At 38.6% G+C, this 1067049-nt stretch overlaps 5 protein-coding genes, 1 long non-coding RNA gene, 1 other non-coding gene and 1 pseudogene across 18 annotated transcripts; 5 read left to right on the forward strand and 3 right to left on the reverse strand.

Moving 5' to 3' along the window:
- Positions 1-87383: 87383 nt before the first annotated feature.
- Positions 87384-151571, forward strand: CWC22 (CWC22 spliceosome associated protein homolog). Of its 2 annotated transcripts, none has more exons than XM_027556245.1 (20): positions 87384-87486; positions 104419-104554; positions 109547-109614; positions 110942-111052; positions 113557-113796; positions 119403-119531; positions 121893-122061; positions 122338-122391; positions 124580-124715; positions 124814-125020; positions 125114-125176; positions 129921-130025; positions 131623-131704; positions 135205-135265; positions 139820-139897; positions 140523-140675; positions 142202-142329; positions 144000-144101; positions 144201-144421; positions 148851-151571. In XM_027556245.1, the coding sequence occupies exons 2-20, from the start codon at positions 104528-104530 to the stop codon at positions 149417-149419; spliced, it is 2703 nt and encodes a 900-aa protein (XP_027412046.1). In that variant the 5' UTR covers positions 87384-87486; positions 104419-104527; the 3' UTR covers positions 149420-151571. The 2 variants fall into 2 exon arrangements, with proteins under 2 accessions (XP_027412046.1, XP_027412055.1); XM_027556254.1 differs by lacking the exon at positions 87384-87486 and adding an exon at positions 87532-87556.
- A 79708-nt stretch (positions 151572-231279) lies between these two features.
- Positions 231280-348479, forward strand: LOC113880645 (basic proline-rich protein-like). The gene is made up of 3 exons (XM_027523091.1): positions 231280-231357; positions 231429-232122; positions 348409-348479. The coding sequence occupies exons 1-3, from the start codon at positions 231280-231282 to the stop codon at positions 348438-348440; spliced, it is 804 nt and encodes a 267-aa protein (XP_027378892.1). The 3' UTR covers positions 348441-348479.
- LOC113881589 lies at positions 239757-239892 on the forward strand. Its single transcript, XR_003508087.1, has one exon. It is a non-coding gene; the product is annotated as a U8 small nucleolar RNA (small nucleolar RNA).
- On the forward strand, positions 348475-717062 carry ZNF385B (zinc finger protein 385B). Of its 8 annotated transcripts, XM_027556267.1 has the most exons (10): positions 348475-348560; positions 349256-349576; positions 611181-611323; positions 631996-632034; positions 636255-636365; positions 678575-678737; positions 711544-711789; positions 712810-712988; positions 714071-714172; positions 715581-717062. In XM_027556267.1, the coding sequence occupies exons 2-10, from the start codon at positions 349258-349260 to the stop codon at positions 715797-715799; spliced, it is 1521 nt and encodes a 506-aa protein (XP_027412068.1). In that variant the 5' UTR covers positions 348475-348560; positions 349256-349257; the 3' UTR covers positions 715800-717062. The 8 variants fall into 8 exon arrangements, with proteins under 8 accessions (XP_027412068.1, XP_027412079.1, XP_027412089.1 ...); XM_027556278.1 differs by lacking the exon at positions 631996-632034; XM_027556295.1 differs by lacking the exons at positions 348475-348560; positions 349256-349576 and adding an exon at positions 376191-376613.
- On the reverse strand, positions 478559-481822 carry LOC113901673 (annotated as a pseudogene).
- On the reverse strand, positions 651574-653082 carry LOC113901678 (putative ANKRD40 C-terminal-like protein). Its single transcript, XM_027556358.1, has one exon. It carries the CDS (start codon positions 652580-652582, stop codon positions 652145-652147), a length of 438 nt encoding a protein of 145 aa, XP_027412159.1. The 5' UTR covers positions 652583-653082; the 3' UTR covers positions 651574-652144.
- Positions 717063-865192: 148130 nt separating the features above from the next.
- On the reverse strand, positions 865193-896723 carry LOC113901694. The gene is made up of 2 exons (XR_003513507.1): positions 894937-896723; positions 865193-865619 (listed from the first exon to the last, which is right to left on the reverse strand). It is a non-coding gene; the product is annotated as an uncharacterized LOC113901694 (long non-coding RNA).
- SESTD1 (SEC14 and spectrin domain containing 1) lies at positions 893886-1036887 on the forward strand. Of its 4 annotated transcripts, none has more exons than XM_027556391.1 (18): positions 893886-893964; positions 943499-943590; positions 947928-948036; positions 965050-965140; positions 968982-969095; positions 990299-990412; positions 991694-991791; positions 996402-996457; positions 1000326-1000537; positions 1014568-1014690; positions 1021740-1021934; positions 1022454-1022568; positions 1024031-1024190; positions 1028969-1029050; positions 1029763-1029885; positions 1030689-1030880; positions 1033547-1033668; positions 1036166-1036887. In XM_027556391.1, exons 2-18 carry the CDS (start codon positions 943536-943538, stop codon positions 1036293-1036295), a joined length of 2091 nt encoding a protein of 696 aa, XP_027412192.1. In that variant the 5' UTR covers positions 893886-893964; positions 943499-943535; the 3' UTR covers positions 1036296-1036887. The 4 variants fall into 4 exon arrangements, with proteins under 4 accessions (XP_027412192.1, XP_027412174.1, XP_027412184.1 ...); XM_027556373.1 differs by lacking the exon at positions 893886-893964 and adding an exon at positions 894074-894367; XM_027556383.1 differs by lacking the exon at positions 893886-893964 and adding an exon at positions 894626-894710.
- Positions 1036888-1067049: the final 30162 nt, after the last annotated feature.

Below are 1067049 nucleotides of genomic sequence, written 5' to 3' on the forward strand. Positions count from 1 at the left end.
GTCATGGTCACTGTTTGGTGGCCAACTACCCGTCTGATCCACTATAGCTTTCTGAATCCCAGAAAAACCAGTACATCTGAGATGTATGCTCAGAAAGTTGATGAGATGCACCAAAAAATGCAATGCCTGCAGCCAGCATTGGTCAACAGAAAGAGTGCAATTTTCCCCCAGAACAGCACCCAACCACACATCACACAACCCTCACCAACCTCTACCACTTCTTCAAGCATGTCAACAGCTTTTTTCATGGAAAACGCTTCCACAACCACCTGGAGGCAGAAAATAAATGCTTTTCAAGAGTTTGTCCAATCCTGAAGCAAAGATTTTTATGCTACAGGAATAAACAGACTTATTTCTTGTTGGCAAAAATGTGACTTGTTGACTGTAATGGTTCCTATTTTGACTACTAATGATGTGTTTGAGCCTAGCTATAATGATTTAAAATTCATGGTCTGAAATGATAACTACATTTGCACCAACTAATAATAATAGAGAGAGAGACAGGAAGACAGAGCGAGAAGACAAGGAAAGGGGAAGGAAGAGAATAGAAGAGAAGAAAAAATAGAGGAATGAAATTTATCAAAGAAATAGTAAAATTCCCTGAGGTAGTTTCTGCAGTGAATAACATTTACATATTTATTTTATGATAGGTAATCTGTTTCAATTCAGTTCAGTTTAGTCACTCAGTCATGTCTGACTCTTTATGACCCCATGAATTGCAGCACGCCAGGCCTCCCTGTCCATCACTAATTCCCAGAGTTCACCCAAACCCTTGTGCATCAAGTCAGTGATGCCATCCAGTCATCTCATCTTCTGTCGTCCCCTTCTCCTCCTGCCCCCAATCCCTCCCAGCATCAGAGTCTTTTCCAATGAGTCAACTCTTCACACAAGGTGGCCAAAGTATTGAAGTTTCAGCTTTAGCATCAGTCCTTCCAATGAACACCCAGGACTGATCTCCTTTAGAATGGACTGGTTGGATCTCCTTGCAGTCCAAGGGACTCTCAAGTTTATTGGTTCTTATTTCACAGAATCAACCCATGGACAGTGTCAGAAGATACCATTTTAATTATAGAATTGAGCATAGATCTTATGAGCCTTGACAATATGTACATTGGGATTTAATGCTGATGGTTTGGGAGGTGAAAACAGGAAAAGAGATCTGATGAAAGTATGAAAACCCTGCTGTCTTCACACTAAATGGCATAGAGGGAAGATAAACTGTTTTAGGATAATAAATTTTGAGAATATTATTTAAAGTAGTTAATAGTAACCAAGAGAAACCCTAGAAATAAGTTTATGTCTGACTAAATTGAGAGGCAGAAAAGACAGGGGCAAGATAATACTGTGTGCCTGACAAAATTACTGAGGCAGACAGCTTCCAAGATGGCCCCCACTGATCCCTGCCTCCCACTACTACAGTCCTCTGTGTAATCCCATCCCAAGATGTAGGCTGGGCCTAGTGATTCACTTCTAACAAATTAGAATACAACAAAGTGATAAGATATTACTTCTTAGATTTGGTTACAAAGAGACTTTGGCTCCATTGAGGGGACCCACTTTCACTTGTTCTGAGGAAAAACAGTTGCCACTTGGTGGTTGCTGACATTACAAGGAAAGTATGGTGGCCTCTAGCTGAGGAACTGAATCCTATCAACAACAAAGTGAGTGAGCTTGGAAACAGATCATCCTTCAGTTGAGAGTTCAGGTTCCACCTGACACCTTGATTGCAATTGCATAAGAAGTCCTCCTGCTCCTTGGAAGAAAAGCTGACAAACCCAGAGAGTGTAGTAAAAAGCTGAGACATCACTTTGATGATCAAACTGATGATCCATGTTGTTAAAGCTATGGTTTTTCCAGTAGTCATGTACAGATGTGAGAACTGGACCATAAAAAAGCTGAGCACCAAACAACTGATGCTCTGAATTGTGGTTCTGGAGAAGACTCTTGAGAGTCACTTGGACAACAAGGAGATCAAACCAGTCAATCCTAAAGTAAATCAACCCTAAATATTCATTGGAAGGACTGAGGCTGAAGCTGAAGCTCCAAAATTTTGGCCACCTGAAGTGAAGAGCCGACTCATTAGAAAAGACCTCGATGCTAGGAAAGATTGAGGGCAGGGGGAAAAGGGGGCGGCAGAGGATGAGATGGTTGGATGGCATCAGTGACTCAATGGACATAGTTTTAGCAAACTCCAGGAGATGGTGAAGTACAGGGAAGCTCGGCATGCAGTAGTCCTTGGGGTCACAAACAGTTGGACACAACTTAGCAACTGAACAACAAGTCTCTGAGATGGAGGACTTAGATAAGCCATGCCTGAATTTCTGACCCACTGTAAGATTGTTGTTGTTTTTGTTCAGTCACCCAGTCATGTTTGACACTTTGTGACCCCATGGACTGCAGCATGCCAGTCCTCTCTGTCCATCACATCTCCTCTCAGGAGTCTTCTCCAGCACCATAGATCGAAGACATCAATTCTTCAGTCCTCTGCCTTCTTTACAGTCCAGCTCTCACAGCCATACATGACCAATGGGAATACAATAGCCTTGACTATTCAGACCTTTGTCAGCAGAGTAATGTCTCTACTTTTCAACACACTGCCTGCCTCTTGAGAAATCAGGAAGGAAGCAACAGTTAGAACTGGACATGGAACAACAGACTAGTTTCAAATCTAGAAAAGAGTATGTCAAGGCTGTATGTTGTCACCCTGCTTATTTAACGTATATACAGGGTACCTCATGAGAAATTCTGGGCTGGATGAAGCACAAGCTGGAATCAAGATTCCCAGGAAAAATATCAATAAACTCAGATATGCAGGTGATACCACCCTTATGGCAGAAAGCAAAGAAGAACTAAAGAGCCTCTTGGTGAAAGTGAAAAAGTTGGCTTAAAGCTCAACATTCAGAAAACTAAGATCATGGCATCTAGTCCCATCACTTTATGGCAAAGAGATAGGGAAACAGTGGAAACAGTGACAGACTTTATTTGGGGGGGCTCCAAAGTCACTGCAGATGGTGACTGCAGCCATGAAATTAAAAGATGTTTACTCCTTGAAATAAAAGTTATGACCAAACTAGACAGCATATTAAAAAGCAGAGACATTACTTTGCCAACAAAGGTCCATCTAGTCAAGGCTATGGTTTTTCCAGTAGTCATGTATGGATGTGAGAGTTGGAGTGTAAAGAAAGCTGAGCTCTGAAGATTTGATGCTTTTGCACTGTGGTGTTGGAGAAAACTCTTGAGAGTCCCTTGGACTGCAAACAGATCCAACCAGTCCATCCTAAAGGAAATCAGTCCTGAATATTCATTGGAAGGACTGATGCTGAAGCTGAAATTCCAGTACTTTGGCCACCTGAAGTGAAGAACTGACTCATTTGAAAAGACCCTGATGTTGGGAAAGATTGAAGGCGGAAAGAGAAGGGGATGACAGAGGATGAGATGGTTGGATGGCATCACCGACTCAATGGACATGAGTTTGAGTAAACTCCGGGAGTTGGTGATGGACAGGGAGGTATGGCATGCTGCAGTCCATGGGTCACAAAGAGTCGGACATAATTGAGTGACTGAAACGAACTGTCTAGTTTTGTCATAGCTTTTCTGTAAAGAAGCAAATGTCTTCTGATTTCACGACTGCAGACACCATCTGCTGTTATTTTAGAGCCCAAGAAGAGGAAATCTGTCACTACTTCATGTATCACTGCCTTGTCCTGATGAAGGGGCTTGCATATCTCAATGATGCTATGAGCCAAGCCATGTAGGGCCACCCAAGATGGGTGTGTCATAGCAGAGAGTTCTGACAAAACGTGATTCACTGGAGGAGGAAATGGCAAACTACCCCAGTATACTTGCTGTGAGAACCTCATGACCTCTTTAAAAGGATAAAAAGATATGACACCAAAGATGAGTCCCCCAGGTCTGAAGGTGTCCAATATGCTACTGGGGAAGAGCAGAGAACTACTAATAGCCACAGAAAGAAGGAAGCAGCTAGGCCAAAGCAGAAATGACACTTAGCTGTGGATGTGTCTGATGATGAAAGTAAAATCCGATGCTGCAAAGAATCCGATGCTGCAAAGAATAGTATTGCGTAGGAATCTAGAATGTTTAGTCCATGAATCAAGGTAAATTGGATGTGGTCAAGTAGAAAATGGTAAGAATAAACACTGACATCTTAGGAATAAGTGAACTAAAATGGGTATGAATGGGCAAATTTAATTCAGATGACCATTATATCTACTACTGTGGGCAAGAATACCATAGAAGAAATGGAGTAGCCCTCATTATCAACAAAAGAATCCAAAGTGCAGTACTCATGTGCAACCTCAAAAATGACAGAATGATCTCGGTTCATTTTCAAGGCAAGCCATTCAACATCACAGTAATCTAAGTCTATGCCTCTACCAGCAATGCCAAGATGATGAAGTTGATCAGTTCTATGAAGACCTAAAAGACCTCTTAGAACTAACACCAAAAAAGATATTTTATTAATCATTGGGGATTGGAACGCAAAAATAAGAAGTCAAGAGATACCTGGAGTTACAGACAAGTTTGACCTTGGAGAACAAAATAGCCTTTCAGGGCAAAGGCTAACTGAATTCTTCCAAGAGAATGCATTGGTCATAACAAATACCCTTTTACAACAATACAAGAGATAACTTTACACCTGGACATCACCAAATGATTGTAAGATCAATGTACTAAAAATTAACTCATTGATTTAGAATGAAAACCAAAGATGTCCAGGAATGAAAAGAACATGTGCAAAAGTAAGGAAAGTATTATTGCAAACACAATAGATCAAAAAAAAAAAAAGTCCAAGTTAAGGAAATAGGTATCTTTCAGGACAAATTAGAACAAATGAAGTCAAAGTAACAATTAACAAAGAGAATAACATTTTCCCAAACTATAAAAAGGGCTCAGTGTGTTGCATACAACATTGATGAATGGAGCCTCATGCTTAGAAATCACCTGGAAAAAATAATTTCAGGGAGGCAGAGAGGCAAAAGTTTTCCAATGTTCGAGGAAAGTTTATAAACTCATTCTCCTCCAAGACACTGGCCACCAGAAGCGTGAAGCTGTCTATAAAGTTTTGAAGAAAACTGATTGTGTTCTAAGGTTGCTTATGTGCAAAAGACACTGAAAGGCATCCTGAGGCATTAAAAAGCTATCACAATAACCCATCAGCTTTTCTTAAAAGCCAATATGCAGAGATAAAATCTACACAATTGAATGATCAATAAAAATACTTGTTAAGAAAACTAGGATATAAGAGGTCTATGGGAAAACACTGGTATCAGTTAAATATGTGGAATAAAATCTAAATAAAAACATGATAATATGTATCTGATACTTTATTATTCATAGTAAGGTTCAAAAGTGATTTAAATTTTAATAAATTAGATGAATACATGATATAGTTTAGAACCTTTTAGGAAAGTAAAAAGCAACCAATAGAAGAGTTTATCAATTAAATTTTACTGTATAACAAACCACCCTAATGCCTACTGGGCTAAAGCCCCCACCATTTATTTAGCTCATGATTCTGTGGATAAGCAGTTTAGGTTGTGTTCAGCCAGGCAGTTGTTCTGTTCTCAACTGGCCTCACTGATTCATCCAAGTTAAGCTGCCAGGTGGACTGGAAACTAACTAGTTTAGGATAGTCTCTGGTCTCTGCTGGGACAGCTCATCTTTTCTCCATGTCATCATGCTTGTGCCAACATGAAAGCCTAGGGTTTTTCACGTGGAAACAAGAGGAAGTTTCTAAGAGAACAATTCCAAGTATGAAAGGCCCCTTGAGGTCCAGTCCCAGAACATGACTACACTTCCACTGCATTTTTTTTTTTAGTCAAAGAAAATTACAAGTTCAGCCTAGACTTGAGGGATGGAAAATTTGACTCTAACTCCTAATGGCAAATTTTGCAAAATTACACTGCTAAGAGAATGGAGATGAGAGAGAAATAATTATTACCAATTCTGAAACAGTCTACCATAGCCTGATATCTGGCCATACTTATTAACAACCCTCTCACAGGCAAAATATACTCACTTTTCCTGAGACATCCCAAAGTCTAATTACTGCATAATGCTCTAAGTTCAGAATCTTGACATAGCCATCTGATCTGAATGCCATTCCTTTTGACCTAGAGATCTCCAATCTAAAAAGCTAAATTATCTATCTCCAAAAACCCGATCACAATAGTGAAACATACCAGGGTTTCACACAACAGACATTCCCACTCAAAAAAGAGAAAGATAAAAGGTGCACACCATAGTCGTGGTCCACAGAAATTCTGAAATGCAGCAAAACAAATATTTCTAGGTCCCCCCACTCAGAGATAGCTTCCTTGATTAAGGCACAAATCTGATCCTTGAAAGTAGTTTCTCAATAAATGACCCATGACTCTAGCCTCTAGATGTCTTTTCTTTTTAATCCTGCCACATCACCATGAGTATAAGCTTCCTTGATGACATTTGGTCTAGAAGTCTCTTGTCCCCACAGGTGACAGCCAGAAAATCCCCAGAAAAAGAGCTATCTTATGAATATGTGAAGGAGTCCTGTGGAGCCACTGAAGTGCACTCTACATTGATGACTCACTGACTCTGAGTTAAATAAATATTGTTTTGAGACATTTAATTTTAAGCTGGTTTGTTAAACAAAAACTGTAGCCCCCCAGGCTCCTCTGTGTATGGGATTTCCCAGGCAGGAATACTGGAGTAGTTGCCATTTCCTTCTCCAGGGGATCTTCCTGATCCAGGGATCCAACCCACATCTCCTGCATTGCAGGTGGATTCTTTACCACTCAGCTGCCAGAGAAGTCCCTTATATAGGTTATTGTATCCTAAATAAATCAGTTTTATTCATAGTTCAATAATTTATAAATATCTGTTCTTTTATTTTCGTGTATTTGTAATACTACTGTTATACTGTTATATAATATATTGTATATCATAATACTATTGTCCTAATGCTAAAAAAATATAACAGTATATCTACTTCAGGAGATAAAGGAAAGAAAATCATAGTCATTATAAAGAGAGTAAATAAAGTCAAAAAGAAGACAAAAACAAGATGACAGAATATCAAGCATATCATTCATTACATAAAAAATAAATGAGTTAAATCCCTCAGGTAAAAGGCAAATACTCTCATTGGGCTAAAACAAAATTTAACTATATGTGGCTAACAAGAAACATATCTAAAATGATACAATAGAGAATTGTACAGAATAAAATAGTCAAAAAACTACTAGGTAAGCAGAAACAAAAAGAAATCAGGGATTGCATTATTATTATGTAACTAAAGACCCAAACTTTAAGTAGTCTCTTTATTTTTTAGAGAAGATAAGTCAATAATAAATATAAAACTGTTATGAATACTTATTAACATCATCAAAATATATAAATAGTATTACAAATACACAAAAATAAAAGAACAGATATTTATAAATTATTGAACTATGAATAAAACTGATTTATTTAGGATACAATAACCTATATAAGGGACTTCTCTGGCAGCTGAGTGGTAAAGAATCCACCTGCAATGCAGGAGATGTGGGTTGGATCCCTGGGTCAGGAAGATCCCCTGGAGAAGGAAATGGCAACAACTCCAGTATTCCTGCCTGGGAAATTTCATGCACCGAGGCACCTGGAGGGCTTCAGTCAGTTCATGGGGTCCCAAAAAAGTCAGACATGACTTAGCAACTTAAGAAGAAAAAAAAATAATCTCATACAAAGAAAACAAATATATGTTATTCTCAAGCATCCTTTGAACATACTAAAATTTGATCATATAGAAGATAACAAAGAAAACTTCAAGAAAGTCCCAGAAATAAAAAAGTCAAGGGTTCATTTTCTGACCGTAAGCCTGAAAGCCTTAATTCAGGAATCTATGTATGGGCTTCGGAAAATCTATGCAGCTCTTGACACTATCATGTGTTTATGAGCATTTTTCTCAGTATTGAGTGCATAGTTCTCATCAATTTTTCACAAGACTGACAAATGACCCTAATCTCTCATAAAAATGACATTGGGAACTAATAAATACAATCTGAAATAAAAAATTAAAATCCCAGGCACACAAAAGCAGTTCATTTTTAAAAAGAATAAGCATTAGTATTAAATTTAATATGACACAGATACTGTTAAAACTATTGCTTCTATTTAATTAATAGGTGTGTGTAAATGGAATTGCTTTAGGTTTGAAAGTAGACATAAAGTTTCATATTTATTCATCAGCAATTCGTAAATGAAAGCATAGTGCGCCCACAATGCATTCCACAATATGTTCTTGTTCTTTGAATATATTTTTTGTTGAGGTCCTTTAATGGACTGGAACCTGGTGGTCCGGAGTCAACTGATAAGAAAGTAAAGGAGAGAGAAAGAGGCTGATATTCCTTGGTTTACGCAGAAAGCCAATAAAGCCCCTGCAAGGGGCTTGCTCTGTTCACGAAGGCCTCAGGCACGCTCTCAATGGGGTGAAGGTGCAGAGCGCCTTCTCGAGAGGGTCTTAGAAGCCCAGGCAGGAAAGTGCACTCAGAGGGCCTCTGCACTCCAAAGAAATAGCCTGAGAGAGAGAGAGAAAGAAAAAGAAAGAAAGACAGGGGGACCAGAGCTCTGATGGAGCAAAGGTGTTTTAATCAACATTGTGTGGGTGTATATACTGTCTTACAAAGTAGTTATTCTCAGCAAAGACAAAGATTAAAATTCCAGACTTACAAAACATAGGCGATCCATATTAAAGAGAGAGAGAGTTGTAAACAATCACTTTTACCATGTGGTTCACAAGAAGGAAGAGGGTACTTATCACTGTATAGAAAAACTAATGAAGGAAATGCCTCGATTCCTCAGCCCCCGGGAGAGGCTTGACTCTCCTCTTAATTCCTAGTTAATAAGGAACAGAGAATTCCTGACAGATCCAAAACAGTACACAGAAACCCTCCCGTTAAATGCTTCCTGACAATTTTTTATCAGTTAGAACTTTTTCCTGGCAAGGAAAAGAAAATCTAATTCAAAAGGCCTTAAGCAAAAGAGAGTTTAATGATAATGAAATTGGAACTTGTAGGGATAGGTTTATCTTGATGCAGAAGCTCAAAGCATGTCACCAAGACCTCGGAAATTTCCATCTCTACTTCCTGGTCTATCTGCAGACAAGTTCCTCTGTTATAAAAGCTAGAGCATGGAGGATACCAGAAATTTACATAATCTTAGCTCTATCCCTCTATCTCAAGAGTCTCCAGAAATTCTCAAGAATTTGGCCCTGATGGCATCACCCGGGCATCCCTGAACTAATCAGTGAGGGAAGGGAAGAGTGGGACCTGATCAGCCACACCTGACTCACAGCTTACCCCTAACCCTTCACAAACCCCACTTCCTGAGAATGAGTGATGTGTGGATCCCAAGTTTAAAAATAGAGTATTACCTAAAACAGCTGAATAAATGGCAGAAAAAGAATAAATCGTGCTAGGAATATCATATGTGTATTTTACTGAATATAAGAACTTCACATTTACATGTTTAATGTCCATCCTTTTAATTCTTCCTCTTTTTTAATAAAACAGGGCTATTAAAATTGATAGAACTTGCTGTCAAAATCAAATACTGGTAAATGCCTATTCCTTTTTCTCAAGTCTCTGTATTTTAAAAATTAATAAAAATTATACAGTTACTGGAAACTAGTAGTTTCAAGTTATTAGGGTTCATCATGAAGTAAAACTATATGTGCACATCACTAATCATCAGGGAAATGAAAATCAAAACTACAGTGAGATATTACCTCATACTTGTTATAACGGCTATTATCAAAAAGACAAGAAACAAGTGCTGGCAAGGATAGAGAGAAAAGGGAACTTCACTGTTGATGGAAATGTAATTTGATGCAGCTACCATGGAAAACAGTATGGAGGCTTCACAAAAATTGGAACTCAAACTATCCTATGACCAGCAATTCCACTCCTGGGTATATATCCAAAGAAAAAGAAAACACTCATTCAAGAAGGTATATGCACATCCATGTTCACTGAAGCATTATTTAGAATAGCCAAGACATGGAAAGTGTCTACCAATGGATGAATGGATAAAGAAACCATGATACACACACACACACATGTATACATTCACAAGAAAATACTATTCAGCCATTAAAAATAATGAAATCGTTTGTGATAACGTGGATGGATCGTGACAGTGTTATGCTAAGTAAAATAAGTTAGTAAGTCAAATAGATAAAGATGAATACCATATGATCTCACTTGTATGCAGAATCTTAGAAAGATAAAAAATGAACAAACAAATGAAAACAAGCTCATAGATATAGAGAACAGATTAAGGGCTGTCAGTAGTAGGGATGGGAAGTAGACAAAATGGATGAAGGAGATCAAAAGATAAACTTATAGCTAAAAGTAAATAAGTCTTAAGGATATAATGTACAGCATGTTGACTACAGTTAATAATACAGTACTGCATATTTGAAAGTTGTTAAGAGAGTAGATAGGGCTTCCCTGGTGGCTCAGATGGTAAAAGAATCTATCTGGAATGCGGGAGACTTGGGTTCAATCCCTGGGATGGGAAGATCCTTCGAGTGAAGGCATGGCAAACCACTCCAGTATTCTTGCCTGGAGAATTCCCAAGGACAGAGGAGCCCGGTAGGCTACAGTCCATGGAGTCACAAAGAGTTGGACACGACTGAGTGAATAAGTGTATCACAGCACAAGAGAGATCAATCTTAAAGGCTCTTATCACAAGAAAAAAATGCAACCATCTATGGTGACAGATGTTAACTAGACTTATTGTGCTAATCATTTTGCAATATATACAAATATCAAATCATTATATTACACACTTGAAACTAATATAATGTCATATGTCAATTATTCCTTAATAAAAATTAGAATTTAAGAAAACACAGTCTGCCTCAGCTGTTCCATTTATATGAGTATACCTAAGAGAATTGCTAATAATAAATAAGGATGCCCATGGTTACTTTGGGCAAAAAATTGAAAACAGTATAAATATCCACTAACCACAGAATACACAGATTGTGGCTTATTCATTACATAGATTTTGAAATTAAAAAAGAATCTATTTTTATATCATGAATAAATCTTGAAAACACTGTTGAATGAAGATATCAAAAAAAAAAAACAAGAGCTATCTATATTTGCATTATCTCATACTTAACATGTTGAAAATAGATTCAAATAAATGCCCTATTTGTAGGGATTTAACTAAACCTTGAACTCTTTTGATGTTTATCATTAATGTTTCATACATTTCAGCAAAATCAAATCAGATTAATGCACTGTTCATACTCTCAGAACATACTGGGATTTAAAACTAATTGAATTCTTTGCTTGCAAAGATATTCTCTTATTTATAACTAGAATTACAATGTACAGAAACTCAGTATGGATAATTAATGGGAGATAAAAGACTCTTTTTTAAAAAAAGTTCAATGAAGTGGAAATGTCATATAAAAGAAAGGCAAGCTATGAGAATAAAAAAAGAAATCTAGCACACTGAGAAAAGACAAGGGACCAAAAATTGTTCAAAGAATGTCTAAGCGCTTAACCTCCCTGACCTCAGCATAGCGGAGAAGAAAATAAAACTTATTTAACATTTCTTGAGCTTCAGGATGTATTGTAGGTTGAAGGAACACAAGATAAATTATTTAGACTGTTTCAACGGAGATTGGCAAAAATCCCAACCTGTCATAAACGGGGTTTAAAAAGCTTGATACGCCGTAAATAATTTATAGTTTCTAAACCAGAAAAGTTCTAAATTTGAAGCCCTGCATTGAATAGAAGACTCTATATAACCACAGTGCATTCATCTCCTTTCAGGAGCTGACTGGAACACTTTACAAAAAGGTCACTATCATAAAGAAAAGCACAGTATCCCATCTCTTGTTTCCTATTTTCAGAAATTCAAGCCAAATACAGAATATTTAGGATGTATATCATAGCAATTTTTAAATAAACAAGAACAGCAATCTCTTTATTTTTATAGGAGAACCAGATAAATTCCACATTTACCCCAGTTCCATATCATAAAGTATACCACAATACAATGTGTCTTTAAAGTGAACCAATAATTATAAACCTCTTGGGAAGAAATGTGAATGTAGAATAATTTTTAAATTTTTATAAGATTTTTTTTTATTTTTTACACTTGCTTGCCCACAACTAATTTGACACAATTTTTAACAACTTGCCTTTATCAAATGTACCCAAAGTATTCAATTAGATTCATGCAGAAGTTTCTCTTTCTTTCCACATTCATGATTCATTGGTTTACAAAATAACTCACTTAGATTACATGATAATAATAACAAATATAACTGAGAAACAGGTTTGAAAACAAGACATTTCATCTTTTAGAAGCATGCAACACATCAGGACCCCTGGTGAGAGCTGATCTGATTTGGCATAGCCATGGAATCTCATGATCATCAGTCAAAATGTTCTGCAAAGGAAATAGAGGGCATTGGTCAATCTGACAAATGTATTAAATGTAAGTCAGATAAGAACACTTCCACAGTACAATAAGCAAAACAGTTACTATCTGTGGAGTGTGCACTAAGGACCTTGGCTCTATGCCAAATACTTCACCCACCATCTATCTGATTTAAACATTTTATCAGACCGAAGTCAAAAATAGTCAACAGGGACAAAGTATTTCTTTGTGATTAACACTGCTTTTTATGAACTATCTCATTAAATCTCCAGAAAACAATGAAGAGTGACTATTATTATCCTTTTTTTCCATATGAAGAAAACGAAGCTTAGAGCACTTAGTAATTTGCCCAAATTCATACAGCTGGTGTCTATGGAATCAGAATTTTAACTCAATCTGATGTCAAAGTCAAAGTTTTAAACGTATGTGCTATGCTGCCAGAATTCACTGTTAAAGATCAAAAGAGGCAAGGGCTCACAAAGTGAGATCAGAGACCTTCTATATTGAGATTTAAGGTTGCAAGTCCTACTGATAACGGTCTCTCCATCCCTAGTCCGAGTGTGCTTGTCAGCGTTATGGGTGATTCTGTGGTGTACTGGGAGATAAAAGGACCTGTGGGTACTTGGGAAGTAATTGAAATTTGCAATTTGTACGATCCTTGGGAATGTTTTTCTCTCTGAGAGAGATCTTTTTAAGACAATGCTTGATTCTTGCGGCTTGAGGAATGCTAAGAACTATAAAAATTTCCTAATATTCTGCCAGCAAATATCCTGTATGGTAGGATATAGGGTTAGGGACAAGGATAGGAAATGGGTCCTGATTAGCTAACAATTATTAAGTTTTGATTACAATTATTACTGTGGTTTTATTATTACTATTGGCTTTCCCTGTGGCTCAGCTGGTAAAGCATCCACCTGCAATGCGGGAGACCTGGCTTCAACCCCTGTGTTGGGAAGATCCCCTGGAGAAGGGAAAGGCCACCCACTCCAGTATTCTGGCTTGGAGAATTCCATGGACTGGATAGTTCATGGGATCGCAGAGTCGGACATGACTGAGCAACTTTCACTTCACTTCACTTCACTTATTACCACTACTATTGTCCCCATTACCACTCTGGGGTCTTTATTCATGCCATCTCTTCCTTACTCTTAATCCCTGAAATTTCCTGTTACTTAGGGTATAGCCTGTTCCAACCCAGGGCATTTTCCTGACCGTGCTAACTCATCACAATTGTTCCTGGATGTGAATTCTTATAGCAGTTACTGTCCCATCACTTTCTACATTGCTGGCTGTTTTTATGCACACTTGACTTATCTTTACTTATACAAAGATTATACATTTATTTGAGAACTACACTATGTCTTACATGTCTCATCAACCTCAGTATCTTCCTTGAGAGAGACATTCAACCAAAATATATTGATTTCCTTCTTAAAGGAAACACAACCACCACCCAGCAGAACTGAGAAATCGATTGGCTTCAGATTCCTTCCTACTCACTATTGTGACCCGCATACCAACTCGTGGCAAACAGGTAAGGAATGGGGGTCAGCTTGTTCACTGGAATGACAGGATTTCACTCTGAAGTCCTGAGAGAACAAATGTCAGTTTCTCCATTCTTAAACACAAACAACTAATCCGAAAATGAATAAACAGAAGAAAGTTAGCCTTGACTGTTTTCTAATTTATTAGTGCTGGAGACCTTTCAACAAGTATGGATTAGGAAGTCCGTAGCCTGTTTATGAGACAGCCTTCTTATTACTGAAGTGCCCCTGTCTGCAAAACACAGTATCAATATACCAAGCTTCAAACATGTTTGCTTAATTTTCTGGTTAGTATCAGAATATAGGCCTTATTTCTTGCATTCACCCTCACTGAACAACATATAAAAGATTACCAAAAAAGAAAGGTTCTACTTTTATTTTATAAAATTTGACTCATTATGACACTTAAAAAAAAATTCTAGAGTACTGTTAAAGCCAATTTCAAATTATTTAAAATAGAATTAAGCTAATAAGTTTCTGCTATATGTCCCTTTTCCCCTTACCTAGGACCTTGATATTTAAATGAAAGAGTTTTAAGAATTACCTTTTTAAAATAAATATTTTACTACATTGTTCTTATTCTAAAGATTAGAATAAGATGGCAAAAGATTGCTAGGATATCTTAGTTTTTGTATAATGGCAAATAAGTTTCCCCTTCTTTTAAAAACTCCAAGATACATTGAAGTTTTCTGAATAATTGGCTAAGCAATGAAATATGCTGGAAAAAGAAAACAAGAATTACACCATGGAAAGTGTAATCACCAAGAGGAAGAATGGATAAGAGCAACCCATTTTCATGCATACAAACGATACAAATGTTTAAGACAGCCATTTTGGTGGTAAACCTGTTTTCAAAACAAATATATTTTAACTATTATCCTTAATTAAGAAAAATTAAACTTTTCATTGAAAAATATGCACGGAGAATACTCTTGAGTTATTTCTGAGAAGTGCTGAGTAAAAAGACTCACACAGCTCATCTTTGAGTCAATCTCAATAACCTCCTCACACACCTATCAGCCAATCGTCAGCAAGCCTGCTCTCTGCCTATGTCCATATCACCTGTACCCATTTCTCCCCATCTCCACTGCCTCTTCCCTATTTCCAGTTACTATCATACTGGACTAATAACAATGCTTCTTTTCACATTTTTTTTCCTCCTTATTTGTTGGTGTTTATATTTTCTTTTTTATATTTAATGAACTTTTTTATATTTAAATGAACTCTATTTTTAAAATTTATATCATGAACATATATTATTTAATAGACTTTATATTTATTATCTAAATCTACTATACATTATGAAATATAGATTTAGCACTGGATGAGGACTTTTATATCACCTTCACTTAACCACTTCACGAATATTGTCAAATCCAGTGGTCAATTCTCAGGTTTCATCTTATTTGATCTGTTAGCATTTGACCCTCATTCTTCCTTGAAATATTTTTCATTTGATTTCCACCAAAGTCTTCCTGATTTTCCTCTTACTTCCCTGGCTGCCTTGTCTCATACTCCTTTACTGTGCCCTCCTCTGCTTCCTAACCTTCACAGTACCCCAGGACTCAATCCTTGACTGCTTCCTAACTCCCTAAGTCTCATAGTTTTAACACCTGATGCCTCCTAAATGTAAATCTCCTGTCCAGACCTCTCCCCTGAAAATGCCCCTCATATAGCCATCTCTCTACCCATCCTCCACACTTAGAAGTTCAGGCACCCCAAACTCTCCACATTCAATACTGAACTCCTACTCCCTTGAAAACTAGCTCCTCTCCTTAACTCTTTGCCATCCAAACTGACAGTAAACTGTCATTTACTTTCAAAATATATCCAGAATCTGGGACATGCTTTTTTTTTTTACTACCTTGATTATTATCATTCCAATCCAAGCCAATATCTTTTCTTGATTACTGATGATCCTCCTAATAGTACACATTTTTAAATGTTAGGTTAGACTCACAATAAAAACTAGAAATCTACTCTTCCAATTATTAACTGCCATACCAGAGAGTCAATTGCTTTTGGTCCTTCCAATTTTTCCTTCTGGTATTTGTTGCCACATTTTAAAACGATGTACTTCTTCTTTGTCAGCTTTAGATATCTACTTGCTAGAAGAAAATTATTTTAATCCTTTATAATACTACATATTTCTATTCCCTGTGCCACATTATATATACATTTATATACATGATGTATGTATATATAATTTGGGGTACAAACAAATACTGTGTTTATGCTACTGTGATTTTATAAACCTTATCCATAACTGGCAACATTGTAAATTATGATGATGTGTCTTTTCATGAATACTTTGTTTATCCTGAACAAGTTTACTCATCTTCATCAGTGGATATCTGCACTAATTAGTCTCTAAACTCACAACCCAAAATGTGAATTTCCCTTCAACAAATTCAAATGTGGTGATCAGGCGGTCTCTGCGTTTCCTCCTGTCTTTCTTGGAGAGATTACTCCTGAAGCCTTTTGCTTAGCACTTACCCAGACCGGTTGTTCTCTAGGCTGGCAGCACTGGTTTTCTATGACTTTCATTCAGGGAATTCTTTTAGCTTCTTATCAATGTTGGAACCCTTGTTTCCAGGACCCATGTCATCTTTCTGGTTTACACCTTTGTTTGTTTGGGTGAAATTTTCCTTGCAAATTTCTAAGAAAGACTGCATCAGAGGCTTTTTTTTTTTTTTTTTTTTTTTGAGATCCTGCTGCTACTACTAAGTCGCTTCAGTCGTGTCCGACTCTGTGCGACCCCAGAGACGGCAGCCCACCAGGCTCCCCCGTCCATGGGATTCCCCAGGCAAGAACACTGGAGTGGGTTGCCATTTCCTTCTCCAATGCATGAAAGTGAACAGTGAAAGTGAAGTTGCTCAGTCGTCTCCAACTCGTAGCGACCCCATGGACTGCAGCCCAGCAGGCTCCTCCGTCCATGGATTTTCCAGGCAAGAGTACTGGAGTGGAGTGCCATTGCCTTCTCCATTTTGAGATCCTACCTTCAGAAATATCTTTATTCTACCTTCACAGTTGATTGATAGTTTAACTGAATAGAGAATTCCAAGAAATGTCCTGTCTCTGTTTTTGCTCTACTTTCCAGAAATTTCTCAATCTTTCTAATACTCATAATAATTTTTAAAATCTTCTGTTCCAACTTCTTTTCCAAGGTCTCTTTTTTATTCTCCAAATATACTTTTATTTCTAGTATCCCTTTCTTTTTGAAGAGATGAAATATCTTTTGTGGCAGTCATTACTAGTCGAGTGATACTTGATTCCTCCCTTGTTGCAGACACAAGACTGCTCTTTCCTGCCCCTTGAAGTTAGCAAGCTGTAGGTCTTACTTTGACAAATAACTTGGGAGAAAATGACTCATCATTTCTAGATGAAAGTATTTAAATAACATGATCAAATCTCCAGCCTCTCTTCCTTATTATGGTAGAATGTGTATTGGTAGTGGCAGCAAGGACTGATATGAAGACCAAAGCAGCTTGAAATAGTAGGCCAATAAATAGAAAATAGCTACCCTGGGGAAAAGTGTGGGCCTGCAGCAGATATTACATGAGCATAAAAAAAAGCTTAGTTGTATTTAGGCACCCAGATTTGGGGATTGGTTGTTACCACAATGCATATATTTGGTACCACAAGTGGGGCACTGCTATAACAATGAACATCTAATATGGTATGTTGGCTTAGTGGTTGGATAGCAGGTAGAGAAGAAGTTGATCTCAGAGGCAATAAAGATGATTCTTGCCATGTAGTTGCAAATATTTGTACAACTACGAACTGGGAGACAGATTGTATTATCACTGATAATATTTTTCCTACCTCTGCCTGTAGTTCCAAAGGCAGCAGTAGAAAAAAGAGAATTGAATTTTGTGATAGACTTCTGTGAACAGTATTTGACAAGTTATTGCATGAAACAGTTGAGATCAGAAGAGAACTGTCCAGCTTTCAAGTAGGAATGAAACAGATAAAAGAAAATGAGTCCAGAAATGTGAAGACATGTTACATTAGGAGAGATAACTGATTGTCAAACATAGACAAATATAAAATTGAGAAAGTCTTAAAATAAGGAAAGCTCATTGAAATTCAATTTAAGCAAGGATTAAAGTGAGAATATAGTTGTAATAACCATTAGCAAAGCCTCTGAGTAGTTTAAATGTTCTCAGGTCACCCAGTAAATTCTTTCAATTAGATAAAAAGTGTAAGAAGATGCTAAATGGTGTCTCTCACTAAAATCTAATCAACACAAAATCTTGAGCTGCTAAATTTCCTGAGAGATGAATGCTCCAATTTCCTGCATGGAGAGAATAAGCCTGTCTAGGAGTAATCTCAGATGAGGGAGGAACGAAGAGAGCTGGAAGCTTTACCATTCAAAAAAAAAGAAAACCATTTTCATTTAGTCTCACTGTTCTTCAAGATGACACTCAAAGCTCCAGAGAATAAGCGTCCATTCTCCTGCTCAGTACTTATAGTGTAGCTAAAGTCCTCTCTTATTCCATGATTGCTGTTATTGTTGTTTTTCTGAATTCACTGCTTTTTGTTCCTTCTCTATCATTTTAACGGAGTTACAGGAGGGAAAAAAGGTAAACATAAGTGTAAAATCTATGATATTTAGCTGGAAAGTAATACTACAATCCCCCTTACTTGATCTCCCTACTTCTCTCCAGTGTTCTGTAAATCATTCTCAGTACTACAGCCAGAATGACCTTTTAAAACATAATATGTGTTTCCTTATATTAAACCCTCTAATGGATTTCTATTGCATTAGAATAAAATTCAACCCCCTAATCATAGTCCACAAGTCCACACATGATCTGAGCCATATGTCTTGGCCCCTAATTCTCTATGTTTAAGTCACTCTAGATTTTTGTATGTCCCTTGAATATACCAAGATAATTTCTATCTTAGGGCCTTTTATTTGCTGATCTTATAGGAATTTTCTGTTTCTAAGTTTGTAGAAGGCCAGTTGTTTTCATTTATTTTTCAGCTCAAATATGACCTCTGCAGAAATGTTCCTAACTATATAGTACTCAGTCTACAACTGCCTGACTCATCCCAGTCCCAGTCTCTAGGTATCCCATCCCCTTCTTTTGTTTTTTCATGGTATTTATAATTCTGTTAATGATCCCATTACTATATGTTCCACATGCACTACTTGTGTCTATCTCTAGTCAAACCATTTCCAAAAGAATATGAATTTAAGAAACCTCATTTGTCTCATCCATCATTAACTTACCTAATAAGGAATATTATCTGGCAAGATTAAACAGCCAGTGCATTTTTAAATGAACAAGTACATGACTGAGCACATCATTTCTACTTGTTGTTGCTCAATCGTGAAGTCATGTCCAATTCTCTTGCAACCCATGGACTGTAGCACACCAGGCTCTTCTGTCCTTCCCTGTCTCCAGGAGTTTGCTCAAATTCATTTCCATTGAGTCAGTGATACTATCTAATCATCTCTTCCTCTGCCACCCTCTTCTCTGTTTGTTTCAGTCTTTCCCAGCATCAGGGTCTTTTCCAACGAGTCAGCTCTTAGTATCACGTGGCCAAAATGTTGGCCCTTCAGCTTTAGCAACAGTCCTTCCAGTGAATATTCAGGGTTGATTTCCTTTAGAATTGACTGGTTTGATCTCCTTGCAGTCCAAGGGACTCTCAAGAGTCTTCTCTAACACCACAATTCGAAGACATCAATTCTTTGGTGTTCAGCCTTCATTATGGTCCAACTCTCACATTTACACATAATTCCCGGAAAAACCATAGCTTTAACTGCATGGGCCTTTGTCAGCAAAGTGATATCTTCCAACAGTTAAAAAAAAGGAAACTCTTCTCAACTCATTTATTTAGGTCACTCGCTATAAAGCAAAATTTAATGGGCAATACAAGTTAGGAAAGCTAATCTCTAATGAGCTTCGATGCAAGTTCCATAAGCAAATCTAACTTAGCAATAAATAAAGGGTAATATATAATATTATATAAATTATATAATATATATTATTATATAATATATATTATTATATTATATAAATTATATAATATAATAATAAGTCAAATCTAACTTAGCAATAAAGGGTAATATATAATATTATATAAATTATATATTTATATAAATTATAAATATTATAAATTATATATTATATAAATATATATAAAGGATAATACATATCATGACTCTCATCAGAAAGATGAGATTGATTTCACATTTGAAAATCAATCAGTATAATTTTCCACAATAACAAAATAAAGGAGAAGAATACAAGTGGTTCAGTAAATGCATAAAGGTTTTCCTCAGTGCCTCAGTGGCAAAAGAATCACCTGCCAATGCAGGAGATGCATGTTCAATCCCTGGGTTGGAAAAGATCCCCTGGAGAAGGGAATGGCAACACACTCCAGTATTCTTGTCTGGAGAATCCCATGAGAAGAGAAGCCTGGAGGGCTACACCACACAGGGTTGCAAAGAGTCAGACATGGCTTAGTAACTAAACAGCATCATCAAATGCAATGTTTTCACTGCAATCAGCAATAAAAATAAACAAATAAATGTACAAAAATGTTTTATAGGAGAGAAGCTCTTTAATCTGCTAATAAGCCTCTTCAAAAACCCTATAACAAACATGGCTTTTGTTGGTGAATTATTGAAAAATTTTTCTCTACGATCAAGAATGAGAAGTAGGCAGTCCTATCCCTACTTCTCCTAACTTTTATCCTAGAGGTTCTAAAAAATGCAATAGAAGATAAATAAGGTTTGAAAACGAAGGAAAATCATTGTCATTTGAAAATGTTATAATTGTGCACTTTAAAAATCCATAAATTTCTACCAACTTTGAGAACTGAATAAATTAATTTTTCAAGTCCAAGAATATAAGGTCACTGTTTAAAACAACTGTATTTTTATATACGCCAACCACAACATAAAAAAGGTAAAACTTTGAAATTCTGCTATAAGAATTGCATCAAAAATGATACTAGGACAGTTTTACATCTGTACTTCCAAAAAAAAGGAATTTGATATCTTGCTCACACCACATCCAAAAATCTAAAGATGAATTCTAGATTTAAATGTGAAAGGTAACCTATAAAACTTCTGGAATAAAATCTAGAAGAAATTCTTCATAAACTTAGAGTGGGCAAAAACTTCTTAAACAGGTCCCCAAAATGATAACTATAGAGTGAAAACATGATACAGTTCTATACATTAAAATGTAAATCTTCCATTCCACTTAGGACACCAAAAAGAGAATGAAAGAGCAAATCACAGAAGGGTGAATTAATTGCCATACATATTTCTAACAAAGAAACTGTTTCCAAAGTGTCAATCTATATCAGTATCCATACTTAAATCTGTATCTCTTCATTTCAATCAATAATACAAAGGCACAACTCATTACGAGAAAATGGACCCCAAAACTTTATAAGATAGCTAGCTATGGAATTCCCTAGCAGTCCAGTGGTTAGGGCTCTGTGCTTCCGCTGCAGGGGCACAGATTCCATCCCTGATTCCTGGTGTGGGAAGTAAAATCCAACGTACCATGCAGTGTGGCCAAAAAAAAAGGGGGTGGAGGTGATGGCTTTTAAAATGTTTATATCAGAAAAATCGCATTTTGTTAAAAATTACCCTTAAAAATCCTTTAAAATGGTGAAACATTGAAGACCCATCTGCCTTCTCTAAATCTAAGTCAGGTTTTTTTTCCTAGTATTGGAACATAGTGTTCTTTCTTCAACTGAGCACCTGATGAATGTATTGGCCACTATGTGAAGAATTATGGTATATGAAAAATTCATAATTTTAGATATTAGAATGATACTGTCAAGGCAAGATGCCTGGAGAAACTGGGTTAGAAGGAAGGAACAGCAGATTAGCAGTTCACATAAGGTACTCACTCTGAATAATCTCCAGCTTAGCACATATGGTTTGTACACATGCTCAGTTGTTAAGTGTCCAACTCCTTGGACTCCATGAACTGCAGCCTGCCAGGCTTCTCTGTTGATGGGATTTTCCGGGCAAGAATACTGGAGTAGGTTGCCATTCCCTTCTCCGGGGGATATTCCTGACCCAGGGATGGAACCTGAGTCTCCTGAGTTGGCAAGTGAATTCTTTACCACTGAGCCACCTGGGAAGCCCGTCACACATGGTTTGAGTTAACATTAACTAAATGTGTGTGAGACTACAATATTTGAACATGGAGTAAAATCCTCTTCTCAAGGACATCCTGAGAGTTTTTCAAGATAGGTGGGAATACGTTATTATTGGAAAGATTATCTGTCCTTTCTCTTAAGCACAATTATTCTAATTCTATACAATGTTTTTGCATTTGGTTTGTGAGATACGAGTGCTAAGTATGACCTTGGCAAGATACTTCATCAACTGAATAGCATGGATTATAGCTCTTGCTTCATAGGATTGCTATAGCTTAAAAAGGCACCTAGCAAAGAGTAAGTGCTATATAAGTACAATATATATTAAATAAATAAGTAAATAAAACTGCTGATCCCTTTGCTGTGACTACTTTAATAAAGCATGTAAATTGAGAATAAGACATTCACAATAAAAGTTTTAAAACCTCCTCTATTTATATTAATGTCTTCTTACTACTTCATGTCATAACAAATCTAATACAATAAGATTTCTTTCCAAACACTCTACTTACTCTTCATTCATAGTTAGCAAATATCCTAAACTACCTTAAGTATTTCCCTCTGAAACACAGGGCTTAGCACAACTCTAAGAAATTCATTTAGTCCAAGTCCTCAAGTTGGGGACAAAAGCCTTTTTCAAGATTCATCACAATGGAGTCTCCTGCTGAATTAATTGCTCCCGCTGATCATCTGTGCATGGAACCATAATTTGGCTTACAAATAAGCCACCTTATTTGTAAAGCACCACCTACCAGGCCCTTCAAAGTCTGGGGGAAATCCATGATAAATAATAAAACACACAAACAGAGTAAGCCAAAACTACCTCTCAACAATATACATTCCCTGCTGATCTGAATAAAAAAGGAGAGAAGAAAGCATCTTACAGTATTCACCAATATCACATTTATATAGAATTTTCATTTAAAAATACATGTATTGTTTTACCAAAATTGATGACTTGCATTTTATAAATGCAAAGCAAACAGAATTATTCTAAAATAGTTTAAAGGCTAGATAGTATTCTATAGTTGCTTATGATTATTTTCTTTTCCCTTTTGTTTATTTTACTTTTGTGCTTTAGACTGAATTGTGTCCCCACCCTCCACCCCAACACACACACACACACAAACACACACACAAATTCATATGTTGAAACCCTAACACTCAGTATAATGGTTGCGAATGGAGTCTTTGGGAAGTAGGTTTAGAAGGGTGGGGCTCTCATGATGAGATTAGTGCCCCTATAAGAAGAAGACACCGAGTAGCCTGCTCACATGCACTCTCTGTCTTTCTCTCCCTTTGCCAACCCTGCATGTGAGGATTAGTTTCAAGGCAGCCATCTGCAAACCAGGAAGGGTCCTCACCAGAACTTGACCATGCTGGCCCTCTAATCTTGTATGTTTGGCCTCCAAAACTGTGATAAAAGACATTTCTGTTGTTTAAGTCACCCAGTCTATGGTATTTTGTATGACAGCCTGAACTAAGATGTATTTGTATATTGTACTGTTTCAAAACATTCCCCTTTGAGTCTCAGCTCTTTTGTCTCCTGGTTTTAGGACCATGAATGAGTCATCTTAACTTTTTCCAGATTCAATTTTTTTATCTGTTTAAAACTGAAAATGCTTGTTCTGTCTTCCCCATAGACTATTTAGAAGGAAATGAAGTATAAGAAAACCCTTATGAAAATTGAAAAGAATGTCTTCTAAAGCTATTTTCAACTCAGAATCAATGCAAATAGGAGTAATGTTAAAATGATTTGACTTTTAAAATTTCATTACATTTGCTGCATTTATTCTGATGTTAAATTATGTATTTAAATATTTTATAATTGATATTTTATATGTAATCCAAATAACCTTAGAGCACATCCATTGCAGATGCTGAGAAGGGTCATTTTCACAGTTTGCCTCCAAATTGTTGGGTCATTTTTTCTATCTGTCTCAAAGCAGAACTATAGCTCTCCCTCCTGTGTCTTCCTAGGAGAGCTGAAAGGGAGTTATCAACTCTTCCTGCCTCTGCAGTACTATTCATACTGCCATTCTAAACCTCTGGCTACATACGGTTGCTGATGTCATACCAAGGTTGCTGTCATGTGCTCAATTGCATCCCTCTCAAATTCATGAGTTGAGGTCCTAACCATGGGTACCTCAGAATGTGACTATTTTGAAAACAGAGCCTTTAAAGAGGTCATTAAGCTAAAATGAGGTCATATGAGCAAACCCTAATATGACTGGTGTCCTTATAAAAAAGTAGAGATTAGGATACAGACACTGAAGGCACAAAGAGGAAAGACCACATGAAGACACAGGGAGAAGACAATCATCTGTGAGCCAGGAGACAAGTCAGCTCACACCTTGGTCTTGGATGCCCAACCTCCAGAATCATGAGAAATACAGTTCAGTTGTTTATGTTAACCAGTCCGTGGGTTTTTGTTACGGCAGCCTTGTGGGCTAACAGATACCCTCAGTATGGTCCTAACCCAAGCTTGGTCTCAAGGGTCCCCTCCGCATTTTCCCTTCTCCATTTCTGCTGATCTAAACCCCCACCTTCTGGAACTTCCTTGGCAGTCCAGCAGTTAAGACTCCACACTTCCACTGCGGGGGAGCTTGGGTTCAATCCCTGGTAGGGGAACTATGATCCCACATGCCAAAAAACAACAAAAAAGACCCACCTTCTGCAGCACAGAAGGTGACCCCTCTCCAACCCTCCCTTCCTAAAGCCCAGCTCTTGCAGGGTGCCTCTAAGAACACACTTCCCCCTTTGTGTCATCTAGCACATTCCATAGGATACTCAGAGGCTTTCAATAGGCAATCACGGGGGCTGGAGTCAGAGAAACCACAAGAGCAGCTTCACAATTTACCCTGAATTAGAGCTGCCTCTTAACCCTCAGAACTTATAAAGCTTGAGCAGGCTCCTTAGACCCAGGTGTAAGATTTTTCTTTCAAAGTTTCCTTTGCCCTTCCCTGCAATCTGTGTTCTGTTCTCTTAGCCTCTTCCATGGGACATGCCTGTGGATTACTGGATCTCTTTCTTGACCAGGATCCAGGTTTGTTCATATAAAGCTCCTGAACCCCTATGAAAATCAGGAATGAGACTAGTTGTCTATTTCAGGGTCTTCAAACATCCTCATATTCAAGATTTCTGGTCCAGAAAATCCTGAAAACCTCTGGGATACAATCCTCATAAGGCTCTATGAGAGACTCAGCTTGGTCTCAGCTGGTAAATCCTATCACATAAATATTCCTTAGTAGTGTTTTATTATTTGTCATAAGAATTATGCGTATGTATGGAAGGAGACAGAAAAATATATCTAGAAAATTACTAGTAAAGCTTGAAATTTCATAGAACTATATTTTATATCTTTTGTGTTTGTGTGTATGAAAGTCTGGTTATAGGAAAGATTACAAAAAAAGTGTATTGACAGTTAATGCTATTTGAAGAGAACTACCATTGTGAAAATAAAAAATTTACCTCACAAGTTCTAATTTACAGTTACCTTGCAAGCCTTTTAAAATGTATCTAACATCTCCCAGTAAAAATCTCACAGGGAACAAACATACTGTTCAAGGAAACTATATTTTTAAAATAATTCAAAACATTCTTTGTAATACAAGAGCTCATTCCATCCTCTCATGGAAACTGAGCACCCACAGGATTTATTTTAGGGGAACAGCAAACTTAAGACCTGAACTTTATAGAGAGGCACCCAGAGCAGTGATGGTTTTACACCTCCCATGCTGCTGCTGCTGCTAAGTCGCTTCACTCGTGTCCGACTCTGTGTGACCCCATAGACGACAGCCCACCAGGCTTCCCCATCCCTGGGATTCTCCAGGCAAGAACACTGGAGTGGGTTGCCATTTCCTTCTCCAATGCATCAAAGTGAAAAGTGAAAGTGAAGTTGCTCAGTCGTCCCCAACTTTTAGCGACCCCATGGACTGCAGCCTACCAGGCTCCTCTGTCCATGGTAGGAGCCAATCTTCTGGGGATGTAGGATCCATAGTCATCTGTTAATCAGAAGGGAATCTTGTATGCAGAGGTTAACATCTTTACCCCAGGCTTTATGAGTTATTTCTACATCAGCATAAAACTTCCTTTTTTAATTTCTTCTTTGGCAGCATCATTCCAATGCAGCCCACTGAGAATGACAGAGAGCTGAGAGACCAGTGGAAAGAAAGAAAATTGAGGCCCCTGGGTTCTTTTTATTCACAAACACAAAATTTTCCTCAAAAACAATGATACAGAAGAAAAAGCACCAGTTTGCGCAAGAATGAGAGTTGGGATGGGGGGAGGAAAAGAGGGGCAAAGGAAGAAGAGGAGAGGAGACTCCTTAAGAATGTTTAACCCAATGTCTTAGGGAAATTTTAATGTAGGCAGTGCAATACATCCCACAGTTACCAGATGTTATATGTATATAACACGTGTTTTGAGGAATATTATCAGACCATGCAAATGTTCAAAGTAACCTCTTACTTGAGCCTTTCCCTTTCTGCTTAACATGGCCCATTTCCAGAAATTAAAGTCATGTACAAAAGTCCACATATATCCAATAATAAGTTATACACTTCCAGCTTTTTACCCTTGACATGTCAAAGGCATTAATAATGCCTTTAGAAGATCAGCTAATTGCCATTAGTTGCCAGTGAAAGCACCTACTCTTAGCTGAACTACAAAATAAATCTATAATTAAAGTATGTGCTTAACCAAAACACAGAACTCCAGAGAAAGGGACTTGTTACCCAAAAGTCTTGGGTTGTCCAAAGATTACCACTGATCTGTATGGGCTCTAAGTGGCAGGTCCCAGAAAGGACCTAAAACAAAGACTAAGGACCAATAACCTGGAAAGAAGGAGGAGGAAGGGATAGAGAATGAGGGTGTGCACACACAAGCCCTACAAGGGTGACAGAAATGGAGAGACACAGGGAGAAGATCCGTGATTGCCTGCAACAAAGGCAGCAAAAGACAAATGTCTGTTTTACAGAGGGGTGACCCTGATTCTTAATTTCAGAAACAATTTATTCTGTGCATCTGTCATGAATATTCTGGAGAGAAGCCCTAAGCCATAATTTTTACAGAGTTAAATTCCGGTGGTTGGAGATATTTGTGAAAACTAAAAGAGCATAACATTAATCAATGAAAGGAAAGAGGGAATTTCACATAATTTTTTTAAAAGATGATTCATGTTGATGTATGGCAAAACCAATACAATATTGTAAAGTGAAACATAATAATAATAATAATCTAAAAAATAATAATAATAAAAATAAAAAATTTTCAACTTATGTTCCATGGAAAGCCATGAAACATAAAACTTGACATGAAAAAATAATAATAATAATCTTTTATTTTTTAGCATCTTGGGTGGAAGCCTGAACAGAAAGAAGACATGGAGGAAAAATACAAGAAGCCTGAATAAAGTATCAGTTCAGTTCAGTTCAGTTCAGTCGCTCAATCGTGTCTGACTCTTTGCGACCCTGTGAATCGCAGCATGCCAGGCCTCCCTGTCCATCACTAACTCCCCGAGTTCACTCAGACTCACGTCCATCGAGTCAGTGATGCCATCCAGCCATCTCATCCTCTACTGTCCCCTTCTCCTCCTGCCCCCAGTCCCTCCCAGCATCAGAGTCTTTTCCAATGAGTCAACTCTTCCCATGAGGTGGCCAAAGGACTGGAGTTTCAGCTTTAGCATCATTCCTTCCAAAGAAATCCCAGGGCTGATCTCCTTCAGAATGGACTGGTTGGATCTCCTTGCAGTCCAAGGGACTCTCAAGAGTCTTCTCCAATACCACAGTTCAAAAGCATCAATTCTTCGGTGCTCAGCTTTCTTCACAGTCCAACTCTCACATCCATACATGACCACTGGAAAAACCATATCCTTGACCAGACGGACCTTAGACTTATGTTAATGACAATGTATCAGTGTTGGTTCCTTAGCTGTGATGAAAGGACCATGTTAGTAAGATCTTAACAATAGTGGATATATGGGGATTCTCTGTATTATCCTTGCAACTTTATGTCTAAAAACTCTCCTGAAATAAAAAGCACATTGACAAACAAACAAAATAAATAAATAAATAAAGATGGTTCTTTTTGTTAAATTCTCTGTACTGGAAAATGCAGCATGAATTTGTCCTTGGCATTAGAATACATTACAGCTCATCTCTTCCTGGGAGAACTGTATTCCTGTCCACTGTGCTCAGCGAGGGTGAACTGGGAGCAGCTTATCAGATTACGCAGTATTACGAACTGCATACTGCTCTCATCTGATTGCTTTTCAATCAGAATCTCACATCTTTGCTAGATACAAATTATCTTACATAAAAGAGCTTTTGAATACAAAGTGAATGAGTTTCCGCCCCCCACCCCCCGGAGGTCTTAATGCAATCCTTATTTGCTTATGAGACCCAACTTGCTCACTGTAGTCTTCACGGATGCCATGTTTCTGTGACACAAACGACACAAGTACAAAATATATGGCCTTCCCACTAAACTGCAAAATAATCCAATGTACTTTCACCATAAATTAGAAAAATAAGCAATAGTATACTTTTTTTTGCATATTCTAAATCATAGTGTAATTACAAATATAGTTTCTATTCCCAAAGAGTGATGAAGAAAATATGTTGATATGGGTATAACATGGAGGGAGAATTGTGCTGAGGAGAGAAAAGGAGAGAGAATGGCTAATGGACAACAGAAAATAAAACTTTGCTTCTCTAATCTCTAAGCTGTGGTTGGGAAATATACCTAAGAGTTTTGAAGTTGACTCAACAGTCAACTAGCCTCAGTTCAAAATCATCTCTAGGGCTAATTCACTCTGAGGTCTCTGGAAAAATAATTTCACATCTTTGAGACACAAGGTTCTCAGCTATTAAAAAAAAATAATATGATTGAGTTTTGTCATATCCAGGAATTTTATTATTATTTTCAGATAAACTGAATATATTGTGTACGAGGCACAATTGTGATCTCTAATTGTTTAACATATTTTTAAATACTGGAAAAAAATGTAAATTACAATGAAAAGGACAAATTTAATAAAATTAGATGCCTCAAATCATTTTTTTAAAGTTTCTTATTAAACAAACATTCATGGGGTACCTACCATATGCCAAGTACAGTCCATGGCACTAAATTGTAAATAAATGGAGAAATGGATGGTCAAATGAACAGCAAGAGGGAAAGAAGGGAGGAAGTCAGCTAGTTGCTTGGTTGAATCCTCAAGCCTATGACAAATCACAGAATAGAGAGTGTGTGCATTGCACTCATTAGAACAGAACTTTCTCAAATAAGTATTGTTATTGTTGTTTAATCACTAAGTCTGTTCCAGTCTTTGAGACCCCATGGACTGTAGCCATGGGGTCTATAGGGGACAGGCTTCCCTGTCCATGGGACTCTCCAGGCAAGAGTACTGGAGTGGGTAACCATTTCCTTCTCCAGGGGACTTTCCTGACCCAGGAATCTTCATGATCCAGGGATCAAACCCACACCTCCTGCATTGGCAGGTGGATTCTTTACTGCTAAGCTACCAGTTCAGTTCAGTCACTCAGTCATGCCTGACTCTGCAACCCCTTGTTCTGCTGCATGCCAGGCTTCCCTGTCAATCACCAACTCCAGAAGCTTGCTCAAACTCATGTCCATTCAGTTAGTGATGCCATCCAACCATCTCATCCTGTCTTTCCCTACTCCTCCTGCCTTCAGTCTCCTGCTGAGCTACCAGGGAAGCCCCAAATAAGTATAGTGCTGATCAAATATGCTGCAGTGTGATTTTAGTTGATATACAAAGGAATCATTTATTAACAATTATAATACATAACAGCTATTAAAATAAAAAGTATTTTCTATTATTGACTATATTACTATATAATTTATAATCAACTATATATACCATTGATTAAGATAAAGTGACATAAAATAAGTGAGATGAATTAAAGTCAATTTAAAAAATTACTACATAATAATATAAATGTTAGGTGGGTATAGAAAGCAAAAATCATGAAGATGGCATTAAAATGACTGATAATGAAAAGACATAAGATTAAACATCTGATATTTTGCTGTAATTCTCTTGAATTCATAGTCCATCTTACCATTCTATGATTTTTTTTTTTTTTGGATTCTCAGGCTATAGAAGAGCAGCTCTTCTCTAAACCAAGGGATTCAAAATTATATACACATATATACATATTTCATAGGCCAGTGTTCTTTCAACAAATGGACTCCCAAAGAGTTATCTAAGTGTGAACAGTAGAGAACCCTAAGAACTTCATGGGAGCAAAATGGTGCTAGAAAAAAGAAAATGATAAAAAAAATAGCATTTATTGAACATCTACTCTGTCTCATGCTTTGTACTTAATATTATTTCTAATCTTTATAGCAACCCTGAGAGCTAGGGTTTATTGTTTTTTGTTTGTTTGCTTTCCAACTTTACCTATAAGAAAACTAAGCGTAATAGATTTTAGTATGTTTTCTTAAAATAGTATTGAAGATGCAGGCATAAATGAATTGAGCTCTTATCATACTGTTAATAAAATAACTTTTAGTTTCTATTACTGGTGTAGTTTTCTACTTTAAATCAACTGTTTACAAAGGAAATTTCTCTCACAACAAAACTGTGTAAAGCGATTATCCTTCAACTAATATAAATAAATTTTAAAAAGGAAAAACACTAAAAAAAGAACATGTGTGTTTCTCTATGAAATAAGGCAAATTTATCAGAGGATATAGAAATATGAGAGCTATTGGCACTTACCATTGTGAATGAAAGACTGTATGTTCTATTAAATAGAACATTGTCCACAGAGGTATCTGAGAGGAAAATAGGAGGCTGGAGCACTGAAGCACTGCTTTTAGGAAACTGGGAAGATTCGAATTTCTGCTTCATCCCTCAGGATCTCATCCATGAAGGACATTAACTCACTAGGGTACCTCAAGCTCAGAAATGACTACTGAGAACTCTGTTTAGGATTTCAGGCTGCTTGTCTATTTTACTTATCCTTCTAAAATTACTTGCAATACACGTACCTAACCTAGTGAAGATGATTCTTTAAGCATAATATAAATAGAATTATTTATAATCTGGTCTATAATAATAGGTGATCTTAACCTTAGTAAGTAAGAGAGAAAACAGGAAAGTGTAAGTGCTTGTATTTTTCTTAAAATTAATTTTAGACTTTGTTAGAAGATCATCAGCTTATGCATTGATCTTATGAGTATGAAAAAAAATTTAGGATAACTTCCATAAGAAAATAAATGTAGCAAGTAACTTTCAAATAGCTAGAGGAAACTTTTCTAAAAGGTGTAATTAAAACACAATTAATCCACAAAAGGCAGACAGAGAAATAAAAAGGAAAAAAGAAAATTGAATACATAAAGTAAGATAACATTAATAAGTCCTAGAGGAAAGAACTCAATTCCTTAGAAAAAGAGAGAGAGACCATGTGGGGAGGCCCGCATAAACAGGAACTGACTCTCCACGCGTCTTTAATCGACATCAATGGGCAGACACGTGAATGAAAAAGCCTGCACACGTTTCCAGCATCTAGCCTTTGAGTCCTCCAGACACCATGAGCTGACGCAAGCATGTCCACTGTGCCCTATCCAAATTCCTGATCCAGGGAACCCATTTGTATAATAAATCGTGTTTTCAATGCCACTAAATTTGGGGGGGGGGGATGTATTATGTAGCTATAGTAATATATTCAGATCTCCATAAAAATAAAATACTAATGATAAAGCAAATGGGTTTAAATCTAAAGTATTAATGAACCCTTCTAAAGCATATATGGGAGTGATTTTTACTGTTTTTGCAACTTTCTAGAAATTTGAATTTATATCAGAATGTAAAGTTATTGAGAGAGAATAAGCAACAGAGAGAGATAAAAGAGACACGGGGAGAAGAAACAGAGGCATAAACAATAGAAAGAAAAGATGTAGCTCAGGTCAGAATTTTTTTTTTTAATGCAGAAGATACTGATGCAAGAAGGACAATGTAAGCAAGATAAATAAAAAGAAATCCATTTGACATATTAGAGGAAAACAGCAGAATACTAAAGACAAAAGTCTTAAAAGCAGCCAGAAAGAAAAGCAATTATACAGAAAGGAATGGCAATTAAACTGACAGAAGTTTACTAAACAGTAGCAATCGAAGTCAGAGATAATGAAGTCATATCTTCAAAGTGTTGGAAGAAAAAAAAAAGCCATAAAACACTGCTTCTGCTGCTGCTAAGTCGCTTCAGTCGAGTCCGACTCTGTGCGACCCCATAGACGGCAGCCCACCAGGCTCCCCCGTCCCTGGGATTCTCCAGGCAAGAACACTGGAGTGGGTTGCCATGTCCTTCTCCAATGCATGAAAGTGAAAAGTGAAAATGAAGTCGCTCAGTCGTGTCCGACTCTTCACGATCCCATGGACTGCAGCCTAGCAGGCTCCTCCATCTATGGGATTTTTCAGGCGAGAGTACTCGAGTGGGATGCCATTGCCTTCTCCGAGAAATTAGCATACCTTTACTGAAGAAAATTTTAAAAAGATGCACTTCCAGAAGAAAAATGTTCCCTGAAGAAGGTATGAAAGAAGTGGTGAGTCGAGGAAGTGCTGAGTGTGTGGAGAATGTGATGAACATAGTGAACAACTACACAGTCTCTTTCAGAAAAGGGCTGGTTGCTCCATTAGCTGGAGAGCTGTCAGCAGATATCCTTCATCTATTGGCGCCTCCAAGAAGGGCCCCAATTTAAGAGAAGCACCTTAGTGAAAGTGAAAGCAAAAGGTGCTCAGTCATGTCCAACCCCATGGACTATACAGTCCATGGAATTCTCCAGGCCAGAATACTAGAGTGGGTAACCTAACCCTTCTCCAGGAGGTCTTCCCAACCCAGGAATCAAACCAGGGTCTCCTGCATAGCAGGCAGATTCTTTACCAACTGAGCTATGAGGGAAACCCAGAAGCACCTTATTCAAGGTCAAAGAGCAGCCCACATCTGCTGGTAAGCCTAGGCAGGGATATAGAGGCTTAGCCATTTTGGACAGACCTGGGACAATCCTGGCAGGCCATTGAGCTCCCAATCCCTCTAGGCCTTCCTGTTTCCTTTCCCTCCCTCCCCTGTAGGTGATGGACCCAAGGGTGCTCGCTAATGAGCACCCTTCACTCTAAGGGAAGAAGGAGGGAAGGAAGGATGAAAGAAAGGGAGGGAAGAGAAGAGGAAGAGAGGAAAAGAAAGAAAGAGACAGAGAAAGGGAGGGAGTATGGAGAGAAGAAGGAAGGAAATAGAAATCACAAATTATTTAGAAATGAAGGAAAATAAGAGCACTGCATATCAAAATCTGTGAGATGTAAGGAAAAATAATAATATGAGGAGATAATTAATTGTACTTATGGGAATTCAAGAAAATAAAAACTGTGAATTAAGATTAAAATTCCAATAGCTAATTGGCAGTGGTTAAACAGGAAATGGCAAGAATAAACATTGGCATTTTAGGAATCAGTGAACTAAAATGGACTGGAATGGACAAATTTAATTCAGATGACCATTATATATACTACTGTGGGTAAGAATCCCTTAGAAGAAATGGAGTAGCTCACATAGTGAATAAAAGAGTCTGAAATGCAGTATTTGGGTACAGCTTAAAAGCAACAGAATGATCTCAATTTGTTTTCAAAGCAAAACCATTCAATATCACAATAATCCAAGTCTATGCCCCAACCACTAATGCCGAAGAAACTGAAATTAAACGGTTCTATGAAGACCTACAAGACCTTCTAGAACTAACACCAAAAAAAAAAATGTTTTTTTCATCATAGGGGACTGAAACGGAAAAGTAGGAAGTCAAGAGATATCTGGAGTAACAGGCAAGGTTGGCCTTGGAGTAGAAAATGAAGCAGGGCAAATGCTAACCGAGTTTTGCCAAAAGAACGCACTGGTCATAGCAAACACCCTCCTCCAACAACACAAGAGACGATTCTACACATGGACATCACCAGATGGTTAATACCGACATCAGACTGATTATGTTCTTTGCAGCTGAAGATGAAGGAGCTCTACACAGTCAGCAAAAACAAGACTGTGAGCTGACTGTGGCTAAAATATTGAACTCCTTGTTGCAAAATTCAGATTTAAATTGAAGAATGTAGGGGAAACCACTAGGCCATTCAGGTATGACCTAAATCAAATCCCTTACTATTATACAGTGGAAGTGACAAATAGATTCAAGGGATTAGATCTGATAGAGTGCCTGAAGAACCATGGTTGGAGGTTCATGACATTGTATAGGAGGTGGTGATCAAAACTATCTTCAAGAAAAAGAAATGTAAAAAGGCAAAATGGTTATAAGAGGCCTTACAAATGGCTGTGAAAAGAAGAGAAGTGAAAGGCAAGGAGAAAAGGAAAGATACACCCATCTGAATGCAGAGTTCCAAAGAAAAGCAAGGAGAAATAAGAAAGCCTTCCTAACCCATGGCAGATTCATGTTGAAGTATGACAAAACCAATACTACTATTGTAAAGTAATTAGCCTCCAATTAAAATAAATAAATTTATATTAAAAAAAAGAAACCCTTCCTAAATAACAATGCAAAGAAATAGAGGAAAAGAATAGAATGGGAAAGACTAGAGATCTCTTCAGGAAAATTAGAGATACCAAGGGAACATTTCATGCAAAGATGGGCTCAATAAAGGACAGAAATGGTATGGACCTAACAGAAGCAGAAGATACTAAGAGGAGGTGGCAAGAATACACAGAAGAACTATACAAAAAAGATCTTCATGATCCAAATCACCATAATGATGTGATCACTCTCCTAGAGCCAGCCATCTTGGAGTGGGAAGTCAAGTGGGCTTTAGGAGGCATCACTATGAACAAAGCTAGTGGAGGTGATGGAATTCCAGTTCAGCTATTTCAAATCCTAAAATATGATGCTGTGAAAGTGTTGTACTCAATATGCCAGCAAATTTGCAAAACTCAGCAATGGCCATAGGACTGGAAAAGGTCAGTTTTCATTCCAATCCCAAAGAAAGACAACACGGAAGAATGCTCAAACTACCACACAATTGCACTCATTTCACATGCTAGAAAGATCATGCTCAAAATTCTCCAAGCTAGGCTTCAACAGTATGTGAACTGAGAACTCCCAGATGTTCAAGGTGGATTTGGAAAAGGTAGAGGAACCAGAGATCAAATTGCCAACATATGCTGGATCAGAGAAAAAGCAAGAGAATTCCAGAAAAACATCTACTTCTGTTTCATTGACTAAGCTAAAGCCTTTGACTGTGTGGATCACAACTGTGGAAAATTCTTCAAGAGATGGGAATACCAGACCACCTTACTTGCCTCCTGAGAAACTTGTATGCAGGTCAAGAAGCAACACTTAGAACCAGACATGGAACAATGGACTGGTTCCAAATTGGGAAAGGAGTATGCCAAGACTGTGTATTGTCACTCTACTTATTTCACTTATATGCAGAGTACATCATGCAAAACGCAAGAATAAATGAAGCACAAGCTGGAATCAAGATTGTCAGGAGAAACATCAATAACTTCAGATATGCAGATGACACCACCCTACAGCAGAAAGCAAAGAGGAAGAAAAGAGCCTCTTGATGAAAGTGAAAGAGGAGAGTGAAAAAGCTGGCTTAAAACTCAACATTAAAAAATCTAAGATTATGGCATCGGATTCCATCACTTTGTGGCAAATAGATGGGGAAACAATGAAAACAGTGACAGACTCTTTTTCTCTTGGCCTCCGAAATCACTGCAGATGATGATTGCAGCCATGAAATTAAAAGACACTTGCTCCTTGGAAGAAAAGCTAAGACCAACCTAGACAGCAGATTAAAAAGCAGAGACATTACTTTGCTGACAAAGGTCCATCTAGTCAAAGCTATAGTCTTTCCAGTAGTCACGTATGAATGTGAGAGTTGGACTATAAAGAAAGCTGAGTGCAGAAGAATTGATGCTTTTGAACTGTGGTGTTGGAGGAGACTCTTGAGAGTCCCTTGGACTGCAAGGAGATCCAACCCGTCCATTCTAAAGGAGATCAGTCCTGGGTGTTCATTGGAAGGACTGATGTTGAAGCTGAAACTCCAATATTTTGGCCACCTGATGCGAAGAGCTGACTCATTGAAAAAGACCCTGATGCTGGGAAAGATTGAGGGCAGGAGGAGAAGGGGACGACAGAGGATGAGGTGGTTGGATGGCATCACTGATTCAATGGACATCAGTTTGAACAATTCCAGGAGATTGTGAAGGACAAGGAAGCCAACATGCTGCAGTCCATGGGGTTGCAAAGGGTCAGTCACAACTGAGAGACTGAACAACAACAAAGGAACAATTACCATGATGCTAAGATTGAACAAGATAGAAAAAGAGAAACTACTTTAATTGACCTCACTGCAAATGTGATAAATTATTAGCAAAATAAATCCGAAAATATAGATTAAAAAAATTTAATCTTGATCATTTGGGTTTTATTCCTTAATGGTAGGGTGATTCAACTTAACAAGTATATTATTGCAATCCTTTATGTTATCATATTAAAGGATCCAAAATGTAATCATGAATCTTATAATCATCTCAAGGAAAGACCTAAACAAAAGGTCTCAGGAAAACTCTTGCTGTTGCCCAGTCTCTAATTCATGTCCAGCTCTTTTGAGACCCCATGGACTTAGCCCACCAGGCTCCTCTGTCCATGGAATTTTCCCAGCAAGAATATTGGAGTGGCTTGCCATTTCCTTTTCCAGGAGGTCCTCCTGACCCTGGGATCTAATCTGAGTCTCTTACATTGGCAGGCAGCTTCATTACCACTGGGCAACCAGGGAAGCCTGTAAAAACTCTTAGTAAAATATAAATTGAAAGTCCTTAACAAGGTGAATTACATATGAATATATTATATATAATATATATGTATATACATGGAAATGTAATGATAATCATTAGAAGCATTCCTATTAAAGTCAAGAATAACGCATGAATGTCATCTAGCAATCCTGCTTTATAGACTGTAGTGGAAGTTGTCAATGCAATAATTTTTTTTAAAAAAGACATTGTGAAAAAGAGACAAGCATCATTGTTTATGGAAGAAATAATTGATTCTCAGAAGATCAACTGAGAAATAATTAGCATTAATAAGAGGTCTGTAGGGGGTCAATATGGAGAAGGCAATGGCACCCCACTCCAGTACTCTTACCTGGAAAATCCCATGGACCGAGGAGCCTGGTAGACTGCAGTCCATGGGGTCGCTTAGAGTCGGAGACGACTGAGCGACTTCACTTTGACTTTTCACTTTCATGCATTGGAGAAGGCAATGGCAACCCACTCCAGTGTTCTTGCCTGGAGAATCCCATGGACGGGGGAGCCTGTTGGGCTGCCGTCTATGGGGTCACACAGAGTTGGACACGACTAAAGTGACTTAGCATAGCATAGGAGGTCAATATAAAATCAAAATACAAACACTAATAGATCTCTAAACACAAAAATTATCAGTTATAAAATAACATAGAAAAGTAGATTCCACTAATAATAAGACAAATACGAAAATAAGGTATCTAAAAAGATTCTAATAAGAAACACAAAGACACATTACATCACATTTATATTTACTTCTCTATTATATCTAAAATTTAATTTTTAGTGTGATATGAGATTAACACCTAACATTTCTTTACAACTGGATATTCAGTTACATCAGAAACATAAATGGATTGATATATGCAAATTTTTTAAATGGAACAACTCATAATGTCTTAAATATGTAATGTCTCACTGATATAACAGTTGACACAACAGCAGTAAAATTTCAATAAGGTACTTTATAAAACCAAATAGTCTAAATGCAAGATTTATGTTGAAAGAAAAAGGTAATAAGCTTTTGAAAATATAATAAATTTTTGAAAAAGAACAGCTAATACAGATGTGCCAGATATAAAAATCTATTTTAAAACTATGATAATTTAGATCTTGAGATAATGGTACCATATTCAAGTCAATGTGGGAAAGGTAAGCTATTTAGCAAATATTTGGCTCATTAGCCTTTCATTAGAGGGGAGAGGAAGCAAATGAAACCATAGAATATAAAAACACTGGATAATAATTCTATAGCGATGGAATGGGGAGGACTTCTTTGAGGAAGACAGCTTTAATAAAAAGAAAGATTAACATTTTTAAATATAAAAATATGTAACTTCTGTCTAATAAAAACCACAAAAAACTTTTTTAAGTAGACAAAGAAAATATTTACTATATATAAAACACAAAAAATTAAAATCTAAGTGTAAAAAGAATTCCTACAAATCAAAAATAAAAGACAAAAAAGCTCAATATATAAAGGGACAAAGCTATAGGAATAAGCAATTTGTAGAGGAAAAAACATAAAAGATAATTAGATGTTAAGTTTCTGTACCTCTCCAGTAATCAGGAAAATATAAATTAAAACTACAAGGAAATAAAATTTTTCATCCAACAAATTGGCATGAAGTAGAATATTAATATGATTTAACTTTGAGGAGAGTATTGGGAATGGACATGCTTTGTCAAAATACAAACATGTAACAGCTTTTAGGAGGTGATGTAAATTGCATCTACCAATGCTATATATATGCATACCTTTTCATGCAGTGATTCCAAATTTTAGGCACCTATCTTAGACAAAATAGTCACAAATGTGCTATAAGAGTTATGTAGAAATAAATCATCCTTGTATCTACTGTAACAGTGAAAAAGAAGAAGTGTCCCAAAGGAACACCAATAATGCAAGAATTAAATCATAGTATTAAATAATACCATGAGTGGCTTTGCAACAACTAAAGAGATGTAAGGAAAATCTGTACACACTTGTCTGGAAAGATTTCCAGTATACTTTTAAGTGAAAAAAAGCAGTCAACAGAATACTTACAAATGGAATCTTCTAATGATCTCCAAAAACAAGCTATTGGTCCATATGCATACAAATATGTGTAAATGGATAGAAAATAGAATAAAAATGTGTATATAACATACTGCTAACTGTTTATTTCTGGGGAGAAAATGGGATTTGATCTGGGGAAAATACCTCTAACCTCTTAATTCCTCACACTGTTGAAAAATTTAATGATGGAAATTTATTTATTTACTGCTCAAGTTAAAAAAAAATCTTAAGTATGTAACGCTTGATTTGTGTCATATTTAGCACACTTTATACTTACATTTCCCTCTGAGTAACTTCTTCAGCTCATGTACTTCCAAGTACAGAGTGCAAGAAAACTCACTTGACATTTTTCTTTTGGGGACTCTTGCACAATGCTTCCCAGGTGACCCCAATGGTAAAGAAGCCACCTGCCACTGCAGGAGATGTGAGAGACTTGGGTTTGATCCCTAGGTTGGGAAGATCCCCTGAAGGAGAGCACGGCAACCCACTCCAGTATTGTTGCCTGGAAAATCCCAGGAACAGAGGAGCCTGGACGTCTACAGTCAATAGGGTCACAAAGAGTTGGATACAACTGAAGCAACTTAGCACACATGCACAATTCTAACTCACAAATTAAATTTACCAACTTAAATGAATATCAGTCAAACGTGTTTCATGGGAAATAGATGGGGAAACAGTGGAAACAGTGGCTGACTTTATTTTGGGGGGCTCCAAAATCACTGCAGATGGTGACTGCAGCCATGAAATTAAAAGACGCTTACTCCTTGGAAGGAAAGTTATGACCAACCTAGATAGCATATTCAAAAGCAGAGACATTACTTTGCCAACAAAGGTCCGTCTAGTCAAGGCTATGGTTTTTCCTGTGGTCATGTATGGATGTGAGAGTTGGATTGTAAAGAAAGCTGAGCGCCGAAGAATTGATGCTTTTGAACTGTGGTGTTGGAGAAGACTCTTGAGAGTCCCTTGGACTGCAAGGAGATCCAACCCGTCCATCCTAAAAGAGATCAGTCCTGGGTGTTCATTGGAAGGACTGATGTTGAAGCTGAAACTCCAATACTTTGGCCACCTGATGCGAGGAGCTGACTCATTGGAAAAGACCCTGATGCTGGGAAAGATTGAGGGCAGGAGGAGAAGGGGATGACAGAGGATGAGATGGCTGGATGGCACCACTGACTCAATGATGTGAGTTTGGGTGAACTCCGGGAGCTGGTGATGGACGGGGAGGCCTGGCATGCTGCAATTCATGGGGTCGCAAAAAGTCGGACACGACTGAGTGACTGAACTGAACTGAACGTGTTTCATAAAACAAAGACATAAATATAGAAAATGGATCTATGAAGTTGCCACAAAGCCCAGTTTGATTACTGATTTGAAAATTCTAGTTCTACAATTTTGGTAGTGTGACTGCTGTACTGACTTTTGAACATCTTGCTAGTCAGTACTATATAGTAGAAAGGGCTCAGCATTTAAGCTCAGAAGAGCTTAATTGTATGAGTTTTTGTGTACATTACTTAGCTTTCTTTATGTTCTTGCCAATTGTACTTTCTAATTGTATTAACTTGGGTAAGTTACTCAATATTTCTTACATTCATTTTTTTTCTTCTAGAAAATGGGAAGAATAACAGTAATACCTCTTCTTACACAGTTAATCTAAGGACTGAATGAAGTCCCATGGTCATCTTTAAAGCACTACCATGGATCTATTAATATTATAGTAGCATTTCTTCCAGGTAAATGTTGTGCAAAGACCAAAACAAAGACACAAAGGACTTTTCACTAAAGACAGACTAAAATCTTTCTAAAATGCAACATTTGTGTTGCTCCTTGCAATACTATATGAAAGAAATAGTAATACTCTTTGTTTTTTCTGTTAACACTTGCTAATGTGTAAATAAAAGTATTATACAGAATCTATACTATTTTGTGTTGTCTCTAAATAGGATCTGTTATGTTTAAAGACAGTTCAGAGAATTTACAAGATTTTCTTCCTAAAATTACTGTTGTACCACATTACAACACAAGGGGGCAGTATATCTTTAAAAAAATCCCTTTGTCAAATGAATAATTTATAATTCACTGAGGTGGTGCAATGGAATATCTTGTAATAATGCATCAAGATTAAAATAATTTAGCATCCATGTCAATTGTAACTCATAGCCATTGGGGAAAACATCATAGTATTACATTTCTGGAAATACTTGAATAATTCTTAAATCAAAAAGCTCATGGCTTAACAGATGTAGAGATGAAGTGTCTGCCAACCAGAGTAGAAAGAACAGATACTGCATTCCAATCCCAGTCACTCAAACTGCCTTCATACTAGAAGCAGATCAGGGGTCACACTGCTGTTCTGGCAGTAGCAGCAATTAGTAGGTGCAAGAGAAACAAAGTAAAGTTACTTTTCCCCTCCAACAGTGTGCATTTGGGAAAGATCAAATAAATGAAATGGCTGTTTCCCTGGAAACAGACAGCAAGAATCATCCCAAAGAATTCTCTAGCCTGTGCTTAAAGGGTTGACTTATATGAACTTCAGTTTAATATATACAAACTACCAAGGATATACAGTCCAGTGCTTCTTTTTACTGTGGCTCGAATGGCTTTTTACTCATGGGTCAAGTCAAAGGTCAACAGGAATAACCTCCCTAATGGTCTGAAAAAGTAAAACATAACACTACAACATGGGCTGAAACTCCTAATGGCTGCAATAATTCTAAATATAGGTCAGGTGGCAGAGGAGACCAGCCTCCTATAGGCCAGAGGTGTTAATAATATCTGTGGAGTATTCACAAGCCAGGCTATCTCAAACTTCATTTAATTTATTTAATCTTCTAATCAACACTGTTTGAGATGGGTACTGGTACAGAGGTTAAGTAAATAGCAAGGGCTGGGCTGAAGCCAAGATTAAACCCAGAGGGACTTATTCCAGAGCCTGTGCACTTAATCAACGCATGATACGCTGCTTTTCGCCAGGCTGAGTTCTGCCCTAGCATTCAGGCAGCCTGGACTTCAATCTTCCACTGACACTACACCTGTGATGCTGGGAAAACTGCATCATTTCTGGGCCTCACTTCATCCCAGCCCACCAACCACCCACTACCATCACCTCCATAAATAAAGGAACTGGACTAGGTAATGCACAAGGTTTTTCTTCGACTCATAATTCATGACGATATTATGAAAGCAGCTATTAAGTTGATCCAAAATGTGAGATCTTATATTTTTAGAAACCTACGTGCAGGTCAAGAAGCAACAGAACTGGACGTGGAACAATGAACTGGTTCAAAATTGGAAAAGGAGTCCGTCAAGGCTGTATATTGTCACCCTGCCTATTTAACTTATATGCAGGGTGTTGTGTGTGTGTGCGCTCAGTCATGTCTGACTCTTTGCAACCCCAAGGACTGTAGCCCACCGGGCTCCTCTGTCTATGGAATTTTCCAGGCAATAATACTGGAGTGGGTTGCCATTTCCTACTCCAGGGGATCTACCCCACCCAGGAATCAAACCCATGTTTCTTGCATCTCCTGCATTGGCCTGCCTTCTGTGGTTTTTGATAGCAGCAAAGAAAATTTGTTTTCCTAATTTTTCATTCAAAAGCATACAGTCAGTCAGTCATCGGTTTACTTGTCTAGAAAAGCTTATGGCTATCTCTTATCTACTCTTTTTCTATAAACAAGTTTTGACACAAAAGGCTATATATGAAGAGTGTACAATATATGAACACTATAATTAAATGACAATTGAGGGGTACTCACCTCAAGAATATAAAAAGAACACTGAATATGGAAGTTCTGGACAATAAATATGAATTTCACCCACTATACTTCAAAACACCGACTATACCTGGCTATAATCCTTCCACTGAGCATTAAGCAATGTGACAGCGTTGAGAAGCTAAGCATAACATAACAGAAATCATATGAGCTTTAAAGATCTCTGACTGCAATTGCTGAACTTTTCATTAGTATTCCCAGAAATTTAATGCAAGACACCAAGGTCCTATTAGGTAATCTTACAATCATTCTAAGAGGTCTTGAGATATTCTGATAGAATATCAATTTAGCATTCAATTATACTGTTTCACATTCATCATGAATATTAAAATCATTTCTTAAAAGCATAATTTCAAACTGGCCATTCTTATACACTGAAGGAAATACTTCTTTTAAAGCATTTTGGCTGTGAGCATTTTAAATACTTTGAAATTTTCAGACATGAAGTCAATTTATTTCTGCTGTATTCTCAGGGTGGTGTTGCCAGAGACTTATTGGGGAAAAACAGATATTATTTTTAAATATAAAAAATTTAGAATTCAACTAAATATCAAAACTGCTAAATTTTCAGATTTGAAAAAAAAATGCCAGAAGCTAAAAAATTCAGAAAGTAGTTTTCTAATCAAATTTAAAATGCATTGTACTTAATACTCTATTTATTAAATAGTAATATCATCCTTGAGATTTTATAATTCTTGATTCATGAATTAATTCTGGCCTTTTCTCCCATAAGGTAAGTGATATGGAGACAGCTATAAATTTGAGAATAAGCTTCATTAAAGCTGACTGTGTGGATCACAACAAACTGTGGGAAATTCTGAAAGAGATGGAAATACCAGACCATCTTATGCCTCCTGAGAAACCTGTATGCGGGTCAAGAAGTAACAGAACTGAACATGGAACAATGAGCTGGTTCAAAATTGGAAAAAGAATACATCAAGGCTGTATATTGTCACCCTGCTTATTTAACTTACATGCAGGGTGTTTTGTGTGTGTGCTCAGTCGTGTCCAAGTCTTTGCAACCCCATGGACTATAGCCCACCAGACTCCTCTGTCCATGGAATTTCCCAAGCAATAATACTGGAGTGGGTTGCCATTTCCTACTCCAGGGGATCTACCCCACCCAGGAATCAAACCCATGTCTCTTGCATCTCCTTAATCGGCTTGCATCTCTTGCATTGGCTGACAGCTTCTTTACCACTGTGCCACTTGAGAAGACCTATATGCAGAGTACACCATGCGAAATGCTGAGCTGGATGAATCACAAGCTGGAATCAAGACTGCTGGGAGAAATATCAACAACCTCAGATATGCAGATGATATCCCAATGGTCGAAAGTGAAGAGGAACTAAAGAGGCTCTCGATGATGGTGAAAGAGGAGAGTGAAAGAGCTGGCTTAATATTCAACATTCAAAAAACTAAGATCATGGCAAATAGATGGGAAAAAGTGGAAGCAGTGACAGATTTTATTTTCTTGGGCTCCAAAATCACTGTGGACAGAGACTGCAGCCATGAAATTATAAAATGCTTGCTCCTGGGAAGAAAAGCTATGACCAACCTAAACAGCATATTAAAAAGCAGAGACATCACTTTGCCAACAAAGATCTATCTAGTCAAAGTGAGGTTTTTCAGTAGTCATGTACAGATGTGAGAGTTGGACCATAAAGACTAAACATCAAAGCATTGATACTTTCAAATTGTGGTGCTGGAGAAGACTGTTTAGAGTCCCTTCGACTGCAAGGAGATCAAGCCAGTCAATCCTGAAGGAAATCAACCCTGAATATTTATTGGAGGGACTGATGCTGAAACTCCAATACTTTGGCCACATGATGTGAAGAGCCACTCACTGGAAAAGACTCCACTGCTGGAAAGATTGAGGGCAGGAAGAGAATCAGATGGCAGAGGATGAGCTGGTTGGATGGCATCACTGACTCTGGACATGAGATGGTGAGTGACAGTTCCCTGTGTGCAGCCTGGTGTGCTGCAGTCCATAGGATCTCAAAGAGTCAGACACCACTTAGTGACTGAACAACAAAAGCTGAAGAACACTTCTTTTTTTAATAATTCATTTCTTGTTATCTAGTACCTACACAAATCAGGAACTCAGTTCCTGATAATCTGAAGGACTGAAATTATTATTTCAGAGGCTACGCATTGCTGATAGAAATTCGCCATTCACATTAGTTATTATAATTAAATAATAATTAAAAAATACTTTTTTCTAATCAGATAGATGAGAAATGATATCTCACTATCATATTACTTTTATTTCTTGCCTACCACCAACATTTTGCTCATAACATTTGTCATATATAGTTTGCCCATCTTGCTGTTTTCTTTTAAATTTTTTTTAGAATTTTTCCATAATACTTTACAGTTGTATGAATTAAATCTACTTGATATTTTGCAAAAAAAAAAAAAAAGTTTTGCATTCAGCCTATTTTGTATTTTCCTACCTGGAATGAAGCAAGTTAGCATGGTATCTATAACATAAAAACTGAGCATTATATCATATATATCATTACCATTATAATCTTGTGATAATCCTACAAATGTTAGGGATAGTGAACATAATTCTAATTATCTTAAAGACCTACATATATATCAGTGTATTTTTCAGAGTAATAGAGAACTAAAATAATAGTCCAAACTTTCATAGAATTCTTCCTTGAAATCCACTCAAATCTAATAATTCTCAAAAGGCACATTAGATCAAACCAAAAAACTTCTTCCAGAGTCATAAACAGACTAAACTAGAAAACAGGAATCCAGACAGTAATAACATAATGAGCAAACCAGCTCTACCTATGCCAAAGTTAATTTTAAAAGTTGTTTGGATTGATTATTAGATTGATTTAAGCTGCATTTAAACAACAAAAAAAAAACCCACCCAAAACTATATCCAGTCAAGAGTACTCAACTTTAATAAACTTCAAAAGCGATTTTGAAGTTTATTACCTTATTCTCAATCTGTAGATTATTATTATATTTCTTCTTAAGTTGCCATGTTTGAAAGGAGAAAAGGAAACTACCATTTATTATGTTATAGTAAAATGCCTTTAGAAACTGTGAAATATCTAATTTAACCCTCATAACTTCTCTGGAAGGAATACATTATTTTCCAGAGAATTCAGCTGAGGGCCTTCAGACTTGAAAATAATGATACTATGCTATTTATCAATGTGCACAAAGCGACTGACTTGGGAGCAACAATCTTTCCATAGCATGCTTCTAATCTCTTTATGTGGAAAAATACTTGAACTCAGTGATTAATTTGAAGTTTAGAAGACACAGGATTGGCAGGCAAGAGCTGACCATTCAACAAATGTATAGTGAGGGCCTATGGAGGCCATGGGTGGGAACTGAAAGCCCCTGCCTTTAAAGGGCTGAAGACTTAGGGCATTTATAGAGTTACTTAAGAGCCAAACACTTACTTGGGTTTCCATAAAAATCTGGTCCCATTCTCTTTCTAATCCAAACTTTTCCCAAGTGCCTTGTAAATATAGGTAACTCGGACAAATCCCTGCCATGCTTCTGGTCTTTGATGACAATAACTAGATGTCTTACATTCCCACATGAAACAGCTTCTCTCTGAGCATGGTGCTATTCTTTAATAGCACATTTTGGACCTCTTCTCCAATTACAGGATGGCAGGATCCAGTTATAAGAAACCTAGACTTTCCAGACTAACTGCAAGAAGGCTTGTGCTGCTGCTGGCGCTACACAAATGTGGAGATTACATGTAATTTTGACTCTATGGTACCACTTGAAGGTACCAGAATAGGTTTCTTTCCAGTTCCCTAAAGAGCTCCTTTATTTGCTTTTAACAGTGCTTGCAACTGCAGTCATAATCATTCTTTCACCAGATACAGAGCAGAGATACCCCAAGATGTGTGCCTACTTGTTTCTCTTATGTGATGTGTTGCACTTAGTCACTCAGTCATGTCTGACTCTTTGTGACCCCATGGACTGTAGCCTGCCAGGCTCCTCTATCCATGGGGATTCTTCAGGCAAGAACACCAGAGTGGGTTGCCATGCCCTCCACCAGGGGACCTTCCTGATCTGGGGATCAAATCCAGGTCTCCTGCATTGCAGGAGGATTCTTTACCATCTGAGCCACCAGGCCGCAATTGTCAATCAGAATATCTCTCCAGCACGTTTGGGTGTTTCCCAAAAACAGCATTACAGCCCACGTACTGAAGGAGGCTGGCAGGCACACCCCTCTTCTAGAGACTGTCTCCAGGTACCACCTACTTACTGGTCCCAGCTAAAAAAGTTCTCTTAAAATTCAAATATCTAAATTCAAAAGGGAATTGCTGTGGTAGATTCCAATCAATTCTGTTGCCAATTAAGAGTAAGAGGTCTTTGACGTGAAGACTGATCCTGGGGCAACTTTGGATGGGTGGGGGCAAAGATCAACCTTAGAACAAATTCCAGTGAGCACATCGGGAGCCATTACAGGAAGCAGCGACCCCACTTGTGGAAGGCAAAGAAAAATCTCATTTGCCATAAAAAGTAGGCAATGCGTTGAAAACAGTTACCACCTACCCTAATTCCATCCTACTTTACAGGCAAGAAAAACTTTAATCCATCAATATAAAAATGTTAAAAATGTAAAAGTTCTTCTTTGGGACTAAAATTTTGATTAGAAAGCCATGAAATTTTTGCAAAACCAATTGCAATTCCCACTAATAGAAATCTCCACATAAGCATAAGCAAAGAACAAAATAGCGTATGAAAATCTTCAGTAAATGAAAATCCAACTATTGCCGTTTTGATCATCTCTCTTAATCTTTCCTCCATACTGTTTGCTCCAGCAACATTGTTCTCCTTGTTGTTCTTTGAAAATAATAGAAACCTTCTTGCCAGAGGCCTTTGCATTCTGAGTGTTCCTCTTAAGCCAACTCTCTCTCCAGCTATTCACATAGCCCACTGCCTCACCTCCTTTCTGCTTTTGCTCAAATATATCACCTTCTCGAAGAAGAAGCTATTTAAAATTGTAATCTATTTGCCAATTGCTTCCCCACCTGGCATCCACGATCCCCCTTATGCTAATCTATTTGTTAATGGTATTTATCATGTTATATTAAACTATGAGGTTTATTTGTTTACTCTTGTACAAGAAATTGTTCACATAGAAGGTCTGATGTTGGTCTTTAAAGGGGCCTGCTTAGGGGGCGGTCCTTGGCTGGGCCTGAGATGTTTAGAATCTTCCCTATTTTACTTACTAATAAGGTTGGTTGCCAAGGCTACAGGCAAACCTCAGAGATATTGCCAAGTCATTTCCAGGCCACAACAATAAAGTAAGTATTACCAAAACAGTGAGTTACAAAAATATTTTGGTTTCTCAGTGAATATAAAAGTTGTGTTTGCACTATACTGTGGTCAAACTATGTGTGTAATAGCATTGTCTAAAGAAAAGTACATACCTCAAAAATTCCTTATTGCTAAAAATGCTAACCATTCCCTAAGCCTTCAAGCAAGTTATAATCTTTTTGTGATAAAAGCATCAAAGATTACTGACCACAGATCACCATAATAAATATAATAATGAAAAAGTTTGAAATATTGGATAATTACCAAAATGTGATACAGAGACATGAACCAAGAAAATCACTGTTGAAGAAATGAGGCTAACAGTCTTATTCCACACAAGGTTGCCACATATCTTCAATCTGTAAAACACGATATCTGCAAAGAGCAATAAAGTGCAGCACAATTAAACAAGGTCTGCCTGTATTTGTGAAAAACAGCGTGATTTACAATGAACACCTGCTTTCCTTCTGGGAGTATGGAATTTGGTAATACGATGCTGGTTTCACAGGCACAGAATGCCTATGTGACTGGCCCCTAGTTATAACTCTGGATGAAGTCTCAAGTGGACTTCCCTGGGCAGAATCCATGGCATTGCACACATGTTGCTTCATTTGATCACTGGTAGAAGCAGCAAGTTCTCTGCAATGTGCCAACCCCTGGAATGAGAGAACTTCAAAGGCTGTGCCTGGAAGCCCTCCAGACTCTGCCTGAGGAGTCTTTTCCCTGCAGATCCTGATGTGTGGCCAGACCTGTGAGTACAAACTCCTCTGAGTCCAATGAGTATTCCCAGCAAGTCACCAAACGTGAATGATCATGTGACCTTCAAAATATTATGTTTGTTGTTGATCATATTTCCTCCCCCTAGAATGTAAGCTCCCCAAGGCCAGGGATTTAAAAATCCCTTTAGCTCACTGATATATCATTTATATATATAAAACCTCTTTAGCTCACTAACATATGCCCAGTGCCCAGAACAAGGCCTGTTGCATAGAGGGCATTCAGTTAATACTTGGTGAATGAATGAGGGATAAAACAAATGTCCTAAGAGATAGATTTTTTTTAATAACTAAAATATAAACCTATATTGTCAAAGATCTTTAAGAGAACATTGTATTTATAAAGATGGAAAACCACCTGCTAGCAGGAAATACTGCCTTTATGTGAAAGGAAGGAGATGAATTACAAACATTAAGTTGATAACAAATAGCAGACTGCATACTGCAGAAACATCACAAATGTGAATGAGAACAGCTCAAGAAATTCTCCTCAAATTCAGAAGAAAAGGATAAAGAGTGAAAATGAATTGAAATTTCAACAAAATTATAAACACTCAAGGAGAAATCAAGTTACCTACATTGCATATAGGAGGCTTCCTGTAACTGTTGAATGAATTGAATGACTAGAACTCATATTGGTATCAATATATCCTCTTCAAGTTTTCAGTGACAGATCCAGAGGGTAACAAGTTCCAGTTTGTCCTCCTCTTTTGCTCCATGTCTGGCACTTTTTCCTGACTGCTAACCATGCTAACCAACACTGGTTCTAGCCCATTACCAGACACCCAAATCCTCCCCTCCCTGGGTGTACATGTTGCCCCTTCCATCAAAAGGTGGAATTTGTTTCTTGACACTAGGCTAGACTTGTGAATTGACTAACAGAATGCAGTGGAGGTGGCTTCCACCTCTGCAGTCTTAGAAGCATGCTTCCATGCTGGAAAGAAGTCCAAGCTTTCTACCTGGAGAGAAAGGCTACAAGCAGAAGACCTGAGGCACCCAGACAACAATGAGCGCTAAGGTTTCAAACATATGAGAGACCTTCTCAGACTTTCTAGCCCAGTTGCCACAGAACTCCTAGTTGAATAGGATGACATAAGCAACCTCAACCAATACTACATGGAGCAGAAAAACAGTCCAACTCAACCCAATTGACCTACCGAATTGTGAGAAATAATTAACTGTTTCTGTTTCAAACATCAAGTTTTATGGAAGCTTGTTGCACAGCAGTGGGATTCCCAGGTGGCTCCAGCCAAGGCAGGAGATTCAGGAGATATGTGTCTGATCCCTGGGTCAGGAAGATCCCCTGGAGGAGGATATGGCAACCCACTCCAGTATTCTTGCTGGAAAAATCCCAGGGATAGGGGAGCCTGGCAGGCTACAGTCCATGGGGTCCCAAAGAGTCAGACACAGCTGAGTGACTGGGCACACGTGTTTGCACAGCAACAGGTAACAGACAGAGGGGGGTTTATACTGTAAAGATGATGGTGTTATTCTCTTTTCCTCATCCCCTTTGGGCCTTAACAAACGCATATTAAGGTCATCTTCGTGAATATTCAGGGATAATAGATAATTTTTTAAAAACTAAAATGAGGGGATGGATCACAAAGGTGGCTCAGATGGTAAAGCATCTGCCTGCAATGCAGGAGACCCAGGTTCGATTCCTGGGCCGAGAAGATCCCCTGGAGAAGGAAATGGCAATTCACTCCAGTACTCTTGCCTGGAAAATCCCAAGGACTGAGGAGCCTAATAGGCTACAGTCCATGGGGTCGCAAAGAGTCGGACATGACTGAGCGGCTTCGCTTTCACTTTCAAAATGAGGGGATACTTGTCCTACCAAACACTAAAGCATCTCTAGACTTTAATAATCAGAAAAAGAATAGCAGTTATCATTTATTGAATGCTTACAGTGTCTTAGGCATCGTTTAAAGTTTTGCCACGACAAATAAATCATGCCATTATTCTTCACATTTCCAGATGAAAATCTGAAAGTAACTTTCTAAGCTTTTATAGTAATAATTATAGGGCATCAATGCTAAACCAGAATAACAGGAAAGATAGCCAACAAAACTACACATGTATCAAGATAGGGCAGGACAGATTGTCTGAGGTTATTAAGATGAATTACATATGTAAAAACATTGGGCCTGCCCATGCATTGCACTGAATAAATAATCATTGGAACTGAAAAGCCTTCGGCCTTCTGAAAAGTCTCCTAAGGGATCTGAGACAACCATGATTCTCACCTAAGGAAAAGAAAGGTCATGAGAAAAGAATGAATGCTCCGTGATTTCAATCACTCTGTCATCTTGCTCTGTACAACTGGGTTGTAGCAGGGAGAGAATTACCAGGGGAGGATGAAGTAAGATCTCTGCTTGGCACAGAAACTTTTTTGGGGGAGGAAAACTCATCCCTTAGGGAAAAGAGCAGATCTCCTTCATTTACAAATTAAAGCTGAAAAAAAAAAAATAAACCTTTGCAATGAGAGAGGAATACCATCATTCCACAGAAGAAAATGATGCCCGGTGGCTCATATGATTTGCTCAGGGTCGTGTTTTGGTGCCAGAGCTGTTTCCTACTCTCCTCCAGAGTAATTCTTTCTCTACATCCTTTCTACTCCAAACCCACTTGAGAAGCACCCTCTCCAGCCCCAACCCCTTCACTTTCATGAACTGACAGCAACTTAAAGAAGCAATAGCACCAGGGCAGTGTCTGTCCTGTTCACCTGTGTCTCAGCACCCTCAGGAGCCCTCTCCAGGAGCACTGATCTAGGGAAGAATGGAAACACATCAGTCAATAGTTATCTCCACCTCTCCTCAGCAAAGGCAAGCTACAGCATTTATAAAAGTAATTTTGTTGAATATATCAATCATCCATTAACACACAAGCATTCATTTCTACCTATGATTTCTTCCTGCAAGCTCTGAGACAAAATATTATCCTTTGAAACCAAAGATGTGTTTTTCCAGCATAATTATGTTTTGCTTTCACAATGAATATAGTCATTAAATAGGAAGAGTTGATTCTTTCCATTTCTCCCCAAGAGGGCAAGATGTTTCCTTATAATTGATGTTCTGAAGTGGGCAGCCGGCACTTTGCCTGAAGTGCCATTTCATCTGCAGTAATGAGACTCTCGGTCCATGAAGCCACATAAAAACCATATGTTTCTTTATTTAAAGATGACTGTTCACCAAAGGCTATGCCAGGATAATACTGAAATTCAAAGGAGATCAGAATGTATGACTAATGAAAGGATTCTTCAGGATCATGAGTTTTTACAACATCCTAAACAAAGAAAACTCTCTCTGAAGCCTTCAGACGGGTTGAAATACATACCATGTTATAATTTTTTCTTCTCCAAACAATCCTTAAAGAATTAATATAAATAAATAAATAAAAATTAAAAATGTAAAAAGAATTGATTTTCTGCTGCTCATGTTTTCAGGAATTGTTGTATCATCAGCCTTCCAGTGTCCTTCCAGTAGAGAGTCATGAATATTCCCTCACCCATTCTTGGCAGAGATCATCCACCAATATTTTTCCTCAATGCCACTTGCACAAATTGACTGGGAAGATTCTTTGTTCTTCAGGAATTTCTCATCAACTGCTGTCCTTTAGATTTCTACAGTATCCCCAGTCGTTTGTTGTTATTTTGTCACTAAATCGTGTCCAACTCTATTGTGACCCCATGGTCTGTAGCCCACCACGTTCCTCTGTCCATGGAATTTTTTAGGCAAGAATACTGGGGTGGGTTGCTATTTCCTTTTCCAGAGGATCTGCCCAACCCAGGGATTGAACCTGCATCTCCTGCATTGCAGACAGATTCTTCACCACTGAGCCACTAGGGAAGCCCATAGAGACAATAAAAGCATCCTCATTTTCCTCAGCTTAGGCAGTCCACCAGGCTACTCTTGGGTTCCCCCTGCCAGCACACCATGGTCTGGGAGCTCTCTCAATATAGTCAGCTGGGGCCATAGCAGGGCTCATCTCATTTATTCCCTGTTTCTCAAGGATTAGTGTCCTTCATTGTCTGATATTTTGAAAACTATTGTTTCGTGTATTTGTCCAGTTTTTTGTTTGTTTCAGGCAAAGCAAAAGTCAATATTCAGGTTTGGTTGGTTTTTTTTTTTTTTTTAGAAAGACGGTAATGATAACCCTGTATGCAAGAGAACAAAAGAGACACAGATGTATAGAACAGTCTTTTGGATTCTGTGGGAGAGGGAGAGGATGGGATGATTTGGGAGAATGGCATTGAAACATGTATAATATCATATGTGAAACAAATCACCAGTCCAGGTTCGATGCAGGCTACAGGATGCTCGGGGCTGGTGCACTGGGATGAACCAGAGGGATGGTACAGGGAGAGAGGTGGGAGGGGGGTTCAGGATTGGGAACACGTGTACACCCGTGTTGGGTTCATGTTGATGTATGGCAAAACCAATACAATATTGTAAAATAATTAGCCTCCAATTAAAATAAACAAATTTAAAATTTTTGAAAATAAAGTTTAGTGTGGAGGTGAGTATGATTCTGACCTTTTTAAAATCAAGATCCAGACTTCGATGGGTATAAGAAAGAAAAGTGACCTGAGGGAGTGTCTGAGGGGAAGAGGGCATTAGGGGTGGAAACTGAGAATAGGAAGGTATCAGACACTAAATCTACTCTACCTTCCAATGTGTTCTAGTGATGACCTGAGAAAAGAGTTCAAGAAACTCTAGATTCCAGTGCTATGTCCAGGCTTATATTTATGATTCAGCATTTACAACAATAAAAAGGCAATTCTTTACTCTTTAAGGTAACCTGGCCTATGATACACAAATAAGAAGCTTACATAAGCCGTCTTCCTTACAATTTGTGTTCTATAAACTGTCCTTAAGTCTATACTTGCTGATGGGCAGCTCGTTGCAAAGCATTAGGACTCCAACATGGAGATAAGGGCATCAGCTCCCACAATAGACAGAATCTATAGGAACCCCTGTGTTGGATATCCCAATTCCCCACCACTCCTCCCATCATCCTCCTCAGTCTCATTCAAGTCACAGAGCACCTAATAGTTATCTGACTGACCAGAATTAATCCCTGAAGGATGTCTGTCATTCTAACCTACATAATCTTTTACATCTCTTGAGGAATGAAGCAGCTATGTGGATGAATTTGGGCAAACAGCAACTTTCAAAGAGATTTTTCCAGTGCAGAGAGCAGAGGAGACACTTACTGAAGTTTTTCATTATTTTCCAATAATAAGAAACAGTATAATTTGCATGTCCAGGGATGTTTTCCTTATAAAGGTACCAGGACCCTGGCCTGAACATATGGCAGGTTAGATGGAAAGCCTTTGGTAAAATAAGTCACTGATTCATTCCAATGAGATGTGAATCTTCTCTAGCGCCTGCTCACGGTTAAAACTGTTGTTGCTCAGTCACCAAGTCATGTCTAACTTTTTGCAACCCCATGAACTGCAGCACACCAGGCTTCCCTGTCTTTCACTAACTCACTGAGTTTGCTCAAACTCATGTCCATTGAGTCGGTGATGTCATCCAACCATCTCATCCTCTGTCGCCCCTTCTTCTCTTGCCCTCAATCTTTCCCAGCATCAGTCTTTTCCAATGAGTCAGCTCTTCACATCAGGTAGCCAAAGTATTGGAGCTTCAGCATCAGTCCTTTGAGTGAATATTCAAGGTTGATTTCTTTTAGGATTGACTGGTTTGATCTTCTTGCTATCTGAGGGACTCTCAAGAGTCTTCTCCATTACCACAATTTGAAAGCATTAATTCTTTGGTGCTCAGCCTCAATAAACCAATCCTATCTCTTTATTTGAATAAGAATTAGAATTCTGTCCTCTGAATGTTAATCCATGCAAATCCCACAGACGTTATTTGAATGAACGGAAACTGTCAGCATGGCTCCATTTAACCAGCATGTTGCTTGGATTTTTATGCATGACAGAGCAGGGCTGAAATGTGGCAGGTGTGAATAGGCCAGATGACACACTGAGTCAGACTGTGCTCAGGGGAATGAGTCTGATGATGCAAACTATTTAGAGGGAGGAAGAAATACCAAATAATAAGTATGTTCTCCTTAAAGCAGAACCTCAGTTACTGATTTAGAAGGGAGAAAATAAAATAATGCTTAAGAACTGGGTTGACACAGAAAGTCCACTAGGAAACAGCATAATGAGTTCTAATCTGCCCTTCACTGAAGGAGAACAGCAGTGCTTCAGGTATCGTTTCTATATGAAGAGGCTTTTGTGTGGTCTTCTGAATAAAGGGTTGCCATTTCCTTCTCCACTGTATAAAGGGTAACTTCTACTGCCATACCTTCTACATACTTCTGTCCAAATCCATGTCCAGAAATAAAATGTACAGGCACAGATAACTCTCCACATTTTTAGCCATACCTAACTACAGTCTCTTTATACACAAGTTTGTGTTCAGAAGTTTCTAAGACAGTTATAGCCAGGGTATTAACTACAAAAAAGAATCTCCTTGATGGTTATAAATTTAGTCTGATGCTAAAGGTATGGTGTTTGGCAAGCATGAGCTCTTAGCTCCAGTAGGCCCTCCGAGTAGCATATACTCTCCAAACCCCTACTGGGATAGCTAGCCCAGGCTAGAAGTTGTTGTTCAGTTGCTGAGTCTTTGTAGCACGTTAAACTGCAGTACACTAGGCTTCCTTGTCCTTCATTATCTCCTAGAGTTTGCTCAAACTCATGTCCACTGAATTAATGATGCCATCTAACCATCTCATCCTCTGTCGCCCCCTTCTCCTGCAGCCCTCAATCTTTCACAGCATCCAGGTCTTTTCCAATGAGTCAGCTCTTCGCATCAAGTGACCAAAGTATTGGAGCTTCAACTTCAGCATCAATCCTTCCAATGAATATTCAGGGTTGATTTGCTTTAAAATTGACTAGTTTGATCTCCTTGTTATCCAAGGGACTATCAAGAGTCTTCTCCAGATATGCCTCAATTTCTTGTTCAGTACTCTAGTCTGAAATTATGGCTGTTTTGTTTAATAAGGATTATGATCCTTGTTAATTATTTGAAACTGCTCATATATGGAAAGATGGAGCCCTCTCTCCTGTAGTCTCAGTTGTAGTCTGGAGTCTGATTTGGAGTAATGTGATGATCTGGAGAACTTGTTACCCCTGGCTTTGCGTGTCAGTCTTGTCTAAATTACCTTACTTCTACCTACCATCCTCCAGACGGCCACCATCAGGCCAAAGTTGATTCTGGGCATTACTGCTAATTACCCAACTTGAAGGAAAACCTTAGAGACAAGGCCCTTATCTCCATGTCCATAGAACTCTGGGTAACACATGGATGAGGTTCTGACAGTCTATGAACCCTCAACACTAGTTTCATGTATAGATAGCTTTGGATATATGCAAATGAATGTTCTTCAAAGTTTCAAAGGATCCATAGCCCAGAAGTTTAATATCCACCATGCAGAAGAGCAGCCCATTCTTCCTGTTCTGGTCCCTCATAGTTTTAGTTTCTTTCTGCCCCCTACTGATGAGTGTCACTGAAATCCTGAAAAGTACAATGAATGAACCAGACAGAATTATAACTACTTCAGAGCAGTTTTATAAGTCAGCTACAGCATTACAAAATGTCCTCTTTACTCCAATTTCTTCCTCACATATCCCACTTGGGGTTAAGTAAAATCAGCAACTTCTATTACTTAATGATACAACATTCTAAGACAACTTGTTAATGGATATTTAATTGATTTTCATCCAATTAAAACATTTGTTCAGATTGCACAGGATGCCAGTGGAGGGTGTCAGTTTCCAAGAATATTCTCTGCCACAAGTTCTATGGTTTTTTTTCCTTTGCTTGACTCTTCCTGCTGTTTTAATTAAGCTATCACGGTCTAAAGGGGTAAAATCCAAACTTATTCACAGTTGACATTGAAGAACTTAAACACATACTAATTAGCTTCTTTATTTGAATATCCTCTCATACTGACTTTGTGATCTTATGAAATTAAAACTCTCTTATCAAATCACAATTCCTGGCTTGTTGCACTTTTTTTTTTTTACTGATTCCTTTTTTTTCTTCCGCTATTTTCTTATTGCAGTAGAAGACAATAATGTAAAATTTACTGTCTTGACCATTTTTCAGTTCTTTCTGTTGGCTTCTTACAATTCTTACTATGGCTGCACAGGTGGTGCAGTGGTAAAGACCCCATTATAGGACACCACTCACAGGTATTAAAAAATACACTATTTTTCCATTAGATTTCATTTTCACCTCAAATAAAAAACCTGTTGATATATTTTTATCTGACATTTTTCTTCACACTGTGTCCAGCTCTTCCCCACTCCTCCCTGGAGATGAAGTTAAGACAGCTCCCTGCTTGGTTGATTCTGCAGGGAAATTACAAAGAAAGAAGAAAGTTCTTTTTAAACTTTTCTAAGTTCTTTTTTTTTCTTTCAGTTTTTGATTCTTTATAGCAAGAGAGTCAAACTACCCACAGAACCTACCAGTAAAAACCAGCAGTAAAAAGAAAATGGATTTCATTGCCAGTTACAAGAATGAGGTCAAGGTTTGAAATTCCTTACAACAATACTTCACTATCTCATTGTATCAAAAATTATTGGCTATGCATTAAGATAAGCCATATGTATCTGGTTCCTAATTAATAAATATTATCTTTTCATTTAAATTAAATTTAAAACAATAACTTTCAACAAATGAATTTCTTCTCAATTGAGCTATTGTTGCTGGAGAGAAAAATTACCAAAGTCAAGGGTATATGGATACATGTATCAGAATTTTGCTCTATTTTGTTGTTATTGATTTGTCAAGAGAACAAAGAATATATACACATACATTTATATTGCTGTAGGGAACTGTTCAGTATTTCAGCATGAACACTGTCAGTACAGAGCAGAATGGAGGCTTATGTGTGAAAGAAGGTAAACAGTGGTGGGGAAGGCAAGTCTACAGGGCTAGCTTTAAAAGAGAAGTTTAAAAAAATTAAAAACAAAACAAATAAACAAAACCATTACAGAGCTTCAGAGCAACCCAAGACCTGGCCATAAAAGGCCCTAAGAAGGCCCTAAGTCCTGGGGAGAAGTAAGAACACACCTCTGCATACTCCATTTCCAGCTATGGAATTGTAATCAGGATCATAAGTGACTTCAAGCTTGAGTAGCCATATGAATAACTGAAAGTGTGTGCATTTAGTAACAAGGAGTGGTGGCAAGAGTGAGACGAAAGATTCCATCCGAAAGCCTTCCAATGTAAAGGAAAAGCTGAAACATTGAAACACGAAGTCAGAGAGATAAAGACAAATCGCATATGATGTCACTTACATGCAGAGTCTCAAACATGACAGAAATGAACTGATCTATGAAACAGAAACAGACTCACAGACATGGGGACAGACTTGTGGTTGCCAGGGTGGGGGTGGGGGAGGAATGCATTGAGAGTTTGGGATCAGCAGTTGCAAAATATTATATATAGAATGGATAAACAAGGTCCTACTATATCGCACAGGGAACTCTATTCAACATCCTGTTATAAACCACAGTAAAAAAGTCAGTCAGTCAGTTCAGTCACTCAGTCGTGTCTGACTCTGCGACCCCATGAATCACAGCACGCCAGGCCTCCCTGTCCATCACCAACTCCCAGAGTTCGCTCAGACTCACATCCATCGAGTCGATGATGCCATCCAGCCATCTCATCCTCTGTTGTCCCCTTCTCCTCTTGCCCCCAATCCCTCCCAGCATCAGGGTCTTTTCCAATGAGTCAACTCTTCGAATGAGGTGGACAAAGTATTGGAGTTTCAGCATTAGCATCAGTCCTTCCAATGAACACCCAGGACTGATCTCCTCTAGAATGGACTGGTTGGATCAAGAATATGAGAAAAAAGTGTGTGCGTGTGCGCACATAGCTGAATCACTTTGCTGTACAGCAGAAATTAATACAACATTTTAAAGCAACTATACTTCAATAAAATAAATTTTAGAAAAAAGAAAAGATAAAGATGATATAAGTGATAGAGACAGATTTATGTAGTAAAATTTGCACTGTATTCAAAAGAACTCTGAAGCATTTCATAAGAGCCTATGGGGCACAGTCTTTTGGTAGGAAGCTGAACAAAAGAAGGGGTATGTTTGGGGAAATGGTGGGAAATATTCAAACAATCTGAGATAAGCCCTGAAGCTGAGAGATGACAAGGGTAGGAAGGAGAAGAGCAGCTGCCTCTGAAGGGTATAGCCTTACTCTCTCCACCTCTCTTCAATCTTTACCCTCCTATTCCCAAAGAATCTGTATTAAAAGATGGTGAAAGAGTGAGCAATGGATTAGAAGGTTTTGAGGAAGCAAGAGTAAAGGAAGCACACTGGTGAGAAGATCCTAGGCTGGAATAGATAAAAGGAAGGGTGCAGCCTGAGGCCAGGGAACCATGTCTGCATGATCATTCTGATGAAAGGGAGATCCATCACCTGTTGGGGCCAAATGTCAGCCAAGCAACTCCATGGTATATCACCTGTATCCATGGAGGTTACTCTGTAAATATCATAGCAGTGATGTGAACTAAGAACTCCCAAAGAAATATCCATTGTTAGCCACTATTTTAATGATTGTTTCATCCTACTTCCTGCCTTTGTAGCATAATATCAGTGTCATGTAATACTAGACTCAAACAACTGAGAAAGTATTTTAAATACTCACTTGGTTTCAAATACAAGGTTGTGTGTGTGTGTGTGTGTGTGTGTGTGTGTGTGATTTCTGGTTGGTTTATGTTACTGAAATCAAGAGGAGAACTTTTCTGTGTTCTTTAAAAAAAAAAATGATTAGCTAAAAGGCAAACTCTGCTAACCAATAAACAAATGAATCTAGAAAAAAAGAAGAGAAAGAGAGGGTAGAAGTTGGTCTCTAGCATTCATTTTTGTAAAACAACAAAATCATATTAACTGGAACCTGTGACCTTCACTATTTCAACACAGAAAAAGAAGTCAGCATCACTCATTGACAATTCTGCTTGGAAGTCTCTCTTACGATGTTTAACTTGGTTGGTACAAATGGTTTTTGCCAATTAAAGTTGTGCAATATTCTCAGAGATTGAAATATTCTCAGCAATGACATCTTCTTGGAAAAAAAATAGTTGGGTTTTTTAAGTTCTTAATTTAAGAATGTTTTAAGAAGGGCTTGCCACTAAATATTCATTTTTTAAATATCATAATTATTTTCTAAATTACTAATTGGGGATGTTGAGAATGAAGACCTAGAAATTTCTCCATTATCAAAGCATGAAATGTATTAAATAGTTAGTAATATTTTGTTACATAATACTTTCATAGGCCTGAGAATTTCTGAGTCATTAAAGCTATTCCTGTTGATCTACTACAAGTTGGTCTTTTGATCTGCTGCAAGTCCAAGTCAGTAGAAACAAGCAAGAAACATCAATCTGATTTAAATTAAATAAAATTGCATCAAGTAGCTATGTAAATAAAAGAAACAAAAAGAAATGTGTAGATTACTCACATAAGAAGAGGTGAAAATGGACAATAAACATATGGAAAAAAGACAGCTTAACCCATAGCCCTAAAGAGCATGGGGCTCTAGACTAAGGTTACCTACATTTAAGTCTAGACTGTTATTCCTAGATGTGACCTTGGGCAAGTCACCAATCTATGCCTTAGTTTCATCTGTAAATATAATCAGATAACATACCTCACAGGGATACTGTTAGGAGCACAGAAGAGAATTCACTTAAGCGATTTAGCAAATAATTACCATGGTATATATACTTCATAAGTATTGGCTATTATTACTATTATCAAGAAATAAACTCACACTGTTAGTAATTGGAAAGCCACAAATTGAAATAAGATTTTATTTTGCCTTATTAGGGTGGCAAAATTTTGTAAAGGAATTGGTGGTACAGTGTTGGTAAGAGAGTAAAGAAAGTGATACACACAACCCAATTAGTGGGAATATTTATTGGTTCTGCTTCTCCGGAAAGCAACTGTAAGTGAAGGCAGAAGTGAGTTGTAGGAGTAAAGAGAGGCAAAATACACAGGTGCCATGTACAAAAACCACCTCACTGAGGACTTTTTAAATCATCACCTTCATTTGTTACACTCTACTCTTTGAAAGGCTTCCCTGGTGGCTCAGATGGTAAAGCATCTGCCTACAATGCAGAAGACCTGGGTTCCTTCCCTGGGCTGGGAAGATCCTCTGGAGAAGGAAATGGCAACCCACTCCAGTATTCTTGCCTGGAAAATCTCATGGATGGAGGAGCGTGGTAGGCTATAGTCCATGGGGTCACAGAGAGTCGGACACAACTGAGTGACTCTTTGCAAGGCATTTACTGGAAGTGGTTCATTTAGGTATTATACTTGACAAACCAAGATAAGATCAAAATAAACTGAATACAAAATTTCACTGCGTATTTGTGGGAGTGCTCTTTTCTAATCCAATGATAGACAGCACCTTTCTTTTAGTAAATCCCTATAGATCTTTAAGTTGAACCTATATTTAATAAAAACAACCATGTGGCATCTATTGAATACTCTAAATAGTCTTTGATATATAATACTTAATCTACACTTTTTTTTTCTTTCTTTTTTCTTTTTCTGTTGAGAAATGTTTCCAAGACTTCATATATTTAACCTGAATCAAGCTAACTTCATAAATTATGGTGGGGAAATTCTCTTAGTCACAACCTTTTGAAAAAATAAATAAGGCATGAAATAATAAACTGCTAAGTAGCAGCCATGGCATAGTGGAAAGCGAACTAATCCAGTCAGGAAGCCTGAGCTGTGCCATTTTGAGACCTCAAGCACGTCTCTTAACCTGGCCAAGACTCCAATTTTCTCACCTGTAAAGCATAAGACTACTGTGACTTGCTGAAATCATAATTCAGGGAAAATATATCACCCCAAAATTGCTGTTTCAATTTCTGAAACAGTTTTCTCCTCCCAGTTTCTATGGTAATAGAGATGTGGCCTTGCTGAGCTTGTCTTGATGCCTTCTTAGTCTAAGAAGGGAAAGACCATCTATGGATCAGTGCCAAAATCAAATCTTCCAGTATTCAACATTGCCATCACTGTGGGGACTGGGAGGGAAAAGGGGGTTGAGAGAGGGAAAAAGGTATGATTTTTAAAGAGAACCCAAGTTCTATCCCCTCCATTTGACCTTTACAAGGAGAAGGAGAAACAAAGGATTATAAATCAAGCCAGGTGAATCAGGTCTCTCTTTACTGCCCCTGGAGGAACAAAATCAAGAACGACAATGGGAAGTCTGAGGGTGGGAGATGGAGGAAAGCTCAGGCTCAATCCTTCATCTTAATGTAGCACAAAAATAACCCTCTGATCTTGGGTATGGGGAAATAGGAATGAAGGACAATCATGTACAGTGGTTGAAAATTTGCCATGACTTGTTCTTGATGTCCTAGGCATGATCCCAAGTGACTCAAAGGGCATGTGAGAAATATAGGTTGAAGATATGGCTCTAACTTGATTTAAAAAAAACATTCAAGCTCTGAAGTCATGCAAGACCTGGAATTTTTTGCATTTTTCTTCCCTCCTTGCTTCCAAATCATATACACATACAGTACTACATTTCCACATATATTTCCTGTGATCATATTTAACTCCTTCAGTCTTAATGTAAGTTCAGACTTTGGGGGCAATGCTCAGGAGCCTGGTCTTTCACTCTTTGGGGCCTTCAGATATATGACAACCTGATCCAGTTAGAGTTTGGGGCTTCAGGAATAGAGCTCTAAGGATTATGTTTACCTCCATGATCAATATCACTTCTTTGATGCACTTAAAGCCCCCAAAATATACTACCTCCAGGAATTATTGTTTTATAATAATTGGCACTGAAATTGTTTTATAAAGATCCCACATTTCTAAAGGCTTATTTCTCAAACCAAGATGTTCTATGAACAACTTAAAGTGAGGGTTCCTTAGAATATCTCATTCCCAAGCACTTATTCTGAATAACTCTGTGGACCGGTATAGGAAGTACAGGGAGTGCTCATTTGGATCATTAAAAGTGATAAATGCTCACCATTTCTTGCTGTAATAGGTTGATGCAATCTGAGAAAGTGTCCCAAAATAATAAATGGTGTTATTTAAAAATTAATTAGCTAATACATAACATTTTGACTTTTATATGTTTTAAGATTCAGAAATTGGTGATGCCCAGTTTGATGTCAACAGGGCAGACTTAGCTGTAGGCAAATTTATGAAAAAGTGAAAGTTTTCTTTGGCACCCTCCAAATATCATTTTTCACTCTGCACTCTGTCTCTTATGAAGGCTCCTCAGCACTCAAATTGCCCTCAGTGTCTCCCGGTGGGCTGGGTACTCCCACGCAGTGTCCTCCTCTGACCAGCCCACCCCAAGCAGGGCCTCATTAATGAGGTCCTTACTTTACACTAGCTTCTAATCAAAGCTTAGCTTGTCATATATTCTACTCTTAGTACATTCTTTTAGCTTTAAAAACTGTTTATTACTAAGAAGTTAAAGTCCATTAGATATCATTAGTTATTAGATCTGGTTACATTATTAAGTATTAATATATTAAAAGTAAATTCATAAAATTCACATTATTTTTTCACAAAATGATTTGCAAGAATTTGGAGTAGAAAATGGCAACCACTCCAGGATTCTTGCCTGGAAAATTCCATGGACAAAGGAGCCTGGTGGGCTATGGTCCATGGGGTCACAAAGAGTCCGACACGACTAAGCGACTAAGCACACGCCTTTGCGAGAATTAGTGTCAAAGCAGTCTTCAGCAGTATCCCTACTTCAAATGCCTCAAAGCTTCTGTCATGAGTCAAGGCATGATGCCATGATAAGAGTAAACAGTAAGGCCACCACAAAATGATCCTTTGAATTCACCTGTTTTTTGTCAGTATAAACAGATAGAACATTTTATGGATGAAATTAAAGGATCATAGAAAAATAATATTACATCTTGCATTGTTTTCTTCTCTTTTGGGAAACTTTTGGCGATCCAGCCTTTTATTTCAGGGTACCTCGATTATTAGCTAAGGGGACCAGGGTTCTACCCCAAAGACAGAGAAGACTACTCTGGATGCCAAGACTCAGTTCTTGTGGTAATTTTAAAGGATTCTCATAAAAGAGACACCTATATCTCTCATCCTGGGAGAAAAGTGGGAGAAGATTTCAGATGGAAGCTCTGGCTAGGAATAAAGGTTGCATTCAACCATAACTGTCTTCATTATTGTATCTCTTGAGAATCTAATTACAGCAATAGTGACTAGAAATTATGCGAGTTTGATGGAAGCAAATAAGGTTTTTGAGTGAATTACCCAATTTTTTCTCTAACAATAAATTACATTGTTCTGTAACTATTTTTTACTCCTTTCTTATTTTGTTGCTTTCACACGGAATACCTAAGCAAGAAATCAGCCTCTCTTTGTACCCCCAGTTCACAAATTAAATTTCTCCCTATTTTAGTTTTTTAGATGAGCTAAAACAACTTTCTACCTCTCTTGTTTTGGCAGCCAGAATTCAGCTCTCCCAACAATGTTTGACCACTGGAAATTAGATTACTGGAAATCCAGAGGTTTCGGTCCCAAATAATCTTCACAAAAATAAATGTATAACTGTTGAGACAGTCAGACCTTATCAGTGAAGATCATTCAGCTTGTGCCATTTCACATAATGGTAAAAGACTAGATCTTTCCCCCTAAGATCAGGAATTAGACAAAAACGGCCTCTTTCACAACTTCTAGAACATTCAAGATTATAGTAGAGGTTTAAGCCCAGATGATTAGGCAAAAAATAAATAAATAAAAGACATCCGGATTGAAAAAGAAGTAACTCAGCTCATCTCCCGTCTTTCCCTGAAAGGGATTTACTCACATAACTTAAAAGCAGATGCCTGCGAGTCAGGCTTCTAACTTTAGTACAGATCTTAGGCTTGGCTGCATCATCCTCAGAGACTGAGGAAACTGGCAGACATCTCTAGCCTTCTCCCTCCATTCTGCTCTGACAATAAAACCAAGTTGCTAGTATGGCCCTGGAAAGAGCTTATATATACATAAGAAACCCAAGCTTTTGCATCTGCCACCAGGGAGACATGCCTCCAGATTGCTTGGCTCTCATAGCCAGTGGAGCTTATATTCACAAGTTCCGCACTAGCAAACAAAGAAATAGTTCTTCATGGGCACAGAACTACCCCTTGTCTCCTTGGATATATATGCAATTATCTCAATAAATGCAGAAAACTCATTTGATAAAATTCAAATACTTTTCTGATAAAAATTCTCAATAAACTGGATATAGAGGGATCATACTCCAGTATTCTTGCCTTGAGAATCCCAAGGACTGAGGAGCCTGGTGGGCTGCCGTCTGTGGCTTCGCACAGAGTTGGACACGACTGAAGTGACTTAGCAGCAGCAGCAGAGGGATCATATGTCAGTATGATAAAAGCCTATATGACAAGCCCACAGTTAACATTATATTCAACAGAGAAAGGCTGAAAGCTTTTCCTCTAAGATCAGGAAAAAAACAAGGATGTCCACTTCCACCATTTTTATTCAACAGTAGTGGAAGTACTAGCCAGAACAATTTAAGCAAGAAAAAACAAAAACAAATTGGAAAGGAAGATATAAAATTATCTCTATTTGCAGATGATATCATATTGCTGCTACTGCTGCTAAGTCGCTTCAGTCGTGTCTGACTCTCTGCGACCCCATAGATGGCAGCCCACCAGGCTCCCCCGTCCCTGGGATTCTCCAGGCAAGAACCCTGGAGTGGGTTGCCATTTCCTTCTCCAATGCATGAAAATGAAAAATAAAAATGAAGTTGCCCAGTCGTGTCCAACTCCCAGTGACCCCACGGACTGCAGCCTGCCAGGCTCCTCCGTCCATGGGATTTTCCAGGCAAGAGTACTGGAGTAGGGTGCCATTGCCTTCTCCAATATCATATTATGTATAGAAAATCCCAAAGACTCCAGAGAAAATTTAAAAACTCAATAAAATTTCAGGCTACAAAATCAATATAAAAATGTTTTTTTCTGTACACCAATAACGAACTATCAAAAAGAGAAATTTTTTTTAAATCCCATTAATAATAGCATCAAAAAGAGTAAAATATTTAGGAACAAATTTAACTAAGGAGGTAAAAGATCTATACACCAAAAACTCTAAGACTTTGATGAAAGATATTGAAGAAATCATACAAAATTGGAAAGATATTTTATGTCTCTGATTGGAAGGATTAAGAGTGTTAAAATGTTGATATTACCCAAAGCAATCCAGAGGATCAATGCAATCCCTATAAAAATGTTAATGACATTTTTTCATAGCAGTAGAAAAAAAAATCGTAAAATTTGTTTTAGAACCACAAAAATCCCTGAGTAGACAAAATACCTTTGGGAAAAAAAAAATGCCTCCAGCATCACACTTACTGATTTCAAACTATATTATGAAACTGTAGTAATCAAAACAGGATGGTACTGGCATAAAAACCAACACGTAGATCAATGGAACAGAACAGGGAATCTAAAAATAAATGTCACATATATGGTCAATTAATTTAGGAGAATGGAGAAGGCAATGGCAACGCACTCCAGTACTCTTGCCTGGAAAATCCCATGGACGGAGGAGCCTGGTAGGCTGCAGTCCATGGGGTCACTAAGAGTCGGACACGACTGAGCGACTTCACTTTCACTTTTCACTTTCATGCATTGGAAAAGGAAATGGCAACCCACTCCAGTGTTCTTGCCTGGAGAATCCCAGGGATGGCGGAGCCTGGTGGGCTGCCGTCTATGGGGTCGCACAGAGTCGGACATGACTGAAACGACTTAGCAATTTAGGAGAAAACCAAGAATATACAATGGAGAAAAAGATATTTTCTTCAATAAAAGGTGTTTGGTAAACTGGACTGCCACATGCAAATGATAAAGTGGACCCCTCTCTTACATACATACTCCAAAATCAACTCAAAACAGGTAAGACCTAAATTGTAAAGCTTCTAGGAGAGAAAGTTGAGATACACTCCTTGACTTTGCACTTGGCAAAGGTTTTTTGGATTTGACACCAAAAGCAAAGGTGACAAAAGGAAAAATAAGCTAATGAGACTACATGAAACTAAAAACTTCTGCCCAGCAAAGGAGACCATTAACCAATTAAAAGGCAATCTATGGGATGGACGGAGAAGGCACTGGCGACCCACTCCAGTACTCTTGCCTGGAAAATCCCATGAGCAGAGGAGCCTGGTAGGCTGCAGTCCATGGGGTCGATAAGAGTTGGACACGATTGAGCGACTTCACTTTCACTTTTCACTTTCATGCGTTGGAGAAGGAAATGGCAACCCACTCCATTGTTCTTGCCTGGAGAATCCCAGGGACGGGAGCCTGGTGGGCTGCCGTCTATGGGGTCGCACAGAGTCGGACACGACTGAAGCGACTTAGCAGTAGCAGCAGCATGAGATGGAAGAAAATATCTATAAACCATATACCTGATAAATAATTGATATCCAAAATATACAAGGAAGTCATACAACCTAACAGCAAAATAAATAAACAAACAAACAAACAATTTAAAAGTGACCTGAACAGACATTTGTTTTTCAAAAAACACATACAAATGCCCAACAGGTACATGAAATTGTGCTGAACATCACTAATCATTAGGGAAATGCAAATCAAAACCGCAGTGAGCTATTATTTCATACTTGTCAGGGTGGCTATTATGAAAAAGATAAGAGATAACAAATGCAACTAGGGATATGATAAAAAGGGAAACCTTGTACATTGTTGGTGGGAAAATATTGCCACTGTGGGAACAGTGTGGGGTTTCCTGAATAAGCTAAAAACAGAATCACCATATGACCCAGTAATTCCATCCTTGGGTATACACCCAAAGGAAAAAAAAAAAAAATTATCTCAAAAAGCTTTATTCCAGTGTTCATTACAGCATTATTTACAATAGCCAAGTTATGGAAACAACCAAACTACCCATTGACAGATGAATGGATAAGGAAAATGTGGCATAGGTATACAATAGAATATTATATAGCCTTAAAAGTAGATCCTGTCACTTGCAATAACATAGATGAACCTGAAGGGCATTATACTAAGTGAAACATTGCAGAGAAAGACATAGTTTCACTTACAAGTGAAAATTAAAAAAAAAAAGTTATCAAAACAAAGTAGAAAAGTTGAATAGTACCCCTTAAAGGGGTACTATTGGAAGAAATGGAAGAAATAGAGGTTGGCAAAAAGTACAAACTTTGAGTTACAAGGTGAATAAAACCTGAGGTACTAAACAAACAAACAAAATCTGAGGTTCTAAAGTGAAAAATGGTGCCTATGTTTCACACTACAGTATACAACTGAAATTTTCTATGAGAGTATAATTTAAATGATATCATCAAAAAAAATGAGGTGATGGTTATGTTAATAAATTTGATGGGAGAAATCCTTTGATAAGTGTATATTTATATCAAATTATCAAATAGTATATGCTAAACATGACTGGTTCCAAATAGGAAAAGGAGTACGTCAAGACTGTATATTGTCACTCTGCTTATTTAACTTCTATGCAGAGTACATCATGAGAAACGCTGGACTGGAAGAAGCACAAGCTGGAATCAAGATTGCTGGGAGAAATATCAGTAACCTCAGATATGCAGATGACACCACCCTTAGGGCAGAAAGTGAAGAGGAACTCAAAAGCCTCTTAATGAAAGTGAAAGAGGAGAGTGAAAAAGTTGGCTTAAAGCTCAACATTCAGAAAACGAAGATCATGGCATCCGGTCCCATCACTTCATGGGAAATAGATGGGGAAACAGTGGAAACAGTGGCAAACTTTATTTTTCTGGGCTCCAAAATCACTGCAGATGGTGACTGCAGCCATGAAATTAAAAGACGCTTACTCCTTGGAAGGAAAGTTATGACCAACCTAGATAGCATATTCAAAAGCAGAGACTTTACTTTGCCAACAAAGGTCCGTCTAGTCAAGGCTATGGTTTTTCCTGTGGTCATGTATGGATATGAGAATTGGACTGTGAAGAAGGCTGAGCACCGAAGAATTGATGCTTTTGAACTGTGGTGTTGGAGAAGACTCTTGAGAGTCCCTTGGACTGCAAGGAGATCCAACCAGTCCATTCTGAAGGAGATCAGCCCTGGGATTTCTTTGGAAGGAATGATGCTACAGCTGAAACTCCAGTACTTTGGCCACCTCATGCAAAGAGTTGACTCATTGGAAAAGACTCTGATGCTCGGAGGGATTGGGGGCAGGAGGAGAAGGAGATGACAGAGGATGAGATGGCTGGATGGCATCACTGACTCGATGGATGTGAGTCTGAGTGAACTCCAGGAGTTGGTGATGGACAGGGAGGCCTGGCATGCTGCGATTCACGGGGTCGCGGGGAGTTGGACACGACTGAGCGACTGAACTGAACTGAAACATCTTATAATTTTGTCAATTATACCTCAATAAAGTTGAAAAAAATTTAGACTAAAAGCAATCCTTCCTTACCAAATATTGAGCAACCCTTCATTCAGTGACAAAAGTAACATAAGAAGCTCATTGTAGTAATAGGCAACCAAGTAAGCATCATTTCTTTTTTTTCTCTCAGTTTTTGAGTAAAAATTTCTCTACCTGGATAACTATCTTAATCTCCATTCTATAGTTTAATATACTATCACTATCCCTTACCACTCAAGAATCTCTCTGCTTCTCTTCTCTCTGAGGAAGGATGAGTATGGCTTAGAGCAGGTGGAAAGCCCTAGTTAATTCCTCAAGAAACTGGTCATCACCCTTGAGGTTTAGACATGAGGCATGGTGGAACAGAGATGGAAGAAGCAGGATGAAATTGAACTGAAAAGGAATAAAATGTGCTGCTGGGCTGGGCTTCCTGGTGGGAGGTAGCTCTCCTGTTGTTCAGTCGCTAATTCGTGTCCAACTCCCTGCAACCCCATGGACTGCAGAACACCAGGCTTCCCTGTCCTTCACTATCTCCCAGAGTTTTCTCAGACTCATGTACTCTGAGTTGTTGATGCCAGCCCTCCTGCTTGAGGCCAAATCCCAGTACTCAGAGGAGTTGACAAGCTCTCAGTGAGTCAAGGATGGCATCATTACCCAAGGGAGCTCTGCTGGTGGTTTGGCATAGCTACAGCAATGTCTTCTGTGAACATTTTTGAGAGACAGGCAAAATGCAGTACTCATGAGAGGCCTGGTCAAAACAGTTCTCCAATTATTGGCTTCCTGTTGGTAAGTGGACTTCAGTTTCTGGGAAGAAGGTATTGCCTTGTCGGCTTAGGAAGAGCCTAGGATTCCCAGCCAAGGGGATAGAGTTCAATGCAGAAAGAAGAGAAGCTAGAATACAAAACCAAAAAATCAAGATAGAAGTCTCCTCATGTGCACTTTGCAGATACAATTAGGAGATGAGATGAAGCTCAGCAGTAAGGCTCACTCCAGACATAGCAGACTTAGTGCAGAGAATTCTGGGTCAAGTAGCAAGAGTAATATGAAAAACATTTAATGGCTAGGAAGGAATGAGCCCTGACACTCAAAACAGATGTAGTTATAGACACACTGATCAGAGGTACCCGTGCATACCCCTTAATAGTACCCCTTCAAGGCAGAATATCTTCAGTTCAAAATAAGTGAACATTTCTATCCAAACCTAAAAACTAAAAATGTTTCTCAGTTGGAGAGATGGCACTGCTATTGGCATTTTGGCTGGGACAATTCCTCATTATTATTATTATCAACTATTCTTTATCTCACAAAATGTTTATCACCCTTGGCTTTAGGGACTAAATGCCATAGTCATAGCCTACTAACAATATCATCTCTTACAACCTAATGACAATATCATCTGTTTCTTGTACCACAGTGGATGGTTCAAATCTTGGTTTAGAACTGCAGCTACATAGCTCAAAAGTAAATGTCAGGTCGGGCTTAATCTAGACATTTATAAAGTCAATAGTGCATCTGTTCCCTTCAGTTTGTTCCACTGCTTCCTCCACCAGCCAGCTCTGGTCTCAGATTGGCCCCTATAGAAACAATGGCTCCAGCAGTTCCAGATTTCACATTCCCAGAACGAAACAGAATCCTTACCCCAGTATTTCCATCAAAAGTCCCCAGATCCCACTGTAATTAGACTGTTTTGGTCACATCCCATCCTGAAACAATACTGAATCCAGAGAGATGCAATGCTTTTATTGGCTTAACATTGATCACATGCTGCTCTGGTAGAGGGAGGGGCTGAAGTTGATTTCCCCAGGTTGAGGTGCAACCTTAAAGTGAAGATTAAAGGCTGTTGTGAAGGGGACAATTTGAGAAATGAACACCGGGAATATAGTCAACAAATGTACACTGTAAGGTTGCTACTCAAAGTGTCACTGCATGAATTGCTTTTTATCAACTAATGACAATATAAAAATATACTTATACCATAACATAAACCAACTGGATCCCTGAGTAGACTGCTGAGTTCAGCTGATATTTATTTCATAAGACTTTCTCAATGAAATTGACATCTTGTGTCTCCTGAAAAGGTACCTTGAGAAAACAGCACATCACCACTTTTGTGATATTCCTACCAAATATGCTCGTATGATTTGAATCTAATCAGAACAAAACATCAGACAAATCCAAATCAAAGAGCATTCTACAAAATAACTGACCCATACGCTTCAAAAATGTTGGCGTAATAAAAGACCAAACAACAAAAAAATTGAGGAACTGTTTCAGAGTAAAGGAAACGAAAGAGACATGACAACTGAAAGCCATGTGTGATCTAGGATTTCATCTTGCCACTGAGGACTGGTAAACTGGCAAAATTTGCATAAGGTCTGTAGATTAGGTCACAGTATTCTGTCAATAATAATTTCCTGATTTTAACTGTGTTGTGGTTATGTAAGAGAATGTCTTTGTTTTTAGAAAATAAGTACTAAAATGTTTAAAGGTAAAGAGACATTTTTACAACTTCCTTACAAACTTGTATGTATGTGTGTGTATATGAGAGTGTATGTGGGAGGGGAATGGAGGGAGAAGACGAGAGACAGAGACAAAGAGAGAGAAAGAGAGAAAATGATAAAGCAGATGTGGTAAAACATTAAATTCAGGAAATCTTGCTTAAAGGTATAAAATTCATTGTGCTATTCTTATAATTTTTCTGTAAGCTTCAAAGTATATTTACTTAAAATTAAACTAAAATAAAATTTCAGAATCTATAAATAGCAGCAAAAATGAGGATGTTTCTACTAAAATATTCACTCAATTTGCTTAAAATACATATGCCATTTTTTGGCTACTGTCTCAAGGTTTAATTCTTATTTTTGGAATGCATGATCATAAATATGTGCATGTAAGAAGAAAATCAACTATTTAAGATATAAATGTTCTTTGTTTTTTCAGGAAGCCAGAAAAAACAGATACATAAACACAATCCTACAGTGTGAAAAGTGAAAATTTTGTGCTCATTTCATGAAATCTGAAATTTAAAAAAAAGTCTGCCCATTCTTCCAGAAAATCAACTGAAAACTCTTTAGAGATAATGCTGACACTTTTAAGAAATCAACCCCCCAAAAAACAAAAAACACCCTGCAAATTTTCTAGAACTCTGGGCCCTGCAAAAGTGGAAGAGTCTCACCCAGAGTGTTTCTCCAGGGAGGCCCCATTAAATCTTTGGTCCACACTGATCACTGCCAAGATGCCCATTGGTACATGACTTACAATGACCACCACTTCCATGCCAGGCTTCAAGTCAAAGAAATTTCAGCTAAAGTTTTTCTGGGGTCCCACCACCTTGGGTAGTTATTTTTTTCCATTTTACCGCCCCTCACCCCATGCTAAGGTACTACCATTGAATGAGGTCCAAGTTCCCCCTACTTGTAGACTTACCCAGCTCTGTTAGTCTCTCTCACCAAATGAGTCTTTCTTCCCCTCCGCTACAATATACCCCCCTCCAGAGGTGCCTGACTTCAGAAGACAAAAGCCAGGGAAGGCTGGGAGTAAGTCGTTTCTATTTTCAGACTTATCACAAATCTTCCCTGAGGCAAGAGTGGTCTCTATCTATTAATAACTGCAGGCTTGAAATGGAGGAAATATCAATGGAAGGTATAGGGGGAAAAAAAACAAATGAGACATAATTTCATATTCACAAGAGAAGAATCTCTTTTGAATAGAAAAAAGGAACATTTGTTTAGTATTTTCCTAGTACAATACCCTAATTTCATAACTAGTTGGTCATTTTTTTTAGCTCGGGAATGGAATGGTACCAGCTACTGCTTTAGGTGGTTGTAGTCAGCACTGTGGTCTTCCCTGGTAGCTCAGCTGGTACAGAATGCACCTGCAATGCAGGAGACCCCAGTTCAATTCCTGGGTTAGGAATTCCCCTGCAGAAGGATAGGCTACCTACTCCAGTATCCTTGGACTTCCCTGGCGGCTCAGACAGTAAAGAATCCACCTGCAATGTGTGAGACCTGGGTTTGATTCTCCCGTAGCCTCTGCAGAGGTCACCTGCAGCTTGATGGACAGTTGCCCTAATGGTTCTTCAGCATAGAATTCTTTACCTGAACACTTTCTCTGGCTGCAAGAGCATGAAGGGCCACTGTCCTGTTAGGGGCAATTCTGAGGTATGTTCTCCATGCAGTCCAATATGATTACTAGCAAAGGTAACTTGACCACTTGAAAGTAGCTGTTCCAAACAGATATGCAACTCACATGTAAAATACGCACTGGACTTCAAAATCATAGTATGAAAAAAAGATACACTATCTCATTAATGTATTTATTGCTTATATAATTATAATTATAATATTTGGGGCATATTTTGCTAAGTAAAATATAACATTGAAATTAATTTTACCTAATTTTTAAAACTTTACTTATTAGAAAATTTAAAATTACATATGTGGTTTGCATTACATTTCTGTTGGACAACACTGTATACAGTTTATTAAAGGGTCTCCAGCAGAAATGAGCTACAGTTGCCCACCCTAACAACCTGATCATTTTGATTCAATATTTTTCCCTTTCCTGAAAACATTAATTCGGGAATTGTGGAATTCTAAACAGGTTTTTTTTGGATGAAGTTTGGTGTAGGTGAAATCATATTGAAATTTGTGCCTTTTGTTCTAGGGGTAGCAGAAAATGTGTATTTGGGAAAAGGCAGGTCTTCGGTTACATGCATTTTTATAGACTTGGGGTTTTACAAAGCAAAGGAGAAAATGAGAAGGGACATACTCAAGACAACGAGAAGGATCAACTCTATTTTATTTTATTTTTTTTGTGGGCATGTGTTCTCTCTGAACAGATTATGATGGTGTAGATGGTTTTTGCTTTCTTTTGAGACAGCTAGAGATAAAGCAATGGCACCCCACTCCAGTACTGTTGCCTGGAAAATCCCATGGATGGAGGAGCCTGGTAGGCTACAGTCCATGGAATCGCCAAGAGTCAGACACGATTGGACACGACTGAAGCGACGCAGCAGAGATAAAGTGGCGTGTGGGCCCTGGACCCTGAGAAGAAGGACAGGGGGCAGGGGATATCCACCTGGAGAATATGAGTCAAGCTTCAGATCATGATATCAAGTCAGAGTAAAGGACAGAGTTGACCTGCCATGGAGCCCCTTTGGAAGGTCATGACTAATGGATTCCAGGAGAAACGGCACCTAATGTTTTGTCTTAGGTTTTCCTTTAGATAATGCTATTCATGTATGCATTAGTAAAGTTTTACAAAATGCCACAGCTGTGCTTTGAGCAATTAAAGATTAGGAGCCATGCCTAATGTCTTTGGGGCATAACTAGAAGGGGAAAAAAATAGCAGCTAGATGAAGTGCTTGTCAGATGACAATAGCCGGTGAGCAGAAAATCCTGAAGCAGTTATTTCAAGGAAAAACATAATCAACAATCAGCTATTAATAGTAAAAATATGCTCATGTTTATTGAGCCAGACACACCTGAACTAACATGTTCTAAGTATTTTTGTGGATTATCTCTTTTTGTTTTCATGATAACCATATGACATGAGTCATATTATCACTGCTTTATGGGTAGGAAAACTGAGATACAGAGATTCTTAAGTAACTTGATCAAGATCAAACAGCTACTAAGTGGCAGAGCCAAGGTACAAATCCTGGCAGTCACTTTTGCTTCAGGGCCAGTCACCTTAAGCACTATAATATCCTATCTCTTGTGACAGGTTTGTGGATCAATGACCTGTTCCCTGGAGATTTTCGAAAGTCAGATGGGAAACCTGATAAAAGACACTGTATGTAAGGCTGTTTGCAGAGGCTCTTACTTAGATTTTAAAAAATCAGCTTTGACAAAAGCTCTTAACTAGATAGAAAGTTTGAAAGTAGAGAACATATTTCATAAACTTCATATTCCTCATATACTTCTTCTTATGACCTGTGCTTGGTAATATTTCCTATTTACTGATCAAACACATAAATATGAGAAATGTCCTTCATTTCTTTTTATCTCTAAATGTCTCAATATGTTGATCATTGACTTTTAAGCCATCCAGTCAGCAATTTTCTTAGCACAGCTTTGATCGTATGATAGAATCCTAATAGTATTCAAAGACAATGTTAACTAATTTGCTGATTTCAGATACACAATTTCTAAAATACTACCAAATGATATTAAATACTAACTAAATCTAAACCTAAACTCTAGGAGGTGAAATCCCCTTTATTGCTTTTTCAAGATCCTATCATTTTACTTAATCCAAGGATTACAGAACACAAGCTCCAGGATTCAATAAGACTGTAGAGATCTTCCCTCTGCATAATGTAGTCTGGTCATTTTCCTTCACTGAATTGCTTACTCAAATGTCTTTAATTCTCATCAAATTGCTTATTCAAAAGAAATAGCAAACAAAGATATTTCTAATATGTGGTGCCTGAATGAAGAAGGGAAAAGCTCAGCACTGGATCCACTATTCCTTCCCAGGACCTGCTCTTTCCCTAGTGATTTCCCCATTTATTTGATATCCATTCCTACACTTTCTGTTCCAAGAGGTTCTAGGCTTTTGGAAACCAAACTGGGAAGACCAGCAGGCCTTCAACTTCCCATTCAGCCATATATCTCTCCTGAAGAATAAGCAAAGGAAACTTTCTCTTGTATGGGAGAAAAGGAAGGGAAATTCCCTGGGAGGAAAAAAAATGGTCACTATTTCAAAAGTAAGTGTGTAAGGCACCATGTTTGGCATTTTACATAGATTATTTTAGTTTGTCCTCAAACAATATGTACCAAAAAAAGTCTTTATTTTATTGTTTAATGTTGTAAATGCTATTATTCATCCTCATTTTAGAGTGAAGGAATGTGAAGGCAGATTGGGTTACTTAGTGGGTATGATAAACAAGCTTCTCAGATGACCTTCTGGTCTTCACACCATCATTCCATATCCTAGTGACTTGATTTTAGCAAAAGCGATAGACAAGATGATGAGATGTCACCTTCAAGATTAGACTGTGCCCTGATGGAAGCCAACAGTCATACTGTGAGCTGCCCAGTGGAGAGGCCCACATCAGTGGCAAGGAACTAATGTCTCCATAATGGGCAGCAAGGACCTGAGGCTGCCAACAGCCATGTGAGGAATCGTGGAAGTGCATCTTCTCTCAGTGGGCTCTGAGATGACTGCAGCCCCAGCTAGCACCTTGACTGCAGCCTTGTAAGGGACCCTGAACCCTGGGACAAGGCTAAGCTGGACTTGAGTCCTGACTCCCAGAAAATGTGAGATAATAAATGCAGTTTTAAGCATTGGCTTTAGAGTATTTGTTATGTGACAAATTATATATGTGGTAAATTTAAACTGAGACAGGCTGGCTCTGGGCATCGTGGTCCAGCCAGTGTGTTCTACTGCTCCCTGGTACTTGGGACCATTCCCTCAGCCTCTCCTCTCAAAGGCCAGCATTTGCAACCAAGCTCAGCGCTCTCCCTCCTGCTTCCCAATGGCCCAGGTAGTGCTGAGGTTCCAGAAGACAGCACAAACCATCTCCTTCTCTTGCACTAAAGGAAGAGTTCCTGTCTGCTCGCTTGTACCACTAGGTCATTATCCATCCCTCCTGTTGGATTATGACTCAGAAATACCTGCTCTTGTTACATTTCATTTATTCTCTGTGTTCTCTACTTTCCGTTTTTTAGTGCTTCTGTGCTTCTTTTTTGCTTTTCTTTGCTATTAGACCCCATTTTTCTTTTCATCTCCACTTTCTCCTGTAAATGGTTTTCTCCTGCCTCTGCTTTCCTTTACAGAAAAAGCCACTATGTAACTTCTGGAAACTTGAATATTTGTCTGAAAAGGACAGCTTTCTGGAAACATCGTCAGGAAAAAAAAACACAGGTGGAGGGGGTGGGCAAACCCTCTTGGGCAAACCCTCTTCTTCAGTGGGTTTCTGTTCCTCCCCACTTCCCATATCAAAACATCCCCAATGGCAGTTAAAAGCTGTTGGCCACCACAATTAAAATGTTTTCATAGAAACTGTCAGAAATAGTTCCAAGAGCACTTTTAAGTTATTACATGTGGGTTACATAAGCACAGGCAGCTTTTTAAAATGTTCAAAATATGATATGAATTGAGTCACACAACAGTCGGTCAAAGCTTTGGCTTTCCAGTGTGACTAACAGGATCATCTGAGAATCAGGCATTCTGGACAAAAACATATCTTAAAGAAAATCAATTAAAGAATCTCTTTTGTTCCTGCCAAGAATCTGTACTCCTAGCTTTTCAAAATATTGCTATAATTACTTTGCATTTAGATTAACTGTTTTTAAGGATAGCTGTAACAGGACCAATCACATTACAGACTGGTTAGGGGAAGAAAAAGTAATTCTTTATTTGATTTAAACTAATCTTACCTTCCTCAAGGGTCCTCCCCACTGGGTTGTGTGGGGAAACAACAACAACAAAAAAAAACCCAAAAAACTATTAAGACACTTCTGTAAACCCAAACAGATGGATTTAAACACCCCCATTTCTGTGTTTCTCATGATGATTCAAGTGGTGTGCTAAGGAGATAGTGCTTCCTAGAGCTCTGCAGACATTTAGCACCCCTGCCCCTCCTCACCTCCACCTCCATAAAATGCCAGTAGCTTTCATTAGCATGATGACAACCCTCACTGCCCTTACATAGTTCTAAACACCCTCTTGAAGGTTAGTACTTCCCACTCCCCTAAAACAAAAAAAAAGCAACCTAAGTATGCTCAGGTACTTAGGTAAACCTTCCCTGGTGACTCAGACAGTAAAGGATTTGCCTGCAATGCAGGGGACCAGAGTTTGATCCCTGGGTCAGGAAGATCCCCTGGAGGAGGGCATGGCAACCCATTTCAGTATTCTTGCCTGGAGAATCCCATGGACAGAGGAGCCCAGAGGACTACAATCCATGTAGTCACAAACAGTTGGACATGACTGAGTGACTAAAACTTTTTACTTAACTTTTTTAACATGCTAGATCTATCCCTTCCCAACCCTCCTCTCCAAGATGGCATCTGGGCTTTACCGAAAAAGGGACTAGCAAAGGTCCTCAGATCAGTACAGTGTCCCCAGGTCCTCTGGTCTCCATGGCAATGTTTATTACTCAGCTGGTTGGCCTTCACTGCTTTTAAAGTTAACCCTGGTAACTTTAACCTGGTAAAGTTAACCCCGACTCACAATTAAATGAGAATTATTCTCAAACGTAACACTTCAAGTATGACATGGTTGCACAGCTGACTTGCCCAATTATACTCAGGTAAAAAGGAGGAAATACTTTTACTGAAAAAAAAAAGAAAAATTGAAAGTAAGGAGCCTCAGTAAAAATATCTCTTTCTCAATGCTTATGTATCAGTAGGAATCAAATCCCAAAGGCAGAGTTTACTACACTGAAGATTTGAAATGGTTTCAGAAGAAAAGGAAATGGCTCTTTCATATATCTACAAAAAATACAATGCTAAAATAATGCCAAAATATTGTGAATTAATTACTAAATTAATATTTCCCTCAATAATTTATTAAGTCTTCTGAAATAACTCGTATTTTGTTGGGCCTTGGATCAAGTAGTTAGCTTTGATGAAATATGTCTGCTTTTGGACAGAAAAGAGTCCTGGGAATCCTGACTTGGTACACTGGTACAGTCCAAAAGTTTCCTAAGCCATTTTACCTTGGAAGAGTGTGCCCAAGACTCTTCTTTGAAATACCCGTAGTTCAGACTACTTAGTGCAATGCTTTTCACTGAGATTACTATTTGTTAATGACATAATCACTAGCCTGTTGTCTAAAACAGAGTTTCAGGCAAACTTCAGAGAGAAGCAGAAACTTGTTTAATAATGAGACTGAATTCACTATAGTACCAATAACATCAAAACGAAAGAGAGAGAAAATTCTCTATTAGATATTTCATATGAGTTTAGTCAATGTTTCCCATGAATCTATTATGGATGTGAGGGCAATGACAAATTTCCAGGTTTTTCCTTACAATCTCTGAAATTCTTGTATGAACTTAACCCAGGGAAGGATGAGCCCTCTTCTGATCTGTCAGTTCTTCCAATGCAGTACTTACAGTGCTGTGCTCAGTTGCTCAGGTGTGTCCAACTCTGCAACCCCTGGACTGTAGCCCACCAGGCCCCTCTGTCCAAGGGGTTTTTTAAGCAAGAATACTGGAATAGGTTTCCATTTCCTCCTGCATCTCCTGTTTTGGTAGGCAGATTCTTTACCACCAAGCCACCTGGGAAGCCCCAGTTTTTACAATAGCGGTGAGCTAATTAAGAAATACAGAACACACCAAACAAACTGGCCTCTAGCTATTAACTCCTTCGGGTTTGGCCTCAGCTTTTGAGCTCACGTCATGCCCTTCTTTGGGTGGTCTCAGCCAATGACCAAGCAAAATGTGCTATAAAGGCCTAGACTTTCACCCAATGCAACACTCTTCTAAGAGCTAATCTTCACTTTGGATCTTACTGTTGGGCTTTCAGAGACTTTGTCAGATCTGTATTGTGATCTGTTGACTCTTCTGTTCAGTCTTTTTTCCTGCTCTTTCTTTTCACAGGTGTTACTCCCCCAACACCCCTTTTATTCTCCTTTCCACTTCTTAGAGGACCCAACTGGCACATTAGTAGCAGGAAGGACCCAAAAAAGCAAGTGGTAAGTTGAGATTTTGAAACCAGACCTCTCACTTCCTGATTGGCAAAAAAAAAAAAAAGAGGCCATTCCAGGTGGTATATGGGAACAATTAGTACTTGGCACAATATGGCAGTGTGAGAGCTAAAACTTTTCACTGGTAGAGAGCACTGGGATATAATACTAGATGGGGAGAGTTTGTGGACTTTGGGACATCCTCTTGAAATACAGAATTACACACTCTATTCTGAATGGGTGAAGCAAATGTGCGGCTAGGATGACTCCCAGACAGCTGGAGAAAGTAATGGCTCATGAAGAGAAAAGGAAATGCCTGACCTGCCGGAGCTGACTCTGGAGAAAAGACATAAAAAAATCAGGGAAGTGGAAATGCTGGAGTGAATATATTATGTGAAGCCAGAAAACCTACCAGAAAATCATTTTGCACAGGAGGACCCAGAGGACACATCATTCTGAAAGGCCAACAGGACTGTGCTAGTAAGAGAGACACCAGCATTACAAAGAAAGACATCCGAAGCTGACTTCTATTTACAGTGCAGGGTTGCCTATAGGAGAGTCTTCCATGGAACTTGGTTAATTAGTAGCAGTGAGGATAATGGGGCCCTGAAGCAATAGAGGATGAGCAACACTTAACCCTCAGAAGCTAGGAAGTCATAATTATAGTGACAAGAATGTAAAGAAAGCAGCCAAGAGGGAATTGTGAATATGGTTAATAGAATATGGTGATAGTAAGGGCAAAATATGGGCTTCCCTGGTGACTCAGTGGTAAAGAATCTGGCTGCAATGCAGGAGACATGGGTTTGAGATGGCAGGTTCAATTTCTGGGTTGGGAAGATCCCCTAGAGAAGGAAATGGAAACCCAGTCCAGTATTCTTGCTTGGGAAATCTCATGGATAGAGGACCCTGGTGGGCTACAGTCCAGGCGGTCAAAACAGTCAGACACAATTTAGCAAAAAACCACCACCACGAGGGGCAAAATATTTGGGCAGCCAATGCAAGTGTTGATCACATACATGATTAAAAGAAGGAATGGATGAGCAGGAGGCTGAGGGTGGTTGTCCCAATAAACAGTCACACTTTCTTGCCAAGTTCCTGTACCTGTACCAGTTTTCAAACCACTGGTGGAAGACTTAGCTGGGTCTCATGAAGAAGCACCCTGCAATACCATATCAGGTATATATTGTAGAGACTCCTTTGACCTCCTTTTCTCAAAGGGACTCACTTGCACTTATTTGAATAACTGTACACAGGTAAAGGGAATACCCATATATTTTGAGGACTATTAGATACAAGTGAGAGTTAACACTGATACCTGAAGATTTGAAGCAACATCATGTCTCTTCAACCCCAATTATATACTTTGGAGTAATTTTCATATATTGTTCTTGACCTGTGGAGTAAGAGCTATCATATTTGGGAAAAGTCAAGTATAAGTCTTCAAAACTGCCTCTTCTGTCCAAGAGAGTAAATCTAAAACAATAAATCACAATGCTAGGGTATGGTGGCAATAAAAGATACAGGCATAATAGCTTCCATCACATCTCCATTTCACTTGACAATCTGGCACCTTCAGAAACCAGATGAACTAGCAGAATAACTGTAGACTACCATAAGTTCAACCAAGTAGCAGCCCCAGTTGCAACTGCCATGCCAAGCATAGTAGTACTGCTAAAGCAGGATAATTAGGTAGACTTCACAGGGTATGTGGGCTTCCCTTGTGGCTCAGCTGGTGAAGAATTCGCCCGCAATGCAGGAGACCTGGGTTTGATCTCTGGGTTGGGAGGATCCCCTGGAGAAGGGAAAGGCTACCCACTCCAGTTTTCTGGCCTGGAGAATTCCACGGACTTTATAGTCCATAGGCTCGAACAGAGACACAGTTGAGAGACTTTCACTTTCACATGGTATATGGCCACTGATTTGGAGAAGGCTTTCTTTTCTACCTTGATCAAGAAAGACAACTAGAAATAATTGTCCATATGAAATTGCTAATTATTAACGTCCACATGAAATAAACTGACAATCACATGTATTGACAGTCTAGCTCTATTAACTCTCCTTTTTCATATACAGTCCAAAGAGATCTAGGTCATCTGGAGATTCTGGATAAGGTCCTTAAGATCCATTTTAACAATGAAATCATGCTGATATAACAGACTGAGCGAGAGGTGGCTAGTGTGCTGGAGGTTTGTGCTATAGAGAGTAGGAAATGAACCCTATGAAGAATCAGGGCCTTGTCCTTATTTATTTAAACCTCTTATTTATTAGAGGTTTTAAGAGTGCAGTATTCTGAGAAGTGCTAGAACATCCTTTTCAAAGTAAAACACAAACTAACATCTCTTGCATCCCCTACAATAAAGAAGAAAGCACAAGACCTAAGAGGCTGCTTTGGGTTCTGTAAACAAGGTACTCCAGACCTCGGACTACATTCCTGGCTCATAATACCTGGTGCAACTTGGCACAAGAAAGGGCTAGTGAGTTCTTATGAGTTCTAGTGCAAGTAGCCTAAATTTGACTAAAGGAATTGGCAGATCCTATGGCATTAGAATTGTCAGTTTCCAGAAAAGATGCACTATGAAGTTTATAGGAACCTTAGTAGGAAAATCATGGTTCAGGTTTCTGGGGTTCTGGATCAAGTTTGCACAACTTTTGAAAAATAGGTCCTGGGATGCTGTGCTAAAGAGGGAGTACTTGACCATGACACTTGCACTGTGCTTAGTCACTCTGTCGTGTTCAACTTTTTGCAACCCTTGCATCTCCTGTTGTCTCCTTCATTGCACGCAGATTCTTTACCCACTGAGCCACTGGGGAACCTCACTGAGATACTTACTGGTACAAAGTGAAATATATCTTGCTGAACATACTATGTCATAAATTCTGGAGACCCAGTCACAATTCATCATCAGATGAAGTATTACATTTGGTGTAGGAGGGTGCCTGTGACCACGGCTCCACTGGTTGCACCACATGCTGCATATCCCAGAAGCTGGTGGCCTAATAAAACACTGAATGGCCTGCTGAGAGTGAAGTTCAAGTGGTTGCTAAGAGACAATAGTCTGGAAAGATGAGATGCTGTCCCGTAGGATGCAGTAGACCTTGATATGGCTCAGGGTCCCAAAAAGAAACAATACATGGGGCCAGAAAGCAATGGATTAAAACAGGAAGAGCCCCATTTATCATCCTCCCAATTATCCACTAATGGACATAGTGTTTCCCATTTCTGTAGTTTTAAATTTGTGGAATTAGAAGTCCTAGTCACCAGAGGTGGCGTCTTCCTGCTAGGGGGCAGAGCAAAGGTCCCACTGAACTAAGCTTCATCTGCTGTCTGGGAACTTTGGCCTTTTTGAGTTCAGGGACAAGTAGGCAGGAAGAAGAGTCAACACCCTGGCAGAAGAAGCTAATTCTGATCAACAGCAGTAAGTAGGCTTCAATTGGGGCAAGTAAGAATATGTGTGATACCAAGGTGACACGACTGAGTGACTTCACTTTCACTTTTCAAGGTGACCCACTTGGGAACCTCTACTTTGCCCAACAGTGACTGTAAATGGACAAGAACAACAACATCTGCCTGAGAAAGGGATTGTTACCCGAGGCTCAAGTTTCTCAGCACTTAAGGTTTTCACGTTAGCAATTTAATTATCGAGACCAGCGGAGGTGGTAGATAAAAGAGAGGAAAATTTCGAATAAATAGTGAAGAGAATTAAGTAATGAGTTCAGTTATGGCTCCTGCACAGACCAACTGCAAAGATGGAAACTATAGTTTGTCCCACAAATTTCTGTCTTTGAAGTTTCTGTTCAGGAAGAAAACAGTTCTGTGAATGTGTATGGAGAGTGAATCTACATGCAAGGGGTGGAATGTGACAAATGCAGAAATGTGCTGCTCAGATATCTCTTCAATAAAAGGCCTTTTGCCTCTTTACAAAAAATGTGGCTGAATGACAGCCTCAGATTTTGAGTTGAGGTCACAGGCTTCTTGGGGAGACTCCAGCCAAAGACTAAGCAAGACTGTGCTGCAAAGGCCTTGCCATTTTTATTCCAAGGAAGGACTCTTCATCTTTGCTCTGACTTACCTCTATCCCATCTATTGATAGTTTTCTCCTTTTACCTTTTTTTTTTTTTTTTACATTCTTAATTCTATCACTGTTTGCTTCCTTGAGGACACAAATGATAAACCTAGTCTTTCCCAGTTCCATTCAGCTCCCCTTGGTTCTTTCCTATTTTGATCAATAATTGTAGGGGTGGTATTGTGCTTTTTTCAGATATGGATACAAATGTTTACCATTCATCTCCTATACCACATATTAGTAGAACTGAAATCTATCCACTTAAATATTTTAAGACATCAAAATGTACCTTCGCGAAAATGTACCTTAAACTATGCCGAATATCTTAAATATAAAAAAGGATAGATAATACTATTATATAGTAGGAATTATCACAAATGCATCAAAGGTATCAATTAATACTATCCTTAAAACTATTCTAGGGGGTGGGGACTATTTTCGTTCCAATCTAACTGATCAGGAAATGGTCCCACAGTGCGAAGTAACCTGCCTAAGGGCAATCATCCATGAGTATATCAATTGATTTGTGATTTAAACATAAGCTGTTCTGCTCCTGTGTCTTCATCCATAATCATTTTACTTTTGTATTTCTAGAAAGGCTTGAGGACTACCAGACCTTTAAAATTATAATAGTTCAGTCTTGGAGAAACCAGGCCTGGCTTATACATGGTTGAGGAACTTAAGATACAGTTTTTTGTTTGTTTGTTTGTTTTTTTAAGATACAGTTGTTATAAGAAAGGTAAGTTCCCCCCACCCTCGCCTCCCCCCTCAAAAAAAAAAAATGTAAAAAAGCAAAATGGCTGTCTGAGGAGGCCTTACAAATAGCTGTGAAAAGAAGAGAAGCGAAAAGCAAAGGAGAAAAGGAAAGCTATATCCATTTGAATGCAGAGTTCCAAAGAATAGCAAGGAGAGATAAGAAAGCCTTTCTCAGTGATCAGTGCAAAGAAATAGAGAAAAATAATAGAATGGGAAAGACTAGAGATCTCTTCAAGAAAATCAGAGATATCAAGGGAAGATTTTATGCAAAGATGGGCTCAATAAAGGACAGAAATGGTATGGACCTAACAGAAGCAGAAGATATTAAGAAGAGGTGGCAAGAATACACAGAAGAACTGTACAAAAAAGATCTTCACGACCCAGATAATCATGATGGTGTGATTACTCACCTAGAGCCAGATGTCCTGGAATGTGAAGTCAATGGGCCTTAGAAAGCATCACTACGAACAAAGCTAGTGGAGGTGATGGAATTCCAGTTGAGCTATTTCAAATCCCCAAAGATGATGCTGTGAAAGTGCTTCACTCAATACATCAGCAGATTTTGGAAAACTCAGCAGTGGCCACAGGACTGGAAAAGGTCAGTTTTCATTCCAATCCCTAAGAAAGGCAATGCCAAATAATGCTCAAACTACCGCACAATTGCCCTCATCTCACACGCTAGTAAAGTAATGCTCAAAAATCTCCAAGGCAGGCTTCAGCAATACGTGAACCGTGAACTTCCAGATATTCAAGCTGGTTTTAGAAAAGGCAGAGGAACCAGAGATCAAATTGCCAGCATCCACTGGATCATTAAAAAAGCAAAAGAATTCCAGAAAAACATCTATTTCTGCTTTATTGACTATGCCAACGCCTTTGGCTGTGTAGATCACAATAAACTGTGGAAAATCCTGAAAGAGATGGGAATACCAGACCAGCTGACCTGCCTCTTGAGAAATCTGTATGCAGGTCAGGAAGCAACAGTTAGAACTGGACATGGAACAACAGACTGGTTCCAAATAGGAAAAGGAGTATGTCAAGGCTGTATATTGTTACCCTGCTTATTTAACTTATATGCAGAGTACATCATGAGAAACGCTGGGCTGGAAGAAGCACAAGCTGGAATCAAGATTGCCGGGAGAAATATCAGTAACCTCAGATATGCAGATGACACCACCCTTATGGCAGAAAGTGAAGAGGAACTCAAAAGCCTCTTAACGAAAGTGAAAGAGGAGAGTGAAAAAGTTGGCTTAAAGCTCAACATTCAGAAAACTAAGATCATGACATCCAGTCCCATCACTTCATGGCAATTAGATGGGGAAACAGTGGAAACAGTGGTTGACTTTATTTTTGGTGGCTCTAAAGTCACTGCAGATGGTGATTGCAGCCATGAAATTATAAGACACTTACTCCTTGGAAGCAAAGTTATGACCAACCTAGACAGCATATTAAAAAGCAGATGTCATCTAGTCAAGGCTATGGTGTTTCCAATAGTCACGTATGGGTATAAGAGTTGGACTATAAAAAGAGCTGAGCGCCACAGAATTGAAGTGTGGTGTTGGAGAAGACTCTTGAGAATCCCTTGGACTGCAAGGAGATCCAAGCAGTCCATCCTAAAGGAAATCAGCCCTGAGTGTTCATTGGAAAGACTGATATTGAAGCTGAAACTCCAATACTTTGGCCCCCTGATGCGAAGAACTGACTCATTGGAAAAGACCCTGATCTTGGGAAAAACTGAAGGTGGGAGGAGAAGGGGACGACAGAGGATAAGATGGTTGGATGGCATCACCGATTCAGTGGACATGAGTTTGAGTAAACTCCCGGAGTTGGAGGTGGACAGAGAGGCCTGGCGAGCCACAGTCCTTGGGGTCAAAACGAGTCGGACAGGACTGACTGAACTGAAGTTTCCAAAACAGTAACAAGTAGTTTAACATTTATGTTTTGTAACTTTTGAAAAGTCAAGATTAAGAAAATGCTTCTACTGATCACCTCAGACTTCTATTTCCAAGTCAGTCCGAAAATTTTCTGTGTCTCGCCAGCTGGTTGGTACCTTTACCTAAAATAGAGGCATCATCTTATCTGCAAAATTAATTTCTTCCTCATTACTTCACTCTGTTGGTGGTCCAATATTTTCCTATTGACTTAGGCTTGCAATCTTGTAACCTGGTAGGCACTTAACATTTGTTACAGTTGGTAACATTTTTGTTTTGGTTCTTGGTTTAACTATTGTAAAAAGTCTAAAAAGGTGTCTTGTTTCCTTAAGATTTTCACAGAAAAGTGGCTACACTAAGGTCTCCTTTTTTGTCAACTGCAGAGAATTAAGTTTACAGTAAACTTTAAAAAATCTTAAGACAGAACTAAGGTTGCCCGTGAGCTTCCAGAGCGAACTCTATGCTCCTTATCCAGAAGAACTATAATTCCCGTCGTGCATTGCTGCCTTCTCAGCCTACAACTGAGCGCGTCATTTCCGCCCGCATTGGCGGTGGATTATGGGTTTTGTAGTTTGTGTTTCTTTTGTCGCTGTCTTGGGAAGGGAAAAGTGTGGCCGGATCGACGGCTCTGAATCTGGTATTACAAAACAATGTTTAAAATAAGTTAATACAATAACGTATCAGAGTCAGTTTAGCGTCAGGTTAGTATGTATTTCACGTTCCGCCTTCTTCCTACTGCGGGGCCCGGGAAAGGGAAGTGACGTGCTTCCGGTGTAATGGCGGCGCGGTGGAGCTCCAGGTAATTACCGAAGTCCGTAGACTCGCTGCAGGCAGCGAGTTGGAGTTGGGGTTCCAGGTTGCCAGGCCGGGTAGGAAATGAAGGGGGCCCAGGAGTAGGTGCGGGCTCGCTGGTACGGCCGTGGGCGGTTTTCGGGTGCGCTTGGGTCTCCCGCCGCGCGGTGGCCCGCGAGTTCGGACTGTGAGTGTCGGTCGGGCGGAAGAGCCCCAGCGAGTGGGATGGGGACTGCGCGGTGGGATGGAGAGTGCCTGCGCGGACAGGGGAGGTTCCTGGAACTGTCTCTCCGCGTTGGCTTTTACTGTGAAATCCAGCACCAGCGCGGGTACCCTTTCCTTTCGTGTGAGGTGTGTTTTGGGCGCGGATCACTTGGAGCCTCTCGAGTCCTTGGTTCGGGGCCGCAGGCCCCTTTCTTAGTGCCTGGGCCCCGAACCATAGGTGTGAGATTAATAAACCCTGGTTTATTAAAAAGCTGTGGAAGTTCTCCTCTCATTCCTCTTTCCGGCGAAGTATTTTTGTGACTGCTTCTTCAAAATATCATGAGTCGTTTCTTTTTCATCATTTACCACGTAGTTCTGAGGACTGTTCGTTCATTATTACGTGTGTTCTTTCTCTGTTATCCTTTATCCTTACATAAATTGTTTTTCAGTCGTTCCGTCGTGTCCTACTCTTTGCGACCCGATGGACTGCAGCACACCAGGCTGCCCTGTCCTTAACCATCTCCCGGAGTTTGTTCAGACTGGTGTCCATTGAGTCAGTGATGCCATCCAACCATCTCGTCCTCTCGTTCCCATCTCCTGATTTCAATCTTTCCCAGCATTAGGGTCTTTTACATTGAGTCGTGTCTTCGCATCAGGTGGCCAAAATATTAGAGTTTCAGCTTCAAGGTCAGTCCTACCAATGAATATTCAGGACTGATTTCCTTTAGGATTGACTGGTTGGATCTCTCTGCTGTCCAAGGGATTCTCAAAAGTCTTCTCCAACACCACAGTTCAGAAACATCAATTCTTTGGCATTCAGCTTTCTTAATGGTCCAGTTCTCACATCCATACATGACTACTAGAAAAACCATAGCTTTGACTAGACTGACCTTTGTCACCAAAGTAATGTCTCTGCTTTAAATATGCAGTCTAGGCTTTTCATAGCCTTTTTTCTAAGAAGCAAGCATCTTTTAAATTCATGGCTGCGGTCACCAGCTGCAGTCATTTTGGAGCCCCCCAAAAGAAAATGTGTCAGTAGTTCCTTTGTTCTACCATCTATTTGCCATGAAGTGATGGGACTGGATGCCATGATCTGTTTTTTAAACGTGGAGTTTTAAGCCAACTTTTTCACTATTTCACTTTCATCAAGAGGCTCTTTAGTTCTTCACTTTCTGCCATGAGGGTGGTGTCATCTGCATATCTGAGGTTATTGATATTTCTCCCAGCAGTCTTGATTTCAGCTGTGTTTCATCCAGCCCTGCATTTAGCATGATGCACTCTGCATATAAGTTGAATAATCAGAGTGACAGTATATAGCCTTGAGATACTCCTTTCCCAATTTGGAACCAGTCTGTTGTTCCATGTCTGGTTCTAACTTGCCTCTTGACCTGCCTACAGATTACTCAGGAGGCAGGTAAGGTGGTCTGGTATTCCCATCTCGAAGAATTTTCCAATTTGTTGTGATCCACACTGTCAAAGGCTTTGGCATCGTCAGTAAAGCAGAAGTAGATGTTTATCTGGAACTCTCTTGCTTTATCTGTCATCCAGCAATTTGATCTCTGGTTCCTCTACCTTTTCTAATCCAGCTTGAACATCTTGAAGTTCTCAGTTCATGTACTGTTGAAACCTGGCTTAGAGAATTTTGAGCATTATTTTGCTATCATGTGAGATGAGTGCAATTGTATGGTAGTTTGAGCATTATTTAGTGTTGCCTTTCTTTGGGATTGGAATGAAAACTGACCTTTTCCAGTCCTGTGGCCACTGCCGAGTTTTCCAAATTTGTTGGCATATTGAATACAGCACTTTAACAGCATCATATTTAGGACTTGAAATAGCTCGGCTGGAATTCCATCACCTTCACTAGCTTTGTTTGTAGTGTTGCTTCCTAAGGACCACTTGACTTCACATTTCAGGATGTCTAGCTCTAGGTGAGTGATCACACCAACTCATAAATGGATCAGACAAGAGTTCAGTACTTTCACCTTGAAAGCTACCCTGTGAGTCCTTTCCTGAATTAGTTTATCAGGACAGGTTTATTCTAGACATGATGACAGGAGCCTCTGGTCTAGAATGTAGTGCTGTATTTAGGGGCTACTTTATAAACATCTCTGTAGAGGCCACCCCCTCAAATTGTCTTTAAAATTTAGAATATGATTTACTAAGTGGCTCTATCATTTAATCATCAGCAAGCCCACCTTCAAAGCTGTACTGTGAGAGTTGAGAGAACATATCTGGCCCTTATACTTAAGTAAGGCAAGCTGATGAATGCTTTTTGGGGAGGGGGGAACAAAGTGGTATGAATGAAGGCATGCAACGTTCTCGGCAGTTAGACCTGTTTTAGTAACTTGAAGTCACTACACCTTGAGGGTCAGATTTCCTCTTGGATTGGAACTGGTAGGAAAGGAACTGATACTTTTTTCATCTCAATAGGGAAGGATATTAAAGCTACTCTCCAGGTTAACCGAGGGAGGGTGGCGGTGAAGACAGGTAAGGTTTGGCTCCTCATGGTACTGTCTTGATACTGTTGATGACAACAGCTTGGCCATTCCTAGAAGTAGGGGTTGATATGTGGGACAAGACTGTTGTGGTATTCCATGGTAAAGAAGTTGTCAGATATCATTATAGGGAGTTCTTCATAGGAAGAATTAGGAACAATCATCAAAAGCTTACACACTGCCTTTTATCTTTGATTTTAGAATTGGAACCTATTAAGTAGCGCGCACTGTCGTAAGTTCTGGATATATAGCAGTGACCAAGAATTTCAGGGATCCAGTGTTCTACGCGGTCTTTCACGCCTCTGAGTCCTTATACGTGCTGTCTCATTGCCTGAATGACCTACTTGTCCTTCACAATGCAGCTTCTAAACCGATTTCTTTCTTTGTTCCCCAGACCCACTTACTTGCCCTTCCATTTTTCTAGTGGTATTGTGTTTATAACATTGCTGTAGCACTTAGATCTCTCTGCTCTGCCTGATAATAGGAACTCTGTCTCAGCCCTCAGTGCCTTGTGTGCAGCTTAACATATGTCTCCCCTCACAAGATACAGACACTGCCTTTGACCCTCTATTCTTAACTTGCTTCCAGAGAATTGGGGGTAAAGTAAAAAGAAAAAGACCATGACCATCCTGCTTTTTCTCAACAGTTTACTTTCTCTAAGTGTTTTTCTGAACCACTTTTTAATATAAATATCAGTTCTTTTCATTCTGTTTTCCTGTTTCTCCCATAAAAATTTTTTTCAGTTATAAAAAATCTCACAAAGGAGACTTTCCTCACAAATGCAAACTTTAAAGACAAAATGAAAAAAGTACTGTTCAGTGGGTGGTTAGAAGCGCTGGAGATACTTCTTTGCCAGACAAGGTATATATTAAGTGGTGAGGGTTATGTAGGTTTTACATATAAGGTTTTTGTCTCTTCTTTGTTGTCGTTACAATGGGTATAAATTTAACTTAATCACAGATCAGTAAAACCCATACTGATAATATTTGTTCAGTGAATCAGGTGCTGGGATTAGTGAGGAAAGTTGAATTCTGCTGCTGGCCACTTGAGCTGTGAACCAAGTGAAGTGTAGGGAACTAGAAGGCAAGATGAGGTGGGCTTAACAGGGTTTGAGGTCAGGTGGTTAAAGGCCTAGCAGCAGTGGAGATGTCCCTTGTGTGTGCTCGGTCGTGTCTGACAGTTTGTGACCCCCAGGCTCTTCTGTCCATGGAATTTCCAGGTAAGAATACTGGAGTGGGGTTGCCATTTCTGCTCTAGGAGTACCTTCTTGACCCAGGGATCAAACTCATATCTCTTGCGTCGCCTGTATTGGCAGGCAGATTCCTTACCACTGCACCACCTGGGAAGTCCCAGAGACATCCCTTAAGATTTATTTTTATTGAGTTAACAAGAAGAACTGCTACCAAAAACTCTTTTCTATTAAAGAATAATATAAGGAGACTGATGGTAGATACAGTAGGCATTGAGACAGAATTTTCATTTTAAAAATTTAGAAGGAAATTTCCAAAGTGTGAAATAATACAGTTATATTGTAGTGGGATGTGCTTTTAATTTAAGGCCTGGATTTCTCTCCAGGCAGCATTGCAGGTATTTACAGAATCCTTTTGCTCTGTGTGGGTAGAATGCAGTGGCGCCCTATGTTTTTTAGCGGCAAGTTGGGAAAGTCCTTATAGTCTGGAGATAAAGAAGACCTATGAGAAATCTTATTAGAGAGGTCAAAACTATTTTGCCTTCTTCTAAAATGAAACTAGGGATTATCTTATAGGATCTTCCCTAAACGGAACCTTCCCCTTAATTTTTTCCTGTATACAATGGCAGAGAGAATGGGGGGGGGGGGTGGGAAATGGGCAGATTTGATTCTGTCTCCTGTTAACTGAGAAAGTAGGATCAGTTAGATTTGATGACTGACACGGAATGAGGAAATTGTCACGTGGCTAGTTTTACAGGTAATATTTTAGAGGAAGTGCTGGTTTGAGGAGAGGAGGAAATGAGTTCCAACTTGGGCGTCTAGTTCAGCGGGCTTTTGGTGCATCCACACGGAGGTTTCTATAGGCATTTGGAGATAAAGCTTTGGAACACTGTAGAAAAGATTGGATGAAGTAAAATCGTTCTTACGAATATTAGCCTAAGATGTGGAAGTGGAGATGGTCTTCCAGAGAGAATGTAGAGAAAGGAAAGTTAAGGACTATTCATTTGTTAATTTAACAAGTATTGAGAAACTTTTGGGATTATAATAATGAACAAAACAGACAAAATCCCTGAGCAAAGATTAAACTCTGTGGAATGGTAAAATGTTAGAGGGGTGGACAGAAGAAGAGACAAAAGCAAAACCAGTGAACTTGGTGTCTTTGGTGTAAGATGAGAAATGAGAACTTCAAGAATGTGGTTAGCAGTACCAAGTGCTAGACACAATGTTATAGAAGAAGGAAGTGACCCCTAGATTTAGCAACAAGAAAGTCATTAGGTAACCTTGATACATACTGTGGAATCCCAAGAGTGGAAACCAGACTGGTAAAAGGGGTTAATGGGAGATTAAGAATTAGAGGTGCTTTATGTGAACTCATCTACCAGAAAAAACTTGGTTGTGTAGAGAAAGAGAATGGAATTAGAGAGGGGGCAGCATAAAGGGAATTTGCCCCATATATGTCATAATTATATTTAAATGAATCAGTAAATAAGTTCAACATATAGAATTTTTCTTTAAAACTAACTCATTTGGAAATCAATACTGTAAATCCAGAAGTAGCTGATAGAGATTTTGAAACAAAAATCAACAACTTCCTGCTCTCATAGAGCCTGCATTCTAGTGAAAAGGCTGGATCTTCCTATGTACCAGAAAAGACTTTAAAAAAGTTTAGGTAGCATATTCATATGATCATTATCATTTTAATTTCTTTGGTAACTTAAACACAGACTAATATGGATTGGCTTCATGGTGTGGGAAGTGAATGGGGGTTAACACTTTCTCTCAGTTTATAATGAGTGATTTTTGGTATGAATATTGGTCTTGGAAAAGGAAATGGCAGTCCCCTCCAGTATTTTTGCCTGGAGAATTCCATGGACAGAGGAGCCTGGGGGGCTACATTCTGTGGTGTCGCAAAGAGTCAGACATGACGGAAGCGACTTAACACACAACACGCGTTGGTGTCACTGAGTTCTTAAAAAATGACAAGACTTTTAGATTTTGTCTTTTTTTTTTTTACTCATCTGAGTCTCACTGTCTTAAGAAGTCCCCATATTGGTGCTGTCTTCCCTACATAGAGTCAAAGACCAGTCAGAAGTGTTTATGTTGTTTATTCCTCATTGCTTAAAAACCCAAACAATATCTAATACTATCTGCACAGCTTCTAAGCCTGTCACTTCTACGTGGTATAACCTTCAGTCATTCAGACAGTTATGCGTCCAAGCACACACCTGGTGTACTGTAGTGTACCAGAAAGCAGATAGGGAGGACAGATCTGCATTTCTGCATTTGTATTGATAATTCTGATTTGACAGTCAGAATTTGTTCAGATTTCTACAGAGAGAATACAGTGCAGATACATTTATTAAGTAATCCCCCTTTTGGGATCCCAGGGCAACATCATCTACTCAAATACATGTAATATTTCTATAGTACATCATGTGAAGAGTCACATAAAGTCTTGAGTTAGTGCATGTCAAATTTTGCTGTCAAATGAGTTTACCAAAAATCTGTATTTTTAGGACATTTTGGATTTCAGAATAGCAGGTAAGGGACTGTCACTCTTGTGACTTTTCTTGAAAAGTTTTGACCCTTTTATTTTCTTGGTATTATGAACCTGTGCTGAAATCGAATTACAGTATCAAATATTTTTCTTATGTGGCATATCATGGGGCAAATTTCTTGCTAATATGTATGTATTCCAAAAAATAGCAAGAAAAAAATAAGGAAGCAGTTTTCTTAAACAATTTTTTTTTCCCTCTAGTACAAATAGGGAAAGGCCGTGGCAATCTTGTCATTCATGCTTAAGAACTGTGGCCAATCTGTTATTCCTATCTGTTCCCTGAAAAGGAAAATGAGTATTTGGAAGGGTCATCGGTTTGTGTCCTATTTGGAAATTTTTCCAAGGATTCCATCAACACCACCTTTCCATTACATTTTTGTATTAAGAACAGATTTGCACTAGCTTTTAATTTGAATGCTATTTACTATTCCATTTTCTTATTTTGTTTTTTGTTTTAAACTCTCTTATAATGTTTGGAGTTTGCCATGCTTACTGTTACTCTGTAGAATGCAGAAGAGCAAACTAAAGGAAATCGACTTTCTTTTAACAATTTTATGATAGTATATTTCCACAAGTTCCTCGAACATGGGTTGAAGATACCTAAGGGACAGTAGTAGATGTTTTATTTTGAAATACTTGAGAACGTAATGCATTAATTAATTGAATATTTTCCTGTTTTTTGAACTTTTGAGATAATTGCAGAATGTATAATTTTATAGTTTCCAGTTACTAAAGCAGTCTTCTTACAAATCTTATTAAGTATTTTGCTTTCTGATGCTTGCTGAAACAACATCTTCTTATTATAAAATACTCTCCTTGCTCAGGAGAGCAGGTGTGGTTTTGCTGAGTGACTTACTTGTGACAAGGAGAGAGAAATTTAATAATTCATCATGAAACCCACACAGTGATGCTAAGAAGAGCAGTGAGAGCTATAAACTTTAGATAAATTACTCTCATTGCAGGAATTTCCAATTAGTCTACGTATCAAGCATGCACATATTGAACTCTCAGAATTTCCCTGCAGGCATATTCTGTATAAATCTGGACGATGATAGTACTTTATGCATATTTTGTTAGAACTGGGATAGCAGTCTATAGTAGTATCAATTCACTCTTATGTTTTGGGACATAGAAATGTAACAGATTGTACTTGATTGCCAGAAAAGTATTTGGTGATGACGGTTGAAGGGTAGAAAGGTGAAAGATGACACTGATCAGAAAGAAAACTCAGTAAACTTAAATGGGTGAGATAATTTCAAATTAAAGGCATTAAAAATTGCCAGGTGTGTGTGAGTGTAGGATGAGAAGAGAAACCAGGTTGTGTGTGTGTGTGTGTGTGTGTGTGTCAGATGAGAAGAGAAACCAGGTTTTAGACCCTAGAGCGATCGTCAAGGACAATACTAGATATTGCACAGTAGTCAAGTGATTTATTTGCTCATATTGTACCTGGTCACAGTGAATTCTTGGTATGCAAATTAAATAAAGGGATCCTTAACATTATTATTCATGTTAAAAAAAAAAGTAGGGCCTCATTATATTAACATCAAAACCTTTACTATCTGGAACTTTGAATGGATCAGTTTAGGAAAATTTTATGCATAGTATATATAGATTGTGTCTTTGTACATTTTATAGTTTACCAATTTGGCATCAGCTTACTAATGTTGCTATTTTCCTTGGGATGCAGTATCAGATGGTTTGGCATCAGATAAACTTTCTTGAATTTTAGCTCTGTCACTTACTAGCAGTGATTTATTTGTACCCATCGCTTCAACTCTGTGTACCTCAGTTTTCCCATTGAAAAATAAGGTTTAAAAAAGTCACACAAGCAGGGTAACCATGAAGGTTGAATAAGAATATAGAAATGAAGTACCTGGTATAGTGTCTTTGTGACTATAACAGTTTTATATATTTGTTGTTGCTGCTATTGTTATCTGACTCTAAATTAGATGTTTCTGACTTCTGACACAGGAAATGTATGTAATTAGTTCATCTCATATATCTCAGAAACATCCTTGTAATGTGCTGTCGAATTGTTAGTGGAGATGGCAAATTAGTGTGTTGTGGAGCTACTATACGCATTGGCATTCTTCCCTTTGGCTGGCTCTGCACAGCATTGGGCAAGCTGTGTTCACCGTTGTATCATTCCTGTCAGCCAAGGGTCACTAACCATCACATTATTTTAAAATGACTTACCTCTTTGGAAAACATGTTTTACAGTTGAGAAAAATGCATTTTGAATGTTTATAAATTATTGGTACTAGAGTTTAGACTATCTCCTTTATTATCAATTTGGGCACACTATATAGGTAAAGGCTCTATAGGTATACAGTATACACTATATAGGTATATGGAGAAGGAAATGGCACCCCACTCCAGTACCTTTGCCCGGAAAATCCCATGGACGGAGGAGCCCGGTGGGCTACATACAGTCCATGGGGTCGCAGAGAGTCGGACGATGTAAGTAAAGGCTGATTTTGAAATACATTTTATTTTAGGTACATGCTAAGGTAAGTTCTCTTGGGTTGAAAATACGTTTATCTGTATGGATTTAAGTATTTCTGAAAGTCCAGATCCCACCCTGTTCTCATTCTTCTACCCAGAAAACCATGATGTGCATATAATACTTTTCAGCAAGTTCATACTATTAAACTGGACTAGAAAATGTGCTCTTGCATTATTTTGTCCCCCATTAAGGGAAGAGACCTCCAGTCTGCCTCCTTTATTTGGAAGGAAGACTGCATAGAGGATATTGGTCAACTGAGTTAGTGCTCATTTCAAGTTAGCATGGATCCTACTATATAAACACACCCCATTATAGAGTAGGGCAAATTGTTCAACTTTGGATCTAAACACAGTCCACATATTACATGTGTTAAGTCTGTTAAGCCTCTTATAACAGTTGTACCACCCATTTCTTTCTTTTTTTGTCCCCCATGTCATCGAATTGTTGAAGAAAGTGCTTCATTTGTCTTGTATGTTAAAGCCCATCAATAAAAAAATCCCCAATAATGTACTTAGTGCTCACCAGCTATCTGGTCTTGGCAGGCATTTGTACACAAGAGAGAATTTGTAAACTAAAGAGTTGGTGGAACAGTAAGTGGGCGTATCTTAAGAACACATGAGTGCATGCCCGCATCATTCTGTATGGGTCAGATGGGACTGAACAGAATTGACCTCAGATAATCCATGTTCCATATGATGACTTCAGTTCAGTTGAGTCACTCAGTCGTGTCCAACTCATTGTGACCCCATGGGCTGCAGCTTGTTTTTCTCTTTTGCAAATTAGTGGAAATCCATTCTAAAAGTTGTGGTTTCTGTGTCGGTGTCAATTCTTGGCTGTCAGCAGGGTTTGTTTGTTTTTTTTCCATTTTATCAGTACCCCTTCTGGTTACTCAGTCTAAGCTAAAGGATAGATCATTTATCTTCTGGAGATGTGATCAATCACTATCTGCACTGTTGTTCAGTGGCCCGGGATTGTATATGAAGTTTGTGATGGTAATAATACTTCTAATGCTAGGCTTTTCTTGTTGTTTATGTAAAATGATTATTTGTCACCATAGCAGACTGTGGGGATCACACATTGATGATTAAAACATAGACAAACTCTACAGTGAGGATTATTATATTCCTTATTTCTCATAATCTGAATCTGTCATGGAAAATAACCAAATGACTTTTCCCATAATTGGTTATGAGTTGTTGTTTTTTTCTTTTTTAACTTTTGACAGTATCTGAAGAATTAATTAGTATCATATCTTCAGTTCAGTTTAGTCTTTCAGTTGTGTCCAACTCTTTGTGACCCCATGAACTGCAGCATGCCAAGCCTCCCTGTCCATCACCAACTCCAGGAGTTTGCTCAAACTCACATCCATTGAGTCAGTGATGCCATCCAACCATCTCATCCTCTGTCGTCCCCTTCTCCTCCTGCCCTCAATCTTTCCCAACATCAGGGTCTTTTCAAATAAATCAGTTGTTCACATCAAGTGGCCAAAGTATTGGAGTTTCAGCTTCAACATCAGTTATTCCAATGAACACTCAGGACTGATTTTCTTTAGTATGAACTGGTTGGATCTCCTTGCAGTTCAAGGGACTCTCAAGTCTTCTCCAACATCATAGTTCAAAAGCCTCAATTCTTTGGTGCTCAGCTTTCTTTATAGTCCAACTCTCACATCCATACATGACTACTGGAAAAACCATAGCCTTGACTAGATGGATCTTTGTTGGCAAAGTCATGTCTCTGCTTTTTAATATTCTGTCTAGGTTGGTCATAGCTTTTCTTCCAAGGAGGAAGTGTCTTTTAATTCCATGGCTGCAATCACCATCTGCAGTGACTTTAGAGCCACCAAAAATAAAGTCAACCACTGTTTCCACTGTTTTCCCATATATTTGCCATGAAGTGATAGGACTGGAAGCCATGATCTTAGTTTTCTGAACGTTGAATTTTAAGCCAACTTTTCCACTCTCGTCTTTCACTTTCATCAAGAGGTTCTTTAGTTCTTGACTTTCTGCCATACAGGGGGTGTTATCTGCATATCTGAGGTTACTGATATTTCTCCCAGCAATCTTGATTCCAGCTTGTGCTTCTTCCAGCCCAGCGTTTCTCATGATGTGCTCTGCATATAAGTTAAATAAGCAGCGTGACAATACACAGCCTTGATGTACTCCTTTCCTATTTGGAACCAGTCTGTTGTTCCATGTCCAGTTCAAACTGTTGCTTCCAGACCTTCATACAGATTTCTCAAGAGGCAGGTCAGGTGTCTGGTATTCCCATCTCTCTCAGGATTTTCCACAGTGTGTTGTCATCCACACAGTCAAAGGCTTTGGCATAGTCAATAAAGCAGAAACAGATGTTTCTCTGGAACTGTCTTGCTTTTTCCATGATCCGGCGGATGTTGGCAATTTGATCTCGGGTTCCTCTGGCTTTTCTAAAACCAGCTTGAACATCTGGAAGTTCACGACTCATGTATTATTGAAGCCTGGCTTGGAGAAATTTGCATATCGTATCTGGAGACTGTCAAAACAAGGATTCAGAATGCCCTGACTAAAAGCCTCTAGTGTCTACTAATCGTTTAGAATTGTGTTGTATAGTATGGTAACCAGTAGCCACATGTAGCTATTAATGTTTAAATATAAATTTAATTAAAATCATATAAAATAAATTTTCTCATTTCCACTAGGTATATTTGAAGTTCTCAATAGCCACATGTGGCCAGTGACTATTGTATTGGTATAGTGGCTACTGACAGTACAGAAAAAGAACCTTTCCATTAGTGCAGAAAGTTCTTTTGTATAGTGCTGATTTAGAAGTGTAAGCTAGCAGAGAGGGGAAAAAAAAATAAGAGGATCAAGGACAAAAATAATGCAAATGAGTCTGTGGCAGTGACTGGTGTCTAGCGTCTGTTGAAGGAGGGCCTTGTTCTGTCTTCTGTGTTTTCCCCTTCTGGATCAGAGAAGTCCTGAAAATGAGTCACAGGTGATTGATGGCAGCAGTATCCACCAGCATATTCCCTGCAAAAAGTAAAGAGTACCAGGCAGAGTCTTTTACTTAGATTAGATTCTTTTGAGGTTCATTTTGGACAATTCAGTTCTTGAGCCTAGTTCACAGAGGGAGTCTTGGTGAATGTAAGGAAGGGGCAGAAGCTCCTATGGACAAAAAGTGACTCAGTTAATCCGTGGTGCCAGCGGGGTGTGTTTGTGCGTGCGTGCTCAGTCGTACCCCGTGGACTGTCATTCTCCAGGCTCCTCTGTCCATGGAATTTTCCAGGCAAGAGTACTGGAGTGGGTTGCCATTTCCTACTCCAGGGGATCTTCCTGACCTAGCGATCCAATTCATGTCTATTGTGTCTCCCACATTGGCAGGCAGATTCTTTACCACTGTGCCACCGGGGAAGCCCCAATTAATTTGTATAACAACATTATTAAAATAGAAGAGAATAGAATCCTCTATTGAGGTATTGTATAGTATCATCCCGGGAGTAGGGACAAATTATGAATAGTAAGGACATTAACAGTTCTCTAGGCTTTTAATTTTTACATTAAATATGTTCCAGATCTCACAGTTAATAGGATATTTAAGCCTACGGGCAAGAAAATTTTTACTGTTTATGCCAGTCTATGTATATGCATTTTTTAACTTGAAAAGTACATAATCATTGAAACAATTACTGTTATCAGATACATATCTAGTTTACATAGGAAGACTGAATTCTGATGCAGGTTTTTTCTTTTCTTGCCCTATCAATTTTTCATGTTTTATTTTCATTTTAAGGATAATAAAACTATTTCATGAACATATTTTTTCATCTGCATGACTCCAGTTCAGTGCTTAAATTTGTGTTTGTGATCATGTTATAGAAGATACATGCATGCTAAAGTCATTTCAATCATGTCCGACTCTGCGATGCTATGGACTGCAGCCTGTCAGGCTCCTCTGTCCATGGGATTCTGAATACTGGAGTGGGTTGATCTTCCTGACTCATGGATCTAACCCCCCATCTCTTATATCTCCTGAATTGGCAGCAAGTTCTTTACCAAAAGCACCACCTGGGAAGCCCATTATAGTAAATACTGTTACTTTAATTATCATGGCTGATGTCCTAAGCTCCAAAAAGCCTGTGCTCTGGCCATCAGTGCATTATGAGTGAGAATTTTCTCCCTATAATTGTGCCCAGAATTTCTCAGATTTAAAAAGCACTGATACTGCTTTTTGTTTTTTACATACATGTATGTGCTTTTTATCAGTGAGTTAAGGATTAATATTTGAAATTTATGTTTCCCTTTTCAAATGGTTTATGTCCTAAATTCTTCACTACAAAGTAGATAAGCTGTGGAGTCTTGTATTTGACTCATGATTTAAGACAAATTGATAACCAGTTTCTCCTCCAGAATTGGAAAGCTGAGAAATCTTGAGGAAGAGTTGTATATTGGAATTACCTTGGGGATGCCTTTGTAAAACCAGTGTGCCTAGGTATCCCGCCCCAACCCCACCTCCACCCCTGTATACAGATCTTCTAAGTAAGTAAGGTGGGTCCCAATATATGTACAAGTAATTCTCCAGCCATGCAGGTTTTCATATTCCACTTTTTTTTTTGTTAACATAGTAACTTTGGGATCTTGTTTTACAGTATTAAGTAATAATCTGAAGTGACATGTGTAAAAAAAACCCATCCAGCCACTTTGCTTTATTAGTAGCTGAGTGCTTTGCTTATCATTATAGATTTACTTTTTGTAAATAAATTAACTTTACTTTTTATAAGTTAATCTATAAATAAATTCATAAGTAAGCTTCATGTGTTAGGATTGTTCGTTGCTATCTACCCAGTTCTTAGAAGGATGCCTGGCAAAATACAAGTACAATAAATGTTTGTTGTTATTGAATAAATGTATGTATAAATAATACTGGATGATAAGGATATACTAGGATATAATGATGTAGAGGTTAAAAAAAAATACCATTACCTTTGGGCAAAAGTTTGTTGAATAAAATTTTTTGAGTTTTATACCTCTATACATTTATAGCCGTAAAAACAGAATCTTTGAAAAGAATCGTGATTTGTGTATGGCAAATACACATTGTGTAAGTCATTTTGAGGAGGCAAGTGGGACCTAAAATCCAGCCAAGACTAGGTTATAATACCTTCAGGGCTGTATCACCTGAGGTGAGGGAGGAGTAGCTTCTGTTTTTTAATTAGAAATGTTTGTTCATTAATACTTGACATAATTCATAGAGTTAGTTAAGTTTGCCATCTTATTTTTTTCTTTTTGTCCTCTCTGTTTTTTGTTCTGTTCCTTCTCTCCTGCATTTATAAATTATTTTTTTAATTCGATTTTAATTTATCTGTAGACATTTTAGTTATATTTATTTGCATTTTTTTGTCATTTCTTTAGAGAATATCATGTCTGTCCTTAACTTTTCACAGGCTTCTTAGAGTTCATATTGTACTGCCTCAGAAAAAAATCAGAAACCTTGCCTCATGTAGGTCCATTTTAGTCCACATATATCTGCATACATACACTCAGTCGCTCAGTCGTGTCCGACTCTTTGCGACTCTGGACTGCAGCACTCCAGGCCTCCCTGTCCATCACCAACTCCAGGAGTTTACTCAAACTCATGTCCATTAAGTCTGTGATGCCATCCAACCATCTCATCCTCTGTCATCCCCTTCTCCTCCCGCCTTCAGTCTTTCCCAGCATCAGGGTCTTTTCAAATGAGTCAGTTCTTTGCATCAGGTGGCCAAAGTATTGGAGTTTCAACTTCAGCATCAGTCCTTCCAATGAATATTCAGGACTGATTTCCTTTACGATGGACTGGTTGGATCTCCTCGCTGTCCAAGGGACTCTTAAGAGTCTTCTCCAACACAGTTTCTGCTTTAAACAGATCTGTGTATTTTAGATAAAGGAAAAAGTAGTCTTTTATGTTTCTTGAGAGAGTTACCATTTCCAGTGTTATGCTTTCCCTTTTGAAAAGCCATACTTCTATCTGGGATTATTTCCCTTAGCATTCCTTGCAGTGCAGGTCTGCTGGTGATGCATTCTCTTAGTGTCTCTTAGTTGTTTTTGTTTGCTTTGTTCAGTCAGAAAAAATCCTTTATTTCATCTTCATTCTTAAGATTATTTTTGCTGAAAGTTAACAGTTTCTTAATCTTTCAACACTTTAAAGATTATTCTGCTGTCTTTTGGTCTCCTTAGTTTCTAAAGAAAAGTCAGAAATAATTTGAATTATTCCCCATATATAATGTGTTCTTTTTTCTTCTTGCTGCTCTCAGGATTTTCTCTTTATCTTTAGTTTTCAGCAGTTTGATTACGACTACTATATATAACTATTTGTGTAAATGTGGTTTTCTTAATCCTGTTGGGGAGTGCTCAAGCTTCTTGAATCTGTAAATTTGTGTCTTTCATCAAATTTGGGGATATCTTGGCTGTTATTTCTTGAAATATTTCTTCTATCCCATTCTTTCTCTCTTTCCTTCTTGTACTTTAATTACACAATGCCCATTGATATTGTCCCACATATCCCTGATACAGTTCATTAAAATTTCTCTCTATTCTTTAGATTGGATAATTTCTAATGATTTTACATCAAACTCATTGGCTTTCCTTTATCTCCATTTTGCTCTTAAGTATGTCCAGTGAATTTTTTTGCTTCATGTATTTTTCAGTCCTTGGATTTCACTTTGGTTCATTTTTTGTTTTGGGTTGTTTTTTTTTTCCCTGAAATTTTCTATATTTTTATTCCTTACAAGCATGTTTTCCTTTTCACTTTTGACTACGCTTTGAAAACCTCTTATGCTAATTTCAGCATCTGGGTTGGTGTCTCAGTATTGGTTTTCTTTGATTGTCTTTTTTCTCAAGATTGGGCCACAGTTATCTGATAAGTTGTTTTTTAATTATATTGTGGACGTTTTACTATTCTGTTAAGACTTTGGATTCTGGTGTATTCCCCTGAGGAATGGGGACCCTTTAGGCGATTATTTGATAAGGCTTAAGTTGCAAATTCTATCTCTTGAACCCATCTGTCTCTTGAGTTGTTCACATCTCTGTTCAGTTCTGTGATCCTGAGCGGGACTCTGTTCAGTATGTGTGTGGGTTTAGTATGTGTATGGGTGCAGGTGTAGTCAGAAATTTGGGAGAGTATATTGAGCACATGGGACTTCCCTTCTCTGGCTTTCTCTGCTCTGGGAGTCCCTGAGCAATAATATGCTTTAGATTGCAGTTATACTTTGTAGATAGATACATTTGTGAAGAATCAGCTATATTTTGTTTTTACTAATCTAGATAGCATGATAACCATGGTAAAGGAGACTTTTCTTAGTGATTTGTATACCTCCTCAACTGCATTGTGATGGCAACTCTGTATCACTGTACTTTATAGTGCCTAGATTATTTGTGTGTGTGGTCCAGTGAAAAGAATACCTAGTCAGGTGTCCTTAAGCTAGGTTTCTAGTCTGCTGCTAGCTTGTTTTATAGCTTAGAACATTGTTATAACTTAGAACATTGAAATGACTTATCTGACAGTGTTCTTATCCTTAAAATGAAGGATTGGACGAGATAATCTGTATCATCCTTTCTCCAATTCAAATTAGATTTATTTAAAATTGTTTTCAGTTATTTTAGTGCTGAGCACAGTTTTTACTCTATATTCTCTACCTCTTTTAATGTTTTTTTCTATTTCACTTTTGTGATTTCATTACCTTACACCATACCATAAATTATAAACTGCTGCTGCTAAGTCACTTCAGTCGTATCCGACTCTGTGCGACCCCATAGACGGCAGCCCACCAGGCTCCCCCGTCCTGGGATTCTCCAGGCGAGAACACTGGAGTGGGTTAAATTATAAACTATTGATATGCAATTCTTATAAAATACGTGAATGGCAGTTGTGTATGAACATAACTTTGAGTTCAACATTTTTCAAAAATTACCAAAATAATGACGTCATTATTTTACACACTTATTAGTGTTAACAAAGGCTTATTTTGGTATATTTTACAGGTGACATTTGCAGACAGAAAGGTAAACTGTCAAGGAATTCATCCTGTTTGGTATTTATTTGGGCCGGCTTAAGGAGTCTTTGACATATCAGATCAACTGGCAAAAGAAAATGAAAAGCAGTGTGGCACAAATAAAGGTAAGTGTTTGAAACTTATAATAAAGAACATAAATTTGTAGTCGTTCATCTACCCTTTAAACAAAAATGCATTTCTGTAATTAGGACAGTAGAATCAGACGGTAGAGTTGTGTCGTACACACATTGAACTTAACACAATTTCAACTCTAGATATTTGGCCAGATGGTCAAGTGGTTGGTTGAGAGAACATACAGGGGTGGAGGAGGATGTGTGTGTGTGTGTGTGTGTGTGTGCGTGCATGTGTATGAGTGTGTGCATGTGTGTGTAAATCAAGAAAGTATATATGAGTGAGCATGTATGTATAAAAGAAAAATAACAAACAGCAGGAAATTCCGCCATTCTTCTTAAAGAGCATTATTTCCTGCATGAGTATAAAATGGAAGATGATTGTCTGCTTTCTCAGTTGGTCACAGTTTTTGCATGTCTGTCTACAAGTGAACCTCTTGTTGCATATTGCAGATGCATAAATGGGCTACTTATTTTGTGCTGTAGTTTAGACATTATACATTCGTTTATTCACCAAATATTCACTGAATTCTTACTTTGTCCCAGTGATTGTTTTGAGCACTTTTGGTAAAATGGTGAATAAAACAGGACTCCTTGGTCTTGTAAAGTTTGCATTCTAGTGGTGGAGAAAGCAAATAGATCATAAACTTAATATGTAAGTGGATTATATAGTGTTTTCACAGTGTTAAATGCTAGATTGTGCTATGGAGAAAAGAAATAGGGTAAGGTTGATCAGTAGCAATTGGATGATGCAGCTTTCAATAGGGAGGGCCCAGTGCAAGGGGGCTTTTGTGAGCACACATTTGAAGGAAATGAGGCAGTTAGCCCAGTAGATGTCTAGGAGAGGAGTGTGCTAGGCAAAGGGAACAGCAGAGGCAAAACTGACGAGTCCAGTGTGGCTCGAGCAGGTTCTGAGAATAGTAGAATAGTAGAGGTAGTCAGAGTGGTCACAAGAACTGTAACTCCATCTGCTTCAGACCTGTTCCTCTGACTCTGAGTGGACTTTGTGGAAGAGCAAACCATTCTCCTTCCTTTTCATTTCAGCTGCACAGATCTACTTGCCAATGTGTGTAGTTCATAGATCTACAAGCAGGCACATTACTTCCTGTATCTTGGAGTCAGTAAAGGGGAAGGTGGATTTTTATTTGATTATAAAGACAGACACTTCTCCTTTCCGCTCCTCCACCACCTCTGCACCCCTAAACCTACTTTAGTGTGAGATAGGAGCTCCTTAACAGCAGGCACTAGGTACCAGGCTTGAGGTGTCATAAATGCTTAACAAAATGAATTGGTATGCTTAGGGACCGAGACAGGCTCTGTGGCCATCTCTTCAAACTTCTTTTGAGTATGAGAAGACACTGTCCAGTCCTCCCTCCTAGGTAGACATCCAGCCTGTGCTTACATATTTCCTTTGACAGGGCGTTCGCTGTCCCAGAAGCTGGCGCCATCTGTCAGTAGATACCTTCTTCATATAGCGTTCTGAATACTGCCTCTTTGGAACCTGTATTCATTGGTCCACTGACAGTTAAACACTTAATTGTGGGCCTAGGAGATGGCAGACTGTGGTAGGAGCTGGGGACCTAAGGAGAAAGGAGACCTTGTGCAGAACTGGCTCTTGACTGAGCCATGTTAGACAAGAGCACTCAGTTCAGTCTCTGCCTTTTACACAGAGCGAAAAGTCTTTCTCAGAGTCCTCTTCCTGTTTCTCTCGACGGGGCCTCTCCACGTGCTCCTTTTGTCGTCCACATGGATCTTCTGGGAAATGTCCCCAGCAAGCTGTTCACTGTTAGTGGCTCAACCCTCTTCAGCCAGTTCTCAGTTTCATTTGCCTTCGTCTCTCCATCTTGTTGGCCACTAGCTGGGTTGGGTCCATTCTTACCTCAGATCCTCTTGATGTTCTGAGGCCTCATCTGTAAGGTTCAGGAGGCTTCAGCTGACGATTCCTTATTTTTCCATTGACTTTCCGTAGCTTCCTTAGTCGGTTAGAGGCAAGTTCCCTAACTCTTCCAGCCTCTCCTCTCTTTTTGTTCTAAAGACTTGTTCCCTGAGCCTAAGGGATGTTCAGAGCCTCTGGACACAGGCTTCCTGCTCCTATCACCTCCTCGCACTGCTGTCTACATTGTCAGAGACTACAGGTGACTTCTCCGTGTACCATATTTGCTTTGCTTAAAGAAAGATTTAGAGAATTTTTAAAGGTAATTTCAACAATATATTACCATCAACTACTGCTCTGACTTCGAATCCAACCTCTGTGATAAGGAAAAGAGGGAAATTCAGGTTCTTATTATTTGGATCAAACTTTTAACTTGTTTTTCACTAAGTAAAATGTTCTGAAACCCAGTTCAAGTTCCCCTTTACTCACTGTCACTCTTGGTACTGTGTACCCCAGTGCTTGGTCCTACTTAAGATTTCCTGTTAGCACTGACTATATGTGCCAGTCATTTGTTAACTTGATCGCATTTATGAAATCCTGAGTCATGACTTCAGTATTTTTGATTTCTCCCTCTTGCTCACAACAGATGTTGTGGAGATGTGTTAAAAATCATTAGCATAGAATTGAGGCCTTCTCCCTAATGTAATCAAAATAATTGTCATGTTTTGTAAAAGAAAAGTAGAGAATGCAGTTTTATTGTTTTCTTTCTCTCCCCACTCCTTCCCCTTCTCCTCGCTATTCTCTATCTGTCTCACATATAATCTGATGTTTTTAACTGTAGAAATCTTTATAATCATCTCTCCTCTAAGATCCTAATCGCCTTGAAGGTTTTTCCTATCTTTTGTATCCCCCAGAGTGTCTAGGCTGGAGGAACGGGTGTGTCTTATAAAAAATAAGTAAATACTGTGTTTGATGTTACCATGAATTGCGTGAATCTTGTGCTCCATATTTGGTTTAGGATCTTGATGTCAAGTTTTATGGAAGCCTGTGTCATATTGAACAGTTGCTCACAACAGATGTTGTGCAGAACAATTCTACTTAATTATGCTGCCTGCCCAGTGAAAGAATTTTTAAAAGTTATAGATATTAGAAACCGGACTTTAAGATGTTTGCACTCAGTATAAAATATAGCCAGACTGACTACCTTAAATTATAAATTTTGATCACATGTTTATTCACCAGCACACATTAGTCTAATTAGTGTATATTACTCAAAAAATTCATGGAGAAGGCAGTGGCACCCCACTCCAGTACTCTTGCCTGGAAAATCCCATGGGCAGAGGAACCTGATAGGCTGCAAGTCCATGGGGTCGCTAAGAGTTGGACACAACTGAGCAACTTCACTTTCACTTTTCACTTTCTTGCATTGGAGAAGGAAATGGCAACCCACTCCAGTGTTCTTGCCTTGAGAGTCCCAGGGATGGGGGAGCCTGGTGGGCTGCCGTCTCTGGGGTCGCACAGTCGGACACAACTGAAGTGACTTAGCAACAGCAGCAGCATTCAAAAAATTCAATACTTAAGGAGATTGTATTAGCAATTAATTTACTTGTGATAATAGACTCAAACTGTTGCTAAGTAGTCATAGCGTAAGAGCGAGGCTGCCCTGGTGATTCGGACGGTAAAGAATCCACCTGCAATGCAGGAGACCCAGGTTCAGTCCCTGGGTCAGGAAGATCCGCTGGAGAAGGGAATGGCAACCAGTATTCTTGACTGGACAGAGAAGCTTGGCCACAGTCAGTGGGGTCAAAGAGTTGGACGTGACTGAGGCACTGACAGCAGTAACATAAGACGGCGTTGGAGCTTGTTTACATTTCTTTGCAGTATAATTTTCAATTTTTGAATGTACTTTTTTCCCATTAAGGAGGCAAGCATGTCAGTATGTGGAACAAATTACTCATTATTTGAGTTATTTTGTTCTTAGATTTCAAGATTAAGATTCTTTGAAAACATACTGTATTTCCTTTCAGTTAATTAAAGTCATTTTAATTCTTAAAAATAAGCTTGTCAATATGAACATTTTTATAGGTGGTTTAAAAATTTACCTGTTTATAAATATTTTGGCATCTTAAATGGATTTTTAAATTAGGAAATGTTCTTAAACTGGATAATTCATAGCTCTCTCTCATTGTGACATGTATCTTCAGCCTCATATTACATTGAAGTTTCCTTTTTGTATGTTATTCTTCAAAGGATTTGGCTTAGGAGCTATATTTTACAAGTCATATTTTTTAAATCTTTACAGCCTACCATAGTGTCATACAGGCTGTATCAGACACTTAAATAATGTTTGCTGAAAACAAAATTGAATTTTCATAAATACGTTAGTCCGTTTCTTTTGTTTTGTCCAGATTTGGTAACCTGGACTAATGTTATGGTTTTCTTAAGCCAAAGGAGATAAGAACATAAGTGCAATGTTATAGAAGACTTGGGCATAACCACAGAAAACCTCCGTCCTTTGGTCGTGGTATTCGCCAGGAAAGGCCTTTATGAAAATGGTGTTCCATAAATTTAAATCTTATTGAAAGTAAAAGTGTTAGTAGCTCAGTGGTGTCTGACTCTTTGCGACCTGTGGACTGTAGCCTGCCAGGCTCCTCTGTCCATGGAATTCTCCAGACAAGAATACTGGAGTGGGTAGCCATTCCCTTCTTTAGGGGATTTTCCCAACCCAGGCATTGAACCTGGGTCTCCCACATTGCAGGCAGATTCTTTACTATTTTAATCTCATTACATAGGAATAAAATATTAGCTAAGTGACATCGAAAATTTAAGAATTATTTTCTTCTAGTAAACCTTGAGGGGTTTTTTTGTTGTTGTTGTTGTTTAAAGACAGTATTTGATCTATAGTAAACATAACTGCCACAGACATTTACCTGGGATGGCCTGAAAATTTTGTTTTATCTTATATACTATTTAGGTAGTATAAATTATTTTATGTTTAAAAACATATTTTGAATTAATTTTTAAAGCACTTCCAGTTTTCCAAGATACATGTGTCATTGTTTTTTTAACAGAATTTTAAAATTTCCCTTCCCCCTCTTTTTTTCCATTGAAAGCATTCTTCTGGTCATGACAGACGGGAAAATTATAATTCATATCAAAGGACCTCCTCTCCAGAAGACAGGTAAACAATTTTATGTGTTCTAAATACCATTTAAAATTTTATTGACAAGTTTAAGAAATTATTTAGCTCTTAGTTTTCTAATTTTAGGTTTACTAACTTTTTTTGATGGTTTTACAGGAAATATTACTTGAGTGGGGTTGAGAACAGATCATCCTTGAATGACTGTTGTAGGAATTTCTAGTAAATAATTCTAGATTTTTATGAAAATTTTTAGGTGAAGGAGAATGATTTTAATATGTCAAATACTGCATAGAAGTTTATAAAATGGAAAGTTTAGTTGAAATCACATTATTTTGAAGTGCTTTTACTGTTAATACTAATCCTTTATATTTACATGGCTCTTTATAGTTTTCAAATGTTTTTATATATATCTTACCACAACTGTGTTAAGTTCAAAGGCCCAGAAATGTTACCATTAATGTTCATCATGCCTTCATAGTATGACTTCAGTTATTTCACTTAGTAAGCTATAACCTTGAAAAAGAATTTATGAAAGGAGAAGCATCCTCTAGATTTTCTTCCAGTTGTCTGATCTCTTATTCCCTGTGTACTTTGTTCATATTCCATTCTGCTGTCTCAAAAAACCTTTGCTTTATACACAAGTTAATTACTGTGTTCTGCATCTACTTACTATCTTTCATGGATCACCTCCTCCCTATATATATTGTTTAGAAACTCTCTCTATAGACATATACACACATATGTGTGTATGCAAATAAATTGTAGATATGCATATGAAACATAGATTATATTACTGTGTATATTTATCATGTGTGTATGTATTGACTTCTCTTAAGGTTCTCTGACTTTATTGACTTTTGAGATTCAAAAGGCAGATTTTATACTAACTATCCCTGTTTGCTGATCATTCAATCCATTCTCACAGATATCTAACAATATGACTTTAAGAATAGGAGCTGAGAAAAATAGCCTTTTGGAGTGGAATAACTGGATTTTATGGAGGCCAACCAGTGACACTGTTCAGTACTTTGATAGAATGAGCCAGCTAGACAGCAGGAGGACAGCTTTGTCCCCACTAAGCTGTATATGATATGCAAATATGTATCTTCTGCTAAGGACAGTATGCCCAGGATGTCAGGCTTGGTTAAGTGAATTCCAGGAGTTGTTTTTTTGCATACCAGTGGAAAGCTTTTATAATCATGACTAAGTGAATAGATGTCAACAAAATAATCTGTTTGTTAAGATCTACTTGATAGGACTTTGTACAGTCATAGAGTTACATCACTATTACCAATATATGACTTATTCTAAGTATAACATCATTGTTTTCAACTTGTAACTTTGGTTTTCTTATTTTATGTGTTAGATACATAGAACAAGAAAGATCTCCTCGGGATAGAGGTTACTTTGATTCCAGCAGGTCAGACTATGAGCGTTCAAGGAGAGAACGTTCTTATGATAGTAGCATGGAGTCACGGTTAGTATTGCATATTTTAACTATAGAAACATACTTGTTTAAATTTTCTTTATGCATAATAATAGTCACAGCTAGCATTAAGTGGATGTTTTTAGGTGCCAGGCTTTCTAATAAGGACTTAATGTGAATTAGCTTCTTATTACAGTAAATATATACCTTTTATAGATGAAGAAAATGAAGCTTAGAGAAGTTAAGTCATTTGTTCATGTTTTAAAAGTGTGTCAGTGACAAGTCCTCGTCTGTCTGACTCTAGGTCTCAAGCTTTTATTCATTATACTGTGCTATATGAGGAATTGGCTTATATGAGTTTCAGAGATTGTTTACTGAATGAAAGTCATTTATGATATTGAATGATCTTAATTTACATAATGGCAGAGGGACATTGAGAATGAAGTTACCATTTTCTAAGTATAAATTATTCTTACTTGAGTCTTAGAGAACTTGACTGCCCACTTTATTAGTCATCTGGTTTCCAAAACTTGCCTACCATGTACTTTTGTTCACATAGTTCTATATCCTTTTTGATGTCTCTCTCATATCATCTATTCCATGACTACCTAGACTATACCACACTAGAATTTTAATCTGATTTCTCCATGGTTTGGAACCAAGTGCATTATTTGATATCTGCAGCCAAAATTTCCTTTTCACTGCTTACTTTCTAACATGTAACCTGTCTGTATAAATGTCAGATTAAATTAACCTCCAAAAGACAGGTTTATCTGCTGTCACCGTAATGACACTTTAATAAGAGCAGCTGCTACCACCATAATTGGTGAGCTAGGCATTCTCAGACCTTCTCAAATGCTGTCAAAACTCCTATATACTAGGTACTGTACCTCACAATGTACATATAAGGAAGTGGGTTAGAACTGATTGTTACCTCAGGTTGCTGTTATCTGTCTAGTAGATAATGAAACTGAGATTTGAGCTCAATTCTGACTCCAGAGCCTATGTTTATATCCGTCCCTGACTGTATTACTTCACTATAATTCCTTGTCTAGTCCAGTGTTTGTATACAAAGTTTGATTTGATCCACACACACTGTGAAGTAAGCACATTGTTTATTATGTAGACTATAAAGGCTAACAGTAGAAAAACACTTGAGAAATATTTCTGTTTAGACTGAGAAGACTATTACTTCTGCACTCTGAAGGAGAAACACTATAAGTGTATAAGGACACAATTTTACCAGCCAACAAGCAGTTTTACCTGGTGTTTCTCAGAAGAATCATAACCAGTGTCAGTAAATTCCTTCTGTAGCTATTCTCTACAGAGAATAGATATAAAATGAGTTGCTTTTTCCTGTAGATGTAAAATGTTCAACTCAGTTACAAAGCAGTGGCTAGAGTTCAGAGCACCTGCCTTTGACTAATTGGGGTTTTTATTTGGAACCACTTTCCCGCTACCACTGTTCACATTGTGTTGGTAGGTACAGGCTGTGTCTTCATGGGGCGGTCACTCAGGTCACTGTGCTTCAGTTGGAAAACAGTTTGTCCACAGCTACCTGGGTAGGTGACTAGAAGCACTCTTTTCCATGTATTAAGACATATTATTTCAAACATACCCTCTAGATTTAGGTAAAATCTACTAAGTGCTTTCCTGGTAGTACAGTGATAGTTATTCATATAACTCGTGATTACACAAAGCATGAACAGAATAATCGGAGCTTCTAGGCAGATGTATGTAGCAAGCAGCCAAGTGGACAAACTCTCACTGGGGAAAGAGAGCAGACAGCAAAGATTCATTCTTTCTTGCTATTTCTTGATAGTTTGAAAATATTATATAATCATTTTACAAAGGGTAGTCACCTGCATTAGTAGGGAAGAGTTTTTGTGGCTAGAAAATGGTTTATTTTTTCACATTGTCTAAAATAATCAGAAGGTTCTGATATTTTGAGATTTATAATAAATTGCCAGTCCTATCAGGAAACAAATTACAATTTATGATAACAGTCTCACTCCTAAATTGCTATTATTGGAGGTTAACTCTGGTTTCTCCTTTATGCAACTTATCACATACATCACAGGCCAATTTGTCTTTGGAAAATACTATTTTCATGTTACTATCCCACTCAAATTATTAATGATTTCTTATCACTTGCAGGATAAAAAAACTTAGTCTGTTGCTTGTCTTTTAAGATTTCATATTCTGAGTCGAACTCATCTTTCCAACTGCTGTTATACATTATTCTTTATTGTTTTGACTTATTCTGGCCTAAATAACCTTGCTCCATTTTTTAGTAGTTATTCTGTCTTCTACTAGTTGCAGAATGCTATCCTCCCTCCCCTCCCCACCCCCACCCCCTCACCACCTTGCCCGCAATGTAAATCCTCTCGAGCCTTGATGACCTAGTTTAAGTTACATTTTCTCTGTGAGGCACTACCAAACCCCTTTTCCTTATCTGAATCTGTGGCCCCCAAATGGTCTCACTCATTTGGTATGCAGTTCATTTAAGAATGTATTTTGTGTCATCTTTTCTCCATCAAAAACATGTATTACAGAAGTAGAGACCGAGAGAAACGCAGAGAAAGAGATGTGGATCGGAAGAGGTCCCGGAAATCACCATCTCCTGGGAGAAGAAGCCCAGAACCATCGGTAACCCAGAGTTCCTCTGCTCAGGATGAACCTACTGCAAAGAAGAAGAAAGAGGAGCTGGATCCTCTTCTTACTCGCACTGGTGGAGCGTATATTCCTCCTGCAAAACTCAGAATGATGCAGGAACAGATTACAGATAAAAACAGGCATGTCAATACCACTAAGTATATAAGGCGGTGACACTCTCACTGAAAAAAGTCATCTATGTTCCAATTAACCTTGACTGTTGAGAATTTACATGCAGAGTCCATAATGATAGAGACCTCAAATTATACTTCTTTCCTTCCTGCCTTCAGAAGCTCCACTGGAGCTCTGCTTAATATTTTCCCTGACAGCAGCTCTTAACGTCTTTACTTTCTGCATGAATAAGTGGAAAAGTCTGAGGAAAGGTCACTTATCTTTTTTTTTTTTTTCTTTTACTGTTTTCAAACCATTCCTTTTGTAGTTGTATGCTTATTAGTGGTGTCCATTTTTCATTGATAATCAAGAGTACTATTTTAGAACTAAAATGGATCTTTCTAATTATACCAAACCAGGAGTCGGCAAACTTTTTCTATAAAAGGACAGATAGTAACCATTTTAGGCTTTGTGCATTATCCTGTCTGTTGTAGCTACTCCCCTTCACCATTATAGGGCTTCCCAGGTGGCACAGTGGTAAAGAATCCACCTGCCAGTGCAGGAGATGTAAGAGACGTGGGTTCAGCCCCTGGGTCGGGAAGATTTCCTGGAGGAGGAAAGGGCAACCCACTCTAGTATTCTTGTCTGGGAAATGCTAAGGACAGAGGAGCCTGGCCGGCTACAGTTCATGGGATCTCAAAGAGCTGGACGTAACTTGAGGATGCGTGCTTCACTATTTTATTGAATATAGCCATAGATAAAACATGTACACAAATGAGAATGGCTGTGTTCCAATAAAGCTTTATTTGCAAAAACAGGCTGTAGGCTAAATTTGGCTCTTGGGTGTAGTTTGTCAGCCCTTATACTAACCTGTGAAGCAGTTGACAGTTTTCTCTTTTCCCTACTTTTTTTAGACCATAACATCTTACAGTTTTTTGCCACACTGAGGCAAATAATCAAAATTCATATGTGACCATTCTCTCTAAGTACCTTTCCTTCCCTTTTCAAAATAATTGAAATGATGAGAAACTATGTAGAAAAGTGCAGCTGTTTTCAAGGCCTTTTTCTCTAGTGAAGTGAGATAATAACCAGGAAAACTGTGGCCTAAGATTGAAATGATCACTCAGTTGCCAGGTAGTCAAGAAAAAGATTGGGATAGAAGGTAGGTATACTTATAAGAAAAACAATTCCAGCTGAGTCCAGAAAGTCTTCTACATCTTTGTTGTGTATTTTCATGGCAACTTGAGAGTACTTGAGAACCTTATATAAATGAAATATAAATTTGTTGTAAGAATTAGCTTGAGGTAGAAACGTCATTTTTATAAAATAAGTTATAAATATTTGAAATAAAGTATAAAAATTTATGAGCTAGAAGGGGACGTTTAAATGACATTAAAACACTAAGTTTTTCTTTATGTTTCATAGACTAGCACTTGGTAGTGATGCCTGCAGTGTTATGTAGAGAAGGGATTTGAAAGTTGCTTGTGTGGGTTTTGGGAGCTTCATGATCATGCAGGCATGCTGCTGTTATAGCAGGCAGTAGTGGAAGTATTAGTGAAAAATATGTACTGTCTCTGACCCCATTCAAAGCAATCCTAACTGTCAAAGATTGAAAGCATTGTCATTAATCTCTGAGTCTTCTTTTTAATGCGGGCAGAATCCATAATATGTGCAATTTTAAGTAGATTCTTAGAAGATAATTTTATATACAGTTGAACTCTGCCTATAGGCTATAAAGGAAACAGAAGTGTAGTCTTTCCTCAGCAGATACTAAATCAGGTTAATTGTAGGTTTCCTAATTAAGAAGTACAGTTGTACTTGATTATTGTCTGTTGACCAAAGTTTAATGGAAGAGTTTGTGATTATGTATCAGCAGTATCTTGTTGATCAGGCTAGTTGTTAATCTATAAAGCTTACTACTCTGTATAGTAACATACCAAAGGGTTGGTTGAGGGCAGGAGGAGTTCCACCTCAGATGCAGGCAGAAAGGGAATGTGCAATCTATAGAGAATTTAGAAACAGTGATGAAATTAACTGCCATCTGCTTTTTATCTTCAGTGTTTGCTGATGACAGTGTCGGTGATAAAATGCGGTTTCTTACCAGTATAGACCGCTCTCACCACCACCTCCTTGATATACCTGGTATAGCACTCTAAAACAGGAGTTCTTTTTTTTTTTTTATTTCATTAAAGTATTTGGGGACTTCCTTGTAGTTCAGTTGGTAAAGAGTCTGCCTGCAATGCAGGAGATCTAGGTTTGATTGCTGGGTTGGGAAGATCCCCTGGAAAAGAAAATGGCAACCCACTCCAGTATTCTTGCCTGGAGAATTCCATGGACAGAGGAGCCTGGCAGCCTACAGACATGGGGTCGTAAGAGTTGGACACAATTTAACGACTACACCACCACCACCATAGTTAATTTATAATATTGTGTTAGTTTCAGGTATATAGCAAAGTGACCCAGTTACATATTCTTTTTCAGATTCTTTTATTTATTATAAGATATTGAATATAGTTCCCTGTGCTACAAAGTAAATTCTTGTTTATGTGTATCAGTTAATCCCATAATCTTAATTTATCCCTCCCTTGCCTTCCACTTGGTAACCATAGATGTTTTCTGTATCTGTGAATGTTTCTCTTGTAGATAAGTTTATTTGTATTATTTTTTTATATTTCATGTGTAAGCGATAGAATATTTGTCTTTCTCTGACTTACTTCACTTAGTATAATAATCTCTTGGTTCATGCATGTTGCTGCAAATGGCAGTATTCCGTTCTTTTTTATGGATGAGTAATATTCCATGGTGTAGACATACTACATCTTTTTTATATGTTCATCTGTTGATGGACACTTAGGTTGCTTCCATGTCTTAACTATTGTGTTAATAAATAGTGCCACTGTGAACATTGGGGTGCATGTATCTTTTCAAATTAGAGTTTTTGTCTTTTCTGGAGGTATGTCTAGAAGTAGGTTTGCTGGATCATATTGTAATTCTATTTAAGGAACCTCCATACTGTTCATTATAGTGGCTGCTCAAGTTTACATTCCCATCAACAGTGTCAGTCAGTCAGTCAATTCAGTCGCTCAGTCGTGTCCAACTCTTGGCGACCCCATGAATCGCAGCACGCCAGGCCTCCCTTTCCATCAACTCCTGGAGTTTACCCAAACTCATGTCCATCGAGTCGGTGATGCCATCCAGCCATCTCATCCTCTGTCGTCCCCTTCTCCTCCTGCCCCCAATCCCTCCCAGCATCAGGGTCCTTTCCAATGAGTCAACTCTTCGTATGAGGTGGCCAAAGTATTGGAGTTTCAGCCTCAGCATCAGTCCTTCCAATGAACACCCAGGACTGGTCTCCTTTAGGATGGACTGGTTGGATCTCCTTGCAGTCCAAGGGACTCTCAAGAGTCTTCTCCAGCACCACAGTTCAAAAGCATCAATTCTTCGGTGCTCAGCTTTCTTCACAGTCCAACTCTCACATCCATGCATGACCACTGGAAAAACCATAGCCTTGACTAGATAGACCTTTGTTGGCAAAGTAATGTCTCTGCTTTTGAATATGCTATCTTGGTTGGTCATAACTTCCTTCGTCTTTTAATTTCATGGCTGCAGTCACCATCTGCAGTGATTTTGGAGCCCAAAAAGAAAAAGTCTGCCACTGTTTCCACTGTTTCCCCATATATTTTCCATGAAGTGATGGGACCAGATGCCATGATTTTAGTTTTCTGAATGTTGAGCTTTAAGCCAGCTTTTTCACTCTCCTCTTTCACTTTCATCAAGAGGCTCTTTAGTTCTTCTTCACTTTCTGCCATAAGGGTGGTGTCATCTACATATCTGAGGTTATTGATATTTCTCCTGGCAATTTTGATTCCAGCTTGTGTTTCTTCCAGCCCAGCGTTTCTCATGATGTATTCTGCATATAAGTTAAATAAGCAGGGTGACAATATACAGCCTTGACGCACTCCTTTTCCTATTTGGAACCAGTCGTCGTTCCATGTCCTGTTCTAACTATTGCTTCCAGACCTGCATATAGATTTCTCAAGAGGCAGGTCAGGTGGTCTGGTATTCCCATCTCTTTCAGAATTTTCCACAGTTTATTGCGATCCACACAGTCAAAGGCTTTGGCATAGTCAATCATCAACAGTGTAGGAAAGTTCAAAACAGGGAATCTTAACCTATAGACTTTCAAGAGGTCATTGGGTAAAATTCAGGCAGTCCATGAATGTGAATTGGAAATAATTGCATCTTTTAAAATTGATGTAGTTTAACATTTCTATCAGGAATGTAGGCAGCAGACCATAGTATTAACAGACTATTTGTTACAAATACCTCAAAATACCGTTTATGCTACTTGAATTAAAGAAGCTATTATGCCTACTACCAGTTCTTGCTACATAATGTGTTAAGAAGCACATAGAATATCAAACTTTTGTTGTTTTCATCCTTTGAAAGCTCTATTTCAATATGATTGGTATCCTTTGTTATCCTATATATTTTTACACATTATTCTAAGAAGTTCATCACCTTCACCAGACTGCCAGAGAAATATAAGGAAAGGTTGAGACTTTTTGCACCTGAAATCATATTCCACAGAGAAATAATTATAAAAACTGTAGAATTTGAGCTTTAAAAGACCTTAGATATTACCGAGTTCAACCTAAAGAAACCCATTTAGACTAAATAATTTACCTATGCTCGAAGTTAAAAAAAAAAACAGTGTAGCCATCTAGCATTCAGCTAATAAGCCTGTGGGACTACTGCTTAAATATACAGATGTTCTTTAATATACTTAGTACAGTCTTTCAGTTCCATGATTTTGTATGACTTTCCCTTTTTCTATGATTAATACTATTTCTTTATGGTTTAACACTTAATTTTTTTCTTCTGTCATGCTTTTATGAGAAGGAACATAATACCAAATTTCCTTTTTACAGCTTATATTTAGGTATTATATATTGTAATTTAAATAAAAAATAGTTGCTTTTACTTTAAAACATTTCCTTTAAAGGCAAGTTTAGTAAATTAAGTGTTATAAAATAAGCATGTACTGAATCTAACTAATAAATGTTATAAATTGCAATATATATGGACTGGAGAAGGAAATGGCAACCCACTCGAGTACTCTTGCCTGGAAAATTCCATGAATGGAGGAGCCTGGTAGGCCACAGTCCATGGGGTCGCAAAGAGTCAGACATGACTAAGCGACTTCACTTCCTTTCTTTTTATAGTTCCTTTTGGAGAAGGAAATGGCAACCCATTCATACTCTTGCCTGGAAAATTCCATGAATGGAGGAGCCTGGTGGGCTACAGTCTATGGGGTTGCAAAGAGTCGGACACGACCAAGCTACTAATACACACATATATGGACATAAGAATAATGTTATCCTTACATATCCTTGTATTATTTTATTATGTTATTAAAAGGAATTTGTAAATGAGTATAACATATATGGAGAATAAGATATGGTTTAGGTGTAATTTCTATATCCACGTGTTCATATATTTTATTGTTCTTTTGGGTCATTTTGTGAAAATTATTTCAAAAATAAAGGAACACTAAGTATTTTTTGTGTTCTTATAACCTCTTGTTGTAATTGTTGACTGAATTTTCATCTTTATTAAAATCAATTCTTTTTAGCTTGGCATATCAGAGGATGAGCTGGGAAGCCCTGAAGAAATCTATCAATGGCCTGATCAACAAAGTCAACATTTCCAATATCGGTATTATTATTCAAGAACTTCTTCAAGAAAATATAGTCAGAGGAAGGTAAGCATTGGCTGTTTTATTTGTAGTATTTCATAGTGCTTTTTCAATGGAAAGTAATATCTACATGAAAAGTAATCATTCATTTATTATGCTACTTTATTTCAAAGAAAATTTCAAGGAGTATTTAAAATGCAGTTGTTATAAATATGTAAGCTACTAACAAATAACTTAAACTCAACTATTAGAGCTTGTGTGGGGTTTTTACTGTTTGAGAAGCTTTGATGTCATATAATGATTTTGGCACAGTTATTTATTGACTGAATACTTCCAATAATTTAAACGCATGAATAAAAATAAATATTTAATTTCTTTATATATACACAAAGTGCTCCTCACACCAGTTTAATTTCTAATGAAAGCAAAGTAGGAATGTGAAAGAAATGAGAAAGATAAGTAATAAATTTTAGAAAAGCAAAAGGGAATAACAACCATTTTCTGTGTGGTTTCTAAGTAGTTGTGATATTTTAACTCATCAGGAAATAGAAATATTCTATGTTCTATTTATTTTAAAATCTGAGGACTATTTTCCCATATGACCCAGATCATCAGTGCAAAACTTTGGGATATATATATATATAAAGTAAGGTGTAGCACGTGGTGGGGGTTAGTAAGGTGACCGGGAGGCAGCCACGGGAAAGCACTCTCATTTTATTCAGAAAGAAGCAGACTCAAAAGTTAGAAGAGTAATTTAAGATGTTACTGTTTATAAACTGAGTTATCTTTTTTCAGTTTCTACTCTAGTGATTCAGATGTCATACCTAAACCTGATAACGATGAGTATCAGGTTTAGGTATGACAGATGATAGTTTTTCTGCCTTTTGACAATCAAATATTGTTTGTTATTACATTGCTAAAAATAACTCTTCAGTTAGCCCGTTTTGTATCTCTCTTCTTATCAAATGTATACATTGATAGAAACATGTGCATTTCAAAATGAGTTAGAAGGTAGAACCTTTTATATTCCTGTCCTTGTTTTAGCATTATTTCTTCAGTGCTTACGTATGTCTTTATCTCTCAGGAATATTGTTTTCACTTTTATTTTCATGAACAGTAGACTTAAGCCTGTCTTTTAGATGGAAACCACCCCAATTTGTCTTTCATCACAGAATTAATTTATATGAATTTCATATAAAATTTCATAGTGGAAATTTTACTTTAAGTCAAAGTTCAGTACTTTTGAAGCAGGTCTTTTCTCCCTTCACTTTTGATAATGTTAAGTGAATTAATATAAGAAGTTAACTTAAATTCATGAATAGATGTAATGAACAGCAACTGGAAAAGAAGATTTATATTTAGAGAGAAAAAATTTTGAAAAAAGTTATATTAAATCTATTTTATATAAGTACAGATTGAAATTTTATTTCCTCAAAATCAGTTTTAATTTATTAGTAAGACAGTTTCTTCCTCTAGATAAAGGTAGTGAAATTTTAGTTCTGATTTAGCTCTTATGATGATTTATAGAGAAGTAATATAGCTGGAATCAAGATTGCTGGGAGAAATATCAATAACCTCAGAAATGCAGATGACACCACACTTATGGCAGAAAGTGAAGAGGAACTAAAAAGCCTCTTGATGAAAGTGAAAGAGGAGAGTGAAAAAGTTGGCTTAAATCTCAACATTCAGAAAACTAAGATCATGGCATCTGGCCCTATCACTTCATGGGAAATAGATCGGGAAACAGTGTCAGACTTTATTTTTGGGGGTTCCAAAATCACTGCAGATGGTGATTGCAGCCATGAAATTAAAAGATGAAGGAAAGTTATGACCGACCTAGATAGCATATTCAAAAGCAGAGACATTACTTTCGCAACAAAGGTCCGTCTAGTCAAGGCTATAGTTTTTCCAGTGGTCATGTATGGTATGTGAGAGTTGGACTGTGAAGAAAGCTGAGCGTGGAAGAATTGATGCTTTTGAACTGTGGTGCTGGAGAAAACTCTTGAGAGTCCCTTGGACTGCAAGGAGATCCAACCAGTCCATCCTAAAGGAGATCAGTCCTGGGTGTTCTTTGCAAGGACTGATGCTGAGGCTGAAACTCCAATACTTTGGCCACATCATGCGAAGAGTTGACTCATTGGAAAGGACCCTGATGCTGGGAGGGATTGGGGGCAGGAGGAGAAGGGGACAATAGAGGATGAGATGGCTGGATGGCATCACTGACTTGACGCACATGAGTTTGGATGAACACCGGGAGTTGGTGACAGACAGGGAGGCCTCGCGTGCTGCGATTCATGGGGTCGCAAAGAGTCGGACACGACTAAACAACTGAACTGAACTGAATATAGCTGGATTTTAGGTGAATTTTTTTCCTTCTAATGAAATCAGTGAGTATTGTTGACTCCTTTTCTTTTCTCTTTTAACCAGAGGCCTGCTATCCAGATCTGTTTTGCAAGCACAGAGTGCTTCTCCAATCTTCACCCATGTTTATGCAGCATTAGTGGCAATTATCAACTCGAAATTTCCACAAATTGGAGAGTTAATCCTCAAAAGATTAATTCTTAATTTTCGAAAAGGCTATCGGAGAAATGATAAGGTATATGTAATCGACTTGTAGGTAGACTGCTACAGATAACAGACTAATAAACCGTATCAACCATAGTAATTAAGAATCAACCTTAGTAAGCGATGTTGATTTCTGTTGTTCCAGAAATGTCATGTTTTCACATATACTAATTTTTATTTTATAACACATTAAAATTACCTTGCATGTTACATATTTTAAGTAGAGTGTGTAAGTAAACTGTAGACTATAGATAAATGAAAATTTGTTTTAGTTTATAGATTAACTGTCTCTAATTTCCCTTTCCAGCCACTTTGTCTGACAGCTTCAAAATTTGTGGCACATCTTATTAATCAAAATGTGGTAAGTAATTATTTTCAAAATTTGGTGCCATTCAGTGCCATTAGACCACAGGCTTGATGCCACTTCAGTGAGAACTTTGTTTTGACTTACAGTCCTTCAGAAAAGTATCTTGAATGATATTTTAATTTTAGAACTATAATAAATGCATTTTTTAATGTAAAGAGGAACCCAGGACAAGTGTTAGTAAATTAATCAAACTCTTAATACTCTACGTGGTTACTTAACTGCATATTTTTCCTTCAAAGACTATAATGTGTTTTTATTTTAAAAGGTACTATTTCTTCTCTTTTCCCTGTACCTAGTGTTCAAGAAAGCCTAACAGCTGATATTCTTTAAAAAATGCTATTCCCCACAACTGCATATATATATGTATATTCATATGTATAACTACATGGTATATGTAAATACTCATATTCTTAGAATCATTTTATAAAATATTGTGTACTAAATACTTTTAATCTGTTTTAAATGCAAAAATTTATCATTTTATTATTTAGTTTTTGTGTTTATTTTTTTATTTATCCACTGAGAGTTTTGATTTGTTATCTTAAGTTAGGTTATGTGTCAGTCGCTCACTACTGTCTGACTCTTTGCAATCCCACGGACTGTAGCCCCCCAGGCTCCTCTGTCCCTGGGATTCTCCAGGCAAGAATGTTGGAGTGGGTTGACATTCCATTCTCCAGGGGGAAGTAAAAGTCGCTCATCGTGTCTGACTCTTTGTGATCCTGTGGACTGTACAGTCCATGGAATTCTCCAGGCCAGAATACTGGAGTGGGTAGCCTTTCTCTTCTCCAGGGGATCTTCACAACCCAGGGATTGAACCCAGGTCTCTTGCATTGCAGGTGGATTCTTTACCAGCTGAGCCACATTTTAAAAATGAAAACAGTAAAATTGCTCTTGTCCATACTCACAGTTTTCCTTCAGATATGTATTATTTTTAAAAATTATATCTATAAATAAGAGGAAGAATTTTGAAGACAGACTTAATCTTATTTCTCTAACATTTAATAATATTTTAATTCTTTGCTACATGAAATTCTGGTACTCACTTTAAGAAACCTTTTAGATTTTAACCGAGTCATATTACAATGATAATTTTCTACTTAAGATCACAGAAACATAACTTTACATGTCTGTAAACCTAATTTCACAGACTATAACAGCACAGATATATTTCACTTTTTGAATATATATTATACTTGGAGATATTTTTGGCATTCACATAAACCAGTTAAAATGATAAGTATTTTGCATCTTCCAAACTGCGGTACAGGGCAGTATTTTCTTATCCCTAATGTAAGACTGTTCAATCTTGCCTGTCTTCCCAAAATAAATGCAATGTTTATTTTTGATATTGTGCTAGATATGAAGAGGATATTTTCCTAAGTTGTCTCTCCATCTCAAGTAAGAGTCTAGTTTTTAAAAGGCATATGTATGGTCTTTTAAACACGCTTCCTAAGTCCATTTTCTTTTACAGCAAAGCTTCTCGATATACTTTTATTCCCTCTCTACTTGGTGGTGTTTATAAAATTCTAAACTTTGACCATGGCCAGTGTAGAGTTTGATTTAAATAAAAATAGAAGTATTCAAAACTGTCATTGTATGCTATAAACTATAGAAAGAAATTTTCTGAGAAAACTAGTATTCATGTAATTTAAGAACTGTTTGCTAACAGAATTGCTGAGAGAATGAATTGTGAAATGGATATAGAGTTGTGATCATGGAGGAGGATATTATAAAAAGAATCATGTTACTTTTCTTCATATAGTAGTTATGAAAATATCTCAGATTAAAAATTAATAAATGACTTTAACTTCTATTTTGAGGTTAATTATGACATTTCTTAAAGATAATGTATCTTTCTATTATAGAGAGTATAAGAGGAATATTTCTGCTAGAGATAAATCATCTAGTTCTATCCAGTAGAACTAGATGTAGTAATCCAGTATCCAGTGTAGTAAATTAAGATTTTTGGAAAAATCATCAGGAAATTCTTTGTAGATGCATAACGGAAGTGAAAGAAAAATTGTATCCCATATTTGGAGTATTTTTATGTACATTATGAAACTTTGCTCATCATATGTACAATACCATCACTGTAAAAACTAGACTTACTAATTTTTAAAATTACCATCAGTAGTAGATTAATACAGGTGAAAGCATTTTGTATGTCTTCTTTCTATTCAAGGCTCATGAAGTTTTATGCTTAGAAATGCTCACTTTGCTTCTGGAAAGACCAACAGATGACAGTGTTGAAGTAGCTATTGGTTTTCTTAAGGAATGTGGTCTCAAATTAACACAAGTGTCACCAAGAGGGATCAATGGTAAATATATATCCTTGGTTTGAGATTGAGCTTTAGTTTGAGTATTATTATATGTAGTGCTTTGTGTTTATTTTTATTTTCTTTGTGTTTAACTTTAGCTATATTTGAACGGCTTCGAAACATTCTCCATGAGTCTGAAATTGACAAAAGGGTTCAATATATGATTGAAGTGATGTTTGCTGTAAGGAAGGATGGATTCAAGGACCACCCTGTTATCCTAGAAGGACTTGATTTAGTGGAAGAAGATGATCAGTTCACCCATATGCTTCCTCTGGAAGACGACTATAATCCAGAAGATGTTCTTAGTAAGTCAGGGGTGGGCATTGGGAAGTGGCATACAAACAAATGTCAGTATCGAAAATAAACACTAACTTAACTTGTGTTTATTTATTTTTGAGATGTTTTCAAGATGGATCCTAATTTTATGGAGAATGAAGAGAAGTACAGAGCTATTAAGAAGGGTATGTAGAACTTTAAAAAATAATTTCCTTTTAAAAGAAGAAGTTTACTTAATTGTGTGATACTGATAGAATGGTATAGATCACTCTGACCCCTGCCTACTGGAATCTTTGCTCTGTGAAGCCATTCTCTTTTCACCGTTTGCCCATGCATTATTTTTCTTTCTAGTGCTTATCCATGGTGTTGTTGTTGCTGTTGTTTAGTCTCTAAGTCATGTCAGAATCTTTTGCAACCCTAGGACTATAGCCCACCAGGGAAGTCCTACCCATGGTATTACTTTTAAATTATTTAACTCATTTTCCTTCTCCTCTTTCTCTATTTAATTATGTAACTCTTCAGCTTCATCCCTCTTAAGAAATATCCATGTATTACAATGGCCGTTATTTAACCTCACTTCCAGTTAAGAGTTGCTGCTTAAATTGCCACCAATTTAGTATTTGATTAAGTGCTATACTGTGTTATAAAGTTCTACACTTCATTATTTCTTGAGGGCAGATTTATATCTTTCTGATAAAATCAATCATGGTAGCTTAATATACTTCATGGATAAATTGATTATTATCATTTGAACATCATTAGTATACCATAAGCACTGTTTGTTTAGATAATGGTTTGTATTTTGTTTCTGCCATTACTAGCTAAGTCACCTAGAGTAAGTTACTTTTTTGATACAGGAGTAAATGTTTGTGTAAAGATAAATAAAATACAGTACTTTGTCTTACCACAGAGCATGTATTTAGACACTGTACTGTTTTTTTTTAATGTGTGTCATTATTTTTCTACTAAAGCTAATATTCAGAGCTACTTACATCATTCTAATATATAATTATTTATATTATTTTACGTATTATAATTCTATAATAATTTTATAAGTTTATTTTCCTTGAGTTGTGATTTTACCTAACAAATACTTACAGCTCTGAAAGCTCCTCGGAAGAGAGAGCAGAGATGTAGAACTCTGTCTTTGCTGCATTCTGTGCTTTAATCATTCTTAGAAGGAGAATGTTGAAGGGGAAGTAAAAGTGTAAGAAGCTTCCCATTTTATACATTATCCTAAAATCTGGTACAATAGGGACATGCCAGATTCCTTTTTCTCTAATAAATTTAGTTTCCAAACATAGAGAAACCCCTTCAATCTATTTTGTTCTTTTCGTATGAATTTCTTTTTCTATAGTCTCCCTGCTATGCAAGCATGCTAAGTTGCTTCAGTTGTGTCCGACTCTGTGCAGCAGCCCACCAGGCTCCCCCGTCCACAGGATTCTCCAGGCAAGAATACTGGAGTGGGTTGCCATTTCCTTCTCCATAGTCTCCCTAAACGATACCAATAATTTTGTAGAATTCTTATTATACCTGGTATAGAGGTTTGTTTTTTTTTCCTTCCTTTTTTTATACTTGGGAATTCCCCATCCATTTCTTTATTAGGTTCTTGGCAGTTGGCCAAGAAAGTAGTATTTTTCTTTACTATAGCATTCCTTAAACTCTGTGGTCTCAAGATCCCTTTATACTCTTAAAAATTATTGAGAATTCCAAAGAGCTTTTGTTTATGTGGGTTATATCTATTGACATTTACTTACTAGAAATTTAAAGGGAGACTATAAAAAATACTAGGTCATTTCAAAATAACAATAATAAACCTAGTACATATTTGCAAAAGTTACATGTTTTTATAAAAATAATTATGAACAAAGAAATTTAAGAAAAAGAATGGTATGTTTTAAATATTTTGTGCAATTTAGTGTCTGGCTTAATGGGAAAATTGAATTCTCATATTGCTTCTGATTTTACTCTGTTGCAGTAGGTTGTTTTGATTGAAATATATGAAGGAAATTTAACCTCACCATAGACATGTAGTTGGAAAGGGAAGAGTATAGCCTTTTCAGAATTATAATTGTGTATATTTCTGTTTAACACTATTCCGATTAAATATTTAATAGCTAGTAGTTTCTAATGATTTGATTGCACTGTGAAACCTGAAATTACATCCATTAATGTTCCTATTTTGTTAACATTAAAATCTGTTGGCCTGTCACTTTGAATGGATCTTTTACCCAAGCATGATTTTGTAACATGTTTCCTCAGTCATTTGGAAAATACTGATGCACTAAGTTATTCACATCTTCCAAGTATTAACGGGTTAACATTATCCAAATTAAATTGACACATTAATATATTCTCAAAAAATCACATTTATTCATATTACCACCTGTCTTTATCAGAAAAATCTTAATGTTTTGGGAAGCTGTCAAGCTCATAGGAATAGATACGTGTTTTCCAGAATTCTGATATTCTCTTGAAGACTCATTTGATGATTGTGGCAAATATCTGAAAATAACTGTTGGTTATTTTCCTTGAAATAACAGTATTACTTTGTTTATATTTTAGAAAATATCTGGTAAATACCTAATAACTCTAGTTTGTTTGCCATTTTTTAAAGTAAAAATGAAAAATATAAGTAATTCATCTTGCACCTCTGTCACACAAGTGTTTTTCCTTGAGATAACCATCACCATTGTGCATTTGTCTTTTAACAGAAGTGCTATATATAAACTTCGTATTTTCTTACTCAAACTACTATAAATGCCAATACTCAAGGGCTAAGACTTAATGAAATTAATAATTTTATATTTTTTCTTCAAGGGCGTTCTTAAATGAAACTTTTTTCCTACTACATTAGTGTGGCAGCAAAAAGTACAATGAGTGCTTGTGCAGCTTGATACCTTGATTGTGCTCAGGATGCAGCAGGTTTTAACTCCTGTTGCCTTTGCGTCTTTATTTCAGATGTCAGCACAGTGAAAAGGCAGATAATATTTCGGTATTACTATGAAAATAGTTTGACCTACAGACGGCTCAGATGTTAAAGCATCTGCCTGCAATGCGGGAGACCTGGGTTCGATTCCTGGGTCGGGAAGATCCCCTGGAGAAGGAAATGGCAATCCGTTCCAGCACTCTTGCCTGGAAAATCCCATGGACGGAGGAGCCTCATAGGCTACAGTCCATGGGGTCGCAAAGAGTCGGACACGACTGAGCAACTTCACTTTCACTTTCACAGACCACCTGGCAGGTCTCAGTGGTTTCCTCCAGGATTCACAGACCATACTTGGAAACCACTGCTTTATTTAGTTAATAAAATCCAGTTGTCATTGCCTAAATGATTTTAGTAAGTAGATTCTAAAGTGAAGGGATAAGAGAGGATGATGTAAACAGCTAGACAATCCATTTGACCTTCATTCTTTCATAAAGTGTTCTTCTAGAGTCGGCATTAAAAAAAATGACCGCGGCAGGAAGTGGGCACAGCTTTAGTAATTAGCACCTTAGAGTGACCTAGGTGTACTTGTGTTTTAGGTCTTACAGCATTTGGGAAAACAGCAGGAGTGCCGGTCTTCCTCCTGTTGAATACTAAATAGTTTCCCCTTTTAAAGGTCTGTCTGAACCACATTATGTAATAATAAACTAGACACTGCAGATCATTTCTTGCAGTCACATTGGTTAGAAATATTCTTGAAGAGATTTGTATGTCAGCTAAGGGCTGAATGACAACTCTCCACTTTTGTAAAATGACTTGTTTCTCTAGTATGTGGGTTTATGCTAACATTACGTGTGACTCCTGATTTATACTATTTAGTTAAATATAAGGAAATTAGAATTTTCCTAAAAATTAGTTGGCCCAAAACTGTATTAAAATCTGTCTGATTATAATAAAAATGCAAAGAGGGATTGTTGGCCAGGTTTGTAAAATCTTTTGTCAGACTTACGGAACACATACTATTGGGCAAAATATGATTCTAGTTTTTGTCATTTATTACTGTTAACATGATGATAGACCTCATGTAGTCTTTTACATCACAATTTTGAATAGTTCTGAATGTGAGTTGTATTTTAAGAAATGACAGTCCAATGAAGTGCTTATCTTTCCGGTTTTTTTTAAAGGTCTTTAGACTTCCATTTCTATTGCACATATGAAAATTCTATCAATTAATTATAATGTTCTACTTAATAGGTATACATTTTAATAAAAGTCTCACTACTATTTAAATTTCATTCACTACCTAAATATGTTAGTCACTCAGTCGTGTCCGGCTCTTTATGACCCTATGGACTGTAGCCCTCCAGGCTCCTCTGTCCATGAGATTCTCCAGGCAAGAATACTAGAGTGGGTTGCCATTACCTTCTTTAGGGAATCTTCCCGACCCAGGGATTGAACCTAGGTCTCTCTCATTGCAGGCAGATTCTTTACCATCTTAGCCATCAGGGAGTGAATACTAAATTATGCTTTTTTTTTTCTTCTGTCTTTTTTGTCTTTCAGAAAACTTTCTTAGGCTATATTCTTGTTTTCTATTGCTCATCTTAGGTTTTTATAATAGACTTATCTTCTTGGTGATGAACTAGTAATATTTTGACTACATTCTCGATTATGCTAATTTCTCTTCCTAATTTATCATTCCAGTGCTCCTGCTCTTTTGGAAAACCTTCATCTACTTTTTCTTTGTTCTTCTCATCCCTTGCTTATTTCATGGCTGCTTTCTATCTGGCAGAAGAATTATACTTATGGTTTTCTCTAGTCTAATTAGTTATAATGCCCTCTGAATACCTAGGTAGTAACATGAGACCTGTGTGATCATCTTTGTTGGCTGATAAGCTCTTACACCACTGTGGGTTGTAGTGAACTGAGAATTATCTCCCCAGAATGAGGTACGTTTATATCCCTTGCTCATTCATGTTTTCCTAAACTTAACTTTGTTCTTTTAGAAATTCTTGATGAAGGAGATAGTGACTCAAACACAGACCAAGATGCTGGAAGTAGTGAAGAGGAGGAGGAAGAAGAGGAGGAAGAGGGAGAAGAAGATGAAGAAGGTAAAAGTGTAGCTGCAAATAAAATTGTAAAATATACTCCCAGAATAATCTAATGTGATCCTCTAAACAGTGATTCTTTATCTGTGGAGTATTGGGAGAGATGCTGCTGTTACTAGTGGTAAAAGCAAGGACTCATAAACATCCTATGAGTCACAAGATTGCCCCTCACAGCAAAGTATTATCCAGCCCAAAATACCAGCATTGGCAAGGTTGAAAGAGCCTGCTTTAAAAGTATGAAACAAGGAAATTCATTTTTTAATACCAGCATAATTTAAATTTGATGTTTTATGACTTTGATTATGAACTATGAAAAAGGTGCATTCATGTTGAGTACATGTGATTTATGTTACTATGGCGTGAATGTGACAGATGCGAGTGACTAGATATTTGCTCTTCATTTTGGAAAAATAGGTTGGGGAAGCCAAAAGCTATATTTGTACAGAAGCAGGCATGATGTCCTTCCTTTTCAGCTTTGATGATATTATTTCATAGGAAAATAAGCTCAGAACTTTACTTTGGTTAAGTCTCCATTAAAACACCAGAATATATATACACTGGTCACTATTTGCTTATGTTACATTTTTGATGTCCAGAGCCATGTTAGGCATTACTGACAGAAAATATTAAAAGTATAACTTTCCCTTTTAGGGCATAATATATTTTAGTTCTGTCTTAGAGTATAGTAGATCTTCTACAGCGTAATTTATAAAAATATGTTTAATTTTTTCCAGTGTCTTTTTCATTTAAAATGTCTCCTAACCAAGTTAACATTTAACTATAGAATTTGTCTTATGTGAAAATACAGTTCAAATAAAAACTATTAAATGTTTATAAAGTTTTCATGCATTAGATAAGATAAAACTTTAACAAATATTCATATTTGTATTGGACCCATCCAACCTGTCATAATGATCTAATGTTCTCTGAACATTTCTATCCATAATTTATAGTTCTTCCAAATCAAGATAATTGTTTATAAACATAGAAATAATGTTTTCCCTAAAAACAGCTTAAGTGTGGCCTTTTATCGTGTCTAAATGAGCAGGTAACCCAGAAACAAAAATAGTTTTCTTGGTTTGGCTCTGGACTCCTTTGAGCTGACAAAAAAACTTATTAAAATACTCTGCTGCTGCTGCTAAGTCGCTTCAGTCGTGTCCGACTCTGTGCGACCCCATAGACAGCAGCCCACCAGGCTCCCCCGTCCCTGGGATTCTCCAGGCAAGAACACTGGAGTGGGTTGCCATTTCCTTCTCCAATGCATGAAAGGAAAAGTGAAAGTGAAGTTGCTTAGTCATGTCTGACTCTTAGCGACCCCATGGACTGCAGCCTACCAGGCTCCTCCGTCCATGCGATTTTCCAGGCGAGAGTACTGGAGTGGGGTGCCATTGCCTTCTCCAATTAAAATACTCTAAGATATGGCAAAAGACTAGAAATAGTTATGTTGAATTCTATAAATATCAATACTAACTTACACTATAGAAGAGAATATTAAACTCATAAATTCTAAAAAGATTATGAAAACATTACTATAAAGGGATACATTTTCAGTTCTTCATTTATTTTTATAGTTTTATAATTTTGTTATGTTTAATTTCAGGACAAAAGGTGACTATTCATGACAAAACTGAAATTAATCTAGTCTCATTTCGTCGTACCATTTATCTCGCTATTCAATCAAGGTAAGATACAGTAGCTCAGTTGATCCTAATTTTTGACAGGGGATGGGCAAGAAGATGGGATTGTTAGAATCTGGTGACAGAAAACTGGATACTGTTGCAGGGATTCTCCAACTGCTTGCCTCTCCTCCACCATCCCAAGTCCCAGAGTGTAGATTTCTACTGTTTTTAGGAATCTACAGGAGCAATTTGTCTTTACTTTTAACTGTTTCCTAATTAAAATTTTTTTAAGTTATGTCATTTAGTATAATTAAATATTACTAACAATCTGAAAACATTTCTGTATTACAGAGTTCGCACAGTATTGTGTAGTGGAAGTTTAATGTTTTATTTTTTTCTAATTTGCTTTCTAACTCTGGCTCTAAGCAGAGAACCTCTTGTGATATTTGGACACTGATTTGTTGTGCAGATGGAAATGAATGTGAATGGAGGTAGGAAGTAGACTTAGGAAGGTTTTAAGGACTCTGAAGTAATATTAAGGAAGAACTGCTATGATGTCATGAAAACAACCTTTTCCCTTTGAAGGCTGTGAGGTTAGTTTTAAAGAGAAATAAATGAAAATATTAAATGCTGAGTACATCTGTTTTCAGTGGGAATCAACCTACTGATTTAGTGGGCACCATGTTTTTATTTTACAGTGGAGAAGGAATATTTTCCCTGTTTTGTTTTGTTACTAAGTTTTTTATATTTCCATTTACTATGATGTAATAGCAAAAATGATTCATAAGTAGGAGTCATCTTGTTTTCAGTCTGTCTGAAAAGTTTTTGGCTTAGATTCATCTTCAAAAAGAGAAATGTTAAACAGCAAAACGTTAGTTAGAAATTTTTTTGCTTTACCCTTATGTGTTTCTTGGCCTTTCACATGAAAGAAAAAAACTAATATTTTCTTATACAAACTTAAAAGTGGATAATGAGAAATTTTTGTTATAAGTAGCTATTCTTAGAGTTTTAGAGTTTGACCTTTTGTTTGTCCTTTTTAAAGAAATTCAATGCTGATCAGTTGTAAAGAGCAGATTCATTGTTTTAATTTTGCTGTTAACATTAACTTTGAAGAGTCACAGTGGAGCTCTTTGCATGATTATTATAAAGAAACTTTATTTTTTAGGTGATCTAACCTTGATAATAATAACCTCTGAATCACACAAAAATGTTAGAAAAACTAAAACACTAGACAAGTGACCGACACTGAAATAAGTTCTACCAATTCTAGTAATAGTACAATAAATACTGTCTTATATGTTATTTGTCAAATGTTCTCAGTCCCTAAATGCCTAGTAAAAATAATTTTAGGAAGTAAAGACAACTTTGATAAAAAGGTATTTAAAGGACATGGTTGGGAGACTCAGGTAATGGGATTATAAAACATAAAAATGTTACCAAACAAATATTCTAGATGCATAAGTAATATTGTTGGTCATTAAAACAGCTAAAGTGGTTTATTTTTTTTAAAGCAACAGTACTCAGTAGTAATGATGATTTCAATTAGATACACAGAAAGATTTTTGGTGGAAATTTAAATTGGTGCATTCCTTTTGGAAAGCCTTTTGGTAGCATGAATCAGTGGCTTAGTTTGATTGCCATTTGACCCTTCTTTTTCATTATATTTCTTAAAGAAATACATATTGGCAGAGAATTATACAGAGCATTATTCAGTGCAAAAGAGAGAGAAAAATCGTATTGCTCAATATGAATAATCAAAGTGTTTTCATGTTTAATGCCACTATTAAAAATTAGGTTAATGGAGAATTACTGGGCAAGTGGTCTGATTTAATGTTAGTTGGGGATAATAATACAGAATATATGGCATCATGCTGATAGCATTATCTTAATTGTATAAGTATGTGTGCAGGTTCTAGAAATAATACACTAACATATCAAAAGTGATTATTTTGAGAGGAGGTTAGATTATTTATATAAACTGTTCACTTTTGGAAATCTTGTGAACAAAACCAAGTTCTGGTGACTGAACTCTTTGGGGATTTTATTTTTTAAATTTTCTTTCCTTTTATACTTGTTGACTGACCTAACCAATACTCTGATCTTTTTACTGTTCTGGCTCCTTAAACAGTCTTCTTTTATTTATGCAAACATTGAACTACATAGTTAACTTTGCTATTGAAAGTTGGACATTCCGGGTTGTTCTTGGTTTTAAGTGATGTTCCAGTCTGATGTTGTATTACTGGAGTAATGTCCTTAACAATTTGAAGTTTCTTAATTGGAGACATCAACAAACCATTGAAAACTGGCATTATATAAAATCTATTTTCTTTACCCTTCCCTCAGTCACTGTTAATTCTAGAATATGTTTGGTTTAAAATAGCAAGCAAAGTTAATAATTTCTTTAATATTTACATTTAGTGCAACTTCAAAACAATTATGGTAGGGAGTCACCAAATACTTTTCAAATAAAACAAGAACAAGGAAAATACTGTCATACTTTCTCTTTGATTCTTCACTTATTAGACAAAAGGAAAGTTGTAAAAATTTTCCATGAACTACTTGACTTGTTTTTCAGAAATTATAGGATTTTTTTCCCAAATACTGTTTTTTAAAAAATAAAAACTAGAAAATGTCACATTTTTTAAAATACTTTTTGGTATTGCTGTATTATTGAAGTTCATCAACTACGGTTAGCTATTTTAATCTTAGTTCTAGTTATTATTTAATATGACATGTTATGAAAGCTCTTTCTTGATAGATTTTTTTTCTTTTTTTTTTTAATTCCATTCTACAATCCTGAATTATTACCCTTTTGTGCTTGTGAAACCCAATAAGTAATAGAAGCTGAGGATTACTGATGAACTATAAAACTAAATTCATTATCATTATTTTTCAGTGGGTGATTATTTTATATTGCTGTTATCAAAAGATACTGGCATTATTCCTGAATCAAATTCACACTGAGTTTGATAATTCTCTAAGCAAAGCATATTGAAGATATTTTTCATGCAATTTATATGAATGTTGTACAAAAACAAATTATTTTCTTTGTAAATGATTTTAGTTATTTATTATTTTATAATAACTTTTTATATAGTGTAAAAGCCCTATGTTTGGGTATGAATCAAGATAACTTGTAAGTGTGGTGATTAAGCTCTGGATGTCATGCTGGGCTCTTGAAACATCTTTTACCTCTTCCTAACTTGGATCAGGGAGAAATGGAAATATTTAGCAGTATAAAAGATTTGTCTGCTTTCCATGTCTATGAATTTGTACATTCTGGACTTTTTATATAAATGGAACTATGCTATATGTGGTCTTTATGTCTGACTTCTTTCACTTAGCATCAGTCAAGGTCCCCCATGTGATAGTATGTATCAGTACTTAATTCTTTGTAGAGTTAAAAACCTTATCTTTTTTATATATACAATATAGTAATATGAAAATATAGAAGAAAATTTTTAGACAATTATTAGGGTAAGATTCTTATATATGAAAGAGTGCTACAACTTAAATATGCTGCTATTTTTAACCTAACTATTGTGACCATTTTATCTCTACAGTTTAGATTTTGAAGAATGTGCTCACAAGTTGCTAAAAATGGAGTTTCCTGAGAGTCAAACAGTAAGTTAGTACTTTTTTTCTATTAGGAAATATATATATATATATGTTATAAAATATATATATGTATGTTATAAAAATGTTTAAGATAGTTAATAGGTTTCATGAAATGAATCAGTAACTCAGTGCTTCATATACACTGCTCATTGCAGTGATTTAAATGAACTGCTTGTTTGAGCTGTGAGAAAAGGAGGAAGTTTCTCTGAACCACCACACTTTACATAGGTTTCTGAGTGGTTGCCTATAAATCAAATTGTGCCTTAAATACAATAGGAAGTTTGTTCTTTAGTGAAGTACCTGGTCCATCTACTTTATGCACTAAAGCATTCTTTTGTCATAGAAGCAAAGGTCACCATACTTGTTGTTACATTACTTGAATTGGATATAGAAGAACCTGTTCCATTTTTTTTCATTCATTAATTCATTTAACAAAACGTATTCAGCATATATAGAGAAGGAAATGGCAACCCACTGTGTATTCTTGCCTAGGAAATCCCATTGACAGAGTCTGAGCCTGGTGGGCTACAATCCATGGGGTCGCAAAGAGTCGGACAGGACTTAGCAACTGAGCACATTCAACATATACTATATGTCAGGCTTTCTGTAAGGTGTCAGGGATTCAGCTATCCATAAAGTACATTTTAGCCCCCTCTTAGCCCATGGGACTCATAGCCTTATAACTCAGTACATACACTTAACTGTTCAAAATATCATGGAACCCTAATACCAAGGGTAATAAAGGTTAGATTGAAAAGATTATCTTAGTTTTTGTTTTTTTTTTCCTAATTCTTTCCTTATGTATATTGCTCCCTGCCCATCTATATTTTGGATGCTTGAAATTTGAAGCAAAGGCTTTTAGGGTTTGGTTTTTCACATCTTGATTTACATGTAGTAGACTCAGCACAGGTCCAGAGTGAATGTATCAGCTCTAATAGGCTGTTTGATTTCTGGTTCTAAAAGATCGTGACTGTCTGAACTAAGTTAACATTACATGGAAGTCCTTTGACTTAAGGCCTTAAATATGTTCTGTTACAGGGATTGGCATACTGTGGCACAGGCCCACTGCCCATTTTTGTTAATAAAGTTTTATTGGAGTGCAGCCTTACCCATTGGTTGGTGTATTGTGTGTGATTGATTTTGCCCTATAGCAGCAGAATTGGCTAGTTGCAGCAGAGAATATACGGCCACTAACAGCCTGAAATATTTGCTGTCTGGTCTTTTCCGGAAAAAGCGTCCCAATCCTTGTTTAAGAATGTAGATTAGTTCTTGAAATGCCATGGTATGGAATTTTGAGACGAGATTATTTTTTGCAAATTAAAAAATTTATTTTTTCCCTCTTAAAATTTATTTATTGATATACTAATAATAGTGTCCTTATATGTATTATGGGTATACTTGATGTATTGTCATTAGAAGGGAATAAATTAGTGAATTAACCTTTAAAATTATCAGTGAAACTAAAGTTGTGGTATGATCTTGTCACGTTATTTGCTGAATATAATTGTTATTAAAAATGTTATTAATGTGGAGGATAGTTGTTCTAGAACTTAACTTCACTGTTTTTTTCTTGAAACCACAGACCAGAATATTTATTTTTCCCTCATATCTGAAGGATTATTTGCTAGATAAGATCATTCTTGCTAGAAATTTTTTTTTTTTTACTTCATGTCGAATATGGCTTTTCACTGTCTTCTGGCCTGTAGCATTTGTGCTGAGAACTTCAACATACTTTGATAACATTTGGAAGACCATCTTAGTGCGTCTCTTTTCATGCACTCAAAAGAATCTCCTAAAATCACTATGATATTTAATTAAAATATTAAAACATTTAATTATTTTATGCCACAGGGAATAACTCTTATAATTGCATTTAGTCTCAGAGAGAAACTCATTTGTTTTGCAGGTTGTGCTGACTTTATTAGCAATGCTATCAGCGTATTACCATGTTATATTGCTTAAAACCTGATTAAGTGTTACGTTATTGTAAGATACAGTGTTGGTAGAAGTTGAAAATGCATTTTAATATATTGAATTAGTGTTGTGTGGCAGAACTCAGAAAAGGTTATTTAGGTTTTTTTGGTACTATATTAAATTTTGACAAAGTACATCTCTTCAGAACTTAAACATATATAAACATTTTAATTGAGGCAACTTGTGACTAACCTTTAAAAAAAATAATAATCTAGCAGTATAATTACATCTAAAAATAACCTTATATTGTAAAGAGAAGCCTTTCATTAGATAGTTTTATAAGTAGATTATCAGCTTCTCGAATAATACTGCCCAATAGAACATTTTGCATTGATGAAAATATTCATATTCTTCCCTTTTTAGTACAGTGGCCACTATACTGGTCACATGTGGCTTCTGAGTATTTAAAATGTGATGTATGACTAAGAAACTAAAATTTGAATTTTACATAATGTTGACTAATTTTAATTTAAATGGCTATGTATTGCTGGCCACCACATTGGCCAGCACAGTTGTAAAGTGTTCCATGCCTCTTCAGGGTCCCCCTTCCTTCTTGCTCATGGATCAGTCAGTTCAGTTCAATTGAGTCACTCAGTAGTCTCCAACTCTTTGCGACACCGTGGATTGCAGCGTGCCAGGCTTCCTGGTCCATCACCAACTCCCGGAGCTTGCTCAAACTCATGTCCATCATGTCGGTGATGCCATTCAACCATCTAATCCTCTGTTGTCCCCTTCTCCTCCTGCCTTCAGTCTTTCCCAGCATCAGGGTCTTTCTCCAAAGAGTCAGTTCTTTGCATCAGGTGGCCAAAGTATTGGAGTTTCAGCTTAAGCATCAGTCCTTGCATTGAATATTCAGGACTGATTTCCTTCAGGACTGACTCGTTGGATCTCCTTGCAGTCCAAGGGACTCTCAAGAGTCTTCTCCCATACCATAGTTCAAAAGCATCAGTTCTTCAGCACTCAGCTTTCTTTATAGTTCAACTCTCACATCCATACATGACTACTGGAAAAACCATAGCTTCAACTAGATGGACCTTTGTCGGAAAAGTAATGTCTCTGCTTTTTAATATGCTGTCTAGGTTGATCATAGCTTTTCTTCCAAGGAGCAAGCGTCTTTTAATTTCATGGCTGCAGTCACTGTCTGCAGTGATTTTGGAGCCCAAGAAAATGAAGTCTGTCACTGTTCCCATTGTTTCCCCATTTATTTCCCATGAAGTGATGGGACCAGATGCCATGATCTTCGTTTTCTGAATGTTGAGTTTTAAGCCAACTTTTTCACTCTCGTCTTTCACTTTCATCAAGAGGCTCTTTAGTTCATCGATTTCACCATAAGGGTGGTGCCATCTGGATGTCATCTGGATAGTGTAATCTGGTGGTGCACATGGAGATTTCCAGTAAATGCATATTGACCTAATTTTTAAAAATATAATAATTACATATTAATAGATTGTATCTCATTTTATCAGAGGACAAAAATGTCAGAATTCCTAATTGAAGTATAAAGGTAAAAAATAAAAGTGAACTGAAAGAGTATATAGTATATTTTATAGGCTTGCTTTCTGTTTATAGAACACAAATACATTACAGTTAATGTATTTATAAAAAGTTACTTTTAAACTTTCTGATAAGAAATGTTTTGTAGAAAAAGATCTTTAGTCAGTTTAGCAGTACTCAAAGTTAGGGTTTGGGTTATTCTCTTTTTCACTTTGTCTCCATTGATTTGTCCATATTTCCTGAGTTTCTTCATCTATGAGATTGCTGTAATTGATACATATTTCATTAGGGTTATTTCAGGAATTAAATAATATTTATTCATTATAAGTAATTTGTGATGTTGGTATTTCCTGATCTTGGATTAACTCTTGCATTTCGTAGTTCAACAGAATTTTCACAAAGGAGTTTTCAAGACACAAAAATAAGTGCTTGGACAGTGTGTGGAAAGAGCAGTTATGGAATGATTCCATCTATTTATTTAGATTCACCTGTGGACAGATCTATATGCGTAACATTTATTTTGAAGTGTGGCTAAAAATCTTAGCCACAAAGGTCTTTTTTGTTGTTGTTCTTTTAAATATATTTTCTTATCAACAAGGCGGTCATTATGTTAGCATTGACGTTGTGCCTATTTTATCCTCTGTAAAGATTCACCATGTTTTGCCTTTTCCATATTAACAAAATATATTCTTGATAACTCGGTTTAAATGTTGTATTGGTGGTCTGTATTTAAAAGATTTCTGTATAGAATCTTTTAGAATGTGATATATTTAGTTTCTTTTTGTTGATGTATCTGTTTCCTTTACTAGGTTTTCTTGAAGTGGCTCATACTTATATGAGTTTAGAATTTTTTAAGCAGTCTGATTAGCATAAATGACATGGAATTTCTGTTAGCCAAACAGAAGACTTTAAAGAACTATAGTCTTGACATAGATTGAATTTTTTGTTTTGTCTTCATAACTCAACTTCACAAAGTTTTATGTTTTTAAAACCTTATTTAAAAATTCAGGCTATCTTTGTCATACTGATAAATTATCACACAGCATGGATTCATTGTGTTTTGAATCATTAATGTACTTTTTTTCCAAACAGAAAGAACTCTGCAACATGATACTTGATTGCTGTGCCCAACAAAGAACATATGAGAAATTTTTTGGCTTATTAGCTGGGGTGAGTTCCGACCTCATTTTTCATGTTGGATTTTGATGAAATCACAAGGGTAATTCTGAACATGAGTATTGTGAATTAATGGGTCTGCTTTGTTGCCTCGTCTAATATACTAACATATCTTTGCTGAAAACAAATCGTTCTTTCCTTCCACAGTTTTTCCCCATCTCTGTAGCTTCCTCCCTTCCCACTTCCTGTTTGTAGTTCTTTGATATTACATATCATTCTTCCAGAACTTTGAGGCATTCCACATGCTTTGTAATAGTTTCCCAAAGAGAACAATTAAATGCTGTCTTTTCAAAATTTCACAGCAGTTTCTGGTCAAGTACATGTTCAGGCAACATAAATAAAGCATGAGCTAAAATAATTTTTTGAATCCAAACTTAACCCATGGAGAAGTATATTTATTTATCTTATATAAATGTGTGTATCTGTGGTCAGCCATGTGTATAGCTTTGTTTTAGCATATAAATCCCAGGTAGATAGGAGTGGTATAAATTAACTTCTTTTTTAAGCATCCCATTATACAACAAAGAAGATTGATATTATATACAAATATTTATTAACTTTTGATTGAATAAAATTAGGATTTAATATGGTGTTGACATTTTTATTTTTAATTTATTAGCGGTTTTGCATGCTAAAAAAAGAATACATGGAATCCTTTGAAAGTATATTCAAAGAACAATATGATACCATCCATCGCTTGGAAACAAACAAATTGAGAAATGTTGCTAAGATGTTTGCTCACCTTTTATACACTGATTCACTTCCATGGAGCGTAAGTAGATGAGTCAATATTTGTACTTCTTTCCTAATCCCCTGTTATTCCGAAATAAATATTATTAAGTATAACATAGCCATACTTTTCCAATGTAGGCAGTGTACTTTAAAATGACATGTGGAGCAAACATCTACTATAATGGCACTCTTTGAGGTTATATTCATGTAACGTGGGATCAAAAAACTAACAGTGTTTGAATGTAAGAAATAACATTTTGAATGATATTAATAGTCTAAACGTTACAATGCTTTTTGAAGGCGATACCTAGGAATGTTTTCAGAAAAAACATAGTTTTTTATCTTATCCGTGAGCATTCATGTGTGTGCATGCTCCGATCCATGTACGGCAGAGTTTGGTGGCACATGATCCTTTGAGTTACTGCCTGTTTCCTGATGGAGTAACTGTCAGAAGTTCCTCTGGTAAGGGCAAGAGAGAAATGACTGTTCTGGCAGGATGTATTTTTCTTAGACAACACTGAAGTTGGATAAGTGTTTGGGAGGAGTTCCTGTAGTCATAGAACAGGGAAAGATACTCTCGATGGGGAAATGTACACTGGGTTGGAATTTGAACTGCATTCCCTAAGCTGCCACTTAATTGTACAACTGCTGTTCATTCAACACCATTTGTTTAGTCACCAACTCTGTGCCCAGAAAGAGACACTGGGCTTCCAAAATGAATTATATATGGTCCCTGCTTTCAAGGAGTTAAATACCGTATAACAGAAGAGGTAAGATGCCCATGGTAGTAATACAGAATAAAAGTGGTAGATTAGGCTGAAGGAATTGAAAAATTCGAAAGAAATTATATCCAAGAAGAAAGAGGATCATATTGTAGAATACCACAGCCCAATGGTAGAATGAAACAACATTGTTGAGCTTATAAACGTTGGACACATTTTGTAATACTTTAAGTACTAAGTGTGTCCTAACCCTGCAGGCTATTAAACTTTTTTTACTTTGTTTTTTTCTTCCTTCTCTGGGAAAATGAAACGGAAGTTTTAAAACAATTGAAATAGTAAGCTTCTGGAACACATGATCCATTAAAAACTGGAGGTTGCTTTTACTTTTTTTCACCCTAAAGTATCTCTCTATGAGCTTCAGTTTTGAAGCCCTAGTCTTACTATTCAGAACAAGCCATCATTCTTGGTCTTTACCCTTCTCACGTACTGTATGCACTGGACATACAATGTGATAACATCCGTCCAGATAACTAGGTTTTAGGAGCTAGTAATCTTAGCATTATATGCTAAAGCCAATATTCCTCCCTGCTATAAAAAGCACAGTACTCAGGAAAGAGAATGAACTTTACTTCTGTAGCATCTTAACATTTTGAAAATTTGTATAGAAAAGCAGTCTTAAACTTTCCCAGGTACTATCAGCGTAATGGAAGATATTTATAGATAATTCTTATTGAAGATAACAAATTATAATTTCAGGGGACACTGAAAGTTAGAGATATTGGTCACTGTGTCTTACCATTTGAATACCAAAATAATAATGTCTTTTTTTAATTCTCATTTTCAGGTTCTTGAATGTATAAAACTGAGTGAAGAAACCACTACGTCATCCAGTAGAATTTTTGTGAAAATATTTTTCCAAGAACTGTGTGAATACATGGGTCTTCCTAAACTTAATGCAAGATTAAAGGATGAGTAAGTTTATTATTAAATTTTAAATTAAGCACTTTTTATTCTTACTTTTATTCTCCTACTTTAGCAACCCTAAGTCTACTCTTAGTTGTAAAAATAAGTCCTTAGGACATTCTGTCACTACTCTGACTCTCATGTTCTGTGTGACAGGGGACAACATGAAACTTTTAATGGTCATTTAGTTCAAGTAGAGAAAATGCAGATTTCATGCCTCTTTTAATTTAGTTAGAACATGCAAAATTATTTTTCCATACTGATTGGAATTTTCCAGTAATGAGTATTTGTAGTTTTATTTCATTTTTACCCTAAGGTTGAGGCTTAGAATGATAATGTTTTATTATCAGTGGATAATTGTAAACATATACTGGTGAAGGTCAGTCCTATAAGTCGTATAATTGTTTAGATTATTATGCTGAACTCAGGCTTTGTTCCAGGACTACTTTGTAATCCCTATCCCAGCTCTCTTTCTTGGCAGGTATTCAGATTGCCCATTACCACTTACATTGACTTCTACTCCATTCATACTCCTGAAATCCTTTCAAAGTTTTCTCAGTGATCATCTGCCAAATCCCCCAGTCCTGTACAGTCCTCATGCCTCTTGACCTCTTGGTCTCACTTACACTATTGACCACTTGCTCACTGACACCTTACTTTATTCTCATTCTGCCTTGCTCCTGCCAGTCTCTCTTCTTTGGCCTGCCTCGCTTATGTTCGCCAGAGGTCTGTCCTGAATTCTACATGCTCTTGGCCAATCCATTTGCTTCTCTTAGCTTCATATACTTACTTACTGGTCCTTGTCTACTTGCCAGGCTCTGGGACTCCTTCTCCAGCAAGATGTATTCTGGCCACTCAAACATTGCACAGCTTATTAAACATAATAGTAAGCTGATTCATGCTCCCTTACCTCTGTTTCCAGAGCTGGGAATTCCTTCTCTTGTTCTGTCCAGGAAACTCTTAATCATTCTTCTTATATTGTTACCTTTTCCTATGAAAGATGGTTTTTCCTAACTCTGCTGCTTAGTCCACTGAGTGTGTCACTCAAAACCACGTGATATTGCTGTTTTTCTATTTGTTCCCCTTCTGAGAAACAGCGATTCCATAGTCTTCACCCTTGATTTCTCTTGACTTTTCCCCTTCCGCGTGCCTTGCACAGTACTGTGTAGACATGCGTGTGTGTGTGTACAACAGAAGAGGGCTTTTTTTTTTTTTACTTTTCTGTACATACACTCAAATATAAATACACATATGTATCCATAGATTTATATGTGTTATATACGTATATCTATTCTGACTATATATGAAAGTTTTTTTTAAAAAACCTCCTCTCATATAATTATAGAAATCAATTTAATTTCTTTATTTTGTGCCGCACCTCGTGACTTGCGTGATCTTAGTTCCGCTATCAGGAATGAACCGGGGCCCCTGGCAGTGAAAGCACTGAGTCCTAACCAGTGGACCGTCAGGGGAATTTCTGGAAGTCAATTTTAGTGAACTGTCACTTGCCCCTACTCATGTCATTAGATAGCATGCAGCCTGACCTAATCGGCGATTTTTAAACCACTTACTTATATTTCATTTACTAATTTAATGTATAGAAATTCTGAAAAATGTATGAGGATTTTGCCTTTTTATCTCCAAGCATTCTGTTCTCTTTTGTTCATTTTCTTTTTCAGAACTCTACAGCCATTCTTTGAAGGATTATTACCCCGAGATAACCCAAGAAACACTCGATTTGCCATCAACTTCTTTACTTCTATTGGTCTTGGAGGTTTAACGTAAGCATTATTATCAGAGTTTATTCAACTTACTTATCTCAAACTTACCTCACAGTTCCTTCGAGGCAGAATCTAACAGTGGGTTATGTTTTTAATTAGGGATGAACTGCGTGAGCATCTCAAAAATACACCAAAGGTCATTGTGGCACAAAAACCAGATGTTGAGCCAGATAAATCCTCCTCCTCTTCAAGCTCTTCCGAGTCCTCCTCCTCAGAGTCTGACTCCTCTGCCTCTGATTCAGACAGCAGTGACAGCAGTTCAGAGTCTTCTAGTGAAGAAAGCGATTCTTCATCCACCAGTAGTCAGAGCTCAGCCTCAGGTACTGAAAGTCATTTATAATTGATCGTGCTCTTTTCTAACAAGTATGTTGCTGGTGCTGTTTACAAGGGAAGAGAAAATTTGATTGCTTATTTATTTTAGAGTTCACTTGTTTAAAAGCCACAATTAATAATATAAATGATCATCTATCACTGTTGCAGTCTATACTGAATTCAATATTTATAATGTTAGGATTATCTTTTGGAATCCTTTTCATCAAAATGAAGATACTCCGTTGGCAAATATTTGTCTGAGTGCTGACTGAAATGCCTTTCGTAATATCTGTCATCTGCTTTGCAGGAGCTTTCCTGATGGTTGTATTTTAAAGAAATTTTAATTTTTTTAGTATTAACAGTGAAGCCCTTATGTTAGTAATTGACACATACCACATATTCAGTGCATGTCTTATAAATGAACAGCTGTGTAAATTTTCATAAACCATATCCATGTAGCCAGGACCCAGAACAAGAGCAGTCAGTACCCCAGAAGCCTTCCCTTGTTCTCTCCCCTGCTTAGTACCACTCCTCCCATCCATTGGCTCATGGCAACTCCTGTTCTGATTTGCAATTCTCTAAATTAGTTTTGCCTGTTTTTAACTTTGGAATTATGTATTATGAACTCCTTTATGTCTGGTTTATCTTTCAACTTTATGTTTGTCAGATGCAGCCATACTATGGCATTTAGTTATTTTTCATTCATTCTCATTGCTGTATAGTTTTTCAGTATGTACAAGTGTTTCATAGTATATTTAACATTTATCCTTTTTACTCAATGGAAATTTAAATTTATAAATAGTGTTTCCATGAATGCTATGATACACATCTTTTGGTGACATATGTGCGTATGTGTATACACATTTCTGTTGGATATGTTCCTAGAGGTGGAATCCCTGGTTTGTAGGGTGTGTGTAGATACTGCTGAACAGCTTTCCAAGTGGTTATTCCAGTTTACACTCCCACCAGCCATGGATGGGGCTTCCCCAGTGGCTCAGCAGTAAAGAATTTGCATGCAGTGCAGGAGCTGCAGAAGAGGTGGGTCTGATCCCTGGTTTGGGAGGATCCCCTGGAGGAGGACATGGCAACCCACTCCAGGATTCTTGCCTGGAGAATGCCATGGACAGAGGAGCCTGGCAGGCTACAGTCCATAGGGTCACAAAGACTTGGACATGATTGAAGCAACTTAACATCCAGGCAGCCATGTGTGAGAGTTGCAATAGCTCCCATCTTCACTAATGTTTTAACCATCATTTTCATTTTAGCCATTTTGGTGGGTATGTGGTGGTATTGCATTGTGATTTTAATTTGCATTTCCTTGATCACTAGTGAGGCTGAGCATCATTTTGTGTATTATTGGCCATTTGAATCTTTTCTTTTTGTTAAGTGGCTGTTCTAAGCTTTTTGCCTCCCCCTACCCTTTTTAAATTATGTTGTCTTTTCTGTTTATTTATAAGTGCATTTATGTATTTTGGATATGTCTCTTTTGTCACATGTATATATTGCAAATAACTAGCCCTGTTCCTGTCTCTTAAGCCCTGTGAGGCAACCAGAGCTCTGCTGGTTTCTTCCCTCGGCAGCAGCCCTGAATCAGCAGATGCTTGCAGGAAGAAGGTGACATCAGCTCACTTCTCTGTGGTTCTGCCTTCTCTTGAATCTTGGCCCTTCTAATCCTCCTTTTGTTTTTGCCAGCTCACTGGTGTCTTCTTTACTTTTTATTTTAAAATAATTTTGACTTATAAGAAGGTTACAAAAATAGTACAGAGAATTTCCATATAGCTTTCACCCAACTTTCCCTAATGTTAGTAGTATCTTCCATAATTATAGTTTAGTTATCAAAATCAGGAAATTAACATTGGGAAAAGTCTGAATTTCACCAGTTTTTCCACTGATGTCCCTTTTCTTGTTCCAGGATCCTTATTGGCCTTTAATTGTATTTCTCTTTAGCCTACTATATAACCCATGATAGCTTCTCTCAGGCTTTCGTTGGTTTGAATGGCTTTGACCCTTTTTAAGTCCTTTGGTCACTTACTGTGCACAGTCTCACTCAGTGTGAATATCTGTCTGATGTTTTCTCATGATTAGAAGGAGATTATTCATTTTTGGCCAGGATACCATAGAGATGATGTGTTATTCTTACTGTGCCTTACTGAGATGTTGATAATATTGATATGTCTTATAGGTGATACTAACTTGAATCGCTTGGTTATGGTGATATCTGCTGTATTTTTCATGGAAACTGTTTTTCTCTATAAATTACTGTTATAGGAAGATAATTCAGTACGATGCAGATCTCTTTCTCCTCTTTTAGTCTTCTATTTTTGCGCCCATCTTTGGATCTTATCTGCAACACTTGTTACTATAATGTTTGCCAAATGGTGGTTTTTCTATTTGTCTCTGTTTTTCTGCATTTAATAATGAAATTTCTCTTGTAAGAAAGAGTTGTGCCCCCTGCATTTATTTATTAATCGTGTTACATATATCAGTGTAGACTCACGGATATTTATCTTATTCTGTGAGTTAAAGTCCAGTGCCGTCATTTATTTTCTTGTTCATATCATTTCAGCTTTGGCAATTAGAAGTTCCTTCAAGTTGACTTCTGTGTTCTTTTGACACACACCCATCCTTTTTTTCTTGAGCGCTTACTTCCTTATAGCATCTCAAGTTGTTTTAGATCTTTAATGCCATTAAATAGCAGATTTTAAGCTTTTATCGGGCATTTCTAGTTGTTTTCAGCAACATTACTAGTCTTTCACAATCTTCTTCATCTTCCTTGGAAGAGGAAGTGCTGTAGTAAAGTATTTTTTCAAATATGCCATTTTCTAAAAAGGTCTATGTTGTTTTCCCCAGGGCCAACTCTGCTTTCTTTCACCATAGTATCTTAATTTAAATAAGAGAGAGTCTGATTGCCCAAAATGCATGTCATTTCTTGTTTTTTTAGTGTGTATTTCAGAGACGCAGCACTTGTCCTCACAGCCTTATTAGTAGGTTAGTCAGGCTAGTCTTTACACACTTGTTTCTCTTCAGAGTGTTTTACATACTATGTGGCATCCAGAATTAGGGGACTCGGTGATTTATATTGTTAGAGCAAGACTCCATTTACTCACAGGAAGTTTTATTCTTAAGTTGAAATATACTAACATTGTTCATTTACCATTCACCTCTAAAGAATTTGTTATTTCATGGTATCTGTTTTGAGAACAGATGATAACACAGCATGAACTGCTGCAGTAAGGAAGCTTGCTGATTCAAAATTAATTTGCCTCATCATACAATTTCAGTAGAGAGCTTTCAGTTTTATTAATAACATATTAAATAGCATAAAAGCAATATGAACATATACCAAATTAGAAAATTGTAAAGCAAACACCAGAGAGGAAAATGCATATTACTGTAGGGCTCAGGTTTTGGTGTCAAGAAGCACCAGGGGTGGGATACAGAGGGTCAGAGAGAGGCTTTGATTCTGCACAGAGCCAGATGGTTTCTGCTTGGGTAGCTGTAGTTCAGCTGAACTGCTTGATAGGAACCAGAGAAACTGGTCCTTTGTGGCAAACCAGGACCCATGGTTTGCCACGGGTAGGCATTTGGCAGGAGAAATAGACGCTGGTACATTTGAGTGGAGGTAGGACAAAGATAGGCAACTTTCCACCTTTGACAGAAATTGTGGTCTTCTCAGTACTTTTGATATGTACCCAAAGCAGATAACACAAAGTGGCTAAATGTGTTTTATAGCTTAAAATGGGTAAGATATTTCATTTTAATTAATACTTATATTTGTGGACAAACCAATAAAAGAAAAGTTTCAAAGCCTTGGAAGAGTTTTCTTAGCAATCAAGCCTTTGTGGCTCTCATAAAGCCTATGCTTAGATTCCATCATAGCTTCTCTTTGCATAGTTACTACTTCTCTGGTAGCAGGACTGTTATTTTTGTAGGCAGAGGTTTGTATTTGAAAAATATGTATTCCTGTTTTTACACAAACCCAGTCATCCCATTCAACCCACCTTTTAGGAAATGATGTTGCTGGCATGTAGGATCATTGTATTTTAATTACGTATCATATCTGACATTATATTTCATATGACATAATGCATATGGGCTGAAATTTATGTTTTGGATAAAATTTGTAAGTGCAAATGTACCACTTTAGTCACATCATTAAAACTTTTACATTTCCTATATACCTTATTTAAAACATTTGTTTAAGGATCAAAGCAGTTACTTCAGTAACTAATGTATTATATTGTATATTCTTAAAAATTATATTTTTTGTATACTGTTCTGTCATCAGATTTTGCATTCAGTTAATTTGATTCTTCTTCCAGCTTGTCTGAATTAGTAAACAAACCTATAATGTATAAATAAATATGATTTTTTTTCAATTGTGAAATTAAGATTAAAATATAAGCTAACTAACTATATTTCATTTTACACATGCAGCTAAAAATGTAAGAAAGAAGGGGCATGGGAACCACAGAAGTAAAGAAGTAGATAAATTGATCAGGAAACAAGAAATAAATGACAGAAAACAAGAAGAAAGGAGGCCAGAGCATCGGCACCAGGAGACAAGGACTGAGAGAGAAAGGAGGTCAGAGAAACCCAGAGAGAGAGACTCAAGAGGCTCTGGAACAACATACACTTCAGACAGAGGGATTCCTTCTGCGAGAAACAGCTGCAGCAGAGCTGTGCATGACCGAGACCAAGAAGCACGCGTGGATTTGGCACGTAATCATGGAGATCCCGAAAAGAAAAGGGAGAGGAGAAATTCTTTCTCTGAAAATGAGCACAGACATCGAAACAGGGACAGTGAGAATTTTAGAAGGAGGGATAGATCCAAGTCAAGAGAAAAAAATAAAAAACATTCAGGTTCTAGAAGCGAGGACGATAGGTATCAGAACGGTGCTGAGAGGCAATGGGAAAAACCTAGCCGATACTCTGAACAATCCGGAGAATCAAAGAAAAGTCAGGACCGGCGAAGAGAAAAGTCTCCAACAAAGCAAAAAAAATAATTCTGCAAAATCACAGAAACTGAACATGCCTTATATTCAGTTGCAACAAAGTATTTTTTACATCGATTGACAAACTTTGTAGAGAATTATTGTATAAAGTACTGGTTTGTATTTGTACATTTAAAAATGTTTTCATTTTAATATGTTTTATAATTGATACGTCTCAAGGCCTTCTACAAAAAATTATTTGAGAAGTTTCACCAGAGAGGGTTATAATTCTTGCCTATATTTTGTTAATAAAACAATCAAATGCTCATTGAATTGATGATTTTTTTATCAACAATTTTTTTTTCTGATAATGTTTCTAATTGTTTATTGAATTATTATAATGAATTGTTAGTGACTTTTTATTTGTAACTGAAGACCAAAATAGATGAACCTTTTTAAGGTTTTTGCTTTGTTAATGAGATACTATAAACTTTTCTTAGGAGTCTTGCTTTTTTTAAAGTAGAGGAATTATTTTATTTTATGTCTTTAACAAAATATGTATGTATAATTTTTTTTCAGAAGTGTTTCAGTGAAGCTAGGTGTGTGTTAGTCTTTAAACAGATACATAGCTGTCTTATTTAAAAATTAGGACTTTTCTCATTGATAACATTTCTTTCTGGACTGTTAGGTTAACTTTTAATTGAAATTCTTTGTGATTAGTGCTTTTTCTCAGCCTTGAAGTTCTATCACTGTTGGTAAGTTACTATGTATTTAAGTTTTAATGTGGATTAATAGGTTATTGGAAAACATGCAGTCATGAGAAATATAGGCAAGACCAACAGTGAAATAATTTTAGTTTTTTTATAAGAATTTTAAGGGTTGCTATCCTTGTAACTCTCAGCAGTTACTGTGTGACCATATTATTTATTACTTTTGAAATAAAGCCTCTGAAATTTTAGATTTGCTGACATTAAACCACATTTAGTAAATAAGCTATTTGTACTTGCTCACCTTAAGAGTACATAAAATCCATTTTAGCCAGTGTCCAGATTCAAGAATAATCTTAAACCATTAAAAAAAATCAAACTATTTTAAAGTTTGGCTTTTGGGCATACCCCGATTTATTTAAGAACTTGAGTATAGGGGCTTCCCTGGTGGCTCAGTGGTAAAGAATCCGCCTGCCAGTGCAGAAGATATGGTTAGGTCCCTGGTCCAGGACATGCCACGGAGCAGTTAAGCCCGTGTTCTAGAGCCCACAACTATTGAGCCTGTGATGTGGAGCCAAAGAGTGGCAACGACTGAGCCCACGTGCTGCAGCTACTGAAGCCTAGTGCCTAGAGCCTGTGCGCCACAATGCTCAAAGCCTCTGCAATTAGCAGCCCACGCACCACGACTAAAGAGCCTTGCAGCATCCAAGACCCAGCACAGCCAAAATAAATAAAATTATATATTAAAAAAAAACTTGAGCATAAGTATAATAAAGTCCATGTCGATAAAGGCATACTATGTTCTCTTTCTCTTCTCCCCCTGTCGCCCGAGTATTAATTGAATATGGCAGTTTGGAAAAAGTACCTGTGTTGGTTAGAAGGTGGTAAGTTGTGATTAGAAAGGACCATCACAGATGTAGTACATTTCACAGAACTGTGAAGCTCAGCAAATCGGATTTAAGTAACATACAGGTTGTAAGCCCTAAGGGAAATAAATGAGTTAATTCTTTTAACTTTATTATCTAATTATTATCTAACATTCATCTTTAGAGGTGTTAACAAGGAAAATGTACTAGAAATTTTATTTTCTCAACATTATTTCATAATTTTCTAAATGTAAAAATGGGAAACCATTCTTTTTATTGAGTGCCTAAGATGTTAAAGAGTTTTTAAAGTAAATTTTTTTTTTAATGTAACTTTTATTGAACTTCTACGTTGCCAAGTCTATTCTAGGAATTAAAGATAAAGCCATGAAGAAAACAAAGTCTCAACTCTTAGATAGTATCGTTGGGAAAGAGACCGGCAAAAGACAATGAACAAAGAAATGTAAGTGTACCCAGTGGTAATAAATGCTATGAAGAAGAAAGGAAAGGAGAGAGTGTGATAATGGAGGAGGACAGAGGGTGATGATTCTACCTAGGAAGCTTGGAGAAGAGCTCTCATAAGGTGGCATTTAACTGAAGCAGAAGGAACTGCTGAGGCATAAATGTTTATTTATAATAAATATTGCCTGGAAATTTTTGTTAACATTTCCTGTTCTACTTAGTTCAGCTTTCTTTGCTGCTCAGTATTTTATTAATATTTACTCTTAGAAAAGCAATTAATGGAACACCTAAGTGCCTTCAGGCAGAGGTTTTTAAGAGTAAGGGAGTCATATCAGGACATAATAAATAAGAGCCTAGGTGAAGAATACACTTTCTGCCTTCTGGATGCATTTCTGAAGCATCAGATATTTGTTCCCATCCACCGCCTGCCACTGAGGCAGATTTCTCACTTTCATCCTTTTTAATATGCAGATGAGAAATTTATTTGTTATTTATTCCTAATTTTTTATTTCTTAGGATTAGTATTTTGTAAGGACCAGCTGAGTTACAGATATTTTACATGCATTGCTCATTGTTTTTCAGTTTCTCAGCTTCCTTGCTTCTCATCCATCCCTGCCTTTCACATCCCTAGCTACCCACCCCCATGGTCATCTTCTTCATGTTGACTTCAAAATCCATGTAACCTCTGAAATCTCTCCTTCAAGCATCACACTTTGACCACTGCCCATCCAGCTCCTCTGCTTTAATGCTGCTCTCCTAGCGATCTTTTCACTTTATCACAACATTAGAGTTATTGACTTTGGTGTCGTGTTATCCCACTCCCTCATTTCTTCACTTCCTTGTTCTGTAGTCCATCATTTGATGGATGAAGTAATGAATAAACCAGTTTTCACAAAATAACCCTATGAGAATTGGTTTTGTCTCCCCATATTACAAAAGAGAAGAGTGAAGTCCAGAGAGGTTAATTAGGTTCAAGCCAGAAAGCTAGCAAGTGGCAGACCAGATTTTAACCCAGATCAGCTTCATTCTAGTTTGAAAGAAGTGTTTGAGTACCAGCTCTGCCACCTAACAGCTGTGTGGACTTGGGCAAGTTATTTCATCTCTCTAACCTTCACATTCATCTTTAAAATGTTTATTGTGCCCACGTTATACAGTTGTAGTCATAATTAAATGAAATAAGCAGTCAAAGTTATATAGTAATATATAGCGCAAAGTGGGCATTCAACGAATCCGGTTTTCTTTTTCCCCAGCATCTAGCAGAGACTTAGGAGAATATTAAGGTTCATTGATTGACTCGTGATTGCTCTATTATATCACTGTAATGTGTGTGGTTAGTTGCTCAGTTGTGTCTGACTCTTTGCGACCCCATGGACTGTAGTCCGCCAGGATTCTCTGGTCAAGAATACTGGAGCGGGATGCATGCCCTCCAGGGGAATCTTCCCAACCCAGGGATCAAACCAAGGTCTCCCGCTTTGCAGGCGAATTCTTTACCGTCTGAGCCTCTAGGGCAGCTGTAAAAAAAGGAGGAAGGGTTGTGTTAGAATAGCCACACAGAAAATTAATGGATTTTTCTAGAGTCAAAGCACGGCAAAGAGTAATTTTCTGTCACTTTATTCCCACTGTAGTACTTCTTTCCCAGATGTATATATTGTTTTAATTTAAGCAACCAGCTTCTAATACCCCTGATTTCACATTTCCCAAACATGTCAGAAAGAGGGGGGAAAGTTTTGGTTATCTCTGGGTAATTACAAGTGATTTTTTTGTTTTTTTTAATGAATGAATTTTTTGTTCTTGAATTCAATACTTTGTTTATGCCATTGTCACTTTGTCATTTTTACTCAACTAATGTATTTTTCCCCTAATTCATGTCTACCTTATAATTGTATGCTTTCATGCACCAAGATCTTTAAGAATCCTGTTTTTTTTTTTCCTAATCCTTTTCTCACTTTTTCAAGTGTAATCATCAGATGTTCTTTCTCATCTTTCAGATTGTTTCATTCTGTTCCATATTTATTCCACTGAATGTTTCTTAAGTCAGGCAAACTTTAATGTTGGATGATATTTTAGGAGAGAACCCAGAGTGCCTGTGAGACCTTTAGGAAACCACTGTCGATTCACTGAAATACTTCAAATGGTTTTCCTGGCTCTCCTTATTCTCATCTCTTGTGTCCCCTATCCCAGCCTTTTGTCCCTGGATATGCTCTACAACTTCCATTTATACCCACCCTCATGTTTCTGTTTAAATGTCCTTTAAAACTTTTGAGTACATTGCATATCTCCATTTAGAACATGATTTCTTGAAGATAGTCCTACCTGCGCATTGTGTGTTTTCTAGAGATAAATGTGAGGACCTCTCTCTACCACTATGACTTACCCTCCTTACCACGCTTTGTGGTGTGAGATGAAACTTAGTTCACCTTTGGCCAGCTTTACACAGGTAGAAGAAGAAAGGAAATAGCTGCCCAAAGTCATACAGAGTGTGCCTGTCTGTTGTGTATGTACAGAAGAGCACAGGCTTGCTTTAGGAAAAGATTCCGGTTCATAAAGAGTAATTTATTACCATTTAAATTAAGTCCTCTTTGGCGAATTTAAATCTGACTTTTAATTCACCTCTGCCACTTGCTGGGTGTTGACTTTCAGACAAATCCTTTAACCTCTGTGTCTCAGTTTTCTCATCTGTAAAATGGATTCGTAAGAGTAACTCCCTCAAACAGTGAATGATCTCTGTGGCATACTTCGAATAGGACCTGGAACTAAGTGCTAATTGTTACTGTTTGTATTGTTATTGTCACTAAAGCTGACATGGTAGCAGTTGACCAGAAACTGCAAAATCAAGTACCTACAGGGCCAGGTGGGTCACAATCAAATGTGGGAAACGAGTCATTTAAAGGCACAGCAGGTGCTTAGCTTCACTGTGCCAATGGAAAAGAAGACCAAGATTGACACATCTCCCTGGTTTTGAAGAGAATAAGAATTTTGTATGTAGCTTTTGACTGTTAAGTGTTGATGATGACCTCATGTAAATTTAAAATAGCCCAGAGTTTTGAAAGTCCAAACAAAGCTTTTGAGTATCTGGTTTGTGATTCCACTGTAGTCCCTCAGTAACAATCTGTTACTTAATTTTGGAAAGACACTACTTACTGTACAAAAAAGATCATTGTTTCAGTTTTTGCTCTCCATAGTTTTTGTTGGGAGAATAGGCCCTTCATCTTTCTTGAGAAACCTCATCTACTTTGCTAGCAATCCCCTCTAGATAAATTACTCTAAAATTTTTGTTAAGTTTCAGTTCTGCGCATCACTGGCCTATTGCCCATAATGTCATGGATCCAAAATACAATTCATTTTTCCTCAGATCTATATCTTTTCTAACTTAACTGCAAATGATTCCACCCATCTCCCATCACCTTTACATTTTCAAAGCTGTTTTCCTATCCTCAAATCACCAAAAATTTATCAATATTGTTTTTGGAAATCTTTGCCAATATCCCATCCAAACTGCCACCACTCTAGTCCTGGCCCTTTTAACTTTGTGGCTGAACTTGGAAAATAGTTGATAATGTACTGTGTGCCAGGTACTATTCTGAGGATATTTGTTTTTGTTTGGTCTCTAGGTCATATCCAACTCTACCCCCATGGATGGTAACCTACAGACTCCTCTGTCCTGAGGATATAGTGAAAAGCAAACAAACAGGGGAGCTGTTTTCAATTGAGCCTAAATTCTTGCAACAGAAACCAAAGATAAAGTTTAAAAGTAGAGACTTGTGCTTAGAAAACTGTTAGCTATTAAGAAAAGTCAAAAGAATAATACAGTGACCACTTATATACCACCACCTAGATTCAGATTAATCTAAAGCATTATTTTTGTCCTGTCCTCCCCTTAGACCCTAAAGTCCAATGACTCTTCTAGTATTTCGGTACAGTTCAGTCTTCCTCAACGTTCACTTGAGGAGCTGACCATCGTTTGAGCACTACCATGTGGCAGGCCTAATTTTGACAACCATAAGGTAAGGCTATGGCAGTTAGAGTTCACACACTCGGCTAAGACATCACAAAGCCAGGACTCCATCCACCACGTGATCACACACACCAGGTGAAATAATTATTTCCTTAAGGTTACCCACCCACAAAAACCCTGCTGCAGCCAAGCTAGTTATTTAAAAATACTACCCTTTCTCCTCTCTAGACTTCTGCCTCCCTCCTACCCTCCACCTAAATTATCCCTGTTAGCCCATTCAAATTTTTCAAGATTCAACGTACATCTACCTCGCTACTAACACGAAGGTTGCTCTGATAGAGAACCCAACAATGGCTTTTCCTTCTGGACAGCCTGATGCAATTCAGGCACACATGGTAAAGGTCTTATAATTAGCATTTATGTATTACAGAATGAGATCATTTTTATTTTTTGTCTTATCCCACCTAAGTAGATTGTACATTTGTCAGTGACAGAAATTTTGTCTTAAGCATTGCCTTTTTGCCTGAACATTGCTATAGACCAGTGTTTCTTAACCTCAGTACTATTGGCATTTTGGGTTAGTTAATTCTTTGTTGTGGGGGTCTGTCCGGTACATTGTAAAGCATTTAGCCGCATCCTGGCCTTATCTGTTAGATTCCAGAAACAAAAACTCCCAGCCCTGACAGTGAAAAATATTTTCAGACATTGCCAAATAAGCCCTTGGAGGCAAGATCATCTCTAGCTGACTACACTGCCATAGACATATCACTTAAGAAAATACTCTTCAGTTCAGTTCAATTCAGTCACTCAGTTGTGTTCGACTCTTTGTGACCCCATGAACTGCAGCACGCCAGGCCTCCCTGTCCGTCACCAACTCCCGGAGTCCACCGAAACCTGTGTCCATTGAGTCGGTGATGCCATCCAACTATCTCATCCTCTGTCATCCCCTTCTTCTGCCTTCAATATTTCCCAACATCAGGGTCTTTTCAAATGAGTCAGCTCTTCACATCAGGTGGCCAAAGTATTGGAGTTTCAGCTTCAACATCAGTCCTTCCAATAAACACCCAGGACTGATCTCCTTTAGGATGGTCTGGTTAGATCTCCTTGCAGTCTAAAAAGAGTCTTCTCCAACACCACAGTTCAAAAGCATCAATTCTTCAGCGCTCAGCTTTCTTCACAGTCCAACTCTCACATCCATACATGACCACTGGAAAAACCATAGCCTTGACTAGATGGACCTTTGTTGACAAAGTAATGTCTCTGCTTTTTAATATGCTCTCTAGGTTGGTCATAACTTTGCTTCCAAGGAGCAAGTGTCTTTTAATTTCATGGCTGCAGTCACCATCTGCAGTGATTTTGGAGCCCAGAAAAATAAAGTCTGACACTGTTTCCACTGTTTCCCCATCTATTTGCCATGAAGTGATGGGACTGGATGCCATGATCTTAGTTTTCTGAATGTGGAGCTTTAAGCCAACTTTTTTACTCTCCTCTTTCACTTTCATCAAGAGGCTCTTTAGTTCTTCTTCACTTTCTGCCATAAGGGTGGTGTCATCTGCATTTCTGAGGTTATTGATATTTCTCCGGGCAATCTTGATTCCAGCTTGTGCTTCCTCCAGCCCAGCGTTTCTCATGATGTACTCTGCATATAAGTTAAATAAGCAGGGTAACAATATACAGCCTTGACGTACTCCTTTTCCTATCTGGAACCAGTCTGTTGTTCCATGTTCAGTTTTAACTGTTGCTTCTTGACCTGCATATAGGTTTCTCAAGAGGCAGGTCAGGTGGTCTGGTATTCCCATCTCTTGAAGAATTTTCCACATATTGTGATCCACCCAGTCTTCAGTGGATCATAATGTTAGTCCGTATTCTGGGAACCTGACTATCTTCCTCTTATGCAAAGCTCTGTGTACTTATACTGCCCTCTTATTTTTATGAGGGCAAGATTTGTTTTAAATGGGGAACTCACCACTTTAATAAAGTGGTAGGCAGCAATATCCTGTTTTTGTTTGGCAAAATATTCTGATATCTCATTCTAGAGAACACATTCTGGTTGACATTTTAAAAGGTAGATTTTCTGCAAAGGGAAGCATGATTAGCCTGTTAATATAATTATCTCATATAGATTCTTACATCTCACTAGCTATTTATTATTAACCAACACATTTTAGGAATGGAAAGCAATCAGCTGTTACTATTGTATTATTTCTTATCCCATATTAGAGAATCGTGCATGCTAAGTTGCTTCAGTTGTGTCTAACTCTTTGTGACCCTTTGGACCATAGCCCGCCAAGCTCCCAAGTCCTTGGGATTCTCTAGGCAATACTGGAGTCGATTGCTGTGACTTCCTCCAGGGGATCTTCCTGACCCGGGGATCAAACCTGCGACTCTTATGCCTCCTGCTTTGGCAGGTGGGTTCTTTACCACTAGCACAACCTGGGAAGCTTATCCAATATCCAAACACCTTAATTTTTGATCAGACATTTCAGTGACAGTCAAATGGTTGTTTAAAGTGAATTAACAAGTAATTTAATCAGTCATTTCATGCACTATAAGACCTAAAATATTGGGCAAGTTGGGGTTGAATCTCCTGTGCATTAGCTTCCTTCCTAGAAAAAAATCCTGCAATGAGGAAACTTGCTATGAATTAGTCCTTTTGAGTCCCATAATTTACACAGCAGCCTGTTTGCTCAGTCAGAGATGCGCCCTTCTCAAACACTCTTCATGGCCGATACGTGAAAAGCCCCTTTGAGGGCTCTGCTGGACGTTTGCTGCTGTGCAAGGGTTATTCCTTCTCTCTGATCAGATAGTTCTGGTGAACTGCCAATGAAAGAACTCCGTGGCCCGGTCATACAGAATACCTGAACCCCTGGGCAACACCATTGGTTCGCAAGTGAATATGTGACATAAGCTGGGCCACTCGGAGCCTTCTCCAGTGGTTTTTCAACTTGGAAGGGCACACAGCAAGGAAGGTGTTTATTGAAGCTAGAGCATCCACTGCTCTATGGAAAAAGCCACCCTGCAATAGAGGATGAGTACAGCTCAAAACAAGCAGTGCACAGACGGAAGAGGAGTCCGAACAAGTTTGAGTCCTTAAATTTAACTGTGGCTGGCACAAGACCTCCCAGTTACATGAGCCAAGAAATTCCCTTTTCTACTTTAGCTACTCTGATTTAGAATTGTACCACTTGCATTAAAAGTGTGCCAAGTTGCTTCGGTCGTGTCCGACTCTCTTCGACCCTGTGGACCTGCCGGGCTCCTCTGGCCTAGGGATTCTCCAGGCGAGAATACTGGAGTGGATTGCTGTGCTCTCCTCCAGGGCATCTTTCCGAACCAGGGATCGAACCTTTGTCTCTTACGTCTCCTGCATTGCAGGAGGGTTCTTTACCACTAGCTCCACCTGCACTAAAAGCATCTGTATTAATTCAGGTTGACTGCTGTTGATGGGCAGGCTTACTAAGGACAGCTCTTCCCGCTATACTTTTGCTTACATACTTCTGCTTCATATCCTCTCCTTCTGAGTACAGATGGAAATAAATATACACTCAATAAAGATAACCTGTGGAAAAAATATAACAAAGGACCTTTACGGAAATATCTAAATGAGTGATTTTAAATGAGGTTAATTTTAAATGACATTAATTTTATTACTAGTGCTCTATTTTTATAACACAACCTCACTTTGGCTATAGCACTCATCTTGGGCTTTGAAATGTATTGCACAGATGTAACAACTCAATTCACAAATGAAAATTGGTTTCATATTACTAGTAAAAGGACTAACTGCAGCTATTTTGGGAGTTGTAATGCCTCCTTTAAACCACAAAGATACTTGAGCATATCACCTTTACAACTAATGTATTCTCCCGATCATTTTACAAAATGAAATACTTTTCAAAATAGTAAAGACTTCAAAGGTTTGCAGTCTTCTCACACAATATAAATGCAGCCTGAGAATCCCATTATACACAGATACATGCAGATACACTTCCTCGAAATACAGGAAAAAATGTAGAAAATAAAGATTTCCATTCCTCAAGTTTGAGAACAATTTTGCTTATGTCCTTAATATTATTTTCTGTCCAAAAATGAGGAAGTGAAATTCTTAAGGATAGTTGTCCAAAGAGGGGAAAGAGAGGAGGGGTTTGTGGTTAATGAAAGGTGCTGTATTGCTCACCTGGGCTGGAGACAAGTATTGGAGAGTCTCTAGGAGAGGTGGGAGGCGCTGGAGAAGAACAAGAACTAATGAATGAGAGTCTTCTACTAGTGTAGACACTTCTTGGAGGTCAGAAGTTCACTTTTACATTCCTTTGTAACCCCCGGTCTCTCTATGTATTATAACTATATTATATATATATCAAATCTATCTCTTATCAATAGGCATTTGATGAGTGAATGGGCAGATTATTTTGACTTACTGCTTGGCAGAATGATTTGATATACTTTGGGATTCTTAGGTTTTTAAGAAATTTTAAATGCAAGATCAGCTACTGTTAACCTAATTGGAGTCCAAATGTATTTCATTTGGTAGAGCAAGAGAAAGTAGAAGGTAAGAATGCATAAGCTTAAAACCCTAAAATGTATATATAAAAGTAGTGGGAGTGTAAATGAGTAAAATCAGTTTAGAAAATTGTTTGATAGTATCAGCTAAATTTGAGCATACATGTTCTCTGTAAGCCAGCAGTTTTACTCCTAGGTACTTAATAGGAGAGTGGAGCACTGCATGTTGAATCGGGGGTGGTTGGTAAAAGGGTACAGCCTTTCAGTTATAAGATAAATAAGGTCTGAGGATATAATGTATAACATGGTGACTGTAGCTGATAACACTATTGTATAAATAAAATTTGCTAAGAGTATAGAACTTAAGTATTCTCATCAAAAACCAAACAACAACAAAAAAAGATTGTGTGTGACATGAGAGTTGTGTTAATTAACTCATCGGGGTGGGGGAGGAGTGGTATTTTTTCACAGTGTACACTGTACACTTTAAATATCTTACAATTTTATCTATCAATTATATCTCAAAACTGCAGGAGAATTAAAAAAAAAACAAACACTGCCTGCTAAGTACTTAGGTACTTGAACAGTAAGAACACTCAAACATTTCAGTCTCCTTTCTTAGCAGAAATGTATGTACACCAAACGACATGTACAAGAATATTCAGAATATCCACATTCATAATAGCCAAAAATTGGAAACAATCCGAACATTCATCAACAGTAGAATGGATAAACAAATGTGTGGTTTATTCATACAGTGGAATGCTATACAGAAATGAAAATGATAAAACCGCAGCTATGTTCAATAACAGAATAGTGGTTACCTTTGGGGAGGAGAGTAGGACAATGTGGGGAGAAGAGAGAAATGGGACTATTGGGGTACTGGTATAGTTTTATTTCTAGACATCGGTGTTACAAAAGTGTCTTCATTTGTGCTAAGGCATTGACTTGAACAGGCTTAGTATTTTTATACTTTCTGTTCAGTAGCAAAAGCAAAAAGAAAACATACACAGATGTGTAAAATCTCCTACAGGTGCTTTTGACCTTCCAACTCAAATACAACTTGAATTATTACCTCATATTTACTATAAGCAAAGATGCATGAGGTAGGAGAGTACATCACGGCCACAAATTTGTCTAATCTCTTTTCACACCTTTTATCACTGCATTATACTCTATTACTCCATTGTTGGGTCCAAGGAGATACCCAATACTGAACCTGTGTGTTTGTCTGAACCCTAGTTAGAATTTCAGCCTTTTTACAACAAGATTATATAATTTACCCTTCTGCAAGAGGTTTGAATCTAGGGATGTGATTTGCTTTGGCAAGTGAATGGGAGTCATGAAAAGTCTTATCACTGGGGCTTAGAGTCTCATGATGCTGGAAATCCTTTTTCCACCAAGTACATGAGTCCAGGCTAGTTTGCTGGGTAATGAGAGGCCATGACCACACCCCTAGCCTCCAGTGAGCCCTGCCCTGGCTGTCACAGACCAGAACCACCCAGCAACCCCTCAGAACTTTAAGAACTAATAAATGTTTGTTCTTTTAAACACTGGTTTCAGAGTATTTTGCTTTGCAACAAAAGCAAACAGATACGTACACCAATGATCTGAACTTTTTGTTCAGCAACTAGTATAATAAGTACATTTCACATACTATTACACACTTAACAAATGTTCTAATAATGAGGACAGTTTCCTCTTGTTCTTCTAACCTTTCTCCTAAGTGGTTGATTTTACAACATAAACCTCCCAATGTTTAGCTTTAGAAATGTTAAAATATTTTAAATGCCTATTGCATTGTTTTTATCATTATTTTGTTTTGTTTTCCTAGACCAGCCTTCCTGAAATCTCAGGAATGATCTTCATATATGGTAAGGTTTTTTCCCCAAACCATGCTAATCACTGTTTTCTATCTGTTTAGAAAATAATAATCAAAGCTATTTTTCAGCAACTGGATGACATTTTTTTTAAGGAGTGTATTTCCTGTCAGAGAAATGTTGGACAAATTTTCTACGGAGGGTTGTGGGATCTACCGTAGACTTTTGAAGGAAAGACTTCTCTCCTTTTGGGATGTATCTAAAGGTAATCTTTTGATCCTTTCTAACCTCCTGGTTTTAGTTTACGCCACAAATGCAACATAAAGAAGCAAGCCCAGGAAAGTTGGCTTGTATCACTGCAATGTAGTGGGACTGCCAATAATTTTTATAATGGTCCTAACTCTGAGACTTGTTGCTTATAATTTGGGTACTAGGAGACTTCTATATAATAAATAATTTCTCTTAGCTGTGTGTGGTAGTCCCTATCTCTTAGCTGCTATCTTTCTGATGTGTATTGCTACTCAGAGGTGCGGGATGAGGGAGACTCTGGTGAATAACACAATTGTATGGCTGCGATAAGAAACTCACCCAAGTATATGTTCTACTGAGAGAGACTCAATAGCACCATCATTAAACAGCTATTAGGGAGTATTGCAGAGAATTCTATCTCTATTCTTGATGTTTCTAACAAGTCTATGTGGCGGATGTTTTGAAATATTAACTGGTATGTTTTCGCTCTCATCTCCCTCCCATCACTTTCTGTTACCCAGTTTATCCTTTTCAGCGTTTAAATCATTAGGCAGGTGACCTATTGTCCTCAATGGGAGTTGCCACAGTAGAATCAGAGAACAAAGATGTCAGGTCTTGGCTTTTGAGTTTCAAAAGAGAAAAGCCAAGACATTTGGAAGAATTCATGATGAGGAAGACTTAACTTTTTATCACTCCCTTCTAAGATAAAGATTCTCTGAATTTGAAGGGAGAATAGACAACACCATGTAAATTTGAAATTCTGAGTGAAAGAGTCCTGTAACCTGCTGCCCTTTTGGGTTTCCTGGGAAGGTCACAAACCCTGAAGAATTCTTTGTATCATCATAGCACTGGAGAATACATTAGAAATATCTAAATACAATGAAGAGACAAAAGAATCTTAGGAAGCCTTACAGATTCCTCATGAAACTCAACCTGCAAAGCGAAGTGAAAGTGAAGTGTTAGTTGCTCAGTCGTGTCCGACTCTGAGACTCTGTGGAATGGACTGTACCCCTCGAGGCTCCTCTGTTCATGGAGTTTTCCAGTCAAGAATACTGGAGTGTGTAGCCATTTCCTTTTCCAGGGGATCTTCCTGACCCAGGGATCGAACCCGGGTCTCTTGCATTGCAGGCATATTCTTTACTGTATTTTTCTGTGAATATGACACTGAGAACCTGTGGACTTGTCATTTGGGGCCTCATAAGAGGGAGAAGGCAGAGCAGCATATTTAGTGTGAAATTTGCAGTAGAAGGTATATGAGCACTGAGACATCACAAGATTTGCCAGTGTAGAAGAGTGGTGGTCACTACAGTGTTCCAAAATGGATCCATAAAGAATAAGAGACTCAATCCAGGGGAGAAAATGGGGAGCAAGAAAACCATGACTTCATTGGATTTACCCTAAATTGGCTATGTTAACTTTTCTGTCACTAAATAAAATAGAGTTCAAAACTGAGGGTTGTTAGTTGAGAATAAAACTGCACATCTTGTGATGTGAAATGAGGCCGTAGGTATCATGCAGCACCAGATCATAAGGAGCATTGTCATCTGTGCTGTGGGAGCCATTGAAGAGCTTCAAAGTTGGCTACAGAATCAGCTCTTGTGTTTTAGGAATTATCTCTCAGCAGTGCACACAGTGCCCTGGAGAACAAGCAAGATTAGAGGAATGAGCTTTGGTGACCAAGTAGGATGGTGAAGAGGCACCAGAAGAGGAGACTCCATTGTTGAGAGACTTGATTAGGGAAAGGTTCACTTGTATTAGATATAATCTCCATGATGGTACATGAAACTTCAATTATAGTGAAAGTAACATCATACAAGAAAAGATTGAGGGCCTCTGGGTTAAAGTCTAAGTTAATGTGATCATGGTCCTGCCTGGGGAAAGGGGAAGTAATAAACTTATTCCAATAACTTAATATTGTATAAGATTTAAGAGGGTGCTAGTGCTAAGTCACTTCAGTTGTGTCTGACTCTCTGCGACCCTATGAACTGTAGCCCACCAGGCTCCTCTGTCCATGGGCTTCTCCAGGCAAGAATCCTGGAGTGGCTATGGAGAACAGTGTGGAGATTCCTTAAAAAACTGGAATATAGAACTACCGTATGACCCAGCAAACCCACTGCTGAACATACACCCTAAGGAAACCAGAACTGAAAGAGACACATGTACCCCAGTGTTCATTGTAGGACATGAAAGCAACCTAGATGTTCATTGGCAGATGAATGGATAAGGGAGTTGTGGTACATGCACACAAAGGGATATTACTCAGTTTTAGAAAGAAATGCGTTTGATTCAGTTCTAATGAGGTGGATGAACCTGGAGCCTATTATACACAGTGAAGTAAGTCAGAAAGAGAAAGACAAATACTGTATATTAACACATATATGTGGAATTTAGAAAGACAATACCAACGATCCAACATGCAGGGCAGCAAAGGAGTCACATGTAAAGAACAGACTTTGTACTCAGCAGGAGAAGGCAAGGGTGGGATGGTTTGAGAGAACACCACTGAAGCAAGTACATTACCATATGTAAAATAACTGACCAGTGCAAGTTCACTGCAGGAAGCAAGGCACCCAAATCTGGTGCTCTGGGACAACCCTGGGGGATGGGGTGGGGAGGGAGGTGAGAGGGGGGTTCAGCATCGGGGGACACATTTACACCTGTGGCCGATTCATGTTGACATATGACAAAAACCATCACAATATTGTACAATAATTATTGTAAAGTTATGACCAACCTAGACAGCATATTAAAAAACAGAGACATTACTTTGCCAACAAAGGTCTGTCTAGTCAAAGCTATGGCTTTTCCATAGTCATGTGTTGGAGGTGAAAGTTGGACTATAAAGAAAGCTGAGTGCCAAAGAATCGATGCTTTTGAACTGTGGTGTTGGAGAAGACTCTTGAGAGTCTCTTGGACTGCAAGGAGATCCAACCAGTCCATCCTAAAGGAAATAAGTCCTGAATATTCATTGGAAGGACTGATGCTGAAGCTGAAACTCCAATACTTTGCCCACCTGATGCGAAGAACTGACTCATTGGAAAAGACCCTGATGCTGGGAAAGATTGAAGGCAGGAGAAGGGGACGACAGAGGATGTGATGGTTGGATGGTATCACCGAGTCTATGGACATGAGTTTGAGTTAGCTCCGGGAGTTGATGATGGACAGAGGAGACTGGCGTGCTGCAGTCCATGGGGTGGCAAAGAGTCAGACACGACTGAGCAACTGAACTGAATTATTCTCCAATTAAAATAATTAAAATTACCAAGCCCAACGTTGGTACAGGGGAGGGAGCTGGAGATTGAGTTCAGTCATGTGGCCAGTGACTTCATGAATCATATCTAGGTAATGAAACCCCAGTAAAAACTCTGGACATGAGGCTTGGTGTTAGTGAGTACCAACCAAGGGCCTCCTGGATGGTGAGTATGTTGACATCCCAGAAAGGTGAAGCTCCCTGACACCATGGGGAAAGTGCACGGGAGCTCTGCCTCCCCCCTCCCCTCAGTCCTCACCTATGTGTGTCCTTTATAATAAACCCTTAATTGCAAATCTAAAAAAATTAATGATAATACTTGAGTGGGTTGCCATGCCCTCCTCCAGGGAATCTTCCCAACCCAGGGATCCAACCTGAGTCTCTTATGTCTCCTGCTTTGGCAGGCAGGTTCTTTACCGCTAGTGCCACCTGGGAAGCCCAGGATTTAAGAGTCTTATTTAAAGACTGGTGCTGGCCTTTCACATCTAATTATGATGTAGGCTATAGAAAGTCCTATAGAACAAGAACAATCTGGATAATGTACAGATTCATAGTTTTTTTGTTTGGAGGGCAAAGAAGAGACCTGAGGATGCAAAGAACCTAATAAACTACAATGAGAGAAGAGATCCACAGATGCCCCATTCTTGGTGGAATAGCTGGAGGAGGAGGAAGCTGATACAAAGTGTGTAAGAAGAGGATGGTTGAGTTTTTTAACACATCTTAAAAGTCTGAGTAAAGCCCAGTGTGATGATTCAAAAACCCTGAGATTTCATACACAAAGACAATTTGCTCTCACCCATCAGAGTGAGACTGTTTAAAATATCCAACTCTTCAGGATAAAGAGTATTTATAGATGGAAGTGGTACATTTCATAATAATAAACCAGAAAACAATATGTAGGCACCTAATTAAGCTCTTAAGTGCTTGAAGTTATTAGTATGATAGGAGACAAATTTAGTGAGAGATTTTAGCACCTTAGTAAATGACAGAGCAAGTAGAAGAAAAGATCAGTAAAGATATAGAAGATTGGAAAAATGGTATCAACGAAATGGATTTACACATCCCTTTCATAATATTACCACCGAAAACAAGAGAATGCAAATTCTTTTCAATTGCATATGGGAAATTTGTCAAGAGAGACTGTATATGTACTCTAAGGCAAGTCTCAATAATTCCAAAGATTGAAATCTTTGGAGTATATTTTCTGACCACAATAGTATTTTTTTTTATTATTAAAGTATAGTTGATTTACAATATTGTATTAGTTTCAGGTGTAGAATATAGTGATTTAATATTTTTATAGATAATATATTCCATTTAAAATTATTATAAAATAATACCTGTATTTCCCAGTGCTGTGTAATATGTCTTCTTTGCTTATTTATTTTATACATAGTAGTTTGTGTCTCTTAATCTCCTATCTTGCCCCTCTCCGTTTTCCCCACTGATAACCACTCTCTATGTCTGTGAGTCTGTTTATCTTTTTTTATATGCTTTATTTTTTTTTAGATTCCACATAGGAGTGATGACAGAATATTTGACTTTCTCTGTCTGACGTAGTTCACTTAATATAATACCCTCTAGGTGCATCCATGTTGTTGCAAATGGCAGAATATCATTTTTTATGGCTGAGTAGTATTCCATTGTGTATATACACAACATATTCTATATCCACTCATATCTTGTTGGACGCCTAGTTTGCTTCCATAACCTGGCTATTATAAATAGTGTTGCTATGAAAATAGGGGTTCATGTATTTTTTTGAATTAATTTTTTTTTTCAGATATATACCGAGGAGTAGAATTTTTGGTAGTTCTATTTTTAGCTTTTTAAGGAACCTCTGTACTGTTTTCCACAGTGGCTGTGCCAATTTACATTTCCATCAACATTTCAAGGGTTCCCTTTTCTTTATATTCTTGCTAACATTTATTATTTCACAATAGAATTAAATTAGAAATTATTAACATTAAGATGTCTAGAAAATCCTTAAATGTTTGGAAAATAAACAACTTATTTCTAAGTAACTTATGGACCAAGGAAGAAATCACAAGTGAAGTAAAAAAATAAAATATGTGGCATGCAGCTAAAGCTATGCCTAGAGGTCAATTTCTATTTCAAATAGAAATGTTTATACTGGAAAAAATAATTTATAAAAAACCTTATTTATATTATAAGCTTGCATTTTATTTCTTTACTTTTTATATTTTAGGAGTGGGTTGCCATTTCCTTCTCCAGTGCATAAAAGTGAAAAGTGACAGTGAAGTTGCTCAGTCATGTCCAACTCTTAGCAACCTCATGGACTGCAGCCTACCAGGCTCCTCCGTCCATGGGATTTTCCAAGCAAGAGTACTGGAGTGGGGTGCCATTGCCTTCTCTGATAATATAAGCTTCACTAAAAGTTATATTAGGGAAAAAAGATGTAGATTTTAGTTCAGTTCAGTCGCTCATTCGTGTCCGACTCTTTGCAACCCCATGAACCACAGCATGCCAGGCCTCGCTGTCCATCACCAACTCCTGGAGTCCACCCAAACCTGTGTCCATTGAGTCGGTGATGCCATCCAACCATCTCATCCTCTGTCGTCCCCTTCTCCTCCTGCCCCCAGTCTTTCCCAACATCAGGGTCTTTTCAAATGAGTCAGCTCATTGCATCAGGTGGCTAAAGTATTGGAGTTTCGCTTCAACATTCGTCTTTCCAATGAACACCCAGGACTGATCTCCTTTAGGATGGACTGGTTGGATCTCCTCGCATTCCAAGGGACTCTCAAGAGTCTTCTCCAACACCACAGTTCAAAAGCATCAATTCTTCTGCACTCAGCTTTCTTTATAGTCCAACTCTCACATCCATACATGACCACAGGAAAAACCATAGCCTTGACTAGACGGACCTTTGTTGGCAAAGTAGTGTCTCTGCTTTTTAATAATGCTATCTAGGTTGGTCATAACTTTCCTTCCAAGAGTAAGCGTCTTTTAATTTCATGGCTGCAATCACCATCTGCAGTGATTTTGGAGCCCCCCAAAATAAAGTCTGACACTGTTTCCACTGTTTCCCTATCTATTTCCCATGAAGTGATGGGACCAGATGCCATGATCTTAGTTTTCTGAATGTGGAGCTTTAAGCCCATTTTTTCCCTCTCCTCTTTCACTTTCATCAAGAGGCTCTTTAGTTCTTCTTCACTTTCTGCCATAAGGGTGGTGTCATCTGCATATCGGAGGTTATTGATATTTCTCCCGACAATCTTGATTCCGGCTTATGCTTCCTCCAGCCCAGGATTTCTCATGATGTACTCTGCATATAAGTTAAATAAGCAGGGTGACAATATACAGCCTTGATGTACTCCTTTTCCTATTTGGAACCAGTCTGTTCCATGTCCAGTTCTAACTGTTGCTTCCTGACCTGCATACAGGTTTCTCAAGAGGCAGGTCAGGTGGTCTGGTATTCCCATCTTTTGAAGAATTGTCCACAGTTTATTGTGATCCACACAGTCAAAGGCTTTGGCATAGTTAATAAAGCAGAAATAGATGTTTTTCTGGAACTCTCTTGCTTTTTCCATGATCCAGCGGATGTTGGCAATTTGATCTCTGGTTCCTCTGCCTTTTCTAAAACCAGCTTGAACATCTGGAAGTTCACGGTTCACGTATTGCTGAAGCCTGGCTTGGAGAATTTTAGGCATTACTTTACTAGCGTGTGAGATGAGTGCAATTGTGCCATGTAGATTAAGTGACCTATGTTTTTAACTTAATAAGGAACTTGAAAAATCAGAGCAAATTTAGCCCAGTGTAAGTAAAAGATCTAATAGGAGTTGAAATCAGTGAAATAGAAATGGACAAAAACAAAAAAAAAGGATGATTTCAAAATTTGGTTCTTTGAAAAGATTAATAAAAACTGTTAAATATCTAACAAAACTGATCAAGAAAAGAGAGAAAGCGCAAATAGCCAATACTAGGAATGATGGAGGGGATATCATTACAAATTCTGCATATATTAAAGATGAAAAGGGATATTACAAACAACCTTATGCCAGTAAGTTAAAACTTAGATAAAACAAGCAAATTCAATATAGATACAAATTACAAAAACTAACATAACAATATGTAGAAAATCTTGATAAACTTACTCCTGTTAAAGAACTCAAAACTTCTGTATGAAAATTCCCAAAGTTTCAGAAATACAGAAAGAGGAAACACTTCCCATCTTGTTTTATAAGGCCAGATATCTCTAATATCAATCAAGACCAGACAAGACTATTCCAGTCCACACTCACTAAAATGGCTAAAATGAAAGTGACTGACCACACCAATGTTGTTAAAGAGTAGATCAAACAAAATTCTCTTACATTCATGGTGGGAGTGTAAAATGGTACTTTGGAGAACTCTTTGGCAGTTAAAAACAAAAAATATACATTTACTTTGTAATCTAGCTGTCCCACATCTAAGTGTTTAATCTAAAAGAAATTAAAACATGTTGTTCACCAATACCTTATACAAAAGTATTCATAGCAGCTTTATTTGAACAGTAATAACTAAAGTCTGGAAACGGCTCAGGTGGCCAATAAGAAAATGGATAAACAGTCCGTGGTATTCAAGAGAACAAAAAGCATGAAACAGTTTTTAATTTTGCTGAACAAAAGAAGCCAGACACAAAAGAATGATTCTTGAAAATTAAAATCCAATCAATGATAATAGAAATCAGGGCAGTGGTTGCATGAGGTTACAAGTTGAGAAGGTCTGGGCACAAAGGAAAGTTCTCAGCTAATGATAGTGGTCTATAGCTTTATAGGTGTTTGGGTTACTCAGGCATATTCATTTGTTAGATTGGATTGAAGTGTATATTCAATATCTGTGCATTTCATTGTATATGATTATACTTTAATAAATATGACTGCAAATTAAAAGAAAACTTAGAAGCAATTTAGGCCACCTAAAAATTGCAAGCTAAATTAAAATCTTCAAATAGGAAACAGTATTCACCCTTAAGAATAAGTTAGCTTATTTTTTTAATGTTAGAAAAACTGAAGCACCTTTCAAAGAGATTTTTAAAATCTCATTGTCTCCTTGCATGATTTTGCAAACTGTAATTTATATGAAGTGAAAAGTCACTCATTGGTGTCTGACTCTTTGCGACCCCATGGACTGTACAGTCCATGGAATTCTCCAGGTCAGAATGCTGGAGTGGGCAGCCTTTCCCTTCTCCAGAGGATCTTCCCAAGCCAGGGATCAAACCCAGGTCTCCCACATTGCAAGCAGATTCTTTACCAGCTGAGCCATAAGGGAAGACCAATTTTTATAGTAAGTTGAATTCAGCACATTAAAGAAGTCTTTTTCCCTTCTCTTTAGGATTTGATTATTCAACTAGTTATTAAAAATTCTCTATCTAAAAACATACCACTGTCAGTGTTTCTCTTACCGATGAGCCATATTCTAATCTTTTCTTTCTATAAACACATTAATTCAAAGTTAAATCAATCTTATTTTTGCCACAGACTCTGTTTGCAGCAAGTTTAATTCTCAGCAGTCTTATAATTTTATCAGTCCCAGATCTCTAGTTAATTTTTCATTAAATATAATTAAGAAACTGAAGTAATTCAGTTTAAGAATCTTCATAAGTTCCAAAGAGTAATTTAAAAGCTTCCTTAATCCATTGGAAATTTGATATTATGTTTTTATTTACCAAAGAAAAAACAGAACTCAAAGGAGTCTTCCCACTCTGTAATATTTTAGAACTTTGTCTATTTATCTATAAATAAGAGAGAAAATTCTAGGTAATAGGATTCTCTGAGTTTGGTATTGTATGCAAAGAGATTCATCATGTTGTGAAACCATACGCTTCTTTTCCTGTATTAAGTATGTTCATCATTATAGTTTTACTATAAATTTAATATAGTTTCAAGAAAAAAGTGAAAGTATCAGAAAATATGGGAAAATAAAAATACTTATAGTTGCATGATCCAAATGCAACTATAGTTAACACTATGCAGTATTTCTTTTTAGGCTACTTTAAAAATAGATTAATAAAATATTTTATTAAATATTGACAATATAAAAAGGAACACTTAAAATGTATTTTAAGGCATAAAGAATAACAATAGAAAGGAATACCTGTGTATCCACTGCCAACATTAAGAAATAGAATGTTACTAGTACAATTATCCCATGAACAACATGGGTTTAAACTGCATGGAATCCACTTATACACAAGTTGGTGGTTGGTTCATCTCTGGATGCAAAGGAACTCTGGATATGGAGGGTAGACTACTATGAATTAAGCTCCCATTGTTCAAGGATCAACTGTATTTTTAAAGCCCTAAGTGCCCCACATGAGCCAATGCTCCTCTCCATCCCTCCGATAACCATTATTCTGAATTTAATATTTCTTATATCCCTGTTTTTATTTATGGATTCACCACGTGTATGTCTCCCCCTCCCCGACATTCTACCATACTACTCAACCTCTCTCACATATTTGCCACTCCTTCTGACACTTCTTGCTGCAAACTTGATACTTTCTTTAGATCTGCCTTTTGATTTTTCTAATGCTTTCTTCAGCTGTCTAATATTCTATTTAACTTGTTCAATGGGTTTTTCATTTCCATTACTTGATTTTTTTATTTCTAGAAATACTATTTGTTTTCCTCAAATCTGTTTCTTTCTTCTATTTTAATAGACCTTCACTCTGTTCTCATATTTATAGTTCCCCGTTTAATGTCTTTAAATATATTAAATTTGTTTTCTATTTTGTGCCCAATTTATATATTTGAAATTTTTGCAAATCTGTTTTTTTTGCTGTTGTTATTTACTGTCTCATTTTCTTGGATGTTTAAAATGTAGGCTAATATTTTTTTTTCCTTGTGCTAATTTTTGAGTCTTAGTTGTAAGTGTATTTCTACAGAAAGGGTTTGTATTTGAATCAACCAAAAGTCTGGGAATACTACCAACTGGGGCCACTTTTGAATTTCAGTTCAAAATAGGTAGTATGAGTTTCAGGTCCTAACATTTTCATGAGGGTAAGCTTGCAGTTAAATTTTCAGGGAAGATATTTTATCCCCCACCTAGCATCAAGTTTGTTTTCTGTCTTTTTTAAAGAATTTTATATATCTTGTTTGTTTTTGGTTACACTGGGTCTTCGTTGCTGTGTGATGGCTTTCTCTAGTTTCAGCGAGTGGAGGGCTCATTACGGTGGCTGCTCTTGTTGGAGCACCAGCTCTTAAGTCGTGTGGGCTTCAGTAGTTGTGGCATTTGGGCTTAGTGACCCAGCAGCAGTGGAATCTTCTGGACCAGGGATTGAACCTGTATCTCCTGCACTGGCAGGTGAATTCCTAACCACATGTCCACCAGAGAAGTCCCCAGTTTGTTTTCTTGATGATTCCTACTGTGGAATAGGCTTATTTCTGCTTCTCTTTTACACTAAATATGCTGTTCTCTGGAACTCAGCTTTACAGAGGGTCTAAAATTAGACTCCCTATGTCCTATAGACGCTAGGATTTGTCTCCTAAACTTTATGCTCAGTAATGTGTTGGGATGGAGAAGGCAATGGCACCCCACTCCAGTACTCTTGCCTGGAAAATCCCATGGATGGAGGAGCCTGGTGGGCTGCAGTCCATGGGGTTGCTAAGAGTCGGACACGACTGAGCCACTTCACTTTCACTTTTCACTTTCATGCATTGGAGAAGGAAATGGCAACCCACTCCAGTGTTCTTGCCTGGAGAATCCCAGGGATGGGGGAGCCTGGTGGGCTGACGTCTATGGGGTCGCACAGAGTCGGACACAAGAGAAGTGACTTAGCAGCAGCAGCAGCAGCAATGTGTTGGGAACTTCCTAGGAACTGGCTCTCTGAGAAAGAGTTCCTTGATTTGTAGCATTTCCTGGTTTCTGTATTATAAATACTCTCACAGCTGATTTCAAGTTACCAAGTTGGAATTATTGAAGTTGCATAGTAGCCAGCGGCATCACTCCACTGCCACATGGCTCTGAAAACAAGCTCAGTTCACCAGTGTTTGGCGTATCCCTCAAAGTGGAAGACATTTGAGTAATTACTTACCTCCTTGGAGTTCTTTGAATTTGTTTTAGGCTTCTGTGTGTCTCTACCAGCTTGGCAATATGTTTTGTTTATATAACTGTTTATTTTGTGTTGGAATATAGCTGATTAACAAGGTTGTGTTACTTTCAGGTGAACAGAGAAGGGACTCAGCCATAAATATACATGTACCCATTCCCCCCAGACTCCCCTCCCATCCAGGCTGCCACAAAGCATTGAGCAGAGTTCCATGTTTGGCAGTGTGTTTTAAAAGGAGAGGTTTTATTTTTATTTTAGCCCAGAATTTCTTTTCAATAAAAGGGATATTTAGGGTACATGTTCAGCTTTATTGCCAAAAATAAAATTCTGTTTAATTCCCTTTTAAAAATATGATGTATTGTTTTTATTCTGAAATTGTAAAGATAATACATATTAATTATCGAGAATTTGAATAGTAAGCAAAAGTGCGAAAAAAAATATTAAAACCATCCACATGTTCATCATCCAGAGCTAAGTACTTTTTGGTACTTATCTTTCCTGTCCCTGTATGATGAATGTACATGTGCATACCTCTGTTTATTTCTGTCTAATTTCCATCATGCTGTATCTACCATTTTATAAGCTCATTTTTATTTCTTTATAATACTTAATGAATTTTGTGTCATTAAATATATCTCTGCAACCCATTTTTATGACTGCATAGTGTTCTCTCACATGAGAGTGAACCATAATGGCAGGTGATTTATATTGTTTCTGAGTCTTTACCAGTATAAATAACACTGAAGAGAAAGTAAGAAGTGTGCTTCTGGTCAGTTCCACTTTCCACTAGGCAATGCATTTTTTTTCCATCTTGGAACTGAGACATTCTTCCTCTGTCATAGTAGACCATTTTTCTCTTTTCTTATTTCTGCCTTCCTCAGCCTCGCCTCATTCTGCAGCAGCTCACTTTTTCCTGCTATATCTCTAATTCTTCATCATTAATAATTCCTTATAGATCTGTATTTTTGCTTTGTCAGCCAAACATATTAACCATTAAAAAAAATGGTACCATGAAGGAATATATAGTTAAATGCATTTTTTTAGAAGGCTGAAGGAAAAATCTGCTAAATCTTTTCCATTTCTATGTTCACTAAAATCACTTTTGCTCCTGGATATTGATGGTGCTATTAACTATTGATATGGCCACCTTGTAAACTATCAAAAGTATTCCTTCTCAGCAAATAAAACTATCGCCAGCCTATTGTGGCCAGTTTGGTAAAGGCACAGAGACAGCAGAGCAGAAGCAGCCAGTAATGCCAGTGTCCACAAAAGAAGTGAGTCATCACTTTATGAGAAATTACAATGCAGGTCAGTCCTTGTTTACTAAACACTCTTCATTTCTCCTGCTGCCCTGATACTTGTTTTCACTGATTCTCTTTTGGGGTAAATCACCTACCAGGAAAGGACAAAGCAGGAGGAAGTGAAGGAATGATTCCATATTGACCCCTGGAAAGAAAACAAAATAGTTAATATAACACAAACTTGAAGTAGGAAGAGTAGGTCGTATTTCCCAAGAGATCTGTGGTCAAAAGGACATTCGAGACTGTTATTTTTAATAACTCAATAATAATGGATTTTGGAATATATTTTGTATTAAAGCTGCTGCTGCTGCTGCTGCTGCTGCTGCTGCTGCTGCTGCTAAGTCACTTCAGTCGTGTCCGACTCTGTGCGACCCCATAGATGGCAGCCCACCAGGCTCCTCTGTCCATGGGATTCTCCAGGCAAGAACACTGGAGTGGGTTGCCATTTCCTCCTCCAATGCATGAAAGTGAAAAGTGAAAAGTGAAAGTGAAGTCGCTCAGTCGTGTCTGACTCTTAGCGACCCCATGGACTACAGCCTACCAGGCTCCTCTGTCCATGGGATTTTCCAGGCAAGAGTACTGGAGTGGGGGTATTAAAGCTAATTCATCTAAAAAATCAAGTTGTGAAAACAAAAGCAGCCTCACTTCTCTGATAGAAATAGTTAGCAATCTCATATAAAATCAGAAGCTATTAAATGTCATACTTTAGTTCTAGAAGGATTGCAGATAATGTTTTTGACTAAATTCAGTTTTCCATTCTCCAAAGTGAATGAGATACCTAGAAAAGCTTTCTTCTACCCAACTCTTTCTCCCCTATTCCATAGTAAGTATTAAATATTAGTCAGTCACATTGCTGATATTCAACCCTATGTACTCAGACACATAATATATATGCTGCTGCTGCTAAGTCACTTCAGTCGTGTCCAACTCTGTGCGACCCCATTGACAGCAGTCCACCAGGCTCCTCTGTCCCTGGGATTCTCCAGGCAAGGATACTGGAGTGGGTTGCCATTTCCTTCTCCAATGCATGAAAGTGAAAAGTGAAAGTGAAGTCACTCAGTTGTGCCTGACTCTTAGCGACCCCATGGACTGCAGCCTACCAGGCTTCTCCGTCCATGGGATTCTCCAGGCAAGAGTACTGGAGTGGGGTGCCATTGCCTTCTCCCATAATATGTAAGTGATATATATAGTCTATTCAGTCAATTCTTGTTCACCCTTTATCCAAAAGCAAAAATAATTTGTTAATATCACTCTCACTAGCCAAGTCCTGATGTAACATTGCGGTAGATGATAAGAACGTAGATTTTTCTTAAGATGATTTAGATTTGAATACTACACTGTCACTAGATATCTTTGTGACCTTGGCCAAATTATTTGATTATTTCTTCCATTTCTTTGTTTGTAAGATGGACATGATGAACTCTACTTTCCAGGTTACCTTCAGGATTAAATGAGATAACATATGTAAAGTACCTAGTACAATACTAAGATAAATGTGCTAAATACCTTATTAACCATCAGCGTCTATTTTAAATGGTCACACTCAACTGAATTTACCTAGTACTTACTGAGTGCTTAGTTATGAGACAGTGGTTTGGTAAACTAGAAGAGTATAGGGCACATTTTTAATAAATTTATTTTTAATAAAAGTTGTATACACTTAAGATTTACGACAGGATGATATACATATATATATATAGTGAAATGATTACTATAGTCAAGCTAATTAACGTGCATTTTCCTCACATAGTTATTCTTTTGTGTGTGTGTCATGAGAGTACCTGAAATCTACTGTCTTAGCAAATTGCCGTTGCTCAGTATATTATTATTAACTATCCTCATCAAGTTGTACATTAGAGCTCTAAACATGTCTATTCTAAATAACTACAACTCTGTACTCACAGACTAGCATCCCCCTATTTCTCCATTCCACAGTCCCTATAAACACCATCATATTTGCTGCTTCTGTATATTTGACTTTTTAAGAGTGCATATTAGTAAATGTCTGGCTTATTTCACTTAGCATAAAATTTTCCAGGTTCGTTGCGAATGGCAGGCTCGCTCTCTTTTTTTAAGCTGGGTACTATTCATTAAGTAGGTAGGAGATACACAGATAATCTCAAATTTTTTATCCATTCATTCACTGCTGGACACTTGAGTTGTTTCCATATCTTGCCTATGTGACTTATGCTGCAATGAACATGGGAAGTGCAGATATCTCTTTGAGGCATTGATTTCATTTCCTTTATTTGATTTCATTTCCTGTATACCCAGAGAAAGGATTGCTGAATCTTTTGACCGATCTATATTTAGTTTCTTAGAGAACTTCCATACTTTTTCCTTAAAAGCTTCCCCCATTTTTATCCCCACCAACACTGTACAAGAGTTCTCTTCTCTATATATCCTCACTGGTAACTTGTTATCTTTTGTTTTTTGATTCTAATATGAGAGATACTAGTCATAAGCCTACCTTCGTGAAGTTTACAGTCTAGTTGAAGAACAAGTTTTACACACTTTAAGCATGTACTTGACAATATAAAGCAGTATATAATTAAACATGATATACGTGGGAAAAGCTCTGATTTAGAAAAGGGAGTGAAATTTGTGTGGGCTGGAGAAGTAGGCAGGTCTTTTGAAGGAGATTTAACACTCTTAATAACTCAACTGTTACTGTTAATGAGAAGAGCTGAGGCTTTAGTGTCAAATAGGAATGATTTGAATTCTGGCTCTGCCACATCTAACAAATTATTTAGCTTCTTCATTCCTCAGTTCCCCAGTCTGTGCCATGAGGAGGAGTAGCCATAGAGCTGTCTGGAATGTTTAGCAAGACTGTGCATTAGAATGATGAGTGCAGTTCTTGACCTGTGCTGGGTGCTTTATGAATGTGGTGGTGATATAGAAAATGCTGTAAATGAAAACTGTTAAAGAGAATGAACATAGCAGCTACAGAAAGATCAATTTTTAATGAGCCCCTATTTTGTTTTTTATGTATTTGGTGTGATTTTCAAAGAAGAAAATGGGAGTTTAATAAAGATTGTGATTATCATACTTTGTTATTCTTTTTGAACTTTTTAATAAAATACCAATGGTTTTTAGGGCTAAATGATTGAATTTTTAAATAAGTTTCAGAACCAAAAGCCATCCATGAATCATTTCCATTCTTTGTAGGGTACACAAATTTTTAAAAACCTTCTGTACCATAGTGTTAATTTTTAAATCAATTTATTTCCTAAAGCTCTGTTTCTATTAATAGTTTTACTTTATTCCTTTCCCTTTAGATATAATTCTACTTTATATAATTTTGTCTTTTTTCTAAAATTATATTTATTGTTCTCATAATAACACCTACACAGTTGAATACAAAACACAAAAGCCATCAACATGCAGTTATTAATATGCCTACAAGATAAACATGATTGAATTAGAGGTATTTACATCTCTGATGGATAATCCATAGGCAAATATGTTGAATAATAAAACCTTCATTGGTGTTCTATTAAATTAGTGAAAATCCAATGGTAAATATTAGTATAGTATAAGGCTTGAATATTCATTATATTCCTTCCACTTTGGGATTTTTCTCTCATTTGAGAAAAAATATTATCATTTCCATAACCCCGGCTGTACCTAATATCATAAAAAAGCCATTTTAAAGAATAATTTTATCATCAGAACTTTAGCTCCTTTCTTTAAAAAAAAAAAGTCTGGATTACTCTTTTAAAAGTTTGGATAACATCAGTGTTTACTTTCCTACTAATAAAACTTGGGAAACTGAGAAGTAATTAATTAATCACAAGTTCATTAGTGGTATGTGAATGAAATATGTGAATGAAAGGAAATTCATCCAGGAGACAGAAACCAGTCAGTCAGGGTTAAGACACAGCATAGGTAAAGGAAAATGAAGAAAATTAAGTCAGTCGTGGGCAGGACTGGAGCCAAGAGCTTTGTGTGCTAGAGAGTAAAGGTGACTCTTCAGGACATTGTGCAGACAAGGAGCAGAATGCAAGGAGCCGTCTTAGTGAGCAGAGTCCACACTGGCCACCATAACTGGGCCCTGTAGGTGCTGCTTTGACAGGAATTCACAGTGGAGATCTCCCCTTTCACTGTGGCAGTCCAGATATTTCTTAGGTAGCCTCATCATTAATGCTGACTTTTAGGCTGACCATGGAGGAGGCATGGCAACCCACTCCAGCATTCTTGCCTAGAGAATCCCATAGGCAGAGAAGCCTTGCGGGCTACAGTCCATAGGGTCACAGAGAGTCAGACAGGACTGAAGCGACTTAGCACAGCACACAGGATGGGATATTCACTCTCCTAAAAGGATATCTTTGATTTCTGTGTGGGTGTAAAAGTCAGAGGAAATCTTTTACATCTAAGGAAACAGTTTCTATGGACCAAGTACAGGCTGATTTCTTAACTTTTTATTATTCTTTGGGAATTATCTATCTCTGAGGCGGTCCTTTCCAGTAATAGTTGTGTCCTTGAGTTTGGCATTGACAATTGTTTCTAAAATCATAGCTCTAAGAGACTCCTTGGTAATCCATTAGACACACAAGGAGAAACATTACTCTTTCAGGTCACTGCAACTACATTTATTGAATTTCTGTTTTAAGGTATTAAATGCTTAGTCAGTCAACCTTTATTGAGCACACATTGAGTATCCAGCACTATATTAGATGTTGTAGACAGGCAGAAAAGATATAATAGATGAGGTTCATTCCCTGGTCTAATTTCAATACAGGAAAAATAAATGTAAAAGACAAAAGAGCTCTTGAAATGAAACATTAAAATGTAAAAATTAATGTAGCACATTTTGTGTATGTACCACACTCCACCATTCATTTAACAAATAGCTGTTGTACAATAGATATATAAGACCCTAGGATAGTGCTATGATGTTGTAAGCTTTGAATATACCACAGCCTGGCCTTACATTGCTCATAACCTAGGAATAATTATGAAAAGTAGACAAGTAGTCATAATGCTTGCAATGTACAAAGTAACTGGACAGACTGAGATGGATACAACTAAGAAAAGCATTAGAATAAGTGATATTTGTGTTGTGCCTTAAAAGGTAAGGAAGCTGCAATGGGAGAACATGTACAAAGCGAATCCACAGAGAAGGAAAGCTCAGAACAAAAGACACAAGTATAGCCTGTCTGTGTTAGTCATCTAACGCTGTGTAACAAATCTCCCCATAATTTACTTGCTTAAAACTATTGAAATCATTTGTTATATCTTATGGTATTTATGGATGAAGAAATTGGGACTGGCTCGGCTGGCTGGTTCTGCTTTGGGATCTCTCGTAAGGTTGTATTCACATCCTGACCAGGGTTGCACTCACCTGAAGGTTTGACTAAGGTTTTCATATATCAACTAGTCTTTCCATGGGCCACTTGAGTGTCCTCGTACTGTGTGGCTATTTAGTGAGAAATCCAAGAGACCAAAGTGGAAGCAGTAATAACGTTTCTAACTTCAGAAGTCACTCTGCTGTATTTTATTGGCCACACAGACTAGCACTCATTTATTTATTTATTTATTTGGCTTGCAAAGCAAATTTTTTTTTATATTTATTTTTTTATTTTATTTTTTAACTTTACAATATTGTATTGGGTTTGCCATATATCAAAATGAATCCACCACAGGTATACATGTGTTCCCCATCCTGAACCCTCCTCCCTCCTCCCTCCCCATACCATCCCTCTGGGTCGTCCCAGTGCACCAGCCCCAAGCATCCGGTATCGCGCCATCGAACCTGGACTGGCGACTCGTTTCATATATGATATTATACATGTTTCAATGCCATTCTCCCAAATCATCCCACCCTCTCCCTCTCCCACAGAGTCCAAAAGACTGTTCTATACATCAGTGTCTCTTTTGCTGTCTCGTATACAGGGTTATTGTTACCATCTTTCTAAATTCCATATATATGCATTAGTATACTATATTGGTGTTTTTCTTTCTGGCTTACTTCACTCTGTATAATAGGCTCCAGTTTCATCCATCTCATTAGAACTGATCCAAATGTATTCTTTTTAATGGCTGAGTAATACTCCATTGTGTATATGTACCACAGCTTTCTTATCCATTCATCTGCTGATGGACAGCTAGGTTGCTTCCATGTCCTGGCTGTTATAAACAGTGCTGTGATGAACATTGGGTACACGTGTCTCTTTCAATTCTGGCACTCATTTAATGTAGGAAGGAGCCTTATAAGAGGATAGAGATCGGGAGGTGCGGACACTGGAAATCATCTTGGAGACTGAGACAAGACTACCCACAATGAGGATGATTTTAAAATAATATATAACAATCTGCAAAATCAGGTGATACACAGATATGAGATTCAAAAAATAATTTTAAAATAAAAATTATGTGCAGCATAGTTGGTTTTGGACTCATTTGTAGTTATCTATCAGGGATTTCTTTGTCTACCTTCCCAACTAGTTAATGTGGATACCTGTAGGGTAAAAATGGTGTCTTTTCTTCCTGTGTTGTTTTCTTCAATACCTAGATCACTGCTTGGAAAATTATAAACATTTCATATGTGTTTCTTGAAGAAGTGAATTAGTGAATATTTGAATGAATATGATCCAAAAGATAAATTTAAAATATCAAAACCACAGGGTGAAGTCTTGATTCAGGAGAATGTGAGAAGCTACAGAAGTGAGCTAGGTTCTGCACTGAATCTAGAAGAGAAGGTAAGGTGGATAGTTAGAATTGTAGGTGTCATCCAGGCTAGCCCAGGCTCCCCCTGGCAGACATGATTATTCCAGTCACTCACAAAGTCCACCTCGTGGTATAAATGAGGGAGTGGGTGGATGAAATAAACTGCAGAACACCCAGAGAGTTTAGATGATCAAATCAGATCTCTGAATTCCATCTCTGAATTCACCAAACAAGTCTTGCCTCTGAATGTTGTCATGGGGGACACAGCATGTTTCCTGTGACATATTGCTATTCTTCACCTTAGAATGTCTTTGGTGGAAATGGCAAAGAATTTGGAGTCAGTTATTTATCATATCATTTGTTCTTCACAAGCTTAGCCCGTGGCCAGGCCAGTTGTACTGAAGTCCCAAGTAACCCTATGGTTCAACAAGAAGCAGAGAAGCAAAGTTGTGGCATAACTGCCATAAGGCAGTTGCAGCGCATCTGGAAATCCTGAACCTGGAGCCTGGATTGGAGGCCTGAGTGCTGAAGGCTGCTAGGCCCTGCCGCGCCCACACAGCCATCCCCTTTTATAAAAGTATAAAAGGCAGTGAGCACACCTATGGGATCTTCGGACCTGGTGGATTTCTTTCTGCGTGACTGCCAGGACTCCAAATTTTGGGAACATGTAAACAAAGGAGCCGTGGGAAACAAATCTACTCACACCATTGTGTATCCTTCATCTTGCCCATTCTGTTTGCTTATTAGAACAAGGGGAAAGCAGTCTTACTGGGGCCTGAGTCAGCCTTCCCCCGGCCCTCCGCCCTCGATCCTGCACCAGCTTTTGAGGCCTGCCCTCCCCCCACCCCTGAGCACAGCACTAGCTAAATTAAACCCATTTAAATATCAATAACCTCATATATGCTGATGACACCACCCTTATGGCAGAAAGTGAAGAATTAAAAAGCCTCTTGATGAAAGTGAAAGAGGAGAGTGAAAAAGTTGGCTTAAAGCTCAACATTCAGAAAACTAACATCATGGCATCTGGTCCCATCACTTCATGGGAAATAGATGGGGAAACAATGGAAATAGTGTCAGACTTCATTTTTTGGGCTCCAAAATCACTGCAGATGGTGACTGCAGCCATGAAATTAAAAGACACTTACTCCTTGGAAGAAAAGTTATGACCAACCTAGACAGCATATTGAAAAGCAGAGACATTACTTTGCCAACAAAGTTCCATCTAGTCAAGGCTATGGTTATTCCAGTGGTCATGTATGGATTTAAGAGTTGGACTGTGAAGAAAGCTGAGCGCCAAAGAATTGATGCTTTTGAACTGTGGTATTGGAGAAGACTCTTCAGAGTCCCTTGGACTGCAAGGAGATCCAACCAGTTCATTCTAAAGGAGATCAGTCCTGGGTGTTTATTGGAAGGACTGATGCTAAAGCTGAAACTCCAATACTTTGGCTACCTCATGCGAAGAGTTGACTCATTGGAAAAGACTCTGATGCTGGGAGAGATTGGGGGCAGGAGGAGAAGGGTACGACAGAGGATGAGATGGCTTGATGGCATCACTGACTTGATGGACGTGAGTCTGAGTGAACTCCGGGAGTTGGTGACGGACAGGGAGGCCTGGCATGCTGTGTGATTCATGGGGTCGCAGAGTCGGACTCGACTGAGCAACTGAACTGAATTGATGTTCAAACAGAACTATAAAGGTTCTTGGAAACATGGAAGGCTACATATTATCCTTTTGTTTTGTCTTATTTGAAGAAAGTGTTTAGAGTTGTTCTGCATAACTCCATTAAAATAGAGAAGAGGTGGAGTACTTTCCTTCTACACAGGAGCTACTGTTAGCAGCTTGCAGGGATGGCATTTGACAGGTGAAACCCCACTTCCCACTCATACACTTTCTTCCTGAGGTGTGCTAAGGGCTACATCTCCTCACAGAGGCAGCACAGCTGAGCAGAGACAAAGCCAGAGAGAACACAAACGCAGCCATTATGCTGGCAAGAAGCGGGCCCAGGTTACAGTTAATGGTACAACAGCTAAAACCAAAGCTCTGTGTTTTCTTTCAGTGCTAACAAGACTGGAACATGTTTCCAATGAAAGGGCTGAAATTTGGTTTTGACAGTATTATTATCACTTTTTGAAAGAAGAGTGCCCCGAAGCAGTGCTAAGACAGCACATGCCCAGACCTAGAGACCCGGTCAGAAGGGGCTGCCTCTGAGACTGAACTGAATAGAATCAACATCTATTCACACACGCCCTCACCCCGCACCCACGAAGCCTAGCTCAACTCTTACCTGCAGCCCACTCTGTGCTGGAAATAGATCGATAGACTGCTCTGTCAGGCTTAGGCAAGGCTGACAGGCGCTCAAACCGCTCTCAGACTGATGTGCAGAGTGGGAGTTTGCCCAAGGGGTTAAGAGTTGAGGTTTCACAGGGTTTCTCTATGCACGAAGAAAATGTGTGGGGTTGAGGTCTTAACAAAACAAAGCAGGTTTGGGTTTGTAACAGCCTTTGGGTTTTCCGTTTCCTGAGTTCCCGGTCAGGTCTGTTCCCCCCCAGCCCCCCCCAACCCCCCCCCAGCCCCCCACAAGCTTTGTCCCACAGGTGAATCCCCTTTTGTCCTATATAGAATGTTGGGGAGGAACCCCGTTTAAATAATGCTGATTCAGTACCACGTCTCTGACGCTGTTGGTCCTTTCCAAAAACATTGTATTTCTTTATTATTTTTTGGCCGTGCTGCATCTTTGTTGCCGAGCTGGCTTTCTCTAGTTGTGGTGAGCGGGGGCTGCTCTTCGTTGCAGGGTGCGGGCTTCCCATTGCGCTGGCCTCTCCTGTCGTAGAGCACAGACTCTAGAGCATGGGCTCAGCAGTGTGGCGCACAGACTTGGTTGCGCCACGGCATACGGGATCTTCCCAGAACAGGGGCTGAACCCGTGACTCCTGCATCGGCAGTCAGGTTCTTTACCGCTGAGCCACAAGGGAAGCCCCGAGGCTGTTGGTCCTTAGCTGAGTTTGGTGAGCCAGGCTTGCAGTGACTGCGATCCTGCCACGGAGTCTCAGCATCTCAGTCCTAGCTGCGAGTCTCTGTCCCAGGTCTCCTGGAGTTAGAGCCCAGGGGATTCTGTCCTGTAGGCTCTGTCCCAGTTCTCCTACCTGGCCGCTGACCAGGTGATCTCTTCCGAGACTTGCCCAGCTGCCTCAGCCTCTTGAACTTGGGCGTTGCTTATCCTGTTTCTCAGCTCTGTTGCTCATCAACTTTGCCCAGGAAGGGCTTTTGCTTTTGTTCTTTTTATACTTTTCCCCGTTTTATTGAGAAAGAATTGACATATATCACTGTATAAATTTAAGGTGTGCAGCATGGGTGGCTTGATTTACATACATTGTGAAATGACTTACCACAGTAGGTGTAATTAACATTCTTTTTGTTTGTTTTTTTTTATGATGACAGTATACATAATGTAAGATTTACCATTTTAACCACTTTTAAGTGTACAATTCAGTGGCATCAAATACAGTGTTGTGTAACCACCGCTAGCATCTATCTCCAGAGCTTTTTCATCTTCCTAAGCTGAAATTCTGTGCCCACTAAACACAGACTCTTCCTTCTCTCCTCTCCCCAGCCCCTGGAAACCACTCTCTTACTTTCTGTCTCTATGTATGTGATTACTGTAGGTGCTTCATAGAAGTGGAGTCATACGATATTCGCCCTTTTGTGCCTGGTGTTCTGTTACTTAGCATAATGTCTTCAGGTTCTGTCCATGTTGTAGCATGTGTCAGCATCTCCTTTTTTTAGGCTGAATAATAGAGTTGGATACAACTGAGCGACTTCACTTCACTCACTTCTTTCTTTATCATTAGAGAAGGAAATGGCAACCCACTCCAGTATTCTTGCCTGGAGAATCCCAGGAACAGAGGGGCCTGGCGGGCTATGGTCCATGGGGTCACAAAGGGTTGGACACAACTGAAGTGACTAAGCAAAGCAAAGCAAATATTCCATTCTATGTATACATCACACTTTGCTTATCCACTTACCCACTGAGGGACATTTGCCTTGTTTGCACTTTTTGGCTGTTGTAAATGACGTGGCTGTGTATGTGGCTGTGCAGATACCTTTTTGAGTTCCTGCTTTCGATCCTTTGTGTCCATAGCTAGAAGTGGAATCACTGGGTCATGTGGTAATTCTGTGTTGTAGATTTAAGAAGTGCCATACTCTCTCACACAGCAGCTGCATCACTTTACATTGCCACCAGCAATGCACAAGGGTTCCAGTTTCTCCTTATCCTTGCCAACATATGTTATTTTCTGGGTTTTTTTTTTGACAATAGTTATGGTAGCGGATATAAAGTGGTGCCCAGGGAGTTTTGGAGAAGGCAATGGCAACCCATTCCAGTGTTCTTGCTTGGAAAAATCCCATGGACAGAGGAGCCTACTGGGCTGCAGTCCATGGGGTCGCAGAGAGTCAGACACGACTGAGCGACTTCACTTTCACGCATTGGAGAAGGAAATGGCAACCCACTCCAGTGTTCTTGCCTGGAGAATCCCAGGGACAGGGGAGCCTGGTGGGCTGCCGTCTATGGGGTCGCACAGAGTTGGACACGACTGAAGCAACTTAGCAGTAGCAGCAGCAGGGAGTTTTAAAAATTACTGTATCCTATGGGTCAGTCCTAGAGACTCTGATTTAAGTGAGGTGAGGCCTTGTAAACAATATTTTTTAGAACTTCCCCAGGCGATATTAGCATGCAGTCAGTGTTGATAACCTCCAATATGTTCTTGGCTTATGCTACCTGACTTCTGTCTCATATTCCCAGGCTGCCTTCCTGATCTCACATGAAGATACAAAAGCCTAGAGGGACTTGCCAAGTACACACAGTGGTAATTAACGAAGGTCTGTCCAACTCCAAACCCTGTGTTCTGTCCACTGTATCCCAACTGTGCCCTAAAGGGTGACACAGGATTCCCAATGCAGTCTGCCAGAACAGATCACACTAACTCACTGGATGTGGAGTGTGTGGTATATTAGTTTCCAGGGCTACTATAACAAATTACCATACTGTATGGCTTAAAACAATAGAAATTTAGTTTCTCACATTTCTAGAGGACAGAGATCTAAAATCAAGGCATTCGCAGAGTTGGCTCGTCCGGGAGATTCTGAGAACTCCTTCCATGGCCCTCTTTTCATTTCTGGTGGCAGCTGGCAACCCTTGGCATTCCTTGGCTCATCACTCCAGTCTCTGCATCCATCTTCACCTGGCTTTTCCCTCTGGTCTTGGTGTCTTCTCTTCTGTCTCCTATAAGTATACTGGTCATTTGATTTCAGGCCTGCCCAGAATCCAGGATAATTTTAACTTGAGAATAACTTTTTTATAACTGCAAAGATGCTTTTTTCAAATAAGGTCACAGTCACAGCTACCTAGAGTTAGGAGTTGGACATATTTGGCAGGGGTTGTGAAGGTAGCCGGGCTTCTTAAGTGGTGCCAGTGGTAAAGAACCTGCCTGCCAATGTAGGAGACACAGGAGATGCAGTTTTGATCCCTGGGTTGGAAAGATCTCCTGGAGGAGGGCACAGCAATCCACTCCAGTATTCTTGCCTGGAAAATGCCATGGACAGAGGAGCCTGCCAGGCTACAGCCCATAGGGTCACAAAGAGTTGGACACAACTAAAGCAACACAGCATGCATGGGAAGGCAGGCAGAGGCACAGATATCACATTACAAGGAGTTTTCTGTTTCTCTTCTAATTGTAATCAATTCCATTGAGTCAAGAGTTCAGTTCAGTTCAGTTCAGTCGCTCAGTTGTGTCCAGCTGTTTGCAACCCCATGAACCACAGCACGCCAGGCCTCCCTGTCCATCACCAACTCCTGGAGTTCACCCAAACCCACGTCCATTGAGTCGGTGATTCCATCCAACCATCTCATCCTCTGTCGTCCCACTCTCCTCCTGCCCCCAGTCTTTCCCAACATCAGGATATTTTCAAATGAGTCAGCTCTTCACATCAGGTGGCCAAAGTATTGGAGTTTCAACTTCAACATCAGTCCTTCCAATGAACACCCAGGACTGATCTCCTTTAGGATGGACTGGTTGGATCTCCTTGCAGTCCAAGGGACTCTCAAGAGTCTTGTCTAACACCACAGTTCAAAAGCATCAGTTTTTTGGCGCTCAGCTTTCTTTATAGTCCAACTCTCACATCCATATATGACCACTGGAAAAACCATAGCCTTGACTAGACAGACCTTTGTTGGCAAAGTAATGTCTCTGCTTTTTAATATGCTGTGTAGGTTGGTCATAACTTTCCTTCCAAGGAGCAAGTGTCTTTTAGTTTCATGGCTGTATTCACCATCCGCAGTGATTTTGGAGCCCAGAAAAATAAAGTCAGCCACTGTTTCCACTGTTTCCCCATCTATTTGCCATGAAGTGATGGGACCGGTTTCCATGATCTTAGTTTTCTGAATGTTGAGCCTTAAGCCAACTTTTTCACTCTCCTCTTTCACTTTCATCAAGAGGCTCTTTATTTCTTCTTTACTTTCTGCCATAATGGTGGTGTCATCTGCATATCTGAGGTTATTGATATTTCTCCCGGCAATCTTGATTCCAGCTTATGCTTCCTCCAGCCCAGCATTTCTCATGATATATACTCTGCATAAAAGTTAAATAAGTTCAGCATATGCCAAAACTCAATCTGTTAGGATCAAGGCTAGAACTGGAATCAGATTACCAATGTGGCCACCTAATCCTTGCCTCAGGCCAAGGAGGCTGCCTGACTTTATAATCTGTCTGTAAGGGTCTCTGGTGAAAAAATCCATCACTTCATGGGAAATAGATGGTGAAACAGTGGAAACAGTGTCAGACTTTATTTTTTGGGCTCCAAAATCACTGCAGATGGTGATTGCAGCCATGAAATTAAAAGATGCTTACTCCTTGGAAGGAAAGCTATGACCAACCTAAACAGAATATTAAAAAGCAGAGATATTACTTTGCCAACAAAGGTCCGTCTAGTCAAGGCTATGGTTTTTCCAGTGGTCATGTATGGATGTGAGAGTTGGACTGTGAAGAAAGCTGAGCGCCAAAAAACTGATGCTTTTGAACTGTGGTGTTGGAGAAGACTCTTGTGAGTCCCTTGGACTGCAAGGAGGTCCAACCAGTCCATCCTAAAGGAGACCAGTCCTGGGTGTTCATTGGAAGGACTGATGCTGAGGCTGAAACTCCAATACTTTGGCCACCTCATGTGAAAAGTTGATTCATTGGAAAGGACCCTGATGCTGGGAGGGACTGGGGGCAGGAGGAAAAAGGGACGACAGAGGATGAGATGGCTGGATGGCATCACTGACTCGATGGACATGAGTTTGGGTGAAATCCAGGAGTTGGTGATGGACAGGGATGCCTGGCGTGCTGCAATTCATGGAGTCGCAAAGAGTCAGACATGACTGAGTGACTGAACTGAACTGAACTGAAGGGTCTCTGGAACAAAGTGTAGTCCTTAAGGTAGATTTGAGGCTGCCTAGAAATGGCAACCTACTCCAGTACTCTTGTCTGGAGATTCCATGAACAGAGGAGCCTGGTGGGCTACAGTCCATGGGATCGCAAAGAGTCGGACAGGACTGTGTGACTAACTTTCACTTTCACTTTCAGATGCTAATGAAATAGTGCCAAGACCCTGCAAGATACCACAGGAACGTCCAGAGTAGAGCACATGCCCATTTTCTCTCCCATGATAAAAGAACCTTCCAGAGCAACAAGGCATTGAGGCTGCTCTAGGATGGAAGTGTCTGGGGCAGAAAGCACCAATCCCTGGGAGCAGCTCTACTGATAGCATTTACTGCCTCCCAGTTAGAGATCCAAGTCTCCTTGGATCTCTTCCTGTCTCCTTGGATCTCTTCCTGTCTCCTTACTCAAACTTGCCTCATCAAATCTTTGGTGTCCACACTGCCCTCATGATGATTTTGACTCTTCTTGGAAAGGAAATGACAATAACAAAATAAACCTCCTTCTCATAGAACAGGCTGGGGCCTGTGGTAAATGGGAGGGCTCCTTACCACTGTCTCACTCTTCAGCTAATTTACTGTCCTGTTTGGATCAGAAAGATCGATCCCTAAAGATCCATCCCTCCAGACCCTGTATAATCTTTCAGCAGTTTGTGGGGAAGGAGTTTACATTTTGACTTATAAATACCTCCACAACATGCCAGAATCAGGGCAGCCCCGCTTTTCCAACTGCATGGGCATCTGGTATGCTGAGCGTAAAACCCTGAGCCGAATTATTTTCAGTTTTGACTCCTTTGATAAGGTGTCTTAAGAGAGAGCATTTTGTTTCTCAGCTTTACAGAGAATTGTACTCATTGTTCTCACTCATTTTCTTTTAATGACTGGAATGATTTTATTACAAGCTAAGACTCCTTTATGAGTGAATACATCTGAGAATCCAAACACAGTCTCCCAGTGGATGCAGCCATTTGTAAAACTATCAGGGATTCTACAGGCAGAGGTTTTAAGAAGTGAGAGAAGCATTTCATCAACTCTTCATGCATATTCTCTGACTGCCAAGGAAATTAAATTTGTTTTCACCTCCTTAAACCTCAGCACATGTTTATAATGTAGACCTAATATGTGTTTAATGCTAATTTGCAGTCAGTTTACCCATGGTGGTGGAAACCTTGCAGTATATAATTTTTCCTCTTTAGAAGTTTTCCCTTAGCATATCTATTGATGATCTAATTTGTGGGTCTGTATCCTAAAGGATTTGTAAATTTACAAATTTTTAATTGAAATGTCTAAACTGGTCATGTTTAATTTTAGTTTCACCTGTTAGGATGTTTGGCTAATTATACAGAAATAGTACAAGTTCAGGGGAAGATCGTGTTAATCTTTGCTTCCAAGTGCTTAGAGGAGTGCCTGCTTCATAGTAAGTATCCCGCAACCATTTATCGAAATGGACATATGCAAAGTGGGTTTGTCCCTTATATGCAACACATAAGTTTAATCTCCCCCAAAATTTCATTTTATCCATTTTTAATAGTTCTGTTTGTGTTTTATTGTAAGCATTCTCAAACCTTAGTAGGGTATTTGTGTTATATACACACAAAACCACATGAATATAAAAGTTGTAGTGTACAAAAGGCCAATAGATACATGTAAAGATGTTCTATCTCGTTGATGATTAAATAAATGCAAATTAAAACTGTAAGATAATTTTGTCTGTTTGGCACACATGTAAAAGTCTGATAACATTTTGAGCATTTTGAGCTGATGAGAGCAATGGCATACATTGTTGATGAGAATCGAAATAGGCATATGAATTCAAGAATGAAAATGTTCATTTCACTTAAGAGAGTCATCTCAATATTGGGAATCTAGCCTACAAAAATCGGAGAAGGCCCTGGCACCCCACTCCAGTACTCTTGCCTGGAAAATCCCATGGATGGAGGAGCCTGGTGGGCTGCGGTCCATGGGGTCTTGAAGAGTCGGACATGACTGAGCGACTTCACTTTCACTTTTCACTTTCATGCATTGGAGAAGGAAATGGCAGCCCACTCCGGTGTTCTTGCCTGGAGAATCCCAGGGACGGCGGAGCCTGATGGCTGCCGTCTGTGGGGTCGCACAGAGTCGGACATGACTGAAGTGACTTAGCAGCAGCAGCCTACAAAAATAATTGCACAAATCTGTAAGTACACTTGCATAAAGAACTTTGTATTAATGAATAATTTTAAACAATCTCAATGCCATCTGTAGAAGCATGAATAAGGAAACTGTGGTTCAGACAATGGCATATAATGCAACTTTTAAAAAGAACAAACTAGATCTACATAGCCCAGAGGATGGTCAGGGTATATTTCTATGTGACAAAATTACTTATGAAGCAATATGTATATAGAATAATCCTGTTTTTATTAGGAAAAAGTGGGTGTTTATATATATATGGGTGTAAGTATATGTGTGTGTGTGTGTGTGTAAGAGTATAAGTATAAAGATGAAAAGCAGTGTAAGATTTGGATAGTGAAACTGCCTGCAATTTTTATTTTGTTAAACTTACACTTTTTAAATAGAGAAATAGAAATAATTCAGAGGATATGGCTTAACTTGATATAGTGATTATTAGACTGCTGCTGCTGCTAAGTCGCTTCAGTCATGTCCGACTCTGTGAGACCCCATAGACAGCAGCCCACCAGGCTCCGCCGTCCCTGGGATGTATGTTTTCTTTTAATGTAAGTTTACTTACTTTAAAAATCATCTTTAGAATCATTGAGATCTGGAAAGCTGAAAGTTATACAGTCACTAAGAAAGGGAGGAAAAAATGAGTATTTTAGGGAGAGAAGGACTTCTTGGAAAGTGCTAGCCCTGAGAAGATTGGAGAGAAGAACATTCTAGGCAGAAGGAAAAATGTAAGAGCCCCAAAATTGTGTGGTCAGATGATATGGACAGAATTGTATTCCCTCCCTCCCCTCAATTCATATTTGTAGCCCTAACCTAGATAGCTTATTAAAAAGCAGAGACATTACTTTGTCACCAAGGTCTGTCTAGTCAAGGCTATGGTTTTTCCAGTGGTCATGTATGGATGTGAGAGTTGGACTATAAAGAAAGCTGAGTGCTGAAGAATTGATGCTTTTGAACTGTGGTGCTGGAAAAGACTCTTGAGAGTCCCTTGGACTGCAAGAGATCCAACCAGTCTATTCTGAAGGAGATCAGCCCTGGGTGTTCATTGGAAGGGCTGATGCTAAAGCTGAAACTCCAGTACTTTGGCCACTTCATGCGAAGAGTTGACTCATTGGAAAAGACTCTGATGCTGGGAGGGATTGGGGGCAGGAGGAGAAGGGGATGACAGAGGATGAGATGGCAGGATGCCATCACCGACTCGATGGACATGAGTTTGAGTGAACTCCGGGAGTTGGTGATGGACAGGGAGGCCTAGCATGCTGCAATTCATGGGGTCACAAAGAGTCGGACATGACTGAGCGGCTGAACTGAACTGAACCCTCCATGTGTCTAAATTTGGGGACAATGCCTACAAAGAGGTAGTTAGGTTTAAGTGAACTCATACGGGGAGGCCCCAGTAGGCTGGGATTAGTGTCCTAATGTGTTCTGTCTCTTTCCCAGCTATGTGAGAAGGTGGTTTTCCATAATCTGGGAAAAGAGTTCTCATCAGAAACCAAACTGGGCAGCACCTTGATCTTTCCAGCCTCCAGGTTTATGAAAAGATAAATTTCTGTCATTTAAGTCACTTAGTCTATAGTATTTTGTTATGGCATCCCAAGCTGACTATGATCAGGTTTAAGATCAGTTTAAATTGGAGCATACAGGACTTCCTGAGAAGTTGAATGTACAGAGTAGAGGGAAAAAGATCAAAGATAACACTGAAGCTCTTTGCCTGAGTGACTGGGAGAATGGTGATATATTACCTAAGCTGAGAAGAAGAGTGGGGTCAAGAAAGTACATGAGATGGAGGAAGAAGGATCAGGATTTCACTGTATACTTACTCATTTTAAGATTTCTGCCTGTTAGACATTGCGATAGAGTTGGACATCCAAGTTGGGGCCTAGGGATGGAAATGCTAAGTTGGATGTCACCAGCATTTATGTTGGGTTGAAAGCTGTGGAATGGAGTGAGATGATGTAGCAAAATCTGTTGGTGGGAGCCTGGATGCATTGCAACAGTCTGAGAAGAATCAAAGACAGAGACACTGACAAGGAGAGCACCTTCTGGAATGGTCAGGTTACTGCCAAGTGCTGCCAAAAGGTTAAGTGAGATGAAAACAGAGGTTGAAGGTTGGATCAGCGGATGGAGGTCATAGGGCATCTAGATAACAGGAGTTTCAGTAAAGTAGTAGAAAGTAAAAAGATAAAAGGCTAAAGAAGAGAATGAGAGGCAAAAAAGTAAAGATGAGTCTTATGTGGAATTTTGCTCGAATTAGGAGCAGAAGAATGAGTATGGACTTACAGAGAGATGCAGGCTCAGAGACTTTTTTTTTAACTTTTTATTTTGTATTGGGGTATAGCCAGTTACCAATGTTGTCATAGTTTCAAGTGAACAGTGAAGGGACTCAGCTATACATATATGTGTATCCATTCTCCTCCAGACTCCACCCTCCCCCCCATCCAGGTCACATAACATTGAGCAGAGTTCCATGTGCTATACCTTATTGCTTATCCATTTTGAATATAGCAGTGCATACAAGTCAATCCCAAACTCCCTAGCTATCCCTTCCCCCTGGCAACCTCAAGAGACAACTTTTAAAAATATTTTTATGATTTTTAAACATAAAATGGTAGACCCAACAGTATGATAGACTTCCAGTACCCATCAACTGCTTTAAGAATTAGCAATCTTGTTATTTAACTTCTATGCAGAGTACATCAGGAGAAACGCTGGGCTGGATGAAGCACAAGCTGGAATCAAGATTGCCAGGAGAAATATCAATAACCTCAGATATGCAGATGACACCACCTTTATGGCAGAAAGTGAAGAACTAAAGAGCCTCTTGATGAAAGTGAACAAGGAGAGGGAAAAAGTTGGATTAAAGCTCAACATTCGGAAAACTAACATCATGGCATCTGGTCCCATCACTTCATGGGAAATAGATGGGGAAACAGTGGAAACAGTGTCAGACTTTATTTTGGGGGGCTCCAAAATCAATACAGATGGTGATTGCAGCCATGAAATTAAAAGACACTTACTCCTTGGAAGGAAAGTTATGACCAACCTAGACAGCATATTAAAAAGCAGACATTACTTTACTAATGAATGCCATCTAGTCAAGGCTATGGTTTTGCCAGTGGTCATGTATGGATGTGAGAGTTGGACTGTGAAGAAAGCTGAGCACCGAAGAATTGATGCTTTTGAACTGTGGTGTTGGAGAAGAGTGGTTGGACTGCAAGGAGATCCAACCAGTCCATCCTAAAGGAGATCAGTCCTGGGTGTTCATTGGAAGGACTGATGCTGAAGCTGAAATTCCAATACTTTGGCCATCTCATGCGAAGAGTTGCCTCATTGGAAAAGACTCTGATGCTGGGAGGGATTGGGGGCAGGAGGAGAAGGGGATGACAGAGGATGAGATGGCTGGATGGCATCACCGACTCAATGGACATGAGTTTGGGTAAACTCCGGGAGTTGGCAATGGACAGGGAGGCCTGGCGTGCTGCAATTCATGGGGTTGCAAAGAGTCGGACATGACTGAGCGACTGAACTGAACTGAACTGAATCTTGTTCATATGTACTGCTATGTACTTATCTATCCCGTATTGTTTGTAAGCAAATTCTAGATATCATTATTTCATCTATAATATTTGAGAGTGTAGCTCTAAAAGATAAGGACTGTTTGCAAAGAAATATAATCAAAATATCTTTATGAAGCCTAAAAAAACTGGTCCTTATCCCTTAATATCAAATATCCAGTGTCCAAAGTTCTAATTATGTCATGAATGACATATTTCTGAATAATTTGTTTGAATTAATTTACAAACAATATTCACACTTTACAATTTCTTTTGGTTCAGCATTTTTATATCTTTAATTCTCTCCAAGAAGGAGGGGATAAATGTATACATATAGCTCATTCACTTTGTTGTAGAGCAGAAACTTAACACAACATTATAAAGCAATTATGTGCAATTAAAAAAATACCATTACAAAAAATAAACATTCCCTCTCCATCTTTTATCCCTCTTGTTATTTATTTTCAAAGAAACTGGGTTGTTTGTCCTGTAGAGTTTCCTACAGTTCGACTGAACTTCTGTAGTTTTGTTGAACATGTTCTTCTTTTGTATTTTGTAAAAACTGAGAGTTAGATCCAAAAGATTTATCAGATTCAGGTTTAAATTTTTTGGCAAGATTATTTCATAGTGTGGTGATCCATAAAGAAGAATATAATCCTTTGTTGCCTCTTTTTGTGATGTTAACATCAATTGGCACTCTCTACCTAGAATTTTTAACTCACAGATTGCAAAAATGGTGGCATTCTGCTTCTATCCTTGTTTCTACATTTATTGGATGGAATGCATTCCTCATTCCTTATTTGGTTACCTACTGTTACAATTTGTCTAGGAAAGAAAGAATATATGTTTGATTCTTTCTGTTTAATAGTTTTTAAAAATAAGTTATTTATCTAGTAACCTCTAACAGTGAAAAATTTTTTAATAATATGAACTCATGGATTTAAATATATTTAATGCATTTCAATACGTTGTACTTTTTATCCCTATTGATGCTCAGATCATTGCCATTTGTGCCCAAGGGGAGGTTCTTCCGTTGTCCCCAGAGTCCTTCTGCCTCACCCCGCTGGTTTTATCTGTTCCTTGTCTTACAGTTCCCTATTTCCTGGTATAACGTGGTATTCTAGGCTCATCTTGTACAGTTCCTAACTTACATTGGAATCAGCCATTTCTTCAAAGGGAAGAATTTTTATTTTAAATTTGACATATTGAAGTTCATTTGTACATGAATGGGAATAATGCAGATTAGAGGAGACAACTGTAGAAGCACGATCACTGAGTAGGTAAGAAGGGATGGGGTAGGTGGAAAGGTTGGTTTTTGAGTGGAACACGTAATTCATTGTGATGGTGCATTAGGCAAAGCAAATTCTGTGAAAATGTAGGAGCCATATGGATGATTAGAAAATAAAACTCTGCCTTCACGATTCTGGGTTAAGTGCCACATTTCGCACTTATAAATTCTACACTCAAAGGTATAAAATTCAGTTAGTCATTTCCTTGATCAACAAATATGTTGAACACTTTTGTTTTTCTATAAATTACTTCCACAATCAAGAAATCACAAGATATTTGACTAGCAATACACTAAACTTTGGGGATATTCCATAGATTGTTAACAATTATTTCAAACTCTAAAGAAAAATACTTAACTCTCAAAGTTTTAAAATTGTTTGTTCCTCAGTATTTTTCTCTTAATTTCCAAGCTGGGTATTTATAATATTTACCCCTAATATATTTGAAAAATTGAAAAATATTGATCTGGTGGTTTCTTTGCTTTTGCTGCCAATAGGAGGATCTCTTAAAAGTCACAAAGTTTTCACCAGTGACTGTCTCTGGCATACAAATAGCTCTTCTATCTGTCTGACTTGACTAAAGAGTCCTCCCATGACACCTGCTTTTCCTTCTTACTCATGGCTGCTGGTAGATCTACGCCATTCCTTTCTCTGCAAGGGCTGTGACATGATCTCTTCTCCCCATTTCCTTCTCATGTTTGTCTCACTATGTTTTAAAGGAAGCTGTCAAGGAATGTCCGGATACTGTTTTTTTAAATGCAAATCACTTCTGTCACCTTTAGGCCTGGTATAAATGGGCCTCATGAGACTGCCACTCTCTCTCTTCTCCCCACCATCATGCCTTCTTCCTACATTTTTGGTTCACCTGGATTGGGAGCAGTTTGGAAGAGATATGATGAGTCTGTCATGTTGAAACCTGAAATATGCATTTTAATGCCATTCAAGCAAGAGACTACAAAAAGAAAACCTTAGAGCAAGACCCTGAGGATAGAAATAGATAAGAAAAAAAAAGAAAATTAGATGTGAAAGAGTACTCATAACAAAGCTTGCAGGTTTGAAATAGTGTTTTGAACTAGGAGTGAAAGAAGAAACTGTTCTCCGTTCTCTTTCTTTCTGTGACATTCTGTGCTCTCTGGCACCAGAATCCTGAAATTGAACTACTTATGAATGGTGCTAATGTGCTACAGGTCACCAGCATCAGAGTTCAAAAGTATGGTTTTGGAGAATTTAACTAAAATGATTAGAGGATAAGATTTTATTCTAATTTTTTATTAATTTTCACACTGCCTTTCAAACTATCAAACTATCTCATGAGCTGTTTTTCAAAGTACAAATTAGCATCCAGTGACTCAGTTTGCAGAAGCATTTACTCTAGGATTCCTTTAAAATAGGAACTTTTTTACTGTTTGTTTCCAGACCATTAACTACTTGACAGAGAATCTATGGGTGGGTTAAGCAGCCTAATGTACAAAAGTTGGAAATCGTTAGACAAAGATAGATGAGAAATGAATGTTAAATAAATTATAGGGAGATAGGAAAACAGAATTGATTTATTGATCTATACATTGTAGGAATAAATCTATTTATGAAAGTGAGATAGAGCCTTAACTGCTCCTCACCAGGCACATAGTATAATTTTGTTGTGTTGTTACAGGGGGTAATCAAGTGTGTCCTCCTTCCAACAATGGAAATACTTACCATTGTTTCCTTATTCCAGTCTATGGATTTATCTGCATACTATTTGACATACTTAATTGAAATGTTTATACATCTGCACGTTGCTTGTGAAAATGCAGTGTCACTGTCATATATATCCCAGAGAGTTTTTAAACTTTAATGAGCTTCAGTTAATGATAAATCTTATAGCCATAACATAAAATATGATGGTGAAGTAAGGCAATTATCTAGGTAGTTTGGGAAAATGCACAGACTTACTTCACTTAATGCTTCTAGATATTTTTTAAATGTCCCTCTAGAATTTAATTTAAGATTTATACCACTGAGTAATTGGAGTGAGGCTGAATTTTAGCAACCCTATCCATGACTGCTTTTGTTCTAAACTGGCAATTAAATCACATGTATTGAAGGATCAGATCAGATCAGTTGCTTAGTTGTGTCCGACTCTTTGCGACCCCGTGAATCGCAGCACGCCAGGCTTCCCTGTCCGTCACCAACTCCCGGAGTTCACTGAGACTCACGTCCATTGAGTCAGTGATGCCATCCAGCCATCTCATCCTCTGTCGTCGCCTTCTCCTCCTGCCCCCAATCCCTCCCAGCATTAGAGTCTTTTCCAATGAGTCAACTCTTCGCATGAGGTGGCCAAGGACTGGAGTTTCAGCTTCAGCATTATTCCTTCCAAAGAAATCCCAGGGCTGATCTCCTTCAGAATGGACTGGTTGGATCTCCTTGCAGTCCAAGGGACTCTCAAGAGTCTTCCCCAATACCACAGTTCAAAAGCATCAATTCTTCGGCGCTCAGCCTTCTTTACAGTCCAACTGTCACATCCATACACGACCACAAGAAGGAAGCCTCTCTCATTTTACACGATTCTTTGGCTAAAGGTTGAAAGCCAGTAACTACTTCATAATGCTTATTCAATTCAACTCAAAAATATTGAGTTCTTAGCATCTCTGCTAGATACAGAGATTACTGAGTCTCTAGTTTCATGGAGTTTATGATCTAGTGAGGAACACTGAAATAATATAATGTGATATACTCTAAAAGTAATGTCTAAACAAAATTCCATGGGTATAAAGCAAGTAGAGTGATTTGCTCTGAGAAGTCTCTGTAGAAAATGTAGCTTTTAAGGCTAGCCTTAAAGGATGAGGAGGTTTTTCAATAGGCAAAAATGTTGGGGGTTAATTTTCTGAAGAAAGAATACAGAGAGAGGAAAACACAAGACGTCCTTGGAGAATTGTGAAATGTCCTGTGGGACTAAAACCTAGGCTATGGGAATATGGTATTTGGAAATATGATCTGGGACCAGAATTATAGGGTTTGGCAACATAAGACAAAACAGAACCTTCCTAATTGGCTGTGATAGCTGGGGAAAGGTTTTGAACGTAGATGGTTCTGTTTAAGGAAGGAAACTCTTAGACCAATTTGTGGGATTAGAAGGGACAGAAACTGGAGTGTTGGAGATCAAACAGAAGACTCTTGCACTTGCCTAATGAGAAGCAAATGAGGCTCTGAATTGTGTAGGAGCAATGGGAATGGAAAGAGAGGGTGGTTTCTAGATTTTACCAGGGTAGGATTGTGATAACCTAGTGACAGACGGGGTAACAGGGAAGTAGGGGTGATGCAGAAACCTCCCACATTTATGCAGAGGAAGAGAAAGAAAAACGATAAGAAGCAAGTTTGGAGGAAAGCTCCACAGTATCTCAGAAACCAGATGAGGAGAGGATTTCAAGAAGGAGGGCAACAGAAACAAATGATTCAGGGAAATACAGTTAAGGCTGAGATGAAGAAGTATGTCGATTTAACAATCAGAAATTTGCTGTTAGTTTTTATTAAGGTGATGAAATTGGAAACCAATAAAGGAGAGTTGTTACCTTGGAGGAAACAAGAGTAGAGAATTATTTTTTGAGAAGAGGTGATGAAGTGTAAAGGGGAGAGGAGTATCTCTTTGAGGAGAATAAGATTGGAAAGGAAATTGTATTAGAATAAGGAAAGCTGATTCTAAGGAGAATCGGTGAGCCCCAGTGAGCTATGTCTCTCAGCATTCATGTCCTTGTGTGGTCTCTTCTCCTCAAATCTGGGATGGCCTCGTGACCAACAGAATGTAATGTCCTTGGACAGGCTTCCAAGTCCAGGAATTAAGGAGACCTGGCAGCTTCTGCTTTTAGACACTGGAGAAGCCAGCCTGCTGTGTAAGAGGTCTGAACCCGAAACCATCCTGCTGGGCAGGAAGCCCACACTATCCACATGAAAATGTCAAAAGGGCAGAGAGAGATGTCCAGCCAGCTGAGGCACCAGACGTAAGTGTAGAAGCCATGTGGGGATTTCCTGCCCCAGAAGACGCCACAAGGATCACTGAGCACCCCTGCTCTGCTCAAACTAGACTTGTGCGTAAGTAAATGACTGGCTATTTTAAGCCACTAAAGTTTGTGAGTGATTATTATGCAACAATAGATGACTGGAACAGGTGGCTTTTTTTCCCCCCTTAATGTTAGAGAGGTTTGAGAGATGGAATAAGGCCCCAAAGAAGATGAAAGGAGACAGGATCAAGTGGAAGAATTGATCTTGGAAGTGAAGGAAGACATTGCTTTTTTTGAGGCAGAAAGAGTTGTGGAAAGGATGGGTAAAATTAAAGTTTGACATGAATGGGAAGGAAATGGGACCAATTCAAGTTAGATAGTGAGGTATCATGTTGAGAATGAGGGGGCTGAGAACTAAAGAAGGGGAGAAGTTTCACTGTAAGTGGGAACAGGATTTATCCTGCAGGAGTAGACCACGGGCAGACCTATGGGTGCCCTAGTGAGTGTGGTGGTCATGAGCTTGTAATGAGGCCAAGAGGTTTGTGGTATTTTGTACCCACCCTTACTGAGATTGTCTTCCGTCAGCAATCAAAAAGCGTACTGTCTAGGTGGGTAGAAGTTTATTTACTTTAGAAGATTTTGGACGCTAATTGTAAACAAATGGAAATTTTCTTTATTTGTTTACAATAATTGTAAACAAATGAAAAAAAAAAAACTAGAATTTGTTTCAAGCGTTTTCAAATCTTTTCGAGACCCTCCCCACTTTTATAAAAGAATCCATGGACCTGCTGCAAATGATATTTCCATTTGCAATACCGGAAATGACTTCATTAACAATTGTGAATCATACACCTGAGACTACAGACAAGGCTATTTATACTAAAGAAATGGGGTATGCATCTGTTTTAGCTTCCTGGCTGATTTTCACACTTCCATCCATTTGGATTTCTGTCCCATATGTTGTCCTCGGCACTCTGTCTGAACCTGCTGTCTAGTTATAGTTCAAAAAACAAAAAAGCTGCTGTTCCAAATGGGACTTTATTTCAGTAGGGGGCTGTACTTTCTTTTAAGCTATTACTTAACTGACAGATACTGTGAAGCTTAATTACTCAGTTTTAAAAGCTCTCTGTGATGGCAAAAAGAAAAAAAAGATTAGTTCTTATATCCTTGAATTGTACAGAGTGACTGTTCTTTGTAACTCCTTATACAAAAGGTAAACCACTGGAGGGATTTGTAATAAGGTTGGTTGTAGAAGCCAAACTTAAATGAGCCAATGACGTTGAGACACTGAAAAGGAGTTTACGATGTGCCAAAAAGTCTCCTTGCTTCCACTTCCTCCCTCAGCTTGATTTGACCCCCAGAAACTCCCTATTCCCTGACCTCTCATTCCTCTAAGCCTCAAATTCATGGTTGGGTTTGAACTTCTGATCCTACTTATTCTTGTGCCAGGACCTAACTGCGTTGTTTCTCTCAGTTCTAGCTGTTCAGCCTGACTCAGTGACCCACTGCAATCAATGGGCCTGGAGTTTCACACTTTGACATCCCTCCCACTGACTAGAATGTGCCTGCACAGTAAGGAAAGAACTTGCCATGATGCAATACCCACTGACCTGTGCCAGGCAATGCCTAGTGTTATGGTTGACCAGAGAGGTTATCCAGTGGCATTCAGGTAATTCTAACAGCTACTAAAATAGGTTTGTTCACCAGAAAATTTCAAACAGGCCCTTTAAAATATGATAAGATAATGTGGGTTGTCATGTCAGGGTTGCTAAATAAAGTTCCAGACATTCAGTGAGAAGATCTAAGTTAGCATTCATGGTTCTTTCAATCATTAGCTGGGAAGCAATTTAGGACTCCTTTATGTTCATACCTATATGCTGGAAGTTAATACATATTAGGACAAGCATGGACTCACTGCTAAATGAATATCAGGCTGAAGGAAATTGAGGTTATAGTCTGTGGTATGTACCATGGACAAGTAAAATAAGTATTTCAACTGAAACAAAAATACATTTTTGCTATCCCAGTCAAACTACATGCTAAATAGATTGGGAAGGAGAAAATAGAATCAAACAAATCTATGGCTTGGAAACAGGATTGGCATCAACATAACCAGGGAAATTCAAGCCAGATTGGAGATGTGCTAAAAACCAAATTTTCTAAAGGCCCTGGAGACTTTGGCATATAGTATTGAGCAGTTAAATTCTAGAGCTGTTTCATTTGTGCCAGCTACTTACCATCACCAACATCAAACTTGCATAATGACACTGCAGTTTTACTGCTGAAAATGAACTGTTTTTGGCTTGAAAATGTGGAGAGGGTAAATGGCAAAAAGATATCTGAACTGCTGTGCAAAACTAAAGGGAAACATTTATAGGAGGAGGCTTTGAGCATAAAGAACTTCCCAAAGACATTTGACAGAATGATTTCCATGTAAGGGATTGCCATTACTTGGTTTGAAACAGCAGACTAAAGAAACTCATTTCATATGAGGCCTTCCAAAACAATAATTAGTAACAAGATGTCCCAAAGATCATAATGAAAAGAATGATGATCATAGAAAGCCACAGGAAGACAGATATTTCCTGTTATCTGATATAAAAACTTTCATACAATGCTTTTCATACCATGCTTGCAGTGAATACTACTATTTGCCACCTTGATGCCCTCTTCAGGGCTGAGGTGTTCTCCTCAGCTGTGTGGGACACTGGCTGCTGTTAGCTTATAGCTGATTACCTAACCTTCTGCTAAGAAAGCTGTCTTTCTCCAGGTCATGCTTCCTTCCTGGAGCAACCTCTATCTACTGACTGTCGGTTAGTGGGTACAAAGGCCTGGGCTCCTGGTCCCGACTCAGGACAACTCTGAAGGACCATCACACTTTCAAAGCTCCATTGGAGGACAACAGGGGGCCTCCATTCACATTGCTTCTCACTGTTCTGTTACCCTGCTTTCCTTCTTCTCTAACAGGGGTTCTTCCAAAGAGCTCTCCTCGGTAAACCTCTTCCAGTCCCATCTCTGCCTTAGAGTCTCTTTCTCCAGGAATCCAGTCTAAGATGAGGCTAATCTGATATCAACACTGAGTTGACAAATTGCCAACATATGCTTGTTCCCAGCCTTCCTTTCCCCTATTCCTCTAAAGAGGAGTCAGATGTTGTTCATTTCATTTCTCCCCCTTTGGCCTACTCCAGGCACCACACTTCTTTACAGAGTTTTGATAAAGTGGAACACAAGCAGGTAAAGAAACAGAACAAAGCCAGTGCTCAGAAGATTCCTCTGCCTCCTTTTCCAGTCACTGCTGTCTATCAAGGATCCTCACTTCTTAACTTTGTACTCCTTGGGTTTTCCTGCTTTTTTGTAGTATATGTAACTGGATGCATAGCTCTATAACTTTTGTATCTGGTTTCTTTTACTATATGTTTTATTTGTATGATTCTTCCTTACTGTTGCATGTATTTGTAAGCCTTTCATTCTTATTGCATAGCATTCCATCGTATGAGTATTTCACAACTTGCACATAATTCTTTTGGAAGCACTGTTACTATAACTGGTAAAAATCTAACTTCCATTGCTTTGTCTGAATCTCTAGGGCCAGTAGTTATGTACGGATGTGAGAGCTGGACCATAAAGAAGACTGAGTGCCAAAGAACTGATGCTTTCAAACTATGGTGCTGGAGAACACTCTTGAGAGTCCCTTGGACAGCAAGGAGATCAAGCTAGTCAGTCCCAAAGGAAATCAACACTGAATGTTCTTTGGAAGGACTGATGCTGAAGCTCCAGTACTTTGGCCACCTGATGCAAAGAGCCAACTCATTAGAAAAGACTCTGATGCTGAGAAAGATTGAAGGGAAAAGGAGAAGCAGGGAGAACAGAGGAGCCTGACAAGTTGCAGTCCATGGGGTCACAAAGAGTGATACAGGACTTAGCAACTGCACAACAACAAAAACTGGGGCCAAACAGTGCTTTCTGAAGGGAGAGGCTACCTTTTCCCAGGCTTTGCATCCCTTCAATGCCAAAAAGCCATCCTGGCCCACTTTGATAGCACAGAGCTATGCTGTTAACACAGTAGCTCCTAGCAGACATGTGACTACTGAATATTTGAAATGTAGCTGGTACAAATTGAGAAAAACATCTACTTGTCCTTCATTGACTATGCTAAAGCCTTTGTCTGTGTGGATCACAACAAATCGTAGGAAATTCTGAAAGAGATGGGAATACCAGACCCCCTTACCTGCCTCCTAAGAAATCTGTATGCAGGTCAAGAAGCAACATTTAGAACTGGACATGGAACTAATTGGGAAAGGAGTATGTCAAGGCTGTACACTGTCACCCTGCTTATTTAACATATATGCACAGTCCATCATATGAAATGTTGGGTTGGAAGAAGCACAAGCTAGAATCAAAATTGCTGGAAGAAATATCAATAACCTCAGATATGCAGATGACACCACCCTTATGGCAGAAAGTGAAGAAGAACTAAAGAGCCTCTTGATGAAAGTGAAAGAGGAGAGTGAAAAAGCTGGCTTAAATATCAACATTCAAAAACTAAGATCATGACATCCAGTCCCATCACATCATGGCAAATAGATGGAGAAACAATGGAAACAGTGGCTAACTTTATTTTCTTGGGCTCCCAAATTACTGCAGATGGTGACTGCAGTCATGAAATTAAAAGATGCTTGCTCCTTGGAAGAAAAGCTATGACCAACCTAGACAACATATTAAAAAGCAGAGACATTACTTTGCTGACAAAATTCTATCTAGTCAAAGCTATGGTTTTTTCCAGTAGTCATGTTTTTTCCAGTAGTCAAGTTGGACTGTAAAGAAAGCTGAGTGCCAAAGAATTGATGCTTTTGAACTGTGGTGTTAGAGAAGACTCTTGAGAGTCCCTTGGACTACACGGAGATCAAACCAGTCAATCCTAAAGGAAATCAGTCCTGAATATTGGAAAAGCTCCAATACTTTGGCCACCTGGTGTGAAGAACTGACTCATTGAAAAAGACCCTGATGCTGGGAAAGAGTGAAGGCAGGAGGAGAAAGGGGTGACAGAGGATGAGATGGTTGGATGGCATCACTGACTCAATGGACATGAGTTTAAGCAAACTCTGGAAGTTGGTGATGGACAGGGAAGCCTGGCATGTTGCAGTCCTTGGGGTCGCAAAGTGTCAGACACGACTGAGTGACTGAACTGACTGACAAATTGAGACGTGCTGTATGTGTAAAATACATATGAAATTTCAAAGATTTGGCATGAAAAAATAATTTACAATATTTCAATAATTTTATATTACTTGTTGAAATATGATTTTGACTGAATGAAATACACTATTAGAATTAATTTTGCCTTCTTTTACTTTTAAAAGTGTGGCTATTAGAACAATTTAAGTTCCATGGATGCCTTTTATTATATTTTTATTGGGCTATAGGGATCCAGATCACTATCTTACACAGATAGCTTCATTACTTTTCTGCCTGAAGTCAGATGTTGGACCAAGTGCTTTTCCAAGTGTTTTTGTTCATAAAATTTCCAAAGGTCCAAGTGCCCATTGGAACCAGTACATGGATGCTCAAGTCCCATCAGCAATTTGAGGTCTGTCCAAGTGAGAACTAAAAAGCTTACTGCCTTGGAATGTGAGGTCTGTGTCTATGCCTCGGTAGCCAACAAGCTTGGGTATTGCATTAAACACTGATACCACTTTAATTAAAAACGTGACAAAATGTTGACTATGAAAGCATACGAGGCTAAAAATCATGAGAGGCTTCACATTTCCTGCCTCCATAGGGAAACCACTTCTCGCTTCAGTTCACACTGTTTATAGCTGCTGTTGGTTTATATGGAAAATGTGGCAGCTAAAGTTCAAACGATTTATATATGGCAATATAATTTATATGGAGTCATTTTGGAAGCCAGCTGAATAATGAGAATGTCAATTAATTTTAAAGTTTTCAACCACGTGTCTAGGTTTTATCATCCATAGACCGCATTTTAGATCAATTCCAAGAATTCAGATTAAGATGGTCCCACAAGTCCCACAGCAATAAAGAAATTAAGATGATCCTACTGAAATAGGAATATAAAATGTAAGAATTTCTTTTAATGAAGATATGGTTCCTAAGAACTTTACTGAATTACACGTTCTACTTACACATGAAGTTTTATTTGGACTTACTGCTTTAACCTGGAAGAATTCAGGACTGTTGAACATTTTACCAGGCAGATTTTAAAATTTCTCAGCACAGCTGAGTTTTCTTATTTTTAACGCACATCTTCCTATTCTTCTCCAGTGTCATTATTACTCACTGTTGGCAAATACATCCACATACTTCTCCTCTTTAAAGTCATAAGAGTTTTAAATTATTTAAAACCTATAGGAATATGACCTCTTGATTGTGTATTGTATTACGTTTCTAATCCCAAATTGCCTTAATCCTGTAATTAAAACTGGAGCAATTTAAATCATTGCACTGACGTTTTTGTGATTCTGTATTTTAATTGCATTTAAATGATGAATATTTGATGCTGTATATTTGTCAGGCAAATAGGAGTAAGCACTCCAATTCCCCCCAAAACACTTAGCTACAATTTAAAACTAGGAAAGCCTTGATTAAAAGAATTAAGAAATTAAAAAAAAAAAAGAATTAAGAAATTAGACACAGCATGTAAATGTGTCCAAGGGGCAGATTCAAGAACTTCATTCCAAACACCTTTCTGAGAAAAAGAAAAACCATGCTGATTTCAGAAAGGATTAAAAATTGAACAGGCCTAGAGTTTTCATCAGGAAACGATCTGGTTTTAGAATTGCTATTATTTTTTAAGCTACTTTGGGGACTATTTTAGAAACAGCTCAGCTTCTGTGGAATGATCCTCTGAGTACAGCACTGACTAGAATCTGTTTTTCTATCATTGGATCCTCCATAAAATCAGCCCCATTAAAGTCCCTCTCACATAATCTCGAGGAAGAATATAAAGCGTTTCTTGAGAGCAAGAACGCGAGGTGAGGAATGAATGTCCAGGGCACTCAGGGCTCGCCACCCACAGAGCAGCCTGCTGTGGTAATGAGTTCGCACAAGGCCGCTGAAGACAGCAGAGGATGCAGGCATTTGGCAGCCTTCTGCAGGCATGGAATGAATGTTGATACAGAATCCAGAAATGTTAGAGCTGGAAACGGGCCTTAGAGATCACTGAATCCAACTCTCTTTGTAAGGAAGCTGAGGTCCAAAGGGGAGGCGACATGCTCAGTACTGATTCAAAGGCGTGCACACACACACACACACACACTCACTCACCCACATGCTCACACACTGCTGGCGCTCTGTCCCCAGTAAATTCTCCCAGGGTGATAGTCTCGTCAGGAGAAGAGGGAGCTCTTCTCTTTATATTTGTATTTTATCTTATTTTTTCCCAGCTTCATCAAAGTCTGATTAACAAAAATTGTATATATGTTTCAGGTGTACAACATGATGTTTTGATATATGGATATGTTGTGAAATGATTACAGTCAAGCTACTTAACATGTCCGTTAGCTCCCGTAATTACTTTTCTGTGTGTGTATGATGGGAATACTAAAGGTGTATTCTCTCAGCAAGTTTCAAGTACTCACTGTATTATTAACCACAGTCACTACCCTGTCCATTAGGTCTGTAGACCTTATTCATCCTATAACTGAAAGTCTATATCCTTTGACTGGGGGCAATTTTTCATTTCTTCACCGCCCCCCCCATTAACCACTCCTCTACTCTCTAAGTTTGATTTGTTTATATTTCACATATAAGTGAGATCACAAAATATTTGTCTATTTTTGTTAAGCATATTTCAGTTAGTATAATGTCCTCCAGGTTCATCCATGTTGTCACCAAATGACATGATTTCCTTCTTTCTTAAGGGTAGATAATTTTTTCTTGTATATATGTTGTTGTTATTGTTCTGTAGCTCAGTCATGTCTGACTCTTTGCAACCCTATGGACTACAGCACACCAGGTTTCCCTGCCCTTCACCATCTCCTAGCCATCCAGCCATCTCATCCTCTGTCATCCCCTTCTCCTATCTTCAATTTTTTCTAGGATCAGACCCGCTGGATCTTTTCCAATGAGCCAGCTCTTCGTATCAGGTGGCCAAAGTATTGGAGCTTCAGCTTCAGCATCCATCCTTCCAATGAACATTCAGGATTGATTTCCTTTAGGATTGACTGGTTTAATCTCCTTGCAATCCAAGGGACTCTCAAAAGTCTTCTCCATCACCATAGTTCAAAAGCATCAATAATCTTCTCTGTATATATGTACCAGAGAATATTATTTTTGGTAAGGATGTAGAGAAAAGGAAAACCTTATAGACTGTTAGTAGAGATGTAAATTGGTACAGTCATTGTGGAAAATAGTATGAAGGTTCCTCAAAAAGTTAAAAATATAACTACCATATGATCCAGCAATCCAACCTTTGGGTATATATACAAAAGAAATAAAATCACTTAGAGAGATATCTGCATTGTCATGCTCATTGCAGCATTATTTACAACAGCCACAGTATGACCACAACGTAAGTGTGTGTTGATAGAGGTGAGAGAGCTTTACATGGACCTGCACCCATCTTTGAAAAGTCACTCCTGAGAAATCCTTGAGGCATTTTTTCAGGTCCAGTGTTTTCAGTCTTGAGGGACAGGAGACAGCTCATTTATCTGAAGCCCACGGTTGTCAATAATGTATCAGATGCAAAGAAGAGAAGCACAAAGGACCTAGGTGGCATTCACGCCTCCTGCCTCCTTCTAGGTGTGCGTGTCTGCGTCTGTATTGTCCTGCTCCTTACACACATGCATACACACAGAAAAGGAAGGCTTCACCAGGAGGGTGAGGTTGTTAACTTCAAGCAGGAGAACACTCCTATTTGATACTCTTGTCTGACTCCGAAGTGAAATATCCAGCCAAAAACATTCCATCCTATTTTGAAGTTTTGAAAGCCTTTGAGGTTCGCTTGAGAAGTCCAAGTTTCTGCTACCTATAGGGCCCTCTGCTGCGTTCACCTCTCCTGTCTCCCAAAGCGGCCCACCCTCATTCTCACTAGCAGTGTTTCTCAGCCTCGGCACTGTGGACCGACGCCTCGGGCCAAGTCAGTCTCTGCTGGGGGTGAGGTGGGGGGTGGGGCTGTCCTGAGCGTTAGAGGATGTTTAGTGGCATTCCTGGCCTCTACCTCTAGATGCACCCCCTATCGGAGTCATACTAATGCAAACTGGCTCCACACATGGCCCCCACTCCAGACCCACTGCTCTAGTGTGATCATTCTGAGGGCAAGGGCTGACTGTACAATCTATAGTGTCTGCTCTTATCCCATCCTCAGGCACAGTACCTGGGCTACACCTTACAGAGGTCTGCAGCAAGGCCAGGCCCTCTCCGCATGCACAGTACAGAACTTAACAAGTTCCTATCCTGGTCGCTTGGCTGCTGCATTTTCCTGTAGTGTGCTTAGAATTTCTCTGAATGAAGATGCCCTTATTAAATACAAGAAGATTCTCCAGAGAGCTGGGGAGTAGGGAAGACTGGAGCCCTGGTTGCCCTTCTCAGAGGATCCCCTGCTCTCTCGCCACTGGCGAGCACTTTTCTCCAAGGCTGAGCCCTGGCTCCCCATTAAAGGAGAGGTAGACTTCTTTTTGCCTAAGAGTCTAGCCTCTGATTCGCAGGGGCTGCCTCTGATTTGCAGGGGCTGTTGCTGATGACACTTCCCTCCAAGAAGGCACAGTGTCCCCACGCCCCCGGTGCCATGGGTTACAAACGTGTCTCATGCTGAATGAGTTAGGGTTAGGGATGTGGCTTTCTTAAAGCGGTGTTGATTTCAGTCATCCTCCACAAATTATCCAGTTCTTTCTGAGCTAACTCCTTGGGTGAGAACAACAAGTTCACAAACCAATCGAGTTAGAGAGGAGTGTGTGGGAACAGGAAAAGAGTGGGAGAAGCATTTTACACTTTATTAAAATAAAGATCTCAGCACCTCTTTTTTTCATACAAAAACAAAAAGCAATGCATATATGCCTGCTTAAACTCTTCCTTCTTCTGGACCATTTCCTAGCAGCAAAGATGCATCATTTTATAGTTTTGTTTTTCTTTAACCTCAGTGATTATGCTCAAATTCATAGGGCTGTTGGTAGATTCGCAGGTATACAGATGAGAAAATATCAGCAAGCAGAATATTTCTCCTCCTCTCTCCTTAATATCCTTCTTTATATGCTGGAACAGACCTTCGTGCTTACAAAGAGATTTGAGAGGCCATTCCAGGTGAGTGCAGTGAATAAATGGTAGAACAGAGGAACACCCACTGATACAAAGGTGGGGCGGAAAAAACCCTTCTTTCCAACATTGCTAAATCTGTTTGTATAACTCAGTGCTTCTCCGGGAGCTAGAGCGCATTGCTGGGTCACAGAGAGGCTGCCGTGGGGTCATGGAGCCTGTGCCCAGAGGATGCCCCCTGCAGCTGCTTGTGGCATCTCCAAAGGCAGATGGTTGAACGGGATGAACCCTCTCCCTAATACTGAATTCTGTTGCTAGCTGTGTTTCCCAGCTCCAGTCTTATGTCTGCTCTCTTGTCAGGAGGGAGATTAGATTCTGATTACTGACATGTAAACTACAGTGCGTTCATAGTAAATGGAGATGGTGGAGCCGGAACTCTCAAGTTTTAAGGAATGTTAATGAATCTAAAGATGCGAAATGTTTTTCGAGAAAGAAAGAATTTTTCCTTTCAAAGCAGATATTCTGAATCCCAACTTTATAGAGTCATCCATGGATAGGCTTTCCCCCCTTACCATTGAATGTGTATCCATTTTCCTGAGACAGACTATATCTTTCATCCAATTCTACAAAATCCATAATTGATGAAAGGTTAAGAAGCACTGTTTCAGAGGCGGTCATGAAGGTATTATTTCTTTGTTTTGTCTAGAATTTTGACTTGTCTTTTGCTGGGTGTGTGGGTGTTTTGATATTGAATTTTCTGAGGCCAGATAGTTTCTATGATGTTTTCCTAGATGGTGAGCCAATTTGGGGTTGAAAGATCTCTGGAGATCCAACTCTTAACTGTAATTTATTTAGGTCTTATAGAAAGTTTTTCCATTCGAATTTAACAGTGACTGTCTGTGTCAGATGATGTCAGGTTGAGAAAGGTCCTTGGCGGGAGGTGGCCGTGTGGAGTGGGGGCAGATCCACGTGGGGAGGAAGAAAACTAAATACTCGGGCTGCACCATGACTTTTGTACCTTTCCTTAAATATACCTGAGGTGATTGAGTTCATTCTTGTCCGTTAAGATTACTGCCCGCATTTATCTTCCCTGGAAGAAATGTGACATCAAATGCTCTAGTGAGAGCAAGGCGTGATGAGGACTGAAGATCACAAGGGTGACTCCAGGCCTGGGAAACAGGACTCTGATGTCCCACACGGATGCCCTTGAGAATCAATTTACTCCTCCAAGTGCTGCGTCTTTTCATGAAGTCCTGAAACTGGGCTGGGGAGCGAGTTCATCTTCTCTTCTTTAAAAGGAGAGGCATTCCTCACTAATCCATTCTCTAATCTCAAGCCACAAGGGCTTCCTTACTGTTTTTAGACACCCCAGACACTTCCCAAAGATCAAGCAGCCAAACCAGTCAGGCAAGCTGGTTTAAGTGGCCCAGTAGCCCCTGTGTTTACATCTATCAAAGCACTTGTCATCTGTGTACCATAATCTATTTATAAACTGACTGTTCTCTTCACCAGGTTAAACTCTGCAGGGGGAATGAGGATTATGTCTTTAACTCAGAGATGAGGCCTGGGGCATATAGCAGATGCTCAATAAATGTGGAGAACAACGAGTGAATGAAAGGAAATACAAAAACACTAAGACCAGCTTAGTAAGGCAGATGTGAATAGCCAATCACAGAATAAAGAATTTCTCTGTGAAGATGTATTTGTTATTATTCATGAAATTTTATTTAAGAAATCCTCCAGAGAGTGATGAGCAGGGTAGGAAAGAAGTCTCTAAAGATATCTCTGGAAGCAAAATTAAGCAGTCATGAAGCTGCTTAATTACATGAAGAATGTAAGCTGCTTCGGATCAAGTGCAGACAGACGTGCCCAGGTAACAGAGCGGGGCAGGGTCATTACAGGAGCCAGAGTGACAGGGGATGAAAGTTCAGGGATGTGGCGAACGCAGACCATCTTGAAGCAGAGTGCTGAGTTATGGGAAGCAACATCTAGGGTCAGAGTCTTAGGAAAAACAGTGAGAGTGGCTCCAGGTTGCTGTTCTGACAGCCCTAGGTTCACAGTGGCTTCCGGCTTTTGCATGGGGCTTTGGATATGCCGTCCTTCTCAGCTACACAGTTGTTCTTCAACCCCAGTTGAAACCACTGTGACCCGATAGAGCCTGGTTGGCACATTCTCTCCAACCAGTTTACTCTGTGGCCTCAACCATCTTCTAATTCAGTTTTGCAGTCCTCCAAAACTGATTTTATCTAACCAAAATTTCATGACGATTTTATTATAAAAGCACAGCCACAATTAGCACATTTACTTGCCCTGACTTTCCTCAGTACTATAGCTTTGCAAATGGCATTTCCTTTATGAAAGTATGAGGCTGTATCACTTTCTTTCTATAAAATTGTTATTTGTGTTTAAGAAGCTAGTACTTTTTACCTGGCTCTCCTGATAAAGAAAGTATCTAACATATACAGAAACCCTATGATCAAAATTTAGAAATCAGAAGATGGGTATATCAATCAAGAAGTTTCTGACCCAGTGCAGAAGGCTTTATTTTTTCCTTCATAGTCTTCTTCTAAGCTTTCTCTTTTCATTAAATCACAATGCCAGGCTAAGTCAGGGTCATGCTGTGCTTGTCATTGTGGGTTTATAGATCAAATGAAAGCCAGTATTAATCATCTTGCTTGATTTTTGGAACCTATTAATTTCCCAAGAACAGTCCCTCAATGACACAAGTCCTTTATTCTGTGATCTGACGTGCTGTCATTTGCCTTTCCTCCTCTTAGAGTAAAACTTGGAAAATGTTAGTTACATAAAATCATTTTAAAATTAATCTTTACTTTTCCACTGGCCAAGCAGATGAAAGCTCAGCTCAACAAAAGTCAACTTGGCTCCTATGTTCCTCAGGAATCTCTAGGTTTGGCCTACTGACTAGAGGGAAACAGAAGTCCCTTTTTATTGTAAAGGATTTTCTTGAGAATGGATTAAGACATATTCTCATATCTAGGTTACTCGAATTTTTTGGTGATGAAAAATTTTTTTTTAAGTTCTTCAGAGTCTTAAGGCTATCTAAAGAAAGGGATGCTTACAATAAAGTCCTCAAGATATTAAAGTTCTTAGGAGAAACTATGTATATGGTAGACCTTCCATAAATACTGTTCGGTGAATCGGTGGAGTTGAGGATGGGACACGCTCTCTGTCCTCATCCTATCCCCAGAAAGAAGAGGATGGTTAAGGGGCAGGGGATACTCAGGTAAGGCCACAATACGTCCTGATTAGAACCATTGTGTGGCTAGATTAACACAGGGTAGTTTGTTAAAGCTTATTTCTGTATAGCGTATCATCAGTGTATTCTCTGGTAACAGCATATGCACCCTTTGACTTGACTCCAAATAATGTAATTTAAGTAAAGATTGTATGTTGTGGCTTCAGAAATATGTCAAATGTTTGTTCATTACAAGGTTAGTACAGGTGTTAAGCTGTAAAAAGCATTAAGTTAGAACTAGACAAACAGGTTTGATGTCTACAACTAGTATTTTTAACCCAAGGGCAATTCTGTATGCATACATTATCATATAAAGTCTAATTTATGGAAGTTGAGGTGACCGAGAACAAAATTAATCTAATTATGCACCTGGTTTTCGTTTCAGCTTTTCTTTGCCTCTTTATTTACTGTTATGTTTAATGCTAGTTTCCGTTTTTAGCCTTAAGGGAGACATGTAGAAGATACTTGTAACATCTGTAGCAATGGACAGAAGAGTGAATAATAATAGGAAATGTCTACGTGCCATCTGGTATAAACACAGATGTGTGTTTTCTTTAAAAATAACAACCCTGCACTCTAAATAAGGAAGATTTACAACACTCTACAGAAAGTGAAGGACCCGTTCTTGAGTGGCTCTTAATTAACGAGAAGCTAACCTGCCTGTTAGTTGCCAGTTTATTTCTAAAACTGCCCTGGTAGGCACTGCTCCTTTCGCCTTTGGATTCTGAGCGCAGAGGTCATGACACTCTCCAGCACTAATGGCAACACCAGACCAATTTTTTCATGCCAGGTATTAACATTTCTTTACATCTTTATGTACTTAATATGGTAAATCCCAAATTAGGATAGCTTGTGTTTCCTCTGAAACATCATCATGGAATTCAAAAGCTTCAGAGAAAAGGGTATAAGGTAGACTGAAGGAGATAAGGCATATTTTATAACATCACATAATTTTAATTCTTAACTATACAATAATCTCTACATAATAAGAGAAGATACGCTGCAAAACCAACAAAGCACATATAGGGGAGGTTGTCCTTTCTTTAAGCCATTATACATTTAGTGCCAATAACAAATTTACCAAACCTACTTCATTTTGTGGAGAACTGAATTTGCGTTTTTGCTAGGCATCCCACACTTCTCAAATTCAGATGGGCCACAGTGTGTCTTAACATAATAAAAGGCTCAGGGGGTATGTCCTTTGAGAGATTGCTGACAAGTTAAATTTCTCCAGAAATGAAAGTGTAAATGTAGTTACAAATATTGGTATTTTGAGACCATCCCAAGGCAATTTGGAGGACTTCCAGGGGCACCTCTCTTTGAAAATCACAGTATGATGAAATGTCTGATGAGCATGGAAAACAATAAAAAAGAATTATGAAATACCTTCTGTTGTGAATGTTCATAAGCTTCACCCACCGAAGGAAAGGACAGGACCCAACCTCCATGGATGAAATGTATGCTTAGAAAGAAGCAGTCTCTGTTTTGAACTTCAAAATGTTACCTTTCGATGCAGTGAATCCATTTGGCTTGGCTAAAATAAATATAATATTTTCAGAGCCTCCTGGTTTTCTCCGTTTCTTTCTATGAAAAACAAGTCAAATTGAAAAGCACATTTTTGCTACTCAGGAATATTAGCCTTAGTTAAGAGCCATTATCTTTTGTTCTGTTTACTTCTGGCATTGTTACTATAGCAGATAAGTGACATGCTGCAGCTTCAAGTTGTGCTTATCACCTACAGGCACAGTTTTTCTCTCGTATGGGAGCACATGAAATCTGTTGGTACTTAAAATTCACAGTGAAGTTAGAAGACATTCAACAATAGCAAAAATTGGGTACTCAGTCTCTAAACTATTGGCCTCCTACTTTTTGTTGGCTGTTTTCTAACTCTGATTCTTTTCTAGGCTATTCTTCACTTGGTAGGTTCCTGTTATGTGCTCATTTGATGTATTCAGAATTGAGCTGTAAAACTGACCTTTTCTTCATTCTTGGATTGTCTCGAAAAAAAAATGACACTAAAAAAACAAAACAAAAAGCTCACACAATTGGTCTCCATAGATAGAATCCATTTATCCTGTTGCTTTCAAGATGTAGTTTTCATTGTTTCAAGAACTTTTGACAAATGAGTGCTAGAGGAAAAGTGCTGATGATTTCAACTTTATTAGTTCAAATGTTATTTTCTCAGTTTCAAAAACTTATAGAGCTTATCTGGAAAATAAATGATGCAAGGCAGTTGTTACAGAATAATTACATGATTACAGATTTACTCTTAGAAAAAGGATAGCAAATTGCCCGTGCATTACATTAAATGAATATTAACTCCTTCTATATAATATAGTTAAGGCAAACCATATGCTGTTTGGAACTTACAGTGTGAGATTCACTTGTCTGTAGGCTCATCGTGACACTGCTCTGCTAGACTGGGGATAAATGAACTGGCTGGAGCAATAGGATCCCCACATTACTGCTGAAGAGCATTGCCCTGTTGCCTAGGTAGATACAGATTTGGAAGATGTGACAACTTCTAAACCAATGCACGTGTGCTCAGTTACTAAGTTGTGTCCAGCTGTTTGCAACCGCATGGACTGTAGCCCACAGGCTCCTCTGTCCATGGGATCCTCCAGGCAAGAATACTGGAGTAGATTACCAGTTCCTCCTCCAGGCGATTTTCCCAATCCAGGGATCAAACACATGTCTCCTATGCCTCTTGCATTGGCAGGCAATTCTTTACCTCTGAGCCACTGGGAAGACTCTCTAAACTGATAACAAAGCTATAAATATCAGGGAAGCACTACCAGGATTCCCAGCCTTGCAAGTAACTGTAAGAAATGGGGTAAGTTCTTTTAAACAAAGATTGCTGCCTGGCTGCAAATCTGAGAAGACAACGTAACAAAATTTATGCCTATCATAGAATGAGTGACTAGTGCCTGGCCTTGAAGAGTCATTACCGTGTGTGGACAGGACAAAAGCCAGTGGTTTTTCTTAAACTGGCTTTTCAGCTGGCTGCACAGACACTTTTGCTGATCCATTTTCTGGGTAAAAGATTATGACCCAGCACTCACCTACATGGGCTTCCCTGGTGGCTCAGCAGTAAAAGAATCTACCTTCAGTGCAGCAGGTATGGGAGACGTGGGTTTGATCCCCGGGTTGGGAAGATCCTCTAGAGAAGGGAATGGCAGCCCACTCCAGTATTCTTGCCTGAAAAATCCCATGGACTGAGGATCCTGGCAGGCTACAGTCTATACGGTCCCAAAGGATAGGACACAACTGAAGCAACTGAGCACTTGCACACACATACACAAACACACACTCACCTACACATATAAAACCATAAGGGTCATTGAAATAGAAGTTTAATAAGCTGACACTTATTTTCTATTTTCAGCATATGCCATGGATGTACTCTACTTGAAATTATTCTTTTTGAAAGTATAGCTTTATGAAATTATTCTCTTCTATTTGTCCATAGGTAATAAAGAAATCTATCTATAAATTATAAATAAATCAAAGGTATGTATTATCTATCTATGTAGAGATAAATACAGATATGTCTGTTTTCTGTTTAAATAAATGTGAATCATAACTCACTGGGAGTCTGTGGCCACAGTGACATTTAATCCTTCTGTAATAGGAGAAAGAGCTCATGTGAGCTTCAGTGTCTCTCACCTTCCAGAGGGGCACTCGCTGCTTTGCCTGCATTCTCTCAACACCAATGCACACAGTTTGCACAGAGTTAATTTACACATATTACTCTAAGCATTCTGACTTTTTCTCTTTGGTTCATTTTGTATTCTCAGCTTGAATAAAAACTCATACAACAGGGGCCATAACAGCTTGACTCATGCATCTCCTTCCACAGCTCGTGCCAATATCTAGTCTGGTGTGTCCATTTCACTGGCTGGAATGTTGCTGACTGTTAATACAATGGCAGGACAATGGAGGAGGGGTAGAATTTGATTAGCTGCATGGAATTGTAAATGTAGGCTTTTGTTCCTAACTGAAGAGTTATACTCTATAAAACTGGTTGAACTAAAGATTCAAATTAAAAATATAATTAACCTTGTTGTATGTTATATAGGAAGATTAAGAGGATAAATGCTAGTTTTCATCACAAGGAAAAATATGTTTTTTTTTTTTCTCTGAATTTGTATCTATATGATGGATGTTCACTAAATTTATTGTGGTAATTGTGGTATTCACTTTGTGTGTGCAATTCATTTCTTGGATGTCAGTCAAATAATGCTGTATACCTTAAACTTACACAGTATTTCAATTATATCTCAATAAAATTTGGAATGAAAATGTATAAACTTTATGACACTCTCCACTATTCATTTGTTTATCCATCCATGCCTCAAACATTTATCAACTGGCTACTATTTGTAAGACATTATTTTAGGTTCTGGATGTACATAGTCCATGCCCTCAAAAAATGTGGGCTATAAGAAAGATAGGGCTTCCCAGCTAGCTGAGTGGTAAAGAATCCACTTGGCCAATGCAGAAGACACAGGAAATGCGGGTTTGATTCCTGGGTCAGGAAGATTTCCTGGAGTGGGGACTAACAACCCCCTCCAGTATTCTTGCCTGGAGAATCCCACGGACAGAGGAGTCTGGCAGACTACAGTCCATGGGATCGCCAAGAGTCTGACATGACTGAGTGAGCACATGCACGTGCATGCATGCACACACACATAAGAAAGATAATGGATTTCTCTAAACCAATAGTCAAATTGTGTAATTTTGATTTGACTGATCCAGAGTTCTTAGGTATACTTTGTTTTCTTCAGTGTCATTCATCATACAATCTATCAGATCAGATCAGATCAGTTGCTCAGTTGTGTCCAACTCTTTGCGACCCCATGAATCGCAGCATGCCAGGCCTCCCTGTCCATCACCAATTCCCGGAGTTCACTGAGACTCACGTCCATCGAGTCAGTGATGCCATCCAGCCATCTCATCCTCTGTCGTCCCCTTCTCCTCCTGCCCCCAATCCCTCCCAGCATCAGAGTCCCCTCCAATGAGTCAACTCTTCGCATGAGGTGGCCAAACTACTGGAGTTTCAGCTTTAGCATCATTCCTTCCAAAGAAATCCCAGGGCTGATCTCCTTCAGAATGGACTGCTTGGATCTCCTTGCAGTCCAAGGGACTCTCAAGAGTCTTCTCCAACACCACAGTTCAAAAGCATCAATTCTTCGGTGCTCAGCCTTCTTCACAGTCCAACTCTCACATCCATACATGACCACAGGAAAAACCATAGCCTTGACTAGACACACCTTTGTTGGCAAAGTAATGTCTCTGCTTTTGAATATGCTGTCTAGGTTGGTCATAACTTTCCTTCCAAGGAGTAAGCGTCTTTTAATTTCATGGCTGCAGTCACCATTTGTAGTGATTTTGGAGCCCAGAAAAATAAAGTCTGACACTGTTTCCACTGTTTCCCCATCTATTTTCCATGAAGTGATGGGACCGGATGCCATGATCTTGGTTTTCTGAATGTTGAGCTTTAAGCCAACTTTTTCACTCTCCACTTTCACTTTCATCAAGAGGCTTTTTAGTTCCTCCTTAACTTAAAAAAAAAAAAATACCAAAAATGCAATTAGTGGCATCTCATTTACTCCCCACCGAAGGCAACCTTTGGACCTCAAGTGCATAGAGTTAATCATAATTCTGGGTTCATGAAAACTGTCATCATTGGCCCATTGAAGATTCATCCATCTATCTACTTACCATATCCCAGTTGATCTATAGACTGAATATTTGTACCAAATATAAAACATCAATTGCAAAGTTATTGTAATTAAGGCAGCATTTTAAAATGTCTATGGTAAGGGAAATTACTTGTTAATTGATCAGAGGAATAGAGCAGAAAAACTGAAATAGACTAGCACAACTTTTTGTGTATGTCAGAAAGGATATGGTAGATCACTGGGGAAAGGAAAGACAGTTGAATCAATTGAGCTAGGAAAAAATATGCATCACCAGTATTAACTGCACATGGATTAAGAACTTAAATATTAAAAGCCAACTTAAAACTTTTTGAAGAAAACATAGGCGGGTATTTTTCTAACCTCAGGTAGAAAAGTATATTTAAACAAGATATAGATGTAATAACCATAAAGAAGGAGACTGATAAATTTGACTACTCTAAAATTAAGAACATGTGCTCATCAGATCATCTTTAAAAAAGACAGAAGACAAGCTAGGGAATGGGGTGGAGATATTTGCAGCTCACGTAACTGACAAAGATCAAAATCAAAATCATGTGAAGCAGTCCTTCTAATTAAAATTGATAAACATGCCCCTTTCCTTCTAGTCTTTCCAGCTTTCCACTGATATCTCATTTTCCCCTGACTCTGATTCCCTCATCCAGCCAGCAACAACTAGATGTGGTCTGAATGAGTTGTTCATTTCTACCACAGTGCCATTTCCTTCAGCTGGACTGCGGCCGCCACCAGCTGGACCACTGACAGCTAATACACTTCCCTGAGCAAAGTCCATCATTCCCAAGAACCTTCCTTGATGATTCCAGCTCACCATCGCTTATTCCTTCAGAATTCATAGAGTCCATTTATACTTGGTTGCCATACTTAAATGTATCTTTTTGGATTCTGATTTTTTGAGGTCCTTTCATCCTGTTAAAGTTTATACCTTTATACTTTCCCTGAATTTAAGAACTCTTGTCTTCCACTCTTCATGGCCTTCCTTCTGCCTGGCTTTTCCATCCCACAGCTTAGCACAGTGCTGTGCACGTGATGCATACCCAGCAAGTGGCTGGCTGATTGAAAACATAAAGATTTTACTGAATTTCATCATAAGTCCTTCCAAAAAAAGAACAAAAGGTGGTTTTATCCAAGGAAATAAAAAGAAAAGACAGCAGTTCACACAAATAAAAGCCTAACAGGGATCTTAAACCAGTTATAGAGACATATGGAAGAGATCTTAAAATACCCATTTACGAAAAAATTGTGAAGGAGGAATAAAACAATGTAAGCAAGCCAAATTAAGGAAAAATTACATATTGGAGTAGAGAAAGAAAATAAGCAGCAAGTTTCAGAAAACACTTCGAATGGCAAATAAACATTCAAATAGGATAGCAACAGATAAAAGTAAATGACTAGGCTAATTAGGACTATAAGCAAGTGATTGTTCAGAAGATAAAAACCCAGATGTGTTTATATCTCTTACTTTAGAAAAAGCAGGTGGAGAGCTACCTTTATCAGACAACACTTTTTTCCCCTGGGACAACAGATGTAGGCAGTTTAAAAAAAGTTACCTGCAAACAAATTAGATGAGACAGCAATTCTAGATAGGCTGTGTTCATAATTTTTTATAAGAAAAGAAGAAAGTGACGAATCATTCATTTAGATATTTTTAGACGGTACCAGGATCATAACAGTTTCAGAATGATTAGAATATAACAATGTGGGAATGAATCCATTAATTAAAGATCATATAGGTTGAGAAGGGGGCTTCCCTGGTGGCAGGCGGTCAAGTATCTGCCTGCAACGCAAGAGAATGGGGTTCGATCCCTGGGTCAGGAAGATCCCCTGGAGAAGGAAATGGCAACCCACTCTAGTATTCTTGCCTGGGGAAGAATTCCATGGACAGAGGAGCTTGGAAGTTTACAGTTCATGAGGTTGAGAAGAGTGACATGACTAACTAACACTTTATAGGTTGAGAAATTAACAATGAAATTAGTTTGAGCATTTAAGATGTTCCAATTTCTTTGATTACTTGAAAATATTTGAATGAAGGTGATTATTTGTAAATTGAAACTTTACTAAAGCATTATCTTTTAGTAGTGAAATATAATAAAAGGGGAGTTCATCTGCTCTTAAGCCTAGGGCTGTTGAGTTAGGCACCAAAAGATCTTATTGCCAAACTGGTTCACGTATAAGGCACTTCCGTGACAGGAATCCTGAGGACAGCACTTCAGTAAAACTAGGCAACGTCTTTCCCATCCAGGTACCTAAGGTCAGCATGTATTTTGTGTTGAAACCTAGACAGCAACAATTACTGGGCAGTAATTCTATGCCTAGAGCTGCATGACAAGCTGTCAAGTTAAGACAGTTAGAGAAAGAAAAAGGTTTTCAAACATTCTGCATTCTCTACGGCACACAGTTGATTAATATAGATGCTTCCAGTCAACCATTTAGTCATCCACAGAAGGTACGGGGTTAAAGAAGCATGCCAGCTTTAGAATCTAACAATATGGGGTCAAGTCCAGGCTCTGTCATGTACTTGCTGGGTGATCCTGGACTGGTGGCTTTCTCTTCCTGAGCCTCATCTGATGAATGAGGGTGGGAGTTTGGGGTTGTGATGGAATATCTCTCTTACAGGGTTATTGTGAGAATTAACTTTGAACATGCCTGTGAAAATATGTTTGCAATCATTAGCATCATCTTAAATGAGAAAAATTGAAGTGCATGAGAACTGGAAATCCTTGAGATCTGGGAATCGATAAACCACTGATTTTATTGGAAGTGGAACTTTGAGGAGATAATGGATCTGACTGAGGAGAAGGTAAGAAAGTTTAAACAGCAACTGGACTCTATGTTTTCCAAGGAGGTTTTTGGGTATTTGCCTCCTGAAATAGATTAGACTTTGAAATCAGAGATTTGTATCTTATTTACTTCTATATCCCTAACTCTAAACAGTGGAGAAGGCAATGGCACCCCACTCCAGTACTCTTGCCTGGAAAATCCCATGGGCGGAGGACCCTGGTGGGCTGCAATCCATGGGGTCGCTAAGAGTCAGACATGACTGAGCGACTTCACTTTCACTTTTCACTTTCATGCATTGGAGAAGGAAATGGCAACCCACTCCAGTGTTCTTGCCTGGAGAATCCCAGGGATGGGGTCACACAGAGTCGGACACGACTGAAGTGACTTAGCAATAGCAACTCTAAACAGAGCTAAGTAGCAGGGGATCTTGTACACATAGTCACTTAAATTATTAAATATATGCTGATGGAAAAGTAAAAATGAAAGAAGACAATAGCTTTAGGTGAAACAAAGTCAAGAAAAGTAACCTTTCTGTTTTTTAGTTCTTTTTATTTTGAAAACAGGAACCCCATGAATACATTAATTGTAAGAGGGCAGTGTGAATAAAGTAGGAAAGATCAAATATTATCTCCAGTGATGGAGACAGGCGAAAGGAAATGAGATGAAGACTCTAGAGGGGATCGCACTGAAGAAAGGAAGAGAAATTGGCATCAAGTGTGCATAGAGGAGGCCTTACCCCAGAGAGATAAATTTAGAGAAATTCTGAAGTGTTCCTTGTGGTGAGGAAGAAAGTTGACACGCTCAAGTCGGAGGGTTTCTCCCATCCAGGAATGCAAGAGTTAAGCTTCTCCTTCTGGATAAGAGAGTGGGTTTTGAAATGGTTGAATGTTCCGTAAGAATTTAGTATGAGATAAGTAATGGATAGTTGAAAAGAACCTGGTGTAAGGGTATCAGTATATCAGGAGTGATGAAAAGGAAGACTGAGTGTGAATTACAGGTTAGCAAAAATGGACCGGGAGGGCTTAGTGACTGGATATTTAGTTGTTATTATTGGTGTATATGCAGGGCAAGAGCGGTATGCTGGTGCCTTGCCCAATTTTCACCTTGGATGGACCAACCTGAACATTATTTTTTTTCTTTCAATGGAAGAAGATAAGCAGGAAACCTGTATGCAACTTAAAACTTGCTTAGAAGTAAGCTTTTGAAATAGAAATGAGGAAAATGTATACATAAATTTAGAATTGTGCTGAAGAAGAAATATTTCATAATTGGACCTCTAGAGGTGGCAGGGTTGTTTTGAGAACGAGTTCCCAGCAGTACAGAAGCTCATCTAGGTCAAAGGATGCAGTGATTGGATTAAAACAAATGAAATTTAACTTCATGATTCTTGGGATAAGCTTGGATGGCATTCTTGAGCATTATCACTGCTAAAAATGAATGTATGCTACTTCATGCCCAGCCAACTAATTTTTGAAAAGCATTTATTACTTTTATAGTAAGAGTTAATATGTGAATACTTTATGTTTATAAAATGTTTAGCTAATGTATAATAAGGCAATTTATTTTAGATTCCTCTATTATTAGTTTTGATTACTCAGTCATGTCTGATTCTTTGTGACTCCATGCACTGCAGCCTGCCAGGCTCCTCCATCCATGGGATTTCCCAGGCAAGAATACTGGAGTGGGTTGCCATTTCCAATTTTTTCTTATTCAAAGTACAATGTAACAAACATCTTTGTACATGCTGCTTTGCTTGGATATGCCTCTAGAATAATGAGGGACCTCTGTGTTGAAGGATGAGCACACGAATCAGGTAACTTCCTGAGAGGTTATATCAACTTACAGTACCATCAATAGTGCATGAGAGCAAGCATGGCTGTTTGATAGTCTCATATAACATGTAACCACATCTTTAGTATGATGTAGAGAATCAAAAGCAAACTCTTTGTCTCAGGCTTCTAAACAAGGAAAACTTAACACGTTGAAAGGAAAATCAGATGGTACAAACTGCAAAATACAATAATGAAGATATATCCAAGTATATATTGTGTGACATATAATGTGCTTGAACTGTTGCATCAGCCATAACTTTTGTAAATCAATTGATACGGATGGGTTTTGCTTTTCCTTCAATCTTGCCACACACTGACTTATCTTGCTTAGTTGTGATCATGCTATGTTACATTTATTTTCTCCTTTCCTCTTTATATCACAATCAATAATTTCTCACGTTACTAACACAAAGTCCTAACAAATATCATTAAAAATAACTGCATAATATTCCTTTAATGGGATATGTTTAACTACTCCCTTTAGGTTGTCTTCAGTTCTTCTTATCATTAGTAAGGCCCTGATGAACATTTTTTTTTTTTTTTTGTGGCTCATTTTCTCCACATTTAGCATTATTTCATTAAACTATAGTTCTAGATTAAAATTACCAAACCAACAGGAATAATCATTTTAAGAGTTTGATAAATATGACAAAACACTGCTTGTAGAAAAAGTTGCACCAATGAATAAGACATCCATTTCAACATACCTTTGCCATATTGCTTTACCTTTGTATAACCTCTGAAAAACAAGTAATCTGATGTTATGGGATGCTGTTTTAAATAAATGTTTTTAATTTTTAGTGAGCATGAACGTTGCATATCCCTGCCCTTTGTCCACACAAAAATTGTCCCTTAATTTACCAAACTTGGTTATTGTTGGATAAACCTTTGCTGTGAGCTATGACCTGTGAATTACAGATTATTCAGCAGCATTCCAGGCCTCCCAGGTGGCATTAGTGATAAAGAACCCACTTTCTGTCAATGCAGGAGATGCAAGAGACATGTGTCCGATCCCTGGGTTGGGAACATTCCCTGAAATAGGAAATGACAATCTGTTTCAGTATTCTTGTCTGGGAAATTCTATGGACAGAGGAGCCTGGCAGGCTACAGTCTGTTGGGCTGCAAAGAGTCAGACACGACTGAGCGACTAAGCACACACTAGCAGCATTCCTGTCCTCTACATACTAGATGCCCGCAACCCCCTAACTCATAACAACTAAAAATGTCTCCAGACACTGTGAATCATACAACTGGGAAAAAATCAAACCTTCTGAAGAATCTTATTTTTAGCAAATAAATGTTCAATAATGTAGTAAACTGCCTATTTAGTTGATCTGTTTTGGAAGTTCAGATGTTTGTATCTAAAGTGAGAAACCTTCACTCAAAAATATGAAGTAAGTGCAATGAGTTCAGGCTAGAGAGCAAAGTGTTAATAGGCTCATGGAGGTCAATTTAGAAGATTTCAAGGTAGTGCTAAAGCAGAACAGATAGGGAAACAGAAGCAGCTCAGGGAATTTGATTCAACTGCCCAAGCTTGCTTTCCAAGTAACTGGGACTTTAATAGAATTCAAGTCTTTTTTTTTTTCAAGCTAAAGCATAGTTGAGGTACTTGAAAGAATTCAAATCTTTCCACTCCTACTCATAATGTCCACGCCCCACCCCCCGCCCCCTGAATCTGCCTGCAATGTGGGAGACCTGGGTTTGACTTCTGTGTTGGGAAGATCCCCTGGAGAAGGGAAAGGCTACCCACTCCAGTATTCTGGCCAGGAGAATTCCATGGGCTGTACAGTCCATGGGGTCACAAAGAGTCCGACACGACTGAGTGACTTTCACCTTCACTTACTGAAATGATTGAGTGAAAGTGTGAATCTGGCTTCTTGAGCATCACTTCCTCTGTGCAGCAGAGAGTCAGGTCTTGCTCTTTGCACTGTGAATGTGAGAATAAGAATGGAAAATCACTGGCTGCATTCAAGCTTGCACAAAGTGCCTACAACTGGTTTGATTCAGTCCTAGGCACTGCAGGTTGGGGTGGGGGAGAGGTGAATGCAAAATATCAGAAACAGTTTTGGGCTCTAAGAATCAGACAATAGTATTGAAAAGATAAGAGACAGCAACCATTTGCAAGGAGTTTGTTTAGAGAGGTTCAGATGGTTGTCCAAACCAGAAGGATATTGAGAGCTCAAAGACTACAATGTGTTTGGAATTTGGGAAGAAATAGGGTATTTCTCCTCAGCTCTCTCAATTCCTTTCCTGAAAATTTTTCTGCCTTAAGTTTCCTAAGCTGAAAATTGCTTCAGAAGATGGAGAGATGGCAGTTGTAGTCAGTGAAAAGCAGAAATGAGAAACCGTTTACTCTGCACACAGATTTTGAGCTTCTCTTTGTAAGGAACTATATGTTAGGTCTTATACAGGACTATAGAGCAAGGAGGATATGATTTCTACTCCCAGTGGAGCTTACAGTCTAATCAATACTTTTGATTAACCTCAAGAAGCAGCATATAAAGAGCTTTTTAAAGATAAGAAGAACTTGAACTAGAACTTTAGCTCTGCCAATGTGTGACCTTGTGTATATTGCAAATGTATGGTTTATTGCTTTTCCCATCTGTAAAATGACATCAATATTTCCCCCTTATGGAATTCTTACTACAATAAATGAGACAATGCATTTATAGTACATGGGACACAGTATTCCTCAGTAAGCTCTGTGTTGGCTTATTTAGACACTGAAGGCTTTTGAAAATTATTCTACACAGTAAGTTCAACACTCATAATTTATCTAAAATTATGACATAGGTTAAAGTGAGAAACTTGTGAAACCATTCAACTTTAAATCAAAAAGTTGTAATCATCAGGGAGCTTCCCCAGTTATCAGGTGGTTATGAGTTAAACGCACAAGGGCACGGATGAAAAGCTAAAACTAAGAAATAGATCAACGTTTTTGAAAGGAGTATCACATCTTCAAATTTACAAAAAGTGGAGGGAAATTATAATTGCAAATGCAGTCCAAAGAAGATGAATTATTTTATATCCATTTCAGAGCAAAGAGTCAAAGGGGAATATGTGCTAACTGAGGTAATAATCTTGCAATGTCATCAGGGAAGGATTTGGGAGTAACGTGAAGTCATGCAACCTTTATCTCGGGTCCCAGGGCAGTGCTGGATTAAGTTTCAGAGGGACAGATGCATAAGAAGAGTCACAGTTACTTCCTCAAATCTGGGGTTAGGGTGCAGGAGGAACACTTTTACAGTATTGATCACTTCTGGACATAAAAATGGTATTTCCTCAGAGAAGGGGGCACAGTGCCACAGCAAAGCACCAATCCCACTAGATTTCAAGAAAATAAGCTTTTATAAGGAAAAGGTAAAAACAGACAGATCTTGGTCACACGTAGGAAAAATGATTAATTTTAAAATATCAAGAAAAATCATAATGTGCTCAATGTGAAAAGGGAGGATGCATATTAGTGAGAAAGGAATTTCAATACATGGCTATTCACTGCTAAGAATATTCAGGTAGAAAAGAAAGATGAAAGGGAACTCAATCTTTAATTAAAAAATAATTGTAGGCTAAAAAGACAATTCTTTCTCACAGAATAGAACACTAGAAATAGAACATAAAACAATTCCCTAGAAAAGGGAGAAAAAAAGGCTAGCATATCTCCTCAAGGATGTCTGAGATTTAGCAATGAGTTTTATATCCCTTCCTCTAAAGGCAGATACTTCAATTAGATTTAAAAGATAATACAGTTAGGTTTAGAAATGGGATAAATGTAAAACACAAATTGACAATTCAGAAATAGCCTTAAGATTTTCATTTAAAACAACTTCCTCCACTTTTTTATACTCATTTTTTAAGATATAAATGTCTGGGTCAAATTTGGAATTTCTGCATGAAACCAATTCATTAGCCTTAAAGAGCTATCTGTCCCATCTCATATGTTTCATCAAACGTTTGAGAAAATGAGAATGAAAATTATCTGATAAAAAAACTCAACATTTTGTGTTTCAACTCACTGTTATCTATCTTGAGTAGGCAGACATCTTAAGATAAGTAACATCAGTGGTTTTGAACAAAAACAGAATTTTTTGTTGAACTTGAGTTGGAGCTTTTAAGAACAAATGTCACATTCATTCCATTAATTTCTGATAATATGTGGAAGCTGAAAGATTTTATGGTTTTTGCAATATTCATGTATCTGTATATAAATATAATTTAGCAGCCTATTTTTTTAAAACATTGCATAATCTTCAATCTAGTTGTAAGTTGCTCTGAAAATCCCATATATATATATATATATACACACAAAAAAATATACAATTTTTCTGGTATTTCTAAGACATTTTAGATCTTATTGCCTAATATGGAGATAAGTCTATTTACTTCCCAAATAGCAGTTAAAATAAATCACAATGAACATTTGTCAGGTGTTTTTATAGTTTGAAAAATACCTTCCTGTTTGCTTTGATCCTCAGGATAACTCCTATGATGAAGATATATTTATTTTCCCACGTTACAGATGAGGAAATGGAAGGTTAGAAGGAATGAAGAACATCAGGCAGCTAGTGGGTCAGTACTAAGCCAGAGCTTAAGTCATACTCATTTAGCACTAGAACTTGCGCTATCTCCATTATATGACCCTGGAGCCACCTTCAAGTAGAGTTATCAGGAAAGATTCATAGTGGAGATTAGTGAAGAGCTCAACAGGAGTTATAAGGCACTTTGAAGGAAAGTTTGCAGAACACCTCAAAAGCAGTAGAGCAAAAGCAAACTATGAGAAAGACAGTTCTCAACCAATGGTACCCGTGTAGTTTTCAGAGTGTTTCATGTATCTTACATCTTTGCAGCAACCCATTGAGACAAGGCTGTTATAACTAGCCCTGTCCTGTGTGCTCAATCATGTCTGACTCTTTGCAGCCCCATGGATGGTAGCTCACCAGGTTCCTCTATTCATGGAATTTTCCAGGCAAGAATCCTGGAGCAGAGGCTTCCCTGGTGGTCAGTGGTAAAGAATCTGCCTGTTGATGCAGGACCTACGGGTTCGATCCTGATCCAGGAAGGTCCTACATGCCACAGAACAACTAAGCCCAGGTGCCACATCTACTGAGCCTATGCTTTAAAGCCTGAAAGCCACAACTACCGAGCCCATGTGCTCCAGCTCCTGAAGCCCACACAGCTGGAGCCTATGCTCTGCAACAGGAAAGGCGCTGCAAGAAAGAGCAGCCCCTACTCCCTGCACCAGAGAAAGGTCTGAGCAGCAGGGAAGACCCAGCACAGCCAAAATAAATAGCTAACATTAAAGAAGAAAAAAAGAATATTGGAGCAGATTGCCATCTCCTACTCCAGGGTGTCTTCCTGACCCAGGGATTGGACCCGCATCTCCTGCATTGGCAGGTAGCTTTTTTACCACTAGCACCACCTGGGAAGCCCTGTCTTATGGATGAAGAAACTAAGGTTTCTAGGTTTGAAAGTGAGAGCTGAATTTGGAATTTGAAACTTCTGGGCTTCCCTGGTGGCTCAGACGGTAAAAAATCTGCCCATGATATGGGAGACCCGGGTTCAATCCCTGGGTTGGGAAGATCTCTTGGAAAAGGGAATGGCAACCCACTCCAGTATTCTTGCCTGGAGAATTCCATGGACAGAGGAGCCTCGGGGGCTCTAGTCCATGGGGTCGCAAAGAGTCGGACATGACTGAGCGACTAGCAGACACACACACTCTTCCTTCAGTTTTCTTGTGTGTCCATCATGTGGTTTTCAAAATATGGTCCCCAGTTCTGAGACCAGAAAATTGCTGATGGCTGCAAAGCAATCTAAATAAAATGTCTATAGGTCCTTGTTTTATAACATCTTATTTATCCATTTCTTATGTAGAGGCTATATTCATTTCTTAGAAAGTAAAACTATGTGATTGATGAAGTCTTCAAATGTGTTGATACTTTTCTTGCTAATACCAAGTTCTGTATCCACTGGAAAGTATAGATTTATAAACAGTTAAAAGGAGTTTGTCTGCATAAGTTCATCAATGTATAGGAAGCAATGCATCACACACCTCATTGACACAAACAGTAGAAACAGGTTCAAATTAATCCCTTTCTGCTATGTTTCTTCTCAAGGTTTAGGGACCACTTCTTGCTGCACAATCCCTCTGTGTTGCAGCTATCCTAGGGCTAACACTCTCTGAGTTGGTTTACTTCACTGCTGCCAGGAATGAGCAATAACGGTTCTAGGAAAATGATGGTGAGAGAGTTTGAGGATAGCAGGACGCCCTACATCAGATCTCACTGGAAAGGCATAGGCAATGCCAAGATATGCAGTAGGCACAAACAAGCAGTCAGAAAATCTCGAGAGAGCTGCTGTTTTTATGTATTTAAATCTTGTGTTTTTTTAGTTTACTGTTGTTTCCAGTTGAAGTACATTTCGAAAGGAGGCATTGCAATTATTTAGGCCAGAGGCCTAAATCCTGCTCTGGCTAAGGACATTAAGGCACAGCTTTTAGTTATGTCACAGGTGAAAAATGGAGAGTTATCTGCACATATTTTATGCTTCTTTCAGCTGTTGTTAGGAAATGCAGTCCTCAAACTGTTCTCCACCATAAGTCTTTGCTCTAGGTGATTAAAAATAGACAGGGAGAAGAGAAGGATATCCTTGCAGTTTGCAGGACATAAAAAAGGCACATGCTGCTAAATTGCACCAACCGCAGGGAACACTTCTCACAGGTGTTCCACTCTGCAGAGGTTACTCATTTGCCTCCAAGTGCAATCTCAGGTGTTGGCTTAAGGTTTCAAAGGCCCCCTCCCCCTTGCCCTATGCTTGAGGTCCCTGGAGAAACCAATACTTATCTAGGCTCAGTAGAAACCACACTGTTCCCGGCTCTCAAGTGCAGGGCGTTGGAAACTGGGTGTTTTCCTCATGGAAGGCTTTTGCCTCTGGAATTTCCTGCCAGTCCCAGTTTGCCAGAACCCCACCTTACCGACCTTCAGGGACTCATGAAAGACTCGTTTTCTATATATCCTTCACAACAAGGAGAGACCTTACAACCATGATTTTGTAAGAATCAGTTTAAGGCATTAGCATAGCTCACCGACTTCTGGGTTACAATGGTTTAATTTTGGTGCTGGCTTCCTGTTGCAATTTCAAATAGGGTAAAATTTTCAGAATAAACATACCAAATAAGTGCCTGCTCTTAGTAATGAGGAAGTGAGAATGCCTACCTGGACGTGAAGATATTTAGAATTCTAAAAATAGAAAAACTTCTGTCAGATCATGCTCCTTCTGGCACTGGTACCTCAGGTGCCTGCAATAACCCTTAATTCCGAGGCAGGAATAAACCGCTCCTTTAAAGCTCGAAGATGATGCGCATGTGTGCTTGTCAAATCCCAAACCCACCCTGGAGAATAGCACTGGTTTGACTGGACGTTCACATATTTACCCTGTGCTGTTACGCCAAGGCATTAACAGCTGCTGGCTTAATTATTGATGGAGTTAGTGTCAATCATCTGAGAAGAGAATTAAAGAATAATATTTTAAAATCATCTGGTCCAAAAAAGAAAAAAAAATCTGTTGTAAAACACAACTCTCTTGTCATTTATTCCTCTTGAACTTCTCCAGCCAAAGGATTAATCTCAGAAAACCGCTCTTCTAAAATTATTTTTCCTATCCCCTTAAACGTTTTCTGTCCGAGCGCTCTCCCTTTCAAAACCCAGCACTTGCTATGTTCGCATTATTTTCGCAAGATGCCCTACATCAGGGGAACCGATGATACGGTATAGTTTTGATAACTCTAGCACGGAAGAGAAATACAGAGGAGCAAGAGCCCCCCTTTTAAGAAAAGAGCCCTTTAGATCCGCGGCGAGCCTGCGATGCCTTTAGCGCTGCGGGCCTTCTCGGCTCCGCCAAAAACGCGGAGGCTGCTCGGTGTGTCTTACAGCCGAGAGCAGGTCAAAGAGGAAAAACAAATAGTTGTTCTGATGATCTCCAAGAAGAGTTTCACTCTGGTAGTATTTGAAAGATCCCGCCCCCCCACTCCCCCCGCGCCGCTGGATGCCCCGGTTTTGGGACCTCTGCAGTTGTCAAGAAATTTTTTTCAGGGACCAGGGCCCCGAGGTCGAAGACCGCGAGGACCCCCCTCATCGGGACCAGGACTCCTCTCCCTCGCGGTGCGCGCACGCCTGGAAAGGCGGGATTTAAAGGCGGCGATGCTGCGGGAGACTCTGCAGTGTCAACGAACCCCCGAATGGTCCCGCCTTATTCGCCCCAGGGTGTGTGCCTCGCAAGTCCCCGCCTGGTGAACCGTCGCCAGCTCCGGTGCGCGGGAGAGGCGTTGGCGGGTCCGACCCCGGGGGTCCGCGGCCAGGCCGGACGCCGGGCGTCTGCCGAGCCAGGCCCGAGCCCAGCCCCGGCCCGGCGCGTCCCGCGGGCTCCGGGCACACGCCCCTCACCTGGGCGAGGCAGGGCGCGCAGGCGCTCAGCGCGGGGGCCGCGGCGGGAGCCTCAGCCCCGCGCCCGCCCGAGTTGGACAGTTCCGGGGCCGCACCCGGCCGAGCTGTCGCCGCCGCCGCCTGGGCTGCCGCAGACCGCGGGAGAGCGTCTGCGCGAAGCCCCAGCGCAGCCCCGGCGGGACCGCCGCCGCCGCCCGAGAGCGAGCAACAGCTTCTGGGCTGGAAGAGCCACTGCCCCCACGCACCAGCGGCCCGCGCGCGAAGGTAAGCTCCGGGCGCCCAGCCCAGCCGGGCCGGGCGCCCCCCGAACGCGCGCCGCCTTCCCACGGGCCCCCGCCCGCCTCCACTGGGCGAGCCGGCACCTGGGCGAGCCGCCCGAGGGAAGGGCCGCCGGGAGCCCCCCTCCCGATGGAGTTTGCACTTTGTCCCGCGGTCCCACTTGTAGAGGAGGATGCCCAGCCGCCGCCTGCCCGGGCTGTAGGCTGAGGCTCCAGTGAGCTTCTGGAGTTAGGACTGGGTCGTGGAAGCCAGAGGAGTGGAGGCGTCCCCAGTGTGGGCTCTTGGGCTCCAGTGCACCCAGACGGAAGGAGGATGGAGCAGGGCAGAGGAGAGCACCCCTCTGTGGTTAGCCGCAGTGCCTCCGCCACCTGGGCTGGACGCCTCTCCCTTTAGTACAGGGAAATGGGTAGTTTGGGGACAGAGGTGTGGGAGGAAGATAGTAATTGAAGCTTGGGATCCAGAAAGAGTTCTCCAGATGAATGAAGGTGAAATGGGGGCGGCGAAGCAGAAGGTCTCCAAAGTTTGTACTTGCTGGGAGCCCTAGGAAGGGTGGGGGTGGGGAGGTTCGGTTACCAAGCTGTAGGTGAAGGTGTCAGCACGGGATGGGACTGCGGAAGGGACAAGAAGAAGGGGAGGGGGAGGACCATCTGCTTTGCCACGGTTGTTTGCGGGGGCCCGTGGGGAGAAGGAGAGCTGGCAGGACGCTGATTCCCTGACTTCTTCCACAAGCTCTGGAGGACACACAGTTTTTATGATGAACCTGGTGGGTGGCGGGGGGGGGGGGGGGGGGGGGGGGCGGGGATGCTGTGGTCCTTCAAGGAAAATAAATTGCCTTCAAGCCCCTACGCCCATAAGTGCAAAATAAACAGTTTTGGAATGCCCTCAGAAGTTCCTGGATTAGGGAACGCGTCTTCATTTTCTTCATTTTCATGCAGAAATGTGGTTTGCAGTTCTCTTTGGTTTGGCTTTGCTCAAGAGCATCTCACCAAGGTGAATGCAAACTTAGTTAAGATGTGACAAAAGATGCTCAAACAGAAGAAATAAAACATTTGTGTTGCAGGGCCCAGCTTAAAGCTTAGAAACTGGCAGCTACAGAATAGTGCAAGAAGCTGTAAAAAAAAAAAAAAAAAAATGCATTTGTCAAATTAAAAAGAAGGGTTTTTCACAAAGTGAACTATGTGTTAGATAAAGGATTTGGCTGGAAAGAACTCCCTTGAGTATTTCAGGGCCCAATTTCTCGGGTTTTCAGAGTCCTTTCATCTTATTTTGATGCCATATGTGCAGTGAGTGTATGTGCGACCTCTTCTCTTCCCTGTAACAGATAAATGCCCTTAGCATGCAAATAGGCATTGAAAGTTACGTTGTTACCTTAGGTTCTTAAGGTATAAAAAATATTTGACTAAAGTGTTGGCTGTAGTTCAAATTTTATATTCTTATAAATCACGTATTTGTAGATTTATAATTTACACTCCTACTCGTTTCCAGAAGTGATTTGAGGAAGCTTGGAATGAAAACCACAAGTCAAAAAGCTGTTCTTATAGATCTGCTTGACCTCCCTTGGGTACATTTGTAGTAAAAACACGTTTGAGAAGGTGAATTATCCTAATAAAGGAAAAATTACTGTTCTCTCTGGAGTCATCCTCATGATATAAATGTTTTGCAGTATAATTCCTTATGTATTCCATTTGCATTGTATTGTTTTACATTATGTAAGTGATGATCTCTTTAAAGAAATTTAATAACCATTAAGTAGCATCTATATTTAAATAATGTTGATATTTTGCAGTATTTTACCAATATATAGATTCACATAGCAAAAAAAAAAAAAAAAAAAAAACAGTGAATTTTATGTGTTCCTCTTGAATTGAGGCAATCAAGGGAGGTGTCTCCTCTACAGTCAAACCAGAGAAGGAACTGTCGTTAGTACTTGTCACCCAAACATGGCCAATTAGTGAGACCTGTCAGCAGTTGGAGGGTAACTTTATAAAGTGCAACTATTATGTGAGGATTCATTAAAGTATATCAGGTGTTCTCAGCACTTTTTTTTTCTCATTCTGGTGACCTGGCTCAGAGACAAGAAAACCAAAAAAAAATCCTCCAAAACAAACACAATTCCAAAAGGTGAAATGTCTACATAGATAACGCTTTGTGGACCTCCCACCATGGAAGAATATAAAATCCATGGACTACCTCCCCAGCTTTAGATTTTTTTTTTCTTCCAGCTGAGTTTGAAGATATCATTGCTCAGTTTTAAATAGGAACAATTTATGTTTAAAAAAAACGAGCAATGAGTTTACTTCTCACTGGAGTGACTGCTTTATTTGTGAAAATCTTTGTTCACAGAAATAAAGAGCAAAATTGGCTTTCTGCTGTGCCTATAAAATCCCATGTCTTCGAAGAGCTAAAGAGCGAGGAGAGTTTGTCCCACTGATTTTTATTTGCTTCTGAGTTTTTATTGGGACCCCACCACCACCCCACCATTTCACTATATCTTACCACCTTCCAGACTCCGTCTCTGCTCCTAAGCGTCTCATACAGACTTTTTATCCTCCTTTTTCTGTTTTTTTCTTCTGCAGATTTTTCTTGATCTTCTTTTCCATATAGATGACCTCTTTTTACTCTTTTGCATGTGACTTTTTATTCAGTGGTGTCCTCTTATTAGTGCTAGGTTATTTCCACTTTCTCTCCTAAATTTCATATTGAAATTTGAACCACCCAGGAGGGGCCTTTATATTATTCTCAGGTGCTTCACATCTAACAGGTGTAGCTCTAATCAACATGGTTCTCCTTACATGAACAAGGGTGACTCTGTCAATTTCTATACTTCTCAGTCACCTAGAACCTTTCCAATTTATTTTCTTCCCACACATAATTCACAGACAAATGCTGTCTCCACGATGCCTCGCAATGCCAACTTCTCTACCTTTTTATTGCCATTGTGACTGTCTTTGTTCAGACTCCACTTATCTCCTTCTAGAGACTACCAGGATGTCTTCCTGACTAGTTTCCCATCTCCAGCCTCTCTCATTTTCAATCCATTTTACACTCATTTTGCAGAATAAGCTCCTTAAAGCAGAGCCAAGCTCAGTCACTGGCTAATAAACTTCTCGGTGCTCTACCAAGTGATATATAAACCTCTCTCTTGTCTGACATTTCAGGTCATTTGCAGTCTAGCCCCAGAGTAGCTCCACCTTTTTTACTTTGATCTCATAGATTCATTCATTATTTAATTTATTCAGTAGATATTTGAGTACTGACTACACGCCAGGCAGAGCTATAGGTAATAATTTTAGAAGCAATACAGTATACCTTGTATATTGCTCAGTGATATGCCTCAGATTTTATTTTTCACTGGTGGGGTCCACTGTAAGAATATCTTACGTGGTTGATAAGGGACCCCGGTAATCCCACTGGCCTCCCTTCCCTTAGTCTCTGAGGCATCATCACAGACTCGTGAGTCTCTGTGAAGTAATTGGAGAATCCCTGTCTAGATGAAGGCAGTGTTCCCTCAGTACACAGCAGTCTTGTGAGTTCTGCATCTTTGTTTGTGCTGTTTTTCTGCCTGGAACAAACCTTTCCGCTTCCCCATTACCATTTCCATCTGTCAGAGAGTCCGTGCAATTGCTTACACGGTTCCTGATCTCCCTCTAAACTTCAGCTTCTGCTCTTCCAAACCTGGTTACACTTTGCTTGGTCTCCCCTTGGAGCACAAGTCCTAGTCTTCCTTAGGCGCAAGCCTTTTTGTTTTCTGCCCTAAGGGCATCAGGCTAACCATACCTGGCCTCAATCCTTCATTTCCAGAAAAACCCAGCTCAGGGCCTGGCTTCTCATGGGGCTGCAACAAATAATTTAGTCAGATTGATGTCTACTTGGCTACTTAGTTCTTTAGTCCACCTTCTGCCTGTAACACTTGTTTGTTTTTTACACTAGAGCCAGTGCTTTGCAAACTTGAATATGCGTCTAAATCATGAGGGGATCTAATTAAAATGCAGCTTTTGGTTCAGCAGATCTGGCAGGGCTGAGAGGCTGCATATCGACACATTTCTGAGATGATATTGAAAGAGCTGATCCTCAAACCACACTTTGAGTAGCAAGGTAGTAGTTCATGCTTCCTGAGTTTGGGGGTTTCTGGCCCTCCCTCCCTGCCAAGTGATTTTGCTACAGCTACTGTTTGCTTTGATATTAGATGATTTTGAAAATACTTTAGGTCTCGCCATGCTTCTCATAGCTGAATGGAAGGTGCCACTATTCCCTTGTATTTCCCCCTTATTGTGTTGATAAAATGTCACGGTGGCTAGTTCTCCCTATTTTATTTTTTCTGGCCAGTTCCTTTGCTTTGTTATATATTTCTTCTCATCCCATTGTTTTCAGATTATGCCTGTTCTCCTTTCTCATTCCGCTATGCTTTTTATTGTTGTTGTTCCTTTGCTCTCCCTGGTTCTTGAAATTCTCTTTGGATGCCTTGGCTGACTCCCTGCCCCAACTGTTTTCCAACTGCTTCCATTTTTTTTTTTTCTATGAAAGGAGCACTGACACAGGGGGGCAGATTCCAGCTCTCGGTCTGCCTTTACTGCTCACACGAGACGTTGGCAAAGCTGTTTCTTTCTGGACTCCTCCCTGTGGATGGACTGTGTGGGTTACACGGCTTCCTAGGTCTGCTTCAGCACCCGATGCCATGTGGGATCCTCACGTGGGGCAGAAGTGCAGGTTGAGGGAGGAAATAAGGATATTCTGGTGATGCTGGTGCTGGTGCCTGCTCCCAGCCAGTGTTTCTGTTCCAGATAAACAATGTGAACTTGTGTTGTTCTCTCACTACTCAGAGAAAGACTCATATTAAGAAAATAACTATTCTTTGGCCTTTGCTAATCCAGTTGTTTTCAACTGTGGCTTCACGCTAAACTGAGGAGTCCTTGAAAAAAAAAAATACTGGCATTCTTAGCCTACCTCAAGGGAATGATTTAATTTATCAGTATTTTTTTTAAGTCTCCCCAAGTGATTCTAATCTGCAGCCTGGGTGGAGAACTACAGGATCTGAGGGCAAGTGAGGAGTGGCGCGCAAGAACATAGCCTCGTGCTGAGTCAAACCCTGGCTTTGTTCCTCACAGCTTTGAGAGCTTGGGAATGTTACTTAAACTCAGGTCCTTGATTTCTTGATCTGTGAAGTGGGTTGACTTGGTTGTTGTGAGGAATATGTGAGAGCCAGAGGTGCAGTACTGTGTGCATTGTGGTAGCTTATCATGACAATTATTCTATTACATTTTATATCTGTTGAATCACTAAGGGTCAGTCATCTTGCCTTAACAGTTAATACTCTCACCCTCTGCTCAACTTTAAGATATTCAGCACAGTATAGTCACTTTGAAAGGAAATTTATGAGCATATTTTTCAGAAGTGGAAAAAATATAGCAGAAGGCGTACATATTAATAAAACCAACCACTTTTTTATATTTGATGCATTTGGTATGCCACATCAACTGTATGATCTCATAAATAGTAGAGATGAATTAAAATACATACAAAACTGATACAAAAAGATGACCAGGCTTTCATACATACTTCCTGAAAAATGACTTAGCCCTTTAATAAAGACAGTTCTATCATCAACAAATAGAAAGGATTGAATATCATGAGTCTTAGAGAGCATTTTATTTTAGAAATAAATATGAATGTGTTAAACATTTACATGTCTAAGTTTATAATGCAAAATGAAATTTAAAAATAAAAGCACACACAGAGAGAGCCTGTCTTATGCAAGCTAAAGCTAGTCAACTTTTTCTTCTCTTTTTGGCTGAGATTCTGAAATAGCCAGAATATACTGTTAACATCATCAGCCAATCAAAATTGGACATAACCAATATTAATTGAGAACCTATATCCCCCTTTTTTCCTGGACACATCTGAAAATAAATGGGGGTATTCACTAGTTCCAGTGGGCCTGGCATAGGGACTCAATCATGAATATCAGGAGTGGTTAGGCTAATGGACTTTGGGTTTGAAAGAGATGCAGATGGGTACTATTTTTCATCTTTTTCTCTTGGAATAGAATGTTTTATCTCTGCATTTTTTGCTTTTTGATCAGTAAGAGTATTTTTCAATGAAATCTTCACTAATGTTTATTCTCCATTTTGTCATTGTACTTTAGAAAATAACACAAGTTAGAAGATACTATGAAATTTTTAAAAGAACTTTTGAGTCCCTCTAGGGAAAGGACCGTTGTGAGAAATGATTAGCTAATTCTTTTAAATGTTTGTTTCAATATACTCATGTTAAAATTGTGTAAAATTCTACATAGAGTTGTGATTTTTGATGTGTGTTAGTTAAAGTATTTGGTCTATTACATATGGTATTCAGAATCTATGGACCTGGACTCAGTCAACTTAAACTGTTCACTAATCATTAGAGTTCAGATTCTAATTCATCTCAGGCTCAATACATTGCTATTTCTGTGAAATATTAGTTAGGGATGTGGAAATGACTACTATTTAGTCAGAGAAAATTATTGTGTGTCTTGGGTTAAAAGGAATTTTTTTTTTTGCAATATTTATCCTTGATAAATTAGAGAAGTGAGACCTGTATAGAATCTAGGAAATTTCAAATCTGAGCCTAGGAAAGATAAAGGTTACAAATAAAGGTAGAAGACTTCTGCTGATATTAACACTAGAATTTAAATTTCACCCAGAAATTGTGTGGACTCTATGATGTCCTTCCATTTGATACTTTCAGTTCAGTTCAGTTGCTTAGTCGTGTCCAACCCTGAGCGACCCCATGGACTGCAGCACACCAGGCTTCTCTGTCCATCACCAACTCCTGGTGCCTACTTAAACTCATGTCCATCGAGTCAGTGATGCCATCCAACCATCTCATCCTTTGTCATCCCCTTCTCCTCCTGCCTTCAATCTTTCCCAGAATCAGGGTCTTTTCTAATGAGTCAGTTCTTCACATCAGGTGGCCAAAGTATTGGAGTTTCAGCTTTAGCATCAGTCCTTCCAATGAATATTCAGGATTTCCTTTAGGATGGACTGGTTGGATCTCCTTGCAGTCCAAGGGACTCTCAAGAGTCTTCTCCAACACCACAGTTCAAAAGCATCAATTATTTGGCACTCAGGTTTCTTTCTAGTCCAACTCTCACATCCATGCACGACTACTGGAAAAACCATAGCTTTGACTAGACAGACCTTTGTTGGCAAAGTAATGTCTCTGCTTTTTAATATGCTGTCTAGGTTGGTCATAGCTTTTCTTCCAAGGAGCAAGCGTCTTTTAATTTCAGGGCTGCAGTCACCAGCTGCAGTAATTTTGGAGCCCAAAAAAAGAAAGTCTCTCACTGTTTCCATTGTTTCCCTATCTATTTGGCATGAAGTGAAGGGACCAGATGCCATGATCTTAGTTTTCTGAACGTTGAGCTTTAAGCCAACTTGTTCACTCTCCTCTTTCACTTTCATCAAGAGGCTCTTTTGTTCTTCACTTTCTGCCATAAAGGTGGTATCATCTGCATATCTGAGGTTATTGATATTTCTCCCAGCAATCTTGATTCCAGCCTGTGCTTCATCCAGCCCAGCATTTCTCATGATGTACTCTGCATATAAGTTAAATAAGCATCAGGTAGAATATAAGTTAAATAAGCGTCAGGTAGGATAATCCTTACCTGTTCCTCCTCTTGGAGGGCAGAATAGAATGTTATTTGATACTTTAGAGGTGGGAAAGCTCCCTTGCAGTCTTAGGGAGAGGTATTACCTTGTATGTCATGAAAATTATGATACTGAGAATAGGAATAGCATAAAATGCTATTGGTTGTGTATACCTAAACATACCTGTATATAAGCAGCAGTATATTTTGATTATATATATATGAGATGATTTTACCTTAATCAGTTGGTTGTTATGCATGGTCTTTAATAATATTTGGAGATGCTGATGATTAAACAAAACTTGCCACACTTGTTACACTATTGAAGGTGGGAAGTAGTATAGCGTAATGGTTAAGTTCAGCTTCTGTAGTCAGACTTTGTGAACACAAATTCCAGCTTCTCCAGTCATTAGCTGTGTGATTTTTGATCAAGTTAATCAACGTATCTGTGCTTTAGTTTCCCAAGTCTAGGAGACAATAAAGGAAACTTTAAAGGGATTGTTGTCAGGTAAAAATGAGATAATACACATAACACACTTAGCAAAGTTCTTTGCTACAGAACTACATGAAGTTCTACAGCACTCACAAAGCTAGCCATTATTATAAATTATACAGTTTAATAACTAATATCAACTACTTCATAGATACACTCATTTCTTTGCCAAGAGAATTTCTGCAACTCTGATTTTTGAGCCTTTGGTTTGAAACTGACTTCTTATTTTTAAAATTAAATATGTCTTTGTTCACTTGTCTATTTTTCCTTGTTGACTTTAGGAGAACAATGAAATGGAAGGGAGAACAGAGGTGGAATTGTAAGCACTACAGGAACTCTTGAAAACATGTAACCGTGTGAAATGCAGGCAGATTTTTTAACAACAAAATATATAACTTGGGTTTTAGGTTTTTGGAAAGACCAAGTGACTTAAAACGTTGCTTCTGCATGAATGTGCTTTGTGAACCCTGTATGCATGTGTAAACCTGGAATGTTTGGAAGTGACCCAAATCAGAGCGAGATCCAGGTACAGGAGCCAGGTTATATAACCAGTGTCTGTGTAACCAGGGCGGACTCATTCAAGGACAGTCTCTTCTCAGGCCCCCGAGTTGTAGTTGAATAGTCACCTGGATCCTCCTGGGTTCACAGACATTTATTTTAAGACCTGAATTGGATTTTCTGTATTGGAATTTAGACAACAAAATAATTAGCAAGAAAAAAACATAATTGGTGAACTACAATTGGTGAACTTACCGAAGAGTTTAAGTCTGTATATACCTAATTACTACATGTATGATTCTTCATGCTCAGTCTCACTTCCACAGAAATAAGTGTCAAGACTCAGAGTGTGGAAGGTAAAATCTTAGTCTTGTTTCTCTTTTGTGTAGCCTTCTTCTTGTGTCCCCAACATGTAGCCACCAGGCTGGTCCTAAGACCTCTCTATTGCAGTGACTCTTGGACTTTTAGCATGAGAGAAAGCCTGGAGAGCTTGCAAAAAATGCAGATTCCTGGAATTCATCCTTGAAGTTTCTGACTCAGAAGTCTGAGGGTAGGATCCAGGAATACAAATATTTTTTTTAAATTGAAGTGCAGTTAATTTATAATGTTATATTAATTTCAAGTATATATCAAAGCAATTCAGTTTATATATATATATACACACACATATATATTTTTTTCAGATTCTTATATAAGATATTGAATATAGTTCCCTATGCTATACAGTAGATCCTTATTGTTTACCTGTTTTATATACAATAGTGTGTATATATTAATCCCAAACTCTGGAATCTAAACTTTTTATCCAAATATTTTATAAGAATCACAGTTGATTCACAGACCACACTTGGAAATCAGTACTAATTTTCTAGAGGAGCACTAGTTTCAACCTGGGATGCATATCAGAATTACTGTGGCTCTAAGTGAAGTCCAGTGAAATATGCTCAGCTCTGTCCCTCCACGCTGCATTAACCACTGCTGTGAGCCATCCGTGTGGAGTCTGTCATGTGTGAATTCTAGAGAACCAGGCTGTGTTCTCTCATTGGCTACCCACTGGCCTTTACCCACAGGTTTTCATCCACTGTGATTCTCCATGGTGATATGGACCACTGGCCACCACCTCAGTATCCCTGTGAGCTCACTTGTAATACTCAGATTCCAGGGTCCAAACGTAACCCTCCAAAGTCCAAAAAGAAATGATGGGAGGTAAGGTGTTGGAGCCAGAATTTCTCCCCTGTTCCCCAGATGACAGTCGTGCTTTGGCGGAGTTCTCTAGCCAGGTCTCTATGGTGCTCCAGACAACCCCAGGGGCTGTGGTAACCACCTGGAGTGTGGTGACCGTGTGGTCGATACAGAGACCACCACGACTGCTGAATGTCAGCAGTGTCTCTCCCCTTGCACAGCTCCAGGCCTCTCCCTTCTTTGCCTCCTGGGAATGCCGCTTCCCCTGTCCTTGTGGTTTTCTGGTGGGAAACACAGGCTCCTTCTCTCTGGTCTCTTCTTGTCCACCACCCTCTTCCACAACTGCCAGGTAGAGGCCAGATGACTGTGCCAAGTATGCGGACGTGATGGCACATGTTCAAACTACCACTGTCCTGGCAGAAGGACCCCTGTAAGCCCTTCATACCCTTGAAGTCTTTCTTGCCTCCTTGCCTAAGCAAGGTTTAAATTTGTTGAGAAGTTCACAGGCTCTCGGATCTACTGTCTTCTTATACTGCATTGGCAAAGGAACAGTATAATGTACCCTTGGCTGGCAGGGGAATAGGCAATCTGGTCTTTAGAAATATCTGATTTCTTGAAATGTTTCTGAATTATCAAGAATTAAAGCCAGAAAAATGTTTACTGTGTTTGGGTAGTAGTTTTGAGTCTTCAGTGTGTGTACTTCAATAGACCCATTTAAAAATGCAAATTATAGAATGTTTTAATGTTGCTGTATAAAATAATAAAGAAACTGTATAAAATAGTGAAAGTGACATTAAAGATGATGAACAACTCTATTGTTGATTATTTTAAAAGCCACCAATAGTGTTCTGTCTTGCTAAATGGATTTTGAATTTTAATTTTATTTATGTAATTTTTGGCTGTGCTGGGTCTTCGTTATTTCAGACTTTCTCTATTTGCAGCGAGCAGGGGCTACTCCTTGTGCAGTTTGGGCTCCTCATTGTAGTTCCACAACAAGTTCTCGTACTGTGGGACGTGAGCTCTGGGCTCTGGGGCTTCAGTGGTTGTGGCACATGGGCTCTGTAGCTGCAGCACACAGGCTTCGTTGCTCCTCAGCCTGTGGGATCTACCTGGATCAAACCACCTCCTCTGCATTGGCAGGCATATTCTTAATCGCTGGACCACCAGGGAAGTCCCAAATAACCTGGTTTTTTTTTTTTTTTTTTTTTAGAAAAACAAAATCTATAGAACCCCAGGGAGTGATTGAGGGTTAGGTTTAACATCTTATTGCAAGATCGTGTTATGGTGGAGCCCTGCATCCAGCCTGACGCAGCCCTCCTAGATGACCACTTCCTTCCTCAACGATAAGAAAAGCTCACTGGTAACTTAAGGCAGCAAGGTTTGTTGAAGGTGAGTGAGTGGCGAAAAGATATACCTACCTGGAAAATGATATCACCAATCAAATTAGATGAGAACGGGAATTATGCATATGGGAGATGGCAGTGTTATAGATCTTCTCCAGAGATAATTATTGGTCTTGTGGCAGTTTATTTTCTAACACTAGGGGAAAAAAATTAAAAGGCAACCTCTGAACTGTTCCTTCTGGCTAATCGGGGTGGTTGTTCGAGAGGCCCTCCCTCCGCAGGATGGAGTTTGAACTGTCTCTGGGGCGCGTGCTTAGTTGGGAAGGTGGTGCCGCACCCGAGGCCTCTCAGACTAGCCCAGTTCTTTCTGTCAGGTTCTTATGATGACACTAGGAACACGATTTCAGCACTGGTGAAGCCACTCTCAGCAGCCCAGCGTGAAGAAAGGCACGGAGCAGAATCTCTGTGAGCCCCCCGCCCCACCCCCATGACCGCTATTTCCCAACCTCCTTTAGTGCCGGCTGGCGCCAGAATAGGCGGCTTTTAACAGAGGTGGCGGCTGTCTGCAAACACTTGAAGGGATGACGTGCACAGAGTAGATTCATTTTTCCAAAGTTCCAGCAGCCACGACCAGATTCAGTGGGCAGGATGGTAAGGAGGCAGGTTTGAAATCAACACGGGAAGAACTTTCTAAGGATTCCAACTGTCCCGTAATGGCCTTGAAGTGTCATGCTCGCTCCAGCTGTCAGTGTGCAGTGGGTGAGAAGACCAGCCACCAGAAACAACAACAACAAAAAAATGGGAACGTTTTTGGTGGTCCAGTGGCTAAGACTCTGTGCTCCCGGTGCAGGGGGCATGGGTTCGATTCCTAGTCAAGGAACTAGGTCTCACATGTCTCAACTAAGAGTGCATATGTTACAAGTAAAAAGATCCCACGTGCTGCAGCTAAGGACCCCACTTGCCATTATGAACATTGAAGATTTCATGTGCTGCGGCTAAGACCCAGCACAGCCAAATAAGTAAATAAAAAACATACCTAAGGGTAGCTGCAAGTAGCATTTTAAAAAAAGAAAGAAACAGCGGTAAAGGAGATCTGGCACTGCACGGAAACTGGAATGGGTTGATCACTGCCATCAGTGCCCTTCCTGGCACTATTGATAAACCATTTAACTAGAGGCAGTGGAGGGGGACATATAAGAAAAAAGGTAGAAGAGATGTGAAAGGATAGTTACGATGTCTTTTTGCCCCAGATTATTAAGCACATTACTTGTATTGAGCATCTGCTATGTGCCAGGGCTTCCCTGGTGGCTCAGCTGGTAAAGAATCCACCTGCAATGCTGGAGACCTTCATTCGACCCCTAGGTTGGGAAGATCCTCTGGAGAAGGGAACAGCTACGTGCTTCAGTAGTCTGGCTTGGAGAATTCCATGGGCTGTGTAGTCCATGGGGTCACAAAGAGTCCGACTCGACTGAGAGACTTTCACTTTCACTATGTGCCAGAACACTATATCATTTAAGAGCCAAAAGGCCCAAGATCCCTGTGTGTCCCCTCTTAGCCAGAATTCTGCAGTTGTTTTTCTGCCCCTCACATGAAGGTCAAGCCCTGTGCTCATCCTCAGTGACTTCCCATAGGCTTTCCTGAGTACTCATCATATCTGAGCTAAACTCCTTGATGATCTTTTCATGTTCTCATATCGTATTTTTTGTGTCTCTCATGGTGCTTGCAACATTAGATTTTAACAGTTAGTTTGTACTGATTGTATTGATTTTTTCCTCACTAGACATAAGCTCTTTGAAAGCAGATCCTTAGTCATCCAATTAATGACTGATTATCTAGAAATAGTGAATTCTAGTATCTGTTGTGGACAAGGCAATGGCGACCCACTCCAGTACACCTGCCTGGAAAATCCCGTGACAGAGGAGCCTGGTAAGGCTTCAGTCCATGGGGTCGCTAAGAGTCAGACACGACTGAGCGACTTCACTTTGACTTTTCACTTTCCTGCATTGGAGAAGGAAGTGGCAACCCACTCCAGTGTTCTTGCCTGGAGAATCCCAGGGATGGGGGAGCCTGGTGAGCTGCTGTCTGTGAGGTCACACAGAGTCGGACACGACTGAAGCGACTTAGCAGCAGCAGCAGCAGTATCTGTTGACTGAGTATTTGATTACTCCTCTTATTTCACCCTGTTCCCAAGAGAAATATCTAGGAGGAATTTTATCCTCAAGTTAAGGACCTAAGAGGAAAAATACTGGAATACTCTTTATTCTCCTGGCCTTGCCTTTCCAGTCCTAATCACATCCTAAGTACCTATCATATTCATTCTATTCCAGGGGAAGAGCAGAAGGTACTAAAGAGAATGAGGTAGAAAAAAGTGCCCAGTATTAGAGACGGGGAAAGTCACTTTTTGTGTAACTCCTTTATCAACTCGGCTATGTGTGTTGCCTTCAGCAGCACTGGTGGTAGGTATGATGAGGAGAAAATCCTGCTCCTGATGTTAACCAGCTGTGTGACCCAGCACTAGTCCTGTGACCACCTTGCCATTTTTTCTCAGTAAAATGAAGAGTTTGCCCAGGCAGTTTTCAGGGGCTCATTCTGGTCCATGCGTGCATGCAAAGTTGCTTCAGTTGTGGTCTGACTCTCTGAGACCCAGTGGCCTGTAGCCCGCCAGGCTCCGCTGTCCATGGGATTCTCCAGGCAAGAATGCTGGAGTGGGCTGCCATGCTGTCCTCCAGGGGATCTTCCCGACCCAGGAATCGAACCCCTGTCTCCTGCATTGCAGGCGGGTTCTCGACCACTAGTGCCACCTGGGAAGCCTCTATTCCGCTCCAATACACTGTAAAATGTCTTTTCCCTTCCAAGGTTTTCTGAAGTTCTTTTCCTCTTCATAGTATTCTCCTGAATAATCAAGAATACTGAATGATATTGATGAGAAACAATATTGAGAGGTGACATTGGAATAAAGCTGTGTTTGTGATCTGACACATCTAAATTGAGTCCCTGCTGTATGACTTTGGGCAAATGATAATCATCTCCAAGCTGAAGATTCATGTCCTGTAAAATAGGCATGCTATTCTACATTTCCTAGGATTGCAGGACTCAGTGAAATAATGAATATGAAGTGCTGATTCTATACCACAAACATAATGAGCTCTTAGAAGATGATAGTAGTTCTTATTCGGAAGTAGCCACCTCTCTTTCTTCCTCTTCTGTCCAACCCCTGAAAGATACCCACACACAAGTCCTAAAGAAGTTACTGGGCATAGGTTTTCTTTGTGTGTGTGTGTAGTCCTGAGCATCATTTCTCTTCCATCTAGAATTAGTAGAGGACAGTCAAGGTCCCTTCCTACTGGGGCAGCCTGCTCCTACATGTATAATGGCCAAACAGATAACCCATTTCACAGTGAAGGGGGATATATTTATTTTGACATTTGCATAGAAGACAAGAATGTTGCTGGAAGTAGGTGTGGGGTCAGCTATCATAATATCAGGTATAATATCACACTCAGGTTGAGATTCTTTTATTTTAAAAAGCTTTGACTGAGCAACAGTGACACGGCAGCTCCCCAAGTCTGACAATAAAGACACCTTATGAAAATTTATGAAGTTCAGGTCGTAAAAAACAAACCACGCACAGCGAGCAGTAGCATTTCTTATTAAAGTAATTTTAAGTTCGTTGTCTTCATGTCGCCTATAATAGAAGCTTGTGCCATGGCTAGATACCTCAACAGCCTGTAAACTTTTATATGGGCTTTTGAAAAGGGATGATAGTTTTATGAGATATGATTTTCTCATCTCACCAAATTAGATTATTTGAGATAGTGTCCCAGGATGTAAAATTTCAATCCTGAGTAAATCTGTACCTCAGAGGCTCTGTGCAGCCTGCTAGCAGAGTGGAAATGGAGTGTAATAAATCTGCCCTGAGCCCATTTCTCTCCACACAGCCCCATAATTCATTCTCTGCTTGGTACCCATGACCACTTTTTCACGGCTAATCAGTCTGTATTCAGGCTGGCTTCTCTCAAGTGCAAGGTGCGTGCATGCTGCCGCTCAGTCGTGTCCGATTCTTTGTGACTCCACGGACTGTAGCTCCCCAGGCTCCTCTGTCCCTGGGATTCTCCAGGCAAGAATACTGGAGCGGGTTGCCATGTCCTCCTCCAGGGGATCTTTCCGACTATCTCTTACATCTCCTGAACTGGAGGTGGGTTCTGTACCACTAGCGCCACCTCAAGTCCAGTATCTCCTCCTCGATCCAGACTGCATCTCTCTCTCGGCATGCTGTACCACTTCTGGGTGTTTTTCGAGAACCGTGTGCTCTCCATGTTCCTAATCATGCTCTGGCTATAAGGTGGCATATTTGTTTACAGTATACTATTTTATTTTATTCTTCTAGTGTTTTTGGCTGTGCTGGGTCTTCATTGCTGTTGGACTTTTCTCTAGTTGTAGCAAGCAAGGGCTACCGTCTAGTTGCTTTATGTGGGCTTCTCAGTAGAGCAACTTCTCTTGTTGCAAAGCATGAGCTCTAGGGTGCGAGGGCTTCAGTAGCTGTGGCACATGGGTTCAGTAGTTGTGACTCCTGGGTCCTACAGGCTCAGTAGTTGGTCAGCTCAGGCACATGGGCTTAGTTGCTCCGTAGTGTGTGGGCTCTTCCCAGATCAGGGATCAAACCTGTGTCTCCTGCATTGTTAGCCAGATTCTTTACCATGAGCCACCAGGGAAGCCCTGCTGCAATATACTTTCAAAAAGATATTCTGTTTAAAATAGATTAAAATAGATAACAGCATCTCTGAGGACACCTCAGAGATAGGTCCAGTGAGTATTTGAGTTGGGCTTTCCTGAGTCTTCTCCGAGGGGATGGAGGAGCCGCCACTAACACAGCTGGTTTCTTTATTCCGGTCCCTTCCACCTCATCTATGAGGAATGCCTCTCCATCACTCCCAGGCTGTCTCTCTTTCCTTCACCTCAGCATTGTATTGGTTCAGTGGCACCACCATCGAATGCTGCTGCAAAACCAAGAATGGCTGCAGATAACTTTTAAGGAGCTTGGGAAAAAAAAATGTGTTGGAAAATTTCCTCCAAGGTGGAGTTGAAGTCATCAGATTGAACTGGGAATTAAACACATCATTTCCAGTCCTGATTCCACTCTTAATTATTTTTGTGATACTGACCAAGGGATTTATTTTCATTGGCCCTCACTTTTGTCATGTATAAAACAAGCAGTAGCAATGGCACCTTTTAGGAGAGAAAATTCTATGAATTATAAATTATACAGACATGGAAAATTGTCTTCTCTTCCTCCCTACAATTTAACAACTTACTGTCACAAGATTATGTTAACGGACCTGGGGCTTTGGGAGAAGAGTTATCAAGGGTGTTATGCCTCCCCGCAGGATGTAAGTTGAGTGTCACTCAGAAGTGAGGTTGTATAGAAGGCTGGTTAACAGTTGTAACAGCCTGGACAAGGAGCAGGGATCTAGAGTAGCAGTTTGATGCAGAATACAAAAAGCGAATGCTCTGTGGGACAGGAAACTGGCGACGTCAATGGCATCCAGTTTGTTAGTTTTAGGGGAAGAGTTATCTTCATGTCCTTCAGTGATTTTTAAAGATAGTTCATCAAGGAGCTCCTTAAACTTTTTTTTCAGAATGCTTTCAACCTGAATGTATTCATTCACCTTCTCTTCAACTCTTGAATTTGCTAATAGCCTCTATTTCTTTCTTTTTTTCAGTTACAAACATATATATATATATATATATCCAGGTTATTTTCCATTATAGGTTATTATAAGATATTGAACACTGTTCTTTGTGTTATACAGTAAATTCTGTTGTTTATCTATTTTTATTTTTTTTTATTTTTTAACTTTACAATATTGTATTGGGTTTGCCATATATCAAAATGAATCCGCCACAGGTATACACGTGTTCCCCATCCTGAACCCTCCTCCCTCCTCCCTCCCCATACCATCCCTCTGGGTCGTCCCAGTGCACCAGCCCCAAGCATCCAGTATGGTGCATTGAACCTGGACTGGCGACTAGTTTCATATATGATATTATACATGTTTCAATGCCATTGTCCCAAATCATCCCACCCTCTTCCTCTCCTTGTCTAGCTTCATAGGGGAGGAAGCTGAAGCCCTGAGAAAAACACAGAGTGGTCCCGCCCTGTAGAGGAGGAGCAGCATAGGGCAGTCAGCAAGGACAGGGCTCCCAGCAGCTTCAGGTTGGGCTGTGGACCAGCAGTGTTACTCAGATCTGCTGAATCTGAATCTCCGTCTTAAACCTCTGGTTCGCTGCATTTGCGCATTAAAGTCGGAGAAGGACAGTCATGAAGTATAATCTTCCCATCTACAGAAAGTTCTTTTTTAGCTCCACGCTTCTGAACCCGGCACAGGCCCTCTGGGTTCATGGAGAAGCCAATCAATAAAGGGAGAAGCATGCCCAAGGTGCCATGGGACAGCTTCCTGGATTTTATATGTGAAGTAAAATAGAGGTATTTAGCCCTCACCGTCATTTTAAGGGCTTATTTAGACAAATATAAATAGATAAGCAGGATATGAAATACTTATATTTCAGTTTAAGGCTTTCTAAGTTGGTCCCTGAGCAAACTCCCTTCTAATACCTTATATCTGCAGAGGCCCATGTGAAAGTATGTAAATATAACAGGACAAGTAAGCAGCATATCTGCTTAGACATCTGAGTGATTAGAGTGATTTAAGTTAAATCTTGTATCTCTGTCTCTAAAATGACTATAGGATTCTAAAGCTGTTAGACCGCCTAGTTTCCAAATTCTGGAAATAGCCATTCTAGATGTTTTACAAGAATATGGCTTTAAAGTGCAATCATCAGAGTAACCGATTAACACCAAATCTGGGAAATAAACATGTTCTCATTACTGTTTTGGTAGTCAGCAAGGCATTAACTCATCCAAGAAGATGACTTTCCACAGTCAAATAAAAAAATGTATTTAGTTTCAACTGAGTGCAGGTGTGGTCAATGGAGAAGATACTATCTAAGAGGAAAATCTTTGAGCTGTTCTCTTTGTCTTTCACCATCTTGCAAAAGAACCACTGACTTTGAAAATGTCCTGCCAGGCACACGACATGACAACTCTTGGTAGTGCCAAGATAATTGAATGGGACAGATGAGAGTGAGTCATTTGTTCTGAGATATCCAGGACCAACCACCTTAACATTTTTTGAATTCTGGGGCACCGTCATAAATATGGGATAACGGATGCTTCAGTTCTTGCGTTCCTCAGGAGGTCTCTAGGATCCCCCCCACAGGGAAACTCTTGCCAGTTCCCTAGTGTGACCATCTGAAAGGGTCACTTGTGCACATGTTACATCATTCATGGAAGCCTAGGAAATGGAACAGGGCTGTAAATCTTTACAAATCTAATGTGAAAGATATGGTGTGTGTGATCCATATAGTTCTTTTATGTGAGAGGCAGATGTGACATGCCCTTTGTGTGATGGCTTTATCTTTGATTCCTGTCCCTGTCATTTTTTGTGGCACTTGCTCTCAGCTTTACAGGTAGAATGACATTGTTGTTTTGGCTGGAGTATGCTGGGTTGACAGCCTTCGCTGACTGCAGCCCCTCCCCTGCTGAGATTTCCTATCTCTTGAGGCTGGCATTATATTATGCCACAGTATGCAGCCCTGGTTCCTTTATTATTTTTGTTTTTCTCTCTTACCTGTCTTATATTCTCTCTTATCGTTCTTTAGATTGCATGGTACCCAGTCAGATAATGTGACTCCCCAAAGAAATAGACTCTATGTCAGTCAGTGGCCGCCAGAGCATACCGTTCATGTAGACAAAAATATTCTATAATAGACATCCTAGTTTATTCCTTGAGAGTTTCAAAATATTACCACCTTTAAGGGTGTTAGGGTGGTTTCTAGATTGAGATAATCAGAGTGGAGATAATTAATCATGTGTGGTGTTGGAGTAGTTAGTATACTTTTGACATAAAAAAGGAATATCTCAGGTGTATAGATATTGTACATGTCACTAAAAGAAGATTATAAAGAAAGACTGTGGAATATATGTCTTCAATACGGTTCTTCAAGTTGAATAGTTTACAGACTCTGTCATTCGTGAGAGTTATAATTTTACCCAATGCTGTTTGTATTTGGAATATTCTTTGTTATCACATTTTTATTTAAATTCTGAGAGTGATAAGGCTTGGCATAAATAGTGTTACATTCTTTAAGACCATAATTGAACATCCTGTACATGTTTGCATGCTAAGTCACTTCAGTCGTGTCTGACTCTTTGCAACCCTATGGACCCTAGCCTGCCAGGCTCTTCAAAATTACTGGAGTGGGTTGCCATGCCCTTCCCCAGGACTGTACGTGTTTACATGCCTGTGAAGTCATATTGATTCTTTGTCCTTTCTCCCCTCACTTCTTTGCACTGCTGCTGCTAAGTCACTTTAGTCGTGTCTGACTCTTTGTGACCCCCATGGACTATAGCCTACCAGGATCCTCTGTCCATGGGATTCTCCAGGCATGAATACTGGAGTGGGTTGCTGTTTCCTTCTCCTCTTTGCACTGATATTAAGCCATATAGTTTGATCTTCTTATTCAAACCATTCCTTTAACTGAATAATTATGATATTTTCACATTGGTTTGCTTCCTTTTTCTTCTTTCCCTCCTTTTTTTTTTTTTTTTTAAAGAAATTCACTTTATGATTCCATGTAGAAATAACAATAGCTATAGTAACCAGAGGCTGTAGTCTGCTTTACTTTGTGTGATAGTGTTTAAGCACTTTACATGCACTATTTTGCTTAACACCAAGAAAGGCACTAGCATCATCCCCATTTTACAGATGATGAAACTCATGCTTAGAATTCCAGGAACTTTTCTAGGTCATACGGCTCGTGACTGATAGAACATGGTCTTGAATCCAGGCCTCAATGACTCTAGAATCTACCTTCTTTATGACAACCATAATGCAAGAGCAGAAAGGAAATCGAAATATCATCTAGTTCAAATTATTCTTTTCACAGATGAAGAAATAGGTCAAGAGAGGTCACATGCCCCATGCTAGGTCATACAGCTAGCAAGTGAAAGAGGCAGCTTCAGTTGGTGTCCATTTTCAAGGAGGCTATGTAAGCATATTCCACTCTATCTGATAGGATAGCTTGGACCACGTCCTCTCTGGACCAATGCATGGTAGCAAGGAGTATGGTTCTCCTTGATCAGAATGGTTCATTCTCACTGATCAGAATGGTTCAATGTGGCTGCTCCCTCATGCTCCTCTTGCTGCGGGTTAAGAGGAGTCCTTATAGCTGGGAAGATACATAAATAGTATCACTGTTTATGTTGTCTTCTAGGCTGTAAGCCTGTTTCTAGCCAGATTCCCTCAAAGTCAGGAAGCAAGTCCCCATTAAGGAATATTCTATGTTATTAGGACCCCCCTTCTCCATTCTGGGCTTCCTAGGTGGTGCTAGTGCTAACGAACCTTCCTGCCAATACAGGAGACATAATGGGACGCCAATTTGATCCCTGGGTTGGAAAGATCCCCTGGAGGAGGAGATGGCAACCCGCTCTAGAATTCTTGCCTGGAGAATCCCATGGACAGAGGAGCCTGGCAGGTTACCATCTATGGGGTCGCGAGCAGTCGGACATGACTGAGGCAACTTAGCATGCATGCTTCTCCATTCAAAGCAGAGCAAATCCAGGAGCAAACCAGTATGCCTTCGTTGTTCTTTGCTCAGTCCACTCTCCATGCCCTGCCTCTAGGTTGAAGGTAGATTGAGTTTGACAGATGGAAAACCAGCAGCAGTCCTGAGACTGGCTGCCAAATGGGACAGAGGAGGCAGTGATCTGATGGGTTGTGGCATTAAACTGAAAGTGTAGAACATTGATGCACAAATGAAGGCAATGAATGGTGACCCTCCTGAGGAAAGAGTGATATTTTTCACTACTGAAGGAACCATCTTGAAGGTTTGGAAAAGGGAAAAGACAGCTACTGGGTAAGGTATTGCTTTCTAGATCATGATTTAACTTGTAGAAGGGTCTTCAGCATAGATGTGTGTCTCAGTTGGACTTGTTTTTAACAGTATATTTTTCTGACCACAAAACGAAACTGATTCAAGAAAAGTATGAGGAAAGAAGTTACGATTCACTGAGACACACATCTAGATGGAATGGTGGTTCACTTGATCCATTGGTGGATCACTTGTTTTACTCTAAACATACATTTCCCTTCCCTTTCCAGACCTCTGTGCTGTCTTTGCCTCAGGGCACAGTTGTACAGTAGAGATGAAAGCAGAAGTTGCCCAAACTAGAGGAGAGACTGGCTCCAGTGTTTTAAAAGCTCTTAGAAGGGACTAGATCCTCTAAGGGAAGAGTGTAGGGACCTTGGGAAAGGATAAGCAGGACAATGTAAAAGAACAGAAAAAGAGAGGTTGACTTCTAAGGTTAGTGGATTCAATGCTCTGGTTTTTTTTTTTTTTTTTTTGAGCACTCCAGGACTTTGTAGTGGAATTTGATCATAGGGAAGCTAAGTATTTTCCTTGCTGTGTGCTGTATTTAGTTGCTCACTCATGTCCAACTCTTTGAGACCCCTTAGACTGTAGCCTGCCAGGCTTCTCTGTCCATGGGGATTCTCCAGGCAAGAATACTGAAGTGGGTTGCCATGCTCTCCTCCAAGGGATCTTCCCAACCCGGGGATCAAACCCAGGTCTTTTGCATTGCAGGCAAATTCTTTACTGCCTGAGCCACCAGGGAAGCCCAAGGTATTTTCCTTACCAGCCTTATAAGGAATCCTGCAGTATGTGAAGCAGGTCCCCCAGCACCAGAGTCCATGAGACTTCTTTCAAAAATGCAAATATAAGCACGTTTCCAGAAAAAAGTTCCTTCAGTGACTTCCTGTCTGTAAGAGATGCAGAAAAGTATTCCAGGCAGTCAAAATTGCCTGTGTAAAACTATGAAGTTGATGACACATGTACTCTGCACAGGTGACTTTCTTCATCTGGATAGCAAGGTTGTTGAGCAGCTGGAGGGATGGGCGAGGGCCTTCAGGGATGGTCTTGACTGCCATCTGGTGGAGTCTCCATAGGCCGGTGTTTTCAAATGTTTTCTTAGGAGCATACATAATTTTTAAAATAATACAAATCTTGCACAGAAACCATGAACTCTCATGCCATGCCCTCCCCTACATAGCCTTGAACTCTTGAGGTGTCTCTGTGTGACCGTGACTATGGATAATTGGGAACCCAGTATCTGATCACATTTGGGATTTAAAATGATGACCATAATGGTGGTATGAATATGCATTGAGCGGTAGAGATGGAGAATGTCAGACTGGATGCAAAGAGACCAAGGTAGTGAGAAGAAATTTGTGAATACAAATCGATAGGTCCAGTGGTTAAGACTCTGTGCTCCTGAAGCAGGGGGCCAGGGTTTGATCCTTTGTCAGGGAATTACATCCCACATGCTGCAACTGAGACCTGGCACAGCCAAACAAATAAATTAAAAAAAAAAAAAAACAAATTGGAAATGTAAAAATAGGTTCATTTACCTATGAATTTCAGCTTTTATTGTGAACCTTATTTGGTTTGATGGTTGAAATTTAGTTTTAATTCATGGTTACTCTCCTACTCTGAATTAGATCAAATTTCAGGGGACTGTTTTTATACATAATAAAAATGACTTCTTACTCAATGCTTAATTATGGAGACGAGAGCAGGACTTTTAATCATTTCACGCGTTTAATTACTGTAGTAATCCTGTATAACCTGTACCATTATTATCTCTATCTTATGTATTAGGTCTGTAAAATTGAGCACTTTGCCAGAGTCAAATAGCTCTTAATGATTAGAGCTCGGATGGGAACCTAGACAGCCTGCCTCCTAGTATGTGCCAGTATCTTTGTTCTTAACCAGTGAAGTTATGATGTGCAAGCATCCATGGGGAGGGTGCCATTTTGTCCTTGAGTATGATCAGTCCTCTCTGGCAACTCTTGCTGTTGCATTTTTTTCCTTCATCCCATCTGGTTCTCGGACATCATTCATGCACGTTGCTCTGGATCTTCCGGAAGGATTCATTCAGCTATTCACAATCTGTACCACACTTGTAAGAAACTCTCTGAGGCTGTCTAGGACTGCATCCACCGAGAGCAGAGGTCTCAACTGCAGTTTTGCCCCCAGGGACATTTGGCAGGGCCTGGAAATGTTGTTGGTTGCCCACACTGAGGGTGGGGATTACATTCCTGGAATCTAGTGGGTAGAGGCCAGGGATGCCAATAAACATCCCACCATACACAGGACAGTCCCCACAACAAAGAATTAGTGGGGACAAAATGTTCACAGTGCCAAGGTTGGGAAACTGCAGCATAGATGTGAAATTACATTTCAGCCATTTCGTTTAAAGTCGTGCTTTATTCCCAGCCCTCCATCTTCCCAGGAAGGCATAGACTCCCTTGGTTCTTAGGTCCTCCAAACCTTCTGTGTCTGTTGTGACTTTCCCCTCCACCATGGCTCAGTTTGGGGCTGTTAAGTGGGCTGGGACGTGGCCCCCTTTTCAGGTACCCACTTAAGTTGAAACACTCTGCTTACCTTTTGGCTGTTTCCCTCTCCCTTCCTTTTATCTAGTCTGAATGTAAGAAGTTTTGCTTTTATTTATCATATTTTTCCAAATCTGTTGCCCATGAGTTCCCCTAACATTTGAAACAAACTGTAAGAATTGATTACCTTTTCCTCTGCTTTATGCTGTATGATCTCTGTCCTGGGGGCAATAAATACAGAAAAGTCAGCAGGCTGAACGAAATTTTACAGAAATGCAAGGAAAACCTTCGTTTGTCCATGTCAGCATTTTGCAGTCTATATTCTGAGGTATCCCACTGTGCCTGGAGAAGTCACTAGATGTTTTATGAAAAGGAAGAACTAATGCATGTATTCCCTCCTCTCTAAGAATCCATACGTGGGTATAAACAAACCATTTACATTTGTTTATTCCACAACTTCCACAAAGCATTTGACCAGAAAGCTTTTCTTTTTTATGAAGTCCCTAAGAACGGCTTGTACATAATTTTGACAAATGCTAGTCTGTGTGATAAGTGTGACCTTTATCTCAAAGCATTGGTGGAGAAAAGAGGACAGTCCTAGAGATGTTAGAAGTTAGACTCCGCAAGGCTTGATAAATGAATGGTCCTGGGAGGTAAAGAAGCAGGAGAAATCACTGAGAGAATGATAGAAATTTCAAGATTGACGGAACAAATTTTGTATCATTCTTTATATATCGCCAAGTACTAGGCACCAGAGATTTTAAAAAGTGCAAATCACAAAATGACAGTCCTGGACTTATCTCCCTCCTGAATTACTGTAATGGCTTTCTAAATGGTCCCCTACATTTCCTTCAGTGCATCTTCTAATCTCAACATCACAAAGTGACCAAAGGAGCCTTTCTAAACACAGATGTAATCATGGCATTGCTCTGATCAAAAAACCTCTATGACTCAGTTTTGCACAGAGACAACCCAGATTCCTGTTCATAGTGTTCAGAGGCCCTTGTTAAAATCTTCTTGAATATGGATTTACCATGGGGTGGTGAGAAATGAGCAGCAGCTCTGATTAAACAGATCTTGCCTTGCACAGCCAGTACCTATGTGCCGTGTGCTTTTGGGGACTCTGTCTGGGGGACAAGGCAAGCTGTCCTGGGGCCCTTGCATCTGCTCCTGCCTCATGTGGATGCCTCACTTCTGTATGTTTTATACATCTATCATGAAAAGTGAAAGTCGTTCAGTCGTGTCTGACTCTTTGCGACCCCATGGACTCTACAGTCCATGGAATTCTCCAGGCCAGAATACTGGAGTGGGTAGCCTTTCCTTTTCCAGGGGATCGTCCCAACCCAGAGATCGCACCCAGGTTTCCTGCATTGCAGGTGGATTCTTTACCAACTGAGGTATCAGGGAAGCCCTATAAATGTATCATAATTTAATCTTAGAGTGGGAGCATGTGTGTTCCCGTCTCTGCCCATGTAGGGGTCTTCTCTTTGTCCCTCCAGATCCACTTTTGCCCTTATTCACTTGTTTCTCTACACTGGGAGGCTGACCTGAGTGGACTGAATCTATGGTATCCCTCAGCCTCTGTCTTACAGTTGGGCTTGGTTAGTGGAAAATCCCAACAGGAGACAGGAGAGAGGGAGTAGAGTGATGTCAGAGTGCACATCCCCTGGATCCCTCTCTCAAGGGCCCCACAGTCTGGCTGTGTGCTGTGCTGGCCAGTGCTTCTCTCCAGGCGGTCTCCCCCATGGTCTTCCTCTCCAGGCTGGGGTAACTGCTCTCTCCCTGGTGGGGGTAACATCCCTTCTGCTTTAACTCCTGCTTCCTGCATATCCTCCTTATGGTTCCACTATGCCCAGATTATATACTTATAAGTAGTCCATTAAAAGTGAATCTTCTTCAAATATTTTCCCAAACTGAAAGGTGCATTTCTTTCCCACTGGGACCCTAACTGATGCAGTTGACCATCTGAAACACTTAGATTTTTGAGTGTCTGTGAATGGTAAAGATTTACATGGTAACGAATTAGACAAAGACACATCATAAAGTGTCCATTTTTTGTATTTTACCTCATCATTTCAAATGGTACCATAAATTATAAAATGGAATATTAAATTTAAAAGTAACTTTGAATAAGGATAATATTCATTTTCTGGTCAAGAAAGGCCATTTCTTTTTTTAATTAATTAATTTTTTTATTGAAGGATAATTGCTTTACAGAATTTTGCTGTTTTCTGTCAAACCTCAACATGAATCAGCCATAGGTATACATATATCCCCTCCCTTTGAAATTCTCTCCCAACTCCCTCCCCATCCCACCCCTCTAGGTTGATACAAAGCCCCTGTTTGAGTTTCCTGAGCCATACAGCAAATTCCCATTGGCTATCTATTTTACACATGGTAATGTAAGTTTCCATGTTACTTTTTCCATACATCTTACCCTCTCCCCACGTCCATGAGTCTACTTTCTATGTCTGTTTCTCCGTTATTGCCCTGTAAATAAATTCTTCAGTTCCATTTTTCTAGATTCTGTATATATGCATTAGAATACAGTGTTTATCTTTCTCTTTCTGACTCACTTCACTCTGTATAATAGGTTCTAGATTCATCCACCTCTGACTCAAATGCATTCCTTTTTGTGGCTGAGTAATATTCCATTGTGTATATGTGTACATCTTCTTTATCCATTCATCTGTCAATGGACATCTAGGTTGCTTCCATGTTCTAGCTATTGTAAAGAGAGCTGCAATGAACAATGGGATCCATGTGTCATTTTCAATTTTGGTTTCCTCAGGGTATATGCCTAGGAGTGGGATTGCTGGGTCATATGGTAGTTTTATTCTTAGTTTTTTAAGAAATCTCCAGACTATCTTCCATAGTGGCTGTATCAATTTATGTTCCCACTGACAGTGCAAGAGCATTCCCTTTTCTCCACACCATCCCCAGCATTTATTGTTTGTAGACTTTTTGACCATTCTGACCAGTGTGAGGTGATATCTCATTGTGGTTTTGCTTTGCATTTCTCTGATAATGAACGATGTTGAGCATCTTTCATGTGTTTGTTAGCCATCTGTATGTCTTCTTTGGAGAAATGTCTGTTTAGGTCTTTTCCCCACTTTTTGATTGGGTTGTTTGTTTTTCTGGTATTGAGTTGTATATGCTGCTTGTATATTTTGGAAATTAATGCTTTGTCAGTTGTTTCATTTGCTATTATTTTCTCCCATCCTGAGGGTTGTCTTTTTACCTTGCTTATAGTTTTCTTTGCTGTGCAAAAGCTTTAAGTTTAATCAGGTCCCACTTGAAATTTACTTTTGTTTTTATTTCCGTTACTCTAGGAGGTGGGTTATACAGGATCTTGCTTTGATTTATGTCATCGAGTGTTCTGCCTGTGTTTCCCTCTAAGAGTTTTATAGTTTCTGGTCTTCCAGTTAGGTCTTTAATTGATTTTGAGTTTATCTTTGTGTATGGGGTTAGGAGCTATTCTAATTTCATTCTTTTACATGTAGCTGTCCAGTTTTCCCAGCACCATTTATTGAAGAGGCTGTCTTTGCCCCATAGTATATTCTTGCCTCTTTTGTCAAAAATAAGGTACTCAGGTGCATGGGTTTATTTCTGTGCTTTCTATCTTGTTCCATTGGTCTATATTTCTGTTTTTGTGCCAGTACCATACTGTCTTGATGACTGTAGCTTTGTAGTATAATCTGAAGTCAGGAAGGTTGATTCCTCCAGCTCCATTCTTCTTTTTCAAGACTGCTTTGGCTATTTGGGGTCTTTTGTGTATGAATTGTGAAATTTTTTGTTCTAGTTCTGTGAAAAAGGCCATGGGTAATTTGATAGGGATCACATTGAATCCGTAGATTGCATTTGGTAGTATAGTCATTTTCACAATATTGATTCTTCCTACCCAGGAACATGGAATATCTCTCCATCTGTTTACATCTTTGATTTCTTTCATTAGAGTCTTATACTTTTCAGTATACAGTTCTTTTGTCTCCTTAGGTAAGTTTATTCCTAGATATTTAATTCTTTTTTGTTGCAATGTTGAATGGGATTGATTCCTTAATTTCCCTTTCTAATTTTTCATTTTTAGTATATAGAAATGCAAGTGATTTCTGCCTATTGATTTTGTATCCTGCAACTTTGCGAAATTCACTGATTAGTTCTAGTAATTTTCTGATACTATTTTTAGGGTTTTCTATGTACAGTATCATGTCATATGTAAACAGTGAGAGCTTTACTTTTTCTTTTCCAATCTAGATTCCTTGTATTTCTTTTTCTTCTCTGATTGCTACAGCTAGGACTTCCAGAACTATGTTGAATAATAGTGGTGAAAATGGACACCCTCATCTTATTTCTGATCTTAGAGGGAATGCTTTCAATTTTTCACCATTGAGAAGAATGTTTGCTGTGTGTGTGTGTGTGTGTGATAGTCTCTCAGTCATGTTCGACTCTTTGTGACCCCATGGACTATATAGCCTGCTAGGCTTCTCTGTCCATGGAATTCTCCAGGCAAGAATACTGGAGTGGGTTGCCATTTCCTTCTCCAAATGTTTGCTGTAGGCTTATCATATACGGCCTTTACTATTTTGAGGTAGGTTCCTTCTATGCCCATTTTTTGAAGTTTTAATCATAAATGGGTGCTGAATTTTGTCAAAGGCTTTTTCTGCATCTATTGAGATTATTATATGGTTTTTAATCTTTTGATTTGTTAATATGGTGTATCACATTGATTGATTTCTGTATATTGAAGAATCCTTGCATCTGTGGAATAAACCCAACTTGATCATGGTGTATGTGCTTTTTGATATGTTGTTGAATTCTGTTTGCTAAAATTTTGTTGAGGATTTTTGCATCTATGTTCATCAGTGATATTGGCCTGTAGTTTTCTTTTTTTGTGTTGTCTCTGTCTGGTTTTGGTGACAAGGTGATGGTGGCCTCATAGAATGAGTTTTGAAGTGTTCCTTCCTCTGAAATCTTTTGAAAGCATTTTAGAAGGATAGGACTTAGCTCTTCTCTAAATGTTTGATAGAATTCTTCTGTGAAGCCATCTGGTCCAGGGCTTTTCTTTTTTTCGGAGATTTTTTATCACAGCTTCAATTTCAGTGCTTGTAATTGGGTTGTTCATAATTTTTATTTCTTCCTGGTTCAGTTTTGAAGAGTGAACTTTTCTAAGAATCTGTCCATTTCTTCCAGGCTATCCATTTTATTGCCATATAGTTGTTCATAATAGTCTCAAAATCCTTTGTATTTCTGCATTGTCTGTTGTAACCTCCCCTTTTTCATTTCTAATTTTGTTGATTTGATTCTTCTCTCTCTTTTTCTTGATGAGTCTGGCTAAAGGTTTGTCAATTTTGTTTATCTTCTCCAAGAACCAGCTTTTAGTTTTTTAATCTTTACTATTGTTTCTTTCATTTCTTTTTCATTTATTTCTGCTCAGATCTTTATGATTTCTTTCCTTCTACTGATTTTGGGGTTTTTCTGTTCTTCTTTTTCCAGTTGTTTTAGGTGTAAAGTTAGGTTGTCTATTCAGTGTTTTTCTTGTTTCTTGAGGTAGGATTATATTTCTATAAACTTCCATCTTAGAACTGCTTTTGCTGCATCCCATAGGTTTTGAGTTTTCATTTTTTTTCATTGTCATTTGTCTCTAGAAATTTTTTGATTTCCCTTTTGATTTCTTCAGTGACCTGTTGGTTATTTAGAAACGTGTTGTTCAGTCTCCATGTATTTGTGTTTCTTACACTTTTTTTCTTATAATTGATATCTAGTTTCATAGCATTATGGTCAGAGAAGATGCTTGATATGATTTCAGTTTTCTTAAATTTACTGAGGTTTGATTTGTGACCCAAGATGTGGTCTGTCCTGGAGAATGTTCCATGTGCACTTGAGAAGAAGGTGTATTCTTCTGCATTTGGATGGAATGTTCTGAAGATATCAATGAGATCCATCTCATCTCATGTATCATTTAAGACTTGTGTTTCCTTATTACTTTTCTGTTTTGATGATCTGTCCATTGGCATGAGTGGGGTGTTAAAGTCTCCTATTATTATTGTTTTTCTGTCAATTTCTCCTTTTATGTCTGTTAGTGTTTGTCTTATGTATTGATGTGCTCCTATGTTGGGTGGATAGATATTTACAATTGTTATGTCTTCCTCTTGGGTTGATCCCTTGATCATTGTGGAGTGTCCTTCTTATCTCTTGTAACTTCTTTATTTTAAGGTCTCTTTTGTCTGACATGAGGATTGCTACTCCAGCTTTCTTTTGCTTCCCATTTGCATGGAATATATTTTTCCATCCTCTCACTTTCAGTTTGTATGTGTCTTGAGGTCTGAAGTGGGTTTCTTGTAGACAGCATATATATGGGTCTTGTTTTTGTAGCCATTCAGCCAGTCTGTGTCTTTTGGTTGGAGCATTTAATCTATTTACATTTAAAGTAATTATTGATATATGTGTTCCTATTGCCATTTTCTTAATTGTTTGGGATTGATTTTGTAGATCTGTTTTATTCTCTTGTATTTCTTGACTATATAAGTCCCTTTAACATTTGTTGTAAAGCTGATTTGGTGGTACTGAATTCTCTTAACTTTTGCTTTGTGTCAAATGAGATCCTTCCAGGGTACAGTAATCTTGGTTGTCGATTTTTCCCTTTCCATACTTTAATATATCCTGCCATTCCCTTCTGGCCTGCAGAGTTTCTGCTGAAAGATCAGCTGTTAAGTGTATGAGGTTTTCCTTGTATGTCACTTGTTGTTTCTCCCTTGCTGCTTTTAACAATCTTTCTTAGTGTTTCAGTTCATTTCAGTTCAGTTGCTCAGTCGTGTCTGACTCTTTGTGACCGCATAGACTGCAGCACGCCAGGCTTCCCTGTCCATCAACAACTCCTAGAGTTTACTCAAACTCATGTCCATTGAGTCGGTGATGCCATCCAACCATCTCATTCCCTGTCGTCCCCTTCTCCTCCTGCCTTCAATCTTTCCCTGCATAAGGGTCTTTTCAAGTGAGTCCAGTCTTCACATCAGGTGGCCAAAGTATTGGAGTTTCAGCTTCAGCATCAGTCCTTCCAGTGAATATTCAGAACTGATTTCCTTTAGGATGGACTGGTTTAGTCTTTGTTAGTTTGATTAGTATATGTCTTGGTGTGTTTCTCCTTGGGTTTATCCTGTATGGGACTCTGTGCCTCTTGGACTTGATTGACTATTTCCTTTTCCATGTTGGGGAAATTTTCACCTATAATCTCTTCAAAAATTTTCTCATACCCTTTCTTTTTCTCTTATTCTTCTGGGACCCCTATAATTCGAATGTTGGTGTGTTTGATATGGTCCCAGAGGTCCCTGAGACTGTCCTCAGTTCTTTTCATTCTTTTTACAAAAAGTAAAAAGTACTTCTGTTCTTCAGAAGCTATTTCTAACATTTTATCTTCCTGCTCACTGATTCTTTCTTCTGCTTCAGATATTCTGCTATTGATTCCTTCTAGAGTATTTTTAATTTCAGTAATTGTGTTTTTTGCTTCTGTATGTTTATTCTTTAACTCTTCGTGATCTTTGTTAATTGATTCTTGCATTTCCTCCATTTTGTTTTCAATGTTTTTGATCATCTTTACTGTCATTATAGTGAACTCTTTTGCAGGTAGTTTGCCTATTTCCTCTTCATTTATTTGGACTTCTGTGTTTCTCATTTGTTCCTTCATTTGTGCAGTATTTCTCTGCCTTTTCATTTTTTTTTTTTTTTAGCTTATTATTTGAAGTCTCCTTTTCCCAGGCTTCAAGGAAAGTTGAATTCTTTCCTTGAAGAAGGTTGAAGTCTTTCTTCCTTTTGGTTTCTGCTCTCCTCAGGTTTTTGAGCTTCCTATAGGGTGAGATTTGTGCTGAGTTTTCGTTTGTTTGTTTGTTTTTCTGGGTCTTGTATTCAAGTGGTTTCTTTTGTGTGAGTTCTCATATTTGATACTCCCTGGGGTTAGTTCTCTGGTAGTCTAAGCTCTTGGAGTCAGTGCTCCCACTCCAAAGGCTCAGGGCTTGATCTAGTTGAAGACTTTTCCTGCCTCATTCCCTGCTCTCCTCAAAGACAGCGATTTTTCTGAAGCTATTATTGTTTCATTCCTTTTTGAACCTCCCATCTTCAGACTTCCTCAAGAAAGGCCATTTCTTTTGTGACTTATTGTCTGGAAAAAAATTCCATTTCATTGGCTAATGATTTTCCATGAAAGTTAATGGACAAGAGCTTTGAGTTGGTTTGGGTGGTGGGAAAAACTCCATCTACACACAGTTCTCTCTGGTGAGGTCCATGGGGTTAGGTGTGTTGAAAGGTTAATGATGGCAACAGAGGTAAGAATCTTTAGATGGCTCAGTGACTATAGCTTTTGCAGCTGGTCTTTAATGAGCCCACCCACACCCCCCAGATTTTCAAGTAAAAGAATCTTTTAACTGACTGCAAGGTAAGCAGTTCTCTTCTAGAGTCAGGGGAGAATCTTCTCTAGGAGAGGAATTCTCCATGAAGAATGCAGGTAGAAATGTCATTTCTAGATAGCCTTCCTCCTCCAGTTGGTTTATAGTACACTGTGTTCTTTAAATTAGGAAAGAATATGTTGCACTGAAGCTAAAAAGGACTTCAGTGTGAAATTTGCAAAGAACAGCAAAATGCTATTTTTTCTATTTACAATAATAACTGATATTTAGCTCAGTCTGTTTCTTTTTGGTTAATATTCTTTGAAGCAAAAACATGTATACATAAATATGTGTGTGTTTATATATGTATATATATACTTTCTTTTTTTTTTTTTTTTTTTTATTCCTTTATTTCTCATGTGTTCCCCATCCTGAACCCTCCTCCCTCCTCCCTCCCCATACCATCCCTCTGGGTCGTTATATATGTATATATATACTTTAAAGGTAGGTTTATATAAGTTAATTTTACTTTCCATAATTTAGCCATGAAAAAAAAAATCAAATTACTGATTCTTTGTTAGGAAAGAGTGAATAGTGCTCAAATGTGATAGACTGGAGATATCTTGAAGCTCCCAGTATTCTTGTTTGCTATTTTTTGCTTGTAGATCTAGCCATATAGATATTTATACATCTATCTATATATAGCTTTACATCCCATGGAGGCATGTGCTTTTCTTTTCCTGAGGAATCTTCTTTTGGAAACAGCAGAGCAATAAGCATTTCCTTTGTAGTTGCGGAGGGGATGGGACCTTATGAATTATAACAGTGATGCTGGGGTGAGGTGTAGCAAAGAATACTTGCCACACTTTCCATGGGATCAGGAGTGAGGTACTCCATATACTTGAAGACTGAGGTAAAAAAGATGCACTATTGTGCAAGCAGGGTTTGCTGTGAAGTTTTTCTTGTTTTGTACATACTGAAATACCAATGTTGTTGTAATTAGTGGTTCATGGTGGAGCATAAGATTAGAAAAGATCCAAGTAATCTTTTAAATATGTTGTCCAAGCTACATTTTTCTTTCTTCCTTTTTGGTGCTTATTTGATCACAGAGAGAAATGTGTATCATGTTATTTGGAAAGAGGATTGAAAAACAGGTACAGCTGTGAAACCTCGAACTGTATACCTCATCAGTTCCCACCTTATTTGCCTTTTGTTTCACAGAGGGAAACTTTTTTTCTACTCTGGGACTTGAATAGGAAATATTGGAGATTTATATTTTTAAAGAATTAGTAAATAAACTGTTGGTCTATTTAACATTTTAGTTTCTTTTAGCTGTGATTCTGAAGTAGACTTAAAAGCTGGCAAAGTCCTAATCATAATGCAAGACAGTCAAAAAGTACCCTATTTTTTTAGGTTTTAAATTATAGTACTGATAGAAGGTTAGTACCTTTCTTCTTTTAAAAACTGTAGCCTACTATTTATACCTGACTGTGCTGTCTCAGTGTGTTAGAGCTCAAGCTCTATTTTATAACCATGAAGATCTTTAAAAGTAGGAAAATAATCTTGATGTTTATCACAGTGGTTAAGTAAGATAGTGAGATTTTTTCTAATGTGAAACTTCTCTGTTGTAAGGAATGCAAATGTAAAATGCATAAAACTTGAACACCCTCACCGTTTAGGTGAAACAGTGTATTTGGAGGAGGGAAAACCACTGTAAGCCACGTGTCTCTTTAGGTTCTACTCTCAGAATGGCTTCTGACTTGTTTAGTGACCTTGGCCATCGTGGTCTAACTCCATTTTCATTTTCCCCCTTGACACATGGAATTTCTTTATACTAACCTGCTTTCCCTGAACATACTTTGGAGGAAAGATGTTGTATAAATACCAATTAACAATAATATTGCTTATCTCGAGTGAACTTCAATCTGAAATGAGAATGCAATTCACTGATATTTTTTGACCTTGTAATCCTTACCAAAAAAATAAAAATAAAATAAATCTAAGTATATTTTAATGAAATACTCCGGATAAATGAAAGTTCATTACTATATAAGACTTACATTCAATATGGAGTTTTTTAAATATGAAAATTTGTTATAGGAAGTTGGCAGCTTGAAAATCCTTGCTTTATTACTTAGCAAATGGTGCAGGGTTTCATTATATTTATTGTCAATCTCAGTTTTTGGGTACCTAGGAATGCAAAACTATATGCTCAGCTGACCCTTTAATTAGCTCTCATTCTGTCTTACATGATTTATAGCCTGGTGGCTCACATATAAAAATGATGTATGATTTAATGAAGTGAAAAGGCAGAATAGATTCCCACCTTCAATTGTTTAATGATCTCCTCTGGCTGGTGACTAGAGTGCTGTGGACAGATGAAGCAGCAGTTACATCCCCTCATTCATTTATCCTTGCAAGGACTGGAAGATTCATTTCTGCTATGATACGTGATTGTTTGCAAATATTTTTATGTTTCATTAGAAAACAAGAGCATTGATTCAGGTATCTTGAATTAGTCTTAAGAGAAATATGAGAGAGGCTATCGACTCAAATTCTGATTTTGCATTTTTATTTTATTGCTCTAAATGCAGATACTGTGGGGAAGGCAATACAGTGTTTAATCCACAGGGTTGTGCAGTGTGTTAGCACCACCGGTCCATTAAGTCCCTAAGTGTTTGTGGAGTACACTAGGTACTGATCGAGGCCCTGGGTTACAGCAGTGGCCAGGAGAGATGAGGCTGCTTCATGGGAGGATGGCTAGCAAACCAATAAATAAATGCAGAAGTATGGTCATTTCTAACTTGTGCCATGGGGTGAGTGAATGCAGAGCAACTTGAAAAAGATGCTCTCAGGGTGCATGCAGGGAGTGCAGGGTCACTCTAGAGCTGGTGATGGCGGGAAGGATGCTCCGGCCAAGACCTGCATGCTACGACGTTTACAGCGCGTGAGGGTCTGGAGGCAGTGCTCCTGAGCAGGGGGCACGGAGAACACAAGTCCAAGGAGGAGGGAGCTCGGTGGTCATGAGGAATAGAAAAAGGGAAGTAGGGATGAGGAATATGTACACGAGCAGGAGAAGTAGGAGCTGAGAACTGAAGGGGGCAGGTGGTGCAGGGCCCGGCAGGGCACAGTAAGGAAGTCCCTGTGTTCCAGCAAGTGTCACACTCCGAAGGCTTTTCTGAGGTTCTCCCAGCCTCTGTGCTCACCAGCACCCCACAGGCACTGTCGTGCCCCTGTTATTTCTGCATACCCCAAGAAGACATGGTCCTACTTGAATAACAGAGTATAGACTTCTGGGGTCAAAGCATGTAGGAAAGTGTCCCATTAAATACATTAAGGATTCCCACCCTCTCCCAACAGTTTTTTATTTTGAAAAATTGCAATATGCAGAAAAGTTGCAAAACCACTCATGTAGGGTCACCAGTTGGCAGTAATTTGTCACTTTCACTTTATCCCTTTCTCTTTGTGTGCACACTTGGGTTTTGTTTGGTTTTGCTGAAGCATTTCAATGTTTGTTGCAGACATTATAACTTTTCATCATGAACTTAAATACTTCAGCATCTATCTGATGATGTCCAAGAAATTTAACAGTATAATACTTTTACCTACTATGTAGCCTATATTGAAAATTTTCAGATTGTTCCAATCATGGCCTTTGTAGCTGATTTTTAGAACAGTATCGATATTTTTGAAGAGTATAAGCCAGTTCTTCAGAATCTCTCTCAATTGGATTTGTCTGGTGTTTCCTCATGATTAGATTCAGGTTAAATATATTTGTCAAGAATGCTCCATAGGTGTGTATCAAGTGGCTCATGATGGTGGTTTGTCCTAATGTTGATGACATTAAACTCAATCACTGGTAAAGGTGTCTCTGCCAGATTTCTGCACTGTAAGGGTATCTTTTCCCTTTGCAATCAATAAGTAATCTGTGGCAAGATACTTTGAGACTCCATGACTATCTTGTTTCCTAATTGCTTTTCACTTAATGATATTAGCATCTTCAGATGCATCTTTCTCGAACTGGTTGTTACTATGGTGATTGTGAAAATGATGACTTTCTCTTGTTCATTCTATAGTCATTAGTTGGCTTCTGTAAAGAAAACTTTTCCTCCTCCTATCCCCACTTAAAAAATCAGTATGGATTCCAGGATTTTTATTTTTTAAATCACATTATAATCCAGTCATGTCATTAGACATCTTGATGCTATAATTGTCCCAAATTTAACTAGTGATCACTCCTTCAAGCTAACAATTTTGATCCATTTTTGAGTACTTTCTTTTTTCTCCAGTATAGAAACAGATTTTAGGCAATACTTTGTGCTTTTTCTTCCCTAGACTAAGAATCAGTGATTTCTCCCAAATGTCCTGGTTTATTTTAGTGGAGAATGATATTTAGAAACCAGTATCTTGGAACTAGACGTGTTTATTGCTACCAGCGTATCATTGTTTTCAGAGGGAGGGTGTTTTTCCTTCTGGAAGCATTCAGTGGACAGAGCTAGTAGATACATGCAGAGAATCGTAAGTTCTTACTAATACCTTGAATTCCAATCCAACATGATAGCATATTTTCTCCTTCTCCCATTCTGTTTCTGTATCTTCTTTCTCCCACAGAGAAATTCCTGGTTCCCAACAATATCAATATATTAATATTTACTAATTTGTAGTTACATTAACCCCTTCCCCCAAATTTTAAAATTGTGATATCAATCCCAGTACCAGCAATAAACTCATTAAGTCCAAGATCATGCCACTCTTCTTTTTGCCCATAGAAAATATTTCATTGAGGATGTAAGTCATATACTGCATTCAGAAGTTACCTCCATTCTTCCATATGGTTATCTTGTCTGTCTGACATACAATTAGATTTATTTGTGTTTCAAACCAAATTCAGTTTCTTCCATCCTTATTTAAATTTAAATTATTAATATATAAAGCATTAACATGGTTTAAAAGTCAAAACTGTATAGAAAGATGTATTCAGTACTTCCAAGCTTTAAAAACACCATTAGTCATCTTTAACTTTAAGCTCTAATGAGACAGCAGGGTAGGTACTTACCAGTAGTAAATAGGGCAGCTTCATCAATGTGACATAATGGGTGTCGATACACTCATAGAACTCTAAAGGACCATGCAATAATAATTCTTCTTGCTTTGATTCTAGCATTAGTACTTTCCCCTCTTGTTAATCTTCTAACTTTATAGCTGAGAATTTTATGTATATATTTTTATCAGGATACCGTGTGTGTGTCTGTGTGTGTGTATGAGAGAGAGAGAGAGAGAATATTGATGTGTGTGTTTTCATTGATTTTTTTTGGTAGTCATCTTCTATAGAGCAGTGGTTTTCGTGTGTCTTATTTGTGAGGTCTAAAATAGTTTCAAAGAGAAAGAAAAAGATCATTTTATTTATATGATTCTCCTTTGTGTTCTCCTGAAATAGTTAAAATATGAGCACATTTGGGGAAACAAAAGGGTGAAAAAGTGAAAAGGGTATGTTCAATTGGGTCTAAATTAGTTAAAATTACACAAAGTGTCTGGTTGTTTAATATTTTGTACATATATATAAATATACATGTATATTTCAGTTTTTTGTCCAGCGTGATATACTTAGAGAAATGTGAAATAATGGATTGTACAGACTTTAGAGAAGCCATATAGTAACTTCAAAAAACTTTTTATATAACATCGTTATTTGGGGCCCAAGCCAGAGAAACTTCAAATGAATAAAAAGTTTCTTGTTGAAGGTAATGGCAGCAAAATCACTTCTCTTGGCATGGTTTGTTTACTCATGAAACAAAAATTAATTGCAATTATGTCTTGAATATTTTCTCTCAGCATATCTGTAATTCTTGGATGCTTTGATTATTAGTGTCGAGTGAGATGGTTATCATAAAATGTATATTTGACAATTTAGGTGAGCAATTTCAGTGTTAGCCCACAGAACATGTACTTCCTGGCATCTTGTGGAGTGGATTGGGTTTGAATTAGCAGTCTTTCAGAAGTGGAGTGCTGGGTTGCTTGGGGTCTCCTTTTGTTTTTCTGATTTGCTAATCTAAAGTCAAATTGGTGATAAAGACAGGAGGTCCCAGCATAGCATGATTTCCTCTCCTAAAAATTAATCAATTTTAAAAGCCCACAAAACTTCCTCTTATCCAAATTTCACTTTTGAAAGGTTTATGTATATTAAAAGATTCGAATACTGACTCTGGAAGGGTTAAGCTCCTTTCAGCCATTTATACTGTAGTCTGATTCATTTTAATCTGTTTATTTTCCTTCTAAATCCTAGAGGAGCTGCAGCAAGACTGCAGTTCTAGAAGAAGAGGTGAATATCTTGTAGCACCTAGGGAACTTCAAGGACCATCCTGGGAGGAAGGCCCCGTGAGGTGTGGAAGTGAAGAGGGGCAGGGATTTGGCAGTGGAGGGGTGGAGTGCATTGTTACGAGGAGGGAGAGTCCTTTGTAAACATAGCACAGGCCAGAATTTTTTTTTCTATTTTTCAGTTTTGCACAGGGCCCTGGTTATCCAGAATCCAGCAGGAACTGATCTTCCTACTACTGACACAGTGTTATTAATCTGACTATTCTGCTCCTTTGAGATTTGCCTATGGAAAGAGGCTATTCCACCGAACCTCAGATCCACCTCTGGATGCTGCTACACTAAGGCAGGCTTGCCTAAATTGAGGTGAAACTCTATGCTAACTGCTAAGTCACTTCAGTCGTGTCCAACTCTGTGCGACCCCGTAGACGGCAGCCCACCAGGCTCCCCGGTCTACCATAATTTCTTCATGCCTTATGACTGAGTTTTTCTATCAGAAGAATTAATAATCTTCAAGGTCACTTGTACATGAATCAGAGCACTAGAAGGTACCCAGAGATTTTCATTATTAGTCTCTTTAAGTCCAGTTCCCAGGAGACAGACATGTTTGGCACAGGAATGACAGGGCTTGGACCACAATTCAGGTCTCTCCCCTCTCAGCCCAGGGCTTACTCCCTTGCCCACACACCTGTGATTTACTGTAACTGAACTGAGCTCTCTTTTTCTCTTGAACAGTTGAGCAAATTTCTGGGCCATGAAAGCATTGGTATCTGCTTTCAAGAAAGACTACTTGTAGAAAATTAGAGATCATAGTTTCATTTTATGCAAGTATGGTTAAGTATATGTAGGTCACAGGTTTTTTTAAAAAAAATACAATTTAGATGATAAGCCCATTATTTTACCCTGTGTTTTTTCACATGACCTAATCTGATAAATTTGGAAACTTGGGTGCATGTTCATATAATTTCATTGCATCTTCCCTTTGTAGTAAAATGTGAAGTAGCACTGTGGTTAAGAGTGCGCAGTGGGGTGTGTACCTGCTCACCGTTTACTAGCTGTGTGAACTGGAAAAACTCCTGTTTCCTTATTTGAAAAACCAGGGTAACAGTACATATCTCATCAGGTTATGTGAGGATTACATTAGAAAATGCGTAAAATGTATAGCATAATGCCTGGCACTTTGTAAATGTAAAATAACTGTTATTCACTACCGCCACCATCATCGTCATCATTGTCATTATTATTATTATTGACAGTGTCTGGAAAAGAAAGTCTGTACAGACCAGGCCTCTTAAATTCAGGACTCAAGTGCTATTCTCTTGTTTTCTATTTCATCATGTCATACTATATTTTCAGATATTTTAACTGCATTAAAGCTTAAATCAGTTTATTTAATTTTCTTCTATCAACAGACTATTTTTATAAAGTTTTAGGCTTATAGAAAAATCAAGGAGAAATTAGAGTTCCCTAAATATACTTTCACTCCTCAGTTTCCCCATTCTTAACACCTTGCATTTGTATGGTATATTTCTTACAATTGATAAGCCAATATTAATACATTACTATTAACTAAGGTTCATAGTATACATTAGGGTTGACAGTTTGTACTGTACTGTTCTATGGGTTTTGCCAAATGCATATTGTTATCCACCTTTGCCATATCAAATATAATACTTACACTGACCTAAAAATCTTCTGTGCTCTACCAATTCATCTCTCTCTCCCCTTCCCAACCACTGAAAACCACTGATTTTTTTTTTACTGTTTCCATAGTTTTGCCTTTTCTAGAATATCTTACAGTTGGAGTCATAGAGTATGTGGCCTTTTCAGACTGTTTTTTTTTTTTTCATTTAACAATATTCATTTAAAATTCCTGCATGTCTTTTTGTGGCTTAGTAGTGCATTTCTTTTTGTTGCCAAATAATACTCCATTGTGTGGCTATGCCCCAGTTTCTTTATCCATTCACTAATTGAAAGACATCTTAGTTGCTTCCAAGTTTTGGCAATTATGCATAAAGCTGCTATAATCATCTATATACAGGTTTTGGGGTGAACATAAGTTTTCAACTTATTTGGGCCAATACCCAGAAGCACAAATACTGCATCATATGGTAAGACTGTTTAACTGTGTGAGAACTGTCTGTGTTTTTCAGTAGCTTACCATTTTATATGCCCACTGGCAATGAATGAGAGTTCCTATCGTTCCACATCCTCACCAGCATTTGGTATTGTCAGTGTTCCAGATTTGGCCATTCTAATAGGTATCTTGTAGCTTTAATTTGCAATTCCCTGGTTACATATGCTGTGGAGCATCATTTCATATTCGTATTTGCCATCCGTATATCTTCTTGGTTGAGAGTGTCTATTCAGATCTTTTGCCCTTTTTAAAATTGTGTTGTTTCTTACTGTTGAGTTTTAAGAGAGTTTTTAGTACATTTTAGATACAAATTCTTTATTAGATAAGTGTATTGCAAATATTTCCCCCCAATCCGTGACTTGCTCTTTATTTCCTTAACAGTATTTTTACAGAGAAGACTTTTTTTTCAGCTCAGTGAAGTTCCACTTATCAGGTTTTTTCCTCATGGATCATGCTTCTGGGGCCACATCTAAAAACTACCGTCAAATCCGTGATCACTGAGATTTTCTCTTATCTTCTAGAAGTCTCATTGTTCTGTGATTTACAGTTACGTCTATGATACCTTTTGAGTTAATTTTTGTGAAAGGTATTATCTAGATTTATTTTTTTAATGTGGATTTCCAGTTGCTAGTTCATTTAATTTTTCTCTAGTAAGTAAATTACCATTATTCCTAAGAAAGATACTTTAATCACTGAAAACCAGGAAGAATATTTTATTCCTTTTCAGCAAACAGTCTCTTAACCTATCTGGAGCAATATTATCAACAATATAGAATTGTTTATCAGCGAAGTGTTTTGGTATTTGGTCTTTTATTATATTTTAGGATGCTTTGGAAGGACAGTGGAATGGTGCATATGATTTAAAGCTGGTTGTATTTCTTAACTAAAACCTAGTTATTCAGTAGAATGTTTTGTATAGTTATTGTTTAAGTGCTTTCACTCTTTTGCAACTTCTTCTTTTTTTAATCTATTTATCCTTTGAGTTACTGGTTTGGGGGATTGTTGAAATGCCTCCCTCCCTCCCTTTCTCCTTCCCACTTCCCTCCCTTCCTCCCTTTTCTTTCCTTCCTGCTCTCAACTTCCCTTTCTCCCTCTTCCCCCTCCTTCCTCTTTCTTTCCTTCTAAGTCACTGTACTCGGCTAACACGCCTTAACGTCATCTGACATTATTGATCCTAGGAATGAAAATGTGAGATGATCACTGGGAAAAATTCCAGGCACAGAGTCCAGACAATCCACAAAACCCATATATTTCAAATCATGCAAGCTTTGTGAAACATTTTCAGAAATACAGTTGCCAGTGATTTGGTTATGTAGGCCCATTTAAAGGACAGGTTTTCAAGTACTTGATGTGTTTTTAAAACTCTCAGACTTCATCAAAACTAAGAGCCATTTCTTCTCCAAACGTTTCCTCTTAGGTTCTTTTCTACCTTCTTTTTAGCATTACTGTAGCCACTCACAGTATGATGGTTTGCTTAATGTTAAAGCAAATCATCTGAAAGATAAAATTAAATAAAGGGTTTATTCTTTTTAAAATTTTACTTAAACTGCAAAGTAGAAATAGGTTTATTTCTTTTAATAAAGAGTTTTTAGTGAGAAGGCCTTTGTTCCTAAATGGTATGTGGTATGATGGTATGATGCACTCACAGTGAAAGAATTAATAATCAATTTAATAAATAATGTTTGCAGTTGGTCCAGCTGTTCCTTATAGGATGTATTTTTACTCTGTTCTTTTGTGATTTCCTACCTAGTCCTATCTTAAATCTGCTTTGTTTGAAAGCATCTGTGTTACAAACAATAAGTATATAAGTCAGACCTGGCAATTCCACAAGTGTATGTACCTTTGTCTCCAGTACATAGGGTGTTCATTGTAGCGTCATTTGTAGTAGAGTGAACTGAAAAGTACTCAAATGTCAGTTTATAGTAGACTAGATAAATAAGCTGTGAGGTGTTCATAGAATACCATAGATCAATAGAAATGAATGATTTATAAATACACACAACAAAATCAACAAAACTCACAAAAGAATAAATACTGCATAATTTCAGTTTTAGGAAGCTTAAAAACAGGCACATCTAACAGGCTGTTAATAAAGTAAGGGTGGCCTGAAGCATTTATCAGGCTCTCAGAGTATGCATGCATGCTTGGCTGTGTTCAACTCTGCAACCCCATGGACTCTAGTCCTCTAGACGCCTCTATCTTTGGAGTTCTCCAGGCAAGAATCCTGGAATAGGTTGCCATTTCCTTCCCAGGGGATCTTCCCAACACTAGAATCAAACTGCATTTCCTGCATTGGCCGGCGGGTTCTTTACCACTGAGCCACCTGGGAAGCCCCACTTATAGTATACTGTATCATTTTATCACCTTAATTAGATGTCTCTCTATTAGGTTTTAATATCAATAAAGGTAGAGTGAGTTTCCAATTTGTCTTGTCCACTGTAGTGCTTAGAACATGAGAGGAACATAAAAAGTGTTGAATAGTTGAAGGATTTGAATGTTTTGAATTGATCCATAAACCAGAAGTCAACTAAAATTTTCTTTGATGTATATCTTATGAATTTCTAGCTTCAAAATTTACCTTTCTTATTACATTATTTATAGATACAAGAGCAGTTGATATTTATTTTTAGTATACAATTTTTGAGTAGGTGCTAGGCAGTGAGAGGAATCAAGGCAGAGATTTTATTCTCAATAATTTTTAAAGTGGATTAAAACAAAACAAAACTAACCATCAGCTTATTTTAGATACAGATCTCTTGTTTGCATTGGAGAAATATTTTGCAGCTGATCCCCTGTTTTAAGAAAGGGTGCTGCATATTCTAAAGGCACCTTGCAAGAGTGTTTTTGCTTTTCAGCAGAGCTCTCCATAGAACCTTTGCCTCGTAGAGATGGATGGGGCTGGGGAATGGATGTCTGAGTATTTTAGCAGGAGTGAAATCAGTCATCAAGTTAGAGTTGAAATGCCATCTTTTTGTTGTTGTTAACAAGCCTGTCTTTCACATTCAACCCTAAAGAAAACCCATGAGTACATCAAAGCCCTTGCCTGTTTGTTGTTATATTTGTGGCTTCACAGAGTTGCATTAAGAGATAGTGTGCTATCAGCCTTGGTGGAAACACTCTTTCCCTTCCTAATGCCTTTAGAAAAAATTATTCCCATATTAATTTAAACATTGAACTCTATTCCTGTGAGACAATTCCAAACTCCAAACTCTGTCATATGTGAGGGTGGTAGCTACCATTTGGATAGCTGGTTTTTGTACTTCAGTTACTTCTTTATCTACCTATCCTTTACTAACTTTAGGCTCTCATTTCCAGGTCATGTGACTGACTCACAGAGACAAGGTAAAATTTAGAAAGGAACATTCCCCCAAATTTAGTCTCACTGAAGTCTCACAAAGCTGTGAGAGGAGATGGCATCAGGATTTTGACAGTGAATTCTGGGATCCTGGGAGGAAGGGGATGACAGTGAAAAAAAAGAAAGTTGGGCTGGCAGATGGTGAAAGCCATGCGTTAAGGAAGGGATGGAATGTTGCCTTCAATTGCACTTTATCCCCCACTCCCCTGCACTTCCTTGAAAATGACAGCAAATCTCAAAAGGCTCATGGGAAGGCAGAACTTGACTAGAGTGTAATAAAATGGCAAAGGGCTCATTTCAGAATGGTTTGGTGAGTCATCTTGTGGGTACTTCTGCTTTAAAATATCATTACCCCTTAACTGATAAAGTATGGCTAACTAATCTGAGCTTCAAGATTAACTCTCATGTGATTTAGAAGAGGAAATAAGATGCTTTTTAAGCTTTCTTTATTGTTTTAGAATAGTAGGAGTAGTTTATTTTTTTAATCTACATTCTTTAGAAGGAAAAGAATTGTGTTTTTGAAATAACATATGTTAGGCTAGCAAAACAGCGCTTGAACTAATGCTCAAAACTTCCAAATACTTATTTTTAGACTAATTTAAACTAGTGAATTTAAAATTTATTTTAACTTTCATCACTTCAAGTTTTATTTTTTTTTTTTTAAAGAGGAAAAATATGAATAGCTAACCATCAGAGACTGGACTGGCTTTGCTTTTGTAAATGGGGGATTAGGATTTGTCTGTCCTATAAAGGACACACAGCATTTAGATTAAGCATAATCTGATTGTATTGCAATACAAAGGCCATTCAAGACAGCTCAGTGTCCAGCGTCTGTAAATACCATATGACCACTGATTGGTCTGGGGAAGGGTATTAATAGAAAGATAATGATGAGTTTTAATCCAGATCCCTAAAGCACAGCAGTTGTGGCTGAAAATGAGTTTCCTTTCAGACTTTAGACATGATGCTGTATTTCTAACAACATGATAAATTGAAGTCTTTTTTTTTTTTTTTTTAACTCCCACAAAGAATGCCTATTTAACTTTACTGTTATTTAATTAGGTAGTTTTCTTGTCCCAGATTTCTTTAGAATATAATATAGATGTTTGACTTTTATTTAAAATTAAACTGACTATATAATTTATTATCCAGAGCAGGACATATGGAGGATAAAAGTGGGTATTATTAATAGTTACCCAGGGAAAAGGCATAAACCAGGATTCTTCTGGGTAAACCAGCATGGATGACCACCCTACTTAAAAGTCATATTTTTAACTTTTATTTTATATCCTCCAATAAAATTGTAAAATCACAATTAGGGTATTAGAGAACCAAATGTCCTTTCCAAATGTCATTCAAAATGTATGGTTCTTCAGTAGTGAAAAAAAAGAATATAAAAACAATAACAGAAAGCAAAATATGGGTCTGTGGTCACAATCAGTTCTCTAAATGTGAAACTTGCTTAAATCTGATGCATAAACTGTATTTTCTTCTCACCTTGTGATTCTCAAGTGTATTGTTTAGCAAGCACGTACTCATCATTTATACTCTGTATGTTTGTGTTTCACTGATATCACTATTCATATTTCACCTATGGTACAGAGACTGTCTATGGTACAACAGACTGGTTCCAAATAGGGAAAGGAGTACGTCAAGGCTGTATATTGTCACCCTGCTTATTTAACTTATATGCAGACTACATCATGAGAAATGCTGGGCTGGATGAAGCACAAACTGGAATCAAGGAGAACTATCAATAACCTTAGATATGCAGATGACACCACCCTTATGGCAGAAAGTGAAGAAGAACTAAAGATGAAAGTGAAAGAGGAGAGTGAAAATGTTGGCTTAAAGCTCAACATTCAGAAAACGAAGATCATGGCATCCGGTCCCATCACTTCATGGGAAATAGATGGGGAAACAGTGACAGACTTTATTTTTGGGGGCTCCAAAATCACTGCAGATAGTGACTGCAGCCATGAAATTAAAAGATGCTTGTCCCTTGGAAGGAAAGTTATGACCAAGCTAGACAGCATATTAAAAAGCAGAGACATTACTTTGCCAACAAAAGTCCGTCTAGTCAAGGCTATGGTTTTTCCAGTAGTCATGTATAGATGTGAGAGTTGGACTATAAAGAAATCTGAGTGCTGAAGAATTGATGCTTTTGGACTGTGATGTTGGAGAAGACTAGAGTCCCTTGGACTGTGAGGAGATACAACCAGTCCATCCTAAAGGAAATCAGTCCTGAATATTCACTGGAAGGACTGATGCTGAAGCTGAAACTCCAATACTTTGGCCACCTGATGCAAAGAGCTGACTCATTTGAAAAGACCTTGATACTGGGAAAGATTGAAGACAGGAGGAGAAGGGGATGACAGAGGATGAGATGGTTGGATGGTATCACCGACTCAATGGACATGAGTTTGAGTAAGCTCCGGGAATTGGTAATGGACAGGGAGGCCTGATGTGCTGCAGTCCATAGGGTCGCAGAGTCGGACATGACTGAGCAACTGAATTGAACTGAACTGACAGAGAATGTCATGCTGTTCTGTGTAGGATAATAAGAGCTTGATAACTATGAAAGATTTAATTTTAGAGTCAAAATTTGTTGGTTGACTCTTCTCTCTTCCAAACACAGTTCCCCTAGTTCCCTAACCATAAAGTTTGATTAACATAGACCAAAGTAGAGCTCTACTTCAGATTCCAAAGGGCCTTGATTAGCTTAAACAATCAGTGTTTCCCATCCCATTAGCCACATTGTTAACATTATTTTTATTAGTGATCCTCTCATGGTGCAGGCATGAACAACTAGATTGGGTACTGGCATTTTAACTGAGCTACTGGAAACAGACTCTGACTTTCCTACTGGAAGTAATTGAAACTGTAGCTTTAGGAGGTACTGCAGATCCTCTGAATATCAGATCAAGCCTTAGAGTGAGTACAACACCCTAAAGTGCTGGTGTAAACACAGTATTGGTGATATTGTTCAGCTTCTGGATAAAGCCAAATTCTGTCCCTGGGGTTTTTGGTTCCAGAAAGCAATAACTTTTCTTTGTAGAAAATAATTCTTGCTGCAGTAACTTTTATTAATAACTTCCGTTGCTTAAGAAGTTGGAGTTGGAGTTTCAGTTACTTGCAACCAAAGGCTTCTTAACTAATACTAGATTTAAAAATAATTGAAAACCATTTAATTTGCAAATATTTGGAACCATTATTTGAGAAGAGGACTGGCAGGCTATTTTTGTGATTGATATAGGAAGGTCTTTGAGTCTGCATATTGGTTTAGGGAAGAAGAGACAAGATGAACAGTGAAAACTGCAAGAAAAATTTCCCTAGTCAGGATAATTCAGTATGAAGAGAAACAATGGGAACAAAGAGAAAGGCATGTTACAAGGAGAAAGGAGTGTTAAGAAAAATGTTACAGACATACTTGATAGTGAACCAATTTTGACAAAAAGCTAAGAAGTTAAAAATTGAACTCACCTTTGCGGCTTTGGGTGGCCTAGACAAGATAGCCAGATATAAAAGGTCTAGTCATAGCAAGTACCCTCATCTTTTTATCTGTAATTGTGAAGTGTTAGTTGCTCAATCATGCCCGACTCTTTGGGACCCCATGGACTGCAGCCCACCAGGATCCTCTGTTCATGGGATTTTCCACGCAAGGATACTGGAATGGTTTGCCATTTCCTTCTCCAGGGGATCCTCCCAACCAAGGGATCAAACCTGGGTCTCCTGCACTGCAGGCAGATTCTTTACAGACGGAGCTACCAGAGAAGCCCCTTTTTATCTGTAATTAAAATTCACCTATTTGTGAGGCTTGCCCTGCAGCTGTGCAATGGAGCATTGCCAGTTGCATCCAGTATTCTATGGTAACTGAAGAATTTGATTTGTGGGGACAAGATCCAGGCAGAAGAATGGGTTTTACTCTCATTACCTCAACTACTTTATCTCTCTTATGAAGTCAAGGTTAGTAAATTGAAATACTTCTTTGGCTAGGGCTTTATGACCAGTGCACAGTTATCTTTTGATTCACTGTGAATTTTGAGCTCTTGAACACTAGATTATTTTTATTGTCTTTTTTTTTTCCCTTCCCAAATGGAGAGAACCCATCTGTAGAGGAAATTTTCCATATACAGGCTAGAACTTGCTTTTTCCTCTTGCAACTTCTAACATTATGTAACCACAAAACTTCACAGTCCTTTTCTCAGAAACTTTTTACCAAAAGTCTAAGATTGGTGTCATGCTTTATAGATAATAGATGATTTGCTCCTAGAAGTCTAGAATTCCTATTTTGATGTGTTTATTTTTGTGTGCAAGAGAATAATTATTTAGAATGGAAAACGTATTCCAATGACCTGATCTTTTTAAGGATTAATGATTTGGGATCTTTGGGCTCTTACTTCAGGAGAAGGTGTCTAGCACTCTGTTGTATTTTAATAGCCATGTGGTATTCACTTGTGAGCTTCAGTTATTGATTAAAGTTAAAAAATCTATGAAAGTTGGGTTCAGTAGGTAGAAATGACATTCAGAACACAAATATCCTTTGTGACTTAAGAAAGGTACCTTCCATGAGTACAGGACTCCACCAATGTCTGTGTTGCTGCTGCTGCTAATTAGGATTACACTAATGAGACAGAATATGTTTCCATGCCACTCTATCCATTTATTCCTCCCTCTCCTTCCTCCCTGCTCCCCACCATGTCTGTCAGTCTGTTCTGTATGTCTGCCTGAATGAGACAGAATATTTTGATTTCCATCAATATCTTTATGCTATTTTTGGACTTTAAAGTACAGTACCAAAAGAAAGTGGTTTTACATGGTAGTCTGTTGCCTTTATTGAAAAGCTAGTTTTGAATAAACTGGTATCCAAATCTCCATTAATTTAATAACTATAAATCATGCAATGGCCTCACACTTGGAAGATACATGATTAATAGGAGTGACAGGCAATCCTCTTTCAAGAAGGGACATAAGAAAGATGGAGAAGGACAAAATCATATTGACCCACCGTCCTACACTGTTCTTAGTGAATCACTGTGCTCGGTCAATTTTTATTTAACTCATTTGTTGTTGTTTACTCAGTCATCTCCAGCTCTTTTGTGACCCCATGGATTATAGCCCTCAGGCTCCTCTGTCCGTGGGATTATCCAAGCAAGAGTATTGGAGTGGGTTGCCACTTCCTTTTTACAGGGGATCTTCTCGACTCAAGGATGGAGCCCACATTTCCTGCATTGCCGGTGGGTTCTTTACTGCTTAGTCATTGGGAAAGCATATAATATGCATTTCATAAATCCATTGTTTAGGAAATTTTCTTTCATGGCAACCCAGACTATTAATTACTTAATAGAATCATATAGGCTTCTTTGGAGGTGACTATTTTCCTCAAAAAGAGGAATTTAATGTGTGTACTGCTGTTATTCTTCTACAGGAAACCTGGATTATTCAGCAGAACGTAGTGAATTTTGAGCATATGTTATCAGTGATGAATTATCTCAGCTTCATCTCTTTGGACACAATAGAGGCACTGTTTTTTCCTTGCAGTCTGTTTTGTCACTCCCGTCAGACTAATGAATTATGAACTATGCCATTTCATTAGGATAGTAAGAATTAAGAGAAGATGTTTTCCTTGGGGACTTCTGCTTGGAATATATCATTAATCATATCCTATAAGAACTGTAGTTACGGCTGAACTGAGAAGGCTAGCTTATCTGACACATACCCAGGGGGAAAACAAGTTGTCATTTAGTCTTATCTCAGCTAAAGTATATCTTAATAAAATTCCTGGTTAAGGAATGACATCTTAAAATTGCTCTTTATTTCTATTTCTGTCAGGGGACTGAAGAATCATGTGTGAAGCTGTGACATGTTCTCACAAAAAGTAGAAGTCATTTGACAAGAGTATTGTTTTTAGAGTGGTTTTTAAGTCAAGGGGTATAAGATGTAACAATAACTGGCCACTGAATTGGAGACTTCTGCTTATTTTCTCAGTGGTCCTGACCCTGTTCACCCCCCTAAACTCCCCATTCTTCTTTGGTGGAGGAAACCCAAAAACCTAACAGGATATTTTAAATGATTAACATGAAGATTTCTAATATTAAATGGCATTAAATTATCCCAAATTTTATTAGTCTTATTAATTACCCCAATTATCCCATGAGGATCTTATTAGTTACCCCAAATGACTCAGCTTGTGGTCATTGCTTTAAACGATAGATGGAAAGAGAAGGAGGGTGTTCCAGAGGGAGAGAGAATGCTATGCTCTGACGAGCTGGAGTTGGATCTACTCGCCAGTTATGGCACCATGAAGGAGCGTCCAGCAAAGATGAACAGTCTTTCATTCAATAAGTACTTTGAGTGAAAAAGAAAAAAAAAAATGTAGAAATCTTGTGCTAAAAGTTCTGTTTAAAATCTTCTATTTGTTTTGATAGATTGGACTGAAGTGCACAAATAGGAAATTTTGTATTTATTTCTAGGTTGCGTGCCTGCTAAGTTGCTTCAGTCGTGTCTGACTCTTTGCCACCCAGAGGAGCCTGGTGGAGTGGGTTGCCATTCCCTCCTCCAGGGGAATCTTCCTGACCCAGTGATCAAACCCAAGTCTCTCATATCTCCTGCATTGACAGGAGGTTCTTTACCACTAACACCATGTGGGAAGCCCAATTTCTAGGTTAGAAATATGGAAAAGAGACATGGGGTAATAAATTGAGACTTATCAATGGCTAATCATATCACTAAGGTTTTAATATTTTAGATGGAGACCCCCCCCTCAATTCACAAAACTCTTTTCCAAACTTAAAATATTCACAGAATAAGAAAACATTCCCCTATATCAAAGAAAAAAAAAAAAAACACAACTACAGACTTTTAAGAAAGTAATTAAAAAAGAAAATTGTGCATTAGTTATGCTGTGAGTCAAAAACATATTTATAGATAATTTCATAAAACCTAAGAGATTTTGAAAATAAATGAGTGAAACATTTAACTGTAGATATTTGGGAGGGAAAAAAGTCCTGAAGCAGAGACAACAATAAACTGAAATTATTCAATAAAAATAAATTACTAATAAAGACAAACAGAATTTAATGTTAGAAAACAGGGAAATAGTAGCATTGGTGAATCTAAGACTTAAAATCAAATAAAGAAATAAATGTTTAGTCAATGGAGTAAAAAGGAGTGAGCGAGAAAAACACAAATAAATACATTTAAGAATAATGAAAAGACAGTGACTACAGTCCAAAGAGATTAAGAGTTATGCCAATACCCTGTATAACTTTATACAGATATACTTGAAAATCTTGGTGAAGCTTTCTGCATGTTAATTCTCGTTAACAAAATCAAAGCTACATAGTAAAATGGAAAAGATACTTTAAGTAAATATTATAGAAAAATATCAAAGTTTTTATAACATAGCTCTTGCACCTCAGGAAAACACATTAGTGGAAAATTTTGAGTGATATATAAACATACTTACACACATTCACATACATATAATTCACATACATATATAGGTATTTATTCTCCCAGGATGTTTGAAAAGTCTAGAGACATGAAGTAAACTTGTTTTCAACAATATGCTAGTTACACTTAAAAAAAATATTTTCAGTACGTTTTTCCTTAACCTCTAGATACATTTTCAGGGTAAGTACCTGAAGCAACATGTCTAATTGTTAATTTGAAAACAGTACAATTAGTATACTACAGAGTATCCATACATCTGTAAACACAGGCAAAAATAGTATATTAATAGAATCTCAGAAATTTGGGCTGCTGTTGACAAAACATTCCTATTTTCCATTTTTTCCCAGGAAGGAGAGGCCAAAATTATTTTTTGAAAAGCGTCTGAGCATCTCATATTTCTCCTTTCCAGGGGGACTACTAAAGAACCTTTGGATTTTACCCTCAGATAGAGCATTAAGTTAGGTTGCCCAAGAGAGAAGGAGGTTTTGAGACTTGAAAGAATCTGAAGGGTCCCACCTTAGAGTTATGGGTTATAAAGCAGAAAGGAAAGTGACAGGGGTCCACTCTTGCTCCCAGGGGGGAAATCCTCGGAGGTGATAAGACCTCTCTGGGTGATGGCTAGATGATGTGGTGGAGGGGGAAGTGGTATCACGAGGGAGGCCATTGTGTTTGAGGCACTTAGAGATGCCAGGATCTACACTGGCATGGAGGGAGTGCAGCTCACCTACCTTTGTCTTTGAGATTTATGTGCGTGTGTGAGTCGCTCAGTTGTGGCCAACTCTTTGCAACCCCATGGACTGAAGCCCACTAGGCTTCTCTGTCCATGGAATTCTCTAGGCAAGAATACTAGAGTGGGTTGCCATTCCCTTCTCCAGAGGAACTTCCCAACCCAGGGATAGAACCGTGGTCTCCTGCATTGCAGGCAGATTCTTTACCTACAGAGCTACAGGAAAGTCTGTAGTTTAGACACCAGCATCTCAATAGTGTGCACATAAAATGAAAGCCACAGCCTGTCCTTCATTTCAGTTCAGTTCAGTCACTCAGTCATGTCAGACTCTTTGCAACCCCATGAACTGCAGCATGCCAGGCTTCCCTGTCCATCACCCACTCCCGGAGTTTACTCAGACTCATGTCCATCGAGCCGATGATGCCATCCAACCATCTCATCCTCTTGTCATCCCCTCCTCCTCCCGCCTTCAATCATACCCAGAATCAGGGTCTTTTCAAATGAGTCAGCTCTTCACATCAGGTGGCCAAAGTATTGGAGTTTCAGCTTCAACATCAGTCCTTCCAGTGAACGCTTAGGACTGATCTTTAGGATGGACTAGTTGGATATCCGTGCAGTCCAAGGGACTCTGAAGAGTCTTCTCTAACACCATAGTTCAAAAGCATCAATTCTTCAGTGCTCAGCTTTCTTTATGGTCCAACTCTCACATCCATACATGACCACTGGAAAAACCATAGCCTTGACTAGACAGACCTTTTTGGCAATGTAATGTCTCTGCTTTTTAATATGCTGTCTAGGTTGGTCATAACTTTCCTTCCAAGGAGTAAGCCCATCCATAAGTTTGCTGAGTTTTTTGGTGCTCTTATAAGACCAGGGCAGGATGAAGCATGAAATAACAAATATTGTTAGTAAACACCTACTTGGAACTAGGCTTTATTTGATTGAGAAAAATAAAACAATGTGGCATTAGATGACATTAGCTCATGGAGACAATTTTTACATGTGTGTGCATGTATTTATAAATGTGCATATATTTATGTACATGTACCTATGAGATGCTGGCAGAAAACGCACTGAAATAGTAGCTGAGTTCTAAAAAGGAAACCTACCTTTGTTACCTTCCATCTACTGAAGAACTGAAATTTTGGGGAAGAGCAGTTCCCCTGGATGAGTTTGATGTTCTTCCAGGTTTATCTCGGGATGTTTGAGACCTGACAAACATTAGGCCAGAATTGAAGATGAAACATTTCCATCTTTTCCATTGGCCTGTGTGTGTATGTCCCCTTCCAGTCAGCCCTGGGGAGCAAGGCAGAGTGAACTGACCTGAAGTGTGCTGTGCTAATCAAAATTCAGCTATAATCCAGCATACTGCGTCAGTGCTACATGTACCCAGTTTCAAACGTTGAAATATTTCTGGCAAGGGTGTATTTTATGTTTATGTATAAAACGCTAACATACTACCAAGGGATTTAATTGTGACCATTCAGAAATAATTTATCTGTTAAACCCTAATTTAAAATAAAGTGATGTTTAATCAAGAGACATTAATCAATTGTAATACGGATTTAAAGAGCCATTAAGTGAAGGAAAAATTAGTTCATTATATCGGGTTATTTTAAACTGAAAGAAAAATAGCACTCTGTTAGCTTGTAAAGTGGTAATGTTTAAAATGACTGAATTTTTCATGTCTTTCCACTAGATTGTTTTAGGATATTTTTCACATCTAATTTCTATTGAGTTTAATTTAGACATTTGAAGGTACCTGCCCTTATGTAAAAAAGTTTTAATAAAACTATCTGTGCTTTCATGATTTTTGGAAAACATTTCTATTACACAGTATATAAGGAAATGAAAAGATTCTAGTTCTTCCTGCCTATCACACACACTCACATACTCATACATACTCATTTATTCTGCCACACATGTATACCATTCTCTCCCTGCCTCCCATATACATTTGCTTCCTCGGGCACAAACAGACATTCATGTTCAGGTAGATAAACACATACCTTTTCTTTCTCTTGCTTGGTGGACACATGTATACATAGTCTCCTTTTTTCACTCAGGCCAAAAGACACACAGACATATCAGTTCAGTTCAGTCACTCAGTCGTGTCTGACTCCTTGTGACCCCATGAACCACAGCACGCCAGGCCTCCCTGTCCATCACCAACTCCCAGAGTTTACCCAAGCTCATGTCCATTGAGTCGGTGATGCCATCCAACCATCTCATCCTCTGTTGTCCCCTTCTCCTCCTGCCCTCAATTTTTCCCAGCATCAGGATCATTTCCAATGAGTCAGCTCTTCGCATCAGGAGGCCAAAGTATTGGAGTTTCAGCTTCAACATCAGTCCTTCCAATGAACACCCAGGACTGATCTCGTTTAGGATGGACTGGTTGGATCTCCTCGCAGTCCAAGTGACTCTCAAGAGTCTTCTCCAACACCACAGTTCAAAAGCATCATTTCTTTGGTACTCAGCTTTCTTTATAGTCCAACTCTCACATCCATACATGACCACTGGAAAAACCATAGCTTTAACTAGATGGACCTTTGTTGACACAGTAATGTCTCTGCTTTTAAGTATGCTGTCTAGGTTGGTCATAACTTTCCTTACAAGGAGTAAGCATCTTTTAATTTCATGGCTGCAGTCACCATCTGACATATGGACCCATTCAAATTCACATGCACATATATGCATACACAAATACAGGGTTATGCTTGTGTGTATATATAGTTAAGCTCTCATTCTCTTTTTCTCCACTGCTAATGTCTAACTTTTCTGTCTTCAGTTTATATTCTCTTGATCTTTGACTTAGATGTGGGTGACTCAGACCAATTACTTCACATAATTGCATTTGGAGTGAGACTGATGATTTTGATATGGGCTCATTTTTATTATTTGCATGTAAGTTTAAGAGAAGGCACTTGATGAACTTACTGTGATTTCACATGCAAAAGTGAATATTGAGGAGATTATGTAAGTAGATGAGAAAATTGCCTTTCATACATATTTCTTTTTTTTCATACATATTTCTTGAGTCAACAGGGTCAGATGAGAAGTTGGCAAAGAATATATCATTGAATTCAAGAAACAACTTTTTATTTTGCTGTGTTGAAGGGAAATGTTCTGTGCACTTTGTGCTGCTTTTTATTACTTTTAGCGATTGTGTAAGTTGACCAATTATGAAATATTGTACAACCAAATAGGAAAAAAAATTAGTATTTTGATGGAAAACTGAATGGAAAGGTGGGCAGTTGACTTGTCATTTTGACATTGAGAGCTTTCTGTTTGTGAATCTAGAAGGACAGATATGTGTCATTCTGCTTTCAACAGAGTTGGAAATGCCCACTGTTCTTCACAGCGAAGGCTTCATTTTTGTGCGTAAAAGATTGGAAAGTGCCATCTGGGACACATCATATGTTCATGTTTCTCCAAGAGAATCTGGAAATTATACTTCTGAGATTTTGTTACTAATGAAGAAGAGAAAGGAAAAGAAAATCTTCCATAAATTATACCTGGTCCATTTCTTGTAAAAATGGAAATGAGAGAATGACATATAGAGTATAATATATTATATGTGGGCTTCCCTGGTGGCTAAGGTGGTAAAGAATCTGCCTGCAGTGCAGGAGACCTGGGTTCATCCCTGGGTTTGGAAGATCCCCTGGAGGAAGGCATGGCAACCCACTCCAGTATTCTGGCCTGGAGAATCCTCATGGACAGAGGAGCCTAGCAGGCTGCAGTCCATGGGGTCACAAAGAGCTGGACATGACTAAGTGACTAAGCACTGCACAGCACATATATCTGGAAGGTATCAGTATTTCTGAAATTTCATATTTAAAAAGTATGAACTTTTATTTAGATATGTATTAATATTTTGTTTGGTCACTTTCTTGGTATTGCTAGTTAGATAAGAAACATTTGGGAAAATGTGCCTTGGACAGACATTGAACTTGTATTTGGGGACGCTCTTACTTAGTATGGTCTTTTGAGAAATTATTCATCTCCCATATAGAAACCTAAGCAGAGGGAAGTACCTCTTGCTCTCTGCCTCTCTTTCCCCATTCAGACTGGCAAACTCTCCTTGACCATGCCAATAACTTCCTTTCAACCCACTCCAGTGTTCTTGCCTGGAGAATCCCAGGGACGGGGGAGCCTGGTGGGCTGCCGTCTATGGGGTCGCACAGAGTCGGACACGACTAAAGTGACTTAGCAAAAAAAGATAGAGCAGTTTGATTCCTGTTATTTACAACTAAGAACCCTGAGTTACATAGAAAATTTCAGAGTGAAATACTTAATTTCCTATTTCAGCACCCAGTACAGTAACCTGGCACATAGTTGGTATTAAAAAATACTTTATTCACTGCTTCATCTAAATATTCAGATATTTGTAACACCTACTACATAATAGGCCTTGAGATTATCATAGTAAATAAAACAAATATATTTGGCTCTGAGGCTTTTATTTGGGTATGAAATGGACAAATACTCAAATGCATATTAGGTGGGTATGTGTGCTATGGAAAAAATACATTAAAGTAAATAAAGCAGGATGAGGGATGGGTTGCTAGGCTTTTCTATAGGGCAGTCATGGAAGACCTCTCTGAGGAGGCCTTCCTTCTCAGAGGCTGATGTGGGGACTCCTGGGAGGACCTGGGAAAAGAGGACTCCAAATAGAATGAATAGCAGATGCAAATACTCAGAGGCTGAATAGCAGAAAGATGCTTGGCATGTTGAGTGAAGGAGAGAAATGTGGAAGATTGAAGGTCTGTAGACATTGCAGGGGTTTGGTAGACCTTGGACTTTATGGCCTTAGTCATAAGGATTTTAGTTTTTACTTTGAAAGAAACGGGGAATCATCAGAGAATTGTGAGCAGAGGAGAGGTATGATCTGATTTTCGTGTTTTAAAGAATCACTCTGGTTACTATGGGGAGAACAGACTGAGGGGATTAGGAGATGAGAGAGAATGTTCCTTGGGAAACCAAGGCATTCCAGGTGAGAGACCTGCTTGAACTAGAATGAAGGTGGTGAGATGACCAGATCCTGGAATGATTTGAAAATAGAGTAAGTAGGATTTGTAGGTCTATTAGTAGAAGGCAAAAAGAAATGGAGACCCTAATAATGACTCCTAAGTTTTTAGCTTGAACAACTAGATGAATGGAATTTACATTTAGTTAAATAGGCAAGTAATTGGGGATAAAGAGTAATTTGGAATTTGCTTGTGGACAACTTGATAGAGGTTTATGTAGAATAAGCAGTTCTGCATGAGTTTGAAGTTCAGGTAAATGATTGAAACTGCTTGTGTGTGTGTGTGTGTGTGTGTGTGTGTGTGTGTAATTTAATATATAGGTAAGTTGTTGGTGTATGAAAAGTACTTAAAGCTAAGAACATGCATGGGATCATCCTGCAAATGAGTGCATAAAGGGAAGAGGCACAAAGTTTGAGCCTTGGAGCACTTGAATATTTTCAAAGAAGTCTATGAAAGTTTAACCCTTACAGTAGAAATAAGGGAATGTGGTGTCCTACAAGCCAATGAATTATAATTTTTAAGAATGAGGATTTCCTAAATGTGTCATAGGCTTCCCTGGTGCTCAGATAGTAAAGAATCTGCCTGCAATGCGGGAGACCTGGTTTTAATCCCTGGGTCGGGAAGATCCCCTGGAGAAGAGAATGGCTACCCACGCCAGTATTTTTGCCTGGAGAATTACTTGGACAGAGGAGCCTAGTGGGCTATATAGTTCATAGCATCACAAAGAGTCAAACACGACTGACTAACACTTTGCAACCCCATGGACTGTAGCCTCCCAGGGTCCTCTGTCCATGGAATTCTCCAGGTCAGAATACTGGAGTCAGTAGCTGTTCCCTTCTTCAGGGGATCTTTCCAACCCAGGGATTGAACCCAGGTCTCCTATATTACAGGTGGATTCTTTAAGGTCTGAGCTACCTGGAAAGCCCAAGAATACTGGAGTGGGTAGCCTATCCCTTCTCCAGCAGATCTTCCTGACCCAGGAATCAAACTGGGGACTCCTGCATTACAGGTGGGCTCTTTACCAGCTGAGCTACCAGGGAAGCCCCTGAATGTGTCGTAAACTGATAAAATGTCAAACAACCTGAGGACTGTGAATTGATCACTGAATTTGCAAACGTGCAGGGCATTCGTGATTTGGTTGGTTAAGGGCTTATTGTTGTTCAGTTGCTCAGTCGCATCTGACTCTCTATGACCCTATGGACTGCAGCACGCCAGGCTTCTCTGTCCTTCACTATTTCCTGGAGTTTGCTCAAACTTCTGTCCGTTGAGTCGGTGATGCTACCTAACCATCTCATCTTCTGTTGCCCCCTTCTCTTCCTGCCCTCCATCTTTCCTCACATCAGGTGGCCAAAGTACTGGAGCTTCAGCTTCAGCATCAGTCCTTCGGTGAATATTCAGGGCTGATTTCCTTACCGTTCAAGGGACTTTCGAGTCTTCTCCAGCACCACAGTTCAAAAGCATCACTTCTTCGGTGCTCAGCCTTCTTTATGGTCAAGCTCTCACATCTGTACATGACTACTGGAAAAATGGTTGCTTTGACTATATGGACCTTTGTTGGAAAAGTGATGTCTCTGCTTTTTAATACTCAGTCTAGGTTTTTCACAGCTTTCCTTCCAAGGAGCAAGTGTCTTTTAATTTCATGACTGCAGTCACTGTCTGCAGTGATTTTGGAGCCCAAGAAAAGAAAATCTATCACTGTTTCTACTTCTTCCCCTCTGTTTGCCATGAAGTGATGGGACCAGATGCCATAATCTTAGTTTTTTGAATGTTAAGTTTTGAGTGATATTAAATGGGTAACAAAATCAGAATTAATCAGTGAAGACATAGCATGCTGCTGGTGCTGCTGCTAAGTCGCTTCAGTCATGTGCGACCCCAGAGATGGCAGCCCACCAGGCGGGATCCTCCGTCCCTGGGATTCTCCAGGCAAGAACACTGGAGTGGGTTGCCATTTCCTTCTCCAATGCATGAAAGTGAAAAGTGAAAGTGAAGTAGCTCAGTCGTGTCTGACTCTTAGCGACCCCATGGACTGCAGCCTACCAGGCTCCTCTGTTAATAGATTTTTTACTCTGATGAACAAATAGAACTAAATAATTTGATGATCACAGCATGTTTTTAGGTATTCACAGAAATACCAGGGCAGTTCTTTTCACTATTTTTAATTAGCTCTCTCTCCCCTTGTGCTTTCATAACCCTTATCATTCTTCTCAAGGAGGCATGGCAACCCATGGCAGTATTCTTGCCTGGAGAATCCCATGGACAGAGAAGCCTGGTCCATTGGGTTGAAAAGAATTGGACATGACTGAAGTGACTTAGCATGCACGCATGCATGCATCATTCATCTCAAGTTCCCTAACCACCTTCCATCCATTTCAGTTTCAGTTTATGAGCTTGCCTTGTGCTTGACTTATGTGGTCACAGTTCCTGAATGTTCTTACCCTGTTCCCTGCTTGTAAGTCCTTTTGTCTTTGCTCCAGTCGGGTAATTCTTCCTGACAAGCATCAGTACAAAGATGCTCCTCTTAGATAATTCTCTTCACCTATAGTGAAGTCGCTCAGTCATGTCCGACTCTTTGCGACCCTGTGGACTGTAGCCCGCCAGGCTCTTCTGTCCATGGGATTCTCCAGGCAAGAGTACTGGAGTGGGTTGCCATTTCCTTCTCCAGGAGATCTTCCAACCCAGGGATAAGTCCCTCCCTATATGGATCCTTATAGCATCCATCCCCGTGTTTTAGACCTTCATTCTCTCCTTCTCTCTACTACTTCTTACAGCTCAGAAATCTTTGTTCATAGTTTTTCTGTCTCAAAAATACTGGGCATTGTCAAGTTTATGGTTTCACCTAGCTTGATAAAAACAGGAGATGTGTTATAAAGTATTTTGGAAATAAGGAAATGAAGAAAATAATAATCACTGGTAATCTGACTTCTCAGAGGAGATCATCATGTGTGTTTACATTCTGTTTTTCTATATGTGTTTTTGCTGATTAGAATCCAAAAAAATATATAAAATCTTCCTTTTTATTTGCCCAATGATGTATTCTAAGACTTTCTACATGCCATTAAGCCAGTTTGAGAGATAACTACTTTAAGTAGCTAGACTATTCAATACTATGTTTATGTTGTGATTTATATATTCATTATTTTCTTGGATTTTTTAACCTAGTTTCTATTTTTGATATAAATAAAAGGTGAATATCTTTGTGCATAAATTTTGTACTGCATTTCAAATTATATTCTAGGCTGGAGTGTAAAAGAAACTGGGACATCAAAGGATATACTCGGTTTTATGACTCTTGTTTGATATTGCCAAATTGTTTTTAAAAAATGATTCTGTCCATTTATATGCCTACTGGGAAGTTTAAGTGCCTGTATCCTTAGATTCTTTTCAACTTTCAGGACATTTGAAGAACTTATTTGTGAAACAGTCTTTGCTATTTGAGTAACTTAATAAATGTTATCTCATTTCTTAAACTTTGAATACTAGTGAGGTGAAAATCACTTTTTAATGTTTACATTAGTGATTTTTTTTTCTTCTATGACATTTTCTTTCATATTCTTTGCTTAATTTCCATTCCCAACCTTGGAATTTTGGCAGTTTTTTGTTGATTCATATGACTTATCATATTGATGCTATAAATTATCTATCATATTTGCTGCAGTATTTTTTTCTAATTTGTTGCCTTTTACTTGTATGCTTTTATTCAAGTGCATAGATTAAATCATAATTTATGCAAAATAAATGTATAATTAAATCATTTAATTAAATTAAATAATTAATTTAGTTAAATAAATGGCAGAAGATAGGAGCCAAACAGACCCAAGTAGATTTAAGAATTTGGTTTATGTTCAAGGTATTTAATTCATAGGGAATAAACATCTAAATTTGGTGGTAAACATTGTTGGAATTTTTCTCATACTTCATAAATTTCATGTAACCTACAGATTCAAAAATTAAAAACATGCAAAAAAAACATAGGATCATGTGAAAGTTGAAATTTATATAATCATGAAGTAGTGATGATCCATGTAAGCATGACAATAAAGGTAGAAACCAGTAGGGTAAATATTTTAAAATGTGACTAATTTGATTAGCTCTAGTAATTTTCTGGTGGAGTCTTTAGGGTTTTCTATGTAAAGGATCATGTCATCTGCAAACAGTGAGAGTTTTACTTCTTCTTTTCCAATTTGGATTCCTTTTATTTCTTTTTCTGCTCTGATTGCTGTGGCCAAAACTTCCAAAACTATGTTGAATAGTAATGGTGAAAGTGGGCACCCTTGTCTTGTTCCTGACTTTAGAGGAAATGTTTTCACTTTTTCACCATTGAGGATAATGTTTGCTGTGGGTTTGTCATATATAGTTTTTATTATGTTGAGGTATGTTCCTTCTATTCCTGCTTTCTGGAGAGTTCTTATCATAAATGGATGTTGAATTTTGTCAAAGGCTTTCTCTGCATCTATTGAGATAATCATATGGTTTTTGTTTTTCAATTTGTTAATGTGGTGTATTACATTGATTGATTTGCGGATATTGAAGAATCCTTGCATCCCTGGGATAAAGCCCACTTGGTCATGGTGTATGATCTTTTTAATGTGTTGTTGGATTCTGATTGCTAGAATTTTGTTAAGGATTTTTGCATCTATGTTCATCAGTGATATTGGCCTGTAGTTTTCTTTTTTTGTGGGATCTTGGTCAGGTTTTGGTATTAGGGTGATGGTGGCCTCATAGAATGAGTTTGGAAGTTTACCTTCCTCTGCAATTTTCTGGAAGAGTTTGAGCAGGATAGGTGTTAGCTCTTCTCTAAATTTTTGGTAGAATTCAGCTGTGAAGCTGTCTGGACCTGGGCTTTTGTTTGCTGGAAGATTTTTGATTACAGTTTCAATTTCCATGCTTGTGATGGGTCTGGCACTTGGCAAAAAAAAATTAACAAAGATAAAATACAAATGACAAACAGGCAAAATTATATATAACATATATTGAAACTATTAATTTTTAAAATATTTTTGGAGTGCTCCGTTAACAAATCAATAGAAAGATTTCAGGTAGGACCTTGATCAAAGAACATAAAGGGATAACTTAGAAAAGAAGAAATACTGATAAACCATGACTGATACATTAAAAAAAAATTCAACTTCACTAATTTTCAAGGAAAGTAAAATAAATGCATAGATATACTATTTGAAAATATATAAATTTAGTTTGCTTTCTAATACTTCCAGAATATGAGTTACCCTCTGAGCCAGAGTCATCTATTAATCAAAAGAATTTTTACATCATTAAAAACAGTAGAAGAAAAAAAGATTTCCAAAGTTGGCTTTTTTTTTGTTTGTTTTCTTTTTTTTTATTTTATTTTTTAACTTTACAATATTGTATTGGTTTTACCATATATCAAAATGAATTCGCCACAGGTATACATGTGTTTGAAGCCAGATAGTTGAAAGAGGAAAATTTTGTTTGTTTTTAATTCCAAAAAGTTTCCTTTTAATGGAATGAGATATATTAAAACCATTTCAAATGGATGACAATAAGCATCAATATTGGCACAGAAAGTTCTGTTCAATACAAAAATGAAAAACTTTAAATTACAAAACAGCTGTGATCCCACTTGTACAGTAGTAAAAAAGAAAGTCTCACATAAAAATATAGAATCTCACTAAAAATATAAAAAACATTCTCTAAAATGTAGCAGCATTTTCCCTGGATGATGAGGAGAATCAACAAGCTTTCTTGTTTATCTTTTTCATGTATTTTTGTATTTCTGAATTTCCCACATATTACTTTTATGATTATAAAATAAAGATATTTACATTTTGGAAAAAATCTGCCCTTCTGTTTTTAGTCATTTTTCTCTATACTTTGTTTTTAATTTAAATAAATAGTGACCTTTCTTTGAAGTATTTTTTTTAACTTTTGCTGTCTGAAATTTATTTAATATATTGGAGTGACACTATAAATTCTTCTAAGTAGCCAGTATTCTAAATAGCTGAGTAACTGTTTTAGTACCGTGTATTAGGTAATTATTGATTTTGCTGATGTTCCCCTAATCAAAGATCACTAACTTCTATTCCATGTTATCTATTTGTAGATAGTTCTGATCCATTAATCTGACTGTCTGCTCTTGTGATATTATCTCACTCTTTTAATTATTATTTCGTTACATTCACTGTGTCTTAATACAGATAGGACACATCTTGCTACTTTTGTCTAGAACATTCTTACATACGTGTTTTACCAGATTATTTTATTTTGTTTTCTTTTCCCTTAGTATTTTATATCTTAAAAAAATTTTTATTGAAGTATAGTTGCTTTCCAATGTTGTTAGTTTTCTGCTGTACAGCAAAGTGAATCAGTTATAAATATACATCAATCCACTCTTTTTTAGGTTTCCTTCCCATTTAGGTCACCACAGAGCACTGAGTAGAGTTCCCTGTGCTCTACAGTAGATTCTCATTAGTTATCTATTTTATACATGGTATCAATAGTATATTACAATCCCAATCTCCCACCCCGTGCATGCCATGTTCCACTCCCTCCCTTAGTAACTATAAGCTTATTCTCTACATACTAGGAGCTTAAAATTCATTTCCACATGCTTTTTAATCAAATGTATACTTAATAAATGACTTTTTGAAAATTCAAAGCCATGACTCTGAATCATCATAAATACTGTAGCCTTCATGATTGATTCTTTGCTCATGTTGTAAGTAGCTCTTGATTATTAGGTTTTCTAAAATTTCTATGACAAATTTGTATTTTCCTCCCACATTTTAATAAAACTTCCAGATGTTTTATCTATGCCTTTTTAAACAGCTCCCATCTGTAGCAGTCTGGGATTTCATATGATTAATTTTTTTAGCACTCTTGAGTATAATAAGACTAAATGACCTCTTTGCTTTGTATTTTCTTACTCTTGGACTTTTTAATGTATGTTTCCTTCCTTGACCATGTTTTCATGCGATTTAAATTGCTATTTTAATGGCTGGTAAGTGTGGTGTTACAGTGTTTGCATGGGGATACCTCAGAGACAAGAAATACAAAGATAGAAAAGAGTTTTTCTGAAATCTTGAGTTATCTTCCTGAGACAAATCTGCTTGTGTGTCATATTTTTAAATCTGTTGATCTCAGAATTTGTAACTAGATCACTGTGTATTCTAGAATTTAGATGATAGGAACGAAATGCGCAGAGTAACAGGCCAGGAAACTCATAGCTAAACACCAGTGCCTTCTTTTTTTTTTTTTAAATCCCCGAGCTCTTTAGCTTTTGGTATTCCAGAGGCCTTAATACATAGTTTGACAGTTGATCTATTTGATTCAAATTATTAACCCTAAATGTTTTCTCTTCTGTGTGGAAGAAACACTACCAACACCATAAAAAGATGGTGAAACATACTTTATTCTTGTAAATATTTCACCTGCTGTTATCTGTCCTGTCATATTTTGCCCGGTGAGGACAAAGACATTGCTAATATTTTCATAAGCATTTTGCCACTCATTTTATTTTCTTGTTAATTATAATACATATCTTACTTTGTTGTTTTGTGTAAAACTATGTTATTTCTATAGTAGAAACACTTTATTTTGTTAAATGTCTAAAGGGAGGCAGGATCCAGGAATGTTTAAGGACCTAGACTCAGATCCACAGTTGCTCCTGTTAAGCAACGCATTTCTCAAAAAAGGACTTTGATGAAATATATGTGAATCACCTGTTTTGTTATTTACTTTTGGAATGGTCTCTGTTATGCCACATTTCATTTGTCTGTGTATTTTTATTATGTGATACTTTAAATGTAGAAACAAGTATACAAACTAGTTTACCGCCCTGCACCTACCACCAATTTTATTAAATCTAAACACATTTGCCTTAGTTTTTTTAAAGCCAGCATTACATTACAGATACAGTTGAAATTACTGTGTGCCCTTGACTCATCCCTTTCTCCCCAGAGGTAACCATGCCTTGGAATTTAGCATTGGTCATCTCCATTCATCATTGTGTACTTTACTAAATACTCAGACCTCATTCAAGAACATATATGATATTCTTCATGTTCAGTTCAGTTCAGTCTCTTGGTTGTGTCTGACTCCTTGTGACCCCATGGACTGCACCATGCCAGGATTTCCTGTTCATCACCAACTCCCAGAACTTGCTCAAACTCACGTGCATTGAGTCAGTGATGCCATTCAACCATCTCATCCACTGTCAACCCCTTCTCCACCTGCCTTCAATCTTTCCCAGCATCAGGGTCTTTTCCAATGAGTCAGTTCTTCCCACAAGGTAGCCAAAAGTATTGGAGCTTCAGCTTTAGCATCAGTCCTTCCAATGAATATTCAGGATTGATTTCCTTTAGGATTGACTGGTTTCATCTCCTTGCAGTCCAAGGGACTCTCAAGAGTCTTCTCCAACACCACAGTGCAAAAGCATCAATTCTTCAGTGCTCAGCTTTCTTTATGGTCCAACTTTCACATCCACACATGACTACTGGAAAAACCATAGCTTTGACTAGACGGACCTTTGTTGGCAAAGTAATGTCTCTGCTTTTTAATACGCTGTCTAGATTTGCTGTAGCTTTTCTTCAAGGAGCAAGCGTCTTTTAATTTCATGGCTGTAGTCACCATATGCAGCGATTTTGGAGCCCAAGAAGATAAAGTCTGCCACTGTTTCCATTGTTTCCCCATCTATTTGCCATGAAGGATGGGACCGGATGCCATGATCTTAGTTTTCTGAATGTTGAGTTTATCTTAGTTTTCTGAATGTTGAGTTTTAAACCAACTTTTTCACTCTCCTCTCACTTTCATCAAGAGGCTCTTTAGTTCCTCTTTGCTTTCTGCCATAAGGGTGGTGTCATATGCATATCTAAGGTTATTGATGTTTCTCCCAGCAATCTTGATTCCACCTTCTGCTTCATCCAGTCTGGCATTTCTCATGATGTACTCTGCATATAAGTTAAATAAGCTGGGTGGCAATATACAGCCTTGATGCACTCGTTTCCCAATTTGGAACCAGTCCGTTGTTCCACATCTGGTATTTTAACTGTTGCTTCTTGACCTGCATTCAGGTTTCTCAGGAGGCAGGTAAGGTGGTCTAGTATTCCCATCTCTTGAAGAATTTTCCACAGTTTGTTGTGATCCACACAGTCAAAGGCTTTAGTGTAGTCAGTGAAGCAGATGTTTTTCTGGAATTCCTTTGCTTTTTCTGTGATCCAGTGGATGTTTGCAATTTGTTCTCTGGTTCTTCTGCCTTTTCGAAATCCAGCTTGAACATCTGGAAGTTCTTGGTTCACATACTGTTGAATCATTGCTGGGAGAATTTTGAGCATTACTTTGCTAGCATGTGAGATGAATGCAATTGTGTGGTAGTTTGAGCATTCTTTGGCATTGCCTTTCTTTGGGATTGGAATGAAAACTGACCTCTTCCAGTCCTGTGGCCACTGCTGAATTTTCCAATTTGATTTAGGTCATACCTGACTGGTCTAATGGTTTTCCCTACTTTCTTCAATTTAAGTCTGAATTATGCAATAAGTAGTTCATGATTTGAGTCATGGTCAGCTCCTGGTCTTGTTTTTGTTGACCATATAGAGCTTCTCCATCTTCAGCTGCAAACCATATAATCAATCTGATTTCACTATTGATCATCTGGTCATGTCCATGTGTAGAGTCATCTCTTGTATTGTGGAAGAGGATGTTTGCTATGACCAGTGCATTCTGGGAAAACTCTGTTAAGCCTTTGCCCTGCTTCATTTTGTACTCCAAGGTCAAACTTGCTTGATACTCCAGGTATCTCTTAACTACCTACTTTTGCATTTCAGTTCCCTATGATGAAAAGGATATCCTTTTTGGTGTTAGCTTTAGAAGGTTTGTAGGTCTTCATAGAACCATTCAACTTAAGCTTCATCAGCATTAGTGGTTGGGGCAATGACTTGGATTACTGTGATATTGAATGGTTTGCCTTGGAAACGAACAGAGATCATTCTGTCATTTTGGGGATTGCACCCAAGTACTACATTTCGGACTGTTTTGTTGACTCTGGGGGCTACTCCATTTCTTGTAAGAGATTCTTGCCCACAGTAGTAGATATAATGGTCATCTGAGTTAAATTCACCCATTCCGGTCCGTTTTAGTTTGCTGATTCCTAGAATGTCAGTGTTCACTCTTGCCATGTCCTATCTGACCACTTTGATTTTACCTTTATTCACGGACCTAACATTCCAGGTTCCTAGGCAATATTGCTCTTTACAGCATCGAGCTTTACTTCTGTCACCAGTCACATCCACAATTGGATGTTGTTTTCACTTTGGCTTAGCCTCTTCATACTTTCTGGAGCTGTTTCTCCACTCTTCTCCAGTATCATATTGGGCACCTACTGACCTGGGGAGTTCATCTTTCAGTGTCCTATCTTTTTGCTTTTTCATATAGTTCATGGGGTTCTCAAGGCAAGAATACTGAACTGGTTTGCCTTGCCCTTCTACAGTGGACCACATTTTGCCAGAACTCTCCACCATGATTTATATGAAAGCAGTTCACCACATCATTCTTCAGCTTCGTTTTAAATTTAATATTATCTTCAGATTTTCTCTTATGAAGCTAGTACTTCTAATTTATTCCTCTCAACTGCTGAACAGTATTTCATTTTATGACTATCCCAAATTTTATGGATGGAGAGAAATCTATCTGTGTATATATTTGCTATTACAAACATGATTGAAATGGACATTTCTCTACTTATTTCCTTGGCAAATATTTTCTCTACCATACATATCTAGAAGTGAAACTGCTATATCATAGAAAATACACATCTTCCATTTTAGTAGATATTGGCAAATGCCCTGAAAGTGTTTGCAGCAATTTATAAGCCCTCTAGAAGATTAAGTCACTACTGCTCCATATTCTCATAGTGCTTATTGTTGTTAGACTTTTAAATAGTTGCTATTCTGCATATAGTGTGAAATGGTATGTTGCAAATTTGTATGGCCCTGATGACTAGCAAGATGGATTGGGCACCTTTTCATATGTCATATATTTAGGGGCAATAATAACATGGTTAAGAGCTGGAAGTTAGGTCCAGATGACTTGGATTTGGGTCCTAACTCTTCTGGGTGACCTTGGGCTCATTACCATTTTGTGTCTTATTGGTACAATTGGGATAATAATCATATCCATATCATGGGGTTGTTCTGAATTGATACGTGAGAATCTCTCACAGCTGTGTCCAGCCTAAATAAGGATGATGATGTTGAAATAAAACATCATGGAGACGTGATAAGTGTAATTTGAAAGAATTTGATTACATTAAATGTCAGGTTGCATAATTGAAAGGTTAATGGCTCTAATCAGCCTGATTATGGAAAGATTGGAATGGAAAAATTCTGGAGTTTGGGGGACATCCCCTTCTCTTCATCTTCTTGATTCACTCACACTATCCTCTTCCTCTTCAGGAGATAACGTTAGCTCAGAATCCAGATGGAGGATAAGGAGCCAATTACCAAGCATGTAACATCCAATTTTTAAAAAAAGTGATGGATGCGTTATCTTGGAGTTTTATTGGATTATGTAGTTGACCATTTGTGTTTCCCTTATGCAAGCTGCTTTATTATCTTCCCCATGTTGTATTGAGTTATTTGCTTTTTCTGATTAATTAGTAGTTCTTTATATTTTGAACACTAATTCTGACAAATTTCTTTTCCCAATCTCTGATTTGTCTGTCAACTTTATATTTTTTATTTGTTTACACAGATTTTTAAAGATTTGGTGTGATTAAATGGAGCAATTATTTCCATAATGATTTATATTTTTCTCAGACGGTAAAGTGTCTGCCTGCAATGCAGGAGACCCGGGTTCGATTCCTGGGTCTGGAAGATCCCCTGGAGAAGGAAATGGCAATCCACTCCAGCACTCTTGCCTGGAAAATCCCATGGACGGAGGAGCCTGATAGGCTACAGTCCATGGTGTCGCAAAGAGTTGGACACAACTGAGCGACTTCACTTTCACTTTTATAGCTAGTTTGAGGTTTTTCCCTCCATAAACAGTTGTTAAGGACATTCTCCTGTATTTTCTTCTGTTATGAAGGTTTTGTCCTTCATAACAAAATTCTCTCTGGAACTTATTTTTGTGTCTAGTAAAAGTTGGAAAGCTAATCATCAGTCACTGTTTATGTCTAGTTTCAGTGGTCTCTTTGTCTGGCCATGACCTAAAATGATAGTCTCTTGGTTACTATGTATTTATAATAGTGGAAATAAGAGGAGGAGGAGCAGGAAGAAGAGCAGGAGGAACAGTGGCCTCAGTTAACCAGTCTTAGCATTCTATGTGCTTTGCATGTCATGATCTCCATTTTATCTTTAAGGAAACTGAGGCACAGACAAGTTAAGTGACTTGCCACAAAAATGTGTAGGTGGAATTCAAACCCACTGAAGCTGAAATTAAAACCCAGGCCACCTGCTTCTGACTCCATATTTATAACCACCTTCTTGCCCAGCTTCCAAAACACCATGTTGGCTGATAAAACAAGTTCCTCTCCTCCTTGTTCTTAAAAAATAAACAAGCGAAGTCTTGGCTGACTTTGGCCACTTTCTCTGTTTCCTTTGTTTTTATTTTCTTTTTCTTTCAATTATCAGAAGAATATGGTATATACACAGGGTTCTAGGTAGAAATTATAATAGTAAATCATCTGATCATTATTTTGAGGGTACCAAAATTATAAAGCTACCTTTCTATAACTTACTTCAAATCACAAAGAGTTAGAGATGGCCAAGATGACAGGCTGGGGTTGACTTTTGAATTTACACCTTTGTTTTAGCGATTGTAAATTGTTACTTTTCTTGGAATTTTTTCTGAAAAAAAAAAAAAAAAATTTTTTTTCCTTAAGACCATAGTTACTAGTCTTGAGACTCTCAACAGAGGAAACCAACATAAAAATAAATGATTACAATACAATTTGAAAATTTGTTAAATTACAGAATAGAATTATGAGAGCTTAACCCAAGAAATAGCTGTCTAGGAGTTTAGTGAATGATGTTTTGATGTTTCTGTAATACACAACCTGTATTATTGGTATAATAAAACAAAAACACAGGGGCTTGAAACCACTTTATTATCCTTTCAAGCCACTACAATTTGTTATTTTATGATTTCTTATGTTTCCCTGGGCTTACTAAGCTCAGCTGGGAACATGGTGAGGCCTAGGCCTTCAGTTTTCTGGGGCTTGACTGGGCTGGACCACCTAACATGGCTCATTCATGGCTGAGGGTTCACCTGGCATCAGCTGGGAGCTAAGCTGGGATACTAAACAGCGTGCCTTGGTCCCCCTCTGCAACATCTCCATGTGGCATGGGCTTCTCATAGCATGGTGGCAGCGTTCCCAGAGCAGGAGGAAAAGGCCTGGGTTTGAGAGCTCCAGTATGTTCTTCTACCATATTCTAGATTCCAAGCCAGTCCTAGGGTAAACGCAGACTCAAAAGTAGGGTATTGAATCAGCCACCCTTAATGTGGGAAGTTGCATAAGCATACACAGCTAGAGGAATTGTCAGAGGCCCCCTCTGGAGACTATCAACCAGAGAGGCCTTGCTCAGAAAAGGAAATTTATGCTGAATTTTTAGGGAGGAGGGAGCCTTTACCAGGGAGAATTAGAGGAAGAAAATCCACAGAAGGTAAGAGTAGAGACATGAAAGAGTATGTATGGATAGAATTTTTGTGCTGTGGAGTTATAAGGGATAAAATTGGTAAGGTGTGTTAGAAATAAGAAAATAATAACTAAAATTCATGAAGAGGTTATGGTATGCCAGGCACATCTCAAGGATCTTTGAATGACTTATTTATCCTCATGACAACCCTATGAAGTCAGGAGTACTACTACCTTAATTTTAAGATAGCTTGCACGTTGTCATATATCCTGTAAACGTTAGAGCTAAATTTAAACACAGGTGGTGTCATTAGAGATTACCCTCTCAACCACCATACCTGTAAATTACTTTTTAAAATGTGTGTGACATATTATATGTTGTCTCCCATAGATTGTATATATCATATTAAGAGAATTGGGTTATAAGTAAGAAACCTGAGTGTGATCCCACTGGTATTTAAATTGCTGTATTTCTAACACTGGTCCAGATGTCTCAGAAGCAGTTGAGTCTAGGAGTCCCTCAGATGTTGATAGTGGCTCCATGGTTTCAGGAGGTCTAGGTCAAGCAGAGAGGCCTTCTCTCATCTTAGGTGTATCTTTTGGTAATACCAAAGGTGGTCTTGGTGGGAAAGCTGAGCCCAGCAAAGCAGTGGTGACACGCTCGATGGTCAGAGCCTTGAAGTCTTTGAATGAAATTCACAGACAGAAGGAAGAAGTTGGAAACAGAAAGAGACCCAATGGCAGAGAGAAACAGAGATGGCAATAAGTGGAGTAAGGATTAGCAGACTCAGGGTGATTATCTTGTTTTCATTGCTTTTTGAATCCCAGATGACTTTCCAGTTTTGAAATAATTTTTGTCCCTCCAAGCTTGAGCGTGGACATCATTCCTGAATATTCATTGGAAGGACTGATGCTGAAGTGAAACTCCAATACTTTGACCACCTGAACATGAAGAACTGACTCATTGGAAAAGACCCTGATGCTGGGAAAGACTGAAGGCAGGAGGAGAAGGGGATGACAGAGGATGTAATGGCTAGATGACATCACTGACTCAATGGACATGAGTTTGGGCAGGCTCCGGGAATTGGTGATGGACAGGGAGGCCTGGTGTGCTGTAGTCCATGGGGGTCACAAAGAGTTGGACACGACTGAGCGACTAAACTGAAATGAAGCTTGAGCTGAATGGTTCCTAGGTTTCTGTACCATTCAACTGAATGGTAGGAAAACACCTATCTTCCTAATTTCTGAATACAGCTTATAGTCAATCCCTATTACATGACATAACCCAAGTGAACCTCTATTCTTATAATCAAAAGAGCCCAACTAACACCACTAGACCATTCAGGTATGACTTAAATCAAATCCCTTATGATTATACAGTGGAAGTGAGAAATAGATTTAAGGGCCTAGATCTGATAGATAGAATGCTTGATGAACTATGGAATGAGGTTTGTGACATTGTACAGGAGACGGGGATCAAGACCATCCCCATGGAAAAGAAATGCAAAAAAGCAAAATGGCTGTCTGGGGAGGCCTTACAAATAGCTGTGAAAAGAAGAGAAGCGAAAAGCAAAGGAGAAAAGGAAAGATATGAACATCTGAATGCAGAATTCCAAAGAATAGCAAGAAGAGATAAGAAAGCCTTCTTCAGCGATCAATGCAAAGGAATAGAGGAAAACAACAGAATGGGAAAGACTAGAGATCTCTTCAAGAAAATCAGAGATACCAAAGGAACATTTCATGAAAAGATGGGCTCGATAAAGGACAGAAATGGTATGGACCTAACAGAAGCAGAAGATATTAAGAAGAGATGGCAAGAATACACAAAAGAACTGTACAAAAAAGATCTTCATGACCCAGATAATCACGATGGTGTGATGACTCACCTAGAGCCAGACATCCTGGAATGTGAAGTCAAGTGGGCCTTAGAAAGCATCACTACGAACAAAGCTAGTGGAGGTGATGGAATTCCAGTTGAGCTATTCCAAATCCTGAAAGATGATGCTGTGAAAGTGCTGCACTCAATATGCCAGCAAATTTGGAAAACTCAGCAGTGACCACAGGACTGGAAAAGGTCAGTTTTAATTCTAATCCCAAAGAAAGGCAATGCCAAAGAATGCTAAAACTACCGCACAATTGCACTCATCTCACACGCTAGTAAAGTAATGCTCAAAATTCTCCAAGCCAGGCTTCAGCAATATGTGAACCGTGAACTTCCTGATGTTCAAGCTGGTTTTAGAAAAGGCAGAGGAACCACAGATCAAATTGCCAACATCCGCTGGATCATGGAAAAAGCAAGAGAGTTCCAGAAAAACATCTATTTCTGCTTTATTGACTATGCCAAAGCCTTTGACTGTGTGGATCACAATCAACTGTGGAAAATTCTGAAAGAGATGGGAATACCAGACCACCTGATCTGCCTCTTGAGAAATTTGTATGCAGGTCAGAAAGCAATAGTTAGAACTGGACACGGAACAACAGACTGGTTCCAAATAGGAAAAGGAGTTCGTCAAGGCTGTATATTGTCACCCTGCTTATTTAACTTATATGCAGAGTACATCATGAGAAACGCTGGACTGAAAGAAGCACAAGCTGGAATCAAGATTGCCGGGAGAAATATCAATAACCTCAGATATGCAGGTGACACCACCCTTATGGCAGAAAGTGAAGAGGAACTCAAAAGCCTCTTGATGAAAGTGAAAGAGGAGAGTGAAAAAGTTGGCCTAAAGCTCAACATTCAGAAAACTAAGATCATGGCATCCGGTCCCATCACTTCATGGGAAATAAATGGGGAAACAGTGGAAACAGTGTCAGACTTTATTTTTTGGGGGGGCTCCAAAATCACTGCAGATGGTGACTGCAGCCATGAAATTAAAAGATGCTTACTCCTTGGAAGAAAAGTTATGACCAACCTAGATAGCATATTCAAAAGCAGAGACATTACTTTGCCAACAAAGGTTCGTCTAGTCAAGGCTATGGTTTTTCCTGTGGTCATGTATGGGTATGAGAGTTGGACTGTGAAGAGGCTGAGTGCAGAAGAATTGATGCTTTTGAACTGTGGTGTTGGAGAAGACTCTTGAGAGTCCCTTGGACTTCAAGTAGATCCAACCAGTCCATTCTGAAGGAGATCAGCCCTGGGATTTCTTTGGAAGGAATGATGCTAAAGCTGAAACTGCAGTACTTTGGCCACCTCATGCAAAGAGTTGACTCATTGGAAAAGACTCTGATGCTGGGAGGGATTGGGGGCAGGAGGAGAAGGGGACGACAGAGGATGAGATGGCTGGATGGCATCACTGACTTGATGGACCTGAGTCTGAGTGAATTCCAGGAGTTGGTGATGGACAGGGAGGCCTGGCTGCAATTCATGGGGTCGCAAAGAGTCGGACACGACTGAGCGACTGATCTGATCTGAACATGGATATTTAGTTTTTATCAGATGCCCTGTTACTGGTTATTTTTTTGAGGATAGAGACTGACTCTATTTACATCAGGACTGTCCTTTATACAGTATCTAGCCCAAAGCTTTGCACTCATTAAATGCTAAAAAGTTGATACTTGATCCTTTTTTCTGTCCATTGGGGTTTTGAATATGTTTGTTGTTCATGGGGTCATGATGATCTCTAAATTATCATATACAGTTTATAAAACTTGTGAGATTTATGCTTCCCTCTCTGAACTGCTCCGTTCATTAGAACAAAGCATTTGTTCTAACACAATTTGAGTTTTAAAAAGAATATCATATAAACAGCTGATGTTTTATCTTTTTTTATATTTAGGGAGATCTTTAAGTATCAGGCAGACACATTCATGTACTGGTAGAATGTTCTTGACAGCCTATCACCACGGTGGGTGGAAAGACTAACCACTTTGAAACTACATTAATAGCATGTTGATTATTTTTTCTATTTTTTGTTAAGATAAAACATTATTTCAAAAATGTTCATTCTTACTAACTATGTATTACCTCAGCTGACAATGTCCTGTGTCACAAAGATGTATATTCTGAACATCATAGATCCTGATTAACAACACAAACTCTGGGTCCAGATACCCTGAATTTAAATCCTAGGAAAATCATGCATGGCTTTGGGAAAGTCACTTAAACTCTTGTGACCACAGTTTCTTCATCTTAAAATGAGGATGATAAAAGTATCTCCCTCACAAGAGTATTCCAAAAATTGAATAAGCTAATACATGTGAGGTACTTATATCAGTACCAGCACATGATCATAAGACTTAGATACTGTGTTGTTGTTTTGTTATTCACTCTTAGTTTTTAAGGCTAAAAAAGCCTTTTTCATTTTAGCTCTCTTTTATAGTAGGTTCTGTCAGAACATTTGGGTGGCAGTAATAAAAGCAGAATCACAAACCTAATAAGCAGTGTTGTATAGTGGAGAACACTATTTCTGGCCTCTTTGCCTGGGACCAGTCATTTGTCAGATTTGCAAGTTGTAAGCAGGGTAGTTTGAATCCATATGATTCAGCTTCACAACGTCTCTACTTTCCAAAGTGTCAGAGGTGACATGATGGCAAAACACGCTAGGGAAGACTTGTGGAAATACTTGAGGACTGATTTTGTGAGGTTTAATTTGTGCTAAAAATTCATCAACACATCTTCAGGAAGGCAAATCCTCCCAAGACATATGGAGACTGTTTTAAGATTGGTTTCATGATTCTGATTGGGACTGTTTTAATTTTATCATTGGCCACTTCAAAAGGAGGAGAGAAATGTAAGGTAAATAAACTAAAATAAGTCCTTCTGTTAAGATGTAGAAAGCAGAATGCCAATTTGAGAGGGGAAGGAATTAATGTAGTAAATTGAACTAGAGACATTAACAGAAGGGCTTAGGGAGAGGTGAAGTTATGGAATGTAGCATGAAAGAAAAAATGGATGATTTAAAAGGATGAATTACATAAAGAAACATTCCCAACAGGATGCATAAGGAAGGGTGTGAAGAGAGCTGCATATTTTAGAGACTGGAATAAGCAGTACATATTTGGAGGGTCTTGGAGTATATAAAGAGATCTGCTTAGCATGGCAGCCAGCTGCTCACCTCTCATGAAAGGAGAAATGTGCTTAAGCTGAAATGTAAGGGATTTTGGTTTGACTTTCTAAACAACGTTTTCTAACGATTGTTAAATGTTGATCTGAATTGTGTTATCTCAACGCTGGTAATACTGAAAAATGGCTTAACTGCTAATCATGCAGAGATGTTCCCGTGCAAAGACAAAGTGTGGATCCAGAACTTCTTATTAGCTGCAACATTGTTTGCTTTGTGTTTTAGCGTTTCAGAGAAGTTTCTTGCTTCAAGCATGCAATCTTCTCTTGGACTCTTTTCCCCCACCACTCTTACCTTTTGTATTTTTCACATGCTCTATAATTTTGTGTATCACCATTTCCATGCCTTAGTTTCTATTCAGTGCTGTGATTTTGTTGTGACTGCGTTAGATGGCTTCCTCTCGAATAAATGATATACCTACCTCCTAAATACCTTCTGAAAGTGGGATGTGTAACCAATGCTCTTTTTTTTTTTTATTCCACAAATTGTTATGTATGAATCCTGGAGGTTCAAAGTTGATTGAGGCATAATTTCTATCCTGTTGGGATTTACTGTGTAGGGGGTTGAAGACAGACATAACTCCAATTAAAATTCAAGAAGTGACATAACAGAAACTTGACACAGAGAAAGGAGTTAAAAGCTCTGCCTTGGGAAGATGTCTCTATCAACAGATATACCTGTAAGGCATGTTGCAGGGAGAATCTTGAGGGGAAGTTACTGGGGCATGTGTCACTGGGAAATTGACAGACCAGCCCTGATCTGCAGGGATCAAATGGCCACTCCTTTGATAAGTGATCACTCCTCTGTTGGCAGCTGCTTCCTAGGTATTAACCATGCGGGAGAAAGTCCAAATTTGGGGAGACTAGTACCTGTGTCTGTCGCTTTACTTCCCGAAGATATTTTGAGATTAAATTAGGTGATAAATGCAAAAGCATCTAGCAAAACTAGGCACTTAAGAAATGTATATTTAATGAGTTTCTTCAATAAGAGAAACCCATTGTCAGTGGTATGGGGGAAAAGTAGAGGGAGCACATTTCTCAATTAATACAGGCTTTGGAGATGTAACAACCAGATGTAATCTGTAGATTTTACTCGATCCTAATTTATACATAGCAACTCTAAGATAATATTATGAAGCAATAGGAAAAATGTTGATTAAGAACCAGGTAGCATATAAAATCAAAATGCTTCCTGGCAGTTTTGCTGGGGTGAAAGTGCTACTGTGGTTAAGTGAGATGTCCATCCTTTTTAGAGATGTATGCTGAAGTGAGATTTGCTTTAAATAGATTCCACAAAGAACTGAAGGGGGAGTGCTATAAATATAGTGACCCCATGGACTGTAGCCTACTACACTCCTCCATCCATGGGATTTTCCAGGCAAGAGTACTGGAGTGGGTTGCCATTTCCTTCTCCAGAGGATCTTCCTGACTCAGGGATTGAACCCGAGTCTCCCACGTTGTAGGTAGACGCTTTACCATCTGAGCTACCAGGGAAGTCGATAAAATAGCAGGTTCTTGATGTTGTTAAATCTGGTTGATGGAAATGTGGAGGCTCATTGACCTACTACCACTGCTTTGGTGTATGTTTGGAAATTTCATAACTAATTCCACTGTCCTCTTTCCCCCAATCAGCTCTTCATTGTTTAGACATCATTGGCAGCATGCAGGATTTAAGTGAAAGGAGGAAAATAATGTCTAACCTGGAAGTTTAGAGCTAAAAAAATTATATACAATATTGTTTTTTAAAATGTTAACATATTAACTTAGGCATAACCCTTCAGTGAGCACCCCATAAGGTAGATTGCTGTTTGAGAGGAGAGAGGCAGATTTCTTCCACTTCAATTATAAATAGGAACCATCCTCAGAGTTCATTGACAGGAATGAATGATTTCAGTGAGTATGATTTGTAATGACCAAAAAAGGCAACTGCAAACATAGCTGATTTTTAATATAGTATCACAATCTCCTATTTATTCCTGTTGCTTTATCATTTGCTGAATAACATTCAAAAGGTTAAACCATATAATTTTCTCTATTTAATGAGAAAAGTTTTACAAGTTTAAGAGAAAAACTGATTCATTTTAGTGTTTTATTTTCCCTTAACAGAAAATGTACATATATTTCCTTTCCAACTTAGATAATGTAAAAGCTTTGAAGATGAATTTTTAGAAATAAATTTCTATCTGAAGATGTATTTCCTATATTGAATAATCAGAGTTGGAATTAACAGTCACTTGAGATTAACAGATTGCCTTTTTAAAAAATATTTTATCTGCTTTCAGAGTTTCAGCTCTTGGGTGTCAGATTAAAATTCTGAATCATGTTTGATTCCTCTCAGAACTGAATGTCAAATCCAAAGACAGATATTTATAACAGCGTTCTGTTCAGGCAAAAAGTCAGTTTTCAGGCTGCAACATGGATGCTTATAAAGCTCTTATTCACAATTGGATGTTGTGATCATTTTAAACAAACAAATTAAAGCTTTAAGATTGAATTTTAGCAAACCAGGCATTTAATTTCCTGTTTTATTATGCTTTTACATTTGCAGAGTGCTGTGTGGTTTATATATTGCATTGAAATAATTATTTCTTTCTCACAACAACATTACCACACTGATGCTACTATTTCCGCTTGACTGATAATACTATTGAAATTCTAAGTGGTGAAGTGACTTGTCCTAAGTCATCCAGCTAGTTAGCAGCTTAAATAAAACTTCTATGCATTTTTTTCTGGTTCCAAATTTTTCCATTATAAAATTCCTGTTCTAAATGTCTACAAACAAGAATCTGGTTAAAAGAATAACTTACATGGATTCTAGAGCTCCTTATAAATATTTCAAGATTTTATTAATGGGATATGTCTTTTTACAAACGCCAAGAGGAGTGAAGCGAATTCATGTACTAATTTTCAGCAGATTTTTATACGAAGAAATACAACACTGGCTCAAATAGAAACAGCCAGCTTTTAAGAGAAATAGCTTTATAATTATTCCTTTTTAATATTGATGCCTTAAGTGAGGGTATAAGGTATGCTTATAAGACTGAACTTACTTTTAAACATGAAACAGGATGTCTTTTCACTAGACTACCATGCTGAATCTTGTGTGTGACAGTAACATCTGATAAACATTATTTTTAGGCAGCATATGCAGTTGTTTAAATCTCATAAGTTAGGAAAATGATAAGATGCAGGAGCTGTCGGAGAAGGCAATGGCACCCCACTCCAGTACTCTTGCCTGGAAAATCCCATGGACAGAGGAGCCTGGTAGGCTGCAGTCCATGGGGTCTCTAAGAGTCGGACAGACTGAGCGACTTCACTTTCACTTTTCACTTTCATGCATTGGAGAAGGAAATGGCAACCCACTCCAGTGTTCTTGCCTGGAGAATCCCAGGGACGGGGGAGCCTGATGGGCTGCCATCTATGGAGTCGACAGAGTCGAACACGACTGACATGACTTAGTAGTAGTAGTGGGAGCTGTTGAGTGAAATAAAGATGGTAGATGGATACACAGTATCTGGAGTAGGAAATGACAACCCACTCCAGTATTCTTGTCTGGAAAATTTCATGGAGAGAAGAGTCTGGTGGGCTGCAGTCCATGGGGGTCACAAAGAGTTGGACACGACAGAGTACACATATACAAACACACACGCACACAGAGTATAGCACCATTATCATTCTTCTAAGAGAGAGGTATATTTGTTTATTGGAGAAGGAAATGACAACCCACTCCAGTATTCTTGCCTGGAGAATTCCGTGGACAGGACCGCCTGGCGGTTTGCAGTCCATGGGGTCGCAGAGAGTCGGACACTATGGTGTGACTAACATATTTGCTTATATTAAAAATAGAATGGAGACATTATTAAATATAAAATATTACTGTAAAGGAAGAAGGGGACAAGTATATAGGTTAAAATTTCCTGAATATACATTTTTTATAGATATGATCTTGGAACAATATAAGTATTTTCAATAATTATAAAACACAATTAAATGTAAGAAATAATCCCTAGAAGTCAAAAGCAAAGTGAAATACCCTAATTGTAACAAATTTGTGGCATAGCCACATAGAAGAACTTCCTAAAACTTTAAACCACAGTAATTTTACTATATATACCTATAGATACATATTTTAATAACAAAATACATGCAGAAATTATTTATTGTGAATATATTGCTCAGTTCAGTTCAATTGCTCAGTTGTGTCTGACTCTTTGCAAGTCCATGAACTGCAGCATGCCAGGCTTCCCTGTTCATTGCCAACTCCCAAAGCCTGATCAAACTAATGTTCATCGAGTCAGTGATGCCATCCAACCTTATCATCCTCTGTTGTCCCCTTCTCCTACTGCCTCAATCTTTTTCCATCAGAGTCTTTTCAAATTAGTCAGTTCTTCACATCAGGTGGCCAAACTATTGGAGTTTCAGCTTCAACATCAGTCCTTCCAATGAACACCCAGGACTGATCTCCTTTAGGATGGACTGGTTAGATCTCCTTGCAGTCCAAGAGACTCTCCAAGAGTCTTCTCCAACAACCACAGTTCAAAAGCATCAGTTCTTCGGTGCTCAGCTTTCTTTATAGTCCAAAACTCACATCCATACATGACCACTGGAAAAACCATAGCTTTGACTAGATGGACCTTTGTTGGCAAAGTGATGTCTCTGCTTTTTAACATGCTGTCTAGGTTGGTCATAGCTTTTCTTCCAAGGAGGAAGCATCTTTTAATTTCATGGCTGCAGTCACCATCTGCAGTGATTTTGGAGGTCAAAAATGTATCTCATTGTTTCCATTGTTTCCCTATCTCTATACTATGAAGTGATGGGAACAAATGCCATAATTTTACTTTCCTGTATGTTGAGTTTTAAGCCAACTTTTTCACTCTCTTTCACTTTCATCAAGAGAACCTTCAGTTCTTCTTTGCTTTCTGCCATAAGGTTGGTGTCATCTGCATATCTGAGGTTATTGATCTTTCTCTCGGCAGTCTTAATTCCATCTTGTGCTTCATCCACCCCAACATTTCGCATGATGTACTCTGCATATAAGTTAAATAAGCAGGGTGACAGTATACACCCTTAACATACTCCTTTCCCAATTTGAAACCAATCTGTTGTTCCATGTCCAGTTCTAACTGTTGCTTCTTGACCTGCATACAGATTTCTCAGGAGGCAGGTCAGGTGGTCTGGTATTCACATCTCTTGAAGAATTTTCCACAGTTTATTGTGATGCACACAGTCAAAGGCTTTGGCATAGTCAATAAAGCAGAAGCAGATGTTTTTCTGGAACGCTCTTGCTTTTTCAATGATCCAGCGGATGTTGGCAATTTGATTTCTGGTTCCTCTGCCTTTCCTAAATCCAGCTTGAACATCTGGAAGTTTATAGCTCACATACTGTTGAAGCCTGGCTGCGAGAATTTTGAGCATTAGTTTGCTACTGTGTGAGATGAGTGCAATTGTGTGGTAATTTGAGCATTCTTTGGCATTGTCTTTCTTTGGGATTGGAATGAAAACTGACCTCTTCCAGTCCTGTGGCCACTGCTGAGTTTTCCAAAATTGCTGGCTTATTGCGTACAGCACTTTAATAGCATTGTCTTTTAGGATTTGAAATAGTTCAACTGGAATTCCATTACCTCCACTATCTTTATTTGTAGTGATGCTTCCTAAGGCCCACTTGACTTCGCATTCCAGGATGTCTGGTTCTAGATGAGTGATCACACCATCATGGTTATCTGGGTCATGATGATCTTTTTTGTATAGTTCTTCTGTGTATTTTTGCCAGCTCTTCTTAATATCTTCTACTTCTGTTAAATCCATACCGTTTCTGTCCTTTATTGTGCCCATCTTTGCATGAAATGTTCCCTTGGTATGCCTAATTTTTTTGATGAGATCTCTAGTCTTTCACATTCTATTGTTTTCCTCTATTTCTTTGCATTGATCACTGAGGAAGGCTTTCTTTTCTCTTCATGCTCTACATTGGAACTTGCATTCTAATGGGTACATCTTTCCTTTTCTCCTTTGCCTTTTGCTTCTCTTCTTTTCTCAGATATTTGTAAGGCCTCCTTGCCAACCATTTTGCCTTTTTGCATTTCTTTTTCTTGGGGATGCTCTTGATCCCTGCTTCCTGTACAGTGTCACAAACCTCCATCCATAGTTCTTCAGGCACTGTCTATAAGATCTAATCCCTTGACTATATTTGTCACTTCCACTATATAATTGTAAGGGATTTGATTTAGGTCATACCTGAATGGTCTAGTGGATTTCTCTACTTTATTCAATTTAAGTCTGAATTTGGCAATCAGGAGTTCATGATCTGAGCCACAGTGGACTCCCAGTCTTGTTTTTGCTGACTGTGTAGAGCTTCTCCATCTTTAGCTGCAAAGTATATAATCAATCTGATTTTGGTATTGACCATCTGGTGATGTCCATGTGTAGAGTCATCTCTTGTGTTGTTGGAAGAGGGTATTTGCTATGACCAGTGCATTCTCTTGGCAAAACTGTGTTAGCTTTTGCCCTGCTTCATTTTGTACTCCAAGGCCAAATTTGCCTATTACTCCAGGTATCTCTTGAATTCCGACTTTTGCATTCCAGTCCCCTATGATGAAAAAGACATCTTTTTTTCAGTGTTAGTTCTAGAAGGTCTTGTAGGTCTTCATAGAACCGTTCAATGTCAGCTTCTTAAGCATTAGTGGCTGGGGAATTGACTTGGATTACTGTGAAACTGAATGGTTTGCCTTGGAAACGAACAGAGATCATTTTGTCATTTTTGAGATTGCACCCAAGTACTGCATTTCAGACTCTTTTGTTGACTATGAAGGCTACTCCATTACCTCTAAGGGATTCTCGCCCACAGTAGTATATATAATGATCATCTTAATTAAATTAGCCCATTCCAGTCCATTTTAGTTTACTGATTTCAGTTCAGGTCAGTTCAGTCGCTCAGTCACGTCCGACTCTTTGTGACCCCATGAACTGCAGCACGCCAGGCCTCCCTGTCCATCACCATCTCCCGGAGTTTACTTAAATTCATGTCCATTGAATTGGTGATGCCATCCAGCCATCTCTGTCATCCCCTTCTCCTCCTGCCCCCAATCCCTCCCAGCATCAGGGTCTTTTCCAATGAGTCAACTCTTTGCATGAGGTGGCCAAAGTATTGGAGTTTCAGCTTCAGCATCAGTCCCTCCAATGAACACCCAGAACTGATCTCCTTTAGAATGGACTGGTTGGATCTCCTTGCAGTCCAAGGGACTCTCAAGAGTCTTCTCCAACACCACAGTTCAAAAGCATCAATTCTTTGGCGCTCAGCTTTCTTCACAGTCCAACTCTCACATCCATACATGACCACTGGTAAAACCACAGCCTTGACTAGACGGACCTTTGTTGGCAAAGTAATGTCTCTGCTTTTTAGTATGCTATCTAGGTTGGTCATAACTTTCCTTCCAAGGAGTAAGCATCTTTTAATTTCATGACTGCAATCACCATCTGCAGTGATTTGGGAGCCCCCAAAAATAGTCTGACACTGTTTCCCCTGTTTCCCCATCTGTTTCCCATGAAGTGATGGGACCAGATGCCATAATCTTCGTTTTCTGAATGTTGAGCTTTAAGCCAACTTTTTCACTCTCCTCTTTCATTTTCATCAAGAGGCTCTTTAGTTCCTCTTCATTTTCTGCTATAAGGGTGGTGTCATCTGCATATCTGAGGTTATTGATATTTCTCCTGGCAATCTTGATTCCAGCTTGTGCTTCTTCCAGCCCAGCGTTTCTCATGATGTACTCTGCATAGAAGTTAAAGAAGCAGGGTGACAATATATGGCCTTGAGCTACTCCTTTTCCTATTTGGAACCAGTCTGTTGTTCCATGTCCAGTTCTAACTGTTGCCTCCTGACTTGCATATAGGTTTCTCAAGAGGCAGGTCAGGTGGCCTGGTATTTCCATCTCTTTCAGAATTTTCCACAGTTTATTGTGATCCACACAGTCAAAGGCTTTGACATAGTCAATCAAGCAGAAATAGATGTTTTTCTGATTTAGAAGGGGTGAAATCACATGTAGAATCAAACCCTATGCCTGCCAGAGACGCTCAGAGCCCTCAAACAAAGCTTGTGCTCACCAGGACCCAGAGACCCCACAGAGACTGAGCAATACCTGCCTTTGAGTGTTTGAGTGTCTCCTGTGGAGGTACAGGTCAGCAGTGGCCTTCCACAGGGGCAGAAACTCTGCATTCAGCAGACCTGGGTTACACAGCATGTGGCATAAGCCCTCTTGGAGGAGGTCACCATTAACCCTACCATAGATCCACTGAACAGATGGCCCACAAACTGCAGAACAATTATAATAAATAAATTCTTGCACTGTTAAGAAAGTTCTAGGACCCAAAACAGATTTCCCAACCTGGAGATCTGGCAAGAGCACTGAGAACCCCCAGGGAATTTAACTTTGGAGGCCAGTGGGTTTTGATTATAGAACTTACACAGGACTGGTGAAACAGACTCTTGGAGGGCACAAACAAAACTTTGTGCACATAAGGACCCAGGAGAAAGGAGCAGTGACCCCATGAGAGACTGGCCCAGACTTGCCTGTGAGTGTTCAGGAGTCTCCTGCAGAGGTGTGGGTTGGCAATGGCCTGCTGCAGGGTTGAGGGCACTGAGTGTAGCAGTGAGTGCACAGGCCCTTTTGAAGGAGGTCGCCATTATCTTCATTAGCTCCACCTTAGTTTGATCTCAGGTCAAACAATAGGGAGGGAGCACAGCCCTTCCCATCAACAGAAAATTGGATTAAAGATTTACTGAGCACAGCCCTGCCCATCAGAACAAGACCCAGTTTGCCCCACAGTCAATGTCTTCTATCTGGAAGCTTCCATAAGCCTCTTATCCTTATTCAGCAGAGGGCAGACAGAATGAAAAACACAATCACAAAAAATGAATCAAACTAATCACATGGGCCACAGCCTTGTCTAACTCAATGAAACTATGAGCCATGCCGTGTAGTGCCACCTAAGACAGACGGGTCATGGTGGAGAGTTCTGACAGAACGTGGTCCACTGGAGAAGGAAATGGCAAAGCACTTCAGCATTCTTGCCTTGAGAACCTCATGAACATTATCAAAAGGCAAAAAGATATGACACTGAAAGATGAACTCCCCAGTTTCGTAGGTTCCCAATATGCTACTGGAGGAGAGTGGAGAAATAACTCCAGAAAGAATGAAGAGACAGAGCCAAAGCAAAAACAATTACCAGTTGTGGATATGAGTGGTGATGGAATTAAAGTTTGGTGCTGTAAAGAACAATATTTCATAGGAACCAGGAGTGTGAGGTCCATGATTCAAGGTAAATTGGAAGCGGTCAAACAGGAGATGGAGAGAGTGAACATCGACATTTTAGGAATCAGTGAACTAGACTCAATGAACTAAAATGGACTGGAATGGGGAAATTTAATTCAGAATCAGTTGCAGTGTATGTATCTTATTCAGATACAGATTCAACAACAACAGCAAAAACCTGTTGGGGAAAAAAAAACATGCATATGGCAATTGGGGAACTCTGAATGTTGGCTGGATATTTGATGATATTACAGAATTATTAATTTTAAAAGCGTGATAACAGTATTGTGGTTATATTTTCTAATCCACATTTTTTAGAGACATACTGAAATATTTATGGATGAAATGATATTATTTTAGAGATATGCTTCAAAATAATCTGGGAGGGGGAGAAATGGCAGTGAGTACAGATGAAATGCAAGATGATAATTGTCAAAACTGAGGGTGAACTATAACATTCTCTCTACTTTTGTGTATGCTTAAAATTTTTTTAACAATAAGATAAAAAAGGAATGTCACTTACGATCAATCTCAGAGATCATATTGTTGTAATAAGTGCTCATTCCTGTGAAATGATTAGTAAGAAGGGCCTCAGGTTAGGGATATTTTTTTACCCCATTCTCCAAAAGGTACATACATTCACATAATAGGATGTACTTAGGTGGTGCTGTGCTAAGTTGCTTCAGTTGTGTCTGACTCTTTGCGACCCCATGAACCTAAATACCAAGTTATGTGACAGACAGCTGTTCCAGTCAGTTTGCATGTATTTTTTTTTTTTTTTTTTTTGCTCCATATTTACCAGAATTTTTTGAGGAAATTCTGCTGTCTTCATTTTTCAGATCATGCTAAGAGATCAAATATTTTAAGCCAAGACACAGCTGGTAGAGGAAAGAGCCAGGCTTGCAATGCATCCCTTTTGGCTTTCTATATCAGCATGCTCCCCCTACTCTGTTCAGTCTGAGCAGATAACAGGAATGGAGATTTTGAATGACTGTGTCTGCTGTTATCTTTTTTTCCATTTTCTAGATCAGCATTTTTTTTTTTTTAACCCAATTTCAAATCTTTTGCATTTTGGCTAAATAAGAGACTCAAAAGCTAGTCAGCCTGCTCAAAGGCAGTCCTAGCCACAATTTGGATCTTTAATTAATAAATGAATCTTCAATTAATTCAGTTATTGAGGCAAGCTGTTCCCCTTCCCCACAAGATGGGAACAAGCACAATTTTGGCTTAATATTCTTAGTTGCTCCAAGGCAGTTTTCCCTGGTGTGGGGGTATGAACGGTATGCTGCTGTTAGGAAAGGGAAGGATGATGCAGTGTGCCCAAAGGTGAGACCTCATTATCATGCATGTATGCAAAGGAGAGGGGACCAACGGCAGAGAAAACATGGCATTTTCAGTACTAAGAAATGAAAATAGCCCCTGGATAAAACTCTGATTTCACCAGGGCAATGGCTCCCTCATCTAGGATCCAGGGGAGCTTTTAAAATCTTTTTAAAAGGTGAATGCTCAGGTCATCTCTAGACTGTCAGAAGGTTTTGCATAAGTCATCTATTGATGAGTAAATTAAAAACCTCAAGTGAGTAAAATCCTCTCCATTTCTTGGAGCAATTATAAAATGACAAAATAAGTTTTTATGCTTCAAGCAGATCAATGACTAATTCCAAACATAATGAGCAAGGCAGCTTTTATCTCTCACTTCACTGAAATAGAGGCAGCTTAGACGTTATTCCTGAAGCTCATAATACATAGGAAATATGTAGTAAAGCAATCCTTTAAGGATGGTAAAAAGATACTAGGAAGTTCGATTCCTAGTTGACCAATAAATATTTAGAAATTTACTACAAATTACCTCAAGATTGGTATAAGAGTACATGCCCTTCAAAACTTAAAATTAGTCCCCCCTGCTTTTTTGTGAGTGGATTACCTTATACGACCAGGAAGGATAGCTAAGTTAGACCCTTCCTAGCTTCGGTTTCATGGGGAAACAGGGAAATAAGTCAGCATGGTCTATAGTAGTCTGTTATTTGATTCAAATTTAAAATTTACCTTTACGCCTGGAGACACTTCTGACTTTACTATATAGTTGTTGAATAGCTTCCTCATATATGGAAGGTCATAGATAGATATTTTCAGTTAAATTAGGAATTGCCCCACATTTTATAGTTATTTTTAACTGGAAGTTAATGTTAGCTCTTTTGATATTATTTACAAAATTTGTGTGTCACTTACTCTGTCAATCCAAGTTGCTATCACCACTGCTCTTTCATTTCAAAACATTATGTAATAACAATCCAAATTAGAAACAAATTGAAATTGGTTGACTCATAGGATATAAAAAATGATAAAAGAAGGACAACTGAAATTTTCTTCTAGATATTTAAACATATCTCAACTTGTAAAATTAGTTGCACTTTATAATCTTGAGAGAGAAGCTGTAGCTTTATACAAGATTTATACTTTCCCTATATGTGAATACTCTACATAAGGTTTAGCACACACACCATTGTGCAACCATAGAGAGTGAAAATACACCAACACCTTATAAAACTCACCACCACAGTTAATCACAACGTTCTTATCTACCCCAACTCCATTTTTGCCTGTAGGAACTGGATCTTACCTTCCACACATTGAAAAATGATGGAAACCATCCAGGGTGAAGTCCCTCCTGTGCCTCTGACATTTTCCAGAAGTTCTCTGTATCCACATCTTCCTTCAAAGGGCTTTTCTTCCCTCTATAGCTTTCTCTGGAGAAGGGCATGGCAACCCACTCCAGTACTCTTGCCTGAGAATCCCATGGACAGAGGAGCTTGGCAACCTACAGTCCATGGGGTCGCAAAGAGTCAGACATGACTGCGCAACTGAGCAGGCAAGCGTACCTTTCTCATCCACTGTATTCTACATCCCATCTCTACCTCCTCCTCCTAGGAACTCAGTGCCATAGTTACCTTTCTCTTTTTAAACTATAGGTTCGTTGTATTCTATCTTAAAAGTCATTCAAGTTTCTTCTTTCTACAAAACAGATTTCAATTGCCCCTAATGGCCTCCTCCTCTCTCAGAATCTTTTGATGTGAGATGTAAAACTATTCCCTCTTATTCTTTATTCTCTCATTCGTTTTCTTTTTAAAAGCCCTCTCCACATGTAATCTTTCCATTACATGCTTTCATGACTCTTACCTTGGCTGTATCTTTACCCTTCACTTCTCTCCGTGTTTTATGCCATTTTTTTCTCCTTTACATCTGATCGGATCCTGACTAGTAGCATTTCCATGTCATCCAAGAAAACTCCAAGTCAGCTTGATCCTTCTTTCCTCTATTCTGGTTTCAGATTCAAAATATTAATATCTTGGCCTAAAATTGTAGACAAAGTGTATTGGATTTTCCCCTCCATACAATTTTAAATTTCTTAAGACTATGGCTTATACTTCTCTCCTCCACCCCTACTCCCAACAGATCTAGAGAAATACTGAGAGTCTAATAGTTATTAAAAATTAGAGGTGTATTCTTTAGGGGAGGAAAACTCACTTCAGTGGCAAGTGAATGACAGCATTTCAGAGCTATTGACCTACAAATATGCAACTATTTTATTAGCATTCTCTTCATTATATGCTCATTGACCCTTTTCATGGTATACAGCATTTTATTAGGTAATACAGTTTTTGTAATAAGGTTTTATAAATTTTAGACACCTCCAGAAATTGAAAATCTGTTTACAAATTGAGCCATGGCCTAGATACATTTTTAGACCTAAACAACGCAGGCATGGATGCATAAATAGTAAGTATTGTCTAGTTAACTGTATAAACACAAGTGGAGATTGGGTGGGCATGATGGTGAGATGTCACTTACAGGATGGCATTGAGTTGAGCAAGCTCCAGAAAATGATGAAGATCAGGGAAGCCTGGCTTGCTGCTGTCCATGGGGCGACAAAGAGTCAGACACAACTGAGCGACTGACAACAATGATTGAGTTAACCAGAGTGATTTCTCTGGGGAGACGATTTCAAGTTTCTTCTGACTTACAATTATACAAACTGAAGACTGGCCCAGTAAGAACAGCTTGAGTTCAGGATCAGAGACAGAAGGCGCAGAAAGGCAGAGTGGAGATAAATCCAGAGATGTAGGTTTAAACTAGGAAACAGGTTCAATCCAAGATTTGGTTCTTCCCTCATCAAACTAAGTTATTGTTGTATCTATAAATATATTATGTGATTTGCTTGTATGATAGCTAGCATTGACATAATGGTTACACTTCTCATTTTGAGTTTTAAAATGGAAAGTAAAACCACCACATGTGCAAAACACTACTTTCTTCCTATTTTCTGAATTGTTCTCCCTCACTCCCCACCCCCAACATTTCCACCACCCTTTCTTTTCACCTTATCATCCACCCCAGTTGCCTGCCATTGTGGCTATTGACCACCAACTCTTATGCTGTAGCTGGATTCCTTGGTACAGTTCAGTGTCCCTGGGTTGTTCGTTATTGGTGGAAGAGGAGGGTTGGAGTTGAGAAAATGTGTTTCAGATACATAGCCTGCTGCTGCTGCTAAGTCGCTTCAGTTGTGTCTGCCTCTGTGCGACCCCATAGACGGCAGCCCACCAGGCTCCCCCGTCCCTGGGATTCTCCAGGCAAGAATCCTGGAGTGGGTTGCCATTTCCTTCTCCAATGCATGAAAGTGAAAAGTGAAAGGGAAGTCGCTCAGTCATGTCTGACTCTTTGCGACCCCATGGACTGCAGCCTACCAGGCTCCTCTGTCCATGGGATTTTCCAGGCAAGAGTACTGGAGTGGGGTGCCATTGCCTTCTCTGGATACAAACCTAGTTTCTGCTAAAACGGGAGCTCCCAATCAGTGTTTCTCAACACGCAGTCCTTAGAACACCTGCATCAGAATCACTTAAAAATGCAGATTCTGGGACATGCCCCAGGCCTTATTTGATTTATGTCAATGAGAATCAGCCAGAGAATCTACATTTTAAGCAAATATGCCAGATGAGTCTTACAGAAACTGAAATTTGAAACTTTCTGGGATATGTTTTCATCTTCCTATCTTCTTTCCTATATTTCTTCCTCTTTTATTATTTTACTCCCCTCCCCCCACCATCTCATTTAACAAGACAGTGTGCATATGGTGTAAAATTTTTCAGCTATTAATTGCATTATATCCCTTGTCAGGTTATTTGCACCTTTCAGGGTTTCATTTTTCTCTTACGTAAAAAAAAAGTTGCCTACTTCTCCATTCACTGCTTAGAATAAATTATCAAAATAGCATTAACCACTTGGTAAAGACAGACACACAAATAGTAACTATGATAGAAATAATTAGAGTTGCAGAACTCCCTCTTTATTAAGAACAAGATGCAGTAATGTTGGTGTATGGCTTATAACAGAAGGTAAGTTATTCTAGGGCAGGACTAAGGTAAAGTGAAGACACTTGCCTTGGATGCAGACTTTAAGTTTTAAGGGGACCCAGAAGTTCAGCAGTCAAGATAAATATTTTATTTCATTTCAAAAACATTTCAAAAAAATCAAAGTAATTAAAAAATACACAGTTAACAAAATACCAAAATTTTAAATAAAGATCAGTATCATGATATTTCCTTTTGCATTTGGGTCTATATGGCTTGCCATGGCAATGTTACTGACCTAAAATATTGCATTAAAACATTGTTTATGTTGATTACTCAATTTTTTTATGCCTGCTTAAATTCAACATCTGAGGCAAGTGCCTCATTCCACCTCACTGTGGTCCTGGCCCTGGCTTATCTCTAAGCTGAGCCATTTCAATGTTTAATTAATTAAAACAGAAAAGTCCATTTTTATCTACTTTCTGCAAGAATCTCCATTTAAACTTTTAAGTGACATTTTTACAAATACTCTATTGTTGATACAAATATTGGGAAATGTCCAGATTTTGAAAATGTCATTATAGATGTCAGGGATTCAGTTAAGTCTCAGAAAGAAACTTCATTTTGTAAATAACAGTATCACCTAAAGATTCTAAGAGGTAGAAGAAGAATTAACAAGACTATAAATCTAGTGTTTGAGGCTCATTTGTTCTTCACATGAACACTAGAAAACTAGGAGTCAACAAAAAAGGAAAAACGTTCAAATACATCAGAGTTGGCCTGGCAAAACAAGGGATTGTGAAAGGGGATTTTTGTATAATTAAATGTCAGTTTGCATTTTGAAATATTGCCGGCTGCCTCCCACTCAATCACCAAGTGAGAAGAGCGGGAATAGTCTGTGAAACCCAGGACTGAGAGCCGCACTTGGCTTCTCTATGAAGGGTGAGCTGCAGGTTGGAAGGGTCAGAGCACATCATTTTTCCCAAGGCAGTACAGTATTGCCAGTAAATTCAGTTGGACATTATAATTTCCCATTTTAAGAAGAATAAATAGCAGTAGCCAAGATGAAGTTGTGTAAAGTTCTGGATTTTAGAAGAGGGAGAAATTTTAGAGGTCATCTAGTTCATTCTCCTCCCTTTACAGAAGAGGAGTCTGATGCCCAGGCAGATGAGTGGCTTCTCAAGGTTACTCAACTATCAAGTGACTGATGGAGCTGTCACTTTCTTCCACATGATGCTGGAGCAATTGTTAGGTTGAGAAACAGGGGAATGGTGCAACAGAAGGTGGTACTGGTCTCCTGTTCCTTGTACATTAGTGGCTTAGAAATCGATGGGGGAAGAGTGGAAGGAGAGAGTGTGACGAATTAACAGAGTAACACTATCATGTGCAAAATAGATAGCTAGTGGGAAGCTGCTGTCACACAGGGAGTTCAACTCTGTGTTCTGTGATGACCTACAGGGGTAGGATGTGGGGTGGAGTGGGAGCAAGGCTCAAGAGGGAGGGGATACATGTATACTTATAGCAGGTCAGGAAGCAACAGTTAGAACTGGACATGGAACAACAGACTGGTTCCAAATAGGAAAAGGAGTACGTCAAAGCTGTATACTGTATACTGCTTATTTAACTTATATGCAGAGTACATCATGAGAAACGCTGGACTGGAAGAAGCACAAGCTGGAATCAAGATTGCTGGGAGAAATATCAACAACCTCAGATATGCAGATGACACCACCCTTATGGCAGAAAGTGAAGAAGAACTCAAAAGCCTCTTGATGAAAGTGAAAGAGGAGAGTGAAAAAGTTGGCTTAAAGCTCAACATTCAGAAAACTAAGATTATGGCATCTGGTCCCATCACTTCATGGGAAATAGATGGGAAACAGTGGAAACAGTGTCAGACTTTATTTTTTGGGGCTCCAAAATCACTGCCGATGGTGATTGCAGCCGTGAAATTAAGATGCTTACTCCTTGGAAGGAAAGTTATGACCAACCTAGATAGCATATTAAAAAGCAGAGACATTACTTTGCCAACAAAGGTCCATCTAGTCAAGGCTATGGTTTTTCCAGTGGTCATGTATGGATGTGAGAGTTGGACTGTGAAGAAAGCTGAGCACCGAAGAAATGATGCTTTTGAACTGTGGTGTTGGAGAAGACTCTTGAGAGTCCCTTGGACCGCGAGGAGATCCAACCAGTCCATTCTAAAGGAGATCAGTCCTGGGTGTTCTTTGGAAGGACTGATGCTGAAGCTGAAACTCCAGTACTTTGGCTACCTCATGTGAAGAGTTGACTCATTGGAAAAGACCCTGATGCTGGGAGGGATTGGGGGCAGGAGGAGAAGGGGACGACAGAGAATGAGATGGTTGGATGGCATCACTGACTCGATGGACATGAGTTTGGGTAAACTCTGGGAGTTGGTGATGGACAGGGAGGCCTGGCGTGCTGCAATTCATGGGGTCACAAATAGTTGGACACGACTGAGCGACTCAACTGAACTGATAGCTGATTCATGTTACTGTACAGCAGAAATTAACACAGCCTTGTAAAGCAGTTATACTCCAATTAAGTAATCCAGAAAGAAAAACACCAATACAGTATACTAACACATATATATGGAATTTAGAAAGATGGTAACAATAACCCTGTATGCGAGACAGCAAAAGAGACACAGGTGTATAGAGCAGTCTTTTGGACTCTGTGTAGGGGGGATGATTTGGGAGAATGGCATTGAAACATGTATAATATCATATAAGAAATGAATTGCCAGTCCAGGTTCAATGCAGGATACAGAATGCTTGGGGCTGGTGGACTGGGATGACCCAGAAAGATGGTATGGGGAGGGAGGTAGGAGGGGGGTTCAGGACTGGGAACATGTATACACCCGAGGCAGGTTCATGTTGATGTATGGCAAAACCAATACAATATTGTAAAGTAATTAGCCTCCAATTAAAATTAAAAAAATCTAAAAACAATAAATAAATTAGAAAAAGGAAAAAGCCAACCCCCCACCAAAATAAAAGACAGTTATTAAAAAAACAAGGCTTTACACCTGATGTCATGGGACTCTGAAGTGGGGAAGACATCCTTGTATAAATGCTCAGGACCAGCTGAACATGTAAGTTTCTTAGTATTCCAAGAAATACTTTATTTCTTTCTTCCCCATTCTTCCAATTATACAAATGCCAAATTTATTGAATTAGAATCTACAGGGGTAGAGCTTGGACACAGGGATTTTGAAACACACTCCCCAGGTGTTTTTGATGTTAGGCTGCATTAAACATAGTGGTATTAGAGATTCATTTCTTTTTGACAAATATATCTTTATCATCCAATAGCAACTTAGAATTAATTCAAGGGAAGGCTTGAATGAGGATGCAAAATGAAGCATAAGAGTCCTAGAAAACAGTTTATAAAAGGCAAAAGAGGGGAATTCTTCAAAAGCAAATATTGACTTTTCAATTTTGTTCAGTCAGTGTAAGAATGGGAGGAGCTTAGATCCATTATTAGCAGTCCTACAAGGAATTTTCTTTCTCTGTTCATAATCAGACTAAGCTTCTGAATGCCCCACTTCGAGCTACTTGAGAATCTTATTTATATGATCTTATTGTCATGAAGCATAATACTACTTTATTTATCGTCATGGAGTGGTTTCAAGAAAAAAAATTAGTTTTTATCTTTATTCCAAACTCAGATGTAGAGAGTTGAATTAATCACCCTCAAGTCACAGCATATAATATTTATTTCTGGATCCTGAGAGGCTCCTTTCTTGTATTTATTTCTTTTGTTTCCATTTCCCCTCTTCCTGTCACCAAAAAGGCATACATTCTTCTGTGTTTGGCCTGAGTCCTTTTAAAACTGTTCCACCATACTATGAATATATAGCTTTCTGTTTTAGTATATCTTACATTCCTCAACTGGGTCATTGAGGTGAGAGAATAAAGAAAGAAAGAAGAGCTTATTAGATGCTCCAATAAATCTTTCAACAGACAGACATTTATGAGGATTATTGGATGCTGCCTTTCAAAATATTTATACCCTCCCTTAATATGACTTCTGTGTGTAATACCATATGAGTTTCACTTTTGATGCGAACATAGTGCTCCAAGAATTCACATGAGCAGTTCTCATCTAGCCTAGGTGGTTGGTTCCTACCCTGCATTGCCCCAGATTGCCAGATACTTATGAATCAAAAATACCTAGTACTCATGTATGTAGTTTGAAAACATGAAGTTGGTCTACATCCTGATGTAGTCACCAGTAAATAAAAGTGTATTTGAGTGGCTATACAAATTGTATGCTGGCTGTTCTTTTTTGGGTCTTTCATTGTTGTCAATCAGAGTGATTTTAACAACTTCATAACTTTGAAATTAAGAATCCATCCTGCTACAATCATCAGGACAGTGTCATACTGGCACAGAAACAAAACTATAGATCAATGAAACAAGACATAAAGCTCAGAGATAAATCCACGCACCTATGGGCATCGTATCTTTGACAAAGGAGGCAAGAATATACAATAAAGAAAAGATATTCTCTTAAATAAGGGGTGCTGGGAAAACTAGACAGCTACATGTGAAAGAATAAAATTAGAACACTTCTTAACACCATGCACAAAGATAAACTCAAAATGGATTAAAGACCTAAATGTAGAAACTATAGACCAGAACTATAGAACTCTTAGAGGAAAACATAAGCAGAACACTTCATGACATGAATCACAGGAAGATCCTCTATGACCCACCTTCTAGAATAATGGAGATGAAAACAAAAATAAACAAGTGGGACCTAATTAAACTTAGAAGTTTTGCACAGCAAAGGAAACTATAAACAAGGTGAAAAGACAATCCTTAGAATGAGAAAAAATAATGTCAAATGGAACAACTGACAAAGGAATAATTTCCAAAATACGTAAGCAGCTCATGCGACTCAATACCAGAAGGGAAAGAGACATGTGTACCCCAATGTTCATCGCAGCACTGTTTATAATAGCCAGGACATGGAAGCAACCTAGATGCCCATCAGCAGATGAATGGATAAGAAAGCTGTGGTACATATACACAATGGAGTATTACTCAGCCATTCAAAAGAATACATTTGAATCAGTTCTAATGAGATGGATGAAACTGGAACCTATTATACAGAGTGAAGTAAGCCAGAAAGAAAAACACCAATACAGTATACTAACGCATATATATGGAATTTAGAAAGATGGTAACAATAATCCTGTGTACGAGACAGCAAAAGAGACTGATGTATAGATCAGTCTTACGGACTCTGTGGGAGAGGGAGAGGGTGGGGAGATTTGGGAGAATGGCATTGAAACGTATAATATCATGTATGAAGCGAGTCGCCAGTCCAGGTTCAATGCACGGTACTGGATGCTTGGGGCTGGTGCACTGGGACGACCCAGAGGGAAGGTAGGGGAGGGAGGAGGGAGGAGGGCTCAGGATGGGAACACGGGTTTACCTGTGGTGGATTCATTTTGATATTTGGCAAAACTAATACAATATTGTAAAGTTTAAAAATAAAATAAATTAAAAAAATAAAAAGAAAGTATATTCATAACCTAAAAAAATAAATAAAAATAGAAAAAGGACAAGAGAGTAGACAATTCTCAAAGACGATAAAAAAAAAAAAAGTGGACAGAAGACCTAAACAGACATTTCTCCAAAGAAGACATACAGATGGCTAACAAACACATGAAAAGATGATTTAATATCGCTCATTATTAGAGAAATGTAAATCCAAACTACAATGAGATACCACCTCACACCAGTCAGGATGACCATCATCCAAAACCTACAAACAATAAATGCTGGAGAGGGTGTGGAGAAAAGAGAACCCTCTTGCACTGTTGGTGGGAATGTAAATTGATACAGCCACTATGGGGAACTGTATGGAGAGTCCTTAAAAACTAAGAATAAATCTACCATGTGACCCCACATTCCCACTATTGGGCATATACCCTGAGGGAAACTATAATTGAAAAAGACACATGTACCCCACTGTCCACTGCAGAACTATTTACAATAGCTAGGACATGGAAGCCACCTAGATGTCCATTGACAGATGAATGGAAAAAGAAGCTTTGGTATATGTATACAATGGAATATTACTAAACCGTAAAAAGCAATGCACTTGATGAGGTGGATGAACCTAGAACCTATTATACAGAGTGAAGTAAGTCAGAAAAAGAAAAACAAGCATCATATTTGAAACATATGTACGTAATCTAGAAAGATGGCACTAATGAGCCTGTTTGGAGGATAGCAATGGAGACACATGGAGAAAGCAATGGCAACCCACTCCAGTACTCTCGCCTGGAGCATCCCATGGGTGGAGGAGCCTGGTGGGCTGCAGTCCATGGGGTCGCTGGGAGTCGGACACGACTGAGCGACTTCACTTTCACTTTTCCCTTTCACGCATTGGAGAAGGAAATGGCACCCCACTCCAGTGTTCTTGCCTGGAGAATCCCAGGGACGGGGGAGCCTGGTGGGCTGCTGTCTCTGGGGTCGCACAGAGTCAGACACGACTGGAGCGAGGAAGCTGAAGCCAGTACTCTGTGACAACCTAGAGGGGTGGGATGGGGTGGGAGATGGGAGGGAGGTTCAAGAGGAGGGGCATGTGTATACCTTTGCCTGATTCCTGTTGATGTATGGTGGAAAACAACACAATATTGTAAAGCAATTATCCTTCAATTTAAAAACTCCATCTAAAAATGGTTTGGGGAATGTACTGCATGAACATTTTATAGAGTAAAATTAGCAATTACTCTTGGGGGCAACTAATAAATTTGGTTTTCACTATTTTTCTAGTTTTTCCTTAGAATAGAATTAAGTCAAAGCTACCCTTTCTTTCAGGGGGGAAGGGAGAATATAAAGATTTTAAATGTCATCAAATGTAACATAAGAAGCAGTGGAGATATTTGGCAAAGAAACACTGTAAAAAATCAATTTTAAAAGGGCAAAAGACCATTTAAAAGAAAATCAATATGGAAAGAACAGGTAGTCAGAAGTAACAATAGATTAAAAGTTCAAGCAAAATCAACTTTCTTGCCATCAGAATGTTATTCTGCACATTTCTTTTCTAGGTCATCTTTACCTGCTTTCTCTGTTTTATATCAATTCCAACTAGCAATGGGGTGATAACATTATGAACCTGGACATTCCTACTCCATTTAAAACCTGAAGAGTTGGTCTTGCTCCCAGCAACATCAGGACACTGATTTTTCAACAGGACATTTTTTCCTTTTCACTTATGAGTAGTTTCTGGCTTTGACTCTCACAATCAAAATCTGACAATCTTGATTGCTCTGATATTTGAGTCTTTGTGGTCTGTTCTTCTCATCATGGTCTTTTATAAACCTGACTTTCTTCTCAGTAATTGGGTCATCTTCTTCCTATGGTACCTTTGGGGTTAATTTCTCCAGCAGGGCATGCAAGGTCATTTCCTGGCAGCCATATCACACCCACCGAAGCCATCAGCTTTGGATCTTGATCTGGTGTTCTAAGTTCTTAATGGAGCTTTGGGATTGCTATTTTCTTTTCATGTTGCTCTTAAGTCTGTTATGTTTGCTGTGTGCTTTGTCCTGATACAACACAATCCCTTGTCTAAATCTATCTTTGTTCCCTATTAGTGGCGGTAGCTTGTAATAGGTTAGCTACAAGGGCAAGATAAGAACCTGTCAAAAGACCAGATACAATTACTCAGGGAAAGTACTAGCTTCAAACTCACCAGTGTCTCCATATTAATTATTACTTATGTGTGTATGTGTGTGTGTGTGTATGTATATACACACATAGGGAATTGAATTTTCAAATATTCCAGACTAAATTTTAAAATATTATATCAGAAGATAAAAATTAAAATCACATTATTGTCACAAGTTATACTTTCTGATGTTGAAAAGCAATCATCAGGGTCGGAATCTTAAAGTTTATATTGTCTCTAATTTTGAGTACTCACAGATGTGAAAGCTGCATCTGCTACACAATTAATACAACTTCTTTGACTTTTTGAAATTAAAAATGATACCTAAGCTTTGCTCAGTGCATTAATTATAGCAGCATTCCTTTATCTGACAGTTGTTCAGGGTTTCACAGCAGTTCATCTTTTGGCTTTCAGAACAGTCATTGGAACACATCTCTAGTATCCAGATTTTGTAGTTGAAAAGAGAATTGTTTGGTAAAGCTTGATGGAGGTTGTTTACTGGATGTGTGTTCTACTTCTCTAGAGAAAGAAAGGGAAGCTGGGCAGCTCTGCCCTCCTGTCTCTGGCAAGATTACACTGGAGTGGCCTCCAAAACACAGCCCAGTCCCTCTCAACAAGTTGAAGAGAAGGATGGTTCATCACCAAGGTCTTTAGAACAAATGTTTTACTGATGTTTAGAAAGAACCTTTCTTGCTTTACCTCCTCCTCTTCCTTGACTTTCAATGTAACCACCTAATAGCGGCCACAGCCATTGACACAATTGTCACATATGCCCTTACCTATATTAAGAGAAATCGTACTGGTTTTTAGGCTGCTTTTGTTCTTTCTTCTTTTATGTATCCTGCTTAAAATGATGACACCTACAAAATCATTTTTAAAAATTAAGATCTTCTGTAACGTTGGCCTGGGAAGGATTTTTCTAAGCAAAAGACAATGATCATAAATGAAAAGATGAGTAGATTTGATGACATAAAAAATAAAAGCTTAAGCACATTTGAAAATCATCATAGACCCAATGAAAAGATAAGGTAAATGGAAAAGTATTTGCAATATATGAGAGAGAGAGTTATGAGAGAGTCATTTCCTAGGCAGGTTGATAAGGAGTCTAGGGATCCCCAAGGAGAGAGGGGTCTGGAATTCTCAAGGAGGAAGAAAGGACAAACTTTTTTTTCCTTCTCTAGATTCCTTAGGATTATATAACAATAATGTATCCTGCCTGAGGACAGTCTCTGGATTAAACCTTCTGTTATCTTAAAATGTAAATTATGGGAGTAGACCTGGTCTTTACAAGGATGTATCCTGCCTGAGGACAGTCTCTGGATTAAACCTTCTAGCTAATTCTGTTGTCTTAAAATGTAAATTATGGGAGTAGGTCTGGTGAGGTCTTTACAACCTCCAGACATTCTTTGGATTCATTGGAGAGTATATAACTTCATTGTTAACACTAGCAGGCGGGTACTCTTTCTGCCCCCTTCTGATGCCTATGTCAGAAGCTTTCTCTATCTCCTTTATACTTTAATAAAACTTTATTACACAAAAGCTCTGAGCGATCAAGCCTCATCTCTGGCCCTGGATTGAATTCTTCTCCTCTGGGGGCCAAGAATCCCGGTGTTTTCGTGTGATTCAACAACAACCTTTCAGTTAGTTTGTTTAATATACAAGAATATCTTTTAAAATCAGTGAACTTCCATTGAAAAAGAAAAAAGGAAAGGTCACTGTAAAGGAAATTTACAAATAAAAGCTATAATACATGGTTAATATGTGTATGAAATACTGCCCAATTATGCTAGTAATCACATAAACGCATTTGAGAACATGCTGTGCTTATCAAATGGACTGAGAGTTGTTTAAACAGCTTTCTCAGTGCTGTTGAGGGTGCAGGGAAATAGACATTGTCATGCACTACTGAGAGAAGTTTGAATTGGTAAAGCTTATTTAGAAGTCAAATTGGCAATACATAGAAGCGCACCAGCTGTGACGGACCGAGCAGAAGCATGGCCGAGAGGAGCTACCCCTCGTCCAAAGTCGGGGTGGCGGCCGGGAGGAGTTACCCCACGTCCGAGGTCAGGGGCGGTGGCCGAGAGTGCCAGGCTGTGATGGTGCAGGAGCTGCCAAGAGAAGCAGCCCCATGTCCAAGGAGCGGTGGCTGCGTGGGCACAGGAGGGCCGAGAGGAGCTACTCCACTTTCGAGGTCAGGAGGGGCGGCCAGCGAGGAGATACCCCCTCGTCCAAAGTAAGGAGCAGTGGCTGCGCTTTGCTGGAGCAGCCGTGAAGAGATACCCCACGTCCAAGGTAAGAGAAACCCAAGTAAGACAGTAGGTGTTGCAAGAGGGCATCAGAGGGAAGACACACTGAAACCATAATCACAGAAAACTAGTCAATCTAATCACACTAGGACCACAGCCTTGTCTAACTCAATGAAACTAAGCCATGCCCCGTGGGGCCACCCAAGATGGGTGGGTCATGGTGGAGAGGTCTGACAGAATGTGGTCCACTGGAGAAGGGAATGGCAAACCACTTCAGTATTCTTGCCTTGAGAACACCATGAACAGTATGAAAAGGCAAAATGATAGGATACTGAAAGAGGAACTCCCCAGGTCGGGAGGTGCCCAATATGCTACTGGAGATCAGTGGAGAAATAACTCCAGAAAGAATGAAAGGATGGAGCCAAAGCAAAAACAATACCCAGTTGTGGATGTGACTGGTGATAGAAACAAGGTCCGATGCTGTAAAGAGCCAATATTGCATAGGAACCTGGAATGTTAGGTTCCTAAATCAAGGCAAATTGGAAGTGATCAAACAGGAGACAGCAAGAGTGAATGTCAACATTCTAGGAATCAGCAAACTAAAATGGACTGGAATGAATGAATTTAACTCAGGTGACCATTATATCTACTACTGCGGGCAGGAATCCCTCAGAAGAAATGGAATAGCCATCATGGTCAACAAAAGAATCCGAAATGCAGTACTTGGATGCAATCTCAAAAATGACAAAATGATCTCTGTTCATTTCCAAGGAAAACCATTCAATATCACAGTAATCCAAGTCTATGCCCCAACCAGTAATGCTGAAGAAGCTGAAGTTGAACGGTTCTAATGAAGACCTACAAGACCTTTTAGAACTAACACCCAAAAAAATGTCCTTTTCATTATAGGGAACTGGAATGAAAAAGTAGGAAGTCAAGAAACACCTGGAGTAACAGGCAAATTTGGCCTTGGAATATGGAATGAAGCAGGGCAAAGGCTAATAGAGTTTTGCCAAGAGAACGCACTGGTCATAGCAAACACCCTCTTCCAACAACACAAGAGAAGACTCTACACATGGACATCACCAGATGGTCAACACTGAAGTCAGATTGATTATATTCTTTGCAGCCAAAGATGGAGAAGCTCTATACAGTCAGCAAAAACAAGACCTGGAGCTGACTGTGGCTCAGATCATGAACTCCTTATTGCCAAATTCAAACTTAAATTGAAGAAAGTAGGGAAAACCACTAGACCATTCAGGAATGACCTAAATCAAATCCCTTATGATTATACAGTGGAAATGAGAAATAGATTTAAGGGACTAGATCTGATAGAGTGCCTGATGAACTATGGACTGAGGTTCATGACATTGTACAGGAGACAGGGATCAAGACCATCCCCATGGAAAAGAAATGCAAAAAAGCAAAATGACGGTCTGGGGAGGCCTTACAAATAGCCGTGAAAAGAAGAGAAGCGAAAAGCAAAGGAGAAAAGGAAAGATATAAGCATCTGAATGCAGAGTTCCAAAGAATAGCAAGAAGAGATAAGAAAGCCTTCCTCAGAGATCAATGCAAAGAAATAGAGGAAAACAACAGAATGGGAAAGACTAGAGATCTCTTCAAGAAAATTAGAGATACGAAGGGAACATTTCATGCAAAGATGGGCACAATAAAGGACAGAAATGGTATGGACCTAACAGAAGCAGAAGATATTAAGAGATGGCAAGAATACATAGAAGAACTGTACAAAAAAGATCATCATGACCGAGATAGTCACAAAGGTGTGATCGCTCACCTTGAGCCAGATATCCTAGAATGTGAAGGCAAGTGGGCCCTAGAAAGCATCACCACAAACAAAGCTAGTGGAGGTGATGGAATTCCAGTTGAGCTATTTCAAATCCTAAAAGATGATGCTGTGAAAGTGCTGCACTCAATGTTCCAGCATATTTGGAAAACTCAGCAGTGGCCACAGGACTGGAAAAGGTCAGTTTTCATTCCAATCCCAAAGAAAGGCAATGCCAAAGAATGCTCAAACTACCACACAATTGCACTCATCTCAGACACTAGTAAAGTAATGCTCAAAATTCTCCAAGCCAGGCTTCAGGAATATATGAACCATGAACTTCCAGATGTTCAAGCTGGTTTTAGAAAAGGCAGAGGAACCAGAGATCAAATTGCTAACATCTGTTGGATCCTCAAAAAAGCAAGAGAGTTCCAGAAAATCATCTATTTCTGCTTTATTGACTGTGCCAAAGCCTTTGACAGTGTGGATCACAATAAACTGTGGAAAACTCTGAAACAGATGGGAATACCAGACCACCTGACCTGCCTCTTGAGAAACTTGTATGCAGGTCAGAAAGCAACAGTTAGAACTGGACATGGAACAACAGACTGGTTCCAAATAGGAAAAGGAGTATGTCAAGGATGTATATTGTCACCCTGCTTATTTAATTTCTATGCAGAGTACATCATGAGAAACTCTGGACTGGAAGAAGCACAAGCTGGAATCAACATTGCCGGGAGAAATATCAAGAACCTCAGATATGCAGATGACACCACCCTTATGGCAGAAAGTGAAGAGGAACTCAAAAGCCTCTTGATGAAAGTGAAAGAGGAGAGTGAAAAAGTTGGCTTAAAGCTCAACATTCAGAAAACTAAGATCATGGGATCTAGTCCCATCATTTCATGGGAAATAGATGGGGAAACAGTGGAAACAGTGGCAGACTATTTTGGGGGGCTCCGAATTCACAGCAGATGGTGATTGCAGCAATGAAATTAAAAGATGCTTACTCCTTGGAAGGAAAGTTGTGACCAACCTAGATAGCAAATTCAAAAGCTTAGACATTACTTTGCCAACAAAGGTCCGTCTAGTCAAGGCTATGGTTTTTCCTGTGGTCACGTATGGATGTGAGAGTTGGACTGTGAAGAAGGCTGAGCGCTGAAGAATTGATGCTTTTGAACTGTGGTGTTGGAGAAGACTCTTGAGAGTCCCTTGGACCGCGAGGAGATCAAACCAGTCCATTCTAAAGGAGATCAGTCCTGGGTGTTCTTTGGAAGGACTGATGCTAAAGCTGAAACTCCAATACTTTGGCCAACTGATGTGAAGAGTTGACTCATTGGAAAAAGACCCTGATGCTGGGAGGGATTAGGGGCAGGAGGAGAAGGGGACGACAGAAGATGAGATGGCTGGATGGCATCACCGACTCAATGGACATGAGTTTGAGTGAACTCTGATTGTTGGTGATGGATAGGGAGGCCTGGCATGCTGCAATTCATGGGGTCACAAATAGTCGGACACGACTGAGTGACTGAACTGAACTGAACTGAACTGAATAAAAAATGGACTTGGGAACTCTGCTTCCTAGAATTTATCCTAAGGAAATAACCATGGATATGCATAAAGACACAGATTTTTAAAAGGCACGTTTAACATAGTTTAAAAAAAAAGTGAAAAAAACACTGTCATACCACCATCCATAGGTTCCAGGGGAAATGAAATGGTTCCAGTGATCCTTAATTCCCTAGAATTTGGAAGTGTTTGCAAGAAATGGCTACAAAGGCCTTAGGGGTACTTTAGATTCCCTGGTCATACTCTTGTCCTTATATCCCAGGAATGAGACTCCAGTTTGGCTAAATTATCTCTGTAGGGGGAATATTTTGCTGTCATTAGGCTTGATATTAAAGAAAAATGTTTAATGCAGAGAAAAATGTTCATGATCTATTAAATGGAGAAGCAAGTTATAAATTGTGTACAGTAATCACGTTTTTCTAAATATTTAGATACATTAAAAAAATCTAGGGTAGTGTACTCTAAAATGCAAATCTCTGGTGGTGGGTGTGAGGGAACTTTAATTTTTCTTCTTCTTATGATATTTCTCAAAAATTCTGTGTTGATCACATTACCTTTAAAAACATTAATTGAAATAGATATACAACTCAGAACATATTATAAATGTACAGCTTGATGAATTTATATATACAACTGGTTACACACCTGTGTAACCAGTTCTGAGCTAAAGACATAGAACACCTTTGGTCCATTTTGTATTCACTTTAAGGCCTTCACCTCTTTCCTCACCACCACTAACACCTCCAAAGTGATGACTACCTTGACTTCTAACAGCATGAATTAGTTCTACGTGGTTTTGTACTTCGTATAGAGAGATGAAATCATACTAGTTAGACTTTTGATCTGGCTTCCTTTGCTCATTATCATATTGAGATACATCCTTCTTGTTGCATGTAGTTGCAAATCATTAATTCTCATTGCCATATGTTATTCCTTTGTGGGAATTAATATATTCTCCAAGCTTCCCTGGTGGCTCAGATGATAAAGAATCCACCTGCAATGAGGGAGACACGGGTCCCATCCCTGGGTTGGGAAGATCTCTTGGAGGAGGAGGGCATGGAAACCCACTCCAGTATTCTTGCCTGGAGAATTCCCACAGGTGGAGGAGGCTGGTGGGCTACAGTCCATGGGGTTGCAAAGAGTCAGACATGACTGAGCGACTAAGCGCAGCACATTCCTTCATGGGAATTAATGTAATACAGTGTATTTACTCATTTTACTCTTGATGAGCATTTGTATACTTTTTAAGTTTGGGCCTATTATAAATAGTGCTTCTAGGAACATTTTAATGAATATTGTACATTTGGTGAACATATCTGTATATTTCTTTTGCATATATACCTACAAGTAGAATTGCTGGATCTTAGGGGTCGCTAAGAGTCGGACACAACTGAGCGACTTGACTTTCACTTTTCACTTTCATGCGTTGGAGAAGGAAATGGCAACCCACTCCAGTGTTCTTGCCTGGAGAATCCCAGGGACGGGGGAGCCTGGTAAGAGGCCGTCTATGGGATCGCACAGAGTCGGACACGACTGAAGCGACTTAGCAGCAGCAGCAGCAGACTATGCTTATGCCCAGCTTTAGTAGATACTAGCAGTTTTCCAAAGTAGTTGTACTAGCCTGTGCGGGAGCCCTTTAGGAGAAGTTCCTCAGTTTGCCATAGCTCCTCAGGTCTCTTGGGTGTGAGCCCCATTGGTCTTCAAAGCCAGATGCTTTGGAGGCTTGTCTACCAAATGGTGATCTTAAAAGTTGGAGTGCCTGATATGGGGTATGAATCTTTAACTCCGAGCTCTGTGTTTTGAGTTCACTCTTCATCGTATGTTGCTGTACCTGCCTGTGACGAGATTGAGTCTCTACCATTTCTACTCGATTTGTTGTCCTTTTCGTCTTGTTTGCCCGATGTGAAGGGGTTGCTCTGCTGATGAGATTATTTTCAGAGGGAATTGTCCCATATGTAGCTATAGATTCAGTTTGTCCATAGGAGAAGTAAGTTAAGGATCTTCCTAAAAGATGATGTTATTAAGTGCTGCACTCAATATGCCAGCAAATTTGGAAGACTCAGCAGTGGCCACAGGACTGGAAAAGGTCAATTTTCATTCCAATCCCAAAGAAAGGCAATGCCAAAGAATGTTCAAACTACCACACAATTGCACTCATCTCACATGCTAGCAATAGCAAAGTAATGCTCAAAATTCTCCAAGCCAGGCTTCAACAGTACATGAACCGTGAACTTCCAGATGGTCAAGCTGTATTTAGAAAAGGCAGAGGAACCAGATATCAAATTGTCAACATCTGTTGAATCATAGAAAAAGCAAGAGTGTTCTAAAAAAATATCTACTTCTGCTTTATTGACTATGCCAAAGCCTTTGACTGTGTGGATCACAACAAACTGTGGGAAATTCTTCAAGAGATGTGAATACCAGACCACCTGACCTGCCTCCTGAGAAATCTGTATGCAGGTCAAGAAGTAACAGTTAGAACTGGACATGGAACAATGGACTGGTTCCAAATAGGGAAAGGAGTTCGTCAAGGCTGTATATTGTCATCCTGCTTATTTAACTTATGTGCAGAGTACATAATGCAGAATGATGGGCTGGATGAAGCACAAGTTGGAATCAACATTGCCAGGAGAAATATCAATAACTTCAGATATGCAGATGACACCACCTGTATGGGAGAAAGTGAAGAAGAACTAAAGATCCTCTTGGTGAAAGTGAAAGAGGAGAGTGAAAAATGTTGGCTTAAAATTCAACATTCAGAAAACTAACATAATGGCATCTGGTCCCATCATTTCATGACAAATAGATGGGGAAATAACAGAAACAGTGAGAAACTTTATTTTCTAGGGCTCCAAAATCACTGCAGATGGTGACTGCAGCCCTGAAATTAAAAGACACTTGCTCCTTGGAGGAAAAGTTATGACCAACCTACACAGCATATTAAAAAGCAGAGACATTACTTTGCCAACAAAGGTCCATCTAGTTGAAGCTATGGTCTTTCCAGTAGTCATGTATGGATGTGAGAGTTGGACTATAAAGAAAGCTGAGCGCTGAAGAATTGATGCTTTTGAACTGTGGTGTTGGAGAAGACTCTTGAGAGTCCTTTGGACATCCAACCAGTCAATTCTAAAGGAAATAAGTCTTGAATATTCATTAGAAGTACTGATGCTGAAGCTGAAACTAATACTTTGGCCTCCTGATGCAAAGTATTGACTCATTGGAAAAGACCCTGATGCTGGGAAAGATTGAAGGCAGGAGGAGAAGGGGACAACAGAGGATGAGATGTTTGGATGGCATCACTGACTTGATGGACATGAGTCTGAGCAAGCTCTGGGAGTTGGTGATGGACAGGGAAGCCAGTGTGCTGTAATCCATGGGGTCTCAAAGAGTTGGACACAACTGAGTGACTGAAGTAAACTGAAGGTGATTTTGAACCAGATATTTTTAATACAGATCAGGGTTTAGAACCATGGAGTTATCCTTGGCACCAATCACTCTCTCGTTCCCCAGTCCCATTCAAGCAATCACCAGGTCCTCTTGATTTTTTTCCTCAAGGTTTTTGAATCTATCCACTTTTCCCCTCTGGGGTCACCATCAGTATCCACCAACCATTTTCTCTTGCTTGAATGATTTCTCAATGTATCCATATTCATGTGACCACCTCCTTACTTTGCACCACATCTTTTATCCGCTCTAAAGGCCAAGTGATCTTTTCACAAGGCAAATCTGTTCATCCCAGTCCTCTAGTTTAAAATGCTCTGCCCCTTCCCTAGACCAGCACCTCTGTTTGCTGTGCAAGGATTCTCATTACCTGGCCCCAGCTTAGCTCATTTCATCCCCCCTCGCTCTTTCTGCTCTAGATGGACTGAGCTGCTTCAGTTTGTCACACCTGCCATATTTCCTCCTTCTTCTGGACCTTTGCACTTGCGATCTCCTTTATCTGGAATGTTCTTCCATTTATTCCTGTTCGTCTTTTAGTTCTTACCTCAGACGTTACCTCCTCTGAGACTGCATGGACCAGGGCAGTTCCCTATTAAAGATGTTAACTGCACTGTTTCTCTTCTCTGTACCAGAGGGGGGAAATTCAACTCTTTGTTAATCAATATGTATGTAAATATAGTCAATCTAAGAGCTCAGCTTTTAACATATTTACATATTTGAATAAGTGTCTGTTATCCAACCATAGCTCTTTGAAACCAATATATGCATTTTAAAAGGCTAGAAATAAACAACAAAGGTAGTTCACCTTGAATGATAGGAATGTGGAAGATTTTCTCCCAGTCTTTTCTGATCTTTGTTTTTTCCAAAATTTTTAGAACTGATGTAACTTACTTTTAATGGGTGAAAAGTGCAGTAAGTTTAAAACTGTCTAGATAGTACGTATAGAGATTATGACTGGAAAGGAACTGCCGTGTGTTATGTGGTCCCTTTAGTGTTACTCTACACCCTCCCAACCCTTACACCATTCTAGCTTGTAAGCTTTTTAAGATGACCTGAGAGTTCAATGAATGGAGATATTTCTTTCATGATGGGCAGGTCTGACTCATGCGGGGTCATCTCTTGAATTGCTTGCATTCCCTTCCATTTCTGGATGGTGTGTTGGCAAGAATCTCGAGGAGCCAGGAGAGCTGCTTCCAGCTTCATGCACAGACTCAGATGTTGAGCTGCTGGAATGATTCCAAGGACTGCTCAGTAAAATGTTTAAGGTAGCATTCCTGCCCTGGCAATGCCAGGGGAGGAATGGGGCTGCAATGTCTGCCTTTGCCCAGGTCATTGTGATTTGAAGTTCCCTCCCCTGAGTTCTGTTGCTATCTCAGGCCAGGCAGAAGGAGAATGGAATCCAGGCTTTCTCACTATAAAGACTGTGTAGCCAAGTCAATAAGTACTTCTCTCTCTAGAGCTTGAAATGTATACCTTTTCATGCATCAGTTCAGTTCAGTTCAGTTCAGTCACTCAGTCGGGTTCGACTCTTTGCGACCCCGTGAACCGCAGCACGCTAGGCCTCCCTGTCCATCACCAACTACCGGAGTTCACCCAAACCCATGTCCATTGAGTTGGTGATGCCATCCAACCATCTCATCCTCTGTCGTGCCCTTCTCCTCCTGCCCCCAATCCCTCCCAGCATCAGGGTCTTTTCCAATGAGTCAACTCTTCGCATGAGGTGGCCAAAGTATTGGAGTTTCAGCTTCAACATCAGTCCTTCCAATGAACACCCAGGGTTGATCTCCTTTAGGATGGACTGGTTGGATCTCCTTGCAGTCCAAGGGACTCTCAAGAGTCTTCTCCAACACCACAGTTCAAAAGCATCAATTCTTCAGCACTCAGCTTTCTTTATAGTCCAGCTCTCACATCCATACATGACTACTGGAAAAACCATAGCCTTGACTAGACGGACGTTTGTTGGCAAAGCAATGTCTCTTCTTTTTAATATACTGTCTAGGTTGGTCATAACTTTCCTTCCAAGGAGTAAGCATCTTTTAATTTAATGGCTGCAATCACCATCTCCACTGATTTTGGAGCCCAGGAAAATAAAGTCAGCCACTGTTTCCCCATCTATTTGCCATGAAGTGATGGGACCGGATGCCATGATCTTAGTTTTCTGAACTTTAAACTTAGTTTTCTTGAGCTTTAAGCCAACTTTCTCACTATCCTCTTTCACTTTCATCCAGAGCCTCTTTAGTTCTTCACTTTGCACCATAAGGGTGGTGTCATCTGCATATCTGAGATTATTGATATTTCTCCTGGCAATCTTGATTGCATCTTGTGCTTCCTCCAGCCCAGTGTTTCTAATGATGTACTCTTCAAATAAGTTAAATAAGCAGGGTGACAATATACAGCCTTGACGAACTGCTTTCCCTATTTGGAACAGTCTGTTGTTCCATGTCTAGTTCTAACTGTTGCTTCTTGAGCTGCATACAGATTTCTCAAGAGGCATGTCAGGTGGTCTGGTATTCCCATCTCTTTCAGAATTTTCCACAGTTTATTGTGATCCACACAGTCAAAGGCTTTGGCATAGTCAGTAAAGCAGAAATAGATGTTTTTCTGGAACTCTTCTGCTTTTTCGACGATCCAGCGGATTTTGACAATTTGATCTCTGGTTCCTCTGCCTTTTCTAAAACTGGTTTGAACATCTGGAAGTTCATAGTTCATGTATTGCTGAAGCCTGGCTTGGAGAATTTTGAGCATTACTTTACTAGTGTCTGAGATGAGTGCAATTGTGTGGTAGCTTGAGCATTCTTTGGCATTGCCTTTCTTTGGGATTGGAATGAAAACTTACCTTTTCCAGTCGTCTGGCCCCTTCTGAGTTTTCTAATTTTGCTGATATACTGAGTGCAGCACTTTCATAGCATCATCTTTCAGGATTTGAAATAGCTCAACTGGAATTCCATCACCTCCACTAGCTTTGTTCATAGTGATGCCTTCTAAGGCCCACTTGACTTCACATTCCAGGATGTCTGGCTCTAGGTGAGTGATCACACCATCCTGATTATCTTGGTTGGGAAGATCTTTTTTATACAGTTCTGTGTATTCTTGCCACCTCTTCTTAATATCTTCTGCTTCTGTTAGGTCCATACCATTTCTGTCCTTTATCAAGCCCATCTTTGCATGAAATATTCCCTTGGTATCTCTAATTTTCTTGAAGAGATCTCTAGTCTTTCCCATTCTATTGTTTTCCTCTATTTCTTTGCATTGACCTCTGAGGAAGGCTTTTTATCTCTCCTTACTATTCTTTGGAACTCTGCATTCAGATGGTTATATCTTTCCTTTTCTCCTTTGCTTTTTGCTTCTCTTCTTTTCACAGGTATTTGTAAGGCCTCCTCAGATAGCCATTTTGCCTTTTTTCATTTCTTTTTTTGGGGGATGTTCTTGATCCCTGTCTCCTGTACAGTGTCATGAACCTCCATCCATAGTTCATCAGGCACTCTATCAGATCTAGTCCCTTAAATCTATTTCTCACTTCCACTGTATAATCATAAGGGATTTGATTTAGGTCTTACCTGAATGGTCTAGTGGTTTTCCCTACTTTATTCAATTAAGTCTGAATTTGGCAATAAGGAGTTCATGATCTGAGCCATAGTCAGCTCCCGGTCTTGTTTTTGCTGACTGTATAGAGCTTCTCCATCTTTGGCTGCAAAGAACGTAATCAATCTGATTTTAGTGTTGGCCATCTGGTGATGTCCATTTGTAGAGTCTCCTCTTGTGTTGGTGCATCACCAAAAACCAAATGTTAAAATGTCAGTCTTTCCCTAAGGTTAAAGCCCAATACCGTCATTCAAAATGACTTTTGAGATATGGAAGCAGAAAATTGTATCACATAATAAATTTAAGTATTATTGAACTACTATCTCTTTGAGGTAATAATTTTGATCTCTCCAACCTAGAGTTTGAACTCACGTCTCCTGCATTGCAGGCAGGTCTTTGCCAGCTGAGCCACAAGGGAAGCCCAAGAATACTGGAGTGGGTAGCCTATCCCTTCTCCAGCAGATCTTCCCAACCCAGGAGTTGAACCAGATTCTTCTGCATTGCGGGTAAATTCTTTCCCAGCTGAGCTATCAGGGAAGCCCATCATATAATAAATTTAAATATTATTTAATTATTATCTCCTTGAGGTAATAGTTTTGAGGTAACAATGCTGGCCTTTTGCTTTATTCTCAGAAAGTGAGAAGAATCCAAAGTAGGATTTTTTCCCCAAAATGATTCATTCCCTAATGGAATTAAATAAATAAAAGCTAAATATTGTGCTTAAAGATGATTAGTTTTACATCATGAAAGCAAATACAGCACATATCTACAAAGTTTAGAATCATGATATAATCTAATTTCTATCATTATTTGATTTATCAGATAATAAATATTTATACCTCCAAATAAGTACATATTCTTATTGTTCATATTGTTCTTATTCATATTCTTATTGTACATATTCTATATTTTTATAGAACTAGTGCTGGATTTAGTTGTCAATTTCTCTATTTAACTGATTGAAATATTTCAGTAATTATTTTTGTATAAAATTAGCAGTTTCATTATTAACACTAATTATTGTAACTTTTTATTCTTGCAATAAGAAACATGCATTTTTTACTTCTGATAGAATCTCAGTGTATTAAGCATATAAGGATATTTTCAATTCTAGTTTCATTTGAAATGAAAATATGTATATTTGGAATTGATCTTCTGGCACTAAGAGTAAAATACAATCCTTGTTCTCATTATTGACATTGTGATACTATTTGTGTATAATGGTAACTTGAACATCTCAGAAGATTAGTGATGTCAGCAAAGATATTGATCTACATAGACATACAACTATTGGGTCTTCTAAAAGCCAAGACCAGTTTAACTAGCAGGTCTTGTTTGAAGCTGTACTTCAGCTGAATTAATCATAGCAACTCTTTCATTTTACTAAAGGTTTATGGAGCATCTTCTAAGTGCTAGGCTTCTAGCTGGTTTAAGATACAGCAATAATGAATGAGCATAAACTAACCTTGTTTTACTTATCTTTAGGTAACTCAAATGCCCCAGTCTATTTACCCTTCACATTAGCTTATCCAAAATAGTTCAAATCTCTACTCTACTTGGGGTAAGAATTCCAGTATTTTACCAGCTTGCCCTTCTTGCATGATTTTTTTTGAATTCCTGAGATATCCCAAGCTAGTGGTTAATTGACATCTTAACTGGCTGGTTCTAGACCATGCATCATTCTTTGGCCAGTCACTGACATCCTTAAGCCCCTTGCTGCTGTTCTCCCATGGATGTCTTTAACCTCAGGTGTCATTTCAGACTCTCACACAATTTCCTCATCAGCTGTGATGTTTGCATGATTTCACTGATGACTTCAGAATTTTTTTAAAAAAAGGCAACACAGAGAATTTGACAGTTGTTCCTGGATATTAAAATTCTCTGAGTTCACAGACCAAAGCCCTCCATAGGCATTCTCTCTTGTTCAGCATTCTCTGCCTAGTCTCAGGCTTGTCTCTGTCTCAGGAATCAGTTTACCTCCCCACAAATGGAATATCTGGAACAAGTTTCTCATCCCTGCATACAGGTCCCCTGTTCCCCAGGCCCAGAGGCAGTCACAGGCTGTATCTACTTCCTGCTCCCAGCAATCTTGTAGTAAGACTCACAGTGGAACAATATTTCCCTTTTGTGGTAATCCTACCCTTCAAAGAAGTGTGGTCTCTCCATAAAATATTCATGACAAGAGCAGTAAGCAGTACTTTCCCTAAAGATGAGTTTATGAACCTGAGATGATCCCCAGTTCTGTATAGTGTAACAGTATAGTACAATTTGAAATTCAGCGATCTCAGGCCATTCTTGTTTCTAAGGTAAGATGTATTTACATTCTTCCTGTGGCCTCCAGTCTTTACCTCCGAATCAGCTGCTTTTTGTTTAAATGTATTACAGAAGACAATTGGATAGCTACACAGGTTAGGGCCAGTTTTAGAGAAAGTTGTTAAGTATAAAATTTCCTGACATGCTGCATCTTGGTTATTTAAAAATCACTCTTTAATTGCAACCCACTCCAGTACTATTGCCTGGAAAATCCCATGGACGGAGGAGCCTGGTAGGCTACAGTCCATGGGCTCGCAAAGAGTCGGACACGACTGAGCGACTTCACTTCACTTTTAGATAGTCACTGACTATCCCATCAGGGCTTCCACGATGGCTCAGCAGCAAAGAATCTGCCTGCAGTGCAGGAGACGCAGGATGCGGCATGGGTTTGATCCCTGGGTTGAGAAGATCCCCTGGAGGAAGAAATGACAACCCACTCCAGTATTCTTGCTTGGAAATTCCATGGACAGAGGAGCCTGGTGGGCTACAGTCCATAACGTTGCAAAGAGTCGGACACGACCAAAGCGACTGATCATGCACACGTGACTATCCCATCCTATCTTTTCCCCCAAAGCAGTAACTCAAGAACAACTTTCTTATTCCTTCTCCTGTACCAAAATATCTTACTCTGTCATGAATGTTAAATGCTTGGCCATCTAACCTGATAAAATAGTACAAAAAAGACATAGAATACTTGGTCTGATTGTCTTGGCCTCTCTCACCTTCCGAGTAAGCCCGCCAGACTATCCAGAGCAGAGCACTGCCCACAGCTGTTTAAAATTGGATAGCTCTCAAGGTCCTTCTCCCCTATGCAAGTGAAGCATGTAATTTAAGATAGTCTGATAAAAACACTTTAAAATAGAAATTGGGATTTTTTTTCTTTTCTTTTACTTAAACTATTACCTTCCCCTTAGTCCAAAAGATGACATTATAAATGTTTTCACCACACGTAGCTTAGAAATTATATCATCTCAGACCAAAAGTAGATGCTGAGACTCTGATATCTTGCTTCAATACTCCCTCTAGGTCCTTTTCCCCAAACCTCTGGAATTAAATATATTCTGGTTGCAAGTGGCTGTTAACAGGGGCTGAACTTATTTTTCTCCTAAGAGGGAAGAAGTGTGGTGAAGCCAGCACAGGACTAATCAACTGGGACTTGATGGACAGAACGCACACTCTACCCCCAGGCATTGTGTCCTCCCTAGAGCGGTCCACAGACACGGTGTTGGAGGCTGGGGAGATGGTCTGTAAATGAGAAAGTAAAGTAGGGATCAAAGTTATACAGTGTTCTGGCATTATGCAGAGGTTACAAGGGAATTCTAGAACAGCCATTTATTTCATTTTAAAGGTACCTTTCTTGCCACTTAAAACATATGTAAATAAATCTAAAGCACAACTTATTTCTTGGACAAATGACAATCAGAAAGCATTGGTATCTTTTATAATACAAAGAAGTCATTTTTTAGATTTCAGATTTAAAAGGGAGCATATGATGTAAGTCCTGTTTCTGTGAAATACCATGCATTAATTAGGAACATGGGCAAGTCCACCGACCTCCAGATAAGTTAAACTTTCAGATGTAAGTGTCATCATTCCCCAGCTGAGTCAAATATATTCATTGCTTGAGGTGAAATTTAACATTTAGATTTCAATGATTCAATGAAATGATGCCTGACCTCACTTTGCAAAGTTAAAAAGTTATTGGTTTTCCTTATGTTTTACAATAGATTAGTTTTCTAAGCAAGGCATAATATTTTAATGACAAGTTTATTTTCAAAATTATTTTTTTTATCATTTAGTTCAGTAATTCTTATGATAAATTTTAATATTATAGGATAGGGTACAAAGTAATATGTTTGAACATAACTTTTATATGGCAGTAATATTTTCTAAAGTTTTATGTGGAAAACGGCTTTGTGACACCATAGCATTTTTGATTTAAGGACTAAAGCAAAAAATATTGATATATGGGCAATTCAAATCACATTTCAATTATAACGGAATTATTTTTTGTAACTCAGTTATAGGAATTGCTTAAACCTGATTTTTGTGTAGTCTGAATAGATTTTAAGGAAGAGAATGGTCTATTTGGAGAGCTGAAAGGAATAGATTCATTTGGAAAGTTCTGTGAAATAGAGTTCCTTAAATTGGTGGCATCAGGGTAAAGTATTTATGAACCAAAGAGGTTTGACACATCAAAATTAGTAACATTCTAACAGTTCTCTGAAGGTTATGGTTTGGCATATGGTATAATGCATATGCTGCTAAGTCACTTCAGTCGTGTCCGACTCTGTGCGACCCCATAGACGGCAGCCCACCAGGCTCCCCCGTCCCTGGGATTCTCCAGGCAAGAACACTGGAGTGGGTTGCCATTTCCTTCTCCAATGCATGAAAGTGAAAAGCGAAAGTGAAGTCGCTCAGTCGTGTCTGACTCTGTGTGACCCCAGAGATGGCAGCCCACCAGGCTCCCCTGTCCCTGGGATTCTCCAGGCAAGAACACTGGAGTGGGTTGCCATTTCCTTCTCCAATGCATGAAAGTGAAAAGTCAAAGTGAAGTCGTTCAGTCGTATCTGAAAGGTGTGTGAGTGTAAAGAAGTTCTTGGCATACTGTATACATGAAATCAATATCTCTATGGTCATACCTTGAAGTATAATTTATTTTCTGAATTTTAAACATTTAACTGGCGAAACATGGACTAGTTTTTAGTTGTTTCTCCCTAGAGCTGCAAGCCAAATTGGATCCATCAGCTGCTTAGACCAGTATCTTGGGAGTTTTTCTCACAGGCAGACTCCCTCACAAGCTACGATCCTCCCTTTGTCTGAACACTTCATCCCTCATAGCATGCTAAGGTCCACCTCAGCCATTTCTTTTTCATGGATACCCCTTTCCCTTAGTTTTTGCCCAAATATTCTTGAATATCATTCTTCTCTTTCCTCTATGAGAGTATCTTTTTCTTTATTTTAGTTGAGAACCGAAAACATTGTAATAGTCACACTGATATGTATAAAACACGAGTAATATTGGTATTAACTAAAATGAAAAAATTGCATATGTTAAAGTGGAACTGAACAAAATAAAAAGCCAAGGCTATCTTCATTACCCAAGGTTCTTCAGGTACGGGAAAGGCTCCTTTAAAATCTTTACTTAGATTATAATTTATCATTTTATCCTTATCTAGATAAATGAAAATCAGCACTTAAACCAAATTTTATCTTAGTCTGTTTTACTTTTTTCTGTTTTTCAATTATTGGATTACCATATATCATATTTCTATTATTTTGTATTTCAGATGTTCTGCATTTCAGCCTCATCAAAGACTAAATTGATGTTTATGGGCTAATCTGGACACCTAAAAACAATTTGTTTCACTTCATCTATAAGAAAATATGTTCAACTTCTCACTGGCTGACTTATAAAGGGGCTTTTGGAATACAACCCAATGTAAGTTTCAGACATAATGTGTGTTAGTCTTTCTTGTTCCCCTCGTCCCCAAGTTAGAGCATGGATTTATTGGCAGGTGTGGGGGGGTGTGCGTGTACTATATATGCCTCTGTGTCTACACATATCCTTTCTGACAGTATGGATTCATAGCATCCTTTATCCTTTCCTTAAACAGGTATTTGAATGTCTGTTATGTGAAAGGTGCAGTTCTAGGCCCAAGGGATCCAGAAATGAGGTTTATGCCCCGCTGCCCCCAGAGTTCACACTCTGTTGGGAAAACAAACTTAAACCAAATAAGTGCACACATATATATGAAGTGCACAGGGTGAGAGGTATTCTGCAGGGAGCTCACAGAGCACATGTAGACAGGAATCTGCTTATTTCCAGGGTCAGATAACTTTCCCGAGAGAGTAATGCACCAGCTAAGGTCTCTGGGTAGGCAGGAGTTAAAAGGGCAAAAGAATTGAGAGGTGATGGGAGAAGGAGACAAGGATGGAAAGGAGAATGCTCCAGACAGAGGGAGCACATGTGCAAAGATCATGTCTGCTCAGTTAACTACTTTGGGTGATTTTTTCCAAGCATGACTAATGAGTAGCTGGGAGACTTTAGCTTAAACCATACCATGAAAACTAATCATAATCATGCTAGAAAATAAGAAGGCATATATTTTACAAGCATTTGTACTTTTTTTTAAGGTATGAAGTATTCCTTAAGCCCTGACAACTACTCTGAAGATGGAATTATGAATATGGCAACTTTTCTAAGGGGCTTTGAAGAAAAAGGGATAAAGAACGACAGGCCTGAGGACCAGCTGAGTAAAGAGAAAAAGAAAATTCTCTTCTCCTTCTGTGAGGTGTGCAACATCCAGCTAAACTCTGCAGCCCAAGCCCAGGTCCATTACAATGGCAAATCTCACCGCAAGCGAGTCAAGCAGCTGAGTGATGGACAGCCCTCATCCCCAGCCCAGGGCTCCGGGCCGCCACCCCCAGCCAGCCCCAGTACCCACACCAGCACAGGTAGGTAGGGGCTTGGGGCCCCATTTCCTGCTGGGAGAAATGCTTCCGCTCTAGAAAATGAAGGATTAAGAGCATGGCTTATCTTTCACCTTAAAACTACCGCCACAATGTATATTCTTCTTCCTACAGGTAAAATCCAAGAGCTGTTTGTTACTTCTCAGAATACATTTTAAAATTGCTATTAATCTATATTATACTAGGCACAAATATATTATATATATATACACACACACACTCAATTTGTATGTTGGATTGTAGGCTTAATTCTGTATCTCCATAGTATGAAAACATTCCTTGACATATTTTGAAGTGTGTTTCAAATGGATGGTGATGTCCATTTTTTCTCGTCTCTGCAAAATGAGGCTTTCTTTCGTCTCCTTCCTCTGCTTTCCATTGAGTAGCATACTATTAGATTGTATATAAAAAGCTCCAGCTTTATTTATAACACCCTGCGATGCAGGAAAGGAACATTCATCTTGTGTGCTACAAGCCTTATATTCTTTTTGGGAGTTGGCAGCAGCATGCCGGCTGTGTTCTAACAATGGGAACAGGCATTGCCAAAACCAACCAGGCTTACCTCTGAGGCCCAGTGCCATGGCAAGCTCTTTCCCTCCTCCTGCCTCTCACCCTTTCCTGTGGGCTGGGCAGAGGTGGAGGCCTAGGGATTTTCTCATTCCTGAATCTGCCCAGATTTCTTCACAGTCTTACAAATCCTTTGTCCTCAGGCAAGGCTGCCTCCTCCCCATTGCTGGTCTTTGGGTAGCCTCATGTGTGACACAGCTAAAGAAAATGTGAAGTGTACTGTTTTCCATGGTGAAGATTTCTACAGAAAGTAGGTACCCTCCACAGGATTACCTGGGAGGCCAGAATAATCCTCCTCCTAAAAGTGGGAGAAAGCTCCAAATTCCTCTCTAGCAAGTGTTTGCTTTGGTCATGAGGCTTCAACTTGAAGAGAGGTGCTGGGGTACTGCCCTTTGTTGAAATTTCACTTGGTGCCGTTATATAGTGTTTGATTTCATGAAGTTATATCATGATCCACATTAAGCTCCAGCAAAAATGGCTTGTGTGTGTTTGCTGTAAAGTAATCAGTTTTGTATTTCGAGCTAAACCTAAGTGCTGTTTACCCAGTATATGATTTAATTTCATTATTTTCCTCAGTCAATATTTATCATATTGGGAAAGAACTTATAGGAACTTACAGGATTACACAGTTATTATAATGTGCTGTGTTTAGTTGCTCAGTCGTGTCTGACTCTTTGTGACCCCATGGACTGTAGCCCACCAGGCTCCTCTGTCCATGGGGATTCTCCAGGCAAGAATATTAGAGTGGGTTGCCATGCCCTCCTCCAGGGGATCTTCCCAACCCAGGGATCAAATCCAGGTCTCCCATACTGCAGGTGGAACATTTACCATCTGAGCCACCAGGGAAGCCCCTTATTATAATTGGGAAAGATTACTTTTCTGTTTTCTATTTACTTATTATGATGATAATTTTTATAAATATTTGCAGATGCATTAATGTATCTGTATTTACGTATTAAAAACATAGTTGGTATTGTTGAAGCTGAAACTCCAATACTTTGGCCACCTGAAGCGAAGAGCTGACTCATTGGAAAAGACCCTGATGCTAGAAAAGATTGAGGGCAGGAGGAGAAGGGGACAACAGAGGATGAGAAGGTTAGATGGCATCACTGACTCAATGGACATGAGTTTGAGTGAACTCCAGGAGTTGGTGTTGGACAGGGAGGCCTGGCGTGCTGCGGTTCATGGGGCAAAGAGTTGGACATGACTGAGCGACTGAACTGAACTGAACTGAGGGTAAAAACTGATGACTCTCTTGTATCTAAATCAGAGGGTAAATAACCCTGAATCCAATATCTATGTTTGAATGGAGGTTAACCTGTGGTTTCTAAAAGAAGTAATATTAGTAGATAACATTCATGGAACATTTTCTGTGGAGTATATTTTGTCCCTAAGATAAGAACCTTATAGGAATTTTCTCATTTAATCTTCTCATGAACCCTGAGGTAGGTACTAAGATTATTCCTAACTTATAGAATAGGAACAGAGGTGCAGAGATAAAATGTATTCAGGTTTTTACAGCATGGAAATGGCAGATTAGAGTTCCAACCATATTTAAGGCATAGTGAGGCCATAATTCTTCATCACTACTTTGCTGCTGTCTTCTACCATGTGATAAACTCAGATTAAATTCAGACCCATGTGCTGTAATATATTTGTGGTCACAAATGGTTACTATCATGGTAAACTACCTCTCTAATGGGTTTTGAAAACAGATATTTAAAGCTCCAATTCATGAATTTTTCCATCTTTCTCTCATGCTAATGAAATTATCCAGCTGATATAAAATACATTTAGTTAAGACGTATACAGATTATGGATAATATTCTATAAATAAAACATAGCTCATTATCTAGTATAACACAGTATATTAATATATAGTAAAATGGGTGAGAAAATGAGATAGCTTTTCAAGTTTTATATTAGGCAGAAAGGAGTGTTTTCATTTACTATTCAGAAGATTTGGGTTTAGCATGTGATGAAGGCAAGTCACTTTAACATCTGAAATTGGTTAGTATTAATCCTCCCATCTGAAAAAAAGTGAGGATAATAATGTCTCCTCTTTGAAATAGAAATTGGACATGGATGTATGTACAAAGATGATTATGATGATCTATAATTTAAAAATATAAACTGTATCCTGAATGTCCAATAGAAAAAAGGTTAAATACATATTATTACAAGATGATTGATACAGGCCATAGTCACTAAAAGTCATATTTAATGTAACCCAGTGAAAGGGGAGGAGAAGGCAATGGCACCCCACTCTGGTACTCTTGCCTGGAGAATCCCATGAATGGAGGAGCCTGGTGGGCTGCAGTCCATGGGGTCGCTAAGAGACACGACTGAGTGACTTCACTTTCACTTTTCACTTTCCTGCATTGGAGAAGGAAATAGCAACCCACTCCAATGTTCTTGCCTGGAGAATCCCAGGGACGGGGGAGCCTGGTGGGCTGACGTCTATGGGGTCACACAGAGTCGGACACGACTGAAGTGACTTAGCAGCAGTGAAAGGGGAAACTGCCCATGGTCTCATGCCAAGTGAAACAACAGGCCCTAGAGTGGAATATACCTTAGTGCTGCTGTGTGTGCACATTATTGTTTAGAGTCTCAACTCAATGAAGAGCAAGCCTGGCATGGTTTGATTTATAGGCCCTTTCCTCAGCTTTGACCAGTTGACTATCTATTTCCCACTGGAATTATGGAGGTGTGGGGCACGCGGCCTTGCCCTACAGCCTTGACAAAGTTGTGGGCTATTCCTGGTGCACGCATGCGTGCATGTGTAGTTGCTCAGTTGTGTCTGACTCTTTGTGACCACATGGACTGCAGCTCTCCAGGCTACTCATTTAGGTAATTGCTATTCTAGTTGTGGGTCACAGATGCTCCTAGCAGAACCTGTGGGTGAAGAGCTCCCTTTGGTCCCATAGACATGGGCAGTCCCTGAGATTTAGCTGTTATCTTCCAGCTTACCCTAAGTTGGTAGCAAAAGACTATTCCCCCTCTGTGTGTGCCTCTTTATCCCACACTGAGTTATCCCTGGCAAGGTTGTATCCTCCTCTCTCATCTGTGTGCCAGTTCTTGGGGCTTGAGGTCGTGTGCAGAATCTACCTGACAACTAACATTCTTCTTGAAAACCTAGAGCTACTGGGGCCCAGGCAGGTAGAGGTGGAGTAGCTGAAGGTGGGGGCTTCCCTCCACATTTCTCTTACCTGCTCAGGTAGCACAGGGGAGGCTGGCAATTCCACTGACAAATCAGGTACTTCATCAGGGAACAAAATGCCAAGCTCCCCTTTGTGCTCGTCTCTTGGCTTTAGGGGCTTACACTTATCCCTCAAAAGCAAAAGATACACTGGAGTCCTAATCCCTAGTACTTCAGGATGTGACCTTATTTGGAGATAGAAATCTTTACAAAGAAAATTAAATTAAAACAAGGTCATTAGTGTTGACTCTAATCCAGTATGACTGGTGTCCTTATAAAAAGGGGAAATCTGGGTTGAGAGACAGGTGCATATATAGGGAAGATGATGTGAAAACACAGGGAGAAGGGAATCATCTTCACACTGAGGGGCCTGGGAACTGGCCCTTCCGTCAACAAGAACCCATCCTGCAGTACCTTCATTTTAGATTCCTGGCCTCCAGAACTGTGAGATGATAAATCTGTATTGTTAAGCCACCCAGTCTGTGGTACTTTGTTAAAACAGCCCAAGCAGATTAACACAGGGAGGAAAATAGAAGCATGTCTCCTCCCTAGAGGAGAGTTGTAGACATAGCCTTCCAACAACTGTTAACTTCAGAGGGAGCATCCTCTTCTCTCTGTTGGTCTTGTTATGGTTTGGGGGTTGGCAGGTTATGTGTGGGGTGCACAGGGTGGCTAGCTGGGACTTGAGCCATTTTTCTGAATAAGAGGTGCCTCAACCACTGGCAGTTCTCTCACTAAATATAGAATTTAGTCTGTTCCTTTTGGAAGAATAGAAGATGCTTAGAGTGTACCTAAAACTATTTTAGAATACTCTGGGCTACAGAAGGAAGAATTAGAGGGGAAGCAAAAGAGCTTAAATAACTTTGTGTGAGAAGGATCCCTATGCCTTTCCCCTTCCAGAACCAAGGAGAGGTGGAAGTAACAGAGAACCACAGATAACTCTTGGTTTTGGACAAAAGAGTTGCAGGCTTCTATCCCTCGAACGGTCCACAAAGACTGGTGTTCCTGGTCCCTAGCAAGGTGAGCAGGTGGACCAGAAGCAGTCTTCTGACTGCCTGTGAGCCTAGTGAGCCCAGAGGCTGCTGGATGAGCCTGGGAACCACAGAGGAGCTCCTGAGAGGAGCAAGGAAGCAGCTTTTCCAGCGTCTGGGATTGGAGCAGTGGCAATGGAATGTTTCCCACGTACCATGAGCAAAGTGCAGGCCTACCTGAAGGTCCCTCATAGTTGTTAACAAGGGAACACCCTCACAGGGCCAGAAGATAGATACCAGACAGAAAGCAAAATCTCTCAGCAGATGCCTGTGTGCAGAAGTGACAACCAGGCCATAACCTCTCCTGTCTGAGCCTTGGCACTATGTAATCCTGTAAGCACCCTCTGTTCCCGACTCCAAATCTAGATGTAACTTCCGGGAAGGAGGTACCCCATACTGCCTGAGAGCCAGTTTCTGTTACCACATGTGATAAGTTTTGTAAGAAAGTAAAAACCCCATGGACTGTAGCCTACCAGGCTCCTCTATCCATGGGATTTTCCAGCCAAGAGTACTGGAGTGGGTTGCCATTTCCTTCTCCAGAAGATCTTCCCAACCCAGGGATCAAACCTGGGTCTCCTGCATTGTAGGCAGATGCTTTACCATCTGAGCCACCAGGGAATTTATCATTAGCAGGTTTACCTTTAAAGGTTGACCAAAGGAAGTTTTTAAAATAGAAAGGACATGATAAAAGAATAAACCTTAGAGCTTCAGGAAGGAAGAAACGATTGAAAAAGCAAAAATAAACATTGTAAAGCAATTATACTTCAATAAAAATTAAACAGAGAAAAAGCAAAAATATAGGTGCATACAATAACTGTATCAGTAAGGGTTCTCCAGAGAAGCAGAATCAATAGGGTGTGTGTGTGTGTGTGTGTGTGTGTGTGTGTGTGTGTGTGTGCGCGTGCACATGTGCACACATACATATATAAGAATATTTATTAAATATTCTTTAATTATTCTAGAATTATGAAAAAAATGTGAAAGTAGTTCTCCATGACTTCTTTTTGTCTAAAAAAGTTAAGGTGATCTCAAAATGTTGGAGAAATAAACACAAGAAACTTGAGGCTAGTTTCATGGCTCAAGTGATCATGGAGGCTGACAAGTCCCAAGATCCGCAATCAAAAAGCAAGAGACCCAATAGGTCTGATGGTGTAGTTTCAGTCCAAAAACTGGCAGGCTTGAGATCAGGAAAAACTGCTGTTTCAGTTTAAGTTGGAAGGCAAGAAAAAATTGATAGCCCAGGTTGAAGGCAGTCAGGTAGGAGGAATTCCCTCTTACTCAAGGGAAGGTCAGCCTTTTGTCCTATTCAGGCCTACAACTGACTGGATGAGACGCATCCATAAAGAAGGAGGAATTTGTTTTACTCAGTCTATAGATTCAAATGTGAAATTCAACATGAATTGTAGTAATATCATTTTAGATCTATCTCCTAGAGTAGTGGAAATAAAAACAAAAATAAATGGGACCTAATTAAACTTAAAAGCTTTTGCATAGCAAAGAAAACCATAAATAAAATGAAAAGACAACCTACAGAATGGGTTGCAAATGATGTGACTGATAAGGGATTAATTTCCAAAATATATAAATAGCTCATACAGCTCAATTAAAACAAAACAAAACAAAACAGATAACCCAATCAAAACATGGGCAGAAGACCTAAATAGACATTTCTTAAAGAAAACATACAGATGACCAAAAGACACATGAAGAGATGCTAAATCTCACTGATTATTAGAGAAATGTAAATCAAAGCTACCTCACACCAGTCAGGATGGCCATCATCAAAAAGTTTGCAAATAATAAATATTGGAAAAGACGTGGAGAGAAAGGAACCCTCCTATACTGTTGGTGGAAATGCGAATAAGTACAACCATGATGGAGAACATTATGGAGGTTCCTTAAAAAACTAAAAACAAAGCTACCATATGATACTGCAGTCTCACTCATGGGCATATATCTGAAGAAAACCATAATTTGAAAAGATACATGCACCTCAGTGTTCATTGCAGCCTTGTTTATAGCAGCCAAGACATGGAGGCAATCTAAAAGTTTCAGGTAATTGTGCTGTTACATGACACCTGAAATTTACATGATATTGGAATCAGCTATACTTTAATAAAAAATTTTAAAAATTCTATTCAGTAAAGCCTTAATTTTAAAGTAACTGATTCTTTTAAAAAAATATGGCTAGCCTCAAGTTTCTTGTGTTTATTTCTCCAACATTTTGAGATCACCTTAACTTTTTTAGACAAAAAGAAGTCATGGAGAACTACTTTCACATTTTTTTCATAATTCTAGGTCTTTCCATAAGTTCCCGAAGGGAATCCATTGGATAAATCTCAGTCTAATTCCATGTTGTTGTTTTTTTTAATTTGGGGAATTATTTTTTTTCTAAGCTACTCCCTATGTTCTCTTTTCTCTGCTTAAAATTAATGCAAATGTGGACTTGTTTAATAATCCTTCAAAATTCATCAATCAACAGATTTGTGGGTAGTATATTTTACTGAAGGTTTGAAATCATGATGGAATTGGGTAGATATAGTATTATTAAATCATTTATGTAACAAATCAGTAAGAATTTATACAGTTACATATGCATACACATATGAGTGTATATATGTTCATCCTAACTAAAGACATTCCTATAATGGAAATTTCTTATTTGTTAGCTTTTTCCAACATATTTCATAAGCCCTCTTTATTACTCTAACTGTGACTCCTCTGTCATCGTGGTAAACACTAACCACACAATGCAAGGAAGTACGGTCTGTTATGCAAGTTCGTTCATATAGTTCTGGTTCAGAATGCTTCAGTGTTCTTCATTGCTATCAGAATGAAATCTACATCTTACCTAACACACAATGTGAAATTCATCCAAAGACAAACTCACAGAAACACCCAGAATAACATTTGACCAAATATCTGGGCATACTGTGACCCAGTCACATAAAATTAATCCTCACATTATTGTTTTCCTCATAAACTTCTTAAATCATGTTTGATGACTGAAACAAAACTGATGATGCTCAATAAATTAATAATTAAAAGTGGGTAAATTAAAGAAGCCTAATGGAAGTAAAGTTTCTATACTTTCATTTGAAGTAGTTAAATGGTGATATTGATAGATTGTCATAATTACAGGTATTAAAATACCCATACTTATGATGGGTTGTAATATAATCAACCACTATGAAAATTTTAGAAAGCAATACAGTCAGAGAGAATATAAATAAATTAAGGTGGAGTCCTAAAAAATGTTCAAATAACCCACAGGATGACCAAAAAAAAAAACAAAAAAAACCACAAAACATAAATGAGAACCAGAGGACATGAATAGAAAATAAATAATAAGATGTCAGACTTCACACTAACATATGAATAATTACTTTATTTTTTTTAAATTTATTTTAATTAGAGGCTAATTACTTTACAATATTGTATTGGTTTTGTCATACATCAACATGAATAATTACTTTAAACCCAGCTATATGCTGCTACAAGAAACTCACTTTACAGCCAATGATGTAAGTAGGCTGAAAGTAAAATAATGGAAAAGAATATGCCATGCAAACAGTAATTTTAAAAAGGCAGAATTACCTATATTAATATGTGATAAGGTAGACTTTAGAGCAAAGAAAATTACTAGCCACAAAGGTAGAGATTACATTGTGATAAAAGGTTCAATCTGCTAGGAAGACATAATGATTCTAAATGTTCATATACCAAACAAAAGTTTTAAAAATACTTGAAACAAAAATTTATAGAGCTGAAAGAAGAAATGCATAAATCCTCAACTGAAGACTTCAACACCTCTCTCACAACAACTGATAGAATTACTAGAGAGAAAATCATCAAGGGTGTACAAGATCTGAACAACTCGACCAACCAACAGCATCTAACTCATTTATATAGCACTCTCAGTTCAGTTCCCAACAATAATAGAATACATTTTTTAAATCTCAAATTCCCATGGAATATTCACCAAGAGACACCATATTCTGGGCCATAAGACAAACCTTAACATATTGAAAAGAATTGTAATCATGCACAGTATGTTCCCTGACCATAATGAAATTAAACTGGAAATCTATAATAGAAAACCAACAGGAAAATTAAACAACATATTTCTTAAGTAATTCATGAGTGAAAGAATAAGACCCAAAGGAAATAAAATTATTTAAAATAATTTTAAAATATTTAATAAAATTTTTTGAAAATGAAAAACATTTTTAAATATAAAAAATATTAGGATGTTAATAAAATAGCATTGAGAGGGAAATTTATAGTGCTCAATGTTTATTTTAGAAAATGAGAAAAGGGCTCCAATAAGTTAGCCCCTATTGTAAGGAACTAGAAAAGAAGAGAAAATATATCCCAGAGCAAGTAGAAAGAAATGATAAAAATCAAGAGCAGAAACCTCTGAAGTGAAAATAAGAGAGCGTCAGAGAAAAATCAATAAAACAAAAAATTGGCTCTTTGAAAAAGATCAATGAAGTTTACAAACCTCTAATAAGACTGACGGGAGAAGGCGATGGCACTCCACTCCAGCGCTCTTGCCTGGAAAATCCCATGGACGGAGGAGCCTGGTAGGCTGCAGTCCATGGGGTCGCGAAGAGTCAGACATGACTGAGCGACTTCACTTTCACTTTTCACTTTCATGCATTGGAGAAGGAAATGGCAACCCACTCCAGTGTTCTTGCCTGGAGAATCCCAGGGACTGGGGAGCCTGATGGGCTGCCGTCTGTGGGGTCGCACAGAGTTGGACACGACTGAAGCAACTTAGCAGCAGCAGCAATAAGACTGACAAAGATGAAAAAGAAAGAAAACACAGAATAGATGATATTACTACAGAATCTGCAGCTGTAGGATTCATAATTACAAAGCTCCCCAAAGGAAAGTTCTAGATCCACATGATTTTACTGGAAAATCATACCAAAATCATACCTTTAAATAAAAGAACACCAATTGTGCAGTTTCTTTCAGAAAATAGAAGAGGAATAAACACTTCCCAATTTATTTTATGAGCAGAATTACCCTGATATCAAAACCAGACAAATAAAATATAGAAAAAACTACAGACTAGTATCTCTGATGAACTTAGACTGAAAAATTCTCAACAAAATATAAACAAACTGAATCCATCAATGCATAAACATAATTGTTTACCATGATCAAGTGAGATTTATTCTACATATGCATGACTGGTTCAACATTTGAAACTCAACAAATATGAAATACCATATCAACAGCTAAATAAGAAAATCATGTGGTCATATTGATTGTTGCAGTAAAAGCATTTGAGAAAACCCAACACTCATTTTTGATAAAAACTCTCAGCAAGTTAAGAACAGAGGGGAATTGCCTCAATTTAATAAAACACATTTACAAAAAGTCTCAGCTAACATCATTTTTATGGTGAAAGATGGTTTTTTTCCTGAGATCAAGAGCAAGGTAATGATGTCCACTTACCCTTCTCTTATTCACCATAGTACCTGAAATTCTGGGCACCATAGTAAGGCAAGAAAAAAATAAAGGCATACAAATTGGAAAGGAAGAAATAAAATTTTCTCTCTTTGCAGATGACATGATGGTCTATATATAAATCCCAAAGAATCTATGAAAGTTTACATGATAGACAACTAATAAAAACCAGTTGTATGTCTTTGTATTCACTAAAAATGAACATATAAAAACTTAAAAGTACAGTATCATATTATAATCACCCCCCAAATAAAATACCAGTACTTAGATATATACTTAAAAAAAAATGTACAGAATCCATGTGCTGAAAATCACAAAATATTAGGAAAAGAAATCAAAGACCTAAATGAGTAGAGAAATATACCATGTTCATGGATTGGAAAACTCACCATAGTTAAAATGGCAGTTCTCCTTAAGCTGATCTATGTTTCATGCAATTTCTATCAGAACCCAGCAGGATTTATTGTAGACACAGGAGAGCTTAACCTAAAATAATATAGCAAAGCACAGCTGTACAGCTAAAACAATCTTGACAAAGAAATAAAGTAGGAAAAAACCTCTGTCCAATATCAAGGCTTACTGTATAGCTGAAGTAATCAAAAGAGTGGTGGGGTTTTTTTGGTTGTTTGCTTTGTTTTGTGGAGGAATAGGGTCTTTCCTGGTGGCTCTGATGCAGGAGACCCAGGTTCGATCCCTGGGTCGGAAAGTTCCCCTGGAGAAGTAAATGACAGAGCACTCCAGTGTTCTTGCCTGGAGAATTCCCAGGACAGAGGAGCCTGGTGGGCTATAGTCCAGGGGGTTGCAGAGAGTCGGACATGACTGAGCAACTAACACATACACATACTGTGGAGTTATAGACATGTAGATCAATGGAAAAAACAAAAAAGTACAGAACCCAGAACTGTAGATCGAAACAGATATGCTTAATTGACTCTTGACAATTCAAAATCAATTTAGTGAAGGAAAAATAGTCTTTTCAACAAATGATGCTGGAGCAATAGCACATCTATAAGCAAAACAAAAACAACTCCTAAGACAAACATTTACAACATACATAAAAATTAACCAAAATGGATCATAGATTTAAAGTAAAGCATAAAAATATCAAAACTTTTACAGAAAAAAATGGAAGAAGTTCTCTGGGACCTAGGGTTAGTCAAAGAGTTGTGACTTGACACCAAAAGCATGATCCAAAAAAGGGAAATTGATAAATTAGACTTCATTCAGAATGAAGAACTTCTGCTTGGTAAAATCCCATGGGAAGATAGTGAAAATATAAGCTACAGATGGTAGAAAATATTCGCAAACTGCACATCCAACAAAGGATCTAGTCACATGAAGAACTCTCAAAACACAACAGTGGGGGGGCGGGGGGGAGGCAATTCAATAAGAAAATGGGCAAAAGATAGGAAGACAAAGTTCACTGAAGATTAACAGATAGAAATAAGTGCATGAAAAGCTGTTCAACAGCATTAGTCATCAATGGAAGTGTGAAAATAAAACTACTAGATGAATAATAAACTATTGATACTTGCAACAACTTGGATGAATCTCTAGGGAATTACGCTAGTGAAAAAAATCAATCGCACAAATTTATCAGTACATACTATAAATGCATTTATTTGTATAACATTCTTGACATGACAAAAGTTTAAAGGATAATTAGTGCTTCCTGAGTGTTATGGCTTCCCTTCCCTGATGGAGGGAAATGGATATGATTATAAAAGGTCAACGTGAGGGATCCTGTGGTGGTGGATTCGGGAATCTACACAGGTGATAAACACACACATATACACACACACATACACATGAATACAAATTGTTGTTGCTCAGTCCCTCAGTCATGTCTGACTCTTTGAGACACCAAGGACTGCAGCACGCCTGGCTTCCTTGTCCTTTATCATCTCCTGGAGCTTGCTCAAACTCGTGTCCATTGAGTCGGTGAGCCACCCAACTATCTCATCCTCTGTTGTCCCCTTCTCCTGCCTTCCATCTTTCCCAGCATCAGGGTCTTTTCCAATGAGTCAGTCTTTGCATCAGGTGGTCAAAGTATTAGAGTTTCAGCTTTAGCATCAGTCCTTCCAATGAACACCCAGGACTGATCTCCTTTAGAATGGACTGGTTGTATCTCCTTGCAGTCCAAGGACTCTCAAGAGTCTTCTCCAACACCACAGTTAGAAAGCATTAATTCTTCAGCACTCAGCCTTCTTAATTCTCATATCCATACATGACTACTGGAAAAATAATAGCTTTGATTAGACAGACATTTGTTGGCAAAGTAATGTCTCTTCTTTTTAATATTCTGTCTAGGTTGGTCATAGCTTTTCTTCCAAGGAGCAAGCGTCTTTTAATTTCATGGCTCTAGTCACCATGTGCAGTGATTTTGGAGACCCCCAAAATAAAGTTTCTCACTCTTTCCATTGTTTCCCCATCTATTTGCCATGAAGTGATGGGACTGGATGCCATGATCTTCATTTTTTGAATGCTGAGTTTTAAGCTGCCTTTTTCATTCTCCTCTTTCACTTTCATCAAGAGGCTATTTAGTTCCTCTTTGCTTTCTGCCGTGAGGGTGGTGTCATCTGCATATCTGAAGTTATTGATATTTCTCCCAGCAATCTTGATTCCAGCTTATGCTTCATCCAGCTTGGCCTTTCACATGATGTACTCTGCATGTAAGTTAAATAAGCTGAGTGACAATATACAGCCTTGATGTACTCCTTTCCAAATTTTGAACTATTTTTACTTGAAGTAAAACTGGGGAAATCTGCATAGGATTGGTAGATTGTATCCATGTCAGCATCCTGATTGTGATGTTATTCTATAGTTTTATAAAATTTTACATTCAGTGGTAGTGAGACAAAGTGCTCAAAGGAACTCCCTGTATTATTTCATATAACTGCATATGAATCTTTAATTATCTCGATAAAAATTTCAGTTAAAAATTGTAATAAAGATATTACAATTCTAGTAGTATCATCAGATATAATAATGAACACAGATTTTGGGGTTTTTATTTTTAAAAATTATCAAGTAGCTACAGAGATTAATAAAATACAATCCCTTAAGTGTCAAGAGAGGTCAGATAAGGGAATGACAATGTGATATGCTGAGAACAATGACGATCTACAGATAATGTAAATGTGGCACAGAGAAAGGAATGGTCAACTTTGTAACAATCAGAGAAGGCTTCCTAGAGGATGTGATATTTGCAGTAAATTTTATAAAATGAGTTTCAGGTTATTCAAGGAAAAACAGCATTCCAGGTAGAGAGGGCAGCAATGTGAGTGCATATTGGGTGAGCTATAAATAGTTTTTTATTATTGGAATGACGTATGTGTAGGGGGAAGGAAGGAACATCCATCTGGCAAAGTATAAAAGAGTTGAAACAGGGAGAAGAGTCATCCTTGTCGCGTGGGGTCAGAGGCATAGGAAAAACATAGTTGCCCAAACACACATGTAAAGAAATCAGAGACAACTGGTGGAATTCAGAGCTTTTCTGAGTTCTCTTTTTATCCCACTCTGGTTTACATCAACCAGAAGCTTTCCCAACAAGTTCAGGTATCCTAGCTTAGGTGTCATTTCCCCAGGACCTGCTGAATGCACAGACACCTTCCCAATGTCAGACAAAATTGACCACCTTTATTTCCTGTCCAGAGTGGCTAGTGACCCTCATCCTGCCCTCTGCTGTCAAAGACTGAGACCTGTTCTTCATCCTGAGTGCCTATCGCTGTAATATTTCCTCTACCATCTCTATTCCAGTCACCATTCTCATCCTCTGAGGTGAATCTGAACTTAAGAAATATAAGTATGTTGATGCATTGATAGCTGATCGTTTAACCCAGTGATTCTCTAATTTTAGCATGCATCAGAATCACCTGGACAGATTGTTCTAATGCGAGATGCTGGGCTCCATCTGTAGAGTTCCTGATTCAGTAGGCTGGGGATGGAGCCTGAGAACTTGCATTTCTAACAAGTTCCCAGATGATACAGAAGCTACTTGTCCAAAATCACATTCTGAGAACACTAACCCAACAAGGAGGATTTACACCCAGAAACGCAGCTTCTTACTTTAAATAAATTTGTAATTGGGAAATGGTCAGGAAAGAGAAAGGTGGCCTCTTTGTTCCTTGTCTTTCTCTGGAGCATCCACTCACCCGTGGGAAAAAGAGGGATGATGTCATGGAAATAGAGTGACGTACCCCACCAACCCCTCAACCAATCTCCACCCCTCACTGGGAGTTGTCTGAGTAACTCTGTGCCTCCTCCAGTATCATAAAAACAGTGACGGCAGCCTGAAAGACTGCAGTTAGGTGGGCGAATGCAGCTATGTCAGATACTTATGCCAGATACTGTGCTAAGGAGGTTATGTCAGTTGAAGCCTCTCAACAGATTTTCAAGGAAGATACTTATTATAATGGACAATGCAAACGAGGAATAAAGAGGTTGGGTAGTAGCCAAAAGAGGCAAGGCTGGAACTTGGAACAAGACAGCCTGATTCTGCAGCCTGATTCTTCACCATGGTGTTACTGCCTCTCATCTATGGAGATCAGCTGCTGCCGCTGCTGCTGCTAAGTCGCTTCAGTCGTGTCCAACTCTGTGCGACCCCATAGATGACAGCCCACAAGGCTCCCCCATCCCTGGGATTCTCCAGGCAAGAACACTGGAGTGGGTTGCCATTTCCTTCTCCAATGCATGAAAGTGAAAAGTGAAAGTGAAGTCGCTCAGTTGTGTCTGACTCTTAGCGACCCCATGGACTGCAGCCCACCAGGCTCCTCCATCCATGGGATTTTCCAGGCAAGAGTACTGGAGTGGGGTGCCATTGCCTTCTCCAGCTGAACTGGGCAGAATTAGCCTAGCATGAGCTTATAGGTTACTCCTGCTCAGAGAATTTACCTGATGTGCAAGTTCAGTCAGAAAATAGGGGCCCTATGTTCTCTCTGGCTGCATCCTGTCTGTGTGGTAAGGCTGGGTTTCACTGTTCAGAGGACTTCCCCCACTTCTCATTCACTGATACATGAGACTCTGACACTCTCCCCTTTCCAGTTGTTGTTTGGTCACTAAGTTGCATCCGACTCATGGTGACCTCATGGACTGCAGCATGCCAGGCTTTCCTTCACCATCTCCTGGAGTTTCCGCAATTTCATGTCCACTGAGTTGGTGACACCATCCAATAATCTCATCTCCATTTGCAAATTAGAAGCAAGTAAATCACCAGATGGAGTAATAAATGTTAACTTCACATTCTGTTCTCCTTGTGTCCGTGGGGAGGGTATGTGTCTGTCATGGAGAATCCAGTTGCCCCAAAGATTATGTTGGGGAGGATTGATTTCATTCTGGGGCTTTAAGGATCCATATTTCCTCAGAATGGCAAGGGATTCTCTCTTAGGGGGTGACCTGTGATCCTACCTTTGACAATGGATGGTACCTGTGAGATCAGGCCAAGAACACGGAGGTTCTGCTGAATTGTGGGAAGAGAGACACACCAGTACTAGATCTGAGGTGCACTGGAGATAGAGTTATCATGAAAAGATTGAAATAATGGCTTTAGGCCTCACAACCAACAAGACAAATATGAACATCCTCATGTTCAGTCAGTTCAGTCACTCAATCGTGTCTGACTCTTTGCGACCCCATGAACCACAGCACGCCAGGCCTCCCAGTCCATCACCAACTACCAGAGTTTACCCAAATTCATGTCCATCAAGTCAGTGATGCCATCCAACCATCTTATCTTCTGTTGTCCCCTTCTCCTCCTGCCCCAATCCCTCCGAGCGTCAGGGTCTTTTCAAATGAGTCTCCTCTTCGCATGAGGTGGCTAAAGTATTGGAGTTTCAGGTTCAGCATCAGTCCTTCCAATGAACACCCAGGACTAATCTCCTTTAGGATGGACTGGTTGGATCTCCCTGCAGTCCAAGGGACTCTCAAGAGTCTTCTCCAGCACCACAGTTCAAAAGCATCAATTCTTCGGTGCTCAGCTTTCTTTATAGTCCAACTCTTGCATCCATATGACGACTGGAAAAACCATAGCCTTGACTAGATGGACCTTTGTTGGCAAAGTAATGTCTCTGCTTTTTAATATGCTATCTAGGTTGGTCATAACTTTCCTTCCAAGAAGCAAGTGTCTTTTATTTCATGGCTGCAATCACCATTGGCAGTGATTTTGGAGCCCCAAAAAATAAAGTCTGACACTGTTTCCCCACCTGTTTCCCATGAAGTGATGGGACCAGATGCCATGATCTTCGTTTTCTGAATGTTGAGCTTAGAGCCAATTTTTTTACTCTCCTCTTTCACTATTATCAAGAGACATTTTAGTTCCTCTTCATTTTCTGCCATAAGGGTGGTGCCATCTGCATATCTGAGGTTATTGATATTTGTCCTGGAAATCTTGATTCCAGCTTGTGCTTCTTCCAGCCCAGCATTTCTCATGATGTACTCTGCATATAAGTTAAGTAAGCAGGATGACAATATACAGCCTTGATGTACTCCTTTTCCTATTTGGAACCAGTCTGTTGTTCCATGTCCAGTTCTAACTGTTGCTGCCTGACCTGCATATAGGTTTCTCAAGAGGCAGGTCAGGTGGTCTTGTATTCCCATCTCTTTCAGAATTTTCCACAGTTTATTGTGATCCACACAGTCAAAGGCTTTGGCATAGTCAATAAAGCAGAAATAGATGCTTTTCTGGAACTCTGTTGCTTTTTCGGTGATCCAGTGGATGTTGGCAATTTGATCTCTGGTTCCTCTGCCTTTTCTAAAACCAGCTTGAACATCTGGAAGTTCACAGTTCATGTATTGCTGAAGCCTGGCTTGGAGAATTTTAAGCCATACTTTACTAGTGTGTGAGATGAGTGCAACTGTGTGGTAGTTTGAGCATTCTTTGGCATTGCCTTTCTTTGGGGTTGGAATGAAAACTGACCTTTTCCAGTCCTGTAGCCACTGCTGAGTTTTCCACACTTGCTGGCACATTAAGTGCAGCATTTTCACAGCATCATCTTTCAGGATGTGAAATAGCTCAACTGGAATTCCATCACCTCTACTAGCTTTGTTCGTAGTGATGATTTCCAAGGCCTACTTGACTTCACATTCCAGGATATCTGGCTCTAGGTGAGTGGGTCATGAAGATCTTTTTTGTACAGTTCTGTGTATTCTTGCCACCTCTTCTTAATATCTTCTGCTTCTGTTAGGTCCATACCATTTCTATCCTTCATCGAGCCCATCATTGCATGAAATATTCCCTTGGTATCTCTAATTTTCTTGAAGAGATCTCTAGTCTTTCCCATTCTGTTGTTTTCCTCTATTTCTTTGCATTGATTGCTAAGGAAGGCTTTCTTATTTCTCCTTGCTATTCTTTGGAACTCTGCATTCGGATGCTTATATCTTTCCTTTTGTCCTTTGATTTTTACTTCCCTTCTTTTCACAGCTATTTGTAAGGCCTGCTCAGACAGCCATTTTGCTTTTTTGTGTTTCTTTTCCATGGGGATGGTCTTGATTCCTGTCTCCTGTACAATGTCACTAACCTCCATCCATAGTTCATCTTGCACTCTGTCTATCAGATCTAGTCCCTTAAATCTGTTTCTCGCTTCTACTGTATGATCATAAGGGATTTGATTTAGGTCTTACCTGAATGGTCTACTGGTTTTCCCTACTTTCTTCAATTTAAGTCTGCATTTGGCAATAAGGGGTTCATGATCTGAGCCACAGTCAGCTCCCAGTCTTGTTTTTGCTGACTGTATAGAGCTTCTCCATCTTTGGCTGCAAAGAATATAATCAATCTGATTTCAGTGTTGGCCATCTGGTGATGTCCATGTGTAGAGTCTTCTCTTGTGTTGTTGGAAGAGGGTGTTTGCTACGACCAGTGCATTCTCTTGGCAAAACTCTATTAGCCTTTGCCCCGCTTCATTCTGTACTCCACGGTCAAATTTGCCTGTTACTCCAGGTGTTTCTTGACTTCCTACTTTTGCATTCCAGTCCCCTATAATAAAAAGGACATCTTTTTTGAATGTTAGTTCTAAAAGGTCTTGGAAGTCTTCATAGAACCGTTCAATTTCAGCTTCTTCAGCATTACTGGTTGGGGCAAAGGCTTGGATTACTGTGATATAGAATGGTTTGCCTTGGAAACGAACAGAGATCATTCTGCCGTTTTTGAGATCGCATCCAAGTACTGCATTTCGGACTCTTTTGTTGACTATGATGACTACTCCATTTCTTATAAGGGATTCCTGCCCACAGTAGTAGATATAATGGTCATCTATGTTAAATTCACCCATTTCAGTCCATTTTAGTTTGCTGATTCCTAGAATGTTGACGTTCACTCTTGCCATCTCATGTTTGAGAACTTCTAATTTGCCTTGATTCATGGACCTAACATTACAGTTTCCTATGCAATATTGCTCTTTACAGCATTAGACCTTGCTTCTATCACCAGTCACATCCACAACTGGGTATTATTTTTGCTTTGGCTCCATCCCTTCATTCTTTCTGGAGTTATTTCTCCACTGATCTCCAGTAGCATATTGGGCACCTACCGACCTGGGGAGTTCCTCTTTCAGTATCCTATCATTTTGCCTTTTCATACTGTTCATGGGGTTCTCAAGGCAAGAATACTGAAGTGACCATTTCCTTCTCCAGTGGACCACATTCTGTCAGACCACATCCTCATGTTACACATAAGTAAATCCAGAGGGAGAGAGATCTGGAGCCTTTTCCTAAGGCCACACAAAAAGATTCAAACTCTAAGATCTGTCTCTCTCTCTACATTACCTCTCATAATTTTTTTACAGCAAATTTTTCAGAAACTAAAAATGAAAAGAATTCAGCACTATTTTCTTATCATCAGTGTTTACTTTCCCCCTGTTGTTTACTAACTAAAATGCCCATTTTCTCTCCCACCTTCAATTAAGTCCCAAAGAAGTTCTACTCTCATTTAAGGTTAAGCTTTAAAGACTAGACAGGAGTTAGTCAAGCAAAGAGAGTGGGGAGAAGTGATTCAAAGGGAGTAAAGAGAATGTTTAGAATCATAAATTGAGAAAAAGCTTGACATGTGTAAAAAGCTGAGATGTGCCTGAAATTGAGTGTTAGGATTAGAAAGAAAGGTCAGAGATTTGGGGAAGATGGAAGAAGGCTTTATCATTATTATTATTATTATTATTTTTACATTTAAAAACTTTAATCATGATTCTGTGGGCCAGAGACCGGGGCTGGTTTGGCTCGGTGGTTCTCATCCGGGACTCACTGGAGGCTGCAAGAGCTGACACACCACCTGGGTTTGGTGGTCTCAGATGGCCTCAGCACATGTCTAGCAGTTGATGCTGGCTGCAGGCTGGGTCCCTCTCATCAGCAACCCTTCTCTTGGAGGTTAGGCTAGGCTTCATCACACGTGGGTCTCAGAGTCACACTGCCGGATAGCTAGAGTGGAAGCTGCAACCACACGGTTCTTTTGGTGAAAACCAGTCACAAGGCCACAGCAGATTCAACTGGTAGAAAGGAGACTCTGCCTCTTGGTCTGAGAGGTGGCATCTTTCGTCTGGCTGAACTGAGTAGATTTTAAGTTGAGGACGCTGTGGGGGCCAAGGGGAGAAAGTCAGGATGGATTTTATAACAGGACGTGGAGGTAATGGTTTGGAGGTGGAAATGGAGGGCAAGATCTGAAAATGGGTTGCCAGCTGGAGCATTTTGTACTGTGTTCTTTTCTTTGCTGCCATATTCTGTGCTTCTCTTTGATGCCTCCAGGAGCTTCGATTGGGTTTTTTTTTTTTTTTCTTTCCTTCTTTTTTTCCAAAGAGAATTTATTTTTAATCTAAGAGGAAGTTATTTTAGCCATAAAATATAAGAATGACTAAACAAAGAATGTGTAAAACGTAGGCCCTGTGCGCTTGTTATTGATGATCCCTTACTCTCATTCCTGTCTACATTCAAGAAACAGCTTGTAGGGTCAGTGCACTGGGATAGGTATCATGACTGTTGCTATGTGTGTGTGGGCTTTTAAAGTACATAAGTCACATTTCTTACACTGAAGCGGATACATATTTAAAATGTAAAATTTATCCTCAAAAGCATTTTCTCAGACGTTGTTCAACTTTGGAAATTAAACTCGAATCTGTAACACTCTAGAATTACCACAAGATGGTGCCACAAGTATACTGAAAATAAGATATTTGCCTTATTCCTCATCCCAGCATATTTGCTGGAACTTATCAATGAATATGGAAAGCGAAGTACAAAGAGATGAGGGTGTACGTGGGTCGGGACATGCTCATTGGACAGACTTTTTTTTTTTTGAGCATCTTCTGTGCTTTTTAGGTAGAATCTGTAGGAGGAATCGGTGTGTGTGTGTTAGAGAGAAAAATGGAGGAAGAGGTAGGGGAGATTTTTATCCAATTTTCAGAAATTAAACAGACTACTTAAGTATCTTAATCTCTTTGTCTGTAAAAAAATTGCAGTCTATTTTAAAAGATATTAACTACAAACAAAGTGCTGTGTGATAGATGCAGAGATAGGATTAGATTCATCAATATGATAATATCTTTTACTTTTGCAGTAGAAACATATGGTTTTGAATACGTTCCTTTTCTTCATTTTTGATGAATCAGTGTGCCATTTATAACTTAACTATGAAATCTTTTGCAAAATGTAAGTGCCGTAGTGAATGTATATCAAATTATCAGTGTGTCCGTGAGTATCAGTGAGTTTCTGTCGGTAAATGCACTAAGCAGATAAAACATTTTGGTGTGTAGGTAGGTGGGCTAATTATTTTCAATGCACCTATTTCCTTAGACCTCTTAGTTATAAGTCCATAAAATCTTTTCATGGAGGAATTACTGTGTAACTCATTTATTAGATAGAGCCCATGTAATTTCTGTAGTTTTGCAGGAAGGGACAGACTTGGAAGGGGAAAAAGTGTTGGTCAAAATATCACAAATGAGATCATTGAAAATAGAGCATATGATTTCTTTGGTATAAATCCCAGATCCTTATGAGAGAGTACAGGAATTATCTCTTGGAATAATTCAGACCCAATGATGACACAGTAGAGAGAATATTTATCTATTTTTCTGACTCTTTGTCTTATCCAGTATTGATCAGTATAAGTTTCTAAGCATTTTGCAAAATTGTAATTCTTCCAAACAAGAATAGAGTTAGTGGCCCATATCTGTACTCCCCCAGGTAAATTCAATTGAGTTTTATATTGCAGGACTTATTGAGGTAGAAATTGCTTATGAGTGAGAGTACAGCAGTTTGGAATAGGATGAAGGCTCAAGGTATAATTCCAGACCTCCAAAATGTTTTGAGATAGAGCCTAGCCATTACAGATTGTGTCAGAAATCTAGAACTATACCTCAGGTTACCTTTAAAAGTCCTTATAAAACAGTTCTATATTCTGTACATGTGGTATAAAAAATGTTAAAGAAGGATGTCGATTATATAAGTACAGAGCCCTAAGGAATTGATATGTAAAGGACTTTGAGTGGAACTTTTTTAAAAAAAGAATTAATAGGAGTGATTGGCCCTATTTTAGTGAAGGACAGTCTTTTGCTTTAAGAATACTTTGGACTATGAACTTTTACATGTGTCATATTGATTAACAGACAACTTGTTTTACATTATCTTGGGTTTCAGTCTTTAAATAATTAAGATTTAAAATTTTTAGATTTTGAAATTTAAAGACTGTCATGCTAAGTCTGGGTGGCTGAGTGATCTGAATCATCAAAGGCACCCTAAATATGGGTATCTCACAATAGAATACATTTATGATCTATTTTAGCTTATCTAAGGAGAAAGGCTTTCAGTAGCTGGCTCAATAGGAAATAAAATTATTGAGTTCAGATTCTCACTGGGGGATGAGTGTATAGTCACCCTGACTGACCGCCTTTCTTCACACAGATGTTCTCCTTTCATAGCTTGTTGGCATCACAGCCAAGGAGGCTGTTGGACATTGTTCCAAGTTAGACAACCTTGTACAATGGTACCACTGACCATGGGGGTGCTGTTCCTCCTCGGTCATCACAGGCTTTCTAGATCCAGTTCTTAAGGCAAGTTGAGAAACATGTTTGCACTTTTCCTGATCACATGAGGAGTCTGGAGGAACTGGGTATAGTATTTTCTAGGGGCTGCATATGATGGCATTTTCCATCACGTTGGCCCCCTTCATTTCAAGAGATTGTCTCTGGTGAGCCTGTCCTGCACGCTCAGAGATGTTGGCCCACAGATTCTTAAAGTTTTCCTTTTCTTATGTGGACATGATGTAAAGAGATGTTGATTTTATTCCTGGGCAGTTACTGGCTCCAAATAATCAGTTACTTTTAGAAATTGCAAGGATTTCATCATACCACCAGGGCACTGTTTTGGTTGCTAAAGAAAGATTTGGCCAAATTATGTGGTACTGTCAGAAATGAATAAATGCTATTGCCTTTCTTTACAGGAACATGACTTGGGATTGTATTCTAGATACTAACATTAGAGCCACATATTCCATTATACTTTGTACAGTGAATAGGAAGACCATTTTTCTCCCAAAAACCCTTAGGATTCCTCCCCACTGCAAGTCTGGTTCCCAAAAAGGCACTCAGGAAAAGCCTTTATTTGAGGGGGTAACTATAGTTTTGGAGGACTTCCCAGATGGTGCTAGTGGTAAAAAACCTGCCTACCAGTACAGGAGACATAAGAGACATGGGCTTGATCCCTGGGTCAGGAAGATCCCCTGGAGGAGGGTATGGTGACCCACTCCATTATTCTTGCCTTGAGACTCCTATGGACAGAGGAGCCTGGAGGGCTACAGTCCAAATGGTCACAGAGTCAAGACACAACTGAAGCGACTTAGCGGCACACACCTATAGTTGTTAATTTTTTAAAAATAAAAGTTGTATATATTTAAGGTGTTCAACATAATGATTGGATAAACACATAGTGAAGTAATTACTACAGTCAAGCTAATTAAATATATTTGTCTCTTCGTATATCGCTTCTTTTGTGTGTAGCGGCAGCACCTGAAATCTAGCTTTCAGCAAATTTCCAGTTCATTTGACCCTTGAACACTATAGGTCTGAACTGCATAGGCCCACTGATGTTGTTCAGTTGCTCAGTCATGTCTGACTTTGTGACCCCATGGACTGCAGCACGCCAGGCTTCCCTGTCCATCACCAACTCCCAGAGCTTGCTCAAACTCATGACCATTGAGTCGGTGATGCCATCCATCCATCTCAACCTCTGTCGTCCCCTTCTCCTCCTGCTTTCGATCTTAGCATCAGGGTCTTTTCCAGTGAGTCAGCTCTTCACATCAGGTGGCCAAATTATTGGAGCTTCAGCTTCAGCATTAGGCCTTCCAATGAATATTCAGGATTGATTTCCTTTAGGATTGACTGGTTTGATCTCCTTGCAGTCCACTTATACGCAGGTTCTTTTCACTAGTAAACCCTACAGAACTAGACAATCTGCAATTAGTTGAGTCTGTGGATACAGAGAAACTGAATATGAGGAGCCTCAAATATGGAGGAGCTTCGGATAAGGAAGACTGACTATATAAATTATATTCGGGTTTTCCACTATGAGGAGGGTCAGACCCCTCTCCCTGGCAATGTTCAAGGATCAGTTGTGTTCAATACAGTATTATTTTCATCATCATGCTGTACATTAGAGCTCTAGACTTGTCCTTCCTATGTGTTATAACTGCAACTTTTTATTTTTTGAAGAGGTCTCATAGAAGATGGTGAATATTCTGTAGGTCTAAAGTCTTAAGTCCAGTGTCAATGCTTTGCTGTGTTAATACTCTTCAGTTTACTTAGTATAAAAAAGTATCTATTTGATAAATAGACTCATAGGAAAACTCCAAGTAAACACAACATAATATTCATGTGTCTTAAGAATATATTTTTTAAATGGGCTTTAATGTTATGCAGTTTGAATATAGATTGTAGAGTGTTACTTTTTTTCTGTAAGTGATTTTAAGGAACTCCTATCCCAAATAGTGTATAAAATAAAATATGGACCTTTACTTCAGAAGATAAAGCTTATTTTTTTGTTTGTTTTTTCTGACATTCTCACATGTGATGTTTAGTATTGTGGATGTTTTGTTTTGGGGTACACTGAGAAAAGGGTGAGATAAACCAACATTTTATGCCTCATTCTGAAAACACATTTTCCTTTTAAAATTTCCTTTTGAAAATTATAAAGTATTATGTCAAGTCCCTTTCACATTACTGAGTTAGAGTAGGTAATCAATGAGTGGTTGGTTATCATCGTTTTATTTCATAATTTCTTGGCACAGTAATTCTGAATGGCTTCTTCTTGCCTTCTGTTCCCACGTTCTACTTTTGTTGTCTTGCATTATAGCGACATCTCTGCTCCCCTTTCTGTCTCAGTCTTAATAGCACCTTCTCGTATTTTTTCCTTATCCTGTTAAAGCAGTCCTCATCTCCAAATCTCTTGCCTGAGCCAGAGAACACTGCTGAGGTACCACTTTCCAACCCATAACCTTCTAGTACTTTAGGTGATCATTTGTACACATCCATAATCTCTTACCTGCAGTTCCCCAAAACTAAGAAACTCTGAAAATTAGAAGGTTTTGTAATTTATACTGATGGCAAATCCTGACCTGAACTGATGTGAGGTTAACAGTAGTCTTTATTTATCCTGTCTAGTATTAATATGCACATATTGTGCTGCAGAATTGTTATTATGTCTGATTATAGACTGTTGCCCTCTACTCTACTGGAAGTATTATATAATTCACAGTAAAGCAGCGTGTTATCTTTATAAAATCTGAAAGCATTTCAATTCTGAAATGCATCTGGCACTAGGGGTTTTAGATAAGGGATTGAGGGCCTATAATTAAATATTTTGGTTTTTATTTTAAGCTATTTTCTTATTACCAGGGAGTTGCATGTATTATAATAATAATATGAGTTCTAGGGACACAATATCTCATAGACTATCTTCTAAGACAAGAAAAGTACAGAAGACCAGAGAGAGATGACATGAAATAATTTCTGAATCAGTGATATCTGATGCCATTTCTCATAGTCCATTCAGTTGTTGTCCTAGGGGATTCATGAGGCACAAAATGAATGGAATTCAAGCGGCAAAAGTGATCATAAAGATTTAGTACATTCTCTCCCCCTTCAACACACACGTGCATCTCCACTCATATATGTCTGTAACTATCTTCAAGGAAGAACATGCAGCTGGTGTCCTGTCAGGAGTCAATTCCACACTAGGGACATGAGACTACTCATGGGAGTTTAATGTTTAATGTTGCTCCAGTAGTTGTGTTCTGTAAATATGTGCTGTGGCGTAGTTTTTATTTTTATACAGATGTTTTAGATTAGATACTACTAAATATATCTATACCTAAGAGCTGTGAGTATTATAACAATTAAATACAGTTATCTATAGAAGATCTGCAAATCAGGAATTGCACTTACTAAATCCTGATTTGCTCTGCCTTAGAGTCTCAATGAGAACCTAAAACTCATTTTTAAAAATTTGAATAGAACCTTAAATATGTGCTTTGTCAATGCTGCTACTAGGAATTTCTCCCATTTTTATGATTTTTTTGATAGATGTTTTATGTCCTTTTACTTTGCACTTTGAATGCACGTGTCAAAGCTCTATATTTTGTTATTGCAAATCATTGCTGCTATTTTCTGGGATTTAGCCACCTTGTGCCTTTTTAAAACTATGTCAACTGGCTCTTGCATCTTATATTTTACTAATAAAAGAGGAAGGCTTGTGAAAGGTAAAGGTATAAATTTGAGGGTGGCTGGGTTGGGGATGTATGGATTTAATGAGCTGTAGATTTTAAAAATGTAATAAGGAATGAGAGACTATGGGGTTAAAAATATTCTCTACCTTGTACGTATATTTTCTCATTACACAGACTAAATATATTTAAATGTTTATTGTTTAAAAATTCATCTTGGAGTAAAATTGATAGTATTTTGCCCTGGCATAACCCTACACATTTTTACTATTATTATTTTAATTTAGGGACAGGCACTCGGGGGTTAATGGATATTTAACTTGCTTTTTAACGACATCTGTGTCAAATATATTAAGAAAAAAATTTTTGTTACAGTTGTAATAGCCTCTAGTGATTTCATTTGTCTGTAGAAAAGTCCCAGGGATCTACAGCTATTTTGTTTTTTTGTAGCTTTTATGATAGGTCCTTATACTATAGACTACTGATTTCTTCTCTGTATTTTGCTCATTGTTGAAAAGCCGGAGCTATTTTTAACATTTACACAATTTCAATAGACGATTTCTTCATTCCACAAGGTTTGGTGCTAAATCTGTGGAGCCTTTCATAATCATATCCTTTTCGTGGTTTGCTTGAATTTGATCACAGTGGCTGATTTCATGCATTGATAATGAAGGCTTAGGTTGCCTGTTTCTCGGCATAAACCCACCTCAGACTTGTAGGTTGACAGTGCTTCTGGTTTCAGCACGCATGGAGATATAGAATTGAAATTGCTCTGTTTTCTTTACAAATGACTCAGAGTGTGCTTGTCCTTCCCTAAAATGTTGCCAGCGTGTAAAGGATTTTCAATGAGCAGTGCAATAAGCCAGCATCTGGGAAGGTTTGGAGCTGCACTGATATAGCGCGGTGCTGTCACACAGATCATCAGGGCTGGAGCCAAGTCTCCGTAGCCCCGTGTTACACTGGGCACATCCTGGAAGTTTTGTTTATCCAGCTTGGTGGTTCTTGAAGCTGGTGAAAGCCCTGCCAAGATGTGGAGTGGACTTCCTAGCAGAGGTGAGCATTTTTATTCTAAAACTTGGACGTGGGGCTCTGGGGTGTCAGTAGCAGATTCTTTTGAATGCTGTGTTGAATCCTGTGGAGTTGCCAATTGTTTATCATGTCGTGCTGACAGATCTGAAGGGGTAGCAGTGAAGAGCCGTATATATGATTCTATAATTTTGGGGGGAGTAACTCCTTAAATGGATGTAACAGTGTTCTTTTTATTCTGTGCTAGCTGTTTGCCGAGGACATCTTACCCGTAGGTGACTTCCTTTGCATTTTAAACGTTCAGAACAAGTCAGTGATATTATGTTATTTGCTGTCATTACTAAAAGTAGGCAATTAGCAGTGTTATTATGTACTTCAGGTGTATATAATAAGGCTATGAACTAAATGTACTTTGTAGAATCTTTGATGTGAAAAATGTATAGCAGGAAACACCGGATATTTATGAGATAACTAAGAAAGTAAGTGAAATAGATTGCATGCTGGAGTTGACACCTTGTTAAGCTTGACATTATTAATAATTAAAAGTTATGACCTGTCATGCACTGGACAATCTAAAGTAATTGATTTTCAGGGATGTTATATTCAATGAGAGGAGAAAATTAGCAGCATTTCTTCATAAAGCATGTTTTAATTAGATGTGACATTTTAAATGTAGCAGATTTTATCATTTAAATGTAAATAAAGGACTGACACTCATGTGAGGAGTTAAATGAGTAGATAATCACGCCGAGACAGGTCTGATGTGGCTTTATCAGTATAGAGTATTTGAACACCAGCCTGATAAGGGCAAACTCAAAGTTAGCTTCCAAGTAGATGGAGTCCTCTTGCTTAGGCTCTTCTAAACTCTAATTCCTACATGATGAGAAGCTGTTTCTAAAGAAGAAAGGACTGTGACAGTTATGATGTATTCAATAGCAGTATGCTTATTAAGTGCCTGTTTAGTATATTAGGTCTGCAGAGAAATCTATTTTTATTTGATTGGAAGCTAGCATGGCCCATGGGGTATGTATATATGTGTGTGTGTGTGTGTTCCTGCTAAATTTATTCAAGGCAGCTGTTTTATAGCTTTCAGCTCTAAAGTTATAGATAAGTGTGTATTTGTTTGACGGAAGATTCGAGAACCCCATTTACTGCCAGTACATGTAAAGCTTGGCTAAGCACACACATCAGGAGCAAACTGTTTGTGTTCGCCAATCTGTCTCAGCAAGTCCCAGGGCCACTATCTTGCTTGAAGCCACTGTGTGCTTTTGAAAGCATGAAATTAGTTTTATACTGAGCACATGGTTTCTCATTTAGCAGCTCTTTTTATGGTAATGGTCAATTTATGGTTCACTGCCAGGATTTCGGTGTTCTGTCAAAGCTGATAGCTTCTGCTAAGGTGTCTCTAGGAGATAAATTTTTGTGAAGCAGAGGGAGGGGAAGACCTCATTAGACTCTCAAGAAGAGACTCTTACCTTCAACCCAGTCTACCTTCTAGAATGCATTGTCATTCCTCCAAAGTTCCTTTATGCTGTTTGATCCAGGACCTACAGATTTAAAGTTGCTAACATTTACCACTTTGTACCTTACTTGACATGTGACATCAAAATGGCCATGTTCCGAAATGTAAAGTATTTGTTCATCTTTTCTCAATGCATTTGTAGAAAACCACTCTATTAGTGCTGACTATATCGTGTCATTCATCATTAGGCTTATCTGCTTCTTTGTTAACACATGCTAGAGCACTGTGGGAGAGGGTAAGGCTTTTATATATTTTATAGTTGATATAAACTACCCATACTTCATTATACATATATGTGCTATGAAGAGGTTTAGTTAAGGAACAAAATTACATTGTCTGAAGATACATTAAAATGTTAAAAAAAAATATCTTCTTTCATACAACTGCCTCATCTTAAAAAGCAAAAGTTCTCAGATGGTAAAATTATAGAAATATTAAAAATAGTTTTTGTTCTCACAGAGTGATAAAAGATGAAATGTATAAGCAAATATTGTGAGAATGATTTCCTTAGCATTTTCTTTCCATCAGAAAATAACCCTTGTTGAAAGTTTTGCTGGTAATAATGCATTTAGAAACAGAGGTGATCAAAATTAACTACTAAGACATTTAATAAAATGTTTATTCTTGGGTTTATTCTTTGCGTGGTAGAAATAAAGCTAAACAGGTAAATTTGGATACATTGAAATGGAGCTATTATACTTTTTCTTTCATTTGATTTTGACCATGGAACTGCAAATGCTTTTAAAATCTTGCACTTCCTGATTTTCTTTTCTTGTTAATCCTTGGATCATTGCCTAGGTTAAGCGATCTCACATGATTAAGGATTCAAGATAAAATGTTATTTATTGAAATGCAGGGATGTATTATGTGCCATTACAATTAGATTTTCTGTTTTTAGATGAAGCCTAATTTTAAACTGTTTTTCTTCTGTCCTTTTGGGAATGTCATGTCACAAGTCATCATCAGATAGTCAAGGGTATTTTATTTTAGATTTTGACTTACAAATAAGTCTTATATTTCTCACTTCCCCAAAGCCCATGAAACAAATTGGGTTTGTGAGTTGAGAATTGGAAGGTTAAAAGGGCATTGAGATTTTTTTCTCTGAAATTCCTGATGATGTAATGTGTTTAGTACACGAAACCTTTAAAGAAGTTTTAGAACGTCAGAATTCTCTTAGAATAGTGAAATTTGTCATATTACACAGATCATGGAAAATTCATTAGAGGAAGTGAAGGATAATTTAGCATATCTGCCTGGAGTCTTAGTAGCAATTTCTCTTCACAAGAAGGATTTAGAAAGTTATGATGAGTTATGATGAATCTCAGTGATGTACCTGCATCTTTTCACTTTTCTATCAAGAGATAGCAATCTGGGATTTCCTTTAGCAGGTTTTAAAAATGATTAGTTATGAAATACAGCAGATGAAGTCAGCCTGTGTTAGTTGAGAAACAGAATCAAAGTGCTCTTCAAGTTCATTGAGTTTTCCTGTTGTATACATTCAGTAATTAGTTTGGACTATCTATATACTCTGATTTCCCTGGTGGCTCAGTGGTAAAGAATCCACCTGCCAATGCAGGAGATGTGGGTTCAATCCCTGGGTTAGGGAAGAGCCCCTGGAGGAGGAAATGGCAACCTACCCCAGTATTCTTGTTTGGGAAATCCCATAGATGGAGGAGGAGCCGGGTGGGCCACAGTCCATGGGGTCACAAAAGAGTTAGACATGACTTAGCAACTAAACAACAAATCTATATACTCTGTTGTTTATTTTGAGGTATGTTGCTGTGGTGATGAATAATTTTTAATATAAGTATGTCCCATAAAATATTTAGGACATACATGTGCTACAAATTATTTGTTGTATAGCTGAAATGCAAATTTGAGTTACTGCCCTGTATTTATTGGAGAAGGAAATGGCAACCCACTCCAGTATTCTTGTCTAGAGAATCCTGTGGACGGAGGATCCTGGTGGGCTGCTGTCCTTAGGGTCACACAGAGTCGGACACGACTGAAGCGACATTGCATGCATGCATTCATTGGAGAAGGAAATGGCAACCCACTCCAGTATTCTTGCCTGGAGAATCTCAGGGACAGAGGAGCCTGGCGGGCTGCCGTCTATGGGGTTGCACGGAGTTGGACGAGACTGAAGCGACTTAGCAGCAGCAGCAGCAGCACTGTATTTAATGTGGGAACCCTACCTGGTTCTATATAAGAAGTTGAGTTTCTAATTATTACCTGGAAAACTGGGTCTACCAAAGCTCAAGTGGAGGTTTCTCTTTTCTGTAAAAGCAATCAGTTTCTACAGTTAGAGTTTATGCCAGGAAACTCCTATAATAAAGTTTCTGTTTGAGAAGCTTCAAATGGTATAAAAAATAGGATTGTTGGAGCAAAAATCATGAGTAAGGCTATGAAAGCTTGTCATTACTGAGATAAAATAATAAAGATAGCACATTGAATAATAGCTGTCAGTAAGATTTTAAATAAATCACGAGAATTGTACAATTAATTTCTGATTGTTGAAATCCTTTGCCAACTAGGACGTTTTCAGGATTTTTCTCACTCAACAGGTTTGAGATACTTATAAATTAATTTTATTTTGTTGCATAATGAGAGGTCCCCCCTTCAAGGCCCTTCCACCCTCAATCTGAATTTTTTTTCTGTATTAATTGTCCTTTTGATTTTAAGGCTCATATTTTGGACTGCTATTTCCTAGGTTTCTCAGGGAAGCATTGTATCTTGAAAACTTGACTTAGAAAGATCCTTGGATTATTCAGTGTACCAAAGCTGAGTAAAATAGAATAAACATAATATTTATTGTGTACCTACTATATGCCTTATACAATATCAAAATATTTATAGGCAGGTTTTATTGAATTCTTATTACAACTTTATATTAGTGCACTATCCATTGTACAGATGCTGAATTATTTATCAAAAATCCTACTCCCAGCCTAGAGTTACTCTATCTCAGCTCTGAATGTCACTCTTATATAGCTGGGCAACCTCCCTAGAGGAGAATAAAGGCTCATCTTGCTAGATCTCACCTAAGATTGTATTGCAAAATTCTCTTTGTTCACTTAGCCTTTTCCATTACGTTTCTTCTCTCTTTTCACTTCTTAATATCTCCCTTCCCCTACCACTATTTTTGTAAATATCCCCAACAGGAGTGACTAGACATCAGTATCTAATTTGATTCTCAAAATGAGAGAAAATATATGGAGAACTGAGTCCTATATACTGTAACAGAATTTTGTGTTAGAATATCTTCCAGTTGCTTAGTCAGTAATGTAGAGGCAAATGTTCAGAGTAATTTCTTCAAGCTACACTTTTTATACCCAGTCTAAGCTGCCACCTCAGTTCTATAGTCATGTGACATGTCAGACCAGGAAGCCTGTTTTGAGCCCAGATGGATCAGTTGAGTCTGAGAGCAATTAACGCAGGTTTAGAAATGGATTAACACTACCAGCCCAATAAGGAACTGCTCAGTAAATCATATCTTCTTTCAGCTCAATGGTAACCCCCTCACCCCCATGATCTAGTTAATTTCTCAATGTCTGTTGTCCTAGGACGAATTATATTTGACTTCCAATTTTTCATGCCTATTAATGGTATACGACTATTTCAATTTTGTTATTTTGGATATCAGAAGATAGTATTTTTGGCCTCCCGTCATCGATCTCTTTTCTACTTTTGCCTAGTTGCAAATGTTACTGCAATGTTACACATTACTTCTAATTGTTGAGAATAATATTGGTGGCCTTTTCTGGCATCTAAACTGTACCATTTGGGAAAAGATTCTGATTCCTCCTCACCTTAAATATCATTCTGTTCTCGGCTCCATATCAGCTCCAGTGTCCTCCTACTTACGTCAGTCCTGTTTGGCTGTGTGGTGCTTTTGTTGACCAGATGCCAATGTGAATCAGTAATCTAAATTCCTATCACTAAATACCATCAAAAAACTTTTTTTTTCCTATGCAATTGTTCTCAAATTATTAGAAAAGGCACTGGTGGTTAAGTAAAAGTTGCCAGTAGTTTGGCAGACTCCATATCTATTAATTTCCTAAAAGATGATATTATCCAATAGCTATATTTTCTTGGCACAGGGCAGTTGAATAATAACTACATGCCTCCCACAGGGAATGCCTATTCTGTCAGAGTGAGGAGACTTCTGTCTTATTTCATCCAGGGAGTCTGCAATACCACTGGGGCATTTAGCTGAACATCATTTTGCTGACATTTCAGAACTGGCGTGTGAATTTCACTTGGAGCTCTATGGTAATTCTAGTTCTATTTTTTTCTCTGATTCATTCTTTGGTAGTGTTGGTTTTTTACAAGATGATAGAGGAAATGACTTTATAGCTAGAAATGTTGTGTTTATTTCAGTAAGTTAAAGTGGTGTTTCTTCACTCAAGTTGTTGTTTTTTTTTTTTTTTTTGGTGCGGGAGATACTGGGAAAGGGAGCCTGAGTTTTGAGTAATTTCAAAATATTCAAGAGGTAGCAAATTCAGAAATGAATCCATGGGGGCTTCTTTTTCCGATAGCTGTGTGCATTTTATGTACTTCTATTATTATACAATGGATAATACTGCATCCATAATAAATTAGTTAACTCTTGCTTAACTGGAGCTTTTGGATTTTGTACACTTTAGGTACACTTTTTTTTTTTTTTTGAGGCAAGGAATATTACTTTATTCAGAAAGCCAATTGGCCAAGAAGATGGTAGACTAATATGTCAAAAAAACCCATCTTATTGGGGTCAGGATGTCAAGTTCTTTTATAGAGAAGGAGAAGAGTTGAGGAAGTATCGTGTCTGGTGTCTGACTCTTGTGACCCTATTGGCTGTAGCCCACCAGGCTCCTTTGTCCATGAAATTATCTAGGCAAGAATACTAGAGTGAGGTGCCATTTCCTATTCCAGGGGATCCTCCCAACACAGGGATACAAAGTGCGTCTCTGTGTCTCCTGCATTGGCAGGCAGATTCTTTACCATTGCACCACCAGCACCACTGTTGGGGAATTGTTGCAGGCATGAGCCAATTCTGACTCACAGATCTGTTTCTTTGACTTTAACCTTTGTTTTCCCCTGGAGAAGGAAATGTCAACCCACTCCAGTATTCTTGCCTGGAAAATCCCATGGACAGAGGCTACAGTCCATGGGGTCGCAAAGAGTCGGATAGGACTGAGACACTTCACTTCACTTCACTTTTGTTATTATAGTGATGCATGGTGACCTGCCTCAGGGAACCTTGCCCCTCTGCCTGAAGAGATTAACACATTCCCTCCCTGAGGTTGGTCATTCCAGGAGATATTTGCAAGCTAATGTTTTTCACTTGGGCTTCCCTGGTGGCTCAGTCTGTAAAGAGCCCACCAGCAATTCAGTAGACCCAAGTTCAGTCAGGGTCAGGAAGATCCTCTGGAGAAGCCCATGGAGTACAAAAGAGTCACACAGGACAGAGCACGCACGTGCAACAATGATGCAACAATTCCTGCTGTCAGTGTCTAAGTCACAATCTTGTGGTGACAACTGGTTCATCTAACTGCTTCATCGGATGACTCTTTCTGGGAGTGCCTTCTGTTGGTGGCAGTGTTCCAAATGTTGAGATTTATTTTCCTTTGTTCCTATTTGGAAAGTGTCTACTTTACATCTGTAGACTTAGAAATATTGGACCTCAAACCTAGGAGGAAGCATCTCAAGGAATTTAGTGCTTTTCTATGTATGGGAAGATGGGAGAGTCAGGGCTCATTAAAATTATTTCCTTGGTATGAGGTTGGAAGGAATGATGCTAAAGCTGAAACTCCAGTACTTTGGCCACCTCATGCGAAGAGTTGACTCATTGGAAAAGACTCTGATGCTGGGAGGGATTGGGGGCAGGAGGAGGAGGGGACGCCAGAGGATGAGATGGCTGGATGGCATCACTGACTCGATGGACGTGAGTCTCAGTGAACTCCAGAAGTTGGTGATGGACAGGGAGGCCTGGCGTGCTGCAATTCATGGGGTCACAAAGAGTCGGACACGACTGAGTGACTGAACTGAACTGGTATGAGGTACACAATCATCTTTATGCAAATAAGGAGAACAAGCAGTGGATGTCATGTGTACCCAATAGTTAGAAACCTTGTACTGGGTTGTGAATCATGCTTTAATTGGGGTAAGGAGAAACATGAATGGCTTGAAAATTATCTCTAACACCTATTTCTTGCTTTAGACCTTTACATGTTTATACTCTTTTAATCCGTATAGCAACCCTCTAAGTAAGTACTATTATACCTATTTACAACTATAGAAACTGAAGTATGGAGAGGTTAGGTTATCTGCCCAAAGTCATGCAAATAACTCAGCTGGAATTTGAACCCAGGAAGCTGGACTCTAGAATCCATGCTTTTAACCATGTCCTAGACTAGCTTTTCTATAAGATATTTAACAAAATCTTTCTTGATGTCATTTTGTGGACAAAATAGAAAGCTGTTGTCTGAATGATAGTGTACTTTAGTGGATTTATAACTGCTTGAATGCCTGTACCCAAGTGTGCTGTGCTTAGTCGCTCAGTCATGTCTGACTCTTTGAGACCCTATGGACTGTAGCCTGTCAGGCAACTCTGTCTGTGAACCTGGCCAATATTAACTTAAAGTAAAGCTCCAGGACTCTGCAATGACTTGGTGAGAACATTGGTTACCATGTCTTTAAATTTATGGATGATATAAAACTGATAATAATAAAAACATAGGAAAATGCAGTTAATATAAATCTTGATATCGAGGCCATGTCCCATACTATATACATTAGAATCTCTGACCGCAACCCAGAAATCAGTATTTTTAAAGCTCCCAAGGTGACTCTATAACAATGTGCAGACCTACTTAGAACCATTGTTTTAGAAAGATGAACCAACTCCAGCATGATCAGTTTCAACTACAGTACATGGAAAAGGGAGTGAAAAAAGATGTAGGAGATGTAAACTCATACAAAAGTCAAAACCATGATAGGATTACCCCCACCCAATCTTAAGGGTGTCTTGGGGGGGACTAGAGGAACTAGAGTATCTAAAACCATGAAGTTTACTCACCTGGCCAGAGCATGCCTGGAGTTTGAGAGCAATGCAGAGAGTTTAGGTGCTTTTGTTTGAGAGGGACCACCACGGCCAAGGTGCACTGAATACTTTATCAGGGAGAAGAGATCATCAGAGGATTTACTGTATTACAACATATGAATTATAGTTTTTAAATGAAGCTTTCAGGTAAAATTAAGATCAGTGACATGGACTTTTCAGGAAGGAAGATTTTCACAAATGGACTTTTCAGGAAGGAAGATTTTCACTTGATATAAAGGACTTTACAATAGAGCTGTCTGAATATGAAGGGATTCCTTTTGGGTATATAGAATACATTCCTCATTGGTGATATTGAAGCAAAAAACACAGAATGTGACTCAGGTGTGTGATAAATGAGGATAAGGATTGGATGGATGGTTAATTTAGATGAGCTTCCAAATTCAGGCTGTATAGTTCAATGACCATGTTTAAATTAATATATATGAGTGACCATTGGTTGATTGCATTAGTTCTGCATCTAAGAAGAGCAGCAGAGCACAGTGATAATGGAAGGATTCCTGTGAGGTTCAAAGCCCAGTTTCACCACAGCTTAGCTGCATGACTGTGGGTAAATTACTTCACTTTCCAAGCCTCGGTTTCCTGATCTTTAAAACAAGAATAATGATAAACTCCACTACATGGATTTGTAGTACAGATTGAGTGAGAATAATGTATATAGAGGTCTTTGCATGACAAGTTGAAGGAAAATAGGAGAAATATGAGATAATCAGAAGTTATTGTAGGAAAACCTGAAAGGTTGCCTAGTGATGACTTTATGATTGGCATGTGGCAAGTACTTTAATAAATGTAGTACATTATTATTTACCAATTATTCTTTCCTGTGTTATAGCTGTCTTCTAGTAAAAATTAGGGTCTGAGAGATAAAACCTAAAGAAGGTGAATATTGGTGGGAGACAGTGATGAGAGTAGAGAGATCCAGATGGAGTAGCACAGCATAGAAGGTTTTGGGTAGGTAGATGCTACATGAAGAATTCAGATTGAGTGTGAAAGAAAGGGTTATTTTTAAAGGGAATCAGAGAACCTTATTGTTTATGACTCCTCATCTGTTTCCATCCATTGTTTCATTTGATCATTACTGTAACTCTGGGAAGTAGATAGTAGAAGTAGTATTTGCTCATCGTACTAATAATAAATCAGAATCAACAAAAGGGTAAGTAGCTTGATAAGAGAACAGAATTGAAAGTCAGACATAGACCTTCACTCCACAGCTTCTGTGCACCACACCAACTCCTTCTATCTAGTTCTGTGTGCAGCCCAGCCTGAAGGTTTGCATTTCAGTGAGAACTTACCAGTTGACTATAACTAATGTGTTGAGGTTTGGAAATTAAGGGAATGTGATCAGTGAGTTGAATTTAGTCCAGAGATAAAGTTTTAAAGCTTTTCTGTTGATTGGAAGACAGCTTCTAAAGGTTAGAATGATAATTAAAAACTCAAGTAGTAGCTTTACCAGTCAATGATGTTAACATTATTATCACATTTTATGGGAACTGAATACTTAAAGGACTTTCTGTGTAATATAATTAACTATCCTTAACACACCTCATACTAAAAGGTGAGCATCTTTAGCATGGTATAACAAATCCAACAGTTAATAGAAATCACCATGTATTAAACGTTTAATAGTTCAATGAGTTGAGAGAGGAGAAAAGGTAGCAGACTAAAGTTTGTGCTTTGATTTCAAAAGAGCTAAACAATGTCTGCAAAATGGACAGAGAGAAAATATGCTGACTTATTTTTTAGACAACGTTGTAAGTCCCCAAAACGTTGTATCAAGCAAGACAAAATTTTATAAATTATTCTGCATACTCTTATTTCAGTATGTAGATTATAAGCATAGATGTGCCAGTTAAAATAATTTTTTAACTAATCAGAACCTTTAATTATTAGCTGTAATTGCCACAGTTATGCTTCTTGCTGACTAAGGTGTTATGTTTATTATTCTTATCACAATTGAATATGTTTATAAAATGCAAAAATAGTTAAGGTACATTTCAGAAACAAGCTCTTTACCCAGAGTTAAGCATTTCTATATCCAAACAATATACATGTTCTATTAATGTTCCTACTACAATGTGTATTAATTATTATTTTAATCCAAACAGTAAACATGTTCTATTGTTGTACTTACCACAATGTATATTATTATTTTAATCCAAACAGTATACATGTTCTATTGTTGTACTTACCACAGTGTATATTAATTATTATTTTAATGTCTTCCTCCTCTGCTGGACTGCCTTGGGGATAGGAACTGTCCTAATTTAAGTAGTGACTCTCAGAGCAACAATTGGCACATAGTAAATAATATCCTTTCAACACTGATTAAAGGATAGGATAATTGAATACGGAATCGGTGAATTCTTGTGGTGAACTCTATAAATTACTTGATATTGCTGCTCATAAAAATATTCATTCTTGAATTAAAATTACAGTGAGATACTATTTTTCTTACCTCTCAGATGGGCAAAATCAAACCTTATAATATCACAGTGAATTAGGAAGTATGAGGACATGGGAGCATGTGTGAAAGATATATGTGTGCTTCCCAGATGACACTAGTGGTAAAGACTCTGCCTGCCAGGGAAGGAGATGCAAAAGGCACCAGTTTGATCCCTGAGTCAGGAAGAGAAGAATGAAATGGCAGACCCACTCCAGTATCCTTGCCTGGAAAATTCCATGGAGAGAGGAGTCTGGTGGGCTATTTTTCATGGGATCACAAAGAGTCAGGCATGACTGAATGACTGAGCACACACATACATACATATACTTACAGAGAGTGGGAGGATAGAGCAAGGAGGAGGAAAGGAGGAAAAAGAGGAAGAGAGAAAAGAAAGATGAGATAAATGATTTCATGAGATAAATGATTGCATAGAGAGACTGCAGACTGAATTCAAAGTGGAATTACTTTTAACAATAGTCCCTTTTGTATGGTTTGAAGTAGACTTTATTATACCCTTTTGTACATTTGAACTGTTTAACATATATATAGTTTACTTTTGAGAATAAGAGATCTATTCATATAAAAATAAAAGATGGTAGAAGTGAAGGGGAAATGGAAGGGATATGATATGATCAGAAATTATCACAGTAGAAGCTTATAGGGCTGCAAGATGATGACTTCACGGTTTCTAGCTACAGTTATTGTGTGGGAAAAGATGTAAAACAGGAGCCATTTCACCAAGTAATTGGATGATGATCCAGTATGTTGCCCTTCCCCTTAACCCCCAGTCAAGGTGAAAAATTGGTGTTTGGTCAAGTTCTGAGCAGGTATTGCATTGACTCTTTATGATTATTCCTAGTGCCTGCCTGACGGTTTGTTTTTCCTTCCATAACTTGCTAGAATACACTTCTCAAGGATTCATTCTTTGAACACAAATCACTTGAGTGTCCCTCTCATAAGATCCTTCCACACATCTTACTTCCGAGTGTTCATTTACAACACCAGGGCCTTAGGGGATTTCAGCTTTGTGAAATGAAAACTTCAAAAATATCTCAATGCAAGTCACACTACCATATTAAAAGGAATGGAAGAGAGAGAAAGACCACTTTAAAATATTAGTAAGGCATGCCTTAAATCCCCAAATAACAGTATTCAGTGCTGCACTGAGCTAACCCTGTTTTGTAATGGGTTGGTTTTTAAATGTCATACATTTTGTTCTCTGAGAAACTCACAACTCTGGGTGATCTTACCTTTGGCATTGAGTACAAAGTCATGATAAAATGATAGGCAGTTTATTATGAATTCCCTTGCTTCTAGGGGTTTAATGCTGAATTTGAATGTTAATTTAACACATTTTCAAAATCCCAGCTGAGCTAAAGTGGGAGTGATTTTATCTTATATTCACTATCAGCTTGCAGAAATGTGGCATGACTTGATTAATATTGTGATCAGCTGACTATTGATTAGACATTTTTCCTTCTGTCTTCTAGTTGGCCTAAATTTGGCTGTACTGCTACTTGCTAAAATATACTCTTAAAAAAATAAAATATACTCTTGTTTTCATTTGAAGATGATAATACAGGATTTTCACAGAGCTGTAATATGTTGATCATATATGTATATAATGATCCACAGATAATGACTGGCATTTATGCATTGCCTACCCAAGATTAAGGGTAAAGTTTGTGTTTGTGAATCTATATTAGAGCCAATTAGACAACAGGAAGGCCATGATATTTGTCTCATTAGTCCATGCTCTAATTGGCTGAAGTAGCTAGACACAATCCTAGTTGACCTATGCTAATATTCTATGAATTTTCATCTTTCTCTGTCTCATAAAAATTACAGCAGATACAGAGAAGGGAAAGATGAGTTCCAAACTCCACATTAGACAGTTTTAAGAAATTTAAAGACATATCCAAGAATCAGCACGGGGATGAGAATACCCAAACCACAAAAGCTGAGCATTTTTACAAGGAAAGAGAGATCTTAATCCAAATAAGTAAGTTTCATTCCTCAATAGGCATTATCTCCGCATTATCTCCTTATGTAAATATTAGTGCCTAATGGTGGCCTGCTTGTGGTGTCTGGAGGTTAGGGTGGCTGTGAATAACTTTCAGGAAATAGCATTTTGGAAATCAAGCAAGCTCTTTGCAGAGGGCCAGGTGTCCAGGTTTCCATGCATCCCTAAGAATCAGTTGGGGAGCTTTTAAATAGTACCAATCCCCAGGCTCTGCCTTGATTAAATCAGAATCACTGGCATGGGGGTGTTTTTAAAAGCTCTTCAGTTTGTTTTTCTAAAGCTGTGAGAATCAGTCGTTAATGGGGTTTGTGCTTGACTGTGCAGGTAATGCAGTCTTTAAACAATGACCACAAATGAGTTAAATGTGAATGGAATATTTAGAGTTTGTGATTTGGCATCAGGCTGTCATAGGTTCAAACCTCGAGTCTTACCTCTCATTAGTTATGTGGGAATGTTCTATAACCTGTATAAAGTCAGTTTTTGTATCTGTAAAGTGTACCTCATCGGGCAGGAGTTAATGGTCAAATGAAGTCACTAATGCTTCAGAGCCTGGCACAATGCTTGAAAACGTGGCAATTGTGGAACAAATAAAAGCAGGGCTACACCTTTCTAAGTTTTCACTCTTGACTACCTCTTTTGTACAAAATGGGAACAGCATTAGCCAGGTCCGAACGTTACAGGTTGAAAGCAAATGGATGCATGTTTTCTTGAAGAAATGGATGTATTTTGGTTTCCTAAATGTATTTCTAAAAATTTATTTTAAATAGTAATGACTTCCATCCTAAAGTCCCAGTTACATTTTTACAGTAAAAAGAAGAGAAATGATCCAGTAGACTGAGTTATAAATATTGGTGCCTTAGGACATGCTGATTGTTGTGGGAAACCATGGGGTGGCAGGGATTCTTTCAAACATAATTACACATTTGAATTTATTTGCTTCCCTTTTATCTTGTTATCATCCTCTTTCTTTTTGTAGCATAAAATTGTTTCTATTACTTCATACCAAACATCTTGTCTATAAATGACTTTCCTAAACATTCATTTACTCATTCAAGTGTTTATTCAATAGAATTTTTTAAGCATAAATTTTGACCTAAATTCTTTTATCAGCAAAAGGGGTGTATCCAACTGACAAATGAACTGGGTTGCAATAATTGATTTGTAAGTTAATTAGTAGCTTTGAAGTATTTTTTATTAGATTTAATATTTCAAATTAGGTCTATGCTTGCAAGTCAGCTAAGCACCAAGTGGGTGAGAGGGGAGAGGAGATTATCAGAAGAATAACACATGATGTGCATAGGAAGAAGTGAAATTTAAACTAGGAATAGAAAGTAGTAAGGAAGAGGGACAGAAGGTAGGGTCCCAAAAGTCAAGGTATATACTTTAAGGTTTCTGTTATAGCAAGATCAGTATTTAACTGCTTTTCTAACCTTGAGTTTGCATGGAAGAAAGTCCTCTTGGAGCCTAGGAAACTAAGAGAAGAAGCTGTTTAAAAGTTTTATAGGTGATATTTATATGATATATCATCAAAACAGAACCCTTTTAAGAGTTATTAATGATTAAGCCAGAACCCAGGCATAAACTTGGGTTGCCTCATACTGGGATGTGTGGTCATTCTCATAAGAGTGTGGCCAAACTTAGAATTTTCCCAGTACAATTTTAAATAGATGAAACAAGAATCCAGATGTAGTTAGATTTAACAATTTAGAATTAACAATTTAAGCAGTCTTAACCTTGAAACACTTCAGTATTCAATCTCCTGCCTTCCTGATTGCTAATAGTTATGTGACCCTTTAGGAGAATAATTTGGGAGATTAGAGAAGACAAGTTTTCATATAAACACAATGCAACTTGAAAAATAAGAATGAAGTTGGGTAAGGATATGTACTGGTTAATATCTCTTAACTTGAAAACACAAGGCTTATCCTCTTGGTTTTTATTCAGATGTTGTCCCTATAGTCTTGAAAAATGCTGAAAGGTTTACAACTGTTGACATATTTCATTTTTTAAGACCATTTTTCACTTTTAAGATGCTTTTCCCATGGAATTTCCAACTAGATTTGGTCTACCTCCAGCTATCTCAAACTGAGTTTAATCACCAGGAAAGTTCTATTGATTGTCAATGATGTTTGCTTGATTAATTCAGTTCTAGTTGTGTTGCCTTTTTACCTATGTCTTTCAGCATGTCCTAGAAAATTAAATGTTTCCTTTGGGATTTTCAGTGAATTTGAACTGAAAAGAAGGTTATTTTCCTCTTTTTTTTTTTTTTTTTAGTAGAGAAGAATATTCTCATTAGTTTTCTTGAATCTAATTTTGACCGCAGTGTATATATTTAAATGAACTACACTTTTTGAAGACATGTTTTAACTCCACGGTGTTTTTTAGGATTTAGTCTATTCTCTGTCTGATACTTGAAAGTGTTAACTACCTGAATCTTTTCAGAAGACATTGAGGCTTAGATTTAAGAAAAATTTGAAAACTATTTGTGCTACCCTTGTTTTAATGATCTTCAATAATTTTCTAACTTGATCTTTTATCAGGAATTTGTAAGTGGGTTTTAAAGATATAAATACATAAATGATATGACTGTTTTTGAAGCATGCATGTTTAGTCACTCAGTGTGTCCGACTCTTTGCGACCCCATGGACTGTAGACTACCAGGCTCCTTTGTCCATGGGATTTTCCAGGCAAGAATACTAGAGTGGGTTGCCGTTTCCTTCTCCAAAGCATCTTCCTGACTCAGGGCTCTAACCCACATCTCCTGTGTCTTCTGCATTGGAGGCGAATTCTTTACTTGCTGAGCCATGGGGGAAGCCCATTTTTGAAGAGTATATATCAATTGATTTCTTTCAGTCTTGCAATAAATTATTGTTGATTTGTTTGTTGTTGTTGCCCCAAAGTCTTTCCAATTGAGTTTACAGATGTTGTCTTTTGCAATTTGCTAACCAGTAATAAGGATTTCTGATGACATCAGTTTTGGGAGAAGAAAGTATGACATTTTGAGACCAGGTAACAGTAGACTTAAAACAAAATTATTTTAAAAAGTATTTATACATGCAATAATGCTATTTTGTTTTGGGCAAAAAAAATGATTGACTGTAATAAAGATAAATTTTTAGTCTTAAGAAAAATTTATAAATGTGGCTCTTTCACACTGACTGCTCCCTTCTGTATGAAAGAGGTCATCATGTGCCGAGAAAAAAACAGATGAGTGTTGAGTTTTTTGGAACCTTATCTCGAGGCTGCTACCACTTGTCTGTGAGACCTTGGGTAAGTCGTATAACTCTCTGGGCTCCTAAGTTCTTCTCTCAACAATGAGAAGTTCAGGCTACATTTTTAATATCCTTTGGCTCAGTGATAAAGAATCCTCCTGCCAACATGGGAGATAGAGGAGATGTGGGTTTGATCCCTGGTTTGATAAGATCCCCTGCAGGAGGAAATGACAACCCACTCCAGTATTCTTGCCTGGAAAATTCCGTGGACACGGGAGCCTGGTGTACTATAATCCATGGGGTGTCAAAGAGTCAGACGTGATGGAGCACACACACACACACACACACACACACACACACACACACACACAAGAACTTAAGCTGGAAAAGCCTAAGGATATGTTTCATGTAACATTTCATTGCCATTTTTTTTACGCTTCACATAGATTTCTAAAGATTGACTGCATTCGTAGTTTTAAAAAAGAGAAGAAAATGTGTAATGTGTTGTCAGTTTCTCTAATGGGCTGCCCTAATAGCTCAGATGGTAAAGCATCCGCCTGCAATGCAGAAGACCAGGATTCAATCCCTTTGTTGGGAAGATTCCCTGGAGAAGGAAATGATGACCCACTCCAGTATTCTTGCCTGGAGAATTCCATGGACAGAGGAGTCTGGCGAGCTATAGTCTGTGGGATCACAAAGAGTCTGACATGACTGAATGACTCACACACATACACACAGTATGTCTGCTGCTGCTGCTGCTGCTGCTGCTAAGTTGCATCAGTCGTGTCCGATTTTGTGCGACCCCATAGATGGCAGCCCACTAGGCTCCACTGTCCCTGGGATTCTCCAGACAAGAACACTGGAGTGGGTTGCCATTGCCTTCTCCTCACAATATGTCTAGCTGCTCTAAAAATATGAATAATTAAGTGAAAGATTATTAGTCAGGGAGCTAAGTTGCAAGAGTTTAATCATGTGCATTTTGTTCAGGCAAATATCTCACTGATTTTTTTCTGAAAGAGTTAAGCATGACAAAAGAACATTTGCTCTCTGAGAAATGGGGATAAACAGTCTTTGTTTTAAGACCTAGAGCATTTATTGTGATTGCGATGTCCTTCAGAAGTATCTGGAAGTGCCTGTATTGTATGTTGTCATCAATATGCAGGCATCTTACTACTAAATATCCTATTCTAGACTTCATAAAAAATGTCCCAGTGATGTGATCAGTCACCCAGTGAAAACCTGCTGCCTCTAAGCTAGACTAAGCATCTGCTCACAAGTAAGATTTCCTCAGTGTTCAAAATAAATCTTTTTAGTCACTTTATGGTAGCTCTGATATGTTCCATATGGCTTAAATACGTTCATTTAGGTGTGACATGATGTTTTTCCATGGTGGTTATTCAAAGAAATTTTTATTTAGATGTGTTCATTGGTTACATTTTTAATCATATAATTCCCAATTTATCCTTGTTCTGCATGTAATTATAAATCTATGTAAACAATATATCTATGCAGAAAGACTACATGATGATAGTCTACTTCAGATCAGATCAGATTAGATCAGTCGCTCAGTTGTGTCTGACTCTTTGCGACCCCCCTACTTAGGTAGAGTATAAATATTTTTGAGTGGTGAGTATGATTAATCCTTCTGCCTCTGTTAGGTCCATATTGTTTCTGTCCTTTATTGTGCCCATCTTTGCATGAAATGTTCCCTTGGTATCTCTAATTTTCTTGAGATCTCTAGTCTTCCCCATTCTATTGTTTTCCTTTATTTCTTTGTATTGTTCCCTTATAAAGGCTTTCTTATCTCTCCTTGTTATTCTTTGGAACTCCACTTTCAGATGAGTATATCTTTCCTTTTCTCCTTGACCTCTTGCTTTTCTTCTTTTCTCAGCTATTTGTAAGGCCTCCTCAGACAACCATTTTCCCTTTTCCCATTTCTTTCTCTTGGGGATGGTTCTGACCACCACCTCCTGTACAATGTTATGAACCTCCGTCCATAGTTCTTCAGGCACTCTGTCTATCAGATCTAATCCCTTGAATCTATCTGTCACTTCCACTGTAAAATCGTAAGTGATTTGATTTGGGTCATACCTGAGTGGCGAAGTGGTTTTCCCTACTTTCTTTAATTTAAGTCTGAATTTTGCAATAAAAAGTTCTTGATCTGAGCCACAGTCAGCTCCCAGTCTTGTTTTTGTTGACTGTATAGAGCTTCTCCATCTTCATCTACAAAGAATATAATCAGTCTAATTTCGTTATTGACCATTTGGTGATGTCCTTGTGTAGAGTCATCTCTTGTGTTGTTGGAAGAGGGTGCTTGCTATGACCAGTGTGTTCTCTTGGCAAAACTTTGTTAGCCTTTGCCCTGCTTCATTTTGTACTGTAAGGCCAAACTTGCCTGTTACTTCAGATATCTCTTGACTTCCTGTTTTTGCATTTCAGTCCCCTATGATGAAAAGGACATCTATTTTTGGTGTTAGTTCTAGAAGGTCTTGTAGGTCATCATAGAACCATTCAACTTCAGCTTCTTCAGCCTTAGTATTGGGGCTTAGACTTGGATTACTGTGATATTGAATGGTTTGCCTTGGAAAAAAACTGAGATCATTAGTTAGCATTACTCTGCTGACAAACATCCATCTAGTCAAAGCTATGGTTTTTCCAGTAGTCATGAATGGATGTGAGAGTTGGACTATAAAGAAAGCTGAGCATCGAAGAATTGATGCTTTTAAATTGTGGTGCTGGGGAAGGCTCTTGAAAGTCCCTTGGACTGCAAGGAGATCCAACCAGTCCATCCTAAAGGAGATCAGTCCTGAATATTCATTGGAAGGACTGATGCTGAAGCTGAAACTCCAATCCTTTGGCCACCTGATGCGAAAAGCTGACTCATTAGAAAAGACCCTGATGTTGGGGAAGATTGAAGGCAGGAGAAGAAGGGTATGGCAGAGGATGAGATGGTTGGATGACATCACTCAGTGGACATGAATTTGAGCAAACTCCGGGAGATGGTAAAGGACGTGGAAGCCTGGCATGCTGCAGTCCATGGGGCTGCAAAGAGTTGGAACCAACTGAGTGACTGAACAACAAATGATTAATCCTTAAAAGGCCAGAAGTAATTATTTAAAACTGTAGCAGTCATATATTTTCAGATATTATTTTCCCAATTATATAGGACCTTTCCCAAGAGTTTTATTATAAAATGGTTCATTCCATAGGATCCTAATATTGCTTAGCTAACACAACTTTCCTTGAAAGTTCTGTGGACCAGAAAATAAATCATTTGTGTTTTACATTGTTTGGAATGTTAATTTTGGAAGGATAATAGGGATGACTATATTAAGTAGGATAATTCAAGTTAGAGTTTAATATATTTTGAATTTATAAAAGTAAAGTCATAGAAATGGAAGGATTACCTGAAAAATTTCTTTTGTTCTATACTCACCATCTTACAGCTGTGATCTATTTTTAATGTTGAACATTTGTTCATTTCACTTGCACTGATCACTATAGCCTGAGTGTTCCATGAAACATACACATGAAACTTTATGGCCCCCAGAAGATTAATATTTCAAAGTAGAATGGCATGCTTGTTTAAATCACACATTGTGGGATACATGGGCATGTTCTGGTCTTTATTTTGTATTGACTGTCTCAGTGTTCAATGTTCAGTTGACTTATTCAACCTCTCTGTGGTTTAATTTTTCACCCTTAAAGTGATAAAAATGACATCTGCTTTACAAAGCTCCCAGAGATGCTATGTTTATTACATAAAATGATGTCTGTGAAAGACATTTATAAAGCACAAAACAATATTTTACTAATATTATTTGTTCTTCCTTCTAATCATAATTGCAAGTCAATTATTAAATAGAAATGTAGCCCATAATTTTCTGATATGCAGGAGTGTAATGCATCTTTTAGGAAGGTGAAAAGAGATAGTATTCTACGTCTTAGAACCCAAATGATGGTAACTAACACTGGGGCAATGAACAGACAAAATATTTTAATAAAGGAAAGATATAGAACATTATTTTAAGCTGACTTTCAATACCATTTCTTTAACTTATTTCATGCTTGTTGTAAAAAATGTTGAAAAGATTGCTGTGGAGAGAGAGTTTGAAATGACCATAGCCTTATCCACAAGAATACAAAAGTGGGAATTACAATTTAATTCTAGGGAGACAAGCAGGCATTATGACTATAAGATTTCATTTTAAGAACACGATACATCTTTGCCTATAGGTAGTATGCTATTGTCTAGATTATTCGTTCATTTTCAAACATTTGTACGTATATAAAAACTTATACATTTAGAAAAATCTAGAGTTCTTTATCTGAAACATCTGGTTAAGTTGAAACATATTATAGCTCTTGCTATCAAATTTTGTTTTAGCCTTTTTCAAAGAATGTTCACAGTAATTTCGTGTTAAATTTCTGTGCTCCCGGTTGTCTGTTTTGCACCATTTCTTGTCAATTTCACACTGTAGAGCAGTGTGAAACTGACAGAGCTAAAGAAATGGAGAACATTATGACTACATACCAAAAATACATTGTGTAAAAAGCCAACACCCTAATTTACAGCAACCAGGGGAGGAAAAATGTTTAAAATCATCTTCTTATGTATGTGTATCTCAAAGGAAAATGGAAACGTATATATGCTTACATACATATATGTACACATATACATAAACACACATACACACAGACATTCACGTATATGGTGGGTAATTTTAAGGTAACTGAATCTTTTGATATGGACTACCTAAAGTATGTCGTAGGAAAATGTAGTTAAAGCAGTCTTTCATTTATGAGTAACCTTTTCACTGAAAATTGACAACTCTAGAGTAATTTCATTTGACATTTCTAAATACTTAGGTGTTTAGAAATTAGATTATTTGAGTGAACAGTATGCACTGAACCTTTAGTCACAGAAACCTTTTTTCCTTACCATACCGAAATTTTGAAAAATATGTTTGTATAGTTTGTGATGATAGGTAAAATTAAATACTCATTCTTTAAGTTTGATTAATGTTGCATAGTTTACTGTATACAGTAGTGATATGAATTCATTAATATTAATATCATTAATTATTAAAATTTAACATTATTAAAAACAATATTAATTCATTGTAATATTCATTTGCTTACATATATTGTAAAAATTTCCTCATATATGTATATATGCCTACAAATAGTGACATAAATTTTGAATTCATTTTTAAGATATATGTTGACTGTTAAAGATATTAAATTTTTTAATGATTTAGAGTACAAAAATCTCAGGTTAAGAATTTTCTGTAAAAATAATACATTTTTATGCACAAGCACTGTTCTGTGTGTTAAGGACAATAGATACCGTCCCTTCCTCCCTTAACATCCCAGTTATGTCTAAGAAGAGTTATTTATTAGAATTTGGCTTAAAGGGTCAAAATAATTATTGGCCTTTAAGAAACAGCCTTCACTTTGATATTTCTGTTTGGAAAAGCATTGCCTTAGCCTCATCTGCTAGTCTTAAGCTGAAATATGTTTGAATAATGTTCATTAAATATGATCTCTAATATTATAAATATTATGATGAGTCAATTTATATGAATGCGTTTCTATTTTATAAAGTCTTACACATTATTTTCTATATTTGTTAACTATTTTCAAGGCTTATTGCTTAATGGAGAAAATTATAGAGTGATTCTACTGTGGTAGGTATTTCTATGAAGTAATTTAGATATATAAATATTTTTGAGTGCTAATTCAATTGAGCCTTCAAAAAACTTTATAATATTATATAATTTATCTCATGATAACTAAATTAATATATATATTTGTTCAGTTTTCTCATGACTTAAAGTTGCATTTTTAACTTTCACTGAGACAAGATTATACTAATAGTCATGCTGCTGCTAAGTCACTTCAGTCGTGTCCAACTCTGTGCAACCCCATAGACGGCAGCCCACTAGGTTCCTCTGTCCCTGGGATTCTCCAGGCAAGAATAGTGGAGTGGGTTGCCATTTCCTTCTCCAATGCAGAGAAGTGAAAAGTGAAAGTGAAGTCGCTGAGTCGTGCCCAACTCTTAGCGACCCCATGGGCTAAAGCCTAAAAGGCTCCTCTGTCCATGGAATTTTCCAGGCAAGAGTACTGGAGTGGGGTGCCATTGCCTTCTCCAACTAATGGTCATGCTGCTGCTGCTGCTGCTGCTAAGTCGCTTCAGTCGTGTCCGACTCTGTGCGACCCCATAGACAGCAGCCCACCAGGCTCCCCCGTCCCTGGGATTCTCCAGGCAAGAACACTGGAGTGGGTTGCCATTTCCTTCTCCAACTAATGGTCATAGAGTATACTTATTTTTCACATAATGTATAAGCAGTGACATTTGTGAGTCCTTGATTTTACTACTTTATTGTTTTGGTCTAAATTGATAACTAAGCAAAGAAACTTAGCTTAATTAATAAATTAAGGACATAGAGTATTTATAAATATAAAATATCTTCAAAATATATGTAAAACATAGATGTAGTTTTAAAAAAATACTCCCATATACCTATCACCTATTTCAAAAATAAAGCCCTACCTCAGAAGCCCCCTACTTTTTTCTTACTTCCCAGAGGTAATTCTTCTCTGGAACTGTGTATTAACTGTTACCTTGCTTTTCTTTATAATTTACTACTAAATATGTATATGACTTCAGAAGATGCTTATTTTTTATCTATTGTTATGTAATCTTCCACTAACATAGTTTCTGAATTTCATATTGTTTTGATATGTATCCATAGTTAATTCACCTTCAGTGCTTTTTTTTTGTCTTCTTTTATATTCAGCACTCCAATTTGTTTATCCATTCAACTGACGATGCACGTTTGGTTACCATCTTTCTCAGTTCACTTAGAAAGCAGTACTGTTTTGAACATTTACATATATACAAATATACAGATTTGTCTAGGTTATATATTTATCTTCTGTACGGTATGTTCTCTCCAGGAAGTGGAATTTAGGTTATATGAGGTTTGCATGCTCAACTTAAAATGATCATTTCTATGTTTTTTTTTTTTTCATGCTGAAGCACAATAATAGTACCACATGCATAGTAGTCAATTACCATACATTAAATGAATGAATGAATGCCAAAGTAATTCCCTAAGTTGAGATATCAATTTATACTCTAGTCAAGAGAAAATGAGCATTCTATTGCATCGCATCCTTGGCAACACTTGAGACTGACTTTTTAAAATTGTTTACAATCTGGTGGTTATGAAATGCTGTCTCATTGGGGATTTAATTTGCATATCCCTCATAACTAATGAGGTTGAACATCTATTCATGTTTATTGACCATTTATGTTGACTCTTTTGTGAAATACCTATTAATATTCAATGACCATTTGAGTTATTTAAATACTCATTTGTTATAGTTATTCATGTGGTATAGATACTAGGACTCCCTGTAGCTCAACAGTAAAGAATCTGCCTGCGATGCAGGAGACCAGGCTTCAATCCCTGGGTTGGGAAGTTCTTCTGGAGAAGGGAATGGCAATCCACTCAAGTATTCTTGCCTGGAGAATTCCATGGACAGAGAAGTCTGGTGGGCTACAGTCTGTGGGGTCACAAAGAGTCAGACACAACTGAGCGACTAACATACACACACAGATACTAATTCCTTTTCAGTTTTATATGTTGCAGATATCGTTTCAGTTTATAGCTTGAGTTTTCACTGGTTTTATCTCTTGAAAAAATCCTTAAGTTTAATATAATCATATGTTTCTTTGCCTTTATGATTTGTGCTTTTAAAATTTTTCCCTACCCCAAGGTCATATAGGTTGTAAACATATTAATCTTCTGCAAATGTACATTTAGCTTTAAATCTTTTATCTACCTGGAATTGCTTTTACACAATCAATTTTATGCAGTTTTCTTTCTTCTATATAGAGGACCAATTGTTTCAGAGTTCTCAGTGAATATTTTCTTTTCCCCACTAGTTTTTAATATCGATTGTGTTAAAAAATCAAGTTAGTTTGTCTGTCCTTACCCCTATCCTGCACTATCTTAAAATCTACAGACTTCTAAAATGTATTTACAGCTGCCAAAAATCCCCCCTTACTTTTCTTCTTCAGGAATTATATCTGTCTTGGCCATTTGGCCTTCTGTACAACTGTTAAGCATAATCTTAATGGGATCTGGGAGGGAGTGCCTGGTCAGCTTTAAGAACTTCTGCTGGAGATGTATTTGATGCTATCATGTGGACATGCTGTATTTCCTCTGCTGTATCTTTCTAAGTAAACCTGGTGGTATTAAAGACTTTTATGTCCTGTAAGTGTGAACATCAGTCTAAACCCAAGCTGATCATACAGAGTTGGCATTGCAACCCATTTATCAGTAGCTTGGCTCATCCCTTCTTTTTGATGCTCAGACGGCAGTAAGATAACATTGTATTTCATCCGCCATTATGACCTCTGGAGAAAAGGCAGTACAACATGACACCTTAAGGAAAAGGATGTGAAATATTTATAATGGATATATAATGACAAAGGAGGAGGAAAGCCTGCCTCTTTTATTTGGGTACAGTAAGGGTTGGCAAGAGGCTTCCCTGATGGCTCAGTGGGTTAAAGAATCTGCCTGCAATACAGAAGACAGAGACATGGGTTCAGTTCCTGGATTGGGAAGATCCCCTGGAGAATGGCATGGTAACCCACTCCAGTATTCTTGCCTGGAGAATCCCATGAACTAAAGAGCCTGGCGAGCTACAATCCAAAGAGTAGCACATGCACACAAGGACTGGAAGAGACAGGCAGAGTTAGAGGAGGTCAGAGGTTTGTGAACATAATGGTTGCCTCTTTCTCATCTTGGTTGACTCATGGAATCAGAGTCATAGTGTTCAAATATGTAAATGGCAAAGTCAAAACAAGGGTCCTTTATCTTTGATTTCCTTTGAAACATGGGGTCAGATCATGGATGGAAACAGGAAGAGGAGACCCACTTGACTACACTGTATGTAGGCAACATGTAGAAGCCCAAGAAAGTAGAAGTGGTTACGTGTGAGAGCCATGCAGCCAGGAGTTCCTGGAAGTTCATGGTAAGCTGCTCAGTGAAGAAGATGCCTGAAGAATATTAGACCAGTTTTTAAAAAGGTACAGTTTTTAAAACACATTGAGTTGCAAAGTATAAGTAAATTTGTAACCTTCCTAAATTTGTAACAGAATCATCTCCTGGTTCTGTTACTATATGATTCTATGATTGATTATCTTTAAAATGAAAACAGTGATTTATAAAGAAACAATATACCAAAACAGTTATTTAAGAGTTAGAAATTCATAATCCTCAGTGTTTATTTTGATGATTTAGTGTGTAATGAAATGTAAAAGTACACTTAAGTATAACTCAAAGTACAGATGTTGGAATTGTTCTATAACAGAAGAAATATATATTTTTTGATCATAAAGTCAGGGACACACTTTTAAAATCTACTGTTCAAAACAAGTGAAGCTAAAAGTCTTATTATTTCAGAGTTAACATGCTGTGCATAAATAAAAATTTAGATAGATGCATTTTGCATTAAAAAACAATACCTTTTGTGTTAGTAAAGATTGTTCTTTAGAAATGCTTGCACTTCCTATCATGTTATACTTAAAATATTGCTATAATAATGAAGTCTCATTAATTCAGCCTTTACTAATTAAGACATTATGAATGTCACTGGCTTAGCCTAGCATAAACATTAGGCTACCTATCAAGAAACCTATTTGCCAAGTAATTTAATAGCAAAAATAAGTCTTCAGATGACAGTATTAATCTGTGTGATGAAAAGTTGCTTTCAAGGATTTTGATACATGTATGCAAATAACTCGTGATAAATTAGACATTTAAAAGCATATTCAGTAAATGTCCTTTTAGGAACAGTGCTTTAACTGGAAGTTCTGTATAGTTGTGAAAGTTTCTAATTTAATATAATCAAAGATTTGGTAGTACTGCTTCCCAGGCTCAGTGAAAAAGAATCTGCCTGCCAATGCAGGAGACACAAAAGACGTGGGTTCGATTCCTGGGTCAGGAAGATCCTCTGGAGTAGGAAATGGCAACCTACTCCGATGTTCTTGCTTTGGAGAGTCCCATGGACAGAGGAGCCTGGTGGGCTACAGTCTGTGGAGTTGCAATGAGTTGGACATGACCGAGCATGCATGCAAACTTCTCTTGATAGTACTGGTTTCACTTGGACATTCCTTTAGTCTGAATCAGTCATGGAAATGGCAACCCACCCTAGTATTCTTGCCTGGAGAAGTCCATGGACAGAGGAGCCTAGAGGGCTACAGTCCATGGGATTGCCGAGTCGGACATGACTAAAGCGACTTAGCATGCACAAATTAGTCTTGACCATGGTTTTATATTAACTATCTGAGAAAATTTCTAATTTTTTTCATAAACATCATATGTTTCCATACATTGGGCTTCCCAGGTGGCACTAGTGGTAAAGAACCAGCCTGCCAGTGCAGGAGACATAAGAAATGAGGGTTTGATCCCTAGATCAGGAAGATCCCCTGGAGTAGGAAATGGCAACCCACTCCAGTATTCTTGCCTGGAGAATCCCATGGACAGAGGAGCCTGGTGGGCTGCAGTCATCCATTAAATGACTAAAATCTCACAGTTTGCTTGTTTCTTTTTTGGGTATGTGAACCAAATGAAAATTAATGGGGAAACATAAGTGACTCAAAGTAAATTAATAAATGAACTTTCATGAAATACTTAACCATGTAAAGGGCCACACAGTGACTAATTGACTCTGATTTACCATCTCTTGCTGGATCAGGGTTCACAGTCAGAGCAGCATAGTTTAATTCTGTTGGACTAATAAACTATTGAGCACTTCTGTGATTGGGCCCCGATCTAGGGCCTGGGCCTATAGAGATAAAATATGCCCTTTTGAGGCACCAACCGACCTTCATGGGGGAAATGATAGTTGGCAACACTGATAATCTGAACCCAGTGTGGAGTGCTAAGATGATGGTCCAGACTGGAGTCCGTGACACCACAGATAAAGGACTTAGGTGCATGTAATAAAGTACTTAGATTATAAAGGGTTTTATGATTGATTAGTTTTGTTTCTTTTTTTTAATATTTTATTTTATTTTTTAACTTTACAATATTGTATTGGTTTTGCCATGTATCAGCATGCATCCACCACAGGTATACACGTGTTCCCCATCCTGAACCCTCCTCCCTCCTCCCTCCCCATACCATCCCTCTGGGTCGTCCCAGTGCACCAGCCCCAAGCATCCAGTATCATTCATCGAACCTGGACTGGCGACTCGTTTCATATATGATATTATACATGTTTCAATGCCATTCTCCCAAATCATCCCACCCTCTCCCTCTCCCACAGAGTCCAAAAGACTGTTCTATACATCAGTGTCTCTTTTGCTGTCTCGTATACAGGGTTATTGTTACCATCTTTCTAAATTCCATATATATGCATTAGTATACTGTATTGGTGTTTTTCTTTCTGGCTTACTTCACTCTGTATAATAGGCTCCAGTTTCATCCACCTCATTAGAACTGATTCAAATGTATTCTTTTGAATGGCTGAGTAATACTCCATTGTGTATATGTACCACAGCTTTCTTATCCATTCAGTTTTGTTTCTAAAGCACAATGTGAGCTAGAAACAAATGGTTTCATGGAAAGTGACATCCTGGTTAGGATTGGGCCTTACCCTCTGCAGTAAATTTTCTATAGATTATTTTTCCTCTAAAGTTTAATGTTTTAGGTTACATAGCCATTGCTTACTTTTTCTAATTACAGAAGGAACACATGCTCCATCTTGAAAAACACAAAATAGTAAATAAAAATTTCCTGTAATTCTACTGTTCAGATCTAGCTGTTGTCAACATGCTGATGCATGTCATGTGTCTTCTCTAGTATTGGAGCAGGGGTCTCAAACTTTTTATCTACTTCTGTACTTGAGGACTGACTTTTTTTCCTTATTGATTTGCAAGAGTTCTTTATATATTATCTTTACTCTGTCAAGCATATATAAAATATAACCTTTCAGCTTGTCATTTGCATTCTGATTTTATATTTCTGTCTTATATATTTTATTTTAAATTTATGCTTTGATATATGATTCAAAATTCATATAAGATATATGAAATTGAATTCTATTTTTTCATTTATGAAATTCTATATCTGGTGTTATATTTTACCACTCAATGACCACATAAATATCTCTCTATATTTTCTTCTAGTCATTATTTTTTACATGTAAAGCTTTAAATCACAAGGAATTTAATTTTACTTTGGCTATGAGTTTGGTTTCTCTTTTCAGCACAATTGTTCAAGTAATCTTTGGTTTTCTCATTGATCTTAAATACTTCCTCTACCATATAATTTTATATTTTTGATTCTATTTGGGGGACTTCCAACTATTTTTCTTTGATATTTTGTCTGATAGCTGGTATTATGCATTTGAAAATTATGATATTTTCACATAATTCACATATGATAGTCACATATGATATTTCACATAATTTCACATATCACAAAAATTATGATATTTTTTGTTGGATTAGAGAATACAGATACCCTATAGAAATGATTTGCAGTTAATAAGATTTGTATTTTATTCTGCCAGGCCTATTTTAGTATGAATTATTCTTTGTATTTTGTCTTATTTAAAACTTATTAGTTTAACACAATTACTAGTTTTTTGTGTGTGTGTGTTTTCCCCCTCTCCTGAGTGCAGGGTATTTTCATATTGATTATGTTATCAGATCTGAGAAATTGTCAAAATGATAGAGATGTTTATGAATTCATTGTTATTAAAATTTACATTTTGTATAGTTGCTACATAAAATCTGAAGCAAACACTCTAATGTAGCAAAAGAAAGAATGTATCACTCAAGTCTGTTTGGGTCCCTAAATGCTAAGATTCAATTCAGTAAGTAAGAAGGGAATTTATTATCTAACAACAGGGAGGAGTTAGGCAGGGTGCACAGCTGGCTCAAGAGGATCAAATAATGTTTTTAGCCTCTATCTCCCAGGAATGTTTTTAAATGCTGGTTTGATTCTCAAACAAGGTCTTTTCATGTAGGAAAAAGCTGATCGCAGCAGCCTCAAACTCCTTTTCTGTTTAGCAGCCCCAGTAGAAAGAAGATTTCTTTCCCTTAACAGCCATATATAAATCCTAGGAAATTCTCATTGGCCCCTCTTGAATTATGTGATCTTTTCTGGGTTCCATTGGCCTTTCATGGGTTACATAAGATCTGAGCATCAGTAACTCTGAGTAGTAACATTGATTAGATCTTCTCTTAGGGATAGCCAGGCATGAATGACAGCCCTTGTGACTTGGCCTAGAATGGGGAAATCCCCTAAGGGACCTTAAGATACTCCAGTGGGGGTGGAAAAATATATAGACTCATAGGTAAGGTAGATTTGCTATGAACCCAGTGAAGCCTCAGCTTTAAAGCCTTTTATGTGCATGGACTCCTTCCAAAACTCTGGGACAGCCTTTCAGTATGGTCACATGAGCATATATTTTATGGATATTTTAACCACAGTCAGTTAAGAACGCTGTTTTCTTCATCTCTTAACTTCCCTTCCATCTTCCCTTATGATAGGTGGCCCAGGAGTGGCCACACAGCATGTTTGGGATCTAGGTAAGGAGAAGTTGAGTTGGGGATACGTTATAGTTTAGGGGGATATATTTATGTGTTTCTTAGTCACCTCCTTGCATAACTAAATTATTGATTTAAATAAATTAGCTATTGTGGTATAGCAATGACTTCTAAAAATACTCATATTGCATACTGGGCCAAATTGTTTGGTGGAGCAGTATTACACTATGAATATCTCTTAAAGCAACATGTTGTATGTAGAATAGAAGGTTAAGTTTTAAATGTATAAAGGTAGAAGCTGGTTGGTAGAACAATCTTCAGTCATCTGAAGTGCAGCTTTCAAATGGAGAATTTGGTTCTTAGTGTATACATACATACACACACATAACATATATGTATATATTCAATAATACAGCCTATATGATTTTAACTGTATCATACAACTTATAAGCTATTGATAATTAAAATATTCATTTCAACAAATCATGCTAGAGGAATGACTTTTTTTTTTAATTTGTAAAATGTAATCATTGTCATTTGAAGTAATCAGTGAATAAATACAACCCCCAAATATAGTTTAGAAGTATTACAGATATGTGTCAGGTGGTTAATTAATATAAATACATTTTTTGTGTGAATATTGGTGATGGTAGAATTTGTTAGCTTTTCAAAATTTGGTTTTTGTTGTAATTTCTCTTCTCAGTCTAATACTTATTTCCATAGTTAATTTTATATTTTTAATTTTATATTCCTTTTCTTAAAGAGAATCTCCAACTTTGTGTAAGTTTCTGTCTCCATAAAACTTGGATTGCAATCATAGCTACAGCACTCCACCATAGAGGGTATGATTTGAAATTATAAAGCATTAAAAAACACAACAGATACATAATGTCCCATGCTTGTCTCTTTCCTACTCTCAAAATTATTTTTGTAAGCATAATGAGAATTAGGAAATGATTCAGTAAAAGTGAAGCAGACAACCTTTTCATGACATGGTAGATAATGCAATTCCTTTCAAATTTGTATCAGTTATGTCATTTCCCTACCTATTCTCCCCACTTCTCTCAATACCCACCCCTTCCCATCATCTAATCCATCTATTTCTTTGTCTTGGCAGAATAAGATAAAAGTGATGTTCTTAGGCAAAGGATAATATTTAAGGAAAATCTAAAGAAAATTGGTAATTATCCCCTCAAAAGTTTTAAATTTTGTAAATATTTCTTTAATTCCATTCACTTTCATGGAGACAAAAATGGAAACTGCTTTGAGGAAATAGGTGAAAGATCACTTGGAAGTAATCTTTTCTAATTGTATATAAATATTAATGCTTTGTCTATTTTTTTAATATTGAGAGCCTAAAAATTTTTAACAGTTTGTACCTATTACTGTGTTGCATAACAAATCACCCCAAAACTTAGTAGCTTAATATACAGTAGTCATTTTAGTTCTGTCTCAGAGTTTTTAAGGGCTTCCCTTATAGCTCAGTTGGTAAAGAGTCTGCCTGCAACTCAGGAGACCCCATTTCGATTCCTGAGTCGGGAAGATCCGCTGGAGAAGGGGCAGGCTACCCACTCCAGTATTCTTGGGCTTCCCTTGTGGCTCAGGTGGTAAACAATCCGCCTGCAATGTGGGAAATGTCGGTTCAATCCCTGGGTTGGGAAGATCCCCTGGAGAAGGGAAAGCCTACCCACTCCAGTATTCTGGCTGTATAGTCCATGGGGTCGCAAAGAGTTGGACACGACTGAGCAACTTTCACTTCACAGAATTTTTATGGTTCAGTAATTTGGGAAAAGCTTGGCTGGGCAGTTTGGCCTCATAGACTCTCATGTGGTTGCAGTTAGGCAGTAACTGGAACTGGAGCAACTGGACATGGGCTGAGCATCTTTATGTGTCCATCAGTGTAGTCTCAAGGATTCTCGGCGTGGTCTCTTCAGGAGGACTAGTTTGGGCTTCCTCACTGCATGGCAGCCTTAGGGGAATCTCATTGTTTATGCTGTGGTTTAGGGGGCCAAGTCTAAGTGTTTTAGTTTTTATCTCAGCTGTATCACCTTTTATGACCTAGGCATTCATTGTCACTTGTTATGTTCTGTTGGTTAAAAGCAAGTCACAAACTCACCCAGAATCAGAAGGAAGGGAATTAGGCTCTAGCTTTTGATGGGGGAATGGGAAGTTCCTAGAAGAGCATATGGAAGTAAAGACATCTTTGGAATACGTGATTTGCTATGCATTTTTATATAAATCAGATATATAATTTGTAGGCAGTATTTTAAGCATAGTCTAACTCAAGGATTTTTAATGCTCCCATTTTCTCGACAAAATATGGAGACTGTCCAGATGACCTTGCAATAGAACTATATTATGACATAAAATGGAAAAACGATCAAGGATTACATGTAGCTTTATAAGCATGTGAGATTTATTGAAGACATATTTCTTCATAACTGAGATTTTACAAATTGAAAAATATGACCTATTTAATTATTAAGACCATTATTCAAGCCCAAATGATACTTTCAGAACGCCTGTCCCCAAACCTAAACCTTCCCTATTTGTATGTTGTCACTGGAACACTGACTGGGCAGTTCTTTATATTAATTCTGTAGAGATAAAATTGTGACTTTTCTCCCCAAATGACTATAAAGAAAGCTGAGCATCAAAGAATTGATGCTTTTAAACTGTGGTGTTGGAGAAGACTCTTGATAGTCCCTTGAACTGCAGGGAGATTCAACCAGTCCATCTTAAAGGAGATCAGTCCTAAATATTCATTGGAAGGGCTGGTGCTGAAGCTGAAACTCCAATACTTTGGCCACCTGATGCGAAGAACTGACTCACTGGAAAAGACCCTGATGCTGGGAAAGATTGAAGACGGAAGGAGAAGGGGATGACAGAGGATGAAATGGTTGGATGGCATCACCAACTCAATGGACATGAATTTGAGTAAGCTCTGGGAGTTGGTGATGGACAGGAAAGCCTGGCGTACTGCAGTCCATGGGGTCACAAACAGTTGGATACGCCTGAGCAACTGAACTGAACTAAACTATACATCACAAACATTACCCACTGAACTTAGCAAAATCATGGGTAATTAGGATTGATGGAGCAGTGTGTCAGACAAAGTATCTGAGTTGATTCTTAGGCCTTGCATTGCATCATAAAGTATAGGGCACAGAATTCAACAATATTGAAAAGCAGACATAATGTGTGTGTGCCAGTCGCTCAGTTGTGTCGACTCTGTGCAACCATATGGACTGCAGCCTACCAGGCTTCTCTGTCCATGGGATTCTCCAGGTAAGAATACCAGAGTGGGTTGTCGTGCCCTCCTCCAGGGGATCTTCCCCACCTAGGGATCGAACCTAAGACTCTTATATCTACCTGCACTGGCAGATGGGTTCTTTACCACTAGCACCACCTGGGAAACCCAGACAAAATATGGGCATAAATTATTTAAATGTGCACACCACTGCAACATTTTTAGTGAAGCCAAGACAAAAGCGGAACAGTAATAATTAACTCATTATTTACCCATCATAAACTAAAAGGAGATTTTGCATATATCAACATCAATTTAGTGCATTATCATGCAGAACAGAGAAATTTTGTTTCTGTGTTCTAGCTTTTATGATGTGCAACTGTGAAAGACTCTGAACTAAATTATTTCAGAGAGTTCTAGGTGCCAGGAATACATTAGTTTTCATTCTTAACTCAAGGAACCAGCTATAAATGTGATTTTGGTCCTAATGTGTTCTTAGAAATTCCCTCTGTTTAGAGCCATCTACAGTCCCTCTGCAAACACTTTACCTCCTCGTTAAAGAGGCATTATTGCATGGTTGAGAATAAAATAAATTGCTGTGTTCAAAGCCCTGATCCATCATCTACTTATTGGACATCCTTGAGTAAGTGACATAAAAGGTCTTTGCTTCAGTTTCCTTATACATAAAATTGGAACACTTTTTATATGTAGCTAATATGGAAAATGTAAAATAGTCTTTACTTTATGACCTTGTCATGGAATCAGCTGAGATACTGTTACTAAAGTAACACGCATTGGCACATGTGCTTAATAAATGTTAATTATGATCACTGTTATTATTGTTACTTTAGCCACTCACTTCCTCCCTGATGCCTCCAGCCTCTCCTTTGCCTTATTCTTTCTAAGTTTAATCCTCATCAGGTTTGCTTGACTAGCCGTGGCTCCATGCAGGCCAGAGTAAACTGACTTGCCATTTCACTTGATTTTCCATGTTTAGCTCATTCAGTAAATCATCTGCCTGCAATGTAGGAGACCCAGGTTCAATTCCTAGGTTGGGAAGATCCCCTGGAGAAGAAAATGGCAACGCACTTCAGTATTCTTGTCTGGAAAATCCCATGGACAGAGGAACTTGGCAGAAACAGTCCATGGGGTCGCAAGAGTCAGACACGACTTAGCGACTAAACCCAACCAACCAACCAACCAATGTATTTATCACTCTGTTCCTGGTGACTTAGAACCTTTCCTGACATTACAAATATTTCTCAAAGTGTGTTGTTTTTATAATGTCTATTCTGGAGGCTAGATTGTCAAGAAAATTAATACGTTTTAATCTTACCTAACATAGGTAGGAACGACTAGAATTTTAAAAGATTCTTATATGTTGAGTGGGCCAATGTGAACATTTATGAATCAAATAAGAAACAGAACCACACAGCTCAGGATTTTAGTAACCCTTAGAGAGGGCATGGCAACCCTCTCCAGTATTCTTGCTTAGAGAATCCCAAGGACAGAGGAGCCTGGTGGGCTGCAGTCCACAGAGTCACACAGAGTTGGACACGACTGAAGCAACTAAGCAGCAGCAGCAACAGAGCTCATCTAGTCCCATCCCTCACCCAAATGGGGGCATTCCTTTTATAATATTTATTTATTCAGTTAGACAGTAATTTAATATTTACCAAGCACCTATTCTGTGTCAAGCTCTCTGTGTTAGGCACTGAATTACCTGATAAGCAAATTTGGACTCTGTCCTCATAGAGCTTACAGCGAAATGGGTAAGATCAGTATTAGTTAAATAGTAACATTTACTTTTTCACTGTGGAGGAAATGCTTAAGGAAAAATAAGAGTAAATGGCAGGAAGGATGGTTCTAATTGGGGGTGGGGGAGCAGTTATGGTGATCAGAGAAGAAGCTGGCTGAGATGGAAAATTAAATAGGAGTTCACTGGTTAAAGAAGGAAATGAGCATTTTAAACAAAGGCAGAGAGTGTAATGATGCATTTGAAGAGCTAAAAGAAGCCCACTGATACTAGAGCCAAGAGGAGGCGTCACAGGAATTAGAAAGCATGTTGAAGAGGTAGATAAAGTTGAAGAGCTAGTTCTCTTCCTTCCAACCCTGTCGTTCTGTTTCCCACTTCCGAAAATATAATGGATTAGGAGGGCAATAAGAGTTTATAGGGAGATCATTAGGAATACAATGTTTCCCAAATGTTAACGTTCATGTAAACCCCTAGAGAGGTCTTGTTAAAATGCAATCTGATGCATTATTTCCGGTTGGGGTTGAGAATGCATTTCTAATAAACTCCCAGTGATGCTGGTGCTTCTTGTTCAGAAATCTTTGAGTAGTAAGGACCTAGATAAAAAATATATATACGTGTGTGTGTGTGTGCTCAGTGAAGAGATCTGGACTGGAAATACAAACTTGAGTCACCAACACATAGACGACAAATTAAACCCTGTACGAAGATCTCCTAGGAAGGGGATATAGAATGAAAAAAATTAGGAGCCATGGATGTGAGCTTTTAAGAGCATGAACATTTACTAAGTAGTTTAATATATTTATTTCCTACACCATTAGCATATTCTTCATGAAATAGTTTAAATGTTTAAAATAACATAGAATAATGTAATAACACCATGTACCTACCACACAGCTTTTTTGTGTATTAATATTCACCATATTTATTCATATATTCAAGAAATAAGACACCACTGGTAGACCTCACCCTGGAGGCAGACACTATCTTGAATTTGTTATTTGTTACTTTTATGTATATTTTTATACTTGAGATATGCATGTATCTCCATCTGTCCATGCAACCATGAAATATATAGCATTGCTTTGCATGTTGTCAAATTTTATAAATGTTATTCATCATGGATTGAATATTTGTATGCCCCCCACCTCCCACCCCAAATTTATGTTGAAGCTCTAACCCCTAATGTGATAGTAACAGGAGGTGGGGCTTTGGGGAAGGCATTTATTTTTAGATGAGATCATGAGGGCAGAGCTGCTATAATGGAATTAGTATCCTTAAAAGAAGACTGAGAGAATGCAAAGAAGAGGGCATGCACACAGCAAGATGGCAGCCAGCTACAAGCCAGGAATGGGACAGTCATCAAGAATTCAATCTGTAGCACCTTGATCTTGGTCTTCCTTGCCTCCAGAATTGTGAGACATAAATGTTGTTTAAGCCTCCCACTCTATGGTATTATGTATAGTCAGCCTGAGCTGTCTGAGACACTTGAGGTGCTGCTGTAACAAATTCCAAAAAATGTGGAAACAGCTTTGAAACTGGGTAATGGATAGAGGCTGGAAGACTTTTCAGGTGCATGCTAGGAAAAACAGAAGTTTTCATGAAGGGACTGCAAAAGGCAATTCTGGTAAGAGCTCAGAATAAGAGTTCAGGGAAGAAAGAACTGAAGACATCTTCTTAGAAAATACCTACATAACCATGAACAGAAGGTTGTTAGAAAATTCAGTGATGAAGTCTGACTTCTGTTGAAGTCTCAGATGGAAACCAGGAACATGTTATTGGACAGTGGAGAAAAGGTGATACTTGCTATAAACTGGCAAAGAACTTGTCTGAATCATGTTAGTAGTCTACAGAGAACATGCAGGTGTACACATGTTTGTGTACAGAGAACAGGCAAGTGATGAAATTGGTTATTTAGCTGAGAAGATTCCTAAGAAAAGTATTGAAGGAGCAGCTTGATTCCTCCTAACTGCTGGGGGAAGAGAGAAATGTACAGAAGAAGAAATTTGCTACGCAAAAAGGAATCAGAATTTAAAGATCTGGAAAATTCTTACCCTGCGCATATTGCAAAAAATGAGAAAGTGTGTTTGGAAGAGAACACCAAGGCTGTGGCTGAGTGACCCTTTTATAAGGATATTAGCGTGGGTGTGAAATATGGCCTAATCAGTCATTTCCACCATGACCAGGAATAGAAAATAAATTATCAGCAAAGACACTGCCAGTTTGAACTAAAAGGGGCAGAGAAAGCACGGTGAACATAAGGAAGCCTGTCAATTTAGATCCTATAGGACCAAATCACGGAACTCTTGGTTGTGAACATTCACTCGTCTTCAAGACAAGGGGAAAATGATGCCAAAGGCAATTTAGAGATCATCAGAGCTCCCTCTTCAGTTTCAAAACGGAAGCTGTCACGTTGGTTACAACAGGCCAGGCAGGGGCCACTTGGCCAAGCCCCCAGGGAGCACAGTCCCTGCCAGCGGGAGCCATGAGTGCAGTGCAGCTCCCACTGTAGTGGGTCCTGAAGGCAGAGCTGCTGCCCCATTAAGTCTAAAAGGCAGAACATCAAACCAAAGAGGATTATTCTTGAGCATTAAGATCTGATGGCATTTACCTTGAACAGTTTTAGACTTACTTGTGGTCCATCACCACTTCTTTCTTTCCTGTTTCTCACACTTGGAATGTGAATGCCTATTATAGGCCTGTCCCATCACTGTATTTAGGAAACACTTTACTTGTCTAGTTTCACAGGTTCAGAGCTGGAGAGGAAATTTCCAAGGGGGTGAATCATCCCTCCAGTCTCACCCATATCTGATTTCAGTGGTATTTAGATGAGACTTTGGACTTAGGCTTCAGCATTGATGCTGAAACTAGTTAAAACTCTTGGTTCTATTGGGGTGGAATGACTGTATTTCACATGAAAGAAGGACATGTATCTGAAGGAGACCAGGGAAAAAGGTTATAGATTGAATGTGTACCCTCAAAATTCATATACTGAAGCCCTTAACTCCTAATGTAATGGTATTTGGAAGTAGGGCCTTTGGGAGGTATTAACACAATATTATAGTTTTACTTCTGTAATTTTTTTTTAATCAACCAGTATTTTGTCTTTGAGGTGTAACCACACTTGTACAGGTAACAGCAGTTATTATTTGCTATGTAGTATTTCATATGAGGTGCATACAATAATTTATATATCCATTCTTGTGTTGATGACAATTTAAATTATTCTCCTTTTTGCTACTGCAGCGAATCTGGCAATATGAATTCTTATGCATGTCTCCTTTTGCCCATATGAACTTTGTTTTTTCAGGTAGATGCATTAATTAAGTGTGAAATCAATAGAGGGAGTCTTGGCCAACATATAGGAAAAAAATGAAATATTATAGAATAGGTGATATTAAGTATAATACATGTATTAATGTGATATAATCCTGTTTCATAAAACTTTGGTTCACCCACCTATCAAGATCTGATCTTTTCTGAGAAATCTGATTAACATTAAGCATTAAAATGCTGGTGGAAGTAGCCAAAAAGACAAAGAGGAAAGCAGATGCATGGGAGGGAGCTGGGGGTGGAAGTAGAAGGAAACAAACAACTTCCAGTAAGACAGGAAGGAAGGAAATATAGGTTTGGATGACAGTACATTTGTACTTAAATTGAAGAAAGTAGGGAAAACCACTAGACCATACAGGTGTGACCTAAGTCAAATCCCTTACAATTATACAGTGGAAGTGACGAATAAATTCAAGGGATGAGATCTGATAGAGTGCCTGAAGAACTATGGACAGAAGTTCATGACCTTGTACAGGAGACAGTGATCAAGACCATCCCCAAGAAAAGAAATGCAAAAAGAGAAAATGTTTGTCTGAGGAGGCCTTACAAATAGCTGAGAAAAGAAGAGAGGCTAAAGGGAAAGGGGAAAAGGAAAGATATACCCATTGGAACACAGAGTTTGAAAAAAATAGCAGGAGAGATAAGAAAGCCTTCCTCAGTGATCATTGCAAAGACATAGAGAAGACAATAAAATGGGAAAGACTAGAGACCTCTTCAAGAAAATTAGAGATACCAAGGGAATATTTCATGCAAAGATGGCACAATAAAGGACAGAAATGATATGGAAGATAATAAGATATTAAGATACTAAGAAGAGGTGGCAAGAATACACAGAAGAACTGTACAAAAATATCTTAATGACCCAGATAACCACAATGGTGTGATCACTCACCTAGAGCGAGACATCCTGGAATGTGAAGTCAAGTGGGCCTTAGGAAGCATCACTACGAGCAAAGCTAGTGGAGGTGATAGAATTCCAGCTGAGCTATTTCAAATCCTAAAACATGATGCTGTGAAAATGCTGCACTCAAGATGCCAGAAAATTTGGAAAACTCATCAGTGGCCTCAGGACTGGAAAAGGTCGGTTTTCATTCCAATCCCAAAGAAAGGCAATGCCAAAGAATGTTCAAATACTGCACAATTGCTCATCTCATACACTAGCAAAGAAATGCTCAAAATTCTCCAAGCCAGGCTTAAACAGTATGTGAACCATGAACTTACAGATGTTCAAGCTGGGTTTAGAAAAGGCAGAGGAGCCAGAGATCAAATTGCCAACATCCAATGGATCACAGAAAACAGCAAGAGAGTTCCAGAAAAACATCTAGTTCTGCTTCATTGACTAGGCTAAAGCCTTTGAATGTGTGAATCACAACAATCTGTGGAAAATTCTTAAAGAGATGGGAATACCAGACACCTTACCTGCCTGCTGAGAAACCTGTATGCAGGTCAAGAAGCATACAACAGTTAAAATTGGACATGGAACAACAGACTGGTTCCAAATTGGAAAAGAAGTGCATCAAGGCTGTATATTGTCACGTTGATTATTTTACTTATATGCAGATTACACCATGCAAAATGCTGGGCTGGATGAAGCACAAATTGGAATCAAGATTGCTGGGAGAAATATCAATAACCTCAGATGTGTAGATGATACCACCCTTACAGCAGAAAGTGAAGAGGAACTGAAGAACCTCTTGATAAAAGTGAAAGAGGAGAATGAAAAACCTGCCTTAAAACTCAACATTCAGAAAACTAAGATCATGGTATCTGGTCCCATCACTTCATGGCAAATAGATAGGGAAATAATGGAAACAGTAACAGACTTTATTTTTCTGGGCTCCAAAATCACTGCAGACGGTGACTGTAGCCATGAAATTAAAAGATGCTTGCTCCTTGGAAGAAAAGCTATGACCAACCTAGAGAGCATATTAAAAAACAGAGACATTACTTTGCCAAGAAAAGTCTTTCTTGTCAGAGCTATGGTTTTTTCAGTAGTCATGTATGGATGTGAGAGTTAGGCCATAAAGAAAGTTGAGCACTGAAGAATTGATGCTTGAACTGTGGTGTTGGAGAAGACTCTTGAAAATCCCTAGGACTGTAAGGAGATCAAAGCAGTCAATCCTAAAGGAAATCAACCCTGAATATTCATTGGAAAGACTGATGTTGAAACTCCAATATTCTGGCCACCTGATGTGAGGAACTGACTCATTGGAACAGACCCTGATGCTCGGCAAGATTGAAGGCAGGAGGCGAAGAGGATGGCAGTGGACGAGATTGCTGGATGACATCACCAGCTTGATGGACATGAGTCTGAGCAAGCTCCAGGAGTTGCTGATGGACAGGGAAGCCTCGCATCCTGCAGACCATAGTGTCGCAAAGAGTCGGACATGACCAAGCAACTGAACTGAACTGAACATTTGCAGGTGGGAGAGGGAAATGTCTAAGTTTTCTTTTGACATGTCCTCTTTTCTTTATGAGTTAAAATAAATGATATATGCTGGAATCTAGGATGCTAGTGGGGTAGATTTCTTGAGAAGAGTAAAATAGTCTTAATGTTGCTAATGGAGAGAATAAAAGAGAAAACTTATTAAGCAAATGTAAAAGTTTAGTAGGAAGTGTGAAAGTTGGGGATTGAAGACATAGAATTATGGTTTTAATTATCAGCGGGAGGAAGAATGATTTTCTCTGTAATCATTTGGCAACCCAGGAGTAGGGAATGCAGATAGTTGAATTAATCTAAGATTAGAGTTTTTCTGGCAAAGACAACTGAAACAGTACATCAATGGAAGTGTCAATGTTAATGAAGTGAAGTTAAGGTCACTCAGTTGTGTTCAATGCTTTGTGACCCCATGGACTATAGAGTCCATGGAATTCTCCAGGCCAGAATATTGAAGTGGGTAGTGTTTCCCTTCTCCAGGGGATCTTCTCAACCCAGGGATTGAACCCAGGTCTCCTGCATTGTGGGAGGATTCTTTACCGGCTGAGCCACAAGGGAAGCCAAGAATACTGGAGTGGGTAGCCTATTCCTTCTCCAGCAGATCTTCCCAACCCAGGAATCAAACTAGGGTCTCCTGCATTGTAGGCATATTCTTTACCAACTGAGCTATCAGGGAAGCCATAATGAAAGAATGGTGAAATTAGGGACTAAAAGGAGGATTAGGCACCAACAAAAAAAACAGGAAGAAAAGGAAATGAGAAAGACAAGAGAATGATGATCCATTTCAGGGGTCAGCAAACTTCCTTCTTTCCTCCCTCCCTCCCCTTCTCTCTCTCTCTCTCTCTCCCCCTTCCTAACTATGGAATGAAAATTCTGGAAGGAAAAATAGAATAATAGAATGATTGAAGAGCGAGGCAAATAAACTCTATAGATTCAGGTCAGAGAAAAGAGGAAAGCAGTAGTACAGGAATGAGAGTGAAGGAAAGAACAGGTGGCAGGAGGCATTTCCTTTGTAGAGTGAACAGGGGTTAGGTGGCCATCAGTATTTTAAATAATTGGCACCAAGTGTCATCTGGTGGATAGAGAGGAACAGAATGCTCCTCTGAAAATACCGTATTCAATAATACCTGGAATGATGGCCCCATGTTGAAATTCCAGCCAGATGAGCTCACAGGCCATGGTTTTAGTTAATGCCCAGTATTCCAACCAAGTGTTACAAATTGACTACAGGCCCTGGTGGATAAGAGATTTCAGGCTTCCTCAGAGTACCTTTGGACCCTGGCATCTGCTTATTAGTCAATGACTGTACCAAGTCAAGGCTTCTTGGTGCTCAAGAAGCTAGAACCTGGAGGTCATCTGCATTCTATCTTCTGTACTTCTCTCCATTCCTTTCTTGCATTCCCCTGGATGTCTGCTGTCTAGTCTGGTAGGCTCTCTCCTTCAATCTGGTCCCCCAGAGTTGTCTCCTTTTTCATTCCTTCAAAATGTTTTAAAGTTTTTTATTTTTTCTCACAAAAAAGCCATACATACTCACTGTAACATTAATTCAGATAACATAGAAGGCATAATAAAGAATGTAAAATTATCTTAAATCTACAACCTAAAAGATTACTACTATTAACATATTGCTATATGTCTTCACAGACTTTCTCTACACAGATACACTTTTAATTTAGTGAGGCCATGTAATATGTGTTCTCTTAAAATATATTACTTTCTAACAATATATCTTGGAACTTTTCTATCAAATTCTTATCTAAGTCATTTTTTAGTGCAGACTTAGTATTCTGTTATATGGATTTTCTCTGATTTATTATCCAATTCCATATTGTTGGATAGGGTTTCTATTTGTTTGTTACTATGTATAACAATGTAATGAACATCCTTACATGAGTGGCTTTCATAAAACAAAAATCTGATCATGTCATAATTTTGTGCTGGAAGTTCTCCATCCTATGACCTTTAGGATTAAATCCAAATGTTTAGCATGACAAAAGAGGGTCATTTTTAATCTGGTTTAAGCCAACTTGCCCTCCATCCTGATTTTTCAATACAGCCCTGCCTGAGTGCCCACAAAATATCTCCATCACAGTGTATTATTAGTGTGTTATTGACTTGTTCATCTTCCCAGTTGCGTAAACTCCATGAGGCACTGTGTGCTTTGCCCTCTGGGTAGAGTTAATGTATGCAGTCAATACTTGTTTGTTTGCCTGAAAGACTAAATGACTAGCATGCTTGTGTATTTCCTTTCTTCTTTTTCATTCCTCTTCACTGTAAGTATTTTCATGAGTATTCTCTTTTCTTTGTTAAAGTTTGTATTTCTATTGATCTTGAAAAACATTGATTCATCCATTCCATTTCACAAAAGCTGACTGAATGCCTGCTGTATGCCAGTTACTCTTATAGGTGATGGGAAGTAGTAAACAAAACCTCCTGGCATTTACATTACAATGAGGAAACACACAAAAAATAGGGTAAATAAGTCAATTCTATGCTGTGTTAGAGTGGTAAGTGCTAAGAAGAAAAAATAACCTAGGGGAGGGGTTTTTGAAGTGTGTGGATGTTGTGGATGGTGAGGATGAGTATTGATATTGGTTAGATGGGAGGGAGAACCTGTCTCCTTAAGAAGGGAAGGAGCTAGTCAACACTGTTACTGGGGGAAGGAGCCTTCTAAGCTAAGGAAGGAACAAGTGCAAAGGCTCTGAGGCAAGAACCCACCAGACATATTTGAGGAAGAGCAAGGAGGCCAGTGATTCTGTCAGGAAGAACTAGAGGGAAATAGATGAGGTAAGAGTGGGAATAGCAAAGCAGATGGTCATGGCATTGTCTGAACTTCGGAATTTGCCCTGAATGAAAAGAGAAGCAGCCATGGGGTGGGGGGAGTGGGAGGGCTTTGTAATATGATTTGTTTTGCTTTCTGCCTCCTGTGTTGAAAACAGGCTGAAGGGGGACATTAGGTGGCTCCTGCAATAATTCAGACAAATTGTTGTTTAGATAGAATGGTGGCAGTGAGCATTTAACAGTAAGTGATTAAATTGTGGATTTCTTTTGAATGTGGTTTGCTCATGGACAAGATATGGAATGTGCGAGAAAGAGCACGATCACAGATAACACCAAGATTTTCAATCTCTCAAAACATGAAACCAATAAAAATTCTATTCTATTGACCCAGCAAATTTGATTTTGTCCCATTGGCCTAATTTCAGACTCACACTTAACTCATCCTAGCTATGTTTAACTGAAATTGTCTCAGAGAGTTCTCTGTATGTGAACATTTTTGTGTTTATTTACATGGTGTCATTATAAATTAAGGAGACTCATTTGTATATGTGTGCTTACAGGAACCAGTCTCATAATTTAATAAGCACATCACATACAATACCCAAATCCAGTTGTAATATTGATCATAAAATTTCTTGGAGCATGGTGCTCTAGTAATAAAATTTCCCTGAATTTTGCAAATGCATTTTCTTAGCACCTGGATCACTCTTCGGTAAAAGTCCAGATGACTCTAAATGAATTAATAAATAAAGCAATCCTGCCTTTTACTCACAGATTTTCTAGTGACCTTGTTAATAGCTATAAATGGCAGTAAAGGACTTACAATAAATCAATTGTTTTCTATTTTGATTTAATTATTCAAAGCAGTCACAGAGTTACAAATCTTAATATATTATTATCAGTTGATTTGCACTAGCATGAATTTTTAAATATTTGAATATGATATATGTACAAAATAATGACAAAAGTCTATTAATACAGGGAGCATCACTTTTTTCATAAAAATGTAAAAAATGTAAAAAGTCTCTTGAAGCAGAAGACTGGTCTCTTTGAGACTGTTAGATACACCTGGAATTTGATCCTTTCTGTTCTCGTTTATAAGCTAAGAATGCATCTCTAGGAGGCTGATGAAAGAATCTATTTTTTTTTAATCTGCCTAACTTCTTTTTATTTATTTATTTTAAATGAAACAAAGATGAATATTTTTAATGATAAAAGGTACAATTCACAAAGAAGATAAACATCATAAACCATTAGACACATTAACAACAAAGAAGCAAAGATTAATAAAGCAAAAATCAGAAGAAATAGAAAAGAAAAAATATATAATCACAGTGAGACATGTTAATATTTCTCTGAGAATATTTTATCAAGTGCAGAAAAAATAAGGATAGGAGCATCTTGAATGATGTCATTAATAATTTATAATAGATTTTATTTTAATTCATTAATCATATCCTACACAGATATTTTTAAAATTTTGTATCCATACATTGTTAGTAGATGTCCATAGGACATTTAGAAAAACTGACAAAAAGATAAACATTACTAAATTTCAAAAAGTAGAATTCTTTTTTGTATGTGTGATTGATTTATACAAATACACATATTATTTTTAAATTTATTTTCCATTATAGGTTATTATAAGATATTGACTATCATTCCCTGTGCTATACAGTAAACCTTTGTTTCTTATTGCATATCTATTTTTTAAATTAAAAAACTAGCATTCTATTCATACTAAGTCAAACAAGTGGAATCAAACTGTCATGAATTTTTTAGTTAGGCAAAAATTCATAAGTTTTCTAAAATATATATATTATGTATATATATGTATACAAAAGCTTTTCTATGCTTAATAAAGGCTTGAGAAAGAACATCAAATAGAAAAAAAAGAGATGGAGAAATTGGAAAGCATAAATTAAGTGAGATGGGAGCACTGAATATGAAATAGAAAAAATGAAACAAACTAGATAATAGTAAAAGATCCTCATATAGTCCAGTTGTTTTTAAACATAGCTTGCTCATTAGAAATATATCTGGTGTGTGTGTTAGTCGCTTAGTCATGTCTGACTCTTTTGCGACCCCCTGTACTGAGGCCTGACAGGCTCCTCTGTCCATGGGATTCTCCAGACAAGAATACTGGAGTGGGTTGTCATTTCCTTCTCCAAGAAATATATCTAGAGCTCTGGCAAAAAAAAAAAAAAAAAAAAAGCAATACCAGGACATTTGTATTTTTTAAAAATTCCAAGATAATTTTGATATGCTTAATGGATTTAAAAAATGATTACAGATTTTTCTATTAAATGGTAGTTTTGGTGATACAGAATTCTATAATTTTTCTGTTGACCAATCCTTATACAATGGTATTGAGTAATAATTACATCATCACAGTAGTGAAAGATGTTGATCACTGTTCACAGTCAATAGCCATACCACAGAAAATGATAATTACAATTACAAGCAATAATGGGAATATAATTAACCTAAGAATTTAAAATAATTACATACAATTTGGGGGGTCAAGCAGACTGATGTGGTAAGTGGAAGTGTATACATGCACATGCTTTCATCTGCTCAGCCAGTTGTCTTTGGGTTGGTGCATTTAATCCATTGCATTTATGGTAATTAAATCAGTATGTATGATCCTATGGTTTTTGCTTTGGCTCCATCCCTTCATTCTTTCTGGAGTTATTTCTCCACTGATCTCCAGTAGCATATTGGGCACCTCCCGCCTGGGGAGTTCCTCTTTCAGTATCCTCTCTTTTTGCCTTTTCATACTGTTCATGGGGTTCTCAAGGCAAGAATACTGAAGTGGTTTGCCATTCCCTTCTCCAGTGGACCACATTCTGTCAGACCTCTCCACCATGACCCGCCCGTCTTGGGTGGCCCCACATGGCATGGCTTAGTTTCATTGAGTTAGACAAGGCTGTGGTCCGTGTGATTAGATTGACTAGTTTTCTGTGATTATGGTTTGTGTGTCTGCCCTCTGATGCCTCTCCCAACACCTACCCTTTTACTTGGGTTTCTCTTACCTTGGACGTGGGGTATCTCTTCATGGCTGCTCCAGCAAAGCGCAGCCACTGCTCCTTACCTTGGACGAGGAGTATCTCCTCACCGCCGCCCCTCCTGACCTTGAACATGGAGTAGCTCCTCTAGGCCCTCCTGCGCCCGCGCAGCCACTGCTCCTTAGACGTGGGGTTGCTCCTCCGGGCCACCGCCCTTGACCTTGGGCGTGGGGTAGCTCCTCCCAGCCGCCACTCCTGACCTCAGACATGGGGTACCTCCTCCTGGCCGCCGCCCCTGACCTCGGACATGGGGTAGCTCCTCTCGGCCACACTTCTGCTGCACGATCCATCGCAGCTGGCATGCTTCTGCTGCACTATTTCAAATCCTGGAAGATGATGCTGTGAAAGTGCTGCACTCAATATGCCAGCACATTTGGAAAACTCAGCAGTGGCCACAGGACTGGAAAAGGTCAGTTTTCATTCCAATCCCAAAGAAAGGCAATGCCAAAGAATGCTCAAACTACTGCACAATTGCACTCATCTCATATGTTAGTAAAGTGATGCTCAAAATTCTCCAAGCCAGGCTTCAGCAATACGTGAACCGTGAACTTCCAGATGTTCAAGCTGGTTTTAGAAAAGGCAGAGGAACCAGAGATCAAATTGCCAACATCCGCTGGATCATGGAAAAAGGAAGAGAGTTCCAGAAAAACGTCTATTTCTGCTTTATTGACTATGCCAAAGCCTTTGACTGTGTGGATCACAAATAACTGTGGAAAATTCTGAAAGAGATAGGAATACCACAGGACCTGACCTGCCTCTTGAGAAACCTATATGCAGGTCAGGAAGCAACAGTTAGAACTGGACATGGAACAACAGACTGGTTCCAAACAGGAAAAGGAGGACATCGAGGCTGTATATTGTCACCCTGCTTATTTAACTTAGATGCAGAGTACATCATGAGAAACGCTGGACTGGAAGAAGCACAAGCTGGAATCAAGATTGCCAGGAGAAATCTCAATAACCTCAGATATGCAGAGGACACCACCCTTATGGCAGAAAGTGAAGAGGAACTCAAAAGCCTCTTGATGAAAGTGAAAGAGGAGAGTGAAAAAGTTGGCTTAAAGCTCGACACTCAGAAAACTAAGATCATGGCATCTGGTCCCATCACTTCATGAGAAATAGATGGGGAAACAGTGTAAACAGTGTCAGAATTTATTTTGGGGGGGCTCCAAAATCACTGCAGATGGTGATTGCAGCCATGAAATGAAAAGACACGTACTCCTTGGAAGGAAAGTTATGACCAACCTAGATAGCATATTCAAAAGCAGAGACATTACTTTGCCAACAAAGGTCCGTCTAGTCAAGGCTATGGCTTTTCCAGTGGTCATGTATGGATGTGAGAGTTGGACTATAAAGAAAGCTGAGCACCGAAGAGTTGATGCTTTTGAACTGTGGTGTTGGAGAAGACTCTTGAGAGTCCCTTGGACTGCAAGGAGATCCAACCAGTCCATCCTAAAGGAGATCAGTCCTGGGTGTTCTTTGGAAGGATTGATGCTAAAGCTGAAACTCCAGTACTTTGGCCACCTCATGTGAAGAATTGACTCTTTGGAAAAGACTGATGCTGGGAGGGATTGGAGGCAGGAGGAGAAGGGGACGGCAGAGGATGAGATGGCTGGATGGCATCACCAACATGATGGACATGACTTTGTGTGAACTCTGGAATTTGGTGATGGACAGGGAGGCCTGGCGTCCTGCAATTCATGCGGTCCCAAAGAGTCGGACACGACTGAGCCACTGAACTGAACTGATGATCCTATTGGGCTTCCTTGGTGGCTCAGATGGTAAAGAATCCGCCTGCAGTGCAGAGACCTGAGCTTAATTCCTGGGTTGGGAAGATCCCCTGGAGAAGGGTATGGCAACCCACTCCAGTATTGTTGCCTGGAGAATCCCCATGGACTGAGGAGCCTGGCTGGCTACAGCCTATGGGGTTGCAAAGAGTCGGACACGACTGACTAAACACAGCACATGATACTATTACTGTTTTCTTAATTGTTTTGAGTTTACTTTGTGTAGTTCTTTTCCTTTTGTGTTTCTTGCCTTCAGAAGTTCCTTTTGCATTTGTTGTAAGGCTGATTTGGCGGTGCTGAATTCTCTTAACTTTTGCTTGTCTGGAAAGCTTTTGCTTTCTCCATCAAATCTCAAGGAGAGTCTTGCTGGGTAGAGTATTCTTCGTTATGGGTTCTTCCCTTTCATCACTTTAAATATATCATGCCATTCCCTTCTGGCTTGTAGAGGTTCTCTTGAGAAATCAGCTGATAACCTGATGGGAGTTTCCTTGTATGTTATTTGTCATTTTTCCTTTGTTGCTTTTAAAATTTATATGTCTTTAATTTTTGTCTGTTTGATTACTATGTGTCTGAGTGTGTTTCTCCTTGAATTTATCCTGCCTGGGACTATGTGCTTCCTGGACTTGGTTGATTATTTCCTTTCCCATGTTAGGGAAGTTTTCATTTATTATCTCTTCAAATGTTTTCTCAGGTCCTTTCTCTCTCTCTCCTCCTTCTGGGACCCCTATAATGTGAATGGTCATGCATTTAATGTTGTCACAGAGGTCTCTTAGGCTGTCATTTCTCTTCATATATATTTCTTTTTTCTATATTCATTATATATTTATATTTCTATATTTTATATTTCTATATTTAATATTTCTATATTCATTAAATATTATATATTTCATATATATTTTCTTTTTTCTATATTCTTTTCTGTGACAATCATTTCCAACATTCTGTCCTTCAGGTCATTTATCCATGCTTCTGCTTCAGTTATTCTGCTACGGATTCCTTCTAGTGTATTATTCATCTCTGTTTGTTCTTTAGTCCTTGTAGGTCTTTTGTAAACATTTCCTGCATCTTCTCAGTCCTTGTCTCCATTCTTTTTCTTGAATCATCTTCACTATCATTATTCTGAATTCTTTTTCTGGAGATTGCCTATCTCCACTTCATTTAGTTGTTTTCCTGGGGTTTTATCTTATCCCTTCATCTGGGATGTAACTTTCTGCTTTTTCATGCCAATTAACTTTCTGTAATTAAAGTTGTGTTTTACTTGCTGTGGGGTTGTGGTTCTTCTTGCTTCTTCTGTCTGCCCTCTGATGGAGGAAGCTAAGAGGCTTGTATAAGCTTCCTGATGGGAGGCACTAGTAATGGGAAAACCTGGGTCTTACTATGGTGGGTAGGGCCTTGCTCAGTAAAGCTTTAGTTAACTGCTGATGGGTGGGGTTGCACTCCCTGGTAGTTTTTTGGCCTGAGGCGACCCAGCCCTGGGGTCTGTGGTCTGGTTAAGGGCGACCTCCAAGAGGGTTTACCTGAAGGGGACCTTCCCAGACAGCTCCTGCCAGTCCCCCTGTCCCTGTGGTGACCCCTGCTGACCCATGCCTCTACAGGAAACCCTCCAAGACTAGCAGGTAGTTTTGGTTCAGTTTCCTGTGGAGTCACTGCACCTTTCCTCTGAGTCTTGGTGCATGCAGAGTTTTGTTTGCGCCCTCCAAGACTGGAGTCTCTGTTTCCCCCAGTCTTGTGGAAGTCTTATCATCAAATCCCACTGGCCTTCAAGGTCAGATTCCCTGAGGATTCCTAGTCCCTTTGTCAGATCCCCAGTCTGGGAAGCCTGATGAGGGATTCAGAGCCTTCGCAACAGTGCGAGACTTCTTTGGTATTATTCTCCAGCCTGTGGGTCACCCACCCAGTGGGTACGGGATTTGATTTTATCATGATTATGCGCTTCCTGCTGTCTTGCTGTAGCTTGTTCTTTGTCTTTGGACATGGGGTACCTTTTTTTGGTAGGTTCTGACATCCTCCTGTCAATGGATGTACAAGAACTAGTTGTCGAAAGAATCTGTTTGTATTTGGAGCAGTGCCTGTTCCTTTCCGTGGGATACTTTTATAACAATACATGGAGGAGTAAAACATACACCCATTTTCTAGGTGATAGAGTACCTACCTTGTATTTTTCCAGTTGTTTTCAGTTTTGGGTTTCAACCTTGAGAAGTCATTTAGGTAGGACTGTGACTTAGCAACTATACAAGTTAAGAAACCCTTATATGAAATTCAGCAGTGAATTTCTTATAAAAATGTATGCTAAAAAATTATTAAGTTGCTAGTTACTCAATGTAAATGTCCACAGTGCCCAGCAGAGGCCATTGCCCTAAGATGGCAGAAATCTCAGACATGTCTAACAAATGCCAGAGCTTGGACAGAAGCACTGTGCACTGCCTTTTACCTCTAAAATCTTTTTATGAATAGATAAAACTAGAAAATGAAGATAAGTTACATGTGGAAAAACAATATTGGCATCTAAAACTGGTGGTTAAGTATGATCTGGCATCTCCAGTGAACTTGCGTGAGATCGGAGTGGCTTTGGCCAAATTTCTTAATCACTGTTTTACTTTCTTTGCACAGTGTATCAAATGGGGATAATAATTTGTTGCTACCTGATACAATTGCTATGAGGATTAAATGAATCAGTTCAGTTCAGTTTAGTCGCTCAGTCATATCTGACTCTTTGCAACCCCATGAATCGCAGCACTCCAGGCCTTCCTGTCCATCACCAACTCCCGGAGTTCACCCAAACCCACGTCCATCAAGTCGGTGATGCCATCCAGCCATCTCATCCTCTGTCGTCCCCTTTTCCTCCTGCCCCAGTCCCTCCCAGCATCAGAGACTTTTCCAATGAGTCAACTCTTCGCATAAGGTGGCCAAAGTACTGGAGCTTCAGCTTTAGCATCATTCCTTCCAAAGAACACCCAGGACTGATCTCCTTTAGAATGGATTGGTTGGATCTCCTTGCAGTCCATGGGACTCTCAAGAGTCTTCTCCAACACCACAGTTCAAAAGCATCAATTCTTCGGCACTCAGCCTTCTTCACAGTCCAACTCTCACATCCATATATGACTACTGGAAAAACCATAGCCTTGACTAGACAGATCTTTGTTGGCAAAGTAATGTCTCTGCTTTTGAATATGCTATCTAGGTTGGTCATAACTTTCCTTCCAAGGAGTAAGCATCTTTTAATTTCATGGCTGCAATCACCATCTGCAGTGATTTTGGAGCCCCCAAAGGTAAAGTCTGACACTGTTTCCCCATCTATTTCCCATGAAGTGATGGGACTGGAGGCCATGATCTTCGTTTTCTGAATGTTGAGCTTTAAGCCAACATTTTCACTCTCCCCTTTCACTTTCATCAAGAGGCTTTTTAGTTCTTCTTCACTTTCTGCCATAAGGGTGGTGTCATCTGCATATCTGAGGTTATTGATATTTCTCCCGGCAGTCTTGATTCCAGCTTGTGCTTCTTCCAGCCCAGCGTTTCTCATGATGTACTCTGCATGTAAGTTAAATAAGCAAGGTGATGATATACAGCCTTGATGTCCTCCTTTTCCTATTTGGAATCAGTCTGTTGTTCCATGTCCAGTTCTAACTGTTGCTTCCTGACCTGCATATAGCTTTCTCAAGAGGCAGGTGAGGTGGTCTGGTATTCCCATGTCTTTCAGATTTTTTTTTTTTTTTAGAGAAATGCAAATCAAAACTACAATGAGACATCACCAAACACCAATCAGAACTGCCATCATTAAAAAGTCTACAGTAGATGCTGGAGAAGGTGTAGAGAAAAGGGAACCTGGGAATGCAAATTGGTAAAACCACTATGGATAACAATATAAAGGTTAATTAAAAAACTAAGAACAGAGTTACCATATGATCCAGCAATTCCACACTTGGGCCTGTATCTGGAGAAAACTTAGTTCAAAAGGATACATACATCCCAGTGCTCATTACAGCAATATTTACAATAGCTAAGACATGGATCAACCTAAATGTCCATCAACAGATGAATGGATAAAGAAAATGTGGTACATGTATAATGGACTATGACTCAGCCATTAAAAAGAATGAAATAATGCCATTTGTAGCACCATGGATGGACCTGGATATTATCATAATAAGTGAAGTAAGTCGGACAGAGAGAGACAAATATCATATGATATTGCTTACATGGGGAATCTAAAAGAAATGAAACAGATGAACTTATTTACAAACCAGAATAAGACTCATAGTCTTAGAGAATCAACCATAAAGTTACCAGAGGGAAAGAGGGAGAGGGAAGGATACAGAGGGAGTTTGGGGTTGACATGCATACACTGCTATATTTAAAATAAATAACCAACAAGGACCTACTGTATAATGCAGGGACCTCTGCTCAATATTCTGTAATAACCTAAATGGGAAAAGAATTTGGAAAAAGAATAGACATATGTATAAATGAATCACTTCGCTATCCACTTGAAACTAATGTAACATTGTTAATCAACTATGCTCCAATATAAAAAAATTTTTTTAAGAACAACATCCAAGCTTAACATAGCCACAGACAGGAGGGCTAGAGCAAGGACCAGTGGAAACAAAGACCAAAGCAGCACCCCCATCCCTCACCGTTCCGGTCATGAAAGAGCTTCGTATTGTGAGATGACCCTTGGGGTGGGGGGTGCCCAATTAACTGAGATTAAATGTGCCACTATCTTGGAATGAGATTTAATTTTGCTTACAAAAATAAACATATATGCCACTTTTTTTGTTTTTTTTTTTTTTGCACAACTGATTTTGTAGGGTAAATGTCAAACTCACTTCACTACCTGTGTCCGTTAACAACTGTGAGTTAAGCCTTTGGCTTCTCTACAGTCCAGCTGGTGATTACAATGCAAGATCTCTACCAGTGCTAAGGTTTTAAGATGATGCTAATCACAAAAATTTATGTGCTCTTTTCCTTTTTCAGTAAATTGAAACAATATTTGTGTGTGACTTGTACAGCTGAATTCTGTAAGAAATTAAATCATTAAAAAGAACTTGCTAACTAGAAACAATTTATATATGTGAAGAGAGCTTTCTGTTAATATTTTAATAAGGAAACATAGTTATTAGGAGACATAGATATCTTTTAATAAATCATGGCTATGGTGATAGATATGGTAAAAATTATTTATGTCACAAAGATTTTAAACTGGATATTAAAATAGCCATAATATATATTAAAAATTCTTGAAGGCAATTATTATTTATCCAACTTTGGCATTGCAGAAAAGCAATTCCCCATCTGAGAGGACAGGATAACTTAGAGTAACACATAAATTCCAGGATCATTTATTCAAATCAAATATCCATTTTTACATCAAGGGCAACTACCTCTTCATAAAATAATAGTGTCATATATTATCTAGAAATGAATGTTACATATTTATAACTCTGGCTGGTAAATCCCAGTCACACTATTATTATGCCATTAAACTGGAAATAGAGTTGAAAAGAGGAGTGATCATAATAAACACACTTTATTCTGCACATAATACCTGAAATTCAATCTACTACAATTTCCAAATACCAGAAGTTTAATGTTTATGGTCTTCACTGAATAATCTTCTTTTCCTTTGACTAAAGTCAATAAAAAGTCATCTTTAAACTTTTCATTGAAGCTAGAAACCATTCCACTAAACTACAAGGTCATAAAGATTAGAATAAAATCAAGATCATCCTTATGCTGTCTGCAAGCTAATGCTTTAATGTGCTTCTTCTCCACCCCAAAACCAGTTGATTTAAATAATTTTACCATATTGAAGTTGATAAATGCCTCATGTTCATGCATTTTTACTTGCATGTTCATATTCATTTTAGAGTTATTTTAAGGAAAATAATGTTATCAAGCAACATTATAAATATGCTGGAAAGCCCTTTAGTTTTGGAAAAGACACCTTTAAAAACTTTTAATGTGGTAAGTAAACATAAAAGTTACCATTTTAAAATGTATAGTTCAGTGGCATTGAGTACATTCACACTGTTGTACAATCATCACTACCATCACTCTTTAGAAGTTGTTTATCTTCCCAAACTGAAACTCAGTATCCATTAAACTTCTATTTCCCTTACCCCTCTATGGAGCAAACAATTTTAAATAATATGTTTTTCAAAAACATACATTTGCAAGTTGGACTTACACTCTTAAGCAGAGACTTCAATTAAAAAGCTCTAGATTATGTCAAGCATCTGAATGCAGAGTTCCAAAGAATAGCAAGAAGAGATAAGAAAGCCGCCTTCAGCGATCAATGCAAAGAAATAGAGGAAAACAATAGAATGGGAAAGACTAGAGATCTCTTTAAGAAAATTAGAGATACCAAGGGAACATTTCATGCAAAGATGAGCATGATAAAGAACAGAAATGGTATGGACCTAACAGAAGCAGAAGATATTAAGAAGAGGTGGCAAGAATACACAGAAGAACTGTACAAAAAATATCTTCACGACCAAGATAATAACGATGCTGTGTTCACTCACCTAGAACCAGACATCCTGGAATGTGAAGTCAAGTGGGCCTTAGAAAGAATCACTACGAACAAAGCTAGTGGAGGTGATGGAATTCCAGTTGAGCTATTTCAAATCCTGAAAGATGATGCTATGAAAGTGTTGCACTGAATATGCCAGCAAATTTGGAGAAGAGTTGACTCATTGGAAAAGACTCTGATGTTGGGAGGGGTTGGGGGCAGGAGGAGAAGGGGACAACAGAGGATGAGATGGCTGGATGGCATCACTGACTTGATGGACGTGAGTCTGAGTGAACTCCGGGAGATGGTGATGGACAGGGAGGCCTGGTGTGCTGCAATTCATGGGGTTGCAAAGAGTCGGACATGACTGAGCGACTCAACTGAACTGAACTGACTGAGATTATGTCCCACTCTTTAGAAACAACTGAACACTGTCATCTGTTGGAATATGGCTGGCATTAGTACCTATGCTATTACAGACACATTGGTTGATGTTATATAAGAGTCATATATTTTGGACTTGGGCTATGCAATTATTTTAAAACATCAGTGGAAAGACAACAAATGTTATAGAATAGTAAGTTCTTACATGATTGAATAATTCCTGCTTTTAAAAGATTCAGAATACATACAGGAAACACGAATATCAAACAGCATGTTGTATTTATATACCCACATGATAACCCTGATCTACTTAACAGGGAAGTGTTTTGTGAATTGTCCTAAGGATGGCTATGGATTTATAAGGATTCTTCAGTGCTTTCATATACTATATCCTCTATGGGCAGGTGATGACACACTTTTGTGAACAGGGAGATACATAAAATGGTGTGTAAGTTGGGAAATTCTAGAATTAGCATTGAAATTAACTTAAAAATAAATAAGGTAGAAAGAATTGCTTTTAAAAGTCAATGAGTCCTAGGCCTATACCCTGAGGAAACCAAAATTGAAAAAGACACATGTATCCCATTGCTCATTGCAGCACTATTTCCAATAGTTAGAACATGGAAGCAACCTAGATGTCCATCGACAGATGAATGGATAAAGAAGTGTGGTGCATATACACAATGGAATATTACTCGGCCATAAAAAGGAATGCATTTGAGTCAGTTCTAATGAGGTGGATGAACCTAGAGCCTATTATACAGAGTGAAGTAAGTCAGAAAGAGAAAGATAAATATTGTATTCTTACGCATATATACAGAATCTAGAAAAATGGTACTGAAGAATTTATTTCCAGGGCAGCAATGGAGAAACATAGACAACAGACTTATGGACATGGGGAGAGGGGAGTAGACGGTGAGATGTATGGAGAAAGCAACGTGGAAACTTACATTACCATATGTAAAATAGATAGCCAATGGGAATAGACAGCCAATGGGAATTTGCTGTATGTCTCAGGAAACCCAAACAGGGGCTCTGAATCAACCTAGAAGGGTGGCATGGGGAGGGAGAGGGAAGTTCAGAAGGAAGGGGATATATGTATACCTATAGCTGATTCATGTTGAGGTTTGAACATGGGTTCGATCCCTGGGTTGGGAAGATCCTCTGGAGAAGGAAATGGCAACCCACTCCAGTACCCTTGCCTGGAAAATCCCATGGATGGAGGAGTGTGGTAGACTACAGTCCATGGGGTTGCAAAGAGTCAGACACGACTGAGCGACTTCACTTCACTTCATATAGCTGATTCATGTTGAGGTTTGACAGAAAACAACAACATTCTGTAAAGCGATTATGCTTCAGTTAAAAAATAAATAAATTTAATTTTTAAAAATGAAAGAAAAAAGTCAATAAGTAGAAAATAAACTAGATCTCACATACACAAAAAGTTACCATTTTATGCAAAGAAACTTTGAAAAGGCCCCTGATTCTGATGACCTGACCGAACTGGAAGGAAGCATATAACTGTCTGCTGTAAGCGACCCTTCTCTGTTTTCACTTACGCTTCAAGTTCTACAGCCCATATCTATAAAATGTAGCTTTGTATAATAAACAGATACTTGCTGACTGCATCCTTACAGGCCATATTTGTTCCACCCAATCCACATTCCATTGCTGGCATGTTATAGATCCCTTTCCACCAAAACTTTTTTATGCCTGAGGTTACTATACTCATTCACCCTGGCTTTTTCATCTTTACTTTCAAATTCAAACTGCCACATCAATATGCCGCAGGCCACAAACTCCCTGTCCCCATGCAAATTCTGCTCTTTTCTAGTGTGAGCTCTTGACCTTCAGGTTATATTTATATAACAGTGCCTATAAAATTCAGAAACTCTCAGTGATAATGGTAAATAGCAATCAGTTTTCATGGGATGCTAAATAAATTCATCCTTTTGAAGGATGGTGGGGCTGGGAAAGCAGACAGTGTGGCCCGGGTGGGTTTTCATGGTCATCATGAATTGTTTCTCTTGTCATCATCTGATAGTGTGTTATGTTTCTCATTTATCATAACTAAAAATAATTGCAACACTGGCCACTTTCTTCCCTTTTGAATATGTTACTAATACTGACAAGATTGTATGGCTCAAACCCTTTGAAAATCTCACATGCAGTTTAGAAATTCTCCCCATTTGACTTCTGACAAGAATTTTACTCACTCATTGATGAAAATAACAGTACTGTGGTGTTGGAGAAGACTCTTGAGAGTCCCTTGGACTGAAAAGAGATCCAACCAGTCCATCCTAAAGGAGATCAGCCCTGGGTGTTCTTTGGAAGGAATGATGCTAAAGCTGAAACTCCAGTACTTTGGCCACCTCATGCAAAGAGTTGGCTCATTGAAAAAGACTCTGACGCTGGGAGGGATTGGGGGCTGGAGGAGAAGGGGATGACAGAGGAATAGATGGCTGGATGGCATCACCGACTTGATGGATATGAGTTTGAGTAAACTCCGGGTGATGGTGATGGACAGGGAGGCCTGGCGTGCTGCAATTCATGGGGTCGCAGAGTCGGACACGACTGAGCGACTGAACTGAACTGAATAAGAGCCAGAGTAAAGATTCCCCTGGAATTATTTTTTTCATCTCTTCATATGCAATTTATATGTAAACTCAAGAGTTCCATTACATGCTTAGAAATAATAACAGTTAACATTTTTTAAAAGTTTATGGCATTGAAATATGTATAATATCATATATGAAACGAGTTGCCAGTCCAGGTTTGATGCACGATACTGGATGCTTGGGGCTGGTGCAATGGGACGACCCAGAGGGATGGTATGGGGAGGGAGGAGGGCTCAGGATGGGGAACACATGTATACCTGTGGCAGATTCATTTTGATATATGGCAAAACCAATACAATATTGTAAAGTTAAATAAAATAAATATGCTAGGAGCTGTCCTAAGAGTTTTACATTAAACTACTCATTTAATAGTTGGAAAATTCTGAAAGAGATGGGAATACCAGACCACCTGACCTACCGCTTGAGAAATCTATATGCAGGTCAGGAAGCAACAGTTAGAACTGGACATGGAACAGCAGACTGGTTCCAAATAGGAAAAGGAGTATGCCAAGGCTGTATATTGTCACCCTGCTTATTTAACTTAGATGCAGAGTACATCATGAGAAACGCTGGGCTGGAAGAAGCACAAGCTGAAATCAAGATTGCCGGGAGAAATATCAATAACCTCAGATATGCAGATGATACCACCCTTATGGCAGAAAGTGAAGAGGAACTAAAAAGCCTCTTGATGAAAGTGAAAGTGGAGAGTGAAAAAGTTGGCTTAAAGCTCAACATTCAGAAAATGAAGATCATGACATCTAGTCCCATCACTTCATGGGAAATAGATGGGGAAACAGTGGAAACAGTGTCAGAATTTATTTTGGGGGGCTCCAAAATCACTGCAGATGGTGATTGCAGCCATGAAATGAAAAGACACTTACTCCTTGGAAGAAAAGTTATGACCAACTTAGATAGCATATTCAAAAGCAGAGACATTACTTTGCCAACAAAGGTCCACCTAGTCAAGGCTATGGCTTTTCCAGTGGTCATGTATGGATGTGAGAGTTGGACTGTGAAGAAAGCTGAGTGCCGAAGAATTGATGCTTTTGAACTGTGGTATTGGAGAAGACTCTTGGGAGTCCCTTGGACTGCAAGGAGATCCAACCAGTCCATTCTGAAGGAGATCAGCCCTGGGATTTCTTTGGAAAGACTAATGCTAAAGCTGAAAGTCCAATACTTTGGCCACCTCATGCGAAGAGTTGACTCATTGGAAAAGACTCTATTGCTGGGAGGGATTGGGGGCAGGAGAAAGGGATGACAGAGCATGAGATGGCTGGATGGCATCACCGACTCAATGGACATGAGTTTGGGTGAACTCCGGGAGTCGGTGATGGACAGGGAGGCCTGGCATGGTGCAATTCATGGGGTCGCAAAGAGTCAGACATGACTGAGCGACTGAACTGAACTGAATAATTAATGATGAGCATCTTTTCATGTGCCTCTTGGTTATCTGTATGTAGATCAATGGAACTTTACATTGTTCTTTGACTATTGCTGGCCACAGTTTTGTCTCTCTGAGGTTATATTAGGACCTGTAGATAGTTCCAGCACTGAGAATATTATCATTCCTAATAAAAGTCACACTGAACTTTCAAAGCCTGTATGTGGATATTGAATTCCATTGGATTTCAGGCTTTATATCCATAGTTTGTGTGTTGTAATGAAAATAGCTTCTTTCTATATTTTCTAAATTGAAAGTTCTTGAAAGTTTCACTATAGCTGAACTTATTTAAAGGGAGGGCCCTGGATTTGTGTGTGCCCTAAGCGTATGCTTAACCTGCTATAAAACACAGTATTGATGATTCAGGCTTATTGAAAAGTACAGAAACCATTGTGCATAATATTTCTAAATGAGTCAATTTTTTTCTAATTATCTGGAAATTCTTTCCTAACCACTTCATAGACTTTCAAGGGACTTGTGATCTATACTGTTACTGTGTACTGTGGTTTAGGTCCCAAACTTGGATTGGTAGTCAAGAAAGCACCTAGCCTCACTAGGAATTGAAAGTTCAGAAGCTAGATGGAGCTCTAGCTCCAAGAACATCTCTGAGGTTAAAGGTTACTCAGATTGTGACTGCAATGGGTTTACAGGCACTCAGGTGACAAATGTTTTCCCCAGTGGTCTTAGCTTGGGAGGCATTCCAGAAGGTTACTCTGATTGCACCCCGGGTGGCTTCAGAGGCAAGCAAGGTTAAGGGTGAAGAGCTGGACGTCAAGTAGGGATGCTATCAAGTCCACCCCTGGTACATCCCCACCCCATCTCGGTGGTAGAACCTGGAGGGACGCGGACGGTGCCTGTGTCGGTAAGGGACAGACTAAGTCCGACTGGGAAGGAAAATCTTTTGGTGTAAAGTCTGTCTACACCCCCATCTAGAGCAGGGAGGGACACCTCCAGTAGAAAAATGGCGCTGGTTGCTTTTTTTCTCTCTTTCAGATGGGAGCTAACAATTCCAGCCTCACTCCTTTGAACTGTATCCTGAAAATCTGGGATAGATTTGATCCCCAGGGCTTAAAGGAGACACACCTGGTCTTGTGTGATGCTGCATGGCCACAGTATCCATTGGAGGATGGCAAACGGTGGCCAGTTGGAGGGTCTCTTAAGTATAATACTGTTCTACAACTAGACCAGTTCTGTAAGGAACAAGGGAAATGGGTAGAAGCAATGGCAACCCACTCCAGTACTCTTGCCTGGAAAATCCCATGGATGGAGGAGCCTGGTAGACTGTAGTCCATGGGGTCGCTAAGAGTCGGACGCGACTGAGCGACTTCACTTTCACTTTTCACTTTCATGCACTGGAAAGGGAAATGGCAACCCACTCCAGTGTTCTTGCCTGGAGAATCCCAGGGACAGAGGAGCCTACTGGGCTGCCGTCTATGGGATCGCACAGGGTGGGACATGACTGAAGCTACTTAGCAGTAGCAGCAGCAACCACTTTATTATTAGGATATAATTTTTGACTTGTATTTTCAAACAGTGTCAGTGTAAGTGTGAAACTGATCATATTATTTTACCAGTCCTTTGCTGGAAAGTGAGTTGGTCAGATAAGTTGGTGAGATGAGAGGTAGGTGACCAAACTCAAAATCATGAAGACTTACTCTTATGTTTTCTTTTAATAGTTTTTTTTTAAAAAGTTTTGCCAATTCAACTATTAATTGCACTTCCTTCCACTCTCAAAATGTCCCTCAGATCAGATCAGATCAGTCGCTCAGTCATGTCCAACTCTTTGTGACCCCATGAATCGCAGCATGCCAAAATGTCCCTAGTTGGATGGTAAATTATATGATCACCCTAGTCAGAGGTGTAGTCAGTGAAACAGAGTAAAGCTCCCTGTCCTATGAGAATATTGTCACTCTAGCTGTGATCTCATCATTCCCTAGCACAGTCAGCCAACCCAGATTGTCCACATACAAAAGCAAGAATCATATGGCCTTCAAAAAATACAGAAAAAATGCAGTTTTTTAAAAAAGATAGAATGAGTCAAGGGGTAAGAAGATAAGCTAAAGCTCACAAATGTCTTCTTTCAAAAGTCTATAACTACTGTACTTTAAAAACTCTGAACTCCAATCTCTTTTCCATTCCTAAAATATTTTATTCAATTCCTGCTGTGGAAACACTGTGGCTATATGCCAACATGCTCAGTAGGGTGTCTCTTAACTTTAAAATATCAATTCATGGGCAATTTTGTATTTTCTCTTAAATACATATTTTACAAGTGAATTTTATAACTTACTGGAATTGGTGACTAGTATTTGCACAGCGACTTCAGTGATATAAATCCAGGGTTTTAAAAAAAGCGTTACTGAAACTAAGCTGAGGGCTGTTCCACTTTCTTTATAGTCCAGCAATGAATCTGTCATCCCTTTACCAGTTTGTTGTTGTTCAGTGGCTAAGTCATGTCTGACTCTTTGCAACTTCAAGGACTGCAGCATGCCAGGCCTCCCTGTCCCTCACTATCTCCTGGAATCTGCCCAAGTTTATGTTCATTGAATCGGTGATACCATCCAACCATCTCTTGCTCTTTTGCCCTCTTCTACTTTTACCTTCAATCTTGCCCAGCATCAGGGTCTTTTTCAGTGAGCCGGCTCTTAGCATCAGGTGGCCAAACTATTGGTGCTTCATCTTCAGCATCACTCCTTCCATTGAGTATTCAGGGTTGATTTCCTTTAGGATGGACTGATTTGATCTCCTTGCTGTCCAAGGGACTCTCAAGAGGCTTCTCCAGCACTACAGCTTGAAAGCATCGATTCTTCAGTGCTCTGCCTTCTTTATGGTCCAACGGGCACATCCATACATGACTCCTGGAAAGGCCATAGCTTTGACTAGATGCACCTCTGTTAGCAAAGTGATGTCTTTGCTTTTTAATATGCTGTCTAGGTTTGTCATAGGTTTGTCATTTTAAGGATACCACTTTAATCATCCTGAGAGTAATGCGCTTTAAACCTGATAAAAGATCTGCATGGCTATGAGTTCACAAAGATTCATAGTAAACTCTTCTGTAAAATTTAATAATAATAATACTGAATCTGAACCTTAAGAAATTATTTTCTCTTGTATCTCTCTTAACAATTGGCTATTTCTTTGAGTTTCAATCCTTGAGTGTAACACTAAACTTCTATATTTTAATGTAAATGTGTCTATTAATCATTATCTTGATTTTTTAGCCCCCATATATACTTGGGCCACTGATATTTCTTTTCTTGACATTGCTCTTATAGGGAAAAAACGTAATGTATTTTAACTTCTGATTCCATAAAATTGAGTTATTTGAGAATTCAGCATGTGGAAGAATTCTTTTTCTGCCTTTTAGTATCTTATTCAGATCAGATCAGATCAGTCACTCAGTCGTGTCCGACTCTTTGTGACCCCATGAATCGCAGCACGCCAGGCCTCCCTGTCCATCACCAACTCCCAGAGTTCACTCAGACTCATGTCCATGGAATCAGAGATGCCATCCAGCCACCTCATCCTCTGTTGTCCCCTTCTCCTCTTGCCCTCAATCCCTCCCAGCATCAGAGTCTTTTCCAATGAGTCAACTCTTCGCATGAGGTGGCCAAAGTACTGGAGTTTCAGCTTTAGCATCATTCCTTCCAAAGAAATTCCAGACTGATCTCCTTCAGAATGGACTGGTTGGATCTCCTTGCAGTCCAAGGGACTCTCAAGAGTCTTCTCCAACACCACAGTTCAAAAGCATCAATTCTTCGGCACTCAGCCTTCCTCACAGTCCAACTCTCACGTCCATACATGACCACTGGAAAAACCATAGCCTTGACTAGACGGACCTTTGTTGGCAAAGTAATGTCTCTGCTTTTTAATATGCTCTCTAGGTTAGTCATAACTTTCCTTCCAAGGAGTAAGCGTCTTTTAATTTCATGGCTGCAGTCACCATCTGCAGTGATTTTGGAGCCCAAAAAATAAAGTCTGACACTGTTTCCACTGTTTCCCCATCTATTTCCCATGAAGTGATGCGACCGGATGCCATGATCTTCGTTTTCTGAATGTTGAGCTTTAAGCCAACTTTTTCACTCTCCACTTTCACCTTCATCAAGAGGCTTTTTAGTTCCTCTTCACTCCAAGACTAATACTACAGTCAGATAAAAACCTGGTTTCTCTACATTTGGTTGGCTTTGTTCCTTGTAGTAGAAGAAGCTGTAATGACCAAATGTCTGTTTACCAAGACGGGCAGTTCCTGCTTTGTTGGTCCTGTCTATCTTTCTGTACCTTGTGATTATTTCATAAAAAGTATTTGGAATGACATTATATGTTTATCAGTTCCAAGAATAGCTCTGCAGAGCAGAACACGACTGTAAAAAAAAAAGCCATTGGAACTCTGGATCATTTTTATTAGTTATCAAGCTCTGAGGACTCTGAAGTTGTAAAGTGCTTTTAAATTATTCATTAAGCATCTCTGTATCAGAAATAATTCATTACTGCATTACTCTCCCCATTTTCAAAATGAGTCAATTTATTTGGTCATATCTGCAGCCTGTAAAGGATGGAAGATCATAATTCATCTGTTCCTATTGTGCGTGTACATAGGCGACAGTGTTATAGTTACTGAGACTGGAGGGGTTGTTTCTTCCTGCCACCCCACAGCCGTCATTCTGTGTACATAGTAGCTGATGCTAAAGCGTGACTTGCAAAAGACATGTGTGGGGTGGGCAGGATGAGAATCACTGCATACGTGAGCCTCTCTTCTTTCTGGCAGTTTGTGACATTCTGTGGATATACCTTGGCAGAAACAAGGTTAGGAACTATTGCTCTTGGTTCAGTCTAATAAATAGAGACCAAATTATCTTCTTCAGATCTCCCCGGAAGATATGGAAAGATCACTCCTGACTAGAGGTGTTCTGATCCAGTGCTTCTCAAAACTAAAAAGGCAAATTCCGCTTCAGTACTCTCAGGCAGGGTCCAAGGGTGTGTTTGCTAACAAGCTCACGGGAAGCGGGATGCTGCTGATGCAGGAACCCCTCTGAGTGGCCAGGGCCTCGGTGGTCCAGGCTTACAGTGGCCCCTCAGGGGACTGGAGTTGAAGGAGAAAGAACAGGGCCTGTCATGGGAGGAGGCAAGAAGTCCCTCCTGTGAACAGAAAGAGCTAGAGAGGAAACTCCAGTGACCGCCGAGGGAAGGCACTGAGCATACAGCACTGATACAGCCAGGAGCCCTGGAAAGATCTTCAAAGGTGAAGCAGACTTATTTGAGAGAAAGTCGCTCAGAAGGTTGCTAATGCCTGCAGAGGTGGATAAGAAAGATTATATATACAGCGGCATGAAAGACAACTTCAGCAAAACTTTTTGGATGGGATGTAGGAGAGAAATTGGTTTATCAAAAATACAGTACTATGTGTGAAAATACTTTGTGCAATGTGAAATGTTAGGGCATTTGGCATTAATTCTTAGTTGAGTCAACCAGCATGGAGCTGGGGATTTCAAGGGGTACTAAGGAAAGAAGACATTGTTGTGGTAGCACCAGAGAATGGACAGCAATTTTAAAGTGGATGAATGGAGAAGAGGGGGTGGTTGTATGTGATAACAATATCTCTTGCTTAGAGAAGAACTGGAGTCAGGGAGTTGAAGGGGACCTTAAATGTCCCTTGGATCAGCTCCTTCATTTAATATATGAGCAAACCTAGGTCTAGAAACAGAAGTGCACAAAAGTCACTTAGTAAGCAGAGCAGAGGCCCTTTGGGGGCTGCCAGACTCAGCTAAATTTAGATTTCAGATCAACAAAATAATTTTTCGTATAAATATGTCCAAAGAGTACCTTAGGTCAGGTGTAATATTTGTGACATTCTTACAAAAAAAAAATTGTTGTTGATCTGATATCCAAAGTTAAGTGGATATCCTATATTTTATCTGGAAACACAAGATTCATTGAAAATTCAGTACATTTTGGAAAACAGAGATATAGGAAAGATGAGGAAAATATATCAGTCTTGTGTTTAGAGTATACACTTCATCAGAGTGTGAGTTTCTGTGTGTTTTATTTCCTGGAGATTCCCCAGAGACTAGGTCAGTGCATAGCACTCAGCAAGTATTTATTGAATGAGTGAATAAAAGTATGGGAATGTTCCAAATATTGTGGCTTGTAGGATGTTTCACAAAAGAACATAACTCAGATTAAGATATTCTCTGTGGCCAACATTTCACTTTTCCAGCAGAGCAGATCTTGAGCAAATGTCTCAAGAATGTTCACTATGGAAAACGTGGTACGAAAGAAAGATAAGATTGTGAAACAATTTTTGAGTCATATTAGGGTTTGAAAGTTCTGTATCACTAGTGCATTAGAATTTTCAAGAGTAATTTCCAGGACTTTGATTAATTTAAAAATTTAAAGTGTGGGGTGTGACATAAATGGATCTGATTTGGAATGTATTTCTGAAAAAAATAAATACTTTGAAGCGCATTTTTCTCCAAACAGAAGTGTGACAGAGGCACTGATTGCTGGATCTCAGCCACAGCATCTGTGCCAGCAGTGTGGGTGCAGGTGGAGTGGAGCAGAATCATCTTCATCTAGGTCTAAATCAGAGCGGAAGGGACTGATCAGGTTTGCCCAGATTTAAGCACCTTTGATCAAACCACAATCTTGTTAGATCTCTTCAACTGAGACTTGAAGTAGAAAAGGAAATGATGAAGTATAACAGTAAGAAGAACAACTGTCGTTTGTTGGAACCTATTATTCAGAGTGAAGTCAGAAAGACAGATACTATATATTAATACATATATATAGAATTTAGAAAGATGCTGGTGATCATCCTACATGCAGGGCAGCAAAAGAGACACAGATGTAAAGAACAGACTTTGGACTCAGCAGGAGAAGGCGAGGATGGGATGATTTGAGAGAACACCCCTGAAACATGTACATTACCATATCTAAAATATGACCAGTGCAAGTTCAATGCATGACACAGGGGACCCAAAGCTGGTGCTCTGTGACAACCCAGAGGGAGAGGGTGGGGCAGGTGTTAGGAGGGTTCAGGATGGGAGGGAGGGTACATGTATGCCTGCGGTCGATTCATGTTGATGTATGGCAAAACCATCAAACTATTGTAAAGTAATTTTTCTCCAATTAAAATTAATTATTCTAAAAATAAAAATAATTTACTGTGAAGAAGATATTATGACCCCCATTTTTCAGATGTGAAAATTGAGGCATAGAAAGGTAAAGTAACTTAGCATAATAAGTGGTGAAAAGGGGTTTGAACCTAAGTCTCTCTCTTTGGTGTGATCATGCATATCAACTCATTCGAAGAATGAAGATTCCTGTGAACTATTATACTGGCTTATTTTACAAAAGAAAAATTCATCACTGACAATAATTACAAATAGATCATATTATCATGACTCTAATTGTATTAACATTCACATCTGAATTAATAGTAAAGTAATGCTCAAAATTCTCCAAGCCAGGCTTAAGCAATATGTGAACCGTGAACTTCCTGATGTTCAAGCTTGTTTTAGAAAAGGCAGAGGAACTAGAGATCAAATTGCCAACATCCGCTGGATCATAGAAAAAGCAAGAGAGTTCCAGAAAAACATCTATTTCTGCTTTATTGACTATGCCAAAGCCTTTGACTGTGTGGATCACAATAAAGTGTGGAAAATTCTGAAAGAGATAGGAATACCAGACCACCCAATCTGCCTCCTGAGAAATTTGTATGCAGGTCAGGAACCAACAGTTAGAACTGGACATGGAACAACAGACTGGTTCCAAATAGGAAAAGGAATTCGTCAAAGCTGTATATTGTCACCCTGTTTATTTAACTTATATGCAGAGTACATCATGAGAAACGCTGGACTGGAAGAAACACAAGCTGGAATCAAGATTGCCAGGAGAAATATCAATAACCTCAGATATGCAGATGACACCACCCTTATGGCAGAAAGTGAAGAGGAACTCAAAAGCCTCTTGATGAAAGTGAAAGAGGAGAGTGAAAAAGTTGGCTTAAAGCTCAACATTCAGAAAACGAAGATCATGGCATCCGGTCCCACCACTTCATGGGAAATAGATGGGGAAACAGTGGAAACAGTGTCAGACTTTATTTTTCTGGGCTCCACATTCACTGCAGATGGTGACTGCAGCCATGAAATTAAAAGACGCTTACTCCTTGGAAGGAAAGTTATGACCAACCTAGATAGCATATTCAAAAGCAGAGACATTACTTTGCCAACAAAGGTCCGTCTAGTCAAGGCTATGGTTTTTCCTGTGGTCATGTATGGATGTGAGAGTTGGACTGTGAAGAAGGCTGAGTGCCGAAGAATTGATGCTTTTGAACTGTGATGTTGGAGAAGACTCTTGAGAGTCCCTTGGACTGCAAGGAGATCCAACCAGTCCATTCTGAAGGAGATCAGCCCTGGGATTTCTTTGGAAGGAATGATGCTAAAGCTGAAACTCCAGTACTTTGGCCACCTCATGCAAAGAGCTGACTCATTGGAAAAGACTCTGATGCTAGGAGGGATTGGGGGCAGGAGGAGAAGGGGACGACAGAGGATGAGATGGCTGGATGGCATCACTGACTCGATGGACGTGAGTTTGGGTGAATTCTGGGAGTTGGTGATGGACAGGGAGGCCCAGCATGCTGCAATTCATGGGGTCACAAAGAGTTGGACATGACTGAGCGACTGATCTGATCTGATCTAATTGTATTAACATGAAGTTAATAAACACCCTCTAACCCAAGGTCATTGGTCCAGTGTTTCACTTCTGCTTTCATATTTTTCTCTCCTGCTCTGCCTTCTGCAGGAGGTTGATACACTCCCTCTGCATTTTCTCACTGTGCAGTTATTATCTTACCTGCATCTGTCAGATAGAGTCCGGGAAGGGAGCAGATGGTATACTCTAGCCAAGTAATTGAAGAGGGTTTAATTAAGGGTGTATCTTCAAACGTATGGGCAGGCTTAAGAAAACAAACGGGAGAGCATGAAGGACCAGGAAACAGCAACAACTAGAGTCACTTTCTGTCCCTGGGCCCTGAAGCAGCAGGGAAGGCAGCAGGTACCAGAAGCAGCTGCAGGAAGGGGACAGCTAACAGGTAAGGTGCTGCTGTCTTCCAGGAAGGACACAGCCAACCTGTTGCCACCAGAGGGGAGCAAAACCAAACATAGTCTAAGGTCAGAATAGACAAAGGAGCAAACCACTGCTCTCCCTCTCTTCTTGCAGCCCAAGCTCTTGCTGGTCGCCAGCATTAACTCAACTCAACCAGAAGCCTGAGGACAAGAGAGCCACCGATGTAGCCCACAGACTCCCAGGACACAGAGCAGGGTGGAGAATGGAGCATGTTGGCTCTGGAAGGGCAGATGGAAAATATCCATTGCACAGCCCTTTCCTGCCTTGGTGACACAGCTCAGTAAGCTAACTTCCCTTCTCCTGCACTCTTGTTTTCCACATCGCTTCCTTTGCTCTCCCAAGTTTTGTCTCCTGCAGTCACCCACTCCGTGCACTGCTCTGCAGTGGGGCAGCTAGTGCTACTTCCTGTACTCAGCTCATGTTATCCTGGCACTGGGTCCAGTAGCCATGAAGCTCCTGGTGCTCCCCAAGTCTATCTCCAGGTGCACCAAGGGACATGTATTCTGAGGCCCAACCCACTAAAAGGTCCCTTCCTGGTTACCTGATTCTTTGGTTTTCTGATTTTACTTGGGAGGCCTTTCTTCCTTGTCACACCCATTGGTAAACTAGTTGTCTGCCTCTGGTTGCTCTAGAGTGTTGAGTTCTAAAGTTATTTTCTTCAAATGGCCACCCACTTAGGAAATCAAGTAGCCCCTGTCTCTATGCTGAGCTTGATTTCCTCTGGCATTTCTGCCCTTAGGAGCAGGGGAAGTTTTCAGTCCCTAGTATTTATTGCCCAGTAGAAGCCCATGACTCAGCAGTAAAGAATTCGGCTGCCATGCAGGAGCCACAGGAGACACGGGTTCCATCCCTGGGTTTGGAAGATCCCATGGAGGAGAGCATGGCAGCCCACTCCAGAGAGTGGAGAATCCCATGGACAGAGGAGCCTGGTGGGCTACAGTCCAGGGGGACACAAAGAGTTAGACACGACTGAAGGGGCCTAGCCTGCATGCACACAGAAGCCACAACTCATTTGGCCCAGCCTCAGAGCACTGGTCCTCAAAGGGCATGATCCAGTAATGGGAGAGTCTTCTTTTCTCCTTCTTCTTCTTCTTCCAGTTCTTCTTCTTTTTTAATTGAGGTGGTTGCTTTCCCTGAGTATTCAGAAGATGATACATAAAACATTATTTCAGGAAATTCTCTCCCCACTTCATCTCCTTCCCCACCATCCCTCAGCTCCTCGAGTATGTTTTCTCAAAGTCTTCCCCAGACCCCTCCCCCAACTCTAACTCACGCATCTTCCTTCTTTCATTTCGAGACTACAAAAGTCCCCGAGAACTTGCCTGGCAACAGAACCCTGCTCTGAGACAGAGAAGGAAAGAGAATTGAGCTGATAGAGGCAGAGCCTTGTTAGAAGATAGAGGATGAGAGAGGCTGAATGCACTCTTGACTAAATTCTCTTCCGCAGCTCTCAGATCGTGTTGGAGTGAGAACAGCGGCACTGAAAGGTGTCAAAAGTCTTTTAAACTTTTAACAACTTGATACTTGCGGCATATGTCTCACAACCAAAGTCACTTTCTACGTGTAATTTTTGCAGTGGCTGCCATCCATGGAACACTTGCTCTTCACCAGGCATTTTACCAAGGATTTTAATATATTTATCTGTAATGTTCATACCAAATCTGTAAGCGAGTCGGTATCAGCCCCACTTTACAAATGAAGCTGAAATGCAGAGCCGTGATCTGAACTAATGACTCTAAAGCATGTATCCTTTTCATTAATAATCGTGCTAAGCACCCAGCCGTTGGACAGCTACTTCCGCCAGTCCTGTACTATGATACACGCAGCGTTTTCAATCTTCACATACACCTGGTGAGTAGTAGTGTTCTTAGTGCCGCTCTATGGATGAGGACGGGCTTCCCCGCTAGCTCAGTGGTGAAGAATCCACCTGCAATGCAGGAGACATGGGTTTGATCCCTGTGTTGGGAAGATGCCCTGGAGAAGGAAATGGCAACCTGCTCCCGTATTCTCACCTGGGAAATCGCATGGACAGAGGAGCCCAGCAGGCTACAGTCCGTGGAGTCACAAAAGAGTCGGACACAACTTAGTGAGTAAACGAAAGCAATGAATGAGGGTCAGAGAGACTAAGGCACCTTATTGTTGTCACAGCTAGTATTCATCAGAGTCACGATTTGAATCCAGGTGCATCAGATTCCAGATGTGTTCTTTTTATCACTGGTCTATAGTCCCATGATGCCCGTTTTATAACATTGTACGACAGGAACATCTTCTATATTAATATAATAGCTTCTTAGCAAATTTCTGGAGAGTTAGGTGGAAAGAGGGGGTGATATTTCTAAGAGGGGAGAAAGAATCAACTTGGCAGGACCTGCTGGGATATGGCCTGAAGCAGTGCAGGGCAGTCACTGAATGCTGGGGTGCAGCAGTGCAGTGCATGCCAGTCAGCTTGAAATAGAGAAATCTGGAGTTCATGAGGTGAGTCTCGAGAATACAAATAGCGACTGATCCTATGAAACAGGAACCAAGGGACAGATTGCAGTACTCAGATGTCTTAAATTGATGTGTATTAGTTAGCCCTTAAAAGGTAATCCCGTAATAGTCATCTTTCCTGAAGGGAGTCCCAGTGGTTTGGACTGTCTCCTCTGTGATTGGTTCCCACTTATTGTAGGACTCAAGCAATAATGGATATTCTTGATAGCTCTTAATTATGCCAAATTATATTGGAATGGGAAATGAAGGAAGTGTACTGGAACTAGTTTAAAATAGGGCTTGGATAGTTTTTGTGTTGATTCATCTGAAATGAATAAAAATGTGGAGATGTTTTGATAAAATTATACAAATTTTGGCATGACTAGTTGTCTCATGAAAATCGGCAATAAACAGTTGTGAAGTAATTCTCAGAAGCCCACAGAATAACTGTTCTACAGGCTTCAGGTAATTTTTTGTGTCATATGTTTTCAAACAAAATATCAATTGTGTTGGGTGAAAGCCATCCAGTTTTTAGCAAATTAAGATGAGTTTTAATGTTAAAATATAGATGTTCTATCTGTTGGGTGAATTCTGATATGATTTAGTGGAATATTTTTTTCTTTCCTGTTTTTAGGGGAGGGCAAGTTGAGGAGATTGTGCTTTTGAGATCAAAGAAAGTTGTCCTACATTATACATTCAAAATATTGTCCTGCGTACCAACCGCCTCTTCTCCTACAGCCAGACTCTACAGGTGAAAAAGTTGAGACTCAGGGATAGAAGTGTGTAAAAGGGAACTTAACAGGAACCAAATCTTGAGCCTTTCCCCAAGTTAGTTTCTAATATAAACCCTGCTTTTTCCAGGCTAACATTTCTTCAGTGTTATCATGAATTTTTATCACATCTGAGGTTCCATGCCAACCGCTCAGAACCCAGAGACCATGAAGTACCCTAGAAGCTCACAGTGTGGGGCAGTGTTTCACCCTAAGACCATACCTTATTGGTGCTCTGGCTACGGGTGAAAAGTTCAGCTTCCTTGGTCCCAGAGGGGGCCTGTGGGATCGGAAACCTCTGAGTCTGGCAGGGGAGGAGAGGCGTCTCTCACTGGAGCCACTGAAGGAAACGCCAACATGAACAGAACCAATGGTAACACAGTGAGAGGTGGAAACAGTAGTGCTGAAGAGGAGGAGAAGGGAATGTGAGGAGGAAGAACTCTCTGCTCCCTTTCCGATTACTAGAAGGCAACTAGGCACTGCATCCTGTTGACCTCTGATGACAAATAGCTTAGCAATACACACGATGATGCTGTGTGCAGGTCCTACTGGTTATCTACTTTTGGTTTGTTATCTACCAGATCTATTTCTTGATAAACACAGACTGCTATTCAAAAACGTGTTATGTTTAACATCAGAGGATAGATGAAATGTAAGCAATATAGGCTAAGCCTAGTGCTTTAAATTGACTCATTTGTAGGTAGTAAAAGATTGTGCTGTCCACACAGTCAGGATGATTGCAGTTACTTCACTTAAAGTATATCGTCAATGAATGGGTATTGACTTCCATTTCTCCTTTTGCAGGATTATATAACCATTGCACTTTTAATTAGGAAGGCAATGATGCTGATACCAAGAAATTCAATGCAATGAACTTTTTATTATTAGAGATAAAAATTAATCCTGAATTCCTTTGGCCTTTTAATTGTTAACTGTGGAATCAGTCAAATGTGGAGGCTGAAGAAGCACCAAGGGATAATGTAATTGCAACTCTTCAAACAATTGTATCTGTCTGGAGAATGAAGATTGATGATCTGGAAAATAGATCTCATTGTTTCAATTGTAGAATTATGGGCTTGGCCAGTAGCTATTAAGAGAGATTCTCTGGGAAACTTTTTACCAAAAGGAAAAAGAAAGATACTTGTTAGATGAGGAAAATTTAATTCAGCCACTTTTCATTAAGCAAGGCCAAAAACTCTAATTCCCAAGTTCATAGTTGATGAGAGGCCCCAGAGCAGTAATTATCCATTTTTCAAGTTTTCTGATAGAAAGCTCTTCAATTAGATATAGACAAGGAGGAAATTATGGTAAAAGGAAGAATATTTTGTCCTTTCTAAAGAGCACTGGGAAAATAGAGACTATATCACAATGTTAAGAGATAATCATATTAAATGAGTTAAGCACTTTGAATTGTCTTAAAAGATTTTAAATTACTTCCAGTATTACCATTCCATTTACAGTGCTTGAAATTTTAATTCAGAAAATAAACTTGCATCCAGTATTCATTTATGTTTTCTGAATTCTCAGGGAGAATAGGATAGGTTGCCCTGGGCATCCTTGGACATCCTTTGGAAAAATAGGTCATTCTGTGTTGAAGTAGGTAGTGTGTTTTTTGTTCAAATCGCCATTGAATCTTTGAAATGTGATTCAGTCTATTTGTCCATGCTGTTAGGAAGATCGATTAGTTGTCTCACTTGTCGATTCTAATGTGATTTGACAAGCATTGTTTGCATGGCCGTTATTTTTTTCTGCCTTCCTCATTCATATATGGGGTAGATGTAAGTATAAACGATTGACTTGGTATAGCCTGTAGGCAGTCATGGATTAATTTAAGTAAGAGGAAATGCCTCCTTCTTTGTTCAACCACATAATGGTAACACATGAATATTTTATTTTACCATTTTAAAGTGGGAGAAGCTTAGAAGGTGAATTGAAGTGACCTCAGACTCCCATTTGTTTGTGGCCTAGTGTTTCTTGTGATTTTCTGCTAAGCAGAGAGTGAAGATGTAACTGTTTACCTCAACAGGGTAAATGGAAGCAGCTCTTCAACCATAGTCCACCAACTTACTGAACTCTGAGTACGTATCTGTCCAGGACTTATCTCTAGTCTGAGCACAAAGGTGATACAGAGCAGTTGGGATGGTTAGAAATAGTCCCTGGCCCTGTGTATGGTTTCAATCTGCTAATGTGCCGGAGTCCAGCTCCAGCAGCCAGGGATTCAACCTGAAGAGGTGAACGGTGTCGGCCAATGAGACAGTGTCTCAGTTTTCTTGGACTGCCTGTTTATTTCAAGTTTAAGATTCTCTTTTATACTTTTACCAAAACATTAGTCCAGAGGTTTGACATTTTCAGTTCCCCCTCTCCCAGATTTATTATCTCCACAAATCATTGTTGCTCTTCAAACAGAGTTCCTGCTTCAGTGATTCTCTCCAAATCAGCCTTATCATCTATTATCTACCTCCTCTAATGTGTCCTATAGTTTGTGATGACATTGTAACTCATGCTACATTCCTCAGTTTACTACTTATATTCCTAAATCCTGTTTGCCCCTAACATCCTGACTCAGTTCAGTTCATTCAGCTGCTAAGACGTGTCTGACTCTTTGCGACCCCATAAATTGCAGCACGCCAGGCCTCCCTGTCCATCACCAATTCCCAGAGTTCACTCAGACTCTCGTCCATCAAGTCAGTGATGCCATCCAGCCATCTCATCCTCTGTCGTCCCCTTCTCCTCCTGCCCCCAATCCCTCCCAGCATCAAGAGTCTTTTCCAATGAGTCAACTTTTTGCATGAGGTAGCCAAAGTACTGGAGTTTCAGCTTTAGCATCATTCCTTCCAAAGAAATCCCAGGGCTGATTTCCTTAAGAATGGACTGGTTGGATCTCCTTGCAGTCCAAGGGACTCTCAAGAGTCTTCTCCAACACCACAGTTCAAAACCATCAATTCTTCGGCGCTCAGCTTTCTTCATGGTCCAACTCTCACATCCATACATGACCACAGGAAAAACCATAGCCTTGACTAGACGGACCTTTGTTGGCAAAATAATGTCTCTGCTTTTGAATATGCCATCTAGGTTGGTCATAACATTCCTTCCAAGGAGTAAGTGTCTTTTAATTTCATGGCTGCAGTCACCATCTGCAGTGATTTTGGAGCCCAGAAAAATAAAGTCTGACACTGTTTCCACTGTTTCCCCATCTATTTCCCATGAAGTGATGGGACCAGATGCCATGATCTTAGTTTTCTGAATGTTGAGCTTTAAGCCAACTTTTTCACTCTCCACTTTCACTTTCATCAAGAGGCTTTTGAGTTCCTCTTCACTTTCTGCCATAAGGGTGGTGTCATCTGCATATCTGAGGTTACTGATATTTCTCCCAGCAATCTTGATTCCAGCTTGTGCTTCTTCCATCCCAGCGTTTCTCATGATGTACTCTGCATCTAAGTTAAATAAGCAGGGTGACAATATACAGCCTTGACGTACTCCTTTTCCTATTTGGAACCAGTCTGTTGTTCCATGTCCGGTCCTAATGTTGCTTCCTGAACTGCATAAAGATTTCTCAAGAGGCAGGTCAGGTGGTCTGGTATTTCCATCTCTTTCAGAATTTTCCACAGTTTATTGTGATCCACACAGTCAAAGGCTTTGGCATAGTCCGTAAAGCAGAAATAGATGTTTTTCTGGAACTCTCTTGATATTTTGATGATCCAGCGGATGTTGGCAATTTGATTTCTGGTTCCTCTGCCTTTTCTAAAACCAGCTTGAATGTCAGGAAGTTCACAGTTCACATATTGCTGAAGCCTGGCTTGGAGAATTTTGAACATTACTTTACTAGCGTGTGAGATGAGTGCAATTGTGCAGTAGTTTGAGCATTCTTTGGCATTGCATTTCTTTGGGATTGGAATGAAAACTGACCTTTTCCAGTCCTGTGGCCACTGCTGAGTTTTCCAAATTTGCTGGCATATTGAGTGCAGCACTTTCACAGCATCATCTTTCAGGATTTGGAATAGCTCCACTGGAATTCCATCACCTCCACTAACTTTGTTCGTAGTGATGCTTTCTAAGGCCCACTTGACTTCACATTCCAGGATGTCTGGCTCTAGGTCAGTGATCACACCATCGTGATTATCTTGGTCAAGAAGATCTTTTTTGTACAGTTCTTCTGTGTATTCTTACCACCTCTTTTTAATATTTTCTGCTTCTGATAGGTCCCTACCATTTCTGTCCTTTATTGAGCCCATCTTTGCATGAAATGTCCCCTTCATGCCTCTCATTTTCTTGAAGAGATCTCTAGTTTTTCCCATTCTATAGTTTTCCTCTATTTCTTTGCATTGATCACTGAGGAAGGCTTTCTTATCTCTTCTTACTATTCTTTGGAACTCTGCATTCAGATGCTTATATCTTTCCTTTTCTCCTTTACTTTTTGCTTCTCTTCTTTTCACAGCTATTTGTAAGGCCTCCCCAGACAGCCATTTTGCTTTTTTGCATTTCTTTTCCATGGGAATGGTCTTGATCCCTGTCTCCTGAGCAGTGTCAGAACCTCATTCCATAGTTCATCAGGCACTCTGTCTATCAGATCTAGTCCCTTAAATCTATTTCTCACTTCCACTGTATAATTATAAGGGATTTGAATTAGGTCATACCTGAATGGTCTAGTGGTTTTCCCTACTTTCTTCAATTTAAGTCTGAATTTGGCAATAAGGAGTTCATGATCTGAGCCACAGTCAGCTCCCGGTCTTGTTTTTATTGACTGTATAGAGCTTCTCCATCTTTGGCTGCAAAGAATATAATCAATCTGATTTCGGTGTTGACCATCTGGTGATGTCCATGTATAGAGTCTTCTCTTGTGTTGTTGGAAGAGGGTGTTTCCTATGACCAGTGCATTTTCTTGGCAAAACTATTAGTCTTTACCCTGCTTCATTCCGTATTCCAAGGCCAAATTTGCCTGTTACTCCAGGTATTTCTTGACTTCCTACTTTTGCATTCCAGTCCCCTATAATGAAAAGGACATCTTTTTTGGATGTTAGTTCTAAAAGGTCTTGTAGGTCTTCATAGAACCGTTCAACTTCAGCTTCTTCAGCGTTACTGGTTGGGGCATAGACTTGGATTACTGTGATATTGAATGGTTTGCCTTGGAAACGAAGAGAGATCATTCTGTCGTTTTTGAGATTGCATCCAAGTTCTGCATTTCGGACTCTTTTGTTGACCATGATGGCTACTCTATTTCTTCTGAGGGATTCCTGCCCGCAGTAATAGATATAATGGTCATCTATGTTAAATTCACCCATTCCAGTCCATTTCAGTTCACTGATTCCTAGAATGTCAACATTCACTCTTGCCATCTCCTGTTTGACCACTTCCAATTTGCCTTGATTCATGGACCTGACATTCCAGGTTTCTTACAGCATCGGACCTTGCTTGTATCACCAGTCACATCCACAACTGGGTATTGTTTTTGCTTTGGCTCCATCCCTTCATTCTTTCTGGAGTTATTTCTCCACTGATCTCCAGTAGCATATTGGGCACCTACTGACCTGGGGAGTTCCTCTTTCAGTATCCTATCATTTTGCCTTTTCATACTGTTCATGGGGTTCTCAAGGCAAGACTACTGAAGTGGTTTGCCATTCCCTTCTCCAGTGGACCACATTCTGTCAGACCTCTCCACCATGACCCTCCCGTCTTGGGTGGCCCCACATGGCATGGCTTAGTTTCATTGAGTTAGACAAGGCTGTGGTCCGTGTGATTAGATTGACTAGTTTTCTGTGAGTATGGTTTCAGTGTGTCTGCCCTCTGATGCCCTCTTGCAACACCTACCATCTTACTTGGGTTTCTCTTACCTTGGACGTGGGGTATCTCTTCACGGTTGCTCCAGTAAAGCGCAGCCACTGCTCCTTACCATGGAGAGGGCTGTCTCTTCACCACCGCCCCTCCCGACCTTGAACATGGAATAACTCCTCTAGGCCCTCCTGCGCCTGCGCAGCCACGGCTCCTTGAACATGGGGTTGCTCCTCCCGGCCGCTGCCCCTGGCCTCAGGCGGGAGTAGCTCCTCTTGGCCATTCATGCACTATTGCAGCCTGGCACTCTAGGCCACCACCCCTGACCTCAGAAGTGGGATAGCTCTTCTTGGTCACGCACTGCGTGCCGTCGCAGCCGCCCGCACTCACTATCTCTTAAAAAGGCTTCTAGCTATAGTGTCTCTAAAAATTCCTAACTTCTTTAAGCTATAGTAAAATATGCTAACTTTACAACATTCCTTACATCTTTAACTTCTGTTTTAATTATTTCTAAGCCCTAAATTCCATAAATTCCTTTGCCATAAACAGTCTCCTTACAAATAGGCTTCAGATAGCAATCCCTCCCATGGCCTCAAGCTACGGCCTATGTGCTCATCCTGGAACACTCTTTTGTAAAAGTCCTTGAACAAATGTCAGTGATATACTTTATGAATTATTTTCTGAGCACAGCTGCAGAAGGCTTTGTGCCTTCTCATGCTCCTCTCAAGAACAATAAGCACCTTAATATTCCTTTTCAGTCAACTCAGCCGAGGAGAGGAAAAGACAAGTAAGAATTAGAAGGCCTAACTCCTTCATCCTGGGTCCGTGCCTGCGGAATGAGGGGAGGGGGCAGGGGCCATGCCTCCATTTTGTCAGTAATGCCTAACGCGGCTCCTGACCCTAATGGGGACTTCTGTTAGCAGACAGTGAAAGTGAATGGCTTGAAAACCAGAGTATACGTGCCTTATCATTATTATTAGATGGTCATAATGTCCTGCCTCATGAAACATGAAATCTATAACATTTCTTGTTTTTAAATTAAAAATAAGAAATGTCATATGAGAATGGCAGTAGAAGATGAAGAAGTTGGGGAATCAGGGAAAACCGGAAACCGATAAAGCACTTAGACCCTTAACATGGTTTATTCAAGGCATTCAGGATAAGGTAGCCACATTAAAAAAAGAAATGAACATTACTATTCTTTAATGGTAAAGTAATAACTATTTGTGTGTGTGTGTTTTTGTTTTTTTTTTACAAATCATGTGAGAAATAGAGCAATGAAAAGATAAGAAAAATTAAACTGAAGCAAGTACTCCAGCCATGTGGCTTCCACCGCTCACAGGTGGCTGCCATTAGCCGCTGGTGCTTCCCATCTCATTCTGTGTGTGGCTGTGGGTGACATTTTTTTTTTTTAAGATGAAAATGGGATATTTTTGTACTTACTATTTGGAAGGTACTTTTAGTCTCAATTATTTGTCATTTTTTGTTTTACATTTTAAGTCATTGAAAGACATTCAAAAAGAGAGAATGAGAGAGAAGGCAGCTGAGATGCTGCACTGAAGCCTGCTTCTCCAGCAGCTGGTTGCTCTCTACCACTGTAGGGAGGACTTTGCTTCCTGATCACGGGCCCATAGCCTCCAGCACATGAGCTCTGACCTTGGCTATGAACTTCAGAGACCCAAAGCATTGATTCAACCTCATGGGGGCAGTAGAGTTAATGATATAAAAAAAATAGGTAATAGGATTGGGGACCTCTTCCAAATGTGGGTATATTTTCTTCTTGAGTTGAGGAGGAATAAAAACTCAGTGAAATTATCACAAATCTTAAGGGCTAAAAAAGAGACTGTACAGATCTGTTCTGTAATCCATCTAAATTCTAGTAAATAGGCTTGTTCAGACATAGAGTTAAACCACAGTGAGAAAGCAGGAATGCTTCAGAATGTGGTAAACGAACATGAAAACTATTGCTTGATTTGGAATCAGAACACAAGGATTCAGAAGTAAGGGATAAAAGAGATCCATTTTTTAAAAAATAAAGGATGTTTTCTTTGTAGTTACAAGAATAGTAGGAAGTAGAAAGAAACCAGGAGAAGGACACAAAGATCTAACAAATCATATTAGCCTTGTACATGGAAATAGAGGGGAAAAATCATTCAATAAAGTGGGGCAGACATTGAGAAATTCTGTTCTGAATCTGCTTATAGGGAGTGGGGTCACAAGAGGGAAGAGAGGGGGGTCAAGTCAGCTCCTGCTAGTGCAGGAAAAATATGTCAGAGCCTTTTCTGCTGTCATTGAAGTACTAACAGTTCCAGGAACTTTACCATGATGCCTTTGTTTGACCTTGTATGCATCTATGTCCTTTGATAGCATCACAGGTAAAAGGTGACTGGTTGAGGTCAGCATTTGAATATTACTAATTTGCCCAGCCAAGTATCATTTCACAACAGTTCTTCATTTACAGTGTTATTTTTAATGGCTCCAGAGTGTGCCATTTTGTTAATATACTATGAGTGATTTAATATTCTGTTATTATTTGACATTTATGTTACAGCAAATTTTTCACCATTATAAATTATGCTACAGCAAATATCCTCATAGGTAAAGCTTTGAGTGTCACTAGTTACTTTCCTTGTATAACTGCTGTAAATTGAGTTAAGGCCGTAGGGAATGTCCATGTTAGGCTGTTAATACCACTTGCCAAACTTTCTTCCATAAAGTTTGTAGCAATGTAAACTACCAACAAAAGTGGGACCGCAACCATTTCCCACATTCACGGGTGCGACTCTTAACACAGCATCAGTTTTATAAACCTCCTGATTATGTATTTCCCAATAGTGTGTATGAATTCAATTAAGTCATATGAACTTGTTTCCCTGATTCTCATTTTGATCAAAGGTATGCAGTTTTAAAATACCTGCTAGAAGTTAGAGCAGTATTATGTGGTGATCAAAGAATATTTAAACTATACAGAGTGACCGTACTCATTGTTGTATTAGTAAAATATTCTAATCTACTTCTCTAACCATATCTAAAATATTTCTTTGTCTTTCATTCTTCTAATTGTATAACCACTGGATAGGAGGCTAGTAGTTCTTCCTTTCCTGAAGACTAGAAAAATCAAGTAGAGAATTTTAGAACATGGAGCCCCTGAACAGATCAGGCATATTACTACAGGTTAGTTTTAAAAGAGTATCTAAAACAATCCTATCCACATTTGAAATTTCTATATTTAAGAAGGTATGACATATTTCATGTACATTAATTGATGTGGAAAAATATAAATAAGTAGAAGATGTTATCCTTCTGTTATTGACCTCAAAAAATGCATTTAAAACAAAACAAAACAAAAAAAGAGGTATGGGAGAGAATAGCAATGGTAGTTTTGAATACTTAAAATGAATCTAGTGAGATTCAAATAAAAAATACAGTTATTTGAATCATAATTATTTATTCATGTTATATATTATTTTAAATGACTACATGCGGAGTAGAAAGAGCAACAATCTTGTGATTAAGAACCAAAGTCTTACACTGAACTCTGCCACCTTCTAAATATATGAACTAGGGAACAAAATTTAACCACCTCTGAGTCACAGTTTATCTATCAATTAAAAAAAAAAAACATTTATTGCTTCTTATCTCTCATAGGGTTGTGATGATTGTTGAGATACTAGATATGAAAATGTGTGTACTGCTACATACTTGTAACCTTACTTACTACTTTTAATAATTATAGCAGTTTGTCTTCTCTCAGGACCTCAAGACCTAACGTTTTAACACTCTAAAGTAAAAAGCAGGATAGATGAAGGGAAACAAAGGAAGAATATTAACAAAAGATGAATATTTCAAGAAAAATTATTGAGGTATCACATAGCTCAGAAGAGTTCAAAAAGTGTTTATCTTAATGAATTACAACAGTTAATACACTTAAGTAACTGCTCCCCAGACCAAGAAATAGAACGTTATCAGCACCCAGAAGGCTTCCTTGTGCTCATCTTGAAACAATAACCACCCCCTCCTTCCCAAAGATAACTGCCATCTGACTTCTAATAACATAGTTCAGTGATGCCTGTTTTTTAATTTTATAAATAGAATCATATTTTTAATATCAGACTTTTTTGAAATGTTGTGTATAGTTATGATTGAGTCATCTTTGTTTCTGAAAGAGTATTCCACATTCCATATATACCAAAATTTATCTATTGAGAAATGTTTGAGTTGTTTCCAGTTTGAAACTATTACAAATAATACTACTATAAAGAAAAAAAGTCTCTATTAGACTGATATATACACATGCATATGTACACACAGATAATACCTTAATACATGCACGTACCCTCAGAGTAGAATTACTTGATCAAAAGGTATGCATGTGTTCAGCAATACAAGATTTCCTCAGAAGTTTTTCCAAATCAAACAATTTAGTGTTTGAGAATCCTAGTTTTTCTACATCCTTACCAACAGTTGGTACTGCTAGACTTTTATATATCATGCTGGTCACCACATTATATATTAGATTGCCAGAACTTATTCATCTTATTACTGAAAGTTTGTATATTTTGACCAATGTATCCCTATTTTTTCCACTCCCCAGCCCTTGATAATCATGATTCTATTCTCTGGTTCTATGAGATAGACTTTTTAAGATTCCATGTATAAATGAAATCATGCAGTATTTGCATTCTCTGTTGATTTCACTTAGCAACATGTCCTCCAGGTTCATCCATGTTGTCACATTTCCTTTTTTTGTTGTTGTTGAATGATTTTCCATTGGGTATATGTATATATATACATATGGGGTTTCCTAGGTGGTACTAGTGGTAAAGAACCCTGCTAATGCAGGAGACTAAAGAAATGTGGGTTCGATCCCTGGGTCAGGAAGATCCCCTGGAGGAGGGCATGGCAACCCACTCCAGTATTCTTGCCTGGAGAATCCCATGGACAAGGGAGCCTGGTAGGCTACAGTCCAACAGGTCGCAAAGAGTCAGACACGACTGAAGCAACTTAGCACACACACACATACTTTTCTTTATCCATCCAGCCATTGATGGGCACTTAAGTAGTTTCTATATCTTGGCTTTTGTGAATAATGCTGAAATAAAATGGGAGTACAAATGTCTCTTTAAGATACTCACTTTACTGGTTTAATTTCCTTTGGTTATACACCCAGAAATGGGAGTGCTGAATCATGTTTTAACTTTTTGAGAAATCTCTATGTTAATTTCCATAATGGTTATACCAGTTTACCTTCCCACCACCAGCGTACCAGGGTTCCCGTTTCTCCACATCCTCACCAATATTTACTTCTTATCTTTTTGAAAATAACCATCCTAACAGATATTAGCTAATATCGTTGTGGTTTTAATTTGCATTTCCCTGATGGTTGATGCTGTTGAGCTCCTTTTCATGTAACTGTTGGCCATTTGTATGTTTGTTTTTTTTTTTTTTTTAATATCTATTCAACTCTTTACTTATGTTTAATTCAGGTTATTTGTTTCTTGGCTATTGAGTCATAGAAGTTCCCTAAATATTTTTAATATTAACCTCTTATTGGATATATGGTTTGCAAATATTTTCTTCCATTCTGTAGGTTCCCTTTTCTATTTTGTTGATTATTTTCTTTGCTGTGCAGTAAGTAGCTTTTCATTTTGATATAGTCCCACTTACTGATTTTAACTTTTGGTGCCGATGCTTTTGATGTCATCCAGAAAAATCATTGTCAAGGCCTATATCAAGTAACTTTTCATTTTCTTCTTGGAGTTTTGTGGTTTTAAGTCTTATGTTTAAATCTTTAATTCTTTTTGAGTTGATTTTTATATACAGTGTAAAGGTCCAGCTTCATTTTTTGCACATGTGGATATTTTGTTTTCTTAATACTGTTTATTAAAGAGACTATTCTTTTCGCATTGTGTATTCTTGGCGCCTTTGTCATAGATTCTTTACCTTTATATGTGTGGTTTTATTTCTGGTCTTTCTACTCTGGTTTATTGGTCTGTGTGTGTCTTTTTATGCTAGTACCATACTGTTTTAATTATAATCTTTTTTCAAGTTAAGGAACTTTCATCTATCTATAGTTTACTAAGATTTCTTGTCAAGAATGGAGGTTTTATTTTTTCAAATGCTTATATGAATATTATATTGGCTATAGATTTATTGTACATGACTTATTATGTTGAGATATGTTCCCTCTATATCCACTTTGATGAGAGTTTTTATAATGAATGGACATTGAATTTTGTCAAATATACTTTTCTGCATCTCCTGAGATGTTCATGTGGTTTTGTCTTTCCTTTTGTTAATGTGATGTATCACAATGATTGATTTACGTATGTTGAACCATCCTTGCGTGACCCTGGAATGACTCCCAACTTGATCATGGTATATGATCCTTTTTATGTATTGTTGGATTCAGTTCACTAAGGTTTTGTTGAGGATTTTTGCATTTACATTTATCAAAGATCTTGACCTATAATTTATTTTGGTCGTGTCTTTGATTTTGGTATCAAGGTGATGGTAGCTTCATAGAACGAATTTGAGAGTTCCCTCCTCTTCAGGTTTTTGGAATAAATATGTTATTTGTATGTTTGAAAGAATTCACCAGTGAAGCTGTTAGTCAGTCATGAACTTTTGTTTGCAGGGAGGTTTTTTACAGATTCTATTTCACTTCCAGTCATCAGTCTGTTCAAATGTTCTGTTTCTTCTTGATTCAGTTTTGGCAGCCTGAATGTTTCTAGAAACTTGTCCATATCGTCTAGGTTGTCCAGTTTGTTGCCGTGTATCTGTTCATAGTATTCTCTTGTAATTTTTTGTATTTCTGTGATATCAGTGGTTATTTCTCCTCTTTCATTTCTTATTTTGTTTATTTGGGCCCTTCTCTAAATTTCTTGGTGAGGCTTGGCCCAGTTTTGTTTACCTTTTCAAAAAAGCAGCTCTTGGTTTTATTGATCTTTTCTATTATTTTCTATCTCTATTTCAATTATTTCCTCTCTGGTCTTTATTGTTTCCATCCTTCTTCTTTTTTCTAATTCTTTCAGATGGTAGTTTAGATCCTGTGAGATTTTCTGGTTTCTTGTAGAAGGACTTCATCACTGTGAATTTCCCTTTTAGAATCACTTTTGCTGCATACCATAGATTTTGAAAGGTTGTCTTTTCATTTTAATCTGTCTCAAGTTATTCTCTGATATCTTTATTTGATTTCATTGTTACTTATTGGGTTTTCAGTAGAGTGTTGCTTGGTCTCCTTGTGTTTGTTCTTTTCCTGTTTTTCTTTCTGTGATTGATTTCTAGTTTCGTATGGTTTTGGTGAAAGAAAATACCTTCTCTGTGTTTGATCCTCTCTCTCCCTTTCTCCTTTTCTGTCTGCTTCCTTTCCTGTCTTTTTGTTCCATTTCTTCCACGTTCTATATATTTAACTACGGAAGATCGATATGTTAGCATCTATTAAATCTTTCAAAGTATTGAGAATAAAAAAAGAACAATTTCTAACCTTAAATAATTTATCATATAGTTGTGGGGGTGTAGGGTATATTCAAATTAGTAACTTTTTATATGCAATATTATTAAAGCTCAAGATCACATGGAAATGTGTGGACAAGTCTTAGTTTAATGTAGAGAGTAGTTTCTATAAGAATGTGCAATTGAAAGTGTTCCTTAAAAACACATACCCTAAACTACTTTAAGAGAGAGAATACAGCTGGTCAGAAAAGAAGGGTTTTGAAAATACTGTATTAGTTTGAATTAAAATCATGTTTTAGACAAAATAGCAGTGGTTAAAGAAAAATAGAAATATATTTCTTGATAACTTAAATATAGCTTGTAGGTCATCCATGTCTGGTACAGTATCTGTGGTGTCAAGGAACTGGGCTCCTCCTTTCTTTTATGCTGACATCCCAACACACAGCTTTCACCTTGATGTCCTCTCTGACCACTGGGGCATCAGTCAATATATCTTATGTCCCAGACAGCGGAAGAGAGGAGCAGAGTGACTTCCTCTCCCATTATGGAAATACCCAGAAATCTCACTTGGTCTGGCTTTTTGTCCCATGGCCACACCTAGCTGCAAGAGAGGCTAGGGAAGGTAGACTTTTTTTCCAAGTAGCCATGTACTTAGCTTAAAAAGTTTATATAGTCATAGGGATGAGTGCGTAAGCATGAAGAGGGTAGCATAAGTGTGAGGAGAGTGATTCAAGCAGATATGTTTTGTGTCTCATGTATCTAACACAGGAAAAGAACCTGCCACAAGAGGGGGCATTATATATACGTTGCTTAACAGAGAAATCTAGCATTATTTAATTTTACTTTGTGAAACAGCTGATTTCTTTTTATTCTTGAGTCATAGCCCCTTAGAAGAAAAAAAGCCTTCATCATCCTTGCTGTAGGACATTAATTCTGAACACTTTCTAGGTTTGTTCTTCTCCTGGTATGCATCTGCTTAGGTGATTCTAGATTGCAACAGTTGAGAGTGCTTTACTACAAGGAATATATTTTGAGCTACAATTTCAGAAAATGAAGCAATTTTTTAAAAATAGCAAACTACATTTTAGAAGGGCCTCTAAAGTGGAGTGAAAAAAAAAGAAATATCCTTGAGTTAGTCCATCTGGTTTTTGTTTGTTTCAATAGAAGAGAGAGTAAACAGATAAATTAAGGTACCAAGACACAATCTTAATCACTTAATAGTAGGCTTGTCTCAGCCTTTCCCCAGTTCAACTTTTATCCAAGTCAGATTACAGGCAGTTAATATTATAGATCTTCTGTTCAACTAAAAATGTTCGTTTGCTTCACTCATTTACCATTGTGACACTGGAACTCTGAAAGAAAGCATTTTTACTTTCATGGTAACCAGTATAAAAGCCTCATAAAGTTTCTCACAAAACTATGGAAGTTAAGGTATATTCTCTATGAATGCTTTACATCATGATATTTGTGTTCTAATTATTTTATGTAGAATCAGTCTTTTAACTCCATTTCCTGGTTTATGGGAGAAGTTTGCAAAGAATATGTTTTTAATAGACTGTAATCAAACAGGCAACAGGGATCTCTGGCAAGTAGCTATTAACCGTATAGACAGAAACTTGGAGTGTGATGGTTTTAGACTTCCTGAGCTCTTGATGCTATTTTAATACGCTAAGAGTATAACCTAAATTTAGATCCTGCTGACTATTACCGAAGTGAAGTGCATACCTCTTTTGCAGACAATGCTAGATTTAGTCACTGTGTATTTCTGTCAAGCTGGGAATGTAGTTTACAGCTCTCATCCCTTCTAAACACTTTAGTAAATATACATAAATATTTAAAGACTGCTTTGATTTGCACCTGTTTATTTCAATTTTGTGATCTCTAAAGCAGTTATGTTGCTTTTCTGGTGGTCATGTCATTTTATTTGAATAAATCTGGCATTGAACTTAAAGTTAATATCTAAAGTGAAGTCCATGTTGCTCCCTAAATATTTCTGTAGTCTATAGTTTCTCAGCCTGCACACCATTAGCATTTTGAGTCAGATGATTCTCTTATGGGGGGCTATCCTGTACATCCTAGGATGTTCAGCAGCGTCTCTGACCTGTACACATTACATGCTGGTAGTTCTTTCCTCCATCCCAGCTGTGACAACTAAAAATGTCTCAGTTCAGTTCAGTCGCTCAGTCGTGTCTGACTCTTTATGACCCCATGAACTGCAGCACGCCAGGCCTCCCTGTCTATCACCAACTCCCAGAATTCACCCAAACTCACGTCCATCGAGTCGATGATGCCATCCAGCCATCTCATCCTCTGTCGTCCCCTTCTCCTACTGCCCCCAATCCCTCCCAGCATCAGAGTCTTTTCCAATGAGTCAGCTCTTCGCATGAGGTGGCCAAAGTACTGGAGTTTCAGCTTTAGCATCATTCCTTCCAAAGAACACCCAGGACTGATCTCCTTTGGGATGGACTGGTTGGATCTCCTTGCAGTCCAAGGGACTCTCAAGAGTCTTCTCCAACACCGCAGTTCAAAAGCATCAATTCTTCGGCAATCAGCTTTCTTCACAGTCGAACTCTCACATCCATACATGACCACTGGAAAAACCATAGCCTTGACTAGACGAACCTTTGTTGGCAAAGTAATGTCTCTGCTTTTGAATATGCTATCTAGGTTGGTCATAACTTTCCTTCCAAGGAGTAAGCGTCTTTTAATTTCATGGCTGCAGTCACCATCTGCAGTGATTTTGGAGCCCCCCAAAATAAAGGCTGACACTGTTTACACTGTTTCCCCATCTATTTCCCATGAAGTGATGGGACCAGATGCCATGATCTTGGTTTTCTGAATGTTGAGCTTTAAGCCAACTTTTTCACTCTCCTCTTCCCCTTTCATCAAGAGGTTTTTTAGTTCCTCTTCACTTTCTTCCATAAGGGTGGTGTCATCTGCATATGTGAGGTTATTGAGATTTCTCCCGGCAATCTTGATTCTAGCTTGTGCTTCTTCCAGCCCAGCATTTCTCATGATGTACTCTGCATCTAAGTTAAATAAGCAGGGTGACGATATACAGCCTTGACGTACTCCTTTTCCTATTTGGAGCCAGTCTGTTGTTCCATGTCCAGTTCTAACTGTTGCTTCCTGACCTGCATATAGGTTTCTTAAGAGGCAGGTTAGGTAGTCTGGTATTCCCATCTCGAAGAATTTTCCAGTTTATTGTGATCCACACAGTCAAAGGCTTTGGCATAGTCCATAAAGCAGAAATAGATGTTTTTCTGGAACTCTCTTGCTTTTTCGATGATCTAGCTGATGTTGGCAATTTGATCTCTGGTTCCTCTGCCTTTTCTAAAACCAGTTTGAACATCTAAAATGTCTAGACATTGCTAAATAGCCGCTGAGGAGCAAAATCATGCCCAGCTGAGGACCACTGCTCTTCATCTCCTTCACTGCTAAAAAGTCCTCTGCTTATTTTCTAATTGGGTTGTTTTTGTTGTTGATTTGTATGAGTGCTTTGTACTTTGTGGATATTAACGCCTTATTGGATATACGATTTGCAGATATGGTCTCTCATTCAGCAGGTTGCTGTTTTCCTCTGGTGATGTTTTCCTTTGTTGTATTAGTTTGGTATACGTTCATTTGTTTACTTTTCCTTTTGTTTCCCTTGCCTTTGGGGCACATCCACAAAAACAGAGCTAAGACCAATGTCAGTTATAATTCTATATTTAAAGATATGGGTCCTCAAAAAAAGAAAAGAATTTCCCAGCCCTCCCTCCTTTCCTTTTTTCCTTTTCTCTTCTGCACTCCCTCTGTCCCTTTCTTTCTTCGTTTCTTCCTTCATCATTCCACTTGTCTATATAAGATAATTGATAATTTAAATAAAATTCCACATCTACTCTTAGAAGAAAAAGAGTCTTTATAGTCACGTAGCTTCCTTTATTATACAAACGATATTCAACTAACAGCAGACACCAAGGCTATTCTTTTCCTAAACTTTGAATTTTTCAATGAGTATAGCAACTAATTACAGTCCCCATGGACTGGCTCCTTCTCTCCTTGGGATTTCTGAGGTGAGAATACTGGCATAGGTTGCCATTCCCTTCTCCAGGAGGGCCCACATTCTTAACCCCTGTGTTCTGTTGCTCAAAATGAAGGTCAGATTTATGCTGGAGGAGTGATCAGAAGTTTTCATTCCTGAGAAAGCTGAATAAATTAAGAATGTGTGTTTTCTTCCCTTTATTCAATTTATCAAATTAAATATTGCCTTTCTCCAAGAAAAATGTGTGAGTGAATGGATGCCTTTTCGGTGATATGCTTGCAAGAGGTGGTTATTACATTTTCAGGAATTTGGCAAGCCAGTTATTAAATACAGCATCGTTAACATTTAAATCATAGAAACATACACCAAATGAATTCTATTTAAGAGAAAGGTAATAAATACTCAAAATTCACACTACTTTATAATTTTTAAACTACATTTTCCTATTACCTGTGCTCTTGAGGGTTTTTACATCTGTGTGTGTATATGAAGGAAGTGCTATATAATGGTGTGCTGCTGAGTATTCTTCCCAGTTCTACATTCAGTAATGCCCATCACATTGGCAGCTTGAAAGTAGCAATGGTGGGTTGTTGGCATCATGATTTGGTAAACACTACAAATAAAGCTTTCTTCCCCAGAGATCTAGTTATTTAGCATTTACTACACCATCCCCTTTATCGTTTCTTTAAAAACATTTTTGCCTTGAGTTGATTTTGAGGAAGACTCTGTATTATATTTAGAGTTTAAATTGTATAGCAAAGATCTCTGGTGTCTAAATTATGTTAGTGCTGCAATACCTAATAAAGGGACTTTGAAAATGTTCATCAGTTTCTCATTAACATATTTATTATTTCAGAAATTTGAGAATCCATCTTCATTTTAATAACCACTAAAAGAAATACCGTCCTTGTGTTTCATGATCTCCACTGAACCAATGGTTTTTGGTTTATCAAATTCAAATTTGTCACTCCAGAGTAAAAACCGATTTTCTCCCTCAATTTGCTGTAGATAGGAGCTACTGTAACATACAGGAAAAAGTCAAGACACTTGGATTCCGCTCCTGTCTCAAGCACTAAAAAGGTGACCGGGGCTTAGTGGTCTTGTCTCTCTGCATCTGAAATCACCTAGGCACTTTAAATACATTTTAAAAATGTCTACCACACAGAACTATCATGTGAGAATCTCCAGGGGTAGAGCCTAGGTGTTGCTATGCTTTGAGATGTTCTTGAGATGGTTGTAACGTACAACAAATTAAAAACCTGGTCAGAATATTTACAGAGAGAGCAAACTGCCTGTGATCATGGGTTCTGGCTGCAGTGCCAGAGCCACTTTCAAATTCCCTCTCTTCAATGTCCCAGCTGTGTAACCTCAGATAAGTGACTTTCTGTCTCCATGCCTCAATTCCATCTTGTATAAAATTAGAGTAATATTATATTAGTAAATGCAGGTAAACATTTAGAAAAGGATGTGGCACTGAAATGTTTGTGGCTGGTATTGTTCCTACAAAGAACACTTTCTTAGTAGTTCTATTTGTCATTTCCATGCTTCGTAATGTATAGGCTTTTATATATTGGGTTGACCAAAAAGCTTATTTGGGTTTTTCCATTACATGCATGCTTGCTCAGTTGCTTCAGCTGTGTCCAACTCTTTGTGACCCCATTGGCCCGGATGGAGGAGCCTGGCAGGCTGCAGTCCATGGGGTCGCTAGAGTAGGACATGACTGAGCGACTTCACTTTCACTTTTCACTTTCATGCATTGGAGAAGGAAATGGCAACCCACTCCAGTGCTCTTGCCTGGAGAATCCCAGGGACGGGGAAGCCTGGTGGGCTGCCATCTATCGTGTCGCACAGAGTCGGACACGACTGAAGTGACTTAGCAGCAGCAGGCCCTAGCCGGGCAGGCTCCTCTGTCCATGGGATTCTCCAGGCAAGAATACTGGAGTGGGTTGCCATTTCCTCCTCCAGGGGTCTTCCTGACCCAGGAATTAAGCCCATGTCACCTATGTCTCCTGCATTGCAAGTGGATTCTTTACCCACTGGGAAGGTTGCATTCTGAGCCACCTGGGAAGTTACAGCCTATGGAAAAACCCAAATGAACTTATTGACCAACCCAATACTTGAAGGCTGTATTTTGATTTTCTTTCTTCTATACTTTTTTCTATTCTTCTCTAGCTTTTAATCATATTAATATTTCCCCTTCTAACTGTTCAAAATTTTTTATTTTTCCTGAAATTGGCAAATCCCAGACAAAGTAAAATCCTTTAGATGGCTCAAAGCCATAGCTGAACAAAAGCTGCTTTGTCATGTTAATAAATCTTTTGAATTAAAGCATTTGCGTTGGCTGAAAATGATGTTTTCTTTACATTATAAAGAATAAAGCTTTGAGGTGGTAACAATAATTTTTATAGACCCCATTCCCAACAAGAACAGAACAAATACAGAAGAAGAAAAGACTTGTATTTGCTATAGGAACTGTGTGATAAAGATGAACAAGTAGTGAAAAATACTTTGATCAAATCTTTAAAAGTAAAACACAGGACAAAATATGTTTTCTCATCCATTCAGTTTAAGGAGAATCAATGACTAATTAGATGGAGAATAAAGGAAAAAGTCCTCCTGAATATGCTACTTTAGGAGCAAAATGCACTAGGAAAAACAGCCAGAAAGCAACATTTTGATACAGAAGAGTATCAGAACCATGGCAAACCAGACTAGTCTTACTGTGGTTTCCTTGGGTGCTTTTTTCCAATGTCTTTGATAGAGAACAGGGAAGAGGTGACGTAAGTAGATACTATGAGCATCATCAAAAACTATCTGGAAGTTGAAAATTGGAAAAGATCAGTTCAGTACTATGTTAACCCTCATATGATTTTATATTTAGAAGGTTGTAGAAATTATTAAATACCACCATGTCATTAAAAATTAATGACATAGGAACCAGTGCCCCAAATTGACTTACAGTTAGATGATCCTTCAGAGATCTAAGTGGAATTGAATCTGTCACCTGTGACTGACTTTTGCCCTTTTCCTGTTGTGGTAAAAACTCAGTGCAGATCCATGAAAGGCTATTTCTCTCGGCCAGGATTTATTTGGTTGCAAGCGAGACTCAGGCTAACTTAAGAAACAGGAGATTTGTTGTGAGGGTACAACAGCCAGTCTCAGGAAACACAAAGCCAATCATTGGAACAAGCTGGAGCTCATGGAAACTGGTGTCAACTGGAAAAGATGGGGAACCATCTTTTCTCTCAGAGGCAATCTCTACGTCCCACTGGCTCTGCCTTTTCAGCCCTTTATGCTGTCTTTTTTTTCTCTTTAGTGCTCCGTCCTTCATCACAAACTTAGGCTTGAGTATGACCCCAGCGAACCTGGTCTCCCACACTTATGTCACCAGTTTCTCATCTTCCCAACTCCTGACGATGGCTTGTCATGTTTTGAACCAGACCTCCAAGAATGTCTTTGATGATTAGCTGCCCCTAAATCAGTTATCTGGTCCTGGTTTGTCCAGCTGTGGCTGGAATAGGATACAGTCATGTGACACTAAGGGGGTTCGTATTAGGCAGAAGAGGCTGGACTCCGGCAAACATGCTTTGGAAACATGGAAACATGTTTTGTATTCGGCCTTAATTATGAAATGGGTTACCTAAGGCTTTTCCTGCTAAAGGTTGTAGTACATGTGCAGAACATGATTTCTGCAGACTCCTACTGGATAAAATGAGAAGTTAGAATTCTTCCTGATTTACCCTGTAGTTGTAGACTAATACAAGATTGTTCGAAATTATATAGGTATTTTTCTAAATCATTCACTTGAATCATAATATGATAAATGCTGAATGTTAATAGAAATGCCTAAAATTAAATTGAAAAAGAAATAGTGTATCATCTCTGAATCTCAGAATTTTTCTCTTTCTGGAGGACCCAAGGAAAAAAATTGAAATACTGCCAGTTATATTATGCAATTATATCTCAAATATGTTATATTTATACAATAAAAAAAACATAAAACAAATCTTATTATGCAAGTTGCCCACTGAAAGACACAAAAAGATCTGCTGGTTTTCTTTGTAATATGAATAAAGGTTTAATGTGGATAAATCTTTAAGAAAGATTATATATGATAGATGAATCTAGGTGGGGAAAAAAACCAGACATTTTTATCAGACATGGGAGTCTCTTTGTAAATTGTATAGATTAGCCTGTTTGGTGAGAGAAATATGTGATCAAATGAAAAACAGCTTTGAGATCAGGATCAGGAACACTAGTCTAACGTCAGTTCCCTGAGAGCAGGGCTCCTATAGCCTCTGCACTCAGAACAGTGCTTTGGGCAGAAGGGTACTAAACAAAGGTTTGGAGGATGAATAAATATTCTTATGATTTTCTCTCCACAAGCTATCTGACCTGTATTCAAAATTTCTAGACATTTGTTAAATCTTTCCTTAAAACCGCATTTTATTTTTCCTCCTAAAACTGCTTTTATATTTTTTTACTTTTCAAAATCGAAGTACAGTTGATTTACAATGTTGTGTTGATTTCTATTGTATAGCAAAGTGACTCGGTTATACACATGTATACATTCTTTTTTATATTCTTTGCCATTGTGGTTTATCCCAGGACACTGAATATAATTCCCTGTGCTATGCAATAGGACCTTATTGTCCATTCATTCTATATGTAATAGTTTGCATCTACTAACCCCAAATTCCCAGTCCATTCCCTCTCTCATCCTCCTTCCCCTTTGACAACCACAAGCCTCTTTTCTGTGTCTTTGAGTCTGTTTTTGCCTCATAGATAGATTCGTTTGTGTCATATTTCAGATTCCACATGTAAGAGATATGATGTAACGTTTGTCTTTCTCTTTTTGACTTAATTCATTCAGGATGATAATATCTAGTTTCATCCATGTTGCTGCAAATGGCAGTATCTCATTCTTTTTCATTGCTGAGTAGTATTCCAGGGTATGTATGCACCACCTCTTCTTTATCAGTTCATCTGCTGATGGACGTTTAGGTTGTCTCCATGTCTTGGCTATTGTGACCTAGTGCTGCTTTGAACACAGAGGTGCATGTATGTTTTTGAATTATAGTTTTGTCTGGGTATATGCTCAGGAATGAGATTACTGGATCATATGGTAATTGATCTGAGGAACCTCCATACTGTTTTCTATTTTAAAGCAAGTGGACTCAGCCCTTGGACAAAGCAGAATCCTTTATCTTTTCCTCATTAAAATGGTTTAGAGTCTATATATGTAAATGATATTGGAAAAGTATATTACTGATAAAAATATTTCTACAGCTAATTTAATCACAGATCAGATGTGGGGAAGCCATACTCATTTGTCTCTAGAACTATATTTTAGCCATTTTGATTTCAGTGAATTCACCTTTTATAGAATGTTCTAAGTGGTTTTCAATCTTGTTTCCAAGGGCTTCCCTGGAGGCTCAGACGGTAATTTACATCTGTCTGCAGCACGGGAGACCCGGGTTTGATCCCTGGGTTGGGAAGATCCCCTGGAGAAGGAAATGGCAACCCACTCCAGTACTCTTGCCTGGAAAATTCCATGGACTGAGGAGCCTCGTAGGCTACAGTCCATGGGGTCGCAAAGAGTCAGACACAACTGAGCGACTTCACTTTCTTTCACTGAGCGACTTCACTTTCTTCCAAACACTAACTGTAAGCAACTCTTGAAAGAGAGCAAAGCACATTGGTGATATTTATGTATTTATATTCTATGTTTATGGAGAACAGACCTTAAAATCCCTTTGGGTTTCATCTCCTGAAGTTAGATGTACCCAAACATTTTTTGTTTGCTGAACAATCGTCTCATTTCAAAATTGTCCAACTTGTCCAAAGTTTTATGGTCTTGTCCATCTCTTTCCAAATATATGCTGTAGGTACACTAGAAAAAGTGCATTGTTCCCAGCTGGTGATCACTCACATGGGCTCAACAGTCACAGAGCATTTTGTTGCCCTAGGCAAACCCCCTGGATGGAGGAGCTTGGTAGGCCGAAGTCCATGGGGTCGCGAAGAGTCGGATACAACTGAGCGTCTTCACTTTCACTTTTCACTTGAGCGTCTTCACTTTCACTTTTCACTTTCATGCATTGGAGAAGGAAATGGCAACCCACTCCAGTGTTCTTGCCTGGAGAATCCCAGGGATGGCAGAGCCTGGTGGGCTGCCATCTGTGGGGTCACATAAAGTTGGACACAACTGAAGCGACTTAGCAGCAGCAGCAGCAGCAGGCAAACCCCACCTCTAAGAGGACAAGCTGCCTTTACATAAAAATAAGCTATGTAGGGTGGGCACCTATTAGGTAGGTAGAGAATTTTTTTTAATGAAAAGAAAAAGTTGTGACATTTCTGATTTAACCATGGTGAAAACCTTGACAGATCTCAGGATACAGCTTAAGAAAATCTATGTGGTATTATTTGAACATCTGCTGTCTAATGTGAGAGGGGAGCAGGTGCTCTGTCTGGTAGCATCATTGATGATATCATAGTTCTTTTGATGTTTCCAGTTGTGCAGAGATCTGATATGTCTGAACCATGTTAACTATTATATGTCACTATATTGTCATGGAAGTCTTCTGTTGACATTGATAGAGAATAAATAGTTTAATGAGAGCCATGTTATCTAAGGGCATATAAATCATTCCCTTCATAAGTTAAACACTGGAGTAAAAATAGCAATGCTACTATAGTAGTTAAAAAGATTTAATGCCTTGGAAGAAATCATGTACGTAAGTGATTCTTACATACTATCCGTGGGCTGGATTCCTGCCATCACCTCTCTGCAGGCTCTTGACACTCATCTATATGGATGCAGATACTACAGACCAAGAGATTAAATCACTGGGGAGTTCTGGGAATTGATGGCTCAAGCCTCTTATAAATATTGTATTACCATTACCCTCATTCCCTTTTCTCTTGCTTATTTCACTCCAATTACTATGCATTTGCACTGTTACAGTGATCAAGGAGAGCCTCCTGCCTGTGTTTAGTCCTGTGCTTGCCCTTACTCCAGTTGAATCAGAGGATCATTAAGACCCAAAAGGAACTTGAGAACGTAACTAGTTCTTGACATTAACTTACTATAAATTTTTAAAGAGAGATTATCTAAATTAGCTAGTTCTGCCTCCCTATTTTTAGAAATTATATACATTTTCTTTTTTGTAGTGAAATCCCTCCCACTGTAATGTTTAAGATGAAGGGTTTGTTTTTTTTTTTCTTTCAGTTTAGTACAAAAATGTAACAATACAGAAAAAAAAGTAAAATTTTCAATAAACCTGCAGTATTTAACATATTTTGGGGTATTTTCTTCTAGACTTGTTTCTGTAGATATGCACATATACATTCATATGCATATGCAATATGCTTTTTTATTTACATGTGTGACATCTATTGTACATCCAGTTCTACATATTTTCTCCCACTTGTTATATAGTGAACATTTTCCTATGTCACTGAATATATTTTGTAATATTTCCCACTATCAACACAACCACTCCTCTGCTATTGAGCTTTAAGACTGTTTCTATATGTTTGTGATTATATATAACGTAATGAACATCTTCATTAATACAGCAATTTTAATCATTTCTTCTTATTCTCTATTTCTCTTTTCTGGGAACATTCTGGGTTCTGATACTCAGAACTCATATAATTCTGTAAATGTTCCCTCTTTTCAAATCAGTGCCAGTCTAGTTAGTAGTAATGATCTTTTATCTACAGAGAACTGTACTTGTAGAAAATTGCAAAGCTGATTAGGCTACAATTTTTCCTCAGTTAAGTATAATTTCATCAGAAATAATAGTAGTTAATGCCTTTAGGTAGTTTTAAGCAAAAAACTAAATATTACAAATGAATGCTACTGAAGAATTTTACATGTATTTTAGATACTACATATAAGAACTCTTGAATTAATACATAAGATGAACTTAATATTTAGCATGATAGAAAATTCTGAAGTAATGGTGTAGTTCAAAGTAAATGATTGCTCTCAGATACTTTCATTCTCCCCTAAAGGAAACAAAAAGGAAAAATAAAAGTCTCTTCTGAAGAAAAAAAGATTCAAAGAGAAACAAAAGGACCACTGCCTTTTAAAACCACATTTACTTTTACTTAATCATGATTTATATTTTCAATTTTAAAAAAAGAACTAGTTTACATTCTCTGAAAATTGTTAGATAAAAACTTTAACCCTGCTATCTTTATTGACTCATTTTATAGGGAGGGAGCTGGGAAGGGCTGGATCAGAAGATTTATAACTTTGGGCAGTTTGCTTATGCTTTCCTAGTATCTTCATCTGTGCAATGGTTGTTTAAAGAATTGAATGCAAAACACCTAAAAAAGTGCTTGACACATAACTGAATTTAGATAATGCTAGTTCATTTTGTCCCCACTCTTAAATGATAATGACAGATTATTTCAGAAGGTGAGTTTTTTAAATGGTTTCTCTCCTTCAAATAACTTCATCAACTAATATATAAAAAATAAATAAAACTGAGCTAGTAGGTGAATTCTTGCTATTTTTCCATAAAATTATAAACTTACAGGCAATTTGAGAGATGATTACTAATACAACAAGCAGAAATGAAGTTAAAACTGTAAAGTTAAGCAATTCTGATATCCCCAGGGTTATCCTAATTTATTTGTGAATAGTGAGTTGGTCAAAAATAATTAAAACATGGACTTAAATGACTTAAATTTGTATAGCAATTTATGGTCTCAAATATTATCATATTTAGTTGGTTTGATTCTCACACAGGCAATATCACAGAAGCCCATGGAAGGTGAGTGACTGGCCCAAGGCCAAGCTAAATTAATTAATAATAAAGCTAGAACAAAAGATAACATGTTATTTCTATCTCTCGGTCCTATTAACCATCAAGTAAAGAGAGAAGAGAAAAATCTAAACTAAACGTGATAGATTATCTAAAAGTTAATGGAAGGGAAAATATTAAAAATCGCACTCCTAAATGGGACTTCATATTAAAAAACAAAAATTGAAAATAAATGAGGCATGTATACATCTTAAAACCTAGAAAACATGTATCAAAATTAGTCAAAAGATGTTAGGAAGCAGACATTAATAAAAACAGAAGCAAATATTGGTGGAATAGAGTAAAGCAAGTATATATAAAAAAAGACAAAACAGCTACTTAAAATTTACTTAAATAGACAAATGCACAACCAACCTGATTAAAGAAACATTAAACAAGAACAAATATAAAACATCTGAGTTCTAACTTTCAAAAAATAGCACCCAACTACTACTCAGACTTCTGAAAAGTTAGCATGTACTTAGCATGCTAAGTACCTAGTAACAGGTAACATGCTAAGTACCTAGTAACAGGTAACATGCTAAGTACCTAGTAACAAGGACCTAGTAACAGTGCCAATTTGTTTTGCTAAACCTGCTGTAATAAAGTACTACAAACCAGATGGCTTAAACAACAAAAATTTATCCTGTCACAGTCTTGGAGGCTAGAATTCTGAATTCAAGGTGTCAGAAGGGTGGGTTCCCTTCTGAGAGCTCAGAGGAAAGTATCTGTTTCAGGCGCCTCTCCTTGGCTGGCAGATGGCTGTCTTTTCCCTGTGTCTCTACAAAGTCTCCCTCCGTATCAGTCTGCATCCAAATTTCTCAGTTTTTATAAATACACCTGACATAGTGGATGAACGCCCACCCTAGCAACCTCATCTTAATTTGATTACCTCTGGAAAGAATCTACCTCCAAATAAGATCACATTTTGAGAAATTGGGCATTAGTATCTTCAAATATGAATGGAGGACTGGGAAGAGACATAATTCAAACCATCACAATGTCTTTTATCTTGGGTTCATCAGTCATTCACTTTTATAAGGTTTTTTCCTAATAAAACTATGAAAGAGCCACACCCTTTTAAATGCTTTTGAATGTTATGTAATTTTAGAGCTAGGATGGACCATAGAAATCTATTCTAACCTTACCTTTATTCTTTTATTAAAGAAACAGACTCACTGATATTGGGCAACTTTCAGTTCAGTTCAGTTCAGTTGCTCAGTCATGTCCAGCTCATTGTGACTGCATGGACTGCAGCATGACAGGCTACCCTGTCCATCACCAACTCCTGGAGCTTGCTCAAACTCACATCCATCGAGTCGGTGATGCCATCCAACCATCTCATCCTCTGTCGTCCCCTTCTCCTCCTGTCTTAAATCTTTCCCAGCATCAGGGTCTTCTGCAATGAGTCAGTTCTTTGTATAAGGTGGCCAAAATATTGGACTTTCAGCCTCAGCATCAGTCCTTCCAGTGAATATTCAGGACTGATTTCCTTTAGGATGGACTGGTTGGATCTTCTTGCAGTCCAAGGGCCTCTCAAGAGTCTTCTCCAACAACACAGTTCAAAAACATCTTTTCTTCAGTGCTCAGCTTTCTTTATAGTCAAACTCTCACATCCATACATGACTACTGGAAAAACCATAGCTTTGACTAGATGGACCTTTGTCAGCAAAGTAATGTCTCTGCTTTTTAATATGCTGTCTAGGTTGGTCCTAGCTTTTCTTCCAAAGAGCAAGCGTCTTTTAATTTCATGACTATAGTCACCGTCTGCAGTGATTTTGGAGCCCCCCAAAATAAAGTCTCTCACCATTTCCATTGTTTCCCCATCTATTTGCCATGAAGTGATGGGACCAGATGCCATGACCTTGGTTTTCTGAATGTTGAGTTTTAAGCCAACTTTTTCACTCTCCTGTTTCGCCATCAAGAGGCTTTTTAGTTCCTCTTTGCTTTCTGCTGTAAAGGTGGTGTCATCTGCATATCTGAGGTTATTAATATTTCTCCCAGCAATCTTGATTCCAGCTTGTGCTTCATCTAGCCTGGCATTTCTCATGATGTACTCTGCATATAAGTTAAATAAGCAGGGTGACAACATACATCCTTGATGTATCCTTCCCAATTTGGAACCAGTCTGTTGTTCCATGTCAGGTTCTAACTGTTGCTTCTTGACCTGCATACAGATTTCTTAGGAGGTGGGTAAGGTGGTCTGGTATTCCCATCTCTTTAAGAATTTTCCAGTTTTTTGTGATCCACACAAAGGCTTTGGCCTAATCAATAAATCAGAAATAGACATTTTTCTGAACTCTCTTGCTTTTTCAATGATCCATCGGATGTTGGCAAATTGATCTCTGGCTCCTCTGCCTTCTCTTAATCCAGCTTAAACATCTGGAGGTTCTCTGTTCATGAACTACTGAAGCCTGACTTGGAGAATTTTGAGCTTTACTTTATTAGCATGTGAGATTAGTGCAATTGTACAGTAGTTTGAACATTCTTTGGCATTGCCTTTTTTTGAGATTGGAATGAAAACTGACCTTTTCCAGTCCTGAGACCATTGCTGAGTTTTCCAAATTTGCTGGCATATTGAGTGCAGCACTTTCACAGCATGAGAATTTGATATAGCTCAACTGTGATTCCATCACCTCCACTATCTTTACAACTGGTCACTTTACAGTGACTAGTTTTACAACTAGTGACCAGCTTTAAACTGGCAACGTAACAGCTGGTCATTTTCATCCTGGTTATTTTATCATTTCTTCCAAATGCTTCACACCACTGGAGGCTTATAGAGATACCCCACTCAGTACTGGGCCAGAGGTTGGAGTCTTATTGGGGATGTGCTACTGCTGCATATTCATCCTTCTTGGTATCTTGCCCTCCTATCAAGCATCACTTGCTTTGTGTCTGGTCAGATGAGCATGCACCTTTGCTTCTGGCTTTTTCTCTTCTGCCTTCACAAAGGACCATTGAGATACGTATGCAGTTTAGTGTTTCAGTTTTTAAAAGTTCCTGTGGGGATAAACTGTCACAGAGGCATCCATACGTAGCTTTACTCATTTAGGCAATACCCAAGGTTTATTGTAATTGATTTAGAATCAAAGGTAGCTTGCTTGCTTTTCAGAAATACATTATTACCACAAACATTTAAGAGTCCTCCAGTATTGCTATTCTTATTAAATTGCTGTTTACTTAGAGGTGAAATGGTCAGTCTTCAGACCAAAGATATTTGAGTCAGTGGATCTCTGGTAGTCCCAGATATATGTGTTTTTAGCAGACATCCTGGGTGGTTCTTTAGGTTTTTCCACACCACATTTTGAATAACAACAACAAAAACCTGCTTTAAATCAACTTATTTTTCATTAATTTGTACATAGCTTCTCCCAAGAGTAATTGTTTTATTTCCAAATAATATCACATGTTATCAAACCTCAGATTTTCTTAATTTTTTTTGACTGTACTCCTTGGCATGTGGAATTTCCCCAACTGCAAATGGAACCCGTGTCTCCTGCAGTGGAAGCATGGAGTCTTACCTACTGGACCACCACGCAAGTCCAGATTGTCCATTCACATCATTACTTTACACATCACTAGGAAAGAAAAAAAATTTTTTTAATAACTAAGGACTTTATTTCAAACAAGAATTAAAAATAAAAAATTGAGAGCTATCTCCCTGGGTGTGGGGAAAGGATCAGGACAAGGGATTCCCCGAGGCTAGGCCAGTATCCTCAGACTAGAGGGGCCATGATCATTCCCTTCCTCACTTCTGGGATGGGGGACCTCAGCAAGTGCAGGACCCTATGCCAAAGCCCACCTACCCAGGGGAACTCAGGCTAGGGCTCAGTCCCTGGGAGGGGACAGTCAGGCAGCAGCATGGCCAAAGGCCAGCCACAGGATCAAGTCCTAAGTACCAAGAACCTACTCTCTTCTCCTTCCTGGGACCCAGATTACATGCAGAGATGGCCTGTGAAAAGATCCTCTCGGACCCTGGTGGGGAGAATCGAGGCCCCAGCGTCCCCCACATTTATCACTTCTGTCCTCTCGAGGGCAGTGAGTCCTGGAGTCCATCAGGTGGTAATACTGACACAGCTGGGGTGGCGGCAAGGAAGCCCCAGTCAGTCAGGACCCCACAGCTGGCTCTCCCCACCCGCCCTGGCAAGCTCTACTGTTACCACATGAGCCTTTGTATGTCTTGCCTTCCATTTCCCTTGGTGGATGGCCGGGTGGGTGGGCCTTCCTGGCTTAGGGTTTCTCCAAGGGCCTTCCCAGGGAGGGTCCCCTGAACCCCCCAACCCTATTCGCGCAGGAGCCTGAGGAGGAGGATGTCACATGATGCCATTGATGAGGCACTGGAAGCTGTCATAGAGTTTGGTGGTAATAGACCGCATGCCGCCGTCCAGCATCTGCTCCACCAGCAGCTGGAGCTGCTCCTCAGTCATGCTCACGTGGAACCTCTCCTTGAGGTTGCGGATGGTGCTGAAACCATGGAAGCAAGGAAGCTGAGAACCTTGCTGCATGATCTCTACGATCTGCACCACCTTAGCCCTGTGTTTCCGAGCTGCGATCAGCCCCTGCAGCATCAACATCTTGTAATAGTTGAACATGTTGCCATCCAGGCCGCCCATCACATCCACAAACCCTGTGGTCAGCTTAAAGGCCGATGTCTCAAAGCCCAGGTTTCAGAGTGAGCTGGATAGGATGAAGCCAAAGTCGACGTGGATGATGTGGCCTTCTGCATCCAACAGGATGTTCCCATTGTGTCTGTCCTTGACCTGTAGCAGGTAGCAGACCAAACAGTAGCCAGTCCAACTCTGCACAGAATTGCGCTGGGATCTGAGGAATGCCTCCGTGGTGTAACTGCCATGCTCCTGGAGGAAGTAATCAGGCAGGGAGAGCTGTGACTGCTTCCTCACCTGGTGTATGGATGCAGCCTTGACCCACTGGCTCAGTCATGCTGCTGTCGGCCAAAATCACAAGAATCTTATATGGCTTGATCCACAGGGCTACTCGCTCCTGTTCCCAAATGGACTGCAGTTGCTTTTAACACCTGGAAGGCCAACAGCTCCTGCCGAAGGTCATCCCCACACTTGACAATGACTGACAGGAGCCTCCAGTTGGGGAGAAGGCCATAGGGGGAACCCTCTCTAATGCACCACACTTTCTCCTGCCAGGGCTCTTTGAGAGCAACTGCAGAACGGTCTTCTGGGTCTCGTTTGAAGGCTGTGGGGGTGTGAGCCAGCTGCTCCCAAAGGCGCCATCGGATTTTACCTGCTGCAATGAACACAGACTCCTTGCTTTCCTGGCTGGTGATGCTGTCCACGGAGAACTGGGAGATGTCACAGCTGTTGGTGTGCACTTCAGGGAGCTCCACCTGAAGCTCACCTATGTCATCCACCGGCCAGACCTCGTCATCGTTGTCATAGTTGGGCACAGTGCTGAAGCTGCCTGCCCGCTGCTCGTGGGTGATGCCTCATTTGGGCAGGTTCTCTACAGATTGGGTGCTTCGAATTCGGTTCTCGGGGATCTGGGCGGGGACCCTAGATCTGTGGTGTCGAAGTTTTCACATTCGAGGACCTCCACATAGATCAGGTGGGGAGCCTTGTCCTTAGAGTTGAGGACGACAGCCTGGGTGTGGGGCACGCAGACCATGTGGTGGTCAAAGTCAGCAGTGGGCAGCCAGACTCGGGCGGGGAGCTTGTGGTTGAGCAGGGAGAGCTCTGAGATCCTCTGCTGTGTCTTCTGCTCCTTGGTGGGGAGTGTGGCCCTCCACTTGCCAATCACCATCAGGGACTTGATGAATTCTCGCTCAGGAGCCAGTCTGATGGGGGAACTGAATGAATTATCAATACTCTCGATGCTGGAGGAGAGCTCCTCATCCTCATTCTCCACTTTAGGGTGGCTGGCTGTTCGTTTCAGGTTGCTGCTGAGATTTATGCTGGTGGTGGCATCTGACTTAGAGCGCTGGTGGGTCCTTTTAGAGGGAGACAGCCCTGTGTCAGAGACTGGGCTCAAGGAGGGCCACTCCCTCTTTTGGTGAGCGGGCTTCAGCTCATCTGAGAGGATCAGCTTCCATAGCTTGGTCCCATGGGAGCCCCCAGCAACAGCAACTGTCAATAAACTATGATACAGAGCTTTAAAGAGATTCCCTCTGGACCTGTGAATTATTCACACTAGCAAATCACATTTAAATTTCTGTTCAGAGGGATTTGGTGATTCCGTCTAGCTTCAGCTGCATTTCTGGGCCTGTGATAGGCAAAACTTCACATGTACCATAGTTTCTTCCACTAGTGATTACCATTCTTATATCCTCTAATGGAATAAATGCTACTTTCCAAGAAAGTCTGAAGTTGCTGTCATTTCTCCAGTAATTAACATCTGCTTCACCAACAACAAATACACACACCACACCTGTTTGTATTTCATCTTTGTATGCAGTGACTTATTTTTAAAATTATAGTGTGCTTTTTAAAGCATTGGTTTAAAAAATTATTTTTAAATGGCAAACTCAACATTTGATATCATTCAAAAATGATATCACTCAACTGAAGAGACAGTATGAACAGCTGTGACCAAGTCCGTGCAGACACTGACACTGCGTGTTGTGGGTGCTGCCCTCTGCATAGCTTCTGTAAGTTGTGATTAATTATAGACACATCCTGATTCAGAGCTGTGAAAATGTGCGGGTGAAGAAGCCCTTGGAATCTATGTAATATAGTAATAAGCAATTCACACTGGAAATGTCTTCATGCTAGATTATAGGATAACATAATGAGCTAAAGCAATGGTTCTCAAAGTGTGGTCCCAGGACCAGAAACTTCAGCATCGCCTGAGAATGTGCTATAATATAAATTCTCAGGCCCCACCCTAGACAGACTGAATCAGAAATTCTAGGGCTTGGGCCAAGCAGTCTGTTTTAACAAGCCCTTCAGGGGATTCTGAAGTCGCTCAAGCGTGACAGCCACTCGGTAAAAGTGAATGGGGTGTCAAGGGCAGGGAGAGAGGCTTCCTTCCACATTTACAGAAAAACATTTATTAGTATAAACATACACACATGCGTACACCTGTCCCTCTTGAAACTTGGTTTACCCCATATGAGAATTTCTATGCATAATCCTTCAGGTCACTACATCCAAATATATATATTTGATATATGCAAGGCCTACATTCTACAATGACCGAAGAACCCCAGATGTTGGTCTGTTGTTCATCATCATCCTTGACCACCTCTCCTTTCGTTCTCTTTGTTCCTAGATTTGTTTCCTATTTACCTCTTTCTCTGACACTCATTTTTCTTAAACTTTTCAGCCTATTTTAATCAAAATAAAAGTAGCTGATCATGTAAAAGTTGAATCCCAAAATTATCTTTAATAGGGAAATACAGAAACATGAATGAATACCAGGAAAACTTTACTGCTCAAGGATCTGGATCCCAGGAAGGTATACATAGTTTAATTTCTGTCCACTGTCATTATAATATGTAAAAAATATCTGCTGCAGGATAATTTAAAGATAATTGCTAAAATGTGTAATATTTGGATGTATCATTTTATTTTCTACTTCAAAAAGCATAGTCTCAGAAATCACATTCAACTTACTGGCTTTAGTGTTAGCTGGAGTGCAGTGTATTCTTCCTTTGAGGTCACATAGATTTTTCTCCTTTTAAATTGTTAATTCACAGCCAGTAGAAACATAGAAAGAAATGAGATATTCCTTTGTTAAATATGCACTGCAATATCCTTATTGCTTTAAAACTGTAAGGTTTGTTCTCTCAAGAGAAACCTATTTCAGAAATAATTATCTTTGTATTGGAATCAAACAAACAATCCTTTGTGAAACTGAAATCTCATTGGACGCTCAAGCTCATAACACCAAATAATAAAAATATTTGCATTCTCTGATTCTTGATGAGTGATATAATTTTAATACACAGTCTTCCCTAAAAACATGTATATTATACAGAGCTTATTTTGCCTTCTGAATTTCTTTTTAGTTTAGAGTTAAATGTATTTTAAATTAAAAAAAAGCATCGGGGGAAAATTGGGTAGTTCGATTTTTTAAATATGATTTTATAAGCTTGTTTGCATGAGTTTCACTTGTTTTATTTGTTAATTTAGTAGAAAAAGCTCCTCAGAATTTTAAAGAAACAGCATGATCAATTCAAAATTTATATCTCCAACTCCAGTGAAATAACCTACTTTTCCATAATTTTTTTTGGCTCTGTGGGCTGAGGACGCAGCATCTACTGACAGTCTCTGCATTGTTTGTTAAGTTTCCACCAAGGTCCACGGCGAGTGAGTGGAGTCAGTCCAGTACTCCAGCAGGCTTAGGATACAAGGAAGAGTTTGTGAGGGCTCCCGCTCTCACTGTAATAAAACCTGTGGCAGATTAACATACTGCTCAGCTCTTGATACCTTTATTATACAGAGTTTGCAGACTGGCTGAATTGACTACTGCTGAGAAACATGCTTCTAGGTAAGTAACAAGACTTACAAATGGTGTTTTTGTTTGAAAGTGATAGGCAATACATATGGAAGTATACTTGGTTTTAGCTGTAATTTTCCAGATTGGTACAGATTTCATACAGTGCTGAGCAATGCCATGATTAGTATTATCTGTCATCCTAGGATTTGGGATGATGAGGTTTGGCAATTTAGAATAGTGTTGTAAATGTGTGTCTAAGTTAAGGAGGCACTCACGACTCACGTAACTGTATGTTTTTCCTTCTATTAAGATAAGCACAACATTTGGGGGTTTAATCAGTAGTTATTATAGACAACAGAATCTTCATGAACTAAGTGCTAACATGACTTCTGGCTTAAAAATATACTGGACTTCCATATGTTGTTAAAATGCTATGATGAGTCTTCTAGAAAGGGATGATTCTACATGATTATTTTATTAATGTTTAAAATATATAGAAAATGCCTAGATTCTCAGCTATAAAATTAGTTTTAAGTAACAGAACATTGAAAAGGTAAAGTTTGCATGCTGCATCTGTTTAGTAATGTTCATAATTATATCTTATACAGTATATTTTAAAATATAGCATTTGCATGCATTAGTCTTAAGGGAAATCTAGTAAAATCTTTCAAAGATCTGATATAGGAAGCTTTCTCAGAGGAGCATAATTAAGTTAGTAAGAATTTCTAAACTCTAAATTAGTAAGAATTTCATTGGTGGCTACATAAACATTTAAAAAATGTTTTATTGATAAAATACTTTATTGTCAAGTTAATATTGTGAAATACTGGCTGAATTTTGTGGCTTGGATTATTTCTTTGGGAAACAAACATTTTCCTAATAGAATATGTCAGTAAGTGTACAATGAGTAGAGGAATTTTCCAGTTAATAAAGGCTAAACAAACATCTGAAATCTCCAGGAAATTAAGTGAAAACATCTTTTATTGCAGTGGTTATACTTTGACCAGTTGCACACATTACTTCACATGTGAGAACAATTTCAGCCTTTATTTTGGAGCTACTCATACTATCACTATATAGGGATGTTTGATTATCCATTTGGTACATAGTAAGCATAATCATGTTAGTAGTTTAAAAGATAAATTATATTTCTCCTTTGTTGTTCATTTGTTTAAAATATTTAATTAGGTCAGTCTGCATGGAGAAGCTTATAATTGATGATGTATATTTAGGTCAATTTTTGCTATAATTTCAAGCCTATTTATTATTCTACTTGGTAACATTGTACTGTTATGAAAAATTACTGGTCTAGGAATTAGGAGACCTAAGTTTGAGTTCTGGCTCATTAACATGGCTCCTAACCACTGTGTATCCTCCTTCATAAAATGATTTCTTAGAGCCTGACTGTTTTTTTGCAATTCCACTTCTGCCTTTCTAGTTTTCATTATCCTGTCTTGTCAGAGACTCTAATACAAAATGTAAAGTATGCTGGAAATTTTAAACAAGGACCATCCTTTCACATGGCCAGTCCTTTCAAATCATAAGGTCCCATGCCATGAATAGGGAATGGGTGATACAGACAATTTAGGACAATAGTCCCAGCCTCTGGGAAGTGTACCTGTGCTTCTGTGAAATAGCCGCCGTTTTGTTTGTCATTTACAAGGGTAAACATATACACAAGTATATGTTTTACAACCCTCAAAGTCAGAAAATTCTAACCAATACCTGTCTTAAAGACATTTATTTTTTTTAAAATGATACTTCATTTGAAATCATCTGCACGAGTAGCTTCTCACATGCAAAATCTCAAAACATACTATACAGCATATTTATTACCTCTTCACTTGCTCAAGATTCCTCCATTTGATTGGATATTAAGTTTGCAGACATGAATCTTTCTGTCATTTCACTGAGATAATTTCACTGTGGCTAAAGTAGCAAAACATGAGCTTCAGATGGCAGAAGTTTGACTTCTTCCCTCACTTGGTAAATGGTTCAAGGAAAATCATCCATCCTTTCTGAACTCATTTTCTCTGAAAATGACAATACAAATGTTTATCTCATAGGATTGCTGGAGGAATTAAATCGGTAGTATTTATAAAGGATCGAGTATAGCATTTTAGCATTGAAGTTGGCAACCAATAAATGGTAGATAATTATTATTGTTTTCTTATTAAACTATCAACCATTGATTTCTATTTCGATTCACCATACTGTCTAGGGTTGCTGAAACTATATAGGTTTTATATAGTTATTTACTGCAGTGCTCCAACAAGACGAGTGAATTATTTTCCTGTGTGAATGTGGAGTCAACCAGACCTCACTCTAAATTATAGTTGTGAGCTATAATTACTTCAATGGTTAAGACCATTTTGGCCTCTGGGAGTGAAAAGTTATATTTGACAGTGCATCTGAAAGAAGTATTTGTGAATTCATCTCTGTCTGCTATTCATACCTGGGTTAAAATGAGCCATGGTGTCAAGAGGTTTCCTTGGAACGTTACACAAACTTTCTTGTTCCTGGCCACGTAGCAGTTGGGAAATATGCAAACAGGCCTGAATGGGACCAAAGAGAAAATTCTTGTCAGGCAGGAAACCTAATGTTTACACATTAATCAATAAGGTGACAGTCACTAAGGTGGCTATGACTAAGATTTCTTGTTTATCATGAATGGAAGCTCGCATCTCTTCTTACAGTCCTTATTTCACATCAACATGTTCAACAGGACTGCACTGAAGCTCAGTGGTGACACAGGCATTCTGGCACCAGAGGCTCTCTATCTCCCCTCCTCTCCCCGACTCCACACCACTGCCCCCCTGCTCCAGTAAGGGAGGACCCTTACATTCACCTACCAGACTGGCTTTCTGCTTTTCTTTTTTTTTTTTTTCAGTTTTTTTTTAGTTGAAGGCTAATTACTTTATAATATGGTGTTGGTTTTCACCATGCATTGACATGAATCAGCCACGGGTGTACAGGTGTCCCCCAATACTGAACACCCCACCCACAACCCTCCCTACCCCATCCCTCTGGGTTGTCCCAGAGCCATCAGCTTTGAGTGCCCTGCTTCATGCATCGAACCTGCACAGGTCATCCATTTTACATACAGTAATATACATGTTTCAATGCTATTCTCTCATATCGTCCCACCCTTGCCTTTTCCCACATAGTCCAAAAGTCTGTTCTTTACATCTGTGTCTCTTTTGTTGTCTTGCATGTAAGGTCATCGTTACCGTCTTTCTAAATTCCATATATATGTGTTGATATACTGCATTGGTGTTTCTCTTTCTGGCTTACTCCACTCTATATAATAGGCTTCAGTTTCATCTACCTCATTAGAACTGACTCAAATGTGTTCTTTTTTATAGTTGAGTAATATTCCATTGTGTGTATTTACCACAACTTCCGTATCCATTCATCTGCTGGTGGACATCTAGGTTGCTTCCATGTCCTGGCTATTGTAAACCGTGCTGCAGCGAACATGGGGGTACACGTGTCTCTTTCAATTCCGGTTTCCTCAGTGTGTATGCCCAGAAGTGGGATTACTGGGTTGTATGGCAGTCTATTTCAGGTTTTTTAAGGAATCTCCACACTGTTCTCCATAGTGGCTGTACTAGTTTGCATTCCCACCAGCAGTGTAGGAGGGTTCCCTTTTCTTCACACCCTCTCCAGCATTTATTGTTTGTAGACTTTTTGATGGTGGCCATTCTGACCTGCGTGAGATGGTACCTCATTGTGGTTTTGATTTGCATTTCTTTGTTAATGAACAATGTTGAGCATCTTTTCATGTTTGTTGGCCATCTGTATGTCTTCTTTGGAGAAATGTCTGTTTAGTTCTTCAGCCCATTTCTTTGATTGGGTCATTTATTTTTCTTGTATTGAGCTGCTGCTTGTGTATTTTGGAGATTAATTCTTTGTCAGTTGTTTCATTTGCTATTATTTTCTCCCATTCTGAAGGCTGCCTTTACACCTTGCTTTATACCTTCCTGCATTGTGCAAAAGGTTTTAAGTTTAATTAGGTCCTGTTTGTATATTTTTGTGTTTAGTTCAACATTATTCTGGGAGGTGGGTCATAGAGAATCTTGCTGTTATTTATATCAGAGAGTGTTTTGCCTATGTTTTCCTCTAAGTTTTATAGTTTCTGGTCTTAACATTTAGACCTTTAATCCATTTTGAGTTTGTTTTTGTGTATGGTATTAGAAAGTTTTCTAGTTTCATTCTTTTCCAGATGGTTGACCAGTTTTCCCAACAACACTTGTTAAAGGGATTGTCTTTTCTCCATTGTATATTTTGGCTTTCTGTTCTTCTACTCACATTAAGGTATAAATGGCTCAACATAGTCTATGAGTTTGCATTTTAACTCACTGAAAAACTTCAAGCTAAAAATTTAAAACCCTAACCCCATGCAATGCTAAGTAATAACTAGTGGGTTGAAAGATTTGGGATAAACAGATATAACCTCTAGATTAGCCATTCTCACTGCTCGCCAAGGGGCAAAAATTCATTCTCAGAAGCAAAAAAGTAAAAAAAAAAAAAAAAAAATTGTACTACTTTTATGAAGTATTAATATAGTACATAAACAGACATGCAGTATATCTGTGGCATTAAAATTTCATGGAGCACCCCATTAAAGATAACATTGTAAAGAAAACTCATTAAACAAGGGCAAAATGAAAAAAAAAAAAAAGTCTTGAGAAACAGTGCTCTAGGTGAAGATCTCAAAAGACTCCATAAGCCTGTAGAGTGTGAATTTTACTGTATTGTTTTTTTTCTTTTTTCTTTTTTTTTTTTTTTAGTATAGTGTAACTTATGTCTGGCTTAGTTCAGTTTAGTTGCTCAGTCGTATTCCACTCTTTGCAACCCCATGGACTACAGCACTCCAGGCTTCCCTGTCCAACACCAACCCTCAGAGCTTGCTCAAACTCATGCCCATGGAGTCGGTGATGCCATCCAGTCATCTCATCCTCTGTCGTCCCCTTCTCTTCCCGCCTTCAATCTTGTCCAGCATCAGAGTCTTTTCTAATGACTCAGCTTTTTGTGTCAAGTGGTCAAAGTATTGGAGCTTCAGCTTCAGCCTCAGGCCTTCCAATGAATATTCAGGATTGATTTTCTTTAGGATTAACTGGTTGGATCTCCTTGCAGTTCAAGGGACTCTCAAGAGTCTTTTCCAACACCACAGTTCAAAAGCGTCAATTCTTCAATGACCAGCTTTCTCTATGGTCCAGCTCTCACACCCGTACATGACTAGTAGAAAAATCATAGCTTTGACTATACAGACCTTTGTCGGCAAAGTCTGGCTTAGTACTTATATTTGAAACTAGTATTTATGTTCTAGTAAGTCAAATATGAGAGTTCCAGAAAAACATCTATTTCTGCTTTATTGAGTACGCCAAGGCCTTTGACTGTGTGGATCACAATAAACTGTGGAAAATTCTGAAAGAGATGGAAATACAAGACCACCTGACCTGCCTCTTGAGAAATTTGTATGCAGGTCAGGAAGCAACAGTTAGAACTGGACATGGAACAACAGACTGGTTCCAAATAGGAAAAGGAGTATGTCAAGGCTGTATATTGTCACCCTGCTTATTTAACTTCTATGCAGAGTACATCATGAGAAACGCTGGGCTGGAAGAAGCACAAGCTGGAATCAAGATTGCCGGGAGAAATCTCAATAACTTCAGATATGCAGATGACACCACCCTTATGGCAGAGAGTGAAGAGGAGCTAAAGAGCCTCTTGATGAAGGTGAAAGAGGAGAGTAAAAAAGTTGGCTTAAAACTCAACATTCAGAAGACGAACATCATGGCATCTGGTCCCATCACTTCATTGGAAATAGATGGGGAAACAGTGGAAACAATGTCAGACTTTATTTTTCTGGGCTCCAAAATCACTGCAGTGGTGACTGCAGCCATGAAATGAAAAGACGCTTACTCCTTGGAAGGAAAGTTATGACCAACCTAGATAGTATATTCAAAAGCAGAGACATTACTTTGCCAACAAAGGTCCATCTAGTCAAGGCTATGGTTTTTCCAGCGGTCATGTATGGATGTGAGAGTTGGACTGTGAAGAAGGCTGAGTGCTGAAGAATTGATGCTTTTGAATGGTGGTGTTGGAGAAGACTCTTGAGAGTCCCTTGGACTGCAAGGAGATCCAACCAGTCCATTCTGAAGGAGATCAGCCCTGGGATTTCTTTGGAAGGAATGATACTAAAGCTGAAACTCCAGTACTTTGGCCACTTCATGCGAAGAGTTGACTCCTTGGAAAAAACTCTGATGCTGGGAGGGATTGGGGGCAGGAGAAGAAGGGGACGACAGAGGATGAGATGGCTGGATGGCATCACTGACTCGATGGACATGAGTCTGAGTGAACTCCGGGTGTTGGTGATGGACAGGGAGGCCTGGCGTGCTGTGATTCATGGGGTCGCAAAAAGTCAGACACGACTGAGCGACTGAACTGAACTGAAGTCAAATATGGTTATTTGTTGTAGCTTTTATTCTTTTTAATTATGAAAAAAAATGAAGAGGAAAAGAAAAGAACAAGGTCTTCCTCTGTAATCTGCTTGAAATTTAGCTGAACCAGATCCATTATATTTCTCTGTTAAAACTGTCTTTGTTTCTTCTTACTCATGTTCATTTCTCTGTTTCTTTCCATGGAAATATTTCAAAATAACTTGGAGAATCATCATCAATTATTTTCCATCCCTTCAGGAAGGTTAAAGTGGCCTTGGCCAATGTGAGGAAGTCACACAGGCCAGTCTGGATTTGTTCACTAGCAGGGATATTGTTGAAATTAGATAATGCTTGCCTTGCTGATCACATGCTGTGTTTTGAGCCTTTTGGGGTACTTTAATGGGGTAGGTGGAAATAGGGACAATTTGCTTTGATAATTGACTTGTGCCTAATATATTTGATCTAAGTCTCATGCAAAGGAAGATGGACTATAGTGTATCAATCAAGAAATTCTGATTGAACACTGAAAGTGTAATCAGTTGGTATTTTCAAAAAGAATTGAGCAAGGGACCTGTTTGAACAGGAGTGGTAAAGGTTTAAGGAGTCAACAATAGATGTCAGGGTTCCTGCTGACCAGCTGTAAGTGTCTGCATTCTTGAAGAGGAAGGGGAGGTAATGGAGGTATCTAAATTTGGTGGGCCAAGTTGGAGACAGAAAGGGAGACTGCTCAGTGAGAGTGGTTAGCATAGAAGGAAGCTGCTGCTAGAAAGCACGCAAGGAAGGAATACTCCAGTGTCTCCAATGTCTGACTCTGTTTTTCCCACACAGAATGGGCAACAAATAGAGAAAAGATCTGCAAGCACAGAACAAGCGGTACACATGGTCTTCTGAACTCATTTCAGAACATCTTCCCCACCCAGTATTTAATTTAAACAGCAATTTATGGGAATTTTCCTTTACTGTATCATATTCCTCTGTGCTTTCTTTAATGTTCTAGACATTGATTGGCTTTTAAATTTTTATGTTAACTTGGGATCCTTAATGCACATGTAAATTATTGTGCTGTGCAGCAGTGGTGCACAGGGCTAGGGAGGGACTGAGATCTGTTTGCCCCTAAAAAGAAATAATGCCAACTTGTCATGCTTTTGCATTCCTAATCATGCTTTTTTATGGCCTACTGGTATTCTATAGTGTCAGGAGGCATGTATCACAGCAGTGCACGTTCATAGCAGCTCCAGATCCTTGTTCTGAATTCTATTATTTTCATTCTTCTGTGCATTTAGGAAAGAGATAACCATTACTGTAGCCATTCACCCAATACATTTTTATTGAGCATTTATTATGCTCCTTAAAGGCCCTGAGAATATCAGGATAAGCAAAGGAAAAAAGGTTCCTGCCCTTAAGGAGTGTATGCCTCGGTTATTTTTCTAAACTAACTATTTGAGACCTTAGGAATTCTCTTAAGAATTGTTAATCTTCTGATGCTTTTGGAGGTGGTAATGGGAGACAGTTTCTGGTGCTTTGCTGAACTCTGAACTGTTGAGTTTACCAAGTAAATAAGTGAGGTGTTTATGGTACACTATTTAGTGGTGGTGTTCATACATTTAAAGAATAAATCTGCGTATCTACTATATGCTAGTATATGTAGCAATTGAGAAATTAAGAAAATATCTCAGTGTTCAGAGTACTGCTCATCTAGTGGGAAGCAAATATGCAAATACCTGCAAATGGCACCGTGTCAAGGGCTGTGGGCCTAGCAAACAATTCCACTGTTTTGGATGAGAGTGTCTATGAGAGTTGCCATAATAACCATAACGTCTAGTTTCCTGGCTGCTCAGGCAAGTCCTTTAAAGCCTCTCTGTTAGTAACTTGTGTTTTTATTTATAGAAGTCCCATAGCACTGACTTGTAAAAGCAGCATTTCCCAGAATCCATGGGCACAAACTGTTCAACTCTTTGAAACACACATGAAACAGGTCCAGGCACAGTGTTAACACTGTTTTAGGATAAACCACGTGACTCTGAATTAGGAGGCTTGGTAGAAAGTACAGTTTTAGAGATCACTGAACATGTATTTTATATGAATAGCTTATACCTGTACTCTGGAAAAATACTCATTGAAATTGAAAAATGAAACCACATAATTTTTAAAAAATGCCCTAATAATGGTTGGCTTTATTTTTCTATTTTACCAGTTTAACCTTGGACTCTCTAGCAATATTGGTCATAGCCTTTGTCATGTTTCCAAATCTATACCTTAAAATGCTCGGTCTAAGCCAAGGTTAGCTAATCCTCTAACATGCTGAAAAATAGAAGCTCAGAATTCTAGTTTTAATCTAAGACTGAAACTTTTTCCTGGCAGTACAGTTTTGGCATGCCCAATGAGGCTCTTCCTTTTTTTCTAAATGATTGAAAGAAACACTCCTATGAAACGTTTTTTGTTGTTTCCTAACTCTCTTTTCCCACATTTTTTAAAAATGTCCCCGATAAAGAGAAGAGAAACCAGTGTTAGCCACTTCCCACGAGGAGGACAGTCTTCAGGTTCCCCACAGTATTCACAGGGTGGGTTCATGTCTCAGTTCCTCCTCTAACAGCAGCCTGTGTGGGACCCTGCTGATGCTTTCTCACTTAAAGACCTCGGTGGCCCCTACAGAGCAGCATTCACATCTTCCTTTATTAGCCTATAGATTTAAAGATCATGGTTTATGTGGACTGTATAATATAGTGTGTCCATGAGTTTAGGAAAGAGTATAAACTTAATTTTATAGTATACATTAGCTACATTTAAAAATATTACACTCTGTGCACTTCTCTTCAGCCACATTTAAGGCAATGTACCTATAATGGAAAGCAATATGCCCAATTATTCATCTAAAAAAGTACAAATATTTTATTTTCTCTATGTTTATAAACTTTTTTGGACTTTTGTTAGTGTGTTTGTTGAGTAGCTTTTTTATTTTTTAAAGATTAACCATTGCATTGCTTTACATTTATTAACAGATGGAGGTCCTTCACCAAAAAACACATTAATGAACATAGTGTTTCAAAATATAACTTACATAATATTTTTTAAAAAGTTGATACTTAAAAATATTAAATCATTATGTTGTATACTGAAAACTAAAATGATATATGTCAATTATATTGCAATAAAATTAATAATAATAGTTAATAATTGTATCCTGTGTTAGTTACCTAACTTTGCAGAAAACCTGTATAATTTGACCCTTTTGCCAGATTTTCCTGAAATGGTAAAAAAAAAATCTTATGATAAAACATGTACTCTGAAGATACTAAAGTCAAAGTAATTTAAGCAAGTCTGTGTCTTTGTTGGATATTATGCAGCTAAATCACTGTGTGTATATTGTGTTTTCATCCTTGAGTAATGTCAGTGGCAAAGGGTAATCAGTAGGCATTGTTTCCAAATGTTTGCCATTTTGATGCTGAAGATCACTGTTATGCTGCTATTTTGCTTTAATCAATTCTTGTTTCTAGGTATGACTTTATCAGTTGTCCAGTGGATTTAATGCCTCTTAACTCTCTAGTAAGACAGGGAAAGGTTTAACTATCAGTCAGGCAAGTCTTGTGCTGTGATGACAGATTAAGTCAAAGAAAATTCGTAATGTTATATAGATAATCACAGAGTTTTTTGTGTCTTGATTTCTCACCTCTCTACTTTATTGATTTGTTTTTCTTCTACTTCTGATAAAGGCAGTGAAATAGCTATCGTGTGTGGAATAAATGTGAGTTACTGATAGAGCCAAAAGACTGAAAGAAGCACAATGTCACTCTCAAAATGACAGCTTGTTACAGGATTCCTCTTTCAACAACAAAACCCCAAAGCCTTTGCACCAAGCTCAAGCAGGAAGGATAGCATGTTATGCTTTCAGCATTTAGCAGTATCTAGTAGTTGGGCTTTCATTCGTCTTCAAGCATCCCTTATTTTGAATAACGTATGTCACCTTCTCTCATATATGTTATTCTTTGTGAGTGCCCCTGAGTATGTTTTGCTCTTTGTCAAGCAAAACTTCTCTAAAGACAAGTGTCCTGAACTTGGAGCTTTGGATTAATGGAGCAAAATATGAATCAGAATTTATCTCTTTTCTAATACTTAAAATATACTCCTTTTTTCCAAAACATATTACATACACATAATCTGAGTAAGATTTCTCTGCGGCTTCTTTAGTTTTCTGAGTCTTCATAAAGAGGAACTTTGTTACTCTAAGCGTAGTCTACATATTACAGACATAACAGTAAACGCAGACCTTCTATACCTCAAAAAATGATGAAATCATCTATTAGTGAAATGCCTATGTATTTGAGTTTCTGCCTCATGCATTTATTCAGCAATATGCTAATAATTTGGAGAAGGAAATGGCAACCCACTCCAGTTACTCTTGACTCCAGTACTCTTGTCCAAGGAGAATCCCTTGGACAGAGGAGCCTGGTGGACTACATACAGTTCATGGGGTCACAGAGTCAGACGTGACCGAGTGACTGACACACACACACATATGCTAATAATTGTCTGCTAGGGACCAGGATTTGTGCTACATACCAAGTCTCCAGTGGTGCCATTTCTTTTCTCTTAGCCTTGCAAAATGGAAAGAAAGGATACTGGTATCTGGAAATGCAAACAGGTATTATGATTAGAATTATGTTTTTAAATTTATTTGGTACTGATTTTACTTAATTAAGCTGAACACTGAGATTTTTTAAAGTAAAACATTACATGGCAAAACAAGAATATAGAAAAGTATGCAATAAAAAGTTGAAAAAAAAAAATTCCCCAAACCCCTAATCCTGTTCCTTCAAACAAACTTTGCTAAGGGATTTTGTGCTTTGTTTCAGAGTAAAACAAAGCAAAAAACTAAAATAAAACATGCACACACACAAACATATATACGTTTATGTATACATATATGTCTGCATGAACACAAATAGTATCATATGACACATTCTATACCTTAATACTTTTACTTAGTGTTATATCTAGTATGTCTTGTGGTTTTTCCATAGAAGAATTTATATATTTACCTCTTTCTTTCTTTAAAGACAGTTTTTAAATTTTTAAACAAAATCAAATTTACAAAAATTTACAATATAGTACCAAGAACATTTTTTTATCTGATTTCCCTAGAATATCTTACTGTTTATTTACTGTAAAATACTACTACTATATTGGCTTCTCTGGTGGCTCAGATGGTAAAGAATCCACCTGCAATGCAGGAGGTGGATTGAAACCAGGTTCAATCGCTGGTTTTGGAAGATCCCCTGGAGAAGGGAATGACTACCGACTCCAGTATTCTTGCCTAGAGAATTTCATGGACAGAGAAGCTTGGCAAGCCACATACAGTCCATAGCGTCACAAATAGTCAGGCATGACTGAGTGACTGGGAAACTCAAATAGATGTACTCCTGTGTCTACTCCTCATATACCATTCAGGTTTTGGCAGTTGTCCTAATATTGTGCTCTGTTTCAACCTTTTTCACTTAATTTAGTTGCCATGAAGATTTGGTCTCCTGTCTGAAATAGTTGGAGGGCTTCCCTGGTGGCTCAGAGGTTAAAGTGTCTGCCTGCAATGCGGGAGACCTGGGTTCAATCCCTGGGTCGGGAAGATCCCCTGGAGAAGGAAATGGCAAACCACGCCAGTATTCTTGCCTGGAGAATCCCATGGACAAAGGAACCTGGTGGGCTACAGTCCATGGGGTCGCAGAGTCGAGCACGACTAAGCGACCTTACTTTCACTTTCTGAAATAGTTGCTCAGTGTTTTTTTGTTTTTGTTTTTTTTAATTTTCAAGATCTGATTCTTTTGAAGATTATTGGCCACTGTGGATTTTCTGATGCTTCCTCTTGATTAACTTCAGGTTCTAGGTCTTGTACAGGAATATCATGAAATCAATGCTGTCTTCCTCTAATCATGTCCCGTCAAGTCTCAGATAATTTTAATTTCTTGCATCAGTGATGATGTTCTTGATAAAATTGGTTCTGTCCAGGCTTTCCTACCATAAAGTACTCTTTTACCTTTTCCAACTAACAAGCCTTTTGTGGGCAGGTGCTTAAAAACCATAAAAAGTTCATTTCTTATCAGATTCTCCATGTACTCTTAGGTATCTATATAGGTCATGGTTTCCTATTTTATCTAGTGAGTTACAGCCCTTACAATCATTTATTTTGATGCTCAAATTATCCCAAATCAGGCCAGAGGTGCTCTTTCAAGCTGACTCCTGTGTCCTTTTGACTTAGGAGATTTGTCATTTTTTTAACACCTCCTTGCTCCCTGGTATAGTGGAATATTTTGGACTCATCTTATATTCCTTACTCTATCCCTTATGTTAGTCTTTTCTCAAGGAGTTCTGTTCCTTTCCAGTGGAGATTGGTATTAGAAACCCAGATCTGGGTACTAAATGAGCACTGCCTTTGGGGATGTTTCTTCTATCAAGCCCTCTCAGTGGACAGTTCTAAGGACCATATAAATGTACACACACACATACATTTCCATTTATGTTTATATCTCCCCTTTCCTATTTGTAGCTCACGTCTCCAGTGAGAAATTGGCTCTCATCGTTCTTGCTCTATTTACATATCTGATCACTTCCTCTGTGTGTAATCCCTCTCTCGTTGCTGCGCCCACCTTTCCCTCATGCAGATGCCTTCCTCAACCCACCTGGGCTCTGACCTACCACAGGGGGCTGCCAATCATCCCACCCCTACGCTTCCTGCCCATGTGAAAGTCCTCCTCACCCCTGTCACTCCCCGTGACCCGACCTCTACCCCCAGCAGGCTGGGTTCATGCACCAGTGTAGATACCATCCTCGCCCATCCTCGCCCACTCAGGCTACCACACTTGGTGCTGGGATGCTGCCATGTGGGAACCTTCATTACCCTACTGGGGCTTGACTTCCCATACTGGATAATCCCCAGCCACAGGAGCCTTGCTCGCCTGTTCTGTTCTGACACCCTGTTCTGAGGTGCAAATTTCCCCCAGTCCCACTCTGATGCAGCATCTACCTTGCCCTGCCCCATCTAATAAAGTTCAAAAAAAATTATTCAAGAAGGTGGAAGAGTAAATTTTTAAAAAAATTATCTTCCAATATTTAAACTTAAATAACTATAAAGGAAGAATAAAAAATGTGAGCACTAAATATTTTAGTTAATATTATAGACTATGTCACCTCTCTTCTCCGATTCTATCCTTGCTCCTTCCCACCACATCTGTGATTACTGATGCTATTATCCCATATTTTGTCTCTTTAATGTAGGTAGTCCTTAACTTACAAGCTTGATACAAACATTCATATACCTGAATATCTTCTTCTGGTTTCCTCCATCCCTGGCATCTCCTCAATCACATGTTCTTTCTTGTCTCTGGTATATTGAAAGAAACCTCACTTCAGTACCACAGCCACTAAAGTAGATTATAGTCCTCTTTGATCACCTCTTGTTGATTTAGAGCTCATACACCTACACATATCTACTCACATGACTGTGAGTCAAGAGCATATTTTTGTAATGTACTCATTTCACAAATTGGAGATTGTGATTTTAATTTCGCATGTTAGAGTATGTTTTATTATACCTAATACAGCGCCAGACCCTTAGGCTCAAAGGTCCTAGGGTGTTGCATGAAGCAAGTCGGGGTTTATTTTGGGGTCCTAGGATGAGGATGTGGGCTGTCAGCAGGAGCTCATTTATCAATGCATTTATTCAATGGATATTTATTGAACACCTCCTGTATTCAACCTACTGTTAAGTGTATTTAAAAGGATATGTTACAGGAAGTGGAACCCCTTTTCCAGGGTCTGGGCTTTTGTCTAACACTTGGAAATGAATTGTGTGAGGAGACGCATGAGCTGACAAAGCAAGAGCCTTTACTGGGAAGGGGCACCCGGGCGGAGAGCAGTAGGGTAAGGGAACCCAGGAGAACTGTTCTGCCACATGGCTCGCAGTCTCAGATTTTATGGTGATGGGAGTCCAGGCTGTCTTTGGCCAATCATTCTGACTCAGAGTCCTTCCTGGTGGCTCATGCATTGCTTAGCCAAGATGGAAGCCAGCCAGAAGGATTCTGGGAGGTACTAGGACACATAGTATCTCTTTTTGACCTTTCCCAAATTCTTCTGGTTGTTGGTGGCTTGTTAGTTCTATGTTCCTTACTATGACCTCCTGTTGTAAAATTAGTCCTGCAAATAGTTACTATGATGCCTAGCCAGAGCAGGCAGTTTCAGTCAGTGTGTTTCCCCAACAGATACAAAGTTGAATATGACATCAGGTTTATGTTTTTTAATTTATTTTTATTTTTTTTAATTTTATATTCTTTTTAAACTTTACAATATTGTATTAGTTTTGCCAAATATCGAAATGAATCCACCACAGGTATACCTGTGTTCCCCATCCTGAACCCTCCCTTCTCCCTCCCCATACCCTCCCTCTGGGTCGTCTCAGTGCACCAGCCCCAAGCATCCAGTATCGTGCATCCAACCTGGACTGGCGACTCGTTTCATACATGATATTATACATGTTTCAATGCCATTCTCCCAAATCTCCCCACCCTCTCCCTCTCCCACAGAGTCCATAAGACTGATCTATACATCACAGGTTTATGTTTTAAGATTGCTGGCAGCTTTGTGGGAGATGGAATACAGGACAGGAAGAACAAGGCAGGAAAGCAGACCAGAGAAAACCACAAGTAACCAGTGGGAAGGTGCTGACATGAGGTGGAGGCAGTGGGGTGGAAAGAGGGAGGGATGAGACCCAATGTAGTTCTTAAACGTCTCAGAACTGGGATCCCTTTATCAATAAATGAAAACCTTTGCTGTTCTTCATAGAGAGGAATGTACGTGGGCATGAAGGTCTGTCCCGTGGTCTTCAGGAAGGCGGGCTGCAGGCCTGGGGCCTTAGAGTTCTCAGGAGATACTTGTGCAACACTCCTGCTCTAAGGATCTTCGGCAAGGAGCTGAACCCAATTTGGGCTCCTGAACCCAATTCCAAAGTGTGTGCATGGAGGCGTGCCTCACAAACAATTCAAAGACACCAGCAGAATGTCCTGTAACTTAATTCAGGACACCTCATTCTGACACTGTCTACCCAGAGATAGCATCAGATCCCACAGTCCCACAAGACCACCCTCCACTTCAGATACTAATCACAAACCTAGGTTGTTACCTGTACTTCTGACCGGCTCGCTATAAACTGGAGGTTCCCACAGTCCCCTCTTTGGGTATGATTAATATGGTAGAATGGCTGACATAACTCAGAAAACTCGTTTATTCACTAGATTACCAATGTATTACAAAAAAATATTAAAGGTTGTAAATCAAAATCCAGGTGAAGAGACACATAGGACAAGTTCAGTTCTGTTCAGTTCAGTCGCTCAGTGGTGACTGACTCTCTGCAACTCCATGGACTGCAGCATGCCAGGCCTCCCTAGCCATCACCAACTCCCGGAGCTAATTCAAACTCATGTCTGTGATGCCATCCATCCATCCATCTCATCCTCTGTCATCCCCTTCTCCTCACACCTTCAATCTTTCCCAGGATCAGGGTCTTTTCAAATGAGTCAGTTCTTCACATCAGGTGGCCAAAGTATCAGAGTTTCAGCTTCAGCATCAGTCCTTCCAATATATATTCAGGACTGATTTCCTTTAGGATGGACTAGTTTGATCTCCTTGCAGTCCAAGAGAATCTCAAAGTCTTCTCCAGTGCCACAGTTCAGAAGAATCAATTCTTTGGCACTCAGCTTTCTCTATATTCCAATGCTCACATCTATACATGACTACTGGAAAACCATAGCTTTGACTAGACAGACATTTGTTGGCAAAGTAACGTCTCTGCTTTTCAATATGCTGTTGAGGTTGGTCATAACTTTTCTTCCAAGGAGCAAGTGTCTTTTAATTTCATGACTACAGTCACCATCTGCAATGACTTTGGAGCCCCCAAAATAAATTCTGTCACCGTTTTCACTTTTTCCCCATCTATTTGCCATGAACTGATGAGTCCAGATGCCATGATCTTAGTTTTCTGAATGTTGAGTTTTAAGCCAACTTTTTCACTCTCCTCTTTCACTTTCATCCAGAGCGTCTTTAGTTCTTCTTTGCTTTCTGCCATAAGGGTGGTGTCATCGGTATATCTGGTTTTTGATATTTCTCCCGGCAATCTTGATTCCAGCTTGTGCTTCATCCAGCCCAGTGTTTCTCGTGATGTACTCTGCATATAAGTTAAATAAGCATGATGACAATATGCAGCCTTCAAGTCCTCCTTTCCTGATTTGGAACCAGTCAGTTGTTCCATGTCCAGTTCTAACTGTTGCTTCCTGGCCTGCATACAGATTTCTCAAGAGGTAGGTCAGGTTGTCTGATATTCTTTAAAGAATCTTTTTAAGAATTTTCCACAGTTTGTGGTGATACCCAAAGTCAAAGGCTTTGGCATAGTCAGTCAAACAGAAGTAGATGCTTTTCTCGCAATCTCTTGCTTTTTTGATGATCCAGCGGATGTTGGCGATTTGATCTCTGGTTCCTCTGCCTTTTCTAAAACCAGCTTGAATATCTGGAAGTTTACAGTTCACATACTGTTGAAGCCTGGCTTGGAGAATTTTGAGCAATTGTGCGGTAGTTTGAGCATTCTTTGACATTGCCTTTCTTTGGGATTGGAATGAAAACTGACCTTTTCCAGTCCTGTGGCCACTGCTGAGTTTTCCAAATTTGCTGGAGCAGCGGCTGTGTTGTGCTGGAGCGACTTTGAGGAGATACCCCACGTCCAAGGGCAAAGGAGAAGCCCCGGCAAGACAGTAGGACAGGTGAAATTGATTTAGAATCAAACCCCATACCCTCCAGAGAGGCTTAGCAGGCTCAAACAAAGCTTGTACGCACCAGGACCCAGACCCCACAGACTGAGATATAGGACAAGGTTCCAAACAAAGTGGTTGCGTGCTCAAGGAGCTTGTGGAGTTTGGCATGTGGAAGCATTCTGGTTCCCCAACCTAGAAGCTCCTCCTTTTGGATTTTCATGGAGGTTTCATAACACAGGCAAGATTAACTCATTGGTTTTCTATATATAGGTCTTTAGTTTCTTTAGGTAGATATATTCCTAAGTATTTTATTCTTTCCATTGCAATGGTGAATGGAATTGTTTCCTTAATTTCTCTTTCTGTTTCCTCATTATTAGTGTATAGGAATGCAAGGGATTTCTGTGTGTTGATTTTATATCCTGCAACTTTACTATAATCATTGATTAGTTCTAGTCATTTTCTGGTGCAGTCTTTAGGGTTTTCTATGTAGAGGATCATGTCATCTGCAAACAGAGAGAGTTTTACTTCTTCTTTTCCAATTTGGATTCCTTTTATTTCTTTTTCTGCTCTGATTGCTGTGGCCAAAACTTCCAAAACTATGTTGAATAGTAATGGTGAAAGTGGGCACCCTTGTCTTGTTCCTGACTTTAGAGGAAATGCTTTCAATTTTTCACCATTGAGGATAATGTTTGCTGTGGGTTTGTCATATATAGCTTTTATTATGTTGAGGTATGTTCCTTCTATTCCTGCTTTCTGGAGAGTTTTTATCATAAATGGGTGTTGAATTTTGTCAAAGGCTTTCTCTGCATCTATTGAGATAATCATATGGTTTTTATTTTTCAATTTGTTAATGTGGTGTATTACATTGATTGCTTTGTGGATATTGAAGAATCCTTGCATCCCTGGGATAAAGCCCGCTTGGTCATGGTGTATGATCTTTTAGGAGGGAGGAGGGTTCAGGATGGGGAACACATATACCTGTGGCAGATTCATTTCGATATTTGGCAAAACCAATACAATATTGTAAAATTTAAAATAAAATAAAATTTTAAAAAAAAAGATTAACTCATTGGCCACTGGTGATAGATTCAACCTCTAGACTCTTTCCCTTCTCCAAAAATCAAGGGGTGGGACTGAAAGTTCCAAACCTCTAACCACATGATTGAAGAAAGTAGGGAAAACTACTAGACAATTCAGGTATGGCCTAAGTCAAACCCATAAGATTATAAAGTGGAAGTGAGAAATAGATTTGAGGGATTAGATTTGATAGACAGAGTGCCTGAAGAACTATGGGCAGAGGTTCATGACCTTGTACATGAGAAATGCAAAAAGTAAAATGGCTGTCTGAGGAGGACTTACAAATAGCTGTGAATAGAAGAGAAGCAGAAAGCAAAGGAGAAAAGGAAAGATATAAGCATCTGAATGCAGAGTTCCAAAGAATACCAAGGAGAGATAAGACAGCTTTCCTCAGTGATCAGTGTAAAGAAATAGAGGAAAACAACAGAATGGGAAAAACTAGAGATCTCTTCAAGAAAAATTAGAGATACCAAGGGAACAGTTCATGCAAAGATAGGCTCAATAAAGGACAGAAATGGTAGGGACCTAACAGAAGCAGAAGATATTAAGAAGAGGTGGCAAGAATACCCAGAAGAGCTATCCAAAAAAGATCTTCATGACCCAGATAATCATGATGGTATGATCACTCACCTAGAGCCAGACATCCTGGAATGTGAAGTCAAGTGGGCCTTAGGAAGCATCACTATGAACAAAGCTAGTGGAGGTGATGGAGTTCCAGTTGAGCTATTTCAAATCCTGAAAGATGATGCTGCGAAAGTGCTGCACTCAATAGGCCAGCAAATTTGGAAAACTCAGCACTGGCTACAGGACTGGAAAAAGGCATTTTTCATTCCAATCCCAAAGAAAAGCAATGCCAAGGAATGGTCAAACTACCGCACAATCGCACTCATCTCACACGCTAGTAAAGTAATGCTCAAAATTCTCCAGGCCAGGCTTTAACAGTATGTAAACTGTGAACTTCCATATGTTCAAGCTGGTTTTAGAAAATACAGAGGAACCAGAGATCAAATAGCCAACATCTGTTGGATCATCGAAAAAGCAAGAGAGTTCCAAAAAAGCATCTACTTCTGCTTAACTGACTATGCCAAAGCCTTTGACTCTGGGTATCACCACAAACTGTGGAAAATTCTTTAAAAAATGGGAATACCAGACAACCTGACCTACCTCTTGAGAAATCTGTATGTAGGCCAGGAAGCAACAGTTAGAACTGGACATGGAACAACAGACTGATTCCAAATCAGGAAAGGAGGACGTCAAAGCTGTATATTGTCACCCTGCTTATTTAACTTATATGCAGAGTACATCATGAGAAACGCTGGACTGGATGAAGCACAAGCTGGAATCAAGATTGCCGGGAGAAATATCAAAAACCAGATATACCGATGACACCACCCTTATGGCAGAAAGCAAAGAAGAACTAAAGATGCTCTGGATGAAAGTGAAAGAGGAGAGTGAAAAAGTTGGCTTAAAACTCAACATTCAGAAAACTAAGATCATGGCATCTGGTCCCATTAGTTCATGGCAAATAGATGGGGAAAAAATGAAAACAGTGACAGAATTTATTTTGGGGGCTCCAAAATCACTGCAGATAGTGACTGTAACCATGAAATTAAAAGACACTTGCTCCTTGGAAGAAAAGTTATGACCAACTTAGATGGCACATTAAAAAGCAGAGACATTGCTTTGAAAACAAATGTCTGTCTAGTCAAGGCTATGGTTTTTCCATTAGTTATGTATGGATGTGAGAGTTGGACTATAAAGAAAGCTGAGCACCAAAGAATTGGTTCTTTGAATTGTGGTGTTGGAGAAGACTCTTGAGAGTCCCTTGGACTGCAAGGAGATCAAACCAATCAATCCTAAAGGAAATCAGTCCTGAATATTCATTGGAATGACTGATGCTGAAGCTGAAACTCCAATACTTTGGCCACGTGATGTGAAGAACTGACTCATTTGAAAAACATCATGAGAAATGCTGGACTGGAAGAAACACAAGCTGGAATCAAGATTGCTGGGAGAAATATCAATAACCTCAGATATGCAGATGACACCACCCTTATGGCAGAAAGTGAAGAGGAATGAAAAAGCCTCTTGATGAAAGTGAAAGTGAAGAGTGAAAAAGTTGGCTTAAAGCTCAACATTCAGAAAACGAAGATCATGGGATCCAGTCCCATCACTTCATGGGAAATAGATGGGGAAACAGTGGAAACAGTATCAGACTTTATTTTTGGGGGCTCCAAAATCACTGCAGATGGTGACTGCAGCCATGAAATTAAAAGACGCTTACTCCTTGGAAGGAAAGTTATGACCAACCTAGATAGCATATTCAAAAGCACAGACATTACTTTGCCAACAAAGGTCCACCTAGTCAAGGCTATGGTTTTTCCAGTGGTCATGTATGGATGTGAGAGTTGGACTATGAAGAAGGCTGAGTGCCGAAGAATTGATGCTTTTGAACTGTGGTGTTGGAGAAGACTCTTGAGAGTCCCTTGGAATGCAAGGAAATCCAACCAGTCCATTCTGAAGATCAGTCGTGGGATTTCTTTGGAAGGAATGATGCTGAAGCTGAAACTCCAGTACTTTGGGCACCTCATGTGAATAGTTGACTCATTGGAAAAGACTCTGATGCAGGGAGGGATTGGGGGCAGGAGGAGAAGGGGACGACAGAGGATGAGATGGCTTGATGGCATCACTGACTCAATGGACGTGAGTCTGAGTGAACCCCGGGAGTTGGTGATGGACAGGGAGGCCTGGCATGCTATGATTCATGGGGTCGCAAAGAGTTGGACATGACTGACTGACTCAACTGAACTGAACTGAACTGATGCTGGGAAAGATTGAAGGTGGGAAGAGAAGGGGATGCCTGAGGATGAGATGGTTGGATGGCATCACTGACTTAATGAGTTTGAGTAAACTCTGGGAGTTGCTGATGTACAGGGAGGCCTGGTGTGCCGCAGTCCATGGAGTCACAAAGAGTCAGACACAACTGAGCAACTGAACTGAACTACTTGATTGATTCCCCTGGCACCTGGCCCCCACCTATTGGTGCTTATCAAAGATCACCTTCTTAACAACAACCCAGTTGCACTGGAAACGAGCTTATTAGGAATTAATCATAGACACCCATTTCACCTTTATGGGCTCTGAAGTATTTTCAAAGGACAAGAGAGCAATTTTTTTTTTTAATTTACAGAGCTTTATTAATTTGATGGTATCAATTCATGCATGATGTCCAATACAGGTTTGCTCTTCCCAATAGATAAGTGGACATATAATGCCGTTGGTACTGCATGCAATCGAGCCACACATTGACATGGATCCGCCACGGGTATACATGTGTTCCCCATCCTGAACCCCCCTCCCACCTCCCTCCCCATCCCATCCCTCAGGTTCATCCCAGTGTACCAGCCCTGAGCATCCTGTCTCATGCATTGAACCTAGACTGGCAATTCATTTCACATATGATAATATACATGTTTCAATGCCATTCTCCCAAATCATTGTTATGCAAAGATGTTCCTCTTGTTCTCATAGCTCAGGAAATTCTGTGCGATTTGAGAGCTGTGAATCAAACAGTGGATGAAGACCAAATATTGGGTTTGCCAAAAAGTTTGTAGAATGTTATGGAAAAAATTGATCAAACTTTTTGGCCAACCTAATATGTGAGAAATACATTTTGGTCATCTGGATGATCAATATAGTCACATAATATTGTGATTTGTTATGATCTGAAAGGAAGAGGGAGTTTCAACAGGTGAGGGTGGGGAATAAGCAGATGGCATAAACAGTCTCCAGGCTTTTAGCATTTAATGGGTCTTCATGAACTGTGTTTGGGGAACTATTAAGACTTGAGTCTCAAGAGTGACTAGTACTCAGGAGCTATCTTAAAACTCTTCCTCTTATGTCATGATGTTCTGTTTGGGGGCAAATTATGCTCAGAGACTCAGATTGTCTTTGCCAATAATTTATTTAGCTCAGGTTCACTGTGGGAATTGTAATTTCACAAGCCAATAACATGCAGGATAATGTCTCTGAAGAAACCAATAAAGAATTAACATACTCCAAAACAGTAAGAGATTAATCACATTATTGTTCCAGGCAAGGGGAAGATGAAAGGAATAGTGAGAAAAACAAAATTTAGTCAAGTGAATGTAAAGATCTAATTCCCTATAACAGCTGATTCATGAATTGGGCCATATCCATCTAGCAACTAGAATTATGCTTTGAGGGGTTGTACAAGATGGGAGGGTTTTGTAGGAAGAAGAACTGGGCGAACGAACTATTATCCAAGAAAAGAAAGGATTACTTTTAGGTCAGGACATTTTCTCTTGGGAGGATTGGGTGCAGCAAGGGTTTTATCATGCAGACAGCCTCTTCTTCCTGGGGGATGGAGAGGACCCTCATTGATGCTGACCAGAAAATTTCAGACTGGTTGATTAAGATTGCATTTCTAGTGAAGGTCAAAACTGCAAGTGGGTTAGGTATTAAATCTAGGTTTGGTGTCATGGGCTTTAGCACAAGTGACACAATTTTGGGCCTGTGGTTTTTCTTTTTAACAGAATAAAATCCAGATTTACTGGAAGTAGATATTTCTACAAGTTCGTTTTCAGAAGAGTGGGCTTAGCTAACCCTGAGCTAATGTCCAGCAGCCTAGCAAGAAAATGAAAGTCTGTGGTTGCTACAGCACATTACTGGGGAATGAAGACACTGGCAGGCAAAGTATTTCCTTCTTGGAGCTACTATGGTTTCTACAACTGCTGGGCTAAGAGCCACCTTGCCCAGACCAAACACTCTTGAGGTGCAGGTCAAAGCTCTTGGTGTTGAAAGCTTAAAAGTCCCCTGACCCCCGAGGAGGGTCCTTCCATCACCCATTCTTATCGATAAGCCCCCAGTAGTACTTGCCAATAGCTGAGCTTTTTATAAATTTATTTTTAATTGGAGAGCAATTGCTTTACAATGTTGTGTTGGTTTCTGCTGTACAGCAACTCAGATCAACCATAATTTTATATATATATATTTATCTATCCCCTCTCTCTTGAGCCTCTGATTGCTTGTCTACAGCAATAGATGCTAATAACAACATCCTGACACAGCTTCCACAAGGTAAACAACTTCACTCTTAGAACAAAACAGTGTCATTCTTAGGTCAAAATGAAAAAAAGAAGTGGATTTGAAATCACAGTAAACAAATACACAACAGATGGTGCGTATGAAACCCTTAGCATTTTGCCTGTTTGATACATAGACCTCAGTCAATATAAGTTGTTAACTATTATTAAGTACAACAAAATACATAAAAGACAATGAGATGTGTTAAGGTTTCCCCAGATTGTTAGAGGGTCATTGGTAGGATAGCTCACTGGTATTACCAGTGTAAGATTTAGAACTATAATCTGTTTAAGAGCCACCTTTAAAAAGTAGCATTTCTCACGCTGTCAGTTTTTCCATAGAAAGATTAGATGTCACAGTACACATCTCCTAGAAGTAGCAGAAGTCATTAGAGCTGCCGTGCTGAGCCACATTAAAACTGGAGAATCCTACCATTTATTTTGTAGATTTTAGTTCAGTTCAGTTCAGTCACACAGTCGTGTCCGATTCTTTGCGACCCCATGGACTGCAGCACGCCAGGCCTCCCTGTCCATCACCAATTCCCGGAGTTTACTCAGACTCATGCCCATTGAGTTGGTGATGCCATTCAACCATCTTATCCTCTGTCTTCCCCTTCTTCTCCCACCTTCAATCTTTCCCAGCATCAGGGTCTTTTCGAATGAGCCAGTTCTTTGCATCAGGTGTTCAAAATATTGGAGTTTTGGCTTCAGCATCAGTCGTTCCAATGAATATTCAGGAATGATTTCCTTTAGGATGGGCTGGTTGGATCTCCTTGCAGTTCAAGGGACTCTCAAGAGTCTTCTCCAACACCACAGTTTGAAAGAATCAATTCTTTGGCACTCAGCTTTCTTTATAGTCCAACTCTCATATCCATACATGACTACTGGAAAAACCATAGCTTTGACTAGATGGACCTTTGTTGGCAAAGTAATATCTCTGCTTTTTAATATGCTGTCTAGTTTGGTCATAACTTTTCTTCCAAGAAGTAAGCATCTTTTAATTTCGTGTCTGCAGTCACCATCTGCAGTGATTATGGAGCCCCCCAAAATAAAGTCAGCCAGTTTCCACTGTTTCTCCATCTATTTGCCATGAAGTGATGGGACCAGATGCCATAATCTTAGTTTTCTGAATGTTGAGCTTTAAGCCAACTTTTAAACACTCCTTTCACTTTCATCAAGAGGCTCTTTAGTTCTTTTTCACTTTCTGCCATAGGATGAGGTCATCTGCATATCTGACATTATTGATTCCAGCTTGTGCTTCATCCAGCCCAGTGTTTCTCACAATGTACTCTGCATATAAGTTAAATAAGCAGGGTGACAATCTACAGCCTTGACGTCTTTTCCCAAATTGGAACCAATATGTTGTTCCATGTCCAGTTCTAACTGTTGCTTCCTGACCTGTATACAGATTTCTCAGGAGGCAGGTCAGGTGGTCTGGTATTCCCATCTCTTTCAGAATTTTTCACAGTTTGTGGTGATACACAGAATCAAAGGCTTTGGCATAGTCAAGAAAGCAGAAGTAGATGTTTTCCTGGAACTCTCTTGCTTTTTCGATGATCCAACAGGTGTTGGCAATTTGATCTCTGGTTCCTCTGTATTTTCTAAAACCAGCTTAAATATATGGAAGTTCACAGTTCATGTATTGCTGAAACCCGTCTTGGAGAATTTTGATCATTACTTTACTAGCGTGTGAGATGAGTGCAATTGTGTGGTAGGTTGAACATTCTTTGGCATTGCCTTTGGGGTTGGAATGAAAACTGACCTTTTCCAGTCCCGTGGCCAGTGCTGAGTTTTCCAAATCTGCTGGCATATTGAGTGCAGCACTTTCACAGCATCATCTTTCAGGATTTGAAATAGCTCAACTGGAATTCCATCACCTCTACTAACTTTGTTCGTAGTGATACTTCCTAAGGCCCACTTGACTTCACATTCCAGGATGTTTGGCTCTAGGTGGGTGATTATACCATCATGATTATCTGGCTTGTGAAGATCGTTTTTGTATGGCTCTTCTGTGTATTCTTGCCACCTCTTCTGTATATCTTCTGCTTCTGTTAGGTCCCTACCATTTCTGTCCTTTATTGAGCCTATCTTTGCATGAACTGTTCCTTTGGTATCTCTAATTTTCTTGACAAGATCTCTAGTCTTTCCCATTCTATTGTTTTCCTCTATTTCTTTGCTTTGATCACTGAGGAAAGCTTTCTTATCTCTCCTTGCTATTCTTTGGAACTCTGCATTCAAATGCATATATCTTTCCTTTTCTCCTTTGCTTTTTGTAGATTTAATAAAGTAATAATGTGGAATGCAGCCCATAGTGTTGTAAAATTTTTCACAAACTTCTCAACCATTAAAATTATGACATCTTATTCTCTGATAGTAGTTATACAGAAAGATGACACTGTTTCAGATGAAACCATTCTCTTGACAGTAAATAATGATGGGAAATCATACTATATCTATTACATTTTTTTTAATTGCATTAAAAAATCTGTGGTCTATATAAGCTGTAAAAGTTGATACAAATTGAGACTTTAAGTCAGGAAGTTTAGATAGTGAGGTTCTAAATTACCATTTCAAACACATTATGAGAAAGATGCCAAAAGGGATAACTTTTAGGAAAATAAGACAAGAAATGTAGAGGATGGTGGAGTCCATTAGTAATGAGTGAATTTGTTTGATCATATGATGGGCTTGGGCTTTCTTCATGTTTTATTTTAGTCCAGTGTTCCAACCCTATCACTCATAATTCAGGAAATGATAGGCATACAAAGTTGCCAAAACGTCTTTGGATAATTTGGCATCTTGATTTGAATTTTCATAATGGAAGTAAATCTTTCTCCAGAAATTATTTGGAATAGAAATCTCTCTTAAGTTTTGAAACATTTATGGCTTTTAGGATATAGGGAAAATGGCAGCTTTCCTGTTACATGCCTATTTGGTAAATATTGGGCCTTGATAACTTAGATGTAGAGTTTCCTCTGCACAGCAGCCACGTCTGCATTTTGTGATCTGACTGTGAGCTCCATGATCATGCAACGATACTGCCTAACTAGTAAGACTGTTCTGAGATTTAAGTGAGAGAACTGAGTATAAATCTCTACACAGGTCCTGAAGATAGCAATCACTCAATAAAAGTTAACAGTTATTGTTACCTTAATCCAATGTTGGCAACACTAGCAAATAGAGCTTCATAGTATCTAGGGCAGTGGTAAAAGAATGGATTGTGTCTCCTTTCCTATACAGATGGTCCCTGACTTACTATGGTTCAATTTATGATTTTGACTTTATGAGTGTGCAAAAGCAGTAGACATTCAGTAGAAACTGTACTTTGAATTTTGATCTTTTCCCAGGCCAGTGATATGTGACACAGTGTTCTCTTGTGATGCCAGGCAGCAGCAGCAAGCCCCAGCTCCCCATCAGCTACACAGTCCCAAGGGCACACTAGCAATTCACTTACTGCCACTCTGTACCCATACAGCCATTCTGTTCTTCACTTTCAGTTCATCAGTCCACAAATTACATGAGCTATTCAATTCTTTACTATAAAACAGGCTTTGTGTTAGATGATTTTGCCCAACCTTGGGCTAGTATAAGTGTTCTGAACACGTTTAAGTTAGGCTAGGCCAAGCTATGATATTCAGTAGGTGAGGTGAATTAAATGCATTTCAACATACAATAAATTCAACTTATAAAGGTTTTATTGGGACATAACTTCATTATAAGTCAAGGAAGATCTATAATTAGAAGGAGAACTGGGAGCAAGCTCCAGGATTTTGGCTTTCATGTTATTTTCATAAGAGCATGAGTATCGTCAGGAGAAATATTTGGGGGTGTAGAATCTTTTCAAAGAATCAAATTATATAAGCAGATTGAAAGTGTTTCAGGATTTTGAGTTTTATAAATATATAAGGCTAACATTTATTGTGTTCTGTGAACTAACATTGCTTGTGCTGTAAGATTTTTTCTTCCATTTTTTTGAGTATTGCACTGTTTTCTTTTATTTAGGTAGAGTTGATTTATAATGTTTAATTTCTGCTATATAGAAAAGCAACATTGTTATACATATAATGTTATTTTTCATATTCTTTTCCACTATGGCTTATCATATAATATTGAATATAGTCCCCTGTGCTATACAGTAGGATACTGTTTATTCATCCTATGTATACTGATTTGGATATGTTAATCCAAACTCCCAATTCTTTCTTTTTCCATCCCCTTTTCCCCTTGGCAGTCACAGGAATGTTCTCTGTGTCTGTGAGTCTGTTTCTATTTTTTAGATATGTTTATTTGTGTTGTAGTTTAGATTCCATGTATAAGTGATATCATACGGTATTTGTCTTTCTCTTTCTGACTTCCTTCGTTTAGTATGATAACCTCTAGGCCCATCCATGTTGCTGCAAATGGAATTATTTTATTCTTTTTATGGGTAATACTCCATTGTGATTCCAAACCACATCTTTATCTGTTCACCTGTCAAGGACATTTAGGTTGTTTCCATGTCTTGGCTCATGTAAATAGTGCTGCGCTGAACATAGGGGTGCGTGTATCTTTTCAAATTATAGTTTGTTATATATGCCCAAGAGTAGGATTGATAGATCATATGGCAACTCTATTTTTAGATTTTTGAAGACACTCCATACTGTTTTTCATAATGGCTGTACCAATTTACATTCCCATCAACAGTGTAAGAGAGTTCCCTTTTCTCCATACCCTCTCCAACACTCATTATGTATAGACTGTTTAATGATGGCCATTCTGACAAGTGTGAGGTCATTCGTCATTGTAGTTTTTTTTTACTTTTTATTTTGTATTGGGGTATAGCCGATTAACAATGATGTGACAGTTTCAGGTGACCAGCAAAGGGGCTTAGCCATACATATATCTCTCCATTCTGCCCACTCCTCCAGGCTGTCGCGTAACACTGAGCAGCGTTCCCTGCACTACACGGTCATTCCTTGTTGGTTATCCGTTTTAAACATAGCAGTGTGTACTTGTCCACCCCAGACTCCCTAATTATCACCTACAAGTTTCTGTACAGTAGAGGAAACCATTAACAAAACAAAGACTGGGAGAAAATATGCAAATGATGAGACTAACAAGGATTTAATTTCCAAAATATGCAAACAGCTCATACAACTCAATAATAAAAATTCCAAACAACCCAATCAAAAAATGGGCAGAAGACCTACATAGATAATTTTCCCAAGAAGACATACAGAAGGTCAATAGGCACATGAAAAGAAGCTCATCATTGCCAATTATTAGAGAAATGCAAATCAAAACCACATCATTGTATTTTTGATTTGCATTTCTCTAATAAACTGTACAATTGTAGTTTTGATTTTCATGCTGTTGTGAGAAATACATTGATTCGTCTGTAATTTCAGTGGGTCTTTTAACTATGAATGGTTTCGATAACATCTGCATTAGTTATTTGAAGAATATTGGTTTCCTGAGATGTGTAGATCCTTCAAATGTAGATACATGTCTTTATATAATACTTCAAAAATCACATTTGTTAATATCATTATAAATTCCATCAGAAGTCTAAGTATTAGAAAGCTGTCAAGCTCACACTAGTAAATACTAGTTTTCAAAAAAATCTTACTTTTTTACTTGAAATCGTGAATTTTATAATTGGCAAAAAAATTCTATAAGTTTTCCTTGAAGTAATAAGTTCACTTCATTTGTTATTAAGAAAATGTCTGCTAGATGGCCAAGTGTGAATAACTATAGTTTATCTGCCAGTCACTCTTTCAAATGAAAAAAGTGGCCAGTTCAGCTTGCAACTCAATCACCCAGAGGTGATTCTATGCATACTTTTCATTTTGTCACACAAGCTATTCAAAATCTTAACCAAAGGGTTGAGATCTAATAAAATTAACCAATTTTTACTGCTTTATCAAAGACATTCTCAAGATAATTTTTTTCTTTTTCTTTCTTTCATTTTTTAAACTTTGAATTATGCTCATGAAGATAAGAACCCCTGGTAGAGTTTGGTGTCACTGTCTTTACTCATCGGCAAATTTACACACTATTTGCTGAAGTACCATCAGTACAAACGTCAGTGAAGTGAAAAAGGCAGGAAAAAAAAAGTCTTAATGTTATTATGAAAACAGTTCTGACCTTACAGACCCCCAAATGTATTTTGGGACCCATAGTGTCTATTGACCACGCTTAGAGAGTTGCCAGTTAAATTATACTTCATACTGGTTCAAAGAAGAATAACTGAGGTCATTATGGAATACAGTTTCTGTGAGGAGAAAAAAAGAGGGATAGGATTGGCTTAGGCACAAAAAGACATGGGTGAAAGGGAAGAAACTTACTGACCTTTGGAAGGGAGGATAATGGGTCTCATGCCCTAGAGATCTTCAAAACAGAATCCTATTTTCTCTCTTACAACTTCTCTGATTTCACATATCTGAAGGTGGATGGCCAGATCAAATGATTTCTTGATGTTCCTCCAAATTAAATGTTATGATTTCGTGGTCCCAAAGAATGTGTAGCTTTTTTCAGACTAAAGTTTTTCATACCTCTGAAAACTCAATTTCATTCTAAATCAGTCTTCGGTTTTGTGTGGTTTCTTAGAGAGCTTTTTGCAAGATGCTGTTCTTAGTAACTTGCAGGTTAGAATCGAATCAAATTCTTTAAGACTGTCAGTGCTGCTAAGGGAGCCAGATGTTGCTCATGCTCATGCCCAGGATGAATGGAGGCCAGTAGTCATTGACAGTTAGGCCTTTTCTCACCTATGTTAAAAGCATCTAAGGCAAGGATGGCCTCTGATCACTATCCATTCTACTTGTGGCTCCTGGGATGAAAGTCTTGACCTTCATTTGGCTCACCAACTGCGAAGAACCAGAACATTCCCTGCAAAATACCTGGCAGGGCTAGCAGAGCAGTATTATATCACACACAGTCCATTCACATTTCCTCAGTTGTCCTGCTAGTATCATTTATAGTCATTTTCTTTGTTTTTCAATCTAAGTTCCAATCCAGGATTATACACTGTGTTAATGTTCCTATCTCCTTTTTCTTCTTTAAACAAAACAGATATCCAGCTTTATTTGGTGGCGTTTGCTGTTCTACATTGTGTTGATGTTTTGGAAAAGTTCAGTCAGTCTAGATGTTTTACAGAATGCCCTACATTTTGGATTTGATTGTTTCCTTATGATTAGATTCAGATTAAGAGTTTTGGAAGACTATCTTCCTAGGTGTCCTTCCCAGTGTCCCCAGGAGAACTAGGATCTCAATGTACTCTATTACTGCCTATGTTAAGGTAAAGGTAGTGTCTGCATGATTTTTCTATTATAAAGCAACTTTTCCCCTTTTTAATCCAAATATAGTCTGCACAGGGATACTTTGAGATTGCATGAATAGTTCACTACCGACTTTTGAACCTACTGGTTTTCGTATCCACTGATGATTGTTACCTGAATTCATTATTGCTATATGGTTGTGAAATTCTGGTTTTCCATTTCTATCAATACTTTTACATTTATAAGTTGATTTTCTTTTTCTTCTCCTCCTTTGCATTAAAAAAATTTTAGGCATCACTATGTACTTATGAACATATTCTTTCAGTTCAGTATTATTATAATCTATTCTTCTTATCATTCCTTTGATACTCAGATTGTTCCAAATTTGACTAATGGGAGCTCTTCAGAGTTGGGTGCTGTTTCTTTTTGATGTGTCCTCATCACTATGAACTCATTCTCAGTGGCACATCCAGACGCTTCAGGATTGTATTTTCCTGTTCTGAGAGTCTTATTTCTTTTTAGAACTAGATCTAGCTCGAAACCCTAGATCTGGACATTAGGTTTTCTCATCAGTGCAGGAGTATCCCTACTTCTAGGCCTTTTCAGTAGATGCTAGAATGTTTACCAACTTTCATATCCATGCTCATGTTCACACACACACACACACACACACACACACACACCCCCTTATATGTATAGGGTACTGCCAGAGCTATGCAGTATAATACTGCTATACTGCTGCTGCTGCTGCTAAGTCGCCCCAGTCGTGTCCGACTCTGTGCGACCCCATAGACAGCAGCCCGACAGGCTCCACTGTCCCTGGGATTCTCCAGGCAAGAACACTGGAGTGGGTTGCCATTTCCTTCTCCACTACTACTACCATTAATTCCATTCCAACATCATTGGGTTCTTCCTCTCCTTCCCCCATTGTATTTTTCTGTTTCTCTTTTCCCAAGTGAGAATCCTCACACCCCACAATACCAGTGTATTTATGTACTTCTTTCTTCAGCCTCACAATGCACAAAATTGTTTCAGATCTGCTGCATCAGTACCTCTAACCAACAACAAACTTCCTGTGGCATGTTCAAAATTCCCTACAGCTCTTTTTGTCCTTATAGTATATGTCTCTCTATATAGTCAGAGTATTTTTACAAATCAGCTTTTATGTAAATTAGTTTTATTTTTTCTTCTCTTATCAATTTGATAAAAGTTGATAAAACTTTTAAAAGTCAATAGAAGTTTAGGTTTACTTCTTTTTGTTAATATAATAGATTTAAGAATTTATTTTCCAGTGTTGTTAATGCATTTTTGACTATACAGAAGCTGGTGTTTTAAACACTAAATCCAAATGTTACTAACGATATGCAAAATTCAGTCATCATATATAAGATCAGTTTAGAAACTAAAAGAGGAAAAGCATTAATATTCTTCTTTTTTGTAATAATAAGATTTAAATTTTTATTACGTCTAAAAGTTCAGGATCAAGAAAAGTGTTTTTCAAGTAGAGGAAACTGCAAGGCAGTATTGAGCAGGATTAAGAAATTGTCTCCGGAATTAGATTGTCTGGGGACAAATCTTGGTCCCCACCCCACACTTACAACCAGGTTCTTTCCCTGTCTTGTATAAAATCAGGATTCTGCCAAGTGTAATACAAGGCACTTAGCTCAGAGCCTGATGAACAGTGCAAAAATGAATATTACCTATGATTTTTCTGGTGCTGATGGTGATGCTGGTGTTCAGTTTGAAACAGTGTATTCTGGATATCCGGAGTTCCTAATACTATATTTAAAGGCTTATGTTCTTGGTAATGGGTTTTCTTTTCTTTCTTTTTTTTTTTTTTTTTGGTATTTTATTCCTTTCTCTCAGTAGTTTTGACACACAAGGAGAAGTTATGACTTAGCTAGAAGTTCTGGCATTGGGAATGACCTTGTCCTTGTTTTGAAGTATCTGAAAAATAAAAATAAAAATTCCTCCTGCAAAACCCTGGTCAGTTGCTGCTGCTAGTCCTGGGGCAGAATGTCTGTCGGGATGCCAAGCATTACTGTCACTATAATCACCAAGGCATCTGCCAGAGAACTCAGGGCTGAAAACTAGAAGGAAAGTCTTCTGTATAATATCTAATAATAGCTCTGGAAATTTTTATGAAATGCCTGCAGGCAACTCCCTGGCTTGAGAAGTGCCGCATACTGTAACTAAAGCAAGTGCATCATTTCTACTCTTGCTAGTAGGTACACTGTAGTAGGAACCAAAATAATAACTAGAAATCATTTGTTACGACTTCTTACATTTTACTTGTAGTACTCTTGGTTACTGCCAACAGGGGCTAGATATATTTCTGTAAATGACCTGTATTTTTAATCTGCAAACAGCTTCTTATAAACTAAAGATTTGTATAAACTACTGCTCCACCAGTGAAGAGTTTGGATAAGACAAAAATGATAAATGTTCACGTTCTCATCTAATTTTGTTTCTGTAATTTCATACTCATTTTCTAAAAGAGAGATCCCTCCTGATTGTTTAGACTTAAGGTTCTACAAAAGCTGATCTGCCCATTTCTCTACTAATATATAGTGTGATGGTGGTGGTTTAGTTACTAAGTGATGTCCGACTCTTGTGATTCCATGAACTGTAGCTCGCCAGGCTCCTCTGTCCATGAAATTCTCCAGGTAAGAATACTAGAGTGGGTTGCCATTCCCTTCTCCAAGAGATCTTCTCAACCCAGGAATTGAACTCGGGTCTCCTGCACTGAAAGCAGATTCTTTACCTACTGAGCCACCAGGGAAGCCCTAAATAAAGTGTAATCTTATAAATATTCTCATTCACATTCTTAACTCATTATTCAATCAATGATTAGGTTACAGTAAAGATAAAATTGTATACATTTACCTAATAGATCCTATAATAATGTGGCAACTTTTTCTCTAAGAAGTAAAATTTTTTATGATGTCTGCCAGTTTTGGTACTTCTTCTGTATCCCATGAGTACTCAGAGTATTCTGATTGAGAATTTCTCTTGAATGAGACATAATCAGTTTATATGGCAGGCAGAACCATTTCCCACAATAAATAATCAAGCCCCTCAGAAAAACGTCTGTTTCTACGACTGGTGCAGGAAATGTACAAGAGCCTGGAATATACCAGAAAGCAAGGAAGCAATCAAAAATCTATGGGGTTATATTTAAAAAAAGATTTAATAGCTAATTTGGATGGATTTTTTAAAGTTGACTGAAATTATTATAACACATAAAATATATTAAAATCCATGAGTACATTAACGATAGGAAAAAGTAAAATCCAAAAAGTGTGATCACTTTTGAAGGGTGTGAGGGCACAAACTCATTCTAAACATTGGTTGATAAAGAGAAAGAAACAAACTATCCTACCTTTCCTGACAAACTGTAATTCAGACTAGCATCACTATGAACAAAGCTAGCAGACTTAGGAAATCCATAGTGATGGATTTGGAGAAGGCAATGGCACCCCACTCCAGTACTTTTGCCTGGAAAATCCCATGGACAGAGGAGCCTGGTAGGCTGCAGTCCATGGGGTCCCGAAGAGTTGGACATGACTGAGTGACTTCACTTTCACTTTTCACTTTCATGCATTGGAGAAGGAAATGGCAACCCACTCCAGTGTTCTTGCCTGGAGAATCCCAGGGACGGTGGAGCCTGGTGGGCTGCGGTCTGTGGGGTCACACAGAGTCGGACACGACTGAAGCGACTTAGTAGGAGTAGCAGTAGTAGTAGTAGTAGTGATGGATTTCCAGTTGAGCTATTTCAAATCCTGAAAGATGATGCTGTGAAAGTGCTGTACTCAATATGCCAGCAAATTTGGAAAACTCAGCAGTGGCCACAGGACTGGAAAAGGTCAGGTTTCATTCCAATCCCAAAGAAAGGCAATGCCAAGAATGCTCAAACTACCTCACAATTGCAGTCATCTCACATGTCAGTAATGCTCAAAATTCTCCAAGCCAGGCTTTAGCAATATGTGACCCGTGAATTTCCAGATGTTCAAGCTGGTTTTAGAAAAGGCAGAGGAACCAGAGATCAAATTGCCAACATCAGCTGGATCATGGAAAAAGCAAGAGAGTTCCAGAAAAACATCTATTTCTGCTTTATTGACTATCAAAGCCTTTGACTGTGTGGATCACAATAACCTGTGGAAAATTCTGAAAGAGATGGGAATACCAGACCACCTGACCTGCCTCTTGAGAAACCTATATGCAGGTCAGGAAGCAACAGTTAGAACTAGACATGGAACAACAGACTGTTCCAAATAGGAAAAGGAGTACGTCAAGGCTGTATATCGTCACCCTGCATATTTAACTTGTATGCAGAGTACATCATGAGAAACGCTGGACTGGAAGAAGCACAAGCTGGAATCAAGATTGCCGGGAGAAATATCAGTAACCTCAGATATGCAGATGACACCACCCTTATGGCAGAAAGTGAAGAAGGACTAAAGAGCCTCTTGATGAAAGTGAAAGAGGAGAGTGAAAAAGTAGGCTTAAAGCTCAACATTCAGAAAACGAAGATCATGGCATCCGGTCCCATCACTTCATGGGAAATAGATGGGTAAAGAGTGGAAACAGTGGCTGACTTTATTTTTCTGGGCTCCAAAATCACTGCAGATGGTGACTGCAGCCATGAAATTAAAAGACGCTTACTCCTTGGAAGGAAAGTTATGACCAACCTAGACAGCATATTAAAAATCAGAGACGTTACTTTGGCAACAAAGGTCCATCTAGTCAAGGCTATGGTTTTTCCAGTGGTCATGTATGGATGTGAGAGTTGGAATATAAAGAAAGCTGAGTGCAGAAGAATTGATGCTTTTGAACTGTGGTGTTGGAGAAGACTCTTGAGAGTCCCTTGAACTGCAAGAAGATCCAACCAGTCCATCCTAAAGGAGATCAGTCCTGGGTGTTCATTGGAAGGACTGATGCTGAAGCTGAAACTCCAATACTTTGGCCACCTGATGTGAAGAGCTGACTCATTTGAAAAGACCCTGATTCTGGGAAAGACTGAGGGCAGGAGGAGAAGGGGACGACAGAGGATGAGATGGGTGGATGGCATCACCAACTCAATGGACATGGGTTTGGGTGAACTCCGGGAATTGGTGATGGACAGGGAGGCCTGGCTTGCTGCAGTTAATGGGGTCACAAAGAGTTGTACACGATTGACTGAACTGAGCTGAACTGAATAGTTGATGAGAAAAATGTCTGCTTTATAGATGCATTTCAGTCAATAAATGCAGAAGGAAATAAAGAAGTAAGCCATCACTGTTTTACAACCCCTATTGAAATAATGAATCTAGGGAATGATCATCAACACTGCCTAAAACATTTGGTGAAGGGTTGATAGAGGATCTTTCTTTTTTTTTTTTTTCTTACCACAGTGTAAAATATCTTTATTTGCAATATAATATAAACCTAAATTTGAAAGCTGAAACTATAAAGATTCTAAAAAAAAATTATATAGGATAACATTGTCATGAACTTGAGGAAAGGAAAAAATTTCTCAGCACACAAGTGAATTCCAAAACAAAACAAAAAAAAACTTCATCAAAACAAAACCAATTTACTTACTGAAAAAGATAAAAGTGAAAAGGAAATTCACAGATGAAGAAAATATTCACAATGCATATATCTGAGAACAAAATGCTGCAATCAATAGAGAAAAAAACAGCTCATTAAAATAAACCTCTAATGGTATGAATGAATATGTGCTCAAATTATTATTCATTAGGAAGATGAAAATTCAAACTAGAAAGGATTGCCAGTACAAAGTCATTAGAATAACTAAAATGAAATACATTGACAACACTAAGTGTTGGCAAAATTGTGGGGCACTTGGGGGTGCTCAGGTACTGAGTACAGCCCCATCAGGAAACGTTTTTAACTATGTCTAACTATGTTTTACATCTTTTTGAGCAAGCAGTTCCACTTCAAGTTGTATTCCCTACATAACTAGTTTATATTTACATCAAAAATGTCAGAGAATCAGAACATTGTAAATCAATCATACTTCAATTTAGAAAATGTTAAGAGTATGTTTAGAGTAGCTGTATACAGAACAGTTAAAAACAGATTGGATCAGATCAGATCAGTCGCTCAGTTGTGTCCAACTCTTTGAGACCCCATGAATCGCATCATGCCAGGCCTCCCTGTCCATCACCAACTCCTGGAGTTCATTCAGACTCATGTCCATTGAGTCAGTGATGCCCTCCAGCCATCGCATCCTCTGTCGTCCCCTTCTCCTCCTGCCCCCAATCCCTCCCTGCATCAGAGTCTTTTCCAATGAGTCAACTCTTCGCATGAGGTGGCCAAAGTACTGGAGTTTCAGCTTTAGCATCATTCCTTCCAAAGAAATCCCAGGGCTGATCTCCTTCAGAATGGACTGGTTGGATCTCCTTGCAGTCCAAGGGAATCTCAAGAGTCTTATCCAACACCACAGTTCAAAAGCATTAATTCTTCAGCTCTCAGCCTTCTTCACAGTCCACTCTCACATCCATACATGACCACTGGAAAAACCATAGCCTTGACTAGACAGACCTTTGTTGGCAAAGTAATGTCTCTGATTTTCAATATGCTATCTAGGTTGGTCATAACTTTCCTTCCAAGGAGTAAGCATCTTTTAATTCCATGGCTGCAGTCATCATCTGCAGTGATTTTGGAGCCCAGAAAAATAAAGTCTGACACTGTTTCCACTGTTTCCACATCTATTTCCCATGAAGTGATGGGACCGGATGCCATGATCTTCGTTTTCTGAATGTTGAGCTTTAAGCCAACTTTTTCACTCTCCTCTTCCCCTTTCATCAACAGGCTTTTTAGTTCCTCTTGACTTTCTGCCATAAGGGTGGTGTCATCTGCATATCTGAGGTTACTGATATTTCTCCCGGCAATCTTGATTCCAGCTTGCTTCTTCCAGCCCAGCATTTCTCATGATGTACTCTGCGTATAAGTTAAATAAGCAGGGTGACAATATACAGCCTTGACGTACTCCTTTTCCTATTTGGAGCCAGTCTGTTGTTCCATGTCCGGTTCTAATGTTGCTTCCTGAACTGCATAAAGATTTCTCCAGAGGCAGGTCAGGTGGTCTGGTATTCCCGTCTCTTTCAGAATTTTCCACAGTTTATTGTGATCCACATAGTCAGAGGCTTTGTTATAGTCAATAAAGCAGAAATAGATGTTTTTCTGGAACTCTCTTGCTTTTTCCATGATCCAGCAGATGTTGGCAATTTGTTCTCTGATTCCTCTGAGATGGATTAGACTGGGAACACCAAAAGCCACTGATTATAAAAATAGAGATAGTGGATATTATGTACCTTCTAATGGTACATAGGAAGTGCACTATCCTACCCATGAAATATACTTGCCAAAATGTAGAAAATTGATCTGTTCAAGCCTTTAAACCTAACTACCAATTTTTAAGAAATATAGAAGAGGAACATGTTGTATGAAACCATGGAATCAATGAGCAAATTCCAAAATGTAAGATATTCTATAGAACACATGACTCAATTTTTATTATAAACAAACATCAAGAGAAAAAAGGCAGGTAAAACTATAAAAATTAAACATATGGTGATGACTTAATATTTGGGAGACATTTCATCCATATGTAATATGTCAACTTCGGTTCTTGATTTGAACAAAGCAACTTTGTAAAATACAGCTTTGAGGCAATTGGAGAAACTTGAATGTAGACAAGAGTATTAGATGATAGTAAGGAATTATGGACAATTTTAATGTATGAGCATGGTATTATTAAAATGAACTTATTTCTCAGAGATACAAATGATGTGTTTATAAATATATGGCCCAGCAATCCCACTGCTGGGCATATACACCGAGGAAACCAGAATTGAAAGAGACACATGTACCCCAGTGTTCATTACAGCACTGTTTACAATAGCCAGGACATAGAAGCAACCTAGATGTCCATCGGCAGACGATTGGATAAGAAAGCTGTGGTACATATACACAATGGAATATTTCCCAGCTATTAAAAAGAATGCATTTGAATCAGTTCTAATGAGGTGGATGACACTGAAGCCTATTATACAGAGTGAAATAAGTCAGAAAGAAAAACACAGTTAATACAGTATATTAACACATATATATGGAATTTAGAAAAATGGTAATGATGGCCCTATATATGAGACAGCAAAAGAGACACAGATGTAAAGAACAGACTTTTAGACTCTGGAAGAAAGTGAGAGTGGGATGATTTGAGAGAATAACATTGAAACATGTATATTATCATATGTGAAATAGATCACCCATCTAGGTTTGATGCATGAGACTGGGTGCTAAGGGCTGATGCACTGGGATGACCCAGAGGCATGGGATGGTGAGGGAGGTGGGGGGGAGGGTCAGGATGCAGAACACATGTACACCCATGGCTGACTCATGTCAATGTATGGCAAAAACCACTACAATATTGTAAAGCAATTAGCCTTCAATTAAAATAAATAAATTTTTAAAAGTATATAATATCTGAGATTTATTTAAAAATAATATAGCTGGGGAGGAAAAAGTGGAGAGTATAAATGAGATAAAGTTGGTATATGTTGATTGTTGTTAAATCTGGATGTGGACATTTTTTAAACCTTTCCCGGAAGTTTTTCCTTAATGGTAGGAAAATGTACACAGGAAATAAATGTGGGAAATACACAATGGAAGATATTATACCTATACTCTTATTAACTGTTTCAGAAAATGAAAAAACTGACCAATAGAATGACATTTGTGAAATATGAAATGTGTTACATACAGGTAGTGGTGTGCTGGTAAATGGCTTTCTTCTAAAGAAGAAAACCCTGATTTGTAGTGTTTGCCAGTTTGCACAGTGTAAATCTGCCTATCGTGGCTGATTTCAAGCTATTGTGTAACATCATTGAATGTGGACTTTGAAAGAGATAAGTTGTCTCTATGGCCAGCTGCGTGCCTCCCACTACTAGGATAGATGCCAGAAAAGCATTAGTTTCTGGAGTCAGACTCTCGGTCAGGTGCCAACACGAACATGCACTGTCTGTGGTCATCTTACTAGTCTATCGGAGCCTTGGTTTCCCCTTTGTTAAATGAAGGTGGTAATTCCTGCTGCATTCAGAAAAGAGATCACACATGTAATGAATCTGGTGTGGTTCCAGTTACACAGTGAGACATCCTTCGTGTTATTATCCTTTCTTCTCTTCAAGCTAAAATAGAACAGAGGACTCCTGACATGGGGTAGTTTCACAGTTTCCAAAGAAAGGAATGAAGCGGATCATCTTTTCAGAGGGCTTCCTGCCCAGAATTTCTATAATTAGTTAAAATTGCAGATTTCAGGTGCAGTGTCACAAACCTGCCAGAAGTTCACCAAGCTCTAATTTGGTTGAATATTATTAGGTAGGCTGGCAAGTTGATGTGACACAATCGTGACTAGAATAGAACTATCCGTTATAGGTAGTTCTGTCCACTGTAATCTGGCACTGCAGATCCATGGGAAGAATTAAGTATTATCTTAGAACTGGCATGGTAAAAGGTCTATAACCTGCTTAATCTTCTCTTAGGGAATGTTAAGACATCCTGAGATGCTTTGGCATGAATAAGCATAAGGGTTTTGTTGGCAAATTGGAAATGTTTCCATTCACAATTTTGATGACTGTTTGTTATTAATAATAGTAGCATTTTACTTTCCAAAATCTTCATTTAAATTGGTGATTAACCATGGTATCAGTTACTGAAAGAGGAATTTTTCCATTGTTTCCTGAAATCCTAATTTTTTGTGTGTAGAGACCTAAAGTTAAGGTCATCACTGACTAGACAGTAATGATGCAGTTTTCAGAACTAGTGAATTATATGCATATATAAAAATCTTTTTTGAGTTCATTATAACAAAGGCTAGAGAGAAACTGAATTATGAATCAAGCCCATATTTAGAATGTGGAGACAAGAATACCAAAGGCGTTTGAAATGAGATTTATGTGGGTAGAGTGATGTGTTTCTAATGGAAATACAACTTGGGGGTATGTTTTTCCCTCTGAAGGAGAGTTGCATGAATCATAACTTTGCATTTTTCAGATTTCTGAGCAAATACTTATGAGATAAGAAGCAGTATGTTGTATTATCCATCTGAAATGGACTCAATCTCCTTTGATCTTTAAAAGAATAGTTTTCTTCTAGTAAATTAAAACCTCTGCCCCTTGGAAATTTGAACTTCCTCTTTGTTTAAAATAATGCTATTTATACTAAATTTAATTTAATAGATCATAATAAGAATGCTTTTAGAAATAAAATGAAACAAAATAGAGGAGAAAATAGTGTGTGAATAGTGTTTTCTGAAACTGAGGATTCCATTGTATATGTATGTGTTCTTAAATTCTAAGTCATGAAGTAAAATTTCTTTTTCAGTGAGCTGCGGTAAAAAAGAAAACATTTTATTTTATTTTATTTTTAAACTTTACATAATTGTATTAGTTTTGCCAAATATCAATATGAATCCCCCACAGGTATACATGTGTTCCCCATCCTGAACCCTCCTCCCTCCTCCCTCCCCATACCATCCCTCTGGGTCGTCCCAGTGCACTAGCCCCAAGCATCCAGTATTGTGCATCGAACCTGGATTGGCAACTCATTTCTTACATGATATTTTACATGTTTCAATGCCATTCTCCCAAATCTTCCCACCCTCTCCCTCTCCCACAGAGTCCATAAGACTATTCTATACATCAGTGTCTCTTTTGCTGTCTCGTACACCGGGTTATTGTTACCATCTTTCTAAATTCCATATATATGCGTTAGTATACTGTATTGGTGTTTTTCTTTCTGGCTTACTTCACTCTGTATAATAGGCACCGGTTTCATCCACCTCATTAGAACTGATTCAAATGTATTCTTTTTAATGGCTGAGTAATACTCCATTGTGTATATGTACCACTGCTTTCTTATCCATTCATCTGCTGATGGACATCTAGGTTGCTTCCATGTCCTGACTATTGTAAACAGTGCTGCGATGAACACTGGGGTACACGTGTCTCTTTCCCTTCTGGTTTCCTCAGTGTGTATGCCCAGCAGTGGGAGTACTGGATCATAAGGCAGTTCTATTTCCAGTTTTTTAAGGAATCTCCACACTGTTCTCCATAGTGGCTGTACTAGTTTGCATTCCCACCAACAGTGTAAGAGGGTTCCCTTTTCTCCACACCCTCTCCAGCATTTATTATTTGTAGACTTTTGGATCGCAGCCATTCTGACTGGCGTGAAATGGTACCTCATAATGGTTTTGATTTGCATTTCTCTGATAATGAGTGATGTTGAGCATCTTTTCATGTGTTTGTTAGCCATCTGTATGTCTTATTTGGAGAAATGTCTAGTTCTTTGGCCCATTTTTTGATTGGGTCATTTATTTTTCTGGAGTTGAGCTGTAGGAGTTGCTTGTATGTATTTGAGATTAGTTGTTTGTCAGTTGCTTCATTTGCTATTATTTTCTCCCATTCTGAAGGCTGTCTTTTCACCTTGCTAATAGTTTCCTTTGATGTGCAGAAGCTTTTAAGGTTAATTAGGTCCCATTTGTTTATTTTTGCTTTTATTTCCAATATTCTGGGAGGTGGGTCATAGAGGATCCTGCTGTGATGTATGTCAGAGAGTGTTTTGCCTATGTTCTCCTCTAGGAGTTTTATAGTTTCTGGTCTTACGTTGAGATCTTTAATCCATTTTGAGTTTATTTTTGTGTATGGTGTTAGAAAGTGTTCTAGTTTCATTCTTTTACAAGTGGTTGACCAGATTTCCCAGCACCACTTGTTAAAGAGATTGTCTTTAATGCATTGTATATTCTTGCCTCCTTTGTCAAAGATAAGGTGTCCATATGTGCATGGATTTATCTCTGGGCTTTCTATTTTGTTCCATTGATCTATATTTCTGTCTTTGTGCCAGTACCATACTGTCTTGATAACTGTGGCTTTGTAGTAGAGCCTGAAGTCAGGTAGGCTGATTCCTCCAGTTCCATTCTTCTTTCTCAAGATCGCTTTGGCTATTCGAGGTTTTTTGTATTTCCATGCAAATTGTGAAATTATTTGTTCTAGCTCTGTGAAGAATACTGTTGGTAGCTTGATAGGGATTGCATTGAATCTATAGATTGCTTTGGGTAGTATACTCATTTTCACTATATTGATTCTTCCAATCCATGAACATGGTATATTTCTCCATCTATTAGTGTCCTCAAAAAGAGAACATTTTTAAATGTTTTAAAATGTACAATAAAAAAATCCTGAAAATAAAATAACTCTTCCTCTTATAGTATATATCAAAATTTATCTAGATTAACAGATCTTTTTGGAATGTTGTTGTTGCTTTAAATAGAATCACCCTGGACTTGGTGGGGTCTGGGGCAGTTGTGAGTCTCCCGGTTCTGCCTGGGTCTTACTGGGAACAACACAGGTCAGTAAGGAGAGGGGAGTTGCGCTCTTGTGGGGGAGTGCTTATGGAGATGAACCTTCTGTCCGCTTTCATTTCTTTCTCTCTTAAGCAGGAATGATACTATTACTTGGCCTGTCCATATATGCACACACACATGTATATATGTATATGTAATTTACTATAGTAGAGTGCATTTATTATATTATAGTCTTGTGTACCAGACCTATTATCTCAATTAGATTTCAAGACTTATGAGGTAAGGAGTTTTGCCTTAAGCTTTCTTTATCTTCTCACCTAGCATGTGTCTTGCACACACAGTAGCAGATGCTTCTTAAGTAATTACTGTTAATAGTGGACGGAGAAGGCAATGGCACCCCACTCCAGTACTCTTGCCTGGAAAATCCCATGGATGGAGGAGCCTGGAAGGCTGCAGTCCATAGAGTCGCTGAGGGTCGGACACGACTGAGCAACTTCCCTTTCACTTTTCACTTTCATGCATTGGAGAAGGAAATGGCAACCCACTCCAGTGTTCTTGCCTGGAGAATCCCAGGGATGGGGGAGCCTGGTGGGCTGCCATCTATGGGGTCACACAGAGTCGGACACGACTAAATGGCTAAAGTACATCCTAACATGGTATTTGACCATATTTATTTATATGTTTATATATTTATTCATGTTGTATCTTCCACAAAATGTACTGTAATTTATGGCATGAACAGAAAAATAGTGGCTGAATTATAAATTAAAAATCATATACCATATACACATTTGTAAATACATATTTATACACACGCATACATATGCATTCTTATTATCATAAATAAAAATAAAGTCAGAAGAAAAATGTAAATAATCAGACTCTCTGGGTTCCTTCATAATTTTCTCTTTGAGCCTCATTCTTGCATCTGAACTACCCGGTTGGTGAAGTGAAAAAGAATGTATGTCAGTTGCAGGCATGCTCGGTTGTGTCTGACTCTGTGACCCCATGGACTGTAGCCTGCCAGGCTCCTCTGTCCATGGGATTCTCCAGGTGAGGATACTGGAGTAGGTTGCCATTTCCCCCTCCAGGGCATCTTCTCAACCCAGGTATCAAACCTGCATTGTCAGGCAGATTCTTTACCTCTGTGCAACCCAGGAAGCACCATGTCAGTTACTTAATTTTTATTGCTAAAGAAAAAGAGACACCCTCAGAGGAGACAAAGGTTTCTTTGTATACACAAGAACATGACTAAAAGGCATTTCTCACATGAACTTTCATATAGGAGAAAATATCCGCACCACCACTCCTAAAGAAACTGTGGTAATAGACTTTATTTCTGTTACTTCTGCTCCACCATAAAGATGGAGGGCTCAGTGATAAAACCCAGCAAAAGTTAAATCTGTAAAAAGACGGGAAAGTGTGGTCCAATAAGTTAATCTTTTTTCTGTTCTAAAGATACTTAGAATATTTATTTATAAGAAGATTATTTAAGCAGTCTCCCTGAGTAGCATTTACCCCAGACAGATTTTTTTAACTAGATGGGATTGTAGAGAGTGTACAATTACATTTTCTGGCAAACATGGAGCTCATAGGCAATTAGGGTTGTTGGCTGAAAAAAATCCATCTGCTTTAGAAAAAGTTATGATTAAGAGATCAAATCAATATTCCCTGATGGAAATTGGTAACTTTACCAAGGTTCTTATCTCAAGTCAGGCACTTCATCTCCACACAATAATGGGCTGTTCTGTGCAATGTTTTCAAGGCTGAAATCCACAGTATCATTCCAAAGCAGTTTCAAAATATGTGGGAATAGTTTTTGTCTATGCTTTGCTTGTTTTTTCTTTATGGCACTGCTAATCACCAGCTTTTGTTCAATCTAGTAGTAATATTATTTTGTTAAGCTTTGTGTATGTCACAGAGTCCTGTTAGTTTTCATACTAAAGTGGACAAGAAATCTGGAAGTGAATTTGAAACACCAAGGACCTAGTGTTTGGGGGCACCAAATAGGATTGTTAGAATGTTCAGATATTTATGAATCATCTACTTCATACAGTGGTAGAAGAATCATATCTACAACTTAAAGTCCATAATAAACATTATCTTAAGTGCAGGTGGGCTGCAAACATGGGAGTAACAAGGAAGAGTTCAGGCAGCTCTGGGAGGACTCATATGAAACCTGTGATTAAACACAGAGGATGGAATAGAGGGAGTTAGACTAGGGCTTCCGAGCAGTTTGGGAAAGCAAAAGAATGGCAAATATGAATGAAAGAAGTTGTCTAGGAATGATCAGGTAAATGTTACTCCTCATTTACTTGAAGGGAAAGTAGGCTCTTAAAAATGAGAGGTGGGAAGAGTAAGGAAGAGACGATGAAATAGAATATCTTTGGGCTAGTTCTACTGAACCTAAGGAAAGGTCATTTTCAGGAAAACATGAAACAGCTACCAGACTGCCATTTTATTTTTTAAATATGGCTGCATGTGAATCGTTTGGAAGGAAATAAAATTTAATTATTTTATTATGTTTAATTATGTTTAATTATGTATGGGGGAGGAGAAGTCTAACAGACAACTGTTTTGAAAAATTAAGTTTTTGACTCTAATTTGTTTTATAATAATCAGGGGGCTTAGTTGCTCGTCATGAAACTGACTGTTTACAGCAGAAAAGAAACCTATTGGAAAAGCATCGTGGAGCTCACAGGCTTGCCACAGTCTGCAGAACCAGGTTCAGGACAAATGGAAGAAGCAGAAACAGCTTAGTTTCATGCCGTGGAATCTACATGGTCTTAGCCTCAAGGAAGGCTAAGAAAATGAAAATCTGGCCTTTTGGGCTCTTAGTCCATTTGGGCTACTATAACAGAAATACTGCAGACACTCCTTTCTCAAAGTTCTATAGGCTGGAAGTCTGAGATCAGAGTACAAGCATAGTAAGACTCTGGTGAGAGACCTCTTCTGGGCTGCAGACTGCAGATTTCTCCTTGTATCTTCACATGGCAGAGACCAGAGAGAGGAAGCAAGCTTTCCTGTGACTCTTATAAAACCTCCAACCTGTTCATGAGGACTACTGCCATGAACTACTGCCATGACTTCATCTAATCCTAATTATTTCCCAAAGATCCTACCTAATGATCAGTTCAGTTCAGTTCAGTTGCTCATCCTGTCTGACTCTTTGCGACCCCATGGACTGCAGCACACCAGGCTTCCAAGTCCATCAGCAATTCTTAGAGCTTGCTCAAACTCATGTTCATCAAGTTGGTGATGCATCCAACCATCTCTCCTCTATCGTCCCCTTCTCCTCCTGCCTTCAATCTTTCCCAGCATCAGGGTCTTTTCCAATGAGTCAGTTCCTTGCATCAGGTGGCCAAAGTATTGAAGCTTCCACTTTAGCATCAGTCCTTCCAATGAATATTCAGGACTGATTTCCTTTAGGATCGACTGGTTTGATCTCGCAGTCCAAGGGACTCTCAAAAGTCTTCTCCAACACCACAGTTCAAAAGCATCAATTCTTTAGTGCTCAGCTTTCTTTATGGTCCAGCTCTCACATCCATATGTGACTACTAGAAAAACTATAGCTTTGACTATACGGACATTTGATGATATGATACCTATTGATACCATTGCATTAAATGGTACAGTTTCAACATATGACTTTTGGAGTGACATAAACATTCAATCCATAGCAAGTGCTTATAGGGAAGAGCAAACTTTGCTTCCAGCCAAGACTAGTAAGGTGTGAATTCCTCAAAGAGACATAAGGTTTAGATTCTGGGCTCCCTTATTCCCCTAGAGAAGACAACTGTACTAAATCTTTCAAACCCTCATATATTCTTGAGTTCTGGAATGGTTTTTAAAGCTAAATTCTTCAGGTCACTCTAGAAAAGGCAACCCAATGAGTCTTGATTTTGTGGTCCAATTTAAAAGATGAGATTCAGACCTTCCCAGAACATTGCCAATTTGAGGATCTAGTTAAGCCTCATGCATCACAACTTCTTGGTGTTGAGTGCCAATGTTTTAAATTTTGACATCAAATTCCTTCTGTTGCTGGTGACTGTATTTTAAATGGAATAGTTGAAAATAAATCTAGATGTTTGGGGGTTTCCCATGTGTATGCCCATCTGCGGACTCCCAGGGAAGCCTCGACAGTGACGCTAGCATGTAAAATGGCCCTTGTAGGTGCCAACTACATAGGCAGATGGCTCTTCATGGGTGCTCTGCCAGCTACCCAGTCCTTTGTACTGCTGCTCTTCTAGACCAGTCTTCCTTCTGTCTCCTGTTAGTTGACATGCTAGTTACAGACAATCATGCCAGGCCACACTCTGGTATGACAGTTGCACAAGCAAGGACATGGAAAGATTATCCAACCAGTTGTTTTCAAAAATTCTTATTCCTGTATATGTTTAAAATGTATATGTTTATACATTTTATATGTATAAACTGTACATATAAGTTTAAAATGTCCTGTATAAGTCCTGTATAAGTTTAAAGTGATACAAGGTTCTGAAAATGCAGAATAAGAACATAAATAACTCCTGTAAAATTCTATAATATGGGGTTGGGGCCAAAATAACTTCTTTATTCCTTCTTAGGAGCATGCCCTCCCAAGTCTTTCTAGCCTAACTTTAGAAAGTAAGACTTATATTTGACTTTGGTGCCTCTCAGTTATTCCAGGATTTTTTTTTTTTTTTTAAGGGATGTTTCAGCATCATTAATGCCACAAAGTATATGCTGCAAAAAGCTGGATTTCCTCTGCATGTCCTTGAAGATAAATCCAGGAAACTCTGTGGGCTTATTGTTTCCATCAGCCCAAGCTAGGCTGAAAGATGTCCGGGTGATGATACATCTGATAGTGATAACCCTGAATAAGTTCCATGAAGGGTTTTATATTACATTTTCATTAGTAGTTGCACATCTTGAGATCTGATTCATTCCTATCCGTGGGTCTTTGAGCTTCTACTTATTTGCATATGTGCTCAGAACCATGCTAATTTTATTTCAGCATTTTGTGTGTGTGTGTGTTAAGAGAAAACAAGCACATAGATTTTTGATAAGCAAATGTTGGCTCAACTGATGAGCTGTAGCTTGTAGCTAGAAAGTTACAGCTTAGTGTAAGTGGAGAAGCAAAAAACGGATAATTCAGTGATTTAAATCTTTTTCATGTATAATTTTATAGCTTCTGTAAGAGAAACTAAATACACATTTTGTCAAATTGAGAGTAACATTTGTCATGAAGCAAGTCTTTCTAACATTTTCATCTATGGCCTAAAATAAGATGGTAGGTTTTCATTTTATTTCTGAAGAGATTCTTGGAATTCCAGGTTCCACTGAAAAGTGAGATGGAGGGTATGAATTGGAGGTGATACAAAACAGAATCCCAAAGAGGAAACCAAGGAGCTAAACTCCATGTGGAGCTCTGTTCCTTGGCTGTCCTTCCCACTACATCTGTTGTAACTTCTTTTCCTCATCATTAGAAGGAAGTAAAAGAAGGAAGGGGAAGAGAAAGGGAGCTGGCAGTAGTGTGATGGCACCAGCTCTCACTCGCTTGGAAGAGCCAATTGTGTGCATCTCTTCCCACACTTACATTAAAGTAATATGTTGATAGCTTAAAATCAGCCATGGTGGGGATATTTAAACCAGAGAAACTGGCAATGCTACCAATCAGGGCTCTGTCTCCCCCAAGAATAGCTTGTTAACATTTGCTAGCTTTCCTCTGGTGACCTGCTGTTGAAGGGAACATTATTCATCTCAACCTTACTATTATGATCACTTCCTGATTCTGACTTGTCTGTGTACCTGATATTTCTAACAACCTTGACTATAGTCTGTCTTACCCAGACCTCTGTGCACTAGAGATACGTAGGACTGGAATAAAGTGTTCCATTTAAAATTAGTTAGGATGGATCTGTTTCCTATGTTTTTACCTCATTGAATTTCTCAATGCATTGTAAGTTATCTCTTCACACCTACTCATCTTTTTTTACTCTATTTTCTATTATCCTGCCTTGATTATTTAGTCTTCTCAGCATAGAAATGTAATGAAGTATTCAGATGCACAGTGCCTAGTTAGTATGATCCAAGCAAAGAGTATTATAGACTCAATTAACAATCACTAATTGAATATCTCCTTTGCCTAAGACATCACAGATGTCTTAGACATTGTCAGAGAAAATAAGGCACAGTACCTAGATTCAAACATATAAAATCTAGGAAGAAAATCAGATATATATATATATGTGTGTGTATGTATACACACACACACACACAGTTGAGACTAATGTAGAGAATAATGTTAAAGATGATATTAGAAAAAGCAAAGAAAAATGCAAGCCAGACCACAGAGACTACAGATTATTTCTGACTACAGAAATTAGAGAAGGCTTCATGGAGACAGAGACTTTTTTAACCATGTCTTGAAGAACTGATATGCATTTTAAATCTCAGCTCTATTTATAGCTTTTATGAGCAGATGACTATAACATTCACACCAAAGTAATTTGTAAGTTAGTTCATTTTGTTTACCGATCTGCCAAAATTAGCTTACTGTCATGGGAGTCAGGAAAACTTAAAAATAAGATTTTAGTGACATAGATGTATGGAATTGTTACTAGATTTAGCAGATGCCAACGCAGAAGATGCATTCTGGTTATCTGTGTGCCCTCCATAGGTTATATGCAGAGTGCTGTTTATAGAAGGTCCTTAGTAAAAACTGCCAATTACTGAGGACCAGTTACATGTCTGGCACTTTAACATGTATGATATCATCAAAGACAAAAACCAGAAAAGTAAGAAAACTGATTTTATTCAGGCTACTGCAGTATGGAGAGGACTCCAGATCAGAATATGTCTCTGCAGAGGGGTTTTCACTTAGTCTTTATAGGAAGGAATAGACGAGTTAGAGATGAGGGGACAGACCATTGGAATCTGCAGCCAGGGAAAATCTCAGAATCTTAGAGGAATGGGAAATGTTTTTCTCTGTGTCTAGCCAGAGTCTAGGGGAAAGCAACTCTAATCTTAGCTAATCATTCATAAGATGTAGAACAAGAAATTGACTAGCCAAAACCTCATAGTTTACTACCTTGAAATACACTATTATCAGCATTTTTTAAATTCTTTTTAAAAAATCAAAACTGACATTCAGAGAGATTGAGTGACTTGCCAAGGCTACATATCTGGTAAATAAAGAACCAGAACTTCATTCCATAGCTTTCTTTTGACTTTCCTTTTATTATGCTGCAATACACATTGTGCTCAATAAATGCTTTAATAGTAATTTCTAAGGTTAATGGAACTTTCACTTTTTTCTATATTTTCATTCATACTATTTAAAATCTGTAGAGAATAGCCTTCAAAGAACCAGGTCTAAATGTTTAGAATTGATAAAAATCTGTTCAAAGTGATTCATAATAAGAGTGTGCCTCCTTCCCTATAAATAAATCTACCTTTCAAGTGAATGAGTAGAGAAAAATTTGAGATTATGTCTGGTGGCTCAGATGGTAAAAAATCTGCCTGCAGTGCAGGAGACCCAGTTTTGATCCCTAGGTTGGAAAGATCCCCTGGAGAAGGGAATGGCAACCTACTCAATGATTCTTGCCTGGAAAATCCCATGGACAGAGGAGCCTGGTGGACTATAGTCCATGGGGTCTCAAAGAGTCAGACATGACTGAGTGACTGACACTTTCACTTGCTGTGAATCAATGAGGTTATCACTGTTGTTTCTTCACTTCTGCTTTGTCGGGCCATAACAGTTTGAAGGAGGTGCTTCAAGAGCCTCACAGAGTTCTTGGTTGGATTGACGGTCAGGACAGAAATGAGGTAAAGCTTGGTTACCCAGCTTCTGCCAGAGTTCCCTTTGGGTTACACACATTGAACATCAGAGTAAAGGTCACTAAAGAACATAGTTAAAATGTGAAAACCAACTGACCTAATAGAATAAATTGCTTCTCTAAAACAAACCCTAAATATATGCTGCTCCTGGAAACCTATGGGTCTCTGAGTTTACTGGCTGTTGCCGGCTTCCTGGGCCCCTCGCTGTGCTTTTCAGACTCACAGCAATGCACTGTTAAGATGTACCTGATACGTTGCTGGCGAAGCAGGGGAACCTAACCTAGCCGGCCTGAATCATTTGGCATCTATTCCACGCTCAGATCATTGTGGTAATTACGAGTGTGATGTGATAATTTGTGGTTGAGTTTTGTCCTGGGGCCCAGCCATTCAGTTCTTCTTTTTTTTTCTTTTTTAAATGATGTTTTACTTTCAGAATATCTTGTTGATAAACAGACCAGGTGCTGTTTCACAGTAGCTGCATGATATATTCTCTGAACAGTGAAGTACAAATTAAGCATAAAACAAAAGCCACTGCCCTTCTGGCTGCCCGGCCTTCATGAGCATGGTTATTGTGACTGCTCTGAGTGGAAGCGAAGAATGAGCAGGTTACTTTTAGGGTCTGGGGACCAATGAAGCCAACATATTTAGGGGCCTTGTCATGGCTGGCAGTGGGAGTGTGGACATTGTGACTTAGAGGCAAGAAACCCAAGTCCAGAGCTTTCCTGTGCCCCACCCACCCCTCTCCCATTCCAGCATAACCTGGCCGTCCCCTGCCCCCTGAGCCATTTGTAGAGCAGCTCAGGCAATGAAAGGAGATACTATCATTAGTTTTGATTCCCTGTCATCTCCTGGGTTTAGGGGAAGAGTGCCATGGTCAGAGGAAGATAGCAAAATAAAAAATAAGGAGACAAATTGGCCGGAAGATACTGGAAAATAATAGAAAATACATATAGGAGCTATGAACTGTATTTATCCCCTGGAAAGCAAGTGAATTATTTGCGTGAGTCAAAATTTCTAAAGAAAGGTATTTTGGTGGCATTGAATCTTAGGGAACTGGTTTAAAAGAAGTTGTGGACATGGAGAGACAGGAAATGACGTGACACTCAGGTCACTGGAAGCTCCATGTACAAAAGCTTAAGGTAGGAATGAACCACAGATATTGACTATAGAAAGGTATGCTCAGATGATAAATATGTAGGAAAAGGTACAGAAGTTGGAATCAGGAGAGCTAAATTTTAAATTTTGCTATTAAAATTATAATCGTCGGTAAGCTGGTATCAGGCTTCCCAGATGGCTCAGCGGGTAAAGAATTTATGTGCGATGCAGGAGACACAGGAGATTCAGGTTTGATCTCTGAGTTGGGAAGATCCTCTGGAGGAGGACAAGAGCAACCCACTCTGGTATTCTTGCCTGAAAAATCCCACAGACAGAGGAGCTTGGTGGGTTACAGTCCAAAGGATCACAAAAAAATCAGACATAAGTAAGCATGCGCACACCTGAAACAAAAAGTCACTTTGCTTCCCCAGTGGCTCAGACAATAAAGAATCCAACTTCAGTGCAGCAGAACTGGGTTTGATCCCTGGGTCAGAAAGATCCCCTGGCGACAGAAATGGCTACCCACTCCAGTATCCTTACCTGGAGAATTCCATGCACAGAGGCTACAGTGCATGGTGTGGCAAAGAGTTGGACTTGACTGAGCGACTAACATTTATACTTACTGAAACTGGTATCAGCTTTCTAAGGCAAAGGTTAAAAATTTCTATGATTTTTCTTTGATAAGGTTCTCTGGAATTTACTGAGTATCGATAGGACTGCTCACTTTTGCAGGTTGGAGTGGCTAAATCTGAGGAATATTCAGTAAGCAAGAGGAAGAAATACGGTGGCTATTCCTGGTGGCTCAGACAATAAAGAATCTGCCTGCTATGCAGGAGACCTGGGTTTGATCCTTGGGTCAGGAAGATCCCCTGGAGAAGGGAATGGCAATCCACTCCAGTATTCTTGCCTGGAGAATCCCATGGACAGAGGAGCCTGGCAGGCTACAGTCCATGGGGTCACAAAGAGTTGGACATGGCTGAGTGGCTGACATGCACAACGGGAGGAAGAAAAGAAAAAGAGAAAGAGAAAAATGTTTTATTAAGTCCTTGTCTCAGTCCATTAGGTCCTCTATAACAACAGCACCATTAGTTAGGTGGCTTTTAAACAAGAGGAATTTATTTCTCATAATTCTGGAGGCTGAGAAGTCCAGGATCCCTGGTGGACTCAGTGACTGGGGAGGGTTCACTTCCTCACAGACTGGAGCCTCACAAAGCAGAAAGGACTGGGGAGCTTCGGGAGTGGGGGTCTCTCTTATAAGGGCACTGATCCCAGTTAGGAGGGCTCTGTCTTCATGACCTAACCGCCCAAAGGCCCTACCTCCTTACACCCTCACCTTAGAGGCTAAGATTTCAAAATATGAATTTGGGGAAAGGGAGGACACACCATCTCATATATAGCAAACCTCCAGGTGATTCTCCCGGAGAAGGCAATGGCACCTCACTCCAGTACTCTTCTCTGGAAAATCCCATGGATGGAGGAGCCTGGTAGGCTGCAGTCCATGGGGTCACTGAGGGTTGGGCACAACTGAGCGACTTCACTTTCACTTTTCACTTTCCTGCATTGGAGAAGGAAATGGCAACCCACTCCAGTGTTCTTGCCTGGAGAATCCCAGGGATGGCGGAGCCTGGTGAGCTGCCATCTCTGGGGTCGCACAGAGTCGGACACGACTGAAGCGACTGAGCAGCAGCAGCAGCAGCAGGTGATTCTCCAAAGTTTGGAAACTACTGCCTTAAAGTATTTGTTTTGAATATGAAAAGAACTCCAGGAAGGAGAAGGTTGGTGGATTTCTCTCCTAAACCCCCTTTCTCAATGATTTACAATTCTCTGATGAGCTGTGGGAGAAACTGTCCCAATAGGTGCTATGCCTTTGACACATACAAATCTCTGTTTGAAAAAGAGAAGTGTGGCTTTGACCTTACAGAACAGCAGCCGCAGACACACCCAGCTGGGCTGCATCGGCACCACATCAGCCCCTGCCTTGGATGTACAAACTCAGGAATGATTTTTTAAAAATCAATTCTTAATCCAAGGCTCAGAAATGTTCTATCTGACAGAGTTTCAGACACCCAAATCGTTATGTACAGAATGAAAAAAAAACTAGTGATGCAGACTTTAATAAAATTTAGTAAACATTTATTAAATGCATAGAGATAACTGGCAATTACAACCTTTAGGGGTCAAATAAATTTGATGGTAAAGGTAACAGACACTGTGCTGAAAAGGGAAAAATAGAAACATGAAGATGTTTGGCATTGGATGGGAGAAGAGCTAAGATACAGCTTTTTGTCAAGAGGATGGAGCGTGAGAGATGAGAGTCATGGCAGTGACAAGAGTCAGATGAGAGGAGGGGGAGTCCAGGGTGAGGCAGAGGAGTTACTATCCATGAAGAGGGCATCTTCCACTTGAAGTCATGGTCAGTTTTTTAATTTAAGCATTATAATAAAAACGGATTAATTGATTGATTAACATGTGACTCAGAGCAAAACCAATACAATATTGTAAAGTAAAAAAAATAATAAAAAGAAAAAAATAATAAAATATCAAAAAAAAGGGAAAATAGAGCTAAGAGTAACTATGAAACATAGACATCCTTGCATTACTAATAGCTAACGGTTGGAGCTTTCATTATGTGCTAAGCACTGTACTAAGTATTCTCATTTGATTTTCACAACAATCCTAGGAAAGAGACACTGCTATTACTATCTCATCACAAGAGGTGAGGAAGCTAAGGCTTTGGGCCAAAGTTGCACGGCTAATAACTAAGCCTCTAGGATTTGAACTCGGAAAGTTCTAATTCAGAATCTGAGCTCTTCACTACTCTGATGTGTGTAATACAAGGAAAATGCATACATTCCCCAAGTTCTTGGGTCTTCAAGATGACTCAGTGCTAGCCTGTTTGCGTCCATCCTTTTTAAATAATTGTCTTGCAATTTTATGATTATAAAAGTAAAATATAATCATTGCATCCAACTCAAAAACTTTAAAAAGTATTTGAAAATATATATTAGTGTTGGTCCCATCACCTAGAGATTACTGATGTTAGCATAAGCTACACTTGATTCTTGTGTTTATCATGCCTGGAGCCAAAGAACTAGCTGGAGGGCCCTGTAAAAGGCAGTGAGCTCTGACCCAGACACTCTGATTCACTAGATCTGGGTAGGGTTAAGACTTGACTATTTTTAAGAAATCCTCTCCCATGGTATTGTATATAGTATAATCTCACTTCTAAAAATACTATTCTATACCTTTGATTTTAAAATACCCCTAAGTAGAACATCATTTATTCTGTTTACCTCTGAATTCTTTTTTTTTTTTTTTTTACTATTTAAAGCCAGATTTATTTATTTTATTTTTTAGGCTGTACAGTGATTTTTTGTTGTTGTTGTTGGTGCTTCCTTTTTTTTTTTTTTTTTTAGGTATACACGTGCTCCCCATCCTGAACCCTCCTCCCTCCCCCCTCCCCATACCATCCCCCTGGGCCGTCCCAGCGCACCAGCCCCAAGCATCCAGCATCGTGCACTGAACCTGGACTGGCATCTCGTTTCATACATGACATTTCACATGTTTCAATGCCATTCTCCCAAATCTTCCCACCCTCTCCCTCTCCCACAGAGTCCATAAGACTGTTCTATACATCAGTGTCTCTTTTGCTGTCTCATATACAGGGTTATCGTTACCATCTTTCTAAATTCCATATATATGTGTTAGTATACTGTATTTATGTTTTTCCTTCTGGCTTACTTCACTCTGTATAATAGGCTCCAGTTTCATCCACCTCATTAGAACTGATTCAAATGTATTCTTTTTAATGGCTGAGTAATACTCCATTGTGTATATGTACCCCAGCTTTCTTATCCATTCATCTGCTGATGGACATCTAGGTTGTTTCCATGTCCTGGCTATTATAAACAGTGCTGCGATGAACATTGGGGTACACGTGTCTCTTTCCCTTCTGGTTTCCTCAGTGTGTATGCCCAGCAGTGGGGTTGCTGGATCATAAGGCAGTTCTATTTCCAGTTTTTTAAGGAATCTCCACACTGTTCTCCATAGTGGCTGTACTAGTTTGCATTCCCACCAACAGTGTAAGAGGGTTCCCTTTTCTCCACACCCTCTCCAGCATTTATTCTTTGTAGACTTTTGGATCGCAGCCATTCTGACTGGTGTGAAATGGTACCTCATAGTGGTTTTGATTTGCATTTTTCTGATAATGAGTGATGTTGAGCATCTTTTCATGTGTTTGTTAGCCATCTGTATGTCTTCTTTGGAGAAATGTCTATTTAGATCTTTGGCCCATTTTTTGATTGGGTCATTTATTTTTCTGGAGTTGAGCTGTAGGAGTTGCTTGTATATTTTTGAGATTAGTTGTTTGTCGGTTGCTTCATTTGCTATTATTTTCTCCCATTCTGAAGGCTGTCTTTTCACCTTGCTAATAGTTTCCTTTGATATGCAGAAGCTTTTAAGTTTAATTAGGTCCCATTTGTTTATTTTTGCTTTTATTTCCAATATTCTGGGAGGTGGGTCATAGAGGATCCTGCTGTGATGTATGTCAGAGAGTGTTTTGCCTATGTTCTCCTCTAGGAGTTTTATAGTTTCTGGTCTTACATTGAGATCTTTAATCCATTTTGAGTTTATTTTTGTATATGGTGTTAGAAAGTGTTCTAGTTTCATTCTTTTACAAGTGGTTGACCAGATTTCCCAGCACCATTTTGGGAAATACCTCTGAATTCTTGAGTGCTTTTGTATTTCTCATCAAAACTATCTTTTAGAGACAGGAAGATAGCTAGTAGAGAAATGGTTCTCAAACCTCAGCATGCATTGTAAACACCTGAAGTATTTGTTAAAACACAGAGTTTCTGATGTAATGGGCCTGGGATGGGGCTTCTATTACTCAGGGTTCTCCCCAAAAAATAAAACCAATAGGATATATATGGATCTATTTGAGGAGATTTATTATAGGAATTGGCTCACAGAGTTATGGAGACTAAGAAGTCCCACAGTCTGCCATCTTCAAGCTAGAAAACCAGGACAGCTGGTGATATAATTCAGTCCAAGTCTGAGAACCTGAGAACCAGGAGCTCTAGTGTCCGAGGGTAGGAGAGGATGAATGTCCCAGCTCAGGAAGAGAGAGAGAATGCTCCCTTCCTCCAGCTTTTGTTCTGTGCAGGCTCTCAGCAGATTGGATGATGCCTGCCCATATTGGTGAAGGCAGATTTTCTTTACTCAGTCTGCTGATTCAAATGCTAATCTCTTGCAGAAACACGCTCACAGATACACCTCAAAATAATGTTTTGCCAGCTGACTGGGCTGGTGAAACATTACAGGGCTCCAAAATTTTCTAACAAATTCAAGCGTGATGCAAATGCCACTGGTTCAGGACCACACTTTGAGAACTACTGTAATAGAGAGTACTTCCAAACAAGAGTTCCTGGTTAAAAAAAAACAAACTCTCGTGGCCTCTAGAAATTCCTTAAAATTCAAGGGCAAACATCTAACCTTGCCTGTTTAGAAATAAATTCAGTGACATATAGTAGCCTGCTTAGTATCACCCTATCAGGAATTCCATATATGAAAACTATTCAGCTGTTTCTGTGCCTCTATGACAACAGTAAAACTGTAACATGAAAATAATAATTGCTGAGGTCGTCAGCTAAAAAATCTCAAATGTCTAAATGACCGTTGGTAGCCACAGAAGGAACAATCGGACAAGGACAGTTACATCCAATAATAGGCATCGCACCTATCACTGAAGGCTAATGTCTGACATTTCTTAAGTAGGACAAATACCAGAGGAGGATGTTGATGCTACTGGCACTTTTTATGAATTATACATGATGCACCATTTTAAAATTCGGTGGAAAACTGCCATTTACCCTCTCTAATAGAAAGCATTGTATGAAAAGTGAAGTGCTGGGTGAGTAACCATGAGAAGCAGCCAATATAATGGATCTTAAGCACACTTCTCTTTGCACTCTAGCACCTGAGAGAAGACAATCAGGCTTTAAAAGGAAGGCTGGCCTCGGGGAACCCAATAGCAGCTTTCCTGAACTGGATACCTCAGCATGGTCCATCCAGGCTTCCAAATCAGCAACCAGTTTCTGACACATACCTTGTAGATTTCATGGCTTTTAGCTGTAACTCCTTGATGCTGGGACAGTATAAGTGTATATCTGTATTTGGCATTCAACACTGTCTTGGTCCATTTGAGCTGTTAAAATACCACAGAACACCATGTAACTTTTAGCAGTAAGACAAATTTATTTCTCACAGTTCTAGAAGCCAGGAAGTTCAGGATCAAGGTGCTTGCAGATTTGGTGTCTGGTAAGAGCCGTATCCTACGTGGCTGTCTTTTTGCTATAATGTCACATGGTTGAAGGAGCAAGGAATGTCCCTGGGGTCCCTTTGATAAGGGTACTAATTCCATTCATGAGGGCTTTACCCTCATGACCTAGTCACCTCCCAAAGGCCCCATCTCCTAACACTATTACCTGCATTCCAGGGTATATAAAAATTCATTTGTCAGTAACAAGAAATACAGAAAACCACAACCAGACAATGTAATCTACCCTAGAATTTTGCATGTTAAAATTAGAAAGTTTTACCATAACTGGGAATTACTAAAGTCACCTGGGAGAATTCATTCATTTATTACTCAGTCAATAGATACCTATTGAGCACTTCCGATATCCCAGGCATTGTCATAGGTTCAGGGGATAAAACAATGAAAAGAGAGAGACAGAGAGACACAGCTTTGACCATCAAGGAGTGTCCTTTACAGTTGTGATGAGTTTTGTCTTACTCTATGTCTTCTAGCGGAGAAGGCGATGGCACCCCACTCCAGTACTCTTGCCTGGAAAATCCCATGGACGGAGGAGTGTGGTAGGCTGCAGTCCATGGGGTCGCTAAGAGTCAGACACGACTGAGTGACTTCCCTTTCACTTTTCACTTTCATGCATGGGAGAAGGAAATAGCAACCCACTCCAGTGTTCTTGCCTGGAGAACCCCAGGAACGGGGGAGCCTGGTGGGCTACTGTCTATGGGGTCGCACAGAGTCGGACACGACTGAAGTGACTTAGCAGCAGCAGCAGCGTGTCTTCTAGAACCTTGCTGTGTCAAGGACCAGCAGTGCAGGTGGCACTTGAGAAGTGCTGAGAAACGCTGCTTCCCAGTCTACACCCCAAATCTCCCAACACAGAATCTGTATTTTATTTTACAAGATCCCCAGGTGATTTGTATCCACGTTAAAATTTGAGAATCACTGCTTTAGAAAACAGAGCCTGAGGCAAGGATTAAAGTTCTGATTTTATTTGAGAGTTCAAGCCCAGGGGAGCACAAGTTAGGGGAAAGGGAAGACAGGCAAGGGTGGCTGCAAAGCTGTGGGGTGCTGGGCTGGCTGCTGAGTCTGGAAGGGGCACATCAGCCCGGTCAGCAGGTATTATAGGCTTACTTGGCATGTGCACGTGGAACTTCTTCTCCAGAAAGATTCACACCAGGATCCCTCCTGACTCTTGAGGTTCAGGCTACTGGGCTTCCCAGGTGGTGCTAGTGGTAAGGGACCCACCTTCCCGCAACGGGAAGATCCCCTAGAGGAGGGCATCACAACCCACTCCAGTGTTCTTGCCTGGAGAATCCCATGGACAGAGGAGTCTGGTGGGCTATGGTCCATAGGGTCCCAAAGAGTCAGACACGACTGAAGTGATTTAGCATGCATGCACCCCTGGCAGGTACTTCTTGGTTACAGTGTACAAGCCTGAAAGTGGAGGCATGGGCACAGACCAAGAAAGAGAAAAAAGAAAGGAGCGGTTGAGTTTTAATAAGACATGAAGTTGGTGTCTTAAGACAATGCATTTAGAAAATTCAGTAATAGAAGAGAATAGAAGTGACATTGTCAGTCAGGAGAAACACAGAAACTTGAATGTTGGAAGTTTGAATGTCAGATTTTGTCATCATGAGTAACAGTTACTGAAGTCTTTTTTAATGTTTCCTAGTCACTCTCTGCTTCCATGTTTTATGACCTTCTATTGCTCTGGCAGCACTCAGGATCTCCACATACCTATTATTTTATTAGTTCCTTCCTCTCCCTGGATTTTTGGTCACTCTTCTCCACTTTTATTGATCCTTGTGGTTTGTTTATCAATACCTTCTGGGTCTCAAATATTCAGGTCTATTACTTCTCATCCGGCATATTGGCCCACACCACATATATGTCTGTTTGATATCATTGTGCCCATATCCTCATCCTTGAACAAGCTATAAACCAAGTCTAAATAGAACCAAATAATCTGGGCCAGTAAATCTAGAATAGGTATCAAAGGAGAAACCACAGACCCCAGAATAAGACAGACCCAAGACCCATGAGACATCCAGGTGCCTGGTGTACATGCTCTGATAGGTGTGTGCCTTCCATGAGTGCTCCCAGTATGGGAAGCTTTCATCCAGGTCAACCAGATTCTACTCCATCTGCAACCTATAGAAACTGTGAAAACGTGGCCAGTACCTAAATGCCATAGGTAGTTATCCCCAAATAATGGAAATATAAGTTTTCATTTTTATCATTTCTTATGCTTTTCAAAATTTCTCTGATAAAGTTGTATTGCTGTTATAATAAGAAAGAAACTCTTCAATTATTTTTATAAATTAATCTGTTTTGTCAAGGCAACTCTTTTAAGAACAGATTAACAAAAAACCAGAATGACACAGCAGCCATTAAATTTTAAATTATTTGCATATTTTATAGACATTCAGTAAATCTCCTAAAGTCCAGTCTAGAGTTTAAAGCAATCTAGATTCCACAGCTCTCAAAATCCAAAGGAGGAATGTCTTTTTCTCACCACAAAAAAGAAGAAATAGATGAAGACTCAGAGAGCAGAAATTGTCCTTTCTGAAGGCAATACTGAACTAATGGAGCATTTCTTAAATGTCTGTGACTCTCAGGTACTGGTGAAAATACCGCCCAGTCCTACAGTAAGGAGAAGAGCCTTAAAAAAGAGTCAGGTGTGATGGTGGGCAGCACTAAAGTCCAAACACCTTTTAAGGAGGTGCCCAGTGTCACAGGATACTCTTAACCGTTTTATTTGTTTTTTGTTTTTTGTGTTTCTTTTTGAGCAAGAAGAGTCCTTATCAAATTTCTGCTTCACACTTTAACTTCAACTTATAGGCTCCACAATTAGCTGAAATATGCTTTCTACTAGTAGAACATTGGATCAGTTTTGATCACATCAGAAGTAATTTTGTATAAATGTAAACAAATATGATTGTGCTTAATTACTCAGTAGTATCCAACTCTTTGCAACCCCATGGACTGCAATGCACCAGGCTCCTCTGTCCATGGGATTTTCCAGGCAAGTCTACTGGAGGGAGTTGCCATTTCCTTCTCCAGGGGCTCTTCCCAATCTGAGGATCAAACCCGTGTCTCCCACAATGCAGGCAGATTCTTTACCAACTATGTCATCAGCAAAGCCCTTAACAGATATATTAGTTTATTTCTAAGAATTTATCGACTCCCAGCTACTATTTATACTTCTTACGCTATTACAAAAAAACTATCATCTCTACTCAGACTTACAAAATAATAGATCCTTATTTTGTAAAAGGGGATTTACAAATCAGTTCAAAATTCATTGGTACTAAAAAGCCTCCTGACCCAAATATCAATGTTCTCTTTAGAAGATTTCACAGATCTTGAGCTGAAATTCCTGTGAAGAAGGAAAAGTTGGCTTTCTCACTGTTTTGCTGCCCTTGTTTACTGGGACACTAGAGGCTTAGGGCCTCTAATACTGTTGATGTTTACTAGGTATAAACAGTTATTCCTCTTGAGAATACTATACTTAAGGACATAAATTTGTAACAGCCACTTGTACTCCCTGTAATAATTAAGCTTATTTAATAATGTATGAAAATAAATGCATCTTAAGGGATAAGGAGTAGATTCCTGATTTTTCACATTGAACCAAATCACTCAGTAAGTATTTATACAGGTACTTGCCAGTGCACAGATTTTTTAAGCATTGGGACCAGCTGTCACCCTGGTTAAAAAATGGAGTATGATATCCCACCCTCATGCCTGACTGCCCATAAATACACTTCAAATCCAAGACCATTTCTTGGTCTCTTCCATTTGGGGGGGAAAAAGAAGCTACTTACTAACAATTGGTTGAGGAGGCCTTATAAATAGCTGAAAAGTGAAGACAAAGGAGAAAAGGAGAGATATACTCATCTGAAGGCAGAGTTCCAAAGAATAGCAAGGAGAGATCTTCCTAAGTGAACAACGCAAAGAAACAGGAAAACAATAGAGTGGGAAGGACTAGAGATCTCTTCAAGAAAATTAGAGGCACGAAGGGGACATTTCATGCAAAGATGGGCTCAATAAAGGACAGAAATGGTAGGGACCTAACAGAAGCAGAAGATATTAAGAAGAGGGGGCAAGAATACACAGAAGATCTATGCAAAAAAGATCCTAATGACCTGGATAACCACAATGGTGTGATCACTTACCTAGTGCCAGACATTCTGGAATCTGAAGTCAAGTGGGCCTTAAGAAGGATCACTACGAACCAGGCTAGTGGAGAAGATGGGATTCTAGCTGAGCTATTTCAAATCCTGAAAGATGATGCTGTGAAAGTGCTGCACTCAATATGCCAACACATTTGGAAAACTCAGCACTGGTCACAGGACTGGAAAAGGTCAGTTTTCATTCCAATTCCAAAGAAAGGCAATGCCAAAGAATATTCAAACTACCAAGCGATTGCACTCATTTCACATACTAGCAAGGAAATGCTCAAAATTCTTCAAGGTAGGCTTTAACAATACATGAACCAAGAACTTCCAATGTACAAGCTGGACTTAGAAAAGTCAGAGGAACCAGAGATCAAATTGCCAACATCCTCTGGATCATAGAAAAAGCAATAGAATTCCAGAAAAACATCTGCTTCATTGACTATGCAAAAGCCTTTGACTGTGTGGATCACAACAAACTGTGGAAAATTCTGAGAGATGAGAATACCAGACCACCTGACCTGCCTCCTGAGAAATCTGTATGCAGGTCAAGAAGCAGTAGTTAGAACCGGACATAGAACAACAGACTGGTTCCAAATTGGTAAAGGAGTACATCAAGGCTGTATATTGTCACCCTGCTTATTTAACTTACATGCAGACTTCATCATATGAAATGCCAGGCTGGATGAAGCTCAAGCTGGAATAAAGAGTGCTGGGGGAAATATCAATAACTTCAGATATGCAGATGATACCACCCTAATGGGAGAAAGTGAAGAGGAACTAAAAAGCTAAAGAGCCTCTTGATGAAGGTGAAAGTGGAGAGTGAAAAAGTTGGCTTAAAATTCAACATTCAGAAAACTTAGATCTTGGCATCCAGTCCCATCACTTCATGGCAAATAGATGGGGAAACAATGGAAACAGTGACAGATTTTATTTTCTTGGGCTCCAAAATCACTGCAGTTGGTGACTGCAGCCATGAAATTAAAAGATGCTTGCTCCTTGGAAGAAAAGGAATGTCAAACCTAGACAGCATATTAAAAAGCAGAGACATTTTTTGCCAACTGAGGTCCATCTAGTTAGTGCTATGGTTTTTCCAATAGTCATGTATGGATGTGAAATTTGGATCATAAAGATGGTTGAGAGCCAAAGAATTGATTCTTTTGAACTGTTGTGCTGGAGAAGACTCTTGAGAGTCCCTTGAAATGCAAGAAAATTAGATCAGTTAATCCTAAAGGAAATCAACCCTGAATATTCATTGGAAGGACTGATGCTGAAGCTGAAGCTCCAATACTCTTGCCAGTTGATGCAAAGAGCCGACTCATTGGAAAAGACCCTGATACTGGGAAAGATTGAAGGCAGGAGAAGGGGATGACAGAAGATGAGATGGTTGGTTGGCATCACTGACTCAATGGACATGAGTTTGAGCAAGCTCTAGGAGATGCTGAAGGACAGGGAAGCCTGGTACACTGCAGTCCATGAGCTCATAAAAAGTCAGACACTACTTAGCAACTGCACAGCACTAACAACTGGTGATTCTAATGACATTTTCAGTTGTTTCATGTTTAGAAAATATCTCTTCAATAGGTAGTTAACTTAAATTGTTTTATAAACCAAAGCACTATGACAGATGAAAAAGCACAGGCAGAGTCTGTCTTGATGTCCTATTTTAACCAGAATTAAAAGGAAAAATAAAAGGAAAGTAAGAATCATAAAGTATTTTAGCCTGCCTAAGAGTGGTAAATAAAATAGTATGTGCTGGAATTAAAAGAGTCTGTCTTGATGTCCTATTTTAACCAGAATTAAAAGGAAAAATAAAAGGAAAGTAAGAATCATAAAGTATTTTAGCCTGCCTAAGAGTGGTAAATAAAATAGTATGTGCTGGAATTAAAAGATTTACATATTTGAAATAACTATGTCTAACATGTCAAACTGAACTGAACATGTCAAAATAGATTGTATTTTTTAAAAAATCATACTGTGTGCTTTAAACATACTTCTCTCAGGCACTTGCCACAGGGAAGGGACTTTGTTATGTAAAAGATATAAAGAGCACTGTTTCAACAGACATGGAGCTGGAAACAGAATATGATTACTTCTTAAAATATGCAATGTAGAAAACAAATCACTTCACAATTATGTACCTTGTCCAAGAAGAAAATATTATTTCCCTTTTGCTGCAGAGTATAAACTGTTTTGAATTGAGTTTTAAAATGTGTACAGGCTCAGTGACATTTTACAATTTTAAATGTTAGAATACTCTGGAAATTTTGAGACATTCCCTCCAGTAACCACTTTGACAAGGAGAGCAGACAAAAGTTTCCTCAAAAACAATCTTGCTGTTTTACTTTGCAACAAATTAAAGTATGTATAGAATAAACCCTATAGTATAGTTATATATTTTTCATATAGAAAATTCATATTCATATAGAATAGTTGTAGTAATAAATTGTTACCACATATAATAATGTTTGCTTTGTAAAAACTCTCTGGATACTATGACTTACTGTAGGAGAAGCAGGCAACAGAGGATTAGATGGTTGGATGTCATCACTGACTCAGTGGACATGAGTTTGAGCAAACTCTGGGAGATAGTTAAAGACAAGGAAGCCTGGTGTACTGCCGTCCCTGGGGTCACAAAGAGGTGGACACAACTGAGTGACTGAACAACAACAACAGCTGGTTTATTATTTGCATTTGAATTTATATGATGAACAGAATTTAAAAATTATTACCAACATAAATACTTTTTAGTTATAGGAAGAGTTGATGGAAGTGGATTCTAACTAGTTATTTCTTGTCAATTAATTCAAAATTTCTAGCTAATAGGGCAGTTCTTTTATTGGGATAGAATTACTTTTATTATTTCTTCTAGTTCTACCATTTATTTAGATTACGTCTTTTTCCTAGTCATAATTAACCCCTTCTTAGAAATCCACTTTTTTAATTTATATTTTTATAATCTGCCCTACACCTTTAGGATTTTTTTTTTTAATTTTTAAACTTAAAAGTCTCTGTGAGTTCACGTTGATATCTCCCACAGTGCCAATCCTTAGAGAAAGCTTTCAATAAAAGAGTTCTGAATGGACTCAGCTTTAAAATGGATCACAAATTACCAAAGAGGTATTTTCTAAAGACAGACTTGCATTTAACTTCTGATAAATATTGGTGTATATTGTAGAATTTTTAAAAGAGAGTTGTTGTAGTTCAGGTAGGGAGGGAGTAAGGAAGAAGTATCAGACTAAGAAGAACTGAACTCCAGTAGGCTCCATCAGAAAATAGTCCTGTGTGCTTTCCCAAGTAACCAATTGCTGTCACCCCGCCTTTACTTGGCCTCCTTCATGGGATTGTTGCTTACAGTCACATGAGATAATGTATGAGATAACACGTTGAGTACTAAAAAGTGCCATAAAAATAGGCAGTATTATTACACTATGTCTTAACCATGGCACACTGAACATTATAAAATAATATTGTTGTTCTAAGGTCCTTGGCCATTGCATTATGTTGGAATGGAAAAAAATCTTTTTCTTTAGAAAAATTGAGACCCTAGAAAAAAAATTTTTTAAATAAAAGATATAGGATTTACCAATGCTTATACTTTGATCTGTGGGCTTCCCTGGTGGCTCAGTGGTAAAGAATTCACCTGCCAATGTAGGAGACACAGGTTTGATCCTTGGGTCAGGAAGATCCCTTGAAGAAGAAAAAGGCACCCCACTCCAGTATTCTTGCCTGGGAAATCCCGCGGACAGAGGAGCCTGGTGAGCTGTAGTCCATGGGGTTGCAAAAAAGCTGGACACGACTTAGCTACTGCTGCTGCTGCTGCTGCTGCTGCTGCATCACTTCAGTCATGTCCGACTCTGTGCAACCCCATAGACAGCAGCCCGCCAGGCTCCTCTCTCCCTAGGATTCTCCAAGCAAGAATACTGGAGTGGGTTGCCATTTCCTTCTCCAATGCATGCATGCATGCATGCTAAGTCGCTTCAGTTGTGTCTGACTCTGAGTGACCCCATGGACAGCAGCCCACCAGGCTCCTCTGTCCACAGGATTCTCCAGGCAAGAATACTGGAGTGGGCTGCCATTGCCTTCTCCGACTTAGCTACTAAACAACAACAAACTTTGAACTAGACTGCAGCATACCCAGATTGTTTTAGGAGGTTGCTTTGGAAGATTGTACTAACATCAGCTAACACATACAGAGTATGTGCTTAAGAGCACTCTCTTAAGCCCTGGGTTGACAGTTTAGGGCACATTGTCTCATTTAATCCTCAATACCGCCCGATAAAGGTGGGCAGTATTATTGAATTCAATGTGTAGGTGAGGAAATTGTAGCTTAGATACACTCATGTGTCTAAGGCTATACAGATCAAAAGGTGCAGAACCAAACCTGAATCCACAATTGTTTTACTCCTGAACCAATGCTCATTTGTTCTTTTTTGGCCTGGCAATGCTATTAACTAAAGCCCAATCAATTTTCTAGCAATCCAAATCCATGAGGAAGTAAATTAAATAGTAAGAATTATATTATTTAATATCAAATTAATTTGAAGATACCTAAGGAATTCTGAAGATCAGCCCTGGGATTTCTTTGGAAGGAATGATGCTAAAGCTGAAACTCCAGTCCTTTGGCCACCTCATGCGAAGAGCTGACTCATTGGAAAAGACTCTGATGCTGGGAGGGATTGGGGGCAGGAGGAGAAGGGGACGACAGAGGATGAGATGGCTGGATGGCATCACGGACTCGATGGACGTGAGTCTCAATGAACTCCGGGAGTTGGTGATGGACAGGGAGGCCTGGCGTGCTGCGACTCATGGGGTCGCAAAGAGTCGGACACGACTGAGCGACTGAACTGAACTGAAGGAATCACATGGATCTTTAGAGGTAGTTAAGGAAAATTTTGGCATCTTTAAAATAAAGAATTTTAAAAATAATAATGAGGAAAATTAAATAGCAAAATAAACTTATTTAATGAGTTATTGCTTAAGACATTCCTGTTAGCAATACATGAATTTTCCAAATATGTAATTTATGTCATAATATCAAGATTTTGTTCTCTAATATAACATTTGAATTATGATAACTTCCATTAAGAAAATAATAATACTCCAGTTGAAAAATAATTCTGGTTTTCCAGACTCTCATATATTGGCAATATGTATGATATTTTCTCTTGAAAAATTGCAGAGTAGTTATCATTATAGAGAAGGCAAAAAATTTAATTTACAACTAGGTGGGCTAAAAGAGAAATGTATTCTAACATTTAAAATTGCAAGTCCAAGTTGGTAGCCAGGTGATTTGCTAAGTAGAATATTTATAATTATTGTAACACTTTTAAAAAATATTAAAAAGCTTGCATGTTTTATTTTGGCTAATGAGACTGAATACATAATTCTTCAATGTCTTAAAATTAAACACATAAAAATGGCGTGATCCTAATTGCTCATTTTATTAGTGGACACTTTTAAGTATTGCATAAATATCTTCTCAGAATGTTTCCTAATGAAGTTTCAGACAGTTTACAAAATAAAATAAGTACTACTAAAGTGAGCCTAGGCAGTATGTCAGTGGTCAGTAATCCTATAAATCCTTATATACAATATTTGTGTTATATTTCTTCTTTGTTTTAGAATGTACTGTAAAGAGACATTTAGTTTTATTTGTTGCTATAGACTTTATGTATACCTCTCATCAATGTGATGAGAATTGTAGGTAAAAAAGAAAGTGGTAAAAATGGGAATCATTTTGATCCTGCCCAGCAATCTGTTTCTTATTGACTCCTTGGATCTTGTCATCATAACAGATATAGCAGTTCACAGCTTTAAATGGAGAAATAGATAATGAAAAAGCAAATTGTCCTAATAGCATATTTGGGAGAAAAGATATTTTAAAACTTTTTTCTTTTGATTTTGACATTTTAGTATAACAATATTGATGGCTCTGTTGATTCTAAGGGACCTTGTAGCAACTGATCCCAAGAAACATTCGTAATGGGTGTATTTCAATTAATACAACATTTCAAGTAACTCAGAATTATGCACATCTGTCATAACTATGTCATAAATTCAAATGGTGAATGTGAGTTTGAAAGAAGATTCTTCAACTCACTTAGATACAAGGCAAAATTACATTTCTACATCAGATTCTTTTTTTTACATAATGCCAGAGCTTTTAAAAAAACAGAATCAGCAATATAAAACTGTTGTCATACATAGATTTAGAAACTTTATGTACAACTTATGTTAGAAGTCAGAAAATTTTTTATTCCATACCTGTTATCTAGTTTCATAAAGGCTTAAAAATGGCCATCCTAGATAATAACCAAGAATTTTATACATGAAATGAATATTTTATTATTGCTTTGGGATAGTTTCAGAATTTACTTAGTGAACTTCAAAATCTTTTTCTTGCTTTATCCAGACTGAAACCTAACCCTTCCTCAGCACACAGTTATCAAATGAGCTGGCAGCATCCCCAAACTTAAATGTAGTTTCTAAATGTTGCCAAAGGATTATGCCCAGAATCTCTAATGCTCTCAAAGGACCGTAACACTGTGCCATTTTATCTTGTGTATTCAAAGAAAATGGTGCTGACTGGAATACCCAAGTGGGTTATATGCCTTTGTTCATCCAAGAATGGCTGTGTTTATAATTTACCTTCACCTTGTCATTTATTTTTTTTTCTTTCTATCCACATACCGTCATGAATCTTTTGAGAAACTTAGCTGCACCTCACCATTTCCTTCTCCAATGGGAGTTTAACTGCTGTTATTATGTAGGGAAAGTGAAAGTTGGAAACATTTTCCCTAAATGGAATATGGGTCTTTTCTATGAGAGTGGTATAATTCTGAAAACTTTTGTTGGGCATTCTCCACATGCTGGTTTCAGTGATGGAGGAAGAAAAAGAAATAATACAAGATTGGTTCTTGCCTTAAAGTATCTCCTGGTGTAGTCGTCAAGATTGCTATAAAAACAAGCAGCACCCTACAAAACAAGAAATGCAAGATAGTCACTTTAGTTAAGCAATTTAAATGGCTCTGCCCCTTTGTAGGAGAAGGCGATGGCACCCCACTCCAGCACTCTTGCCTGGAAAATCCCATGGACGGAGGAGCCTGGTGGGCCGCAGTCCATGGGGTCGAGAACAGTCGGACACAACTGAGTGACTTCCCTTTCACTTTTCACTTGCATGCATGGGAGAAGGAAATGGCAACCCACTCCAGTGTTCTCGCCTGGAGAATCCCAGGGATGGGGGAGCCTAGTGGGCTGCCATCTATGGGGTCACACAGAGTTGGACACGACTGAAGCGACTTAGCAGCAGCAGCAGCAGCCCCTTTGTAGAACCAACATAAAAAATTATGTTACTGATGCTTTCAATTTAAAGGAGTATTCCTGGGCAAAGATTTCAGAGAGAAAATGTTTGATCTAAAAGATATAGAAATAGATACATAATTCACCAGACTCCCATATTCAGATAAATATTTTTCTCATTCGGAGTAGCTACCTAAGGAAGCTATGCAATACTTCTTTGATTAGAACATTTTAAAATGCCCTCTGGTTGACTTTTCTTTAATTTCATATTAAAATAGTATTTTAAAGAAATGCCACTTAGTTTTCAAGTGCTGTGTTTGGTTTCTGAGATGTGGAGTTAGTTTCTTTCTTGAGATCAGTATTAGAGTTCAGACTGGATCTGTTATTTCTTGACCCTTAGGTTGGAAGGCATTCATTAGTGACAGTGGCTGGGTCTTGCAATAAATCTGCTCTAGGCTGGAAGATTGGCACAAATGAAGACAGATTCTGTTTAGAATTGTTTTCACTTAAGGTTTCTAATGAACCAGCAAACAGCACAACAAACGTGAGACTGAGATACAGGTCAGCGGAGACATTTTCTGATGCTTCCCGTTATTCAGAGAGGTCAGGCAGTCCACACACCATGAGGAATCTGCTTAGACAGACCAGGTCAGAACTTCTCTCACAGGCTGTGAGGCTAGGAGAAGGGTGTTTATCTGTGATGATAGCAGGAATTTCTTCCTGAATCACCATCATTTACTCTTTTTTTTTACTGAGTCATCAAACAGCTGCTATCAGTCTTCAGAATGGTATTTAAATTTCCAAAGAGGCCACTTTGCTGAATCCTGTGGTTGATTTAATCACTACCTGGATAGTAGTTTGTGGTTTAATAACGGAGTTGATTTTATCATCCAAAGTAGTTATTGGATACCCAGTTTGGAGAAAATACTATACTGACATGTAATGCCATAATATTTAAATAATATAGAATCTCCTTTAATGGAGGTATTTTAACAGAAAAGAAAGTTTAGGTAGAAAACAGTTCCATACAAAACTATAAAAAGTATTCCTATTTTTTAATTATTTGGGGAAAATACTAGGTAGAGAAGTTTAAAAAGAATTGCTCTGAGTTCTGCCCATTAGTTTAGCTGCGACTAAGAAATTTTAGCTATTAGTTGAAATCAAACATCTGGATGTTCTATCTTTGATATGACAGCATGTAATATAAGCTTATCAGGAATTCTCATTTCATTGCTATTAATTTTTGTTATTTTAAATACTTTCCATCCACATGTACTTGGCACTAAGATATATGAAGGAGTGAATACCTTAGGTTTTTTTAAATCAGAAAATCTGAGTTTAGTCTCAGCTTTGAAATAGCATAGTTTTGAGCAAATCCCTTAACCTTTCTGGAGCTCAGTTTCTCAATTTATAAAGTGGGTATTTTTGAACCACAAACCAGTTTACCAGTAATTAGATCACCCAAGAGATTCTATAGAAGATAGACATGTAATAGCAAGGCGGTTGGTTGGAAAAGTCAAATACCATCTGTTACTCAAAAGGTCTAAATACCTGTCCATTCCTTTGGAGGTGTTTTGTTATCTGTCAACACACACATGCACAGTAGTTGCTAATACAATTATTAAAACATTCTTTTACTCATTTACTTTCTACCTTTTGTCAAATAATGTGCTTCCCCATAATCCAGATAAACAATGATTCCTCATATCTTTTAGAATTCTTCACAACAGTAGCCTCAGGAATCATTTCCTTCTTTACATTCTAAATACTAAAGGCATTTAACATAAAAATCGGTTTCTTATAGCAATGTGTGCTCACTCACTGATTCTTGTCTCTTCGCAACCCTTTGGACTATAGCCCTCCAAGTTTCTCTATCCATGGAATTTTCCAGGCAAGAATATTGGAGGAGCTGCCATTTCCTCCTCCTGGGGATCATTACTACCCAGGGATCAAACCTGTGTATCTTCTATCTCCTGCATTGCCAGCAGATTCTTTATTGCTAAGCCATCAGGGAAGCCCTGCTTATATCTATGTCTTTTTTTTTTCCAAAATAAAGATTGTGAACCATAAGAATTAATAAACTCTTTTTAGAAGGATGAACACTAATTCTAAGCCTAGTTTTTCAAAGTGCCAAACAGCTCAATATTAGAAGATACGAGTTATTATGCAGACAGAGCCTTAAGTACATGGAATTCGTTATGGCGTTTATTACAACTTGAAGCTATTTTTACAAACCAAATTCAAAACTATGGTAATGTGTAATATCATGAGCTCCATAGTATAACAACTGTTGGCATCTCTCATGAAAAAAATCAGCCAGTACTGCACCCAGGGTGGCATCACCAGGAACAGGTGAGTCAGTCATGGCAGAGGAGGCAGTTGAGTTAGTTGCAGGCATGTCAAGAAAACAAGCTCATGGTAATGGATTTTAGATTTTGTTATATTTTTAAGATATCTTCTTGAAAACATTTTAAGATTTACTGATATTATTTTGAGTTCTTATAATTTAGATTTATAGAATACCTTCCATCCCAAAGAATCTAATACAGTCTAATACAGAAGCACTTTACTAACCACATACTAGTTTGCAACAGGGTAATACTGCAGTTACCATGGCAACTACATTAGAACTCTTTCTTTTACTAACTTGGATCTTTTTTTAAGATTCTCTCTTCGTACTGACATTTTCAGTGCTTGAGCTCTAGTGAAGATGATTTTTACCTTTTCACACTGTGAAAAGTTGAATTAATTTTTTCAAAGGGTTTTGTACTTGTTGAATTCTTTGTATCAGGATACTTAAATTTAGAACTTGCTGGTCAAATCAAGAAACAAAGGCTCATGGGGGACTTCCCTGATAGTCTAGTGGCTAAGATTCCAGGCTCCCAATGCAGGCGGCTCAGGTTCAATCCCTGGTCCAGGAACTGGGTTGTACATGCTGCAACTTGGGGTTCGCAGGCCACAACTGCAGCTCCCACAGGCTGCAATGAAGATCCTTAGTGCCGCAACTAACACCTAGCACACCAAATAAATGCATAAATATTTTAAAAGGCTTATGAAGCAATAATGTTATCTAGTTTTTCCCCTAACTGTAAGACACAAACATAATATTTTTAAAAATTTATTTTAAAAAAAAAAGATTTTTTTAATGAAAAATTTCAGTGTGCCCAAGCTGTTGGAATTTAGTTTTTATCAAGAGGACCCATGAAAGACTGGCACAAAAATAGCTTTATATTGGTTGTGTGATAAGCTAAGATGAAGTGGCCAAAGGAAAAGTAATGGAGGAAACATGAAAGGCTAATAGAAGCTTATTTTCAAGAGTATAGTACTGACTTTTGCGAGATAACTGTGAAGGATACAGATCGATGTTGCATTTTCTGTCATCAGCATCATATTAAGCCATGCCCATATCCAACATAGGTGCTAATGTATACATTTTATCTGTAAAATACAAGCATAGTAGTACATACTTTATAGATACTACTACTGAACCATGTTAATGTTGCTGTGCGTTTATGATAAGATGATGCACTGAACCCACAATAAAAATACTAAGTACCAGATGTGGTTAAAAACACAAGAACCAAGAAAAGTCAAGAACAAAACCCAAGGGAAATAGGATCTTTCTGAAAGGATAGATTAGGGTTTCCTGGGTGGCTCTAGTGATAAAGAACCTGCCTGCCAATGCAGGAGACCTAAGAGATGTGAGTTCAATTCCTGGGTCAGGAATATCCCCTGGAAGAGGGTATAAAAATCCACTCCAGTGTTCTTGCCTGGAGAATCCCATGGACAGAGGAACCTGGCAGGCTACAGTCCATAGGGTTGCAAAGAGTCAGACACGACTGAAGCGACTTAGTACAAAGGGATAGATTAGATACCTGGAAATGGGGTACTGCCATTACAATTAAATGAAAATGTAGAAATGGAATTGGAATAAGGAAGTGGCTGGAGGTTAGAAGAATTTTGAGGAACATGGTAGAAAAATCTTAGATTGCCTTGAACAGACTCTTAGAAATATGGACTTTGAACATGTTGCTAGACTACAGTTGCACACATATGCTACTGTTCATGAAAAAGGCAGGATGACTCAGAGGGCAGAACCAGTAATCCAGGTACCAGAACTGAGAGCTTCTGGATAAGAGCTTCTAGATAAGAAACTACATCTTGATTCTGGCCTTGTCAGATCCCAAGCACAGAATCCAGTCAAGCTCACGCAAACTTCTTACCTGTGGAACCATGAGATAATAAATAAGTGTTGTTCTAAGCCCATAAGTTTGTTGATAATTTGGTATGTAGCAATAGAAACTAATACAGATATTAATCACTAGATTCTCTAAAAGATTCTAAAGAGTTTAGCTCATATAGTTCAAAAGAGAGGAAAAATGGTTCCTAGAGATTTTATGTATACTCCTAAACTGTTTACAAAAGATTTGCTCTGGAAATGTCTTTTAAATGCTATACTATCTATATGGTTTCTATAGAAATGCAGTTTTTAAGCTTTCTAGGACGGAATAAAGGAAGTTTACACAGCCCACAGTTTCCCACACAGAGGCTTAACTATTTAAACTAAAAAGGCCGAGGAAAGCTTTTTTACTTAAAAAAGCCAAATTCTTTGTTTTGAAAGTAGTAACATAGATCAGATAGTTAAAGGATGATTTTTCCTTTGAACTGTCCTAATTTCAGATTTAAATTTTTTTAAATGATAGTTTTTACTTTTACAATATAAGTTCTCTGTTTAGTGATTAACGCTAAATGAAGGTAAAAATCAGGTTATTATTTTTCATTGACATTTATTTTATGCTTGTATAAAATTTGTTTTATTGTGATATCATAAATCTGCAGTCTGTGAGTCATTTCTAACTTATAGTAAGAGTTCACCTTTATCACTTCAGACAAGGGCTTTGTATCACGGTTTGAATAAAATATTGTTGTCCTGAGATGAGAGTGCTACTTAACAAGCATGTTTTGGCATTGCACCTCCTCTTTATCTGAACTAGCTCAAAATAATGTCAAAAATAGTAATGTCAAAAATAGTAATGTCAAAAATAACATCAAAAAATACTAATGTCAAAAATAACATCAGCTTACAATGGGCTTGCAGCAATGATGGTAGTTTTAGTAACTGAATCAACCGTAGGCCAAGTGCCAGTAGCTGGCTCAAGTCATATTTTAGGATATTATCTTCTGTGACTTACACTCAGAACATTGGGGCTTAGATGTGGGCAGTCACAAAGAAGACTTAGAAGCCAGTGGTGGTGAACAATCTCTTCCCTGCTGTACCATATACAAAAAAAGTAGGTATGATAACGTGTATGTTGATGAGATGACAATGACTGAGCAGAGCTGCCATTGGAGAGTGGCGGACCCTTTACAGTAGCTTTGAGCTCTGTTCATTAATGAAACCTGACAATTAACCACCTCTTAGTCTAATATTTATTCAGATTTATTTGTGCTACTGCCAAATGAAGTTGAAATTAGAATTGCTTAATAACAATAATAAATTAAACAAACTACTAACCTATACTGGTAGGCAAAGGGCTCAAAAGAAAATAAGTAAGTCTCTCAAGCAGCAAAGTGACTTTTTTTAACCTTTACTTTCTTCTAGTAAATGGTCTTATTTTCTTTGGTCTTCTTGTCCTTTTTTGCCAGCTTTTTCTTTTCAAAGTTGAAATACATCTGGTTGTTTTACTTCCACCCCTCCCTTTCCCATCATCACTTATATGACCTGGTAGTGGAAGTTATATTTGGAGAATATGACAACTACACATGTGCTCTTTAACTTAATGATATTAGAAAGATTTTGAAGGAAGATTGCTATAACTAAGGTGATCATTTATCCCAGTTCGCTTAGGACAGTCCCAGTCTATGCCTATTAATAGCCTCTCCTTTCATTCTCAAAACTCTCCTGGTTTAAATGGTAAATTACATAGTCACCCTAGCTGTAACTAAGCTGGGCTAAATGATGGTATATAAAAATGTATGAACTTAATAGTTGAAATTTTGGTAGAACCAAGTTATTAATAACAGCAAGGACGGAGTTGCCTTCCTTGGCACTGGGGTCTCTGTGTACTCTACAGAACTTTGTCATCTTTTAGGAGTGTTTTCAAGTATTTAAGCACTTTTTTCTTGTTTATATGCAAGAAAATTGAACTACCCAGGTTCTTATAGAATTATAATAAATGAGAGGATATTTTTCCTTTCAATAATTTTAAAAAATATTCCTAACAAAAATTCTTATTGAAATTATATTTTAGAAATATAAATGGAATTTTAATAAAATGAAATCATGGATTTGAAAAAAATTTAGAGGACACTATTGTTGCTGATAATTTGGAGTGAAGAAAAAGTGTTTAAATGCAAAATATTTAAAATGCTACAGCAAATAGAATAAAATTAATAGAGTGGTGTCTTTTTCAGGTAGTTTAATATTCTTTGTCATATATAATATTTGAAGGCTATTTTTGTTATGTTTCAGTGTTTATTATAAAGAAAATGTTTCTTATCCCAGACAGGGCTTTCATTCCTACTAATAGCAAATAACTTATTTTTTATCATAATTTATAGTAACATTTTGGAGAAATTTAACTGAACCCAGACAAGTTATTTCCTTTGTCTTTCCATCTAATTATAACTATTTATGGTGAGTTGAATAAATAAAGCTTACTGCAAAGAATTGATTTTAGGATCCCCATGTAAGTTGCAACAGACAGTATTCCCATTTGAAGATTCACAATGTTTACTTACAATATACTTAGTATAAGGTTTTAGGGAGTTTTGAGATGGCAGTAGAGTCTGCTACCAACAAAAATGAAGACATAGCAGAGTAAAATATCTGGTGATTAGACTGCCAAAACCCTTCCATAAGCTGTTTAGACATACAGCTTTCAGTTAGAGCCAACATACTTTCAGTTTAACATTTTGTTACCTTGTTAATGTCATGCAACAACCCCATCTGGACCATGAAATAATAAAACATAATTCCAAAGAATTTTATATTTTGTATGTGAAAAAGTATCCAACAATCTTACAGTGTACTTTCATTCAGTATTTTTTTCCCCAGTTACCAAATAGTAGCACTTTTCCAGGATGAAACTTGCTGTGGGGTTCTGCTGCTGCTGTAAGCGTAACAGGGAGTTAATCGCAATGTCATACTTCCATGCTCACTTTTTTAATGAGGTATACTTATTGCCAAAGTAAAGCGTTCTATAAAAATGTGGAGATGGTGTAATGATTGTTATGATTGAATTGTGTATTTTAGCCGTCCAACTGACTGAGACTATTAAATTACAGTGTCCAGTACTATACTTATGAGTTAATAAAGTGGCAGTTATTTAAGGAAACAGGTTTTTTTTTTCTAAGTAGACATTATGTTTGCCTGTGTGAATACCTAGAGAATGTAGAGCGCTCTTAACTACATCACTGCTGGAAGTTCTACGTGTTTTCCAGAAAAAAAAAAAAAAAAAAAATGAAAAAGGGGGGAAGAGCAGGTAAAGAAAGAGAGATCTGCCAGCCTCAGATTTGCCTCATTTTTGAGAGCATTCATAACTGTTTATTCTTCATAAATGGAGTGTGCTCAGATTTCAGTGATTTAATTTTTGAAAAGATACTGTTCCTACACAATTTGTGATCTCAAAATAACTAACCACACTACTGCTAACATGACTACATTTTCTCATTATGAAGCATGAGATAGGCTCTTGGACTTGTTTTCCACTGAGGATAAAGAAAAGAAGCTGTATGACACTTAGAGTCGCTGGAGCGGAAGGGACTTTGGGGTCCAAGTGGCCTTATGGAATAGACTTGGAGGGAGACCCTCAGCTTCAGCCGAACAGCTCTGATGCTTGATAAATCACTGAAAGGCTTTGCCTGTGCCTCAGTTTATCTATTAAGGACAATCAACGCATTCCATCATGTCCAATTTAGGAGGACAAGAGAGAGAATCTATGTTAACCCCAAGGAGAACACATTCCTAGTGTAAAGTATACAGAACAATGGACAAGTCACAGCAGAAGGAGAAGGGCCAGTTGCTTTTATTCTCTACTCTGAAGCCATAGCAGGTGCTGAGGTCACCATTGGGTGGAACAGTCTTGAGGTGCTTCTAAGAAATTAACCCAGCTTAGAAGGGATTAAGTTAAAGGTTCACTAGGGGAGCAACTTTCTAGGGATGATCATTATACAAAGTCTTTTAAGAAGGTTTGTAGGAAAAGCATTAGCCAGCCCAATCCCCTGAATCCCACCGGGTTCTATTTGCTTGCTTGAGAGCCATGTCCCTCTAAGCACTTTAATTGTAGTCTGTATTTTCCTAGACAACAAAAGTATGTTCTACTCAAAGTAAAACATCTTCTAATAGAAATGTTCTCATTTTTTCTTAATCCAAGAACCACAGGGAAGCTGAAGAAATTTCATTTTAAAGCTACACTATACAGATAATACAGAAAGGACTGAGTGAGCAGTTTTAATTATATGGAACAAATAGGAAATATACAGTGAAAAGAATAAAAAAATACTAGCATAAAAAATTCATATGATTACAAAAAGAGTTTCTAAGAGCTTGAATATATATAGATATATATGTGTTTGTATATATAGGTATAATTTATATTGAACTATTAAATATATAAAGTATATATTCATAGATTGTTTCTTGTGAGGAATGAGCCACTTTGGGACTGAGATGTTTTATCTTTGCAATAAGTAGCTGGATAATTAGAAACTCTCCAAAGTCTCAGTAAACCTTTACTTTCTAGGTTTGTGGTTACCATCAGTCATCACAAGTGTGTGTGTCCGGTAAAGCATGTGTCTAAAGTGAAAGCTGAAACCATCAAATGATATTTATGTAGTGGTAACCATGTAAAATTCTTCAAAGGGGCCAGAAAGAGGATTTTAAAAGGAGAAATAAAGCTACTATTTATTGAGCACTACCACATTCTGGATGGAAAAATAATTGTGATAATAATAGCAACAACAGTCACAGATAAAACAAGTAAATGGATGCAGGTAGAAGTCTCAGATGCCAGGCTTTGCGCTAAACACCCATGGATACATTGTCTCATATTATATCATGAAATATTAATAAATCCTAACATAATCCCCATCTTACAAATGAGAGACCTGAAACACAGATTCATTCATTTGCCAGACTCTCCTGAGGCTGTGAAGCTTGTGTTCAAACCCCAGCTGTCTGTCCTCAGAGTCTGTTCCCTCTCTCACTCAGTTCTGACAACCCTGGAATATGGCATCAACTACTGATGTAGATATTAGTTTCCCTGTTTAGAGGAAGTTTAGGTGACTTCTCTAGGGTCACACACAGATTCTATAGCAAGGAAGTTAACCCAGCCCTTTTTAAACAGGTGCTTTCTGCTATACTAGTCTACATTTCCCCTTTTTAGAACTTTTGTCCTTATGGTGAAAGTTTAATGAATCTTGAATTAGATATCTGACTATATTTTATCTGCCTCCCAAAAGAAAAATCAGCAGATCGACACTAGCAATAAATATTTATATCACAGTAACATCTATTTTTTTGTTGTTTTTTCCCAAATTGGCCTGTTACATAGGTTTCCATAGGAATCAATTCCTATCACTGACATAGGACAGTCTCACACTTCTAAACTTGCTTGTATTCCAGTGATTAAACTGATGATGTCTCAGTGACATTTTCCTGTGTGTTCATGGAGCTAGTAAGGTAGAGTAAGGCTTGGTCAATTATTTCTAAATTCTTGGACCCTATAGAAAACATTCTTCATGTATCAGATTCAGTTTCAGTGGAAATAAACAGATAGGAAATAGACATGTAATCTGGACTTTAATTGGGGTGGAAGAGAACTGCTATTTCTCTCCCCTTTTCTGGAGTGCAGGAAATTGCTATGGATTAAAGAAGTGCCAATACCGCCTCCCATTTAGCCCACTTTAGAAATGTACACATGCTCTCTCTCTCTTTCATCTTCTCTTCTTTACTGGTCTCTTTTCCCTGTGGAATGTGTGTATTTGGGCAGCTCTGACTTCTTTGGATTTGATGGAAGAATGAACTGGAAGCTGGGTCATTCAGTGCTGGGCTGTCTGCTAATACAAGTAGAAATTAACACAGTTAGAGCAGACTCAAGCCCACTGTTCACTTCGTGTAAGCCATTGAGCAATTCGAGAGTAATGATAGTTTTTTATTCCCTCCTGGCATTAAGACTGAAGAGCAAACTAACAAGTAACAAGAAAATTCAAAATTAGAGCTGACATGTCTTCCTTAATTTTCCCCAAAGTGTTTGAGTATGATTATTATTTAATGCTACTTTGTCCCTTAAATATAGGGTGTACCAGTCAACATATGAAATCGTTTTAGATAATAGGAGTTTGCCTGAAAGCTAATCCAAAATACGAAAAATATACCAGAGTGGCTGAAAGTGGGGAGTTCTAAAATCCTGAAGTGCAGACTAATGCAGAGCTTTCTCTGAGATGCTAGGTAGGGTTTTTCAAGAGTTTCTGTCATTCTGTGACGTTTTCCTTCTTTGTCTACCCCTCAAGCTCAGCCCTACTGTATCATCACATTTTGCTGTTCAGATTCACCACCATTAATGGTGGGTCAGGAACATCATCCATGTACAGAAAGGACAGTGCGCTATAACATTTATATGGAAAAGAAAAGAGGCTTCAGGCACTAGGCATGTTGAACTCAGAGCTGTCAAGCAAATTATGCCAGCCAAGGATGTCTGCTCAAAGACTCACTGGTGTGGCAGGTGATGAATGAGTGGTTTTCATGCCCTCAGGCTCCTTCCCAAGAGAGAGAGACTAAATTGGAAGATGATTTTAGGAATCATGGTGGGTAAGTCTGACAGAACTCAGATCCCACCTCTTATCTCTACATGCATGAGGAATGATGGCAGGACTGGGTCTCAACTTGTGGGATGTTCAATACAGAGATGAGAAAAACCATCTTCCTTATTCATTCTGCCTCTTTGAAATGAAAATTTGCTCAAACAGAACAAGATTTCTGATTTAAATCAGAAGCATTGTGGATCCAAAGAAAAGGGGCTGCAAAGTGCTCACCTTTCCAATGGTGGTTAGAGATGGGCATTGAGAAAATGGCACCCAGCTTTTGACCTCACCCCAGAAAGTCAGGGCTTCCCTCACAGCTCAGTTGGTGAAGAATCTGCCTGCAATGCAGGAGACCCAGTTTTGAGTCTTGGTTCAGGAAGATCCCCTAGAGAAGGAAATGGCAACCTACTCTAGTATTCTTGCCTGGAGAATCCCATGGACAGAGGAGCCTGGCAGGCTACTGTCCATGGGGTAGCAAGACTTGGACACAGCTTAGCAACTAAACCACCACCACCAGAAAGTCAAGTCTTATCGTGTTCAAGCCCTACCAGCTCCCAAAGGGATATGCAAGACCACTTTATCTTTTGAGAGAAACTAAATATAGGGCAAGTTTGCTTTACTTCATATTAATAGATTTAGAAATGGAATTTATTATTAGAAGAAACTAGACATTGAATATTCATTAGTACCCTTGATCCTCTTCTGAGCAGAAGACTTGAAAGAAAAGCTGGGTTTGGAAGGAATCTTTTTTAATCTTCTCTTTTTCCTGTGCTTTTGGGGCCAATGTTAAGTTCTGCCATCTGTAGAACATGTTCATTTTAAGTGTCTTACTTATAAGCTTCAGCTCTTTCAGGAAATTGTTTTTTGCTAATGTTACCTAAATGGCAGAAATTGGCTTTCATCTCACATCATCTCTGCATTATTAAAATGCAGCTTGTTGTGCAGAGTTTTAATGGGCTCTTTAGGGCCTTTACATATTAATGTTACATACTAAGAAACTATTAAAGCATTCCAAATAAAACATATTCACCAGTTAAATGTTCTGTTTTGTTTGTGATCATGAATGAAAAGGACAAGCTAGTTATTTTCATGGCCACTTAGAAAAAAGTTGTCATCTAATACAAACTTAGTTTCCTCATATAAGGAAATATAATCATATAATTCCAAGGAAGTCTAGAATTTATTTAGTGAATACAAACAAAACAATTTCAAACTACTTGATTATTTTAGTATGAAGTACTTACAGAAAATTCTTAATCTAAGACAAATTCTTCTTCTGTCAATAAGAAGAATGAGGGTAATCCTTAATTTTTATTCAGCTGGTATGTACTTAGGGATTCTGAACGCTTTAAAAATACGTAAATGATGTTAACTGATCAACCAGGTAGAAGGGGCAGAGAGTAGGAAAGAAAATGAGAAAGAATACATCACTTTTAAATTGTCTCACTTTCCTCCCTCAATCTGAAAGTACCATTTTCTCATCAAATAATTACTCAAATATTTGGTATTAAAACATGGTTCAGTAAAGGTAGAAACCTATAAAGTTGGGCCCTGAGTACCTACTTTTTAAACAGATGAGATGGTATCCCAGTATAATGCTGAGAGCTCTAGTTTCAGTTCAGTTCAGTCGCTCAGTCGTGTCCGACTCTGCGACCCCATGAATCACAGAACGCCAGGCCTCCCTGTCCATCCCAACTCCCTGAGTTCACCCAAACTCATGTGCATTGAATCGGTGATGCCATCCAGCCATCTCATCCTCTGTCGTCCCCTTCTCCTCCTGCCCCCAATCCCTCCCAGCATCAGGGTCTTTTCCAATGAGTCAACTCTTCACATGAGGTGGCCAAAGTATTGGCGTTTCAGCCTCAGCATCAGTCCTTCCAGTGAATATTCAGGGTTGATTTCCTTTATGATTGACTGGTTTGATCTCCTTGCTGTCCAAGGAACTCTCAAGTGTCTTCTCCAGCACCAGAGTTTGAAGGCATCAATTCTTTGGTGCTCAGCCTTTTTTATTGTCGAGCTCTCACATCCATACATGACTACTGGAAAAACCATAGTTTTGACTAGATGGAGCTTCGTTGGCAAAGTAATATCTCTGCTTTTTAATATGCTGTCAAGGTTTGACGTTGCTTTTCTTCCAAGGAGTGAGTGCCTTTTAATTTCATGGCTGCAGTCACTGTCCACAGTGATTTTGGAGCCAAAGGAAGTCTGTCACTCTTTCCATTGCTTCCCCATCTATTTGCCATGAAGTGATGGGACCAGATGCCATGATCTTCATTTTTTGAATGTTGAGTTTTAGGCCAACTTTTCACTCTCCTCTTTCACCTTCATCAAGAGGCTCTTTAATTCTTCTTTGCTTTCTACCATAAGGGTGGCATCATCTGCATAGCTGAAGTTATTGATATTTTTTTTTAATTTTATTTTATTTTTAACTTTACATAATTGTATTAGTTTTGCCAAATATCAAAATGAATCCACCACAGGTATACATTGATATTTCTCCTGGCAGTCTTTATTTCAGTTTGTGCTTCATCCAGCCTGGCATTTTGCATGATGTGCTCTGCATATAGGTTAAATAAGCAGAGTGACAATATACAGCCTTGACCTACCCCTTTCCCGATTTGGAACCAGTCTGTTGTTCCATGTCCTGTTCTAACTTGCTTCTTGACCTGCATACAGATTTCTCAGGGGGCAGGTAAGATGGTCTGGAATTCCTATCTCTTTAAGAATTTTCCACAGTTTGCTCTGATCCACACAGTCAAAGGCTTTAGCGTAGTCAATGAAGAAGTAAATGTTTTTCTGGAATTCTATTGCTTTTTCTATGATCCAGAGGATGTTGGATATTTGATCTCTGGCTCCTATGCCTTTTCTAAATCCAGCTTGTACATCTGGAAATGCTTTGCTTAGTATGGCCATTTTAATAACATTGATTATTCCGATCCAAGAGCATGGGATATCTTTGATCATTTTCAATTTCCTTTATTAGTGTTTCATAGTTCTCAGCATAGAAGTCTTTCACCTCCTTGGTTAGATTTATTCCTAAGTATTTTTATGTAATTTTTAAGGGATTTCTTTTTTTTTACGTTCCTTCTTTATATTTCACTTTTTTTTTTCTTTTCTTTTCTTTTCTTTTTAAACTTTACATAATTGTATTAGTTTTGCCAAATATCAAAATGAATCCGCCACAGGTATACATGTGTTCCCCATCCTGAACCCTCCTCCCTCCTCCCTCCCCATACCATCCCTCTGGGTCGTCCCAGTGCACTAGCCTCAAGCATCCAGTATCGTGCATCGAACCTGGATTGGCAACTCGTTTCTTACATGATATTTTACATGTTTCAATGCCATTCTCCCAAATCTTCCCACCCTCTCCCTCTCCCACAGAGTCCATAAGACTGTTCTATACATCAGTGTCTCTTTTGCTGTCTCGTACACCGGGTTATTGTTACCATCTTTCTAAATTCCATATATATGCGTTAGTATACTGTATTTATGTTTTTCCTTCTGGCTTACTTCACTCTGTATAATAGGCTCCAGTTTCATCCACCTCATTAGAACTGATTCAAATGTATTCTTTTTAATGGCTGAGTAATACTCCATTGTGTATATGTACCACAGCTGTCTTATCCATTCATCTGCTGATGGACATCTAGGTTGCTTCCATGTCCTGGCTATTATAAACAGTGCTGCGATGAACATTGGGGTACATGTGTCTCTTTCCCTTCTGGTTTCCTCAGTGTGTATGCCCAGCAGTGGGATTGCTGGATCATAAGGCAGTTCTATTTCCAGTTTTTTAAGGAATCTCCACACTGTTCTCCATAGTGGCTGTACTAGTTTGCATTCCCACCAACAGTGTAAGAGGGTTCCCTTTTCTCCACACCCTCTCCAGCATTTATTATTTGTAGACTTTTGGATCGCAGCCATTCTGACTGGTGTGAAATGGTACCTCATAGTGGTTTTGATTTGCATTTCTCTGATAATGAGTGATGTTGAGCATCTTTTCATGTGTTTGTTAGCCATCTGTATGTCTTCTTTGGAGAAATGTCTATTTAGTTCTTTGGCCCATTTTTTGATTGGGTCGTTTATTTTTCTGGAGTTGAGCTGTAGGAGTTGCTTGTATATTTTTGAGATTAGTTGTTTGTCAGTTGCTTCATTTGCTATTATTTTCTCCCATTCTGAAGGCTGTCTTTTCACCTTGCTAATAGTTTCCTTTGATATGGAGAAGCTTTTAAGGTTAATTAGGTCCCACTTGTTTATTTTTGCTTTTATTACCAATATTCTGGGAGATGGATCATAGAGGATCCTGCTGTGATGTATGTCAGAGAGTGTTTTGCCTATGTTCTCCTCTAGGAGTTTTATAGTTTCTGGTCTTACGTTTAGATCTTTAATCCATTTTGAGTTTATTTTTGTGTATGGTGTTAGAAAGTGCTCTAGTTTCATTCTTTTACAAGTGGTTGATCAGTTTTCCCAGCACCACTTTTTAAAGAGATTGTCTTTAATGCATTGTATATTCTTACCCCCTTTGTCAAAGATAAGGTGTCCATATGTGCGTGGATTTATCTCTGGGCTTTCTATTTTGTTCCATTGATCAATATTTCTGTCTTTGTGCCAGTACCATACTGTCTTGATAACTGTGGCTTTGTAGTAGAGCCTGAAGTCAGGTAGGTTGATTCCTCCAGTTCCATTCTTCTTTCTCAAGATCGCTTTGGCTATTCGAGGTTTTTTGTATTTCCATACAAATTGTGAAATTATTTGTTCTAGCTCTGTGAAGAATACTGTTGGTAGCTTGATAGGGATTGCATTGAATCTATAAATTGCTTTGGGTAGTATACTCATTTTCACTATATTGATTCTTCCAATCCATGAACATATATTTCACTTTTAAAGTAAAGAAATGCAACAGATTTCTGCACATTAATCTTGTATCCTGCTAACTTGCTGGATTAGTTTATCAGTTTTAGCAGCTTTTGTTGAAGTCTTTAAGGTTTTCTCTATGTAGTATCATGTCATCTCTATATGGTAGAAGTTCCACCTCTTCTCTTCCAATTTGAATACCCTTTATTTCTGTTTCTTGTCTGACTGCTGTGGCTAGGATTTCCAATACTATATTGATAGACGCGGTGAGAGTGAATATCCTTGTCTTATTCCAGATTTTAGTGGGGAGGCTTACAGCTTTTTATCATTGAGTATTATGTAGGCTATAGGTTTGTCATAAAGTTGAAATATGTTCCCACTATGCCTACTTTGGTAAGAACTTTTATCATGAATGGATGTTGAATTTTACCAAATACTTTTTCTGTATCTTGCAGTAAAGTGGTTTTGATAGTAATAACAGATATTTATGTAAGGTACAAGTTTTTGGTCTTGGGGTGGGTTACCAAAAGAAGAATAGTTAGTTCTGTCTGGGTTTAGGGGAAAGAAAGGAGATTGACAAAGACTCTACAGAGAAGAACGGAACTGAACTTAAATTTGAATATTATTTGACCTGAATAATAAATAATATAAATTTGAACTGAATTTGGATGTTATTCACCAAGTGAACAAGATATAGAAGGTATAAGAGCACAGGACTATAGGACTAAGTCAGCATAAAGCCTCAAAACCTACAGAGAGCCTGTGTGGGTAGAATGCAAGCATGAGATAAAACATGCAAGAAATAGCTAGAACAAGTGGAAAAGGCTTTACGTGACACAAAAGTTTGGATTTTTATGAGAAGCCATGATAGTTTCAAGTAGAGTTTGTCAGCTGTTCATAAATGTGTTCTAGGAAGACCACTCTATTCAAATATGAAAAAGATTAGATGCAAGAAATCCACTTAGAAGGTTATGACAGAGGCACAGGGAGAGGTGATGAAAGAGAGTAGTGGCTATGGAGTGGAAGAGAAAAAACTAAGACATGAGGAAAGGGATTTGTCTAAAATCACTGAATGGATGAAGGATGAATAAAGAAGATGAAGGTCTCTATAATCCTGTTAGCTTTTGCCTCCTATGAGTCAGTTATTCAAGACTGCTAGGTCAAAACCTCTTAATTCAAAAGAAGATTTTCATAAACATACTTAGTGTAAATATATTTTAGAGCTTGATAAAATGTCTTATTGTCTTGCTTTTAAACTATTAGAATCATTGTGTTTTTGAAGGGAACTTAATAATATTGGTGCTGAATGAGTAGGGTATAAAAAATTGATTCTTTATTCGGAAGACATACCATAGACAAGTAAATGGGCACTGTTAAGTCACCCTGAATCATGTAGCATATTGTGAAGAGGCAAAAACAGTCCGGTTAAGTGCTCACATTCAGAAATTCTATGAGATAGCTTAATATGAATACCCAGGAGATTCAGAAAGCCAGAAACAAGAGCAGAGCCTGTAAGCAGCAGCCACAGCTGACCTGAAGTCAGAATTCATGCTGAAAATTCCTCCTACCCATCCCCACCCACCTTCCATTTGCTTTTGTTTTTCACTGTTTGTCACTTAGCAAATGTCTTGAGGGTATCTCTCCTTGATTCCACCCCATTCACTCCAGCCCACTGTAAGAACACACCTTGGTTCTCACAAAGGCTACCGTGTCTTCTCCGTTGCCAGCTCCAGACGAGTGTCTCCCTCCTCAGCCTACTTGATCTTTATGTCGTGATTATGAAATGCTCTCATTTTCCCTCTGTGACATCATGATCACCCTTGTTGTCCCTCACCTCTGTCCACTTTGCCACTGTCGGGTCATGGGCTCCTCCTTCCTGGAACTCTACTCTCCCTGGGCCATTCATCCACACATACAACCTCTGTGTGTTAGCTAGTGTCTCTTCTAGGGCCTGGTCATGTCCTTATGTTCCAGAAACAAAAATCTAACTGTATACTAAACATCTTCACCTGTCTGTCCCTCAGGCAACTCAAATTTAACACATCCCAAAGTGAACTCCTCCTTCCTCAAATGTTTGCTTTTTCTGATTACAATCTCTCATCTTGTCATGACTACATCTCTGCATTCATCTGCTCGAGTTTAACCTGCTTGCCACGCTAAGCAGGTTAAATCTCATTTTTTCTCGCAGATATATTGTACTCTATAAATTCTGAGTCTTTGCACGTGCTTAGAAGACCTTCTTGTTACACATAAGAATAAATATATACATGCAATCATTTACTTTACCTGTCTGAGTTTTACTGAACATTCAAACCTCGGTGCAAGACTGACTTCCTCCAGAAAAATTTTTGACCTCAGGCCTCCATTATTAAATACCCATCTTTTGTAGTTTTATGGTGGATTATACTCTATTATAGCAGTTCTCAGTTAGGGTGGGAGGGAGAAGGGTGGGAGTGGGAGGTAGGAGGGTAATTTTTGTCCTTTGGGGACATTTGACAATGTCTAGAGATACTTGGTTGTAATAAAGCATTGGGGTGCTCCCAGCACCTGGTGAGTAGAAACCAGGATGCTGCTAAATAGCCTACAATGTAAAGCCCCTACAACAAAGAATCATTCAGTACTAAATGTCACTAGCTGAGGATGAGAAAACCCATTGTATTGTAATTGCATACTATTTCTTTTTCTATTTCTCTCACTAAACTATAAGGTTTGGAGAAGAGGAATTGTGTTTTATCTGACATTGTACATACGATAGCTAACAGCTATATGCAGGAAGTAAAAGCTGCTTGGCAAATGGTAAATGCTCAGTAAACGTAAGTGCATAAGCAGGTGGGAAAGATTGATGGATGGTTTGAATGGTGTCACATTCAGACCCAGAGAGAAAAACTACATATGTGGACAGAGGGCAATAGGTTCTGAGGTTATACTTCTAAAATAGCCTTGATGCCACTTCTACTGTTTGAAGTCTGATCATGGAGAGCAGTAGGAGGGCTCAAACTATGGATTCATGTTTCTGTCTTGTTGCATATTTAAATAGATTTGATTTTACTTATTTAAATATTGTGCTATACTACTAGTTGAGTGAGATATAAAAATGTATATGTTTGTACCCATTACTAGCAACTGATATAGTTCTAGGTACCTACTGTAAGCAAGATGTTTTAGCATGTTGTGATGGGCGAATAGGGCTTGGTTTAAATTCTGGCTTAGTTTCAATACTGAGTTTTATATACCTAAGCAAGTGTAATAGTGTCATTTTCTCAGTTATAAGCATAGTGTTGTTTTGATAATCTCATGGACTAAAGTCCTTGTTATGGAAAACATTTCCTTCTGCCTCTTCTAAAAACGACCTGTATTAGTTAGGAATTGCACTTGACTCTGATAGTAATGGCTTATGAAGGTAGTTTATTTTTCTCCCACACAAAAGAAGTCTGGAGGTCTACAATCCAATATTTGTATTATGCCTCCAAAAATTCATTAAGGAAACCCGGCTCTTTTAGCTCAACATTTTGCCAGTCCTAAATATGGCCCTGGTACTTAGAATGTCTGCTAGAGCTCCACTCACCACTTCTGTTCTCCAGGCAGCAGTCTAGAGGGTAGGGTGAAGAAAGTCATGCCCTCTTTCTTTTAAGGAGCCTTCCAAAACACATTTCTGCTAACAGTAAGTGTGTTCTTGTGTAAATTCCCTTAAGACCTAGTATCTTAGAATTTAAAGGACAGAAATGTAGCATTTAAAGAGTTAATTTATCATTCTATAACATTATTTTACCACCTCCAAATTAGTATGTGTACATACATATGAATGTATTCCCAAATAAGTTTACTAGTTTTGATGCAGACATTTAGAAATGGAGATCATTAGTTCTGACATTCAAAACGTATTTAATTTTTTATAATCATATTGTTTACTAAGAAAAGGGTAGAAACAGTGATACCTTAGTAGCACTGAGCACACCTAGTGTCCAGAGCTGAATTTCTAAATACCTTCTCTAGCAAACAGAAGTAGGCGTCCTTGGAGATCAGCGTTAACATCACCAGGAATAAGTCATCACTGTCATCTATTCGTTGATATGAAGTGATGAAAAGGACACTTTACCTCTGTGGTATTCTTTCAAGAAACTCATAACTCCAGATCAACCATGAAAAAAACATGTGAACAAACCCAAATTGAGGGAAATGTACAAAATACCAGTACTTCTCAAACTTTTCAAGTTCAAGATAAAAAAGAACTAAGAAAACTGTCAGGGACTAGAGGAGACTAAGGAAGCTTGATAAGTAAAGGTAACATGGTATTTGGGGATTGTATTCTGGATGCGGAAAGAATATTAGTGAAATATAAATGAAGTCTGGACTTCTGTTAATAGAAATGTACCAATATTTATTTCTCAGTTTTGACAAATGTACCATGTAATAAGGTGTTCATATTAGAGGAAGTTGGGTGAGGAATATACAGGAACTCTCTGTATTAACTTCATAATTTTTTTATAAAGTCAAATTTATTCCAAAATATAGTTTATTTTAAAAATACAAATTTCTGACACATATTGAAAGGCTGTCATACTCACATGTATAGGACATTGTTCCCAGTATATTTGATCGAGTATATTTTCCAAGCTTGCATAGACTTTGTCTAGTTTGTTTTCTGATGTCTCCCCAATATCTAAAATACCTGACATAGAGTAGGCACTCAATAAATGCTTGTTAAATGTTGAATGAATACAAGCATATTACCTTCTGAGAACAAATTTATGTGTTAACCTAAGGATAACACTAGGGAAGAAAATGCACATCAAAAATCCCTCTCATCTGTTTCTGAGTCATTGTGATTTCCCAATGTATTATTTTGTAAATTATTAGGGCTTTCTGATTAGCCCTCCACTGCACAGTCCAGGAATAGTTTGTTCCATTAGGAAAACAAGAGAGAAAGATCCTGGAGGGATTGGTAACTGTCAGGTTCTTTATTAGAAAAACAGAGGTTTGTGCCACAGATTCTAATTCAAGAAAACTGAAGCCTTTTTATAATCCTATGAGATTAATAGATCAGGTGTTAGAAAGTGGCCAGTACTAATCTTCTATAGATTCATCATTTTATCTCTATTACTATAAAAAAATGTCTAATGGGTAAGGCACGTGATTAAAATCCTGGTCTCACCACTTCCTACATATGTGATTATAAGAAAGTTTTAAAATCTCTCTAACCCTCAATCTCTAGTAAAAGTGAGGTAATGTACCTCACAAAGTATATGTACAATCCTTTACTAATGAAAATACAAGATAGATTACTATAACAAATGCTCAAGAATACAGTGACTCTCACAAACCAGAGGCTTATTTCTTCTTACCTAACAACCCATGAATGGAATAACAGCTTTTCGGAAACTCAGGCTACCCCATCTTGTTGCTTAGCCACCTCTGATCTGCATTCCATTTTTTTTCTCCCCACGTGTTCAACTCGCCCTCACTTCCACATTCCAGGTCACAGGAAGGAGAAACTGAAGGAAACACATCTTTCCTTCCAAGGGTGTGACCCGGAAGTTATCACTTCCACTTACGTCTCATTGGGTAGAACCTAGTTATGTGGCCCCAGCTAACTGTAATGGAAGCTGGGAAATGTTTTCTTTTAGCTGGGAAGCAATTTGGCCAAACTAGTATTTTGGTATTGTGGAGACTGACAAGAAAATTAGCAGGGCCTGCCATAAGCACTTGGAGTAGTGCCTTACATGGAATGAATGCTCTCTAAATGACATTCTCTTTAACTCATCTGAAAGAGGAGGAGAGTAAAAAGATAAGGTAGGTGGCAACATTTTATCAACTATGACTTTTGCCATTAGTCAGGATTTAGGATGGACCTTTCTGGGAAGCTATGTTTGCATTTGAAAATTTGTTTATCTTCTTCAAATTAAGACACAGCTCCCAAGAAATGATTTATATTCATCCTAAGGAAAATAAGTGGCAGAATTATTTCAAAGTGTACTTGTTTTATATGCAATGGTCTCAGCTAGCTTTTCCTCTAGCTCAGGAAACTGATAGATTAATTTAGGAACAGTGTCCCGGTGGAAAAAGAAAGATACAAAGTAGAATTATGTTACTTGTTTTTATATAGAAATTATTTTATTTGTTCAGTTGTAATTTTGTTAATTGGAATTCTACATTCTACTTTTAGCATGGGTTCACTTTTAAACTTTTAACAATAATTTATACTTACAGATGTGGGACTGCATCTTTAGAAACTTTTTTTCCATTTTTCTATTGATTTAGTTTGATTGGTTTCCTAAGGATATTTACTTTAACATGCTGAACTTGGACAGTTTGGTTCCAGGCAAAGCAGTTTATATACAGAGCCCCATTCATGCTAAGCTTACCTAGGACATTCTTACATTCATGAGTTCAAAGTGTATGTTGTCAGACCCTCATGTGATCTCTCAGACCACACTGCTTTCCACTTGGTAGCTGGACACAGCTTGGTTGGCCCTGCCCTTGAGTTGACATCAGCAGTATGAAGGATGAGCATGATACTGATGGTGTTAATGAGCTTGGGTTGCTATGAGAAGATGCTATAGCCACTTAAACAACAGCCATTTATTTCCCACGGTTTTGCAGACTAGAAAGTCCAAGGTCAAGGTTCCCCCAGATTCTGTTTCTGGTGAGAACTCTCTTCCTGGCTTGTGAGTAGTTGCCCTCTCTGTGTGTCCTTCCAAGGCAGATAGATAGTGCTCTGGTGTTTACCCTTTGTTAGAAGGGGATCGGGGCTTCCTATGGCACTAGTGGGAAAGAACCTGCCTGCCAGTGCAGGAGACACAGAGACACTTGGGTTCAATCCCTGCTCGGGAGGATCCTCTGGAGGAGGGTGTGGCAACCCCCTCCAGTATTCTTGCCTGGAGAATCCCCATGGACAGAGGAGCCTGGTGGGCTACAGTCCATGGGGTCACAAAGAGTTGGACACAACTGAAGCAACTTAGCACAGCATGCATAAGGGCATGAACCCTATTGGATTATGGCCCCACCTTTATGCCCTCATTTAACTATCACCTCTCCATAGGCCCTGTCTCCAACTATAGTCACACTGAGAAATAAAGCTTCAACATATGAATTTTGGGAGAATACAAGTATCAGTCCATAACACAGATCTCTCTTTCATTTATCATGACACATACAAAGGGTGAATGTTTTTTCAAATACTTGTCTTGTGTCATCCTAGGTTATCTACCTAAAATTTCCTATGGCAGAATAAAGATTATTCCAGTGGCTTCCTTAAGTCTCTCTCTCTAATGAGATAACCATTTTAATATCGGACTGGCACCACAAAATGCTTTAGGAGTTATAAAATGTTAAGATATTGCAATGTAATAAAATATTTACAAAGCACTCTACAAGGCACAAATTTCTTGCTTACAATAGTTCTTGAATCGTCATAGTAACTCTATGAGAATGGTTGGAACATTTTATTGACTCTGTCTTATGTACTAGAAAATAGAAGTTTGGGGAAGTTCAGTGATTTTTCCTAAGGTCTCAGAGCTAATAATTAATTGACACTGAGACTTTATTCCAGGCCTTCTCATTTATAGTCCACAGTAGGCCAAATAAAAGTTTGAATTTGGCTCTAGAGTCACTTAGATTTGGTTTCAATCCAAGATTTGTCACTTAATAACAGTAAGTTGGCAAGTTACTTAACTCACTAGAATACCTCAATCTTCTCTGTGACATGGAAATAAGAGAGTCCACCTCATAGGGTTCTAATGAAAATTAAATTATATAATGCCCAGAAATCACTTAGCACAGCACCTGCTGCATAGAAAATTATTCCAAATTGTTGATTATTATTTTTAAGCACACATTAAATCCTATTGCATTGAATTTAACTCAAACCCTATTTATACATTTTATTAGACTTTCAAACTAGGCTATTGACTAATCTCGAAACACTTTACAAACTTATAAGTGTTAAAATTCATAGTAAGGATTTTATTGAGATGTGAGCATCTGAATTATGACCTCAATATCTGTGTGTAAGGGGACGACAGGGGAGGAGATGGGTGGGTGGCATCACCAGCTGGATGGACATGAGTTTGAGCAAGCTCCAGGAGCTGGTAATGGACAGAGAAACCTGGCATGCTGCTGTCCGTGGGGTCACAAAGGGTCGGACACGACTGAGCAACTGACCTGAACTGATATTTATTCTTGACTGGTCAAGCAACAGATTAAAACAGTTAACAATTAGCAGATATTTTAAACTCTACCAGTTATACTTTAAGCAAACCAGTGGGATGTTTTTAGTTATCTGACTTTGGTTTCAGGTCATTTAGTGCTCATTAATAAAGGAAACTGAGTTTGGAATTCTCATTTTTCATTTCACACCAGTAATAGTCAATATAGTCTAATAACTGTGATCAGAGAAACATTCAAGAAGCAAAGATTTAGTTGCTTGAAATTTGCTGTACAGGAAAGTCAGATTATTTGTGACTATTCTCCACATTATTCAGGATTTCATCCATTGAAATGTATACTTTTTTCTATTTGTCTTGATTCTACAAGCCTAAGGTAAGAGGTCATCATCACATCGACTTAGGTCAACCATATTGCCTGAAAGGTACTCCTCTAATATGCCCCGATTTTTCAAGTAATTTAATGTCTATATATGGGTAAATTAATAACACAAACTTTAATTTGTTTTGCCCATTAGTTCTGTTTCTCATGGACTAGGAATACAGAATAGGTAATTAGAGAATTTCCTACATTTCTCTATTTAATATGTATGCATGTTTGTGGTTGTATGAGTATGGGAATGTTCTTGTTCAGATAATTAGTTCTAGTTAAAGTTTCATGCAGAAGGTCAAATAAGCTTTTCTCAAGTAGAAGAAAGTACACCAAACCAGGAGTTAACACAGTTAACAGTTGGGGCAAAGTCAATTAACAATGTAAATGTCATTACCTCTGATTTGTGATCAGCTGAACAAACAGTGAAGGGCCAGTGTGACTTTCAGGCTTCAGGAACAGAATAAATGACTTTGAGATGTAAAAGAACTGCTTCGCCTTGGGTACAAAGGTTAGTCAGTTCTGAATCATCTTGATTGAGAATTAATAATCCTGATGCTTGAGTTGTTCCTAAATGGGTCTCAGTTCTGGTCAGGGCAACTATGAATACATGGATGAGTAAGGTAGATGAGAGCATGAAATTATTTTCTTTCTTTGCCTCATAGATGACCTCAGAGTGACTGTACACACACAGACAGCCACACATTCCCCCATGGTTTTGATTTGAGAAAGCAAGATAGATAAACCTATGACATCAGCTTGTTTGTGTGTTCAATTGTCACAGTTTTAAGATATGGTTTAATCTGTGGTATGTACCCAGAAAGGATGTATGTAACTCACTCATTGCCCTTGTAACATATGCTCATTGTACTTTCCCTACTAGCTTCTTGAGAGCAGAGACCATGTCTTACTCAGGATGAACACACAGCCTGTTTCATAGTAGATGTATAAATGGCTTTGAGCTTGTGAATGGAAGTTGTGGTCCTTAAATTTGCAACATACATAAATAAAAACATAAAATGAAGAATATATCAGTGTGTATGGATGTGTATACATGCACAAACTTATACCATATTCAAAGAATTATCACTAGTTAAGCAATTAATATCTAAGGTGTTTAGCCAGCAATTACAACCTATCAATATGTAATTAAATAATGAAGCAGGAAAAAAATTTGAACTTGCTAGTTTCTTAATGTGATAGCAATAGACATATGTCAATTGAAAAACATTATGAGTGTTAAATATATCATCCCATGAATGCTGACAGAAATTCAAGCCCACTGACATATTTATTCATGGCACAAGTTTTGGGGGTGTTTTTGGAACAAAGACAGACTTAGTTCAAACCACAAAGGAATTATTTTGTTTATTGTTTCCCTTACTGTGGACAGAAATACTATTCATTTTAGTAATTTATGAGAAATAATGAAATCTAATTATCCACACATTTGTTAAAAATCAATTATGGCTTTTTTCTGATATGAAGTTATAAAACTTATAAGGATTTAATAAACTCTTAAATTAGCCTGATTCCCATCCCTCAAGATTAGTATTATAAATGAATACAGGTCTAGTTGCCACATTTTATACTAGAAATATACTGACATAGCATGGGCAGAGAGACTATTTAAAGTAGACACCAGCTCTGTGTAATTAGACATTCACAGTTGTAGGTCTTACAGATGGAAAAAGAGCTATATTCATGTATACTTTGTGGTATATTATTAGAGAAACTCTATGTTTCACTGTGAAATTGTGTGTCTTATATAGAATTAACTTTATATTATCTACTCAAATTAGAACTAGAAGTAGCTTAAATGGAAAAAAAAATATTCTAATATCTCATCTGAAGAGAGAGCTTTGGCTTACTAATCCTGACCTTAAAAAACAGAATCCCTTTAATCCAACAGGGAGTGAATAGCTTGCTCATTGTCTCATGGAGTGTTCTGAAGGCCTCAAAGTCTTAATTTTATTTTAGTAGCCCAATGGTATAAGACTTCTGCATGTCATATTTGTGCATTTATAGGTAATGATTAGTTTCTACTGCCTCAATATATTTTCATATGGACTTCTTATATCCCATATGAAGAATGCTTGAAGTCATCTGTTAAAGAGTTCTTCCTCAATTTCTTTTTCTCTGGCAAAAGGACAAGTCTTTATTACCACAAGCTTAAGTCTTAATACCTCCATCAGGAAGGCAAACATGCTAGTATAGCAGAGATTACTGGATCCAGTCAGTTGGATTTAATCTGTATTTGTTGAACTGCCAGAGTTTTTTAACCCATCATGGATACAGGATTGGAGCTGAGATCCAAACACCTTCTGCCTCCTGTCCTCTTCTCCAAATTATAACTCTCTATTACTAACATTTCTTTGTCACTGATTGTCTCTGAAATCATTATATTTGAGTTTGGTGGTTGTTAAATAAATATTTGTACAGAGCTAGGTTGTACCTACTACGATTGTGGATGGACAGATAGATAGAGGTATGTTAGAGGACAGATAGAGGTAGGTATGGTGATGTGGAATGAAGTGTTACAGGAACACAGTGGAAGGATACTTCATCCAGCCTTTCCTGTTCAAAGAGGGATTTCCTTTCTAAAAATGGATAGAAATACACAGATTAAAGCAGAGAAAGAGAGCAAAGGGTCAGCGGGAGACAATCACACAGGTGAGAAATATTTAGCATGATGGATACAAAGGATGAGAAACAGACGTGTGTTGCTGATGTAATGTTTGAGACAGGCATGGTACAAAATGAAGCTCAGATGATAGAAGTCTCACCATGGAGGACCATTTAAGCCCTATTAGTGTAAATCACATGTGAAGGCAAAGGTCTATGGGCTTAGAGACCCGTTGGTATTGTTCATGCCGCAGTCCCAACATTGTTCATTGTTCTGACACACAGGTCCTGGTCCTCAGCAAGTATTTCTTAAATAGATGAACTTATAAAGATTTTAAGCAGAAGAGTTGTGTGTTTCAATTTATATTGTTCTGGCAGCAGCCTGGGAGATGGATCTGAGAAGAATAAAAGTGGAATGAAGGGGACTAGTAAAGATGGGAAGAGGTGAGAGTCTGAACTAGAGTCAGAGATGAATTTGGTAGATTCATATTGGAGGGCTGAACACCTAGGAGCTGGTGGTTGTGTGGCTGTGAGAAGAAAAGAAGAGATAAGAGGCAAGTGTTACCATAGAGATGCCATCATTTAACTTGAAGAATATAAGGAGAGGAGTTGTCTAGGGGAAGAATCAAGTTCAAGTTCTTCTGAAAACCTATCATCATTCAGTTTCAACTTTTACTTTAAAAATGAACCCAAGATGAAATTCTTACATGTTTTCAATGAAAATCTTGTAGCACTTAAACATTTTTAAATATCCTGTGGACATTACATTAGCATTAGATGGAGAACATAATCTGAAAACATGAACACTTCACCTTTAAAAATTTCTTTTTTATTTTAATGACACCAAAACATTTTTATATAACTAATTGCTACTTATTTTCCACACAGACATTCTGGTAGAGAAATGTGTTAATTCTGTCCTCTTTTTTCTGTTGTTTTTGTTTGGCATTATTCCCCTGGGTTGACCCCATAGAAGATGGGGGCGGAATCAGCTGCCACCTTGGAGCCTCACTCCCAGACAAGTGGCCTTTGAAAACTTCTCTACTTTGCATAGAAAAGGAGCAATGCTTGGAGGCCAGGGAAAATTCCAAATGAACACCATTTCTATTTCTGTCTCTCAGTCGGATTTTAACATTTGATGAGGAGCGAAACAAACTCACCAGAACAAAGAATCATCCTTCATTTGAACTTAAAGTTCAAATAACGTTAAGTTTAACTTGTACTCAGATGGTTAAAGGTATTCTTAAAATATATAATTCTTGTTCAGTGAAGGTTTGTAAGAAATATTCATGGTTTTTTTTCTTACTCTTTGGCACTAGCTCCTTCCTCTTCTAAACAGGTCTTTTATTATCTCAGGATATTCCTTCAGGGGGCTTCCCAGGTGGCGCTAGTGTTAAAGAACCTGCCTGCGAATGCAGAAGGCATAAGAGACGCGGGTTCAATCCCTGGGTCGGGAAGATCCCCTGGAGGAAGAAATGGCAATCCACTCCAGTATTCTTGCCTGGAAAATCCCATGGACAGAGGAGCCTGGTGAGCTGCAGTCCACGGGGTCGCCAAGAGTTGGACCGGACTGAGCATACACGTGCACATTCCTTTAGGATGAGTAACTTCATCCTCTCCCATTTCAGAGTAATCTCTCTCAGCCCAAATAAGTTTGGTTCTAGACATGGCTAAGGGGCATCCAGTTGGCAAGAGCCAATGGATATCTGGATATAAAGAGCTGAGGCTTGGGCAGAGGGGCTCTGAGTAGCAGTTACTGGCAGAGACAGTGCCCTGAGAGGCGAGGATGACCCAGTAAGAGGGTGTAGAGGGCCACCAGCAGAAAACCAATGGTAGAACACAAACATCCACATCCACAGAATCAGAAGAGGAAGAGGAAGCCTCAGAGAAAGGGCAACTTGAATAGAGAGACCAGAGGAGGCCAGGAGAGTCATGTTCCAGAAAGCAGAGCTAAAGAGAAGTTAAAGAAGGAAAGAGGGAGAGAGCAAGAGAAGCAAAGAGCTCTGGGCAAAAGGCATTTCTCTCTCTTATCAACCTGCCTCCTTAACCTGCTTCCTGCACCATCCTCCATTCTTACCCAGCTCTTCTGCACCATAAGAGGAGATGATGGTTCTTTGTTGCTGTGCATATGTGTTAATGATTTCTGCCATGTGAAAAGAAAATTTCCACCATGTGCAAGTATAACTCTATATTAGCTCCTTTTAGTATCACTTCCATGTATTTTGTTTATAGGTTTTGTGGCTTTTAATGGTATTTTCCTGTAAGTTAGCTATATAATTAATTTAACTCTAATGCGAGTGTTGCAATGGTTCTTATTTTTGTGGTTATCCAGCAGATTTTACCCTTGTTTACTAAGGGATATTTTTCAGTCCACTCTGCTCCTTCTGCAGGATGAAACAGATAAATACATTGCTCAGAGCCAAATAGAAACAGTTTAGATTCTGCTTCTATGAACTTTCTGCTTTGTTGTTTGCACTAAGAGAACTCCTGACAATTTTGAGAAAGATAAACAGAAGTTCATTTTATTGTACTGCATTCTGAACAAGGACAATGCTGCATGTCCAATTTGCATCAGTTTTGGTCTTTATTTTATCTACAAAAAGGTGCAGTGGTTTTTCCCTGAGTAGATTGTGGTGTAGCTATGTTCCATCCACTGCCTAATACAGTTTATATGTAGGATTCAAACCCCTTAACCTAGGCAAGGGTAGTATTTCTATAAAGGACCTTCGTTTTATTAATTTGTATTTGTGCCTTTGGGGCTCCCCTGGTGGTGCAGTGGTAAAGAATCTGCCTGCCAGTGCAGGAGATAGTGATAGTGAGTCGCTCAGTCGTGTCCGACTCTTTGCGACCTCATGGACAGTAGCCAACCAAGCTCCTCCATCCATGGGATTTTCCAGGCAAGAATACTGGAGTGGGCTGCCATTTCCTTCTCCAGCAGATCTTCTTAACCCAGGGATCGAACCCGGGTTTCCTGCATTGTAGACAGACGCTTTGCCGTCTGAGCCACCAGGGAAGCCCTACCAGTGCAGGAGAGGCAGGTTCAATCCCTGGGTCAGGAAGATCCCCTGGAGAAGAAAATGGCAACCCACTTCAGTATTCTTGAAGGGAGAATCCCACGGACAGAGGAGCCTGGTGGGCTAAGTCCTTGAGGTCACAAAAGAGTCAGACACAACTGAGCAGCTAAACAACAAATTTGTACATATATCCTGGGGAAAGGCTTTGTGATCAATCTTAAAGATCATTAAAGTAAAGAAGTGATTTTTAAAATCATTCCTTTTGGTTTACAAGGACACAGATAGGAGTAAAAAGTAAGTAAGATGGATCTGATAAGAATGCTATACTTTTTATCAAGTGAATGTTAGATTTCACTATAAACTTTCTTTTCTATGGCATTTGGTGAGTTTGTTTTGATTGTTTCTTTTCTGTCTGAAGAAACTGAAACATAAAGAAATTAAATATTTTATCCAAAGCTATATAGACATTAGCTCTGAGTGACCTTGGTACTGCTGACACAACTTGGTTTTCCTCCAAGCTTATTTAAAATATTGATGGAGCCCTTGAACGCTTTCTCATTTGTTTTTCTTTTTTTCCTTACATAGTATTGAGTTCTATTTTTGTAACTTCAAAAATTCACACAGCACAGTTGTTAAAAAGTTCAAAATTAGCTTTCTTAAATTTGACTTTAAACCTAAATTTTAGATTTTTAAAAAAGACCCAGCTATATGGCATATGATATAGCTAATGAGTAATGAAGAGTAATATCCATTAGTACTGAGAAAACTGATATAGTTTACTTTTAAGTTTTTTTTTTTTAAGAACTGAACCCATCATTTAGAGGTTGTTTAGTTTTGTTTATATTTCTCCTGATAGCTGCTACCTTGACAAAGGTTGGCATATCAACTTGACATTTATCCTTGCAAAAAATAAAAATAAAAATTATATTTTTTATCTGAGTGCTATTGCTTAAAATGTTTACTTCTGGTATTGATAGCCCATTAAAAACTTGAAGATTGAGAAAAGACTTTAACTCAAATATAGTGATAAGGATTAATTTCTGGTATAGATATACTATAAGTTGCATGTGTAAAGTCTGAGAAATATTAGGAAAGGATATGAATTAGTCATTGTCTCATTTTCTTTGTCTATAGAGGATCAACACTTACTGGGTTAACATCAATATTTGAGGGCAAAACCTTGAAATATTGACTAAATCTAAATCCTTGCCGTAATATTTGAGACAACCCCAAATCAAATATAATTATAGAAATTCAGACACATTGTCATTACTGAGTTGTCCTGGGAACTTTTATGATGGCTGACTATTTTAAACAAATGATTATCTTTGACAGAGGAAATATAAATGAGAGCCTCATTCAAGAATCTCCTTTTTCATGCCATAATTGGATACCAGACGATGTTCAGATAGGTCATACCAGATCACCAGTAAAGACAGGAAAAGGGGAAAGAAGGACCAGGAAAGCTGAGAGAGAGCAGCAGCGGCAAGGAGGGGATCAGGCAAGCCTGCCCTGGCCTTCCATTCGTGAAGCCTCGGACAAAAATATAGATTGAAGCCCACCTATATCTATCATAAAGTTAAAGATCAAGCCACTGTGCTGCTAAATGAAGTATATTCTGTCCTCCTACCTTTAGAAATGTAAATGCATAAAAACCTGAGAAGACCAGGTATTATTTTAGAATTTCCGACGTGTCAAAGTTCTGTACCAGAACATGGGAGGACAAAGTGGATCTGGAGTGTTCACACCACAGTCCCCATGGCCAAGCTCCATCTACATTTCCTGAAAATGAATCTACATGTCCTGAAAGCAGCCATCCAGAGGCCACCTCATGGGGCCCGGATATTGTTGTCCATGACAGAGAGAGACATGGTGGCAAGTCACTCCGAGGCCAGAGCGTGGACATAAGGAATCCCAGGTGCCCACCGTGTGGCTTAGAAGAGGCAGTGGGAGAGTGTAGGCTCCATCTGGGCTCATCTCCTTGCCCCACAGACTTGGGAGAAGCATGGCCGGGGAGGTTGTGTCTGAAGCTGACGTAAGCAGGGGATGACCTGGATTTATTCCAGTACGTATACTCCTGCTGTATACATCTGTGAGGGGTAGCATTGGCAAAGTATCTAATACTGTATTCTTAAAACTCCGTTCAAGTATATAAACATACTTTAAAGGTCATAGATATATATTTCCTACGTAACCTTGTAATTGTCTATACAAGACCACGTGACTCTCTGTTCTGTTATATTCTGGGAAGCAGTTTAGTGCCTAAGAGCATAGTCTTTCAAGCTAAAACAAGGCTCTGAATTGTGCCTTGGTTTGAATCCTGTGTTGTCCCTTTCCTGGTGTGGAGCCCTGGGCAGAATGCTTCATCTGCTGAGTAGAGGTAATAAAATCTTCCTCTAGGATCGTAGTGAAAGTACATGAGGTTAAAGTCTTTAAAAGGCCTAGATCAAGTAAGTGCTCAATAGATCACAGTGCTGTCATCATCGTCATAATCACTGTCGTTATTTTTACAGCTGTTATTTCTTACAGTGTATAACTATTGAGATGACCTTGGGCAAGTCATGTAACCTCAGAACCTCAATTTCTTCATACATAAAATGAGGTCTTTGGAGCAAAGGATACCTAAGGTTCTGTCTAGTTAAGACAAGGGACGTTTTGGAGTTCTTTCTTCTTCAGTTTACATTAAACCTGAACTTGACCTCCAGGCTACATTGTAAATTGTTAACAGATGCTATCTACTCTGCATATAGTATCACGATATAAGCTATTTTAAATAGTCTGATATTGAAAATGTGAATCTTTTGTAAAATCTGCAAAACCCTGGATTCAGTGTATAGTTTATGAAACAAGTACTTGTGATTCATTGTAGCATTCCTTTATTCACTGGCTCTTCTAGTACATTAAAAATCACATTTGATTTACAAAAGACATTGAGTTTGCCTGCAACTTTTCAGGAACATATGCAGATATTTTAAATCTCTTTGAATCACAGAAGCCTTTGAGAATTGATTAGCTCTGATTCAATTCTCCCAAAAAGGAGCATGGTTGCAAATATTTGCATATAATTTTTTTGGGGGGGGGGTCCATGGATCCTAATTTAAGAATCTCTGGCATAAAGCCAAAATAAGAACAAAATGGAATGTGCTAAGGACATTGGAGGCATTTTTGAAATTGGACCTAAAGACACCTGGCCCTTTCCAGGATGAGAGCAAGAGAGGACTAACATTTATGAAGGCATCCTCCATGACAGACACTGTGCTAAGAATTTTATGTGTGTTGTGTTGTTCTTCCCTTTCCAGGTGTAAAAAAGATAGGTATTATTTCTGATGAGAAAACTGAGGTTCAGATAGTATGCAGTTCTCCAAAGTCACATTGCTAGTAAGTAGCAGAAGCAAAATCTAAACTGGAGTCTGACTCTAAAGCTACTGTGCATGCTCATTCGCTTCAGTCGTGTCTGACTCTTTGCAACTCCATGGACTGTAGCCTGCCAGGCTCCGCTGTCCATGGGATTTTCCTGACAAGAATACTGGAATGGGTTGCTATGCTGTCCTCCAGGGGATCATCCCAGCCCAGAGATCGAACCTGTTTCTCCTGTGTCAGTGCATTGCACGTGGATTCTTGACCCACTGAGCTATCAGGGAAGCCCAGCACCATGATAAAGGCCCTAAATTCCTTCACATCTCTCCCCAAGCTCCTAAATCTTTGTGAAAGAGAAAATCACAAAAATGCAGAGATTTGTCTTCCTTGGTGAACTTGTTAGAAGGGAATGCCCTAAAACAGCTCCATGTTGACAGCCAATTCTTCCCTCTCCCATGCTTCTGTGCTGGCTCACTGGAGCTGGCCTGACTTGCAGGAGTGCTGAGCTGCTATTGAGAAGAGGTGGGGCCTGTGAAGAGCTGAGCATTCTCTTGACTGGATGTGACTCAAAAGTTCTGATCCCCTACGTGCCCCAGCAAAGGTTTCAGCTGACATCCTGTAAAAGAGTTGTCAGCCCAAGAGCAGAGAAGTGGCCTGTCAGACTCAAAATGTCCCACTTGCCAAGTCTCACATGAGAAAAGTGAAGACAGGCCCCATTTGGAAAAGAAGAGCTGCTTTCCAAGAGATTTATTACATAAGGGTCATGTTGCAAAACATGTGCTGTGCTCAGGAGACTCAACTCCTTGATTCATTCACATTTCACAAGATAGCTAATTAATCTCTTTAAAGCAGAGGGACTAGATGGCAGAATAAATGAAAGGCCTTATATGAATGCCAAAACAACCTGAGGCTTATTGGAATCCTGCCTTGGTTCTATAACCTGGTGTTGAACTTTCTTCATAAACAGCCTGACCCTACACTGTACAGAAATCACTGAGATTTGTACACTTAAAATCTTTATGTATCAGGGTGAGATCTGTATCCTCATTTCTAACCTGTCAAAATGGAACATTCTTGGTAAGGTGAAAAGCACACTGGCAAATCCATTTTTGGTTTCAAGTCATTTTAAGATAGGCTGTCTTATCACCTCTGACTTCACAGTATGTCCTAGAAAATCACGCTGTTTTCATAGTGATACTAGAAGCACAATGAGATTTGGTATTTGATTTAGATTTTCCTTATGATTTTCCACATGATATGGAATTGCTTCATGAAATCACTTGCTGCTAAGCATTTCAGAACTTTATTTGGTAGTAATGAGAAGAAAAAAAAACTATACTTTAAAATGTTTGGGAGTGAAATGGGCATAGTTAGAAGTAGCTGACATCTAATATGTTATTTTTCTGACTTGGTATGTATGGTACAAGAGGTTTTCTACTAGTGTAAAGAAGGTACCTCCTCTTTACATCAGTGAGGCAGCATAGCTTAGTGGTTAAAATAGCAACTCTGGAACCAGACTCAGAGGGTCTGAGTCCCAGCTATGCTGCTCACCTGCTTTGTGACCTTAAGCGAGACACTTTAACTAGGATGGCTACCATTCTTCTCTCTTAACATCATCTCCATATCAATCAGTGGGTCCCCTAATTTTTGTGGACTGAAGATCCTTGTGTCCCAATAAATGGAATGTGTACCAAGTATTTGGTAGATTAAATAAATGCCATGGCTCGTGCATATCCAACATACTCTTGCCAAATATATATCAGCCCTGTGGTGATAATGAAATATGGGCAGACCTTGTTCTATTGCACTTGGCTTTATTGTGCTTAAAACATAATATTGTTTTCACAAATTGAAGGTCTGTGGCAACCCTGTGTCAAGCAAGTCTGTCCAGGCCATTTTCCCAATAGCATTTGCTTACTTTGTGTCTCTGTGCCACATGTTGGTACTTGCACAATATTTCAATCTTCTTAAATTATTATTACGATTTATTATGATGACCTGTGATCAGTGATCTTTGATGTCACCACGATGACTCACTGAAGACCCAGGTGATGGTTTGCATTTTTTAGGAATAAAGTATTTTTAATTAAGGTATATACATTGTTTCTTTAGACATAAGACTTTCACACTTAATCGACTAAATATAGTGTGAACATAACTTGTATATGCATTGGGGAACCAAAAAAAAAAAATCATGTGACTCACTTTATTGAGAAATTTGCTTTATTGTGGTAGCCTGGAGCTCAACCTGCTGTATCTCTGAAGAACGTCTGTGCCTTTATTCGAATGTTACTGACTTCATGATAGTATTGCATATAATCAATGAATACTAAGGGGAAAATGTGGTAATGATATGTGAGGAGTTCTTCAAACCATTTGGTTCTTGAAAAGTGTGATCATGCTTGAAAAGGCTGGAGAAATATAGCCATTCATTAATTTAAGATATGTTTTGAATGCCTACCACAGGCCTGGCACTGCTGTAGAAGCTGGGAATAGAGCACCTAGAATACAGTTGTTGCTCTCACGGAGCCCATATTCTAGTGAAAGGAGACACTGAACCAGAACCCAAATAGGATGAGATTATCTTAGAGACATATGTGAATGGAGTAAATAGAACAGAACAGCGTAACTGAGGGAAGGCCTTGCTGAAGTCCTCAGTCGTGTCTCTGCTGCACTGAGACACAACTGAGTTGGGAGAAGAGAGCTCCACACTGAGAGAACAGAAGAGGTAGAAGCTTTGAGATAAGAATGAGTTTGCCACGTCTGGGAAAGAGAACGGAAGTGTAGAGATGGGGGAGAGGGGTGGTAAAGAGAGGTGATACAGGCTGGTTTTAGAAATAAACAGGGGCTTAATCGTACAGTAACTACAGGCCATGGTAAGGTGTTTATTTTATTCAAAGTGCAGTGAGGAACCGTTATGCACTAGGTAACACAATTTGTAGTTTTAAATATTTGTTTGGCTGTTGCGTAGAGAACCAAGTATCGGCGTACCTCAGTTGTCTCAGAAAGATCTGTTAAGAGCCCTCAGTTGTAGTCCAGATAAATGTTGATGACTTGGACGAGAAGGAGGCAGCAACATGTAGAAAGACTTGCAGTACATGCTGGAGGTAGGAGTAACAAAGCTTGTTAATAGTTTGGATGTAGTTAGTGAGTGAAAGGAAGAACCAAGAAATCAAATGCAGTCAGCCCTCCATATCCCTGGGTTCCACATCTGTGGATTCAACCAACCACTGATCAGAAATATTCTTAAAGAAAAAAAATTACAGTAAGTTCCAAAAAGCAGAATTTGAATTTGTTGTGGGCTGTCAACTATTTACATAGCATTTACATTGTTTTAGATTTTATAAGTAATCTAGAGATGATTCAACGGAGAAGGCAATGGCACCCCACTCCAGTACTCTTGCCTGGAAAATCCCTTGGGCGGAGGGGTCTGGTAGGCTGCAGTCCATGGGGTCACTAAGAGTCAGACACGACTGAGTGACTTCACTTTCACTTTTCACTTTCATGCATTGGAGAAGGAAATGGCAACCCACTCCAGTATTTTTGCCTGGAGAATCCCAGGGACAGGGGAGCCTGGTGGGCTGCTGTCCATGGGGTCGCACAGAGTCACACACGACTAAAGCAACTTAGCAGGAGCAGCAGCAGAGATGATTCAAAGTTTACAGGAGGGTGTACACGCAGGTTATATGAAAATAGTACAGCATTATAAAGAGTACCCATGGATTTTGGTATCAAGCAGAGCAGGTACCAAGAGACAGCTATATTTTAAGGTCTTGCTAATGTCCTGTCTTCACAATGAACTGTCTGCAGCCATTCTAACCCCTGTTTGTCTCTCCTTTCTGTATCACAGTTGTTTTTTTGAGCTCATAATCAGCTCCAGGTGCTTAGGATACATTGTTGTTCAGTCACTAAGTCCTGTCCAACTCTTTGCGATCCCATGGACCGCAGCACACACGTCTTCCCTGTCCTTCACTATCTCCTGGAGTTTGCTCAAACTCCTGTCTATTGAGTCGGTGATGCTATCTAACCATTTCTTCTTCTGCTGCCCTTTCTCCTTTTACCTTCAGTCTTTCCCAGCGTCATTGTCCTTCCCAGTGAGTCAGCTCTTCACATCAGGTGACCAAAATATTGGAACTTCACCTTCACCATCAGTCGTTCCAATGAATATTCAGGGTTGACTTCCTTTAGGATTGACCAGTTTGATCTCCTTGTAAACAGAACAAAGACCCGTGCCCTGTATCTCTTCTGTACTTCTCTATCAGCGCTTGTAATTAACACAAAATGTTTTGTGTCTTTGCATTAGTCTAATTATTTCAGATACATTATTTTTGCTTTCCAAATAGATGGTCAACTTCTTAAGGACCAGGGACCCCAAGAACGTCTAGCTCAGTGCTGGAGGCAGCAAAAAGGAAGAGTGAAAATGTCTTTTTTCATAGGCAACTTCTTGTTTATAAGCTGCCTACTTTAAATAAATTTGTGGGAATCCAAAATTGCCATTCAGATAATTGGAAAAGCAATCATTTTTCCATTAAAAAGGAATTATTTACTCACTCAAGAGTTAATTTAAAATAACTGACTCCCCTAATGAATGTAATTAAAAGTTTGTTAACAGGTCATTATGTATTTGTTAGGAGATGTGGTAAAGGAACTGAAGCTAGAGTATCAGGGGCCATAGTCAATTTTAAATTATGTGAAATGAAGACAAAGGAGCTGAAATTTAGAGCTGTAAGTAAAAAAGAAAATAAGTTATGATTTCTAAAAATTCAAGCATATAGACGGATTTATAGAGAGGACTTCCATTTTCTAAATTTACAGTTTATAATTGACAGTTAAAATTTGTCTCTAACCAGATCATATTCATTCTAGTAATGAAGGTTAATCATTTGAATATACAAGAAAACAGGCTTTTGGTTACAGCTTTCTGAGTGTAAGAATGAAACAAAATTCATGGTTTTCTATTTTGTATGGAAGAATGAGCATTTTCATAAACACAGGATAGTGACTGTTTTTCAAGACTCCTTATAATATTGATGGCATTGAGTTGCTATTGCTGGGGTAATATTCTAACACCTTTGTGGGTTAATCAACCTTTTGAGAACTATCCCAGGAATCCAGTGACCATCTATCACTTTGTTTCTGTGAAAAATGCTTCTGAGTTCTAGAATACTAACTTTAAACCCAAGGTCAGGAACACACCCCAGTTATTAGGAGTCCTCTTATTTCTGTAATTTTCATAATCCATTTACTCTTTGGAGACCATCATAATTATCAATGAGAAAGAAAACTTTTAATCAGGTGGTATACAGTAGCACAGTTCTTATAATGAGAATGTAGATATTTCTTTTACCTCATTCATTCATTTAACACATTTATTGAGTGCTTCTGTGGACAAGGAACTATAGGCAAACAGCAGTGAGTCAAGTCTGCTCTCTAACCAAGAAGAGCTTATAGCTCCTTGCGGAAGAAGACGCATGTACAATGCATCTTAAATGTAGAATGTAGAATGTCTTAAATACCATTAGGAAAGTGTAGATGAAACGTATTGCAGGTTCAGAGGAGAGCAAGATATTTCCTTCGTATGGAAGTGGGAAGACTTCCTGAAAGAGAGTATTTAAAATGCCACTTGAAAATGGAGAGGATTTGAAAGGGGACAGTGAAGAAAGGGCATCCGGGGAAGCATGGCAACATAAACAAAGCAACGGAACTAATAAAGTGTGTTTGTACAAGGCCCGTGCTTCATGCAGTGGACACTTCTGGAGCGATTACCAGGTATAAGACACTGCCTGAGGAGCCAGAGATAGAAAACTGAAACTTAGTGTTTGTCCTTAAAGAATAATTCAGTTTAACATTAAAAGTGTGAGTAAGGAGTTGGTTTTCAGTTAAGCTTGAGGATGCCGCTGAATGCTGAACTGAGGTGCTGGGGTTGTATTCTGCAGCAATGGCTTTGGGGATGATGATAATAATGCTTATTATTCACTAAGTCCTTCAGGGTTCTTTGCACTTTAAGAATTTACATGCATTATTTCCTTCTGGTCTCCTCATGAGATATGATTACTCTTTTATTCCTACTTGTCAGCTGAGAAAACTGGGGCTTAGCCAGTTAATTCCTTTAATGTTGCCAGCTGGTAAGTATCAGAGTAGGGATTTGAACAGGTGTATTGGATTTCAAAGCCCATAACTCACTGAATTGAGTCATGGAAGATATTTCAATAGAAAAATGATTGATTTGAACTACCCTTCTTAAGAATTCAGTTGACTCAGTGGGACCACAATGATTAAAGGATTGTAGTGAATAGCTTATGAGAACCTAAATGGAGGTATTAAGTAATGGGTATAAAAAGGGGAAGGAAGTGAGAGAGCTCATAAAGGTAACTACTTAATTCAGGAGCAGTGAAGAGGAAACAGTCAAATAGAGCCTCAAGTTTTAGCATCTGTGGTACCTGGAAGACTCATGGTGCCAGGCAGTGAAATAAAGACCACCAAAGGAGAGAAGTCTCTTGGGGAGATAGTGGGGATTTGCGAAGTGAAGGAATAGTAAGAAAAAGAAAAAGTGAAAATGGAAGTGTAGGCTGCTCTAAAAGAAGTTAAAAATTAAGGGGAAAGAGAGTAGTTGGTAGACTAAGCAGCTAACAAGAATGAGGAACGTCTTTGTTTTCCTAAAGAATGGAATGACTAAAGAAAAATGGTGACTGATGAACTAAGATCTTGGAATCGCTGCAGCTGCATTAACTCAAGGGCACAAATAATGGGTTAGCAGATGAGGGATCCTTGGTGCCTCCTTCAGATTCATCCAGACTCTTCCAATCCTTTAGATCACCACTGAAACACTATCTCTGTGTTAATAAATAAGTCTGTATGTCTCCCATGGGCTTTCCTGGTGGCTCGGTGGTAAAGAATACGCCTGCCAAGCACGAGATATGTGTTTGATCCCTGGGCTGAGACAATCCCCTGGAAAAGGAAACGGCAGCCTCTCAAAGTATTCTCACCTGGGAGATTTCCATGGACAGAGGAGCCTGGCAGGCTACAGTCCAAGGGGTCACAAAAGAGTTGGACACTACTCAGTGACTAAACAACAATCTCTCCTATAGTTTTCCCTACAGAGGCTTAGATGTTCCTTATCTCTTTCTCCGGTTGCTTTTGGTACCTACGTGCATGGATCAGTGGATCTCAAACATCAGAGTGCTTCCAGATCTCTTGGAGGGCCAGTTAGAACACAGATTGCTGGATCCCACCCCAAGCATTTGTGACTCTGCAGATCTGGGATGAAGTCAGGATTTGCTCTGTTCACAAATTCTCAGATGATACTGATGTTGCTGATCTAGGGACCACATTTTATATTACTACTACTGAACTAAATTAAGGACCTATGAGAGGTACAAATAAAGAATTTGGGGAACCTTACAGTGGACTACTGTGCAAGATCTGGAAATGTTTTAGAAAAATACTCTTCAGGTATGATTGGTTGTTGTTGTTCAGTCACTCAGTCGTGTGTAACTCTTTGTGACCCCCATGGACTGTAGCATGACAGGCTTCCTTGTTCTTCACTATCTCCTGGAGTTTGCTCAAACTCATGTCCATTGAGTCAATAATACTATTCAACTATTTCATCCTCTGTCACCCCCTTCTCCTCCTGCCCTCAATATTCCCCAGCATCAGAGTCTTTTCCAGTGGGTCAGCTCTTTGCATCAGGTATTGGAGCTTCCATCAGTTTTTTATGGAATGCTCCAATACTTTATTCCATCAAAGTATTGGAGCTTCAGCTTCAGCATCAGTCCTTCCAATGAATATTCAGGGTTGACTTCCTTTAGGATTGACTGGTTTGATCTCCTTGCAGTCTAAGGGACTCTCAAGAGTCTTCTCCAGCACCACAGTTGAAAAGTATCAATTCTTCAATGCTCAGCCTTCTTCATGGTCCAACTCTCACATCCGTACCTGACTACTGGAAAAACCCTAGCTTTGGCTATAGGGGCCTTTGTTGGCAAAGCGATTGTCTCTGCTTTTGAATACACTGTCAGGCATGATTTAAGATTAGGCAGAAAAAGAATGAAATGTTTTGTCTAGCTTCATGAAAGAAAAATAATTTAAATGAAACATCAACATAATTGCTACCAGTAAAGAGTTTTCTTAGGAGAGGTATATCATAAAATAAAAAATAAAGTGAAAACCACAGCAGTGACTATAATTTTATTTTAATCCTAAAGAACTAAGTATTATCTGAGTAAGAAGTCCACAATTATTATTTAGGGGAAAGTAAGTATAGGGCTAGCATACTGTGTTCCATTTAGAGTCCTATGTTGTTGTTATTCATAACAACTGAGGCCAAGAGATATGTGCCATTTCCAAGAGCTGGTTTTATAATTACCAACTTGATTGCTGCGTCTAATTATTCCCTTGGGTTTACCTGTCCCTGATCGTTACCGTGCAGATCTGACTTAAGTAGATACACCAAATCTCTGAATTTGGGTAGGTGTAATTTGTCCTGTACATCATTACTAAAGTATTTGCCATGGTTGGCAAATGTGCTACAAGTTGCACAATGAAAGGTGCAAAATCCTTCCTGACGTTTGCAAACATCAGTCATTTTTAGTTTCTTTCATTCAGCCAAACACTCACTAAGCTAATGAAACAGTATCAGTGACCATCACCTTGCTGCTGCTGCTAAGTCGCTTCAGTCGTGTCCGACTCTGTGTGACCCCATCCCTGGGATTCTCTAGGCAAGAATACTGGAGTGGGTTGCCATTTCCTTCTCCAATGCATAGAAGTGAAAAGTCAAAGTGAAGTTGCTCAGTCGTGTCCAACTCTTAGCGACCCCATGGACTGCAGCCTACCAGGCTCCACTGTCCATGGGATTTTCCAGGCAAGAGTACTGGAGTGGGGTGCCAAAGCAAAATAACCATTTGGTCATAGCCACACTGGGTAACCTGACATATCAGAAGCCTTATTCTTCTGATCGTATGGTCAGAGGTCACTAGAGGGAGAGTAGAATTAGTTAGATATATGAATAAATATATCATTTTAGTTTCAAGCCTACACAACTGTTAGTTTCATTATGATAATTCTCCCATATAAGTGAAATTAGATTTTTGAGTTGAAATGCATAAATATCCCTATTAATGGCATCCACATCAAATTATCTGCTTTAGTCTTTTTAAATTATACATTGTGAATATTTAGTTTAAACCTAAAATTCCACAGAAAAGAAAACAAATTTTCTGGATCTAATGGTATGCAAATAAATTATTCAGGACTGGCAGAATATAAGTCAAGTTCATATTTTGAGAACATTTTCCTTTTTTAAATAAAAAGCAATTTCAAAATAAAGATTTAGTTGCCCACCTAGAAAAGAAAAAAAAAACTAAAACAGTCCTTTCAAGTCAGAGTGATACTAAAAATTCCAAATTGTTGCAATAAGTACATATTCTAAGAGAATTAAATTGCTTTGTTGGAAAGGATAGGTGGGTGTCAGATGATTTGGTTTAATTTTTACCATAGCAGAGTGGTAGTTACTGAGTAGCTGGGAGATACTCAGAAAAATTACAGGAAAGAAAGTAAGTGTCAGTCTTTTAGGATATATTTGGTTCAGTGTCGTCAGAAGATAGTCTGCCCTCTCCCTGGAATCAAGTTGCAAACCTCAATAGTAATTAGAGCTAAGCGGCAATTGCAGGACGTATGATTTGTCCAGACGCACTGTGTTGGCTGTTTCCTAGCACCATATTTCATGGGAGCACAGGTTGAAATGATGAAATTATTTATCTCTCAGTCTACTACCTTGTACAGTGCTCGAGTGCAGAAGTGAACGTGAATTGTAATCTTAAAAACCAAGGTAAGCATTGCCGACTGATCTGCCTTTACACCTTTGGGAACTTTTTCATGAAAAATATGACCAAAAAATGTAAAACAGTTAAAACCAAGTTTAGAAAAGGAAAAATGTATCAGAGTAATGTGCTAATTTGTGACTCCCCCAACCAACATCACCCTGGCATATCTAACTTGTTTTATTTACATTGTTGTACGGGGTCACTTTGATAAGTAAAATGAAGATGTGACGGACTTCCCACACTTCCTTTATGCTGATGAACTATGCTTTCTTTTTCTTTTGATGTTGGTTTCACATTTTTACTAGGTAAAAATATGATCCATATTATGTTAGAACCCTTTCTCTCTCTCTTTCCTATTATCTTCAAGAAGTATATTTAAGCAGATGATTGTACATGCTCAAGAATTCACATTGAGATTGATAGAATAGTGTCTGGTAGCCTGTAATAAAATTGAGTAACGTGGGTGATTTGTATGTTGTCACAAGATTTTTATGATAGGCACATTTCAAACTTTTAATGTTCCATCTCGTTTAAATATAAACTCAATGGCTTCATGCTTATTTAGACCATTGAGCATAGCAATCTCTCTGGAAACCAGGTAAGTTTAACTCCTCAAGAGGCACTGTTGTCTGTCATGAGAATAAATGTATTTTGTATGGATACAATAGACATTTGTGAAATTCTCCTTTTTGTTTTAGTATTACCACTTCAGTCCACCTCACCTAAAAAATCCTTTTCTTTCAGTTTTGTCATGTTTTAAACATGAATTAATACTACTATTAGGAAAGAGCTTAGAACCTCTTGGTGGGAGGAAGGTGTTTTTATCTCATTGTCCCCAGCGGGATTTCAAGTGGTTTGGGAAGTAAAAGAGCGTCAGCTTCTTTTATTCTACCTCACTGGTAGATTAGGGGTATAAACACTGAGGGTTCGATAGACTCTTGCTAAAAAATGAGTGGATTAAGACCAACATGTATTACTCTTTCCAAGGTCCTAGAGACCCGGTGTTATGGGAACTCTTAGTAGATACTATTGCTCAATGTCCCTTTTGCTATTATGTTAGTACCTGATTTAGCAAGAAAATTTTTTCTAGCTCTGGGTCCATAATTGGCTTTGTTTTGTATATTTGCTTTGTCATGGAATCATTTATCCCTGAGGATCATTTTTTCATCAGGAAAACATGGGATAATTGTAATCCATGTAACAGTTTATAAGTCTACTTGATATACTTAAAAGTACTTTGTCCCTCTCAATGAAAAGTTATAGTATTTGTATAACCCAAGGCACATGGTGAATTTCTGTAAAAATGTATCGTTAAATTCTGTGTTAGATTTAAGTTCTCAACTTGCACCATTCTGTCATGTGAGTGGCAGATAATATCGTGTGAGCACATGTAAAAAGATCCTCAGTTGTTGCAACGGACACAACGGCTTTTGACATAGTTGGAGATACAGCCTTAATTGTTTTGTCTTGTTATGGGGACAAATTCATCCTGATATTGGCAACATCTTGCTATTAATCTTTTGATTTATAGAAGCAAATATTGAAAATGAAATTAATGTGCTTCAGCTGCAAAATAAGGCAAATAACAAATTTTACGAGCTCTTTCTAGTTTTCTGGCAGTATTGCAGTGAGAGAGAGAGAGAGAGAGACAGATATGAAAGAGAGAGATAGGCACATACATACACAGAGACAGAGACAGAAAATTTCAGAGACATTAGAGAGCTAAGAGAGATGATGTGAGAGGCAGAAAAGATAAACAGATGGGATGGGGGTGCCTAGAGAGACAGAGCAAAGTCAGAGAAGAGAACAACAGAGGAAGTGGGTGTTAGGGAAAAAAAGAGACTCAAGTCAATCAAGGTTTGGAAATAGAGATTGTGCAATTTGGGAACTTTGGATTCTTTTGCATTTCTTTAACTGAAACTTCAACATGCTTTGTCATATTGAATGCATGGAGCACCAGATCCATTTTTAGGAATGTTTACTTTCCATTTGTGTCCTTTAAAGCAAAGGGAGCTTTAAAAGGCTGTTTGAAGTTCAGAAGCGACCAAGAGTCAAAACAAATATTCTTCTAAAAGAAAATATTTCCATTCCTTTATTGCCTTAGAAAGCAAATCATTGAAAAGGAAAGTGATGAGTGCTGTAATTAAATTCCCTACTTTCCGTGTGGCTCCTTATTAAAAGAGCGTTATGTCTTTGACTTCCGGTGTTCACTGGGGGAGTGAGAAGGAGTCCTTTGGGAAGCCAGAAAGAAATTCCAAAGAATGAAAGCAGTATAAAGGTACAGGATAAACATAATACCCAGGGACAGTCAGAGTCATTTACAGTGCATCACTGCCAGTGCAGAAACTCCTTGGGCTCTCACCAGAGGACCTTATCTGATGCTGTTTTGCATATCACTTGTGCCCCAGAAGCTGCCTGCATGACTGAAGCAAGTAGCATCAATCTCTAGGATGTCCGGACAGTGGCACAGTTCCAAGAAATCAGGCCAGGGGTTTGCCATTCTGCTCAGTACTAGAGATGCTTTGGAGAGCGAGCGTCCCCTGGGTCAGAGGATTCCCTGTGTTTCTCGGGATAAGGGTGTCTCCCAGTTGCCCAGCTCCTTTGTTTGAAGGACTTAGATGCCCTGCTTAACTAGGTTGTTCCTGCTCACTCAGTTTTGGCCTCGATCTCCTTCATTCTATACAGATTTCTGCCAAATAATTGAAGATGACAAAGAAGTAAATCATTTTAGGAGTGAGATGTTGGGAAATTCCAAATAGGGCATTGGTGCCAATTCTAGTCCACTTGGCAAAATTCAGCCAGACTTACCACTCTTCCTTCCCGGTCCAAATCCCCCTCATCCTTTTCCCTATGCTAACCTCATTGTTGCCACATTGCCCTGTTTCTGCTCACCCTATCCCTTGCACGGCCAGGTTTAGTCACCTCGTACCGGTTTCCACAGGGATAGAACGGTGGCTTTCATAACTGCTTACACAGGTGGAATACTTATACCGCCAGGTGGAAGCCATCTCTTCTGCGCCTGGATAAAAATGGCTTCCGGCTGATAGAGGACCAAGAGGGGCCTCGTCCGTGATGGTCACCATGATTATAATCCTCCGCTAGAATTTTTTTTCTGAATTCTCTTCAGTGTATTATAATTATGGCAGCCATGACATATGCATGCAAAAAGGGAACAAGATTTTAGTGCAGTTTTTACTGTTCTCTTTATTCCCAAATTGTGTTTTCTAGGGGCCTGTTAACTTTTTTTTTTAGTATGGGCACCGGGTTTTGAATAGCTTTGAAATGTTTGGTTAATAGTTAAGCTAAGGAAACCTTTTTTTTTTCCTACCAAGGTGGAAGTAGAGAACACCGGCAGAACAAATATTAACTCTGTTTCTTTAAATCAAGCAAGCTTCTGGGAGAAAAATATCTTTTAAAAAGGGCAATTAAGTAAATCATTATTCTTTTCTTTTCCCCTCTTTGGCCTAAACACTGAATGCAAGGACTGAAATTCTCTGAAACTGGAGGGCAAAACATTTTGTGTCCTGGAGCTATAGAATTTGTAGCAGCAGCTCGGCGTGTGGACCTCCTGAGTTGCTGTTTGCAGCCCCTTCAGGCGGGCCCATCCTGTGAGCTGCAGAGGAGAGGCCTAACATAGAGCCAGAGGCCGCAAGGCCCCGCTGCTTTGATCTGTTCCAATAGAAGGTTAGTTGCCACTCTTTGGAAAAATGTGTCTTTTCAGATAGAATTTTTGTAGCAATTCTGCCAGAAATGCAGTATAAAAACTACCAGCAGAAATGTGTGTACCTCCTATATGCAGCTATTTTAATTAGTTATATTGATCCAAGCAATATGATTTAAAGCATAGTTTGAATGGGTTTTGTTGTTCACTTCTTTCCCACTCATTGGGAATATTAAAATAATTATTTAAAATTAGGTGTTGTAACCAATCTTCTGCTGCTCTTTAAAAGGGGAAGAAATGTTGGCTCTTGGCCACACTGGCTTTTCTCTTTTACTTAATTTCTTCCATTATTCATACTAATAAAGCCATTAAAATTAAAATCTCATTTAAAAATGAGTGCTTCTACATTTCAGTCTATATACAAAAACAAAACAGCCTGAATACTAATCTATTCTAATTTGTAAAAAATGTAAAGACTTCAGTATATGATTCCTGTACATCTTTGTACAGACAAATATTCAAAACAGTGTCTCTGGGCAATGAGCTCTAAATTCTACCATTAAACAGTTACCATGCTGGATTAATTTCTCCTAATCCCATTTTCCTCATATAAGATGAAGGATAGACTCCTAAATTGTTTCCTGCTAAGAATTTATGGAATATAGTTCTTCTAGAAATATTCAGCAGTTTGAGAAACATAAGTTGTCTTTCCTAGGAAAGTCTGTATTTTTAGGAAAGTTTCTAAAATAAGTCATATTGCCAGTAGGTCCCTAGCATGCCATAAAGGGAGAGCAAGGAGTTCCTTGGTATCCTGTAACCGAAAAAGGCGTCAGACCTCATGAAAGCATCTTGACGCCATAGACAGGAGTCACTGGGCAAACGGAGCTCAGGACCATCTCTCTACGTCTTTTTTTGCCAGAAAATTTCGTCAGGCTACTGACCTCCCAATCCAGTCTCGACCTCAGACAATTTTAGTAAAGCCCTGTCTGGAGATAATTTTGGCCTCTCTAAAGACTTAGTAATTTAGGAATGAAGCATATGACATTCCCTTTTGATAAGTCAGGTGTATTAAAAACTATTTCAAAAACCTTGACAAAGCACCTGTCAGAACTCTGTTTTCCTTTGTGTTTCCTTTTTAGTGTGGTCAGGCTAATCATAGTGGGTTACAATGGAAGAGCACTGTAACCCAGGAAAAACTTATTTAAATTAGCTTAAGAAGACAATTGGTTTTTAAGACTTTTTTGTGAATTAGTTGTCTTCTTTACTTAAATTCTGTAATTCTCAGATTTTTTGATGCTGCTTTGAAAAAGGATTGCAGCTAATGAAGTATGTCACGCATTTAATCAAATTATATTTTGTACTCTGTAGTACATAAATCTTCCTGATATTTTTTCAGTGTTTAAATATAAGATGTTCAGTGCATGGACAAAATACTCAGATATAAATGAACCACCCCTGAGCTGTACGTACTGTTTTGCTACACATCCAAAAAGTCATCCGTTGCATCTTAGTACAAGATTCATCATCTTGTGTAGAAGCTGGCATATTACTGCTAAACCCAGAGGACACTGTGGCTTAAAATCTATCATGATGTGGCTTCACTGCTGTTCTGTGATGCAGCACTTCATTATTGCTTATAAACTTCAAGGTGGTACTCAGAAGGATTTATTTTTAAACTCACCGTTCTGCCAGGATGCTGCTACTATTGAAGCACTTTGGAGGGAAGCCTGAGCGGCCCCAAGGGAGATTCAGGCAGAAAACTGCCAACTGTCAGGATTTTAAAGACCCAGCGTTCTAAGATACACATTTTTTCTCTTTGGCATCACTGGATTCTATGTCAGTCTCCTCTATCCACTTATGAAATTCATCAAGGAAGCATCAATATTAAAGGGAACTTTTATTTTCTCACAAATTATTTTGAGCAAAATCAAGCTGGTGGTAGAAAAAAATAACTTAAAAAAACTTATTTATCCTAAAAGTATGCAGACTTGACAGTATTTGAAGATGTTCTTATGGAGGAATTTTTCCTGTATGTATCAAAGTAGTTTACTAAAATTAATAACATCGAACACATTACTTTTTAAAAATGTCTATTGAAATGTAACATATAGAAAAGTGCACATACTGTAAATGTACAGTTGAATGAATGTACACAGACATGCACGCCTGGGAAACAGAACTAAACGGAACATCCCCAGCATCCCGGAAGACCCTTTCATACTCCTGTCCAGTCACCACACCCTAACCTCGTCCTACTCTTCCTATAAGAATACCCAGGACTCTAACAAACAGCATAGACTAGTGTTGCCTGATTGTGTACTTTAAATAAACGCTACCATACAGCATGTTGATATGCTTCTTTATTTTAGTTCTTTTTCTCAGCATGACATTTACAAGGTTTATTTGTTGTTTCATATCACCATGTACCATTTTTTCTTATTTTTTCTTATTGCTATATTCCATTATGTGAATGTTAGGTTATGTGAAGATACCAGAATCATTCTTTTTATTGTTAATGGGTTAATTGTGAATTTTCAGTTTGGGAGTATTATATACAGTATTGCTATGAATATTCTTGTACAGATCATTTCTATTAGGTATATACTTAGAATTGCTGAGTCATAGCGTAAGCGTGTATTCAGTTTTAGTAGACATTGCTAAATCATTTTTCAACATAATTATAAAAATTTACACAACAAATAAGAGTTCTAGTTGTACCATATCCTCCTCAGAACTTGATAATCTTCTTTCTTCATTGTAACCATTGAAACAATGGTTACAACAAACATTGTAACAATGGTTACAATGAGGTATGAATAAATATCTCATAGTTTAATGAATATCCCTAAGGTCAGGAAGCAACAGTTAGAACTGAACATGGAACAACAGACTGGTTCCAAATAGGAAAAGGAGGACGTCAAGGCTGTATATTGTCACCCTGCTTATTTAACTTCTATGCAGAGTACATCATGAGAAACGCTGAGCTGGAAGAAGCACAAGCTGGAATTAAGATTGCTGGGAGAAATATCAATAACCTCAGATATGCAGATGACACCACCCTTATGGCAGAAAGTGAAGAGGAACTAAAAAGCCTCTTGATGAAAGTGAAAGAGGAGAGTGAAAAAGTTGGCTTAAAGCTCAACATTCAGAAAACGAAGATCATGGCATCTGGTCCCATCACTTCATGGGAAATAGATGGGGAAACAGTGGAAACAATGTCAGACTTTATTTTTGGGGGCTCCAAAATCACTGCAGATGGTGATTGCAGCCATGAAATTAAAATATGCTTACTCCTTGGAAGGAAAGTTAGGACCAACCTAGATAGCATATTCAAAAGCAGAGACAGTACTTTGCCAACAAAGGTCCATCTAGTCAAGGCTATGGTTTTTCCAGTGGTCAGGTATGGATATGAGAGTTGGACTGTGAAGAAAGATGATCACCGAAGAATTGATGCTTTTGAACTCTGGTGTTGGAGAAGACTCTTGAGAGTCCCTCGGACTGCAAGGAGATCCAACCAGTCCATTCTAAAGGAATCAGCCCTGGGTGTTCTTTGGAAGGAATGATGCTAAAGCTGAAATTCCAGTACTTTGGCCACCTCATGCGAAGAGTTGACTCATTGGAAAAGACTCTGATGCTGGGAGGGATTGGGGGCAGGAGGAGAAGGGGATGACAGAAGATGAGATGGCTGGATGGCATCACTGACTCGATGAACATGAGTCTGAATGAACTCTGGGAGTTGGTGATGGACAGGGAGGCCTGGCATGCTGTGATTCATGGGGTCGCAAAGAGTTGGACATGACTGAGCGACTGAAGTGAACTTTTTATATGTTTATAGGCTGTTTTAGTGTCTACTTTTGTGAACTGTCCATTCAAGTCTTATGCCCAGCTTTCCAACTGTGTTCTTTTTCTTACTGATCTGTAGGAGTTCTTTATTCTAGATTCAAGTCTTTTGTCAAAATGTGTATATTGTCAATATTATCTCACACTCTCTGAATGGTCTTCCCATTCCCTTGATTGTGTCTTATCCTTACATTCTTATTCTTAATAAACTATACTTATGTTTTTCATTCATAATTATCACTTTTTTGTTTACTGTTTAAGAAACTTTTGCTTACTCCAAGGTCACAAAGATGTTCTGCTTTTCTCTTTACTGTTGACCTTCTGATCCAGAAACAGTAAGAATTCCTGAGTGCCTAAGCAAGTTTTAAATTTTAACACATATTTCTATGCTTTTTGTTTATGCGGTCCCTTTCACCATTCTCCCATACCCACCTCTCAAAATATTAACCATTCCTCAGGTTTATCTTATGAGATAGTTCATCTATGGAAATATTTATGAACCCAGCTCCTAACCAGATCTAATTTCTTTCTCACTGGAGCCTCCTTAAAATTTTGTTAATAATGTATGACCACTGACATATCTCACCTTTTATAAGTATTGATGGATTTAACTGTTTATGCTCTCCAGAGATATGGCATAGTGTCAGAGGGATAGGAATGGTTCCTAACTACAGTAACTGAAGCTTAATGAACACTTGATAGGTGTTAGGCACAGGGTTAAGTCCCTTGTATAGAAGGATCTCCATTAGTTCTCCTACCAGTCCTTCAATGCAGGTATAGGGGTCTACAGAAGTAAATTCACTTGTCTAAGGTCATATAGCAAGAAAATGGTAGACCTGAAAGTCATCAGTGTTCTCCTGAATAGGTGCTTTTAGTGTATACAAAACAGCATTGCCTAAAGGATTTGCCATAGTATCGTGGTTATCCCAGACCCCTGTGAAAATAAAAAGGGTTGATTCATTCTCAAACTGAGGGGAGAAGCTATATCTCCCTAGACATTCATAGTACCTATTGGTGTATTAAAAACTCCAAAATGTTTTCTAGCAAAGAACCATTTCAGATTTTGTTGAAACCAGCATCTTCTCTATGTATTTGATGACAAGAATCTTTTCCACATAACTTTATAAATAGCCTACTTTTTGGAATAATGGCATGGGCTTTAGAGTTAAACAAACAAGAGTTTGGACTCTGGCCCTACCACATATTTAATGATCTTAATCACTCTAAGCCTTACCTTTCTCAACTGTATAATGGAGATAATAATGCCAACCTCATAGAGTTGTGTTATAATTTCATAAAATAAGGACCACAAATCACTAGCACAGTACCCAGCATAGAGTAGAATCTCATTAAATGGTAGTTATTATTTTTTTTATTATCTCTTCGCAATTAAATTCTGACTCAATTTATACTTCCTATCAGCATTATGCCTGTACAGTTGATCTTCTATAAGTATTTACTGAATTAAATAATGCTGTTATTTGGGGAAGGTTATTTTTAGATAAATGTGTGATGGACAGGGAAGCCTAGCATGCTGCAATCCATGGGGTTGCAAAGAATTGGACACGATTTAGTGACTGAAGTGAACTGATAGAGCATTAAAAAATCTTATATATTTTAGTTATTTCAGTATTAATACTACATTGAGCTCAAATAAAAGTTTTAAATAGTTCCTAGATGCAAAGGAAATCCTAGATTTTAAATCTCATAGTTTGCTGATGTTTCTATCTACAACTAGAGAATGTGTCTATACAACTGAGATATCCTCAGATATTCAATTCTGTTACCATAGCGTAGTAGTAAAAACAGAATTAAGTAGTCAACTTTCCTGGGTCTGAATCCTGGCTCCTTTTTGTACAAACTATGTGCGATCGGTCTTAACCTCTTTGTACCTCAGTTTCCCATCTATAAAATAGGGCTTAGTAACAGCAGTTTGTTCATGGGATTATTGTAAGTACCTTTGTGAACATAATTGTGCATATATTCATTTAATATACATTAAGTATATATTTAATAATAATAATAATATATGAGTGATATGTGATATGATATAAATACATAATTTTATATGTAAATGAGTATATATGGATATGGTATACACTTATATGTAAAACACATATGTAATGTGCTAAGGATAGTGCCTAGTACAGACACTATAAAAATGTGATCTCTGTTACTACGCCGTGTGGCCTTTTCAGAAGCATAATCATTTATCAGTCACATACACTATTCACGTTGTTCCCTCCTCCACCCTTTGTTTCTTGTTTTTCTTACATGGCAGAATGATAAAACAATGGAAATGATGAGGAAAGGAGAGGAGGAGCTGTTGATTGGTGATTGTCCTGGCAAAAGGGAAAATTACTCAACATAAGGGGCACCAAAGCTAGAAAGGAGATGAAACAAAAATCTGAGTTTAGTGGAAAATCTGAAATGCCGCTCCTTTTAATTTCTTTAAAGAAATCTTTGTGAATTCTATAATCCACATTGTCTCTACCTAATAGATTTTTACAGTACGTGAACTCTTTTATTTCAGTACTCACTAAAGCAAGCATACATATTGTAATAATGGCATCAGAGGGAACTCCTGCTACAGGTTACAGACGTATATTTTATTTCATTCTGTGAATGCTTCTCCAAGCAGATTTTCTTTGTCTCTGGCATACCCTCTAAAAATTAGGTGTTTTGTTTGTTTGTATTTTGTTCTATAAAGAAGAACCTCTAGCTAAAACCTGAATAGACCTTCAGAGGTCTGTTTCTAAAGGTCAAAGACTACAGCAGATATTTCCAGTATTACCAGGTCCTCAACTGAGGTTTTATTGTGCTGGATTATAGCATAATCCATTGACATAATAAGGCACCTATTATGTTACAGAGGCAGTAGTGAGTTGATTTTCACATATTATTGGTTTCACAGTACAATGAATACAACTTGGCTTTTACCATCAAAATGAAATTTATGAGAGAGAGCTAACTGCATTCTTATGGGAGAATATATGGATGTGTGTAATTTCTACAGTGAGAGTGGTGACTGTTAGATCTTTGAGGTGTTCAAAGGAATTTGATATAAATAAATGTATATTTATAGTGTGATATAAAAAGCCTTATTTTCAAATAAGGTGGATCCCTATTATGACTCGATTTATTATGATGTATGTAAGATTATATACTAAGCTTTGAGACAGAAATACACATAGGAAGTATTTTACATAAATGCCAAATTGTTGGTATAAAAGACAGTATTGGCTCTGTCCCATGAGAATAGCATCATAATAGGAACATTATACCACCCTTTGTGTTGAAATACCTGCTCATTATATTTTCAATCTTTTTGTTCCTCAGTGAGTTCTTGAGTTTTAGAAAAATTAAGCACTTTCTTGCAGGGTGCAATGCATTTTGGTCCAATTGCTGCTTGTGTCTCCCACTGACTTTTGGACATCCTGAGGTGAGGAGAAATGTTTCCCAGCAACAGCAGCAGCAGCAAAATCTGGAATAAGATGACAGAGGGGTCAAAACTCAAACTAACTTGTGTAAAATGTGCAGTTTATTCTACTCATTTTCCATTTGCAGAAACATCCTTTGAAGCAATCAATTTTGGTAAAGTGATATTGAAGAGCAGGTTTTAAAAGTGAATACAGCAAGGTTGAGGTGAGGGAATTGATGAAAGCATAGTTAATATTTATTCAGAAGATCTACCAGTACTTTAAAACAATCTGTGTTTAACATGGCAAATTGTCTGTCATTAAAATGCTAATGAAATGGTAAACAACTGCTAAGTTTTTTATGCTAATGAATGGTGGCAGCTAAGTAGTTCTCAAGCCCTGTCTTTATTAGCACAGAGATTTGATTGGATAAGGGGGATCATTGTGCATTCTGACCTTTGTTGATGCAGCAATCTGTTTGTCAAGTTCCATGCTGCAGTCTATTTGATTTCAGTTTGTTAGTACAAAGTGACTCTTGCAGGCTCTCGGGGGCCATGTATTACTGTGTTATCAGAGCCACCATTGTGGGCTTAGAGAAAGAATTTTGCTTCCCTTTGTGAGACCCACAGTGGCAAAATAATTATACATTTGTTCATTGGGCATGTTAAAAGACAGAAGTCGACTGAGTAAATGTTGAAGATCTAATTGGTTTTATTGAACGATTCATGCATCAGACAGCATCCCTGCAGTGAACAGGCAAAAGAACGGGAAGATTTTGCCAACCTAAAAATAACACACAATGTGAGAGTTGTGAGTTAACTTTTATTTGGGGCAAAATGAAGACTATAGCCCCGGGGACAGCAATTCAGATAGCTCTGAGAAACTACTTCCAAGAGGTATGGAGGAAAGTCAGTGCGTATGTCCTTTTGGTGAAGGGGGAGTGCATGCAGTCACATATATATTTTTTGCAGAAGGTTTCTGCTAGTCATGAGGAATCAACATCACCATGAAGGATTTTAGTGCTTTTCTAGTTGTGAGGAGATGCAAGAATTGGCCTTATAAAAAATCAGGTCCTGAAAATGTCTGTCTGAAGACCTGTTCTGGCAGATTTTCTCAGAGCACAGAGCACGTCACTTCTACTCTCTACTCTGAGCTCCTTTCAGGGGGATGCTGCAAGTTAGCACCGACAGCCAGCACCTGATTTAATCCTTGTAGAGGAGGATGGCAAGTGCCAACGGCAAATGACAATTTGTAGTTGATGATTTTTAAAGGCATGGCAAGAAAAGCATAAACAAAAGGGATTATTTCAAACCTAAATAACCTATCTATGGGGGACAGAAGGGGTCTGTGTGAAAGATTACCGCATCTTCCTTTGGTTGATGGAGAGGGCCCATGTGACCAGTTGCCTCACTGGTGCTCACCAGAAGATCCCACCGTAACTCGTTAGGATTACATTCTTGGGTAGGTTTACATTCCTAGGTTGTAACTGCAGTTAGGTTAGGTACTAGCACAAGTGACTCCATTTTAGGTCTTTTCTTTTTTAACAGGCAGCTATAAGTATACTGTATACTTTTATACTTTAGGCTTTTGACAACTATAATAGCTATAAATTGTAAAAGGCCATTGATCTAATATAAGAAATATCTGTCTTTCAACTTAGCTAAGATTTTGAAGCAAAGCTTTTAAGATAAATATTTTAGTAAATGCCTCTGTAGCATTTGACACATTGATATAATACATCGTCTTGGATCTACAAGCTCTGAAGTTAGCAAGGAATGTAACATTACCTAATCAGAAGAATGATGTGTAATTAAATGCAAGGTGGTTATGTGAATGCCCGGTTGAGATTGAAGTATTTACTTTGTAGGGCCTTGCACATCACAGACAGTCAAATATATATCAAATAAAGAAGGAACTTTTTTAAGTGAAAAAAATATATAGAGTATTTACTTTGACGTTAGGGAAAAAAAGAACATCTCTGTTTGATCTATACTTTTAGCTGATTCTCTTTTTGCTGAGTCCTACTCTATATTCCCTAATGCATGGATTGACCTAAAGACTTGCCATTAGGGATAAATGCTTTAGACGCCCTTCTCATTTTTCCTGTTTTTAGGATCAATGTAAATAAGGTATGACAGTCTTTTAACACTATTGCCAATAGTGTTCTGGAATGATTTGAAAAATGATGCAGAGTTTATTAAGGAAATTCATTACCAAAAAAAAAAATCACTGAAATAAAAATTTTAGCTATTCTGAGATACTATGAAAAAAGACTGATGGAAATTTTAATAGTCAGAGCATTTTCCCATGTTGTTCATTTCTCCTTGAAGTCAACGGGCAATTTTAGGCATGTAATTATTTGTGGTCCTATAGGACTTCCCTCGGAGAAGGCAATGGCACCCCACTCCAGTACTCTTGCCTGGAAAATCCCATGGATGGGGAAGTCTGGTGGGCTACACTCCATGGGGTCTCTAAGAGTCGGACACGACTGAGCGACTTCCCTTTCACTTTTCACTTTCATGCATTGGAGAAGGATATGGCAACCCACTCCAGTGTTCTTGCCTGGATAATCCCAGGAATGGGGGAGCCTGGTGGGCTACTGTCTATGGGGTCACACAGAGTCGGGCACGACTGAAGCAACTTAGCAGCAGCAGCAGCAGCAGGACTTCCCTGGTACCTCAGCTGATAAAGAATCTGCCTGCAATGCAGGAGACACCAGTTCAATTCCTGGGTTGGGAATATGCCCTGGAGAAGGAATAGGCTATCCAGACCAGTATTCTTAGGCTTCCCTGGTGGCTCAGATGGTAAAGAATCTGCCCACAATGCGAGATACCTAGGTTCAATCCCTGGGTTGGGAAGAGTCCCTGGAAGAGGGCATGGCAACCCACCCAGTATTCTTGCCTGGAGAATCTCCATGGACAGAGGAGCCTGATGGGCTACAGTCCATGGAGTTCCAAAGAGTCAGACATGACTGAGTGACTAAGCACAGCACATTATCAGCATGTCAGAGAAAACTGGAACCTTCATACACTGCTGCTGCTGCTGCTAAGTTGCTTCAGTCGTGTCCGACTCTGTGCGACCCCAGAGATGGCAGCCCACCAGGCTCCCCAGTCCCTGGGATTCTCCAGGCAAGAACACTGGAGTGGGTTGCCATTTCCTTCTCCAATGCATGAAAGTGAAAAGTGAAAGTGAAGTCACTCAGTCGTGTCCAACTCCTGGTGACCCCATGGACTGCAGCCTACCAGGCTCCTCCATCCATGGGATTTTCCAGGCAAGAGTACTGGAGTGGGGTGACATCGCCTTCTCCCATACACTGCTAGTGGTAGTATAAAATGGTTTGGCCATTTTGCAAGACAGCCTGAAAGTTCTCCAAAGGTTAAACCATTTGACTATCATATGACCCAACAATCTCCGGTTCCACTCTTAGGTGTATATCTAAGTGAACTAAAAACATTGTCACACAAAAATTTATAAACAAACGTTCATATCAGCATTATTCATAATGGCCCCAAAGTGGAAACAGCCCAAATATCCATCAACTGATGACTAAATAATAAAAAATGGTACATCTACAATAGAATATTATTAATCATTAAAAAGGAATGACATTCTGATACATGCTACAACATGAATGCATCTTAAAAGCATGCCAAGTAAAAGAAAACAGTCACAAAAAACCTCATATCATGTGATTTCATTTATGTGAAATGTCCAGAAAAGACAGATCTGTAGAGACAGAAAGTAGATCAGTGGCTACCAAGAGCTGGAGGCGTTGGGAGAAAGTGAGAGTGACTGCTGATAAATACGGAGTTTCTTTTAGGGATCATGAAAATCTAATATTGATTATGGTCCTGGTTGCACAGGACTCTGAATATCTGAAAATCATTAAATTGTGCACTCTAAGTGTGTGAATTTTATCTTCACATGCCTGTCATATTTTGTTTAAAAAGGGCATATCAGAGCCTGTCTCCCAGAGAGCCACCTGCACCAGCAGTTACTGATCTACAGTATGTAGAGACTACAGACTAAAGAAAAACATGTGTTAATGGTGGAAAGGAGTGTTTTAAGTCTCCTACAGACAGGTTATACCAGCTATATAAAGACAACTAATAGAATTGTTAAAGGGATAGTTACTAAAATAATACAAGGCTTATTAGAAATAAAAGGTGAAATAAAAAATTTGGTTCCAACTCCTCTGTGTCCCTCCAAAACCTTGCCACATCATCACCCTGTTTGGATTCTCTAACTCTCCAGTGTCTAGACTAAGGACAACCTTCTAATTGTGTTTTTAGAGAACAAATTGTCCAAGTGATAACTTTCTTGGAAGTAGACCATAACTATGAGTCCAGGGTTTCTTCCTTGGGTGAAAACCCTATGCCTATCTCTGATCTGCATAAAACGCTCCCACTGGCCAGTCAATAATTATGAACAATAAAGAGCATCTGGCTTCAGGAGGCTCCTCCCCTCCTCTCACCTACAATTTTTGGCCAGTTGGAGGCAAGAGTTGAACAAGAGGATGATATTCTGCCCCACATGCCAGCAGGGTCTGTGTACTGTGTATCTCAGCAGAGTCTTAGCAGCCCTGGCCTTTACCATAGGGAAGCATCGTGTATCACTGTCTTAGACATTGAGCAAGAAGACCCTTTTTAACAGTATTTTCTCCTCCTGTGCCATTTGCTGACTGCCAGCATAACTCTGTGGTGGTTTAGTTGCTAAGTCATGTCCAGTGACTTAGCATAGCTCTTGCTTGCAGGTTGCAGCTCAGCGGTCTTCTTTTTGTGCTTTAAGTTGGGGAGGGAGATGGATATGAGCAAGAGGTTACATTCATTTTTGTTTTGTTCCTGGCAGGCAGTACATGCCACACTACTACCCTTCCTGCTCTTGTGCGCACACCTACCCTGATGATGCAGCCTTCACTGGATATCAAACCGTTTATGTCATTTCCAGTGGACAGTAATTCTGCTGTTGGGCTCTTTCCAAATTTTAACACAGTGAGTACATGCATTTTTATTTTATTAATCTTCTCCTCAATCTCTTTCATTACAGTTGTGAATAAGCAGTAGATGGGACCTGTGCCCAAGTGTGTAATTTTATACCATATATTGGTTATACAACTCAGGTGTATTATGCAAGATAATGCTTCACCCATGAGATTTAGTCCAAACAAAGCCAGCATATTTACTTTACAAATATTTATTCAGGCAACTTTCCCCTGTTGCTTTGGGCAATTTTGATAGACTTTTCAGGGACTTCAGAACCTATGTTATTTTGGGGATGCTGTTCCCATGCTCAGGAGCACAATTTAGAGATCTCAAGTCATATTGATTTTTCCTTGCTAGTAGAAGGAAAAAAAAGTGTATGTTTCAGCTCTCTGGGGACATTTTTATTTGGAAGATTTTTTTAGATAAAGACTCTTACACAAACAAAAATTTTATTTGGAAGCTATCATAGATTATGTGAATCTGATGCTATTAGTAAAAAGAAAAAATTCACTTTATATCTACATGTTAGTTGTCCACATGATACTTTAACATTCCTTTTAAAACATGATAAATATTAGTGAATTACCTGTAATTGCCAATGTTCTTTATTCAGGGCAGCTAGCCTTTTATCTGAATGAAAGACAGTTTTTATAGATATGCCACGTGGAGCATGACACCCTTCAACAATAGAATTCCGCCCAAAATCTGCCCATAGCCAACTTCTAAGCTTACAGTAAAAGAAAAGGTTAACCAATTCAGATAATTGCATAAATTATGTCTGTTCAGTCAATGAATACAGTGGGTTGGGGCATGATGGTCTACATGAACGATCCAGCATTATAGAATAGAAGCTACCATCATCAAGAAAAAGAACTGCATTATCAGTATCACCAGACAGGGGACATCTGAAGCACTGCCAAATATTTCCTTCTGCAGATTTATCTTCTGTATGAAGTGAAAACAGCAACAGGACTTTTCCTCAAGGATTGTAAATAAAATCTGCTGACAGGCCTTCTGTCGTAACTTAGGCCTGCTAACGTAATTAAAGAGTCATTAGTCAGCCAGCTTTTTAAAGAGCACCGGCCTTGACTTAGCAAGTAAATGGTTGAATGTTTTCATCTTCTTGGGGTTTTTCAGACACAAGTCACACAATTTTTTTTAAAGGCCTAAAATGGTGAACACTGTTTCTGGTGAAGTGGAGCAGCTCAGTAAGATAAATCACACCTGGCCTGCTCACATTAATCCATCAGGAGTGACCATGCCAAAGCAACATGTTGTGCCATTTCAGCAAATGAACTGAAGCGCGCCTGTTCTATCCTCTGTCTAAACATGGGTGATGCATTCCAGGCATAATTGAATTAAGCTGTACTTCTGAAAACGTTTATTAGATATTCATGTTTTGATTACTGTATTTTTGAAAGACAGCATTTATAACCACTGCAGAAGTCCAGTCACTGTCAGAAAGCAGAATTGAAAATGTGAGTAAGCATAAATGTCTCTATGGTGGTTTACCTCTCTGTATTTTTTTTTTTTAACACAAGTAGTAATTATTTCAAAAATTCAAATAAAACATTAACGTTCAAAGCAAAATGTCAAAGTCACCATTCCTTATTGCTGTAGACACACTCCCTTCACTAGAGAAAAGTGCTCTCTGCGGCTGGCATGCATTCTTCCAGCCCCTTCTAGAAGTATGTTATGTACATATATAACAGGAACCTACCATCTGATTAGTGCTGTTCTCTAAGTCACTTTTAGAGAACTTCTAAATGTCTTACATATACTTCTCTGTTTTTAATGGCTGTAAAGCAACAGTGGAAAGAATATTTTATAAGTTAAAAAAAAAAAAAACAGCCTTATAGTGGCTTGTTAATGTTGTGTAGGGCTTACAGATGCACTGATGTTAGTCACAGTCATGCCCAGCTCTTTGCAGCCCCATAGATCCCACCAGGCTTCTCTGTCCATGGGATTCTCCAGGCAAGAATACAGGAGAATCTTCCTGACCCAGGGATCGAATCCAGGTCTCCTGCATTGCAGGCAGATTCTTTACTGTCTGAGCCACCACAGCAATTAACCATATGATATATTAATATTTGGGAGGAGGCAATGGCACCCCACTCCAGTACTATTGCCTGCAAAATCCCATGGACGAAGGAGCCTGGTAGGCTGCAGTCCATGGGTCGCACAGAGTCGGACATGACTGAAGTGACTTAGCAGCAGCATATTAATATTTGAGAAAATCCAAGGAATAATTGTACTAGTAGAATTTCATTGTTTTTTCTTCTTGCTGCCGCTACTGCTGCTAAGTCGCTTCAGTCATGTCCGACTCTGTGCAACCCCATAGATGGCAGCCCACCATGGTCCCCCATCCCTGGGATTCTCAAGGCAATCACGCTGGAGTGGGTTGCCATTTCCTTCTCCAACTTTCAAATGAAAATATTTTTTCACGAAAGTGAAGAATATAGCAAAGAACTGCCTGATATGATCATTTTATTCTCTCTATATTATATCCAAGGCATTTATTGGATAGAGAGTTCTTCTGGTAAGGTATTAAAAATTAAGTCATTTAATTTTTAAGTGAGACCCTCTATCATCTTGCAAAAAAAAATTGAATTTATGGGATCATTGGGTTACCTATGATTTTTCACTGATTTGAAGTTTCAACTACTCTAATCCTTTTCCAATTGTCTCTTCCATTCCAATGTCTAATTCACCCAACAGACTTCCCAGGGCAATTTCACAGAAGTCACTGTCCACACTTTCCTAGGAAAATAGTTTTACATCACTACTAATAATTATACTGGATTATTGTATTTTGAGGTGTTTTACATTCTTCAAAGGACTCAGACCTTAGAACATTTTAATCGACCATGATTATTATTCCTATTGTCTACATGAGGCAAAGGCATTAGTGAAGGAAGAACTGAGTCTTGAATTAGAATCTTCTAACTTCAAAATTGATGTCTGGCTCTTCAGTGTCCTGGATTCTTTTGGTCCATGTCACCTCCCACCTCATTCAGTGTGAACAATGCTCAATCAGAAATCTTCTGTGCTCTTTTTGGCATCTTGGTAGACAATTTTCAGCAGAAAGAGGAAAGGATTTTTTTTTGAATGTGTAAAATAGACCTCTGCAAACAATATCTATGAAGCAGGATGTATTTTAAAAAGTTATAATTTCTTATTAGCAAATTTTAAAAGTATATTCTACTCAGTAGTCTGTGAGCTCTTTGAGAACCAACATGAATGCTACCATAATCACTTCATTTTTAAATCAAGAATAATATTAGTAAATATAAGAAATATATTTTAACCCATAAGTATTATCAGAAGAATGAACACTGTACTCTGAGACCATAGCTGAAAGCTTTTTAAGTTCCAAGTTTTGCTATTTTCTCTAAGTGGATTTAAAATACATATGTGAAGTAATGATTTCCTCCTGTTTTTATAGTGGAGTATGATACTGTTACACAATAAACACAGCAAGAATGAAATGGGATTCTGTCATATCTGAAAGCAGAATAGGTGGCTATTCTATGCTAAATTGTATGCAAAGGAGATACATGCTTCACAGGATTCGTTTAGTGGCCATCTTCCCTTACAACTGACAAAATCTCTCTGTGTTTATAGGTGAGAATAAGCAAAAAAATTCAAGAACACTTTTGAAGGGGAGTTCTGAGGAGACATGCTAGGGAAAATGGGGTTTGGCTCACTGATGTTTTGTGGTGGACTGTATGTCAAAGGTACGTGTCTGGAGAATAAGGACGTTAACTCTGCTCTTCAGGAGTTGGACTTCACAGAGGGACTGTTTGAGCCTCTGACAGGTGAAAGACTGAGCAAACCAAAATGTAAATTTTTAAAGGTCTTGACCTTTTTGTCTAAAGCTTGATAGGCTTTCCTGCCAGGCAAGTCACTGAGGCTCACTTCCGCCATGCTACCCAGCCTTCGTTTATTTGTCATTCGGGGGCCAACACAGATAGCACCTCCTTCACGGGAGACTTTCTATGACTCTTCCAGTCTGACTTAAGTGCCCATCCTCTGTATTCCCAAAGGAACTCCCAATTGCACCATCTTCTCCCTGATTAACCATCAATCTTCACTGGAATGTCAGACTCTTGAGAACAGGGGCTATATTTTGTTTATCTTTGTATGCTTGGTGTCTGGCACAGCTGCTCAATAAAACTTTTTGAAGGAAGGATAGAGGAAAGGGCTCTAGTTTCTCAGTTTTCAGTGTCCCTGGTACCCCATCTAGCAAAGGCAATTTCAGCATTTCTGAGCCTTAAAGACAAGGTGATAAGAGTAGGTGTTTACTTTTATTTTCCTGAGAATTTTCATCCTTTTTTAGTTGAAAAGGAGTAATTGGATATAAACTTTTCTCTAGCTATAGTTCTGGCTTTCTCTGTGTGGATGTTATGGAAACTCTACAAATATCAACTGCATTCTTTGTCCTAGGTCCTAGTCTTAGGAGCATTTAGTTTAAAATCAAGATCATTAGTTATAGAATTAACATTCCATATTAAAACATAATATATGAACTAAAGAGTACTGGGTTTGGGGAAGGAGATAAACAAAAAATTAAAACAAGAGTACCATAGTGCCCAAGAAACTTATAAGAAATAGAATTAATAAGTAAGAAAAGGCAAGAAAATATAATGCTGCTGCTGCTGCTAAGTCACTTCAGTTGTGTCCAACTCTGTGCGACCCCATAGACAGCAGCCCACGAGGCTCCCCCGTCCCTGGGATTCTCCAGGCAAGAACACTGGAGTTGGTTGCCATTTCCTTCTCCAATGCGTGAAAGGGAAAAGTGAAAGTGAAGTCGCTCAGTCATGTCTGACTCTTAGCGACCCCATGGACTGTAGCCCACCAGGTTCCTCCATCCATGGGATTTTCCAGGCAAGAGTACTGGAGTGGGGTGCCGTTGCCTTCTCCAAGATAATATAATAACCCCCCCAAAATAGATAAAGTTAAAATAGTTACTGAACTTTATATTGTTCAAGAAAGGCCAGAAAGAATGAATTTTTGCATCCTAATAGAACTATTTTCTTTATTTTGTTATTCACTTTACTTCAATTTGCAAAGTACTTCATGGCCATCCTTTAATTTTTGAGCATGATTTTTTTTAGCTGCCAAATGTATATAATTATTTTTTCCTATTAGAATCAGAATCTCCCAATTATTTATTGTGGATTCCATTTTAATCTTCCTCTTACCTGGATTAATACTTGGTATTTAATACTTGGTATTCTATATCTGGATAATACATGGTTATCCTTAATAAGAGACATCTTCAAATTTTAAATAAGTTGCATACTTACCATGATGGATCATGTCAACTTAATATGATAAAATAGGTCCATTTTGTAGGCATACCTATATACATGCTGTTATCGACTGAATATGTCCTCCTCCCCAAATTCACATATTGAAGCTCTAACACCTGATAATACTTAGAAATTGGGCCTTTGAGAGATGATTAGTTAGATGAGGTCTTGAGGGTGGTGCCCTCATAATGTGATTAATGCCCTTTTAAGTAGAGACACCAGAAAGCTATTCCTTTATCTACCATGTGAGAACATGGTGAAAAGGAAGCCATCTGCAAGCAGAAAGACAGCTCGCTGGTGGCCTTGATCTTGGGCTTTTAGCCTCCAAGATTTTGAGAAATTTATTTCTGTTGTTTCAGCCACCCAGTCCATGGTATTTTGTTATGGCAGCTCAAGCAGACTAAGACACATATGCAGTCTATATATTGTTTTTGTTTTTGTTGTTATTCATTTGCTAAATCATGTCCAACTTTTTCAAGTTTCTTTTTGACAGTCACATATTAGATATATGCACAGATATATTTGTGTGATGCTCCAGAGCTATAGCTATAATCAAGAGCCCCCGTAAGACCAGAGTCGTCTGTCAGTTTCTCTGCTGATTGGCAATATTTTCCATGCCTGTTTATTTCAAATGTCTTTGTGAGTCCTGCCATGTTTTTGCATCTCCTCCAGGAAAGGATATGCACAATGAGGGTCACTGATACTTTATTGCAAGAGGCTCAGTGATCTTATTTTTGTGGGAAAAAAAAATGGATTTTTATTACCTACCTTGAATTTATTTTTTTCCTGACTCATGAACAAACATGCGGAGAAGAATAAAGAGTATTTCTATTATATAAAGTCCCAAATTGCTATATGATTCTTTGAACCATCCATAACAAGTTGTGGAATGAGAAATATGTTTACCATTTATTTTATCGTTCTAAATTCTTTGAGATTCTGGATCATTCATAGTTTGTGATTTCAATGACTATTTAAAATTTTTATTTCTTTTAGTAGAAATAATCATATATTTATCAAGGAGGTCCAAAATAAATCAGGAATCAAACTCACATTCACTTTGCTGTGAATTCATGCCATGCTTCTCATGAGATGTTACTGTAAGGAAACCTGAAGTAAGCTAGAACATTCCATTTTTAACCTGCCTTTAAAATCTATATCAATTTAATGAAGTCCTTAGATTGTGTTCAAATATCCCATTTCTCTTTTCACTCTTGAAATCCTTTTAGAATATATAGATATTATTAATATGGTATGTGTATATCCATGTATGCTTACATAATGTGTGGCCATATATGTGCTCTGTCCTTAATGAAATTACTTGTCCAAGGCATCCAAGGAAAAAAACATGCATTCACAACCAGTTGTAGAATGTCTACATGTGCCAGTCTTTGTGCTAAGGAGGAGTAATAGTGAATAAGACAGAAGCTGCTTTCACTTATCTGGTAGATACTACTTCTTCCTCTTGTTTAATTTGTCATCAGATAACAGAGGATTCTGCTTATAATGAATAGTGAAGTCAGTTGATAAAAGCTGCCAGAAACATCAGGTTAAGACCTTGATGGACCTTTACAGGGTCAGGAATCACAAGGTTTCAGGAGCATGTGAAAAGAGGGACCCATAGTTCCACCATGCTGTGTCCTCTTTCGTGTCCCTTTCATTATCCTAGCCTCAACCTCACATGGCTCTGGAGCCTCATCTTCAGTGCTAGAGTTTCAAGGATTATGTGTACTTGGAGGGCACATCAGATTTTCTGGCAAGACAGATCTTCAGTCTTGGAGCTGTCCCAGGTCAGCATTTTTTAGAGTAGAGTCAACTTGGCAAAAGTGTCTGTGTCAGGCCCTCTTTTTAAAAAATGTGTCTTATTCTTAACTAATCTCCAGCTAAATAAAAGAAGAAACCAACAACAACCTTGTTCCTAGGTTCTTGCAGTGACCAAGCCTTTTTAATACCTGTGGTAAAGTAGGAGAGCTTAATAAATACAAAATGTGGCAGAATATTATTGTACAAAACATTGCTTCCAGCCCAGAAGCAGTATTTCTAAATCAGTTACTCTCTAAACAATCGTTGATGATGGTGTTCCTTGAGAAACCTTTATCAAAAGCTTGGGGACCCACCAATAGCACAGACTTTTTTTTCTTCTCTCTAGATTCTTATATTCAGAATTAGATCTCAAATCTCTTTGGGGAAGGGAAAAAGATGTTTTAGAATATTCTAATCCCTGGATTTTTTATAGTGGCTTTTGAGGGTACTAAAGATGAATTGGAGTGCTATTTAGCAATCTGTGAAGTTTCAACATCTTTGCGGAGATCAGTAGGGATCTTGGAAAAATACTTTTTTTTCACAGGTTTAGCTGTCAATTTAAGTTTTCTTACCTTCCTTTGTACATTCTGATGCTTGAGACAACGTGAAAGAACATAAATTATGTGAATGATACCTTATTTTCATGGAATTCTAGTATCAGAGGGCTTTAGTGTATTTTAAAGGCATTCTACAATGAATTTTTTTTTTAACTTTACAGTATTGAATGAAATTTTTTTAACACACCTATATTTAAAATAGACTACGTGTGTCTTTGTGGTACCCTTTTTGCAGAGCAGAAGGTTGTAGAATATAATCTAGTCTTCTTATTTCTTCCTATAGACAGCTCTGCCAATGAAAAGAGGGCAAGTAAAAACTATTAGGCAAGAGCTGGTTTTCCACCCTACGGTATCCTGAATTTAAATGTGTGTGTTTCTCACAGGTTGTTCATATGGGGCATACTATTTAAAGTATCCAGTAAATCCTCATGGCTCCTAACATCGGGCTTTGCAGGATATTCTATTCAGAAGATGAATTTGTCTTGTCAGTGTCTTACTTGTTTTCTCTTATTAGGGACAGTTTCTAGAGCCAAGTGAAGATCTGAGAGGTAGAGCAGGAAATATATGTGTTCTCTTTCACAGGCTTGTGATTTACAGACAATTAGATATATACAGAAAGTCTCCAACAATTCAAAACTTGTATGTGGGTCTAATTTCTTTGTTTTCCTTATGTAGACATCAAGTTTCCATAGTATGTAAAAGGGTTAATTGTCATGATAACCAAATCCACAAAATTTCCATTTCCAAAATGAGCTGAAGCTATTAGATGCTAAAATGATTACTAATAGCCATTATCACATGATACATACTTAAGTTTCAACTTTGAAGTACTTACCTTCTAAAGGAGACAGTGGCATTCATTCATTTAGTCAGTCAGTCAGTCAGCATTGATATCCCACTTCCTCCCCAAAACCACTTGGAACATCCCCTCTGATCTGAGAAATAAGGCTTCTTGACATGTTCCAAAGTGAGTCTTCTAACAGTCCTGTCTGGCCTTGGACTCTACTTTGTGCCACCCTGGGGAGCAGGAACCAGAGTGGAGGGGAGAAAAAGGAAGAGCGGGCTATTTCATTACATAGGGAAGGAGCACTTGACAAGAGTCAGAACACCGCAATGGACTTGTTTTCTTTGATCTTGAATAAAGCAACTTGGTTCTACTTTCCCTCAATCTAAAACTAGGGGATGATTAATACCTCCCTAGTCTATATCATGACATCATGAAAATTTGAGTTATTATATTTATGGAGTATTGAGGATATGACTGACGATTTAGAAAATTTCTGGAATTCAGTGGATGTGAAAAAACTGAAGCAATATAACATACCACCATCCTATTTTTAGTAATTTAAAATACCCATCAATTTCAAATGAGATGTTTATGAGGTGATTCCCAAACAGAAAAGCTATATTCTTATAAATAATATAAATATTTTTATTAATATTTCTATCTCTTTGATCTCATCTTCTTAGCCAGTTACCTTAAATAAATCAAGATACGTTTATCCCTGGGGCTAGAATTGTGCATTAGAGCAATCCTAACTAAGGTCGATGCTAAGAATATGGCTAAGACCTCATTCATGAGTTTTACATTTACAGTCAGCTTGAAGAAGACATGTCTGGCACTAAGCAGGTGCTCAATTTACGTTAGCTCGAATGCTATAAAAGTAGTGCATACCTAAAGACCAGAATCACCTGATGGCCTGAAGACAAGGAAGAGGAATAATGAATTTTGAGCAGTGCTGGGGAGAAATATATTAAGTATATTAAGTAATATAAGAAGTATATTAAGTGGAGGTTGGGAATAACCACAACTAGTTTGGCTGGATTCCTTTTTTCTCCATTTATCTTCAATAATATTTAGATTTTAAAAGCCACGCATAAAGATATTTTGAGCCCAAAAGCTTTGCACCCGTGACACATGGTCATTGACACCAAAGATACAAAGATGTTTTCTGTTATATTTTCACACTGCTGTTGACTTCCAAATAGAGAACCTTTATTCTCACATTATTTATTAATCAAATTGGTGTTAGTTAAAATGGAAATTAAACATATTTTAAACTCAAAATAGTCCACATGTTCATTTATCCTTCTTGTATTGATAAAGGAAGTATATTCTAAACATTCTTTGGATCTTTGACCATTACAGAACTCTCTTCACCATACTGCCTTCTTTTTTTATTTAATTTGCCAATTTAATTTGAATTTAATTTGCCAGTCATACGAGAAGAACCCATGCAACCTGTGCAGTAATACCTAATTGTAAATTCAGTGTGACATCTACCTGTAAACTCAAAGCTTCCTCAAAAACGACCAGTAGGTTTATACTCTATTCCCAAATATTATATAGCCCTTAAAGATGTGTACATATGTAGGAAAACTGTTCTTTCTTAGAATATAAACATTAGCCTAAATAAAACTTTAAAAATATACAAGCCAAGATATTCTAGCTCCGTAGCTGTCAGGAATAGCAGAGAAATGTATCAATCTGTAGACTTCTGGGGCAGGAAGGGAGGGATTAAAAGAGATACATTTTAAATCAGTTCCTTCCTAAAAGAACTTTCTAGAAAGAGCCTGTGGCACATAGCTCATCACTTCTTGTGCAATCAGACCCTCCATTGTCTTCTGAGAGAGCTGCCACTTCACAAGACCGGCCCCTTTAACGGATGAGTAGCCTCTGAAGAAGAATTGTGACAGCCAGATGTGGAGTTCTTTGAAGCTACACTTTCTGGGGAACCATCATTTTGGTTACAAGCAAGAGTAATATCAGAATTTCCTGGGAATCAGTCATCACAGGAAATTATCAGCAATTCATAGACTTTCCTTTTTGTATTTGCTTCGGCCTCAAGGGTAATCACAAAAGATTATAGTCTCCATTTCAGCTTCCATATCACTGACATATTCTTCTCTGCTGAGAACAATTGATTTCCAGAGGCCAGCTTTTAACCCCAGCTTCAGGAGGCCACTCAGGCTGCAATGGTTTGATAACCGCCAACAGTTGTTTCTGTGATATGGTTCTGATGTGAGGCAGCGATTCAGTGATTCCTGACTAATTATAAGAATCCTTTTAAATAAAATGACATATCAACTTCTCATGCTATTGGATATCGTTATTTTTTTCCATTTTAATAAGTGTTAGAAGTTGAGGGAGACAGAAGGGTAAATAAAAATTTTCAAATTACTGTTGTGAAGATTTTGAAGCCAGCATCCTGAAAGACCGAATTTCAGAATGGAAACAGAATAATTCAGAAATGTTTGTGAAAGTCTTCAGAGATAGATTAAAAAACCAGTGATTTTTGCTTCATATTAGGATTCTTCATGAACATTACTAAGGGATTTTGTGATTCATGACAACTTGCTATGTAATTCATATAGGTCTTTCTCCTTTGCTTGATTAGGAAATCTTGATGCCATGTCCATGGTCAAAATGTAAGGAAATTGACACGTTTTTAACTGATGATTTTATTTTATTTGCATATTCATTTTTCTCTTACATATGATGCTCTTACTCTGAACAAATGGGGACAGAAAGAACTTTCTTTATATTTGAAATAAATTTTGTGGATAAAATAGTTTTATGTAGAAGTAAATGTTCCTTTGTTACAAATTCAAAACACTACATTTCCTTACAAATTCAAAAGAAAGGAAGGCAGTTCAAACTACTTTTGGTGTGAAATGTAGCCTCCTTGCATCTCATAAAAATAATTATAAGTCAAATGAATAAATATTAATGTCAAGCTGTACTTATTTAATAAAGCCTTATTTAATAAAGTGATTATCACCCCAGAGAGCAGAGGAAGGCACTTTATTAAAATTATTTATTTTAGTTTGCAGGTATGGTGTATTTTGTATTATATAAATGCAGAGTTGAATCAAAAATTTTTTTTGCTGAGAAGAGTAAATATGTATATACATATCCATTCATACAAAAAGGTACTAGCAAGATGACCATATAATATATAATAGTTTTTATGTCACCCATCCACAAAACCACTCAGGGACCACTTTCCTAACTAAAGTCCTAAAATGTTAAGTGTGACAGGTAAGCCTGCATGAAGAAGGACCAGTAGAATCAACATTGGTATAGCCATGACATCCTTGGAAGGGAATGCGAGAAGGGAACAGATAAAATGCAAGATACCCAGTTAAAGTTGATTTCCAGGTAAACAATGAAGTATTTTTAACATAAGAATATCCTATGTAATATTTGGCACATCATTTATATTTTTAAAAAAAGGATTTTTATTTCAAGCTTGGTAACCAGAGCAGGAGATCTGGGTTCTGGTCTTAGCTGTAGAGGTTCAAGCAAGTTACTAAAATTCTGCAAATCTTTTCTCATTTTCAAGTGAGAAAGTTGGAGTAAAATAATAGTGGTGAGACTGGGACCTCACCTATATGCTTTAACCAGACCTGTTTTCCATGTTTTATTATACTGTGTTTCCAGTTAGGATTCTGTTTGCGGGTAAAGTGGGGGGAAGGTTCTGAAACTCAAAGCAAATTAAAAGTTTGAAAGTATAGATGCTCCCTGACATTTTACTGCTGTCCTGTGAGAATGTGACATGGAACAGCCCACAATGATGCTTAGGATTGGAACATTCCAGATATGCTGCCTTGCATTGAGCCTTGCAGTCCTCGCCTGTCAGGCTCCTTCTGAGTGCAAGAGTAAGGAATGTGTTGTCCTCTATTTGGGGGAAAAAGCACTTCATTTCCACTTTGCTTTACAGAATGAAGAATACATTCAGACAGGTCCAGATTTCTGATTTTGCAATTCTTCCAGCCTGGTGGGGTTTTCTTTTCATCTTAAGCCTTTTTAATTTGTGTCATGGACCTGTTTTGCCTCCGTGTCAGGAGGTATCTGATAGTTACTGAATATCCTTTCAAGCTTAGCTTTGACAGAAAGGTTTTGAAAGGATGTCAGTCAGTGTGTTTGGCTGTTGAGGAGGGATATTGGTTTTTAAATCAAGAAAGCTCATTACATCACTAGTCACTGAGAAAGGCCTTGTGATGTTTTTTTAGGCCATTTACCAGAAAAATAGGCAAATATATCACTATTATTTAGATTCAGAGACTTAGCACCAATCATTTTTTTAATTGCATTTATAATCATGAGCAAGTATTGTGTAGTTATTTGTATGCCTTTTTTTTAATAAGAATAAAAAGTTCTGCTTTGTTTTTTTTTAAGTTCTATTAAAAAAAAAAAGATATTTCTCAGACTTATTTTTGGCTCTGAATTTTATGTTGCTGCTGCTGCTGCTAAGTCGCTTCAGTTGTGTCCGACTGTGCCATCCTAGAGATGGCAGCCCACCAGGCTCCCCCGTCCCTGGGATTCTCCAGGCAATAACACTGGAGTGGGTTGCCATTTCCATCTCCAATGCATGAAAGTGAAAAGTGAAAGTGAAGTCGCTCAGTCATGTCCGACTCTTAGCGACCCCATGGACTGCAGCCTACCAGGCTCCTCCAGCCATGGGATTTTCCAGGCAAGAGTACTGGAGTGGGGTGCCATTGCCTTCTGTGGAATTTTATGTTATAGAAGCTTAAATCCTAGAGCCAAGTTTGGAGTGTTCTCAAGCCACTCTTTTAAAAAGAAAAGCGGGAAAGGCCGGAAGGCAGGTGACCATCTTCTATCTCGGATACCAACCTGTTCTTCCAAACAAAGCTGGGTAGCTCCTTTCAATATCCTGTAGAATAATCACTTCTCATAAGCTGTCCTCAAGTGAACCCCTATCTTGTTTAGTACTTTAACATCTATTGAAAACCTATTCTTCAGCCCAGATTCCTGAAATGGTTTATTTCTTGTTGTATTTCACCCTGAGGAGACAAAATAGTAAATAAAACATAGCTAACAGGTGACTTATTTTTTAGTTTCTCTTGGTGAATCCAGTTGCTTTTCCCATCACTCTGAATAGTGTGTTTCTTTGGATAAGATAGTTCATTGTGAACTATGTATACCTTGGGCTTTTTGTGGTTATTGTTTGAAATATGAATATACCTTATTGAGAAATATAAAGTATAATACTTTGAAGGTAGTAACTTTTCCACAGAAAATATTAATGGCATTTGTCATCATTTCATTTCTTCTTCTGTGCTATTATAAAATTCAGAATAGAGCTAAATTCTTATTCATACTCTACGAGGTAGTTTTTCCTTTTTCTTAAATATTTTATAACTTTTCTCATAAATTCTCTCAACAGTGCATCTAATAATTTCATGGAAACTTTTTGTTACCTTGTCTTTGACAGTTGTTACTGAACTTTCAAATCTGTATGCATGCATTGGCCAAAAATTATTTTAGTTATAGGAACATGAGATAATAAGGATAAAATGAAAGCCTTTCAAGAACTTTCTTTGTGTCTTGATGGAAAAACACCTCTCTCTTCTCATGGTTTCCAGTCATGTCTAACCATTCATTTGTTCAAGAATGAAAACAAAGAAAAACACTGGATTTCCTTAAGAGACGTAATTTAGATCATTACCTAAATGCCTTTTCCCTACATTGAAAGGAGCAGCTGAATTGGAATTGAGCATGGTCCAGGCTTCCTTAATACATCGTATCAGCCAATTAGACTTTCCAAAATGCATTTTTAATCTGAATATGGGTACATACGCCATTGAATTTCAGTTCTTAAGTTTACTCATCTAATGTTTGAATAGAAACGTCAGCACCTGAAGCATTGCTGGGCATGTATGTGTCCATGCAATGAGGTATGAGTAAACCTTCAATTAAATCTCATACCCATTGCAGATGTAAATTGAAAGTCTTATTTGTTAAACTGAACTTTTGAAATGCTCTTTGAAGAGGCTTCTTAAATTACCCAGCAGCATAACTACAGCTTTGCTGCAACTCTCTTGATCCCTGGCAGTGTGGAAAATCACCAGGCCTGTGGAGCCAGCCAGGAAAATGGAACATTTTGCATTTGCACTGACCATATGATTGCATACAAAGATCTACTGTCAGAGTTAGACATTCAGCTTCAGTAAGGTGCAGAGGTGCCTTAGGGCATCTCCCATTAACAAAATAACTACTGTCTGGAAAAGAACTCAAAATTTATTCCTTCAACCTAGAACCATTTAAAAATTATCCACCAGAGTGTTAAACTGGTTTACCACTAAAGAGAAGGAGATGGTAAAAACACCCATTCCTTTCTTTTTAGCTTTTTCACTTGTACCATTTGGAAACTCCAAAGTTCTAAAAGTGTTAACAATGTAAAACATTATTTTCTTGTAATACCTTCACAAAAAACTGTTAGAGTTTAGCCAAAATATGTGTTGTTGTTCAGTCACTCAGTTGTGTCCGACTCTGCAACCTCATCAACTGTAGCACATCAGGCTTCCCTGTCCTTCACCATCTCCCAGAGATTGCTCAAACTCAAGTCCACTGAGTCGGTGATGCCATCCAACCATCTCACTGTTTTTCGTCCCCTTCTCCTCCTGCCTTCAATCCTTCCCAGCATCAGGGTCTTTTCCAAGGAGTCAGTTCTTCCCATCAGGTGGCTATAGAATTGGAGCTTCATTTTCAGCATCAGTCCTTCTAATGAATATTCAGGACTGATTTCCTTTAGGATTGACTGGTTTGATCTCCTTGCTGTAAGGGACTCTCAAGAGTCTTCTCCAACACTACAGTTTGAAAGCATCAATTCTTTGGTATTCAACTTTCTTTATGGTCCATCTCTCACATCTGTACATGACTACTGGAAAAACCATAGCTTTGACTCGATGGACCTTTGTTGGCAAAGTAATGTCTCTGCTTTTCAATATGCTGTCTAGGTTTGACATAGCTTTTCTTCCAAGGAGCAGGCATCTTTTAATTTCCTGGCTGCAGTCACCATCTGCAGTGATGAGGAGTAACTTGTGGTCATTTTGTTATTCACTGGAAAGTACCAAGCCAACCACACTGTACCAGAAACCCACGAGGAAGGTTTCCAGGTGAGATGCATCCATCACTTAGCTCTCATCCTTAGAGAACTTCTGAAAGCAGATCACTGTAGTTTCCCTTTCTCTTTGAGGGTACGATGACAGTGGTGGCTCTGAGATTCAACTGTTGTCTTGGGACTTGGGAGCTGAAGAAAATTCTCTGTGGAGATCTCACAGATGGCTGTGAAAGCCAAAGAACATGTGCTTTGCCATTTTCACCAGTTGTATGATTCTGAATTCTGTATGAACTTCCCTAAATCATGGGATAATGTCCTTATCCTTACATATTTGGTATGATTTTACATGTGAAATTATCAGAATCACGGTTGTATCAAGGCAGTGAAAATGTATTTAGGAATTATCCATGGTAAAATTGTGTTTCTTTCCCATTCTCCTGTTTTATTTTTTTCATAGTAAAACACTCTGAAAGTACCATAATTATAACTTTAGAAATACTTGTTCCCCGATCTGAAAGTAGAGAATTACTATAAAATCTTCCCTAAGTTGAAATGTAAAGCGAAGAAGCAGTTTCCTTAGGGACACATCTTGTTAATGGATGCACAAAATAAATCCAGATAAAGCACAGAAGCCCAGACACAAGTCAAAGCTTGGGCAGCTGAGCGCTGAGATGCTGAGTGTAGTTCCTGGGGAAGGAGCTTAGTGGTGCTACTGTCCCTGCTTGAGATGCCCACTGCCTCTCTCTATAAAAGCATTTCAAAAGAAATGCTAAACACTATTTTCAATTTTCAGATTTTATCATAAAAGCAAAAATCCTGTTGGGATTTCTTTCAGTTAGTGAAAACAGGTACTAATACAGGTCTTTCTTAAAACCAAGTGGTGCAAAGCAAACTTTCAAAAACAGGGAGTACCTGTATAGGCCTCCCTAGCTAGAATGTTGTATTTTTGAAGGCTTTCTCTTCTGTATGTCCAGCTCCCAAAACAGTGCATGACGGTCATTTAATAAACTATTGTTAAATGAATCAATTTTCAAGAAAATACAGTGTGTGTGTGCAAACTAAAAATTATACATTTTTAAAAGTGTAATGTGTTGGAAAGGAGCAAAAATTCCCAAGGACAGAAATGTCTACGTTGATGTGAAACACTTAATATCTGAAAAGTTTGCATTTTTTTGTAATCAGAGTGCTCTAGAAAGAGGACATTATTTTATGGCAGAAATAGACATCTCTAACATTCTATATATGTTTCTTTTTTTGTTCTTTTAGAAATGAAACCAAGGTGGAATTTCTCAAAAAAAAAAAAAAAAAAAAAACACTACTCTTAAAATGCAGTTTAGTTTACTTTCAAAATAGATCCCAGGGTGTTTTTTCCTTACTCTAGCCATCCTTTTTGTCATGGAATGTTGTTGTTCAGTCACTCAGTCGTGACTGACCCTTTGTGACCCCATGAACTGTCTGGGGGTCACTGTCTCCCTGAGTTTGCTCAAACTCATGTCCATTGAGTCAGTGATGCCATCCAACCATCTTCTGCGCCTCCTTCTCCTCTTGCCCTCAGTCTTTCCCAGCATCAGAGTCTTTTCTAATGAGTCAACTCTTTGCATCAGGTGGCCAAAGTATTGGAGCTTCAGCTTCAGCATCAGTCCTTCTAATGAATATTCAGGACTGATTTCCTTTAGGATTGACTGGTTTGATCTCCTTGTGGTCCAAGGCACCCTCAAGAGTCTTCTCCAGCACCATAGTTCAAAAGCAAACTGTGTTATGGAATAGATAATTCTTATTTGATGAATTCCAGAGCTTTTCAAAGAGGGCCTAACAATATGGAATTCAAGTGAAAGATGTCAGACTGTCTAAATTCATTTTAAGGGGAAAAGGAAAGGAAAGAAAAAAAAATGTATTCTGGTCTATACTCTGTTTGGTTGCTTCCAGTCTCTGGACTGGCTCCACATTTTCTACAAGGAATGTTGACCACCACTAGGAAGGCTCTGGAAAGGGCCCTTAATTTCTGCAGCTATCAAAATACTGCTAATTGTCAACCAGTCTCAAAAACTGCAAAGGTCTACAACGTTTTGATAAAAATAGTAGTAGTAGTACTAGTAGTCATAGTAATAGCTTTAGTGGGTCTGAGACTTAGATCAGTGTGACCTATTATTTTCGTAAGTGTGTTATGTTAGCCTTTATACCAATTCTGGTTGACTTTCTGGTGGAGTAATGGTATGCCTGTGGTACAAGAGCACAGCTGATTTTGTTTGCCAGTCACAGTGTGTGGTTTTAGCAAAGAGCTAAATATGGCACTGGGTTGAATCAACAGTCTGGGGAGAGTGCGGTGTGCCATTTGTGTTCCTCCCAGTGACACTGATGGCATTCAGGTGGACCCGTCAGGATGCTCTGGGCAGGAGAAGCAGTGACAGGACGGCAAGTCTCAACTGTTACACATCCCAAATGCAAAAATGCAGGTCTCACAGCATGCTGTGCCATGGGGCTTATTTTTACTGAGACTTCTGATTTGAAATCCAAAGCAGTACTGAGTTGTGGAGTTGAAATAAGGCTGCCAATGATGTGTTTGTATTTCCTGATCTTTGAGAAAAGGAATTTGTCTTACAGTAGTTGTGTCTGCTTTGTTTCTATTTAAGTTTTTAAGGATTTGAAACAAGTAAAACAGTAATAATAAAGGCATATGGTCAGAGTATTTAAATATAAAAGGCAAAACCTTTTTTGTAGTAACTTCATAGAAATAAATTGCTCTTCAGTGACATAAGCTATTTCTTTTAGAAGTGTCAGTTCCTGAATATTTGAAGTTCTAATGAGACCCTATTGTCTCATTCTTTTCCATAAATCCAATAATGGAAAAGGAAAGGATGAAAAATAGTCATTCTTTTTGTGCTCCTGTAATTTGACAATATTGCGATTAAAAAACTGATCCTTTGCCAAACTTCTGGAAAGCTGTAACTCACAAGGATTTAGTAGCTGAGGTCTGCTTTGTAGTAAATCAAGGACAGGTGCAAAGGATGGCCATCACCTGCTCTGTGTAATCTCTAAGTATTTCTGGAACTTTATTTTTTTTTTCTGTATGCAAGCCCAACAGTTACAATGGGGAAAGAGAACAGGGCAGCCCCAATTTTCATTTATGGATTTCCTGAAGTAGCCCAAGAAGAAATGGGCTCGTCCTTAGAAAGGCATATATTGGTCAGAAAGAAGAAGACTGAGACTCACTTCTCCAGGAAACTTACTTGAACACCAAGCAGGCCTTCTGTGTAGCTTGTCTGGGCTGCAGGGAATTCTAGAAACACTCCTCCTTTCTTCACAAATCTTACCTCCTAGAGCAGTGCTACACACGATATCCATAACCCTGCTTGGTGGTCCGTTAGCGGGGAAGAGTAGGGGGAGAGACTCCTGCCTGAGTTTGAATCCTGACTTCAAACCTACAAACTCAAGGGCGACCAGTTATTAAGCTTCTCAAAGCTTCAGATTCCTCATTTGTAAAAGGAGGGTAACAGTGATATCTGTCTCACATGATGGTGGTGACTGCACGAGATAATCCCTCAGTAGAGTTCCTGGCACATGCTAAGAGTTCTGTAAATCTAACCTGCTCTTATTAAGATGTTTATTATTATTATTACAGCTTAAAGTATTAGTCATGCAGTCGTGTCCGACTCTTTGTGACCTCATGGACTGAAGCCCGCCAGGCTCCTCTATCCATGGGATTCTCCAGGCAAGAATATTGAAGTGGGCTGCCATTCCCTTCTCCAGGATAACAGCTTAGAGAAAAAAATTAAAAGGCAAATAGAGCAGGAGTATAAACACATTTATGTCACTGTTAAAGGGAGGATCCTGGATGCTTAAAGTGTGAGAAAATCAGAAAAGGGGGAAAAAGTTCAAAGTCAGGGTGGAGCAAGAGGGGACAGACCTTCATGGGCCTTCTCTTGCCTTGTTGATTTGCTTAATCATCACCCTTTTTCATTTTTACAATGTCCTTTCTTGGGTTTGACTCATCCTACCCCATCTAATTTGGGACAACATCTGGAACATATTAGACCTCCAGAATGTTTGTTGAATGACTGATCTTTAACTTTTTAAAGTCAAAAACCTGATTTCTGCTCCTGTTTAGTAGGAAAGCTAGTATTGCCTGCTAGACTGTATAAATGGTTACCAAATGCTTCATAGAACATAGGTTAAAGCAGTTAGCTACGTTTAAGATGAAATGTCCTCATCTTCAAGAATAGTATGGATACCCAGCCACATATGAGAAACCCTGGTATAATTCTTGAGCAGTCTTTTTTGCTATTTAAGTAGTGCTTGGTTTGCTTCCCTACCCAGCCCCATGTGATGGCCAGTGAAGTCATTGTAAGACTCATTGTAAGTTCATACAATTTGAACTTCATCCCCTTGAAAATTATTGAGATAGGTGAAAGGTTTGTAATTTTATTTTATTTGCCTAAAATTCCACCCAGGAAAATTATCTCGAATGTAAATGTCATCTAGTACTAAGTTATTTGTTCATGTCTTCCCTACCCTGGCTTCTTTGCCCTCCCCTAGACTTCATCCTGCCTTTAGTGAAGTGCTGTGGTGTGTTTTTTTCCCCTTGGCTAGGTTTTATTTGCAACTGCATGTGTTTTTATATGATTGCTTACACTGTGTGGATATAAATTACTTTTTGGAATAATCAGTGAAAGTAATGATCTTTTAAAAAAGAACTCATACAAATACAGATTTGTAGTTCCATAAACTTTGTGAATACCCCCAAAGATGCCTGTTTATTCTTATTTTGATATTGAAAATATAATAGATGGTGTGATAAGACTAGCTTCATGAATTCCTTTTATAAGTACTGTAATAAAATGGTTAATTTGTCCATACATACCCTCCAGTTATCTCCTCAATTCCTGGCAACAGCCACAACCCAATTTTTCATTTTTATTGCCTACCAGTTAATTGCACTAATAGGTTTTACTTTTCATTTCTGCATGACTTTCATTATAAAAAGTGGCAAGTGCTAACTCTTGCTGCTTTTTAGTTAGTACGTATTTCAGACTTTTTAATCAGAGATGAGCAAAGCAAATGGATTTTTTTTTTAATTTCATGTGAATATGCTTGCTAGCCTCAAAATTCCAGATGACTACTTCTGACTTTTACTCTTTTAGAAAAGAAGAGGCTTATTTGGGACCAATAAATTCTGCCAGGTAAGGAATATTGGGAGCTAGAGCTATGTGGTAGTTTGTTGTTTTTTTTTTTTCCTCTAGAAAAGCTCTTTTTAGTACTGTTTACCAGTGAATCAGTCTTCTCAATTCACAGACAGTTTTCTTGTGCAAAATGAACTAACATGAGCTAATTTAATGAGTATTTAACAAGGCATTTGTTCATTTAAAAGCGATGTAAACATTTTAATAAAGGTGTTTGAAAACATTTGTGCATTTTTAATAATCAAATGTGTATGAAATCCAATTGAATCTTTAAAAATAAGAGTTTGTTTTATAATTTCAGTACCTTAAATAATTTTCCTGAGTACTCTACATATGAAATGATTATGATATAGATATATAGTATTGACTATACTAAATTGAATCATTTTCATTTATCATATTTTATGATTTATGAGAATGTTTTTATTCAGCCTGATTGTTTTATTCATCTTGAAAATTGATTGGATAAAAGACTTGCCATTGATTTAGTTATACATATCTCTTTATGAAATATGAAATATCTCTGGTGGCTAAGACAGTTAAGAATCCACCTGCAATGCAGGAGATCTGGGTTGTATCCCTGGGTTGGGAAGATCCCCTGGAGGAGGGCATGGCAACCCACTCCAGTATTCTTGCCTGGAGAATCCCCAAGGATAGAGGAGCCTGTTGGGCTACAGTCCATGGGGTCACAACGAGTCGAACATGACTGGGACTAAGGACAAATCACTATGATTAGAGAGAAATGAATTTGCATTAGGGGAAGAAAACATTTAAGTTGATATAAATTAACATTATAGTTATTATTTTTACCTAAATTTTAAAGTATTTTAGGAATACTACAAGAAAAAATTCAGGATTTTACTACTCTATACTTTAAAGAAAGAAAGATGTAAAAGCATTTTCTATGTTGTTGCTAAGTCTGGATCCTGCTGAAATGACCCAGATATTTGTAGTTACTTCGTGCTAAGTCACTTCAGCTGTGTCTGACTCTTTGCAACCCCATGGACTGTAGCCCGCCACACTCCTCTCTATGGGATTTTACAGGCATGAATGCTGGAGTGGGTTGCCATTTCCTTCTCCAGGGGATCTTCTCTACTCAGGGATCAAACCTGAATCTCTTACGTCTCCTGCATTGGCAGACAGATTCTTTACTACTAGCACAACCGATAGCCCTTCAAATGGCAAATACTGAAAATATCTGATAAGCAGTGTCTGTTTCAAAATATCGGATGAATTGGCAAGCTTCTTTCTTATACGGTTTAAAGTCTTCTTTCAACTAAATTATGTCCTCCCAAGTGACATATGAATAAGAAATATAATTATAGAATTCTGTGATAAACAGGGGGAAAGAAACAAGATTGAGACAGAAAAAAAAAAAAGTGGACCTTTTCTTGAAATACCTATAACAAAATAGAGAATCAAGTGGAAAATAGAGAAAATTTGTTCCAAGTGAGAAATATGAAAGATACAATTTTCATGTGATTAGCAGTTAAGCCATTCAAAGGATGACAAGAAAGCCAGAGTTAATGACAGATGCAAAGGAATCGAGCAAATTCCATGTATAAAGTAGAGAAGTCGATTCTAACTAAGAATTTCTTGAAGGAACCTCTTTAGTTTGCTTCTCATGAAACAGATGGGTGGAAGCTCACCTGCCTTTATATGGGAGTGCTTAGCCACAACTCACCTTTCAGGAAGAGAGCACTCAGCCTTGGGAACATAAACAGTATTTTCAGGTTATAGGGTATAAATATGAAATTTGAGTAGAATGCACTTGTATTAGGAGTTACTTGAAAAATTATGTAGGCAGCTAACAGTTTCAAAAATTGAAAGGGAATGTTTATGTCCAAGGTTGTATTGGAAATCTCAACAGATATCTTGTTTTACTAAAAATTTGAAACTAGGTTTTTGTAGATGTATCTTTTGTCTATGTTTCTATATTGAAGTATGGGAACCACTAGGATGTGCAGATTTATTTTAGATGATGGAAGTTTTAATTTTTAACTTTCAATATATTTTTTGAAGTGAAACTATGATTTCATAAGTATCATTGCTGCATTCTTAAAGTCTATTTTAATATGATTTAAAGAAAAATGTTAGAATAATAATATATATAATAGTATAGGCATATTACAAAAATGATGAAAGGAAAATGTGTTTAGGAAATATTCATATTGTTTTATTCTAGATAGTTTACATGTCACTAGATGTATTTTTTAGAACCTTAGAACAGAAAATATCTCAATAAAATTATCTTACTGTTTTAGCTTTGCAAAATAGTGCAAAGTTTTCCATCCTGCCAATAAAGATCGGCTGTTTTATTTTTAAGCCTGTCTAAAACTGTTTTGCCCAGAAAAGGCAATGGCACCCCACTCCAGTACTCTTGCCTGGAAAATCCCATGGACGGAGGAGCCTGATAGGCTGCAGTCCATGTGGTTGTGAGAAGTCCGACACGACTGAGCGACTTCCCTTTCACTTTCCACTTTCATGCATTGGAGAAGGAAATGGCAACCCAGTCCAGTGTTCTTGCCTGGAGAATCCCAGGCACAGAGGAGCCTGGTAGGAGGCCCTCTATGGAGTCTCACAGAGTCAGACACAACTGCAGCGACTTAGCAGCGGCAGCAGTAATAATCAGAAAGTTACAGGTTCATGTTTTGCAAATTGATGAGACTTAAGTATTTATACTGTGAGTATACTAAGGAAGTGGACTAGGGTTTAATTTTCTGATATTTTGAGATTTTTGCCTATAGAAGGTTTTTTTTTTTAATTCTTGTTAAATGAATTTTAATACAATCAATTTTGCTACAACCTTGAGCGAAACAAATCTCCAGATTTTCCAGTAATGATATTTTACATTAAATAGTTAAATGTAATACTCTTAACAGTTTTTTTTCCTCTTTCACTTTTTAAGTTATCATAAATAAAATTGACTTTTGGAGAATGCCCACAGTCCTGTAAATTTCCATACATGTATAAGTTTGTGTAACCATCACTTCAGTCAAGGTATAAAATAATTCTATTACTCTCTTCTTTGAATTTTTAAGTGTTTCAAAGCATATAACTTATCTTTATAGTAGGAATACATTATCCTAAACTTGTAGCAAAAAAAAAAAAAAAAAACCTACTTTGCTGTACTGTTCAATAAATCTGTGTTCCACTCTCCTTTCTAATGAATTTAAGTTCTTCTAATTGCTAATTGTACACTTGGTTGATTTATGGTCCTCATCAGGGATAGCATTCATTTTTCCTTTCTACCAAATATCATCAACTAATCCAGGCCTAAGCTCTAACCTCTGGAGATTTCCTAGATGATGGTATCAGTAGATCTGTCTTTGTTCACATTACATCTGTTGATAAGTTATGCTTTGTTCATCATCCGCATTGTTTTTTGAACTGCCAGTTGTCTGACGTTAATGCTGGATTATTATCTGGAGTACACAGGAGAATCACTGCTGCATTTCTTTTTATAGGCTCTGCAGATAGTGTTCTTTCTTTTTCCAAGTATTTTCATGGCTTTGTGCCATGCTTTTTCTACACTATCATTGCATATTTCTCTATCTGTGTATGGTACATGCAAACCAAAGAGAGCAAAGTCACAAGCTGTAAGTCAGAACTTTCCTTGAATATTTAAACAAGTGTTGCATCTTAACCATTCTGTTATGGACATTTGAGTAGCATGCGTTTCCAGTAAAATGAATATCTAGAGTCCATAAACAATAATAAATTATTTTAAAATAAAGATCAACATTTGTCTAATTGTCTGCAATATGTCTATCATTTATGACTTTACCACAGATAGAAAATTAAGAAATTTAAATATATCTGTAACAGTCATCACTGAGGTCATTTCAGACCATCTTAAGTATTATTACCTCACATAGAGAAAACATTAACAAGTTAATTTTAACCCTGATATTTGGATCTTAAGTTTTCTCGTTCTATTAATCTTTTAAGATTTTTCAAGGTTTCTTATATAAATATAAGATATCTTGAAATGTGATTCTCCTGTGATTGTTTTATGTGTGTTTTTATTTGAAAAAAAATTTTTTTTTGCTTTTAATTCTTGGAAATAAGCATATTACTAATGAATGAGATTCTTTATGATCCTTGTTTGGGAACTAAAAGATAAAAACCTCAAGGAATAATACAGCTACTTTTACTTGTACACACTATTGTCTGTCCTTTGAAGCTATAAATTGACTGTTTTGTCATTTGCTCCTCAGATGGATCCTGTGCAAAAAGCAGTCATTAACCACACATTTGGAGTGTCCATTCCCCCAAAGAAGAAACAAGTTATTTCTTGTAATGTCTGTCAGCTTCGCTTTAACTCGGATGTGAGTATCACCTTTTCATTGCTCTCTGTAGTCTGTCAGCTTGGAGTCTGATTGTTCTGAACATGTACATCTCTTCATATTATGTATTCTCTAGAAGCACATTTATTGTGGGCTGTCGGTGGCCCATTTATTTCAGTGTGCTCGATTTTAAAGGGATTCAGATTCAACATTAGAAACTTGAACCACAGAGTGGCTAATATCAAAAATCAAGGATTTCTCTATGCAATCAGTCTCATCTGTATCATTTTATACTTAATTCTACCAGTTATATTTACTTTTCAGAAATACTTGAATAGCAGAAAATATTTTTTAAAAGTTTAAAATGCAATGAAAATATGAAAAACTGCAATGAATGTTGAAGAAAACCATTGTTATTATTCTTGATAGCAAGTATCACATTTAAGTGTGTGTGCCAAATCATATTAAACACCGGAAAGAATAATTTATTGCACAGTTTATATTTTCTGGGAAGATAGAAATACAGGGAGAGCTTTGTAAATTATCTTATCTGGCAAGCATAACCATCCTGTTTTAAAAAAAGATAATAAAAAGATACACATTAATATTTTTTGAAAGTCAATTTTAGAATGTAGAAATAAAATAACAATATCACAATAAATAATATTAGAATGTTTATAATATTCAATTATCAAGTAAAGCCAATGACCAATGCAAATCTGAATCTGGCAACTATATATTATATGTGGTTTTTCCCAAGATATTTTACCATCAAAGTTATTTTGCAAAGAGTATGTTATCAGATTCATGAGTTTCAAAAATACTAAAATAGTAAATACCTTTCTTTGCATGTACCAGTAAATGATATTTTCATAATTCTATTTAGGAAACATAATGAAAATTACAGTCATTGGAAAAGAGGAGATATGCCTATCATGACTTATAAAAGTATATTTAATGAAATTTCAACCAAAACTCCAATGAATTTTTTTGGCACCTGATAAAATCTTTCTCAAATTCCATATTCAAGAATTAAAATGTTCCCAAATAAATTGAGAGATATATAGTACCAATTCACTAGAAAATCTCGGTATTGTTAAGATGTCATGTCTTCCCCTATTGATCCATACACCTAACACAACTTCGATAAAAATCCTAGAAGGCTTTTTTCGTAGAAAATACGAAGACATTTCTTAAATGTAACAGAAAAGGCCTATGATAGTCAAAATGTTTTTTAGGAAAGAGCAAAGTTTGAGTACTTATACTTTTTGATTTTAATACTTACCATAAAATCTATAGTAATCAAGACCATATTATTGGTGAAAGAGTAGTAGACACATTGATCAATAGAACAAAATAGACCCACACCTGTACAGTCAGTTGATCTTCAACAAAGTTGCAAAGATAGTTCAATGGAGAAAGGTCAGTCTTTGCAACAAATAGTGCAATTGGATATCTACATGTAAATTTTTAAAAAAGAACCTTGTGTGCTATTTCCCACAAAATACAAAAATTAATTCAAATAGATCATATGCATAACTATAAACTTAAAACTATAAAACTTCTAGAAAAAAAATGAGAAAACTTATGTGACCTTTAGACCTTCTTTGTCTAAAAAAATATGAAATAAAAAATGTGAATTATAAAAATGCTCATTATTGGACTTCATCAAAATTAAAAATGTCTCCTCTTCAAATGACACTATTAAACTGTTAAGAAATTGAAAAGAAAAACTACAGACTGAGAGACAATATTTGTAAGACACATGTCTTGTATGCAGATATTTAAATAACTTACAATTCAATAATAAATAATAAATGGGCAAAAGATTTAAATAAGCACTTTACCATGACAGATAAATATGCAAAACAATTCTCAACATCATTAGCTGTTAGGGAAGCAGACCACAATCAGATACTTAATACTTAATACTTAATACTTATTAAATACTTAATATTTATTAAATACTTAATACTTATTAAATACTTAATACTTATTAAAATGATAAAAATTAAACCAATTGATATTACCAAATGCAAAAATGAGGACCAACTGGAACTCTCATTAACTGTTGTTGGAAATAAAAGATAGTGCAGATCCTTTAGAAAACAGTTTGATGGCTATTTATAAGAATTTTTATAAAGTGATAGATACATTTCTCATACAGCCCATCAATCCCACTTCGAGGAATTTATCCAAGAGAAATGAAAACAGGTGGCTCAGATGGTAAGTCTGCCTGCAATGTGGGAGACCCGGGTTCGATCCCTGGGTCGGAAAGATCCTCTGGAGAAGGAAATGGCAACTCGCTCCAGTATTCTTGCCTGGAAAATCTCATGGATGGAGCCTGGTAGGCTACAGTCCATGGGGTCGCAAAGAGTTGGACACGACTGAGCGACTTCACTTCATAGGAGCTTTATTCATAATTGCCCCAAACTGAAATTGATCCTAATGTCTATCAACTGATGATGAAATAAACTAAAATATAGCCCTACAATGGACTCAGCAGTGAAAGAAGTTATATACCAATGCCTCCCACAGTGTGGATGAATTTCAAAGGCAGTATGCTAAATAAAATAAGTTACACACAAAAACGATACACTGTATGGTTACACTTATATAACTTTTGCAAAAGACAAAACTGTGGGGACAGAAATCCGACCCATAATTAATAGGGACTGAAGTTGGGGTTGAGAAATTCATCACCAAGGGGCATGAGAGAATTTTTTGGGGTGATGGAAATACTCTAAATCTTCGTTGCTGTGGTCATTACAAAACTGTTTTGTTTTGTTTTGTTTTTTTCTTCAAAACTCATAGAACTCAATACCTAAAAAGAATTTTACTGTATGTAAAGTATACCTCAGTAAACCTGACTAGGAGAACAAAATCAATGTGATAGGAGTCATGAAATATTTTGTAAATTGAAGACTAACTATAGAAACATACCTACCAGATATATTAAACTACAATATTGCTACTAGATTTAAGGTATAATAATTAAAAGAATTTTTTAAAGAAAAGATGGAACAAGAAATACTGAAAATAGATCCAAGTATATTTAACATTTTTGCCCAGTTATTATCCAAATTTATGTAGCCATGTAGGGAAATTAACATCTTTGTAACTTTACAAATATAAAATGAAAATGTTCACTACTTAACTGACCACTGACAAAATGAACGCCCAGGTGAAGACATGCTCCATATTTAATTCTAGCATTCCCACTGCAGTGATGCCAGATTTTGAAGCATCTCATAATACAAAGCAAAGAGATTGTAAAGTAAAATTGCAAAAATCTTGCAAAAGATTCAGATTTTCATGAACTCATGATTGTCATGTTGGAGAACTGTTTAATACAAAGTCACTGACAAATGAGGATCTGCCTGTTAGAAGTATTCATTTAACAAGAGAAAAATTAAAAGGTTGATGATAGGCTGCTCAAAGTAAAATGTTTTAACTATCAAGCGAATAGTAAAAACTTTTGCAATTATGAATCCCTTGAATTAAAAAAAAGAAAACATTTATTTATGTGGTCCAAAAAGAAAAGAAATTTTAAAAGAATCATTGAAGAATATTGTTTCATCCTATTCCCATCCTCCCACTCTCCATGCCTTTCTCTCTCTGTCTATCATAACTACATTAGTATTTCTTGCCTATCTTTCCTGGGTTTGTTTATGCAGATATAATCAAATATGAATATATACTCAATCTCCTTCCTTTTATACATACAAGATAGTATACTATTTATGCTTTACTTTTACCTTGCATTTTTTTTAACATAACAATATATCCTAGAGAATTTTCCCTATCAGAACCTAGCAAGCCCCCTCACTGTTTTTTCATAGGTGTGATAGGCAAAGATGTCCACATCCTAGTCTCTGGACTCTCTTACTATATTACTTTGTAAGGCAAAGGGGAATTAAGGTAGTAAATGGAATTAAGAGCACTAATCAGCTGACCTGAAAATAACTGTCCTGGATTATCCCACAGGCCCAAAGGCCCTTAAAGATAGAAGAGGGAGGCAAAATAAAAGGTTAGAGTGACACGATATAAGAACAAATTGAGTGGCCATTGTTTGTTTGAAGGTGAAAAAAGGGACCACATGCCAAGGAATGTGGAAAGTTTCTAGAAGTGAAAAGTCAAGGAAATTGACTCAGAGCCTCCAAAAGAGAATGCAGTCCTGCTGACACCTTGGTTTCAGCCCAATGAAACCCATGTTGGACTTCCAACCTCAAGAACTGTAAGATAATAAATATGTGTTGTTTAAGTCACTGAGTTTGTGGTAATTTTCTACAACAGCGATAGAATACTGATACAGTAGTCTATGTGTAGATGTTCCATGGTTTCTTTAACTAGTCCCTTCCTGGTGGACACTTAGGTTTTTTCTTATCTTTGGAGTTAACATAGATTTTCATAACCAATAAATGGCAGATCTTCAAAAGAGACGTGGGTTCGATCCCTGGGTCAGGAAGATACCCTGAAGAAGAAAATGGCAACACAGTCCAGTTTTCTTGCCTGGAGAATCTCATGGACAGAGGAGCCTGGCAGACTACTGTCCATGGGGACACAAAGAGTTGGACACAACTGAAGCGATTTAGCATAGCATGCTAGTATACAAATTTGGGTATCTTGCCTATAAGTCCACAACTCTCCCATTATCTTATGTTGCCTTAAAAATTAACTCATTTTCTTAGCACTTACTGTGCTCCTATTTTATTTTACGCCAAACACTATACATACTAGGGGCTTCCCTGGTAGCTCAGCTGGTAAAGAATCCGGCTGTGATTCAGGAGATCCCAGTTTGACTCCTGGGTTGGGAAGATCCCCTGGATAAGGGATAGGCTACCCCATACAGTATTCTTGGGCTTCCCTGGTGACTCAGATGGTAAAGAATTGCCTGCAATGCGGGAGACCTGGGTTTGATCCCTGGGTTGGGAAGAATCCCTGGAGGAGGATACGGCTATCCACTCCAGTATTCTTACCTGGAGAATCCCCATGGACAGAGGAGCCTGGTGGGCCACAGTCAGTGGGGTCGCAAAGAGTCAGACGTGACTAAGCACAGCACAGCATACATACTAGACTCCAGAATCCAACAGCAACTTTTGCTAGTAAACAGGGTGCATGAAAGCTTTCAAGGATTAACCTTATTGGATCCTCTCAGAACATGTTCTGAGTTTTCAGCTCTATATGTTCATTATTCTATACATAGAAAGGCTGCACAGTGTAAAACATGGAATTAAGAGTCCTTGAATGTGATTTAACCCCTAACTTTGAACTTTGATAAACCATTTCACCACTGTGTGCCTCAGTTTCCTCCTCTGTAACATAACCTAAAATGGACTACATGGTCTTTGAGAGGATCATTCCAGCACAATGATTGAAAATCATTTCATGGTATTTCTTTAGAAGGATGGGGTTTAAACACTTCCATCTTACAGGTAGAATGGCTAAGACCTAGAAAGAATGACTATGCACTTTATTTGTTATTTGTGTCATGGGTTGAGTGAGGGGAGGTATGTCAGTCTTCTTTCTACAGCCTAGAATTGCTCTGGGAGCAGATTCGTCTTTGACATGACCTTCACTCAATGTCAGTAATTTTCTTTGTATTTACTAACAGAGACATGGACAGATGTACTCATGAGCACGTGACCACTGGCTTTCTTGTCATCACTAAAGCTTTGTTGATAATGGAGAATGAAAGTAAATTTCTGAGTCATGCTTAGACTCTGGGCAGGAAAGCCACAAAGTCTGGATGGCAAATTCACAAGTGTGACATATACATGTTCTCAGTGTTTAGTAATGGTGCTATAATCTGCATAACTGAGCTCTGAAACTGAGCGTTCTTTATTTGGGGGAGAGTTTATTATTTTATAATTACCCTATTTACATTTTAATGTAAGAATTAAGAAGATGCTCGTCCTTATTTTCTTTAATAACATTTCTAAATCAGCCTAAGACTGAATTGGCTTTCCTCTTCAGTGTAGAAAATATGTTTATTGAAAAATCTGGAAGGCAGATTTGCACAGTTAAACAGACTGCATTCTGCCATTCTCCGTTACCCATATAAACTGTAGCAGGGCAGACTTCATGCATAAAAATTCAATGTGACCTAGTTTAAGTGTCCAGTAACCCCCTTTGTTCAGCTTTTATCATCTCGGTAGAACTCCACTGTTGGAAAGCAAAATGCTACAGCTTTATTTACACAATACAGCATTATGCAGATGAACAAGCATTAATCACAAACATTTCCCAAGTGAACCTTTGCAAATTGACACCATTAACTTTGCCAAGGGGCAGGTGTTGCAGTCCAGGAATAATATGTCTTTCCAACTGAGTCCTAGACGTTGGCTCAAATGTGTACGTCACCCACATCCCTGTTTCTTCTTGACCACCTTTTCCCTGTGTAACATGGTTTAGGCTGAGCACTGAATGAAATCGTCCTGGGCTTGAATGCTCCCTTCTTCTCCAGTGAACAAGTACACTGCAACTCTAGTGTGGCTATAAATTGATAAGCTTAAATCTGAATCATTCCCATTAGCTGGGAAATATGTTTCTAGAGTTAAGCCTTGCCAGGGAAATAGGTCTTCCATATGTTCCATAGTCAGTTTTTAAAAAGACTCTCAAAATTATTGGATTTTCGGTTTTCATACAAAAAGCAAGAAACTAGAACTTTCAACAAAAGCTTTTAAAATATTTTTGAGGCCGACATTTCTATTTTGGCTAGGTTGAAAGCTGGCAGATCCCAAATAATTTCTAATTTTCATATTAATTTTAACTTCTTAGAGAATAGTAGCAGAAGGATAAAGAAAACTGACCCTTAAAGAGATTTTCACATAAAATCAAGGCAACTTAATACTCTTGAATGCTTAAAAATAGAGATGATCTTCTTTTATTGTTGTTATCTCAGAGCAGAGTTAATCATAAATACCCTAAACATGTGACTGAGCCCTTTATACTTCATGGGCAAATCAAAATGAGAGCATAATGGTCTTTTTAATCAAGTTTTATGTACTCTAATTCAGGAACTGACCCTGAAATTTTGGTACTCAGCATTAACATCACAATTGATTAAGCATGAGATGCAGGGTCCCTAACTGCTAACCCCACTCATTTGAAGCAAACTATTTGACTTTTTAAATTTACAGCATTACTTTTTGAATAGAATTATAAATCAAATCATCTATCATGCACTTTTATACAAATTTTACCTGTGGCTCCTCTAATTTTTTACTTGCGTTGCTTTTGTCTTTGTTTCGGATTTTGATCACCTAGTATCTCCTCTCTCTCATTCTAGCCCACGGCTCTTTTCCCTTGCTACGTTCTTTTTCCTCATGTCTTAAGTCATAAGGAGATAGATGACCTTATGCCATTTCATTAATTTACATTAGACTGATACGGTACAAATGGACAGAAAGTTAAGGATTTGCTCAAAAGTTCAAATGGCAAGGTGACCAACTGTTCGTGTGAACATTTCTGTAAGTGCCCTGACTCGCTTATTCTTTACTATAAATATCTCTGAGGTTTCAGGAAATGCAGTCATCCAACAATCACCCTTGGTTCATGTGTAACTGATACATCTGCAATGCTTCTTTGCTCTGCATTTTGCATCTTTGTCAATTTTGCAGTTTTCATTTGGACAAGGTTATTTAAATATGCTCTCCTGGGCCTTTCTGCCTGTATCTCTTTTTGAAATTTTAATCTTATGCCCACTTCCTGATTTCTTTAGCAGTTTATATAATACAGTACAAATTCTCGTCTTGTATAAACAAACTGCCCCCATCCACCATCTGCCACTCAAGAGGCTTTAGTGTATTTTCTGCTGGAGGCCCTGGCATTCCCTGTCATCCAGCAGGGATCTCAGCAGTCATGAGATTAGGGAGAAAACAACAATTTTGGGTCCCATATAAATGCCCTTTCCATGTGCTCTTGGCTGACCCTCCATCTCCTTTGGCCCCCAGGCCTTACTGCATCTCTCCACCAGCTGCCAGGAGGCAGCAAGTCCCTACAGCAGCTGTGGTTCCTTCCCTGGGAGGTCAGAGCAGCAGGGAGATAGGAACCCCTTACACACCTTCTTGGAAGACCTTTCCTGAAGCAACAGCGGAATAAGCACCCAACTGCAAGGGCACCTGCTTAAATTTTCTGAAGGATCAAGCTTTTTGTTTGAAAAATGCTCTTCTAGGGAACTTGCATTTCACTCTTGGCTGCCTAGCTCTGGTTTTAACTCTAGAAATTCTGTCCGCAGTCATTCGTGTTTGTCTTTGCTCATCACAATATGTTCTCTTTGCATCATGTCCCTCCTTCCTGGATTCTCTCTTCTCTTGCTTTCTCCCTCTCCTCTAGCTCTTCTCTGGCACAAAGGTGCAAGTGCACTATTCTTTCCTTCTCTCCTGGACATAATGTCTTTATTAAGCTTTTTCAAGTTTAATAACTGGATTCACTGCTTTAAATTCTGAGGCACTTTTCACTTGGAAAGCCCCTAAAAGATATTTTTTAATTTATTTTTTAATTAAAGGATAATTGCTTTACAGAATTGTGTTCATTTCTGCCTAGAAGATAGTTTTGTTTAAAGTGTATTGAACATAGTATTTAAATTCCAACCAGTGTAGTGTTTAAAACAATTTTTCCTATATTTCCTGAACTTTCAGGCCCTTTGATAACTGATATGTCAAGGAAAACCTTGAACAGTCATTTTCTAATATTTGGCCCTCTTTATCACCACTGGCCTTCCTCGATAGCTCAGACAGTAAAGAATCCGCCTACAGTACAGGAGACCTGGGTTCAATCCCTGGGTTGGAAAGATCCCCTGGAGAAGGGAATGACTACCCACTCCAGTATTCTTGCCTGGAGAATTTCATGGACAGAGTAGCCTGGCAGGCTACAGTCCATGAGGTCACAGAGTCAGACACAACTGAGCAAGTAGCATACACATCACCACCATCAGACATGTCCAACAAATATCTGCATATGTTAGGTCCACAGATCAACTGAACTCTTCCCCGCTCTCAGACATACGTATACGGTCACTGCCTGCTCCCCATGCACACCTACTCCATCGCTCTTGAAGCCCTTGAGATGGACAACAGCTCCTTTAGTCTATTAATTTATACTATATTTATATAGTCACATATAAACTGAGTATACACAATTATATATAAGTATATATGTGTAACTTGTTGCATTTTTTTTTTTTTTTTTGCTGTTTGAAGCAACTTTATTTGAAGTTATTACTATTACAATTCAAGATGTCAAATGCCAAAAGACATAAATTCAACATAAAGTTCATCGATTATAGAACTGTCCCAAATATTAAGAGAAATTGGCTTCTCTCTAAAGGAAGAAACGTGAGGACTGTATAGCTTTTCTTGTTTTGTTTTGTTTTATTTTTCTTTTAAAACATTACTGAGCTATGTGCACTATAACTTTGGCTTGTGGAACGGAGAGCCAATGTGATCCTTGTTCTGCCTCAAAATGCTTTTTGGATGACTTCCTAACTCCCTCTTTACTCCTATACATTTGGCATTAATTGTGCTTTTAAGAATCAATGCTGATAAAATGTGAGCAGCAGAGTTTTAAGAATACTGGAACTTAGCCTGCTAAGTTTCACCTATGCTAATAATGGCCTTCCCTTCAGAAATTAAATAAGCCATGGAAGTTGGTCCTCATAAAAAGTGAGTTTATGATGAAGGGATTTGGAGAAAGTCACACGCAAACTAAACTCTGCAGTTGGTCATTAAATAAAGAAATGATAATCTCATTACTGGGTTGGAAAGTGAAAGCTAGTTGTAAAGTTTACATCTGCTGCTAAACAGTACAAATTTTTAGATAAATGAATAATTGTATAAGTTTGAAAAACCAAGTGATTCTGTCAAGAAAGAAGGTACTGACGATGCAAAGAATCGATAGCATCAAATGGAAGTCTAGAAAATGATAGCCTGCTTTTGTCAAACATTTTACATTTTTCCCATAAATAAGACTATTTATTATTGATTCTAAGGTGTGGAGGGTAGTGAAGCAGATAGTAGGTAATTAAAAGCATAAATCTCAGGAGCTTGGGAAGGTAATTCTCGCTTTGTAGGCAGAGCTGCCAAAATGATGAACATTTTTTGCTTCAACATGACAGAAATATAGTGTGGTTACAGGGAGAAGGAACATAGTGAACTAAAAGTTTGCTTCAATAGCTGCTGCTTAAGAAAGCTCTTTAAGAAATTTAGTCAGCCTTTTGGAGGCATATAGTAGTTACTTATGCATTTTTTTAATTGCCTTAAATTAGCCCTGTAACATTACCAAATGTTATAGCCTTTCTCAGAACTACCTTATTATAAATGGGCATTTGATCATTTAGAATTGATTTTAAATTCATCACTGAAAATAAAAGGAAGATCAGAATAAAGAGAATCTTTTATTTTTTTTTCTGGTTCTTTTTTTTATTATTATAAATTTATTTATTTTAATTGGAGGCTAATTACTTTACAATATTGTATTGGTTTTGCCATACATCAACATGAATCCGCCACGGGTATACACGTGTTCCCCATCCTGAACCCCCCTCCCACCTCCCTCCCCATACCATCCCTCTGGGTCATCTCAGTGTACCAGCCCCAAGCATCCTGTATCGTGCATCAAACCTGGACTGGTGATGCATTTCCTATATGATATTATACATGTTTCAATGCCATTCTCCCAAATCATCCCACCCTCTCCCTCTCCCACAGAGTCCAAAAGACTGTTCTATACATCTGTGTCTCTTTTGCTATCTTGCATACAGGGTTTTCATTATCATCTTTCTAAATTCCATATATATGTGTTAGTATACTGTATTGGTGTTTTTCTTTCTGGCTTACTTCACTCTGTATAATAGGCTCCAGTTTCATCCACCTCATTAGAACTGATTGAAATGTATTCTTTTTAATGGCTGAGTAATACTCCATTAAGTGAGCATTATGACTTATAAAGACTCATCAAAACATATATTTAACTAATGGGGAAATTATACAACAAATAATTCAATCATTTGGGGTGCTCTAAGAACACATAGGTGCCTTGTATGACATGTTACTTTAGAGATTTGTATGTGTTTAATAATATTCAAAGTTCTGATGACCTACTTAATATGATATGAAGAACAGAAAATATGAAGTTTGGACAAGGAAAGTACCAAAACTCACTGTCCCATATAAGAATACGTTCTCAACAGAAAAACATTAAGCTTCTGTTCTTAATTCCTTCAAGCTTTGGTTGTGTTGTTCAGTCTCTCCATTGTGTCCAACTCTTTGCAACCCCATGGACTGCAACATGCCAGGCTTCCCTGTCCTTCACCATCTCCTGGAGATTGCTCAAACTCATGTCCGTTGAGTCAGTGATGCCATGCAATCATCTCATCCTCTGTCATCCCCTTATCCTGCCTTCAATCTTTCCCAGAATCAGGGTCTTTTCCCATGAGTCGGCTCTTCACATCAGATGGACCAAAGTATTGGAGCTTCAGTTTCAGCATTATACCTTCCAGTGAAAAATCAGGGTTGATTTCCTTTAGGATTTTTGACTAGTTTAATCTCATGCTGTCCAAGGGACTCTCAAGAGTCTTCTCCAGCATCAAAGCTCAAAATCTTCAATTCTTCAGCACTCAGCCTTTTTCATGGTCCAACTCTCACATCCATACATGACTACTGGAAAAACCAGTTTTGACTGTATGGATCTTTGCCGGAAAAGTATGTCTCTATTTTTTGAATACTGTCTAGGTTTATCATAGCTTTTCTTCCAGGGAGCAAGCATCTTTTAATTTCATGGCTACAGTCACCATCTGCAGTGATTTTGGAAAACAAGAAAGTAAAATCTGTCACTGTTTCCATTGTTTCCCCGTCTATTTGCCATGAAGTGATGAGACCAGATGTCATGATCTTAGTTTTCTGAATGCTGAATTTTAAGCCAGCTTTTTCACTCTCCTCTTTCACTTTCATCAAGAGGCTCTTTAGTTCCTCTTCATTTTCTGCCATCAGATCAGATCAGTCGCTCAGTCATGTCCGACTCTTTGCGACCCCATGAATTGCAGCACACCAGGCCTCCCTGTCCATCACCAACTCCCGGACTTCACTCAGACTCACGTCCATCGAGTCAGTGATGCCATCCAGCCATCTCATCCTCCGTCATCCCCTTCTCCTCCTGCCCCCAATCCCTCCCAGCATCAGGGTCTTTTCCAATGAGTCAACTCTTCGCATGAGGTGGCCAAAGTATTGGAATTTCAGCTTTAGCATCATTTCCTCCAAAGAAATCCCAGGGCTGATCTCCTTCAGAATGGACTGGTTGGATCTCCTCACAGTCCAAGGGACTCTCAAGAGTCTTCTCCAACCCCACAGTTCAAAAGCATCAATTCTTCAGTGCTCAGCCTTCTTCACAGTCCAACTCTCACATCCATACATGACCACAGGAAAAGCCTTGGCTAGATGAACCTTTGTTGGCAAAGTAATGTCTCTGCTTTTGAATATGCTATCTAGGTTGGTCCTAACTTTCCTTCCAAGGAGTGAGCGTCTTTTAATTTCATGGCTGCAGTCACCATCTGCAGTGATTATGGAGCCCCCCAAAATAAAGTCTGCCACTGTTTCCACTGTTTCCCCATCTATTTCCCATGAAGTGACTGGACCGGATGCCATGATCTTCGTTTTCTGAATGTTGAGTTTTAAGCCAACTTTTTCACTATCCACTTTCACTTTCATCAAGAGGCTCTTTAGTTCGTCTTCACTTTCTGCCATAAGGGTGGTGTCATCTGCATATCTGAGGTTATTGATATTTCTCCCGGCAATCTTGATTCCAGTTTGTGTTTCTTCCAGTCCAGTGTTTCTCATGATGTACTCTGCATATAAGTTAATTATCTGCATATCTGAGGTTATTAATATTTCTCCTGACAATCTTGATTCCAGCTTGTGCTTCATCCAGCCTGGCATTTTGCATGATGTATTTTGCATATAAGTTAAATGAGCAGAGTGACAATATACAGCCTTGACATACTCCTTTCCCAATTTGGAACCAGTTCATTGTTCCATGTCTGGTTCTAACTGTTGCTTCTTGACCAGCATATGGGTTTCTCAGGAGGCAGATAAAGTGGTCGGGTATTCTCATCTCTTTAAGAATTTTCCACAGTTTGTTGTGATCCACACAGCCAAAGGCTTTAATGTAGTCAATGAAGCAGAAGTAGAAGTTTTTCTGGAATTCTCTTTCTTTTTCTATGATCCAATGGATGTTGGCAATTTGATCTCTGGTTCCTCTGCCTTTTCTAAATCCAGTTTGAACATCTGCAAATTCTCGGTTCACGTACTACTGAAGCCTAGCTTAGAGAATTTTGAGCATTACTTTGCTAGCATGTGAAATGAGTGCAATTGTACAGTAGTTTGCACATTTTTTAGCGTTTCCCTTCTTTGGGATTGGAATGAAAACTGACGTTTTCCAGTCCGGTGGCCATTGCTGAGTTTTCCAAATTTTCTGGCATATTGAGTGCAGCACTTTCACAGCATCATCTTTTAGGATTTGACATAGCTCAGCTGGAATTCCATCACCTCCACACCTCCACTAGCTTTGTTCATAGTGATGCTTCCTAAGGCCCACTTGACTTCGCATTCCAGGATGTCTGTCTCTAGGTGAGTGATCACACCATCATGGTTATCTGGGTCATGAAGATCTTTTTTGTATAGTTCTTCTGTGTATTCTTGCCACCTCTTCTTAATAACCCTGCTTCTGTTAGGTCTATACCATTTCTATCCTTTATTGTGCCTGTCTTTGCATGAAATGTTCCCTTGGTATCTCTGATTTTATTGAAGAGATCTCTTGTCTTTCCCATTTTATTGTTTTCCTCTATTTCTTTGCATTGATCATTTAGGAAGGCTTTCTTAGTTCTTTGCTATTCTTTGGAAATATGCATTCAGATGTGTATATCTTTCCTTTTCTCCTTTGCCTTTCACTTCTGTTCTTAGCCCTCCTCAGATAACCATTTTGCCTTTTTGCATTTTTTTTCTTGGGGATGGTTTTGATCACCACCTCCTGTACAATATTACAAACCTCTGTTATAGTTCTTCAAGCACTCTATCAGATCTAATCCCTTGAATTTATTTATTACTTCTACTGTATAATTTTAAGGGATTTAATTCAGGTTATACCTGAATGGCCTAGTCATTTTCCCTACTTTCTTCAATTTAAGTCTGAACTTTGCAATAAGTTCATGATCTAAGCCACAGTCAGCTCCCGGTCTTGTTTTTGCTGACTATGTGGAGTTTCTCCATCTTTGGCTGCAAAGAATATAATCAATCTGATTTCAGATGGTATTGACCATCTGGTGATGTCCATGTGTAGAGTCTTCTCTTGCATTGTTGAAAGAGGGTGTTTGCTATGACCAGTGCGTTCTCTTGGCAAAACTCTGTGAGTCTTTGCCCTGCTTCATTTTGTACTCCAAGGCCAGACTTTCCTGGACTCCAGGTATCTCTTGATTTCCTACTTTTGCATTCCAGTCCCCTATGATGAAAAGGACATCTTTTTTTGGCGTTAGTTCTAGAAGATCCTGTAGGTCTTCTTAGAAGTGTTCAACTTTACCTTCTTTGGCATTAGTGGTTAGGGCATAGACTTGTATTACTGTGATACTGAATGGCTTGCCTTGGAAACAAGCAGAGATCATTCTGCCATTTTAGAAATTGTACCCAGTGCTCCATTTTGGACTCTTGTTGAGTTTGAGGGCTACTCCATTTCTTCTAAGGGATTCATTAAATGTTGCTTAGCTGATCAAACATTAATAACACCTTTTAAAAAATATTATGGGTCTTCTTTCTTCCCTGTGTAAAATTCCTGTGTTAATAACTATTTTGACAAAAGTAAAAGATTTCTGAAACAATTTCCAAAGCATTTTATTGCTGGTTTTTGTCATCTTCCCACTTTGGGGTTGGGGAAAACTTTGAAGGCTTGTGTATTTTTCTCTTTTTTTGGTACAGATTTCTTTAGTTAAGATTGGGTGTGGAATCCTTAACAATAAGATAATGTTTCACTCAATTTTTGTTGTTTAGATTCTTTTTTTTTTTTTCCTGAACAAATACATAGTTTTATTTACATAGCTTAAGAGAACATTTCCATGAGTAAAACTGGTTTGTTGAGCCATTATTGTTTCTGAGTCTTAGGTGGAACTGACCTGAAGAAAGAGTTTAGGTAAATACATGGTTCATTAACATAGCTTAAGCATTTCCGTAAGAAAAACACATTGGTTAGCTCAAGGTTTGAGAAAAGTTCAGGTGGAACCAGGTGTCATGACAACATAGAATTTTTAAAGAAACCTTTTAATTTTGTATAGAGAAGGGAAAAAATTATATCTGACAGTTGTTTCCTCCTGTCGTTTAAGAGAGGAAAAAAAGTCTGACGCTTGGGGACCCCTAGCCTTCCTGCCTGTTACCCTGTCACCATTTTGTAGATTTCAAAGTTGTAAAACGGAAATGATGGTAAGAGATGGTTTTAGAAGCTCAGGATCTTTAAACCAGAGTGTCAAGTGGGTCCTGGCTTTCCCAGCTCCAGTTAGCTCACCCTGCCCTTAATGGAGTTATTGTGAACAGAGCCTGGCCATTTGTCGTGAGTATCAGGAGTACAGACCCGTGCCTGATCAGGATTGGGGTACAACTTTACAAACTAAACTTGTGTTCATAAGTATACTTAAATTTTTAAAGTACTTTAAACGTACTCTACTCCCAAGCCTAGAGAAGTTGCACAACAAGGAAATAAGTACATATATGAAGTTAGCAAACTGTTGGATGCATCCAGACTTCATTATTTACAAAATATTGATTCCAGTTTTTCATTTCTGCGATCTAATACGTCATTTTTGTCGCATTGCTGTTGTAGCAGGGCTTCTCTAACAGAGATGGTGTATATTCTGTCAGTTCAGAGCTTCCATTTTTCATTAAAATGAGTTCTACTTCCTGAAAGTCCTGTAGTCTTAGAATGTCTTTGTCCTTTCTGAGCAATGTGTTTGGTAGCTTTCTGATCTTCTCCACTTGCTCTGGGTTAATCCCCAGTTCATAGCAGCTTACTTGTAGTAGATTTTGGTAACTCAACTCTTGTCTATCCAGTTCAACTTCAATGAAGTCATTTTCTTTGTGGCTCTGAATTCTGACTTTAAGTACCAGCTCTGGGCAGGTGTCAGCAGGTTTGGCGTTATCACCTGGGTCAGTTGGCAACTGTTGATTTGAGTCTCCTTGTTTATGTTCACCTGAGGGCTTCTTCACATCCAGTTGGGGTTCAGCCATGAGTAAGTTCTGTAGTCTCTGTTGTTTAGATTCTTAAGCTAAAAAATATATGCAGCATACAATTGGAAATCAGATAGAATTTCTTGGCTGAATACCTGTAGGGTTCCTGAATGATTTAGTTCCTGGTTTAAAGTTTATATTCAGGTGTTATTTAGTATGTGTTTGATTTCCCATAGCTTATCATTTGTATGCTTGAGTGGGCAATTGGCTATAATTTTCACAGTCTTTACAACAAGAAAAAAAAGCATTACTTATGTAAGACAGAAGCAGAAAAGCTGGATGCAACAAGAAATAATCTTGCCTACTCTATTGCTTTCAAGCAAGTGGATGAATTAATACAATTCAAAACATTGTACGAAAGGGATAACTTTTAACCACTTTTACTTCTCAAGCAACTTTTTAAATAAAGTGACAACATTTGCCCTGGAGGCTAGAGAATTTTAGATATGGTGAAAGTGAAAGTCGCTTAGTCGTGTCCAACTCTGCGACCCCATAGATGTACAGTCCATGGAATTCTCCAGGCCAGAATACTGGAGTGGGTAGCCTTTCCCTTCTCCAGGGGATCTTCGCGACCAAGGATCAAACCCAGGTGTTCCGCATCACAGGCGGATTCTTTACCAGCTGAGCCACAAGGGAAGCCCTTTAGATATGATAGGTCAGCATTAAGATAATTTTTTGGAGGGTGGGGGGTGGGGTAGGCAGGAGTGCCTGACCAGCTATAAGGAGCTTTATGAGGTATGGCTAGTCGCTGGGGAGAAGATAGCATATGAAGAAATATTGCTCTAGCCAATGTCTAAGATTTCAAGCTAGGAATTTTTGTTGAAAAAATAGTGTTGCTGCTCAATTTAGTTCTTCAAGGAGAGTAAAGAAGCTGTCAAATTAGCCAGAGACAGAAGAAGAGGGTCAAAATAGTTCATGCCTAAAAAGGAAAATTCAAGAAATATAAGACAGGTTCCCTACCCTCATAGACCTGATTAGCTAGGAAAACAAAACAAATATACATAGAAACCTTGTTGAACTGTGTGGTGTTAACTGCTGTAAGGTGATATTAATATAAATTTGGGAAAGCAGACAGCACATAGGCTAGAAGTATCATGGGCAGAAAGCTAGCATTTGACAGATGCCTCTTCTTCCACCAGGCTCTATATTAGATTCTTTCCACATATATTATTTCTGTATTTGTACTGAGTGAGGTTCAAGGAGGAAATGAAACTGTGAAAGGCTTGAGAGATGGTCAGCATTTGACAAGGAGAGAATTGAAGAATTACTAAGTAGTAGAGCTGAAACAAATAGGGCTTCTTGAGGATGTGGTCTACGGATAGGCTGCAGGGGGTCCATGAACTGTGTAAAATTATGCACAATTTTGTCTGTCTGTGTATCTGAAACCGTAATCACTTAGAAAGATGTTGAAGTGATTGAATCTTCCATTTCCTGAGAGAAATGTTCCACAGCTTCCTTTGGCAACATGTTCTAGTATTTAATCATTTTTAGTATTTCGTCTTACCTAAATCTTTATTTAAAAAAAAAAAAAAAAAAGAAAGAGAAAAAGAACCATGGTCTTTTTCCCCCCTCACTTTCGTTCTGTCTTCTAGGGCGCATGGGAAACAAATGTGGTATTCACTACTCAGAAAATAGATCTCATGAACAAGAGCTCCCAATAATTCTTCTTTCTGTTTAGGTTCTGATTTGGGGGGACTGAGAATATGATTCAGCTTTTATTTATGTGTATTTCCTTCAGGTATAATGTATTTCAGCTCTTATCAGTGGCATACCTAATATTTCTGACACCAAGAGCAGATCATTTTTAACATCTCCTCTGTAGGACAAAGTCATTTTCAGAAATAATTGTGAAATTACATGAATAGTAAGAAAAACCAGGAAAGAAACTCAGAGACTTTTTATTAAAGTTTCAATATATTATTATACCACAAATATAACAGTATAAAAAGGGAAGAAAAGTAAAGGATTGATCCTTTTTAAGTATATTCATGTGTTTTTAAATGAGAGAAACATAAGCCTATATATTATTCTATCACAGAAATGATCATAACATTACAGTAACAAGTAAATTTTAATAAAATAAAAATTATATAAAAAGTACAATTTATGTACCCACTGACTTGTACCACTGATATTTTCTTCTTCATTCCTTAGTCTTAAAGCACAGAAGAACCTAAAAAGAAGCATAAATTTTTATTTCAAAGATATTAACAAAAGTCAGTAAAATCCATCACATATAAGCAAAAATTTTTATTTACCAAACAACAGTAGTACATGTCATAGTTAGCACTGTCTCATCCTTAAAGTTTAAACACAAATAAAAATGCTAATCAGTCATGGAAAATGAGAGAATTGAAGAATTTCAAGTTATGTTTTCTTTATCTTTAGTAATCACTGTGCTATCATTGTTTACTTCAAAATCAGTTATTGAAATGCTAAAATATGAGTGGCACAGAGCTTGCAAACTTAATTCCTAAGCATTAGGAATTTACTTTCAAAATGAGTAAGTATAGCAGAGCCATTGTGAATTGGGTGTTTGATAATATAACTACAAGTTCTGTATATTAACTCCATGTAGTGCTACTTTTAAGTTTACATACATATTACTATAATTCAGCTATAATCACAATTGTTTAAAACAGACCAACACTTTTTTATTTTTCAGGGTAGAGTATTCTATTACTGTTTAGAATTACCACCTGTAATGATAATAAAAAGCAGACCTGTTTTCAGTTAGTTTTATTACTGTTTTCAAATTATCTACACGCAGTGCAACTCCTTGTTTCCTGTGCTGAAGTGGACATCTCCCCTCTCCCCTCCAGTATACCATGTATGGCATGTGTGCTAAGTTGTTTCAGTCATGTCTGACTTTTTGCACCCTAGGACCATAGCCACCAGGCTCCTCTGTCCATGGGATTCTCCAGGCAGGAATATGGAGCGGGTTGCCATGCCCAACCCAGGGATCAAACCAGTGTCTTTTATGTCTCCTGCATTGGCAGGCGGATTCTTTACCGCTAGCGCCACCTGGGAAGCACAGACTCTAGTTAAACTTAGCCTGGAGATAAAGTTGTGCTAATTTATACTTGTAATCTCCAAATAGTTTCCTTTTTTATCTTTAACAGTGCCCACTGCATATTCTCTGAAATGTAGCTTTCATTATCTCTGACCTGTGAACTTGAGGTGACCTGGTTTTTGCTCTGGAAAGAAATAACATTCTATATTATTTGAGAGACACGTATGGAATCCTTTTTTTGTGATGATTTATTTGTTCATATCATGAATTTTTGGCTTTTTTTTTATACCATTTGAGAGGAATGGGAAAGAATAGACTTATTAAAGGAGACTTAGGTTATTCATTAGTTTTGTAAATTAAATCATGTATGCCAAAAAAATACCCTATATGCACTTTTAAACTAAAAATACCAACAATCTCTTTTAAAGATCTAATTTATACATTTACACAGATGGTCATAGAAAGGGGTATTCACTAACATCTGTAAATGTTTGGGAAATGATGGATGTCTCTATTTGTACAATGTCAAAAAGAATTACTGAATGTGCAGATATAGATTAAAAAATACAAAATTTGAATATCTGAAAGGCATTCTTTTCAAGGTAGTTTTCTGGAGATCTAGACATTGAATAATTGTTTTTTGCATAAATTTCCATTTTTATAAATGCAGTAAATTCTTATTAATTTGGACAACACTAATTAGGGATTTGTGATAATTCAGGTACGGGCTAAATTGTGCTTTTGTTTGGTCTAAATTTGTTCTTCAAAGATAATGCAAATGAGTATTACAAAGAAGGATGAAGCATAGAGATTTAGAATACCAATAGAACCAATTCTTCTGTGATTATGTAAGCACTTTAAGGGCACTGATTAAAATGCAAACAATGATATAATTTAAAATAATTCTTATATACTTTAACACATCACCTAAGAATCTCTGATAGCTAACAGCATTTCTTCCAAAATGTTCAACTTTTCAATTTTTTTTTTACCATTCATTATGCCCTTTACCCAGATTATTCCACATTGTTGAGGTTTTTCCAAAATTATAATCATCTAGTAATACCTAATCCCATTCTCTTTTTTTAAAAGCAAATGATATTTCTATGACTTGGTTAGTATTTTCCCAGGAACTCTTTTGAGTCAAGTGTTTGAACTTACAGGGTATCTAGGTTTTATAGTTCAGACCAAACAAGCATTGTTTTGAAGGATGACTTATCCAATTTAGTTACCTGCACTGATCAAATTGAATGAATGATCCATAAGTCACTGATTTTGTGTTCTGACCTGGGGCAATCTTGATAGACAAGTGAGTGAGCCACTGTATATAAGAATTGTCTTTCCAATAATTGTGGAATTAGTCTGTTTGGAATCTGTTCATCCCACAATGAGGTGGATCAAGCAGCCAGATCCCAAAAATCATACCAACTGGTAACCCCTGCTTCAGTCCATGGTTTCTCACCATAGGCAGAAGTCAGTCAGGAATTTGAAATAAGTTCGGTTCAGTTCAGCCACTCAGTCGTGTCCAACTCTTTGCAACCCCATATACGGCAGCACACCAGGCCTCCCTGTCCAACACCAACTCCCAGAGCCTGCTAAACTCATGTCCATTGATTCGGTGATGCCATCCAACCATCTCATCCTCTGTTGTCCCCTTCTCCTCCCGCCTTCAATCTTTCCCAGCATCAGGGTCTTTACCAATGAGTCAGTTCTTCACATCAGGTGGCCAAAGGATTGTAGTTTCAGCTTCAGCATCAGTCCTTCCAATGAATATTCAGGACTGATTTCCTTTAGCTTGAACTGGCTGGATCTCCTTGCAGTCCAAGGGACTCTCAAGAGTCTTCTTCAACACCACAGTTCAAAAGCATCAACTCTTCGGCGTTCAGCTTTCTTTATAGTCCAACTCTCGCATCCATACATGACCACTGGAAAAAACCATAGCCTTGACTAGATGGACCTTTTATGGCAAAGTAATGTCTCTGGTTTTTAATATGCTATCTAGGTTGGTCATAGCTTTTCTTCTAAGAAGCAAGCGTCTTTTAATTTCATGGCTGCAGTCACCATCTGCAGTGATTTTGGAGTTCAAAAAAATAAAGTCTGTCACTCGTTCCATTGTTTCCTCATCTATTTGCCATGAAGTGGTGGGACCAGATGCCATGATCTTAATTTTCTGAATGTTCAGTTTTAACTGAAGTATGTAGGAGATACTTATTTGATTATGACCACTCCTGATACCAAAAATCTTTACTCTCTTAGTCACTTAACATTCTCAGAATTCAGGTTTCTAACCAGTATTCACCTCTTTAGTCCAGCTTTTATTACTCACCCCATTGTTGGCCAGCCTTCAGCCACAATGGCTTTCTTTCATTTTGATAAAGCTGCAAAGCTACTTCTTCACCCTTCCTTTTGGCCTAACATTAATGAAAGTTATTGTCTAGTTGTGGAAAACAATTATTATAAAATTTAATAATGTTTAAGTTGTGAGCAGTACTATAGAGAAAAGCATCCAGAAAGTTAAGATGTGACCTAATCTGGGGGATCATGGAAGGCTCCTTAAGAATATAGTATTTGGGCTGTGTTCTTCAAAGTAAATAGGGATTAACTAGGAAAAGAGAGAGGATTATAGGCATGTGCAAAAAGACAGCACTATGCTTCTACTCCAGCCACACTCTCTTTCAGTCCCTCCGAGAAAAACAAAGAGCCAGCTACCAAGTGAAACTAGAGGTAGGTAGGGAGTAAGACATAGAGGTCTTGAATGTGATGATTTTAGATTTTAAACCAAGAACAGTGAAAAGATGTCAAGAATTTTAAACAGAGGAATGATATGTTAAGATTTGCATTTTTTTGATGTTTGCATAATACCCTTTTTATTTTTTTATTCGTAATTATTTTATTTTATTTTTAAACTTTAAAATATTGTATTAGTTTTGTCAAATATCAAAATGAATCCGCCACAGGTATACATGTGTTCCCCATCCTGAACCCTCCTCCCTCCTCCCTCCTCCCTCCCCATACCATCCCTCTGGGTTGTCCCAGTGCACCAGCCCCAAGCATCCAGTATCATGCATCGAACCTGGACTGGCGACCCTAATTTGCATTTTTAAAATATCACTTTGGCCACTGTGTGGAGAATAGATCATAAGTGAGCAGGAAGGGGCCTTTGGGCGATCACTAAAGAGGCTGTTGCAGCAGTCCAGGTAAAAGATAATGGCAGTTGGGACCAAGGTGGTTGTCCTTGTTCAGTCACTCAATCATGTCTAACTCTTTGTGACCCCATGGACTGCAGCATGCCAGGCTTCCCTGTCCTTCACATCTCTCGGAATTTGCTCAATCTCATGTCCATTGGGTAGGTGATGCCATCCAACCATCTCATCCTCTGTTGCCCCCTTCTCCTCTTGCCTTCAGCCTTTTCCAGCTTCAGGGTCTTTTTCTATGAGTTTGCTCTTTGCATCAGGTAGCCAAAGTATTGCAACTTCAGCTTCAGCATCAGTCCTTCCAATGAATATTCAGGACTGATTTCCTTTAGAATGGACTGGTTTGATCTCCTTGCAGTCCAAGGGACTCTCAAGAGTCTTCTCCAACACCACAGTTCAAAAGCATCAATTCTTCGGTGCTCAGCCTTTGTTATTGTCCAACTCTTACATACATACATGACTACTGGAAAAACCATAACTTTGATTATATGGACTTTTGTAGGCAAAGTAATGTCTCTGGTTTTTAATATACTTTATAGGCTTGTCATTGCTTTTCTACCAAGTTGTGGCGTGATTGTATTTGACATATTAAGAATTGTCTTGATTAGACAAGTATTGAGGAGGTAAAATCTATAGGACTTAGTGATTAAACATGGAGTGGAGATAGAGTGTGACAATGAGAATGAACCCTAGGCTTGGCTCCTACAAAACATGTAGAGTGGTGCCCTTAGCAGAAAAGGAATGCTAGAAGGAGTAGGTGATTTTGGCAATAAAGCAGAAACAAATGATACAAGGAGTTTGATTTTGAACTTATGTCTAAGGTGCTTTGAGATATCCAGGTGGATATGATGAATCTAGAGCTCAGGAGAGCAATCTGGACCAGAAAGGTAGAAACCAGGAAATTATTGGTGTAGATCTAGGTGCCTGGGAAAGTTGTGTGGGTAAAACTGAATGGAATTAGACAGTAAAGTTTGGAATGAGAAGACAAGAAGGCTTAAAACTGAGCTTTGGGGTATAATAACAATTGAATGACTGGACAGGGGAAGATGAGCCTGCAAATCGTTCTGAAATGTAGATGAGGGAACACCAAACAAAGAAAGAGCTAAGTCAAAAGTGCCTTCCAGAAGTGAGAGATCAGGAGGGTCATGGATCACTGGTTGATCAAGCCAGATGAGGAATAAACAATGTTCTTGGTTTAGGACTCAGGGCACTGGTGTCTTCGTGATGTCTGTTTCAGTGGATTGAGGTGGACTAGATTAGAGAAGAGAAATTGGAGATGCACCTACAGTTAATTGAACAGATTTGTCTGCAAAAGGAAGCCAAAAGTTTGAAAAGCTCATGTTGAAAGTCAGTTGAGGGATAGTCTCTTCTGAGTTGGAGAGATCAGGCCTTGTTTAAAAATATGGATGGCAATGATAAGGATTTCGTTTGGGAAGGGGGAGTCCAGTATAAATGTTAAAAAGGAGAAGGGGTGATAGACATTGAAGAAGGCAAAAGGAAACAGAATATATAGACAGAGACTTGCCTTGATGGGAGGAATAGCTCCTTCTCTATTAAAGCTCTGACTGTTGGTTTATAGAACCTCCTGAGATTTGAAATCTGTGTGTTTAGGAACCCCATTTGTCTTTGACTTGCTGTGATAAGAACCTTCTAGTTACTCTACTGTCTTTTTTTTTTTTTTCTTTTCCTAGGTCTTAGCTGGATCAGATTGTGCTAGAACAAAAGCCCTCAATGGCTTCTCATTAGCTACCTAATTAAGTATGGTATTTGTTAGCTACCTTCCTACTATCTAGTATTTAAGACCCAAATAATAAGGCACTTGTCCTTCTAATAATTTTCCATTCCTGTTCCACACACATTGCACTCAAACTGAATTATTCACATTTCCCTAAACAAAAATTGATTTTTCCATATATTTCTTTCCTTATAGCTTTATTATTAGTAGTATATATCTCTTGTCTTGGGAATTCTTTCCATTATTGAAGGCCCTTTCAAAACTCTTTCTTTTTGCAAATTTTCATACCATTTTATTAAGCCCCAGGAAAAGGTATGTGCACATTTTGTTGCCTGATTCCCAGAAATAGGTTTAGGAAAACAGATAATTATAATATATCCATAATGACAAATTAGGGTATGGAAAATAATTAGGAAATTTTTAAATATCTGGTTTGATTCAATTAAAGCATTTTAAAATCATTTCTAGTTATAAAAAGAAGAAAAATAATCTTTTGAAGCATCTAATGCCTATTTTTGCATCATGAGTGACAGGACAACTTTGAAAAGCAACCTATATATCTGTAAATAAGGTACAGTTGAGATATCAATTCAGTTCACTCACTCAGTGGTGTCCGACTCTTTGAGACCTGTGGACTGCAGCAACCCAGGCTTCTCTGTCCATCACCAACTCATGAAACTTGCTCAAACTCGTCCATCAAGTCAGTGATGCCATCTAGCCATCTCATCCTCTATCGTCCCCTTCCCCTCCTGCCCTCAATCTTTCTGAGCATTGGGGTCTTTTCCAGTGAGTCAGTTCTTTGCAGCACCTGGCCAAAGTATTGGAGTTTCAGCTTCAGCATCAGTCCTTCCAAAGAATATTCAGGACTGATTTCCTTTAGAATGGACTGGCTGGATCTCCTTGCAGTCCAAGGTACTCTCAAGAGTCTTGTCCAACACCACAGTTCAAAAGCATCAATTCTTCATTGCTCAGCTTTCTTTATAGTCCAACTGTCACATCCATACATGACTACTGGAAAAACCATAGCCTTGACTAGATGGACCTTTGTCAGCAAAGTAATGTCTCTGCTTTTTAATATGCTGTCTAGGTTGATCATAACTTTTCTTCCAAGGAGCAAGTGTCTTTTAATTTCATGGCTACAGTCACCATCTGCAGTGATTTTGGAACCCCAAAACATAAAGTTTGTCACTGTTTCCATTGTGTCCCCATATATTTGCCATAAAGTGACAGGACCAGATGCCATGATTTTAGTTTTCTGAATGTTGAGCTTTAGCCAGCTTTTTCACTCTCTTCTTTCACTTTCATCAAGAGGCTCTTTAGTCTCTCTTCACTTTCTGTCAAAAGGGTGGGGTCATCTGCATATCTGAGGTTACTGATATTTCTCCTGGCAGTCTTGATTCCAGCTTGTGCTTCATCCAGCCCAACATTTCACATGATATACTCTGCATATAAGTTAAATAAGTAGGGTGACAATATACAGGCTTGACGTACTCCTTTCCTGATTTGGAACCAGTCTGTTGTTCTATGTCCAGTTCTAACTGTTGCTTCTTGACCCACATACAGATTTCTCAGGAGGCAGGTAAGGTGGTCTGGTATTCCTATCACTTCCCACAGTTTGTTGTGATCTACACAGTCAAAGGCCTTGGTGTAGTCAATAAAGCAGAAGTAGATGTTTTTTTGGAACTCTCTTGCTTTTTTGATGATCCAACCCATGTTGGCAATTTGCTCTCTGGTTCCTCTGCCTTTTCTAAATCCAGCTTGAACATCTGGAAGTTCATGATTCATGTACTATTGAAGCCTGGCTTGGAGAATTTTGAGCATTACTTTGCTAGCATGTGAGATGAATGCAATTGTGCGGTAGTTTGAACATTCTTTGGCATTGCCTTTCTTTGGGAATTGTAAACTAAAATGAACTGGCATGGGTGAATTTAACTCAGATGACCATTATATCTACTACTGTGGCAGGAATCCCTTAGAAGAAATGGAGTAGCCCTCATAGTCAACAAAAGAGTCCAAAATGCAATACTTGCATGCAGTCGCAAAAACAACAGAATGATCTTTGTTCATTTCCAAAGCAAGCCATTCAGTATCACAGTTCAGTTCAGTTCCGTTCAGTCACTCAGTCGTGTCCGACTCTTTGTGACCCTATGAATCATGGCATTCCAGGCCTCCCTGTCTGTCACCAACTCCCGGAGTTTACTCAAACTCATGTCCATCAAGTCGGTGATGCCATCCAGCCATCTCATCCTCTTGTCATCCCCTAATCCAAGTCTATTCCCCAACGACTAATGCCAAAGAAGCTGAACAATTCTTGAAGACCTACAGACCTTCTAGAACTAATACACAAAAAAGATGTCCTTTTCATTATAGGGGACCAGAATTCAAAAGTAGGAAATCAAGAGATACCTGGAGTAACAGGCAAATTTTGCCTTGGAGTACAAAATGAAGCATGGCAAAGCCTAACAGAGTTTTGCCAAGAGAATGCACTGGTCGTAGCAAACACCCTGTTGCAACAACACAAGCGAAGACTCTACACATGGACATCACCAGATGGTCAACACTGAAATCAGATTGATTATATTCTTTGCAGCCAAAGATGGAGAAGCTCTATACAGTCAGCAAAAACAAGACCAGGAGCTGACTGTGGCTCAGATCATGAACTTCTTATTGCCAAATTCAGACTTAAATTGAAGAAAGTGGGGAAAACCACAAGACCATTCTTGTATGACCTAAATCAAATCCCCTACAATTATACAGTGGAAGTGACAAGTAGATTCAAGGGATTAGATCTGATAGAATGACTGAAGAATTATGGACAGAGGTTCTTGACTTTGCTCAAGAGGAAGTGATCAAGACCATCCCCAAGATAAAGAAATGCAAAAAGGCAAAATGGTTGTCTGAGGAGGCCTTACAAATAGCTGTGGAAAGAAGAGAAGCGAAAGGCAAAGGAAAAAAGGGAAGATATACCCATCTGAAAGCAGAGTTCCAAAGAATAGCCAGGAGAGATAAGAAAGACTTCCTCAGTGATCAATGCAAAGAAAGAGAGGAAAACAATAGAATGGGATAGACTAGAGATCTCTTCAAGAAAATTAATGATTCCAAGGGAACATTTCATGCAAAGATGGGCACAATGAAGGACAGAAATGGTATGGACCTACCAGAAGCAGGGTTATTAAGAAGAGGTGGCAAGAATAAACAGAAGAACTATACAAAAAAGATCTTCATGACCCAGATAACCACAGTGGTGTGATAACTCCCTTAGAGACAGACATCCTGGAATGAGGAGTCAAGTGGTGCTTAGGAAGCATCACTACAGACAAAGCTAGTGGAGGTGATGGAATTCCAGCTGAGCTATGTCAAATCCTAGAAGACGATGCTGTGAAAGTGCTGCACTCAATATACCAGCAAATTTAGAAAACTCAACAGTGGCCATAGGACTGGAAAAGGTCAGTTTTCCTCCCAATCCCAAAGAAAGGGAAGGCCAAATATCAGTTGAGATATATTATGGTTCATTCATATAATGGGGTAAATATATACACTTATTTTAAAAATTAGAAAACTTTCTAATTAATGACTTTTTAAAAAATCTCTAAGATATATTGCTAAATAGAAAAAACAAAATGCAAAACAACATATGTGGTGTGTAGGCATTTGTCTAGAAATAGAAGAAAGGAAAAATACATACATATATATTTTCTTGATAGGCATGTCAGTTATCTCTGGCAGGATACACAAAGTGACAGCAATTAATTGCTAAGTCTGAAAGGTAGACTTTTCACTGTGTAGGTTCTTTTGTTTTATACTTTTCAACTGTGTGATTATATTACTTGGATGAAAAATAGATACAATTTAAATTTAAAAAAATAAAGTAATAGCTAATTGGACAAAAATGAAATTCAGTAGAAATCATGGCTGATTCAAGTTCAAAGAATGCAGATATTCCAAAATATTGTAACTATTGATTGAAAAGAATAGAAAATCATCCTTTTAAAGCCTTTCTGATACTATATATATATATAATATTCAATTCAGAACTTTTTATTGAGTCTATACTATGTAGACAGCATATTCAAAAGCAGAGACATTACTTTGTCAACAAAGGTCCATCTAGTCAAGGCTATGGTTTTTCCAGTGGTCATGTATGGATGTGAGAATTGGACTATAAAGAGGGCTGAGAGCAGAAGAATTGATACTTTTGAACTGTGGTGTTGGAGAAGACTCTTGAGAGTCCCTTGGACTGCAAGGAGATCCAACCAGTCCATCGTAAGGGAAATCAGTCCTTGGTGTTCATTGGAAGGACTGATGTTGAAGCTGAAACTCCAATATTTTGGCCACCTGATGCAAAGAGCTGACTCATTTGAAAAGACCCTGATGCAGGGAAAGATTGAGGGCAGGAGGAGAAGGGGATGACAGAGGATGAGATGGTTGGATGGCATCACCAACTCAATGGACATGGGTTTGGGTGGACTCCGAGAGTTGGTGATAGACAGGGAGGCCTGGTGTGCTGTGGTTCATGGGGTCGCAAAGAGTTGGATACGACTGAGCGACTGAACTGAACTGAACTGATATCATGTAATAGGTGCTTCAGAAGATTCAAAGATGAGTAAGACATGGTTCACGTTGATCTTATCATATATGAACGACTTTTGTTGTGATTCTTATTGGTGAGCAGAACTTTTAAAACAATATTGCATGACATCAAAAATGAAAGGCCACTTAGCATTCATTGATTATATTGAAATATTTTGGTATTTATCAATGAATCAAAAGTATGGGCATTTTTATTTTAGTTTTTGCTCTGGCAAACCAGTTTCTTATATGTGAGGAAGGTTGACCAGCTTAATCTGGAGTAGCAACTTCTAGCTCAATCTGATACTTTAATGTAAAAATAGCATTAACATGACTCAGGTTAGCTAAGTGACTACTAAAGATGTACAGTTTTATTATTTTCTCTTACTTGTATTTGTATGTTTTGAAAATGGTATGGTATTAATCTTAATATTTACATATTTTACTTAATTTTAAATTATAAAATGTCTACTGGGCTTTAAAAATTGTTTTAATGCTTTGGGGTAGGGGTTTTACAAAAACCTATTTTGTAAAAGAGGTTTTCAATGACTAATGCTTGCTAAATAAATAATATATGAAACATATTATAAAACATCACTAAAGCCATTCTTCAGCCAATTTTCCAAGCATAGCACTTTCAAACTTATTTTCCCACTTTTGTCTACATTAAGGATATTATATACCAAATATAAGGAGACACATTGCAAATCCTAATTTTAGATTTATTTTGTATCATTTATGTAAATTTCTTTAATATGTAAATGGAAGTAAATGTAATACCTTCTAGACTGATTAAAAATTAATGTATGGAAGCCTGGGAGCCTAATTTAAAGGACCATCAGAAGACTTGAATTAGTTAGCTGTAGAGTCACAGCTTTAATGCGGAGACTTGAATTATATTGCATTACTTATCACTGAGTAACAAAAATCACTCTTAGAAAGCACACAATGGCAATCCATTTCTCCACTGAAAGATAGCAGCACTCTCAAACCCTTTAGGAACTTGGGATGTAACTCTGAAATCACTGTAAACTCTTCTTTATATTTCAAGGTAGTAGAAAATTATTAACTAAAATGTGTCAGTTTAATATAGAATTTGAAATTAGTTTGAGAGAAGTGGATAATTTTGAGAGCTTTGGGGTAAATCATAAAATAAGATACTCAAGAATAGTAAGTAATTATTAGTAAATCCTTAATGTTTTATATCATATTATAAAGATAGAAGATGATATCCATGTATTTCATAAAAATTCTAAGATTTAGAAGTTCTAACAGATGAGGTCCTCTATGCAAAAGTCTTTGAGACAATTAGGTATTTTCATAAATTATAAATGTTCCCATTATTACATATTCAAGATTATGTTCATATACAGAGAGCTAATTTTCTCATTTGAGTATAATAACTTATAGAATATGCTTCATCAGTATTCTGTGTGAAGTTCATGATTTACTCCCCTTATGATTTAGAAGAGAGGTTAAAGGCATATTTTCCCTGTGTTCATTTACTTCCATCTTGCCTTAGTTAAACCCTAGTGGACATACTAGGAGTTGGCACACACCTTATCATTAAATTGACTCAAATGTTGACCCCCAGCCCAAAATACAAAGTAAATAAACCTTTCAAAAATTGTAAATGAATCAGAGAGGTAAGCAGCCTTATTTTCTTAGGGTAAGCATCTCAGATACTTTTTGCTTAATTCTTAACTAAATTGTGATGATGTTAAAGAAATCGTGACATTAAATAAGACTCATTTTATTATCCATTATCTATATTGAAAAAAATTACCTAAACCTATTTCCAGGGCTTCCTGGTATCTCAGACAGTAAAAAATCCACCTGCAATGCAGGAGACCTGGGTTCAATCCCTAGGTTCGGAAGATCCCATGAGAAGGAAACGGCAACCCAGTCCAGTATTATTGCCTGGAGAATCCCATGGACAGAGGAGCCTGGCAGACTACAGTCCATTGGGGTCACAAAGAGTCAGACACAACTGAGCAACTAACACTTTCATTTTCACTTAAAACCTATTTCCATTAGGTTGATGGAGGGAAAAAAATCTTTTTCAAAATACAGTCTCTACAAGTGTACCCCAGTGTTCACTGCAGCACTGTTTACAATAGCCAGGACAGGAAGCAACCTGATTCATCCATCATAAGACAAATGGATAAGAAAGCTGTGGTGCATATACACAATGGAGTATTCAGTTCAGTTCAGTTGAGTAGCACAGTCGTGTCCGATTCTTTGCGACCCCGTGAACTGCAGCACGCCAGGCCTCCCTATCCATCACCAGCTCCTGGAGTTCATCCAAACTCATGTCCATCGAGTCGACAATGCCATCCAAACATCTCATCCTCTGTCGTCCCCTTCTCCTCCTGCCCCCAATCCCTACCAGCATCAGAGTCTTTTCCAATGAGTCAGCTCTTTGCATGAGGTGGCCAAAGGATTGCAGTTTCAGCTTTAGCATCAGTCCTTCCAAAGAACACCCAGGACTGATCTCCTTTAGGATGGACTGGTTGGATCTCCTTGCAGTCCAAGGGACTCTCAAGAGTCTTCTCCAACACCACAGTTCAAAAGCATCAATTCTTCAGCACTCAGCTTTCTTCATAGTCCAAGTTTCACATCCATACATGACCACTGGAAAAACCATAGGCTTGACCAGATGGACCTTTGTTGGCAAAGTAATGTCTCTGCTTTTGAATATGCTGTCTAGGTTGGTCCTAACTTTCCTTCCAAGGAATAAGCGTATTTTAATTTCATGGCTGCAGTCACCATCTGCAGTGATTTTGGAGCCCCCAAAAAATAAAATCTGACACTGTTTCCACTGTTTCCCCATCTATTTCCCATGAAGTGATGGGATCAGATGCCATGACCTTCATTTTCTGAATGTTGAGCTTTAAGCCCACTTTTTCACTCTCCTCTTTCACTTTCATCAAGAGGCTTTTGAGTTCCTCTTCACTTTCTGCCATAAGGGTGGTGTCATCTGCATATCTGAGGTTATTGATATTTCTCCTGGCAATCTTGATTCCAGCTTGTGCTTCTTCTAGCCCAGAGTTTCTCATGATGTACTCTGCATATAAGTTAAATAAGCAGAGTGACAATATACAGCCTTGAAGTCCTCCTTTTCCTATTTGGAACCAGTCTGTTTTCCATGTCCAGTTCTAACTGTTGCTTCCTGACCTGCATATAGGTTTCTCAAGAGGCAGGTCAGGTAGTCTGGTATTCCCATCTCTTTCAGAATTTTCCACAGTTTATTGTGACCCACACAGTCAAAGGCTTTGGCATAGTCAATAAAGCAGAAATATTACTCAGCTATTAAAAAGAATGCATTTGAATCAATTCTAATGAAGTGGATGAAACTGGAGCCTATTATACAGAGCGAAGTAAGTCAAAAAGAAATATACCAATACAGTATACTAACGCATATATATGGAATTTAGAAAGATGGTAATGATGACCCTATATGTGAGACAGTGAAAGAGACACAGATATAAAGAACAGACTTTTGGACTCTGTGGGAGAAGGCGAGGGTGGGATGATTTGAGAGAATAGCATTGAAACATGTATATTATCATATGTAAAATAGATTGCCAGTCCAGGTATGATGCATGAGACAGGGTGCTCAGGGCTGGTGCACTGGGATGACCCAGAGGGATGGGATGGGGAGGGAGGTAGGATGGGGGTTCAGGATGGGGAACACATATACACCCATGACCGATTCATGTGAATGTATGGCAAAAACCACCACAATATTATAAAGTAATTAGCCTCCAATTAAATAAATAAATTTATTTTTTTTGGTTTTTTTTTGTTTGTTTTAATTTTATTTTATTTAACTTTACAATATTGTATTGGTCTTGCCATATATCAAAATGAATCTGCCACAGGTGTACATGTGTTCCCCATCCTGAACCCTCCTCCCTCCTCCCTCCCCATACCATCCCTCTGGGTCATCCCAGTGCACCAGCCCCAAGCATCCAGTATCGTGCATCGAACCTGGACTGGTGACTCATTTCATATATGATATTATACATATTTCAGTGCCATTCTCCCAAATCATCCCACCCTCTCCCTCTCCCACAGAGTCCAAAAGACTGTTCTATACATCAGTGTCTCTTTTGCTGTCTCGTATACAGGGGTATTGTTACCATCTTTCTAAATTCCATATATATGCGTTAGTATACTGTATTGGTGTTTTTCTTTCTGGCTTACTTCACTCTGTATAATAGGTTCCAGTTTCATCCATCTCATTAGAACTGATTCACATGTATTCTTTTTAATGGCCGAGTAATACTCCATTGTGTATATGTACCACAGCTGTCTTATCCATTCATCTGCTGATGGACATCTAGGTTGCTTCCATGTCCTGGCTATTATAAACAGTGCTGCGATGAACATTGGGGTACACGTGTCTCTTTCCCTTCTGGTTTCCTCAGTGTGTATGCCCAGCAGTGGGATTGCTGGATCATAAGGCAGTTCTATTTCCAGTTTTTTAAGGAATCTCCACACTGTTCTCCATAGTGGCTGTACTAGTTTGCATTCCCACCAACAGTGTAAGAGGGTTCCCTTTTCTCCACACCCTCTCCAGCATTTATTTGTAGACTTTTGGATCGCAGCCATTCTGACTGGCGTGAAATGGTACCTCATAATGGTTTTGATTTGCATTTCTCTGATAATGAGTGATGTTGAGCATCTTTTCATGTGTTTGTTAGCCATCTGTATGTCTTCTTTGGAGAAATGTCTAGTTCTTTGGCCCATTTTTTGATTGGGTCATTTATTTTTCTGGAGTTGAGCTGTAGGAGTTGCTTGTATGTATTTGAGATTAGTTGTTTGTCAGTTGCTTCATTTGCTATTATTTTCTCCCATTCTGAAGGCTGTCTTTTCACCTTGCTAATAGTTTCCTTTGATGTGCAGAAGCTTTTAAGGTTAATTAGGTCCCATTTGTTTATTTTTGCTTTTATTTCCAATATTCTGGGAGGTGGGTCATAGAGGATCCTGCTGTGATGTATGTCAGAGAGTGTTTTGCCTGTGTTCTCCTCTAGGAGTTTTATAGTTTCTGGTCTTATGTTGAGATCTTTAATCCATTTTGAGTTTATTTTTGTGTATGGTGTTAGAAAGTGCTCTAGTTTCATTATTTTACAAGTGGTTGACCAGCTTTCCCAGCACCACTTGTTAAAGAGATTGTCTTTAATGCATTGTATATTCTTGCCTCCTTTGTCAAAGATAAGGTGTCCATATGTGCGTGGATTTATCTCTGGGCTTTCTATTTTATTCCATTGATCTATATTTCTGTTTTTGTGCCAGTACCATACTGTCTTGATGACTGTGGCTTTGTAGTAGAGCCTGAAGTCAGGCAGGTTGATTCCTCCAGTTCCATTCTTCTTTCTCAAGATAGCTTTGGCTATTTGGGGTTTTTTGTATTTCCATGCAAATTGTGAAATTATTTGTTCTAGCTCTGTGAAGAATACTGTTGGTAGCTTGATAGGGATTGCATTGAATCTATAAATTGGTTAGGATAGTATACTCATTTTCACTATATTGATTCTTCCAATCCATGAACATGGTATATTTCTCCATCTATTAGTTTCCTCTTTGATTTCTTTCACCAATGTTTTATAGTTTTCTATATATAGGTCTTTAATTTCTTTAGGTAGATATATTCCTAAGTATTTTATTCTTTTCATTGCAACGGTGAATGAAATTGTTTCCTTAATTTCTCTTTCTATTTTCTCATTATTAGTGTATAGGAATACAAGGGATTTCTGTGTCTTGATTTTATATTCTGCAACTTTACTATAATCATTGATTAGTTCTAGTAATTTTCTGGTGGAGTCTTTAGGGTTTTCTATGTAGAGGATCATGTCATCTGCAAACAGAGAGAGTTTTACTTCTTCTTTTCCAATTTGGATGCCTTTTATTTCTTTTTCTGCTCTGATTGCTGTGGCCAAAACTTCCAGAACTATGTTGAATATAATGGTGAAAGTGGGCTCCCTTGTCTTGTTCCTGACTTTAGAGGAAATGCTTTCAATTTTTCACCATTGAGGATGTTTGCTGTGGGTTTGTCATATATAGCTTTTATTATGTTGAGGTATGTTCCTTCTATTCCTGCTTTCTGGAGAGTTTTAATCATAAATGGATGTTGAATTTTGTCAAAGGCTTTCTCTGCATCTATTGAGATAATCATATGGTTTTTATTTTTCAGTTTGTTAATGTGGTGTATCACATTGATTGATTTGCGGATATTGAAGAATCCTTGCATCCCTGGGATAAAGCCCACTTGGTCATGGTGTATGATCTTTTTAATGTGTTGCTGGATTCTGATTGCTAGAATTTTGTTAAGGATTTTGCATCTATGTTCATCAGTGATATTGGCCTGTAGTTTTCTTTTTTGTGTGGCATCTTTGTCAGGTTTTGGTATTAGGGTGATGGTGGCCTCATTTAAAAAATATAGTCTCTATAGTTTACAGTATTCATGATAGAATTAAGAAATTAATTTTCTGGGATGAACTTTACCTTGACCCATATATATGATTAATTTGTTTTCAAAAGGAGATTATTTTTAATTTTGGCCTACTTTGAAAGAAAGGAAATAACAGGAAGGGAGAGCAGAATTCAGCAAATGAAAGGATTTGGAGCTTAGATCACAACTGATATAGTCAGTCTCCAATAACTGTCTCTTTTATGCCCCATTCTCCTCAACTCTAAACTGGAAATATAGAGTATAGTTGGATAATCAGGGGCAGAACTTTGGATTGTGGGAATCATCTAAACGTAATAATCTGCCTTCACATAGTTGAAATATAAAACTCACTGGAAAGATGAGGCCAATTTTTGTTCACTTGGAATTGTACATAAACAATTTTATTTAAAAGATTAAAGCCCCTTCTTTAAAAAGCCACTTTTCGCTATATTCTAGGTAATTTTAAACTCAAACTGCAATTTTTTTTTAATTCATCATGTAAATTCTGTTGTGGCTGTTAGGTCCATTTATAGCTTCTCCATATTTCAATGTGTAAAGTAATTCTACCAGTGAATTATGCACCAGAAGCCTGAACATCAGTACTCTTAGCTAAGAGAGTACATTTGAAAAACTACCTTGAAGCCCACCAAAAATCTTAGCATTTTTAAGAAATGGCTTAATTTACCTATATGGAAAAGTTTGGAAAACATAAACACATACATGTGTAATGCTCATATATTCACATAGTGGCATTTTAAAAGCAGCTGTAATCCAGCATCTCTACTTCTGTTTCGTGATATTTTGATAGAATCTGAATTAGGCCCAAAGGGAATCAGCAATCTAGAGCATACATTATTTTCTTCCTGGAGTAACCACTTTTCTCTTTAATAATATAGAAATATTTGAAGTTGATGGCCTTTATACATATATACTACAAAGCCAGTAAATATGAAACACCATAGCCAGAGTTCTGGCCTTGAAGGAATCCAGAGGACCCTATTCACATTAAAGTCTGTGTGACAGTAGTCCCCCTCACCCCCCCAGCACACACAGTGCACAGCGTGGCCACCCTGGACAGGCTATAGCCCCCTGGAGTGTTTCACTTAGCTGTAACATATGAATTAGCAAAGTCATTGCATCTTTTTAAGCTGAAAATCTCCTAACGGTTATAATTGTGTTTGGACTTTGTTTTCAACAGATCCCAGTAGAGGAGGACTAAACAAAGTGAATATCAAAGCCAGTAGTACATCATTACTGATATTGCAGGCCTTAAAATTGCAAATATCAGCAGAAAGACTTATCTTTGGATTAAGTAAGCCTTTCTCTTGGGTGTATTTTATGTTTCTTATGTTGTAGCATTGTCTCTGAGAGGATGTGATCTTATCAATGCAACAAATGTGCAAAAAAATAAAGCATGTTTAGAGTTGAATGTAGCCTTATGTTAAAGCAAAGATTCAAGTAATTATCTAGCTGCTCCTGCTGCTAAGTCGCTTCAGTCGTGTCCGACTCTGTGCAACCCCACCAACGGAAGCCCACAAGGCTCCCCTGTCCCTGGGATTCTCCAGGCAAGAACAGGAGTGGGTTGCCATTTCCTTCTCCAATGCGTGAAAGTGAAGTCTGTCAGTCGTGTCCTACTTTTAGCGACCCCATGGGCTGCAGCCTACCAGGCTCCTCCGTCTATGGGATTTTCCAGGCAAAAGTACTGGAGTGGGGTGCTATTGCCTTCTCCGAATTATGTAGCTACTGTTCAGTAAACTCTAATATATCTAACTATGGTATTTTAAGTGTCATGCTTTTATCTCAAATTATTAAATCTTCTGTATAAATAATTTAGTTGTGCTTTGAGTATAGGATTATAGTTTGCAGCAGAGGATAAAATCTGTGATTTAAAAGCAACAACGTTCTTATAGCCATCTATATAAAAGATGCCTACAAGTAGAACATTGTTTTTTACTTGTAGAATACTATGCTATATTTTCTGTTTTACACTGGATAATAATGCTGGATGTGGCAGCCTTTCCCTGTTGTTCCTTTTATATGTCTGTGTTCTAGTGATACTGAAAAGCAGCTATGCCCGGGAAACACTGCACAATTCCCAGGACTTCACTTGCCCAGCACATGCTGGTCCCTCTACCTGAAATGCCTCTGCCTCCACACTGCCTCTTCAGAACTCCACCCTAGAAGTAGGGCACAGCTCTGATATTCCTTTTCCTTGAAGCCCCCACGGTCCTCCTCCAATCCAAAGAGATTTACCTCTCCTCTGACTCCCAGATTTCTTTGTTCCAGTTTATCTTCCATTTTATAGTTTCACTCTCTGTTTGGGTTATAGTTTTTTATACGTCCGTCTTTTCTTCCAACTACCATTCTTTTTTTTTTTTTTTTAATTTTTAAACTTTACATAATTGTATTAGTTTTGCCAAATATCAAAATGAATCCGCCACAGGTATACATGTGTTCCCCATCCTGAACCCTCCTCCCTCCTCCCTCCCCATACCATCCCTCTGGGTCGTCCCAGTGCACTAGCCCCAAGCATCCAGTATCGTGCATCGAACCTGGACTGGCATCTCGTTTCATACATGATATTTTACATGTTTCAATGCCATTCTCCCAAATCTTCCCACCCTCTCCCTCTCCCACAGAGTCCATAAGACTGTTCTACATCAGTGTCTCTTTTGCTGTCTCGTACACAGGGTTATTGTTACCATCTTTCTAAATTCCATATATATGCATTAGTATACTGTATTGGTGTTCTTGTGAGCAAGGGGCCTTTGTTTTTAATCTTTCACAATGTCTAGCATATGGCAGGTGTAATTCCCTGTGGAATAATCAGGGTTTTTTTTTCCCCCTTGTTAATTTAGGCTGGTTTATGGTAGTTTGTTTGACATCTGTTTTATTTGGCATTTTCGTATATAGAGTATATACATTTTTTTTTCTGAAAAGTAACTGGCCTCTGCTACTTCCCAACTAACACTGCTTGAGGCATTGAAATCTAAGGTCTCAGAAAAATCAGTGCCAACAGTTTTAATGATACACTTTCTGTAATTAAGGGAACAGTTCCAATTACATTTTAAGATGCAAAACAATTGGGTCTCTTAGTAAATAAATAGTTGAGGACTTCCTCCAGTGACTTTACTCTGCTCCAGCCACCTGCCAGTTTGTGTTTGGGCTGTTCGTTCTGCCCAAAGAAAACATAGTTCAGTGTCTTCTTTCAAGATCCTATCTACCTCTCTGAAGTCCAAACTAGAAATAAGGTAAAAAACAGATATGGGAGCTCAGCGAATTATCGAATTTCTCATTATAGCATTTTTATTTGTAAAGTAATGCATTATCTCATTATTTATCTTTTTTCTTTGGACCAGTAGGGTCCTAAGAGAAGTGGAGATTTCAGAAAGTGAGGGGCCTTAGTAATAAAGATAGAGATGAATGGAAGGAAAAAACATCCCAGGATGTCATCTCCTGTCCAAGCTATTCCTCTACCATTGGGTGGTCAGGTAGCTACTGGAGTGACCTCTGTAAGAGCCTAGATATCAATGAATTCCTGTGTGAAAGTCAGTATGATGCTTTGGGTAACTCTCTGATTTTGACAATTCTTGGCAAGGGGTTTATTTGATTACTGCCAGTTTAGGGTGTATAGAAGTACTTTTGGAAGGGAATCAGAAAGCAAGCCATTAGTGCTAGACAAATAGGTTGCTGATTACTCGCTGAGGTATAAAATAAGTTCATTTGGTTAGCCAAGTCTCTCAGAAAGGATACAAGAACCATCGCTGATCAGGCTTAATCGTCTTGCCTCATTCATAGGTTCTCTGGCTCTTGTCCTTGTTGCTTTCATTCCTTAATTAAGGAGATTCCCAGATAATGAAGTCAGGTTAATCGTGTTGCTATTTAACAATGTCTCAGTTTCACTTGAAGATTTGCCCAGGATTTAGAAGCTGTTGACACCTCAGATACAGTACTGAGGACAGCAAAGTGCTACTAAACCAAGAATATCACAGGGAATTGGAAAGATGCCAAGCATGAGTGAGTGGGGTCTGCCACTGTCTCAACTCGGGATCTTTCACAAACAGCAGCGAGCAGAGGCTAAGAAGGCTTGTTTCACTTTTCTTAAGGCCCCAGAACTCAAAAGGAAGGTGAATCACGGCTCAAGAGAGCTCTTTCTATCTTGGCATCCAGTGAGGTGTCACTTAGCTGGCTCTTTAATCCCAAGTGCTAATTGATGCTGTTAGCTTTCTGCAAGGGTGCCAGGAAATAATAATGAGGAAGTGACACTCCACTTATCTTGTGCTAGGAGGTTTTATTTAGAGAACTTGATGTTTCTTTAGCCAAAGGACACTAAAGTAACATCTCACTATTTAGTATACTTGGAAAGATGAATTAACTAGGCGGTCTCCTGATGTCTTGTAGAAATTGTTATATACCAAACAAGCGGGCCTTTCTTAGCTACTCAACAGAAGGTTCAGGCCTAACATACTATGTTAGTGTTAGTTTGGCCAGAAAGTTCGTTTGAGTTTTTCCATAGCATCATACATAAAAGTCCAATTTTCAATTGGAACTTTTTCAATCCAATAAATTTATTTCCATGAATTAAGAAGATAGTCCCTACTCATAGAAACTTCTACTAAAGTATAATCCTTCACTTAGTCATTAAAAGCAGTGGGCTTTGTATGTAATTTTTTTACTTCTAATAAAATTATATTGTTAATTTAGTGTATGTGTATGTTTAAAATGAGGATACATAGTTATTTGGGCTCCTTTGGTGGCTCACCATTAAAGAATCTACCTGCCAACCAGGAGATGTGGGTTTGATCCCTGGGTCAGGAAGATCCCCTGGAGAAGAAAATGGCAACCCATTCCAGTATTCTTGCCTGGGAAATCCCATGGCAGAGGAGCCTGGTGGGCAAAAGAGTTGAACAAGACTCAGTGACTGAAGCAACAACAATAATGTATAGTTAAATAGGGGTACACGTGGACGCATTTCAGATCCACAAAGTGCCTTCTATACCAACCTGTGTGACTTCTGATAAAGTATTTAACTTCTCGTGCCCAGTGTTCTATTTGTAAAGTGTTGACCAATAATTGTACCTACCTTACAGGGTATTATGATAATTATATGAGCAAACACACATAATACATTTAGAAATGTTCTTGGCAGAGGCTCAATAATATTGGTCATTGTTGTTATTTCTTCATGTTATCAATTTTTAGTTTTATTTGTGTATTTTCTTAATTTATGCCTACCCAACAGTATTTGCTGGATTTAACCATTCTCAGATGTTAATAAAACTTAATATTACACTTTTTCCTCCCTTAGGATTGGATTTTTTTCAACTTGACAGAGAACAGCATGAGAAGTCCTTGAGCAAACCAACTAAGAACAATGATAAGTCAATGATAGTCTAAAATAATATTTATGAAAACATATTCAGAAAGTTAGGGACTAAGTATAGTCAATTCAAATCTGTTGACCTTGGGGGATCCAGGTTATGTGCTAGGAAAATCACATATATTTAGTTGAAATGTAGAAGTAAAATCTGACTCCTGTCCATTGCCACATCTACCTACACACACACACACACACACACAACCTATATTCTGCTTGCTGAGGAAAATGGATGAAAATATGAGTATTACCATCTTCAAACACACACAAGTGTATATAAGGAAAACTGAAGTTAAAAAAGTTATTATTTTAGGAATCTTCGAACAGAAACTTTCGCTTTCGCTTCTTATTTTATATAACAGGCTTATCAGCATCTTTACCTTTCTAACCAAGCTAATACACCATATAATATATGTTTTAGTTTGTTTATATTTTGGGGGTCTGTTTTAAATGAAATTAGAGCCGCTGCTGCTAAGTCGCGTCAGTCATATCCAACTCTGTGCGACCCCATAGACGGCAGCCCACCAGGCTCTGCTGTCCCTGGGATTCTCCAGGCAAGAACATTGGAGTGGGTTGCCATTTCCTTCTCCAATGCATAAAAGTGAAAAGGGAAAGTGAAGTCGCTCAGTCGTGTCCAACTCCTAGCAATCCTGTGGACTGCAGCCCACCAGGCTCCTCCGTCCATGGGATTTTCCAGGCAAGAAGAGTACTGGAGTGGGGTGCCATTGCCTTCTCTGAAATTGGAGCAAATATACTTAATTCTTCAGTTAACATGTGCATTATACTAGAAGCCAAAAAGGTAAAATCCTTGTTCTTTAGGTAGAGGAAAATTTTCCAAAAATCAGCAAATTGACTAAATGTTTTCTTGTTTTTCCATAACTTGTTTTTTGTCTTTTGAAAATTTTTAAAAATCACTTGCCTTGATCACTCTTTTTTTTTTTTTTTTTTGATCTAGTATTGAAGTCACAGTTTCACCTATGCTTTGAGTATACGTGAATGTAGTACTAACTGCTTTGACTTCAGAATCACATCTGAGATCAGAAGCAAGCATTGTCCCTATTTCCTTTGTGGCTTCTATTGTCTGTTCTTAGAATTGGAGTCATCAGAATGACACGTTAAGCACATAGAGATGACTCCACAATGCAGTGCCATTTCCACTCTCTAGCTGGTTGCTTTGTCACATCACTTGCTCTCAGAGCAGAGCCAAGAGAAATATAGGTGCAGGGAAGACAGATTTGTAGCTAAAAGGAAACTAAATGAAGTGGTCGTGTAAGGTCTTACCCAGGTAGGACACTCAAGGTGCTTGTTGCCGGCCAAACATTCGACAAGTAACCCAGATGGGCAGTGGTGGGAAGACATTAATGACAAAGTTCACCTTCATCCCAGTTTTGCCCTAACCCTTCTGTCCACTTGTATAATGTCTGGTTTTGAAAAACACAGGTCCTCTGTGTTGTATAAAAAAAGGTCTCAGTATGCAGAAATCTCTTAGATACTGGTCTGCTACTCATTAAATGCCAAAAACGTAGTTGAGTGCTGAGCTATAAATGTCTGTGGTGCCTATGACTGAATGTATTTTTTCCTGCATGATCATCCATTGTGGTGTTTGTAAGTAGCAAAACAATGAGCCTGATTTGTTCTCCTTTGTAGAGCCAGGCCGAGGCCCACTACAAAGGAAGTAAACATGCCAAGAAGGTCAAAGCACTAGAGGCAACGAAAAATAAACCCAAAATGGTTTCTTCCAAGGACAGCGCAAAGGCTAATCCCAGCTGCTCCATCACTCCAATCACAGGCAACAACTCTGACAAATCAGGTCAATGACACTTTTTGTTCTTTACATTCCCTGTGTTCCTCCTGGTCCTGTCCTTACCTCACCTCGTTCTCTTCCCCTCCACTGTTGCATGTTACTCTCCATGATTCGTTTTTATAATATGAGTATATTTCCTTCACAGGAAAGGTTATGTGTTTGCACGGAATCTAAGCATATGATATGTTACCATTCCATGTTGTTAAATATATACCTTTAAGTATATATATGTGTGTGTATAAATATATATATATATATAATATATGCATGAAAATAAGTGGAAGCTTCTTGGTCACATTGTGTTTAGACAAAAATCAAGAAATGGGTCTAAAATACTGAGTTTATTATTCCCCTCTATTCTTTTTATGTTTGGTTTTTGCAATGGATCTTTCAGTCAAGGAATTCTTAAACTTGTTTATTAACAGACATTTTTATATTTTCTTACCCCAGTGAAGAGGAGTTGAAGGGCAACAGAGTAAAGTTTTTTGAGAGAGTAACACTATTAAGTGAATCTAGAAATGTGTCCAATAATAAAAGCTATTGATTTTTTAAGGTCTTTGTAGACTTCCCCTCAGAGTTATAAATGAACTCAAAGATTTTAAAGGAACTTTTCACAGTTATGAGCTGACTAAAAGAACTTTATATAATCGGAAATGGGCTACTCATGGAAGGGCCTCTTAAGAAGAGTCTCTATTTCATAGTCCCAGTGAATCAGCAGTTTTTCTGAGTAGGTTCAAACTGAATGACTCAGGAAGAAGGAAAAAAAATTGTATTTCTAGTGGGTATGCCATGAAATTGGATGTTTAATAGGCTTCCACACATTCACAGCCACCTGTCAGCACCCAAGATGGAGGAGTCTCCCTGTTGCAGTGACCGTCTATGAAGGAAAACTGAGAGAGTGGTCCTTTTCTCCTATGTTCGACTCTCTCTTTAGGTACCTCTCTGTTGTTGGAAGCACACAGACACACACTGCTCTTCTGGTTTTCTTCTCCTCTCCAAATCATTATAGAATTTGAGGACAAGACTTAAGAATGCTTTCCTGTGGTTGCCCAGGGGCTTGGGAGAAAAACAAATCCATTTGTAAAAGGAGGATTCAGAAAACCCTCGTCGGACAAAGAGACTATGTAAAATGTGACCATTATTGGTGAGGTCCCATAGATGCTGGTGCCCAAAGCTCTGAAGCCTGGAATGAATGAGCTGATTCAAACTTGGTGATAAAAGACTTTTGTTCTCTGTGTGATAGGATCACTAAATCGTGATACCTGATGAACAGATAATAAATACTAAATTATTACATCACACTTCTCCCCTTCTAAAGAACAAAACCTTTTTCTGCATATTAGCAAGTTAATCTTTAACCCAGACTTATCAGTTATTAGAGTCAAATATTATCTCCGGTTTATAAATCAGCAAGCCATGGTGAGGTCCACATTGCATCCGCTATCTGCCCAATGTTACCCAGTGTTTGGAAGACTAGGATCCATCATCTCTGACTTCCTGCCTGATTTCATTTTCTACAGGATATTGTTGCCTCTATGAAATAATATTCTGAGAAAGGTTTTCTTACCTGATTTGTGCTACTTATGCACAGAAGTCCTTATAAGCAAATGATAAAAAACAGTGGAGGTTATTGTCACTCCATTCCTTCAGCTTATTTAAGACTTTACAAATAATCATGTTTGCCTAGCGGGTAATAGGAACACACCAAGATCAAGCACAGTAGTGGTATAAACAAGGAAAGAGAATTGAGATCTAGAAGAACCCTAGGAGATGACAGTGGGGAGAGAAAAACAAATCTCAAGCCCAGAGTCTCTTCTCCAGTAGCTATGTGGTTGTCTTTAATCCTATATCCTCTGCTGCTTCTGCCACTCCCCTATGTACCCCCCCAAAATACCTGTGGTCCAGCAGTATTGACCTCACTCACCATGTCATTGTCCAGACTTGGATTAGAAATCATGGAAGCTATATGTATTTGAGGGTTACCTCACTTTTCCATGTTCTTCATACTCAAAATCTTCATAAATTAGTAGGCAAGTCATTGGTTAGGTCATTCAGATTACTTTTTTGTTTCTCCATGTTTTAAATATTGATACTAGTGAAACATTTAATTTGTCCTATTATATCTATAAAAGCAATACCAAAGCTGTTGGGAAATGGCACTATTTAAAAATAAAGGTTATATTTGCTAAATAGATATATGTTTTTTTTTTTTCCACCTTCAACTAAATGTTGGCTTCTAAGCAATAATTTACACATGTGTTTTGTACAATTTTCAAGTTAGAAAATTAGAAAGTTTGCCCAGATGGGAAATCTGGTCTAAATAATGTAATACAAAACCTATTGTTGACCACCTATTTCTAAATCCTTAAAAAGTTCCTTTTGTCATAACATTATTATGAGAGACAGTCATGACATTTTGGTAACTGGTTTTGATTTTGTTTAAAACCCCACTTTAAGAGAATAGGAGACCCAGGGACCACACCTTCATAAACAGTCTAGGTGGGTCACAGAGGGAAGGGGGAGGGAATAGGAAGGAGTGTGGTACTTAATTAACTGAAGTGTTTTATTTCAGACAACGCTGCCTCTAAGGAGTCAGCCAAAAAGTAGAGTAACAGTCACAGTGAGAAGTCATGGTTGACTGATAATTCTTACAAGACTGAAATTCACTAGCACTGATCTTTTTGTTTTGAATGAAGAGTTCCTATCAAGTGAGTTTAAGCAGTATCTATGTGATTCTGAGATATTTGAGTAAAAAGGGAATATGCTAGTAACATGGTGTCTCAGCTATCATTTCAAAATCCAGGCATTCAGAGCATCCAAAAGATTTAGTAATTCAATTTCCTTTCTCATATTTTAGCAGCAATAACTTAGCAATAGAGTATTGTCCAATGAGGGCAAATCCTGAGGAAGAGGAAATAGCCAACTTTTAAGGGAGGGAGCTTCTGAGAGTACAGCATCTGGGGATTCACTGAAAATCAGTTGAGAGAAAAATGTCATTTCAAAGAATCTGACAAGTACGGGACTGACAGATGATCTCACTTTACTCCCTGAGAACACAGATTATTTATTCTAAGAAGTGACCTAACAATCTTCTAAGAGCTAGAAAAGCCTTTTTACCTGCTATTTTAACAACTGGGGCAACCATTTTTTATGATGCATTTGGAGACATAATTTGATCATGTTGTGTCTGGATCTGAGATTTGTTATAATGAAACTATCAGATATAAAAAGTTCAGGGTATTATTGGAAGCTTTCTCTCTCTTTGTTTTTTTCTTTCAAATCTGTAAAGAAAATGAGTTTAAATTACAGTAACAGGAATTTCATTTATTATAAGAAGCTTTGACCACATGATTAAAAAAAACTAAATATGTTTTATTTCAGGCAAGGATAGCTGTCCTATTCACTTTTTAGAAGTTAGAATAGAATTAAACATAAAATCCAAAGAAATAGCTTTCTAGTCTTCTAGGATCTATCCCCACTTTTCATGATGTATCAGTGGGAGTTCAAAACTTTGCAGGAGGGAGGATAAATGTGCTTTGGGAAAATTGGGGTCAAGACACAGCAAGCATTAGGCAGCTTCAGGAAGATGGCTAGAACATATTGGCCAGACATTCTACCCAAATTTCTCCCTGGAGTTCAAGTGTCATAATGCCATATGATGGTACACTTCCCTGTGATAATATGCCCCTTACATCAAGTTGAATGCTCTTTGTGACAGCATTTAACCACTCATAGCAGAGCCTTTGGAAAACCTTATTTCGAGAAAATAATGAAATATTTTGATAATCAACCTAGAGATAAATATTGTGACAATTCAACCTAATGGTCCATATGTCTAGTCTTTAGCACAAGATTTTTTTAATTAATTAGGTATCAAGATGGGGAAAATACACGTCTAGCTCAAAGTATATAAAGCTATTTAAAGCTAAACAGCTTTTAATCAGTTGCTGTCTAAAAAGATGATAGCAGATGGAATGATTCAAAATGCTATAGATATATTTATAAATGCAATTAAGAGCAAAAGATGATGGAACCAACATGTTCTACTTAAAATATAACAATAGGAATACCTTGGGTTTGTTCAGTTTGTAAAATCCAGTCACATAACTATTTTCGTATGACCCCTGCAACAACCCTGTGATTGGTCAGGCTGAGACTAGTATCCCTCTTTCATACATGCACACGATAAACTCTATATCCATTTATTCACTCAGCAAGTATTTATTATCTGTGCTAAGTAGTGTAGTACATCTATAACATTTGCCATTTCTAGGGTACAGCAATGAACAGAAAGACACTTTCTTGCTCCCAAGGAGCTTCCAAAGTAGTGGGGTTTTGTTCGTTTTCCTGTATTGTCTCTTAGGACTACAGAGAAAAATAACATACGGTAGCCACCTTCAAGCTGCTCCCAAAAATATGGCAACACTGAAGTACCTGGATCTTAGATAAATGAAATGCTTTGTGAGCTTGCACCACTCATATCCCAGTAGAGTCAGAGCAGGAACTTGGGGCTTCTGGTCCCATGCAGATTCCACTGTTCCCATTATTTCTAAACTTTCCTAACTCGGAAAAATTAATACAAGTGTCCCAATGGGCAAAGTCAGAAACCACTAACCCACTTTTTAAAAGACTATTGAGTAGGATTATGTATTACTTTTAAATTGTTTGCTATCTCTCGGTATTTTTCAGTAGGAGATGTGGCAGTGAAAGGGCCATTAAGGCTTTGTTTTATTGATAATCTTTCGTTTCTGTGCAATATGTTGTCTGTTTCATTTAACTGCAAGAGACCAAAGCTTTAGGAGTTAGAGATTTTTTCAAGGACAAGTTTGAATGCAAACACTCATTTCACGTAAATGACAAGTGTTCTCAAAGCTCCTGCTTGACAGATGTTGACTTTATGTAACTGGAGGCAGACACACTCCTTTAGATAGAGGTCAGCAGAGGGCAAGAGCATCACCAATATGGCAGAGCCTTGGCTGCCTCCTCGGGGGTCCAGTGGATTTTCCTGAATGTTGTCCACAATTTCAGTAGCATTTGGATCACCCCTCTAAAAGATTTCTACTGGGCACAGAAACACTGTTTTGTTTATCCCCTATGTGTATGCGTGTGTGCAAGTCACTTCAGTCCTGTCTGACTCTTTGCAATCCTATGGACCATAGCCCACCAGCCTCCTCTGTCCATGGGGTTCTCCAGGCAAGAATAGTGGAGTGGGTTGCCATGCCCTCCTCCATGGGATCTTCCCAAACCAGGGACTGAACCCACGTCTCTTGTGTCTCCTGCATTGGCAGGCAGATTCCTTACCACCAGCAGCACCTGGGAAGCCCTGTTTAACCATACCCATGACCATAACATGGAGATAGAGATGACAGTACCAGAAAATACCTAAGAAGGAAGGAAAGAAGTGAGGACATCTCAAAACCTGTTTTAGTTTCCAGTATAATGTGCTTTTGCATGGTGAGAATTCCTCACGTGTGAACCCAGAGCAGTTATCAACTAGTACATCAGTACGATTTGCCTGGAAAGGCTACAGTTCAGCTTTTTATGGTCATCCCATTACCTTATGAAACTGCATTTTTCAATTTTGCTGAAGAGTTTTGCTGCCAAAGATACAAATGGAGACCCTCGCCTCATCGTTTTTATGGGTTCCCCTGTGTGTTTCACAATTTTTATGTGTTGTTACAGATGGGGCTAAGTTTCCCAACTGACAGCTTCTCATTTCCACAGACTGCTGCAGGACTCCATTGATTAGCCAGCAAGGTCTTTGTAAATGCCTCTTTCCCCCATTTCTGTCTCTCACACCAAGACCTTGTGCTGTTGAGTAGAAGAAAATGATAGTTTTCTGCTTTGGCAGCATCTGTCATTTTTAGACAAGCGCCATCATAAATTTGGCATGCATCTACCCAAATTCAGGAGGCCAAGATTTAGTAGCCCTCATAAAATAATAGATTAACTATATTATGACAAACATCTTAAGGCTGAAATTCTGGGATACAATCATGTACAACATAAATTGAGTCCCATCTGTCTAAAGAGAACAGACCATTATACTAAAGCTCATATTTCCATGAAACGTACATATATCATTAAGACGTTCAAAGTCAATTTAAAAAATGAAACTGCCTCCATCTTTGTCCATGCACCTTGAATTTGACAGCACCATCCTGCCAGGCAAGGCCGATGACTCTTGTGTAGTCAAGTATTTGTCATCCTCTGGAAACTAACTTCTGAAACTTCTGAGCATTTTATATTGCTTTGAAGTAATACTGAGCACTTATTGTCAGGCTCTCCACTTCTGAAAGTTATTTCCTAGTGTTGCTCTAAGAAAATGAACCAAAAGTTAAGACCAACTTATGATTTACTGAGGATCTGTTAACTTATGACTTACTGGGGATATGTTATAAACCATTATTTTAAGGCTTATATCATTATTAAAAATTTTTCTCATCTTCAGACATTTATTTTAACTGGCATTCATCTCTTTTGATTACATTTATTTACAACTTTTCTGCATCAAATAGATATTGAAATATAAAATGACTTTGTATGGACACTAAATTTTATAAATGTACAAACATAAATTCCCTCGAGATTTTAACAAAGATTACATTTTTATGACATTCAATTTATTTGCTTCGGGAAGAATTCTCTTACACTGACATATTTTCCTGAAATGAGTCAATCATGAAATAGAACTACTAAATAACTATTTGTAGATTCTGTGTGCAGAGCACTGGCTCTAGGTACTTTGGGGGATTCTGGGCAGTTCTGATGATGCTTATAGCCTGCTGCTGCTGCTGCTGCTGCTAAGTCGCTTCAGTCGTGTCCGACTCTGTGCGACCCCATAGACGGCAGCCCACCAGGCTCCCCCATCCCTGGGATTCTCCAGGCAAGAACACTGGAGTGGGTTCCCATTTCCTTCTCCAGTGCGTGAAAATGAAAAGGGAAGTGAAGTCGCTCAGTCGTGTCAGACTCTCTTCAACCCCATGGACTACAGCCTACCAGGCTCCTCCATCCACGGGATTTTCCAGGCAAAAGTACTGGAGTGAGGTGCCATTGCCTTCTCCTGCTTATAGCCTAGTGCCACACAAATTTAAGTCTAGAGTTAAAAGTTTAGTGTTTTTCATAAAAACATTTCTAAAGTATTTTCCTTTTCCCTGACATCTTTCTCTGAGAATCAGGGTCACTGTCATGGACACTGGGCATAGTATTACGCAGTAATGGTTTGGTGCTCTCATTTCTATAGGCCAGCATAACTCAATAAAACCTTCTATGGTGAAGAAAATGGTCTGTAATCTGGGTTGTCCAACACGAGTGCCATGAACTATTCAGCTCTTGGAATGTGGTTTGTGCTCCTGAGGAGCCGCATATTTAATTTTATTTAAGTAGCCACATATGGCTACCCTATTGCACAGCACATCTATAGACTGTGGTACTCTTTGCTCTTTTGACTAGCTCTGATTCTAGAGAAGGCATTCCATTCTCTGAGACTCTCTTTTCTCAATGGTAAAGTGGGAGCAGTGCCCTCCCTACAATCAGTAACGTTGTCTGAATCAAATGAAATGATTGCAGAAAGACTTTGCAAAGTGTAAAGCATAATTAAAACAACTGTTATTGGTGTTCTTACAGTTTTGGAGGGGTTGTTTGTTTTTGGTCCTCCTGTGGGGTCTTATCTCAGCTACTTTCAATGAGGTGACAGCTGCCCCTTGTGGTAGTCAGCTATCATTATCTTTTATTATGCTGCACCTAATATAGTATATTCTAGAAACAGATAAAACAGATCCAAGCTTATTAGACTTATATGCAAAAAATAACTTTAACAGCAGTACAACTGATAATTAAAGTATATCATTATATGCCTGGTTCAATTCAGTTCAGTCGCTCAGTCGTGTCTGACTCTTTGCGACCCCATGGACTACAGCACACCAGGCTTCTCTGTCCATCACCAACTCCCAAAGCCTGCTAAACTCATGTCCATTGATTCGGTGATGCCATCCAACGATCTCATCCTCTGTTGTTCCCTTCTCCCGCCCTCAATCTTTCCCAGCATTAGGGTCTTTTCCAATGAGTCAGTTCTTCACATCAGGTGGCCAAAATATTGGTGTTTCAGCTTTAGCTTCAGTCCTTCCAATGAATCTTCAGGACTAACTTGCTTTAGGATTGACTGATTGGATCTCCTTGCTGTACAAGGGACTCTCAAGAATCTTCAATACCACAGTTCAAAAGCATCAATTCTTCGGCGCTCAGCTTTCTTTGTAGTCCAACTCTCACATCCATACATGATTACTGGAAAAACCATAGCTTTGACTAGATGGGCCTTGGTCGGCAGAGTAGTGTCTCTGCTTTTTAATATGCTGTCTAGGTTGGTCATAGCTTTTCTTCCAAGGAGCAAGCATCTTTTAATTTCATGGCTGCAGTCACCATCTACAGTGCTTCCCCATCTATTTGCCATGAAGTGATGGGACCAGATGCCATAATCTTAGTTTTCTGAATGTTGAGTTTTAAGCCAACTTTTTCATCTCTTTAAGAATTTTCCACAGTTTGTTGTGATCTGCACAAAGTACCAATGTCTAAACATTTTATATAGATTATCTTATTTAATTATAAAAATCCTTTGAGGGACACTAGAACATGAGACCTAGAGAGGGAAAATAATGGCTCAGAGTCATTCAGATGAAAAGTAGTTTCAAGGTCTCACCCAGGTGATCCCTCAAATTCGCTACCATGATACACTGCCTTTAGATGAAGATTCATGAACTTTACTGTACATGCTTTTTGAAGACTGTTTGAGATTCTTTTTCACTGGGTCTGACATCTCAGAAATGTGTGTTCTTTCTTTCCCCATTCTATTTTACAACTGTTTTTTAAAAATCAATTTTTGAGTAGCTTTGGATAAAGATATATTAACCAAGGTATGATTGTTGAGTACCTTTACCTACCTAGCATGTAGTAGAAAGAGCATAAGCTTGATCATTTCCACCTCTCACTGAATGTTTAACTCTGACTAAGTAATGTTCATTGACCTTCTCTTTCCCCATCTATAAAATGGGGGAGCTGATATCTACCTCCCATGATTGTCGTCAGGAATACTGAGTCAATAAATGTGCCTGGCTCACTGAAGACACTGTCCTTTTGAGTTTATGACCATTTCACGCCATGCAACAGTGACCTACACTTACATCCCTTCATGTGCTTCTTTTATTGTTGTTATTGTTTAGTCTGACTCTTTTGCAGCCCCATGGACTGTAGCCCACCAGGCTCCTCTGTCCATGGGATTTCCCAAGCAAGAATACTGGAGTGGGTTACCATTTCCTTCTCCAGGGGATCTTCCCAACCCAGGGATCAAACCCGAGTCTCACTGCAGGCAGATTCTTTACCACTAAGCCTCAGCGAAGCACTTGATTTATTAGCTCAGTTCAATTATTTGCATTTTTGTCTTCATTCCAGGACATTAGGGTCTGATGAACCTGAACTCTCCCAGTGGGACATTTAAAGATGTGGAAGGACCCTTCTTGCTCTCCTGTGCATATTTGTATAATGCAGGAAATGTCTTTCTACTTGTCTCCCACTGGTTAACATATCATCCATTATGTTCCCTGCAGATGCTGGCATTGCATCCTGCACACAGCAGTCACATACTCAGCATATATTAGACTACTATCATTAAGAAGAATTTAATGGGGTAAGCTCTGGTACCCTCCCTAGAATATGAACAGGGCAGCAAGACACTGGTTAGCTCTTTCTCTTCATATTCAATAAGACAGATGCCCCACCTCCTAAGTCAACAGTCTTTTCTGGGTGTAGCTAGGGTATTAAAACAAGGGACAACCTAAAACAACTTCATTTATTGAGGGAGAAATTGGGTACTACTCGTGAAGAAGCAGCCCAGCCTGAAGCCCGGGTTGGCTACTGAGACGATAGGAGTGGGAGGGAACGTGTAATCAGAAGGAGAAACACGGCCCTGCCTGACAAGTCCCTGCTGGCATGTATGTCCGTAAATAAGGAGAAATTTGTCAGTCCATACATTTTATTTCTAACAAACAGCTTGCAAAAAATTCTTAGTATTTAATTTTTTGTTTCTTGTATGCTGTTAATATATTAATTACTAAGCTTCTAGAAATTATGTTCTTTTTCTTTTCAATATGAAATGACATAATTCTTGTCATAATAGAGATTATTTTATTCCTTGCTTTCAAATATTTGAACTTCAGATAAGAGTTTTCAATGAATTTTGCCCATTTAACTAACAAAATGGCCGTGTCTAAGGTAAAACAATTTGTCTTCCCTAGCACAATATCTTTGTCCTTAGTTCTCTGTTAACAAATAAAATACTTTCCTCAATGTGGAAATTAGTGTACTACATTTTGAGTTAAAGTTTTTTATGTTATCCTTTTCAACAAAAATTTCACCCCATTATTAACCAATCCAATGATGACAATCTAGCAAATGTTATTTTAAGTACTTTGAAAAATCATTAGCAGATGTTCTATTTATGTTATTTATGGGATTTTAAATTGAGAGAATCCTTTTGGAAAGCAATGTCATAGAATAAATCAAGAGCCATAAAAATGTTAATTCCAATAGATGAATTAACTCCTCTTCCTGTAATTTATACCAAGGAAATAATCCTACATACAAAGCAAGAAAAATAAAATGATATACATGAAGACATTCATCACAGCATTAGTAAAAACTGAAAACAAGATGATCAGCTAGGGAAATTATTTTTAAAAAGTACTTATACCCCATAGAATATTATGCCACCTTAAGGTAAACAAAAGTAACAACATGAAACAAGAGTACAATACATTAAATCAAAAAGTTACAAAATATATTAAAGCATAAGTTACAGAATGGTTTTTTGGGGCATGTATTTACACATATTTATTGAGCTCCCATAGGTACCCAGCCTGACACACACACTGGATACATGATAGTGAACCAGGCCAATGTGGGCTTTGCCCTCATTAGAGCATATCAGCAGGAAGGGTAATACTGAACAGATGATGACAAGGTTGATAGAAAGAAAGGGATGCTGATCTAGTCTGGGAATGAAGGAAGAGCTTAAGCAGGAGACTGAAGCTGTCTCTTGGAGAAGGCAATGGCACCCCACTCCAGTACTCTTGCCTGGAAAATCCCATGGACGGAGGAGCCTGGTAGGCTGCAGTCCATGTGGTCGCTAAGAGTCGGACACGACTGAGCGACTTCACTTTGACTTTTCACTTTCATGCATTGGAGGAGGAAATGGCAACCCACCCTATTGTTCTTGCCTGGAGAATCCCATGGACAGAGGAGCCTGGTGGGCTGCAGTCTATGGGGTCGCACAGAGTCGGACACGACTGATGCGACTTAGCAGCAGCAGCAGCAGCAGCAGAAGCTGTCTTTGTCTGTTGGGAGAGACACAGAGGCTCTGGTTAGGGGTGGAGGGAAAAGGATTCTCAGAAAAAGGACCAGTACTGCATACAATGGAAGATGTGAAAGACTGCCCTATTTAAACATCTGAGACAATGAAAGAACGCTTGGGGACAATAGAAGGAACTCAGGATGTTGGTGAGAAAGTAGTTGCAATGATGGCTAGGGACAGAAATGAAGGTGGTATGGGCATAATGAAGTGATGGGCCTAGACACAATGGTTCTTTTTCTAATCTTTTAATTTTTTATTTTATTATTAACTTATGTATTTGGCTGCTTTCAGGCTTAGTTGTGGCATGCGGGATCTTTAGTTGCAGTATGCAAACTCTTAGTTGTAGCATGTGGGTTCTAGTTCCCTTATCAGGAATTGAACCCGGGCTCCCTGCATTGGGAATGCAGAGTCTTAGCCACTGTATTCCTGTGGCCGACTAGTGAAGCCTGTTCTCTGAATGGTGTTCTTAAATCCATAAAATGAAATTGATAGTTTTACAAAGGAAACCAATTGTATTAAAATACCATTGTCAATGTTTGTTATGATACAGTAGTATACCAATAATGCATTAAATAAGATCTAACAGCTGGTCTAATATCTGCCATAATTTTGAAGTGTTGCTAAATACTAACCTTTCTATGACAACTATAATATCTCATTTAAAAATATCTGATGTGTATGGGTGACAAAGGTAAATGTATTACCAAGACTGCTATAGTTTGTTGCCTTCATTTATAATTGAAGGATATGGTGAATTTCAGTTAGAGATAAAAGAAAATATCTATATCTTTTTATCATCCAAGTTCATGGATCCTGAGAACTCATGGACCCCTTGGAAGTCCACAGACCCCAGGTTAAAAACTCCTGTTTAGTGTTTAAGAGGATTGTGGGTTTGTTGTTTTGTTTTTCTCTCTCTCTATTCTCCACATACCATAGTACTTGCAAAAGAATTTCTTCTAATGAGTTGATGGAGCGTCCTTGGTGGCTCAGTAGTAAAGAATCTGCCTGCAGTGCAGGAGACGCGGGTTTAAGATGCTGGTTCAAACCCTGGATGGGGAAGATCCCCTGGAGAAGGAAATGGCAACCCATTCCACTATTCTTGCTTGGGAAATCCCATGGACAGAGGAGCCTGGTGGACTACAGTTCATGGGGTTGCAAGAGTAGGATGCAGTTTAGAGCTAAACCACCACCACAACCAATGACTTAATGAGGTTTGTATACCTTGGGGCAAAGCTGGGCAAGAAAAAACTCTTAGCCATTTGTTTTGTATTATAGTTGGGAAGCTCACAGTCTGCAGTACAATGTCATATCTCTTTCTTGCTCAATTTCATCATGGTCACAGTCATAAGCCCCCATGTTGCAGTACCCCTAAGCATGATGAGACACCCTAGACAAACCCCTTTAGAGATCAGGCTTCTTAAATCAATCTCACCTTTTTAAAGGAGACTTTCTGTGGTTGACAGACTTTTTCCTACAACCTGTATGTCTTAAATATAAAGCTGGCTTTGACAACTTTGCAATAAAGCAGCAGATTGAATTTAGGTACAAATGCTAGATTTGAAATGGAGAAGTATGATTGCCTTTTAGCGATGTATTTTTAAGGGGTTGGTAGTTTTCTTATACCTGGGCAGTCCAGCCCCTAAAAGTCTACACAGTCTCCTTAGGGCAGGCAGTACCCAGTTAAGTCCATGAAGAGTAAAAGCCTGTACCTATCTCTTGGAACAGCCTAAGGCAATAAACTTGTTGGCTGACAATGTTTTATACATTCTCTATTAGGTAAAGATATACATTTTAGGTGAGGACTCAGTTTCCTCAGTACCTCTCAGGCTGACCTTTCCATCATCGGCGTGCTCCTCACCCTGCCTGGAGCCTCAAAGCTAAGCCTAAAGTCTGCATCTAGAAAGGAAGAAGGTGGGGGGAGGAGAATTCAAATGTCCCCCTTGTACCTTGTGAATGTTTCCTCTGTGAAGGGCCATTAGTTTAGAAGAAAAAGAACCTGTTCCTCATTCCACCTAGAAAATTAGTTTTTAATCTTACTCCTGGCTTTTGAATCGCTACTGGACCTACTCCCCGAGGGATTTGATTTGAGTGACATGAGTTACTTATTCTGTTTTCCATAATAAAGCTGCCTCAGAAATAACTGTGTCACATCTCTTGGTGACAAATCAGAAAAGGGGCAATTTTTCAACCTGAAGAAGTCGAAATATGATTTCTCTATTGTGTAAGTCAAATGACTGGAAAACTGTACAAAATAGGAGAAAGCTGTTCATTAGATTCAAGGTCTAGCAAATAAGCCCTGTTTTGTGCTCACTTAGAAGTGACAAGTTCACTACATCAGTGCCAGCTCACTGATACAGAGTGTAAGCTGCCAGCTTCCAACATGGAGGTATTTGGAGATGCCACTGTTTTATCTGAGTGCGAGACTGGCAGCTTCTGCTCTCAAACAAAGTGGCACAAGGGACGATGGAGCAGGTGTCATGTGGTGCTCAGACAAGGAGGGCAGTGACTATCATTTCACTGGGTCACAAAATCACTGAGGGGGGTGTAGCCCACTGGCCAGAACCTGATTGGCACAGGCTTTCAAATGGAAAGGGCAGGGATGTCCTCAGTCACTATTGAGCCTGGCAGAAAATTACATCACAGGACCTGTTTTGAATTTATAAAATTAGCCACCTGACTGATGGGTCCTAAGTTACTTAAATACGCTTTTTTGTTTTTTAATTGTAAGTGCATGCACATTCCAATTCAGTAGAGTCACTTTTATTTATAGATAATTTCCCGTGCTTCCAGGATTAGTCTAAAGGCCAAGATATGAAAATTAGACATAAACACAGTTAATTAGGAATTAGCAAGCGTCACAGTGATAAACCATGCTTGAAGAGACAGGATTTCTGGAATTTAGCTAGAGCCGTGGTAACATGGCATCAGGTGGAAAGGGCCCGCAAGCATCATATTGACCCACTGTATAATACTTTAGTGCTATGAGAATTTCATAAACTAGCTTTCATTTCCACGTTGGTACTTAGCTTTTTGGTGTTTCTGAGCTTGTCATGCAAGTCCTTTACTTCGTTTTACATATCATAAGCCATATGGAGAATTCTATATGGCTTATTCTTTCCACTTTCAAAGCAGTCCAGCGATTCACTCTCAAGTGGGGCACTGAGATCAACATTTTCCAACGAGAAGTCTTGTGACTGTCAAAGCAGGTGAGCTAACTGGCAGGTATTGTGACCCTTCTGGACATTTAGAATTAGATCAAGTCCAAATGAGGCTCCTAGGTGGAGGAGGCCTAAATGGGCGACTATAGGACTCAGAATATACTGGGTCAGTCTCAGGCCACCTGCTAAAGATGATGTGTCTTAGGGGTTTGGGTTGGTCATGAGTGGTATCCTCACTAGGATACAAAACCTGCATCTGATATCTAAAAGGGTGAGGAAAGTTAAATAATACCACAAGACATAGTACTTGGAATTTCTTAAAGAGCATTGTTGCATAAGTTTATCAATCATGTAATTGTTGATAACTCAGATGAGTATCAGTTCAGTTCAGTCACTCAGTCATGTCAGACTCTGTGAACCCATGAATCGCAGCACGCCAGGCCTCCTTGTCCATCACCAACTCCCGGAGTCCACCCAAACTCATGTCCATTGAGTCAGTGATGCCATCTCATCCTCTGTCGTCCCCTTCTCCTCCTGCCCTCAATCTTTCCCAGCACCAGGATCTTTTCAAATGGGTTCGCATAAGGTGGCCAAAGTATTGGAGTTTCAGCTTCAACATCAGTCTTTCCAATGAACACCCAGGACTGATTCCTTTAGAATGGACTGGTTGGATCTCCTTGCAGTCCAGGAACGCTCAAGAGTCTTCTCCAACACCACAGCTCAAAAGCATCAATTCTTTGGTGCTCAACTCTCTTCACAGTCCAGCTCTCACATCCATACATGACCACAGGAAAAACCATAGCCTTGACTAGACGGACCTTTGTTGGCAAAGTAATGTCTCTGCTTTTGAATATGCTATCTAGGTTGGTCATAACTTTCCTTCCAAGGAGTAAGTGTTTTTTAATTTCATGGCTGCAATCAAAATCTGCAGTGATTTTGGAGCCCCCAAAAATAAAGTCTGACACTGTTTCCACTGTTTCCCCATCTATTTCCCATGAAGTGGTGGGACCAGATGCCATGATCTTCGTTTTCTGAATGTTGAGCTTTAAGCCAACTTTTTCACTCTCCACTTTTACTTTCATCAAGAGGCTTTTTAGTTCCTCTATTGAGTTAGATGAGTATAGTATGATGTAGTTTGTTACTGACTCCTTATGGTTACTGATTGGTCAGGTGGGTTGTTGGGCTACAAACCTCTGATGAGTTTCCAAACACAAAGAGCCCATGAGAAACCTTCCTGAGACCCAGACACCAGTTAAGTTGCAAAGAGGTCTGGCTATATTTTTGTGATATTTGTGTTTTCACATGTACTTTAGATTTTCTGGCAAAGGTACATGCTTATTATTTATATGTAAGTTTGTGTAGGATTCCTAAAAATATATATGCATTGATATTTGATATGCATATATAAACATATATATATATATATATATAAAACCTTTGGAAATAATTATTCAAGTACTTTACATAATCAATGGCTAAAATGTATTTATCCATTCTATCTATATTCATTTCACTAGTTATGATTTGGCTGTTAACAGTGGATTTTTCTAGTATTTTTACTTGTGAGATTAGAAAACACTGCAATGAGTTAAATATTCCTTACCTCAACAAACTTATTGTCCACCTATGGTTTTCTGAATATCGGACACAAAGATTAATTAAAACATTGTTCTAGAGCATAAGAATATCTCTATCCCGGTAATAAATTTAAGTGTGAAACATTGCAGTTAGTGTGAGATCAAAATATAATTATATGAAGAGGATTATGAGAACATAGAGCAGTGGTTGAGAGGGAAAAACTTGGAGAGTAGACTGGAAGTAACAATATCATGGCATCCGGTCCCACCACTTCATGGGAAATAGATGGGGAAACAGTGGAAACAGTGTCAGACTTTATTTTTCTGGGCTTCAAAATCACTACAGATGGTGACTGCAGCCATGAAATTAAAAGACGCTTACTCCTTGACCAACCTAGATAGCATATTCAAAAGCAGAGACATTACTTTGCCAGCAAAGGTCCGGCTAGTCAAGGCTATGGTTTTTCCTGTGGTCATGCATGGATGTGAGAGTTGGATTGTGAAGAAGGCTGAGCGCCGAAGAATTGATGCTTTTGAACTGTGGTGTTGGAGAAGACTCTTAAGAGTCCCTTGGACTGCAAGGAGATCCAACCAGTCCATTCTGAAGGAGATCAGCCCTGGGATTTCTTTGGAAGGAATGATGCTAAAGCTGAAACTCCAGTACTTTGGCCACCTCATGTGAAGATTTGACTCATTGGAAAAGACTCTGATGCTGGGAGGGATTGGGGGCAGGAGGAGAAGGGGACGACAGAGGATGAGATGGCTGGATGGCATCACCAACTCGATGGACGTGAGTCTGAGTTAACTTCGGGAGTTGGTGATGGATAGGGAGGCCTGGAGTGCTGCGATTCATGGGGTCGCAAAGAGTCGGACACAACTGAGCGACTGATCTGATCTGATCTGAACAATATCTCTAAAGAAGTTTTATGATGATCCAAGGAGGATAAATGGGGGCCTGAAATGAGGCAGTGGCAGATGGTAGATGCTGAATAAATGTCTATGGGATGAAAAGGTGAATAAGGCTGACAGAAGAGGTATTTAGGAGGTAGTATCAATAAATTTTGGTCATTCATTAAATGTAGAGGATAAAAGAGGGAAGAATTCAGGAGTCTTTGCTGACAATTCTAATATACAACCATAAGGTCATCAGTGGACGTGGGCACTTCTTGGAAGGGTCCCTTTGTGGAGCAGCTCATTCATTAAGTATCTGGCATGTTGAGTTGGAAATACCCAGAAATATATGTCCACAGACTATTAGGGAAAGAGAAGGGGGGCAGTTCATGAACCTGTAGAACTTTCACCTTAGGAATCTCTGTCAGTGTGGTAGAGGAAGTCATTGGAGTGAATTAGATTACATAATGCACAAAGAGGACAATAAATGACCTTGAGGGATGCCAACACTTAGAGGCAGGCAGAAGAAGAGGAACTGATGAACAAGTCCTGGAATGAGCTTTTATTGAGGCTGAAGGAGAACCAGGCAAGGGCAGGGTAGTTGACATCAAGTGGGTAGAGCTTTTCAGGAAGGAAGTTGTATACCCATTGCAAGAGAATGCTACAGAGAGACCATTGGCTTTTGCAGGTGGGTAAGGATGGGATTTCTTTGGAAGGACTGATGCTAAAGCTGAAACTCCAGTACTTTGGCCACCTCATGTGAAGAGTTGACTCATTGGAAAAGACTCTGATGCTGGGAGGGATTGGGGGCAGGAGGAGAAGGGGACGACAGAGGATGAGATGGCTGGATGGCATCGCTGACTCGATGGACATGAGTCTCGGTGAACTCCGGGGGTTGGTGATGGACAGGGAGGCCTGGCGTGCTGCAATTCATGGGGTCTCAAAGAGTTGGACACGACTGAGCAACTGATCTGATCTGATCTGAAGGATGGACAGGGAGAGAGGAACGGGAAAGAGCCACTGCACAGGACCACTTCAAGTTCAGTGCCAAAGAAAAGATAAATGGAAAGCTCCATGAGTGAACCAAGTCAGAGAATGGCTTTGGAACATGAAAATGTTAGCATTTTGTAAACAGAAAGAACCTAATAGAAACAAAATAGAGCTATAGGAAAGAGAGAAGAGATTTAAAAGATAGATAGTCCAGGTGGAAAGCACTCACCTTTCCTCAGAGATGCAAACAAAATAGGTGCAGAAGGAAGAAACTGTAACATCAGTGGTAAATTCATCCAGCTGGGCCATTTTTCTCAGGAATGGAAAGCCAGACATTTGCTCATGAGAGATTTGCAGTATCAATAGAGGACTTAAGAAAAAGGCTAAAGCTGCCTTGGGCAAGCTGACTGGTTGTGTATATTTCCTTTGTAGAATCACTTGTTTTCCCACTTGTCTGATTTATTGACATGTTCTCCAGGTATATAACTTTTCTACTATATATGTTTCTAATTAAGCAAATCTAATCTGTAAGTTTGGAGAAGGCAATGGCAAGTCACTCCAGTACTCTAGCCTAGAAAATCTCATGGACGGAGGAGCTTGGTAGGCTGCAGTCCATGGGGTCACTACTAGTCGGACACGACTGAGTGACTTCATTTTCACTTTTCACTTTCATGCATTGGAAAAGGAAATGGCAACCCACTCCAGTGTTCTTGCCTGGAGAATCCCAGGGATGGCGGAGCCTGGTGGGCTGCCGTCTATGGTGTTGCACAGAGTCAGACACGACTGAAGCAACTTAGCAGCAGCAGCAATATGTAAGTTTACAGAAATTAAAAATGTGTGTGTAGTTATTCCATTACCAAAAGAGCTCTACTTTCAAAAAAAAAAAATCTTTTAAATAGTGCATTCAAATTATTACTAGATTTTCCAAGATCTTTTTGCACGTCACCTTCTAAGAAAACATCTATATTTATATCTATATTTATAACTATATCTATAGTTAGTATCCATGGACAAGAATACTTAATAAATATAAAAAAATAATAAAGATTATGCTAATTAAAAAAAAAAGAAAACATCTAATAAATAAAGAGAGGCAAACTGTTATATCCAAACATTATCTACAATGTAGGTCTTCTCTTCCTGCTCTTTTAACAGCTGCAGTCCTGTTAGACTACAAATGAATCCTCATTTCTTTGTGCATCTACCGATACAGTGATGATGCTCCAGCATCTGTACATCTCTAATTACATTTTGTTTTGCAAAGAACTCCAAGGTAACAAATTGGCTTCTTCATCTTGCAGTTCATATGCTGCTGCTTCCTCCCCTCCCTCATACATCCATTAACTGTCTTAATGGAATTCTATCTTAAACTTTAAAACGTGTCATCAGTTGGTGGTTTCTATCATTTGTACTGTGTCAGAGCATAGATAAGAAGTGGACAAGTGGGGCAGAGGCTTAAGAAGTCTTCTGCAGCACATGAGTTGACATACATACAGGTCCGCCATGTTTCTTTGTCTGGTACAGAGTCCCATGGGCTTTTCAGTTTCATTCCTCACAAGACCACACGAAAAAAGTAGGTCCTCTGACTGACACCATTCATTTCTCATCATTGAGAAATGGATAAAATGAAGAGAATGATTTCAGAATTCTGTTTCAAAGTGAACTAATTTGCTTTCATGAGTGTTAAGCTATAATCCGGGCATTTCTTTTGTTTTTTTTTTTGAAATAAAAATGAGATGTTGGACAAGGCACTTGTGAAAACAGGTAACAGTATGACCAGCCATCCTTTCACTGCATGCTTCTGGTGCCTAATCTTTTTTGTGCAGAATCAAGTGTAAAAAGGGAAATTATTGTAAAAACTGACAAGCAGTATCCTTCAGTGACCTCAGAAAGCACAAAGTACGATTCTATTGAAATTGTAGTCTTCTTTTCATGAGCACTTTTCTGAATTTGGAACTCCTTTGCTATTCTGGAAAGCTTGGCTTGGAAAGACATTGGTAGGTGTGAGTGAGCAAGGCTCTGACAAATGGTAAATGACAGCACAATAAACAGAGAACCTGTTGCATTTTCACTGAAAGCAAAATTCATATATTAAAATTCTATCCAAAATTTAAGTCTTTTGAAGCCATAATGATAAAAATACTATGTAACTGAATGAATATTATTGCTCCTAAAAACTCATTGCTTTGGGGCCTGGGGTGTGAGCTGGCATTGTCCACTTGCAGTGATTTACTTCTAAAGACTGGTTCACATTTTTTTTCAGTACTCATTTTTTTCGGTACTCAACACAAGACACAGATTTAGATATCCACAGCCTTTAAATGTGAAACAGAACATGACCTTGATCTCATTAACTGTGAATCACTTGAGCATAGGCCCCAAAACTATTAACTTTTCATCGTGTCTTCCGCCTGAAGCCCTTGCCTTACCTTTACAATCTTATTGTTTCTTAGAGCCCAAGGAGAAAATGATGGTATTTTGCACATGTTCAGATTAAGGCACCAATCACTTAAGTCACTTGCTTTAGGTTTATTCATCAGTAAACAGAACTAAAAATACCCAAGTTTTCCTGGCTGAGAGACCAGGAAGTTTGGTCACCCTCCTAAATACCATTATCTCTAATCTCAGTGAATGATACTACCCACCATTCACCAAGTGTTCATGCTGAAATCTTGGTAGTAATCCTTGATTCCTTTCTCTGGTACCCTACATCTAATCAGCCAGTAAGTCTGGTTGTTTCTACCCATAAATATATCCTAAACATACTGCTCAATTCTCTACTACCACCCTGGTCCAAGCAACCATCGGCTCCCTTTTGGACAACTACAGTAGTCTCCTAACTCACCTCCCTGTGTTATCATTTCATAAATTCTTCTCCACATACCAGTGAGAATGATCCTAGGAAAACATGGCTCGGATCACCCCTCAGGAGACTCAGAAATCACACTTAGATCACATCCAAATTTCTCTCATGCTCTATCAGACTATATGGCCTCTGATCAGCTCCTCCACCTCACAGCCTGCATTCACTCTTCTCATTCACCTTGATCTTGCTCATTTCAAGGTTTTTGTACTTGCTATTCTTTCTTCCTGGAATGCTCTTCTTCCCAGAATTCCTGCTATTTTATTCAAGGGTCTGTCAATATTACCTCTTTAGACAGCCTTGAAATGACTCTATTACCATGCCATGCTTTATTTTTCTTAGTATACGTCATACTATGAGACTATATATATACACACACATTATACATATATATGCATGTATATATATGTATATATTATATACATTTTTATATATGCTTATATATATATAATATAAACACGCTATATACCTGCTTATATGTATTTAACATACATTTTATAACTATATACACATGTAATAAAAGTATATGTGTATTTGTATAAATATATATATATATATACTTTTCTGGCTCCACCACTAGATAATTAATTTTATTGATTCAAAGATCTGGTCTTTTCACCTCTAACTTTAGTGCCTAGGATAATGTCACAGGTAGTCAATAATTATTAAATTAGTTGGATGGGTAGATGGTTATTTCCTTATGATGTATTCTTAGGTGGGAATTACTTGTAGAGTGGTGTGAACTTCACGTATGTCTCAGAATGGTTCTGCTGCTCCACATTTCAGTCAAGCAGGTACTATATCTTATCTTTCCATCTCTGATAAGCTTTAAATCTTTGCCATTTCTCAGTGGCAGAAAATATTTTTAGTTGTTATTTGTACAACTTGATAAACCAACACATGTGTTATCAAAAACAAAAATGCAAGGACATTTTTACTTCCCATAGAGTATCATAACCTTCATTAACCCTTCTGGGAAATTAGTCAAGAAGTGAGAACTCAGAGAAGAAAACACAGAAGCAAAAGATATGCCTTTAAGAAGGTTTCCTAGGTTTCATGCAAATTTGCAACCTTAAAGAAACTTTATTAAAACAGACTTATTTGTCTGGTTCTCAGCAAATTTTGCCTATAATGTGCTATGTTTATATGGCACCATGTAACTAAGATATACAAAGATATTTCCATCCACTCACTTACCTTTATTCAACAATGTCAGGCCTTCACAAAAGTATTACTGAGACTGAACATTCTTATTCTCTACTCCCTCAAAACAGAAGAGCAATAAGAAGCACTGGCTTAGGATTCAGAAGCCTGTAGTTGAATCCATGCTCTACCATTTTAGTAACTGGATGAATGTGGGAAGTTATTTAGTCTGTCTAAGACTTGGTTATTTTTTATTTATGAACAATTGTAATTATAACACAACATTAGAGAGAGGGAAGCATACCACTCTCTGGGGAGATAATCTATAATATATGTATCTGAAAAAGGACTCCTGTTCCTATAAATCATTAAGAAAAAAGCTTACAATCTATTTTTTTTTAATGAGGGAAATATTTGACCAAGCAATTCACAAAAGAAGATATACAGTTAGCCTATAATATGCAAAGATGTTCCACATCATTAGTCACCCACCAGTACAGCTAAAGTCAAAAGGACTGAAAACAGTGATACTATTGTTAGAGAGAATGTAGAACTATTGGAGTTCTCATACATTGCTGGTAGAAATATAAATCAGTACTGCCATTTTGGAAAACTCTTAAGAGTCTACTAAAGATAAATATATATGTAGAGAGATAGACAGAAAACATAAATGAGTATTTATGGCTATCAAAAACATGTCTAAGAATGTTTATTGTAGCATTACTCAAAATAGCCAAAAATTGAAACATTTCAAATGCTCATTAATACTAACGTAGATAAATAAACTATGGCATAGTCATACAATGAATACTATCCAACTATCAGGAAGAGTACAAACTTCTATAATATGTGCAACAATATGGATGAATCTCAGACATAATGTTGTATGAAAGAAGACAAGTATAAAATAATATATATTGGGCAATTCCATTTATATGAAGTTCGAAAACAGGCAAAACAGATCTAAGTTGATAGAGATGAGAATGGTGGTTATCTTTGAAGGGAAGGGGAGTATCAACTAATTGGGGATTCAGTGGACCTTTCCAGGGTGGTGGAAACATTCTATATCTCTATATCTTATATATTAATATCTTATATCTTATGTATATCTTAGGTTAACATAAATGTATTTGTTCTTGTTGTTCAGTCACTAAGTCATATCCAACAGTGTGACCCCATGGACTGCAGCACACCAGGCCTCCCTGTACTAACTCCCCAAGTTTGCCCAGATTCATGTCCATTGAGTCGGTGGTGCTATCCAACCATCTCATCCTCTGCCACCCTCTTCTTTTACTCTTTCTGGAGCTATTAGTAACTCTCCTCTGCTCTTCCGTCATAGTATATTGGACACCTGCCAACCCGAGGGCTCATCTTTCTGTGTCATATCTTTTTGCTTTTTTATACAGTTGATGGGGTTCTCACGGCAAGAAAACCAGAGTGGTTTTCCATTCCCTTCCCCAGTGGACCATGTTTTGTCAGAACTCTCCACCATGACTCATGCGTCTTAGGTGGCCCTGCACAGCATGGCTCATAGCTTCATTGAGTTATGCAAGCCCCTTCACCACGACAAGGCTGTGATCCATGAAAGGGACACAAATATATACATAGGTATAAATTCATTAAACTTTGTGTACTTTACAGTATATAAGTTATATCTCAATAAAAAAGAAATAAATAGGTACAGATAATTACCAGTACTGCATTAGAGGATATGAAAAATAAACAAGATAATGAACATAAGTTCTTACCATATTGCTTGGTCTATAGAGAGTATTCAACTAGTATTGGCTATTAATTTGTGATTATTATGGCTGCTTTTGCTATCACTCTAAGCTATAACTGCCAGGAACATCTACTAGATCACTTTTTGTTTGTTTTACATAAAAGTAAACTTCTTGAAATAAGGATTGAGCCTCTGAATTCAGCTTCTAAGAACACTGCTCCAACCAACTTAACAGTATTAGTTACGTATACAGACATAGGAAACAAACTAATGGCTACCAAAGTGTTAAGAAAGGTGGGGGAATAAATGAGGAGTTTGAGATTAACATATACACACTACTACATGTAAAACAGACAACCAACAAGGACCTACTGTCTAACACAGGGAACTATGTTCAATATTTTGTAATATCCTATAAGGGAAAAGAATCTGAAAAAGAATAGATATATATGTAAGTATAACTAAATCACTTTGCTATACACCTGACACTAACACAACCTTGTAAATCAACAAGCTTCAATTAATATATTTAAATATATATTAATTATATATATAATTAACATATATATATATATATATATAGGCTACCCAGAGGTAAAAGAATCTGCCTGCCAGTGCAGGAGACCTAGGAGACCTGGGTTTGATCCCTGGGTCAGGAAGATCCCCTGGAGTAGGAAATGACAACCCACTTCAGTATTCTTGCCTGGAAAATTCCAGGACAGCGGGACCTGGCAGGCTATAGTCCATAGTGTTGCAAAAAGTTAGACATGAATCAGCGACTGAGCACACAGATATGTATATATATTGGTTGTATATAAAAGGAGGCTTGCTATTATGGTAAAGTTTACTTATTTAGTGTAAAAATTTTAACTCCTAAAAATGCATTTAGCTCAAGAGTTTTGTTCCCTTTTAGAATTAAGAATTTTTTAAAAAATTACTTTGAAATGCATGAAAACATATTCAACCTGTTTAGTATAAAAAGAAATGAAAATCAAATTGACAATGAGGTACTGTATTACATCTGTCATATTGGCAAAAAACAATGGATGCTTAGGCTGGTAAAGGTACAGGGAAGCCAGCAATTTCTTACAAAGCTCTAAGAGTATTAATTTGTATAACCATCTGGAGGGCAATTTGGCAATGTGCATCACAAGCTTTTTGTCTCAACAATTTCTCTTCAAAGTTTAGGTCCTGAGGAAACTATAATACAAGTATACAGAGCTGTCTGTACACAGTGCTGTTTATTGAGTATATGCGAATTCAGTGGCATACACACATGATTGCCTATATACTCTGTTGAATCTTCCTTTCTCATTCCTCAAAGGCACTGTCAGATATCAGAAGAAAGTCTGGTCTTATCTGCAACTTTAGGCTCTTATCCAACTGAACACTGCCTTCATCCTGGCTCAGATTGGACCACGGGAAGAGGCATAGCTTGCCCTTTCCTTCTTCCCCATTACATCATTTCTGATTCTTACCCTTTCCAATCTTTAGGGATGGGAGAAGGAATGGAAGGGAGGGCGAATACTTTGGTACTTAAGGACAACTATTGATGCCTTCTGCATGGGAGGTATCCAGATGCTTCTCAAAGACCATGAGTAAGGTCTCCACGTGGTTCAATTCTTCCTCAGTCCTGACCACTAAAGATCCACTCCTCAGGCTCTTACTGCCAGGGTCCTGATGATCAGCCCTCTTGTGTTTATACCAATAGCAAGGCTCAAGCCTGGCCACCTTTTCTCAGCTTCATCTCTGTCCAGCCTTCCTTTCCTCTACCTCACCTGGCATGAGAGACAGATCACCAAGGCCTAAAGTCGTTTGATGGGGGAATGAAATACCAGTGTCCCCTTGTTACATGCATATCTAGCTTTACTTATCTGTCTGGATTCAGAAGCCTCCAACCAGACAAGAAACTTACAATGCCAGCAAGTCCTCCAATCCTTATACAGTCCAAGTGGTAGGTGATAGGGTCTTGGTAACAGGATAAGTCTACTATCTTTTTTTTAAATGCTACCAGTATGTGTCTGGGGGTTCTTTGAGGACCTTTTCTAAGGTACTGAATTACCTGATACCAATTGCTTTCAGTTTGGGGTTGTGGGCTTCATTCCCAGGTAAAAGAATTCCTACTCTATCTTTTTAACAATAGTAAAAGTGCAAACCAGAAATAACCTAAATATCAAAAGATTTGTTAAATATAGTATATCCATGTAAGTATACATCATTTGGTGTTATAAATTATGATCCAATTCTATCTATATTTATTGAAATGGAAAGATATTCTTGACACATTGCTAAGCAACAAATGTTAATAATAGAACATTATGTTTCTGTCTATTCATGCTGCTGCTGCTGAGTCGCTTCAGTTGTGTCCGACTCTGTGTGACCCCATAGACGGCATCTCACCAAGCTCCCTCGTCCCTGGGATTCTCCAGGCAAGAACACTGGAGTGGGTTGCCATTTCCTTCTCCAATGCATGAAAGTGAAAAGTGAAAGTGAAGTCGCTCAGTCGTGTCCGACTCTTAGCGACCCCATGGACTGCAGCCTACCAGGCTCCTCCGTCCATGGGATTTTCCAGGCAAGAGTACTGGAGTGGGGTGCCATTGCCTTCTCCACTGTCTATTCATATACACTATTATATACAATAATATGGAGTAATAGATATCGAAGCATAAGCGTCCAAGTCAAGGATCAGCAAACTGCTACCTGCAGGCTAAATCTAGCCTGCTGCCTCTTTATCTGAGTTTGTTCAATCACACATGCTGCTGCTGCTAAGTCACGTCGGTCGTGTCCGACTCTATGCAACCCCACAGACGGCAGCCCACCAGGCTCCCCTGTCCCTGGGATTCTTCAGGCAAGAACACTGGAGTGGGTTGCCATAATCACATGTGCAGGTGGCTACTTTCCTGCTATTACAGCAAAGTTTAGCACAAGTTGAAACAGAGACTGTGTGGCTTAAAAGCTCAATATGTTTATTATCCAGTGCTTTACAGAAAAAAGTTTGTTGACTTTTATTTTAGATAATAGAATCATGGGCGATTTTAATTTTTTTAAATGTTTGTCTAACTTTATTTTCTATATCAAGCATTTATCATATAAAATATTGCATGTATCTGTTATTGATATGTTATCTGTTATTGAAGCCATTGACACCTGATTAGAAAAAAACTTATTTATAACATTAAACTCAAGAGTAAACCTCGTGTAAACCAAAAGTTGATTATAGCTTCCAAAGTTCTACTTCAAATAAGGTCTACGATATAGTTAGAATATTCATTTGTTTTTAAAATCAAGACCTGTAAATGGACATGACTCTTCTAATTACCAACAGTATTAGTTTCTGAAAACTGATTTCAGAATTCTTACACGTTCTTTTCATCTTCCATGTCAGAGGATTTGTGCTCTGAGGCTGTCTATAAGTAAAATAGTGTTAAGCTGGGTCAATTCGAGTAAAATTTTTGGAGTAAAAAAAATAGTGATACATAAATATTGAAAACTGATTTCTTTCACCTGGTTTATCAACTGGAAATTAAAACATTCCAAAAAGAGAGATTTTCAAAATGTTTTGAGCTTTGGAAAATAAGTGAATCAGAGTGGGACCTTTCAAGAAAGCTACTTTGAAAAACTAAATTCATTTGGATGCATAAATTATGGATATTTGTTATAAAGGGCAATTCTGATGCAGCTCAGCAAATTTTACTTCAAAATCCTGCAGGATAAAACCTTAAGAAAGGAGTTTGAGTAATCAGGAAATAATTAAGACAGTCAGAAAACCTGCTAATTAACATTAGGTGAGGGAATACTTGAAACTGGAATTCATATTAACCAGAAGTTCCAGATGACATGCATCTTTATTAAAAGAAACAGAAGTAAACAGTTCATTAATTAAACTTTCAAATACACAAAATAAGAAGGCTGTAAAAATGTCAGTAAGGGAAGAGAAATAACACACTTTGATAAAAATATCTAACAATTAAAATGAGAATAATAAAATTAGGCTTTGATGCTTATAAGTATACATATCCAAAAAGAAAGTCAGAATTTAAACTATTGCTCAGAGACTTTCCTGCCGCAGAATCCCCTGAATATGATGACACCATTTACACATTTCCAAAGTCAATATGTTCCTAATATCCTCAAAGTTTAAGACTCTAATCTATCTAGGGCATGCAAACTAAAACATAAATTATCTAAATGTGAACCGTGTAAATCTTAAACACTCCGTAACTTTTTAAAAGGGAAACAGCTATTCATAGTATCTACTTTCGGAGAAGGCGATGGCACCCCACTCCAGTACTCTTGCCTGGAGAATCCCATGGACGGAGGGGCCTGGTGGGCTGCAGTCCATGGGGTCGCTAAGAGTCGGACCCGACTGAGCGACTTGACTTTCCACTTTAATGCATTGGAGAGGGAAATGGCAACCCACTCCAGTGTTCTTGCCTGGAGAATCCCAGGGACAGGGGAGCCTGGTGGGCTGCCGTCTGTGGGGTTGCACAGAGTCGGAGACGACTGAAGCGACTTAGCAGCAATATCTACTTTAATATTTTTAAAATATTCTCTGCCTTCTGACTCAATCCATCCTTATATCTCCCATTACACCTGTTGCCCTTTTCTGTGCTGACCTACCAGGTACTCACCAGGAAACTCCACGCTTTCCAACAGCTAAACATTCCCTCACATTTCCACTTCTAACCATTCACTCCCTTCTCCTTTCCACTCCATTCCATGCTTATCTAAATCTGATCTTCAAAACTCATCTTCAAAACCTAGACAGAATGTCACTTCCTTAATGAAAAATTCCTTCCTAACCAAACATGCTGCTGCTGTTAAGTCACTTCAGCCGTGTCCGACTCTGTGCGACCCCATAGACGGCAGCCCACCAGGCTCCCCCGTCCCTGGGATTCTCCAGGCAAGAACACTGGAGTGGGTTGCCATTTCCTTCTCCAATTAACCAAACATAATTACTTTCAATTCTAGATTCTCATGCCTCTTGCCAGTTTCTGTCATAAATTAGAGATCTCTGAGTGAATTTCTTATATCTGCTGCTAAGCTATTACTTTTTTAAAGTCTGTGCTATGCTTGAAGTTAAGTTGCTCAGTCAGGTCCGACTCTTTGTGACTCCATGGACTGTAGCCCACCAGGCTCCTCTGTTCAGGGGGATTCTCCAGGCAAGAATACTGGAGTGGGTTGCCATGATCTCCTCCAGGGAATCTTCCCAACCCAGGGATCGAACCCAGGTCTCCTGCATTGCAGGCAGATTCTTTATCATCTGAGCCACCAGCAAAGCCCAAGAATACTAAAGTGGGTAGCCTCTCCCTTCTCCAGTGGATCTTCCCGACCCAGGAATCAAACCAGGGTCTCCTGCATTGCAGGCAGATTCTTTACCAGCTGAGCTACCAGGGAAGCCCTTTTTAAAGTCTGTACCTACTTTATTTATCAGAACTATGCTCTTCAGTAACTAGCACAGTGTCAGCAGTTAGCATATTATAAATACGCACTTAATGAGTAAATGACCTCTTTTGAAACGGAGATGTAGAAAGGAAATCTGTGTACTTTTTTCTTAAAGAAATAGGGACACAGAGGAAAAAGATATAGTTTTGTCCATCTTCTCAATGTACCTTGAATCAGATGATTGTTGAATACCATAAATATTTTTAAGGCAAACATGCTTTAAAACTAACCTATAATTGTAAAACAAAGAAACAGCTTTTTCACATCTCCAGGTGACTAATGTATGCCTCTTATAATGTTAATGCCACATGAAGTCCTCTCTGTGCAGGAAGATTAATACATTACATGGTGAATAGTTACAGAAAAGATCATGCTTATTGATGCTACCTACTAATCTGTGGGGCATTTTTGAATATTAATGAGCCCCCATTGCCACATTTTTAAGGTAGAAATAATCTTTAGCCTTACGTTTTTCACAAGTTTGTTGTAAGAGATTAAAAGATAATGTAAGTGATTGTACTTAGTAAATTATATATAAAGTTCTATGTAAGAATATAGGAGGGAAGTCAACATAAGGGAAATTAAAATAATATGGATAAAAGACAGAATGAGTGACGACTAAATGACTAAAACACGTCAGATTCTTTAGGAATTTATATAAATATTTTATGAATTGCTTGAAGCCAAGAAGGGTTTTGCTACACGCAATAACTTAAGCTCCCATCACAAGAAACTGAGTAATACCGTAGGAACAAATCTTAAAAGATTACTGAATTATTTCACTGCTTTGTATCATTCAGTCACTAAGTCATGTCTGACTCTATGCAGCCCCATGGACTGCAGCACACCAGGCTTCCCCGTCCTTCACTATCTCCTGGAGTTTGCTCCAGCTCATGTCCATTGAGTTGATGAAGCCAGCCAACCATCTCATCCTTTGTTGCCCCCTTCTCCTCCTGCCTTCAATCTTTCCCAGCATCAGTGTCTTTTCCAATGACTCTGCTCTTCACATCAGGTGACCAAAGTATTGGAGCTTCAGCATCAGTCCTTCTAGTGAATATTTAGTCCTGATTTCCTTTAGGATTGACTGGTTGATCTCCTTGCTGTCCAAGGGACTCTCAAGAATCTTCTCCAACACCACAGTTCAAAAGCATTGATTCTTTGGCACTCAGCCTTCTTTATGCCCCAACTCTCACATTGATACATGACTACTGGAAAAAGCATAGCTTTGACTCTATGGACCTTTGTTGGCAAAGTAATGCCTCTGCTTTTTCATATGCTGTCAAGGTTTGTCATAGCTTTTCTTCCAAAGAGCAAGCATCTTTTAATTTCATGGCTTCAGTAACCATCCACATTGATTTTGGAGTCCAGGAAAATAAAGTCTGTCACTGTTTCCCCATCCATTTGCCATGAAGTGATGGGACTGGATGCTATGATCTTAGTTTTTTGAATGTTGCGTTTTAAGCCAGCTTTTTCATTCTCTTTCACTTTCATCAAGAGCCTCTTTAGTTCCTCTTCGCTTTCTGCCATTATTATCTGCATATCTGCTTTGTGAGTTCTAGAAAATTGCAAATTCAATCTGAGGGATCCTTATAGACAAGAGAATACCAGACTTGAAGTAATCTTCAATCTAACTTACTTACTATTACCATTCAGGAAGACTGATTTACTTCCTTCACTCATACTATTTGAGGTCAGTTTAGTAAAAGCCTGAGATCTTTTCCATCATACTTCATGGTATCCTGAAGTTTTAATAAACTCTCTAAAAAGGACTAGAGATTGTGGAAACCAAGGATTAAAAGGGATCTGAGCATTCCTTTATTCCAAACACCACCCAGGTGTTGAAATGTATCTACAGTATCCCTGCTGTGTCTAGTCTTGACCTTGATGAATCCAACTCGGGAAAAGAGATGGAAATCAACTGCTGATCCCTAAATCAATTAAGCAGAAATACCATCTCCCCTCATTTTTGATGTGTGTGGAAGTGTTGGTTTGCCCCCAATACAGAAGAGACACCCAGAACCTTATCATTCCTTCATCCTTCCTTCCTTCCTTCTTGGTCATCCAAGTCCGTGGTACATGGTTAGGGCAATTACATAAATTTTCAGTTTTAATTCCCTTTCTCTCTTAATGAGAGTTTATCAGCATACCTACAGACATTTTCTAAGAGCAGGGCTCTACTAGGATTAAACTTGTGACGAATTTTGTATTTGCCTTAGAAGCTCCACCTTCTTTCTCAAAGGAGCCACTGAATAGAGTCTGTCTTGAATAACAAATGAACCCCAAAGTGTTAGACTCTGTTAAAGTCACTTTGACCCCTCTTATAGCCTGCACATGGGCCTTGAGGATTATAAACATTAAGTAGCTACATGATCAAAATTCCAAGACATCTATAAATGATTTGGCTAATCCTCATACTGTGCTTGTGGTTAATGTCATTATTTAAAACTTATGATTCAGACTGGCAGTAGTTAATAAGTATAATAAGTAGAATCTTTGAATCTTTTATTTGGGGTAAACTGCATTGCTATTCAAAGAGCAGCAAAAACTTAACCAATCATAACCAAAATTAACTATGTTTCTTCCCTCCCCTCTGCCCTATTCCCTAAGGTTAAAATTTTAACTTGGTATAAAAATTGAATTTTAACTTTATGTTCTCCATGTCATAATTAAAACATGAGTAGTCAAATGAAACTGCCATTGCATGTCTTATTTCATGTTACCATCATATCATTTAATCAGATTGGAAGGTAGCTGGTTTCCCTATATATTAAAAGGACAAAATTTATAACTCAGGGGTATCAGACAGAAAGTTACCTGCTGCAAGTGGGAGAACAAAGTCATGTTTCAGGAGTCATCATGACCTTGCAGTGATCTGATATGGGAACTGAAGCCATGGAGTTCTTTCTTCAATCAATCTCAACGAAAATCTGCACCACACACACACGAACTACATATAGAAAACAAACTTCTGCCTGCCAGAGGGAAAGGTGGGGGGTTGGGAAGAATAAATTAGGAGTTTGGGATTAACATATACACAAACTACCATAGATAAAAGAGATAAACAACAAGGATCTACTGTATGGCACAGGAAACTCTACTCAGTATTCTGTAATAACCTATATGGAAAAGAACCTGAAAAAGGATGGATATATGTATAACTGAATCACTTTGCTGTATGCTGCTGCTGCTGCTGCTAAGTCACTTCAGTCGTGTCCGACTCTGTGCGACCCCAGAGATGGCAGCCCACCAGGCTCCCCCGTCCCTGGGATTCTCCAGGCAAGAACACTGGAGTGGGTTGCCATTTCCTTCTCCAATGTATGAAAGTGAAAACTGAAAGTGAAGTCACTCCGTCATGTCCGACCCTCAGCGACCCCATGGACTGTGGCCCACCAGGCTCCTCCATCCATGGGATTTTCCAGGCAAGAGTACTGGAGCGGGGTGCCACTTGCTGTATACTTGAAACTAAAACAACATTGTAAATCAACTATACGCCAATATAAAATAAATTTTTTTCAAAAACTACATGCAGAAATCAGATTTTTATTTTTAATTCCTTTATGTCAATTTGTCTGTCCTTATGGTATATGAGGCCTTAACATTGTCTCTGTGTGTCTCTCTTAGAAGAAAAAGGGAAGTTAAAAGGCAGCATTTCCAATCAAGTATCAAGCTCTGAAGGTGGCTTATTTCTTCCCAAGCCTGGCACAGCAGCCCTGCCACCTGCAGCAGCCACTTCTCCCTCCAAGAGCACGAATGGAGCGCCTGGTACTGTTTCAGAATCAGAAGAAGAAAAAGCCAAAAAACTGCTTTATTGTTCACTATGCAAAGTGGCTGTGAACTCCCTGTCACAGCTAGAGGCACACAACACAGGTTAGTAGCTACTGTTTGAATTTAAATAATGTTCATAACAAGATCCAGCTTTTCCCATCAGAATACCTTATCCTTTGTTGTTCAGACATTAGGTTTGTTCGGTCTTCTCTACTTTTTTGATTCAAAGGAGTGATTTTAAGAAAGTATGGTATAACAACTTTAGAAACAGCAAGGCAGAAGCAGCTTGGAGATAAAATTTGTTCTCTTCTTTATTTTCTCAAAAGCATCTAGTACTTCCCCAAACTCATTATGATGAAATGACAGAAATGAAGACAAATCTCTCTCTATGCACAAGGTTCACTGCAACACACTCCTAAGAGAAAAAAAATGGAAGCAACCTAAAAGTCCCTCAGCAGGGAAATGTTGAATGAATTATAGTAACCCAGGATGATAGAATATATCACTCAGCCATTACAGTAAAATTACAAGAAAATATGATTTGATGTGTGAAATTTTCAGGATATTTAATTTGCATGATCCCAATTTTGAAAACATATTTTTTTAGTGTACTAAGAAAAGAAACTGAAAAGAAATACACTAAAATTATAACAGTGGTTATCTCTGGGTGGTGAAAATAGAGGTAATGTTTATTTTCTTATGCTTCTCTATATTTTCATATTCTCTTTATTATATACTCATGGTTTCCTTTTTTTTTTCAATGAAAATATGTTAAATCTATGTGCATGCCAAGTCGCTTCAGCTGTGTCCAACTCCTTGCGACCGTGGGGACCTAGCCCATGAGGCTTCTCTGTCCATGGGATTCTCCAGGCAAGAATCCTCGAATGGGTTGCCATGCCCTCCTCCAGGGGATCTTCCCAACCCAGGGATGGAACCTGAGTCTCCTGCAGCTCCTGCATTGGCAGGCAGTTTCTTTACCACTAGCGCTACCTGGGAAGCACCAGATTAGCATTAAAAAAGTCATTTCAAAAAGTTTTGGGAAATGCAACCTAAAGATAAACTTTTCAAGAGCTTCATATAGTTCTTAAATAGCTATTTACTATATGTTTCTTTCTGTCTTAGGATCAAAACACAAGACTATGGTTGAAGCTCGTAATGGGGCTGGTCCAATTAAGTCCTATCCAAGACCTGGATCAAGATTAAAGATGCAGAATGGCAGTAAGGGGTCAGGACTACAGAACAAGACATTTCATTGTGAAATCTGTGATGTTCACGTTAATTCAGAAATTCAACTCAAACAGGTAACGTACCCTGAATTAGTAGTCACTGTTGCTTGGGTATCCTTTTGACTGTATCCCTGGTCTATATTAATGGTTCTCACTGTGCTCACAGTTAAATTTCCTGACCTTATAGGATGCCTATGATATACAACATGGAAGTGCTATGTGGAAGAAAAAGTTAGTACTAAATATCTGTGCCTACTAATACTACAGGCTTCCCTGTGGCTCAGATGGTAAAGAATCTGTCTGCAATGAGGGGGACCTGAGTTTGATCTCTCTGTTGGGAAGATCCCCTGGAGGAGGGCATGGCAACCCATTCCAGCATTCTTGCCAGGAGAATCCTGTGGACAGAGGAGCCTGGTGGGTTACAGTCCATGGGGTCACAAAGAGTCGGACATGACTGAGCAACTAATGCTTTACTTTTCACTTACTATTACCACATGTCAGATTCCAGGCTTGGTGTTAGAGACCAAGGAGCACCGCGGTCACTTGGAGCTTACAGCTGAACAGGGACTTCTAAGATAGGAGAGGTTCAGTCTGTCTTCCAAGGACCCAAAGTCTGCTTAGGGAGACAGATTCATCAGTCACTGTGGTGCATGCATGCCTGTTCAGTCCCATCCGACTCTTTGCTACCCTTTGGACTGTATCCCGCCAGGCTCCTCTGTCCATGGGATTCTCCAGGCAAGAACACTGGAGTGGGTTGCCATGTCCTCCTCCAGGGGATCTTCCCAACCCAGGGATCAAACCTGTGTCTCTTACATCACCTACATTGGCAGGCATATTCTTTACCACTAATGCCATCTGGGAAACCCCTAGTCACAGTGTTAATACCAGGCAAAGTTCAAGGAGTGCCACAGAGAAAGGGAAGGGAGAGAGGTGTTGCAATATAATGCGGAGCAAATCTTAATTCAGAGAGTGTGGTGATCTTACCCACACCACCACAGAACCAGGGACCTGGAACTGGGAGTGGAGGAACCAGCTCTTCACCTGATCTCAGTATGTCCTATTTCCAGGAACCAGACATATTTTTCTGTCTAAGAAATACATTTTACATAGCATAAGACTCACACATCCATTCAGCTAACGCATCAAACTTTTTTCAGCACATTTCTAGCCGAAGGCATAAGGATCGAGTTGCTGGGAAGCCATTAAAGCCGAAATACAGCCCTTATAACAAACTCCAGCGGAGCCCAAGCATTTTAGCAGTAAGTTCACCTTGCCTGCTCACCTGTCTTGTGGGGCAGCCTTGCTGGCTGGGGCAGAGACTGTGGGTAAGGAGGGTCTAGGGACTAATTGGTTCTGAAAGCATTTTGACTTTAAATAGCCCTCATAGAGAGGAAATTTAGAAGGAACTCAGTCCCTTCTATAGGACACCTTGAAGATAGATTGTTTAGAAGAAAGAAACTGAACCTCTGTAAGGGCCAGTACCTTACTGTTCACAGGACCTTTTCTGAAGATTCCCTTCGTTAGCATATAAAGAAAAGTCAAGTCTTGGGAAGAAGGGCAGTGATGCCGGAGGAATCTTGGAGCATTTTAGGGAAAAGGGACTGCTTTCCAAAAACGAAGTGCATCTATTTAATATCCTCCTCCTTTCTGGGGTGTTTTTCTCTTTTTCCAGAAAGCACATGGGTTGTGTATATTCCTCTCTCTTTCCCTGTCTAGCAGGCATGTTGAGAGTCAGCCTGTCTTACCTGCTCTCAATGTGTGCTATTTTTAGTTTCTTTGCAAAAATATCAATGGGTTCCACCAATAGATGTCATATAAATACCCAGATGGAAGGATTTCCTAATCTCCCTGGGACTTAGCCCAATGTGGTGGTCTGTCTGAGGCTGAAAGCTGGGATTGGCCAGCTGGAGGTGATACTGACATTACCCCCAGCTTTTCCGAAGCCCCATGGATGCTGCAAGCAGGTGTTACGAGCATTAAGCAAATCCAGCTTGCAGAGCTCCTCCTGATTGCAAAAGAGAGGGATTAAGGATTGATTTCTTACTTCACAGGAAGAGTCCACCTGGGATTCCTTTTAAATAGAGATAGTTTCTAGCCCACTTACAATCATTACCAATGACAACTCTGAGTTAGCTGCAGATTTTCAGGGAATAGTTTTTAAGTAGCCAGAGAGGCATAAACTGACTATATCTTCTTGACTCCTCATGGGTCCCCAGTGTCCCGAACTCCAGTTACCTCAACCCAGTGCAGCTTTTTTAATGTGAGGTGAAGGGTAAGGCACATTCTCTTAAAAGCCTCATTGTGGCTTAAGATAAGCCAGAATTTTGAATAGAGCTCCTCCACACTCTACACAGGAAACCTTCTGGGTATATTTGGTTTTTCCTTGTGAGCAGCAGCATAAAATAGCTTCAGTATCTATTCATAGAGGCTTTCCCCCGAACCTAGTGCCCAGGGGCAAGGACCACCAGACAAGAGTTGAAATGGAAACAAATTATAGTTAAGGTATGCCAAGAGACTTTGAAACCAGCTTTGTGAAAATAATCTAGACAGGTCAAGATTTTTAAATTTTGACTTCTTTATGTTGGTTTTTACTTACGAAAATATATCAGCACTGCCATCATTCAAAACTCTCTCCCCACCCCACTCCTGGTTTTCTCCCTCTCCTAGGCAAAACTTGCATTCCAGAAGGATATGATGAAGCCCCTGGCCCCGGCCTTCCTGTCCTCGCCCCTGGCGGCGGCGGCGGCTGTGTCCTCTGCGCTGTCTCTGCCGCCCCGGCCGTCGGCCTCGCTCTTCCAGGCTGCAGCCATCCCTCCCGCTCTGCTGAGGCCGGGCCACGGCCCCATCCGCGCGACCCCCGCCTCCATCCTCTTTGCCCCGTACTGATGTTCCGCAAGCCCCCAGACGGTTGAGGCAGTAGGGAAGTAGAGCAGGAAAGCCAAAAAAGGATTCAGCAATTCGAGCATTTTGAGTTGCAGTGCCGCACCCAGCTGCAGAATGCAGCATCTGACTCCAAAGAGAAAGTCACTGAGATTCAAAAGTGTTTTTTGGGGGGGCGCTCCTGTAATTTTGGAATCTGAGCAGCACAAGCTTTGTCTCTCTCTTTCCTCCCCCTGCCCTAACCCATTCAATTTGTGTATTTGAAATACTGAGTTTCTTGCAAATGTGTTTGTCAGAAAAAAATATATATGTGCGTATATATCATTCTCTGACAATTTCTCCATGGGTGTGATCTGGCTTAGAAACAATATGGAATATTTTCCTGACAGACTTGAAAACTAGGGTCTTCCTCACACGTCTGTAAATAATCCTGGAATCCAACTGGGCACATTCTAGTGTGGAACAAAACCAGATGAACACAAGTGCTTGCTTGTGGACACCATCTTACCACCGGATCACCGCGTTTTCCTTCTGGTGTACTCTTGTTGACAGGGATCGTGTACTGTTTTAGACCCAAGTGCTGTTGTATCCTGTGTAGTACTAGATCTGTATTTCTTGTCTGAATTAACACTTTTAGTTGCTGTGTAAATGTTAGGAGGCAAAGTAGCTTTGAATTTTCTCTTTGAGAGAACAAAAGATAATGTATTTTCTTTGTTTTACATTTTATTTGGTGATATTTAAACAAAATAGAAAGCCATATAACATAGCTCTGATTACTACCTGTCCGCTATTTTTGTTTAACTTATTTTGGAGCTTCCTCACCAGTTTTGAGTTGCGAAGCAAATGTATACAAACAGAAAAAGAGCTTCCTAAATTGCACATTTTTGCACCTCTCGTGCACTCTGCAAGAAGACAATAAATCTATGTATTTCTATGTCATTATCTTCATTTTTAACCTGTTTTCATTTGTAATGATGCTACATAATTTTGTGGCTCCCTAATGCAATAATGTACAGAAGATAAAAAAAAATTTATAATTGAACAATCTGTCTTTCTGTTCACTGAATCTGTTGCAGGTTATGCTCCCATGCCCCCGTTTCTAAGCTGATATCAACAAGACTGGAATGTTTGTGATATCAGGGGCAAGAGGTATAAGACAGCAAAATAAAATGAACTCTTTTAGAGCATCTATATCTGCAATCTGTAAATGGTAAAATGTCTGTGTATTTTTTTAAATGTACCTTTTCAATAAAAGTACAAAAAATAAAATCTGTTTATTTTCAAAGTTATTTTCTCCTGAGACACCTCCAATTTGAACTCATCTGATGAAGGATTTTCAGTAGGTGTAAAGATTGCTTCTAACGTATTTAGCATTTTCACTTCTTATTTTCAGCATATTTATTTGTCATGTTTATTCATTACTGTTCACAGCATCTGCACGAAGTGAGACTTTACTGCTGTTTTCCCTCTGAATCTCTAAGAAGTTGGACCAGAGTTGTAAGTGTGACCCAAAATCACAGTAGCAGCCTGCCAAAAATGTTGACATAGTTTTTAAACATTCCCTGAGTCTTCTAAATCCCAAACTCATCTTTTATTCAAGTCCAACACAATAATGATCTCCTTTTAGAGGAACTGATTCCACTCTCCCCTTTGACCTTCTCTAATCAGCCAACCCCTCTTTTCTTCCACTTCATTCCGTTTTTAAGTGTAAAGAGCAATACATCCTGGTTTTTTCTGGTTATCTGCTTAATGAGCTGCTCTAATACATAGTAGCTTAAGATAAAACCATTTTATCGTATCACAGTCTCGGGGGCCAGTAATTCTATCAAGGCTCGGCTGGGCTGTTCTGTTCCTGAGTCCTCAATAAAAGATCCCTGGGTAGTATTTGGCTGGTAGATGGGCTGGTATGGAGGCCAAAACAGCTTTGCTTGTATGTCTGCCTAGATGGAGGGACTGGGAAGCTAGACTCTACTGGAACAGTTCAAGGGCCTTTGGGTGGTCTTCCCAGCTAAGTGGTCTCAGGTAGTTATCTAATAATTCAGGGCTCCCAGAGAGAGCATTTGAAGAAGTTCTAGGTGGAAGTCAAAAGGCTTCTTATAAAATTGTCTCAAAACTCCCAGCATGTCACTTATGCTGCATTCTATTGATCAAGCAAGTCCCTGAGATCAATCTAGATTCAAAGAGAAGGAGATTATTCACTTTGAGAAAAGAATTTTTGGCCATCTTTAATCTACTAATCTGTTATAGAATTTTGAGGGAAGTGGTAGTAGCATGGTGATCCAGCCAGTCCCTCCTAAAGGAAATCAGTCCTGGGTGTTCATTGGAAGGACTGATGTTGAAGCTCAAACTCCAATACTTTGGCCACCTGACGCGAAGAGCTGACTCATTTGAAAAGACCCTGATGTTGGGAAAGATTGAAGGCAGGAGGAGAAGCGGACGACAGAGGATGCGATGGTTAGACGGCGTCACCGACTCAATGGACATGAGTTTGGGTAAACTCAGGGAGTTGGTGATGGACAGGGAGGCCTGGCGTGCTGCAGTCCATGGGGTCACAAAGAGTCGGACACGACTGCGCGACTGAACTGAACTGAACTGGTAGTAGCTTTATAGCTATTGTGCTCAGTCGTGTCCGACTCTCTGCGGCCCCATGGACTGGTGCCCGCCAGGCTCCTCTGTCCACGAAATGTTCCAGGCAAGAGTACTGGAATGGGTTGCCACTTCCTACCAAGGGATCTTCCCAACCCAGGGATTGAAACCGCATCTCTTGTGCCTTCTGTATTGGTGGATTCTTTACCACTAATGCCACGTTGTGGCTATTATAGATTCTGTTTTCCTCCATCTTAAGTCCAGATTATATCAGTTTTTTAAGTTGAGAAAAACAGGGGTTGAAGTAGGAGCTAAATTCTCATTTCTAAGATATTAAGGCCAGTGGATGACTGTGCAGCTCTGAAATGTGGCAACAGACTTCCTCTATCAAAGAGTTACTCCACTGTTTGAAAATTGACTTATAATCAGGTCAGTGTTGATGTCTATTAAGATTCCAGTTTTACATTCACAATTTGAAAGTGAAAATGAAAGTCGCTCAGTTGTGTCGGACTCTTTACTATGACATGGACTATACAGTCCCTGGAATTCTCCAGTCCAGAATACTGGAGTGGGTAGCCTTTCCCTTCTCCAGGCGATCTATCCAACCCAGGGATCAAACCCAGGTCTCCGGCATTGCAGGCAGATTCTTTACCCGCTGAGCCACAAGGGAAGCCTATTTTCAATATGACTCTTTCGAATTCTCACCACTGGTTGGACCTTCAGACATATTTTGAAGAAACTGGGTTTTAGTTCAACTCTAGAGAAGCTTTTTTTTTTAATAGACACCATTGACAATTACATTTCATTTCTCTTGTATCATTCTAAATCTCACTAAATTTTACCAGTCCTCAAAAAATTTTAAGTATCTACATACAAATAGACCTAGGAATTTACTGATTATTATAGAGTCTAAGTTTTAAAACATCACCTCAGGAAGGAAGTATGAAAGCATAATAATTAATTTAAATGCAAAAGAAGCCAAGGATAGCTTCAAGCAATGATTTATAAAACACTATCAAGCAGATATATCTTATCATCCACCCTGATTCTGAGGTGGCAGAATGGATCAATCCTGAGGGGTATATTAATTTGAACTAGTACCCCTTCCTATGCCATTTCTAGTGGGAAAAGACTACTATTCTACCCCCTACTTATTCAGAAAGTTAAAAAATGTGCTGCTTACTCTGACATGGTCCACCTTTGGTCTCTATAGAATCTAAAAACTGGTCTCACATAGGATTGCCAGATAAAATATAAAAATACCTCATTAAATTTTCAGATACGTAATGAATAATTTTTAGCATAAATTTTTATAATTTGTATTATGACATTACACATAGACTAGTATGTTCCATAAATAAGTATCTGGAACATATGTATACCAAACAATATTTGTTGTCTATCTGAAATTCATATTTAAGTGGACAGCTTGTATTTTTATTTGCTAAATCTGGCAACACTTGTCTCAGGAGTATTCCTCTTCTTCTCAAGTACCATAATCGTTCAGGAGAGAAGTGACCTCCTGGGTGTTAAAAGCTAAATGGTGAGATTCTTAAAGGCACACTGTGAAACGCAGTCACAAATAGACAGAGGAAGGAACTTGCGGTAAGTAAATGTCAATGATATATTGACATTGATAGGACCAGGACAGGGAAATATGTAGCTGCAGATGCCTCTAACTTAAAGCTGTTTTGATACCTGTTTAACAAAATTAAAGTATTATGACAGCAAAAAAAAAAATCCTTTTATATTATGCACAAAACATATCACCCTTGAGTTGTTCCTTCTCTGCCCTAAAAGAATTCTTATTTTCTGGAGCAGAAATGGTTGTGGTTGTGTAAATTTTTCTCTCAGAAAGTGCTTTAAGGCAAATTACACTACAGTTAATGTAGCTGAGACAGAGAACCAAGGGATTCCCATTGGGGCAGGGGGGGAAGGAGAAAGAACTGATAGAACATCAGGTAAAAATCCTGTTGTGCTGTCTCCTTTTGGGAGTCTAAATAGATTAACTGAGGAGAATGAGTTTGGGGGGGTGTTTTGAGGAATGGGTGCCCACTGCCTGAGCTGCCATCAGAGAGAGGGATCATGGCAAGAGGGGGACGATGAGCAGGAACTCCTTGATAGATAGGTCAGCAGCAAGACATACACATTTGGGACTTCCTGGTGGTCCGGTAGTTGAGACTTTCTGAGCTTCCAAAGCAGGGACATGGATTCGATCCCTGGTTGGGGAACTAGGATCTTGCATGGCGCATGGCATGGCCCCCAAAACAAACAACCAAAAAAACTCACATAAAAATATACCCCCTTGATAAGCACATGCATCTTCAGGTAACAGGCAGAAGAATTTCATTTCACCTCTCTAGGTCTGCTGTGTGGATTCTGGTCTCTGCTGATAGTTTTATTTCTACCAGATATTTTTTTCTTTAATCTGTCGGCCCTCAATTAATATTACAGGTGACATGACCTCTATGAGAAAATGCCAGTTTCTGGTACTGTGGTGGGTTGAGGAGAAAATGAGTATTGCAAGAGAAGAGTCCACAGGGGATGCTCATCTTTGCCTCCTTCCTTCCTCCAGGTAATTAGCTCCCCAGGAGAATTCATCAGGGATATGAGGCAGGTTTTCAGCAACTATGAAAAGGGACTGTCGGGAACTGCCCTGATTTCTTTGGCTAAAATTTCTAAAGCCAGAATGAAAATATAATGTGTTCTTCTACTCCTCACTAAATGCTCAGACTATATTAAACCTCAGGTTGTCAGATCAATCCCTCTGTGGATGCAATGAAAATATCTTTGTGTCACATTATTCATTTTAAAGAAGTCACTTATCTACAGATTATTGGACAAGCTTGTCATTAAACACCTGTTTTTCATTTTTATTATAGTAGAAAAGTAAAGTTAGACTAGAGGAGAATTAAAAAGAATAGTACATATTCTGTACTCGAAAGACCTGAACTGAAGCTCTGGTCATTTCATACACTCTTTAGTTCTATGACCTTATGTCAGAAAATGATCTTATGTAAGTTCCCAACACCTCAGTATTCCACATATATAAAACAGACACAATGATACCCAACTCACAGGGTAATTCTGAGAAGCAAATAAAATTAAACATGTAAAAATGTTTCTGTAAATTACGGTTTGCTAAACAAGCTTTCACAGTAAGTAGATAAATGAAATTAATTTTTCATTTTAAATTTCTAAATTTTAAGATTTTCTCAAATTAGCCAATTTTTGAGTTTTTAGTGTTAACCTAGACTCAGAGGAAAATACATCTGTAATGGAGAATAGCAAATCCATTCATTGTAAGTTGATGCTTTTATTCACAAGAATATAATGCAAATAGAAATAGTACTAAAATAATAGAGCCAAAATAAATGCAAAGTGTTTATATATCACAGAGTTGTTTGAAGTTTATAAATCTTATATTCCGTATAACAAAAACAGAATTTCAGGTTGTAGAAAATCAAAATCTTCTTTGTGTTATTAAAAAATTACTACTGTTACAAAAATAAGTTCCTTTCTGATATAGAAAATTAAAAGACACTATAAGGAGGATTTAAACATGCAAGACAAATTAAGAAAATATTTATTATAAATGTGACATATAATTTCATATCTTTATTATACAGAGAGGTCATAAAATGAAGTGAGGAAACTCTTTCAGAGAAGAAAGATGAGAAGCCCAATAGCAAAACAGGCAACAAGGCAACCCAGAAAAGGCAAAATATATACCAACGCTTATTAAGTATGAAGAGATGTTTATCATCATTAAAAAATACAAATTACATCAAAATTTTTTGATCTAGCATATTGACAAATTATAAATTCTCTAAACCTTATGTCAGTGAGAGTGGGGAAACAGATACATTCACGCACTGTTTGTATTAATAAATATTGCTTTGACTTTTCTGGAATTATATGTATCATTATGTCAATTACCCATAATCTTGGGCCCAGGAATTCCATATCCAAGGCTTTATTGTAGGACATTAACCCTGTAAATTTAAGAAGATTTGTGTCTACAGTGTTTCTTAATTGTTTGTTTATCAAGAGAAACTATTCCTTAGCCCAGATATTCATAGTTTCATAGTTCAGGAACATGGGTAAGTTACAAACTTCAGTGAAACTCAACTCAAGGAAATTCTTTACATTCCAAAAACACTTTGCACTCTGAAAGATACCAGCCTTCTTCATCTCCTCAAAATATCTGCCTCAGTAATTTCACTCAGATGAAAAATAATGGGATAATGATAGTTTAAGTCTGGTTCAACACAAATTTACAACCTTATTTATCAAGGCTGAAAATAGAAGACTATTAAAAATAGCTGAAGAGATAGCATGTGTCATAGTGCTTAATGTTACTGTAACTGCTGGTTAAGGCTTACATCTAAATCTGATGCAGAGTTCTTTTTTTTTTTTTTGTATAGGCATTTCCATTTACTCTGTGCCTTTTTTGTAACTTAGCCTTTCTGAGACTCGGTTTGCTAATCTGATGCAGAGTTCTTAATAGCATTGAAATTATTTTTTCAGCTACCTGATATATAGAGAGTGGTGCTATGAGTCTGGAAGTACGTTTCAAAATAGCGGAAAAAAGTTCATTTATAGAGACGAGTAAATAAATTACGGAACTTACAGAGTGGGAAACCACATAATGACATAATCCTATAATTATGAAAAGATGTTGATGATATGTGTCCTAATGGGGGAAATAAAAGGTTAGAACAACATGTTGAGTTTGATCACATTTGCATTAAAGTTTAAACTATCTGTTCATTTGTATATATACTTGGAGAAATGTCTGATAAAAGAGTTATACAGACTGATAGATGTTACCCCTGAGTTGTAGATTTTCATGTGAATTTATATTTTATTCATAAGTTTTGGTAAATTTTTGCATTTTTTTTTTTTACAAGGAACACATGTTGCTATTTCAGGATCATGTAAATATAATCAGTTACCCTGTTACAACCAAAATAGACCTCCACTATATAATGACAGAGGGACAATTTTAAAAGACCCCAAGAAATTATAATTGGAGAATAAATGCATAATAAATGTCAAATAAAAATAATGATAAAAAGCAAAAAAAGGAGTTTTACCATTACTTCAGATTTCTTTTCTGCCTTGAGAAAGACTATTTTGCTGACATATTGAGAAATTGTAATAAGATTACTTTAAAAAAGGAAACACCTAATAATTTAAATAATGTAAATAGCCTCTTCAGATCTATGATTCTCAATGCCTCTCATATAGATTCTTCTCATCTATCTCATGTTCTAAGTTTTGTTGTTCAACCAATTCTGTCTTTTATTACTAAACACCAATTCTATGGCAATTGCATAAATAACACCTAGATTCATGGCACCCCACTCCAGTACTCTTGCCTGGAAAATCCCATGGGCGGAGGAGCCTGGTGGGCTGCAGTCCATGGGGTCGCTAAGAGTCGGACACGACTGAGCGACTTCACTTTCACTTTTCACTTTCATGCATTGGAGAAGGAAATGGCAACCCACTCCAGTGTTCTTGCCTAGAGGATCCCAGGGATGGCGGGGCCTGGTGGGCTGCCATATATGGGGTCACACAGAGTCGGACACGACTGAAGCGACTTAGCAGCAGCAGCAGCAGATTCATTCAACTCCATGACATTATTATAAGATCAAAATGAATTCACCTTTCACTGTTGACTGGAAGTGCATTTTTATTATAAAATACATAATCTAGTCAATAGGCCACCAACTGAAAAAAGGCAGTCTCCTTTTCCCTTCTCTGAGATGACAGCCATTTTAGGCATATCATCTGATGTTTCATCCTCTATAATTTAGGCAGAGGGGAAGAATCAAATGCATAAAAAGCGCAAACTACGTAAGAACTAAGAGCGAAGAACTAGTAAAATTTCCTTGAAGAGCAGCTGACAGCATTTAACCTACAGAACCCAGAAGTTTCAAATGATAAAAGGATAATGTAACACACAAACTCTCCTTCCTGTCAGGCGGTTGGAATCCCATGCAGGCACTTCCCTTAAGAGAATTCATTATTTGGATGCCAAAACCATTTCACTTTCCACTGCACATAAACTCATGGCACATATGGGACTAAACATTAAAATCAAAGCTTGCATGATAAATAGGAAAACCATGTAGTGAAGGAACACGTTGCACTTTGATTTCTGTCTTTCTAAGATAAAGATCAGGCTTCTCTGTGTAGCTCCAGGTAATAGAAAGCTCTCCTGAGGTGCATTGTCGTTACTGATAGCTCGCAGTCAAGTTCACACCTTCTTTAAAACAAAACGCTGGCTTTAATTCTCACTCACAATTCACAATATGGCTGTGCCCGTTTTAAATCAATACATTGAGCAGTTAAGCACTGAAATTGGCTTGAATACAGAACACCAAGCAAAAGTAGAAAAGTAGCACTGATCTCAAGACTTAGAAAGCAGTGCTTTTGTAATAGAGTAGTTGCTTTGCTTTTGTTGTTCAATCACTCAGTCGTGTCCAACTCTTTGCAACCCCATGAACTGCAGCTCGCCAGGCTTCCCTGTCCTTCACCATCTCCCGGCCTTTGCTCACACCCATGTCCATTGAGTCGGTGATGTCATCCAACCATCTCATTCTTTGTCATCCCCTTCTCCTCCTACCTTCAATCTTTCCCACCATCAGGGTCTTTTCCAGTGAGTCAGCTCTTCGCATCAGGTGGCCAAAGTATTGGAGCTTCAGCATCAGTTCTTCCAATGAATATTCAGGGTTGACTTCCTTTAGGATCGACTTATTTGATCTTCTTGCAGTCCAAGGGACTCTCAAGAGTCTTTGCCAACACCACAGTTCAAAAGCATCAATTCTCGGTACTCAGCTTTATGGTCCAGCTCACATCTGTACATGACTACTGGAAAGACCATAGCTTTGACTAGACGGACCTTTGCCGGCAAAGTGATGTCTCTGCTTTTTAATACACTGTCTAGGTTTGTCAAACTTTTCTTCCAAAAAGCAAATGTCTTTTAATTTCATGGCCACTTTGCTTTGTCTGTAGGAAAAAAATTTGAACTGACTGCTGAGCCTTCACTGAGGTACAAAGGACCACCTGGATCATGGATGCTCAAAGAGTAATATTAGAAGAATCACCTGGAAAGTTTGTTAAAATGCATATTCCTGGGCACCACACCCCTCCCTCTAGAGATTATTATTCCAGAGGGCAGGAGTGATGCCCAGTAATCTGCATCTTAACAGGTACCCACTCCCACCCCACCCCCAATGTAACATGGAGAAGATAGAAGACAGACAGATTCATAACACTGAAAAAAGCATTATTGGCCTCAGGATACATATATGACTCATGGATCTAGGCAGTGTTGCATATCAAGTCCAGAAAAGTGAGTGTTAGTCACTCGGTCTTGTCCAACTCTATGTGACTCCTTGGACTTCAGTCTGCCAGCCTCCTCTGTCCATGGAATTTCCCAGGCAGAAATACTGGCGTAGGTTGCTATTTCCTTCTCCAGGGGATCTTCTCAACCCAGAGTTTGAACCTGGGTCTCCTGCATCACAGGTGATTCTTTACCATCTGAGCCAGATTAAAGCAATAAATATTTCCAAAGATTACACCGAGTAGACCAGACCTGTGGCTTCCCTGGTGGCTTGGATGGTAAAGAATCTGTCTGCAATACAGGAGACCTGGATTTGATCCCTAGGTTGGGTAGATACCCTAGAGAAGGGAATGGGTTGAACATGACTAACACTTCCACTTCTTTTCAGACCAGACTTCAGATTAAGACTCCAAGAGGTCCATCTTCAAACAATCAAATACTTTTAATGAAACAAAGATTTTAAATGCCCTAGGAATCAATTCACTTGTTTTTCTCCTTGCAAACAAAAAAGCAAAACAAAACAGAAGTCATCTGTAATATGGAAGAAGACCTAGTGATTCAAGACAAATAAAGGAACCAAGTTACTTCTGATTTAAGAAGAGAAATAAGAGAAAAGAGGTTTTAGATGTTTATGGAAGATTGTTCCTAGATCTTCAGTAGCAATTCTAGAAAAGTAAGAGGATATTTTAAGGTGGCTTTTAAAGAAATATCTTTAAAATTTATCCATTATTGTTGTGGAGTAGGAAAAACACGGCTTTAAGCAAACATAGGGGAATACTCTAGGATACATCTCAAGGAAACTCTATCCCTTGATACGAAAATTTAGCTAATATAATGCTTGACTTATAAACCAGGGGATATGATGTCCAAATAAATTTATTTTTTACGTATGCAAATCTTAGTCCCTTCAGAACCACATTTTCTTGGTTTTATTTGAACTTTTGGATAGAACCTTTTCTAAAAGTTATAATCTATTGTCCTGCCTTCTTAAACATGATATATTGTCTGTAATATTTCCTTGGTGATTCAAGCTCATCATTAAAGCCATCATTTGTGGCACATATGCAGAAGATGTCATATAGTTATGGAAAGAAAAATGGACAAAAATCAGAAACTCCACAAATTCCAGTCCCCAGAGCCTACCCTTACTGGCACTTTATCTTAAGCAACTTTGAGACTCAATAACTTCATCTATAAAATGAGGATGATACTACTTGCCCTGCAAATATCAAAATGTATTGTGAAGATCTGATAAAAACAATAAATAATAAATGCTCAAAGAATTTTTAGCTAATATATTGTTGGCTTGATAAGCACGGCACACACCCAGGAAACAGATGAGGTAACAAAGCTCCAGAGATGAAGTAACTCACACATTCATCCCAGACAGCCTCCAAGACTGCTCACTACTTTCAGAGCTTTAGACTCCTCATCTAAATCCTGGGAACCATTTGTAGCAACGCAGGGCTTGTGAACTATTTACAGAAGTTCCTGCTGAGACATGACATCTGAGTAATAAAAATGGGGAAATGGATGGGAAAGAGCTTTCAGTTTAATCTCCTGTAGCAGTCATTTATTGTTGATATCCGACTCTGGAAAGACAGTGAAATTATAAGAACAGTTCCTGACTTTAGGTTACTTAAAATGCTGGGAAGCCTGGGGACGGAAGAGGGAGGAGTTGGTTTTGAAGACAACACTCGTGAACATTATTTCAGTGTATAATAAAAGCACATGGAAGACAATGAGCCCAGTGTGTGGGGGTGGCACATATGCAGAGTGAGTAGACGTCAAGGAAGACTTTCTGGAGAACAGGGTAGCTAAAGTGGGGAAAAGAAAAATCTTTCCAAAAAGAAGGAATGGTGTGAGCAAAGGCACAGAAGTGGGAAATACAGTGTATGGAGGGAATCCTGAGCAGGTCATAGAACCTGAAAATGGGAAACATGGTCATAGTAATACTATTACTATTACTAAAAACAGGGTAATAGTCAGCTGGGAGATGAGCTGACTCAGTCAGTGGATCAGTCATGAAGAACCTCATGCAGAAGTCTCAGTGAAGTCATGTGGCCTGTGGTGTCATTCGAGGATTTTAACTGGGAGTCATATGATCAGATTTGCATTTAGAGAGATCTTTTTGGTAGAAATATAAAGTGTGGGTTAGAGAAGGCTATGTAGACCAGAGAGACAGTTATGCGGCCACAGGATGACCTGAACTAGGGCCTCAGTAATAAAAAATTATGAAGCGCTCTGGACAGCAAAAAATGCTATGTGAAAACTAAGCAGCGGCAGCTTGACACTCCTGTGTTTTAAGCAGCTCAAGAGCAAGAATAATGAAGCTGCAGCCAAGGTAAATACTCACTCCTACTCAATGAAAGTGTTCACCTTTGTCATCCCCATACATCCAGCAGGGTACCTCGTACTAGTGAATCCCAATAAACACATGAATGATGGGCACCAAGTCAGGGCTGGTCAGGGCTGCTGGGTATGTAAAGCTATTTGCCTTCATCCTAAATTGTCCCCCAACTATCATATCCTCTGAATTCCATTGTTTACTTTTGTGATGTGTCATTGTCCTTAGTCACTCCTCTAAGTTTCTGTGAATGAAGAACCAGAGAAGTAAGACCAGTAGAACTGTGTGTAAAATAAGAACAGAGCTCACCGAGCAGCCTGAAGGATGCTCCCAGGAATAAAGTGTATTAGAACCATTTTTAGTTTTTTGACATATGCTTTAGCTGCTCAACTGCAGCATTTTTTAATTTTTCTTTTTTTTTACTTTCAGATGTTCCATAGTGTTTATAAGTTGAGGTTGTCAAGAAATAACTTCTGAAACATATAAACCACTATTGCACAATAGGAATGAATAATCATCTTCATTCTACAAGCCATGAGGTGCCAGACACTAGTGCTAAGAATACTAAAATAAAGAGACTCTCACCAGGCCCTAAAGGAGCTTATTAAGCCCTTCAAGGAAAGTAAAAATTGAGTAGTAGATTCCTTTTCACATGTGTCTATTTGTTTTAACTTGACTTATTTTGTTTCTGATAATGCTGAAATGAATCAGGCCGAGGATCACCTGCTATGTTATGCTATGCTAAGTCGCTTCAGTCGTGTCTGACTCTATGTGACCCCATAGACGGCAGCCCACCAGGCTCCCCCGTCCCTGGGATTTTCCAGGCAAGGAGGATCACCTGAGGAGCATTCAAAAAATAGCAAAGCCATGACCTCATGACCCGTCCCTGGGATTCTCCAGGAAAGGAGAATCACCTGAGGAGCTTTCAAAACTAGCAAAGCCTTACATCAACTGAAGCAGAATGTAGGTGATGAGCCCTGGGCATTGACAGGAAAACAAACTCTCTAGGTGACCTGAATGAGAAGCCAGGTATAGATACATTATTATTAATTACTTGTTATTATTAGATACATTAATTGATTACTAATTATTTAAAGCTAAAGAGGGACCACACCTATGACTGTGAGAGAAATTTAGTGTCCTGATCACTACTGAAGGCAAATGTATTTTGTACGTCTGAGGAACAACAAACAAAAAAACCAGCTTTCTAAGTGGGGGATGGAAGAATATTTGGTTAAGTGATGTATTTTTTTTTCTTAATCAAACCATCATCTAACCCACTTAGGTATGGACCTATGGAGCATTTCAGCTGTCATCTGGCACTATGTTCGTGGAGATTTGGGGAGAAAACTGTTATCATTTACTGCTAAACTTCTGATGGAAAAGAATTAAACTCTGGAAATAAACTTCCTAAAATTACTTATCTACATTAGAAATTCCTTAAGTGACACAGAATAATCTGTTAGACTGTTGATGCTAAATAATATTAATTACTTAATTGCCCACAATCTACACAAATTCCTGTATGACTGACTCCAAAAATCCATGTAGGATATTGGGCTATATCATGAAGATAATGAGGGTGGGGAAAGATGATCCCACATACTTAATAAATAATAACAATAAATAATAGCTAGAGACATGAATGCTTGAAAAGTCTTAGATGCTTCAGAACCATGGCATATGTTGAACAGTGTTTAGAAGGTTATAAATGATCTTTATCTGCTACGAGCTTGAATTTTGCCGGCCTTCGTCTGCGGCTGCTACTGCTGCTAAATGGCTTCAGTCGCATCGAACCCATAGAGGGCAGCCCACCAGGCTCTTCTGTGTGCTAATGTCATCTAATTTCCCCTCTGAGATCTCATATGTCATTATGATCAGAATCTGTAAACTGAGCCAGAGGGGGATCCTCACAGAGTCAAATGCTCCTGCTACAGCTGAAGACGGCAACAGAACCAGAATCATATTTTCCATGACAGAGAGAAAAGAAGGGAGGCACTCTCTAATTTCTCTTTCCTCCTTTTGAATTTTGCCCCACTTTGCTAGCCAATTGGTGTGGCTTTCTTATTTAGGGGTGCCATTGATGAATACTAGCATGTGCTCCAACCATGAACACCTCAGAGAAAAAAAGTGTAGCTCCCTTTTCTGCATCTTTTACAACACTTACCAGAGCAAAGCTGGAAAACTTCCATTACAGGCAGAAAAGCAATCGTATTCACCAAATTTCCCATTGCGTAGCTCTGCCTCAATTAGCCATTGAAGAGAGAAACCAGCAGGTAATGGAAGGCCTCCTGCACATGTTTTCATTGCTGCACACCTGGAAGCTAAGCCCTGCCATCTGTGAGTGTGGAGGAGGTGAACCGGGTTTGCACAATAAGGTCAGTGGGTGTGACCAGCTGGGTGGAGCTACAGCTCTGGGACTGACTTCCTGAGGCCTGAAGTAGTGGCCCACAGCCCTCCGCACTTGGAGTTCGATTCTCATGGCCTGCTTACCCATTCTCAGCGTCTCAGAAAGTAGGTAAAATGCTGCTTGTTACAAGCAAATAGAGAAAGTGGAGCCAAGCTCTTAGGCAATGCAGAAACTTGATAGTTTAGAATGAGTCAAAACCCTTAAGGACAGGAGCAATCTGGCATTTAGGGGGGCCAGAAGTGAAGTCTGAGGAGCAAATGCTGCTTCAGCTGCAAGGGCTCCAAGGCTGGGAAGCCTGCCCAGTCCACACAGCCCCATCTTCAGGACAGTTCTGTCTAGAAAGGGAGCAGTCTGGAGAGACTGCAGATGTGCTCGGCTCCATTGGCAAGCGCAGTGGAAAACCTTGACCCACCGTGTGCCCAGTGCAGCGCAGTTTTTAACTTCCTTCTCCGGGGAGCAGAGGGGAACCATGACAACAAACTGATGCAAAGGAAGAAGGAAGCCTGCAGTTTTGCTGATCCCACAAGTAAGTGGGAGCTATCCCTAAAGAAGCTTAGAAGAAAATGGAATGTTCTAGGAAAGATATACAGGCCACTTGTTAATTAATTGAACCACTTAGGAGTAAAAAGGGAAAAAAAAGGAAAAGTATGGAATAAAGTGTGAATCAACACATGTTAAAGAAGTATGAGGCTCCCCTGCAGATAAAACCTCCTCCCAAATGCCCTACTGGCTACCCTAGTCCCCTCCCGCCACCATGCTTAACCTGAGGGTACCCTCTCCTAGGTGAGGGCCATTCCCTTGCTTTAAGCCAGTGCCCACAATCCCACTTGAGCTCAGTTTTAGGAGACCCAAGTTGCCTCTGAATGCTGGGACCTCCCCGTCTCATTCGTATTCTTTGAACCATGCCTTCCACAGCAGCTTCTGCAGTTTAGTAAGTTCCCCCTGAACTTAACTGCAGGGATCATGAAAATGAAATGTTGCCATTTTATTTGGTTATTTTACCTCTTCCTGAGCAATGCAGATAGGCAGTAAAATTAATTAAATCAACACTCTCCGTTACCACTCCTACTATTTCCCCAGAATAAGTTGTCACTCTCTCTAAGAGGTTTTTTCACCCCCAAGGCTGTTTTAAAATGGTAATACAACCTCTACTACAAATGCAGGAGGACTGGCAATAAGATGTGCAAACTTACCTTTTCTAAATTTAATTAAACTCATGTAGCAAGGATGTCTTTCAGAACCATAGTCTTGAACATAGTCATATCTCATATTTGAGCGTGTTTAGAGAGTTTTGCAGGGGGTGAGGCATGAGAAAAGTCTATTTGCAGAGCAGAGGAAACAGACTTCTCTCCCTGCAGCCTGCCTCAAGTGGAGGGGGCCTAAAGAATCCCCTGGGAGGCTCTATGACAATCTAGAAGGGTGGGATGGGGAGGGAGATGGGAGGAAGTTTCAGGAGGGAGGGGACATGGGTGTACCTATGGCTGATTCTTGTTGATGTATGACAAAAAACCACAAAATTATGTAAAGCAATTATCCTTCAATTAAAAAAATAAAGGAAAAAAAGAAGAGTCTTCTGGGAAAGAGGACAGAGCAATGGGGTAAGGAGTATAACCTCATAACAAAGTTTGGACGAGGGAGATAGTTCTTAGTCTTTCAGCTTCTTGGACCCCTTTGAGGATCTGCTGAAAGTACTGGGCCCTCTCCATAGAAAAAATTCCATTTGCCCCTACAACACTCAATTTTTTTACACCATTCCAGAGGCATTCTCAGAGTCCTGAAAACTTATCTATGACTTCATGGACTCAGGGAGGCATTCCTTAAAATTCCTGCTTCTTGAGAATTGACCAAGAATGGCACTGCACCCAATACCCTATGCACTGGACGCAGGCCTGCTCTTGAGCAGAGGAGGCTAACCATCCTCAATTCTGTAACACGCTGGCCACCAAGTGACCCTGCTTTGACTTCCTGTGTCTGTATTTCATTCCAAGGGGAAAGTGTTTCACCCACTCCACCCTAGGCACTTGAAGGACAGCCACGAGCACTGGACTCTGTGCCCAGCAGAGATACTATGGAAGTGCCACCCATGAGAGTGCCTACCAAAGTGCTATTGGCCCTCCCAAGTCCAGCCCTAACAGGCGTCCTCCTCCTGTCACTTGCATCAATAGAACCAGATGCAGTTTGGTTCAGAAGCACAGGACAGATTTACTCATTAATCAAAGAATAGAAAGGTATGAGCAAAGGCTCTCCTGACAGGACACAGATAGGGCTGCTTTATAAGGATCTGGAATGGGTGAATTTAACTCAGATGACCATTATATCTACTACTGCGGGCAGGAATCCCTCAGAAGAAATGGAGTAGCCATCATGGTCAACAAAAGAGTCCGAAATGCAGTATTTGGATGCAATCTCAAAAACGACAGAATGAGCTCTGTTCGTTTCCAAGGCAAACCATTCAATATCACAGTAATCCAAGTCTATGCCCCAATGCCCTACAGCGTTCTTCAGTAACACTGAAGAAGCTGAAGTTGAACGGTTCTATGAAGACCTACAAGACCTTTTAGAACTAACACCCAAAAAAGATGTCCTTTTCATTATAGGGGACTGGAATGCAAAAGTAGGAAGTCAACAAACACCTGGACTTACAGGCAAATTTGGCCTTGGAATACAGAATGAAGCACGGCAAAGACTAATAGAGTTTTGCCAAGAAAATGCAGTTCCAACAACACAAGAGAAGACTCTACACATGGACATCACCAGATGGTCAACACCGAAATCAGATTGATTATATTCTTTGCAGCCAAAGATGGAGAAGTTCTATACAGTCAGCAAAAACAAGACCAGGAACTGACTGTGGCTCAGACCATGAACTCCTTATTGCCAAATTCAGACTTAAATTGAAGAAAGTAGGGAAAACCACTAGACCATTCAGGTATGACCTAAATCAAATCCCTTATGATTATACAGTGGAAGTGAGAAATAGATTTAAGGATCTAGATCTGATAGATAGAGTGCCTGATGAACTATGGAATGAGGTTCATGACATTGTACAGGAGACAGGGATCAAGGCCATCCCCATGGAAAAGAAATGCAAAAAAGCAAAATGGCTATCTGAGGAGGCCTTACAAATAGCTGTGAAAAGAAGAGAAGCGAAAAGCAAAGGAGAAAAGGAAAGATATAAACATCTGAATGCAGAGTTCCAAAGAATAGCAAGAAGAGATAAGAAAGCCTTCTTCAGCGATCAGTGCAGAGAAATAGAGGAAAACAACAGAATCGGAAAGACTAGAGATCTCTTCAAGAAAATCAGAGATACCAAAGGAACATTTCATGCAAAGATGGGCTCGATAAAGGACAGAAATGGTATGGACCTAACAGAAGCAGAAGATATTAAGAAGAGGCGGTAAGAATACACAGAAGAACTGTACAAAAAAGATCTTCATGACCAAGATAATCACAATGGTGTGATCACTGACCCAGAGCCAAACATCCTGGAATGTGAAGTCAAGTGGGCCTTAGAAAGCATCACCACGAACAAAGCTAGTGGAGGTGATGGAATTCCAGTTGAGCTATTCCAAATCCTGAAAGATGATGCTGTGAAAGTGCTGCACTCAATATGCCAGCACATTTGGAAAACTCAGCAGTGGCCACAGGACTGGAAAAGGTCAGTTTTCATTCCAGTCCCAAAGAAGAGCAATGCCAAAGAACGTTCAAACTACCACACAGTTGCACTCATCTCACACGCTAGTAAAGTAATGCTCAAAATTCTCCAAGCCAGGCTTCAGCAATATGTGAACCGTGAACTTTCTGATGTTCAAGCTGGTTTTAGAAAAGGCAGAGGAACCAGAGATCAAATGGCCAACATCTGCTAGATCATGGAAAAAGCAAGAGAGTTCCAGAAAAATATATATCTCTGCTTTATTGACTATGCCAAAGCCTTTGACTGTGTGGATCACAATAAACTGTGGAAAATTCTGAAAGAGATGGGAATACCAGACCACCTGACCTGCCTCTTGAGAAACCTGTATGCAGGTCAGGAAGCAACAGTTAGAACTGGACATGGGACAACAGACTGCTTCCAAATAGGAAAAGAAGTACGTCAAGGCTGTATATTGTCACCCTGTTTATTTAACTTACATGCAGAGTACATCATGAGAAACGCTGGACTGGAAGAAACGCAAGCTGGAATCAAGATTTCCAGGAGAAATATCAATAACCTCAGATACGCAGATGACACCACCCTTATGGCAGAAAGTGAAGAGGAACTCAAAAGCCTCTTGATGAAAGTGAAAGTGGAGAGTGAAAATGTTGGCTTAAAGCTCAACATTCAGAAAATGAAGATCATGGCATCCAGTCCCATCACTTCATGAGAAATAGATGGGGAAACAGTGGAAACAGTGTCAGACTTTATTTTTCTGGGCTCCGAAATCACTGCAGATGGTGACTGCAGCCATGAAATTAAAAGACGCTTACTCCTTGGAAGGAAAGCTATGACCAACCTAGATAGCATATTCAAAAGCAGAGACATTACTTTGCCAACAAAGGTTCGTCTAGTCAAGGCTATGGTTTTTCCTGTGGTCATGCATGGACGTGAGAGTTGGACTGTGAAGAAGGCTGAGCGCCAAAGAATTGATGCTTTTGAACTGTGGTGTTGGAGAAGACTCTTGAGAGTCCCTTGGACTTCAAGGAGATCCAACCAGTCCATTCTGAAGGAGATCAGTCCTGGGATTTCTTTGGAAGGAATGATGCTGAAGCTGAAACTCCAGTACTTTGGCCACCTCATGCGAAGAGTGACTCATTGGAAAAGACTCTGATGCTGGGAGGGATTTGGGGGCAAGAGGAGGAGACGACAGAGGATGAGATGGCTGGATGGCATCACTGACTCGATGGACATGAGTCTGGGTGAACTCCGGGAGTTGGTGATGGACAGGGAGGCCTGGCGTGCTGCAATTCATGGGGTCGCAAAGAGTCCCACACGACTGAACGACTGTTCTGATCTGATCTGGGCAGGCAGTTGGGAGAGTTCTCGCGGGACTAGCAGAGTTCTCGCGGGACTAGCAGAGTTCTCGCGGGGCCAGCAGAGTTCTCGTGAGGTGACGGAGCTCTCGAGAAACAGGCACAGCTGTGCAGTTGGGTCTAGGTCTCGGCAGAGGGCACGCCACAACATCTTGAATTGAGGTATAGTGGGTGTCTTTTTCTGGAGAAGGCAATGGCAACCCACTCCAGTACTCTTGCCTGGAAAATCCCATGGACGGAGGAGCCTGGTAGGCTGCAGTCCATGGGGTCGCACAGAGTCGGGCATAACTGAGAGACTTCACTTTCACTTTTCACTTTCATGCATTGGAGAAGACAATGGCAACCCACTCCAGTGTTGTTGCCTGGAGAATCCCAGGGACCGGGGAGCCTGGTGGGCTACTGTCTATGGGGTCGCACAGAGTCGGACACGACTGAAGCGACTTAGCAGCAGTAGTAGCAGGGTGTCTTTTTCACACTGGGAACTTTAGCCCAAAGTTCTTGGGGCAAGGCCTCTCCATGCAGCACCTCGTGAGCAACTGAAACTAAATTAAGCACAAAGGGAAAAAAGGTTAGACTCTTATTTTATTACCCAGATTCTATTTTTATTCCCTGTGAATTGTTAATGCTGCTTTACTGGTTTTCTTGTCCTGCTCCTGATTTTTGAGGGGTGCTGAGTGGCATAGGTCCTTCTTCAGTAACTACTCCTTGCTGATTTAGGGGTAATAATAGCCCCCAGGTGGAGGAGCAGAACTTCTCCCCAGCTTCCTTTAGATGTGTTTGATTGTCATCAGGCCTCAGCCCTAACTGTTCACATCCCTGAGCAACCACCATTTGGAGTTTTATGGATTCTAAGCTTTTGGAGAGCATTTAGCATGCATCGCCCAAATATTATCAAGAGAATAATGGTCATTAAGGGGCCAAGGAAGAGTAGAAACAAAGTGACGCTAAGAGAGGGCCTGTTTTGCCCCGCTCCAGATTTATCCAGCCAGATTAGGCTGCTGGATTTCTGCTAGAGAAGTGGCTTTTTCCAGTAGTCTGTCTGCACTTTATTTAATTAGGCCACGTAAGGAAAGAGCAAATTAGCCGATATGGCAGTGGTCAGGCTCTCTGGCTCCCTATCCGCTCAGCTCTTGACCCACGTTTTGTAAATAATGAATATGTAACAGCTGAGATCATTTGTAGCACTGCGCATAACCTATATAAGCACCACCTGAAAAGCTCTTGTAATCAAGTTTAGGCGAGTGGCCTTGAGTCCAGTTGCCTAATTGTTGTTTCTGCTCTGTCAGCCATTAGAGAGTAAAGCATGTCTGCCTTGCTGCTGTGAATAAAGAGTATCTGCAGTTTCTACGTCTCCTTGCATCTTCTTCCAGCTTCCACACTCTCGCCTTGCCTATCCTGGGTTCTGCCAACAGTGAGATACAGCAAGACAGGCCAGTTTCGTTGAAGTACAAACAGCACTTCGTATTAGCTAATGTATAGATCCTCATCTGGTCAGCTGATCTAGGGCAATTTTGTTTTCCATGACAATCCTAAACAGTGAGTCAACAGACTTTTATAACGGATTGAAATCAAGACTAATCGGCGATTGTCTCCATGGGGGCTGTTACCTTTTTATGGTGACACGTGTTGTATTTGTTTTCCTGGGCCAAGGTCACTGGCGTGCCTGTGAGTACAGTGACTCCTGAAAGGGGTACTGCTGCTCTTTTGGGGCATTGTGGCTTCCCCTTTTTGTTAACGGTCTGATTGTAAACTTCAGTCAGCCTCGGATCTGGCCCCACTGTTCCAATGGTGATATAGCCCCTTTCCTTGGTATTGTCCAAGCATTGGGATACCCAGCCTCCTGTTGAGTTTGGGTGCTTACCTAAGAACATGTACTACTACTAAGCCACTTCAGTGGTGTCCAACTCTACGCGACCCCATAGACGGCAGCCCACCAGGCTCCCCCATCCCTGGGATTCTCCAGGCAAGAATACTGGAGTGGGTTGCCATTTCCTTCTCCAATGCATAAAAGTGAAAGTGAAGTCGCTCAGTCATGTCCAACCCTCAGCGACCTCATGGACTGCAGTCTTCCAGGCTCCTCCGTCCATGGGATTTTCCAGGCAAGAGTACTGGAGTGGGCTGCCATTGCCTTCTCTGAAGAACATGTAACCTCCTTATAAACCCACCAACCCTGTGCCATTAACTTGAGTTCTTGAAGGACTGGTATCCTGGCATTCTAACTACATATCTGGGGTCTTACTGGGACATCTAGATATTCTACTTAGCTGTGTTTTTCTCTTTTGGACTGTCTAAGTGTCATAACTGGGGCCAGTTTTGACATCAATCTATTTACAGTTTGGAACTTGGACGTGGTTTCCATTGCAGGTTGCAAGTTGTACTGTCCAGTTGTAAGGGTAACGTTGCCTATCAGGTAGGATTGACACCAGGGTATGCAACAATTATTGAGTGGCTTTAAAGACCTGCAAATTTTTCCTAAAATTGAAGGTATCTAGGTGTGCCCTGATGCTGAGGCTCACTGCTGTGGTTGGGTTTATATTGGGATTGCTTGCTAGGAGGAGAGTGGTATTTAGTGCTTTATTTTCAGTTTTTGAGGTTCATCTTAAATACAGTTCATCTGATGGTCCTTTCCTGTTTCAGGTTGGAAGTGATAGATCCAATAATCAGTGAAGTTCCATCCTTAAATATCCCTGGTCACACTTTTATTGGTTTTCTGCTTGGGGCATGAGTCAACCATACATAAGTTCATATACACTTTACTTTTGATATTTTTTTTTTTTTTAGGAATCAAAACTTTATGCAAATTATTACCTGCATTCCCACATTGAGCAAGGCAGTATTTTACGTGATTTTTAGAAGCTCAAATATGGGCCTAATGCCTCTGCGTTACCCCCTACACTTTTAGCTTTTATTGTTTTTTCTTTATTTATTTTTAATTGAAGGATAATTACAATATTGTGTTGGTTTCTTCCATACATCAACATGGATGAGCCATAGATATACATATGTCCCCTCTCTCTTGAGCCTCCCTTCCATCTCCTAGCTCATCCCACCATACTTAACTTTAACTTATCTCTTTGAGCTAACTACATGCAGAGTAGGGCAAACTGCGGGTAACTTAATTCAGTTTTCTTGAGTCTCCTGGCATAGCTCGGCTAAGGTTCATTTTAAGGTCTGATCATATCTCTACTTTCCCTGAGGATTGGGGTCGCTAGGCTAAGTGCAAGGTCCATTTTATGCCCAGGGTACTTGTTATCTCCTTGGTCAGCTGGGACACAATGCTGGGCCATTATCACTTTGCAAAGCTCCTAGGTGCCCACAGTTGGATATGATCTCTTTTAGTAATGGCCTTAGCCACTTTGGCTGCAATTTCAGTTCAAGGGGGAGTGTTTCTACTCAACCTGAAAACATATGCAGGGGCAGCATCTTTCTACCTGAAGCTGCCTGATGATCCAGGCATGACAGTGAAATCAGCCTATCTTTCCCGGTATATGTCCCTCTGGTACGATTGGGCCTTGTCTGGGGGCTTCTGGGGGCCTGGTGTTAGGGTTATTCATTGTGTAGATGGGGACTGTGTCAACTCTCCGACTGATGATACTTTTAATGCCAGGAGTTACCATGACATCAGCTAACCAATTATGTAAGGCTTCACTCCCTTAGTGAGTTCCTTGATGAGTTTTCCTGATGGCTTGATAAGCCACAGTTGGGGAAAGAAGCATGGCTCATGTTCACTAACTAGCCACACATGACCTCCTAGATCTCTACTGAAGCCCCGTTTGGGGACTTTGAACAACTGGATGGATCTAGCCTTCAAGGTATGAGGGGTAGTTGCCAGGTTAGTCATTCTAGGGCTTTGTTTCCCTTTATTAACTCTGCCATCCCCCTTTTGGTGATCCTTACAATTAATCACTGCCACCTTTTTTGGAAGCTGTGCTGCTTCTAAGAACTTCAATGTGCTCAAGCCATGTTTCACCTGTTTATTTTCACAGTAAGCATACCTCTGTCCTTTCAAATAGCCCTGTGTATATGTAGAATGGCATACCAGGAGTCTTTATAAGCATTTAAGATCTTCCCTGCAATCAGCTACAAGGCTTGGGTGAGGGCTGTAAGCTTGGCCTTTTGAACAGAAGTCCCTGGGATTAGGTTGCGTGCTCCAATGACTTGGGCCTGGGAGATGACTGTATATCCTGCCAGCCTTTTTTGCTCTCACAAAACTGGTCCCATCTGTGAATCATTCCTATTCAGCATTTCGGAGAGGCTCATTTCTTAGGCTGGGGCAATTGGAATAGATCACGTCGATGGTTTCTATACAGTCATACTCTTGGGACCCCCATTTCTGTGGGCAGTGGGGTGGCAAGATTTATCTTGTGACAGGTGTTTATAGTAGCCTCTAGGTTGTCTAAAAGCATAACCTGAACTTGAATCAACATTATGGAAAATAGCCATCCTGCTCCCTTAGAACTCACTAAAGCCTGAACCTGGTGGGGAGTCCATATAGTGACTGGCTAACCAGATGTTAACTTTTCAGCCTCTTTTATCTGGGCTATAGTAGCAGTACTTCCCATAGGCAAGGAGGCCATCCTTTAGCAGTTTGACCTAAGTGTTTAAAGAAATAAGCACCACTCAAGTAAGCAGCCCCAGTTTTTGAGCTAATACCTCAAGGGCGATATACCTCAAGGCTAATACCCTTCTGTCTTAAATATAAAGGTCAAAGGGTTTAGCTAAGTCTGGGGATGCCAGGGCAGGGACCTGAAGTAATTGCTTTTTCAATTCTTAAAAGACTCCTCTGCATTCTGAATTCTATTCAAAAGGATCATCATCTTTCCTTTCAACTTTTCTTATAGAGACCTAACTATTAGATCACAGCTACAGATCCAGATGCAGAGAAACCCGTCCATCCCCAGGGAACCCCTAAGCTCTCTACACACAGTGTGCCACCGCCATCTTGACTTGCTGCAGCCCTTCTGCACACAGTCCACTAAGCTGAAGTGTCAGGCACAATCATTTCCCACTAAGAACTCTGGTCTGAAGTGTGCTGTGTGCATGGCCTCTGCACACAGCACCCTAGGAGCAAGTGAAACTAGGCTAAGCATAAAGGGAAAAAAGGTTAGACTTTATCTTTATTCCTTGAATATTGTTAATAGGCTTTTCTGGTGGCAAAAGCCTTAGGAGCTGGGACTCAAGCACCACACCAGTGAAAAGTGGGTATAAACACTTCAGTGATCTCATTTGTTCCCACAGGCTGGTGAGGCTGGGAACCTTCAAGTTATACCTAATAATTACATTCCTTAAATTATTATTTGGGGTTTGTTACTGGAAAATGTGAGTCTAAAAGACAGGAACATTTCTGGAGTAAAGAGGGGAAGCTTTCAAAACCCCACTTTATTGAACTAATTTATTTTTAGCACTTGCATATTTAATACTGTCAAAATGATTAAAATAAGTATTGAAGGCAATCTTTGAAGGAGACATCTTTGAACACAACTCTCAGGAAGGAGATCTGTGGTGAGATAGATGAATGTTTTCAACTCCAGAATTCTGTGTGGGATTGGACACATAGGTGTGTAAGTGGTAAAAGTTGGAGAGGCAATCACTTAATATGCAGACGTTCATTCAAGTGTCAGAAAGTCATGGGGACTTGCTGAATCTTAGGAATAAATCTGCCCCTAAAAGAGTGTCAGTAATTAAGATGTTATTGTGTTATTGCTACTATTTTAATTTATTTAACTCCCTACTCCAGTTTGCCATCATTTTTTTCTTTCAATGCACTGAACTATCTTAAGCTAGCATTGGCAAAAGCCAGAATTGCAACCCAATTATTAGAATCCACACTCTCAATGTAATGGGGGAAGGGTGATGTATGGTGCTGACAGTATCGATGTCTAAAATAGAGCAAATTTAGCTTCTGCTGGAGTTCACCTGTGAACTTGAACAGAGTAGTTAACCAGGCCTGTTCTCTCAGATGCAAGAAGAGGGGCTCTGATAGATTATCTTAAATGAACCTTCTAACCATAGTCATGACTATAATACTTTGAATTTTATATGGATCTTTGATAGTCACTTTGTATGGATCTTTGATAATCACTTTCTCTCATTTAATCTAGCCTGATCAATAAGAACACAGGCTCTAGAATCAGACTGCCTGCTTGGGTTCAACTTTTGGCTGTACCTTTTACCAGCTGTGTGACCTAGGGCAAAGTAGTAACCTCTCTGTGCATCTTTCCTCATCTGTAAAATGGAAATGATAATTCTTCATATGACTGCTATGACGATTAAATGAGTTGTCACATATAATAAGCTTAAAACCATGTTTGTTTGGTATAGCATAACTGCTCAATGAATATAGTGTTAATTGTATTTATTTTTAAATTTAATCCATAACTGGGTCAGTGCCTCCTTTTAATTTTTAGTTTTATTTCTTTCCTTTACTGTTTTATTATCCATCTCTTGAGGGCTCTATTTTATCACTTGTGTAATTATTTAATATGGCTAATAAATTTGAGTTTGTAATAGCCAGCTTAATTGCATCTTTAGCTAAGGGCTGAGAGATAATTTGAAGCTGATACTTATTGTGATATCATTTGCAACTGTTCTTTTGTCCCATTTATATCACTCAAATGTCCATAATATCTTAAGTAGTTTATTTTGCTCATAAATAGAATCCAGCCAATAGATCAGCATATACATAGAACAAAGTCACTCTTCCATGAAAATGAAATTGCTGAGCACTTTAAAGTAACATTTAGGAGGTACTAAGAGTCCTACCTGAAAATAACTAACCACCTATAACCTCTAACCACCTCATCCTCTTGCCAGGGTCAGTGTTTCCTTCTGCATGGTCTGAAATACCTACCGTGGCTGTTTTGATGAACAAGGTATAAGTCACTCTTTGGAGCCATAAGAGAAGAACTACTTCTAGAAGTTACAAATATCGCACACACACTGTAAGTTTACTTTTCAAGGCATTTTAATATAAATGTTCTCATGTGTATCTCCTAACCCTAACCCTAACCCCTAACCCACACCCTAACCCGACATAGAACATGGTAGTATTATCACAGTGTTACAAAGGTGGAAACAGAGAAGCTAAAAAAGTTTGCCATCAATTTGCTGAGCAACCTATAAGTAACCAGTATGATCTCCAGAGGGACTTAAAATAGAAGACCTAAATTTAAAAAAGCTAACAATTTAGCTTTGCTTCCTTGGAAGTTAGGAATTGCATTTAGAATTTCAAGATGTGCTGCGTTAGTTACCTTGAAAAGTACAGAGAACCAACTATGGAGATCAGGAAACCAAAGACAGGTGAGTTTCAGAGGGGAGTTCAGATGAAGGAAGGTATCAATACATGATTCTGATGACGAAGATAGTCCACAATGAAGGTCTTCAGTAACCCAGAGCTATGACAGAAGAGGAGTCGAGGGAGGGTGGACCCTGACTTCAGGGTCAGACCCCCAGTCCACTCGAGATAGCAAAGTCAACAGGGGACAGTGTGTCCTGGCACCTGCCCTGTATCTCACACAGCCCACGAGGTTATAAAAGGAGGTTCTAGGGTCTGATTTATACAGAAACTGAAATCTCTGTCCCCTTCTGACTAGAGGATCAGATAATGGCTTATTAATCATCAGAAAAACTTCCCTGATACTGTCTGTTTGTCATGATTAGTCTTGCATGTCGACTTGGCTAGATCACGGTACCCAGACACCTGATCAAACCCTCTGGATGTTTCAGTGAATGTGTTTTTTGGACAACAGCAACATTTAAATTAGTGGATTTTGTTAAAGCAGATTACTCTCCCTAAAGTAGGTCAACCTCATCTGGTGAGTTGAAGGCCTTAATAGAACAAAGACTGACCTCCCTCACCAAGAAGGAATTCTGTCAAAACACTGCCTTTGGACTCAGATTGCAGCTTTTTCCTGGCCTCCAGCCTGCCAGATTAAAGATATGGGACTTACCAAAGACCAAAAGCCTCCACAATCATGTAAGCCAGTTTCCTTAAAACCAATCTCTTTATATATTTTTTAAGTTTTTTATTAATATTTATAGATTTATAGTCATGCACATCCTGTTGGTTCTATTTCTCTGCAGAATATCAATTAATACACTGATATACACTTTTGTATGTTTCAGAGCAAGATGGCTGCTTTCTCTGAAACCACTAAGCTTTAATATGTTTAAAACACAAGACCTTCTGTTATGTTGAGAGGCAATGTCATGCAAGAACCTAGCACATGGACTCTGGCTGGTTTGAATCCTGTTTCCATCATTTACTATAAACTGACAGCAATAACAACCTCTCTGGTCCTCAGTTGTTCTACCTGATAATAACAGCTTCCACCTCATAGAATTTGTAAGGTGAAACATACATTCAAACTGATACATACAAAGCATTTAGTACAGAGTTGAGAACTTAATAAACTCTCAATAATACTAACTATGATGTTTCTTGCTCTCCATCTCTGGGGAATTCTTATTAAGTCAGGAATGAACAGGCCAAAGACTCAGAATCTGAAGAATTCCCTATTAAGCTGCTGTACAACATATTGTGTGATTTCCATGATGCCTCTATTTCTCTGCTATAAAATGAAGTAAAACAGATGGGTTGTGAGTTGATGAGTCTATAAAGCCCTGTGAAGTCCTTAGATAAAAGGTGCCCCTGAGCATTGCTATCACATGGCAGGCAATTGAGTGTTATTATAGGGCAGGTTTTATATTTTTAATATATTTTAAATGGTTTTTTGGTCAACAGGAGTGAGGTAAACAAAGTGGTGTTAGAACAGAAACTCAGAAACAGTGGTATAATCACCTCTTGGCTTGTGCTACCTCTTTATATGCAATTCACTGCCCAAAGAGTTTGAAAGATAAAAAATCTAATTTTTCTGGGGTTTACATTTTCTGGAATCTGACTCTGATAAACAAGGCCATGCCAAGTCTTTTCTGTGACTTGGATAAGCTCAAGCATTTGTAAGTAAATCATAGAATATCTATTCACAGCTATACACTTTTTAATAAGCATCAAGCTAGAATCAGCATCTTTTCTCAACTGAGCCATTTTTAGAGTATTTCAGAATTCCATGGGCTTCCCTGGTGGCTCAGACAGTAAAGAAACTGCCTGCAATGCAGGAGACCTGAGTTCAGTCCCTGGGTTGTGACGGTCCTTTAGAGAAAGGAGTGGCTAGTCACTCTAGTATTCTTGCCTAGAAAATCCCATGGACAGATGAGCCTGGTGGGCTAAAGTCCATGGAGTCTCAAAGAATCAGACACGACTGAGCAACTAACACTTTTACTTTCACTTTCCAAAATTCCATAATACTTCCAAGGATACCAAACCTAATCTGTGAATTGCAAATATAACCTACTTTAGTCACTAAAGGAAATATAAAAATAACCATAATATGTCCAATGTGTAATAGGTATTTCCAGAGGTAGCATGGTTTAGAACTACACCTGGATTTTAGTTCTGTTTTTAGCACTAAGTATGTGACCTTAGCAAATCACTAACCTGTTTTGGGGGTTTTGTTTGTTTGCTTGTAAAATATAGTAATATACAATTTATAAGATATTATATGAAAAGAATCTAACCCAATGCCTGCTGCTGCTGCTGCTAAGTCACTTCAGTCGTGTCCAACTCTGCAAGACCCCATAGACGGCAGCCCACCAGGCTCCCCTGTCCCTGGGATTCTCCAGGCAAGAACACTGGAGTGGGTTGCCATTTCCTTCTCCAATGCATGAAAGTGAAAAGTGAAAGTGAAGACGCTCAGTCATGTATGACCCTCAGCGACTCTATGGACTGCAGCCTTCCAGGCTCCTCCATCCATGGGATTTTCCAGGCAGGAGTACTGGAGTGGGGTGCCATCGCCTTCTCCGCCCAATACCTGCTGCTGCTGCTGAGTCACTTCAGTCGTGTCCGACTCTGTGTGACCCCATACGGCAGCCCACCAGGCTCCCCCATCCCTGGGATTCTCCAGGCAAGAACACTGGAGTGGGTTGCCATTTCCTTCTCCAATGCATGAAAGTAAAAAGCAAAAGTGAAGTTGCTCAGTCATGTATGACCCTCAGCGACCCCATGGACTGCAGCCTTCCAGGCTCCTCCATCCATGGGATTTTCCAAGCAAGAGTACTGGAGTGGGGCTGCCCAATGCCTAGCACATATTAAATATTTCTTCTCCTATGGCCCTGTGGTGAAAAATCAGATAGCTTTGATGTGATTCAAGAGTCCTCAGTTTTTCATGTCATTTTCTTGAGGGTTAAACTGAGTTCACATAATATAAGAGAGTTATAATTTTGGTTGCTGCCCCCAAACATCCTAGCAGAATTAACAGGATTCTCTGAAACTGTTTTATAACTCAAATTCCCCAGCTTAGAGTTTTATGTAGTAATGAGAATCAATGGGACCAAAAGCAGAACCCAGATAGCCTACTATTCCTGAACCCACTGCCAAGGATTGCAGACCAGGGCCTAAGACAATCAAACCCACAGCCTTCTGGTGTTCTCTGGAGGCTGCCAGTAGCATACCTCTTCATGCAAGGATCTTTAATCTCCGAAGGGCTATAAAGGGAAACTCAGAGCCTCGCTCTTACTTGTATTAGATATATATATATATGTCTAGTGTTCACCATCAGACACCAACATCCATTTTGCTTTTCTCATATAGAGGCATTATCTTTTTATGCTCATTAACTTTCTCTGCCTTGAGATGTCTGACTCCTTTAAAAGAATAATGTTAAATATTAGAAAGAAGGTCATAAAAACCAACTACCAGGGAAAGGCAAATCAGAATCACAAGTTAACACTTCAGATTTTTAGGATGGCATGAATGCATACTTAGTCACTCACACATGTCCAAGTCTTGTGCAACTCTATGGACTGTAGCCAACCAGGCTCCTCTGTCCATGAAATTATCCAGGCAGGAATACGGGAGTGGGTTGCCATACCCTCCTCCAGGGGATCCTCTCAACCTAGGGATCTAACCCAGGTCTCCCACATTGTAGGCAGAGTCTTTACCATCTGATCCACCAGGGAAGCCCAAGATTTCTGGATTTGGTAGTCTACCCCTTCTCCAGGAATCTTGCTGACCCAAGAATTGAACTGGGGTCTCCTGCATTGCAGGCAGATTCTTTATAGCTGAGCTACTGGGGAAGCCCTTTAGGATGGCTACTATATTTAAAAAACATAAATAAACACAGAATAACTAGTGTTGGTAAGGATATGGAGAAATTGGAACCCTAGTGCATTGCTGGTAAGAATGTAAAAGGGTGCAGCCGCTATGGAAAATGGTTTTTCTTCAAAAAATTGCATATAGCATTATCATGTGATCCAGCAATTATACTTCTGGGTATATACCCGAGGAACTGAAAGCAGGAACTTGAATAAATATCTGCACACCCATGCTTATATAGCAGCATTATTAACAATAGCCAAAAGGTTGAAACAACCTAAATGTCCATCAATGAGTAAATCAGTAAATAAAATGTGGTATATAATATAAGGGAACATTATTCAAACTTAAAAATATAGGCAATTCTTTTTTTTAATTTATTTATTTTTTATTGAATAATAATTGCTTTATAGAATTTTGTTGTTTTCTGTCAAACCTCAACATGAATCAGCCATAGGTATACATATAACCCCTCCCTTTTGAACCTCCCTCCCATCTCCCTCCCCATTCCAGCCCTCTAGTTTGATACAGAGCCCCTGTTTGAGTTTCCTGAGCCATACAGCAAATTCTCGTTGGCTATCTATTTTACATACGGTAATGTAAGATTCCGTGTTACTTTTTCCATACATCTCACCCTCTCCTCCCCTCACCCCATGTCCATAAGCCTATTCTCTATGTCTGTTTCTCCATTGTTGCCTTGTAAATAAATTCTTCAGTACCATTTTTCTAGATTCCATACATATGCGTTAGAATACAATATTTATCTTTATCTTTCTGACTTACTTCACTCTGTATAATAGGTTCTAGGTTCATCGACCTCATTAGAACTGAATTGAATGAGTTCCTTTTTATGGCTGAGTAATATTCCATTATGTATATGTACCACAAGTTCTTTATCCATTCATCCATTGTTGGTCATCTAGGTTGCTTCCATGTTCTAGCTATTGTAAATAGGGCTGCAATGAACAATGGGATACATGTGTCTTTCAGTTTTGGTTTGATTCTCAGGATATATGCCTAGGAGTGGGATTCTTGGGTCATGATGTGGTTTTATTTCTAGTTTTTCAAAGAATCTCCATACCTTCTTCCATAGTGACTATCAATTTGCATTCCTACCAACAGTGCTAGAATGTTCCCTTTTCTCCACACCCTCTGCAGCATTTATTGTTTGTAGACTTTTCAATGATGCCCATTCTGACCAGTGTGAGGTGATATCTCATTGTAGTTTTAATTTGCATTTGTCTAATAATGAGCGATGTTGAGCATATTTTCATGTGTTTGTTAGCCATCTGTATGTCTTATTTGGAGAAATGTCTGTTTAGGTCTTTTTCCCACTTTTTGAATAAGTTGTTTGTTTCTCTGGTATTGAGTTGTATGAGCTGCTTATATATTTTGGAAATTAATGCTTTGTCAGTTGTTTCATTTGCTGTTATTTTCTCCCATTCCTTTGCTGTGCATAAGCTTTTAAGTTTAATCCGGTCCCACTTGTTTACTTTTGTTTTTATTTCTGTTACTCTAGGAGATGGGTCATAGTAGATCTTGCTTTGATTTATGTCATCAAGTGTTCTGCCTATGTTTTCCTCTAAGTTTTATAGTTTCTGGTCTTACATTTAGGTATTTAATCCATTTTGAATTTATCTTTGTGTTTAATGTTAGGAAGTGTTATAGTTTCATTCTTTTACATGTAGCTGTCCAGTTTTCCCAGCACCATTTATTGAAGAGGCTGTCTTTGCCCCATTGTATCTTCTTGCCTCCTTTGTCAAAAATAAGGTACCCATAGGTGCATGGGTTTATTTATGGGCTTTCTATCATGTTCCATTGGTCTATATTTCTGTTTTTGTGCCAGTACCATACTGTCTTAATGACTGTAGCTTTGTAGTATAATCTGAAGTCAGGAAGGTTGATTCCTCCAGCTCCATTCTTCTTTCTCAAGACTCCTTTAGCTATTCACAGTCTTTTGTGTTTCCATATGAATTGTTAAATTTTTTATCTAGGTCTGTGAAAAATGGCATTGGTAATTTGATAGGGATCACATTGAATCTGTAGATTGCCTTTAGTAGTATAGTCATTTTTACAATATTGATTCTTCCTACCCAGGAATATGGAATATCTCTCCATCTGTTTATGCTGCCTTTGATTTCTTTCATTCAGTTCAGTTCAGTTGCTCAATCATGTCCAACTCTTTGTGACCCCATGGACCACAGCATGCTGGGCCTCCCTGTCCTTCACCAACTCCCAGAGTTTACTCAAACTCATGTCCATTCAGTCAGTGATGCCATCCAACCATCTCATCCCTTTGTCATCCCCTTCTCCTCCTGCCTTCAATCCTTCCCAGCATCAGGGTCATTTCAAATGAGTCAGCTCTTTGCATCAGGTGGCCAACGTATTGGAGTTTCAGCTTCAACATCAGTCCTTCTAAAGAACACCCAGGACTGATTTTGTTTAGGATGGACTGGTTGGATCTCCTTGCAGTTCAAGGGACTCTCAAGGGTCTTCTCCAACACCACAGTTCAAAAGCATCAATTCTTTCTTTCATTAGTGTCATATAGTTTTCTGTGTACAGTTCTTTTGTCTCTGTAGGTAGGTTTATTCCTAGATATCTAATTCTTTTTGTTGCAATGATGAATGGGATTGATTCCTTAATTTCTCTTTCTGATGTTTCATTGTTAGTATATAGAAATGCAAGTGATTTCTGTGTATTGATTTTGTATCTTGCAACTTTGCTAAATTCACTGATTAACTCTAGTAATTTTTTGAGACTATCTTTAGGGTTTTATATGTACAGTATCATGTTGTCTGCAAACAGTGAGAGCTTTACTTCTTTTCTGATCTGGATTCCTTTTATTTCTTTTTCTTCTCTGATTGCTATAGCTAGGATTTCCAGAATTATGTTGCATAATAGTGGTGAAAATGGACACCCTTGTCTTGTTCCTGATCTTAGAGGGAGTGCTTTCAGTTTTTCACCATTGAGAATAATGTTTGCTGTAGGCTTATCGTACCTGGCCTTTACTACGTTGAGGTAGATTCCTTATATGCCCATTTTTCAAAGTGTTTTAATCATAAATGGGTGCTGAATTTTGTCAAAGGCTTTTTCTGCATCTAATAAGATTATCATATGGTTTTTATCTATCAATTTGTTAATATGGAGTATCACATTGATTGATTTGCATATATTGAAGAATCCTTGCATCCCTGGAATAAACCCAACTTGATCGTGGTGTATGAGCTTTTTGATGTGTTGCTGAATTCTGTTTGCTAAAATTTTGTTGAAGACTTTTGCATCTATATTCATCAGTGGTATTGACCTGTATTTTTCTTTTTGTGTGTTGTCTTTGTCTGGTTTTGGTATCAGGGTGATGGTGGCCTCGTAGAATGAGTTTGGATTGTTCCTCCCTCTGAAATTTTTTGAAAGTGTTTTAGAAGGATAGGCATTAAGCTCTTCTTTAAATGTTTGATAGAATTCTCCTGTGAAGCCATCTGGTCCCGGGCTTTTGTTTTTTGGGAGATTTTTAATCACAGCTTCACATTCAGTGCTTGTAATTGGGTTGATCATAATTTCTATTTCTTCCTGGTTCAGTCTTGGAAGATTGAACTTTTCTAAGAATCTGCCATTTCTTCCAGGTTATCTATTTTATTGCCATATAGTTGTTCGTAATAGTCTCTTATAATCCTTTGTATTTCTGCATGTCTGTTGTAACATCTCCTTTTTCATTTCTAATTTTGTTGATTTCATTCTTCTTTCTTTTTTTCTTGATGAGTCTGGCTAAAGGCTTGTCAATTTTGTTTATCTTCTCAAAGAACCAGCTTTTAGTTTTATTAATCTTTACTATTGTTTTTTTCATTAATTTCTGCTTGGATCATTATGATTTCTTTCCTTCTACTAATTTTGGGGTTTTTTTGTTCTTCTTTTTCTAATTGTTTTAGGTGTAAAGTTAGGTTGTCTATTTGATGTTTTTCTTGTTTCGTGAGGTAGGATCGTATTGCTATAAACTTCCCTCTTAAAACTGCTTTTTCTGCATCCCATAGGTTTTGATTGTCATTTGTTTCTAGACATTTTTTGATTTCCCTTTTGACTTCTTCAGTAACCTGTTGGTTATTTAGAAATGTGTTATTTAATCTCCATGTGTTTGTGTTTCTTACAGTTTTTTCCTTTTAATTGATATCTAGTCTCATAGCATTGTGGTCAAAGAAGATGCTTGATATGATTTCAGTTTTCTTAAATTTACTGTTTGATTTGTGACCCAAAATTGGGTCTATCTGGGAGAATGTTCCATGTGCACTTGAGAAGAAGGTGTATTCTTCTGCATTTGGATGGAATTTCCTGAAGATATCAATAAGATCCATCTCATCTCATGTATCATTTAAGACTTGTGTTTCCTTATTAATTTTCTGTTTTGATGATCTGTCCATTGGTGTGAGTGGGATGTTAAAGTTTCCTACTATTATTGTGTGACTGTCAATTTCTTCTTTTATGTCTATTAGTGTTTGTCTTATGTATTGAGGTGCTCCTATGTTGGGTGCATAGATATTTACAATTGTTATATCTTCCTCTTGGATTGATCCCTTGATCATTATGTAGTGTCCTTCCTTATCTCTCATAATTTTTTTATTTAAATTTATTTATTTTAATTAGAGGCTAATTACTTTGCAATATTGTATTGGTTTTGCCATACATCAACATGAAATTTTAAGGTCTCTTTTGTCTGACATGAGGATTGCTACTCCAGCTTTCTTTTGCTTCCCATTTGCATGGAATATGTTTTTTGATCCTCTCACTTTCAGTCTATATGTGTCTTGAGGTCTGAAGTGGGTTTCTTGTAGACAGCATATATATGGGTCTTGTTTTTGTATTCATTCAGCCACTCTCTGTCTTTTGTTTGGAGCATTCAGTCTATTTACATTTAAAGTAATTATTGAAGTATATGTTCCTATTGCCACTTTTGTAACTGTTTGGGGTTGATTTTGTAGATTTTTTTTTTTTCGGTTGTATTTCTTGACTATATAAGTCCCTTTAACATTCGTTGTAAAGCTGATTTGGTGGTAGTGAATTCTCTTAACTTTTGCTTGTTTGAAAAGCTTTTTATTTTTCTATAAATTTTGAATGAGATCCTTGCCAGGTACAGTAATCTTGGTTGTAGATTTTTCCTTTTCAGTACTTTAAATATATCCTGCCATTCCCTTCTGGCCTGCAGAGTTTCTGCTGAAAGATCAGCTGTTAAGCATATGGGGTTTCCCTTGTATGTTACTTGTTGCTTCTCCCTTGCTGCTTTTAATATTCTTTCTTTGTGTTTAGTCTTTGTCAGTTTGATTAGTATGTGTCTTGCATGTTTCTCCTTGGGTTTATCTTGTATGGGACTCTTTGTGCCTCTTGGACTTGATTGACTATTTCCTTTTCCATGTTGGAGAAATTTTCACCTACAATCTCCTCAAAAATTTTTTCATACCCTTTCCTTTTCTCTTCTTCTTCTGGGACCCCTATAAGTTGAATGTTGTTTCATTTGATATGGTCCCAGAGAACTGTCCTGAGTTCTTTTCATTCTTTTTACTTTATTCTGTTCTTCAGAAGTTATTTCCACCATTTTATCTTCCAGCTCACTAATTTGTTCATCTGCTTCAGATATTCTGCTATTGATTCCTTCTAGAGTATTTTTAACTTCAGTAACTGTGTTGTTTGTCTCTGTATGTTTATTCTTTAATTCTTCTAGGTCTTTTTTAATTGATTCTTGCATTTTCTCCATTATGTTTTCAAGGTTTGTTTGTTTGTTTTAATCATCTTTACTATCATTATTCTGAACTCTTTTTCAGGTAGTTTGCATATTTCCTCTTCATTTGTTTGGACTTCTGTGTTTCTAGTTTTTTCCTTCATTTGTGTAGTATTACTCTGCCTTTTCATTATTCTTTTAAACTTATGTTTGAGTTCTCCTTTTTCCAGCCTTCAAGGAAAGATTGAATTCTTTCTGTGAAGAAGGTTGAATTATTTCTTCCTTCTGGTTTCTGTCCTCCTAAGGTTGGTCCAGTGTTCTGTGTAAGCTTCATATAGGGTGAGATTTGTGCTGAGTTTTTGTTTGTTTGTTTGTTTTTCCTCTGATGGACAAGGCTGAATGAGGTGGTAAACCTGTCTGCTGGTGATTGGATTTGTATTTTTGTTTTTCGGTTGCACCAGGGTGCTACTGGTAGTTGGATATGGCTTGGTCTTATATTCAGGTGGTTTTGTTTGTGTGAGTTCTCTCTATTTGATACTCCCTAGAGTTAGTTCTCTGGTGGTCTAGGGTCTTGGAGTCAGTGCTCCCACTCCAAAGCTTCGGGGCTTGATCTCTGGTCAGAAACGAAGATTCCACAAGTGGTTTGTTATGGCATTAAATGAGATTTAAACAAATATCCAGAGTGAGAAACCAAAGATGAATCCCGCAATGAAACATGTAAAATATCATGTAGGAAACGAGTTGCCAGTCCAGGTTTGATGCACGATGCTGGATGCTTGGGGCTGGTGCACTGGGACGGCCCAGAGGGATGGTATGGGGAGGGAAGAGGGAGGAGGGTTCGGGATGGGGAACACATGTATACCTGTGGCGGATTCATTTTGATATTTGGCAAAACTAATACAGTTATGTAAAGTTTAAAAATAAAATAAAATTAGAAAAAAAAAATGGCAGTTACAAAATCAGGCAAATAATAATTAAAATAATGGAATATACACATATACATATACACCCATAAGCAAAATCAAAACAGTCCAACAAAAATAAAGTACAATGGATTGACCTGGCAAACAAAGGAAACCAAAAATTAATATCCATCAGAACAAAACTAACTAAAGCACAAACTGGAAAACAAAACTAAAGCAAAGTGTCAAATGGGAAATAAAGCAAAGAAAATAAGACTAACAAATATGTTGAGAGGAAAGGAGAGAAAGAAAAAATAGATATGCAAAGTTAAATATTTGAGGTAGATGCAGAAGATTTATATACATTAAAGATTAACTGCAAGGGGAAAGAACAGTATGAAAAGCAAACAAAGGAATAAATGTAGAAAAAAAAATAGTAGGTTTTAAAAATTAAAGAGAAAAAAAAAAGAGGAAAACTCCACATAACTGCAAAAACCCAATGTAGAGACAGGTTTCTAACAAAAATAAAAAATGTGACTGAGGGAAAAAAAAGCTTAATTGGATTTCATAGTGCCAATAAAATTGACAACTAGAGGAGGGGAAAAGAAAAATCCAAAAGATTCTACAGGACAAGTCAAAAAATAGGAATAGTAAATGTTTTTCTTGAGTCACTGCTGTCAGAGTCCTTTCCCTCTCTGGGAGTCACAGTCCACCTCACCTCCCTAGGATGCCCTCCAACACTCTGCTAATCTCGGGACCTGTTGTGGGGGCAGCTCAGATTCTAATCTGGTCCTACTCCTGTGTGTTCTTGCCTCCAGTGTCCACAGCTATCATGACTAGTGCTTTCTCTTTTGTGGGCGCTCTCAATGACCTTTTATATATTCCACAGACACAGAGTCTGCCTAGTTGATCTTGTGGATTTAATCTGCAACTTATACAGCTGGTGGAAAGGTTTGAGGTCTTCTTCCTTAGCCAAACTGCCCCTGGGTTTCAATTGTGGTTTTATTTCCATCTCTACAATATGGGTCGTCCACTGGGGTTTGCTCCTGGGGCTGCCGGGAAGGACTTGGGTTTGCCCCTCTGAGGGCCAGGTGTGGAGGTGGTGCAGCTGCTTGAGTCACAGGGTTCTGGCAGCACCAGGTACTCAGGGGAGTTGGCAGCTGGGGAAGCAGGAAATATAGTGCTCTAGAAGGGTATGGCAACCAGTATTGGCCAATACACTCCAATATTCCTGCCTGGAGAACCCCCCTCCCCAACAGAGAAGCCTGGCAGGCCACAGTCTACAGGGTCACAAAGAGTTGGACACGACCAAAGTGACCCTGCACACATAGACACAAGACATTTTTTGCCTGTGGCAGCTCTGCTCCAGTGACAGTTGAGCATGAAGGTGGCACAGCTGCTTGGCATGTGGGGACCCTAGCAGCACCAAGTGTGCAGGGACATGGACTGCCTCTGTTGCAGGAATTATGGCCCTATCAGAGTCTTTTTTCCAGCTTCTTGTACCTGGCAATCAGAAGGCCTCTTGGGCCAGTCTTTCTCTTTAGCTCTGTCCATTCATGCACTTAGAGAGTTCCCTTGCCTGGGGTCCTTCTCTGTTGTTCAGTGTATCAGGCACACAGAGGGGCCCCCTGGCTGGGGTCCTACTGTGTAGATTGGCACATCAGACATTTAAAGGGGCACCCTGGGTGGGACCCTACTCTGTAGTTCAGTGTGTCAGTCACTTAATGGAGAACCCTGGGTGGGACCCTACTCTGTAGTTCAGTGTGTCAGTCACTTAACAGAGAACCCTGGGTGGGGTCCTACTCTGTAGTTCAGTGCATCAGGCGTTTGATGGGCCAGCCTCTCTATTGTTCAGCTGCCTATGCTGACATGTGGGGAGAGAGGCTATGGTGATGGTTCCACCCCCTATGCATGACTCAGAAGTATTTCCTTGCTTCCATGGCTGCCTGGCGTTCCTCCACAGGCATTTCCCCCCAGAATCTCCTCCCCACATCCCCTCAGTCCCTCTCTCTGCAGTCAACAGCAGTCCTCGCTCTGGGATTGTTCCACTATCCCTAAACCCCAGCTCCCAGACACTGTGCCTTCCAGGGGACCAGCATTCCTGTCCCAGGTATGTATGGCTGCGGCAACTATCTGATTCTCATTCCATTTAGGCTGCCACAGATCAGCTGTTTCACTCTCAGCCTTAAATGTTTCTCCTCTGACTCAGACAACCACCCTGATGTGGGGATCATACCCCCTCATTCAGTTCCCCCACCTGCAGAGGGCAGGCCCAGCCCTAACACTCCTGTTTTTCCCCCTAGTTCCTTCATCCTACAAGTTTTGAGTGATGCTATATATTCTTTTCTACTGGTCAGGTACTCCTGTCCGCTCTCAGCTGGTGTTCTGCATGCACTTCTTTGTTTGAAGCTGTGTTCCTGACGTATCCATGGGGAACGATGTACTCCACGTCCACCTGCTCCTTCACCATCTTGTTCTCTCCCCCAAAATATAGGCAATTCTGACACATGCTACAGCATGGATGAAACTTGAAGACATGCAAGGTGAAATAAACTAATCATTCAGTTCAGTCACAGTCGTGTCTGACTCTGTGACCGCATGGACTGCAGCACGCCAGGCTTCCCTGTCCATCACCAAATCCTGGAGCTTACTCAAATTCATGTCCATAAAGTCAGTGATACCATCCAGCCATCTCATCCTCTGTCGTCCCCTACTTCTCCTGCCTTCGATCTTTCCCAGCATCATGGTCTTTTCCAATGAGTCAGTTCTTCACATCAGGTGGCCAAAGTATTGGAGTTTCAGCTTCAGCATCAGTCCTTCCAATGAATATTCAGGACTAACTTCCCTTAGGATTGACTGCTTGGATCTCCTTGCTGTCCAAGGGAAGAGTCTCTCAAGAGTCTTCTCCAAAACCACAGTTCAAAGCATCAATTCTTCAGCAATCAGCTTTCTTTATAGTCCAACTCTCACATCTATACATGACTACTGGAAAAACCACAAATTGACTAACACACCTTTGTTGGCAAAGTCATGTCTCTGCTTTTTAATATGCTGTCTAGATTAGTCATAGCTTTTCTTCCAAGGATCAAGCGTCTTTTAATTTCATGGCAGCAGTCACCATCTGCAGTGATTTTGGAGCCCCACAAAATAAAGTCTCTCACTGTTTCTGTTGTTTGCCCATCTATTTGGCATGAAGTGATGAGACCAGATGCCATGATCTTCGTTTTTTGAATTTTAAGCCAGCTTTTTCATTCTCCTTTTTCACTTTCATCAAGAGGCTCTTTAGTTCTTCTTCACTTTCTACCATAAGGATGGTGTCATCTGTATATCTGAGGCTACTGATATTTCTCCCAGCAATCTTGATTCCAGCTTGTGCTTCATCCAGCTGGGCATTTTGCATGATGTACTCTGCATATAAGTTAAAGAAGCAGATTGACACTATACAGCCTTAATGTACTCCTTTCTCAATTTGGAACCAGTCTGTTGTAGCATGTCCGGTTCTAACTGTTGTTCCTTGACCAACAGTTAATAGTTAATAAACAGTTTGTAGTTAATAAAGCAGAAGTAGATGTTTTTCTGGAACTCTCTTGCTTTTTCTATGATCCAATGGATGTTGGAAATTTGATCTCTGGTTCCTCTGCCTTTTCTAAGTCCAGCTTGAACATCTGGATGTTCTTGGTTCACGGACTGTTGAAATCTGGCTTGGAGAATTTTGAGCATTACTTTGCTAGCATGTGAAATGAGTGCCATTGTGCAGTAGTTTGAACATTCTTTGGGATTGCCTTTCTTTGGGATTGGAATGAATACTGACCTTTTCCAGTCCTGTGGTCACTGCTGAGTTTTCCAAATTTGCTGGCATATTGAGTGCAGCACTTTCACAGCATCATCTTTTAGGATTTGCAATAGCTCAACTGGAACTCCATCACCTCCGCTAGCTTTGTTCATAGTGATGCTTCCTAAGGCCCACTTGACTTCACATTCCAGGTTGTCTGGCTCTAGGTGAGTGATCACACCATCTTGGTTATCTGGCTCATGAAGGTCTTCTTTGTATAGTTCTTCTGTGTATTCCCTGATGGTAAAGAGCCAGCTTGCAGTGATATCCTTGCCTGGAAAATCCCATGGACTGAGGAGCTTGGCAGGCTATAGTCCATGGGGTCGCAAAGAGTTGGACACGACTGAGTGACTTAACTTTCTTTCTTTCTTCTTTTCTGTGTATTCATGTCACCTCTTCTTAGTATCTTCTGCTTCTGTTAGATCCATATGTTTTCTGTCCTTTATTGTGCCCATCTCTGCCTGAAATGTTCCCTTGGTATCACTAAATTTCTTGAAGGGATCTCTAGTCTTGCCCATTCTATTGTTTTTCTCTATTTCTTTGCATTGATCACTGAGGAAGGCTTTCTTAAGTCTCCTTGCTGTTCTTTGGAATTCTGCATTCAGATGGGTACATCTTTTCTTTTCTCCTTTGCCTTTAGCTTCTCTTCTTTTCTCAGCTATTTGCAAAGCCTCCTCAGACAACCATTTTGCCATTTTTGCATTTCTTTAACTTGGGGATGGTCTGGATCACTGCCTCCTATATAATGTAATGAACCTCCATCCATAGTTCTTCAGGTACTCTATTATATCTAATCCCTTGAATCTATTTGTCACTTCTACTGTATAATTGTAAGGGATTTGATTTAGGTCATACCTGAATAGGTTCATACCTGAAGTCAAGTGGGCCTTAGGAAGCATCACTACAGACAAAGCTAGTGGAGGTGATGGAATTCCAGTTGAGCTATTTCAAATCCTAAAAGATGATGCTGTGAAAGTGCTGTACTCAATATGTCAGCAAATTTGGAAAATTCGGCAGGGGCCACAGGACTGGAAAAGGTCAGTTTTCATTCCAATCCCAAAGAAGGGCAATGCCAAAGAATGCTCACACTACCACACAATTGCACTCATCTCACATGTTAGTAAAATAATGCTCAAAATTCTCCAAGCCTGGCTTCAGCAATATGTGAACTGTGAACTTCCAGATGTTCAAGCTGGTTTTAGAAAGGCAGAGGAACCAGAGATCAAATTGCCAATATCCGCTGGATCATGGAAAAAGCAAGAGAGTTTCAGAAAAATATCTATTTCTGCTTTATTGACTATGCCAAAGAGTTTGACTATGTGGATCACAAGAAACTGTGGAAAATTCTTAAAGAGATGGGTATACCAGACCACCTGACCTGCCTCTTGAGAAACCTGTATGCAGATCAGGAAGCAACAGTTAGAACTGGACATGGAACAAGACTGGTTCCAAATAGGAAAAGGAGTACGTCAAGGCTATATATTGTCACCCCGCTTATTTAACTTCTATGCAGAGTACATCATGAGAAATGCTGGGCTGGATGAAGCACAAGCTGGAATCAAGATTGCCGGGAGAAATATCAATAACGTCAGATATGCAGATGACACCACCCTTATGGAAGAAAGTGGAGAAGAACTAAAGAGCCTCTTGATGAAAGTGAAAGAGGAGAGTGAAAATGTTGGCTTAAAGCTCAACATTCAGAAAACAAAGATCATAGCATCCGGTCCCATCACTTCATGGGAAATAGATGGGGAAACAGTGGCTAACTTTATTTTGGGGGGCTCCAAAATCACTGCAGATGGTGATTGCAGCCATGAAATTATAAGATGCTTACTCCTTGGAAGCAAGATTATAACCAACCTACACTGCATATTAAAAAGTGGAAACATTACTTTGCCAACAAAGGTCCATCTAGTCAAGGCTATGGTTTTTCAAGTGGTCATGTTTGGATGTGACAATTGGACTGTAGAGAAAGCTGAGTGCTAAAGAATTGATGCTTTTGGACTGTGGTGTTGGAGAAGACTCTTGAGAGTCCCTTGGACTGCAGGGAGATCCAACCAGTCCATCCTAGAGATCAGTCCTGGGTGTTCATTGGAAGGACTGATGTTGAAGCTGAAACTCCAATACTTTGGCCACCTGATGCAAAGAACTGACTCAGTTGAAAAGATCCTGATCCTGGGAAAGATTGAGGGCAGGAGGAGAAGGGGATGACAGAGGATGAGAGGTTGGATGGCATCACCAACTCAGTGGACATGAGTTTGGGTAAACTCTGGGAGTTGGTGATGGATAGGGAGGCCTGGCATGCTGCAGTTCATGGGGTCACAAAGAGTTGGACACGACTACACATCTAACTGAACTGAACTAATCGTTTAGTGGTTTTACCTACTTTCTTCAATTTGAGTCTGAATTTAGCAATAAGGAGTTCATGATCTGAGCCAGTCATCTCCCAGTCTTGTTTTTGCTGACTCTATAGAGCTTCTCCATCTTTGTCTGCAAAAATATATATAATCAACCTGATTTCAGTATTGACCATCTGGTGATGTCCATGTGTAGAGTCATCTTTTGTGTTGTTGGAAAAGAATGTTTGCTATGACCAGTGCGTTCTCTTGGCACAACTCTCTTAGCCTTTGCCCTGCTTTATTTTTTACTCCAAGGCCAAACTTGGCCTGTTAACTCCAGGTATCTCTTGACTTCCTGCTTTTTCAAACCTGTCATAAAAGGACAAATACTGTATGATGCTACTCATAAGGTATTTAGAGTAGTAAAATTCAGAGACAGAAATTAGAATGGTGGTTGGAAGGGGCTTGGAGAGGGAAAACCAGGAATCATTATATAAAGGGTGCAGAGTTTCAGTTCTGCAAGATGAAAAAGGTTCTGGAAATGAACGGTGTTGATGGTTGCACAATAATGTGAATGTACTTAATGCCAACAAACTGTACACTTAAAATGGTAAGTTTTATGTTATATATTTTATCACAATTTCTTTAAAACATTAATTCATTTAAAATAATTTTTTGAAAAATTAGCCTACCAAGAACTATGAAAGAGTATAGGGAGTACTTTTTAACAAAATAGTAGATTTTAACACCTAGGAGCAATGAGTATTCTGTCCTTTGTTTGGACAAATGTGTGGGTATATACAGAGTGTGACAATACACATTGCCTTTCTATTATTTTTCTGTTTTATTGTTAAAAAGAGGACCAGACCATTTTCTCAGCTTAATGGTAAGTGGCAATGATCATTTTTAGTAGTTCCCTTTAGATCCTAAAATTTCCTCTGCCTCTTTTTTCCATTCAAATAACCTCTCTGGAAAGATATAAAACCCATTCATACTAGGGGAAGATAACTCATCATAGCTTAATGTGAGTGACACTCTCCCCCTGGCAATAGACGGGTAGATTTCAGCTAGCCTGAAAGAACTTAGCTAAAGGAATAACATACTTACATTGTAATCTGAGCTTCCAGCCAGAGGATGAGAACGAGTGCAAGGGGTTTAATTTCATAAGGCACTTGACATCACACCATGTCACTATGCAGTTATGGCCGGTCAGGCTCTGAGTCATGGAAAATTTCTTTTAATGCTGTATCAATTGTATACCCTTAGTAAAATGAGATTAGGAACAATGTGATTTACATGCTTTTCCAAATTAGACCACATTAGTTCACTCACCAATTATATGCCAACTATGTGACCAAAACTATAATAGGCTGTAGACATTCAAAAATGATGCAACATAGTAACTTGTCCAAAAAGAACAGGAAAATTAGTCTAACATGAGATTGTTAATAACTATATATAAATGACCCCCTTTTCCCCTCTTCCAGGGCTGGCTTGGATGAGCCTCATAGTATTGTGCATGCTTTTATTATAGTATTTATTGACTCATATTTAAATTACATGTGCTCATGTCTGTCTTTTCCACTATACTATGGGTATGAAATGCATCAAAACATAATATGTTAGATTTGCGTGTTAGAATGATCCTTCATATTTTCTGGTAAGTAGCTCTGTCTCATTATCCATTGTTGTGGAACAAATGACCTTAAAATTTAATGGCTTAAAGCAAGAATTTATTTTTCATGATCCTGTGAGTCAAGAATTTGGCATGGCTTAGCTATTTTGTTCTGCTTCACATGATGTCAGTTAGGGTTACTAATGTACCTGTGTTTAGCTGGGAACTGGGCCAGAGTTGGAACATCCAGAGATGCGCTCTTCTTCCCCAGGGCTTCTCTGACTGTGGTCACTAGTCATTCATTAGTCTAGCCTAGATGTCCTTGTAACATGGTGGCCGGACTCCAAGAAAAAGAAAGTAAAAGTTGCCAGAACACTTAAGACCTTGGCTCAGAGGTCCCAGAATATTCTTCCTACAACATCCTACTGGTAAGATTCAAGAGAGGGAAAATAAACTCAGCTTATTGATGTAAGAGGCAGCATGAGCATGCAAGAATGGGAGGAATTGTAGCCTGCTGTATTTGGAGGCTATGTGCCACAATAACATTTAAAAAAACTCTCTTAATTACTAGAAATACCTAGAAATACATAGTAATATATAAGAAACATCTATTAAATAATGATCTGAGCTCTCTACAAAGTATTGAAACCCTAGAGGCCAAAAATAAGGAAGGTACTGAAAAGTACTGTAATGATTCTAGTGCCATAGGGGAAAGGAATAATCAGTCCCAGCAACATGGAGCTTGGGTCTGATAACAACATGAACATAGGAGATAATGTTTGAGTTTCATCAAGGTAGGGGGTTGCAAGTGAGATCCCACAGAAAGCTGTGGTTCCTGAAGGGCTTCACTCTCAGGATAGACCAGAAGATACCCATCCTCTAAGAGGATGGCAAAGTGGGTTTATTGTCTTTTCCTAGTATTTCCAAGGAATAAAATCTCTCCCAAGGGTTTTTAACTTCAGGCCAGCCCTAATATGAATTTGGAGTTAAATACATATTCTCTGTAGTGTTCAGATACCCAGACAAGGAGTTTGAAAAAAAAGTGGTCCCTACCCAGTAACATCCTGAGGAATCTGGCGTTAAAAGTTATAAAACCTCTATAAAAGGAAAAGTAAATAAACCAAGTTATATAGAATTCTTGCAGTTAAGGTTTGTGGTATAGATCATGATCCAAACTTATAAACATAGTAACAACAGACCCTGAGTGAGATTCAGCAAACAAATGTAAGGATAGGTAGAGACTTAAAAATAGACACCCTCAGAAAGATAGACTTTTTGAATACAGAAAGCAGAAGAAAAGGAGTCAAAATAAGAGAAAACTGAATGGATAAGTTACATAACAAATTAGATACAGTTGAATAAAAAACTAGTTAACTAGAAGATAGATTTCAGGACATTTCCTAGAACATAGTATAGAGATACAAAGAATTTGAAAATGTGGAAAAAACATTTATACTTGTGGAATAGGATGAAAAATGTCAACATACATCTAAGGGTTCCAAAGGAAAGCTGTGGGAGATAGGAAAGAAACAATATTTGAAGAACTAAGGACAAAATTTGCACAATTGATGAAAGGTTTGTCTTCAGATTGAAAAAGCCCAGCAAATTCTGAATAAGACAAAATAAATATAAAACCCACTTGATTACAGTCCTTAGAATGGCCAAAATTGAAAAGACTGACAATATCAAATATTGACAAGGATGTGGAGTAACTCAAAGCCTCAAACAAAATGAAAAGACAAAGACAGAAGATACTTGCAATGCATACACCTAACAAAAAAACCTTACAAATTTCTACAAACCAATAAGTTTAAAAAAAGCAATGCCACTGAACAGGTAGTTTAGAGAAAATAACACTTGAATGATCCATAAGCATAAGAAAAGAAGGTATATATTTAATAATCAGATAAAATAATTAAAATGACAATAATATACACTTTGACAAAAAGAAATGTAACTCGACAGTTCTACTTTAAACAGAAATGTTGAGGAAAGGAGTGAAAAGTGCTAGAGAAAAATGTGTATCAGTGCAATTACTTTGGAGTGCAATTACTTTAGAGAGCAATTTGGCAACATGGGGTAAAGTGAAACATTTAGTTCCATTTTTAGGACTGTACTTTAGAAAAATTCTTAAATTTGCACAAGGAAATATGGGTCAGAATACAAGAACTGTCATATCACTAATAAAAGTGAAAACTAACCTGAATATGACCATAAATTCTGGATAACCAAATTTTGGTACATTCAGATAATGAAATACTAAGTGACAAAAATTGAAATTGAAATGCTGAAATAAATGACTGAAAGGGAAGCTTTGATATGATTAAATTAAAAAATACAATAGTCAATGAAATATGAAAGTTAATATGTACAGTACGATAACATCTATGTATAATTTTTTAAATTTATGTTAATATGTTATGGCCACTTGATGCTAAGAGTCAACTCATTGGAAAAGACCTTGATTCTGGGAAAGAATGAGGGCAGCAGGAGAAGGAGGTGACAGGATGAGATAGTTGGCTAGGGTCATCGACTCCACGGACATGAGTGTGAGCAAGCTCCAAGAGATAGTGAAGGTCAGGGAAGCCTGGCATGCTGTAGTCCATGGGGCCATGGACTGTGGACACGCCCGAGCAACTGAACAACAACCATAGTGTGTTACAGAAAAAATCCATTTACAATAAACATATGAAAACCAAAACAGGAAGGATAAGCACCAAATGTAGTGATCATTGGGCAGGGGCGGAGGGGGCGGGGAATGGACAGGACTGGGGTAGAAGGAGCAATTTGGCAACATGGGGTAAAGTGAAACATTTAGTTCCATTTTTAGGACTGTACTTTAGAAAAATTCTTAAATTTGCACAAGAAAATATGGGTCAGAATACAAGAACTGTCATATCACTAATAAAAGTGAAAACTAACCTGAATATGACCATAAATTCTGGATAACCAAATAGGTACAAGTGACTACTACCATATTTGCAAAGCTTTATTTCTTTTTTTAAAATAGCAAATTTGACAAGTTAAGATTTAGCAAAGCTTGATGGGTCTATAGGTTATACTATAAACTACTTTAGAATTCTTCAATGTTTGAACTGAATCATAAATTTTATATTTTTCTAAGATAAATTCTTCCCGCAGTCTAGGGGATATTTGGGAAGGGATGAGTCTGGAGGCAGGAAGAAAGCTAAGGAAGAACTGAATTATGCTGGGGCATTGAAAATGGAGAGTGGATCCTGGATGCAAGAGACAATTAAAAGCTGGTTTCACCAACATTGTTCATTGCAGCCCTGTTTACAATAGCTAGAACATGGAAGCAACCTCGATGACCATCAACAGATGAATGGATAAAGAACTTGTGGTACATATACATAATGGAGTATTACTCAGCCATAAAAAGGAACTGATTCAAGTCAGTTCTAATGAGGTGGATGAACCTAGAACCTATTAGACAGAGTGAAGTCAGAAAGAGAAAGGTAAATATCATATTCTAATGCATATATATGGAATTTAGAAAAATGGTACTAAAAAATTTATTTACAAGGCAACAATGGAGAAACAGACATAAAGAATAGACTTATGGACCCAGAGAGAGGGGAGGAGAGAGTGAGATGTATGGAAAGAGTAACATGGAAACTTATATTACCATATTTAAAATAGATAGCCAACAGGAACTTGTTATATGGCTCAGGAAACTCAAACAGGGGCCCTGTATCAACCTAGAGGGGTGGGATGGGGAGGGAGCTTCAAAAGAGAGGGGATATACATATATATATATATATATATATATATATATATGATTGATTCATGTTGAGGTTTGACAAAAACAAAATTTTGTATAGCAAATATCCTTCAATAAAAAAAAAAAAACTTTTTAAGCTGGTTACCATATACTTGGTGACAAACTGAATATGAGTGATGTAAAGACAGAGGGGATACTGGGATTGTATTCAGTTCAGTTCAGTTCATTTGCTCAGTCATGTCTGACTTTGCAACCCCATGGACTGCAGCATGCCAGGCTTCCCTGTCCATCACCAACTCCCAGAGTTTACTCAAACTCATGTCCATTCAGTCGGTGATGCCATCCAACCATCTCATCCTCTGTCGTCCCCTTCTCCTCCTGCCCTCAATCTTTCCTAGCATCACAGTCTTTTCCAATAAGTCAGCTCTTAGCATCAGGTGGCCAAAGTATTGGAGTTTCATCTTCAGCATTAGTCCTTCCAATGAACATTCAGGACTGATTTCCTTTAGGATAGACTGGTTGGATATCCTTGCAGTCCAAGGGACTCTCAACAGTCTTCTCCAACACCACAATTCAAAAGTATCAATTCTTCAGCACTCAGCTTTCTTCACGGTCCAACTCTCACATCCATACATGACCTAGATGGACCTTTGTTGGCAAAGTAATGTCTCTGCTTTTGAATATGCTGTCTAGGTTGGTCACAACTTTTATTCCAAGGAGTAAGCATCTTTTAATTTAATGGCTGCAATCACCATCTGCAGTGACTTTGGAGCCAAAAAAAAAAAAATAAAGTCTGACACTGTTTTCACTGTTTCTCCATCTGGTATGGATCAACAGTGGTCTGCCGCAGGGACAGGGGCTCTGGGTGTGGGTATGGCATAAGTCCTCTTGGAGGAGGTCACCATTAACCCCACCATAGAGCTACCAGCACTTACATAGGCCTGGGAAATAGATTTTTGGAGGGCTCAACAGAACCTTGTGCACTAGGACCAAGGAGGAAGGAACAGTGACCCCACAGGAGACTTGCCTGCGGGTGTCCGGGAGTCTCCGGTGAAGTTGTGGGTCAGTGGTGACCTGCTGCAGGGTTGGGGGCACAGTCTATAGCAGTACATGCATGGGATCTTTTGAGGGAGGTCAGCATTATTTTCATTACCTCCACCATAGCTTGGGATTGTGTCCGTTCAGTTCAGTTGCTCAGTCATGTCCGACTCTTTGCAACCCCATGAATTGCAGCACACCAGGCCTCCCTGTCCATTACCAACTCCCAGAGTTCACTGAGACTCATGTCCATTGAGTCAGTGATGCCAGCCAGCCATCTCATCCTCTGTCGTCCTCTTCTCCTCCTGCCCCCAATCCCTCCCAGCATCAGAGTCTTTTCCAATGAGTCAACTCTTCGCATGAGGTGGCCAAAGTACTAGAGTTTCAGCTTCAGCATCATTCCCTCCAAAGAAATCCCAGGGCTGATCTCCTTCAGAATGGACTGGTTGGATCTCTTTGCAGTCCAAGGGACTCTCAAGAGTCTTCTCCAACACCACAGTTCAAAAGCATCAATTCTTCGGCACTCAGCCTTCTTCACAGTCCAACTCTCACATCCATACATGACCACAGGAAAAACCATAGCCTTGACTAGATGGACCTTTGTTGGCAAAGTGATGTCTCTGCTTTTGAATATGCTATCTAGGTTGGTCATAACTTTCCTTCTAAGGAGTAAGCGTCTTTTAATTTCATGGCTGCAGTCACCATCTGCAGTGATTTTGGAGCCCCCAAAAATAAAGTCTGACACTGTTTCCACTGTTTCCCCATCTATTTCCCATGAAGTGATGGGACCGGATGCCATTATCTTCGTTTTCTGAATGTTGAGCTTTAAGCCAACTTTTTTACTCTCCTCTTTCACTTTCATCAAGAGGCTATTTCGTTCCTCTTCACTTTCTGCCATAAGGGTGGTGTCATCTGCGTATCTGAGGTTTTTGATATTTCTCCTGGCAATCTTGATTCCAGCTTGTGTTTCTTCCAGTCCAGCATTTCTCATGATGTACTCTGCATAGAAGTTAAATAAGCAGAGTGACAATATACAGCCTTGACGTACTCCTTTTCCTATTTGGAAGCAGTCTGTTGTCCCATGTCCAGTTCTAACTGTTGCTTCCTGACCTACATACAGGTTTCTCAAGAGGTAGGTCAGGTGGTCTGGTATCCCCATCTCTCAGAATTTTCCACAGTTTATTGTGATCCACACAGTTAAAGGCTTGGCATAGTCAATAAAGCAGAAATAGATGTTTTTCTGGAACTCTCTTGCTTTTTCGATGATCCAGCAGATGTTGGCAATTTGATCTCTGGTTCCTCTGCCTTTTCTAAAACCAGCTTGAACATCTGGAAGTTCACGGTTCATGTATTGCTGAAGCCTGGTTTGGAGAATTTTGAGCATTACTTTCCTAGCATGTGAGATGCGTGCAATTGTACATCAGTTTGAGCATTCTTTGGCATTGCCTTTCTTTGGGATTGAAATGAAAACTGACCTTTTCCAGTCCTGTGGCCACTGCAAAGATTTCCAAATTTGCTGGCATAATGAGTGCAGCACTTGCACAGCATCATCTTTTAGGATTTGAAATAGCTCAACTGTAATTCCATCACCTCCACTAGTTTTGTTCGTAGTGATGCTTTCTAAGGCCCACTTGACTTCACATTCCAGGATGTCTGCCTCTAGGTGAGTGATCACACCATTGTGATTATCTTGGTCGTGAAGATCTTTTTTGTACAGTTCTTTGGTGTATTCCTGCCACCTCTTCTTAATATCTTCTGCTTCTGTTAGGTCCACACCATTTCTGTCCTTTATCGAGCCCATCTTTGCATGAAATGTTTCCTTGGTATCTCTAATTCTCCTGAAGAGATCTCTAGTGTTTCCCATTCTGTTTTTTTTCCTCTATTTCTTTGCATTGATTGCTGAAGAAGGCTTTCTTATCTCTTCTTGCTATTCTTTGGAACTCTGCGTACAGATGCTTATATCTTTCCTTTTCTCCTTTGCTTTTCACTTCTCTTCTTTTCACAGCTATTTGTAAGGCCTCTCAGACAGCCATTTTGCTTTTTTGCACTTCTTTTCCATGGGGATGGTCTTGATCCCTGTCTCCTGCACAATGTCACGAACCTCCATCCATAGTTTATCAGGCACTCTATCTATCAGATCTAGTTCCTTAAATCTATTTCTCACTTCCACTGTATAATCATAAGGGATTTGATTTAGGTCATACCTGAATGGTCTAGTGGTTTTCCCTACTTTCTTCAATTTAAGTCTGAATTTGGCAATAAGGAATTCATGATCTGAGCCACAGTCAGCTCCTGGTCTTGTTTTTGCTGACTGTATAGAGCTTCTCCATCTTTGGCTGCAAAGAATATAATCAGTCTGATTTCGGTGTTGACCATCTGGTGATGTCCATGTGTAGAGTTTTCTCTTGTGTTGTTGGAAGAGGGTGTTTGCTATGACCAGTGCATTTTCTTGGCAAAACTCTATTAGTCTTTGCCCTGCTTCATTCCGTATTCCAAGGCCAAATTTGCCTGTTACTCCAGGTGTTTCTTGACTTCCTACTTTTGCATTTCAGTCCCCTATTATGAAAAGGACATCTTTTTTGGGTGTTAGTTCTAAAAGGTCTTGTAGGTCTTCATAGAACCGTTCAACTTCAGCTTCTTCAGTGTTACTGGTTGGGGCATAGGCTTGGATTACTGTGATATTGAATGGGATTGTGTAGCTGCTACCAAAATGGGAATTTCTGAAGAAGGAGCTGGAGAACATTTAGGGAATAGTGCAATAAATTGGGACTTCCCTAGTGGCTCAGTGGTAAAGAATCTAATTGGATCCCTGGTTCAGAAAGATGCCCTCCTGGTTCAGGAGAAGGATATAACAACCACTCCAGTGTTCTTTCCTGGGAAATCCCATGGACAGAGAAGCCTGGCAGGCTACAGTCCATGGGGTCACAAAGAGTCGGACACGACTTAGTGACTGAACACACACACACACACAATAAACTGAGTTGGATATTTTGAGTCTGAGGTGGCAGTGAAGCATTCCACTGGAGAGTCACATATGTGGTTAGAATTGTGGGTTTGAAGTTCGAACAGAAAGTCCCTGGGCTTGAGATACAGAATTAGTAGTCATCATAAAAATGATAGTCAAGGTCACGAAAGTTCCAAATCTTCGGTGAGACTTGTATGATATTCCAGAAAAGTTCGGTTCTGTCTCATTGGCAGGCAGTTCCTGATAAGTGGAGGACATCAATTGTCCACAGGGGACAGTGGGTCATCTACAAGACCTCTTCCATGTTTCAGACCTTTTTCTGGGCTGAAAGAAGCAAGGCACCCCTAAGTGGAGCATCCCCCAAATTCCAGGCAGAATCTGGTCTACCGGCTTTCTTCATCTGTGCTCACCCTAAGGACACCAATGCCAAGAGCCAGGTCTGAAAGCAGCTTACTTTTAGTAGCCCATATACGTAGGAACTTCCCAGATGGTGCAACTGGTAAAGAACCCACCTGCCAATGCAGGAGACATAAGAGATGTGGGTTTCAAACCTGGGAAGAGGCCCTGGAACAGGAAATGGAAACCCACTCCAGTGCTCTTGCCTGGAGAATTTCATGGATAGAGGAGCCTGGAGGGCTATAGTCTATAGAGTCGCAAATAGTTAGACTCGACTGAAACAACTTAGCATGTATACATAGTAACAGCCAGGATGGAATCTATAAGCATCAGACAAGGAGAGGAGGACATTGGGCCTGGATCTGTAGCTTCCAGGGCCAGTTCACAGACACGCAACAAATGCAGTTACACAGAGCCCCACGCTCAGAAGTGCCCTGCACTTTCTGAAAAGCTCTGAATTCTTAGCAATTTTATCTTTGAATTTGTACTTTGCGAGTGAAGTTCAAAGAGACACTGGAGCAGAGGAGATAAATGTAAATGTGTCCACAGAACTTTGCCAACCATTTCCACATAGTATTAGTACTATGTGGAACACAACAGATTTAACGTGCACTGACTTTGGGTCTCACTCAACTCCCATGCATCCTAAGTCCACCAGAATTGTATGCTCGTTTTATCTTCATACATCCAAGACTGAATAAGTGGGTACCTTGACAGCCCGAACAGCTCATGCTTTTCATTTGAACCAGAACTTGGTTCAGAGAAAGAAAGTAATGGGATTCTGGGAGACACAAATATATATTTTTTTAAAAAGACCTATTACATTCTTTCTTATCCATGCCACTTAACTAGAAGCTACAACATACAAGAAAAGAAAGTCTAAGATAACCCAGAGTCCCTTTTCCTTTCAATTCTTCCTTACTAATTAGTGAACGAAAGACAGTGAGTATTGGTATAATGTGTGGGTAATAAGAAATGAATTAAGTAGTTTGTGATTTCAATTGTTCAGGAAAGAACAAAATACATATTTAAGTATGAACTATAAAATATGATTCCACATGAGTTTAAAACATAAAAATTGGCACTGTACAATATAATGATTAATGATAAAATTCATGCTAATAAATAAAAATTTTTATTTTTTACTTAGAATGATGATTATCCCTATTATGTCAAATAAGTAATAAAATACTTTTTAAAAGGGAAAGCTTTTATATCAGTACTTTCTTACACTTTTTTCCTCCTTTATGAACAACAGGATCTAGATTTTCATGTTGCACTGAGCCTTTTTTCCTTATTTATTTACTAATCCAGGGTTCTTTATCCTTCTACAATCACCCAGTTTCAACTTGTTACCGAGGAACTGAAAAAGATAGAAGGAATATTCATAACCAAGTGAAAATGAAAGTCTCTCAGTTGTGTCCCACTCTTTGCGAGTCCATGGAATTCTCCAGGCCAGAATACTGGAGTAGACATTATAACACAAAATTAATTTCAAAATGCTAAAGTAATTGACTTGTTTTAAAGAATGAGTTTGTTAAATGCCTTCACATTTACATTTTAGGATTATTCTAACAAGAATATGAACAGACCCTTTGATCTCGTACCCATAGTACACTTGAAAGATAAACAAAATACTTGGGGTGCTTCTGTTTCTGCCCTTTGGGGTGCGCCATCCCACCCCATCTACAGGTGTGTCCTGCCTTACACCTAGTGCAGGGATTAACAGAGGAACAACCTTCAGAACTCTCAGTCTAAAACTAACATCTGGTGAATTAAATACTGTGTCCCAGTTAAATTGTGGTTCTTTTCAGAAAGGGACGTTCAACCTATATGTTTCTGTTCCTCTCTTTTTTCTTCCTCAGGTTTCTTGAATTCTTTCAGAATTCTTCTCCAGTACACCCCACCAACTCACAAACTTTGGAGCTGGGAGAAAAGGAACTTCCCAGGAAGCAGTCATGAAGCTGCAATCCTGGTGCCCTACAAGCCCTGTCTAGAAAGTTATTTGGTTGTTTCCTTAGAGTTGTAGTGCTTCCCTGGTGTCTCAGACTGTAGAGAATCTGCCTGCAATGTGGCAGACCTGGGTTCAATCCCTGGGTCAGGAAGATCCCCTAGAGAATGGAATGGCTACCCAGTCCAGTATTCTTGCCTGAAGAATCCCATGGACAGAAGAGCCTGGCGGACTACAGATCATGGGGTCACAAAGAGTAGGACATGACTGAGCGACTAACACTTTCACTTATAGGTCATGTTTCTCTTCACAGTTAAAACCAGCTTGGGACTGTTTTCCCATCTCCAAAGTTCTGGGCAGCCTGAGTGGTTAATGAATCTGTTCCACCCTTACGAGGGTTTGAAAGATGCCTCGTAAGGAGTGGAGAGGAAATTTACGATCCCCCAGTGACCTGTCTTGCCCCACTGTCAGCCTGATGGAGGCTGACACTATTTTCTGGGAGCCTCATGTCAAGGGTTATTGTTTTTCAGTCGTTCAGTTCTGTTCGACTCTTTGTGACCCCATGCACCGCAGCACACCAGGCTTCCCTGTCATGTCAAGTGGAGGGAAGGAAAATCAGCCTTATTTGTGCTCCAGAGTGCTACTGTTGTTTGGATCCCAGTTCCAGTTTTCCTCATAGGCATTCAGAAACTTCAGAACTCCAAACATCACACTATTGCCCCCTGGTGGATGACGGTGTAACAGTTTCTCCTTGCTAACACCTAGGTGGAGTATTTCTCTGAGCTTGGATATTCATTTGATATATGAATCCCAGTAAATGACCACCCTAACATATATACTCTCTCTAGAGCAGTAAAGTATTTTGCTGTAAATTGGGCAGTTTAGACTCTCACTTAGCTGTCAATGTATCTTAATCATCAGGGTTTTCTACCACCATGTTTTTTATTGACGTTTCTATTGCCCACAGAAAGACCAACTCTCTAGTCCCTGGCAAGCTACTTGCAAAAACTTCTGAGCAGCAATTACTGGGGACAAGAGCAACCACTGAGGGTCTAGAGGATCCTGTCCTCAGCAGTGAGACTGGCCAGAGACTTCAAATTACAAGAGCAGTTCAGTCGCTGACCTCCTTAACCCTTACACGAATGACTCTCTTAAGAACTAGATGGTGGTGTTTGGGTAATAAAAAAAATGAATATCCAAGTGTTTTGACTAAAGCCCACCCTCTACACCACTAGAATAAACCAGATACTAAAAAATTCTTATTTAAAAAATTGTTCTCCCTTATCATCTGATACAGGGTATCTACCCAAAACTACAGCAATGTCATTCTTAATGGAGAAATTTTAGAAATTTTCCTAGAAAAATCAGCATTGGGAAAAAGACAACTATAACTACTTACATTCAACGTGGTACTTCTGTTCTTGCACATTGGCATACCCCATCCTATCCCACATGTATTTTGTTTATCCCAGTCAGCAAGTAAAGGTTAAAAAATCAAAAGATAAGGACTGCAAAAGAAGAAACCTATTTATTCACAGATGATATTAAAATATAAGAAGTTCTTAAATCATTCAAATTAATAAGAATATAGCAAAATGAATGGATAAAGAATCAATTGTTTTTCTGTATGCCACCAAAAACCAAAATTTTAGAAAGTGTGCATTTTTAGAAGAGACTAATTTTTGTAGCAATTAGTCTTTCAAACATATTAGACCTTTAAGCAATTAAGTACCTAGTAATTAATAAAGTATGTTTAAAACTTTTATGGAGAAAATTATAAAACTTTATTACAAATCATTAAAGAACATCTAAATAAGTAAAGAGGATACCTTAGTAGATAGGAAAACTCAAATCCTAAAGTCCCAACAGTATCTAACTAATGTATAGATTCCATTCATTACAATCAAATTTCCCTAAAGATTTTTCTAGAAAGTTTTCAAATCTTAAAATTCCAAGGATAAGTCAAAGCCAGGGATCACCTAGATGTTCTAAGGAAAGGAGGAGAAAGGGAGGCAGTAGAAGACTTGCCATTTCAAATTTATCAGGAAGCCAAAGAATGATTGGCAAATTGACAGTGTAACCGAGAAGAGCCCAGAAAGAGACCTCTAACATATATTTGAAAGTGATGTGACAGAGTTAGTACTGCAGATGACTGGGGAAGGAATAAACCATTCAGTAAATGGTACTGGGATGACTGGATATCCACTTTAAAAGAAATTTTATCTCTACCTCTCAGTGCACACAAAAATCCATTAAAATGAATTAAAGACTTGAATGTGAAAGGTAATTAAGATAGACACAGTGAAATTTTATTCTTGCTTTGGGATTCAGTAATGATTTTAATCCAAAGGGCAGCCTAAGTCCAAAATCTCAGATGAGAGTTTTTAAAATGTAGTGCAAATAAATCAAGGATCCCAAGGAAAAGCAGTCAAGATGCAATGTTACATTCAAGTAAATAGTTAGGAAATAAAAAGTAATTAAGCATCAGTTCAGTTCAGTTCAGTCACTCAGTCATGTCTGACTCTTTGCGACCCCATGAATCGCAGCACGCCAGGCCTCCCTGTCCATCACCAGCTCCCGGAGTTCACTGAGACTCACGTCCATCGAGTCAGTGATGCCATTCAGCCATCTCATCCTCTGTCATCCCCTTTTCCTCCTGCCCCCAATCCCTCCCAGCATCAGAGTCTTTTCCAATGAGTCAACTCTTCGCATGAGGTGGCCAAAGTACTGGAGTTTTAGCTTTAGCATCAGTCCCTCCAAAGAACACCCAGGACTAATCTCCTTTAGAATGGACTGTTGGATCTCCTTGCAGTCCCTGGGACTCTCAAGAGTCTTCTCCAACGTGAAAAGTATACCAAAGTGGAGTGGCATTCCTAGGTCCACACAGTCTTCTTAGGTATCTTATAACTTCTTGAGAAAATCTTCCTTTTATTATAAAATAGTAACCTTCTTTTATGAATCTTAAACACATACGAAATGATAACTATGTGAGGTGATAAATGTGCTAATTCATGGTAATCATTTCACATTGTATATGCATATTAAATCATCACATTTTATACCTTTAAAAATCATATTGTACAACCAAACACATAGATAAAATTATTTTTTTTAACTAATAACCCTATTGGCCCTAAAAAAAGGTTTTGGTCTTAGTTTATTTAGTGTGACCCCATTACTTCACAGCAAAGAGATGGGAAAAAAGTGGAAACAGTGGCAGATTTTATTTTCTTAGGCTCCCAAATCACTGTGGACAGTGACTGCAGACATGGAATTAAAAGACACTTGCTCCTTGGAAGAAAAGCTATGACAAACCTAGACAGCAAATCAAAAAACAGAGACATCACTTTGCCAATAAAGGTCTGTCTAGTCAAAGCTATGGTTTTTCCAGTAGTCATGTACGGATGTGACAGTTGGACCATGAAGAAAGCTGAGCACTGAAGAATTGATACTTTTGAACTGTGGTGCTGGAGAAGACTCTTGAGAGTCCTTTGGACAGCAAGGAGATCAAACCAGGCAATCCTAAAGAAAATCAACCCTGAATAGTCACTGGAAGGACTGATGCTGAAGCTCCAATCCTTTGGCCACCTGATGTAAAGAGCTGACTCATTGGAAAAGACCCTGATGCTGGGGAAGATTGAAGGCGGGAGGAGAAGGGGACGACAGAGGATGAGATAGTTGGATGGCCTCACCGACTCAATGGACCTGAGTTTGAGTAAACTCCGGGAGACAGTGAAGGGCAGGGAAGCCTGATGTGCTGCAGTCCATGGGGTGGCAAAGAGCCGGCCATGATTTAGCAACTGAACGACAACAACAGAGTGTGATGCTGATATCACTAGCGTCCTTTCCTTCTGAATTTATTTGGTGTATTTTTTTCCATCCATTTACTTTCAACTTCCCTGTTTTATTTTGCCTCAGATATGTCTCTTGTAAGAACATACATTTTAAAACTAAATAAAGAGCTCTAGCTTCTTAAAGATTATACTATACAGTTGCTGCATTAACAGATACATTTGAATTTACTTCTGCCATCTTATTTTTTCTGTTACTCATGTTTTTTGGGTTTTGGTGTTTCTTTTTGTTTGTTTGTTTCTTCTCTCTCTCAAAATTTCTTTCTTGCAAAAAAAAGAAATACTGTCACACTGATAACTGCCCCTCCATTTTCTTGTTATCTAGTATTTAAATTATTCTTTTCATTGTTGATTTCTAGTTGAAGATGTTTTAGAATTACTACTGTATTTGCTAACCATTGCTTCTTCATTCCACTCCTTTTTGAGTTTAATTTCTTTCTCTTGAAATAGATTTTCTATGTATTTATTTCTCTTGAATGGTAGTTTAGCTGAGTGTGGAATTCTAGGCTGACAGTTCTCCTCAGAACATGGAAAGTATTGTTTCATCTTCTATCATTTTTTATTGCTGATGAGAACCTGCTGTCAACTTTTTATCTCTTTATGAATAATCTGTTTTCTTTCAGCTGAATTTTCTGTTTGTATTCTATAGTTTCAAGATGTGCTTAAATGAATTTGTTCTATTCTGCTCACAACCTGGGTATATTTAATCTTGGGATATCATGTTTTTATCACTTCAGAATAATTTTTAATATTCAACATGAAAGTGAAAATGCAAGTCACTCAGTCGTGTCCGACTCTTTGCAACCCCATGGACTTTACAGTCCATGGAATTGTCCAGGCCAGAATACCGGAGTGGGTAGCCTTTCCCTTCCCCAGGGGATTTTCCCAACTCAGGGATTGGACCCAGGTATCCCCCATTGCAGGTGGATTCTTTACCAGCTGAGCCACCAGGGAAGCCCAAAATTCAATATAGTTGTACTTTATTCTATTCTCTATTTACCTGAGTTTCCATTTGATATTTTTCGCCCTTTCTGCTTCTATTTGAAAAATTTCCTTACGTTTCATCTCCAGATTACCATTATCACTTCACTTGTGTCTAACCTGATATTTTATTCCATGTTTTGAGTTTTCCATTTATATGGCTATGTTTTTAATTTCTAGATGTCCTAATTGGTTCTTTTTTTAAATTACAACCTCTTCTCTTTTTCATGATACCCGTATTCATGAAAGTTCCAATTCCTTTTTTTAAAATCTCTTTATACAATTTGAATAATTCTATTTTATTTTTTTAGATTGTTCTATGTTGTCTGCAATTCTCATTTGTTGATGTTTACTCAGCTTATTTTCTGTGTGATGTGCATTTCTTATTGTGAATTAATTTCCAGAGAAATTTTTATTGTTATTTTGGAGTTTCTTTTGTCATGAAAGTGTCTTACAAAATAGTTCTATATCTGGTTCTCCTGAAATCCAACGGGTTTCAAAGATCCTAAATACAATGTTATGGCATTTCTGTTTGTGAGTTCCTGAACCATGAAGTATTATAATTTATATTCCATGTCTGGGTGTGGTACAAGCTTAGAATTATCATTTCTCATGTATGCCTTTTCTTTTCCACTTGAGGTACTGGACAGTTAGAAACACCTTTACTATTTCACCTCAATCAGTGGGCAGCAGTTTGATCTTCTTTTCACAAATGGATCCGTTTATCCAAGGTCCAAACTTCACCCCGCAGTCTCAGCTGCATTTTCTGTATGTTCTCAGGACTGAGGCCACTCGTGTTCCAACAGGTCAGTAGAAGCCCAGCTGATGGCTCCAGTTTCAGTCCAGCCTTTGCTCACTGCTTTAACTTTTTTTTTTTTCCCCTTCATGTCTGGCACCTGAAGACGTCCTTTTCTTTGTGTTGCGCTTGATTATATACTCACAAATTCTTAAAATGTACCTTTTTATGAGTTATATTATGGTGACTTGTCTATGTTAACTTAGTCCACAAAGTTGTTAAAAATATCACCAAAGAATTCCATTTTTTTTTCTTTTTTTCCTTTTTAATTCTCATTCATTCTTATGGTATTGCTAGTTTATCTTTAATTTTCCATACAAAATAAGTAATGAATACATAAAGGAACAAAGACTGATACAACAAACCAAAATGTACCCACTCTTCATCTTAAGAAAAAAATACTAATAAAGCTGAACCTACCTGTGCACTTAACACTGATGGAATATCCTTCCTCCCTCCCAGAGGAAACCCCTTTCATGAATTCGTGCTGACTGTTCACATGCTTTTCTTTGTTCCTTTAAATTCAGTTCAGTCTCAGATCAGATCAGATCAGTCACTCAATCGTGTCCGACTCTTTGCGACCCCATGAATCGCAGCACGCCAGGCCTCCCTGTCCATCACCAACTCCCGGAGTTCACTGAGACTCACATCCATCAAGTCAGTGATGCCATCCAGCCATCTCATCCTCTGTTGTCCCCTTCTCCTCCTGCCCCCAATCCCTCCCAGCATCAGAGTCTTTTCCAATGAATCAACTCTTCGCATGAGGTGGCCAAAGTACTGGAGTTTCAACTTTAGCATCATTCCTTCCAAAGAAATCCCAGGGCTGATCGCCTTCAGAATGGACTGGTTGGATCTCCTTGCAGTCCAAGGGACTCAAGAGTCTTCTCCAACACCACAGTTCAAAAGCATCAATTCTTTGGCACTCAGCCTTCTTCACAGTCCAACTCTCACATCCATACATGACCACAGGAAAAACCATTGCCTTGACTAGACAAACCTTTGTTGGCAAAGTATTGTCTCTGCTTTTGAATATGCTATCTAGGTTGGTCATAACTTTCCTTCCAAGGAGTAAGCGTCTTTTAATTTCATGGCTGCAGTCACCATCTGCAGTGATTTTGGAGCCCAGAAAAATAAAGTCTGACACTGTTTCCACAGTTCAGTCTCAGTCGTATCCAACTCTTTGCGACCTCAAGGACTGCAGCACACCAGGCTTCCCTGTCCATCACCAACTCCCAGAGTTTACTCAAACTCATGTCCATCAAGTTGATGATACCATCCAACCATCTCATCCTCTGTCGTCCCCTTCTCCTCCTGCCCTCAATCTTTCCTAGCACTGGGGTCTTTTCCGATGAGTCAGTTCTTCACATGAGGTGGCCGAAGTATTGGAGTTTCAGTTTCAACATCAGTCCTTCCAATGAACACTCAGGACTGATTTCCTTTGGGATGAACTGGTTGGATCTCCTTGCAGTCCAAGGGACTCAAGAGTCTTCTCCAACACCACAGTTCAAAAGCATCAATTCTTTGGTGCTTGGCTTTCTTTATAGTCCAACTCTCACATCCATACATGACTACTGGAAAAACGATAGCTTTGACTAGATGGACCGTTGTTGGCAAAGTAGTGTCTCTGCTTTTAAATATGCTATCTAGATTGGTCATAGTTTTTCTTCCAAGGAGAAAGAGTCTTTTAATTTCATGGCAGCAGTCAGAATCTGAAATGATTTTGGAGCCCAAGAAAATAAAATCTCTCAGTGTTTCCATTGTTTCCCCATTGTTTGTTCCTTTACTATTTACATAAGTATCCCTAATGACATAGTTGTGTGAATTTTAAGCTTAATATATGTGTATATGTATATTAAGTTGCTGTTTTTGCTCAATTCTTCGTTTTCAGATTGTGTCATGTTTATATATATATATACATATAGTTCCATTTTATTAATTTTCACTGGTATGTAGTGTTCCTTTTTGTGACCATCACAATTTGATTTATGTTCACCGATATTGATGGATATTTATCTTTCCACTTTTTTGCCACTATCGACAATGCTGCTCTAAACATTTTTCTGTGTATGTTCACAAGACTTTCCATAGGACTAGCTGTGCTAAGCTATAGAGCCTTTGTCGTTCAGTCGCTCAGTCTTGTCTGACTCTGTAACCCCATGGACCGTAGTCCGCCAGGCTCCTCTGTCCATGGGATTTTCCAGGCAAGAATATTGGACTCTCCAGGGGATCTCCCTGACCCAGGGACTTAACTCATGTCTCCTGCGTCTTCTGCATTGGCAAGTGGATTCTTTACTGCTGAACCACCAGGGAATCCATAGAATCCTTACATTTTTAGAATTATTAAACGCTGAAAATTTTTTCAAAGTTATATAAAATGTACAGGTAGTGCATCCTTTATGCACAATAAATACCAATTCTCTCTCACCTTTGCTTCCCTCCCAGTAGTTTCCACACGCACTGCAGACTTTCCCCAGATAATCTCTCCTACTCTCGAGCCCCAACCCCTAAGCCTCCACACAGCCTTGTCACCATCCTCCAAGTCTTCTACTTCTCCAGGCTGGAACCATCTAGCGTAGGAGGGGTAGGTGGTCAGCTCTGCTCCCTCCAATTTTCCCTTGACTCTACGGTGGAAAATGTCACAACCACTAAATAAATGTGGCTTCCCCGCCTCCCCCCGCTGCTCCTTTCTAGCTCTTTTTATTAAAGGGAATTCTCTTGTGAATAAAATTATTCAAATTTTTACAGAAGTGACTTCCCAAATAAAATAGGTATATTAATCTACGTGTCCTCTTTGGTCTATTTTACATGTTCATTTCAACACATATTCTAAAGGAAATATCTATTTTTTGGTTCTGCACATGAAAAAATTTAGTCTAATCCCAAAATTCTGGGTCTCCTAGCTGACTTTCAGAAATTATATATGCCATGTGTGTATATATGATGGCATCACTGACTTGATGGACATGAGTTTGAGAAAGCTTTGGGAGTTTGTGATGGACAGGGTAGCCTGGCGTGCTGCAGTCCATGGGGTTGCAAAGAGTCAGACACGACTGAGCAACTGAAGTGACCTGATGTGTGAGGTGTGTGAAGTGACCTGAAGTGACCTGAAGTAACCATATGTGTATTATACTAGATGGACTGTCTGTGATGTCCATTAGATTCTCAGAGAATTCCATGACCCTTTAATAATCATATAACCAACTTTTTGCTTATGGGATAAATGTCAGGTGCATATGGATTAGGTCAGCTCCAGTGGAGCTGGATGGGCAGGAAGGTTCCTTAATATCTCTCCCTCACAGTAGAGCCCCCTTGCATAGTCTGCATTTATTTATTCAAGGAAACACTATCAGTTCAGTTCAGTTCAGTCACTCAGTCATGTCCGACTCTTTGCAGCCCCATGAATCGCAGCACACCAGGCCTCCCTGTCCATCACCATCTCCTGAAGTCCACTCAAACTCACGTCCATCATGTCAGTGATGCCATCCAGCCATCTCATCCTCTGTCGTCCCCTTTTCCTCCTGCCCCCAATCCCTCCCAGCATCAGAGTCTTTTCCAACGAGTCAACTCTTCGCATGAGGTGGCCAACGTACTGGAGTTTCAGCTTTAGCATCATTCCTTCCAAAGAACACCCAGGGCTGATCTCCTTTAGAATGGACTGGTAGGATCTCCTTGCAGTCCAAGGGACTCTCAAGAGTCTTCTCCAACACCACAGTTCAAAAGCATCAATTCTTCGGCGCTCAGCTTTCTTCACAGTCCAACTCTCTAATCCATATGTGACCACAGGAAAAACCATAGCCTTGACTAGACGAACCTTTGTTGGCAAAGTAATGTCTCTGCTTTTGAATATGCTATCTAGGTTGGTCATAACTTTTCTTCCAAGGAGTAAGCGTCTTTTAATTTCATGGCTGCAGTCACCATCTGCAGTGATTTTGGAGCCCCCAAAAATAAAGTCTGACACTGTTTCCACTGTCTCCCCATATATTTCCCATGAAGTGATGGGACCCGATGCCATGATCTTCGTTTTCTGAATGTTGAGGTTTAAGCCAACTTTTTCACTCTCCTCTTTCACTTTCATCAAGAGGCTTTTTAGTTCCTCTTCACTTTTGGCCATAAACAACTATAGAACATAAATGACACATATTTCTGCTCTATAATTTCAAATGTAAATTATAAATCAATAACCTTGTCTGCCTTTGTCAGTTTTCTGGTAAAAACCACAGATACATAAAGTATCTAATAAATGGACACTTCTATATGCTTCCTCTAGTCAACTGACATGATTATAAATGGTGAAACATTAACTCCTTTAAATATAATATTCTGGGGATTTTTTTTTAACTTTTCTAATTAATTTAATTTTTTGCTGCCCCAGGTCTTAGTTGTGGCATGTGGGATCTTCATTGCTGCATACAGGATCTTCACTGTGGCATGGATAATGACCAGGGATCAAACCCCTGCATTGGGAGTGTAGAGTCTTAACCACTGGACCACCAGGGAGGTCCCCTTAGGGTTTTTTTTAAATAATTATATATATATATATATATGGAATTTCAAATAAATTAATATTATAGAAAATTTTTTAAACTTCAGCTGATTACTAAGTGTATGCCTTTTAACTTACTATAGAGAATGCATTTATAAAGATCTAGCAAGTGTATTCACGGAACATGAGGCATGTAGCCACCCAAATTCATGGCTAAATCTCTCAATTGATAGAGTAAATTGCTGACAAAAGAAACATTTGTACTGGCCAAGCACTGTGGCTTGATTAAATTTGCTCTTTTATTTTATAAATCTGTTGTAAAGCCGTTAGAAGAGTTTTATTGCTCAAATTATGAGGCTAAGTCAGAGTGGCCTTTTAAATCTATAAATTAATTAGAACTCTATTTCCAGAGCACTGAAAATATTCACCCCTTTCTTTCAAAGAATATATTTCCTTTCTCTATTACAAATAAAGTGTGGTTTAGATATCAGTTCCCCAAGTAGCCATCATTCTTCTGTATGCCCCTTGGAGAGACCAGCAAATAAAAATTCCCTTCACTATTCATTTCTTGGCAGGTAAGGGAAGCATCTTATAAAAGAAATTAACCTTAATCAAAGCATTGTCTACATTCAAAATATGGCCTAGACACAAGTCCAAGAAAGAATGACCTATCTTTATTCTGTACTCAAAATTCATTTTCCTTCACCATCAAAGTTCCATTGGCCCAGCATTTCTACTTTTTGCCATTGCTTTCTTCTTTCTACTACTTTATAAACACTTTCTTTTTTGCTGTTGTTTAATTTTTATTTTGTATTGGAATAGGGCTTCCAAGGTGACTCAGGGGTAAAAAGAATCCAACTGCCAATGCAGGAGCCACAGGAGATGTAGTTTCGATCCCTGGGTGGGGAAGATCCCTGGGAGGAAGGCATGATAACCCACTCCAGTATTGTTGCCTGGAGAATCCCATGGACAGAGAGAAGCCTGGTGGACTACAGTCCATGGGGTCACAGAGTTGGACACGACTGAGCGACTAAGCAGGCACACGTGCATAGTTGATTCACGGTGCTGTGTTAGTTTCAAGTGTAAGCAAAGTAATTCAGTTATATATATATACACACACACCCATTCTTTTTCAGTCTTTTCCCTTGTAGGTCAATACAGAGTACTGAATGGAGTTCACTATTCTATACAGTAGGTCCTTGGTAATTATCTATTTTATATATAGTAGTGTGTCTGTGTTAACCCAAATTCCTAAATTGTCCCTCCTCCTCACTTTCCCCCTTTGGTAAACATAAATTGTTTCCTAAGCCTGTCAGTCTTTTTCTGTTTTGTAAATAAGTTCATTCATATCGTTCTCTTTAGATTCCACCAATCACATGATATTTGTCTTTCTCCATATGACTTACTTCACTTAATATGGTATCTCTAGGTCCAGGCATGTTGCTGAAGATGGCATTATGTCATTCCTTTTATGGCCGGGTAATATCCCATTGTATATATGTGCCACATCTTCCTTACCCATTCCTCTGTCAATGGACGTTTAGGTTGCATCCATGTCTTGGCTATTGTAAATAATGCTGCAATAAACATTGGGGTACATGTATATTTTTGAATCATAGTTTTCTCTGAATATATGCCCAAGAGTAGGACTGCTGGATCATAGGGTAGTTCTATTTTTAGTTTTGTAAGGAAACTCCATGATATTCTCTACTATGATTGTACCAATTTACATTACCATCAACAGCATAAGAGCGTTCACTTTTCTCCACACCCTCTCTAGCATTTACTGCTTGTACAATTTTTGATGATGGCCATTCTCACTGGCGTGAGGCAACCATTATTGTAGTTTTGATTTGCATTTCTCTAGTAATTAGTGATGTTGAATATCTTTTCATGTGCTTTTGGTCTTCTATATGTCTTCTTTGGGATCCATGTCCATTTAGGTGTTTGGCCCACTTTTGACTGGTTTGTTTGATAAAAACCTGCCAAAAGATAATGGCCACAATTTTAGAATCTTTTAGTCAGATTTTGTAATGCTTCACTCTTAAATAGAAATGTAAACTAAAAGATAACCAGATGGTTAAGACATCTCCAAAGTAAAAAAAAAAAAAAATTAAATTAAAATAAAACATTTTTTAAATTGTATAAAGAAAATAGTATACAGAGAACAAAAACAAAACAAAACAAAAAAACTAATTAGAATCTTCCAAAAATAAGAAATCAAAACACGCATAAAACAACAAAGAATCATAAGAAAAAAGAAACAAAGACAAAAATATTGGAAATTATAAATATAATTATCAAAATTTGAGGAACAGAAATATAAAGTAATTGAAAACTCTCAGAACCTTGAACAAGCAAAAACACTGAAAACATTTAAAAAAGAAGTAAATACAGCGGTTCAAGCTAGAAATGTCTATATCCAACTGAGATGAATTCCTGAGAGATCAGAGGAAACTGTGAAAGAAATACTCTAAGAAACAATATAAGAGTATTTCCTGCAATGAAAGGATATGAGTCTTCATTTTAAAGAGGTCACCAAATGCATGGCACATTAAATGGAAAATGACTCACAACAATGCACCAGGAATAGAGAAGATAGTAAAAGTTTTCAATGTACAAACTTTGCTGCGAAGTCACTTCAGTTGTGTCCAACTCTGTGCGACCCCATAGACGGCAGCCCACCAGGCTCCCCTGTCCCTAGGATTCACCAGGCAAGAACACTGGAGTGGGTTGCCATTTCCTTCTCCAATGCATGAAAGTGAAAAGACTTTGAGTCACATATAAAAGACTGGGGCCGAGAGTGGCATTGACTTTTCAATAAATAGCATCCTAAATTAAAAGACAGTGGAGCAACACCTTCAGTGATAAAGCAAAATAATTTTCAGTCTCAAATTATCATTCAAAGATGAGAATAAGAATAAAGACAAATTCGGATATACAGAGGACAAGGCATTTTACCTTCCATGCTCTCTTTCAAAAATGAGTCACTGAGGAATGATATCCAGCCAAAAAAAAAGGGGGTGGTTGGGGGTACAAAATGAAAAAGAAGAAAATATGAACTATGCAGGGAAATGGAAACAATCAGTAAAGCATCAAAGAGGACTCTGAGGTAAATGACCCTGCAGCACATACTGGTGTGAGAGAACAGAGACTGCAGTCAGGTGTCTTCTGGAAAAAACGATTCAATAGCTTAGTTTTTGCTATGGAGCATTTTGGTTTGGGGCAGATACATAGGTAGCAAGTGCTACAAGTGAAAAATTTGACAAGGTAGAAAAACTGCTGCAAAAAGGGAAAATGAATCACAGCATATGTTTTAGCTCTACAGTAAATGGTATTTATAAGGTTATAATGATTTTACACTAAATATTGATTTAATTTAAAATAGTAGCTTGTAAGAGAAGATGGGTAGGAGGAAGGTTGTATAACATCTGTCATAACAGGATGCCTAAAATTAATGACTTGAAGAAACAGTAGCATAAGTGTGTCATGTAGAAATATGGACTTCAGAACAGAAGAAACAGCTTAAAAAGTCAAAAGATTATATTTGAGTAGCAAATAATGAATGTTGGTCAGGGTCTTACTTTTCAAGTTTAATGGTACTTTTTTAATTTTAAACCAACTGCATATATTATTGATTTTGACTTTCTCAGTAAATATTTTTAAAATAACAAGGTTTTAAAGCAAAATGATGCCCAGATCTTTTGATACCTATCTTGCTAACTTGAGCTTCATTTGTTTACTAGTGCTCTGGAGATGAGCCATGTTGTCGGACTCCTTTGGTTTATGGCTAAGCAAGCGAAATACTAAGTATTTAAAGACAAGATGCTTCTGTTGATTCCATCAGCGTAATCTATTTATGTCTCACTTAATTTCCTCTGGTTCTTTACTGAGTGTCTATGACAGGATTGTGATATAAGATTTGTACAGCTGCTGGCTCTGTTAGCAAAGCACTTGGTACCCCACAGTTATGAGGCCCTGAGAATTTGTTAGCTCCTTGAAGTCTTGTGGGTTTTTAGACTCACAAATCCTAAATTTAAGAAATTGTCAAAGTAATCTCCCATAGACCAGGAATTTAGGTCAGAAAATACTCCAAATCCCTCAGACAGAAAAAGCTATAAATCTTTTAGGTTTCTTTGGAGGGTCTGAAGAGAGGTGATGTATTTAAATCTGAGGATTACATGGCAAAAGTATATTAGCTTGGCAAATTCCTGCCATCATGCTACCCTCCTGGGGAGAGCAAGTCCATCTATGATACATTATATCTCTGGGAAAACACAAAATTGCTGATTCCTTTCCATTACCCTGCCCCCTTTCAAGGCTCCTCCAAAGCCTCTGCAGAAATATCCAGTTGCCTTGGGTAGAAAAAACAGACCAAAATGATTTAGCCAAAAAGGTTATGAGATTGAAACTTTTTATCTTTTACCTTCAACTCTTTGGCTCTTTCTAACTGTTCCTACCCAGCAGCTCTCAGGAAGAGTGATGTTTAGAAGTATAAACCCCTGCTTAACTAGTGTTAGTGATGGGGTATACTTTACATTCCTCATGGGTAAATCATTCCCACCCTCCATGTACCCATCCTCTCTGCCCAAGGTCAGAAAAAGGGATCTTCTTATTAAAAAAAAAAAAAAGACACACTTTATCTAACAGTAGATTATTCCCATTAAATCTTCAGCATAACCCAGTTGTTAAACAGATAAACCAAAATATTTCTAAGGAGTAATCTGGCATTTCTCAGGGAATCTGCCAGATTCTGCCTCTCTGCGCCCTAGCCTAGAATTCTCAGGGCAGAAGCTGGGTGGTCAAAGGGCTGGACAACTTTTATTTTCTGTCTCAGGGATCACTGAGTTTCAGTGCCTCATCTCTAACATCTTGGAAACTGAAACCTGGTTTTTATAAATTGTTTGTCTGTTTTTCTTTGATTTGTTCTTTCTTCCTTCTTTACTCACCCCCCCACCCCACCCTTTTTTTTTTTTTTTTTTTTTAGTTGTTTCAAACAGAGAATAAATCTGGCTGGAAGCAGAATTCCTTCTTTTGGTTTAGGCTTTCCTGATAGCTCAGCTGGTAAAGAATCCACCTGCAATGAATGAGACCCTGGTTTGATCCCTGGGTCAGGAAGATCCCCTGGGGAAGGGATAGGCTACCCACTCCAGTATTCTTGAGCTTCCCTGGTGGCTCAGACGGTAAAGATTCCGCCTGCAATGCGAGAGACCTGGGTTCGATCCCTGGGTTGGGAAGAGCCCCTGGAAGAGGGCATGGCAACCCACTCCAGTATTCTTGCCTGGAAAATCCCCATGGACAGAGGAGCCTGGCAGGCTACAGTTCATGCAGTAGCAAAGAATAGGACATGACTGAGCGACTTTCACTTCACTAAATATCTTGTAGGAAATCTCATCAAAGTGAGATTAAATAGCATGAAAAAGTGAAGGACAAAGACTGGTAGATTTCTGGTGAAACCTACCTGTTCTACATGAAATAAAAATTATGCATGTACTCAGGGCTTCCCTGGTGGCTCAGCTGGTAAAGAATCTGCCTGCAGTGTGGAAGAACTGGGTTCAATTCCTGGGTTGGGAAGGTCCCCTGGAGAAAGGAAAGGCTACCCACTCCAGTATTCTGGCCTGGAAAATTCCATGGACTGTATAGTCTATGGGGTCGCAAAGAGTCAGATACAACTGAGCAACTTTCACTTTCAGTCAATGTTTATTTAAAATAATCATACTCTGAGACTTATCAAATTACATAATATGTAATATAATCTGAGTCTGGGTGACAGACAAGGCCTATGTGACTTGAAGCTATTTACTCATTTATTCATTCAACAACCAACAATTCAATCAATAAGTATTTATTGATCACCTAGCATATGCTGGGCTCTACTCAAGGTCCTGGGAATAAGGCAAAATAAAACAGGCTGTCAGATTCTTTGTGTTCACTTAGTTGACATAATAATGAGGAGATATGCAGAAAATACTCATATAGGGAAACAAATAAATAAGATCACTGCTGCTGCTGCTAAGTCGCTTCACTTGTGTCCGACTCTGTGCGACCCCATAGACGGCAGCCCACCAGGCTCCCCCGTCCCTGGGATTCTCCACGCAAGAACACTGGAGTGGGTTGCCATTTCCTTCTCCAATGCATGAAAGTGAAAAGTGAAAGTGAAGTCGCTCAGTCGTGTCCGACTCCTAGCAACTCCATGGACTGCAGCGTTCCAGGTTCCTCCATCCATGGGATTTTACAGGCAAGAGTACTGGAGTGGGATGCCATTGCCTTCTAAGATCACTGCACATAGTGTTAAGTGCCATGAAGAAGATGTAACAGTGCAGTGAGACAGAAAGTGACTGGTGGTAGGGACGAGAGGAAGTTCTACTTTGGCTGGCTCCTCAGGAAAGTTCTCTCTGAAGAGTTGGCATTTGAGTTTAGACTTGAAATACCAAAGGAAAAACCATGTGACAGTGTGGAATGGGTTAGAGATAAGGGAGATATTCCAAACAAAGAGAAGAGCAAATGCAGAAACCCCAAGAAGTGATAGAGCTATGTGCATTTGTGGGGTATAGCAAAGGCCAACATGATTGGTGGCAGGGGAAGAGAGGAAGAGTGGTGTGAGATGAGTCTAAGAGCTAGCAAGGAGGCCTCTTTGGCCATGGCAAGGCACTGGAAAATAACAGTCATTCCAACAGGAAACCAGTAGAAAGATGTGGTATAATCAGATTTATGCTTTAAAAAATCAACTCTGGCTGCTGTGTGGGACCAGCAGGGTCCAAGTGAGATATGATGGAAGCCTAGACCACAATTGTATCATTGGAATAGATGAGAAGTGATCATGTTTAGAATATATTTTACAGATAGAGCTTATAGTACTTGATAAAGGATGGGTTTTGAGACATAAAAGAAAACCAGGATTCAGAAATGTTTGTGGCCTGACATACTGGCATGATGGAGGTAGCATTTTCTGAGTGGGGAAAATCTGGTGGATGAGCAGCCTTTTAGAGGTTGCCCAATGCCCAAATGAGTATATCAGTTTAGTAGTTGGATACACAAGTTTGGAGCTGATGAGAGAGGCCCCAGTTAGAGAGAGAGATCTAGGGTAACCAGCACATTTGGAGATTGCCTACTGAAAAAACTATATAAAAAGAAGAGAACTGAGGACAAGGCTTAAGTCACTCCACTTTTAGAAATCAAGAGGAGAAGCTGGGCCAGCTAAAGGCATTCAGAAATAGCAACAATTAAGGTGGAAAAAAAATTCCAAAAACAAAGTATTTCCAGAAAGAAGTGATGTTCATCTGTGGTAGGAGCCACAGAGAGATCAAATACCATGAAATCAGAGAAACAACCATTGAATTTGGCAAGATGGAAATTGTGATCTTGATATGAGTTACTCAGTGGAGTGGTGGGGAATTCAGACTAAGAAATTAGAATGGAATAGTAAGAAAGCAGAAACAGTAAGTATAGAAATCCTGTTTGCTCTGGCTTTCATATCCCTCTACTTGAAGATCCAGACATATGTGCATTTTGTGTTTTAAATAAATTGTGTCCACAAGAAAGTCAGAGTCAGCTTGTGTCAGCCATCTCCAATGGTACCTTGCGCAACCTCTTTAGTAGATATTAAACTAGAAAAGAGTCTTGTTTAGAGTTCAAATATATAGGGTTTGGAAATTGAATGGAATCATGTTTCTCTTATGAATGTCCTTTATTCAAAGTGCTGGAGTGTTTTTTCCAAATTTATTTCATTATTATTTTGCTTTTATTCAATACTTGATTCAATCAAAAGGTATATGTAATTATATTATTTATATGTTATAATTTATGAAGAAAATAAATACTCATGTGTCCTCCACCCAGTTTAAGAACTATATGGTTATTAATATTTTTGCATCTATAATAACTATGAGACCCCCCCCATTATTATCCTGACTCACCCTCTCCCTAGTGATGATTACTATCCCAAATTTAATTTTTCCCTTGATTAAAAAACTAGTTTTATAATATACATATATGTCCCTAAACAACATATTATTTAATCTTTAGTTGATCTCTGTGGGATATGGGAGTGTTATAAGCCATTTTCCTTTGTAGAAATATCAACTTAGGTGACTGTGTGATTTACCCAAGGCCAAGAAAACCAACTGAAACCAGAGCCAAATATAGTTACTCTTTCTTGATTCAGAATATGTGTACATGTGTGCTCAGTCGCTTCAATCATGTCCAACTCTTTGCGACCCTATGGACCATAGTCCCTCAGGCTCCTCTGTCCAGGGGATTCTCCAGGCAAGAATACTGGAATGAGTTGTCATGCCCTCCTCCAGAGGATCTTCCCAACTCAGGGATCAAAGCCATGTTCCCTGTGTCTCCTGCATCACAGGCAGATTCTTTAGCACTGAGCTACCAGAGAAACTCAATTCAGAACATGTCATGTTAATACTCACAAGAGCTAGTACTACAACAAAAAGTCACAGTGGAAGAGTCATTCTTTCCAGCTTTATCCAAACACAACCTCAGAATCCTTTTACTCAATACATCAGGCATTCACTACTAATTTCTTAGAGTTTTTAAAGAAAAGCTATATTTGATCAGAAAGTTCCATTGAATAATAAGGAATACAATTATTAACCCCATTCCTAAGAGTGAGATTTCTAACTCATTTTAATATTGAAAATTATTTTTAATAACCTATTTATTTGATGTAAATCAACTCATATTGCAAGACGAGAGTGATGTCTTTCTCTCATTTGAAAATCAGTAATAACATTTCACCTATGAGAATTTATATGCCCTAGTTTGCTAATGAAAGTAGTATTTCTATATTTTGTTGTAACAGAATTATAGAGTCTCAGTATTAAAAGTGAAAATATGCTATTCCTGCTGTTTTCATAGATGAGATTTCCTGACTTCAGTTAGTAGACTTCACCACACCCAATATTCTTTGACCTATCTATTCTCAGTCCAAGAGATTTAGGCTTTAATTCAATAGTTCAATTGATACATTCACCTTGAGGCAAATCTCTATATTGTGTACTAGATGTAGTATTGGGTTTCTACATCATTCCCAAAATGAAACTGCTGCTTTATCCCCCAGCTCATGGGCATCCTTGTCTTACACATGGTCTCATCAATTTCTTCTGAAAATAGAACCTACTTTCCTATGGATAACCCATTATATATAACTGGAGGCCACATGACTTGTCCTGGCCAATGAAAAAAACTCTTGCCCCAGGAAAAAGTGATTGGATCAAAAATGATTAAGTGACCCAAGGTTGGTTAATCTAACCCAACATGAAAGCTTTTCTATTAATATAAGTGCTACTAAAAAAAAAGATATTGTCTTTGAGAGGTTTTAAACTCATAAGATATGTGTTGTGAAGTAGTTAACAGCTAGGATATAAGTTTTCTAATGCTGACAGACATTCTGCCTGCCTTTGAGAGTCATTTGAGAGAAAATTTCCAAGAACTAGAAATATAGAACCTTTATAATATCATTGAAATTTCCTATCTTATCATGCCTAAAATTATTCTTGTTCTATGGACTTTTAGCTAAATAACCTAAAAGAATTTTTCCCTTCTGTGGTTTGAGTGGAATTTCTTTTACTGTCACTGAAACAGCCATGGCTAATACATAAGTTTGTACATGAAAATGGAATGTGGCAGGCAATAGGCCTTAAATTGAGGAGTTGACTGAGTCCAGGTGGAATGATATGTGGTCATGAAACAGTTGATTAAACTTGTGTACGTTTTGTTTGGGGATATAAATCATGTGCTTACCCAGGCTGTAGCTTCTGGGACCTTTGTGAAAAAGATACCTGGGACTTCTGCTTCTGGCCACAATGAAATACCGTACACTAGAATTGTCCTCTTGCCTCATATAGCTGAAAAATAAGAACAAAAAGAAAAGAAACAATACTTTTCACACATTGAACAGCAGGCAACACAGGATAGTAATTCCAAAAGAAAAAAAAAAAACTCAGTGAAGTAAATTGTAAGACTCCTGTGGCATACTGCCTAGATAGAGTTTCCAGGATGTGCTGTGGAGAGGAAGAAGAACCCAGCATTCTCCTGAGTTAGAAACACAAAACAAGGTTCACAGAGGCCAAGGAAGCTAGAGTTTTGGCAGAGCACTGGGAATAAGGAGAACTGCAGTTAAAAAAGAGCTCCCCCCGATACCAAAACTTCACCTGAGTCCTGATCATTATATGTATATGAGGAAATTCCCTAATGTCCTGAAAAAAAAAAAAAAAAACACCTGAAGGGAGCAAGTAGACCCAGTGATAGGACCTTGCACCAAGAATAGTTGGTATCTCCTCCAGTCAGAGTAGACAAATGGCAAAACGCGTGGGGCATCAGACATAATACTCAAAAAAACACTGACCACTAGTGGGAAAAAATTAGCCCTAAATTAAATGCTAATGTTTCTACCTAATAGAGTTTAAAAACAAGCCTCCGAAGATGACACTGTTACAACATTCATCTATTAACAATTAATCTGACCCAGTAAAATCAAGAACACTTTTAACTATATATATATATGAATATTCAGCAGCCAGCAAAGTAAAATTTCATGCAGAGAGGCAGGAATAGGACCTTTAATAAACAGAAAATCAAGAAATCAATCAAAATGGAAACAGAAATGTCACAAATGATAGAATTAGTAAACATGAATGTGAAAATGACTGTCACATCTATGAGCTTCCCTGACGGCTCAGTGGGTAAAGGATCCACCTGCAATGCAGGGGACACGAGACACAGGTTCAATTCTGGGGTTGGGAAGACACCCTGGAGAAGGAAATGGCCAGTATTTCCATGCCAGTATTTTTGCCTGGAAAATCCCACGAACAGAGGAGCCTTGTGGGCTACAGGCCAAAGGGTCACAAAGAGTCAGACACAACTGATGACTAAGCAGAGTACATCACCGCTATATTCCATTTGTTCACAAACGTAGTTCAGTTCAGTCGTTCAGTTGTCTCTGACTCTTTGCAATCCCATGAACCATAGCACGCCAGGCCTCCCTGTCCATCACCAACTCCCAGAGTCCACCCAAACCCATGTCCATTGAGTTGGTGATGCTCTCTAACCATCTCATCCTCTGTCATTCCCTTCTCCTCCTGCCCTCAATCTTTCCCAGCATCAGGGTCTTTTCAAATGAATCAGCTCTTCGCATCAGGTGGCCAAAGTATTGGAGTTTCAGCTTCAACATCAGTCCTACCAATGAACACCTAGGACTCATCTCCTTTATGATGGAGTGGTTGGATTTCCTTGTAGTTCAAGGGATTCTCAAGAGTCTTCTCCAACACCACAGTTCAAAAGCATCAATTCTTTGGCACTCAGCTTTCTTCACAGTCCAACTCTCACATCCACACATGAGTACTGGAAAAACCATAGCCTTGACTAGACAGACCTTTGTTGGCAAAGTACTGTCTCTGCTTTTTAATATGCTATCACAAATGTAGAGAAACATAAATATGTTAAGGAAAAACATGAAATATATTACAATGAGCCAAACTGATCTTTTAGATATAAACAATACAGCATCAGAGATTAAACATACCTGAAAGAAATTGCAACCCAAAGTAATATGACAAATAATACCTTTATATGGAATCAGTTTCCACCATTATCCACATTAACTCCATTTCCTCATAATGTGCCCAATAGTAGTATCCACTATATTGAGTGTTTTAACAATTAAGTGAGCTAATAAATGTAACTCAAAGCAACCCTTCCCATCTAAAAATAACTCATTAATATTAGCTACTAATAATAGTGTAGGGGAGCAATATTTGCCACCTCAAAGTGTTTCTCTCTAGCATGAGGATTAATTTAGACTGATTATTTTTTAAAAACAGAAGACTCAGAAAGTTTTTCTTGTTACCTCCCCCTTAACTGCCTAAAAGAATTTGAAGAGTCTCTTCTAGGAATAGAGCTATAATCAGAGAGAGCTACAAAAGATATGGACTAGATGTGGTTGGGAGAAAAACTTGGCAAGGTCCACTCTGTGTCCCATTGTCTCTACATGGCATGGTGAATATTTGTTTACCAAACATTTGCATTTCCATCTCCATGTGAATTACCTTCCTCATCTTTAAAGTCTTAAACCACTACCCCAGCATTTTTGTCTTTAGCTGAAGATGGTATTTAAGGTGAGGGCTTTGGCCATGTTGGCAAGGATAAATTTCTCAGTTTCCCTGGGTCTTTCCCATGTATACATATTATTAAACTTGTTTTTTTTCCTGTTAATCTGTCTCAGGTCAATTTAATTCTTCATCCATCTATAAGAACCTAGAAAGGTAGAGGAAAATTTCTTCCTCCCTGACAACATAATATATCTTATTTACATATTTCCCCTAGTTGCTTTGCTGTGTTCCAACTCTCTTGATTTATTAGCTACTATCTGCCTACTTAGACCAACCAATTACCTGTCATCATTCTCACCAACACCTCCAGCTTGATTGAACTTCCTTTTGTCATTTGCAGCTAGATACGATAATGCTTATCCTTCCCAAAGGCCAGTATAGTTTCTGCTTTTTTTCCTACTTGGTTTAGTCTGTCCTGCTGTTTATCAAATTCACTGTTCTGTCTCTGACAACAGGGAACCTTAAAAGTCATCCAATTCAATCACTAAAATTCCCATTGTGATAGGTATTATAAAGAGCTTATCTTATTTTTCTAAATTTAAAAGTTTATTTCAGGCAAGATATACTATGCACAAGTCAGTTTTGCAGTCGTTTTCTTTTTCACTGACATAATGAGTTTGACTAAACCCTGAAATACAAACTGCTCTATTTTAGTTTATTATTTAATATTCATAATATATTACATATCAATAATATGTAAAAGAATAGTGTATTATATAATTTAACTTTGCATGGTATTAAGTATCCAACTTCTACCTTGGATTTATAAATGTAAATTCTGCTAATGAAGAATAATGAGTTACTTACTCATTATTACTTACTCATAAGCTGTATACTTACAGCTATACTTTTTGAGCTAAAATTTTATGTGCCCAGAAAGATTTTTATATGGTATCTCATTTCATAATCACCACAACTCTGCATGTTACTTATTATTGATATCTCTATTTTATAGATGAGAAAATTAAGGTTGAGAGAGGTTAAGTGACATGCAAGTCACATATTCAGGAAGCTGGTGACCCTGGATTCCAATCTGTATCTTTCTGATGCAAAAACCTGAGTTCTTAAACACTCTGCTATATGGGACAAAAATGAGGTAAACACCTTGAACAAAACTAGTACTTTTTATTCCACTTTGAAAAATATGTTACTAAAGCACAAAATAGAAAGATTTGTAAGATTAAGGTTGAGAGAGTTCTGGAAATCTATAGATAGAAATAAATCCTGGAGAGAGAGGACTATACTATACCTTGAATCATCCATGAAGTCAAAGCGAGTATGAGGCCTAACTGTAGTTAGAAATCAATTTTCTTCCTAGTTTTTCATAGTTTCTCTTTCCCCATACTTTAAAGGATCCTAATCTGCTTTCCTACTGTGACTTATTTCTGGTAATGTACGGTTGGAATAACAGCATCCTCATACCTAGTGGGCTGTGTAGCAGTGCATGCTGGGAATTATAAGGATCATGAGGAACTCTGGAGGTAGAACACAAGCCATCATCGCTTCAAAACGAAGACATCAGCTCTGCTGATGGTGGGAACTAACCAAAGGCAATAACATCAAAGCCACAGGAGCGCCTTCACATGTAAAAGCAAACTCAGTCAGTAGCAGACTAGCAGTGTACTTTGATGAAAAATAGTATGTTTTATTAAAGCAGCTTCTTCTGTTTGTTAAAATGTATGCCTTCAACCATAAAATACACATTCATTTGTTTAGCCTGTAAACATGTACTTAGTATCTAGATAGGTACTATACTTTGTACAAGGATGCCTAGAAAGACATAGATAAAAGTCTCAGATCTTTAAATCTTTAGAGTCTAGTATAAAGATCAAATATGTAAATGATCTTTACATTTACAACTATACTTTTTGAGCTAAAATTTTATGTGCCAAGAAAGATTTTTATATGCTACTTCATTTCATAATCACAACTCTACATGCAAAACACTACCAGGAATATACCTACATTTAAACAAAATGGGGTGTATTATTTACAGCAGCAAGGGAGATCTCAACCTCACACCATGTGTAACAAAGGAGAGTCTTACAGGATGTCAGGGAGACTAGATATAGGATGTTGGCCATGTTCATTGAGGGGAAGACTCAGGGAATCAGGTGATTGTTCTGGATTGCATGCTGCCAAAAAAGGGAGCAATTCTATGGTTAGTTATCTTCATACTCTTTAGGAGCAGAGAGGAATGGAATGAGGTTAAACCTATAATTGGTTAAGAAGCAGCAGCAAGTCACAGTAGCTGGGAAAGAGAGAGATGTGGCCATTTTTGTGGTTAACATGGTGTTGTTTTTTTGTTTGTGCTTAGATGTCCTTATGGAGGGATCTTGTTTTTGTTTCAACCCATTAAGTGGACTCGCTACAAAATAACCTCAAACGATCTGGGTGTTCTGTGCATAAGTTATGTTCAGCAGGAAAACACCATGGCCTGCTGGGGGATAAGGCTGCTTTTTTCTTTCTCATTACTAACTTACACTATGCCTCGATAAGTGCTAAACTTGAGAAGAATATACAGATGTGGGAGTTAAAAGACTGATAAATTCTGCTTGCAAATGGATGTTCCTGAGAAAAGTGGTTAATGTGAACAGGGTCTTGAAGGATGCACAGGAATTTACTTGGTAAAAGAGAGGTCAGAGGTCATTTCCAAGCAGAAGCAAAATGTGCAGGCAGATGTGGGCACACAGAACATGATGGGGAACTTTGAGCACTGCAGTATGCTATAATGAACTGAGTTGGTGAAATTGAGGTTGTCAGATGGCAGCAGTCAAGTCATGAAAAAGCCTGGACTTTATGCAGCTGGTTCTATGGATCCATCAAAAATTATTTGAGTCAGAGAATACCATAATCAGATCTGAGTTTCAAAAGGGAGATTCTGGCAGCCATATGGAGAACAAACTAGTCTGAGGAAAGAAAAGGACAGAGACCAATTAGAACATCAGTTTAAGCAAGAAATGATGACTTCGTAAACTGAAGCAGTAGCAATGAGAATGGAAGACATAAGGGACACAAGATACATGTCCAGCATAGAAGGACCAGACTCAGAGACTGTATCGTCCACTAAAATATGGAGGATGCATAAGGCGAGGAGTCGGGTTAACTACCCACCACTGTACACCTAACTCTAGTACAATATCTGGCATGTTGTAGTTCCTCAATGAATGTTAGTTGAGTGAATAAACAAATTGTGAGAAATGGGTTGGGGAGGATATCAATGAAGGAGAAGCAGATACTTCTAGGGCATGGTGTTGGGTAAATGGTGACTTAATAAACTGAGCTAAAGGAGCATATTTTTGGAGGAAGAAATTAGTTTGATTTTGGACAAATGCACAAAGCAAAATAGTTACTCTTGGCTTTATAAAAATGCTTCAAGGAGTATTTTAAAAATGAAAATAACCTGAAGTGTGTTGATTGGCCAAATAAGAACCCAGAATCCCAGTAGTATTACTGTATGTTAAAAGAAGTTAATAAGTTCCTTCCTTGCTGAGAACTATCTTGCAGTAGATAAAAGTTCCAGACTTATTTATTATATTTGGTTACTAAAGCGTCAGAATTGAAAAGTAATGGAAAATATAACTGGCATATGAATGAAAAATTTTTCTTATCTTTACAATAGATTTTTTGAGCTTTATTAAGGTATAATTGACATACAATAAATTGCACAAATTTAAAATCTACAATTTGATGTATTTATAGATATTTATACATCTGTAAAATTGTCACCACAAATCAGAAGAGTATACCCATCTCCTCCAAAAGTTTCTTTGATTCCATTGAAATCCCTCCCTCCCCGACTTTATCACTCCATCCCCCCAAACCCAGGCCCCAGGCAACCACTGATTTACTTTCTCTATATATGGCAACTTTTAGAATTCAGTGCAGCTTTTAGAATTTTATGTAAATGAAATCCTACAGTATGTCTTCTTCCGTGTCTTACTTCTTTGACATTTACCCATGTTGCATGTATCAAAACTTCACTTATTTTTATTGCTGTGCAATATTTCATTGTGTTATATACACACAATTTATAGATTCTCTTGTTGATGGACACTTAGGTTGTGTGATGGTTTTAAAATATGTCCACAAATTCTTTGACACTGTTGTCTTCAAGACATAGAGCCTAATTTCACTTTCCTTTCCAACATGAACTGAATTTAGTGACTCATTTCTATTTCATAGAATAAAGCAGAAGTGATGGCCTGTAGCTTTGGAAACTGGGTTTTATAAGAATTTTGGACTTCCACCTTCCTCTCTCTTGGATCACCTGCTCTGGGGGAAGCCAGTTGCCATGCTGTGAAGCAACTCAAGCAGCCCTATAGAGAAACCTATGTAATAGGAAACCATAGTCTCCTGACAACAGCCATAAGTAAGCCACGTTGGAAGCTAATCCAGTTTCAGCCCAGACTTCTGATGACTGTAACCCCTTGACACTTTGGCTGCAACTTCACAGGTGACCCAGAACCAGAACTACCTGGTGAAGCTGCTCCCAAATTCTTGATCCACAGAAACTGTGAGACAATAAATGTTTGTTGTTTGAAGCCACTAAAATTACAGATCCTCTGTTACATAGCAACAGGAAACTAATATAAGTTGTTTCAGCCTTGGGGCTATTGCAAGTCAAGCTGCTATGAATATTTGTATAGAAGCATTTGCGTGTGTGGAGAAGGCGATGGCACCCCACTCCAGTACTCTTGCCTGGAAAATCCCATGGACGGACGAGCCTGGAAGGCTGCAGTCCATGGGGTCGCTGAGGGTTGGACACGACTGAGCGACTTCACTTTCACTTTTCACTTTCATGCATTGGAGAAGGAAATGGCAACCCACTCCAGTGTTCTTGCCTGGAGAATCCCAGGGATGGCGGAGCCTGGTGGGCTGCCATCTATGGGGTCACACAGGGTTGAACACGACTGAAGTGACTTAGCAGCAGCATACATACATATGTGCGCTTGTGCTCAGTCATGTGCGACTCTTTGCGACCCCATAAACTATAGCCCTCCTGGCTCCTCTGTCGACGGTATTATCTGGGCAAGAATACTGAAGTAAGTTGCCATTTTCCTCCTCCAGATATATATATTTTTTTCATTTCTTTTGTTTTACTATATGTTTCACCACAATTGTTAATTTGTATTGTTTTCCATTCAAGTGTCAAGTTGACACAACAAGGTTATAAGCTCCAGGTATTTATTTAATATTCTACACCATGCTCAGACCCATGCTAATTGGCTAGAAAATGATCAATATTTTGAACTGAGATAAATTGAGAACAATAATAACTACTCAAATGACTTTCAGTGAAGAAGGGAGAAGGTGATTCAATGTTGTCGGTAGACATACTGACTGACTGCCCTTATTTTCACCTTGTGAAAAAATGAATTGATTTGCTTTAGGTCTAGGGAAAGGATGCAGTGTGGAGCCCATGAAAAAAATTTCAGTCCCAGGTGATGTGACTTCTATTTTGAATGATACACATGAAATGGGGAGAATGAATCTAACTTCATCCTGGTGAAAATCTGAGGTGGCACCTTTCTGAAAATAGGAATAAAATGTACTTTATCACTTTGCCAGAGAGTTTCCTTTCTCTTTCAACTGCTTTGCAACCAGTCTAAGCTGTGCTTAAGGAAACTTACCATGGCATTGAGAATTTAGGTAAGATTTCTCTTCCAGCTCTCAGATACAGCAGGAGAGAGCACCTATGTGGAATGCCTTTGTAATGCTCAATAAGTTTCTACAAGTTGAGTTCCTTTATATGGCATGGAAGACACTGAGATTTTTTAAAGGGTGGAAATGTAAGATTTGAAACAGCCAACTGCCAAAAAAAAAGTATAGGGGGCGCTACCAAATTTAACCACAATGTCCTGAATGACTCTGTTACTAGGAAGTAGGATTCACTCCATTGCAATTCCTGAGAGCTAGTAATAATGGGAACTTACAAAAAATATTCATGAGATTTTCTGTTTTGATTTTCTTGTCCTAATCTCGCTTCCATTCTGCCAAAAATTTGCCTAGGGGAGATTTAGAATTGTTAAAACAGAAATGGAAAGAGGAAAAAATAGTGTTACTATTCAGTTTTTGACACCAAAATTCAGCAAGTTTTTTTTAGTGCAAACAGTCTCTACACTGCTTTATCTCCTCCTTTAAAAAGCCGAGATTGATAATCCTAGTCATGGTGTTTTGTATAATGGAGTTGCCATCAACACAAGGAGAGGAAGATGGAGAAAACAAACCCATTCTAGGCCTGGCTGATCAGAAGTACTGTAGACAGTAGGAAGAAGAGGGAGCAAGAGAAGCATCAAGTCTGACACCCTCACTGCCTCACAGACTCCTAGATTAGAAGAAAAGGACTTATTAATCACAGCAATAGCATTAACCAAAATTTCGGTATTTGCATAAACACCTCAAGCCTGAATGCCCGCAGTGTGACAGGAATGGCCACCTCACTCCAGCAATGTAGTTGACTGCACTTCCAAGCTTAGAAAACCAGAATCCTTTATAATGGACAGTGGACCTGTCTGACCTTCACCCAGGAGATAAACATTGTCTTACTATCCCAGATGTACAAAGATGTATAACAATGTGGAACCCATAGCGGACTGTGGACCAATAATCAGTACTTGACTGAAAACAAACCTTCAAGATAGGCACATTTCACTCACTTTCCAGAGAATTAAAGTCAGGGTCAAAGAAGCGAAGGAATTCATGCTAGGCCCCACAGTGGTACAGTTGGAATTTATACTTAAACATGACTCCTTCCATGCCTTCTGCCCATCAAACCACTCCCAAGATCCATGCCTGATTATGGTCAATGTTTATGACAAGCCAAAAGTCATGATTGAATTCTTCCAGAGGAAAATTTCTATCGGCTTACCATGTTCCCCAGGATGACAAACATTATTTCCTGAAAGATACTTCAGAAGAACTAAACCAAAACTTTATAAATGAATTTAGCATGCCTCCCCTAAGTGAGATGTCTCTACAGTAGGACCCCAAATTTTACTTGTCATCAGAAGACAGAGGGAAAAGAAAGAGCCGTTGTCCAAAGTGAAGGAATATCCTAGGAATCCAAATGGAGCATTTGTCTTTTCACAAAATTGAATTGCCACAAACCTGTGAAGAGTAGAAAAACCTATCCTGGAAGGATGGAAGAGAAGAGAGCATTTTGCTTTAACCTGGGCAGATTTTGTAAACCTGTTTCTAGGAGGGCTGCCATCAGTTTCTTCCCTCCCTGTATACGTGTTTCACTGCTCTCAAGGGAAGTAGTGTCTATTTCTCTTTTTCTACCCTCCCCCTTGAGTCTGAGCTGAACTTACTGAATTCTTTTATAGAAAAATGCAACAGGGATCTCCCTGGTTTCCAATGGCTAAGACTCTGGACTCCCAAAGCAGGGGGACGAAGTTTAATCCCAGGTCAGGGAACTATATCCCAAATGCTTCACCTAAGACCTGACACAGCCAAATAAATAAATAATTGTGCACGTGTGGCTGAGTCCCTTTGCTACTCACTTGAAATTTTACAACATTGTGAATCAGCTATCAGTTCAGTTCAGTCACTCAGTCGCGTCCGACTCTTCGCAACCCCGTGAATCGCAGCACGTCAGGCCTCCCTGTCCATCACCAGCTCCCGGACTTCACTCAGACTCAGTCAGTCGAGTCAGTGATGCCATCCAGCCATCTCATCCTCTGTCGTCCCCTTCTCCTCCTGCCCCCAATCCCTCCCAGCATCAGAGTCTTTTCCAATGAGTCAACTCTTCGCATGAGGTGGCCAAAGTACTGAAGTTTCAGCTTTAGCATCATTCCCTCCAAAGAAATCCCAGGGCTGATCTCCTTTAGAATGGACTGGTTGGATCTCCTTGCAGTCCAAGGGACTCTCAAGAGTCTTCTCCAACACCACAGTTCAAAAGTATCAATTCTTTGGCACTCAGCCTTCTTCACAGTCCAACTCTCACGTCCATACATGACCACAGGAAAAACCATAGCCTTGACTAGACAGACCTTTGTTGGCAAAGTAATGTCTCTGCTTTTGAATATGCTATCTAGGTTGGTCATAACTTTCCTTCCAAAGAGCAAGCTTCTTTTAATTTCATGGCTGCAGTCACCAACTGCAGTGATTTTGGAGCCCCCAAAAAATAAAGTCTGACACTGTTTCCACTGTTTCCCCATCTATTTCCCATGAAGTGATGGGACAGGATGCCATGATCTTCGTTTTCTGAATTTGAGCTTTAAGCCAACACTTTCACTTTCATCAAGAGGCTTTTTCATTCCTCTTCACTTTCTGCCATAAGGGTGGTGTCATCTGCATATGTGAGGTTATTGATATTTCTCCTGGCAATCTTGATTCCAGCTTGTGTTTCTTCCAGTCCAGCGTTTCTCATGATATACTCTGCATATAAGTTAAATAAGCAGGGTGATAATATACAGCCTTGATGTACTCCTTTTCCTATTTGGAATCAGCTATTCCCCAATACAAAATAAGAAGCTTTAAAAAATAAATATAAAAAAAAATGCCACAAAAGTGACATTCCAGTACTTCTAAGACTAGGTCATAATAAGTGTTACAGCTTCTGTTCAGGTCTCTTAAAATACCTGCTCTGGGGAAAATGTAAAACGTCTGGCTACACCAAGATTCTCATGCTGTAAGGAGGCGCAAACTGGCCTCATGTAGAGACAGATGCCCAGCCATCCACCCACTTCCAGCCATACCAGCCCATGAAGTGTTAGTTGCTCAGTTGTGTCTGACTCTTTGCAACCCAATGGACTGGGGCTTGCCAGGCTCTTCTGTCCATGGGATTCTCCAGACAAGGATACTGGAGTGGGTTGCCATTTTCTTCTCCATACCAGCCCATACACCAGTCATATAAGCTAAGGAACCATTGTTTACATTGTGAGTTGGAAGTTTAAAGGGGCAATTAAAACTTAAAAATGAATATTTTGCGAAGTTAATAAGATTATAGGGTTACATTTCCAATAATATTTGAAGTCTCTGAAGTTGGTAAACTCATCATTCTAGGGTGGTACATCTCAACTAAGGGCAATTTTGCCCTCCAGAGGACACTTGGCCATGTCTAGAGATATGTTTAATTGTCACAACTGGGCTTAGGGGTGCTATTGGCTTCTAGTGGGTAGAGACTAGGGATGCTACTAAACATCTTAAGATGCACAGGACCAGTCCCCCGTAACACAGAATTTTCAAGCCCAAATTATCAATAGTCCCAGAGCTCAAGAACTGTGTTCTAAGATACCACAGGCGATTACATTGAAAAAGTGGTTGGCAATATATTTCTCAAGCAAATATAACTTCTTACCTTTGAAGAGAAATGTTTCTTGTACAAAATAAAAGTTTAAATGTTTATGTCGATTGGAATGGGTGGGTTTGAGTCTGATTCATTAAGATGCATGTTTTTCATGTATTTATTTGGCATTTTATATGCAATAGGCAATGCCTAGGCACTGGGGATTTCAGAGTAAGTTCACTGCCTTCTCCGGGCTACCGTCTAACTTGGAGATAGACTGGTCAACAATCACATTACCATAGGATAATTGTAGGACTAGATACTGGAAAACAGGACAAGGAACACCAAAGTCAGCAAAGAATTTAAAATTCAGTCACAGGAGAGAATTTAAAAGAAAAGAGCTCCGGGATGAAACTGTATGGCTAAGTAGAAATATTTTAGACTGGATGCTGGAGAGTAACAGACTTTATAGCTGGGACACCATGAAAAAGCATAGTTGGTGTACAAATCTAATTAGTTTTGGAAAATAAATTGTGGTTTCTTTTAATAGTATATGGAACAATTAGGACTTAAATCATATCTAAAGTCATTACAGGCTTCTGAAATTTTGTCTGGGGAAAGTATGGCTGATAATATATATCTCCAAGGAGAAAATCAAGGAAAAGAAGTTCAGAATCGAACTTTCTTCATGGTCTAGAGAAATAAAAAGCATGAAAACAATATAGGATATGGCTAAGAAGAGATTTAAAGCATTGCATTAAAACGCTTTAAATCTTTTTAAGGACCCCAAATCAGCATTAAATGTAAGGGTACAGAATAAAGGAACATTGCAACCAGCATGTAGGAAGCATTAGATGTAAAAGCACAGGTTTAACTCTGGAAAATAAGTTTGCCTTTGTTGTTGTTAAATTCTTTTTCAGGTTGGAACAATCATTTTTAAAATTCCACTTAGAACCCAGGGGATCTTTATGATAAACAACCTAAAGCCTCTTATGCTATCACATGCCTTCAATTTCCTCACATTTTCCCTTTAGAGACACAAAAAACCCCTGTGGACTTCAGAATATCTCAAGGACTTTAGTCATACAATATTCAACTTGAAGTGGTATCACTAGTACATTTTTATGATTCAAAAATCATACGGTATGACATTTTTAAATAGGCCCAAAGACTATCATCACATTTTTATAATCATTTGCTGCAGTGATGTATTCTAACACCCAAGAAAACGTACTTGATTTCAAAAGACACATTTCCCTTGGCAAAACACCTGTTTCAAAGTGGAACAAAGCTTCTTTCTTCACAGCATATTCTGAAAGCATGGAATATCACTGAAGTGGTATATGATAAAGGGTTGTGGACTAACACAGAACCAACACCAGAAACCCACTGCACCAGGTTGGCCTGGTTATGCTTAACTAGTAGGATCCAGGATCTCTCCCTAGGCACCAAGAAACCCTGGTTTTGAAAAATCAGTTGTTATATAATGATTTCAAAGTAGGTAAGTGGGACTTATGCAAATAAAACTAGTACTTGAGTGTCCCAAATACAAAGTACATGATGTGATGATCTCTGCAGAAAGCAGAAACCAGATCATGCTCCAAAGAGTTCATCTAGATTCCTCAAAAATGTTTCTCAAAGTCTGGTTCTCAGACCACTTGCACTCATAAAATCTGGGTGCAAGACTTTATTAAAAGTTTCTTTTGTGCTGTCTCAGACCTAGTGGATAGGTATATTTAAGTTGATTCTTAGGCATGTTAAAGTTTAAGACCCATATCTTAATGTCAAAAGTCCAGAAAAAAGTTGCATAAGAAAGTTACTTATTTTGCATTGAATTCACTCAATATATATAAAATAATACTGAAAAAATGAATATTTGCTTCTTTAACTAATGGTATTAGAACCCTACAGCACACTGCTCCCACCCACCCACCCCACCCTCGTATGAAGGCCTTTTGTGTCCCCTGCCTCTTGTTTGTAGAAAAGCTGAAGTCTCCCAGGCCTCCTGAGTCACGAAAGAGTAGACTCAAGCAATTAATAATTAGGACAATAGAGTCACAGTCTCACTGTCTGATGCACATTCCTGAGCTGTTTTACAGATATTATAACTGCCACCAGAGGGAAAAAAATAACTGCATGATGACCAGACTGCAGCCATGACATCAGCTGCTCCATCTTGAGCCATACTGAATCTATAGCTAGAACAGTTCCAAGAACTGGGTTTTACAGAATGAGATTAACACTATTGCCCATAATAATTTCTGTCTTTGTTGAGCATCAAAATAACTCTTAAGTTGTTCTGCCTATAAATGTAAACAGGCAACTAAAACTGCCAGCAAAGAGATGCTACAGACCCATATCACAGCATCTTCCAGTCTAAGAGTATGGCACCATATGTCAGCATGAAGAAATTATGGAAGATGAATCTTTGTCCATAGCCCCATAGTAACGGAATGGTGCTGACAAGTGGGGATTTGTAAGCAGTGTGCGTGCGCGTGCTCAGTTGTGTTTGCAACCCCATGGACTGTAGCCTGACAGACTCCTCTGTCCATGGGACTTTCCAGGCAAGAATACTGGAGGAGTGTGTTCCCATTTCCTACTCCAGGGGATCTTCCCAATCCAGGGATCAAACCTGAGTCTCTTTTGTCTCTTATGTCTCTTGCAGATTCTTCACCACTAGCGCCACCTGGGAAGCCCCTTGAAAGCATTTAGCAGGAAAGAACTCTTTATGGGAAAGAATTCTCTGCAGGAGAACCATTTGTTTTGTGACTTTAGCAAAGCTGTATTGTAACTAACTTTCAGCTTAGTTACAGGCACCCCTATGTTTCACTCATCTCTAACCCACGCACATCTTCCAAATCTTTCGGTCATACAATACCTTGCCTGACTTTTCATTGATCAAAGAAGTAGAAATGAAGAATAACTAATTAACAGATAATCAGATCTCTTCCCTAGCTTCCCCTTCAGTTACCTCACAAATTGTGTGGACAAGATGCCAGCTAAAGAAACATCATAGAAGACTGACAAGCTTGCACGCAGTAAAGGATGGTGATGACTCTGACCCCTTATTGCAATGATTAACTGAGATTACTTCTCTTTTCTCTTTAAAAACGTTCATGACTGAGCAGATTATCTGGAGTTCATTTTGAGGAACATGGAGTTCCTCCTTCTTTGGAACACCTTCTTTCCAAACTGCTGGCTTTATGATTGAGAGCAGTGGTTTCTGTTTTCACTAGCACTTGCCTCTCGGATATTGATTTTCGAGCAACGAGCCGCCAGACCTCGGTTTGGTAACAGTACTGAGTGTTACTAGCTATGTTTACATGATGGAACATCAACATTTGGCAGAGGGAAACAACTACTGATTCTTTGCTTAAGAAATAAAATATTTCATTATAAAATTTGGCAAAACCAGGAGCCATCGTGGTGGGTTTTAATACTATTTCTTCAGTTCCCTTTAGAAGAGTTTGGTGGGGGTGTGTTTCTCTAGACAGAGAAATCTGATTCACAAATATGGTTCCTCTGGAAAACATTTTTTTTCTTTTAAAGTAGGAATGTGTCCTGACCCAGGAAAGGATTCTTGATTTAACTTGAGATCCAAAACAACCTAGGGTAACATCATTAAAAAGAGTAAAGTATGATATACTGACAGGATATTTTTCCAGACATGTGAGATATCATATAAAAACACCAATCTTAAAAGCCATGCTCCCCTATAGGTCTTTTTATCACGTCCCATGACTCCTAGCAAGATGTTATTAATTCTTTGGGCAGCAGGGGTGCATAGTGAAAGGAATTTATATATTCATGACTGAATAAATGAAGTAGATTTCTCTTCCCTCCCAAACTCATTGTTACTGAAGTGGATTCCCGGAAGTGTTGATCCATTGGTTAGCCAAAAATCTCTGGCTTCATGGATATACATAAGCTCGAACAGATTGTACTTAGTGCCAATTTGGGGTCACGAGAAAAATGAGTGTGCAGACGAAACTGCAATGAGAAAAAGCCCCAAGAGAGCAGACATGAGACAGAGACAGAGAAGAGGCCGCAAAGCCTCTGAAAGACTTAGGTTGATTTTCTAGCTCTAGTTGACATGAGCCCCAGCTGAATGCTGGTAGGTGTTCTTGTATTCCATGAGACCTCTGAGTAGCCCTATTCCCCTTTTGTTCCTTTGATGTGAGCTATTTATTGGGCCTCTGTTCTTACAACCTGGAAAAGAAAAATAGGGTCCCTTACAGAATATGATGAATAGTTGTGTTACAAACTATTTACAATGGGAATCTGCCACTTTACTCTGCTTCATGAACAGTCTGGCCTCTCTGACCTATCTCCTGGGCCTTTTTTTTTTTTTTTTTTTTTTAATTTAATTTTATTTTTAAACTTTACATAATTGTATTAGTTTTGCCAAATATCACAATGAATCTGCCACAGGTATACATGTGTTCCCCATCCTGAACCCTCCTCCCTCCTCCCTCCCCATACCATCCCTCTGGGTTGTCCCAGTGCACCAGCCCCAAGCATCCAGTATCGTGCATCGAACCTGGACTGGCATCTCGTTTCATACATGATATTTTACATGTTTCAATGCCATTCTCCCAAATCTTCCCACCCTCTCCCTCTCCCACAGAGTCCATAAGACTGTTCTATACATCTTTTGCTGTCTCGTACACAGGGTTATTGTTACCATCTTTCTAATATATATGCGTTAGTATACTGTATTGGTGTTTTTCCTTCTGGCTTATTTCACTCTGTATAATAGGCTCCAGTTTCATCCACCTCATTAGAACTGATTCAAATGCATTCTTTTTAATGGCTGAGTAATACTCCATTGTGTATATGTACCACTGCTTTCTTTTCCATTCATCTGCTGATGGACATCTAGGTTGCTTCCATGTCCTGGCTATTATAAACAGTGCTGCGATGAACATTGGGGTACACGTGTCTCTTTCCCTTCTGGTTTCCTCAGTGTGTATGCCCAGCAGTGGGATTGCTAGATCATAAGGCAGTTCTATTTCCAGTTTTTTAAGGAATCTCCACACTGTTCTCCATAGTGGCTGTACTAGTTTGCATTTCCACCAACAGTGTAAGAGAGTTCCCTTTTCTCCACACTCTCTCCAGCATTTATTATTTGTAGACTTTTGGATCGCAGCCATTCTGACTGGTGTGAAATGGTACCTCATAGTGGTTTTGATTTGCATTTCTCTGATAATGAGTGATGTTGAGCATCTTTTCACGTGTTTGTTAGCCATCTGTATGTCTTCTTTGGAGAAATGTCTATTTAGTTCTTTGGCCCATTTTTTGATTGGGTCATTTATTTTTCTGGAGTTGAGCTGTAGGAGTTGCTTGTATATTTTTGAGATTAGTTGTTTGTCAGTTGCTTCATTTGCTATTATTTTCTCCCATTCTGAAGGCTGTCTTTTCACCTTGCTAATAGTTTCCTTTGATGTGCAGAAGCTTTTAAGGTTAATTAGGTCCCATTTGTTTATTTTTGCTTTTATTTCCAATGTTCTGGGAGGTGGGTCATAGAGGATCCTGCTGTGATGTATGTCAGAGAGTGTTTTGCCTATGTTCTCCTCTAGGAGTTTTATAGTTTCTGGTCTTATGTTGAGATCTTTAATCCATTTTGAGTTTATTTTTGTGTATGGTGTTAGAAAGTGTTCTAGTTTCATTCTTTTACAAGTGGTTGACCAGATTTCCCAGCACCACTTGTTAAAGAGATTGTCTTTGATTCATTGTATAATTTTGTCTCCTTTGTCAAAGATAAGGTATCCATATGTGTGTGGATTTATCTCTGGGCTTTCTATTTTGTTCCATTGATCTATATTTCTGTCTTTGTGCCAGTACCATACTGTCTTGATAACTGTGGCTTTGTAGTAGAGCCTGAAGTCAGGTAGGTTGATTCCTCCAGTTCCATTCTTCTTTCTCAGGATCGCTTTGGCTATTCGAGGTTTTTTGTATTTCCATACAAATTGTGAAATTATTTGTTCTAGCTCTGTGAAGAATACTGTTGGTAGCTTGATAGGGATTGCATTGAATCTATAAATTGCTTTGGGTAGTATACTCATTTTCACTATATTGATTCTTCCAATCCATGAACATGGTATATTTCTCCGTCTATTAGTGTCCTCTTTGCCTTTTATCCACATTTTGTTGCTTTTCTTGTGGATAAGAATTACACAAAGAAGAAGGTATTTGAACTCAAATCACACTGTTTTAACTTGAGCAAATATTGTCTTTAATCAGTTGAACTCCCTTTAAGGAATGGAAACTACCATTTAAGTACAATTGCATGTGCAAAGATCTTTACATCATTAGTTCTTTAGTCCTCACGACTTTGTAAGGTTCAGACTCAGGGAGGTCCATTGGCTTGTTCAATGATCCAAGTTAGAAAATGTTAATGTTTACATGTAATCTACATCTCTATTTCTTAGTTCAAAACTTTTTCAATGACACAAGTGACTCACAAAATACAGTACGTTGATTAAATATATGCTATCCAAGATTATTTTAAATATATTACGAAGAAATATTTTATAAAGTTACACATTTACTTTAATATATTAGAAAAATAATTAGAATCAGATCTTAGTGAACATATATATATACATGTATATAGTAAATAATAGTACAGATGGCATGTAGATATGACAAAAATCTTAAAGAGATGATTGAAATTTCAAACTTTCATCAAGTTCATATCAAGTTCCTGTGAAATGATAAACATCTTGAAAATCTGTTCAAAAGTGATCCAGTGGCCATATTAAATTCAGATTTGGATGTAAACTAAATATGTTAGGCAAGAAGTCTGTCTCCATATTATGTTGAAATGGTTCATATATAGAAAGCATTGTCACATTTTTTTCTAAATTTCACTAGTGTCACTGCTATTAAAGATATTAAAATACAAAAATACAATATTTCTCTGCATCTAATACAAGTGCATCAAAATTTTTGAGTAATAATATAAGCAAACACTATAAACTGTTCTAAAGTTTTAGCAGATATTAAAAAGACTCAAAAACTTTGAACATTTTGAGAATGGTTTCCAGGTAAATAATAAGACAGGGTAATGTTATAATGAAGGTCAAGGGGCTTCAACTTCTAAAGAAATATAATAATCCTTCAGTGATATGCCTGGTGTGTCATACTCAAATGATGAAATGGATCTGGAAAACGAAAATGACCAAGAAACCAAAATGGTTAGTTACCAACAATCTGAACACAAACCACAGGAACATTTTCAGCCAAATAGAATATTCTTCTCATATTATGTCTGAATATCCTTCAGACTGAAATGTGCAATGAAGGGGATTTCTGACACTGAATGCTTAGATGCATGGGGGCCAGAGTATAGTGGCATAGGACCAGATTAAGAAGCAGTCCTGATTCTATTCTCCTAGTTCCATCTTCTACTGAGAGTCTTTGGGTAAAGCTTTCATCATCTGAAGTCTCCATTTCATTGTATCAGAAGCCATGAATAAAAATATCTACATGCTTAGGTCAAAAGATTATTGTTAAAGTCCATTTTACATTGTGATGTGCTACCTGCTGAGCAACGTTATGCTTAGAAAAATAGTTTAAAAGAAGGCTTACGTTTTCTTCCTTATAATTAGCTTTACTTGCCTTACTGTCTCCTATTGGTGTATTTCTTTTAAGAAGGGCAATTATTCTGGAACACAGAATAGCACTCAAAATTTGAAAGTTGGGAGAGTAGCATTGAAACTTATACATTATCATATGTAAAGTAGGCAAAAGCTTTTGACTGTGCAGATCATAACAAACTGCGAACACTGTTAAAGTGATGGGAATACCACACCACCTTACATGTCTCCTAAAGCTGAGCACCAAAGAATTGATGCTTTTGAACTGTGGTGATGGAGAAGACTCTTGACTGTCCCTTGGACTGCAAGGAGATGCGACCAGTACATCCTAAAGGAAATTAGTCCTGAATATTCATTGGAAGGACTGGTGCTGAAGCTGAAACTCCAATACTTTGGTCACCTGATGTGAAGAACTGACTCATTGGAAAAGACCCTGATGCTGGGAAAGATTGAAGGCAGTAGGAGAAGGGACAGTAGAGGATGAGATGGCTGGATGGCATCACCGACTCGATGGACATGAGTTTGAGTAAGCTCCGGGAGTTGGTGATGGACAGGGAAGTCCGGCATGCTGCAGTCCAAGGGGTCACAAAGAGTAGGACACGAATGAGTGACTGAACTGAACTGAACTGAGAAACCTGTATGCGGGTCAAAAAGCAACAGAACCAGACGTGGAAGAGAGGACTGGTTCAAAATTGGGAGAGGAGTAAGACAAGGCTGTATATCGTCACCCTGATGATTTTACTTATATGCAGAGTACATCATATGAAAGGCCAGACTGGATGAATTACAAGCTGGAATCAAGATTGCCAGGAAAAATACCAACAACCTCAGATATGCAGATGATACCACTCTAGTGGCAGAAAGCAAAGAGAAACTAAAGAGCCGCTTGATGAGGGTGAAAGAGGAGAGTGAAAAAGCTGGTTTAAAACTCAACATTTGAAAACCTAAGATCATGGCATCTGGTCCCATCATGTCATGGAAAAGCAGAAGGGGAAAAAGTAGAAACAGAGACAGATTTTAGTTACCTGGTTTCCAAAATCACCACTGCGGTGACTGCAGCCATGAAATTAAAAGACGGTTGCTCCTTGGAAAGAAAACTATGACAAATCTCGACAGTGCATTGAAAAGCAAAGACATCACTTTACTGACAAAGGTCCATGTAGTCAAAGCTATGGTTTTTCCAGTAGTCATGTACAAATGTGATAGTTGGACCATAAAGAAGGCTAAGCACTGAGGAATTAATGATTTTGAATGTGGTGCTGGAAAAGACTTGAGAGTCCCTTGGACTGCAAGGAAATCAAAACAGTCAATCCTAAAGGAAATCAGTGCTGAATACTTATTAGAATGACTGATGCTGAAGCTCCAAAACTTTGGCCACCTGATGGGAAAAGCTGACTCATTATAAAAGACCCTGTTGCTGGGAAGGATTGAGGGCATGAGAAGGGGACAACAGAGGATAAGATGGTTGGATGGCATCACAGATTCAATGGACATGAATTTGAACAAACCCCAGGAGATATTGAAGGGCAAAGAAGCCTGGCATGCTGCAGTCCACAGAGTTGCAAAGAGTTGTACATGACTTAGCAACTACACAACAACAACAAAATAGATAGCTGGTGGGAAGTTTGCAACAGCCTGATGGGGTAGGTTGTGGTGAGAGGTGAAGGGAGGTTCAAGAAGGAGGAAATATATGTATTATGGCTGATTCTCATTGTTGTATGGAAGAAGCCAACACAATATTGTAAAACAATTATCCTCCAATTAAAAATAAATTTGTAAAAAATTTAAGGTTGGGGACATGTTTACAATGGGAGATAGGGAAATCCTATATTAAAGAAGGGATTGTTTTTTCAAAGACCCATTATAGCAGATTAGGTGGTTTACTGGATGAGATGGTCCAGCTTAAAAAACTGCACTTGGAATTCTAAGGAGGAATGTGTTTATCTTTCACAACATAGGCTCCACTAGCCTGGTGAACTATTTGAAGTAAGGAATTCATGCTCTGCATCTGGCTCATGCCAGTCATCACTAGCTGGTTTGAAAATGCTGCCTCTCCTTTCTTTTATTGACAACGTGGATCTTGCTGAGGTTCTGAAAGTCTGTGTAATTGTTTTGTTTTCTAAGTCCTCATAGAGTATTTTTTCAAGGTAATATCATTCTAGAAGAAGCTTTAATCAACAGGCTTGCCAAGTGAGATGGATGCTCAGTTACATGTAAATATAAAAGGCCTTTTTTTTTCCTTTTTAATTACCTTAGAAATGGTTCTGTATGCCTTGATAAACTGACTTCACTTTTACCTAAGATAAACACTGCCCTTGAAAATCACTTGATACCTTTTGCCCTTGGTTAGATGTCAAATCTGATGAACATTTCTAAAAGCCATTTCTCTTTCAAATGACCTATGGAGGTTGCTTCCAGTACTGAGATTCTAAATTGCCTTTTATTTCTCAGTAATATGCTTCTGCTCCACTATATGGAAGAAAGGTTGCTTATTATACCCTCTAGTGGTGATTGTGACATTCTTAAAAATATTTTTATTGCATTCTTTGCCCTTTTCCTATAAACTTGCTATATATTTACTTTAAAATATATGTATATGATTCTTTGACTTTATACTGTAAACTGTACAGTATAAAAGAAATTTATCAATCTATGCTGCTGCTGCTGCTAAGTCACTTCAGTCGTATCTGACTCTGTGCGACCCCATAGACAGCAGCCCACCAGGCTCCCCTGTCAAGATACAAAAAATGTAAATCATTTGCATTACATTTAGTGTTTATAAATACATCAAAAATAGGTTTATAGATTGATCCATTTTCCTCACATTTCATATACTCCAGTTTTATTCCAATTTTAAATATATGTCTTATTCTTCTCTTCCATTTGGAATAGTCAGTAAGCAGTTATTCACACCACTGGAGGAAGTATACATAGACTTCTACATATCCCAAAATGTCATTATATTTTGGTTTAGAGTCCTTCTTTACTCATACTTAGTCATGAGTACATCTCATTTTCTAAGAATTCACAACATTTGAAATGAAATAAGGAAGCCACCCATGGAACTTCTGATTCTACAGGAACTAGGAATTTGTCACTCCTTCCTTTTCCACTCTGCCTTCTCCACCCCAAAAAGGACAAGGGAACATTTTTTAAATTGAGGATAAATACACATTTTGAAAGAACATCTGCCAAGATTGTTGCTATGTCTCTGTCTACATTCTTCTCAGGTAAAAATTTAATTAGGTATTTTCTTCTAAACTTCTTGCTTTCAAATTCCTAATCAGTTACAGTTTGTATATAGATGATGAGAATAAAGACAGTTAAGAAAAATAAAGGAGACAAGCAGAACAGGTGGTTCTCAACAAAAACTTGAAATTAAGAGTTGTCTGCAACTGAGAGTAATCAAGAGATAACCATAAATTAAAATGACTTTAATAAATAGATAAAAATGTCTTGTTTCTGGATAAAAAAGACTCAGTATTTTGAGATATCAATTTTCCTAGATTAATCCATAAATTAATTGACAATCCAGTAGAATGTTAATATACTTTGATCAAAGTATATTTTGACCAAAGTATTTATGTATGTTTCTAAAGTTTATCTGAAAGAATATGCAAATGAAAATAGCCAAGAAGAGCAAAATTAAAATAAGGATACTAGAGGGAAGGACTAGATTTAATGTGTTTGAGTATGATATGAAGCTGTAATAAAAAAAAGCATGTTATGAGCCTGCTAAAAGAGACGGGTATCAGTGGAATAGGAAAAACAAACAGTGATATTTTAGTAAATGCTAATACTGACATTTTGAATTGGTGAACAAAGAAGGATTAAAACAACTATTTGGAGAAAAACTACAAAATCTTCCTTCTTTTCACATCAAAATATATTCCCGTTAGATCTATGAGTTAAATTTTGAAAGACAAAATACTAGGAATAAATAAGAATTAGTATTTTAGTAGGTCTTGGAGTTAGGAAGGCATTTATGAGCATGTGAAACCCAGAGACCATAAAGAAAAATATCTGTATATATACTACTGCATATATTTAATTGTTGGACTTATTCATAAAAATATTTCATAATTATAGTCAGAAGTCCAAAACTGGAGAAACATTCATGTTTGTGAAGACAAAGTGCTAATTTTCTAATTTACAAAGAGCTCTCTTTTGTCACTAAGAGAAAGAAAACCCAATAGAAAAATTGGCAAAGTATTTAAATCAGAAAACCACAGATGAACAAATATAAATGAACAGAAAACAATGAAAAATCTTGCACCACCTCACTAATGAATATAGAAACACAAATCTAAATAAGCTTAAAAATCTCATCTGATCAACTTGGAAAAGATGAAAAGAGTTGGTAATGCAGAATGTTTAACGTAGTGAATTTCGGGACTGTAGGTAGGAATGTAAATTAATATAATATTTTGGGGGGTAAAGTTGGCAATATTTATTAAAATGTTTCTGACTCAGTTATTTCACTTCTACAATTTTAGGACTTTATTCTACAGAAATACTTCACATGAATATTCAGAGATATATGTATAAAGCTGTCTTTATATTATTAAAAAATGACCCAAATACCACTGTGGAAGAAAGTATGGCATGTCCTCCTAAAGATAAATAAATAAACGTAGTAACTTAATATAACATGGTAATTTCACATGATCTAGCTATTCCACTTCTGGGCATATACCCAAAAAAACCATGAAAGCAGGGACTCAGATGCTTGTACACCCATGTTCAAGCATTATTCTCAACTGCCAAAGGTAAAAACAATCCAAGTGTCCATCTGTGAATGGATAAATAAAATATATTACAGTTTGACCCTGAACAACACAGATTTGAATTGCCTGGGTCCATTTATCGGAGAAGGCAATGGCACCCCACTCCAGTACTCTTGCCTGGAAAATCCCATGGATGGAGGAGCCTGGTGGACTGCAGTCCATGGGGTCTCGAAGAGTCAGACACGACTGAGCGACTTCACTTTCACTTTTCACTTCCCTGAATTGGAGAAGGAAATGGCAACCCACTCCAGTGTTCCTGCCTGGAGAATCCCAGGATGGGGGAGCCTGGTGGCTGCCGTCTATGGGGTCACACAGAGTCGGACATGACTGAAGTGACTTAGCAGCAGCAGCAGGGTCCATTTATACATGAATTTTTTTTTCAGTAGTAAATACTGCAGTACTGCATGATCTGCGGTTGGTTAAATCTGTGGATGTGAAATGGCAATACGGAGGAAACTTGGATATGGAGGGCCAAATATAAGTTACACATGGATTTTTGACTGCATAGAGTGTTGATACTTGGAATGATGTACAAAATGCATTGTGAAGTGAAATGAAGAAATGGAAGTGGAAATTGCATTATAGTTGTTTTATATATTTCTTTTATAAAATAATGATACATCCAGTTAACCAAGGGTAAGTCTATCTAAACTATATGATAGAAAAATCACCTTTGTGATTGTCTTCTTGGAAATATGGAGTCAGATCGCACTCTTGTACCTATGAGTTGGGTTTCCTGTAAGCAATGAATATTCTCTGCTGTCAATCATACTAGGAAGAGATTGATTCATCCAGGGACAGAAAATGGGGACATAGTGAGCAAGAATTAATTAGACTGTGATAAAGAAAATATTTTCCTCCTTTCTCTGGGCTTGAGAATTGCCAGACTAGGAGCCCTGCCCTGTGCTCTATCATATGGAGACAATTTGATGACAAGTTAGGAAGGTGTCTTCTCTGGTGCCTCAGAGGGTAAAGCATCTGCCTGCAATGTGGGAGACCTGGGTTCGATCCCTGGGTCAGGAAGATCCCCTGGAGAAGGAAATGGCAACCCACTCTGGTACTCTTGCCTGGAAAATCCCATGGACAGAGAAGCCTGATAGACTACAGTCCATGGGATCACAAAGAGTCAGACACAGCTGAGCAACTTCACTTCACTTCACTTAGGAAGGTGGTTCAACCCATAGAGGACCCAAAGAAGGCTGGACACGAGCTGTAGCAGCAATTTATTTTTCATATCGGACTTCCCTTCCATTTGTCCCTGTCCTTCTATAAGGTCAGCAGGCTGAAGAAAAATTATTGGAGAGGCTGTGTCCATGCTAGTGGACAGTGGTAACTGCCAAAGAGCTCCCATGTCCTGTGCAGTAAAGATGGTGAGTTTCATCTCCAGAGCAAAGAGGGGCAGTTTAACAGGAAGAGAGGACCAGAAGGGAAGAACCTCAGGGACATGTTCCTTAGAAGATGTTAGGTACCGAAAACCATTAGAAACATATGAGAAACAGTCTTTGCAGGAGATTCTTCTTCATCACTGAGAAGCTTGGGGAGAGGTCCCACCATCATGGTTTGGATTAGAATAATTTTAATCCAGATATTATCTTGGGTCTTTCTGACCTTTAAAGATGGTTCAACACCCAGCTTCGATGTCAAGTCCGGTAGATTTCAAAACTGTCCCAAAGGTTCTGTGAATTCAAGGGGATAAGGCAGGAAAGAAGGGACTTACAACTCATGGCTCCCTCTAGTGTGGACTCCCTCTGCTGCTGCTGCTAAGCCGCTTCAGTCGTGTCTGACTCTGTGTGACCCCATAGACGGCAGCCCACCAGGCTCCCCCATCCCTGGGATTCTCCAGGCAAGAACAATGGAGTGGGTTGTCATTTCCTTCTCCAGTGCATGAAAGTGAAAAGTGAAAGTGAAGTCTCTCAGTCATGTCTGACTCTTTGCGACTCCATGGACTGCAGCCTACCAGGCTCCTCCGTCCATGGGATTTTCTAGGCAAGAGTACTGGAGTGGGGTGCCATTGGACTCCCTCTGCCTAGCCTCAACATGGCTTTGACACTCAGCCCCAGGACCTGTTCTCACAAGGAAAGCTGATTCACACCAAGCATTCTGTGGATCTAACAATCTTTACTATACCACTAGGGGTCATGGAAGAGGTGGCATCACCACTGCATACAAATGACATGAAGCCCCCATGAGAGACCCTGGTCTCTGTGCTTCTTGGTACCTCAGCACCGTGGACTCTCTTAACTCCTCCTTGTACATTCTCACAGTCTCCTTTCTCCTCCCCCTCATTTATTTCCCCCTGATTATTTCTTCTCCACCCTTCCCTCTGCCAATGTTTAAATGAAAAAAGAACTCTCCTTGTCTCACACAGAGCAGTTCTTCCCTGTTCTCTGGGTATCACATCTTGGCCAATCACTCTAAGGGTTCACCTTTCAACTCAGTCATTAATTAAGGTCTTAGGCATCTTTTCATGTGATTTTTGACCATCTATATGTCTTCTCTGAAGAAATGTTTATTTAGCTCTTGTATCCATTTGTTGATTTGAGTTGTTTGCTTTTTTAATATTGAGCGGCATGAGCTGTTTGTGTATATTAGAGATTAATCCCTTGTCAATTGCCTCATTTGCAAATATTTTTTCCCATTCTGTGGGTTATACTTTTGTTTTGTTTATGATTTCCTTTGCCCTGTAAAAGCTTCTAAGTTTAATTAGGTCCCATTTGTTTATTTTTGCTTTTATTTTCGTTACTCTAGGAGGCGAATTCAAAAAACATTGCTGCACTTAATGTCAAAGAGTATGCTGCGCATGTTTTTCTCTAATGGCTTTATAGTATCAAGTCTTACATTTAGGCCTTTAATCCATTTTGAGTTTATTTTTGTGTATGGGGTCAGAGAATGTTCAGATTTCATTCTGTTACATGTGGTTATCCAGTTTTTCCAGCACCACTTACTCAGTGTTAGTCAGTCACATCCGACTCTTTTTGACCCTATGGACTGTATTGCCTGCCAGGCTCCTCTGTCCATGGAATTCTCCAGGCAAGAATACTGGAGTGGGTAGCCATGCCCTTCTCCAAAGGTCTTCCTGACCCAGGTATCAAACCCAGGCCTCGTTCATTGCAGGCATTCTTTACCATCTGAACCAGAGACTGTTTTTTTCCATTGTATATTCTCACCTCCTTTGTCATAGATTAATTGATGGTGAGTGTGTGGGTTTACTTCCAGGCTTTCTGTCCTGTTCTTGAATTCTCACAAAAAAGGATATATTTCTTTCCTCTGGAACTTCAGAAATCTACCTCTTGCCCTTGGGGAGCTCACAGTGCACAGAACGAAGGTATGAACCCCAGTGTGATACAACTGATCAGTACAGCTTGTTTCACTAGCAATCCAAAGAACGGAGATGTCTAATTGCATTATCTGTGTTTGTCAAATTAATTTTATATGGCTGTGAAATATTTTCTGAGTGACAATAGACCTACTTCCTGTCTCCCTAGAACCACAAGTTGCCAGAAGTTCCTAGTTTTGATGGATCTCCCTAATGGGGTCCTTCTAATAAGACTGGCATTTGATGTTCTCTGTCATTCATGCTGCAATTTATTTTTTGTTAGGTTTTAATTGAAAACATCCACATATTTCCTCTGGAGCTATAATGCCAAGGAGCCAGTTATAGTAGTAGGCATACTGTCCTGCTCATCCTGATAAGAAAGCCAGGGATTTTTAATTCCACCTGTTTCTCCCCCTAGATTTAGAATATAAATTCTTTCTACATATTTATGAAACAAGACAAGCTGATAGCAAGAGCACTACTCAGTAATTGGAAAGTCAGTTACTTTTTATCTCTTGGTTAAAAAGAGGAAGTAGGTCAGTTCTTTGTTAATAGCAAATACTATTTAGGATGATACATCATCATAGGATGATACAAATTACTAGGGGAAAGACATTGTAAAGTTGATTTTCAAGCAAGAGGCAATAGCTAACTTTTTCTTTAATATATTAAGACTGCAGTGACCAATTTTTCAGTAATCAAAGTCTGAATCCTTTTTTGTTCAAACTCATTTTTTAATTAGTTTTTTTTGATAACCTTACCGAAAAAACTAACAAAAACTAAACTAACTCAGCAAGCCATTTTCACTACTCAGATCAAGCACCTGCTAGAAGGGTTTGTTCAGATGCATTTGTTGCTGTTCAGTTGCTAAGTCGTGTCCATGCATCTGAACATATTTCAGCCATATACCACGAGTGTATGTGATGGAGAGAGAAATATAAATGTGAGAATAAAATATTTATGGCATGGAATTACTCATGCCCATTTGTTTATATAGCCTTCTGTGTGTGTTTCTATCACAGACGTGAAACTAAAATTCAAGTAGATCCCTCTGCATTTGAGTCTTCTGGTGAGGAAATTTAAATTGCCCATCTACTAATTTTTTTTGCATTTGAGATAAATCATGAGGTATTTATAAATATCATTTCAAAGGCTAAGAGATGGTATCTGGGTATTTGGCTTATTACTAAACCAAGAAGAAGTTTGTTTTAGAAGCAATATGATTCTCCAACAGCCTCCATGTTTGCATACATCAGAACTGATGGCAGTTTGGAAGCCAAATACAAAAGCAAACGTTTCTCAGGAAGAACTACAGTTTGCTGCCATCCATGTCTATCAAACTCAGGGTGAAACATTACCGAAACCTACTTCTAGCCTTGATCCTAAATGGCTTAGAAGGCTGGTGACCTCATCCTTTGATGTTTAAAAAAGGAGGAAACTATATTTCAACCAAAGAGGCTACAAAACATTAAAACTGCTCAAACTGGAAATTTCCACAACATCTGACAACACACCAAAAGCCACTGAGACAAACATGCTCTCAAGTGCTGTCCTGCTTCCAGTTTCCTGTGCTTTCTGCAAGTACTTCCGTTTTTCAATCTGCTTCTGGAGAATGCTGGCCACCGTTTCAGGGAAAATGCTTCCGTGACTATTGTAACGAGCCGAATTCTTGCCCAGACCAGGGAGATCCTAGACACTAGCCTGTGGACAACTGCTGCAAGTGAAGTCAGGAATCTGATCCGCAGGAACAGCTTTTAGGTCTGTCATTGTTTCAGAGTCCATGAGCTTTGAGACTGGGAATTAAAGCAAGAATACTAGAGGCTGAGTGCCTAACTCCTATCAGTGCCTAACCATCTTCAAAGATGCGAGAACTCAGCTCTGAGCGCATTTTCAGTAGTTCTTTGCTTGCTGTTTCCACAATTAATGAACACCCCTTTAGATTCTGCAGTTCTGTAAATCCATGGATGATTTAACCTGAATCATGACCCTATTACTTGGTAGTTAAGAAGAATGACTACGAATAGGATAGACTCAGTAAAGTTGAGTCTCCCAAGGATATTTGTCAGTTATTGCTGATCCATTGGACTTCCATGGCCCTCAACCCTCACTTGTTTATATTCCTGAAACATTTGAATCCTTTATGTGATCTATTTTCAGAATGCTGCTGCTAAGTCGCTTCAGTTGTGTCTGACTCTGTGGGACCCCATAGACGGCAGCCCACCAGGCTCCCCCATCTCTGGGATTCTCAAGGCAAGAACACTGGAGTGGGTTGCCATTTCCTTCTCCAATTTTCAGAATAGATCAGCCAATTTAATTTGTAGTTACATTGGAACATGAACTTAGATTTTTGATGTCGCAACTCTTGGTAGACTCCTCTGGAAGATGATCATAATAATAACTAGCATTCGGTGAGCTCTTCCTATGTGGTAGCTCTTCTACAGACATCATTTGTCACAGAAATTCTGGGAGACAGGCACTAATATTAGCCCTACTATACAGATGATTAAACAGAATCAGAGAGATTAAGTTACTATCCCAAGGTCACACAGTGCTTGAACTGAGACTTGAACCCAAGCAGTGTAACTGCAGAAACTGTATCTCTGTAAAAGTCAAGTAAGGTGTAATCCCCTGACCAGAATGTCTGGGAAAAAAATTAAATGCTCCAAGTTGTAGGATGACTGAATAAATTATGGTTTACCCATGCAATGAAATATCAGGTAATAATAAAACAAAATAATAGTTTTATGAATATGCAATGGTATGAGAAAATGTTAAAATGTAACATTAAATGAAAAAGGGCTGCACAGTAAAATCTCAATTTTGTACTTAAGAAAAATAGATAATAGAATGCCAATGTTGATTATCTCTAGAAATTGGATGAAAGCTGATTTTAGTTTTTTCTTTACGCTTCTCTGTATCTTCTAAATTTTTGGAAGTGGCCATTATCAGGTAAGCGAGCTCAGTCATGTCCAACTCTTTGCAACCCCATGGACTATACGGTCCATGGAATTCTCCAGACCAGAAACTGGAGTGGGTAGCTGCTCCCTTCTCTGGGGGATCTTCCCAACCCTGTGGAAGTGGCCATATATTACCTTAAATTCCAAAAATTAAGGTATAGTGAAGCATGAAAATGTCTGAAATTCGCTTCTCCTAATTTCTAGCGTTGAAGAAAAAGGAGTCCATTTCTGTTTTGTCTGAGACAGTGATGTCCACCTGTACCCAGAGGTATGTGGCCTCTTATCCAGACCTTTGTCTGGATTAGACTCCTTAATTTTCATAAGAAAATGTCAATTCTACCACCAGCTCAGCTGACACTGATACATGTGTCCTTCATTGTCCTCATAGATTATCTATACTCGAGCATCTCTCCACAGAGGATAACCTTGAACTCTGCTGTCCCAAACACAGAGCTTGATTACTTTATATATGTTTATATATTATATTCATGTGTATTATTATATCTGAATATATATTATATATTCAGATAAAACTCCCAGATGGCCATATTGTCTATTTCTCTGGGACTTAACATTTTATCATTGATCCTTACAACTGTATCCTACAACCACCTTGCCGAGCTCCTCACAAAATTACGTTTGCTGAGCTGAGTTTAGCCCCAAAACCATGTGCTTGCAGTGAAGAATCTTATAAGTAAGAGCCCTATTGCATTAAATGTAGAAGAACTGTTGAAATAGTTGTTCACCATATCATTACATTATAAAAGGGAATTTTTCCCAAAAGTCATCATGATCTTTCTAAGCAATAGATTTGTTTTAATCTTATGGACACTATAATTTTATCATCAACTTAAAAATTACAGACCACAAATAACCCTCTGTCTTAGCTGCTGTAAAGTCCTGGGCCAGATACATGGTGTTCCTCCAACAAATGTCCAGATGCTTGTTTGTTGAACTGATCTCTGATTTTCTTCTGGCATTGACTTTCTCCTTTTTTTTTTTTTTTCTTTTCATTTGTATGTGCTCCTTCAAACCATATGAGGAAGGGGAGAGAAGAAATAAATGGATAGATAAATGAATAAAAGCAAATTTGTGTTGGGAACTTATGGCTGATTTCAAATCAGCACAATGAGCATGAGAGTTTTCTTCCTTCATCTGTTTTTCTAGAACAATTTACAGAGATTCAAGAGTTGGTGACATGATGATGACATGACAAATGGAAGATTTTCCCCACCACTATTTGTTTTAAAGAAAAATGACAGAGGTCAAGTCCTGGGTTCATGTACTGCTCTGACAAGATCCACTGTGACACTGGGAGCACCCTAACAGGAACTGTTTTCTCAGGAAACAGGCCAACTGCTTTGATCTCAAGTGGACAAATCAGAAAGGCAGGTAGGAGTGACTTGTTCCTCTGTAATTTTACAAGCTCAAATTCTACATTGCATCCAGTTGTTTCACAAGCTCCTGTACTTACAAACTTTCAACTTCAGAAAAGTGAACACAAAGCCCCATATGAGAACAAAGGCATGCAGGCTCTGCCTTCCCCACAACAACAGTCTGATCACTTGAGCAGAGCACTCTTGTTCCCGGTACCAATAAATTTACCTGCTCACACGTGAAACAGCTTCTGCAGTTGCTTTCCTCATTACCTTGTCCTCGCAGGATTTCCATCATCTGATGTTTTTTTCCATTCAGTCTTTAAGTAAGGTGTTTCACCTTCCCCTGGAGGCAGCACTTGATCTCTTTCTTTCCTGTAAACAGCAGTGTGGCCTGTCTTAACATTCTCTCCAGAACAATTTTTCTCTCTAAAGTGCTGAGTCACTGAAGGGAGGAAGAGACATTCTGTGGGCAGCAGTAGTCAACTGAGAAAACAGAATCATTTCCCAGGACTTAAAAGGGTACTTTCAAGAGTGAGCAAATTCGAAAAGTGGGCAAGAAGTTCATTCAGGGTGAAAGGTACAAAGTCCTTTTCACACAGTCTGTGGAAGATCATCTTTCATAAATGAAAAAAGAGCGAGTGGAAAATTCCTTTATTTTGCAGCAGCGGGGTAGTGCATCAGCCCTGGGCTGGGATTGCAGAGAGTTCTCTTGAGTTCTTAGCCTTCCTTTCTGGCCTCTGCCTTTCAGTTTTTCACCAGTTCAATGGGAAGATGACCTCTGCTCCTACTGTAAGAGAAGGGTACCGACAGACTGAGTGTATGGGAGTTCTGAGTTTTGGGACACCTGAATTTGACTGTTGATCTTCAAATATCCACTGCTTCAAAATCAGTCTAGGTACATTTGAACTTTTTATTTTGTATTTCTCAAAGGCTACTGAATGAAGTGGGCAGGATATACAGGAAAATTCTAACACTATAAAGCTTTTAAAATAGAGACTGATGGCAATTTCTTGTGAATCAAAAATATCGCAAAATAAAAAGTTTAAAAATGATTATTAGCCCTACCCAAACTCAGGGTGGCTTCCCATACAGTAATGTGTGTGATATTTCCACAGCCTCCTTTTCAAACCCTGATGCTGCTGCTGCTGCTAAGTCGCTTCAGTCATGTCTGACTCTGTGCGACCCCAGACACCGCCTCCTACCAGGCTCCCCAGTCCCTGGGATTCTCCAGGCAAGAACACTGGAGTGGGTTGCCATTTCCTTCTCCAATGCATGAAAGTGAAAAGTGAAAGTGAAGTCGCTCAGTCTTGTCCGACTCTTAGCGACCTCATGGACTGCAGCCTACCAGGCTCCTCCGTCCATGGGATTTTCCAGGCAAGAGTACTGGAGTGGGTTGCCATTGCCTTCTCTGTTTCAAACCCTTCCCATATCCAAATCATCACACAGCTACCATTTGAGTACATGGTCTCATTATAAATATATTATCTTACCCATCCTGGTTAGAACCATATGAGGTAGGTATAATTATCTCATATTTCCAATAAGAAAACTGAGGCTCATAAAAGTTAGGTGATTTGTCTAAAATTACAAGACAGTAGAAACGGATGCCTGGCCTAGCTTAACTCAAAGCCACTCTATTTCCACTGTTTGGCTGGCTAATCTGCTACACTGATCTCTGTCTAACTTCCTACTTGCAGTCATTCTATGGAAAAAGTGTAAAGTTTGGAGCTGTATTCCTTAATCATTCACTGTATAACCAGTGATGGTACACAGCTGTCCAGGCTTTAATTTCCTCAGGTCTAAAATATGGATAACAATGCCTACCTAATGTTAAAACCATTAAATAAGATAATATATTTAAAACATAGGCCAGTATCTGGCTCATACTAGTTGCTTAATAAGTATAAGAATATGGCCATATCATCCTTTACTTACACTAAAATGCTCCAGTATTAAAATTCTTAAAAAAATAAAATAAAATTCTTTATATGTGTTCTAGTTCCCCCACCAAAAAAAAAAAAAATCTATGGCTCATATTCCTTTATAACCTCCTTGTGTCAGCATGCTATTGATTACATGTTCTGTAAACTAAATTTATGCTGAGTTAAACAGGAAGGAAATCAATTATCTCACATAGGAGGATGGTCAGGGCAGCCTTGAGGGGTGGCTGATTCAACAGTTGACAATGTCATTAAAGAGCTGGAATCTTTCTGCTCCATGATGGACAGAATCTGCTTCACCCTAAGGCTTGTTACCCTCCCTGGTGAAAAGGCCTATGGTTGCCTACAGTACCCAGAAGTAATCACATTTCATTTATATCTGAGAGGAAAGAAAGGCCATCTCACTATGGTTCTACAGCCGTCAATCAGCTAATCTTTCCTTGCCGAACCAGTCACTGGTAAAGGGAGGTGAATTTTCAGGATTGATTTGATTCATCACCTGAAGGGAAGTAGAATTTGTCCACTCCCCTCCCCAAAGTTTTATACTGTAAATCTCAGTGAGTGAAAGAACAAGCTTATTTACGAGTACAGGTGGAAACTCTAGTAATATCCAGAAAAGAGATGGTGAATTGTCACAGAAGTAAACTAAGTCTATTTGATTTCAGGGCCCAAAATGCCTTCATGCCATTGGTTATGCAGAAAGGAGTGGTAAGAGTAAGCCCTTTAACACATTTTTGCTTTAGATCAATTCTGTTGTGACACTGATTAACTTAGACCTCTAAATACACTTCTCAAGGACGGATGATACAGACGAAAAACAATACCCTTAACACGTTATCTATAGCTGGTTCCCCACAAGATGATTTAGGTGGTACACATTTACTGCCTTAAATAACATTGAATTACAGAGGACTGACTCCTTCTGATACTATCAGAGCAAAAGCCAGTTTAATGCTCTTAGTCTGCAACACTTTCTAACAGGTGTAAATCTCCCTTTAACAAAGACAGGCTTAGAGCTTTGAAGGACATCACCTGGACTTTTAAACATTGTTTTGTCTTCCTTTCAAATAGGTTTTCAGTTACTTTGTATTTGTGATAAACAATATTGGTCCTGGGGCTTCCCTGGTGGCTCAGTGGTAAAGAAACCACCTGCCGATACAGGAGACAGGGGTTCGTTCCTGATCTGGAGTTCATTGGAGATCCCACATGCCATGAAGCAACTAAACCCATGTGCCACAACTATTGAACCTGTGCTCTAAAGTCTGGGAGTCGCAACTACTGAGCCCACGTGCTGCAATCACTGAAGTCCTAAAGCCTGTGCTCTGCAACAAGAGAAGCCTCTGCAATGAGAAGCCCATTCACTGAAACTGGAGAGTAACCTCTGCTTTCGATAACTGAAGAAAAGCCTGTGCAGCAATGGAGACCCAGCACAGCCAAAAATGAACTAATTGATTTTTTAAAAATTGGTCTTTCCATTTTAGGTAATGATAATTAGGAAATAATATGACATTTCCTTCGAAAGCAAATCTATTTAAGGAAAACAAAATCAAGCCAAAGAGTAATTCGTTTGGAGAAAGGATTATGCATGGATGTTAAAAATTATGAGGCCATATGTAGTGGTATATGAAGAAGGAAAAAACATGAAAGTGTTTGGAGAAGACTAAAGCTTTTACCTGGAGTAACTAGAGAATGATTGCAAGAATAATTTAAATTCAAGACTAAGGAAATTGCTAGCGCAGAGGGTAATTACTTCAGGAGCCACAAGAGGGCAGTGGATCAGTGGCTGTAAAGCCAGTTTGGTCAGTATGTCTTCCTTACCCAAGCCCTTGTTCCTCAAAGTGTGGTCCACAGACCAGCAGCATAAACATCACCTGAGAGCTTATTGGAAGGGTAGTGTCTCTGGCCTCATCCCTGGACTACTGAATCAGATATGCATTCTAATGAGATTCCTACTTAATTCTTATGCACATTCAGTTCAGTTCAGTTGCTCTGTTGTGTCCAACTCTGCAACCCCATGGGCTGCAGCACGCCAGACTGCCCTGTCCATCACCAACTCCTGGAGCTTGTTCACATTCATGCCCATCGAATTGGTGAAGCCATCCAACCATCTCTTCCTCTGTCATCCCCCTCTTCTGGCTTCAATCTTTCCCTGCCTCAGGGTCTTTTCCAATGAGTCAGCTCTTCGCATCAAATGGCCAAAGTATTGGAGCTTCAGCTTCGACGTCAGTCCTTCCAAAGAACATTCAGGGTTGATTTCCTTTAGAATTGACTTGTTTGATCTCCTTACAGTTCAAGGGACTCTCAAGAGTCTTCTCCAACACCACAGTTTAAAAGCATGGATTCTTTGGCACTCAGCCTTCTTTATGCACATTAGAGTTTGAAAAGTACTGACTTTGGCTCAGAGTTTTGGGTCTCTTTTGGCTACTCTTCCTGCTGTGGAACAGGGCTGACCTGGTTATAATTTTGAAGAAGTACATTTGCCACGGAGTCTACTATGATGTTGTCAGATTATTTATGTTTGAATCTCAGTTCCTCCTCTCACAGTAGCATTTGGGTGAAAAACTGCATTTCCAATACTTATAACATTTCTTTAATGAACAGATGCTCAACAAATGGATGGATAAATGAATAAACCATTCAGACAGAGAAATCATATTTCCTAACAGTGTTTCTGTGTTCCTGCCATCCTTTATTTTGTCAGTTTGATGGAAGATGAGGGTTTATTTGTGTATTTTAGTATCAACTGCTTTAAATCTTTTTGTAACGAGATAGGAAGTAAATGTTCCCACATGTACACATATCTGTTCAAAGGTTTCTGGCACATTCGGATGAGCTTTCCCAGGGCTTTCCTCCATATTCTGATATCTGCTCCTGCTAATATAAGACCCCGGGTGTGCAAGCCATGTACAGCTTGAGACAAGCAGAGTTAGAAAGAAAGGGTTCACATTCTGATCATGTTATAGGTTTCAGACCATCTAGGCCTTAGGGAAATTGAAGTAAAAGAATAAAACCCACTTGTGTTTCCTTGCCTAAAAATCAATAGGTTATTCCAGAAAAATATTAAAAATGACTTGTATACTTTGGGGAGTAGAGCTTTTAGTAAAATACTAAAAGAATACTTTCAGCATTTTCCCTTTTAATAGGTACAAGTGCAGGATATTGAGAAAGCAGTAGAATGATTCAAAAAGTCTAAAATATAAGGCCTCTTGCCTCTATAGGCTTTGTGTGTTTTCCAATCATTCACCTACTACAAATCAATTTACAGTTGAATGGTTTCTCCATTAGTTCTGGTGCCGGAATATATTGAGAGGAAAGAGAAGTCTAATTGATGGGGTTATTCCTGGACTGAGGTGAAGCTCCCAAGCTCCATCCTTAAAACTTTACAGAGTAACTAGCCAGCAACTCAAGAGGGAAGTTTTCATAACCCCAACCATAAAACCAGTGCATAAAACTGTCCCTACTCTTAAAGCCTAAGTAATGTGGTACCGGAGAAGGCAATGGCACCCCACTCCAGTACTCTTGCCTGGAAAATCCCATGGACAGAGGAACCTGGTGGGCTGCTCAACTGAAGCGACTTAGCAGCAGTAGCAACAGCAATGTGGTACCCCTTCCTCCTTTCTAAAGCTGCAACCCTGTGATTTTTCTTTCATTTCATTTTTGCATTCATCCACTCATTCATTCAACAAATAGTTTTGAGTACCTGCTAAATGCTAGGGATATAGAACAAAAAAGACAAAGTCTCTGCTCTGGGGAAACTGACATCTAGAATGCAAAAGAGGAGAGAGACAACAGCCAAAGAAACAAAGATTAATTCTATTAGTTACAGAAGAAGGAAAAGCTGGGTAATGTGATTGTACATGTGGAACATGTGCAAACTTAGAATGAACCAACAGGCAAAGACTCTGAGAATGTGACATTTGCTCCAAAACTCGAATGGGAGTTAGCAGAGCAAGCCTTGCTGGAAGAGTCTTCTAGTAGAGATCAGCTACAAAAAATTCCCAAGGCAAGAAGATCCTGTTCAGCATGTTTGAGGAAGAAAAAGAATATCAAAGTATGTCTGTATCAAATCGATTAAGGTCAAGAGTGGTATGTATAAAAATATACTCACGAAAGTTCAGTGAACAGATACATTTATGTGTAGTGGAGGGTATAGGGAATGTGGAGATACTCGATAGCACAGTGTAATGAGCCCAGAAGGCCCAGGCTCTGCTGTGATTCTACTTGTTCATACTCCTGTGCTTAATTAGTGGTTGTAGGGAAAGAAAGACGCTTTGCATTACTGGGGCTGGGTTGACTTGAGTTTTGTTGATGCTCAGAAGTGGACCTATTGGAACAGTCTTCATCATGAGCCGCACTGGTGTCTTAGCCTATCAGTTTATGTTGTTACTTTGCACACTGAGTTATTTTGGAAGCTGCTCGATCATGGTGGCTCTTAAAGAGAAAACTGCAATATAAAATTCCAACCCACCCATGAAAAGTTTTGGATATTACATTTTTGAGACCTATCAGTAACTGTTATAATTAGCTCCTGCTGAAAATCTGTATTTTTTCAGAGCATCATTACTCTTCATAATTAGTTCTATAATTTCCCTGTAGAATATGATCCATTTTATCTGAAGTGCTAAAATCAAACACAAGTAGTTGATCACTGTCTATCTATAATTTGCATTGCTCTTTATCCAAGAAAATATTAGTTTTTGTTAGCCAGATAGAGATCTATTATGAATGTCAATGTAACTTAATTAAAGCATAATATTAATCATAAGACTATCTTCCAGACTCAAATACTTCCTCAATGATGTTTACTTGTCTAGAACTTAGCTGATGAAATGCAAAAATAAAATTGGATAAAGGCATTTTGGTGAGTAGGGAGATTTAACAAAAGCCTTTCTTAATGAAAAAATAATGTAATAGAAAGTACAAAAAGAATTGTACCTACTAAATTACATTCAAAAGAATATGACAGTAAAATAAGTTTTTTTGCTCATTTTATATCTAAACATTAAATAATATTTATTAAATTTCTGCATTTCATTGCACTGTTCTGCAAGTTAGTCAACAAGACATAGGTCATACCCTCTATTAGTTTTTGCAAATTTTATTCATTTTAATTTAAAATGCCCAAGCAGTTTTAGACATTAGAAAACGTTCTGCCATAATCACTATTTTTTGCATAATTTTAATGTATGTAATAGCATAAAAAACTGAAGTGTATTCTATATTAATGAGGGTGAGTGCAACTTCTTTGGGGAAAATTGTCCATTTCTTTAGAGAAATATTTTAATGGATCTCTGGTTATTCAAGATAAGGCCCAAAACTTGGTGCTAATGTGGTACTTTTGAGGTCGTGGGCGTATTCAGGTAATGAGGTATTACGGAGAGACAGTAATTCTCTCTGTAATTAAATAAAAGGCTGTCTTCCACAAATGTAAAGATTGTTATAGTAACTAATTTGGAACTTCCTGGCTGGGGTTGTAGTTGTCCTAGAAACAGAGTTGTCATCATGAAACTAAAGAGGGAAAGAGAAAATTTAGATAATGAGAGGGGCCCCAGCCATGAGAGAGACAGTGACGAGAGAACACCCCACAGAGAACCATTTCCTAGCCATCCTCAGAGCATTCGGAAACCGCAGGGCAATTCTAGCAGCCTCCCGGGATGAGGGCCTTTACATTATTAAAGGAAATTTCCTTTACGGTATTAAAGGAAAGAATGCCTCCAGAAGGTAGGAGAAGTTTGTATGCGCTCAGATTGCACCCTAGATTGTGTCAGCTGAAATGCTTTTGGATGGAGACAGCAAAAAAACCTCAACCCAAACTGAATTAAACAGTAAACGGGAATTTGGGGCTCAAAAGGCTAAATCTTCATCCAGAGATTGTGTGGGGGTTGAGGCAAGATTCAGGGTACAGGAACCTTCGAGAGATGGTTCTTCAAGTTCCTGCCTTCCCTCAGGTTGGCTGCCAGCCTCAGCTGCTGCTCCTCATTCACACCCAAGGAAAGGGAAGAGGCAGGCTTCCCCAGCCACTTAACAAGACAAAGGTCATGTGCTGATCACCTAGGCCTGAGTTACCTGGACTAATAAAAGTGTCAAGGGAACAGGATTACTCCAACTGGTTTAGCTATATCAGGTCTAAGCCCTGTACCTGGAAATGGAGTCAAGCCTGAAAGAGAAATGTGAAAGTCGCTCAACTGTTTCTGACTCTTTGCAATCCCATGGACTGTAGCCCGCCAGATTCCTCTGTCCATGGAATTCTCCAGGCAGGAATACTGGAGTGGGTAGCCATCCCCTTTTCCAGGGGATCTTCCTGACCCAGGGATTGAACCTGGTCTTTTGCATTGTAGGCAGATTCTTTACCATCTGAACCAACAGGGAAACCCAGGAGTCAAGCCTACTGAGGCAGAATAGTATTAAGGGAGCCAGGGAGGATGTTTGGAAGACAACTTTGGTATTCTTTATAAGATCTAACAAGCTTCCTGAACTTTGGCTTCTGGAAGAGTTTCAGGAATGAATTTTAGGTCCACTCAAATTTCAGTGACTAGTCAAGAAAATTTAGTTTTAATTCTCTTTCCATAGCTGGTATATAATAAAATCATCTTAAATTTAACAATTCCGTTTTCTCAGAGTTAAATAATACCAATTTAAGCTATAGTATTTTTTTTTAGTGAAACCTACTATACTTAGAACTAAGTGTTAATGAGCAATTTGAAAGCATTTGAGAACCAGTAAACTCAAGAATTCTCATGAAGACGGCAGGTGGGTGCTGAAGAGTTTGACAGTCTTGGGACAACACAGGGGGCTGGCTTCTCATCCCCACAGACAGAAGCTAAGGCACGTTGCCTACATATACCAGCTGTACAGCCTGAAAAGGGAGCCCAGCTGGGGAGCTGCAAAGGATTCTCCAGGACTCCCTCTGGGCATCCTTGCACCCATACATGGGGTTCTCCCAATGAAATAGCAAAGTTGGAGCAGCAGGAAGCCTCCCAGCAGTGCACAGTTGGAGTGATGCTTCAAGCAGCAAGCAATATTTTCCAGATGTAGAGATTCAGTGTGCTTAGGGATTTGCATGGGGACTATAGAGTAGCTGTCTATTGCTGCTGACTAAAGAGCATATATATGTGGCTAGAGCCCTGCTAGAGGTGAATGAGAGGATTTGGTTTGTATTTGCTTTAGCACAGTGAAGAAAACTAAAAAATAATAAAGGTGAAGTTTTTAAGACTCAGGAGACCCTGGACTCGATAACAGGGGGAGATGGAGAATATTTCACTTTCATGAAAGATCTCCTTTTGACTTACACTGAAATCTGTCTGGCCAATGCTCTCCTTCTAAAGTCTTCCATGAACTACACCTGGTAGAAATTTATTGTCTATTTAGCAAGGTCTCCAAAGATTAAAGACATGAGTTTTTGCATTTTAAAGAATGTTAACTCCCTTGATTATGAACTCAGCCAGAAAAACAGGACAAAGTTGGGTGGCAAATGCATTATGTATGTGAGTTTGTTTTTAATTGATTGATTTGAATAATCTTCATCATGCTGGTTCAGATTGGCAGCACATGCTATTCTGTAGCTGCTGCTTTAGACTGTATTAGCCTTCTCTGACAGAAAAGGAAATGGCAACCCACTCCAGTATTCTTGCCTAGAAAATCCTGTGGACAGAGGAGCCTGGTGGGCTGCTGTCCACGGGGTCGCACAGAGTCGGACACAACTGAAGTGACTTAGCAGCAGCAGCAGCCTTTTCTGAAAGAAGTCAGTTTTTCACCTGACACCCTGACCTTTGACAGAAGAATAGACTGGGCTGTAAACTCATCTCAGCTGCTGCAGAGATTCTCTACTTCAAAAATGCCTGCCTTGAAGGTGCTAAAATCACTACCCATATTCCTCACAGCTTCGGAGAAGGCAATGGCACCCCACTCTAGTACTCTTGCCTGGAAAATCCCATGGACGGAGGAGCCTGGTAGGCTGCAGTCCATGGGGTCACTAAGAGTCGGACAGGACTGAGTGACTTCACTTTCACTTTTCACTTTCATGCATTGGAGAAGGAAATGGCAACCCACTCCAGTGTTCTTGCCTGGAGAATCCCAGGGACGGGGGAGCCTGGTGGGCTGCTGTCTATGGGGTCGCACAGAGTTGGACATGAGTGAAACGACTTAGCAATAGCATACCTCACAGCTTAGAAGAATTAATTTTCTTTTAAGAAAATGAAGGCAACTTCTAAGAGTTGCCTTCTAAAATGCAAATATTACTGGCAAAATTCTTATATTTAGCCAACTCACATCTGGTTTATATAGAATGTCTGGAGTTTCCATTTGTTGCCTTACACATTCCATCTGAGGGTGGTACCTAAGATTTTTTTTTCCCCCATTCTATCTGAATTCTTTATATTTGAGTTGCTCCTCCTTCCTACGGGCTTCTCTTGTGGCTCAGCTGGTAAAGAATCTCCCTGCAATATGGGAGATCTGGGTTCAATCCCTGGGTTGGGAAGATCCCCTGGAAGAGGGCATGGCAACCCACTCTAGTATTCTGGCCTGGAGAATTCTATGGCCTGTATAGTCCATGGGGTTGCAAAGAGTCGGACATGACTGAGCAACTTTCACTTTCACTCCTTCCTATAGACTTGCCTGTAAAATTTTAACACACATTTGCACACACCTGTTCATGCAATCAATCCCCTGAAGGGTGTGCCACAAAGCACCATTTTATACTGATGTAATTCTAAACTCATTGATAATAGTCATGCATTTTAGCCCTCCTGAGATCAGTGGTACATCCTATTCTTGCGATTCTATTTTGCCATTTTCTAACAAGAACAACAAAATGTTACTCTGTTGCTAGGTAACCTTGGCAATTTTGTATGTAGCCCTCTACTTTCATCATTCTTCCCGCTTCCTTCTTGTGGTCAAAATATAATTGCTTTTCTTCTGAAACTTTTTTCCTATTCCTGGCTGCCATTGTCATCAGATAACTGTCATCCTGTTATTCTCACTATTGAATTCAGTGATGAGAAGCCACAATTTGCTCATCCTTCCACAGAATAGAAATTTGACATGTTCTTATGATGCATCTGTGTGCTTTCAGAGAAAGAGTTCCTCTCTTAGAGGTCACGTTCCAAACGAAGGCTTTCAGCACTTGGCAACCCTCCCTCTCTAATTTGCCTCCTCTTTACAACCCCTCTCATAATCCCTTTCTTTCAATAAGTAGGTTTGTGGCTAGAGTATGGTCATGTTTTGTGTACAATGATTACATTCTGACAGAAAGTGAAGTTATTTTGTAGATGCTTCACCATGAATGATGCTCCATCTGTGAATTGATATACATCAGTAACAATAAAAATGACAATAACTGTGACTTCAGCTGTGGGCCTATTGTGTGCCAGGCACTGCTCAGTGATTGATATACAGTATCTGGTAAATCCCCATAAACTCTATGAGACACAATCACTCCCGTTGTGTAGATGAGGAAGCTGAGATGAGACTCAGGGAGCCCAGATCATACGCTCAGTGGGTAGCAGAACCAAGGTTTCTTCATAGACAATGTCATTGGTTATGAGAAGTAACATCAACTTAATAACAGCTTAAGTGGAGATGATAATTGGAAGATGAATCTTGAATTCAGAAATATTAAACTGGAAAAACATGCAGATTAGAACCAAGAAAATACTACACATATGTGTGTACTTAGATGCTCAGTGCTCAGTTGTGTCTGACTCTTTGCGACCCTATGGACAGCAGCCCGCCAGGCTCCTCTGTCCATGGGGATTCTCCAGGCCAGAATCCTGGAGTGGATTGCCATGCCCTCTTCTAGGGGATCTTCCCAATTCAGGGAAAGAACCCAGGCCTCCCACATTGCAGGCAGATTCTTTACTGTCTGAGCCACCAGGAAAGCCAAATATATATATGAGTGTATATATATATATATATATATGCATATATATATACACACACACACACACACGTATATATCCCTGGAGTAGGACATGGCAACCTACTCCAGTATTCTTGCCTGCAGAATCCCTTGGACAGAGGAGCCTGGCAGGCTGCTGTCCATAGCGTAGCAAAGAGTCAGACACTCCTGAAGCCTCTTAGCACACATAGTAAATATACACACGTGTATAATGTACTACCATTCTCTTGTTTACAAACTGGGATTTTTTTCCCCCTAATTACTGTTCCAAGTAAATCACATAACAGTGTCATCTAATTTCATTGTTTCCCTCCCCCACACCTCCACTCCCATCTCCCTGCTACCATTTAATGGGGTTCTTTCCAATACATGCATGCCTAATGAGTATTTTTTTAAGTTGTGAAGAGGTGCCGTTACAATTAGTAAATCTGGAGTCAACACCCACCTCTACCACGGGCCAAATAAATCACCTTAAGGAAGATAATTCTCTGACCTTATGTCTCTGGGTATATTTTGTTTATCCTTATCAAATTTTTGATAGAGATGGATAAATCTATGTGAATGGTTAAGTCTCCCACTAGCCATGACTTCTTTGATAACAAAGTCTTTCTTTTATTTATCCAGGTATTTCTCTATAGTATCTTGCACACACTGAAGTAGGTGTTCAATAAATATTTATTTAATCACGTTTGTTAATACACTTCTTTTCCCCAAATGGTTAATCACAGCATGCTGGTATTATGAGAACTAATCAAGTAATTTGGGGAGACCTTTCCATATCTTCTGTAAGAAGTATCATCTCAGAGCTGTGTTTTCACTTGTCCCTTGAGGATTTGCTTCAAGAGGCAAAGACCCTGCCCTTTCTGAAACAAACCCGCCTTCTCAAAAGTTGGATTTCTACCTTCTTCCTTAAAGAAGAGAGAAGGCACAAATCAATGATGTAGAGAAAGGTTGAGCACAGAGTTAATTTTACTAAGCTTGACTCTTTAGTAAATTGACTTTTTAGAAAGTTTCATGAAATGAAAAGAACAGATTATGTCTGAGTTCTAGAAAAGAGTTGAAATTTTATTTATCAAAGATGGCGCATTAAAACTTTTTAAGAAAAGAAAAGTTTTAAGAAAATAGACATTTTCTTTTCCCCATTTTAAGAAAATAGCCAGTTCAAATGCATAAATTAAGCCACATAAAATGTGGTAGGAGACATCTATTTCCTAGATGCTTCTACTTAGCCAGCAGTGAAACAAACGAAATAGCTTAACTATGGCATTATTGTTTTGCAAAGGTGCCGGCCAACTAGAAGGAAAGAGATAGGAGATAAGCCTTTAATTTAAATAGGTGACTAGTCATTTAATTTCCTTTGTCTTTTCTTTGTTTTCTATTACATTTCATCTCAGAGTTGTATATAAAATAAACCTAATTAAACTGAAAGAGAAAAGTAGAGAGATAGCCTGATTGACAAGTTGGGAGAAAAGCTCTACTTTGAATCAGCATTAAAATAAAGACAAACTAGAAGAACCTGAACATCAAGTATTTGTTTAAACTTTGGGCTTATGTTAGGTTTAGTGGAACGAATCAGTGATGTTTAGGTCATGCATCTCTGGATGATAGGAATGTGCATTTTCCTTGTTTTGATACCTAGATTCTCTGTTCCTTATTTGATAATTTACCTCTTATATCATGCTATTTCAACAATATCAATGTTCACAAATCCCAGCCATTACTAAAATGTAGCATTTCCTTCAAGGGCTATTAATTATCTCTTCCCATGGCAGACATTGTCTTTTATCTAATCAATGTTTTACCCATTTTGTGGGGGTTGTAAAATAAGTCTTTTTCCTTCCATTTTCAGGAATCATGTTTACATCCCAAGCGCCAGACTGCCTTTCAGCATGATGATGCCCTTAAACTCAGGTTGGTAAATACATGGGTGGGTGCTATCAATCCTCAGCTCCACACCCAAAGCAAGCATCACTCATTGATCCTTCCTGTTCAGCCTGTTTTTAAACTTGGAATTCAATGCCACAAAAGAGCATCTGCTACTAAAGCAATCTCAGCATAAATCTTTTTGCCAATCCTTCATGGAATTTCCAATAGAAATTCCAATCTTGTGGTTTGTTTTGCACCTTAAAAGGAATGGGCAAAAGTTTAATCTAAGAATTTTGTAAGTGAAAACATGGAATGAGAAGTACAAAGTAAACATGCAGTCTTAGATCTTTCTATCTTTTGTATGTACCTGATTCATGCATTCTTAGAACATTTTGAAAGCAATCGAATCACTGTCCCTCTGATGTTCTTATAATGTGCTCATTGCTCAGGTCAGAATATGGAAACTTCTTTAGAGTTCATTTAGCAACGATGCAAACCATGTCAATTTTCCCTCGTAACAAATTGTGGTGGGAAAAGGACAAATATTTCCAGCACTTAATTTGGAGTTTTATATGTGTTCTTTTCCTTTACATCAATTTTATCAAAGTTCCAACTAGTTTTATTAATTTTGGCAAAGTCCAGCAGATCCTACTGGAATTGTTGCTGATTCTTTTCTTCCCTTCTTTTTTTTTTTTTTTTAATTTAATTTTATTTTTTAAATTTACAATATTGTATTGGTTTTGCCATATATCAAAATGAATCCACCACAGGTATACATGTGTTCCCCATCCTGAACCCTCCTCCCTCCTCCCTCCCCATACCATCCCTCTGGGTCGTCCCAGTGCACCAGCCCCAAGCATCCAGTATCGTGCATCAAACCTGGACTGGCGACTCGTTTCATATATGATATTATACATGTTTCAATGTCATTCTCCCAAATCTTCCCACCCTCTCCCTCTCCCACAGAGTCCAAAAGACTGTTCTATACATCAGTGTCTCTTTTGCTGTCTCGTATACAGGGTTAGTGTTACCATCTTTCTAAATTCCATATATATGTGTTAGGATACTGTATTGGTGTTTTTCTTTCTGGCTTACTTCACTCTGTATAATAGGCTCCAGTTTCATCCACCTCATTAGAACTGATTCAAATGTATTCTTTTTAATGGCTGAGTAATACTCCATTGTGTATATGTACCACAGCTTTCTTATCCATTCATCTGCTGATGGGCATCTAGGTTGCTTCCATGTCCTGGCTATTATAAACAGTGCTGCAATGAACACTGGGGTACATGTGTCTCTTTCAATTCTGGTTTCTTCAGTGTGTTTGCCCAGCAGTGGGATTGCTGGGTCATAAGGCAGTTCTATTTCCAGTTTTTTAAGGAATCTCCACACTGTTCTCCATAGTGGCTGTGCTAGTTTGCATTCCCACCAACAGTGTAAGAGGGTTCCCTTTTCTCCACACCCTCTCCAGATTTATTGCTTGTAGACTTTTGGATTGCAGCCATTCTGACTGGAGTGAAATGGTACCTCAAAGTGGTTTTGATTTGCATTTCTCTGATAATGAGTGATGTTAAGCATCTTTTCACATGTTTGTTAGCCATCTGTTATGTCTTCTTTGGAGAAATGTCTATTTAGTTCTTTGACCCATTTTTTGATTGGGTCATTTATTTTTCTGGAATTGAGCTGTAGGAGTTGCTTGTATATTTTTGAGATTAGTTGTTTGTCAGTTGCTTCATCTGCTATTATTTTCTCCCATTCTGAAGGCTGTCTTTTCACCTTGCTTATAATTTCCTTTGTTGTGCAGAAGCTTTTAAGGTTAATTAGGTCTCATTTGTTTATTTTTGCTTTTATTTCCAATATTCTGGGAGGTGGGTCATAGAGGATCCTGCTGTGATGTATGCTGGAGAGTGTTTTGCCTATGTTCTCCTCTAGGAGTTTTATAGTTTCTGGTCTTATGTTGAGATCTTTAATCCATTTTGAGTTTATTTTTGTGTATGGTGTTAGAAAGTGTTCTAGTTTCATTCTTTTACAAGTGGTTGACCAGTTTTCCCAGCACCACTTGTTAAAGAGATTGTCTTTAATCCATTGTATATTCTTGCCTCCTTTGTCAAGGATAAGGTGTCCATAGGTGCGTGGATTTATCTCTGGGCTTTCTGTTTTGTTCCATTGATCTATATTTCTTTGTGCCAGGACCATACTGTCTTGATGACTGTGGCTTTGTAGTAGAGCCTGAAGTTAGGCAGGTTGATTCCTCCAGTTCCATTCTTCTTTCTCAAGATTGCTTTGGCTATTCGAGGTTTTTTGTATTTCCATACAAATTGTGAAATTATTTGTTCTAGCTCTGTGAAGAATACCATTGGTAGTTTGATAGGGATTGTATTGAATATATAAATTGCTTTGGGTAATATATTCATTTTTACTATATTGATTCTTCCAATCCATGAACATGGTATATTTCTCCATCTATTTGGGAAATAGATGGGGAAACAGTGGAAAAAGTGTCCGACTTTATTTTTCTCGGCTCCAAAATCACTACAGATGGTGACTGCCGCCATGAAATTAAAAGACGCTTACTCCTTGGAAGGAAAGTTATGACCAACCTAGATAGCGTATTCAAAAGCAGAGACATTACTTTGTCAACAAAGGTTCATCTAGTCAAGGCTATAGTTTTTCCTGTGGTCATGTACAGATATGAGAGTTGGACTGTGAAGAAGGCTGAGCACCAAAGAATTGATGCTTTTGAACTGTGGTGTTGGAGAAGACTCTTGAGAGTCCCTTGGACTGCAAGGAGATCCAACCAGTCCATTCTGAAGGAGATCAGCCCTGGGATTTCTTTGGAGGGAATGATGCTAAAGCTGAAACTCCAGTACTTTGGACACCTCATGTGAAGAGTTGACTCATTGGAAAAGACTCTGATGCTGGGAGGGATTGGAGGCAAGAGGAGAAGGGGAAGACAGAGGATGAGATGGCTGGATGGCATCACTGACTTGATGGCCGTGAGTCTCAGTGAACTCCGGGAATTGGTGATGGACAGGGAGGCCTGGCGTGCTGCGGTTCATGGGGTCACAAAGAGTCGGACACGACTGAGCGACTGATCTGATCTGATCTGATAAGTGTCCTCTTTGATTTCTTTCACCAGTGTTTTATAGTTTTCTATATATAGGTCTTTAGTTTCTTTAGGTAGATGTATTCCTAAGTATTTTAGTCTTTTCGTTGCAATGGTAAATGGCATTGTTTCCTTAATTTCTATTTTCTCATTATTAGTGTATAGGAATGCAAGGGATTTCTGTGTGTTGATTTTATATCCTGCAACTTTACTATATTCATTGATTAGCCCTAGTAATCTTCTTGTGGAGTCTTTAGGGTTTTCTACGTAGAGGATCATGTCATCTGCAAACAGTGAGAGTTTTACTTCTTCTTTTCCAGTTTGGATTCTTTTTATTTCTTTTTCTGCTCTGATTGCTGTGGCCAAAACTTCCAAAACTATGTTGAATAGTAATGGTGAAAGTGTGCACCCTTGTTTTGTTCCTGACTTTAGAGGAAATGCTTTCAATTTTTCACCATTGAGGATAATGTTTGCTGTGGGTTTATCATATATAGCTTTTATTATGTTGAGGTATGTTCCTTCTATTCCTGCTTTCTGGAGAGTTTTTATCATAAATGGATGTTGAATTTTGTCAAAGGCTTTCTCTGCATCTATTGAGATAATCATATGGTTTTTATTTTTCAACTTGTTAATGTGGTGTATTACATTGATTTGCAAATATTGAAGAATCCTTGCATCCCTGGGATAAAGCCCACTTGGTCATGGTGTATGATCTTTTTAATGTGTTGTTGGATTCTGATTGCTAGAATTTTGTTAAGGATTTTTGCATCTATGTTCATCAGTGATATTGGCCTGTAGTTTTCTTTTTTTGTGGCATCTTTGTCAGGTTTTGGTATTAGGGTGATGGTGGCCTCATAGAATGAGTTTGGAAGTTTACCTTCCTCTGCAATCTTCTGGAAGAGTTTGAGTAGGATAGGTGTTAGCTCTTCTCTAAATTTTTGGTAGAATTCAGCTGAGAAGCCATCTGGGCCTGGGCTTTTGTTTGCTGGAAGATTTCTGATTACAGTTTCAATTTCCATGCTTGTGATGGGTCTGTTATGATTTTCTATTTCTTCCTTGTCCAGTTTTGGAAAGTTGTACTTTTCTAAGAATTTGTCCATTTCTTCCACGTTGTCCATTGTATTTGCATACAATTGCTGATAGTAGTCTCTTATGATCCTTTGTATTTCTGTGCTGTCTGTTGTGATCTCTCCATTGTCATTTCTAATTTTATTGATTTGATTTTTCTCCCTTTGTTTTCTCTTCCCTTCTTTCCTCCTTTCTTCCTTGTTTCCTTCCTTTCTTTCTTATTTTTATTGGGGTATGGTTGATTTATAATATTATATAAATTTCAAGTGTACAACATAGTGATTCACAATTTTTAAAGGTTATACTTCATGTATACTTATGTACTACATTCTTTGTGTTGTATAATATATCCTGTAGCTTATTTAAGTAAAAGATGTATATCCAGGTAAATCTCAGTAAGATGTGGTCAAAATAGTGCTTTGAGTGGCCAATTACCATGTGATAAGCAGACCTGTCTTGTAACTATGTGGTTGGAAATCTAAATATGAAGTTCAGATAGAAATATGAGAGCTGAAAGTATAGCTTGATCACCTTCACATCCCTGCAGGAGATATGGACCATACCTATAAGTATTATGCAAAGATATAGAATGAGTAAGATTGAAGAGAGAAAGTGTGTGTATGTTAAACATTGGAAAATGGCCACATCGTCATCTCAGAGTGAAACGTTTTCGTCAGTAGATTAGCTCAGACAAAGAGTCTGAGACGTGGTCTGAGGGGTAAGAAGAAAGGCAGTAGGCAATGGAGAAAGGGAACTCAAGGGAAAAAGAGTTCCAAGAAGGAGAAAGGGACTCACCCTATGAAAACATCTTTTTAATAGAAAACTAAATGTATAACAGGCTCAAATTGAGACTATAAAGAAAGGAAGTACCAAAGAAAATAGAGACACTTATAGTTAGAATTGTGGGAAGCTGAGAAATTATTTATTGCAATGCATCCATTTTCATGAGAAATTGAAGGTAAAGTCATTTAATAAATATTCTTGGGGTGAATTATGAAAGCTTGGGACAGCTGCAATGCAGATGGAAAAAAAGAGACAAGTAGGAATAAGCAGAAATATTTTAGAGAGCTTTGAAACCCAAGTAAGGCTAGAGACAAATTGCAGTGGCACCAATTATGTTGCCACACTAGTTTCTCTAACAGCTCGGGGGCACACAACAACAGGCAAAGATCAGAATGAATTCATCCTTACTTATAACACACTGACTTCAAAAAATGGATTGAAGGGGCTTCCCTGATGGCCCAGTGGTAAAGAATCTGTCTGCCAGTGTAGGAGACACAGGTTCAATCCCTAGTCTGGGAAGATCCCACATGCCACGGAGCAACTAAGCCCATGCTCTGTAACTACAGAGCCTGTGCTCTACAGCCCAGGAACTACAACTACTGAAGCCCATGTGCCCTAGAGCCCGTGGTCCGCAGCAAGAGAAACCATGGCAGTGAGAGAAGCCCATCCACCGCACTGAAGAGCAGCTCCTATTCCTGCAGCAAGAAAAACCCAGCACAGCCAAATCAAATAAAAAATAATTTTAAAAAAATGGATTGGAAACCAGTTACAGCCAAAGTCAAAACTAAAATTCTATTCAAAAATATCAAAGAAGTATGGAGTATCCTTTAAATTATAAATCAAGTAACCTGGATTCTGTCACTGACTCTGCCATTAACTAGCTTTGTGACTGACTAGGTTAAGTGACTAGCTTGCCTGCCCTTCACCTTTCTGGAACTTAAGGTAAGGTAAGTCACTTCAGTCATGTCTGACTCTGTGTGACCCCATAGACGGCAGCCCACCAGGCTCCCCCATCCCTGGGATTCTCCAGGCAAGAACACTGGAGTGGGTTGCCATTTCCTTCTCCAATGCATGAAAGTGAAAAGTGAAAGTGAAGTCGCTCAGTCGTGTCCAACTCTTAGCAACCCCATGGACTGCAGCCTACCAGGCTCCTCCGTCCATGGGATTTTCCAGGCAAGAGTACTGGAGTAGGGTGCCATTGCCTTCTCCGGAACTTAACCCATCTATAATATGCAGAAGTAGAAATGATTAAAGTCTCTTAAAACTCTAAAGTCTGAGATCTATGTGTCTCTGTGATATTCATTTATTTACTTAACAACTATTAATTATCAATATGTGCCAAACACTGTTTAAGATATGGATTATAATAAGGAACAAGTTGTTGAGTTACATTCTAGAAGGAGAAATCAACAATAAACAAGTTAAATATATATAATTGAAAATAGTAACAGGTAAGATGAAAGGAAAAGAAAAATAAAATACAGCTGACCCTTGAACAACCTGTGGGTTAGAAGTGCTGACCCTCCTCACAGTTGAAAATCTGCACATAACGTATAGTTGGCCCTCTGGATCCATAGTTCCTTTGTATCCTGGGTTCCTCTACATCTGCAGATTCAACCAACCAGGCATTGTGTGGTACTGTTCTATTTACTATTGAAAAAAATTCTGTGTAAGTAAGAACTCACAATTTAAACCCCTGTTGTTCTTGTCAACTGCAAGGTGAATGGAAGGTAATCTGAGAGAAATAAGGGATAAACTATAAAGGCAATGACACTTGAGCAGTTATACCAATGACAAGCCAGAGTCAGCCATACATATACTTAAGGAAATAAACACTCTAGGATGAACAAGCAGCTAGTATGTAAGCCCTGAGTAGAACTGAGCTTAGTATATTTGGAGATTAAGAAGACCAAGTGTGCTTCACTTCCGTGATAGCCTTCCTCCAAATTCATAGAACTCCAGTCCAATCATGAGAAATATGAAACACTCAAATTGAGGGCCATGGGACATTTCACCAAACAGCTGACTCAGTTCACTTGCTCAGTCGTGTCTGACTATTTGTGACCCCATGGACTGCAACACACCAGGCATCCCTGTCCTTCACCAATTCCCGGAGTTTACTCAAACTCATGTAGTACTCTTGCCTGGAAAATCCCATGGACAGAGGAGCCTGCAGTAGGCTGCAGTCCATGGGGTCGCAAAGAGTCGGACACGAGTGAGCGACTTCACTTTCACTTTTCACTTTCATGCATTGGAGAAGGAAATGGCAACCCACTCCAGTGTTCTTGCCTGGAGAATCCCAGGGATGGCAGAGCCTGGTGGGCTGCCATCTATGGGGTCGCACAGAGTCGGACTCAACAAGCGACTTAGCAGCAGCAGCAGCAGCATGTCCATTGAGTCAGTGATGCCATCCAACCATCTCATCCTCTGTCGTTCCCTTCTCCTCCCACCTTCAATCTTTCCCAGCATTAGGGTCTTTTAAAATGAGTCAGTTCTTCACATCAGGTGGCCAAAGTATTGGAGTTTCAGCTTCAGCATCAGTCCTTCCAATGAATATTCAGGACTGATTTCCTTTAGGATGTACTGGTTGGATCTCCTTGCAGTCCAAGGAGCAAGCACCTTTTAATTTCATGTCTGCAGTCACCATCTGCAGTGATTTCGGAGCCCCCCAAAATAAAGTCTGTCACTGTTTCTACTGTTTCCCCATCTATTTGCCATGAAATGATGGGACCAGATGCAGTGATCTTAGTTTTCTGAATCTTAAGTTTTAAGCCAACTTTTTCACTCTTCACTTTCACTTTCATCAAGAGGCTCTTTGGTTCTTCACTTTCTGCCATAAGGGTGGTATCATCTGCATATCTGATTTATTGATATTTCTCCCAGCAATCTTGATTCCAGCTTGTGCTTCATCCAGTCCAGCATTTCTCATGATGTGATTTGCATATAACTTAAATAATCAGGTGACAATATACAGCCTTGACGTACTCTTTTTCCTATTTGGAACCAGTCTGTTGTTCCATGTCCAGTTCTAACTGTTGCTTCTTGACCTGCATACAGATTTCTCAAGAGGCAGGTCAGATGTTCTGGTATTCCCATCTCTTTAGAATTTCCCACAGTTTGTTGTGATCCACACACTCAAAGGCTTTGGCATAGTCAGTAAAGCAGAAATAGATGTTTTTCTGGAACTCTCTCGCTTTTCCAATGATCCAACCCCTGACTAACATTCTTCAAAAGTGTCAAAGTCATTAAAAGTAAGACAAGACTGTGAAAATATGTCTCAGATATATGTCAGAAAAGATTTGAGGAGACTGAGGTGATGTGATGACTAAATACAAGGTGATATTCTGGATAGGAACCTGGAATAGAAACTGGTGAAATCTGAGTAAAGTCTGTAGTTTAGTAAAATAGTCTTGCATCAAGGTTGATTTCTCAGTTTTGATAAATGTATTAGGGTTATGTATAAGATGCTGACATTAGGAAATGCTGAGTGAAGTGTAGAGGAACTCTGTCTACTCTTTTTGCAACTCATCTGTAAATAAAGTATTTCAAAATAAAATTTTTAAGTTGACGTATTAATAACTTATTTCTTGGCAATAAGACATGGAGGAATTAAAATATGTTGAGTATGACCCACAGTTCAAGAAACTAATAAAAATTTGAACTTTTCAATGAAAAAACAATTACTTGGATTGATAAGTATAGAAGCAGGGAAACCAGTTGGGTTATTCCTTATCCCATGTGAAAGATGGGGTGGCTTGAACATTAAAAGTATGGTCATACTGAAGATGAAGGAACATCAATGAATTTGGGATATATTTTGGAGGTAGAACTGGACAGGACTAGATGAAAGATTAGGCAGGAAGGGATTATATAGTCAAGAGTTTTTGGTTTGGTTTGGTTTGGTTAAAATGCACGTCCTACAAACTCAACTCAAGCATAGTGCAGCCAAGTTGCTATGGATTGCTATTTATGCCTTCTGTCTGGCTTTTAATTCTTGGCAGCAAATGCTCTATGTCGTTTCCTTTCTTTCTGCTTATCATAGTTCCTTGATTATTTTCACCCTAGAACTTGTTGTTATTCAGTTCATATCAGGCAGGTGAATAAACCAACTTCTTCCCATTTTAAAATTCTTGAACTAAATTCTAGATATTTTAAATATTTAGTCCAGTTATATTGTTTATAGAAGAGGAAACTGAAGCACCAAGAGCCCAAGTAGAATGCTTCCGTGATGGATCCAGAAATGATAGCCAATATTTTTATTGTCAGGCAAGACATACATTTCTCCTCCTTGAATTTACCTCAATACATCTAAACAGTTTTCTAGTCCTAGATGCAATAACTGGCACATCTGAATGCAGTAAAGCATCTTACCCTTAACCACTGAGACTGGATGTTGTCATTTTATATTACACCCAAAGCAACTGCTATGAACACTTGATATGTTTTTGTTAATATGGTTAAGAAATCTTTTGAAACTTTGAATTGGGCAATAAGAAGTATTTCATTACAAATGGTAGGAGATGCCTTGTTCTTACAGATTAGGAGCTCTCGTTTAGTCATGAGTCCATGAAGGGCAACATGTGACTCGAAATTCCAGTGCCTCACTCAGGGTAGATGTCCAAGAAATCCTTATTTCTTGATGGAAAGAAGGAATAGAATAGTTGCTGTTCAGTTTGCTACTTAGAAAAACACACTGCAGTTAGGACTCACAAATCTAGTTCTTGCCTGCCTTTCACTGGTTTAGTCTTCAGATTAACACTAATATTTTAGGTCATGTTGCTCATCTCCATGTTTCTTTCTACATAACAGTTCTACATAACAGTTTCCTCTCTTCCCTAAGGTTTGTAAAGTTAGGTATCTGTGTATCACATTCTCTTATCCTTGATCTAGTAAGAGGCTTAATATCTAATCATTTTTTGAATCTGGAGATATATTTGAATATTAACACTAGTGCTAATTTATGAATTAAAAATGGAGAACTTTGCCTTTTATACAGGCATTAGAGAAACATCAGAAGTATTTAAGGGAACTACTTTACTATGTACATCATTTTCTATATTCTTTATGGGACTATATGGTTCAGTGATCTAAGCTTTGAGTATAAGAACTGACTTTTAAATCTGTTTCTGAAGCTCATGCTGTATAATTGACTTCATCTGAAAAATGAAAAGTGACTCCTGTTGAATAGTTGATGTGATGCTGAACATTTCCAAAACCATCTGAAATATCATTTTAAATAGAAGATAAGAGGAAAATAGTCAAATTCCAATTGAGGAAACTATACTTAAGAGGATATCCTTTAAGGTAAAAGATGAAAATTTAGTATAAAACTTTAAAGAGGAAAAAAAGTTCTACTATTTATAGCAGTGTTTTTGAAATGTTCTGTAATGTCCAGAGAGATTAGACTCAGCCTTAAGGAAAATCTATTTAACTTAACAATAATTTAAAGTGATTTTTAAAATCTAAATGGGGAAAAACTCAAAGGAATAAGCAAAATATTCAAATTCAAGGAACCTATGTTTCCCTGACAACTTTTAGGAAAGTTACTTTATTTTCCTGTGATACATTGCACATCTGTAAAATTATTTGCCAGTAAGGACTTTAATAAAGGTAAGCTTCAGTGTCCGATAAAGTGTTTTGTGGAAAACTATGGAAATCTGGAATTTTAAAATCTAATTTTCCTTTAGAAAGGAAATTAATATCCCACTGGAGACTAGATCAGTTTTTTATTGGCATGATCCTAGTCATAGCTAAGCCAGAAACCAAGAGAATTGAAACAATTAGACTCAACAAAGCAAATACAAAGTATCTAATTGGAAGCATGCAAGGAAATTTATGATGTTTGAGATTTTTCCACTAGAATTAAACTCAAGATTTGTGGCAGAGTTTGACTCCAAAACCACCAAGTCACACCTAATGGCTCCTTTACCACATAGGAACATGTGGAGCCCAGCCCAAATTCAAACTAGTCACTTTATACTCACACTTAATATGTATAGGAGTTTCCACTTTACAATTCATGGTAAAATCATAAAAGAGGAGCCAAGATTTTGCCACCACTGAGAAAGCACCTAGTTCTTAGCAAGCACCCACATGTGGTGTCTAGAGGCTGCTGCAAACCTTAAGTTCCCAGAGGTAAAGGGAGCAAATAAACCATCCATGGTTTGAAGTTCAGCCCCTGGTTTGTAGTTCAAACCATGCTCAAGAGATTTTTGAGTTAAACAATGGCTGAAGCAGAGTTCAGAAGAGAGGAAAGGCTGGTCAAGAAGACAGACTCCAGAGTAATGACTAAAAGGGTTGTTTTCTAGCATTTTTAAATTTTCTAAATTTGAAAATTCAACATACAACTGAGCCTTAAACAACACGAGTTTGGACGGCATGGGTCCACTTACATGAAGGTTCTTTTTTCCATTAGTAGGCACTACATTTACCATTAGTGGGTACTATTATATAATTCACAGTTGATCGAACCCACAGATAAGGAGGGCAGACTATAAATTGCACTTGGATTTTTGAGTGGGCAGAAAGTTTGCACCCTTAACCCCTATGCTGTTGAAAGGTCAACTCTGCTTCATGGATACCAATGGCTTCTCTGACACTTGGAGAAATATCTTTGTAAGGTAATAGCTAGAGGCCTTTTAGGGTTCCACTGATGGTTTGGAAGTAAGAACCAGATGATAATATTCTTTTAATTTCAACTTGTGCTTTTCAGTGTGCGGGGTCGAGAGTGGGTGGATGAAAATTTTATAGATGCTTTTGTATCATCTTACAGTTCTTCATTTTATGTGATAAATTGTGGGAAAGCTGTGTGCAAACCAAATTATACTTTAAATGCACTCACTGAGCGTGTTGAACAAAGAGATACAAGCATGTATTCTTCAGTAAAGTCAGCAATCACTCTGCAGTCTCCTTTGTGGGAATATAGACATTCCTAATTGAGTTTGATTAAAGCTAGGTCCATGTGCCTTATTAAATTCCACATTTGTGTAGAAATTTTACTTCTTTGATGGAAAATCACTAATTACTTCGTCCAGTTCTCCTTTGAGGTTGAGATAGAAGCATTATTAATCCAATTTTGTTTCTATATGTGATTAACATAAACCACTTTGACGCAAATGAAAGATAGTTATTTTCTCTCTATCATCCTGATACACGGTGTTGGAACATATAAATAGGTGAATTAAAAACTGTCAAAAGCATGCCTATGAAATGAGATTTCTGTCTGCTAACACTGTAAAGTTCATTCTTTCCCAATAGGAATGAATAGAAACATTATGTTGAAAATATTTAGAGTATGTATGTATGTCATAGTATTAATATATGAGTTGTCATAACTATGGCCTGCCAGTCAAATCCAGCCCATCATTTGCTTTTGTATGGCTCACAAATGTGTCCATATACTTTTTAATGTTTGAGAAAATTTGACAGAAGAGTAATATTTTGTCACACATAAAAAAAATTCTATGAAATTTAAATTTAATTGTCCATAAAAATGTTTTATTGGCATAGAGCCATAGTCCTTGTTTATATAATGTTTCCATGGCTGCTTTCATGCTACAAAAGTAGAAATGAGTAATTTTGACAGAAACTGTATGACTCGTAAAACCTAAAATATTTACCAGCTGACCCTTTACCAAAAATATTTGCTGAAACCTTATATATAATATATGAGGTGATTTGCATCCCAACAGTAAATAGTCCAACAATGAAAAACAGTATTCATGTTTGATTAAAATAAAATATAAAATATAATAAAGTTGTCTGAGATTGAAATATGTTTAAATTATATAGACATAGAAAATCTAATATTCTAAAGAGAAAAGATACATGTTGAGATAGTAAGTGATTTAAAATGAAGTTAATTCACCTTTTAATAAAATAAAAATACTTTATAAATAGATGTGGATTGAATCTATACATCATTTTCATTTTGGAACACTTTAATTTATGATACAAATTTCTTTTAGCTGTAAATCAAGCAAAGGACAGAAAAAAATCAGTAAAGAAGTAACTCCAAAATATGGAGAGAGAAATGATAATACAGTCAGAAACCCAATTAGTGAGTTATAGTAGAAGAAACATATTTAGTTAAGTTATTAAATGCCTCCTGAATTTCATTCATCTACACAGTTTTTCTTTTTTTTTTTTTAACTTTTCAGATGAGTTTGTACTTTTTTTTTTTTAATTTTAATTAAAAAAAAATTATACATGTGAGAATGGCATTGAAACATGTGAAATGTCATGTATGAAACGAGATGCCAGTCCAGGTTCAATGCACGATGCTGGATGCTTGGGGCTGGTGCACTGGGACGACCCAGAGGGATGGTATGGGGAGGGAGGAGGGAGGAGGGTTCAGGATGGGGTACACAGTTTTTCATTGTTTGGTTCTATTTTGGAAGTGTTGGCATTCTTTTTGATGACTACAGACTAAAGAAATAATTTTGTATTCTGCTAAGTATAGAGGGATTTTACAGTGCTATCTGGATAATTGGTGTGATTCCTTAGTCTATTTAATGAGACTGACATTAGGCTGAGGCCACACTTGGGCTTCTGAGGTAGAGCAGTATGAGATAACAGAGTTTAGAATTATATGTATTTTAATGCAAGGAAGGTTAGTGAATCAGGAGGGGAAATAAGATCACTTCTTGTTCATTGACTATACTTGCTTGAAAATAAATGTTAGCATTTCGTCAGTCACACCATAACTGATCCTTTCGTTCTAAATGTCTTGTGCGTGTTCCGGTCTTTTGTTGTTGTTCAGTAGCTAAGTCGTGTCTGACTCTTTGCCCCCCAGCAGACTGTGTCATGCCGGGCTTCCCTGTCCTCTACTATTCCCTGGAGTTGGCTCAAGTTCATGTCCATTGAGCCAGTGAGGCTATCTAACTGTCTCATCCTCTGCCACCCTCTTCTTCTGCCTTCAGTCTTTCCCAGCATCAGGGTCTTTTCCAATGAGTCAGCTCTTTGCATCAGGTGGCCAAAGGATTGGAGCTTCAGCTTCAGCATCAGTCCTTCCAATGAATATTCAGGGTTGGTTTCCTTTAGGATTGACTGGTTTGATTTCCTTGCAGTCCAAGGGACTCTCAAAAGTCTTCTCCAGGACAGTTCAAAAGCATCAATTCTTTGGTGCTCAGCTTTGTTTATGGTCCAACTCTTACATCCATACATGACTACTGGCAAAACCACACCTTTGACTATATAGACCTTTGTCAGACAAGTGATATCTCTGCTTTTTAATATGCTGTCTAGATTTGTCATGGCTTTCCATCCAAGGAGCAAACATCTTTTAATTTCATGGCTGCAGCCAGCATCTGCAGTCATTTTGGAGCCCAAGAAAAATAAAATCTGTCACTGTTTCAACTCTTTCCCCCTTCTATATGCCATGAAGTGATGGGGCCAGATGCCATGAACTTAGTTTTTTGAATGTTGAGTTTTAAGCCAGCCTTTTCACTCATCTTTTTCACCCTTATCAAGAGGCTCTTTAGTTTCCCTTTGCTTTCTGCCATTACAGTGGTACCATCTGCACATCTGAAGTTGTCGATATTTCTCCTGGCAATCTTGATTCGGGCTTGTGACTCATCCAGCCTGGTATTGTGCATGATGTACTCTTCATATACTTTAAATAAACAGGGTGACAGTATATAGCCTTGATGTACTCCTTTCCCAATTTGGAATCAGTCTGTTATCCCATGTAAGGTTCAAACTGTTGCTTTTTGACCTGCATGCAGCTTTTTCAGGAGACAAGTAATGTGGTCTAGTATTCCTGTCTCTTTAAGAATTTTCCACAGATTGCTGTGATCCACACAGTCAAAGGCTTTCTTGTAGTCAATGAAGCAGAAGTAGACATTTTTCTGGAACTCCCTTGCTTTCTGTATAATCCAACAAATGTTGGCAATTTGGTCTCTGGTTCCTCTGCCTTTTCTAAACCCAGCCTGTACATCTGGAAGTTCTTGGAATACATACTGTTGAAACCTAGCTTGAAGGATTTTAAGCGTAACCTCACTAGCACGGGAAATGAGAGCACCTGTCCAGGAGTTTGAACATTCTTTGACACTGCCCTTCTCTGGTATTGAAATGAAAACCAACCTTTTCTGGTCTTCAGACATACTCAGATTACCTTCAATAATTTACAGTAAGGTAACATATGGCAATAGAGAACAGGACTCTCACTGCAGGAATAAGAGCAGCATCACAGGAGGGCCTCAAGGAGACAAGAGAGGCTTGGCTAACCAGAACACCCACAGTAACTAATATACTAATAAACAACAAATATACTAGTATATAAATAAGTATAACATGTAAATATTTACTAACAGGCAAACATATAATATGTAAGTATATAAAATATCAATATACATAAATATATATTAATATGCAAATATATTAAGCATGTGAAAATAATCTCTACCTGATTATATAATAAAAAAAGACATTAAAAGAAAGCAAAAACAAAATAAATGTCAAAGTAATTTTGAAAATTAAATGGAATTATATAAATATCTAATATTTGAGATTATTATTCTTAAAACTTCAAAATGCACCTAGAATTAATTGCCTGCTCAACTCAGAAATCTTTCATTTACTTTACATTGCTGTTGTCAAATTGCTAAAAGTGTGTGCAAAAGTGTCCTCAAATTGGGTACTTCTGTTTCATAAAATTTGTTTAATGATGATAATATTTTATCTTCTTGCCTTGGTTTTGGCTTTGCTGTTGAAATCAATATTGCTTTTGATAATTCAGATCTTAGATCTTTTTCTAATTTCATACTAGTATTCCACAACATATACATCTTTTTCTCACTGTATTTTTCTCTTATAGAATTTGCAAAGATCTATGAAAGTTGCTCAGTCATGTCTGACTCTTTGAGACCCCATGGACCATATAATCCATGGAATTCTCCAGGCCAGAATACTGGAGTGGGTAGCCTTTCCCTTCTCCAGGGGATCTTCCCAATCCAGTGATTGAACCCAGGTCTCCCACATTGCAGGTGGATTCTTTACCAGCTGAGCCACCAGGGTAGCCCAAGAATACTGGAGTGGGTAACCTATTCTTTCACCAGCAGATCTTTCCAACCCAGATATCAAACTGAGGTCTCCAGCATTGCAGGTGAGTTATTTACCAACTGAGCTACCAGGGAAGCCCCTGTAGCTTATGGTAAATATTCCAACACCAATGAGCAAATAATTTGAGGCTTCCTGATGGTTCTATGGTAAAAGAATCTGCCTATAATACAGGAGACACGGGAGATTCAGTTTTGATCGCTGGGCCAGGAAGATCCCCTGGAGGAGGAAATGCAACCCACTCCAGTATTCTTGCCTGGAAAATCCCATGGACAGAGGAGCCTGGTGGACTATAGTCCAAAGGGTCCCAAGAGTCAGATATGACTGAGCGACTGAGCACAACAGCACATTTAAATAATTTAGCATTCAGATCTCCTAGCAAAGTTCATAACACTTCATTGGATTATGCATGAAAATTGCCAATTTAAGGACTCATTTTCTTCCAAAACTTATTTTTTGGAACGCTATTCACAGAATTTTTATTAAGTGTACTATACACGTAAACTTCTTAATTTCTTTCTATTTGCAATAATAACTCATCAGGAACAAGAAATGGGGTCACAGAAATACACTCACAACATAGCCACAGCAGCAAGCAGAAGTGACTGGCTGGATTGTAACCAGGCCACTTCTGTATGTTCCTGTCCTATTCTAATGCTAACTTAAACCTTTGTTTCCTCATGTCAACATTTCCTGTTCCTTTTATTCACCTTCACCTCACTGGCTTGTATGGATCCAATGATGTTTCCAGGTTGATTTCTCTGCTTTAATTCTCACAGCATAATTGTAGTGCCTGTCCCTGTTTTCTCATTTCTCAGGTGATTTTTCTTGGAATTCAGCATTAAGAAAAATACAGATTTCCTCAGAAATGCTGGGTAGGAATTTCCAGAAGGAAATATGAAATCAGCCAGTCTTCCTCTTTCTATTGATGCATCTTTACTGGACCTCATAACTTCCTTGCTTAGGGCTTTCTGCTTGCCTTCACAATGTTTTTCTACTGGCCCAGCTCACATTGAATATCACCTCTTTGGGCTGTACTATTATCTCCAGGGTGTTCTTAGATCAGATGCTTATCTCTGGTCCAACTGGTTGCGACTTGGAAGAAATGGGGTCCAAGACCTATAAACTGCTGCCTCAGCTCCAGATGAGCAACAGGACGGTTTCCTCAAACAGAGTTTGTAGGTAAACTGGGCTCAGTGAGTAATGGGTGTCATACCACCCCTGTGACTTGCCATAAGCTTCCTTTTAGGGAAAATACCGTCTGTAGACTGAAATAACAAAATGCCATTGCCTTGTGAAGACAGTTACATGAATTCCCTTGGGAATTCCCTTACCCTCTAGCTCTTTTCGTTGTTTAGCTCCTGTATACCTACTGAAGGCCAAACCCAAGGCAGAGCTTAACTTCTGTGCCAATAAAAGAGAGGAGAAGGCACACTGGATTTGAGTATTTAGGGAGGGAAACCCAGAAGACGGGAACTAGACAAGGTAAGGACGGTGTGAAGAGAAGGATGCAGGAAAGAGGAACTCTTCTTGGCAGCACAACCAAGGAAGGAACTTCAAAACCAACAAACAAAAAAAGCAAAAGTAGGAATTGAGTGTCTTGTTTTTGTCAGTGACATACTCTCTTCTCTGGGTTCATTTCCTTCCATTCTTTTCACTCTGCTTTTTTACTTTTTTATAAAGTGAAAGTGAAGTCGCTCAGTCCTGTTCAACTCTTTGCGACCCCGTGGACTGTAGCCCACCAGCCTCCTCCGTCCATGGGATTCTCCAGGCAAGAATACTGGAGTGGGTTGCCATTTCCTTCTTCAGGGGATCTTCCCGAACCAGGGATCGAACCCAGGTCTCCCACACTGCAGGCAGACGCTTTAACCTCTGAGCCACCAAGATGATGTTAAGATGTAGACTTTTTGTTGTCCTCCAAAATCTCTTTTCTTTCTTCTATGGTGATAGAGCCCCTGACTTTTGGCTACACATATGGCCATCTAGATTAGAAACAACACTTCCCACCTCTCCTTGCAGTGAGGAGGGGTCATTTGACAGAGAGTTCAGGACAGAGGGATCTAAGCAGGAGAAAGAGTCATGTGACAACTTCTGGGAATCATGCCTCAGAGACAGCATGAGTGCTTCATTTCTTTCTTCATCCTACTGCCTGAGATAGAGACATTTCCACCTTCAGCTTTGAGGTTGAGTCCATGCATAGCAAAACAACAGCAGTAGTATCTGTGTGGTCTCATTAATTATATACTGAAATACTATATATTATACCGTACCAGCCTTAGACAGCCAAATAGACTTTCATTTAACAGAAAAATCGGCTTCTACTTACTCTAACCCATGGTATTTAGAAGTTTCTTCACACACATTTGTGCTTAAGTAATGTAGTTGCATAGATTTTGCTATAATCCACCCTTTTCACTTAACAATGTATCATACATTTTTATTGCCAATATTGTTTGCAACTGCTATAGACTGAATGGCTGTGTCCCCCACAACTCATCTGCTGAAATCCTAACCCCAGTGTGATGCATTAAAAGGTGGGGCTTTGGGGATGTGATTAGGTCACGAGCAATTCTCATGAATGGGATTAGTGCCATTATAAAAGGGACCCCAGAGAGTGCCTTCACCACTTCCATCATTGACCTTGGAGGCATCTGGAATTGTGAGAAATAAATTTCTGATGTTTATAAACCATTCAATCTATAGTATTTTGTTATAGCAGCCTGAACAGATTAAGACAGTAATCATAATTTTTGATGGCTGTTTACAATTTCATCTCATAAATTTGCCACAGTTTATATATGCAATTCCCCCTTATTAAATGTTTAAGTTGGCATTAATTAATTTATATATTTAGCTCTTAAAACTCCTTAGTTTTAATTCAATCATCCGTACTAGAAACACTACTATATAGTACAAGATGAGGATAATTAACTTTATGGCTATCCAGTAACCATGATACTAATTATTTAATTTTTTTCCCATCCCATTTAGATTTGTGCTGCTGCTGGTATCTGATATTAAATCTCATATCATTAATTTCTGTTTTATTTATTCTGTTCCATTAATCTATATATCCTTAGGCCAGTGCTCTATGTTATCATACCTATAAAGCAACCTAACTACAAATATGTTTAAATACTTATGACTTTCTTTTTTTCACTTGGGTCAGTCTGTTTTTACCCATGTGTCTTATAACCATGAAATCCTTTTTAGAGCTGAGTCTGTTATTCAAAAACAATACTACTAATAGTGAAACCTTGCTTTAAAACAGTATTTATTTCTCAGCTCCTTCAAATGTATTGTTTCAGTTGAGTTCTATACAGAACTATTATGACATTCATTATTCAGATTACTCACATTCAACTACTCTGTCTCCAAAAATTTGAAACCAGAGGATTTTTAAAAAGAGGTTACAATCAGGCTCTCTGAAATTTTCCTGAAATGCTCCCAAGGAGACAGCTGTCCGCTCCTTCGGCTGCAGCCCACAGAGTTTGCTGCAGATTATTGATGGCGTTCTGCAGTCAGGTCAGAGCCGGTTAGCCTCTTGCTAACTTTGGTTGCAGCTGTCTGCAGTCATGCTGAGCATGTGAGGTCCAGCAGCACAGACCATCAAAAAGCTGTTCTCCGCCTGCTTTAAAAATAAATCCCTATCAAGTAGAACAAGTAATTGATGTTTTGCAATTTTTCTACTTGGGGACTCGAATCAGATCTTAAGTTGATGAAGCATTAGTAGATCTGCTTAGAAAAGAAGTGAAAAGCTGTTGTTTGAATAATAAAACATGAGAGAGATGTTTTGAAAGATTTTCAGTCTGTACTGCTGACATCTGGATGATATACCATACTCAGCGTTCAATGGACTTCTCAAAATAGCATCTGTTACGTGCAAAGAGATATGGAAAGAATATATTCCATACTTTAAGTGCTTTAACTACCAATAAGATATGGTTCAAGTGTGATAAGAAAAGAAATTCAAGCAATTTCTAAGATCATGTATTTTTTAGAAAAGCTTAAGTGCCAACTAGATTAGCTTGGAAATGTTCCATAACTATACATTTATAAAAATGTGTTTTAAAACGTTGTAAAGTTATAGCCACTCTAATCAGTAGCAAGAAAGTAAAATGGAAGACTTAAGAAGTGTTGTGTAGCTAACTTTAAGAAATTCCATAGAAATTAACTTTTACATTGAGGCAGCCCCAAACAGAAAAATGGATCATGTGGGGATAACAATCAGATTGGAAAGGAAACATCAAGGACATTCTTTGAGCCATGAAACAGTTGTAGCTTAAGTCAAGCTGCTTAATATACTTAATGTCAATATATTTATACATATTGTATTTGCTTAGTCCTGTGCTTATATTATAAAGTCACAGGAACTTCATGGGGAAAAAAGCAAAAATAAGCAGTAGAAAGGTTGCTCTAAGTCAGTTTCCCAAGTTGGTTCCATCAGAACAAATTGCCACAGGATATGAGCACATGTGACATGAAACAAGCGTTTCATGCTAATGTATCTAGAGAAATGCTAAAGTGAAAGAAAGTGAAGCTGCTCAGTCATGTCCGACTCTTTGCGATGCCATGGACTGTAATCTACCAGCCTCCTCTGTCCATGGGAAGGCAAGAGTACTGGAGTGGGTTGCCGTTTCCTTCTCCAGGGGATCTTCCCGACCCAGGGATCAAACCTGAGTCTCCTGCATTGCAGGCAGACGCTTTACCATCTGAGCCACCAGGGAAGCCCTAAGTGCCCATTTATATTGCTAAGCACATAGCTATATTGCAAGACCCCTCTGAGCCTTCAATAGTCCATGATAGATTGTGCACCTCAAAAAGAGTTTTAGGAGGCAACAACTTCCCAAACTTAATCTCTACTGAGGTGACCTATTTCAATCTCCTGGAACACTGGTTTGGAGAATGAATCTAAAAAGAAACATGTAGTCATTCAGACATTTTTCCCCAAAAAGTCAAGCATGCCATGAGAACAAATGAAAACTTTCTTTGATACCTTGCAGACAGAAATTTTGGGACACTGGTTCTAGGAAATTGTGGAATAACTTTATAATATCCAAAGAGCATATAAAAATTAAAACAGAAGAAGGGAACTCAGGTTTCCGTAATAAAGTAGTTCATTTTTTTCCATTTGTTAAATTGAATTTTAAACCTCAGAAAGATCTTAAAATAACACATTTAGCCAATTGTCTGATTTTACAGATGAGAAAATTGAGGCCCAGATCAGTAAAGTGGTTTGTCCAGGATTATTCAGTTAGTTAGAACTCTATAGTGTGGGATGAGAGCTTGGTTCTAATTGCACTCATTCCATGTTCTCTTCGTCTGATAACTCCCACACAACAGGTCAGTTTTTGTTTTGTTTTGTTTTTTAATTAAAACACATAAAGAGAAAAGTTAAAATTCTTCCTTTCAGTTCAGGTCAGTTCAGTCACTCAGTCATGTCTGACTCTTTGTGACCCCATGGACTGCAGCACACCAGGCTTCCCTGTCCATTACCAACTCCCAGAGCTTGCTCAAACTCATGTCCACTGAGTCAGTGATGCCATCCAACCATCTCATCCTCTATCATCCCCTTCTCCTGCCTTCAATCTTTCCCAGCATCAGGGTCTTTTCCAAGGAGTCAGTTCTTGAATAAGGTGGCCAAAGTATTGGAGTTTCAGCTTCAGCATCAGTCCTTCCAATGAGTATTCAAGACTGATTTCCTTTGGGATTGACTGGTCAGATCTCCTTTTCAGTCCAAGAGACTCTCAAGAGTCTTCTCCAACACCACAGTTCAAAAGCATCAATTCTTCAGTGCTCAGCTTTCTTTATAGTTCAACTCTCACATCTGCACATGACTACTATAAAAAGCAAAATTTTGACTATACAGACCTTTGTTGGCAAAGTAATGTCTCTGCTTTTTAATATGCTGTCTAGGTTGGTCATAGCTTTTCTTCCAAGGAGCGAGCATCTTTTAATTTTATGGCTTTAGTCACCATCTGCAGTGATTTTGGAGCTCAAGAAAATAAAATTTGTGACTGTTCCCATTATTTCCCCATCTATTTGCCATAAAGTGATGGGACCAGATGCCATGATCTTAGTTTTTTGAATGTTAAGTTTTAAACTAGCTTTTTCACTCTCCTCTTTCACTTTCATCAAAGATGCTTTCTTTACTCAGTCCTTTATTCCACAGCTCTCTCCAGAGTTAATAGTTTTGTTGCTTTTTTATTTTGTGCCCAGGTTTCTGTACTTCTCTAATTTATCCAAAAGTATATTGTTCATCTGTAAATTTATTCAGTAAACATTCAGTGAGCACACACTCAAGGACCATATTTCTTGCATTGTGAGAAGTAAAGAGAGATTTTCTAGAAGGGACAAAACCTTAACTGAATCTCTTTGAGGGCAGATAGGTGTAAGGTAGATAGTGGATGGTTGTTCTGAGAGCAGCACAGCTAAAGCAGGGAAAGTGTGTAGTGTGTCTGCTGATAGGAGCGTAGCAGGGAAATAAGTTTGGACACACAGAGAAACACCAGATCATGGAAGGCCTTGTATCCAATGCTAATGATCTGGATCTCACATGTTAGAAAGATCCAGCTGGCAGCAATGAAGAGAAAGGATTAGAGTGAAAGAAGGCAAGAGGCTATGGCAGGGGTCCAAGGAAAAAGTGATGAGGGCCTGAAATATGACATGCAAGTAAGAATAGAAAGAGAGCCTCTCCTCTCAAGAGAATGAATGTGGCCTGGAACTAGGAGACGAAAGTGCAAACGGAGAGTGGATTGGGGTGCAGCTTGTCTTGGAGATGGCTATTGGACTAGATGATGTGGGAAGTATGTAGACCCAGAGAAGGGGGAGCTGAAGATAACTTACAGTGCTGGCTTAAGCATCGAAGTAGAATGGCCCTGATCTGAGTTACAGAAATAGGAGACAAGCAGGATTAGGAGGAAATGTTTGGACATGTTAAGTAAGACACTTAAGAGTGTGGCAAGTTGACAATTGGATATATGTATGTTGGATGCAGAGGAGAGGTTTGGCCTAGAGATATTAATCTGGAAATCCTAAGCATATAGTATAGGTACTGTGTTTAAGCTTATTAAATGGATGAGATTCTTTCCAGAGAACATGCACCGAAAAAAGGATAAGTTCAAGATACAGAATATGGAGGGCAGGAAAAATAGGAGACACCAACCGAGGAGACCTAAGAATGAGCCAAGAGATGACAGTGATGTGGGATGAGAGCTGAAAGGTCTGTGGATGTATAAACTAAAAAGCTCTGGAATTGAGGTATAAGCAGGTAAAGAAAACAGATTTAGAAAGTGCAGGAGAAAGGTACAATTCTGGAGTTGGCTGGGAAATAGGGAAAGATTCAAAGTGGTAGGGTCACTCATAAAGTTGACTTTATGTGTCAACTTTATGTGTGGGCAGGAAATTGAGGAATTTTTCCCCCTGAAAATTGTATTTTTTCCTCTACAAAATAGAAGCAAGTTTATTTTCTGAAACAAAGAGGGGGTATTGTACTTGAGAGGATTTAACTAGACTAGGGAAGAGTTACAGATAAATGTCGTGGGGAAAGAATGAGGGAGTCATCCAGAGTGGTCTCATGGAATGACTGGCGTGCACCATTACTGGTCCAGCTAAAATGGAACTCCAAGACGCTAAGGGGGCACTGATTCATTCTTTTTATTTATTTATTCATTTGTTTATTTGGCTGTAGGGTCTTAGCTGCAGCACATGGGATCCTCCCTGGGGCTAATGGGTTTCTTTCCAGTTGTGGCACACAGGCTCAGTTGCCCCACAGCATATGGGATCTTCCCAGACCAGGGATCGGACCTGTGTCTCCTGCATTGAAAAGTGGATTCTTATTGGTTCATTCTTTTCAAATGTATAAGAGACAAACATTGACATTTAAGAAAAGAGCTCATTTTTATAGAGAACTGATGAGCTTCTGGACTAGTCTTCCTTTGGGTTAATTACCCACATCACAGGTAAGCCTGGACAATAGAGGCAAGCAATCATAACTCAAAACAGCACTATTTACTTGATACTCCTGTTACCTGAACTGTGGTCTGAGTGCAGAGCAGGAAGTATGTAGACTAAATCCTGTGAACTTGGAGATCAAAGTTAGCCAAGGGTCATAATCTCAGGATAATATATTTCATTGGATTGTGACATTATCTGATCAGATGATTGATATTTTTACTTTCCTTGTTGAATACTATAAACCTAAAAGTTAATCATGTGAAAATTATTTTCTGATAAGAAGGCTTGTTTTGTTTTTTCAGCTGTAACTAGACTCTAAAATATAAAATGGAAACATTAAAGAATGTATTAAAGCTTTTAGACGTGATTACATTTGTGGGGCAATTAAAGCAATGAAGAATAAGAAAGTCCACTTAAGGGGGAAACTTGAGACTAAATGAAAGAAATTTTCAAATAAGGCATTAATTATACTCCCATTAAAATCAGAATCTATTGTTTATTATTAATTTAAATAAACAATGTATATATAGATGTACTGCTGCTGCTGCTGCTGCTAAGTCACTTCAGTCGTGTCCGACTCTGTGCGACCCCATAGACGGCAGCCCACCAGGCTCCCCCGTCCCTGGGATTCTCCAGGCAAGAACACTGGAGTGGGTTGCCATTTCCTTCTCCAATGCATGAAAGTGAAAAGTGAAAGTGAAGTTGCTCAGTCGTGTCTGACTCTTAGCAACCTCATGGACTGCAGCCTACCAGGCTCCTCCGTCCATGGGATTTTCCAGGTAAGAGTACAGAGTGGGGTGCCATCGCCTTCTCCTATATAGATGTACATCCTACTGCAACTGGCCGCTCATCTCAACTTTTTTAAGATCCCCAAAGTTGCAGTAGGATATAGATGTACTGCAACTTTGGGGATCTTAAAAAAGTTGAGATGAGCGGCCAGTTGCTTATGGGGCTGTAACACAGTGGCTTGAAAATCAATATTCATCTAAAAGACTGTATAAGATAGCAGTTATGAGAACAGGCTGTGGGGTCAGATTGCCTGGGTTCACATTCTCATTTCTAGAACAAGAACCTTGAACAAGTTATTTAATTTCTTTGTCATTCTGTTTTCTAATCTGTAAAATGTAATTTAAATAGCATATATCTCATTGGGTTTTATGGAAATTAAATAAGATAACCCATGATACTTTGTAAGTACTCGATAAATGCTAGAATAAACTTTTGAATTTTTTTCCAATTTCTGGACTAAACAATATAGATATTCTTATGGGATAGGAGATACATTTTCAAACAGATAAAATTTTAGAACATACATTGTTTATAAAAAAAATACACTGTCAGCTATCAATGAGAGGCAAAAATCCTGTTTCATTTAGTCATTCAATATTCAACAAATATTTATTGACTAGCTATTATGAATCAAATATATTCCAAATGTTTGGCACAGAGGAGAAATCAGAGAATAACAACAACAAAAACAAACAAAAAAAACCCCAAATACCCCTGTTGTTATGGAGCTTAAATTCTATCAGGGAGAAATAGGAAATAAAAAATGAACACAGTAAATGAGTAATTTTAGAGTGTGTTGGAAGGTGATTAATATTATTAAAGTAAAAAAAATGTAGGGTATAGGGGATTATGAGTGGGGATTGGAAGGTTGAGAACGGACAGGGAACAAAGGAAAGTTGTGATTTCAAGTAGGATCATTGTGATTAAAAAATGGGCAGAGGAACTGAATATTTTTCCAAAGCAGACACACAAACAGCAAGCAGACATGAGAAGTTGCTCAGCATCATTAATCATCAAGGAAATGCAAATTAAGACCACAGTAAGATACTGCCTCGCACTTATCAGAAGGACTATCATCAAAAAGACAGGAGATATATGTTGAAAGGATGTGGAGAAAAGGAAAGCTTCATGCAGTATTGGTGGGGTTGCAAGTTGGTGCATCCACTATACGGAAAACAGTGTGGAGGGTCCCTGAAAGATTAAAAATAGAACTGCCATATGATCTAGCAATTTTACTTCTGGGCATTTACCCCCCAAAGCACCAAAAACACTAATACTAAAAGATATTTGCACTTCAGCACATATATGCAGCATCATTATAATAGCCAACCCAAGTGTCCATCCATAGGTGAATGGATAGAGAAGATGTGGAGCACACTTGCACACACACACACACACACACACACAGGAATATTACTCAGCTATAAAAAATGAAATTTGCTGTTTGGGACGATACCGATGAATCTAGAGGGTACTAGGTTAAGGAAAATAAGTCAGATAGAGAAAGACAAATATTGCATGATCTTACTTATAAGTGGAATCTAAAAACAAAACAGATAAACCAAAATGAAAATAGACTCATAGAGAGAACAAATAGGTGGTTGCCAGAAGAGAGGGAAATTGGAGAGTGGGCAAAGTAGGTGAAGGAGATTAAGGTGTACAAACTTCCAGTTACATAGTAAATAACTCATGGGGATGTAATATAAACATAAGTAATGTGTATGGTCTAAACTTACTACAGTGATCATTTCGTAAAGTGTGTGTGCATTCTCAGTCACCTCAGTCGTGTCTGACTCTTTGCGATCGCATGGACTGTAGCCCACCAGGATCCTCTGTCCATGGAATTTCCCAGGCAAGAATACTGGAGTGGGTTGCCATTTCCTTCTCCAGGGGGTCTTCCTGACCCAGGGATCAAATCTGGGTCTCCTGTGGCTCCTGCATTGGCAGGCAGATTCTTTACCACTGAGCCACTAGGAAACTCCATTTCATAATGATTGTATGCAAATGTCAAATCATTATGGAGTATACCTGAAACTAAATAATATCAAATATCCACTTTATTCAATTTTTAAGATACCAAAAACTAAGCTCTATATAGCTTTTAAAAAAAATTAAATAATCAGAGTATGTCTTATTGAAATGGTAACATTAAAAAGAAAAAAAAAAAACAAACCATGAGAAAGTGACCCTTGGGGATTATATAGATTGCTAGCAGTGCCAAAACAAAGTACCACAGACTAAGCCCCTCAAACTACAGAAATTTATTTTCTCACAATTCAGGAGGTTAGAAGTCCAAGATCAAAGTGTCTGCAGAGTTGTTTTTTCTTGGCCTCTCTGCTCGGCTTATAGATGGCCATGTTCTCCCCACGCTCTGACACGGCCTTCAAACTGCATGCCTGTGTCCAAATGTCCTCTCATCGGTGGATTAGGGTCCACCTTATTTGCCTCATTTTAACTTAATTACATCTTTAAAGGTCCTATCCCCAGTCACATTTTGAGGTACTTTAGGGGACTAGGAGGCTTCCCAGGTGGCGCTAGTAGTAAAGAACCCACTTGCCAATGCAGGAGACCTAAGAGAGGCGGGTTCAATCCCGGGGTTGGGAAGATCCCCTGGAGGAGGGCATGGAAACCTACTCCAGTATTCTTGCCTGGAGAATCCCTTGGGCAGACGAGCCTGGAGGGCTACAGTCCAGAGGGTCGCACCGAGTCAGACATGACTGAAGCGGCTTAGCATGCACGCATGCACAGGGCCTTAGAACTTAACACATGAATTTGAGAGAGACACAAATTCAGTCCATAGGAGGGATATTCCACGAAGGAAACAGCTAGTTCAAAGGCTCTAAAGTAGGGATTTACAAGAGGTCCTCGAGGAACAGCAGGGACAAGCATGGAGTGGAATGGGTGAGGGTGAGGGAAAGGCAGCTTGGGTGGGGCATTGCACACCATTTTAAGATCTTTGTGTGTTACTCTGAGTGAAATGGAAAATCATGACCGCACTTTCAGTGAGATAGTGACACATGTACTTTATTTTTTTAATTAATTTATTTTTAAATTGAAGGATAATTGCTTTACAGAATTTTGTTGTTTTCTGTTGCACCTCAACATGAATCAGCCATAGGTATACATATATCCCCTCCCTTTTGAACCTCCCTCCCATTTCCCTCCCCATCCCACCCCTCTAGGTTGATACAGAGCCCCTGTGTGAGTTTCCTGAGTCATACAGCAAATTCCCGTTGGCTATCTATTTTACATATGGTAATGTAAGTTTTCATGTTACTCTTTCCATATATCTCATCCTCTCCTCCCCTCTCCCCATGTCCATAAGCATATTCTCTATGTCTGTTTGACACATTTACTTTATATTCCAAGTCACCGGCTGCTGTGTTGAAAACAGACCATCAGGAATAAGAGGAGAAGGGTGACCAGCTGAAAGCCTCCACCATGAGCCAAAAGAGAGATGATGAGGCTCAGAGCAGGAGTACAGCAGTACGGATGGTGGAGAATGTCAGGATGCATTTTGATATTTGTAAATTCATTTATCAAGCTCTCATTGAGTGTCTTCTATTTGTCATGGCTGCCAATGGGGCAGAAATGGTCAGAAATGTGTCTAGAAAGATTCATAGGAAAAAATGAGGTATGAAAGGAAAAACTGAATTGTCTTCTTCAAAGAGAAGGAAATAAGAGACAGAAACACTTATAGTAAAATGGAAAATCATTAAGTGGTTATTAAAAAGGTCTTTTAATTAAATGTCTATTTTATTCAATATCAAGAAATTTGTGTATAAGATGGTGGAGAATGCCATCCCAGTTCCTTTAAGAGCTCTGTTCCATCTATTTTCCCTTACCTTGTCTCTACATTCCATGAAAATAAGACTTGACCTTTCCCCTTTTCATAATCCAGACATCTGGTTGCAGCATGTGGGGCATTTTTAAGGCACGAGAAGGGGAAGCGCTGATGTGAAACAAAGGGCAAGATGAAAAGGAGGGAAGAATGGGCGGGAGGAAAGAAACAAGGGAGGTTTGGTGAAGGGGGTGGGCAAGCAAGACTCATCCCGCCCTCACACCAGGGTCCACAAACAAGCAAGCAAACACTGACTTCAGATTGCATTTAATCAGGAACTAAACGGAAAGGGACGTAGCTGTTACAATCAGGGTTAACAACTACCACACTTTAAAAGTATAATGTATTAATTTGCTAGGACAGCCGTTACAAAGTACCACAGACTATATAGTTAAACAAGAGAAATTCATTTTCTCTCAGTTCTGGAGGCTGGAAGTCTTAAGATCAAGATGCTGGCCAGGCTGACTTCCAGGCTTTGCTCTTTGGCTTGCAAGTGACTGTCTTAGTGGGTTCTCATGTGGTGTTTCCTTTGACTCATGCATCTTTCGTGGCCTTCTGTGTGTCAAAACTGCCTCTTCTTATGAAGACACAATTCAATCCGTGACAATACTTAGGCAATTTCATTTAATATTTAAAAAATTCTTCATATATTCCTTTAATCCATGTTGGAGTTTAAAACTTTAAAAAGAATGCAGAGAATGAGATGGTTAGATAACATCACCAACCCAGTGGACATGAATTTGAACAAGCTCCCGGAGATAGTGAAGGACAGAGGAGCCTAGCGTGCTGCAGTCCGTGGTGTTGCTAAGGGCTGGACACGATAGCGACTGAACAACACCAGCAAAGCTTATTAATTAAATATACCGTAAAATAGTCTTTAGTAGAGTTGCAACAAATACACAATAAACATTATTTGAACTTACTACCTTTTCATCACTAGGAAACAAAAGTTTGATTAGCAAAATGAGCCTGATTCAGGCCATGTGTTATAACTATAGGTTTTTCAAGTAAAGTACTTAGGTTAATTAATACCTTCTATTATTCCCATAGAAAAGAAATGCAAAAAAGCAAAATGGCTGTCTGGGGAGGCCTTACAAATAGCTGTGAAAACAAGAGAAGCGAAAAGCAAAGGAGAAAAGGAAAGATATAAACATCTGAATGCAGAGTTCCAAATAATAGCAAGAAGAGATAAGAAAGCCTTCCTCAGCAATCAATGCAAAGAAATAGAGGAAAACAACAGAATGGGAAAGACTAGGGATCTCTTCAAGAAAATCAGAGATACCAAAGGAACATTTCATGCAAAGATGAGCTCGATAAAGGACAGAAATTGTATGGACCTAACAGAAGCAGAAGATATTAAGAAGAGATGGCAAGAATACACAGAAGAACTGTACAAAAAAGATCTTCATGACCCAGATAATCACGATGGTGTGATCACTGACCTAGAGCCAGACATCCTGGAATGTGAAGTCAAGTGGGCCTTAGAAAGCATCACTACGAACAAAGCTAGTGGAGATGATGGAATTCCAGTTGAGCTATTCCAAATCCTGAAAGATGATGCTGTGAAAATGCTGCACTCAATATGCCAGCAAATTTGGAAAACTCAGCAGTGGCCTCAGGACTGGAAAAGGTCAGTTTTCATTCCAATCCCAAAGAAAGGCAATGCCAAAGAATGCTCAAACTACCGCACAATTGCACTCATCTCACATGCTAGTAAAGTAATGCTCAAAATTCTCCAAGCCAGGCTTCAGCAATATGTGAACCGTGAACTTCATGACGTTCAAGCTGGCTTTAGAAAAGGCAGAGGAACCAGAGATCAAATTGCCAACATCCGCTGGATCATGGAAAAAGCAAGAGAGTTCCAGAAAAACATCTATTTCTGCTTTCTTGACTATGCCAAAGCCTTTGACTGTGTGGATCACAATAAACTGTGGAAAATTCTGAAAGAGAACACCTGATCTGCCTCTTGAGAAATTTGTATGCAGGTCAGGAAGCAACAGTTAGAACTGGACATGGAACAACAGACTGGTTCCAAATAGGAAAAGGAGTACGTCAAGGCTGTATATTGTCACCCTGTTTATTTAACTTATATGCAGAGTACATCATGAGAAACGCTGAACTGGAAGAAACACAAGCTGGAATCAAGATTGCCGGGAGAAATATCAATAACCTCAGATATGCAGATGACACCACCCTTATGGCAGAAAGTGAAGAGGAACTCAAAAGCCTCTTGATGAAAGTGAAAGAGGAGAGTGAAAAAGTTGGCTTAAAGCTCAACATTCAGAAAACTAAGATCATGGCATCTGGTCCCACCACTTCATGGGAAATAGATGGGGAAACAGTGGAAACAGTGTCAGACTTTATTTCTGGGGGCTCCAAAATCACTACAGATGGTGACTGCAGCCATGAATTTAAAAGACGTTTACTCCTTGGAAGGAAAGTTATGACCAACCTAGATAGCATATTCAAAAGCAGAGACATTACTTTGCCAACAAAAGTTCGTCTAGTCAAGGCTATGGTTTTTCCTGTGGTCATGTATGGATGTGAGAGTTGGACTGTGAAGAAGGCTGAGCACCGAAGAATTGATGCTTTTGAACTGTGGTGTTGGAGAAGACTCTTGAGAGTCCCTTGGACTGCAAGGAGATCCAACCAGTCCATTCTGAAGGAGATCAGCCCTGGGATTTCTTTGGAGGAAATGATGCTAAAGCTGAAACTCCAGTACTTTGGCCACGTCATGCGAAGAGTTGACTCATTGGAAAAGACTGATGCTGGGAGGGATTGGGGGCAGGAGGAGAAGGGGACGACAGAGGATGAGATGGCTGGATGGCATCACTGACTTGATGGACGTGAGTCTCAGTGAACTCGGGGAGTTGGTGATGGACAGGGAGGCCTGGCATGCTTCGATTCATGAGGTCGCAAAGAGTCGGACACGATTGAGCAACTGATCTGATCTGATTGTTCTGTAAACAGAATAAAGATACAGAATATACTTTAAATCCACAATATTGTATGTGAACACAGGTATAAATCATGGGAAACTAAATGCATAAATAATTCCTATCATGATACAGTGTGTTCAGTTAGATCTTATTTATTATGTGGTCTTAAGACAAAATGTTTCAGAAATAAAATTAAAAGAGAATTTTCTACATATTTGGTTTTAAAAATTCTTCACAGGTTGAGAATAATAATTATGTCTATATCAAAGATAGGCTGATAAACTAATTTGGAAGGATCTTAATTCTTTACTAAAACCAAAAGTAAAAAAAAAAAAAAAGCTCATTTAAAGTACTGTGTGAAACCAATTCATATTTCTTATCATATTTCACTTTTTTGTGGAGCAGAAGAAACTATAATTTGGGCTAAGTTCTTAGGAATAGAAGTCAAAACATTTATTACATTTTATGGAAATAGAAATGTGTGTTTGAGTATCTATTATATTTACTAAAATTTTTTCTTTCAAGTACAAATAAATATTTATCTCTCCAAAAGGTACTGTTAATTTTCCTCTGCCCTTCTCTTTGAAGAAACCTATGGCTCACTGCAAAATCTGATGCTTTGACTTTGGAATTTCAGTCTCATAGCTATCCTGTGTCGGAGAAGGCAATGGCACCCCACTCCAGTACTCTTGCCTGGAAAATCCCATGGATGGAGGAGCCTGGTAGGCTGCAGTCCATGGGGTCGCTAAGGGTTGGACACGACTGAGCAGCTTCACTTTCACTTTTCACTTTCATGCATTGGAGAAGGAAATGGCAACCCACTCCAGTGTTCTTGCCTGGAGAATCCCAGGGATGGTGGAGCCTGGTGGGCTGCTGTCTATGGGGTTGCACAGAGTCAGACACGACTGAAGCGACTTAGCAGCAGCAGCAACTATCCTGTGTGCTTGTTTGATATTTGGCAAAACTAATAGAATTATGTAAAGTTTAAAAAAAAATAAATAAACACTTGTTTATAAAGATGTGTTTGGCTGCTACCATATGTTAACTTCACAGTGGGCAAAGCTGTCAGTCAGTTAGACTGCCCTATTTTTTTCCAGTCTATTTTTTCAAGTTGCAAATTCTAAATAAGTAGTCTGTTAAATTATTTCACATAATTTAAAAATAGCATGTCATTACCATCAACCACGAAGTAGAATGATTTAATTTTATATCCCTTCTCCATTCACTTACTGAAGAAATGATTCTGTGATCAATTTGACCTTTCACCAGCATAATTGCCAAGTAATTAACAATGATAAATGATTACCATCTAAATTTTAAGTAATCATTAAAGGATGGCATACACTTGGTACAAGCCAGGAACTGTTTTCTACAAAATATTAGAAACACTTATTTCACCCATTCAGTGCATACTTTTGAAATGTCTATTATGTGCCAAAATTGTCCTCAAGTTTATTTTCCTAAGCTAAATGATAGAAATAAGTGATATATTAGAAGGTATTAAGTGGTACAGAAAATAATAAAAGTTGGAAAGGGGAACTTGGAATATGTATGTGAGATTTAGAGGGTACAATTATAAGTAGGATGTTCAGAAAAGATGAGTGAGACATGTGGGCTTCTGGAGGAGGTACAGCTGACCTACCATCCTGACTTGTCTGGGACTAACGGTTTCCCAGGATGCATCCTGTTGCTAAAACCAGGGCCATCCCAGCCTAGGCAAACCAGACAATTGACTACCTGAGGTGTGTTCCAGAGAGAGGAAGAAGAAGACAAAGGTCCTGAGAGGAGGGCATGTCTGGCAGTTTCAGCGACTAGTAAGGAGGCCAGTGTGGCTAGAGAGATGAGTTCTGTCATGGGAAGGGATCTCATCGTTCAGGGCCTGGTCATGGATGCCATGCCGCCTGAACCCACTCCTCAGCCTTGATGCACTCAACCCCAGATGCTGCTGATGGGCTTGCCCATGTTCTTTTCCGGGGTCTTGCCATCAGCTGTAAAGACTTGCCTCCTCCAAGTTGGTGTTTCTTTGAGGGAGCAGCCCATGACTAATGATAACTGGCTAAGATGGGACTACAATGGCCTGGCCCCCTGTCCTCAACCTGGCTCAACTCAGCCTAGACTTCCCCCTAAAATTGATTGAGGCCTCATCTGTAACCAACTGCAATTCAGCTTTTCCCTTTGCCTCAGTTCCTTACCCTGGTGCCTCAGATGGTGAAGAATCTGCCTAAACTGCAGGAGATGCATGTTCAATCCCTGAGTCAGGAAGATACCCTGGAGAGGAAAATGGCTACCCCTCTGGTATTCTTGCCTGGGGAATCCCATGGACAGAGTGGGCTACAGTCCATGGGGTCACAAAGAGTTGGACACAACTAACAATTTCACTTTTTTTTTCAGTTCCTTACAGGTGGGTTTCCTGAGAGCACTCCTCAGTAAGCTTTCCAGCTGCATCTCCATTGTAATACCTGTGTCAAACAAACCTAAGCTAAGACAGGACTTGAAAGTGATTTTGAGAGACAGGTAAAACCTCTGAAGGCTTTTGAAAGAAACTGAAAGCGGAAATAGTTTCTCTTCTCTCTCTCTCATTAGTCATGAAAGAGTACAGAGCTTTCTTAGTTGCCTATTTCAGATTATTCTTCTGAACTTTGTTGTGGTTATTGCAGAGGGTGGGAGAACTGGGCTATAACCCAAGTGGAAATTGTAGATTTGCTGAATGGTTGGCATTTCCCCCTTTGTTTCGACATGTGAGCAGTGGGAAGACCAACTCCTCAACTGATGCAAAGAACCCATATATTCCTAGATGAGTTACATCATACATTGAATTCCATTGTGTTATTGGGACTGTGGTGGCTGTTTTAAATAAAGTAGGTACACCAAAGTGAAACAAGCAAAAGGGAAATCTTTGCCCTCAAGGATTTTATTCTACTCTCTCTGATCCACTTTATTGAAACTGTTCAATAATAAATGGCTTACTCCAGCATACCTCAGGACCTTAATTTCCTGTGGAGCCAGCAGTAGTAGGTAGTGGTTGGGCAGACGAGGAAATATCAAATGGGAAAACAATGATCTCCTTTCTAGTTACACACAGCCACTTAAATGTCCAGCTACCCAGGACATGTATTAGGTGTATTTATTATGTCCAGCATTTTCATATTTCAGGCTTCACTGTAGGCCAACAATAGGCTCCAAATTCATAATACGTAGGAAAACAATGACTAGGAAAATATTAAGTAGGTGGTAGCTCCATTCTTCATCTTGTGTATGAAGAGGCCCTTTGTCCCACAGTTCAAATGTTGTTTTTAACAAACTTGTTCAGTGTAAAAGTCTCCCTGACATATGAATTTTTCCTGAGGATGTGTGGATTTTCTATATGATTAAAATTTTTTAGAGATGGACTATGGTTAATTGTGTTTATGGTCTGTGTGTACAGTCTTAGCTATTCAGATTCAGAAGTGAAAAAAAAAAAAAGATGTTTTGTTTGATAAACATTTATAAAGCTGTGAAAAGTACAGTTCTTTGAAAGTAGATCTGAATTTATTCCTGACTCTAAAACTGCTTTAGGTGCGACAGATCTTAGAGGGGAGAGGTCCTGTAACACAACGAGGTTCTAAAAAAATCAAGCAGGTTTTGAATGAATCTTTCACATGCATTTTTAAAAAACAACTGTATTTATTTATTTGTTTTTGACTGTGCTGCATTGTCATTGCTTTGCAGGCTTTCCTCTAGTTTGGGCAAGTGAGGGCCACTCTCTTGCGCTGCGTGGGCTTCTCACTATGGGGCTTCTCTTGTTGCAGAGCGGGAGCTCTAGGGTGCATGAGTTTCATCAGTTATGGCTCCGGGGCTTAGCTGCTCTGCAGCAAGTGGGAGCCTCCTGGATGAGGGATTGAACTTGTGTCTCCTGCATTGGCAGGCAGACTCTTGACACTGAGTGACCAGGGAATCCCCTCTTCCACATGAATTGAATTTAAAAAGTAGATGGTGGTGGGGACCCAAGTGTGGATTCTGGGGCTCACTAAACAGATCTACTGCTGCTGCTAAGTCGTTTCAGTCATGTCTGACTCTGTGTGACCCCATGACTGCCGCCCACCAGGCTCTGCTGTCCCTGGGATTCTCCAGGCAAAAACACTGGAGTGGGTTGCCATTTCCCTCTCCAATGCATGAAAGTGAAAAGTGAAAGTGAAGCTGCTCAGTCCCATGGTCTGCAGCCTACCAGGCTCCTCCCTCTAGTAAATCCCTTAATCTTTCAGAGCCTTGGCTACCTTATCAATTTAATAGGACTGGTTCCTACTCTGTCTATCTCTAAAGAGAGAACCCTAAGAGATGCAGGTTCTATCCCTGAGTCAGGAAGATCCCCTGGAGGAGGACATGACTCCCCACTCCAGTATTCTTGCCTGAAGAATCCCATGGACCGAGGAGCCTGGTGGTCTATAGTCCATAGGGTCTCAAAGAGTCAGATACGACTGAAGCGACTTAGCATGTATGCCTGCTATCTATCTCAGAACTGGGTACATGTATTCACAGATGTGAGCATGACTTGGAAACCGTTCTTATTCCCATTACTTGCCTTATTAACCAACTACTTCAGCTGAAAATGATGATGTAAAAGGAAAGGCAAAGACAGGGTAATCCATAGTTCCTTTCCTTTGTACTCCTTCCTTACATATCAGTATGCCCAAAGTACACAGTGGGGGAAGGATGCATGAGTATCAAGAAGTGAAATAAAAACAGTTGAGTTAGTTTTGTGCAGTATTTCCACTGTTCTGTTAAGAATAGAATGTGCAAATTGTGTCATTTCTGTGATTCTGCATACATTAAATGCTCTATTTCTGTTCGAAACTGACATTGCACAACATAAAGATGAATGGTAAAATGCACACTAATTATTAAAAGTTTTGATTTTTCTTTCTGTTGAATGATGTTAAATGTCAAGCAAAAACATACAAATTAAAAGAGAGAGCAAGGGAAAAAAGGAAAAACTTTATTTTAGCAACTTTAATAGTACTTTTTTTCCTGCTTTCCAACAAGGAATCCTTCATTTTTATTTTGCACTAGGCCCCACAAATTATGTAGCTGGCTTTTACTATGTGTGTGTCTGTATGACAAAGAGAAAGAGAAGTAGGGAAAGATAAAGAGAGGAAGCACATATGCAAGTGTGTCCACTCAGAAGCTGTATATAAACCTACTATGTGCTAGGCATGTGCCCCTGTATTAGGCTCTGATGCAGAAGTGAAGAACACAGACTGTTTGGCTGCTGGAGAATGATGAACCAGATTTGACACTTGTTGAAATAACAGGAGAACCTTCCAGTGAAAACAGTCTAAAAAACAGCTGGCCATGTATGTGTGGTGTTTTTAAAAGACATGAAGGTAAACATATCAATTTGAAAGTCATTTGCATAGAACCCGGGTCTCCCGCATGGTAGACAGATGGTTTACCGTCTGAACCACCAGGGAAGTCATAGAAACAATAGATGTTATAATAACAGTGAAAAGATGAAACATAGAAGGATGAACTTTAAAATAACTGTGTACCATTTCCATGAAAAACACTACTGAAAGACACAAAAGAAGACTTTAAATCAAAAACATTCTATGTTCTTGATGGAAATAATCAGCATAATAAAAATGTCAAATCTTCCTAAATTAATCTGTAAATTAAACCTGATCCCAATCTGTATAACGATAAGAATGTTTAAATTTTAGAACTAGACAAGCTGATTCTAAAGTTTATATGTAAAAATACATAAGCAAGAATAAAGAGGAAAATTTCAGAAAATAAGGAAAACGAGAGAGGATTCCCTATTATATAAAAGTACTCCCTGTTTAAAAGTACACTAATTAAACTAGGTTGGAGCATGTTCATCAGTAAAACACAATAGAATGCCCAGAAATAGACCAAAAAATGCAAGGAAGTGATTTTAAAAAAACCAGCGTTTCAAATTAAGGAGGAAAGTAAAATTATTCAACAAATGGTTTTGCAGTGAGTGGATAGCAGTTGGGAAAAAATAAAACTTGGATTCCTACCTTACACTTTGCATGTAAATGAGTTCCAAATAGATCAAAGACCTAGACATAAAAATAAACTCATACAAGTACAAATGTAAAACTTGGGGAAAGTTTGCTCTAAATATCAGCATGGGAAGGGTTTTACAAGTATAACATAAAACACAGAAGCCATAAAGCAATGATCAGTGAATTTGTTTCCATAATAATCAGAAATTTTATAGGAAACAAAACACAACATATCTAGCACAAACTAAAATTTGAGAATATATGCAACACATATTAGAAGCAAATACCTATAATTCGTAGGAAAAAAGGCCAACTATTCATACAAAATAGGAGTAAGGGGGGGAAAGGAATGAAAAAGTAGTTTATTAAGAAGGAAATACAAATTGCTCTTAAATGTATACCAATCCTCACCCATTTATATACTACATTAGAAGCCACATTTCACTTATCAGACTGGCAAAAAAAAAAAAAATTATAATAGAGTTACCAAGCATTGCTGGAGGGGTTGTAATTGGAATAACCTCAATAAAAGGAAGTTTCACAGGAGTCAGTTAAAATAACAAATGCACATTCTCTTACTCTTCATAGAGAAAGCAAGGGAATTCCAGAAAATCCTCTACTTTGGCTTCATTAAATACACTAAAGCCTTTGACTGTATAGATCACAATAAACTGTGGAAAATTCAAAAATAGATAGAAATACCAGACCACCTTACCTGTCTCCTGAGAAATCTGTATGCAGATCATGAAGCAACTGTTAGAACTGGACATGGAACAACAGACTGGTTCAAAATTGGGAAAATCAAAGCTATATATTGTCATCCTGTTTCTTTAACTTATATGCAGAGCACATCATGCAAAATGCCAGGCTGGATGAATCCCAAGCTGGAATCTAGATTGCTGGGAGAAATATCAATAACCTCAGATAATGCAGATGATACCACTGTAATGGCAGAAAGTGAAGAGAAACTAAAGAGCCTCTTGATGAGGATGAGAGAGGAGAGGGAAAAAGCTGGTTTGAAACTCAACACTCAAAAAACTAAGATCATGGCATCTGGTCCCATCACTTCATGGCAAAAAGAAGGGGGGAAAGTGGAAACAGTGACAGATTTTATTTTCTTGGGCTCCAAAATCATTGCAGATTGTGACTGCAGCCATGAAATTAAAAGGCGTTTGCTCCTTGGAAGGAAAGCTATGACAAACCTAGACAGCATATTAAAAAGCAAAGACATTACTTTGCCAACAAAGGTCTGTCTACTCAAAGTTTTGGTTTTTCTAATAGTCATGTACAGATGTGAGAGCTGGACCATAAAGAAGGCTGAGCACCGAAGAATCAATGTTTTTGAACTGTGGTGCTGGAGAAGACCCTTGAGAGTCCCTTGGACTGCAAGGAGATCCAACCAGTCAGACCTAAAGGAAATCATCCCTGAATATTCATTGAAAGGACTTATGCTAAAACTTCAGCTCCAGTACTTTGGCCACCTGATGGGGAAGGGGTTACTCATTGGGAAAGACCTTGATGCTGGGAAAGATTGAAGGCAGGAGGAGAAGCGGGTGACAGAGCATAAGATAGTTGGATGGCATCATTGATACAATGGATATGGATTTGAGCAAACTTAGGGAGACAGTGAAAGCCAGAAAAGTCTGGCATGCTGCCGTTTGGGGGGTCCCGAAGAGTTAGACACGACTGAGCGACTAAACAGCAATACTCTTAGCAATTCTAGTCCTAAGTACCTATTCTGTAAGTACAAAATGATGTTTATAAAATATTGTAGTATACTTAAAGCAGACTAAATGTTTAGCATTAGAAGACTGGTTTAAAAAATATATATTTAAATAATGAAATTCAATGTGTCTCATGTGTACTGGTAAAATATCTCCAAAATCTATTAAGTGCAAAAAGTAACGTGTAGAACAGGGTACACAACATATTAACATGTGGGGGGAAATTATATGTATTATATATATAATATAATTATACATATTATAATTACAGGCTTTCCTGGTGGCTCAGCAGTAAAATATCTGCCTGCAATGCGGAGATGCAGGAGACACAGGTTTGATCCCTGGGTCAGGAAGATTCCCTGGAGGAGGAAATGGAAACCCACTCCAGTATTCTTGCCTGGAGAATCCCATGGACAGAGGAGCCTGGTGGGCTACAGTCCATATGGTGATGACACACACAGCCTATTCCGAGAAGGTTCTGCAAGAGACTATAATTATGGTTGCCTTCTAGGAGATAAATTGGATGAGTATGGGTCAAGGAGAAAAATAGATTTTTTTTCACTTAAAATTACTTTGTACTTTTGATTTTGATACTATGTACATTACTCAGAAAAAAAAAATGTAGATTAAGAGGGTCAATATTTAAAATCAGTGAAAGATTTGAAATAGGTTAGATCTCTGAGTATAACGACATTAACATAAGAAAGCAAAAGGCCGTGACAAACATCTATTTGAAGGAGGGAGATGTATCAGCTAGACACTATAGCAAAATGGACTAGGAAATAGAAAACAATAAAACAGTGTCACAGACAATGAAAGAATAGTGTTTGAAAAGGAAAAGATCTATATATTTAGCTATAAAATAGCTATAATACTTTGTATATTAATATATGCAAAAAAGGATGACGTATTAGAAAAGATCAGTATACTTAACATAGATCAAGAAAAAACAACATTCTAATAGAAAAACGATCAAAGAATATGAATGGATAATTCCTAAAACAAGAAAATACAAATTTCCAGTAAATGTATTAACTTGTAATTCTGGAAATTCAAATTAAACATAGAGGAAATGTTTGACTATACACTTAGAAAATTTTTCTTAAATTTAATGCAATTCTCAGTGCTAATGGAAACATCTACTGAGACAGTTATTTGGAAAGCAGTTTGTCAATATGTATCAAGCAACTTTGTAATTGTTAACAAATTTGATACTGCAATTTCTACTTCCAGGAATTTCTACCAAGGAAATAATTAGAGTGATATAATGCTAATGTTATTTTACAACATTATATCAGATGGCAAAACGGAAGTTAATCTCAATGTTCATCAGTGGGTCAATATTCTCAATGTCTCCTTCCTCCAGTTTTACAGCCTTCCAGTTAAGCCTCCTTCTTCCTGCTAGGGTGTTCTTTCTAAATTATACACATAGTAAAAAGAAGAAAAAAGAAGGAGGAGAATCCTTCAGCACTTTGTTGAATGCTGGTAACAGTCCAGACTCCTTGGAAAGTTTAGAGTCTTCTGTGATTTTGTATTGCTTTTCATTCTGGCCTTAATGGTCAACTTGTGTTTTCTGTCTCATGCAAACTGACCTGTTTTTAGTACCCTCAACTCACTTGAATGTTTAATGCTCATGTGTTTAGTCTGCCTTGAATGATGCCTGAGTCTGCACACAGTCACCTAATCAACACACACTGTCTTTCAAAAACTCAAGTGTAGCGTCTTTCCTGATTCCCCTTCTCCTACTTCCAACCCCCCCCCACCCCCACCAGACAGAAGTGATCACTCCCTTATTAGTGCTTTATTTCATTTTGTTGTGTGTCTTCTTTGATAAGTAAACTGTAAACCACTTGACATCAGAGAATTCTCTTTTTATTTTCGGGACCTAGTTTAACATTTGTAGATTTTAAAAAAAGAAGGGAATGAGTTATCAAATACTACATAGAGGGAAAAGAGGAAGAAAATTCGTTGAATATGATAAGCAGTCATTGTTAACTCTGAAAGAACTGTTTCAGTTGATTAGCTGGGAGGCAGCAAGTAGTGAATGAATAGAGAACAAATAATCATTTCAAGTCTAGATGATTTCATTTTTTCCCAAGAGATTTATTATTGAATGGAAGGGGAAAGAAAGAGAATAACTTAAAAAAATTATTTGAATTTTGTTTTTTATAAATAAATAGAAACGTAAGTACGTTTGCAGGCAAAGAAGAAGAAACTACAGCCAAATGAAAGTTCTGGCACATGGCAACATTAGTCTGATATTAAAATATGAGTATAGTGAGTGACCGGAGAAGGCAATGGCACCCCACTCCAGTACTCTTGCCTGGAAAATCCCGTGGATGGAGGAGTCTGGTAGGCTGCAGTCCATAGGGTCGCTAAGAGTCGGACACGACTGAGCGACTCCACTTTCACTTTTCACTTTCATACATTGGAGAAGGAAATGGCAACCCACTCCAGTGTTCTTGCCTGGAGAATCCCAGGGACGGGGGAGCCTGGTGGGCTGCCATCTATGGGGTCACACAGAGTTGGACACAACTGAGGTGACTTAGTAGTAGTAGTATAGTGAGTGACTCCATAGTTTGTGCATTACATTTATTATTGGTAAGTAGGATGAGGAACTCTTGTTGGCTCTGTCATTTTCCCAACCCTTTTCCCAGCCGCCCCCAAAGGAAGAAATACTAATCAGATCAGTCTAACATTTGATGGTACCAGTCAGGTTCAGAGTCAGTGATTATGAACCCTGCAGGTTTTATGTATCTTCTTGTCTACTTGGTGCTAGGTATGTGGAACAAACAAGCTTTCTCTTCCTTTCTTCCTAGCAATATCATATGACTATTTCTATATCTGTTAACCTTTTATATTTTCCATCTGCTTATCTTCTGTAAAATTTCTTCAGATCTGTCCTTTAAATTTACCAGTATTTTTATTCCACTGTGCATAATATGTGTTTTAACTAATCAATTGAGACTTTTTTAACGGTTGTATTTTTCAAAATTTTTATTGGAATATAGCTGGATTATAATGTTGTGTTAGTTTCTGCTGTAGAGCAAAGTGAATCAGTTGTTTGTATACATGTACTTTTTTTTAGATTCTTTTCCCACATAGGTTATTGCAGAGCATTGCTTACAGTTCTATTTCTATCTCGTAAAGTTTTGTCTGTTTTTTTCCCCCCAAATGTTTCTGGTTTTAGACGTGAAGCCTCTTATTACTCACCTTATTTATCATTTTTTAATTTTTCAACATGTTATGGTAAATTTTGTGTTTGTTCGGTAACATGAATATTTGAAACTTTTGGGAGACTAGATCTGATGTTTGCTGCTTCTGATTCTCTCATGCATTTGTTTGCGTATATATTTCTTATACTGACTGATTTAGTTGATATTAATTTGTGGGATTCTCAAAGTTTTAAACAAAAGATGTGTTTCTCCAAAAATCCTCTTCTGTGTGAAACCACATGTGCCACTGACCTGGGACCACTGGAACTTCTTTTCAGGTCTCCAGCTTCAGGAGAGAGCTGATCTCCTTTAGGTCCCTGTTTTGTCCCTAGGTTGCTCCTCTGGGTGCTGGCAACCAGCACCAGGTCAGTCTGCCTTGGTGGCTTAACACTGCTGTGTTTTCTTTCCCCCATGTCCAATGAACCCAGAAGTACATGATATTCCCCCTCCTGTTTTCTTGTAGACTCCTTCCAGTCAAGCTTTCTCCTGTCATTCTATCAAACCTGCTCTTCCTTGGGTTGCCAATAGCCTGGTTGTTACTCATTACACCTGCCATTTCTCAGCCTCATCTCTGTTGCTGTGACAATTTTATGTGTCACCTTCTCTGGGTCATAGTACCCAGGTATTTGGTCACACATTTATTTAGATGTTTTGGTGAAAGTGTTTTGGGAAAAGATTTACACTTAAATTGGTGGACTTTGAGTAAAGCAGATTGCCCTCCATAATGTGGGTGGGCTTCATCCATTCAGCTGAACCCCTGAACAGAGCAAAAGACTGACATTTCCCCCAACAAGAGGGATTCCATAGCAGAAGGCCCAGGGACTTGAACTGCAGCATCAATGCTGCTTGGGTCTCTAAATTACCAGTTCCCTCTGCAAATTTTGGACATGCCAAACTCTGTAATTGTATAAGCCAATTTTTTAAAAAAACAAACACAATACTTACATCTATCCTACCTATGGGTTCTCATTCTCTGAAAACCCCAACTAATACACTCACCTTATTAGTAGTATTAGATTGAGTTGGTCATTCTCCTCTTTTAAAAATATTTCTTTACTTGATTTCCATAATAATACATGCTCCTGATATATATATATGTATATATATATATTTTTTTTTTACAGCCTCGTGGTGGTTAAGTTTCCGTTGTTGATTCTGGCTCATCTTCCCAGTCTCTAAATGTTGGATGTTCCAGAATGGACAGTGGAGGCTTTAGATCTCTTCTCTACACTTGTTCTCATTAACCTCATCAAGTCTCATAGTTGCAACATTACCTTTACACTGATATATCAACATATTCCAAATGTATGTTTCTAGTCCAGACCTCTTAACTCATATTTCCAGCTGCTTAATTCTAAATTTATGCTTATTATCTGATACGTATCTCAAAGTTAACATTTTCAAAACCAAATTATTAAGCATCCTCTCTTTCCATCCCCCTCAAGCCAAACTGCTCCTCTCTACAATTTCCACATAGTAAATATAGAATATTATTGTTCTAATTGCTCAGGCCCCAAACCCATGAGTTATTGCTGGATTCTTTTCATCCTAAACCCCTACATCTAATCTGTTATGGAATCCTGGTGCCCTGCTTTTATCTTATAACCAGAATCTAACCACTACTTACCACCTGCTTTCCCCACACTCTGACAAGCCGTAGTCAAATTAGTCCCAAGTATGGGGTAGGCCAAAAAAGCTCGCTTGGGTTTTTCCATCAGATATTACCAAAAAATCCAAAGGAACTCTTTTTGTTTGTTTGTTTTTTAAGATTTATTTATTTGTATTTATTTTTGGCTGTGCTGGATCTTTGTTGCTGTAGGATTTCTGTAGTTTCAGTGAGCAGGGGGTACTTTTGGTTGCTGTGTGCAGGCTTCTTATTGCGGTGATTCTCTTGTTGCAGAGCATGGACTCTACGTGCTGCTGCTGCTGCTAAGTCGCTTCAGTCCTGTCCGAGTCTGTGCGATCCCATAGACGGCAGCCCACCAGGCTCCCCTGTCCCTGGGATTCTCCAGGCAAGAATAATGGAGTGGGTTGCCATTTCCTTCTCCAATGCATGAAAGTGAAAAGTGAAAGTGAAGTTGCTCAGTCGTGTCCGACTCTTAGCGACCCCATGGACTGCAGCCTACCAGGCTCCTCTGTCCATGGGATTTTCCATGCAAGAGTACTGGAGTGGGGTGCCACTGCCTTCTCCGGGACTCTAGGTGCAGGCTTCAGAAGTTGTGGCACACAGGCTTAATTGCCCCATAGCATGTGGGATCTTCCCAGACCAGGGATGGAAGCCATGTCCCCGGCATTAGCAGGTAGATTCTTAACCACTGGGCCACCAGGGAAAAATCAACTTTTTAACAACATACAACAAAAAAACTCCACAGTAAAGGAATACCTTCTAGCTTGATACATTGTATCTTTCCTTTCCTCTCCTCCCTGCTCCCCCCAAAGGAACTTTTTGACCAACCCAGTAGTTCTTGTCTCTCTGCTGATCTCTGGGCTTATACCCATCCCTTAAGGCACTCTGCACTCAACAGCCAGAATGAGTCTTTAAAAGTACAAACCCCACCTATCACTCCTCTGCTCAAAACTCTGAAGCTTTTGCAATTTGCTCAGAGGAAGAGCTGCAGTCAGTTCCCTGAAAGACCCAGCACAATCTCTCTCCCTCTCACCTTATTCCCTTCCCTCTCTGCTGGCAGGTGCTTTGCTGTTTCTGCTGCTTGAAACGCTTTTCCCGCAGATTTCTGCAGTGCCCTCTTTCAACTTTTCCAGTCTTTCTTTCATGGCCACCTCCTTGGTGACACGCCTTCCTGGTTATCCGTGTAAAACCCAGCATATCTCCCATCCTCTATTTGTCATCCTTCCTTTATTTTTCTCCGTAGCATTCATCTAGCAACTACACATTTTACTTTATTTCGTCTGTCTGCCCTTCAACTAGAGCATCAGTTCAATAAGGATAAGAATTTTGCTTTATTCACTGCTGTATCCTCAGTTTCTAAATACCATCCCTCATAATAGGAGACACTCAATGAATATTTGTTGAATGAATGAAAAATATTGCCGTAAATACCCATTCTTGGCAAAGGTATGGGGAAAGATGCAATCTGTCACATTGAGGAGGTAAGTATAATTTGGTGCCATATTTTTAGAGGTTTCCATTCTGCAGTGAGCCGTTCACTCACAGTGAATACATTTGCACCTAGACCTGCTCAGCTTCTATCATTTTCATTACCTGCCTGGCCTGTGCAGTTGTTGCATTCGCCCCCCTCGGCCCACAGTTGTTTTTCATTTCCATCTTCCCTTAATTGACCCTCTCTCTACTCATGTAGCCACAGTAAGAACACTCAAAATTCTTCAAGTAGCATGTTCTTTAGTGCCTCTTAGCCACTGTATAGGAGAAGGCAATGGCACCCCACTCCAGTACTCTTGCCTGGAAAATCCCATGGACGGAGGAGCCTGGTGGGCTGCAGTCCTTGGGGTCGCTAAGAGTCAGACACGACTGAAGTGACTTAGCAGCAGCAGCAGCAGCAGCCACTGTATATGGGGCTTCCTCGGTGGCTCAGTGGTAAAGAACCCACCTGCAATGCAGGAGACACAGGTTTGATCTCTGCGTCCAGAAGATCCTCTGGAGAAGGAAATGGCAGCACACTCCAGTATGCTTGCCTGGGAAATCTCATGGACAGAGGAGCTGGCGGGTTACAGTCAGCTTTTGCAACCCTTTAGGGTTGCAAAGAATCAGACACAACTGAGCATGAGCCACTGAATTTGTTGTTTCTTCTGCTTTTTCTTCTGTTTCCAGCCTAGACACTGCCCACTCTTTCTTCTAGACTTAGTTCAGGTGTCAAAGCCTCCAGAAGCCTTCACTAGACACCTTGGCAGCAGCTCTTTTCTGGATCCATATAACATTTGTGTAGAATTTAATGATAACTCTAGCATGTGTTGCATTGCATTGAGTGTTTGGTTGGGTTCCTGTCTCCCCATGAGACTGAACACAAACTTATGTTTTCAACCTCGTCTCCAGGACTCTAAAGCAGGGTTGTTGCTGTTGTTCAATCGCTAAGTCTTGTCTGCCTTTTTGCGACTCCTTGGGCTACAGCAAACCAGGCTTCCCTGTCCTTCCCTGGGGTTGGCACTACAGATTTGGTTGCCTGAAAAAACATCATTGAATATCTTTTCCCGTATTTCTGTTCATGCCCACCTTTTTTCCACCTAAAATGCTTGAAAGTTGCTTGTATGACATTAAAATGACCATGGAAGCATCTTAGCATAATTTCAATACAGATCAGATACCTAGGGTTGTTTCTCAGAAGCGTAAGCTGAGTGCCAGAAACAGCTCCTGTGCCAGATTTGCTGCCATACTTTGATTGAAAAAGTATAAACTGGAATTGTTTTCATCTTCAGAACAGTGATATCTTATCAGTATCTTACAGTAATCAGATTTATTGGCTTATTTGCATATTTTTATATAAATAGTTGGCCAGTACTTTGGCCACCTCTTGCGAAGAGTTGACTCATTGGAAAAGACTCTGATGCTGGGAGGGATTGGGGGCAGGAGGAGAAGGGGACGGCAGAGGATGAGATGGCTGGATGGCATCACCGACTCGATTGACGTGAGTTTGAGTGAACTCCAGGAGATGGTGATGGACAGGAAGGCCTGGCGTGCTGCGATTCATGGGGTCGCAAAGAGTTGGACACAACTGAGCGACTGAACTGAACTGATATAAAAAGTTAAGGTTTCAGAATAAAATGGTCAACTAGAATTGTGTGGCTCCCTTTCTTCAAGTACCCAAAGGGAAACATGCCTTTATTCTTTTCTTCTAAATCTAAGACAATATTAATGAGGCATGAACCTAGATTGTGTAACATGTTTTGAGCACTGATCCACAGTGCCAGAATCAAGTAACTCCACACCCTAAGAAGTGGCTGTAACCCAGGATGACACAATCTGTATTTGTCAACTTGCCAATTAAAAAAAAAAAGAAATTGTTTAAAGGCCCTTTGTTGTATAATAATGTTTTATTCAGAAGGAGAGCCAGAAGGAGAGGAAAAGTTGGATTGATACAAAAGGCAATTCTTTCCATTTCCCACTTTATCCCACAAGCAAATCAATCCTTTGCTTTAGTATTGCTAATGCCTCCTCCAACTTTATGCAATGGGCCTTCTCCCAAGCTGCCATTCAGCTGCTAAAGTCAGAGCTGAGTTTCTCCACCTCTCCAGACCAACTGGACAGTAACAGAGTGGAAGGATCCTGGACGATGGCTGGAGATTATTTTTAAATGTGGTTTGTCCCTATTTTGTTCAAGAACACAGAATTAAAACACACACATACACAAGAAGCAAACACACAGACAAGACAGCCTTTTCTGATCCTGGAAGAACTGAAGCTCAGAGGGAACACTCTGGTCTCTGGCCTCAGATTTTGAGAGTCCAGAGCAAAACACATTACTTGATTGCTGAGGTAAATGTTGACATTTGTAGTCAGGCTGATGACTGAAACACACTGAAAAACAAAAGTAAATCTTATGACTTGGACCAAGCTTGTTTTTAGCATTCTTTTCTGTCTTACTAATAAGTAGGACCTAGCCCCATACTGAAATACCATGTAACAGAAACTTTAGAACTTTCTCCATAACTTAAATAATAATGCCATCTAAATGAGACCTGATTCTTTCACTATGCAGATTAAACTTGACAATCAAGTGCTTTTACCTCTTCAGCTTTGAATAAAATATTTTTAGATGTAAATTTTTTAGTCCTTATAATGCACATAATAAGTAAAAATATTCTGATCAAGCAAAATTGTATTTTTCTATCCTAATCATGAATAATCATGAATCCTAAACATTAAAAAAACTAAGATCATGGCATCTGGTCCCATCACTTTATGGCAAATAGATGGGGAAACAGTGACAGACTTTCTTTTCTTGGGCTCCAAAATCACTGCAGATGGTGATTGCAGCCATGAAATTAAAAGATACTTGCTCCTTCAAAGAAAAGCTATGACCAACCTAGACAGCATATTAAAAAGCAGAGACATTACTTTGCCAACAAAGGTCCATCTAGTCAAAGCTATGGTTTTTCCAGTAGTCATGTGTGGTTGTGAGAGTTGGACCATAAAGAAAGCTGAGCGCCGAAGAATTGATGGTTTGGAACTGCGGTGGTGGAGAAGACTCTTGAGAGTCCCTTGGACTAAATCAGTCAATCATAAAGGAAATCAGTCCTGAATATTCATTGGAAGGACTGGTGCTGAAGCTCCAATACTTTGGCCACCTGGCTAATACTTTGGCCATGTGAAGAACTGATTCATTGAAAAAGACCCTGATGCTGGGAAAGATTGAAGGCAGAAGGAAAAGGGGACAACTGAGGATGAGATAGTTGGATGGCATCACTGACTTGATGGACATGAGTTTGAGCAAGCTCCGGGAGCTGGTGATGGACAGGGAAGCCTGGCGTGCTGCAGTCCATGGCGTTGCAAAGAGTCGGACATGACTGAACAACTGAACTGAACTGAATCATGAATAAACTGAAGAATTATTACAGGGTAGGGTTTTAAAGGTGCATCAACAAACCAGAAAATAAGGTACTTGAATATGTGTTTTTAATATACAGTGATGAGACTAGAAGTGATTAACATTATAATTTAGTATTTGGGTGGGTAATAAGATATTTCACAAAAACTGCCCTTTTAGTCTGAGGTTTAGAGAAGCACACATCATGCGGTGACTATTCTTTTTTGTCAGCCTGGTTCCCCATTCTCCCCTTTTACTGGTAATGCCTCATCTTTTTTTGAAGGAGACTTCCTCCCATGATGGGAGCTGCCTGTGATGATACCCAGGCCTCCACCCTCTAGGAGGTTGTTCTACTGCTCAGTGTTTGACCATTCATATGACCCCAAATTTTCACCCCCCTGATATTATTCTACATGAACAATCCATCAGAAGGATGCCCACTCAGTGCAATCGTAGCTCTTCTCCTTGTAACCTAAAACAAACTAGTTTGAAGCTATACAGACTGAAGACAGGCCAGAAAGAAACTGGATTGGGAGAAGGGGCTCTGAGAAAGATGTTGACTTTGATTTGGTTTCTGGTTCTGGCTCAGAAGTCCTCAGAAATGCTGTTCTTCTGTCCGTGCCCTTAAGCTATATCCAGAAAATCCATCATGCCTCCACCCCAATCCAGTTCAGATTGGCTCTCATACTTGCAACCAAAGAGTTCTGACACCTATTGGAGCGTATACTGTACTGACATTTAATGGTACTGATCGGAAGGAAATTTATTGGACAGAACTATAAAAACTTCATAGCCAGTCTACTGTACTCTATTATGGAATGTATTGTATATTGCCAGAAGCATTTAAAACAATTTGCCTTTAACTTGACCTCCTCTGTTAATTGCTATTACAAAGTTTATATTAATTAGGATTGACAGTAAATTGATTGCTAAAATTAGGGACTTTTCCTTAGTCTGAAATTTTATTTCATTTTCTATTACTCAGAATACTTTGAAAGCACTATTGATATTCAAGAAATAAACTTGTATCATGCCTCAATTATGTACCACGTCTATTTACACACATACAGATGGTATTGCAGATATTCATACACTTTTAGCTTATAGCAGCTAGTAGTCCAGAGACCTGGACTCTAGACGTTGTGTTCACTAAGTCTAGTATTAGGTATGTTGCTTAATTTGTCCAGGTCACAGGAAAATGAGGACATTGGGACAGATGGGGCGGGGGTGGGGTGAGGGTGTCTTCCAGCTTTAAAATCCTAAGATCTCACTAGAAGAAGAAACAGTCCTATTAGAAAGAAAAAACCTGCTGATTTCATTAAAAAAAAAAAAAATCACTTTTTACTCTTTCCTTTGGTCTGTTTACTAAAAACATTGTATGAAAGTGTCATTGGGGGAAAAAGTCCTACCCGGTACAAATGAATACAAACTATGCTGGCCTTGGAAAAAGTTCTGTTGTCTAAAGGACTCGAAATACATTGGCCTAGATGATGGACTAATAGGTGGCAAAACAAAACAAAGCAACAAACCAAAACAAACAAACAACAACAAAAAACAACTCCGCTCTTTAAAGTGTTATTTTTATAATTTCAGAAACATGAAAGTACATTTTTCAAAAGCCATATCTTTTTAACTTTCTCAGTGAAAGACAGAAGTCTTGCGCTTGGAATTAAACTGCCAAAAGCTGATGAAATAAGTACTCATAGGAGGAGGGAGGAGGGTATAGGATGGGGAACACATGTATACCTGTGGCGGATTCATTTTGATATATGGCAAAACCAATACAATATTGTAAAATTAAAAAATAAAATTAAATTAAAAGAAAAGAAAATTATTAAAGATCTTTCCTAAAAATTCACTAATGTATTAAATGTACACTATTAAAAATAAATGTTAAATTCCTTTAGATTTAAAAATACAATACCTTGATAATTTTTCTAATATTGATTTTGAAATGCTAAATACTCCCAAAGGCAAGAGTTGCAGAATGAATACGAGCTCATCGCTACAGCTCTGGCACCATCTCACCGCTTTGTGACTGTGGTTTGTTAGGCAATTCTACTTGCAAGATATGGAAACTCAAACATGTGACCTCAGGGAATAGGGTGCTAGGGTTTGGTTCTTGTCTGTTGGGTTTGTGAAGAATACATATGTTAATAAGAAAAACTGAAATCTCAGCCATGATATTAGCTTTCCTTCCTAGGAATAACAGGAAGGTTCAACAATAAAGCCTCTTAGGAGGAGAGGGATGCAGATTGAGTTGAGCTTTTTGGAACACAGAATTTGAAGGAGATTCAGAACCCAGTGTATCAGTAGGAATTTTGTGGATTTTAAGAGCCAGAGTTCTCATCCTGCTGGAACATCCCAATCACCTGAGGACTGTTTTAAAAAATACAGATTTAGAGGCCCCCTCTGCCAAGATCTGGTCCAATATACTGGGAAAGTGCTGGGAATGTTTTGTATTTAAAAAGACCCCAGCTAGAAATAGCTGAGAAAGGAAGAGAAGTAAAGGAGAAAAGGAAAGATATATCCAATTGAATGCATCATTCCAGACAATAGCAAGGAGGGATAAGAAGGCCTTCCTAAGTGCAAAGAAATAGAGGAAAACAATAGAACAGGAAAAACTAGAGATCTCTTTAAGAAAACTGACAATATCAAGGAAACATTTCATGCAAGGATGGGCCTAATAAAGGGCAGGAAAGGAAAGGACCTAATAAAAGCAGAAGATATTAACAGGAGGTAGCAAGAATACACAGAAGAACTGTGCAAGAAAGGTCTTAATGACCTGGATAACCACAATGGTGTGATCACTCACGTAGAGCCGGACATCCTGGAGTGTGAAGTCAAGTGGGCCTTAGGAAGCATTACTAACTCAGTATTGGCCACAGGACTGGAACAAGGTCAGTTTTCATTCCAGTCCCAAGGAAAGGCATCTCCAAAGAATGTTCAAACTACTATACAGTTGCACTCATCTCACATGCTAGCAAGGTAATACTCAAAATCCTTCAAGTTAGGCTTCAGCAGAATGTGAACCAAGAACTTCCAGATGTACAAGCTGGATTTAAAAATGGCAGAGGAACCAGAGATCAAATTGCCAACATAGAAAAAGCAAAGGAATTGCAGAAAAACATCTGCTTCATTGACTACACTAAAGCTTTTGACTGTGTGGATCACAACAAACTATGGAAAATTCTTAGAGATGGGAATACCAGACCACTTTACCTGTCTCCTGAGAAAATTGTATGCAGGTCAAGAAGAAACAGTTAGAATTGAACATGGAATAATGGACCGATTCAAAATTGGGAAAGGAGTACATCAAGACTGCATATTGTCACCCTGCTTATTAACTTCTATGCAGAGTACATCATGTGAAATGCCAGGCTAGATGAAGCTGTAATCAAGATTGCTGGGAGAAATATCAACAATCTCAAAATGCAGATGATACCATTGTAATGGGAGAAAGTGAAGAGGAACTAAAGAGCCTCTTGATGAAGGTGAAAGAGGAGAGTGAAAAAGCTGGCTTAAAACTCAACACTCAGAAGACTAGGATCATAGCATCCAGTCCTATCACTTCATGGCAAATAGATGGAGAAAAAGTGGAAACTGTGACAGATTGTATTTTCTTGGGGTCCAGATCACTGTGAATGGTGACTGCAGCCGTGAAATTAAGACTCTTGCTCCTTGAAAGGAAAGCTATGGCAAACCTAGCTAGGGTCTCTAGGCAAACCTAGAGACATCACTTTGCCCACAAAGGTCCATATAGTCAAAGCTATGGTTTTTCCAGTAGTCATATACATGAGTTGAACCATAAAGAATGCTGACTGACAAAGAATTAATGCTTTTGATTGTGGTGCTGGAGAAGACTCTTGAGAGTCCCTTGGACAGCAGTCTATCATAAAGGAAATCAACCCTGATATTTATTGTAAGGTCTGATACTGAAGCTCCAATACTTTGACCACTTGATACAAAGAGCAGACTCAATGGAAAAGACCATGAAGCTGAGAAAGACTGAGAGCAGGAGGAGGAGGGGGCAACAGACGATAAGATGGTTGGAAGACATCACTAACTCAATGGACATGAGTTTGAGCAAACTCTGGGAGTTATTGAAGGACAGTGAAGCCTGGCCTGCTGGAGTCCATGGGGTTGCAAAGAGTCAAACATGACTTAGTGACAGAACAACAAGAAGATTTTGAATGCCCTGCTCTCTGGCTTGCCTAGTTCTGCCCTGCACTTGGTGTCTGCTTCCTGATTAGCATACTACCTGTTGACTCCCCCAGCTTCTTTACTAAGGGCTCAGCGCCTCACTTCCTTCAAGCCTTAGCTCCAGGAGAAGACTCTTGAGAGTCCCTTGGACTGCAAGGAGATCCAACCAGTCCATTCTAAAGGAGATCAGCCCTGGGTGTTCTTTGAAGGAATGATGCTAAAGCTGAAACTCCAGTACTTTGGCCACCTCATGCAAAGAGTTGACTTATTGGAAAAGACTCTGATGCTGGGAGGGATTGGGGGCAGGAGGAGAAGGGGACAACAGAGGATAAGATGGCTGGATGGCATCACTGACTTGATGGACGTGAGTTTGAGTGAACTCCGGGAGTTGGTGATGGACAGGGAGGCCTGGCGTGCTGCGATTCATGGGGTGGCAAAGAGTCAGATACGAATGAGCGACTGAGCTGAACTGAACTGAACTGAACCTTCAACTGAGACTTTCTCTATTCCTGTGATAGAAAGTTGCACCCCAGCCTCTGGCACTTTCTAGTTCTCTCCCCTGCATAATGTTTATCCAACATTTGCCACCTTCTAATACAGTGTTTGGAAAAGGCAATGGCAACCCACTCCAGTACTCTTGCCTGGAAAATCCCATGGACGGAGGAGCCTGGTAGGCTGCAGTCCATGGGGTCCCTAAGAGTCGGACACGACTGAGCGACTTCACTTTCACTTTTCACTTTCATGCATTGGAGAAGGAAATGGCAACCCACTCTAGTATTCTTGCCTGGAGGATCCCAGGGACGGGGAGCCTGGTGGGCTGGCGTCTATGGGGTTGCACAGAGTTGGACATGACTGAAGCGACTTAGCTTAGCAGGAATACAGTGTTTGGTATATTAATTTTTTTTTATTGCTTGTCCCATCCACCAAAACGCATAATCCTTGCAGAATTTTTGTGTATTTTCTCCCTACATACAGTATTCCCAGCACCTAAAATAGGAAACTCTTGATAAGTATTCCTTGTGCGCATGAGTGAACGGATGTGCGAATGGGTGGTTTCTGCGTAGTCATTGGCTTATGTTATCTTCTGTTCACTGGAGATGTGTCAGTGCCCTTCTCACATGTGGCCACCCTCTCTGCCTCTTTTTGGATCCAGCTTCCCCAGTTGATTGTCTGACTGGACTGGTTTTTTGGATTGAGTTTTTTCCCAGGTCATTTTGAATGAGTGTGCATTGACTGTTTACAGGTCAGGTACCCTCCCAGGGGTAATCCACAGTGATTCAGGGATTACAGGGCAGGAAAGAGTACTGCCTGGGGCCATCCCTTCAACAGGGCCTGAGGGTGGAGCAGTTTCTCCAAGAAGCCTATTTTGAGGCAATGAGTGTTCAGCAATTACCTGACTCAGCTGAGCTTCAGTGTAGGTCTACCTCATCTCAATGAGTTCTTCAGAAGTTCCAGAGAATGATGTTTGGGAAACATATGCACGTAAAATACTAGCTTATAATGAAGCAAAATGAATGTGAGAAGTTATATAATTTTAGGGGAGAAGTTATATAATTTATAATTAAGTTGTAGGGGAGAAATTAGGAATTTAGGAACAAGTTGCTTAAAGTGCTTTGGGGATTCTCCCTGCCCCTCCAGTCCTGAATGCCTTTCAAATGTTATTTTTATTTCACATTATTCTCTGTTTGGCAGGGGATCCTGATACATAACTTCCAAAGTGATATTTAAGATGAATACATGCAAAAGTGCACGCTCAGTTTCCAAAAACAAATTGCACAAATTCAGTTTTGAGGAGTATGCTTAAATACGTATGTATGTGTTAAAGTCCTAGAAAAGGTTTGAGTTTTTGTTTTTAGTTGGCAAAAAAGAACATGATATTTATGAATAGTGCGGGTTGGTAGAAAAATATAAATGTGATATCAAGCTGAATTTTGAAACATCATCATATGAATGTATAAAGTTGTATTTCTCTCTTTTCTCTTTATACCTGGAAGGCTGGACTCGGTTCTAGATGCCACCTTTTAAGAGGCACTAGGGTATGTTTAGAGGTGAGTGTGTGGAGGAGATGCAAAGGGCATGTGCGTCAAGGCTGTGTGAGAAGGCACACCCTGTTTGCTGACTTAGGCAGTATAAAAGGCTATGTATGGAAGGGGAATTGGACTCTTCTGTACTCAGTACACCTAAGTACTACATTTACATTCTCTGGATGTTTTAATTCAATTGTATTCCTATTAATGCTAATGATTTAACATGTTATTATTTTCCTCTTTTAAAGTCAAGCAAACTAATACTTGGAGCTGTTTTGTGCTTGTCCAAGGTCATACAGATGGAAGTTATAGAACTAGGACTTGACCACACTACTTCAGAGTTTAAATCCAGTGGTGTTTTCTACTAATTCCGTTGTTACCTACCAAGTTTACAGGGAGACACATTTCAAAGTAGGGACTGGCAGGGCTGTTCAAGGATGAACACTATTGTGAGGTAGGAGTGGTTCCCTGTCACTCAGAGTTCAAGCATGTGCTGCATAGCTGCTTTGCAAGGATCTGGCTGTCCCTTCACTTTATAGACATATAAAGAAGGATATGTTTACCTTAACAAAATACTAAAAATGAATAGAGCCAAAGGAACTCCAGAGGGGAGGCCTAGTGGATTTAAGTCATTGAACTATGTTCAATCTGTTGTCATTGGAAAATATAGCACCCAAACACCAGCATTTATAGTCCAATGTGTTTCCTGTTGCAATAGTTGTCCTTTATCTAAAAACTGGGTCCTCACTGTTGTGGAACTAGTGGGTATGGAAAGAGGAAGGGCAGGGATGTTTGGTGACTTACTAGAATAGATTGTTTGGCATGATCCTGCTTTATTAAAACAAGCAAAGAATGCTAGTGGTAGTGGGAGAGGGTTTGAAATGATAAACAGAGAATGCCATATGGTAAAGGAAAGAATACTGTGGAAGGTTAAGTAAGGAAGGCAGGGACTGTGGATTGCACTGTATTTCCCTCTTGTTGAGTAGATGCTCAACATGTATTTATCAGAATGAATAGTGACATCAGTACTTGAACAAATATTTAAAGAGAACCTTCCTAGTGCTGAGTATTGCGCCATGTCCAGGAGCCAAAAATGAACTAGACAAAAATCTCTACCCTTTTAAGGAATTCCCAGTCTAGTAAGAAAAGACCACCAATCAAAGCAATAGGAAAAATAGAAAGCGCTAAGGATTATTGTAGAGAATAGATCAAAATTTCCATGAAAGCAGAAAGGAAAGAGTAATTCAGTATAAGTGTGTCAGGTGAGGATGTGGTTGTGGAAAAAGGACAGGATGTCAGGGAAGACTGTAAGAGGAAAAGACGCACTATCTTTATTATCCTGAAGCACAGTAGACATTCACTGGTTAAATAAGGGATGAATTTCAGATGGAGGAAAGCATACAAAGGCACAAAAATGAAGCCTGAACGTGAGATGTGGTGGGAATTAAAGCTGGAGTTGAAAAGGTCTGGGGATCAGATCATAAATGACCTTGGATATCACAGTAATTGCTTGAACCTGATTATCCACGTGACAAGCCTCTGAAAGACTTTAAAGCGGGAAGTTCTGTGTTTTTGAAGCATTCCTAGTGGTCCTTAGGACTAGAAGCAGAAACAGTTGACAAGCCTTGACCTAAAGGGTGGCAAAGAGGCTAAAGTCATAGAGACAGATTATCAGTCACAGAAGTAAGAGGAAATATTAATCCTTGGGACTTTCAAGCAGAGAACATTAGTAGAGAGATTTAGTTGCCTAGTTGTTGGAATGGTACTTTTTTTCACCCCAGTGGAATTAGGTGATACTGAAGTGAGTGGCACAGTGAGTAATAAGTAAGGCCTGAGATTGGGACCACATGGCTGCCCTGAGCTTGTATTAGCTGATGACTCCTTTGAACTGAATTCAGGAAATGACATAAAAACAATTTGCGCAAGAAAACTGGAAGAACAAGGACTCTGAAGTCATTACATTTGGAGAAAAATAACTAGGGATGGTGAAGATGGGCAAGCAGCCATTGTCAGAGGGCCATTTGTGGATAAATTCTGGACTGCCCAAAGGAAAGCTCCCCAAAGAAAACCAAATACCCTGAATCCAGCCCTTTCTCACTACAACCCATTCCCTCCAACTGCCTTACCCTTCAGCTACATCACACACCTCTGTGTGGGAGAGTCGTCTCCTGGCAGTGAGTACTTGGAACTAAAGGAATCCCAACAAACCTAGGATGACAGTGTCAGAATTTTGAAAATCTTGGATACCATATTCATATTTCCGTATGAGGGCAGAGACAACAAATGACTTGCGAGGCGTCAAGTGGTCGTGGGGGTGTCCTTCCTTAAGCCCAGGCTTCCCGACTCTAGGCCCAGTCCTCCTTCCACCACCCCGCGGTGCCTGTGGGCTTGGGAGGCTGGAGCTCCGCGCCTGGTAAGGATCACCGGGTGGGCCTGGTGGCGGGGGAGGCCCACTCCTCGCCCAGCCCCCAACCCCCCCAGCCCCAGCCCCAGCGGGACTGCCAGCCCCGCCCCCTTCCCGTGCCGGGCGGGGTCGCCGCGCCACCGCTCCCCGGGCGCGCGCTGGGCAGCGCGGACTCGGGTCGGGCCGAGGGTTCCGGGAGGTCTCGCCAGGCCGCCCGCGCCGCAGCCCCTGGCCTGACGCGCAGAGGGGCCGGGACGCATTTGCCACGGGTGACCGGAGCCACCGCCGCCCGGGCCCGCTCCGCCCCCAGCCCGCCTTCCTCCCGCCTCGCCCTCCGCCTCCGCCCGCGCCTCACTCGCGTCCCCGCGTCCTTCCCACCGCCCCGGAGCCGCCGGCCCCCAGCGCCAGCCAGGTGAGTGTGGCCGCCGCGCGGCCCGGGCTGCCTGGGCGGGAGGACCGCGCAGGCCCCGGGGCCAGGCGGGGATCGTGGGCGGGTGGAGGCGGCGGTGGGCCCAGCTTTCTAACCCCCGCGCGGCCGCGCGACTGCGGGAGGGGGGCCCCCGCCCCGTCGCCCCCGCCGCAGCCCCCGCCGCCACCGCAGACAAAGCGCCCGAGGTGGGAGTCCCGCGGGCAGCCCTTGCCTCCGCGCCGCCTGCCGGGTGCGGCCGCGGCCCGCCGAGCCTGGGCGGCCCGCGTCTCGCCTCCCGGGCGCCCTTGTTCATTTCTGGGTGAAAGGGACCCGAAACGTGCAACAGGTACGGGCGTTAATCATTATTTTCCGGCGGGTCCGGTCCGCCCGGCGTGCGGGGACCAGATGTGGCGGCCGGCTCCGGGGCGAGTCCCCGCGTCCAGCGCCCGCGGCTGGCTCCTTTGTGTGGCCGGTGACCGGCCCTGGCCGGCGGGTGGGGGACGCCGGCCAGAGACCCCCGGGCTGCAGGAGCCTTCTGGACGGCTCTCTTGGGGCGTGGGGGCTTGGCTTACCCCGGGTATGCTGGCCGGTAACATCCCTCCAGCCTTTGCAGGAGTCACAAAAGGAAGGGAGAGCGGGTTGGCAGGGATATCTGGATGGTATTTATTTTTATATGTGAGGTAGACTTGTATTGGAAAGGAACCGCAGTCTGGCAGGCTCTTGAGGGTTTCTGTGGCATTTCACCCCGCGATGCACCATTTGGACATGGCAGCTGCTGCGACTCCCCCGTGGTTCTCCTCTTGGTGCTTTGACATCTTTCTTAAACAGACATCACCTGAGAAGTTGGAAATGCTGTTGAGTGACTCGATACAGCTGTTTGACAGGTCTTCCGTCTCTTCACGTTTTGTCTGTACCAAGTAAACCCACCGTGTATGCTAGCATAGGTTGGCAAACCCTCAAATTGAGATCACCGCTCAAAAATACCCCCATATTGGGAAATATTAACCTGTACGGTTTACTTTGGCTTGATGAACCTTATTTTCTTCGTTGTGAGAAACTTTTTTTTTTTTTTTTTTACCCCCAAAGAAAGAATACAAAGTAAAGAACAATTTATCTTTGTTTACATACCTTGGGTCCTGCTGTTACCTAGCTGGTTTCATTGGTATGCTATTTTAGTATAACAATACTAAATGGAAGGAAAATATCTTCCTTTTGCTTTGAGCAATAAAATACTTCTTTGTTCTAGAACCAGGAAGCTTTTATACATAATACTTTGTGTGGCCAAAAGTTAGTGACTGTCTTTACCCCGTGACCAAATTCGTGAAAAAATACCCAAAGGACTTAGAAAGCATTACCCAGCTCTATAGATTGTTTTTATATTCCAAATTCCAGGAAATCATTTTGTTGTATATTTAGTCAAACAAGCTAGACTAAATTTAACCTTAAAAATTGGGCCTACTCTGTAAATTCCCCAGCATTAGGGAATGAATTGACTGCATTTAAAGAATTTACCAAGCATTTTGATCTCTGTGTTGGAAGGAGCTGGTGATGGACCTAGAAATATGACAGCAGAATGCAGAACATGGAAACAGGTAGATGAAGCTTGCGAAGTTCCATCTACTTAGGTTTTAGTTGATTGATGGGTATATCTGAAAACTAAATGTCCACTAATTTAAAAACAAAATACTACATTTTGACCTATTTTTTAAAATGTACTCTATAAAGATTCCTTCACACTTGTCTCTACTCCCTAAAAACAAATGATACTAATAAGGATATTCTTTTGAAGAAATAAGCTAATGCCAAATTAATCTGATCTGTAGAAAGTTTTTCTGACATAATTAGTAGTTTCACTTTACTAAAAATACCATTTATCTGTGTAACATCTAAGTTCAAAGAGCTTTCATAGCTGTTACAAGCAACAGGAATAATCTGAAAAAAGTAATGTCTTTACTATCAAAAAGTAGGAGAAACTTAAATTTCTACAATAGTTTTATTAAAATATAACTCGTATACTGTAGAATTCACCCTTTTAACGTGTACAATTCAGTGGTTTTAGTTTATTCATAAGGGAGTGCAAACATCATCACTAATCAACGAGCATTTTCAACATCCTAACAGGAAAACCCTCATACCATTAACTGCCACTCCCATTCCCCCTCATTGACACTTGGCAGGCACCGGTCTACTTTCTGTCTCGGTGGATTTGCTGATTTAGGACATTTCCTATAAATGGAATCACATAATACGTGGCCTTTTGTGTCTTTCACTAAGTGTAGTGTTTCCGGAGTTCATGCATATTACGCATGTATTAAGATACCTCCTTTTTATGGCTCAGTAATATTCCACTGTATGGATATGCCACATTTTGTTTATCTGTTCATCAGTTGATGGAAATTTAGGTTGTTTCCACTTTTTGGCTATTATGAGTAATGCTGCTGTGACTGTTCATTTATAGGTTTTTGTGTGGACTTATGTTTTCAGTGATCTTGAGTATATAGTTAGATGTGGAGTTGCTTGGTTCTAAGGTAACTCTAACTATTTGAGGAACTGCCAAATTATTTTCTGTAGTGACTTCATTGTACATTCTCATCATTAAAGTATGAGTGTTACACTTTCTCCAGCCTTGTTGTCTTTTTGATGATAGCTATTCCAGTGTGTGGAGGTGGTATCTTACGGTTTTTGTTTGCATTTCTGTAATGGCTAATAATGTTGAGCATCTTTAAATTCTTATTGGCCATTTATATATCTTTGGAAAAAATGTTTGATTTATAATTTTTCAGTTTATGTTTTCACATGTATTTTTCTCGTTTAGTCTTTGAAATAACCCAGTTAAATAGGTTTACTCCTATTTTGCTGCTGGGACACTGAGGTTTAAAGAGGTTAAATAATTTGTTCATTTTTTAATCTTATGGAGTTAGTAAGAGTCAAGGTCTGAATGTATACTCAGATCTTCTGACTCTGCTTCCTGCGTTCTTTCCACTTTATGAGGCATACAGAAGTTAAATTGTGTTTGCAGCTTTGCTTGGTTAATCATCGACAAGAGTAGGGGTAAAGTAAATAAATCAATGAAACCAAACAACAAAAAGCAGGTGTTGCGTCCACACTGCCTCATGTTCTCCAGATTTTGTTATGCTTTTTCAAATAAATTCTTTGATTTCTCCTATCCTTATAAGGTAGATATCATTTCCATATTTTCTTTGGGGAAACAAACCTAAAAACAGCTTCTTAGTGGCACTGCTAAACCTAGAACTTGTTCACTGAGACATTGCACTTTCTGTTCCCCTGGAGCTTCCATGTTCTCTATTTTCCCACTAATTTATACCCTTTAACCATAGAGTAATTGAATAATTTCACAGTTTTCATAAACATCAAGTTATTTCTAGGTTACACTGAAATTAATTTTTATTTTTGAACAGGGCAGTTTGCCAGATTCACTTTGAAGTGTAGGATTACTAAGGTGTGTACTTCAGTTTTTATGTGTTACGTACTCTGAAATTCTTGTCTCCCTAGAGGGTAGGTAGAGGCCATATGTTACTTATTTGTCTTTGCATATCCATTGTCTACCATTGTGCCCAGACATGTAAGAAGGACTCTAACCTTTGTTGGACGAATGAATACAAATGTATTTTTTCCACTTGCCCCCCCAAATCAAATCCAATAAAAGTCATTCTTAGAATAAAGGCAGTACAAATTCTAAAGAATTTCTTATCCCTCGCGTATGACCTGAAAAATAATAAATGATAATTAAAACTTGACTTAAAACAGCACTATCTGATGGAAGAAAGTAAATGTTCAATGCTGGGCTTAAAAAAATTGGCTGCAGGTATCTGGAGGCTGGCACAAATGCTCAGTGCCCACACATAGGGTTATACCTTGCGTGTGTGTTAGATAAATGAATGCACAGTGAGTGAATAAAATAATTAGTTTTGACTGTGATAGCTAGAGGAGGTACGTCAAATGGCTATCAGGTCCTGCTTTTCATTTGTATATTTTAATTGTCAAATATGATACATGTTAATTATAAAAAATTCAAATAATATACAGGGGTATAGAGTAAAGGCCTTTCCTGGTGGCTCAGATGGTAAAGAATCCACCTGCAGTGTGGGAGACCTGGGTTCAATTCCTGGATGGGGAGAATCCCCTGGAGGTAGGCATGATAACCCACTCCAGTAATCTTGCCTGGAGAATCCTCACGGACAGAGGAGCCTGGTGGGCTATAGTCAGTCCATGTGGTCACAAAGAGTCGGACATGACTGAGCAACTAAGCACATGTAGAGTAAAAGGCAAAAATGTCACTTCACTATTTGTCCACATCCCTTCCTTCACCCCAAAGACTACTCCTGTCACAGGTCACCTTGTTAGCAGTTTGGGGTTTATATTTCCAAATGTACACGTTTGCATTTATGTGTATCAGTTCAGTTCTGTCGCTCAGTCGTGTCCGACTCTTTGCGACCCCATGAATCGCAGCACGCCAGGCCTCCCTGCCCATCACCAACTCCCGGAGTTCACCCAAACTCTTGTCCATTGAGTCGGTGATGCCATCCAGCCATCTCATCCTCTGTCTTCCCCTTCTCCTGCCCCCAATCCCTCCCAGCATCAGAGTCTTTTTCCAATGAGTCAACTCTTCTCATGAGGTGGCCAAAGTATTGGAGTTTCAGCTTTAGCATCATTCCTTCCAAAGAACACCCAGGACTGATCTCCTTTAGGATGGACTGGTTGGATCTCCTTGCAGTCCAAGGGACTCTCAAGAGTCTTCTCCAACACCACAGTTCGAAAGCATCAATTCTTCGGTGCTCAGCTTTCTTCACAGTCCAGCTTTCACATCCATACATGACTACTGGAAAAAGCATAGCCTTGACTAGATGGACCTTTGTTGGCAAAGTAATGTCTCTGCTTTTGAATATGCTATCTAGGTTGGTCATAACTTTGCTTCCAGGAAGCAAGTGTCTTTAAATTTCATGGCTGCAATCACCATCTGCAGTGATTTTGGAGCCCAGAAGAATAAAGTCTGACACTGTTTCCACTGTTTTCCCATCTATTTCCCATGAAGTGATGGGACCGGATGCCATGATCTTTGTTTTCAGAATGTTGAGCTTTAAGCCAACTTTTTCACTCTCCTCTTTCACCTTCATCAAGATGCTTTTTTGTTCCTCTTCACTTTCTGCCATAAGGATGGTGTCATCTGTATATCTGAGGTTATTGATATTTCGTTTCTCATGATGTACTCTGCATATAAGTTAAATAAGTAGGGTGACAATATTCAGCCTTGACGTACTCCTTTTCCTATTTGGAATCAGTCTGTTGTTCCATGTTCAGTTCTAACTGTTGCTTCCTGACCTGCATACAGGTTCTCAAGAGGCAGGTCAGGTGGTCTGGTATTCCCATGTCTTTCAGAATTTTCCACAGTTTATTGTGATCCACACAGTCAAAGGCTTTGGCATAATCAATAAAGCAGAAATAGATGTTTTTCTGGAACTCTCTTGCTTTTTCCACGATCCAGAGGATGTTGGCAATTTGGTCTCTGGTTCCTCTGCCTTTTCTAAAACCAGCTTGAACATCTGGAAGTTCACGTATTGCTGAAGCCTGGCTTGGAGAATTTTGAGCATTACTTTACTAGCGTGAGAGATGAGTATTTGTATGTACAAATACATATTTACGTACCTAGCCGTACTTAGTACATGCACGTATATTCAGTGGTTTTTCTTATACAAAAGAGATCATACTACACATAGTTTTTCATTCAACCTATTAAAGACCTTTGCATATGCGATCACAAAAGGTAAACATAATATTTATGTTTCACTTTTAGTTTGCTTTTCTTGACTCATTTGGTATCAAGATTAAGCTAGTCTCTGAGCATAAATTGGGAAAATTTTTTTTCCTCTCTGCTCTGGAATATTTGCCCTATAAACATTTATTGACAATCACCTAACAGTCTTGCAGGGAGGGAAGAGAGCTCTAGGGCAACCTTTCTGTGATATTTTTCTGTTTTTATTGTTTTATCAGGTTTTGGCCCTTATTTTCTGTTCCATTTTTGGTTAAAGAAGTCCTTCCCCCCAACCCACCCCTTCCCCACCTCTGATGAGTAAATTGACAAAAGCACACGCAAATGATTACGTGAATCATTGCGTGCAGGAGTGTGTGCTTTTCTCTTAGAAAGATCCAAGGCAGAGTCCTGCTGTTAGTAATTGTATAGCCTAAGCAACTTACCTTTTTAAAACTTGTTTATCTGTAAAATGGTGATAATCCCTATATCACAGAAATCTTAGAAGTATTAAATGAGATGTGAGCTAATATGTGAAAAATTTCAGTGGTTGAATCCAATAAGAATGAAAAAATGTATAATGCTAACCTATAGCATGCTACACAAATGTAAATTTGTCACTGTGGTTATTATAAATTGTTTTAGCCTAATACAGATAAATTTAAGGAGAATAGATGGTGGTGTTAGAGACAATTTCCACTAATACATTGGAAAGATCTATAAAAATTTCCAGGCCATTTAGAATTTAATTTTGGTAGACAGTTATTTCTAAATACTTGTATGCTTTTGAGGCAGGATAGTAGGAGAAAGTAGTAGACTAAATAGACCTGGATTAATTTTGTATTATCACATGTGACTTTGATAAATTAATTTCTCTCAGTGAAATTGGATGAATGTACCTACTTTTCAGGGTGGTCATGAGGAAAGAGGTTAAGATAGTGCTTGGCTTCTAATAGATGTACAACTGGTTAGTTTTTTCTTTGCATGTAATGAGTGCCCAACAGTGATGAACATGAAGTGTTGGGTTCTGCTATTTTAAGACTGCTTGGTGTAGTGACAAGAACCTTAGTCCCTAAATTAGAGCCTTGGTCCCTAAATTTAGCCTGTATATCACACTGACTAGGCATTGACCTTGGACAAGGCACCTGCTAAGCTTCTGTTTCCTTACCTGGACACTTACTGAGGACCTGTTTTACATACAGTTTACTAAAGTGAAAGTCGCTCAGTCATGTCCAACTCTTTGCAACCCCATGGAGTCCATGGAATTCTGCAGGCCAGAATACTGGAGTGGGTAGCCTTTCCCTTCTCCAGGGGATCTTCCCAACCCAGGGATCAAACCCAGGTCTCCCGCATTGCAGGCGGATTCTTGACCCTCTGAGCCACAAGGGCTTACAGTTTACTAAATAGATTACAAATAATATTTAATCCTCCCAATAATCCTATAGAGATTACTGTCATTTCTCAAGTTTTATAGGTGAAGAAACAAAGGCACAGGGATTAGACTTTCTGAAGTCCACTTGGTGGACTCCCCAACCCCTACCCCCAGTCCTGTCCACGTTCCTTCACTCATTACAGCTATTTCCTTCTGGGGTGGTAGGGTGTTCCCCTGCATACAGGGAATACCAAATGAGGAACTTTCTGCAAACTGAAATACTAGATGTATTAAAAAGCTAGGCCAGTGTAGGATGAAACTACTTATTTATTAATGATTTCCATTAATAAAATACAAACAGAATTGTTAATGTGTCCTAATGCCTCTGCTTAAGAATAGTAATTTAAGTTTTATAATACTTGCGTTGCTTATAATCGCTTTACCTAAATAATTTATTAGGCTTCATTCATTTCCAATTTGACCAGGTAAAGAAGAGGGGGTAGGGAGTAGTTGCAAAGGAAAAGATAACCGCTGTTTGATAGCGGCGTGTGTGTCTGTATTTATGCATGGATGCATGTATGGAAGAGTTGGGAAGTACAGTTCCCTGGCAGTTTGGCATTTACAGAAGCTCCAGGTTCTTGGAAAGAAGTAGAGAGAATTTGCATTATAATTCATTGTCTGCTAGAGGACTTGCAGAGTCATTTAAAATATGAACCTGCCTTTCTCAGCTGGTTTGTAAAGAGCTATTGATTATATTCTTGAAAGATAGTAATGTCTTTCCTTTTATAGGAGTTGCCATTTTATTTGATAGATTCAGTGATATTGATTTGGCATTTCTGCAAGCCTTGTGCCAGGGATATGCAAAAGAAAAATGATGTTGGAACATCACAAATAAATTGTGATTCAGTAATAGTATAGAAGGTTTTAGAGATTATCTCTTAAGGCTTCAGATATCATTTTTATTCTATTTGGTAGGAGTGGGAATTCCTATGTTTAGATTAGAGAATTTTTCAGAGTGGGCTTGAATTGCGCTTGGTAAATCTCACTGTTACTGAATGCTTGCTATTTTGCAGAATACGAAGCATTGTGGGCTGTGTAAGAGTTACCGAACATGGTTCTTGTCTTCAAAGAGTTTATATTTAGTCAGGGAGGCAGTGAAGGAGGAAACCAAGCAAAAGGACACAGAGTTCTTAAAGCTTGTATCTGCTCCTTGTAAAATCAGTTACGCTGCACTGAGCTTTGGTGAGATGTCATAGATTCTAATGGATACTGTAAGAAACACCCCAACCCTTGAAAACTGATAGTTGTATATCGTGTTCTTTCTCTGTATAGTTTTCTCTTTGCTTTGCAAAAATTACTGTTTGATCTTAGTACCAAGAATAGTTCCCCTTCTGAGTGCTTTTCTGTTTATCTCCTGAACTGTGGACTGGATTGTCCCTTAGGTGATGGCTGTTAGAAAGCCAGACCAGATTTGTAGCCTACCCCAGAGCAGCCTTATAGATTTTATGCTGTATATTTTTTCAACTTTTTTCCTGGCATCATTTTTGGTATTTTCCTTATTCTTTTCTATTATTTTATATCTATGAATTTTTTTATAGTTCATGTATTCCTGTAAGTTTCATTAATCCTTTCAGAACAAAGTAGGAGTAAATGTAATAAATATATGTGAAATTCATGGAGGAACTTATCAAGGCAAACAAATCAATATGACAAATAGGTTTTATTTCACGGGCCTGCTGAGATTGATAACGATGGCTGCCTGGAGCCCTGCATTGAGAAGTATCAGTAGCTGGGGTCTGTTTCTGTTTTGTGAATAAGTGCATTTGCGTCATTTCTTTCTGGATTCCTCACATCAGTGATATTTCTCTTTCTCTGACTTCACTCAGTATAACAATCTCTGGGTCCATCAGTGTTGCTGCAGATGGCATTATTTCATTGTTTTTAATGGCTGAGTAATAGCCCATTGTGTATGTGTACCACATATTCTTTATCCAGTCATCTGTTGATGGTCATTTAGGTTGATTCCATGTCCTGATTACTGTAAAGTGAAAAGTGAAGTTGCTCAGTTGTGTCCGACTCTTTTCGACCCCATGGACTATAGCCTACCAGGTTCCTCCATCCATGGGATTTTCCAGGCAAGAGTACTGGAGTGGGGTGCCATTTCCTTCTCCAGGATTACTGTAAACAGTGCTGCATGAACATTGGGGTGCATGTATCCTTTCAGATGATGTTTTTCTTTGGATATATACCTAGGGATTGCAGAACTATATGGTAGCTCTATTTTTAGTTTTTTTCTCTTTTAAGGACCCTCCGTACTGTTCTCCATAGTGGGTGTACCAATTCACATTCCCACCAACAGTGTAGGAGGGTTGCCTTATCTCTACACGATTTCCAGCATTTATTGTTTGCAGATTTTTGATGATAGTCATCCTGAAGGTGTGAGATGATAACTCCTAGTAGTTCTGATTTGCATTTCTTTAATAATTAGACTTGGGGATTCCTAGATGGTGCAGTGCTAAAGAATCCGTCTGTCAGTGCAGGAGACGCAAGAGGTGCAGGCTTATTTCCTGAGTCCAGAAGATCCCCTGGAGTAGGATATGGTACCCCGACTCCAGTATTCTTGCCTGGGAAATTCCACAGGCAGAGGAGCCTGGCAGGCTAGAGTTGGACACCACTGAGCAACTAAGCACATAATAATCAGAGACCCAACTTAATGGTCGTGAGGTGGGGGAGGGGAAGATAGGGAGTTTGGGATTGACGTGTTCAGATTGCTATGTTTGAAAATGGATAACCAACTATACGTACTGTATAGCATAGGAAACTGCTGAAATATTATGTAACAACATAAATGGGAAAATAATTTGAAAAAAAATAGATACAAGTATAACTGAATCACTTTGCCGTACACCTGCAACTAACATAACGTTGTTAATCAACTATATTCCAGTATAAAATAAGTGAATAAGCCCCGAACAAGCAAAGCATTTACAAATGCAGCAAAAGATTTAAATACTTAGAATATAAAGTACATTCATGATCTTACAATCAAAATTTTAAAAAAGGGTGGGAAAGGCTGCTGTGATCGCAGAGCAGTGTTGTCAGCGGTGTAGGAGTAGTGATGGTCTGAGTGCCTGTGTTCGCATCTCTGTTACAAAGTATGCGGGGTGCTGAGTAGCTCCATAGGTGGGTGGCTTTGAAGTTTATAGCTCGGTTTTGCTAGGAGGGATGTGAAATTGGGGAAGAAGCTGACTTGTTGGGGTTGGTTTTTAGAATAAAATGTTTGCATAAAGGAGAAACGAGGCTGGTGGGAAAAGTGAGGACGGGGATGTGGGAAGCTTTAACTGGTAGATGGATGAGATTAGATTTTTTAAAATCTTCTAAAATTCTAATTATTCCCCTATGTTATTTTCAGGGCTTTGCCTGAGTTCATTTGTAATTTTAAAAGTTAATTGAAAAAAAAGTTAATTGAGTAGGTAATTCACTCGTTTCAAAATTTAAAAAGTGTAAGAGAATACAGTAAAAAGTCTTTTATTTCTGTTCCTCAGCTACTGAGCTCTCTCTACAAAGTCAACCATTGTTATTAGATTCTTATGTATCCTTCCAGAAATAGTTTTCGTATGTATATGCGCTTTCCCAACTGTTTTACACAAACGATATTTCTATACCTATGCGTATACTGCTCCTTCCATACTAGACACTCTATTCTTTACCTTAATCTTTCACTTTTTAGAGGTTTTTTTTTTTTTTTTCCATAGCAGTGCACAAAGAGCTTTATTCCTTCTTTTAAAAACATTTTTAAATTTACTGTTTTGGCCCCACTACTCAGCATGGTGTGAGGGATCTTAGTTGCCTGCCCAGGGGTGGAATTTGTGCCCCCTGCTGTGGAAGTGCAGAGTCTTAACCACTACACTGCTGGGGAAGTCCTTTGTTCCTTTTCTGTTTTAAATAAACTTTTTACTTTGGAATAATTTTAGACTTACAGAAAAATTGCAAAAAAGTTTCCATATACACCTCACCCAGTTTCATTTCCCTTTAATGCTGTCATCTTACTGTGTACATAGTCAAAACTAAGAAACTGACGGTCTGTTACTGTTAACAGAGTTTATTAGATATCACCAGTTTTTCCATTCTTTTTCTGTTCCATGATCCCATCCAGAATACTATAATTCCATTTAGTTGTCATCTCTCCTTAGTCTCCTCTGACAGCTTTTCAAAGCTTTTTATGACCTTGACAGTTTTTGGGAGTACTGGTCTATAGACTGTCTCTCAACATGGGTTTGTCTGATGTTTTCCTCATTAGCATGGGGCTATGGACTTTTGGAAATACTGCGGAGTTGAGTTGTCTTACTCATATCTCCGTGAGGGAGTACTACATGATATTTACAAGACACCACTGGTGGTGTTTTACTTGGATCCTTTGGTCATCATAGTGTTTGCCAGATTTCTGCACTGTAAAATTGCTGTTTTTCCCTTTCAATTATAGGTGAATTACTAAGCTTTAGCCTACCCTCAAAGTGAAAGAGGGAATTAAAGGAACTTTTTAAAAAAAATGTAATATTCCTTTGAATGTGTTGAGAGAGTGTGTAATTTCCTCGGAACTGTCTCGCTGCAACAAAGATTTGAAACGGTGGACCAGTGTTACAGCAAGGTTAGAGCTCAGTGTTTTATTCAGTAAACAAAGGACAGTATACCCTTGAGGTGTGAGGGCAGGCCGACCCCAAAGGAGAGGCCCCAGCTCATCTTGGCTCCCTCTTTTTTTATGTTTTGTCTCCTTCCCCCTGAGCCTGTCCGATGCAAATTAGGGCTAGCCAGGAAGGGGGTGTGCTTGTTTCACCTGAGGTTCTCACTCAGATCCACGGAATTTTCCTTTGTTCCCTTTTCTGGGATTTTCCCTTTGTCTTTTAACCACCACCATTTTGGACTCTTTTTTCCTACTCTTTTTTCCTAACTACCTAACAACAGATGGGTGTATCCTATAGTCAGCTCTTCTCTTTATTGATGTTTTAGGTTGGCCAAAAAGTTTGGGTTTTCCCATAACATCTTATGGGACGATGAGAACAAACTTTTTACCCAACCCAGTATTGAGATGATTTAGTATATCGTAATAGTTAAGAGAACAGGCTCTGGAGCTACACTGCCTAGGTTCAAGCCTTGGCTCACACTAGCTATGCGGTCTTGGGCTACTTTTATTTGGCTTCTTAGTTTTTCCATCTGTACAATATGAATGTTAATAGCACCTGCCTCAGGATTGTTCCGAAGATTAAAGAGCATATGTGTTAAGTGCTTGGAACAGTGTTTGGTACTGTACTAAGTGCTAGATAATTTTTTGCTATCATCATTATTAATTTTTTTTTTGTTCTTATAATAATATTGCAATGAGTAACTTGTTATTTCAATGCAGTGGTGGGACAGGCACGTATACTATAAGATAAATCCCTAGAAATGAGTACTTGTGTTTGCAATTTTGATAGATATTGCCAAATTTCTCTCCATAGAGGTTGTACCATTCTGCACCTTCACCCAGAATAGATGAAAACATCTGTTTCTATCTCCCTTTTACCATATTATTTGATCTTTGCCCGTCCATTTTATATCACATATTATGAATTCATTTGACCATCTTTTTGTTGTGAAACAACTTGTGCTCCATCGACTAGGAAGTGATAAAAGTTGTTTGGAGGAAATATAGTAACTAGAAAAGGAGGTTTTTGGCCCTGGGAGAGACTAGAGGAAGTACTGCTGTTGAAAGATGGACAGTGTGTGAAGTGGGATACCAAACTGCTGGCCTCTCTTCTGGTGTGACAGCATGGTGTCTTGGTAATTGTTGTGGAAGGAATCACCATCTTACATTTGTAGCCAGCGATGAATGAAGGTGCACGGGTGGAGGTTGGAAAGAAAGACTATAGTTGCATTAAAATAAAATTGAAAGTTAATCTGACACATTGTTTTATGATACGCATGCTTATTGTATAATGATGAGGCAGAAATTAAAAGCAGGTCACACATATAATTGTAATTAACATCATGTTTTAGAGGCTTTTCTTTCTCAGTCTGTTCTTCAGTATGTAGTCATTGCTTGTTGGTAGTTTTTTCCTAATATCATGTATTGTGTACTCTTGTTGTTGTTATTAAAATGCTTCCCCTTCCCCCACAACTGCAGTGTGAAAAACAGAAGTGTTAAATCTTAACTTTACATGAGCTGGATGCGCTGTGCTGTGCTTAGTCGCTCAGTTGCGTCCGACTCTTTGCAACCCCATGGGGTGTAGCGTGCCAGGCTCCTCTGTCCATGGGATTGTCCAGGCAAGAATACTGGATTGGGTTGCCATGCCCTCCTCCAGGGGATCTTCCCAACCCGGGGATCGAACCCAGGTCTCCCACGTTGCAGGCGGATTCTTTACCGTCTGCGCCACCAGAGAAGCCCTTACATGAGCTGGATAGGGGATGGTAGTGCTGTGATGGTCCTTAGCTGTTTTCCTTAGTTTGAGTTTCCTGTTCTGGAGTCCATCAGCCCAGCCTACCCATTCCAGATTAATAATTTCTTTACCTCTTATGCACTGGAGGCTGCTAGAACTCTGGGGTGTGAGAGCAGATTGCTGGGAGGTGGAGGGCAGGAGAAAATGACCACTGTTCTGAAAGAAAGAAGGGATATTAAACCAGGAGAAGGAAATAGTGGACACCTTGAAAATGGAATCTGAATCTTTGGAATTTGAGATTCTTGGACTCTGAATAATTAAGGTTAGTAGAGTGAGCAGGGCAAAGGAGAGCTCAAGTGACCTGTTAACTCTTTTGACCCGGTTCCCCCAGGCATGTTATCAGCCTTGATTCCATGATATCAGTCAGGAAGACTCAAGCAGTCTTCCTAGTGGCCTCTGCAAAATAAAAACAAAGCTCTCCAGCCCTCAGTCAGCCCAGGTCAACCGAAAGGTGGACATTTCTCCTGACTGCCTTAAACTGTAAACAAGACTTTTGAAAGGCTGAGCTCAGTGCTTGCTGAAGTCCTTCACCGTGTTCGGGCAGCTGAAAGAGGTGGCCTCTGGAAGGAAGGATACCCGGGAATGTAGAGAAGTTGGAAGGCAGGAGAAATGAACACTTAAAGGCAGCTGTAAAGACAGACGTGGATTGTTACAAGTTTCATTGGTCCTGGGTTATCTTTACTCAAAGACAAAAAAAGCTGTTAGAAATATTTTCTCCTTCTAGGCCAAGCACCCAACAGACAGGCATCTTGAATTGTGGTGAGATGAAAACTATTACTACTACTTAGAATTTGTATCCAGTTAACCTCCAGAATACCTAAAAACTCCATGATTAGGATGGGGAGTGATGCTTTAGGGCATCTGAATTAAACAGATGACAACACTTGGTCTACAGTTTAATTCTGTCTTAAACATACAATTTTTGTTAAAATCCCGTTTGAGTTAACCTTGTTTTGTACATTTCGATGATATTTAAATCTCTCAGTTGCTTATACCTTAAGTGTGAAACATTTAAGCAGATGATTATTGCTTTTCTCATTAATACTTGACTGAGATCAGATAGAAAATAACAGTGTTGGTAGGAGAGGCAATTTTATAATTTACATCTTTTGTCCTGGATCATGCTGGACATTGCAGTTGTTATCTTTGGGTGACATTTAACAATTGAGTGTAGCTTGATGAAGTCAAGCACAGTGTTGGAGCCAGCCTAAGTCTGAATTAGCACAGAGCCTGGCACTCCTTGAGAAGGCAATGGCAACCCATTCCAGTACTCTTGCCTGGAAAATTCCATGGATAGAGGAGCCTGGTGGGCTGCAGTCCATGGGGTCACTAAGAGTTGGACACGACTGAGCGACTTCACTTTCACGTTCATGCATTGGAGAAGGAAATGACACCCCACTCCAGTGTTCTTGCCTGGAGAATCCCAGGGACGGGGGAGCCTGGTGGGCTGCTGTCTATGGGGTCGCACAGAGTCGGACACGACTGGTGACTTAGCAGCGACTTAGCAGTGGCACTCCTTAATCATTCCACATATGGTAACTAATATCTCCCCATCCAGCTCATTTGATTGTTGTTGTCTAATTTATTTTAGAGCACATCATTCAGATATTAGAAAGTGGAAAAAGGTTCAGTGAAGTTTCTTACCCATCTGTAGCAAGACATAAAGAGTTCCCTTTTGTAGCCATACCTACTGCTTCCTTCCCACCTACCCCCTTTCTCCTTAACACCCAGCAACCATTAATCCAGTTTCCATTTCTGTAATTTTATTATCTCAAGAGTGTTGTATAAATGGAATCTACCAGTATGTAACCTTTTGGGATTGACTTTTTTTTTTCATTCAGCATAATTTTGTGGATAGTCATTTGCATTCTTCCATATTTAAATAGTTTGCTTTTAATTGCTGAGTAGTAGTCCATCGTATGGCTGTGCCACAGTTTGTTTAAACATTCACCCGTTGAAGGACGTCTAGGTTGTTCATAGTTATAGGTTGCTCTGACTAAAGCTGCTGTAAACATCTGTGGATCGGTGTTTTTTTTTTTGTGACTGCAAGTCTTCCTTTTTCTGAGAAAAATATAATTGCTGAGTTGCTTGTTTACTTTTTAAAATAAATTTCCAGAATGTTTTCCAGAGTGGTGGCGCTATTTTACATTGCCAGTAGAAGGCGTGAGCGTTACGGGCTGTATTTTGTCTCCCCCTCAATTCATAGGTTGAAAGCCTAACTCCCAAACACATCACACCCAAACACATCACAAGGTGACTGTATTTGCAGGTACGAATTTAAAGAGGTGTGTAAGAGGTCTTTAGAGGAGGCCCTAGTCCAGTTTGACTGATGTCCTTATAAGAAAGAGAAATTTTGGTTTTGGACTTCCAGCCTCCAAACTGTCATGGCCCTAGCAGACTAATACAGTGAGGGATCTAGTTTGTTTTTTTTTTTTTTTTGCATCCTTGTCAGCATTTGTTTTTTGAATTTTAATTGTTCTACAGTGATGCTTCATTGTGGTTTTAATTTGCATTTTCCTAATGGCCCACGATACTGACAAATTCTACATGTACTTACTCATCATCTGTAGGTCCTTTTTGGTAAACAAATGATGCTAAAGCTGAAACTCCAGTCCTTTGGCCACCTCATGCAAAGAGTTGACTCACTGGAAAAGACTCTGATGCTGGGAGGGATTGGGGCAGGAGGAGAAGGGGACGACAGAGGATGAGATGGCTGGATGGCATCACTGACTCGATGGACGTGAGTCTCAGTGAACTCCGAGAGTTGGTGATGGACAGGGAGGCCTGGCGTGCTGCAATTCATGGGGTGGCAAAGAGTTGGACACGACTGAGCGACTGATGTGATCTGATGTTCATGTTTTTTGTTCATTTTCTGTTTGGATTGTCTGTTGTTCTTGTCATTTTACTGTTGAATTTCACGCATTCTTTCATATATTTTATATACAAGTCCTTTGTCAGATATGTGGTTTTGGCATCAAATCTAGCCTACCTCTAGATCTTGAAAATTGATTCCTACAGTTTTAGAAAACTTTTTGAAGAGAAAAGTGTTACAGTTTTCTACTTATGTAAGTCCATGATCCATTTTTTGTTGATTTTTGTATAAGATGTGATGAAGGTTTCTTACTTTTACCTGTGCATACCCAGTTGTTCCACCATCACTTGTGGGAAAGGCAGTCTTCATTGAATTGTTTTTGAACCTTTGTCAACAAACAGTTGAGCATATTTGTATTGTATTTCTAGGTTCTCTGTTCTGTTCATTAACCTATGTGTTTATCCCTCTGCCAAGATCACAGAATGGCTGCTATCACTTCAGTTCAGTCGCTCAGTCCTGTCCAACTCTTTGCAACCCCATGAATCGCAGCATGCCAGGCCTCCCTGTCCATCACCAACTCCCGGAGTTCACTCAAACTCGTGTCCATCGAGTCAGTGATGCCATCCAGCCATCTCATCCTCTGTCGTCCCTTCTCCTCCTGCCCCCAGTCCCTCCCAGCATCAGAGTCTTTTCCGATGAGTCAGCTCTTCGCATGAGGTGGCCAAAGTATTGCAGTTTCAGCTTTAGCATCAGTCCTTCCAATGAACACCCAGGACTCATCTCCTTTAAGATGGACTGGTTGGATCTCCTTGCAGTCCAAGGGACTCTCAAGAGTCTTCTCCAACACCACAGTTCAAAACCATCAATTCTTCAGTGCTCAGCTTTCTTCACAGTCCAACTCTCACATCCATACATGACCACTGGAAACACCATAGCCTTGACTAGATAGACCTTTGTTGGCAAAGTGATGTCTCTGCTTTTTAATATACTGTCTAGGTTGGTCATAACTTTCCTTCCAAGGAGTAAGTGTCTTTTAATTTCATGGCTGCAATCACCATCTGCAGTGATTTTGGAGCCCCAAAAAATAAAGTCTGAAACTGTTTCCAGTGTTTCCCGATCTATTTGCCATGAAGTGATGGGACCAGATGCCATGATCTTAGTTTTCTGAATGTTGAGCTTTAAGCCAGCTTTTTAGCTCTCCTCTTTCACTTTCATCAAGAGGCTTTTGAGTTCCTCTTCACTTTCTGCCATAAGGGTGGCGTCATCTGCATATCTGAGGTTATTGATATTTCTCCCGGCAATCTTGATTCCAGCTTGTGCTTCCTCCAGCCCAGCATTTCTCATGATGTACTCTGCATATAAGTTAAATAAGCAGGGTGACAATATATAGCCTTGACGTACTCCTTTTCCTATTTGGAACCAGTCTGTTGTTCCATGTCCAGTTCTAACTGTTGCTTCCTGTCCTGCATACAGATTTCTCAAGAGGCAGGTCAGGTGGTCTGGTATTCCCATCTCTTTCAGAATTTTCCACAGTTTATTGTGATCCACATAGTCAAAAAAGCAGAAATAGATGTTTTTCTGGAACTCTCTTGCTTTTTCCATGATCCAGCGGATGTTGGCAATTTGATCTCTGGTTCCTCTGCCTTTTCTAAAACCAGCTTGAACATCTGGAAGTTTACGGTTCACATATTGCTGAAGCCTGGCTTGGAGAATTTTGAGCATTACTTTACTAGCATGTGAGATGAGTGTAATTGTGCGGTAGGTTGAGCATTCTTAGGCATTGCCTTTCTTTGGGATTGGAATGAAAACCCACCTTTTCCAGTCCTGAGGCCACTGCTGAGTTTTCCAAATTTGCTGGCATATTGAGTGCAGTACTTTGACAGCATCGTCTTTCAGGATTTGAAATAGCTCAACTGGAATTCCATCACCTCCACTAGCTTTGTTTGTAGTGATGCTTTCTAAGGCCCACTTGACTTCACATTCCAGGATGTCTGGCTCGAGGTCAGTGATCACACCATCATGATTATCTGGGTCATGAAGATCATTTTTGTACAGTTCTTCTGTGTATTCTTACCGCCTCTTCTTAATATCTTTTCCTTCTGTTAGGTTCATACCATTTCTGTCCTTTATCAAGCGCATCTTTGCATGAAATGTTCCCTTGGTATCTCAAATTTTCTTGAAAAGATCCCTAGTGTTTCCCATTCTGTTGTTTTCCTCTATTTCTTTGCGTTGATCGCTGAGGAAGGCTTTCTTATCTCTCCTAGATATTCTTTGGAACTCTGCATTCAGATGCTTATATCCTTCCTTTTCTCCTTTGCTTTTCGCTTCTTTTCTTTTCACAGCTATTTGTAAGGCCTCCCCTGACAGCCATTTTCCTTTTTTGCATTTCTTTTTCATGGGGATGGTCTTGATCCCTGTCTCCTGTACAATGTCAGGAACCTCAGTCCCTAGTTCATCAGGCACTCTATCTATCAGATAGAGTCCCTTAAATCTATTTCTCACGTCCACTGTATAATCATAAGGGATTTGATTTAGGTCATACCTGAATGGCCTAGTGGTTTTCCCTACTTTCTTCAATTTAAGTCTGAATTTGGTAATAAGGAGTTCATAATCTCAGCCACAGTCAGCTTCCGGTGTTGTTTTTGCTGACTGTCTGGTGCTTCTCCATCTATGGCTGCTATAGGTGTGTAATAAGTCTTGAAATCTGGTAGATTGATTCCTTCTGTTTTATTCTAAGATTATTTTAACTATTCTAGTTTGTTTGCCTTTCTATATAAATTTTAGAATAATTTCTGTATCTACAAAGAATCTTAATGGGAAGGATTTTGTTAGAAAGTGCATGAAAACTCAGTATCAGTTGGCTTCCCCCATGGCTCAACTGGTAAAGAACCCACCTGCCAATGCAGGAGACACAAGAGGCTGGTTTCATCCCTGGGTCGGGAAGGTCGCCTGGAGAAGGAAATGGCAACCACTCCAGTATTCTTGTCTGGAAATTTCCACGGGCAGAGGAGCCTGGCAGGCTATAGTCCATGAGGTCACAAAGAGTTGGACATGACTCAGCATGCACAGGCACAGTATCAATTTGGGGAGAATTGATATCTTTATTCAGAGAAGGCAATGGCACCCCACTCCAGTACTCTTGCCTGGAAAATCCCATGGACAGAGGAGCCTGGTAGGCTGCAGTCCATGGGGTCGAGAAGAGTCGGAATGAGCCACTTCACTTTCACTTTCATGCATTGGAGAAGGAAGTGGCAACCCACTCCAGTGTTCTTGCCTGGAGAATCCCAGCAACGGCGGAGCCTGGTGGACTGCCGTCTATGGGGTTGCACGGAGTCGGACACAACTGAAGCGACTTAGGAGCAGCAGCAGATATCTTTATTGGGCTTCCCTTGTGGCTCAGCTGGTAGAGAATCTGCCTGCAGTACGGTTGGATCCCTGGGTTGGGAAGATCCCCTGGAGAAGGGAAAGGATAAAGGGATATCTTAATTATATTGAGTTGTCCAGTCCACGAACAGTGATAAGTTTCTCCATGTTTTGTAGATCTTCTTTGATTTCTCTTATGAGTGTTCAGCATAAAAGTATTATATGTGTTTTTTTAGATTTATACCTAAGTATTCCATTTTGAGGGCTTCCCTGGTGGCTCAGAGGTTAAAGCCTCTGCCTCCAATGCAGGACACCTGGGTTTGATCCCTGGATTGGGAAGATCCCCTGTAGAAGGAAATGGTAACCCATTCCAGTATTCTTGCCTGGAGAATCCCATGGACAGAGAGGCCTGGTAGGCTACAGTCCATGGGGTTGCAAAGAGTCGGACACGACTGAGCAACTTCACTGTACTATACACTATGCCATTTTGGGGGTCATTATAAATGGTGGTGTTTTTCAGTGTTCCATGTTACTGCTAGTATATAGAATATAGTTGGTTTTTGTGTGTTAATCTTGTACCCCACAACCTTGCTGGACTCATTTATTAGTTCTAGGAATTTTCAGTAGATTCCTTGGAATTTCCTACATAGATATTATCTGCAGAGAGGGGCAATCTTTTTTCCTTTTTGATCTGAATGCTTTTTCTTTTTCTTGTCTTGCACTGATTGGAGCTTTCAGTGCAGTATTGAATAAGATTGGTGAGAGTAGGCATACTTGCCATCTTCCTTATCTTAGGGAAGAACTTATTCAGTCTTCCTCCATAGTATGTTAGCTGTAAGTTTTTTTGTATAAGCTCTTTATCAAGTTGAGTGTGTTCTGCTCTTTCATTGTTTTTAGAGTTTGATCATGTATCAATATTGAAATTTGCCAGTTGTGTTTCTTGCAACAATTGGTATGATTCTGTGATGTGTTCATGGTATTCCCTTATTCTTTTTGCTCTCTCCAGTCTATAGTGATATCCCTCATTCACTCCTGATACAGGTAATTTGTGATTTTTCTGTTTTTGCTCATTTTTACTGTTTTTTAAAGTTTTTTGGTCTTCTTTTGAGATATCTTCTTTTGAGCTTAGATTATTGATCTGAGATTTTTCCTCTTCTAATTTATGCATTTAATGATTTTCCCTGCAACACTTCTTTAGTGTGATGTTCAGCGTTTTTGATACATTGTATTTTTGTCTTCATTTAGTTCAGTGTATTCTTTTTTCTTTAATTTCCCTTGTGACTTCCTATTGACCCCAAGGGTTATTTAGAAATGTGTTGTGTAGTTTCCAAGTGGTCAAGAGTTTTCCTTTTATCTGTTATTTCCAGTTTGATGTCTGTTGTGATCAGAGAAGATATTAGGTTGTTAAAAAAAAGTAATTACAGTTTCCACCTGTGAATTTTAAATCTTTTAATTAGGCGCAAACACATCTTTATTAATCGAAGTAGGAGCCATTATAATCAACACATTGTTCCCACTGAGAAATAAGTTTGTTTATTCTTGTAGCATAAAAATCTGTGCTTCAGGATTCCAGGAACTCTTGGAAAGTATTTTCTGCCTCCTGCTGGCTGTGGAAGCATTTTTCCCTGCAAAAGTTGTTGAGATGCTTGAAGAAGTGGTAGTCGGTTGGCTAGAGGTCAGGTTAATATGGCAAATGATGCAGAACTTCCTAGATTTGTTATTTTGAAGCATTGGTTGTGTGTTGTGCTGTCAGACGTTCTCGTTGAGGCCCAGTCTCTTGACCAGTATTGGCTGCAGGTGTTGCAGTTTTTGCTGCATCTCATTGACTTGCTGGGCATACTCCTCAGATGCTGTGGTTTCGCTGGGATTCAGAAAGCTGTAGTGGATCAGAGTGGCACCAGACCACCAAACAGTAACCATGGTCTCTTTTTGGTGCAAGTTAGGCTTTGGGAAGTGCTTTGGAGCTTCTTGGTCCAGCCGCCGAGCTTGTTGTCCCAATCTTGTTGTATAAAATCCACTTTTCATCTCAGGTCACAATCTGATCGAGATATAGTTCGTTATTGCATAGAATAAGAGAAGACAACTCTTCAAAACGATTTTTTGATTTGCAGTCAGCTCATTAGGCACCCACTTTTCAAGCCTTTTCACTTTTCCAGTCTGCTTCACATGCTGAATGTCTGTAGAATGGTCAGTGTTGAGTTCTTTGGCAACTTCTCATGTAGTTGGAAGAGGACCAGCTTTGATGATCCTCTGGGTTATTGTCAACTTCCTAAGGCTGACCACTGTGCTCCTTACCTTCAAGGCTCTCATCGTCTTTGCAAAACTTCTTGAACCAACACTGCACTATATGTTCTTTAGCAATTCCTGGACCAAATGTGTTATTGATGTTGTAAGTTGTCTCTGCTGCTTACAACCCATTTTGAACTTGAATAAGAAAATTACTGGAATTTGCTTTTTGTTAGCATCATTTCCCTAGTCTAAAATAAATATAAAATAGACATCAAGTAGTAAGTCATTAGCAAAAAAAGCAAGAAATGCACATTAAAATGATGTATGACATAACCGCATTTATTTAAGAATGTATTTGAATCAAACAGCAAAATTCAACAATGCCAAATCGCAGTTACTTTTGCACCAACATAATACTTTGTGTGATTTCAGTTACGTTTTAATTTGTTGGGATGTGTTCTGTGGCCCAGGATCTACATTAATATGGTTTATCTTAGTACACATTCCATGCGGTTTTGGAAAGAAATATGTGTTCTGTTACTGTTTGGTGGAGGGTTCTGTACACGTGACTGTCCTGTTGGTTGGTAGTGCTGTTGAGTTCTGTAGCCTTGCTGATTTCTCTCTAGTTCTACCCGTTGTTGAGAGAAGGATGTCAGTCTCCAACTAAGACGGTAGAGTTATCTGTCTTTTCAGTTCTTTTAGTTTTTGCTTCACATATTTTTTAATTCTTCAGTTGATACATTTAGGATTGTTGTGTCTTCTTGATGGATTGACTCTTTTGTCATTCAATAACATGCTTGTCCTTCTCTGATCATTTTCTTTGCTCCAAAGTCTACTTTATCTGATGCTAATATAGCAATTCCTGTTTTCCTTTGATTAATGTTTATATGATTTATCTTTTTCAGTCCTTTTACTCTCAGTCTGCCTTTATAGTTATATTTGAAGTAAGTTTCCTATAGACATACATAGTTCCTTGTAGACATCATGTAGTTGGATCATGTTTTTTAATTCACTCTGCTAATATGTCTTAATATATTTAGGCTTTTATGTTTTATGTATCTTTAGATTTATTAGGGCTTACGTATGCCATTTTATTTTTTGTTTTCTCTTTATCTCTGTATTTTTACTTTCTTTTATTCTCTTTCTGTGGGTTAACATATTTTAGAATTCCATTTTGATTTATCTGTTGTGTTTTGGATTTATCTCTATATATTGGATGTTTGGTGTTTGTTATAGGTATTATATATGCATAACTTATTACATTCTGCTGTTATCATTTTGCCAGTGAAGTATTAAAACCTTAAATTCCTTTGTATCCCTGTACACCCTCCCTTTTATTATATAATTGTCTTAAAGTGTTTCCTGTATGTTCATTTAGAACAACATCAGACGGTTATAACTTTTCTTTCAACTATCAAGCATAATTTAGGAAACTGAAGAGGCTAAGGAAAGCCTATTGTATCTACCCACATATACATATATGTATGTGTGTGTTTTTTTTTATTTTTGCCCTGCTGCATGGCATGTGGGATCTCCCTGACAAGGGATCAAACCTTTGCCCCCTGCAGTGGAACCATAGAGTCTTAACAACTGGACTGCCAGGGAAATCCACTACCGTAGTTCTGGTTACTATTTTCCCTTTCCTAATATTTGGAAGTTCCTTCTTTTATTATTTTCTTCTCTTCAGAGAACTTATTGTAGTTATTATCTTAGGGTTCGTTTGTGGGGGATGAATTGGCTTAGTTTTTTCATATCAAAAGCTCTTGATTTCTTCCTCATGACCAAAGGACTTGTGACTTGGTGTATACTTCTTTAGGTTTATCCACCTTAGGGTTCACTCAGCTTCTTGAACCTGTAGGTTTCTGTCTCTTGCCATATTTCTTCAAAGATTGGTTAGGCCAAAATTTTGTTGGGTTTTTCCATATCTTTCCAATCTTCCATAAGATTTCCATAAGCTTATGGAAAAACCCAACATACTTTTTGGGCAGCCCAGTACTACTTCAGGCACCCGTTGTCCCTTTTCCCTTTACTTCTGGGATCCCAGTGGCACAAATACCTTTTGTTGTAGTCCCACATATCCCTGAGGATCCCTTCATTTATTTTACATTCTGTTTTATTTCTGTTGTTAAGATTGGGTCATTTCTACTCTCTTCTAGTTTATTGATTCTTCCTTCTGTCCCCACCATTCTGCTTTGAGTCCATATACTTAGCTTTTTTATTCAGTTATTATATTTTTCTGTTCTAAAATTTCTGTTCGGTTCTTTATATCTTCTGTTTCTTTGCTCAGCTTTTCTGTTTCTTTTTTTGCGGCTTTCTGTTTTTCCGGTACTTTTGTGCATAGTTGCTTGTTGAAGCCTTTTCCTCGTGGCTGCTCCAAGATCTTTGTCAGATAATTCTGGCAGCTTTCCATGTGGCCTCCAGTGACACAGCAAGGATGAGGGGTGCTGGAATACAGGGCCTCATTATGAGGTGACAGTCTTGAATCCCTCCTTGACCTTCCATGACACTAGTGCTGAATATGCCTCATTACAGCCTGGTGAGGGTGGGAGCCTGGGCTTCCCATTCAGCCTTTGCTGGCATGAGTGGGGATGGGGTCATGGGTTTTTGCATAGTGGTTAGCTGGAGTAGTACTGTTATTGCCTAAAAGTTTTCTGTCTTACTAGACTGTCCCTACCTGGTCTTTTGGCTAAAGAGAACAAACTTTTTTGCGTTTCTTTTTGTCTTTGCCTGTTGGTATTTCTACATTGTCAGATTTTCAGCTGCGAGTCTGAGATACATGGGGCAAAAAGAAAACTCAGAGATCTCACCATATGACTTGTTCCTCAGGTCTTGAGGTTCCTGGACAGTCTTCCTTCTTCTCTTTACCTTTTACAGATTTCTAATAGTAGTTTTATGTGTAATGTTTGTAATGTCTAGGGCTTTCAATTGCCCTAGAAGAACAGAGGAAAGTACTTTATTCCATCGTCTTGGAAGTGAAACATCCTGTCATTTCTTTTTAAAAACTTCCAATGACTCCATTGCCTTTTAGATGAATATTAAGTTTCTTCTTTGGTCAGAGACCTTTCCAGTCCATACACAGTCATAGCTTTTCTTTCCATTTCCAACCACTCCTGTTTGTCTCCAGCACACCATCATATTGAATTCTCCCCTCCGTTATAAACAGATTCTGCACCTACTGTCTTTATGCCAGGAAAGTGAAAGTATTAGTCACTCAGTCCTGTCTCGACACTTTGTGACCCCTTGGACTGTAGCCAGGCTCCTCTGTCATTGGAATTTTCCAGGCAAGAATACTGGAGTTAGTAGCCATTCCCTTCTCTAGGGGATCTTCCTGACCCAGGGATCAAACCCCAGTCTCCGACATTGCAGGCAGATTCTTTACCATCTGAGCCACCAGCAATGGCTTATACCATGGTCTTCACCAGTTTGTTCTCAGCCTGAAATGCCCCAATCTTTCATCTCATGGCTACTTTGTAACTTGCAAACTCTGCTAGGTGGTTGACTGCATCATCAGTTCTTCCAGAGGATTTGAAGCTGAAATGATTATAAAACGTTGTATGTTCTATGTTATACTAATTATGTATTCCTACTAAAGTAAGGTAATTGTTATAATTTTAATTGTTAAAAATATCTGCAACACCAGCAAATGATTGTGAGAGACTTACTCTTTGTTGAATAATGGACTTAAATATTGGTATATTTTGAATGATGTTTCTTTTAAAATACAATATTATTAGTGCTAAATGATACTTTATATTTTAGTCTGTGTTAATAATTATAAAGACCTGGCCAATGATTTTGAATCTTAACTGCATATTATGGTCAGCTGGGGAGGTTTGTAAACCTTTTTCCTATGAACAGAGTCTGCTGCTGCTGCTGAGTCTCTTCAGTCGTGTCCGACTCTGTTCGACCCCATGGACTGCAGACTACCAGGCTCCTCCGTCCATTGGATTTTCCAGGCAAGAGTACTGGAGTGGGGTGCCGTTGCCTTCTCCAAAGTGTAGAGATTCTGATTCAGTTAGCTTGGAGTGGATATTTTTTAAAAGGTCCCATAGTGGTCCTAATACATAGCTGTGTTTGATATTTGGCAAAACTAATACAATTATGTAAAGTTTAAAAATTAAATAAAATTTAAAAAAAAAGAAGAAAATGAAATAAAGGAGATGATGACATTGAAAAAAAAAAAAAAAAAGAACTGTGCATATGACCATTAAAGAAGTCCTCTGAGGCAAAAAAAAAAAAAAAAGAACCACTGGTCTGGTCTAGAATTAGATTATCAAAAAATATAAGTGGACATCAGTGATTTCAGTCACTGTTAAGGTTTTGTCCTGGGATGTTTCCAGTTATGTAGCTTTGAACCTTGTTTTTCAGTGTTTTAACCTTAGCAGAGTTTTAAAAAGCATGTTGTACATCCTGCAAATGACTCATGGATGTGATTACGGTATAAAACATTATATGAAATATCTAGTTTACAAAGAGAAGATGATACTTTGTGAAAATATTTCCTTAAGGCACTTAGAATTACTAGGTCTAAGATGTTTTTGAAGATGTAGTTCACTTTTTTTTTTAAACAAAGGATTGTTTTAAGAACAGTGAGATAACGTAGCATCCTGTTATACAGTCCATTTAAACTAGAGTTGTTTGTTAAATTAATAGTATTAATCTGACTTTGAGTTTTGTTTTTTTTTTTTTTGGGGGGGGGGGGTCAAACTAAGATACATAGAAAGAATATAGTATCTTAGCCTGATTGTAAACAAGGAATTTGTACTAGAACTGACAAATCAGATATTCGTAGTGATTGGGAAGCATAGCACTCTTGAATGTCCTATGTTAAAATTGATGTAGACATTTGACATTTAGGTAGTTAGTATGCTTGACTAAAATGGTTAACAGGGCTTTTAATTTCAATAATAAAAGTGGTTACAACTAAGGAAAAGAAAAGCAACTCAAAGGAAGGAAAAAAAAAAAAAAGAGGTCAGTTAATAGAGAATACAGAGAAAAAAAAATAGGATCAAAGACAAGAATTCAATTAACTTTTGTGACAACAAAGCCTTTTCTCTGAGGAAGAAGAAATTAGGTGCTCTAGTTCATTCTTTATTTTAAGGACACTTACTCAGTTTGGCTTATTATGTATGACCTCTGTAAGAAGAATATAGGCCTTCCCTTGTAGCTCAGTCAGTAAAGAATCTGCCTGCAGTGCAGGAGACCAGGGTTTGATCCCTGGGTTGGGAAGATGCCCTGGAGAAGGAAATGGCAACCCACTCCAGATCCTTGCCTGGAAAATCTCATGGACAGGAGCCTGGTGGGCTGCAGTCTGTGGGGTAGCAAAGAGTCGGGCACGACTGAGTGACTAAAACTTACTTACACTTACTCTATAAGAAGAATATCAAAAGAATTATAAAATAACATTGACTTTTCTCCTACAGTTAGTAATTTATTAAGTAATAAATTTGCAGTTTTCATATAGGAACTGGTGTGACTGAGGGCACTACTGCAAAAGAACTTATACTTTATTAAGTTAATTTTAATGAATGATGGTGACGAAGTTATTGGTTCATTTTCAAATTAGTACCTGTCAGGTCTGTTTTTCTAAATGTAGTTTATTCTGTAAATATAATGTCTTATTTCGTGTATATTTTAATGGGATCTAAGAATTTTGAAGGAAAATAATGAAGGATTCTAGGATATCTAAGGGAAAATCAAGAGAAGATACTAGTCTTTATCATAATGCCAACAGCTTTCTAGAGGCTTGTTAATATCATTATACATATAGATTCACTTCAAAATCTATTTACCATGGTTGTATCTTGGTTCTCTCTGGTAGGAAATAAAGATGCCAACTCCCATGGACACTTTTGTCTGGTGAGCAGGCCTGGGGGACATCTTTGTACTCCTAAGCCCTGGGGGAGATTGAAGATTTATTCCTTATAGCCCGTTTCCATTTTTGGCATATATGTCTGATTACCAGTGCTTGTTATCCTTCCAGACTAACTCAGCCATTTGTCTTCCATTTACTGAGTTCCTTTGTGCTCTAGATGCTGTACTTGGTACTTGTAGAAAAGGGGTGGTTGCATAATAGAAAGTTAAACTGCCTCAGTCCCTGACATTCTGGAATATATACTTTTAGTAGATGTTAAATTTTATATTTGGAAATGCAGGCTATGATAGAAACATGTAGGAATGGCAAGGCAATCAAGGGTTGGTCACATGCTAGGTCTCCAAGACAAAGTGATTGCTATTAGAAAAACCAGGAGCGTGAGGTATTGAAGACGTCAGTAACAGTCATGATTTTGCATATTTGTACATGATACTATTTTCTTCATGGAAGCTTTCACATGTATTATTATGTGATTAAGGATCCATTTCTTAAGAAAGTAATTTTATTTATCCCTGTAATGTTTATATTGGAAAGGAGGACGAATGAACCAATCTTCTGTAATATTTTCCTTTAAACTTTCTGATAGAAAATTATGTAATTGGCTTAGTTTCATATCAGGAAAAGTAAGATTAAGCAGTGATTAGATTTTTTATACAATTCAGTTTAAATCAGAAACTACTGCATTTAAAGCACTTTGACCAAAACGATATTTCTTGTACTTAAGTATTATAAAGTGAAACTATTTTTGGTTTTGTACTGTTTTATATCTATAACTTTATTTTAGTCACAGTTCATAACTTAAAAGGCTTTGAACAACATGTGTTCTTTATCATCAAACTATAGAAAATAAAAAATTGGAAAATTGTGTCAGATTATTTGTTTTCCAGAGATGACTGCATAAAAGTTAAGTCTAGGGCTTGTTCTAACTTATATAACAAGCAAAAACATATGTCATCTCCCTGTGAAAGGTATATTAGTCTTAAAATTTCATTTTCTTTCTTTTTTTAGCTTTTACTTTTCAACATGTAGATAGAGACTTTCTTAACATTTCCTACTCTTGAGGACCTAGTCTAGTCTAAGTAGTTCAGCAAATAAATATGACTTGGTCCCTCTGTCAGTGAATCCCCACTCACCTCAGAATGGGAGTTATACTGTGTGATAAGGTAATAGAGATTTGCTGTTGTTCAGTCATAAGTAGTGTCCAGTTCTTTGCAGACCCCACAGACTTCATTACACCATGCTGCTCTGTCCTCAGTTTGCTCAAATTCATGTCTATTGAGTCGGTGATTGTGTCTAATCATCTCATCCTCTGCTGCCCTCTTCTCCTTTTGCCTTCAGTCTTTCCCAGCATCAGGCTCTTTTCCAGTGAGTCAGCTCTTCGCATCAGGTGGCCAAAGTATTGAAACTTCAGCTTCAGCATCAGTCCTTCTGATGAATATTCAGGGTTGATTTCCTTGAGGATTGACTGGTTTAATCTCCTTGCAATCCAAGGGACTCTCAAGAGTCTTCTCCAGCACCGAAGTTCAAAAGCATCAAGTCTTTGGTGCTCAGCCTTTTTTGTGGTCCAACTCTCACATCCATACATGACTACTGGAAAGATCATAGTTTTGACTGTGTGCACGTTTGTCAGCAAAGTGATGTCTGTGCCTTTTAATATGCTGTCTAGGTTTGTCATAGCTTTCCTTCCAAGGAGCAAGTAAATGTCTTTGAATTCCATGGCTGTAGTCGCCCTCCACAGTGATTCTGGAACCCAATAAAATGAATTTTTAGTGGAGCTATTTGTAATAGAGATATTATAGTATAAGAGTAAATATTAGCACTAAGGAACCAGAGAGTGGTTATATCTTCACACTGTGTATTGTGTCAGGGAAGGTTTCACAGGGAAGGGAAGCTAAGATAAGGTTTAAAGAATAAATAGGAATTTCTTTGATTGGATAGATAAGGATATTTCAGCATAGAGAGCATATACCAAAGCACAAACAGTGCAAGTGCATTGCAGGTTCAAAGCACTGCATTTGCTTTCTTCCACATGAGAAGGGCACAAAATAGAGAGGCAAGGGCATGAGCTGCAGAAAACTTAAGTCTATGTAGAAGGGTTGCCATGGAGACCATTTAAGATTTTAAAGTAGAGAAGTGAGACGGAGAAGGCAATGGCACCCCACTGCAGTACTCTTGCCTGGAAAATCCCATGGGCAGAGGAGCCTGGTAGGCTGCGGTACATTGGGTCGAGAAGAGTCAGACACGACTGAGCGACTTCACTTTCACTTTTCACTTTCCTGCATTGGAGAAGGAAATGGCAACCCACTCCAGTACTCTTGCCTGGAGAATCCCAGGGTCAGTGGAGCCTGGTGGGCTGCCGTCTATAGGATTGCACAGAGTCGGACACGACTGAAGCGACTTAGCAGCAGCAGCAGTGAGGTGGTTTATTTTGCAAGTGTGTGAAAGGGTAGAGTGCAGAGTCAGGAAATCATTTAGAGGTTATATGATAATCAATAGTGCTGTTGAAAAGAAGAGGAGATGGATTCAGCAGATTATGTGGCCATTTGGCTAGAGGTTATAAGAAGAGAAAAACCTCTCAGGTTTTTGGCTTTGGCTTTAATATGTGTGTGTGGGTGCACACATATGGTTGGGGAATAATGTAAAAAAGCATTGTTATCAAATACTACTGTATTTTTACCCAAATAAAAATATTTAGGTAATTTCAAACTTGGAGAAAAGTTGCAAAAATAATCCAAAGAATTGCCATGTACTCTTTCTTCACCATAGATTCCCCAAGTGTTAACTTTTTGCCACAGTTGCTTTTCATAAAGCAATAAGTAGTTTTTTTTTTTTTTTTCCTGAACCATTTGAGAGCAGTTTGCTAACTTTATGGCCCTTTGCCCCTAAATCCTTCCATTTATACTTCACAAAAAACAAGGATATTTTCTTATATAATCACAGTACCATCATCAAAATTGGGAAATTGACATTGATATAACACTATGTCAGTTTTATTAAAAATTTTCTGAATTTCCTAATGTCCTTTTGATTAAAAGAGAAAAAAAAACTTGTTTTCTGGGTAAATGGTTCAGTCTAGGATCATTTGTTGCTTTTAATTGCCATATGTCTTTAATCTCCTTTAATCTAGAACACTTCCTTGGTCTTTGTTTCTTGATAAAAAAATTTTTGAAGAATACAGTTTAATTATTTTGTAAAAATATCCCACCATTTGGATTTGTCTGATGTCTCCTCCTGATTAGATTTAGGCTGTGCATTTTTGACTGGAATATTACACAATTGAGAGCTTTGCAGGTGGCTCAGTGGTAAAGAATTCGCCTGCTAATGCATGAGATGCAGATTTGATCTCCAGTTGAGAAGATCCCCTGGAGTAGGAAATGGCAACCCGCTGGAGTATTCTTGCCTGGAAAATTCCATATACAGAGGAACCTGGTGAGGCTACACAGTCCATGGGATTGCAAAGAGTCGAACATGACTGAGCAATTGAGCATGTGCTATACAAGTGTATCAGCGTACAGTATCTGAAGGTCCGTACTATTGTTTCATTACTGGTAATGTAATTTTCAGTCACCTGGTGTGATGTCCTCCAGGTTTTTCCACTAAAAAATCAGTTTTTTTCTTTGTAATTAATAGGCATCTTTTGGGGAAATACTTTGAGACTCTGTAAATACCCTGTGTCTCATAAAATCTTGCTTAATAATTTTAACAAATGACAATATTTTTTACCTGAATCATTCTGTGTCCTTCTGATGTGTACTCATAAATCAAGATATTTCAGGGTTCTTTTGTACTCTGTGCAGATTCCTGCCTTGGAATTTGCCATTTTTCAAGGAAGCTTGATTCTTTATAGTAGCAGTAGTAAATAGAAATCATGATCTAGACATTTGTGCTCATTGCTACTGAGAGGTCATAGATTTTAGGCCCCTGTTAGGATTTTCCAGAGGAACAGAACTCATAGGAAAGAGGTATAAGGAGATTTATCACCAGGAATTGGTTCATGTGATTAAATTGGCAAATCTAACCTGTAGGGTGAGCTGGCAGCTGAGAGACCCAGGGAGAACTAATGTTTGCTGGTCCATTGAACTAATGTGCCAAGGCCATTAGGCAAGAAGAAATGATGTTGCAAGTTAAGTCCAAAGGCAGTCTAATTGGAGAATTCTTTCATGTTAGGAGAGAGTCAGTCTCTTTGTTCTGTTTAGGCCTTCAGCTGGTTGTATGAGGCCCACTGGTGATATGAAGGGCAGTCTGCTTTACATTATTGATTGAAATGTTCATCACATCTAAAAACATCCTTGCAGAAACAAAATAATGTTTCATCAAACATCTGGCCACTCTGGGCCAATTGACACATAAAGTCAACTGTCAGAGCCTTCCCAGTGGGTAGAGCTAGGGGACACACATAGACATCCCCTATATTAAGTGAAAACTATGAGTACATACTACTTTTTTCCAGCCGTCATTACGAGGTTCATTGTAATCTCCCTCCCTGCTGCTACTGCTACTGCTGCTAAGTCGCTTCAGTCGTGTCCGACTCTGTGCGACCCCATAGACGGCAGCCCACCAGGCTCCGCCGTCTGCAGGATTCTCGAGGCAAGAACACTGGAGTGGGTTGCCATTTCCTTCTCCGATGCATGAAAGTGAAAAGTGAAAGTGAAGTCGCTCAGTCGTGTCCAACTCTAGCGACCCCATGGACTGCAGCCCACCAGGCTCCTCCGTCCATGGGATCTTCCAGGCAAGAGTACTGGAGTGGGGTGCCATTGCCTTCTCCAAATTTTGTTATTTGAGTATGCAAATTTAGAACTTATACACATTTAGAACTATACAGAAAGAGGAGTGTTAGTTTTCCCTCCATTCTCTTCTGCTCCTTTTCTAGTCCCCCATCCTTTCTACTCATTCTCTCTTCCTTCCCATAGGCAGTTAGTCTAAATTCGTCTTTGCACAAGATGAGCATGTACGTGTATATATTCTTCTTTTCTCTTTGTACAAAAAGTAGCACACTGCAGTTATTCTTTTGCACTTTGTCTCTTCCACTTAGACTGGGAATCTGTATTATTTCATGGGGATCTCCGTTCATTTTTAGAGTGTGACTGTTGTACGACTTGACTTTCACTTTTCACTTTCATGCATTGGAGAAGGAAATGGCAACCCACTCCAGTGTTCTTGCCTGGAGAATCCCAGGGACGGGGGAGCCTGGCAGGAGGCCGTATCTAGGATCCACAGAGTCGGACACGACTGAAGAGACTTAGCAGGTAGCAGGTTGTATGGCTTTACCAACTGTTTACTTAGTTGTTCTTACACTGTGGAAGTTCATGTTATTTCTAACTGTATTTTCTAATGACAAGTAATATTGAAATGAATAATCTTGCAAAACGTGTTGAAAGTGTATCATCCCAGTTATTTTGTATATTTGTTTTCTCCTTTTTTCCCCCATATGTATTTTGTCTGTTTCCTTAAAGAACTCTAAGGTTTTGATTTATTTAGAAATTACCTCATTAATTTCTGTTTCCATCCTTGTGTTTTGCTTTAGTTTATTGTTCTTGTTGAATGAGGAATTTATTTTTATTATTGTGAATGTTTATTTTAAATGTAATAGGTTTTCCTTTTTTCAGTGAATTAAATGTATCATTTTTTAGAAAATCATAATTTTGGTTTGTATTTTGCTGTGTCAATCAAAAGTTTTAATAGTAGACAATTAAAAATTTTTAGAGTGGAATGACCTTTTGTTTTTCGATTCTGTTAGTAATGTTTGATTTTATTAGACTTGTGATCTGCCATTGCATTATTTCTTCCTCATTTCTTTGAGAAGAGTATATGATTCCCTCCCCCTCTTTTTTTGGTCATTATTCAGATCCACCTGAGAATGAGTTTATTATCAAGGTATAAAGTTTGATGGGCTTTCCTGGTGGCTCACTGGTAAAGAATCTACCTGCCAATGCAGGAGACATGGGTTCCATCCCTGGGTTAGGAAGATCCCGTGGAGAAGGAAATGGTAACCCACTCCAGTATTCTTGGCTTGGGAAATCCCAGGGACAGAGGAGCCTGCAGGGCTACAGTCCAAGGAGTTGCAAAGAGTCAGAAATGACTTAGCAACTAAACACCACCAATAACAAAGTGTAATATATAAGATTTATCTTTTTATGTATGTCAGTTGTTTGTATTCTCAGCTAAACTCATGAGCGTTAGTTTTACATATTACTCAAGTTATTTTTCTGAGTTTTACTGCATTACTTGTAGTTTTTGCATTTGAAGGTGGTTGCTGTGGTATTTGATGCATAAGCATTCTTAATTTTATATTTTAATTGTATAATATGGCTGCTAACATTAGATGGTTTTTTTTGTCATGTTTCAGCTGCCTTTTTGATTTGAATTCTTCAGTATCAGGATTACTACTTTTGCCTTTTTTTCTCTTTCTTTTTTACTCTATTTTTTTTGATATGCCGTGGCCTCTCTTTAATTTTTAGTCTCTTTGATTTACTTTGTTTCAGGTTATCTTTTTTTTTTTAATTGACGTATGCTGCTGCTAAGTCACTTCAGTCGTGTCCGACTCTGTGCAACCCCATAGACGGCAGCCCACCAGGCTCCTGTCCCTGGCATTCTCCAGGCAAGAACACTGGAGTGGGTTGCCATTTCCTTCTCCAATGCATGAAAGTGAAAAGTGAAAGTGAAGTCACTCAGTCGTGTCCGACTCTTAGCGACCCCCATGGACTGCAGCCTACCAGGCTCCTCCGTCCATGGGATTTTCCAGGCAAGAGTACCGGAGTGGGTTGCCATTGCCTTCTCCGTTAATTGAGATATAGTTGATGTACAATATTATGTAAATTTTAGATGTAGAACAGTGATTCACAATTTTTAAAGGTTATATTCCATTTATGGTTGTTAAAAAATAATGGTATAGTCTTTGTGCTATACAATATATCCTTGTAGCTTATTTTATACATAATAGTTTGTACCTTTTAATCCTCCACCTTTATTTTACCCCACCTTTCTTAGGTTATCTCTTGCATAAAGCATTAGTTCCTTTTTAGGAGCTGTATTAAAAAATGATTTTCTGTTAGTGATTGTTGAATTCGATCTCAGTTTTGTCATTGCGTGTTATGTACTCCCGTATGCATTGAGCCTGGCATGGGGTCACGAAGACTCATGCGCCACTGAGTGCGTTTCACGGGCATTGTTGTATTTTCTTTGTGATGTGCTTTTACTGGGGGCTGTCCCCCACCACCATCGCGGTTAGCCATTCGTTTAGCTGCCAATATGCTTTACTTGCATTTCCGTTTTAAAAATGTCTTTGGACATTTTGGATTTTTTGTTTTTGTTATAGAAGCTACTTGTGTGCTTACTCCTTTTAAAAACATCCTCTTCCTTGTTTTCATGTTTAACTTTCTACTGTCCTTTATTTTAGTTTTTAATGGTGTGCTTTGATCCTTACCTTATTGCTGTTTCAATAATCAATGAGTTTATTCTGTGCTTTTCTTTTTTTCTCTTCTCCCAATGTTTTTAGTTGAACTATACCTAGTTTGCCTTCAAACCTAACCGCAGATTTGTTTTTGCACTTAGGTTTACAGTTAAATTTGTTAAGTCCTCACTATCATCTTTGGCTGCAGTTTCCCAGTCACCTACTGGTTAGATCTATCTCAATTTTTAGTAGATTTTTAAAGAAGAGCTTGTGAACACAATTTCCCTGTTCTTACATGTTTAAAGTTGTTTTTCTGTAGCCTTGACACTGGAAGGACAGCTCGGTTCACACTTTGTTTCCTTGCTTACAAATGTGGTCTTGTTCTTTATGTCGTTTTTTTAAGAAATCTGATCCCAGTCTTAATTTTCTTGCACTTACAAGTCATTCGATCCTTTTGTTTGAAATTCCTGGTTTTATTTCCCTTTTATTTTTACAGTCTGAGCAGTTTCATTGTGACTGTTGTCTTGGAGTTCCCTGTAGCAGGTCAGTCTTCTGCCTACTGGATTCTTTTATTATGTCTTGTTGGGCCTTTTGTTTCTGAGACACTTTCATTTGGATTATAGGTTTAAATATTCTAATGTTTTGTTTTTCTTCTATTGGTACTCAAGTTACACATAATTATATCTTCTTTGTCTATCTTTCATTTCAAAAGCTTTCTGTTTTTTACTGCATCATGTCATTTTCATTCTCTTCTTTTACTGTTTTCTTCAATGCCTTTTATAGGTTTTATTTGTATTTATTCTTGAGCACCTTGTGATTTGATCTTCAGTTCTGATAGAATTTTATCTTCTTCACCTTTTCTTTCATTTCTGTTATTTTGTTCATTCTGTTTTTCAGCTTTAAATTTGTGATCCAAAGTGGGTTTTTTTGTTGTTGTTGTATATCAAATTCGTGTTTAAGGAGATACAGTTGAGCCTGGAATGTTTATTAACGTTTTTTGCTTTTTACTGATTTGGAGAGGTATTTTTCATCAGCATAATTGTTCTGATTTAATTTTGTAGTAGTTTTATATAGATGATGATTGCTCATGGTTCTGCATTTCTGTAAGCAAGGCTGATGTCTTAGGGACTTACGAGAATCCTACTTTAAGAATACTCCCTCTGTTACTGTTGCAAAGCGCGCTTTTTTCCCTCTGTCTTTATTTCCTCTTGTAGGGGAAAGGATTGTCCGTCCCTCAGTTTGCCTCGGTGTTCGGTTGATGGGTATCAAGGGAGATTTCCTGGGAGTGGGGAGGCTCTTAGGAGGGAGTTCAGGAGGGTGATTGTCTTAGTTTTAGTCCCTGTAATTTTAAGGATTGAAGCCATTGTATTGAATGTAAGCTAAAAAGGGATTTATTGAGAGAATTCTGGGATTTCGCCTTGTACACAATGGCAGCTGGGCCCTCTTGAGGTATGAAGCCAGGGTGAGTGGTGAAGCCACCTGCTTAAGGTCACACAGCTAATAAGGAGCAGAGTTAGGATTTGACCCCAGCTCGGTCTGACTCTAGTTCTTCCTCATGATACCCTGCTGCCTCTGCTTGTTTTCAGGGCTTCCAGACACACAGTGCAGAAGTCATTAAAAATGGGAAGTGGCTGCTTTGTTGCCTCCTTACCTAACTTTGTATTAGAAGTAGCGGCCAGTTCAAGAAAGCCCTTTTAAACTTACATCTTTTTTCTGTAAAGTAAATAATTGATATAGCTTCTCACTTTAAAAAAATTAATTTTGTATGTTGTGTGTCCCAACAGAAAAATAGTATTCTTTCTAATTGCTGTTGCCATCATCTTCCTTCCAGAATATAGTATTCGTTGATGGCAGACATGATATTGTTTCAATTATTAGAAATACTTGCTGTCAAAAGCTTCTTCTTTGGCTATCCAGAGGAGTCTGAAGTTTCTTCTGTGGTTGTTTTGTGGGTTCTACAGATAAGATGATCTGCCAGGTGAGATGTGGGTGCCAAGTCAGGAGCCATTTAAATACAGCAAGAAAGAACTAGGAACTGCGAAGTATTTTATAGATGTTAAAGGGAGAAGGTAAGGTGGAGGAGGGGCTGATGATGAATGCTGTGATTAAAGTGGAGATGCAACTTCCGAAAATGAAAAAGTGTTCATGTTAAATAGTAACTTTTCCCAAGTGTTGAAAATAGATAATGAAAACTCACTTGGACTATAAATGTAGTAAAGTTAAACAAGCCATTTCTAAAAGCCAAAATTAAGAGTTGGCTCAGCATAAAGAAGGCTTTATAAAATGTCTCTCTTCATTCATGATCCCGATGGGCCAGGCCCCAAGATATTTCAGTAAAGGTCCCTGAACTATGTAATTTAATATTCTCTACAGAGCAAATGCATGCTCTGTTCATAATGCTTTGTCAGGTAAAATTATTAAGCTTGTTTTTCCCTTGCTGCTTCTCCTCCTTCCTAATTATTTTGCCCAGTGACACCTAAATGAGAAAGCTGGCAGGACTGTAAGAAGGGAGTTTATTCAACGAATATTTATTGTGCGTTGGTCATGTGCCAGGCTTTGTCCTGGGCAAACAAGTAGACACATTCAAACGGCTGAGCTAGCTAATACCTACTTTAGATTTTAGAAGTAAGTTTTTTTGGCTCTATTGACTGTATAGGTAAAACAAGTTGTTATTAAATTTGAAATATGCTCTTATGTGTTAATATGTTATACGCAAAACCTTTGGACTCTCATTCTTTTCTGAGTCAAACAATATGGTAGTTAATTGAGTCTCCACCAAGAGCTCTTCCTGTCTTCTGACCAGCCATTCTGTTCATCCATCACAGCAAATGCCTATTGTGGACATAAATTTTGCTTTTCTTAATAATTTTAATTACTTATAAAAGAGTATGATACAGTGAGAGGGAGACTTCTGAAAAAATGCCTCCAGTCACAAAGTGAGACAAATGTATAGGGACAGGAATTAAGTCTGCAGTTCCAGCGCAGTGGTGAAAGTAGGCATTCTGCCTGCCTGCCGTCGTCTTTTTATCTTCTGGTTATTGCATGTGTCAGAATTGGTCTCTTCCTCCTCAGCAGTCTTAGCTGGAGACCAAATACTCAGATCTTTCTACATGAAGAACTTTAGGATATGATGGTGAATATGTGAAAATTTTTTAAAATTATGGGTAGCCTGTTTCCTGTCTCTTGACTTTGAAATAAGGAAAATATTGCTGAATGTAAAAAAAGTTGTTAAAGATTGTGTCTTCCTCTTTTACAGTATTGGTATGTTTAAAGACTTAGTTTTCTTAATTGTATCTTGGACATTTTCAAAGATGCAAGAGCAGAGAGAGTAGTAAAATGAACCACTGTTTACCCATTATCTGTTGACTGTCAACAGTTGTCAATATGACCAATCCTACTCCATGCATATCCCCCTCCCCATCATTGATGCAGATCCCAGACATACTGTGTTTGTAAATGTTAAAGTGTCATCAATAAAAGATAAGGCACTGTTTTTAATAGACATAAATTTACTGTCACTACATCTAAAAAAAATGAGCAGTTCTATTTGAGAGATGCTGAAGGCCCTCCTTACTCATACCATAATATAGGTCACTGTGTTAAGCAAGAGCATGAGAAGTAACGGCACTTAGGCCTTGGATGCAGCGTTAGGTTTAAATGCCAGTTTTGCTGCTTTTTAACTGCATGAGCTTGGGCTGGTTAAGCTCTCTTCATCTCACTTAGCCTCAGTTTCCTTAGCTGTTAAATGGAAATAACAGTAATCCTAGTCTCAGAGTTGTGAGTTACAAATGAAGCAGTGAAGGTGAAGTGACTCGAATATTGTTTTACTATTATATATAGAACATTTTCAATAATACTAGTCACTGTTATTTTATTTGGAGATATAAGGAAATGTACCTTATATACCTAGGCTTCCCAGGTGGCTCAGTGGTAAAGAATCTGCCTGCCAGTGAAGGAGACGCAGGAGTTAATGGGATCAGTCCCTGGGTTGGGAAGATCCCCTGGAGTAGTAAGTGGCAACCCACTCCAGTATTTTTGCCTGTAGAGTCCCATGGACAGAGGAACCTGGCAGTCTGCAGTCCATGGGGTTGCAGAGAGTTGGACACGACAGAGCATGCATAAGGAAATATACAGATAACTAATTTCACATTCCACCTTTCAAGTGTAGGTGATGTTTTAAGGTGATTTGCATTCATTGATCCTCTAAGCCTCTGATTTTTATGGGATGCTGAAAAGTCTTAGTATTATTTTAATTCAGAGGCATATTTTACACTTTTCTCAAAAGCAGATGATTTGTTTTAGGACATATGATACTGTTGAAAGGAATACGTATTTAATCTTTACTCAAATCTTGGATGTTTTTATGTATATTTGTATGAAAGCTTTGAGATGCCCTAAGAGACCATTTTTTATTTTTAAAATTTTGTTCATTTATTTATTTTGGTTACACTATATCTCCATTGTTTTCTGTAGTCGCAGCGAACAGGTGCTACTCTTCATCGCAGTGCTCAGGCTTCTCATTGCTGCGGCTTCTCGTGTTGCAGAGCACAGGCTTTAGGCACACGGGCTTCAATACTTGCAGCATGTGGCTCAGTAGCGGTGGCTTGTGGGCTGGTGAGCACAGGCTCAGTCGTGGCACAGGGACTTAGTTGCTTCGTAGTATGAGGGATCCTCCCGGACCAGGGACTGAACCTACGTTCCCTGCACTGGCAGGTGGATTTTTACCACGGCGCCACCAGGGAAGTCCAAGAGACCAGTGTTTATAAATCTCCCCATAGCTTAAAAATAAAAAGCAGATCTAAATGCCCTTTTGTAGTGCCAATTTCCTTAAAGTGATAGTTTGGGCAACTGTAAAGTAAAAATGGTATCAGTATTATTGCTTACACTCTCCTTTCTCCCCTCTGTTTAATCCATTTAATCTTTTCTTATTTTACACCATCCAGAATGTACAATGTTGAAAGAAATTTGTCTTTGTAGCTGAAGTTCTTTCATAGCAGGGTATTCTAATTATAGTAAAAGTTGGGGATAAATTGTTCAGCATAAACAGTTCAGTTCATAGACTTTCTGGAACAAATGCTTACGTATTTTTAGTTTTTATTTTTTGATACTTGAAGTGCACATCACTTTCATTCAGATTTTCCTGATTTATAAAATGTTCAATTCTGTTTTTTTAATTATTTTTTTATAGCTTTATTAAAATAAAATTTATGGTCATAAAATTCACCCATTCGAAGGCTGCAATTCAATGATTCTGTAACACATTTTTTGACTAGGGGATTTTTGCAGAAACTAATGCCTGTGGCTGGTGATTTGTTATGAAAGTGAATATTGAAATGTCTGTGGTCAATAACGTTGGGGCAACAAAAGATGTAGTAATACATCTCTGTTCAATAATATGTTAAAAGAGTTATAGAGTCATTACTGCAATTTGATTTCACATTTCCGTCACCCCAAGAAAGAATCCTTGTGCCCATCACCAGTCATTCCCCATACCTAACCCAGATCCAGGCAACCATTAATTTGCTTTGTGTCTGTGCATTTGCCTGTTTTGGATATTTCATATAAATGGAATCATACAATTTGTGACCTTTTGTGTCTGGCTTCTTTCACTTAGCATAATTTTTTTTCACATAATGTTTTATGGTTCATCCATGTTGTATCATGTATCTATATTTCAGTCCTTTTTTAATTGCTTAGTAATGTTCTATTGTATGGATGTGCCTTATTTTGTTTATTCATTCAGAATTGATGGACATTTGAGTTGTTTTCATGTCTTTAGTGTTATGAATAATACTGCTGTGAATGTTTGTGAGTAAGTTTTTGTGGGGACATTTATTTTAAGAAATTATTCACATATGTAGAAATAATGGTTCTCTGTTAATTCATGTATTTTTAATTTTGATTGTATTATGTGACAGTATAGAGGAGAGAAGCCCTGTGCAGGGTTTTAGGAGTCTGGGTTTCATGTTATTACTCAACGTGCTGTTCAGTGTTAGAACAGTGAATCTATGTTTATAGATCTCAGTTTCTGCTCTAGATTGAATTTTTGTATCCTTCCCAAAATTCATATGTTGAAAACTAATCGCCAGTGCGATAGTATTTGGGTAGGCCTGGAAAATCCCATGGACGGTGGAGCCTGATTGGCTGCAGTCCATGGGGTTGCTAAGAGTCAGACACGACTGAGCAACTTCACTTCACTTTACTTTTTAGAAGGTGATTAGTACACTTCTAAGAGAAACCCCGGGGAGCTCCCTTGCCCTCCCACCAAGTAAGGACGTAGAGGATGGCCCCCCAAGAATCAGGAAGGGGCCCTCATCAGACACTGGATCTATCTGTGCCTTGATCTTGGACTTCTCAGACTCTAGAACCATGGGAGATAAATTTATTTATAAGCACCCACGTTAGGGTATTTTTGTTTTAGCAGCCTGAATGAAACTGTGAAAAATAAATTTCTGTTGTTTATAAGCCATTCAATCTATGATATTTCTGTTATAACAGCCCGCGTGTACTAAGACAGTTTCCTTATCAGTAAGGTGAAAAAGTTGAAGTAGATGCCCTCTATGGTTTTAATCACTGGTTCTGAATCTATTTTTAGTTTTTGTCTGACCTTGGGCAAATTACTTAATTTCTCTGTGCCTCAGTCTCATCAGAAAAAATGGGGATATTAATGTAATTATGGCTTCCCTGGTGGCTCAGAAGGTAAAGAATCTACCTGCAATGCATATAATTATGTTGTTTTGAGGGGGAAATTATGTTCTTGAAACTTGAAAAAAACGCCAAGATGTGTTAAGCTACTTGAAATATGTTTGTTCCCGTTTTAGTATGTTGTACCAAGAAGGCCTCAGTGGGAATGCTTTGGCTGTGGCCTCTGTGGAGAATCAGTGGTAGAAAGCTAAATAGTAGCTGGTGGAGGAAGGAAAATTGAGCTGTTAATAATAGATGCCATTGAGTGCTTACCATTCTAGAGTATACTAAACACTGCACATGTATTAGCTTACCGAATCCTGGGTCTGATGAGTTAGATTCAGTGACTATGCCCATGAAAGAAAAGTTAAGGAATTGTCCAAACCACCTAGCTAGTAAGTGGCTCCTCCTAGTCACACCCTTGCCCTGGGGCATGATGTTTATCACTGCACCAGACCGCCTTTCTGAGAGAACACCTCTCAGGGACAGAGTCCCACGGCAGAAAGGTGTTCAGTGGGGGAGGACTCTGCTTGGGAAAGATACCTAGTATTGCTAGCAGGCCTTCTGAGGGAAAAAGAGGTGCTCATCTTGTACGTAGTTTTCCATATGTCTTGAGTTACTTGGCTGCATGTATAACTGTGATGTGACTGTTTAGTTACTGAACAAGTTAAGGGATTTGCAGTATGGTCAGTATTGTTTTTGTGTTTCTGGCTCAAAAATACATTGTTATGTTTTTTTTTTTTAATGGACTTTTTGTGTGATGGAAAATAACTTTCACATGTTCCACTGGCTTCTTTCTACTTGGGTAATGCCATAATAATTTCCATTTTGTGAATAGTTTTCCATATCTTTAGTTAACTTAGGTTTTTTAAACTTTTGTTTTGTACTATTACACATTTTTAACTTTTTTCCAGTGTGCTGTTTGATGTACCAAATATTTTCATTATATAAACAAAAATTAGGAACCGGATGATACTTTTATTCAGTCTGTTAGACAATTATATGTCTGAATTAGATTTAAAAGCCTGAGATTATCTCGATGAAAAGTATGTATGTCTTTGCTGAGTATAGAGTAGGAACACTTCTTTCTAGGATAAAGGTCAGTAGAGAACAGATTTAATGATGACCCAGAGAAATTTTGAGATAAAGAGAGGATGGGATCTAGAAATATGATTATGAGTTTGTTATCACGTGCTTCCCCTGATGATTGAGACAGACCTGTTCCGTAGCAGGTGGACTCGGTGGGCACATCCATTGCCCTGGGGAAGGAAGTGGTGCAGGCTTCTTGGAGCTCAGTGTGATACTCAGATGCAAAAGCTGTGCATGAAGAGAGTTCACTTCAGAGAGCTCTCGTATCAGGTAAAGACTCTCTAGCCATGGGGTACTCTAGAGCTGGGGATGCCAGAAATGTCTTTACTGGAATTCCATCAGCCTCATTCACTTCTCTAAAGTAGTATTCCTTTTGCTGCCCTGGTTTTGGCGAGGAAGGATTTACTTATAAATTAACACAGATAGGAAAAGCCAAAAATTTGAAAAAGTCATACAATAAAGGACCTTCTGAAGCTGAACCTTCAAAAAATGAAGGTTTGCAGTTGCTAAGGACTTGGTAGACTAGCTCAAGAGGTGAGGAAGTCCTTAAAGAACTGAGTTCCCTTTTGCTTTTGAACATACGCATGTCTGGCTCCTGAGGAGAAGGGGCAGCAAGGGTGATGATGTAGGGGTACTTGCTTGTATTGTTTTTGAAAAGGGTTTTTAAGTGGCAGAATATCATTACCATTAGCTTTAAATTTTTTGACATTTAAATGCAGTGTAGGACTTCTCATGTCCCATTGGACCTTTTCTGTAGAATTTTCTTGTCTTTTAAAGTAGGTTATGTTTTCATGGAAAACTTGGAACTTTTTCTGTTTCCTTCATCCCTTTCTTCTTTTTTCCCTCCCTCATGGAATAAACTCGGTCCTGACCCATCTGTAAAAATGGTGTCAAACGAGAATACTTCAGGTTTCAATTTTATTTAGAAGAATTACTGTTTTGGATAGATCTGTACTGTTGTGAAAGTTAAGCATTTTATCATTTTCATTTGAAGTCTATCCCAAAAGCTTGGTTTTCTTTCAGAATTGTCAATGTTATTGTAAACCCAGATTAATAATCATACATTGGCACCTACAGTAAAAAAAATGACACACGTTTTTAACTGTTGATCTGCTTTATTGATATATTTTTGTAAAGTTGAGTGATGCTTCCTTCTGCCTAATTTTACATATGGATATGTGGGCGATGTGCCCAGCTGGGCAATACTTAGTACTTCTGTGTGTGCTTACTTGTCTTCATCTAAGGTTGCTGTTGCTCTGTAACACTAGTTGAAAGTATTTGTAATCTGAATTTAAGGACAACTGTAGTATTTCTTCTGGAAATAGAAGGCGAAGGGAGCGAGCCTGCATTCTGATTTTGCTCATTGCCATTATGTGTCTACATGATGTAGACTCATTAGAGATGATTTAGTTAGCCTTCGGCTATCCTAATGGGTTTTCACTGGTTGTTAAAAATACTCTTCGAAGAATAACTAAATTTTCCAAATAAACTGGTTGATTTATACTCATTGAAAGAGGAGTTCCAGTGCACCCATTCATATCATCAGTTACAATCTCTTATGAAGTGTAGTTTGCCCAGTCTTGATTAAAAGGCCCGAAATGCTCTTTGACTGCTGCTTAGCACATCCTCTGCTGCCCTCTAACGGCTGCCCATTGGTAGAACCCATCGTGGTCCCCCTTAGCATCATAGACCTGCCTTTCTCCAGCATCTGGTGATTATGTAGCTGCTGGCTCCCTGGGAAACTGTCCCAGTAGAAGAAGCTGAAGGAGCTGCTTTGAAGGAAAAGTGTGCACATGTGATCTGTGATCACCCACGAGGTGTGGATGGTCAGGTAGCTGTGATGATGTTAGGACTCCTAGGGTGTGTGTCTCACTTTATTGTTAGTCACATACGTTTGTTCATTTGCTTGTTGATTCATCCATTCATCAATGAAATATATTACTAATGCCAAGGATATCCAGAGCATCTTGGCTTGATTCACTCTACTGCTGCTGCTAAGTCACTTCAGTCATGTCCGACTCTGTGTGACCCTATAGACGGCAGCCCACCAGGCCCCACCGTCCCTGGGATTCTCCAGGCAAGACCACTGGAGTGGGTTGCCATTTCCTCCTCCAGTGCATGAAAGTGAAAAGTGAAAGGGAAGTCGCTCAGTCATGCCCGACTCTTAGCGACCCCATGGACTGCAGCCTACCAGGCTCCTCCGCCCATGGGATTTTCCAGGCAAGAGTACTGGAGTGGGGTGCCATTGCCTTCTCCATGATTCACTCTAGTAGATGCTTATTGTAGATTTGTTAAATGAGTGAATGAGTGAATAAATAAATATGAAAATAAATAGGACAAGTCTCTCCTTTGGGGAGGCAAAATATCACTTTAACTACTTAGTTGCCCCAGCTTTCCTTTTTTTTTTTTTTTTTTTTTTACCTCTTCAAGATCTTGAGAAAGATGTTCAAACTAGAAGACAGATACAAATTTCCATTGAAACCTAGTCTCTTTATATTTTTCAGAATTTCTCAGAATTCATCATTTCTAACTGTAGACAGGCTGTTTTCAGATAGGATTTATTTTGCACTCAGGAATGAGAATTTACTTTGATATTTCTTGCTTTTGGTTGGTGGCAACATGCAGTCATGGTTGCATGTTTTCCTATGTATTCACCACTCTCCAAGGCATCTCACCTGCTATGAACTGGCTTTCTGCTTCCTTTATGAATAATAAATTGTGACTTAATTTATCCAGATTGTTTTAAATACCATATATGAAATATGACATGTTTGTGTTAAGCACTTTGTGAATTGTTGAATTTTTTGCTATTTTTTTTAGCCTGCTTCACTTGGCAAGTTTTTTTTAAAAACTTACTTTCCTTGCTACTTTCCATTAACTCATATCAGGTATATGCCTGTCATTGACTTCATTCCTTGTTACAGAAATATTTCACTCAGATATGTTTAGGTTCACCAAGTTTCTAGTGAAAAATCAGTGGTCTGGATCTACCCACTGGAGAAAAGTAGGAGCAGATACTCCATATTTAACATTTAACTGTGGTGATAGCAGTGGACAGTGATATTTTGCAGGATTTTCTCTTTATTTTGTTTTGTGTTGCATTAATAACCTGAACAATCTTTTTGGCCAACCCAATACGTTAACTATTTTATGAACTATATATAAGATAACTACAGATAGGCAGATTTAGTTTTTGCTTGTTTGTTTGTTTCTGATGACTGTGCTAAGGACTTGAAAAATCTTAAATGACTTCTGTAAAATTAAATTTAATTGGAACTAGTAGTACAGTAATCATGACTTTTCATTACCCACCTCTTTTATGATAACAATGAAAGATTGATGGAAAGGAGACTCTAGAAGGGAGGAATATATAAAAAGTAAACATTACAGCTTTCATCTCTTTGACTGCTTCACATTTTATTCATCAGTTTGATCTTGGCCCACACATCCAAAACCTACATTTCTCATTACTTTAGATTACCTTTTCATCACTATCAAGATGTTCTTTAGAGAAAAAGGCTGTTGGATTAAACGAAAATCAGTATTTTGCCATGCTGAGATGGTTTTGTGAAGTCATGGAAAGTGTAGATACTGCATCTATGTCTCAGGAGAGTGATGAAATGTACTATTGCTTCTGGATATTACAGTTTTCCAAGATAAATCTATACCAGAGATTGAACCATCTCCCTTTTGTGCTTTAAGTATGTGGAGAACACAGTGGTGCAAAATTTTGCACTTATTGGCATAAAATTGATAACCTGACTCGCAAAGCTCACATAACACAGATTTACTCAAAGGGTCACCTTCAGCTATTATTTCTTATGCCTTAAGAATTCCAGATATTCTTTTTTCTTGGGTGCTGATTAATTGATATTTTAAAGTTTTATGTATTTATCTCTGGCTGTGCTGCATCTTCGTTGCTGCATGTGGGCTTTCTCTAGTTGGGGTGAGTGGGGCCATTCTCTAGTTGTTGCAGGCGGCTTCCCGGCGCAGTGGTTTCTCTTGTTGCGGAAAATGGGCTTTAGGCACGTGGGCTCAGTAGTTGTGGCTCATAGGCTCTAGAGTGCTGGCTCATGAGCTGTGGTGCACGGGCTTAGTTGTCCCACAGCATGTGGGATCTTCCTGGACCAAGGACTGAACCCATGTCCCCTTCATTGACAGGCAGATTCTTTACCACTGAGCCACCAGGGAAGCCCTGATTTGTTGAGCTTTATTGTGACAAGGCTTAAAACGTCAGTGTTCATTCAGAATAGATAATAGCAGATTGTTGGGGGGGAACCCACAAAGAGCAATCGGTGGCATTGAGTGATTGCATATATGACCTACCAGACTGTAAGCTGCAGTTTTGCTTCCTGTACCAGTCAAGTTTCTCCATTGACTAAAAGAGAAGTCTGCTTTGATAACTTAAGCAGAAATGGATTTATTAGGAGAATGCTGTATAACTCACAGAATTTATGAGGCTCAGAAAAGTAGGAAGGACCCAAAGGTAGTTGAGAAGTTGTCTGTGCTTATCCCATAGGGAAAGTCTGGTTAGGAAGCCAGTTCTGTTGATACTTCTGTGACAAAAGTTGCTCCTGTAACTTCATTACTCCCTCATGTTTGAAATTCCTTTGTGAGGGCATCCCACTGACAGCCTCAATCAGCAGTTCTCTTTTTTCTAGGTTTCAGGGTGTCTCTGTGTTCAAAATTATTTTTTAAATAATTTTTAGTACGTCTTAATAATGGCCTTTCACTGCATTGACATTTGCACTGATGATACAAAAGCTAGACTCCATCTTGTTCACTTGGCCAAATGTCACTGGATATTTTCAGGCCTGTTTTATTGGTAAGGTGATGATGTGATATGAGAACAGTGTTACTGGAACCAGATTCCCAGGGTGTGAGTCCTAACATCTCCACTTAACTAGGTTTCAGATGTTGGGCCACATTTAACTTCTCTTAACTCCAGTTTACTTTTCTGTAAAATGGGATTAATAATAGTACTTACCTTACAGAAATGTGAGGAGTAATCAAGTTAATACAAGTGAATTAGAACAGTGTATGCCTTGTAATAACCACTTGCTAAATGTTAGCATTCATAATCATTATTATCCAATGTTCACATCTGATCTTTGACAAGCTGGTCACAAGAGAAAGGAGCTTAGACATGAGCCTGAGCTGTCTGGTTCTTGTAGAGCTGAAGAAAAGCCTCATCAGATCAAGATACTGATCTAGAAACATGAAGTACTACTATTTTAGGTTAAAAATGTAAAACATGAACTTTTCCCTCATTCTTCCTACTATTTGTATGTTACCCTGGGCTGATGTAGAACAAAAATGAATGGCCAAATTGCAAACAAATATTCAAGGATAAAACTTGAAGAGAACATATCATGTTACTTTGACAACATGTTTTCTTTTGTAGGCAGGTGCCAATAGTAGTGACTTTTCTTTTTTAGTTGTATATGCAAAAGCTGTAAAATACTATTTCTTTTCAAAAGACTACATTTTTTTCAGGGCAAGGCTGTGAATTGAATTTTTAGCTTTAGCTGAAAGCACAGAGCTTGAAATGGAATAGGTTTATAGCAAGTATTTGTTAAATAAGTAATGTTTTGGTTTTCCAGTACTTATAAAAGTTACATTTACACAATATTATAGTCTTTTAAGTGTGCAGTAACATGTCCAGAAAAACAATGTATGTGCCTTAATTAAAAATATTTTATTGCTGAAAACGGCTAACCATCATCTGAGCCTTCAGCGAACTGTAATCTTTTTGCAGTGATAACATCAAAGATCACTGATCACAGACCACCATTATAAATTAGTGATAGTGAGAAATAATAGTAATGGCGAGAAAATTTAGTAATAGTGAGAAACTTTGAAATGTTGCAGGAATTGCCAAAATGTGACACAGCAGTCAGGAAATAAGCAAATCTTGTGGAAAAATGGCATCAATAGACTTGCTTAATTACAGGGTTACCACAAGCGTTCAATTTGTAAAAAAATACAATAAAGTGAAGCATAATAAAAATGTATGCCTGTATATATTTCATAGAGTAATTATTGCTATGCAGTTGACATTTAACTTTCTGTGTTTTCAGAGAGGAAAATTTATTGGAGGAAGTTTACTGGAGTAAAATGGAGGCCTCAGTGATATTACCCATTCTGAAGAAAAAACTAGCTTTCCTTTCAGGTATGTTTCTTCTTAAAATTGGAAGTGTTTGATGTATAAACTTGCTTAATCTTGTTTCTTTGATAATGCAAAACTCCACTTCCTTTTTCTAGGAGAGTTCTGTTTTAAAGGTGTTTCTGAGATACCTGTTACTCAGAATGGATAGCGGTGCAAGCCAGCTCTGTCACTTTTGGTGCTTGGCAGGCCAGTTTTTATTCTCTTCTTTAATTTGATTAAAATGACCTCTATAAGGCAGATACCATGATGTCTCACTTCTCATATGAAAAATGAAATAATTAATACAGGCTGAGAATAATGACTAGCCAGCATCTGACTTACCGTTTCTGAAATACAGAGTAATTCATTTTTGTGATATCCTCTGTCCTAGCTTTTATCTTCCATCTTTCTAGGAAGAAGAGTTATGAAATATGGTACATGGTTTTCTCTTTTCACTACTTGAACTTGGTTTATACAGGCTTGAGTTTACCTTCAGTTATTAACCCAAAGGCTGCATCAACAAAGAAGAGACAGAGAGAAGCTTTGAGATGTTTTACTAGTGTGAAGGCAGTGGTAACACTGGGTGTAGCAACTTCATGGAATTTTGGATCATTGAGTAAATTTGCACATGCTGTAGAATAGGTACTGTGGCCCACCTGTTGAAGATTAGTTAAATTATTTTATTTTGTTTTTTCTGTCTTATTCTCTTTAGGTTTTATCAGAATTGTCTTGATATTGAGACTACGATGTCCTTTTTCAATGTATATTGTATCTCTGTGATTGGCATGTTTTTCTAGTGTACGTTATTTGGATCACACATCGTTTGGATTCTGTTGATGTCTAGCAAGCTTGAGGGGACAACATGGCTATGGCAGCCACGATCAGTGCTCACCAACATCTAGTCCTCTTCTTTCTGGGCACACGGAAGACTGTCCCTCCAAGATCCCTGCAGTCACACACAGCCACATGAAAACTTCCAGCCAGTGAAATGAGAGCAGACATGCTATATTTGTCACTTTCAGCCTGAAGCCATGAAAAACCTCTACACAACGCTAAGATTCTCTTTTCATCCAAGAACATGGAGGTCTTACATGGACTTCACAGACAAAAAGATTAAAGTGGTCTGAATTGCTGAGTCATCATGTGGATGACAGCTGCCTTGGAAAGTTGCCCAGTACCACAGAGGATTCATATAAATTTTTGTGTGCCAAGTAACTGAAAAAAAAAAAAAAAAACACCAAAAAAAATAAAAAATAAAGGACAAACATACTGAATTTCATTAGTAATATTGCTTCTCTAATATGTGTTTCTTTTTTAAAAAAATAAACTTCCTCCCTTATCAGTTGACACTTAGATGTTTTCTACATTTTTTTTTTATGGTATTAATGGTGTTGTAGGAAGCATTCTTAACAGTTTGTGAGTTTTGTGCAAGTTCAGCAGTATAAATTCCTCCAAGTGGAAGTATTAAAGAGAATTTACATTTAAATTTGTGTTATATCTAGTCAGATTGCCCTTTAAGAATATTGTTTCAATTGTTATTTCTTTTCTCCCATTAGTGTATGAAAATAGAATAGACCCACAGACGTAAAAATAGACCCACAGATTTAAAAAATAAACTTGCAGTTACCGAAAGAGAAAGGGGAGGGAGAAGTTTGAAATTTGGAATTAACAGATACACACTACTATGTATGAAATACATAAAGACAAGCTCCTACTGTGTGGCCCAGGGAACTATATTCAATATTTTAAAATAACTGTACTCTTGCCTGGAAAATCCCATGGACGGAGGAGCCTGGTGGGCTGCAGTCCATGGGGTCGCTAGGAGTCCGACACGACTGAGCAACTTCACTTTCACTTTTCACTTTCATGCATTGGAGAAGGAAATGGCAACCCACTCCAGTGTTTTGCCTGGAGAATCCCAAGGACGGCAGAGCCTGGTGGGCTGCCGTCCATGGAGTCGCACAGAGTCGGACACGACTAAAGCGACTTCACTTTCACTTTTCACTTTCATGCATTGGAGAAGGAAATGGCAACCCACTCCAGTGTTCTTGCCTGGAGAATCCCAGGAATGGGGGAGCCTGGTGGGCTGCCGTCTATGGAGTCTCACAGAGTCGGACACAACTGAAGCGACTTAGCAGCAGCATACGGGAAAATAATCTGAAAGAGAATAGATCTATATGTATATAACTAAATCACTTGGCTGTGTGTCTAAAACACTGTACATCAACTATATTTAAATTAAAAAAATGCTTATTTGCCCATACTGTTGCAAAAAAAAAAATCTTTGTCAGTGATATTTTTGCATTCTTATTACACTTGTCTCTGCAGCATTTGACCCTGGTTACCATACCCAACTTGCAAGGATTTTTCTTCTTGGCATCTGCCTTCTTTTGTATTTACACTGGTGATTATTTTATTGTCCCTTAGTGAAAGCTGAGGGCATAAGGTTAAATGTAGTGCTAAATGTTAGACCTATCGTCTGCAGGCAATTTCACAGTGGTTTAGAGTGCTGCACTTCAGATATGAACCTTTTTGCAGATTTGGTTTAATGCAGGGATAAAGCTTAGTGGTTTTTGAGGAGCAGATGAAACTTTTCTGAACCCAGTCCCTCTTTCCTGACTTTCTCTGCTGCTGCTAAGTCACTTCAGTCGTGTCCAACTCTGCGACCCCATAGACGGCAGCCCGCTAGGCTCCCCCATCCCTGGGATTCTCCAAGCAAGAACACTGGAGTGGGTTGCCATTTCCTTCTCCAATGCATGAAAGTGAAAAGTGAAAGTGAAGTCGCTCAGTCGTGTCTGACTCTTAGCGATCCTATGGACTGCAGCCTACCAGGCTCCTCCGTCCATGGGATTTTCCAGGCCAGAGTACTGGAGTGGGGTGCCATTGCTACTGACTGTTAATTATTTCAGTCAGTAATATTCAAGCTTTTTGAATAATAGACAAAAACTTTTCAAACCAACAAAGTCCTTCAGGGAATACAGTTTGAAAACTATGGGTGCAGTTCTTTTAAAAAAAAAAAAAAGAAAAGAAAAAAACTAAACAACATATTCTAAACAAAAAACATTTGCACTAAGGCACTATTGATTATCTATTAAGTTAACCATTTGAAATTGCTGTTTATTGAGATTAAACAAAGTACTTGAATATCAGTAATTTATATGGTTAACCTGATAAAAGATCATTTATGTTTTGTACTTCGTCAGTTGTATCCATGTTATTCATAGGATGGAGAAGGAAATGGCAGCCCACTCCAGTATTCCTGCTGGAGAATTCCATGGTCAGAGGAGCCTGGCAGACCAGAGCCCACGGGGTCGCAAAGACATGCAAAGACACGGGGTCAGACATGACTGAGCTACTAACACTACACTTTATTCCTAGGAGCCATTTTTTTGTTTTTTGGTTTTTTGTTTCACTTCTTTCAGTTTTTAGTGAGAGAGATCATATGAAATTGTTTCCTTTAGTATTTACTGGCTTTTACATTTCTAAAATTGTCATAAATGTCAGTTGGGTTAAAAGATGGACTTCAGTGTGAAAACCAGTCATGTGGGGAGCTTTGAAAGAAGCTATGTGTATATAAAGTACTAGTTATGTTTTCATGTTTATGGAAATCAATGAGGACGTGAACGTCCATGAAATGCACATACACTCCACTTCCTGGCTTTCAGGCTTCTGTAAGCAGGTCCCGTACACTCTTCTCAGCTGGACAGTGTTTTCCCTTTATTGCCTCATGAACAGAGAATCCTATATGACCTTTGTAGTTACCTCAGATCATTCCTTGTCACAGAATGCTCTTTTGGCTAGGTTTATAAATTCTATCCATTTTTCTTAAGTTTTTTAACTTTTCTATGTACCTTTATACATTTATTATGGCTCTTATGTTCTCCAATTTCTAAATCCCTATTTATAATATTTTATATTTTGTACAGCACAGCCCAGCAAGCTGTCATATTTCATACTATTATTTCTTATGACTTAAAGTTTTTCTTCCTGGATTGATTAGAAATTTATTTTGTTTTACTTGTAAATGCATACTGTGCTGGGCACACAATAGGTGTTTGATGAATTGATTACAATCAGGAGTACACTGAATGGAAGAAATTAAACAAAATGGTAATTGCTATGTTTAGGTGAAGACTTCATGGGTGAATTTTTTTTCCTCTTATTTTTTTTGTAAATTTTGTACAATTTTACTGCACTACTATAAGCATTTATAACATATAAAATAAACAGCCATTATATAGTTTTTTACTTATGTCTTAACCTTGAAATTGTTTTTGTAACTTTGAACTCAAGTATATATTATTCATTTAGTGCTTCAGTATCTCTTACATGTTAAATTTACATATTTTTTTCTTTAATAGGAGGAAAGGACAGACGAAGTGGCCTCATTCTGACAATTCCATTATGCCTAGAACAGACAAATATGGATGAGCTGAGTGTCACCTTAGACTACCTACTCAGCATTCCAAGGTGACTCTAAAGGTGTCTTTTCTTAAAATTCAGTATGTTTTCATTTACTTACTAATGATTCCTGCCATTGTTAAACTGTAGTTTGTTGTCTTATTTGCTTTTATTATCAGTGAAATTATAGTCAAAACACAAGAATCAATACTATATAATGCCATAGCAGATGAAATAAAGACATTTTATATTCCTGGTGCACTGAATGATAACAGATTTCTAAAATGTATGTGCTGTTACCTTTTAAGGAATACAAGAGTGAGCATCTGTCTATACACCATGTAATTTGAGAAAACTTAGAGAAGTGAATCTTGTATTTAGGAAGCCACTTATATATAACTGAGCCTCTGGTGGCTCAGACAGTAGAGTCTGCCTGCAGTGCAGGAGAGCTGAGTTTGATCCCTGTGTCGGGAAGATCCTCTGGAGAAGGAAATTGCAACCCACTCCAGTATTCTTACCTGGAGAATCCCATGGACATGGGGTTGCAAAGCGTCAGACACGACTGAGCGACTTCACTTTCACTTTCTTTAGATATAACTATATAGATATAAATATATCTGTGTTTTTTAATATATTGGATGAAGGCTGTTTGGAGTTTAAAATGTTTTTTTAAAAATGCAAAAATGTTTATATTTTAATCCAAAGAGGTTGGATTTTTAATTTTTATATTTCTTGGGTGAAGACAAACCTTAACCCTTTGTATATGCTTGAGCCTACCCTTCACTACAGCAGCGACAGACACACCCCTCCCCAGCTTCCCTTCCCACATGTGATATTTGGGGGCTGAAGTCGGACTGCACATTAGACTCATCTGGAGATTTTTTTCAAAATTTTTATGCCTGAGCATCCACCTCCAGAGAGTCTGATCCAGTTGTTCCTGGGAATCCTGCTTATCAGAAAAAAAAATTCTTTTAAGTTTCCCAGACAATTTTTATATGCAGTCAGAGTTGCAAACCATTGCAGTAATGAGGCCGGATTTTTTATGTGTGTTTGTAGAATGTAGAGGTGGTAAAAGGAACAAAGTTATCTCTTAAATAATGCTGGTAAGCTTCAGATGCATTTTAAACATTTTAGTCAGAGCAGACAATTCTTTATATCTTTTTCTTGTACTTGAATTGTTGACATAATAAATTATTTAATTTTAAACCACTTTGCAGAATACAAGGTTAAAATTGTATTTTAGAACAGCTGACTTTAATCCCATCTGCTTCCAATATTGGTCTATAATGTAATGATTCTATTGCTGAATGTTTTTTCAGTATTAGAGGAACAGAGGTCTCCAGGTAAAACTTTCAATTTTTTTGTTTTTGCTTTCTGGAAAGGAAAGTTATCAGACCTCACAATGGATTAGTACTAAATAACCTTGCTAATTCTCTGAGCTGCTGACTGCTAATTTATATTATTCTTCATTAGATTGTGAACTGCTTTTTAGGTAAACAACACTGGTTAAACATATAACTGGCAAATTATCAAAAAAAAAAAAAAATTCATGGTTTCATAGGTGGTTAAAAGTGCTGAGGGAACTTAGAGACCATCTGAACCAACTGCCTTATTTTTCCACTTGAGGGGATTGAGACTCAGAAGTTAGTTACTTGCCCAGGATTACACAGTCAATTAGCAGTAGAGCTGGGGTTAGAATCCGCAGTTCCTGACAGCAAGCCAGAGATCTTCATACTTCAAATGAATAGAATACAGTGTAGTTGCATCTTACCTGAGGTGAGGTTCTAAAGTATAGAATGTAATGCAAAAATTACTGATAGTCAAAATCACCCTTGAAAAATGCCTAAGGAAGAATTAGAGACTTAGATGAACTGTTATTTTGTGAATATGCTAGGTTTTCTTCCAGCATTAGAACATGTCATGGAGACTAAGTTCCAGAAGACACAGTTGGCTTGTGGTTAGGTCTGTGATAAGAATGTGCATGCTGGTATATACTAGGATCACACTCAGCCTCCCAGGATGCTCATACTATACGAGGCACTGGGTAACTGAGGCTAAGGGACCAGCGGTTTCACTCATGTTTCCTGTCTGTTCACTCTGGGTGTGCAAACAAGAACTACAGTAGAGGGCAAAATAGCCTACACTATTTAAACATTCTCTTTCTCTCTTTCATTCTTGTATAGGTATGGTGGCTCAGCGGTCAAGAATCCACCTGCCAGTGCAAGACACCCAGGTGTGATCGCTGGGTCGAGAAGATCCTCTGGAGAAGGAAATAGCAACCCATTCCAGTATTCTTGCCTGGGAAATCCCATAGACAGAGGAGCCTGGCAGCCTACTATTCATGGGGTCACATAGAGTCGGACATGACTTTGAAACTAAACAACAATACTGTGCATGCTGAGGCCCTTTAATTGTGTCCAACTCTTTGTGACCCTATAGATTGTAGCCTGCCAGGCTTCTCTGTCCATGTGATTCTCCAGGCAAGAATATTGGAATGGGTTGCCCTGCCCTCCTCCAGGGCATCTTTCTGACCCAGGGATCAAACCCGTGTCTCTTAGTCTCTTGATTGGCAGATGGGTTCTTTACCACTAGCTCTACCTGAGAAGCCCACGTATAATACTATTGCAGTGTAAATTATGAATCAGTTTCTGCATACATACACATACATACACCTGCCAGCTAACAGAGAAAATATAAGTTGAAATAAGGTGAAAGAATTCAATTTAGCAAGACAAAATAGAGATCTGGATACTTTATTTTTGATAATTGTTCTAAATTTTGACCTTCTCAAGTATTTGCAAATGGCTCTGAATTTTTAGCCTTCTGCTTTTCTGGACCAACCTCCTATAACTTTGGCTTTTAAAAACATAGTTGGCAACTTTAATCAGTACTTGCTATTTCATTAGTGAGCTCAAGTGTTTTCATTAGTGAGCTCAAGTGTTTTTGAGGTCTTCTTTGCAAGCCTGAAGAATAATTTATTAGGTGTAATCCTAAAAAGTGGTTTTTCTCCTTCAGAATGCCTACTATTCAAAACTACTTTTAAGTTGTGTTATGAGAAGTTTCAAATATACAGAAAAGTTGAAGGAACTGTGCAGTAAACATCATTACGCCCATCACTCAGAAGCCTGCACCCTGTGTTGTGATACTTTATCACGTGTCTATGTGTTGATCCATCCCTCTTTCCATCCCAGAACTGTTTTAAGTTTACCCTATCAGATCAGGCTCAGCCTCGGGCTAGAAGGGTTTTCCTTTTTTTAGTATATCTGCATTTTTATGTGTGTGACTTGCTTGTTTCTCCAAGCCCCTGCTGTTAAAGTTTAGCTCCTTTCGATTGCTGATGTCTCCGGACAGCTTCAGCAATGTAACTAGCTAATGTGGCATCTTCTTTATAGGAGATGTCCAAAAGGAGTCTGTCTTTGCAGTGAAAATGTTAGCATTTTGAATATTACTAAGTTATTTAAAAATGGAAAGGAACTATTCAGTTTCTTATCTATGAAAGTTCAAGTCGCTCAGTTGTGTCCAACTCCTTGTGACCCCATGACTATACAGTCCATGGAATTCTCTAGGCCAGAATACTGGAGTGGGTAATCTTTCCCTTCTCCAGGGGATCTTCCCAAGCCAGGGACTGAACCCAGGTTTCCTGCATTGCAGGTGGATTCTTTACCAGCTGAGCCACAAAGGAAGCCCTTATTCATATTTTATGCCTATTTTAACGACCAGGGGCAGGGTGTGATACCTGCCTGTTTCAAATGGGTAACCCAGCACCACTGAAAATGAGAACATTTCCTTATTCTTTGTCACACACAGTTTGGCCCTAAAAGCTTGTTTTTTTGTTCCAGACTCTTGATCAGAGGGGCTGAGAAGAAAGGAGAGGTTCAGGTTCATCATTGACTTCCCAGGTGGCGCAGTGATAAAGAATCCACCTGCCAGTGTAGGAGACACAGGAGATGTGGATTGATCCCTGGGTTGGGAAGATCCCCTGGAGGAGGCCGTGGCAACCTACTCTAGTGTTCTTGCCTGGAAAATTCCATGGATAGAGGAGCCTGTCAGGCTTCAGTCCACAGGCTTGCAAAGAGTTGAACACAACCTAGCAACTGAGCACACTTTCATGACCTGAATATAAGTTTATGTTCAGGTCTTTGTGAAGTTCAAGACTAACTATTACTGCCCCATTTTCTAGAAAGGATTTTTAATGAAAAATAATATAGACTGAAACCGTTGGACCAACCTGAGTGCTAAATTTTAGGAGAGGTAAATGGAGTTTTTCATTTGTTTTTCCAGCAATTGCTGTACATTTTAAAAATAAACAACATGATCAGAAATTGAATCCATGATTCAGAAAGCATAATCAAATTCAAGATTCCCTTACGGAGGTAGAGACATGACATATAAATTAATTTGCAAATCTTTTCATTAAAAAAGTAAATACTGAGATTAGCTTTATCTTATTTTTTTTAATTTTATTTTATTTTTAAACTTTACAATATTGTATTAGTTTTGCCAAATATCAAAATGAATCTGCCACAGGTATACCTGTGTTCCCCATCCTGAACCCTCCTCCCTCCTCCCTCCCCATACCCTCCCTCTGGATCGTCCCAGTGCACCAGCCCCAAGCATCCAGTATCGTGTATCGAACCTGGACTGGTGACTCGTTTCATGCATGATATTATACATGTTTCAATGCCATTCTCCAAATCTCCCCACCCTCTCCCTCTCCCACAGAGTCCATAAGACTGATCTATACATCAGTGTCTCTTTTGCTGTCTTGTATACAGGGTTATTGTTACCATCTTTCTAAATTCCATATATATGCGTTAGTATACTGTATTGGTGTTTTTCTTTCTGGCTTACTTCACTCTGTATAATAGGTTCCAGTTTCATCCACCTCATTAGAACTGATTCAAATGTTTTCTTTTTAATGGCTGAGTAATACTCCATTGTGTATATGCACCACAGCTTTCTTATCCATTCATCTGCTGATGGACATCTAGGTTGCTTCCATGTCCTGGCTATTATAAACAGTGCTGCGATGAACATTGGGGTACACGTGTCTCTTTCCCTTCTGGTTTCCTCAGTGTGTATGCCCAGCAGTGGGAGTGCTGGATCATAAGGCAGTTCTATTTCCAGTTTTTTAAGGAATCTCCACACTGTTCTCCATAGTGGCTGTACTAGTTTGCATTCCCACCAACAGTGTAAGAGAGTTCCCTTTTCTCCACACCCTCTCCACCATTTATTGCTTGTAGACTTTTGGATCGAAGCCATTCTGACTGGCGTGAAATGGTACCTCATAGTGGTTTTGATTTGCATTTCTCTTATAATGAGTGATGTTGAGCATCTTTTCATGTGTTTGTTAGCCATCTGTATGTCTTCTTTGGAGAAATGTCTATTTAGTTCTTTGGCCATTTTTTGATTGGGTCATTTATTTTTCTGGAATTGAGCTGTAGGAGTTGCTTGTATATTTTTGAGATTAGTTGTTTGTCAGTTGCTTCATTTGCTATTATTTTCTCCCATTCTGAAGGCTGCCTTTTCACCTTGCTAATAGTTTCCTTTGTTGTGCAGAAGCTTTTAAGTTTAATTAGGTCCCATTTGTTTATTTTTGCTTTTATTTCCAATATTCTGGGAGGTGGGTCATAGAGGATCCTGCTGTGATGTATGTCAGAGAGTGTTTTGCCTATGTTCTCCTCTAGGAGTTTTATAGTTTCTGGTCTTACGTTGAGATCTTTAATCCATTTTGAGTTTATTTTTGTGTATGGTGTTAGAAAGTGTTCTAGTTTCATTCTTTTACAAGTGGTTGACCAGTTTTCCCAGCACCACTTGTTAAAGAGATTGTCTTTAATCCATTGTATATTCTTGCCTCCTTTGTCAAAGATAAGGTGTCCATAGGTGTGTGGATTTATCTCTGGGCTTTCTATTTTGTTCCATTGATCTATATTTCTGTCTTTGTGCCAGTACCATACTGTCTTGATAACTGTGGCTTTGTAGTAGAGCCTGAAGTTAGGCAGGTTGATTCCTCCAGTTCCATTCTTCTTTCTCAAGATAGCTTTGGCTATTCGAGGTTTTTTGTATTTCCATACAAATTGTGAAATTATTTGTTCTAGCTCTGTGAAGAATACTGTTGGTAGCTTGATAGGGATTGCATTGAATCTATAAATTGCTTTGGGTAGTATACTCATTTTCACTATATTGATTCTTCCAATCCATGAACATGGTATATTTCTCCATCTATTAGTGTCCTCTTTGATTTCTTTCATCAGTGTTTTATAGTTTTCTATATATAGGTCTTTAGTTTCTTTAGGTAGATATATTCCTAAGTATTTTATTCTTTCCGTTGCAATGGTGAATGGAATTGTTTCCTTAATTTCTCTTTCTGTTTTCTCATTATTAGTGTATAGGAATGCAAGGGATTTCTGTGTGTTGATTTTATATCCTGCAACTTTCCTATAATCATTGATTAGTTCTAGTAATTTTTTGGTGGAGTCTTTAGGGTTTTCTATGTAGAGGATCATGTCATCTGCAAATAGTGAGAGTTTTACTTCTTCTTTTCCAATTTGGATTCCTTTTATTTCTTTTTCTGCTCTGACTGCTGTGGCCAAAACTTCCAAAACTATGTTGAATAGTAATGGTGAAAGTGGGCACCCTTGTCTTGTTCCTGACTTTAGAGGAAATGCTTTCAATTTTTCACCATTGAGGATAATGTTTGCTGTGGGTGTGTCATATATAGCTTTTATTATGTTGAGGTATGTTCCTTCTATTCCTGCTTTCTGGAGAGTTCTTATCATAAATGGATGTTGAATTTTGTCAAAGGCTTTCTCTGCATCTATTGAGATAATCATATGGTTTTTATTTTTCAATTTGTTAATGTGGTGTATTACATTGATTGATTTGCAGATATTGAAGAATCCTTGCATCCCTGGGATAAAGCCCACTTGGTCATGGTGTATGATCTTTTTAATGTGTTGCTGGATTCTGATTGCTAGAATTTTGTTAAGGATTTTTGCATCTATGTTCATCAGTGATATTGGCCTGTAGTTTTCTTTTTTTTGTGGGATCTTTGTCAGGTTTTGGTATTAGGGTGATGGTGGACTCATAGAATGAGTTTGGAAGTTTACCTTCCTCTGCAGTTTTCTGGAAGAGTTTGAGCAGGATAGGTGTTAGCTCTTCTCTAAATTTTTGGTAGAATTCAGCTGTGAAGCCGTCTGGACCTGGGCTTTTGTTTGCTGGAAGATTTCTGATTACAGTTTCAATTTCCATGCTTGTGATGGGTCTGTTAAGATTTTCTATTTCTTCCTGGTCGAGTTTTGGAAAGTTGTACTTTTCTAAAAATTTGTCCATTTCTTCCATGTTGTCCATTTTATTGGCATATAATTGTTGATAGTAGTAGTCTCTTATGATCCTTTGTATTTCTGTGTTGTATGTTGTGATCTCTCCATTTTCATTTCTAATTTTATTGATTTGACTTTTCTCCCTTTGTTTCTTGATGAGTCTGGCTAATGGTTTGTCAATTTTATTTATCCTTTCAAAGAACCAGCTTTTGGCTTTGTTGATTTTTTGCTATGGTCTCTTTTGTTTCTTTTGTATTTATTTCTGCCCTAATTTTTAAGATTTCTTTCCTTCTACTAATCCTGGGGTTCTTCATTTCTTCCTTTTCTAGTTGCTTTAGGTGTAGGGTTAGGTTATTTATTTGACTTTTTTCTTGTTTCTTGAGGTATGCCTGTATTGCTGTGAACTTTCCCCTTAGGACTGCTTTTACAGTGTGCCACAGGTTTTGGGTTGTTGTGTTTTCATTTTCATTCGTTTCTATGCAAATTTTGATTTCTTTTTTGATTTCTTCTGTGATTTGTTGGTTATTCAGCAGCGTGTTGTTCAGCCTCCATATATTGGAATTTTTAATAGTTTTTCTCCTGTAATTGAGATCTAATCTTACTGCATTGTGGTCAGAAAAGATGCTTGGAATGATTTCTATTTTTTTGAATTTACCAAGGCTAGATTTATGGCCCAGGATGTGATCTATCCTGGAGAAGTTTCCATGTGCGCTTGAGAAAGAAGTGAAATTCATTGTTTTGGGATGAAATGTCCTATAGATATCAATTAGGTCTAACTGGTCTATTGTATCGTTTAAAGTTTGTGTTTCCTTGTTAATTTTCTGTTTAGTTGATCTATCCATAGGTGTGAGTGGGGTATTAAAGTCTCCCAAACGCCAAGTAAATTCCACAAAACAACTTCTGAATGCCGGCAGAGGACATCAGGCACCCAGAAAAGCAACCCAAGTCTTTGAAAGGAGAGAGAAGAAATACAGCTCCACCCACCAGAACACGGACACAAGCTTCCCTAACCAAGAAACCTTGACAAACCACCTATACAAACCCACACAGAGCGAGGAAACGCCACAATAATGACAACTCCACAAACTGCCAGAATACAGAAAGGACACCCCAAACTCAGCAATTTAAATAAGATGAAGAGACAGAGGAATACCCAGCAGATAAAGAACAGGATAAATGCCTACCAAACCAAACAAAAGAGGAAGAGAGAGGGAATCTACCTGATAAAGAATTCCAAATAATGATAGTGAAATTGATCCAAAATCTTGAAATCAAAATGGAATCACAGATAAATAGCCTGGAGACAAAGATTGAGAAGATGCAAGAAAGGTTTAACAAGGACCTAGAAGAAATAAAAGAGAGTCAATATATAATGAATAATGCAATAAATGAAATTAAAAACACTCTGGAGGCAACAAATAGTAGAATAACAGAGGCAGAAGATACGATTAGTGAATTAGAAGATAGAGTGGTAGAAATAAATGAATCAGGATAAAAGAAAAACGAATTAAAAGAAATGAGGACAATCTCAGAGACCTCCAGGACAATATTAAACGCTACAACATTCGAATCATAGGGGTCCCAGAAGAAGAAGACAAAAAGAAAGACCATGAGAAAATACTTGAAGAGATAATAGTTGAAAACTTCCCTGAAATGGGGAAGGAAATAATCACCCAAGTCCAAGAAACCCAGAGAGTCCCAAACAGGATAAACCCAAGGCAAAACACCCCAAGACACATATTAATCAAATTAACAAAGATCAAACACAAAGAACAAATATTAAAAGCAGCAAGGGAAAAACAACAAATAACACACAAGGGAATTCCCATAAGGATAACAGCTGATCTTTCAATAGAAGCTCTTCAAGCCAGGAGGGAATGGCAAGACATACTTAAAGTGATGAAAGAAAATAACCTACAGCCCAGATTATTGTACCCAGCAAGGATCTCATTCAAATATGAAGGAGAAATCAAAAGCTTCTCAGACAAGCAAAAGCTGAGAGAATTCAGCACCACCAAACCAGCTCTCCAACAAATACTAAAGGATATTCTCTAGACAGGAAACACAAAAACGGTGTATAAACTGGAACCCAAAACAATAAAGTAAATGGCAACGGGATCATACTTATCAGTAATTACCTTAAACGTAAATGGGTTGAATGCCCTAACCAAAAGACAAAGACTGGCTGAATGGATACAAAAACAAGACCCCTACATATGTTGTCTACAGGAGACCCACCTCAAAACAGGGGACACATACAGACTGAAAGTGAAGGGCTAGAAAAAGATTTTCCATGCAAATAGGGACCAAAAGAAAGCAGGAGTAGCAATACTTATATCAGATAAAATAGACTTTAAAACAAAGGCTGTGAAAAGAGACAAAGAAGGTCACTACATAATGATCAAAGGATCAATCCAAGAAGAAGATATAACAATTATAAATATATATGCATCCAACACGGGAGCGCCGCGATATGTAAGACAAATGCTAACAAGTATGAAAGGAGAAATTATTTCTTTTTATATTTCAAAATTTTACATCAGAAGCATGTTTACTTTCAAAGTATAAAATGAAATTTGTTTCAGTTCTATTACACAAAGTATGATAATAGATATTGAGACTGCCTGTTTTTTAAAAGGGTTTCCCAGGTGACTTAGTGATAAACAATCCACCTATAATACAGGAGACTTAGGTTAAATCGCTGGCTGGGAAAGATCTCCTGGAGAAGGAAATGGCAACCCACCCCAGTATTCTTGCCTAGAAAATTCCATAGACAGAGGAGCCTGGACGGCTACAGTCCATGGGGTCACAGAGAGTCGGACATGACAGAGCCACTGAGCACGCATGCATGTGTTTTAGAAATGTGTGACAAAACATATATATCAGTGTTTCTCAGCCACTTTTTGTTACTGTTGTCTTTGTGAGGAGCCCTTTTAAACAGTTTTTCCTATTCACGTCTGCTTGATGTCATAGAGTTCACTGTTTAATCAGTTAGTTATTAGATTGCAAAGTTATGTTTTCTTTATCCCCATATCCACAATGCCAATAAAATGATTTGGATACCTTAGGTGTTTCTTATGTGGATACTGAAGGAACCAACCAGAATGAAGTCATGAAAACTACCCAAAATACATCATAAAAGGAGCTATAACAGCTGGGTAGTTCTTATTTAGAATAGTGAAATTATAATTTGAATCCCATATAGGTAGTTGCACAATTGCCAGAATTCTATGGACTGTATATTCTATGCATTCAGAATGAAAAAATATCTTTGGGCATTTTTATTCAAAGAAGATCTTACAGAGAATCTAAATTTACGAAAGAGTTAGAAGTTGAGGCTCACAACCTTTTCTGCTCATCCCTGCCTTCTCAGACTCCACTTCTACTGCAGTGGCCCCTTACAGAGCACTTAGAAGATAACTTGAATATGTATGTAACACTGATTGGTCATTGGTTTGTCTTAGACTTTAGAAAGCTCAGTATAGTCTGCGAGTGTGCCTTGGATGGCTCTTCTCTATTTCTGTTTTTTATGGGGCATGCTTCTAAGAAAGTTTGAGCCAATGCCTTCCTTTCCTCCTTAGCAAAAGCAGTTCCAGCAAGTGAAGTATAATTGTGTTGACCTATTGTAGTTAAGTGCTCCGGACATGCTTTATGCTGTTGATGAGTGCTTTTTAAAGATTAATTTCATTTGTTCAATGACTATGTATTGAAAACTTACATTGTCCCATTTTAAAATGTGAGAGCTAAGTTAGCATTTCCTTTCTTTGCCATGAATTTTTAAATGTGTTGTCTTTTCTTTTCCCTTATGCTTAAGTTCACGTCAAGGGAGGCTTAGTTGTCAGGCTGGGCTAGTACAGCAGTATCCAGGCTAATTTCTCTTATCTCCAGTCTCTCCCCCATTTGTACACAAGAGCAAAATTAATTTCGCTAAAACAACAGTTCTGTCATCCTTCTCAGTTTTCTAGACCTCTTCTTTCACACAATGAACTTTAATGCAATAGTCTGTTTATTTTGTTGATACAAAGTGCAGACATTGTTCACCATGCTTTGTGAAGACAAAAAAGACTATGCACTCTCGATGAGGGTCTTTCAGTCTTCTCAACTGCTCTGCCAAGACTTTGTGTGGTTTAACCCACCCTTTCAGCTCCTGTTTCTTGAGTGCTTATTTATCACGCAAGACACTTATATAGCACTTGCATTAACTCAGTCTTCAAAATAATGATATTATTTCTATTTCATACATGAAAAAATTGAGGGCAGAGAAATTAAGAAATTTTCCCAAATTGATGAGGTTCCTTTGCTTATATTCCTCTTGCTCTGTTTCCTTTTGTGTTAATTTTCATTAGCTGCTTATATAGGTATTTCCCAGAATCTGCCAGCATTTCTTCAGACTTATAGCACTTGCCGTTTCTGACTCTTAAGACATTCAATCATAATGTGTTTGGTGATAATTCTTGAAATTTTCCATTTATTTGTCTTATATTTTAAAACATTTCAAAGGTGTATGTTGCTTCCCTTGTAACATTAAAAAGGTAATGTCAGTGAACAGAGATTGGACACTAATTAAAATACTTGCTCCCCACCTTTTCATCTTTCTAAATGATCTTAAGCTTCTTCATGGGAGAAACTGTCTTACGTATTTTTTCATAGCCCTGTGCAGTACCTCATACTTAGTGATCCATAGCCAGTGGATGTGGGTTTCTGCTCTTATCTGACTACTTCACTTTCTTCAGAGGTCTTTGTACTCAGGCTGACTGAGCATTCTCACAGCATCACACGTTTTGTTGGAAAAATCAATCATGTAGAAGTTGCAGCTCAGTAGAAGCCATTTTGTTGGAAACAACTCTGTCTAGGCTCATCTTGCTTTCCTTTGAGAACACTAAATTTGAAATGGACCTGAGAATTTACTTATGGATGATAAAGTGCATTAGTTTACTTATGGATGATTGGGATGCATATGTGAAAAGAATATTCTGTACTTAAAGAAATAATAGATAACAGTAAGTCATTTAATTCTCGTAACAGCCCTATTAGATGATCACTGTTTTCCTTGGCTTGCCCTGTCTTACATATAAGGGAACTGAGGCTTAGAAAGTGTGTGGAATTTAAGTATCTTGATCAAGAACCTGTAGCACATTAGGATTTGGACCTGGTGGCCTAACTAAAGCCTGTGTTTCTAGTCACTGTTTTACTCGCCTCTGTTATAATCACAATGCCATTGCGATTGAAAACTCTAATAATCATTTACATTTAGCCTGCATCTATTACAACTTAGAGTTGACATATAAAGATAACTGTGGTGAACCTAGTGGAACATAATGGAAATCTTTTAGATCTTTTTTGTTTTAATATTTTCTTTCAACCATGTATTCAAGGTACATTTAAAATCATAGCATTTTCCTAGCTCACAGGGAAATTGTTGGTCATCCAGTTATAGAATCATGGAATGTCAAGATTGGAAGGTACCTTAACAGTGATCTAGACCAACATCTTCTATCATCTAGACTAACACTTTACCCATACCTAAATCCTCTCTATAGAAATGCTGCCAAGTAATTGCCCAGATTAATCTAATTCTGTAGAGTCACCATTTATAGAAGTTACCTTTCTGTTTCTCTCAAGTTTTGTTTTGTTTTTTTTTTTGAAATTGAATTTTAGGTCTATTCTTCCTAATTGTAGAAAAACTCATTTATATTACAGAAAAAAGCTTCATCATACAAGGGTTTAATGAATGACTTGTCAAGAGTCACACAGAAATTAAGCTCATAAGTCTTCAGTCACTCAGTAAATACATGAGATCCTGTAATGAGTTCCTCATCTTTCTAGATGCTGAGGTAATGGGTGAACAAAGGCTCAGTCCTTGCGTGTATGGGCCTTATATGCGAATGATGAAATGACTGTTATTCACAGTGCATTGGGTGTCCATAAGTACTGGGGAACAGAGCATGAAAGGAGCTGAGGGAGGGATGGAGTGGGGAGGAGTGTGTGGCAATATTGTACAAAAGATAACATTTTACCAGAGATGAGTGAAGTGAGGGCCAGGCTATATAGATAGCTGATGAAAGAGCATTTAAGAAAGACTGTTTTAGACAGAAGGAGCAGTAAGTGGAAAGAAGGACACTGAGGCAGTGCAGGCTCAGTGCGTTGTGGGGTCAGTAAGGAGGGTTGTGTGGGTGGAGCAGTTTGAGAGAGGGCCAGGGTTTGTTTGGGGAGAACGTCCAGAGGGGCTGGAGTCAGACCTTAGAGGGCCTGATGAGAAGGAACCGTTGTTATGTTCTGACCAGGGAGTGGTATGTGTGGCTTCTGACATTTTTAGGGGCCCTCTCTATTTAAAGCATTGAGCTGGAAGCTTCCCAGATGCCAGTAAGACAATAATATCCTTGCTTTCTGGAAGCATGTTATCCAATGAAGATGAATTATAAACAAGCAATTATAAGAAAAGCATAAGTGAAATTAGTGCCATGGTGGAAGTATAAGCAGAGCTCTTGGAGTGGGAAAAAAGGAGCCCTTGGTTGTAATCAAAGAAATTAGTAAAGAGCTACAGAATACTGACCCCAGAAAATCCACTGATAGTCTCTTTCTTGCCAAAGTGAATGAACTAGTTAAGGAGCCACTTCTCTTTTAAAAGCTGTTTTAATTCAGCCACCAGACCCTTGAAAGGCTCTAATGGAGTATGAACAACAAGGTAGGGTCTTAATAGATTTTTTTTTTGTATATTGGTCTTAAAACTATGAACATGTTAATAGTAGTATAGGAATTTACTAATATAGCACTTCAGCTACTCCAATACAACATTTGTAAGGGACATAATGTACTTCTAAATCTACGTATATTCTCATTAAACACAGTTGAAACTATCAGTCCACTTGTAGGATTGAAATTTTTAAAAGAATTCCTTTCAAGTAGTTTGTAGTATCAGTTGGTCTTGCAGTTTTCACATATGTAGTATCTTTGCATTGTGTGTATTTTCTTTATCTATCTTAGTAAAATGTGAAAAAAATATGATTAAGGCTGTTTTTAAGTACTCTAAAAGATAAATATAGAGTATTTTATGCCCTTAAGTTCCTACAGATGGTATTTGCAAGCTTCATTACTTTGTCTTAGTATACAGATTAATTTATTGTGCTTTGAAATATAAATGTGTTTGTATAAAACTTGCTTGTTCAACAAATTGATTGTGCAACCTGTGCCTCAGAGATACAGATGCCAGTGACAAGAAAGTGCCAAATTATGAGGATGACACATTTTTCTTGGCTCCAGTCCCAACCAGGGAAGGCTCTTCACTGGGAAGCTCCACATGTCTTTAGCTCCCCTTCCTGCAAACTTCCATTCTGCACTGGTAGAGTCCCTGCCACTCCTCTGGTGACCCCTTGCTGACAGTTACTCTGTTAGGCTGGTCCTTCTAACGCTTGTATCCCCCCTCAGTCACAGTGGTCTTTCTTCCTACCTGGTCCCACAGCTAGCAATTAGATAATCAGAGTTGCTTCCCCAGCAAGGCTTTATGTTGCCAATATGAAAGTGATCATTGTATTCCCTCACCCCCACCCTTCAAGAGTGGTTAGTGGATCTTTTATTTTATAATGCAAAATCCAAGTCACATACCTATCACTTTTTTAAAGTGTTTATTTCAGTGGTTTTTCGTTATTTTCACAGGATTGCATAACCATCACTCTACTACTAGAACATTGCCATCAACCCCAAAAGAAAACCTGTACCCATTGGCAGTCACTCCTCATCCCGTTCTCCTCTCCTCCCAGCCCTTGGTACCCACTAATCTACTTTCTGTCTCTATGGATTTACCCATTCTGGAAATTTCATATAAATGGAATCATCCAATATATGGACTTTTGGTCTGGCTTTCTTTTCACTTAGCATGATGTTTTCAAGGTTTATCCATGTTGTAGTACATATCAGCACTTCATTTCTTTTTATGATTGAATAATACTCTATTGAATGGAGTAAACAAAAACGTTTTGTTTTTCCATTCATCAGTTTTTGAAGATTTGAGTTGTTTCGGATTTTGGCTCTTATGAACTGTACTGCTGTGAACATCTGTGGGCAAGTGTTTTGTATGGACACGTGTTTGCATTTGCCTCACCTCTTGAACATTTCTCTCTTCTCTTTGAAAGCTCAGCTTCTGTCCCCACTTACTGAAGCACCTGTTCTTCTTCTGGGTCTTTAGCAATATTGTCCTCATTCTTGTGATCTTACTGTTTCTCAGTAGAATTGGATATCACTTCTCCAGTAATCCTATAGAGGTTAGTATGAGTGCTTGGAGAAAGTAAAGAGAATTAGTAAAATTCCATGGACTGTTGGATTTAAATCTCAGGAGAGGCCTCCTATTAACCTTTTCTGTAATGTAGGCAATTGGGATAACTTTGAGTGGGGAGAAATTTCACTACCAAATCCTTGTTCTGCTAGGCAAATCTGCAGTTTCTTCCACTATGTTAGAGGGAGGGCAGTTGAGATCCTTGCATTAATTTGATTTTATAGTAAAACAAATAGTAATAATAATAAAGCTATATAGTTTTCCACTTATGATAGAGTTTTTCCATGTAGTTGTTGGATTTTACTAGGGCAGGCTCCTGGGAGGTGTTTAGTTGGTACTTGAATAATTTGGTATGATATATAGCAATAACACATTTTCCAGCACTCAAGATTTTCTGGTCAACAACTAAGAGGCAAAAGTAAGAACAGAGGTAGGTCCGATATGGTGTATTCAAGCTTTGAATTATTATATACACTAAATTTTCACCTCTTTAAGTTTCTCCCAAAGAACACAAGAACCTCATTTCCAATGGTTTAATAATCAGTTCAGTTCAGTAGCTCAGTCATGTCCGACTCTTTGCATCTCCATGGACTGCAGCACGCCAGGCTTCCATGTCCTTCAGCAGTTCCTGGAGCTTGCTCAAACTCGTGTCCATTGAGTCAATGATGCCATCCAGTCATCTCATCCTCTGTCATCCCCTTCTCCTCCTGCCTTCAATCTTTCTCAGCATCGAGTCTTTTCCAGTGAGTCAGTTCTTCGCATCAGGTGGCCAAAGTATTGGAGCTTTAGCATCAGTCCTTTTAATGAATATTTGGGGTTTATTTCCTTTAGGATTGACTGGTTTGATCTCCTTGCAGTCCAAGGGACTCTCAAGAGTCTTCTCCAAAACCACAGTTCAAAAGCATCAGTTCTTCGGCGCTCAGCTTTCCTTATGATCGAACTCTCACATCCATACATGACTCCTGGAAAAACCATAGCTTTGACTAGACGGACCTTTGTTGGCAAAGTAATGTTTCTTCTTTTTAAAGGTTTAATAATAGCTTACTTTATTTTCTACCTGGTTTTGAAATATCACTTTGCAACCTTATACTCTTGGCAGGAAGAAGAGATAAGAAGTACATCCACACTTGGCAGGCATCAGTTACCTATCACCGTGATCCCATTTTACAGCTGAGGAGGTTGAGGGGCCAGTGAGGCTATTTGAATGTTGGTTCGGTTTTTTTTCTCATATTAAGATGTTGAATTTACATGCTTTTAGAGTAATTTTCTCACCAGATTAGCTTATAAATTGCCTATGTTTCCTGAAATGAGAAAAGTAAATTGCTTGAGAAAACTGAAAGGACACCCTGAAGAATTGTGTTGACCATGCAAACCAAATCAAGTGAAATTAATGCTGTGCCATGTATGACTCAGCGTAAGCTTTATTTAGGATTTTGAAGAATAAAATAGGAAGCTTATTTTAATATACTCTGTAATTTTGTTTTGTTTCAGTGAGAAGTGTAAGGCTAGAGGATTTACCGTGATTGTGGATGGCAGAAAATCCCAGTGGAATGTGGTGAAAACAGTAGTCTTAATGCTACAGGTAATTTTATTTTTGGCTATCAGGAAATGGTTTTATTTTACAGCAACAGATTAGATGATAGTGGCAAATGCATTTCATTTATTGGACTGTGCCCAAGCTTCTAAGCAGTGACTTTGTTCTGAAATGCACAGATCAGTGTTGAATTGTTCAGATTTGATCTTCATAGGTTTTGCTTGAGTAGTAAAATAAATTTCAGCCCTATTCTAAAGATAAGTAAATTACCAAAAATAATATGTCATGTTTAAGTAACTTAAGCATTGAAGCCAGTGAGTTTCACAATGTGAGGGCAGAGGCTATGAGACTCATCTGGGCGCTCTTGCACGCTGTAGTATTTGCATTATCCCACCTCAAGGAGGGAATAGGACTGGGTAAGTCTAAGCTGAGAATTCTGATAGGTTTCTCCCTTTGTTTCCCTCTTTCCTCTAAGAATCATCAGGGTTCGTGATAGTCGTATCTGTTTCTAATCTAGAAGAAATGTACTCAACTGTAGCTGTGTCCTTGGGGACTTCAGCAGCTCACAGACAAGCATTTCATAAACAGCTGTGGCTACAGAATCCCTGGTCTGGGTGGGTCCTAGTCTTCTGCTTATACTTCCTAGTGTTCCTCACAGAATGTTTCTGTAATCCCTTGCATGTAGTAGGTTCCTAGTAGTTATTTGTTGATTTATTATGAGAGTATTGAGGATATTGAGAAAAATACAACAATTGAGTGAGTGAAAGGGGACAGATTGCTCTCATGTACCTGGGTTTCCTTAAGAAGGGCTTATGTAGAAAGTTAAAGTTAAGTGAGTTAAAGAGATTATCTAATTTAAAATAAAGTGAAAAGGGCATTCCTGGCTGATTTAGTGATAGCTCAAAAATTAAGTGAATACAGTAAAAGGAACTGATTGCAGGGTAGTTTGGGGAAGGTATGTTGGCTGTTACATGGCGGGTGAACATTCAATTAAGTATCAGTGATATTAAAAGAAAGATCAAGAATTTTAAATGACCTGGCAAATAATTAGTAACTACTTTAGGGTTCTGTGGAAAGGAATATAATTTAAAATTTTAAATGACAACTAGGGAGAATGATTGTTAATGGATTATTTTTTGTTTAAGATAAAGAATTCTTAGAATCTCAAAGAATGGGTACTCATAATTTTAGTTTTAGTGCTTAGTATGGTTCAGGTGCTATGTACTAAGCTTGTTATATAAATGACCTCGTTTAATTTCATCCTCCCAAACTTGGGAAACAAGTTCTGTTATCTTCAAAAGTCTTCAATGATTTTAAATAACTTAACCTATGTTCTTGTGGTGAACATGGGAGAAAATCACAGTTGGAACCTGGAGCAGCCTAAGCCCCTTTAAAAGTGTATATTTAGCACTGGGATGTGTCTGAGGTGGTTCCCAAATTTTCTGCCCAGTACCTTATTCTTGATTGGTTGGCCTACCCTTCATCATTAGACTCCCTCCTTTGGATTGGAAAGGACATAGGCTCCATTGGGTCAGTTTTTAAGGGAACGCAGATTGGTGTCCCATTAGTAACTCTTTCTGTTAAATATATTCCCAGTGCTTTTAAATTCTAAACCCTGGAGACAAACTCTTCTCTGTACAAATTGTTAGAAACCCATTAATTACAACCTTGGGTTCTTCCATTCAACTGTTTCACCAGTGAGCTGTTTGGGACTTGCTGTATGAACTGGACTTTGATCAGTGGCAGTTTTGAAGAACAATCAATGGATGATTTAATCCCCTCTTGTGATTTCTATTCTGATAGGTGTTTTAACAACTTTTGGATTTTGTTAATAGTTACCTTTTCAGAAATTGCGATGGCTTGTTGTTTACTCCTCGTCAAATAGTTTCTGCATACAAAGTTATGTTGCTTTTATTTCAGAAGTTGCTGGAACCAGCTGTTTGGGAGCCCAGAGCTCTGCCTGTACAATATTCTCTGACATGACTGGCTTGTTTTCTTTTGTTCCTAACAGCTTTAATACTCAGTGATTTTGAATATTTGATTTCCATAGTCATTATATAAATAAACCTCATTTTACTCTAAATTTCCCACCCCCTCTGATACAAGTTTTGATAGCACTGAGGGTTTTTTTAACTTTATTCATAACCCAGTCATTGCAGGGGCACTAGATTTGTGGCATGTCCAGTGAGATATTTAAATTGAAAGGTTTTCTGTTTTCCCCTGATCAATACTAATAATACTTATTATCATATAGCATTATTATTATTCAGTAGTGTTATGGTCTAGAACAGTGGTTGACCCCTAGAGCTTGTAAACAGAGTTTTGTTTACATATTGTTTATGGCATCTTTCACACTATGTGGACAGAATAAAAATAGTTGCAACAGAGACTGTATAGGCTTAAAAACCTAAAATATTTTTTATCTGGACCTAGAGAAAGAATTTACTGACCCCCGGTCTAGAATGTTTGGAATGTTATGGTAAAACTTGAGAATCAGACCGACCTGGTTTTTGTTCTAGTACTATTCCTTCAAACTCTGTTCCTTTAGACAAGTTCCTTTAGTTCTCTCAAGCTTAGTTTATGCTTCTGTAACATTGGAAGGATGAGATCCACTCGTTAATGTGAATTCATTTATTCAACAGAGACTCATGGAGTATCTTCTATATGCCAGGCACTGTCATAGGCCCTGGAGATACAGGAGTGCCATGATAGATGAGGTACCTGACCTTGGGAAGCCTATGTTCTGTCTGAGGAGTCAGACTATAAGCAATTAGGCAAATTACTAAGTAATGTAACATCATATACTGATAAATGCTATTTAGAAAAATAAATTGGTGAAAGGAGACTGAGTCAAATGTTGCTGCTTTATATAGGATGGTCAGAGAAAGTCTCTAAAGAGGAGGGACTATTTGAGTAGAATCCTAAATAAACTGAGAAAGTGCTTCTAGGTATAGGGCAAAGAGCATTCCAGGCAGAGGAAACATCAAGGGCGTAGTCTTGAGCTGGGAACAGATTTGTCACATTCCAGGAGCAGCAAGAAGGTCAGCGTGGCTGTGGTAGAGGAGTGAGCTAAGACGGGAGAGGTGTGTGATGAGGTCTGAGGTCATGGGGCCTTGAGCTGGGCGGGCTTCTTGGCTTTGCTAAGGGGTTTGAATTTTATTCTGAGTATGAAAAAATGCAAAAGTGGGAGGCCTGCTAAGAGGGTTTCAAAAAGCTGATTTGTTTGGGGATATTAGCAATGTAGGTGGTAGAAATGGGTAAGTTTAATTAAGATATATTTTAAAAATAGACTCTATGGGACTTGCTGATAAGATATATATGGAATATATATTAGCTCAGTAAATGTTAATTTCCATTTTTTAGGTGATGATGTGAATAACTGTATCTAGCAAATGTGAAATTGTATTTGTGGAGGTTTAGCTTTGTCCTCTTCTTCAAGTTAATAATCATGTAGAATCTTGGCTTCTTTGTATAATGGTATAAGAAGCTTATTTGTTAGAAAATTGATTTACATTATTGGAAGAAATTCTCTAAGATGATTGTGTTAGAAAAAATTTTTTTCATATCATAGAAAAGCCAAATTTAATAATTTCTCAACTAAAAATTATCTTGCAGTTTAAATATATTCCTATTAGAGATTCAGTAAAACACAAAAATAATTCACATGTGCTGTCTTTAAACATTGTTTTCTGAATCAGATTCTTTCAAATATTTATTTATTGCCATGTATGTTTTGCGGTTTGCAGCATTTCTTGTATTTTATCTCTTTAATTATTTTCCAGAGGTCTCTTACTTACTCTGCTCAATCATGAATACCTAATAATTTACAACTTCAGTAAATTACTAACTTTACATGTATAATTTTTTCTTTTTTTTTTGTATTTTATAGAATGTTGTTCCAGCTGAAGTGTCCCTGGTTTGTGTAGTGAAGCCAGATGAATTCTGGGATAAGAAAGTAACACATTTTTGTTTTTGGAAAGAAAAGGATAGACTTGGCTTTGAGGTAAATATACTCTATGAAAAAGCAGAAGTGTGCTGTGTCTTTAAAAACAGCGTTTTGCTGGTATTATTTTGTTTGTTCAGCATTGGATACTGTGCAGTGCTTACACAACGCTCAGCCTAAGTAATGATTAATATTTAGTCAGCATTCTTGTTGAATGAATTATTCTTTGTCAAGGCCACGAATGCTTTCTTGTTTTCATTTTTATTAATCTTTGTGAATTCTTTTGAATAAGTAGAACCTTTCCATTAAAAACATTTTTGGGGGACTTTCTTGTTGTTTCAGTGGTTAAGACTTTGTGCTCCTTGATCCCTGGTTGGGGAACTGAGATCCCATAGGCTGTGCAACATGGCAAATATATATATATAACATCACCAAGAAGACATTTAGCTAATACTAGGAAATCCTAGGGAGAAGGCAATGGCACCCCACTCCAGTACTCTTGCCTGGAAAATCCCATGGGCAGAGGAGCCTGGTAGGCTGCAGTCCATGGAGTCACTAAGAGGCGGACTTTCATGCCTTGGAGAAGGAAATGGCAACCCACTCCAGTGTTCTTGCCTGGAGAATCCCAGGGACAGGGGAGCCTGGTGGGCTGCCGTCTATGGGGTTGCACAGAGTTGGACACGACTGACGTGACTTAGCAGTAGCAGCAGGAAATCCTAGACATTTAGAAATTGAAGTCAGAGCCTGTTTGGTATGATGTCATAATTATTTCTTAGTATCTGGTTTGGTTTTGATATATAAGAAGTTCTTCATCCTTCCCTGTTTATAGTATGCTCTCCCTCTTACTTTGCTTGTGTGAAACTTCAGTTGACCCATGGACAGCATGGGTTTGAACTGCACAGGTCTGTTTACAAGTGGAGTTTTTTAATAAGTACACGTCGACCCTCCGTATTTTCAGGTTTAACGTGCACAGATAGAGAGGGCCATTCATTGTACTTTGCCGTTTTGTGAAAGGGACTTGAGCACCGTGGATTTTGGTGTCAGTGGAGTGTCCTAGAACCAATCCCCTGTGGACACTGAGGGAAGGCTTATGTATTATTACTGTGGGTCAGAAAGAAGTCTTAAGGTAGAATGCAAATTTAAACAATTCTGTCACATTTTCCCTCCACAGCCTATTAATCCAGCTTCCTAGTTGGAGAGTCCATAGATGTTAACCTTTACGTTAGCTAAAGTGTGGAAGCACTGAAGGGTGCCAAAGCCTAACCCAGCCCTGTAAAATCTGGAGCCTTGCAATGTTTCCGAGAGTCAGGCAATGAAGACACATTGTGGACTTTGCCATACTACAATAGTCATTTTTATTTTCAATAAAATCAATGTATTTTTGGTATGGAGGAAGTCTCCAAGGTGTCTAAGATTTAATAAAGTCTAGTTAATTTTTTTTTTAAATGAGGTAGCCTGAAATATCTTAAAAATGTATAACATTTTTCCTGCACTTTAAAGTTAAGTATGAGATTCATCCATTTTAGTGTACAGTTCTGAGAGTTCTGATAAACGCAAACTGGTCTGTAATCACCACAGTCAAGAAATCCAGGGAATATTACGTCAACTCCAAAAATTCTATCATGTTCTTTAGTCAACTCCTCCTTCCATCTTTAGTCCCTGACAACCACCGATCTGTTTTATGTTCTGTGTTTTTTGCCTTTTTCAGAATCCCATATAAGGAAAATGACAAAGTCTGTAGCATTTTAAATTTACTTCTTTCACATACATATTTGCATTTGGGATTCATCTGTGTTGTTGGGTGTATTGGTGGTTCCTTTCTTATTGGTAGGTAGTAATCCACTGTGTAGATGTACCACAGTCTGTTTATTCATTCCCTGATTGAAGGACATTTGGGATTGTGTTCAGGTTTTGGTGATTACAAATAGTCACTGTAAATATTGTGTATAGGTCTTGTGTGAAATTTTTTTAAGAGCTAAAATATCTAGGAGTGGGATGTTGGATCATATGGTAAGTGTATGTTTATTTACTTTCTAAGAAACTTCCAAACCAGCAGTTTCAAGGTGGCTGTATCATCTTGCATTCCCATAAATTGTGTGAAGTTCCAGTTGCATCTTAGCAGCACTTAGTATTATCAGATTTTGTTTCTAAATTATAGTTACTCTAGTATGTGTCTAGATGTTTATCAGTATTGTTTTACTTTGCATTTCTCTAATGGTTAATGATGTGAGTATATTTTCAGGTACTCGTTAGCCATCCATATACTTTCTTTCATGATGTCTGTTCAACTCTACTCATTTTTTAAAAAGTAATTAAGGCTTTTGAGCATTATGTATGTGTTTTGGATAGAAGTCCTTTGTCAGATATGCCGTATGCAAAAATTGCATCTCAGTTTGTTGTTTGCCTTTTCATTCTCAACAGCATTTTTAGAGAAGATTTTTAATTCTGATGAAATCTGGATTTAAAATTTTTCCTTTTATGAATCAGGTTTTTGATATCATAGCTGAGAGATCTTTGCCTTAGCCAAGGTCACGAAGATTTTATGTTTTGTTTTAGATGTTGTATAATTTTAAGTTTTATATTTAGATCTGTGATCTGTTTTGAGTTAATACTTGTGAATTATTGTCTGACATATATTTAATGACTTCACTTATTTTACGTTTGTTAAGATTTGGTTTTGGAGCCAGTAGCTGCTGTCTTTGCTGATTTCCTCACGCGCCTGTATTCTCCATGTCCTGTGCATGTGTATTCTGCCTCTGTGGGTGGTGTGATTTGCAACCGTCAAGATTGTTCATGGTGTTGTTCATGGGCTTTGTAGTGTTCTGTCTGCTTATTCTACCAATTACTAAAAGAGGAATATTACACTCTCCAACTATAATTGTGTGTTTATTTGTCCTGTCATTTCTATTGGTTTTTGCTTTTTGTATTTTGAAGTTCTTACTGAGGTGACTAGTTAAGATTTCATTATTAAATGTCCATTTTTTTTTATCCATGATGATACATCTGGTTCTGAGGTACACATTGTCTGATACTACCGATACTACTGAAGCTATCCCAGTTTCTTTTCATTTACATTTACAGTGGTTGTTGTTTTTTTTTTTAGTAGACTTAGTATAGTTGGGTCTTGTTTTCATATCCAATCTGACAGTCTCTGTCTTTTTAGTGGTTTGTAAGACCATTTATATTTAATTAATTCTTAATATGTTTGGATTAAAATCTTCTATCTTGCTGGATTTTATGTAGTTTTTATGCCTTCTTTTGGATTATTTTTATAATTACATTTTATCTTCATTCAGTTCAGTTCAGTTCAATTCAGTCGCTCAGTCGTGTCCGACTCTGCGACCCCATGAATCGCAGCACGCCAGGTCTCCCTGTCCATAACCATCTCCTGGAGTTCACTCAAACTCATGTCCATTGAGTCGGTGATCCCATCCAGCCATCTCATCCTGTGTTGTCCCCTTCTCCTCCTGCCCCCAATCCCTCCCAGCATCAGAGTCTTTTCCAATGAGTCAACTCTTCGCATGAGGTGACCAAGGTACTGGAGTTTCAGCTTCAGCATCATTCCTTCCAAAGAACACCCAGGGCTGATCTCCTTTAGAATGGACTGGTTGGATCTCCTTGCAGTCCAAAGGACTCTCAAGAGTCTTCTCCAACACCACAGTTCAAAAGCATCAATTCTTCGGCGCTCAGCCTTCTTCACAGTCCAACTCTCGCATCCATACGTGACTACTGGGAAAACCATGGCCTTGACTAGACGGACCTTTGTTGGCAAAGTAATGTCTCTGCTTTTTAATATGCTATCTATGTTGGTCATAACTTTTCTTCCGAGGAGTAAGCATCTTTTAATTTCATGGCTGCAGTTACCATCTGCAGTGATTTTGGAGCCCAAAAAATAAAAGTCTGACTCTGTTTCCACTGTTTCCCCATCTGTTTCCCATGAAGTGATGGAACCGGATGCCATGATCTTTGTTTTCTGAATGTTGAGCTTTAAGCCAACTTTTTTACTCTTCTCTTTCACTTTCATCAAGAGGCTTTTTAGTTCCTCTTCACTTTCTGCCATAAGGATGGTGTTATCTCCTAGGATCCCATTACTTTCTTTATCTGAACCAAGTTCTGGTTCAAATGATCCATACAGTCAAAGGCTTTGGCATAGTCAATAAAGCAGAAATAGATATTTTTCTGGAACTCGTGGTTTTTCGATGATCCAGTGGATGTTGGCAATTTGATCTCTGGTTCCTCTGCCTTTTCTAAAACCTACTTGAACATCTGGAAGTTCACGGTTCACGTATTGCTGAAGCCTGGCTTGGAGAATTTTGAGCATTACTTTACTAGCATGTGAGATGAGTGCAATTGTGCGGTAGTTTGAGCATTCTTTGGTATTGCCTTTCTTTGGGATTGGAATGAAAACTGACCTTTTCCAGTCCTGAGGCCACTGCTGAGTTTTCAAAATTTGCTGGCATAATGAGTGTAGCACTTTCACAGCATCATCTTTCAGGATTTGGAATAGCTCAACTGGAATTCCATCATCTCCACTAGCTTTGTTTGTAGTGATGCTTTCTAAGGCCCACTTGACTTCACATTCCAGGATGTCTGGCTCTAGGTCAGTGATCATACCATCATGATTATCTTGGTCCTGAAGATCTTTTATGTATGTATCTTGGTCCTGAAGATCTGTGTATTCTTGCCACTTCTTAATGTCTTCTGCTTCTGTTAGGTCCATACCATTTCTATCCTTTATTGAGCCCATCTTTGCATGAAATGTTCCCTTGGTATCTGTAATTTTCTTGAAGGGATCTCTAGTCTTTCCCATTCTGTTGTTTTCCTCTATTTCTTTGCATTGATCGCTGAGGAAGCTTGTTTATCTCTTCTTACTATTCTTTGGAACTCTGCATTCAGATGCTTATATCATTCCTTTTCTCCTTTGCTTTTCGCTTCTCTTCTTTTCACAGCTATTTGTAAGGTCTCCCCAGACAGCCATTTTGCTTTTTTGCATTTCTTTTCGACGAGGATGGTCTTGATCCCTGTCTCCTATACAGTGTCACGAACCTCAGTCCATAGTTTATCAGGCACTCTGTCTATCAGATCTAGTCCCTTAAATCAGTTTCTCACTTCCACTGTATAATCATAAGGGATTTGATTTAGGTCATACCTGAATGGTCTAGTGGTTTTCCCTACTTTCTTCAATTTAAGTCTGAATTTGGCAATAAGGAACTCATGATCTGAGCCACAGTCAGCTTCCAGTCTTGTTTTTGCTGGCTGTGTAGAGCCTCTCCATCTTTGGCTGCAAAGAATATAATCAGTCTGATTTTGGTGTTGACCATCTGGTGATGTCCAGATGTGTAGAGTCTTCTGTTTTGTTGTTGGAAGAGGGTGTTTGCTATGACCAGTGTGTTCTCTTGGCAAAACTCTATTAGCCTTTGCCCTGCTTCATTCCGTATTCCAAGGCCAAATTTGCCTGTTACTCCAGGTGTTTCTTGACTTCCTACTTTTGCATTCCAGTGCTCTATAATGAAAAGGACATCTTTTTTGGGTGTTAGTTCTAAAAGGTCTTGTAGGTCTTCATAGAACCGTTCAACTTCAGCTTCTTCAGCATCACTGGTTGGGGCATAGACTTGGCTGGTAATTTATCTCTCTTTATTTTTTCCAGTGGTTGCCCTGGGTTTATCATATACATCTTTAATTCATGGAGTCTTATCTTCAAATAATATAGCATTTAACACTGGTAATCCCTTAGTACAGTATCTCTCTAACACTTTCCTCCATTGCTTTCATACATTTTGCTTTCACTAGACTGTAAGCACACAATATACTGCTACTATTTTTGCTATAATATCTTTATAACAATTAAAATAAAAAATTAATTTCATATGTCTTCAGTTGTGATATTTCCAGTATTACTCATTTCAGCTTTTTGGCTGGTGTAGTCCTTCTGCCTAAAGAACTTCCTTTAAACATATTAGCATCACAGGTCTGTTGGCTTTGAAGTTTCTTAGATTTTGTTTGCCTAAAAAAAAATGTTTATTTCTGTTTCAGGTCTGAAAATTATTTTCAGTTGGTATAGTTTTTTTTCATTATTTGATTTTTTTTTTCTTTTAGCATGTTAACTAGATCACACCTGCTATAGCATGTCTGTATCATTGCCTTCTCATTTCCTTGGTTTCTGAGAACTCTGCTGTTACTGTATCTTTGGTCTTCTATAGGTTATATACCTTTTTTGTTTTTAATCTCCTTAGCCACCTTTAATTTTTTTGCTTCATTTTTAATTTTCAGCAGTTTTATTTTGTAATGTTTTATTTGGTGTTAATTCTGTTAGTTGTTTGCTGCACTTCTTGGGTCTCTGGTTTGACTTCTGCCATCAGTTTTGGAAAATTTAAGACATTTTCTTTTCAAATATTTCCTTTGCCTCATTTTATTTTCTACTCTTTCTAGAACTCCTATTGCATGTATGTTAGACGATATGAAAATTTCTCACCATTCTAAGTTGGTGTTCTATTTTATTTTTTTCTTTTTGTGTTTCAGTTTGGATATTTTCTGTTGATCTGTTTTCAAGTTCACTGCCTGCTTCCTTAGCTGTGTTGAGTCTGTTGATGAGCCATTGGTAAATGGACTTTATCTCTTTTATCATGTTTTTTGGTTTGTAGTATTTCTTCTGGATTCTTTCTGATGGTCTCTGTCTCTTTGCTGTAATCCCTGTCTGTTTTACCTGTTGTCTTGCAGATCTTCCATGAGAACTTGAAGCATAAATAAGAGTTATCTTAGTTCCTTAGCTAATAGTTGCAATATCTGGGTCTCTCTTCCTCTAGTTAGATCATTTGGTTTTTGTTCTTGGCAGTTTGTTTTTCCAGTCTTGCTTTTTGTATGTTGCATGTTGGACATCTTGTTTAGGACAGTAAAGATGGAGATAAACCATATTTGTACTTGCACGTGAGCCACTCTTGTTTTTGCTGGGCTCTTGGTGGGACAGGGGAGGGCTTGATTTAGTCTAGACAGGACTTGAACTGGCTTTGGCTTCGGCTGTTGCTCTTCTTTTCCTCAGGGGATGACAGGCTTCAGACTCCTCTAGGGTTGGTGTTTGTTTCACCCTCAGCTGTAGATCTTTCCTTTGTGCCTGTGTCTCACAAAAGGTTTCTCTTTACACGTCCCTCAGCAATAGACTGCTGTTACTTGTTACTCAGCGTTTGTCAGTGGTTCATTTTTTTCTTGTTCTGATTCAGCTTCGGTCTTAGGAACACTTTGGGACCCAGGGTCTAGAGGGTCTAGGACCCGCTTTCCCAGCTTTAGGAAGACTAGCAGTCTGGGTTCATAATATATCCCTGCCTCCACTAGGATAGGAGAAGGCAATGGCACTCCACTCCAGTACTCTTGCCTGGAAAATCCCATGGACGGAGGAGCCTAGTAGGCTGCAGTCCATGGGGTCGCTTAGGGTTGGACACGACTGAGCGACTTCACTTTCACTTTTCACTTTCATGCATTGGAGATGGAAATGGCAACCCACTCCAGTGTTCTTGCCTGGAGAATCCCAGGGACGGGGGAGCCTGGTGGGCTGCTGTCTATGGGGTTGCACAGAGTCGGACACGACTGATGTGACTTGGCAGCCACTAGGATAGAAGGCCTTTCTTTCCCCTTCTTCCAGCTGCAGTGGGTTTTATTTGTGTTCTAAGGGCTTCCCAGGTGGCTCACTGCTAAAGAATCTACCTGCCAAGAAGGAGAGGTGGGTTTGACCCCTGGATTGGAAAGGTCCCCTGAAGAAAGAAATGGCAACCTACTCCGGTATTCTTGCCTGGGAAATCCCATGGACAGAGGAGCCTTGGCAGGCTATGGTCTATGAGGTTGCAGAGAATCTGACACAATTGAGTGATTAAAAAACAAAACAGCAAAGGTCATCCTGTCTCACTGGCTTCCCTCAGCACCTGAAAGTTCTTGTCCCCTAGGAATGACAGAGTTGAGGAACCTGGGCTGTGCTTCAGCTTCCTGCCTTTCCCTTGGTGGTTGCTGTCCCCTTCCCCCAGTCTTTTTTGTAATTCCTTACCCACCTCCCCACAGTCTTTCTCATGGTCTCTGAGAGGTCTGTGGAGAAGAATCTGCAGGCGCGTTTGAATTCTTCTTGTGTCTTTGTTTCGAACAGGTTCAGTACCTTTATACAAACCACATTCGGCCTTTAGCAATTCACTGGAAAATTTGGCTGAATTCTTAATCTGACTTGTATCATACCTGGTATTTTCCCCAGGTAAGCAAGTGTTCCAGCTCCATTTGTCCTTGAAGGATGGTCTTTACTGGTTTTCCTGTGGACTTAACTCTATGATGTATTTAAAAAATGTCATTTTCCAGATTAATTTGCATTACTTTGTTGTTCTTGTTAGAATTGGAGCAATGCTCTTTCCATCTTTCTACATATCCTAAGCAGAAGACAGATGTTTTGTTTTTCAGTGTTATCTGGCAAACTTTTGTCATGGGTTGATTTTGACTGTGATGTAGACTTAATAGAAACTGTTTGCCAGCACTGTAAGCGAAGGCAGCCCTGGCTGTTGGATTATGTTAGGAAAGGTGTTAGCCTAATTGCTAGATGGAAAACTGCATCCCATGGGGGAGAGTCAAAAGTGTACTGAGGAAAGATAGTAAAAGCTGAATGCATGTAGCCATGGTGAGCGAGGATTTCATTCAGGCAAGGAAGTCTGCCTTTTATGCCAGGGCCATGCCGGAAATGTTATTCTGATGGCCTGCAAAGTGGACGGAGGCCAGTAGTTCAGAAGCTAACACTGTGAACACCAAGTAGGAGCAAAGATCCCTTTCGTGAGGAACTTGTCACATCCTGCTTAAGTGAGGCATCTGCTCAGAAATGGTATGCCTATGGCTAAATACCTTGCATCTTGGAGGGTAAAATGGAAGACAGAGAATTCCTATCTGCCTTGGACTGATATCATAGATAGTTTAGTTTTAACTTAGTTTTAAAACTGTGGTTTTGCAGCTTATTGTATCAGTATATTTCTTTCAGATATTGAAGAGATCCAGCTATTTTTCTAGCTGGATAAGTAAATAAGCACTAGACATTTATTTAAAAGCCTAATGTCCTAATGAGATGAGAGTAATTTCAAATGCTGGGTAATATACCACCGAACATAATCTGCTTTAAGGGGCAATTCAAAACTAGTCATTAAATGATACTTAGAACTACATATCATTATAGATGTTTGTTTGATTAACAGTTACTTTCCTTGATGTTATTTTGGATCATTTGAATTGTCATAATTGAGCTTATATTTTTGTATATATTCTAAATACTTTTAAAAGAATAACTGTTAGAAGTACTGGTATTCCTACAAGCAAAAGTTTATGTTTTACCTTATTGGATTATTCATCACAAAGATTTATTACCAGCTGTCCACAATGTTCATCAAATAAATATCCAGTTGTCATTTTAATGACAGCCTGTTCCCATGATTTCATATTTTCCTGCCTATTATCCTTTCTATTTTTTTTTCCTCTGGATGGCCTTCCTCTTGTTTAATTTCCTAGTGTTTTTCATCAGCCATTGAATATTCCTCATCTCAGGACATCTCATTGGTCATCTAAATATTTCTTTATATATCCTTCTTGTCTCTGAAATAGATACCTACCTGTTCATTTTCCTTTTTAGCAACTCAGGTATTCCAGTGCTTTCTGACCTTCAGTAGCATTGTACCTGGTACTTTGGTACCTTTTGCTGGGTAGTTGATAGTAGCTATATAGTCTGTCTGATGACAAGGTAAAATTGAAGTAGTGCTGGCATTGATCTTAAATTGTGAAACTAATAATCAAAAGGATCTTATTTTCTCATTCTTTATTGTCATTCATGAAGGTCAAAAAAATTTTTTTTCTTTTTACTGGTAATGTTAACTAGTAAGAGCAGTAATGTTAACCACCAGTAATGTTAACCACCATTCTAAGTTGTTTTCTTGTCTTATTTCTTCTATTACTGCATCTGATCCTTTTCTCTTTTTGAGGCCTTACCAGTGTTGGGCTCCAGGACCAGACTTCCTTCATGATTCTGTCAAGAATACCTCTGGTACCATCACTTCTGACTTCTTTCTAGTTTTTGCAGAAAATTATTTTCTTTAGTGAGAAAAATATTCCCCAGCAAACAGATACAACCAAATACACACATTGAAATAGTATAACAGATAACATACGCATGAATCTGTATTAAGCACTCAGAGACACACTTTCATTTTAGGTCTTGCACACACATTGTTAGCATGAATAAAAGTTTAAAAGCATCTGAGTGCCTACAGAGTGAAAGGTTCAGTGTTAGATTCTTTGAGAATATTTTATTAGGGAAAGATAAGTATTTTAGTTATAGATGGAAGAGTGGGAGTAAAGGAGAAATAAATTTTGGGTCTTTCTGTAAATTAGATTCCAGAAAACCTTCATAAATGTTTGATTAAAAACCATATGGTGAATACCTTTTTCCTCAAACTTGTTGAACAATGGTATGTACTAGTTAGTAAAATATTGTGGTTTAGTTGTTTAATTTGTCTTATCTTAACCTCTCTCTACGGAGAAGGCAATGGCACCCCACTCCAGTACTATTGCCTGGAAAATCCCATGGATGGAGGAGCCTGGGAGGCTGCAGTCCATGGGGTCACTAAGAGTCGGACATGACTGAGTGACTTCACTTTCACTTTTCACTTTCATGCATTGGAGAAGGAAATGGCAACCCACTCCAGTGTTCTTGCCTGGAGAATTCCAGGGGTGGTGGAGCCTGGTGGACTGCCTTCTATGGGGTCGCACTGAGTCAGACATGACTGAAGTGATTTAGCAGCGGCAGCAGCAGCAGCAACCTCTCTCTAACATATGTAAAATAAAGGAAAAAATATTATTTATGTAGGACATTACTATTTTTAAAATGTTATGTTTTTATTTCCTTTGAAAGGACTTGGCAAAAGTTTGAAAAACTTATGTAGGTAGTATTTTTCCCTCCATCTTATGGTTCTTCCATTTTACTCTGGTTCACTTTGGACTTGTTACCAGGTATCAGATTTCCCTGGAGATGTGTCTAAAGTTTAAATTTCTGCTTATTAAAGTGATAACTACTTTAAATATAACCAATAACCCTTTTTGTTAAGATTTTAGTTATATCCATACATAACTGAGATATTCATGGAGATGAATATTTGAGGATAATTAACATTGCTTGTGCGTACACAATTGCTCAGTCATGCCTGCCTCTTTGCAACCCATGGACTGTAGCCCTCCAGGCTCCTCTGTTCATGGGATTCTCCTGGCAGGAATACTGTAGTGGGTTGCCATTTCCTCCTCCAGAGGATCTTAAAAATTAGGATATGATCCCCACCACATCCCTGAATAGATAAGATAAAGCATATGCTAAAGAGTGATTTTCATAAGGCTAAAGTCATGACACCCATGTAACCATAAAATAACCATAAGTGAAACACATCATGCAACTCATTAACTGATGAAGTTATTAGTAATTTGTGAGGTGTGATTCAAAGAGCACTTGAGGAATTTAGGATTTTTATAGACAGATAAGATTACCAAAGTAGACACAATATTAGCTAATGTCCTAATCCATAAATTATAAACTTTGAGATTCTGTTACCCTACTGAACAGAAATTTATACTATTGAAATAGTATGTGTATAACATATAGTATCCACATGAATTTGTACTAAGCACACAGACACATTTTCATTTTAGATCTTGCACACATAAATAAAATTATTTTAGCATAAATAAAATTTTTAAAAATCCACCGATCATACATTATTTGCATTTCTCTTGAACAAAATCTAAAATTTACCCCTTGTCCCTACCGAGGTTAGTACCTATTGATTAGTCCATAGAAAGTCAGTTAAAGTCATGAGTCTAGCTCTGCGTGAACGAATGCCCAAGAATATCTTTTGCCCATTCCCTAAGATTTAGATAGTGTTTCTGATATGTGAAGTACATTTTTAATAGAATTATATTTTGTAAAATTTGAACATTAGTGACATCAGTTCAGTTCAGTCTCTCAGCTGTGTTCGACTCTTTGTGACCCCATGACCCACAGCACTCCAGGCTTCCCTGTCCGTCACCAACTGCGGGAGTCTACCCAAACCTATGTCCATTGAGTTGGTGATGCCATCCAACCATCTCATCCTCTGTCATCCCCTTCTCCTGCCCTCAATCTTTCCCAGCATCAGGGTCTTTTCCAATGAGTCAGCTCTTCGCATGAGGTGGCCAAAGTATTGGAGTTTCAGCTTCAACATCAGTCCTTCCAGTGAACACCCAAGACTAATCTGCTTTAGGATGGACTGGTTGGATATCCTTGCAGTCCAGGGGACTCTCAAGAGTCTTCCTGAACATTCAAATCATTGCAGAATAATAGAAGCTTACTTTCTGAAATTTGATACTACTGATTTTAGTATCAATCTCTCTTTAAGCTTTGTAATCCTAACCAAGACTAGTGGTTTTTTTTTTTTTTAATGTTTTCCCATATTATTTTTCAAATTATTAAATGCTTAAAGGAAGAACTCATTTTTTAAAATTTCCCCTTTTCAAAAATATAAGCAGTTTCCTTTTCATTTAAAGTGTTGCTGTTGTCCAGTTGCTCAGTTGTATATGACTTTGCGACCCCATGAACGGCAGCATGCCAGGCTTCCTTATCTCCCTGAGTTTGTTCAAACTCACACCCATTGAGTTGGTGATGCCATCCAACCATCTCATCCTCTGTCACTCCCTTCTTCTCCTGCCCTCAGTCTTTCCCAGCATCAGGGTCTTCTCCAATGAGTCGGCTCTTTGCATCAGGTGGCCAAAGTATTGGAGCTTGAGCTTTAACATCCATCCTTCCAGTGAATATTCTGGGTTAATTTTCTTTAGGATGACTGGCTTGATCTCTTTTGCTGTCCAAGACTCTCAAGAGTCTTCTTCAGCACCATAGTTCAAAAGCATCAGTTCTGCGGCACTCAGCCTTCTTCATGGCCAACTCTGTACCTGACTACTGGAAAACCATACGGACCTTTGTCAGCAAAGTGACGTCTCGGCTTTGTAATACACTGTCTAGGTTTGTCGTAGCTTTTTTTCCAAGGAGCAATCATCTTTTAATTTCATGGCTGCGGTTACCATACACAGTGATTTTAAAGCCCAAGAAAATAAAGTCTGTCACTGTTTGTATTTTTTTCCACGTTTATTTGCCTTGAAATGATGGGACTAGATGCCATGAACTTAGTTCTAAGCCAGCTTTTTCACTCTTCTCTTTCACCTTTATCAAAGACTCTTTAGTTCCTCTTTGCTTTCTGCCATAAGGGTGATGTCATCTGTATATCTGAGGTTATTAATATCTCTTCTGGCAATCTTGATTCCAGCTTGAGCTTCATCCAGCCCAGAATTTCGCATGATGTACTCTGCATATATGTTAAATAAACAGAGTGACAGTATACAGCTTTGATGTACACCTTTCCCAATAATACACTAGCTTTTTTTTTTCATTATATCTTTTGATCCCCTTAACACATTTCTTCACACCCCACCCCACCTAGTAGTTCTCTGTACTTATGAGCTTGTTTTTGTTTGCCAACTTTCAAGATTCCCCATATGAGATGCTATTTATCTTTCTCCTTCTGACTTAGCCAGAAGGTAAAGAGGTTTTGGAGAAACTTCCATGCTGTTTTTATTTAGATTAAAAAAAATTTTTTTGTTGGTTTTTGCCATACAGTAAGGCAAATCAGCCATAATTATACATACATTCCCTCCATTTCCTCTCCTCCCCTCCCGCCTTCCCTCCCTCCAAGTCATCATAAAGCTTCAGACTAAGCTCCCTATGCTACACAGCGACTCCTCACTAGCTGTCCATCTTACACCCGATAGTATATGTATATTGATGCCACGTTCTCCATCCGTCCCATTCTCTTCCTCCCCTACTGTGTCCACAAGTCTGTTCTCTGCCTGTGCATCTCCTTTCCTTCCCTGAAAATAGGTTCATCAATATAACTTTTCTAGATTACATATATATGTTAATATAGTGTATTTGTTTTTCTCTTTCTGACTTACTTCACTATGATAACAGGCTCTAAGTTCATCCACCTCACTAGAACTGACTCAGATTCGTTCTTTTTTATAGTTGAGTAATATTTCACTGTATATATGTACCAGATCTTCTTTATCCATTCATCAGTTGATCAACATCTAGGTTGCTTCCATGTCCTGATGACTGTAAACAGCGCAGCTGTGAACATTGGAATACATGTGTCTTCTTTGTTTACGGCTTTCTCAGAGTATACACCCATAGTGCAGTTGCTGGGTCATATGGCAGGTTTATTCCTCATTTTTGAAGGAATCTCCATACTGTTCTCCATAATGGCTGTATCAGTTTACATTCCCACCAGCAGTGTAGGACTGTTCCCTTTTCTCCACCTCCTCTCCAGCATTTACTGTTTGTAGATTTTTTGATGATGGCCATCTGACTGGTGTGAGGTGATACCTCACTGTTTCGGTTTGCATTTCTCTAATAATTAGTGATGTTTAACACATTTTCATGTGTTTTCTGTCTGCCCATTTTTTAATTGGATGTTTGTTTTTTGCTGTTGAGTTCTGAGTTCTTTATACACTTTTGGATATTAGCTCCTCACCAGATACATGATTTCCAAGTACTGTCTTCCATTGAGTTTGTTTGCCTTTTCATTTTGTTGATGGTTCCTTTTGCTATGCAGAAGCTTTTTAGTATGACGTAGTCCTACTTATTTATTTTTACTTTTATTGCTTTTACTTTTAGTGTAAGATTAAAAAAAATCAGTGCCAAGACCTCTGTCAAGTAGTTTACAGCCTGTATTTTCTTCTAGGGGTTTTAAGGTTCCAGGTCTTATGCTCAAATCTTTGAGCTCTTTTGAGTTAACTTAAGCTTAATTGAGTTTAAAATCTTTCTAATATTATCAATTGACTAGTTAGGTGGAAATCTGTCAATCATTTGGAAATCTATCAGTCATTTAAGATTTATTACTAAGCTGGAAATTATAAATGATATGGTTGTTTTACTGAAAAGAAACACTTGGCAATAACAGAAACCGTAAGATTCACTGTTAGTTGTTACATATAACAACTTAATAAGGAGCATAAGAATGGTAATAATCCTAAAAATTTGACTCAGAGCAATTACCCTGATAAAAAAATTGTACTCATTTCACCAAAATTATTATTTCTTTATCATTATGTCTTTAGTACTCTAAAAATTATGGTAAAAAAGATAGTATATAATGTGATTAGATCAAATTTGGATCTTCATTATGGGAACTGAAAGACTTTCTACACAGAGTGGTCTACCAGGCTAGGCTTACAAATCTGTACTCACATAATTGCTTAAAAGGAAATATAAAAAAGTATAAAAGTAAACCAGCTGAATTTTTTTTTTAGTATAAAAGTAAAATTTCAAAGATCAGGTTATAAAAATAATTTTCCCCTTGTTTGTGATGGCATAATACCACTTTTCATCCTAATTTATATGTAATTTTATCTAACATGAAAATAGATAATTTTAAAGATGATTTACGATTCATTCTTTGTCTTACATAACTATTTTAAAATTAAAGATTATGAATTCCATTTGTGGATGAGAAAAGTCAAAACTGGTCTTTTTACTTTGGTATATGTTAAGATAGTATTATGAAGTTCACTTTGATGCAGTATTTTATAATTGTAATAGTTTAGTGAATTTTCTTTTTAAACTTAAAACAAACTCATTGCATATTATTTCTACATTATATTCTGGACAAAGCAATAAAATTCCTGTAGAATGATACAAGATTTTTGTAACTGGGAAGTGCTGATTTAGAGTGATTCAGTGAGTTATTTTCTGAAATGTTCCATTCCTCTGAGAATGGTATTAAGTATTTTTTGAAAAATGAAATGTCAAATTCATGGTTCCATCTTCTCCACAAGTAGGCATTGTTTGATTTTTAAGAAGATTTGCTTTTGAGCTAGCAAAATGGGTCTTTTTATTAATTAACCATTTTCGAGTACATGAAAATGTCAATAGATATGGAAGTTTTTTAGATAATATAAAGAACTTTATAGATAATAGATAATAAACTTTATAGATAATAAAGAACTGATAATAGTATGTTTAAATCAATGTTCTAATACTATTATGCACTTGTGTCTTTTTGTGTGTTAATCACTCAGTCGTGTCTGACTTTTTTGTGACCCCATGCACCGGGGTCCAGCCCCGGTTGGATCCAGGGATTCCCTCGGGAGGATGGCGTCGGTGACTGAAAGAGATAGAGAGAGATAAGGAAAGAATTCTGCAGTTAAGAAAATAGAGGAGAGGAAAGAGGCTGATATTCCTTGGTTTACGCAGAAAGCCAATAAAGCCCCAGCACAGGACTTGCTCTGTTCACGTAGGCCGCAGGTGCCCCCTCAAACAGCTGAAGGTGCCCCACCTTAGGCACCTTCTCGAGTGGGTCTTAGAAGCCCAGGCAGGAAAGTGAACGCAGAGGGCCTCTGTGCTCCAGGGAATCAGCCTGAAAAGGAAAAGGAAAGAGAAAGAATGACATGGGGAGACCAAGCTTCGGTGAGCAAGGCCCGTAGCTTTATTTTCAAAGGGATCTTTTATACCCTAAGTTGTACATAGAAGGTAATAGGGGGTGCAGAGTCATGCAAGGTCAGCAGTCCTTGACCCTTATTGAAACCAGGCTTTTTTTCTGCAAACTTATCAGATACAAAGGCTTTAGGTGATTTACATCATCTTCTGGTCAGGAGACCTGCTAACATTTTTCTTCTGATAAAGGTTAGTCAACCAGAAAAACTTATTTTCTCCAGAGGTGATTTTTCTTAAGTTTGGTGCCACTCCCTGAAAGCACTAGATAGAGTTGCATTCCTATAGGGCAAAGGTGCAGTGGGGATAATCAAGGGAAGAATTTAGTAGCTCAAGGGTCTAGGGTTATTGTTAACATTAAGGCTTCTACTTATATTTCTATATACCAACTATATTAATCAATACACTCCCAGGGACACAATGTGTAAGGGATATGGAAACTTGGCAGCAAGCATCGGCTCAACAAAGAATTCCTCTATTAGTTCTATTTTAACAATTTCTAACTCCCTGAGAGGCTCTGCATTGTTAGAAAGCCTCCTGTGCCTCTTGTGGTTGGGAGGCTGTGAACAATCACATGCGTAGCTGTAAGAGTCTGGAAACCTGCCAGGCGGGTTAGAAAGCTTTCTGAGGGATATGAATTGGAACACACCTTATTATACCCTGGAGACTTATTAACTAGAGCTCTAAGCTGATTTTCTTACAGAGAAAAGTGATCAGGGATAGCCCCCCATGAATGTCAAAGGAGTTGGTGACTAAGTCATAAAATAGTAAGACAGATTCTGGTTTTGGGGTAGATGCTCAGGCAGGTCCTGGGGGGAGCCCCTTGAGTTCTGACTCACCTTGCCCATCAGAGCTCTCCTGCATGACCTTGTCATGGGTGGGGACTCCCATGCTGGCTCCTGGCACCCATGGACTATAAACCTGCCAGGCTTCTCTGTCCATGGGATTATCCAGGCAGGAATACTGGCGTGGATAGCCTTCCCTTCTTCCTGACTCAGGAACTGAACCCATGTCTCCTGCATTGCAAGTGGATTCTTTACTATCTGAGCTGCTAGGAGAGTCTGTGTCTTTTTGTGTCTTTTGTACTTTGTATTAGAAATTTCAGCAGTTGTATCATTATTTCTGTGTTTTCATATTTAAAATCTTAGGGTAAAAAGGGGTCACACAGAATACATGTGACCTCAATATGTTTTGAACTCTTATTTTCTAGTTTTATTTTTAATTTTGGTGATCACTGCTTTGGAGGACTGAATTTTTGTTTAATTATTCTTATTTTCCTCTTTGCCAGGTAATAAAACATCTCCCATAAGATAAAATGACTCCCTGATTTGCATTGTTTTATATTTTAACTTTTGTGCAGGTTTGGTATATTAGTGATTTCTTTAAGAACTGTAAGAAAAGGGAATATAGGAAATTTTCCTAGTATAAATTTTTGTAATTTAAGAAGCTGCAGTGAATGGTTTTAGAGAAAATAACCTAGCGTAGGAATCCAAATTTGTTTTACCACATTGATTCCCAAATGTGTTCATATATATATATATATATATATATAATTTAGTTTCTCATCTGTTTCTGTAATTTACTAGTGTCCAGAAATCTTTCTCTAAACGATTTCCGTTTTTAAAATTAGGGTTCAGTTCAGTTCAGTCGCTCAGTCGTGTCTGACTCTTTGCGACCCCATGAATCGCAGCACGCCAGGCCTCCCTGTCCATTACCAACTCTGGGAGTTCACTCAGACTCACGTCCATCGAGTCAGTGATGCCATCCAGCCATCTCATCCTCTGTCGTCCCCTTCTCCTCTTGCCCCCAATCCCTCCCGACATCAGAGTCTTTTCCAATGAGTCAACTCTTCACATGAGGTGGCAAAAGTACTGGAGTTTCAGCTTTAGTATCATTCCTTCCAAGGAAATCCCAGGGCTGATCTCCTTCAGAATAGAATTAGCATTCTGATTTCATCTCAGACCTAAAGCCTCACTTCCCCACGCTCAGCCCTGAAAAATGTAGTATCATATTTTTGCTTGTGTATTTGAAATTACTGTGTTTGTGAAATCCCATTCCTCTGTGATGGTTGCTGTCACTTAGAGTTCAGTTTGCTGTCTGTTAAAAGGTGATTTGTCCTCTTAGAAGCAGTTGTCTGTATAGTTCTTATGTTGCATTCTGGCAAGTGGTGTCATTTTCCAAAGGCAATTGAAAACAACACCAGCTGTGTGCTGAGAGGAAGGCTTCTCCTTCCTCCTTAGGATGCCACTCCTGACTCACTCGAAAAGATGATTCTTAGTTCCAAGCATTTTCATACAATAAGGTTCTTTCCTACTGTTGCAGGCTTCTCCTATAATGTTGTTTCCCTCATTCTTTTTGAAACATATATTATGCAATAAAATAGAAACAGTTATGGCTGTTTTGCCAGCCTCATCTGCACTTTCTCCTCACTCTCACCATCTCAATAAAAATGAGATTATTGCAGCGGAAATAGAGATATTTCACCATGGTAGATAGTTCTTTAAATTGTTAATTTGAAGTGATGGTGGTTTTGAGTCAGATCACCTGACTGTTTAAACCGTTGTTTTTTTGTTGACTTTGTTTAGCTTTGAGATGCCTTTGCTGTTGATACAATTTGGTATATTTACATAGCAGATCTACTGTTTTCACTTTGAACAGCCACCAATGAATTTTATAAGAATATGGATACTATAAAAATTTTTGTAGTGATGGAGAAAATTTGTTTTATGCAAATTGCCATAATTATCATGTTCCTTTGTTTACATTTGTTTTGCATAAATAAAAATATCATAATAGCAGTAATCTTAGCCAACTATTTAAAAAATTATATTTAGTAAGAGATAGTATATTCTCAAATATATTTTACATCATGAAAGAAAGTGAATCTGTACTAATTACATTTAAATTGATTTTTAGGAAAAACAAGAAATATTCAGAACTTATAAATTCGCAGAAAATAACTGTGAATTTTCCCTTTGGCTTTTGTTGTTATTAATTACTAAATCGTGTCCTACTCTTTGCGACACCATGGACTGTAGCCTGCTAGGCTCCTCTCTCCATGGGATTTCCCAAGCAAGAATATTGGAGTGGGTTGCTATTTCCTTCTCCAGGGAATCTTTCTGACCCAGGGGTTGAACCCACATCTCCTGTATTAGCAGGCAGATTCTTTACCACTCAGCCACCAAGGAAGTCCCTCCCTTTGGCTTATTAAACTTGAAATCTGTTGCTAGTAAACTTTAAGGTATTTAGGAACTACAACTGCAAATGAACTTAGTGTATTTAGGTGTACATAGTGAGATTAACCAGAGTGGATAGAAGATGACAACTGTTGTCTTCACTGGACAAGATAGGTTATTTATTAGAGAAAAGGACCCAAATTAAATGTATAGGATGACAACTCATTAGAATTATGACCTCTTAGAGCTTAAAGAGACTTCATAGATAATTTAATGCAGCTGCCTTCTTTGGCACATGGATAAGCCTGGAGTGAATTCCTTTAGGTTGTTTTCTACAAGTCAGTGATTTGTGGCAGAGCTAGGACAGAAACCTGGAATAATTGGCCCCTGGCTTAGTATCCTTCCAATTATCATATAATAATGTTTAACCTAGGAAAGGGATTTGAAATCATTTGGAATATCCTGGTAAAGCTTTTGGCCCTCTGTGCTACCATGACCAAAGAGAAAACATTTAGATTTAGTTAGAGTATTTTCAGTAAAAGTTTTAGAAACAAAATGGAAAACCTTTTATCTACTTCTTTTTATAAAAATGTGCAAAACTCTCTGGAATATTATAGAAATAACCTATGGCTGATTCCTGTTGAGGTTTGACAGAAAGCAACAAAATTCTGTAAAGCAATTATCCTTCAATAAAAAAATAAAAAAAAAGCAAAATAAAGAGCTCCTTTACTTTGTAGAAGCATCTTATTCATCCTTATATTCCCAGCTCTAGAGTATGTCACTTCTAATAAATAATACTTCTAATAAATAAATGTAGTGTCCACTGTGGAGAAGGAAATGGCAATCCACTCCAGTATTCTTGCCTGGAAAATCCTATGGGCGGAGGAGCCTGGCGGGCTACAGTCCATGGGGTCGCAGAGAGTCAGACACAAAACAGTGAATGTTGAACAAATGAAAAACATATCATTAAAAAGTTATAAGGGGTATATGATACCAATTTCTCAGGAGATATGTTTTCACTGTTGGAATATTGTGCCAAATAAAGGAAGATTGAGGGCAGGAGGAGAAGGGGTGACAGAAGATGAGATGATTGGATGGCATCACCGACTCAATGGACATGAATTTGAGCAAACTCTGGGAGACAGTGAAGGACAGGGAAGCCTGGTGTGATGCAGTTCATGGGGTCACAAAGAGTCGGACACGACTTGGTGACTGAACAACAACTATAAAGGGATTGATTTTTACACCAAGAAATTACTCATGTCGATCAGATTTTGAAAATATTTAAACTGAGCTGCTAGTCTCTTTTTTTAAAATGAGATTTTAGAAATGGATTATGGTAGCTCTTTTCTTAACAGATACTGACAGTTTATTGAATTGCTTTTAAATGCTGTTGTATTATTAAATATTTATATAATATTTAATCATGTTGGAAACAGTATTGGATATTACCTCCTCATCACTTTTCTTGACATTAATAGTGGCTCATTAAGTTTTTTTTCTTTTTTCTTTTTTTACCTTTATAGGTTATTTTAGTATCTGCCAATAAATTGACTCGTTATATAGAACCATGCCAGTTAACAGAAGATTTTGGTGGGAGTCTCACCTATGATCACATGGATTGGTTAAATAAGAGGCTGGTTGGTATATTACAATGAGATAACATGTTATTACATATAAATAAGACATTTTGATAGCTATTTCATTTTAATCCACTAAAATGTAGATTGTTTTTCATTGTAAAAAACTAAAGAAATATAACATGTACCACGTGATAGCATTATGCTTGAAAGCAGATACTCTGGAGACAGACTCACAAGTGTTAACCATTACTCGTGTCATTAGTAGCAGTATTAAAGTTGTAAATCTTTTGAGTTGAATAATAGTAGCATAATTTCCTGAGAGATAATCTAGTTGATACACCATTTTCAGAGAAATATTTAGACATCAATTTGAGTTGAAAAGCAAGGTTAAGGTGTTTATTTCTGAAAATATATCTTCTTTCCCCGGACAGACTTTGGAAATCTGCTGTTCTGTACACAAATACATTACTGCTTAATTGAACAGCTGGGGACTAAAAGAACAAATTTAAGTTAACTCAGTTTAGACTATATGCTAATGTTTTGGAGAACGATGAGTTAATGGATATTTCAGAATGGATAACCAGTTCTTTTTTCACTGTATTTTGAATAATGATATGAGACAAATAAGTGTCTATTTTGTTATAAACAGACTTGCCCAAGTCCCTTTTTAGAAATACTTTAAGAAATCATGTTAAGATTATAACTAATTTATTCTCCTGCTACATGCTTGTACATAAAACTTTTATTTATTTATTTGACTTTTTTTAAAATTTTATTTTATTTTTAAACTTTACAATATTGTATTGGTTTTGCCAAATATTGAAATGAAGAAATCATGTTAAGATTATAACTAATTTATTCTCCTGCTACATGCTTGTACATAAAACTTTTAAACTGTTACATAGTCAGAATGATTAATAGAATAACATAAAGAAATATTCTTTTAACTGAAATTAGAGGCTTAGAACTGGTCTAAATAATGTTCATATAGTGAAAATGATTGTTGGTGCAGATGTTTCTTAAGGAAACGGGAATAAATATAAACTGATCTGATTGAGGAACAAAATAATTTCTTAGTGTATTTAAATTATAAAAATTCCTTATCCATTAAAACTATTCACTGTTTTAGGAAGCAGTTTTGTCTTCTTAGTTGTAAGAAGCAGGTGGTTTTTGTCTTTTATACTGCTGGGCTCTAGTGATTGACTTGTAGACTCTTGATATCCAGAGCTGGAACCAGAATCCCGCCTGGATAATTATGTTGCTCTTTGTTGGAAATCCTTCTGTTCATATCAACTTTTAAGGTTATTCTTAATATGTTAATAAAATCTCATACTGTAGGTTTTTGAGAAGTTTACAAAGGAATCTACATCATTATTAGATGAACTTGCATTGATTAACAATGGAAGTGATAAAGGAAATCAGCAAGAGAAAGAAAGGTAAGTGGCTTGTTGTTGTTCAGTCACTAAGCTTTTGTTTTTGTTTGTTTGTTTTTTAGTCACTGAGTCTTGTCTGACTCTGTGACCCCATGAACTACAGCGCGCCAGGCTTTCCTGTCCTTCAGGATCTCCGGGGGTTTGCTCAAATTCATGTCCATTGAGTTGGTGATGCCATCTAACAATCTCATCCTCTGTTGCCCCTTCTCCTCCTGCCCTCAATCTTTCCCAGCATCAGGGTCTTTTCTAGTGAGTCAGCCCTTTGCAACAGGTGGCCAAAGTATTGGAGCTTCAACATCAGTCCTTCCAATGAATATTCAAGGTTGATTTCCTTTAGGATTGACTGGTTTGATCTCTGCTGTCCAAGGGACTCTCAAGAGTCTTCTTCAGCACCACTATTCAAAAGCATCCATTCTTCAGCGCTCAGCCTTCATTATGGTCCAACTCTTAAATCTGTACCTGGCTACTGGAAAAAGCATGGCTCTGACTATACGGGCCTTTGTTGGCAAAGTGATGTCTCGGCTTTTTCATACCCTATCTAGATTTATCATAGCTTCTCTTCCAAGGTGCTAACATCTTTTAATTTCATGGCTACAGTCACCATCTGCAGTGATTTTGGAGCCCAAGAATATAAAATCTATCACTTGTTTCCACTTTTCACTCATCTGTTTGCCATGAAGTGATGGAACCGGATGCCATGACCTTAATTTTTTGAATGTTGGATTTTACACGAGTCTTTCACTTTGTTCTTTCACCCTCGTCAAGAGGCTCTTTAGTTCCTCTTCACTTTCTGCCGTTAGAGAGGTATCATCTGTATATCTGAGGTTATTGATATTTCTCCTGGCAGTCTTAATTCCAGCTTGTGCTTCATCCAGTCTGCATTTCATATGATGTATTCTGCACATAAGTTAAATAAACAGGGTGACAGCATACAGCCTTGACATATTCCCTTCTCAACTTTGAACCAGTCCATTGTTCCATGTCCAGTTGTAACTGTTGCTTCTTGTCCTGTATACAGGTTTCTCAGGAGACAGGTAAGGTGGTCTGGTATTCCCATCTCTTTAAGAATTTTTCACAGTTTGTTGTGATCCACAGTCAAAGCTTTGTTATAGTCAAGGAAGCAGAAGTAAGTGTTTTTCTGGAATTACTTGCTTTTTCTGTGATCCAGTGAAAGTGAAGTCGCTTAGTCATGTCCGACTCTTTGCGACCCCATGGACTGTAGCCCACCAGGCTCCTTACATCCATGGAATTTTCTAGGCAAGAGTACTGGAGTGGATTGCCATTTCCTTCTCCAGGGGATCTTCCTGATCCGGGAATCGAACCTGGGTCTCCTGCATTGCAGGCAGACGCTTTACCATCTGAGCCACCAGGAAGCCAGTAGATATTGGCAATTTGATCTCTGATTTCTCTGCCTTTTCTAAATCCAGCTTGCACATCTGGAAGTTCTTGGTTCTGAAGCTTAACTTGAAGGATTTTGAGCATTACCTTGCTAGCATGTGAAATGAGCTCAATTATACAGTAGTTTGAACATTCTTTGGCATTGCCTTTCTTTGGGATTGAAATGAAAACTGACCTTTTCTAGTCCTGTAGCCACTGCTGATTTTTACAGATTTTCTGACATATTGAGTGTAGCACTGTAACTGTATAATTTTTTAGGATTTGAAATAGCCCAGCTAGAATTCCATCACCTCTGTTAGCTTTGTTTATAATGATTCCTCCTAAGGTCCACTTGACTTCACGCTCCAGGATGTCTGGGTCTAGATGAGTGATCACACTATCATGGCTACCTGGGTCATTTAGACCTTTTTAGTATAGTTCTCTGTATTCTTGCCACTTCTTCTTAAACTCTTTTGCTTCTGTTAGGTACATACCGTTTCTGTCCTTTATTGTGCCCATCTTTGCATGAAATGTTCCCTTGATATTTCCAGTTTTTTTAAAGAGAACTCTAGTCTTTCTCATTCTACTGTTTTCCTCTGTTTCTTTGCATTGTTCCCTAGGAAGGATTTCTTAACTCTTCTTGCTATTCTCTGGAACTCTGCATTCAGTTCGGTATATCTTTCCCTTTCTCCTTTGCCTTTCACTTCTCTTTTCTCAGCTATCTGTAAGGTCTCTGCAGACAACCACTTTGCCTTCTTGTATTTCTTTTTGGGGGGAAGGTTTTGGTCACCACCTCCTGTATAGTGTTACAAACCTCCATGCATAGTTCTTCAGTCACTCTGTCAGATCAAATCCTTGAATCTATTCATGCAATTACTTTATTTTCACAAAGCTATAAGTTATCTGTTAGAAGATAACCTCTGTTAATGCAAGCCAAGAGAACTAAGGTAAGCACATCTCCATCAGACTTAGCATACAAAAGTTGTGTTAAATTTATTTTTTAATTCTTGAGAATTTGATTACATGTAAAATTTATTGATTTGAATCCAGGTTTCTTTACAAAAGAGTTTTTTGTTGAATAGAAATATACTTTTTTCAGACTCTGTGTATAATAATTTGCAAGAAATATTTTCAAACTGAAAGACTTACCTTCCTTTTTAGAGTTTTACTTTGCTTGTAAAGAGTGCAGAAAAGCTTGCAGCTTGAAATAAAATCATTATAACCTTATTTAAATACATTAGCACTTAAATGCCTATCTTGTAGAACTCCTGTGTCCTTGTAAAATATTCATGAGTTCAGCTTGGGGAATTTATACTGTTTTATGACACTGGATGAAGTAATTGTTCATGTGTATTATCTAAATGTAACTACCTAGATGTATCATTTTAAGAGATTTCCATTGAACTTTTCAGCCTTAACAATTTGCAGACCAATTTCCTTTCCCCAGGTGAAAAGCACTGTAGGAAGCAAAGTAATCCTCAGTAATAAAGTAGTCACTAGACAGTAATTTTTCATTAGGAAATTTGAAAGGATCAACACTTACCTTGTCTGTCTCTTTTGAATCTGACCTTATAAATACAATGAAACTTTGACAAAATGCATTGTTACTCTGTTAATCCAAAATAGTCACAGACCGATTAAGTGAGATAAGGTAGGACAGCTATCAGAAGGTCATAGTTTAATGCCAAATCTTGATTTAAAACAGAGTAAAACAAGTGGTTTGAATATAAGTCTAAAGTAAGAACTAACATTTAGTAACATTCCTACCTTGGAGACCATATAAAAATGTAAAAATTTTACATATATGTAAACATGTGAGTGTGTGTATAGATATCACACACACACGTGCCATGTAATTGAAAATATCACACAAGTTACTTGACAAAAGTTTGCCAAACCTCTTTATTTCTGAATAGTCTAACAGTAAGTCTGGTGCTTCTCGGAAACATGTTCTTAGGTAAGACATCCTAAGAGGGCACTGGTAGAAAAAGAGTTGGTAGTCACAGAGTTCAGTGCTGTTCTCTGTTCCCCTCTCTGGGAATCACTGTGAATATTCACAGAATACGGGCTCCCAGGTAGTGCTAGTGGTGAAGGGCCAGTAGAGGAGACAAGAGAGACACGGTTTTGATCCCTGGGTGGGCAAGATCCTCTGGAGAAGGGAATGGCAGCCCACTCCAGTACTCTTGCCTGAAAAATTCCATGGACAGAGGAGCCTGGTAGTCACAAAGCTGAAGGACACAGCTGAAGCAACGTAGCACGCATGCATGGGTTCTGAGAAAGTGTTGCAGTAAAGAAACCTGTTTAATTGCTTTCTTACATTTTCCTGTACTTACTTGCCACTGGAACCCTGTTTTTTCCTACCTAATAGTAATCTCCTTCAGTGCTTTGGGAAACACTAGGAAACCATGGCCTGTGACTGCAGAAAGTGTCAGGTGAAATCTTGTATTTGCCAATCTCTTCCCAAGGAACTCAGGTGTTATTACATAGTCTCTTTTAAACTCCGTATAACAAAATCCCTCTTGGAAATTTTCATCACTTATTTCAGTCCTTAGGAAGCACCTGGTCTATACAAGAGGGAAAGCCCTAGATCAGCTGACAGAAGTGCAAGGTCTAGAGCTGGACCTGTTACAGAAGCTAGGCCCCGGCTTTGACTTGCCGTGCATCTCTCCTTTATCATCTCCACTGACCGTATATGTTTAAAAAAATGAAGGCCATAGTTCAACTGCAAATGAAATGTGATTAGTACAGGGAAGAGAGCACGTGTGCTAGGGGACACACATACGATTATCAGAGGCTATTTGCAACTGTCAGGGATTGCTGTAGCTAAGAAACTTCTGATTGGAGGATGGCTGCATGCATGTTTTTAATGTTAATGCTCTTGGGTTACTGTATAGTGACAAATTTCAGTTTAAAGCACGTATCCAGTAGAAAATAACAAAATGGATTCCTCTGATATACTTGAAATAATACTGTAGTTAATAGCAATACATTGTAGTTTCCAAGTATTGTATTTTATGATTGATCACATAGATGTTTCTTTGCTTGCTAGTGTTTAATTATCTCTAATGGACTTCCTGATAGTTAAGAGAAATTAGCCTGGTAGGCCAATATGCTTCAGATTTTCATACTTATATGTCCCTGTTTTGGTAAGTATATATGAAGGATTTCCTTAAGTTATATATTAATAAATAGAAATACATGTAGTTTTAAAAAACTACTCTTTTGGTGCTTGCCAGGTCTGTGGATTTAAACTTTCTTCCATCAGTTGATCCTGAAACTGTTCTTCAGACAGGTAAGATGAGACAATGTATTCATTATTGATAATCATAATCTATTAAATCAGCCGTATATTAATCAGTAAGATAAACATGAATTGAGTACGTATTATGTTGTAGAAACTCAAGAAATTTTTCAAACTACTCTTTGGTTTAACCTACTACTACTACTAAGTCACTTCAGTCGTGTCCGACTCTGTGCGACCCCATAGATGGCAGCCCACCAGGCTCCCCTGCCCCTGATTTAACCTAACAGTATATTAATATACTCTATAATATTAAAAATTATTAATAATTATCAGTTATCTTGAAATATTTGAATTTATTTATCTGTGACTTGAAGATAAAAACTACTGTTTCATTGGGTTGCTATGAGGATTATTGAATATGGATTATGTTACTAACATTGTATTTTTATACATTTTCATATTTCATTCCCATAACAACTCCTAGAAAAAATAAGTATTATTTTCTCTATTTGTATTTGAGGAAGCCAGGGCTTATAGATATTAAAAAACTTGCTCAAGATGAGATGATTACTAAGTTCTATCACCATAACACTAGCAACAAGGTATAAATCCAAAGCCGCTTGTCGTGCTGGACAGTCGTCTGTAGAAGCATGCAGCACCGCAGTGGCCTTGCGCGCGGTGCGTGTGCACTTGCACATAGCTGCGTGATTTGTGTATCCAGCCCAAATAGGAGTTCCACGAAGTCTGGAATGCATTGGAATTGTTTCCAATGAAAATACCTTAATTGTATTTATAATGTATTTTTCTAGTAATAGGGCATACTTCTAGTCCTCTAGCAGGTAATGTTTTAAGCACTTGAAGTGCGCTAACTCATTTATCCTTCACCACTCTTGTCATCCCAGTGTTAAGGTGGGGAAACTGAGGCAATAGGATTAGTGACTTACGCAGATTGCACAATTGACAATGCTAAATTTGGTACTCCAACCAAGGCAGTTTGGTTTCCACCTGTGGTCTTTGAAACCATTATATAGTGCTGCTTCTGTAATGGAATTGATGTCCACAAGGAAAACATTAAAGGTAGCAGTCATCAAAATAGAAAAATAATATGTATTCTGAACTTGATGACTTTAATGCATATATATATGTAAAGAATGTGTGTATATATATATAGAAAGACTTTGCGTAAGTCTTTAAAACAGGTGTTTTTCCAATTATAAAGTGTGATAAAGAGTAAAGAAATAAATTCTGAATATCTTTATTGTATAGATTCAGTTTTCCTAAGTTTTTTTATTATGATTTAGGTCTTACTTCCTGAAAGAACAAAGAAATAATTGTAATCTGAGTAACTACATGTTTAGATGGTAAAATAGACTGTCAGTAAAAATATTGCTTTAGATTAAAAATACCTAATATGTTTATATTTAATATTTTAAAAGTTGCTTAAGCCATTGAATTAAGACACCTGTTACACTTTATTTTACAATTATCTTTATATGTCACTGAATCCTTTTTGTTTGTTATTGGCTCATAAAGCAAAGATAGAAAATATAAAATGGAGACATTTAAAACAATCTTGGATATTTTTCAGTAATTGGTAAAAACCTCTAAATCATAAGAAAAAATGTTTATATTATTTAAAGCCATTTAAATTTAGGACACTTTCTTTAATAAAATTGAAGAGGAAAGAATTTAAATGTCTATATTTTGGGCTTCTTAGTAATAATTATAGTTATATTATCCTAGAAAAACAATTTATAGTTTATTCACTTTTAAAATTGTTAATATTATATGTATGGCTTTAGATGTTGCACATTGTATAATTTTAATTTCTTTTGCATGAGTTGTTTTTCTTCATGAGGTTGCTATAATCAAAGAACTTTGAATTTAATTTTTACACTAGTATAGCCCCTCATGATTCACAGTTAATATGTTGTAGAGATTTATGTAGAGATTATTTGAATATTATTTTGTACCAGTAGTGAAGACTTAGTCCCTTTAATCATTCATTTGTTACACACCAACATTTCTCTAAGGTGCTATGATTAAGGGTATGAATTAATACTGAAATCCTACAACATATTACTTAGTATTGTTTAGTACCATCAGACAAACATGCTAATTGGTACCATCAGACACGGAGTCCAAGATTGTAATTGTGCTCTGAAGGGAAAGAATGTTGGATGGCACAGTATCCTGAGCAGTGAATCCAACAAGAATAACAACAAGAATGTGATAGAAAGATTGTTAGATCTAGAAAATATATATGCTATATGTATACTATATATTTACTATATAGTATGACGTATATGGTATGTATGTATTTATGATACTGGTCTTCCCCGAGTTGCAGCATGGTTGCATCCTGATAAACCCATCATAAGTTGAAAATATCATGTCGAAATGCATTTAATACACCTAAAGTACCAAGCGTCATAGCTTAGTCTGGCCTACCTTAAACATGTTCAGAACACTTACATTACCCTACAGTTGGACGGAATCATCTAAAGCAAAGCCCATTTTATAATACAGTGTTTAACTGAGTCAGGCTTCTTGGGAGTGATTGGAGGAGTCTGGAGGGGGGAAGAGGGACAATTAAGCTTCACTGGAAGCAGTTAGGGAGTTGATGGAAAGAAGGCAGCCACTTCAGGGCCATCAAGGCAGGAGGCAGCCTGGCAGTTGGCACAACAGTCCAGCGAAGAAAGGAAAATCATCAGTCCATTTCACCACCAAAAAATAAAAGTACATATGTTTAGGTACCATTTCACACCAGTCAGAATGGCTGCAATCCAAAAGTCTACAAATAATAAATGCTGGAGAGGGTGTGGAGAAAAGGGAACCCTCTTACACTGTTGGTGGGAATGCAAACTAGTACAGCCACTATGGAGAACAGTGTGGAGATTCCTTAAAAAACTGGAAATAGAACTGCCTTATGACCCAGCAATCCCACTGCTGGGCATACACACTGAGGAAACCAGAAGGGAAAGAGACACGTGTACCCCAATGTTCATCGCAGCACTGTTTGTAATAGCCAGGACATGGAAGCAACCTAGATGTCCATCAGCAGATGAATGGATAACAAAGCAGTGGTACATATACACAATGGAGTATTACTCAGCCATTAAAAAGAACACATTTGAATCAGTTCTAATGAGGTGGATGAAACTGGAGCCTATTATACAGAGTGAAGTAAGCCAGAAGGAAAAACACCAATACAGTATATTAACGCATATATATGGAATTTAGAAAGATGGTAACAATAACCCTGTGTACGAGACAGCAAAAGAGACACTGATGTATAGAACAGTCTTATGGACTCTGTGGGAGAGGGAGAGGATGGGAAGATTTGGGAGAATGGCATTGAAAAAAAAATACAGTGTTTAATATCTTATGTAATTTATTGGACAATGTACTGAAAGTGAGAAACAGAAGAGTTGTGCGAGTACAGAATGGTTGTCAGTGTATCGGGTGTTTACCCTCGTGATGGTGTAGCTGACTGCAAGCTGTGGCTCACTGCCACTGCCCAGCATCACAGAAGTATCATACTGTGTGTTGCTAGCCCAGAAAAAGAAAAAATTCAAAATTTGAAATATGGGTTCAACTGAATGCAACATTGTAAAGTCAGAAAATTGTAAGTCAGACCATCACTAAGTCAAGGACTGTCTGTATATGATACAGTTATGATACAGAACATAGTGTATAGATAAACTAAATTGTGTATATCCATATGTGTATATATACATGCAGTTTTCCTGTTTATTTCTATATAAATTGAAAAATTGCTTTTTAGTACTTAAGACCTGTTAGGTAAACATAGGCAGGTATATTCTAAAAACAAGCGACTAAAATTGAGAAGATTGAGAAATAAGATTTGTATTTCTTTATGGATATTAATTGTAAGTATCTTTCATTTGTAAAGGGCATGAATTGTTATCCGAATTACAGCAGCGTCGATTTAATGGCTCAGATGGAGGGGTCTCATGGTCTCCTATGGATGATGAACTGCTTGCACAGCCACAGGTTATGAAATTATTAGATTCACTGCGAGAGCAATATACCCGCTACCAGGAAGTTTGTAGGCAACGAAGTAAGCGTACACAGTTAGAAGAGATTCAGCAGAAGGTGATGCAGGTAGGTGTCTGTTTTGAATATATTAAATTTTTTTAAAAATCTAAATTGTTTTCTTTTGTAATTCCTACTCTGTACCTGATTTTATACTAAGCCTTATTTACACTATATAGAGAGCTTTATATGTCAAACCAGACATTCAAACTGTTTTTACAATTCAGTTCAGTTCAGTCGCTCAGTCATGTCCGACTCTGTGACCCCATGAATTGCAGCACGCCAGGCCTCCCTGTCCATCACCAACTCCCGGAGTTCACTCAGACTCACGTCCATCGAGTCAGTGATGCCGTCCAGCCATCTCATCCTCTGTCGTCCCCTTCTCCTCCTGCCCCCAATCCCTCCCAGCATCAAGGTCTTTTCCAGTGAGTCAACTCTTCACATGAGGTGCCTAAAGTACTGGAGTTTCAGCTTCAGCATCATTCCTTCCAAAGAAATCCCAGGGCTGATCTCCTTTAGAATGGACTGGTTGGATCTCCTTGCAGTCCAAGGGACTCTCAAGAGTCTTCTCCAACACCACAGTTCAAAAGCATCAGTTCTTCGGCACTCAACTTTCTTTACAGTCCAACTCTCACATCCATACATGACTACTGGAAAAACCACAGCTTTGACTAGATACACCTTTGTTGGCAAAGTAATGTCTCTGCTCTTTAATATGCTGTCTAGATTGGTCATAGCTTTTCTTCCAAGGAGCAAGCGTCTTTTAATTTCATAGCTTCAGTCACCATCTGCAGTGATTTGGGAGTCCAAAAACTAAAAAAATAAAGTCCAAAAAAAATAAGGCTGTCACCGTTTCCACGGTTTCCCCATCTGTTTCCCATGAAGTGATGGGACCAGATGCCATGATCTTAGTTTTCTGAATGTTGAGCTTAAAGCAACTTTTTCACTCTCCTCTTTCACTTTCATCAAGAGGCTCTTTAGTTCTTCTTCACTTTCTGCCATAAGGGTGAGGTCCTCTGCCTATCTGAGGTTATTGATATTTCTCCCAGCAATCTTGATTCTAGCTTGTGCTTCTTCCAGCCCAGCATTTCTCATGATGTACTCTGCATAGAAATTAAATAAGCAGGGTGACAATATACAGCCTTGACACACTCCTTTCCCTATTTGAAACTAGTCTGTTGTTCCATGTCCAGTTCTAACTGTTCCTTCCTGACCTGCATACACATTTCTCAAGAGGCATTTCAGATGGTGTGGTATTTCCATCTCTTTAAGAATTTTCCATAGTGTTTTGTGATCCACACAGTCAAAGGCTTTGGCATAGTCAATAAAGCAGAAGTAGATGTTTTTCTAGAATTCTCTTGCTTTTTTGATGATCCAACAATGTTGGCAATTTGATCTCTGGTTCCTCTTCCTTTTCCAAATCCAGCTTGAACATCTGGAAGTTCATGGTTCTATACTATTGAAGACTGGCTTGGAGAATTTTGAGCATTATTTTACTAGTGTGTGAGATAAGTGCAATTGTGCGTAGTTTGAGCATTCTTTGGCATTGCCTTTCTTTGGGATTGGAATGAAAACTGACCTTTTCCAGTCCTGTGGCCATTGCTGAGTTCTCCAAATTTGCTGGCATATTGGATGCAGCACTTTCACAGCATCATCTTTTAGAATTTGAATTAGCTCAACTGGAACTCCATCACCTCTGCTACCTTTGTTCATAGTGATGCTTCCTAAGGCCCACTTGACTTCACATTCCAGGATGTCTGGCTCTGGGTTGGTGATCACACCGTTGTGATTATCTTGGTCATGAAGATCTTTTTTGTATAGTTCTGTGTATTCTTGCCACCTCTTCTGAATATCTTCTGCTTCTGTTAGGTCCATACCATTTCTGTCCTTTATTGAGCCCATCTTTGCATGAAATGTTCCCTTTGTATCTAATTTTCTTGAAGAGATCTCTAGACTTTCCCATTCTATTGTTTTCCTCTATTTTTTGCATTGACTGCTGAGGAAGGCTTTCTTATCTCTCCTTGCTATTCTTTGGAACTCTGCATTCAGATGCTTATATCTTTCCTTTTCTCCTTTGCCTTTCACTTCTCTTCTCTTCACAGCTATTTGTAAGGCCTCTTCAGACAGCCATTTTGCTTTTTTGCATTTCTTTTCCATGGGGATGGTCTTGATCCCTGCCTCCTCTACAGTGTCATGAACCTCTATCCATAGTTCATCTGGCACTCTGTCAGATCTAATCCCTTGAATCTATTTCCCACTTCCACTGTTTAATCATAAGGGATTTGATTTAGGTCATACCTGAATGGTCTAGTGGTTTTCCCTACTTTCTTCAATTTAAGTCTGAATTTGGCAATGAGTTCATGATCTGTGCCACCGTCAGCTCTTGGTCTTGATTTTGCTGACTGTATAGAACTTGTCCATCTTTGGCTGAAAAGCATATAATCAATTTGATTTCAGTATTGACCCTTGGTCAATTAGTATTGACATTTAAATCATATTATTTCTACAGTGATGATGTTGAGCACTCAGGTTACTGTATCAGAATGAGCTTCAAAAATAACTAGGTATTCAGAACATCTGTTGTGGTCTTTGTAGTCTTGTAATAAATAACATTTTATTGTTCGCCGTGAATTTACTTTAAATTTCTAATAACATTTTTTTTGTTGTTAATTTGGGCATTATGAAGAGGTTTTCTGTCCTACTGAAATGGTGATGTGTGATATATTAACTGTAATATTATTTCGTTACTGTATGGTACTGATAGCATGAACTATATTTAATACTTAGAAAGTTTTATTTCTTTTTCAAATTGATTTTTATAAGTAGGCTAAAAACACTAAAAATCAGTACTTAGGAAGATATTTCTGTATTTAGGCTACATTTTGGATTTTCATTTGCTGAATTATTAAGAAGTAAATCTTAAATTTTCCACTTCGACAATCCAGATTAGAAGTGTCCCAGTGTTTTTAATATGGATTCATTCATTAGATAAGTATTTGTTAAGTATTTATTATATAAAACACCTTGTGTTTTTTCTGAAGGATATAAATTTGGGTTTTGCTATACTAAGTTTAAGAGGGGCGAGAGAGTTAGGTGTCCTGAGGAAATGACTGCAGTGCATTCATAGGGTGGATCATTCCTCTGGTAGTAGGAGATCTGGTAAGACTTAGTGGAAAAAGGCAGTGCGTGAGTTTATCCCCAAGAATGGGTAACCTCTACTTTAAGTTTTGAAGGAGCATTGGCATCCTGTGGAGGAGAAAGGATCGCATTAGTAAATAATAACAGCATTAAATCCCAGGATCTGCTGAAGAAAAAGCCAGCCGTAGGTCCCAGGACCTGTTCGGCCCGTAATCATGAAGCATGGTCCGTGAGCATGAGTTGAATCCCTTTTCCTCCATGTATTTGCTGTGAGAGCCTGGTCACCTTTTTACGACCTGAACCTGTTTCACTTCCTTCTTTCTTTTTCCCCTTCCTCTCTCTCTTTCTCTTCCTTCTTTCTTTCACATATAAAACGGGGATAACAGGACCTCTTTTGAAAGTTTTGTTGAAAGAACCCAGCACTCAGCTAGTGGTAGCTATTTCATTTATTCTCAGTGAACTAGATTCTAGTCTAGAATTCTCGTTCAGCTGTTGGAAAACTTGTTCTGTGAAGGGCCAAATAGTAAATGTTTAGGCTGTTTGGTTCATACAGTTTTCTTGCAGCTGTGGCTGTTTAACTGCTGTTGTAATGCATATTCATTATGTAAACAAATGTGTTTGGCTGTGCTCTAGTAAAACTTTATTTATAAGAACAGGTGGGGACTTGCTTGACAGTCCAGTGGTTAAGACTCTGTGCTTCTAGTGCCCAGGGCACCGGTTTGATCCCTGGTCAAGGAACTAAGATCCTGCATGTCATGGGTGTGGCCAAAATGCAAGGAACTAAGATCCTACATATCATGGATGTGGCCAAAATAAAAAATAAATAAAAAGTAAGATTAGATTATTAAAAAGTAAAAAGAAGTGTCAGGCTAGAATTGTCCTGCAGGCACTAGTTTGCTGACTCCTGACTAGAGCATTAGGGAATCACGGGGAAGAAGGCTCGAAAGGAAGGACAGAATTGGATCATGGACGATCTTGAATTCCAGGCAAAATGATTTTGGCTTTATCTCATGATAATGACATACAAACTGAAGATTTCTGAAAGAAAGTGAAGTTGCTCAATCATGTCTGACTCTTTGTGACCCCATGGACTGTAGTCTACCAGGCTCCTCCCTCCATGGGATTCTCCAGGCAAGAGTACTGGAGTGGGTTGCCTTTTCCTTCTCCAGGGGATCTTCCCGACCCAGGGATCGAACCCAGGTCTCCTGCTTTCCAGGCAGACGCTTTAACCTCTGAGCCACCAGGGAAGTGTGTGTTAATTATATATAACTTTTTCTATGTGATATATTCATAAATTAAAGATACCTTTTATTAAACTCAGATAAAGTTTAGCGAAGTAGCTTGAGAGTAGCTTTGAAAACCATAAAGATGAAATAGCATAGCGGTATAAAGTGCCCTGGTCACCTGGGTCTGCCTTCTTCTACCACATCCAAGTTGTTTGATCTTGGGAAGGATGTATACTCTCAGCGCCCTAACTTCCTCCTCAGTAAACTGAGGAGAACAGCAACAGTAATAATAATACCTACTTAATAGGGCTGTTAACAGAGATTAAGAAGATTTAATAAGTGTTTAGTGCTTGGCACATGATGAGTTTTTATTAATAACAGCATTTTCTCATCCATTAAAAGAAAATGAGTACCTATTATACAGTAGTGTGACATTGTGCCCGGTGGAATGTAATGGTGAGTAAAAACAGACAGGGTCCCACTTTTTGGTACATGGTTACATAATTACAGAAATAATTGTAAAACAGCAACCATGCCAAGTCCCAAGGACAGTGAAGGGAGGAAGGTTGAGAAAGAAGACAGTATCAGAGATGAAGCATTTCTGACTTGCAGGACTTAATGGATGGTGGTGTCTTCTAGTTAGGGAACATTGGACAGGGCTTGGGTTTATGTGCAGAGGGAAAAGGTGTGGAAAATCATGAGTTTGATTTTAGACATGTTTAGTGTTCTTGCCTGGACAACGCCAGGGATGGGGGAGCCTAATGGGCTGCCGTCTATGGGGTCGCACAGAGTCGGACACGACTGAAGTGACTTAGCAGACATTTCAGGGGACTTTGAGACATCTAAGAAAAGATATATAAAGGTAGTCCCAAACAGGTCCAGAAATGAGAAATCTGGGCTTGTGTGTCATCTGTGTATGAATAGTAATTAAAACATTCATGGGGTGAGAGTTGTCCCGGAAAAGAGCTGAGTAGATGAGAGGAGGGCTTTTTAACTGAGCTTTGAGAAACTCCAGCATTTAATGACAAGATAGAGGAGCATATTCCTGAAGAGAAGGCAGTGAAGGATTGGTCACAGATGAAGAAGAAAATTATAAAGAGCTGTGTATCGTGAAAGCCCAAAGAAGAAAATATGTCAGGGAAGGAGTTGGGAACCCTCTCAAATGCTGCTGAAAGGCCGGAATAAGAGGAAGACTTAACGCATCCACTAAGAATCCATAAGATCCAGGTTGTTGGTGATGGCAGCGCTGGCAGTGGTAGGGCCAGGAGCACATTGGAGTGAACTCAGGTATGAGAGTGGAATGTGGTAGACGCCGAGTGTAGAGAACTCATGGAGAATGTTTTCTCTGGAGGAAAGATGAGAAATAGAGCAATGACTAGAAGCGGGAGTGTGTTAATTAGCTAGGTGTGCTGTATTGAAATACTACAGACTAGCGGACTTGAGAAATTTGTTTTCTCTTTGTTCTAGAGGCTAACAGCCCAAGATCAGGGAGTTAGTAGTGTTGATTCTACCTGAGGACCGTGAGGGAATGATCTGTGCCAGGCCCCTCTCCTTGGCATGCTGTAGCCTTCTTCTCCGTTTCCTCTCATCATCTTCCTTCTATACCTGCCTCTGTTTGAACTTTGTTGCCTTTTAAGAACACCAGTCAGATTAGGGCCCACTTTAATAACCTTATTTTAATTTAACTGCCTCTTTAAAGAACCCTGTCTTCAAATAAATACTCGTTACATCCTGAAGTACTGGGGTTAGGACGTCACCGTATTGGGGGGGGGGGTGCTTGAGGGCACAGTTCAGCCTCCAGCGGGAATCAAGTGCAGTTCGTTTGTCTGTTTTTGTAATACAGAAAACTAAGAGGCTTAGTTTGGAGGAGGAGAGTTTCTGTTTGGAGGGAGGAGTTGAATATGAAAGAGAGAAAGAATAATTAATACTATCAAATTTGTGACAAGGTGGAAGTGAATGGACTCCAAAGCAGAACTGAAGGGATTAGCTTTAGAATGGAAGAGAGAGAACTCCATTGTAACAGGAGGGAAGTGGGTGGGATGAATTCAGAGTTGCCTCTGTGTATGTCAGGCATTAAGAAGATGACTGAGTTCCTGAGTGATGAAGTGTGTTTTTTAAGGTAAGAGACAAATGTGATCTGCTTTGTGGTAGAGGTTTGGAGGCAGGGCAGGGTTGGAAAGGACAGTGGTTAAAGATGATTAGAGGTTTAAATGGAGTGGAAATGATTGAGAATTTTTTTTTTTTTTTGGTGGAGATTGTAAGAGTGAAATTACCATGGAAGTATAGATGTGTTTTTAGGTAGTGTTGGCCTTAACTTTATGGTGGAAACTTTCTGGCCTGTTCCTGTGAATACGTGGCTGGCTGTTAACATGCAGGCACCAGAGAATGTGGATGATGGGATTCCTCCAGCATTGTGCTTTGCTCTGTGGGATCAGGGGCAAAGGTGTTAGTGCATTTTTGAAATGATGGACCAGCTCAAATGGATAAAGAGTAAAGAAACTAGAGAAAAGGGATGAGGATTCTTAAAATGATGGTGATGATGGCAATGAGATTGTTGTTAAAAACAACCTCATTTCAATTCCGTTTTTTTTATGAGCATTACAGGTAAATTAGAAAATTAATATTCATCATGTGATGTTTTCTACATTTTGTTTTTCACAGGTAACATTTTAGGGAAAGATCTATTTTTCTTGCCAAAATGATTACTTAAGTTTAGCTATTTAGTAACATATCATGTCAGCACACGCAGTATAAACTACCATCTTCAACCTTGCAAATTTGGGGGAAATGAAATTTCCTGTTTATGTAAAAATAATCATAAAGGTGACTACCTCTGCTTATGTAGAATTAATGACAGTTGACATTTTCCAGATTTCTTTTTTTAGTGACTTATCACTGAAAACAGAACATAATGAAAAAGAAACCAATAGCTATAGTAGATGAACTGTATGATAAGTAGTAGCCATTGCAGTTATCCGTCACTTATTCTCCACAGTTCAGATTGGTAGCGTTAGACTTCATATGGAATGCAGAAGTATTCTGTGTTGCTGCCACTACATTTTAAAATGAGATTTCACATGCTTCTGGATAGGAGGTGATACCATATCACTGAAATAAGCTATCGTTATTCTGATTATTGATTACGGCAGTAATTTTGACTAGCATTGCAAATGTTTCTAGAATCATCCGTGTGATTTTCTTCCTTTGTAGAAAGGGACCATAGATGCAAATAGGCTACACTCTCAGTTGCATAAGTATGCCACTGGAGGCTGTGATCCCAGTTCTCTGTATTCTTTCTTCTGGCCAGATGCTTCACATTTGCTTGATATGCTCTTCTGCCTGTTTTAACCTCACATACATCTAGAAATTCTCTCTTGTGGTTTTTGGAAGTCAGCCTGGCTGGGAATAAATGTTAAATAGTCACATGCATTTTTGGCCTCTTCAGACACTTATCATGGTGGATTTTAAGAGCACATCTCCAAGGTTATACTTTGCGTATAAAGGTAACCATTTGAGAGGTTACATTGATAAGGATTGTACATGAAACTGTGCTTGCTTTAATATTCATATCAACTGAGCAATAGGTCCTGATTGAAATGAAGTTTTACAAACCCATTTTGGCAAACCGCCATCATTAATGGATTTAAATACACTTGTTTACTGGGGCATCAACCTCAGTTTGCATCATTTTTGTTAGAAATAGTCATACATTTATGGTGTGCCTGTTACTGATGGTGCATTCTAAGGGAAATTACTTTGAGCATACATTAAAACTATATATACATGTGACTGTGTAACTGAGTTTGTGTGTGTGTGCATGCCAAAGAGATGTCTTTGCTCTACTTAAAGTTTATTTTTAAATTTATGGCCCTTTGAAAGTTCTCTGCTGATGAGTTGTTTTTCCCAAGTTATCATGATTTATATTAACCTGCTTCTTTTGTTTCTAGAGTTTACATGTTTTCTAGAGTCTTTTAAGTTTAAATGTTTAATATTGTCTTGGGTTTTTAAAAATAATGTACATTTTAACATCAGTTAAAATTTTTGAGTTATTTTCATTCCATCCTTATTTTTTAGAATTTAGATATTTTCAGTGAAATAATTTACCACTTGTTTAAAATACTTAAATGCTATTATATAGCTTTTATATTCATAATACATCATAATAAATGAGAAGCAGATGAGTCCCCCCAAGCGAATGGAAACCTGTTTCAAAGTGTTTACATGCACTTACTTAAAACTTACTTAAATGCTCTTACTTAAAACTTACTCTCTCTCTTTTTTTTTTTTAGATTTATTTATTTAGGGGGAGGATGTTATGGAGTCTTCATTGCCGCACTCGGTCTTCCTCTAGCTGCAGGGAGCGACAGCTACTCCTTGTCGTGTGCGCGCTGCTCATTGCAGTGGCTCCTCTTGTTGCAGACAAGGTCTGGGTGCATATGCCTCAGCAGTCGCAGCACGCGAGCTCAGTAGTCGAGGTTCACCGGCTCTAGAGTGTGGAGTTAGTAGTTGTGCTCAGGCTTCTTCCTGGACCAGGGATCGCACTGGTGTCCCTTGCATTGCAAGGCAGCTTTTTAACCACTGAACCACCAAGGAAGCCCAAAACTTTCTCTTCTTCTTTCCGTTTTTTAAAAGCATAGAATAAAACAGTTCAGGAATTTGCTTAAGAAATACATGGATTTTATTGTAAAAATGTAGATGTGAGACAAAGTTTATAAAGAGTGATTAACAGAAGGAACTTTTTCCTTCAGAACAAGTGAGAAAAGCAGAGACTAACACTGTTCATACCATCCTCTGTGCTCAAGTATCTTATGTATAATGACTGTAATCGTGACAACAGTCCTGTACAGTAGGTAGCATTGACACGTCTTAGATGTGATGGACCAGAGTCTTTCACGTCCTGGGGCAGAGCCAGAATTCAGATTTCAGAGTCATGTTCAGTGCTTTCTCCAGACTGAACTGCTTATCTGTCTCTCATGAAAGAGGGATACTTTGCACAGGCTGGTGGACACAAACAGGAGCCTAGTACCCTGCCCCTTCAAAACCGGCTCATACAAAAGAGTAAAGCAGAGAAAGTGAAGATGTTGAGGAACATTGTATTCTAAAGAGCTTCTGCTGCTAGGGGTTTGCAGATGAATTTAGGACTCTGAAAGCATGAATTTAACAAAGAAAATCATGGCCGCAAGATTATTCCAGTGAGTCAAAAATAATACTTAAACTTTTTTTGAGTTTTTGCTCTCTAGTACTAAAACCTTGTAGAAAAGGTGGAAGCTACGAATATATTAATATTTAAGATACTAGGACAAAAAAGGGGACAGGCACCAAAAGATAAACCCTGAAAGAATGGCATATTATTAGTAAGCAAACATTCACAATTTATTTATTCTAATATTTAGAAACACACCTAAAGAGATTTTCTTTTGAACTTGATGGAAGTATTTTAAAAGCGATAGTCAGCTACGTAGAGTGCAAAACCAGAAACAGAAAGCCTGGTTGGGAGGCTGCCACAGGGATCTCGGTAAGGCCTGAAGCAGGCTTAGATGCAGTTTTATTTTGAAAGTCAAAACAACAGGATTCTAAGGGTATCAGATACACAGGATATAAGAGGAAAAAAAGGAGCAAAAAATGACTCTGAGGGATTTTGGCTTGAGAATATTGCTCCACATTATAACTTTAAAATGTGTAATTTATAATAATGCTTTTTAAAGTATTTTTATTATGTAGGAAGTTTCAAAATTAAAAAGAAATAACAAGAGTAATCACAAGAATAGTGTTTTTATTTGGATTTGTTTGACATCCAGAAATCAACAGTGTAAGTTCAGACAAATCAGAAGCATCCAGGCCCTTGGAAATGAAAAACAACTCATTTTTAAAAATAGGTCAAAAGAAAAATAAACAGTTCAGTAGAAAACGTAAGACCAAAATCATCAGCATGAGATGAATCTTGAAAGATGAGAAAGAGGTCAGGAAGAGAAGGGGCTCAAAGATTTCAGGCAGCAGGACAGCCCATATTAAAGCAAGACCAGTGAGAGAGCAGCACCCTTGAGGAGCACTGGACGCACAGGCTGGGCTCAGGTGAAGGAGGAGATGGTGACGCATAGGCAAGGGCCCATTGTCCATGACATCGTATGCCATTGTAGGCCATGCCAGCCAGCCACATTGCATCCTGAATGCTACACAGAGCCACACTGGGAGAGAGATTCCAACAAAGATGAGTATTCAGTCCACATGAAAAGATTTTTATTTAGTATGTTGTTCTGCTTTTCCCCTCTGGTTATTAACAAACAGTAAGTCTTACTCTTTTTTTTTTTTTTTCAAACCAATCTATGTTAGAAAAATATAAAATCAAAAAATAAATCACATCTACTTAACTTTCCCCTAATTTTAGTCAACTTAGTATCATACACCTAGGAATTTACCAACATTCTTATGCTCTAACTAGTTTTTTTCTTAGTTACCATCTCTAACCCAGTTGTGTGATAAACATAAATGATTTCAAATTAAATGTAATCATTGCTACATTGTTTTGCTTGACTATTTACCCATCTCATCTCTTCCATTAAGGTTGAAGTAACTGAGGGCAAGAACCCCATTACAAGAGATTTTTGGAAATGGCAAAAAATATTTTGGTTGTCAGATACTATTTCTCCCAGAGCTCCTGTGTAGGTGTTTCTCAATAAATTGCACCAAGAATCTCAGAAAATAAAAATTATAAACAAATTAAAGCAATAGTATATATATATATGTTGTGAATGTTTATTTTCAGTTAAAGCTTTCATGACATGAATGTTTCATACAGAAGTGTTTTAGAGAGTAATTTTATAATGTATTTATATTAGCCGTTAACATTACAAGATCATTGGACCCAGGATGTCAATGAAAACATTTTCTAAGGAAACAATAGAGGATTGGAGAAAACTTCTGTTGCATAACTGCTGTATAACACTCATGTTTAAATTACTTAGATGCTCAACAGTGGAGAACTGGACTGTGAAAACAGGTGTAATAGTTATTTGATGTAGGACATTACCTGCTTAGCTCTTAGTAGTATTAGTTGATTGGATGGTTTGGTTGGACAAATGAGAGACCAAGAGGGTGAGGCAGACAAGGAGGTTGGCCGTCTTAAGAAAGAGGTTTAGAGCCACTGAAAATTATAACAACTATAGCCACATGAAAGTGAAGAGCCCAAGAGAGAGATTACTTGTATTCTATGAGAATCAACTACAGCACTTAAATCTGGAGTAGCACATGAAAATGAAATGCATGTGAAAAGTTAATGAAAGGAAATACACATGATTATTCCTCAGGTTGGGGTTGTTGTTATTGTTCAGTCGCTCAGTCATGTCTGACTCTTTGCAATCCCATGGACTGCAGCACGCCAGGCTTCCCTGTCCTTCACTAGATCCTGGAGTTTGTTCAAACTCATGTCCATTGAGTCGGTAATGCCATCCAACCATCTCACCTTCTTCTCCTGCCTTTAGTCTTTCCCAGTATCAGGGTCTTTTCCAATGAATCACCTCTTCACATCAGGTGGCCAGAGTATTGGAGCTTCAGCATCAGTCCTTCCAGTGAATATTCAGGACTGATTTCCTTTAGGATGGACTGGTTGAATCTCCTTGCTGTCCAGGGGACTCTCAGGAGTCTTCTCTAGGACCACAGTTCAAAAGCATCACTTCTTCAGCACTCAGCCTTCTTTATCGTCCAACTCTCACATATGTACCTGACTACTGGAAAAAGCATAGCTTTAACTATATGGACCTATTGGGCAAAGTGATGTCTCTGCCTTTTAATACCCTGTCTAGAATTGTCACAGCTTTTCTTGCAAGGAGCAAGTGTCTTTTAATTTCATGGCTTCAGTCACCATCCTCAGTGATTTTGGAGTCCCAAGAAAATAAAATCTGTCACTGTTTTCCATTTTTCTCCATCTGTTTACCATGAAGTGATGGTACAAGATGCCATGATCTTTGTTTTGTGAATGTTGAGTTTTAAGCCAGCTTTTTCACTCTCCTCTTTCACCTTCATCAAGAGTCTCTTTAGTTCCTCTTCATGTTCTGCCGCAAGGATGGTGTCATCTGCATATCTGAGGTTATTGGTATTTCTCCCAGCAGTCTTGATTTCAACTTGAGCTTCATCTAGCCTGGCATTTCACATGATGTACTCTGCATATAAGTTAAATAAGTAAGATGACAATATACAGCCCTGACGTACTCCTTTCCCAATTTTGAACCAGTCCGTTGTTCCATGTCTGGTCTGACTGTTGCTTCTTGACCTGCATACAGGTTTCTCAGGGGGCAGGTATGATGCGGTGCTTTTATATAATTATTAAAACTGCATAAATTCTTAGATTTTAAAATAAATACATATTAGCCTGGTAGCAGCTATGGAATGCACTATAGGTCTGTGATTAGATAAGCCTGTCTCACTGAGTCTCTAGTATTACTTTGCTGTGTGTGTGTGCATGCGTGTGTGTGTGCATGCCTGCTTAGTCTCTTAAGCATGTTTGACTCATTCATTTCTGGGGAGCTATGCTGAGTTAAGATTTAGGACATAACCATATATCTGTTGTTGAATTTCTGTTTTGAATTTAGCTTTCTAAATAATAATTTAGCTTGGTAGAGCTGGGTAATATGTTTTTCTGTTAGAATTACTTCCCTGTGTCTATCTGGTTTTAGAGTATATGTGTTTGTGGGTAGAGAAAGCAAAACCCATTTTTCTTCTGCATGTGAATTTGATCTTCTTCTGCATGAGATTTTGATCTTAACTGTCTAGCTCTATTCTCTTGAAAACTTGATGAAAATTACAATGTCAGCTGTGTTATTATGTCAGCAATATTGTTTGTAATAAAAATTATTCTGGATCTGGATTGGAAGATCTGTTAATAACTTGATGGAAGGCATAACTTTGCACATCTTTGATCTCAATGACTTTTACAATGGGCATGACACTTGTGTGGTGTGAGTTTTTAATAGAGTGTCTCCCATATCTATCCCATATGGATCTCATCTCCTGAACTGATGGACTGCTTCAGGGACCTAGCAAAAGAGAAACACCCAGTGCTGCTCTTTTGGCAAACTAGTCCCCTCCCTATATCTTTCTGAGTAGACTTGGTGCCAACGGGACTTTAGATGGTCTTTCAGACATCTAGAGTGCATTGCAGTAGTATAATTCTGTTTTTAATTTTCAAAGTGAGAAAAATATTTTATCTTTTTATCAGTTAATTCATTCTGTTTTTTCGATGCTTTGGAAAGAACTCTAGATGATGAGTCAAGACATGTGACTCTTAGTTACTAAATAATGAATTCTATTACCTTGAACAAGTCACTTAGTCTTTCTGAAAGTCACTTTTCTTATTAGATAAAAAATTTCACAAATGTCATTTTTGATGCCCCTTCCAATTTTAAATCCTGTAGTTCTCTGATTTTCTTATCATCATAAGTTAGTTTTTAATCCTATCTTATAGGAGCATCCCAGATTTTTTTAACTGGCAGATAATCAGGTAGCTGAAAGCCTGCGATGCTCTGGTGTACATTTTATCAAATTTAAGTTTGGAAAAGTTGTCACATTATAGCTGTATAGTTCCAAAAGAAACATTTACTATATACAATAAAATGCAATGTTCAATAAAATAGAATTTAAATTAAAAATACTTGAGGAACTTTGGGAGGGGTAAACCAATTAGAATGAAAGCTTGAAAGGTTTTTGATTATTTTAAAATTTCATCTCAACTTCCATTCATAGGTTGTGAATTGGCTTGAAGGGCCTGGATCAGAGCAGCTGAGAGCCCAGTGGGGAATTGGAGACTCCATCCGGGCTTCCCAAGCCCTACAGCAGAAGCACGAAGAGATCGAGAGCCAGCACAGTGTGAGACACTCTTTCCTCTGCAAGTTACAGTGCTGTTGTCAACGATAATTCATAGCATGTGTGGTGCTGAGTGACAAGTTGCTATATACTTTGATTTAGGGTCATAAAGTACAGTATGGTTATCAAGTACATTGATAGCACTTGATCACTCTGTACATATTCATTAGATGTTTGGTTTCGGTTTTCAGTTTAGAAACACAATTCATGTGAAATTTTTAAGACTACAGTAACAGAAGAAAGAGTCATAGTACATAAATAGAACCTTCATCTGTAGTCTTGAATTTTAAAAGTATTATCTCAGGAACAGGAGCTGTAAGTTAAATACAAATCATTGAACGTTTTTTCTTCAGCATAAAAGGAAAAAAATCACGTTGGAACCTATGAAATGCATAAAATAGTTCCATTCAGTTCAGTTGCGCAGTCGTCTCCGACTGTTTGCGACCCCAGGAACCGCAGCATGCCAGGCTTCCCAGTCCATCACCAACTGCCAGAGTTTACCCAAACTCATGTCCACTGAGTCAGTGATGCCATCCAACTATCTGTTCCTCTGTCATCCCCTTCTCCTCCTGCCCTCAATCTTTCCCAGCATCAGGGTCTTTTCAAATGAGTCAGTTCTTCCCATCAGGTGGCCAAAGTATTAGAGTTTCAGCTTCAGCATCAGTCCTTCCAATGAATATTCAGGACTGATTTCCTTTAGGATGGACTGGTTGAATCTCCTTGCAGTCCAAGGGACTCTCAAGAGTCTTCTCCAACACCATAGTTCAAAAGCATCAATTCTTCACCGCTCAGCTGTTCTTCACAGTCCAACTCTCACACCCATAAATGACCACTGGAAAAACCATAGCCTTGACTAGACGGATCTTTGTTGACACAGTAACATCTCTGATTTTTAATATGCTGTCTAGGTTGGTCATAACTTTCCTTCCAAGGAATAAGTGTCTTTTAACTGGCTGCAGTCACCATCTGCAGTGATTTTGGACCTCTCCCCCCCCGCAAAATAAAGTCAGCCACTGTTTCCAGTGTTTCCCCATCTATTTGCCATGAAGTGATAGGACCAGTGCCATGATCTTAGTTTTCTGAGTTTTAAGTCAACTTTTTCACTCTCCTCTTTCACTTTCATCAAGGGGCTCTTTAATTCTTCTTCACTTTCTGCCATAAGGGTGGTTTCATCTGCAAATATTTAGATTTTTCAATTATAGAATTTTATTTTTAGGTCACTTTCATGTACTAATTAGGAACATTGCAAAGACAAGATATATACTGTACTGCTGCTGCAAAGTCGCTTCAGTCGTGTCCGACTCTGCGTGACCCCATAGATGGCAGCCCACCAGGCTCCCCCGTCCCTGGGATTCTCCAGGCAAGAACACTGGAGTGGGTTGCCAATTCCTTCTCCAATGCATGAAAGTGAAAAGTGAAAGTGAAGTCACTCAGTCGTGCCTGACTCCTAGCAACCCCATGGACTGCAGCCCACCAGGCCCCTCCGTCCATGGGATTCTCCAGGCAAGAGTACTGGAGTGGGGTTCCCTTCCATATTCACAGGTTCCACATACATCTGAGGAGTCAACCAACCAGAGATCGAAAATACTAAGAAAAAAAAAAATCCTTAGTTATAAAAAGCAAAACTTGAATTGCAGTGTTTTAACCAATAGGTGGCACTGCATTGTCACCTTGAGAACTAGTTGGTTGATGCAAGATGCAAAGATTAGCTTATGATGTTTAAGATGTTCTAATATTAAAAATTTTCTTTTGGTAAATAAAAGTCAGCACTTTAAAGGATATATTGGAATTGTTCAGGTCTTCTGAAACTGACAGATTTCTAGTATATTGATTGCTTAATATGGGTAGAAGTTGGAGAAACTTTTAATATCCCATTTTGGGTTAAAGCAATCTGTTAAACACTAAATTTTAGATTCTTTATAAAAGCATAATTTAGAAATAAAGCTAAAACAATCCCAAATCAATAAGGATTTTCAGTACTAATATATGGAAAATTAAAATCCTACTAATACGTAGTTAAATCCTATTAGTAGTAAATATTAATTAACTACTAATATTAGTAGTAAAATCCTACTAATATGACAGAATGTGGTCCACTGGATAAGGGAATGGCAAACCACTTCAGTATTCTTGCCTTGAGAACCCCATGAACAGTATGAAAAGGCAAAATGATAGGATACTGAAAGAAGAACTCCCCATGTTGGTAGGTGCCCAGTATGCTACTGGAGATCAGTGGAGAAACAACTCCAGAAAGAATGAAGGGATGGAGCCAAAGCAAAAGCAATACCCAGTTGTGGATGTGACTGGTGATAGAAGCAAGGTCCGATGCTGTAAAGAGCAATATTGCATAGGAACCTGGAATGTTAGGTCCATGAATCAAGGCAAATTGGAAGTGGTCAAAGAGGAGATCGCAAGAGTGAACATCGACATTCTAGGAATCAGTGAACTAAAATGGCCTGGAATGGGTGAATTTAACTCAGATGACCATTATATCTACTACCGTGGGCAGGAATCCCTTAGAAGAAATGGAGTAGCCATCATGGTCAACAAAAGAATCCGAAATGCAGTACTTGGATGCAATCTCAAAAATGACAGAATGATCTCTGTTCCTTTCCAAGGCAAATATCACAGTAATCCAAGTCTATGCCCCAACCAGTAACACTGAGAAGCTGAAGTTGAATGGTTCTATGAAGACCTACAAGACCTTTTAGAACTAACATCCAAAAAAGGATGTCCTTTTCATTATAGAGGACTGGAATGCAAAAATAGGAAGTCAAGAAACACCTGGAGTAACAGGCAAATTTGGTCTTGGGATACAGAATGAAGCAGGGCAAAGGCTAATAGAGTTTTGCCAAGAGAATGCACTGGTCATAGCAAACACCCTCTTCCAACAACACGAGAGAAGACTCCACACATGGACATCACCAGATGGCCAACAATGAAATCAGATTGATTGTCTTCTTTGCAGCCAAAGATGGAGACGCTCCATACAGTCAGCAAAAACAACACTGGGAGCTAACTGTGGCTCAGATCATGAACTCCTTGTTGCCAAACGCAGACTTAAATTGAAGAAAGTAGGGAAAAACCACTAGACCATTCAGGTATGACCTAAATCAAATCTGTTATGATTATACAGTGGAAGTGAGAAATAGATTTAAGAGACTAGATCTGATAGACAGAGTGCCTGATGAACTATGGACGGAGGTTCATGACATTATACAGGAGACAGGGATCAAGACCATCCCCATGGGAAAGAAATGCAAAAAAGCAAAATGGCTGGCTGGGGAGGCCTTACAAACAGCTGTGAAAAGAAGAGAAGCAAAAAGCAAAGGAGCAAAGGAAAGATATAAGCATCTGAATGCAGAGTTCCAGAGAATAGCAAGGAGAGATAAGAAAGTCTTCCTCAGCAATCAATGCAAAGAAATAGAGGAAAACAACAGAATGGGAAAGACTAGAGATCTCTTCAAGAACATCAGAGATACCAAGGGAAAATTTCATGCAAAGATGGGCTCCTTAAAGGACAGAAATGATAAGACCTAACAGAAGCAGAAGATATTAAGAAGAGGTGGCAAGAATACACAGAAGAACTATACAAAAAAGATCTTCACGACCCAGATAATCACGATGGTGTGATCACTCACCTAGAGCCAGACATCCTGGAGTGTGAAGTCAAGTAGGCCTTAGAAAGCATCACTACGAACAAAGCTAGTGGAGGTGATGGAATTCCAGTTGAGCTATTTCAAATCTTGAAAGATGATGCTGTGAAAGTGCTGCACTCAATATGCCAGCAAATTTGGAAAACTCAGCAGTGGCCACAGGACTGGAAAAGGTCAGTTTTCATTCCAGTCCCAAAGAAGAGCAACGCCAAAGAACATTCAAACTACCACACAGTTGCACTCATCTCACATGCTAGTAAAGTAATGCTCAAAATTCTCCAAGCCAGGCTTCAGCAATATGTGAACCATGAACTTCCAGATGTTCAAGATGGCTTTAGAAAAGACAGAGGAACTAGAGATCAAATTGCCAACATCCGCTGGATCATGGAAAAAGCAAGAGAGTTCAGGAAAACATCTGTTTCTGCTTTATTGACTATGCCAAAGCCTTTGACTGTGTGGATCACAATAAACTGTGGGAAATTCTGAAAGAGATGGGAATACCAGACCACCTGACCTGCCTCTTGAGAAACCTGTATGCAGGTCAGGAAGCAACAGTTAGAACTGGACATGGAACAACAGACTGTTTCCAAATAGGAAAAGGAGCACATCAAGGCTGTATATTGTCACCCTGCTTATTTAGCTTATATACAGAGTACATCTTGAGAAATGCTGGGCTGGAAGAAGCACAAGCTGGAATCAAGATTGCCGGGGGAAATATCAATAACCTCAGATATGCAGATGACACCACCCTTATGGCAGAAACTGAAGAACTAAAAAGCCTCTTGATGAAAGTGAAAGAAGAGAGTAAAAATGATGGCTTAAAGCTTAACATTCATAAAACTAAGATCATGGCATCTGGTCCCATCACTTCTTGGCAAATAGATGGGGAAACAGTGTCAGACTTTATTTTTCTGGGCTCCAAGATCACTGCAGATGGTGATTGCAGCCATGAAATTAAAAGACGCTTACTCCTTGGAAGGAAAGTTATGTCCAACCTAGATAGCATATTCAAACGCAGAGACATTGCTTTGCAAACAAAGGTCCGTCTAGTCAAGACTATGGTTTTTCCAGTGGTCATGTATGGATGTGAGAGTTGGACTGTGAAGAAAGCTGAGCACCGAAGAATTGATGCTTTTGAACTGTGGTGTTGGAGAAGACTCTGTTTTCAGCTGGATTATTTCCATCCATGTACAAATATTGTATTTTACATTAAAAACAAAATATATGCTCAAGATATGTGCATTTTAATATAAAGTAATATAATAAATAATATATAAATATAAATTAACATTTTAAAAATCTTCCCTTTGGCTATACTCTATCTTCCCAATTCCCATTCTTTTTTTAATTCACTCTGATCAGGATTTATGTCCTTCCCACTCTTATCAGAATTTCAGTCCTTATTTTATTGGACCTCTCAGTAAATTTTAATAAAGGTGACCACTTCTCCCTCCTTTTTTACTTCTTTCCTGAAACACGCAGCTCCTTTTTGGCCTCTTCTGCTCGATCTCTTTCCTCTCCTTGCCCTCTGAATTTAGGAGTGACCCAGGGTTCAGCTTTCCAAAGGCTCTTTTCTTCTGAACCAATACTGTTTGTGTTTGGATAATTTCATCTAGTCCCATGCCTTTAAATAACATCTTTTGGCTAATAGTTTGCAAATTAGTTGACCACTGCTAACAGTTTCATATCTTTCAACTTTACCAAATTCGTTGATGAGCTCTAGTGGTTTTCTGGTGGTGTCTTTAGGATATTCTGTGTAGAGTATCATGTCATCTACAAAACGTGACACTTTTACTACTTCTTTTCCAATTTGGATTCTTTTATTTCTTTTTCTTCTCTGATTGCTATGGCTAGGACTTCCAAAACTTTGTTGAATAAGAGCAGTGAGAATGAGCATCCTTGTCTTGCTTTTGATCTTAGAGGAAATGCTTTCAGCTTTTCACCATTGAATATGATGTTAGCTCTGGGTTTTTCCTTTGTGGTCTTTATTATGTTGAGGTTTGTCCCCTCTATGCCTACTTCCTGGAAAGTTTTTTTTTTTTTTTTTTTAAACATAAATGGATATCGAATTTTGTCAAAAGAATTTTCTGCATCAATTGAGATGATCATACGGTTTTTATTTTTTAATTTGTTGGTGTGATGAATTGTACTGATTAATTTGTGGATACTGAAAAATCCTTGCACTCCTGGGATAAATGCCACTTGATCACAGTGTACAATCCACTTAAAGTATTGGATTAGGCTTGCTAGTAATTTGTTGAGGGTTTTTTGTTTTTTCTTTTTCGCTTGTTTCAAAAGTAGGTCTTTTAAAATATTTTTATTGTACTTGATTTACAATGTTGTGTTAGTTTCTGCTGTACAGCAAATTGAATCAGTTATACACATACATATATCTACTCTTTTTAAGTTTATTTTCCCACGTAGGCCATTATAGAGTGTTGAGTAGAGTTTCTGGAAATTTTTTTCTCATGAATGGATGCTGAATTTTATCCAAAGGTTTTTCAGCATCTGGTCTTCATTTTTGACAGGTGAATCTGATGGAGGAACAGAGTATGGCATGAGCATAGGCTGTGCCTCTGACACAGTGTAGAAGTGAGGACAGGAGGCTCTTGAGTGCTAGACTCATGAGCTGAGAACATGCTGAGGCCAGTGGATGGGTGAACCGCATGGGGCTGTAGGAGCCAGCATACTAAAGGATGTGAATGGGACACTCAGTAACCGGTGGTCAGAGAGTGGGCTGTACAGTAGTACAGGATATTAATAACAGATTTTGTGTCTGCTGGAGTAGGTAGCTGAGGTGTAGCTGGGGGCAGCACAGGTGGAAGTGAGGGAGGGGGTCAAGGAGCTAAGAGTGCAGTGTTGGTCGGATGTCTGCATGGTGAAAGTCAGGAAGAAGGCTGACGCTGAGAGGAAGGCCAAGAAGTCTGCTGACTGAGATGAGGGCATGCGGCAGGAAAAGTTGGCAGGGTGGAGTCTGACAACATGCTCTTCGCAGGAGATGTGGTTTTTGAGAGAAGGATGGAAGAAATGGTTTGGAAATAGGAGTGGGGCAGCCATCTCCCTCCGGGCTTGTGGTCGGTCACCTGTGGACACAGCAGCAGCGGTCAGCAGAGTGGCAGGGCTCACTGCTCTCTCTGAGGGTGATGGGTTCCACAGAGAACAGGAGAGAGAAGGGAACGTTTAGAGGCCAGCCATGAGGAAATAGATTTTGCTGTTGGCAGGAGTTATTCCAGGGATCTCAGTGAAAGGATTTGAACACTGGGACTTTTTATCCTCAAATTATTTTGATTTTAAAAAATCTCATATATGTTACTTAGTGTATCTGGAGATACTGTAAAATGTAGTGTGTTCTTCAGGAGCTGATTTGATCATTAATTTACAATGTCTCTATTACAGGAATGGTTTGCAGTTTATGTGGAACTGAATCAGCAAATTGCAGCACTCTTAAATGCTGGGGATGAGGAAGATCTTGTGGAACTGAAGTCACTCCAGCAACAACTTAGTGATGTTTGTTATCGACAGGCCAGTCAGCTGGAATTTAGGCAGAATCTGCTACAAGCAGCTCTTGAATTTCATGGTGTTGCCCAAGATGTAAGTGATTACTCTGATTGCTTTTCTTTGCTTCAGATTATCTGAGTACTTATCTGCACATCAGTTTTGCAGGTTTGCATGTCTCTTAATTATTTTTCTGGAACAGTAAAATTTATTGGTGGGGGAAACAAGATAGACCTTTTTGATTTTTTTTTTAATTTTATGTTACATTATTCTGCATGCAACTAAACTTTTTTTTTGTCTAGAGTGTCCCAATGTAATTGCTAGATTTCGTTTGGATAGTTTTTTGATGTTCATGTTTTATAACATAGATAGAAATGAAAGTTTCAACACTTGTCTGCATTCTGCCGACCTAGACGTACTGTCTTCCTGGTGCATGCATCTGTGTGTTCTGTCTTTCAGATAACGTGTATTCTAATTATGTGTCCTTGTCTTTTAACAGCAGAGTTTTTTCAAGTATAATCGTGGTAACTTCATTAGATACAAACCTCATTAATCATTAAACACTGTAGATGCTGATTATATCAGGGTTATCTCTTTGGTGTCCCTCTGCTTTAGTTGTCTCAGCAGTTGGATGGCTTATTAGGGATGTTGTGCGTAGATGTAGCACCAGCTGATGGAGCATCGATTCAGCAAACTTTAAAACTGCTTGAAGAGAAGCTGAAAAGTGTTGGTAAGCAGATTTTAAAAATGCTGAAACATAAGGGTTCTTTTTTTAAAAATATCATTACCATGGTTAGACAAGTCAACTTATACTGATCTAATTATAATCATGTACAGGGAGCACAGGAGAAATTAGTATAAAAAGTTTTTATCCCCGTAAAGGGTGTAATTTATGCTGCAGTTGTTATCTTTCATTGGTGGCCCGTCACCCTTCCTCCAGAAGGCCTTCAGCCTTTCCTGTTTACCCAGCCGAATCTACAAGTGCTGTGTCTTGCATATTCTATGAGCAGTTACCTGTAGTGCATGCGTAACCTGTATTTAGCTGTGAAGTGTTCTGTGGTAAACCCTGTATGCCCCACATTGTGTTTTATGCAATGATTTCTGTTGTTGCTATACCCTAACCTTGTGAAAAGAAGAGTTGGTTTGGTTCTGTGCATTTGTTTCTCCAAACTGGGAACATTGCCAAGGTTACCTACTCTCCAAGGAGAGGGTGGTTCAGTTTTATTAAGCTAGTACCCTTACTTGACACCATAGCCTTTTGACTTTTACTACAAGTAGAAAATGCAGAGAGGTTTCCTAGGTCATGACCGGGAGAAGTGAATAGTGGATGTGAAAATGGGGGTGGAGGCTGTGTGTACTGAGTGGGACATGGGGCAAAGGAAAATGGAGTAGGAAGCAGAAACTTAAGGCAGCGATTTAGTGGAAAATGGTGGCATGTGACTGAACCAATTTAATTAATTTTGAAAAGGACTTGAGGGAATGGGTTTGAAAAATCATGTTTGTATTGGCATTTTACTTGCTTATAGTCTTTGTTATTTTAATGGATGATGTAATTACATGTTTAGTATCTAATTTGCCAAATGAAATTTATTTCAAAAATGTCACAAGTTTTCTTGAGCAATGTTTGTCCTTTAAAAATGCTGAAGGAATTCCAATATACATACCTAATTTAAAGTCTTATAAATGCATCCTAAGTGTTGCTTCTTGTTGAGTATAAGCTGATAGCACCTATTTTCAAAATGTTCAGTGTCCTTTTACGGTGAGAACACAGTGCTTGACTGTTTTAATGTCTTGTGGCTCTGATATATTTTTTGAACAAAGCATTTGCCTTCTATGTTCTCCTAAAAACTGAACTATGTAAAAACAGAAAGGAAAGAATTGAAAATCTTACTCATCAAGACAGGAATTCTCACACTTTCTACTTGCAATTTTGAAAAGTAATTAGTTGTCTACGGAAGTTCACCTTTTAGAAATTCTCATTAGGGAGAATTTGAATGAGAGGGAGCTCCAATTTGAGCCACGTTTAAATGGGTTTTATTGATTGAAATATTCAGAGGGCTCCAGACCAAAGTAGTTTAATGTACAAAGCTGTTATCCTAGCAATCCAAGTACAGTATCTGCTGAGAGGATTTAATTAAGGGAGGGAAAGCTTCTCTTGTTTAAGAGATTAAATCTGGTAACTTTTGTTTTAGATGTAGGATTGCAAGGTTTGCGTGAAAAAGGTCAAGGTCTTCTGGATCAGATCTCCAATCAGGCATCCTGGGCCTATGGAAAGGATGTAACCATTGAGAATAAGGAAAATGTGGACCACATACAAGGAGTGATGGAAGATATGCAGCTTAGAAAACAAAGGCAAAGTTTGACTATTCATGTTAATTTTTGCTGAGACAACATAATATTTATTAAAATGAAAATTGATACATTTTCCATACAAAGTAGAAATTCTTACCTGTTTCATAGTAGGCATGTAGTAAGTTTTCGGTAAATGTAATGGTTATTGTGTATAATTGTACTAACAAATAATGGCAAATCATTCATATGATGGATACCTTTCGCCTTTTTACTGAGTGATAAAAATTTCATTTCCATTCAAGTGCGTCACATTCTTTATCCCCAGTATAGCCTGTGACTAGTCTCTCTTTTAAGACTCGGGAGAATCTGGCGTTTCCATTTTCATTTAGGTTAGAGTTGCTGTTAAATTTATCATACGTTGATCTGTTTCTTCATCTAAACCTCACACAAATTGTCACTCATCCGTTGTTCTCATATTTGCTGTCGAAGGGTTAGACAGTAAATTCTGGGTCAGGTAATGTTTAGTTTCATTTGTTATATGGTAGAACTAGAAATTTAAAGGGTTCTTTGAAAACTCAACTTGAAATAGCAATTGCAGGATATTGCAAAATAAAGGATTAAATTAATATATGCTAGTACATACAGACTATCATGGTTGTATGAAATTTTGGTGCACTTAGAAATTTCAAGGGCATCAACAAAACCTCACAGAAACTTCCCTCTGCATCACAGAAAAAACAGTCATTAGATAGAGATTCCTTCTATCCTCATATCTGCAAACTTATCCATTACATTATTTTCATCAGAAGGATGAAAAAAGCTCTGCTCTTATGAAAACTGGGTACCCCCATGTCTCCTCAGTCAGTTCCCGCTCTTTAATCCCTGCCTTTCGTTCAAATACTTTGTTATTGTTCAGTTCCCAGTCATGTCCAACTCTGCGACCCCATGGACTGCAGCACCCCAGGCCTCCCTGTCCTTCATCATCTCCCAGAGCTTGCTCAGACTCGTGTCCATTGAACTGGTGATGCCATCCAACCATCTTGTCCTCTGTCATCCCCTTCTCCTTGCATCTTTCCCAGCATCAGGGTCTTTTCCAGTGAGTTGGCTCTTAGAGTCAGGTGGCCAAAGTATTGGAGTTTCAGCTTCAACATCAGTCCTTCCTATGAACATTCATGGTTGATTTCCTTGTAAGATTGACTGGTTTGATCTTCTTGCTTTGTCCAAGGGACTCTGAAGAGTCTTCTCGAACAGCATCAATTCTTCAGCACTCAGCTTTCTTTATGGTCCAACTCTCACATTCATACATGACTACTGGAAACACCATAGCTTTGACTAGATGGACCTTTGTGGGCAAAATCATGTCTCTGCTTTTTAATATAATGTCTAGGTTTGTCATAACATTTCTTCAAAGGAGCAACTATCTTTTAATTTCATGGCTACACTCACCGTCTGGAGTGATTTTGGAGCCCAAGAATATAAAGTCTGTTGCTGTTTCCATTGTTTCTCCATCTTTTTGCCATGAACTGATGGGACCAGATGCCATGGCCTTCATTTTTTGAATGTTGAGTTTTAAGCCAGCTTTTTCACTCTCCTTTTTTACCTTCATCAAGAGGTTCTTTAGTTGTTTTTTGCTTTCTGCCACAAGGGTGGTGCCATCTGCATATCTGAGGTTATTAATATTTATCCTGGCAATCTTGATTCCAGCTTGTGCTTCATCCAGCCTGACATTTTGCATGATGTACTCTGTATATAAGTTAAATAATCAGGGTGACAGTGTACAGCCTTGACACACTCCTTTTCCAATTTTAAACCAGTCTATTGTTCTGTGTCTGGCTCTAACTGTTGCTTCTTGACCTACGTACAGGTTTCTCAGGAGACAGGTAAGGTGGTCTGGTATTCATTTTAAGGATTTTCCACAGTTTGTTGTGATGTGCACAGTAAAGGATTTAGCATAGTCAATGAAGCAGAAGTAGATTTTTTTCTGTTGCTTCTTCTATGATCCAATGGATGTTGGCAGTTTGATCTCTGGTTCCTCTGCCTTTTCTAAATCCAGCTTGTACATCTGAAAGTTCTTGGTTCATGTACTGTTGAAGCTTTGCTTGGAGGGTTTTGAGCATGACCTTGCTTGCATGTGAAATGAGTGCAGTTGTGTGGTAGTTTGAACATTCTTTGGCATTGCCCTTCTTTGGGATTTGATTGAAAACTGACCTCTTCTAATCCTGTGGCCACTGCTGAGTTTTCCAAATTTGTTGGCATATTGAGTGCAGCACTTTTATAGCATCATCTTTTAGGATTTGGAATAGTTCAGCTGAATTCCATCGCTTCTGCTAGCTTTGTTCATAGTGATGCTTCCTAAGGCCCATTTGACCTCTCACTCCAGGATGTCTGGCTCTAGGTGAGTGATCACACCATTGTGTTTACCTGGTCATAAAGACCTTTTTTGTACAGTTCCTCTGTGTATTCTTACCACCTCTTCTTAATACCTCTGCTTCTGTTAGGTCCATATCGTTTCTGTCCTTTCTAGTGCTCATCTAGTGTGTGAAATTACCACCTCCTCTTCCAACGGTTCTTTCTCTGCCTTGAGCTCTCCTTGACAGCTGTCATTGAAGATCTAATCTGCATTCATACTTCCTCACTGTCTCCAGTTTACTTTTCAACCCTTCTTCGTCTGACCTCTCCCCTCACCACTTCACTGAACTTGCTCTTACTGATGTCATCAGTGACTGTACTTGCCACATTTAAATAAACCCTTCATCTTGCTCAAAATCCAGGGAATACTTTCGGTTCTGACATTGCTTGACCACTCTGAATAGCATTAGGGACAACTGACATTTTTTTTTTCTGTTTGAAACTCCCTGACAACTTTATATACATTAAAAACACCTTTATGATTCTCCTGGGCACTCTGTTTCTTCTTGGTTTTCTGCACTGATTTCTTGTCTTTTAGCTAATTTCACTGCTTTCAGAGTTTGTTCCGAGGCCAAATCCTCTTCTCACTCATTGTCGTCTCCCTGCACAGTCTCACCACTTCAATGACTTTCTTCAGTATCACCATGATTGAATAGTTACAGCTCTGACACAGATCCCTCCCCTATACTTTGGACCTGTAATTCCTCTTACCTACTGAGCATCTCCACCTGGGTGCCCCATACGATACTTAAAACTCACTTGTATGGATTGGAATCATTGTCCTCCAAACCTGGCTTTTCTCCTTTAGTTTCCTGTCCCAGTTAAAAATACCATCAGTTACCAAACTTGGGATTTGTCCAAAGGATTTACCAAAATCGTCTCTTACAGCCTCATCAGATGCCCAAGTTCTGCTGTCTCCAAATCCTTTTTTCATGATCTTAGCTCTTACCTGCTTCCTTCCTTGCTCCTCTACAGTCTGTTGTGCATGAGCACCATCTTTGTAAAGCACTCATCCAATTACCTAACTTCTTGTGTGAACCCCTCTCAGTTACTTCCTGTTTCCTCAGATGAAGTTCAGTCTCCTTGGAATAGTGTAGGAGACCCTTCATAACCCAGTCCTGTATAATCTTACCTCCTTTAACTTTCCTACAAAACCACACACTTATTTTCACTTTCCTGAATGCATCATGTCGTTTCAAGCATCCAGAGTACTCAGAATACTTCTTCCCTCATTTTCTGCCTAGTGTATTCCTACTTATTATTCAAGACTCTGGGGTACTTATCCTTGGAAGCCTTTTTAGATTTCTTGGGCAAGTTTTTACTTGTTCCTGCCTATTCTCATATAGCTCCACATCAGTATTTATCACACTGTTTTTTTAAAAGTCCATCTTCCCAAGTGGGACCATCTTATTCTAACCAGTAAGTAGAAACCATGTCTTGTATTTTCAAGCACACTCTCCAGTACCTGAAAATATATGTTAAGTATGATACTGTCTTCATCATTGACATGTCTTACCTTGTCTTTTAGCTTCAGATTTGAAAAATAAATCACTTCTCTTCAGTCCCTTGTAGGATTATTTAACCAAATTGCCCTTTAAAAATATGTTATAGATTGTGGTGAGGGCATTCTTGAAAAAAAAAATAGCCTGTGACAATGACTTAGCTATTGTTATCAAGCTTCCTTAGGAATATCAACTCTAGTGGAGCCCAGTGCCTCCTGGGTGGCTTGTTAGTGGTATTCAGTACTGCCATGAGATTCTCTCCTTCCCATCTGAAGTACATGGAATTGCATGGAAATGAAGGGGATGGATGGATCAGAGCTTAATTGATCAAGTCAGCTTAAAATTTTGATCTGTATGTTATCCAGGGAGACCACATTAAAATCTAAAAATACTCTGAATTGTGTTTCTTTCTATCCAGAGATCAACAGAATTTTTTTTCTTTCTTAAGAGCATAGATAGGAGCTTTTTTTTTTTTTTTTAATTCAAAATTAGATATTACTCTGGTAATGTAATATAATGAAAAGCTTTAATTTTTTTTTTAATTTCCTTGGAGCATCATTCTCTAAACTAGTATTTTAGAAACTTTATGTTTTTGTCTTTGAAGTTCGTTTAATGCTAATTGGCAGTTACTGTCTCTTCCGGCTCTAGTGTACTCCTGTGTTTGTGCTTTGCTTCAGTATTTTGCACAATCCATACAATACTCAAGAGGGTTTGTGATTTAGTATCTTTCAGGTATTTTGAGGTTTTAATGGAACACAGATACAGATATCCTTAAAATTCTTGCAAACCAATACAAAATAGTTACAGTCTCCATAGTGTAAGACTAAGTATTTTAATATACTGTAAAATATGTGTGCAGATGGTGGTGTTATACTAGTTATCCACAAAACTGAAATGTTTCCCTAAATTCATGTTTGGATTTATTAGATGTGAAGACATGGTAGATGTGCGAAGATTAAAGATGCTTCAGATGGTACAGTTGTTTAAATGTGAAGAAGATGCTGCCCAGGTAAAGATAAGTCAAGCCTATTATGTACTTGTCTTTACTTAGAAAATTGATTTCACCTAACTGTAAACAGAAGTGTTCTTTTCATGGTCCTAAGTAAATTCATTAAATCAGATTCTCATTTATCCTGTTGCAGTAATAAAGTTTTATATTTCCAATAATCTTACTGGTCTCATTTGACTTACTTCTCAATGAAATGCTCTATTGAGCTAGAAATTGGAATTATTTATTATTGTGATTTGGTTGTCAGTTACATCCCAGGATGAAGGCTGGTGTAGTTTACTGCCTTTTAACCCACAAGAGGGTTTTGTAGCTAGATAAACAGTTTGCTATTTTGCGTAGTCAATATCAAAAAACATAGTTACAACTTAACATAGAAGAAACTTAGAATTTTAAGTTGTAACATTAAGTCTGTAATGCGATTCTAATAAGATCTATATTACGTAGACACATGGATTTTATTAATATAAATCATGTGATGTTAATTTTAAATGAGTACTTCTCTTTAATAGGTCTTGTCTTTAGATTTTAAAAATTTTAAGGAAGAGGAGAGATTATTAACTCATGTAGCTTGGCACTGAAATAAGCTATTACGATTATAACAAATGGGTTAATTAATCACATGATAGTAATCTTTCTTTTTATTAATATGGTGTTTTGATATACAAGGTAAAAAGTTACGACTCCAGGTTGACTGTGACTTATTTTCATTCAGGCAGTAGAATGGCTCAGTGAACTTCTGGATGCTCTTCTTAAGACACACACCAGATTGGGGGATGACGCTCAGGAAACGAAAGTTCTGCTGGAGAAGCATAGAAAATTTGTTGATGTTGCACAGGTGCAGAACTGGTTATCTTCCTTTTCTACAAGCTCAGTGTTAAAATAGTTTTCTACATGTTTGTAATGTAACTTAGCCCCCCAAGTCCAAGAAGGTTAGTTATATTAATCCAGAAATATAGAACTAAGAAAATGTCAGCTGATGAATCAAAACTAGCCTGTATAAATTTGAGAGGGTTTAAGTTTTCCTGAATACAGGTTCTGTAGCTCCCTCTGATTTATGATATATTAATATATTATGGTAATTTTAAGGCAGTAACCATTCATTTGTAAAAGTTACTATGAAGTATAAGTTAATATCAGTCAATTAGAAACCCTAGTTTCTGCATCTCAACAGTGTCAGCATTATAACAACATGGGTTTTTTTTCATGTGAAAAGTTATCTTATTTTCCCCAATTACTGAGTTCATGTTGTTAACAGTGTGGTTTCCTATGTGGAATATTAAATGCCCCTTTCCACCCATTTGTTTTAATTAATGGGTGAGCAGATTTTTTTTTAATTGATTTCTTTCTTTTCTTTTTTTTTATTTTTTGGGCTGGTGAAATTGAGCAGGCTGAGAGGAAAGCAGAGTAAGAGAGGAAAGCCTAACAAGAAATAAACTTAATAAAAATTAACTGGTAGTATTGCTTCCGCTTAATTATTTATGCATGCACGCGACTTGCAGTAGTAAGCGCCAGTGGACTCATTCATTATTGACTTCTAGCAGTGTTACTTAATTGCCGCTCCAGTCCTCCTGTTCACTTTCCTGCCCCTCTCTTTAGACTTCTGTTGTCATAACTTTGCGTTCACCTTCTCTTCTTCAGAGCACTTACGACTACGGCAGACAGCTGCTGCAGGCCACAGTGGTGCTGTGCCAGTCTTTGCGCTGCACCTCTCGGTCATCTGGGGATACGCTTCCTCGGCTGAACAGAGTGTGGAAGCAGTTCACAGTCGCATCTGAAGAGAGGGTGCATAGGCTGGAGATGGCTATTGCCTTTCACTCAAATGCTGAAAAGGTTCGCTTTTTTTAAAAATGTAGTTTCAGTTGTGTGTGTTATGTATGTTTAAAATGTGTTTACCTTGTAATTTTATGATTAGTCTGTTCTTTAAAAATTTATATGCATTCCATTGTTTAAAGTTTGTTTAGGTATAACGTATTGTCTTGGAAAGTTCACATCAGATTCTTGGTAAGCCATACCAGGGTTGGAGTACTGTGGTTAGAGGAACTGAAACCGTCCAGTAGTCTTTGCTCAGCACCATGTCTCTCCTCACCCGACCTGGTGCCCAGAATGTACTGTCTGTTCTTTCGAGTGTCGTGACTCCCACTGTTTCATTATGCCAAGAAAGGAAACTTTGTGTTCTCAAATACTACTAATTGTCATAAATTTTTTAAAAGGTCACTTTGTGATTTGTATAATCTTTTGAGCCTCTCCAGCTAAAATTATAAGAGTAAGGATAAAAATGAAACCTTTTTTTTTCATGTGTTATCTTTGAAGAATCATTCTAGAATTTACTATTTAATGAATTCATTAATCTCAGAAACTAAAAAGTTAATATGCGGTGTTTTATTTGGGCAAATTTTCAATTGAACCTTTTTCTCAGCTCCACAGTGAAAATTGATAGCATCCAAGTCTTCTATTTCCATTCCAAAGAGGAGCCTTACTAAGTAGTTAACTTTGTTTTGATTTCTTAAAGATGAAAGTTTATATGTAGGGGATATTCAATGCAAGTTAAGATATGAGAAACCTAAGATAGCCTTGGTCTATAGGACAGAAGAGATACTGCCAGGAGCCTCAGGAATTAAGCAGTTTCTGTCTGTGTTATGCAGTACATCTGTTGGGAAATGTCCACATTAACTCTCACTGAGCCGGTTACTGAACTCTACAGGTCATTTTTTTAGTGTAAGATGGGCCGACTGTTGATGAATTAAAGTATCCAAATGGCTTGACTTATTTATCTATTGATTGTTTCAGTGAAAACTTTTTATTGAACTATACTACTAACATAGAAAAATGTGCAGCTCAAATGTTCTGCTCACTGAATTTTTAGAGTGAGGACGCCTGTGTAATCAGCGCACTATTCAAATAACAGAATGTTACCAGCACCCAGAGGTTGTTCCCCATCCTCTTTTAATCACACTGCTTCTGCTGCCCATCCCAGCGTGACCACTGGCCCAATCTCTTAACACCACTGATAATTTTTTAGGATACTACTCTTAAAATTTATCTGCAAAGACATTTAAAAATCTAGATCTCTTTAAGAAGTTATGTAATAATGAATATATATTAGTTGCTTGGTTGTGTCCAAGTCTTTGTGACCCCATGGAGCCTGCCAGGCTCCTCTGTCCATGGAATTATCCAGGCAAGAATACCAGAGTGGGTAGCCAATCCTTTCTCTAGGAAATCTTCCCAGCCCAGGGATCGAACCTGGGTCTCCTGCATTGCAGGGGGACTGTTTACCATCTGAGCCACCAGGAAGCCCAAGAATGAATATGATTGAGAATTTTTTCATAAAATATTAATGTTCCTATTTTTTCTGGTTCTTGGCCTTTATCATGCTTATAATAAACTCTGCTTAAGGTTATTTTATTATGTCAACTTATGTAAAACCTTTTGTTATTAGATGTTATTTTTCTCTTGGGTGGGTTCTGTTTCATACCAGCAAGCCACAACTATAAGCAAACTGCATAGCAAATTATAGTGATTAGGAAATATTTAAATTAAATCTGGAGTTTTATTATATGAAAATATCCTTTATGAGTAATGCCAAAATAAACATAATTGGATTCAGAAAAGTATGCAAACAGAGTTGCAAAAATAAATTATTTTTATTCTGTCTCAAATTTGCAGATTTTTTTTTGGAGGTAAATTTTTAAAATTAGTATTACTGTTTTAAATCTAAAGCGTATCTTGGACTGATAGCACGTCTGCATCTGAGACTAGACACACTTCAAGAGCTCACTAACCACGTGTCCCTAGCGGCTACTCTGTGGGTCTGTACTTAACAGCCTTAACTATTTCAAATCACAGCAATTTTTTCTTTCTTTCATACCATTTAAATTTAAATAGTGATAATTAAGGAAAAAATAATATCAAGGACTATAGAAATTCCAAATTTGAATTAAAACCATATCTATTTATATTTTGTTTTTTAGTTTATATCATGTAACTCAAGTCAGCAGATCTGTTTTTAAAATAACTGTAAAGTTTCTAGCTAGGGAATCACCTTGTTATGTGTTTGTACTCTGGGTATATGTTATGTATTTATATATATCTTTTCATTTGTGAAGTTTGTAAGCTCTTTGAGGTCAAAATCTGTTTCTCATTCATATCCCAAGCCACTACATAAACATAAAGTGAGTATTCAATAAATTGTTACTTAATGTATGAAAGAATACTACTTCTTAAGCACAGTTTCAGTTTAATTCCAAATAATAGTCTAGTATTTTTTTTTTTTGGAAATCACTATAGAACTCTTCTTATTCCAATTCTAATATTATTAGTGTGGATTATGTGTTTGATTTTATTTGAATTTCTTGGGTCAGCTTTGTCAATCATCAGTCTTCTATGACATACATGAAGATTCTAGGAGCAGAACAGAAACACCGTCAATCTACTAAATTTTAATGAACTTGGTTTCCTTCTGTGTCTCTTGATTGATGTTGCACTTTTATTTGTTGCAGATTTTACAAGACTGTCCAGAAGAGCCTGAAGCTATTAATGATGAGGAGCAGTTTGATGAAGTTGAAGCGGTTGGGAAATCACTTTTAGATAGACTAACTGTTCCTGTAGTTTATCCTGATGGGTATGCTGCATGTTCTTACAATTTGTGCTTTTATCAGTAAGGTCTTAAAGTAATATCAAGAGAAGAAGATCTGTTTCTAAAAAGTCCTAGTAAATTAGCTTTGGTTGACATCTTCAGTATCTGTAATAAATGAGTTTAAAATGAAAAGAAATCCCTACTGGGTTTTTAACAGTGGTAGCAGTTGGTACTTGCTGCTATCAAATGTATTGCCCTCGATAGCTTATTGTAGAAGAAAGATCATTGAGTAGGTTGACATACTGGGTTCTAGCCTTGACTGTGATGATGAGTCAGGTAACTTTGAACTTCATTCAGGGAATGGATGGGGAGGGGAATGTTCAGTGTGCTCAAAATATATACCCAGCGCAAAGCTAAACATTTCACCTATAGGCTTTTGACCAAACAGTGCTAGGCCAGTACGATTATTGTGATTTACAGATGAAGAAACTGAAGCTCAGAAAGATTAAGTAAGTTGTCAGGATATCACAGCTTCTAAGTGAAATTAGAACATAGTTTCAGGTCTGTCTGGCACCAAATCCATTCTCTTTTTCACTGTGCTGTGTAGAGTCCTAATTTCTTCATTTGTAAAATGATGGGGTCATGATTTCCACATTCCTTTCCATTTCACATAGTTGATGATAAAAATAAGAATTAACATCTTGCAAATAAATGGTCCAGTAAATGAATCATAGTAGCTTTATCCCCAGGGAGCTAGATCTTCTCAAGGAAAACAGTTTGGTGGTAATTCAGAGGATATTTAATTCAAACAATAGAGAAACCAAACCACTGAATGTACTGTCCTTACATTGTAATATAGGGCTTTCCTGGTAGTTCAGTGGAATCCGCCTGCCAGGGCAAGAGACGTGTGTTCAGTCCCTGGGTTGGGAAGATCCCCTGGAGAAGGAAGTGGCAACCCACTTCAGTGTTCTTGCCTGGGAAATCCCATGGACAGAGGAGCCTGGTGGGCTAGTCCATGGGGTCACAAAGAGTCAGACACAACTGAGCAACTAAACAGAAACGCCAACACTGTAATATAGTGTAGTAGGTTTGATTGTGGACTCTGGAGCCTGGTTTGTTGGGTTTAAATGTCAGCTCCACCACTTACTAGCTGTGACTTCTTGGGCAAGCCACTTCACCTTTTCTGTGCCTCATTCCCTCATCTAAAAATAGGAATATATTTTCCATACCTCCTTGGGTTATGTGTGAGGGTGTTAAATGAGCTAAATGTATATAACTACTTAAAACGATTATCTCACACGTGATAAGTGCCACAGCTAATGTGTCATGAACTTCAAAGGATTATTTGGAATTGATATTGAGAAGATATAATGTTATTCATAGTCTATGCTTAGATAATCTCTAGTCATACCTAAACTTAAATAATCAGAAGTAGCTTTTAAAGTCGTGTGTATCTCCAGTGTATAAAAGAGAATAAAATCTAAAAGTTTTATAAATCCAGCTGGTAACAGTGTTAGTAGGGTGCTTCTGGTTGGTCCATTTAGGACATCACTCCACCAAAACCTCATTTCTGTGTTTCACAGCCAGTTGTCACAAAGTCAGTCTCATTCTACTCAAGTCCTCCCAGGAGCATCTCCCCCTGGTTCTTTCGCATGGGCTGCTTCTCCCAGGTTCTACAAATAGTTCACGTGTCATTTTCGTTTTTAAAATGGAAGAGTCAATTAGTGCTCTATTTTCAGATTTCACAACTTTAATATTTGCAGTTATTATTCCATTCCCTTTTGTATGGTAATTTGTTTATACTGTGTAAAATGTGACAGTGAGCTTAGTCACACTTACCTTTTGTACCATTCTCCTAGAACAATGAAAGAAATAAGGCGGTCTCTCTGGATTCCCTGCTTGAAGACCCACATTCAGATTCTGTTTTTTCCACTGTGTGATTGTAGTTCAGTCATTTGTTTTTATAGGTCTTAGTTTTCTGATCTGAAAAGACAAAGCTAAACCAGATTATTTTCAACAACTCTTGGAGCTCTAAAAGATTCTATGACTCTGAATACTGTGTCTTTGCAAATAGGATAAAATTAAATGATTTTGCCTATTAATGTCCCAAATGATGGCTTAACATTAAATGGATATTTTACTTGCCAGCTATATTAAACATCTGATGACCACAGTCCTTAGCACTGAAGTACTCACACAGACTTTATATTTGTGTCTGGTCTGGCTCCCAAGCTGAAAGCAGAGCGTTGTTGCTGTTGCACTGTTTATTTGTTGCATTGTTTGGTTTATTGAGATTATCAGAAGTATACGTGATAGGATATTTATACCATTAATATACTTTTTTCCATTTTAAAAAATGTTTTATGCCATTTTAAAAAATGTTTCTCCTACTGAATTGCTACTCAAACAGTATGGTCTGCAAATGAACTAACGGCATACCACGTAGGTAATTTTTATGGTAATTTTTGCTTCCTTTTGCATTCACTGCACAGTCAATGGGTTTGTATTAATCTGATTGAGCTTTTTCTGTTTTGATTTTTAGAACTGAACAATATTTTGGGAGCCCAAGTGACATGGCTTCTACTGCAGAACACATCAGAGACAGGATGAAACTAGTTAGTCTCAAAAGGCAGCAGCTGAGACATCCAGAAATGATGACTACAGAGAGCTAATAGCTGCCTTCTTCCCAGAGACCTGCTGTTCATAGTCCCGCATGTCATCAGCATACTCCAGCATTAGCTACAATACGTTAAGATGCGTTTCACAGCCAGGATAAGCCTCATTTCTTTCCATTACACATTTCTCTCCACATGTTAACACCTTGTAATTACCAAGGCAGAATTGTTTAACATGCTTTGAGATCATAGACTCCAAGTATCGTAAAAGAAGGAACTGTAAACATTGCACTGAAAACTTGCTTTAAAGCTTTACCTGACCTGTCAGTTTGTAGATGAACAACTGATAATAAGCTTTGAATGGTGCTAATAAGAGTTTAGAATTCTCTCTATAAAAAATGGTTGCCCTTCCTCCCCAGGTGATGTAGTAAATTTAGACTATAGCTCAACTGATATTAGTAGACAGTGGTGTCCTCAAAATTTTGCTTTGTAATTCTCCTTCAAATTTGATTATTTTTATTGTGTCCGTATGAAGAAAAACCTTCAGATTTTTGATATATCATATTCATTAAAAGACATTTTCCTATTTGTATTGATAATGTATTAAAAGTTGTTTGTGCTTAATAAAAGGCTTCTTTTAAACACCTTATTTAATTTGGTGGTTATATCCTGTTTCCAAACATGAGTGCCTTAATTAAAAGGGCATTCTTAGGCTTGTGAGGATGGTTTAATATTTGTTTTTTCATGTTGGTTGCATGTATTTTAGCCAGGAAATTCATATGTAAGCATGTATATATAATAAATAAGCATGTTTTATCAAAAAAAATTATTGTGAAGAAAAGTTTAGATGTTAGTGGAACACTCTCATTTTTCTCTTCTTCAACTTGAAAAATGTTATCCAAATTACTGTTCTGAAAATATTTTGTCTTTGGGAGAGGAGGGCTGGGAAAGGCATACATAGTTACTTAAATGTCATCCTCTATATCAGAGTAATCTTTCAGGAGCTAAAATAGCAATTGTTAATAACATTTAATTTGTCATGATAGACTAGATGCAAGATTCTGGTGTAGTATAATAACAAAAATTGTACACATCTTTTAGAAATTAAATATATAAAATGTTAATGCTTTTAAGTTTATATTAAGTTTAAATGGTAAAATACATATAATTTTGTGTTCATCTTTGTTTCAGAAAATGTTTTTGAGAAAGATTAAAGCAATTTTATAGTCTGTGATCAATACAAAATTATGCAAAGTATGCTCTTTTCTTTCCATTGTCTACTGAAATGTCCATGTATCATACTTCCAGTGGAAAAAGCTCCTTCTGAGCCTGCTGGTTTTTCCAGCCTTCTTCACTGCCAGACTTCTTGCAGAATCCCATATCCCCTGCCCCTGTGTCCCCAGCACTCGCTGCTCAGCGCCTTGCAGCCTGGCTGTACAGAGCCCTGCAGTGCAGAGGTGTGCAGTGGGATCCAGTTACTGAATTGAATGGTTTCTTTTTTTTCCACTTTGCATTCCTCTCTCCTTTTCTGCCTCTGCAGCATTCCTACCATGGAGCAGCCTCTCCTATGGTGTTTCCTCCCTTGACGATGTTATCTTCTGTTGTAACTCAGTGTAGTCACATAACTGTTATTTAAAATGCATCTACTAAAATCTGCTCTCTCAGATTCTGTCTTCGGAATGATTCTGGATGTATCCTGTCCTTAGGGTATCTTATTTTATCCCAGTGTCCTGTGTTATGTATCTGGTCCGAACGTCTCAACCTGTACTTTCAGCTACCTGCTTGACATTTTCAGCTTAGGTGAAGTTATTTATCATATTTTTTTTCACCTTTCTCAGAGTAATTTTGGTTTGAGATACAGTCTTTTTTAATGGACATGCCAGAAAATCTGGGGGCTACATTTAACTGCTCCCTTTTATGCTGCCACTGCTTCTGAGAACATCCAGAAAGGCTTTTTCTTTATTTGTTAATCCTTAGTCTTTTAAGGTTTAACTTCTATGAGTATGAACGTTTGTGATTCTTCATTTCAGTCCTCATGACGGTGCTAACCACATGCTGCAGCTGTTTATGTCTGTGCCTGCTACACTATGAGCTCTTTGGAGGGAAGGAAACTTGTGGGCCTGACTTCTCCTATTCCCAGCATTTTGCTCATGGCATAATAGTTACTCTGGAAAAGCCCCTGATGCTGGGAAAGATTGAGGGCAGGAGGAGAACATGACAGAGGATGAGATGGTTGGATGGCATCGCTAACTCAATGGACATGAGTTTGAGCAAACTCTGGGAGATAATGAAGGACAGGGAAGCCTGGCGTGCTGCAGTCTGTAGGGTCACAAAGAATCAGACATGCCGTAGCAACTGAACAACAATAGTTGCTCAGTTCCCCTGTATGTCTGTTGTGAGGGTTAGTAATAATTCCTCTTGTACTGTAGTCTGAAGTATGTTTTAAACAGATTTCCTAAAGTTAGAACTGACTGAGTGAATCTACTCATCAGGAAGTCATTTGATAGTTTTAGATACTGAAGTAATTGAGATAGTTGTACTCAATATCTCTCATACTGAATTTATTAAGACTTTGCCAGAAAGGAACTGGGTTGTAAGTAAAGAGACTCTCTAATTCTACCATCAACTCCCCTACTTACTGTCAAATGAGTTAATTTTATGTGCCTTAATCTGCCCTGCCTACAGCAAGAGTGAAGTAAGGCATATCTGGAAATATTTGTGGTTTGAGTATTTCAAGTGAAGATGGATTCTGCTTTTAACACATAGTAAATATTGTTGCTTTCCATTTGTAACTTTGCTCCTGCTTTCTATATGTGTATCCAAATACCCATAGACATAGTTATGAATGAAAACCAACAATGCCCGAATGTGATTTTTATTCATAGGATCATAGCTCACTAGAATACCTGTGAAGGAAGTGACTTCAATCTGTTTGAAAAGACAAGTTCTTTGTAATAAATTAACATTGGCCTGCAAATAAAGAACCATCATTTTTAATGGGTACAATATAGGCTACAACTTGGGCTTCCCCTGTGGCTCAGCAATAAAGAATCTGCCTGCGATGCAGGAACCACAGGAGACATCGAGTTTGATCCCTGGGCCAGGAAGATCGCCTGGAGGAGGCATGGCAGCCCACTCCAGTATTTTTGCCTGGAGAGTCCCATGGACAGAGAAGCCAGGCAGGCTACAGTCCATAGGTCACAAAGAGGTAGACATGATTGAAGCGACTTAGCACACATGCTACAACTTTCACATTATCTTAACTCATCTCAGGGAGTTATTGAATGTTAATTAGACTAGCTTAATTTTTTGTTTTGCTTCGAGTTTTTCTTTTGTCTTCATGTCATAAATTTGCTCCTGTGTAAGCTAAGTATCTTATGGACAGTTTAGGCATCTATTCACACATGTCTAACCCAGCAAAATTATGATGTGAAGATAACTTCCTTTCAGATAAAATTGACGGTATTCCCAGTCTTCATTGTTGGTCACCTGATTCTACCATGGTAACTCATGGGTGATAAAATTGCGTAGTCTGCCAGCTAAGATGTCGGCAGTTCTAGGCTTCCTTGCTCTGTAGAGAATTGGATACTTCTCTCACCTTATAGGTCTTTATGTTGGCCAGTGCTCCGAAGCATTACCTGGTATTAACGTGCTCGTTTCACTATCAATTGATGTGTGGGGTGTGCTATCCAGCGTATTATTGTTAGTGCATTCTCCTTAATGTGAATATGGCAGTTATTTTTCTGATAGTGCTGAGTAAATCATACATAAGCCCACTGTGACAAATGGCGTGATTGTGAGATTAGTTGAACCTGTCTCTGTACTGGCTTTGTTTGAAGAAAGACTTCGTAATTCTCTACTACATTTTAAGTTCCTTGCCAGAAAGATTGGAAATTACTATGTACTTTTCCCACCCCCACAGGACCATGGTAAAATACTGTGATTACTAAAAACTGAACATAACTGTAGTTGTTAAAATCGTCCCCATTCTTGAGTCTATTGAAAACGCTATAGGAAGTTAACATTGGTAAATATCAGTGACAAGAGATGTATGTTTGGGATATATTTTTTTAAACCTCAAAAGGAAAAATTATCTAGGATTAAGAAGGTGGATTAGAATATAGCTGACCAGTTAACCTAATTAGCAGAACTTAGCTAGAGCTAACTTTCAGTTCAAAAAATAAAGAGCTCCAGTTGGATGTGGAAAATTTCGCTCCTGGTATATAGAGGGGCAACAGTCACTTTGATGAGGGAAAAGGAAGTGCAGGTTTAACTCCTGACATTAGTTGACTTATGTGTGTGCTGCAGAAAACCTAGGTTTAGCCAAGAAACATAAATAATGGCAAGAATAGTACAGGAAAGGTTGTAAACTTAGGCTAAAATAAGAACTCTAGTGAATATAATGAAAAGAGGTAGAGTTTAAATACTTTAGAATCTGGCTTTGGCATTTACTAACCTGGGTGAAAAATCATTAAACTTCTCTGAACCTGTAAAATAGAGAAATCATACCAAGTAATTTTAAGAATGAAGTATAATTATGTTAAAAGTCTGTTGAAAAATAAAATATTATTCAAAATAGAAGGATTATTATTTTTCCAGAATAGAATGGGGAGCATTCTTTAATCGTGTTCTTGTCCCAAGCACGGGGTCTTGGGAGAAAGGGAACCTTGTCTGCTCACCTCCCAACACTCCCATTTCCCCTCCATTCGGTGTACTGAAAATACTGAGGGTGGGGCCAGTGGGCTCTGCAGTAAACAGCAAGATTTTTAAACCTGACAAATTAACTCTGTTGTGGCAGGATGATAGGCCAGCCAGATGGAGGACACGGGAGGAGTATCCTCTACTTTGAGGTTAACAGGATGAATACAAGTCCATTGAAAAGTAAGAAAGTAAGTAAAAGTCCTACTCATGATCTTAGTGAGTCAGCACCAACCTGTAGAAACAGGAGCATGAATCTGACCACCATTGGTGCTGTTATGGTTAGAGAAGAGCAATCCTGGTAAACTTGGGCAGTGATAATAAGAGAAAAGGACTACAATAGAGGCTGATGGAGCTACGGGTGCTTCATGAAACAGCATAAGTACATGGGAATGTTTAATACTGAAAAAGGCTCATAGATACAATGCTGAGTAACGTGACTGTAATGTTTTAAAGCAGACTTGAAAACATGACAAAACTAGTCCGTGTGCTTGAGGAAAAGGCAGAGCCTGTGCTAGAACATGAACTTAGAGATCACAGGAAGAGCCAGAACTGTAACTACACACTGAAAGCAGTAGGCAAAATTATAAAAGAATCAAGGTTAGAAAATCTTTAGGAGGCAACACATAATACCATAGGTAATTATACAGAAATTCTTGTGCTGGGTACTCAGTCACGAAGTCATGTCCAACTCTGTGACCCTTTGGACTGTTGGCTGCCAGGCTCCTCTGTCCATGGAATTTCCCAGGCAAGAATACTGGAGTGGGTTGCCATTTCCTTTCCCAGGGAATCTTCCTGACCAGGGATCAAACCCGTGACTCCTGTTTCTCCTGCATTGGCAGGTGGATTCTTTACCACTGAGTCACCATAACTAAAAATAGTTACCAGCTTTCAATATTAGAGTAGCATTGTTATGAATCTTAAGTCAGTCTTGTGGAATACTAAATATTTCTGACAAAAGGCTATAGGAGTCTGAAGCCATTCTTATCCTCTCAGTGTCCTCTTAGAAGTATTTACAAGTCAGATGCCATCTCTAGATGGTGTCTCTAAATGTGTCATTCCTGGAGAGACAGGAGAATGACTCCGGTGTCCTTCCACTTGACTGGCGGGGACCTAGTCACTATGATCAAGCCTCACATTGTGTTTTGGGTCTACACATTGTTTCTATTATAGTTACTCTGGTTCTTTTTCAGTTTTAAAAATCAGTAAAAAAAAATGTGCTTGATTTTTCCCTTTAGAATGTTTTTTTCATCTTAACTCTGTTAGTCTACACAACCAACAAATTTGCTCAAAATAACCATCAATGCATGTAAGTGTGAGGAGATGAAAAATCACCTTGACAATTTTAAGTCAGCACAGATCCAAGAACTGATTGCTTACCTCACACAGGAATATCCTTTCACACGCTCTTAAGTTTCTAAGTTGACACTGTTGGGAAGAATTTATGATTATGAAATCAGTAATGAAATTCTCAGCAGCATTATTTTGGAAGCAGTGTGCCCTGAATTTTTTCCCCAATATTTTATTATAAAATTTTTCAAGCATATAAAAAAGTTAAAATTTTATAGTATACTCACCACCTAGATGCTAGTTAGCATTAACTGTGCTTTGTCACATATCTATCCATCCATCAGTTCACCAATTCAGATTGTTTCTGATGCATTTTAAATTGAAGAAATCTACACACTTCCTGCTGAATACTTCAGTCATTAGCTAGAATTCGGTATTTGCTTGCAATTTTACTTTTATTTAAAATTAGCATACAACGAATGTGGAAGTCTTAAATGTGTATCTGCTGGGTTTTGGTAAATGCATACAGTGCTGTCAAAATATAAAATGCTATTAAAACAATTCCCATGGTGCCATTTCCAGTCAGTCCTCTACAACCACATCCTCCTCCACAGGCAGCCTCTATTCTTTGTTCTACCTTAAATCGGATCTCGTGTTCTAGATCTTTGTGTAAATAGAGCCGCACAGCATGTATCTTTCTTGAAGGCTTCTTCACTTACCATGTTTTGGAGATTTATCCATGTGGTTGTGTGTATTAATAGTTAATTCCTTTTTTATTGCTGAGTAGTATTCCATTGTATGACTGTATTACAGTTTATTTATTCATTTTCCTATTTATAAATACCTGGGCTGTTTGCAGTACTGGCGATTATAAGTGAAGCTGCTATGGTTATTCTTAACATAAGTCTTATGTGAACATAGGCTTTCATCTCTCTCGGGTGAATACCTAGGATTAGAGTTTCTGTGTCATACGGTAGTTTTGAAAGAAACTTGCATATCTTTTTTTCAATGTGGGTGTGCTGTGTCCTGGATTTTCATATATTTTGAGTGTGTAGAAAACTGTAAACTATTTTTATGACCCATAATCTGAAGTATTAGAAGTGGATTTGGAATAGAAATGGCATTCTTCACAGTTGGCAGTTAGTGTTGAAGGACACAAATGCCTGTCTGCCCAAAACAGCTCCCCAAATGGTACCTATCCCTGAAATTTTAGTGTAACTCCTTGAATGATTAAAATACTTAGCCAAGCATGGTGATAATATTAGCTAGAAGAAACAGCATTGGTTTGTTACATTACTAACTTTTGCCACCCGTTTTCAGTAGGCAAAATAAGACTGATAATTGAACAGAAAAGATTCATTCTGTTCAATGGGGATGGAAGGGGTATTAAAGAACATGTCCTACTGGTTAGTCCCAGGTACCGCAGCGTGAAGAGAAGCATCTGGATGGAAAATCCCCCAAACGGTGGTCAAGAAACCAGAAAACGGGGTGGGGAGAATTCTACCTCACAATTGTGCTTAGGAAGTAGATATGTTTTTGCAGGACATTTTAGCCTTTACAAATCAAATCGTATTTTCAATATTGTCTTTTTATTCAATACCACCCAGCTACAGTTATTTCGCACCCTTAGTGACTTTTATCTACTTTGTCTTACCCTTCCCACCTGTTCTGTTACATACAGCAGTTACCTGTCTAAGCCTGTAAAATTATAATCATATGTACGTTTCCAGTGCTTGTGTTCACAGATATTTATGTATGGTTCATTCAATCTTTCTTATTTGATTTTTAAGGGCTGGGATATTTGGCTTCTACTGTAAATCCTAATAATGTTCCACACACATTGTAAATGCAATAAAGATGTTAAAAACTAATTAATGGCAACAGATTTGATATGTATTTCTTTGATATGTTATCACTTTGGGCAATAAATTTGGTTTCTGTTACTAATGATTTTTCATAACATCCAGAGAGAATTAAGTCATACTGGTCTCTATAAGATAATCTGATGAATTCTGCATTTTTTTATCATTCAAATTAGATTTTTTTTACATTACTTTTTTTTTTTCCTATCAATAGTCTATAAAATATTTTATTAAGACAAAAATTCAACTCCTTTGTTCTGAAGTTATCTGGGGTCTTAGAAGACAGAGACTAAACACACTTTACCTGTGTGCCTCTTTCCCTTGTCAGACTCCCATCCTGCCTTCCCACAGGCTTAGCACAAAAACTCAGGACTTTCTGTAAGTCCCACGTTGTCAGAAATTGTTAGGTTCTCATCACAATGGTAGTGGTTACATTTCCTTTGTTCCTACCAGTAAGTCCATTTTTAAGACTGAGAAGGATAGAGTGTATTTGGGGTTGGGGAATGCATGTTAGAAGAAAGTTAGCTGTACTTCATATGACACATTCTTATTATGCTGTACATAATAGCAGCTCCAGAATGGCTGCCATTCATAGTTGCCAGAAATTCATAGTTGCCAGGAATTCATAGTTGCCAGAATTTGGAAGTTGGCAAGCCTTGTTGGATGAAATTAAGTGTATTTGAGTGATAGTTCAACATACGAGCAAGAGTTTCATATATATATATATATATATATATATATATATATATATATGAAAAAGTTCATTTTCAATATATATGAAAAAGTTCATTTTCCCAACTAGTGTCCACCCCATCTCTAGATTTCCCTTTGGACATGATGGATTCACAGAGTTGTTCCACATTGTTCATAAAATCTACACAAAGGTATTCTCATAAACAAACTCTTAGGTGAAAGTTAAAAGGAGAGTAAGAAATACCCAGTTTTTGCTGGGACTATAGAAGAGATAGTATCTAACAACAGCAACAGCAAAAAAGGTGGAAAAACTGAAAGTGAACAATAAGCAAAAAGCTAGTCTGTGACCATAATTAACGAAAATATAATGGTTAGCAAACCATACTCCCATATTAAATAGTCTTGTACTGCACCAAAGCATAACTTACTTACCTGGAAGTTTAACTTCCACTTAAAGTGTCTAATCTTGAAAAGATTTAATTATAAATATGTTTATAAGAGTAAAAAATTGACAACAACCCAAAGATTTGAATAAATTTATCTTGTAAGTTTAGAATACTATGTTGTTTCAGAAATACATTTTTTGAAATTAAAATATTAGAAAGGTATTTATGATATATTATTGAGTGGAAAAAGTTCCAAAACTATAGAAATGTTATAACCCATTTAAAAATAAAAATAACTATAGAACTTAAATAAGTTATCTTTGAAATGTGGAATTGATCATCATAATTTTCTTATGTTTGTTACTTTTCTGATTTTTCTCTTCAAATGGGTATTTGTAAAGATCTTCTAAATATAAAATGCCTAGCAAGTATATTCTGAAGTATCTGTTGCAACAAGGTGAAGCAGGCAAAAATAGATATGAAAATCAGGGGGGATGGAATCTTTAAACTCCGTATACTCTCTTTATTTTCAAATGCTACAAAAAGTACATCTCACTGAAGTCTTAGTATCGGAGATATGTAGAAGATAACACCATGGATTTAAATACCTTAAGAATATGTGCATTAAAGTCTGCTTACATCCCTCTTTTCAGGTCTGTTTCAAGCAAGTTATTTTGTATGGACAATGCTCCATTTTAAGAATGGACGAGCAAAGTAAATACTCTGAAGATTTCAGTAATAACTCTGTTGCTGCAGGTTGATACTAATGAAGCCATGCCTGTATTGGAAAGGTCCCGTTCCTCTGTCCCAGGATGCTGACTTACTCCAAATCCCTCCAGATAAGTATCTATTCTTAGTCAAAATAAAGACTGGAAGAGAACATGAATGAGTCAATAGCAGACTTTCCTCTCTTTCTAACCCATTTTATTCTTTATCTAGAACACTCTCAGAATAGGACTGTTAGCTGTACCCACTTGTCTACACAGTTGAGTCTACAGGGGAGTCTATAAGGGCCAGGCTTTCCTTGGAGTATTCTGTTAGAACTGGGGACACATTTTCCCATAAGAACGATTAAAATGCAATAGGTCTTCTTCAGCTACATTGTGGATTAATCAAGCTACTCAGTTCGATGACCTAGAAATTTAGTTACTATTAATTTATCATTTGTTGCAAGTTGTGAACAACTGACCTACCAACAGATTTTTAGAACATATTTATTAGTTGGAAACTAATTGTGGTCAACTGTCCTTTTTTGCTTTATTCCTTAAAATTCTGTTAAATATCAGAATAAAGTATAGTTATTGTTTTTAAATAGTATTTTAGGAAGTAAGAAAAATATTAAAACTAAAACTTCCCATAAGGCAGAAAATATACAGTTAATATTTGATGCCCTCCCTTATCCTAACAATATTATATATCATTACTCAACTTTTATTTTCTGCTCTTTATAGTCAATGTAACATAAAAATTTCCCTGTATTAATTTTTCTCAGTGCTAGTCAATAGCTGTGTAATATTCAATAATAAATAGATACCATAACTATTATTACTATTAGGTAAAATGTTTTACTTCATTCCTTTTTCTCTTTCCTTCTTAATGCTTTGATAAATAATGCTACAGTGAACATCCTTGTACTTAATTGTAATTGTGTCTACCCTTGAGATTGATTCCTTAAAGTAAAAATATTGGATTAGAATGTATCCATATTTTAAGATTTTTGATAGCTGTGACTAAATTGTTTTCCAGAAGCAAATTTATGCTTTGCATCAAAAGTGTACATTTCATGGCTTTCCTTCTAGCATGAAGTATTATTTATAAAAAGTCTTTGCAAATTAAAAAAAAAAAAATTTATTTTGCATTTCTTTAACTGCCATGATGCTTAAAATAATTTAATAATTTGGTATTATTCATTGTATTTCCCCTTGATGACTTGCCTGTGTTTGTTTGTTTGTTTGTTTTTTGTATTTTTCCTCTGGCATCTTAGCCTTTTTTTCTATTTGTTCATAGAAAATTTTTATACAGGAAGGATAATAATTATATTGGAGCAGTATTGCTCCTAGTTTGTCACTTTTTTAAATCTTTATGAATTTTGATGATGTTAGCATGTTTATTTTTATGGTGAAATCTACTAACCAATCTTTTTGATTTCTTACATAGCCTCAAAGCATAGAAAAATTCTCTCCTTCAGCTTACTTTTTTTTCATCTTGTAAAGTTTTATTTTTCACTTTTAAATCCAAAAGCAATTTTGATGCACTATATGAGATAATGATCTAATATGATAGATTTTCCCAAACATCACCTGTTGTCACCATTACTTATTGAATAACCTGTCCCTCCCACTGATTTCTGATACTTCCGTGAAAATATATTGAGTTCTTAAGTTTCCTGGGTCTGCTTCTGAGCTTGCTGTTCTGTTCCATTGATTGGTATGTCTGTCCTTTGCCAGTCCCACACTGTCTTTAAGACTGCTTTCAAAACAAAACAAAAACCAGAAGTTCCTTGTAGGAGCATTACAAAAATTAGCTGTTTCCTACTGAAAGAATATTTTTGTCACATAAGTTAATAAAATCCCTGGCTGAGTATAGGTGTAGGTGTCAGCAAATTTAGTGGGGTGAAGACGAAGGGCTATATGCTTAAAGATAGATTAAGACGAAGGAGGTAAGGGAAGAGCAGTAGCTGAAAAGTGTATTACTTGAATGGGCACAGTACGCAAAATGGACGGAGAAAATGGGATGCAGAATTTAGAGAATAAAAAGTATAAGATAAGTACAAAACAGCCAGAAAATAGTGAAAATGGAAGGGTAGGAGAAAATGGAGAAACAAGATGAAGTTTTGCAAGAAGAGAATAATGGCTGTAGTATTATAGTATAAATATATGAAGTATGTTTGCAATAGTATATTTCTATATAAAATGTAAAATAGAAAACAAGGCCCAACCCGTGGGGTAAATAGAGACGTACAGGAAGAGCATGTTGTATCAACATTGATGACAAATGAATCAGACTGAGAGAAGAACCAGGTCCTTAGACTGTCCTTAGAGAGCCAGTTCTCTCATGTGATCAGATTTATGGTAAAAAGAATTTGCAAGTGTAGAGCTTACTTGGATATACTTTAAATACTTGAAATTATTAATTTACAGTTGACCCTTGGAAAACGTGGGGGTTAGGGGCACCAGCCTTCTGCTGCAGTTAAAATTCCACATATAATTTTACAGTCAAACCTCCATATCCATAGTATCACCTCTGTGGATTCAACTAAGTGCTGATTTTGTAATATTATAGTACATATTTATTGAAAAATCCACATGTAAGTGGACTCATGCAGTTCAAGCCCATGTTGTTTATGGGTTAACTGTATAATTTTCCAATTTGTAAGTTTGCTGTGGAGTTATATAAGCTTTGACTCTACAGTTTAAAGCTGGCGGTTAGCAGTCTTGTTTTTGGTGTTGGATTGACATGAGTTAAACTTCATAAACCTTATAATTTTGCGTGTTTAGTGTATCTAGGTCAATTTCCTTAATAAAATGAGATCAGTAATGGAAAATACCTGAAAATGTTTCTCTGGTAGTTACATGAGATCATAAATTCTTCAAGAGGTAAGTTGAGATATAAGCAGCACCCTATATTGAAAATTTTATCTGTAAATTTGCTGACTGCAAACTCCTTGAGGGCAGATACTCCACCTCCTTCCCTGATGTTTTGCTGCGCCAATGTTAGTTTTGAACACATTTGATCCTTTAGAGGGCTTTTCCCTCAGGGATACAAGTATGATGACAGGAGAAGAGAGGCCGCAACCACAGGTCTGCTTTCTGCAGGCCCGCTCTCTGAATGTGAAAGTGCCATCTCCTCTTGTCAGGAGTCTCCTCTAAATGCAACTTCATCAAGAACGGGCTGTCGTTTAAGCTAGCATCAACTAACACATTAGGATAAGAGCCCTCTGATGTGGACTAATAACCAGTAAGGGCAGGAGTGGGTGGCACAGAGGCTAGGGGCCCATTGCAGGGGGTGGGCAAAGGAGATCAGAAAGGAACAGAGAGTGTGAGGGTACAAAAATGAACCTGTTATCTTTCAGTTCCCCATGAGCTACTCTTATCTATTTTATTCTGCAAAATTTTCACATCCAAATGTACTTAGGAGGTGGAATTCTGTGAAGAGGGTCTAAATAAAATGCATCCTACTTATTCTTCTGGAGCATACCTTCTGAACCACAAAGCTTCCTTCCAATTCCTTAATCTCAACAATTTTTTTAAAGAAATGAGTTTAAATTCCGGCTTGAGTTTGATTAAAATGTGCCTTTGCTTCAGCTTTGTTACTTATGCAGGCTTCCTGGCCATGAAGGAGGAAATTAAGGAAACTATTCAAATTAAGGAAACTATTATATAACTTGGATGTCTTCAAGCCTAACCACTCTGGATGCTAATGGCCAGTGTCACATTGCATTGAGTGGGTGAGTGAAAGTCAGTCATGTCTGACTCTATATGACCCTGTGGACTATACAATCCATGGAATTCTCTAGTCCAGAATTCTGGAGTGGGTAGCCTTTCATTCTCCAGGGGATCTTCCCCACCCAGGGATCAAACCCAGATCTCCCACATTGCAGGCAGATTCTTTACCAGCTGAGCCACAAGAGAAACCCAAGAATACTAGAGTTGGTAGCCTATCCCTTCTCCAGGGGATTTTCCCGACCCAGGAATCAAACCGGGGTCTCCTGCATTGCAGGCGGATTCTTTACCAGCTGAACTACCAAGGAAGCCCCATCCAACCTCTTATTTCCCTGAAAATATGGAGGGGGCAGGCTGGTGCAGCAGAACCTCTAAATTCTGTGTAGGAGAAATGAGCCCCCCAAATACCTTTGGATATGAAAATCAATAGGGAATATGTTTAGGAAAGCTATAGAACTACAGGGAATGGAAAACTCGCTCTTAAATGACATACCTGCAGACTCACTCAACCTGAAAACCAGCAAAAAACCCATCAAGTGGAAAAGTACATAGATCATAGGTAAAAGGGATTCACTTACTAATCTAGAAGCATCTGCCAGAGAGGAAAGAACCAGTTGGGATGCTCCCTTTGGACTGAGACACTGGGTGGGAGCCATTTTTTGTGACCACAGGTTGTGTAATGTCAGCACTGGCTGGCAAAATAGTAAAATTCTCTCTCTAACCTGTTAGTGCCAGTGGGCATGCCACACTGAGGGCACCCCCCACATCTGCACCTCAGCTGGGCCTCACAGCCAGCCAAACAGTAGGCTTGCCCACCATCATGTGCAGTAGCAGTGGCTGGACCCTGCAGCTTGTCTGAGGTCCAGCCTCACTAACCAGGCATCACACCAGTAGCTGTGTCTTCATTACAACAGGAAGGCACATAGAACCCACAGAGAGGATGCCTGGTGTAAGTAGGATTGCAGCTCTAAACCCTGAGGACATCTTCTAAATTAAGCCACTCCTTCAAGACTGGGAGAGATTGCTGATTTACCTAAATCAAAGGAGCAAACACACATTTAGGTAACATGAAAATACAGAGGAGTATTACCCAATAGAAAGAACAAGACAAAGCCTCAGAAAAAGACCTACATGAAATGGAAATAAGCAGTCTACTTGATAAAGGATTCAAAATAATGGTCATAAAGAGACTCACTGAACTCAAGAATGGATGAACACAGAACTACAACAGAGATAGAGAATATTGTTCAGTTGCTTAATTGTGTCCGACTCTCTGCAACTCCATGGACTGCAGCACACCATGCTCCTATGTCCTCCACTATCTCCTGGAGTTTGCTCAAATTCATGTCCATTGAGTTGGTGATGCTATCTAATCATCTCATTCTCTGCCGCCCCTTTCTCCTTTTGCCTTCAGTCTTTCCCAGCTTCAGAATCTTTTCTAGTGAGTTGGCTCTTCACATCAGGTGGTCAAAGTCTTGAAGCTTCAGCTTCAACACCAGTCCTTCCAATGAATATTCAGGGTTGATTTTCTTTAGGATTGACTAGTCCTTGCAGTGCAAGGGATGCTTAAGAGTCTTAGAAAATACAAAACAGAAGTTACAACTATCAGAAAGAGAAACAATTACATTTACAGTTGCATCAAAAAGAATAAAATACCCAAGAATACATTTAACCAAGGAGGTGAAAGACCTGTACACTGAAAACAATACAACATTGATGACAGAAATTGAAGACAACCAAAACAAATGGAGAGATTTCATGCTCCTGGATTGGAAGAATTGATACTATTAAAATGTCCATTCTACTCAAAGTAAATCTGTAAATTAAATACAATCCCTATCAAAATTCCAAGAGCATATTTCACAGAACTAGAATAAATCTAAAATTTCTATGGAACCACAAAAGATGCCAAATGGCCAAAACAATCCTGAGAAAGAATAAAACTAGGTATTATGCTCCCTGATTTCAAATTTTACTATATGACTATAGTAATCAAAATAGTCTGGTACTGGCACAAAAACAGCTCAGTGGAACAGAATTGAGAACCCCAAAGAAACTCACACATTATGGATGATTTATGACAAAGGAGCAAAGAGCATACAATGAAGAAAGTTCGGTCTTTTCAATAAATGGCTTTAGGAAACTGGACAGCTACATGCAAAAGAATAAAACCTAGAAGCCTATCTTAACACAATATACAAAAGTTAACTCAAAGTGGATTAAAGATTTGAATGTAGTACTTGAAATCATTAAATTCCTAGAAGAAAAACATAAGCAATAACCTCATTGACATCAGGCTTAGTGAGATTTTGTGGCTCCGACTGCAAAGGCAAGGGAAACAAATAAACAAATGATACTATATTAATGCTACTGGAGATCAGTGGGTAAATACCTCCAGAAAGAATGAAGGGATGGAGCCAAAGCAAAAACAACACCCAATTGTGGATGTGACTGATGATAGAAGCAAGGTCCAATGCTGTAAACAGCAATATTGCCTAGGAATGTGGAATGTTAGGTCCATGAATCAAGGTAGATTGGAAGTGGTCAACCATGAGATGGCAAGAGTGACGTTCTAGGCAAGAACGTCGACATTCTAGGAATCAGGGAATTAAGATGGACTGGAATGGGTGAATTTAACTCAGATGACCATTATATCTACTACGGTGGGCAGGAGTCCCTTAGAAGAAATGGAGTAGCCATCACAGTCAATAAAAGAGTCCAAAATGCAGTACTTGATGCAATCTCAAAAACGACACAATGATCTCTGTTCGTTTCCAAGGCAAACCATTCAATATCATGGTAATCCAAGTCTATGCCCCGACCAGTAACACTGAAGAAGCTGAAGTTGAACGTTCTATGAAGACCTACAAGACCTTTTAGAACTAACACCCAAAAAAAGATGGCCTTTTCATTAGAGGGGACTGTAATGCAAAAGTAGAAAGTTGAGAAACACCTGGAGTAACAGGAAATTTGGCCTTGGAGTACAGAATGAAGCGAGGCAAAGGCTAATAGAGTTTTGCCAAGAGAACCCACTGGTCATAGCAAACACCCTCTTCCAACAACACAAGAGAAGACTTTACACATGTACCTCACCAGATGGTCAACACAAAACTCCAATTCATTATATTCTTTGAAGCCAAAGATGGAGACACTCTATACAGTCAGCAAAAACAAGACTGGGAGCTGACTGTGGCTCAGATCATGAACTCCTTATTGCCAAATTCAGACTTAAATTGAAGAAAGTGGGGAAAACCACTAGGCCATTCAGGTATGACCTAAATCAAATCCCTTATGATTATACAGTGGAAGTGAGAAATAGATTTAAGGGACTAGATCTGATAGAGTGCCTGATGAACTATAGATGGAGGTTTGTGTCATTGTATAGGAGATAGGAATCAAGACCATCCCCAAGAAAAATATAAAAAAGCAAAATGGCTGTCTGAGAAGGCCTTACAAATAGCTGTGTAAAGAAGAGAAGTGAAAAGGAAAGATATACCCATTTGAATGCAGAGCTCCAAAGAATAGCAAGGAGAGATAAGAAAGCCTTCCTCAGTGATCAGTGCAAAGAAATAGAGGAAAACAATAGAATGGGAAAGACTAGAGATCTCAAGAAAATGAGAGTTATGAAGGAAACATTTCATGCAAAGATGGGCACAATAAAGGACAGAAATGGTATGGACTTACTCCTTGGAAGGAAAGTTATGACCAACCTAGATAGCATATTAAAAAGTAGAGATATTACTTTGCCAACAAAGGTCCGTCTAGTCAAGGCTATGGTTTTTCCAGTGGTCATGTATGGATGTGAGAGTTGCACTCTGAAGAAAGCTGAGCACCGAAGAATTGATGCTTTTGAACTGTGTTGTTGGAGAAGACTCTTGAGAGTCCCTTGGACTGCAAGGAGATCCATCCAGTCCATCCTAAAGGAGACCAGTCATGGGTGTTCATTGGAAGGACTGATGCTGAGGCTGAAACTCCAATACTTTGGCCACCTCATGTGAAGAGTTGACTCATTGGAAAAGACTCTGATGCTGGGAGAGATTGGGGGCTGGAGAAGAGGGGAACGACAGAGGATGAGATGGCTGGATGGTATCACTCACTCAAGGCACATGAGTTTGGGTGGACTCCGGGAGTTGGTGACGGACAGGGAGGCCTGGCGTACTGCGATTCATGGGGTCACAAGTAGTTGGACATGACTGAGTGACTGAACTGAACTAAACAGAAGCAGAAGATATTAAGAAGAGGTGGCAAGAATACACAGAGGAAGAACTGTACAAAAAAGATCTTCACGACCCAGATAATCATGATGGTGTGATCACTCACCTAGAGCCAGACATCCTGGAATGTGAAGTCAAGTGGGCCTTAGGAAGCATCACTACGAACAAAGCTAGTGGAGGTGATGGAATTCCAGTTGAGCTATTTCAAATCCTAAAAGATGATGCTGTGAAAGTGCTGCACTCAATATGTTAGCAAAGTTGGAAAGCTCATCAGTGGCCACAGGACTGGAAGAGGTCAGTTTTCATTCCAGTCCCTAAGAAAGGTAGTGCCAAAGAATGCTCAAACTACCGCACAATTGCACTCATCTCACACATTAGTAAAGTAACTCTCAAAATTCTCCAAGCCAGGCTTTAGTAATATGTGAACCGTGAACTTCCAGGTGGTTTTAGAAAAGGCAGAGGAACCAGAGATCAAATTGCCAACATCCGTTGGATCATGGAAAAAGCAAGAGAGTTCCAGAAAAACATCTGCTTTATTGACTATGCCAAAGCCTTTGACTGTGTGGGTCACAATAAACTGTGGAAAATTCTTCAAGAGATGGGCATGCCAGACCACCTGACCCGCCTCTTGAGAAACCTGTGTGCAGGTCAGGAAGCAACCATTAGAACTGGACATGGAAGAACAGACTGATTCCAAATAGGGAAAGGAGTACATCAAGGCTGTATATTGTCACCCTGTTTATTTAACTTATATGCAGAGTACATCATGTGAAATCCTGGGCTGGAAGAAGCACAAGCTGGAATCAAGATTGCTGGGAGAGATATCAATAACCTCAAATACGCAGATGACACCACCCTTATGCAGAAAATGAAGAAGAACTAAAGAGCCTCTTGTTGAAAGTGAAAGAGGAGAGTGAAAAAGTTGGCTTAAAGCTCAAAATTCAGAAAACTGAAATCATGGCATTCGGTCCCATCCCTTCATCGGAAATAGATAGGGAAACGTGGAAACAGTGACAGACTTTATTTTTTTGGACTCCAAAATCACTGCAGATGGTCACTGCAGCCATGAAATTAAAAGATGCTTGCTCCTTGGAAGAAAATCTATGACCATCCTAGATAGCATATTGAAAAGCAGAGACATTACTTTACCAACAGAGGTCTGTCTAGTCAAAGCTATGGTTTTTCCAGTAGTCATGTATGGATGTGAGGGTTGGACTATAAAGAAAGCTGAGCACTGAAGAACTGATGCTTTTGAACTGTGGTGTTGGAGAAGACTCTTTGAGAGTTCCTTGGACTGCAAGGAGATCAAACCAGTTAATCCCAAAGGAAATCAGTCCTAAATATTCATTGGAAGGACTGGTGCTGAAGCTGAAACCCCAGTACTTTGGCCACCTGATGCGAAGAACCAACTCATTGGAAAAGACCCTGAGATGGAAATAATCAAAAGTGGGAGGAGCAGGGGACGACAGAGGATGAGATAGTTGGATGGCATCACTGATGCAGTGGACATGAGTTTGAGTAGGCTCTGGGAATTGGAGATGGACAGGGAAGCCTGGCGTGCTGCAGTCCATGGGGTCGCAAAGAGTCAAGCAACTGAACTGAACTGTGTTCATTGAAGACTCAATTATAATAGTCAAAATATGGAAACAATCTAAGTGCTCATTGCTAGATGACTGGATAAAGAAGATGGGAGGTGTACACACATACCCAATGGAATAATACTTAACCATAAAAATAATTAAATCCTACCATTTGCAACCACGTGAATGAAATGAAGCAATGTAAAGTAAGTCATATGAAGAAAGACAAATACTATATCATTTCACTTATATGTAGGGTCTAACAAAGCAGGCAAGCATGCAAATAAAACTCAAATACAGAAATCAGATTAGTGGTTATCAGAGGGGAAGAGGTTTGTGGGGGTGGACAAAATGGGTCTCACATTGAGAGATGCTACTTAGACTTGTGGTGGTGATTGCTTTGAAATGTAAACAGATAATTAAAATGCTGCATACCTGAAACCTATGTAATAATACAAAGTATGCATATAAGTGTAAAATCTCAATAAAATATTGACAAACTGAATTCAGTTCAGTTGCTCAGTTGTGTCTAACTCTTTGCTACCCCATGGACTGCAGCATGCCAGGCTTCCTTGTCCATCACCAACTCCCGGAGCTTGCTCAAACTCATGTCTGTCAAGTCGGTGATGCCATCCAACCATCTAATCCTCTGTCGTCCCCTTCTCCTCCTGCCTTTAGTCTTTCCCCAAATCAGGGTCTTTTCCAATGAGTCAGTTCTTCTCATCAGGTGTCCAAAGTATTGGAGCTTCAGCTTCAGCATCAGTCCTTCCAATGAATATTCAGGACTGATTTCCTTTAGGATGGACTGGTTTGATCTCCTTGCAGTCCAGGGAACTCTCAAAGAGTCTTCCCCAACACCACAGTTCGAAAGCATCAATTCTTTAGTGCTCAGCTTTCTTTATGGGCCAATTCTAACATCTATGCATAACAACTGGAAAAAGCATAGCTTTGACTGTACGGAACTTGTTGGCAGAGGTCTTTAATATGCTGTCTAGGTTTGTCATAGCTCTTCTTCCAAGGAGCATCTTTCAGTTTCATGGCTGCAGTCACCATCTGCAGTGATTTTGGAGACAAAAAAATAAAGTCTACCACTGTTTCCACTGTTTCCCTATCTATTTGCCATGAAGTGATGAGACCAGATGCCATGATCTTAGTTTTTTGAATGTTGAATTTTAAGCCAGCTTTTTCACTCTCCTCTCTCACTTTCATCAAGAGGCTCTTTAGTTCCTCTTTGCTGTCTGCCATAAGGGTGATGTCATCTGCATATCTGGGGTTATTGATATTTCTCTTGGCAATCTTGATTCCAGCTTGTGCTTCATCCAGCCCAGCATGAAGTGTAAAAAATGTAAGTATAAAATTTCTCAATAAAATATTGGCAAACAATTCAAGAGCACATTAAAAGGATCATATATCATGATCAAGCAGGGTTTATCTCTGGAATGCAAGCATCTCAGCTTATGCAAATCAATAAATGCAATACACCACATTGATAGAATGAAATATAAAAACCACATGATTGTCTCAATAGATGCATAAAGTGTATTTGACAAAATATAACATCCTTTCATGATAAAAGCTTTTAACATTGAATATCGATGGGATATACCTTAATAAAGACCATATATAACAATTCCACGGCTAACATAATCTGTAATTGGCAAGCAGATTCTTTACCACTGGCACCACTTGGGGAACACAACATGATACTCAGTGATGAAATACTGAAAACTTCTCTGTTAAATTCAAAATCAAGGCAGGGTGCCAACTCTCACCGCTCTTATTCAACATAGTACTGGAAGTCCAACCACAGCAATCAGGCAAGATGATGGAAAGAGAGAAAATATTTCAATCAGAAAGGAAGAAGTAAAAATGTCTCTGTTGCAGATGACATGATCTTGTGCACAGAAAGTTACAATAACTCCACCAAAAAAAAAAATTAGAAGTAATCAACGAATTTAGTAAATTTGCATAATATAAAATCAGCATACAGAAATCAATTCCATTTCTATACATGAACAAAAAACATGAAAAAATAATTCCATTTACAATTACATCAAAAGTAATAGTAAATTTAACCAATGTGAAAGACTTTGGTTACACTGTAAACTGTAAGACTGAAATTGAGATACAAACAAGTGGAAATATATCTTGTGTTCAGGTATTGGAAGAATCAATATTGTTAAAATGTCCATAATACGCAAAGCCCTCACTAGATGTAGTGCAATCTCTATCAAAATTTTAATGGCTTATTTCATGGAAGTAGAACAAATCTAAAATTTGTATAACTCCAAAAGACTCTGAATAACCAAAGAAATCCTGAGAAAGAAGAACAAACCCAGAGGCATCACATTTCCTCATTTCAAAGTATACTATAAAGCTATAGTAATCAAACAGTAGACCAATGGAACAGAGTTGAGAGCCCAGAAATAAACTATCCCATATATGATCAACACATATTTGACAAGGAAGCTAAGAAGATTCAGTGGGGGACAACTATTAAGGAGACTATCAATAGATAGTCTCCTTAATAGTTGATAATTGAGATAACTATAGGCATAAAAATGAAGTTACACTCCTACCATATACACCTCACAAAAGTTAAAATGGACTGAACAGTTAAACATAAGACCTAAAACCATAAAAATACTAAGAAAACATAGGGAAAAGTCTCCTTGACATTGGTCTTGGCAATGATTTTTAGATACGGCACCAAAAAAAAAAATTAAGTGGGATGGCATCAAAATGAAAAGTTTCTGCACAGCAAAACAAGCAACCAACAAAATAAAAAGCCTATGAAATGGGAGAAATTATACACGAAGCATATATCTGATAAGTGATTAATATACAAAGTACATAAAGAACTCATACAATTCAATAGCAAGACAAAAACTAACTGAATTAAAAAATAGTGAAGTTGAATAGACATTTTTCCAAAGAAGACATACGATGGCCAGCAAATATATGAAAATGTGCTTAGCATCTCTCATCATCAGGGAAATGCAACACAAAACCACAGTGAAATATCACCTCACGCCTGTTAGAACAACCATCATCAAAAAGACGAGAGAGCAAGTGTTAGCAAGGATTTGGAGAAAAGCAAGTCCGTGTGCACCATTGGTGGAAATGTAAGTAATACAGCTGATGAAAGATGGTATGGAGGCTCCTCAGAAAATTAAAAACAGAACTACCAAATGACTCAGCAATCCCACTTTGGATATAAAGCTAAAGGAAATAAAAACCAGGATTTCACAGAGATCTTTACTCCCATATTTATTGTCTTACTATGAATAATAGCCAAAATCTGAGAACAACCTATGTGTCTGTCAATGGATGAAGGAATAAAGAAGACGTGGTATATAAATACACACACACACACATGCACTTCAGTCGTGTCTGACTCTCTGCGACCCTACAGACTGTAGTCCGCCAGGCTCCTCTGTCCTTAGGATTCTCCAGACAAGAATACTGGAGTGGGTTGCCGTGCCCTCCTCCCTGGGATTTTCCTGACCCAGGTATTGAACCCACATCTCTTATGTCTCTTGCACTGACGGGCAGGTTCTTTACCACTAGCACCACCTAGGAAGCCCGTATGTGTGTATACACACACAGTATGTGTGTATTAATATTATTCAATGATGAGAAAGAAGGAAATCCTTTCATTTGCAACAACCTGGATAGACCATGAGGGTATCATGTTAAGTGAAATAAGCCAGAGTAAGACAGAGACTGTGTGATATCACTTACATGTGGAATCTTCAAAATCCAAATTCATAGAAACAGAGAACAGATGATAGTTACCAGGGACTGAAAGATAGCAACAATTGGTTAAATTGTACAAACTTCCATGTAGAACATGAATACATTCTGGAGATCTAATGGACAACATGGTGATTATGGTTAACAATATTATATACTTGAAAATTTCTTAAAAAGTAAATCTTGAATATTCTCAAAACAAAAGAGAAATGGTACTGATGTGATAAGAGTTGCTAGCTTTTGGTGTCATGGTAATTATTTTGTAATATGTAAGTACATTAACACATTGCAGTTCTTAAATTTACACAGTATTATATGTCAAATATATCTCAGTAAGCCTGGAAAAAATACACAGGGTAGTAATATCTCTAAGCCTAAAATTTGTGATAACTCAAAGTATCTTTAAACATCTCCACAGAAATTTTAAATATTTTTTCCAAGGCACCTTTTAAAACTTATTAACGAAATTTACTCCATAATATACCATTGGCAAGAAGAAGGAAGTGGTGGGTTAGTAATTTCACAGATTAAACCAGAGTGTGGTAGATTAAAGAAGGTTGGAAATTATTAAAATATGTTCTTAAAAATTCATGGAAAGGCCAAAGTGAGTGGATTCAGATAGATATTCAGAGAGTCACCCTACGTTTAAACTTGGTCTTATATGCCTTTATTTTAAATCTGTATTAAATTTTCTATCTTTCTAACATAATCCAAGGAAATAGCAAGTAAAGATAGACTGAATATTCAGCATACTGGTAAAGTTAAAAATGAATACTAAATACAGCTATTTCCTTTCCCCATAAATTTTTTTTCTTACGTATCAGTGAAGTAAATGGAAAAAGAAAATCCAAGGAAATCACATCTTATTTTAAGTATTTACATTTACCTGTGTAAAGTATGGAGAAATGAATAAAATAGAATTAGGAATCTGAGAAGTTGAAAATACACAAAATAGATTTTAAACAGACCTGTTGGAAAGCAGATACTTTATTTCATGTTTTAGGTCCAAGAAAGATGAATATCAATGCATAATTCATATAAATGGCATATATGAATGTAAATTCATATACAAATCATTAAACAATCTTACAATGTATGTTACTAGAAGAATTGATTTCCATTATTCTATGTGATTAATCCTTAATAATGTGATTACATTTTAACAACAACAACCCAAAAAGAACTTTGACAGAAACTCAAATAGTTTTATTATCACATGAATTTACATCTGTCCAGAAAAATGTTCTAATGCTTTTTCACCTTGATTTGGAAAATTCTTTAAAAGGGACTTTGTTTCCGGGACATTTTAGTTTGGTGCATTTCCTGTGTTATATGACTTTCTGGTCAAATTGCTTCATGTGTGTATTTTATCTAGTTTTCTAACAGAGAAAGCTGAGGATAGAGATGTTATTTTGTACTTCTGTTGTTGCCTTTTAAGGGTGCTTGGTATTCTGACTCAGAGAACTCTGTCCAGGAAATGCTCAACCTTTGTGGACCAGCTGAATGATGGGTTTGTATGGACCTCTGTATAATTTTTTATCTAACATTAGGATAGAACTTACTCCCTGGGGCATTGGAGCAAGAGAGTAAGAGGGAAGTGAGTTCTAGACTCGCCTCTTGAACTTGAATAAGCCACTTAACTTCTCTTGCCTCAATTCTCCAACACATATGGCAGAATTAACAGTCCTGCCCTGACTGTAGTGCAATCATCCTTTTCTTATCCACAGGGGATTGCTTCCCGGACCTCCTGCGGATACCAAAATCTACAGATGCTTAAGTCCCTTATATAAAATCTTCAGATATGGAGGGCCGACTGCACGAGGTTGTCGAGAGGTCCAACCAGATGAACTGGTTATACGTTTTACAAATCGAAAGGGAGCTAATGAGGAAGGGGCTTATAAAAAAAATCAGAGCCTATGCACTGTAGGTACTCAAGAAGCCCATTTAATGGCGATGTCATCAACTCGCCCCAGCAGAATTTAGACTATGTAAATTGCTTTTGAAATCTGTCCTTTGTGAGGGTGGAATTTGTGATAGGAAACCGGTTTGCTTAGGGTGGTGTGAGCTGTCAGGGGTGGGGTGCAAATGACCTGCTCCTTTTGTTTCCATTTTTGATTTCCAGGTTTCTGTGAGTTTCTCTCGTCTTGCTTCCTGTTTTTCCTGAAAGCCCGAGTATATGAATATCTTTTTTCCTGCAGGTGTTGGTAACTGCTTTATCCTTCCGGACATTCTCAGCAACCATTGCCTTTCATGTGGCTTCTAGGACTGCAGTGAATGATGTAGTAACAGAAACCAATATAACGATAGTGATGGACTTCTGTATGAGCCCTGGTGTGAGGCATTCTTACTTGGAATGAGGATGCAGATCTGAAAAACCATACAGTAAAGTTTTAGAAACTCGGGCAACTGAACTTGTAAAAATATAATCTACAGGGGAATTCTGTTAACAGTGACTTTATCATTAGTGAAAGTGAAAGTGTTAGTCACTCAGTTGTGTCCAGCTCTTTCTGACCCCATAGGCTGTAGCCCACCTCTGTCCATGTAGGCTCCTCTGTCCACGGAATTTTTCAGGCAAGAATATTGGAGTGGGTTTTCTTCTCCAGGGGATCTTCCTGACCCAGAAATCAAACCCAGGCCTCCCACACTGCCGACTCTTTATAGTCTGAGCTACCAGGGAAGACTTTGTCATTAAACTGATAACCAATAAACTGTGAATATATGGTGAAACATCACCTCATACAACTGAGAAAGCCCATTTTAACAATATTAAAAACAGTATTGTTACAGATACCAATCATCTGAACACATATGTGTATTATGTATTTTATATATATGTATACATTTAAGTTCTTTATATTTAGTCTTCCTTAAAACATTTTTTTAAACGTTCTCTTTTCAACTCTTTGCATACTTCCTGCTTTGAATCCATGGGTACTACCATTCTGTTTAGGGTATCTGATTTTTATGTCCTTGAATTTTTTTTTAATTTTATTTTATTTTTAATCTTTACATAATTGTATTAGTTTTGCCAAATATCAAAATGAATCCGCCACAGGTATACATGTGTTCCCCATCCTGAACCCTCCTCCCTCCTCCCTCCCCATACCATCCCTCTGGGTCGTCCCAGTGCACTAGCCCCAAGCATCCAGTATCGTGCATCGAACCTGGACTGGCAACTCGTTTCTTACATGATATTTTACATGTTTCAATGTCATTCTCCCAAATCTTCCCACCCTCTCCCTCTCCCACAGAGTCCATAAGACTGTTCTATACATCAGTGTCTCTTTTGCTGTCTCGTACACCGGGTTATTGTTACCATCTTTCTAAATTCCATATATATGCGTTAGTATACTGTATTTATGTTTTTCCTTCTGGCTTACTTCACTCTGTATAATAGGCTCCAGTTTCATCCACCTCATTAGAACTGATTCAAATGTATTCTTTTTAATGGCTGAGTAATACTCCATTGTGTATATGTACCACAGCTTTCTTATCCATTCATCTGCTGATGGGCATCTAGGTTGCTTCCATGTCCTGGCTATTATAAACAGTGCTGCGATGAACATTGGGGTACACGTGTCTCTTTCCCTTCTGGTTTCCTCAGTGTGTATGCCCAGCAGTGGGATTGCTGGATCATAAGGCAGTTCTATCCTTGAATTTTGCATTATGTTATTTTTCCTTCCTTGGCGGAATTATAGCTGCATGGAGAAGTGACAGCTCACTCTCAGTGTCACTGCTGGGCTCCCAAGCAGCTGGAAGGACTGCTGCTCTTTAGGCTTCCCCGGGGATTACTCTGGGCTGGAAATTCTCAGCCTCATCTGGAGTTAAGCAACAGTGAAGACAAAACAAAAGGAGCATAATTTTCCAAAATCAAGTTGACTAAGACTGCTGTCTTCTCATTTACTCACCCTCCCTTCTGAAGGGTAACTCTCTGGACTCTTCATTATGTTAACAAGAATTAGAGAAACTCTGCTATGTTGAAGCCTGGGTGCACAGCTCAATGTAGGTAGAAAGCCTTATTAGTTTAAATTTTTAAAATAAACTTTGCACATAAAAGCTTTTCACTGATTAAAAAAAAAAAAAAAACTTTTCTGGCTTGAAGTATTATAGTGTCTCCCACTGAGAAAAAAAGTTTTGCCAGAATAGTAATAGCCACATATTTGCTGATTATTTTAACTGCACTCTATACAAATATTTGACAGTTTTGCAGATCAAACATTGTTCTGTTGCCCTTCAGTTGCTAAGTCATATCTGACTCTGCGACCCCATGGACTGTAGCCAACTAGGCTCCACTGTCCATGGGGTTCTCCTGGCAAGAATATTGGAGTGGTTTGCCATTTCCTTCTCCAATACATTGTTCTAGATAGAGAATTTTAGGAAAATGTGTACGTGATAATTGAACAGATATTGCTATCATTTCACACACTTGGTAAACCATGCCTTAAAATTAGAGTAAATGCAGCCATCTTTAATCTTTGATCAAGTTCAAATTTTCGAGCTTTCCCGAGTTTTGTTTTGCTTTGTTTTTCTTAGTACTTATAGAAGAAAATTTTACTGGATATTAAAGTTGCTTGTTTATAATTATTCTTCCAGGTCATATGGAGAGGCTAAGCATTATGTCATTAAATGTGTTAATTGTAAGGAAATCTATGGCAATCAATGTACACAGAGTGTAAAACTGTTAAAGAGTCATGATGTTTCTTAAGTAAGTCATAAGTGTCTATAAAGAAACATCCCAAAGGGGTATTGTTTTGGCATTTGTGTTTGGGGTGCTATGGAATTCATCCCACCTCTGCTTCCACTCTTGACTCCTACCCTCTCCGTGAAGAGTTTTTTTTAACGACATTAAAGAAGTGTTAAGTCAAACGATGCCATTCTTTAGATGAAAACCTTGCAATAATGTCCCGTCTCAGACTGAAATCCAAAGTCCTTACCTGGGTGTAAGAGCAGGGTTGCCACGTGGTTTATAATCCAAGCAGAACTCTTCAGAGAATGGAAGGGGCCACAGTAATTATGCCAGGGAAGCAGGCATACCACATGATTATCCCAAGCAAGCCAGACCCTTACTTGGCAGATCTCATGTTCTATCAGCATCCTCTTCCCTCAGTTCTCACTTAGCTCCAGCCACATTGACCTACTGAAAGATTTTCAGCTATAACAAGCGTGGCCAGCTACCTGGAATGTTCTTTGCTGAGATGTCCTCATGCCATGCTCTTTTAGGCTTAATTCTTGCCTCTACTCAAATCTCATGTCTTCAGAAGTTTTCCTGACTCTCCCCCTGTTCACTCTCACCTTCTTACTGCCTTATTTTTCTTCATAACACTTATTACATCCTAACATAATTATATATGTATTTTTGCTTGTGTTCTAACTGGTTGTGTCTCCCCCACCAGAAGGCAGGCTGCATCAATGGGTGAACTTTGTTTCATTTATTGCAGTGCGCCTGGCATCTGGAACAGTGCCTGACATCTACCAGTTGTTTAATCATACTCACTGAATCAACAAGTGAGTATCTACATAGAAGAATAAGTTGACAGCTAGGATGGAAGCTTTTTTAAGAGCACACTTTAATTTACTTATGGTTATTAATTAAATGACAGTGCTTATAATCTAAGAAATAAATGAGAAGTGCCAGGGAGAATATTACATAATACAAATAATGAGTTGGGGAAGATTTTGTTGAAAGTGAATGATTAAAGGTGGTATTCTAGAACTGCTGACTCACTGAAATTTTTTTACCATTTGATTATACTGACATATTTCCTCCCTGGTAATGCACATTTTATGTCTTTCTAAGGTATTTAATCCATTTGAGTTGGTTGCCTGCTGCTGCTGTTAAGTCACTTCAGTCGTGTCTGACTCTGTGCGACCCCATAGACGGCAGCCCACCAGGCTCCCCCGTCCCTGGGATTCTCCAGGCAAGAACACTGGAGTGGGTTGCCATTTCCTTCTCCAATGCATGAAACTGAAAAGTGAAAGTGAAGTGGCTCAGTCGTGTCCGACTCTTAAGTGACCCCATGGACTGCAGCCCACCAGGCTCCTCCATCCATGGGGTTTTCCAGGCAAGAGTACTGGAGTGGGGTGCCATCGCCTTACCATGTTATAATTCAACTTAATTTTAAAACTTATTTCAAATTTTGTGGCAGTTACTAGATTTAAGAAATCCCTGAACAGACGTCTTAGAAATGATAATGCATAACTATCACAACACCACTGATGTACCAGGCATGAAGTGTTTTTCAAATGTTATTAAATCCTACCAACAGACCTATTTGATCTTGGTAAGAGTCCCATTATCTCCAATTTGCAGTGAGGAAGCTAAGGCACAGAGGGGTAAAGGCAGTCTGGCTTCAGAGCCCCTAACCCATTGCCTTTGCCATTTTGAATGGTTTACTTCTTGTTGATTTGGGATTATTATCAGTTTATTCTTCCTGTTAATTTCTGTATCCCAATAGAAATACCCTGAAAGTATCCCCTGATTTCTCTGGCAAGTTTTAAATGAAACCTTTTGTGATTCAGTCTGATTAACCACTACCAGTTGTTTTCCCTTAATTTTTATCACTGTAGATTTCTACCTTGGCTATGTTTTTCATTGTTTATGGTCTTTTTTCACTGTAATGTTACCATTTCAAGAAGAGAGACCTCTGTTTCGCTCTGTTTTGCTCACTGCTATATTCCTAATATGTTAGTGCCTGCTGCTGCTGCTGCTAAGTCACTTCAGTTGTGTCCGACTCTGTGCGACCCCATAGATGGCAGCCCACCAGGCTCCCCCATCCCTGGGATTCTCCAGGCAAGAACACTGGAGTGGGTTGCCATTTCCTTCTCCAGTGCATGAAAGTGAAGTCACTCAGTCGTGTCCGACTCTTAGCGACCCCATGGACTGCAGCCCACCAGGCTCCTCCATCCTGGTATGTAGCAAATGCTCATAACTATTGGTTGAATGAGTAAATACTGAGTGAATAAATTGTATCAAAACGTGGTTTGATCAGTCAGCCAATATTATAAGCACCAATTCTGTGGTGTGTGTGTGTGTGTGTGTGTGTGTGTGTGAAAGTGAAAAGTGAAAGTGAAGTTCCTCAGTCGCTTCTGACTCTTTGTGACCCCATGGGGTCATGGTCAGACCCAACGGAGCAAGTAAGTACACAGTATGCACCCGTACACGCGCGCGCGCGTACACACACACACACACACACACACACACCACAGAATTGGTGCTTATAATATTGGCTGACTGATCAAATCATATTTGGATACAATTCATTCACTCAGTATTTACTCATTCAACCAATAGTTATGAGCATTTGCTACATACCAGGACGGAGGAGCCTGGTGGGCTGCAGTCCATGGGGTCGCTGAGGGTCAGACACGACTGAGAGACTTCACTTTCACTTTTCACTTTCATGCACTGGAGAAGGAAATGGCAATCTACTCTAGTGTTTTTGCCTGGAGAATCCCAGGGATGGGGGAGCCTGGTGGGCTGCCACCTATGGGGTCGCACAGAGTCGGACACGACAGAAGTGACTTAGCAGCAGCAGCAGACCATAGCCTGCCAGGCTTCTCTACCTATGGGGATTCTTCAGGGAAGAATACTGGAGTGGGTTGCTGTACCCTCCTCCAGGGGAATCTTCCCAACCTAGGGATCAAACCCCGGTCACCCACATGGCAGGCAGAAATTCTTTACCATCTGAGCCACCAGGTAAGCGCCTCTGTGCCTAGTATTCTCCTTCATATATATAGCTATATATGTGTGTGTGTTTTATATATTATATATATATATGTGTGTGTTTTATATATTATATATAAAACACACACACATATATAGTATTTGCTAAATATCAAGTTCTCTTCTAAGTGCTTTGTATAAAGCAACTGTTTTTAATCTCTGAGGTG

The sequence above is a fragment of the Bos indicus x Bos taurus genome, chromosome 2 (assembly GCF_003369695.1).
Source record: "Bos indicus x Bos taurus breed Angus x Brahman F1 hybrid chromosome 2, Bos_hybrid_MaternalHap_v2.0, whole genome shotgun sequence".
Taxonomy (NCBI): Eukaryota; Metazoa; Chordata; class Mammalia; order Artiodactyla; family Bovidae; genus Bos; species Bos indicus x Bos taurus.

Excerpts from the sequence above, each read along its gene's own strand:
- CWC22 (XM_027556245.1), top strand. The coding sequence starts at position 104,528 with ATGAAAAGCAGTGTGGCACAAATAAAG. Across the intron at positions 109,615-110,941 it reads ACCTCCTCTCCAGAAGACAG|ATACATAGAACAAGAAAGAT; the intron begins GTAAACAATTTT and ends TTTATGTGTTAG. Across the intron at positions 144,102-144,200 it reads ATTGGTCTTGGAGGTTTAAC|GGATGAACTGCGTGAGCATC; the intron begins GTAAGCATTATT and ends GTTTTTAATTAG.
- LOC113880645 (XM_027523091.1), top strand. The coding sequence starts at position 231,280 with ATGCCTTTAGCGCTGCGGGCCTTCTCGGCTCCGCCAAAAACGCGGAGG. Across the intron at positions 231,358-231,428 it reads TGTCTTACAGCCGAGAGCAG|ATCCCGCCCCCCCACTCCCC; the intron begins GTCAAAGAGGAA and ends AGTATTTGAAAG. Across the intron at positions 232,123-348,408 it reads CCAGCGGCCCGCGCGCGAAG|ATGTTCTGCATTTCAGCCTC; the intron begins GTAAGCTCCGGG and ends TTTGTATTTCAG.
- SESTD1 (XM_027556391.1), top strand. The coding sequence starts at position 943,536 with ATGGAGGCCTCAGTGATATTACCCATTCTGAAGAAAAAACTAGCTTTC. Across the intron at positions 1,014,691-1,021,739 it reads AGATCGAGAGCCAGCACAGT|GAATGGTTTGCAGTTTATGT; the intron begins GTGAGACACTCT and ends TCTCTATTACAG. Across the intron at positions 1,021,935-1,022,453 it reads TTCATGGTGTTGCCCAAGAT|TTGTCTCAGCAGTTGGATGG; the intron begins GTAAGTGATTAC and ends CCTCTGCTTTAG.
- ZNF385B (XM_027556267.1), top strand. The coding sequence starts at position 349,258 with ATGAAGTATTCCTTAAGCCCTGACAACTACTCTGAAGATGGAATTATG. Across the intron at positions 632,035-636,254 it reads GGACCAATAAATTCTGCCAG|ATGGATCCTGTGCAAAAAGC; the intron begins GTAAGGAATATT and ends TTTGCTCCTCAG. Across the intron at positions 636,366-678,574 it reads AGCTTCGCTTTAACTCGGAT|AGCCAGGCCGAGGCCCACTA; the intron begins GTGAGTATCACC and ends TCTCCTTTGTAG.
- LOC113901678 (XM_027556358.1), bottom strand. The coding sequence starts at position 652,582 with ATGGCTGAACCCCAACTGGATGTGAAGAAGCCCTCAGGTGAACATAAA.